At 39.8% G+C, this 1153433-nt stretch overlaps 2 protein-coding genes and 2 long non-coding RNA genes across 9 annotated transcripts; 2 read left to right on the forward strand and 2 right to left on the reverse strand.

Annotated features, from left to right (window-relative positions):
• The first annotated feature begins 20512 nt into the window (after positions 1 to 20512).
• On the forward strand, positions 20513 to 51390 carry LOC148216901 (uncharacterized). Of its 4 annotated transcripts, none has more exons than XR_015794648.1 (4): positions 20513 to 20630; positions 21124 to 21213; positions 33343 to 33708; positions 50211 to 51390. It is a non-coding gene; the product is annotated as an uncharacterized LOC148216901 (long non-coding RNA). The 4 variants fall into 4 exon arrangements; XR_015794646.1 differs by lacking the exon at positions 50211 to 51390 and adding an exon at positions 41180 to 42508; XR_015794647.1 differs by lacking the exon at positions 50211 to 51390 and having other exon boundaries at positions 21088 to 21213; positions 33343 to 36796.
• Positions 51391 to 245633: 194243 nt separating this feature from the next.
• Positions 245634 to 765208, reverse strand: CTNNA2 (catenin alpha 2). 3 transcript variants are annotated; one of them, XM_088133180.1, is made up of 19 exons: positions 765038 to 765208; positions 709704 to 709810; positions 653542 to 653737; positions 633186 to 633352; positions 615668 to 615787; positions 614550 to 614816; positions 599108 to 599311; positions 399518 to 399598; positions 376823 to 376975; positions 334899 to 334991; positions 332257 to 332413; positions 328625 to 328825; positions 297436 to 297587; positions 292429 to 292542; positions 286753 to 286934; positions 284551 to 284656; positions 280707 to 280841; positions 270920 to 271063; positions 245634 to 246878 (listed from the first exon to the last, which is right to left on the reverse strand). In XM_088133180.1, the coding sequence occupies exons 2-19, from the start codon at positions 709803 to 709805 to the stop codon at positions 246591 to 246593; spliced, it is 2862 nt and encodes a 953-aa protein (XP_087989306.1). In that variant the 5' UTR covers positions 709806 to 709810; positions 765038 to 765208; the 3' UTR covers positions 245634 to 246590. The 3 variants fall into 3 exon arrangements, with proteins under 3 accessions (XP_087989306.1, XP_087989307.1, XP_087989308.1); XM_088133182.1 differs by lacking the exon at positions 270920 to 271063 and adding an exon at positions 250227 to 250270 and having other exon boundaries at positions 246782 to 246878; XM_088133181.1 differs by lacking the exon at positions 270920 to 271063 and having other exon boundaries at positions 765038 to 765207.
• On the forward strand, positions 444213 to 446558 carry LRRTM1 (leucine rich repeat transmembrane neuronal 1). Its single transcript, XM_007430688.4, has one exon. It carries the CDS (start codon positions 444819 to 444821, stop codon positions 446385 to 446387), a length of 1569 nt encoding a protein of 522 aa, XP_007430750.1. The 5' UTR covers positions 444213 to 444818; the 3' UTR covers positions 446388 to 446558.
• A 356325-nt stretch (positions 765209 to 1121533) lies between the features above and the next one.
• LOC148216902 (uncharacterized) lies at positions 1121534 to 1126007 on the reverse strand. The gene is made up of 3 exons (XR_015794664.1): positions 1125767 to 1126007; positions 1123799 to 1123893; positions 1121534 to 1122397 (listed from the first exon to the last, which is right to left on the reverse strand). It is a non-coding gene; the product is annotated as an uncharacterized LOC148216902 (long non-coding RNA).
• Between the last annotated feature and the right edge of the window lie 27426 nt (positions 1126008 to 1153433).

The raw sequence follows: 1153433 nt of genomic DNA on the forward strand, positions 1-1153433 counted from the left end.
CATCTCATACAGTTAGTTGACCAAAGACATTTTGATCATGAGCATATACTAGCAGAAGATCCCCCCCCAAAAAGAATTGATTTACAATTGAAAATGAAACAAAATATTCATAAGCACAAGGTATCCTTCCTGGTATGAAAACATTCCAGGTTGTCCTCATTTAGTGACCACAATTGGGACTGGCAACTCAGTCATTAAGTGAAGCAGTCTCTAAGTGAAACCACAACTGTGCTTATGATCTTCTTTCAGCTTTCCTTTGCATTACAGACCTGCAAAGGCCATAAATGCAAGGATTGGTCACAAAGTTACTTTTTCACCACTGTCACAACTGTGAATGGTCACTAAATGAGTCAGTCACTAAATGAGGACTAACTATACAGACACTTTCCTAGAATTGCTTCATAGTCACTTTGATATGTAAATTAAGCCAAGACCCTAATTATTATTCTAACAAGCTGACCCTGCATTTACAGCAGGAAGGGATAAGGAACTATGGCAGCAAAGATACTTGCGTGATATAACCTCAGAAGGTGTGAACTCTGTGACCAATAAATCACCAATAGACACAGATTTGCACAATAATTGGTCATACTTTTGGATCATCTCTGGCAGGAGTGGGATGGGAGTAGTGCATCCATCCTTGCTTTTCTTCACCTCTCGGCAGCCTTCAATACCATCAACCATGGTATCCTTTTGGATTGACTCCAGAGGTTGGGAGTGGTTGGCACTGTGTTGTGCCGGTTCTCTCTCCTCCTTCAAGGCTAGTTCCAGGCACTGTTGATTTGAAATGGGTGGGTATACAAATTGAAATAATGAATAATTAAAAAATAAATAAAAATTCAATTCTTAAGGACATTACATGAGAAATACAGAGAAGGATATGTATGAACTTAAAGAAACATACAGGGAGTCCTCACTGACCACAATTGGGACCAGCAGCTCTGTTGCTAAGTGATGTGGTCATTAAGTGAAACATCATGAGACCATGCCTGACTTATGATGTCAGTTCCAGCCATGGTCATTAAGCAAATCACCTGTGGTCATTAACTATATCATGTGACCACAACTTGCGACTTCCTGCTGGCTTCCCCATTGACTTTACTTGTCGGAAGCCAGTTGTGAAGCTTGCAAATGGCACTCATGTGACTTCAGGATGCTGCAACATCATAAATGCACACTGGTTGCCAAGTGCCCAAATCACAATCACATGACCATGGGGATGCTGTGATGGCTGCAAGTTCGAGGACTGGTCATAAATCTCCTTTTTCAGCACTGACGTAACTTCGAACAGTCACTGAACAAGCAGTCAGTAAGAGAAGACTATTTATATAACAATACTACCTTATATACATAAATGTACAAATTGATTCAACTTGAGTTCTTATTCCAACCCACCACACAACAAAACTAAAGTATCTGCATTGCTAGAGAAGTAAATTTTGCCCTCTTTCTCCCATGATTTCCAACACGGTCTCCCCAAATCAACCACCCATAAGGCTGGCTGCAAATAGGAAGTTGGCATTTTTGCAGTGTTCTGGCATTGCAAATTCATATCAGAAGTTCTTCACAAAATGATCAGGGGGCTAGAAGCTAAGTCCTGGGAAGAGGGATTGGAGGAATTGGGGATGTTTATCACATTCTTCACATAACTGAAGGAATATTATACAGAAGAAGGTAAAGACCCAGGACACAGAACAGTAGACTTTAGTTACAAGAAGGCAGATTCTAGCTGAATATTGTTGGTTTAAAAAAGAAAAAAATCCTAAAAGTGAGAGAAATTTGCAAGTGGAACCAATGCTCCACAAAAATTGTGGGTTAAGTTTTACTGTATGTCCTCAAGTAGACCCTAGGCAGCCATCTGTCAGAGTCGCTTTAACTTGGATTCCAGCACTGAACTGGATGTAAGATTCAATGCCCCTTCCCATTCTATGATTTTATGCTTTTATAAGTGTGTGAAAGAAACAAAAAAATGTTTACAGATCCTTAATTTATATATAATGTAGCTTTTGACATAGGTTACATATTTACCCCCTTATTCCCCTTTCTCTATATCCATCTGCTGTTTTCATTCTGTTACATTCTAGAACTTCAGTTAAAAGAAATAATAATGCATTTAAATTACCAGCAAAAGTAACAAAATGATACTGAGATGCAGCAATAAAAGACATAGTTATGAAAAAAAAAAATAGTGTGAAAAGCAAAGTGTTAACAGTGAGTTCATAACATTCTTCAAATCTCTGAAAGGCTGTTTTATACCAGAGAATAGGACTAAACCTAATGGAGAAAAAATACTCACAGGAAAGTACATTTCAGGTAAATATTTGGAGAAACCTTTTGATGATTGAACATCTCCATTACAGAACTATGTCTCTAAGATGGTAATGCTGGTGAAGTTCTCTGTTTTGATGGAAGCCTTCAAGCAAATGTTCAGAAGGTGGAGATGTTGGGTCTCTGCATCTCTTATCAAATCTACTTCCAACCCTATGATTCTACAAGGGGAAAACCTTCATTTTGCAAATTTATCTGCTCACCAACAGAATCGTATACTTCTTCCTTTTTAAATAATTTTTTATTAAAGAGATATTTTACAGACTAGAAACAAAACAAATTTGAAGATAAGTGATCTGTGGTTAAGTAAAAAATGTAAGAGAAAAGACTGAAAATAAAATTGAAAGCTGAACTGAATTTGTTCCTCAGAATTGTCTTCTCTGAATGTTGCTAAGTAATCTCTAGAAATATACATATATTTGATCTGATTATCCATTTTTGTCACTATGAAAACTTACACAAAATGACAAGTATTCAACATTGCTTGATTTGTCATGCAGTAGCTCATAATGTTTAATAACTTGTTTTGGACATTATATGAAAGACGATAAAGGATTGTATGTGAAGTTGAAAAATGACAGTTTATCAGAAAGACAGAAGAAATTCTTTCAAAAATGCCAAGTTGCATTTTCAAACATATAGTGAATCAGAGCTCTTTATCCTTCAAAGTTCTCAATTCTCTGTTTGTTATGCTTTGTTATATTTTTATTATTTTGTTGTAATGGAATTATATCACAAAATGTGTTCAATAGGGCACAGACTGGAGAAAATTGTACAACCACAAATGTGTATAGCAGCGTGTAAAAGTGCACAGAACAGGCAAGATTTTGCAACAAATGCATAAAATGAGAGGAATGCAGATGAAACTTAGCACGAGTTTTTATATGAACTTTTGAAAAAGCATCTTTCATTGATGTGGGAAGAAAATAAAAATAAAACTGGAAAAATGAAGAGAGAGAGAGAAATTGAAATGATCTTTCCTTAACAATGGCTGTCAAAATTCAACACAAGATGTTAATCAAATGTGGTGAAGTTTCACATTCTAGTGTCTAATAGACAAAAAAAAATTATTTCTAAAACATCTATTAAATCAGGAATTGGTAGGACCAACTAAACATCTACATGCAGTAAGATAGAATTTCCCCAGAAGCATCCATGGAGGAGGGTGTCAAAAAAGGTCATAGTGATGGCTACAACCACATGATCAATGACCCCTTTTTAAAAACATATGCCATACATGCCATGCATGTAAAAAAAGAGGTGGGGCTTCAATTGCATAGTCATAGTCTCTATTCTGACTTTTTACACACACACACACGCACACATGGATACTCCTGAATTTGCCTTAATCTGCAGAACTAAAATGCAATGGAAGTCTTTTCTTATGTGGGATCAAAACGCAGGACACAAATGCAGAATAATCAAGGCTTCACTGCAGTGTTTATTGAGCAGTACGTATTGGAGGGGGACCCCACCAGAAGTTAGTGGGAGGCACTCCCCTACAGGCAAAATGGATGCTCTGATATTTATACAGTTCTACAAGAAGGGGAAGGGAAAAAGAACGTATACGCATACATATTCATATGATGATGCAGGCATACCTAAATAGGCAACAGTTCTCAAGTTACTCTCTGCCCCTCTGTTATCTGTTGACTGCTAGTAAAACAATAGTGTCACAGAGAAAAAGACACAAATTAGTTCAAGGTGACAAATGCCAGGAAGAAGGCATCCTCCCTCAGGGCAGATGCCCAGGTTGCTATGGGAATGTTTGTGATAAGGAGTTTACAACCGGCCTGGTTCACATCAGCTTCAAGGATGCTTCCACATGCCTTTATGTTTCAATCTTATTAAGGCGATCCCATTCATCTGAGGCCTCTAAAAACTTGTCTTTTTCACCCAAAGATTCATTTTTCTCACACTTATATAAAGGTGAACAATACTCAGTTGGATTTCTGTTTTTATCTTCTGTCCCAGCATATGGTGACACCTGACAAACTCTGCCTGGGGTTGGAAGAAATACGTAGATGTAGGCTAAGAAATACTTAGATGTAGAGATCCGGACTGTAGGCTAGAAAGGGCAGTGACAAACCACTGTATTTCTGTCAAGAAAGCTACCCAGATATGTCAGGACATGTCAAGACTATGTTTGACTTGAAGGAGGTTTTGCTTTTCTTTTCTCTCCTTCCGCCTCAAATGTGGTAACGTCATGGATCAGAACTTGGCTGGAGAAAAGAAAGCTCCAGAAGCACAGTTGTGATTGTGTGTTTTGTACCTCTCCGGTAATTGCTGTCCAATTTCTCACTGTCCAGTATGATCCAGGCAGTGGCAACTTAATCTATCCCAAGATACTTGGAGCTCTTCTATTTATATTACTGAGTCCACAGACTTCATGATGATTTTATCAATAATGAAACAATGAATAATTAAGACCCCCTTAATTATTAACCAGCAATTCAATTAGCCACATCCCTTAGGACATCATGATGTGCCTGTAAGAATTAACTGACTTTTAGAAAGGGAAGAATATAAATGATTCATTGGGCAATTCTGCTTGTGAAACATACATAGTGATACAAGCAAACCAGACCTGGGTGTTTACAGGCCAAACAGGACAGGGACAAGTGACAACACATGCATCATGACATCATCCCCAATGACATGTATCATATAATATGAACCACGTACTTAATTTGTGTTAGTTGTGTGATGATGTCATGATGTGTATGATCTCATCATGGATTGTAAGAGATGCCTGGGAAACCAGATACTAGGTAGTTTCCCAGTGCTTCAGTCCTATTGCCTTTCTACTTAATCCCCACTTCTGGTATTTTGCTTAAATGTTAAGCTATTCCAATATTATTAAAGTTGCTTACCTAAACAAATAAGTGTTCTGTGCTGAGTTACATAGCACATAATCCCTCCCTTGTTGTCAGCAGAAAGAGCATTAAGTGTCTATGGGAATGAGACATTCTTATGTGTACCCATTTACTTAAGCCATATCTCTGATACATGGAACATAGTCAGTACTCTAAAACTCTGCCCATATGTCACATATCTTTCCAGAAACTTACATTGTGCACTCAGATGTCAATGGAAGGAGCTCACTGTTCTGCATACAGTTGAATGTTGAGCTTTACTATGGTCCTTTTCCTTACTCTATTTTTTTAAGTAAGTATATAAAATAACATCTGATCAGCTCTTAAGTCACTGATAGGAGTGAAAGGAATCCATAACACAATACAGGGAGTCCCTGGCTTAAGAACATCCTACCCTTAAGGATGACCCATAGTTAAGAATGGAGCCTATTATAGCAAAATTCAAATTAAACGCACAATGATTCAAGTTAAATACATGATGGTTCAGGTTAATTACACAATGCAACTTATACAGTATTATACAATACCATTCTGGCTTACATACCAATTCAACTTAAGGACAGACCTTGGGAACAGAACTCATTCTTAACCTGGGGACTCCCTATATTCTCAGCATTCCTCTGGGCTACTTTAATGTGAAATGTTGTGGCCATTTTCTCAATGAGCATTCCTTATCGATGTTTGACACATGATGGGCAATTCATGACAATGAAAGCACATTTCAACTTCATAGGATTCAGACCCATAGCTAAACATGTGGTATAGAAAGCAAATGCAGAACAACTGAAACTTAAATACATATAGCCTATTACTGTGTACAGCAGTCCAATCTTATGGAAACTTTAGAAGATGCTAATGTTGAAGTTCTTTGGCCCCAAAGATCTGGAAGTTTTTCACTTCCTTTCTGATTTTGGGGAGGGGGAGGGATATGATGGAGCTCTTTCCATTGCAAGCAATGGGAGGAAATAAATCTAGACCAGATCAAGAGCCAGTCTCAGTTTCAACACTTCTGGGGTGGGATGTGTACAGGATTAGATGCTGTATGGATTCCTCAGTTCCTCCCAGCCTATCCCTAACTCCCATCTTTAATATCATAGTTTGAGAAGTTGTTAATAGAGGCCCTGGAGACTGGAAAAGCGTAGTGGAGGTGTCCCAATATTAATTTTCACCTGAGATCAGAGTTCTCCCTTCTGATCTGGATGGGGGAAACAATTTATTCTTCGGGATCTTGGGTGATGCCTGCAACACTGATTCCCTTTTCAGTGGGTGAGTCCCTGGAGTTCCCTGAAATTACATCATCACTGAAATCTGGCACAAACCATTGACAAACGGAGACACAATTTCCTAGCACTTTTCAGTGGTAAGCAGGACAAAGCAAAAACAGAATATAAGCTATGGATTAGGTTTAATGGACTTTTAAAAGCCACGTATACATGTGCAGGCCTTCCAAGCAACACCAAGCCATCTGAAATGTTGGTCCTGCCTACTTGCTGACACAAATCTGCCTCCTGCAGCCCTCAAAACCAACAAGCAACTACCCAAAACTGTGCTCCCCAGCCGCTGAACCTTTTTCTGAAAGTGTACGAGGATATGCTTCAAAGAATTTGTACCAAAACTTTCATGGGAAAGGTGTTTCTAGATAAAGCCAAGGCATAGAACACTAAACAGTAGTGACTTAACATGAAATCTTAACCTTCTTCAACAGTTGTTCAACTGATAAACGAGTGTGGTCTCCTCTTGACTATGCATTCATAGTAAACAGAGACTAATTTCTTCCTTACTCTCCCCCTCATATTCATTCATTTTAGTGGCTCATGATTCTATTACTAGATGCAAGGATGCCCAGTGCAAACTATGAAATGACATGTTTTATAAAATGTTTGAACATTGTCACTATTATATGAAAGGATGTTATCTAGGACCTCTCATTCTCGTGTTAGAAGAGTACATAGTGTCATTAACCTAGAATACCAGGGAGTCCCATTTTTTAAAAATCATTTTCCCCGCAATTACTCTTTCCATTTAATAAATGCAGGGAGTTTTTCAAGTCAAAGATGTATTATGCATGTAGCATGATATGACCATGTTGGGGGAACCCCATGTTCGGAATAACTCTGATCTCTGAGGAACACGGGTATATAAACGATTATATAACTTTTTTAAAAAACACAGATTAGTTACTCAAAGGAATATAACAGCTGCTTCAGAGTGCTGTAATCTCAGTGATAAATAGGATTTTGAGACATCCTTGAAATGGAAATTACTCTGTGGTTTACTACCAGGCACCCCAGTGCGAACACCTGTTTCAATAATTGCTCAAAGGAAATTACATTTTCAAAGATGGAATTGGTCATGTCCTGAATGGCTGCCAGAAAGAGAATGGATTGAAAATGTAGAGGTCAACAATCAGAAAGGTGACCATCTTATACAGAAGGGTGATCCTTTTGTGAAAGCCAATAACTTTGACAATGCAGATATAATCTTACATATTTTGGAAAAGCAAAGGAGATCCAGAGAGTTGGAAAAGGTATAGAAAGTGAACAGGGAGTAGAAAAAACCAGGTAGTTTCTTCACTTTGCCACAGCACGTGGCAGCACCTAAATGACCTTGACAAGTCAAAAAAGCTAATTAGGGTTGGACATGGTTAGTATTTCAATGGCAGACACCCCCTCTTCTCTGCCAAGATATCCCAGAATTGTAGACTAGATTGAGAATGCAAAAAAAATCTCAAAAGAAGGCAATGACAATTTCCTTTTTTTTTAATATAATTGTACTAAAATTTTCAAAAAGGAAGATAAAAACTAATACAAACTAATATAAAGTAAGAAAGAAAAATCAAAGAGAAAGCTAAAGTGAAAGAAGGGGGAAAAGAAAAAAGAAAATAGAAAAAAAAGAAAAGTTACAAAGAAGTGGTTTCCGATCTTCTTTATAGCAGTTATAAGTACAATGATAAATTTACCTATTTCTCTAAAATTACAACATGACTCTCTTCTTTCTATAGTCTATCCTGTCTAATCATCAAAACCATAAATCATAAGTTCATTTTTTTCTGTTTTCTGCAAAAAGTCCATAAGGGGTTTCCAGTCAGCAATATATGTTGTTGTTGTTTAGTCGTTAAGTCGTGTCCGACTATTCATGACCCCATGAACCATATTGCGCCAGGCCTTCCTGTCCTTCACTGCCTCCCTGAGTTTGCTCAGTTTCATGCTCATTGCTTCAGTGATGCTATCTAACCATCTCATCCTCTGCCATCCTCTTCTCCTTTTGCCTTCAATCTTTCCCAGCATCAGGGTCTTCTCCAAAGAGATCTCTCTTCGCATTAGGTGACCAAAGTATCTGAGCTTGAGCTTCATTATCGATCCTTCCAATGAGCAATCAGGGTTGATTTCCTTTAAGATTGACTGGTTTGACCTCCTAGCAGTCCATGGGACTCTCAAGAGTCTTTTCCAGCACCACAGTTCAAAGGCATCAATTCTTCGGCGCTCGGCCTTTTTTATGGTCCAGCTCTCACAGCCATACATTACTACTGGAAAAACCATAGCTTTGACTATGCGGATCTTTGTCGGCAAGGTGACGTCTCTGCTTTTTAATATGCTGTCTAGGCTTGCCATAGCTTTCCTCCCAAGGAGCAAGCGTCTTTTAATTTCATGGCTGCAGTCTCCGTCTGCGGTGATCTTGGAGCCCAAATAAATGAAGTCTGTTACTGCTTCCATTTCTACCCCTTCTATTTGCCAGGAATTGATGGGTTCAGATACCATGATCTTAGTTTTTTTAATGTTGAGTTCCAAGCCAGCTTTTGCACTCTCCTCTTTCACCCTCATCAAGAGGCTCTTTAGTTCTTCTTCACTTTCTGCCATTAGGGTGGTATCGTCCGCATATCTGAGATTGTTGATGATTCTCCCTGCAATCTTAATTCCGGCTTGTGATTCTTCCAGCCTGGCATTTCTCATGATGTACTCTGCATATAGGTTAAATAAGCAGGGTGACAGTATACAGCCTTGTCGTACACCTTTCCCTATTTCGAACCAATCGGTTGTTCCATGACCGGTTCTAACTGTTGCTTCTTGGCCTGCATACAGATTTCTCAGGAGACAGGTAAGGTGGTCTGGTACTCCCATCTCTTTAAGAATTTGCCACAGTTTGTTGTGATCCACACAATCAAAGGCTTTTGCATAGTCAATGAAGCAAAAGTAGATATTTTTCTGGAACTCTCGTGCTTTCTCCATGATCCAGCGAATGTTGGCGATTTGATCTCTAGTTCCTCTGCCTCTTCAAAACCCAGCTTGTACATCCGGTAGTTCTCGGTTCATGTATTGCTGAAGCCTAGCTTGTAGGATTTTGAGCATAACCTTGCTAGCATGTGAAATGAGTGCAATTGTGCGATAGTTTGAGCATTCTTTGGCGTTGCCCTTCTTTGGAATTGGAGCAATATATGTAGATGTTGTCTTTTCTCTAATCAAAGAAGTCAATTTGGCCATCTCAGCAAGTTCCATCATCTTCACCAACCATACTTTCATTGCAGGTATTGTTGAATCTTTCCATCTTTGTGCATACAATAATCTCACTCCAGTTATATAAAAAAACAAAGTTCCACAACTTTTTTCCAACCATCAATCCCAGAAGACCTCTGGTCTCAATTGTGTATTAATCGAATCCTCTGAATCAGTGTACACATTTGAATCCAAAAATTTCTAGATTTTTTACACATCTACCAAACATGATAAAATGAGCCTTCTTGTTCTTCTAACTCCAAAAGCCGCCTATTTCTCAGCAGCACCCACTCTTTCATCCAAACCAAATAGCAAGCTGCAAAATACAATTTCAAATCAAGTAAACCCAATCCTACTCTTTCCTTTGCATCCTGTAACACCTTATATTTAACTTGTGGGTTTTTTCCCCTGCCACACAAATTTAGATATATCCTTTTGCTACTGTTTAAATGGTGCATCAGTTGTCAAAACAGGTATTCTCTGAAACAAAAACCTCATTCTAGGCAAGACATTAATTTTTATCACCAAAATTCTCCCCAGCAATGACAACTGTAGTTTCCCCCAAATTAACATATCTTTTTTAACTTCATAGTTATTTTGAAATAACATAATTTTCATATTTTTCATAGTGATATCCAGATATTTTATTTTGCTCTCAATCTTAAAAGCCATTTTATTCATCAGTTCTGATTGATCTTCTGTTTTCATGATTTTTGTTAACATCTTCATCTTTTGTTTATTGATCTTAAAACCTGCTAATGCACCAAATTCTTTTAGTTTTCCCATTCATGTTTCAATTCCCTTTAAAGGATCTTCTAAAACTAACACCAAGTCATCTGCAAAAGCCCTTAACTTATAAGTTTCCTTTTAAATTTTTACTCCCACAATCCTCTTAGCTTGTCTTATATCTCTATTCAGAATTTGTTTTTTTTAAATAACTATTACATTTTAAAAAAGAAAGATAAAAACTAACAAGAACTGATAGTCAAGAAAAGGAGCAGAAGAAAAGAAAGAATAAAGAGAAAGAAGGAAAACAGAAATGCAGAAAGATAAAGGGGAAAAAAAGAAACAGAAATACAAAAAAAGAATGACTTCCAATTTCTTTTACAGCAGATATAAGTAAAACTTACATTAAACTCTTACTCTAGAATTACAACTTAACATCCACTTTTTCTATAGTCTGTTAATTTTACTAATCATCAAATCCATATATCATAATTTTATTTTTTTCTGTTTCCCACAAAAAGTCCAAAAGGGGCTTCCAATTAACATTAAAATTAGTCAATGTCTTTTCTCTAATCAAAGCTGTCCATTTCGCCATCTCAGCCAGCTCCATCAACTTTACCATCCATTTTTCCACTGAAGGCAATATTGAGTCTATGAGCATATAAAAGTCTTGCTGCAGTTCATATCTAAAAACAAAGATCCATGAGATTTTTCCAATTTTTTGTCCATCAGCCCTGAAAGAAATGTCTCTGGTTTTGATTGTATATTAATCTTCAAAATCTTCTGAATATATGTATTTGAGCCCAAATTTTTTTAGCTTTCTTATATGTCCACCAAAGATGATAAAAAGTCCCTTCTTGTTCACATTTCCAACATATATTTGCTAAACCTTTAATAACCTTTTCTCTAATATATTTATCAGAATCTTCTGGAATCACTCTAAATCTCAAACAAAAGTCCTTCTTTCTCAGTTCCAGTGGTGCCAATTTTTAAAATTTATATTTATTTATATTTCAGATTTGTCACTGCCCATCTCACTGCAGAGCGACTGTGCAGTTTGCAGTAAAAAGTGTATCTAATTATCTAATTAATTAGAAGTTATCTAACTATATAATTTTATAATTTAATTTATTATCAGCCTATTATTAGTATATTAATTAAATTAATTATCTATTTTATTGAAGATCTAACCTAATCATCTAATTTATTAATTAGTCTAATTCTCTTTCTAGCTCTCTGTCTATAACTTCTGTCTTACTCTCCAGAATTTCCACTTTGTCATTAATTTGTTTTACATCTCCAGACACTTGCTTCAACAGAGCTTCCCATTTTCTTAACTTCTTTTTTCAACTCCTCTTTCATCTTTACAAGTCTTTCACTCATTCTTTTCTCAAAAGCTGTCAATTTAGTATCAAGTGATTCAGCTAACTTATTGCCCAATTCCTGAAACATTTTCTGAAGTAAATCTGGTGTAATTCCTCTCTCTGCAGGTTGCTCTAGTGATTCTCTCCTCCCCTCTGCTGTTTTGGTAGCTTTTCTGGTGGTTGCCATTGTTGTATTGTAATCGAAAAGTGAAAGTCTCTCAATTACAAGGGAAAGAGTAAAAGGCAAGCTTTCCCCCCCCCCTTTTTTTTTCTGTTTTGTCTTCCTGTGCCCTTAATACTTTCAACTCAAATAGCACTCCATAGTTACAATCAGCATCACAGTCTGGCTCATGTTATCTTTATCTTTTGTTTTGTAAAATACAGCAATTATCAGCACTCTTTAATAGTAAACAAAAAACATTCCCATGAAGATCCAGTTCATTTCTCTATTTTAATTCCAATTTGTTCAAAAGCACTTTCACCAAAAAAATAATCTTTCAAAATAACTATTCCCTTTATCCATTTTAAACTTTCTTATATCTACTGTCAGGTTCAGCCCAAGAAACTCAACAGAACAATTCAGGACCAGTTCAGTAACATTATTACCTTACACCTACTAGACAAAGTCTTGCCAGACTAACTCTAACCCCCAATGACAGCAACTAAACACTCTGAATTCCTTAGGGTAGTGCCAGTCTCCTTCTCTTCACTTTCACATGCTCTGGTTGAGGGCTGAGGAGATGCTTGGGATTCCTCTCCCCCTACCTATGACCTTGGACCTCTGTGCCATGATCCTTCTCGCTCATGTCTTCCATCACATCTACTCTTTGTTAAGCTTTTTGCCAAAAGTTCTTAAATCTTTAAAACCCCACTTTTTTTTTCCTTTGTAGTCCAGAAAGAATATTGACTCACCAAGCAGAATTCTCTTATCCTGCCTCTCAGAAAATCTCTCTTTGGCTGTAAGTTAATTGTAACTGAAAGTATTTAAGAAAGTGAGCCTTGTGCGAATCTTATGTCCATATAGGGTACATTATGGCTGTGAGCATGATTGAAATCCCTTGGCTCCCAGCCACTCAAGTCACGAGCCAACTGTAAAAAACTCAGTTCCTGCAGTGTACTCACAAGGAGCAGTTGTCCAGAGTGCAAATGGGCAATCTCTGGATCTTTATCTGGAAAGACCATACTCCTTCAGGGATGTCTAGTCTGCCATAGATCCTCACCTGAAAGCCCACAATGACAAACAATTTTCATAGTTACCAAGGAAACAATGTGGACTTGTCCAGAATCACCAAAAACTGAGCTTGGTTTGAAAGATTTATTTACCTTATTTATCCACGTAAAAAAGCACTCTCCTTCCAAATCACAGGACATAATCATTCTTTATTCTACATTGAGGACTTCCAGCTCAGTTCTGGGCATCACTGTTTAAAAGGAATTCAAGCAAATGGGAATACAGTAGGCTCAGAGAAAGGCAATGCTGATAATCAGAGGACAAAAAATTAAGTCCTGAAAGGAAAGATTAAGGGAACTGGATAGCTGTAGCTAAGAAAGGGAAATAATATGGTATCATTCTCCAAGAAGAGATGTCACACAGAAGAAAGCCAAGACCTTTTCTTTCCTGTTAATCCTAGACCTCAAGACATTGAATAATAGTCTTAAACTACAGGAAACCAGGTTCCAGCTGAGATATGAAAATATGTTCACATAGTCAGAACAGTTCAACAATGGAATCAAATTATGGTGATGTTCCACTTCGCAAGATGCCTCCTATAAGAAATTGGTTAGTCATCTGCTTGGGAAGCTTAACTTCCTGCATCTAAATGGCCCTTTCCAAAACCATATTATAAAATATAGGGTATATAGTATCTATTGATTATATGCAAGTGTTAACATTCTTCATTAGCCTGCATAGAATTATCTTCAGTGTATATTGTTCAGAAGAAAGGACTAAGCAGACACCTTTTCTAAGACTGGGGAAGATTCTTGAGCCAGTTGTGCATCCAGATCCTTCCTTCAAAAAGTACAGGGTTTTTTAAAGGTTTTTTTTTTTAAGGTTGATCTGATTCATTACCTGTACCTGTACTGTCTGAAATTGGGAGGGATGCTTGAAGACTTATCATCATACTTGAAAGGTGTAACTGCTTGGAATAAATACTGAATTATTCCCCACCCCAAATCCAGATTGAACAATTCAGATGCCATAAACTGAATTGCCGACTCTAATAGATAATAGATTAAGACTCATCCAGATGTTGTGTTGGAAATACTGATGGTAACTCTCTATTTGCCATGCTTCACTGTCCAATCTCTTTATTTATGGAGTGTGCATCCAAGCATCAAAGTAGCTATTACCAGGCGAACCCTTCAACCATTTCATGAGGAAAAAACAAGTTATCAAAAGGTGCACCCTTCTTAGTGTCTCCTACTCCTTTTATTTGCAGATTGCTTTTGTTCTTTTATCTTGGATGCCCCAGATTTGCTGGAAGACTCAGATGGAATCCACTACTTTCATGTTTTTCCCCTGTTGGGTTGATTTTTTTGGTTCAGCTTCTCAGAGTCATCCAAGCCTTCTTTCAGTTTTCTGCTACGATGTAAATAAGAATGCAAAAATTCCCTCCATGCCATCTCTCCCACACATATACACTTCTTGATATGTTAACACAACACTTTTCTACTCAAAGAATCCTAATTCCACACTGTTGCCTCTGTGACTCTTGAAGATCTCCATACAGCATTTGATGCTGTATCTTTGATACAGTAACATCCATGAATGTACAGACCTATCTTTTGTTACCATATATACTTGCATATAAGCCCATCTACATATAAAGCTGACCCTCAAATTCTTAACCAAAATATTGTGAAAAATGTGCCACCCGTGAATAAGCTGACCCTCAAAATGCTTGTATGTTTTAATTTTCACAATTGGCTTATCTGTTGGTAATCCATGGATTATCCATTTTTCATGGTATTTCGGTTAAAAATTCAAGGGTCAGCTTATCCGCAGATGGTCTTATATGCGAATATATAGGGATTATACAGGTACTTTAAAAAAAAAGTATTACAGTATATACTCATGGATAATCCAATCCACGGATAAGCTGAACTTAATTTTTTGGGTGGATTTTGGCACCTAAAACCCTTGGCTTATTTGCAAGTATATATGGTATATTGATCATTCAGCATTCAGCAAGATTATTTACTCTGATTCACCCATATCTGAAGGAGAACTGTTTCAATATTTGACACCTGCAGTGAAGAATACAGCAATTGGAAGACATGAACTTCCATGAATTTATTTAAATAGATATTATTCTTATTTATTTATTTATTTAGCATATTTATATAGCCACCCATCTCACAAACAAACAACTCTGGGTGGCATACAACACAACAACAGTTAAAAAGTCCATAATAATCTAAAAACAATAAAAAATACATAAAATAAATATAGAAAGTCAACATATAAAATAAATAAAACCCATGAAAGCAGGAGAACAAACATAACTTAATTTCATATAGCCACCTTGCAGGCTCTCCCTGAGATCCCCAAGGCTGTTGGGGAAAAAAAATGTTTTAAGGACCTTCTGGAAGGCTAACAAAGATGGGGCTAACCTCACCTTGAGGAGAATTATGTTCCAGAGGGCCAGGGCCACAGCAGAAAAAGCACACTGCCTAGGTCCCACCAGATTCAGCTCCTCTGGGGACAGGACCCGCAGCATACCCCTCCTGCCTGGGACAGGTAGATGTAATCTGGAAGAGGTGGTCCCTCAGATAACCTGGCTGCATGCCATGCAGGGCTTTAAAGGTCAAAACCAGCACCTTGAATTGCGCCCAGAAGCAAACTAGCAACCAATGCAGCTTGCGGAATACAGGTGTAATGAGTGCCATCCTAGGGACACAAAATTTGCATGCACAAATTGTCTGTGTGCCAAACATGGCAGCCACCATTTGCCTTTTTGCAACTTAGACTAGTAATTTCTGAAAACAGGAAGCATATGGAAAATGTTGAATTAGACTGTCAGTTTACTTAGCTTTGTTTTGTCAATGGACATATGTGATCCTGTAGGGTTGACTCAGAGGTCTTGGTCATCATGAACTATCTCATCATTTGAACTAAGGTCAGGAGCTCCCTGACAACATCATCTCTACCCCTAAACTATGGATCTCAAGAGTACATTTTTTGTCCTCTTTGGCAAGGCTTTCCTAGAACCTCATGCTCGCTATGCATTCTTTGACAAGAGTGAAAATTTGTGCATTTCCTTGCTAGATTTATCTGCCTAAGCAGACCACAGGCTTTCACAAAACCCTGGCGAACTTTTCTTCCAGGAGCTTGAGACACTATGGGTAGTAGTTCCTCTTCTAATTTCTCTTACCCAACAGAGATCCTGTAATGTAGGGTGGGTTCAGTAATAGTTGCTGACCCAGAATCAGCCAGTGAGCTTCCATAATACAGGATGGACTTGAAATTGATTCTGTCAATCCTAGTTAATACCTAGATAATATAGCAACAACATGTGTTTTGGTGGCCCAACGTTGGAATCATCCCATCCCTGCAGAACCTCTGAGACTGCTTCTGCACATAACATAAAGACATGATGGTAGAAGGCAAATTGGAAGAACATCATTAAACAGAATCTTTGTAATGCAAAAACAAAGTTGCCTATTGTGGGTTTTACATGTTGTTAAGTTAACATGTTGCAATAAGTTTTTATTTTTTACATACTCAGCTTCCTTATTTCTGGCAATCATCACCCACAACTGTTCACATAGAAACTGATGAGAAATAGAGTTTTAGCTTCTGTGTGCAGACCAAACTTTGGGCTAGATTTCCTCTTTGAAGCTTTTTGAAGTAATTCCATATCTGATGCTTGCTAAAGTTTAATGATTTCAGTGATGAATGCATGAATGCATTCTAAAAGTTCAGCAAGAATGTCTTCTCCTTCTTCATCCTCCAGTGCTAGCAATTAGTTTAGCCAGTAGAATTCTGTATAGCAACTGTAGAGGTGAGAGAGACCATGGATGTGAATTGCTAAAGTTCACTCCTACCTATGGTATGCACCCAAACATCATCATGGAACATAGAGAGTCAGCTGCTCTGCAGTGGTGTTCAAAGACTTCTACAGTCTCTTTTAGCAAGGTGGAAACAATGAGGCTTCAAGAAATGTTTCATCTATGAATGCTTATTGTTAATCACTGGCCCATTAACCTTAACAATGTCAATGTGTTCTCACTAGGAGAATCAGCTAAATGAATGCCTAAGGTAATAGTTAGAAGAACATTTTGCATAGATGAACATATTAATGCTTTATTTGGTTCCAAATGCAGTGTGAAGGATTTTGGTTAAAGAGCTGATGTACAATTTCTTTCTTGGAAGGAAAGAAATATGGCAATTTGGAAGGGAGGAATGAAAATATGGGAACTGGGTCGGGTGGAGAGGGGGCCCAGATTTAACATATTTTAGGGATATCAGGGTTGGAATCAAGAAGCCCAGAGCTGGAGTCTAAGATAATATGGCTAGCAATTCTATGAGTAGCTTCTGGAAGAACTGCTTTAATAACAATACCAATAAATTAAATTTATATGCTGCCTGACTCTCAGTGACACTGAGCAGTATACAAATATCTGTCTGTCTGTCTGTCTGTCTGTCTGTCTGTCTGTCTGTCTGTCTATCTATCTATCTATCCCCTTCGAATCAGTGTTGACTCCTGGCAACTGCCTGGACAAGTCCCTGCAGTTTTCTTGTCAAGATTTTTCAGCAGTGGTTTGCCCTGGCCTGCTTCTTCCTAGGGCCAAGAGAGGGGGACTGGCCCAAGGTCCCCCATCTGGCTTCGTGCCTAAGGTGGGACTAGAACTCACGGTTTCCTGGTTCTAGCCTGAGCCCTTAACCACTAGACCAGACTGACACTCCATTGCAGATAGTTAAAAACATTTAAAAACAAGGAAACAACATGAAACAAAAATGACACAAAAGGCACAAAGATGGCAGAGAAAACAAACCTGGATGGGGACAAAGAAAAAGAAGAAAAAGGACATCCATCATCCTCGCCAGATGCCTGGGTGAAAAGCCAGATCTTCAGGGCCCTTCGAAATACCAGCAGGGTGGGGGCCATTCGGTTCTTGGAGGAAAGATGAACACGGGAGCAAGTTTAAGTTCGAGAGTATCACAGGTGAAGCAGAGAAAGAGGTCCAGCAGTAGTTCACTTCCGGCATAGCTGGAGAACAGAAGCTTCAGCAACGGAGATGCACTCTAGAAAAGCCCAATCAATTTATTTAGGATGCACGTTCAGATTTAACTTGGACAGTGATTGTCCAAAAAGGATTCCACCAGGTTCTTGCCAAAGACAGAGATTGTGTATCCAGGAAGAGAGAGAGAGAGAGAGAGAGAAATCTTACAAACTCATACAGCTCTTCTCCTAGACAATCCCTTTAAAACTACTGCACGCCCCACATCTGTTGTCATTCCCTTAAGGGCATTTCTCAGCTAGGTCTTTGTACTGTTCCAGAAACAGTTCCAACCTATATGATCTCATGCCATCATCTATGTCTGGCAGCTGAGCCAATGTATTTCTGGCCCTGCTGTAGTGGAAGCTGCACCTGAAGGTGCACTAAAGGTGATCTTTCTCTTTGAACCACGGACGTTCTGCACTCAGACCATTTTCCCATTGGCAGGAAGTGCTGCTTCACCCCCATCTTCCAGGTTCTGGGTCCAAGCTAGCCTCTCCTCCTTCCCCACAGAGTTTCAGCTGCCATAGTGTCATGCATCATTTCAAATATAACCTCTTTAATTCCTGAACAACAACAATAAGACATCGACAGATTGAGAGGCTTTTGGTAGCTCTGAACGTTGCTTAGATCCCAGCACCAACTGAATGCTGCTTTTTGTGTTTTTCTGTTGAGACCATTTTCATATTCTCAGCCATTTTGAGGCTGGCAGACAAAGCTGATGATCACCAGTTGGTCTCAAAATCCTGTATGAATAACCTCTTCACTCTCTATTAAGGTTGTATTTCAGGCTCTTTGGCAGCAGCCTAATGCAAAAGTTATCCTTTCCATACATGAGTTCTCTCAGGTAAGATTTCTTGAGACAAAAGAGGCTACAAGAATTCCAGCCATTCTAAAATTTCAATTTAGAACCAAGGTATTCCTGTGACATTAAAGCAGGGACTTTCCAATTCTAACAGTCTTCCTATGATCTGGCAGGAAGATAACTGATAAGGAAGAAGTCTGCAGTTCGATCTCTTGAATCTCTATCAGTCTGGGAACCAACTTTCACATCACAGAACACTTTCAATTTGAAAAGGCGGAGGTGCTTCAGGGCATACAGGAGCATTCACATAGCAGTTGTCAGCAACTCCTTACTGCTGTCTACAAATGCAGCACAATCCTGGGAAAACACATCTGGTTTAAGGAATTGCCAACAGGTTCTACCTGAATGCCCAAAGATATGTTGAAGCATGTTTTTTCCTTCCAACCAATAGTGTTGCCTAGCCCTTCTCTCTCTGAGTCAAATCTGATTTCAGAAGATTTAGAGACGAAGCATTGCAGAAGTCAACAAATTCTCCAGAGATTTTTTTTAAAAAAATTTAGTGTCATGTGCTCTGTAGTTTAAAGACTGGGTTTTGAAAGAAGTGGATTTTTGTCTGTCAATGCATGTCTTCAGTAAAGTGAAACATGTGCTACCTGCTTTATGTTTTAATTAGAAACCTGGTCAACAAGCTGGTGAGGCTTTTGATGCATTGACACAGATGTTAGGACTTCTTTTCAAATAATTATGAATTGAGATCATGCCAGTCAGATGAACTATTCAGAACATAGGTTGTATACTTCCTGCCCCAGTGTCTAGCCTGGCTAATTGCAGGTCATGATGAGCATTATACCTTTAGCATGCTGAAAGTTTGTTACAAGTAATACAAGGTGACTACGTTACAGCCTTTTAGAAGACAGCCAGAAAGGCTGAGATTGCACTTGAGATGTTACAAGGCTTTACAGGAATTCCATGTAAGATGTATAAAATCCAGTCATTTCCAAACTGTGTGATACAGGAGAGGTTGAATCCTGCCCTTGACAAATTGAGTCGTTCAACCAGGTGCATCTTCTTCATTGAAACACCTGAGCATTCTATCAATCTATAGGCAAGCCTGAAATCACCCAGGGGGTGGGGGGAATTACTAGATGGCTTGCCTTGTGTCTAGTTTAGTTTTCATGGTGTGTTAAAAGAACAAAAAGGAGAAGGTGAAGGATGGAAAAGGCTTAGAAAACAAGCTTTTAGAAACTCCTTGTAGCTTTTACTATGATCCTTCTGCTTCTCAAAATTTAATCCTGCTAATTATGTGGTATCCGGTAACGTGACAAGGATTTCTGCCTTCCTTAACTTCTGTGATCTGCTTAAATATTGCCTTGGAAAGTCCCAGGGGATGAATGATTAAGCTAAAATTGGGAAAAATCAGGAGTCAGTAGAGATAGGTGTCTCTAATTTGAGGCTTCTCAACCCTTTCCAATATCAGCTGCCTGCTGAAGAGTTTTCCATCTAGCCAGAATTCTTCATGTTGGTTTAACCAATACTGGTTTATTTATAACCTCTGAGATTATCACCGAGGAGACAAGTAAACAGAGGACCAAGCTGCTGGCATCTTAACCAGCTGAACTTGGAAACATTGGAAACGTTTCCCAGTTCCTTATCCATCCCTGTTCTGGCCTGCAGCCCACATTGTCAGAGAAGCAGGTCCTTAAAACAGTTCATGCAACCAACTAAAAAGTGTGTGGGAAGCTCTGAAGTATCCTTAATATCCAGTAAACATGGCCCATCCTTTGGAAATGACTACCTGTCCCTAGTGCATATCCAGGTACGGATTGGGGTGGGCAGAGCCCAAGCACAGAAACCTTGTTTTATAGTCATGTGATTCCAGCCTCCATTCTTTCATCTTCAGCTACAAAGCTGTAAAGCATGGAAAGAACTCCGATAGTTGGATTGATAATATTGCTCAATATAATGTATACATCTAATAATAGCTGCCCTGCTCTGCAACTGAAGAGAGAATCTGTCTTGTGTAAGAATCCTGCCTCACCTATTTTTAACTCCTACAATTTTAATTCTTTGTCCTAGGTATGTAGGGATGGGAGTTACTGTCTTATTCTAAAAGTTGGAATAGATAGTTAACAAAGTTGGGTTGGGACTATCTGTTTCCAGGGTTACATATAACTGTAAGTGACAGATTGGGTGTTTTAATCCTCCCCTGCTTTAACAACTGACCTTTTCCTTCCTTCCTTCCTTCCTTCCTGTTGTTGTATTTGAATTTACAGGAGATTTCTCATCCAGTCTTCTTTCCAATACACTAGGTTATTGGAACCTGGAACATTTTATAAGGGACCATCCTAGAACAATGAGTTTGGTGCCTCCTGACAACCTAAAATCATTCATCTCAGCTGGTATGTTCCCACAATACATTAGACTCAGCTAAAATAAGGCTGGGCAGTTTCTTGTGGAAACCCAGCTTTTTGTCTTCTTGCAAGAATCAGCTCATCACATTAAACCATTTATTTTAGTAGAGGATGCTATGTGAACATAGGGATTATGGTTTGTTAATTTGGGGGTTAGGGTTTTGTGTTTTGTATGAATCTGGTCCCCAAGATTTACCATACTTGGTGCTTCCATTTGAGTGTTTTTAACACCACATGTTACACGATGTTATCATAAATCAAAAGGGGATTTTGCTCCACCTGTTCACATGCTTGATAGCATTCATAACCTTTGAACCCAACCCCATAAAGCAGCATTTTATCTAATAGTGGATACTAGAAACTGAAGAGGTGGTAGCTATCAATTAGCATAGTGGAAGACATAGTTACAATATTGTGTATGGGACATTGATGAGATAAAATTATCAAAAATGAATGTGTGATTCAGTCCTGAGGATATATTAAAAGATTCTTTTTGGCCACCATGAGATATGATTATAATTGACATTAAAAAGGGTATTAGATAATCTTATGATAAATACTACCATTAGGAATGTGCAGGATGCCTTGATTCAAATGATCAGATTGATTCTGATTATTGACTCCATCTGATTTGACAATCCAAATTGATTTAAGGAATTGGTCTGGTTCAATCTAAACTTCTGAACTGATTTAGAGAAAATCTTTATGTTCAACTTTCTGCATTCTGACATCTATTTGATTGAATAATTTAATTGGGCATTTGAATTCGATGACAAAAATCAATACTGCTCTGAGGTCCAACTGAACCAGCCTAGTTCCACTTTATTCTTCATTGGTCGTTGGCACCTAGAATATCGCATCTAATTCTGGACAACATATTTGAGAAAGGACACTGAAAAACTGGACTATGTCCAGAGGACATCCTCCAACAAGATAAGGGCCTGAAAGGAAAGACTAATAAGGAATGTGTAGAGGTGTTGGGGAAATTTAGCCCGGAGAAGAGAAGACTTCAGGAAGACAGGACAATTGTCCTCAGATAATTTTGCATAGAAAGTGGGGTAGAATTATTCAGAGTTGTTCCTTGATCTCTAGGTTCCTTCTAACCTTACATGCTATGAATCAAATCAAGTCTTTAAGCTGAAGATTCATGAAATTCTGTTATCTATTGTAACAATGCCAGTTGAATGGAATTGTAATATTATGAGGCGGTATATTTTTGTGTTATAATCCTCTGTCTTCTAATTTAACTCAACAGTGCCACTTAGGGATTCTGGGAATTGAAAGCTGACTATGAAGCCTAAATAAACACATTTCCTGGCTTATATTTCTGAATCAGCATCCAAAATGTGAGCTCTTTTGTATACAATGACTTCCTGTTGGAAGCTATGTTATAATGGAAGTGTAGGAAGGTTAAGCAGTTAGACATAGTGTCTAAATGATGTTTTGACTTGTTGGCAGACTACTGGCATTAGAATCTGAATACATCTGGATTTGGTCTCTAACTGCTTTTCAATTAATATAAATATCTGGGACTTCATTGTCACATCTTCCACCAATACCTAGATGAAGAATCCAGACATTCAAACGATAAAAAGGTAAAATGGAAACGATAAAAAGGTAAAATCTCTTTTGAGTTGAGATCAACTCCGGATGACATTTCTATGGAGAAATGGTTTGTCCCTTCCTTCTTCTGAGATGATTTTTTTTTTAATTTCCTAGTCTAGCCAGGAGCCCTGGTATTTTTCTGGTGGTCTCTCTTCTAAGTATTAATAAGGCCTGACCCTTCATAGCTTCCCAGTCTAAAGTCAACCAAGTGATGCCACTTGGCAAAATTATACATGCATTGTGAACAGAAAAATGTTCTTTTCTCAAACAGTGATCTATAAAGCTGAATAGGAGTTTCATAAGTAAAAAAGATGTAACACCTAGAATTAATTTCCTACAGCATGAAGGAAAGTTCCTTTTATCCTGGCTGGTTCTCATCCTAAGCAAAATAACATTTAAAAACTGTAACGGTCTATATTGCTGCCTAAGTAAGGCAGCTGTCCGACCTACACTTTAAGCACTGTAAGGAACTGCTCCAGAAATTATTTTTGCAGTGTAGGTGTTGGAGGGGAAAAAAAAAATTGTGGTAGGAAAATTGTGAATGGACAGATGAGAGAAGCAAATATTCTGGAATTGCACTTGGCTATATCATAGTAGGAGGAAGTGAAATAATACACACAAGCGCAAACGCAGCTATTCTTTATAAAGAAACTGTTAAGATTGTTGACAAAACTTCACCCAAAAGCTACAGCAATTTCAGACTTCTATGAACTGCAGTGGGTCAAAGAAATAAACATCACGCAGTATCCCCTAGCATGCATAATACATATATGGACATTTTCTCTCTTCTTGCTGTTCAGGAATATATGCATGCCAGGGGAAGGAAAGGGAGACTGGGAGACAGTGTGGACATGCTCTGGGTGACATGAAGGGACAGTGGACATTCAGATATGCAGAATACATTTCATCATCCTTCAAAGCATCAGGGTCAAAGGAATGAAAGTGGAGCACATTTTGAGAAATAGAAAGAGTGACAAACATTTCTATTTTGTTTAAAAACTTGGGGACCCTGGAAATTGACAAGGCAGGCAAAAAGGTGGTCTCTGGGTTTATCCTGCTGATATACCTCTTGTTAAATAAATTTAATTAATTTTTAATTTAGACCTCAGTGAGTGTGAGTATTGTCTTCCATTGATTTATAATTCTTTATATCTGGATATTTGGCTGAATTAATGGAATCCTGGGACAGTCTCTAGGAGACTTTCAGCACATGTGAAATGCAAGGGTCTCAAGAATAGTCATGCTTAGCTCTGTCTCTTCCCCACCACCACACTTACTATGGCAGCACTCTTATATGCATAGGAAATTCTCCAATTTGGCTATTCACCATATTGCATAATTTTCTATGTGCACAAAAGTTGCTCACGAAACTTTTTTCATAATTTCCCATAGACAGTCGAAGTTGCTCATGAAACAGGTCTCCATACACACAAAATGTTAATGAGCCCAGTAGAAGAATGTCAGTTTATTTTTTCCCAAGCTAGCTTTGTAAATTCAGAAATAATAATGATCATCACCATTAGCCCTCAAATGTGCCAGCCACCACTTAGAGTCTGAAATGTGCTGTTGCATGAATATTCGGTATACATAGATCACAGCCATTCAGTAAGACATGGGATTTTTAAAGACAGAGAATATATATGTCTTAGTGAGAAATAACTGCAGAAGGTAAATCCTCAGGGTGCTGTTATGATGGATTAGTCATTGTAAAACCCAGCCAAAATCTTGTGAAGCTTGTTGCATGATTATTAAATGGTTAGAGCCAAGAGTCTGAAAAACCCATACATTTAGCAAACACAGATCAAAGAAAATAATGTATACCTGATCCATAAATCTATTTAATCAGTGTTCTAGTCTTTCTCCTGTTGGCTGATTCACTGGCAATCAAAAAAACATCTCTGCAGGTTAATCTGAGCTACAGGAACATTATTAATCTCCAAAGGGTGACCTTCCAGTTTACTGGATTATTGCAAGCTTTTCTGCTTAACCTTCTTGTTTTTATTTCCATATTGTTGTTCCTTCAGAAAAACATGCACTGCTGTCAACTTGTGAAGATGGATCTGTTTTTTTTCATAGTGTGACATTTATAGCAGTTTTTTTTTTCTTCCTCCCAGATGGAAGTTTATCATTATTATTTGTTTTATTGATGTATTTGTGAAACCTATATGCCACCCAGTCACAAAGGTTTGCTGAGAAAGGCATATACCAGTTTTGTAAATGATGGCTGGTAGTGAGGTTATCTTCCCTAAATGGGAGAGCCAGACATGGGTTGTCTGGAAGACCACTGGAAATGTGCCATGAATGTACCTTCTCGTGTCTTCTGGGCTGCAGCTGAAGCAGCTTTGCAATCTGCATCCCTGCTAGGGTGAGAGATTTGTACCCATGGCAGAATCGCTTCTCCCAAGTCCACTGTGAACTTGGAAGAAGAACCTCGCTACCTGGACTTCTGCAGAAAAGATCTGCTTCTCTGCGTCTCCCCTGCTTCAGCTGCCAAGAAAAGAGGCAAGAGAAGAAGGAAGGAGAGAAGGGGAGGGTGGGTTCCTTCTCTCCTCTCCTGATCTTTTGTCCTGGGGCCAGGAAAAGCAGTGGGGAGAGAAGTCGGGGAGAGAAGTGATACAGAATGGTTCCTTTGATCTCCCAGTTGGGATTGGAGAACTCATAGCAGAATACCTGCAGCCTTCTGCTGCCAGCAACTGATAGACCAGACCAAGAAGCAGACACCACATAGACCTAAAATTATTTTTATTAGAATGGCTATATTAACATAATCTTGCAAGTTGGAATGTGCTTCTGCTCCTCCCTCTTTTATCTTCTTGAGAATAGGGGGGGGAGGTGCCTGTCTGAGACATTTTTGCAAACCTCTCTCTGCATATGGGCTTAAACCACATTTATCTGTTTGTTGCCTCCATGGTGGATCTTCCCTCTACCCATCAAGGTCATCCTCTGTATTCTTTACACCACCCCACCTCTCCTCTTAGGCTCTCAGGGCAGAATAGTGGTCTGAAATAGGAGCAGCAGCACATCTTAGAGTTGGCATCCTTTTGTGCAAGCTCCCAGTCTGGATGATAGGAGGAAGAGCCCACAGACTGTCAATTGCATGCAATGGGTGCATTTCAGGATTACCATAAATATTTAGTTCCTAGCCATGTTCATCCAAGTCTCTGCTTGTGTCAGAAATTGGATGGTAAACTATACCCCATTGGTGCGATCTAGCAGAACTCATCTTATATTCTTACATGCTGGAGCATCATTGCCCTCAAACATTTCTGGCAGGATTGGGATGGGGCTAGTGCATCCATCCTTGCTTTTCTTGACCTCTCAGTGGCTTTTGATACCATCGACCATGGTATCCTTCTGGGTCAACTTGGGGACTTGGAAGTGGTCATCACAGTTTTGCTCTGGTTCTCTTCCTTCCTCCAAGGTCGATCCCAATCGGTGTTGACTGGGAGCGAGAGGTCCAGCTCACAGTTCCTCCTTTGTGGGGTGCCCCAGGGTTTGGTATTCTCTCTGCTCCTTTTTAACATCTATATGAAACCACTGGGTGAGATCATCCACCACCATGGGATGAGGTATCATCATTATGCAGATGATACCCAGTTATACATTTCCATCCTTGGTGAGGTGGGTGATGCTGTGACCACCCTGGAAGCTTTGGGGGTCTGAATGGGGTACAACGGGCTTCAGCTGAACCCTGGTAAGATGGAGGGCTATGGATTAGAGTCCCCTCTGTATCCAAGGATTTACCATCTTTGGTTTTGGATGGGTTGCACTGCCCTGGACAGATCTGCTGCATAATCTGAGGGTCCTCCTGGACACACGACTCCTGCTTGAGCAGCAGGTGGCAGTCATGGCCAAGAGGGCCTTTGCCCACCTTTGTTTGGTATGCCAGTTACGCCCTTTCCTGGATCAAGAGGCTCTCCAGTCAGCCACTCACGCCCTGGTCATCTCTCAGCTAGACTATTGCAATGCACTCTACATGGGGCTACCTTTGAAGAGTATCCAGAAGCTACAGGTGGTTCAAAATGCAGCCACACAGATATTAGGTGCCCCTAGGATGGCACATGTAACACCTTTGCTGCAGGAGCTGCAATGGGTGCCAGTTTGCTTCCGGGTCCAATTCAAGGTGTTGGTTATCACCTTTAAAGCCCTACATGGCATGGGTCCAGGTTACCTGAGGGACTGTCCCATTCCCGTTACATCAACCTGTCCCACAGAGTCAGGCAGAGAGGGCATGTTGTGGATCCCATCAGTGGGAAAATGTCAGCTGGCGGGGCCCAGGAGGAGAGACTTCTTTGCTGTTGCCCCGGCTCTTTGGAATATTCTCCCCCCAGAGGTGTGGCAGCCCTCCTGGCCTTCCAGAAAGGATTGAAGACCTGGCTCTGCCAGCTTGCGTAGGGTGATAACAATCTTACCCAATCCTGGGGGTGGCTGGCATCTTGATAACGCTCCCTGAGTGACTGCCAATTATTCTTGGATCTATTTATTTTCTATTTATTAATAGTAGATTGTAATTTTGTAATTCTGATTGATTTTAATGTTTTGTAAACTGCCCAGAGTCGTTTCAGTGAGATGGGCAGTGACTAAACTGATGTATAATTTAAAAAAAAAAATTAAAAATCTCCTTCTGGGTCCTGCATTATGCGCAGTACATGGAAACCCATTGCACTTTCTCAGGTGTGCTTATAAGAAAGCTGTCTGCATTATTCCTCATAAAAAGGCACATCATGACATTTGCAAAGGACTCTTGAATGGGATCTGCCACAATCACATTCAGCCAAGATATTGCATAACTTAGCTGAGGCTTTTTGTCTAAATAGTACATGTCCTGTCAAATTGTTCTCTTTCAATTTGCAAAACCTTTATTATTTGACATGGTGGGCACTTCCTTGGTTTTTTAAGTATGGAGGAGCGTGGGATGTTGCTGAGTCCTGCACAGATAAATTCTGCTTCTTTTCCTCCCCGTGATTTCTTATTCAACTTGATAAAAAGAAATGTGCTTTAGAAATCTATTCAAAGAAGAATTTCTATAAATGTGGCATTCTTTGCACTTATAAGGTGACCTGTGTGTGTGTGAATGTATGTGTGAATGCCCTGTCTTTCATTATACAATATACCAGGACAATATTCTTCTCGGGGGAATATTTGCAGTAGATATGATGGTGTTTAGGTAGAAATAATGTAGAGTAGGATGGGTTGGGTGGGGTGGGGGGAGAGATTCATTGGGAAAGAAAGGGGGTGAAACCTTGAAAGATTATATGGAGGTAGAGAAGATAGTTTTCCATAGTTTTAGGCAGGTGAAATTGTGATAAAGTAAGATTTCTATCTACCTCTTTCAACCTTTCAAAATTCCCATTCAGTCTCCCTTCCTTCCTTGAAAGACTAGGCTCTGTGCCAGGTGCACTTAACATTATGCCTTGGGGAGGAGGCTATACCACATCAAGAGACAGTTTGTGTTGTGGCTAAGATGTTGTACTGGCACTGGGGTGACCCAGGTTCTAATCTGTCCTCAGTCATGGATGCTCACAGGTTAACTTTGGGCCACTCATATTTTCTCAGCCCAGTTTCATCCTCCTGGAATTGCCACTGGAAGGAAAAATAGGAGGAAGGAAGGTGGGCTGCGTTGAGCTCCCAAAGGGAAGGTTGGATGTAAATCTAGCAGACCAAAAAGTGCCAGGAATCAACTATGAGATTACGGTGGGATTAAAACTAAAAAACAGAGACACGATTCCATGACATGTTATTTATTTATTTCATTCATCCATCTTGTTTATTACCTGTCCCATTCAACAGACCTTGGCAGGTTGGAAATCTGAGGAAGGAGAAATTCATAAACCTTTATGAACATAGATAAATATAAGCGGGGAGGCTAAAACCCTTGGAAAACAGAGTGATGGGGAAAGTTGGACTAAACCCAGGCAGATCCAGGTTCTACTTCACCCTCATCTATGGAAACTCACTGGTGACATGGGGCCAGTCACTTCCTCTTAACCCAACCTATCTCACAGGGCTGTGTCTGTGGGGAAACATGGAAGGATGGAGCACTGTGTATGCCACCTTGAGCTCCTGAAAGATAGGCAGGATATCAATTGGACCAATAGTGATAAATCATCATAATGCATCATGCAGCAGATGTGAAATAAACAGAAGGTTGCTTTCCCTGGCATGAAATGTGTTTTCCTAAACTTGTCACTTTGATAGGTGCAGGTTTTGCTAAGGCTGAGACTTGGAGCTTTTCTTAACTCATCCATTCACACCACCTCCCAAATCCCTCCTGGAAAGAAACCGGGAGGAGCTACCCAAAGTTATTATGCTTTGACTGGCAGTTGTAACACCCAATCTGTTTCCCCTTACTCCCTGTGTTTTCCATCAGCTCTGCTTTTCTTCTCATTATTAAACATTAACGAAGATCTGTGTATACACATCAACCATGGTGATTTTCCAAAAAACATAATGTCAAAATATCTATTGCTTTCTGATAAAACTAATGTCGCAAAATGCTTTCGAGTTTGCTTTCTCTAAGAATTTTCAGAAAGCTACTTTGCTCTCTCTAAAAACGGTCAGGATGGTGCCATCCCCTTTTCACTGGTTTAAACTGAGCTGAAGAAGGTTTGCCTTTGAGTTACCAGTCTATCATGCATCCCGTATAATACGAACAGCATTATACATAGGTTGTTTTGATTGATTTTTGCCTATCAACTGATTTTAAATTAGCTATACGCTGGGTTGTTTTCAGTAATGCTTTCCAGTCCACTTGGAAGAAGTCCCTGATGCAAAAACTCTTTTGAGGTATCCTTTCTTAGACCATTTTAGATAACCTTGGTTGGTCTCAGGCTAAAAATCAGATGGCCCAATGATTACTTGAAATTGAGCTCCTGTGTAATTTAAACCAGCTGTCCAATTTTTGTAAGTTATCAAAAAAATCATCAAAAAGTCATGGCATCCTATATTTATGACCTACTCAAGCTACCTCTTGGCTTTGACTAGGGCTTGCTGCAATGCTCTTCCTTCAGCACAGTTAAAAGATAGACATTGCAAACTCCCCTTGCCTCATTGTCTCTTGTGGAACACCAGAGGAAGAATCTATAACACACGTTCTTTTATATTGCAGGCTTTATATGACATTGCATCAAAATTTTATTCCTCCCCTTTCCTGGACAATCAGACAGTTTCTATGTTGATTTTCTGCTTGCTGATGAAGCCTTTTTGGTGCAACCTGCGATGTTGCCAAGTTTTGTTATCTAGCATCAAGACTTTGGCAGAGAATCCATAGTAAGATTTAAGATTTAAGATGGATTGCTGCATATGCTTATTTGTGTTTACCTGTTTTGACTGTTTTATTTTTTTCCCCTTTTTTTCTGTTTTATTTGCTGGCTCAAGGCCATAATAAATAAAATTGATTGATTAACTATACAGTGTAAGACCATAATTGATATCTTGATTACTTTCCAGGCTACCTTGTTAAAAGTTCCTTAATCTTGTTATTCAATTGTTCAAATATGCAGAAATAAACATGCAAAAAGTATACAACATTTATCATAATCTGATAACATTGATTTTTCTTGTTGTAAAAAAAAAAAAAAATCTTTAAAGCATCTTCATGACCCCAGCATAAGAATCTTGCTTCATATAATTCAATAAGCTACTGAAATTCCCATCAGAACCAGATCTTCATCTTTCCTTCCCTCCAGATATATAATTCCCTTGACATTAAAATGCTCCACCTCAAATCACAGCAATTAGGGATGGGAAAGAAACACCATCTACTAATGCAGTATATCTTTGGCCTTTGCAATGCTCCCTGGGGGAAATTCAGCCCAACAGTGTAAATATTTCAAGCTACAAGACTTTCAGTTCTTTGGGAGATATTAACAGCAGCCTTATTGCTAGGAAGCTACTACCAGCCATATTTCATGTAGCTCCATCCCATTAACTGGAACTGCTACTCCTGTAACTCTTTTAAGTAATGCTTGTTGATTAGTTGCATTGTCTTGCTGTTGGTATTAGGTACATTTTTAACAGGACATTCTGTGAATTAACACCTGACCTTCCACCTGAAGATGGATTAGTGATGAGGTGGTCTCTCTGATTAGGGAGCCTCCTCCCTTAGCTACAAAACCTCCCTTGTTCCTTAAAGAAACCGTGTCATTTAAGCCAGTGTTTCTCAGAGAACTGTACACTTACCCCTGTTAACATGCAGAAGGAGTCTAAGTGGGATGTGCCTTTTTGGGTGTTTTGTTGTGTTTTGGGTAAGGCTTGGAAGACTGTTCTCACAGTGGCAAACTTAGCTTCACCCCCCATTAGCTCTCTCTCATTATTTGGATATATTTATTAACCGAAGCTTCAAGAAAGACTGCTTTATTTTACAGTGATTGCAGTACTGTCAACAGACTGATTTCAAAATTTACACCCTGAAAACCTTCCTTGATACACGTTATAGCAGAATGCCTATAAATGTACATAGGTTCTTCTCAGAACAAAGTGTGTAAAGAAATGTTCGATCTTGGTGGGGTCTAGGTTCTTTAACAGAGTAAGGGGGGCGGGTCTTAAGATATACAAGTTTGGGAAGCACTGATTTAAGCAAGCTTGGCCTGCAGTAGTCTGGTTCATGATAAGATGGGAATTTGCTGTGTGACTGGTCTGAAAAGGAATTATGATCTCAGTTTTAGGACTGAAAAGGACATTTGATTAAGAGTTGGAAAGAGCAAGGTCCAAAGACAACAGAGAGGGGCAAAAGGAAGAAGAAAAAGGGAGCAGAAACTGCTGAAGCAAAGAATCTGTCAAGTGATTATTTACTATACTCAACCCAAAAAAGCAATAGCAGACTGAGAGGATTTGGGTGTAGTGATCACTTGAGAACCCATAAAGCAGCTTTGGTTTTATATGCAGAGATAATGCGCTGAGAGATACTAAACTATAGGAAAGAACACAATTTCTGTTGCAGAACCGAGAACTCTGTTGCCTGTTAGATTAATCATAGCACATGGAAACAAGCAAGTGCTTTCTAGTTCCCATAATGTGCAGACTGGCCCTCACTACAGAATATATGTGAGGGCTTCTGCTTTTCAGAAGGAGCTCCATGGTAATGACTTCTACCCCAGGCAGACATTCATTAATCTGAAGAACGATAAGCATTTACTTATTTATTTGACTGTGATTGTTGTTCAATGTATATCCCACTTTTCTGCTCAGGCAAGCACTCAAGAGAGGGAACAGTTAATGTGAAATACCAAAGGTGGAAAACATTAAATTAATTCTACTGATTCATTACTGATTGCAAGCCTACCAAAGGGATGACTCTTAGAGATTTTCTAAATGCTGAGAAAATGGGGACAAATGCAGGTCCTGAGGAAGGGCATTCCAAACCCTAAGACAGTGTTGTCCAAACTTGGCCACTTTAAGATGAGTGGACTTCAACTCCCAGGATTCCCCAGCCAGCCATTGAAGTCCACTCATCTTAAAGTGGCCAAGTTTGCACAACACTGCCCTAAGAGGAACACAGCTGAAGATCTTCTGTATGCCATCTGTTATTGCAACATGCCACACAGATTGCCCATCTATGGTTTCGAACGTTGACTAGGAAGATGCCTCCAGAAATACAGAGAATCAAAAGAGAAATACAAAGTTCAAAATTCAAAATACAGAGAATCAAAAGAGTTCTATATTCTTCTATCCTGGAACCATGAGCCAGAATCGTATGGCCTCTGACCTTTGGATTATATATCAGTGTTTTCCAACTCAGTGCCCTTCTTACTTAAAGTATAATGTCTGCTGAAGTTTAAAAAAATCTGGAAGGTGCCATGTTGAGAAAAGCATACCCCCAGGTTATAGCCATGTGGTCATACTTCCCAGAATCACTTTTCATAGCAATAGTTTCTGAAACTGTGTGTTGCACATGAGGAAGTACTTATATTTCTTCCTATTTCACATCAATTTCACTACAATATTCCCAAATCCTGGTATTCCATAAAAGAATAGACAGGAAAAGTCCCACTCTATCCAACCTTTGCCAATCAATTCAAACTTCAAGGTCAATACTGAAGTCTTTACAAATATAGTGAATGCTTGAGATATTTTTTAAAGTTGCCTTGCCTGAAGCTAACATCATGTTTTCCCCAAGTCAAGCAGTGAAATGCAGAAATTATTTAAGAACCAAAAGCTATTGTAAAATTAAGAACACGATGAAAAAGTAAAAAGGAACAATTAAAAAGTAATGCACCCCCAAGAACTGCAGTACAGAACTGACCATCAAAAAAGGGTGAAGGGCATAAGGAATAATTTAACCTCTCCAAAAGAAGAGCTCGCATAGATCAAACCAAAACCAATGTATTTCATCATTCCATTTCTGCTGTGGCCAACCAGATGCTTCTTCTTTACAAAACAGTTCAATGTCAGAGTATTTTTTAGAAGGCATTGTGATTATTGTAAGCTGTGTTGAGCATTGGGATAAAGAGAAACATGGGGTACATATGCAAAAATAAATTAATCAGTATATCTTTCCACTTTCTGCATCAGAATCTGATGTGACTACCTTGGACGTCCTTGGCAACCTTCAGAAACTGAATTTGTGAGCATAGCAGGCCTTGTTTCCAATCAGCCCCCCTGTCATGGCCAGCTCAGACTCATAAGATGAAGAGGAGTTACAGGAGGATCATCAGTCTGGAAGAGTCGCAGGCAGGGAAACCAGCATTACTGAGCAACCGGGAGAGGCAACCATCGCTGGCCTCTGAAGATGAAGAGGTGGAGCTAACACCTCCCACTGATACAAGGATCCACCAGAAAGAAAGGAGGGCTGAATAAAGATGCTCAGCAACAATATTGGCCAGAAAGAACCCCACCCTGCAAAAGGAACAAATCTGGGTCACATTGCCCCTATATACTGTAAGTAGAGCCAAGCGCCTCACAGATCTATTGGTGAGAACTCTCCATTTACCTCACTATCATGTTCCTTCACTCCCTCGCCTGCCTTCTCAAGTAATGACCATGAAATGTCATACCCCATTTGTTTGATCCTCTAGTACCTTATTAATAATTTGAACTTTCTCTTGCCTCTAATTTAAGCTGGTTGAGGTTCTCCTCCTTCTCCTTCTCCTTCTCCTTCTCCTCCTCCTTTTGGTGGTCTGGGTATTTGGGTGTGAGGGACCACGACTGATTGTTCAAATCTTTTTAGTAAAGATATAAGACTTACCTGTGTGTCTGAATTTTGTGGGCTGGGACAGGACACCCACTCAATTCTATTACCAGTTTTTATTAACTGTGCTAAGGCACTATCATTTAGGGGATATAGAATGTTTATCTCTTTATTGTTGTTGTTTTTGTAGTTTTGTTGTTGTTTGGTAGCCCTATCATACTGCTGACTTGGTGGGCAACTGGCTACTGCTCAGTTTGCAATATGCCATATGAAATAATTGATTACTCCAAGAATTTTTCACATTACTATTACTAAGCCATGTATAGTATTCCTTTTCCAATATATAGATCAGATCAAGTGATCTATATGCATTTGACTTCTATTTTCTAAATGAAGAAGTTTCGTTTGTCTCAACTGTATCTTATTTTTATAAATAAAATATAATTTATCTTCTAGGGTACTAGCTAGTCCACCCCATATAGGATCATCTGATACACATTCCTTCTACATCATCATCAAATCAATAATGAAGCTACTTCCTTATAAGATCTTGTGGCACCCTTCTCCATACCTTCCTCCTGTGTGATGGGGAACCAACGAAGAACATACTTTGAATATGATTTTTGAGCAAACTATATATTTACTTAACTGTCTGGCCATCAATAGTCACAAGCATGCTAATCAAAATATACTGGGGTCTTTTCTTAAACGCTTTGCTTAAATCAAGCTATATTATATGTACAGCATGTCCATTATCTGTTAAGGAATGGACCCATTCAAAAAATGAGATATGGTTAGTCTGTCCGTGCTTTTTTCTGGTAATGATCTAATTCAGGATCTTCCCAGGTATTCTTATCAGATTGACTGGTTGATAGTTCCTTGGATCCTCCTTTTTCCTTTTTTAAAGATGTGAGGACAACCATTGCTCTTCTCCAGGAGTCTGGCTCTTCACCAATTCTTCAAGATTTCTCAAAGATAATACATCAAGTTCTGACTAAACCCTCAGCAAGGTCCGTTAATATTCCAAGATGCAATTCATCTAGTCCTGGCAACTTAAACTCACTGACAGTAAATCAACATTCCCTGATCACATGAGCTGAGAAGCATTACCTTTTCTTTGTTATCCGTTAACATTTGGCATCTTCACTAAACAGCAGGTATACTGATCCTCTTCTCTTTTTATTTTCAGCAGATCTGAAAAAGGTCTCTTTGTTGTTCTTGGCATCTTTCTCCAACCTCAGCTCATTCACAATTTTGACACCAGCTCTGTACAGGACTTCTGCTTTTGCTCTTCCTTGGTGATCCCTCCTTCTTTTCACTTCCTAAATGGGTCCTATAATGGAGAAAAGTTGCAGGAAGGCAAATTCAAGTGGAATGTTAGGGGGAAAAAATAACTTCCTGGCCATAAGTGACAGTAAAATCAATTACCCAAAGAAGTGAGTGGCTCCCTTCACTGGCTGTGTTCAAGCAGAGGACAGGCAATCCAGCTTAATTTGGATTCCTGCATTGATGAGGGGAAAGGGGGCATATTCAATGTGATATCCTAGGCTTTACATTGCCTGCTCTAGAATATATTTGCAATCCTAAAAGTTTTTACTATCACCGTTCCCTGACTAATGCTAGCAGTGACTCTAAAATATGGACAAGTACTAGAATAGGTGTTGGTATATTTCTATGGCAAAACAGGGCCATAATTAAAAAGTTACAAGTAGTTTGGTTGGTAGCCCAATGGGAAATTCAGTTATTCTGTACCCTCCTTCCCTCCCTTCCAGGTCCTAGATATAATCTACAGTATTTCAAACCCTTGCTTAGTGCAAGATCCACTAGAGTAGTTCCTTTTTTAAAAAAATAATTTTTATTAAGAATTTTAATTACAGTAGTGAACACTAATACAAACTAAACTTAGAGAAAGAGAAGATAATGGAAAAAAGAATAAAAACTGCTGGAAAAAAGAAAAAGAATTGAGAAAAAGAATATAATAAAGAAAAAGAAAATAAATATATAAAGAAGTGACTTCCAAGCTTCATCACAAGTAAAAACAAATTTAATAACTCTTCATCTCCTATAAAGTTAAACAGATACCTTTTCATCCCATATCCCATCTCTCATCTATAAGCAAATTCATAAAACATCAAGTTTTCAATCCTGATGTCACCAAAAAGTCCATAAAAGATTGCCAGAACATTGAAAAAAAAAAAAAGTCTTATTTTAACCTTGATCAAATAAACCAACTTTATAGTCCTTCCTTTTACTTCTAACAGTCTTAATCTTTAATTCAATCAAAGGTTGTCATAGGATTTTATTTCTCTTCAATTTTTTTTATCCCATTGCGCAGATTTCTTCAAGGCTTTAACAAGCCTCTTTTATAAATCCAATAAGAAAACATTTTCCAGGTCATTCTCTTGGCTTATCATTTGTATTTCCCTTTTAATTTTTAAAATTTCAGCCAGTTTCTTTTGTATATCCAGTTATGCATTCTTTTCCAAATCATTCTCTTGCCTGTCATTTGCAGTTCCACATTCTGTACTTTCTCTGTCTTGTTTGAAAAAATTTGTTCCACATCTGTCATTCCTTCATTAACATGTTTTAGACATAGACTATCCATAGAAGCAGAAGCAGTTATTACTGGCAGCATTGATATTGTAGTTACTAATTTCTGGTTCTATTCTTAAAGATCTCCTTTAATATTTCCAATGTTATAACATTTTGTGTCATTTTGTAAGTCCCAGTATTAACTGACATCAAGAACAGGCTTGTATTTTTTTTTCTTCTGCTTAAAATCTTTAGTCTCCTATAGTGTCCAGTTTCTAAAAGTGTCACTTATCTTTTGTTATGACTTGCAATAACCAGGATATCCAAAATAAGTCTGTTTCCCATGAGAAGTTGTTTATTTTTTACAATCAATTCCAAATTCTTATAATAAAAGCCAATATTCCAAATTTATCTGGACCCTTAATCCATTTATAACTTTCTTAGATCAAAATCTTATTTTGCTTTTTGCTGTTTATTTCAAATTCTTTAAGTTCTTACGCTTATAATTAATTTTTCTTTTGTTCAGAGTTGAAGATAAACTCACCTAATGAATATTTTTCAAACTTGTATTCTGAAGGTCTCTAATAGCATTAAGAGGGTTAATGGGCACTTTCCAAAAGGGATTAGAATGTGAGGTTTATGAACTTAGTGTCCTTTAAAAGGCTCCACCGCGGTTGTGAGCAAGATGGCTGATCTTGACATCTTCCAGTGCTCAAAACCACAGAAAACCACTGTCCCGCCATCTCCTTGTGAGGAGCAGCCACCCGGAGCATATGTGAGCGATCTCCTGTCCTCTTCTTATCCAGAGAAATTCCAAGGAACTGGTCTACTCACCGGGTCCTTGGTCTTTGCCACAGTTGTCGGCTCTGCTTTCACAGAACCATCTTCAGTGTGCTATATCTCCCCCTGGAAGTCAGGATCCACTAGAGCAGGGGTCCCCCACCCTTGAGCCATGGACTGGTACTGGTCCATGGCCTGTTAGGAACTAGGCCACAGAGCAGGAGGGGAGCGGTGGGCGAGTGAGCGAGAACAGCCACCCTCCATTGCTCGTGTTACCGCCTGAGCTCCACCTCCTGTCAGATCAACGGTGGCATTAGATTCTCATAGGAGCACAAACCCTACTGTGAACTGTGCATGCAAGGGATCTAGGTTGCGCACTCAGAATCCGACACTTATTTTACTCCCCCTGTGGCCTGCCCATTATTTTATTTACCACTGTCATCTGCGCCTCTTTCCCACACTGCGCACTTGTCTCAGTCACAGTTTTGGTACGCCCACAAGCTTTTCTTTTTTTTAATCCGTTCAGTCATGTCCAATTCTTTGGAGACTGCTGGACAGGTCCTGACCAGCAACTGATTCCTATCCCCCCACAAAGCGCCACCAGCGTATCCTCCCACCAAAAATAATAATAATAATAATAATAATAATAATAATAATAATAATAATAATAATATAAATAAAGTGCAAAATAAATTTAATGCTCTTTAATCATCCCAAAACCAACCCCCCCCCCCATCCGTGGAAAAATTGTCTTCCACAAAACCGGTCCCTGGTGCCAAAAAGGTTGGGGACTGCCGTACTACAGTCTTTCTGACCATCCAGCCTCTATTTAAAGATCTCTACAGTAGCAAAGGAGAACTGACCACTTCATACAAAAGGCTGTTCTAATGGCTGATAACTTTTCCAGCTGATGTGTCCCAGAGAGGTGATGGGCTTCCCTTCATTTGATGCATTCAAGCAGAGTTTGAGCAGCAATCTGCCTGGGACGCGTTTTTGGACTCCTGCACTATGATTTTTGGATTCTAAGTGCTGTATCGGCATTCTGTACAATCTACGGATCCGAAGCAGAAAAGGTGTTTCAGTGTGACTCTAGGTGCACATGCTTCATGTTTCCATGCCTCCTTTAGAAAGTGATGCCTTTTCCCAGGCTCGCATGGAAGCTGTGAGGTCCCAGGAAAGTACATTTTTCAGGTACAGAGGTGCCAACAGCACTCAAGCTCTGAAGCACCTTGTTCCACCATGTTTCACCCTACTGGTGCCTCCTTATCACAAACATGTATTTTTCCAGGATCACACTGATCCTCACTGCCAAACAATACCGCTTTTTTAAGGAGGTGCTGGCAGGAGTGATGTGCCCATCCATAATTGCTCCAAGGCATCTTTCCTGCTTCCAATTCAGAGTGCTGCAAATCCTGCAATGTATGTAAAAGGGTTGGTATATTTTTCCGTGCTCTTGAGAGGGCATTGCTTTTTCACCATCACCTTCCCACCACTTCCACTGCGAGTATTCATGTTTATTTCAGGGATATCATTTTGTTCCATGCGTTTCTGCTTCTAAGCATGGAGAAACTGTCATTCCGTGGCCTAAGTGGTGCAGATAGACCTTAGTGCATGCTCTGCATTAGATGAGTTGTGTTGAAATAATAAGGGCTGCCTGCTCCCATAGACTGTTGCAATTTCCTCAAGTCAGGCCAGGCATGCCAAAACATTCAGCAAGGTTTGTTAAACACATTTTCAAAGTCCCTGGCCAATTTAAAATTTCATGTTATGGTAGATCTGCAAGACATTGATGGACAAGACATCATCCAAAATTTATGCTCTTCGTGAGAGTTTGCTTCTCTCTCAGAAGAAATAAGGATGCAAAGTGAATGTGAAACAACCTTAAGGAATACAGACACATCGGCTAGACCTCAGTTCTGAAACCCTTTACCTGTGTAGACCTATCCAGAGCCTTGCTCCATTAAAGGAGGGCCTGGACTATGTTTTTAGCCTAACCTAATTTCTGAGCCTGCCATATCTGACATCCACAGATTCAGGACACTTTGCAAAGGAACGCTAATTCATAAGCAACTGGTTGTATTTTTAAGCACTACCTCAATGGGACATCTGGTTGCAGAGATTTCCTGGTCATATAGAGTTTCTATACAGAAATAACTAAGCACTCACATATTAGGCATGTCTTTACAGGGAACACTTCTCAATATATAGATTTGGATATCAGAGAGATGACATAAGGAATGACGTTTAAAACATACCTTGGATCCTGCTTCAACTCAAGCCCTTCACATGACAAATTCCTGATGACATGTGTCTTATAAGGATTACTAAGACAATGATTATTATTATTATGGTTGGTCGCACAGTCAGCCAGATGTTTAGACTGGATTTGGCATTTTTATCCACCTATCAAATCTTTCCCAAGGACCTGGGATAGGCAGATGATGCTGTTTGATGGTGTTAAAGGTATCATCACAGGACGTTAACCCCTTCCAGGTAAAGCTGCCTTTTGCAATTGACTGATGGTGATTTTGTCAATGCCGATGGTGTTTTTTTTTTATTATTATTATTATTATTATTATTATTATTATTATTATTATTATTATATAATTCCATGCAATTAATTAACCAAGGAATTCCATGCAAGGTTAGTTTTGGAATTTTTTGTCTTATCTATTTCTTTTTTGTCCAGTTCCATGATTATCAGTCAGAACTTTTTAAATGATGCATATCTTGGAAAGGGGAAAAGTAGTTTTGTTTTATTATGTCTTAAATATTCATCTGAACTATTCTTATTACCATATTTTATTTTCTTCTGTACCCCTTGTTTTGGTATGAACGTTTATATATTTTTCATTCACGTGTGCTTCTCAAAGCATTATAGGTTCATTCTACTCCCGTGTAAATGCTGTTATTTAAGAATGCACCAGAATAACTACGAATATTCATATGTGATAAATTCAGTGAATTTTCTTGGGAAGAAAGAATAGGACCCTAAAATGGGGCCACAGAAAAGCCAAGCTCTGTGTCTATGAAATTACCACTTAGCTTTTGCAAAAACTGGGGAACTCTTTGACTTGGTCTTGTTTTTATTCTGGTATCCAGAAACAGTGAGGAACCCTGAATCGGAATTCAGAAATCACAAGGAAGGTTTCAGACAAACCAAGAGATCTTTATAGCCTGTCCATCTGCAGGCAAGCAACCAGCCAAAATAGGCAGAATCCCTTTGGCAGGTTGGAATCCTTCAAACTGGAACCATTTGGTGACTCATCATGGGAAGTGAGCAGCATCCCTGGGTAGATATTTTTAGCCCCAAGAATTCATGAAATGCACTTTCTTGGTTTGGGGTTACTGTTTTGTGTCAGCCCAGTGAAGTGGCATGGTGGAAGACTGGCAAGGAGCTAATGGTGTGATCTACTTTTTCCTTCTACACATAGAAGAAAATTGCTCCAACAAGCAGTTGCAAACTGCGTGTAACTGGGGAAGCTTTGTATTGTGAACGCCTCCACATGTGCGCTTACTTAGCAAGCCTTGCAGATTGCATCATGATATTGTAAATCACTCTTGCCTTTGAGCCTTTTTATCTATATTGCTACTTGTAACAATTAAGATAAAGAGAACAACATGAGTTCTCTAATCTGACACCTGCAGAGAGGGAGAGAAAGCAGCAATATGTTAAAAGCAATGTCTCCACGTACAGATATCTTTGGCACAACATAAACTATCTGGATTCTCAAGTTATTGACAAGGTATGTCATTAGACCATCCCTAGGTGTTGTCTGATAGAGATCCTGTCTTATATCCCTGGCAGTGGGTCAACTGTCTGAATTATGACCCAAGTCACTGATAAGATGATAAGAAATGCTACCAAGCTAACTCCGTGCATTACTGTTTGTGCTCTCTCCCCCTTAGGAAAAGTATAAAAGATGGCAAAAGCCCCCAGACACTTTCAGCCTCGGTGTAGACTCAGTGACCCAGAAAGAAAAGGTGCTGTAGGACTGCTAGGAACCATCCATTGACATTTCTTGAGTTCATGGCAAGCTGAAGGGATGTAGTTTGGTGTGTCTTTTTCTCTGTAACCCTCTAATATTTATTCAGTAAAATCCTTTGGGTCATTGCATCCTGGTTTGAGTATGTTGTCTCTGAATCTTAAAGAACCTCCTAGCTACTGGCTGGCTACCCAGACATTCTGTGACCTCCAATATCCCTTCTCCTTTGTTCTTGAAATGTAGCTTCTGAATTCCTTGGAGCAAGTAGTTAGATTGTTCGCTATGATTGTCTATAAATTACCAAGAGCAGAACTAAAAGTAATCTTCACCTTAGTGTCTGGAAGAATGTTGACTACAGTTACAAAGCTCCAGGAAAGGAGGCTTGTCTAAGCAAAGATAGCTATAATGGGTCTTTCCCCTAAACCACAAATCAGTGTTCGGGCTCAGCCTCTCAAGCAAAGGCTATACCTCTTTTGTAAAAGTGTTATAGTATAGATAATTTACTGCTGCAAATATTGACAATCACTTGGTTCCCTAACTCTGAGCAAATCACCTTTTTCCTCCAGTGATGCAAGCTAAGTCCAGCCCTACCCTAGGTTGAGGTAGACCATGTCAACCAGCTATTTCTGAAAAACCATTTGAAAGCAGAAAAACATGTTTGTTTGTTGGCTTCATACTTGGCTTCAGACACCAAAACACCTTTTGTTTTGTTTGTTTGTCCTTTCTCTTTCAGTGAATGCAACCTGCAATACATTTTTGTCAATGAAGCACAAAATTATACATTGTGTGTTTTTATATGGCATTTTGTAACTTGTCAGGCTGGAAGACGAATATCTTTTACAGCCCTCCATCAACCAATTGACTTGGTGGATTTACTGGCAGGAGAAACAAACATAAAGAAGGCTACACTGTTTGAATCAGGTATTTCTTTGTAAAATAAAACCTGTATTTACAACCAGGATTGTCTGGTTCTCTGAAAACTTATTCACCCTGTTTTAGATTTGCCAAACCATGAAAGACATAAAACAGGCACCAAACTTTGGCATTATTTGTTCGCTCAGATTTCCTTGATACATCAGTAGGATGAATATGAAGCTTTGATAATATTCAGTGGCAAAGATATGCAAAACTTCAGAACATCCAAAAGACATCCAGAACATCCAAAAAACTTCAGAACATCCACTTGTTCACAGAACTATATCTACAGCTGGCTTGTGAACAGTAATGGAGTGCTCATCAACATTTTCCCATCAAACTTGAGTGAATTACTGGGTGGGGTGGAACCAAGATCTGTATTCTCCATAAGTGGTATGGATGAAGAGGTGGTGGGAATGTTTATCAACTTTGCAAATACAATAGAGTCTCGCTTATCCAACATAAATGGGCTGGCAGAACGTCGGATAAGCGAAAATTTCAGATAATAGGGAGGAATTAAGAAAAAGCCTATTAAACGTCATAGGCTAGATGCGCGCGCCTGCTGTACCTGTTGCAATCGATTTTTGCATTGCGGTGCTGCACCCTCAGGAGCAACAAGAAAGAGTACACTCACGCTCGCAAACAAGCAGCACACTTTTCTTGTTGCTGATTTATGCGTGTTGTGGGTTTTTTTAGGGGTGCTGGATAAGACGGAATGTCGGATAAGCGAAGGTCAGTTAAACAAGACTCTACTGTAACCCCAAAATGAGAGGAAAGGACAGGAGAGATTCCAATGAAGTTGGAGAAGTGGGCTGGAATATTTTAAGCCAAATACAGATTTTCCCAGAACAACGTATCAGCTGTAGAGAGCAGCAGTGTGAGCCCAGGAGAAGAAGCTGCTTTAAGGATGTGCACCCAGTCATCCTTCAAATCACATTTTCACTTTCTAAGCCATATTTTTGCCCAGTCCAAGTGAATATGAGTAAGCTTATATGATTTAGTGGCTGCTAAAATAAAACACAAATTTAAGATGCATCAACAAAATAGAGTCCCCAAATCATAGGAAGTAAGATTTCCATTTCATTCTGTAATGATCAGACTCCACCTCAAGCAATGTATCCAGGTCTGAGTCCCATGCTTTGGGATAGATTCATAGATACTAGAAGAAGCAGAGCCCAAGGGAAGTGGATAATGGCTAAATAATGGCTTTTTTCAATATGATGTTTCTATCAAGGTTCAGCCCCAAGGTCTCATGTACCTTGACCAAAGCCTGGGTTTGATCTGGAATCTCCAGAAAACCTGCTACCAAGCAAAAGGACAACAGCAAAATCTCCAGGATCTTCTAGAGTGGGCAGCCATAATAAACGTAATAATAATAATAATAATAATAATAATAATAATAATAATAATAATAGGAATGTCTGCAAGAAATACCACTTGCCTGCAAGCAAGAATTGGTGGGATCACAAAACAGAAAAACTAATAGAAAATGAAGAAGCTAAAGTGCTCTGGGACCCTAGAATTCAAACAGACAAGCACCTGCCACACAACACCCCAGACTTAACCATGGTTGATACGAAAGACAAAAAAAGTCTGGATAGTGGACATTGCAATACCTGGAGACAGCAGAATGGAAGAGAAAGAACTACAGGAAATCACAAAATATAAAGACCTGCAAATAGAACGACTGGCAGAAGAAAGCAAAGATAGTCCCAATAGTCATAGGTGCCCTGGGTGCAATCCCAAAACATCTGGAGCACCACCTGAAGACCATCGGCATTGACAAAATCACCATCAATCAATTCCAAAAGGCAGCTTTACCTGGAACAGCTTCCATCCTGTGATGATACCTTTAATGCCATCGAACAACAACATCTGCCTATCCCAGGTCCTTGGGAAGGACTCGATAGGTGGATAAAAATGCCAAATCCAGTCTAAGCCTCTGGCTGACTTTGCAACCAACCATAATAATAACAAGAAGAACAGCAGCAGCCTAGGGAAATGGTAAGCTCCCTTCACTGGGTGTGGTCAAGTAGAGGCTAGTCAGCCAGCTGTTTTAGATGCTATAATTTGAATTCTTGCTTGATGGTCCCTTTCAATTCTGTGAAACATGTTGTCCCACAGTCACATGACCATTCCCTCCCTCCCTGCCCCCCAAAAAGTTGCCATGAACACTGTTGCCAAATATTAATGGCTAATTTGTCAAAAGGGAGAAATGATATGCTATAGTAGTTATGTTTAATCAACTTAATGTATGTTAATTTCAATTCCAATTATATTAAACTAAAGAACAATTAATTTTTAAAATTAAATTTTAATGATAGTAATGTTAACTAAGGCTGTAAAATTTTGTGGAACTTCTGGGGGATGACCTTGGAATCCAGCAGTTCCAGGCAAACCTACTTGTACAAGTATTCCAGCTGTCTGTCCATGCCCACCCATCTGCTCTTTATTGTCAGTGCTTTAACTGATTCCATCATTGGCTTTGACCTTGTCCTGTGCCTGGTCTTGCCTCCAGATTGCGCCTACATTTTTATATCTTCTTCCATTTTGTTTCAACCCTCCCATGGAATCTGCCTTAGTGACCTATCTTGTTTGTAACTTTCTCTTTATATCTAGAGAGATTAATTTTAATTCCCCATGCATTTTCCTGCCTATCATACAAAGCAGACCATTAAAGAAAATGGAAATGATGGATCCGTTATATTAGAATTCCTTCTGGTGGGGATTTTGCTCTATTTGATTAAGGTAAGCAACGCTGCAGTTAAATATTACAAGCGATCGAGGAGTGAAAGATGAGTAAAGATGAAGGAGTACTGACTCCATTTCTGAGCCTCATGCTTTAAGAAGGATTTAGAGAAATGGGGAGAGCTGCAGAAAACAGCAAAAAGGAGGATCAGGTGATATTTGCACCCTACTTTCTTCTAGAAGTTCAGGGCAACATGCAGGGCACTTCCTCCTCCAATTTTTTTCCTCCCCATATCCTGGGAGGGCAGGCTGAGCTGGGAAAGAATGACTAGCCCAAAGTCACCCAGTGAGATTCCAGGGTTCTCCTTTGTCCTAGCATTCTACTTTCATCTCCACCTGATACATGCTAAAGACAGTAGATTCAAGTTACTGGAAAGGCAGATTCTGTCAGAAGAAATTTCCCAGTAGGACCCATTCAACACTAGAACCAAGTATTTAGAGAGGAGGTGGGGTCTCCTTCATTAAATGTAGAGGTCAGGCAGCCATCTGTCTGGATGTTTTAATTTTAATTCCTGTACTAAGGGGTTGGCCTCACCGGCCCTTTGTGTGTCTATGGTACTACAATTTAATGATGATCCATTTTCATAGCTCATTCCATCATTGGAAGTCAAATAAATGAGTAGCAAATATAGTATTTTTCTGGGGCTGGGTTTAGCTTTTTCTTTTCAGTTCCCTGCATTTTTCCAGTTTGTGACCTGTTGTGGGATTTGATTGATATTAAACTTGGAGGATATAGCAGATACTCTAGGAGTTCTGCAAAGCTGTCCCCAAAAGTCAAAGGCAGTGAATCCAGTGAGTGTCATTGGCAGGGGACGTGAGGAGGCAAATGAATATTTTCATAGAAGAGATAGAAGTACAGAAACCTGGAAGAATGTCATCCAGCTGTGGAATGAACCATTTGTAGCAAACTTATGTTTAGCGTACGTTTTTATTAGTGGTTGCTTAGCACAGAATCCTATTTTTGTTAGCAGGTTTTTGCCTTGATTGAAGAACTTCAATAGATACTGCTACCACCACCACCTTTATTTACTTAACATATTTCTATGCCACGGCAATCAAAAAAATCTTGGCTGCTTACATAGAAAAAGCACAGGTTAAAACAGCCAGGATACAAAGATAAAAGCAACAAAAATACAATACTCCAAACATAAAACCCTACAAAAGTCAACAAAACTAAGTGGAGCAGAGGTTATCTATTTCAGTGTTGCATCAGGTCATTATGTTTGCACTGGAGGATCGCAAGCTAGCAGCTTAGAAAACACTGCTTTCCATTGGAAGAGGGTTCAAGAAAGAATGCAGGGATTAAATCTGTTGAATGTGACATATTGTATAGGTAGTCCTTGCTTAACAACTGCCCTGTTTAGCAATTGTTTAACAGCGCTGAAAAACTAACTTTATGACTGGTCCTCACACTTACAACCATCGCAGCATCTCTGCAGTCATATGATTGAGTTCCAGGTGCTTCACATCCAGCAGGCACTTACAACTATCACAGCATCCTGCGGTCATACGATCACCATTCACAGCTGGCTTCCAACAAGCAGTCAATAGAGAAACTGGCAGTAAAATTGTAGGTCATGGTTGTGTGATGTCTCGCTTAATGACCACAGTGGAAGTGAGGTCGTAAGTCCATTGCAGTCATGTGATGTCTCACTTAATGACTGCAAGTGATTCACTTAATGACTATGGGAGAAGTGAGGTCATACGTCCCGGTCACAATATCTCACTTAACAATTGCATCACTTAGTGACAAAGTTGCCGGTCCCAATTGTGTTCATCAAGGACTACCTGTATATCTATGTAAATGTATATCTATATTTAATATTCAGTATCAGTCATCATTTTGTTATTGAAGTCTGAAAAGGGAAGTTTGATTGCTACTTTAAGATCTGTAAACTGCCTGGCGTTTGCAAGGATTCTTGTGGCACAAAGAAATACTTGAAGGCAGGTTAGGGAACATTGAAGTGGTTTGTTTTATATTTGTGAATGTAAGTTCTTGCCAGGTGAGAATCTTCAAGGAACAGAGAAAGTCTGTCACAAAAGAGTTTTGAAAAGTGTTGGGTTCAATTCAGAAATGAACTTATTTCTGTTCCTCTGAAGATTTCCTACTCTTTTGATTTTGGATATCAGTGCCTCACACTCTCTCGTTCATAGAGGGTGAACATTTCCAGATTTTAGGTCAAATGCCTGCACAGCCCTTCCTTCTTCTATTTTTCCCCGTAACAGCAACCCTTTGAGGTAACTTGGGCTGAGATAGAATGACTGGTCCACTCACCCAGGGAACTTCTATGGCTGAGTTAGACTTGAACCTGAGTCTCCCTGGCACCAGTCCAATACCTTCACCACAACATCACACCGGTTACGTATGGAGAAATGCTGCATTCTTGAAGAACAGCATCACAAAGTTTAGGAAAATGTGAAGACTAAACTGTAACCACATTCTGGAGTCCATGTGGATTCAGGAAATGCAAATGTTGTGGGTAATTTGCAATGTGAACTGGAAAAAATATCTCCACCAAGCTTAATTCTTAGTTCTTTCCCTTTGATTGGCAGGGAAATAGCAACTTCCTTTCAAAATGATATGATAGGTTAGATATCTTTTCCTTTTGCATTGCGTACCAGTGAAGCAGCACATTCTGAATTAGCACTCTGAGATTAAAAAACAGCCATGCAGCCCTGAATTGTTTTTCAGAGTAATTACCTCATTTCGTTTCAATTAGTTTCACCCCTGACTTGTGGTTACAAAGGGAATATGAAATCATTCTCTTTGAATAGCTGCAGAAAAGATAACAGAGATGCAGTTTACGGCTCCAAGTTTCAACTTTTGATTCAAGAGATCGTTCTGGTAGGGCCCCAGTCTCAGGAAAGGAATGGCAGCATACTTAAAATGCAGCGTTCACCATTTTCACAGGAGATTGGGGGATTCTTTCATTATTATCATCATCAGTGTTGATGCTCCACATTAAAGCAATTAAGGAACAGGAAGGATATTATCTGAGCTCCAGGAAAGCTTGTAGGTATTAAGAGCTGAACAATAGCCAAACTCTTGGGACACTAATTGATGCTTATCAGGATAAAGAGGTACCTGTGGGAAGTTGACTGTGACACACATTTTTTGCAGTTCTGCAGGGCACATGGGTGTTAAAGTGCAATAGCGGGAGCAAGACTGCCTCCCCTTCATGTTTCAAAAATCTACTTTTGGACAGATATAGAATTAACTTGTATGTACAGACATCCCAACCACCTCAAATGAAACAGTGGTTGCCCATTAAGGTGTGTCAGAAATGATGGGAATCAGAAGGTCCAGCCAATTTATTGCAGAACATCCAGGGAGTTACCATTAGATAGAAATCTAAGTTTGATAGATCCCCTGGCATTTGCCAGGGGTGAAATTCAACTTATTCTGACACTCCGTCATTATTGCTGACTGTCTTTAAACATTTGGACGTCACTCTTCCAAAAGCTTGGGGAAACCTTAAGGCAATTCATCTGTTCCTCCTTTAGTTGTAAGCTAACCCAGCCAGGATTCCTCCTTCCATGTTTTTGAAAACTGAAAACAATATTTTAAAAGACACAAGAGCCAATGTTTTGTTCAAAGATTTCAGGTGATAGCTTCTTCATCATATTTCTTTAGGAACGGTCTGGATTTCTTGCTTTAGGAACAGCTGGGATGGCAGAGAATGTATATGGGTTTGGATATTTTTTCTTAATGAAACTCACAGTGTCTAATGAGTACCTGAGTTAGGTGTGCAACAGAAAATCCATGCCTGAGCACTCCTGATTTATGAGTGTTTCTCCTTTGTGGTATTCTTTATGGAATAATCTCGCTCTAGAGTTGAGTGAACTATCTTCCTTCACTTAATGAATGTTTATGCATTACTGGAAGTCTGATATGCCACCACACGTTCCTTTACTGCTTAGGAATGCAGCAGACATGCACCAACGTGCACAAGCAGATAAGAGGTGCTTTGGGATGCACAGGAGTACAGACCCTCTTTAAAGCAGCTACATCTTTTTTGAGGCTTCTGCCTAAGTGTAAAAAAGAGTGGCATTGATGCCATGGGTGCTTTAATAAGTCATTAAGGTTCATAGCATAAAAAAACCCCCTCCTTCAAGCATTGACATGACTTCTGGAAATTTTGACACAGCTGCTTTCAAGATCTTCCCGGGTCATCACCACATGCAAAGACAGTATCTATCACTTTGCTTTGCTGGCAGTCCTGTGGAAGTGAAATTTTCTAGTGTACGTATAGACACATGCAAATAACCTAGGCAAGCTTTTGAAGTGGCTGCACCAAGTCCTCCAGGGAACATGGCCACCTTAATGCTTCAAGGAGGAGTACAAATGCTTTGCACAGCCCTAATATTAGACCTGCAAAGATCTGTCAATGAAAAGCTTCATTCATGAGCGAAGTGTTCCTCTGGATCCTTGGTGTGATGGCAGTATCATTGCAACCACTCAAAACCTTGGAGGGGCTGCTTTGTGGCCCTCCTGAAACTTTTTGTGCATGGACAGAAGACCCTCTCCTCAGATAACATTTTAGCACATTGAGAGGAGGCTAAGCTGGGATTGTTGCTTCTCTTCACTATATCTTCCTATCCATGTGGGAATTTCTGGTATGCATGCATATTTCTGCACAAAAGATTGCGTCTGTTGTGTTTTGTCAAGGTCAGTTGCTAAGTCCTGAGATTACCTAACATGAATACAGCAGCATTTGTGCTTTCAAGTGCCTCTCTTCTGAGATCTGAAGTATTTGGTGATAATTCATGCTGTCCACCACAAGAGGAAGAAGACCACTTGCTTGCTACTTTCTGTGTCCAATTATGAAACCAGTTATGCCTGGTTATAAATCAAGTCGCAAACATCTGCCCCAAAAGAAGATCATGTCCCCACTCTCTCTTTGTAGATTTGGTGCAAAGTATACCTTGGATCCCACGTCATGCTGGGCATTTACAATCCATATAGATTATTTATACCTGTTTAGATCTACACCTAATGGTTTACCAGAGGTGTCATTAAGTATCCATGCTGAGAGAGAGAGAAAAAAATTAAGACAGAAATATGATGCATCTCAGCATAGCGGGGAAGACAGGAATCAAGTCAGCTGTGCAATTCTTCAGCTTTCAGATGTAGTTGGGCTGAAATATCCTGTTTCTTTATATCCTGTCTGCCTTTCTTCTTGGCAGTATTGATCTGAGGTTAGTTAATGCAGGTAAGAGAAGAGCTGGCTGTTTTGTCTTCAACAATGTTGTGTTCTGATGTTTTCAATTTGGTTTTGTTGTTCCATTAGGAAAGTGGACATTGTGAAGACGGACCTCACCTGTACAATAAAGGAAGGAGTCCTTAATGGACTCCAGCTACAAGACAGAACAAAGAGTCAAAGAAAATTACAGGATATGTTTAGTCTCACCAGTTGCACCAACGGCAATGCTTTTCTTCACGTATGTAACTTGTCCTCTTTGAGAAATACTTTCTTTGTCACTGACATCGCTTCCCTCCTATCCAAATAAATCCAACTCCTCTCACAGGGAAAATCTTTATGCACTGGATAGCAGAGGCATCTGGCAATAGGATCACAAGCTGGACACAGCCTCAAGGGTAAGGGCTGAGATAAACCTGGTTGGCATTCTCCAGTTCATTTAATGCACGCGGATGAGTACAAGCATGAAGCCATGCTACGGAAAGACATCTGAGTTCCAAAAAAAAGTGGAGGTCATGAAGGAAGTCACCTGCTATGATAGGTGGTTTTAAAGATCTATTTTTCTTTCTTTTTTTCATTTTATTCATTACTTCATGGTCCTTATCATTTATTCCTTTTACATTCCAATTTGTAAATCTTCCATCTTCCATGGTCATCACCAGATGGGTCCATGGATATCAACCATGGCCAATTCAATTTGGCCAATTGGATCTTTCATTAATGCTTTTCTACTACAACAGAGAAGGTGTAAACTAGGTTACCATTTTCAATCATACCTGCCGCACAGGGAGCATTCCCTGCTAACCACGATGACAGCATCACTCAGTTTTCACACATTCTGGCCCGTATCCCAGAAGTACAATCAGAGACCTGGCATACTAATGCTTTCCTTACCATCTATGTTCTCTAAGTAAAGACTGTTTTGTAAGGCAATATCTCATGAACTAGGAGGTATTTTCAGTATACTGATATAGACTCACAATGTAATCATTTTCTGTATAGAATCATAGAGTTGAAAGGGATATTAGATCTAGTTAACATCTTGTTCAGGGCAGAATCTATAGGCTGAACATACCCAGATTCTTTAGTCATAGGAATTGGTTTCCAGACTCCTTACCATCTTGGTAGCCTTCATTTGAACTTTGTCTTTTTTTGAACCGTGTTGCCCAAAACTGGACACACTTCTCAAAATGGTATCTGACCAGGGCAAAATAAAGTGGAACAATTACTTCCTATGATCTGGATTCTATTCTCCAGTCAATGAACCCTAAGAAAGCATTTTTAGCATCTGCATCACACTGCTGGCTTACGGTATATTTAATTTGGGATCAACAAAGACAACTAGACCCCTTTCACATGTACATCATCATAAATAACAATATGAGACTTGATCTCTTTGATTAAAAATCAAGCTTTGAACATTATTTTTTCTGGTGTTTTTGCAGTGCTATAATCAAGAATGGAGCCAGATGAAAACATTCACTTGCTGTATTCCATTAGCATTCATTATTTAACAAAATGTATTAGCTGCATTGATCCTATCAGACATACTTATTAATATTAGTACAATACTATCTCCTTTGTATCATTGAAACCTTAAACCCCATCATTCCTTTCTGTCACAGAGGATGGAGACAAAATAAGAAGAATGGAAAGGGAGCTATATCTCATAACGTTTAGCTAATGACAATTCTCACCACTGATTTGCTATTAGCGACAACTGACAATGTTTATTACTGACCTAATAGTACTTCTGGTGCCTTCTCTGCACACTCCCTTGTATTAGATGCTGCAGTTCATAAATCAATCTAAGTGAGAAGGAAAGCGTTCCTAGAACACTAAGCCACCATCAGAAGAATGAACCATTGATATTTATTATCAGCAAACGCTTGCACTGAATTCTATTGTGTTTTGTCAAGGTCGGTTGCTAAGTCCTGTGATTACCTAACATGAATACAGCAGCATTTGTGCTTTCAAGTGCCTCTCTTCTGAGATCTGAAGTATTTGGTGATAATTCATGCTGTCCACCACAAGAGGAAGAAGACCACTTGCTTGCTACTTTCTGTGTCCAATTATGAAACCAGTTATGCCTGGTTATAAATCAAGTCGCAAACATCTGCCCCAAAAGAAGACCATGTCCCCACTCTCTCTCTGTAGATTTGGTGCAAAGTATACCTTGGATTCCACATCATGCTGGGCATTTACAATCCATATAGATTATTTATACCTGTTTAGATCTATACCTGATGGTTTACCGGGGGTGTATGGAGCTGGCCCAAGATCTTTTGCTGTCTGAAGGGATGAAGATGTGACATCTTTTCCAACCAGCTTTTTCTTCAACGCTATTCTTGCTAGGGTAACACTTCCCATCTCAGCAGAAGAAAGCTGGCTAATTTAGGAGGCACGAGCAAGCCACGTGGAAGATAGCTCTGTCTCCCCAAAGCGGAGACTTACTTCCCATTTAATTTCCCAAAGAGATTGATTCTGCTTGGATGGGCCCATTCTCTTTAAGAGCACTTCTCTTTGAAATGAAAGAGGCCAGAAGACAGGTGAGATTTATCATGTCATCATCCCTTGCTTGCTCGGTTTATTAAACAGTATTTACAGAGGAGGAAGAGGAGGAGTCTAAATCCAGGGTTGTGAGCAGAAAATATTTAATCCTTTGCTTGAATTGAATCATTCATCCTGTCTTTCTTTACATGGAAGGAAGATTGCTATTTGTGTCCCCCCAAAACACAGCAGCAACAAGGAGAAAGGAGACATGAGAACTGACAAGGTGGCTGCCTCGTACTAAGACAAACTGTTTGTCCTTCCAGCCTTGTGTTTTCAACTGTAATTTGATGATAGCATGATTATTCAGGGTTTCTGGCCAGATTTTTTTCTCATCCAAACTGGAAGTGCCTTAAAATAAATTTGGGGCCTTGAATTTCAATTTAATATATGCTGTGCTCAAAATTTGTTGAGTATAAAGCTAGTGGACCAATGCTGCTGTTCCTATTACCCAAGGTTTCTAGGATTTTTCCCCTTCTTCTCCATTCTCCACCTACATATAATAGCCAAATGTGTTTTCCTGTGTGAAACTGCAGAAACAGTGCCAATGATAAACCATGGCACCATTGCCTTGCCAGCTGCCCTTAATCACCCTCAGAAGATATCAGAGCCTTGGAATGCAGCCTTGAAAATGCGTTTCCTGATTCTGTACTGAAAATATTGCATACCATTTTAACAGTTAATAAATTGGTGCCTCTTTTGACCCTTTCTCTAGACTGGTGTTCCAATCAACCTCAAATACTAGTAGTGATATTTGAGAGCCAGTTTAGTGTGGTGGTTAAAGGCACTGGGCTAAAAATCAGGAGACTGCAAGTTCTAGTTCTGCTTTAAGCACAAAACCAGCTGGGTGACTTTGAGTCAGTTACTCTCTCTCAGCCCTAGGAAGGAGGCAAGGCCAAACCATTCCTCAACGTTTTGCTAAGAAAACATTGTATGTGTGTGCCTTTGAGTCATTCAAGACTGACTCAGAGGCACATGTGTACACACATAAATCCCAAACTAGTGATATTTAACTCAGTGGCTTGCCACTTGCCCAAAAAATCAGACGTGGCTTGCATATAGGGCTACCAGTGGCTAGTTTAATGATGGTTGTTGAGGAAACTACAGCTGGCTTTCCACAGCCTGCTAATCCATGAACTAACAAATTGCTTCTTTATTTGTAATATTTATTATAAATATATTTGTTATAAGACATTTATTATTGTAAAAACTTATTATTACCACACAGTTAGTGCAGTATGGCACTCAAGGCAGTATATGCTGGTCTTCCCTAATCCAGCCTGATGGATTGAGAATATAAGAGTTGAAGCCAAGGACAGAAGGGTGGAGAAGACATCTCTTGAACAATCTAGCAGCATGTCCCTGTATACCAGAAGGCTAATCTAGATGAAAGGCTAATTCTTGGCACCAGCTGGATTAGTTTTTTTAAACCCCATGCATGCATAGTGAAAATTAGGCTAACACACACACACACAAAATTAGATTTACTCTACTCTAGGTCAGTTTGCAACTAAGTAAATAAAATTGCAAATTGTAGTAAGCAACACAATGTGTATATTGTCCAGTTTACCCCTAAATCTCACTGGGTTGGTATATTTGCAGGCTAAAGTCTCATCTAAAAGTCAGGCTCAGCGGGCTGATCTTTAGAATTTTTTATATTTCAAATTCCTACATTGGATCCTGTTGAGACGTGCAACTGTTTAGGAGAAACCTGCTTACTGTATTAAAATTTGAAGCTAGTTGTGTGAGTGTGTGTGTGTGTTTCTCCCGCAAAAAGGAGGGAGCAGGAAATAAGAGCATCGGTTTAAGTCTCTGTTCATTAACTGTTGCATCAAAAGTGCCGAAGCTGCAAGTATATAACTTATTTCCTTTACAGCTTTATTTCTTCTCGGGCATTAATTTGGGTTTATAGCTATTTATTGTTTCCAAAGTGTTACAAAGGGAATCTTATTTGTGAGGCAGTTTAATGCTATTTTTGCACTTTACATATTTCAACACTCAGACAAATATATATGCACACAAATACACACACACACAAGCAAACATTTTGCTTCTATTTATTTTATTCCCTTCACAGCTAGCTTATATTTTACTTTCAAGGAAACAGAAGATTTGCCTGCTTCTGCCTCTTTCATTTCATACTTATTTTATTTTTTTTTCCAAATGCCAACATTCATTCCTACATCAATGAATATTTAGGAATAGAGCTGCCAGTTTGGGGGGCCAGTACCAGGTTATCTGCCTTTATAAAAATGTGAGGACTGAGTCCTGCTGGATCAGGCAATAGACCTGGGTCCACCAGTGGCCAACTGGGTCCATTTGGGAAGCCCGTTAGCCTGGATTGGAGATCAGGTGGTCACTTTCCATCTGCCAGTATTTTAGGCCAGTGGTCTAGGATTCTGGAAGTAGTCAGCCACCATCAGTGTTAGTAGTCATTGACAGCCTAATCTGCCATAAACCTTTCCAGTTCCTTTTCAAACTATCCAAATAATTTGTGCTGTTATCACATCTTTGTGTGTCTCTGAGTGTGTGTGCCTTTAAGTCAATTGTAACTCCTGGTGATTATATAGACAAGTCCATGGATTTTCTTTGCAAACTAGGGCTGAGAGTGAGTGAGTGGCCCAATATCATCCAGTTGGCTTCTGGACCAGAACTGACAGTCTGCCCATTTCTAACCCAGTGCCTTTAACCAGTACACCAAGCTGGCTGTAGCACCAGATTCTATCATTTAACTCTGTGGTGTATAAAAATATCCCTTTGTCCATTCTGAATCTCCCTGCGTGCACTCTCAATGGATGAACTCAACTTTTAACATGGTGAGGGGGAGAGATAACAAAAGTTCTATTCATGCTATCAGTAACATGCATAATTTTGCATACATCTCTTATCCCTTCCCTTTTCCTTCTTTCTTCTTAACTAAAACCCCAATGACTATAGACTTTCCTTGTAGGGGAAATTTAATTTAATTTAGTTGCTCCTTTTTTCATCTTTCAAGCTCTAGATCACTGTTTTTCAAACTTGGCAACTTTAAGATGTGTGGACTTCAATTCCCATTCTGTTAATGGAACCTTACAATAAAGTTAGAGCGAGTATTTCTGGATGTGCTTCTTGTCTGGACTATCTTGTGAGGCTGACAACAATCTTGCAAGTCTCAAAAATACATATCTCCCCCCCACCCTTACAGTCCAAGAAATTAGGGAGGGTCCCTTCTGAGATGTTTGCTGTGCCCCCATTCCTTCTGTGGGCTCAGCTGCCTCTTCTCTGACCATTGTCTAGTCTGTGGCTCTTCCTCCTGTCTCCCAAGGTCATTCCCACATACCATTACAGGATGGGAGAGACTTGGATTGCTGTTAGTACATGAAAAGGAAAAGGATCTGGGTGCTCTTTTTATTTCAAGTTAACGTGAGCCAAGAGTATCATGCCGTCCGTGGCTGCTAAAAATGCTAATGCTATCCTGGGGTGCATTATCAGGAACATAAATTCCAGATTATGGGAAGTAATTCTTCAAGTCTACACTGCCCTGATCCCACTTGGAATACTGTGGCCAGTTCTGGACACCACAATTCAGCAAGGCTAGTGACAACTGGAATATGTTCAGAGGAGGGCTATCAAGATGGTGAAGAGGTGGAAACTAAGCCCAATTAAAAACAGTTAAAGAATCTGGGTATGCTTAGCCCACAGAAGAGATGATTGGGGAGAGATAGGATAGCAGTCTTTAAATATCTGAAGGGTTGTCACATAGAAGAAGGAGTGGTGTCACCCAGGACACACAAACATGTGATCCAGGATCTGCTTGAGACAGATTAAAAAAAAAAAGGGTCCAGTCTTTTTTCTTTCCTTTTATTTGGAAACAAAGAGAAGCAGATTGAATATAAGCCAAGCTTTGTCAGAGCAAATGCATTCCCAGCTTCAAGCCTCACTAATTGTTTCGCATTCTTTCATGAGTGAACTTCTCTAGACAAGCATAGCTTTATGCACTTTACACATTTTCCCCCTCTGGACTTGCATTTGTTCTTAAAAGCACTTAAAACAAGCCAATCTTAATACTGTAAGATGTGTGCCTAAAATATAGGCACCCTCCAGAGCTCTATTTACTAGTCCTATTACTACTGCCACTCTAGGTTCAAGGAAAGGGCTTATGAAAGTAGTTGTTATTTTATTGACTGGCTGGTTATTTTCTGGCAGGTAACCCAACGCAATCCATCTTTAAAAACTGCTAGAGCCATCTAGTCCATGTTAGGTATTGTAGCACTCAAATTCTCCACAGAGCCCTCTCTGATCTTAATGGGTCATCATGGAAGTTCTTAAGACCTCCTGCAATTCTATCTGCCTGTCCTTCTTGTAAGAGCAACAAGTCCCATGAGAAGCAAAACTATTTTCTGTGCCCAGCTCCTTGCCAGTGAAGAAAAGTATAGAAAACTAAAACAGAGGATGTGTTTGTGTTATTCTTCCTTCGTCCAACACCACTCCACAGTTCACCCAGATGTGAGGATAAGTGATTAGCCAGCACCCAAGTCATCACATCTGAATGCTTGTCATGATATTGTCTGTTGCCCCAGAGGGCAAACCAGAACTAATTAGTTAAAACTACAAGAGGTTCAGGCTAGATATCAGGAGAAATGTCCTGATTATATGAACAGGCTACCACAGGAGGTGGTAAGTTCTCCTACACTGAAAGTCTTCAAACAGAGAACACCAAGCACACATTTCTATGTCACCTCTTCCTAAGATTCTAGGCAGCCCACAAAAAGAATTAACACATACCACATTAAACAGCACCTCTACTTCCCATTAAGCTGGATTTTCCACCCAAAAGGCCGTTGAAGAAACACTGTCTTAACCACTTTCCAAAAACAAAAGAAGGAAGAAGCTTTCTTAACCCTGGGTGGTGGCTGTCCAAAGTGAGGGGCCATGTTTAAGTCCCCCTTAACTTCTTGCAGGAAAGGGATTCTCTACTTGCCCTCTTGACTAGCATAAAGTAGTGGCAAGCTCTCCGTAGGGTAGGCACTCCTGAAGATATTGAGAACCTGAGCTATATAGGTGATAGCCAGAACCTATAAAGATTTATGGAGGCCTCAGTGACAGGGCATCATAGAATCATAAACTCAGTCTCAATGGCCAATAACTCTATTTATTTATATGTATATGCTCTATTCCTTTTTATGTATATGCCACCTTTCCTCCATGAGTTCATGAGAATTTCCAGGGACCAATAGAAGCGAATATGTGTAGCTCAGGGTTGAACTGTGCAGTCCTTGGGATTCTCTGAGCTTGGTTGCTTTCTTGCAAACATTCAGCTACCCAGCTAGGTAACATCTTCAGTGCTCTCCACAGTTTCCAGGGACTTCCATTCATTCTATTCCCACAACAACCACCACCCTGTGTGGGAGGCTGGGTGGATCCAGTCACCCAGTGAGTTTCCATGGATGGAGAGGGATTTGAACATGGGTCTACTAGTTCAACACCTTCACCAGCTACTTCCCACATTGGTTCACACAGGTACGATGCTGAAATTCCAAGAAGGCTCTTTTCATGTGTCCATGATACTGCTAATTAAAAAGGAGAAAAGCTTCCCCCCCCCTCTCTTTTCATATCCTAACTGCCACTGCCAAAAGTAAAAGCTAAACTGTTCCATGACTTAGCAGGAAAGGGTAATTAAAAAAAAAAAATTCCAGGTCTTTTCTATTCTTATTCTTATTCTTCTTAAAGCATCCTTGCATCATGTCCTTTTTCTTCTCTTAAGAAGATTATGCCCCTTATTTGGGGGAGTGTTTCTCCTTGAAACTAAATAATAACTTACAGTTTCCCATTTTAAACTAACAAGAGCTCCAATCAAGGGATTAGGAATCTGCAGACATTACTTGCAGAATAGGAACCAGCTTAGTGTTAAATTACTCTTACCAGTCAAGTTATTGTTGGAATTTTAAAAAAAAAAAAGTGGGGAGGAAGCTGTTAATGAGGCTTCTTCTGACATTTTATAGCACAAAGCTGTTGCAAAACCTTTAGATAAGAAAAAGGGGGAGGAAAAAATCCTCTCTTGAAATTTGTGACTTCATTCATGTGGGCAGATAAAGGTGAAAATTGCTACTCCCTAGAATTATACTGAACATTAACAGTAGGAGAATATAACTTTTTCTTCTGTTCCCCTAGTAAGTAAAAGAATCATCATGAACAACCGTTAAAACAAGAAGGGAAAATAAATTGAACTAGGAAACAAATTTCTGCATGTGTTTTTGAGTGACATCTAAAAATTAAACAGGCGCACATGGACAGTTAGCATGAGTGAAAATGATACTTCGAAGATATTTTAAAGATTCTGTTACTGTTATGATTAAATGACACATATGCTAAGCCAAAAACCATGGATAATAAACTACAGTTGCTAAATTCACATGTTTGGCAGCAGGAAACAAGCCAGATCATGGGTTAATGCTAAGTATAAGTCAAGACTTAACATTGTTGGTACCATTCCAGGCTAAATTCACGCAACATGAGAAACCACAAATTTTGTATTTTAAAATTATGGATATAGTTCAACATGTAAACTCAATTGCTTGTTGCTTATTCAGTATCCATAACATAGCATGATGTACAAAGTCCTCTAGGCTCATCCTTTAAAAAATGTACATTGCCATATTTTATTAATGTCAATTGTAGTTTCAGGGGCCATAATTTAGAACAGAATTGGAGGCCTGAAGGTAAAATGTTAAAGTTCATCCCATTTCCAGGATGTCCCTTGTGCTGACCATGTTTAAAAACCAATCAACCTTTTGAAATAATATGTAGGTTGGCAAGAATACAAGAACACCCTATTTTCAATTAGGCCACAAGTTTGTTTCCAGCAAGTTTCTGCCATGATGACTGTTGGATTTTCAGATACATTCCATGATGGAGATCTCAACTAGAGAAGACTTTAGATGGAAGATAACTTAAGTATCTCTTAGAAGCTAATCAAAAGCCCATCACAGATTTTTAAATAGGCATTCTTTTAGCTATCTCTTTCAATAATCATTAAGAATATCTTGTTATAAATGAGCCACTTCAGAGTTGCAGTTCTGGGAAGCAGTAATAGGCTAATGGACTGTTAATGAACCCAAAAGACGAACCCAAAATCTAGCCATATTGCTTTCCATTACCATCTCCAAAAGTTGTAAGACTGTTTTGCCAAAGGTGAGACACAGTGAGCATGTTTAGTGAGCAATAAAGCCCACTAAACCCAGTGGGACTTCATGTTTCCAAAATTAAAATATTATAAATGGAAGGTTGGAGACCTAAACCCAAGCATAAGCTTCACCTATCCTCAGATTTCAAATACTTTCAAACTGTCCTTGTGATTTTTCCCCCCCATATTTAAGAAAATTAACATATGCACAAATCTTCAGTAAAGTTTATAAATATTAAGCAAGCTGGGGGAGATAGATTTGTTTATGAAATAATTTGTATGCAAATTCCATTCCTTGTACAGAAATTAAATTCCCAGGTGGAGCCTGTTCTCAAAGATCTTGCCCCAGCCTCTTCCAGAGACACTGCTTTGTATCTGATTGCAGCTGAGATCCTCATGAAAATCAAAGCAGATGTCAAGAAGACAATAGTGGGCAATACTGGCATTATCTATGCACCTTAATGTATTATTCCTGAACATAACTTGACTATATGCAACAGGTCCACAGATTCACATTATTCTTCAAAAATCATTTATGAAACAGGTGCTTAAGATGCATTCTTCACCACCAAAACTTTCACTTACACAGGCCTATTAAATTCGATAAAGTAGCAGAACTTGACTGTCTAAGTTTGGAAGCTAAGTAGAGTCAAGATAAGTTAGCATTTGGATAGGAAACCAACTGAATTCCCAACCTGTAAAATAGTCTGGCAAGTGAAAAGAGATGCTACAGAAAAGAGCAATGGCGTGCCACTTCTATTCTTTTGCCTCTACTTCTTCCACCCAAAAACTGTGTCATGGTGTCTCTTGAGTTATAGGGAATCGAGTTCAACTTTTTGCAGCCGCTAGAGGAAATAAAACTCTTGATTTTCCACAAGGGTAACGAAGGAAGAAAAAGGGAGGAGTGGAAGAAGATGTAGAAACTTGATCTTAAATCTTTCTAAAAATACCATTTTCTTGGTCATCTACTTTCTAAAAAATACACACTTTTTGCCTTTCCAAATTACATACATAGAATCAAGGTTTAAATTACTGAGTAACTTCAAGGAATCTGAACCCCTGAAATTCAGATCACCTTTCGGAGTAAGCAAAACTGACTCATAATGCATCATAAAACATACATAGTAAGCACAGCTTTTTCCCCAGAATTGGGGCCAGGATGTTAACTGAGCCTTGTAAGTATGTTTTACGATGCATTATGGGTCTGTTTTGCTTGGAGCCTAAGTCCCATTGTATTGCATTTACTGCATTTTGCTCTTTTTTAATGTTTCTATGTATTGTTAGCCTATCCAGAGTTACTAAGTTGAATGGGCAACCTCAGACATTATTTCAATAAATTAAAAATCCAAATTTTACTCCTACCCAGTTCCTCTTCTTTACGGAGGAGAGTGTTTCATATCGCACTGTCTTGGGTGATTTATAAATCCTGGAAATTTTAACTCTATCTCAGTTTTCCCAGCCAGGACCCCCATTACCAACTACTAAACTGAGAGATCATTTTGCTGCTTTAAGGGATGTCTAAAAATGTCACACACTCACATTGCAACTAGTCCTCGTGATTTGCAGGCACTTTTCCAAAGTTGTGCATTTAAGTTTAGAGCATCTAGCTTGTCTCTAATCTAATTAACAGCCTGCAGTGTGTCAAGTCAAATAATTCTGACAATTGTTTGGACAGGAAATTTTTCTCCCCTGAACTTGCCGCGTGTCAGTTTCACAATAAGTGTCTTGTCTTAAAAAGAACGGTTTTGACACCATTTTCTATATTTAAAAAAATGCTGTTTTCCCATCAAAGTTTCCCCAGACTATGCCATTTCCTATAGAAGGTTAAGCAGAATTTACAAGATTCGGTGCTAATATCCGACTTGTAGAAACCAAATTTCTTTGCTGCTATACTAGTGATGCATTTTTCATGGTGTTTTGGTTAAAAAATTTGAGGGTCAGCTTACCCAGGGATGGGCTTCTCCATGTATATACAGGATATACAGGTACTTTTAAAAAGTATTACAGTATATCCTTGTGGAGAACCCCATCCAAAGATAACCAAACCCAATTTTTTGGTGCATTTTGGCACCTAAAATTCTCGACTTATGAATATATACAGTATTTCCTGTGCTTGGTTAGGCCTCATCCTCATACTTCCCTAATCGTAATCAGTGACGTGTCTACACAGCATCATTTTCATCCCTTCCCCAGCCCACAGCTGAGGCAGCTTTGAGTCATCTTAAGGTGTTCCAGTTTTAGAGCAGCATTTTCTTTCTTCCACCAATAAAACTTTTGCTGCAGTATGATCTAGCATTCTCGATCAGTAATGTGGTTGGAGATGCGATCAGACGCCCAGCAACTCTTGGCCACTTTAAGCTCTGTGGGCACCCCTCTTTTCCTCTAGTTGCTGGACACTTGCCTCTGTGGTCATTGTGGTTGGGCTATAGGAGAGATTGGGCATTTGCTTTCTGGAGAGGCATTGGCATGAGAAAATGCCTCACCAGACATTTCCAAGCACTGGCCAAGTCCTTCATAGCTTCCCTATAAATGTGGGTTGAGCACTCTTTCAAAAGAGTACTAGATTTATGTTTTTAAGTGGGGAAAGAAGGCCGGGTTCTGCCAGCTGTGCTGCTCATTTTGCTACCTTTGGCACTTTACAATTTTCCACTGATTCTGCCAGCATGAGCTTTTGTGTTGCCGTAGTTTTTACTGGTTTCATTACTTTGGTGGAGGGCTATGCACCTGCTACTTTAGACTGATTCTGGCAGAACTGGATTTTCTGCTTTCCTGGCATCCTTTGTACCAGTCAAGGATGGAGTTTACTCATTACTCATGCCTTCCTCTGCATCTGTAACCTATCGCTGGCTATTTTCAGACATGGGTTTAGTGCTCTTTCAGAAAAACACTAGACCCATGTTCAGAAATAGCCCAACAGACAGGTCACAAGCATGAAGCCTTAGACAGGCAACTTGATAGGTGGCTACACAAGACATCTAAGACACTTGCCCATTGACTCATTCTACCATACCTACCCCATTTTAGGGACAGTTTTTGATAGTTGTTTTTCTGCTGACAGATGACACTTGGCAGGGAGGAAATGAAGCCAGAGGGATTCACCAATTGTTTCTTTTCATTTGTCTCATGTTACAACAGTAGAGATAGCACCAGTCATTGACCTCATTACTGTGGCAGAATAGGACTCAGCAATTGGGATAGTACATTTTATGCCAGCACAATTTCCTGTGGCTCAGAGACTGGTGAACAGCACTTTAATGTAGCTGCCTGGCTATTATCCTCATAGCGGGATAAAAGGAATTCCAGCTAAGATGCAGAAAAGCCCAGAACTCTATCTGACCTATGTGACGGTAAGACAAGATTTTTTTCAACCATGATTTCTTGAGGAACCATAATTAGCTGGGTTCACACATTATGATTATTTTTATTTGTTTGTTTGAATTTATTAGTCACCCAACTCTGATGAACCAAAATTATATATTTTGGAAGGGGTAGAAAGGTTGTGGAAGAATGTTCTTTATATACATGGGGACAGGATTTTCCTTCTTTCTTGCTTCTTGGTAGAGAACCAGAATGAAATTATTTAAACTACCCAAAGCCTATCTTCTTGTCTATATTACAGGTTTTGGTTTTTCGGGACTGCAAAAATGGTTTGGAAGCCGTCTACAGTTCTAGGGCCACAGGTTGTCCATTCCTTCCATGAGCCTTAAAATGTGATTTACAAACCACAGTGGCTGGGTTTGTGCAACATGTTTGCCAAAACTAAACCACCCATATTATAATTGCTAAGTTGTGAACCCAGAATTGACATAGAACTGCTGTTGAGTGCTTAATTGATATGATGCATGGTGATGTCACTGTACCCAAAAATGTCAGTTGAAAGAGACTACTGGAGTGGCAGGAGGCACAGCACCAAGAGATTATGATGTAAATAAACAGATATTTTTGCACCTTTATATTAAAAAAAAAAAAAAGCAAAAGGGGAGAAAGGAGGACATTCATTGACACTCTAAAAAATGTCTTGAAAATGTAGTGAATACTTTTGACTCAGCCAGACCAATACATCATCTTTTATTTAAGTAATGGCATCCAATTATTTAAAGAACAGGGCCTTTATAAAATAGCATTCTTAAAAAAAAAAACCCTTTGCATTTTGAAAAAATGAGGCATGGAAGCAGGGACTTAAAACTTTCCTGGCTCTAGGAATGTAGATATATTGGGAATTTTCAATATTAAAAAAAAAAAAAAATCAAAGTTGCAAAGGTCCCTTTTAAACAATTCCTTGAACAGACCAGTCAGGTAACAGTATAAAAGCAGCATCACTACAAAGATGAAGTCAAAGGTTAGATTTTTTTTGTGAAAGAAAGACGGAAGGCCTTAAAGATCTCTCTCATAAAGGGAGCTATAAAAAAGTAAGTAGGCAGGAACAATTATCTGCTCAAATTCCTTTGAATCTGAAAACACCACAATAGCTTTCCATTTTTTTTTTTCCAACATGATTTGTTTGTACTCGTCTTGGTCAGCCTCAATGAGTGAGAGACACGTTACTGAGCTGAAGGTTGAATCTTGTGGTCAGAATAATGGTTTTGACATTGAAGACAGTTCACTAGTAATGGTCAGACATTCTTTTCCTTTCCTGTTGTTTGTACTAAAATACAAATGTCACAGGCAGTTTCCCTCTTTGCTTTGACAATGGTGGGGAGGAAAGTTTGAAGAAAATGAAATTGTGTTCATTTGCTCTGATCAAAATGCCTTGACTTGAAGATTGTTTCTTGCAGCGTTCAGCCTTTAGTGCTGGTCATTTCTCATTGCCTTTCAAATGAGATCACCTTTCCTGGAAAACTTACCTTCATTTAAAGAAGTTGAATCATTTGGCCAGCAGACAAGAGAGCCTTTAATTGCTTCAGTATGGGAATAAAATCAAAATAAATGAGACTCTATTCACTGAAGCTTGGAGGAGGAAAGAAAAGGGGAAGAAATCTCCCATCAGTCCTGACATCTGTATACAGGTGTGCAAGTGGACAAAAAAATTAGATGTGAATTTTGGCACATCATCTTTACTTCTTGATGACTCATCTCTTGAAATTTTCCCCTAGTTCACTCCTTGGAAACAAAGAAAGAGAGAAGAATAAATATCAAGTTTATTTTATGCAAGCCTGTACAGTTTGTACTCAACTAAATCAAATGACTCTCTTCTTGATGGTCTGCTAGAAGCTTGTTTTTTATGCCTAATTAGGGCTGCAGAAAATTAAGAGACTTATCTGTTTGTTTTACAAAGTTTGTAAGCTGTTCCGATTGAAGTTGACCTTGAGCAGCATTCAGTCCCCATTTTTGAAAATTCAGATAAAAAAAAGAAACAATTAACATATCAGTATAAACAATAACAATCCAGAAAATTCATGGGGGTGGGGGGAGCAAAAAAAAATGTATAACACTGGGAATACCCACTAAAAACTAAAGCCCTGTTCTTCATCTGAGGGAGCAGTCATAACTTTCAAGGCCTGACGGAATCAGGTTTTAACAGACTTTCTAAAATCCAAAAGTGATGGGACCATTCTGAGGTATGGAGGCCAGCTATTCCAGAGGAGGGGTCCTCAATTAAAAAGGCATATTTCCATTGGCCATGTTGGCTTAATAGCTTAATACTAATTATGGAAGAGAGCCAGTCTGGAATAGTGGTGAAGGCACCAGGCTAGAAACCAGGAGATGGTGAGTTCTAGTCCCACTTTAGGCACAAAGCCAGCTGGGGGACCTTGGGCCAGTCATTCTCTCTCAGCCCCAGGAAGGCCACAAGGGGCTTCCAATAAACCTTGCCAAGGAAACTTCAGGGACTAGTCCAGGTGGTCACCAGGAGTCAAAAACTGACTCAAAGGGACAACACACAATTACAGATACCAGAATTAAGTTACTGCTTGTCTTAGTCAACACAGCAAAACATTGCTGGTAGTGCTTTTCAACCATCTTTTCTCCCCAGCTTGTATCCCAGCCATCTTGGTTGGCCAAGCTAGGAAAAAACAAAACTATAGGCATCTAGATTGTAATTGAGTGATTGAAGCCATCACTCAAAATGTAGGAGAAGGCAGTGCTTTCCTCTTCTTGTTGTCCTAAAAGAGCCCCACCTCACCCCCATTGTCTTGCAAAGAATGACAGATGCAACAGACATGATTCCGCTGGAGCAGTTCTACTCTCAGACCACTCATGCCATTCGGGAGTCAAACTTTGGCTGACTTCCTAACCAGGTTTGGACAATACTAGACTCCATGAGTAACGTGAATTAACTTTTAAAAAGCAATAGTTTTAGATTGTGCTTATGAGTCTCCCTCTTAACTAGAATCTCCATCACAGTATAGCTAGTCCTTGAGTTACAACTACAGTTGGGACCAACCTGGATTGCTGTCATTAAGAGATGTGGTTGTAAAGTGTGATATCATGTGACTGTATCACTTAGCAATGGCAATCCTAGGCAGCCCGGTTGCCATCGTAACCCCAAGACATGTGGATCATTAAGAGGCAGGAGTCCCAGGTAAGGAGCACAGGGGTGCCATGGGAGTGCCACAGGGAGAAGGCCAGGGGAGGGCTGGCATAGGCTGCACACGAATTGCAGGAGGCTGGGGAGGTTCTGGGAGGGCCAGTGGTCATCACACACCTTTCCAGAGTGACTTGCAACCTTCCCTCCCTGATTTTATTTGTAAGAAGCCAGCAGGGAAGGTCACAAATGGCGATCATGTGACATGGTTCCCAGCAACATTGTAATTGCAAGCGAGGCACCCTAGCATCCACATTGTGACCATAGGGTGCTGCAATGGTTGGAACTTTGAAGACTGGTTGTACATCCATTTTTTAAAGCACCACCATAACTTTAAACGGTCGCTGAACAAATGGACATAAACTGAGGACTACCTGTATAGGCTGGGCGGCATATTAAGCCCAACCACAAAATAGCTTAAAGAGTCATGCAATTATAGCCCCCCAAACCTGGGAGGTCCCCACACAGGGTTGATGTCCTTCTTTTAACTGGAAGAGTAACATTTACTTCCAGTTGTTGTAGGATAATCATTATACCTTTGTAACTGATCGATGCTAAGAATTCACTCTCCCATCACAATTGTTCCTTGCAGCACTGTTCAATAAGGCAAGCCTGCCACCACCACATAATAAGAGCAAGAAGATATTATGAGTGGCCCAACCCTGCTAAAGACCATGATTTTGGCCACTCGTAATATCTTTGATCTTGAATTGGTCCCAAACCTGGTACCCTGTGGTTTCAAACCATATGAGCAATAGAGTTCAGTAATATGGAAAGAGTAATATTTTGTTTGATGGTAGTAGACTTGGAAATGTCAGGCACAAAAATGCCCTTCAAAGAGACCAAAAGGACTATATTCTATGTAAGTTTAGAATCTCCCCTGTCTTTTTGTTATTAGAGTTCTTAACTGTTTCAACTCTATTTTAATGGTTTTGTTTTAATTACATTGATTGTTTGGCTCTCTGTTTTCATCTGTGTGTAACCAGCCAGAGTCACACGCATGAGATAGACAGCTCTATAAATTAAATAAATTAAATAAATAAAAAGAAAGGCGTCTCGGATAAAGCCATCATTTCTGGGGGGCAAGGTTCCAGGTGACCAATTGTTGTTGTTGTTTAGTCGTTAAGTCGTGTCCGACTCTTCGTGACCCCATGAACCATATTGCGCCAGGCCTTCCTGTCCTTCACTGCCCCCCTGAGTTTGCTCAGTTTCATGCTCAAGGTGACCAATAGGGGACAGCAAAAACAGTCTTGCCGTAAGAACACACAACATACCGTGAACCAAAATATTTTAGGAGGAAAAGGGAGTGGCTGTAGGAATTTGCAGAAAGTCACTGGAAGCTTTTTCTGTCTGGATTTCTCTTTTGCCTTGACATTCAATGGGTAAGCCTGCCTTGCTTTCAAAGTCACTTAATCTGTTACAAATTCAGTGAGAGCCAGTTTGGTGTAGTGGTGAAGGTGCTGGCCTAGAAACCAGGAGACGGTGAGTTCTACTCCCCCTTTAGACATGAAAACTGGCTCGGTGGCTTTGGGCCAGTCATTCTCTCTCAGCCTAACCCACCTCCCAGGGTTGTTATTGTGGGGAAAATAGGAGCCAGGGGTATTAAGCTGAGCTGACCAAAACTAGATACAAGGTGGGATAATTGTTAATTAATCAATAATAAATAATTTTATTAATTAATTTAATTTAGCAATAATTAAAATGTTTTAATGCTTTTTCAATCTTCCAGGACAAATGGCTACTTTGCCAAAGAAGATTCCAAAGTAACCCAGATGTGAAAGCCCTCATGGCTGAGCTGTTGGGGAACAGAGAGGAATTGGCAGTACTAAGACAGATGCCTTTGCTAATACACCGTAGAAGCCAAAGGAGGCTCTAAGCTATGTGAATCACCAAGGTAATTTATCATTGCTTTGTGGCATTCTTAGTGACATGGCACAAGCGATCAGCACGTGGGCGTATGACAAGGGAGATAGACACTCAAAAGAGACTAATTGGTATTAAGGCCATGGACTGGCCAAGTGGCCGTCTAAATAAAATGGTAGCCAATTATTAGAGAGGCCCAATAGAAAGTGACAGTAATCATCCCATCATCTTTGAAGTCAGGCCAACATCCATCTGCAGAATTCAATCACTGTTATTTGTGCAAGCTGGTTGTGAATGCTCCAAGAATAAAACTGAAAAGAGAAAGATTTGAATTGATTTTCAGAGGCATTATATTGGGGGGGGGGGAAATATTAGAAGGTGAAAGGCACAGAGAACAAACAAGCATAGCAAACTGAGAAGGTACAAGGTAACAGGCATCATATTGTATCTGAATGCAGAAGAACTAGGGTAGAACCTCCAGATGGGGAGTAAGCCAAGAGTTCAGTGAGACATATATTGCTTCTGCACACACCTTGGAAGAATCAGAAGCATTCATTTTCTGGCAAACCCTAGCAAAATCCATTATCTCATTCACAGGTTTTGGAAGAAGGATGGGACATTCCAGTTCTTCTCAGAACAGGGCCCTCAATGATTCAAAACAGGAGGGATATTGGCTAGGGTTGTGTAGCATTTGGGATGTGGACTCCAAAAGATTCATTGGACCATGCAGGAGCACTTACCCATAACACACCATAGATACACAGGGGGAGATGCTGTGGATTTCTTTTTTCAGGCCCTGGAGGCTGTTAGGCTGCGGAAAGGAGAGAACAGACTGAAGTTGAACCCTGGCAAGTCAGAGTTGCTGTTGATACAATGGAGTGCTCTTTCAACACCAAGATTAATCTTTGATGGGCAAGCACTATCCATCAGGGAGCAAGTTCACAATGTAAGAGTCCTTCCAGATTCATAGTCTTTGCTGGATCAGCAGATAGAAGCTGTGGGGTGGGGGGCCTATGTCCAACTCTGGTTGGTGCACCAGTTGCAGCCTTCCTTGGGGGAGGAGGGCTTGGAAACAGTAACTCCAGTCCTTATCACCACCTGCCTAGACTACTGTAATGTACTCTGCTTGAGGCTGTCCATTTTGTAGGAAAAATGCCCACTTAAGTAAGGAACCAAAGCATTTGGAGATAAATGCAATGAAGTCTTTTTTATTGGCAAGCATAACTACAGCAATCTCTGGGCTCCTGGCCAAAAGGATGTAAAAGAGCCCCAAAGCCCATAAAGTTACAGGTTATATACCCTCTGAAATTATTCATAAGAATTACAAAGGCAGTGTAAATTATAATGCCACCTTTACTGCAGGAATGTAGGATCTCATAACAACATGGGTTGACTTTACCATAGGCTGACTTGGTGCCTCTACATTCTGCTTTTCTAAGCAGGTTCCAAGCCTGCCCTTTCTACTTATACGACCGCTTTCTAACATTAAAAAAATGTCCTTCATTGTACCCATATACTGATTCTCTTCACACCGCAGAGAAACCTGGTTTTTGCTATCTGTCTTCTTCTCTTCCAGGGTCATCAGGCAGCTGCTCTATCTAATATGCACTTCAGAATCCTACCTGTAAGGACAGGATATTATTTTTCCACCACACATTAAAGAAGATTTGGAAATTGCTGTTGGTTCAAAATGCAGCAGCCTGCATATTTTCAGACTTCCAACGCTGGGAGTACGTAACACCAGTTTTGCAAACCTTGCCTGGTTGCCAGTTGGTTTCTGGCCCAATTTAAGGTGCTGGTTTTCACCTACAAAGCTGTTCATGTCCTCACATTCAGATACCTTCAGGACTGCCTTCACCAGCCAGTTTTGGCCTGGCCGATTAGACCAACCAGGGAGACACTACTGCAAAGTCCACAACTTTGGAAGGCTTAGGGGGCTGAGGTGAGGAGGTGCTGTTTTCTGTTGCAGGGCCAACTTTTGAACACTGAGCTCTTTCAGAAAGCTTTCCCCTGATTTGATTTGATTTGATTTAATGTTGCCATCTTTTTCTTCTCTGTGTGTTGTAGTGCTGTTGGGTTTCAATTCGTCTGTTTAATATTGTGTTTTTTTTTCCCTACATGCACTGCCAAGAGTCAGTTTGATTGTGGTGCCATAGAAAATAAATACATACATACATACATACATACATACATACATACATACATACAGTGGTACCTCAGTTCACGACCTTAATTTGTTCCACGATTCTGGTCGCAAGCCGAAATGGTCGCAAACCGAATCAAATTTCCCCATAAGGTTCAATGTAAATAAGGTTAATCCGTTCTGAACCGTATGTATTTTTTTTTAACCACAAAAATATGAAACAAAGTTCAGTACAGTACAGTATGAAGAGAGAGAACACTAACCTTGCTTGAGGCGACACCAGAAAGCTTCACAGCAAGTGTCTGTCTGCGACCGCGGTCTCGCCTAGAGGAAGCCACGACCACGTGTCAGAGCAGGGAAGATGGCCGCGGGTCGTGTTCTTCACCCGATGCGGAGTTCGCGAACGGAAGCAAAAATTTGCGAATGCTGCTGTTCGCGAACTGAATTGTTCATGAACAGAAGCATTTGTGAACCGAGGTATTACTGTATATGTATGTATGTATGTATACATGTATACGTGTATATATATATATATATATATATCCTGAAGCTGCCGTTCCTTTTCACACTATAAAAAAATACAGGTCAACTTTACGGCACTGCAGGCAGGTGCTCCCTTTGGGCTTCTGCACTTTCCAAAGACTGTATCTGAAGCACTGCACAGTCCTATTACTTCTGATGACGAGGTCCTTTTTTTGCTTTGCAGCTTAAAACATACCCCTGGTAGTATTAATAGCTTCTTTCGCCTTCATTGTTATAAGTTATAAAACGCCACTACTAGTTTTGTACAACATGCTAGCTCAACCACATTATGAATCCTCTGGAGCGGGGTGGCCAATACATTTCAATAAATAAAAAATAAATTAAATAATGTCTTTGGGTGACATGCAAACTCAGCCTTTATTTTTGAGCAACCGTCCCTAGGCTGCATCACAGCTTTTAAAAGAGGTTCAACATTTCCAAAATCCTTTATCCATAGGGTAGGGCTATTGTTTATTTAATCAAGAGGGCTGAATGTGGACTTCACAAAGCTTGGGTACACCCCCAGACTTCCAAAAAGTTGTTCTTAAATACCAGTGTCCCACATTTCAGAAGGAGAAAAATATTAAAGACTGCAGAATAGCTGTGTTCAGTAAATCTAACTTTAATTAACTTTAAATGTAAATGAAATCCAATTTAGCTTTTGGAGTATGCCCCCCCCCCAAGTTTGTCATTCAGAAAAAAAGTGATCCTTCCATGATGTAATCTGAACATGGATATTCAAACTCCCTTATATGGGCTCCAAAACCAGAGTCTCACATTTTCATACAGGGTGCTATTTCATTCTACCCATTCATCTCTTCCTTCTGCTCCCCAAAAATGTTTGCATGAAAGCAGTGAAACTTCTCCATCTAAGACAAATGATCTAATTATCTCCATCTAAGACAAATCAAATCATTAAAACATGCATGCCTCTATTCATTAAAAAAATCCCTCATAACAGGCTTCAGTCCTAAATGCACATACCTCCATATGTTTTCACTACGAATAAAACTCCAAGCCAACAAACTGACTTATTAAAACCCATCTTGATTATCTGAACTGCCAACAGACAACCAAACAAAGGAGAAAAAAATTGGTCATGTTTCCAAAAGAAGTTGCAGAAATGAATTAATTTGAACTGACTTGATTAGATTCAAGAAGGAAGATTAAGAGAGACTTTATCTTCTGGATGCTTTGGGAAAAATAGCATTAGCTGATTAAATAGTGCAGATTCGACATGTGGTGGGGAAGAAAGGAGATTACAAACCAGAATTGGTAAGATGGTGCATTTCAAGAAAGATGGGATCTATCTATTCATTAAGAGTATTTAGATGCTACCTAGTGACCACAATTCTCTGGGTGACTGAGAAAAAACAAAACCAACTGCATACAAAAGTTAAATAACAAATCTAAAATCTAATCCCAGGGTAAAACCTATAGCAGAAATTAAATTACTAGATGAAACTTGCCTCAGCACTTTTTTCCCCCCAATAATTTTATTAAGATTTTAAAAAGAACAATAAAAGATAATACAAAGTAAAAGAAAAAGAAAAAGAAAGAATACAAAACATCCCCCTTTTAAGAAAGTAACTTCCCACCCTCATCACAAGGAATAAACAATTTCATAATTTCTTCACCCCTCTTAATTAAGAAATATAAAACTCTTCATCCCTTAACCCATCGCTTAGTAATAAGCAAATCAAATAAGTAACATCTTCTCCTTATCCAATTATCAGCAAAAAGTCCAAGCAGAAGTCTCAAATATTAAAATTAACAAATATAAAACTCAACTCTCCACATCTTGAGTCTTAGCTGTCAGCAAAACCCCATTTAAGAGGCATTAAAAGGTCCCAGTGTCCTAGTATAAACAAAACAAACCTAAAATTTATTATAACAGAAAGAGACCATTTCTCCTCTGATACACAACCCATTCCAAATGTCAACTTTTCCAGAGATAACTACCCCAAATAGCAACATATCTTATTCAAATAAACATCCCATATCTCAACCCCAAACTATATAAATATAAAGTAATCCCAGCACCCTAATACAAAAAAAGACTAACATGTAGCCTAACAAAAAGAGCTAATTTCTCCTAAACATCTTTTCACAGAATTAGGTATGAAGCATTTAGATCCTAAAGAGAAGGATACAGAAAATAGCTATAAAGGAAAGAATGTAAACACTAAAGAAGCAAATTCAGTAAACCACAGTTTTCCAGTCAAAGAAACTTAGCACTTTTCATGACTTTTGAAGGTTCAGAAATGGTATTTCTATGAACCACAAGGACTTGGAAAATAAGATAAAATAAACAAAATAAAAATAAAAATAAAAATAAAAGGCACTGAAAAGTTCAGAGCGTAAGCAACAGATGGACCTTTCTGGGGTAGGCCTTCCATAAAGATTGGGAAAGACCATCAATTAATAAACTAATACCGACACACACACACACAAAGCCATATCATTATTTATTAACTTGTTAGGCTTCTAATCTGTCTTTCCCTCAGGAGTTCAAAGTGACAACATTACACCCTCTAGCTTCCCAACATAGTTAGGAAGATTGGGTTGTGAGAGAGTGCCTGATCCAAAGTCATCCAGAAAGCTTCTGTGGCTGAGGGTGGACTGACTGATTGATTATGTGCTACCAAGTTGGTGTCAACTGTTAACTACCACATAGATAGATTTATCCATAACCTGGTCTTTCAGATCTTCCAATGGTGCACTCATCACCACTGTAACTGAGTCTATCCACCTCACTGCTGGTCATCCTCTTCTCTTTCCTCCCACTTTGCCCAGCATCAGAACCTTTTTTAGAGAACTAGGTCTTCACATGAAGTATCCAAAGGAGGATAATTTGAGCCTAGTCATTTGTGCCAGAATGCCCAGAGTGAGGACTCTGAGTTGATTTGTTCAATGATCCATTTCTTTCTTCCTTTTTTTTTTTTTTCCTGTCCCTGGTATCCTCAGGAATCCTCTCCAACACCAAAGTTCAAAAGGGTGAACACTCTTCCTGTCCTGCTTTTTCAAAGTCCAACTTTTGCTTCCATAAAGTGTCACAGGGAAAACCATGGCTTGTACGATTCTGATCTTTGTAGGCATAGACGCATCACAGCATCTGAATATCTTTTCCAAGGCCTCCATGGCTGTTGTAGTTGGCCAGTGAATGTCACAGAACCCTGAACTAAAAAAGTTTATGGCTTGATCCAGCAGGGCTATTCTTATGTTCTTATGATAATAGTCCCTAACTAGGCATGAGCAAGTCTCTTCTTTCCATCTTTAATAATATATCAAGTTAATTAATCAAAGATGAGAATTTTTTTAGAAGTTTGCACCAAAAGTTATATGTACTTTGGAGTATTTTTTTTTTCTCTTAAAGAGATGCATTTTTGTTAGCAATGTTGTATTGATCTGCAGTTTTTTGCAGTTTCCTTTTATTTTTCTACTTCGTTTTCATACACTAATTTAATTTTGTATAGACTTCCATAATAATTTTTTTTTCCAAAATTATTGGTAAACTGTAATGCAAAATTGGAGAATAGCAAACTGCTAAGGATAACTGCCTGGTTCGCAAATGCAAAAATGTATCACACATAGTCCTTGCTTACTGACTGCCTCATTCAGCAACTGTTCAAAGTTACGATGATGCTTAAAAAGAACTTTGTGACCAATTCTCACATTTATGACCATCACAGCAATCTGCAGTTACATGCTTCACAACTGGTGCACATTTATGACTGACACAGCATCCCACAGTGACATGATCACCATTCGTGTACTTCACAACTGTTGCGCATTTTTGCTTGTGACAAGCAAAGTTAATGCTGTACAGTATAGAAGGTGAAAGTAAAATCATAAGTCATGGTCATGTGGTTTTCCACTTAACAATGGCATCGCTTCACTTAACGACCAAAATGGAAGTGAGGTCATAAGCCCAGTCACAGTTATGTGATTTTCTGGTTAGTGACCATGTCATTAGTGATTGAGTTGCCAGCCCCAACTGTGGTCTAAGTGAGGGCTACCTGCAGTTCATATTCACATGTGAACCTAAACTAATTTCAGCTGCACTGTCTATCTCAAATATTATGCTCAGGATCTCAGTGAAAGTTTATGGACAGGAGATAAGAAAAAATGATTGAAATGAGCTCAAGGAATTTACCTTTCAAAGCTGATAGATCACTGACTGTTAAAATAATGATGACACAACAACCTAACCTCAATGCAGGTACATTCTTAGTTACAATCTTGCAATTCAGCTCTTTGGAATTTTCAGGTTTCCAAATTCCTTCCTTCCTTCCTTCCTTCCTTCCTTCCTTCCTTCCTTCCTTCCTTCCTTCCTTCCTTCCTTCCTTCCTCAAAATCTCCTTTTGAAAACTGGAGCCCCTCCAACAGTACAATCTATTCTTCCTGCAGCCATGACTTACATCCTTTCCTATTAACTTCTGTTTATGATTAAATCTCTGAACGTACATTATGGCCACCCTTGTAACTTTGATGGGCTGGGGACCACAAGAGTAATCCCTGTCTTCTCTGGTTTGTAACCAATAAGAATGTCCCTGACAATCTGATGTAGTCTTTGAATATACTGTATGAACTGTTATCAAAGAGTCCAAATGTTTGAAGAAACCAAAGATGAATAACAATATACAAGAATCTCCCTGTCTTAAGGGTAATCTATATCATAGCAGCAGTTCTCTTCCTCAGTATGATTATTGTCTGTTCTGATCTATCCTATCTGTTCCTAAGGCATTTCTTTCAACAACTCTGCAGATGAGAAGCTGAAAAGCCATCTTGGATGGTCTAAACTTTACTTTAATTGCCAGCCATCACAGTTAGTAAGGTTTATATTAATTGCCAGTAGTGCATTCTTCTCTGTGACCACTGTCCATTTAGGATTACAAACTCACATATGTCCCAACAGTGCAGGGGGGTGCAAAGTAAAAAAAAGTGCATTTAGAGGCAAAAGGGCAGCTTAACGCTCTTAGCTGGTGACTGAATTATCCCACTGTCAGCCTTCTCTCTTTGCCTTTGTCATTGTATGATCTGAAATAAGAGTCCATTTTCGGTCCTCTTTATCTCTGTCTCGCTTGTCACCATCACCTAGGTGGAACAGGATTTGCAGCTGTTTCCACTATCAATTTAAGACACCCTTTAATGTGTTTTAGGAATGTTGTAAGGTTTTTAGACCTAGGGTAGTTCATAATACACACCGTTTAATACTGAAGCCAAATTCAAAAGTTAGTGGGTAACTATAGTTTAAATTCAAGCACCATCTCTGTAATAGAGGATAATTGCAGGTTAAAAACAGAACCTCAATTTAACAAAAGAAAAGGAAAATCTGGGGAGAAACTAGATCATCTAGCCTATATTACTCATCTTCTCCCAAATATAGAATGTTTAGAACAAGCAGCTTCTTTTCAACTGCTAACTCCACAGCTTTTGACAGGGTAAGTCTTCCTCTCAGAGCCAAATTTGATTGGTGTTGGATAATAATACTAATACTAATACTAATAGTAATAATAATATGTCCCCCAATTCCCAGCAACTCTGAGCAATTTACAAATTGTTAAAAACATTTAAAAACAAGTAACAATAGAAGAAACACAAAATGAATAAATAGAGATGGCAAGGGAAACAAACCCAGACGGGAACAAGGGAAGGGAAGAAAAAGGGCACCCATCAGCCTCACCAAAGGCCTGGGCAAAAAGCCAGGTCTTCAGGACCCTTTGAAACACCAGTAGGGTGGGGTCCATTTGATACTTGGAGGAACATGCCTCCAGGGTCCCAAAAGATGGCATTGTTTAATCGATGGAACTCGGAGCACACCAATCCTGCCAGATCGAACCAGCTGGGCAGATACTGTGGGAGACAGGTGGTCCCTCAAGTAATCAGGCCCTATGTAGGGATTTAGAGGTAAGCAACAAGTACCTTGAATACACCCAGAAGCAAACTGGCAACCAGTGCAGCTTATGAAGCAGAAGTGTTACATGGGCATACAGAGGCATGCCCATTACTGCCTACACCACTGCATTCTGGACCAGCTGAAGCTTCTGGGTGGTCTTCAAGCAGCCCCATGTAGAGCACATTACAGTAGTCAAGCCATGAAGTGATCAAGGCATGCCTGACTATCTGAAAGCCCCACCCCCACCCCAATCTAGGAAACTGTGCAACTGGTACACCAGATGAAGCTGGGCAAAAGCCTTCCTGGCCACAGTGTCCACCTGATCATCAAGCAGGGACTGTGAGTCCAGGAAGACCCACAAATTGTGCACCACCTTTGGAAGAGGGAGTGCCACCCCATTCAGTTGGAATCTCTCCAGATCTAGGTGGCCCAAACACCAACAGCCATTCGGTTTTGGCATGATTGAGTTGGAGATGATTCTTCCCTGTCCAAACCCACACAGCCTCCAAGCACTCACTTGGCCAGCCCAGCGTAGAAAGATATAATTGGATGGCATCAGTATACTGATGATACTGAAACTCAGCAGATGGCCTCACTCAACCTCACATGGCTTAAGCCCAAGACAACAAGGAGGTATGTGTAGATGTCTCAGACAGACACCTCCCTAATTCACATGAATATAAGAGAGGGAGGAGGTAAAGCATAATCAGGCTTGCAAGACTCTGTTACTATAGTCCATCTTAATAAAAGTAGTTTTAGACATGGAGTTTATTTCTTCATCTGGTCTATGTCGTGGGGTTGATAATAAGGGCAGGAAAGAGGGTGAATTGTTAGTCCTCAGAACTTACCTCTCTGTAAAACAAAAGGGGAAATCAGTCTACAGGTTCAGCAGCATTGTTTGCAATTTTTCTTGCACCAGTACAGTACTGTTTAACTGTCTGATCTCCAGCAGCATTCAGGAGAGGGTAGGGGTTCAAACCCGGCAAGATGGCAGTCACAACATTGCGGTAGACATTCTGCCTCTTTTTATGTGTTGACATTGCATGCACTTACAAAGGGGCGAGGCTTTGATTTTGATGCTGTGATCACCATCTTCTCTGGTTTGACACTTACACACATTGATGCCACTCTGGATACCTGTATAGTTGCATGATTATTACTGCTAATAATTTACTGGTGGTAAAATTTGCTTATCACAATCAAGGCTTTACTTCTTACTGGATTTTCTGAGGGAGTGGAATGGAAATAAATCTATTAGGAAATCATCACCTCCATGATGGAGGCACCATGCCAGCCTTGGTTTAAAGAGTTGGGGGGAAAACCACGTAGTAATAAATAAATAATAAAGCCCAGTTCTCAGATCTTGGGACTGGTCTCTGCTCTAACATAGGGCATACACACACACACACAAACCCAATAGACATGTGTAATAGTATGTGGGAATGACCTTGGGGGCAGGTGGAAAAGCCTCAGACTAGACAGCAGTCAGACAAATGGGAGCTGAGTCCACAGAAGGAATAAGAGTGTGGGAAGCATCTCAGAAGGGTTCCTCCCTAGTTTCTTGGGCTGTAAAGATGAGGGGGGAGAGACCTACAAGATGACTTACTAGTACTTCTGGGTGTGCTTCTTGTCTGGACTATCTCGCAAGGCTGACAACAAGTTAAAAGATTATCCACTTGCCTCTGTACTTGAGATACAATATGGTTGCCATCTGCCTGAATTCATGTCATCCTGATTATAAATTATCTTGTGTTAGCACCCACATCTAATGGGGCTGGTGCATGCTATATGGTTGTCCCCAAACACCTAGGTTTTAGGCACTACCCTTTTAAACAAAGCAAAAGCGGAATTTAAAGGAGTCCAGCTCTCAATCTCAACATGCAAAAATACTCCTAAAATTATAACTGACAGACCTTGGAGGCTTTCCCATTTTAGCTCGTGGAATGCATGCATTTTGCTTCCATTAAGGCTCCAAGTCAAATTGGGCTTCCTCCAGTTTCTTGGCTGGCACTACTTCTTGCTTGGATCAGATCTGCAGACTCCCTGAACATTTTGCCTACACCAGCAATCTGACATAGATATGAGTGGCATGCAAAGCTTTGGAAAGGGTGCTTTGCAAAGTTTGTTAGTGGAAAGGAAGCAGCCCTCCTCAAAGCTTGGCTGGCAGGCCCTGGGGGCACTTTATCTGTGCACATGCACACACACAAACACAACACCAAAGATCGTCTTTGAAGCAGCTCCATTAAGCCTTCACAGATGCTCAGCACTTTGAGGGGGCGCTTAATTGATTGATTGATTAATTGATTAATTGGTTGGTTAATTATGTGCCATCAAGCTGTTTTCAACTTCTAGAGACCACATACATTTTTTTTTCCATGACAATCTATCCCTAACCTGTTATTTCAGGTCTCCCAATGGTGTCCCCATCACCACTGGAACTGAGTCCATCCACCAGCACTTAATTAGCACCAACACATTTGGGAAACTCCCTTTCAAAGGCTTTCTAGGCCCTAGTAGTCATGGTTTAAACTCCATTCCTTGTAAATTCCAAAGCTTGCCTGCTTTGCTTGACCCAATAAATATATTAATGTGGATGTTTCCTTTGTGGTGAAGATATCTGCTTGTACATTTTACATCACACCTTGTTCTTCAATGGTCACCTTTCCCAAGTTGCTGCACTCCAGCTATGTTGGCTATACCCCCTCCCCCAGCATTCCCAGCAGAAGCATCCACTTGAAGTTTTCATCAAAATTGTGAAAGTTGTGTCTTGTCATCACAATAGCAACACCTTTCAAACATTCATGCAATGCCATGGCACATGTAGGAAAGGGGTAGAGCTTGCATTGGCACATCCCAATGCTTTTTCATAATTTGCCCCCTCCTCCTCACACACAGATGCCTCTGATTTTCAGATTTCCTGGACAGGCATAATATCTGGACATCCTAATGTGTGAGTTCTTTGTTTTCCAAGGACTAGACATATCATGCATAGAAGAAAACTGTACATCATGCTTTATTGTAGCACTCACCTTCCCCAACAATAGGCTGTGGTTCAAGGTGAACTCCATCCTCCTAGGCTTTAGGAGTTGATGTAGCCATGTAAATAAGTCTTTGATCCTTAGTCCTTACAACTGGTAAAAGTCTTAAAGTTTGTAAACTGGCATACAACCTTTGCCTCCCTCCAAAGTTTCTTGCACTTGTTGAGATGAGGTGCTGCCTCAGCAGCCTCCTAAAAAGTTCTTCTGTGGGATGCAATTGAATACACTTTGTCCCTACTAAATAAGAGGGGAGGGAAGCAAAGAAAGAGCTTCCTTTTCTAGTTTATAGCCTAGTCCATTTGCAGTACACTTTCCATAATTCTGGGATGAATTCTATCCATTTTTAAAATGATCTGGAATGTAGGAAAGATACTTGCAATAGAAGATGTTCCATTTTGCAGATTGCCTCAGACAGATCTGGAAACAAATGGCCAATATACATGTCATTTATTAAGTGAATATATTTTGAAAAGAAAAAAAAACCCACAGTGATATCACGGCCGCTTATTAGTTCTCCTACAGCTTTGCCATATGCACACCAAATTACTTCTTTTTCTGTCTCTAAAATCCATACTGGTATCTATTGCTTTTCTCTTTTACGGTCTTGCTTTCTTGAGCAGGCCTTTAACCGTAACAGTGGAACTTTAATCTATAAATTAGCATTATCCTATAAATTATGAGGAAGTATAATAGATGGGGTACTGGTGCAAAGGTAGCAAAACCTGACTCAGTTTCTCCTTAGTTTCTCCCAGAATCAATGAGAGTCAGCTGGTACAAGTTCAATAAATAATAATAATAATAATTATTATTATTATTATTATTATTACTTTGTTGGTTTATTAAAGTTGCATGCCACTCTAATCTTCAAAGGCTCCTGACAGTTAACCACAGTAACAAAACAAGAGACTTCATAGTAGTTAAATATCTGCAGTAACCAAAAGAAAGAATCATTAAATAAACTAAATTAAAATTTAAAATGGTGCAACAACAGTAACTGAAATAACAAACTTAATGTTATCCTATTCTCCCAACACTTTCTAACAGAACTTCATTTTCACCAACTTCTGAAAGGCAGTCAAAGAGGCAGCAAATCTAATTACTAGGGGAAGAGTCTTCTACAGGACAAGTGACACTTCTGAAAAGCAGTCTGTGGGTGTCAAGCCCTCTCATCTCATGAACGTGGGGAACCACCAAGAGGTTTTCCCAGGAAGAAAAATCAGAAGAGGCATGCTGTTTTCTGTCAGTGTAATGGTACAGCAAAACAAACTGAACATGGGGGAAGGATAGCATGTGTGTTTTTAGGAAGGGGGACCTCGAAGAAAAAGGTAAAGGTAAGTTTTCTTGTTAGGACTACAAAGGCAGTTTGCCGTTGTCTTTTTTCTGGATTTTTTTTTCTTTTGCTACTCAGACTACAGTCTACGATTCTCATGTTGTCCCTCCATCCACGTGATAACCACATACAATACCCCTTGGCCTATCTTCTGAGATGAGGATCCATGTGGCCACCTTCTGAGAGGAGGAGTGTTGGAGAAAAATCCACAAGAGGGAACTTGTGAATTTATTTTTCTCCAGATTACGATTTACATTCTCCTCTCCCTTTTCACATGCCCCTCAGGGACAAAATGAGATTCATTTTCTCTACTCTAGCAGGACAACGCAGAGCGGGTCAGTCTCCGAAATTCATTATGCCTTTGCAAAGCCAGGCCAAGCATACATGGGCATGTTCTGTAACATTCTATGGGCAAGACCCTGAAACAATAGAAACCGGGTATATTTATTATCAAGCAACAAGGAACTACACATGTGTAAAAACATGATTGGTTACAAGGAAGCCTAACATCAAAAATAAACGCACCATGCTCCTTCTGTCAGCTACAAAGCCAAAACTTTCCAGTAGCTCTGTCTGTCCAACCACCTTCCTGTTGAAACTTGACCCCTAATACAGATCTGAAGCCATGCTACATGCCTGTTAAATGATGGCTGCTATACTTAAAACCCTTACTGTGCCCAGGAGCCCCATGCTAATGCGTCTATTAATCTTCAAATGGTTTAAATTCTTCCACAGGAGTAACGACAGATGTGTGGATTATTCCCTGCACAGTAAGGTAAAGCACATCTGTATTTGCTTCATGATCCAACATTCAGCAGGAATTAACTGCTGTATTTTTTTTTCCCATTGAATTCAGGAAGGGGAACTGTGCATTATATGGATTTGTTTCACATAGTACATGGAATATCTTGATATTGTAAATAAACAATATCAACAGCCTAATTTTCTTATCTGCCAGAGTCTAATTTCATTCATATTTCATATTAGAAACATTTTAAGTGATATCTTTCCCAAGGAACTGGTTTTTGATTTTCTCTTCTCCATTTTATTTGCTTGAAATATACATGGGCTTAGTGATAGATTTAACACACCAAGAAGACAAGATGTCTCTCAAAACAGGGTGTCAGGGTATCACCTTTTTCCCTCCTTCCAAGGATCCAACAGCCTTCTGGAAGAACAGAAGGTTATTGACAGTTATTGCATGGCTGAGACCCAGAAGCTTCACAATAGTACAACATTTTAATTCCTTTATTACTTAACTGTTTTAAGAATAGAATGAAGAGATTTATGCTGAAGTTTTTACTTAGTAGATTGAACTATTTTAATATAATAAAAAAAAATAGAAAGAATGCAATTTATCTGGGAACATAATCTCTTGCTTTCACCAGCAGGTAATAGACAACTCCCATCATATAGCAGACAAGAGTGGGAGAGGTTTAAAATGTTCCGTACAGATGGACATTTGAACTTTTATTGTCTGTCTCCTCCTCTTCTATGTTATATTACCTCTAATATTGTCCCACGTTCATAACCTTTTTCTAACACTTAGATCAAGCTGCAGCTGTAAACAATTGAGAAGCCAGCCTGGATTCTCCATTGTAGGCGCCTCCAGAATATAAGTTATTTGATAGGGCTCACCCAGAGTTACAAATGAAATATCTTCCATTGGTACATCTTAGAAGAGTGTTGTCAAAATGATTCAAGGCACTTCAAGGATTACATCTTGACTGGGGGCATCAAATTCCACATTTCAGGGGAATAGTGGAGAGAAAGGGGTATGTATCCATCTGTGAGAGAATGTACGGATGTTGGGAAGGTTCTGAGGGGAGTATTAGACATAAAGAACCAATAGATAGTAGAAAGGTTTGTTAGCAGCTTAACTCATAAATGGCAACTCAATGCGGGATGCAAAAAATATGGGAAGAAGAAGTTTAAAATATTCAACTGATTTTAGTAATTAATTGAGGGCTGGAAAAAAATTCCAAGATTCTGAACTTTACCCCTAATACTTGCATTAAAATGTATTATTGAAGTCTTTTTAAGTTTATGTAATTCCTTGATTGTGACTTGCAATGAGGGCCTTCACTTCCTCTCCTGCTTACTTCTGGTTGGTTGCTACCAAAAGCAAAACCTGGACAAGGATGGGCTTTCAAAGGGCACTGAATGAAATAATGAAGAATGGATCTATCAGAAGTATTGAAGATTCAGTGCTACCTCTAGACTGGGGGCAGCATGTCACCAAATTCCAGCTGTAACGGGAACAAGGCAGGACAGGGGTATATTTGCACCTCCCGTCTGCAAGTATCCGAGGGACTTCAGGCTGGCGATAGTGAGAAACAGGTTGGATTAAGATGGGCTTTGCCTTATCCAGCACGGTTATTCTTATATTCTTATCATGAAACATATCTTTTTGTTGCTGTTCCACCTGAAAAAGAAAGGAAAACCTATTATTTGTAACATTAATCTATAGCAGCCTGTCTCTCTCACCAGTCCTTGAACTGTTAAATTAAAATGCTTCAGTCAAGTATGCTTAGCTTTTTATATTCCATTGTTTTGTTAGCCACCTTCAATATTCACTGCAGTATGAATTAAATAAGCAGATTTTTAAAAATAAATAAGATAGAGGTGACTGAGATGGTAAGAGTGGCCTACGATGATCACCCCTTCTGGAGTTTTGTGTGGGCAGAAAAAAAAATCCACTACCCACTCCCTTTTACTTTGGTGAAAGAATTTACTTTCAGAATTCTTTTAAAGGAGATTTCCCCCCCAAAAATCAATATTTAGAGTAGTTGCATTGCAGCTACTTACTTTCAGGGCAAGCAAAGGGAGTGTGAATTTATCTATTTCCTTGATTAAGCTCTTTTCTTTCATACAGAAGCTTAAGGCAGCGTACATAGTGCTTACCTCTATTTTTGCTCACAACAATCCTGTGAAGTACTGTGAGACTAGGCTGAAGCTGCCATAACCTAAAGATGAAGCAGGTACATAAGCAGAGAGGATAAAAACCAGGAATCTTGTCTATGAGATCCCTTTGGGGAGGTAGATAAGAAGGAAGTAAATCCTTAAGGAAACAAAGGAAAAATGTGACCTGAACCAGACAAAAGAAGTTGGGCCTGAGCACATGGAAACCCCAATCCCATCAACAACTGCCAGACTTGTGAATCAACAAAGCAAGGACTTTTGGGGATAAAAGGGGTCACAAAGTCCGTCCACTCTGAGTCGTCTGAGCTAAGTCGTCTGAGTCACCTTTGGATCCAGACTTGGCGGCTTCCGTCCCTCTAGCTAGTGCCTGGCAGCCTAGTTGGGAAGGATGTGGGTAAGTGTGGATGAGCGTGTGTGTGTGTGTGAGAGAGAGAGAGAGAGAGAAAGAGCGAATGTACCTTGCAACCAGTAAAGTTTTGCTGTTACTTTAAATTCATTGGGTCCCCGTGTATTCCAAAGAACCTCTTGTGCCTCACTGTTCGGTTGGAAGTAATTTGTGTGTATCCCTAATTATTTCCCGGCTGTTGACCAGGGCAGTGTGTCTGTCTGCTCCAGCCGCACCTATCTGGAAAACCCAGGTAGAGAGCAAGGGGGGCTGGCAAGATCCCCGTGCCTCAACAGGCTGTGAGTGTGTGAGGGAGTGACCATAAGGCGAACCTGGGAGCAGCGTGTGTAACAGTACCCAGTGTCAGGCCTAGCCTGAGGAACTCCAGGAGACCGTGCAAATTCAGTTCAGCAATGTTTATTAGCTACAACCTCTATCAAGAATCTTCCCAGACTGAAACTCTGTTCCCACAGTAGCTGTGAAAACAGAGTGAATTCCTCAGGGAGGTGCCAGCCTCATCCTCTTATCTCTTCCTCGCCCTTCAGGAGACGAAAGAGGATGCTTGCCTCCCTGAGTGTGGCCTTCATAATTCCATTCCATCACACTCAGGGAGCTTCTGGGTGGAGTAGAACCTGGGTCTCCCTACTCCTGGTGCAATACCTGAACCACTACACCATACTGGCTCACAATGGGCCTTCTGCTTTTTGTAGTGTAGGTGTCCATGAGGTCACCCAAATGAAGCCCATAACATACTGGACCTCCTTTGTGTCACGCAACTGATGCAAATTTGTTTCATTTCCACAATGACCTCCTGACACACGTGACATCCTTGTGGCTTCTAGCAGGCAGCTGGGAGCACAGTTCTTCTTCCTGGAGCCCTCCTGGCTTCCCATCCCTTCCATTCACTCTCAAGAGAGGAAAGCAATTCTTCCCCTGGGTATTTTTTTTTCAGTAGAAAAAGTCATTACTGCAAAAACAACAAATCACCACAAAGGGTGGGTGAGGGCTGTGCCCTTACAAAATTGCCGGCACATTTATCTTTCCCCTGGAGAAATTCAGAGAAATCCATCCATCCATCCATCCATCCCGTGTCTTAGTAGAGAATTCCCAAGGGCCATTTATGTCTGCCTTTGGTGGGATGCAAGAAGGGAAAGAAGAGAGGAAAAGCAAGGGCCAGCATTCTCTCCAGTTTCTTTAGTGCCCGCTTGTTTGTTTTATAAAATGTATTTATTTGTTCTCTTGTTAATCTTCGCCAGCTGTGAATCAGAATTCAGTACAGTGCTGGAAAGAATGGATTCAATGCATCCCTGGTGATTCCTCAAACACCTCCATAAACTCACAAGTAAGGCCAGACACCTAAAGCTATGTAGTAAATGCAACTGAAGCACTGTGGTTAGAGTTAATCTCTGAGCAGCCAGGGTGTTTTAGATATTGTGCTACCTATTTCAGTAAATTTTGGTGAGCAGAGGCAACATGTTCCCTGAACTAAGAGTGGTTTAATGCTGCAGAAAATAGCTCTCTTTCATCACGATTAGAACACACCCATTCACTTAGTATCATGCTGTTTGTGCAGATTGCTCTACAACCTTCAAGAGAGTTGGAAATTGCCTTCTGACACCGCAGGATTTGGGATGACTTTTAGCAGAACAGTTATTTCAGGGGACCTAACACCTTTTTTGTGCTCACAAATATGTATGGCATCTCCCTCCCCCGGCCAGCATGAAACCAGCATTGATCTATCCTACTATAAGGATCAGTGTAGAATGAATGAGAGCTAGGCAATACTTCAAGCTTAATCTTCAAAAGATGCTTCGGAGTGTGCAGAAGCACAAAAGCAGCACCTGTCTGCATCACCTTAAAGCAGCCGTATCTCTTCCCAGGATTGCACAGATGTTTTAAAATATTGCACAGCAATGTGATATCTATGCTACTGCACACCCCAAATGATCTTTTATAGAGTACATCTGAAGCCCTGCTCAGTTCTGGATGACATTCTCTAGGCAATCTGTGCAGATAGGAATTGGAGTCACAATCTGGAATGGGGTAAGCAAGATTGTTGGGCAGGGCGTTGTGCAGCGTGCTCAGAAATGGGTGTGGCTGTGTGGGGAAGACAAGGGAGCCAAAAGAGGAGTGTGATGAGCTGACTAGAAAACAGTCCGACTGATGTTTGATTAGGTAAATATAGTAATAGTTTTGTGTATAGTCTCCAAAAGTGTTCAATCATGTGCTTCCTAGACCAAAATGGGAGGAAAAACCATAATGGAAAGGGGGAATGTTTTTTTGGGGGGGGGGGGACCACTGGTCACCATTGCTGGAGAGCAATAGGTAGCCAGGAAGGTCTTCTCTTCAGCACTGGAAAACGCAGGTGGTGAGGCCCAAAATGTTTAGATTAAACTGATGTGAAAAATTCATGCAACAATTTCACCTGGTTATTTAATCCATGTTCTGACTTTGTATTCCATACTGAATGGTCCATATGCCGATGACCGTGGAACAAACTAACCAAACCTTTAAGTGTATCTCCTAACTCTCTTCCTGATCTAGTTAAGTATTTTCAGTGGGAACATGGTTACCTAGTTTCATAGTTACTTTTGGAAAGGTCACAAAATGCTTCCAAATTCAGAACATACTTTGTTGTTGCTGCTGATCATCACGCCATGTGTTTCTCAGCGCTAACCCTTCTCCTTGTCCTCAAATCTCTATTTTCCTACGATTCCATTTAATCCTATCAGTAGCACTGACTATAGAGTCATGAATATTCTGATGCATGCTTTATGCTGTTTATTCCTTGGCATACTTTATCTTATTTTATTTATTCCGTGGCATGTCTTATTTTATTTAGGGATAAAGGAGTAATTTGTTCAGCTACATCAAAGGTATCTCTTCCAAAACAAAACTTAAATATTCAGCTCAGTTTTATAAACATTAAGTTTTAATCTCTCTTGTACCCTGTCCTGCATTGACCTCATTTGCTCGGTCTCATGAAAGAACTAAAAGAGGTTCAGTTATGCTTTTTAGAATGGTGTCCAAAAATGTTATTAGAGCTTGGCAACACTGACATTTTGAAGTGCATCCATACTAGGAATGTGAAAGAATTCAACCACAAATTCCTGTAGAAGCAAATCTGGGAGTGCCAACTTAAAAGGAACGATAGACAAAACTGGAGGAGAAACCAGCTTCTGTCATTTTTCAGAAGGGTGATATCCTGACAAGGTGGCATAGAAGACAACCACTTTCAAGTCTTTGAACATTAGATATCAATCAACTTGAAAATGACCAAGTGGGAAGTGACTGTTTATAACCCCGGACTTGGCCTTAGCCCCTTGTAGTCAGATATTTGATAGGATCTGCTGGGGCTGAAAAGGGCTGGGGTGGTCAGCTTCCCTCAAAGTCGGCATCGTGTTAGTGCCGCTGTTGATTAAAGTCTATCCAAAAATACAAAGGAGAGGCTGGCAGATGATTTAATGCTTCCTTCTAGTGTGGTCCTTTGAATTTCCAGCTCAATAAAGGGCTGCAACCTCTTTATGGGAACTGCACTTGCTTACCTGTGTGATTTGGAATGGTTGGGACAATCATATATGGGCTGCAGAAAATCACAAAACCACCAGATGGCAGCAGAGTGTTAGATGTGTGCAACGTTTTGCTGCCATCTAATGGTCATTGAGAGATTTTCAGCCAGTTACATTGATCTTAGGAATGGGGAAACTGCCAGCAAAGGGGAGGGCATTACAGCACTAACAGTGCTGAATATGTCTAACCAGGAGGCATGCAAAGAAAGGGCCAGGAGATTAAGCACCTCCCTATAATGAATAACCCTAAAGGCCTTCTAATATGAGGTAGGGGATGGAATTCTAGCGGATTTGCCACCGAAAATGGGTTGGAAGCAGCAACAGGTATAGCATACCGAAGTTTCAACTGCTGTCTAGAACAGCTTTCAGAAACCAACTTGTACTGGCCCTAAAGGAATGGCATTTGCTGCCTGTATACTACCTGTTCAATGTGGGGGTTTTGGTAAGCTCTGAATGCAAGCTCTATAGGATCCTTGTCTATACGTGCCCAAACTTTAAAATCTGCAAAGGGGAATCCTGCAGCAGCCTATGTTTGGTAGAGTGTGTTTTGCAGAGATATGGGAAAGGGTCTTCTCTGTCATAGCACCTTGGTTGTGCCGGTGACCATCTCCCCTGCTTTTCTGTCCCAGTAAAGACCTGCCTTTTACACAGGCATTTCGGACTGAACGATCCCTCATTCCTTGCAGAAAATGATGTCTCTCTATCAATGCGTTATGGTGATTACTGCTTTGATTGTTGAAGGGTTGATTATTTTGATCTCATTGTATTGTTTCATATTATTTTATGGATTAGAGCCCACTCTAAGATCGTTAGGGCAGGCTATCAGTATTTTCATGAACCAAGATGTATTCTGTCTTGAGTGGAACACAACTCCTGATGACTATTTTATTTATTTATGTTATGAATCGAATTCAGACACTGCCCCTCTCACTGTATAAGTGACTCTAGGCAGCTAACAAGTAAAAAAGCTATAAAAAAACAATAAAAATCTGAACAAAAATATACAAAGTTAAAAGGTGGAGAGAGCGTCTGCAAGCCACCAACCCCTCCCAGTGCTGCGAACCCCCATGTGATCTACCTGCTAGTTGGCAGAGCCAGGTCTTAAGGCTAGCTGGACAATTCCATAACAGTGTGGAAATAGTTTGCTGTTCCTTTCTTCTTTTTGGTTTCTCTCTTTCTCTGTATGAGTGTGTGTTTTATTTCCCAGTCTGTATAGTTCTGTGATTTCATACTTGTCTCCTATCTAGGCATTCTCTAAGCCAGTCTAGCCCTGTTTAGCTTTTTCGAGATCAGTCCAAGTTCAGTAGGCTTTGCTGAGGTTCCAATCTCCATTCCACCATGAAAGCTATGGCATCATTTTGGTTGGACCAGCATATCTCAGGAACTGGGATTAAATTACTGGGACAAAATGTATGCAACAATAAGTTCTTTATAACAGCACTTCCAGGCTGCAGGTGGAAGTATGATCTGTTTCATAGTATAATAATGTTTGTTTCACACCATAGAATTACTGCTTTCTTAATAGTTTTCTTTTGCCTAAGTTGCCTGTCACTTTGTTTAGTGAAGAACAGCTCTTTCTGTATGAAAAGCCCCCTAGTCCATTGATGGAATGCAAATATTTTGTTACTTCCTTGTCGTCTAAAACTGTAGCTGCTTTTTGAAGGCTATTTGCTTATATTTATCTACCAAAAGGCATTTCACAGAAACTTGTCAGGTTGGGGGAGGATTGCTGAAAGGAGGAGGAGGAGGAGGAGGAGGAGGAGGAGGAAATTCCACTGTGAATTTTTTAGAAACTATTGATCGTAAGGCAGATGTATCTTTGTTTAAAGAAATAGAAACCCAAAGGACTAAGAATTCAGGATATGGACCTTTTTGGAGGCTGTCCTAGGCTATGGGTCATCTGTAATATTTTCTGGAGGAGTTCAAGGGCCACCAAGGGTGGGGCGATGATAAAACATGGGTGGAGATAATTCTGTCTTGGTTCTGAAAGTGCTTAACCTTTTCTAAACTCTAAGGCCTTGCATTACTGTTTTAGCAAGTATCTTTCTTCAAAATGGTGATAAATTTGGCCAGTTATCATCACTATTCATCAGAGGAGGTTGTGGAGGACATAAAGAAGGCGTTCTGGCATTGCAAGACATTTACTTCTGCTATAGGGCATCTGAAGCTTAGCTGCCATTTCTTGACTACAGCCTGTTTATCCACCACCACCACCACCTCCCTGCTACTGACTTGTATCTTCATAGCATCACTGAGCCATTGTTTTTTTTTTTATATATATATTTTTTATTTTTTACAACAAACACATACAAACAATAACATAAAAAACATTAAAAAAAACCATCTTCCATTTTAAACCGTGTGTCAGCCAGTTACCAATCATTTGTGCCATCCTTTCATAGTCTTCACTCATCATTTATATAAAATCTCATGTCATCTATCTAACATATATTTATATATTTATCAATTATCAATTATTATTCATTTGTTACTAGTCTATAACATCAGCTTTCATAATAAGATTTATATCATTTTTATCCATTGATTATATATATATATATATATAGTAATTTATATCAGTTTGTCAAGTTTCTATTATATAATTTGCTGATCTATTACATTACTATATCTTTTCATCCAACCATTGATAAAACAGATCCCATATCATATAGAATTGTTTATCTTCTTGCTCTCTAATTTCAAATGTTAATTTACTCATCTCTGCACATTCCATAATTTTCTTAATAACTTCCTCCTGCATAGGTACTTTTTCATTTTTCCAGTTTTTAGCAAATACAATTCTAGCCGCTGTCAAAACATTTACAATCAAATATTTCAGTTCTTTACTATATGTTTCAGGTATAATTCCTAATAGAAATGTCTCTGGTTTAAAGTCTATATGTTGTTTTGTCATTTTTTCCAACCATGTGTGGATTTTAATCCAATATCTTTTAGCTTCTGGACATGTCCACCACATATGGTAATATGTACCGGGCTTCTGATGACACTTCCAACATTTATCAGACTTGTTCTTATACATTCTCGCAATCCTTGCTGGAGGTAAATGCCACCTATAAAACATCTTATACAAGTTTTCTTTATATGCAGTTGACATTGTCATTTTATAGTTTTGAGACCATAGTTTTTGCCACTTCTCTAAATCAATTCCATATCCAAAATTTTTCCCCCATGCAATCATTGTATCTTTAACCTGTTCTTCCTCCATCTTAAATTCTAGTAAATGTCCATAAAGTTTTTTAATCACCTTTTCATCAGTGCCCATCAAAATTTTATCTAAAACAGTCAGCTCATCATAGATACCTTCTGTTTTAAAATCTTTATCAAATCTAGATTGTATTTGCAAATATGAAAACCAGTTCATTTTTATACCTTGTTCTTCTAACGCTTGCATAGTTTTAAGTTCACCCTTTTCATTCGATATCTCAGTATATCTAACTGTTTGTTCCTTTTTATATGTTATTGGATAAGAAAAAGCTTCAATAGTGGATATCCATCGTGGAACTTTTAAATAATATTGTCTTCTTATCTTCTCCCAGTTTAAAAACAATGCCTCTCGAATATAGTGCCTTCTAAAGTAGCCCTGTGTTTTCGTTCCCTTATACCATAAGAAAGCATGCCAGCCCAACAACAGGTCATGTCCCTCTAAAGTCAATAGTCTATTATTTCTTAAAGTTATCCAGTCCTTTACCCACATCAGATTTGTCGCCTGATAGTATAATTCCCAACTGAGCCATTGTTGAAGCAATGTAAAGTCTGTTCCCATCACAGTTTTTTGGCACTGTCATGGTTGGATGGCTCTAGAAGTTGCTCAAGTTCACTAGTGAGGAAATGACCTATGATTGGTGCAAGTATCCCCACCCAAGTGTCCCCCCCCTCCCCATTTTTTCTGATCTTGAGGTTCTGTTTTTAGTACAAAGGTTCAACATTGCTCAGGGAAACGGTCCTGCAAACACATGTTTGTAACAGAGAATAATTTTTTCATACATTCAGCAAAGATTCCAAACCATTGACTTTTTCCAGTATTGTCCCTCTCCCCCCCACAACAACAACAAAAAAAGTTGGCCTTGCTCCTAACTGGACAATAGTTAAATCACAAATAAATTTGTTCTTTTTTCCCCCCTTGTTTCTTTGAAGCATCCAGTTTTGGAGCATTACTAATTAAATAAAATATTTGTCATTCAAAAATATATTTATTTTTTTACTTTTACATTTCTGTTCTCTTCTTCAACTTCTTTTTTTTTTAATCCCCATCTGCTTTAGTTCTTCAGAAAATGGATTTATATATTTAAATTAATTCTACTTTCCTAGAAAAGTCCAAAGTGATTTTTTAAAAGAATCCAGGAATCAAACACAGCCCCAAACAGTAGGAACATATTTGCATGTCCACAGCTAAGTGTTTTATTAATAGTGGTTAAATGCATGAGCCAAAATAACTAAGAATAGCTCAAGAGACTGGACAGCTGAAGTATCTGAGGTTTTCTTTCAGATTGTCACCTCCACCTCAAATGAACTGAGCATATGTCTCTGACAAACCCATTCCAGATTTCAAGCTGGATGATCTATTAGCAAATGGATTGATTCATTCAACATAAAAAGAACAGGGGGATGAAAGCAAGAACAGCATATGGTCCCCCCACCCCCAAATGCTACTGGAATTCTTAGAGGTATCACTTTTCACTCTTTCAAAATCAATAATAGATATACATTGGTGACAAATATCTGTGTCAGTGTTACTATACTCATCAAGGTTTAAATCTATGTAAACACCCAAAATATAAAAGTGCCATTGTACAGATTTTCCATAATATCTTTTTAGAATACATGTATTTTTTTTCTAACTCTTCCCAATGTGCAGTTATCAATACTGCTGACAGTACCCATGAAAGCTAAATTCTTACAGTCTTGTTAGTTAGATTTACTGCAAGGAAAAAGGAATTAGGTTACAGAATCTTGGAAACTGGGTGTAGGTGTGTTTTAGCTCCTTTTTGTCAGCAAATCATCCTTGAGAGATTTGATCTTTTTTCTAACTTTCTCTTGATTTAAAAAGGAGATGGCTAATCATTTGGAGATATGAATGAATGAAATGTCCATCTATTCTTAACCTGCAATGTTTTGCAAATGTTCATTCTCATTCCCACTCAAAAAATTCTATTACAACTGTCTTTTTTCCTAGGTGGCCCCTAATAGATGCCTTTCATGAGCAATTTTCCTTCTACATGCCTTATTTAAATTCAGTTTAGCACTAAGAAACGTTGGACAGAATTTCCCCAAATATAAACTGGCTAAAGGTCAGAATTGTGCAAGTCGTGGTATTCCTTGTGACACTGTATAGAAGCAAAGGCTGGGCTTTGAAGAAGCAGGATAGGAAGAATATTGATGTCTTTGAACTTTGGGTTGGAGAAGATTCTTGAGAATACCAAGGACAGCCAAGAAAATAAAAAAATGGATCATTGAACAAATCAACCCAGAGTTCTTACTCGAGGCACAAATGACCAGCTCAAATTATCCTACTTTGGATACATTATGCGAAGACCCAGCTCTCTGGAGAAGGTTCTAATGCTAGGAAGGGTGGAAGGAAAGAGAAGAAGAGGATGACAGCAGCAAGGTGGACGGACTCAGTTACAGCAGCAATGGGTGTACCATTGGAAGATCTGAAGTACCAGACCAGGGACAGACTATTATGGACTACTGTATGTGGTCAGTGTAAACATTTCTAATTGTGAAGGACAGATTCAAGTATAGGTGGAATAACAGCCACAGAAAGGCTGCTTTGCTTTGGGTCATAGTCTTTGGTGGAAAAGATGGATTTTTTCCCCAATTCTTCAAAGGTTGGTGAACCAACTGCTTTCCTCCTTAACCAGCAGTGGCAAAAATGTGAGATGAGGAGACCAGCAATCCCAAAATTGTTGCCCTACATATTTGCAATCATTGGACAAACAATGTCAATCACCTAAATGCCCTGGGACCAAGTTACCTACAGGCCCGCCTGCTCCAACCAGAGAGAACCCATCTGAAAGAATCCTTCAGGGATAAGCTGCCAGTTGTGCCCCATTTTCAGGAGGTGAGTGGAGCCAAGGCCAGAAAATGTTGCTTTTCAGTCAGGCTACTATTGAGAAAGCAATATTGACTACTGTGCCTCTCAATTGCTTGATTACTTGCTGATAGCAGGAGCACCAATGTACTGGACTGACCTCTCCTCTGCAATATTGGCCTATTCCTCCAACATTAAGATGTTTTCGGCATCTTGTCAAAGCCTACATTTCCTAAACTGACCTCATGACCACATTAATGTGCTCACTTCTACTCCTCGAGTCAGCATAAAATTATTCCACTATGTATTACACTGGCCCAAAGGCTAAGCCCCATTCGGCCTCAGTAATTAGCTCACAAGTAGTGCTGTCCTTCCAGATTTAATGTGGAATAAGATAAGGAAAGCAATTAGCAATGTATTGTCGAAGGCTTTCACGGCCGGCATACGATGGCTGGGGTGGGTCTTCCGGGCTGTGTGGCTGTGTTCTGGAAGTTTTGCTTCCTAACGTTTCGCCAGCACCTGTGACCGGCATCTTCAGAGTGCAGGAGCACAGACAGGAGCAATTCTCTCTGTGCCCAGGGTGATGGGCACAGAGAACTGCTCCTGTCTGTGCTCCTGCACTCTGAAGATGCCGGTCACAGGTGCTGGCGAAACGTTAGGAAACAAAACTTCAGGAACACGGCCACACAGCCCAGAAGACCGACTCCAAAGCAATTAGCAGTTTTTCCAGGATTTTTTCCCTTTCCACTGAGTATCACCTGCCGGTGGAGGTAGGTGAATGCAGGCAGCTGATACTCAGTACTTTTGAGTGTTGGCAGATGTTTAGCCACCAATCAAGTTGCCTATGGAGTCCTTGGGGTTCTCTGAGCTTGGCTGTTTTCTTGCAAATGCTTCATTACCCAGCTAGATAACATCTGCAGTGCTAGAAGGGAGTGGAGTTTGCTCTCTCTTTATATACTGTGGCATGCCTGCCAGTGTTGGCAGGGGTGGGGGTTTTGTTTTGTTCTATTTCTTCCTCTGGTAGTTCCTTGATTAAGGTATTGTTTACTGCTTGAATGTCTGGTGATAATCTTGGTGTTAATCTCTGCTTATCTGGGTGATGATTGCTGGTGAGGAGATGTTCTGGTCTTTTGTTTTCCTTTCTTTTGTCTCTTTTGAATAGTGTGTAGATGTTGTTTCTGTCTATGTGCCTGTTGATGGCTGCCTTGTCTGAATACCAAGCTTCCAGGAATTCCCTCGCATTTTTGGATTTAGCTTGGTCTAAGATGCTGACAGTTTCCCAGTTGAAACTATGGTAAAGTCTGTCCATGTGTGGTGAGATTAAGGAGTTTTCATCATGTCTTCTGACTGCTAGTTGGTGTTCATGGATGTGCTCTGCAAGCCTTCTGCCTGTCTGTCCTACATAGTGGTTGTCCTTACAATGTATGTTGTAGATGACTCCTGTTTTTTCTTTTTGAGCTACTGGGTCTTTTGGTTTGCTTAAGATGTTGGTTTGTGTGCTACGGAGATGCCACGTGGTTGTAATAGTCTGTTGGTAGTTTCTGAGACGTTTCTGATGTTGTATAGATGGTCTGTTTCCTTTTTCTGCTGTTCTGGGTTGCTGCAGTGCATTTGTGCTCACTTGAATAATGTTCTTACACAGCTCCTCTTGTGGGAGGTTGGGTTGTTACTTTGGTAATGGAGTATTTGATTAGTGTGGGTTGTCTTCCAATAGACTTGGGTTTCTAATTTGCTGTTGTTTCCTCTGCTACCAGGAAGGGTAGGGTGTTGTTTTCTTCCTCTCTGGTGAATTTTATTCCTTGAAAGATGTTGTTGATGGTTTCATGAGTCTTCTCTAGTTGTTCCTTTTTTATTATGACAAAGGTGTCATCTACATACTGGAGCCATACTTTTGGTTGTATGTGTGGAAGTGCTATAGTTTCTAGACATTGCATTACAGTCTCTGCTATGAGTCCTGACAGTGGTGATCCCATGGGTGTGCCTCTGATTTGTTGGTATATTTGTCCATCAAACTGAAAACAGGTGGTGAGGCAGAGGTTGATGAGCCCCATGATTCTGGATATTTCGATCTGGGTGTATTTGGTTAGGTAAGGTGTGTTGTGTAGTACTGCTAATATGGATTCTTTCACCAGTTCTGGGTTTATGGATGTAAAGAATGCTGTGACATCAAATAAGACCTTAATTTCATCTTCATCTATGTGTACATCTTTGATTTTCTGGAGGCACTGTAGTGAGGAGTTGATAGAATCAAGTTGCTTAATTTGTCACAGGCATGGAGATGTTGCTGTTTCTGAACACAGGTCTGACAATCTTTGGAAAGAGCCCTAAACCAGTGTCCCAAAATGGCTCAGGTAAGCATTTATAGGTGTGGAGAAGAAGTATGGAATGAAGCATCCCCATGAAATAACACTAAGTTTTAATGGATGGTTTTGACTCTGCAGCTAGTTTACCTTATTATTGCTTATGGCTCTGTCCTACTTTGGTGTGCTGAAGAAACATGTCTTTGGGGAAACATAGTCCTTTTACCTTCCCTCACAGAGGTTAAAAGGCCCTCCCCTTAAATTGCCTTCTACAATTACACCTAAATTCTCTCCAATTGGAGAGTCATTAAAGTAGAACACAATTTGTCTCTTTGGTTCTGTTGATCAACCAGTTAAAATTATCTGGAAGGTATCACTGGATTTGATCCGTGCAGGGTCAGAAAAAAATTCTCTGTCAATTTCAGATGGAGAAAGGAGACATAAAGGTAAAGGCAGGGAGATGGGAAAAAAGTTCTAGTAGATGGAAATGTTAAGCATCTTCGTCTCATCTACACAAAGAAGGGTGAGTCTGCCAGACATACAGCAGCTTGGCATTTTATCTTTAATCAGTCTTGTTAACCTTTTTTTTCCCCCTATCAGCTCTGACAAGGACTGCCTATGTAATCTCAGAATAAACTTCCTTGGTAAGAGTTGGATTACAGTTGAGGAAATTAAAGAGATTGATGCTCTTAAAGAAGTTTGCCATCTGTAAAATCAGAGACTAGTCACACTAATCAACCCTAGAAGTTAATTGGATTTTGAAATGGGATGGGATGGAAGGAAAGCTCCAGGAGCAGATTAAATTCAGTCTTCCACTTTGATTCAAGTTACTTAATAATTTAGGACTGATTTCTCAAAGGAAAATTATATATATAATAAGAAATATGAAGGAAACTAGTGAACTGTGCAAGGCAGTTTAGAAAGTTGCACTGAGGAAGATTGGTGAGGGTCTATGCCCATTTAAGAGATACCTACATGTAAAAAGGGTTGCTTAGGCAGCGGAGGCAACTGGTGTGTGACTTGGTAAGCTTCATCTTGTAAATTTCTCCACATGTCCACTTAGAAAAAGTTTCTTAGTGGGCTTTGCAGATTGCATTATTGTATTGTAAATCATTCTTGCCTTTTCCTACTTGTAGCAATTAAGCTAAAGAGAACAGTGGGAGTTCTCTAATCTAACACCTGCTGGGTAGGGCCAAGGGAGAGCAGCTTCATACTAGAAAGAGTGTTTCCCATAAAAATATTCTTAGCAAAGTGTCAACTGTCTGAAAACCCAATTTCTAATAAAAAAAAAATTCGATCCTTTTTCTCATGCTTAAATTGACTTTATGGGGCAACCCAACATTAAACATTGGGGGAAAGATGGTGATAATGGAAAAATTGGATGGAAGTGGGGATATTGACTTTGGAGCAATTGATAGATGATGAAGATGAATTTTTAACATATGCTGTGTTAAGAGATAAATATCATCTATCAGATGGTAGCAATATTTACAGCTACAACATTTGTTAACACCACTGTTTGGACCAGCAGCATTTTCAGCTTCTGAGACATCTGAGATACTAGAACAACTTGTTAAATCCTTTAAAACTAAAAAAACTACTATTACTTTTTATAGATATTTGGTATCAATAAGTCAATTTGATATGCAGATGCTAAGAGATGAGTAGAGTAAAGAATTAGAGGTTCTTATATTGCCTAGACAATGGCAGAGTGTCTTAACTTCTATAGCAAGAGTGTCAGTGTGTTAAACTGTGACGAATACAACAAAAAATAGTATTTAGAATTCATTGGACTCCATTACATTTGTATAGAAAAGGACTAAGATAGCATTTTGTTGGAGATGTAATAAGGGCAACGCTTCTTTTTTAAAAATATGTTTTTACAATGTCCTATACTTACTAAGTTTTGGGAGCAAGTAGTGGACCATATAAATGTGAATGTGCAACAAAAGCTAAAATTTTCAGAGGATAATATTCTCCTGAATTACATACCTAGTACATGGGATTTGACAACTGGACAACATAAATGGATTCTCCATGCCCTTACTATGGCTAAAAGACTGACATTGGACTGATAAATGGATGGCCCCATTTATTCAATGGACTGAAGACCTGATTACACTTGCCACCTATGAGCAGATTGGCTATAGACGTAGACTTTGGATGGACAAGTATAATGAAATATGGGACACATTGATACAAAGCACAGTAGGTTAAGGAAAAGCACTAGAGTTATATAATTGTATTAGAAATATATATATATATATATATATATATATATATATATATATAGCTGCATAATGTTTATATTAGAAAATTATATATAAAATTGTAACTATTGTAACAACATATATATTTATATATTTTTCTGTTGTTTTTTTTCATTTATTTCTTTTTTAAGCACTTATGTATTTTTATTTGACAATATATGCATTTTTGTGTTTTGATCCTTTTTTTTCTTTTTCTGTTACTTTAAAAGCAATAAATATAAATATAAAAAAATTAAAAAGCGTCAACTATCTAAAAACCTGTTATTATTGTTATTAAAAAAAAAACCAAAAACAAATTATAGACATAGGTCATCAGACCATCCCCAGGTGTTGTCTGCTAGTAATGATGCCTTTTTTAAAAATAACTTTGGCAGAGAGTCAATTACCTGGGTTTCACTGATAAGATGTGCTGCCAAGCCATTTCCAGGTGTTATTGTTTATACTGTCAAGTAAGAAAAGTATATGAAGGTGACAGAAGCTCCAGACCAAAAGACTTGGGAGAATACTATCAACTATCCCCTAACTCCAAGGAGTTCTTCTGCTGCCATTCTTGGCAAGCTGACTGGATGTGGATTGGTATAAGTTTCTTTCTCTCTGAGTCTCTTAATATTTATTCAATGTAATCCTTTATGGCATTTCAGCCTGGTATGAGCCTATCTCTAAATTCTAAGGAACCTAGTAGCTCCTGATTGATCACCAGGGAGCAACCTGTTTGTATTATCTGAAAAAAGTATTTTGGAATCTTAAATATTCACCCTTGGTTCAGTCCTGTACAATTTCAGTGGTGGTATCTTTTTCAGCCCACTGATGCTTGGTCATAATGAGTTTCCCAGTAGCTCTTTTCCCATTTTCCTAGGTCAATCACACAACCCAGCCAGTTGGGTTCATGGAAAGAGCAGGATAGCACCTTGAGGATACATAACTAATCACTCTCTGCGATGCCATTTATTTATTTATGCAATTTATATGGCTGCCCAACTCACTCACAGCCATCAACTGAGGTTGGCTGAAGTCAGTAGTGCTAGAGGAAAAAGCATGACAATGTAAATACACCGGTGTGACATTCTTCAAGGAGCAAAGGAAGGTGTTGTTCTGACATTCAGTAGTTTTTGTTAAAAACTCAGAATCAGATTTATCAATTGAATCTTGTTTTGAATTATTGAGGCAAATAATTATTGAATTATTTGCTACCCAAATATTCTGGGCTTCAACTCCCAGGATCTCCAACGATACCAAAGGATGGAGGAGTTGTAGATCAAATTTTCGGACTGTTCTAGGCTGCCTACTTCTGATACTTGGTCATGCTACTTTGATGTAGAACATGCTACTGGTGGCAATATGTTTCTAGTCACATTTTGTCATCATTATCAAATTCCTTCATTGTTCTTAACCTTTGGTGTATATCTACGGGATGCTAAAGATAAAACGTTGAAATTAGTGCCGTGTCAAATATTTTGAACTTTTTTCCCCATTTGTTCTCCATTAATATTCAATTTAATGGAAAATAAATTGATTTTTTCCCCTCAAGAAAGAAAGCCACTTCAGTGGCACTTGCAAGGGGGAAGCTGTGACTTTCTTTTCCTTTCCTTAGGGGGCACATCTTGATCATGCAGTCCTTTTTTTCAGCAGTCTGTTTCCTAGATTTCAATTAAATCACGACAAAAGGCACCAAAAAGAATTTGTCCCATTGTGGCCTTTTCAGAGCAGGGTGTGTAGATACCCAGGGAAGCTATAGAATAATGGAGAGGTGTGTAATAGAAATTCAGACACCACAACAGTACCTTCCATGAGCTTACCATCATAAAGGAAGCTCAAGAAATCATCAAAGATTTTTTTAAAAGTCTGAAGCACCTTGAATAAGAAAAAGGGAAGACAACCTTTGAAAAATTAGAAAACAGATTTCACTCTAAATATTGCAGTACTGGGCTCTAATATCCTTTCCTCCCTCCCGCCCTTCTTTTTTTTCTCTGATTTCTGATTTCTATTCTGTTTTTCTACTCTGATGTGTGCACAGAGTGGCTATTGCTGGTTACTTGAGGTGTAAGGGTTACCCCGTTCGTCTAGAGCAGTGTTGTCCAAACTTGGCCTCTTTAAGATGAGTGGACTTCAACTCCCAGAATTCCCCAGCCAGCATGGCTGGCTGGGGAATTCTGGGAGTTGAAGTCCACTCAACTTAAAGTGGCCAAGTTTGGACAACACTGGTCTAGAGGAACTCTCGTGACACATGTGTTCAACAAAGAAGTTTACTCAAGCGTAACGGACGTAATTACAGACAAAGCCAGGACTGGCTTGGCACATCTTGCAATACAATTTATAGTCCCCCTGTTCCCACGCTTTGCTCTATTGCTATGTTACAAATCACCCACAGTAATTCCCCCCTTTGCCGAAATGGCAGATTCAGTTCAGTTCTTTTGTCTTTGATTGCTTTACCCCGCTGGCGTGGTTGTGCCTTCGTTAGTTCTTTCTGTTGCGCGCCAAGCCGGGGTTTTCCTAATCACACGCTGATCACTTTGCCGCTCGCCGCCACTCAACCCTTTGTCCGCGGCGCCCGAAGCTAATTGGCGCCAATACTAAACATCCGCTCTGTGGTTTTAGTTAAGTGGTCCCAACTGGCCCATTAATCAGTTCGTGGTTTTTCCACTTCCCCTTTTTCCTTTGCTTGCACTCGGGCGGTGGAACTGACTCAGCGTGGCTGGGCAAGTCCCTAGCCATGCCGCGCCGGCTGAATCTGACATGAGGGACCGGCTGTCTCCCACAGTATCTGCCCAGCCAATTCAACCTTGCAAAGTTGGTGCACTCCAGGTTCCTTCAATTAAACCAGTGTTGTCCAAACTTGGCCACTTTAAAATGAGTGGACTTCAACTCCCAGAATTCCCCAGCCAGCCATGCTGCCTGGGGAATTCTGGGAGTTGAAGTCCACTCATCTTAAAGTGGCCAAGTTTGGACAACACTGAATTAAACAATGTCATCTATCGGGACCCCAGAAGTGTGCCTTCTCTGTAGCGGGGCCTGCCCTCTGGAGGTTCCCCTCACATCTGGATGGCCCCCAATCTGCTGTTGCTTAGAAGAACTACGAAGACCTGGCTCTTTACCCAGGCCTTTGTTGAGGGAGTGTGAGACCCCTTGCTTCATTCCATCCAGTCTATCATTCTTGCCATCTTTTACCTTTTTCCTTTTATTAGTTTTAATGTGATTTCTTTGTTTTGACCGTTGCGAGCCCCCAGAGTTATTGGGAGTCTGGCGGCATACAAGTTTAATAAATTATTATTATTGCTATTATTATTTTACGAAAAAAGGTACAATTAAAAAGACAAATCATTCTCTGTTATGAATAATTCATTATCTGGTATTAGTTACAGTATGTTGGCACTATGAAGATTAGAGATTCTAGCTTGCACAAGATAGAATGATTATGTTGGGCTTTTTTTGCCTTGCAACATATTGGCAGAATGGTACCAAAAATGACCGATCCTTACAGTTAGTAGGGAATATTGGGTGTATCTAAGGCTGGAAACTCGGTCTATCCTTTTTCTGTCTTAAATTTATTACATGAAAGCCTTGATAGATCAAACTCTATGTGCCCATCTGGTGAGGACCAAGGAATACAAAAGATTGTAACTTAAAGCTGAGGGGTTTGGAGGCTAAATCCTACAAAAGTAGTTAAAGGAACTTGGTATGTTTAGCCTAAAGAACAGAAGGTGAAGGGGAGACATGATAGCAGTCTTCCAATTCTTGAAGAGATGTCACAGGGCAGAGGGTCTGGATTTATTCTCCATAGTACCCAAGAATAGGACAAGAACAAATAGATGGAAGCTTTACAAAGGGAGATCCAAACTTGATTATATCATCATTTCCCAGAACTATGCTCATCTTATAGGTTACTTCTATATTGGAACTCACCCTGATAGTGACCACTTCCCACTAATTTGTCTTTTTGATTCTAAAACAAATCTTGAATCGCTAGAAGTAGTCCACTGCCCTATCGACACTACAACAAAGGGGTAAGTACAGAACAAATGGTCTCAAGGTCTAACTAAAGTTTTGTCTGGGCTTTTGACCTCAAACGCACACCCAAATCTGCTCAGTTGATTCATACGAACAGGTAGCACCACGTATCGGTCAATTTTTGTTAATCTTCAAGTTCCCCTCACAAGATTTTCAACAGCCAGTGGTATTTATACACATAAGATCCAAACCTTGATATGATAATGGATGCATCAAAGCTAAAAAAAACTCTCTTAAATTCAATAACCTCCTTTCATCAGGAAGATTCTTTGAGTGCTTCTCAATTACTCAGGGTTCAAGAAATTATAAAGACCTTTTGAAGATAAAGGGCAGGCTATAAGAGAGAACGAGAGGAATTTAATTTTAACAGCAAAACTTAAGAACTGCACTTGGTTTTGGCGCTTAATCAATTGGTCTCTTATAGACGTTTTAGCCCTATCACAAAAATATCTGCAGATAAATGGGAGCATTACTTCTGTAACATCTTTAAAAGGGAATCTGCTGTAATCTCAGATGGATTACCTCTTGTAGTAACCTCCCAGATTGGCCGCTAGTGTCCATAGCTGCAGTTAAAGACCTTATTGCTCTATTAAACCCAGGTAAAGCATCTGGATTTCATCCCCCCCAGAATTAATAAGGAAAAACAAAGATTGGTGGGTCCCAGTTCTGGCCACTTTATTCACACATATTAACAACACAGGCCAATTTCCATCTGATTGGTATCAGGCTAATAGTATAACAACTGTATAACAGTTCTACCATTATACAGAAATAAAGGAAATAGACTTGACCCTACAAATTACAAGTTATAGACCTATTAGTTTACTAAACACAATAAGTAAGCTTTATGCCAGATTTTTATATCTAAAATTAGCAGATTGGGTACACAATGAAAATATCATTGCTGAAGGACAGGCTGGATTTAGAAGGGGATGATCAGCATTAGATCATTGTGTGGTTCTCCCTCATTTGGCAGAAAAATATTCTGCACCCCCTTTTTGCAACTTTTGTTGATTTCAAGTCAGCTTTTGACCTAATACCAAGGGAGAGACTGTGGGACAGTCTACCATTGATAAAAGGCTGCCCTTGTTTATTCAGTCACTTTACTCAAATAAATTGAGTAAATTAGATGTACTCCTTGGGGACGTTTATCTAAAGCAGTCCCAACTTACAGAGTTGTAAAACAAGGTTGCATATTATCTCCACTGCTTCTTAATCTATATTTAAATCCAATAATCCATCTTATCACCCACCTATTCTACCTGATTGTGCGATTTCAGCATTACTGAATGCCAATGATGTAGTTATATGTCTACTTCACAGGTGGGAATAAGCATTTAGGGTACTAGCTTTATTCTGTACATAACAAAAGCTGCCAATAAACTATCAGAAAACCAAAGTTTTAGTGTTTGCCTGACATTATCATAAAATTCACAAATAGCAAATAAATGGGACTCAGATTGAACAGGTGTGCACCTATAAATATTTTGGAGTGTAGTTCCATGCTTCTCTGCCTGGAATGCTTTTTTTTTTTTTTACTGGGTAAGTGTCACACATCGTACCTCTACAGCTATTGTAAGATTTTACCACTCCAAAGGAGCCTATTATATCCCTGAAGCTTGCAAGGTTTTCCAAGCTCAGCTTCTCTATGGCTCCCAAATTTGCTCTTTTGCAAAGCTTAACATTCTTGAAACTATTCAGAATTATTAGAGCCATACTGATGGTTCCAAAAAGTATCAAAAATGCCATCTTACGTATAGAGACAGGTAGAGGGTCATTGGATGTTAGGGCATGGTTTCTTATTACCTTTTGGCTAAAGTTAATCCAAATGTCCTATAGGTTTGGCCCCCAGAGATCATTTTAAATCATCATGGCTTAAAAAAAGCCCTAGATAAAATTCACATACTGGGCTTCTCTATGGAAAGTTTGTGCTCATTAGGTTTTGATAATGCTAGAACTGCCTTCAAACAACAGATTTGGAATATAGATCTCCAAACAAATTTAAGCAAGGTGTCACACCCCAACATTCATCATATTCTTCTAAATGGGTTCGCTCCAGCCTCGTATTTATCATCCATTACGATTCTGAAATTTCGTAAGGCCTTCACTTTAGCCAAGGTGGATACATTGTCCTCAGCAGTCCATTTGGATGTTTTAAAGTATTCTGTGTAACTTTGGTTATGTCCATGTGCTGATGTCTCAATAGAAACTCTAAGCCATATGCTACTATGCTGCTCCCTATATGAGGACTCAAGACAGATCTTCATTTATCCAGTCTTGAAGAAATTACTAGGCAAGGAATGTGATTTCTACTTAATGTTACTTCTTTTGGACAAGGACTCAAAAATATCTTCCCAAGTCACCCAGTTTTGTGCTACTATCTGTACAACATGCCGCCCCATTAATTATGTTTGGAACTTCTTATAATACTATTTTTATTCTGTTTTATTATATCTGTCCTTAATTATTTTTAGATCCTATTACACTTATTGTTTTTCTGTTTTATGTAAATGGAAGTATATAACAATTTTACTATATCTGTAAAATATTTTACTGTATCTGGCTTTAGGACTGTAATGAACTGATTTGATCTGAAATAAGGAGGAATTTCCTGACTGTGAGAGCTATTCAGTCTGCCTCCTCAAGTCCTAGCTGCTCCATCACTGGAGGTTTTCAAGCAAAGGTTGGACAGACATTTATCAGGAATGGTCTGAGGATTCCTTGTCTGGGCAGGGGATTGTACTTTAAGGCCAGCTCCAACTTTGTGATTCTATGAAATGGTCCACAGCACGAATTAATACATGAAAAATGAAGAAAAGATAAAGGGGAAGGATGTGAAAGATCTAGAGGTAATCTGATCTTAAAGGGATAGAGTTGATGAATTCATTCAGGGAAGGGAAACTATAGGTTTAATTATGAATGAAAGGGCCAAAATGTATGTAAGAAAGTATGAATTGGTGTCCTCTGTGTTGTTATCAGGGACATCCACAGGAGGGTTCAAGGGGGCAGAATGACAATTCTCACATACATCACAAGTCCCTCCCTTTTCTATGTGCATTGTAGAAGTGGAGTTTACAGCATGATACTACTTGTGTCATTTTTACAAAAGCCAAGATTCTGGAGACACCTATCATTGAGCAAAATTTAGGAAGTACAGTAAGGTTTGTGCTGGGCAAAGGTGGGCGGACAGGATTTTTGCTCTTCAGCAAGTCATTGAGGAATGTGTGTGAGAAAAAAATATTGTCTGTTTGTTGCTTTCAAGGAAGCCTATCATAAAATGAAGAGGCATGAATTGTAGAATTTTTGAATACAGAGTTCAAGGTCTATTGCTGATGGAAGTAAAGCATATAGGAGATTTAATGGAATGGAATACTTAGTGAATGGTTCAACGCTGAACAGGAAGTAAGATGAAGCTGTGATGTCACTTTGGCTGTTTAATATATTTATTAATTAATGTATAAAGAACGTTATTGGTTCCAGATATAAAAATTCATGCATTTTTATATGTAGATGATGCCATGCTGTTGGTTGAGAACTAAAATGATTGACAGTGAGCATTAGATAAATTGTACAATGCAATAAAAATGAATGTATCAAAGACCAAGGTAGCAGAGTTTGACAAGGAAACTGGAGTGAACATTTGCAAGTTATAAATAAATGATGAAAAAATAGGAGGGGAGGAATTTGTGTAGGGTGTAAAATATTTGCTAAAGGTAGGAAAATGGATAGGGAAAAAAAAACACAGAAAATGTGCAAATGCTGATAGACAGGTAGTGGTGAAGAATGAATGTTTGCCAAACGAAGGCTCTGTATAACAGAATGCTTTTGTCAACTTCAGAAATAAGAGTTTATGTCTGGAGAAGCATAAAAATTGAATGTAGTGGGGATTCACAGTGCTGAAGAAGTGTGCATGATAAAATAAAAAAAAATAGGGCAAAGTAAAATAGCTTAAAAAATGAATGGGTACTGAATAAATGTGGTCTGAATACACAAACGAGTGAAAGAAGTACTTTGAGGCGGTTTGGTCTTATGGAGAGAGAAAATAAGGACTGAGTTGCAAGACAAATATATGAAGGAACAGTGAATGTCTTGATAGAAAGGGAAGAAGGTCATAACTGGATGGAGTAATGGGAGTGCTAATAGAGTATATTAAAAAGGAAGATGGGAGAGATAATTTAAATCCTCACTCAGCCATGAAAGGCACTCAAGAAGTTCTAAACTGAACTGACTGTGGATGCTTGCAGGTGGCTGCCACACATGGTGAACCATTGAACTGCCACATGTCTTTCTTTCATCCACACAATGCACCTATTCACTAGATCTCTCTCTCTTTCTCTCTCTCCTGAGAAGATAGAACTGGGGTCCACAGATATCAGTAGACACCCATCAACTAACCTTGAGGGAGTTAGATTGACTCCTAAATCGAATAAACCTTGTACAGGGTTAAATAACTCCACATGGTCACCCTTATTATGGAAATGGTTAACTGTGGGATTAATTAACCTTTCCCCATCCTAAGACAGAGAGGGTGGTAATAGTTACTCCTAATTTGAATAAGCCTTGCATAGACTTAAACTAACTTTGACGAAATTTAATACATCAGTATATTAACTAACTTCATTAGGTCATCCTTGTCACAGGAATGGTCAGCTGTGGGTTAATTCACCCTTAACACTCCTAAGATAGAGATGAAGTCCTAGAGAGGCTCCTTGAAATGGGTCTGTCTAGCTACTAAAGCTTTTTCAGTTTTCACCCCCTGAAGCCTTATAGGGGGAAATGAACAATGAGCCCAAATGAGGGTAAGGTGGTTAAGATGGGACAATACTTTCCATCATGGCAAAGGCAACCACAGGATGAGTAGCTTTCAGTGAAATGAAGACATCAGCATTGTGTTATCCTGAGGCAATCTCCATCCTTTTTGAACACGGGTGCAGTGACACAATTGGTAATATGCATGATGCTGGTTTCATCACTTCCTTCCCTTCCCTCCAACAGCCCAGAAGCTTCTGCATCTCTGGCCTTTGCAGCAAGCTGAGATGTTGTCAGGAATGAAACACATGAACAATGTCACAATGCAGGTTTGTATATTTGCATGTCGCATCATGAGGCATGAAATGTCAAAAGGGTGGACTTTGCTTCTCACGGTTGAGATGAATATATAGTCACTTTTCTCCCTTGCCTCCTACTACATGCACATAGTAGCACCAAACCTAATCAGACCACATTAGATTTTATTTTCTTAAAGTTTTGTGCTCCGTCTTGGAAGAAAAACCAAAGGGAGCATGGCAAGAAATGACCAGTTTGGCTTGGTGATGACTGGAAAGACTATTAAAAGCGATCTATAAGCATTAATGATAACAATAGCTGTATTAGAAGCTTTAACAAGCAATTTTCTAAAGTCCATTTAGCTCAGTTGTAACCTGTTGAACCTGTACAGAAAGTTGTTTATGCATCAAGCTGGCCTTTCACTCTGGTTGAAGTATTAGTCAAATAAACCTGTCCAATCTATCTTTAGGCAAAAAATGGTTGTTTTCTTCTATTAAATCAGCCTTCTATTTAAACAGCAACATCAGCTTTTAAATATTTAAGATGCATGAAAGCTATATGTTGCTTCCTTGCTTCTGTCATCTTTTTCACATTAAGACTAGCTAAATTCATCTGAATATATTCTGTTGGCTTATCTTTGTATGAGAATTAAATTTGATTAGGTGCCATCAGGTTGGGGTTGACTCTTAGCACCCACATACTGGGGACAGAACTTCTCCAGGAGAGTCTTTCTCCAGCCTGGTCTTTCAGTTCTTCCAGTGGTGCACCCATCCCCACTGTTACTGAGTCCATCCACCTTGCCACTGGTCATCCTCTTCTTCTCTTTCCTTCCACTTTTCCCAACATTATGGACTTCTCAAGGGAACTGAGTCTTTGCATAATGTGTCCAAAATATGATAGATACAACAATGAAATACCAATCTTTTATAGGACTGAAATTATATCCTTGTATGTATATAATATAAACATGCTTACAGTACAGGTCCAGCCATCCCCGATCATACAGTGCCTTGGACAATAGATGCCTGGGACATTTGGGTTGTGAGAATAAGGCTTTGTTTTGGAACTGGCCACACCAGCATGGCTGCCATTTTATGAAATACGCAACCACTTCTTCCAGGGCATTGCTTTTAATATTCCAAGTATAGCACTGGCTTAAAAAAATAGTGTGAAGCTTGAAAAACAAAATGTTTCTTTTCCTGTCCCTAAATGGTCTCATTCCTGCAGGCACTTGTTTACAGACCTGTTTGATAAACAGCCGAGAAACAACAGAAAGAAGAAGGGAAAAAATTGATGCTATATGTGATGCAATATTTTGCAATGTTGAAGGTCTTGTTTATGGAGTACAAGCAGAAAAGCATCCATCAAAATGTAGACACTGAAAACTCACGCAGTTGGCCTGGTTATGGCTATATGAACCTGCCCACAAACCATAGGACTACCGTAACGTTCAATCCGGATCAGGTCTCCAAAGTGAATTCCATTTCCAGATTGGATGGCTGTTTTACAATTGAATTATCACATCAAATAGGATGCCTCTGAATCAGTTTGAATTTTTTTCTAATCAATTCAGAATTTCGGTCTTCCAAACTGGATTGTCAGTTCAGGTCAAATCAATTCAACAATCAGAATAGATATATTGGATTGGAGCAGATATGCACATCCCAGTACATTAAAAACAATTTGTTAGGTTGTATTGTCGAAGGCTTTCACGGCCGGCATACGATGGCTGGTGTGGGTCTTCTGGGCTGTGTGGCCGTGTTCTGGAAGTTTTGTTTCCTAACGTTTCGCCAGCACCTGTGACCGGCATCTTCAGAGAGCAGGAGCACGACAGACACGGAGACTAGGAACACTCCGGAACAGAAAAGCACACCTACTATGCTCCTTAACCTTCCTACTACGATGCAGAGACACTGGGACCATCCCAGCCTTTCGCAGAACGAAAAGGACTCTCAAATCTCCACAAGCTGACCGCATTTACGACTGACTCGAACAAGTCCTCTTGCATGAGAGAATACACACAACCCGCAGAAAACTTTCTATTACAGACAAAGAACTATTTGACATACACATCAGCATCAGTCAGAAAATGAGAAGCCAGGACTGGGACAAGATTGACACCCTAACCTACAGACCCATCATAAGCGCCATTGGCTCCCCGACATATGAATTATCCAAACATCTGGCCACCCTTCTACAGACCCACATTGGACAGACTCCAGCCCACATCAGAGACTCAGGACATTTCATCAACAGAATCAGCACCCTGAAACTCAACCCCACAGACAAACTGGTCAGCTTTGAGATGGTCTCCCTGTTCACCAAGGTACCAGTGAGGGACACCCTGGCACTCATCAAACAGATCTTCCCAGAAGACATCACAGCTTTATTTCAGCACTGCCTAACAACCAGTTACTTCCAATGGGATAATGAGTTCTATGAACAGATGGACGGCGTCGCCATGGGAAGCCCCCTGAGCCCAGTGCTAGCAAGTTTTTACATGGAACACTTTGAAAAACGGGCTTTAGAAACCGCACCCGTTACCCCAACAGTCTGGTTCCGGTTTGTGGATGACACCTTTGCAATTTGGAGTCAGGATGAAGAAGACCTACAGAAGTTCCTGAACCACCTAAACAGCGTCCACCCCAATATACAATTCACCATGGAAAAAGAAATGGACGGCAAACTTCCATTTCTAGACACGTTGGTCATACGCAAACCAGACCTCAAATTAGGACACAAAGTCTACAGAAAACCCACCCACACAGACCGGTACCTACACAAAAACTCCAACCACCACCCACGTCAGAAAAGAGGCATTATCAAAACCCTCATGGATCGTGCCAATCGGATCTGCGAAACCCAATTCCTAAACTCTGAACTTAACCACCTTAATTGGGTCCTACAAGCGAATGGCTACTCCAAGAATGAAATAAAAAGAGCCATCAAACCAAGAAAACAACATGCGACTGAAGAAGAAAAACAGCCACCCACCAACAAAGTATTTCTGCCCTACATCAAAGGGGTCACAGACTGCATGGGAAAACTGATGGAAAAACACAATTTCCAAACAATCTTCAGACCCACCAGAAAAGTACAAGAAGTGCTAAAATCAGCAAAAGACAAAAGGGATCCCCTCACCGCCGCAGGAGTATACCGCATACCATGCAGCTGCGGGCAAGTATACATCGGGACCACAAAATGCAGCATCCAGACGAGGATAAAAGAACATGAAAGACACTGCAGACTACAGCAACCAGAAAAATCTGCAGTAGCTGAACATGCTCTCAAACACACTGGACACTAAATCCTATTTGAAAACACAGAGATACTGGACAACACCAACAGCCACTATACCAGGCTATACCGGGAAGCCATTGAGATTGACAAACACCAGCACAGCTTCAATAAAAAAGAGGAGAGTCTAAAAATCAACAAAACCCGGCTACCAATCCTGAAAAATACAGCCAGCAAAAGGTCAACGAACTCAGCTCAACCACCAGGACGTGTGAACAGTTCACACAATGAATATACTAATCACCCCCAGCAGCCACTCATTAACAACTCAATAGAAGAAAAAACCCTGCCTAATCCCCAGGAAGATACACACATATTCAGACACCAAAACAAGCATCCACTCGTTAACCCCCACCCCCTACCCCCCTAACCCCCTACCACACCCCAATCCCCCCTTCAGATCTCTATAAATACCCACAAAAGGGTCACATCACCCTGGGCACAGAGAGAACTGCTCCTGTCTGTGCTCCTGCACTCTGAAGATGCCGGTCACAGGTGCTGGCAAAACGTTAGGAAACAAAACTTCCAGAATACGGCCATACAGCCCAGAAGTCCCACACCAGCCAATTTGTTAGGTTTTCCTGCTTTTCCTCCAGTAGCTCAAGAAGGTACATATAGCGTGCACTCCTCCAGTTTTTACCCACAACAAGAATTCAGTAAAGTGGTTTGGCCTGGCCTAAAATCCTCCAGGAATCTCCCATGGCTGATTGTGAGTATGCTACATATATTATTCCAGCCAACTGTGATTTAGTGCAACATATGAAATCAACAGGGCTCACGATCCATCAGGAATCAGCGTTGGCATGAAAACGCTAGGCCTTAGCCAGTTTACCAGCCAAATGAAAATCCAACTAAAAGATCTATTTTGTCCCAATTCTGAAATAGAAGCTTTTGGTACAGCCCAACAGATATACCCAGTATATATGCAGCCCCACAGTGACATCATTTCTTACACATTTTCAAAACTACTTCACATGCAAAATTAATAGAAATCATTTTGTTTTGCAAATCTATAAAAGGGTATTGCAGAAGAGGACGAACAGCCTAATTCCATGGATGGAGTCCAGCTAAACTTTCACCACCCTTGTTTCTCTCTGCAACTGCCTAATTGCAAACAGTAAATCAGATGGTGAGAAAGACAGACCCATTTATGAAAAGGGTGGGGAGGGAATCCTAAAACCAAGATTATCAATCCAACCAGGCAAGTTTCCTAAAGCTGGAGCTGCATTTAAAATCATCTCTTGTAAATTACCCAGCCAAAGAAAATGCTGACAGCATCTTATCACTTTATTACTCAATAAGCCTTCATTACGAAAATTCTACTTGAAAAATAATAATAAAAAAGGTTTGCATATGGGAAAGCAGATATGCGAACAATCTTTTAGCATTTATCCTAGTCGCAAGGAGTTCCATTTTGCAATTGAAATTTCTTCTGCCTGAACTTCCATTTACAAAGAACACACCTTAATCAGTCACAGTTATTCCCACCATACTGTAATTTGAATTTCCAACCTTGTTATTTAGCTATAAATAGGCTACCAGCAACCACTTGTTTGTTGACCTCAACTCCATGCCTCTGAAAGAATACCCATGCACAGAAAAAGTTATATTGCTGGAGAAGCTACATTCACACAAACACACTTATAACTTCTTGGTTGTATTTTTCTGGGTTTCCACACATGTTGAATCCCCTTCATCCCTCTTTGTAGAACGTGTTAAATTACAGTAATCTAACAAAAATTGGAACAAACCAGACTTAACTTCTGTGTTTCAATGTAGCAGCTATCCAGGCCATCTACAGGAGGGGTAAAAAAACCTCAGGATGGCAGCCACAATGGTGTGATGAAAACCCCACTCCTTTTTGTGTATGCCATGAGTGCATAGTATATTAAAAGAGGGCGAGGCTTCAATCATGGGATCTCAGCCACCATCTTGACTTTTTTTATCCCCTCATAGATTCCCTTGGTTGCTCAGCTTTCAACTGACCCTGATTAAAGATGCAATACAATGTATGATTGTATTCCTACAACAGGCTAAGCCACAATGTGACTTGTTTGATTTTAGTTCAGTGGGTTGTGTGAATTTGAACACCGAAGTATCTGAAACATTGGTTTTCATGGGGTAGGAATGTACTCTGGTTTATTCAGCAAACTATAGTGAAAAAGATACTGTATATTATATGAAGCCACTGGAAGTTACCTGTCACTGAAAGATATTTTGAACTAGGGTTCAGTAACCACAGTGGAAATTCACTGGTGACAATCACATAATATGTTAAACCAGATGAGAAGGCAAACTAGTGCATCATCCAGAGTTGGACCTTTAGGCAAACTGTGGTAATGACAAACACCATAATCTCAGATTTATCACATGTTTTTCATGTCATCCATGCAACAAGGGAAGGAATAGTAGCTGCAGAATGAGGCAGTTCTAGTCTTGCCATCTTTTTTCAGTAGTTTCATTTTCATCCCCTGTGAAATAAAATGAGCTAGTTTTGAGTTCCATGGGTGAATTATACACCGTGTGAAGCAGTGTTTCCTCTTCTCCACTCTAAATCACTTTCCAGTCAGCTGCATCAGATGATCTCTGGTCCTGGGATTTTGAGAGACAAAGAGAGATAATTCCTTTCCATTTGCATATCTGGTGGAAAAACTCACCTAGGACTATGCCAACATTTGGAGAGGATCCAACAGTCACTCCATTAAAGGTAACAAGTTACAGTGAGTCACTAGTCTCCTGCTGTTGAGAGTGAACAGCATCACTGGTTGAGAGAGAGATAACACACACACACACACACACCTTTTATTCTCTTTTTTTCTTTACTTTCCCTACTTTCTGAGTTTAGTTTGTATTTTCTTTTACTATTATTAACATTTTCAAATGAAGATCAGAAGCTACTTCTTTAAATATTTTTTTCTTTTTCTTTTTCTTTTTCTTTCTTTTAAGAGAAAGAAAAAGAAAAAAAATTAAAGCAGTAGCTTCTGATTTTCATCACAACTACAAACAAGCTTAATAATTCATCCCTCCCATAACATTACATGCAAGTATTCTTCTTCCCATAACCCATCCCTTATCTATATGCAAATCCATAAATCATTAACATTTCAGTCCTAGTGTCAGCAAGAAGTCCATAAAGGGATTCCAGATTTATATGAACGTGTCTTATTTTAACTGTGATCAAATAAACCAACTTTGTATTCCTTCCTTTTGCTTCTTAATCTTAATTAATCTTAATCTTTAGTTCATTCAGATGCTGTCGTAGGAGTCAACACAGTTCTTCTAGGGTTATAGAGCTTAATCACTGGCAAAGATTCTTTTACAGCTGAAAGTGGTAAAGTAGAGGAACCCAGGAACCTGCAGTCCTCTGTGTCTGGAAAGAGAATTCTTTGCAATGCAGGGTGCTTAGCTTTTGTAAACTGTGAATGCCGGTTGCGCTGACTGTATTCAAATAGTATGAGCCTGCATCCCACTCAGATGGACACAGTTGTAAACACACCCATTATCAGCATCCTTGAGAATGTTGCTGTATGGAGGCATATAGTTCAAGAATCAAGGGCTGTTCATTGATGCAATAAAGGTTACAACTCCAGGAGGTTATCACTGATGAGGGAGTACTTGTAGGATGTATATGAAAAAACATAACTAACAGTTAAGTCTATTGTGGTTGGATACATTGGCTGTATGTTAAACTAGAGAGCCAGTCTGGTCTAGTGGTGAAGACACCAGGCTAGAAAGCAGGAGATTGTGAGTTCTAATCCTGCCTTAGGCATGAAAGCTGGCTGGGTGACTTTGGGCCGGTCCCTCTCTCTCAGGTCAACACACTTCACAGGGTTGTTGTTGTGAGGAAAATAGGAGGAGGAAGGAGAATTAACATTTGCCACCTTGAGTTATTTATAAAAATAAGAAAGGCGGGATAAAAAAAATCTAAAAAAAAAAAAACCAGGCAGAGGTATTCAAGGATTATCAATGATACTAGGTCTGTGAATATATGCAAGCTTAGAGAATTGCAAAAATTGCTTCCACCCATCCAACAGGTTCTTCTTGATCTGGAGCTAAAAGTAACCACAATAGATTTCCATGGTGAGATCCACTAAATTGGTGAAATCCACCAAAACAGGCTTCAACAATTCCTCTGAATGAAGTCCTCATATATCCCACTTTCAGTTATCAAAATTCATCACACGCATATACAAAAATTATTTGTAACAGATTTCTCCAGAGAGAGAGAGAGAGAGAGAGAGAGAGAATGTGCAAAGCATCTATTTCTGAAGACTGCATACAAAGGAAGTGCCTATGAGGGTTTTCCAAAAGTATATATTGGAAGTAGATGTTTAAAGAGCTGTTTGGGGAAATTGTATTTCTAAAAAAATTGCATCAAAAATGTATGGGAAAAGAAGGATATGATAGAAATTTGCATTTAAGGCATATGTTGGAGATTTATTTTGAAAAATAGTTGTGAAAAATTGCATGCAAAGGCTCCATATTTAGGCTAGGTGAGGACAAAGAAAAAATGAGCATTTTTAAAAGAACTTTTAAAACTATTAATAACTTTCTTCTGCTTGTGGACTGGAGTATCACCTTATTAACACAATAAAAATAAAGGAACACATTCCCACTAACCTTCACCTTCTTCTTCTTGGATGCCTTGGGCTTCAAGGAACAAATAATTTGTTTCTTGACCACATAAATCTTAATCTAGTATGAAACCTCCTTAAAAGATATTAATGATTTCAGCATGCTTACATCCCAGTTCAGACATGCAAATCTAATTTTCCAGAAACCCATCTGTTGCCTCCAGGTACAATACAATCAGTCCTGTAAGTATTTGCAAAAGCAGTCCATTAGGAAAGTTGTGGGATCCATTACTAACATAATTAAAGTACTTTTCTCGGCGCTAGCGCTATCAGAGTGGCAGAAAATAATGTCACAGTTATGGGATGCAAACAGAGGATGACCAAAAATGAATACCAGTTGAGAAATAAGCTAATTCTATCCTGAGACAGCCAATATCTGTAATGGTATGTGGGAATAACCTTGGGAGATGGGAGGAAGAGCTGCAGACTAGAGTATGCTCTGATAATGAAATTTGAGTCTGAAGGAGGAGGGGTGGAGAAAGCATCTTAGAAGGGACCCTCCCTGGTTTTGGGGAGAGGAAAAGTGAAAGAAAGGGGAGGGGTACTTTCAGTCTTGCAAGATTCTGTTAATGTAACCTTACAATAAAGATAGAGCTGGTACTCCTTGTTGTGTTTCTTGTCTGGACTACCTCAAAGGACCGATACCAATCTTGCAAGTTAGGGTGGCTGGAGAATTCTGGGAGTTGAAGTCCACACATCTTAAAGCTGCCAAGGTTGAGAAGCACTGATTTACAGTAACTGACTTCTGACCTGAGAATTTCTAGCTCTTGGATTAACTCTCATACGATCAGCAGCATCTACCATGTGGAGGGTTGTCAAAATCATCACTTTGCACACATATTCAAAAGGGAGGGGCTTGCATTCTCATGCTCAGATTGCCATCTTGTATTTATTATTACAAATGCTTCTGTCTGCTTCAGCCATACAACTCTAAGCAGCTGGGAGGATTACCTAGAATACATTATAATAAATCAAAATTTATCAGAATTATATAAGACTATGATAATACTATCAACATAAATTCACAATAACAACAGTATAAAACTATAACATCAGGCAGCCAGATTCATCTAAGTTCAGGTACATCTCTCATTTTCACCTTATCCTTGTGTGTTTCACTGTTTTTACAAATGCTGTTGCACACAATCATTCTTTCCTTTACCTTTTGCAAAGGTGATGGGGGAGTAGAAACTAAAGTCTAGCCCTTTGGATCCTATTGAGTGAACTTCATCAGAAGGTAGGAAGTTTGGGTCCATCTTCATTGGAGGAATCCTTTTAAAAGAATAAAGCAGAGCCCCATTCATCTGCTCAGCTGGGGTCATCAGGATACACACTACCAGGGCTGGCCTTGTCAGCCCCACAAATAAATGGGGAGGTGGATGATCCCTCCAAAGATAGGAACCTAAAGGCCCTGAACCGAAGAGGTGTCAGATGCAGAAATGCAGATGAAGTTTCCTCAAAAATAATAGGTCTTCTTGGGAGTAAGTAGTTGCTCCTATCATCTCTCTAGCTCTTATAACCTCCTATAAGCTCTCTCGATTCTTTATGATTAGTACCTGGGGCTAAGCGGAAACTCTAAATGTATAAATTTTCATTGGGCAACAGTAGATCAAGACAGAAAGAATTTTACTTTCTAGTTACTGCTCGGAAATTTGTTTATATCTGAACGTCTTGGGTATCTTTCTTTGAAGAACAGCTGTTTACTCACTTTGCTGTCTTGTACTTGCAGCCCTCTGACTAATTGTTTGATCTAGTCCTGCACTTGCTGTCTTAAACAATAACAGAACTGGATAATTCAAGTATTTGATTCAAGTCCTACCTAGATTTCTGGGTAGGATTTGCTGCCCTGATAACTGTCCCATTAGCCATCCCATTGGTCATGGTCTGTTTTAGTTCTGTAACCAGATGCTACCTTCCTAGAAGATAGTGTTTTCAAAAGCTTTAATATGGCCAAACTAATGGTTTTGGCCATTAAGATCCCTCACACTAATTTATTTTAAGGAAGCCCACCCATGGGTAGCTTAGCAGAAGACTCTCCATCAACTGCTTGGCAGAATATTTTCTCAGCTCAGTCTTGACTGGACCTCAGTATCCACCAGCTGTTTTTACATGGAGTAGGAGAAAGAGGCATATTTGGTAAGGCTGAGCAAAGCTTTGAACAGATTCCTTGTATTGACAAAGCTTTGAATAAAGCACTCTTTCAAAGTTGCTTTGTGGGATCCCTTGCAAAGTGACCACGTGGCTTCATTTCAGTCTGCTTCAGATTCCCACACAGGATAAAACTGAGAAGAAATTTCTTCTCTAGCACTGGCCAAGAATGCCCGTACCCACCAACATCTTCAAAGCTTAATGCCCAGATTTTAAGGGTCACAAGAAATGATCCAACAGAAAGCACACCAGATTCTTCTTGTGAATTGTTTTTCCTTTTATTTGATTGTGAGCAAGAGGAAAACTTTTTTTTCCCCAACAATGCAGATTTCTTTCAAACAAACAGCATTTAACTAAAGCATTTACAACAGTTCCTGCTGGGTTTTCCCCCACCTCCCTGCAGCCTTTTTGATAAGCAGTAAAACAGAGACTTGAATTATGTGCCTTGTTGTTGTTCAGTCGTTAAGTCGTGTCTGACTCTTTGTGAGCCCATGAACCATATCGCACCAGGCCTTCCTGTCCTTCACTGCCTCCCTGAGTTTGCTCAGTTTCATGCTCATTGCTTCAGTGATGCTATCTAACCATCTCACCCTCTGTCGTCCTCTTCTCCTTTTGCCTTCAATCTTTCCCAGCATCAGAGTCTTTTCCAAAGAGATCTCTCTTCGCATTAGGTGACCAAAGTATCTGAGCTTGAGCTTCATTATCACATTATGTGCCTAGCCAAACTAAATTGGTTTCTCTACTGCAGTGTTGTCCAAACTTGGCCACTTTAAGATGAGTGGACTTCAACTCCCAGAATTCCCCAGCCAGCATGGCTGGCTGGGGAATTCTGGGAGTTGAAGTCCACTCATCTTAAAGTGGCCAAGTTTGGACAACACTGCAATAAATAAAGTGCTACTTTTCCATTCCTGCACCAAAGGACATTCTTGGAATTCAATCCAAAGCGATGCGTTATCCTATTTGGATACAGTGGCTGTAAATATGGCACAGAAGCCATTTGTGCTGTACTTATAGAAGCCTGGTATAATTGGAGTTGAATTCCTGCTTTTTTCACCAGTAAATTCCTTTAAAAAAAAAAAAAAAAAAGCATAACTTCTATTAAAATGTAAATTGACAAGTGCCTGATTTCTGCACCTCACCTGTTTCAAAAGCAAGGGCAACAAAATATTTTCCTGAGTGCTGTCATGTGCTAATGAAGATTTCATATGAGAGAAGGGATTCAAATGGGAAAAGGAAGTCTCTCTCTCTCTCTCTCTCTTTCTCTCTCTCTCTCTGTGTATGTGTGAGTAAGAGCTTTGAAACAGTCAGAGCAGAACTATGCAAAGAGCTAACCATGCTGTTGTGATATAGTACTTGGTGGTTAAGATGTTGGACTAGGACCAGGGAGACCCAGGTTTAGGGCCACCATAATTCATGGAAACTCACTGAGTGACTTTGGGCCAGCCCCTCACCCTCAGCTAAATCTACCTCCCATGGTTGTTGTTGTGGAGGGAGGGGGGAAAAAAAAAGGAAGCACCACATTTGCCGCCTTGAATGTCTGAAGGAAGGGCTGGATCTAAATCTAAGAAATAAATAACATCAAAATCAGGGACACTCTGCAATTAATGTATGGGACAAAGAGAAGGGAACAGCCTTCCGGATGCAAACAAGGTGTAAGAGGTCTATCAGCACTGAAGATGAGGACTTTTTTTTTTTAAAGGATACAGTAAGGTAATACAAACAAGAAAAATCTTCCAAAAAAGAATACATGTCTTCATCCAATCAATGGCCTGATTCAATAAGCAAATCCTGTTCTAAAAAGGGTTAGCTTTTCGCACAGTTCTGCTATGGTTGTTTCAAAATGGGTGACTAAAATGACGTGTGTTAATATAGACTGCTATGGTCTTTTCTTCATTAGATGTAGCAGGAAAGATATACCTGGGATTCTATAAAAGCGTAAGAACCACCTGCTGATAAAAGATTCCTTAACCCTGTGGATCTTCTTTCACAGGAAGATGTAGGTCATGCCAACAGTGCGTTTCCTCAGATTGGCTGGGATTTGTGTATTACAAACTAGAATTAGTTTGGTTTTGATTTAGCATGGTATGTGAACCAGTAACCATGGTTTGCAAACCATGGAGTAAAATGTATATGTGAATCTAGCCATTTTTTAACCTTCTTTAATTTCTGGCTGGCATGTTTATGCTCTACCTGATCAAATTCTAACAATGCAAGTATAATGAATATCAGAAGTGCAGAGATTGATTACTCATTTCCTTGCAATTAATTCATTTACATATGATCTTCCAGATTTACCTTATATGAAGATATAAGGTAATTATTATTCAGCTGGCCAGTATTCAGCCTACCGGCAAAATTAGCAGAATTTCACTTGTAGCTTCCCCTCAAATGATGACTTCAGTCAGGGCTAAATCAGCTTTAGAAATTTGGTAGTTAAGGACTGAAATGGTGCTAAATGTTGTAAACCAGGGTGAGTAATCCGTGGCTATACACATTTTTTTTTAATTTTTGTAGCCCCAAAACCTTTCAAGCTCATGCTACCAAAATTCAGCAGCAATTTGTGAAATAATAACATGCATGGAGATGTATTTTTGAAGGGGTAAGGAAAGAGAAAGCAGAGAAGCAGAAGACAGGTGAGGAAGCCTGGAGGCTGGAACAAAGAAACAGGAACATTTAGATTGAGTTTATGAGCAATCAAGTACAGACCAATATGTGGCACCAACTTAGACACAGAGCCAATTCTGGAATCATGTATCAAATCAACTCAAGAACCTAGAAAGTCATGAGAGTGTAGCAACAATGAACCTGGAGGGACAATACCACTTAAGTGTTTTCTACTCTGTAATGTTGAAGGACCATAATGGGTATCAGGGAATAAATGAGGAAGATGTCTTCATTTGCAGATGACAAGAAGAGATATTGCTTAAAGAGCTTCTGCCTTAACATCTGGAACAGGAAAGATACAGGGTCATAAAGGGCAGTTTGCTATATTGCTTCTAGGGATAAATGATGGTTTTACAAAGAAATGTACACAAAAAAAGATGAGGATACTGGTAATTCTGCATCTTAATCTTCCAGTAAATAAGAGTAAACTGACTCAAAGTGGTTAAGCAACTCGAGTCTGCCCTTAAGAATAAGAATCCCAAAAATACACCCTAAACACACAGTACATCTTACAGATATGATAAGAAACTCTATTTAAGTTATAACCGGTTCTTGGCTTTTAGGGCCCCTCCCCCAAAGAGAGAGGGAGACAGAGAGGGGGAGAGAGACAGAGAGAGACAGAGAGATGCTATAAAGAGATAAATATTAATTTCAATGGTTTGAGAATTTGGCCTGAAGTAGCATGGTCATTAACTTAGGAAAGGACACATTAGTGCAAATTACAGTTATTCAAAGCAATACCTTATTTTTTAAAAATAAGCAATTTGTAGCTATCATTTCAGTTTGCCAGATCACACAGGAAACCTTTTATCACCAACTAAAGGCAAGGAGATGTGATTTCCATCAATAACCCACTTCTTTATTGTCTCATTTTTCCATATTAGTGATGAAAGATCCCCAGAGCATAATAGAAATTCATCTAAATCAACCTTAGTTAGATTAGTTTTATGCTAATCATTTCTCTCCACCGAACAGATTTTGCTGATGACTGTTTTCACATTGTTTGTGTATCAGCATGAAATGGCAGAATTAAACAAACCTGCTGTTCTTCTCACAGTCCTTTAATCACCTTTGCACTAGCTGTTTGATAGAAAGGAAGTAGGGTTGGATAGAATTTCCCACATTTAAACAGCTGGGCATTAAATCACCAATCCTTCCTCTCATAGAAGCCTTGAAGTAAGGAAGGGCTCCGATTGGTGACAGGATATCAGAACCATCCAATAGCATTACTGGCATCTGGTTGAAAGAAGGACAGCCAAATCACCCACAAGATAGAAGCTCCAGATGTTTCCAACCCAACTGAGATGGAGTCTCTACCAAAATCAGAAATAGGCCAAACAAGATATGTTGTTTGAGATAACAAGGTGGCCCCATGTCCTACTTTAGAAAGGACAGTCCTCTATCTGAAGTCAACTAACAATAAAATATAAAATAAAATGATGTTTAAAGCACAAAAGCAGCATAATAATAAAATATCAAGGAGCTTTTAGCCAGATAAGATAAATAAACCACATAATGGCTTGGTGGAATCTATAAATTTAGCTCAAATTTAGTAGAGAATATATTTGTATACTTGTATATATAATCAAAGACTATTCCCTTTTGGGGTAAATGTATGCAAGATTATGAAAAGCACAGAAAATGAGTAAGAATTAGTAAGCTAATGAATTAAAAGCATGAGATAAAAAAAAGAAAGGGAAACATAGCTAACACTATTTACACCAAAACCATTTAGTGTTTCTGGCCAAACATTTCTACCAATGAAAACTCTCCTTGTTTCCACCATGACCATATATTGCTTTGTATATTGCCTTTTTTCTTTAAATTTCTCACTACGGGTAATCCTCCCTTAACAACTGTCCTGTTTAGTGACCATTCAAAGTTATGACAGCACTGAAAAAGTAACTTTATGACTGGTCCTCGCACTTACAACCATTGCAGTGTCCCTGCAGTCACATGATCAAAATTCAGGTACTTTGCAACTGGTGGGCATTTATGACCATCACAGCATCCCATGGTCATGTGATTGCCATTTGCACACTTCACAGCCAACTTCCAACAAGCAGAGTCAATGGAAAAGCTGGTAGTAAAATCACAAGTCATGGTCATGTGATGTCTTGGTTAATGACCATGGTGATTCACTTAACAACAGAAGTAGAAGTGACATAAGTCCAGCAGAGTCACATGATTTTTCACTTAGCAACAATGTTGCCAGTCCCAATTATGGTTGTTAAGCGAGGACTACCTACAGTATATTCTCTTTTTTGCAAATTTCAGCAACTCCATCCAACCATAGACTTCTCCCCCATCCTCTCAACCATTCATTTTTCCATTATATATTTATTTTGCAATTTGATCCTCATTCAGTCTCTCAATATAGCCAAACCACTTCAACATATTTCTTTTGTACTGGTCATTTCCTTTTATGTTCAATCCATATTCACACATTGATTTTCAGATCCGTGTTCCTCAATGCATCATACAATCTAACATTTGGTGCAAACTATTTGGGGTCTCTGCTACAACTCAGCATCATCTTTATATGAAAGTACCTGTGCATTCATATCCCCAGCCAACACCCTTCTAACATTTCAATCGCATATACATGTATCCATAAATATATTGAACAACCATGGGATATCATATGTCCTCCTCTTATTCCTTGCTCAGTTTTGATCTACTCAAAAAGCAGCATTTCAGTTATTTTCACACAAGCTTTCCTTCTATCATATACCTCTCTTATTGCATTCAGCAACCAATTTTCTACTCCATATTTATGCAAAACATTCCAAATTCAACCCTATTCACTTTTTCACATCTTTTCTCTAAATCAACCAACACGATGAACTATATTTTCACACTTTCATATATTTCTCAATGACCTGCTGAAAAGCAAAAATCTGGTCTGCAAACCACCTGCCCCAGTTCAAACTGATCACCAGATTGCTTTATATGACATATCTAGTGGTTGGCAAATCTTTGCAGTCCAGACCTGGTAACCCTAGTAGTGATTAAGATGCTGAATTAGGACTGGAGAAACTTAGGTTGAGGTTCCTACTTCTCTGTGTTGTTCACTGGATAAACTTAAGCAAGTCACACTCTCTCAGCCCAACCTACATCATAAGTGAAGTTGTTCTAGAATAAAATGAGAGGAGACTCTTATTTATTTATTTATTTATTTATTTATTTATTTATTTATTTATCAATCATGTTTCTACCCTGCATGGATCAGGCAAGCCAGACTACAGCATTACATGCCATGCATGCTCTCCTAAAAAAACGAGAAGAAGCAAAAGAAGATGATGACTTCTACCAAAGCATCATTCAATTTAAACAAGTACTTAAACTGAGGCATCTGAGACAAGCTAAATCCTAAGTGAAACCTGGATCAGATTTATTCCAGATTCTGGTTGGGAAGAATATAAAAAAATGTAGAATGAGTCTCTAACCATTATGTGCATCTGATAACCTTCATGTGATCATTGTGGAAATGTCAGCTCCTATTGTCTCTTCAACACTGTGTCCTGAGCTGGTCATTCACTAAAATGAAGCAATTTGATTTGACCCTACATCCAGAATACTTAAAGGACAACCAAAGAAACATGTATTTTTCAGTTCAGGATAAAAATGTATTTGCAACATACATAGGTAAAATGAAATATTTCAGCTTATGCTGTCCTGCCTGGTAAAAAAAGCTTTCAACTAAAGGCATTTGACTGGAATAGGCCATGCTAGTTCCTAAGGTATTTTTATTTTATTTTTTTAATTCATTGCTCAACCAACCAGAGGAATGAGGCAGTAAAATATGGAATGTGCATTTCCTTCTAATTCTCCAAGCCACTGGTTTCTTAACTGTAAACACCCCCAGAAAAATAAATAAATAAATAAATAAATAAATATCTCCAAGGTAGACCCAATATGAAAAATAATCTGTTCCTACATTGGGGTACTTTGTGAAAGTTACTTCTCAATTTGATTGCATTTGCCAAGATAAGGAAGTGTCTGAATGCTAATCACAGAAGAACCAAGCATTCATCATTCCAGTAGGATTTTCAGTCATCCCAGGAGAAAGTAGCAGGTGTCCATGTAACTGCTGTTTCTTCCATACATCAGACACCTCTATTGGCTTGTGACAAAAGAAAGGGTATCTTTTTGGCTTATGCTGAACAAGGATCTCAAACAATTTTCAAACCTTGAAATGCAGATTCAAAACGGATTAGACTATCCTCCCCGCAGAGCAGACTAAGAAGAAATTAAGATGCTCCACCTCATGCTAAAGTTTGTGCTACACAAAGCCTTGCTGACATCCAAGTTCACAATTAGACTGAGGTTATAGAAGGTTGAAGAGACAATGTCTTCAATGTCTTGACTGCTAGACTGCCCAGAACCTCTACTCCACTGACATGGTACATGCAACCACATCTCTGAGGGCATCACATGAGTAGCAAAGCTTTTTTTGAGTACTTATAACTTCAATCACTTTTGGTGTCTGCACTATCCTGTAAAAAATAGTGTCTTTCCCTGACATCATAGATTGATACTGCCAAGAGCGCAGTTCCAAATTTCTTCTTTCAAAGTTGCCTTTTTGGAATGTTTGGGTTGCAAGGGGCAACCAGCTTCTCCTACTTATTCTTCTGCAAAGCATCCTTCTCAGCACCTGACAGTATTCTTTATTCTCCACAGCCATGTTGAAAAATGCTAAGCTTATCAGTTCCTTGATGTCAGCCCTCTTCAAGTCTGGCTATGAAACTGTTCTTCATATTCCAGTATTTACTCTTTAAAAGTACTTTTTCATGCTTTGCATAATCAGACTCTGGAATTTACTTCCTTTCAGATGTTTTGAATAGTAACTCCTGCCTTCTTCACTATTGGCCACACTGAGTGAAGCGGCTGAGGTTCTTAGTCCAGCATTATCTGGAAAGCCACCGATTCATCATCCCTGGTTTAAACAAAGCTTGAAGAATATGGCCATAATTGAGCTATAATACAAATTGGCATAGGATACTTCCAGATTCAGAACCAGGTTGTCTATTAAGTTCCTGGAGAATGACTAGGGGAGAGAGCTATTGCAGCCAACGTCGGAGAGCATCCTTGCTCCTTGTGAGATAGAAGATACAGGATCACACAAGTTTTTGGTCTGAGTAGTATGCTTTTTCTTCTTTTGCTATTTTCAGGTGAGAAAGCTCCAGACGTGGTCCAAACCCTGAAATGCTTACTATACAGTGACACCATGGCAGCATAATGTCCTAAGTCTTTAGAGTGAGAAGTAGGCACCTCATCAAAGCCTAACAAATCTGGATTGAACAGCTGAATTATGAGAAACCCGCTTTCCAATATCTGAAACATGGAACTGCAAAATGATTTTCTTTTCTTTTTGATTTCTCCCTTACAAGCTTTAATTTTGTGTCTCTGACTTTGCCCACATGTGTAGGCTACAACGTGTAAGCTCTTGTGTTCAGTTTTGTTAAAATATAGAGCCTGGCAGGTTTTTAAAGCCTTTTATTTAGTGTAAAGTTACATCTGACTTTTCTTCTGCAAGCCTCTATTTCCAAGAATCAAAAAAAGAGAATTGTGCTGTGGGCAATCTTTGTTTTAATGCAAGGGAAAGTGGAAATGTTGTCTGATAGAATACGAGGTGTAGATGTTTTATATCTAACAAATAGGAGGGAGGAAAATACAAAAGTATGAATTAACAAATAGTCAATAAATTTCATACACATCAACAGAGACCCACTGATGTCTGAAATCTGTATTATACTGGCATTGATTCCAGCTTTCTTTCTTTTTTTTCCCTTAGCATAACTCCAGCTTCATGAAAAGAAAGATTTCAGAGTGAGCATTTTTTGGTTTCTCCAAACTGGAGTGGTGCTTGATGAAATAGGTATGTGAATCAGAGGAAAAAAGAAAAGATTAACAGGGGACTAATCAAAGAGTACCATAATTCTGTAAGCAAAGAACATGTTTTGTATGTGCACAGTCCTGGGTTTATGTAATTAAATGAATTAAATGTAATGTAATTAAATCAAACAATTCAAACATTTATTCATTCATTTACAGATGTTCTTATGCCACTTCAATGGTTCCCACTCTATAGCAATGCAGCACAAAAACATTAAATAATCATAAAAGAGATGTAATCCCCATGCCGTACTAAAACAACCATCATACACCAGATCTTATTGTCACAACATAACCACTATTAATCTTCATGACCTCAGTCCACAAATACTCTTTGAATGAATCAACTGTTCACCAGATATAATGGTATGTGGGAATGACCTTGGGAGACAGGAAGAAGAGCCACAAACTGGACAACCATCGTGCAAAAGATATCTCAGCCCACGGAAGGAAAAGAAGGCATGGGAAGCATCTCAGAAGAGACCCTCCCTAGTTCTTTGGAAAGTAAAAATAAAGGAGGGGAGAGGTGCTTTCAGACTTGCAAGATTCTGCTACTGTATCCTTACAATAACGGTAGTGTTAGTATTCATGGTTGGTGTTTCTTATCTCGCAGGGCTGACACCAGCATTCTAAATATCAAGAGTGAGTGTGCAATTCTATGTCTGGTGGAAGGGCATTCCACAGGATGGAGTTTCTGCAGAAAGTGCTTGCTTCTGAGTCCCTACTGACTACACCTTACAGGTGTACAGAGAGTTCAGGTAGGTATTCTCAATAAGCTCTTTCTGTAGGTGTTCTTTGGGTGGACTGATTCTATCTGGAGTGACTAGTATCATGGATAGCCAGCCACCAAAGACTTTAAGTATATATAGCATACCTCAAAACAGACAGCACTATTTGAAGGAGAAAGAATTGACTTTGGGGAATACAAGAAGATGCAAATACCTAGTTGCGAGATCCTGAGTCATCTAGCTGGGATGAGAAATCCTTTTCAGGATAGGATCACACTCACCTTTTCAGTAGAATATTAGGGAAGCACTAGAAAAAGAACAACTTGACTAGGAAAAATAGTGGTAAAGTCAGCTTAAAGATGAAATTTGATTTGGTTTCACTTAATGTAATAACAATTACTTAAAGAAGTTACTCTGTACTCTGTACATTTAATGGGGAGTGCCAATCAACCCTAATTTGAATATTCGAATCAAAAGAACTGGGCTGATTCTTTGAATCAAGCTGAGGATTGGGTGAGGTTGATTCAGAAGGTTGACTTGATTTGAGAAAAGGAACTTTTAAAGTCCTTCTGAATCAGAGAATATATATGCAGGCATCTGTTCAGAATCAGTAGTTCAATGTGAATCGTTTATTCAGTTCAATCAAATTGCCCTGAAATCAAATCTACAGATTGTAGTATTGCAGATTTCCTCCTTTCATCACAATGATATTTATATTTCAGTGGCCACTTTCGAAAAGGATACAGTAGCCACATTTGAAGTTTCAGAGGAGGTAGGTGAATTTGGCCCCATGCAGGGCTTCCTTCTGCCATAGGTCCTTTAACCATAAAGAAGAAAGATGAAGAACCCCACAATTTTCTTTTCCATTGCCATATGAGCGAAGATCAGTCTAGCAAGAGATGGCTTGTATTGAAATGTCAGATCACTCCACTGAATTTCCTTTTTTAATGTATGAACATCTGCAACTACTGGCATAGGCACTTTATCACAGCACACACATTTTGTGAACCATTTCCTTAATATATGCATGTTGACAGCCAACTTCCCTCCCCCCCGAAATCTGTACAACTTCCCCAGATGCATATTTTTTGTAGGTACTGTTTTGAGATGGATGCCAGTGGATTTCAATAATTACATGCCGGAATGTGGCAGATCATATTTCCTTTGCGTCTTTAATCATTGTGTAGTCTTTGGTCAACTGTCATAAGGCTCTTTTATAGAAAGGTTTAGAATGGGCTGATCTCTTGAACCACTTTAGCCTGGGCCTCTGTCTTAGATGGCCTTGATGGTCATCTTGATGGCCATCTTGATGGCCACAAATTTGCTAGGTAAAGAATGTTGTTGTTTTTTTAAATGTGTCTGCTGCTCACTCTTTTAATGTCATGCACCTTGATACACAAGTAGAATAAAAGCATCGTTAAAAACACAACTATTTATAAAGCACTGAACAGTATTTAATACTAACACACTAAAATGTTATGGGGCTTGAGTAAATAAGTATGCTTTTTTAGTCCCCTTCTAAACTATAATAAAGAAGGGTTTTATTTTAATTCTAGTGACCATTGTTCCATACGATGGCTCCTGCTGTGAAGGAAGAAGGAAGAAGGAAAGAGGAGGAGGAGGAGGAGGAGGAGGAGGAGGAGGAGGAGGAGGAGGAGGAGGAGGAGGAGGAGGAGGATTAACTATCAGTGTCTAAGATATCCATAGCAAGACAGTAACAGGTAGTCTACCGATGACCTAACAGTGTAGGATAGACCATCCAGGATTGGGAAGTCATGTCAGTATTTTCATCCTAAACTTTGCAAGGCTTTATATGTCATGAGCCTCCTTGGTTTGGGTTCTAAATGCCACCACAACTAGTAAAACTGCTTCATCATGGGATTATCAGCAACCTTCAACAAGATCAATAGGTAGAAGTACAGCATTCGGAAATATACGCTGAGATTGTTCTCCAATTTTATTTCCAGGTTTATTTATAGACTATTTTTAAGGCATGGCTCTAAAATATAGTCAGACAACTTTGGGAGGACTTTTTTGATCATTGGATGGAAGGGAGGAAGCATTATGACTTCTTCCTTCCTTCTACAACCTAGCGAAGATTGCGAGCAGTTAACTCACAATTAGTATCAGGAAATTAGACATTTGATCTCTGGCACCTACATGATCATGTGACCAGCTGGCTGGAACTGATGAGACAGCTGGTTTCCTGCTGCCACTGATGAATAGAAAAGTGTGCAAGAGTCTCCTGGCTTAGCATGCTGTACTTTTTGTTCTAGAATAAGTATACATCCTCCCCACTGAGGTTCCCCAGATACTAAAGTCTGGCTTCTTCCCTGAGCATGGTGCAATGTTTAAAGTTTTAATAAACATACGGCAATTGAGGATCAGTGTGTCATCAGTAAATATTTTCCCTTTAGTGTAGAGGTATAGATTTTAAAAAGAAAGTGGTTAATAATTCAGTTGTCACCTGGGCTTCTGAAAAAGCTTGGTTAGAGGCTTCAGAATAAAGGAAGATGATTTCTACGCTGACGGTATGATATCTGAGTTCTGGAAAAAGTAATCTGTTGCCTGATAGTCATGTAGGAATGTGAAAGAACTGATAGCTCAAATATGTAGTTTGCTTTGAAAGATAGTTATTGTCATTGTTATTATTATTACTGCTGTTGTTATGTCACTATTCCTTTCAACAAGATATGTAATAAACAACCAATTTAAGCCAAGAAATAAGTACAGGGGTATCCAGTTTCAGTTAAGAGATAAGTACAAGGGCATCCATGGGTGTGTTTGTGGAAAAAAAATCAAGATGTTGACCATGCCTACATGATAGAAGCCTTGATCCGTTGATGTGTGTTCCATAGGTGACACACATAAAATGGGTAGAGCTTCAATAATGTAGCTGCAGCCATACTTTTGACTTTTTTCACCCTCCCACGTGATTACCCCTGCATAAGTAAAAACATCAGAACCTGAATAACAGTCAATAATTGCAAATCTTACAAAAGCAGAAAAACCTAATCAAAACCAACTAAAACAGCAAGATTAAAACAGCCAAGATCCATGAAATTCCATGCTACAGAAAAACAGCCAAAGGGGACAATTCAGATCATCAAAAATCTATAAACTTTTTTTTAAAAAAATGGAAATATTATCTGACTGCCAGATTCTGCAGTATTGTCCAGGAGATTGTGACCTACTTCCACTGCACTCTGAATAGAAATAAAGGTGGTTTTAAACTCTTCTTAAAGATGTTACAATGGGTGATTGTCCAAAGATAATTGTCTACCTCCTGAATGATCTTTAGCTGTGATGGGGCTGACGGAATGGAAGCATCAAGACACAAATGTATCTGCAGTGCTGCATGGGTCATCCAAGGAGGAGGATACCAAGAAATCAGAGGAGATGGAAAGCTTAGATGAACTACTAATGTTACATTTCCTGTCCCTGCATTTCAGCTTGGTAAATGGGCTGTCAAGATAAGGAAACAGAAAAGTAATCACATCATTAAGGACAGCAACTAGTAGAGGATCAAATCTGGAAATCGATGACTGTAAAGAAAAAAAAGAGGAGGGGGAGTGGCAGAAAGAGCAGGGAGTTTTTTAATGATTTTTTTTTTTTAGTTCCTAGTAAAAAGGAGACAAGCATAATGAATGCAAATTAGATGTCAAATGCTAGTTGCTTGGTTGGTTGGATATTGGCAACTGCAAGGATTATTCACACTATACTGTGAAGAGAGAAAAGAGGAAGGGAGGGGTATGTTAGCACTTTCCAAGGATCTGGTTAAGCTTAAGGCCTCTTTATCATTCCACAGCGCAGGATAGAGAACAATGGATTTAAGTTACAGCAAGGTAGATTTCTGGTTCAATAATGGAGAAACTTTGCAACTGTAATAGTTCGAAAAGGGGACCAATTTCCTCAAAATGTGGTGGGCTCCCCTTCGCTTGGGTGCATTGAAGCAGAAGATGGAAAGCCATTTGTTGAAGGAGTTTTAATTTGGATTCCTGCAGCTAGAGGAGGTGGGATTTAATGGTCCCTATGCCTCTTTCTCATTTTATAATTTTAAGAGGGGATGGGAGCATCATCTGGCAGCTTGGAATATAAAGAATGGGATGAGGATCTTATTTAACTTTCAGCTTCAGCCCCCACATGAGGGAAGTTGCAAGATATAGAGTTATTTTCATTACTCTGTACCCTCATCATGTTCACTGTCTCTTTCTCTCTCTCTTTTTGCACACTGCAAAGAAGAAAAAGAAAAAAGGAGATTCGCACTGCAAAGTTCAAATACACAAAGCTATCATACCTGGGTTGCAATCTTCCAGATGACCAGGAGAGACAACAGAGCGGTATGGCGTTATATGTCGAATTATTCCCCTCTAGTGGTCATCTAATATTTGAAACCCAGATACGGTGACCCTAAGAATACCATGGGCTACCAGCTTAAAAATGCTCAAGAAGGTAAATTTAAATTAAAGTAGGAACCAAACTAATTTCTTTCCTATCTCAAGAACGTAATAGAGAGAAGTTGCGAAAAGGTCAGTTGCATTTAAAATAACTGAATTAAGTTACTTATTTAATTACAACCAGGAGCTGAAATCCAAGGAATAATTGCCCAAAGTTGTTTGAAGGATTAAACCTGTGTGGTATGATCCTGAAGATAAATAAAAGTTTCCCAGTTACAGTTTTATGTAGCAGGTGGGAAACTCTAGCAAGTATTAGAAGTTCAAGCTGGAAGTCAAAAAACTGAAGTGGGTCAAGTGATTTTGATCCCTTCATGAATCACTTTAAGATAGATAGCTGAATCAGGAAGGTAGAAGGAATCAACCATATGAGTACAAAAATAGCACCTCTTTCAAGTGGAGCAGTTCTCTTCCCTTCAATGTGAAAGTGCTTTGCCATTCCCTTCTTCTGCGATGTGGGATTTCCTGACTATCTCCCATCTAAATACTACCAAGGTCCATCCAGACAAGATCAGTGAGAAACTCTTACCCAGGTACGTCTAGATATGTTCACTGATGATGGACATGTTGGGAGGAAACCTGAGCACCCTGACCAGTGATCTGACCACAGATTCTCAAATGAAAATGTTCAGCCCAGCAATAAGGGCAATGTATAAGATTTTTGCTCAACAATTTTCAGCTAATGAACACACTAGCCTTTTGGAACAGATGTCTTTTCATCTTTGACTATGGGCAGTATTGTCTTCCCTTGCCCCCTGAAAGGATGAAAAGGAGTCCACTTGCACTTTTTTTCACACTACAGAGATGCATTAGGGCATGGAGATGGAGGTGTACATGTTTGTCCTGCCCATCTTCCTTCTCAACATGGTTGACAGCTCTTGCTACCAAGACTCCTTCTTCAACCAGCTGCCTAGAATTCAAGAGGAAATAAAGAATGTGCCCCCTTTCTCAAAAAGCATCTTTAAAGCAAATGATTTGGATATTCTTAATATAAAGAGATTCAGCAAGGATATAGTTCAAGTGACCTAAGAATCCAGATGTGCCTAGGCTGTGGCAGTTTCAAATTTGCCTGCATCCCATCTCTGAATTAATGCACAGTTCAGAAACTGCAAGCCAACAAAACATTTCAGCGTGTATTCATTCATATGTTAATTTTCTCCCAGGCAGTATCTTTCTAAATGAAATGTCTCTTTAAATAAGCTTTGGGATGGCATACTTTTGTGTATCTATTTTTAGAGCTAGGTGTCTACAGAGGATTTCAGGATAAACATTTTAATATGAGTGTGTGAGAGAAGGAAGTTCTAACTAACAACTCTTAACATTTTTAGGACCTGGAAAAACCACTGGATATTGCAAATTACATATTAGTCTGGCGTATATGGTTTAGGGTAGCTCATATCCCTAGAGTCACTTTGTGTGAGATGGATGGCTATATAAATGTGATAAATAAATAAATAAATAAATAAATAAATAAATAAATAAATAACTATCAGTATTTGCAATTCAAATTACTTAGTTTGAAAGTGAAATGACTAGGCAACCTGTTAATGAGGAAAGAGAGAATGATGGAGCGACACAGGAGGTCTAAATAAGAATATTTTTAATATTTATCTTTAAAAATATCCAATAAATTCTTGAGGGTGTCCTCTTTCTTTAGTGACAATCAGAAGAGTTTCTAGGGTGATTTTCTCTTAGGGAAAATTCTCCTCCACTCCTCTGAGTAGAGTTTGTCTCTTGGGCAGGTTATCTGGGGGAAGGGTGGATGTCAAAACAGTCAAGATGACAGTGGTGACTGCACAGTTGAAGCCCCACCCCTTTTTACATGCATCACAGCTGAAACAAGGGTTGGGGCTTTGATTGCATGGGACTGACCACCATACTGAATTTTTGACCCCATCCCCATGGGTGCCCTTGATCTTGATGACTTTATGGATATGCCCATGAAGTTTTATTCAGTAAAAATACAGTAGTGGTTTGCAATTGCCTTCTTACAAGATAATTTGGAATATAGTCATAGGATTTCTTGGCAGTCTCCCATCTAAATCCTAATCAGGTCAAAACTTTTCAAGATCAGCTAAGCTTATCCCTTGATTAATTTCAAAATAATTTGAATCAACATTACAGGGAAACACTGTGGCCCAAAATCCCCAAATACCTATAAGTTATCTTTACACAAACACTATACATTATTCCCAAATATCAAAGTCATAATATAAAACTGCATAAACAAGGAATATTGCTTGTTTACATCATTTTTTATTTAAAAAATAGCAGAAATCAATGCAATTCTGTCTAGCTTCAGTTTCCTAAGTGAGAAAAATTCTCTGTAACCTAATCATTTTTCCTAATAACTTCCATGTGCCAATTATTGTTATTCTGACTATGTTTTCTTACTCAAGTGTAAACAGCACTTTCTTCAATACAAAAGGCATTTGATAATTATATAAAGTGAATAGATTCAATTTCTTCCCTGCAGTCAAGTGAAGCAGTTGAGCTGGAAAAATAAAAACAGTTGGGCAAATAGCTCAATCAAATCGATACACAGACAAATATTTCCAAGAGAAGTTTAGTCTATGGATGGGAAAAGGAAAGGGAAGAAGGGGTGTTCTTTTTGTACCCACCCTAAGAATTTTGAAATTCCCATTCCTCAAGCTACTTTTTTTCAGTCTGACAGCAGAATCCAGTTATAAAAACTTTTTGAAATGCTACAGTCCCTGTTCTTCTCAAAATGAAGCTCTCCTGTTGGGAATTTTTCACACCAAAAGATGCTTAGACAATTCTGTTTCATTCCCTTTGCCATCACTACACACACATACACAGACACAAACTTTATTTTCACTGTTTGCTGGGTGGAATGTGGGTTTGAGATGGTTTGAAAACTAGACGAGTGATTCTTAACAATTTTCAGCACGTTCTATAATTATCGATGGAAGATGCATGGGAGAAATCTCAAGGGGACATTTAGGGAAATGTTTCTGTGAAATCACAAATGTGGGTTTTTTAAACTGCAAGATTACAGAGCTGACAGGTGTCTCATCAAAGAAGAACGCAGTAGTTCTGTTGCCTCAAGTTTCAGAGACAGTTGAAAAATGCCACACTGTATGTAGAATATCAAGACAAGGGAGGATAGAACCCTTTCCTTGGGGGAAATACAAATCATTTTGGGGTTTTTAATTAAAAAAAATCGAAAGGGGGTAGGAATGAGATTTATAAATGGTGCAAAGTGTGGAGAAATAGGTAGAAGAAAAGATCTAGCCCTCCTTAAGCAGCATTCAATAAATGCGTAGAGAGTTCAAAGGAGGAGAAAACATGAACACACATAGAAGCCCCACACTTCTCTTCAGCTTCCAAAGGTTCAAGGGAGGGCCCCACCCATGAGTGTTATTTGGTATATAAGAAAACCCTTTACCAGGGCAGCCATTTTGTGATACCACCAACAAAGAATCTTTATTTTTGTATTATTGTAATTGTTTTTATTTTCTTTTTGATTTAGTTCACCACCCAGAGTCACTTGTTGAGATGGGTGGACATACATATTGAGTGAATGAATGAATGAATGAATGAATGAATGAATGAATGAATGAATGAATAAAAGAAGCATGCTCAAAAATTTCAAATATGTCCACTATCCCCCAAAGATTGCCATATAATCACTAAACTGAGTTTGTGCAATTGCTCCAGCTTGTTAAAGTCCTCCTGAGTCTTGATATGTCCTTCAAGGAATTTGCTACCCCTTTTCTTTGTGAGATCTACAATGCTCTTTTTAAACTATGGTGGCCCAAAGGGCATGAAATGTTCGAAGTGCAGTCTGACCAACGCAGAATAGAGGAACAATGACTTCACGTGATCCTAACACAATTGGAAGGATGACTTTTCTTGATTTGACAGCCCACTTCAAACAACATGCTAAGATGATGGCTAACGTCTTACAACACGCAGAACCACAAACTACTAAACCTGTCTTAGCTTACTCTGGCATGCTATGTAAATTCAATCCCATAGTCTCTGCAAGAGTGCTTTGAGGCCATAGGAATTTATGAATTAACCTTTCCAATAAGAGAGTTCAGCAAACTATTCAAAAGCTCTACAACTTTTGAGTACAATAGATTTATTATAGTCCTAGAGTAGCATGGAAGACATTCTTTAAAAAAATAATGAAGAAGAGAAAAGTTTGGGGTATGAATATGCTTCATGACTTCCACCATAATGGTAGGAGCCCAGGAAGGTTATGGATTCTTAAGTACCACTAATGCTGAACTTCCCCAACATCAACAGATAGGAGTAACCATGATCATTAAGCAAGATATTCTTGTTAGAGCCATGCTAAACACACACACATACACACAACTGAAGCAATAAAGCAAACTTGAAAGCACCACCAAGAGAAACTCTTAAAGAAATTCTCACGCATTCTGAGCATGATAAAAACAAATAAGTAAATAATTAACCAGAAACCTCTTTTACCATGGAAGAAAATGTTTCAGAAATTGCAAAGCAGATTTGGAGAAGGCAGCATATATATATACACACACACACACACAAGCATATATACATGCACGCACACACGCACATAAACACACCCCATATCTAGCAGTTATCACGATATTCAAAATGAAACATATGTGTCCCTCTTTCCCTTCCTCTTTCTTTCTGTATTTTAAAAAGTGCAGAGAAACCGAACATTTTATGTCCTGACCCTTCTCTGCTTCACATAGAAGGGTGAGTTATTTTGTTGCTTGAAAATGGAGATCAAATATCATCTTCCCACATCGATCAAGAAATTTCCCAATTACTCCCACAGCTCTGAAATGATAATGCAAAAAATAACACCCTCTTTTTAATTTATCGCAAATTGCCATGATTCATGTTGCAAATGAATTTATGCCTTCATCAGCCTGAGAATGTTTCTGAATACAGATAGGCCTGGATCCCTTATATGTGAAAAAGTGGTGCCTTCAACTACAAAGAGTATACTGTAATCTTAAAGGAGGAAAGAAACTGCAAGAATTCAGGGATGGAAAGAAATCGACTGTTTTCACATCTTTGAATCCAAAGCATCCTTGGCCCTTCACAAATCTACCTGGTTTCCCATGATTTTGCTAGCATTATGATTACTACAGCTGCCCATAAATGAGCTTTAGAAATTCCCCACCAAATGTGTGGGCAGAGAAAGTGGGTGGATGATTCTCCAGGAAAAGGTGAAATCTTCCAACCATTTCTCAAAGGTGCAATTTCCTGCTAGGGGTCAGAGTAACATTGCTACTAATAAAAATTCCGTGGGAGGGTTCATAATTTAGACATACTCTAGGTCCCTTCCAACAATGTCTTCTGGTTGACCCAGGAGTCATGTCTTGCCCTGTGGAACAGTATTCCCCCAGAAATCCAGATGACCCCAACCTTGTCAGCCTTCTGTAAGCCACTGACATTTGAGCTAGGAGGTAGGTGAGTTCTGCTGGTTAATTTTTTTTATTCATTGGGACAATTGTTATGACCTCAGATGTTGTGGTTTCGATTGTTAAACTGTCGTTTTAATCTAATATGCTGGCCAGAGTCATTGCTCATAAATCATTTAAACAAATAATAAAATAATAGGATTGTAGAGTTGGAAGAGATCTGGAGATAATCTAGCCAACTTTCTGCAATGTTCAGGAAAACGAATTAAACCATCATAGAAAAGTGGCTGTTCAGCATCTTCCTAAAAGTCTCCAGAGATGGAGAATTTACAGTCTCCACAAGTAGATGGTACCATTGTGGCATGAATCATCAAGATTTTTTTCCCCTTATATTTAAGTGGAATTTAAGGAGCTGCAACTTATACCTCTTGGTTCCCTCCTGATGTCTTTTCCTGAGAATTCATAACAGGGAGCTTTTTGAACCTTGAGACAAGATAAACTTGTTTACTGTTATTGTTATTTAGCTTCCAGGAAGGTTTCTTCAGCTCTTTTCTCTGCTCCTAAAACATGGCCTAAAGACAAGGATGGCCAAGCCATAGTCTTGACAATACATAAACCCCTCCATTTTTTGCAGTCCCTAATATTCTGTGGATTCTGCTGCAAAAAATCAGAAGAAAACATTTTCGCAGTATGATCTCTCTTACTTATTTTAATGATTTGGGCAGGGATAAGCAGCGTGTGATCTAGAGATCCCAGTGTGACCTTAAATGTCTTGGTCCCCATCCCATCCTATATGATCTTTTAAAATTCTTTTGATTAAAAAATAGTTGGCTTGCTGCAGGTACTAACCTCTGACATTATATTAATGTGCATCAATGTCCTTATCTCCAACCATCTTAACTGGGATGATAAAGAGCATCCAGGTGGGCAAAAGGTAAGTGCTTTGGGGCCTAGCTATGCTATTCATTCATTCATTCATTCATTCATTCATTCATTCATTCAATTTATAGGGCCAACCACTCACCAAATGATTCTGGATAGCCATTTTTTAAGAATGGCTACTACCTCGTCTTGAAAATCCAGACATATTCCTGGCTCCACAAAGGTGATTAAACCCTGACTGAAGGTGCAAAACAGTGCCAATATAAAACCCAGCCTCAACCCTTAATGCTTGCTAAAGATTTCCCTGCCCAGGCTGATGGTGTCATTTCTTCAACCATCATGCTACCTGTGATCCTCAAAAATTTTTAAAACAAAAATAAAAGAATAAAAAGGACAACCCTTGGCTACTAACCCCAACATTTACTGTACCTATCTCTGACTTAATATGAGAAAGGAGCTCATGACTGTAGACCTGAGGGCTTAATTTAACTCTGGAAACCATGCGGCTAGAGTTGGATCATCCATTCTTATGTAGGATATGTCTGGAAACTGATTGCATTTGTACCATCTCAAGGTCATGTTATACAGGACTTAAAGAAGGATCTAGCCCAGTTTGTAATGTACTTGTCAGTGGTTCTGCAATGGCGGAGGGAAGGGTTTTGGCACCCATCTTGTGATCTGTCCAAGGACAGCTACCACTTATGAAGTCCTTAGTCTGCAAAAACTGCCTTTTATGTATCAAAAATGAAATAGTCCTTGTTCCATTATAACATGATGCTAAAATGGTAATGATATGAAATCGTAGACTCATTCTCTGCACGTTTATTAAAAAGCTAAATTCCCTTTGAATTTAAGGTATGTATGCAAATTTCTAAAGTGCCAAGGAATGTATGGATTTTAAGCATTTTGGGGACCTTGCTCCCAAACAAACACCGACAATAAGTGAAATAGTAACCACGGTAATGAGTAGTTCAGCCCAGTAATTTAATTCTTGTTGTAACAGCAGCAAAAAGTAGTTAATTCTAAGCAATTGCTTCTTGTATTTAGTCAATAAATCAGAGATTAATGTAGTCATATCTCAAAGAGTTCAATCACTTGAAAAAAAATCGTTTCCAAGCCATGTGGAGTCTGATGCAGAAAAGAGAATGGAGTGACAGACTGAGGATCTTTATTAAAGTTATTGCTACTGCACATCATTACCTTTAATGAACTGATTAATAACAATTACTGCCGCTCCCCATAATAATTCTGGAAAGCACTGTATCACTAATAAACTAAAAAAATTGAATGTTGGTTTTGATAACTACTGCTTTTCTGCTTTTTACATAATGAGTATCATTTAATTATCAACCTGTATTAATTAAACATTTCTTGGGAATCTTGGGAGGAAGCAAGAATTGTTTGTTTGGAATTTGGTTTTCCAAGTATTTTTGGATTGTTGAAGAAGATACTTAGCTTCTTGAACCAATTATGTACTTCTGAGGCTCATCAATGTGCTCTCCCATGCCTCCTTCTGTGAAAACATCATTTTTGTTGTGCTTTCTTGCAGCAAACTGAAGATTTCATATATGAGATCCATCCCCTACTGCAGTGTTGTCCAAACATGGCCACATTGAGTGGACTTCAACTCCCAGAATTCCCCAGCCAGCCATGCTGGCTGGGGAATTCTGGGAGTTGAAGTCCACTCATCTTAACGTGGCCAAGTTTGGACAACACTGCCCTACCATATCTGGAGCTCTTGGGCAAGTTTTTGCAACTAGATGGTCACCTACTATGGCAGTCTTTTTATAATGGTGCCCTCACCAGTTGCCCAAATTTCCATATGTGTTCTTGGATTCCCCATCATTGAAGAAATCTAGATTATCTCTAATAATATGGATCTGGAACTATCACAAGAGAGAAGTTTGTACCCTTGGTGAGAAATGCTATTGAAAAGTTTTGCTCGTCCTTGCCAAATTGGATATCAGCAAGCAAAGTTTTCTATTTCCAGATAGCTGTTATGGATCACAGGTCCTATTAGGTTCTAACTAATAGATTATTAGATCTTATGTATAGGAGTTTATTTCAGCTTTCTATTTCTGCTTCATTCTGTGTTGTTGCTGCAGCCTAACCTTGAAATCACATTGAGAAATCATTACATTGCCTACAGCAGACTTGAGAATGTTCCAGCAGATGTCCAGATTGCAGTCCATCTGAGGAAGTACTTCTAGCATATGCTATTGGTAGTGCCCCCATTTTCAAGGGGGGGAGGGAAACTAAAGCTAGAATTTTTTCCCCCCAATTATGGTACCTATTCTTTGGAACCACCTTCCTCGAGAAGTTAGATTGACCACTTGGTGATGGCCTTCCAGAAGCTACCAAAGGCCGACTCTTCTAGAGAGTAGTTGGGATGTGACCTTTTACTATCGCCTGCCTGCCTGCCCGCCTGCCTTCTTCCCTCCCTCCCTCCCTCCCACATTCTGTTCCATTTTTATTGTTACTGTTGGTTTTTATTTTTGGAGGAGTTTGGATTTTCGGGTGTTATAGGCCCATGGACTGCCTTTTAAATCTGGTTTCCCAAATTTAATTTTATTTGTTCTTTTTTCCTTGATTGATTATGTTCCATCAAGTCGTTTTTGACTCCTAGCAAGCACATAGATAGATTTTCTCTGTGACAATCGGTCCCTAACTTGTTCTTTCAGGCCTCCCAACGGTGCACTCATCACCACTGTAACTGAGTCCATCCACCTTGCTGCTGGTCATCCTCTCTTTTTCTCACCAAGGATATATTATTATATTTGGGTTTTTTTTTCTCTTATTGTGAATGTTCGTCTTTATTTTATTTTGTTGTAAGCTGCTAAGAGTCCAAAGGATTCAGTGGAGGGAGGGAGGGAGGAAGGGAGGAAGGCAGGCTGACTTCTAGAACACAGCAGAAACACAGTTCTGGGTGAGGCATGGGAACAGCAGGAAATTGTCAAGCAAATGCCCTAAATTTAAGAGACTGTACATTATGGCAATATATCATTTTCCTTGTAATTCTGGCCCTCTGAGCTTTTTGAGCATTATCAGTTTTGAATGTAGAGTAATTCAGAAATTACTGAAAAACGTGAAGTGAATTATTCTTCCTAATTAATGCATCGTTTATTGGATATAAATATAGCTATTGATACTGTTTGTGATACAGAGTAGTAAAATGTAAATACATCAGGCAGACCTAGCAAAATACTTCTACCCTATTCAGTATTTGTAGAACTTGCTTATTTATCTCCCACTGAAATAAATGGAACTTAAAAATAGTTGACTAAGTATTTGTAGGAGGATCACTAAATATATCTCAGTAATTCAAGAGAATAAAGCTAAATACATCCATTGTTGGAACTTAAATGTTCTTGACCCTTAATAAACTTAAAATTAAATTTGCATGTCACTAAATTCAGATAAACACAAAGAAAGAAAGACACCGTCTGCTAAATCTTTTCACATGAGGAGTTTTCATAATACTGCAATAGAAGATGCATCAGTCATAAATTAGAACTATAAGTCTTTAGAACATAATCATTTCTACACTCTAATCATGAATATATTTCCTACCAGAAATAGCTATAATTTAGTCAGGAAGCACAAAATAACACAAAGTAGAAAAATTCAGGTTTTTCCACAAGAAGAAGTACCATCAATGTGGCATAAATACTTATGAACTTAAGCCAACAGCTCATAGATGCACCAACTACAGCTATGCAAACAGAGCCCTGGAAATGAAGCTGAACAGCTCCTTCATGAGAGGGAAGAAGAGCAGAGAAACCCTCTTACAAATCCTACATGTGGCCCAACTTTGCCCCAAAGCCTATCTATTTCCTGAATCAACTTGAGAATCCCATTAAATATTAGCTCTGTTTCAAGAGTAACATAGCTCTATGGCAGAACACATACTGGATGAGACAAAGGTTCAGTCCTTATATCTCCAGCATGAGCAATTTGATAAAACAAAGTGAAGTTGACAACATTGAGCTAGACTGAAAAATCATCTAACTCAGTAAGCCTACTCAAGAGCAAGTCCTCATACTCTGAAGGGGAAGCAGAAGATGCATTAGAACATAAGAATCCTGCTGAGTCAGGTCAACAAGGCTTTTTGTTCAGCATTCTTCACTAACAGTGTAGGCTAACCAGATACATTCAAGAAGCTCACAAAGATTAATAAGAGGACAATTGCCCTCTTTCACTTTAGCCCCTGGCAACTGATATTTAAGGGACGCTGTCCATGGCTCAGATGCAGCTATCAAGATCAGTTGCCACTAGCAACTAATAGTGCAATCCTCCATGAATGTTTCTAGCCTCCTTTAAAAATACCTAACTGGGTGGCCATCACCATCTCTGATGATAATGAATTCTACAACTAAGCCTGTGTTGTCCTGAATATATCCTGCATTTGGTTCAGCAGCTGACCTCAAGTTCTAGCACTATGAGAGAGGAAGAACAATTTCTTATTATCTACATTCTTCCCTGATCTTATACATAATGTCTGTCCTTACCTACCTTCACTTTAAGCTCAAATGCCTCAAATGATGTTACCTTTCCTTGAAAAGAAGCTGCCACAGTGTCCTAAGCATCTTTTCTAGTATCACTAGAGTATCACTAATATAAAAGTTAATGCTGATTCAAGTCCATTCAATTTCTTCAGTAGCTATGAATTCTGCCTACAGCTCCCTATTAAGATTAATTTTTAACGACAAGCCAAGAACCTTCCACATCTTTTGCCCAGATATATTGCCCACACCCAACAGCAAAGATAAAGTGGCTTGTGAAATCTTGACCAGAAATTATGAACAGCTTTGCTAAAGCAGGTTTTGATGTCTTCTCCACTTGTTTTCCTCCAGTAGTTGTAAAACTATCAGATATCAGAAACCCATCTTCCTCTAGTACATATCATGCAAAGGTCTAGCAGTAGATGGCCAATTTAATTTCTGACAAGTTCTGCTGTAAAGCTACCAAGCTTTGCTGCTAAATTTTGGTGCTCTTTTAATATAGCTTGAGAACCAAACAAGGACAACAAGGTTGAGTAGAAGATCCACAACCAAGTTCCACAAAGAGAGCTTGAGGGAACTAGGAAGGTTTAGCCTTGAGAAGAGAAGACTACAGGGGATATCAACTATCTGAAATAATATCATGAAGAAGAAAGCCAAAGCTGTTTTAATTCCAGAAGGCAGGGTATAGAATAATGGATTTAAGTTACAGGAAGGCAGATTCAACTTAAATATTAGGGGAAAAAGAGTTTCTAACAGTAAGAAGACTTGATAATAGAACCAATTGCCCTGTACTAGCAATGTTTAAGTGGTGCTTAGACATCCATCTCTCTGAGATACTTTAATTTGGATCCCTGCACTGAGTAGGGCATTGGATCCCATGCCCCCAGTCGCCTCTTCCAATTCCAAGATTCTACAATCACACATCTGAAGCTACATATGTGAAGGAATAGGAAAAGGAATACAGGTAGTCCTGGGTTAAGAACGTCCAGTTTATGGACGATCCATTGTTAACAATGGAGCCCATTGTAGCAAAATTCAAGTTAAATACCCAATGATTCAAGTTAAATACACAATGGTTTGAGTTCGTTACACAATATTACCTATACAGCATTATACAATAATACTGTTCCAGCTTACATACAAATTCGACTTAAGGACAGACCTTGGGAATGTAGCTTCTTCTTAAACTAAGAACTACCTGAAAATTCAGAAGAAGAAGATTGGGTGTAGGACAGGAATCTTTGGAACATGATTCAGTTTGTAATTGAATACCTAGCAACTAAACTAAGTTTGCTGTAAGATGATTTTTCTAGTCCCCTTGAAGTAGCAGGATACTAGAAATTGATCTGAGTGGCTGGTTGCATAGTGAAAAAGATCGGACATGAGGAACAATATCTATTAGCAGGTAGGCATGTCAAGATCACCTGCCATTCAAAAGGCTTTTACCAAAATCTATAAATACTGAGATGGGCCTTTTTTTTTTTTTTTTTTTCCTTTTTAACCATCGGTTTAATTTCTCTTTTCAAAATGAACCAAGCCCTTTCTCAACCTATTCTTTTTAGGTTTAGTAGAAAGAAACCTTTTAAACAAGGAATGTTGCATCAATTTTTTATTTATTTACTCATATCATTCCAAAACATTCCATTCCAAAACATTCAGGGGACCTTAATTTGCCCAGATACAATCCAGAACTGTACCATGATTTAAATAAGATCCCTGGCTTGAGTTCCAAAGCCACTTTCAAAATAAAATGGCAATTAGAAAATTGATTCAAACTGACAATAACCTCTGAAGTGTAATTTAAAAACTACTTAATAGACTTGATGTACATTGTTAGTCGCATTTTGCAGATGTACACATAACTAGTTTTTTGCTGACTTGGCTAAAACCAACCAGTGATTAATGGATGAACTGCAGAAAGAACAAGCAATTGTTTTGAACTGGAGTGCAGAAATTGATTCCGTTCCCACAACCTGATTAACTAGGTCAGTGACAACCTCAACATCTGTTTTCACCCAACTAACCAAACTAAATCATGGTTCATTTTAATCTTCATTAATGCCTCCTGCTTCTTTTCCATCTGAGTGAAACAAATGGACACCAGGATATGACTTGCTACTTTATACACCACTGAATCCTGACAACTAACAGTGGTTTAGAGGGCAATCATCAAATACATATATATACAAAATTGGCATAAGAAGCCCTGATTATTCCAACACCAGGTAGAGTAAGTCTTCAACCTCCCAGCCTCAAGGTGGCTATTCTTGAATAAAGGAAATGCAAAGACCAATATCATCACGAAAGAGCTGAGCTCCGATTCATTCAGAGATACATTATATCTTACGGCTCAAAAAGAGACAAAGGATTTTTTAAAAACTGTATCAGTATGAAAATGTCTGTTTTGTGAATGGCCATTGCTAATAAAATTGTTAATAAAAGTCATCACCACTGCCTGTGGCTGCTGATTTTCATTTTCCCTAAATATCAGATTTACAACCTGCCCAACTACGTATTATATAATGTAAAATAGATCCCTATCTCAAGGCAACATTACACGTCTGATGAAACATGAACTGGTTAGCCTTTCAAGTAGCTCTCCTTTTTTTTACACAGGATAATATTGAAATTCCATATGGAATTGATGGCTATATTGCTTCTTGTCCCCTGATTTTGCAAATTGCTTAGAGAAGATGTTTTCCAGGATGGGGACTTCAGAGGTTGTTAATTCTTGGTCCTTTATGACAGTTTTCTCTGAGGTTGAATCTGTATATGGGGTGATTCTTATTTTATTTTACTTACTTATTTTAATATAGCAGAAGACAGTCCCATGTTGTCTCCCAGAGGCTGTATCTTAAACATAGTTACTCATTAAAAAAAAAAATCATGCTTATTTAGTACTCTTTGTAAGATAAATCTTAAAACTGCCATATAAATAGAATTGGGATAGAGTAGAACAAGATCAGACCAGAAGAAAATATTTCAGCACAAAGACAGAATAAAGACAGCATTAACAATGAGCTGCAAAGCTTTATTTATATACTTATACAATTTATAGGCCACCAGATCCTCCAAGGCATCCAGCAGCTAACAGGAATATTGCAAAGCCTTCATTGTTTAATCTCTGACTAATTAGTAAATAAATCTAGTAAATATCTCTAGTAAATAAATAAATGAGACCAGGTGGGTTGGACTTCATGGGCAGAACATGGACTACTTGCACATCTTTGTTCATGAAAGGCCAAGGTGTGGTTGCATTTCTTGGTGTTCTTCATAAACATATCCTTTTAATGGACTGCAGACCTCCTCGTTTCCCATATTTTAGTTAAATCCCAAAGACAGACATCAGAAGGAAAGTTTTTCCAGGGTCTTCTTCACCAGTGTTACCACTAAGGAATAAGGTTGTCCTTTCACCTTCCTTCTTCCTTTGGGAGAAGTCATCCTTGAGTATTGACCCACACATTTGGGAGAGAATTTCAAAGAGAAACTTTTGAAAAAGTCTGATGTATCAACTCACTAGACATGGTAGCGGAAAGAGATAAAAATATGCATGGACTGCAGAAAGAAATTCTCTGAATCCCACACCCCAAGTCCTTTATGGGAGAATCTGATAACTACTCATTAGTGAGGATGATTAGTTTTAATATTGAAAAGATGTTGTAGAATTTATTTGGCCCATGGACTAGATTGACTCTAGGTGAGAATGTCAATGTCCACATGGATCTGTGGTCAACAATAGTTCAGAGTTGGTGGAGCCAATCTATTGTTCACTAACTTTACCCATTACTCACTTTTGCTTTCTCCACCACCCAGTGAGGCCTCCTGCAGCTTAATCCTAAGTGAATGCAGCTTAGCCAAAAAAAAACAAAAACAATAACCTTCCTTGCCTTGTACAGAAATATTACTAGTCAAAAATGAAGGATCTGAATTTCATTAGGTCTGAATTATAATGTCTCAGTTTCAGAAACACTTGAAATTCTCCTGACTACTATTCACATAATATATACATTTGGCTTTAAAAAGGAACTTTATCCTGTTTTCTGCCCAGAATAACTTTATTAATTTAACTTTATTAAAAGAGCAAGAGAGAGAGAGAGCAATGAACAAGGCAGGGTGCTGAATCTTTTGCAAGGTCTGTCATTTTTCAGTAGCAGGGAATGTGTTTCAACAACAGCTATTCACTGCACATAACTGTGCTGCCCCTCGTTACTGGAGTTAAATTTATCTCTCTTCCCACACATTCCCAACGTTATCTCACGTTTCCTTCCTCTAAATTATTCACATCTGACATGTACAACTGTGAAGGAGGTGTGCAGAGCACATCATTTATACTGCAGTTATAGTGTCTTTGCTTGCTTCCTTTTCTTCATAGAACTTTCCTCAGAGCAGAGTTATTCTGGGCCTATCCCATTTCAGGATTTAATGCTAATGGATAGAGAACTACAGTGGCACCACTGAACTTTTGAAAAGATCCCCCCGCTCCATTTTCCCCAAAGTTTCCAATGAACAGGCTCAGCTGTGGTTTTCATGGCTGAAATCCTGAGGGATAATTTGGAATTGTCCCTTGCAGATGGCATTCAACACCAAAAGCCTACCTTTCTTTTGCCATCACCTCCAAGGTCCCCTGTTTTTGATATTGGAACTATAATGAATAACACAAAGCAGATGGTTGATCATAAGGAGAATCTTCACACTTTCAGTCCTTCTGAATCTCAATTCCCCTTCCTCCAGGCTCAGCAAATAGGCACAAAAAGACAAGGTCTTCTTCAGCCTCAAGTGCTAATGCCTTTATCAATGTGTTTATGTAATTTCTTGGCAATACAAAGTCAGTTGTCTTTTTCCCAGTCTAGCATATAAGGCCCAGGATGTTCTGGTGGTCTCCCATCTAACTACTAACCAAATCCTTCCCTATTTAGTATTTGAGATGCTATACTTGTACCTAAGCTTCCTAACACTAATCCTAGGTCTCATGATTGGCTGTGCAGATCCAGTGTCAAGTAGCTATCAATCTATTAAATTTATCTTCAGTCCAAGTGTCATAAGCAGAGTCATTAGGCAGCCTGCATTCATAAGAACAGCAAATGAGAGAGAATCCAAAGTCAGTTTTTTCAGGAAAGAGCCTTGGAAGAAATCGACAAGCTTTCACTTTGTTCCCACAAACTTATTAAACCCAGGTTGCCTCCTAAATATAGTGCCACCCAGCTTCTGACTCTGCCCAGGAACTTCTCACCTTATCAGGTCTGGCTTTCTTCAACAGGTTACTCCTGGGTAGCCCTTCCAGATCCAGTTCCTCTTGGCACCATCAAATTCTCCTACACCTCTGTCTTTAGATGCTCTGCGTTCAGATGCCGATGCTTTTGAAGATCAGGTGAAGGAAGCTCCTGGTTATGAGTCTTCTGGGATCAAGGTAAGAACAATGGGGCTGGTTGCTGGCTCAGCAATTATTGCTGGGAACTGGCAGCTTCAGAACTGCTTTTTGGAAGGGGTCCACCTAGTTCTCTTCCTCATCTTAAGAGAGCATTGCAGACGAGGTAATGACACTCCAATCCCTTGGTTTTTAGTAGTGTCCATCTTTCTTTGAATAATGGAAGATGACATTTCTGTTTCAAAAGTAATTACTTGGGAGAAGGTCAAATAATGATGAGTTATACTGATCCCAACCTATCCCAGTGTTAACAGTAAAATGAAAGAAAGATTCCCTTGAATTAATCTTGATTTCTAGTGACCACATCCATGTAGTATTCCTGGCAGTGATATGGAACTGGTTTAATACCATTTTCTTCTAGGATTTTTTCTATTCCCCAGTCCAGCTTACAGCCCTGGGATTTCCTTGTGTCTCCCAACCAAAAATTAACCAGGGCCAGTCCTGCATATGTTTTTGAAATCACCCAAGGTCAGCAAGCTAGTATCACTTAGCTGGTTGAAAAACCAACTACCTTAGCTAAAAAAGGTGGTTCCTCTTTATTTTGTCCCATCACATGCAGTGGGAATGTTTGTTTTCTTTAGTTTAAGGCAAAAAACTCCATCAACCTCTATCATCTTGGTCTGCAAGATTTAGAAACTACCCCCAACATTGGACTGCTTTGAACAAAGCACATAATTCCCTCTGTTAAAGAAGGTCACAGCTTTATTTCTGGGAGCTCCTAGGGCAAGATCTTTTAGTATGGAATTTTTTACATTATTTTACTTAACTTCCCAGATCTGTAACTGTTCCCAAAATTGCCCAATTCTGATTGTCAAGTTCTGGACTGAGGTGGAAAAGCATATTGCAACTGCAGGGATGGCTTCTCATGTCTAAAAGCAAACTACATTTTCTGTTTTTGCTTAGAATAAAATGAATATCATTGTTATTTCCTGGGGGAGAAGCAACATTATGAAAGAAGGATGTTTAGGATGAATTTAAAATTAAGTGTTCTTGGGTAGAAGATAATAAAGCAAACATGACTGAGAAAGTACGAGTTTCCAAGTCCGCCCTCCCTAAATAGCCAGAATGTGTAGACTTCAAAAGGCATGGAAATATCTCTTTTCCACTTTGTAGTAAAGCTATATCTACCCCACAGTTTTAAGTCTGATACTTAGCAACATCTCACCTGCATTTTTGTAATCATACACCAACAATACAGCTCCCCCTCTTCTTTAAACTTTGATGCTGTTTGAAACACAGATGGTTTGACAGCTGATTAGATTAAAAAGATATTTAGATTCTAGTTCGCTACGAACTAATCACAACCCCTGTGTGATGCTATGGCTGAAAGACCTAATGCAATTCCAAGAATCATTAATAGATGGATAATATACAGATCATGAGAAAGCATTGCTTATCCTGCTTTGGTGGAACTAAACTTGGACAACAGTATTTATTTAGGTATTTATTCCATTTATGTGGCTAACTCTGAGTGGCTAACAACAGTTTTTAAAAAAACAGAATGCATGAAAGTCTGCAAAAACACATATAGCACCGGTGACAATAATTCACATAATACCTACTAACAGCTCACACAGCTTCCTGGCCAGGTAGGTCTTCAGCATCTTTCTAAAAACCAGCCAGATCAGGAGGAATGCTGTTCCACAGGGGAGGCATGCAACAAAGAAGGTATGTATGTATATATGCATGCATGTATGTATGTATGTACGTACTGTATTTATGCTGCCCATCTAACCTGGAGGGTGACTCTGGCCAGCTCATTAGGTTCTGAGGACTAGAGTTTAAGAAGTGTCTAGAAGAGGGGCCTAGAAAGATATTGGACCTCCCAGAAACTAAATCATATGATTAAAAGAGTTGGATACTTTATAGAAGAGGCAAAAAAAAAAAAAAAGTTTATACACATCTGAAGGATTATCATGCAGATGATGTGCTAATCGGTTTTCCACTCCTAAAAAAACAAATGGATCCACATTTGATGAAAGCTGATTTCACTCTAACATAATGGTTATGAGCATCCAGATTCTTCCTACTTAATTGTTGCCCACTTGCATCACTCCACTTTTGGAAGCCATAATTCTCACTTCATTTTTTGGATTTCTGCGCAGTTAAATGTGCAGTTAAATCTGAGAAACATTTTTTCCCAAGGATTAAAGAGGTTGGGTGACATCATTAACACTAACCAATTTTACTATCTCGGAATGCTTTGTGGATCAAGCTTGCTTCATTAACTTCCAGTGAGAGTGACTGTGCACGAAGGAGAAAGAACAGACGGGAGGGAAAGGGGTGGTGAGAATATTTGGGATTATTTATGGGGGGGGGGTCAGGTGATATGAAATAGAGTAATAGTCTTTGATGTTCCTATGGAGCAAAATCAACAAGGGATCTCATGATCCATCAATGATTTCCAACTCCCTTATCTCATGAGATTTACAGCCTTAGAAGGTTTATATTTAAAGTTATACTTTGGTAAGAAGATAAGAGGGAGGATACAGGGTTGATTTGGGAACATCCAAACATCAAACAGTCATAGCATTTGGCTTCAGAATTATAATAAATTGTAATGTGCCAAAAATTACATATTGGTCCAGGTTCAGTGCATGAGACATGATGCACCCATCTCCCAAAGGTAGTTTTAGAACAAGAAAACCAGAGAAACTCTACCTCCTACTATTCGCCCAGGAAAAATAGGGAGCTCCTACTTCTATTCCCAGCAGCCAGGTTAAGTGAGAGGATATTGGGGGCTTGAAAGGGAAAGAAACTTAATGGTTATATGAGGGGGAAAGCTTCAAGGAGAGAGTTAAAGACAAGAAGTCATCAAAAAAGGAAACATCAAAAATAACCAAACTTAAGTGGTGCAGAAATTAGTCAGTTTTTTTAAAAAGCAATATAAACTGTCTCTGCATGGCACACATATTTATATATAATTTCCATGCCATAAATTTTATGATACCTTGGGTGAATTATGTTTTCTGCATTTGTTTTAAGTTGCCTCTGATGCAGAGCTGGCATATACTAAATGTGGGAGGCCTTGGAAGAGAACATCTTGTAAATAAGTTGCTGAGTTCTCTCCAGCAGCTTCTAAAACTCAGGACTGGGGTGGGAGATAATTGTTTGGCTTGGAACTGAGTCTGCCCTCCTTTTTTATTTTTTATTTTCATTTGTTTTCCTGATGGGATCCAAATGCCTCCTCCTCCTGCTGCTGCTGATATAATCGGGGCACTGCGGCTTCCAATTTGGCTCATAATTTGGAAATAATCTGAACTACTTTTTGAGTTGGGATGGGAAATCAGTTGATTTTCAGAACTTATTTACAAGCCTAGCTTAAAGGTGGAGGTTTGCATTGCTAAATTAATGCAGCCCCGATTGTGATGGAATGGAACTATGAAGGCCAAGCTCAGGGAGATAAACATTCTCTTAGCTCACCAGAAGAGCGTGGGAGGAACAAGAGGATGAGACTGGCACCTCCCTGAGGAATTCACACTGTTGTGGCTGGAGGACTTTGAGAGCTGGGGTTTGAGTCTGGGAAGATTGATGTCAGGCCTAGCCCAAGGAACTCCTAGAGACAATGCCAATTCAGTCCAGCTATGTCTATTAGCTACAACCTCTAGCAAGAATCTTCCCAGACTCAAACCCCAGTTCCCAAAGTCCTCCAGCCACAACAGTGTGAATTCCTCAGGGAGGTGCCAGTCTCATCCTCTTGTTCCTCCCACGCAGTTCTGGCGAGCTAAGAAAATGTTTATCTCCCTGAGCTTGGCCTTCATAATTCCATTCCATCACAATGATTGTCTTCAATATATTGTCATTTAAATAAATCTGACTTTAGGTTGCTTGTCTGGAAGCTCCCAGACTTTCACCCTGGCTGGAGGAGCTATTACCAGATTCATAGGGGCACTGAATGGTATTTGTCTTAATTGCGCTTCACCAATACTTTGACTTGGGCATCTCATGGAAGCATCGTATGACAAAGTTTAACAGAAGCCGTCAGCTACACAGAAAACCAGTTTATTCCTTCAGTCTGTAGGACATTCTGTTCGATACCTATTATCCACATTACTGTTCTGAAATAATCCTTCATCTCCCTTTGTGCATTCTCTCCACATTTCATCCACAAAATTTCCAAGTAGCTTCATCTCAATCTGAAATAAAACTCAAGACACTTTACTAAATAAATAAATAAATAAATAAATGCCTTTTTTTGCTCCTTCAGTGACAGATTTCTCCAAGTACATAGAAAGGCACAAGACTACATTTTTACTATGTTTACTTATATACACTATTTATGCTATATACTAACAGTCTAAGCAGAAGGCATCCATGAACTTCAGTTGGCAGAAGATATGATGAAAATTCCTCATCTTTCAACAGATCGACATTGCAGGAATTCTGCAGTTGGTTTCCTTTGTAAGGCAATGTGTGGTGCCAAGGCAAGAGACCAAGAACTTCAAGTCAGGTGAGCTTTACTGTCCAGCAGGGAGAACACAGACCACCTCCTCCTAGCAGAAGACAAGAGAAATCATTACTTTTTTAAAGTGCCTAAAATAGTGCCATCTGATCGGTGGGGTGCTCATTCCAAGCCATCTGGAAGTGCCCTCAGAGGTAGGCTCAGTAGTGTAGAGTAAGAGATCTGTGTAACATACTGAGCCAGACAGATAAGGACATGGCTAAATCCCCACATTTTTCTCCTAAGTTGTTAAACTTCCAATTTTCTCAGAAGTATATTTTGAAATCATTGCAAATGTTCTATGTCTTAACCACCTTCCCCATCCATAAAGCCTCCAAATTTATTCCAGCTCTAATTTTTCAAAAAGGACAATTGCCTAGTATGAGTCCTCCCCTCCCATATAATTCCCCCAGAAAAATGCCAAGTATAAAAATGTAGAAAAATGCTGAATTCTTTTAATCCTACATTATTTCTGGGCAACCATTAGCCTCCCTGGAAGAAAGACTGAACAAAGAGTGAACTGAAACTAGTTCAAATCCAGTGGCAGCAAACACACATGCTAACCTTGGTTAATGTTTATTCTTTATTTTTCTTATTTTTTAATTAATCATTTTTAAAACAGGAAAAAAGAGAAAATGAACAAGTAAAGAGGGAAAAAATGATGCAGAGATATAATATCAGTAAGTGGGTACAGAAGTCAGTGAGGTTGTAGTTAGTGCTTAGTATATCATCGATATAAAATTAACTGTAAAAAAACCCAAAATACATTATTATTTTTACAATAAGAAGAAGGATTTTAGAGATCTTTTTGAATCTCTGAGCTGAATGCCAAAGTCTCTACTATTTTGTTATCCATATTGATTCCTATCTCAACATGTTGTGTGAATCCAGCTTGTTTGAGACAATCTATTATGTAACCCCAGAAAATGGATTAATTCAGTAACCAAGTTAAACACGTTCTGTGGATGTAGCCACTGTGTCTGAATTTGTCATGCAAAAATACTCTTGAGAACAAATGGGACTGAATACAAAAGTGAATGATCAGTACAAAAGAAGTTATGCTGAGATGGTCTAGTTATACAGAGAGATTGAATGAGGAGCGGATTTCAAAATCAATAAACAATGGAAGACCAAATGGGATCAGTCGAAGATCAAGAAAGCTATCATTGTATGGAACTGATAAGATCTCCAAAAGAAAGATATGGAGAAAGATAAGAAAATAGCTGGGTTTTACAGAAATGAGAGTTGGGTCTCTCAAGAAAAACATAAAAGTAAATTGAGTTTAATTGGCATGAGGTACTTAAGAAGTGTGCACTAAAACAAGAAAACTCAAGAAGTGCTAGGAATGTGGATTAAGTAGAAATTGAGTGTCCCACATGAAAGAACTACATCGAGGTGGTTTGGTCACACAGAGAGAATGAATGAGGACTGAACTGCAAAATCAGTACATTAAGGAAGAGGGAGCAGGTCAAGAAGAAGAAGCCTGAGAAAGTCATAGCTGGATGGATGGAGCTGAAGTGATCCTCAAAAGGGAGAGGTGAAAAAATTAAGTAACAAAAGGCAATTTGTCAAGCAGTATATGGATGGAAGTGCTAGAACAGGTATATGAATAAAATGAGGGAAGCTAAGGTGGTTTGCAGGGATGGAAGGAGATAAAGAATCATGGTGACATAAACCAGAGTGTTAAGGGTTTTGTTAATAATAATAACTTATTCTTATTTTCTGCTTTTAATGTCTTTGGCATACTGTTTCTTACTCTTTTTCGGCATAATGTTGCTTATCCCGAAAGGAAATTGCGTGATGGGTTGTATATAAGCACTCTGGCTAGAAATGTATTTTTAGCTGTCCACAGCTTGCCATTTGCCTTTTTCTCTCTTTCATGCTGGTATTTCCATCAAGTATTTTTTTTTTCCAATGTGTTTTGAAGTTCTATTAATGGTAAACAAATAACTGCAGGTGTTCTAATTGAGAGGAAATAAATCCCTAATAAACTCAGTGAACCTTATTTTTGCTCCTTCATGTCAATTTGACAAAATGACATTACAAAAAATGAAGGCTAAAGATTTCAAAGATTTAATTTAATTACCAGTCAATTCCACAACAGGCTGTGCTAGTGTCATTTGCCAGCTAAGCTCGTTTTCATACTATGGTTGGCTCGTGCTTTTCTTGTGGGGGAGGGAAAGTAGGGAGGGAAGAATAATGTGATATTTGCTAATTTAACTACACCATAAAGTTCCTGTTTTGCAGATGGTAGCATTGCTGCCCCTTAGTGGGGATATTTTAGCCATGATGGGCATCCATTTTGAGCTATTTGCAATCACAACACAGCGTGAGTCCATCACCAGCCCAAATCATTCTCTCACATATCCAGACATACCAACAGAAAAAAGAAAATCCAAGGTCAAAGTGTGATTTCAAGAAGCTTGAAGTCTAGGTTCAGATCTTCGGATTCTTTCTTAAGTTGCACCAAAGGGACCCTTTTCCTTCATTCTAGTAATTGATCTAACTTCCTTGATATAGTGAATGTAATGCGTTATACGAGGAACAGCTATTGCAGAGCTGAACAGTCAACAGAAATGAGGCTGTTTTGTTCAGAGTATCTGATGGATGTAATGAGCAAATATGCTTTGAAAGATGCAACCTTCTGGTCCCCAATTTTATTTTTATTTCAACCATTTAGACATAACGTTACCTTGCTGCCTGATGGGTGGGTGGGTGGATGGATGGATGGGAAATTTCTTCCTTCCAGAATTCATTCACAGGTTCCAGATTTCAAGAAAAGCTGGAACATATGTCATTTTCAGAATTCTATCATGTGTAACCATAATCGTGTTAGTCCACTGAGAGAAAAATCCAAAATCCATAACCATATGCCTCTATTAGCACTAACCAAAACACATATAAAGGTGTGTGAGTTTTCAAAACTCTTCCCAAGATGTTACGAAAAGGAGCCGAGGGTAGGGAAGAACACCCCCCCCCAAAAGATGTTGAAATTATGCCGATCTTTCAGCTATGAAATCTGCAACAGTTCGATGTCAGTCCCAAGATGGAATTTCTGGGCTGAGTGCAACTATATTGATAGGTAGTAGATATTGCTGTCATCAACTTTTTCCTCATAATTGCTTCCATCAGTGTGAATGCACTATAAGAACTTGGTCTGATCTGAAGTGTTGCTGGAGCTTCAACTCCCTTGGGGCTGCAATTGTAGGCTGTTTTTATCCTTGGATTAACTGATTTAAACAGTCTCCTAAAATAACCTGCTATTGACACACACCAAAAAAGTCTCAGGCACTGAGCTCCGTGGTCCCCAGAGATTCTGGAATATGCATTAGTATCTGCAAATCTGAGAAGCATTGAATTGGTCACTGGGTCAGCATACTTATGGAGGAATAAACCCCAGGGATTCCTGGACTGCTGTAGGTCTTATGTCTGAGGCACAGGCTTTAACTGCCAGAAACAGTTTCTTCAAAAATAGAGTGGCTAAGTTCAGATAACATGTCTGATCGAATCAATTGCTACCCTGGGGAAACTGGTATGTGGGCTGGTGGGGGTGATGCAATGCCTCGCAGACCTTGGGGGCACCGAAAGAACAGTAAGACCGTTAAGGGAAGAAACAGGGGTGTGGTAGGCTTTCAAGATTCTCTTACATTACCTTATTAGCAATAAAGATCTTTTCAGAAGCACTAGCGGTTCTTGTTTCCCGAGCTTGCCAGATTTGGGGGCTTGACATTTCTCTTGAAAGTGTCTCAGAGTAATTCTCCTGCACCATTTGTACCTAGTGTAATTAAGGCGGAGTTACTCTGAGTCTCTTTCTCATGCTTCTCTCCTCCCCTGAACTCAAGAATTGCTTCTGCAACTGCCCTGTTTCCTCCTTTAACTGTCTTGCTGCCTCCTCTTTATTCCTAAGGTATCTTAGGCGTTCAATACAGTGACACACATCATGGATATCTTGGTCAAATGAGAAGTAGCCATATTGGATTCCCCACCAACCGCCAAAGAGGGAGACTGTCACTTTTCTGCAGTTTGTCTTGATCCTGCTGAGATGCTGTGAATTATGCTGAAAAGGTGGGATCTGTTAAAATCTACATACGTCTGCAGTCTTTAATTTCCGAATGGATTTTTGTTCCAAGGTAAGAGGACAGAGAGAGGGGGACAGGGAAGCTGAATGTGTATTGACGGCTTCCATATTCTGGGTCATTAAGTCTGGTTATTTTTCTTGGTTTATTTTTTGTTTCTGTTGTACTCCACCCAGAGTCACGTTGTTTGAGTTGGAAGGCCCTATAAATCCATTAAATCAATCAGTCTAGTAAGACCATTGATGATTGATCCTATATTTATTTAGGATCTAGAAAAAGGGACATTCCCTCTAACCTTATTCAAAGGTTATTCTTATTCTATCCTCCCCACCCCAATATGGTTAGGATCATCAAGTGAAAGCAAGGACAGGCTTCAGAAATTCAGTGCTGATGATGTTACCTAGTCAGGTAATGAAACATCTGCAAGAAAACCACCAAGCTCAGACAGCACCAAGGACTCCACAGTTCAACCCTGAGCTACACATATTCGCTTCTGTTGGTGCTATTAGTGCTATAGTCTAAATATCTGGAATGTTTCTTCTTTAGGTGAAAGTCAAACGATAAGATGCATTTAATTTCTCTGCAAAGCTTAGGGTGTATTTACCAAATACATATTTTCCTCCAGAGATATCCAAATCTCCAGCCTGCCTTCTGGAGATGTGTCCCATGCATCAATTGAGGGACAGGTAGGAATGCCCAAGAGATCTACTCCTGCGCTTCATTTCTGATTTAAAAACCAAAAATAAAACAAAACTTCATGTTTTATGTCATGAGCTGTCAAGTAGGTGCAGAGGAAACACAGGACTCAAAAAATGCATTTTTGCTTTCTTCTCTGCACTCCTTCCTTTGGGAAAACACAAGCCGTTTGCTACATCCAAGCCAGGGGCATCCAAGTTGGAAGGGGTTAAAAAAGTCAATATGGCAGCCACAACCACGCATCAAGCCTTCCCCCTTTTTTACACAGGTCTCATGCACAACAGATGTAAAAAAGAAGCAAAACTTGAATCATACCATTCTGACCCCCATCTTGACATTTTTAAATCTATTTATTTTTAAAGTATTGAAATACAACGAATACTTAAAAAGCAAATATTGGAATGCCAAGAAAGTAGAAAAAAGGGGAGAAGCAAGATGACACACACAAAAGAAACCCTACTACATTTCAGCTAAAAAAAGAAAACCGTGGTAAAAAAGTAAACTGTATCCTTCTCTTCCCTTCTGTTTGTATCCCCAACCATAGGCCGTGGTTCAGATATTTGAACTTTACATCGAACATTAGTAATTTATGTTAGTTTCTATTTAAGTCCTAAAAACTGTATTCCAGATATCTAATCTGCCTTTCTCTGTAATGTACTGTGTAAGGTATGTAAGGGGGCCATTCTTGCTTGAACTTACTGAAACTTCTGTTATGGATATATACTGTCAATTTTGCTAGACTTGGCAATGGCAGCTTGTTCATAAGAGCTTCTCCTATCCCACTGGTGTTTTTTTTAAACCTTAGGTGTTTAAGCCATGAGTTAAGCTAAGAAAGTGGCCCCTGGCACTTTTCCAACCATCTTTACCCACCAAGATGCAAGTTTTTGTTAAAGCCAACTGACCCAGGCTGCTAACTTCTCCCTCCTTTTTTCTTTCACCTTTTCTCCCATCTTGACATTTCTTTTTCTCCACTGTGGACACCCCAGTCCAGGTTCACCAAACTTTTCAAGCTTAAATGCATTGTGGGATATTAACCATTGGCTGCTCTGCATCAGGATGAAGGAAAGCTACCTTAAATTTCAGTCCCTTGATGATGAATGTAAAGCCTTCTAGGCATATGTTAGCAGCAGCTGTGTAAGCCCACGACTCTGACATCAGTTTAAACAAATTAATTCCATCTCTACCAACATATGTTAATCACAAAGCCAATGTATGCTTCAATTATGGGCAGGCTAGGCCACACAGATAGTTTCAAACTTCCACGTTGATATGCAGATTACTTACAGTATTGAGCAGAAAGGATATATAACATAGCCAAAAATGATAATTGGTCTCACTCTGTAGGTTTACAGTATAACTAGTTAAATGTAATTAATTATATATTATTATTTAATCAAATTAATGTAAAGCAATTAATGTAAGGTAACCATGCAAAACTATATATATTTTTATCTGTCATTAATAAAATATAATTAATAAGAATGATATAGTTTTACTATAATATAATTATAGTCATTACCTTATTTAAATTATGATGCTTCATTCTTTGTATATTACGCCATCGTTATATAGGTTCCTTGCAAAAACAGCTTCCCAATCCAAGGCTATTACAGTCTAAAAGGATTAAATGAGATTAAAAGAAGCACCATTCATTGCAGTGATATATATTCTCCTGGTCTGCCTAATATATTTAACAACAACCAAATGGGCAGGATTCGTACAACACATTACCACGCAAAATACCTAACTGAGGCTAACTCTAACCCACCTTATTATGTTATGCTAACCCTATAGCAGACTGGGTTAGTCCAAACAGTCATGAGGAAGAAGAGCTAAAGTTACTTCACAAGAAAGAAGCACCCATTACTATGAAAGCTTTTCATTTCATTCTCTCTTTTGTACTATTCAACACCTTCCATTTCTCTCTTTCTCTCTCTCTCCCTCTCCCTCTTGTGGTTGATAAGATATGCCCTTTTTCCAAAGGTTTAATGATGTCTATGATCTCATGAACTTTGAAGTCAACCGCAGTTGCAAAAAAAGACAGAGTTTCTGAGGCATAAGAGCTAAAGTGGCTTGTGTCTTTCATTTGGGTCTCTTTCCATCTCTCCTCTCCCAACCACCAATGGATGGAAGTCCCTTTTGGGTACATCAGACACCCCACCCAACTAGGACAGTTGCTAGATACACATTTGTGAACAGAAGGGCTAGAAGACACTTGTACAAAAATACAAGATGAGGAAAGCTGCGTCTACATAGCCATAGTGGTTCCTGAATTAGCCCTTATTCAGGATTATCAGAGTATATGAACCATAAATTAACTAAATGGCTGAGTTCTCACTACATGCTAATCCATGCTAATTCTAACTAGGTTTAACACTAACCAAGGTAGCATGCCATGGGAATGGAACTGCTTAACAGCTGCAAACCTTAACTAGTTAAGTAAGCCATATTCATATAACAAACATCCACACTAGAATTCCAGTTAAACATTATGATAGTTTAATTTATTCAAAAGGTTAGATATTACACATGGACCAGTTACCATGTCATTCAATCCTCTTCTTTTGACTGGTGTGCAGATATAGTATGTACATTTACCGTATGTGTAGACTGTGAATATTTAATGGTGCCTTTAACCATCTCAGATGTAGACTTAAAACCACAACATATGAAGATATTTTATGATTATAACCCAGCTGTTTGCAATCTGGGTCCTGGAAACACAGGGTTTATGGGAACATCTGGCTGAAGATCATCAAAGTTGTAGAGAAGCACATTTCGAGGAGACCAGATTAGAGAAGATTCCCCACTCTGGTAAGTAAACAACTCAACCACAATGAATGGTGACCATCTTCTATTATTTCTTAACAGATCCTCGCCAGTCAGTTTGACACAACTAGAATGCTTGTCAACATGCTAGTGCTCGCTTTATTTATTTATTTAAAGGCCTTTAACAGCCAGGAGCATCTGTGGAGTATGTTTGTGTTTGGAAGGTCAAGGTGGCGGCTGCAGATGCATGATTGAAGCCTCACCTCTTCTGTATGCATAAAAAGGGGATGAGCATCAATTGTGGGGCTGCAGCTACTATCTTGGCATTTCTGATCCCTCCAACAGACACCCTTGTTAACTGTTCTGTTCATAAGGGCTACACTGGGGTAACACTAATCTCATAAACGTATGTTTCCTTTTGCAGCTGTCTCTCAGTGAGTTATCCTTTTAACTACATTAAACATGTCAGTTTATCTTCACATCCCATTTCCAGCTGCCACTTAATCTCTTCTGCCTTCCCAAATGATGTGTTTTCCTCAGGACTTTTCTCCATCTTCTTTCTTTCATTCCGTATTTTTCTGAGCTTGCATTTTTCATTAGCTAATAAATATCTCTTGATAGACTTCAACTCTAATCTCACACAGCTGCTGTGTACTTCGCAATCCTTGTGATATTTCACAAATAACTCAGCAATTTGGAATTCCTTCACTGTGGATTGGATCAGTTATACAGTATATTCTGAAAATGTATTAGTGGCTGACAATGCAGATCTTTGAATAATTTCTTGTCCTGATTAATGTATCAAAGATTTCGCTGGAAATTTAGTGCTTTTCTTTAGAGTAATTTCTTTTCATTCTAGCATATCAGTGGCATAATTTTGACTTAAATGTAACAGGTGTGTGTGTGTATGTATATATGTGTGTGTGTGTCATTTAGACAAACTTAGAATGCATGTAAACACTCCTTATGGACTTTTTGCAGGAAAAAAAATGAACCAATGATTTATGGATTTGATGATTAGAAAGGGTAGATCATGGGAAGAAGGAAACTTTGATGTAACCTTAGAGAGAGAGAGTAAAATATAAATGTACTTGTACTGCTGTTAGGAAGATCAGAAGCCACTCGTTTATTATTCTTTGTCTTTTTTCTTTTTCCTTCTTTGCAATCTCTTTTTCTTTATTTCTTTTTCACTCTTCTATTACTTGCCTGTATTTCTCTTATCTTTAAGTTAAAATTTGTATTGTTTTTACTCTGTGGGCAAACTTCTTTAATAAAAATTATAGATAGATAGATAGATAGATAGATAGATAGATAGATAGATAGATAGATAGATATTTTATTCATTCATTCATTCATTCATTCAATTTGTATAGCTGCGCATCTCAGACCAGTGACTCTGGGCAGTTAACAACAATAAAAACAATCAACATTAAAAACAGTACAAAAATTAAATACGATATAAATGCAGCCAAGATAGATAGACAATAGATAGATGATGGATAGAGATTAGTTATAGATATATAGATATAGAATGCATTTAAACAAAGCTTAAGCATGGGAAGAACAAGAAAGTAAGAACTTTTTCTAGCCTGGTTCAGACAATAAACTGGAAAGTAAATGAGTGCTACACAATTCAGTCCTGTTTTTGCATATTGCCTTATGGGGATTTTGGTAGAAGCCTGGGTTCCAAGATCTTATCGTTCCTTCAAGGTCTGAGATGTTCTACGTTATAGCAAAAACACTTGTATTACCTAATTCTTTAATCTCTCAAGTACATACACATAAGAGAAAGGGACTTCAAAGTGAATCAGATTGTTCATGAAATGTTTGCAGTTCCATTGACCCATTAGATTAATTTTAAAAATCAAAACCTAGTAATTAATTATTAGGACTATCAAAAAGTTATCTCTAGAACTTTTCTTCAGGCTGCATTTACATTAAATAATAAGAGAAGTATGTGTTGCATCAATGCGTGCAGAGCCATGGCAGGGAAAAACCGAAGTCTCCTTGTCAACCATGATACAATTTCAGAAAGGCAGGAACAGTCATTTCAAGCTTGCAATTTTAGTTTTACAACTCATACAATGTATGTATATTGTATCATTACACTATCATATACATTCCATATATATATATGTGTGTGTGTGTGTGTGTGTATTCTATATAGAATATAATATATATATTTTATATAATATAATATATGACAATATATTATATTATACATGTATATATACATATCATGTATGTATATCTGTAACCTGTCTTACAAGTTTGTAGTGGATCAAAAAAATTTGTGCTCTACATATCTACAATGCAAAATGCATCTCAGTAAGTTCATGGAGCTCATTCAAAAGTCAGAAGTATATAGTTTATAGCCATGTTTTCCTATCTTGTTCTTCAAAAGTCAAGAATAAGGGATCCTGGCTCTCCAAAAGGTCTTCATTCTTCAAGACTTCATTAGGCATTGGAAGTCTTCCCAGTATTTTGGTTGAATTTCACCCAACCACCATTCAGAGAAGAACTCAGCTGAAGAGAATGGAATGAAACTCATAATAACAGATGCACCAGACTTGCACTGCGACTTGCTTATTCCATGCCGCAAGCACCTTAGGGGAGCTGATGGACACAGAAAGATGCTTTGTCATAGTGGGCTTTAACTCTAAAAGAGAGAGCAGGAAGATGCAATGATAATGACAGCAAAGATGGAAGGAACAAAGTGGGCTTACATCTGGAGATGAGGATGATTTCCAGGTTATGGGCAGAGAGTAGTTTTTGGGGAAGATACGCTATGCATGAAGGCTGAATTTATCTCTTTCTTCTGACTTTGACAGAAGGTATGTGGGAAGAACTATGCAAAAAAATCACCTCTTTGTAAATGTTTGGAATGGATATTGAAGATCTTTTCAAATATCTTTATCTACCTTTCATGTTGTCTTTAATAGGTGGAAGTGTAAGGAAAAGACAGACATTCAATGTAAGTAGGAAGAGATGGCCATGGCAAAGGCCATTTTTCCCACCAATATGATTTTCATATATTTGATTTTCAACTATTTCATCCCTATCATAAAGGCTACACTCCAAATAAAAATTTGACTATGTCTGGATGGGTAGTAGAAATGGATTTGAACAATCCTCCCATCCATCAGGTAATATAACAATGGACATGTAGAGTTTCTGACCCATCCATAGAAGGCAAGAAGTAATTAAATAGGTGGCTGAGTTCAAATTTCAACACTTGTGTTTTATAGTTGGTGTATACTGTCTTTTATTTAGAAGTTAATTAAAAGTCTGTATTAAGATCCAGAAGATGCCACTTGTGTGAAGAAATGAGACACAGTCGGAAAATAATGATTCACTAGTTAGACTTATATGAGTCACCTCTCCCCTCCTTTCTTTTAAAGAAGCTGCAGAGATCTATTTTGTGCTGTGTTGCTGATTTTAATGTTTCCAGTAAGTGGAGATTTGAAAAGCAGTCAAAGAAGTCTCCTAAATGTTATGGCTTTTCCAACATTATAGCCCTCCAATGGATTATTCTTCTTCTGCCACTCTGCAGCAAAAGGATCTGAGGCTTATGTCCTTTGTTGCTGCATAACTAATAGGTTTGAAAGGTATTCCCTCAACCCCAACCCAGTCGTGCTGTGCTCTCTCAGTGGAGCAAGGGGGTATTCCTTGGAGGAATGAATGAAGAATGATGGAAATACATCACAAGAGTATATATTCCTAACAGATCACCCAAGGCATGAAGGTCATCCCAGCTGCCCAGCTAAAATAACCAGGTATCTAGTAATATAGATACAGTGATGTGCTGGAGAGATGATCGCTTTAGCGACCACACCAAAGGTGTCATCTCGTACTGTGTGGAAGAAGGCAATGGTAAATCACTCCTGTATTTTACCAAGCATGCAGATGGACAAGATAAACTGATTGACAATATAGTGCCAGAGGGTTGGCCCCTCAGGTCAGAGGGCACTCAACATGCTACCGAGAAAGAGCTGAAGATCTTTTGAAGAACTAATTGTGTTTATGATATGGCTAGATTAAAACCTTCAGGACTACTATTTAATGAAATTGACAGACAGGAAAAAAAAATCCAAATCAACTACATATTGATATCTTAGGCGTCAGTCAATTGAAATGGAATAGAATTGGACACTTTCAGTCAGAAGATCACACTGTTCATTACTCAGGACATGTAAAACAAAGGAATGGTGCTGCTTCTATACTCAGGAGGGAAACAGCAAAGGGAGAACTTGTGTACAATACAGTCAATGCAACAATATCCATTAGTCTTCACACACAACCCTTTAACATGATGGTTATCCAAGCTTATGCTCCAAACACTGTTGACAAGTTTTATGGTCAAGTTCAATTTGAAATAAAGAGACTATGCAAGCAAGATGTGCTGCTTTGGGTTGGAGACTGGAATACCAACTTTGGAAAGACTTGAAGGGCCAGGATATGACAGATCATCCTGGAACAGGTTTATCTATGTAGTTGATAACAGTAAACACCAACCTGATGACACATTGTCAATCAATTGATAAGTATATATTAAATGTATCTATCAAGCCATGCATTTTGTATGCCAGAATTCATTTCATCAGACAGCATTATTGGAAATTCTTCACATGAGATGCTTCTTCTCCAACAATTAGATGGTTTAGTAGTTCTTGGAAATCAAGTAAAACAATTTCTCATCCTAACCTGTTAAATGTAGTGTAAAGTCTCCTGTGGTTCTAAAATTCAGCAAGCATCCATATCATCATCATCATCATCATCATCATCATCATCATCATCATCATCAATAGAATTCATAGTACCAACATGGTAGATCACCAAACTTTCCCTGATATGAAAATGACCTTTGCAGGTTACTAGGTTCTTACTGGGAAAATATGATTTACCTCTGGGAAAGCTCACATAAGATATAAGGTTTCTCAACTTAAGGATTGAAGCCATAGCATACTTCAATTACTCATCCAATGTCCTCACTATGGTCTACTCTCACTGGCAAGGATTCTCCAATATCTTAGACATGTTTTGTTCCAACTTTTTGAACTGAAGTAATTGAGAACTGGAAGTGGAACTTTACGTGTGCTAAGTGTATTTTATGACTGTGCTACAGATCCACTCCAATCAATCGCTTATACTTTTTTTAATGTCCAAACTGTGATTACATGCGGTTAATTGAAAGAGAAAGACTCTTCTCAGCTACTGCACCAAGACTGTGAAATATTTTATCCAGTGAAAGTTGCTTGGGATGTCCTCTCTCTGGGTTCTCACCATTCCCTATAGGGCTACATATCTTGTCAGGAATACAAGATATGTATTGAATCTTTGTTTTAGAATACCGACCCCCTGCTAAACCAGTTTTTTTCTTTTATCCACTTCTAATTTTTCATATACAGGATTGTTTTGTTTTTAATTGTTAGAAGTTGCCTGAAAAAGAAAAAGCAAACCATACAAAGAGGTGCTGTTAAATTCTAAGATTTTGGAATTAAAATCACAACAATCAGAAGCCCCCGAGTTTGGAATCTCTAGAGAGATTCTACTCTGAAGATCAGCAAGGAGTTAACAGGTGGCGACTTTTCAGTGCAGGTGCTGAATGGCATCACTACAGATGGCAACAAAATATTCATACACATGTATATGTGTGTGTGTCCCATAATAATCACATCTTAATTTAAAATTGTGAATATTTTGCTGCATCCTTTTTCAAGCATTTATAGCCTGAATTGCAAAAACAACGGATGCTTAAAAGTGAAGTTGCAATCATCAAGGTCCTCAGGATCTCATTGCTTTTATCATTCTGATGAAAGCAGCGTTGAGACAGTCTGATGCAAACTCCGTCCCTTTGATGTGTCTGTGTCTGTGATGTCACAATGTGCCCTTCAAAGGGGCAAGGCTTGTACTGCAATGACACAATGCTGTTTTCCATCACTTTGACCTCCTCCTGCCTTCCCCTGTGGATGCCACTGCTTCCAATCCAATTCTTTTCAAAAATGAAAACATTACCATTACCATACAATGCAGTGGAGCATGTGACAGATAACACAAGTAGTGCTTGATTGCCTCATTTAAGGAATTTTGGGTGTCACAGAAGGAGTTGGATGTTTTGCCTTCCAAAAGTGGAAAAAGGAGAAAAATTAATATCCCATCTCCTTGTCAAACTCCAAAGTTGTCTTTATACAAAATAAGGAAAGTCCAATGTTCAAAGGCCTCAGAACAGGGTTAGTCAGAAGGATCCAACGCAGAACCATATCTTCAAATGTGGATAACGTTTAGAACTGCCTTAACATTTTTCTGAATAAATTCCTTCCCTGTAAATTGTAGGACATGGGCATTTTGAAACAAACTTGCCAGAAAGGAGACAGAAAAAATTAAGCTTTCTTACTTTCACCTTGCCAATCTGCTGCCAGAAAAGGCTGTTTTATATATCCTTTCTAACAGAAACATGAAAAATGTCATTGGGATCATGCATTGCTACTTGTGACTGTGGCAGTTCAGTATTTCTCTATCTTCTTTCTCATTTTCTGACTTTATCACCAGACAGGAGAGAGTAGGTCGTCTGAACTAAGGCTGGCAATTATATACCATCTTATCTGTAGTAGGAGCGTTGGGGAGAAGGAATGAAACCTTGCTACCCCCAAAGAGTAATTCAATTTCCTCTGTTTTCATGGTGTTCTGAGCTCTTCCATTCCTAGTTTTTTTTTTCCCATTGTTGCCAAGAGTCTGCCTTTGATTTAAAATATCACTCAAACCACCCTGATCTGAAACAAAGGAGACATTCTAATTATCATTCCTCCATCGCGTTTCAGGCTGAAATGTCACTGGGCATAGTGCTCACCTTTATGTGTGAAAAGCATCTCCATGCTTGTGGCTTCATTTTCAATGACAGATTAGCGCTAGTGCTGTCCTCGGGCCTTTCATTCAAAGTGATGGAAAGATGAGAGTCTTAGCACCCAGTGCAGGGACTTTGGTGGAACTTCTACAGTTCTCTGAAGTTCAACATCATCCTGGAATAAATGGGAAGCATAGGGTAAAACCACCCTTCAGACCTGAATGGAGACAAAAGCAAAGATCCTCTTTCCAAGTTTACAATGGTCTGGTGCCATGCAGGTGCTCCAGAATAACTTTGAGAACATCGCACTGCAGAATTGTCCTTCAGTATATTTATGGGTGATCACTGTATGACCCAATTTCATCACACAGTTTACTTCAATATAGCCCTTTCCCATTTCACTAGAGAAGATGACACATCACTGGAAAGTATCTCTTCTATGTCGTTTAGGTGATTTAAAATAATTTAATTAAGCCTTTGAGCCTTTAAGTCCGGAGCAATATGAGAAGTCACGGTCACTCGTTGAAACTAAATGCAGGGAGAGTTAGCATCAGAAGAAAACACGTCTTCACGTTGGTTCTTGTTAAACAATGATATTTGCCAGTTGTCTGGGATACCAGTGGAAGCCAGTTAGATGGCAGCTAGACAGGTTCATGGAAGTTCAGATCTTCAGTGGCTAATGAAGGCTGTTGACTACCTCCTGAATCAGAGGGAGAATGCCTTAAATACTGGCTGCTGGAAAGAAAAATGGAATGGGATTCTCACTCTTTGGTCCAGGTTTGTGAGTCTCCCAAATGCATCCAGTTGACAGCTGGGTGACACAAAATGATGGGCTAGATGGATCTAGATCCTGATCCAGCCTCAGAACACATTTTTATTTTCAAGGTTTTTAAATATTAATTTCAATATCAGAAAATTGATATATTTTTAAACAGTGTGAAAAAAGCATTCCACCCCATTCAGATTCTCTGAATGTTTGCATATCTTGGCTCCTGAATGTTATCAGAACTTCTGATACATACGGGTCCTCCTGAGTCTGAATAAACAAATACTAAAGGTTTCTGATTGTTTCATTTCTTTCATAAAAAGTCATCCAACATGCAATGTCTCACTGTGAAAAAATAATTGCTTCCTTAGATTCATTAACTAGTTACACCACCTGTAACTATAACAAATTAAGCACTTTCTGCAATTGATGATCAGTCACTCATACAGCTGGGTAGGAATTCTGATCTATTCCTCCATGGTAGACTGCTTTGTGGACCTGCTCTTTCAGAGGTAGTGCCACCCACTCAAAAGGTAACAGTGGATCTGTTAGATCATCTCAGCTGTCTGGGATTCAACTTTGAGCCTTGATCCATCCAGCCTTGACAGCCTCCAGACAATGGGTCAGGATATCTACTGCTTCTCCTGTTCAGTTCAGAGTAGAAATGTATAACTGGGCATCATCAAAATATTAATGATATCCAACTCCAGATTGATGAATGACCTCTTCCAGTAGCTTCATGTGGATGTTAAGTAAGATGGGGAGAGAACAGAGCCTTGGGTCATTCTACCTTATAATGTCCAGAGTCTCAATCTCCCTTCTATTACTAACCAGAACTCCCCACTTAGGAAGGAACAAAATCTCTGTAGAACAGTGCTTCCAATCCCCAAAACTCACAGGTTGCCCAGAAAGATATCATGGTCAACAATACTGAAGGCTCCTAATAGATCTAACAGGACCATAAATGCTGCACTTCCTCCATCAGTCATCTATAAGAGGGACTTATACACAGATCTGAAACCAGATTTTAGATGGTGTTTCACCTTCACTCCTCCCAGAAGCCAGCAGAATTATGAATGCTCACCTACAGTCTCATTACAAGTAAACCTGGGGCGGGGGGGGGGGGCTCTGTAATTTTCCCTGGGAACTTCCCCCAAGATTCTTACTCCAATGAGACATGATGTCAGATGGCACCAAGATTTTCCAACAGAACAGAGATATATGACATACTCCATGCCAAAAAGGTATCAGGTACTTACCAATTGTAACACATGGCTGTGAAAACTGAATCATTAGAAAGCTGAATGAAGAAGAATTTTTGTTGAGAGTATCTTGGACAGTGAGAACAAGATGAAGTAAAACTAGACTGCTCATGGGAAGTACTAATAATGGAGCTAAAGCTAGCATATTTTAATGTGAAGGCAAGAATCATCGGACAAGACCCTGGTGCTTTGAAAGATGTAAGGCAATCAAAAAAGAGGCTGACAGAAGTCATGAAAGCTAGATATTATCACAGATGATACAAAGATGAGCTTACAAGAATTCAAAGAATCATTTACTGACATCCAGTCTTGGCAAAATACTGTATGTCCATCAGGAGATAGACAGAAGTGATTAACCACAAGTCACTTAATTTATTTTAGCCCAGGATATGAATCCAGTGCCAATCTAGTTTATACTAGAAGGACAGAAATAGATATAAGAAGAGCCCCAAGAACAAAAAAAGTTTTTGCTTTAGATTTCTATAAGGGACTGTAAAATGCTGCCAAGAAGCTTAATTGAATGTAGTCCTGAACACTGACAACAAGCTGAGAATTATAAAAATCACTTAGAGAGCTTTATGGAAAAATCAATCTTCCCTAATATGTAAGCGAGAGAAAAATAAATAAACGAATAAATAAATAATCTGAAGAGCAATGTTTGGTAAAGTAATCATAATCAATCTGAATAGAAAAAGAGCCTGAAGCATTTTAAACATTCTACCTTGACTCTCCCTTTTCCCACATTTGATCTTTGTGGCAAGTTTCCACTCCCTGCCCAGGAGCAAAACATTGCATTATTTCAGATTTATTTACCATTTTTAGCTATCCAGTGGGACAGCCACTTCTGACAGGGCCAACCCAGGACTTGGCCTAGATCAAATGCAAAATGCAAAGAAATGTTTTTGCTGTACAAAGAAAACTAACTTTAAAAAAAAAACTCAAATCAGCACAGACTGTTCCTGAGGAAGGGACCAAAGAAACAGCTGTAAGCAGAAGGAGCCAGATGATATCACATCTAAATACCAGGGAGATCATCATGATGCTCGTACTACATCTGTTTGTTTGTTTGTTTGTTTGTTTGTTTATTAAATTTGTATGCCACTCATCTCCCCCAACGGGTGACTCTGGGCAGCTCACAATTAAAACCAAAAACCCTTGAACAATTAAAAGTAATTCCACATAAATAAAAATTAATTAATCAATTAAAAGTCAGACTGTAAAACAAACCCTATACATAAATACTAAAAACATTCAAGATGATGGGGGGGGAGCAAAATCAATTACCCCACAAGCTACACCCATTGATGCGAGCCCCCATCCAGCCCCCAGGCTTCTGGCATAGCCAGGATTTCACACTTTTCCTGAAGGCCATGAGAGTGGGGGCACACCACACCGCGGGAGGTAGGTTGTTCCACAGAGCAGGGACCACCTCAGAAAAGGCCCTCTTCCTAGATCCCACCAGTCGAAATTCCTTGTCTGGTGGGGTCTGCAACATACCCCTTCTGCCGGACCAAGTGGGGTAGGCTGAATAAATAACCTAAAGTCCTAACTAGCCTTAGTTTAGTCCTTAGGTTATCTGAGGAACCATCTCGCCCCTGTTATATCAATAACAGGGGCGAGATGGCTCCTCAGATAACCTAAGGACTAAACTAAGGCTAGTTAGGACTTTAGGTTAGTTAGGACTAACCTAAACTAAAGCTAGTTAGGACTTAGGTTAGTTAGGACTAACCTAAACTAAGTTAGGTCAGACCAAAGATTATCCTAACAAATTTCTAACACACTGACTCTAATGGAAGCTTCCCAAACAAAATAAATTCATTCTCTCCTTTTCTGTTCGTTGGGGTGGAATGTGTTTGGATTAAGCACAGATTTAGCCAACCTCATGTTGTCTCAACTATCTATTGGCAGTATTTGGCTGCTCAATTTTAGGCAACACGGAAGTAACAAGACAACAGTTTGGAGGCTAGAAAGGAATACGTATCCTTGGTAGTGTAGTCACTTCTCATATCATTATGATCCACTTTGGCATTGGTTTAACATGGAAATATAACCTAGCATGATTAGGGATATGCAAAACATACAATTTCAGAGAATCCAAGACTTTTCCAAACCACAGTGGTTGCTTCCTATTCTGGAAGGTGTAATTGTATGAGACATTTCCAGTTTACTAGAAGATTTTCTACCAGAAACCTTCAGATGACCTTGGAACAGCTACAGATTCATGGTTCAGGAGAATAAAGGAATCTCCTGGTGTTCCTGGAACACTGTTTTCTTAGTTTGGGTCATTTCTAGAAATAGTAATAATAGCATGCGTGAAGAGAGAAGTGAGCTAAAGAAAAAAATAGTATAGTAGAGAGGCAAAATTATGCAGCTCTCAACATTATGCTACAGGAAGCATGGACTCTTGACAAGACAAGTAGACATACAGGAGAAATTTACCTTCTAGAGCTTGGCCAGGCAAGCTCTAAAGGAAAAATATTGATTGGCTTCACAGTATTGTGATTCAACAACTTAATAGCTAGGATAAAGTCAGATGGACACAGGATAGATTAAACAATATTTTTTCCAGCTCATTTCAAACTAGCTATCACCTGTGATTCTGATCTTTCACCCTGAGAATTTACCTTTTCTTCCAGGCTATCAGAACAAAGTTAAAAACTTGAAACCAAGACAAGCAGCAAAACTTGGCAAGTTCATTTTTTTTAATGCACCTTTATTAAGAATTTTACATACAGTAAAAGCCAAATCCAAAGAAAAAGATAGAAAAGAAAAAAGAAGAAGAAAGAACAAGGTGAAATAAAAGAAAAAAAGGAAAGAAACTATCATTATGAAATATAATGACTTCCAACCTTCTCTTCAACAGATATTAACAAACTCATCATCCCTCTCCCTCTTAACTATTCCAGAAATCCCTTCAACCCCTTATTTAATTCTTATCTTTTCAATCATTAAATCCATAAATCATCATTTCACTTTTTTCTACTTTTAGCAAAAAGTCCATAAAAGGTTTCCAGTCTTTTAGAAAAACACTTCTTGTCTTCTCCTTGACCAAGCAGGTCAGTTTTGCCATTTCTGTTAATTCTAACAGTTTTAAGATCCGTTCCTTCATTGTGGGAATTTCAGTATTGAGTATTCAGAGTATTCACACTGAGAATATAATAATCTTGCTGCGATTACCATATGCAAAAGAAAGCTTGGCAATTTAGATAAGTATCAATATCAGCAGAAGTCAAAACCAGCCAGATGGTGGTTGTGGCAGTGTGTTCCAAGCCCCTCCCCTTTTGTACATACATCGATGTCACACACATGTACAAAGGGGTGGGTCTTCTAGCACACTGACACAACAGCCATCCTATCTGCTCTGATTTCCCCAGCCCCCATCTCTATTTAATCATTTTGTCGTTTTTAATGACCTTTGGTCTTTCTGGAACTCTAAAAAAGATTGCGTATATCTAATAAATGGGGCAATTTCATTTTAAAAGAAGAAACATATGTCTGTATTCTCTTTTTTTCAAGGATGAGCTCTGTACAAAGTTACATCTAAATAATCTACAGTTCCCCTAGAACGGCTTGGAGTTATGAAATGTCCTCAGATTTATCATATAACCACAATCTGTTAAACCAGGATAAACTGCTTGATTTCCTGCATTGTACTGAGATGAAGAACTCTGAACAACGTTTCTACATCATAGAACTTGCCTTCATCATACTTAAGTGATTGAAAAATATCTTTTCATATGTGTTGCAACCACACCACCAACAGTTATATCCTCTTAGAACTGGACCTATCAACCTATGTTGTTCTGTTTTCAAAAGAATCTGATGCCCAAATTATGAAAAGTGAAGCAAAAAGTATTACATTGTTAATATTTACAAAATCTCCCATGGGAAATTCTTTTCTTAAAGAAATAGTACAGTGTTTCTCAACCTTGGCAACTCTAAGATGTGTGGACTTCAACTCCCAGAATTCCCCAGCCAGCAAGTCTGGCTGAGGAATTCTGGGAGTTGAAGTCCATACTTCTTAAAGTTGCCAAGGTTAAGACACACTGAAATAGTACATAGATTCCACCTTTGAAAACAATGAAGTCCTCAGATTGGTCTTTCTTAGAGGCAGACAGTAGGAAGAATTTTCTTTGGAATTAAGAATTCTGTAATTTATCTGTACTAATGATACCAAATATACCATGCATTTTCTTAAACCATTATGAACAATGTACACTATTATAACTCTAATAAATAAAGTAGTGTGTATAAATTATAAGTTAACTCTTTAACCTACTAAAGAGAGAGAGGAAAATAACATGGGTGATGATAAATTACCCTTCAGAATTTTTCACAAGAGGAAAGTCTCTTTTACAATATCACTACATACTCACACAATGTTTGACTTTGGACTCATTTGGTAGATGACAGAAATGTCATTTTCAAAAACGAAAGTCTCAAAAAACTGTTGGGTGCAATTCAGTAAATATTCCTTTTGACTATAGCCACTGAAAACAATGAGGTTGCCTCTCCTATTTATTGAAAAAATACACAAAATAATGTGATTCTAAACTACTACTTGCTTTAGCTATTTCCTTATTGATTTCAATTAAAGTGTACTGTACCCATATTGTGGATATAACATCAATAATGTTCTGTAAAATACAACTTTCAAAATTTAGTTAAAATTAAAAGCTATATTTATTGTACCACGGGGGAGGAAGGACAGAGGGATGGATGGATGGATGGATGGATAGAAGGAAGGAAGGAAGGAAGGAAGGAAGGAAGGAAGGAAGGAAGGAAGGAAGGAAGGAAGGAAGGATGGATCCATTGCAGGAACATGTTGATGACCTTTTTCCATTGAATGTTACAGACTGTAATCTTTCATGCTGCTGATCCAATGCAAGTTGGTGGATTGGCATCTTTTTTTTTTTAACTTGGGCTGAGAAAGAACTGGCCCAGAGTCACCAACCAATGACCCATGTCTAAGTGGAGTACTAGAACCTGTACAGTCTCCCCACTCCTAGTCAAACGACATAATCACTTTACCACACTGACTCTTGAACTAAGACAGGAAGACTGGCCCAAAGTCCCCCAGGGTCTCCCCATTCTTAGTCCACCATCTCAATCACTACCCCACAATAACTTTCATAGATAGATAGATAGACAGACAGACAGACAGACAGACAGACATTGGGGAAGGGCTTCTTAGAAGTGTAAACTGTTGTTCTCAATCAACAAAGGTATATTTCCACAAACATATGTAAACATATATGGGCAGGGAAAAAATGATTAGCAGTGGAACCAAAAATCCACAAAAGGCAACTAGCATGTATTGACATTCAGCTCAGTTGTATATCAGCATGTCTACACTATCCGAGGGGAAGAGGCCCAGGGAGCAAAAAGAGGGGCCTGTGATCTCAGCACCCAGCTCCCAGCCCCAAGCAGAGAAAAGGGAATTGCCCGAACCTTGGTAGTTCTGACCAGCAGCAAGTCCAAGCAACAACACCAACTGATATCCCAAGGTCTGCCCTACCATGTAAGCTGGGCATGGCAAAAATGGTGGGCCAGGGCTGGCTGGGGTAGGACCCATAAGAAATGGTAAGAAAGATGAAGCTAAGGCATGGTGAAGATAGAGCTAGGACAGATAAAAGAAGGTGTAAAGCACAGTAATATAGGCCTAAGTAATCCCTTAAATAAGAAATGGACTTGTTTAACAGTATATAGAGGGAAAATGTAATGATTGAATCCATAGATACTGGAACCTCATCTATATGTCACTAACTTTATTCTTTAACTTTTTTGCAATATCCGATCCTGGCCATATGAATTGCCTGCCCCCCTGCCTGAGTCAACCGCTCCACCTCCAGTCTGAATCTATGACTGCCTCTCCCCAGAATCAAGAGGTGGGATGCTGATCTTCAGAAAGACCCAGTGGTGGCTGTGGTGCCCTCCATAGCAGTGGGATGGGGGAGCAGGGGAAACCCATAGATGGTGAAGCTGCATTCTCCATGACAGATGAGATCATCACTGGGAGGACCTGCTGGTATGCTACCTAGCATTCTTTATAAATAATTACATCATAAATAAATAGTGGTAACTGGCATTAGTCCTCCTTGCCACCCTTCCCACCTTAAAATTCAGATCCATTGGAGTTCTCTTGACATTATATACACATACACACGTACAATCAAAACTTTTTTATTTGCTTTATCAACAGGATATAAATGAAAAGTAATAGCTCTCCAATTAATCATTTTAAAGCACTAAAGATAAAAGGCCCAGTGGGGAGGTTAAAAACATAAAAGATGACCAAAAGAAATTAATGTTGTCATGTAACTTAAACAATAAAGCAGAAGCACATAAAATGTAATCAGTTCAATATGACATTTGGAGAAGATTAATGAGATCTTGTGGGAAAGGTATCATTAATATTTAAAAGGGTATACGGAATCGTACAGAGCGGGAGTGGGGAAACCTATGACTTTCCAGACATTGATGCACTACGTCTGCCACAGGCTCCACTGGCATGTCCAATGATGCTGGGAGAATAATGCAGCAACATCTTGTAGAAATGTCCACCTGCTGAAAGATACCAGGTTTAATTTAACCTCTAGGAGAGATAAAAGTATGTCAGTCTGAAAAAGCTTTATGATGGTTACTCATTCTCCAGAATTCTTCCATTTAGATTTTGGCAAGGAGTTATTCCTGGAGCTATCTTTGAAAACAGGTTGTCTGTTAATAATGCCTGTTCAATGTAACATATAGCTTCAAGACTGTTTCATCTAGTTCTCATGGATATGTATAGTTAATTTTAAAGTTGTGCATATATTGATTTACTTGCTTCCATTTGAAGTGAAGTGCAACGTACACATCTGTGTACAGGGACTTAGTGCTAACAATATAGAAGTCTATATTGCAACTGATTCTTGGGCTTCAGTTTCAGGTGTGCATGTATCTCCTATTTTAATAGGCAAAAGCAGATATAATTGTTCATGCTAAAGGGTAAATTGTGAATGGAAATTTAAACCATTCTTCATTCTTGAGTTCTCCAGAGTCATAATCATTCAATCATCATTGTCCTAAAGAAGATGTGTAATCATACTCTGTATAGAGGATGAATTTGGTAAAATCAAAATGGTCAAGCTTTGATTAATAAATGAGCAACTTGTTAATTTTGGAATGCATATTGGAATCTACTTTTACAACAGAACATAAATCTGTCTGACACTTTAATTGGATCTCACTTCATTGCTTTCCAATTTATCTTCCTCTTCTGCCACTGATCTTAATTATATCCTTGAAGCAGAAGCTCCCAAATTTCTGTGTCATGCATGTCAACATGAAACACCATTATAGCCTTCAATAAACCACATCACAAATGTTCCCCAAGTGTAGCATGCTAGAGTAGAAAAGAATATAAGCTTGAGGATCCCTGGTTCAGATCTCATTCCAATAATTCTCTTACTAGGACAACCTTTCCAACACTGATGGGTTACAAAACATCAGAATCATAGATTTGGGAAAGGTCATTTAGGCCAACAAGTCCAATTTCCCTGCTCAGTACAGGAATCCAAATCAACTTGAGGAGAGTCTGACCTCCACCTGCTGGGTCTTTAGCCTCTGTTTGAACATATGAGATAGGACAGCCCACCACCATTCTGAATAAATGGTTCTACTGTCAAAATGCTCATACTGTTGGAAAAAATAACGCCATAATCTTAATTATAACATCATTCTATGTCCTGCACTCTGGAATAAAAGAGAACAGGTCTTGATCTACTTCTGTGACTGAACTACAGTAACAATAACTATCTAATTCTTTGGCCTTAGGTTTCAAACTCTGCTCTAGGGAATCTCCAAATCCTTCAAGAGGTTAGTGAGTGAGACTCAATGAAAAGCAGATTCATATCCCTGACAGATTTATTTGATTATCTTTCCTTTGCAATCTGCAGGGTAATCTACGAGGACAATCAGAGTACACAGGTGTGGAGACAGATGTTTCACTGGGCAAAACAGAACAAGTGATTTTCCTCAGCAGTAACTTATTATAAAAAATCCTGGAGAGGGCAGTTTATTTTTAGCCAGATGGAGAGACAAGATAAGAGCGAGGGTAAGGAAATGAGTTATTTAAGCCTAACCTACCCAATGAACAACTAGTCAATTACTCAATAGCTACTCAATAGCCAGTACCCACACAGGGATGTAGGAAATAGTGGTCCTAGAAATATTTTCACCTGTAATCATGATTGATGGTGGGCTGCTAGGATTTCTATTTCTTCTGAACTGGCTCTGTATGAGACAGATGTGTGCTTCTCCATGCTAAATAGGCTGATCAGAATGGTAAGGGAGAATGGTAGCATCAGGTGAACTACCAGTGTGCAACCAATACCACTTTAGAGTGAAAAGAGTTTGAGATGCAGAGATAAGAAACTCCGTAGAGGGTGCTCTGCAGTGAAAGAAGGTAAATTATGGGGTTAGGGGGCAGGGATACCCTACTTAATAAAAGGGTTATTTGAGGGAACACCTCACCCCAATCATATCTACCTGTTCCATCAGATCCAGCAGAAAGGGCATGTTGCGAGTCCCGTCTACAAAGGAGTGTCATCTGGCAGGACCCAGGAGGAAAGCATTTTCTGCCACAGTGCCCACCCTTTGGAACATCATCCCCCCTCCCCCAAGGTGATACAGGCCCTGACCTTGCTGGTCTTCCAGAAGAGCTTGAAGACATGGCTTTGCCATCTGGCCTGGGGACGTGGTGACATTGGCGGAGAGCCCACGAAATGGCTATATGTGTAGGGAAATGAATGGTATTCTCCCGCAGACTGGGTTTTAATGGTTTGAAACAATATTATTCTTTAATGTTTTTAATGATTTCTGCGGGGTTTGTTGTTGTTGTACTGTTTTATAGATTTTTAACCTTGTAAGCCATCCAGAGTCATAGTAATGAGATCGACAGCCATATAAATTTAATGATGAACGAACGAACGAACGAACGAACGAACGAACGAATGAATGAATGAATGAATGAATGACCAACATGGTCTTCATGACTCTGCTCAGTTTTTGAATGCATCCAGTAGCTCATGACTTCTTCCAAGGGGTCCCATTCAACATATTCATCCAAGATGATTAGGCAGGGTTATCAACATTGGTATCACACTTGCGTCTTGGGAAGACAATCTGCAATCTTCTCTAAATCATTAATGATGGAATGAAAATGCCAATCTAGTCTTTTTTCTTGTTTCTCTAAATACATACATGCTTGTAAATAAATTGCATGTTTATAAAACCATTCCATTTGGAAAACTAAATGATTTATATGAGGCTTATATTCTAGTCAAATATGATGATAGCAAGTTAGAAAAAATAAATAAGAGTTTTCATGGTATTGAAAAGTATCAGAGAAAGACAAATGTGTGGAGAAGTTCAAAATAACAATGCTATGTGAAATACACAAATAGCTTTGCTTCCAAATGTCAAGTGACAAATTAATTCATAAATGAATATTTAACTCAAGCAATCACTGACTTTTCCCTACTAACCATAACTGAAGTGCATTACGTATTTTTAACTGTCAATATCAAACAAAATAACTGCATGATAAGAATAAAATTACTTTCAGGAGTGATTGTGTCAGGTTACTTTTAAATATGCTGAAATTAGAATGTGAAAAGGAAAAAAATATAGTCTAGCAAATTAGAAAAAGACACTTTTTGTTAAGCTGATTGGAATCAGCCCAAGAATGGAAGGCCATTGGCAATTAAAGTTGCATGTACTCATGATGGCAGTTGTTGTTGTTTAGTCGTTAAGTCGTGTCCGACTCTTCGTGACCCCATGAACCATATTGCACCAGGCCTTCCTGTCCTTCACTGCCTCCCTGAGTTTGCTCAGTTTCATGCTCATTGCTTCAGTGATGCTATCTAACCATCTCATCCTCTGCCGTCCTCTTCTCCTTTTGCCTTCAATCTTTCCCAGCATCAGGGTCTTCTCCAAAGAGATCTCTCTTCACATTAGGTGACCAAAGTATCTGAGCTTGAGCTTCATTATCGATCCTTCCAATGAGCTATCAGGGTTGATTTCCTTTAAGATTGACTGGTTTGACCTCCTAGCAGTCCAGGGGACTCTCAAGAGTCTTCTCCAGCACCACAGTTCAAAGGCATCCATTCTTCGGCGCTCCGCCTTCTTTATGGTCCAGCTCTCACAGCCATACATTACTACTGGAAAAACCATAGCTTTGACTATGCGGATCTTTGTCGGCAAGGTGACGTCTCTGCTTTTTAATATGCTATCTAGGCTTGCCATGGCTTTCCTCCCAAGGAGCAAGCGTCTTTTAATTTCATGGCTGCAGTCTCCGTCTGCGGTGATCTTGGAGCCCAAATAAATGAAGCCTGTTACTGCTTCCATTTCTACCCCTTCTATTTGCCAGGAATTGATGGGTCCAGATGCCATGATCTTAGTTTTTTAATGTTGAGTTTCAAGCCAGCTTTCGCACTCTCCTCTTTCACCCCATCAAGAGGCTCTTTAGTTCTTCTTCACTTTCTGCCATTAGGGTGGTATCGTCCGCATATCTGAGGTTGTTGATGATTCTCCCTGCAATCTTAATTCCGGCTTGAGATTCTTCCAGCCTGGCATTTCTCATGATGTACTCTGCATATAGGTTAAATAAGCAGGGTGACAGCATACAGCCTTGTCGTACTCCTTTCCCTATTTTGAACCAATCGGTTGTTCCATGACTGGTTCTAACTGTTGCTTCTTGGCCCGCATACAGATTTCTCAGGAGACAGGTAAGGTGGTCTGGTACTCCCATCTCTTTAAGAATTTGCCACAGTTTGTTGTGATCCACACAATCAAAGGCTTTTGCATAGTCAATGAAGCAGAAGTAGATGTTTTTCTGGAACTCTCGTGCTTTCTCCATGATCCAGCGAATGTTGGCAATTTGATCTCTAGTTCCTCTGCCTCTTCGAAACCCAGCTTGTACATCTGGTAGTTCTCGGTTCACGTACTGCTGGAGCCTAGCTTGTAGGATTTTGAGCATAACCTTGCTAGCATGTGAAATGAGTGCAATTGTGCGATAGTTTGAGCATTCTTTGGCATTGCCCTTCTTTGGAATTGGAACATAAACTGACCTTTTCCAATCCCGTGGCCACTGTTGCATTTTCCAAACTTGCTGGCACATTGAGTGCAGCACTTTAACACCATCATCTTTTAGTATTTTAAATAACTCAGCTGGAATACTGTCATCTCCACTAGCTTTGTTGTTAGCAATGCTTCCTAAGGCCCACTTGACTTCACTCTCTAGGATGTCTGGCTCAAGGTCAGCGATCACACCAGCGTGGACATCAGGGACATTAAGATCTTTCTTGTATAGTTCTTCTGTGTATTCTTGCCACCTCTTCTTAATCTCTTCTGCTTCTGTTAGGTCCCTGCCTTTTTTGTCCTTTATCATGCCCATCTTTGCACTAAACGTTCCTTTCATATCTCCAATTTTCTTGAAGAGATCTCTAGTCTTCCCCATTCTATTGTTTTCCTCGATTTCTTTGCATTGTTCATTTAAGAAGGCCTTCTTATCTCTCCCTGCTATTCTCTGGAAATCTGCATTCAATTGCTTATGTCTTTCCCTTTCACCCTTGCTTTTTGCATTCCTTCTTTCCACAGCTATTTGTAAAGCCTCATCAGACAGCCATTTTGCTTTCTTGCATTTCTTTTTCTTTGGGATGGTTTTAGTTGCTGCCTCCTGTACAATGTTACGGACCTCCGTCCATAGTTCTTCAGGCACTCTGTCTACCAAATCTAATCCTCTAAATCTATTCATCACCTTCACTGTGTACTCACAAGGAATATGATCTGAGTCATACCTGAGTGGTCTAGTGGTTTTCCCTACATTCTTCAATTTAAGCCTACATTTTGCAGTAAGAAGCTCATGATCTGAGCCACAGTCAGCTCCTGGTCTTGTTTTTGCTGTCTGTATAGAGCTTCTCCATCTTTGGCTGCAAAGTATATAATCAGTCTGGTTTCGGTATTGACCATCTGGTGATGTCCATGTGTAGAGTTGTCTCTTGTGTTGTTGGAAAAGAGTGTTTGCTATGACTAGCTTGTTCTCTTGACAGAACTCTATTAGCCTTTGCCCTGCTTCATTTTGTGCTCCAAGGCCAAACTTGCCTGTTATTCCGATTACTCCTTGACTTCCTACTTTAGCATTCCAATCCCCTATGATGAAAAGGACATCTTTTTGGTGCTAGTTCTAGAAGGTGTTGTAGGTCTTCATAGAACCGGTCAACTTCAGCTTCTTCAGCATCAGTGGTTGGGGCATAGACTTGGATGACTGTGATGTTGAATGGTTTGCCTTGGATACGCACTGAGATCATTCTGTCGTTTTTGAGGTTGTACCCCATTACTGCCTTTCCCACTCTATTATTGACTATGAGTGCAACTCCATTTCTTCTAAGGGTTTCTTGCCCACAGTAGTAGATATAATGGTCACCTGAATTAAATTCACCCATTCCTGTCCATTTCAATTCGCTGATTCCCAAGATGTCGACGTTCAATCTTGTCATCTCATGTTTGACCACATCCAGCTTGCCTTAGTTCATAGATCTTACATTCCAGGTACCTATACAGTATTGTTCTTTACAGCATCGGACCTTCTTTTCGCTTCCAGATACATCCACGGCTGAACGTCCTTTCGGCTTTGGCCCAGCCGCTTCACTCTTTCTGGAGCTACTTGGAAATGCCCTCCGCTCTTCCCCAGTAGCATATTGGACACCTTCCGACCTGAGGGGCTCATCTTCCGGCATCATATCTTTTAGCCTTTTAACATTGTCCATGGGGTTTTCTTGGCAAGGATCCTGGAGTGGGTTGCCATTTCCTTCTCCAGTGGACCACATTTTGTCAGAACTCTCTGTCATGACCTGTCCGTCTTGGGTTGCCCTGCACGGTATAGCTCATGGCTTCACTGAGTTACGCAAGCCCCTTCGCCACGACAAGGCAGTGATCCATGAAGGGGCATGATGGCAGCTATCGATGCTAAAAAGTATGAGATTTCCTTTTTAACTTTCATTTCCTTTGTCACTTTCCACAACAGACAGGTTTATATGTAACTCCCCCAATATACTTGATTTTTAACATTAATTATTTAAGTCGTATAGACTAGTAGCTTATATAATTCCGTGGATTTAATTTTTATGTTGTTCTCCAATGTAGGCTTTTCAAGCATTCGTTTCTTCTTATGCAATTAATGACCCGTTTTTTTTGTATATAATTGTTAGAAACACATCTTTTTAAAAGAAGCACCTTCTACAAATATGTAGGCCTCTATGTAGAGGTAGATTCTAATCAGAGAAAAACACGAGCTATCAGACTCCACAGTTTGGTTTGCACGGTGATAAGAGTGTTTTAGTGGATCTCTCAAATCCATTGCTATTGTAAACTGTGGCAGATTTCTTCTATATCCTTAGTTCCAATGGATCCGTTCATTCATTCTTATTAGTTCATTCCTATTGGGCTGCAGTCTCCAACCACTACAATAACAACTTTCTCTAGATGGCACCAATGACTGAAGTTAATAATTAAGTCCTAGGAAATAGACGAGATGATTAAGACACAGAGATTCATCTTGTGTGTGTTAACTATTGAATGAGGGTATATGTTGCAGTTAGTTTGAGGAAGGTCAATAAGATTGGGAAAGAAAATTCTGGACAACATCACAGGATGTCTAAAGGTAGAAATTTATGGGACAAGTATGTATTAGGACAGAGGCTCAAGAAAATTTATTAGGGACACCAAAAGAGAAACAGTAAGAAAATAACAAGATGGTGATTGAGAAGGCTTCACATCTTACAAGTTCCTTTTTATAGTTCTTTTATCTTTTAATTCCTTCCTTCCTTTCATTCTTTCTTTGTCTTTTTTTTAGTCTGGGCCCATTTCATTGACTCCTTAAAGATGTTTTTCCTTAGAGAGTTTTATTTTAATTACTGCTGATAATTTGGCTGGTCATATAGTCTTAATCTTGCAGCCTTGAGGCTTTCTCAGCCCCCCGAATGTTATAACAGGAGCTTGCTCTGTTAAGCGAAGAACAAAGAGAAGAAAACTTCAAAACCTCAAAGGCATGTTTAAATAACTGAAAATGCTTTCTCTGAATCAAATCCCGTACTGTATCCGACAGGACTTTTATTTTATTTTATAACTGTATTCTAAAGACTTTGACTACTTTTAGAATACTGCTTGTTATTTGCTACTTTATTTATGCAAGACTTGACAGAGAATATTCTTGAGAGTGGGAATCTAACTGGAAAATTTTCTAGTGAAGCCAGTTTTATAACTACACCAGAAAGGAGGTTACAGTAAATGATTCCAGGGATAGGCAAAACCTAGCACCAGGCTAACTATGTCTTACCAGGAGAAGACTCAAAGACAATGTGCTCCATGCATTTGTTCCAGGTAAGAAAGGAAGAAAGAACTGAAATCTGATTAGCAAACTATTAGACAAAGAGCAAGCTGAGTGATAGACACAGAGAAGACAAGAGTGAATCATTAATTCTATGTCCATAAAGCTCATTTATGCAGGGAACGGGGAAGAATGGCTGTGATTTTTCATTCAGTCTGGACTCTTGGAAGTCCACTTGCATCTTTGTCTATTACTACTTTTTAGGTAGTGTCTAGTAATTCTTCCTGGCTTCTATGTATTGTTCACCCAGGCCCATTACGTAATCTAGAAGAGTTTTGTATGTGCCTCTGTTCATTACTTTCACCCCACTGTCCTTCAAAGCTTTGTGGGCCTCTTAATACTCATATTGATTCCTCACTTGGAATGCAGAACTTTTGTTCTCTGCTTTCAATGTATGGTCTTTCTATTCTTTCCACTTCTCCCATGCGCATTAGTGGAGGCTTTAGATTTAGTACTGTCTTCAGTGGCTCTCTCTGGCCTTAGTTTTGTCCTCTGGGTTATTGAATATTTCCTTGGTTTTCTTTTCTCTGTCTTTGATGCCCCCTCAACCCTCATCTAGTGAGTACTGTATATGATCTGAAAATCAGAAGGAGTCTGGTGGCACCTTTTGCAACTAACACAATTTATTAAAAGGTATATGGTTTTGTGCGTGCAGCTCTTATCATTAGATCAATAGAGTAATGTAGGATTTAGTTTGGAATCAGGTGAGGGGAGGGCAGGGAAAACAACTTGGTTATGCATGTGCAGGTCTCAAATAGATCTGAACTTTCTAACGTAATCAAGATTATTGCATCATTTGACCTCTGGGGTAAGCCTTGGTCTTGAGGCTAAGCCTTATTTCATGACTAGTCTTGAAAGACCATAAATGGAAATTTAAGTTCAGGCCAATTCTGAAAGAAAGGAGAACTTTGGAAACGATATCTTTCTTTTCCCCAAACTAATTTGTTCTTGAGTTCTTTATATGCATCTTTTAAAAGCCACATTAGGCCAAAATTGTTTGCCTGTACATCTTGTTCTGAAAGCTGATTTACACAATCCACAGTTTCATGGTACCTTCAATGTCATCTTCCACATTTCTCCAAGGATATTTGTATGTTGTTAAAAAACAAACTATGACTGTACCTTTGTCCTTGAATATTACCCACCCAGCCAAAATCCATAGTCATGAAACATACAACTCTACCAACACATTCCCAGAATGATGTGGAAAAGGCCAATAAAAATACATAATTCCTACATCCTTCTCTCAGCAATATTACCACTTTCTTGTTTTAGTACAAAACATTTTGTGAATCAGCGGCACCTTGAAACTAGCGCACCAAACTCAACAGTGGACTTCTCCAAGAGGTCCATCAATTCAGACTGACCTCTACCATTGACATTAAATAAGACAACATCGTTAACTTATTAAGTGGATGGCTGTACCGTCAATTCATCAGTCTCTTGCTGAACAAGTACTCCTGTGCATCTCTAGCGGACCCAAATGAGTAGCTGATTATTCTGTCTAGAAGAGAGAAATGTTGTGCCTTTCTGCATTTCTCAGAGGTCATGTTTTATGGTAGAAGAGCAGCTCTGCTGAGTTGAAGCAATTTTCCAACAGTTTTGCAGAGTTTGTATTCCATTAACGTACACATTGTTTTCAGAAGCACCAAGAGGCTATTTTCTAGCAATGTAAACTGCAAATGTAAGAAACTGTATTTTTTTTACCAGGGAATGTTGTAAGGAGCAAACAATTATACCCCACCTCACCTAGGGTTCTAATCCAGATTGGATCTGTGCTCATTCTAGAATACTAAAGAAAAAAAAAACTGTAACTATTGGCCACCTTTATACAATGCATTATTTCGCCCGCCAACATTCAGAAAGAATCCAGGAGCATCTTTTCAGACTAACAATGTTATTTAAGGCAGAAGCTTTCATGAGCTGCAGCTCGCATCATTAGATGCATCTTTTCGAATTTTCACTCCCATCGGCCAACATGGCTGTCCTTCAGCTGTGATTTGGCTTGGGGATTGTCAGGTTGTTAAAAAAAGTATTACTGTCCTTTATTAAGTTTTATATTATCATCATCTAAATGGAAATAAAATGGTAAGTTTGGGGTGCTAGTTTAAGATAGTTTGCTCTGAAAGTTCCCAACTGTGGGGATTGGCTAGGAAGTAACATTGGGTCACCTTGGATTGGTTCTCTTGTTTCCATAATACTTTTTTTTCTTTTAGAATTACTGTAGCTATTTGTCAGCTATGTGTTATCACATCTTTTAAAAAGCGAACTATAAATTGGAGTGGTTATCAGTATGGTTGTTAGAGAAATCCAATAAGTTCAAGTAGAGCTGATTTCCTGATGAACCAACTATAGGAACTTAATTGTTGGTTCTTCTTGCTCTCTGTCTACATCTTGCTGGAGAATTATGGGACTTGTGGGAGGTCTAACAAGTTGAAGACACAGTGTGGAGTTCAGGAACCTGACCTCTAAGCACCCTCAACTCCTATGGACTTATGACTGAGGGGTAATAATTTCTCCTTGAATTGTTTATGCAGACTCACTGGGAGGGAGAAGGAGAGAAATAAAGAGAGAAAGTGAAATTCTGCTGCTCTTTTAAAATCTGACTTGCTTTTTCTGGTACAATCCTCTGTCTTTTCCCAAAGCCAACCCTCTTCATTCTTACTCTTCTTTAATTTATTCATTTAAATATTTATATATCGAATTTGTCACTGTCCATCTCATTGAATGACTCTGGGTGGTTTACAAAACAATTAAAATCAATTAAAATTACAAAACTGCAATAATAAATAGAAAATAAATAGATCCAAAAATAATGGGCAATCACTCAGGGAGCTTCATCGAGGTGCTAGCCACCCCCAGGATTGGGTAAGATTGTTATCCCCCCACGCAAGCTGGCAGAGCCAAGGCTTTAATTCTTTCCAGAAGGCCAGGAGGGTAGGGGCCTGCCACACCTCTGGGTGGAGAATGTTCCAAAGGGTGGGGGCACTGGCAGAAAAGGTTAATCATGCTTAATTTCTTTGTCTTAATTTCTTTGTCTAACATGTACTATGGTCTTGAGATCTCTGCCCAGCCTGTCTGTGTCCTTCCATCCCCTTTTACTTTCCTCACAAAAAGCAAGTAAAATTGAGACCTCAGTTCCATTATGTAAGCAGTGAAGAATTATATCCTGTCCCACCTAGGTTCTAATCCAGATTGGATCCTCTGTTCTCATTCTAGAATACCAAAAAAAAAAAAAACAGTTGCAACTATTGGCCGTCTTTATTCAATAAATTATTTGGCTTGCCAACATTCACAAACCGTCTGGTAGCATCTTTTCAGACTAACAATTTTATTTAAGACATAAGCTTTCATTAGCTGCAGCTCGCATCATCGGAATGTATCTAAACAGCCTATTTTTATATCACAATGTATTATATACCCAGCACTGGTAACACCCTCTAGCAATAAACAAAACAAACTGATTCCAGAATGGAACATTCTGGAAACGTTGGAAGTTCTGTTTCCCATCTGGACCATGCTGTTCTGAGAGGGCTTTTCCAATGTTCTCTACCAAGCTGCTGCTTCTATTGTGTCAGGAGGGGGGAAATATTAAATACCTGGAGATTTATTGTAAGAGATTGAATTAATTAATTTCAGGTCTGTTGCATTTAAATAAAATGTAATATTTTACCCTGGCCCCTTCTACTTGCAGGAATTGTGTCCCCAGTATGTCAGCTCGAGACCTAGCATGGCCCTTGACCTAAAAAAATGTCTCATTCCAGGGATTCAAAGTTGTCTGAACTTGGGTTGAGACTGCTTCTTATTTGGCTGTTATGTATAGTAGCTGGAGTGTTTATGTATTTTAGTGATGGAGTTTTCTGCATTTTTTGATGCTGTTTCTTTCTCTTAATCAGATGAGTGAGCCTCTCAATTCCCTCTATCTTCCATGCTCACCTTGGGAGTCCTATGTGAGTCAATGGGATTAGTCGGCTTGTGTCAGACCGTCAAGGTAGATCAAACTAGGAAACAGTGTCATGTAAGTCGTTACTACTTTTATTGTAAGTCATAGTAATAGAATCTTACAAGTCTGAATGCGGCTCCCTCTTCCTCTTTTTATCATCGTATGCACTAACCCTTCCTCCTGTCCCTCAAGGCCATTCTCTCTGTTCTCTACAGTTTGGAGGCTGCTACGGTTAAGAAGAGAAAATTAGGGGTGGTGTAATGTAAGAAGGCCTCTCTCCCCACCAGACCAACTTATACTGAGCATTTTCAAAAGCCAATGTGATGCCATTTAGCCATTGTTAGGGGGAGGGGGTGAATGGTAGTGCTTCAACTCCATAGCAATTCCCACTTGCATCTTCTCACCCAGTCAGGGAGGAATGTCAAAAAAGCTGGGGAACATGGGTGGGTGGGGGCACACAAGGGATAAATGTCATCACATGTAGCATGACAACTTCATGCAAATGATGCAGACAATGTAATTTGCATGCAAGTGATCTGTGACATTTGCTTCATGATGTCATCACATTATGGCTTCTACCAGATACAACTGCTGGGGAGACACACATCATATATACCGAGGCGCAGGATCTGAACCCCACCAATGCTCCCATAATTCAGGATTGTTTTTAGCAGTCCTAGAATGACTTTTTAATTTTATTTCTTCTTTCTCTGTTATTTGAAACCAAGGAATGCATGGCTAGCGATCCAAATTCAAAATGGCATTTACCCAAAAGGAAGGATTATCCAGCCAGATGTGAAAGGTGGGATTTATCAAAACAATATTACCTGTGAATATATGGCTGATTAAGTCTCTGCCTCTCCTGGGCGTTCAGATGAATCACCAACTGAGCTTCACACTTCAGTAACTGATCAGTAGCATTATGGTATCAAGTAGAAGGAAATGAAAAGCAAAAGAAAACTTCCAAACAGCCCTGTGTCTTGGTTAGCTAAAAGAATTACTTACTAGAGGAAGGAGAAATTCTGAATGTAGTAATATCAACTGTAGGTATTCTGATGCCATTGAAAAATGAAGTCAGCTATGTTATTTGTGAAGAATTGATGCCTTTGAACTGTGGTGCTGGAGAAGACTCTTGAGAGTCCCCTGGACTGCTAGGAGGTCAAACCAGTCAATCTTAAAGGAAATCAACCCTGATTGCTCATTGGAAGGATCGATAATGAAGCTCAAGCTCAGATACTTTGGTCACCTAATGCGAAGAGAGGACTCCTTGGAAAAGACCCTGATGCTGGGAAAGATTGAAGACAAAAGGAGAAGAGGACGGCAGAGGATGAGATGGTTAGAGAGCATCACTGAAGCAATCAGCATGAAACTGAGAAAACTCAGGGAGGCAGTAAAGGACAGGAAGGCCTGGCGCAATATGGTTCATGGGGTCACGAAGAGTCGGACACGACTTAACGACTGAACAACGAACAACAACATGTTATTTGCATAATGTGTGTGATGACATCATGATGTATGTGATGTCACTTGCCCTCTCCTTCAGATGCCAATGATATCAATATGTCTTCTAGTAAAATACACAAGTAAAGGATGTCCAAGGGAGTTCAAGGATAAGATAATGGGTCACCACACATTGGGTCACTAGGGCTGCATTCAGGAAGCATGTAATTCCTGAGTAATGGACTGGTAGCTATGCTTTCCCTTCCCAGACCAGCTCTCAGCTGTCATTAACAGGAAAAACAACCAGGTATGATTAAGGTTGGTCAATGCATATGCCTCTACTGGTGCATTTGAACTGCCCAGCTTTCTTGGGCAAAATTTCTGGTCCCAGCTGAACAACAACCTATGATTTATTCTTGACCACTTCTGATCTCAAATGATCACTGGTTGTAGAAGCCATCCCACAGATGGATCATTTCAGAGAGAATAATTATGAAACACGTCAGGGTAATCAGTGTATCAGTTCACACCAAACTGAACATTGGTTCTGCTCAAGCCTGTCAACTTCCAGGTGTGTGGACTTCAACTTCCAGGATTCCCCAGCCAGCATATCCATTTCTGAAAATTCTGTGAGTTGAACATCTGAAAACATCTGGAAATACTGCAATATTTGATGGCCTGAGATTTTTCTTCAGAACACAAACACACATACAAAGCAGGAACATAATTAGGAGAAAAGTGCTGTCTACTCAGAACTGAACCTTTCCACCAGCTGCTTTCACATACCCAAAGGTACCTATATTGAAAAAAGCAGCTTGATACAAATTTGAGCTAATAAAGGGCAGTAAAGGAAAGGGGCAAGCAATTATTCTTCTACTGTAATGCTTAAGCCATCTTTCAATGTTCTGTTCCCCACTGATTGCAATGGAATTAGATCTATCTATCTATCTATCTATCTATCTATCTATCTATCTATCTATCTATCTATCTATGTATCATCTATCATAAATTCTTTGAATAAATGAGTGAATTAAATGAGTGAATTAAAATTGATCTAAGATGAGTGAACTTTATCAAAGCACTTAGGATTTCATTCTTATTCTTATGAACCTGGACCAGCCAATCAGAACAGTCACCCACTGGTTTCCTAGGCAATTTGCTCTAATGAGAAACATAATCAGATCTGCCATTAAGCAAAAGCCAGGTTGTCACAAAAAAGGCAGCAAATATGTGTTTGTTTGTTTATATATTTATTTTTATTGTCAGGATGGGTAGTGAAAAAATCTCATATTCTCCCCTCAGGTTTCAAAATAATTTCACTGCTTTGACATTGGGGGGCTTCTCCTTCTTCAGCATTAGAACCAATGGAGACTTCTTTCAAGTAGACCCAAGGACAGAAAGTGGCCAGCCAGAAGTTTTCAGGAAACTCACAATTCTTAGCAAGAAAGTAATTGTGATTACCTTCTTCCTCACAAGTTCTTTAGAAGCTGGTATTTAAGTTGCCTTGCCTGTGATTCAGGAGATTAAAAAAGCCATCTAGGCTATTAGCCATCAGTAACCCCATCCTCCATGAACGTGTTCAGTCTCCTTTTAAAGCCATCTAAAGGGTTGGCCGTCAAGCCTTTGATGTCAAGCAAAAGGCATAGTTTACCTCTGTGTGGTACAAAAAAGTTCTCCCTTTGATCTATTCTGGAACTCTCAAACATTCAATTTCAACAGATGACACCACCATTAGTGTGGGAGAAAAAAGTCTTTCTCTCTCTCTCTCTCTCTCTCTCTCCCCACTCCCATATTTTCCACTCCATCCATGATTTTATATTCCTCCCTTCTTACCTGCCTTTGCTTCATCTAAAAAGTCTCAAATGTTATAACCATTCCACGGAGAAGAATTAAACTAGCCACCTACTCCATAAATTGGGTTACAGAAATTTTTAAATTTTATATTTAAAATTGTATGTTTTAAAGAACACGTGTCAAGATATTTACGAATACACACACACACAGTTTCTCTAGCCATATGTCATGGATGAATTTGAACTAACATATTCCAAGAATAAGCTGTTATGCTCGTTAATAAATGCACTTAAAATCCTTGTTTCCAAATTGGATCCCACTTATCATCTGCTTACCTTATGGAATATGTAATAGATCTGGCAAATGACATGGGGATCAAAGAAAATGACCAGTTTACAAACCTTCAGGAAGTAAGGTAATGTCAATTTTTCACATTGAGAAGTTGCCCATTTGTATGGATTTTAAGACCTCAGAGAAATAAGCTTTGCTAAGCTTTCTGCCATAAGCTGATGTGTAAACATACTGGGCAGTTTCACTTTTTAATCCACATCATGTTCTCCTTTCGTGCTTGTCTAATTACACCAGAGGAGTGAAGTTGTTTAATAAAGCATGTTTGAGTTGGGATGATTCAATTAGGCTAACTTTCTTTAATCTGTATGAGCTTTGGACAGAAATTTTAGTCACTGCTCATTAAACATATTGGTTAAATAAGAAAAGCAGAGGTGTCTGCTTTGAAAGCTCCATAAGTGCTTTAGGATTTGTTGTGAAATTTCTCCCCTCTCTCCTTGTCATCTGTAATGCACCAAATTAAAGGTCTTAGAAACCCTTATTACTTTCACTTGAGTTAAGTTTTATAGAAGATGAACACCTGAGATCTCAGTGGTGTCTCCAAAAATAGATGTGGCCAAAGTAAAACCATCCCCATCACTATTTCGCCCCAGGTATTTACATTCACAAAATCTAAAGCCAGAACTGAGTAGAAAGCAATGCCATCTTGTTTGATTAGTGTTATGAAAGGCGAGTTTGATGTTTACCAGAATGCATTAAGGTTTGAAACTGGGTTAAGGGTTTGGTTAGGTTTGCAGCTCTACACACCTTAGCCATATCCCCTATTGACAGATGTCAGTTTTGGCAGCTCCTCCCTCTCCCTGACTCCTTGTGAAGTCTCAAGAAGTTGTGGGAAAGTAGGAATCTGTATTAGCCCAGAATGCTTTTTTTAGCGTTCAGTGTAAGAGAAGTAACAGCTTGCTTCAGGCATCTTCACTCACTGTGAGGAAGATGGGGAATGCCAAGGGCAAGTACAATACATGTTGTTTTCCTCTAAGCATCAGATTACTCCAAGACTGATCTAGGTTTCTCTTTGGGCTCATTCACATGGATGTGATTTTCTCCGTCCCTGAAGTGTGCATGTGTGTATGGGGGAAATGTTGCTTCTGAAACTGCTGTTTCTACAGCAGTCCTTTTATTGTGTGTCAGGAACAAGCCCAGTGGACTTGCTGCTCTCACACAAGTGAGGTGGCATTTTGAGTCCTCAAAGTCATTTGGAGTCTCTTTTCTGCTAAATAAGATTAGGCTGATTTCAGTGGGATTCAAATCCACTTGGAATAGCAGCCAGCAAGGCAGAGGAATCTCATCATTGCAGAAATGAGATTTTTTAAAAGGTGAGAACATATTGATAAGAGGCAGAAGGTTACTGAGAATAGATGGTCCGCTGCGCAGAGGTGGAGTTGAGGCTTCTCTGGCCAGATTCTGGTCCCTTTCTGCTCTGGGGAGCAGTTGTTAATCCGGTTCTGGGTGAGCCAAGTTCATCAAAGGAAAGTGTACTCATTGGCCTTTGGGGCTAATGTCCCTTTCACTTCTGCTTATCTGGCTTGCCCATTCCAGATAGCCATCTTTCCTTCTGCTACCCTCAGCCAAACATTTTCAGTGATCCTCCAAGCTGCAGTCAAAGCTTTCCCGGGGGCAGACCATGAATGGGGGCTCTTGTGTATGTGCATATTTCCTGCTAATAAGAACAAAACCGAGACCTTTCCTGGTGGCAGATTTCATTTTATTATTATTATATTTTATCCCATCCCAAGGGCAAATCCAAGTGGTATACATGCCTGTAGAGAAAAGAGGGAATGGCCTTGAGGGACAGGAGGAAGAGCCTCTCCCAAGGCAATGGTGAGATAAAAGGGGGCCTGAGTCCAGGGCAAGAATGTAATATGAGTAAACATCTCAGATCAGCCCCTCCCCACTTCTCATGAAGATAAAGGGAGGGAATAGGGAAGTGCATTCTGATTTGCAAGTTTCTGTTACTATAGTTTTACAATAAAAGTAGTCCTGACCTATATGGCATTGGTTTCCTAGTCTAATCTACCTTGAAGGGCTAACAATACCTAATGCTCCTGCCTCCTATTTTACCCACAGCAGTAACTCTGTGAGATAGGGTTGGACTGAAGAACACCCAGCCAGTTTTCATCCCTCAGGGAGGACTAAGTCACTGTCTCCTGATTTCTAACTCAGCACCTTAGCCCCTCATGACCTGTCTTCCAGTCTCAGCAGGTCCTTGGGCTTCCTGGGATCTGACAGGTGAAGCTGCTCTTACAGATCAAAGATATTCCAGGGAGAAGTGCTGCCTACCCTGTCAAGTAGCTTACTGTTGTTATGGATGTTCCTCAGAGTCCTCCTCCATGTGAGTAATGGTATGTGAGAATGACCTTGGGAGACTGGTCCCAGTGATGCTGCCAAGGGAATGGTCAGATAAGAGAGGGCATAGTATGCAGCTGGATAGTGGGTGGGCAAGAGGCTCAGAAGAGACCCCCCATAATTCCTTGGGTAAAGGAGACATGGGGAGAATTGTCCTTTCAGACTTGTAAGATTCTGTTAATATAGCCTTTCAATAAAGTAGAATTAGCTGACCTGGTTGTTTTCCTGTCTGATCCACCTGGTAAGGCTGACAATGTGACACAGAACATACACATGAGAATCTTCTTCTATTTTCCAATGGAAACTACTCGGTTTCCCATTGGATCACTTTGATCCAGCTTCAGCCTCCCTCAGGGGGCTCTTCAAAAGAGCCATGGCAAGGAGCTGTGGGAATGAATTCTGTCTGCTCACCAAAATGTGGATTGAGGAGGCATAAGGTGGCTTTCTTCCAAACAACTGAATAATCTTTAATGGCCAAACACTTGGGCAGCTCCTCATATTTCCTGTTACCCAACAGTTGTGGAAGATGGCCACCTTTCCATTCAAAGTATCTCAAAAATGTTTAATTGCCCCAATTCCCTCTGGCTTCCTGACAATTTGGCAATTCTGACCAAAATCACAATAAAATCCCACTCTACTATGTTTTACAGCATTGAATAGAAGGAAATGACATTCCATATAAGCCGTAATGGAAGCAGTCCAAGTGGCTCCTGTGTCTATAAACAACTGGCTTTTTTCATATTATTCGATTTAATAATAATTTAACGATGAAAGGGGTAAACTGCTAAGGTGGTTAAACCCTTCCAAGAATGCGGTTGAACCCTTCCCATTCTTGGAGAAAGCTGTTTGTTCCCTTTTGGCATATTTTTGATACTTCTGCCTCTTTTATCTGATGTTTTAGCCAGCAGAGGTGGGACTGATACACATCTTCTCTGCCTATAAGTGATGGTATCTGCCTTCTTGCTTTCCACTTGTAGGATCATGCAGGCATCATAATGAGTAGGCCTGCTGGTGATTCATTGATATAAACTGAATGTTTGCAAATGTGGGTATTAAGTGATGGTTAGCATTATCTGAAAAGTTCTTAAACTGCAATTATAGTTTCAAGATTAGCTCATTTGCTGTTGTTATGTGAAAGTATGAAAACACACTAACATGTTTCTGCAGATTGAACAGGCCTTTGCTTCAGTGCTACGGAGTCAAATATTTATGACTCATTTAATCATATATTTGTGGACTAGCTAGACAATGGCTTTTTATCCCCACTACCCATCCACAGCGCATGATTGTTAACATCTAAGCTAAAGATTTTTGCAGATCCTGAAAGCCTGTTCGCAATTATGTGACCCCTTCACTGACCCTGAAAACATAACTGCAGGTTCAACTTTTCAAATTATGCTAAATACCATAATTTGTAAACAGCCATATTTTCATGCTTTTTGAGGGGGGGGGGTGCCCTTACAAGGGTGTGTAATTCATGTGTGTATTGAAGAACAGTGCATTTTCAATATCTGGAAAAGCACTTTGTAAAATGAAAGAAAAAAGTTTTTCTACCATTTAAGGATAAAACTTAACTTTGCAATGGGCAACTTCCAAAAAGTTATCTTTCAGTGTTTTTGTTAAAAACCCAGCACAATAGCTGAAGAATAATGCAAATTGTTAAACTTAGAAGATAAATGTCTTTTTCTTTGTATTACTACATAACTTTTCCCATTCGTCATAGATAACTATCTAAAAATGTAAAATAAATCCTTTTGGTCTCAACCAGAATCATCTTCTCCTTCTCCTTCTCCTTCTCCTTCTCCTTCTCCTTCTCCTTCTCCTTCTCCTTCTCCTTCTCCTTCTCCTTCTCCTTCCTGCAACCCCATGGAAACTAGAAGTTCATGCCAAAAATGTAATGGACAATTAAAAGTGAGAAAGCTGACAGCCAACTATTATTCTACCTTTATGTTTTCCCAGGAGATGAAGATCAAATCAATTTCTACCAGAATTCTTCAAATCAGAAGTATGAATTCTGATATCTCATGCCTGCATCATAAACACTAGTCTAACCTGAGTTACATATAAATTAAAAACAATATGCTTAAAAATATATTATCTTCAGAACAACTCTCAGAAATCTGCTTTAGATTTGTCACCCACCTCTTTAGCATTTCAACCATATTCATTTTCACATTGCAAAATCTTACTGGTGAGCGGCTGGATAGGGAGCCTTCCTTAAAATTGTTTCAACACAAATAATGCAATGATAGAAGCATTAAAAGCACATAAATAAGAACCCAGCTAGATAAGATATGGCCATGTTACTGGGAAATGAGTTGAAGTGACTGTACAATGACAAAGAGATCAGAGTTAAATCATTAGATGGGAAGAAGGGAAACTGCCTTTGATAGCAGAAGAAAATTAGCAATTTTCTGAAACATGGATACACATTTACACAACTGGAATATGTGAGCAGAATAACTCTGTAGCTTGCTGACCTTGGCAATAATAGAGAAACACTTGTTAGTGTGCATCAGTCACTTCAGAGTAGCAGAATAAAAAAAGATTCCCCCAGCTAGGTTCCAGTGGATGTTTGAACCTTAGGTAAATTATATGGCCCATTTTATTTATTTATTTTAATTGCTGATTGTGTGTGTGTGTGTGTGTGTGTGTGTGTGTGAATATATTATTTTGTTGGTTCCCATTTAGACTCCGATTGGATTTGGGGTTGGCTATATAAAGCGTTCAATAAATCAATAAAACCAGGACAATAGACTTCATAAACATGTCCTCTGGGTCACCTATGAGGCAGAACTCAGTGTAATAAAACAACCCAAAATATTCCTAAGAGCTGCCATATTGCAAGAGCCAAATGGTCCACTTTGAACTATTCTCCTGTCACTCTCCAGATTCCAGACACAGCCAGAGCTGGTGTTCAAGAGCTGAACAAGACCATTACATACTAATGTCTAACCTATCACCTTTTGAAAATTATACAATTTGCAAAATTCCTACAGGTTGTGAGATAGTGAAGGTGGCTTTTAAGTCTCAAGAGAGATGAAACTAGGAAGGAAATCCTGCCATAGGGCTTGCTGTTGTTGTTTTTTTTTAACAAGAGGAAGCAGAAGAAAACAAAGAACCTGAAGAAAGATGGAGAGAAAAATAACTTAAGATAGGTGAGGTAGTAGTAGAAAAGCCTGTCACCCTGTAACAATAAAAGAAGCTAAAACCATAAAATGAAACTAAATAAAATTCTAAAAACCCTGCAAAGGAGATACAACACAGAAACACTGTTCACCAGGGAAGAAAATATTCCAAAATTAGGACAGATTTTATCACAGGATTGTGCCCATTGATTTACAGTGTTCTTGATTTCATTTATTTATTGCATTTCTTCTAACAGCCCAAGGCAACTTGGATGGGATTTTCCCATAATTCTGTCCTTGTGATAACCAATATGAGAGGTAGGGTCAGGCTGATGAAGATTGATAGCTTATGCGGTCTTGATTGGAATCTGAAAATATTTTTACAGCTAAGGAGACCTTTCATGGTCAAAAGCAGTATAATCCAAAGTACAGAATGCTGGAAGCATTTAATGGATTTTCTTGGTTCTTATATTGGAAAAGTGGGGTAGAAATTTTATAAACAACACAAAAGACATTATTAAACAAAAGGGATTATTTGTATCACTTCCATGTCCTCTTCATGGTTTTTTTCAAATGTTTCAGGTTGGTGCCAAGATCTGGTTATCACTACCCATGAGTTTCCATGTTGGCATGGAATCATTTTGGCTTCTCCTTGGCAGGACAGAATGTGGCAAAACTTTCTTTCTCATTAGAACTTTGTTCAAGCAACATGATCCTTTTAAGTTCTAGTGTGTTCCTGGCGATTCCTTCAATTCCGAATCCTGGCTTCTGCTCTTGTCCTCTTTCCAAGATTACCCTCTGATCTGTATTGGTCTTTGACACAGGCTCTACTTCCTGACTCAGAGCAGAATCCAGACTGTTGTTCAACCCCAGACCTCGATGACTGGTCCCTGCACAATATTTCATTTAATTCAGCAAAGATGTTCAAGCATTTTAGGATCAACTGCAAGAATGGAAATAACTGGACTAGCTCTGGGGTTCTTGATACTAAAGTCCTTGGAGCTTCAGTTTAAAGGTTCAAGTGAAAGGTGAATCTGTCCAATCCCTTGCCATCGAATCGGCATATCAACAACTCAGTTTGAAGTATTGAATTGAACCAGGTGCTTTCAGATTAGCTCAACCTTTTGATGTACTTTTGTATATGTGTGCGCTCTTTCAGAAAATTGAATTAAGTCTTTGAGTTACAGCAATTCAGTTTGACAAGTTGAGCAGACAATTCAAATGGTACAACAAATTCAAATTGACTTGATGATTTCAAGAGGATCTTGGCGATTTACATTGCCCTCATAAGTACCTTGATTGGGAGAGGGGAAAACTGAATGGATCTTGATGCAGGTTTGCATTTTAGCAGGCCAGTAACATCACTGCTATCCTTTGGAAATCATAACATGACTTTTCATTGCCAGAACTATGCTACCATCTGTAAGCTACACCCTTAACATTATATACAGGAACAATTACTGGCACTGTAACCTTCTCCAAGAGTCCATATCTTCAAAAATATGATTAATAAATTAAAGATTACAGAGATATCTGTTCTGCTGCCTATTCTGAAATACCTTTAACAGTCGAGCAATTATTTTGTTCCCAGTCAAGAAAAAGTACCTATAAACAAGCCAAGGAATGCATCCTTATTCACTTCAAAAAATTAGTCACTGTGGGGTCAAAAGTGAGGTTGATGACACTAATGACAAGAAGGAGCATTTAGACTCCTTTCCCACTGTTGAGGAAAATGGCAGAAACACACCTCTTTCAACAAGTTTGTGATGGATCATTGTTTCAATGGCAGTTGAGTTTACTTTTTGATTTTGGTTTTAATGACACGGACTTCCCTGATATGTTTTAGAGTGTGTCTTTTTAAATTATTATAAGCTGCCCTTCTGGACATATTGATTCTTGATAGCAGCCTTCTCCAGGTCCTTCCAGCATTGGAAGTAGTCATCAGGTGGCTATTGGGGGAAAGGCCTTTGTGGTGGCTCCTTCATTATGTTATTTTCTTCCTGGAAAGGTTTATTTTATTTATTTTTATTTTATTGATTACATTGGTATGGTGCCTGACTCCCAATTACTCAGGTTCTGAAGCCATGTAATTAATGCTTTTAGCTCAATCTATTTCATCTCAGTCTGTGTTTTTTTATGATGAACTTTTAGAAGTCAGGTCCAACTTTACGGATGAAGATTTCTTTTGGACTTGTGTTTTCTTCTTGATCGACTGTTGTTGCTTTGTTTTCTTTGGCTGGCCAACTCTGCAATGACCTTGCTTGAAAGAATGTAAAGAAATGCTTGAACAAAGAAATAAAAGTGACCAGGAGTCTGTGCTTTTTATATCTAAATGTCATTTAAAGCAAGATTTCCAAATGGCTGGATTAACCCTCCAGGTTCCTTGTATATAAAAGCCAAACATTTGATCTAATGGTTTGCAGAATATTCTCGGCTGGAAATATGGAGTTACCCTGGGACCTCAATGCATTTTCCCATAATCTCTCCAGGTATGCATCTCTTTGTATCCATTGCCATGGAGAGAAAACCTTTATATTCTCATGGTTGTTTAGGTTGTGACTTGCTCTCATCCACAATAGTGTTGTATTCCTACAGCTTTATTGGTTTTTTTAGAAATGTTGTCAGTGACCTTGGGTTATTTAACAGAAAGAAGATTTTTATATATATAAATTATGTGATAACAATGAAAGCTTCAATACCTCTAGAAGCTTCTCAACAGCAATCAGCTATGGTAAATAATCAGAATGAAAGATGAAATTCAGAATCTTCTTTGTTCTCTCAGATGAGAGGCTATTTGATTCAAATTATAGCTTGGCATTTGGACTTCAGATCTGGAGGACAGCCTCATTTGCTTCTTTTTCAAAGTTGGAGGTCTTCTTTATATACAACAAGGGGCCATTAATTATTGGAATGGGTGGTCTTAAAATTAGATGAACTCTTCAAATACGTCCTAGCAGCACCTTGCCTAAGTCCAGCTTGGTTCAATATCTGTCAAGCCCAGCCCAAGAACAACAGTGAAACAGTCCAGTCAAGTAAAGTTCCTTTATTTGCTTACACTTTATAGACAGAACTAAATCTATACTACAGCAACTAGTGGATATACCCTGGGAGATTCTAGGGAGTGGCTATCCTGAATCTCTTTCTCTTCTCACACTCCCCCTGAGGACTGTATTGTCTCTTGTCTCCTTTCCCCTCCTGGAATGCACTCCCTCCCTCCTGATAGCCTTGATCTCCCACATCTCTCTCCTCCTCACAGATACATTCCATCACAATATCTCAGTCTAACAAAAGCCTTGAAGTAGTTTCCCCACCAAGGTAAGCAGGGTTCAGCCTGGTGAGTACTTGGTTGGGAGATTACCTTAAATATTGAAAAAAAAATCCCAGAAGTAGTGGCAAATCACATCCATATTGTTACAAAAATACATTGATTTGTCTATAAAGTCACTAGGAATGAAGCTAGTCTTGAAGGAGATTACTTTTAGCCTATCAGCAGGTGGCAGCATCTACCTGGTCTTGGTTGACCTCTAAGGGTCTAAGCAGGATCAGACTGATTAGTACTTGAATGGAAAATTACCTGGGACTACCAAGGATATTGGCTGCACTAGAAATCAGAAAAGAACCGCAAAGAACATAACAAACCATTTCTGTGTTACTGCCAAGAAAACTACATGGGTATGTCCATGTAGTTACGAGGAGTCAAGCTCAGTTTGACATCATCTTTTCCTCTACCTACCTTGAGTCTGTTTTTTATGGGACAGGAACAAGGTGGCTGAAGGAGACATGGGAGTAGAATCTGCCATTTTCTTGATCAAAACTCCTTCCATAGTCAGATACAATATTAACAGGCATCATATGATTTTTGCTCCAATGGGAGTTGAATAAACAAAGAGCTATTTTCTCCATGTCCTTATATTAATTAACACTCTCCTAAGATTGCTGTTAAACTTCTCATGAGCCTGCCCTACATGAATGAAGTTATCATTTGTTCTAAGAGATAAAATGGTTTCAAGAGAATTCTAAGCACAGTGGAGCACTGATAAGAGATGGAGATTAACCATTAAAAAGAATTCAGTAGTACTAGTTTTTACAAAGAGAAACAGGGTAGATTTTGAGCAGGTCCAAAGCTTTAAATATGCTCGCTCACTTGCTTTTTAAATTACTAAAATCCTTGTCCTAGTAACTTTATGAACCCCAACATCAATCTTCCTTTTCTAGTCTCCCAGTGCATTGAAATACCATATTAAGACTTGAGGCTGGGTTACTGGAGGCTGAGACAAGGATTTGGTTTGCCATGTTTAAGAGGTAAATCTAGCCTCTTCTGGATTTTGATTCATATTAATTTCCATGGCCCTGCCATTTAGTAGTTAAACTCTGTTCCTATGGCTTTTCATTGGTATCAATTTGGTTTTAGAACTTGATCCTGCTAAAAAAAAAAAAAAAGTATTAAAGCATGCTATGGAGCACCAAACAGATATAAGCTTGGTTCCACACTACTGTCCAACCTGGATAAATTAAATTGCTTGCTTAAACTAATTAAAAATCCCTATAACAACAATTACACTGAAAAGAGCATGCTCCTTAGCAAGGTGCAATACCTTACCCTCTAAAATCCCATATGGAAAATATATGAAAATTCCATATGGGGAGAATCTGTCCTTGTAGTTTCAGAGCTGTTGACTCAGTAGACCATGTGTTCTTAAGCTGTGTGCAAGATATTGGCTAGCCCAAAAGTAAATCTGATAAAATATCTCCTTTGCAGACAGAAAAAAGGCATATCGAACTATAGATACTGTAGTAGAAAATATGGTGTTATGTAAGGCAAATAAATCACCCTTTCCCCAAGTGCACTTTCCCAAGTAAATTAGGCCATTAGTTCAACTGTAAAACATTTAGACACAAAGAATGTTGACTAGAACACTAGGAGACGGTAATGCTGCTGAGAAGAAAGGCTACTAAGAAAATAAGACTTTGAAAAGTAGAGTATCAAGAGTAACTTGTCTCAAAGAAGACACCCTTTGTTCAACTCAGTAAACTATTGTTTGTGATGCCTCCCTCACTAGCTCATTGTCCTTATTTCTTCAGCCTGCATATGCTATACAACCATCAACTAATTTGCTGTACTGATTATATGGATATTGCAATTAACATAAATCTATATAATGGGGCTGCAGCCCCACTCCTCCTATGGTTAACCACAGCTGCCTCGGGTATTATTAATGGACAGTTTGGGCTTCAGTGAAAGGGTATATTGGATCCCCGTTATTAAAGTACCCTTTAGATAAATTTATCCTGCAATTTGCTGTTTGCAATTGGATTATTTGCAGGGGGAGGAGGGTTGCAGCTGGGAGTAGAGCCTACTGATTGCCGTGTTCTGCAAAGTGGTGGAACTTTTAATTGCTAGCCTTCCATCCAGTTTCCTTCTGAAAAACTTTGGCAACCAGACCTTAAATGGTAGGAATAGCAAATGCAAAGTTACATTGCCCATCTCTTTTCCCCATTCCAGTTTGCATGCATGCATGCATGCATGCATTCATTCATTCATTCATTCATTCATTCATTCATTCATTCATTCATTGGGACTAAATAGGTTGTGAAAACACTGCATGTGAACACACTCCCCCCCCCCCCCCCAAGTCATTAGTGACTCCTGGTGACTGCCTGGACAAGTCCCTGCAGTTTTCTTGGCAAAGTTTCAGAAGCGGATTGCCATTGTCTCCTTTCCAGGGCTGAGAAAGAGTGACTGGCCCAAGGTCATCCAGCTGGCTTCATGCCAAAGGAGGAACTAGAATTCACGGTCTCCTGGTTTCTAGACTGATGCCTTAACCACTACACCAAACTGGCTCAAAACCCACATAAAGACCTGATTTTTCACAGTTGACTTAATTACACTTGACTTAATTACACTTTTTGCATAGTGTCATGCCTGCCAAACCCCTCTGAGCTACTTGGTTCAAGATGGATGCATGGCCAAATAAGTCAACAAATTCTCTACTTTTAGAAGTAATATATCTCTAAATGCCAGGTTATAGGAACAAACAATTGGTGGAGGAGGGATCATTATAAATACATTAAAGGGCTAGGCAAAGCCCAGCACCCAGCTAGCTCCATTCTAGCAGGAGGGGGATTCAAGAGCACGTCTGCATGTCTGGGAAGAAAGGCAGAAGGATGTGACATCATATGAGTACAGTGGTACCTCGGGTCACGAACTTAATTTGTTCCGCAACTCTGGTCGCGACCCGAATTGGTCACGACCCGAATCAAATTTTCCCATAAGGTTCAATGTAAATACAGTTAATCCATTCTGAACCATATGTATTTTTTTTTAAACCACAAAAATATGACACAAAGTACGGTACAGTACACTATGAAGAGAGAGAACGCTAACCTTGCTTGAGGCGTGGAGGACAGGAAGGCGGGTGGGGAGGTGGTTATTGTTTGGAGGGAGAGTTCCCCTCCCTACAGGAAGCCACGATCACGTGTCAGAGCAGGGAAAATGGCCGTGGATCCTGTTCGTCACCCGATGCGGAGTTCACAAACAGAAGCAAAATTTTGCGAACGGTGCTGTTCGTGACCCGAATTGGTCGTGAACAGAAGTGTTCGTGACCCAAGGTACCACTGTATTATCATAGACAAAGAGCAGAGTGATAGAGAGGACACAGAGGAAAACCTTAACTGTTTACACTCTGAGCCCCCCAATGGTCAGTAGATCATGAGGTATTGAAAAGTCAGTGCCATCAAATGTCCACTTCCAACAGCTTTTGCATTTTTCTTCGCTGGTTTGTATCACCAATAGCTTAGAAATATTCTTACATTTCAGAAGTTTATGGCCTGTGTGTATATCTATGAGTATGGAGTTTCTGCTTGAGAAAAAGATGTCCAAAACCTCACAGGATTCACAGAGACAATGTTACTGACCTCATTTCCCAAATTCTCCCTGTGCTATGGTTGTCATCTCTGCTCCTAAAAAAAGAAAAGAAGAAAAGAAAGTTGCAATCTGCAGGGATTCCTGATTAGCTCTCTTCCATCCTGCCAGGTTCACAAGCTACTTTTATCTTCTCTGTTCTCTCATGGCAATGTAGTTAGTTTCAGATCTTGGCTTTCTTCAAGGTCACTATCCTCAATGATTCAGGAGACTTTGTTTCTTCACCCATGCAATAAGTAAAATAAAACACAGAAAGAGTGTTTTCTACTCTACTTAAAAAGAAGAAAGCACAATAATTAGCCAATCAAAGTAGAATATTCCAGTGCAATGAACAATACTGGTGTTTCTAGTAGTGCAGTCTAAAAATGTTACACTTGAAAAATAAACTCAGAGGAATTATTTAGTTGGATTCAACTAGCATATTAAACTCAAATCCTCCACACCTGATGTTTAACATCTTGGACACATCTGAATATGAGCAAATCAATAAGACAAGTTAGCAATGATAACTAATTTTGATAAATCTAATCTATCAGCATTCAAGATCTTGAGTCATTCTTTTCAGCTGCATTGAGAGAATGAGCTGGTAGAATTCTCAGATGAATTATCTCAAAAACTACAGAGTTTCTGTTTGAGTTTAAGGGGCTACATCAGCAACTTTAGTGTTTTATTTAGAATACTAATAAAAAGTTCCTGAATGAATTGCACTTGTCTTTTCTGACATATGCTTTTAGCTATTCTTAATAGGCTTGGTTCTCTACAACCATGCATGTTCTGCTAAATTCATACCTAAAGGATGAACTAGAGGATCTGAACCAGAATTCCAACCAGGCTTACCTCAAAATTCTCTTCTATTGTTACCTCAAAATTTTCCCTACATTAATGCCTTCAAATAAGGATGTTCTTAAAATCTCCAAATATCGCTCTTGGCATCTCATTTTATGGCAACCATGTAGTGAAATGTTCCGTGCTATTTGACCAAATTACTTCCCTGTTTGTTTGGGGGGGTTTTGGTCTCACATCTCTATCTATTGGAAAATGTAGCAGGGTGGGATATCCTGATAGGCCCAGGGGCTGCAAATGTGTCTCAAGGTTTAGGGGGGTTTTTGTCTGTTTTCTAAAGCTATGCAAAGTATCATGTAGACACCTAGATGGTTCTCAAACTGACAACTATAAGCAGGTATATCTGTCTTTTATTGAAAGTCTATAAAAGAGACGGATCTGTCAGGGAATGGAAGAGGTTGTTGTTGTGTCAGTGCTGCTTGGACTGAAGGCTCTGTTTGAACCCAGGCACAATTGGAGAGATTATTCTTGGAGGGAGGAGAAATCTGAAAATGAGGACCAGCAGCAGAAAGCAGGATCAAAGAAAAGAGATCTGCAGAGTGAATTGGCTGATGGAAAGAACTCAAGCAAGCTCAGAGAACCCAAGGACTCCACAGTTTGACCCTGAGCTACATATATTCCCTTCTATTAGAACTCAAGCATTTGGAAAGCACAAGGAAAACTTGACCAAAGAGCTGGAATTTAAAAAGGCTCAGAAAGTAGTCATTTTTCTTTCTTTCCCTCCTCCTCTCTAGGCTAAAAACAAGCCTAAAAATGAATGTAGCTATCCAATGGAGTGAGCATATGAAGGCATTGATAAAGGAAGAATGGAAGAAGATAACTTATCAATTGTAAAAAGCTCAATATAAATATAAATATAAATATTTCTGTATGTGTAAATATATATATATATATATATATATATATATATATATATATGTGTGTGTGTGTGTGTGTGTGTACACATACAGAAAAGTGTCTTATAATAGCTTGTTAAGGCCACTGCATGTATTAAAAATAAGTGCATTTTATTTACTGAAAAAGAACTATAAAAAATCAGCATCACTGAAGTTTGGAGAACAGTGTTCTTAGGTCTAGAAGGTTCCTGCCCCTTTCCAACCTTCAACTGAAAACAGAAAAAGAAGTGAAGCCCAGCTAATCCATCAATGAGTATTTAAAATTGTAATGGTTGTTGCTAGAGGTCCTGTCTTAACAGAAAGAGGACTGGAAAAGAAAATGAGGTTAAAAAGAGATTGCATGGGAGAAGATTTTGGCCCAAAGATATGTATTACTCTTTTGGACATTCCAGATTTAAAGCTTAGTTTGGAAGCATGAAATTTCGATCTCAGGTGGGTGTACAGTTTTTCATAAAATCACCACATCTTAGGATAGAAGCTGTTCAATGGTGGTTGTAAGATGGAAGAGGGCCAACCTATCTTCTTAACCAGAAATGTTAGAACTCATTAAGGATCACATTATGGAGTTCAGAAAACATGAATTTTTGCTGCTTCTATATGGCATGAATCATCCTTTATTACCCAACTATATCATTTGTTTGCATTTTAAACTATTCTTGACTGCATTATTATTACTAGAATATATGCAACTGAATCCAAAGAGGCAGATCTTGTAAATGAGGCCTCCATTAAAATGTTCAGTCATTGGAAGGAAAAGCTGGAACTGGAGCTAATTTTCCTATATATGCTTGTCTGAGGGTAACGCCAACATGTATAGACAAGATCTATAAATATTCTGGAAAATCCAATTAAATTTCCAGATGAGCTGAATTCAAAAGTTGTTCAGCTAGGCAAAGAAGAAGAAAAATTTAGTCAGAACACAGAAGCTATTATTTCAGTGATTTTTCGACATTCATTGCAGAAAAGTTATGCCACTCACGATGGGATTCCTGATTGGTAAGGACCATTCCTCTAATTTGGTCAGTCCTGGTAATTAACCTGTTAGGGACTTTAGTGACCATAATACATACTTTCTAAAATGGATAGCTCAAATTCATTTCCCTTTCGCCTTCTCGGAAGGTTTGAGAGATCTGTTGTAAATTGATATACCTCTGAACAAGGTAACATCCAACTCACATTTCTCTAGAGGTTTCCAAGGCTGAAGTTTGGTATGGGCTTAGATTTAACACCAGCCATATTTAAAACCAAAAATAAAACAAACTCCTTGTTCTCTGTTCCCCATATATTTGTAACATCTAGCTTGATGAAGAGTTCTGCACATTTTGAAGGCTTGCAATGATTAGAAAATTTCTGTTGATGTAATACCAAGTACAGCTTTTGTGGGTTTGTGATTCCAGGATCCTCAAACTCATAGAGTCCATCGTTTTCTCTTAAGAAATATGGGAACAGATTGAGGTTTGTCAACTCTGCTAAGATCTCCCCTAAACATTCATTTTCCAAAATATGATTGCAACTGGGTAATTCTTTCCTTCTGCAGACACAAGATAACCAAATGATTTGAATGTATAATATCTTAAATAATTTCATGTACACATTCTGCAAAACAATCTCTAGAGGCTTGGTAACCTTATTTATTAGCTAGATCTGCCTCCATGTCCTTTCATTCCCTACATTCTCCAATTTCCCCCCCGAGAAAAGTATATCACCCTCCAGAACAGAGGTCAGGAAGCACAGACTATAATTCTACTAACTTTGGCTTCTAATATGTCTGTGCCTGAACTGGAAGTAGTAATTAAAAAATCTGAACTATTCCTCAGCTTTTAAGCTGCCAATGAGAAGAAGGTGATGGGTGGGGGAAGCAGCAGCAGACAGTAGGAGTCAGCAGTTTTAGGGGTCATGCATATAACCCAGGAAGAAATGGAATAAAAATAAAGATTCAGCTTGAGATACATTGTTCCTCTCGAAATCTTTGTAGCAGGGGCATAGCAGAAACTGCAGAACTGTGGTTCTAATAGGCAAAAGGCTGTATCTTCTCTTGTACCCTCATTCTAGGTATAAATCTCTCTTTGGCCCAGATATGTGCATGCTTCATCAACCCTAGAGTGAAAGGGGTGGAAAATCAAGTCTTCAATGCACCTATATCAGTTTCTTAACTGTTGACATAAACAGGCTCCTGAAACACATGGGGTTCCTTTTGTGGCACCCACAGACATTGCCCTTGGCACCTGCAAGTCTTCACACCCCAGCTCTGAGTTTTTAACATAGCTATTGGTGTGTTTGTGTGTGTTAATTTTAAAAAATGGGAAGCTGGTGTGTTTCAAAGCAGAGTGCCAGCAGGCAGGTTTGTCTTTACTTCCAAAAACGCCTCCCAGCCTCAAATATGCCCTTAGCTTTCTTAGAAAATAAAAATGACAAACGCCATCAGTCTAGGGTTTTGTCGAGTTGCCCTTTAGCCAAGAAAAGGGGCAAAGGTCATCCGTAAGGGTTGTGAGCCTCTTGTGGTTGAGGGACCTGGAATGGAGGCAGCATTCTGATCCATCAAGTGCTTTGCCATGGATACCTCTCCCATTTTGTAAAGCAGCAACTTTCCCCTGCAGCCATTCAACAGTCCCCACCATTTGTTCAATGAGATGGGCAATGACAAATTGGATAAATAAATAAATTTTACAAGTGCCAACAACACGCTTTCAAAATTCTCAGTGTCCCCATCATCTCTCCCCAAATGGGAATTCCTGCTTTATCTCCCGTAGTGACATTGTAGAAGAGATTTGTCATCACAAGGAAGTGTGATACCATGCACCAATTTTCCTCTGTACCTCTGTCCATAAAGCAGCAACATACTCTTCATCCTCTTATCAGCTGCCTATCTTGTATGTCCCAGGAAAAATTCAGTCCAGATGCACTTTAAGTCAGCCACCCCAAGAAAGCAGGGAAAGTCTACTGTGCAAAGAGACCACTATCTAGAGAAATGTTTCTGACTACTAAATAAATCTGAACAATAGAAACCCCTAAATGAATAATAGAATGGAATACATTAAAACTCTGGGGACTTTCTCTGTGGTGGAACCTCAGGAAACACCAGATCTTTAGGAAACAGCTCGTTTAGAGGTCCATCTGTTGTTGCTTCTGTGAAGAAGAAGGTAGGTTCCCTATAGCAGAACAGATGTAAGATTCCATCTTTTGTTCTATTTTCCATTAATGCATTCTGTTATTTTTTCCCTAGGCTTATTCATTAATCTGTGGGTATATTGCCTCTGAATTTGAGAAGTTGCTGCCAACAATTTACTGCGACCAAACACCCTCAGGATGGCCTGATGTGAGATCTTGATTTCTACCTGTAGTTTGGAGACCTGGCATGAAAAATAAAATGTTCTGCTAGATATTTATCTACTGTCTTGGTACGGAAAGAGGGAGCAACAACAGTGCTTTGCCAATGAAGAGGCCCACCATGATACTATACCCTTCACTGAATGGACAGGGCCCCCTTAAATCACACATACAGTACTGATAAAATGGATATCATTAACCCTGAACGTTTTGCAACAAAACAGATTTCTTCTTTCTCTTTTTCCGCACTTGGCAGGCAAAAGCACCTCTACACAGCTAGAAAAGATCTGAAGTAGGACAAAGTCATCCACAAAGAATTACATTGAAGTACTACCCCGAAGTAAGCTTTTCTGAGAACCAAGGGGTTTCACTGGTTGGTCTGAAAATTCTCTTTGCCCACCCCATAATTGACTGTGATTTTACATATCTTGGAAAAACCAGCATTTTAAAACAGAAATGGAACATAATATGGACATACTGTATGTAACGTGGATGGCTGATTGAGCTAGGTCTTTAAGACTTTAAGAGAAATTGCTGTAATCTCATCATTGCACTCACAGCTGTTATTGCTATGAAACTTCAGTCAAAGGGTTTATATCAGAGATGCCACATTGCTTCATTAAGTTTCCTTTTACAGTCCCATCCTTGCTCCAACCAAGCTATCAATCCCAGAATTAAACTTTACACTAAGGTATATTTATCTTTAGATATTTTCCCCACGGCACCCTATCTCCTTGGGCTTCCCCTCTCCATCTGAGATCCACACTCACCTTCAGGACTGTCTTAGAACTATGTCAATAGTTTATCTCTTTCTCTTGAAGTAATTCATTTTAGCAAACTGCAGAGGATTCAGAGCCTCCAGATAATTGTTTTGTTCATTTTGCATATTTTTCTTCAAAGTCTGCAGGCTTAGAAGGAAAACAGCTAAGAGCAAATGTGAAGATTGTTCAGGCATGCTTGCAGCACCATCAAACAATTTTCACAACTTGGAGGAGCTTGATTGAAGAGTTTGACTGCTCAAGAATCATTACTCTCATTTCTAGCTATTCATAGCCCTCAGGACATTAGGATCTGGCCAAAACTCATTTACTACAAAGCACTGTGACATCATCTTATCCATTATGACCTGTGACCCCCAATAGGTTATGATTTATGACTAACATTAGTTACAACATTCTTAAGAAAAAATTACAAAACAAGGCATAAGCATTCAGCATCCTTGCTTTTTCTTAAACTTCACTAAGTCTTTAGAATTGCCAGATAACAAGAATAAAGTCATGGAAGAAGTTAAAGAAATTACCAGGAGTGGAATTCTCCTGCTCATATTCTCCTTAAAGATGCAGAGAACCTTATCAGGCCCATCCACACCTTTTTGGATTTCTAGTCCTGATTTCCTGTTTTTTCCAACCTCCCTTTATAAATTCCTAATCTCTCTACTGCCTGTTCCTAACCTATTCTTTAAAACCACCACATTTTTTTTTTTTTGTCTCTTAGAGATCTTCACCTAGTACTGCATTCATTATGCATCTTCAAATTGGCCCCATACTTTATTTGTGCACAATTCTCTCTCCATATTACATTTATTTGTTCGTTTGTTTGTATGTATGTATGTATTGTGGCCACCCACTCCAGTAGACTCTGGGCAGCTTGCAAAATTCAAATGCACACGTTAAAAATATAAAACAGAATGTGACAGCCTGGGCTAAAAATAACCACACACACGCAAAAAAAAAAAAAAACCACAACAGGCCCCCACGATTAGATTAGATTAGATTAGATTAGATTAGATTAGATTAGATTAGATTAGATCAGATCAGATCAGATCAGATTAGATTGCTTCAACAGTGTTCACAATCAGAATGTTCCATTAATGAATTCCATGAGTAAAATAGAGATTCTAAGGCTGACTATGGTCTTTACAAGCAGTGGAATTAATTTTGAGAGAAAGAGGTTTGTACCATTTTAGACTAGTGATTCTTAATTCTGAGACACTATAAATGCCATCTTCCCCCAAACAACATAAAGGTGTTCTGCAAATTTTTCTGTGCTTTTATGTCCAATCAGTTTCAATAATCAGACAAGTTTCCTAAAAGTGAAAGAATACAAGATTTTGGCAGATCTCTCCTAAGACGTCATGTTGAAAGAATGTAGTGGGGTGGGATAGAAAGTAGGATCACTGGAAGAATTTTGGATGAAAATTCACAGAGGACCTGAACTTCTTAAATGAAAAGTATAGTGGCTCCTAATCTTTTCCCTTCAATATATTTTGGATAAAGCAGGTTTTCAGCACTTACAGTTAAAACAAAACACTAAAATAGGTTGATTGTTACATTGTCTATAAGGCTTTAATAAATTTCACTCCAGATACTGAGAAAATGTGCCATCACATCCAACCTCATACATCCCATTAAGTTTTATAATTGATGTATTTTGAGGAAAAATAAATGTAAGGAAAAATAAATATTATTAGAACATATTTTATTTCAGTACTTCATTTTTTCCCCCTTTGTATTCTTTCCAACCCAACAGAATGTTGAAGAGGAATGGCCAGAAAGGTCTTGGGTTTTGCTCCATCTGTCTGTGTCAGTAAGACAAGTCTATAAAAACAGAAGAGAATGGGATCAAATTTGATGGGGATGGGGAGGGGGGGAAAAGCTGGCAGTAGAAAGATTGAGTAAGAAAATGGGGTGGATCTGGCTACAGACAGTGGAGGAAAAATATTCATAAAAGATTCCTATAGCACATCCTTACAAGAGATGCTGTTGGTCAATGGCTTCAAATTCTGAGCCTCTTCTCTCCTGGTCCCATGATTTGAGCAGTGCATATGCAGCCTAACTTGTGCTTCCCAATGCACACACAACACACACACACACACAGAAGCATCTCCAGAAAAGAGGAGAGCAAAAACACACACAGAGCGAGAGATGCAACACTTGGCAATGTTAGAAGGAAAGTCAAATGCCTTTTATGGCCATGCTGGTAAAGACATGGGAAAGAATTCCAGAAGCCATGGCCTGCATGCTTTCCCCAGCTAGTTTAAATAAATATTCTTAAAGTATGGTCTTAAAAAAAAATTAAGAAACACTGCTTTAGATTGTATGTAAAAATTCACATGTAAGGTTTTATTTTTTTTATGACTAGCACGTCAGAGGAAAATATTGTAGCAAACTTCTCTCCTCACTCTGCTAGCATCCAAATCAGAACAGCATTTTATAATGGAAATATTTAAAAAGAAAATGATCCTCTGGATATAGCCTGAAAAGGAGCAGTCCATTTTATTTTTCTCAGGTCTCTTTCATTTCATTCAATCTGAGTTCATCACTAAAGGAACAGGGAAACATTAGAGTTGAAAACATGCAATCAAAGCCCTGGTCCTTTTTATGTACTGTATATTGCATGCACAATGGATGTAAAAAGGGGTGGGGCTTTGAATCCATGGCCACACCCACCACTCTGACTTTTTTTACCACTCCGTCCCCCATGGATATCCCTGGACTGAGATTTATTTTGGAAGAGAGGTGCATAGGATTGCTCTACAACAGTGATCTATGAGCAGATAAATTGTTAGTTTAAGATTTCATATAACTAAGCCATATAGATATAGATATACTGGATATTTTGCAGAAGATTTAGTGAGCCTTAGACCTGAAGCAACTAACTTAAGTCCAGGGATTTCCATTATACATGCAAGGACAGCCCTGAATATACAGTAGTTTGGAAAATTTCATCTGCCCATCCCACCAGATCCAGCAGAGAGGGTGTTATGGGTTCCGTCTTCCAGGGAGCTACATTTGGCAGGCCCTAGGTGGTGGACCTTTTCTGCTGTGGAGACCACATTGTGGAACCTTCTCCCCCCAGCAGTGAAATCAGCCTCATCACTTCTGAGTTTTTGAAGGTCCCTCAAGACCTGGTTGTGTCAGCAGACCTGGGGACCCCAGAGGACAGGTGAGCTAGTTAGGGGGCTCTATTATTAACATCCTTTCACCTATTATTTTCCTTTTTCTGTTTTAGTTCTGTTTTTATCATTTTTAATGTTTTTAATAGTTTTATGTAATGGCCGTTTATATATTTATTGTTTTTTGGATTGTCGTACGCCACCCAGAGTCACGTTTTGTGAGATAGGCGGCCATATAAATTTGATTCATAAATAAATAAAACAAAATACAGACTGCATGTGCCAAGAGGAACTTTTCTTAGGATAGAATTACTTACAGTTGCAGGGTTGAGCATTGGCTCAAATTAATCTCAGCTGCTGCGTATCGTTAAACTTCCAGTTTAATCACTAGTTCATGAAAGATATGCAGGGTACCTGCATAATTGCCATCTCAGCCTCCTCCAAGAAAGATAATTCTCTACCTGATCAGAAAAAGGAAGAGGAAGAGGAAGGAGGAGGAAGGGAAGGAGGGGAATGATATCATAAATTGGCAAGTAATTTATGAGGATGTCCAGCTAATGGGAAATAATAACCAAGAGATTAGAAAGATGTAGAATGGCTAAAGGCCACTTTATCAATTAAACTAAGAACAAATTATGTGTCACCATGTTTTTAAAACTTTGCTTTAGCCACAGCTGAATATTAAAACTGCTAGGAAATATTAAAACTGACATTGTCAATACAAAAACCTAAAGCTGGGGATTGATGTCCAAGAGGGAATGTAATAAGGATCTCCTCAAGGATATTAAGGAGGGAGCATGCCTGCATTTTTCAACCCAAACATGGATCACAGAGCCAAGGGAAGCTATGGCTCTGTGACAACAAACCTAGTTTGCTGGGTATAATCAAAGCAAGTGATCTAAGCGTAAATGTGTTCTCTGTGAGCATGTTTGTAGAACGTTGCACCAGCATATTGGGAATTAATTAATGTAAACTACTTATTGGCTTGTTTGGTCCGCAAAGACAAGGCAAATGGAAATGAGATGTGGTTTGCTGGTTAAGAGTTATTTTGGCTGCTGCCTTTGCAAACTTTATGGCTGATGATGCCTGGTCAATATTTCTTAGTTCATTTGGGTTATGTTCTCTACTAACATTATTTATTTCTCCCATGTCTTTCCTGTCATTTGTTGGACACTTAGAACTTCACCAACCCTTTTAATCTCCCCAATTCCTCCCATGCATTCATGTGTGTGTGTGTGTAAGGGAGAGAGAGAGAGAGAGAGAGGAGAATGAGAGAGAGAGAAAGAGAGAGAGAGAGAGAATGGGAGAAGCAGTAGGAGAAGAGGTGTTGTATCTACAATGGTCACCAATATTTCTTATCTCTAGGACTGAAGGAGAAGGGGAGTACTTTAGTATCTTGATCTGAAAGAAGGAGGAGCTGTACTTAAGGAAATCTTTTTAACACTTTCCTCAGATCCAAATAATATGTTGGCCTGATCACAAGTTAGTGTGCTACACAAATCATACCTACATAATACTTGTTAAAAGGGCCAGTCCCAGTATGGCTTTCTCAGGAAGACTGTGTCCATGATACCATTGGGTGGTTTTCATCTTTCAGACTTACATGCATAGAATTCAAATGGCTTCAGGAAAAGGAGGTGAACATGGTGAGATTTTATTTCCTTTGCCCAAGGTCATGCAGAAATATGAGTCTTTTGGTTTCAGCAGTATGGCCTTCTTAACCTTTGCTGTGTTCTAAAAGTGTGGATTTCAACTCCCAGACTTCTCATCGAGAGTCCTGCTGGCTTCTGTAATTCTGGGAGTTGAAGTCCAGATCTCTGGAGGTGCCCAATTTAGAGAAGGCTGAAATAGACTATGGATTCTCCTGGAGCCAAAGATCACTACAAAAGAGAAGGGAAGGAGCAGAACAAAACAAACATCAATATAAACTGAGCAAGACATTACAGATTTTTTTTTTAAAGATGAGCAGCTTCTGCAGGTTAAAAATCTCACCCCATGATAACGTGGACCATTAGATAAACATTCTGAGTTGATCACTCTATCTGTTTCAAAATGAGAGTCTTGCTTGACATCTTGCTCTGAGCTAAACCCAAAAGCACTAAAACAAGAAAGCAGCAGTGAGTAGTTCAAGAATGGTCTAACAGCACCTTTTTGGAGCACTTGTGCATATGTGTATGTGTGCACACCTGCCAGAGATGGGTCTGGAGCTACTTTCAGTTCTGTGCCATGAGTTGTCCATCTCTGCTCATCATAGAAAGAATCAAGTCTACGCAGTTTCAAAGATACTTCCAGACTCAAATTATCTCACACAATAGCTATTGCACTGAATAATTATTCATTCAGTTGGCCACTGCATATTCTACTTGCATTGCAAATAACCTTCACAAAGAAAGACAACATCTATTTGTCTGTTAAGTGTGCAGATACATTTCAGAAAAAAAGAAAGCAAGCTACAAATCCATAATGCAATATTAGCCTGGAAAACCACACTGGTTGTCAAGCGATATGCAACCAGAGATACTGAGTTTGATAGCAAATGTATTTATATAATGCCTGATTTATGTACTTCTATTCAGGGAAACAGGTTAGGCTCTTTAGTACTGCAGTGAGTTGGAGAGAGAACTCAAATGTTTATATAAATGGATCTCATTAATCCACTAATCACCTCATGCAGAAAGGTCTTCAGGAAACAAGATGGAATCATGGAGACAATAGGTATTTTGGATAAAGACTAGACCATCTTCACCAATCTGGCACCTTCCAGCTCTGTTGGCTTACGATCTTATGATTCTCAGTTAGCCATTTTAGAAGTTATCATATTCAATGCTGCATTAGGGTTCCACCTAGTTGCTGAAATGTTCACTTTGCCCTGCGAGAACCAGCCAAGGTCAAGACGGAGAATACCTTTCTTAGGTTGGATGGTCCCAGGATGTCCACAGACTCTCATCTGAGGCTGTAAAAATGAAAGGTCCAGTTTCCTTCAATTTCTGGTGACAACACACAGACATCTCTGTTTTTTCATGACAACTGTGTGGAAGTCATATGTCACTGCTTTCATCCAGGATGGCTTTATTTTTGGCTTTGAAATTACTTCATACCCAGGGTATTTTCCAGTGGTCTCCCACCCAAATAGCGGTTAGATCTGGTGCTGCTTAGCTTTTCAAGAGCAGTCAAAGGCAGCGAGGGCAAACTTTTTCATGTGTGGACTTCAGCTCCCAGAACTCCCTAGCCTGCCTGGCCATTGCTGAGAATTCTGGGAGTTGAAATCCACACATTTGGAAGTTGCCAAGGTTGGAAACTATTGACCTAGAAACACTACTGGCAGCATCCAAAAATTAAAACTAGGATTGATTATTTGTTTTCTTTTAGGCACTAAAAGCATTAGCATTTTGACTAAGCCTTATCTATCATAGGAAAGCATGTTCTTTTCCCCATCAAATAAAATATAAATAATAGGATATAATTTTAAATACTATAACAGGATGTGCAATGCTGACTTAAGTTTGGGAGTTAATTATTCATAAAATAATGGTGCCATTCTCTCTCAAATAAAATGAGAGGGGAGTATATAGTTTTTGGTGTTTGTGTGTGCGTGTGTGTGTGTTTTTGCTCAGAGACTCAGCAAATACCAGCGCCAGTCTCTATAGTTACTGGTGTGTAACTCATGTAACAGTTAAATGAGTCCCAATCAATTCTCCCACACAAGCTGCATGTACAAATTTTAACTAGCAAATTAGAGCCATGACATCTAATGCCTCCCACAGGAGAGCAAAAATTCCCCACTGAAGATGATCAAATCATCCTTTGCCAATTGTCTGAAGAAACATTCAGCTGATGCTGATGGGGAGATCTTTTCTTCTCTTCCTTGTAAGTTGTGGCTAAGGAGTTATTGTCTCCAAAGCTGAACATTAATTACGGAACAAATGCAATCTTGGAGCAGTGCAAATGTCTGGACCAAAGATACGTTTCTCCTTATGCTAACTTCTAACAGGGAGTGAAAGAAGAAAGGAAAAGGACCCGTATTTGGAGCTGTGAATTTTCCTGGGTGGATTCTCAGGCAATTGCCTTGTTTTTCTGTTCTGTTGCCTGCGATGATTGCCTGATCTTTGATTATGTATGTATGTATGTATGTATGTATGTATGTATGTATGTATGTTTTGATATTTGGAGCAGATATGAGATGCAAATACAGTTGCTTTGGGCACACAGGCCTTCACAAGGGGAATCAAGGGGGAGTGAGGCAACAAAACCGCATTGCACCATCTTGATGCAAACTTCAGCGCAATGTCACACAGATACACAAAAGGGGAGGAACTTGCATCACAACAGCGTGATCCTACTTTCCACATTTTGATGGAAACTCTGGATCCTGCACTTCTCTCTCTTTGTCCATACAGGAGTCATGGGACAGGAATATTGCTTGACAGTTGATCAGGTCAGAACTTCTGTGTTTGGTACTTCCTACTACTTATTTCTAATACTGGACATAAATGTCTTAGATGGGCCATTTTTCAAACTTTCTCCATCAGAAAGAAATTCTCCAAGAATGTCTCAGGGTAGGATTCCCCATTAGCAATGACAGAAGCATCATTCTCCCCCCCCCCCGCCTTTAAAAAAAGCCCCATTGAGACTGAACAGAAATATGGGAAGAACCTATATTTTAAGTTTCTTATTTTTTTTTAATCAGATGGTTCTGAAACGTGCAGCTTCGGAAAATCTATTGCAGATTCCAGATCAATCGTTTCAGGGAGCTTTGTGCAAAGGAAAAGATAATCATCTTCAGTATTGATATTTGACATTGACGTCCCAGCCCTTTCTGGTTGTGGTAGGTATTCATCAAGGAAAACGGTTGTTGAGGCTTTTTTAAATAAAAGAAAGTTGTTTACTTAGGTCACATAATACGATCACTGCTATAGATGAGCTGCCTAAAGTCATTAAGATTGAAGCAACCAATAGTGTACTGCTTAAAAAGGTCAGGTCGATTTAGAGAAGAGCAACCAGTCTCTAAATCCAATATTCCCCCTTTTTCCTCTCCCACCTTGCTTTTTTATGTGAACAAGCAGAGGCATACACACACACCCATTTACTAGTCCCAGCAACTACAGTGTGCTGAAACAACGGACAGGGAGGAGAATCTTTGAACTTGTTGTTGTTCAGTCGTTAAGTCATGTCCAACTCTTCGTGACCCCATGAACCATATCACACCAGGCCTTCCTGTCCTTCACTGCCTCCCTGAGTTTGCTCAGTTTCATGCTCAATGTTTGAACTAGAACATAGTTAAGGGAACCATCTGCTTTGCCTGGGGTAAATTGAAAGCCTGCAACAACTCATTCCAGTTGGCCAAGATATGGCCTTCACCCACTTCTGTAGGTCAGCTGTGGCCTCTTCTTTGCTTCCCCCTAACCCTGACAAAGAGATACTCCAGCAGTCTCAGTTTTCTGCCATGTGCTCATGACATTGCCTTGTCTTACCCTAAATCTAGCATACATTAGTAGGAATTTGGCTGCTGACACAGTTGGCTATTGTATTGCTGTGGAGACAGGTCTCTCCCCTCTGGTTACTGGGAGCACCTCCATGACCATTCTGGGTTGGATGAACATGTGACTCTTTGTAAATATGGGTTTAGAGCTCTTCTGAAAGAGTGCTAGTCCTGTGCTGCCAAGAACATCAATTTAAACCAAGACTGAGAGTTGTGTTACCAGATATGTATCCAATATCACCAATGGATACAGATTTTATGGTGCTTCTACCAAGAAACAGTTTTATGGGTCATTTAAACAACAACAACAATTTTTATCAGTGCTGAGGACTTGTACAAGAGTGCCAGAACTCTGGTTCTGATAAGTCAACATTCCTAAGACCAGTCTAATGCAGGTCTTTCAGCTGTTTGTACAACGCACCATGCTTACTTTAGTCACCTGTGATGGTAGTGATAGGGGCAGCAATGCTGTTTTGCCAACACCACTCTGGGTTTTTCTGATGAGTGTTGTTATTATGAGTGAGCCTTCATAACTATGAAGTCTGCTGTAATGTATGCATTCCCTGTGACATTCCATCTATTATTTCTACCTCCTGCTGGTCATGAGATCAGCCCTGGACTCGTTAATCCCTTGCTGTCAGCATCACCATTCTTTTGCATGACTTGATGATGGAGCTTTCTTGTTATTGATCAGTCTCTCATACTTCAGTCCCTTCTCCACATCTTCATCCATCAGCCAGACTATTTTGAACCTGAGTTTAGAATCTGAGTTTTAGGTATACAATATACCTTTGTTTCAGAACAAAGGTATATACCTCCCAGTTATTTTAGAATTGGACATTTAAGCGGAAGGATCTAAGAAGATGGAAGGGATTCTATTTTCTCCCAGAACCATACTAGAGTCTCAGTGTTTAGGTAAGGAAGCATCCACATACTCAGTGTTTTCTCTTGTGATCTTCTGAGGGTTACTACACAACACACCTGACCTAACCAGATAAACCCAGATCGGAATACCCAGAATCATGGGCCTCATCAACCTCTGCCTCACTACTTATTTTCAGTTTGATGGACAAATATGCCAACAAATCAGAGGCACGCCCGTGGGATCTCCACTGTCAGGTCTCATAGCAGAGACTGTAATGCAACGCCTAGAAACTATAGCACTTCCCCACATACAACCTAAAGAATGGATCCGGTATGTAGATGACACATTTGTTATAATAAAAAAGGAACAACTAGAGAAGATTTATGAAACCATCAACAACATCTTCAAAGGAATAAAATTCACCAGAGAGAAAGAAAACAACAACACGCTACCCTTCCTGGATATCGTCATCAGCAGAGGAAATAACAGTAAATTAGAAACCCAAGTCTATCGGAAGACAACCCACACCAATCAAGTACTCCATTACCAAAGTAACAACCCAATCTCCCACAAGAGGAGCTGTGTAGGAACATCATTCAAACGAGCACAGATGTACTGCAGCAACCCAGAACAGTAGAAAAAGAAAACAGACCACCTATACAACATCTCCCAACAAAATGGATATCCATGCAACTTTATCAAAGAGTTCCTGACCACTCAACCTACTACAACACAACCAACACAAGCTATGAAAAGGATAACACTGCCATACATCAGAAACATCTCAGAAACAACCAACAGACTACTGCAAACACATGCCATCACCATAGCACACAAACCAACTAAAGCCCTCCAAAACATCTTAAGCAAACCAAAAGACCCAGTAGCCCAGGAAGAAAAAACAGGAGTCATCTACAACATACAGTTAAGGACTGTAACAGCCACTATGAAGAACAGACAGATAGAAAACTAGCAGAGCGCATCCATGAACACCAACAAGTAGTCAGAAAACATGATGAAAACTCCTTAATCTCCCAACAGATGGACAGACTTAACCCAGTTTCAGCTGGGAAACTGTCAGCATCTTAGACCAAGCTAAATCCAAAAATGCAAGGGAATTCTTGGAAGCGTGGTATTCAGACAAGGCAGCCATCAACAGGCACATAGAGATAAACAACATCTACACACTATTCAAAAGAGACAAAAGAAAGGAAAACAAAAGACCAGAACATCTCCCCACCAGCAATCATCACCCAGGTAAGGAGGGATTAACACCAGACAAAAAATCAAGCAATAAATAATACTCTAATCACAGAACTACCAACTCAGACAGACAATCAAGCAGTAAACAACAGCCTAATCAAGGAACTACCAAGGAGACAACAACACCCTCACCAACACTAACAGGGCAAGTTACTATATATAAACAGAGAGCAAACCCCACTCCCTTCTAGCACTGAAGATGTTACCCAGCTGGGTAACAAAATGTCTGCAAGAAAACAACCAAGCTCAGAGAACCACAGGGCCGCCACAGTTTTCTGATCTCCCTACCCTAATAGAAATAATGTTGGGCAGCCATGATACTACTGTAGGGACTGCATATTGCAACAGATCACTGGAGCTTATGTTGTCCTATATCCTTTTGCAAATAAGTGGAGTCCGCTAGTCATTCCTAGAATGAGCTGTGAGCTTCAGCAGGCATATTTCTATAAAAGTGAGATCGTGTGGTGCCTCTGCCAAATACAAGGATATTTCAAAACTTCACTTACCTTGATGACTTCATTTCACACTGTTAATAAAATTCATGCCTCGTTGACCTCCTGGTCCTTTTATTAATTCTCCAGATGAGCTAATAATTGTAATTATTACATCACTAGTGAAGCTCACTCTGAAACTTGATCTAGGTGACAGCCCTTTGGTCCCATTTAGATGTGCATAATTAGAAATGGGATTTTCTCTCTCCCCCCACTCCCCTCTCTCTCATACTTCTACATTTCATAAGAATGTCCCTGAAATGCCCATGAGATTTGAGTGTACAGGAACAGACACATCACTGTAAAGTTTCCTATGTATTCAGTCTGCTGTGTTATGTGCAATTTGTACAAATTGTACATACAAATTGCGTATGCCTTTTACATCATTTCCCTTAAATGCTGAGAAGCAGAAATCCGTGCATGTGCACTTTTCTGAACCAAGAACTACACCACCACCACCAACCATACACAACCCACCCTGCTTGTGTACGCATTGCAACATTGCATGCAAATACAAAAGGGGTGGAGTTTGTATCGCAATGGCATGATGCTACTTCTATCATTTGGATCAAAGTCTCCAGTGCTGCAGACACCTCTGGAGGTTTCATTCCCAAATCACAGAAAGTAATAATTCCTCTATATTCTGCTTGATCAGCCCTCCCTCAAGTACTAGGTCAAGTTCTGGGCAACACATATTAAGGCAGATTGAAAAAGACTGGAAGGGCGAGAGGACGTAGAACTGCAGTGTAGAAACTAAAGTTCCTGAGGAGACCATGAGGAAACCGGGTATATGGTTAGCTTTGAGAAAAGGCAGTTAAGGGGCCATAAGAACATTCATCAAATATCTGAAATTACATCAACAGAAGGTGGTCAAGGCTTGCTTGTTATTGCACCAGAACCCAACATAGAGAAGAATGTGTTACAGGGAGGCAGATTTTGGAGGAACGCTCAGAAAAAAGTCCTAACAATAAGAGCAATTCAGAGGCGGAACCAGTTACCAAAAGAAGTAGAGCATTCCCTATCACTGGATGTCTTCAGGCAGAGGCAACCTGGGGATGTTTCATTTGGATTCTTGAGCAGAGCAAAGGGTTGGACTTGACAGCCTGAAGGACCTCTTCCAGCTGGAGAGCATTATGATGCTTTCACATAGCTGGGTTAGGTAATTGACTCATAGCTCTCATTCAAGCTATTTTCATTTTTCACATATGTAACACTGAGAGAGAATTATAGCCTATGCACTAAATCCAATATTCATTCTATACTTCTTGGAAGGTATCTAAATAATGGAAAACCTATAAAACATTACAAAGCGGTAAAATGTTCCACATCAGAGAACCCTTTCAACTAAAGGTAGAAAGTCTGCACCATAGCAGACTTTGCCAAGCACTGAGATTTCTCTTAAGATAAAAGACTGTGCATAAATATCAGAAGATATCTTCTATGGATTCCTAATTTGGTCCATATACTTCAGTATATTATGACCTCCAATTACTTAGCAATATCATTCTTGCAGATACTGTCATCCAGTTTTCTTCAACACCAACCTCTACTTTATATGGATTTCATCTTCTTCCTCATGTCTGGCTGGTTGCTGAGCTTATACATGAAACTACATACTATTATGGGATGTTGGTCACCAGGGGGAAGATTTCTTGTCTGTTTTCTATGAACATTGTGTCCAATTAATTCCATTTGGTTGTGCAAAATAGCTTGCGTTTTCCTCATTTGCTTACTCTTCTTATTTCCCTATGCATCACTGATGCAGAAGTAATCCAGAACAGGAGAAAAGCACCCTGTCTCTTTTTTACATTGCTCTCTGATCATACTTAAAGGTCTATCCCATCTATAGTACAATATGGTTCATTTAATCTGAGTAATAAATCACAATGCATGAATGACAATTGCGTGAATTTTCACTGATGGGCAACGACAGCACTGAATTTGAATAACTTACTCTCTTTTAAGAAGAGGCAATTTCAGCGTGCAGCTGACATTCTCTACTTTTCATTCCCATCTATCTATTCATCATAGGGCGGCTGTGGAGCACTAGAGTTGGTGTCTGGGAACATTCTTGGAACGATCAGGATAGAGATCCAGGTGGCCCCAATGCTGCTGGCCTTCTGGGAGGCTGGGGAGACCTGGCCTTTCCCCCAGACACTGGGGTCAGGATGTTAAGGGAGTTCTGTGAATGCGGGCATGAAAGTGACACTAGGAATGGAACATTTTTAGGAGTCTCAGCTTAGTTTTGCTTAATCTTTTTTTTCGTAGTTTGCATGATATCTTATCCGTTTGCTACCCAAAGTTCCTCTAATAGATAAGCAGCCATATAAAGGCAATAAATAAATAAGACATAACCTAGGCTAGGTAAGGAGATACTGTAGGTAGGGAAACTAAATACCTATAGAAGAAGGTATTACAGATGTGAACTGAACTTCCCAGAAGATGCAGTTTGGAATTCTCCTGGAGCTGGCACCGACCTAGGGGAGCTCACCTGGTAAGAAGAGCCAAGATTGCTTTCCATCAGTATATACAGCTGTGAGCTGACATGGAGAAGAAAAGCCTTGCTTCAATTATTCACACTCCAGTGACCTCCTGGCTGGATTACAGTAATGAACTCTATCTAGGGCTTCCATTAAGGGCAGAAACATTCAGTAATGTTGATTGGTAGAAACTGTGCCAGCCCCATAAAGAGAATTCAAGTCTCTTAATAGATGGCTTTCATCTATATCATCTTGCTCAATGTCTGAGTGCCACAGAGGAGGCTGTGGTTCTGCTCCAGCTGAATCGGAGAGTGCTCCACCTATATAATTCAGGATCCATTTAAGATATTTGATTAGGAAATCTGAATGTCTGCAGTTCCTGGGGATTGCTATTGGAAGTAAACAAATCCATTGACATAAGGGGACACATTGTGCCAGATTTCAGACAAATCCTTCCATGATTTTTTTTTTTTTTTTTTTTGTGCCAAACAAGCACATTTATTTATTTATTTTTTAATGGGAAGTACAATTGCAATTTCATTCTGGATGTGATCCTTCACTTATCAGCTGCTACTGCTTGGAAGCTCTTGGCTTGGTAGGCAGTCCCTACCATTACATATTAAATCATATATTAATATTATCCAGGGCTAAGGTGTAGTTATAGCACTGTTTCTCAACCTTGGGAACTTTAAGATGTGTGGACTTCAACTCCCAGAATTCCCCAGCCAGCATGGGGAAGTCCACACATCTTAAAGTTCCCAAGGTTGAAAAACACTGAATTACAGTTTGATGCTTGCTTCTTTTTCTTTCTTTCTTTCTTTCTTTCTTTCTTTCTTTCTTTCTTTCTTTCTTTCTTTCTTTCTTTCTTCCTTCCTTCCTTCCTTCCTTCCTTCCTTCCTTCCTTCCTTCCTCCCTCCCTCCCTCCCTCCCTCCCTCTTTATTTCTTTCTTTCTTTCTTTCTTTCTTTATTTCTTTTTCTTTCTTTCTTTCTTTCTTTCTTTCTTTCTTTCTTTCTTTCTTTCTTTTTCATCATGTTTAATAATGACCACAAAAGTATCCACTGATTTTTAATTTTTTCCTTATCTTTCTTAAGTCTTTTCCTTAGTGTTATAATTATACATGATGCAAATCTAAAATTTGCAGTTTGACACCTTCCCCTTTCTTGTCTAGGCCTAGGTTGAAAGAAATCACTAACAGGGGGGAAAAAAACAACAAAGAAATGAAGAGCCATTGCTAAGAAGGAAAACAACGCCTGGTTTACTTTCTCTGCTGGCTTTTCGATCCGTTGAGCATAATTCTCTAGCCCTTTCGTCCCTAATTCTTCTGATTGGTAAATATTTAGACAGACATAAAGAAACTCAAAATGGAGGGGAATACACACCTTGTGTTTTGACACCTCTCATGGAAGAGGATGGCTTAAGAGTCTAATCAGGTCTGATTGTGTTGTGTTTGGAACATGTGCTTCATAATCCCAGCACTTCTCTGCATTATATTTCATTAACCAAAGGGGAAACAGATCAAGGGATATTTTATTTATTTATTTATTTATTTATTTATTTATTTATTTATTTATTTAATTTGTCCCCCGCCTATCTCCCCCCAATGGGGGACTCTGGGCGGCTCACAACACGTTAAAACAATAAATAAATATACAATTAAAACCTACAACAATTCACATTCACAAAAATTATATTAGATATATGCATACCCATCTTGCAATTCCCTTTCGAAGTAAGCAACAATAAGTCCAGGGTAGAAGAGGAATAAACAATACCAAGTCAATGAAATGAAAGGCCTGCAATAATAATGATAATAAGAGGCAACGATTGAAGGCAAAAGGAGAAGAGGACGGCAGAGGGTGAGATGGTTAGAGAGCATCACTGAAGCAATGAGCAAATTGAGCAAACTCAGAGAGGCAGTGAAGGACAGGAAGGCCTGGCGTGATGTGGTTCATGGGGTCACGGAGAGTCGGACACGACTTAACGACTGAACAGCAACAAAAAGCGAAAACTAGTTTAGACCAATGCAATTCATGATGCTTCTTCATACCTCTTCTGTAGCAGAATCATGGAAGAATGGAAAAGTGAGACTGAATCTTTTTCCTAAGTGCTTAGTTTGTTCTCTCAGTACCAGTAGTTAATGGGTTAATATAACTCTCGCATCTTATGCCTTTATTCGTTTGCTTGTTCATGTGTTTGTTTATCTATTGATATAGCATTTTAGTGCTCCATGATTTAAGTGTGAATTTCGTATTGTAGCTTAAATCCTTAATCTCAAGGTTAGCCATGTGGTGTAGGGAGTTCAACTAGCACAGTCAGGTGTGTTTCCTTTATGTATCCATGTATATCTGTGGAATCTCCTGGTATGTATACCTGGAGAAGATGTCTCTATTTAGGGTTTCCTTTCCTTTCCTTTCCTTTCCTTTCCTTTCCTTTCCTTTCCTTTCCTTTCCTTTCCTTTCCTTTCCTTTCCTTTCCTTTCCTTTCCTTCCCTTCCCTTCCCTTCCCTTCCCTTCCCTTCCCTTCCCTTTCCTTTCCTTTTTTTTGAAAAAAAACCCTATTTTCTCAAAACAACAGAAGAGTTTAGTGTAAAAGGGAAAGAATCTCTAGATCTCCCCTAAGAGACGAAGTTCTGTGTCGACTGGGATCCTGGGACACTGCCGTGCCAAGCCAACTTTGGGGTGCCTCTGCTGTTATCTCTGGGAATTCTGGTAGCTGAAGGAACTTAAAGTGAATTTTTATTTTGTCTGCCTTTAACATTATTCATAACTCTTACATCTGCAATATATCTTTAATTGTGTGTTGTGTGTTCATTGTATATGATCCTTCTATCTGCTGTCTGACAGTATTGCAGACAGTTCATACCAAAGTTCTAATCAAAACATGTCTATATTCAATTGTAAAAATATTTAATTAGCACAGTTGAAATCAATTAGAAAGAAAAGAAGCTATAAATAATAAACAATACATTGGAGAAATACTGTAAATAATGTCTAGATTGTTTGGCAGATTTAATATGAATTTAGAACCCAAATTTAGAGTGCAGTACAATTCTTTGTATAAAATGATCATCCAGAAATGGTTTCCAAATAAGATTGAATTGTATATCAGATTGACTCTTTAGTTATGGTAGACATCAAAGTATATTCCCATAATTTACTTAACCATTCTTCCCTAGAAAGGATCAGATATCTTTTCCAATACAGATATAAAATCCTTGCAGCTGTTATCATATCTAATGCCAGTTCAGTACATTTTAAAGAAATATGTGGTTTAGTGAAGTTTAATAAATATCTCTTGAAATGGAATTACAAAAATTTGCCTTATGCTACGATGAATTAATTTCCAATTTTTTTGGCAATAATCCCACCACATATGGAAGAAGGATCTAATCTGTTCATTGCAATTCCAGCATTTAGTGGAAAAGGAATTACTCGTTTTAACAATCATGACCGGAGTTATATTCCAGCAATAAAACATCTTATACCAGTTCTAAGTATAATGTTTGAGATAAACTTAATATTCTTTTTCCACTGAAATTCCCACTGTTCCATATCTATACTGTATTCAAATTTTGCATCCGTTTAATCATGCAGTCTTTAACTTATTCAGGTTCTGAACAGTATTTCATTAATAGTATTTCACCAATGGTTAGAAATTGTGCCCAGTATATCTTCAGTATTATGTATTACAAGATGTTCTAATTCACTCAAATTTTTCAATATTCCCCTTGTGTCTATAACCCTTTCATTGCTGTGCTGCTTATTTGAGAGCACCGTGTAGCAAAAGACTTGAGAGATCTTAATTTTGTCCCATTATTAATAAAATTTTGTAATCTAAACAGAATATTGTCTCTCCATTGAGCAAATTTCTTAGTCCATCAGCCACTCTTGACATTATCACAGAATGGACTGTCCCACATCTCGCAACCTTTCATTACCTTGAATCTTTCATTCACTAATTCTCTCCAACTTTCATTAGACAATCAAATCAATCACACTTTTAGATTTCTATTCATTTCTTCCATATGCACATTTGAATAGATTTAAACCATAAATTCAAAACAAATAGACGTTTTTCTTAGGAGATACTCATAAAATAGTCATTGTTCTCATTCATTCTTGATTGATTTTGATTAGGTGCCATCAAGTCATTTTTGACTCCTAGCAACCACACAGATAGATTTTTTCCATGATGATCTATCCCTAACCTACTCCTTCAAGTCTTCCAATGGTGCCTCCATCGCCACTGTAACTGAGTCCATCCCCCTTGCTGCTGGTTGTCCTCTTCTTCTCTTTCCTTCCACCTTTCCCAGCATTAGAGCCTTTTCCAGAGAGCTGGGTCTTCATATAACGTGTCTGATTCTTGAGTCACCAAATGGCTCAATCATTTTTTTATATACTCTGTTGTCTCCTTCCGACACATCCATTCATATTGCCTAACAGAATATGTTTTTCTCCTGATCGTATTCATTCAGAACATTATACATATTCCCCAAACTCATCTTTTCTATTATTACTATTCATGGAAGTATAATGTGCAGCTTAGCTGCCATCAGTTTGTGGATCCTTACTCTCATATGCACCAACAATAATCTAGATTACACCAAGTCATACTTTCAGGCATATATTTTAGCCCTTGCATTCATAAGTATGCTTTGACTTCCCTGCGACTGTTTATCACTCCAAAAGACCAGACCACCTTTATTCATACCTATTAAACCCTTTCCCTATCTCATACTTTTACAGAGTCACAACATAATCTATTTTTTTTATTTCATTCATTTTATTCATTGATTCATACTGTTTATAATATACTCTTACATTGCACATCACAATCTTCCATATGGTAGGGCTGTTATTAGATAAGCCCATAGATATTGACATCTGCTGCCCATCAAGGCTTGTTCAATTAAGGCTTTCTGATAATGTTCTTTAGTAAGACAGAGGAGGTGTAAACTAGGTTCTCCAGCCTTACTCATATCCATGCCAAGAAGCATTCCCAGATCAATAATGGTGTGGACAGTAGTGGTAAATGTTGACATATTTTGGGCAGTATGTCACAAGGTCTACTACCAAAGCCCACTTTTACCTCAAACATGTTTAAGCTATTCTGTGCAAGTGAGCATCTCTAAATTGGAAAGGACATTGTAATCCAGTTTACTGTTGCCCATATCCCACTAATTAGAAAGTATGTACAGTGTATTGACACATACGCAGGATCTGATCAAAAGCTCAGAATAGGCACACAGTCTGGTGCATTCATGTTTTCCTTGTCCCATGGCCAATGAGCTAGAAAAGTGTTCTCTGAAAACTGGAGGTACTACTCATTAATGACTCCTTAGAAGCTCTTATCAAATATTGTCTTGAGCAGCTGCATTGCGTCAAATTGTTATCCATAGTCACCGATCTGTTTTAACCATTCTAACCAGCTGATATCATCAAAGTAACTCATATGATTGAGAGTTTACAATGCAATGTTGGACAACACATTCAGCAGAGCAGAGAAATGATGGAGAGAAAAACTGCAGATAAACTCTTATTATTTCCCCAGGAGGAGGCAAATCAAGAGGAGGCGCATCATGCTGCCTGCTGGATTGTAATCTCCCTCTGCTGTTTTCTTTGAAACTTTGAAAAGCACCAAACACCCCAGAACATGAAGTGTGGTCTTGGCATGTGGTGAGATTCCATTTCTCTATCTTGACTGGCTGATCGTTAGAAAGAGACAGAGACTTTAACTTGTTGAATTCACATCTCTCATTATTATTACAGTCTGCGGCTGGTTTGTTTCTGGTTTAATACAATGTGTGAATTCATTCAAGTTGTCAGTTAGTTGCTGGCTTTTGCTGGAAGTGTGAAGACAGCCACTATCATTGAACTTTGGCAACTGAATCCAGGTATGGGGTCTCTCTCTTTCTCTCTTTCCCTCATTCTCTTTGTATATGTGGGTGTATAAGGAACTGTGCATGTGGAAGAAATGCCATCTCTGACAAGTCTTTACTTGCAAATCCCAAAGTTTTGGTCACTGCCCAGATCTAGTCCTCAAGTGCAAAAAATATGTCCAATACTAGTAATGGCCCAAGAACATCAAGATAGTTGTTTCTAATTATTCTGTCTAACCCAATAGGAGGGGCATGCTCCAGGTACCGTCAGCTAAGGAGTGTTGGCTGGTGGAGCCCAGAAGAAAAACCCAACCTGAAAATTGCTGCCCAGCCTTTTCTGTTCTCCCTCTGGAACATCATCCCTCTGGAAACCGGATTGGCCCCAATCCTGCTGACCTTTTGGAAGGCCTTAAAACCTGGTTCCATGCTTGAACCTAGGGTCCCAGGTGTGTATTGAAGCCCGTCTCTTGGTTGTGTTAATGGTTGTTTGCAATTTTTCCTGGCTGCTGTGTGTTTTAATTTTTGGTATATGTATTCCTGTTTTTTAATTACTTTTTAATATTGTTGGCTGCCCAGAGTCATTTAAATTGATTCAATCAATCAATCAATCAATTGGAATAGCAGTCCAGTGGCCCACAATGACCAAAACATTTCTGTCAATGTTTCCTGCAACATATAAGACGGCCAGAGATAGGATGGTATCCAATTGTTGTTGTTTAGTCGTTAAGTCGTGTCCGACTCTTCGTGACCCCATGAACCATATTGCGCCAGGCCTTCCTGTCCTTCACTGCCTCCCTGAGTTTGCTCAGTTTCATGCTCATTGCTTCAGTGATGCTATCTAACCATCTCATCCTCTGCCGTCCTCTTCTCCTTTTGCCTTCAATCTTTCCCAGCATCAGGGTCTTCTCCAAAGAGATCTCTCTTCGCATTAGGTGGCCAAAATATCTGAGCTTGAGCTTCATTATCGATCCTTCCAATGAGCAATCAGGGTTGATTTCCTTTAAGATTGACTGGTTTGACCTCCTAGCAGTCCAGGGAACTCTTAAGAGTCTTCTCCAGCACCACAGTTCAAAGGCATCAATTCTTCGGCGCTTGGCCTTTTTATGGTCCAGCTCTCACAGCCATACATTACTACTGGAAAAACCATAGCTTTGACTATGCGGATCTTTGTCGGCAAGGTGACGTCTCTGCTTTTTAATATGCTATCTAGGCTTGCCATAGCTTTCCTCCCAAGGAGCAAGCGTCTTTTAATTTCATGGCTGCAGTCTCCGTCTGCGGTGATCTTGGAGCCCAAATAAATGAAGTCTGTTACTGCTTCCATTTCTACCCCTTCTATCTGCCAGGAATTGATGGGTCCAGATGCCATGATCTTAGTTTTTTTAATGTTGAGTTTCAAACCAGCTTTTTGCACTCTCCTCTTTCACCCTCATCAAGAGGCTCTTTAGTTCTTCTTCACTTTCTGCCATTAGGGTGGTATCGTCTGCATATCTGAGGTTGTTGATGATTCTCCCTGCAATCTTAATTCCGGCTTGTGATTCTTCCAGCCTGGCTTTTCTCATGATGTACTCTGCATATAGGTTAAATAAGCAGGGTGACAGTATACAGCCTTGTCGTACACCTTTCCCTATTTTGAACCAATCGGTTGTTCCATGACCGGTTCTAACTGTTGCTTCTTGGCCCGCATACAGATTTCTCAGGAGACAGGTAAGGTGGTCTGGTATTCCCATCTCTTTAAGAATTTGCCACAGTTTGTTGTGATCCACACAATCAAAGGCTTTTGCATAGTCAATGAAGCAGAAGTAGATATTTTTCTGGAACTCTCGTGCTTTCTCCATGATCCAGCGAATGTTGGCGATTTGATCTCTAGTTCCTCTGCCTCTTCGAAACCCAGCTTGTACATCCGGTAGTTCTCGGTTCATATATTGCTGAAGCCTAGCTTGTAGGATTTTGAGCATAACCTTGCTAGCATGTGAAATGAGTGCAATTGTGCGATAGTTTGAGCATTCTTTGGCGTTGCCCTTCTTTGGAATTGGAACGTAAACTGACCTTTTCCAATCCCGTGGCCACTGTTGCGTTTTCCAAACTTGCTGGCATATTGAGTGCAGCACTTTAACACCATCATCTTTTAGTATTTTAAATAACTCAGCTGGAATCCTGTCATCTCCACTAGCTTTGTTGTTAGCAATGCTTCCTAAAGGCCCACTTGACTTCACTCTCTAGGATGTCTGGCTCAAGGTCAGTGATCACACCAGCGTGGACATCAGGGACATTAAGATCTTTCTTGTATAGTTCTTCTGTGTATTCTTGCCACCTCTTCTTAATCTCTTCTGCTTCTGTTAGGTCCCTGCCTTTTTTGTCCTTTATCATGCCCATCTTTGCACTAAACGTTCCTTTCATATCTCCAATTTTCTTGAAGAGATCTCTAGTCTTCCCCATTCTATTGTTTTCCTCAATTTCTTTGCATTGTTCATTTAAGAAGGCCTTCTTATCTCTCCTTGCTATTCTCTGGAAATCTGCATTCAGTTGCTTATATCTTTCCCTTTCACCCTTGCTTTTCGCATTCCTTCTTTCCACAGCTATTTGTAAAGCCTCATCAGACAGCCATTTTGCTTTCTTGCATTTCTTTTCCTTGGGATGGTTTTAGTTGCTGCCTCCTGTACAATGTTACGGACCTCCGTCCATAGTTCTTCAGGCACTCTGTCTACCAAATCTAATCCTCTAAATCTATTCATCACCTTCACTGTGTACTCACAAGGAATATGATCTAAGTCATACCTGAGTGGTCTAGTGGTTTTCCCTACATTCTTCAATTTAAGCCTAAATTTTGCAGTAAGAAGCTCATGATCTGAGCCACAGTCAGCTCCTGGTCTTGTTTTTGCTGTCTGTATAGAGCTTCTCCATCTTTGGCTGCAAACTATATAATCAATCTGGTTTCGGTATTGACCATCTGGTGATGTCCATGTGTAGAGTCGTCTCTTGTGTTGTTGGAAAAGAGTGTTTGCTATGACTAGCTTGTTCTCTTGACAGAACTCTATTAGCCTTTGCCCTGCTTCATTTTGTACTCCAAGGCCAAATTTGCCTGTTATTCCGATTACTCCTTGACTTCCTACTTTAGCATTCCAATCCCCTATGATGAAAAGGACATCTTTTTGGTGCTAGTTCTAGAAGGTGTTGTAGGTCTTCATAGAAGCGGTCAACTTCAGCTTCTTCAGCATCAGTGGTTGGGGCATAGACTTGGATGACTGTGATATTGAATGGTTTGCCTTGGATACGCACTGAGATCATTCTGTCGTTTTGAGGTTGTACCCCATTACTGCCTTTCCACTCTCTTATTCACTATGAGTGCAACTCCATTTCTTCTAAGGGTTTCTTGCCCACAGTAGTAGATATAATGGTCACCCGAATTAAATTCACCCATTCCCGTCCATTTCAGTTCGCTGATTCCCAAGATGTCGACGTTCAATCTTGTCATCTCATGTTTGACCACATCCAGCTTGCCTTGGTTCATAGATCTTACATTCCAGGTACCTATACAATATTGTTCTTTACAGCATCGGACCTTCTTTTCGCTTCCAGATACATCCACAGCTGAACGTCCTTTCGGCTTTGGCCCAGCCGCTTCACTCTTTCTGGAGCTACTTGGAAATGCCCTCCGCTCTTCCCCAGTAGCATATTGGACACCTTCCGACCTGAGGGGCTCATCTTCCGGCATCATATCTTTTAGCCTTTTAACATTGTCCATGGGGTTTTCTTGGCAAGGATACTGGAGTGGGTTGCCATTTCCTTCTCCAGTGGACCACATTTTGTCAGAACTCTCTGTCATGACCTGTCCGTCTTGGGTGGCCCTGCACGGTATAGCTCATGGCTTCACTGAGTTACGCAAGCCCCTTCGCCACGACAAGGCAGTGATGGTATCCAATACCCTGGGCCAAAGGAGCATAAAACAAAACTAAGCAAAATGTGACCTAACCCAATGATTTTAAGTGATGGAAAATATTAGGCCCAGGAAGGCACCTGAAACAGCCTAGCGAATGCATTGATGAGAGGTTGGTTTTAAGCTGGCTTTTTGCTTCAGTGTGCACCATTAAGCATCTGAAAGAAGATATTCAGACCTATTCTAGACCAGGTTTCTCTGCGAAGGAGAAAACAAATAAATGGCTTTTATTGTTCAAACAACAGCTCAAGCCCTCATCTCAGCAGTTACCAAAAGGACAAGCCTGAGGCAGACATGTTTTCTCCTCACGTATAATTCTCTGAGCTCTCAATTACTGATCAACACAAACGACACTTCCTTCCTTGTTTCCAGGAGACTTGATAAAAAAATAACCCTGTTATTTAGGAGTCATAGGGAGGTCCCAGCAAGTAAACATTGTTCATGGAGGTTTAAACTTTGGGCCACACTGAACTGTTTCAGGAGCCATCTTCCCCTGTCATTTGATCTGCTATTTGCTGGCAAATTCAAGGACTTGAGGCAACATCAAATCTCCATATTTGTATATAAGAGGATCTCCTCCTCCTTCTCCTCCTCCTCCCCTTGAGTTCAGAAAAAAAAAGGCAGGAAATGAGGCAAATTAGCTAAAAGGAGGCAGATAGAATGTGCAAGTATGTTACTTGCCCGATAGAACTATTTTCTATCAGATCCCAGCTGCAGAAAACTGCCCAGCCACCAGATGTCAGCAAAGAAAATGTTCTGTATTGCTTTGCCGCCATCTAGTGGTTGGTGGATTTTCTGCAGGCCCAAACTAATGGCCTTATTCCTGGGTGCAGCTCCGTCTTGGGAAGAAGCGTTAGGAACAGGCATTAGGTCCTGCCGATCATTCAGGGTGAGCAAAGGACCCCTTTGGATCCACATGTTGAAGTGACAAAGCAGCCATTCAGGGATTCGGGGCAACCCTTTTTGCAGGCTTTCCAATATTTGCTTGTGTCCATACATATTCACACCCATAAGCCACTTCAATTCTTTTGTGCCATTGATAAGGGGATCCAGAGGGAATGTTTCATGCATTTTATGATCTGCACAAGCCTGTGTGATGTAGTGGTCAAGCTGATGGATAGAGCAGGGGAGACCCAGGTTCAAGTCCATCTGCAGCCATGAAGCCATGAAAGTCTGTTTTCAAGCCATCTTCAGCCATAAGGTCAATCTCTTCCTTTCAGCCCAACCTGTTGTGGGGATCAAGATGGAAGGATCTGTCTTTCTGATTCTGGAGAACAGTGGAATACAAAGCTAACCAATAAAATAAATAATCTGAATAAGTCAGGCTTAATTTTGAATGAATAGTAAGAAACTTATCTTCCTGATGGTAAGGAATGGATATGTGCTTGATATCAATTTTGGAAATGTGTTTAAATGCTGAAGACCAGATGAGGGGACAATAAGTTTCTCTATCGTCCAAATTAGGATAGTATCATAGTGATAATAAATAGGTACTCCATGAATTTTTTTTTTACTCTTTTGTCTCCTTTTATGCTTAGTTTATTCTAATCAATAATGTAGGTAGGATTTTTTTTCTCAGTTGTACAGTTGGTAATGTATTTTGTTGTAGTAGTTGCTTGTTTGTTACATTTCATCAATTTTTTCAAAATCATGTATCACTTTCCCCTTTGGGCACACATCCTTTGCTGTAGTTTAGGACAGAGATGTGGAGTCCTTGGTGCTCTCTGAGCTTGGTGGTTTGCTTGCAGACATTTCATGACCCAACGAGGCAACATCACCAATGCTAGTGAGTGTGGGGTTTCTCCCTATTTATATACCATGCTACTGTTTATAAACGGGGAGCAAACCCCACACTTACTAGCACTAATGACGTTGCCTAGTTGGGTAATAAAATGTCTGCAAGCAAACCACCAAAGTCAGAGAGCACCAAGGACTCCATAATTCAACCCTGAGCTACAGATATTCTCTTCTGCTGGAGACGTGTGGGTCTTTCATTGGCATGGGGACTGCACCAAGCTTACGCAACAATACTGTGAGGCACAGGTCAAATGTGGGCCAGGATCCTCTAAAGGGTGGCTTCAGAGGGTTTAAAGGAAGAAATGCCGCTCTGAAGCTTTGCAGCATTTGCTCTTCAATTCTGAGATTTTTTTTTTGGTGGGGGGATATAACTGGGGATGCAAAAGCAAGTTGAAGGCAGCCTTCAGTCTTCGGGGCCCAATTTGGCATCCCTAGTTTAAAATTACCTGTGAACTAATGCAAAGTAAGGGGACATTAGAAAGCAGTTCTCTTTGCAAGCCTTCACAAACCTATTTCAAAATTGGTTAAGAGGCAAACTCTCCTGTTAAACGTACCACATTTTTTATTTTAAAATATTCTGCCTATTCTGCCATCCATCCCCAGACAGAATACAGCTAAAATAACTTTCTCTACAATCGAACATTTAATTTAGTAAGTTAAAGCATGTAGCACTTAATACTTTATATTAATAAATATTAATAATGCATTAATAATTAGAATCCTTCTGAGTTTAACAGGACTTGGTAGCAAATAATTTTCCAAAGATTTAGTACATGCAATTAGGGATAGATCGTCATGGAGAAAATCTATCTATGTGGTCATTAGGAGTCAAAAAGGACTTGATAGCACATAATCAGTCAATCAATTTTCTAATCCATATTTGTTTGTTCAGTGAAACTTGGCTACAGGCCTCCATTACAAGCCACAATGGCACCAAAAGGATGACACCCATGTCATGATGTGGTTGCAGAAATTACATTAGTAATTGTGTAATGATGCAGTAACCTAATTTATGTCATTTGCATGATATCATGATTCCTGTCTTATAATTTGCCCCCTTTGTCCACTACCCACAATGCCATTAGTTGTAGGGTTGGGTAAACCCTCAGCAAGGCATGCCAACGCCCCAGCCCCCAGCCTAGCTTCTTAGCAATGGGATGAGTCAAGAGGGAAAAGAGTCACCAACTTATATTATCATCTGCCAGGCTACTGTCCAAGCAGGGAAACCAAACTTAAATTAGCAAAGCATTTCTAGATCTGGGTTGCCTGCAGATAGAAAGTGTTAGCCATTTCGGCCAAAGCTCTGTTGCTTCCATTTGAACCACACCCGGAAATGTTCAAGAACAAAGATGAGACAGAGAACCTGTTTCTAAACTGCTTGGTAAATGTTAGGCCTGGCAATCAGTTTGCAAGCTGGATCTGGCTCTGTCATTGGAATACATTTGCATAAGTATGATGTCAGCTCATTGTAGTTGAATGTAATGTATGGCTTCAGGGCAAATGTGACCATATAACTGTATACCGTTGAGGCCTAACAGCAGGCATTGCTAAAAATCTCACACACTGAGTGTGTAGAGAGTAAATGGGGCACATTCTGTGTTTGTGTGTGCATGAGTAAGAAAGAGATGGGGGAGAGAAGAAGAGAAGAGAGTTAGCTTGCACAAGGCATGCACTTTGAAGACATTCTTGCAAGAACATCCAACATAAGCCCGTTCTGAGTTGTAAAAATCCAGACACCACTAAAAGAGCTGGAGTTTTCTATGCTTTTTTGAGACTACTGGGTGCTTTCCTGATGTTTGCAGTCTAGATCTGGTGCAATTCCAGGCGGAAAATGTGGCATCTTCTTGAGATAAACCTCAGGAAAACAGCATCACTTGGAAATACAAAGATACCCTTATCTTTTGTAAAAAACAGGCCACCCTTGCACAGTGGCTGAGCAACTTACTCTTCCTACCCCACCCAAAAGATGCCAGAGGAAATCCCAAAGTTAAGTCTGCCATCGTTCTTCCATGCTTTGTCTTGAAGGAAGTCAATGATGTGATATATCACTTGTTTCCCTATAACAGCTTGTCAACCTTGTGAGGTAGTCCAGATAAGAAGCACACCCAGAAGTCCTAGCTCTAACTTTATTGTAAGGTTACATTAACAGAATCTTGCAAGTCTGAAAGTGCATCTCTCCCCCCTCGCCTTTACAGTCCAAGAAGCTAGGGTTGGTCCCTTCTGAGATGTTTGCCATTCTCTCATTCCTGCTGTGGGTTCAACTGCCTCTTATCTGACCATTGCCTAGCCTGCAGCTCTTCCCCCTGTCTTCCAAGGTCATTCTTACAGACCATTATGCAACTACTAATGTTGGGTTGGGAAGACCCACATTTGCTCAGATCCACCTGCGGGGAGAGAAGGGAGAACTTAATCCAGAGGTGTTGGGTTTTTTTAGCAGTAGCTCTGGGTTTATCATCTCACTGACTTCCCTGTTTAACTGGTTACTTGGCCTAAATAATTAATGCTCATGAACCAAAGTAGACATTCAATAAGATCTGGGCCATCCTGAAGAAGGAGAAGTGAGCAAGCAATCTTTTTGGTTGTTTGCAGTATTCATTAATAATGGAAGAAATGCCTTGTGGAATAAGAGAGTTCTGTTAATTTACTGTTTTCTCCTTCAAAAGGCGGAGAAGGGGAGTGCCACTTGTCCTCTTAAGGCCATATGTTGTCATGCAACTCAGTGGCTGCTCTTACTTTGTTCTACAAACCTTTGAGTTTCTTTTCCCCTCATAGAAAAAAAGTGTAGCTGAATCAACAAGAAAAAGCACTTTATTTCAGATGGTCCCCTGACACTTGCCATCTTTTGGCATGACATTTTAAAGACAACACTACCTCTCTTCTGGAAAACACACCTTCACTACTTAATCCACGGGGAAGTAATTAAATTTAATAGGAGCCTTATCTTCCAAACAAAGACATCTCTCTTTCTCTCTTTTAAATTGAGGAACAGGGATGAAGCAAGGAAGGGCAGTGACTTCTTACACCATTTAAGGGGAGCCATATAATCTCCAAAGCATTCACACATCATCTGAACTACTTTCTTGTGATGGTTCATTCTGTTCATTCAATTTTCTAATTATTTTTAAGCAAAGCTTGGAAAGTTAACAAGGCAAGCAAGAAGGGACTAGCAAAATGACTGAAAAACAGTCCCCACCCCCCACCCCCCCAAATTAAAAGGACCTTCTGAAGGCTGATAGAATGATTTAGCAAAGGAAGGGCAGCTGCTATCTAGAATGAAACATTTTATTAACAGTCATGTTTTCGAGCAGGTGCAGAGTTTGGGTGGGAACACTTGGACCTTTCAGATAAGGAATAAATGGTGTAAGTTTAGAGGCCCAATGTTGCAAATCACAGTCCCAACGTGTGTTCAATGTGACTGAGGTATGCTCAGCTTCACTTAGGGGCTGTGTCCCACTACTTTCTGTGCTGCAGTAAAAATAACTTCATTTTATTTTCACTTGTTATATTAAGATGTTTTGAGGACACCTATTACTTGACTGTGGCATTCTCTCACAAAAATTGACAAGTGGACACCCATGGGCCCTGCAGAGTAAGTCAAGAAGGCCACAACTGGGATGTTATCTAAATTAGACAACAATCTGTTGATCAGCAGATAAGGGATGGTGCACCCCAAACATCAAGAAGCAAGGAAGTGGAACATACATGCTGAAAGTGGTCTCCTACAACAGAAGAGAGGTTGTTCCTTCTCCTGGTTAACTTTTCAGATGGGGGTCCCACCATGTATTTTGTTGTTTGTCTTCTGAAACTGCATTGCTAGGCATCTTCAGCAAGAAAATGCTACTGCCCCTTTGCACTTCTAAGCGTAGTCTCCTTCACGTCACACCAAGCATTGAGAAGGGAGTTGCCCACCCTATCCTTTGAAGAGAAACAGAGGAACTGCCCAGAATCACTTGGTTTGAGATGGGCGGCTATAGAAATTGCATAAACAAACAAACAAGCAAACAAACTGCGGAACGAGATTGAGAGAGAGAGACAGAAGGACGAAGTAGGAAACTTCTACTACTTAATGCACCCAGATACTTTAACGTGTAGATACAACCTTCGTGCATCCTTGTTTCTTGCATGCTGTTCTGAAAATTGCTGCCCTTCAGCTGAACTCACATAATTTCCAGAAGGAAACATTTGGGTAAAGCAAATATTAGTGACCATGTTCTGTTTATCAAGGATGATGGAGCCCCACAATCACTTTAGGAGTCTGTTCCATCTCCCTACCAACTTGTCATCAATATTTGCCTTCATCGAAAGGATGAGCTGAAGTTCAGTGCTTGTAATGAATGCATAGGCACATACTCTGGAACAGGATCCCTTTATCACACTGCAGTGTTGAGCGCTAAATTTGAGTTACTGTTTAGTACTCACTCTTCTCATTTGCACCGAGAAAGAAAAGCATTCTATGTGATATGAAGAATATAGGAATTAGTATTCTACTGACCTTAAACATCTGATTTCTCTGTCTAGTCTTTTTGTTCTATCTAGCCCACCTTCTTAGAGACTTTGTAAGGATTTCTATATGCATTATATTGAGATCAACTCTCTCCTCTAAATATTTGCTCCTCAAATGCTACTTCAAATATGTCCCCTCAAAGAAAGCACTTTGAGTCAACTTTGGTACAAGGTCCCTATATTTCCTGAGCTCTTTTTCTCTTCACTTGTTCCTTAAAACCATCTTTCTCATCTGTGACACTTTTATTTACATTAACAGTACAGTTGTTTCAAATTTGACAGATGAAGGGTTAGGAGGCATCTGTAAAAGAAAAGGAAAAAAGAGCGGGCAAAGACTAAGATGGATCTCTCTGAGAGAAGAAAGAAAAAAAAATCTATTGCAGAAGATAATGAATGGAAAATGCAGCAGCGAGAACAGGGTCTGTGCTTACACCATTAATTTTGTCATCTTGGCAAAGGAACCATGATGTGTGAACTTCTCATAATAGTTTCCTTTATTAGTGGCTTCCAAGGCCAAGTCTGCTAGGATAAAGATTGTTATTTCATCAGTTTAATTATTTGGCATGTCATCAAGCAGGGAGGCGAAAGGGCTGGGGGGCGGGGGGCAGAGGCACAAATATAAAGGAGTTGCTGAAATGACATCTTTTGCTTCACCAAGGCAGTATCAATAAAAATCTGTGGTTTGATGTTGTGAATAAATTGAAGCAGACTCTGAAACAAATTCTGGGACCTTAGCAACATGGAGTTGGTATGTATGATTCTTCTGGAACAATCTGGCCTTGATATCTATAACTAATATAAAATTAAACAAGGGTGAGCCTAATCTGGCAAGTTAAGATGGACTATTTCCAATGCCCTACGCCCTTCTAAAAGTCCACCCCTACCTTTTTTTACTGACAGTAATGCTTGTATTCTTGGTGCAAAGTTAATGCAATAGAAAGAATCTGGAAGCAAAGTTTTTAATCCAAGATTACATTTAAATCCTTTAGGACTACATGGTGGCCTCTCATTTTATCATTTACACATGTCTATGTAATACATAAAGTTGACATATAATGTGGCCAGCCCTAAACCATCCAGAGAACTATGGGGACTTGAACCTATGTCTCTTTGAGCCTAGTTGAACACCCTACCTTGTGTACAATACTAGTTCCCTAATATGCTCCCCACCAGCTTTGTACCAGAGACCAAACGAGTGGCTATACAATCAGGCTGAATTGTCCTCTTCAGGGCTTGCACCTGTGGATCAAGGATACGGTAGGAACTTGACATTATTTCTTAGTATATGACTCAATGGGTTTGAAGTTTAAGGGCAACTCAAGTCCAATCTACAGAATGATATTGAACAGGTTTGCTCAGGTATGCTGAGCAGGAAGACATTGTCTGAATCTCTAAATATTTGTTTATTTGACGACTTTATTAGTTTTACATCCTGCCTTTTGTTCAGGAGTTCAAGCCCTAACCCTAATGACAATTCTAACCCTAATTCTGACACCTCGAACTCTAACTCCTAGGTTTAAGAATGCTTATTTATTTGTTGGTTGGTTAGTTGGTATTTATATCCTGCCTTTTCTTCAGGCCCTCAAGGTAACACATGGTATCGTGAGGCTGACCCACATATTCCATTCTGTCCTCCTTCCCCCCCCCCGCCCCCCGCAATCCTGTGAGGTAGGTTAGACTGAGAGAGAATGATTGGCCAACATTATCGTGGAGCTTCCATGTGTTAGGATAGACTAGAACCTATTAATCTCAATGCTATTTGCATGAATAGGCTATTTAGCTGCCTTTCGCTCTTTTCTCCCTCCCCTCCCCTCCCCTCCCCTCCGCTCCCCTTTCCCTTTCCCTTTCCCTTTCCCTTTCCCTTTCCCTTTCCCTTTCCCTTTCCCTTTCCCCTCCACCTTCCCTTCTCCTCTCCTCTCCTCTCCTCTCCTCTCCTCTCCTCTCCTCTCCTCTCCTCTCCTCTCCTCTCCTCTCCTCTCCTCCTTCCTTTCTTCCTTCCTTCCGTTCTTCCTTCCTTCCTTCCTTCCTTCCTTCCTTCCTTCCTTCCTTCCTCCCGCCCTCCCTCCCTCCCTCGCTTGCTCGCTCTTTTCTTTCTTGGAGGAGAATTTGGCAGGGCACAAATCAGATCACCGGGAAAGAGAATCAGCCTCTCGAATGGAGGCCAAGGGCAAGACTAATCACTTTCCTGCCTCCAGGTACCAGCTCACCCCAGACCATCGTCTTCCCAGAGCTTAAATAATGCATCCTGATGAAAATTGGGACCAACCTGTCTTAAGGGGAAAAAACAAATATATAGAAGCACACACAGCATCAAAAGGATTTTAAAATCATTTTTACTGTTAAGGATTTCTTTGAATCTGAAAATACATGTAGTCCCCAGTTTAAGAACAAGTTCTGTTCCCAAGGTCTGTCCTTAAGTTGAATTTGTATGTAAGCTGGAACAGTATTATTGTATAATACTGTATAAGTAGTATTTTGTAATGAACTCAAACCATTGTGTATTTAATTGGAATTTTGCTACAATAGGCTCTATTCTTAACTCTGGGTCGTCCTTAAACTGGGCATTCTTAACCTGGGGACTACCTGTACTGCTTTTCCTATTTCCAGACTCTTCCACTCGCAGTGAGAACTCTCCACATTGTGGAGAGGGGGGATTTCAAAATATTCTTTCCTTCCATTTGTGCACTGCAAGCTTCTGAAGGAGGCTCTGATGTGGAACTTACTTATAGGCAGTCTGTCTGCAGATAGTTCCGGGGCATCTTGCAACATCTGACCTTTTACATTTTTAGAGTCCATTGGGTGTCTAATAACCTCCTCCTCCTCCTCCTCCTCCTCCTCCTCCTCCTCCTCCTCCTCCTCCTCCTCCTCCTCCTCCTCCTCCTCCTCCTCCTCCTCCTCTTCTTCTTCTTCTTCTTCTTCTTCTTCTTCTTCTTCTTCTTCTTCTTCTTCTTCTTCTTCTTCTTCCTCCTCCTCCTCCTCCTCCTCCTCCTCCTCCTCCTCCTCCTCCATTCAGTCTAATTTTTAAAGAAAGATTCTTAGACTCTTTCCTAGAATAATAATAAAAAAACCCCAAAGTGATAGTCTAGCAGTGTAGCCAGAAGTGTGGCCATCTGCCTAGGTAAAGGACTAAAGTAAGGAGTTTAATAGGAAGCATCTTGAGTGGTGCAAGTGTGTGCTATAGACCGTAACAGATGATAGCTTTCTGATAAGACAGTGTGAGAGGAGAGTTATGATAGTCTACGGTGGCCATAAAAAAAAGAAAAAAGGAAAAAGGAAAAAGGAAAAAGAAAAGAAAAGAAAAGAAAAGAAAAGAAAAGAAAAAGAAATTTGTAGCACCTTTTCCAACTAACAAATTTTAATAATAAGCATACGGTTCAGCGTATGCTTTTTATTAAAAATTGTTAGTGGGAAGAGGTGTTGCCAGCCTCATTTTGATTCTTGAGCTGCAGTTCACAAAGCTTCTGCCTTTTAATAAAATGTGTTAGCCAGAAAAGATGCTATTAGACTGCTTTTGACGTTCTGATAAGATTATGCTTTAGCCCAGATTATGCCTCTACTATTCTGTGAATGCGCAAGCAAACATTTCGTGAGTTCTCAATATTCCAAATGGGTTTGCCCAACTCCAAAAGGCAGAAGACCTCAGGACTATGACCTATCATCTCTCATCTACAAAAACAAAATATGTAATGAGGATGCTGGGTAGGTAATAATCTCACTTTTCAAACATTGAGATAGTACAGCCCTCATTGGACAGGTGGCTTGGGGGGAGGGGGGGGCGGTTACCATGCATTCTTCTGTCATGCAGTTGCTGATTGCACACTTATGAGGAAGGAGATACTGATGTGGGATGTACGTGCTCAGCCCTAGTCACCTCCCAATTGGACTACTGTAATGCGCTCTACATGGGGCTGCCCTTGAAGAGTATCCGGAAGCTTCACCTGGTGCAAAATGCAGCGGCATAGGCAGTTATGTGTGCTCTGAGAGAAGCACAGGTTACACCTCTGCTCTGTGAGCTGCACTGGTAGCCAGTTTGTTTCCAGGTCCAATTCAAGGTGCTGATGTTGACCTTTAAAGCCCTTCGTGGCATGAAGCTGAGCTATCTGAGGGACCGCCTCTCCCCAATTGGATCTGCCAACCCCATCAGATCTGGCAAAAGAGATATGCTACGGGTCCCACCTGCTAAGGGGCTACACTTGGCGGAACCCAGGAGATGGACCTTTTCTGCCATGGCACCTGCCTTATGGAACATCCTCCCCCCCCAATGTGAGGCTGGCTCTATGATTTTCCAGAAGTCTCTGAAAACCTGGTTATGGCATCAGGCTGGTGGCCCCAGGGGACTGGCAAGATACTGAGGTGGCTCCATTGTTGTTGACAGCTGCTGCCCCCTCTTAGCCTTTAATTGTAATTTTTTTTCTGGATAATAATTGTTTTTTATATATTATTGTATAATTGTACACCACCCAGAGTCAGTTTTTCATGAGATGGGCGGCCATATAAATTTGATGAATGAATGAATGAATAAAATAAGTCAAACTTACGGGCAGGCACTAAGGCCTCTGCAATGGAAGAGATGTCTTGGCACTTACCGAGGCTATGTGACCAAAACAGCCACCTTATGGAGAACATATGCCAGGACTTTCAAAATGTGCTGAAAAAAGGTTCTTACGTAGGGAAGACAGCCAAAAAGAAAGACTGTTCCAGCAAAAGCTCTGTAGTGTTTCATTTGCCAAGATCAAAGTCACTCAAAAACTACCGTTGAAGCTTTAGATCAGGAAAAACAAACAAAAACCTTGAATATCTGTGCTTGGGGGCTTGTCTTTGTCTACAAAGAGACTGCCATTAGAAACACCATAAAAAAGGGGGAAAGAATCTAAAAGAAATGTTACGTATTTTGGTTTCATGGCGATGGGCTATACAAACGCAGACCCCCTACAGTGGTTTGATGTAGTAGTTGGGCTATAAATCAGGACTATAGGAAGCAGCCCATTAAAGTTCTGGTGTTGGTTTGGGAATTAATGACTTGTAAAAAAATATGGAAAAATCAAGGCATAGTGGGGATCCTGCTCATTTGAACTCTGATGAGATATTGGGAGGATCAAAAAGAGAAAAAAGCATGTAAGTGTATTTAGGGATAACTTAAGAAACTACTGCATCCAACAGATTTATTTTTGTTTAATTATACAATACATATTCCCTCATTATACTCACTGGATGGTCTGCCACTAAAAGCTTCCCCCCCTCCTCAAAAGGATTTTATACTATTAAAGCAGAGCTTGTTGTAAAGAGAAGCACATTTCCTTGATGAACTGAATAATTTACCACGCGTGATTGTCTGCTGCCTTCTGCTTTCAAACTTGCTGAATTACTGACTTACTGTCACTTTTGAAAGCAATCATTTATTCAGACATCTTGATTTTGTTTACCCTTAGGCAAAAGGGAAAAAAAAACTTGGAAAGAAAGATTTATAGCAAGTTCTAAATACTTAGGAGAGATGACAAAGTTATGGATCAGGAATTACTGATGTGTTAGAATAACGTTTTCTATGGTTTCCAATCCTCCTGCTGTATGGGAGATACCTTTTTCCAACCACTTAGAAGGGAGAAACATCAGAATATCTAGATACTGGAGGAAAGTATAATGGACAGGTTAAATGGGGTTCTTACATTTTGATGTAAAAGTAGGTAGGTACCGAAGAAATGCAGCCAATTTCATTGTGATTCCCTGAAGAACATTACTTTCATTGCATGGATATGTGGACTCCAGGGCACTTATGAGGACATCAAAGGAATGCTGATCTGTCTGAAGAAAGCTAGTATACATATAATAGTTCTCTTCAGACATTATGTGAAGAGGATCTAATTACAGTCAGAAGACTGGTGTCTCTGGTGTCATCCTCCACATCTGGAGAGTGATTATGCACAGTAGAAAAATTATGTGTTTCCACTATCCATTAGGCTCTTTGCCTGATGGATGGCAGATTAGATGGAGAACCATCAAGGGTAAAGGTGACTAAAATATTCATTCTCTATCATGGGAAGTAGAAAGGAGTGTGGCTACATGTTCATCCCCCCACACACTAACCATGGACAGACAGCACGATAACTGAAAAGGATTTATGGCCCTGCTTACATTGTAAAAGGAGAACAACGTTGCCCCACAATAACATTTAGAAAACATTTGACCGTAAACATCAGTTGCTCAGAAAGACAATTAACTCCCCAAAATAATTATGCAGGATGAACATAAAATGGTAAGGTCTCCTTCAAGCTGAGCTCAGCTTGTCCAATTTGCCATACTGGTTTCCTATGACAGTTAAACACTCCAAATGGCTAGTCATGCCATTTCAATATTTCTGTCCTGCAATCTCTGCTACCCAAGTGGCACGCAGCCTAAGAAAACAGCCACCTGATTTCCAATCATGGGAGCCATTAAAAAAAAAAACAATTGCAATTACATGAAAAACATTTTAAAAGAGAGGGAAAAAGACCCCCAACGCCAAATATGTTTAGCCAGAATGAAATACAGTTACACATTTAAATATCAAGTGTAATTTGTAACAGAGGCAAATTCCTCTGGATTTCAGTGTGGATGTGCTCTTCCCCCAGCTGAAGTATTGACACTACCATAGGAGGTTTAAGGACATAAAAGAAGAAGAGAAAGGAAGAGAAGAGCAATGGACATTATTGAGTAAATGTGGTGAATGGGCAGACCAGCTTTTTGGTTCATACAATGTACTTAACCCCACAATGGTTGGGCTTCCCACAAAATGCTGAATCACAAACTACGCAATCCCAGTTTAGCTAAGTCCAGCCTATTTCATGAACCAGGTTAGGATCTGCAGAATAAGGAATTCCACAACGCTCTGTTTAGGTATGTGAGGCCATGAGAGTACGTTGGAGAAGACTGGGAGTTGTGGTTTGAATTCAGCTGGATGTCAGTAAAGGTATCCTGTCACAAAGTGCTCCAATCTAAGTTTGTTCTGCATCAGAGACTGGGGCTGGGGGAGGACAAGGGAGGACATGTTTATGTTGAACAAATGAGCCATACAGAGAATGCCAAGGTTAAATAAGTTTATTGAGTTAGCGGTTATGATGGTATATTGGATATCTTGCTGTAATCCAAAGCTACACCTACATATTTGTTTCTAAATTCTGACATATGTCAGTTCCCATGTTTCTACACATTCCACCACCGGCTCTATTTCTAATAATATTAATAATTATCATAATTATAATAATACAAAAGGCAATGTCAACCACCATGTTGTGCTTCATACTCCACCAGAAGAAACTCAGTTTGAAAAATAAAACAAGTTGGAAAGAGACAGAGAGAGAGGGATAGAGAGGGCAATAGTTCATGTTAGATGAGAATCATCGTCATAACACTACTAGAAACGAAAGAAAAAAAGGTGAGTTAAAGGAAGAATTCATTTTGGTTTTTTAATCACCATCTCAGTTAAAAATTCACATACCATAATGAAGATGACTCAAAGTTAAATCGCCTCATTATTCAGGCCACACATTCAAGCACATTGGCTAGTTACGTAAATGCACTGTAACAAAAGCGATGCAAGCTGTTAGAGATTCCCATTGCACTTTCCAGGTTCCCTGTCTGCAAATATTCCTGGCAACCTATTGTTCCGTGTGTGGATTAACACTTCCCTTTCCATCCTTTGCAGCTGACGATCTCTCCTTCCCTCTCCTGATCTTACAATGCATTTTTTTTAAAGGCCTTTTTAAAAAAATAAATAAAATAAAATAAAACCTTTTTTTTTTTGCTACTTTAGGAAAGAGGTCAGTGAGATGGGCCTCTAGTCAACGTAAGAAACACCATGTGTCTTTTGGGAAGGAAAACTGTACGATGGCTTAATAGAGTCTCAGTTGCATGCAAATTGACACTGCTTTATTATCCTGGTTCTCCCCACCACCACCCCATGCCAGACACATACAAGTCGGCAGGTATGCATACAAAAACATGGAAGGAAATATAAAACCCCTTGTGGTGAAGCTCAGTGAATTAGAAGGAATCCATCGCTTTAAATTCACTTAGAGCCTGTACCGGAGAAATGTGTTTCTTCTGAGAACCTCTTCGCACTCTTGTCTGATACTCCTCCGGCTTTTCTCTCTTGACTAACGGTTTCTTTTCTGGGGCCTTCATCTTCCAAGATACCACAGGTGAGTTGACAGCAGCGGTGCCATAGACTTTTTGATATTTGGTTGAAGCCACGTATGAAGCTTTCACAGTAAGAACCACGGCGTTCATCAGGTTTTTAGCTGCTTGAATGAGGGATGTAGCGCTGTCCAGCTAGAGGGAGCAGAAATCATAAGAGGGTTAGGATAGGGCAGAATGTGGAAGCCTGCACTGATTATGGAGATGGTCTAGTGATGGTCAAATTGCTCTGGGTTAAACAGCAGGTTCCCCCCCCCCCAACCTTTCAATATACAGTAGGATAATGGCATTAATATGTATTTGGGATCTGTACTAAAGAGTGGTAACCCTTCCAGATCAATTTAAACGGAAGAAAAGTTGGTACCCACACTGGAAGCACATGGCAAACTTTTCATTTCAGGACACAGATTTTTTTCCCCCAAAATTTCCTTAAAAAACCCCAGCAGCAACAACAAAAAAGAATGTGAGCTTCAGTAACAGGAGAACAGAGATAATTTTGCCATAAACTACAACACTGCCCCCAAAAGAGCCCAGTAATTCTGTCCAGCAAATAGAATAATTGCATCTATACTGTGAAGATCATGGCTGTTACCTTTACATACATGCCAGCCTGAGACATTTGGCTGGATCATGTGATCCCTACATCTCTTAGGGGGATCCAAGATGCTACGTTACTGCCCTGCTTAATAATGTTGCTATAGATAGCGACACCTATATAGCTGAGTGATCTCTGGATGGCTTGAGGATAATCAGAAGAAAAAGCAGGAAGGGAAGGGTCAACACCGACTTGAAAGCACACACACATACAATTCTTTATATTCCTCTTGTAATTGAATATGAGTTTCTGCACTTCAGAGGCTGTTTCAGTTGGAGAGATTGGGAGATCCAAAAATAAAAAAAAAAGACACAAAAATATTTTTTTTTAAATCAATTCCCTGTGGGTCATATATGAAAACAGTGTACTACTAAGCCAGTGACAACAAACCAATTCAAGGGAAAAACTTGTAGATCCATCCATCCCACTGGGTTGATTTAAGCATCGTTTTGGGATCAACAGAACAAGCAAACCTAATAAAGACCTTCAGCTTTTTCCAAAAGTTCCATAGGAAGTTTTGCAAATATTTTGAAATTTCTGCTGACTTAAGTGATACATCACTAAAAGGGATTAGATCATATTACCCCATTAATGAATCAGTTCTGGTGGTTGAAACATCTTCAGATGGTGGCCTCAGGTTCAGCTGAATAAGCAGAACGAGAACTTGCTTCTACTGTAACTAGTTGTACAAGTCATTTTTGTTCTTATAACATTTGAACTGCAATTTCTCATTCAAAAAATAGCAAAAATTATCCAGGAGGTAAGAAATCAAAACACAATTAGAACTTAATACAAATCTGTTTGAGTGAACAGGGCAACATGTACACTGGTCCTTTTAACACCTAAGACTGTTTAGATATCCCCTGGAGCCAGGGAGGCATTTAGGATTTTCCAAGATACAATTGTCTAATGTAGAATGTTCTCAATAGCCCATTTCCAATAGTTTTAAAAAAAATGTATAGGGTTCTACATGAAGCATGTCACTTTGCCTGACAATAGGACATCTAGTGTCATCAAACCATTATTGTGCTAATATATCAGTAGTGACAGGGCAGGTATTATATTGTCTTAGCAATGGCTGGAAGACTCTTAAAAATGCTTTAAAACGTCATTGAGGCAAAGTGGCGTAAGAGATTGTGATGTAAAGTCATTCAAGGAATCTCAGAGCTGAGCAAGAATTGAAATCTTGGCTGTTCCAGACAAGAGTTACCATACTAGATTGTCCAGGTGGTACAGAAGCCCAGAACTGTTAATGAATAATGCTTCCAAAGTGAACTGCTGTTAACAAGGTTAATATATTGCTTTAACTTTATAGTCTGTTGTTCCTTGCAGTCCCTCTCCATGATAGATACCTGTCCTGAGCAACCCTTTGATTTCTTGCAAGAGGCAGACATTTTAATTTGTCACAATATTGCCAATGTATTGTCGCTCCAGGGCATTTTGGTAAATTAAAATGCCAGCTGCTGATCCCCCATCAGAGCACTGCTACACCATCAATTAAACCCACTCAGATCCTGTCAGGTAGGAGGAGGAGGAGGTCCAAGGGCCCAGACTTCTCATAGTTTCCTTCAAAAGCTCCAGGCTTCCCCATTTGAAAGGCAGGGCCACAAGGCATACGTAATTTCAGTTTTCACTGGAGTCCTTTTTCATAACAGAGGTTCTTTGCCCATCTTTCTTCCCTGTCTCAACTACAATCTCTCTGGCTGTTTAGATAAGAATTGTTTTCTCTGATGTTCGCCAGTGTCTCAGCCTTTTTGAAATATCTCCTGTTCCCAGTCACCCTTGAGATTGAAATGGAGAAACTTTATTGAGCTGAACCTGTCTTGCTTCTAATTCAGTACTATTTCTCAATAACTGTTCTAGCTGGGTGGCTATCATACAGCCATGCTGATTATTAAAACTGGAGAGGCACCAGCAGCCAACCCCTCACAAGAAAACTCTGATGAGATTCAGACTCAGATAACGGTTATGTGGGCATGACCTTGGGAGATAGGAGGAAGAGCTGCAGACTAGGCAATGGTCAGATAAGAGGCAGCTGAGCCCACAGCAGGAATGAGAGAATGGCAAACATCTCAGAAGGGACCATCCCTAGCTTCTTGGACTGTAAAGGCGAGGGGGGAGAGATGCACTTTCAGACTTGCAAGATTCTGTTAATGTAACCTTATAATAAAGTTAGAGCTAGGACTTCTGGGTGTGCTTCTTGTCCAGATTACCTTGCAAGACTGACAGACACTTCCTCAAAAAAATGACAATCTATTCCAGTGTTTTTCAACCCATACTGGTTGGAGAATTCTGGGAGCTGAAGTCCTTAAAGTTGCCAAGTTTGAAAAACACTGATTTAGCTTGTATTCAGGCATAAATGGATACAGGACATAGTACTAATATATTTTATTTTACCTAATAGGTCAGCCTGATTCATTTTGGATGTGACTAGTCTCACTTTCTCTGTAATGCTAGATGGTCATAGAATGATCAGAAGGATTTACATGGAGCTTCCACCAGCTTTCAGAAATGTTTTTGGGTTGGTCTACATTCAACAACAATGAAAATTCACAATTTTATTGTGAATCGTCCAAAGTTCCCCCACTGGGGGTAGATGGGCGGTTGAAAAACTTAATACATTAAATAAATAAATAAATAAATAAATAAATAAATAAATAAATAAATAAAGGAGGTACTCCTAATCTATGTTAACCTTTTTGTTTTTTTTTTAAAAACCATCCTTATATTATTCTACTGTCACTCAAAGTTACATATGAACTAAGAGAGCTACCTTATCCACATAGAATACTAAGCATTATGAAGACATCAGCTAATTTGTTAAAATAATTCATTGGCATGTGTTTCTCAACTGGTAATTAATTTTTAATCTCCAGATTCAAGGTCACCTTTTCTCTTCCAACCAAACAGGCATTTATCGTCCACCTTTTCACTTTTGGCAAAAAAAAAAAAGAAGGAAGGAGGGAGGAAAGGAGGGAAGGGAGGGAGGATAGGAGGGAGGGAGGGAGGGAAAAAAAAAGAAAGAATTAAGTCGAATATATACATTCCAACATTCTAACAGTACCAACATGCCGACTCAACAGACAGCTGTGATCTATTGTCTGGCATAATGGTCTCATACCTTTCCACCTCCTGATTTACAATGCAACTTGCATGTTAGTTGGCGAACAGCCAATCACAGGCTATTAAATTAGATTATTTTGAAATATCACCAAGGTTTGCCATCAAATCTTGTAAGCTTCTGAATGGTGTACTCTCCATAAGCTCAAGATGTCATAGGAGGAAGGGTGGGGGGACATCACATGAATTTTTAATGTTCTCCCAAGAGTCTGCAATTCCTAAAGATCCAAAGCAATCATCTGAAATAAAACTGAAACCATCCAATTATGCAGACTTTTCTCTCTTCCAAAGATGTCATATAACTCTGAATGGGGGGGGGGAGAGTTCAAGCTAGGTCCCACCTTATTTCTGTGCAATAAGCCCCTCCTTATTTCTCTGCAAAGAAAGGGAGACTAATTTCTGAAGGCCAATGGTTGTAGTGGGAGGGATGACGATACAAGGCTGTTTCATGGGTAGGTTTGCATATTTCCCCCCCTGAATTCTGGGGGGAGTTTTGGATTTTTAAAAAAAAACCTATGATATACATTATAGGGCTTACACAGTTTGTGTTTATTGCTTCAGGGGGATTTTTGGCACTTGCAGTCAGAAGATACTCAATGGAAACTTGTCTGTCTGGGTTTGTAAATTAGCACATGGAAGGCAGATCTCACCACTAGGAGAAGGTGGTCTTCCAGCTAAATTAAGAAAAGTCAATCTGGATTGTCTAAAGATCCATCAATTCTTGAGACTAATAGCATGTATTCTAATATACTGTGCAATGATTATTTAGTTTAAGTAATGTGTTAAGAGCAAAAGTTGGGGATAAAATCCAGATCAGAATCTAGGTGTAGTTAGATGCCAGATTATATCAGTTTGTGGGCTTCTAGAGCCAGTGTGGGATAGAAGTGAAGGTACTGGACTAGGAGTGAGAAAACCTGGAATCTAGTCCACTCTTAGCCACATAAGCCCACAGAGTGATGTTGGGCCCATAACTCTTTCTTAGCCCAGTCTTCCTCACAGAGTTGTTGATGTGGGGAAAAATAGGAAGGAATACGAAGTTTGGCTCTTGAGCTCCTGAAGGAAAGATGGAATATAAATTTAAAAATAAGCACCTCAAACTGTGTAAAACAAAGGGTCTGGCCTGTTATGAAAAAGAGACACATTATTCCAAGTATATTGTAGACACAGTGCTAAAACTGCCTTCCCCAGTTGGGCACACTCCAGATGGGCAGAGTTCATATTCCAGGATTCCCCAGCTAGTATAACCATGCTGAGAATTCTGGGGATTGAACTCCATGCTTCTGGAGGTCATTGTGGTTTGTGAAGCTGCTCTAAATGAATGTTGAGGAATCTGATGAAGAGATAACACAACTCAGCAATGGTGTGGGTCATGCCTTTAAAGAGCCTGTCTCTTTTGGCAAAAGATTCTCTCTTCAGAGAATCTTTAGGTGGATCACTGCCAACAAGACAAATGAAAATAGGCTGCAGCAACAGAAGTATCATTTCCAAATTAGGGAAAGTAACAGTTCTGTTCTGCATTGGTCAAATCTCATCTTAAGAATTGGGTCCCGTTCTGGGCTTCATAGGTTAAGAAAGATTCATACAAACCAAAAGGGGCACAGAGAAGGGAGACTGGAATTGATCAGATGAAACTTTTTTGATCATACTCATGAACTAGAGTATTAAGCTTTAAAAAAAAAGTGACCGAGGGAAAACATGGTAGCTTTTGAGCACTGAAGACGTTACCTAGCCAGGTAACAAAATGTTTGCAAGACCCCAAGGACTCCATGGTAGCCTTTTTCAAGTATTTGAAAGCCAGTCCTTTGAAAGAAGAGTTCTGTAAGTGGAGACAGCTGGGATCAGCTTCCGAAGAAGTTGCATGAGCTTGGAAAACTTCACACTTTGAGAAGAAGCACTTTTTATGCATTCCTGCATATTCCAAAGCACACATTTGGAATGATTTGCATAGACCGACTTGAAAGCAAGTTGCATGGAAGAAGGTCAAGATGTGTTCCATATTAGAGTGCATTAGAATGCAAAGCATGAAACAATTATCTTAAATTACAGGAAGGCACATTCCTTTGAAGGTTAGGGAAAACATCCTAGTGATAAGCATAGTTTGACATCCGAAACAATTACATCTCCTTCACAGGATATGTTCATGCAAAGGCTGAACAGCCATCTGTTGAGGGTGCTTTAATCTGGATTCCTGCAGTGAGCATGGAATGCTCAAAGGCTTTTTATATTCTTTAGTTCTACTTATAACCGTAATATAATCTTATTGTAACCATATTCTTAGAATTATTATTGCAATGTAATATTATAACTATTATTACAATACAACATTATTACAATTTCAATTATTACAATAATATTATAAAAATGTCATTATTCTTTACGATGGACTGGGCGTTGAATTAGATGAAATAATGGAATCCATCAGGACAGCTCAGAAACTCATAACAAAGATGTGACTCAGACTGAGGACTTCTTGGTTAAATTGAACTTTTGGATGCAATGACTGGTTACTGATCACTCTCTTAATCCACAGGGTTAATGCTGTGGGGGGAAAAGAGTAGAAGGAGGAACCTTCAGCTCATGAATGGTGAATATGAATGAATGAATGAATGAATGAATGAATGAATGAATGAATGAATGAATGAAAAAACACTACCTGTCGTATCATGGAGAAAGATCTTAAATTCAACACTTGCTCTGCTGAGCTATTTTTCTATGTACAGGGAATCATTTCATGAATCCCAGCACTAAAAAATGATATCCTTTCGAGATATCTACCACTGCATTCTCATGATATATTTAGGCTCTGCCTGAATCGCTGCGTTACACAAGAGGAGCATATAATGGAAAAATGCTGCTCCTTTTACCAAAGGAAAACAATAAAATAACTCAATTTAGAATATAGCCATGAACACAAAAGCATGGAAAGCTTTGAACTTGGGGGAGGGGGCAACATTTTCTCCCTGTTCCTTAAAAAAAACAAAAATACAAACCTAATCACATTTAAAATAATTTACTTATCTGGACATAATGCACATTTAATTCATTAAGGTAGATTGCTGGATAATATAACTGGTCAATCTACAGCTTAGTTAAGCTCATTTGCATTTTTTCAATTATTAGTAAGAAAACTACTGGGACTCCGAGGCAAAATTAATTGTGTATTTAACCAATTCTGAATTTTAATGCAACCTACAAATGCTATTTTTCTCCTAATAACATATAACAAACATACCAAGAGCTATGGACAGCTGCTCGCCAGAAACATTTTCCCTTCTGAAATGAGATATTAATGCCTTAAAATTGCTCAGTTATTAGCATCAGTGTGGAAAAAGAACTAAATAAATAAATAAAAGACAGTCCTGAGCACAGAGCATATATACATTTGCATTCAAAAAGATTCATTTCTTCAATGGAATGATTTAATTGCTCCAGCCAATATAATTTTTAAACAATAAAATTTAAAAATGGAATAGCATCTAATTTTGCATGCAAGGGATTCTCTTTTAATATAAGGAGATATTTAATTTATGATAACTGGGGGGAAAAACTAGGCAAAATGCAATCATAAAAGATAATTAAACATGCCTTAAAATTTCAGCTCAGTTTGTGAATTATCTAACCGAAGAACAAGACTTTGAAGAAGTAATAGATATTGTCCACCTAAGTCTGCAGTAGATGATAACTTGCTTTTAACAGATAATTCTAATTATATTCATTTCAAATAAGATGGGTAGACGTATCAGTTTGTATACATAAAGCATGATGGTGAGGAAACCACCTAATTTAGCACTGAAATGTTTTTTTTTTCCTCCAAACAATATAGGAAAGAGGCAAAAAATGCAGATATGTAGAGTTTGACGGTATAAACTACAGAGTTGCAGAGGTAAAAAGAAGAAGTTAAGCACAGTGGCTAATCCCTCCTTCAGTCCTGGGTATAAATGGATCTCATCTGGGGGACTGAGTTTGAGTGCATACCCAAAGCAAACCACAGATAATGAGACCCACAAAATTATAGAAGCGGGTTAGTTTTGCATTTCTGGAAAACCAGCAAAAATAACAACAAGGACAACAAAATGAAATGCCAGAAATAAGGCTTATAAGGATTCCTTATTATATGGCAGTGTTGTCCAAACTTGGCCACTTAAGATGAGTGGACTTCAACTCCCAGAATTCTCCAGCCAGCCATGCTGGGAGTTGAAGTCCACTCATCTTAAAGTGGCCAAGTTTGCACAACACTGTTATATGGAATAAAGAATACAGGATCAAAATCAGGAAGCCGTGGAATATTTCTGTTGAAAGCTGTGGAAAAGTCCTGGTGTTGCTTTCTGATGGCTTCACAACAGCTCGGCGGCTGTCTTTGGAACGTGCTCCTCTCCTCCATCCATCGGTCAAGTTCAAACATCTTTATCTGCCAAGACGCTCTCTAGCTGCAGGTTTTCTGAAAGCTCTCCCTTCTTCCTAAGGGCAGCACTTTGCACAAATACGTCCTATTCCCTCAGCAGAGCCCTCCAGTGGCACAGAGCTTTTCATCGTGGAAGATGTAATGCGATGACGTGAAGATGAATGGATTCAGGAGGAAATTGTGAGATGCTTGCACGTGCTCTTCACACAAGCACAGCATGGCAGCTAGATAAGAACCACGTGTCAAAAATGCAGACAGAGGAAATGACTATTCATGCAGAGTGAGTTCTGGTCTATATGTATTAACCACAACTACCTGAAACCATGGAGAGCAAGATCAGATTATGAGGTCCACCTATGAGGTCCATCTATGCTTAAAATGCGAAGCAGCTGTGATCCGTATCCACTGAAAACTGTTATAGAAAACAATTCCTTTCCCTTAATTTAATGTATACATGTAAATTAAAACAATACCAAATGTAAATAAAGGTGTCAAGACAGCTCTCAACCACTCCAAACCTTCTCTGGATACTACATCATCTTAAACTGGGGCATGATTACAAGGTAATGCTACCTGATTAGGAGGAGGAGGAATCACTCCTGAATCTATTTCCTTTCTACATGTGCTGTAACCATCTACTGAGAATGTTTCACGCTAAATAAATTGTGAACAAAAGAAAAACCTTAAAGTAGTTTTAATATATTCATCAGATTTATATTCTGCTGCAGTCATGAAAGACTCTTGAAGGCTCATTATAGTAACAAAACACAATAATATCAGACGCTCTCTCTTAGAATACATTAGAAAATCGCAACATAATACATGGAGTCAGACCCCAACACCCCTCCTGAAAAGCTCTATTTTCATATTTTTTCCCCCAGAAGGCAGATAATATTGGAGAAAAACTAACCTCCTATGGGAAGTCATTCCAGAGGGCTGGACCCGTTGTGGCCACCCTTAGCCCCTGAAAATGGGGGAGAACCAGTTGCTTTTCATGGCATGATCAAAGTGGTCAGTCGAAGCCTAATGGGGAAATGGAGTCCTGAAGGGCTTTTATAGGTTAAAACTAGCACCTTAAATTGTACCTGGAAGCCCGTGCAGGGCCTGCAAAGCAAGCGTAATGTGTGCCCACTGGTAAGCAGCTGTGAACACCAAGGCCACTGAATTTTGCACCAACTGAAGCTTCAGGGTGGTCTTTAGAGGCAGCCCATGTACAGAACTTTGCAGTAGTCAAATCAGGTGGTGATGTGGATGTAAACCAGAACTGGTGCACAGGCTGATGCTGAGCAAAAGACCCCACCTGCTGACCCAACAGGAACCAGAGGTCCAGAAGGACCAAGTCACAGGCCTGCTCCTTCAGAGGCAGTGCAACCCCTCCAGAGACAACAACAACAACAATTTATTAAGCTCCACTTAATACTGTAATTAAGTGCAAACATGGCTTGAATATCTGTGAGTATATCTACCATGATGTTTTTGGTTGGTTTATCACAAAAATTAAGAAACTTGCACCTTGTTGTGTGAACTTTACTAGTTTTAATAAGAATATTGCCTCAAGGTTGATTTTGGAGCTTCACTTTCAGGCCACCATTAATAGCATGAGTATGGCAAAGGAAGCACCAGCTGAACATTTTAGTTTGGATGAGAATCTTCATGAATTGTATGTGTGCAAATAAAATCTCCAAATAAAATCATTTGGCCAACAGGACAAAAAAAGAAGAAAAAGGATTCTGGAGAAAAAGTGAAAGCTTATTTGATAGAAAGTATCTTACATTCTTTGAAATGAGTAAGTCAGTTCCTTCTTACCGTTGAGCAAATGCTTTACAAGTACAGCTATGTGAAAGATTTCATTATTTCATTCATATCTGGGGTGTTTTGGTCCATGCAAGCAATGAAAAAGGGCTGTTTTGGACCAAAAAAACAGAGTTCTTGAGGTTCTCTGAGCTTGGATGTTTTCTTGCAGATGTTTCATTACCCAACTAGGTAACCTCTTCAGTGCAAAAAATGGTTGTTTCAGGCAGAAGAGGTTTGGAGGAGGTGGGGGAAAAAATGGACATTGGCAACAGTGGCTGAGAGGGAAGCAGGGGAGGGAAGAAAAGGAGGAGAATGGGAAGACTGGTTGCATCCAGGAGGGAGGAGGAAATGAAGGATGATGTGCACCAGCTTTGCACTACTTGTCCCATCCAGATGTTTGTTTGTTTATTTATATGCCACCCATCTCACAGAAATGTGACACTGGGAACAACCAGACTCCATTTGGCTCTTCCAAACCAAAGATGATCCAAAATGGTACAGCAGAACTTCTGAAGCTTATTTATTCCTGATCCAGAAAGAAACTTCATTACAATTCATTACAAGCTTTGATGTCAAAAGATACTGCTTATTTGATTGTATGAATACTGTGCTGTCCTCAACTAGGGCCTGAATCTTTTAAGATGATTTCTCCCTGTTCGAACCTGTAACTGAGTTGTCTTGTAAGGGGAAGAGGGACACTTTTTTGCCTCAGGGAATGATTTAAAGATAAAAACTATGTGGTTTAACACTTCAGAAAGTCGTATGTCCCTGGGGAAGTTTCAGTTCAAAATTCTCTGGTAACTGTTAAGTGAATGCCTTCCCTAAAACAGAGAGACACAAGTGGATTTTTGAACAGAGAATATCCATTCACAGAAGCTTATCTCTAGCATCTAACTTGAGAGCAGAACATTTTAGGAAGACTGTCAGACACATGAAACTTGCTATGTTTCAATAGATGTGAAAAAGAGTGGTGAAACACACGTCTGTATCCTGCCAGGTATTAGATGTGCATCCTGAAGGTTTCTGCTCTGGCTAAAGAACATGAAGACAGAAAGTGTCTTCCGTTCAGATCAAAAGATCGTCTAGGCAAAAACTGGAAATCATCTCTTACTGGTAATCTGCTTCCAGGTGAACATCTAAAACCAACCATATCAAAATATTCTTGTCACTTTAAATCTCTCCAAGTTTTCACTGTTTATCCCCTGAAGACCACTGACATTTTGAAATAGAAATTTACAATACGAACGGGAATCTAAAAGGTGTTTTAGGCCAACATGATGATATAAGAAATACTATTTTACCTTTTTAACTGCAAAATCAAAACCACACATCCCTTACATGATGAAGCTAATACGCTTCCTCCGGTCACTGAAAAACAATCCCTGCCTTTTTCTAGCTCACTTTCTGAAACCAAGAAAATGACCGATGTTTTGTTAAAACATGAGAGACTCTTCCTCATAGTCAACATTTCACACTATCCCCAACCCAGAAAATGTGCATTATTCAATGTGTATTCCACAAACACGTCTGCCATATGGGAGAGAAGGAGAAATTCTATTTTGGAGGAGATGAAGGAATCGGAAACATGAGGCTCTTAAGACTTCTGTTAATATAGCAGCAACATTAGATCCGCAGTCATTCTAGCAGAGAATGTGATGTTTGCTTCTAAATGTCTTGAAGAGAACAGTAATTCACAAGGGATTTGGAAAGAAGTGCTAAAAATGACAGGTCTGAAATTCTGTGTGCAGATGAAGAAATGCTTGAGCTCTGGCAAGGGATATTGCCACAATGAAACTCCTACACATTTTAGGACCATAACTAACCGTATCTCATCTTTACTTTTTGACAAAGTATTCCATGACATTGTAATTAGCCAATTAGTTAAGTGTGGGCTGGATGGCACCACCATTAAGAGACTACATAGCTGAGTTGAAAATGGTACTCAAAGAGTGCTTAGCAGTGGTTCCTCATCAAGATGGAGAGTGGTTTTAAGGACATATTTCAAAGATCAAGGAGTCTTCCACCTTACCAGTATTTTTATTGAGGACTTGGACAAAGAAGAGAAGGAAATGCTTATCAGATTTGTAAATGGCACAAAATTGGATGGGACAGCTAACACCTTACAACACAGAAATAATTTTAGAAATGAAATCTCAATGTAACAGTCGATTGTAAATGTGCTCATTCAGGAAACAAACTTCAAATGCACAGGTATAGGATGGAAGATGTGTTGAGATTCCTATATGCCAATTTATGGGGAGTAATCATTCCATTTTATTCTGCTTTGGTAAGATTTCACCTCAAATACTAAGTCATATGCTGGACATCACATTATGACAGATGGGTTTAGAGAAGAGCAAGGAGGATGATCAAGTGACTAGAAACTAAAAGTTATGAAGAGACACTAAAAGAACTGGACATCTCTAGCCTTGAGAAAAGCCAGCTGAAGGGGGACATGAAAGCACTCTTCAAATACCTGACCTAACCCAACCCTAACCATAAAGATGAAGGACAAGATCTGTTCTGTTTCATTCCACAGTACAGGATCTGAAGTAACACATTTAAGTTACAGAAAGGCAGGTTCCAGTTGAATGTTTTGTTTTTTCCGACCGGTCTGCCCCCGGCAACTGATGGACCCAGATGGGTTCCAGAAGAAACTGGGGGTTATTCCTGATCGTCTGCTGCATGGTCCTGCTGAGGCCTTGGTCATAGCTTGGAACAAGAGGGTGATGAAGCATCAATACTTTACTGCCCTTATTGCGTCCACAGGTAGCTGACCAGCAGCCCTATTTAAGGTGACCTTGGCCCTCCTAGGTAAGAGGGGCCCTGATGCTCGCCTTCTGGCTCATGCTGAGGAATCTGCACAGCATCTGTTGGATAAAATTACTCATATTCGCTGTCAGTTGGATGCCAGCATTTGTACAGATCCAGTGGAGATGCCTGAGGTGCAGTCTTGCCCTGTTATCTGGGAGTGGTTTGAATCTGCTGGACTTGAGGAAGTAGACAGGGTCCTTAGGACTGTGAGCTCAGCCACCTGCTCTTTAGATCCATGCTCCACCTGGCTGATCACGGCTGCCCAGGAGGTTACATGTGGGTTGGTTCTAGAGGTGGTGAATTCATTCTTGAGGGAAGGGGTTGTCCCTCTGCCTCTCAAAGAGGCATTAGTTCACCTCCCCCTCAAGAAGCCATCACTGGATCACATCATCCTGGACAATTTTCATCCAGTGTCCAACCTTCCCTTTCTAGGGAAGGTTGTAGAGAAGGTGGTTGTGCAGCAGCTTCAGAGGGCCCTGGATGAAGTGGATTATCTGGACCCCTTTCAGTCAGGATTCAGGCCTGGATATGGGATGGAAATGGCATTGGTCATGCTTTTGGATGATCTCTGGCAGGAGCAGGATGGAGACAGTGCATCCATCCTTGCTTTACTTGAACTCTCAGTGGCTTTCGATACCATCAACCATGGTATCCTTCTGGATGGGCTTCAGGGGTTGGGAGTGGGCGGCACAGTATTGTGCTGCTTCTCTTCCTTTCTTCGAAGCTGGTTCCAGTTGGTGTTGATTGGGAGTGAGAGGTCCTGCTCTCAGCCCCTGCTATGTGGGGTGGCACAGGGTTCTCTCCAATCCTGTTTAACAGCTACATGAAGCCACTGGGTGAGATCATCCATCGCGAAGGGGTGAGGTATCATCAGTATGCTGATGACACCCAGTTGTGCATCTCCATCCCTGGTGAACTAAGTGATGCTGTTGATGTCCTCTCTTGGTGCCTGGAGGCTGTGGGGGTCTGGATGGGAGACAACAGACTTCAACTAAACCCTGGCAAGAGTGAGTGGCTGTGGGTTTTAGGGCCTTCTGTATCTGGGGATTTACCAACGTTGGTGCTGGATGGGGTTACACTGTCCCAAACAGACCCCGTGCACAATCTGGGGATCCTTCTGGATTCACAACTCTTGTTCGAAGAGCAGGTGGCAGTTGTGGCCAGAAGGGCCTTTGCACAGCTTTGTGTTATGAGCCACTTGTGGCAATTCCTGGATTGGGAGGGTCTACTCTCTGTCACTCATACCCTAGTCACCTCCCGGATGGACTACTGTAACACACTCTACATCGGGCTGCCCTTGAAGAGTATCCAGAAGGTGGTACAAAATGCAGTGGTGTGGGCGGTTATGTGTGCTCCAAGAACTGCACATGTTACACCTCTGCTTTGTGAGTTTACTTCCAGGTCCAATTCAACTTACTGGTTATGACCCTTAAAGCTGTACAGGGTGTGGGACCAGGTTATTTGAGGGACCATCTCTCCCTAGTGACATCTACCCATCCCATCAGGTCTGGCAAAAGAGGCATGCTATGGGTCCCGTCAGTTAGGAAGTTTTGTTGGGTGGGACCTAGGAGGAAAGCCTTTTCTGCCATGGCACCTGCCCTCTGGAAGATCATCCCTCCCGAGATGAGGCTGGCCCCAACCCTGCTGACCTTCTGGAAGGCCATGGTTTTGTGAATCAGCTTGGGGATCCCACAACGGAGGGGGGACCATTAGATGTTTGTATGATGGTTAACTGACGCACTCTCTGTATGTCTGCTGTCATTTTTTTTTAATCTTGTTCCTTGGATACAAATGCACATTGGTGTAACATGACGTAATGAAGTTAACAGAGTAAGCAAATTGGGGAAACAGCACAGCACTGAAATGCTTTTTTTTTCCGTTTTGCTTTTCTAAAGACAGACTGTAAAATTTAGAAAATGTCATTTGTGCAATTTTTAAGAAATATATTATTAATGTGTATTATTGGCTGCACAACGTCTTGAAGATTCCACAGTTACCTATGCAAGCATCAACCAATCTTTTAAACAAAAACAAAAACAGGATGTGACAATCAAATCCCTCTAATGGCACTTCACTCTGAAGTCACTCAATTAACTTGAAATATGTCAAAATAACTGTATGGCAGAGTACAGCCAAGTCTTGACTGACTTTACTACCACAGCATATAGAATAGACATATACAGAACAGTTAATGCATCAAAAGGGGCAGAAGAGCATGTGACGTTAGGTAAAAGGCTGTGTGATCGATATTCCTGCTACCAGCGCATGAATACAATTTTCCATTGCCCAATGCCCCAATCTTTCATTTTTATTCTCTTTAAACTTGATAACCAGTTACATAGTTTATAAGGACCTATGAGATCTTTTCCAGAATACTTCTGGCTTCTATCAAGGTTGGGCTCCAATTAATGACTTGGCCACCAATGACCATTGATAATGCCCAATATTCCTGATCAGAAAAGGCTAAGGAATATAATTCTCTCTCTCTCGCTCTCTTGCTGTGTATGGCTGTATTTTCAATAAGAACAACTCTCATGGGTGCTTGGAATTTCTATGCATGATCCAATGCATGATTCAAAAACCCTGCATGGTTCAACCCTACATGATTCTATGATATGATTCAAAAACCCAAGAAACTGCAATAATACTGTTTTAGGTGTGTTATAAGTGTTTTAAGTCTTGCATGTTTTAGGTCTTGTATGTTATGATGGCTTTACAAGTTGGGTTTCATGCATTCATGGTTGGGCCTTGGATGTTCAGCTTAATCCCAGGCTGGGAAGGGATGCATAAATAGCCTTGCTCTGCACATCCCACTTGGTTCTTCCTCCTTCCCATTTTCTCTTTCCATATGCAATGAACTTTCCCCCATATTATACAGTGGTCTTATTACTCTTTCTCATTTGGGTAATGATCTGTACCTTTTCTAATTTTTTAAAAACATAACCTTAAAAACTGCCGGAGCTTTTAAAAGCTGTCCACATCAACAAAAATAGGAATCAGAGTTTTTTAAACTTAGCTGCACCAAATTCAGACCACTAACTACTTACTTTTCATCTACTAGAATTCAGTGGGTAATTTGGATTCTTGAGCAGCCTTATTCTGACATTTTAACATTAACCCATGTATCGCAGGAGAGGATCACAAGCAGAGACCATCAAAAGAGGTAAATAAGCAAGAAAAAAAAATGTTACCAGCCATGGAAGCCACATTTTCATATGACAATTTCCATAGACAATTTTGTGCAAGAGTTTTGACATTTTGACACTCAAGAGGCAGAGCAAAAGGCAAAGAGAGCAAGCGAGAGACCGGCTTGCCTTTATTTCAATATTGAAGGATGTAAGACAGAAAGTAATAGTAACAAGAAGGCCTGAAAACGTGAAGAAAAAGTCCACCAGCTTCTGGGTTCAAAATATAGCCAGCAGTGACAAGTGATAGGAAATTTCAACACCTACCACAGGTCAAATCTGAAGCAAAACAGATGCTTGAAGTCCTTGAATTAAATTTGCATTTTATCAAAGTCACAATTTGAATGGTTCTCAATTTTCCTCTTGTAAAAAACAGTATCATTAATATACATCACTGAAACTGGAAACCTCATTTCCCTCCATTTAGATTTGTAACCTAAAGTGGCCAACAATTGATTTACCTTCATAAGACCCCCCCCAAAAAAAACTTGGGCTGCTGATTCCTGAATGACCTATTTATATCTCTGCTACAACAACCCAAACAATTGGATTGATGATCAAGCTGGGCAACTGAATGATCTTCCATCTTGCTAAGAATGGAGATTCCTTAGCAGTTAACAGGATACTTCTGAACGATGCTTGGTTATCTTAAATCCACCCAGTCTGACTTCATTAGTTAATGAACCTTGATGAGGTCACCCTTATCTAGGCATGCACAATATAGATATGTTCCAAACTTCTCCATCCTTTCTTGGTTTCAGCAACTAGTAGCAGGACATAATGTGAATGTTAACTATCTACCCCAGTGTTTCTCAACCTTAGCAACTTTAAGATATGTGGACTTGAATTCCCAGAATTCCCCAGCCAGCCAATGCTGGCTGGGGAATTCTGGGAATTGAAGTCCACATATCTTAAAGTTGCCAAGATTGAGAAAAACACTGATCTACGCAATAGGGCTGTGCAGAACTCTGGCTTTGATTGAAGTGACGGTTTCCTTCTGAACTATGAATTAACTGTAACTTTAATTAGTACAGTAAGGCTTGCTTATACAAGCTGGTCTCTTCCTGTTTGCTTCCTGGAGAAGTAAGGAGCTGTTCCTTTGCTTTGTGCAAGCTGCAAGATGACAAGCTCCTCACTCTGACCTCAATTAGCTAATTCTTTCCTGCTTTCACTTAAAGTAGGCACCCATTCCCTGCTAACTGCTTAACAATATTACCAGATCTCAATAATATAGAACTTTGCCTTGTTGATTCCTAAATATATAATTCCCTGATTTATTTTCCTAAAGACTTAACAATGTAAACTATGTAGCTATTTCTTCAAGTATCTTCCCAAAGACAATGTAAGTGTAAGGAAGATGAAGAGCTATAAGATGTACTCAATAAAGCCAGCCTCTTGAGGGTGGACCTCTCCCGTCACTAGCACCCACTATTGCGTATCGGGAAAGGGACTCTCCTATGTAAGCATATAGAATTAATCAATATAGCTTTGCTAATTGTATTCATTTTGGTTTTGGTTGTCCATTCCTTCTTCAGAATCTGAACCATGGTGGCCTCACCTTCCAAGTGCCACCTGAGATTGACCACATCGCTTTGATCCAGGCATTAAAAGGGAGTGTCCGTACGTACACTGGTGAAACAAGACATTTGGCTGGTTCAGGTTATCCTCGTTGACTTGAGATGGCACAACTAGGATTTTTCACATCAAGATGCTGCCTTGAATCAAGACAGAGCAAGCCAAGGCCTCAAAGCATGAGTTGTGTTGCTCTGCGCAGCCACAATCAATAAGGTTGTTGTTTACTGTTTCACATGGTTTCTCTTCTGGACATGGTCATTTAAAGCCCATTTCATCAGTGGACAATTTGTCTTCCTCCTGATATTGGAAGCCTGACCTTTTTACAGCCAACTAAGGAGAAAGGCAATCTGATAATGGTAAATTAACTACCTTAACAAATTTCTTCCCAATCTTGCATGTTAGAGCTGATGAATCCTTTTGTGTCCAGGACCTTGGGAATTTATCTGGTTTAACCAACAACGTCGGGTAAAGTTTTGATGTATGCAACAGAGTGCACAAATTATGAATGCATTTTCCTTGATGATATTCTGTTTATATATTATAAACCAGGGAGGAGGGACTTTTGCCAGTAGTTACTGCAAAACTGGAAATGCAATCAGCGCTGCCTTGATTCTATTTATGTTTTTGATTCTCCTTAAAAAGGGCAAAAGCCTACTGGTGTCTTATCTGGGAATAAGCCTCACTGAACTCAACAGGTTCACATCTGAATAACCACGTATGGGATTGCACAGAGAGAATGGCAATTTACTTAAAACATTCCCCATAAAACAGAACCTCTGTAAAGAGTTTTGTATTGCTGGCGTGGGGTGGGCAGATGGGAAGGGATGGAAAGAAACTGCTGCAACATCCATTTACGGAGTTGAGTCCGTTGTTCCTTTTTGTGTAAGGAAGATGTGTTCCAACACACACTTGTCTGCGAAGGAGCCGTAATGAACGGAGAGAGACTCACTTCCAACTCCATCGGCAGAGGCAGCATTTCGTTTTATTGTATTTATGCCCTGCCTTTCTCCTCTAGTGAGAACTCTATGCAGCTACTGATATTTGTTTAAAAAAGAAAGCCAGCAGAACCAAATGACAACAGATGCTAACGTTATTTTACTCTTGAACACTAAAAGCCTGTGGATAGAGATGGGTCTTGACAGAATTTGGAAACGCTAAGAGCGCAGGAGCCAGGGATAACTCCTGATGGAGACCACCCATCAGGAGAAGAAGTAGAGAAGGTGTCCTCTCCTGCGTGCCAAATAAATGACCTTTTGACCATGGGGGTGTTTTCAGAAGAGCTTCTTCTGTGGATTTTAATGCCCTGAGAAGAGCCGAATGGGAGAAATAGATAAGCCCCAAACTGTTTAGAGCAGTGTTTCTCAACGTTGGCAACTTTAAAATGTATGGACTTCAACTCCCAGAATTCCCCAGCCAGCATGGCTGGCTGGGGAATTCTGGGAGTTGAAGTCCAGATGTCTTGAAGTTGCTAAGGTTGAGAAACACTGGTTTAGAGCTTAAATGGCTAATACTGAAGTTATTGCTTATTTTCAAATTGGCATGCAGGGAAACCGCCCCACAATTAAAATATATAAGAGGACTCACTGAGGCTGAGAAAGAAAAGGAAACATTTAAAAACATCACTAACAAAGAGCAAATGGATATTTCGTGCCAGGCTTGTCTTGGGAAAAGGCAGTTAGCCCTTCAGTTTTACATTCTGGGAAAAAAGAAGTTCAAGCAATTCTTTGAGGACCCACCTGAGTGAATTCAATCATAAATGAGGGTGGACGTTTTGCCTCTTCCGCTTCCAAGGTTCGATATTCTAACTCCTTATTTCTTGACATTAAACCTGATTAATAAAGCTCTGTGTGAATCCTGCTTGCCTGGCCACACTCTGCTATTAGGGGCTTGACCAAAATATAGTCTGAGATGCTGATCCCAGAATTGGGCTGTACATGATTTTCTAAGTACTGGTGTAAATGTAATGAAGTAAACAGAAGGAAATTATATGGATGTCTTATTTAATTGGAGCTGCACAAAAGCTACTCTTTGGAGGCATGAGAGGCAGCTTATGTGCCTGCAAAACAGAAACCATCTTTGTGTGTTTTATTATTCCGTAATTTCTCTGTATTTCTGATTCTAACATGTTGATAGGAATGACATAACAGGCGGCAGCAGCTGGCTGATTTTATCTGGTTTCAGATGCTAACCAGGGTCTGGCTTGGTTAATATTTGGATGTGCCAATTCTAGGGTTGCCGGTTACTCAAGAAAGCCTAAAAAATGCCCCAGAGAAAGGCAATGGAAAACAATTTGCATACTGCAATCAAGAAAACTACATGGACGTGTTCGTGAAGTCATCAGGAATCAAGCTTGAACTGAACGAGACTTCAAAACAACAATATTCATGCACGTGCCAGGTCTTTCAGCAGAGCTTGTCCAGATATTTAAGTGATATCTAGAGTTTGTGCAGAATAGCTTCCTCTAGCCTAATGCCTTCCAGTTGTGCTTGGTTGGACAGCTGTGCTTCACCGATGTGCTGGGCATCAGACTGAGGAAAGCTGATAAAGATAACCATGTGTCCAATTATGAAACAAGCCAAACTTGGTCATGCTTCAGCCCCTTCAGCCTTTACCTTTCTCATTGTCTGAAATTAATGATCTTGCCTGAAATGACATCTCTACTTTATTTATTTTACATGTGACCTTGATGAAAGGCGATTCTTTGAAGGGTGGAACATGGAGTTTTCTCATGCCCTGTGGTCATTTCATTCCCATTCATCTCAACCCATTAAGTAACAGCTATTTATGCTGGATCTCACAATTTGCTCCTGAACCCTTCCCTCACAGTTCAAGGGAACAACTTTGTCAATCAGAATAACAGGGCATATTTTCAAGTAAAGTCTCCAGTGAAGCTACATGCTCAATTCCTGGCTGTGACGTGCAACATACCTCAGGTTGGCATGAAGGGAAAGGAATAATAAGATAAACCCTAACTTATCCATTTCGTCTCCTGTGTTTCCTTTAGAAATTAATCCTTTCCATTTTTTTCCATTTTTTTTTTTTTTTACTTCACAGCCTTTCCTCATACAAAAGAGGATCTATTGAGACTAAAGCAACTTGGGGTTTAGCACTTTGTGTGAAGAAAGACTGTATATCAATTCTCTTTTGAATGCAAGCATATGATTCATTTACAATGAAGTTGCTAATAGCTAAAGAAAAAGAACACTAGAACTTAATTGTCTGCCACTTTCTCAGGGTATAAACTGAAAGGCAGGTATATTAATACAAACAAACTGTATAACTGAACAGGGTATTATTCCAGTGACACGTTTTAAAATATTTGCATTGTTTCTCAGTTGATCAAGTAAATCAGGATGGGTATTTGGGGCTCAGTTTTCCCGCTGAATGCAATTCCTTAGGGTACATTTTGGCTAGAGTGAATTATTCCCTTCCTGTCCTCTTTGAACTTCTCTAGGCAAACAAAAAAGTCTTCAGATGAATAGTTGAATTTAAAGGTGAAATGATTAATTAACCCCGTCCACCCAGGGGGAATAAACATCTGAAACAATAAAAATAACTATACTAATAATAAGTTGTCTTTGAGATGCAGTGCTGGCAGAAGGGAGGGGCAAAAGCATTGTAAGACCTCATCACTCCAGCCCACCAGAAAAAATAAGGTGGTTAAATGTAACTCTGAGAGCCAGTTTGGTGTAGTGGTTAAGGCATCAGGCTAGAAACCAGGAGACGGTGAGTTCTAGTCCTGCCTTAGGCACAAAGCCAGCTGGGTGACCTTAGGCCGGTCCCCCTCTCTCAGCCCTAGGAAGGAGGCAATGGCAGACCACTTCTGGAAAGCAAACAAACAAACTTTGCCAAGAAAACTGAAGGGGCTAGTCCAGGTAGTCACCAGGAGTAAAAAAACTGAAGGCACCAAAAAAAAAGGTAAGTACCATACCCAATACCTTTTTTTTGAAGGCACCAAAAAAAAAGGTAAGTACCATACCCAATACCCAAAAAAGCAGCAATTTATCACTTCGCACTTCCACTAGAAAGGCATACTTTGTGCCAACTTCCAGTTGCTGAAAAGCAAGCATGCACTGGTTTCGTCCATTAGCTGGAGGTATAAGGGCTCTGGCATTATGATGGATATGTGTTCAAAGGTTTGGGGAGGTTATGTTATTACTATATGCAGCAAACCATCTTGAGAATCATTTGTCTGAGAAGGGGGGGTAGACAACTCCTCCTCCATAGAAGCATAATTAGTAAGACACATATGATACCTGTTGAATTCAAGCAAGATAAAAAAATGCCCCACAACTTTCAAAGTAGTACCTTCATATTTAGCTTACATATGATCTAATGGAACATCCTTTTTCACATAAGAACATGCGTTACTGTAGGTGCCTGAAGCAATTATGAACTGGCGTGGAGAAGGAAGCTTTCATTCCATCAAAGCAATGTGTGTGAGTAGCACCATGCAAACATTCCTACAGTTATCTTAACTGCAGCTCCTGGAAAGATCAGTATGTTTCTAGTGATCAACTTCATCATAACCATAATCAGTGATACTTGCTAATCATAGTGTATTTGAAAGTCATACATTTCAACAGGTGGATTTTGACCAAATCAGTAAGGCAGGTATGTCCTCTGTGATGATTGCTACCAGAATGCTAATGGACACAGTACATTGTAGTTGCCTTGAGTCAAGTCACAGGACGCTCACATAACTGGGTGCAGATTTCGTCCATCCTCATGGATCTTGTTTATAGCCCAAATTAGGGGACAGAGCTAAGAGAAGGGACTCAGTCTAAATAACTAAATTCAGTGTAGCCTCTTACCTCTACAGCATACAGATGGAATATGTTGATGAAGATTCTCAGTCATCCAGGTGGAATTATCTGGAGATCGACTCATGGCAACTGGACTTTTCTTTTGGTTTGATACGTTTCACTGCTTGTCCAAGCAGCTTCTTACATCTAGAAAGGTGGTTAGGGGGGACCCCATAAATGTCTTCCAGGGTGGCTGCGTTTCTCAATAACATGATAGGCTCATTGAAGGGACAATAGGAGTTGTAATTAGTAGAGTCTTTGGGATGTGGATGTCTTGCTCCTAATCCCTCACTCATCCCTAAGTAGGTCATTAAGTGCTGCCTCCCTGGTGACCTTGTGAAGTGGTCTTAATCTTCCTGGGGACTGATGAAAGAGCAACATGAAAAATGGGAGACAAGTTGTGTTTGAGGCCTCCACCTCTATTGAGGGAAGGATTTTCCACTTTGGCATAAATGGATTCCTTCACTGCTCTCTCAAACCACCTATCTTCTCTGTCCAAAATGTGAACATCATTGTCCTCAAATGAGTGTCCTTTTTCCTTTAGATGAAGGTAAACTGCTGATTTTGGTCCTGTGTTGTTGCTCCTCCTGTGCTGGGCCATCCTCTTGTGTAAAATCCTTCCCTCAACAGAGGTGGAGGCCTCAGACACAACTTGTCTCCCATTTTTCATGCTGCTCTTTCATCAGTCCCCAGGAAGATTAAGACCACTTCACAAGGTCACCAGGGAGGCAGCACTTAACGATCCACTTGGGGATGAGTGAGGGATTAGGAGCAAGACACCCACATCCCGGAGACTCTACTAATCACTCTCCTATTGTCCTTTCAACGAGCCCATCATGTTAGTGAGAAACGCAGCCACCCTGGAAGACATTTATGGGGTCCCCCCAACCACCTTTCTAGACTGAAGAAGCTGCTTGGACAAGCAGCGAAACGTATCAAACCGAACGAAAAGAAGTCCAGTTGCCAGGACTCAACCTCCAGACATACGGATGGAAGTATAAACACATGATGCATATAAAATACACCCACCATCAAAACATACTGGTTTCCATTAAGTTTCTTCAACAAATGTTTTGGCATGGTCAGGAACAGCCTTTTGACATAAATTTAGATTTTTAATTTAGATGTTGAATTATTAACCTCTCCCCACCCCGCCCCCAAGACAGTTTTCAGATATTCACACCTTTTCTCTTTCAAACATTGAGGTTTTAACTGAACCACCATCCTCTGAAGATAGCCTGTAATGAGAAACTCATTAAATCACCGTTGGTAGCAAAGATGTCCTGCAATAATCACCTCCCCATTCAATTTTCCCTAGACTTAAGTTAGTTTTAGTTAAGATGACCAGCTCTGTGGAGATATGCTCCAATTATTAATTGTGATCTTTCTTTTAAAATAATAATAATAGTAATAATAGTAATAATAATAATTTGTACACAGAATTCCATTGTCCCCACATGGAAAGACAAAGGTGTGAATTGCAGGAAAGCAGAAATGGAACTTTGCTTTTCCATAACCAAGCATGGACGCTCTTCTAGGTTTAGGATTAGAAAGGTGTTTTTTTGGAAATATATAATGAGCAAATATATCCTTTCCTTCCTATGAGTTATGTTGCTTTTGGAACAGCCTGGAAGTGTTTCAGAGCTGCTTCAAGTGCAAAACCCTTCCAGCAAACTCTTCTGAACGTCAGACACTCATTTCAAGTGCAAAATGAGTGTTTTGAACCCAAAACAAGGCACATCAGATTCACAGCAGTTTGAATACAAAATGTGTTGCACACCCCTGTTGACATGACCGAATTCCTCCTCCTGAAAGAGACAGCACCCTGCAACCAAATCCCTTTACGCTTGTATGGAAACGCATAGTTTAGAAACAAGGTTACTCACCATGGAAGAGTCCCCACCTCCGTTTGCAACCGTAGCTCCTTCAGCACAGGTGGGTAGGTGGGTAGAAAGTTGACTAGCCCTGCCCCCATCTATGACATCACACTCTACCTCATAAAAGGTAGTGAAAGTGCTCTGAACTCCAGTCTGATTTCCGAGAGATACAGAAAAGAAAGAGTGAGAGAGAGAGCAAGAGAAATATTGTGCCCTATTTCAGAAGGAAGGAGAACAGGCCTGGGGAGGGGCGGGGAGGGGAGGGGAGGGAAGGGCGAGGGGAACGTGTGCTGAAAGAGCTAGGCTCAACAAAGTGTTCAGGGACTTCCATGGTGAGTTACCCTGCTTTAGCAATCCTCTCCCTTGCTCCCTGAGCACAGGCATACCAAGATCAATATCGCTTATGAGAGTGAGTTATGGAAACAATGGGTTGGGCAGCAAGATGGTGCTAAATTAAAGACTGTTCTTTGTGTGAAGGGAGTATGACTGCTTGGGAATAGCCTTCATTTTTACAATCCCACGTTTAGCCCAAAATCTGAGCGTTCCTCTGGTTCACACTACACATGGGGGTCTGCAAGGGAACAGGAGCAATGGAAGTCATGACTGCGTCAGTGTGCAAATGCCCCCTGCAGCAGACTTCATGATATCACGATACAATGGCAGCACTCACTTGATGATGGCATTACACATGGCTGGCCATTTTGATGGTATTGCAGTTTGCTGCAGACACCACTGATCCTACATACTGTATTCGTCTAAAAGGACCCCAATTCTACATTAAGGATCATCTGTTTCCCTTAGCCCAGGAAGAAAAGTCAGACAGAACTTGTCTGCCTTCTTCCATATTCTCAGTGAAGCAACATATAGCATCTTCACACATCACCCAGCCATCAGTGAAGTGACTTAAAGCTTGTCTGCATCACTGTTATTTTAGCTCAACAATGGTTGGATGAGTCTAGAAAATATTACAGATTTATAGTATGAAAATGACCTAAAGCAACTTTTCCATGTTAAATCATTTGGAAAGGAAAAAGCTAATCTTCCTTTCTGGTAAATATGAGTTTTGAGTTGGTGGTACGTCTCAAGGTCTACTTAATCAGGAAAAAGGAAGGTGTATCACATAGGCTAACGCTGAATCCATGGGGTATGGATTCTCCTACTTTCTGGTCTTCCCCCCCGCCCCCCAGCTTTAAAGATCTTGTGGCTTTGAATCCTGTACTCTCAGCATGATTTCTTTCCTTAACTTCAACTCTGCAGTTAATGCTTATGTGTGCGTGCGTGCATGCATGTGTATTAGAACTAAATAGCATTTGTTGATGAGAAAGCAGGAGAAATGCTTGATAATCAATCATCTTGAGCAAACTGACTGCAGCAGAGGAAGGGAGAGAATCTTCTCCTCTCCAGTAGTGATGGGGTGTGCGGTGCTCACCAAGAACCTTTCTAAAACTGATGTATGGATATTGCTAGGCTGTGCTGAGGGAGTAAGTGAACAGAATACACTGATTTACAAAGCACACTTGAAACATGAGATGTCAACAAAATGAGACAGAGGTGATCACTCTTTTCAGCCTGCCAGTTAAGTCCAGTGACATCTTACCAGAACGAAAACAGGTTTGCACAAGAAATATACAGCCCTGATAAATGCAAGCGCAGTTAGCAAACATTTTGTTTGTAATTTCCTTCAACAGAAATGAGATTACATATTTGCAGCTGGTTTCATTTTTGTTTTCTGGCTAGCGCCTGAATAAAGAGCAAATTTAACATTATTGGGGAGGAGAAAGGAGAGGAACAATGGCTTAGAGCTAAAATCCAGAAGTTCTGATTTTCACCTGGTGTTTTATTCGTCTACTACAATATTTAAGGTTGTTTCCGCAGAAGTATTTCTTCTAGGGAGTCCTTGAGTCAAAGAAGCCTTTGCTACAAAGAGATACATGGGGAACAACAGGGATATATCGTTGGATAATATTCCACATGATTTCCGATTCTCTTGCGTTGTTTCGGTATTCATATCTGCTCACCATGGTTTCTAAAATTTTCCTGTAACAAAGCTTGTTCTTTGCTTTTGATTGTAAGACTGCATTTAGGACCTATTTTATTTTAAGAATTGTGCTGCATTTAACAACTGTAGGAGCAATAATGACCAATAATAATTTATTAAACTTGTATGTCACCTGACTTGCAATGACTCTAGGCAGATGATGATGATGATGATGATAATAATAATAATAAAAATATTTTGTGTGTTCATTGTGAAATTGCGTTAGGTTTCCTTACTGAAAGGTACCAATTGGTAAATCATTTATTACAATCCATTTATGCCATCCTTGGCAAAGTAATAATTTTGGTTTATGATCCATATTCTCTAATAGACTATTTTTATTCTCTCAGGAGCATACTAACCATCAGATATTGCATATTGAACTGGTTATTCAATCAGACATTTTAACTGAATGAATGGAACAACATTTTAAAACTTGCACTGACTTATCTCCTCTACTATTAAACTGTTTTATCCATTTTATTCTCTCATTTGATTTTTATTTCATGAACTAGCCCAGGTATAGTCAATTAATCGAATAATTAATGCAATTTTTTTTTCAGTTTCTTTGCCTGGAATCTGTACATATTCAGGGACTTCCGAGGAACTGGGACTGTGTTGTTGTTTTGGCTCAGCAGATACTTTTTCATGACTTAGAATTAATTTCTTTATTAATAATTCCTGTTTATATTTTCCTAAAAGGAATTGTATAATGCCTATATCTTAATATCAACCAAATTTAGTCGTTTTACAGTACAGAATGTAGAAGGGTTCTGCCTTACCTATGTTGAATAACATGTCGTATGCGTTTAAGTGTACTGATATAAATCTCCCCCAAGTCATTGGGGTGGATTAACTATGTAGACATTGCAAAAAACAAACAAACAAAACTTGGACTGAGAAAATGGCATGGCACCCATCCTGGTGAATTCTCTATGATTAACTGGACTGATAGGCTAACTTTTGGAGGTGAGCTCGAACTGAAGGAATCGAACATAGGAGAAAAAAGACCTAATGAGGAATACCATGGATTCAGATTTGCAAAACTGATTGCTATTAATCATTTAAATGTCACGACACTAGACCTAAGTTAAAGGGAGCAGGGAAGAAGATTACATCTCTGCCCGTGTACAGAATGTAGTCATCTATATGCAAAAAAGGGAAGGGGAGAAGGAAATGCATATTATGAGAAACCCTCAAGTGCAAGGGGGTGACTGATCTTTTTAAAGGAATGTGGGCTTTCTGCTTTTTTTGCAATTTGATTTCAGTTTATCAGAAGTTGATAGTTGCCCTACACATTAGAGCATGTGGGATGCTTTTGTGATTAAAACATAAATTAGTGAGTTAAACTACGAAGGTTGTAACATATAAGCCACTCCTTGGACTGCTGTCTACTGGAGTCAGAAAAGTTTCCAAAGCTGGAAGAAAGGAAGATCTGAAGCGATGGGATTTTCTTCTTCTTTCTTACCCATCACTCTTAGGGAGCCTGAAAATAAGGGCATATTTTTAGTCATGAAAGAGCACTAATATGTCAAAAGCCCTGAGCAAATATTACATGTGGAAGAAGAATGGGGAGAACTAGATTAAAGCTTGCTTTAAATTGGAAATGACAAATATTGATATTTCTGAACTAAGATTTTTTTTTTTAAAGTATCACTCATTTGGCTAACAAAAGCAAAACACTTCTCAAGGAGCACCTTTCCTGCATTTTAATGTTGAATGTACTTTTTGATGTAGAGGAATGTTTAGAAACTCCATCCAAAATTCCTTGAAGAACTTGATACAATAAAGTGTATCACGGAAAGATGAACAGAAAAGATCTGGAGTAGTTTCAGAACATTGATAAAGCTGCATTTGACATCTTGCTGAAGTATCATGATATTGCACATACGTTTCCTAAGACACAGGATAGATTTTAAGCAAAATAAGAAGGATACAAGGTAAGATTTAGTGAATGACGGATGTAGTCGATAATAGAAAAGTAGAAAGAGAAAGAGAAAAATAGAGAAAGAGGAGTTGTATGATAACCCAATGTAAAATAAAATATACCCAGATATATATCAGAACACAGGGAACACTGCACAGAATTCTATCAATAAATAATCGGAGTAAATAAGCAAGAAACAGAACTTTTATCAGAAAGAAAGAAGATGTAACCAAGAAAGAGATTCCTCCTTGATTTGCCAGCAATTTTAAGCTGAACATTATTAATAGAAATGCTGAAGACCTGTATTTTAAAAGAAGGTTGATGTAACATAAACCCATTCATATTTTTCTATCTAGAATATCCAGTCATCACTGGTTCAGTTATAAATGCACACAAAGTAACTTTTTGTTTGAGTAGAATTATTGGATAAACGCTAGAGGGCAAATCAGTGTTCATTTTGTCAATGGCATTTAAAGCGAATCATAATTGAATTAACTCTAAGTCCCTGAAGAAAGGAAGAGGGGATAAATATTTTGATGTGAAAAAAAGAAAGAACGAAAGAAACCCCTAATGAATATATGAATGGATTTAAGGAAAGCAGTGACTGAAAGTGTTAAAGGAAGTCTGAAACACATCTTACTCTAAGGAAGCCAATGAAGATATTTGGAACACAGAAAAAAATCATTCCAATAAAATATGTTTTTTTTTTCTCCCCCAGGAAACTACCATTTGTTCACAGACCTTATGGAAATCTCTATTTTTCACAATGAAAAGACAAACAAACCCTGGCAAAATATATAACATCAACCAAAATACTCAAAGGCTGTTGCCCTCAAAAAAGAAATGACACAACAGACATTCCAAGCTATAAGAAATCAGTTTATACTTATTCCACATTGACCCCATTTTATGGGCTCTTTAAAAGAATCTACTGCTGAACAAAGCTGACATTACTATGATAAATGGACTTAGTAGAATCTGACTACTAGTATTGACTAATCTGACTACTACTATTACTGACTAATAATAGAATCTGCCTTCTACTGTTAGAAGTATAGTATATAGTATCTGCCATATACTATCATTCTGTGACATAAATGCACCTCTTCTGCTTCTCATCTTAACCAGGTTTATATCAGTACATTTCCATGCCTAACAAGTTTACTTTCACATCTGCCACAACCTTAAGATACCTAACTATCCTGCCACCAGTCATTTCCCACATGTTCTTGACTCCATGATGATATTCATACTGTCCCAGCAGTACTTTGGGACTTGTTCGGTTTTTTAAAAAATTGACAAAGAACAAATTGTTCTCCAGAGTCATCTCAAGACACTTTTCTGCTTGGGCCAAAGGAATCCAATTCCAACATTGGATTGGACTGGTAACTGAAACATATTTTAACGGATAGCATTTTCCTCTATATCACTTCTTCTTTCATATATCATAGACATCTTGACAAGCCATTCTGCTCATCAATACTTTCCCACTAATCCCCATCCTGCAGGCAGTTGACTCACATTATCAAATGACTGGGTCGGCCTCTCCTGTAGAACGGTCAAGCCAACATAGACCTAAATTAATAGTTTGGGGGCCCCTAACCCTGCAAGTATTCCTTAGTTCAAAAGGAGTTCAATCTTTGTGAGAATATGGGAAAAATGCTTGTGAAAGGCTCAAAAATTGCCTCTGACCTTTTTTCCTTTCCTATTTCTAAAGGACAACAGAGGACCTCACCTTCAAGCAAAGTTAACACATGCAATGCAGAGGGTTTGCTGTCAGACCTCATTGGAAATAATTCTGCATGACGAGTTGGGTCACAAAAATACCCGCCCATTCCCATTTTTGCTTTGGTCTTAAGAGACTACAATCTGCATGGGCTGGAAAGTCTAAGTCTATACTATTGTTCTAAAGTAAAATGGTTTAATAATAGTCGTAAAAAGCAGATTCTTTATAAATATACTCCACTTAGTTGACCAAAAAGACAATCATCAAATGTTATTTAAATCACTCACAGAAAGGAGGCATAGGTTTCCTTACCAAGTATTCAACATGTTTAAAAGAATATGATGGCTGCATGCTTTTAAACACAGGGAGATTTTTGAAAGAAAATCTTACTGTTGCCAAAGTATATTTTTTATGCATCTTCAATCCATCCAATAATGAACATTCTTAGTTTATTAAAATATATATGGTCCTAGACCAAAGACAACATTCTTTAGATATTTTTGAAACAAGTTTTATAACTCTGCTGATTTGCTTTGGAAGTGGTCCATCCCCTTGAAGTTCTCAAGAACATTTCTGCTGTTTCATGCTCACACATTGTATACATTACCCTTAATTCAGGAGGGGGCATCTCATAATCTACACTTCTTTCTTTTCAGTCCATGCAATGTGATTTTGTTAGGGGATTGTGTATGACAAAAATGGAGAAGAAAGCTACCGGGTCCAATTTTTTTATACATACAAATAAATCCATACCTCTTGAATCCATACACAAATCCAGTGTCCTAAGAATGTTGTTTTGCCATCTTTTACTTCAGACTGGGCAGAAAATATTTAACAACACTCCAAAGAAATGATTGTATAGGAGATGAAAGTATGGCCCCAAAATGCATGACAATTAAGAAATGCTTGCCAAAATTTTACATTCTGGGGAAAATGCAGATATGCAGTTACACACAAAATGTATCCTGATTTTTGTGCAGACTTCTTTTCCACCCAAATTTGCAAAGTGAAGATATGGACCTAACAAATATATGGTGAGGAAAAGGAGAAACTGAAACTAAAATGAGAGGTTCTCTCATCTATAGATAGTTCCATGCCAGACAAACGTATACATATAATTTCAGTCACAAATACATTTCACCAAACCTATTGAATCCCATTCTGATCTGAATTATTGAGGCTTCCCAATATTGATTCAAGTTCAGTTCAGCTTTGATGATTATTTGTTGAAGAAAAATGTCAGGAGTGGCCAAGTTTCTATCTCATTGGTACTAGATCCTTAACAAAAATCTTGAACAAACGGCAGAAAAAATATGGCTTTGCACCAAACACATTGCTAAGTTCAATACCCTAAGGGGTACAAACTACAAACATCAAATAAACTACAGATACTTTCAGCACAGAATTATTAGATGATAATGCACACATATCAGTTTTCACTGGTGAGTGTGTACCTTATCCCACTGGAGTCCATGGGTAGAGCTGGGGTCATAAAAGTGAATGTACAAGTTTTCCAACTGTCAATCATTTGAAAGAAACAATGAGCACTGTACTGTATGCAAAGTCTGCTTTTTATTTTATGCAAATAAAAGAAAGTTTATTTGCAACTGGCTATCCAAGAGAGAATGACGAACAAGATGAAAGCAGAAAATAGGCAAGGAAGCTACAGATGAAGTGAGGTTGGAATCCATAGCACTGGATAGTCCTGGAGCATACAGTACCCAGCTCTTTGAAACAATGCAGCAAAATCACAATTGCTAGAAAGTTATTGTGAAGGGAGATCCTACACAAACATCAGAAAGATCAAGAGAAGCCAACACCAGGGGTCTTCTCTGAATGTGACTTTAGGTTTACAACACACAATGCCAATTATTTGCAAGTTGATGGTAGCACTGCTTCAGCTTATGGTTGAATGAAGAGGGAAAAAAGCATAAAGATGGCGGTGATGAAGCAGTGGATGCTAAAGACTACCAAATGGGGAATGAAGAAGTCAAACAGTTTGTTGTATTCAGTTTCACTGCATGTAATGGTAAGCCAGCAACAACATACACAAGCTATTAGAGCATCTGCCCAATGCCGGCTTCTGCAGAAGATACAAGAGAAAAGACAGAAATGAGAGTTAAGCCCAACAGCCAAGCTGATGCACAAGCGGGATTGAGGGACAGATCAGAGGTGGGTGGAAGTGTTCAAAACCAATGAGAATGGGAAGCGGATCCAGTTATGCCAGCAAGTAAAAGAAGAATGATCTAAGCCTGCTACATGAGAGGTGTACGGAGAAAGGAGACTTATTTCCACATTTTTAAGAACATCAAGATTTTAAATTGACACTATTCTGCACATAGGTCAAGAAACCTGTGGGATCAGGAGGGCCCCTTCCCCACAATGTTTCCGAAACAAAAATAAATTCTCATTCTCACGGGCAATCCATTTCCTTCAGAAGTGTATATCACTAGAATGCCTATCATTGGGAACACGGGCATGTGTGTGCCTGCTTGTATGTGGAGAGAGGATACAAGGCACCATATTCATGGGTGAAGAGAGGGTGCGACATCTCTCAGACCACAGATCTACAACTGAGGGAGACAGATCTTGGTCACAACTGACAATTTGCTATAGATCTGTGTCATGGAGAGTTGTACATGGAGTCAGCTTCCCTCCCCATCCCTGAACTGACTTTGAATGAGATCTTTGACTACCAAGTGCAGGTATGGGGGAAAGTAAAAAGGTCTGTGCAAAAGGCCACAGGAATATGGGGCAGATCCGTTCCTTGGCCTGCCCTTGTCTGTCAATCCAGTGTGCTCCTAACTTTATATTTTCTGCTTCAGGTTCTCTGTGTTAGTCATCCTGAAGGTCGACAGAGCATTTTGAACAGAATTTATGTTTTGGAGGGAAAGCTGGGTTATAGGGAATGTGCATGGGATTAATGGACCTCTAAAAAGTCACTAAATGCTGTTCTGTTGCAATAGCTGGCTCAAATTTGGAATGGCTGGCCAATCTTTAGGGAAGTAAAATGGTGGTTTTCTAAGAGGAGTTATCATTTTACTTTTTAAGTATATCATTGTTTGAATACATGCATGCTTTACTTAATTTTACCTGTTTCTCCTTTATTCTACCTGCTCCCTACACATGTTTTGTTCCTTTTAATTTAGCCTATGACCATAAATAATTTTTTTTTTAAAAAAATTGAAGGATTAAAGGAGAATAACCTTTAACTGCAATGGGATGATGGCAACTGCCCAAGAAGTATTAGGTGATAAAAGCTGTATGCCATGACAACGAACTATTTCTGGAAGCAGCACACAAATTCAAAAGAATATGTTTCATCAATGGCCCAGTTGGAACAACTTAATGTCAAATTTAGCCCAGGTTTTGGTCCAAGGGATTCTTTGCTCAACACCAGGTCACTAGATCAGGAGTGTTGGTAATTTTATGAACTTTCCTGCCCTGACAATAATTGGCTCTTGACACTAAGTGGCTACAGGCTGAGGTCCAAAGGAGGGAAATGATTCAGAAAAGAACCACACCCACACCCAGTATAATCTCTATGGCTGGGCAAAGGTTCTTGGGTGAGAACGTTCCTTTTGGAAAAATGATTACATTTTACCAGTCAAAGCATATGCTTTTCTAGAAAAAAAATCAGGCTGTTCTTTAAGTCTTGGCTCCCTCAATGGTCCTGCTCACAAGTGCCCCCCTCTACAGTATTGTCCCCCTCTTGTAGGAAAGTGAATGAGACGTTTCATGCTGAAGTTCACCTGCATGAAGAGGATTAAGGAGATCTCACTTCAGAAGAGGTGACATGCACAGAAAGGGCAGAACTCTACTATCATCAGAGAAGGAAGGAACATTTGGCTATATAACCTTGCTAAATATAAAACCGAGCTCCTATTAGTAATGAATTTAATATCTCATTTTATTATATTTTTAATGGGCATGAAGAGCAAAAGCTCTTTGGGTGGATTACATAGCAATGAAGACTTCAGTCAAGTTATCCAAACTGGAATAACATTAAAGACCAAGACATATCTTATATCTTCAAAAAGGAGGGGGGGAAATCACTAATTTAAAATCAAGACATGCTAACAGCAAAATACAGAAGTTGGCTTACCCCGGAAACAATCAGTTCTCCTCCTAAGTTTTGGACTTCTGCTTTGACCTTGCTACAGATATTAAGCTGGTGACAGTAAAGGGCAATACGTTGAAGATATGCTAGTAGGTCTTGCTTACAGGCTGAATCAGGACACTGCAAATGAAAAGAGAAATGAGCAGCTTAAATTTGATTTACTGTGATTTATATGCTGAATGTGCAAAGAAAACCCGGTCGCTTTGCTGGGACCAACTTTGAGGACTTGGTTTCGCTTGATTGTTTGGTTATGTGTTTCACAAAGGTCAGTTCTTTCTTTCACAGCACAAAACGATGCGTTGAGAACTCAAGAGGGCCAAAGGCAAAGAGAAAAACAGAGAAAGAAACCGCGCCACTGTTTGTCACTTACCCGATGAACTGTAAAGCAGACAGCCACATCACTGTTTCCATCTCCTTAGGACATGGTTCAGTTTGCACATAAAGTTCTCGCAGTGTACAATATACCATCTTTATGGTACAGAAAGAACCCAGAAAACATTAATAAGAGCAAAATGAAGCTACTTTGTTGAGCTGCAACTGGGAAATGGCATTTTTACTCCACCGGTGGAACGCCACCTGTGGCACTCTTTAGACATACTTTACAAATCAAAACGACGTGGGCTCAATTCAGTTTAGTTAAACGGAGTCGGTTTTGGGAAGGCTTTATAATCACTGCAGCAACTTGAAGCACAATTTATGGGGCAGTTACAGAAGAGAGAGAAAGGCTAGCGATATAACCAAAGATACTCTACTTTTAATCAATAATACATAACCCTAAAGGATCACTGACAGATGACTGTGCAGTCTCTGACTGAATACCTGAGGTTGAAGGAGAACGCATCACTTCATGTGGCAGTCTGTTCCACTGGCTGACAACTCAGGAAGTTCAGTCAGGAAGTTCCTCCTGATGTCTAGCCTGACCGATCCTTTCTTCTGGCTTTCCTCCAGTGACATTTTATTCTTTCCAACCCAACAGGAGTTAGAAAGAAAGTACCCAAAGGGGCTCAATGGGCTTGGGCCACTGGTCTGCCTATCAGCAGGATAACTCTTTAAAAAGTGAATAAAATGGGACCCAAATTTGGTGAGGGGGAAGAAGACAGGGAATTGAGTTTGAAAAGGGGCTGAATCTGGCCTGGAGCTATGGAGAAAAAAATTAAAATGTGTCCTTATAGGAGAGCTGGTGGAGAGCAGCTTGGAATGTCGCTGACTCCTCCACTTTTAAGCCTGCCTCCTTCCTACTCATATGACAGTATAGCATATGTCGCTTGCTCTGTGCTTCCTAGTGAATGCATACACACACACACACACACAAGTGCAGGTGCAACACAAGGGCAAGAAGACACATGCCCAGATGCCATAAGTTACACGCTGCACAGAAAAATATACAGGTGCATATTTTTGGTAAAGGGGGTAGGTCAAATTCCAGGAGCTAGACTCTGCAGCCTTTCCCGGTCTCATTTTAATGAAGTCTTAGAAGAGAGAGCTGTTCTGGAGGAAACCTGCCTGCTGCTTAAATCACTTTTCATGCAAGCAAGAGCAAGCTATCTCTCTAAACCATATACCTTCTTATACAGAAACATAATTAGCTCAAGGTTGGATTAGGGCATAGGAAGAGAATGGGGGCTGAAGAAAAAAAAAATCTAAGAAAATTCATTCAATTCTTCAGGCACTCTTCATTCACTGGGTCAAGTAGAGGACTCCTGGTTCTGTAGTCAAGCCAACTGGGCATCAGTCCAGGTCCAGTTGGGCTCCACGACTGATGGGGACAACTGGAATATGGGGCAATACTTTATGCCATTGGTCATTCCAGTTTAGAGCTGTTTGCCCCAACTGGCGGTCATTTTGTAGAGTTTCAGAACTGAATCTTTCTCACCCCCACCAGGAGATGTAAAGGACTTAGAAGAAATCACTGAGGAACTCCTGCTTTGACAGGATAAGAGGAAGAAACAAAATTCAGGTGCCCATAAAAATGTGAGTAAAAAGTACATAGGCAGGCAGCCTCCACCATATATGCTACATATTCTTCTCTCTCCTAAATCAGCCCTTTGAGAATTCCCTGGGGTAGTTAAGGCTAATCTCTTCTTCCATATCTATGATAATGCCATGAAATTGTCTCCCCCTTTTTCTTCCAAAAGTTGCCACTTCTTTCAAGCGTGAATCCCAGGGGCCTTTTCCCACTTAGTTGCCATTTAGCACAGTCATATTTATTCGACTCTGGACACCCTGTATCTGAAAGAAACTTTGAGATAAACCCTCTGGAGAGATGACAAAGAGCTTAAACAGAAGTACCCAGAGCAAATTAAAAGTTAGGGTCTCTCTTTCTCTCTCTTTCTCTCTCTTTCTCTTTAGCACCGCAATTAAAAATGTAGCAGCCTATAAAAAGTTCACATTGCAAAGAGGTCTCCAAACTTCAATAAAATTTCCTCATTTTTGAGGCTCTAAGGAAGGACAAATAACCTTGGTGACTTTTAAAAAAATAATGATGCCTTCAAAAATTCTGTCTGTACTCCCATCTCTGCTGAACAGCTGCTCTGTTTTCATTTTAGATCACTGACAGGTAGTTATGGGTAGCAAATTCCCTTTGTAATTTGCTTTTTTTCTTTTTCTTTTTAAAGTGAACTTAAGGGGATATTCCTCCACACCAACAAAGGAATTCTTTAAGAGCCCCTATAGTGCAGAGTGGAAACCCTTCCTTACTCCCCCCAACCCCCCCCCCCTTGCTCAAACTCACTGTTAAAGGATAAATTAGCATCAGAAGGTATGGAAGATTTATTTTAAAGGCAAAGCCATCATTTTTCAAACCATAACGTTGAGGCTTTCACTAGCTGGTGTAAACTTCCCCATTATTTATATGCAGTTTTCACTGTAAGTTTGGGTTACAGGAATCCTAATGCTGACAGCTCAGGAATGGCACATAAAAGCCATTCACTTCATGGTTTACTGTGGAGTAAACAGAATGGGAAATAATAATGTGGGGGTGGGAAGTCCTGAAAGATTGTCGTTGTAGGAGGGGAAACTGTTTTAGGCAATCTTTGTTGTAGTCAAGGATTTTTAAAAAATATCGTACAACTGCAGGGATGATGTAGTAATGCAATAACAATTCTGGGTGTTAGTCCCCACCTCTGGAGGTTAAAGGATATCTGTGAGCTGTTGATCCATCCCCACATACTGTACCCTGACAAAGATTCAACTAGTCCTAACAAGGCTCACTCTGTACTACGAGTGTAGCTCCTCACCAAGAACAAATTCCGTGAGTATAATATATTACCTAAGACACTGCAGTTAAATAATGCTATCTTGTATGATGCTTTAGAATAGACGGTGACCACAATGCTCTTCTGTTTCAGTTACTAAAAGAATCATTTTCCTGCAGCAATGCCTTATAGGCAGAATTCAATTTAAGCAGATTTTTGCAAACTGTCAGATTTCCCCCTTTTTAAGAGCTGCAGAAAAGTTGGTTACATGTAAAATACTGGCACGACTCATGGAAATTAAGAAGGCCACAGAGGCTGCACCAGAAAACCGGAGAAATGGGGATAACTGAAGAAACTAAGAATCTCCCTCCATTTCCATGGCCCTTCCCCAATCGGATGCCATGCAGATGTGCAGGAACTACAACTACCAGAATTCTCAGAGCCAGCCTAGCCAATCATCATACTGAATGGGAATTCTGGGAGTCCTTCTTCTATTATATACGCATAGCACCTTGCTAAGGAAAGCTGCTTTATCTGAAAGACACACATTACAATTCTAGGCATGCAACCATGATGTTGGACAAAATGGTTTGCACTGGTGCTCAAATTCATTTCAAGAGCAAATCTGAAATTACCTGATCAGCCACAGCACGAGCCAGTTTGTCCATTCTGGAACCAGCTTCTGCAATCTTCTTGGCAGCATTTATGACATCAGATGTATTCTTCAATGGCCCCTTACCCCTAAAAAAGACAAGTGTGGTGCCATCAACTTAAGTTCTGGAAACAAAGAAATGTAAATTCCTGGATAACAGTTTTGGTTTTCTTATTCTTCTAGAACTATGATAGGACTGTTTTTCCAATTTAGCACAATTGCCTTTAAACTACTTATTAGAGCATAGGCTGGGAGACTGGGGGAAAAAAGGGGGTGAGGGAGGTATTGGATATCTACATATACTCCAAAATGCTTTGCCAGCATTTTGGTCTGATTTTGCCTCCAAGCTCATGAACTTAATTGTAAATGCATTTTAAAGTGTTCATTAAGATGGCATTCCTAGTGGAATGCAAAGCCACAACAATGTCAAGCTTCCCTCTCTGCTCCCCAAGCAGGATTTAATGTAAAAGCTGCCAGATCCAATCCAGAAATGGGCCAGAGTTCAGCAGGGACACAAAGCAAGGCAGCTGCACAAAGTTGAATGCTGTCATGCAGGGTTGTTAAAATGCTGGTCTAGTTTCAGAACCTTTTTTTTGCAACTGCTTGCTAGGCTCTTTGGATATTACCTACAGGTGTCCATGGGGTATGGTCCAAAAAGTCAAGATGGTGATGCACATGGAAAAACCAGGTGGAGCTTTGATTGCACCATCGTAGCTTCCATGTTGACTTTTTTTTAACCATATCCTGGCCTGCAGCCCCTCTGATCTGTAGCAAGCCAAGATGACACCCAAATGGCAAAACAGGACTCATGATATTACACAAACAGTGCATTTCTATAATGACATCATGATGTCTGGTGTAAATCCTAAAGTTGTGTCTTTTGCATCATAACATATGAGTCATCATTTGATCCCCCTGTGACCCCCATCCCAGATGCCCTTAATAGGATCCCTGCACCTTTCCTTAACCTCATGGTTAAGAAATGTTACAATCAGCTCTGTATTTTTTTTTCTAATAGTCTGCCAAATGGTCTCATAAGGAATCTTCAGGAGGAATTATGGGAGAGAGTTGAGAGCTACCTGACATTTTTCCACCCTGCCAAGACTCCCAAATGTTTAATCCATGCCTACACTGTCACTTTAGACTACAGGTGGGGCTAATAGGATTGTTCATACATCACCATTGGGAAGATAGCAACAAAAAACACCCTACCCAGAATCTTTCAAGTCATGGAATAGGATTTTGGATTAAGGGTGTTGGCAAGTACACCTGTTTGGATTTTGCAAATGGATCTACCAAAGAGGACGCAAGCTGATCTTGACTTTGCTAGCACACGTGTTCTTTTTACCTACAGAAGCTTAGTTTTTATTCACACAGTTTATCCACCGCTGCCCTCACAGCTTGGGGACCATTTTGTTACAGATTGGTGAGGTTCAACAGGTCTCTCATCCTTTCTGAGTATCTCTAAGTCCTGGAACTTAAGAAGTCATAACTCAGGTATCTAGGAGGTGACACATCTAGGCACTACCAAACCTTGGTCTATGAGCTTCAAAATGGGAACTGTGATGGGTATTCTGAAACCAGTGTAGAAACACTGGCATGCTCTTTTTTTTTATTTTTGGAAGCCAGCCTAGGGCTAAAGGCCTGACAGTGTAACCTGTCTTGAAAAGGCAATGAACCTGAATTAAGGTTGCATGTATGCAACACATCAGACTGTGATGTTGTGCAGGGAATAAAGTCAGGATAACAGATGGTGTGAGATCCTTCAAAGATGGGAAAAGCCTAGGCCCCTTTCTGTGATTGCTATTAAACTGAAATAGATATGCATGTATGTATCTATATTGGTGGTACAGTGATCCTGCTGGCACCTTTTTATGCTGGCAGTTATGGGTTGAATTAGAGCCTAAATGGCAGTGTTATTTTCTGGTGGAGTTGGAATGGGATCTAGTTCAACCTCATTATCTGAACTGGGGAAAAAAAAGAAAAAAACAAACAAACATGAGCAGTATCATTAGATGGGCAACATCTTCTTCATTTTAGACCATGTGCTACATGGGGTTTGCGGTGAATGTTTCTGCCCATCCTAAATCTTGTGGCCTTTTTTCAACTGTTTCTGTCTTGGGGATGAATTGGTTCCTTCTGAACTACCCAGCTACACAAGGACCGTCTTCACCGATGCACATACCTGGTGAAATCTGTCATCTCCATCATGATCATGCACATCTGCTTGGCCAAGACAATGATGTCATTGCCACTGTCATCCCATTTGGCCACTTCAGCATCCAGCTTGCTCTTTTCTTGGTGGAATATCTCTACCTGCTCAGCTATTTTCGCCTTTTCCTCTTGGGGAAGCTGAGCCATGATTGCCTGCATTCAGCCAAACAGAATCTTGTCATTTTAGGAAATGACCTTGTCAAGAACAAAAGTTTTGAGTTAGCTTCTCACCACTTCCCATAAGTAGGAAAATCATTAAAAATGACCTTAATTTGAATCTGATCTGATTCTTTGTGCTTTAGTTTCTGCTGACAAGGCAACCCTCTAGATCACTGATGCCAACTAACCAGCTCATAGCCATCTTTCTCAGAACTGGACCAGTCAGTGGACACATCTGGGTTCATTTTTCTGAACTTAGAAACAAACAAATAAAGAAGGAACACTCTAGGGTCACCTTAAAAATGAAATATTTATTATCACAAAACCTTTCATGGGTCATGGACTACATCAGCTACTAGAACGGGGAAAAAAGAACTTCTAAAAAAGTCAGTATAAATATAATATAGTAACAGATGGCTCTAATATAGCTAGTGAGATGGATTATAGTAGATGATAATCTGCACAGAACTGGATCATCAAGATGTGCCACTGATAACATAGGAAAGCTTCTAACTTTCCAGTTCCTGATAGACTTTTGTGTGCTCCAGAATTCAAGCTGTTCGAGATAACTTTTCTGGAAGAACTTGAAAAGGTTTAAACACGTATCACCATTTAACTGACTCTGATACCAGCGGTAAACACAAGGATTCCACTTTAATAATCCAACTTTTTCAACAAAGGAGCGACAATGTTGCAACACAAAACAGCAAAATGGTAATAATTACTTTTGAAGATCAAATGGGAACCTTTCAGCAGTGATTTCTAGACTGAAAGTATGTTTGGCTGCAGGGTTATACCACACTGCACGGTAGATTTAATGGGGTGTGACACAGATTTAAGTGTCATTACATTTTTTTCTTGTTTATGCCACTTTCAATCAGCTAACGCTTCTCTCTATATATTCTTAAAACGCTCTTGGCTTTTTAAAAATTCATAATTGACCTTTCCCAGAACTAGAATTTTGGAAAAAAATAAAAAGGTTATCTTGAATCAGATTGGAAAAATGGAGAAAACGTGGAAGCTTATCAAATTAGAATTCAATGTCTGAGTTTTAATTAGGCCTTATCAATGTAACTCAGCAGTTTGAAATGTTAATGTGAAAAAAACAAAACAAAACCCAGCTTCCCCCACAAAAAGGCATAGAAACTGAGTCCCTTCTTTGCATCTGAAAGAAAACAAAGCTCCTGTTTTATGCACCTAATGCTCATTTGCATCCCTGAGATTATGCATATTCATTTGTATGTGTGCATAATGTCTCACAATGAGTCTTTTACCAATATGTGGTATGATTCCAACTTAGGCTAACACTCTAACTTTCGTTATTATGCTTCTTCCAACACTGAAATTGTTTTTTTAAAGAAGGCTTTCTCTTTTTCTTTCAGTGGGTTATGCAGTATGCAAATTCCAATTTTATTTACTTCTAATCCACAGTAAGCGTGGAGTCGTTAAACAACAAACAATTTCTATGGAGTGGTGCTACCACCACATATACCTTCAAGTTCTACACAAGCAGAGATACTTCGTGGGCAAATATTCCTAGGATTCATAAGCAACCATACTGAACAAAAATGCAGATATTGGATGGACTCCAACATTGGACAAGTAGAATTCTTCATCATCTCCTTCCTTTTGAAGTCTTCAACGCATCTTCAAAATCTTCTCGGGAAAGTTGGAGACTGTTTGGGGCACATTTTGAGGATAAACAGGAGCCATAGTTCAGCTGATGGACATCCAAATGTCCCATTGGATTTTGCTTGGTAGTTTTGGGGAAAAAATCTAGTTGCCTACCTGGGAATCTCAGGTTTCATAAAAAGGAAGTGTGAGATTGTGAGGAGGAAATCCTACTCCCTGCCATACTGTTTTCTTTTTTGTTGTTTCCTGCCATACTGTTTTCCTCCCTCAAACAAGGCAAAAGGTTCAAATTTACAATTAGAATGGGCTCCCCCAAAAGATTAAAATGTGGCAGGAAGAGTCAAGATTCTTTGAACCTAGCAAGATCTCCTTAATGGAATAACAAAAGATCTCTTCCCCGAAGAGATTAGCATTTCAATCAAGCAGTGCTAGACAGGCAAATCCCTCAGCTCAACAGTATGCCAAATGACAGGAAACTACAACTCAGCGGGGTACCTGACTTCACAGCGTTCCCTCTTGGAAGTCTGGCTAAGTGCAATTTCTAAGAATTCCTAGAGGGTGGGCACACTTTTGCACACTTCTGAAAGAACAAAGCAGGGCTTCTCTATATAAAGGGCTCCAAGGGAATCAAAGGTGAGGCTGCCTTCCGCCAGCTGATTCTGTGTGTTGTGCTCTCGGAAAATAAACCTCTGATTCAAGCAACTGCCTGCACATTTTTATTCCTGTCTCGGAAATGAACTTGGAAAAATTTCTTTCTAACAGAAGGAAGAAAATGATAAGCAAATTTCTAGCTCTTATGAAGCCTAAAATGGTGACTTCAATCATTTGTATTGTTCCTCTTATCTAAAAGTAGAATTAATGAAAGAAAGGGAAGCCATAGATGTGTACATTAAATAGCTTTATTCTCTAAATCTTGATTTCTTGGTACAGAAATGAGGTGCCTAGCATATGCAGAAACTATCAAGACAGACGATTTAGCTGTTGGATAGTATGTAAGACCTCCATTACAGCTTTTGTTCTGCTGTTTCAAAAATTAAGCTATAGTTATTTTACTTATGCATATGCACATTGCCTCAGCAGTTGGTGGCACTGAGCTGACCTTTCCTGAATTTGGAAGCTAAGTGGGTTTGACCCCAGCTGACACTTGGTTGGGGGAACCAGCTGGGAATTCCAGGGCTGCTGTACTCATCTGAATTCATATTCAAATGAGTACAAATGCACTGCAGCAATCCAGAACAGCAGAAAAAGGAAACAGACCACCTAGACAGCATCTCCCAACAAAATGGATACCCACGCAACTTTATCAAAAAGCGCCTGACCACTCAACCCACTACAGCACAACCAACATAAGCCATGAAAAGGATAACACTGCCATACATCAAAAACATCCCAGAAACAACCAACAGACTATTACAACCACATAGTATCACTGTGGCACACAAACCAACTAAAGCCCTCCAAAACATCCTAAGTAAATCAAAAGACCCGGTAGCCCAAGAAGAAAAAACAGGAGTCATCTACAACATACAGCATGTAACAACCACTATGTAGGACAGGCAGGCAGAAGACTAGCAGAAGTGCATCCATGAGCACCAACGAGCAGTCAGAAGACACGATGAAAACGCCTTAATCTCACAGCACATGGACAGACTTAACCATAGTTTCAACTAGGAAACTATGAGCATCCTAGACCAAGCTAAATCCAAAAACGCGAGGGAATTCCTGCAAGCTTGGCATTCAGACAAATCAGCCATCAATAGACACATAGAGATAAACCACATTTACACACCATTCAAAAGAATGTACAATAAGAAAGCTAAGAAGGAAACAAAAAGACCAGAACACATCCTCTCCAGCAACCCAACACCCAGATAAGCAGGGATTGACACCAGACAAACAATCAAGGAGAAAATAATACCCTAAACAAGGAACCACCAAGGAGAAAACCAGACCCCCACCAATGCTGGCAGGGCAAGCTACTGTATATAAACAGGGAGCAAACCCCACACTCACTAGCACTGATGATGCTACCTAGTCGGGTCATGAAACGTCTGCAAGCAAACAGCCAAGCTGAGAGAGCACCAAGGACTCCACAGTTCAACCCTGAGCTACAGAGATTCTCTTCTATTGAAATTTCACTTTGCATACCAGTTATCTCTTCATTCTGCTTTCTAAGGCAGTCTCATCTATTTTATGTTGCAATATCAAGTTTATAACAATACAGGTATTATAAAAGTTGTTCAGATTTACATAGTGATGCATAGTGTTTGTCCTTCCAGACATTCAATGGAACCTCCATCCCTGGATTTCTGTTTTTGTCCTCCTCATCTTTTGCTTAGAGCCTAGTTTATGTCATCTTACCTAGAAGCACTGGATAAATAAATAAATAAATATTTCAAGCTATACAGAAGGTACTGATGTTTTCCTTACTCTTTTAGAAGATCGTCAGTTACACTGACCACCAGGAGACTTGACATTGCTAGTTTTATCTTTATGGGGAAGCGTCAGACATGGCTAGCCAGATGTTATTCTGTGGGGTTTGAATGCTCTATTGAAATTGAACTCATGGACCTTTGCACTTAGGTGACTGTATGCAGTACACTAGATTTAGGAGCTATCCAGGTCCTGGCACTCAGCAATTTGCAGGAAGGGATATATATATATATATAGAGAGAGAGAGAGAGAGAGAGAGAGAGACTATCAAGACGGTACATAGAGTCCACCTTCCCTTATATAACATCTGCACCTCTCTGAAAGTTTAAGGGAAGGCGGACTGCACATACCATTCTCATAGTTTGGAAGACTATGTGAATGGGCAGTATAAGGAGAGGGACATGAGGCTCAAGGGACTGGATACAGGACTGTGGGTAGGGAATCAGCCTTGGCTAATTCCTGACACTGGTCTTAATTTGTGTAATGATTTCTGCAACCAGCCATCTTCTCCTTACGATGGACCACAGAAGGAACTGAATCTTGAGTTGCTTCAAATACATCTTTAGGAGATAATGGTTCAAAATCATTGTTTGCCTTGCTGCCACAACAAAACTCTGGTGGAAAATCAGTTTGTCAGGTTACTGGAGCATCCTAAACAACCCTACAAGCAAATATATCACCTGGCTGGTTAAGACAGAAGAAAAGGGAGATTTAAATTTATGGACTACTATCAAAAGTAGGTATTACGAAATGGCTCACAGTGCCATTTCTGGGAGGTTGTGGTGATTTTGGCAACTGAAAATTCCACTCAGGTACTTTTTAATTTCAGGTCTCTTAGCAAACAATTGTATCGATTCAGTTGTGGCTTTGATGAGCATGAGAAGCTACATGCAAGGAAAGTGTTTCAGTCTTTCTTAGAGTATTAAGAAAAGCTTTCTATCACGCCTGGAGATTTTGACATTGATATAGTGCAAGCCTTGTAATAATCTGCATGTGGGAATCAGGACACTATGATGCTGAGCTTTATCCAAAGCCTTCACGTCTCATGTTTTCTCCATAATTATACGATCATTTAGAAACCTAGTCTTTTCCTCAAACTTTCAATATGAAGCTGGAATTCCTGGGACATTCGACAAATGTATCAGATTAGGTGTTGAAAGACATTTTTTTTAAAAAAATTCTCAGCAAAAGTCTTGGTCATGGGGAAATGAACTATCAGAAGACCTTCTCCTTTGCAACAAACTTCCCCAATCCACACCACTTGAGTGTCAAACAAATTAAACCAGTTCTTGGGAACTCAAAATGAAACTTCAAGCTCTGTAGCCATCTTAAGCTTTATATTCTCCAAATCAGCTTGCAGAAGCACAAACCCTGCTGTGAAATCTGAAGACATATTAATGTATTGCTTAGACTGTAAACTCACCCTTGCACTTTGGCCAGCAATAAGCTGATCATCTTCAGTCTGAACACTTGTCCGGCTCCGAACATCATAATCTTCCTGTTCAAAATCAGAATCATCCTCTAGCTCCTCAGGAGTCTGGATTTTAGGGAAGGAAGGAAGGAAGGAAGGAAGGAAGGAAGGAAGGAAGGAAGGAAGGAAGGAAGGAAGGAAGGAAGGAAGGAAGGAAGGAAGGAAGGAAGGAAAAAATGGCAAACTTACAAAGGATATAGATGAACTCCAGTGATTGCTATGTTTGTGTTTTATCAACTACCTGCCCAGAAAATGTTGTTTCTTCTTCATTTTAAATTAACTTGTCTGCAAAGGCAGGCAGGACCCCAAATTGAATTGTCCACAAAAAAATGAAGTTGTTCCAAACCTGCTCTTTCACAACCGACATTAATCATCACCTTGCTGTGATTTCTCTTAAGTCTGTTAACAGGGGGAATGTACATTGTGCCAACTCACAGCCACAGGATGCATTTCCCTTTGGAATGTGATATTTCAAAATAATTGTATTTCTTCTCTGGAAAAAGAAGACCCATAAAATAACATGCTGAACAGATTGCATCATCTTTCAAGAGATTACAGAAATACCTGAGAAAAAGGCACCTTGAGCTCAGAGATGGGGAGAAGAAAACCCCACCCCTCTTTCTCTAACTGGAATTTAAATTGGACACAGTCTGAAGTGTGATCTATGTATTTATTAGCAGACCGATCACAAGACTTGGCAATGGAATGAAGCTTGGACTGTGAGGTTGCAAAGAAGATTGCTACCCTCCATATCTATGCTTGCTAAAGAAAGGAGAACCTTCCTTGTATTCTTTTGTTCTTTTCACACCATGTTCTCAACCCTTTTTTCAGGGTTCCAGAGCTGAGATGGTTGGATTACAGCAGATAGAACATGGCCATAGTTCTTGTAATGGCACCTACAAATAAAGGCAAGGGACCAATTATAAGAGAGGATGTTAGGAGCAACCATTAAACTGAGAAATCTCTCTTCCCGGGGAAAGGAGGGTGGATTGTCAAGATATCTTTGTGGGTATTTTCAAAGTGCTCTGAAGGGCAAACATTCCTTTTTCCCATGTGAGTCTATGCTTTGTTATTCTTCGTGTTCTCCTATTAACTCCCACTTGAAATCAGCAGGAGTTCATTGCAAGTGAGAAAATAGCCAAGGTAACCTTATCTTAACAAGGATAAGGCATGGCTTTCTTATGTGAAAGGCACTTAGATATGTTGGAGGGTTCAACAGTGGCTGCTTCCCCGTCTTCTGCTGACCTTTTCTTCATCTTCTGCAGGCAGAAGGAACATCAAACCTCTCTGACAGAACAGCCAAGGGCTGCCCTCTTTGACATCCTAGCTGCAACTGAACAACAATCAGAAGCAGCTACAGTGACTTTATTACTGTAGCTAATAAAGTTGAGTACCTCCATTACTGTAAAACAGTCTTCCTCTATCTGAGGTCCTCCAGATCTGGTGGAACTACAACTGCCAGAATTCCCAGTCAATATGGATAATCAACCTGAAGAGCACCAGGAGAAGCCTGTGGTATATGCTGTGCTTGTATATGCTCTGCTTGAGCGAAAGAAGGTACGTGGTATTTGTTAACGACATGTATAATGGAATTCTGACTGCATGCCATCGTTCAAATAATCTGCATTCTCTGCACTGCTGTGATCAGATCTTGGAGAAGAACAACAGTGCTGAGAGCAGGACCATCAGACAGCAGTGACTGGCCTTGCAGGTAGATATTCCATCTTGGCTTTTCTTCTAAGCATTTCTCTAGGGAAAACCCCAGTTATTGTAACAACACAGTATGTACTAAGGTGCAGATAAAGCAATAGAAGATTGATGCAATTTGGTCTTCTACTTTTTATTTAAGTTTCAGCTCAAATCTGTGGCCTTATATACGATCCTTTAAGAATTTTCTACTCCCTCCCACAGATACACATTAAAGGCAAAAGTAGGTCTGACGTTAACTTTACTCAGGTAATTCACTTTCACAAAATGAATAAAACTGCAGTAAAACTGAGACAAGATTTCTTTCCTTTGGTTTATTAAGGCAGGAGAGAAAACTCTTCATGTGTTAAAACAACAACAAGAAGATGATTTCCTTGCCCACACAGCCAGACAAATATCTCAAGATAATTTATTTGCTTTGCAACCCATTCTCTGAACAGTTACTGGGGCATCACAAATGCCTCTGACTGACAGCTAACCGGATTAAAAATTGGTTTAATGTCCGTGTTTACAGAAAAGGTTTTCAACAGTCACAACAAGAGAAAGAAACATGGAATTTGTTCAGAAATTCTTTGTGTGTGCTAAAGATTTTATTTCAGTCTGCTGACTTGTACCCACAAAGCTTACACACTACACTCTGCACAACACAGGTAGGCAGGATTTAGAAGAAATTTTGTCATTTCCTCAAGGCCACATCTTTTGACTTTAAAGAATCCCACCAATTGAGGCTGATTAGCAAGCTGGTGAGGGCAAGGCTCAAAAGCTATATGCAAAATGATTCCTTCTGTTATTGCTCGGTTTAGTTTATTAAGGAGGAAAAGATGCCTGATAAAATTAAATCAATTGCTTACTCAAGGTTGAAATGACAGTACCTTACCTGAATAAACGCTGAAACCTCTCCCTTTGGAGATTCAGTGAAGCAGTTAGTTAATTTATTTACTCATTTAGATATTAAAAACACCTACCCTCTACTCTGAGTTCTATACATGCATTAAATAGATACAAGTGGTTCTAATCTTCTTGGCACAATTGAAAACCAGATACCCAAACACCTCGGGGAATGTGTAATTTCTCAGCAAAAGTATGCTGGGTGAAAAGGAAACAGTTTCCACATGATTAGTTTTTGAAAACTAATCTGTATCGAACCACTGATTATTAAAGGGCAGCGGATCTCCAGATTTCTCTAATATGGCTGCTTATATCCAAGTACAACAACTAGCAATTAGCTTACCCAATTTGCTGTTGCTATGACATACAAGGGAAAAAGAAGAGAATTCTCCGCCATTAACATTTACAACAGTCCAAGTGAGGGAGATCAAGACAAAATTGTGTGAGCTTTTTTTTGGGGGGGGGCGCTTATTGACCGATATTTCACGTGATTCATTCTCAGTCAAACAATGTATAGGAATGGGTAGGACACCCTAAGAAGAATCTTCACTCCTGAATGGAATTAGAAGTCTGTACCAAAGGGTTCAAATTTGCCCCCATTCTAGAAAAAGAAAGATTAAGTATTAATCACTTAATATGAGTTGAAAGCGATTTACTATCGCAGAGGTAGTGGTCAGTTGGTTTCTGACTGATACGTTGTATGAATATTGAGGTACTGCTTTCTTAGTACACATCAACATGTCACAAATGGAGCCCATGTTGAACATAAAATATGGCCTTTTGCCAGCAAAATAACTATGGGAATTAGGCTAGAGTGATTAAGCATGCAACACTGGGGAAGACCAAGTTACCCTGATTTCTGGTAAGATACTTAAATGTTTAAGCTTAAAGAGAGGACAATATTAGGTATTTACCCATTAGGGTGCCAACATTTTAGAAACAGCAGGGGAGATAAGGTCTTTCTGTAAATTGATATTTATTCTGGGAAATGCATCTGCGTTTTGGAGGAATCTAGCTTCTTGTGCATTTCATGTTTTCCAGTGAAGTATGCAACTCTCCTTGACATGATCCTAATAAGATGAACAATTGTCTTGGGGTCTCAGGATGGCTAACAATGGGGATTGGCTTATAATACAGAAAACTGTACTACTTGTTGTTATTACTAATTCTCCTGTGCTATTATTAACACAGATGGAAAAGTAAAAGTTTAAGCATCTTAGGAGAATTTAACCTAAAAGGGGGCTCATAAAATTTAAATCAATAAATCTAAGCCCAATCAATCATTATATTCCATGAATGAGCTTAGTGGGAGGAAAGAGATTTTTCTTTCAATACCCCCTGATTCACTTATGTACACCAAGGACCCGAGCCCATGTAGAGTTGGGTGATGAACATGACCTCCAAACTGGTTTGTTCTCACTTGTGGACAGTTAGTGTACTTTGAAGGAATAATGACAGCCCTGGTGGTATTGTTTAGGCTGGGAAACTAAACTGGTTTCAGCCTGGTTAGTGCTTGGATGGGCAACCTTCAAGGAATGTCAGAGCTGTCAGCTAGACTGGGAAGTAAAAACAAACAAACCAACAAAAACAGAAGAAGGCAACAGCAAATCATGTCCATATTTCTACCAAACAAACTACGTGGACATGTCCATGAAATCAGGAGGTTGAACCTGACCATGAGAGACTTTACAGTGAAGTAGCCAGAGTGTTGAGTTTGGCTCTGAAGTATATAATATAAAAGAAAAAGAAAGGAATCCCTGCATTGTTAAGAATCTTGCTGGATGTTCTTAGGTAAAATATTTTCTGCCATGACCAGGTTGATGAAAAGCTATTGGATGTTGTATGAAAATATGGCTCTGGAAGGTATTTGAAGTTTTGGACCAGTGCTTGGAGGCTGGCCTGCAGAAGCTATAGCCTGAAGCCCAATTCTGTTGTTTGAACTCTTCAGTTCTGTTGAAGGCCATGAGGTCAGTGATTAGAGACCCGCTCAGCCAACCCAGAACTGCAGCTTCTTTCCTTCCATAGTGCTTAAGCATTCATAGTCAGAAGTCCAGTGACGTAAGTTGCTGGACGTGTGATTCCTCTTTTAAAACCAGCCTTTTACATTCCCTCTCAACTTGACCTACTTCACAGGGTCTATGTAACTCAACCTCTATAGTAAAGGAAATATTCAAATGTATACAATATGATTTTAAAAAGAGATCTTCTGGACACTCATCATCTGGTCTTGCTGTATTTATGACACTTGACCCCAGTAAATCTTACAGATGACAATACAGTGTAAATGCCAAAGAGCTAGTACATTTTTTTTTTTTTTGGCCTACTATGATATCTCCTCTTCATTTTCCCGGGTGTCTTACATACCCTTATCATCAGTACAGCTTTCCTGATGTCCCGAACACCATCATAAACCAAGCGAGAGGCATCAATGAACTCATTCTCTTCAAACGGTTGTGGGACGTTTGCACTCAGGGCTTCAATAGCGACTTCCACTTGTTCAGCAAAACGCGGCATCACTAAATTAAATCAAAGGAAAGGCAGTGAGGATGTAGATTTCGTTTTGCAACATTAGTACTTCCCCTTAGGCATAAAGACTTTCAAGCAGGTCTGGAACATGCTGGTGCTGCAGCATCAGGATGTAAAAATGGGTAAATATGAAATTATCCAACATGAAATGGTCCTATCATCTCAAGATTTTGTGGACAAATAATTTAACAGCTAATGTGGGTGCAGTACATTGTGTAGAGTTATGAGATTTAAATCAACAGTTGTCTGGATCCCTCATAATGCTTTTCAATTGCAAAGGACTGCTCCATCATTGAGACCTCTCCTTACTTCAGAGTAGTAAGTTCAGGGAAGGACTGGAAAGGTCTGCAAGATCTTGTGGTTTCTAGCTGTACATCATGGAAGCAGGTTGCTACCAAATCCCTGAGAAAATTTGGCTCATTCAAGCAATCCATTCAGTACTGTGGCTTTCTTCCAGGCTGGAGGCTATCATTTGCATGGACAGCGGTTGCTTGGAGATCTTGGAATGCAAGTGACTTGAGTTGGGCAAGCTCAGGTAGGGTGTTGAGGACTGAAATGGGAGTTACTGCACCCGAATGAATTTTGAAGTTTTAATTCCAAGCTTTGCCCACTCTTTCCTAAAATCCTGCCTTAACTCTGATGTGGGCAAACGTGACACGTGTATTCTGAAACCTTATACATATTCTGCAAAGGGGGTATCAACCTAAATTGGGCTCCCTTATAGATTTGTGGAAGAAAGAATTTCAATCTCTGAGAATTGTAGGATAAACTGATTTGAGTGTGCATTGGTATTTAAGTTATCCACCTGCTTTCATAGTTTTAAAATAGTCTGAGTCAGTTCTTGACTCACCAAACAAATCATGATACGTTTTTTAAGAAACATGTGTTTGGGGAGAAAAAGGATGTGTAGACATGTGCACTTAGAATGTACTGAAATGCAAAATTTCCTACTGAATTTCTTTTTAATCTGTGGATCAGGAAGAAATGGGAATGGAAAGGGTCATAGTCAAATACAAGCAATAACATCACAGACCAGAAATTAACTGATGGATTCATCCCTACGTTACAGCATATCTGCCACATCATAGGTATCCATAGCTAGAGTCACAGGCACAACATTGTTTTAAAGCTCTTTTGATAAATCAAATTCAACACACCACCTCAAATAAGATTTCACCAACCAGTTCTAGCTTCTGTTGGAATTGAACTGAAGATTATCTTGGCTATTCCAGCACCGATCTGGAAAAGGCAACAAGCTATGGACCTAATAGCTTGAATTTGTGACAGAATAGCTTATGCAATCTAGGCACACTTTATTTATTTGAATTATATCCCATCTTTCACTCAGAAGGTAGCTCACATAGCAGTCCTATTTTCCCCACAGCAACAATCCTGATTGGGCCCAGGGAGTGTGTCTGGACCAACATCACCCAGAGAAGCTTCTGTTACTGAAGGCGTAACAACACACTGGCTTTCTAAGAAATTTAGCTTTCATGCTTATTCATATCTGTATTTAAATCTGTATTTATAAAATTTCCCTACAACCTCTAAGATAGGTTGGTTTACGAGACTGACTAGCCCAAAATTTCCCAGTGAGCCTCTGTGCCTGAGGGGGACTTAAAGCAGTCATGTCTTCCCTTAAACCCTCTGAAGACCCACGTTTGAAGTGTGCCCCTCAATGTCTTATGTAAAGTATGGTGTGGTCCTCGTGATAAAAGTACATACTGCTGTTGAATCTATTCTCCACATGCTGCTGAACTGCTTCTACAATGATATACAAAGAAGACTCATCTTCCCTCTCTTGCTACGTGCACCAAATTATCCTGAGGAACTTCATGTCAATTTCCTCTTATCAGACAAGAAAAGTGTGATCACCCATAATGTAGCAAAGTTCTGTATAGCTGCTGTGAATGTGTGCAAACAACTGACTGTTGCACATGACTGACGTCGTCATACCTGACTCATTTATCTTCTGTTATGTAGGATTGAAATACTGACTCCCATTACTCTAGTACCTTATTTAATAGTTGCTTTAACACCTTAGACTATTAGATTCATTCATACAAATATTCACCTTTTCAGTTTGTTATGTGGTTATGTGGATGGTTTGTTTGTTGTTGTTTTTCTTTGCTGTATTTAGTATATACAAGTTGTTTTATCTCGTCACTGCCTGAAATAAATATTCTGTCTATCTGTCTGTCTAGCATATTGCTGGAAAGGGCAATTGAATACGTGCCAGAAATGGAAAATGATTCATGTTTATTTGTTGTTATTTATTTGTCAGATTTATAAGCTACTTTTCTGTGATGTAGGTTAGGTTGAGAGAGAAGAACTAACCCCAAGTGACCCAGTGAGATTCCATGGCTGAACATGGATGAGAACCTGAGTCTCCTCACTCCTGTCCAACTCCTTCATCACTACATTGCATTGGCTTTCCAATAAATTTAGCCTTCCTGCCTATATTGATATCTATATATCTAGATAAGTGTTTCTCAACTTTGGCAACTTTAAGAAGTGTGGACTTCAGTTCCCAGAATTCCCCAGCCAGCACGCTAGATTTATATATCCTCCTTCTTCAATTTTTCCTTGCAACAGCCATGTAAGATAGGCTGAAATGAGAAACTGGCCCACAGTCATCCTGGAAGCTTCTGCAGTTGAGGGTAGAATCTCCCTCTCTAGTCCAGCCCCTTCACCAGTACACAATGCTGACTCTTTCCAACACACAACCCATGATATTGCTGGCTATAAATGAGTAAGATTTTTTTTTTCTTCCAGTACTAAAATCTAACACACAAGTTGCCTTCAAGGACACAGAAGAGTTACTGGTGCCTAAATCCCAGCTGAGTGTAGAACATGAAAGATGCTAATGGCTTTAGGTGAGCAATTTGCAGTATTAATGGTTGGGGCATACATTCATACTTTATGAATCCATGCATAACTGGCACATTCAATATTTATTTCTGCAATACATATAGGCCTTGGGATGGCTTTTGTAGTCAGCAAAGGCAGGAAAAAAAAATTCTAGAGGGCTATTTTGCTGATTTGTATGGCAAACAATCCTTTTCAAATGGAAAATGTGTACACAATTGGTGCAGGCAGGATGGATTCTGAGCATTCACTTGCCTGTGTGTGTCTTATCTTGCAATGTCAGCATGGCTGGGCTTCTGCCATGCAATTTTTAAATTTTTTTAATTGTAGCACTGGAGCTACAAAACTGAGCTGCAAATCCTCTCACTGGCTCTAAGCAAACCACCCTCACCTGGTGCTTCTGTATGCAATTATAGGGACTGGGAACATGGAAGTAAATGCCTTAGCCTAAATCTTAATTATTTACATGATGACATGGAATGTGCTATGACTGATTCCTGGAACCCTGACTGGGGTGGCCAGTTGGAAGAGGAAACTACAAACTGCTTCACAACATCTTTGCTTAGGAAGCTCAGAGATAAAGGAGGGGAAAAGTTCATGTTAAGAGTTAAGTCAAGTCTTTGAGTTAAACTTAATTCCTGGTGATTTCCGAAGCAACTTTGTGTGGTTTTCTTGGCAGTAAGATGGGTATGATAGTTGAGGAGGAAGATGGACAATTACGGAAAGATGCCACTTGGCTTGAAGGCCACCCAATGCTTTGCCAAGAATCAATTAGTTCACAGGAAGGATGAGAGGAAGAAGCAACTTTCAACTATTACTGAGGGTTTCATTTCCATACTCTTAATAGCAGTGGATAACCAACTGATTTATATGGCTATAGTCTTGTCTGCAATAAAGTTTCTTATCTAGCTGAGCTGTGTGGATGAGTTTACTGCCAAATCAAACAAAATAGTGGAGCTAAGTTGTCTTAGTGCTGAGAGATTTGTGAATCGCTGTCAAGTCCTCCCAGGGAAGCTTAATAAAGAAGGTGGTTTGCTATTGCCCTCTAACACCATGGGTGTTTTGACTTCCCAGTTTAGCCTGTAGCTTTGGAATTTGGAACCAGGAAATAGCCTAGTGGTCATCCATCAAAGTATTATCTGGGGCCAACCCTGCTTAAGGTTCCAAGATCAGCCAAGGTTGGCTAGGTGCAGATGTTATTGAAGGCTGAACAGATTGACTAATGAAGGCCACCTAACTAGCAAGCTGCCTCTAGGGAACTTATTTTTTTGCATTTTAATTTGTTACAATTTTTTTTTCATTTTTACTTATTATTCCACAACAAAGAGGGTGGGAATCCGATCACAGGAACCAACTAAAATGATGGTACAGGAGAGAGGGAATTCTGGCCAAATAAAATTTCATTTGCAAAATGTTTGGGCAGCAATACCGAGATTGCTTCCAGCACCACAAGTATCTTTCTGCTATTTCATTTTTTGTTCAAGTTCTTTTGGTTCTCTCGCTTTACTCTGCAACATAAATCATGCAGGATACAACAACAACAAAAATCCCTACAACATGTTGAGAGTTGTGCTGTCATAAAGACTTATAGGTCTTGTTGGCGGCTAAGCAGCTTGCATGTACAAACTTTTCTGCCCCCCTTTATTGCCCTTTAATACATGCGTTTCAAAATTCACATTATCTTAATGTGATCAGAGTATCGTGCTAACATGCTTAAGACTGATGATGCATATTCAGTTGGAAAGGAAGGGGGAATGAAATATTATTTATGGGAATTTCTTTTCCCCATATCTTACAAGATAAGAAAAAAAAATCTTTTACTTTTAGTAGAATGAAGCAAATGCCATAAGACCTCCCTTCCATTAACATTTCTAAACTTTAGGCATATTGTGAGAGTTTCAATGTGCTCAGAGTTTGGCAGGAGAAATCTGATATTAAATGGCACGCTCCAAGCATGATTCATCAAAATGAAACCTGTTACAGAAATGAATCCAAAATAAAATCAATTATGCCAGCCATCTTCTCTCTGCTGATACACTTTGTAGTACTTGATGGGTACATCTTTCAAAATGATACTTTCATATTCAACTGTGCAGTGTCTTGGCCCAAAATGTTTGGAAGTAGGGGAGAAAGACATATGGAGACATGCAGCTGGCATGGTTTAAAATTATTGTCTCCTATGGTCAAGCAGAGTAATCCATACAGAATTGGTGGTAGGCTATTGAAGGAATACAGAGCTTTGAAGGGGGGAGAGAGAAGAGACCCCATCCGAAGTACAATTCAGTATTTGAAAAGATCAGCTGGATCAATCTATATGGCAAGAATTACTTCAGTGTTCCTGTTAAGCCTCTTTTAGTTGACAAGGCAAAATACTGCTAAAATATATTTCCCAGTACAAGCAAGGTCAAAGAAATAGATTTATTGAAGCAAAACTACAAAGCCATTATGAAAGAATTCCAGTGACTGCTGTGTATCAAATGCGAGCTCTATTTATACTACAATCAGCCTTTAAATGTCTTGCATCTCTTTCTTCTGCCTACTGTCCATATTGAAAGGGCTAGAAGGAATTTTTTTGGGCAGGAAACATGCTTTCCCTCTGCTCCTTGTTTTGGCAACAGTCTGATCTAGTATCAGTTTGTATCCTTTTGATCATGTGAGAACTAACTTTCATCCCCACCCATCCTCCTGATTAGCGGACTATCAATTTCAATGGACAAAACTATAATAAAGTAGGATGCATGAGAAGAAAGGGAGATGTTCAAATGTATATTCTCTCTCCTTCCAGAATTATTAAAAGTCCCTGCAGAAATGACTTATTTAATGTTTCTCCAAACAATATTGTACAGATTGCAGAGGGGTGAGTTGTTCGTTGTTCTTCCACAAACTCTGCATGGGAAGACTTTACAGAATGAGCAAATAAAATCAAGAGGAAGGGCTGTGATGAACATAAAATGGTTGAAATGGGCAATGTGTGCCCCACTTCCACCACTCAAGCAAAGCTGCTCATATAATTAGACACTTCTGCTATAAAAACTAACCCTATCCTTAATCATGTTCTTACATCTTGGGTACCAGCTTCAAATTGGTAACATATTCCATGATTCCAAGGAAAAGGTAACGCTTATATGATCTACCAGTATAAGGTGTAAATCACCAATTACATTGTTAGTACAGATTGCACAAAAGGTACATTTCTCTTCTGGCTGCCTTTTCCTGTGGCACAATTCATAGAGGCAATATGTGGGCAGAGCTCTTCCTTTCTTAGTGCATCATTAAAGTGCACTTTTCCCAACACAGCATGACTTCTGTGGGCACCTTTGATTTAATATCAACTCTGATGTGCGCAATCTACTGGATGGAAGTTGAATCTGTGATCTTCTAGCCTACTCATATGCAAACCATGCAAACTGTAGCTCAAGGCAAAGCAGTAACCCAATGACATTTAGAATATTTTAAAGGGTTTATTTACATGAGATGGCCCAGAGACTTTGCTGACATCCTAAAAAGATGCCTAGCTTTGGCTTCCTCGGTGGTGTGGCCACCTGAAACACTGCAGGGGGGTGGGGCAGAAAAGACCTCTGAAGAATAAAGCATCCACAGCTTTTTAAAAATTTAGAAGAGCTTTAATGTAATGCGATAGCCAAGAATCACTTGCAGCAGCCACAAGGTCTTCCCACAAGACTTCTTTTACTGAAAAGTGGACCAACGAGCTACGGGTTAAATTGCATCTGGTACCTCCCCCTTTTCTTCTGCTCTGTTTCAAGTATTCAAGAGGAGTGTGTGAATTCTAGAATTTCCTGATGCATCTTGATGCCCTTTTCAATGTTTTGATTCTGTAATTACTTTTGGTGATGCATCTCTCTCCCCTTCTCGAAATGAGAACTCTGGATGTATAGTGTAGCGTTCATAGCAATCCTGGATTAGGACTATAGAATGCCATTATTACCTTACTTTGAAAATTAGTACCTCGCTTTTTGTAAGCTGCTGGTGAATATTCAAGATGGCTTTTTGCAATAGTTCAGGAACTCCACTGAACAGGAGGAAACAGGACCAACCGAAAACATTGTTTAACATGACAAGTTAAAAAAGTGTGCCCCTTATCCTAAAGCCACATGGACAGTTGGCCTATCTCATCACGGTAAAAATATAGTAACTTCTCTCGAGTTAAAATCAGAAGGCGGGCTCAAAGAGAGAGAGAGGGTAGACTTAAGACACTTAAAACCTAGCTCCTTGCTGTCTCACCTTATCCTACACCATCCTACCATCTGGGACAACTGGTCCTTCTGTCCATTCAGGATGGGAGTGCAAGAACAGATGCAATCACTGTTTTTCAAAATCACATCTAATGGATATGTCAATATGAGATAATGATTAAAAAGGACAGGCAAACAAAAGATAAAGAAAAGAACCTACGCCTAATCTATTTTGTTGTCTGGAAACAGACCCACTGTCTTATAGGATTTGGAGTTATTGGTATCAGTTTGTTGATAAGCTTTTTCCAACCTCCAGCTGGTATTTTTCAGAACTTAAATTTATTTGGTAAGGAAAGAAGATTGGCCTCATGGAAAGGCAGTTATCGCAAACTCAAAAGTTTATTAGGGCCACAAGGTAACCCCCCGCCCCCCATGTCTCCATTTCTGAATTATTACGGGAGGAAGAAAGAAAGAAATGAACATGACATTTTATTTAGCTTAGAGTGTTTGTCAAAGACTTTTTCTATGAGGATTGTAAATTTCATGTCAGAAGATTCTAAATATTTCATGGAAGTTTTATTACATCTAAATCTGATATATAAAAGCTTCATGCTGCATAATTTCTATCTTGTTGGATCTGGCTGTTCCAGACATAATTAAAAGACAGCGAGCTTTGCAGAGAATTATAATGGTATATAAGTTGACACAGGCAATTAAACAAGTTGACACAGGCAATTAAACAAGCATACCTTCCACATTCACACATAGACAGACCAAAAATGTTCTAAACCTGGCCAGTTAGTAGACTGGTTTTTAATCTCTCTATAAATATTAGCACATTAAGATTATTATTTTGTACTAGGGATTGAATTTGCTGTTGTTTAGTCGTTAAGTCGTGTCCGACTCTCCGTGACCCCATGAACCATATTGCGCCAGGCCTTCCTGTCCTTCACTGCCTCCCTGAGTTTGCTCAGTTTCATGCTCATTGCTTCAGTGATGCTACCTAACCATCTCATCCTCTGCCGTCCTCTTCTCCTTTTGCCTTCAATCTTTCCCAGCATCAGGGTCTTCTCCAAAGAGTCCTCTCTTCGCATTAGGTGACCAAAATATCTGAGCTTGAGCTTCATTATCGATCCTTCCAATGAGCAATCAGGGTTGATTTCCTTTAAGATTGACTGGTTTGACCTCCTAGCAGTCCAGGGGACTCTCAAGAGTCTTCTCCAGCACCACAGTTCAAAGGCATCAATTCTTCGGCGCTCAGCCTTCTTTATGGTCCAGCTCTCACAGCCATACATTACTACTGGAAAAACCATAGCTTTGACTATGCGGATCTTTGTCGGCAAGGTGACGTCTCTGCTTTTTAATATGCTATCTAGGCTTGCCATAGCTTTCCTCCCAAGGAGCAAGCGTCTTTTAATTTCATGGCTGCAGTCTCCGTCTGCGGTGATCTTAGAGCCCAAATAAATGAAGTCTGTTACTGCTTCCATTTCTACCCCTTCTATTTGCCAGGAATTGATGGGTCCAGATGCCATGATCTTAGTTTTTTTAATGTTGAGTTTCAAGCCAGCTTTTGCACTCTCCTCTTTCACCCTCATCAAGAGGCTCTTTAGTTCTTCTTCACTTTCTGCCATTAGGGTGGTATCGTCTGCATATCTGAGGTTGTTGATGATTCTTCCTGCAATCCTAATTCCGGCTTGTGATTCTTCCAGCCTGGCATTTCTCATGATGTACTCTGCATATAGGTTAAATAAGCAGGGTGACAGCATACAGCCTTGTCGTACACCTTTCCCTATTTTGAACCAATCGGTTGTTCCATGACCGGTTCTAACTGTTGCTTCTTGGCCCGCATACAGATTTCTCAGGAGACAGGTAAGGTGGTCTAGTACTCCCATCTATTTAAGAACTTGCCACAGTTTGTTGTGATCCACACAATCAAAGGCTTTTGCATAGTCAATGAAGCAGAAGTAGATATTTTTCTGGAACTCTCGTGCTTTCTCCATGATCCAGCGAATGTTGGCGATTTGATCTCTAGTTCCTCTGCCTCTTCGAAACCCAGCTTGTACATCCGGTAGTTCTCGGTTCATGTATTGCTGAAGCCTAGCTTGTAGGATTTTGAGCATAACCTTGCTAGCATGTGAAATGAGTGCAATTGTCCTTTATCATGCCCATCTTTGCACTAAACATTCCTTTCATATCTCCAATTTTATTATAGCGATCTCTAGTCTTCCCCATTCTATTGTTTTCCTTGATTTCTTTGCATTGTTCATTTAAGAAGGCCTTCTTATCTCTCCTTGCTATTCTCTGGAAATCTGCATTCAGTTGCTTATATCTTTCCCTTTCACCCTTGCTTTTCGCATTCCTTCTTTCCACAGCTATTTGTAAAGCCTCATCAGACAGCCATTTTGCTTTCTTGCATTTCTTTTTCTTTGGGATGGTTTTAGTTGCTGCCTCCTGTACAATATTACGGACCTCCGTCCATAGTTCTTCAGGCACTCTGTCTACCAAATCTAATCCTCTAAATCTATTCATCACCTTCACTGTGTACTCACAAGGAATATGATCTAAGTCATACCTGAGTGGTCTAGTGGTTTTCCCTACATTCTTCAATTTAAGCCTAAATTTTGCAGTAAGAAGTTCATGATCTGAGCCACAGTCAGCTCCTGGTCTTGTTTTTGCTGTCTGTATAGAGCTTCTCCATCTTTGGCTGCAAAGTATATAATCAATCTGGTTTCGGTATTGACCATCTGGTGATGTCCATGTGTAGAGTCGTCTCTTGTGTTGTTGGAAAAGAGTGTTTGCTGTGACTAGTTTGTTCTCTTGACAGAACTCTATTAGCCTTTGCCCTGCTTCATTTTGTACTCCAAGGCCAAACTTGCCTGTTATTCCGATTACTCCTTGACTTCCTACTTTAGCTTTCCAATCCCCTATGATGAAAAGGACATCTTTTTTTGGTGCTAGTTCTAGAAGATGTTGTAGGTCTTCATAGAAGCGGTCAACTTCAGCTTCTTCAGCATCAGTGGTTGGGGCATAGACTTGGATGACTGTGATGTTGAATGGTTTGCCTTGGATACGCACTGAGATCATTCTGTCGTTTTGAGGTTGTACCCCATTACTGCCTTTCCCACTCTCTTATTGACTATGAGTGCTACTCCATTTCTTCTAAGGGTTTCTTGGCCACAGTAGTAGATATAATGGTCACCCGAATTAAATTCACCCATTCCCGTCCATTTCAGTTCGCTGATTCCCAAGATGTCGATGTTCAATCTTGTCATCTCATGTTTGACCACATCCAGCTTGCCTTGGTTCATAGATCTTACATTCCAGGTACCTATACAATATTGTTCTTTACAGCATCGGACCTTCTTTTCGCTTCCAGATACATCCACAGCTGAACGTCCTTTCAGCTTTAGCCCAGCCGCTTCACTCTTTCTGGAGCTACTTGGAATTGCCCTCCGCTCTTCCCCAGTAGCATATTGGACACCTTCCGACCTGAGGGGCTCATCTTCCGGCGTCATATCTTTTAGCCTTTTAACAATGTCCATGGGGTTTTCTTGGCAAGGATACTGGAGTGGGTTGCCATTTCCTTCTCCAGTGGACCACATTTTGTCAGAACTCTCTGTCATGACCTGTCCGTCTTGGGTGGCCCTGCACGGTATAGCTCATGGCTTCACTGAGTTACGCAAGCCCCTTCGCCACGACAAGGCAGTGATCCATGAAGGGGAGGGATTGAATAGCTGTACCAAAATCTGATTTAATTTGCATTTATGTTTTACTTGGTACAGGTAGTCCCCAGGTTAAGAACGCCCAGTTCAATGATGACCCTTAGTTAAGAACGGAGCCTATTGTAGCAAAATTCGAGTTAATTACACAATGATTCAAGTTAAATACAGAATGATTCGAGTTCATTATGCAATACTACTTATACAGTATTATACAATAATACTGTTCTGGCTTACAAACAAATTTGACTTAAGGACAGACCTTAGGAACAGAACTCATTCTTAAACTGGGGACTATCTCAACACTTTTTTTCTCTTTTTTGATGAGGGAGTTTCCTGATTTAAAAATTACATATACAAATGCAGAGTTATGAACATTGCATAAAATGCTTACATTAGAGAAAACTGATGCAAAAATGAGTAAATTAGAAAAAAAAAACCTGTGTACATAGTAACTGTATTACAGAAGACTGCAAACATTTGTTCAGACTTTTATTAAAATATTTAGAAACGGATGCCAAAAGGAGATGGAATGAATATAGGATTTAAAGTATTTTAAAAGTTATAGCAAACAACACAGATGTATCCCTCCTTAATAGGTCCAATTTGGGGGGGTGTTTGCCAAAATTTACAGTATGGGCCACTTCCATCAAATTGTCTATATAGAATTAAATGCATGCAGGCATTTTCCTGCCAGAAGTCTGTTTGTGTTAGAAATGAAATTCACTGCAAATAGTTTGAGGATCAAGAATATAAAATGCTACTTTAGGCAAGAACTTACAGAATTTACAAGAACACAGGTTCTGCTGCTTCTCAAATTCCCACATGGTTTTAGATTTAGATTAGAATGATAGAATCCTAGAGTTGAATGTGACTATTTCGATCCTTCTTTGCTTGCTTAGTTAATTAATTCACCAAAATTAGCTAGTAATGAAGCACTGGGTTCATGGGCTGTATGCCACTGAATTTCATTTGCTCGGTGTAGCAGTTGGGTCGTCTCCAACGTTGGACTTTCTGGGGACACTAAATGGGTACGGCTGAAAACAAAATGCTGTATTAGATGGATCTTTAGCCTCCACCAATGAGATGTTTTGTATGCTCTAATTCAGAGATAGGGACTGTCTAGGTGCAGTCCAACTTCCATCAGCTTCTACCAGCTAGCCAATGGGGAGGAATGAAGTGGGTGGTCTTCTAACATCATCCGAAAGGCCACATATTCACCATTTCCATCCTGGTATCATATGACTTAGTCAGCATAACTGTTTATGCTATGGATGCTTCCAAATGTTGTCTTGGTGTCCTTTTATCTATGGGCATGTCCATTCTGAAACTCCCCCCACTATCCAAAGCAATTGCAATCATCTTTATTTCAGCCAGTGTTGCAACATGAGGACAAGCTGTGACTGCAAGCACTTTCTTCAGTTAACCAATAGAAAGGTGGGGAAAAAAAAAAGTCACTTGCTCAGTGTCATGCTCCCAGTGATCTTGGTATAACAAAAATCTGCATGGCCTCCAAAGAAAATGAAATAAGTTGCTAACTAATCCCTCCATCTATGCTTTCAATAGAAACATTGTTTTTATTATCTAACTCCATTGTGAGTTATGATGGTCTTTTTTGTATAAGCTGTCTTCCCAACTATCTCTATCCATGGCTGCAGCAGCTAGAATGGAGGCCAGGAAGGAAGCCACCAGTTTTGACCCCATTTCAGATAAATCATCATTTTAAAAAAGGATTAAGCATTTTAAGCAAGCCAACATCATGCAACTGGGCAGGTAGCTAGTTGGTTCTAAAATAGCACAATGCCTTTGTGTAGAAGTGCCATTAATTAGCTGTCATTAATCAATGCCATTAACTATGTCATCAGTCTGTCTAGCTCTGCACAGAGGAAGTGTAATCTCTCCTTGATGGAGCTTACAAACTAAATGTTGACAGAAGAAGGAGAAACAAATCCATTTTTTGGTCCTATTTGGAACAGACAGTTTGAAATTTCAGAGTTTTCAGGAAGGATCTGAAGAACAATTTAGCAACAGCAAAGGTATACAGTACAGAAATGTTCGTGCATCTTGTGTATCCTAAACACATTCTCCTGACCTTGGTCTTATTCTTCAAAGGAAAGAGTCTGAGTTTTTGTTCTTATACAGAATCTTTCCAGAAAGCCTTACTCCTTAGCTATTAGGCATAAGGGAACATCTCCAGAGAAGGTATCTTTATTCTCCAAGCCCCCAGGATTATTTTCCAAAGAAGCCTTTGGAAATACCAAATACTGCTTCAGGATAAATCTTGAGAATCCCCTAAAAGAGGGGGAAAAAAAGGAAAGAAAGAACCCCAAACTGGCTTTGCTATGAAGCATGGATATGATAACTTCCAATTTGAAATTCCTAGTTTGCAATGTGAAGAGTTTCTGTTTCTCAACAGAACAGTAGTATCTGTCAGGGGTACGGTGAAGCTATACCGGTGGCCCTTGTTTAACAACTACTTGTTCAGTGACCATTTGAACTTACAATAGAGCTGAATGAGGGTACTTAAGACCAGTCCTCATACGTGCATTGGTTGCAGCTTGGGGTCCAGCTCACAGTTAAGATATTGCAGCATCCTGTGGTCATGTGATCACCATTTGCAACCTTCTTTGCTGGCTTCCTACAAGCAAAATCACTGGAGAAGCCAGCAGGAAGCTGCAAATGGCAACCATGTGACATCATTGCTTAATGGCCCGCAGTGATTCACTTAATGATGGCAACGGGAAGTGCCAGAATTTCCATTGCTAAGTGGTGCAGTCATGTGAAATCGTGCTTTATGGCCGCATCATTTAGCGACAGAAATTCCAGTCCCAGCTACCATCGTTAAGTGAGGACTGCTTGTATAAGGACTGCTGACTTGAAACAGAGAAGAAGAGACATTGAGCAAATCATGTATTGTTACTAACAAAGTTATCTTGGGAGGTTGGTTTTATGATGTGTTTATCTAACCCTCTTGATCTTCACGCTGCCAGAAATGCCTACTAAATTTAAAAACAAAGGAACTAAGTCAGTTGTCAAGGAGGAGCAAGGCACCGAAGAAAAATGAATGAAAATATCCAAGGCTGTTCATGGTGTATGCATATGTGGGCGTGTGGTAAAACAATCAAGATGGCAGCCCTGGTTGCCATTTTGACTTTTGACCATCCCCCTGCAGATGCCCCTGAAAGGGTTCCAAAAAAAGAAAAGGGCAAATATTTCTCTGGCAGTTCCTTTCTCACACCCAAAGTGTTTATTCAAAAACATACTAGTGAGTCTTGTCAAAAGTTAAGGCAACAAAGGAAGTGAAATGAATGCATGAACTACAGTGTGCATCTAACAGTTGTCACTGAATTTCCCCATTTATTTCCTGCATGCCTATCTGTGTGCTTCTTCTACACCATCTAGAGACGATGGGCTCAAATGGTTCCAAATATGCAAATTAACATACAATATATTTTTTTTTTTTTTGCTCTCCCAGGCTCTGTTAGTTACTATTATAATAAATAGGGCCGTGCAGTGCTTTGGATTTGGATCAAAAATGATCCTGAGAAAAATCATATTTGGTGTAAGGACCTACAATAAAAGTGCATTCCCACAGGTGCTCCAAAACACCTTTTTGCCTTCAGATCCAAACTGCTGTAATGGGAACACCCCATAGAGTGGTTATTCAATGAACTGAACACTAATGTAAGCAGCACGCAGGCATGTACCAGAGTGAACAGGTAAAGCAATCTTGAGATACGGTTGGGCTTCTCAATTGGCCAGCTCTTGCCTTACCCTTTAAATCAGGGGTAACACCTTATGCATTTAAGATCTTGGAGCTGGGGCTGGTAACTGCTGCTAATCCTTGTACTTAAGTCTTCCTGAATTGTTAGCTTAGAGTCATGTGACACCCATCCATCACTCCTGTCATGCCACTTTCTATTTCAATCCAATTATAAACAGCTTGAGGAAAATCTCCACCGTTCTAAACAAGGCTGCTTTTCACATGACAGCTGTAACGGCGAGACCAGGATTTCTGCAGCACCAACACTGGGACATTTATCTCAGTGGCACACAAGATCCATAGCATATCCCAGGGGATCATGTCAAGAAAGTGGCCTTGGTGGAACAGAAACAAATGCACTCGAGTCTTCTTCCTTGCATCCTTGGTGTAAAGCCTGGGGCGTCTTACATCTTGATTCCTCTCTGAATCAATCTCTGAGCAATTTGTCAATAGGACCACATGTAATCGGATTTTCATTGCAAATCTATCTTGGCTAACAGCTGGGTCTGATAGGGAATCCCGCCCTAAGAATAAGCTTTTCTTCATTCATTTCTTCATTTTGGCACTGCTCTTTTGTTTTTAACCCTGCTTCCTCCAGATTAAACTCACCCCTACACAGTCTGCCAAAACTAAACTAAGAGACTTGGATGTGTCTGAAAACCACATTGCAAACTTATCTTTGCTCCACTAGTTTCTATACTATTGTTCATTAACAACTGTTTATTAGCTCATTACAATTCAAGCGGTAAATGGATGCTATCGTTTCTGGGGTAGAGCTCAAAATCCCCTGAAAAGTTCAGCTGAGAAGGGTAAATGGTGAAACTGCATTAGCATAAAGTAGGTTGGAAATGTCCTTTTACCTTGCATTAGATCATTCTGAAACGTTTATTTTATTCACTGCATGGATGAATATGTTGCTTGGACAAACCTACCTTTGATGCATCTGTTAACTGATTATAGTGTACAATATTAGCTGTTTTACCAACCTTTAGAACGTTCTAAGATTAACTTCTTCCATTTGAAGATGGGGAGATTTCTTGTTTATTTTTTTAATCGGCAGTTACAAATTTACCTTCCAGAACGGGTTTCTGAAAACCCATTTGTGTTGGGCAATATAAAAAAACCTCTCAAAATATATTCCATTATGCCCATACATTTGTCTTTTGTATTACATTTCTGTTCTGTTTGCTCTGCATAGCATGCACTCCTTACAGTAATTCTGACGGTTACAAAAAGCTTGCTTTGACCTTCAAAAGCATGCTAAGTTATTCCTTTCTTAAGACACTCAATGCTGTATTAAATGGGAATTTCGTTGCTGAATTAAACCTCTTGGCTTTCTGCTTCTTTAGACTGTAATTGGGGACTACTGAAGAATGACACATAGTAATACAATGGCTCTTCAGAATGATATGTTAGATAATTTAGCCAGTTGCTAGGTTGGGTGTGTTTTTGAGTTGGAATTCGGCAAATTAATAAATCATACATCAGGTTAATGCATTGGTCCTCCCCGCAAGATTCGGCTGCTTTCAAAATGGCTCGTACTGCCCAGGATGAATGAGTATGTCACGGGTTGCTTTTTAAACTGTACCCAATTAGATTGACCCAGACTGAAGAGAGACACAAAAGCCCTGGACCAGGTGGTTTCTTTGCATCTCCCCGTAAGGGTTGGAGAGATGTCTTGTTTTGTAAAAACAAACCTATAAAAGTGATATGCGAGTATTCCTTCTATTCTATTGCTATCTCTGTACTATTACTATATAATTACTATTACAATATACTAATACTCTTCAATTACTATCACCGTGTTTATACTATACTCTATACTATTACTATTCTATTACTATTACCTATTACTTGATTACAATCACCTATATACGATGCTCTATACTGTTGCTAATAGGTATCAACGTTTCTTTCTTAAGCCTGTTCTGCCTTAAGCCCCCCCAAGGTATCTTCTTTTTCTGTTAATGGCCGGACTGTAAAGTTCTTGCACCTTCTGACATTGCGCTTTGTCTTGCTGGGCCTCTATGCTTCTCCTCCTCTCTTTTGGACTGTCTACTCCTTCCGAAGGAAAAACACCTTGTTTGGCTGCTGTACTCTGCTTGCTGGTGGCTGCAGAGCTCCAAAACAGGTGTCCCCCCCCCCCACACACCTGTGTCAAGGTTGCAGCTTCACTGGCAACTCTGCCGTGCTGACGTTGGGGAAAGGCTCAAATGGGAGGGGAAGAAGGCACCAGAGATGCCTGCAGTTTTGAAAAGCAGCCTGCTTTTCCACATACCTCACCCCTTTGGTGAAACAGAAAAATCAATAGAGTCTTTGATTTTTTTTTTTCATGAGGTTAGTGCAATCTCAGTGTCTTTATCATACTGCGATAAGAAGTCAGCAATGAGGTTTTGCTGTCCAGATCAATGTACGATATTAAATCGGTACGGATGTAGTGTCAGATACCATCAGGTCAGTCGTGAATTGGTATCCTTCATTTATTGCAGCCAAGTGAGTGGTTGATGGTCAGTGATCGCAGAGAATTCCAGACCCCACAGATATACCCGCAGAGCACTGATTGCCCATTTTAGAGCATATGCCTCTTTTTCCATTGCACTGTATTTTTCTTCCCTTGGGAGGAGTTTCTTCAAGAGGTAGATTGCAGGCTGGTCCATCCCTTCATGGATAAGCATTGCTCCTAAGCCTACATTGGAGGCATCTATTTGTAGGACAAAGGCTTGGGTAAAATCTGGTCTTTTTAATACAGGTTTGCCACACAGTGTGTTTAGCTGAACTGCAGCTAAATCAAATGAGCGCACACAGACAGCACCGTATGGATATGCTTTGTATTCAGTGACCCCAGATTTATCTGGTCTTTTATTTCTGTATTACTCACTACAGGTGTCTTCTAAGTAGTTTCTCACCTCCAGCAGGTAGTAACCTTCTCCAGTGGCCGAGTGAGATGCTTTCATTTAATTAATTAATTATTTATTTAAATGTTGAGCCTGCCTGAATCTACAGCAACTCTGGGCAGCTTGCAATTAACAAAATTAAAAAGAAAACAAAGAATATCAAAGAAAAAGCATACAGCTGGCCGGAAGACAAAGACTCAACCACCATCCTAACCCAAAGCCTTGGAGATCTTTAACCAGTTCTTTAACAATCTGCAGAAAATCAAAAGGATGGGAACAGTACGGATCTCAAGGAGTATGTCATTCCACAGGCAGGAGTCATCACTGAGAAGGTCATCCACAAGGTGACAATGGTTGTTAATCAATGGGACCTGGAGAGTTCCCATTCTAGCTGAGTTCACATAGCCTGCTGTGGCCTTGAGCCCCACACTTGACATTACTGCTTTGAAATTTGGAAGGCTTTCTTTGTGGCTACCAGCTCCATACAACCACCAGAGAGAAAGAGAGTTCATAGCTTTGCAACTTTGCTGACATCTAGTGATCATCTAGAGTCTTTCAGCCCATAGCTTTTTAGACATTATGGGAGCAAAAGCACCTTACGGTGACATTTGTTACTAGCTCATTTGTTAAACACACTTCAAAGTTTGGGATGAGAAGCTAATGTCATGTAGCAGGATTACAAGTCTTTATTTGCACATATGCCTACATGCAAACCTATTGTATCCATTCCTTTGAAGTCTTGGACATCAACCATACGTGACTGTGAAGGTGACTCAGTGAAGTAGTTAAGGTGTTGCACTAGGACAAGAGAGGTCCAAGTTTAAGTCCACCTTTAGGCATGGAAGCTCACTGGGTGACTGGACTAGTCACTACCTTTCAGCTTATTAACCATGCCTCTTCTACTGTTAAAGGCATGGTTAATAATAATGCTGTGCGTTCTTGTATATGAAATCTTGCCGCCTGAGGTGCGGTGTGCCCCCTCCCTCATGACCTTCAGGAAAGAGATCAAATCCTGGCTCTGCCAGAAGGCCTGGAGGCCAGAGGGGGGCCTGCACCTGTGGAGATGGCTGGTGGGGTGTGGGGTTGTCCCCCCCCCAGCATCTTACAGGTTTTTTAGGGCCAAATTATAGGAGGTTTTTAAGCCATTTTTAATATATGTTTTTTTAACTATTTATAGATTATGTCCATGTCTGGAGAGTCCTGTGTTTTTCCTTTTTTTATTATTGTGAGCCGCCCAGAGTCACCCATTGGGGGAGATGGGCGGCATACAAATTTGAAAATAAATAAAATAAATAAATAAAAAAATATGAAATAGGGAACTGACTTTCTGAAAAATTGCAGAAGCAAATTAGTTGATTTCTTATCTGACCAATCATGAGCAAGACTGAGTCTTTTTTGCTAGAACGTATATGATGCATTTGAATATATACAAATTTAGGGGGACAAAGCCAGGTCCATCTAAGATGTAACTTGTAATTCAAATAATTTCAGCAGTAATTGAAAGAAAACTGGCACTGTATATAATTACAGGGATACTATCTACAAGTTGTTAAAGTGTCACAGTTTTACTCTGACTCATTAACAGGGCACAATTTAGCCTCACTGAAATGCACAAAGATTGGAGTTTACACATCTCTGGCATAAAGCAATCACCAAGTGCCAAGAGTTATTCTTTTAAAAGAGGAGCTATAATGAAACAATGGCCCTTGAAGAAGATATTATGCTCAGCAATCACAGAGGCATTAATGCTGATGTTGCCCCGAAAATACACATGAAATCAGAGGTAGCTACAGAGAGCCCAAAGCACAAGAGGGGATTTCATTAATTTATAGCTGGGGGAAAGAAACCACAAGTGTCCCAATAAAAATAAAAAGGCAATAAAAATATTCTAAGGAAAAATGCAAAAAATATAGGCCAAAAGAGAGCACATTTTAAAGAGACGTGCGGACACGCTGTCTTCATCCAGTTGACCTCTGTACTGTTTCTCCACTCCAGGAAACGACTCTCCATTCCAGGGTAATGTCCCCATTTATTTATTTAATTTATATTCTGCCCAATCGGCAGATGCCTGCAGAGCAATTTTCAAAGATAAAAAAGGGAAAGCACGAATACAAACTCAAAGATTCATAAAGCAAATATAAACGTTGGAAAGGCAATTTCCTATGCTTTAAAGAGAAAAGTGTGCATTCAGGTAATTATCCATCAGCATCCTTTAGATTGTGCTGTTCCCAATCAATGGTATTTTTTTTTTTTCCCTGCTTAGAATTAGTAATGGGGCACTCTTGTCTTTGGGGCATTGGGGGAAATGGGGAGTGAGTGGGTGGGGTGGGGTGGGGTTTTAACAGACAAGGACCAAGAATCTTTGTAACTCAGCATTCCCTACCTTATCTTATAAAGCAGTGTTTTTCAACCTTAGCAACTTTAAGATATGTGGACTTCAGCTCCCAGAATTCCCCAGCCAGCTTGCTGGCTGGGGAACTCTGGGAGCTGAAATCCACATATCTTAAAGTTGCCAAGGTTGAGAAACACTCTTTCAAGGTGCTTTTTCAATATCCCAAGCAAATTGACCAACAGGAAAACTGAATAGATTATACTTAGCTATGTTCCTAGCTTTGATGCCTAGGAGAAAAACGGGGGGAAAAGCGTTTCCCCTAGTATTTTTTTTTTAAAGATTTTTTTATCCTACCTTTATTATTTTTATAAATAACTCAAGGCGGCAAACATACCTACTATTTCTTCTTCCTCCTATTTTCCCCACAACAACAAGGTGAGCTGGGCTGAGAGAGAGGGACTGGCCCAAAGACACCCAGCCGGCTTTCATGCCTAAGGTGGGACTAGAACTTACCATCTCCTGCTTTCTAGCCTGGTGCCTTCACTACTAGGCCAAACTGGCTTACTCCTTTATTAATTAACTCTGTGTCCTTTGGGGAATTTTCTCCCTTCATCCCACCTTCATGTCGTAAAGAAAGGAAATATCTTTATTGACTTTTGTTTTAATATTTCTATGTATGGTGCTTATATATCTTATGTTTATCCTGATAACGGTAGGATAAATAACTGCTATTTACAGCTATTTATCCTATGTTTGACAAGACAGCCCATATATTATCCACTACTTCATGTCTGGAATCATGAAGACAATAAACAGAATGATTGATTTTCATTTCCATGCAGATGTGCATTCTAGTACATGTGCTTACCCAATACTAGCACACAGCTTGTTCCTAATGGGGATAATTGAATATGGTCCAGTTTGTCTTACACGAACTGTGCAAAAGGGCTTACTCAAATAAAAAATGGTGTAAATTGGGTTTCTCAAATACCAAAAAACAAAAAAACAACCCCAGTCAGAATTCAGATCCCGTCACAGCTTGGTGTGAAATGGTCAGATCTGCCTTTAGAAGGCAGCACAGATCTTTATTGTTTCATATTATTAGAAGCTCTTCAGTTTCTACCCTCATCCTCATATACCTTATGCCAGCAGATGGACTCAACTAAAAGGAAAAAAAGGGGGGGGGTGGGGGGGGCGAGGCTTTGAAAAATAAAAGGGGGAAAATAAAGTCTGTTACAAGGCCGACTAAGGCAATACATGGCATACGATGAAGTATGGAGAGAGAGTCAACTTCAAAACATAATTTATTCTCTCTGGGAAATCTGTGGAAACCTCGCATGTACATTTTAAAATGAGCACCAGGGATCTGTTTGAGACTCCAGAAGCATCCATGCTTTGCATCTTTTTTTCTTATTGATCACCAGCTGCTTTAGAAGCAGAGACAGGGAGCAAAGGGTTGGTTCCTCTTCTGTGTTCTGCTCAAATGTCCCTGAGGGATGCCTGATCCTCTTAGGATCTCCTCTTCATCCTGCTTCCTACAGGAAGAACACAGAGTTTCCTGTTCTGTTTCCTTCTCCCTTCCCCGATCAATTTTTCTGATTTAGGTGTCACCCAGCCCCAGCTCACAATATAACACAGAGAATAAAAAACAATTCAAAAACACAAAACCAGCAAAAACAAGCAGAGTAAGGACAAAAGAACAAGATGGCAGACCTGGGCAACAACAACAACACACACACACACATTCCATATTATCAACAACATACAGCAACAAACTCCATCCACCTTAACCCAGGGCTTGGGAGAACAGCCAAGTCTTTAAGGCCCTCCAGAAGACTATTATGGTGGGGACGATCTGGATCTCGGGGGAAGTTCATTCCAGAGGCTATGACACCAAAGGTTGCACCTCCTGGACCCTGAAAGATGAGACTAACTGAGGGGACCCAAAGCACACCAAGCCTGTCAGCCTGGCAAACTCCAGGTCCCTCAGATAACCAGGCCTATGCCATGTAGGGCTTCATAGGTCAAAACCAGCACCCTGAATCACACGTGGATGCAGACTGGCAATTAGTGCAGCTCAAGAAGCAGAGATGTCATATGAGCATACAAAGGTATGCCCATCACTGCCCATGCTGCTGCATTCTGAACCAGTTGGAGCTTCTGAATAGTCTTCAAGGGTAGCTCCATGTACAGCACATTGCAACAGTCAAGCTGTGGGGTGACTAGGGCATGAGTGACTGTCTTTAGGGCCTCCTAATTCAGGAAAGGGTGCAACGGGAGCACCAGGTGAAACTGTGCAAAGGACTTCTTGGCCACAGCTGCCACCTTCTCATCAAGCAGGAGCTGTAAATCCGAGAAGGCTCCCAGATTGCTGACCACTTTTGAATGATGAAGCATGATTCCACCTGAGGTTAAAGTTGGAATCTCCCTGGATCTAGGTGACCCTGATATCCACAGCCACTCATATGTGGTGGTGGTGGGGAAACAGTTTCAGCCAGCCCTCCTCACTCATCACTCAGTGGAATCACAAGATACCCCACCTGCCAAAAAAGGCAGAACCTCAATTACTTTCTAAGCAAGGATGTAGCCACAATGAATGAACTGGAGGATTCCAATCAGTATTATCTCAACATTTTTCCTTATAGGTTCATCATCAGACTAGCAGAGTTTTCTAAGTGGAGATGTAAATAGATCTGGAACCACTGAGATTAAAATCCTGGGAATCCCCAACTCTGTCTGGCACTGCCCCTTACAGTAAGTCCCTAAAAGCCTTGGGTACATCTTCAGAGTCCCTCCAAAAATTGTCACCAAAATATATATATTTTTTTTAATGTGAGAGAAAGAAAAAGAATTGTACTTCCTCCTATATTAGTTAGTTAGTAAATACATACATACATACATGCATACGTTCAGTTTACCTTTGCCTAATTCAATCTGGGGTTTTGCTAGGGCCCACTCTCTCTCTCTCTCTTTTTTTTATCACAGACACCAACAAAGCTCAAAAGTAAAGTGTGGCTCTCAGCCCCTTCAAATGTTACATATTCTGTTATAGCAGTGTTGTCCTTTGTTCTCCATCTGTCCATTTAGCTGGAGAAATGAGATAATCAGAGATAAAGAGTGGCTAGAGAAAGGGGGAGAGGTCCAGCTTCCTTATATGTTTGTTCCTTTCATGAAATGACAGCCTGGCTTCCATGTGGCTACCTTTGACATCAGGTAGGTAAGCTCCCTTTTCAAGTTTCATTAACTCTTCTTTGAACTCCTTATCATTGGATTTGACTTTCCTCCTTTTTAATATCCTTTGGACCCTCCAAATAAGATTTCAGAAGAATATACTGTAACTCAATCCAAAGAAATAGTGTACATACATGCACACAGCCCTATTGGAAAAGACCAGTTCAGAACATCCAGGTTTTCAGAGCTCATCAGCCATATGCTTTGCTTGAACAGATCTCTGAGAATGTAAATAATAATTAAGGAACTTGGCTGCACTGAGTTTTCCCTTTTCTATTATTATTCAAATTAGTTTCCCTCTAGGTCTTCCAAAACTTCTCATTCGAACATGAATAAATGCTCAATTAAAGAAGAAAAAGGGGAAATAGCAGAGTTCAAAACGGACTTCCTGCATGCCTGTTTCATAAATAGGATGTTTGAAGTTCAAGGATAGAATTTGTCCTTATCTAGCAATGGACTGATTAAGTGCCAACAATTTGGTGTCGACTCTTGGTGGCTACATGGCTAGACATTTTCCAGGATGATCTGTCTCCAACCTGGTCCTTCAGGTCTTTATCTAGTCTTTATGTAGTAGGAGCCACTGCCTTACACTTCTCTTGCCAGTTACTGACTTAATGTACTTCATTAAACCCACCAAGCAAATATTAGAGCAAACAAATGTTACAAATGATAGAAATGTGTGTTGACCTAAATGTACAGTTTATGTATATCTATGCATCTTGATCTATTGGCTGCTGAATATTAGACAGAGTTATACTTAGAGGATTTTATGTTTCGCAGCTGCACATTTACTCTCTCAGAACAGCAGAGGGGGAGTAGATACAAACATAACTCCTTACACAGTGAGCTCCTTCTCTGACAATGCACTGGAAAATGCAGCCCATATATAATGGCTTTCTCTGTCTAAGAAGAGCCAACCTGAAGCTGCTTCAGAAGTGTAAAAAGGAAAATGATGTTTGCTTTTCTTAATATATTTTTTTTCCCTCATGGGAGAGGAAAAACACTTCTTGTTTGGCGGAGGCAGAGAGGAAGGGAAAACTCCAGTTAAAACTGAGAGGAGCCACTATTTAATTTCAGATGTGGTGACAGAAACGGACTGGAATGAATACTACCAATTTGTGTGGGCAAGGCCTTCGGTTTTCCTTGGGCGGATGGACCCACAGTTTACGTGGCAAATATTATTTCCAATTCTACCCTGGTGTTCCCTTCAGCGACAAACATCTCCAACGATGGATCAGATAGCGGCAACATTAAGTATTTGTGAACATGAACCCTGGTCAAGCTTTAAGAAGATATGTTAATATGTGGGTAAGGCCAGGAGAACCCTCACTTGCCTCCTGTTCACCTGATACGATGTATGTGATGCACGAATAGCTTTGTGCTACAACCTACGTTGTTCTAGATCCTCTTTATCTCTTCTCCCTCTTTGTTACTATGATGCAAAGAACACTGCAAAATCACTGCCTTGATTTAAGGCTATTATTACTATGTCTTTTTCAGTGTGGTACTTTTAAAGATGCACACCCTTCCTTCTTCCCTTAAACAAAACAGCAGGCAAGTAAGGAGGTCACACAACTATACAAAGTGTTTCATCTTCATGGTATTCCAAGCGTTCTGATCTAATCTTGCAAAAGAATGGTCTAATGGTGTTTATTTTGGGGGGATGAATGGACATCTATATGGGGACTTTTTAATTAAAAAAAAAAAAGCTCAATATGAATAAGAGGTTGGTATTTGCTATGGAGCTGTTATCGCCTTATTATAATGCAAGTTTTATGAGAGAAGGTAATACATATGCTGGGAAACTGTGGCAGATATGCTTACACCGCTCTTTTATCCTTGTGAATTGGTTTTATAAAAAAGCAAATTGGCCAAAAAATTGCATTAATGCCAGCCTTCTTGGGTATGTAAGAAATACTAATTTTAACTTAACACTAAATCCATACAGATGCTTAAGTACTTGCATACAAATACTTGCCTTTTAGAATGAAGATCTTAATGGCATTGCATGAAGGAATCTTTGGCAGACACCCAAGAGCTTGCTCTGTTTATTTATTTATTTACTGGGGCTTCTGTGCTATTCCAACCCAACAGGGCTCTGAGGAGTTTACACTCCCTTCTTACAGTAAGACTAAAATAATAAAACAGGATATCAAGATAACAGAACTACAGTAACAGAAACAATAAAAGAAAAGGACAAAAATGACCTACGGCCATTAGGAGCAATAATATCCCAGCACAACCCAGGGTAGGGTCTTTCAATTTATACTAAATCCTTTACTAGGGCTTTCTTAAAATGTAAATTCTTACAATTCTCCTTAAAATCAACAAGGTTGGGGGTAGCTTGATCTCAAGAGGTAAAGAAATCAAAGGGATTGTAATTGAGAAGGCTTGACTGTGTGGGCCTTGTAGATGAGAAGTCTTTAAAAGAAGATGGTCAGAGTGAGCCTATCCTATTGGATCTTGTTGGATGGACAGAAGTCACTAGGACCTGGGTAGGACTATGGTACATGTGTACTTACTATGTATTTGATCTACATTTTACGAAGAGAAGCATTTAAGCTAACTCTCATAATGTCACACTAGCTAGGGAATTATGGGATTTGGGAAATACACCTGGGAAAGGTTTGTTCCCCATGTGTCTTAGCCATATGTGGGCTAATTTCATAGTGAACATGACCTGATCAAGTTGGAGAATTATAAGGTTCTCTGAAAATATTGGCACAAGAGCTTTGGCTGGGTGGCCAGCTGCCCTTCAAAGTTCATACATACAGCTATCTTAGTGCAACAGCTCAACATCAATTTAAAAAAGTATTTAAATACCCTCCGTTCCAACAATTGCAAAGAAATAAATGATGTATCTCTGTAGGAGCAAGATTAGTGTCTGGCTAGGTGTTGGCACTTAGTTGAGCTTGGCTGATCTCCAAGAGCTAAGCTGAGACGGGTCTCATTCATGCTTGGATGGGAGACCACCAAAAAGTATCACAGCTGTAGACTAGGTTGGGAAGTTTTGTCTTTTAAAGGAAGGCACCCTGGAAAAAGACAACAATAGTCTACTTCCACATTACATTCAAGTGTCATGTAGACAACGGGAATCAAGCTTGATTTGAAGGGGTATTACTTTTACCTTTGCAAAACAAAGTACCTCCCCTATGGAATAGCAAATGGCATGAGTTTCCACAATAAATGCTCTTAAATACAAAACAAAATAGATATTTGATTATATCCAAGGCAGACTCTCTTAAATAAAGGTTCCCATATTTTAGCTTATTCACAGAAACTTCAGCAAACTTCAGCAAAGTTGTTTAGCCCTTCAAAAATTGTCAGAGAATTGAACAGTGCTGTTTAGCCCTTCAAACATTGTTGAGATGTTTCTTATACCACATTATATTTAAAGAATTTAATTAGATTTCCATTGTCCCAAACTTCAGACAAACTGCAAGAGTTTGAAATAAACTCCCACTTGAATTTATGATTCTATCAGCTCTCCCGCCTCCACATATAAACACACATTACAATTTGTTCATAATTTAGATTTGGAACATGAACTTGTAACAATAGGTATCATTGGGACACTGAAATATTTAGCAGCATCAAAATCAAAATTCACATCTATCTGTAAAGGGAAAGGCTTTTATTTATTGATATATGTTAATAATTATTGAACCTTGAAATGTACCAATCCATATTTTTAAAGTGGTCATCTGTGAAGTCACACATATGAACTGTAGGGCTTTAAACAGATCCTGGGCCCCAGGAATTTTTCTGGGAGCTCTGCTCTCTCCTTATATGCACCATCTAAGGACAGAGCTCCCATCACTGGCCTCATTTCCAAAGGTCACCCAAGCAGGAAGGATAAGTGGGTTGTATGAATTCACAGATGGTCCCTTGAAAAACCACAATTGCAAGTAAGCAACCAGTTCTTTATTGGGGCCTCTGTGATTCATTCATATGGCTCATTAGCAAGGCTTCAGCTTACAGAGACTTCTGTAATAACAATGCCAACAAAATTCTTCTGCCAAAAGCTGAATCTTATCAAGATTTCTCACTTGAAGGCCAATCAATCAATAGTGCTTGGTAAACAGGGAAGGGTGGGACTAGATGGCAACAGACTGATAAAGCTGTGTCAGAGTTGCAACTTTGAAAAAGGCTGCCAAGGAAGGGATGTCTCATGAATTGTCTTGGACATCCACAGGACACAGATGCTTGGCTGGTTCAAAACAAAGCTGAACAATTGCTGTCATTCACTTGGCTAACAGTTGAGGTGAACTAGAAAAACCTGATCTTGAATGTACAGAAAATGAACAAGAGTTGGAAATATTATCATACAGGAGTTGGTGAGCTCTCTGGTCAACCTGAGCCTTGTGGATTTCTGTCTCTTTGCTAGAACCAAACCAGCTAGGTAATTCTGGGCTGTGTTTCTGAAAGAAGAGATTTATATCCATGCTGGGTTTGAACCTGACATCTGGAAAGCTGCTCAAAAAATCTGGAGCAGAGCATCTGAGAGTTGAACAGCAGATGGACCTTTCATACTGTGAGATTGAGGGAATCCACATCTGGATGACAGACCGTACCACAGAACAAGAGAGAAAATCTGGTCTATTCAAAAGACAAATGAGATCCTGGCAGGCCTGGTGAAAAAGGTGAGTGAGTCCAGCCTGTTGAGGCCAACATAATGTCAGGAAAATGTACTTGGCTGTATCCCCAAAAGCCTTGACAGCAATGTGAACAGTTAGCAGCAGTGGAGAAAACAGATAAAGAAATTTTCAGACTAGGGGAGGTGAAATGCATTCCTTAGAAACAGAGCTGGAAGGGATCATTCGGACCATTGAGTCGAATTGCCCTGCTTGGTGTTCAAATCCAAATTAAAGCATCCTTGGCAGCTGCCTGTCCATCTTTTGCTTGAGCACATCCAGTGAACAGGAGCTGCCCACCCACCAAGTACTTGTTTCTGCTGTTGAGCAGATTTTTAGGGCAATTTTTCTAACATTCAATTAGACCGGTGGGATTTTTCTTCCTAACGTTCAATCAGAAACTGCCTTTCTGTAACTTACATTAATTATGACCTGCATTCTGGGAGGATAGAAAATAATATCTTTCCTGGATAACAGCCAAGAAGAATGCTATGGAATGAACTAACCCAGGAGACGAACTTCCATAGTTCATCTGGAATGAAGAAAAGCATCATGCTTCTTCTGGAGGAGACTGGTTATAAATCTTTCTCTCCAAAACAAAGCCCCATGTAGAACACATTGCATTAATCCAAACGGGAAATGAATGACTGTGAGCAAGTCCTCCCAGTCCAGGGAAGGGTGCAATTGGCTTACAAGATGGATCTGTGCAAAGGTGCTCCTCGCCACGGCTGCCACCTGCTGATTGAGCAGTAGCCATGAGTCCAGGAAGACCCCAAATTGTGCATCAGCTCTGTCTTGGGGAGTGCAACCCCATCCAGAGTCAGACATGGCATATTACCAGACCCTGGGGGGCCAAACCCCCAAAGCTACTCCATTTGCCGAGGTTCAGTCAAAGTAGATTCCTCCTGATCCAGACCCTCACAGTCTCCAGGCACTCAGTCAACAACATGACAACATCACTTGCCTGGCCAGGGTATAACGGGGTATCATCAGCATACTGATGATACTGCAACCATGCCAGTGAATGTGCTCACCCAGCAGTTTGTCTATAACAGGGGGTTTAGGGGGAAAGAATACTTCATAATTATCTCAGCTAAGATTAGTTTCATTTAAAAAAAAACAAAAACTTGAGGGTTAATATGTGACAATATCCCTTGTATCATTTTCCCAATTGGTCCAAGTGGACTAACTGCCTTCCCTGCTTGCTTCAGTTGCTCACATAAATATTTCGTATAGCAAGGTCTGAGGTATTTGTGTTTGGTGGCACTTTAAGGTTTGATACTAAACATATTTTGGAGAAACAGAGAAGCGAATCAGAGATAATCAGAGGTGCATCAGGAACAAACTTTGGAATAGAGGGATTCATTTTGAGGTTGATGTTGACTTTCAAGTCACGGCCGCAGGATAATTCCAAATGGAGATGCAGGGAGGTCCAGTTCAATCTCTGAACAGCACCGCTATCTAATATGAAATCCAGCTCTAAAATACTAGTATGGGATCATTCTAATGCTGGCTGCAAGACAGCAACAGCCAAACTCCTTGATTTGGAAAAAAAAAAGGGGGGGGGGAGAAAAGTTCTCCTCAGCCTTTCTATATAGCTCTGTCCAGTAATAAAACAGAAGTGATATACATAGATGTGTGAATTTCTCAAGATTCAATTCAAAGTGTCAGCGCTAATGAGTCAGATCTATTTGAGAAGTCTCATCTGAGTCAATTCAAATCACTGATGTGACCAAAAGAGAAAAGTATTTGTGTGCGTACAAAAGTCCATCACATCAGCCAATAAATTAAAGACAGCTGATTCCATATGATGCATCAAACTGGTTCAAGATTTCTATAATTCAATGCAAAAGAGATTTTCAGCCAAACTGCCTTCACATTCAAACCTCTGTACAGTACTAATATTACACATACTATAATTATGGTTAAGGACACATGTTGCATACAAACACGAAGAAATCCTTCTTGTTCACCAACAAGAAGATGGTGACGTTTCCTCCTATAACTTCCCACCCTTGACAAATCACTAGGTCACATCTATAGGATGGCTAACTTTCTTTTAAACTATAGTTAACATAACTTGTATAAGACCACTTTTAAAATTAGATAAGCCAGCCCATCAGCTATGTTTTAACTGAAATCTAGGTTACTCTTTAGGGAATTTAATAATAAATATACAACAAATATACATATTTATTACAATTTAGTCATAGATAGGCACAGTCACATTAGCAGAAACTATATGATTGTTGGCAGGGAAATAGTTAATCTCTGAATGGTGGTGCAAGTAGGTTACAAAGGACTTCATTACATTCCTTTGAAGACTACAGGGAGAAGGATGCTGAAGTTCTGTTTGTATGGTTTTGCCGAATGCTACTTCCATTATTATCTGGCTGAAAATGTCACACTATTAAAGAAACAAATGTCTTTCTATCCTAGATATGCTACAAATGAAGAAGAAGAAAAAAAGACCTGGTTCACAAGAAGGTTCTTGTGTGCTGTGACTTGCCTGTTTAATTCTGAGGACTCACGACAAGCAATAATCATCACACACTAATTTCGTATGAAAAAAAGGGAAATGTCAAGTCAAGCTTGACTTCTACAGACTTCAGTTACATGTAGTTTTCACAGCTGCAGTATGGAAGTGGTTTGCTATTAGTGTTCTCCCAGCCAAGTCCTTATCACACTCAATCCTTAGGGGGCTTCTGAGTTTAAGATGTGAATACCTGTTTTGGCTCTGTTTTGGAGCAAAGAGTTGGTCCATGAATGGAACAAAGAGTTGGCGCATGAATGCTCTGAACCCAGGAGAATAATAAGTTTGAGAATTATTAATGATGAAATATTTGGGGCAGTACATACAGAATATGCCAAACCAAGATAGAACATGGCACACAACTTGGTCCCTACAATTTGATCAGTGAAAAGTGAAAGCTAATTTGTTGATTTAATTCAACTGATATGGCCTTCCACTGGACCAGTGTTCCTCAACCCTGGCAACTTTAAGATGTGTGGACTTCAATTCCCAGGCTGGCTGGGGAATTCTGGGAGTTGAAGTCCACACATATTAAAGTTGCCAAGGTTGAGGAACACTGCACTAGACATACGATTCAGGGCAGCAAACAACAATTAAAAAAAAAATGAAATGAAATGCATCCTACCCAAGACTAATACCTATATCCACATCCCCATCCCCTGAACATCAGTCTCACTTAACTACCTGGTCCAATGGCTGGAGAAGACGCCAAGTTTTTAACACCTTATTGAAGGCCATCAGGACAGCAGTTGTATTGGAAGCAGTGCTCTGCAGACTGTTCCATATTTTACCAGTTAATATAAGTGTCATAAAATGAAAGCGTCGAATCATAATTTACAGGGTTTACTATGCACACTTACCTGTTTCAGAAAGCAGCTTTGTTGCTTCTAACACTTTCTCTGTGTAAACCCCGGCTTCATAATTTTCCATCTCAGCATTAATGATATGGATAACCCTGGCAGCACGTCCCCGAATTGCCCCGGCAGTTCTGTCCAGCGTGTCAACATCGCCTTCTTGCAGCGCAATCACACATTTGTTGACATCCTCCAGAATATGGTTTTCTGTATAAAACATTACCCTTGTTATTCATAAACAGTGTTCCTTCAAAGTAGCAAAGCACTGCACGAGCTTTCAGAGAGATGGATCACAATCCAAATTCTCCAAAATAAAAGATGGTGAGTAGAGGCTGAAAAGCAGAAAGAGATCCAACGCCACTGAATGAATTCTTGGTTGAACAAAGTTCAGCTAAGTTGTTGAGATTCAGTTTGTCACTGAAAAGTTCAAGGTCAATGGCAGAGGAAGCATAAAATAAGTCCCCCCCCCCCCCCCGCCAGGAGGCAAGTGTCTGAATTTTAACTAGTGGAATCTCTCTGCAAAGCAGATATCACACACTAGTTTTTATTCTTATATTTATAAATGTATAACCTATTTCAACAGAAAGTGATATAGTTTCACCGCTAGGGTGAAGAAACCCTGCTAAAAGACCATGATTCTCTCTATACTTTCTTTGTATTTGGTTTCCATTAACACAAACAGGTCTCTTATATGAGCAAAGAAAGTCTCCCCCATGCAAATCCATGAGGGAGGGAGGGAGGGAGGGAGGGAGGGAGGGAGGGAGGGAGGCTGGGAAGGAAGGAAGGAAGGAAGGAAGGAAGGAAGGAAGGAAGGAAGGAAGGAAGGAAGGAAGGAAGGAAGGAAGGAAGGAAGGAAGGAAGGAAGATTTCTGGATGTTTTTTCATCTTTTCTTTTGTTGGCAAAGATGATCTGCTCCTTGTCATGAAATTGGGATAAAGAAGAAGTAATATTTCATTCACAAACAGCTCGCAATATACATTTCAAAAGTAAGGGAGAAACACAACAGAAAGAGTAGAAGACTGGGTTCCACCTAGCTAGAGAGATGATTATATGTACATTCTCTTAGGTTTTGATTTGACTTTTGGTTGTGATTTGAGACCAAGAGCACAGACCAGTGGTATTAGAATTGTGTAACTGGGGAAATATGATCAAAGGCTATGAGAAAGGGATCCGTGCTTCAGTACTTCTACAGGGCATATCACAGTTTACCTAACCTTCTTCTACTCTCTTTTTGTTAGTCAAAAAAGCTGTGTTTAAACAACCAAGTGGAAACTATCAAGTTAGAAGCTGTGGCAGAACATGCATTCAAAGGTAGTGGATCTTAATGAAGGTTGTCTCCAACTTCCTTGATTTTAGCAGAGGTGTTTTCATAGCTAGTCATCTGGGTATAAGGAGATAAAAGATATTTAGGGGCAGGAGAATACATGGGTCTGTGTCTCTGTTGGTCTGTTCCCTTCTTGGAGTTTTTATGCATATCCAACCAACAGTCCAGGTGGAACTGGTATCTAGATATCAGTACCTGGTATCTCATCTAACCAATGAGATGGCTGATTTCAATTTACTGGGTTATAAACTGAATTTCTTCAAACTATATGCATGATAACCCTAACATTTTGTCTTTTAGGACTCATTCACATATTTAGAAGAAGCCTGGTAGCCCCTTTTCGGACTAACACATTTTATTAAAAGGCATCAGCTTTCGTGAACTGCAGCTCACTTCATCAGATGGATAAAGCGAATGCTCTATTAACTGCAATCTTTTCAGCTGTAACTATATATTGCATCTCTTCTTTTGTTTATTACCGAATTTTATTACTGTTCCTGATGTACTGGTTGAATTGCTGCTTTTGTATACCACTGAGTTGCCTTCACTGAAGCAGTTTATAAAACCATAAATAGATAAGTAAGTAAGTAAATATATATTAATTGCTCACACATTCAACACTATGCTGTTGAGGCAGGGTCTTTACAAATCTCTGCTATGGTTGGATTGGCACAGGAGAGGGTCCGTGGGGATAGGTGTCAAAAAAATCAAGATGGCAGTGATGATCACATGATCAAAGCCCCAGGTGATGCCTGTCAAGCAGGGACAGTGCTTTGATCACAGAGCCATGGCCACCCCTCCAGCTGGCCCAGAAAATGCTATTTTTCATCTACTACACGTCACAGTCAGTGGACAAATCTTCCATAGGAACACTGAAATTTGTAATGTAGCTGATTTGCTTCACATTTCACCCTTTTACTTCAGCTAGGGTGGCAGCTGAGAAGCATTTCAGGTCATTGCAAGTATTCTGAGCATGAAACAAACCATATTATTTGGATCTATACTCAGAATAAAATTTGGCTGTTTTGAGCATTTCCATTTCAAGCACTGAAATTAGTCTTGTATGTGACCAGGTTGTTTTGCAACTGGGCTGTTGTGTAGCTTGTTATTGGATTTCCTTCTTCTTCTTCTTTTTTTTAAAATCCAATTTGCTACATAGAACAGCAGGGACCAGTCTGGTCTCTGCAGCTATTGGCTTAGACAGTAGGCATAATATAAGGGGTGAACTGCTGGGGCTCAGGTTGAGGACGGTGCTGTGGTGCCTGAAGCTGCCAACCTTCTGCTTTTTAATTCCTTGCTACAGAGAAGTTAGAGTTCAAGTGGATGGATTGCATTTGGGCTTGCATGTAGCCTGCAAAAGACAGAAGGGAAATGAAGGGGAAAGGAGGCAGTAAATAAAACAGAGTAAGTGTTAATGTTTGTATATGCCCATTGTCCTGCTTCACACAAGTGCTGCTATTACTGCTAAGGTTTAAATGCAAAGATGGCTAGTAGCAGATTGATGATCTGCAGATTGAGGGGCAGGTAGCAATCACGTGGACTACTTATCCAGTTGCTCTAGTGGCCACTGGCTGGAAAGCAAGTAAGCACGGGGTTGTTCCGAGTTTTAATTGCTTCCTATGTCTGGAAAACTCACAGGATTTGTTCTATCAGAACATGAAACACTCTTATGTTCTGAGCTCAGAACAACCATTCCCAATTCTAGCAGGCTTCCTACTTCTTAGGTCTCTTTGGCTTCACTGGATCCATTCAACATCTCTTTCCCTTTCATGCACCCGATAAAAGTGGAGCTTTGCCTGTGAAACCTCACCGTGCAGTATTAATTTATTTGTCTTTTACCTCTTTCTTTGATACCCTATCTTTATCGTAGAAGCTCAAGGCACTCTACACAGCATGGTTCTTCAGGGCAATGTATGTGGGTCTTCTTCCCCCAACTTAACTTCACAACAGCACAGCAGCATCTGCAGCAACTCACTTTTTTCATCCTGATGAAAACATTTATGTGTCGTTGTGGTGCAAGATTCACCCTATTTGGGTGTGCATGTGATGTCACGATGCATGTAGAAAAGGGGAGGGGCTTGTATCATGACACTGCAAGACTGCTTTCATCAGCCTGACCTCCACCTCCATGCAAATATTCCTGCAACGTTCCTTTTGGGTTGGGCTGAGACACAGGCACTGGGCCAAAATTATCTAATGAGGTTTATGGTCAGGTATGGATTTTAACCAGGAACTTCCCAAACATAGTTCAATGTTCTGACTGCTATCAGCCACTGGTCCTTTATTTAATAACCAATGTTTTAACTGAAATACCTGAGACGGAAAGAAAATCATCCACAGAAGTGATGTCATCGACTGCTTCGGTAAGAACCCGCACCTGCTTCTCCCACTGATCTTTGAAGACGTCCATGTTGTCTTGGGCCACTTTGCTCTGAGGCCTGGCAGCCAAGGTGAGAGCTGCATTTATTACCTATGAGTCAGAAGTGTTCTTGTGAATGACAATAAAAGGACATTCCTTTCTCGAGAAGAAAGAACAAATTGATTAAGGAGGCATTAAAAGCATGTGGAGTCTTTGGGTTTCTCTGAGCTTGGTTCTTTTCTTGCAAACGTTTCATTACCCGGCTAGGTAACATCTTCAGTGCTAGAATGGGATGGGGCTTGCTCTAGAGAAAACTCCATCCCATTCTAGCACTGAAGATGTTACCTAGCTGGGTAATGAAACGTTTGCAAGAAAAGAACCAAGCTCAGAGAAACCCAAAGACTCCATAGTTCAACCCTGAGCTACACATATTCGCCTCCATTGCATTAAAAGCATGTTTGAACTTTGATCCCTGGGTTCATTAAATAAGGCAAGTATAAAACTGTATTTTCCTTTATTTGGACAAGGCAACACTGAGAACAGTCAACCATGGCAATATCATCTATTTCCTAGATTACCATAATTTGTTCCACATCGGGTCGCCGTTGAAATCACCCAGAAACTTCAGCTGGTATAGAACATGGTGGTTTGTTTGACAGGGAGTCAGAGCCATTACTGCCATGTCACACATCTGCCATGGGAACTGCATTGGCTACCGGTTAGTTTTCAAGTGCAAAGGAAGGTGCTGGTTATCAAAGCCCTGCATGGCTTCGGACCTGGATATCTTCAAGGCCACCCATTTCATATAGAATCTGCCCATCTAAGGGTCTTTGTGATAAGGCGAAGGGCCCAGCTGGAGGGAAGTAGTTGGGTCTGTACTAAGGTCATAGATTTTTAAAAATTTTTTTAGGGAAGGCAGGTGACTCAACACAAGATGGAGAGCACGTAGGCAGAAAATGAGAAAATGCTAGAATGTTCCTGTAAAATGGCACATATATGTCCTAGATACAGAATATATAAAGAAAAAAGAAAAGCAGAAAGAAGGGGGGTTATATTTCAGATGCTGCAGAACATGCTGCTGAAGAAGACATCCCCTGGTTAGCATGGAGTAGGGTGGAGAAACAACCTAGATTCCTAAGTCCAGGGATTCCAGCCTTGGGGTGAAGAGGAAGTCCAGGAGGAAAATCCTGGAGCAACTTGTGAGTGTATGGAAAGGCTAGGAGGATGGAGCGTGCTGTGTGTACAGGGGTTCAGATGCAGGACAGTGGAAGTTTCTGAGCTACAGGCTTTGTTTGGCAGCAAGACAGCTTGGAGAAAACTTGGTATCAGTAATTGAACAGGAAACTTCTGAATAAGGAACCTCGGAGTCATAAGTGAAAATGTTTCAGTTAATGTTGCAGCAGCAGGAAGAAGACAAATGCTGGAGGGAGGCTGAGAGATGGGAGAGACAGGGGTGGGAGAGAGAGATAGAAAGGCCCGGTAGGGGGAGCATAAGGAAATGATTCAATCACTCTCAAGCATCCAAGCAGCAACTCTGACTGGAGAAATTAGAGCTTCATCATCAACTCATGACAGGTATGGCCCAAAGAATATTAAAATCCTGAATTTGACTGAAGTTTGACTTAACCTTACTCTGCATTACAACCTACAGATGCAGTAGACTACGAAACAGTGAAGGAGCCTATATTACATCGTTATGATGTGGCCAAATACATCTACCGGCAAAGGTTGAGGGAACATTCTTATGTTCCTCAGGATGGAGTTAGACAGTTGTAGACTAGATTACTTCTTGGGAGAGTGAGATGAGGTCTGAAAGTTGGCATTCTGTGAACTTCTTGCCCCCAGGGGTGAGAGTGGCCCCTTCACTCATTATCTTCCATACGTTCATAAAGACCAGCTATTTTGGAAGGGCTTCAGGGACTGTCTGTCTCCAGTTGTTTCTTCTGTCTAATGGGATTGGGCATAGTTGGCACATTTTGAGCCCCATCGATTCAGCTGTATTATCTAGGGGGACTCGGGAACCAGGCCTTCTCTGCCATGGCACCTGCCCTCTGGAATGATATTTCTCCAGAGATCTGGATGGAAGCTGTTGAAGATTTGGCTATCCTCCCAGGCTTTGGGACAGGTTGGTGGCTGAACCCTTGTTGGATGGATTTTTTTGTTTATATGACTCTCTCCAGGCTGCTTATGAATTCTTTTTCTTTTATCATGTTCTTACTTTTTTAACTGTGAGCCACCCAGCATCACTGGAAGTCGAGTAGCCTATAAATTATATGTATGTATGTATAAATAAAACTGATTAATATTGTTGCCCTTAGTAAGATGCAGTGCCATGAATATTGCATTGTATTGATGTGTTTACTGATTTTTATTGTATTTTTATTGTTGATTATATTGCAGACTTGTAAGTTGCAGAGCGTCAATCATACTGAAGCAGCATTGTAAACCAACAAGCATGCATGCCATGTAGTGGAAAGCTGAAAGCTCATATGCTTCTGGGTATTTTCTACATCAAACATCTTTTGCTCTTTAATATGGCAGAAGCTTCCAAGGATCCCCCCCCCCAAATATATATATATATATAAATAAGACTTACTTGTGGGCATAGGCTATCAATCTGGGTTGCTGCCATCCGGACTAATTTTACACCTTCTTCATTATTGGAAATGGAACAAGCCAAATTGGCAACCTGCAATTAAAGTCAGCAAAATAGATTTCAGAATGAGGAAATAAGAATATTTTTCTCCACAAAAACAAGCAAGCAAGCAAGATGCATAGGGGAAAAAAAATGTAGATCATATCCTTCCCAAAATGAAGAACAAAAGCAAGGAAGACATATTCTATTAAGCTGGAAAACGGCTTTGGCTTAATGCAATGTGTAAACCCACCATAGTGACTTATAAATCACCGTTCACAGCTTATGACAATAGATGAACCCATTCACTATGGTTTATTTAACAAGCCATGGAGTAATGTGTGTGGTCAGGCTATTACATGCATGCGATGCGACAGAACCACGCAACTGACATAATTTGGAGTTCAGTAAGGAAGTAAAAATAGTAAAAGATCTAAAAATGGACCAACTAACTTTCCAGAGCTATTTATTTATTGCTGAGAAAAGCTATGGCCAATCCTACAGCTCAGCTGTTCTATGATTTATTCAGCAACTCTGCTATTTTTGGTTATGGGGACAGAATGGTAAATAAAAGTGGTATAATGGGACCACAGAGGGACCAGGTTTGGAGACTATTATCATTGGGGAAAAAAAACCTGGTTCCAGTCTTCAGAGAGGGGGGTCATATAGAGGAGTTCTCTGTCCCTGGAGGTCAGTATCAGAGCCAATGAGTGGTTGAATACTGGGATAAATGTCCAGATGGTAAGGCTGTCCACCAGTAAAATAAGCCAAGTGATATGTCCTCCTTCACTTGAGATCTTCAGACATAAGCGGAATAGCCATATGTCTGAAATACTTTAGCAATTCCTGCACTGAACAAATCAATGACCTTATCTCCCTTCCAACTCTATGATTCTCTATAATTATGGGATACTTTGAGATGTCATGATACCTGCCCAAGAGATGTTGGTCTAACGGCCATGGATTTTGCTATTGCATACTGAATACTTTGTTTCTTATCCCCATGCAGGTACTCAATAAAAAGAGTTGGGGAAGTCCTAGAGCTCCATTCATCATCTATGGATCATTACTTGTGCATTATAATTATAATCCCCAGAAAATCTGGGTCAGGTGAATGCCATTGCCTAGGAGGCAATGCTTGGGGGCAGGGACTGTTTATTTTATGCTCCCAAAGATGATTCCTGTAGTCCACACATGGACAGCATGGGACTTTTGAGCCCCTTTTTCATTGTCCCTGTTCAAGCTGATGACTCAATTTCCCACCATTTAGAGAATGGAAATGCATGAAAATTGTAATGGAAGTGGGTTGCAATTTTTGTGGGTGTATCAGGATGCACTCAACTCTGTGGTCACTGCAAATCAGTTGAGATCAGTGTCAAACAAATTAATCATTGTTGCTCCAAATATTCAGATAATATCTGAAATTATAGGGTTTGAGTAGGAAGTATAGTCAGATCTCCCATGCTACCTTTCACATTCTTTCTCAGCTATACTTCTCTGAATTCTCATCAAAATTTGCTCTCAAAAGTTTCCCTGAAGATATGCTTTATTCCCCCCTGCCCCACCCCCAATTCTTTTGGGCCTATAAAGTTTGTTGTTGACAATTCCTGGTATATTAAACATAGGCAAGGGACATTATGTAGCCATGCAGCAGCTTTTCTGAATTCCTTCCTTTCAGCAGCCTAAACATGAGCCACTCCTAATGTTAAGTTCTCCAGAGCTGTTGTGCTAGTTCCATCTCACTGTGTAGTTTGTAAATTGCTGTTCCTGGTTTTTTTTTTAATCAGCTAATTTCCTTCATATAAGGTTATTGATATCAATTTTCTGCTTCTCTTCCTTTTGTTCACCATAGTGATAGCACACATGCTTTCCAGCAGAACCCTTTTTTTTTTAAACATTGTCTGGTTGCAGAAGCCAACAGCTTCTGAAGTAAGAGGTCATTGCTAACATCTCCAGCACTATTCATTTTGCCAAGGGTTCTATTGTTGAGAGGCACATACCTTCTAACTTGAAGCCTCCAGCCTCCAGCCTCCAGCCAAAGGCCCATCTGTTCTAGCAGTCTGTTTCTGAAAAACCAGCCAGATGCCTCCTAGGCAGCCCACAAGCAAGACATGAGCAAACCTGCACCCTCCCATTTATGTTTCCCACCAGCTAATATCAAAAGGCTGATTGCTTCAGTTATTGGAGATGACAGCCTTATTCTCCATGGATGTGTTTCATGCTCTTTTAAAACTGCATAGGGTCAGTGGAAATCACCACGGCCATTTCCACACTAGGGATTTATAGCATCATTCAGTCACTGCTGTGGCACTAGAAAGCCTGTCTTCATTAGGGACAGTTCACCATAGCAACGGCTAGATATTGCTACAAGAAGCAATGAACTCACTAGGGTGGAAATGGGCTACATCTTGCAGTAGCAAGCATTGATAATTCACCTATGTGCTTTCTTGTCCACTGTCATCTTACTAAGCATTATTGGATGATCCTGATTTTAGCATTATGAGACAGCAAGCAATAAACAAAACCCCAAAGTCAACCCCTTGTTATTCTTTCCATCTAATCCATAATACACCTCCCAAACAGTTAAAAAAAATGATATCCTTGGTAAATGAGAGTAGGACATAGAGTAGGACAGTAGACCACATTGAGGCCATTTTGTACAAAATGGTGGGGTCACTTTGTCCAGTATCAAGCCAGGTCAAAAGCAGGTCACTAGTGCTACTTGGTCCAGATCTTCTCCAATGCCAAAGTGCTCCTATTAAGCCACTTTTGATGCAAAAATAGAGGTGTAATCTATTATTATAGGAGATCTCTCCTATCCCCTTAAATTTAGTTTGTTATCTAGATGTGCTTGATAAAGTTAAACAGCCATCTTTCTCCAAATTGGTACCTTCAATTGTGTTAGATCTATAATGACCCAACCGTCTTGGCTGAGAATTCCTGCCATCACAGTCTGGAATCTAGAGAGGGAACCATTTTGGAAAAAGCTGGTATATCACCTGCATGAGTATGTGATCACACAGTTTTCAAATACTTTGAAATATTTTATAGAGAGTCTCTTAGTGAAAGACTAATGGACTGTGGTAGCCTCAGCTCCAAGCCTGGAAAACAGTCATGAAGTCAACTTTGGATTCAGAAATACCTCTTACAACCCTATGGCAACTTTTGCTAACTTTCTCGTATCTCCCCTACGTGTGCATTACTACTCTTTTTCTGAAAGTGGGGTTCACAAGTCAATCACAAGTCTTCTTCACAAGTCAGAAAAGTCTGAAGTCTTTTAATAACGAAGTAGCTAACAAACAAATGGACCCACCAACCAAAGAACAACGATAGTGAAGGTTCAATGTGAAATATTGATTAAAATAAAGCCAGAATTGGCTTGGATCACAGTAGAAGTTTTTGACTGTAAACTCTAATTCTCAGTTGAAACAAACATGCATTGAAATAAATATTCTGCTTTAGTATTATTTATTTTGCCCAGAGGCAATGCTACCAGTTGGAAATTATTCATGAATAAGTTCAGATAGTCCTCTTTCTCCCCACGAATCCTTTGGTCTTTCCTTGTGGCATTAATCTGTTCCTGTTTCCAATGTACAACACTATATAATTACTGATCCATCTGTTCAGTGAGCCCCTTCTACCACCCCCATTTCACTCCAACGTTATTAAGGACGTGGTTTGCATGCCTCTCTGGGTCAAAACCGAGGGAAACAGGTCCTACTCTAGATGCCAAAAGAAGCCTACAGGACATATCCCAGCCTAGCTTTTGACTTCAGCATGTGAGATCTGATTTTTATTTGAAGGGGAGACAAATGAATTGGCCGTTTGCTAACAGCCTTGGAGCATTTGGGTTAGAAATGTTTCCTTTAAGATGACCCCCTCTAGCAAGTCTGCTGTGTTTTCTAGTCAGCTGCTGTTTTGCATACTTCAAACAATACCCCTCCTCTCCATTAAAATGCCCCAGAGCTACAACAAACAGTAATTATAATGCAGAGGCAAAAGTGAAAGAATCAGATGCTTTAACTCAGATGCAGAATGCAGGATTAAAGGCCTTCAAACAAGGACTTGTAACATTAAAGTTCTGATAAGAAAGGAAGCCTTATATTACAAAATCAGCCATCATCCAAACATCCTTTCTCCCTTTTATGATCATCAAGATGAAAGAGGTGTCCTTGGCTTCAAAATGTGCTATACGTCTTGCCTCTTCTCAAGTACATTGGATACTGCCTGAAAACCATTCAGATGGCAACTTAAGTAGCACCTTGAAGTGGCCACCTAACCATCAGGTTAGCAGCATGTTAATATGGGTAGAATTTCTCACTGTACTCCCAGTAGGCAATTTTGCGTTTCTCTTTCTTTCTATGGAAAAACACTACATCTTTAATTCATCTGGCATTAAGACTTCAAGCACTAGCTTATCTTTCCAAGCTTCCCAATGCCTTCCCCATCAAAAACACAAAGGGAAAAAAAAGAGAAAGAGAGAGAGAGAGATGGATCTAACCCCTAGGATACAAGTTTGTGATGGCTGTCCACCTACCCCACTGAAATATGGAAATTCTTTGGCGAAAGGAAGGAAGACATTGAGAAGTGTTCATCAAGCAGCTTTCATGGGTTGTGCAATATCACAATGATTCCATTATATAGGGAAAGAGTATCTTCCTTAGAAAGAATTCATACCTCAGGAAATGACACTGTTCTAAAAAGTTACCGGTAGAAGCTATAACGAATTGTGGAAAGAATATCAAATACATAGTATGCAGCTTAGCAATGGATAATGTTGCAAATGTACACAAGACGAAAATATATTTAGAAGAAGGTGAAGCAATCCCCAAACTAATCCACATGGCTGAATGTTCATTGAATGCACTCCCTAGTAGAACAGTCCGGTGCTCCAGAAACAAAGGTTAATGTAGTAAACATTTCACAGTACTTTAACAGTAACTAATTGGAAACAACTGCTCTGAAGAGCGCAGGGGAAATTTTTAATAACTGTAATTTCTTCTGTGCTGTAGACAAACTATTTTCTTCCTTTGAAGCAATTCGTTCAAAACTGAGAAACAATTTGGTAACTGAAAGAGCAGAAAGGTTGTCATTTGATCTGAATAAAGAAATGTATGTATGCATGTATGTAAGGATGTACATATGAGAACATTGAATTCACCACCTACCCATCCTTTATTTTGTTACTTATACTAAAATGGTTGAAACTATAGTTTTATGTTCAAAAATATGGTTTATAGATAAAACACAGTTAACTGAAACATGTCTATACTTTATTGTTTTTGAAATAACAATACATGTATTTGTTTAAGAAAGCAAATAAGATTATTACTATATTTCAGTTTAAACACTGAGAAGAGTGGCTGTTCTAATATATCCAAAATATCCTCCAAACATCCAAATGTCAAAAATGTCCTCCAGACATCCAGAACAATTAATTAAACTAGAGATAGTTCAGTTCCTTCTGGTATCGTATTATTATTTGCTTACTTTAGATTATCATTCTATTTTTTTAATGGATTTAATCTGGGAGGGAAAACTGATTAAATAAATGCTTTCTGTGTTATGTACCTTCTAGCAAAGAAATGCACATCTAACTATTGAAGAATGAGTATTCTGTTTTTATCAAACAATGAGAATACACTATTATTAGAAATGATGCTGACAGAATCTTCCTGACTACTAATATAAATCAGTTTGATTTACATCAAACCCACCCTGCTTTTATTGAATCAGTTCAAAATGGACAATTCATTCCCAAGCTCAGCTCCTCATACACATATACACACACACAGAAACACAGACACACAAATACACACACACACAAATCCTTCTAGTGATTCCTATATCTCCACCTATTTGATTCCCTGGGTACTAAGGAAACTAAATATACCCTTACATACACACACACACACACACACACACACACACACACAGAGTTTGTTAATGTTTGAAACCTCTAATACTCCTGCCCCATCTCTGGGAAAACTTTATGACTTGGGAGATAAATATGGCTCACAAGAACAGAGCCCGAACAACACTTAAAGCAGGACTATATTTCTGCAATAATCTTGACAAGCATTTGATTGTGAAATGATGCTTCCAACAGCACCACCTGAAAGCTGTTAAACCAAGTAGTCCAAAACGATCAAACAATATTTACCACAGCCTTCCACAACCTGGTATCTTCCAGATATATTGGACTTCAACAAAGGTACATGGCATGGTACCAACGAAGGTACGTGGGGCGTTAATGGATTCAAGATGGCGGCTGCAATCACACAAATGAGGCCACACCCCTGGGCTGCAATTGCCATCTTGATGCTTTCGATCCCCCCCCTTCCCTCCCCCCTGCAGACACCTCTGACTTCAACTTTATATTGGTTTGTGGAAGGCAGTTCTGACACCTAGGAAAGCCTTGGGATTAGTGTTATTTGCTGGGCTGAGAAATAAGAGATTGGGTGCATTGGGAAAAAAAGGGGGGGGGAAATGCATATACTATGGGAAATGAGTGTGAAAATGTGGAATGATTTTGGTGCTGATCTTTTTTCTTTCAGTTTGCAAACTGGTGGCAAGTGAGACAAAATAAAGTTAATGTCGGGGGGGGGACATTGGATGAAACTGTATTGGGCAGATTGATGGGACAGGGGAGCAACCTTGTCCATTCCAGTCATCTTTACCTGAGAGGGAGGTGCAACCCTGATGGGCTAGGTACAAATTATGTGCACACCTGCCCTACCAGGTTTCTCATCTACCAGAACTTCCTAAGGGCATTCCCAAAAAATGCAAATTATATTTTTATGTTCGTAAATATAGGGAGGTTGGAGAAGAAAGGGCAGCCCTAATCTCATACCCCTTTTTATAATGTCCAAAGGCCTGCCCAGGGCATCTGGTTGATATTCAAAGTGGCGAATGATGCAGAACGGGAGGTATATAGGAAATGCTTTTCCGATCTGCTTTTTTTTGATGCTGCTGATCAGAACCTGAGTTTGAAAAGAGCAGCTGTGCGTGTGTGCAGTATTTCTTTCTTGCACGTACAAGACCCTTATCAGGAGAAGGAAACACCCTAAAACTACGGGTGTCAGCAGAGCTAGTCCTATCAACCTGGGAGGATGGGGAAACTGACTTGGAGGAGACAGAGCGATTGATTGATTTTCTGAGGCAAGGGACAAACACTTTTTACGTCCTGATGTTGCCCATTTATGCTGCTCCCATTTGCAGAAGGGAAATTTATGGTGCCAAACTGACAGAATTCTTCCTGCAAAGCTCAGAAATAAATTGTCACGTTGATCTCTTCTTGTTTCTCTCTCCCTAAAGTGAGGGTTATTTTTCAATCTTTAATCTTTGAATGGAATTAGGATTTTTTTTCCTCCTTGCTTCCCCAACTTTGGTATGTACCTTCTCGCCTCCAAAAGGAGGAGGAGGAGGAGGAGGAGGAGGAGGAGGAGAGGAGACATTGAAAACTAGTGAAGCAAGAGGCTCAGTTGCTTCCAATTCCTAAAGAGGCAAACTGGCACAAAGAAAACAATATATTAAATTAACCTGGAATCTTTCCTGAGATGCTGAGCTTCTTTTTCCTTAAAAATCAGGCCTAATTAATTCCAGGGATTGCCATGACATGACAGAACAAAGATAAACTTTGCTCTCTCCAATAAACTTCGAGAGCAAAGTTCTCTCAAATTTACTCTCAAATAAACTTGGAGAGCAAAGATAATTTTTGATAAATTTAAACCAGAGGCCAGTTTTTAATAAAAAAAAAAATCTAAATAAAAAAACCTCTCTAGTGGACAGATGATTAGAAATGCTGGGCAGTCAACGTTATTTCCTTCTCTTTGTGGCCAGTGTGGTACAGTGCAGCATTTATGGAAAAGGGGATGGGATGTCCCCTTGAAGTCAGAAGATGGGTGTGGAATTTACGGACTGGAGTTGAGGGATTCAAAAGCTATTTCAAGAGGGTTGCATCTTTCTCTGCTTCCTTAGCCCTTTTCCATTGTCTCCTTCTCATTCCTCAACATAAATGCCCCATACTAAGTGACAGAAAGGACTTTGCAGCTATGGCACTTCAGTTAAGGGTCACCTTTCCTGGAGAGTTAGTTGGTAACCCCCCCTTTTTTTTCTGTCCTCCAGACAAGCTTGCTGGAAGTTGCAACTTGCAAGGCCAGAGTACAAAACAATGTTTGGAAGCAGAAGAGGGGCAAAGAACATCCACATTATGAGCAAAATGGAGTAATTTCATATAGGGTTTAGCCTACTGCAACATTAAATATAGATTATACAGAATACACATCACTAAATTATAGGATTTCTAAAATCTGCCTTTTTCTAGATGCTAGGTTTAATGATTATCATAGCGCTAAGAGAACTGTACAAATTTTCCACTGAGTACTAACTGAACCGTATGGTTTACCTGATTAAGGGTTGCAATGGGGATAATATCACTGATTATGTCTCAAATATTATCACGGTCCTCAGAGATTTTCAGTTTAACTCATGAAAGCAAGATTACCGTTTTTTTTTTTTTTTCCAGAAGAGCATTATTAGCTCGTAAATACATAAAGCTATTTATACGTAATTGTTCTCCCTTTCTTTCAATTTCAAAGCTCTCTGATTAGAAGAGTTTTCCTATGATGCTTAAACAAGCAAATAACACGCACAGACAAATAACACGCACACTAGTTGCACTCAGTGTAATTTTCGTAATTCTAATAAGTATAACTTAAAGAAATATTTTCAGAAACTAACTATTGGGCACAAAATGGAAAATAAAACAGAAATCTTCCTTTTGTCTGTCCGTCCGCCCGTCTGTCCTCCCTCCTGTTCAAATTGTACATATTCTGAATGTAGAACCTATATAAAATAAATACTAAGAATGAATACAGTCAGCTATTGTTGTTTGAATACACTTAGCAATGTCAGACCCGAGTTTAATAAGCCTTATGTGATCTGGAGTTCTATGCTGCTAACGGAGCTTGATCTTCCATTTCTCCTCTACCAGTCCTCTTAAATTTCATGGACGCCTCAAAGTAAGGAAAACTTGTCCACCAGCACAATCTATCTTCATTCTTAAAAGAGAAACCTCTTTTGTACTTAAACTCCATTAATGGAACCTTTACTATCTAGACTCATGGAGAAGAGGTCTCGTAAAGTTCTATTAGGATTTCGATAATTTTCACTCCAAATTCATGATGAACCTGTACCCATCCACGTAAGAACTTTGTGAATGCTAACCTGAACAATTTACATAAAAGTATCACTAAATATAGGAAATGAGTTCAAGGGTATACATATTTACATACTTCCACCTTGGTATTCAGAAGACACCAAAACTCATCACTAATTGCCAGGGCCTATGAGATGACCACATCAGAATAGCCAAAAGAAGCACACAACTAAAGAATTTGATCAGTCAACATTAATCAAAGTAGAAAACAAAGCACAATAACAAAACAAGTAATATGGCCACACTGGTTCCCAGAAATTATCTACTTTTCAGAACAGAAAACAAAACACAAAACTATCACTAATAGCTCTCAGCTCAAAGGTATCACCAATAATCAGCAGCCTTTTCTGGATACTTCCCTTTCAAGGCCACAATACTGGAAGCTTGAATTTGAGGACCTAATTTAGGCAGCTTCTAACCAACATCAACAGACATCATGATACAGACATAGGAAACTTGTCTGCTGGTAAGCCCCAATGCCCAGTCTGATCCTGTATCTTCTTTGGCAAGGCAATTCTCACAGAAAATAATAATATCATCAACCCCTCAAGAAAATATACCGTTTCTCATCCTCCAAGGTGACAGATGCCATTGTTGGTCAGCAGTGTCCCAAAGCAATGCTGGTCAGTCTCTTTGCAACAGAAAAAACCACCACCGATTAAACCTCAGATATGACCAAATTCCAGTGGGGTTTTCCAGGACACTCTGTCTATGTCATCAAGGTCACAATCCCTGAGAAAAAGGATTTACAAAGACTGATTCTGGCATGAAACTGAAGAATTAGAAATCACCCATTTCCTATGGATTTAGCAAATATGAGGTTTCTTATCAGAAAAGATGTTAACTGGCTCATCAATGGAAGTCCATAACCCGTGCAACTACTGCTGGTAACTTATTCCCACTGTCTCTTAGTTCTCCCTTTGCTCATCGCCTTCCTTCCAAGCAGTAGCTGTGTGTACTCTGTGTGTATACACCCACAGAGACATTATATTGTATATCCGCCCATCCCCTGAGATACATCACACCCCCCACCCTGGGCCACACTCAAGAACCCTGAAAACCTGGCTTTCCCCCCAGATCTTGGGCAAGAGTGGGTAGTCCTGAGTTCTGCATTGTCTTTTAACAGTGGCTTTTGTTCTGGTGTTTTGGGTGTTTCGTTGTTAAATTGTATTGTGTGATTGTTTGCACTGTATGCTGCTCAGAGCTGTTGTCAAGTTGGGCAGCCTTCTCAATTTCCAAAACAAACATAATGCTCATTTTTCAGCACGATAATGCATATCTCGGATGAACAGACTGCAATCCATGGAAACATAATTGAATATTACATTTTTTAGTCTATATATTGCCACAAACTGCTGCAAAAGACTAACACAGCTTCCCCCACCCACACAGAAAGGCCTCAATTTGTTTTTTGCTCCCTTAATTTGCTAGGTTACTAAAAGAAGCTAGTACCTTAAGGCAGATACTGGAACTATAAAAGCAGAGGTTTTCCTTCTTTGCACTGGGCATCAAAACTGAGGACATTAATCTTAGGTAGCTTAGAAAAAAAAAGAATCCTGCAGCATAATCACTTCTGTGAGTTTATTTACCAGTTTGTTCTAACTTGGGATGGGGGAGATCAGTTGATGCCTCACCTCAGCTTTCTGGCCAAGCTCTCAGATGAAAAAAAACATTCTGCTTCAGCATACCCACATCTCTGAATTTTGCACCACAATGAGCAATGCAGACAAAACCCATACATCAGTAAAAAAGAAAAAGAAAAAAAAATGCACAAAGATATAAATGAGGGAAAGTTGTTTGAGAAAATTAGTGCCTTCACAAAAACGAATGGGGAAAAAAAAAGTATTTTAGGATAAATGTGCTTGCCATGGACCTTTTTAAAAATTCAGAAACGGGTAGCAATAAAACGAACAGAATAATGGACTGGGAAGTTAGATCACTGGGTATTGACTTCCCTAGATTTCACACTACAAAAATGGGGAAGCTGCATGTTTATCTGTAAAAGTAGATTTCCTTTATTTTAGAGGGGATATGGCCAAGCAAGGTCAACACATTACATACCACTAACAGATGAAGCCTTAAAAAATAATGAAAATATTAGTTTATATCTGTGTTGGGATATTAGAACCTAGAATTTGGGCTACTGCTTCTGGGCTTCAAGATTCTGGAAGCATACTAGATGGTAGCAAAGTGCTACAGAAAATACTAATTCCTTTGCTGCCAACAACTGGCTGTCTGGATTCTTGCAGCCCAGATTGGGTACTCTCAGTTACAAGAACAATTCACAGTTCAAGCACGGGTAGCCAGAATGATAAAACACGCTGGAGCTCTTTAGCTTTTGAAGGGAGTGGTGGAAGTTGAGTATGAATTTCTGCATAATAATATAGAGGAGCCAACTGAAAGGAGGGAGCATGCATGGAGTTTTCTGATGTATTGGACTTTTTGAACTGCAGCTTTGTTTTTGAAAATCCTATTTGTTTTACAAAGTTCAGAGTTACTGCATTGCCACTTGATTGATACAACATTTAGAAAAAGTCATCTCAATCTTATCTGGAATCTGTTGCTGCAGACCAGGGTTGCTCAAAGTGGTCAGTATTGATCCCTAAGGGTTGATGGGATGATCCAAGGGGTCAATGTTGTTGTTGTTATTATTATTTGTAGTACTATTACTTAAAGTAGTATTTATTAAATTATTTTTATATAATAAATGTTTGGGGGTTGATGAAAAATCTGAAACATCATGAAGGGGTCAATGAGCTGAAGACACTTTGGGGACATTTCCCAGCAATTATAAATGTGACTGTATTAAAAAATGAAAGTCACTGATATTACACCCTTTGCTTTCTATTTATCATCACCTGTCATTGCTTTATTGTTTTCCAAGCATATGTACTTACACTCATACTTCTATCTATATATTTATGCAAGTTACATTTCTCTTTTACCTTGACTTTTGCTCTTTGCAAATTGTTAATTGTCTCATGATATCTAAGAGTAACATATATTTAAGCAAAACGCTAATATGTCTATTTTTAGACAGAATGGTCCTTATGTTAATGCAGCACTGAATGATTAAGACTAAGTGGCAATATATTTTTTTTGGGTGAGGAAAACAAAAAAGAGCTGTAATTTGAATCTTAAAATGTTAATGGCTAAGCAAATCTACATTGTTATGCTGGTGGTAACCGATGATAGATTCTGAAAGCGTAGGCATTAAATGCCAAAGGAAATTTAACTAAGATAACTGTTTTCAAACAAGCATCTTTTCCGTATTCATAACATGTTTATAATCTCCATCTTGGTTTCAGTATGCTCCCTACATGTGAATTCTTGACTTCATGAAGAATTCTTACTCAACTTAATTCCCTCTAGATATGTTGAACTAGTAGGAAGCTCCATATTTGGGGAAATGGCATGAGGTGGATCACTAAGCTATTACAAAACAATTTATGAATTACCTTGTGCAACATTTTACCCAGACTTTAAGAGTATCTGCTGTGGTAATTCATGACACATTGCAACCATAGTGGAGGAAGTGTTGCAAAAATACCATTTCTATCAAGTTGAACCCAACTCCTAATAAAGTCATTGATATATCCATGCCATTTTCTTAGCGCATTTACAGAAAAGTTCATTCATAACTTTTTTTTTAGTTCCAATCTAGCCTACATTCCTGAGGTTTTCTGGTGGTTTCCCATTCAAGTCTTAAAGAGGTACAATCTTGTCTAGGGGTTTTATAAGAGCTGGTCCTGTAAAACAACTGCTCTCCCCTCCATTCCATTCGCCCTACTCAAGGCCACCCTTTCTCATGCTGCCAATGTTTGCATATGTAATCAGAAATAGGTATATAACCCCTTATTGCATGCACGCTTTTAAACACAAAAGCTGTAAAGCCTCTGAGTTGACTCTGACTCCTGGTTGACTCCATGCACACAGTCATACAGTTATCTTGGCAAGAATGCAGCAGTGTTTTGCTCTTTTCCTTTTCTGGGATGCTTCATCAACTTTCCAGTCTGGCCTTCCATCAAATTATCTCTTTTATTTTTATTTGTTTACTAGATTTTGAAGGCTGCCCATTTCCAAACACCTCTGAGAGGCTTTCAAAGGTTAGCAACTGTAAACATGACAAGATGGCCATGCTGAGGAGAAAAATCCGTCCAAAATCACACCTAAGAGATAATTAATACCATACAAGTCCCATTTTCCCGAGTATTTCTGCAATCAGTCAAAGACAGTTAGGTGCTGTCCTATGCTATGAGATTCAACCCCAAATATGGAAGGAAATTGAGATGGTTCAGACTGATCTGCGGTCTCCCAATTCAAGTTTGGTATAGATTACGAGCTTCAGAATATTTCAGCCTGGGCTGCATTTGCAGAGTTTGGTAGTACAACAATGTTCTTAGAAACTCACTTTCTTGGACATTTGGTGGAAATGGGAGAAGGATTGATCTTTTTTTCTGAGGGATGAATATCCCTTCAATTTAGAAGGTATTATAATTGCTACTGACCAGTAGGAGGCACTCTGTGACCAGCTTCATTTTTTATGAAAGGAGCATAATTCATCTCAATATGTTCAATCCCTTTCCCAGGATTTGAGAGTGCCTAACAATAGATGGAGGACCAGTTTGGTGCAGTGGTGAAGGCAGCAGGCTAGAAACCAGGAGACCATAAGTTCTAGTCCTGCCTTGGCACAAAGCCACCAAGTTGACTTTGGGACAGTCCCTCTCTCTCAGCCCTAGGAAGAAAACAAGAGCAAATTACTTCCAAAAATCTTTCCAAGAAAACTGCAGGGATTTGCCAAGACAGTTGCCAGGAGTCATGACTGACTTGAAGGCACCATTTTTTTTTTAAAAGGACCAACTCACCCTTTGCATTGCAAGTGATGGGATAGGATGAGCTCTGCTCATTCAGAGTTGGTAGGTTGTCATGAAGAAAGAGTTTCTCCTGTCTATCTTATAGATGTTTTGGTTTGCTGTATGAAGCCTCCCACAATTTTTCTTTTTTCTTTTTGGCCTTCCCCATCTAACATAATACACTTAGCACTCCACATTGGATATGATTTATGCTGCTTTCCTGTACAATATCTTACACGATAGCATTTGTTTGCTAAATCCCAAAAGAAATCATTTGAACATGCTGGGTCTTGTTTGTTTATGTTTAGCATTGGCTTCAACCTGACAATCAATTTCACTGCATTCAGGAAGAACATTGTCCTTCCACAGAGACTCCTTCTCTTTGCACAAAAGCCCTCATTTTGGCTGAAGCAGTCCCTCCACAATGAATTCTGTAGCCTATGTAGAGCTCTAGAATGAATCTCCCAGAGTTAGATAGCTCTTTTGTTTTATCTATCACTATCAAGAGATGGCCAGAGGGTATACCTGGGTCTTCTGAATGCAAAGCATGTGAACTGCCACCTTTTATGACCCTCCCCTGTGTCCCCTTAAATTCTTTTCCCTGTGGATCCAGAGGCTCTAGAAAAGTTGTAAAACTTATTTATCTCTTTAATTCCTGCAAAAATTCTCTATCACACGTTGTTCCTTTGGTTGGTTCTAATTTGTACTTAATTAGATATCTGTACAGCTGGGAAATCTTTCTTGAATTTCTGTTAATTGCAAATAAGACCTTTGGAAGTAATGCCCTCCAAGAAGAGCGTGGTCAACATGGCATGGACAATGCCCTCACTGTTATTTGGTGAGCTACTCAGTTTACTTGCACACTCCATATTAAGTTGCCACCTGCTTAAAATCCCCAAAGTGCTGCTGTGAATATCTGGCCTACACATCTGAACAGATATAATTCCTGTACAAAAGAGGCTAGATGTAGTGGATGGCAAAGAAGGGCCAGTCCCTGAGACAAAAGCTATGGCTACTGCCTGCAAACAGGGGACTGCACTTAGATGGTGTTGTTTGGACTTGGAAGCTATTTGGGGTTGGATGTTCACAAAGCAGGTCATCAGGAATCAAGCATGACGTGAAGGGAACTTTACCTTTACAGAATCTGATTTATCCCCCTTAATAGTATACCCTTTCCCAAGTGGCAGCTTCTAGATCTTTTGGGTCTGCATGTTTCAGAATTTGGAACTGGGAGTTGTAGTCCCAATGCAGCTAGAGCTCATCCACTTGTGGACATTAACCATTTATAAAGTAACATATTTTAATGGGTTAATGCTAGCAATACAAGTTTTCCTGTTAGATGAGAATACACATCTGTAACTTAATCCCTTCTGTGCTAGTAAGGAGGTCTAGGTGGACTGACTGGCTAAATCTATGAGGAAACACCCCTCCTCCCCTTGAAGTCAAATAGGAAATGAGGAGCTCCCTTGAGGCAGCAGCTGATTAGAGGGAAAACCCAACAAAAGCTCACAATCTTCTGTGATTCGGGAAAGCACCCGGTGCACCCAGACTTTCAGATGCGATGAATAATCAGATGGAATGTGTTAGGTCTGATTTGATTTTGGAAGCGCTCAAAGTCTTGCTTGATTTCTTTCAAAGCTATTTTTCTTTGAGGCGCAATCTCCATTTTGGATTTGGACTACAAAAGTGTGTATGATCACCAGGTGGCCACAAAGAGATACAGATGCAGAGGTTTTGCTTGCTTCTACTGGTCATCTGGACTGTGCAACCCAGATCTGGTAGCTCTATTTTGATAGGACTAATCACTGTTCCTTTATCTGCATTTGCTCTTCAAATCCCTAATCCATTTTCTCTTAACTTCACACTCATTCATGTTTTCTTGGCTGTTTCATGTCTACAATAAACCAAATAAAGGAGAGATGAGATAGACATCTAATCATCCGTCCACACAACCAATAAATACTATTTTAAGTAGAATTTTTTTTTTTTGGGTGCCAATTTGTACCTGTGTGGATTGTAATCAGATATTGGCTGAAGATGCCCTGGCAATTGTCAGGTTTCAGAAAGGGGAAGACATTTTCCTTGGGTAGAACAGGCCCAGTTGTGAGGGACGGAGACTTACACTATTATTCTTCAGGTTCAACTCTTTATGGCTGTGAATAGGCAACTAATTTTAGAGTTTTTCCTAAAAAGGTTATTTGTTTGTTGCTACTGATTCCTGAACTTGAGGGAGCCATCCTCAGCCTCCAGCTCTCTCTGTTCCCATTAACCCCAGTCCTCAACTAAAAGTTCCAGCACCAACTGCTGCTGCTCCTCTGGGTAGAACCAGAAGATCATTGCTTTTAAGCCATCATAGGAGACAAAAGATGTGCAGTGTGAACACCACTCTTCCCTGTTCTGTATTTTTAAAAGGGCAGTCATTTTAAAAACTCAATAACAGAATGAAGCGAAACTAAACTGTGAAAGGAGTTAAAATTTATCTCTGGGTAAACTTCCCAAGGTAGCCATGTTAGAAAAGAATAGGCCTCAATATACAGAGGAGCTTAGAACTTCAATATAAAAAATGCTACTGCCTCAGAGAGAAGGGCATGAAATCCCTTTGCACTCTCAGATTTGCATGTATATTTCCGAGTTTGAAAGGATAATATGAAGGATTATTTGGCAAGTCTAAATATTTCCATCTGGCAAATTCAATTCTCTCTCTCTTTTTTTACCTAGGCCTATATGATTGTTTTCATGCATATGAAAAAATAAATCCAAAGGGAAAACTGCATAATGGATTAAACTATTGTTGGCTTCTAGTCTTTCTTCTTTGTGAAACAAATTCTACAGGCACAAGGAAAATATATCTATGGCTGTCAGAAGGTAGAACAGGAGTGGGCCACCTAAAAGATGCCTGGGGCCTTCCCCTGCTGCTGAGTTGACGTGCTCTCCATCCTTCCATGAGTCAGCAGAATGTTTCACTGACATGACATTGATTGTCCTCATTGCTGACCCTTCTCCTGTGCATCAAGTCATGAAAGCGATCTCATTTCTCTCAAGTCATGAATGGGTGACAGCCTGAAAGATGTACACCCCTGGAGGCTCCCCTTGGATGGTGTCTACATAAGGGGAAAAACACAGCTTTACCAACTAGACAGTGAAGGATGCTTAAGGCTCTCTCCCCTACAGACTGAGGATAAGGTGAAAACAACTTCATGGGAATTTGGCAGAAAAGTAAAGATCTTGTGGCTAGGTGTGTTTTTTAAGGCTTTTGTACACCAGTTAGAGTCAACTGAGTGTGGTAGCATAAAAATCAAATAAGGAGATAAATAATGAAGTGGGGAAAATTGTCTTTCTAGTATCTATGGCAGCCCAGGTTTCTGAAGAGCTCTTTTTGAGGCTTATGACATGATACATTTTGCTTTAGGACAGAGAGGATGGGGAAAAAAAACATGTTCTAATACCAATAATGGCCCTCCAGATTCTACACCAGACACACTAACCAGACTCTATAAAACAGAGTAAATGGACAGACATTAGGCATTAGAATCAAAATAGCAACAACATAATAGTACAACTCTGCAACTTCTCATGATACTCCATCACTGATTCCAAGACAGCAGTGGTGGAACAGAGAAATGTCCCCATTACTATACAAGGAGAAATATATGAATTGCAATGTAGTAAAAAATCCCAATCTATTACAGAAGGCCTGAAGAAGGACAAAGATTTCATAGCCCATTTCACTTGCTAAATGATAAAGTAAAACTTTGCCTCTTCCTCTCTGTCTTCCCTATTGTATAAACACATTAGTTTCCCACCTTGTTTTTCCCCACCCCTTCTCCTTTTCCACTCTTGGTATTTAAATCTTGTAACAGCAACACCACTCTATAAATGGGATGAAGTGAACTGCTGATCATAGGCTCTAAATAAAGTTGGTTAGTCTTCAAGATATTACCAGATTTCACCAACTCGTGGCAGTCATTCTGAACCTCCAGGACCCTATGGAAAACCAGGTTGTATGATGCCAGTTAGATACCTTGATCTTTTTACAGTTCCTTCTCTCCTTCTCTCTTCATTTCAGTTCTTTTCTGCAGTAGTATCACAACTATGAGGTTGGTTGTGAGTCCGGAGAAAATTAGTACTGAAGTTTTCAGCCTGTAAAACATGCAGGAGATACCCTCTTCCTACTTTTTCTATGAAATATGGATTTAACAATTTTTTTGAAGCCTGACTCCTCTCTTCTTCGTATGTTATTTCCACTGTTGCTTCTTTGCCCAGCTGCAAGCAGGACCTGTTTTGACTGTGAGGGCCGGTGCACAGTAATGTGGTCTATTAAGTGACATTGAACCAGGAGAAAGCTGCGATTAAATAATATTGAATAATAAGCAGCCAGGGACTAGAAGGAAAGGTTCAGCTCAATTCTGGCAGTTGACATGCTGGCGTTTCAATCCTTTGTTAGAAGCAAAATTTGTTGAGATTTGTTTTCCATTTTTTAACATTACTTTTTTCATAAAAACACTGGCTACACTTGGATGGAAACCATTTGGGTGATTCCAGATGGCAACTAATTTGGAACAAATTAACACAGCATGCGATCCAGCTCAGCAAAAGTTGTTGGATATGAGGTTTTGTTTTACAGGTGAGGCAAAGAGATGCAAAATGTCCAAGTCTCTTGATTGGACAAATTATATCAAATTATCAAATCAAATTATCTTTATCCAGTCAATGGCCAGCACAAAATAAGCAAAGAGACAGACAAAAAGAAAATACAAAGCTACAACCCAGACCAAAAAACATCTCAAGTGGGACAGGGTTGTGCGTAATAGTATATTGCAACACTAAATGTGTATCTCTAAGGTCAAAGTAATTCTCAAGAACGTATTTTAACACTGAAATTACAATCTGTAAGTCTATAACACAATGAAATTAAAACTATTACAAAATAGTTCCTAACCCCAAGACACAGTATTTTAACAAGATAACTATAATCTATAAGAGTATAGCACAATGGAACTAAAAAGAAAAGTCAAGAAAGTTAACCCTGTACCAGTTTTTGCCTTGCTTCCATTGTGGGAACACAAAATGTAGCTACTGGGCAAGTGATGGAAAGTTTCAGAGCTTCTAAAAAGAACTTCAGAAGGTCCTTGTCCAATCTTCCAGCATGTTTGTATAAGAGGGGTAAAATAAAATTGGTCCGAATGGCCCTGTAAAATTTACAGTGTAGTGGGACATTAGTGTCATATGGACAAGTACGCTCAATTAACAGAATTTTAGTATTTTTTGCAGCAGTGTGAGATGTCTAACTTTCAAGAATGTTTTTCTCAGCTGGAGAAAAGTGAGAGTGGAGCGTATAAGTAATTTGATGGTTCTCATATACCCTTTACAATCCAAATCCATCCTCCCTCCCTTTGATTTATATGGCCGCCCATTTTGCACAACTGACCCTAGGTGGCATATAAGGATTAAAAACACAAAAACCTGGGAAAACCTGTTTACCTCAGCCTGGTGCTCCATATCATTCATTTCTGGATGAGCGTTTGCTTAGACTGATTGTATCCTAATGACTTTAAAATGGTGCTGAAAAACCATATGTGATGCAAGCTTCTGCTCTACCACTAATTTCCACTTTGAAGAGAAGTCATCAGCAAAGACTAAAGGTGGCAAGCCTATTGGGAAAAACTGGATTTCTCCCAATAATTAAGCATCAGCCTCCCAGCTCATACTTGAATTTTAGGCATTCTTGTCTGTAGTCTAACCAGGGCATTTGCTGTCTTGTACAGTCAGGTCCAGAAATATTGGGACATCGACACAATTCTAACATCTTTGGCTCTATACACCACCACAATGGATTTGGAATGAAACAAACACAATGTGCGTTAACTGCAGACTGTCAGCTTTAATTTGAGGGTATGTACATCCAACTCAGGTGAACGGTGTAGGAATTACAACAGTTTGCATATGTGCCTCCCACTTGGTAAGGGACCAAAAGTAATGGGACAATTGGCTTCTCAGCTGTTCCATGGCCAGGTGTGTGATATTCCCTCAGTACCCCAATTACAATGTGCAGATAAAAGGCCCAGAGTTCATTTCAAGTGTGCTATTTGCATGTGGAATCGGTTGCTGTCAACTCTCAAGATGAGATCCAAAGAGCTGTCACTATCAGTGAAGCAAGCCATCATTAGGCTGAAGAAACAAAACAAACCCATCAGAGAGATAGCAAGAACATTAGGCGTGGCCAAAACAACTGTTTGGAACATTCTCAAAAAGAAGGAACGCACCAGTGAGCTCAGCAACACCAAAAGATCCGGGAGACAACGGAAAACAACTGTGGTGGACGACCGAAGAATTTGTTCCCTGATGAAGAAAACACCCTTCACAATAGTTGGCCAGATCAAGAACACTCTCCAGGAGGTAGGTGTATGTGTGTCAAAGTCAACAATCAAAAGAAGACTTCACCAGAGTGAATACAGAGGGTTCACCACAAGATGTAAACCATTGGTGAGCCTCAAAAACAGGAAGGCCAGATTAGAGTTTGCCAAACGACATCTAAAAAAGCCTTCACAGTTCTGGAACAACATCCTATGGACAGATGAGACCAAGATCAACTTGTACCAGAGTGATGGGAAGAGAAGAGTTTGGAGAAGGAAAGGAACTGCTCATGATCCTAAGCATACCACCTCATCAGTGAAGCATGGTGGTGGTAGTGTCATGGCGTGGGCATGTATGGCTGCCAATGGAACTGGTTCTCTTGTATTTATTGATGATGTAACTGCTGACAAAAGCAGCAGGATGAATTCTGCAGTGTTTCGGGCAATATTATCTGCTCACATTCAGCCAAATGCTGGACGGCGCTTCACAGTACAGATAGACAATGACCCAAAGCATACTGCAAAAGCAACCAAAGAGTTTTTGAAGGGACAGAAGTGGAATGTTATGCAATGGCCAAGTCAATCACCTGACCTGAATCCCATTGAGCATGCATTTCACTTGCTGAAGACAAAACTGAAGGGAAAATGCCCCAAGAACAAGCAGGAACTGAAGACAGTTGCAGTAGAGGCCTGGCAGAACATCACCAGGGATGAAACCCAGCGTCTGGTGATGTCTATGCGTTCCAGACTTCAGGCTGTGATTGACTGCAACGAATTTGCAACCAAGTATTAAAAAGGGAAAGTTTGATGTATGATTATTATTCTGTCCCATTACTTTTGGTCCCTTACCAAGTGGGAGGCACATATGCAAACTGTTGTAATTCCTACACCGTTCACCTGAGTTGGATGTACATACCCTCAAATTAAAGCTGACCGTCTGTAGTTAACGCACATTGTGTTTGTTTCATTCCAAATCCATTGTGGTGGTGTATAGAGCCAAAGATGTTAGAATTGTGTCGATGTCCCAATATTTCTGGACCTGACTGTATGTATTTCATTTGCACTGGCCCCAGTTTGTCCTTCTTGGTGTGAATTCCCACCTGTGTATCATATACGATTGGGGCTAAAGATTTGGCCTCAAAAAGTTTTAATGCAGCAGGTATTAGTTCTCCACCTTTATTAAAGAAGCAGCATCGAAGAGCAGTTGACAATCTTGAGGCTAGATGTGCTATATAACCATGATGTGTGGTCCAGGTCCCTTTGGAGTCGAAAACCATTCCAAGTTATTGGAAAGTGGTCACCTGGTCAATCTATTCCCCTCTATTTTCCAGGTTTGCTCTTTTGCTTTCCTGGCATAAACCTGGATTTTTTATTTTTCAAAATTAAGTACCAGATGGTTTTGCTTGTTATAGTAGAGTATAACTCATTGCTTTTTAAAGTCCAATAGGGATCTGTGATATAATAGCAGCATGTAAGGAAGTATGGAGATCTTATGCCCTGCTATTTTGTGAGTGTGAAAATTAGAATTATACAGAATATCCACCACAGAATGATCATATATATTCAACAGAGAAGGAGCTAGGACACAACCCTAACAAACTGTTATGTATATGATGCCAGAGAGGGACTATGTGAGTTACTTCTGAGTTAGAAAAATGCTTGAAGACAAATTCTCTAGCAAGAAAAAGGAGATGACATCAGTCAATGTGTTTCAATCACAAATGACTCTGAATGGTGAACAATTCCCTCTCGGTAATGCAAATCAACAACATATAAAGCATACCCCACCCCACCCGCATAATTATAGAATTCAATTCCTATCTTAAAAAAAACAAAAAACAAACAGTGATATTTAGACCAAAAATCTCATCTTCCATTTTACTAGAAGGATATAAACTGTAAACAATGGTATTAATTTTGGCTGAGTTCATTTATGGTGGTTTACATTCAGTACTGGGGGTTAAGCAAGCAATCCTATGTTCATTTTCAACTTTATATTTTATGCTGCCTTTTATACAACGTCAATATCTATTTTGATCTGTGGGGATAGAGAGAATATAAATTAAATGCATACATAATGTTTGCTGCACATGCATAATTTATAAACAAACTTGCAGACTCAGAGCTCCTGCCAGAGACAATCGGGCGCTCGTTACGAGTCGCCCAAGTCAAGCAGCCTTAGTTCTTGATGTGAATGGAGAAGACAGAGGCCCACTTCCAAATTCTGGAGCTTCTGCGTCAGTGCACAAAGAGGAGATCTTGAATGCATCACGTGCCTGGACTTTCTCTTCTACTTCCCTTTATGCAAACTTCTCACTGTGTTTGGGGCTTACACTTCCTTAATGGGATGCTCTCTGGCCTAATGATCATGTTGCAAAAAAGACTGGGAGTTGCCAAGGCTGTTCATCTGAAAAGAAATTGCCTTTTCAGTACTGATTTGATGTGGTGGTTGCTGATAGATGCTGTCTGTAAATTTAGCATTTGCTTCTTCAGTGCCACAAAAAAGGGGACATCTTCAGTAACATGTCACATTTTTAAATCCCGCCTTGGCACAGCCTAACTCATAATTATTCTATCAAAGCTGTGAACAATTTGTGAAGATCTGTTAAGACCACAACCTTTCCCCCCCCCCCCTTTCACCTGCTGGCACTTTTCAAATTAACTAAGATAATAATATTTCAGTATTTAGTACCAGCGCCGTGTCTGCTGTTATCAAGCAATTTTGTTCTTTAATGGGCACCTACCTAAGTCTACGTTTACATTTTTTTCTTTTTTTAAAAAAGGTAAGTTAGTTCAGCGATGCTGTTCCAATTCTCTGCTGTGGAGGGACTTGCATTCTGGTGTTAGAAGTATTAATTAGTGAGAAAAATGCAGTAGTGAAGAACAAGCAATCGAAATCCCACATTAATTTCATGGAACTTAAATAGAGCTATGTTTAGGTAATTCTTTTTGAAACATGTTTTGCACTTGGAAAAAGCTATCTCTAATTCTCTATCATTTTCTTTACAATCGTTTTTCAACATGAAATACTGGCTATTGCTTAATTTCATTTCATAACTGCTTCTATTCTGTATCTTTCATTTAAAAAGGAGGACAAGATTCCTTAATTGCAGCCCTCTACCATATTCTTGAAAAGTTTCTCATACTACTTTAAGGTAAATACTATCACAATTTTTTTTTAAAAAAAATCCATAGCTAATTTAAATCTTACTCATTTAGGTGAATTTAGTTTAAATATGAATAATTTGGGGTCTACCCCAATATTTCAGAACACGGTTGGATTAAAATATATCAAAATAAACTATGAATTAGGTAATAGTTTTTGAGATTATATTATTGTATTATACTTTTGAGATTCTATCTTATATGCTTCTCAAAGGAAGTATCAATATTATATAGACGTCAAAGAAAATGACAATTTCAGAAAAAAGATATTGTAGAAGATTCAAGCAAGTTTAAAGTCTGCGGACCTCTGATACATCAGTGAGGAGTTCTTGGTTTTTTAAAAGGATCAAAATAACTGATATTATATTTAAAGCAACTGATATGATCTATTATAATTCCCTCAACTATATTCATCACAGCCTGGGTCTCCAATATAGTCCCCATAGGAACCAAGGTGTTTGGTTATATCTTTGGAAACCATCATGATTTACACATCTCCTCTTTAGGAACTCTTCTGTGCCTTACCCTATTATTTATAATAATAAAAAAAGCCATTTCTTCTTGTCTTTTAGTAGTATCTCAAAGAGGGATGGAGAAATGGCTCTATGTAAATAGGATTGCCTTGCTTTGACCTCAGAAAATCTCATCTATATCAACAACGAGGCTGTATAATTATTCTAAATCAAGATGGCAACCATTTTATGGCTAAGGGCACGCTTAACGTATCTGGGGAGCCCAGGGGGTACAACTGAGAGGGCAACTGCCAGATACCTCTAGCATTAACCAGGACTGGAAATGATCAATGCAAGAAGCAAGTTTCTTTGAGCTCAGACTAGTGAGATTTATTGGGGGAAAGGTGAAAGCAACAGAAGATTTCTAGCACGTACTTTACTTTCTAAATGAAAAGTCTGTGCGTAGGGAAATGAAGGCCATTTGATTTTCTTCCTCTTTTTTATGGCCTTTGGATGTAAAGGAATGGAGGACTGTCTCTTCTGAGATGGTGCACCAGTACATTTGTAAATTATTTTGGAAATAGCTACTAGCCTTCTTATCAATGTGAGAAGCAACTCTCCCAGCAATAATACTAAACAAGCAGGACTGTGGTTTGCAGCATTCTTTGTTTGTTTTAAAAACTTGGATGAAATTATTATACGAATTACTACTACAATTTTCACGTTTCCTGCCTTAATGTGGCGAGAAATCATGGCACCACCAAGGAGGCCTGTGGGCCACATATGTTCCTGGGCCTAAAGGTTGTGCACTGCTGTTTTAAGAACTGACCTTGAAACATCATGACTTTGTGTTATCATTTCACCTGGAAGCACAATTTACTAGACAACAGTATAGCAAATGCAGTGGGATTTCAAATACATCCTCTCCATGTCACCTGCTCTCCTGTCTCTAGACTCCCAATGCCTCTCTTTCCATTCCAGCCCAAAGCACCATAAATCTCCACCTTTTTAAACATTTCTTTACTTTGCTGCAAGATTAAACCAGCCTCTTCTTCAGTAGTTAGGATTTCAAATCCCGTAAGCTTCCAGTCTTCATGACAAATGGCAAGGAATTTGGGGAGTGGCAATCTAATACAATCAGGGGGTCATGGTTGCCAGTTCCTCTTTACTGGACTGGGCGAAGAGTCTATTGAGTTAACAATCAGAGTTATTGGATAAAAGTAAATAAGGAGTTACACAATTCTGAATTCTATAGAACAGGGGGAAAAAAAAGAGAGACCGTTAAGGCATTGTCTGAAAAAAATCAGAAGTGGCTGAGATCTCAACGTATTAAGTCAATGCAAACAAGCCACTTTATGGCTTAATGTGTATCACAGTGCAGCAAATCTCTCCAAATCAATTCTTAAATTTGTGTCTTCAATCAATCAATCAATCAATCAATCAATGAAATATATTTTTCAGATATATTCAATCAATCGATCAATCAATCAACTTCCCACATCATAACCACAAAAATGCCAGAGTTCAAGCCAGCATCTCCACCCATAGCAAGTACTTTCCAGTTCACAATATTAAGAACTTATCTTACTTTCTGAGAAATTAACTACAGGATTGATTGTTACTTTTAAGCAATAAGAATATTACTCTTCCACTTGATTACCTAAGGCAGAGAGCAGTTAGCAACCTCTGCTGCTCCTTATTAATTTCTTGTTCTTATGTATGTGTCTGAATTTTACATAACGTTCAGAAGTTTATGACTAGAAGTTCATCATGAATAATTTAAATGTAGGTTGTAATCCTATGAAAATGCAGAGGATCAGACAGCAGAGACCTCTTTTGAAGCTTACAATCCTTTGTACCTTAGACCAACTTTCTACTCATTTACTTCATAAGAAATGTTCATCTCTGACAGCATGATAGGAATAACATTGTTGCTTTTAGCTATTACCCACATACTTCACCTTTTATTCCCAAGAATATTCCACCAGCACTTAGATTAGTGTCTTGCTGTTGCCAACAGAATTCAACACACTGTCTAACGCTTGAATGGAAAGCTCTTTTTATTGAAAACTTCTACCTTTTTCTCATTTAGCTGACACTTGTCAGTGTTTCCCAGCCATTCCCCCCCCCACACTTTTATGTCAGTCTTACATTGCAAGGTATAAGTGCATTTATCGCACAATTATCATCAGCTTCCTGACAGCTCAAGGATTTCCAGACATAAGCATTGTCCAATTCCCCATGATGCTGCTATTATAAAATATGGGCTTCCGCATTGCTTAGTGATGTTAACAAAAAACATCAGGACCACAAAGCCCAGCATGGTGGAAATGCTAAAGACAACTCTTCAACTTGTATAAAATGCATGGCAGACTAGCTTCTGCACTGGTAATGAGCATGGAAACAGTAAGAACATACATCCTGACTACTTCTGAGGGCAAAAATATCACTTTGAAACATAGCATACATGTCTAGGCACTACCGCTATTGCTACTACTACTGTATGTTTAGGAAGAATTAATCCTACAGGTGAAAGTCAACTATCTCAGGATCTTTCCCATATTTAATTAAGAGCCAAGGGGAATTCAAAATAAATTGAGTAAATATCTCCCTTGAAAACTGAGATCTGTACTTAAATATATCTGAAAGAAGCCCTCTTCAGCATTGCTTTTCCTGATGAGTAGAGGACTTAAAACCCAAGAACATAACTGAAGCACAGAAAACTCTTTGTGATTCTCCCCACTTGACAGAAGATAGATAGATCCCAATAAAGAATCCATCAAAATCATAAAAGTGTTTCTTAATATTGATGAGTTCTGTGCAAAATATTTCATCCTGAAAATATTCCAGGCTCAAAATGACCCATTTTAAACTTGGCACCCTCTATTTTGAGTTGAAAAAAAAAGAGCTGTTCTGACCTTACCAGAAATATTCCATCCATTCTGGAATGGATACTTATCCATTAAAATGCTACCGGTCATGCCGGAAGACACCATTGAGTTCAACGTGTTTTACATTTGAAATATTCTAGATAACTCTAATATTGATCTCTAGAGAAAATCTCAGATCTATGCAAGGGGGATAAAGGGAAAGAAGGGAAATATGTCTTGAATTGGCTAAAATATTTGCTTCTGAGAAGGAAGGAAGGAAGGAAGGAAGGAAGGAAGGAAGGAAGGAAGGAAGGAAGGAAGGAAGGAAGGAAGGAAGGAAGGAAGGAAGGAAGATCTATGATGATGATGATGATGGTTGGTTGCACAGTCAGCCAGATGTTTAGACTGGATTTGGCATTTTTATTCACCTATCGAGTCCTTCCCAAGGACCTGGAATAGGCAGATATTGTTTGATGGTGTTAGATGTATCGTCGCAGGAAAAAAGCTGTCCCAAGTAAAGCTGCCTTTTGCAGTTGACTGATGGTGATTTTGTCAATGCCGATAGTGTTCAAATGGTGCTCCAGATGTGGTGGCCATCACTACTGGTACTATCTCTGCTTTCTTTTGCCACAGTTGTTCTACTTCTATTTGCAAGTCTTTATATTTGGTGGTTTTCTCCAGTTCTTTCTCTTCTCTTCTGCTGTCTCCAGGTATTGCAACGTCCACTATCCAGATTTTGTTGTTTTTCTTATCAACAGTGGTTAAGTCTGGAGTGTTGAGTGGCAAGTGCTTGTCTGTTTGAATTCTAAAGTCCCAGAGCACTTTAGTGTCTTCATTTTCTATTACTTTGGCTGTTTTGTGGTCCCACCAATTCTTGCTTGCAGGCAAGTGGTATTTCTTGCAGATATTCCAAAGCAGTGTTGCTACTTTGTGGTTGTTGTCATCATCATCATCATCATCATCATCATCATCATCATCATCATCACCACCACCATCATCTTAATAATAATAATAATAATAATAATAACAACAACAACAACAACAACAACTTGATCTGTCCACTCACAGGATTGTCTTTGTCGCAATTCCCAAATGTTACAAATAAACACAACAAAGATATAGTATGGCTCCAAAAGAAATTAAGTCCTATAGCAATGTCTCTTGAATTTCTTGCCAATGAGAAATAAGGATATATAACAACCCTAATAAGATGTCAAGCCCTTCAACACAAGGCACAAATAAGGAAGCAAGCATTAGACCACCTTCTATAAGGTGTTTTTAATGTCAGAATTAGGGGTCAGATGCAGAATCTTGGAAAGTATAATAACATTTCCAGCCCTAGTTTATTTAGTCAGTTGTTTAAGGCAGAATTCTTGGTACAGTTTGAATCTCTTCTTTCTGGGCTTTTTGAAGTCTGGATTGAGCTTCAGTTTATTAACGAGCATCTTTCTGATCTATGACCAACATTCCCACCACTGTCCCAGACCCCTCACATATCAGGGCCACTTTTATTCCCATTTATTTTGATTAAAGGGCAGTAATACACCTGACTGCATGTTTTGGTCTTTTCCCCTTTTCCTTTGAATAGTTTTTAAATACCATGAGCCCCACAGCTTCCTGTTGCTATAAAGAAAGACTGAAGAAGGGCAGGTATGTTTAGCCTGAAAGGAAGTCACACAGAAGTTGGGTTCTCTTTGCACCCAGAGGGGTAATCACAGGGTAATGGATTTAACTTCCAGCAAGGCAGGTCACAACTGAATGTTAGGACAAACTTCCCAAAAGGATGAGCAGCTCAACAGTGAGATCAATCCCCCCAAGGCAGTGGGCTCCCCTTCAATGCATGTGTTTAAGCAGAGGGTGATCAGGTTGGATTTCGATTCCTGTACTGAGTGAACGGTTGGACTCCATGGACCCTTTCAACTAGAGTTCTATACATCATTACACACACACACACACACACACACACACACACACACACAGAAGCTAACTTCTGATGGACTAATGTCATTCATGCATGCAGTGCATGTAGGATTGTTCATATTCTAACCAGGTTTCACTGGTTTGTAGAGATTTCAGCATATGCTTAAATCTAACCAGCTAGAGACTTTATGAGAATGTGACATTGTGTTCTCTATGAACGTTATAATTTAGTGGGATTTCCTCTACCTGAGAGGGAAAGAGGGAGGGAGGGAGGGAGGGAGGAAGGAAGGAAGGGGAAGGGGAATGGAAAAGGAAGGAAGGGGAAGGGAGGCAGGTCGGTAGGACTGGTCATCAAAATAGTAAACAGAGTAAGAGGCACTGCACAAAGCCATACAGAGCAAGCTAACTACGAGGGCTGGCTGGCTGATTCAGTAGCTTTTAGAAGTGCTTTGCAGAATCTTTGAGGCCATCTTTAGCTCAAGGAGCTTGCACAGAAGCCTTAGAAATGGGTTAGGTGTTATTTCAAGAAGCATCATCAAAATGAAGATCTTTGTAAAGCTTCACACAGCTCTAATTATTACTGTTGAGAAAAATAAATCCACTAAAAAGTATGTGGGCTCTGTACTGAAACAAGAAAGAAAGAAAGAAAAAAGGGATAGCAGTGTTTGAGGAATGCTGCCTATGCACCCTTTATAGAATATAACAATTCTTACAATAAATATCATTTGATTCCTACAATTCCTTCTTGGATGCTCGCTTTCACATTTTTCTAATCCAAAACGATGACTTGGAATGCACACACGTTTCCAGGGTTCTTCCTCCTGTTCCCCCAAACTTCTGAAGTTTTAAAAGCCACTGCTGGATCAGAAGAAAACAATTTTCCTTCACAGTGCTGCAGCTGATCCACAGCAACATGGATGTTAAGAATGGGAGGTATTTTGCGGCAAAGCCTTCTTCTCGGTTTCCTATAAACGTGCCCTGAGGCTGGAGATTTTGCATGCTTGATGTCAAAGTCAGCGGCTGAATTTTTGCAAATGCTCTGAAGAAAATCCATCCAACAATGTATTTAAGGTATTTGAGTCCGGGAAAATAGCAGTGATCCATATAGAGAAACTGAGGCGCCTTCTTAATTCATGCATCAAGGCCTCAGATGTCACAAATGAACTTTCTGCAGTCTAGTTCCTGGGACACTTTTTTGGCCATTGCTTATATCCAGATGTTCTCCAATGTCCCACCACAGCTTGAATGAGGAGATCCTGATCCATCTCCCCATCTCTGATGAGAATCTGGAGCAAATAGTTTTCCATATGGTTTAGATTTAGTGATAAATTTAAGGCCTGAATTAATTCTTTATTGAAGAGAGAGAGAGAGAGAGGGAGAGAGAGAGAGAGGGATAGAGAGAGAGAGGGATAGAGAGAGAGAGAGAGAGAGATCTTCTTACTTTCTTTGCTGTATGGATATTGTTTCCTACTGTATCTTTACTGATGGTTTATTTTTTGATTGTTTGTTATGTCTCACTCATAAAATGTAAAAATTCAAGAAAAAACAAAACCAGGGTCTTCAGGGTGGAGAACTGTTCCATAGAGTTGCACAGCTTAGAATTCTTCAAGATTTCTACTAGTTAAAATTTTTATGTGAACCAATTTCATTCAGGCTTCCCAGATTAATAGATGGTCTAACACAGGTTAGCCTGTGGCTTTCATGCTATCCTAAATTTTGAGATGTGTTTCATAGCTTAATAAAAAAATAAAAATAAAAAAGAAGTATCAAAATACATACAACATACACAGGATAGGACAGCAGGTATACAAAGGTATTCTCTTTTAAGAAATACATCCGTATTTCTAGGCAATTTCAAGGTGGTTTAAAAATAAAAAAACAACAGATTTTTCTATAGCACAGTTATTAACTGAGATGGAATAAAAATAGCCTAATTTGTTCACAAGGCTTTCTGTCATGGAAACTGAAGGGGTGAAGGGAATTTTACAATTAATTGTTTTTCAAGGACTGTTTTTCCTCTATTTTGCAATCCTAAATAGTACTCCAAAAGCTACTTCCTCAACAGACCTCATTCTGCTTCACAAAATACCCAACCCTATTTGTTCCTACTTAAAATTCTCTTTCCCCTGATATTCCTTTAACAATGCATCATGATTGGATCCCAAACTGCAAGTTCTGGAGCCATCCACATCTTTGGTAACTTTTCTTATTGACTTAATTATCCATCAAAATGTCTAGGCAAAGATATAATTTTGCATGATGGTATGCAGAGATGCGACAGACTATAATGGATGAGAGCAGCCTAGCAGATCAGAAGAAGTCATCTTTCACAATGAGATATCTTTGTAGCCTCCACACATAAACCTAGGAGAGCATTCCTCAAGCATCTGCTGCAAATGGTCCCTTTTCTACTTGTCAGTTGCTGGTGTCACGGGTAAATTGAAAAAAAAAAAGGGACTAAACAAGACACTTATGGGTAACCTGCAGAAAATGCAGTGTAGTTATCAAAGCAGTACTAATTGTTTATTTGAAAAGTCTAAGTAAACATGGGTCATTCCTCATTTTGAAGGATCAATGTGCAATTTGTCCATATAAGTCTCTTAAATCAGAAGAGCTCAATGTTATTGGACATCAAGGGAAAGACAAAATATATTTATGCTTGCATGTTAGAGCTGCAGATGAGCTGCTTACAGGAACAAAAGAAAGGAGAATTATAGAGACCCATAGGGGCTATTACTGAAATAGCAGAACCGAAAAATCATCCTGAATACCAGGGCTGGAACGAATAGGCATCTTGCCATTAGATATCAGAACACAATTAGGCTAAAGAATATGTATATGTATTTTCTGGGTAAGCATACATATTTGTAGAAAATTTAACTCAGACCAGGAAAACCCCACACAACTTCTGACATGAAAATACTGTACAGTACCTCCATGCCAATGTTGTGCATATTACAGGAGAGAAGGGGGAGTGAAAGAACAAGCAGATATTATTTTATTTATTTTATTTATTAAATTTATTCCCCACCATCTGCCCCTAATGGGCAGGGGATAAATTTATTTATTAAATTTATCCCCCCTAATTATAAGCTTAGCCAGTGGGACTTATGCTACCATTTTCAAAGAGTGCAAAATTGCAAAGGCGAAATATCTTTAAAGCTCTATTTCATTGTTAGTTGTTGGTTTTAAAAGCAAAGCAACAGATCATATGTGTTTCACATAGTCAAGGCTTTTTCCCCCTCTTTCAAGTTGCAAAAGACCATGGGAAATCCACAAGATGAAGTTAGACATCTGTTTTCAAGGTATTGTGAAGAGAGGACATATGGCCTTGCCATCAGCTTCAGACCTGGAAGAACATCCAGCAAACCCCAGATATCCACAGGACCCCTTTCTAGTCTGGACAGGTTCTCCAGAGAGAGTAGAGAAAGATGTATTTCAGAGACTAGCTATGAGGGAGACTTCAGCTGATTTACAGCTGCTGAGACATGATTTGAGGGACCTAATGGGCCAACAGGGCCTATCTGGAGATCCTGCTGCTGCTCCTTCTCTGGACTTGTGTCATGTCTTGTCTTGTCTTGTCTGTCATGCCTGACTTCCACAGGTGAGCCTCAGGAAGTCAGGAAACAAACTTTTCAGAATGCAGGATATCATAACAAATATCATAAAATAGGATACCTGAAGTTACAATATTCAATTTCAAAAAAGTCTAGGGTTAATATATGGATTTGTTAGCTTTGACATGAGTTCATGTGGATTTAGAAGTTGGGAATTTTTAGATGTTCCTTCTGTTCTCTTTCCACAGTTCATCTCTTTGAGTATATATTTTTATTTAAAAAAAACAAACCTGTCAAGAGCTTACCAGCTTATATAGTCAATAATTTTAGGACATTTCTTTATTTCTATACCATAAAATAGCTATGATTAAGATAACTGTTATAAAGTTTTGTAACAGTGGAAAAATTCTCTCACTTAAAAAAAATTGAGATTGATTTACTGAGAAGTAAAGAAATACATGTTGTCCTTCTTTTAGCTACTGTAGATACAAAAGAAGTTGGCTAATCCTGGAAGTACAATTTAAATTTCAATAATATGTAGACATAGTTATGTATGAAATTTGAATTCAAACTTACTGTTTGAATGTTGATAATATTTAACCATAGCTATTTTAAATTATGTATTATACATTTGGCTATTTCAATATATGACACACATATTTTATTCTGTGTTCAAGAGAGAGAGGGAGAAAGAGAGGGATGCATATGTTTTTATAATGCTTTCAAAAGTGTTTGTTTTAAAATATTCACATTTTCAAAAATTTTGTTCCTGCTTATGTTCCTATTCAATGTTTGTACAGCAGTGTCCAGAACAAGGACCAATTTATTCCAAAATGTATTTGTGCTTTACAATAAAGAGCACATTTTATTAGCAGTACAGTAACTGGAATTTTTCCCCTTGGTTTTTTTTTGGGGGGGGGGTGTCTAAAAGCCACATACAGTTAGTCCTCATTTAGTGACCACAATTGGGAGTGGCAACTTGATCATTAAGCAAAGCAGTCAATAATCTTACTTTAGCTTTCCTTTGCTTTACAGACCTACAAAGGTTGTAAATGTGAGGATTGGTTGTAAAGTTACTTTTTCATCACTGTTGTAGCTGCAAACGTTGTTAAATGAGGCAGTTGCTAAACAAAGAATACCTGTAGTTATGTCTTCCTTTACATAAAACACTCTTGAGGAAGATCTAAGATACTGAACTTAATGAAGAGTGCCAAAGACATCACCAATATGAAGCGTCTAACCTCTGTGAAGGCTGGTTGTGTCTTTGCTGTTACTATCCTTGCTCCAAACAAAGATGGAAGATAGCAGTATGGCAGTGGGTAATCAAAGGGATCTGTGGCATTTAGGAGGCACTAATATTAGAAAGGCTCTATCCCTCACATTAGTTTAATCAATGACAGTCCATGAGCCAATTGGTATCCTCTGTGATACAAACCAGCTCTCACATTACATATTATTCCAGGATGCATGCAATGTAGCAAAACATCAGCTCCCCATCTGATCCTTTCCTCCATCCACTAGGAATGCCTCTGGAATAGAAAATGTCTCTCATTTTAGACCCCAAATGAACCACCATGTTCAGTAATTTCTGCCAAACGGTTTTAGATCTGCCAAGGCTTGGCAGAATCAAAGCCTGGAGGGATCCTGGAGGAATTTCATTGGTTCAAGGCAAGTGTTTTATGTGTAGCTATTCTCCATGGTGCTGATGTTGCCTTTCTGTGTGCCTGTTCCTTCCTGTGGTGCTCTCAGAAGCTCTCAGAAGCTCCCAATATCTCACTGGCCTGCCTTTCCATCTCCCCCCAAAATTTCTCAGCATCTGTCAGTATTGTTGGTGTACACATCGAGAAAGAAGAGAGGAAATGGACCATTCATGGTGTGTGTAGGGAGCGTGTGGGGCCTCCCTGATGTCACAAGAACATACAAGAAACAAGACCATAGAAGAAGCAAGCTCCTCACTTCATCTTTCACAACCTGCCCTATTGCTATTAGTATCTTGGGAACCCCCTCAGCTCTGTCCCCTCAACATTCTACCCAGAACCACTACTTTGGGGCCCATACCTGTAAAACAAATGAGAAGCCTTGTTTCATTCCATGTATAGACCATATGTAGACAAACACGTGAAGAATACACCAAACCAGCTAAACCACCCAAAACCATCTCTAGTATGCATGGGACAGTTTGGGCACAGAATGCTTTGCCCATCCCTACCATCTTCCATCAGTCTGCCCCATTCTGCAAAACTGGCATGTCACAAGAGAAGCTCCATTGCTCCAATCCAAAATCTGTCTCACTTCCTTGCCTTCACGTACTTCAGTGCCAACATTTGGACTGCCACACGCCACAATTCATTTTTTAGACAAGTGGATCTTCAGAGGGTACAAATAAAGGCAGGATATAAATAAAATCAATAAAACAAACAAGCCAAGAAACAAATCTGAGAGAGCTTCAATGTTACAGCAGGAAATCAGGCAACCCTCACCTTTCCCAAGAATTCGAAAGAACATAAGACTGTAATGTGCATTTGTTCCCTTTTTGCCATTTGTTGGACAATCAGCACGATAGTGAAGCGGGAGAAGAAGAGAAGCTAAGGGAGGATCAGTGAAAGTCTTAAAGGGCACCTTCCACACTAAAGAGTCAAGCCTTTTCATACAGATGCCCATTTAAAAAAAAAAAAAAAAAGAGTCCCACTAAGTCTGAGAAGGACAGAAGAAAGAGATGAGGAAAAAATCATACAAGAATGGCTCATAAAAACCATATGGCTCTTCAAAGATTTTTTTTTTTTTTAAATGGCACAAATTTGTGTCAAATAGAAAGCTTCCACAGGCAAATACTAACTTTTCCTTTGCTCCCCAGCTGCAGCGCAGATATAGTGATAAATCCACAGGCTTTGAAAAAGTTACACTGGAGTTTATTTTCAATCAGAATTAACGATGAAACCACTTTTTTTGACATCCGAGTTCCTTCATTTCGTCCACCCAGAGTGGCAGATTGGTTCCTCCTTCAACAGTCTCCGTGACAAATGACCTCATAGAATCACACTATCACAACTAGGTGCCATTTTTCTCTTCAGCGAACTCACCCCAAGTCTGTCAAGATACAAAATGGATTTCCATAAATTGCCAGGGCTGGCTGGCACATCTATTCAAAGTGAAATAGGTGGGAGAAGGCTTCCATAGTTCCATTCCTGGGGAGCGGAAACTTCCATCTTTTTCTGTCATTATGAAAAAGCTCAAAATGAAACCAAACAACAATGCACATTCGTATCTCTTCCCAAAGGTGAAGGGAGTAAACAAAACCAAAAAAAAAAAAAAAAGGAAAGGAAAGGAAAGATGTAACATCAGACAACTGCCCTGTAATTTTATTGCCATTTGATGAAATTCCAAATCTTGCAGGACCTAATTACTGCCAGGTACCCTGTCCCAAAATTAAGGAGGAATTTTTGATCAGGAAAAGAGGAACCTAATAGGACAATGGTCAATAGATGGACTTGGGGGTGGGAGGAGAGAAAAGAGAGCCCTATTTGAATTCAGTTCTGATTGGAGGAGCCTGTTTTTTATAACAGATCATACGTTCCTGGTGTATTCTCCTCCAACAAAAGACTAATTAATTCCCCACTAAATTGAAATTATTTCTTCTGCAGGATTGGAGAAGCAGGCTGAGGAGAAACCAAAACCCAAGCTCATAAAGAAGAAGATATCACAATCTCCCCAGAGGAGGAAGAGGAGGAGGAGGAGGAGGACTACAGAAGGCATTATTTCCTTACTTGACAAAGCCAGAAGAAATCTTTTGCTAAATGACATTCGAATAATCAAGAGGATATTAATGAACAGCTCTTGTAAGCCCAACGACAAAGAGACCATAAAGCAGAAATAGGAGTGTTGTTCTTTAACTCCAAATGCCTCTCTTGCTCTGTGATTTTATTGATTTGCTGCAGTATATCAAATTTTAATCATCCTAAAATACAGGCTTATTCTGTGTGTCACCAACAAGTGCTTTCTGCAGGCAACTGATTGTTTCAGACATCTCAAGAATCCTGTGAGAAGAAAAACAGATGGTGGCACAATTCCTTTCAATTTCTTTATTAAAAAGGGTCTAGGACAAGTGGGAAATCTGTGTAAACCTAAGCAGGTAAAGGAAAAAGGGGACAAGGACTTCCTCCTTTGGTTGAAATTAGCACTCTTATAGAAGGATGGGCATGACTGTTTCAAGAATAATACCAGCACTAAAGATCAGTTTGTATCTATACAAAGATGCCTCTTAGATACTGCTCCATTGTAGGACTGAACTAAGAGCAGCTCAGGTTCATAGGTGACAATTGGAACAAGTGTTTCACAGGTTCTTTTGGGGGGCTCCAATGAATCCCACTCCCCAAATTATCAGGGGAAGCAGTGCTGGTGTCAAGCGTGGCTTTGTTTCCTAACTGTTAACTACTCATCAGGCTAAAAAGATGAGAAATGGGAAGAAGAGCTTTTCCCCCCTTTTTTTAGTAGCACTAAAAGTATCACTAGAGAAGGTGTTAAGTTGCTGAAATGGTTTATTCTTGCTTGGAGTGAGGGGGGAGCCATTCTTTGATATATCTTTATTTTCTCTCTTTTCTTTTCTTTTCTTTTCTTTTTTCTATCTTCTTTCTACCCTTTTCTCTTTTCTTTTTCATATCTTTTTTAGTTTGCATTCGGTTTTTATCTATGTAAAACTTTAATAAAATATTATTTAAAAAAAGAAAAGAGACACTGACATTTTTCCTGTCCCTGGTAGCAGTCGTAGTTGTTTTTTTTAGTGTTGTAGCATAGGAAAACATGAGTATGACCCTTGTTTGCTGCCTATGGGAATTATTCTATTCTTCAAGGACTCTTTTTTGGCAGGGCAAAAATCTGAACAGCGACTAGATGGCAGCAACAAGATACCAAGCAACTTACACTTGCTTCCCTCTAGTGGTTGATTTTTCCAGCCCAAATCTGGAGAAGGGAGGAAGGGAGGGAGGGAGGAAATGAGGAAGGAAGGAAGGAAGGAAGGAAGGAAGGAAGGAAGGAAGGAAGGAAGGAAGGAAGGAAGGAAGGAAGGAAGGAAGGAAGGAAGGAAGGAGCCATACAAAAGAGATTGGCTCAAGATGTTTCATTAGAGCCTTTATTGATCAGATCAAAATGCTTCACAGGTAACTCCCTGAGTTATACAGTCACATTTTCCATCTAGTCATTCTTTCTCAGCCCAGCCTATCTCACAGGATTGCTGCTATGGGGATAAGAGATCCCCATGTGAACAACCCTTGAAAAAAAAGGGGGGGGGATATGTCTAAATAGCAGCAGCAGTAGCAGCAACAAACTGAACTGAACAGGTGGCACATGGAAGACCTAATTATAATGCCTGAATTAACTGCCCCCCTCCCCGAGAGTAAAGAAGATGACTTTGATGGAGCTGTTCCCTAGGCAAAAGGGCTGAAGCCTTCTTGAAGTCCAGAGCAACGAGGTAACATTCAGAAGCAGCTCAGGCAGATGCCTCCCTGATTCAGTGGACTCTAAGAAGGAGGAGGCTCAGCACCATCAGATTTGAAGATTCTGTTATTAAAGCAAGCTCAATAAAATAGTTTTAACCTTATTGTGGGGCTGATTTCCTGGTTTGGTCTACCTAGTGGGGCTGACACCTTCTCCCACCCCCACTCCCACCCAAATAATATAGAATTGGATAGACCCAGGAATGGATGGACGACGTGAGTTTTGGTTCAAACACTTAAACAGTTTGCATAAACGGCTGGCTGGGCAATTGAATGCCATATTGTAAGGAGGGAAAATAAGTGAATGGATTACAACTGGTCAGATCTGTCTCCTGAAAGAAGATTATATGCGACAGGTAGAGTAACAAACAACTACATGTCAATAACCTGTCTTCCAAATACATTTAAAAATCTGACTGGTATAATAGCAGTTGCCATATACAATCTTTTGGAAAACAACAACCTGTTACCAACAGAACAGAAGGGAAATAGGCAAAAAATGAGAGGCTTTTAAGATGAGCTTCTAATCGATAAGATGGTTTGGGGAAATTACAGAAGAAGGACAAATCTGTATCTTGCTTGGATTGATTTTAAGAAGGCATTTGACTCATTGTCACACAACTGGGTTTTAAAGTGCTTGGCCGTGATTGGAGTGAGTGATAACATCAAAAATATTGTTAAATGATGATGAGCTTGTGGAAAACACAGCTGGTGAACAAATCAGCCAAATTAACATCAGAGGAGGAATACTTCAGGAACAGTCCCTCTCACCATTACCATTCATAACATCACTGATTCGCTATCAGTAATTTTAAATAAAACATGCCATGGATATCAGATATCAAAGGGATCAGTTAAACTTTCTCACCTCCCGCATAGGAACAACCTGAAACTACAAGGAAAGTCCCAATTAGAAACTGAGTCAAAGTTTATAGCAATGGCATTGCCATGGAGGTTCAGCCAGGAAAATGGGAATCACTGATGGTAAACAAAGGAAAATTGGTTGAAAACTATGGAATTGATATACCAGAGGGAAACAAATTAAGATGCCTTGCACCAGAGGATAGTTACAAATATCTGGGCATCTTACAAGTGGATAATATTAGACACATGGAAGTCAAAGCCAGTGTACCCACAGGGTAAGAAGGGTAAGGAAAGTCCTGAAACCTACGCTTAATGGTGGAAATACTGTTAAAGCCATCATTGCCTAGGCTATTCCACTTCTTTGATACTTGACAGAAATTATAAACTGGGCACAAGCTGAGCTAGAAGGACTAGATCAAAAGACTTTGAAAAACATGACCATCAACCATACACTATAACCATGTTGTTATACTGATAGCCTGTATTTGCTCCAAGGGAAAGGTGGGCATGGAATGGTGCAAGTCCAGCCAACAATTAAAGAAGAAGAATTAGGCTCTGGCTGAACACACTAAGGGCAGCCAAGATGTCCTAAGCAACCTAAGAAAGAAAGGGGCATTGAAATGCAATAAAACCAAGGACATATTTAAGAATGAGCAGCTGGTAATGCGAAGGCAAAATTGGGAAAAGAAGCCTTTACCTAGCCAGTTTTCTAACAACATCCAAGGAAAGGTTAATAACCCAAAAACATGGCGCATTAAAGAAGAACATGGAAAGTCTTATCTTAGTGATTTAAGAATGGTCACTATGCACACATGTAATGAAAGTGAAAATTGAGAAAAGTCAGCATGATAGTAAATGCCAGTTATGCAAAGTACAGGAGGAGACTGTTGAACATCTGGTATGTGGATATAAGAAAATAGCACAGATGGAGTATTGGAAAGCTATAATAAAGCAGCCACCTTGATTCATCTGAATCTTAATAAGAATTATAACTTACCAGCAGCAAAAAATTGGTGGAATCACAATATTAAAAAAGTGGTCAAGAATGAAGATACTAAGATTCTGTGGAACTTCTAAATTCAAACTGATAAACATTTAGCCCATGGTAAGTCAGACATAACTGTACTTACAAAGAAACAAGTATGGGTAATTGACATCGTAGTAGCTGGAGATAGAAGGGTCAATGAGACAGAACTAGAAAAAAACAGGGAAATATAAAGACCCTGAAACAGAGATTGAGTGAATGGGGAAAAAGAAAGCAGCAGTGGGGTCAATGCCATACCAAAAGACCTGGAAAAATATTGGACCAATAGGCCTCCCTAGTCCTAGTCCAACAACTTAATCACACTCCCACACTGAATCTCTATCTATCTATCAGACCATCTTCTTTTTTCCTTCAGAGTCCTATCTGAAGTTCAGAGTTCAAGCTGAGCTAGATCCTGAAATATTTGCATGCCACAATTTTCTTATATGTTCGGGTAACATCAGAGTCAATCAGAATAAACCAAAATTATACAAGTATATTCCAGGGAACATACTGTAAGCAGAATACCCAACACTGACAACTGATAAACAATTTCTGCCTGAAAGGGGAAGGGGGGGGGGAAACCCCACTGCATTTCTAAGTGTTTAGGCATATAGGAACAATTCATAAAGACAAAAAGCCAACTCTCGCTCATTTCTCTCCATTTCCTTCTCTATGGCACTAACTACTTTGGAAAGACAGTCTAATAATTATCCAATGTGTTTCCTAATCCATTCGTGTCAGCTATAGTGTACTGGAACATCTCTTTGGCTTTCTGCCTGGTACAGACTGCCACCCTGCTGTACTGCTCAGCTGGCAAAGTTTTAAGAGGAATCCACTGGTAGAAGCAGGAGACGTTATTGACAAGCCACAAGAAATATCGTTTAGCCCTTAATCAACTGGATGCAGTTCTACCTTGTTGCGAAATATAAAACCCTATAGAGCTAAATTGGGCAAGTAAATAGATTTCCACTAACCCAACAGTCAAACCTTCAGAAGTTTCTCCTAGTAAGAATCCAAAGCTTTCTTTCCTTCTTTCCCCATACACAGACATAGGATCTTATTTATTTTTCAATATTGCCCAGAAATTAAGAATGGAGGTTGTATAATGGCAGTTCTTACAGAATTGGGTAGCTTAAAGGATATCGCTTCTATTGCTCCTGGAACTGTTAACTTCTGATTTCAAAAATTCCTGGATTGGGCTGACTGGATAAAGAAAGGACTTGCAAGCTAAAATTCCCAAGCTCTGTTCTCAAGGTCACCATTAAAACAGGTTTCTAGGTAAGATACAATGTAATAGACTAGTTGGGTCAATGGCCTGACTTAATGAAGGCAGTTTTATACTATTTTGGCATAATCAGAGCTAATATGAAAAGATGCTTCTTCTCCCTTTACTTGTCTTTAACATCTTCTTTCTTCTAGTAGTAAATACAGGGAATTGTACAGTTTTTTGCATGGAATTAAGGAGATGTAAAGATAAAGAGATAAAGATGTAAAGAGCTATCTGCCACAGATGCCACCAAGTTTTATCCTTACAACTTTTCTTCGCTTCCCTCCATATTGCACTTGCATGCTCTCTGGTCTTTCAGATGTATGTACAATGGGCTGGTACTGATTTTTTTCAAACATCCCATTAGCTAATCCATTTGGCAGCCTATTTCTGGTGGTGTTGCATTGTCTGGTGAGTTGCTTATCACCAAGCAAGATCCGAGAATGGTTGTCAGTTACTTATTATTATTAACAACTGCAAAACATGCCTAAGCATCTAGTAGGAGCCATGCTGATATCATGCACATCACAACAATTAATTTGCATCTTTGTTCCAGTATGCACATAATTTATGTCATTTGTGTGATTTCATGACACATATGATGTCACTTGCCTTCACTTTTCCCCCTGTGGATACCCATAAAAAGGCCTATTTTTTCCCCCTTAAAACTGCAGGAGCAATCCTCCCCCCCACCATATATTTGAAGTTATAATCTACAATTCCCAACTCAGATCTAAGTCCCACTGAATTTAATGGAGCATATTTCCAAATAAGTGTTTATAGAATTGCAGTCTACATCATTTTTATTAGAGACCTTGGTCTACCTTCCCAAAGGAGATCCAACTTACCTCCACCAACTTGTTTGCATGTTCACGGAACACTTGAGCGTATTCTTTCACTTCTTTCTCATTACCGCTCTTGGCTGCTTCAATGAGAACCAGCAATGGGACGTTGGTCTCAAGGAAGGAATCAGAGATGTGATCCATCACGGCTTTCCGCAACTGTGAAAAAGCAAAGCAGAAAGTGGTGGTCCCACTGTATCTGGGGGAAACAAGCTCAATTTCCCATTTGCTTTTAAAAACTATATTCAAAGTTCTATATTCAACTATATTCAACTATATTCCAGCTTTACTATTCAAAGAACTAGTTTTACTATTAGAAGGACTAGTTTTGAGCCTTTTGTTAGTATTTCTTATAAGAATACATTGATCCACTTTTTTTTAAAGCAACAACAAAGGTTCTGATGATTAGTCAAGGCAAACAGAATTCTTTAGTCTTGAATGAATGAATGAATGAATATATATATTCATTATATATATATATATATATATATATATATAATCATTGAATTCGTTCAGTTTTGCTAAATTGACTTACAGGATAAATCGCCCAGATAAAATAAATGAAGCACTTAACAGACTGTGACAGTGCATATGTTTTGCTGCAGATTGTCCTGACTATCAAAGACAACCCAAATCATCCTCAAGAGAAGTGTTGATAAAATATAATTGATTGGACTATAATAAATGAATAATAATAATAATAACAATAACAATAACAATAACAATAACAATAACAATAATACCCCAATTTATAAAAACTAGAGCAACTGACAAAGCTGTCTGTAGAAAGAGGCAAACATCTTCTTTCTTAAAGTCCCTTTTCGGATACATACTTGGTGTCCTGGGAAAAATGTCTTGTCTAGACAATTGTGGTGAGTTTTTTATATAGTGCCATTAAGAGAGTCAGTGTTTTATGGCACACAATAGCAGAGGGAAACATGTCTCCCTCTCTCAGTGACCTTCTATCTAAATTTCCAGGGTAAATTAGAGAGAAGAAAATGGCAACATTAAGATGAGATCCATGTAAACTGTGATCTAGATTGTCCATTAGGTTATCTTCCACTGCTATTTTTCAAACGGGTGGGTGGGTGGGAGAATGAAATGGATTAAGCTGCATAGAATGAAAAGGAAGGAAGGAAGGAAGGAAGGAAGGAAGGAAGGAAGGAAGGAAGGAAGGAAGGAAGGAAGGAAGGAAGGAAGGAAGGAAGGAAGGAAGGAAGGGGAAGGGGAAGGGGAAGGGGAAGGGGAAGGGGAAGGGGAAGGGGAAGGAGAAGGAGTTGCTACAGAAAGCCTTTGTTGAAAGTCTAAAGATTTCTCTTTAAGAAAAAAAATGTTACCAAACTTTACAGGATCAGAAGATGCCACAGTGACGAAAGTACACATTTATAGCACTTTATTAAAGTAGGTAAAGGATTAGCTTGCTACAGTACTTCTTTAAGGAAGAGAGGCAGAAAAGGAACAGAAATTAGCAGATGCATGAGATAATGGAGGCATTTGAGCAAAGAACAAAGAAGAAAGGGGGATGATAAGGAGAGAATCAACATGTATGTGTCTATACATAAAACACTGGTGGCCTTTGTCACCATCATTCTATAATTAAACATGGAGGAAAGGTTTGGTGGATGAATCTCTACAGAAAAATGATTACTGTACTATCTGCTCATCCAGGACCATTATTAACCACATTTTTAATTGTTTGTTATCAATAGTTCTCCAAGTAAATGAGAGAAGAACGTAATAACCCCCCTCCTCCACACACACATCCAAGATACTACATGACCAGGCAAAGAACACATAAGAGGAAATAACCTCAATTTAAGAATTCTTAAGTATCATTCAGGGGTGGTGACAGTGAGTTTTGAAGTAAAGCACCCAACTATCCTCCATTTTTTTTTAAAAAAAAAATTGGATCATGGTAATTAATAAATACATTTTATCTTCAAAGAATTATTAATTAATTATTCAATTAATAAATGCACTTTATCTCCAACATAAACACACAGAATTATGACACTTTTGACCAAATAAACCTGGTATCTCCACAACCAACATCATAATTTCCAAGATACTTCGGGTACCTTGCATATTTAGACCTATCTAAATACAGGTTAGACCTGGAATCTAACCAAAATATACATGGATTTGGTAACACTAATTTATTATTATATCTTGAGGAGACGAAGTGCCTTGCCTTGCCTTGCCTCCCCCCCTCCCCCCCTCCCCCCCTCCCTCCCTCCCTCCCTCCCTCCCTCCCTCCCTCCCTTCCTTCCTTCCTTCCTTCCTTACTTCCTTCCTTCCTTCCTTCCTTCCTTCCTTCCTTCCTTCCTTCCTTCCTTCCTTCCTTCCTTCCTTTGAATCAGTGTTGAGTCCTGGTGACTGCCCGGACTAGTTTGTTAATTGTTAACTTTCAAGGTACATGTGACTTTCAAGGTACATGCATGAAAGGCTCCTTTTTATGTGAAACCATGTTAGGAATCTGATGTTTTGATATCCCAAATAGTAAGACAATGACAATGACAGATCAATGATTTTATTATTTCTGGCTTTCTAACCAGCAGAAGACATTTCAAATGAAGATAATGTACTTAATTTTTCTTCTTTACGTGTTTGGCTACAACTCCTAGAATTCCCAGATATCACGTCCATGTGGGTTGGCTAATTTATGAATCCATCTTGGTGTTCTTACACTTTTATCTTATGTCCTATAAAAACACTAATACTCCAGTGTTTTACTTTCTATATTTAAAAATTAAGATGCACTATGGATCTGGTTCTAAAAGTTCCATGGATGGAAGAAGTCCTATTAGTCCTGAGCTGATAAAGACTGACTGCCCCCTTGATGAAAAATCAGCAAGCAGAAACTCCCAAACTTTGGACGTGTGGTTTGATGATGATAGACTATTAAAAACTACTATGCCTGGCAAGGCTGAGGGAAATATAAGGGGAAATCAATGGATAAAATGGATGGTTGGGAGCAAGGAGGTCACTGAAATGTAGCTGGAGACAAAGATTCTAATGCCTAATATCTAAAATATGAATAGAAATGGAAAAACTGCACTTTTAAAGGAAAAAAAATAGCAAAACTTGTATAGATTCCAAGATATATGAATACTCCATTATACACTGAAAGAAATGAGCAAAATTCTGTTTAAAACAAACAGACATACCTAGAAGCGAGTGGACATGAGAGATTTGCCACACAAGGCTGCAGTGTCAAGCTCTGCTGTCCAGGGCTCTAGCCATCCTATTTTAATACCATTCTTTCACTTTTCTTTTCCTACCCATAACCAGCATCCCTTGCCTGTTGAGTAGATAGTTTTATTACTTCTTTGATTTGAGTTATGCTTTCATCTACTTCTATGATTTGAGTTATATGCTGTTACTTTTTTCTTGTTTTGGCTACCTATCACCAATTTCAGAAAGAGAAGGGATTTAAGTCTTTCCAAAAAATACAGCCCTGAGCTTCTTAAAGTACTCTGAAAGGAATTCAAGGATGGGCTATTACAACTCTTGGCTAATCAATGACAGACAATCTATATCCCACTTGGGATATAGCGATGCCCCTTTTTTTCCCATTCTTGGGTATCTATTGAACAAAAAAAGGGAAGTGTCATGATCATAGATAAAACTTACAGCTGGGATAGGAAATATGGTATCTTGCAGATGTTTTAGATCATAATGAACATCAGTCCTGGGGACCAAACCAATACTGTAAGAATACAGTATTTTTTTCTTTTAACAGAAATGTCAGAAAAACAAGGGGGAAAACACAAAAAAAACAAAACTATTGTTAGAGCTGCTTGTAATGGCTAACCCCTACCTTAACTATCTAGAAATGGAAAGGAAATAGAAAAAGTTTAAACAATGGATGCAGATCTCAATCTTAGCACAAACTAGTGGGTAATGTGGTATTTCAATGATGCATTCAGTAAAAACCTAGCATTGAATGTGCTAAAGATTTCAAGATTGAAATGTAATAAATCTGTAACTGCTTCCTCTGACCTTTTTCAGCTGGAATGCCTATTTTGAGGTAGGACCACATCTAATAGGGTGAAATGGCTCATTCTGATGTTGGACCATTTATGATAAGGTTGGGTTACTGTGTTCCAACCTGAGCATTTTGAATTCAAAACGTTTTAACTTCAAAATGTTTTGCAGAACTCTTAATTTGTTCACTTCATGTTAGATTATACATGGAAATATTTTTTAACATCACAAAATGTTAATTACATGCAACACATTTTTTAAAAAAAGTTTTAAGATAGCCTTTTAGTCATACTTCTAGCGTGCAGCTGGAAATCAGTCAACCCATTAGACAAATAGATTTTTAAAAAGACAACTATTTTGCAGATTTTTTTTTTTTTTTTACAAATTATATCACTACCTCTTGTTTCAGTTGTCTTTGCTAAATAAACCACATCTTCACTACAGTGAATTTTATGCTGAGGTCTAATGCAAACTAGTATTGCAATCTCATTCTGAATTGGATTTTTGCAATGCCCTTGTATGTATGGTGGAAAGCACAGTTAATAGATTTTACATATGCAATGAGATACCAAAAATTTAACAATCCATCAACAATAGTCTATAAGGAATGCCTTGACAAAATCATTTGTTAACTGTGACAGGAGTGTGAACATAAGGCGTTCTTTTTAATAGCTTGAACAGAAGCGTGACAAGGGAATATTAATTGTCTTAGGACAAGATATTCAAAGGTATCAGCTCAGCAGAACCAGTCTATTTTATCCAATTAGGGCCATTCATCAAAGTAAATAACTGTTAGAAAGCAAATCTTAGTAACTCTCTGCCCCACGTGTGGCAAGAATGGGTAGGATCTATTTGCCTTCAGCAAGAGGGAAAAAGCAACAGCTGAAAAGGCACCTAAGGGGGTAAATTAAGATATCTGAAAGGTGTGTGAGAGCAGGTATAAGGGCTGGTCACCATTTAAAAAGCATTTGGAAGAAGTGTTTCAGACCTTCCAAGAGCACAGCTTCTCTGTTACTCATTAAAATAGCTATCTCTCTCTTTTTTTCTTTTCTTCTTTCTTTAGGTTTCTTCAAGAAGTTGAAAAAGATGCTGCTACTTTAAGGAATTACTCATAAATGCAACCACTAAAGCAGCTGCAACTTTTCCCCAGGTGTCCATAGAAGCCTAGAAAAAGTTGGACTGCTTTCCTGAATAACAGAGAGATGCTCTGCTAACTTTTAAGTAAGGTCCAACAGAGTTCTGAAATATTCCTGAAATATGCAGAGTCCTAATATGTATGGACATATACTTTGATCTCATATAGAAGAACTATACATAGCCCTGTGTACATCTAGGAACTAAACTCAGGATATGAACTTACTTCTTGATCTTTGTGTTCCCAAAATAATCTTCTTATCAAGCACCTAAACATTTGAAGAAGACTGTTTACACATATCCCTTTTGAGTCCTAGAACCAGGACTGACAGTTGTGGCTATCAACTCAAGAAAGAATTAGAACATTCCTGAGGAAGATAATCTTATTTGTAGTGGCTAGGATGCCAGCTATGAGCTAAGAAAGCCCTAGGTCGGCCACGTACCCATGAGGTGGACACAGGCCAGCAACTATCTGCACTACTTCAGTCTCCTTCCTATTTCTCCCTGGTTAATATGGAACAAATATTAATCCGCCTTACAAGATGGTGGAGCGAATGCATGTAAACCTTTGAAGTCTGTTATATAAATGCTAACTATGATTATGAATGTGGTAATTAATTGCAACAGTCAGTACTGAAATCTGGAACAAGCCAGGCTTTATTCAGTTATCACCGTTTGTTGGCTTGTGGTACCAGCACCCATTCTTTGCCATGAACTTATAGCCCATTCGTGATTTGCAGTGGGTGCCTCTAGGATGTAATTCAACAATTTCTCCAAACATTTGCTACCTACCATGCCTGTGCAGAGACTCTCTCATTGGGTTTTCTTAAAGTTCTTTAGATGCCCAAGTAATGAGATGGGGCTTCAGATTTTTCTAGCTATTGAATAAAGTCATACTATATACCTGTCTGTATATTTAACCCAAGTCAATGCATTGCATATTAGGAGGACTACTTCCCAATATTTATACAACTAGAAAGCCATATAAAGAGAGTCTTTTAATCTCTTTGCCAAACTAGAGTAGTTCTTTTTTATTGTTTAGCCCCAATTCTAATTGCATTTCAAGAGTCTAAACTGCTCTCCAGCACAATGATTTTCATGGTAATATAATTATTTCTCCCTGAACACGTGCACACACAGAGGCAGATGCCTGTTTACTAATTACAGCCAGAAATGGAATTAAATAGCCTGGTGGGGACAGAAGAAGTTAATGCCGCAGTGGGAGACTGATGGTTCTCACTGATTATTAAACTTTTATCAAGAGTGCGTCACCTAGAGTTTGTCGCTAATAAAAGTTTAGCGAACTTTTTGTTAGCGATGGGAGAAAATAGAATTGCTTGCAAAGTTTCTCTGTTTAATGTGTAGCATCTCAAGATACCATTGACAACCCTATTACTCGTTGCTATTGCGTAGGTGCAATCAAATATTGATTGGCATGAACAGAAGTGAGACTTTTAAGCGCAAGTTAATAACACCTGGAGATAGAAGTTGTACCTCCAAGTCAATGGCTGTGAGACTGGGGGAGGTGGAAAAACTAGGAATTGTGCTCATAAAATTAAAAAAAAAATAGTTTCATGTCTACGTTGTCCCTACAATTTGGGGTGGGTGACAACTAAAGGCAAAATTGTACAGGTAGGCCACATCTGTGAAATTTGCAGGCATGGTAAAGAAGGCAAAGAAATTTGAATCTCATTTTGGGAATAAAACAACAATGATTACATGAACGTATTGGGAAGTGTAGTCCCCCGATTGTCAGTTCCTAAGCCATTTAGATCATTTACATTTAGCATAATTATTTTAAATTCTGCTTAGAAAGCAACTAGAAGCTGGTGGGTATCTTACAGTAAAGGCATAACTCCTGCAACCTCGACTGGTTATCAACCTACAATAGCTGCCCAGTTTGTTATAATTGCGACCTCCATAAAGCAAATGTTCAGATTAACCAGCAGTAGAAATTACGTTGACCACAGCATTTAATTTGTTAATAAAGTAATGTTGCCTTTGAGTTGATCTTATCTGGTTATTTAAAAGACACATACATGCAATTTTCTTGGCAAGATACAGAAGTGGGTTGCCACTGCCAGATTTCAAGAGGTGTTTTGACTTCCTGGCTGGTCTATAGCATTGGTCTGTCAAAGAGGTCTATCTAGGTGCTAATCGGGGGGGGGGGAACCTCCTTAGTTTTCTAAGAAAGATAGATACACCCAACATCTGAGTTAAGTTACCTAAAATTTGGGATAGCAAAATGTTGTTAAGTAGTATGCATGCAGACGTCATTCTTGGGCACACATTATATGCTTCAGAAACCAGCATGTAAGAAACTGCTAGAACAATGTTAAATTGCCAGTACAAAACAGCCACGTGGGCGCTTTATAGATGAAAGAGTGTCATAAAATGATATTGATAAAGGAAGGGAATTAATAAAATATTTACCAATTGCTTTAACTGGCTGTAGGTACATACACTTAGCCAAGCTAAGATTGGTATTAACCAAGATATTGGCTGTAGTAAGCCTTGGGAAGGTTACAGAGGCACTGAGCCTCACTGTGTTCCAAAGAGCAACATTGCTCGTCAGCCAAGAGGGAGAGGGAGGGAGACAACCATTTCTCATTATAAGGACTGGAGAAAGTACTGAAGGAAGCACAATACTTGAACATGGATGTCTTTCCGAATTGGTACGTTATACCTGTATCAAAGTGCAACAGGTGAGGCTAAGAGTTTCTGTAATACCTCAACCTTTACACATCCAGATGGTCATCCATGCTTTGGCCAACTTCTGTGTGGCCTACTGCAGCGCGCTGTACATGGGGCTGTTCTTGAAAATCTCTCAGAAGCTCCCACTCCAGAATGCAGCAATGATGGGCTGGACCGACTGCCATTTGGCTTCTGGGTGCAATTCAAGATCCTGGTTATCACCTATAAAGCCCTTCAGGTCAGAGGGCCTGGCTATCTAAAGGACTGTCTGTCTTCTATGGTTTTGTAGAAGCCATGGAGACGACCTTGAGGGAAATATTCAGAAGCCGTTACAGAAAGAGTAAGGGCAGAATCATTCCTCAAGCACTGAAGAGATTCAAGCTGGCTCTTCTCTGACTAACTGAAGAATATGAGATGGGGGAGGTACAGTACAAGCCGATTTACAAGCTTCTTTCACAGAGCCTATTTCAATAAAGCTTAGTTCTAGCCTTCTTGTGGAGTCTGCTCCTGATCTGGACATCCTCAAAGGGCTGACAGATTTCTGCCTCACCTGTATGATTAGGCAGAGTTTGCACGCTCTAAGTTCTATCTATTAAGCAAAGTCACCTGATGGGACCTATGAAGTGTGTCTGGTCTGTTGGGGGGCATCTGCCCTCAGGAACATTTCCCGAGATACTGTACATATGGCCCCAACTCTGGCCCTGTTTAAAAGAGCCCTGGAAAAAAAAGGTTCTTCTCCCAGGCCTTGGGTTGAGTGAATGGTGGATCTTGAATGGTTCTTCTTCTGAACATTTGGGTGTTTAAATGTATTTTGGGATTGATTTTATTATTTGCCACCCAGAGTTTTTATGAAGTTGGCCAGCCTTATAAATTTAATAAAATAAAGGAATAAATAAATGCAATACATAGGCCCAGTATGGCTTGGGCAGGTTCATTCTGAATTAATTAATTCTTAGGGAGTAGTTACGCTCCCTCTACAGAAACTGACCATCCAATGAAGGAGCATGAACCGGAGATAGGCACTGCTTTATCTGGATGGCCCACGCAGAGCTTTAAGATTTGATGTGGGGCTACCTGGTAAATTAATCCCTAGTTTCCTGGACTCAAACTTTCCTATTTTCCTTGGTCAGAGCAAAATATGGGAAAGTGTAATGTTCATTTGCAAAGGAAAAATAAAGTCATCTTTCCAAACAATCCTGAGATCCTCTCCTCTCTCTTAAAAATATGTCCTAAAAGAAAAAAAAAGAAAAAAAGTTCTACAAAGGGCAGTTATCTGCCAGAAAGGATAGAAAAAGAAAACATATCACATGATGCCAATTAAAATATTTGTAAAAATAAAACAACATAATACATACATTGAAAACAGGAGGAAAGTTATCTGTAGGCTTCCGTTCCTCTAATGCAGTGTTTCTCAACCTCAGCCACTTTAAGGTGGGTGGACTTCAACTCCCAGAATTCCCCCAGCCAGCTTTTCTGGGAGTTGAAGTCCACCCACCTTAAAGGGGCCGAGGTTGAGAAACACTGCTCTAATGTGTCCCATTAATAGGAGTTCCAATGTATAACCAAGACAGAGTTAAATTTCCAGTACCCTTATAACATATTCTGGAAGAAGCCCTAATGACTCAGTAGTTTATTTACAGGCCAGACTGAGGCCATGGCATTGCTAGATTCAGTGCAGCTTCTTACACACAATATTAATTAAAAAGAACCCTACATTTTAAATGGTTACGATTCGCCACAGGTTAATCCAACCGTGGCCACCTGGGGGCGTCCAGCAGTATTCAACTACAAATCCAATTATTCCCAGCCAGCATGGCCTTTGCACATGTTGACTCCAGGTATGGAAGTTGTAGTCCCAGATATTTGGAGGGCAATTGGTTGGGGTCAGCTTGGTTAGATTTGCCTCACTGGTTGATTATCAATAATTACTTTAATCTTATTAAATGTATTTCCTTAGAGTCTTGACAAGAGTCACCCACAATTCTTGCTTTAGAAAGTGACATTTTTAAAATTTTGGTATTGGAGAAGACTCCTGAGAATACCATGGACAGGCAAGAAAACAAACAATGAATCATCAAACAAATCAACCCAAAGTTCTCACTCGAGGCACAAATGACCAGGATCAAATTATCCTGCTCTGGACACATTATGCAAAGATCCAGCTCTCTGGAGAAGATGCAGATTTGATGCTGGAAAAGATGGAAGGAAAGAGAAGAGGACAACCAGCAGCAAGTTACAGTAGTGATGGGGACCCCCTTGGAAGATCTGAAGGACCAGGTTAGGGATAGATCATCATGGAGAAAATCTATCTATGTGGTCGCTGAGAGTTGACAACAAATGGATGGCACATAATCAAGAATCAATATCGTCTCCAAACATAAGGGAACCTGGGGCATCAGAAAATGTTATATGCAGAATGAATTCAGACCTCATAATTATACTGGGAGGAAATTACAGCAAATCTGCTGAAAAACACACCCTTTGTTCCCTTCAAAGCACTTTAGCCTATGAAAAACACACTATGTCATACTGACAACAACTCAAGAAAGCTATTTGGAAATACAGAACATGAGTAATTTGAGCTGAAACGAAGAAACAACCCACCCACCTCCTTTCTAATGAGGAAATGGAGAACTTTCCCTCCACAGACCATCTGAATCATCCACGTCTTCCACGTGTGTTATGGCCATAACTAACTTATGTGCTCAGAACAGATTTGCTGTGCAGGGATCATTATCCATTTTAATTTAAAAATATGGAGTTTAATCCACACTCTAGCACTGACTTTTGACAGAACAGGAGTGCTCGCTCAAGAAGAAAATAACAGAATGTTAATGAAAACCTAATGCAGATTAAAATCCCATAAATGGCAGCTGACAACAGCTCTTTCTTGTCTCTGAAACAGAAGCTGAGCATCTTGCAGCCTTCTGCAGTCTAAGATCATGCTGCTAACATTTTATCAGAAAACAGATGATTTTCAGTAGCATGATTTTGGTTTTCTGATTGGAAGCTGGAGGTGTGGGGGAGGCAGATTTCCACCCATTTCCACACACACACACACACACAGACCACCATTTTGCTGCCAGATTTGATTCTGAGGTGTTTTTCAGAGGCTTGAGAAGCCTTAAAGGATGGAAATGGGAGCGATTTGCATCCTAGAAGCCTCCTATTATCACCCTTAGCACCCCATAAACCCTAAAATGGTCCTCCTCCATCAACCCAGCCTTTTTCTTTGATATCATCACCCTTCTGGTGAGGTCACCTGTAGCTTTACAACTTGGAAAGCAAGTTGTATCCCTGCTCTACACACTGAAGCAAAAAAAGCTCTTAGAGGGTTTGATCTGGGATATTGGTAGGGGTGTCTCCAGGGTGTGCTCAGAAAAGTCAAGATGGCAGCCATGATGGTGTGACTGAAGCTCCATCTAGCTTTTTATGTGGTTTGTATACATGACACACATCAAAATGAGCATAGCTTTGATCATACTGTGAAGCTGCCATCTTGAGGTTTCTGGCCATATCCTGCAGACATTCCTGGGTGTTGTCTAGTCATAGAGCAGATAAACATGGATGCCTTCTTCAAAACCATATTCCATGTAGCCACAGGATGTAGGTGCACAGGGGGCATGAACAATGGGAAACAGGCCATGAAGGTCTTCAGAATCATATCTTAACTTTCCAGTAGTTTTTCTCTGTTAAATAAGCCATTGGTAGAAGTTTGATTCAACCAGATTTCAAACACTGGGGATCATAAACATGTTCACAACATCCAGTCACATCCTTTAGTATGTCTTGAGTTTTAGTGATTAATATGCAGGGAGTAGAACAATGTATGTCTGATGAACAAAAGTGACCTGTTGGGCTGTGTGTGCTTGGGCACAGAGAACTTCCTTTAGATGATGGTGGTTTGAAATGTTCTTTTGTGCATCCTTCACATGAGAAAAATAAACTAGTTAGGCTGAGAGTGATTGGACCTGACTTTGAGAACAACTGAGACCAAAACTTTTGAGGTGGTGAAAACAGAAAGCAATGGTGATAGCCATGAAAGGATCACTTTAAACTGGCAGTTGCCATTCGATTAAGTGAAATGTGATGCATGAGGGAGCTGCGTTCACATATATACTAACGGGGGCTGAGGCGCCTGTAATAATCAAGAAAAAAGATCTTGAAATGCAGCACTAACTTAATGTTACTTTGCTTAATTCACTTCTACACAGTTTGAAATTTTTCTCATCCTTTTTTCTGCTTTTCCCTTCAGTTGTGCTTTTAAATATCTATTAATTTTTTAAAGATGCAAAGAAGAAAAGAAGATTTTGGAGTCAAGCGAATTGCTCCATGAAGAGTGAATATCCTCCATGTGTCACAGCTGTGAAAAAGGCAAATGCCATGCTATAGATCATTAGAAAGGGATTGAAAAAAAAAACCCCAAAAAACTAAACTGCCAACCCTGTAATGCCCTTATAGAAATCTCAGATATGTCTGCATCTCAAATATTTGTACAGCTCTAGTTACCACATTTGAAAAAGGTTATGACAGAGCTGAACAAAGTGCAGGAGAGGACAATCAAATGGATCAGGAGCCGCAAGCACCTTGCTTACAAGGAAAGTCAGAAGATTTAAAATAAAATTTAAAAAAAGAAGCAGCAGTAGCAGCTCCTCTTGTAGTTCATGATTAACTTATGGAACCCTTTGCCACACGACGCAACGCTAGCCACTGGGCGTGGATGTCTTTAATGGGGATTGCATGAATTCACAGAGGTTAGGTCTACTGAGGGCTATTGGTCTTGAAGCTGAATGCCACCTCTGTTGGAGTCAACAAACCTCTTAAACTCTGTTGCAGAGAAACAACAGTAGGAGAAGGGCATGCCTTTATCTCCTGCTTGTGACCTTTCCAAAAACATTGCCCATGGCGAGAAACAAAATGCTGGATTCAGATAAGCCATGATCACCTGTCTCTCTCTCACTCTCTCCCCCACCTCTCTCTCTCTCACATACAAACAAGCATGGTTGCTAAATAATAACAATAAAATTTCCTGTAACATAAAAAAAAAAAAACCCTTCCCACACACAGAAACTCACACGTACACAAACTCATTCCCTTCCCTCCTTCCAGCAGAAACAGCCAAACGATAGCAAAAAAGTAACTGATTCCCTACCTGCGAATCCCAGCCATTCTCTTGCTGATATAACCATTCCCTTAAGCACTCCCCTCCTTCTACACAGTAGAAACACACAGTGAAACACATAGACACACACATACGCACACAGAGGATGGAGAGGAGGTATAGGAAAGAGATAGCTGCATTAGGAGGCAAAAGAAAGGCAAAACCAGAATGAGAATGTCAGCCCAAGAAGGTAGACCAGACTAAGAAGCCAACGCCATGTAGGTCAGGACTACTTTAATTATATCAATTATAGTAACAGAATTTTGCCAGTCTGAATGTGCTTCCCCCCCCACTCCGCCCTTAATCTTCATGTGAACTAGGAAGGGGGTTATCTAAGATGTTTTCTCATATTACTTTCTTGGTCCGGACTCAAGTCCCTCTTATCTCACCATTGCTTTGGTCGTGGCTGTTCCTCCTGTCCTTCAAGGCCATTCCCTATGTCCTCTACATCAAAGCCCTGTTTTGACATTACAAAAGGAGCGGGGTGGAGTGGGTGGGAGTCTGCAGGAGAGGAAGGGGGACAAAACAGTCAAATGGCGGCCACAACCATGAGATCGAAGCCCCACTCCTTTTTAAGTGCATCATCATGGACATAAAAAGGGGATGAAGCTTCAATCATATGGTTGTGGCCATAATCTTGACTTTTTTGACCCTTCTCCCCTCCTGCAGACACCCCTGACAAAAAGTTTTAAAACTGTCTGGTAAGCAGCTCTCCCTCCCAGCTTAATATTCTTAATCTTCAAAGGCACCCATGCTTTTTGGCACCTCCCTCTGTAATCATTTGCACCTTCTGCCCATTGATTAAATTTTAATGCTGCCTTTTCTTCTCCAGAAATATAAGATGACCCACCCTATCCCTCTTAGATGTAGATAAGAATTCAGAGTAAAAAAGCTTGTCTTCCTGTCAGGTAAATGTATTCATTTGAAAACCTCTGTGTATTTCTGATGATGCCTAATTTTAAGCTGAGAAACAGAGTCAAGGGACTTATTTAACGTTTTATTTAAATCTATATTTCCTATTCTGTATTCTCTCCAAAGCCAGTCCATACCCAGGTGCTGTAAGAGGCCAGGTGTTCAACCGGATGGGTACCCAGCCAGCCAGCCTTGCTCTGCTCTTTCAGCCACCTGCTCACCAATTCCACACACATACACACATCCTCTCACAGGCCTTAGAGATTTTTCATGCCACAGCAATCACAGTGGAGGAAAGCATAATCTGTTGCAATGCTTCCTTCTTCTCCAAGACCGCAAAAAAACCATGCCTGTGTGTCTGATACATGATAGTGGACATTTGGGCAGTATGGAAGGAGGGTTCAAAGAACAGACTCAGCCCCTTGCAAGGACCAGAATGGAAGGCTCTGTGTGCAACTTGCCTAACCTTATGCCAGAATCAAGCCATCTACCCTGACACGGTATCTTGAAGTCTGTTGGATCTACTCTTGTTATCAAGAGTTATGAACAACTCCTACCCCTTATTCTTTCCAGGTAGAAATCCTTGGGAGTGGAAGGCATTTATTGATATGGTGTTTATAGTTGACAATGAGAAAAAAACAAACATTGACATTCTAACCTCAAGTCCTTATGTATGCATTGTGAGCATTGGTTTCAGCCCTGAATCTGCTAAGCTGAACACAGATTCTAATTTGCTGCTTATTTAGTAGTATCTCTTTGGTGGGAATCAAATAGCAACTCATTAGTTTCAACAAAGGTCAACAAGGAGATTGGCAGATGGAAAAATAGCTTATTGTTTACTGGTTCCATAAAACTAGATTATCAAAGACTAGGGCCCGAAATAACACATATTTACTAAAGCTAAATAAACTGAATTGCCATTATCTTCCCATGTCACAAGGACTAGAGCATTATTGCAATAGAGAGCACACCACCTGAATAATTTAAACTGGAATATTAGCAGCTCAATTTTTTAGCAAAAAGTGCACACACACAGAGTAATGTTGCTTCCATAGTCAGGGAAGCTATAGCAAAGACAATACTTGGGTGCAGTGCAATCTTTAACTAAAAGATATCAATTAAGCTTCATGGACAACCTTTTAATATGGTGATTATCCAAGTTTATGTTCCAACCCTGATACAGAGGAAAAAGAAGGTGAGAATTTCAATGGTCAAGTTCAACCTAAAATTGACAGAATGCGTAAGCAAGATGTGCTGCTTATGGTAGGAAACTAGAATGTCAATAGTGGAAATTGTAAGAAGGAAAATCTAGCTGGACTGTATTGCCTAGGAAAACTATATGAACCAGGAAAATAACTAATCATTTTCTGGTAATCCAAAAATGTTGTCATTGCTAACACAGTCGTCAAACAACAACATGGTAACTATTTAGATGGACATCACAGAGCATGCAGAAATCAAATTGACTAGATGATCTGTACAAGACAGTAGAAGAGCTCAATTATAACATCAAAGCAGTGGCCAGGGGAGATCATGAACTTTTCATGGGCAAGTTCCAAGTCCAGCTAAAATGGATAACGAAAGCCAACCAGCATCCACAATATGATTTCGAACATATGCTCATCATATTCAAGAACGTGAGGAACCATTTTGAAGTCCTGAACCTCACTGACAGGGAACTAGAGAAAATGTGGAATAAAATCAGATGAAGGATGAACGTGAAGGATGAACGTGAAAAGAGGTTGCCCGAGACCAAGGAACAGAAGAAAGCAAACTGGATGTCAGAACAAACAATAGAAATTGCCAAGAAGAAAAGCCAAAGCCAAGAATGACAAAGATCCCAAGAAGAAATTTATTAAAGGATTTCACAGAGCTGTTATAAGAGACAAGAAGTAGTATTACAATGATATCTGCAGAGACACTGAAGATGGAATCAGACACACAAAAAACAAAACAAAAACAAAACAAGGAAAGTTCTCCAAACGTTTTCCAAACTCAGAGGAAGGTTCCAAACTCAAATTAGTATGGTAAAGAATGCCAGTGGAAAGATAGTAACTAATTCAAACAAAAAATTTAAAAAAAATGATGGAAGAAGTATACTAAAATTTTGTGCAATAGAAAAGTCAATATCCAGGATACTTCCTATTTAAAAGAAACCTCTAACATCACTACAAGATGACATAGATCTGTACTCCAGTCACACCTCCCCCCCAGACACACACAAACACACACACACTGCAAGCAACAGATGAAGAACCAGTAAAGGTTTTAACCAAAGCCATGCAATCAAAACTGAACTGTGACACAGCAGCCAAGAGTTTGGAAAAGTTCAGTTTACATGCCAATATAAAAGAGAGAGACAGAGAGAGTTAACAGTGTACAAACTATCATATTACATGTTTAATTTTACATGCTAGCAAAATAATGCTTAGGAACATCCAATGCAGATTACAGCTGTACATGGAGAGGGAAATATCATATATTCAAGTTGGTTTTTCAAAAGGTTGAGGAACAAGAGACCTTGTTGATGTACTGGATATAACCTATATACAACCTGGATTGGAAGAAGATGAGTATGGTTTTAAAATTGGAGGAAGAAACATCAATATCCTGTGTTATGCTGATGACACTACTCTGATAGCTGAAAATGCAAGTGATCTGCAAGTAATGGAAGTCAAGGAGCACCATGAAAAAATGGGACTAAAATTAAATATAAAGAAGACCAAACTAATTAAAACAGGCATAGCAACTAGTGTTGGAATTGATAATGCAGATATTGAAATGGTGCATAGTTTCTGTCTTTTAGGATTGACTATCAACAGTAAGGGAACCAACAGTCAAGAACTACACTGCAGACTAGCAGTTGATGAATAGCAATGGAGACCTTAGAAAAGATAATCAGGTGCTGTGAGGTGTCCATACCTACAAAGAACAGAACTCTCCAGACAATTCCATAGAGTATCGCTGTTGCACTGAATGGAAGTGAAAGTGTGATGGAATGGAATTATGAAGGCCGAGATCAGGGAGACAAACATTTTCTTAGCTCGCCAGAACCACGTGGGAGGAAAAGAGCATGAGACTGGCACCTCCCTGAGAAATTCACACTGTTGTGGCTGGAGGACTTGGGAACTGGGGTTTTAGTCTGGGAAGACTCTTGCTAGAGGTTGTAGCTAATAAACATAGCTGAACTGAATTAGCATTGTCTCTTGGAGTTCCTTGGGCTAGGCCTGACAGAAAGGTAGATTTTGAAAAAGCAGGATAGAAAGAGTACTGGCACTTCTGAATTCTGGTATTGGGGAAGACTCCTGAAAATACTATGGATGGTCAAGAAACAAACAAACAGGTAACAGAACAAAACAATCCAGAGTTCTCATTTGAGGAACAAATGACCAGGCTCAAATTATTATACTTTGAACACATTAGGCACCCTTGAGAAGTCCATAATGCTGGGAAAGTTGGAAAGAAAGAGAAGAAGAGGATGACCAGAAGCAAGGTTGACAGACTTCATTACAATAACGATGAGTGCATCATTGGGAGACCTGAAGGGCTACCTTGGGGACAAATCATCCTGGAGAATGTCTATCTTGTGGGTGCTGAGAGTTGACACCAATTTGATGGTGTCAGGTAATCAAATCAGTAAAAAGAAATTAGACTTTTTTTTTTTTTTGCCTCAGACACCATTTTAAAAAGATAAATATTATACCTTTAAGAGCCTGGAGAGACATACTGCATGTCCCAGAGAAGTTTAATGGTCTACTTCAAAGATTCTAAGTATGTCCCATAACTGTTAAACTAATGGCTTAACTAAATCAGAGTTACTCAAAATGGATTTTTGAATTTATAACAGCCACTTACACCATTGAATACTTCAAGCGAGATAAGCATGCCCACATCAACCCATTAAAGAACATGTACTTGTATTATTATTTTCTCTACCCATAAAATATTTATCAGCTGTACCCACTATGTAACAAGCCATATGAAGGTTAATTGTCTCCACCTTCGGTGTATCCCAGTGATCACTGATAGAAAAATAATAGGAATAATTGGCACTGAAAAGCCAGACTCATGGATAATCCCAAGTGGGCAGAACAACAGAGCATTACTAGAAGATTTTACCATTGTTAAAATGGTTGCTCATAAGCAAACTATTCTTTAATAACAGAAAGGCAAATTTCAAAGAGAGGCTGGTCCCAGAATCTCAGAAGAAAGACAGGGCAAGATCCAGGGATCCAGCTGGGGGACCAGTGAGGGATAAAGCAACCCACCATGGAGGGCTCTGGGGAGCCAGAACGGGAAGACGAAAACCATACTCCAACCGTGTTCCTAAAGAGAAAAGAGTAGCCACTATATGTAGCCTTTCTTATCTCTAAATAATTTTAAAAACTGTACATTTATAATGAGAGCAGAGTACATATGTGTTAAGCAAACATGATAGGACGCAGGTGGACAACACTTATGCTGCGTTACTACTCAGCAGAAAACAAAGAAACCACAACCCACTTTTCAAGGCGTTTTAAGACTCAAACCAGAGCAGGTTATCAGCCAAGTGGAGAACGAAATGTAATTACGTGGCTGTATATACAACTCTTGCCAAGGAAGGCTGTGAGAACCCAAAGTAAATGTTCTTTGATGTCTTAATAGAAGAGAAAGAAAATGCAGTAAGAGGTGTTTTGTGCTGTGTTTTGCAGCAAATCATGTGAATTCACAAAAGTTAATGAGAAGGGAAATTCACCCTTCTGAACGTCTTTCAGCCAATTCTGAAGACAGAAGTTTTATTTGGCAGGAAAGGAAGCACAGCTGGTTGGTAGAAAGGGTTCCTGCAGCAAGTTCTGAAAACTGTGTTTCAGAGCTGCTGAAGTTGTTTCTCATAGGCTCTTCTCTCTACCCCCGAAACACATTCATATCTGTTAAATCTACAGGTTTCTTCTCACTGAACAATACAATTTCAACCAACAGGGATTCTAAATGAAAAGTGAAAAATGGAACTCAGCTGACTTAGAAACCATGCAAGGCCAGGAGAGGTGGCCATGGCTGGAGGTATTGTCTTAACAGGTAGAACAATGAGGTAGTAAAAATGAAATAGTTGGTGGAAATTGAGAGCGTCACCAAATGATGTGCAGATCAGGTAGGTTTCTGGCACACTTGTAGCCAAAGAGGAATGATCTATAGTGTGTTATGTAACCAGCACCGTTAAACAACTTCAGCATCACTGTACCATTTGTTCCCTGATGCCATTGGACAAGTTGTACTATTTAGAAATTACCAACTTAGCAATTTTCTTTTCTTTTCTTTTTTCCAGAAGAGGTAAAGCATGAAAACCCAACTAATTGGCAGCTGGGAATATTCTGCTACTGTGAACATTCTTGTCTGCCATAGTTCATAATGAAAAGACTTTGTGTTGTTGTTGTTCTGTTTGATGAGCTTGTCTGCAAGAGAAAAGCAGGGAATCCTGCCAGTTTGGCACCACTTCCTTTCAGCCTTCATCCTCCCTCTCGCTCCTCGATGCAGTGGAAGAAGTGACAACTACACTTTTTTGACATGCCATCTTTCTCCCAAATGCCTTGTTCTCAGGTTGGTTCTGTACCTTACTTTTATCAATCATGGTGCTCAGAAAGGATGTGTATATGGTTGATGTATGCATTTAGCACATACAGGGCATCCCTGCCAATTATCCCTCCCATTAAATTACAAAGAAAACTAGTCTGTTGAACTGTGAATTACAGATTAATTTGTCAAGGATTTGGGGCCTTCTGAAGTTAAGTCAGAGGATGGGTCCTGTCATTAAAATATCTCTTTGCAGAACCAAATATCTGGACTACAATAAATAACACCATCACTATTCTGCTTTGCAACAAATCATATAAATAAATTTATCCATATAAATATTTTCTTTTCACCAGCAGATTTTTTTGATGGTGTGATCTACCTTGTGTTCAGACTTCCTGCTTCAGGCCCACCTTCATTGCTAGCCAGTCCCCTTTTTGGTCCACTTGGCCAGTTCAGAGTATCTGTGATGGACTGGAATGGTGGGAGGGGAGGAAAGAATGTGCTCTCATCTCCAGAGGAGCGAGGAAGAGATAAGTGGAGGAAATTGGCACCTCCCTAAGAAATCCCATTGGTGTGAACTGACTGAGCCTGGGAACTGGGCTTCAGTCTGGGAAGATTCTTGTAAATGGGTTGTAGCTAATAAACCTTGCTGGATAATTCCTGTATGGTCTCCTGGATTTCCTTGGGCTAGGCCTGACAGTATCTTTTGAAACTGACCAATGATGTACTGGTATAGAATCACTTGGAATCTTCATTTTATCTCCTCTACTTTGGAAGATTCCACAAAATATGGACCCAACGTGATAGGCCTTCAGAGGAGGTCAGTAAGGATGCTCAGGGGACTAGACATTAAGCTATATAATGAGAGGTTGAGGGAATTGGAAAAGTTTAGCCTGGAAAAAATAGGACTGGGAGGGGCTATAATAGCTTTGTTCGGGTATCTGAAAGGATGGCAGACAGAAGGTCAAGACCCATTCTCTGTCATTTCAGACTAATGGATTTGAGAAACAGAAAGGAGGGTTTCAGGTGAATGTTAGAAAAACAATCCCTGACAGTAAGAGTGGTTTAACAGAGGAGCCAATTATCAAGGGAGGCAGGTAGCTCATTCTGCTTCACTTGATGCATTCAAGCAGTATCCGGGCAGCCATCTGTTAGGGATACTTTAATTTAGATTCCACTACGGAACAGGGACTTGATCTTTAGGCCTAAATGGCTCTTCCAGCTAGGCTTTTATGATCTCAAAGATGCTCTTATAACATTAATTCAGAAGAACTAACATGGAAGACATTATGCCATTTTCTCTTCTTAGAGAGATCTTAGAGATTCTAAGTGTAGGATCATCTCAAAGAGGAATGTCCCTGTAATACCAAATATACAGATAAGATGATCTCAAGTTTGAAGGCCGTAGTGACCTCTGTGATTGTGCCCAACTCTGTGTTTTTATGATTTAGTTCTGGAAAAGCAAAACACAACAGCACATAGAAACAAGCCTGCAAGAGTGGCTTCTCTGTATTGATGTTTTTGGAATATACTGAAGGCATCATTGTTTTATGTTTATTACAGCCTAGCTATGAACCTTTTTTCAAGAGCAAAATAGTTAAAATGGGCTAAAGAAATAGTTTGAAAGCCTGCATGATTTTTATGCTTCAATGACAAACTACTTTTAAATATTTAACAGATAACAGAGTAATAAGAGACACCCACAAGTGAGACTTCCATCCACTGGTGAGGACTGCAGGACACCTGAGTCAGATTAAAAACATTTATTCTATAAACACTGAAAAATCATTGTAAAAACCACATTCTACATAGAACTAACCCATGTAGAAATGTCAATCAAATTCTGAATGCCCTATGAGCAAAAAGGTATGATTAACTAGATTGATAAATAATCAAATTGCAGATTTTTTTAGCTTACTGTTTCCGAATGATCTATTCCTGTAGGCTTCATGGCAACAGGTCAATCAAGTCAGTTCTATTATTATGTTTTATTTTTCTGCTGCTTTTTAAATGAGTATTCTTTGTTTTGGTCACTATGAATGTTGATTTTTCCTGACAAATGAGAAATAAGTCAGGGGAAAAAGGAATAAAAACAAATATTAATTTGTATTTATTTATGGGACTGATATTGAGGCATAAGTGATACAGAGGTATGATATATACCACTTGGCTATATGTTTTCTATTAATTATAAGGGTGTTGTTGTTTTAACATACAGACCTTTCTGCTGCATTTGTTGCTTAGAGATAAAAGAAGATGAATCTCCCATTCTAACTTGCATTAATTGGCTGGGAAGACCTAGAACTATTGCTTTCCTAGAAAGTAAAAGGTAAAATCTTCATCAAATCAAACAGAACAGGCAATGACATAGACACGCCTGTGCATTTTTCTTAGTGTTGCCGAGATGGTTTGCCATTGCATTCATCTGGGAGAGATTTCCTCATCTTAATCTACAACTCTGGGATTCTCTAGAGATCTCTCATCCAAGTGTTTGGTAGGACTGACCCTGCTTAGCTTTGAGGCTCAGATGAGATCAGCCATGGATTGTTGCCTGCTGAGACTTTCCTGGGTTAAATGAAATTGGATTCCCATAATCTCTAGTGCCCTTTTCTTTCATCTGCCTTCCAAGCCAACCAGTCTTCATCCCACTCACTCTTCATCTTTTCATTTTGTTCCTAACTTTCCACAGTAACACTTCACAGGGAAAGTGAAGCTTACTGATTCCCACTGTCTCATTCACACACAAGGACATACAATTCTGCCCAAGAAACGTTTCTGCAATTTTCTCTGTTGTTTTCCCACTGTTAGTTGTTTACTCTTATTGAGCATTTCTATTTTTTTCTTTTTCTGTGAGCTGCCTGAAGCACACATGCTGAAAAAGAACAGATATTTTATTTAATATAAAATATATATTTTTAAACAGTGACTATTATGGGGATTATTTCCTTCCACTTGAAAATGAAAGGAGAGAGAGCAATCAATTTTGGGCCATTGTGCTGTGACTGGAGGATCTGAAAGGACCTCCATGTTCCTAGAACAAGGAATTTCCTTGCATTCCCACTTCTAACTGACTGCTCACTTCTAATTCTTGAAGCTGATAAAGGCTTATGTTTTCCAAATGGAAGACCTACAATGAAATGGGCCAAAATATCCTTTAAACATAACGGAGGTCACTCTGGATCCTTTAGAAGCTGAAAAGATATATCCACCCACCACTAATGGCATCCTTTTAAAGTGAAAATTATCCGAACACCAGTATGTACCTGTCTTCGTAGATCTCTCGTCTTCTTGGTCATCTTGTCAATTGCTATGTTCAGTGGGTCTCCTTTCTCCTTCCTTCCAGTCTGTTTAAAAGATAACATACATTAAGAAATTAAACAGGAATAACAGACTGTAGAATCATAAACTATATATGGTATTGCCCTGTTACGTTTCTCTCAATTGGCATCAATAAAGAATGATGTATATCGGCACACCTCTGCCTGCTAAAGTGAATCAAGAAATTTCCAAATACTGTCTCCTGGATCATCATAATCATCCAGGAAAAACAAAGCTAAGCAAAATCTTTACAAATGAGACTATACTATCATATAAGGACATTTATGATCATTGCACGCTTGGGATGTCACTGGAAAAATTCAGAATCCCCTCTCCCCAAAGCCTTACTGATCTGGTTTTCAATCCACTTTAATTGGTCTTTGTTATGATAGAAGATATTAAAAAGATCTCTGTTCCTTGTATACTTTGATAACCAATGGCCATCCTTTCCTACCAGCCTCCTCCCATTCTACTAATCTTCATGACTCCATTGTATCCTGGATCTTCTCCTATCATTTTCCACAATGTTGTTCTTGGGGAGCACCTCCCATTCATCCTTACTCATTTTATTAGGATTTTGGGTTTGGTCCCTTGCTATTTTCTTACATACCATACATCAAGGATGAGAACTTAGATGTGAGAGCTTTGAGAAAAGCCCTTTCCCTTCTTGAGGTTCCACCCCCAAAAGTTTAGCTGTCCTTCAACTGGCTCTGTATCAATTGCTTTCCACCTTTCCTAAAGGGGAAGATGCCAAGGTAGTGACAATGTGCCTGCTGGCATTGCAGCTTAAGTTCTGCACATATAGGTCCTGTTTCCAGTTAAATAATCTATCCTATGGGAGGATTGTAGGGAAGAATTCAGCCTTTGAGGACAATTCTGTTTTCCCACTCCTGGTGTTCATGAAAATGCTCAGCAAATCGAATGGCTTAGAATACTGCTGGAGAATAACATTTCTGTAACGCCCTGGCTTGGCTGAGGAACACAAGAATGGCTTGAACACACTCACAGTGCATTACAACAAGAATTTGAAGAGTGCAGTGCACAGCTGGGTGGCTGGAGGAGTCTATTCCCCACAGAAGAGCTTCACTCCAGTAAATGTCTCCCTCCCTTATTAACACTGAAGGATCCTGTAGATCTAGGTTTGATGGTGGACTTGATACTGCCCCTAATCCTTAAGAAGCCATGGCCATTTCTGAAGGCTCAGCCTTGGATGAGTGCAAATAAGCTTATGGGGAGTCTAACCTAACAGTAAGGGCACATTATCAAGCTAGGAAGGTTCTGAAGAAAGCTTTCATTCAGGTGGGGTAACTCTAACTCCTTCCACCTTCTATCCAACCTCACATCTCCAAATGATCCTCACTGGCATTTCCAGTTGAATAGCTTGTTACTGTCTCTTGCACAGCTTGCATTTGTTCAGTAAGACTTGAAACATTTCAGTAGCTTGCACCACCCATGTTGATGAAGCTTGTGTTGGGCTCACCACAGACATAGAGTTCTTTTCTATATTAAATTGTTCGAGTCCATTATTAAGGAGATAACTGCTGAGTACAGCAGATTACTTTAAAACAAATAATAAAAGGATGAAGAGGGGAGATTAAGGTGACTCAGTAGATCACACCAAAGTTTTGCACTACTGCATTATAACCTTGTATTGTAGCCTTTGCACACACACTCTCTCTCTCTCAAAAAAAGAAAGGAAGGAAGAAAGAAATCTGGCAATGCTCCTTGCTATAAAAAGAATATTAAGAGTTTCTAATCTCCATCCTGCCAGGCAGCAGGGCTGTTACACATGATAATAAGCAGCAAAACAGCTTGAGGACAGAAGGAGAATGTTCTTTATGGCAGTAACAAGGCTCACATTGGCAGACATTAGGTTCAGGATAAAGATGACTTCCACTTAAAATATTCTACCACCACCCCTGTAGGAAGTCTAAAGGCAAAAGATTCTCAGTGCAGGTTTTTGAAAAGGAAGTGAGAGGGAGGAAAAGGGAAAAATACATACATGCATACATACATACATACATACATACATTCAGAAAGCGGGGGGGGACACAGCTCTGTAAGGTTTTAAGGTATTACAATAAGCTTTAGATGACCGCAAGGTATATACTATCTGGTCTTTTGGAAAGTAACTTATTTTAGACCTTTAAAAAAAAGCAGAGATAAATTAATCTTGAATCACGTATTTCTATTTTCAGTAGTTCCAGTTTTCTCAGTTGTACTGAATATTCAGAACCTCCAAACATCACCAACTAGTGAGGACAAGTGAGTTATCTCTATTTCCAACCAGTCTGGAAAGCATAGCTATAGACCAGAGTTTCTCAACCTTGACCACTTGAAGATGTGTGGACTTCATGCTGGCTGGGGAATTCTGGGAGTTGAAATCCACAGATCTTCAAGTAGCCAAGGTTGAGAAACACTGCTATAGATTGATGACAATTGGAGACTGCATTAAACAGAAGAGAACGCTTAGTTCTACACAATGTTTTTTGGGCATGCCAGACTGCCCTTGTTCAGACTTTTGCAGATAACTTGATATTGTAGAGAAACAGACCAACACATAACAGATACCTCAACCTATGCAGGAAACTGTCATCTTTAACCTTTTTACACTGAGCTTGAAGATCTGCTTCTTTCATTCAAAATAATACAGATGCCTCCCAGATTGGCAAGCCTGATCAAGCCAAGATCCAGGTTCACAGAAGCATCTGCTCACATTCAAACGTAAATCCACAGAAGCCCCTTGCCAGCATTTGAGGTCTGGGATAGCTGAAAAGTGCCCTACTATAAAGTAGATCTACATTATATTGTGCTAAGGGCTTTGATGAAACATACAAGTAAGCTAAGGAGGCCTTGGGGAGCCATTTTGAAAAAAAAAGAAAGGGGCACTGAAGATTTGGTAATTTGGTAGGGAGATGGGCAGAAGAAAAGCTTAAAGGAAGGAGGCAACATAGGGGCAAAAGTAAAAGAGAAATGCAGGTCAGATCAGGATGAAAGATGCAAAAAGGTTAGGGTGGGAGGGAGATTTCTTTTTGCTTCCCCCCGGGGGGGGGGGATTGGAGGAAAATGAAAATAAATTCAACACTCATCTTCATAACATCATTTACTGATCTAAGTTCACTCTGCCATGTTTATATTCATTCATTCATTCATTCATTCATTCATTCATTCATTCATTCATTCATTCGACTGATTTACATAGCCACCCATCTCACAAAGCCAGTGACTCTGGCGGTGTACGACAGAGTTAAGACAATGTCCATAAATTGTATTGTGGCATACATTCGTTTTCCATGGATTCTGATTTTACACCTCTGCAGAAGTTAGACCTAGACTGCTCTGAAGCCAGCAATGCACTGGATCCTCCTTCCTTCTTTTGTAAAGACAGCAGATGCAGACGTGCACCTTGATCTTGCATTTGAGAGTTGTCCTGGGCTGTTGGTCCTCAGTGTTTAAGAACTGTAGCTTTATGATTCCGTAGATAAAAGTCTTCCTATTAAAGTTACTGGAAAACACTGGAGGATTGCAATACATAACCAGTTTATCATTGCATTTGTTCCTCAAAAAGAAAACATTTCATTGGATTCATTTTCCCCTATTTTTTCATTTGTTTGGAAATTTTGGGAAATAATCATACCAATTTCAAAGTCTTGGAGGGTGGGGGAGAGAGGGAAAGGAAAAAGGTGGGATTTTCCCCTGCCTTTTTCTGAACCGCCTCCTCCTCCTCCTCCTTTTTTTCAGGATAACTGGCTTGAATCTAATCTCCAGAAATTAGGGAAGGAAGTGGTCCACAGGGAGGATAAGCAAGAAAACCAAGCAAGTGGGAAAAAACGCAGAGGAGAAGAGGGAATGGAAGTAAAGATTCCCAGAAGTTGCAAACGAGAGGAAGGTTTAAGGACATTTACTAAATAAATCAAAATGATCCTAGCACCAGAATATTCCATCTGACCAGAATGCTAAGGCTGTATGACTGATCGGCTGTGCTTAGCACTGAGAAATGTACCTACTAAGAAAAATGGTTGTGACATCAAATGTAATCCATGTAAAAAATGAACGTTTGAGAAGATCATCTGTCCCAGATACTGGAAGACACACAAATACGCTACTTTTATTGAATTTAAGTTTAGAGCTGACTTGGAATAAAGATTTTGAAAGGAAGCTGGGGTCTCGTTTTATCTGAACCCTGACCCTCCTCTAACTCTACAGAGAACACTAACTCTAACTTCTACAGAAGTGTCCCGTTTAGAACAGAAGTGCCCTGCTTTTCTAAACAGCAGAAAGTGCCTCTATTCTGTAACTTCCCAAAGCTTTGCAGCCAATATATCAGGGAACGCTGAAACGGCTCCAACAGTTTTATCCATTGCACACTGTATGTCAAAACATCCCAGCATCATTTATCCAGTAATTCATCCAGCAAGAGACAGCTGGACAGATTATTTATTGATCCAACAGTTATAGCGCCTTAATGTACATTTCTCCTCTTCGACTTCCCACTCCCTTGCCCTTTCTCAAATCATCAGCTAGGAAGATGACACCATACTTCACCATTCATTCAGGATTTCAATATCACACTTGTTTATTAAGGTATACATTACAATTGGGGAAAAAGAAACCAAGTAAAATGATTTCTAATATTGCCTTCTCAGTGGAAAATATATTTCTCTTAAAGAAATTAGTCTTTAGCTTCTCAGGACTGGTAAGAAGTAATATAATCATAAGACAAAATAAAATCTACTAACAGGCATAGTTGTCAAAGTAAGGGTTTTATTTCTGCAGGAAATATTGATCAATCTACCTCTCTTCCAGTTGGCTTACCTTACTCATACAGTTCTTCCCTAAACAATGGGGCAGGTGGGGGTGAATTTTTCTGTTCAATAAACAGATGCCGTCCCTGCTGAGTAACAAATTCAAGCAGAAGCTAACTGATCAGGGTCTGAAGGAAAGCCACTACTTGAGATACATCTACCTTGAGCTGTATGGGTTAACTACTTGAGTGTTGGGTGATGGCTGTAGTTGGTTTTGCTCTTGGTTTCACTAGCATAAGAACTGACAGCTAGGGCATGAAGAGTGATTCTCACATTAATAGAAATTGTGCAAGGATTTACCATATATATATTGTACCATTCTGACAGCTGCTATTATTGAGCCCCAAGCCCTAGATAACTCCTAAAGGTAATGCATTGTATATAGTCATCTGAAGTACAAAGGCCCATGAGTTCAGTTCCAAGTACAGGGTTTGAACCCCACGAAAAGATCTGGCTATGTATGTCTGAAGAATCCCAAATAGGATGAAACTGGTCACCAAGTACCTGTTTCCTGATGATCATGTAATTGATGACTCACATTTGTTAATCGGCCATCACGGAAGAAAAAAAAAATCCAGACAGAAACTTTCCTTTAACATCACTTCAAATGCCCACTATTAAGAGATGAAAAAGTCGGGTATATAGAAAAGACGAATTCTGTGTGAGCATCTGAATGGATCAGGGACGATCAAAGTTTGAGATTCACATGCTGAGAAGGTGGTGAGGATCGTTCCTATAGGATGGGCCAATTCATCTTTGGCAGCAGAAAATGTCTGGTGCCAAACAACAGCAGCACACTCACTTAGAGTGGAAAGTCTGCAAGCAAAGCTCTGATTTTATGCAATCCCAAAGTTACCTTTGGAAATAAATAGGGATTACTGGAGTCCGCACTCAATGTTTTTCAGCTGTCTAGAAGATGTGCAAAAATCTGAACTGTTGTTCAGAGGCATGTCAGGGGACAAGAGTTTTCATTTCATTAAATTAGAACATGGGCCCATTTACCACAGCATTCACTATTTATTGATAATTTTCTAAGACCATGACTGTTCCTCAATCCTGCTATCTGGAGATGTTAAGGATTAGATATACAGCCTTCAACATATGAAAACTGTGCTTTACCATTATACTTCTCTCTCTTAAAAGTAATCTCCTTTCTTTGTTTTTTTTCCATGTAGAAACATTTTGCAGAGTAGAAAAGGGGAAACATTGTTTTATCCATTTTCAATAACGTTTTGTTGTCCATTGATTTATGAATCTGAAATAGTTATGTTTAATAAATACATAAAACTGTAGATCTGACAAGCTGAATTAGATTCACAATGGGTATTAAAGAATTTTTTCAAAAAACAAGTGGTCATGTTTCATAGAAAAAATGTAATAAGCAGCCAAAAATATCTTATATTTATGTCTTATTCTTAGATATGAGAAGAGCTACATATGATCATTTATAGTTAAGGAAGTGATACACCTATTAAATTATTTAAAAAAAAAACATTTATACATCTGAAGAAAACAGATGTCTCTAATTTAATGCAAACATGTTTGTATGTTAAAAAGGAAGGAGGAGATTTTAAAAGGAAATAGTACACTCATCTTCCCACAGGCATTTAATGTGCAGAAACATTTTTTAAAAATGGATACCATAATGACATCAATGGTTGGAAACAAGTTTCGGAACACATACACATTTGCTCCTGGATCTGGGTGAGACATCTGAAAATTCACTTCTATTTCAGGAAATTAGGCAAGAATCAAACCTAATGTTGACAATCTTGGTCACATTTTTAAAATAATTATTTTAAATATGTACCATTAGCCTAGTGAATCAGATTAGATCAAATCCCCAAATGAAATGAGCTGAATAGGATATATTACAGCTCAAACCCATTTGGGATAATGGGCAGACTTCACATTAAATATTATTTCCCAATACAGGAAGGCAGAGGCAGAGGCGGAGGAGGAGGAAGAGGAGGAGGAGGCAGAGGAAGAGGAGGAGGATGCACCATTACCTATTTTGGCTTTTCCCACAATGCCATGATAGAGGTGGGAAACAAGAGAAACAGAGGCAAATGACTGACAGGTCTACCTTCTAATCACAGGGAATGGTACATCAAAGGTTTTCTAGTGAAAGTGTTTTAGGGAGTCTTTCCCCTGTAACAAATTGCATCTGACATTTAATTCTATTTATGGTATCATCATCATCATCATCATCATCATCATTTCACAGTGCAAAGAAGTTTATTTCTCACATCCTTGCACCTAGCTTTCTGTGCTTGGTCAGGTTTCTTGCCAAACAAGATCAAATAAGCTCAAACATTCTGGGATTATTGTTAACTAGTTTTCATATACAATAACTTTTCAGTTTTGCTGTTGGTGATTGATGGGACCAGAAAACTTTCAACAGTAGTTTATATTGAAGCAGTAACAAATGGGATGGGCAGGAGAGGTAGTAAGTCTACACTTCATTTTAAATCAAACCAGACATACGTCACTCATCACCTTCTTGGTGACAGCCACGAGCAGTGGTATTTTCCAGCGCCTGCAATACTCTACTAGTTCATATCTCTTCTTCTTTTGTTTGTCTTTAAAGGCTTAATTATTTTTTAACACATATGCAAACACATGCATACCTATAGTTAGCAACCATGTGCAATGAATGTGTCAAATTTGGTGAAGAGTGTTTCTGGCAGCTGGCTTCGTTCAGCTGGCTGTCATCCAATAGCAGCCTTATCTGTACTACAGACAATGAGAGTGAGGATTAATCACATATACCGTGTAGCTTCCACCTCTCACAATGAATTAATGGCTGGCTGGCTAAGAAAATGACAGAGTTCATTAGTGTAAATAATGAAGTAGTACTTAGCATTAATTCTACTCTTGAGTCAAAGAATTTCCCTCTAGGCCCCTGCTCAAAAGATAGACAGAAACGTGGGCATATATGTATGTACGCATGTATGACATTACATTATATTAGAAGCAACATACCCAGAGAGACAGGCAAATGCGCGCGTGCACACACACACACACACACACACACACACACAGAAAGAGAAATTTAGTGGAAAGCATTAGTTCCAAGTTCTGTCCACTTCTGCTCCTTTGCAAAAAGCATTGCGTGTCCATGCTACAATCTATCCCTGTCATTTCTTCTGATCAATGCTCTGAATGACACTAATTTCAATTGCTCACCAGTTTAATTAGGGAAGGTGAAACACAATTACAGGACATTAGTGCAAAGCCAGTGCAAAGGACCCATTTGGGACACACCACAGCTGGAGAAACTAACTGACTTAATGGCGTTTTCTACTGAAAATCTTAATTAAAAGCATTACCCTAGGGGAGAAAAATATAGCAAGTGCCACAAATAATGAACACAGTTTCCATGTGTATGCTAATTAAACTTCATATATTTGTTTTGACATTTGGCACAATGAAAGAGAGAGGGGGGAATACACCAAACACTATATATAGGAAATTATTTCCATGTTAGTCAGCCTGAAAGCTGAAAAAAAAATCAAATAAACCTTAGACCGTTGTAAGGGCAAATATACATTAACCCTGAATATAAATGTTTGTATACTAACAGCAGAAGATTCAACATTAAGGTAAGAGTTTCAATTGCTTTATGTAAAAGAGAACCTACATGAATTAGGTATAACAGAATCACGACAGATTGGGGAGATATAATAGTTTTGTGTGGATGAATGCTCCCTAAGAAGCTTAGGGAACACCAGGATGAGAGCAAAGTCATTCTCTGACCATTACCAATCATGCTAAATCATATTGTGCTTTGTTTCTGGTGTAGAGCAATAGATGAACTCCTCCATCATGTCTGTAGGAGGCCATTATGGCTTGATCAAAGTCCTTGGCTTAAGTCACATGTCAATGTAGCCTGTACATCAAAGAAGGTATAGAGTCAAATTTCAGGATGGACAGATTTCACCACGGGTATCTCCATGGAATGGCGATTGCTGTACATACAGTATATATTCCTGCCTCCAACCCTGATCAAAGAATAAAGGTGAACATGAAATGGAAAATGACATGGATCTGGTGATAGTGATTCATAGCCTCATCACCACCTTCATAGACTACTACAATACAGTCTCAATGGAGCTACCTTTGAAGACTACTCCAAAACTGCATCTGGTACAAAATGCAGCAGCCCTTGTGCTGATGGTGAGAATCGTTATAGCTGAATGGTACCTATGCTGTGGGTGCTGCATTGGGTACTGGTAGGCTTCTGGGTACAATATTAACCTTTGAACCCCTAATGCTTGGCTTCCACATACTTGTAGGACTACATCCTCCTGACCTGTCCAGTCCGCTTGACAAGGATGAGGCAATTATATGTTCCTAGCCTAGCCTAGCCTAGTTCTGAGGTCAAGTCAGTGTGAAGCTGCTGATATTGTGTTTTCTGATTATGTCTTCCCCTCAGAAGTCAAACTGATGGCAAGGCTTGTATGTAAGATGCAAATGGTACATAGGGTCCTCTGACTCCCAGCTGGAGAACTAGGTGGAGGCTGTGACCCGGGCAGTCTTTGCATAGCTCCATCTTATGCATCAGCTGTGGTCACTCTTGGACTGGGACTTGTGTTTTTCTCACCTCATGCTGGGCTACTGCAACTCGCTTTACATGGGCCTGGTTGTGCCATCAGGCCTGGGGATCCCAGGGGACTGGTGAACTAGTAAGGTGGCTCTATTATTGTTAACATCCCTTTGCCCACTATTTCTTTTCTTAGCTTTGTCTTTTATAGTTTTTAAATAATTGCATTGCTTTAGGTATTTATTAACTGTTTTAGCGTTGTTGTACACTGCCCAGAGCCATTTGTTTTGTGAGATGAGTGGCTATATAAACTTGACGAATGAATGAATGAATGAATGAATGAATGAATGAATGAATGAAACCCTGCCACTGATCTAGAATGCAGTGGCTTGCATATTATGAGTATGTAATGGTATGCCCACATTACAGCATCCTTTTGGGAGCTCTACTAATTGTCAGTTGGCTTCCAGGTACAATTCATAGTCCTGGTCATCACCTTTAAAACCCTTGATGGCTTGGGACCTGGGTAATATCAAGATGGCCTTCTCCAAGTACAGTTGGCCAGTCTGGTGTGATCCAGTGAAGGCCTCCAGTGATTCCCAGTCTGCATGGGATGGTATCATCAGAAATTCCAAGGGAAACATTTCTGTAGAGATAAGAGTAACCTTATCCTTACTACTGTTCTGAAAGGTGATCAAGGCCCTGGTTTTTTCTAGGGCCTTTGAGGATGTGTGAACAACTGAGTTGCTCTTGAAGCAGCAGCACCAGGTGATTCCTGAATATGATGACGAGCATAGCTCTGTGGTGGATTATGATTTTATTACTGCGCCTTTGATGTTTTGATCATTTTTTTTTTATTTTATTGTATTTTAATCCTACTGCTGTCATGAGGAGTGTAAACTGTTCAGAGCTGTTTTTTTTTATTGGAGCAATGAATAAGCCTGAGTCAATAAGTAACTAAATAAAAGAATTAAAATAAACATGGATAAAAGAATTAAAATAAAATAAAATAAAAAAATTACGTTACTTAATTAATTGGATAAATTAAAATGAATGAATGAATGAATAAGAGAGACATCAAAAGAAGAAGAAAGAAGAACCAATTACCCCTGGAAAAAATGTTAAATAAATTTTACGGTCATGATGAAGAGGTGTAATTTCTGCCTACCCTTCTAGATATCCTGAGAATACTCGATTATAGAAATGGCCGGAACAGATGGGACCTTTAGAACTTAATCCTAGGAGACATCCAGGTCCTAGCATAAGACACAACCATTGCTTAACAGATTGGAAATAATGACCATGGTGCTATAAATTTCCACATATGTGCAAATGAAACAGCATTAAGTAGATGTCAAAATGTGGAGACTGATAAAAAGGAAATGGAAAGAAAAACAAATAAGAGGGACTAATCTCTTCAAAATACTGAGTTATTTTTTAAAGCCACGCTACTAGGAGCTTAGCTTGGAAAATCTCTCTTTTTCTAATCAAACCCAGTAAGACAGAAACTTGGTTAACAAGCAGAATTATGGAAACAAATTAGAGCCAATAAGACTCTTAAAAGAAAAAAAAAAGAAAGAAAAGAAAAAAAGGCTTAAGCAGACAACAAAGAATACAAAAAAGAAAACAAAAATAAGCAGTAAATCACTCAACCCATTAAGATCAGCAATAAGAAACAATAAATAAATGCATGAGAATTCAGAACAAGGAGGCAGTTGAAATCTTAGATGACAAGGGTTGTTATGCATATGCTAAAGACAGATAAGGAGATCCCATAAAAGCCTTAAACAACATTCATTTGAAATGCTGATATTTTTACAACAAAAATGTTAGACTGGAATTTGGAAACCAGGTGAAAATCCTCATTCACCTAGGAAGCATACTTTGGACTAATCACAGGTCTATTGTAAGTATAAAACGGGGTGGAGGACAAGAAATATTATACTACCTTGAGCTTCTTGAAGAAAAATCATGCAAAGTACTGTTACTGGTCTTGTTTTCTACAAGCCTAATACACTTTCCCATTCATTATTCCCTTTCAGTATGTATTAACGATATTCATCTAATTTTAAATTATATTCCACCGTTTGCCTCATCGCAACACAAAGTACAGTTCGGAATTTCCTCCACCCTAATTTTATCATGTAGATTTATGACATTTCTATACAAAGTTCAAGTCTTATCATTCTCTGAATCAAGTGATCATATTGCTATACGTGTTGCTAGGACATTGAGTTTTGCAAGTTCTCCCTATGTTTCCCTTTCCATGTCCAAACTGTGTTCTCCAATGAAATGTTCCTTCATCGTAAAGTCATTTGGTTGCTTAAATCCATTTTGTTCTTTTTGGTTTCAGAGCTTCCTTTTTCTTTCTTTTGCCTAGGTTTTTTTTTTTTTTTTGAGAATTGTTAATATAGCTATGCAAAAGTTCAAAGGGATGGTTTAATTCAATAAAAACTGAATTGAATCAGCCCATAGAAGCTGACTGTGAATCAAAATGGAGACCAGCTTCAATGCAGCAAATCTAATTAGATGATTTAACAGATATTGTGGCCTTTTCTGTTGTTTCTGGGGTTGTTTCAGGTTATATAAAGAGGTAAAATATAAGATTTTGGAGACCTTGGAGGATCATTTAGCCCAATGCACTGATCAGGGCAAGAATCTACCACAGCATCTTTTAAAGGTGGTCATCAATCTCTGTTTAAACATCTCCAGAAAAGGAAAGTCCACCACATCTAATGCAAGTACATAAGTCACGATGTCTGCATGATGACAAAAACAAGCACATGGCTTCATTTTTCCCCTCTGCCCACCAATACTGCCCCATCTTCTCCATGACATCCCTTCATGTACTTGAAGTCAACTATCCTATCTCCCTGCAGTCTTCTCTTCTCCAGGATAAACCTACTAACAGTTCCAACTGTTTGTCATAGATCTTCCCTTCCAGGTCCTATAGAATCTTGGTTGCAGTCCCCTGGACATACTCCAGTTTATCAATAGCCTTCCTAAAATGCAGTATTCAGAACTGGTGCAAATTCTATGCAGACCATCGCAGGATAAAGAACCATCACTTTGCAACTTCTCTTCCATATATCTGGAAATTTTTGACTCTAACCTGAGTATGAGTACCAGCCAATGAAATTCATCTCGGAATTGAACTCCTTGCTTAATCTGGACTGAGACTACAATACCCTTGGTTTGGATTGACTTATCAGAGCTCTTCAAATTAAATCTTTATTACAGTCATAGACCAGCATATCAGAGCTCTTGTAGAGTGGTGAGGCTAGCATTTTTTAGGCTTTAGTTACTTTCTTACCATTCAACTTCTTTACTATGGACAGACACAGCTCTAAATTTTGGCCTAATTCTTGGGCTAATGAAATATTTCACCTGTGCAGATCCAGTTCAGTTCAGCATTTTGAATATAAACTCATGGCTACCCAGGCTAGTGTGCACTCTGGGGTCAAGCCTACAAATACTTACAAAAGCCTTCTAATTTCTGAACGACTGGTGTATATTTAAATCTCTCAATAACGAATGGGTGTCATGTTTAAACTAGGAGCCTTGCCTTAAATGTTTACCACTTTTAAGAAGGGAGAAGTGGTAAGGCTACAGATGCCAAGCTGTCTCTGTAAAATTATATCTCGCTGTCAGCCTCCTTCTTCTGCCTCAGCTAACTAACTAGCATGGAGTATGACCAGACAGAACCAACCACAACCAAGTGCTGAAGAACACCCTTTTACTTGCCTTTATGGGATGGTGGAACTGTGTATTATGCTGCTCATAATAAAGTTTTGTGTGGGCCTAGTCTGCCCCTTCTAGGAAAAACAACCCCATCATTTATTTCAGTAAAGTGCCAAGCTTGGCATGACACTGAAAAATGCCCATTGGCTTTCCACTTTGGGGCGGGGTTCTGCACCATCTCTGGTCATTGGGTTTTATGAGATATTCAGTGAATTGGCATAGCAGAGTGACTACAGAGTGATAGGCATGAATATCTGACACTACAGGCTTCACATCTGACAGAAATATTTATTTATTCATTTATTTATTAAATTTGTATGCTGCCCATCTCCCCCAATGGGTGACTCTGGGCGGCTCACAATGAAAGTAAAGCCCACAAACAATTAAAAAATAATACCTTCATTAATTAATTAAAATTAAAATTAATTAATTTCATTAATTAATTTAATCCATTAATTAATTAATTAAAAAGTCAAACTACAAAAACAAGCCCTGTATATTAAAAACTAAAAACATTCAAGATGATGGGGGAGTAAAATCAATTACCTCACAAGCCACTTCCACTGGTGCGAGCCCCCATCCAGCCCCCAGGCCATTTGGCATAGCCAAGATTTCACGCTCTTCCTGAAGGCCATGAGGGTGGGGCACACCGCACCTTGGATGGTAAGTTGTTCCACAGAGCAGGGGCCACGGCAGAAAAGGCCCTCTTCCTAGACCCCACCAGTCGAAATTCCTTGACTGATGGGGTCTGCAACATGCCCCTTCTGCCGGACCAAGTGGGGCAGGCTGATAAAACAGGGCGAGACGGCTCCTCAGATAACCTGGTCCTGTGCCATGAAGGACTTTAAAGGTGATAACCAACACCTTGAATTGCACCTGGAAGCAAACTGGCAACCAATGCAGCTCGCATAACAGTGGCGTTATCCGGGCCCCCTCAGGGGCATTCAGAGCTATTCAGAAATAGCTCAGAGGACCTCCTTGAATAGTTTATTTGTACTTCCAGAGCAAGTACAAATAAGTTCTTCTCTCTCTAGCTCTGTGGTTTGCTTTTCTTGTTTAATACAGTGAGGTCTTACTATTTCCCACGGAACTGGTGGCACAGTTGTGAGCCCAGATTTTTTATCATCTGCCTCAAGGCCCTGATGAAGCCTTGGTGGAGGAAAAAATAGCTGCAATTGCTATAAATAAGCAAGTACATAAATTAAAAAAAAATCAAGCCATTAATCAGTCATAGCTTCAAGCTGTAAAGATAAACTTCCTAGAAATTTGGGAGGGAACTATGTTAAGAAACAGTTTGATTCCTATCTTTTTAATAATCTGTGGCAAAGCTTGAGGATCTAAGTGCCTGTTTTTAGCCCTGGTTGAGGCACAGTTTTATCTTAAAGGCAAACCTAGAGCCCAGGGTGAAAGGAAAATTATTCAAATAATAATTTTCAAATTATTAATCAGATTCAAATCCATTACTATCACAAAGATCAGAACTGAAGTATAAGCATTTGAAAGAATAATGAATACAATCTGTCCAAACAAAATCTACTTCAGGAGGCACTCAATGGAAATTAAAAAAAAAAAAAAGTTTTTCAACCATGATCCTAGAGAACCATTAGGGGAGGAATATCCATTGTCTCAGTTCATGTACTTAGTCCTCCAGGAAAAAGAGATGAAGAGAAAGCGTGTCTGAACAGCCAGCCTCTCCAGTTGAGAGCTCACTGCCAAGCCCAAGGGGAAGGGGACAGTGATGTTATAAAGTCTTGCCAGGACTCTCCTATTCCCACAATAATGGCTCCTAACCCAGCTAACATGACTGAGGGCTCATCCCCACATCCTGCTTGTCTGGTGCTAGGATGACCTATAAATTGTTTCTCAAGGATAGGAACACAAATGATTATCCTCAACCCACCCCAGCTCACTGGCTCTCTTTTCTTGTTCCATGTCAAAAATAATGGGTCCCGCCCCCGCCGGTATTTCTGCTGCCACATGAGGTATGGTCCACCTGCTGTGCTTCATTTCATTGTAGGCAATCCGACTCTGAGATGTGGCAGGAGTACTTCCCTTCCCAGTCACTGGTCCCTGCCTTTCCTGGCCATTTCATTTGGGGATGCTAGGCTTCCTGCTTCTTTGTGAAGGCAACTTCCCACGGTAGACTGGTAGAAGGCTGGGCTTCTCAACCAGATAAAGTTCTGCCAGTTTCTCTTTCTAGCTCAAAGGATTGGAAGAACAATTGCTGTGGTGTTTTGTTCTTTTTCTCCACTAATTATTAGTAAATGCACCAGATGGTAAGTATCAATCATGAGAGGGCATCAGTAGAGCAGTTGATACAGTAGGTCTATCAGTGGAAACCATATGCCCTGAAAGACCCATCAATGGAAAGAAAAGTGATTGGTGCTTCATTTCCCAACATGGGTAGGAAGCATAAAGAAGCAGGGGGATCCACCAATCAGAACTGTGGGTACTGCCATCTGGACAGAACACCTGAGAAGGCGCGCTGCCAAAGATGAAGAAGACACTGAAATCTGGAAAGCAATTTCATAAGCTGGCTTTGTTTCCATCTAGTTTCAGCATGGGAGGCAGGCAGCTTAAAGTTGTCATGTGGAAAAGCCCTCAGAACTGCCAGAATCGCCAGAAGATGATCAGACTGGGTAGGTAATCAACTAGTTTAAATATGTTGTGTAAACAAAGCCTTAAAAGTCCCCCCTCCCCAGCTTTGAATGAGACCAACAGGGACAATCTTATTCTTTTCAACCACTCAATACGTCATCCCAATAGAAAAAAAATCAGCCTCTCTTATTGTATCATCTATATTAAATTTTCTGAATGTTGGCAGTGACAAGTCTTATCAGATTGAGGCTGCCTTTTTTGATGTCTCAGTTAACCTTGGTATGTGACCAAATCCAACCATAATTTGATCAAATTTAAATCCATGTCTACGCAAAAATAACACGGAGAAGGGATCCATATCACCTCAAATTAGTCAGTTTTCACCAATATGGGCAATGTTACTTGTAAATGTCCTGTAACTATGTAAGATAATTCACTGATATCAATGTCATATAAACATTAGTAAATAAAGGCATCTATTTATTTGGAACGACAGGTGAAACATCTAATCACAGATATCCACACCACATTTAGTCTTATAATGATGAATAATCTTAGGCTTGGATTTAGATTTCTGATTTGTTCATTATTAAGCAACAGGTTAAACGTGTGGTAGTTCCTAAATTATGGAACTCTTTTTCTTTGCTGTAAAAGTTTTGTAGACATTATGACTGTTGAGATTAAACATGCAGATGGTGGAAGAGCAGGAAAAAAAGTGGTACTGTAAAATGTACTAAGTGAGCACCAGCCCAAGGCATAAATTTGAAAGCCCAAGGGTGGAATAAAACCTATCATAAACATTCAAATCAGCATTAGGAGATTCTCTTGGTGTCCTTCTCTTAAGTTCCAGGTTTCATAACTAGGACATAAATGTGGGGGAGGCATCTGAAGCTGTCTTGCATCAAATACAATAACTGGTCTATTTAATTTTGGCAGATACTGGCTCTTCGTGGCTTCCTGATTTCAGATAGAAAGGTCACATGGAACCCTCCAACCAGAGATTCTTTAACAGTTCAGTTTGAGTCATGAGCTTAGGGTTTGCAGTGCAAGTGCTCATTCGCTAGCTCTGGTTAGGTATGTCTGGATTCGTCAAAGTCCAATGCATTTGCTGCTTCTTTTAATAGAATAGTGTTTTCATATGGTAGTATTTTAAATGGAATTCCTTTTTTTAGGCCAAACCAAATGCTCACTCTGCAGCTTTGGTGGATTTCATGAGTAGTTCAAGAATTGCTCACCAAGAAGAGCTGTGTGACATTTAGATGTAAAAAAGGAGGAAGACTCTAGACTCTTCAGCCACCTTGTAAATGTCATAAACTAAAGGCCCCCTCCCCAATCTGCAAACTGAAGACGAACCCTACCCACCTTTGTCAGTATTCATCGAGCTGTGAAATTCAAAGGGAGCAAAGCACCCAAATTAGCTCCCATCAGATGATTTATCTTCAAGCTTCTGTGTTTTCTTACTACACTACGTACCTAACTGTATATTGCATACTTCTGTGCTGAGCCATCATTTTCTATATTTCAGGAGCAAGATAAGAGAGAGTGGGGTGAGGAGGACCTGATCAGAAGGTTGAACCTATTGACTGACAACGAAAGAGTTGTTTTTAAAAAAAAAGAAAACTTCAGTGTCCAAAGTTAAATATAACAGTAGTAACTAACATACATGGGCAGCTTCATCCATGATTTCTTTAAATTAATGAATGAACATCTTCCCAGGCAATATACATATATATTGCTATAAAAGCAACAGGCAGTCATACTTAAAATATTGCCATGCATTAAATGTAAACAGGGACAGAACAAATTTGATGGATAGAGTTCTACTTGCATTTTTCAAATAATATCCATGATAGATCAAGATTGCAATCCATGGCTTGTTTAGCATTTCACGTGATCCAGTAATTCTGCCTTGTTTCTGTCCAACAAATTAGGCTCTGGCTTATAACTCTAGATTGTTAGGAGAGGAATCAGATGCTACGTATAAAGCTAAACTAGCTACAAAGAGAGATGGAATCAGCTAGAAGGAGCATTCTGCTCATTTCTGCATGAGCCAAGCTTATCACAATGTCTAAAAGTGGCAAATGTAAACGTCTCTTTGCTTGGCTGATAATGAAGACCACAGACTCCATTTTTATTCAAAGATAGCTTGGAATAAATATTTCCTCTGAAATGTACATGGAAAACAGAGCACAGTGACTTTCAAATGATATATTCCTGAACATTTCAAGGATAAAAACTCATTCTCAGGATAAGCTAGTAAATCAAGAGAAGGTTAACCACATTTGGTGTTAAGGTTTAGTTAAATGCAAATTTCCAGTGAGTGACTGTGTCTTTTTCTCTTTTAAAATACAGATGACAGAATGACTGACTAGTGTGGCATCTCCAGTGAAAGATGAGACCCAGGACAGGACAAGATGACAAAGCAGTTCCTGGAGCAAAATCCTCTTTGCTGAATGTCACTCAGTTCTCAAAAAAATGTACATTTTTGACATCAAAAACAAATTACAATGACATGTAAAAGCAAGAAACTGGCACGGAGAGCTGTTTATCATTTTATAGAGTCCCTGGTTTGTCAAGTGGCAAGAACAATTCTGCTTTGAAGACAAGAATTATTTCATGACAGGGTTCTTCTAAGACAGTGTTTCTCAACCTTGGCAACTCTAAGATGTATGGACTTCAACTCCCAGAATTCCCCAGCCAGCATTGGGGATTCTAATTCTAATTCCATATCTTAGAATTGCCAAGGTTGAGAAACACTGTTCTAAGAGCATATTTTATTTTATTTTATTTTATTTTATTTTATTTTATTTTATTTTATTTTTCTGGGAAAAATAAATATTGACCAGAAAGAACTTACTGGTATTGTGCCATTTTCAGGAACTCATATGAAGCAAAACGGAAGGATTCTTACTGATTGGTCCTATACAATGTTTACAGTCAGATTGCTGAATATTAAGAGGTTTCATACACCTCAAAAAGCTAGTTTCAGGGAAGGACCATTCGCCAACAGTTTACCATTAGTGATTTTAAAAAAAGAAAAAAATCCTTGTAGCCAACATAAAAAGGAAAAGAAGAAAGATGGCAGAGAAGAAAGCAGACAGACACAGAGTAGTCTCTCCCAGTAGATCATTTCAAAGTGCTGAAGGTTCTTTAAAAAGGTGCAAAGGGAAAAAACCTGCCCCATTTCAAATTAAAGCAGTGGGCAGTATCGAAGCTCTGCTCAGATTTCAAGATGTATCTTTTTCTCTTCCATTCCCACCACCACAAGCTTAACAGAAGCTCTGCAGTCAATATCAACTTTAATAAATCAGAACAGCCTTATACAGCAATTGTCCTGAATGTGTAATAGCTAGTGGTGTCCGCAGGGTACGGTAAAAAAAAGTCAAGATGGCTGCGGTGACAGTTCAATCGAAACTTCACCTGTTTTTCATGTGTTGCACATATAAGGCACATAAAACACAGGCTGAGCTTTGATCTCACTGTTGTGGCTGTCCCATCCATCCATCCATCCATCCATCCATCCATCCATCCATCCTCTGCTGACACCCATGATAAGTATAGACTCTGCTGACACCCATGGTAAGAGCTGTTAAGAGTTTCCACCAAATTCTGTACATTTTAGCTGTCTTAAATAAATTGAGACAACTTGTATAGCCTTAAATTGAGCTATACTAACATCCTTAAAAAAAAAACAATCACTGGGGATATTCCATAGACCTGCAAATACGGGCTTAGTGATACATAAAATGCAGCTCAGCATGATTATTTTTACATACCTCACTCTTCCAAGGGCATACATCTCAGCTCCACTCCCTTTCCTTCAACACCACAAAGTCTTATGAAAACTCTCTCCTAGTCAAGCACTTGCTTCCTTCAGAATAGTAACTCCCAGCTCGTGAGTGACAGCAAGCGCCCAACTTTGACCGATCTCACAAACTCAAGCAGGTCAGTCCATTAGGAAAAACAAGGCTATACAGAAAAGTCAAAAAAGCATCCTACACTAAGACTGTGCTGAATCACTTTGGGCTTATGACCAATAACATTTCGTGGACCAATCCAGGTACTCACAAGGATCAAATAGAACTTGGAAGGGATTTTGTCTATTCAGAACACGGACATTCCATGACCTCAGAGTATTCCAGCCAAATAATGAACTTCTTCCCAGTCAATATAAATACATGTTGCTACAAAACCAGTGGGCAGTCACACTGAAAATACTGTCATGCATTAAATGAAATGAGGACCTAACAGTTTTGATGGGTAGAGCTCTACTGCACGTTTCAAAAAAAAATATCCATGCTATATCAAGATTGCAATCCCAATTTTCTTCTGAAATTCTAGAAGATCTAAAGTTTGGCTTTGAGTTCCATGTAGAGCTGGCGGGCTTGAGAAACATGAAGAGAGATTTAACAGCTTTTGTTGTGATGGGATATATCTGACATTGTCATAGAAAACAGCACTGAAAACCAGGAACATCTTTTGCTTTAATCTAAAATTCTGTGTAGATCATGGCATGCAAATCTTTTACTAGGCATGTTCCCCGTATTACGGCTAACATCTGCTTACAGAGGGTACATTTTCTTTTCCTTCTTAGTATTTCTATTTTTATTTTCTCTGACTAATTCTTGGGTGCTGGGGTAGTCACGAAGATGAAATACAGAATTAATTCAATGTATTCTGTTCCCAATTGTAAGCCAAATTAAACCAAACATTATCTTATTTTCATATGGAAAAAAAAAATGAGTGGCTTTGACCGGGGCGGGGGGGAGTTGTAGACATATAATTTCCCTATCCCTCACCAACAGGCACCCAATAACCAAAGAAGAGTTAAAATTAGGCAGGTTTGCTTTGCTTATCTCACTCTAAAACTGAGCTGATTCCAGAAGAAATCATCATTATTTACCAGCTTCCATGCTTGTACAAAGATAAGTACTATAACACAAAATAACTTATCTTAACCCATTTAAAAGAGAGAGATAAATTGAGTTACTCTTTATTTTTCTGAAGGTTAAATAGCAAATGGCCACATTTTGTCATTCTCACATTACATGCCACCTCTGATGGGAGCCTTCTACCCATTTTTGGACCTTAGAGATGATGCAACAATTCTGTAAGATGCTAGCTTGAAAGAAGTAGACATTTTATCTAGTTTAATGTAAAAAAAAAAAAAAAAAGGCCCATTACAGAAAGCTGAGGAGTGTCCACTGTTAACAATTTAGATTCCATTGTGCAACTGTTTTGTTTCTTCTAGTATAGCAGAGGTTTTTTTTTTTTCCTTAAAGGGTGGAAAAAAGTCATAGAAGTTGCAATGTGGAAAGAAGGGATGGCTGAACTGGAAGAGGGCATTAGCAGAATTTCTGCTGATGTTTCATAATAAAAAAAAAATACCTGGAAACTATTGGAAGCAGTTTGATCTGCAAGAGGTCAGAAGTCACAAAACCATTGTTTGGTACACAAGAAGCCTGAATTAATTCTCATTGATTTGACCTCAAGAAAGCATTTTTAGTTTTTGTACTTTATGAAGGGTACTTTATCTGGCCATTCCCAACCACTATGCAGTGCCAAAACATTTAAGTTATTTCAAAAAGTTCCTGAGATTCTGAATCATGCTAAATGAAAGCCCTGCCCCAAGACCGCCTTCCAGATCAGTAATTTTCTTTGCTATTTTACCTCAGCTCCACTTTTCTATCCATGCTGTCTTTGTTCCTTTGCAACAATCGATAAATGCAGATGATGTGCTGGCTGGTGGCTTAATATATTGAACCATCATGATCATCTAGAACCTCTCTGGGATTTCATGTTTCCTCAGAAAATCTCAAGAGCACCAGAAAAACTAAAGGCAGTAACTGCAGACATTAGCAGATTACATCATGAGCTATCGATGACAAAGAGAAATCAAGAACCAAGATTCTTACAGCAGTATTTAGGATCTGCAGGTGGGAGATGGCTTTGGAAAGCTGCATCAGAAAACTGCTTAGGGCCCAACTCAAGTGACCAGGCAGGAATAGCAACAGGGACATCCCTCATATTGACCAGATGACTCGAGGAAGAGAAGAAGGTTTCAGAGGGTTCAAGAGATAAGTCCTGCAAGATTAGATGGCCACCAAGGATGGAGAGATGCCAAGATTCAAACATGATTCATTCATGTACTATGACAGCAGCTTGAGGGGGGTGTTGAGGCCATTGTTCTTTAGACAAGGGTTGGATTAAAGGGAGAGAGAACCCTGGTTGAAGTCACCCAAGAGAACTGGTTGCACTTAGGCTTTATTTGCATTTTTATTTGACACTGTAGCCCACGAGTAGGCAGTACAGCATCAGAGAGCCACATCTACCATACTGAATAATAAAATTTCAGTTGCAAAATGGCGCAGGTTTTTTGGTCTCTGTGTATTTAAAATTAAGCCTGGAAATGGGAACCATTGTGAGCTTTTTGGGGGGGTTGGGAAAGGGAACAGTTTGTTTCCTAGAGGCCTCCTGCTCCCACACCAAAAGATGCCTTCCTCCACAAAGCCAGGACACTCACTGGGAACCACACAAACTCCTTGGGTACCTTTGAGCCAGTCCCTCTCTTTCGGCCCAACCTGAATAAAAGGTAGAATATAAATCTGATCAGGAAAGTAAAGAAACAAAAATGTACCTCTTGCAGCCATCTGGAAAGTCAGGAAATTAAGTTCTACCTTCCACCACTCAAATATTGCCAGTATGACTCTAGTAATACCCTTCCTGCTGTTGTCCTAAAACATGCAGTTCAGCAACACTGAAGGATCACCCAAATTATCAGGGTTTCATCCCAAGAGTTCTCAAGGAGCAGTGGGTCTGGATCCTCAGGTCAGAAACTTCATAATAGCATGACTGATCAGATTTCATTGGTCTCTGGAGTTGCCTTCACAAATTGGTCAGCTGCTGACCTGGGAAATGTTTCTAATGAAAACTCCTTCTGCTCACCAAAGTATTCTAAACAACTTGTGGTCTGGGACTATAATGATTTGAATGTTTGTTTCTTCTGGCTGTGCTCATGCTGTGTTTGATGTTATGGTTGTATCTCTCTTTTTATTTTTTAAATTGCACTAATATTTTAGCCACCCCCAGAGCTGTATGGTCTGGAGTAATATACAAATGTAATGAATTAATAAAAGGTTGTGAATAACTTCTGCAATGTTGCCATGAGAGTCACAGGTTGTTCATCTGTGGCTTCGTCAGTGTAGTGAGTAAAATCAGAAACTTGGGCGTACTTACACTAAACAGGCTTCTCTTGAAATTCAGAAGCTTCAAAGCCACAATTCTTAACTTGTTAACTGAGAAGGAGTTTTTCAAAAGCTTGCTAATCTTTGCAGCTTTACCAGCATTTTCAGACTGAGAACTGTGAAGTATAGGCAATCACAGAAGTTAGCAAAAGCGAAATAATTCATTGGAAAAAGTATTTCCCATTCTGATTTCATATTGACTGATATTTCATATTAGTCAACTAAGGTCTTCCACTACAAAATGCTACTGTATAGACATAATGAAATACTGTATGTACTATGATCTTTAGCTCTGCTGACCAAAGTTATTTTTTCCCATCTTTCAATTTCTGTCTGAGCAACAGACAAGCCTGAAATAGATTAATCCCTTTATTGCATTACTATTCTCCATTAGATGGCCATGTTGGAAAGAAGGGGGTGGAATTGGGAAGAAAAATGCATGTTCAAAACTTAGAATAATAAGTATAAATTGGGGAGGGGTCATTTCTTTCTCTTCCATATACTAATGCCACCACTGCAATACTGATTATCTCGCTGTTGGTTTGGCCAATATAAATGACATATATTACTGTATTTCCTAAGAGATCAGAGTGCGTGCAAAGATATTGCACTTAAGTGATCCTGCAAGGCCATCTACTACTGTTATTCCAGTATTATTGTAGGATTATTTAATTATTGTGGCTTGCTCAAAGGCACCTGCTGAGCTGCAATCAAACTGGGCAGGAGTTTGTAATTCACCAATTACAGTAATGAACACCTGAGCCCATCTGTCAACACACTTAAATATTGCTTTAGTCACACTGGATACAACTTGTGGCTTCTACCAGATACTTTGGAGTCTGGAGCTCAAACCAGCTTTGGAGCTACCTGGAGCATCAGGTGCTCATGCTTCAGGGTGATGGAGAAGCAGTGTTTCCTCTCCAACGATTGGACACAGTACATATCCTGAGATCATGAGCTCGACTCTTCAGGTATTCTCACAGTACTGGCCCCAGCCAAGCATGGATTCCAATAAAATATTCTTCTGTGACTATTCTTTCCTGAGCAATCCAGGCTGCTGTACCAGAGCAATGAGATTCATGATTGCCATAAGGAATGCAGATGTACAAGTGCCTTTAGTACAGTGACATGATTCACTGTTTGAGGAAATTCCAGTTCAACAAAGTCACATTGGATTATTTTCTGAGGAAAGATTCTGCAATAGCCCACCACTGCATCTGAAAATGGTGTGCTGTTTCCTGAAACAAATCACTGGTACCACTAGAGCTGGATCACCCAGTGGAGAAGGTCTGGGACTACACAGGCCCTTGTTATGAAAATAGTCTGTCTGAGAGTCCCTGATGCCAGACTATCAATACACATGTCCATGTTCTTCATCGTATACAGAGTGAGATACCTCAGTCCCTCTTTTTGCTGGAAATAGTTTAAAATCTGATCATTTTAAAAGAAAGGCAGGAATGCGAGGAACTCTGCTGAAGCTGATGTCAGCGCCACAAAGTAGACCAGAACCAAAAATCAACTCCAGAACTATACTTTATTGGTAGTCTATAATAACAGAATCTTGTACGTCTGATGGTGCTTTTCCACCCCTCCTTCTTATACCTCAGTGAGTCGGGGAGGGGCAACCTGAGTCTCATCTTAATACGATTTCTGTTCCCAGGACTTGAGGAACGCTCTTGCCCTTTGTGTTTACATAACCTTTTCTGAACATTTGCTTCAAGGCCACTTCTGTGGCTCTCTAAAGCTACAGACTAAGGTTGGAGAAAGCACGGGATTACCATCATTCTCCTCAGCCTCAGTTTACAACTTGGAATCCCAGGAAAAGGGAAGTCAGGTAATTGAAGCAGAAGAACTTTTGCTTCAGATAACTTCTAATTCTATTTCACCAGGATTTTTTGCTAGATTTATGATTTCTGTTATCTGAGTAGTGTCTTGGGTTTTTTATTTTTCTGTACAATGTATGGAATTTAGTATTTACCTTCAGCCTTTATTCCTACTTCAGGCTGTACAAATACAATATTTTTGTAGAAACATCTTGTGATCTGTATTGTTAATATCAAACTTGCTGATTCTCAGAGAAAATGGTAAATTCACAGAGATTCTGGTAGCGAGATCTCCATTTGTAGTAGACCACCACCATCTTGTCATCTGTCTACAGCTAAGATAGACCTCCTGATCATGGCTCTAAGAAAATGCAAAGAATTTCCCTTCAAAACCAGGGACATGTCTGGTGAGACCCAGCCAGATTGGAGGAATCAAACTCAGGTCCAAATTCTGAATGAGTCAGCGAAGCAGAAGGATGGGTAACTCATGAAGCAGAGGATGAACACATCTACATATGGTTCCTAAAGCAGCTGGATGGCAAAGGATTAGACCCTCTAGGAGGAAGGGAATCTACAGAAATGCCACAAGTAATCCTCAGGAGCAACACAAGAGGGCAAGGGGAGGACCAGAGCCTACTGAAGATCCAAGAGGAAGTGGAGCAAAAGCATCTAGCCTTTAAAGGTTCATCAAAAGAAAAGACAGTTGTACCTCTCATAAGGATTACAAGAAGAGGTACAAGCCCAGAGACTAGTTGTGGCCAGGAAATGTTGTAAGTGCATCTTTTGCTTGGCCCCAAGAGGTGGGAAGAACGAGAAAAAGATAAGGCCATTTTTAAACTGGACTGAATATGGCAGGGATATGATTGACAATGTCTGATCCTGCAGTGTGTGCCAAAGGGCAGAAGAGAAGATGAAAGTGCTTTTATAACACTTGCCTGTAATAAATCCGCCATTCCAGAGAGTTATAGTAGACACCCCAGGAAAAAAAAAAGTATGTATTAACAATGTATGGATAATGCCACTAGGTGACTGACCCCCCACTGCAGATGTTGTCTTTCCTCCTACTTGATAAAGTAGGAGACCTGGAAAAGGGGGCAAAGGAGATAAGGTAATCTGTGGGGGGCCTCAATGACATTTTTTCCACTTCTGTCAGGAACTGAAATTTAGTATTTTCAGGAAGGAACTGAACTGATTTACATTGCATATATTAATGTAATGGCATTAGAAGTCCAAATTATAAATAAATAGCATGGGAACATAAAAATCCACCAAATACTTTGAAACAGTTCTTCAGGAGAAGAAGGTGAAGGAGGGAGGAAATCTCATATATTTAAAATGTATGTTACAGCAGAACTATATATTTTCAAGGGTGCTTTTTGAAAAACAACCATGTATTAAATACACATCATCACAAAAATGAACCTTATGAAGAAAACATAGAAAAGAGAATTTGTTTGTTTGGATTTATATCCTACCTTTTGTACAGAAGCCCAAGGTGATGTGCACAGTGTTCTTCCTCCTGTGTTTCCCCAGAACAACCACTTTATGATTGGCTCACCCACTCTCCATCAACTGTTTTATCAACTGTAATCACTGAGAACAGGAGAACACCAAGGCTTGTAATCTATTTGTACTGCACTGCTTAAATACCCCTTCCCAGTGCACAAAACCTTCAGAATGGATTTCAGAAATGCATTCCACACCACTTTGGGTAAAAACTTAATGGGCTGGAACCATCCATAAGTATGGATTGAGAAGAAAAAGCGCCACCAGGTGACTAACCCCAACTGGCGTCATTGTCTTTCCTCCTACCTGATAAAGTAGAAGACCTGGAAAAGGGGGCAGAGGAGACAAGATAATCTGTGTGGGCCCGAATGGCATTTTTTACACTTCTGTCAGGAACTGAAATTTAGTATTTTCATTACGTTTTAGAAACAGTTTTGTTCCTTTCCCAAATAAAAACATCTTGCATGTTATGCATGGGCTAATAGATATATGCTGTCTTTTCCATGTAGGAATACCATTTTTGATGAAGTACTTTATGGCAAATTTGAAATGTTGGCCTGGGGCCCCTATGAGACGTAATTCACTCCACCAGGTAGAAGAGATTCAGCTTTGACATCCGTTCCTCTAAACTCATTATTGACCCTGGGGAAAATACTAGCCTTAAGCAAGTTTTTAATGAAGACTCTGGTGCAGTCACTGCTGTAGTGCTAAATGCGATAATGAGAAACAAACCACTTAGCAGCCATAGATTCAGGACCTGTATATAACCTGAAAAGTTCATTTCTTGGGAATTCTTTCTCACAATGAAGCTGACATCTAAAAGGAGATTTAATTATCTTGCTCAGTAATTTGTTACATAAAACCCACTCAAGTTGATCAAGATCATGATTAGCCATGTAAAAACATATATTTAAAGGATATTAACAAAGGAAAGGAAAATTTATTCTGGCTGGGAATCTGGAAAAGTGCAAGCCCAAGAAATCGGGATGCTATTCCGAGGATGTAACCCCCAACGGTCTTAACTGCAGATCCCAGAGCCTCTGCAAATGAAAAGCTGTCTTTTCGCTGAGTTAGATTTTTAACATTTTCATTAATTTTCAATGTGTTGCAATGGCAATTTTGATTTATTTTATATTGCTGTTTCCCTGCCTAAATTATTGATATACTGTCTTGTTATTCTTGTAATCTGCAAAGAAAAGTTGCCCTTGCATGGATTATATGTAAGTAAATAGGACATTAGATACCCTTCCAATCAGAAGGTAAGAGTGTCATTCCATGATAAGATCTTCACCTTTTTTGCTATGAGATGGGTAGACCAGAGTTCACCAGAGGCAGAATGAGGAGAAAAATTCAGAGGAGAATAACTGTTGAAAAGGGTTTTAAAAGGTATGATATGAAAGGGACCAATGGTCTCAATGAGTGAGGAATGGAAAATATGCTCACTGTAAACCTGCAGTATGAATCAACAACTGTAATTTTTCCACCCTTAAAAAAAAAAAAAAGTGCTATTTAAATGAATGGACCAATGCCATTTTAATGAAATTATTGTTATGAGCTTGGATCAAGACATTCCTCAGTATAATGTATAAATCAAAATTGTTGAACTTAATAATAGAGGGGCTTGTTCAGACAAGACTGCTTCCTGAATTAGCCAAACTGAAAGTCAACTTAATTTCCAACTTTGCAGAAAACATTTTGCACTGTGTAAACTGAAAACAAAACAAAACAAAACAACCTTATGGGAATCACCTGGTGTGCAACACCCCCCCCCATAAAAATATAAATATAACTGAGTTTTACCACTAAGTTAAACAAATTAAGCCATGAAATCTTTAACTGCCCTGCTGAAATATGACATGTGAGTCCTTGGGGTTCTCTGAGCTTGGCTGTTTTCTTGCAAACGTTTCATTACCCGGCTCGGTAACATCTTCAGTGCTAGAATGGGATGGGGTTTGCTCTCTGTTTATATACAGTGGCATGCCCTGCCAGTGTTGGTGGGGGTGGGGTTTTTGTTTTGTTCTATTTTTTTTCTTCTAGTAGTTCCTTGATTAAGATATTGTTTACTGCTTGTATGTCTGCTGGTAGACTTGGTGTTAACCTCTGCTTATTGAGGAGACGTTCTGGTCTTTTGTTTTCCTTTCTATTGTCTCTTTTGAACAGTGTGTAGATGTTGTTTCTCTCTATGTGCCTGTTGATGGCTGCCTTGTCTGAATACCAAGCTTCCAAGAATTCCCTCACATTTTTGGATTTAGCTTGTTCTAAGATGCTGACAGTTTCTCAGTTAGGGTAGAAGTTTCCCAGACAGGCAGAAGTGCATCCATGAATACCAACTAGCAGTCAGAAGACATGATGAAAACTCCTTAATCTCACAACACATGGACAGACTTAACCATAGTTTTGACTGGGAGCCATCAACAGGCACACAGAGAGAAACAACATCTACACACTATTCAAAAGAGACAATAGAAAGGAAAACAAAAGATCAGAACATCTCCCCACCAGCAATCATCACCCAGATAAGCAGAGATTAACACCAAGACTAACAAGCAGTAAACAATACCTTAATCAAGGAACTACCAGAGGGAAAAAATAAAACAAAACCCCCACCCGCACCAACACTGGCAGGGCATGTCACAGTATATAAACAGAGAGCAAACCCCATCCCATTCTAGCACTGAAGATGTTACGTAGCCGGGTAATGAAAAGTTTGCAAGAAAAGAACCAAGCTCAGAGAACCCCAAGGACTCCACAGTTCAACCCTGAGCTATACATATTTGCTTCGATTGGTATGATGTGTGAACCCAGCCAGGAAACTGCACCTGCTACAATGGCGTTGTTAAAGCACAACTGCCACGAAACATGGAGGGGCTTTGCCAAGACTCCATTTTTGATGGAATTCACTGAGCCACTGGTTTTTCTAATCTAATTTCCAAATCACATGCATGTGCTCACACACACAGACACACAGAAAGAGAGTGAGAGATACATAGCCAATCTTATTGATTTTGAAGTTGGAAAGTATTTATCTGGTTGGTCTAAAATCAGATTTGACTGTGTGGGAATTTCTGTAAAAATAGATCTGAGTCATGTATCCATCTAGGCTTTATCTAAATAGATAGTTAAGCAGCTGAGATAGAGGCGGGGGAAAGAAACGGGTGCTTTCCTTAGACGTTCAGTGTCCGAAAGACTGTAGTTGCCATCTGCTGGAGTGTGGAAAGAATGACAACACGCATACTTTGGCAATGGCCATACTCTGGAGCCTGGCTTGGGAATAAAAGTACCTAGTGTGTTGCCAAAGACCACCAAAACTCTCTCTCTCTCTTTTTTTTTTTTTGGAGGGGGGAATACAAAAACAAAACAAAACGAAAACTATTTCTCTAGTGAACTGATAAGCAATGTGAGGATTCCATACATACCATTCTTAAATAAATCAAATACATATTTTAACTGCTAGAATTTACTAGATCACCATTTTTATTTGGGATGGCAATCTGTATCCATTCCCCTCCCTTTAGATGGCTAGTAAAGACCTTCTCCTTCTCCTCCTCCTCTTCCTCCTCCTGCTTCATCCCCTCCCCCTCCCTCCTTCTCAGCTTTAGATTGATCCTTAGATCCTTAGATTTATACCCCAGCTGAATAAAGGTGGCCTACGTAGCACTCTCTTCCTCCAATTTTCCCCCATAGCCGTAATCCAATGGTGAAGGTTGGGCCAAGAGAGAGGAACTGTCCCAAAGTCACCCCAGAAGCTTCCATGGCTGAACCTGGGTCTCCCTACTCCTGGTCCAACAGCTTACTTACTACTCCATACTGGCTTAGTTTTACAATTCCTATTTTAGGACTTCTTTTTATTTTCAACACTACTTTTGATACCTTTTTTTTAACAGGTGCCATTTAGTAATTATAACCCTTTCAGTCAGCTACACCATGTATGACACACGGTGCATTGATTATATTTCGGATATTTAAACAGAAATAAAACAGGCTATAATACTCCTAAAGGAATATTTGAGCTTTGCTAGTCTTCTTGTCAAGCCAGCAACAACAAAGGAATCTCACTACATTTGAAGTACCACAGCTCAGTGCTCAAGAACATGTTTTACATGGAAAAAGCCTCATATTCAAAACCAGACACATCTACACAGACATCTGAATCTCTGGAGAGCCAGTCCCTAAGACCAAAAGTGAATTTGATGGACCAATAATGAGTGCAAAACAGTTTCTCTTTGTTTCTAATTCTATTTGAAAAGCAAGTTATGTTGATGTATATGTGCCCCCCCAAAAAATAAATAAATAAATAAATAAAGATCTAGAGTTCTTAAAAGTACAAGGGTTGGAAATGCTCCATCCTGTTGCTACCATTTTGCTATCCCTACCCCAGCCCCAAATTTAGCTACATAAAAAGATATTAAAATGGTATTAAAATGTATCCATTTCCATCCAAGTGTTGGAGTGCTAGAAATTCGGCACAAATCTTTAAAGAAGAAAACAAACCAACCAAAAACCTTCCCTTCCTTTTCTTGCATTCTTTCTTGGTTATTTATTAGGCACCTTAATTCACTGTTTCGAAGATCTGATCGAGTTTTATGAAAACTATATATCTGAGGTCACTTTTGGTATATATTTCCAAAAATATTTTTTCATGCTGTCTGCTCACTTGTTGCCATGAGAACTTCAGAAATGGGTAAATGGTACACCAGGGAAAGATTTACAGGGTAAGATGAGATCTAAAATGGCTACAAGAGCCTTCTTTGTTAAGCAGGACAGTCCCATTCCTAAGTGAACTTTCTGTTCCCTGGTTTTTGCCAGATGTTAAGTTTGGGGGAAAGCAAATGCAAAACTTTCGCCCTTGCTTTTTTATTTTTACTTATTTTTTAATTTATTATAATTTTTATTAAAGAACTTTTCAACAGGATAAAAACAACGCAAATTTTGAATTGAAGAGAAAAAGAATAGGGAAAAGTAGTAAGACAGTGAAAAAGAAATAATGCAAAAGAAATAGGAAAAAAAAGAAAAAGAAAAAAAAGCAATAAAGTGGCTTCCGATCTTCTTAACAGCAGTTATAACTACATTTATACTTTACCCTTTCTCCCTAAGGTTACTTCCTTGCTTTTTTATTGGCAGAATGAACTTCAGACTACCAAGTTTTCAGGTATATGGGGGGGCGGGGGAGAAGGAGAAAAAGGAGAAGCGAACCACATTAATGGAACACTCAACAGGAATGCCCAGAAATTAAATGATTAAAATATATATATTTTCTTCTTGTTTATTGTATAAGAAGCACCACAGATAAAGAGATACTGGATTAATCGGTGGTATAACTACAAAGTGGGGAAAAAACAGTGATGCTTATCCATACTAATAGTTGTCGGAAGGTCAAACTGGAAATGAAGATCTTGAGGCTTATCTTTATGCCTATTTCTTGATCCAGGCTTCTGTTTCCATTTCCCTTCCTATCAGTCAACCCCAACCCCAACCCCACAGAAATTTTTCAATTAGCTGCCACATGAAGGACTAACTCAGCAACTGGAAACTCATTGGGGAGAGCATTCAGAATAAACGTGCTGGCTAGAGAGAAAGAGTGAGAGAGAGTGAGAGACGAAGAGACAGAAAGAGACAGAGAGATATTGATTTTAGTTTGGGCATAGACCAGCCTTTAAAACACATACTCGCTGTTATGTTGGCTACATTAAACATGAAACAAATCCAAATAACAGCAAAGAAACAACTACTGAATTTAGTCAAGTGATGAAAGGCATCTGCAGAGAGTGGAAGGGTTGTCAAAAAGTCAAGATGGTAGCCACAGCCATGTGACTGAAACCTGCCCCTATTTTACGTGTGTCACAACAGTCGTCTTGACTTCATTGACCCCTCCCCTGTGATTTCATCTTTTGCCATCATTAATTCTATTGCCAACCAAATTGTCAAGAGACTTCAATAGTCAGCAGCACATAAAATCTAATATACAAACAAAGAAATGATAAAGTGATTACTCCAGGGGAATAAAATATCCTCCAAGATGAATAATGTCCCTACTTTAAAAAAATAATGAGTAACGTGGAGAGGATTTTTGCCCAGATCTTTAAATTACATCTGTATTAGATCTTCCAAGCACTTGATCCTGGACTGCTTCTTGTAACAGTGATTTCAGAAGAAACAAACACTTATTCACTTCTTACTGTAATGAAACATGCATACCTCCCTGTTACCGGTTGAGATACAAAGACAGCACAAACTGAAAGCAGAACAAAAGCAAGTCAAGAGATGGAAACAAATCAAGGCCGCAGAAGAGTTTTAATATTAAACATTTAAATTGAATCGACTGTACTTTGTTTTTTAAGATCACTTAAGAACTCATAGAGTGGTTTCATTTATGGAAAGGCCCACTGTGATGAAGAACTTCTGGAGGGACACCAAGACCAACAGATGTTTTAAAAAAAACAAAAACAAAACAGAAAACAACAAAACAAAACTCAAAACTTATTTCTGTTCTTCAAACACACTGGCACCGCTGGGGAAAAAACAACATGACATCAGGATCATATCTAAAAGCCCATTTTCAGCATCGTGCAAATAATATCCTAGGCGGGGCACATCATTTCTCAGCAGGACTGAACAAATATCAGGGCAGCGATGCAGGTGTTGAAAAGACATTGGCAGATTGCTGCTGGCCTGATCTTGAACTACAAGTGGCAAGCGGGTCATCCCTGAAAACAGAAATGTTAGGGAGCAAAGTTTCCTTCAGATCCCTCAAAGTGCTGCTAAAGTGGCTTTTCCAAGACCACCCATGCTCTCTCTTTGATGAAAGGAGTCCATTCATTCTAACGGATATGCTACATTGGGATGACTCCCTGCAGGAAGTGCCATGTCTCCATTACAGCCAGTTTGGGAGAAGTTTAAATCATGCCAGATGATTCACTTCTCTTTTCAACTTTTTTTTTTCCCTTCTGGTTACCATGACATTTATATAAAAAAATGCTTTAGGGGAGGGGGAAGAAAAGGCAGAACAGCAACTGTTTGATAAACCTCCAGTTCTAATGTTGCAAATATATTGTCTTTTTCACTGCTTCCATAGATGGATGACTTGAACAAAACTCATTTCCAAGAGAGCTTGAAGCAAGCAGTTCCCACTTCTGATCTTCTGTTCTTGAACTCAGACACTGTATTTTGCATTGCCTAATTACAGCTTTTGCATTAGTTCTATTACGGCAGTGTGACTCGGGGTGCAGGATTGTGAATATTATACAATCACATTGGTGTAAATATCTAAATGGGACAGAGGCTCTGGCACAGATTTCATTTAACTATGTCTTATATAGCTTACATATTGAATTAATATTATTTTAAGACTGATCGGTTCCCAAGGATCAATTTCACTAAATATTACACATCATAATAATATTCATAGAATATAAAGAACCATTCCACACCGCCACATTCATTTCTTTGCACCACTAACCCTTTAAAACCTAAGTCTTTAACTTAGATCTTAAAAGCACATTACACACAGTAATTAAATCGCCCTGATCAAGAGCAAAATAGCTTTTAAAAAAAAAAATCTCTGAACTGGGTGGAATTAAAAAAAAAAAAGCCTTAAGGTTGCCTCGTTTGTCAGAGATAAAATGATTCATGCAATGACCACAAATTAAATCAGCTTTCAGTCTAGGATTAGCTTACTGGACATTGACATTTTTTTCCCCAAGCAATCAATGGATTTGACATTTTGGTGATTTTGGCAGATGCAGTAGCCACCTAGAAATGTGCTGATGCATAAGTCAATCTACCGTCACATTTATCAGTAGTATCATGCTCCCTTATTTCAGAATAGTTTTGTCTGTGTAGCTTCTGACCACACACACCACCCATACAAATAGCAAAGCTGCCTGACTGAATATCCACATTCCAGTTCTTCTCATCACTGAAAGCTGGCTTCCGGAATAATTTTCACTACTGTTGCAGTAAATCAGGATTTTTGTTAATTCACTCTCGGCTGACTACAAACCAAGAGTAGGTCTGAATTCTTGATCACCCGAGCTTGAATTCAAATCTATGTTTTTTGTGTACTAGAATAATAGCCTGGAGAAATCTGGCTTATGCCCGGTTTAAAAAGAATCAATTCGTTTTTGATTTTGAACATGCACCCTTTTTATTGTTCCAAAATCTATGAAATAATGAAAGAAGATAGAGAGTCATCCGTTTAGTGCAAAACACATACAACTTTGGCTTGCTTTACAGGCCCCATCTCAAAAGGCATTTAAAAAGACAGAGAGAAATGGGAGAAAGGAGAACAATGCATGGAAATAGCCACAAAAAAGATGTCAAGAGTCAAGAAACGGCTTTGTCCTTCACAGAATTATCCTTTGTTGCGTGATTTGACTCACACAGAACAGAACAAACCACACAAAATACAGCATGCCTACACAGTGAATCTGAATCAGCTACAAACTTGTTGAAGAACATAGCTCTCATTCAGTGAACCACAGAGATCAAAGTTGTACCAAAAAAAAAACAACAGTCACCATGATTCTTCCCAGACTCACACAATTACAATTTCCAGAACTTTGTGAGAAAAAGTATAATAACTAAACCAGTTCGGCATAAATGCATTAAAACCTGCTACCTCCATGTCTGATGTATGCAACATGGGGATCACTAATAATTTCTAAGAATCCTATACCACTGGAATACATACAGGGTATCTATACTGCCCTTTGAGCAATTTCTGCATGGCTGCATAGACTCTTGATCCTTAACCAGCAGACCTATGAGATGTGGTTGTTCTTGCTCCTTCCATGTATGTTGGTTGCTAGCAGCAAATAGTTCTAAGATTAGGGAATGGTGTTACGGTTGCTATTGTCTACCCTAAAGCAGGAGAAAACATTTTCTCTTCTAAATTATCTCCAGGAAGGAAGTTAGAGGGTGCTGCTCTCTCTCAGGCTGAAGATTCTCCACTGTGTCCAGGCACCTCCTGATTTATGACAATCTGACTCCCACTTAGACTGGCAGGGCACTTTGACAAGAGACAGGCTCTCATAAAGAGAATATTTAAATGCCCTAGGGAGGGGGCATTTTAAATGGACCATGTAGCATGGATTTTGTGGGGGTACAGGTGTAAGAGTGTGGAAAATTAGAACAGCCCATAATTTTAAAATAATAATAATGAAGATGACAGTGATCCAACTATCGCTCCCTAATTTGCATGTAGGTCACTGCTTTCACAGATTTTATATCTGCACGCTTGCACTTACTATCTGGGAAGCTGCGGGTGATAACAACTATATCTATGTGAATGAATGCACATTTGGCACATTGTTTAAATAAAGACGACATCTGAGTGAGCAGATCTGTAGCCTACGGAGGGTAACACTTCCAGTGTGTTAATGAAGCAACAACGTGAAAGTGAATAGCACAACACCTTGGTGTTCTTCTGGGCTGAAAATTAGTGACTTACTTGTTTTGGGGAGAAGGAAGGGGCAAAATGCTATGCTAATCTCAAGTGACTGTCTCCCAATTCATCTGAAATTCTTTATAAAATCCCATTTACAAGGGATTGTGTATCAGATGTCGGTGATTCTCCAGAAGTTAAAAAAAACAAAACCCAAAGAAATAACTCACTTAACTTACTACTCTTGATGTCATCTTTCATGTATCAATTCTTTTTTTTAAATGCTCCTTTCATAAGATGCACCATGGTTCACTGAACTTGGAAATTAAAGAGGACAGTTTGTCCATTGCCAGGCACAAAGGGAAATTAAAGTCACCACTGAGGTTCTATTTTGATAGACACTGATGGATATAATTTAGAAAACATGAGCCATAGAAAGCCCACTGTTTATGGTTCTTGTACTCAAATCGTACACTCTCGGTTCTGATGAATATGGATCAGTAAAACAGGGAAGGTGCACATAATAGGTAATTTAAATAAATTAATGGAGACTAGGGAGCCCAGAAACCAAGCCAATAAAAGAATTGAAGAGAAGAAACACTCAGGAGGTAACCATACGGAGATTATCTGCTCCAGGGAATAAGTGAGAGGGGAACTCTCCTAATACATCATGGAGTTGAAAATGAACTGCAGCCGCCAGCCAGGAGTTTTCCAACCTGGCAGCTAGAGAAACAAAGCAACACTTAAAACCACCTGGTGATCAACCAGGATGGGAATATATGGAAATGGCCTAACATTTTCCCTCTCAGTAATGAAGAAGTCCAGCATTACTTGTCTCCTGGGGTAGGGTAGGGATTTTTATTTACATATTATTGCTTTTTAGCATGATAGACCCATCAATACATTTTGGAGGTGACCGAGATGAATTTTAGAAGGGATATACCTGAATCAGATGATCTTCAGGTTATCTAGGTCTAGTGAATCAATGCGTGTGTGTGTGTGGGGGGGGGAAGGGTTAACTGAATCGGAGGAGGAGGAGGAGGAGGAGGAAGAACCATCACCACCACCTATCAGTTATGTGCATACAAAAATGTAGTGCTAAGATCTCCCCCTTTACAGACATTTTTTAGGTCAATAAAGAAAAAAAGTAACATTTTCAATTAGACGATGATTCATCTTCCTCTATATTTTAGTCAAATAGAAAGGAGGAAATATTTGCTACTCAGAGAAGTATTTACATACAAGAGAAATCCTCACTAGTTGGTTAATACTTTATATGCTTATGAAAAAACTTTAATAAATGCCAGTCAACATGAGCTAAACCAAAAAAAAAACATACAGACAATGCTTAAGATGTAAAAAGCTTTTCACATAAACATGTTGTCCCCACCCCAAAAACAGCAGGCTTTTAATTTCCACCAATTTCCCTTTCAGCTAAAACTACTATTTTGCAATGTACTGATCTGATCCAAAGTTTGAGACTAAGATCTGGGTTAGAAGTCAATTGACCTTTGGAATTGCCTCTGATTGTTGTGCATATAATATAGCTAAAAGGTGTCATACGTGTGAAATATGTACTTTGAAGGCAAACTTATTTAGAGAGGCAATGTTTGTGAGAAAATGTTGAAAAACATGCACAGGTTGAAGGCTAATGTAGAAACAGACTGACAAGGATTTCCAAATGAAAATGTGTGAAAGTGACCTGGACCATAAATAGTCTAATCTGTTTCTCTGTATCCATCACAGAGAATTTCAGAAATAACTGTACAATGACCCACGAGATAATACATCTGGGAAACCCTGTTACGCAAATTGAATCTACCTTATCATTTTTCTGGATTCATGATCTTATCTTTTAGGGACCAAATGTTTGATGGAAAGCTTGTAAGTCACAAGTGTCTATACAAAATGTTTGTAAGGGATTGTGGCTCACCAGTATCAGTGCTGAAACAGATAACTGAGTCATATATCTCTACTCATTGACATATCCTTTCACTGCATTAAAGCAATGGAAATATCTTATACAAGTCTAACAAACTTTTAGGGCCTGTTGGGACAATGTGTTTAACTGGGTTGTGAGTGTCAGAATATCATGTGAAAAGGAAAACTTGGAAAATATTGTCCCACCCAACTAAACAGACATCTCCCTCCATACGTTTCCATTTTTTAAGAGTATGAGAGTTCTCACCAACATTTTGGTGAATAATAGAATGTTCATGGTTGCATTTGTGTGCACCTTCTCATCCCTTACATTTTGCATTCAAAATTTAATCCAAAATGAATTTACAATCTGAATTATTGTCTCTACCCTACCCCATAATAACAACTCTTAGCACAAATTTTATAGTGAAGGATGTTCTTGGTAGAAATCTCTGAGTACTAAGGGGCTGGGAACATGTGGATCTCCAGCCTGGTGAAATCCTATTTTAGATATTCATCACTTTATTTCTTATTTGCACTTTTCTTATTAGGTTACTTGTGTGAGATCACAGTTCCACTTAGCACAACACATGTGAACTCACAACTGGTAACTGCACTTGGGAGGTGTTTGTTATTTTCAGTTTTATGAATTTTAGTACTCACACTGCTACTTGTATTATTACACACTTCAGTGAACAGGTTTTCTGTCACTGATCCATTCTCATGAATCAGCTGACTGTTGGTACACACAGGGAAGGGAAGAGAGTTGGGTTCTAACTCACAAATATGGGAAGCTGCTGAGGACAACCAGGTAGGTGGTCTGCAGATCGTCCTTGGAAAACCATGGGTCCAATTTATCATATCTCTGATTTAAAATCCTCTATGGGCCTCCACCTCCACCTCTGATATGCTGCCTTTTATGTTTCCATAAAAAGTAGTTCCTCCTCCTCCTCCTCCTCCTCCTCCTCCTCCTCCTCCTCCTCCTCTTCCTCCTCCTCCTCCTCCTCCTCTTCAACCAATGAATATCACAGTCTTTAGACTGGATATTTTCCTATTATTTGCATTCTAAACAAAAGCCTAGGAATCATTGGTAAATGATGATGATGACAATGTTAAAATAATTTTTCCTCCTAATGTCAAATTGTATATGTTATTGTATTTCAAACCACTGTAAGCTATCCCAGCTGTCTAATGTCTTTGCTTGTTCTTTTGCTATTTCAGTGCGGTAAAGAGAGATCTCTTGGGTAAATTCCAGACCTTTACGTAGAGCACAAAACTCCTTCTTAGATATATTTTGCTGCAGGAAATAAGGTTCAAACAATGTGTGATCCATTACAGTGCAACAAAAGATGGAATTGTTCTTTATACATGCAAGTCTTTTTACTTTTAAACAAGCTAATATGATTTCCTGCTTGTATTGACATGGCAGAATGTGTGTAGGTATAATCACTATATATGACAATCTGCACAAACTCTAAGACACATCCTGTGGGGATTTTGCAGCCCATGGGATAGCTCTTGTTTGCATAACTGCACTAACTGGGACTCTTTATATTGGGGTGGGGAGCCTGTAGTCCTCCAATATTGCAGCAATATAATTTCTAACAGACTCAGCTATTGTGGACAACGTTGAAGAATGCTGGGAGTTGTAATTCAACAGCTCCTGGAGGCCCACACGTTCCTCAGCCAATACGTAGCTTGCAAAGTCAGCGACTGGTTTGTTTTGGGGCATACTTCAAAAATACTGGCATTTATTTATGAAGCCCTAAAGGGTTGGAAACAGAGTTATTGGACTTTTTTCACAAACGTGAGCTCAAGCATCGCATCGGTGATGTGAAGTTCTGCTCTAGATTTTTCCACCATCTGGTGTGAAGTGAGAAGACAGGGGGCCTTTTCAATGATCACGTCTTACCTATAGGACTTGTTGGAGGGGGGAGAACAAAAGGAAAAAGGAAAAGAAGGAAATTGTAAACCGTTTTTTTAACATAACAAAACGAAACAAAATGAAAGAGGTAAAAGTCTTTTAATTCTGATACCTGCACAGAAGAAGGAATTGTAGGTAAAAGTTGAAGAAGCAACTAGCAGGCTTTCCTTTACCTTCATGACAACTTGATGAAGTAAATTACGCTGAGGAGCAGTTCAGCTCAAAGACCCCCAGTAAGTTTTGTGGTAATGGTGGGGAGTATTTGAACGTGCTTTCACCAGTCCTATCTTCACTATAATATGGCAGCTACAATAATGACAGAAAGTCAGTCCTCTCCCCTTCACAAAAAACAAAATCCTCCCTATTTTTTCCTTTCAGGTTAAAGCAATCTTTTTCAAACTTGGCCATTTTAAGATGCGTGGACTTCAACTCCCAGAACTCCCAGAGTTCTGGGAGTTGAAGTCCACGCATCTTAAAATGGCCAAGTTTGAAAAAGATTGAGTTGAAGGAAGAAGTTTCCTTCTGCACTTACAGTTTTCCTGGAAGCTGGCTCTGAAGAAACAAGTAAGCGAACAGTATCTGAAGACAACTGATTTTTACAAAGAGAGAATACTGATGCATCATTAAACAAAACTAAATTTTGTGTATATGGTTGAAATAACTGGAGTGGAATAGATAGATATATAGAAACATCATAGGGTGGATATAACAATCTGGGGAGAACATGGGAATACAAGGTATCAGAAATGATGACAGTTTAAACTGAGAAAGACAATGAAGTTGCTTCCAGAATAATTAGATGAAAAAAAAATTACTGCAATAGCACATACACACATGGAAAGATGCTTGGGAATATACATATTCTCAATATCCAATTGCCACTATAGACGTTGTCTGTTTAGGAATCTAGAAGGATAAGCAAACATGGTTTTTCTCTGCGCAGAGTGTCTTTAACAACTTATGTGAGCCATCTCTGAGGACATCTCCAGTGTAGAATACCTTATAGGGCACAAGGGGACAATTACAAAGTAGATATGCAGTTATTTGACCAGTACTGGAATACTATGCAGTACTGTTAAAAGCAAATACTTGTTGTAAGGACATGACTGGAGACAATTATCTCCATGTCTCTTTGAGTTCTGAAATTCACTGGATAAGTTTTGGAAGGATGGACACATGGCATATTGGGTCTTGAGCAGGTAGAGGTAGTCCAGACAAGAAGTACAACCATGAGTACTAACTGTATCTTTATTGTAAGGTTACATTAACAGAATCTTGCAAATCTGAAAGTACCCCTCCTGTCCCTCACTTTTACCCTCCCCAAAACTATGGAGGGTCCCTTCTGAGATGCTTTCTCCACTCCTCCTTCGGGCTCAAATTTCATATATCAATTTCACTTCATTTGTCTAGGCTGTGGCTCTTCCGCCTGTCTCCCAAGGTCATTCCCACATACCATTACATTTACTGAAGAAGGTCAAATGGAAAAAAAAACAGTGGTAGGAGACAAGTACTCTGCTCTGCCATGGGGGGGAAAATTAAAAAAAGGGGGGGGGAATATGACTGAATGGGATATATGTATATGGGTATGTGTGTATACAACAGTAGGCCAGAATTACTGTAAGCAATTGTGTGATTTGCTCTTACAGTTATACATTGGAGTCATTTTACTGCTGACATCATAAAAACATAGTACTTAGCTAATCAAATGATACTTAAAGAACCTCTTTGGGCAGGATATGATACTATGTTTGTAATAAATGCTGTTTACCGTGAAACAGACATGGAACAAAATCCTGTCCATATTTGTACAGAACTTCCCTGTTGTGGCAAAGAGGCTTAATCCCAAGTAAACGGCCTTACAACCTGTGAACAACGTCTACATTAAGGGTTTACCGCAACAGTTGGATTCTATACAAACACAGACCATTACAGTTTTCATCTCCTTAGAATATCCAAAGTAGTTAGAGATATGACCACTACAGTTTCAAGCCCACATTGCCAAATCCAAACAAATCTAGAGTTACTATATTTGGGGAATTGTACCTAGAAATGTTCACCTAAACAGATCATCTCCTAATTCAGGAGAGCAGATAAAAATCTCTAACTCCTCCAAATAGTGTTAGTAAATTGTAATTTTGTAATATGATAGATGGAACTATGTTTAACAAGAGAGAACTATATTTAATTTTAGCTTACAGTCAAATTAACTATATGCATTTTTGTTGTTGTTTGGGGCTTTATTAGCATGCAGCTCCTAGAACGTCATATGTTATGTATCCACATCCTGAGATAACAGTCTCTATTTATATAATTAAAGTATTCTAAATTTATTTTAATTGCATTCTTACTGCTACCACATTTTGTTTTTTTAAAAAAATCTTTGCTTTAGAGAGAATTCTGAACTTTGCTTAGTATTTCACATTAAAGACATAATTCAGTGAATGGATACTAGTAAAACCTACTGGACATTCTGGGACTTTTGAAGAATTTGCAACAGATTGCTATGCAAAAGATAATAATCCTGCCACTGTTTCTGGAAGATTGAATCCAAAGAGTAAAGTTGGTCCGGCAATGTGAAGAAGAGATATACTTCAGTGCTGCTAGTCTGTAGAAACAATAGTAAGAAGGACAGTGTGTTCACTCTGAAATACCCCAGATTCCTACATTCTTAACTTTTGAGCCAAATGTTAGTTTTGGCTTCTGTGGCTCAGCTGGACATCTCCTATTTATAAAATAATCAGAAGGTGAAGTGAGATAAAGAAGTAATTATAATGGAATAACTGATTCCATGCTGGTTGAAGGCATAGGGCATTGGTTCGTTTTTGAGCACCATGTGCAAACTCAGTTTGTAATCAGTGGTTTATGCTTTAGCATGTTGAAGAACCTGCTGTGGTTTAATCACTGTGTATTTCCCTGAATGTCTCTCTCACACTCACATGAACCCATAGTCTCAGAGCTCCCAGTTCTGACGTTTCAAAGTCCAAGCCTATGTTCTGAATGCCCTAAAGTCTTTCCTGGGGCAGGCCAAAGCAAGCGAACATCTGCAGCGTTCATGCCACTGGAAATTCTATGGCTGACACCATCTTCCTGGGTACCCTGAACTTACCCTGACCCTTCCAGAGAATATCTTTGGACTAAATAAATCACTTCAACAGCTTTGCCCTGGTGGCCTTTCCTCTGCATCTACTACCACTTCTGGGCAGGGCTAACAGCATGGGAGACCAGAGCAGAAAGCGAAAATGAAGAGGAAGGAGCCAGTTTGGAAGGAGTGGGAGAAGGGGGGACTTGAGCTGGGATCCAGTCATTGCAATGGCTGAAGTGTGACATGGGAAGGAAGGTTTAAAAGCTCGAAAAAAGATTTGGGGAGAAACCAACCAACCAAGCAACCAAGCAACCCTGCTTTGAACGTTATTCCAGAATGCTGCCCTTGCTGCACCTTTTGAAATATTTTCCAAGGTAGGTGTTAGGAACATGTCCTTGCAGGGGAAACTGACAGTCACTTCAGTCTTCTCGTTTGCTTTTGCTGATTTTGAACAGAGGTACCTGAACTTAACTGCTTAATTTCAGATGAAATCAAGATTTCTGCCAGCGTGTCATTAGAGGCAAGATGTCTCCAATCCCATTTCCCTCAATGGAACAGCTCCTGGGGGGGACACTGCCTTTATTGATTGATATGGCTATTTTATTCTGCATTCTGTAATGCACACAATGCATTGGGATCAAGCATGCAGGCTTGCTTAAACTTATATCGCCTGGTTAATTTCAGGTGTGTTTGCTAAATGGTCAAAAGAGTGGACAGCACAGCCCTGGCAACGGAGCAGAACCGGTTCTCAAAGTCACTAAAGAAACAGTCTGTCAACAACGGCTTTTTCTGTACCTAATGATGGCTGAAAATTAGTAGGCAAGCATTTCTTGGTCCATTTAACAAAACAGCACCATCATCTTAGAAATTTGGAGGTCTAATCCTTCCCTTCCAAAGCCAACAGTCTCCAGCATACTCTGAAACACGCACACAAAATAAACTGAATGGAAGACTGATTCATAAATGCAGCGTTCTGAAATGCCTGAATAACTCTGTTGTACGCTCCTGCATCTATCCCTGCAAATTTTGTCACAAAGATGCCATTAGCCACAGCATATGCTAAACACCTTTCTTAATGAGAAAGAAGACCCAACAGGAATCGTTTCCACATCAACCCTGCCATATTTACAACCATCTTTCATTTGTGCAAGGAAGGGGGGGGGGGGGAGAAAAAGGCACTGAGAAGCAAACAGAGAGCACAACCTGCACACTTCTCTGTAAGAAGTGAAATGTAATGAAAAGTCAAAATCTCATCTCAGGTAACCAAACAGAATCCCAGAATTACAATATGGACGTGATCTTCCTGGAAGGCTGGAAACAAGAGGCATCCACCCCCCCCCGCGCACCCCCCCCCCCAAATCTCAACATGCGTTATGCACTTGGACCCTTGAGACAAAGAGAAAAAAGGGGGCATGAAATTGCACGGCTTCTTCCTTAGAGAAGTGTGTTGCCACTGCAGCTGTTGCTCTGTGTGTGCAATGCATGTGTGCATATGTTGGGGTAACAGCGAGCAGGGCTGAAGCCTTTTCCATTTCATCAGTGAACATATCTCCCTTTCCTGGTTCACTAAAATTTTATGCCCACCCCTTTTTCCATTTGCCCGTGTCTGTGAAGCACGGCGCAGGCATACGATCATGAACAGCTTACGACACTCAGCGAGCAGTAGAAGCCTCTGCATGCTGGAGCTTCATCCTGCTCGACTGGAAGGAACCTTGCTCTCTCGCTCGCTCTTTTTCCTCCCTCTGCTCTTAAGCATCTTCTTACAAGCCAAGAGAACCAGGAATGGAAAATAAAGCCATTTTTAGCCTGTCCGGTCAGAGAACGAATCGTAAGCTGCCTCGAAGGAGTAAAAAGGTGGCCACCGCTCATCTCCAATGACGGACACTAAAGAGACTGTCAAATCCTGGGGAGCTGTTAAGAGTTTTGGAAGGGGCTTCATTCTTTCTTTGGTGTGTGTGTGTTTTTTTCCCCTTTTTCCCTCCCCTCTCCCTCCCCACGTCACAGTATTAACTGCAGAGAAAAAGGACAGAGAGGGAGAGGAAGAGAATGAAAGGAAGGAAGATCAACCCTTATTCCCATACTTCTGAAACTTGAAGGTCCTGGGAGTCAGCTTAAAAATAAGGAAAAAAAAAAAAAAAGATAGCTGGACATGCCTCTCGCCCTTTGAGATGAAGCAAAGTAGACATTGTGAGCCTGCCAGCCGTGCAAAAAGCTGAAAGAGACCGAATTTGTAGCAACAGAGAGCTCTTTTTTAGCCCTGCATATAATTAAGTCAAACACAAAGGAAGCCGCTGAATGGAGGCTGTCAATCTCTGGAAAAGGGTGGGTAAGACACTTTTTAATTTCATTCTTTTGTGAAGAGAGAGTTTTTTTTCCCCCTTAATTGTTCTCGTCTTTGCTGCGGCGTCTAAAATGGACAAATTCTTGTGTACCTTTTGAATGCTTCTGAACTTTAATGCTGTACAGAGTCCTGCATGCTGCGTTTATGCCAACCAGCCCCCCAAAATCCCACAAAGTCAGGTATTTGGCCCAATGACTCTCTTATTTTTGCCTGCGCCCGTCCCCTTGCCCTTTCGTTTACATACGGTGTGATGTAGAATTTATACGGAGAAAGGAAACTGACCAGTAAAAGATTCAATGGACTTTCTCAAGCACATTTGGGGATATTCTTGCTAATGGATTTCCTTCTTATTGGTGTCTGTTTAAACTGGCTGCTGAAAAAGCCCCCAGGATTGATCCTGTGTACCCTCGGTGTTTTCTCCAAAATGCTTCCAGCCGTGCATACCGGGTGTCCGCAGCTTTGTCGGTGTGAGGGCAGGCTTTTGTACTGCGAGTCGCTGAATCTCACAGAGATGCCGCACAACCTGTCGAGCGTGATGGGTTTGTCATTGCGGTACAACAGCCTTTCTGAGCTGCGTGATGGACAGTTCACAGGGTTGACACAACTCACGTGGCTCTATCTGGATCACAATCACCTTTGCTCCGTGGAGGGAAATGCCTTTCACAAGCTGCGGCGAGTTAAAGAACTCACTCTGAGTTCCAACAAAATCACCCAGCTGCCCAACACCACTTTCCGGCCAATGCCGAACTTGCGTAGTGTGGATTTATCCTACAATAATCTGCAGGCTTTGGAGCCAGACCTGTTTCATGGGTTGCGCAAGCTAACGACGTTGCACATGCGGTCCAATGCCATTAAGTTTGTGCCTGTTCGAATCTTCCAAGACTGCCGCAGCCTGAAGTTTCTCGACATCGGATACAATCAGTTGAAAAGCCTGGCTCGGAACTCCTTTGCGGGCTTGTTCAAGCTCACCGAGTTGCACCTGGAGCACAATGACTTGGTGAAAGTGAACTTGGCCCATTTCCCGCGGCTCCTCTCTTTGCACTCTCTCTGCCTACGGAGGAATAAAGTCACTATTGTGGTGAACTCCTTGGACTGGATATGGAAACTGGAAAACATGGACCTCTCCAGCAACGAGATAGAATACATTGAGCCTCATGTTTTCGAAAGTGTACCTCACCTCCAGTCCCTTCAGCTGGATTCCAACCGACTCACCCACATTCACCCAAGAATCCTCAACTCCTGGAAGTCCCTCATCAGCATCAGCCTCTCGGCAAACATCTGGGACTGCAGCCGAAACATTTGCGCTTTGGCCTCTTGGCTCAGCAATTTTAAAGGCCGCTACGACAGCAACTTACTCTGTGCCACCCCTGAATATGCACAGGGCGAGGATGTCTTAGATGCAGTCTACGCTTTTCACTTATGTGAAGATGCCACAGACCTAACAACTGACGTGAGCCTCCTCTCTGCTGTGGCAAACAACAGTGACCCAACAGCCAGCTACAGCCCTTCGACTCTGAACTATGACGTGCAGGACACAGAAGGAGACAGAACAACCAACGCTGTGACAGTCCCTGTACCCAACGAGAACACTGAGAATGCTGTTCAGATTCACAAGGTGGTTACTGGGACCATGGCCCTCATCTTCTCTTTCCTCATTGTGGTTTTGATACTGTATGTTTCATGGAAATGTTTCCCAGTCAGCCTTAGGCAACTGAGGCAGTGCTTGGTGACCCAGCGTAGGAAGCAGAAACAAAAACAGACTATGCATCAAATGGCTGCCATGTCAGCCCAGGAGTATTACGTTGATTATAAACCCAACCACCTTGAAGGAGCTCTGGTGATCATAAATGAATATGGATCCTGTACGTGCCACCAGCAGCCAGCAAGGGAATGTGAGGTGTGATTTTAAATTCTTTTCCAGTGGGGGATTTCACTTGGTGTGCAACCAAATAGCAGTGAGCAAATAAAAAGACAATTCAATAAGGGTTGACCTGGCTTACCAGAGCCCTTGTGTGCTGAAATTGTTTTTTTTTTTTTTAAGGAGCTGTCCAAAAAGACAGGATGTTAGCTTTACTGTGGCTAAAAACCTTCAAGACATTCAACTTTCTGAAAGAGATATTTCATATAACAGCTCTCTATAAAGATCTGTCAATAATCAGAAAAGAAAGTGTAAAAAAGTAACAATTACTGATTTTTTTTTGTAAAACTACAACAAAAAATATGTTTAAAAATAAAAGCAAAATAGCATTTACAATTTTTACAGGCTGTTGTACACTATCTGAATTCTTAACCTCTATCAGGGTGGGAACATGGATTTAATTCCTCTCACCCATACAGAGTCAAATTGCAAATCTTGGCTCTGAAATGAGCCACACCAAAGCACAAGCTTAAATGAAAGCAATGGCTTGCTTGAGAATTCTGGGGCTAGTTGCACCATGTTACTGTTGAATTTAAAGGCACAATACTGAAAACTGTGTGTTGATCTCAATCTGCTATGTAATATATCATGATCTGTTTGTGGGTTCCACTCTAACTTGCACCTGCCACAGCTTTCCACTTTGTCAAAAGGCAGATGACTTGGAAGCAGGTCTTCCCCAAAAGTTCCTTCAAGACCCCCCCCAACACACACACACACACACACACACACACACAAAGCCTTTCTGTCATATTCTCAGCTTCCACTTAAAAAGAACATGATCTTCATCAAAACATCACCATTGGTGATTTGGGATGGAGATAGCTCCCTGTCTTCCTTTGGTGCCTCAGGTTCTTTAGTTTCAGATTTTACACCCACACCCACACCCACCCACAACACAGAGACACACAGAGTTTTGAACTCTGTGGCCTACAGAGCATTGCTGCAAGACTTAGAGGCAGCCACAAACCCATCTGCAGTGGGGAAAACTCTTTGTGTTGCTCAGGAAGGAAAAGGCCAATCTAATCCAGCAGGCTACCTCTGACCATAGGACAGTTAGGATTTAGCTGTAGTTGCTCTTAGCTTGTCACCAAAAAAAAAGAAAAAAGACTGTTGGATCATGCCTCCTAATTGCTAGGCTAATGCCTGGCTAACCAATACGCTTAAAAATAATAATAAAAGACCAAAAACAAACAAAACACAATTTAATTGTCCTCCTAATTGCTAGTACAATTAAGTAGGAACAACTAGCCCGGTCATCATCGAACCCATTTCATTGTCTTCTTCCTGCCCCTTTTGAAAAGGTCTGTGTGATGCTGACTCCTTGCCCTGGATTTTGAACTGGTAGCCCCTGTTTGTGGCCAAGTCAGCAAATGATCTTTTAAACCATTCTGCGAGCCTGCACTTCTTATGGCTGCTCTCTTTTGGGGGGGGGGGGAGAGGTAAAAAAGAGAGAGGTGCTGCTCATGCTCAGCTTGATCATCTACATCTTCCCATTTGGATGAAAAGGATGGGGGGAAGATTTGGTAACACATGCAGACAGACAGGGTTGTATTTCAAGAATGGCAGAAGCAAATGCCACGGAATTATCTTCCGTTTAATTAACTTAAAATGTCATTGCTTTGAAGCAAATGCTCGTAGGAAGCAGACAATTTAAACTGACACCTGCTGGAACGCAGAAGAGGTACGGACTGAGACAGACTTCCCGTTTCATCCCTGCCCCATTCCACCCTCCCCACCCCCTCCCCCCAAAAGGCAACCAATGCCTTGTAAATCAGAAGCTTCATGATCCACGCCCAAAGACTGGTCTTGTTTTCTTTGGCAACAGTGGGTCTTTCCAGCCACTTTTGTAGCACCATCAAAAAGCTACTGAACCCCACCAACTGGTCAACAGAGCTTTGGTGCTCTGAGAAGACACATTTTTCTCTGCAAAGCCCCACCTCAGACTAAGTGTGCTTCCTCCAGTGCTTGCTATACTATATTTCACTAATGGCTTTGCTGTTTTGTAGCACAGTCACGGGCAGCCTCCTGCTGGAACAGAGGTGGCATAATACCTCTCCCTTATTTCTGAGGGATAGACATAGATATGTATCCCCCCATGGCACCAAGGAGGAATCGTGTCAATCTGACTTCCCACAGCAACCTTTCTTGATCACTGTGGGGGTAACAGAGCTCTCATAATGCTCCAGAGAGCCACGTTTTTACTTCTAGGCTCCCTTAGTGACTTTGCTTGTTTGTTTGTTTCATTGCTAATTCATCTAAGAACTAAAGCCTCTAGATAGATCGCAAAGCTACTGAACACATCCTAAGTTTATAGAAAAAGCATTGTATGCTCCCTCAAAGCAAATAAAGTCATGGAAACAGGAGCAATCCATCAATAAATAATCAAGACAAAAAAGAGATAACAAAGTATGGCCCAACTATGGGTAGAGAAAGAGGAGAATATCTTTGCCTGTTGCTCAGAAGATTGTGATGTGAGTGCTAGTGGTTCCTCTTTGGAGGCACATTTCCTAACCAGGGCATCTTATCCAAGAAGGCTCTCAAGGAATCTTATCTCTAGAATCTAGCTTATCTAATGGACCGCAGAGAGATTTCTTATGGTCTCCAGCTGGTAGGGGAATGAACTGCTGGTAGAAAGCCATTTTCACCAGCTTTTAAGGATGTGGCTGTTTGGAACTGGACAGCTTTGGTGTAACGTTTCAGTGTGTACCAGTAAAAATAAAGTTACTCTGCAAGAATTTGCATTTGTACGTATGCAGATGCGAAATGTTTTTTTTTTTTGAATAGGCAAAATAACCTTAAATCTAGGTGGATATGTCTCTGTGTGTGTGTGTGCGTGTGTGTGCGCGCACGTAGCCAAGCTTTTGTGATGAATTCTTTCCTTTGCATCTTGCATCTCAGCCTGGAGCCCTAAAATGTGCTAATAATATAATTCTGAAAGGTAACTTGCTTTCCAGCCCATATGAGTTCTGTTGTAATGTCACTGAAAGAAACAAGTAACATTTCAAAGTAGTTCTCACCGCTTCCCCCAAATTGATGGAAGATGGATCAAATAAAAATACAACCAGATGAAAAACAGGGCATGCAACCTGTCTCTCTGCTAGATAACATTTCTGGCATTGCTAGTGGTGCCTCTGAGACAGCTCTTCCTTCCAAGGAGAGGGGGAAGCTGCTACTTCACAGGAAGTTTCTACTCCCCTGAAAGTTAGCACAAGAAATGATTTAAAATTGCAGACTGAAAAGGGTAGCCTCATTTTTTGTAGCCCGAAGGAAGACTGCAGCCAGCTCAACTTTTCTTCCAGGCAGCTGCCTGTGACCTGAAAGAATCTACTGCGTTTAGACTTCACATGCAGCAGCAGCAAGACTTTTTCCTGGAGTCTTTTCTGAGAAGGCTTCTTAGTCTACAGCCAATCCTTACACCACCCACTCTTCAATATTAAAGTGTGTCTGCGCATACAACTCATACACACCACCAATTTTAGAGAACTGCTACAATGGGCAACTCTGTATTTGCATTTCATGAGTGGGAATAAGGATCTAGTAAATCAAGCAGAAAATCCCAGTGATCAAGGAAAGGGATAAATTTAGAAATACATCCACAGACTCTATGGTTGGTTGTGCAAGTAAAGGTCCTCAGAAAGGGCCGTTTAGTTCTGGGAACGCCACAAAAGTGGGTTTCTTCTTGCTCGCCTTCCTGTCCTAAGAAAAAGATTCTGAAGAAAGCTCTATTTTTATTAAATGCCTTTCCAATAAGCAATCATTTAGCGAGTAGACAGCATGGATATACTTAATTTAAGAGGAGAAATGGAAGATACAAGGATGGGTGCTAAGTGAATGCATATGTTCAGTGAGAGAGAAAAGGCTAACTCACAGCTCAGAGATGCTAAATGAAGGGATCATCGTGCATATAATGGGATAGGAGCCAAGTAAGAAGGTTGACCATTTGCACACAGGCATGGAAAGGCAACGGGGTGCGATCGTAACAGGTTGCAACAGGTAGGAGTTTGCTAAGGATAAAGAGTTCTCAGCTCACTGTTAATAACTAAGGGCAGTGGGGTTTCCTAACACCTTTAAAACACAACGGTTTCAAAACATGGCACCCCAACAAAGAATCAAAAGGCAAATTCAAACAATAAGAATAAAAAACCCTGACATAACATAGCCATTGCAAGGAGTGTTCAGGTCTTCTTTGCAAGCCAGGACAGAAGAGAACTGTCCTGCTTGCTTCCACTTTAGCTTGACTCTTCCTGTCCTTTTACACAGTTTAGATTAACATCTGATATCTGTCCTTAGTTTTATATTCTTTGTATAATTGAAAACTAGCCATTTCTCTTGGAGGGGATGTGGGGGAGGGTAAGACCCTAGGAACCAAGCTGAGAGCAACAGATCTCCCTTTGTATTAGCAGGCCCCGGCTCGGTCATTTTTAGGATGAGCTTTCTGAAGCAATCACACAACAGCCACAAAGAGAAATACTACAACCACTATTACTACCCCTACTACTTAGAATAACAACCTAAGTAGCAGGAACAGGAATTCTAGTTGTAGGAAGAAGAGTTGTGGTACAGCAACCTCTTTCCTCCCACATCTTATTTATCAGTGCTCCTTAAGGTTTCTTATTTCTTATTCATAATTTTTTTTCTTGATTACATGCACACTCAATCTGTTCATAAGCTGAAGCTCCAGGGTAAGGAAACTGATATATAGGTATAGATCTACTGTTTATATATCCTGTTTCTATCCATCCATGTACATATCTTCCTTGGGTAGGCTTTGGTTATTTAAAGCTTAACGCTTCAAATAATGATTGGGAGGAAGGAGGAGGAGGAGGAGGAGGAGGAGGATAGAAGAGTGAAGAGTCTGGTCTTAAAAAACTACATAGGGAGTTGTGAGAAATAATGAAATACTGGAGTTCTGTGGCAAGGCAGGAATTGGACAGGTGGGTGAGAGAAACTCAGTTGAACACAAAACACGATTTTCTTCTTAATGTACTTGCATCTAATCTGATGACGCATTAAGATCATGCCATTTTTGGTATTCAGCAACACACTCTCTCCTTTTCTTTCCCACTTTGACTTTTTTTTAACCATTCATGTTTTCTAATACTGATTGCCTATAACTGCTCTAATTTCATCATTAGGAAAAAGGCAAGGTATTTTTTTCTTTCGGTTCATGCTTTTATCATTTCTCTGAGATCTAAACCAAAAAAAAAAAAGCAAAATATCAAAAAGAGAAAAGCAGTCCAGTATATTCATCAGCCTATCCACCCCGCAAAAAGTAAAAAAAAAAAAAAATTAAGCAAAAGCACCACACCCCACACCCTGAGAAATTTAAAAAAAAAAAAAGAATAGATGTTCAGATCCATATATTTCAGGAGATCTTACTTAAGTTCATTTGTGTTAAAATGCCCACAAACGGAATTTCACTCCCATCCCAAATGAGCAAGAAAGAGAGAGAAGAATGTGTGTCCAGGGATGAATGTCTTACCCAGGATTTAAGAATAATCCTATTTACTATATTGAGAGAGTTGGTGTATTTCAGGGTTCAAGACCAGTATTGATCCAAAACAGCCATTGATTTCAGTGTCTCTTCATGGAACTTGCAAAGAGGGGCCCAAACACTGGTGCTTGGTAGAGAAAAAGTAGGGGGGACTGCTTCTGTTCCATGTGGTATTGCACTACGTAAAGGAAAAGGGGTGCCCTTGTTAAACAACTTGTTTTCTGTATTTCTTTCTCCCATATTTCTGCATTTTTCTGTATCCTAAACAGGCAGCATCAGGATTCTTGGGTGGATAGTGGCATAATGGCATATCATTCACCAAGTGATCCCTGATTGTTTATGCTTTTGTCAAAAGGACAGGGAGAGAGAGTACACTGTGATATGGGTAGCCCTGATGCATGACAAGAAACATCTGGGTTCCCTTCTAGAAGATTCTTTTCCATATTCCAAATCTACAATTTCATCCTCCACCTATGAATTCAGCTTTTTCTTAATTTAAACAAACAGACAAACAAAAACAATCTGTAATTCAGGAAAGCTTTAGTCCAAATTACAACTGAATCATGAAACCGAGTTATAAGCATCAGGCTCAGAAGCTGTGTTTCTCTCTCTGGCTTTAGCTGTCCCCTCTATCTGCAGCTTGAGGATAATATTAGCCTGCCTGGCTGTCAGAAAGCTTGTTTTGTTTGTTTTTTAAACCTTTTGGTCAATAGATGACACTGTTTTGAATTTTTAAATGACAACATTATTTCTAAAAGGGAGAAAAACCCTGCATTTATAATGGATGCATCCATGAATTGCAGAATGTCTGTCTCATTCTCTCATATGCATTCACATCTAAGAATCCATTTACAATGAGCTGTGGTTAACACTTCAATGCCCATTCATCCAGTACAAAGGTAAGCTTTTAGAGCTCTTCAGTGTTATGGCTTTGTTTGTTTTAATCTCAAATAATTTGATCTCAGTCAACACACTTGGCCGCTGCCTTGCTCGGCCTTAATTAAATATAAATTTATTGACATCAATGCCTATGCCCAAACCCAAAATAAGGAATATTTACATGCTTCGTTTTGGGGGAAAAGCTGCCTTGTTTACTATTTCAGTTTCTTAACCAGTTATTGACCCATAGGAAGACTTTTCTGCTGGGGGAGGAGGGAGATTTCTCTAAAGTCTTTAAATCTTTATCCTTTTTGATACTTTCAAAACTTAGTGGAAAAGGACTTGCCTTTGCAGAAGACAAAGGTAAATATTGGCATTGTACTGACTTCTTCCCAATATTTTGATGTAGAAGCAGATATCTGGAACACCTTGGATATTCTTTGTCAAAAGAAAAATACTTTCATAGTTGAGTTTTGGAAGCAGCATTGAATATATGCTGTCTGCACCTCATGATCTATTTTCAATTTATCAGTAAAATGTAGACATTTATCTCTTATCACCATTATTTGCCTCCATCATTTTTAAAAATATTAGTTTAGAAATATCTATCTGCCCATATCTATTGCAGTAAGAAGAGGACCAAAATTAATTCAATTTCTCTGCAATTCCTTATCCTCGTTTATTATTATTATTTTTAAAAAATATACTTATTATCCTGTGGACATATTGCCTCTCTAGACAATCTTTCTTTATTATTGGTTTTCATGTCATTAATCCTCCCTTCCTCAATTTTTTTTTTTAATCTTCTGTTGCTTCCTTATATTTGTTTTGTACTGCTTAAAAATGTTCTTTGCATCTGGACAATACCAAGTCTTTTAAAGTAACCTCCTTCTGAGCCAATGGAGACTAAAAGTCCCTCCAGAGAATGTGCTTTTGCCTTCACAACCATTTTTCCAATTGAAAATCTTCAAAACAGAGTATCTGGTGTAGATTTTAGTCCAAAACCAGATAGGAATCTGGGTTCCCTAAAGCTACTTCCCATCCATCCATCCATCCATCCATCCATCCATCCATCCATCCACCTTACTTTTAAATAAATAAATAAACAAACACACACACACACACACACACACAATTCAGTGGCTTTAAACTGGAGATTACTGAACCCTAAGTCTTCTATCTTCATCTGCTCCTATAAGCAGTAATTACTGCCTCATCTCTAAGACACCAATTTCAGCAAATTTGAACATTTAAGTAAGGAATCAGGGGTGAGTCTCCCAGATTCATGTTCACTCGGGTTCAGGGTTGGTTTTAAAACTGAAATTGCTGAAGTAGTTCTGATGGTTAGTCCATGCCAAGAACCAGACTGGAGCAGAAGGACTACATTGATTCTTCTGGACTTCCCAGCAGATTTTGACAAAGTAAATTAGCTTTCCCAATGGGGTGATCACCAGGTAGTGTTTGCAATGCTGTCCTCAAAATCATACCTCAAAATCACTTGGTTGAGAAAGGCAGAAATGAATACTCAGATCCATCCTTTTTTGATTATGGCCTCCTCAAGATCACCAGTAAAAGGCTATTCCAGTGGCAAAGAGCTCAGTGTCTGCCAAGTTCCCCCACCCCTTTTTAATGAAGATGGCATGACATTAGATTATGCTTGACTGATGTTATTAGTAACTAAGCACACAGTCCCTCTTGTTTACATATTATGGTCCTCTGTGCTCATTTTTCAAGACAAGTTGTTCTGTTCTGCTCTGCCCTCCCCCACCCCACAGAAGTTCACAAGCTGTGTAGTTGCATAGTATAAAAACAGAAGACCTCACATTGTTTTCTCAATAAAGTCTCTGACAAGAAATATGCATGCATGTATTACATTGGTAGAGAAAAAGCTGATCCAATTAAGTGTCTACTTCATTGGAACAATTCTGTCCTCCTTATGCTTTAATGGTTACTCAGGCAGGCAGGCGGAGACAGTAGCTTGACAAACACAGAATTCTGGCTCTCAACAGTTTAATATATGGGAAATTCACTGATAAATTCCTCTCTCCCCCAGTTTTTTTTTTTTTTTTAAACACTGGAAGTGCTGATGTGGACAGCCTTTAAAAACTTGCAAGTGAGAATTTCAGTGGTGTCCTCTGATCTGAATTGCTATCCATCAGCATTTCCTACATGAAATGTGGACATGACACCAACTAGGATGGCTATGATTGAAGGATGACATCCCTGATACACAGGGATAGAAAATGTCAGAGCTACAATTATCTAAACATTTAACTGGAACACTCTGAATGACATGTTGAATTATGGGGAACCAATGGAAGAGTACCAGAATAATTCACATTTTCTTGAGTATTACTTATTTTTCTTATTTTTATCCTGTGATTCTTAAAAACACCTCAGAATAAAATCATCCATTTATGCTCAGAGAGTCCCGTTAAGCTAAAAGTCAGTGATGTGTCCTAGGAATTATAGTGAAAGAAAAGATGGCCCTGAACCTAACTATGCATGTAGCAAACATGTATTTGCAGAAAGGTACTTTAACCCTGCCACTTCTCTTTTGCAGGAAGAGCAGCTCTTTGGCCCGCAAAGGTGATCCCACAGTAAAGCTGGCTTCCCCACCTAAGGGCACAGTAGAAATCACAGTCTCCTGATTTCTAATACCTTAATACTTACACCAAACTTTCTCTTCCTGTCCTGTTCTGTATGGGTTTTGTGATTTTAGTTAGAAACAGTACGGCTCTGGAGACATAATGTTATTGTTTTATTCTAAGCCACTCTTTAAAGTTAATGTATGAGTTGTATCATACTCCATCCTGAAATCCTTTGAAATATGGTGAACTATACATTTTAAAGGAATAAGTACACCCATTTCTGCATTCAGATTCCTAAAGCACACACATGTTCCGGGGCCTGAGAAATATGTCGAAATCAACCCTAGCAGAGTCAGCAAAGGAAGTGCCCATCTATGCCGCCATCGATTCCTTTTGGATGGATCACACCATGGCATCGGAAAAGAAACCAGTGGTGGATTTCTCCCTCATCCTTACTGTATCAGACAAATGAAGTGTGAAGATAACGAAGTACCCAATGCCAACTCTTTGCCTTTGCTGAACTTTGAACCACACAAAATTTTCGCCCCTGAAGGCATTGTCTTTTCATCAACTTCCATGTCTCTGATTCAGATCTATAACCAACAGAACAAGAGCAAACTTGTCCTCTGGAGGAAAACTGAGTACATCTGTACTTCAGCATCTTCGGCACTAGCAATCTGACTTGCTAATAAACCACATATTAAGAATGTTAATAAAACACTTCTATACAGTACTCAGCAATGTTCTTTCTTTTTTTAAGATTAAGTTGTCTCCCAACTGAACTATCACAATTAAAAATAAATAAGTAAATAAGTAAATAAACTCTCTGATTTACAGCATTTCCCCAGTCTTCCAACAGCAAACTATTCTGTAGCTCTCACCAAAATGATCCACCCATACTAAACAGGCTGGCGGATGTCAAATGTTTACTTCTATTTAGTACAAATGTTATCATAAGAGGTTTGGTTCAATTTGGTTGTCCTAACTGCTGGACTACTGTATCTGGGCTGCGGAAATCTAGATCATCATTAGATGGCAGCAAAGAGATAAAGGAACGTTGTTGCCAACTGGTGGTCATCTGCATTTTCACAGCCCTATTTTTGATACCAACATTAAAATGAATGGTAACTAGCAGCCGAAAGGATAATGTCACTATTAATAGGACTGAGATACAGTCTTGTCAATGATACACTCATTAACAAAACAGAGGTAACTCTAGTTATAATGGAAGCACAATCGAGCAACTGAGATATACTAGACTCGCTGCAGTAAATTAGTTGCTGTGTGTATCATCTATACTGGGAATTGCATCTGCTGAGACTTCATTTTGGATTTCCAAAGGGCCTTCTTAATGGTGGTGCCCCTCCTGTAGAAAAACTTGCCCCTGTATTTATGGGCCACCACTTCCTTGTTGAGCTTCTACAAAGAGGTGAAAACCTGGCTCTGGGAGAAGGCATTTTAGGGATGATAAATATGGGGCCTGCCCCTCTTGGATCACACCATTATGATTTACACTGTTTTCCGTTCTGTTGTTTTTAATCTGTTTCTGCTTTTTGCTTCATAGAGGTGTTTGGAGTGAAACAGCATAAAAACGTCAATAAATACAATACAATACAATAGCAGGCCTCCGTATCTTTACTCTCAACTCTAGCCTTAAACAGAAGTTCCACTTGGGCTGAGCCAAGTTTGGCTCATTGGTTGCAAATCTACCAAATTAGGTCCCAAGAAAAAACTCCTCTGCATTTTATAGATGAAAGAAAGAAAGAAATCCAAACGCTTCTGTAATGCTAAGCCCAAATAAGAAGTCGGATGAGGGTCCATGGCATAGGGAACTCACCCATAAGAAAACTCTAGTCATGACCCATTTAATAATTCATCTAATTATTAAATTGCTTAATAATTACATTATACCTTGGGGGATTAACACCTCAGGCTCAAGGTTCAAAAGGACCTTGATAGACTTGAACATGGGCCCCTATCTAACAGAATATTGTTTAATGGGGAGAAATGTAAGGTTCTGCACTTAGGCAGAAAAAAGCAGGTGCACATGTACAAAATACATGGTACTTGTGAGAAGGATACGGGTGTCCTGGTAGAGCACACATTGAGCATGAGCCAGCAGTGTGGCGCAGCTACCAAAAGACCCAGTGCAATCTTGGGCTGCATTAACAGAGGTACAGTGTCAAGAGCATGGGCAGTGACAGTCCCTGCTGTGCTCAGACCACACCTGAATACTGTGTCCAGTTTTGGTTATCTCAATACAAGGATGCTGAGGAACTAGAACTAGAAAGAGTGCAGAGGAGAACAACAAAGAGGGCAAGGGGCTTGGAAGCTGAATCCTACTAAAAGCAGTTAAAAGAGTATGTTTAGCCTAAAGAAGAGAAGGCTAAGAAGAGACACAATAGCAGTCTTCCAATTCATGAAGGGATGTCACAGGCAAAGGGTGTAAATTTGTTTTCCATACTACCCAACAGTAAACCAAGAACTAATGAGTGAAAGTTTTGCAGAAGGAGATCCAAACTCAAAGTAAGGAGGAATTTCCTGACTGTGAGAGCCTCTAAGCCAGTGTTGTCCAAACCTGGCCACTTTAAGATGAGTGGACTTCAAATCCCAGAATTCCCCAGCCAGCCATGCTGGCTGGGAAATTCTGGGAGTTGAAGTCCACTCACCTTAAAGTGGCCAGGTTTGGACAACACTGCTCTAAGCAGTGGAGCAGCCTGCTTCCTAAAGGCATGGATGCTCCATCACTGGAGGTTTTCAAGAAAAGACTGGACAGCCATTTGCCCAGGCTGGCATGCACTGGGCAGGGGGGCTGGATTAGAAGTCCTCCAAGGTCTACAATTTAACTAAGGTAAATGGAAGAAAATGCAACCCCCAAAGTAGTAAATAAGAAGTACTCTGTGAAGTGACACAACTTCTACTTCACAGTGTGAAAGTAGTGTGCCCGCCTAGGTGCAGCCTTCCCTTTTAAACTGCCATAAAAATCTAGGAATTTTTGATGAAGATCAACCAATACAAGTCTACCAGGAGGCCTTTGGGAGCCTCATTAGCATGGCATGACTGCGACGGCCATCCTAAGTTAGTTAATTTATTTGCATTATGGAAACTATTTGATTTGCATTGCCACGTTGTTGAACTTTGCAATGTTATTTTGGATGTTTAGGGGGATAATATATTGACCAGCATTTATTCATTGCAGTCACCGCAGAAGCAAGGGTATTGGAGGGGAGGGAGGGAATCTCACGTTGTGAAACAAATTTAAATGGAATGCACAAACACTAAAACAAACATTAAAAGGTGTGAAGTCTGGTGGCTGATAAATCTCAGGCAGAATACAGATGAGGAATCATCCTGCAGAAGTACACTGAAAGAGGAATCCAACCAAAACAGGCATCTAGAAAGGAACCTCTTTCATTTGGGGGGGGGGGGGGAGGAAATCTGGTAACAAGTCTCATTCGGTGTAAGTGTGGGAGCGTGGGTGCACGTATGGGGATGTGGATATGCGTGGGTAAATAATCCAAAAACATTCTCACCGTTCTTCAGACTTGTGAACAAATGGTTGAAACTGCTGTTTACGTTACCGTTGCATTGGCTGTTGGTTGTAGCTTCCATATGCCACATAGTGTCGCCTTGCCTGAAGCCATTAATACATTCATAAATAAACAAATAATACTTTGACTTGCTCCTTACTCTTCGCTCAAAATATCCATAGGCTCAGAAAGGGCAACTGACCCCCGGAACTACCTTCTTTCACCTTCTCTTTCAAGTAAGAGAAGGACCACGGCCAAATGGTGCCTCTCGGGGCCCATCTGTAGATGAACCCTGATCCTACCCGTTATTGCACAGAAAATATTCACATCAGGGCCTTCCCCTTTTTCCCAGTTGGAAGACAGCCACTATTGCCTTTCTAGCCTGAAGCCATTCGAAAACAGATCCTAGATAACCTTTTGAAACCTGAGCATTTCAGATGGAACCCTGAAATGAGTGGGCTGACCATGAGGGCCAGGCAGGGCCAGTTCAAACTTGGCCAGTCAAGAGGGAACAAGGGAAGATTTCTTTAGCCGTAGCCTTATTGGCTTCACAGCAACGGCATGGATGATCTGTTATTGGTGACTAGGACTGAATTCAGAAACCACCCCCAACAAGGCTCCTTCAGCAAGATGAATAAGGATCAAGCATACACTAGGAAAAATGGCGCCAAGCATTCTGCCTGCATCTCTGGAGATCAAAATCTGAAATGCATCTGGTAAAATTAGTCTGTGGGTAGTTCTGCAAAAGGAGTGGAGTCTAAATCAGAACTGATTTGAGCACTGTCATTTAGACAGGAATGGATTTTCCTGGATTATCAGGATTTAGGCTTCTCTGTATTCCCCTCCTTGTGAATTCCAGTTTAACTTGGAAAATGGGTCAAACTGGAGAAACAGTTTGTAGCAGCTTTCAACATCTTTAGTTTAGTTATAGATTATTATCTTCTACGAAGAGTTGGACACGACTTAACGGCTGAACAACAACAACAATTCTCTTCTACAAACATATTTTGATGTTTGTAGAGATTTTAATAAAACACACAAAAAATACGATGTGACCGTGTTTGACTGAATTGATTTTTTTCTAACAGAAAAAAAAAACTCTTTGATGCAGAAATAGGTACAATCATGTAAAAATTGCCTTTCGATTAGGAATGAGGATAAAAGTGTTCCATTTGCATTTTAATGTAGATTTACCTAATCAACATTTTCCAAGTCAATACACAAACATAGTTATACTTAGGATTTGTACAGGATATTGTATCAAATCAATAAAAAACAAATACATTTGAAAATGTGTGCATAAAATATGTGTATTGGCAGAAGCAATTTATGAAACACTTTGTATTAGGGATCTTTTCCCCAAAAAATGTGTCTTATGCAAAGAAGTACATAAAGATACCCTGAATATAAAAAATTATGTTCACCGTTTTATTAACTGAAATTATTTCTAAGGCAAATGAGACAAATAAAAGAGGTTGTGAACATGGGAAATGAGAGCCAAACCAAAATAGGTCTGGTCAGCCCTACCTGACAGAACAAAAATATGACAGACACACACACACACACACATATAAAGACATGTAAGGTAGAAGACTGAAATGTACAAAGTTCAAATGTGTTTCAGATTGCAAGATAAAAGCAGTGGGAATCTCATCTTCATTTTAGGGGAAAAAAATCAGAAAGAGTCTGGTAACCATCTTTTCAGACTAGCCAATTTTAATAAAAGGCACACGTTTTTGTGAACTGCAGCTCACTTCACCAGATGCATGCAATCTTGAAGTACCTCCTCAATGGCATTGGGGCTGAAGAACATAATTTCTGATGGTAGGTAGGTAGATAGATGGATGATAGGCAGATAATGGATGGATGGATGATAGGCAGATAATGGATGGATGGATGATAGGCAGATAATAGATAGATGATAGATAGATGATAGATGGAGATGGATGATAGGTAGACAAAATCCCTAGTGCTCTTTCTCCCCCCCCCCGCCCCTCATGCTGTAGCTGCTGCTGCTTCTGCTGCCTCCTTATCTGCTCTTCTCTTGAACTTGGCCCACCAGAAGACGCCACAGCGGAGCCCTCGTGCCAGCCCTCAGTGCAAATATTCCACGACTCAAGAAGGACGTTGAAAATACAGTTGGCCTCAAGGGCCACCCGAGAACGGTCTTAATCTATTCATCTTAAACCGGAAACTTTCTCCTTTTTCCAAAAATATGCCATTATTCTCCCCCCCACACACACACACTTTCTCCTGCTCTAATTGTCCTCAATTTATTTAAAGGAAAGCCTAAAATATAACATAAAAGAAGAAGAAAAGGAGGGGAGGGGAGGGGAGGGGAGGGAAGGGAAGGGAAGGGAAGGGAAGGGAAGGGAAGGGAAGGGAAGGGAAGGGAAGGGAAGGGAAGGGAAGGGAAGGGAAGGGAAGGGAAGGGAAGGGAAGGGAAGGGAAGGGAAGGGAAGGTGAGGAAGAAAACGAAGAGATGTGACTGGTGCGACCAACCCAAGAGTGGAATAAAATCTGTTATGGCTTCAGGGGTGTCTGCAGGTTATGATAAAAAAAAAAAAAAAAAATCAAGGCCGTGCAACTGAAGCTCCGACTGTTTCAATGCGCGTTGCAAGCACAACCCACAACAACAACAGCTTGGATGCGCTGTTGAGACTGCCATTTTGACTTTTTTGACCACCTCCTCCAGAAACCCCTATCTGGCTACCCTGCAACTGTAACTGTAAAGAGTTACAGAACTGCGGGGCCTGCGACGGATAGGGCCGATAACCGCAGCATAAACATGAGAAGCCTTCCCACCCTCGGCCCTCGAACTGCTTTCGTTCCGACTATCCTGTTAGGCACCAATGATACAGCAATATAGGAAGTGCCCGACCGCTGGTCTTTTTACTGAAAATCCTAGCAGGGGGAAAACGTCTTTTTGAAGAAAAGCGTAAATACTGTCACTGCGTTCGATTCTTGTAAACTATGTGACTATTCTCCCTCTAGTGGTGAATTTCTGCAAAAAAAAGGGGGGGATTACAGAAAATGAAGCTAAGAAGAAAAGAAAGCATGCTGTGAACACACAAACGCAGAGAGACACATGCATTATAAAAAAGAGAGCATAAGAAAAGAATTACACTAAATCTGTTACATCAAGAAAATGACAGGGAATTATTAATGGTTAAACCAAAGAGGATTTTACAGATTTTCCATTCCCTGCATCTTACAATTCTCTTGCTTAAATGAGTGTGGGAAAAAATATAAAATTCCCTCATGTGGAATTAAAGTTACATATACAGTAAAACCACCTATCCCAAAGCATTTACTATTCTCCAAGCCCCTACCCATTATTATTATGGCAAAGGGTGCAAAAGGTTAACAATAAAAGTCAAATTCCTTGTATGTCTCATACTTGGCCAATGAAGTATTCTATTCTATTCTATTCTATTCTATTCTATTCTATTCTATTCTATTCTATTCTATTCTATTCTATTCTATTCTATTCTATAATTAATAACTAATTCCCTTTCTTTAGACAGTCCCTTTGATCCTTGATCCAATGCTAATGTCCCAATGGGAGGGAAAAGTTCACTAACAAATGTTTCAGATTTTTAAGATCTCCTAATAACACGATTTAAAATAGATGTAAGTACTGTATCCTACTTTTTTTCCCTGTGAAACATTTCAGGTCAAATATTGACCGTGGATTTAGTAAACAAACTGGCATTTCAAAAGCAAATAAAATAACATGGAAAATGAGCTAATGGTCTAGGGCACCTGAAAGTTTTCCAGTGCCAAATAATATTTTTCTGGCATACATTTTTCTATGCAGATTAACCTTTTTTGCAAATGCATTTCCAGTTCAATGTTTTCTGGAAAAACTCTTTTGCTAGACAGAAATGATAGTGGAACTGGATTTTGTTCCTTTGGGAGTTCACAGTCAAATTAAGGATGGATCTCTGTAGCACATGGCCAAAGCAAACAGCAGAGTTCTACAAGTTCTGGGTTATGCCAAGGACAGATGTGCCACAGCCCTTAAGAGTACCTGTGACAAACAAAGACTTGTGTCTGGTCCTATCAGCAAAGTATTTCCATCCGTATTAAAAAAAATGCAGGTTACATCTGCCATCCTCCTGTAAGAATGTTTCAGCAACCCAGCAGTTATACATACAATTGAAAAAGGATTTAGTTAGTGCAACTCTCTTCTGTTGATCTCAAATCACTCAGCAGTGGCTGGACTTGGTTAGTACTGCAAATGGAGGCCACCAAAAGACCACAGACACGTAGACATCATTGGGAATTGAAAACCAATATCCTGGAAGAAGACAATGGCAGACTATGCTGGTGCCATGAAAACTACACACACACATACAAATCCATGAGGTCACCAACAGTTGACTTGAAGACTTTACTTTTCCAACTATCTGGTCCTGTCTTGGTTTTACTCTACAAGGCTGGAGCGGAGGGAGAAGAGATACACAGCTGATACACTTCATTTCTAAACAGAAATTGTCTCTCGTGGCAAAAGTATCAATAGAAAACAAGTACAGTGGTACCTCGGTTCATGAATGCTTCTTTTCACGAACAATTCGGTTCACAAACAGCTCCGTTCGCAAAATTTTGCCTCTGTTCGTGAACGCCGGATCGGGTGACGAACAGGATCCGCGGCCATTTTCCCTCCTGTGACACGTGGTCGCGGCTTCCTGTAGGGAGGGGGACTCTCCCTCCAAGCAATATCCGCCTCCCCACCCGCCTTCCTGTCCTCCACGCCAGAAGTCGCGTCGAGCAAGGTTAGCTTTCTCTCTCTTCGTACTGTACTTTGTGTCATATTTTTGCGGTTTAAAAAAAAAAAAACATATGGTTCAGAACGGATTAACCGTAATTACATTGAACCTTATGGGGAAATTTGATTCGGGACGCGATCAAAAATCGGCTGGCGACCAAATTCGGAGGGGTCAGAACGTATTAACCGTATTTACATTGAACCTTATGGGAAAATTTGATTCGGTTCATGACCAATTCAGTTCGCGACCAGAGTCGCGGAACGAATTAAGTTCGTGAACCGAGGTACCACTGTACTACCAGATCCAGGCTGCAAAAAACCCAGATGATAGCATGGTGGCAGTAGAAAGCTTGAGTTCTCTTGACCTGTCTGCTGCTATCCAGTAGACCTTACAAAAACAGAGAGTGAAGAATTGCTTGTGATGGTACAGACAGAAAAATAGACATGCTTCTCTTTGGTGTTGCTTGCTTCAAAGTGACTCCCTAGGACAGCCTTTCTCAACCTTCTGGCCCTGGAGGAACCTATGAAATATTTTTCGGGCCTCCTGCATATTTAGACTATACATTCGGGCTCAAATATAGGCCAGAAGTTAGAAAATTATTATATTCATTTCATGTGCAGGCCTGTATATACGCATTAACAGTGTTCTTAAACTAAAAATAAAGAATGAAACTTACCTCTTTAATGTGAAACCTGTGCTTGTTTTTTTTTGCTGCATAAATACTCAATTCTGGGCCAAGCCTGAGTTTTGGAGATCAGCTGTGGGAACTGGCTTTTGCAGGTTGTGTATTTTTTTTGGGGGGGGGGGGGTATTTTGAGCTACTTTTAAGGGTATGCACAGGTTTTGGGCGATATATCAAACTGCCATAAATGGTAACTGCAACATGCATCACAGGGACGCAGATGACACTGGCATGCTGAATCAGGTTGGCCAGCGTCCTCCTCTCTCGCTATACCACCAGCACCTCATTCTCCAAACCCAGCTTCTCCTTCCTCACACCCCCTCCCTTTCCACCTCCTCTCCAAGGACCCCTTTGTAAAACTAGAGGGGGCTCACACCTTGCAACCTCCAACACCCCTCCCCTTAATATTTGGACTCCCCAATCTCTCCTGAACTCTTGGCACCCTGATGCCAAAGCCTCCATCACCACCACTTTTTCCTCCCCCCTCCCCTCCTCCCCCCTCGCCTTTGTGGGTGGCTCTTGCTGCCACTGCTGCCTTGGCCAGCCCAGCCCAGCCCAGCCCAGCCCAGCCCAGCCCAGCCCCAGATCTCTTGTGCCCACCCTGAGATCGAGCCCCCCGGACCGCTGCACCTGCAGAAAGGCAGGCACGCACTGGCAAGGAGAGCTCCGCACTGCAGGCAGGGAGGGCCCAGCAGCATCTCTCTCTTGTGTGCACGTGGCTGTGGTTGAGCGGCACAGCACCAGCTGCTGCCCCACCACTGCATTTCCAAGCCCCTCTTCTTAGTCATGCTTTGCATGCCTCCCCACTTGCACATGCGAGTGCAATCCCTACCCCCGCCCAGGGTCCGCCCGCACTCCAGCGGCCAACCCAGTGTTGGAGGTTGGAGGGTTTTTGTCATCACTGGGATCTCCCAGGGAACCCCTAGTGACCTCTTGAGGAACCCCAGTTGAGAAACCCAGCCCTAGAAGGACAGCTGGAAGGCCTCATAAGGGGAATAAGAAATAAGGGGAACCATTACTGTGATGAATTGAGCATCAGTCTACAGACTGATTAATCATTCAATATTAGCATCAATAATTCCCTGCGTAGTATATAAAACACAGTACTCTGATTATAAGAATTTTCTCCCTGCTAAACTTATCTCAAAGTCTGATGATGATGATGATGATGATGATGATGATGATGATGATGATGATGATGGTGGTGGTGGTGGTGGTGGTGGTGGTGGTGATGGTTCACAAATTTAATGACTGGAACATTTCTTTTTGGATGGATGGATGTAGAATGAAACTGAATAAAAACTGAATGACTTTATTCATGTGAAGACTGAGATGGAAGATGCTCTTCTGTGAAAGCTTATAATATTTAGCTTTTAGCATGGCCGGATGGAACAACACTCTTGTAAACCATCACAAGATTCCTCTTGTACTTTAATAAAAACATATTAGGGAGTTCACCTGCTTCTTGATCCACACAACTAACTGTGCCCAAATGAGAAATGGGTTGTTTTTTAAAAATCTATTGAAAAAAATGATGTAATGTTTTTAGTCATCTGCACTGATTCAATTATTTCCTATCCTATATGTTAGAGCAGGAGGTTTTAGATTTTTTCAGGCTGAGGAATAGGTTGGCTAAATAAACAAATAAATAAATTCCCAGAACCCCTGATCAAACTGTAATGATAGAAAAGTAGCTGCATCTAAGTGAGTTACCCCCCCCCCCTTAGTCATGAAGCCTCATTAAGTTCTCTGTGGAACACAGTTTGAAAAACCCTGTATCAAAGCACTGTTATCCAACATGGACAGCTTCCAGATGTATAGTCTTCTCTTCTCAAAATTCTTAGCAATTTCTGGGAGGTGAAGCCTGCACTTTAGGAGAATATAAAACACGGCACTAGAGCAATGGTCTAGAGCAGGCTGGAAAATGTTTCCCCAGAGAGTCCTTGAGAAACACCATTCTCTCAAGTCAGGCTCTTAAAGGGCCATCATTCCCCTCCCCACCCCCCTGTTGTCTGGCTCTTTGGGGGAAGCATGATTTCAATCAGGAGGGTCTTGATCAAGAATGAGAGAAAAAACAGCAGAGCATCTCAGATAGCTAGCAAGTACCAAAAGAAAAAAAAAAAAAGCACTCAGATTCAGTGGCAGGCTTAACTGGGTGACCAGCTCATGAGGGCTGTCTGCATTACCATCTCCAGTTTACAAGTTTCAATGCTCAGTTCCTCCCAGAAGTAAATCTCCATCAAGAATGTTCACTTTTCATATCTAGTTCCTCCTCTTCTGCTTCCATTTGTATTGCCTTCTCCATCAATTCCTCCTCCTCCTCCTTTGGGCTCCTCCTTCAACAAGCAGACCTCTCACTTTCTTCTCCCCATTTCATTTCCCTCCACTTTCCACTGCAGGTCATGAGCTATAAAGTACTGTAATGTTTCAGTTCAGACTGACACTTTTCCTGGGCAACTGCATTATTCACGCTCTGACTTTTTCTGGTTCCTGACCAGGGGCTCCTAATTCTTGGTGTTGTCTGACTAAGAACTTGGCTGACCTTTGGCTTCAACTACAATATGAAGTGAGTGAAAATTAACCTGACTAAATGTCTCAAAAAGGAAGACGGGGATCAAGACAAAACATGATGAAGAAAGTATATTTAACTTATGTGTAGATTCATTATATTTTAGGATAATGGATAATACATTTAGCAATCTATGAATAACATGTCTAGAAAGTGCCTGTTGAAATAAAATATTGTTGACCAGCAGCTACTGCTTTATCCATATGGGCAAATATCAGAGTATCTTTTGTACTTGAACGCACAGATTCGAATGACACTGGAGAACTTGAGGCAGAATTGTCCACACAGTGCTTTGGCCTTCCAAAGCATTCTCAAAAGCCATAGGATTCAGTTTCTCAACCCAGTTTAGATGCACAAAATAAACCTTGCACCCTTTCATGTAAAAACAAAATGCCGTTCACACAATCAGTTACGCTTGTGGTAATGGGGGAGGCAGGAGGATCGTGTACTTGTGAAACAGCGCTTGCCAAAACAACAACTATAAACACTGATTTCCCACAGTGCCGTCCCCCATATCTTTACAGCGAAAGGAAAGAGAAGAATTATATACTGTGACTCGGCTATGAATATCAAAAACCTGATGGTGCCGGTGCTTGAGGCTCAAAAACAGATTGATTTCATTTCCTGAAATAGGTAGGTAGAAACTGCAATTATCATCTGTAGTAAATCATTTTGCTATAACTTTCCCTTGAAACACCATTAAATAGCCAGATGGGACTGCAAATATTTTAGTTAAAGTGTGTGTGTGTGTGTGTGTGTGTGCATACACACACACACACATGCACACACACACATGCATACACACACACATGCACACGCACATATACAAGCACACACATATGCACACACACAGGCCTGCATCTGTCTTGGAATTTGATGATCGTCAAAGCATTTGATATTAAAGCAAGTGATGTCTCATTTCTAAATGTATTATAGATAAATGCATAGCTTACATAGAAGAAACAAACATAATTAAGAGCAGGGGAGAGCTGGAATAGCTAGGAACTTGTTTCTATAGCATCAGGATATAATGACAAATGGAGCAGAAATAAAAAAAAAAAATGATAAGAGGGGGGAAAAAAGCTTCCACTCTGGAGTCTAGACTATTGTAATAGCTGAATGTAAAACAGGGTAAGTGAATGAAATCTAAGTAACATCAGTTGAAAATACAGCAAGGAGGGGTAATAAAAACAAGACAGCAGCTTGGCCTTCTACATATTACTCTCTATATTCAGAAGAACTAATTGACAGAACCCCAAATCTAATGTTCCTGTGATGGAATTGATATAACAAAAAAATAGGACACAGAGGAGGAAATCTATGCATCTCAAAAATGTAATTCTCAGGGTGAACAGCAAGCACAGAAATCATGGGCCTACTGCACACAGATTTTTTTTAAAAAGGTCAAGATCAGACACCCAATGAGGAACCGCCCAGAGTCACTTCCTTGTGAGATCGGCGGTGACCAAATTTGATTGATTGATAGATAGATAGATAGATAGATAGATAGATAGATAGATAGATAGATAGATAGATTCTAGAACCTGTGCCATGAACCTTCAGGGCAGATCAAGAATGGCTGTCTACCCATCATGCTAATGTCTGATTTTGCTTTAATGGGTTACGTCAACCCAGCCTTTAAAATTTTTAGATCATGGATTATGATTTATAAAGAAACTATAACTTAGGATAATGTATACTGCCCTATGCAGGAGCCAAGTATAAGAGAAGGCACCACCAGATAATAATAAGTTGGCTGGATCCAAAGACTATAATCCCTTGCATATTTATGAACCCAAGGCCAACATAAAATAATTTAAAGGATGAAGGCGTGCCAACAGCCACTACTTCTGCCTATTAATTAAAAATGAACTATTGTTCTATCACATTTTTTTAATGATTTTTGGCTGTTGCTATGTTGTCTTATGGTCAATTAGGGAAGGATGAGGGAAGATTTCAGTTAGAAAGTTTGAAAAATGTTATGAGGCTGGTTTGGAAAAGCAAGTAGATGTTACTGAATTTTCCGATGGAAAGTGGAGACGGTTAGAAGTAGATGAGGGAACGGAAAGAAGAAAAAGAGCAAGAAAGATCTTGGGGGAGAAGGCAGATTGGTTATGGATCCAGACTGAATCAATCTATCACCAGGAAGTGGCAGCAGATGCGCTCGCCTCTGAGGTTCCAGCAGCTGGGGATCAGTAAGCAACATGGTGGTCAACTGGAGATGCTATGGAAGTCCTAGCCCTGTGTCTGGAGACTGAGAGGGTCTGTGAATCTTAATCCCAATAAGACTGTGCTATTGTTTGTCCAGAAACAAACAAAATAGATCAGGTCTACAACTTGGGAATCCTCTTGGACTCACAGCTCCTGATGGAACAGGAGATCATTGCCCAGCTGAGGGCAGCTGTGTGTCTCTTGGGCCCTTCATGGATAGCAAGTCTCTAGCAACAGTAATTCAGGCCCCGATTCCCTTCTGCTTGGATTACTGTAACATGCACTATATGGGGCTGCCTTAAAATGAAATCAGATGCTACAGTTGATATAGGATGTGGTGGCCAGGTTGCCAATAAGTGACTGCCATTATGCAAGCATTACACGTATTTTTCTGATCATTGCATTGATTGTCCATAGGAGTCAGCCCTTCAAACTAGGCCACAACAAGGACCTCCCCTTTATTGATCTAGGATATAATAACAGAATCTTGAAAGCCTGACAGTCTTTTCCCCAGCCCCTTCTTATACCAAGGTGAAGTTATTTTGAGTTTCTTTTTCACACATTCCCATTTTCCAGGGGTGGGTTGTCTTTTACTTCCTTTCACATTTCCTAGATATCTTTGCCAAGGTTATCTCCACGTTCCTCTAAAATACTTATGAGTCCAACTTGAGTGCTGTTTTTGACCTACAAAGCCTTATTTGGCTTGCTTCCAGGGTAACTTGGGGACTGTCTTCTCCAGGTAGAATCAGCTTGATCTGCATGTTCATGAAGAGAGGGGAAGGTCCGAGTCTTCTCTTTTACAAGAACTCAAAGGGACACAGGATCAAAGGCAGTCCTTCTTTGAGAAGGTCCCCACTCTGAAACACTCAGCCCCTAAAGATATAGCTGGCACCCTCCCTATTAACTTTCTGTTAGGCACTAAATTCATCTTATGTAAACAGCATTTGAGGGGTTACGTTGTAGGGTTCTTTGCTAAATCAGCAGTCATATTCTGGATGTTGATGTTTTGACCTGTTTTTTTTTTTTTAACTAACCTTTGCAAACAGCACACTGATGATACCAAACCCTAAACTGGTGGATGACCAGCAGTATATCATTACACTGTTATAAATCCTGATACATCATACTATTTCAATACAATGGTATTTATACAGTATTAATTGTATAGATGTTGATCAGGGAGAAAGCACCAAGCCCTGTGGCACCCATAAAAGAGGGCCTAGGGAATGACCTCTCCCCACAACCAACACCAACTGGAACTAATCCTGAAGGAGGGAACCACGGCAAGACAGTGCCCCCAGTTCCCAATCCCGCAGCCAATCTAGAAGGATACCATGGTCAATGGAATCAAAAGCCACTGAGAAGCACAAGGATGGATGCACCACCTCCATCCCGGCTCTGAGATCAACAAGCACAGCCAAGGTTGCCTCTGTACTGAATCCAGCCTCAAAACCTGATTGAAACAGATTGAGATAATCTGCTTCTTCCACGGTTCTCAACAGCTGTAGTCAAACCACTTTCTCAACAAACCTTCCCTAAAAACAGAAGGTTGGAGACAGGGAAACAGTTATCCAGGACCATTGGTCCAAGGATGGCTTCTTGAGAAGGGGATGTACCACCACCTCCTTCAAAGCTGTAGGCAATGCCCCCTCCATCAAAGAGGCAAACACCACAGCATGGATCCAACTACGGGTCACCTTCCTGGCAGCATTCATGACCCAGGAGGGATCTGGATTCAACAAACAGGTGGATGAGCTTACAACACAGACGATCCTGCCCACTTCCTCAAGTGTCACCAGTTCAAACACATCCCAGATCACACCATAAGACTATGTCCAAGGCATCTTGGCCAGGCCTGGAGTGGATCTGAGTGACTTTATCTACTAGACAGCTAGAATATTCCTGTGGTCCATCTGCTATCAGGGAGGGAAAATATTGATGTTTTGTTGCCCTTAGCACCACAAGGTAATTCCTAATAGGCACTCTTCCCCATGTTAGGTCAGAGTTTTCTCCAACTTCCTCTCCTGGAGCTCTTCAGTAAACTTAGGTGTTCCATGAGATCAGTGCACAAGTCAAAGCTGCATAGGGGCAATGTGGTCCAAGGCCCCAACCACCGCCCATTCCAGGCCTCAGCTGAACCATCCACCAGTTCTTTTGAGAACACCCCAAGCTCCCTCTGGGTCCATCTGTCTACTGGGTGAATCAATCGGATGGCCCCTATCTCTCCGTGGGAGCTGGAGATGACACCAGTGAACTGAAGGGCAATTAGAGAATGATCTATCCATGGCACCGGACTGATGCTAATGTTCTCCACTTCCAAATCATGTCACAACTGCTCCAAGACAATACCCAGATCCAACTTGGGGCCACCAGAATGTATTGGGCCATCAATGACTTGGGACAGCTCCATACTTGCCATGGAGGTCACAAACTCCTCTGCTACCCTGGACCCAACATTACCAGGTAGCAAATTGAAATCCCTGAGTAGCAACAGCCTCAGGGACCCTATCACCAGCCCAGCAACAGTATCCAGCAGTGCACGCAGGAATGATGCTGGGCAGCAGGGAGAGTAGTACATCAGCAACAATCCCAAATATTCCCTACAGCACAACTTCAACCAGAGCACCTCACATCTTGTTATCTGTGGGGCAGAGCCTTTGAGAGCCTTCAAGGATGCATGGATGACAAGAGCTATGCAAAATCCAAAAGTCAGGTGAACACAGTTCTGAAGGGCATACCCCCTTTGGGCTCAACCAGATTTTATCCATGATAAGTCTATGAATGAGGGGAGCCTTATTACACACAAAACAGGTGCAAAAAAGCAGCAGCTGGAACCCAGGGCCTCAAGGATCCAATAGCTAGGCTTTGAAGTAGAAGCCAGGAACCAAACAACGGAACTATTTTCAAACAGTGGGCTCAAGGTCTGTGACTGCAGCCTGCCCCTGGATTCCCTCCATGTTACCCTCTACCTGTCACCGTCCTGATAGTGCTGCCTGCCCTCTGAACTCTTCCCACCCCACTCCCACCCTTCACTCCCTCCTCCCAGGCCAAGGAACACATATCCAATCACTCATCCACACATCCACCCAACCAATGCCCCAACAATCTACCCTACCCCACAGGGACTTCGACCAACCCCCCTGGCCACATCTGCCCAAACACTCAGTGGCCTCAGCAGAGGGGGAGGAGAAGGCCCCTGCAGAGGAGAACACAAGGCCCCACCCACTGCCCAACACCCAAAGTGGAGGAGATCACAACCTTAAGGATGAAAAGGGCCAAGGAAATGCCATGCCAAGGGGGACACCAGTCAGGCAGAGAATGAATACAGAACAAGTTGCAAAACAAATATGAAGACAGAGGAATGAATCAAAAGGAAGGGGAAGACTGAGAAAAGTACTGGAGCTGATGAGATCCTCAAAAAGAGAAAGTTCTAGAAAAAAGGACAATATATAAAGCAGTGACTGGATGGGGTGGAAGCAAGGGAGATCCACAAGGATCAAAATGTATGGAGAGATGCTTTGGGATGAACTTCTTTCCTTCTTTCTACTTAACTGATATTCCCTTCTTTATATTTCCTTCTTTTTACTTAACTGATTCTTTAATTCCTTTGGCTTATAACTTTTTATTCTTTTTTTCTGAGCTTTGTATAATGTTGTTTACTCCAAAAAGAATAGTGTAATGAGTGTGTATTTATGTTCCAAACACCAAAGCAAGCTTTTTTAAAAACTTCAATAATTAAAACCATCTAAGCAATAATCTTGCCAGTAAATAACAAGCTTTATCATAATAATATGGATAATTCATTATAATCCTAATTGATAAATAGTTTTTATAACACCTCATGTGGTTGTATCTTCACTGTTCTAAAATAATATAAATAGTCATTTCTCAAAAAGAAAAAAAATATATAATTATTATTCTCTGTTACTAAGCAGTTTTGAGAAATAATGTGTTATGTTTTTGCCTTCCCTTTCAAACCCTTATATTTCTAGCGTCAGCATTCATTAAACTCTATATTCTTGTCATCTATTTCATTAAAGAAGATTCTGCACTTCCAATTATACCAGTTTGTCTGTCTATGATTATTTGATTTCCCTCCCCGCTTGTAACACAAAAAAATCTATTGAATAGAAAATACTGTTCACTGATTAAAAAACAGTCATGGCTTTTATAGACTACAAATTTATCTTCCACTATTCCTTAATATTAGAACTGGCTTTAAAAGCATGAACAATATCGGATCATACAGACCCACATCTGTAACATGTATCACTAGCATCAATACAGTTTAGGTATAATGATAATATAATAATGGCATGATATTTTTTCTATCTTTGACCAACCACAAGTTCACACTGTATTATTCTAATGGTTCATCTTTCTCAACAGAAGAATTTACAGCATGTGCCCCCTGAAAGATACTGCTATAAGACTACATCCATGCAAGATTTCATTTAAAGTTTCACAGTGTCTCATTATTTCATTTACACTTGCATTTTTTAAATTGCTTTTTTCAAGTGTCTTTGATCTCTCATTTTTTTTTTCCTTTTTCCACAGGCAAAAGCAAAGGACCCAGAAATTAATTTAATTTTTTCACAATGGCATCAGAACACACGCATACCTGCACACACAGAGAGATGCACAATTACCTACAAAACTATTGCATGATTTTTGAGGCAATTCTGCTGTGATTTAAGGAAAGGGGTAAAGCCACAGTGTTGCTAATTTTTAAAGACTAGGGCCCCCTTCAGATGATCAGTATGCAGACTTCACAAAAAAGCAAATATTTTTGGGGGGGAGGAGTGTAGGCTGAGGGAGATGGAACCATTCCCTAAAGTCAGCTACAAATTCTTTCCTTTCAAATATGCATACTTTCATTATCAATGATTATTTATTTCCTTTTTATACCATTCTTTCTCCTGCAAGAAGCCAGAGTGGTTTTTAATCTTCCATAAAAGCAATTTGATCATAACAAACACAAATCAAAGAAACTTGCATAAGAAAAACCAGTAAATTATAGAGATTGCACAGAGAGGGCCCTAAAAGGCAGTCAGTCATAAAGTAGGTGTTACCTGTCTGAACAACTATATCTTCAACTGATGTTTAGAAGAAGACCGTGTGATATCCAACCATGCTTCCCTGGGAGACAGGTTCACTTGGAAGTCTTAGCCACTTAAGGATGGATAGACTAGAGTCAACATCCTAAACTGGACCCAGTAGCTCACAGATAATCAATTCATACTTTAAGGATGGATGTTATATGGTCCTTTTTAACACATCCCAATAACCACCAGGCTGTGTTCTATATTACCTATAAATTCTGGCCTCACTTCAAGGGGAACTCCACATAAAGTTGTTGCAATAAATCTTAAATTAGGTTTCAAGGTGTAAGTACTGTAGCTAGGCCACTCTAGTCCAATAAGGTGGTAACTGGCCCAACAGTCTAAGCTAAGCATAGGCTCTCCTTACCACTTAAACTTGGAATTAAAGAAAATACCAAAGGACACACTTGCTTCTTTGAAAGGAATGCTACGTCATCTATAACTGGTGTCTTTCTATTCCTCAACCTGAAAACCACCTCTCCCCAACATCTTATCTGGAGTCAGCTTCAGTTTTGGAGGTCTCGTTGCCTTCAGTTAGTAGTAGGTCTTTATTAAAGTCAATGACCAGATTTAAGTGTAGTTCCATGACAAAAGTTATGGAACTATCAAAAGAAGATAAAGAAAAAGCATAAGAAAAAAACAGGAAGTTAATTAACTGCATGGAATGAAAAAAAAATTAAAGGAAAATAAAATTTAAAAACCTAACTAAAACTCAGAAGTAGATCCATAATGTATAGAATTGTGAAAATTGTTATTATTTAAGTGACAAATGAATATAATCCGTTATTGCTATATAGTAGCCTAAGATACTAAAATGTTGATTTAATAATTGCTAAAGAAATTGCCTCCAATCAACCATCAAGTATTTGCACAGCCAGTCTTGATACTGCTGGAAAGTATGAGTGTCATTCGTTTATTGACAACTTCACCATTCTAAATAACCTCACCTCCAACAGCTTCACACAGATAGTGGAGGACAGGGCAGAACAAATAGAACCCTGTAGGACTTCACCACACAGGCAACATGGGGCTGAACAGAAATCTCCATCATTCTCTGATGGTGGACTTGGAGATAGTAATAGAACAAATGTAATATAGTATCCCCAATACACAATCCACTGAGCTGCTACTTTGATATCTGATTATCAGTGGTGTCCAAAGTTGGTGAAAGACCAAACAGAACAAACATGACAACACTCCTTTCTTTCTCCCAGTAATGATCTAGTAACCAAAGCTGTTTTAAGTGCTCTATCCAGGTTGAAATTAGATCTCAGTGGGTTCTAGATCTTCTTCCAAACACAGCTACAGTTGGCTAATCATGACGCCCTTGCCCAAGAAAATGATATTTGCAGTTGAGAATTGTCCAGGCCTCAAGGTTTAGAGGGGACCTCTTCAGGAAAGGTAGGACCATTGTCTCTTTCAAAATGTAGATACACTATCCTTGTATAAACAACCATGCACTATTTCTTGGACCCACCAATTAAACCCAGATCTCATGAGCTGGGATGGAAAAAGTCTAGAAACAGGTAGTTGGCCAAATCATCATAAACCTCTTATCCACTTATATCACAATAACTGAAGCTGAGTGCACAAATTCTCACCAGACATTGTACCATAAATTCAACAGGCTCTGAAATAACTGTAGTGTTTAATTTGTGGAATTTGGAATAAATGTGAGTGACTATACAGGTCACTCGCTTAATGACCATTTGTTCAGTGACCAGTTAGAACAGCACTGAACAAATGGTAGTTATGACTTGTCCTCAAAGTTATGACTGTGGTCACATGATCAAAATTTGGGTGCTTGGCAGCCTGCCCACATTTACGACTGCAGGGTGTACTACAACTCCCTCCTATCTCCCACCATCTCTGCCCTTTTGGCTGCACTGCACTCTGCCACCTACCCGCTGCCACCCCTGTCGCTCCCAGCAGTGTACTTGCATATTCATTCCTTCCTGTTTGTCATTGTGTGTATGTGTGTGCATGTGTGTATGTACATGCTTTTAGACTGCCTTACCCTGGAGGGGTTTGTAATTTTCAAAGTTTTCAGCACTTTGTTGGATATCAAGAGGATTCTGGAAACTTTGATATTAGGCTTCATTTAAACAGCCCCAAATTTGCTACACGTAGAATCCTGACCAGATCTCCACTTTTCCTATATAGCAGTAGCAACAATAGCTAAATTTCATGTTAGAAGTCACGGCTTCTATCTCACAGAAGTGTGAACATATAAAAACCAACTGTCCTTTAACCAGACAAATACAGAAGAACTCCAAGATAAGGAGATTGTGACAGCTTCACATAATTATCAGCTTCTTAAACACCATGGCTTCCTTCTTCTGATGTGCTCTGAGAAAACCACAACAGATAAAACTGCCATAAATAAATGCCTCCTTGATTTCTTTGATTAGCTGCATAATCAAGCCTTTGTTTCTCTGGGTGACCTTTCTTGTCACAAATGTCAGTCCCCCCACCTCACTGATGTCCTTACTAAAAACTCTGTATCTCTCTTATAACACTCCTCAGACACCAGAGGATTTGCTTTCTCTCCTCCCTGACAATGTATGTAAAGCATACATTGTCATCTCGCTCCTTAATCTACTTCATCAAGATGATAATTAAACGTTTAAGTGTTACTTAAATGCATACTCTGCACATACATACAGAGAGAAAACAATCATTGTCTCTCTCCTGCTTTCTCACTACCAACTTAGGCCTTGATACTTCCATCATGGCATCCCTCCGCTAGTCTGCACAAAGTTTCTCCATCCCCAAAAGTTGACTCTTAGCAGACCATCTCTAACTTGAAGTGCCTGCAACAATTCTCCTAATTAGCCTGCAGAAGATTACTATTTATGCATTCATTTTTGAAATGTAGAATATTTCTTTAACCACTAAGCAGGCACTCCTAAGGCAACTCCTAAAAATAATATTAAAAAAAAAATCTGGGAATATAGAAAAAAACTGGAATTTATACTCCAACGTTCTGTTTCCTCACAGGCCAGCTAATGATTCTGGACAGCCAACAAACAGGAGGTGAGGGAGATCTCCCTCCATAATTTCCAGTCATATCTTCTAATTGCTGCTAATGTGAGGCAGCTTGGTATGGTGATCCATGTGATCAGGAGCCACTGGTAGCTTATCATCCACAGTCCTCTCCAATCCTCTTTTAAAACTGCCTACCTTACATTTTGAGACAGAGTTTTCCATAATATTCCAGTGTTACCAAGACAAAAGTTGGAATAAATCCTGAGCACACCCTGCATCTACCTCCAGGTTGGTGGGATGCAGAAAAGCAAGGTAGAAATCCTAGCTTGCATAGAATAGTGGGTGCATCTTTGGCTCTGGCATATTGACCCGAATATGTCCTTACTAATATCACCTTTACTTTTCTTTCCTTCTAACCTTTCCAGCCTTAATTCATGTTTTGCTAACTGCCATCACATTCCTTCTCCAATGTCATCTCTAGTTCTCTACAATACCTTCTCTACACGATTAAAGTGATAACTGAAAGCCTCTGTGGACCAAAGCTGGTGGAGGTCCTTACTTATGAGCTTATTTGTGGATGGCTTGGTATGTGGAAGACTGTGTGATAAAGCGAATTATGGAATGATTTATGTAATGCTTTGCATGAATAAAGATTTGAAGGTTGGTTGCTAAATGCGATAAGAGCTGTGTATGATGGAAGTAAAACATGCGTAGGAGTAAATGGAATGCTTAGAGAATAGTTGAATAAAGAGTAAAGTAAAGATGTACGATGTCCCTTTGGTTGCTTAATGCATTTATGAATAAAAGTACGAAGAATACTGACATTAAAAGTGTGTTAGTCGAAGGCAGGAATGTACATAAACTTTGTGTTCAGATACTGCTGTGCTAAAGGCTGAAAGCCCAAGTGAGTTGCAGAAAATGTTAGGTTGATTACATGATGCCTTAAGGGACGTGGATCTGAAAAGTAATGTATCCAAGATCAAAGGGGTTGTGTTTGACAACAGAAATAGAATGGAAATAAATATGCAAATTATGCATAAATGTAAAAAATCTAAAGAATTACATGAACGTGTGTACCTTGATAGAATGTTTACTTAAGATATAAAAAAGTGGATGGAGAAATTTTAAGGTGTACAAAGGCTGGGAGAAAGTAGGTCTCTTGTAAGGAACAAATGTCTCGGATACTTAAGATGCACATATGGAGAAATAAGAAACTAGAGGGCCAAGAATGAACGAGTGCTGAAATAATATGAATTCAAAAGTTAAGGATTAAAATCACTATGTGAGAACAGTGTGTGTGGGGGGGAAGCTTTAGTCTAGATGTGCAAAAAGTCCAATTATTTAGAATGAATCTTCCTTTGATGGGAAGTTTCCTTGGGAGCAAAGTTCTGATGTGTCATCTGAGTTGAAACACATCAATGAAACAATAGTCTTTGATTTTGAAAGAATGGTTTGAACAAACTGTTTCAGTGGGTACAGCATACTATGCTGAAATCCTTTGTCTCAAGAATTCTTGAAATTTGTTGGGTAGCACATATCTCTCATTTTTATTTATTTTTTAAATTTTATTTTGAATAATGAGTCACCTTTCACCATAAGGTAAGATGTAATGATTCAAGATTTTTTTCCCCCCAGTTACGTTGTCCCTTAATTTGGATTGTATCAAGGAACAACATTTGAAATGTGTCAGGTGAGGGTTTTTAAATAAATGAAAATTTACAAGAATTGCAGTGATTTTGGGGTGGAGATTTACTCAGAGTTTGCAAGTCTGAAAATTGCAGGCATGGCTAAGAGATATCCAAGCATACTGCATAACAGAAGCTTCTTGAGCTTTACTGAATGAGGGTCCCACCAAAGTATTTTTGGTAGAGAGCTCACAAGTATATAATAAAATATTTGTAAGATTTCAGATGCATCTGTTAAAAAGTAAGAAAACAATCTGATGTTATTAACACTGGCACGCTGTCATATGCTCCCAGTTAAGCTTAGGCGCAGGCTCGCTCTGTAGGTCTCCTGCTCGTGCGGCTAGACTTTGATACTGCTGCTTGCTGAGAGAAGAAATTTGCCAACAATCTCATTCCTTCAGCATGAAGAGAATCGAATGCAAAACAGCAGTCGGTAAGCTTGAAACATGCCACATCCCCCCGTTCTATCATAGCCCCAGATGAGCTCTGGATGTGCTGCTCTTGCTCAGCCACATCTCCCAGAGGCAAGCTGATCAGCAAGGAGCGTAAGGAGAGGCCAGGTGGCAGGGGTGTCAACCAAAGGCAAGATGACAGCCACAGCTGTGCAATCAAAGGCCCACCTTTACTTATGAGTGTCACAATACATATACAAAGGCTGTGATGGCAAGGGTGCATGCCACCAACTAGACTTTTTTGACCCCCTCCCTGTGGATGTCCCTGCCTTCTGGAGTCCCAACTGCTCCCACTTTATATGTGGGAAAGTGAGGCTGGAGACATTTCTTTTCCCTGTGAATACAGTATACAGAAATACTGAAATCTGGCCTTTTCCATCCATGTAACTATTTACAAAATCATACTCATTTTCAACTAGTCCATGAGTTTACTTTATTTATTTATTTATTTAGATTTTTTATTCTGCCTTTATTCTTTTTTATAAATAACTCAAGGTGGCGAACATATCAAATCCTTCCTCCTCCTATTTTCCCCACAACAACCACCCTGTGAGGTGAGTTGGGCTGAGAGTGAGGGACTGGCCCAAAGTCACCCAGCCGGCTTTCATGCCTAAGGTGGGACTAGAACTCACCGTCTTCTGCTTTCTAGCCTGGAGCCTTCACCACTAGACCAAACTGCCTTAATATTTTTATTTTTATTATTAAATTATTATTTGAATGGATAAACAGCAGCCTTGGATTTTTAACCTCTGACTCTGTGTGAGCCTCTATTAACACCACCCTCAAAAGAGAGGTGACTCAGTTCAAGTTGCCTCAGTGTATGTATTTCTTCAACAAAAATAACTAAAACTCGTGGACCTCATAATATCTCCTTCAGTGAATTCTCACTGAAAAGAAGAAAAAAAGAAAGAAATGCTTTTTGAAAGATGAATGGCATGACCTTAAGCTCCTAACATTTTTAAAGAAGTTAGAAGTCCAACAAGGCATAAGTGGAGAAAATCCCCATCTGCTCCATATCATTAACTTCAGCTAATGCACAATTTTTCTTACAGTGAAAAATGCCTTAAAAGAATGAAGAGAAAGGAAAGATACTCAACTTTTTCTTCTTCTTATAAAATAAATCACAGAAGATTGGATACAAAAATTTCACTTTCCACCATGACTAATCACATTTTTAACTTAAGAGGTTCCTGCAGTCCTACAGTGAATCCAACTTCTACTTTGTAATGACCTTCAAATTGAGCTTCAATCAATACAACCTAAGTGCGCTCATAAAATGGGCTTCAAAACTCCAGCCACAATTGGCACTAGACGATCTGGTAAGGGTATTCAGAAGAATAACTCCATGCCAAGGATAAAGAGCAAATCACACACCACAATCAGGACTCTTTCCCACTGAAGAGCTGGTGCATCAGCACTCAAGATCACAGTTATGGATTTGTTTGTTTGTTTGTTTATTTATTTATTTTAAAGGCTAAAATCTTGCCTATTTCCTTGACAAGGAACTAAAGCTAGATTCTGGTTAAGGCACTGTTTTTTCTTTTCTAGTATGTAATTTGCCTAATTCAGCAATAGGATTTTCTCCAGAGTGGTCATTCTATGTGGATCCATACCTTTTGCTTTAGGTATGATGAATCTAAAGCTCTCAAAGCCAGATGTCCACAACAGCTATGGGCAAGAAATCAGGTGAGTCCTTTGCTTGACATACTCCAAAGCTTGAGTGACAAAATGGACCTGAAAGCCATATCATCAGTATGGCTGGAGCACTTTTTTAGTTGGTGACTCCCAGGGAAATGTGTCACCCACTGGAAAACACTGGGCTTTGCAAATGGTGACTGACAAGTTAGATGTGAGATGACTGATCCAAAATGGCTCATTCATGAAGGTAAATAATTCTTCAGGACTAACTGACAACCCTTTCTTTTTCAGGGGACAATCAGAAATGATTACCTTCTTAAGAGGAATAGAAGAGGCTGAGGACTGCCTTGGTGGCCACCTCCATAAATAATCTCCTTTTGAAAATGGTGTGCTATTGTTCCGATTAACCTGCGGATAGCCACATTGGGAGTTTTGTCGAAAAGATGCCGAAGATGACCTTTTAAAAAATCAACATCAGGAATATCATCAGCATCAAGTAATTGATGGATGAGTTTGTGGTCTCCTTGCTTTTTGGTTCAGCTCACAACACCTCCCTTCTTCATCCTTAGAGACTCTATGTTTTTCTGGAGGTCGAAAGAAAAAGATCCCCTGATTTTTAAGTTGTTTACTGAATTTGTCCTCTTCATGAAACAAGGAAGGCCCTAAAGCAAGGTCCTGGATGAATCAGGAAAACTCTGCTGGGTCCAATGGCCTCTGAATATGAGAATATTCAGTCATGCTGGGTGTGCATATGAGTCTGGGTGAAGAGATGGAAAAATATTTCTGATCCCTATCATCCACTGTTCTGCAAAAATTCTTGCTAGACAAAAGGCACAATGAGGCACTTTCCCCATTCACCCAGTTGCCTAGGATTGGGGTATGAAAAGCATCTGTGTTGACCTAATAGCAGAGCCAAGGTACACAAGGATGAAGTCCTATATTAATGATTTACATTTTCATTCAAAATCCTGCTCAAACAGCTACTTGTCATGATAGTGGTTAATCTGGAAAGTTTAGGCACACTTTTCCTTAAATTACACTCAATAAAATTGATTGGTACTGCCAATACAGGCATTTATGCTCCATTCTACTTCACACTTCATAGAATTAGCATGAAGGAGGTTCAAAGGCACTTAAGGGATGTTAATATCTGTATCTTTGTCTATAGATGTGTGTTTGTGTACACTGTATATGTTTGTGTAGATGTATTAGAGAGACATTAAAAAAAGTTGTTCAAGAACTGTAGGGATTTATACTGCTCCAAGTATGTTCTAGTGTCTTGTATGGTCCCTTGCAAAAAAAAGGGGGTGGGTGGGATAAAACGTCTGTACAGCCATGGGCTTTTAAAATAAAAACAGAAGAAAGGGACAGAGAAGGAGGAGGACAATAGAGAAAAGAGCAGAAAGGTGTGCAATTAATATTTCATCTACTTCAATTGATAGTAAGATTGGGAGGGAAAGAATGCTTCAAAAGCTTGCCGGAAAGGGTGGATTTTAAGTTGTAACCCAAAGACAGGAGGGAATATGGTCTCAGCAAGCCATGCTGAATGGAAACGGATATAAGGGAAAAGGCAGAATCTTGGGGCGGGGGGAGAAGGAGAAGGGCTGAGGGTAGAGAAACTGGGTGGAACCAGAGCAGAGTTGAATATGAATTGGGTATCAGCTACTGTCAGGCCCAGCCCAAGAACTACAGGGAAACAATCCAACCAAGTTCAGTTCTTTTATTGCTTAGACCATATAGACAGGATCTTGCTAGACTAAATCTGTACTACGTTAATGTAATGGATATACCCTGGAAGATTCTACAGAGTGGCTATCTAAGTCTCTTCCTCTTCCCATGCTCCTGCTCCAGACTGTGCTGTCTCGTCTCCCCCACTTTCCTCCCTCCTTCCTGAGAACCTGGTTCCCTACCGCATTCCACCACACCACCTCCTCCCTCGCAGAAACATTCCATCACAGCCACTACAGTATCATCAGCTAAACATCTACCAAAATACGGGACTCTAATGCCTGAAGAAGTAAAGATCAAAAAAGTTCACAATTGTCATTACTGTATTAGACAACAGAGAATGAGGGGGGAAAAGAATGGGTACCTTCAGAATTATATACCACCTTTGCTAATTCATCCAGGCACAAGAATAGCTGGAAAGGTGAGCTATTCAAGGTTGCAAGGTAGCAGAAACAAAGGATGCTGGATTCCCTGGGTAAATAAATGCACATCCCTGTCATTATGGAGGGAAAAATAGAACAATTATGCAGTTCTGCTAGCATGGTCTCTCTCAGTATACATACCACATGGTCTTCGGATACCTAATAAAAATGTTAATAAGGTCCACTAAATGAAGAAAGTGTACTGCAATGCAGCTGACTCAGAGCAAAACATTTTGGGTTTTTTTTGTTTTTAGTAGTTTTTATTAAAAGATTTTACATATATAATAAAATGCATTCAAAGAAAAATATAGAAAATGTGAAAAAGAGACAAAGATAGAAAAAAGAAAAAAAAAAGAACAGAAAACAGACAGACAGACAGACAGATAATAGATAGGGCTTCCAATCTTCCTCTCAACACTTATATATACAATTCTAATCAAACCTCTCTCTTTAAGATTACATCATAATTCCCTTCTTTCTATAATCTATTCTTTCTAATCATCAAAACCATAGGTCACAAAGTCATTTCCTTTTTTACCCAAAAAGTTCATAAGGAGTTTCCAGTCACCAATAAATGTAGATAGTATCTTTTCTCTAATTAAAGAAGTTAGTTTATCCATCTCAGCAAGTTCTGTCAATTTCACCAACTATACCTCCATGGTGGGTAGTGCAGAATCTTTCCATATTTGTGCATATAATAATCTTGCCACAGTAATCATATATTGAAATAACCTTCCATGACTTTTTTCTACCTGTGTATCCTTCAGTCCTAAAAAGAAAAGTTCTGGCTTCAATTGAATATTAATCTTTAAAATCCTTTGTATCAATGTATGTATTTTTTTAGCTATTTTACATGTCCACCAAGCATGATAGAATGTCCCTTCATGTTGTTCACATTCCCAACATACATTTGGAATGCCTCTCTTGATTTAATTTTATATTCCATATTCTCAATATGTCACATCTAATAAAATGGTTTTTAAAATCCACATTAACTTTAACTTCATCATATCATAAATGTCCATGCCATCCAAACCGCAGGTTGTATCTTCTAAAAGTCTTTCGTTTCTCAGCAACACCCATTCTTTCATCTAAACCACACAACAAGCTGCAAAATACAACTTCAAATCCAGGAAACCCAATCCTCCTCTTTCCTTTGCATCTTGTAACATTTTGTATTTAACTTGTGGTTTTTTTCCCTTGTCACAGAAATTTAGATATATATATATTTTGCCATTGCTTGAATGGCACATTAGTTGTATTGTCTGAAAGAAAAACATCATTTTAGACAAAACATTCATTTTTATCACAGAAATTCTCCCCAACAACGACAATTTTAATTTCTCCCATCTTAACATGTCCTTCTTAATTTTGTTCCATGTCTTAACAAAATTATTTTGAAAAAAACATACAATTCATATTTGTCTTAATAATACCCAAGTATTTTACTATTTTCTCAATATTAAAACCAGTTTTCTCCATCAGTTCTATTTGATCTTCTATTTTCATATTTTTTTTGTTAACATCTTCATCTTCTGATTATTAATCTTACCACCTGCTAGCATACCAAAGTCCTTTAATTTTCCCATTAATGTTTCTATTCCCTCTAACGGATCCTCCCAAACTACCATCAAGTCACCAGCAAATGCCCTTAACTTATAAATTTATTTTTTAATCTTCATTCCCATTATTCTTTCATCTTGTCTTATGTCTCTATTCAGTACCTCAAGAACTAAAATGAATAAGAGTGGAGACAGCGGGCATCCTTGCCTGTCCCTTTTTGAATCTCATAAGGTTTTGTTAATTCTCCATTAACCATTATTTGTGCTTTCGGTGAGGTACAGGCAGTTCCCAGGCTAAGAACAAGTTCTGTTCCTAAGTCTAACTCAAATTTGTATGTACATCAGAACTCATACTTATGAACAGGCTGCCTATTACTAAACATGGCGGGCAGCGTTCTCCTTCCTTGAGCCGATGAACCGCTAAAGCTGTGCAATGCTTTCATGAAGCGCCGAAAACCACTGAAAAGCGTCAACAGTTAATGAAAACATTACGCAGCTTCAGCGGTTTGTTGGCTCGAGGAAAGAGAATGCTGTCCACCATTTTTAGTAATAGGCAGCCCATTCATAAGTATGAGTTGTCCGTAAGTCAGACATTCTTAACCTGGGGACTGCCTGCATAAATCGATCTTACCCATTTAATAAAATTTTCTCCAAAGTTCTTATCTTCCAGAATTCTAAACAAAAGAATCCAGTTCAAATTATCAAAGGCCTTCTCTGCATCTAAGATCAATGCAGCTTGTGTTTCATTGTGTTGCTCCAAATGCTCCAGAATATCTAGCCCATTTCTAATATTATCTCATAATTGTCTTTTAAGTAAAAACACACTTTGATCTTCATGAATAAAGTCCTGTAAAATTATTTTCAACCTTTCAGCCAAGATATTGGTCGATAATTTCTTGTTAAAGTCAGGCCCTGGGCCTTTTTAGGTATTAATGCTATATTGGCTCTTTCCAGCTGTCAGGCATCTTCCTATTCTGTAAAATAATATTCACTGTTTGTTGTAAAGGTTGCAAAAGTTCATCCCCAAAACATTTATAATAAGAGGCCGGCAGACCATCTGGACCAGGTGCCTTTCCTGTTTTAGTGTTTTTAATAGGTTCACAAATTTCTCTTATTGTTATAGGTCCATTCAAAATTTGTCTCTGATTCTCTATAATATTCATTCACTTTTTCCAAGGAAATTTCTTGACCTTTATATATTTCACATATTTGCATTGTCTGTTATTACAGTATTTCCTTCTTGTAATTTTAGAATCAGTTTCTTTTCTTTTTCTTTTCACAACTTATATGCCAACAATTTCCCTGGTTTATTTGCAGATTCAAAATGTCTTTGTTTTGCATAATTCATCTTTATTTCCATCTCTCTCACTGCTAACATAGATAATTGCCTCTGCAGAAGCTTAATTTGGTGGGTAACAGTTGTCCTCTCTGGGGACTTTTTTAACTCTCTCTTTTTTTTTAATCTCATCCAAAATCACATGTATATTCTCTTGCCTTTCCTTTTTAAATTCACTGTTATGTTGTATGAACTGTCCTCTTATAAAAGCTTTGCTTGCATCCCAAACTGTTCTTACTTCTGCACCTTTATTATTCTCAAAAAAATCTTTTTAACTTCTTTTTGCAATCCTCCACTACTGTTTCATTTTGTAGCAATATCTGATTCAATCTCCATCTAAAAGAGCCGGTTTTTCTTTTAAAAGTTAAAGTCGCTAGGCTGTGGTCTAAGAAAGTTTTTGGTAATTTCTCCACTTTATGAACATAGTAGCCAAAGTCTTAGAGATCCAAATCATATCTATTCTTGAAAAAGATCTATTTCATCAGAAAAAATAAGTATATTTTAAGCCACTCAGAGTCACCCTCTGGGGGAGATGGGTGGCATATAAATTTAATAATAAATAAAAATAAATAAATAAATAAATAAAAATATTCTTTCGAATACCATTTTTATATCTCTATATATCAACAGGTTCCAAATTGTCCATTAAATCAAAGAAAACCTTTGGTAATTTGCCTTGTATATTTTTAGTATTTTTCTCAGAGTTTCTCTTTTTGTGGGGAAACCACCCAATTCCAATCTCCCAGGAGACACCAATTTTCAAATGGAAAGTCCAATAGTTTATCCATAGGTCCTTTATAAAATGCTGTTTTATCTTCATTTGGGGCACACATTGCTAATATCAACGTTTTAGCCCCCTGTAGTAACTTTCACCCCAACATATCTGCCATAATCATAAGTCAACATAAGTTTTGGATATAGTTGACAATTTACATACAAAACAACTCCATTTCTTTTTTCATTCCTGCTGAAATAAATTCTTCATCCAAATTTTTGTGACTCAAATATTTTATATCCTTTTTCATAATATGCATTTCTGGTAAGCAAATCACATCTTGTTTTAACTTTTTCAAATAATGATTTTTTTTCTCTTTTGAAGAGCATTTGCTCCATTTATATTCCACATTTATAATCCATAGCTATGCCAAGAATTTAGACAAACATTTGACCACCCCTGCTACTTATTTCAGAATTAATCTGTTTCGTGCAATCCTTAGACTTGCCAAACATTAAAGTAATTCTGAATGGTTGGGAATGTTCCCTGCTGTAGAGTCCCATCTACATTTTCATAATAGTCCTTGGACTTGAGGCCTTGTCACCCAGCTCAGCCCTCCTCCTCCCCAAACCCCATGTCACATTGGCTGTGGTAGTGGTGGGGAGCAGGAACAGTTCCAGCGTGGACATCAAGATATTCTGAAGAGTTTTTGGCCCAACCACAAATGCCGCATACAGTTCATTATCTGGGACATTCCCTCAAAATGTAGAGTGAGGCTCATGACTCCTTTTGGATGTTATCAGCAGCTCAAAAATCATTTTGACTCAAATTGCGGTTGAGGGATTAAGCTGAATGGATCAAATTCACTGAACTTCAAGTATCATTTATTTTTAGTTAAACTAAATGACTAAACTTTACTGTTCTAACTGCATAGGAAAAAAAAAATGAAATCTAGTATGACTATGAATTATTGTATAAATAATTATCCTGGGATGGGGAAGAACCAATGAACTGAACAGAAAAGCGAAAAGCAGAAGCAGACATATATCATTAACGTTATTCTTACGGTATGTGTGCTAGCGAGGTTTAGTTTTCCCGGGACTCTTTTCGGTACAGTCAGGGCCTATCTATTTCCACAGGCTTAAAAACAATCTTACAAAGAGACAGTTTTTCTGCTACTGGTATTATCAGCAGTGTTGCTCTTGTTCTTGTTTATCTGTTTATTTGTGTAGGTATTTATATTCCAGCCCAATCCCAAAGGATTCTGGAGAGCATGCAGTTGGGAAGGAAGGAAGGAAATAAGAATAAAGGCAGAAACCCAGGAGAGAAACCAGGATGGATGTGTTGGGGTTGCACATATATTGTGTTGTGGCGTTCCGTGTGCCAAAGAAACAGCCTTCAGACTATCTTAGCAACAGTCCTTATTTACTGTACAATACTTACAAACATCAGTTAGCACCTGAACCAGAGAACCTAACCAGAGAGTGCCTCCAGAGAGCATCTCTCAAAATACCCAACACTGCACTGATTATATGCCTTGCTCTGTGATCCACCCACCACAACCCACAGGTGTGAGTACTTATTTCCCAGAGCTAGTAAGTAATAAAATTTTACTTCAGAGTATACTCTGACAGGATGCCCTTGATCCATCAATCAGCTGGGGACAAAGGCTCACTGGAATAAAACAGATTTAACCAATTTCAGAACGTCAGGAAAGTAGAGGTTACACATACTTCTTGGGATGGGGGGGGAATATTCCAGAGCATGAAGGCCTCCACAGAGGAGGCTTGCCATCTTGTGCATGCCCCGCCTATCTCATGAAAAGGATCCACTTTCAACAGGCTAAATCAGATGGGCAGAGACCATCTTGGCAAGTCATTGCCCCAGATACTGTGAAACACCTTGAAATATATCTTACAACTCAAGCTTGCTCCCATCACCGTATACTTCTACAGTATGCTTCTTTCCAACCAGAGAGTTGTACAGCTAATCATTCTGGATTACTCTCTGTTTTATATTTGCTGTTAGAGGGAACAAATGGGATTCTTTCTTTCTTTTCTTACATTTTTTTTTCTTTATATCCTACTTTTTTCCAGGCAGCTTTCACAGAGAGAGCCTCTTCCCCATAGCAACCCGGTGAGAAGGCTGGGCTGAGAGTGAGTGCCTTGTCCCAAATCACCCCATTAGCTTCCATGACTGAGGGTGGACTTGAACTTGGGTCTCCCTACTCTGAGTCCAACACCTTAACCACTAACCCACACTGGAGCTACTGAATTATTCTGCTGCAAGAGAGAAGAAGCAGAAGGTAGAGGTGAAATCAACATGAACCAATTTTCTCTTCCAGCTGCATTCATAAGCACTTGCAGTCGTTGCATTTCTGGCTGGGAATGGGTTTTATAAAACCCACAGTCCCTGTTTTGCCTTGTAGAGAACACAAGTAAAGGCAGACATGTCAGCCAACTCTTAATGCTCAGAGTCAGCCACAAGATTTATGACTGCAAGACGATTGTGTGGGGGAAGATAAATGGCTACTGAGCCTTCCTAACTCCAGCTAGAGAGACTGCTAATGTTCATTTGATCAATAAAGTATTTAAGCCCTTGGTGTTCTGGGGGTTGTTGCAGATTAATTTTTGAAGTCTTTCATAGAGTAACAAGGTCTTTAATTTCATTTCAATTCTAGGCATCTGAGTGTGTACAGCCTAAGTTTTATCATCCAGGGTATTCTTTTCAAAACAAGGCTTTTAGATCTGATTGTACAAGATCTGGTTGTATAAGACAAAACACTCAACTGTTGTGGCTTGTCTTATAAATATTCACAGCGGTGTAAATCCTCATGTCCCTTGGCGATGGACTTTGAAAAAGGAGGGTGTGAAAAAGACATCAGTGTTTCATGTTATAGGTTAAATTCAACTTTGATCATTAGCAGCGAATCAACAGATGAAGTGGAAATTCGAGCAATCCTTTTATTCAATCTCTCTCTTTGGAAATATGGAATACTTCAGTCATCTTGTCTTCGATGATCCCCATGGATCTCCTTTCTCCTCATTCAGATTTAATATGTACAAGCACACAAGCAAAGTCAAAATAGGGAGAGAACAACTGATGCAAGTTTAGAGTATGTAACATGATGGCCACACATGGGCAAAAAGGAGACAAGGCAAAATAAAAGTGTCCTATATTTAATTAAAAAAAAAAAAAACTAAGAGGAGACAATGGATTAGGGGAGGATCTGCAGACAGTAAAAAGGATGACCTTGTTGGAAAGAGGGAAGATCCGTTGCCAAAGCAACAAAGAAGAAAACATTGCTTGAGTTCAGACAATGGGGGTGGATTATGAAAACAGATAGATACCCTCCTAATTTGCATGAATATAAAAGAAGGAGGGGAAGCACAATCAAACTTGCAGATCAACTACTTGAGCCAAACTCAGGAAAAGTAGTTTTTAGTCTTCAATTCTGATCTGCCTCGTAGGGCTGACGGGATCCACCAGTCAATCTCAGCCTCTCACCTTTCCAATATTAAAATTGCTCTACAACATTTACACATGACTTTGCTATTCTTTTTTTTTAAGTCTGCTCAAAAGTTCATACAAACGTGTATGCATTTTTAACATAATTTTGTGGAGTGTATGCATTTTGACAAGATTTTTCTTTAAGGTGATGAAACTGATCTTCACTATTTCAGAGGAAGAGGAGAGAGGGTCAAAAAGAGAGAAGGGAGTTTCTGTCTACGTTTGGGTAGGCGAGAAACATTCTCCACCTCTGATGTATACAATACTGAGATAGGCTAACATTCGAACTCAGTTGAAGGTAGTTTCATATGGCTGACCTGATTTTCCTGTGGTTGGTAGATTTATTTTGAATTTATAAGAGTATTTTTAACCTATTCTGGGTAACAGGCATTTTCAACAGGCATATTTTAAACTGTGTTTTCTCTCTACCTTCCCTTCAACTTGGAGATGAAACCTTCACAGGAGGAGTAACATTTTACGGAACAAGACTTTGCATACCCAGAAACAGGTTAATCTAAAGGGTTTCAGAGAAAATGTGTGGAAATCTCCAGTAAAATGAAACATGCATGTTCTCCCTTTATCAGTGGGAATTTAGGAGACCTCATTCCACCGTAAACAAGGCTGTAAACAAACCATTAAAGAATGGTTTGCAAATGGAGCTCAGCCCTCCATCACATCCATTACGGTAGCTGGGATCAGTGAGACCCCACTTCTTCACCAGCTCTCTCGCTTGCAGTTTAGCATCCTTTCCGCAAGATGGCACTGAGAGCTACCGTTCTGCTTCACCACATGGTTTATTACATGACCTGGTTTTGCATTCTCTACAGCCAAGTTCACGTACAGCCAAATTTCAAAGTGTCTGGCTCCAGATTATTTCAAAAGTCTCACTTTTGCTAAAGCTTCTGCTTATAGAAAGACATGGAGATCCTTCACCATTAAAATATTTTGATGGGGGGAAAAAGTGTTGCAGAAAATATACCATATGCGTATTTTGTTTGTTGCATGATGGAAGCTTCATCAGCAATGGAAGCTGATCTTCTCAAGTTACTTCAAGAACAGGAGCTGCCCAGAAGCAAAGTAGCATTCTTGCAAAGATCCCATTCACTAGTATGGGTCTTCAATTGAAGAACTTCAGAGAGGTTTGCATGCCATGCATCAGATTGCTGGTCCTTGCAGCCACTCCAAGGTTGAGCAAGATAATATAAGACAAACTGCACACCAGTTCCTATGAGCATACAGTGGGCCAGTTCAGACTGGGGTGACTATCTGCAAGAGGGCAAAGATTTTTTTTCTCCTCCTAATCCTTCCATTAAAATAAAACACTCTTCCTACACAGCTATGAGTTTTAAGAAAATAGCTTCATAAAGTAATATGTCAACTGTTTCGCTTTCACAGCAAAGTTTTGAAGTTTTTCTTGTCACTTTTGCAAATAGGATACCCTGTACCAAAAGCACCCATACAAATTCTTTCTGGGAGTGTCGGCAGGGAGTGGGTCAAAAAGGTCAAGATGGCAACCTCAAGCCTGCAACTGAAGCTCCTTCGCAATTCACATCAAAAAGGGCAGGGCTTCAATTCCAGAGTCGCAACTTTTTTTACATCCTCTCTGTGGAGCCTCCCCACCCGCCGGTCTCTTCTTGAAAACTAAAATCTCTGAATTAGTGAATAACACTCTGGTGCCAGAAGGCTTGCACAGGCTGGTTTTTGTTCTTTCTCTGCAATTTGGCAGTGGAAATGGGAACAACTTAGCAGGTATCAGATGCCAATAAAACTGGAAGGAATAACACTGATGATGAGAAAATCTTGAATGTTCTGCTGAAGGCAGGGACAGATAACCGCTTTCTCTGTCTGGGGGGACCATCCATCTCCCAAAACGAAGCACAATCAGCTGCACCCTACATTTGGATTTGGTCTCTTCCCCCCCCCCCCCCACCTTGGGAAAAGGAAGCCTGGGAGCAGAAAAGACAACTGGTATTTGGTCCAGGTCCAACTAAAGAGATCACAGGGATGCTAAGGTAGTACTTCTCTACATCCCTTTAAGGCAGCTGTATCTTTTCCTGGGATTGCATGGCAGCCATACAACCCCAGGAGAAGATGCAGCTGTTTTAAAGAGTTGCAGGGAGGTGATACAAGAGTGTTCCTGCATGCTCCAAACCACTGCACAAACTTAATAGCTTCCTAGAGCTATTGTTTCTAGAGAGGGAAAGAGTCCTGCGGGGTTATCCATTAGTGCTTAATCAAATGGAACTTCTTTACAGGTTCTTACTCTTCTATTGGATAGCCATACAATAATGCCTCTCAAACTGGTAAACGATCATTGTTTGGAGCAACTTGTCCACATTTTAACAATGGCTGAGCTCATTTGGGATGTTGGGAGTGATCGTGCAATACATATGGAAGGATATACATTGAGGATGACAACTTGACGGCAACCAAGAAGCCGATTATCATGAATATTTACATATTATGCATTAATGTATGCATGTATTTATTTTACATATTTTTCAACTACTTCAGTTTGACTGTGCCTGGGTGGTGCACATGAAAGTAAATTAATAATAGTTCCCCCACAATTATCCTAGGGTTCCCTTGCTTAAGATGATTTTAAGGAGCTTCCTAAGTATAAGGAGGAGGGGAGCCAATCACGCCATTGGGAGTAGTTTATTCCAAAGCTTACCACTGAGAAGACCTGACTTCTACTTCAAGCCTCTTTACTTCCTGTGCAGCGGAATCACAAGCAGAATCTCTTGCACTGGATGGGCAGATTAATGTTTAATATGGTAATCCCCAGTATTCCCAATGCCATTCAGTATACAGGTTTTATACATAATAACCAGCTCACTGTATTAGGCCCAGAAACCTATTGGTGGCCAATGCTGCAACCTCAAAATAGATCTGATCTCCAGTTATGGGATTCCCCACCTAGCAGTCCGACCACCACATTTATCACCAGTTGCAGGTTCACAGAGACGCAGTGCAGTGAAGTCTCAAACAAGCTGTTGATGTGAAAAAAGAAAGAAATTACGCTGCTGAGGACGTATGCAGAAGACAAGTGTGACTGGCGGATAAGGAACATGGAGGTTGACATTTGCAGCCTGTCTTGCTGTCATGGGACTCAGAAATGCTCTGATCAGAAGATAATGACCAAGCAAAGGAGTCTGAATACAAATGACACACGGTTTTGTAAAATTCCTAGTTCTTGTTTTTACGCTTGTGTATTTCAGCTTAATGTAAGCTCACCATCTAGTATTTCAAGATAGGCTGAGGAAATGGTATATTCCACCACCAGCCATGGAATTTCATGGGCTGGCTTTGGACCAGCCATTCTCTCTCATCCCAACGTATTGTACATCACAGGAGTGCTGTTGTGTAGAGAGAGAGAGAGGAAAAAAAAAAAAGATGGAGGAGAGGATGTTCTACATGCCACCTTGAGCTCCTGAATGAAAGATGGGATACAAACCTAACAAAACTTTAGGGGGGAGAAAAAGGCAGGGAAATAATGAGGAAAAAAGGCCATGCACAGTTTATTTATTCTGTTTATATACTGCCAGATATAAACAGCAATTTACAAAACAAATGACAAAAGCTATCCATAACCATTAAAATGTTCACAGTAAATAAAAAATAATAATTTAAAACAATCTACACTTAATCAAAGTTACAGCAATACAAGGGTAAAGTATAAGAACTGCAATAAAAATAAGCTAAACAAATATTTACAAAACCAAGTAAAATTATAACAATGATTAAATTAATATAAGTAATTCATAGTGAAATAAATTATAAAGATGGTAAGAACAAGCTATTCAACCAGATGCTCTTTGGGAAAGTTTCAACTTCTGTAGCTTCCAGGACATTAGAAGGGTTGGAGTAAGTCTTATTTCTAAAGGGAGAGTATTCTAGGATGAAGCAACAACGTGAAACCGCCTGGCCTCCATTACTCCTCCTTCACAGAAGTGAAGTCTGCCAATCACATTTTAAAACAGATTTGTCTTTGGGAGACAAAATGTGAAACTTCAACATGTCTGGATAACATACATACACATTTGTTGACTGGAATATGTATTCACTAACTGTAAAATCTGCTTCCTAATCTAATCATCCTACATCTCTAACGAAAAATAACAATAAAGCCATAATGCAACTTTTTTCTTTCCTCACAGGGAGGGTGCTGCAAAGTCCTGTTCAACATTAGCTGAGATTTTTCTTCATCTTCTCCAGCTCTATAATTTCTTTTCTGAGATGGAACAACCAGAACTGCATGGGACATTCAAATGTTGGCTGCAAAAAAAAAAAAGGGGGGGGGGTTCGTGGTGGTGATGATGATGATGATGATTCAGAAGCAGCTTGTTGGCTACTGTCAAAAATGGTAACTCCTTTTATTGATTTTGCTCTGTTTTGATGGCTACTGTAAGGACACAAGGGAACTTGACTGGGGTTTCACTTCCTAAATGGTCACTGGGATCTCATGAGCTCTGTGCAACAGATTCAACTTTATTTCTTAAAACAAAAAAACAAGGCAAGGCAAGGCAAGGCAAAACAAGAATGTTAAAGAAGTTCTTTGCAAAACAAACCTGTGATCCTGAACCGAGAATAATCATGGTAAGCACTCCTTATTTTCCTATACTGGGGCATAGCTGTTTAATGGGTACACATTACGGAAAGATAAACCAGCAGTAAATAATTCCAGAATCCATGACGTCTTGCTTATAAGATTTTTTTTTTTTTTGCTTTCAAGTCAGTGTTGACTCCTGGTGACTACCTGGACTAGTCCCTGCAGTTTTCTTGGCAAGGTTTTTCAGAAGTGGTTTGCCATTGCCTCCTTCCTAGGGCCGAGAGAGGGGGACTGGCTCAAGGCCACCCAGCTGGCTTTGTACCTAAGGTGGAACTAGATCTCACCATCTCCTGGTTTCTAGCCTGGAGCCTTAATTGCTACAATAAACTGGCTCTCTTTCCCTGTGGGTATATTTATAAGATATATCCAGAGGGAAAAGAACCCTCTTGAATACAAGGATGGTATTCTGGGGGAGTGGGGAGAAGGACGCCAAAGCTAGCCCTAAGTGCACTAAGAAAGATTTTCCAGGAGAAACTTTTTCAAAAGGCCTTCCAACTTTCTAACATTCAGGTCATGCTAACAGGCCATAGCACAGAAGGCGTAATGGCTAATTGGACTGATAGAACATGGTTGGAATATGGTTGCCTTCATTATTTCTCTTCACACAAAGGTGTCAGAGTGTATTTCTAAAAGACATATTTTTCAATAGCAGCCACTTCAAACAGTCCATGTCAATACTACTACTTCTTCTTCTTCTTCTTCTTCTTCTTCTTCTTCTTCTTCTTCTTCTTCTTCTTCTTCTTCTTCTTCTTCTTCTTCTCCTCCTCCTCCTCCTCCTCCTCCTCCTCCTCCTCCTCCTCCTCCTCCTCCTCCTCCTCCTCCTCCACCACCACCACCACCACCACCACCACCACCACCAGGATTATATTGTGGAACAAACTACATCTGGAATTGAAGAGGTATCACTCCTTTTTTAATGTTTGAAAGTTTATGTTTTTATGGTGTCAGATTTTATGGCATTATACATTTATAGTTATGCTCAGACCCATTGGAATTGATGGCATTTCAATTAATAAATACATACATAATACCTAAATAATTAGAAACACTACCTTCTACCCAACACTCTAAATCACTGGTAAATATTTTTATATTTGCACTAAAATGAATGAATACATAAAAGAACAACCAGAATATCAAAAGTTGAGGATCTTACTGGTTCTCCACAAAGGAAATTTAAAAGAAGACATGAGGTAAGGATTTTGGTTGTTTCTTCTTGTCTCCTCAGAAAGTAACAGCCGGGGGGGGGGGGGGCAGGGGGGAACCATTGGGCTTTTAAAGGCTTAACATGCAATCTCTGTTGATCAGAAGGGGGAAAAAATCCCAATGAATTTCCTTTGCCTTCCATGTCTCCAACAAGCCTAGATGTAATATAGCCTGGTTTCTTCCAGTTTTGGAAAACTGGGTTAATGAACACAGTCCCTCTCCACCCAAATTAGAACACTTTTTGATTTACTTGACTCAAAAGATGGTCCTTTGAAGGAGTGGCCCCACTTCTGATAGCTTTAAAGAGGCAGCTTTTTATTTATTTCTTATCTTCATTTATTCTTTATTCTTTCAAGAATCTGCTAGTCTATTGTCAAGATAATTATTAGTTATCATTGACCTAACATGTTAATTTAGGGGCATGTCTGTGTTATTCTGTTTTCTCCCTTTTATATGCAAGATATATATCAAATACTATTTAGGATTTTACTCAACATTTGTATTTTTGTCCCATTTTGTCAGCCTTACCAGGTAGACCAGACAGAAAACACGACCAGACAAACTAATTCTACTTTATTGTAAAGCTACATTAACAGAATCTTGCAAAGTCTCCTTGCAAGTACAGTTCTCCTGCTGCCTCTTTTATAGCCCGAGAAACTAGGGAGGGTCTCTTCTGAGACTCTTTCTCTGCCTACTATGAAGCTGCGGGCTATGCTATCTCTTATCTGACCATTCCCTAGGCAGCATCTCTTCATCCCATCTCCCAAGGTCTTCCCACATACTATTATACATTTCTACCAACTCTTTTCCCAATTTCCTCAATGATGTTACTGCATTTGGACTTTGTGGGGGGCTTTGTCCCCTTTTTCTATATTGCCCTTGATAACAATAAGTAACCCTGAAACCAGATATACATACAAGAAATACATGCATTATGGAAGGAAGAGAGGTAGCTATCAAATGTAGATATATTCTATTCCAGGGGAAAGTCTTAATTTGCCACTCTTTGCACTGATCTGGAAAATCCATCACTTTCTGGATATTCTATTTTGGCTCTTTGCCTCCATGGCTTTAATCTCGCTTCAAATAGCAGGGGGGATCTGTAAGGGTCCAAAATGTTCAGGATTAAATGTCTTAAAGCCAGGTGGCAGGATTTGTATTCAGAAGTCTGGATCAGGATTTCCCATTCTGTGGTTCACTAGCTGCCCTTAAGACCATGAATGACATCTCCAAAACAGAAAATGGATGTCTCAGGAGGTAAATGAATTCTCAGTGACACACACACATATACACCCAACAGAGGAAGATGTTGGAGTGGGTGTATTGGGAGGAGAGAAGGGGAGAAGGAGAGGGCAATGAATTCACGAATTCCCCTTTATTTCAGCCCTCCTCGAGCGCAGGCAAACACTTGCAACCAAAATGACAGAAGGTGCAAATCTCTTTCTATTTTTCTTTAACTTTTTTTCTTGCACTTTTTACTTTCTCTTTGCTTTCTTTCTTATTCTCTTTTATTCTTTATATTAGTTTATATTAGTTTTTATCTTAAAATTTTAATAAAAAGTTTAGATAGATAGACAGACAGGCAGCAAATCAGTGTTTGCACCTGCACTCAGCTATGAAGAGAAAGTCCCAGCAGAAGGGCCCAGCCCCAAGGATTCAAATCTGCATTCAGACAGTGTCAAGCAACCTTCCTGGACCATGGAGGCCTCTTTTAATTAGGCAGCTGCTTGGGAAATAAATTATAACCTGTGAGAACACTTTGCAATTTCAGTTCACAGAGGACAGTGCATGGCTTTACCCAATAACAGCTTTTAGAAAGATGTTATCAGCATACTTTTGAGCTATTAAAAAATACAATCCCCGCTGGGACATAGTTTCTAACTATTAATGGTCTGCTTTCCACCCAACATTTTTTTCTAGCTCAGAAATAATGTCAGTATGGAGCAGTAAGGGAAGAAATGAGATGGCAAATAAGTAAGTAAGTAAGTAAGTAAGTAAGTAAGTAAGTAAGTAAGTAAGTAAGTAAATAAATAAATAAATAAATAAATAAATAAATAAATAAATGCTCACTATTACCTTGCAATTTTATCTGTTATTAAGGAAGAAAGGCTTATATTCTAGGATACAAATTTGTGTAAGTAAATCCAGACATACCTACATTCCTCAAGAGGTAAGGCATAGCATGGTTAGCCTCCTGCCCTTGAAAGTGGTTCACAAACACTCTCTTGTGCAAAATGCACTTACAAGGATTTTGACTGATTTGATCAACAAGACCAGATAACATGGATCTGTAATGAGCTGTAGCTTCAATTTGAAGCTCAAAACTCAACCCAGAATGTTGGGTCCAAAGAAGCTCTCTGATGTATGATTGTGTTGTCTTACCCTTTTCTTTTGTCATTCTGCTTGTGACATGGGATCTTCTTAAAGCTATAGTATAATAAAAATTGGAACCCAGAATAGGATCTCCTTAGCAGTGACACTGATGGTGGAATGCTCTATCGTCCTCCAAACGATCAGTTTTTGATGCCAGCTCAAACTCTTCCATATGGTTGAGCCTTATAAATTGCTGGGAAGGTAAGTACTGGAAACAACAGCTGGAGGGCAATGCATTGCATTTGACACTAATGTTTATCAATTGTTACTGGAGTTTATATGTTAATGTGCTGTGGGAAGCAGCCAGGAAATGAAGAATTCTTCATTCTTCACAATGAAGAAATTTCACATATGAGCTAAAACGGGATTTCCATTCTAATCACCCCAGATTGGTTATGGCACATTCACTCTATACAGTACTCTGAAACTGGATGAAAGGATACACTCTCTGTTGGAGGAGATCAAAAATTCATCGAGTCAAGCCAATGAGAGGGTCCAAAGATTAATATGGCAGCCATGATGGTGAAATCAAAGCACTGCCCCTTTGCACATGTGTAAGAAGAGGTGGGGCTTCAATCATGGCTAGCATAACTTTTTTTTACTCTCCCCTGTGAGTCCAGCATTCTGTTTTCTACCACATCAACCCAGGAGCTTTAACATAAACACCCTTAATGAATAAGATGAGTAATGACAATCAAGGAACTACAATGTAATACTCATCCCATAGCTTTGCAGAGGCATCTTGTGCTAGCCGATAAGATCTCAGTGCTGAGCAATATTGAAACTTAATCTCCTCATTATCCAGCTGCTGGTGCAGAAATGACTAGGCTTAACAAAGAGCTTCTTTTTCCATGTGAAAGGAATTAATGCTCACCCAAGAATTTTAGTTTTGTTTTTGTTTTTTAACTGCTTTATGTGTCTTGGTTTTGCTATAGTTTTTACCGGATTTCTACAAGAGATGTTTAGGAAGTGGTCAGCATATAAAAATTCTAAACAAATAATAAATAGAATATCTGTGATAGCACTGTTGAGCCCAACCATGTTATTTAATGCTACAGAGGCTAGATATCAAACTTTAAGTGAGCTAAAAGTGACATAAAGCTTGTATAAATGAGGATGCAAAAGCATTTACAGGGAGAACCAAATAATTTTTCAAGTTTTAGAAACCTTGCAAAGCCCTGCAAACTCTTATATATGAGACATGAAAGTGGAACTTGTGCAACAGCACCCAAGTGGTATTCAAGCCCACTCTGCAAAATGCTTACACATTACTGAAAACCAAAGTGTCATCTCCCTCAGGGAAAGGCTGTATCAGAAAGGACTAGCTTTCCCCACAATGCTAAACTGTAAGTCATGCTTTGCAATCACATAGTAAAATAAAATGAAATGCAATACTACTTCCTAATTTTTTTTAACCCTGCCAATTATCCAGCCCACAGTACACAGACATACACACACAATTTTAAAATACGCAGTTGTGTTTGTGATCAATCTGTCTCTTTTAAGTAACATTTCATAACTGACAGTTGAAGCTCAACCGTTCACAGAAGTTTGGGTTTGAATCTATGTGAGGTGATTCTTTATATGCTTAAAAATGGGAAATCAATGTTGAAAATGAGTTCTTGCTATGTCCTTGTGTTGGCTGTGAGATTCCATAAATAATGTAAATGGCACTGTTTATCTTTAAAAACAAAACTTCAGAATGTGATCTACTAATAGCCACAATTATATTGATAAATATGGAATATCATACAGAACACCTGTTTCTTTTGGGCATAAAAGAAAAAAACGGGGGGGGGGGCAGAACTTAAGTTATCCCACAGTACTATTGGTATTTTTTTAAAAAAGAAAATGCATTAATTCAAAGGTCCATGCATTAATATACAGTGGTACCTCTACTTACGAACGCCCCTACTTATGAAATTTTCGAGATACGATCAGCTCCGGCCCCAAAAATTTACCTCTACTTACGAACTCGCCTTGACTTACGAGCCATTTTCCGCCTGTTCCATGTGGTCTGCGGCCATTTTCCGCCTGTTCCACGTGGTCCGCGGCCATTTTTCCACCCTGCTGCGTGGTCAGCGGCCGTTTTTCCGCCCCTGACACGTGGTCCGCGGACGCCGGAATGGATTAATGGTAATTACATTGAACCTTATGGGAAAATTTACTTCGACTTGCGACCAACTCGACTTGCGATCAGAGTCACGGAACGGATTAAGTTCGTAAGTAGAGGTACCACTGTATATGCATACAGTATTCACAATAACAAATATAAACCATTAATGGCAACAGGAACATGAGCAACATAAAATGTCATACTCCAATGTATTAAAACATTTTATCTGAACACAGACTATCAAAGTGAAATAGAAATGAAAACAAAAAATAGTAATCTTCATGAACATGTTATTGCTAAAGAAGCAGGGACCGTTATAAACACAGATTTATCCAGAGCGTTAAACAATCTGCATGAAATAGGTGTAGTATTTATTCCAAGCAAATCTTGCTTGTCCCAGACAGACATATAAGATGTAATATTTTTGAAAATGCATACTGTATGCATATGCATTAAAAATGGCACGGATTGTTTTCTAGCGCCATATAAGATCACCTTCCGTTTTCCAAAGTGCTGGATTTACTGGGGCACCATAGGAAAGCATCTTTTCATTTTCATTTGCCATAAATTGTACCTCTATGAAATCTTTAGAATTCCTACAGAAACATTTGAAACAAGTGCCTCTGTAAGAATGTGGCAGAAGTCCTTTTGAGCAAGCCTGTAAATAGGAAAAAGAATTCACATGGTGTTGGCTTGAAAATGTTATTGATTGCATTTCAAGTGATGGTGCTTTGATGCTGTGGGGCACAGAGGTACAGATGGATAGAAGAGTAGAAGAGGGAGGGAAGAGGTTAATTAAGGAAAATTCGTTGGAGTCAATGGCAACCAGGTGTCCCAGCAGCCTGAATGACTTCCCCAAGCAGGGCTTTGAGTAGTAGAAACATCACCTCATTATGTCCTTCTCTATACAACATTCAAGCAGAGAGATCATCTACTCCATGGGGAAATATCTTTTTTATCTTTGCCACAGAATGGAGAGGCAATAGCTCTCTTTGGGCAGCTCTAACAGAAGTTTTACTGTGCTGTTTCCACTCTCCGATCTCTTAAAAATGGTTCATAGCCTAACCTACCCTAGTCTACTCACTACCTTGAAATACTGAGAATGCCGTGAGGCAATGCACAAGCTGGTTTGTACTGGGAATTTGCAAGGCGTCAATAAGGCAAATCAATAAATCAATCTGATCAGCAGGAAAGAACTGACTGCTGAAATGGTCAGAGATGGGGAGGAGAGGAAGGAGCAAGAAGGCCCGGTGAAACATCTTCCCACCAGTAGGAGAAAACTACTGAGAGGTTCTGCAGAATTCCAGCACTGCAAAGGGGAAATCCATCTTTCTTCCACAGAAGCATCCAACCTGATGGGACTAGGCTGGACAAGAAAGGCTTCTAAACTGCTGCACAGACCTTCTGTGGAAACACCCTTTATCTGATGGGCAAAAGAAGCCCCTTTCCCCAAGTCCTGGGAGGAACGTGAGGTAGAGAGACCCGTTTAAGCCCAAAGGCCAGGCATTCCCCGTTTCTGAAGCAAATAAATCAATCCCATTGCATTTCATGAATCACAATGTTCAAACAGATTACCAATCAGACATTGGCATGTGGGCAGAAGAGGAGAAAAAAGTCTTCCCCGAGTAGCAGTTAACAGATGGAAACATATCCCCTTGATGGTCCTTTAAAACACTTGAATTCAAGACGATGATGATGATTGATGATGAAATGGAAGGAAAGGAAAGGAAAGGCAGGCACAGTGCTGTCACTCTGGAACCAGGACCTTCTTGTTGTCTGTCAGGAAGGAAACCAGTCCTTCTCCAGCAATTTTTAAAGTGTGACTACTTTTTGCTGTCAATTTCATTTTGTGCCTTGGGCTCAAATTCTGCTTGATATATCTAAAAAGCATGCATTGCTTCACAGGCAAACAAGCGACTCATGAATATCTACAGTATGAGCTGTGTTTTGTCCTGCTCTTTCTTCTCAAGATAGATGCATGGAAGAATCAATATTCCTTTGCTTTTCTTCCTTTGTTTTTCCATCCAGTCTCTCTTTCTGAACTGTTGCACATCTAGAGAGAAGGCCAGGAGTTAGTAGCAGGGAATGTCATGGTAGTAAGTCTCACTAGGTGTCTGCTTCAGATCATCAAAGGTCTCTGTGAGCAAAGATAATGTGGTTTCAAGTAAATTTGAGTGAGCGGCCCAACCAGATGAAGAGCAGATTGACTGAAGAATAAAATACAAAGAGTCATAATGGGGCCTGGGAAGTCTGCACCATGGAGTGTTTTTCTTAAACTCTTAAAAGTAAGCATTAAATCAAACCAAACCAAAGACACAGCACATCAAACCCTGCACTGGGTTTATTTCATTTTACTGTTTGCTGGTGCCTTAAAAAAACCCAACTGTATTGAAATTGCAAGCTTTAGTTTTTAGATTAAGCAGCTAATATACTGTCATACTGGTAACAATGCCTGCTCATTTTGCATAGCATGATGATTAGAGGGCACCAATGAACTTCTGAAGCTAAGTCTAAAACACTAAGTCCAGGATTAAAGAAGGGCAAACTCAGAACCAATTCAGGTACAATTCTCCACTTGACTTCTTCACTAAGCCACTGTTTTCCCAGTCCAGATGCCAAGAAGGCCAGGACTTAATCTCTTACCCTCAAGGAAGGCCTTACCTGATGGGGAAAACACTTTAGTAAGACAAGGCAATCAGTATTATGGATTCCATTTTTCACTAGAGGATGAAATTCTGATGAAAGGTGTCAGCGAGAAGGACTCGGAGAATCTTAAATGGGAAAGGAATGTTCCATCAGAGACAGAAAGAGAATGTCCTGGATTGAAGATGGAAAATGTAGATTCAGATTCCTATTCAATCATTAGTAAACTCCTATACATATTGAAAACAAAATTTAGTAGCATAATTCATTTTCTACCTTTATTTTACAATATTTGTAAACTACCCTAATCTTGAGACCCTGGGCAGTGCACCATAAGGCGAGAGAAAAAGCAACAAAATTAAACAGAACTAACAAACCCAGGACCATACATTTTAAGATGGAACGGACACAATCAATTTAATTAGGGCGGGACGCACTATGGAACAAGAATGTTTTCATGGCGTCGCAAAAAGCAAGGAGGGAGGGAGCTGCACATACCCCAGGAGGAAGCATATTCCAGTGCATGGGGGCTACAAATAAGAACCCTAGTGTTTCACTGTAAAAGCAAGCAAGATGACCTTGATGGAAATATGTAGGGACAGTTATTTAGACACAAAGGGCTGAAACATTCATTCATTCATTCATTCATTCATTCATTCATTCATTCATTCATTCATTCATTTAAAAGTCCAGAACAGTGGGATGACATTTGGAAGTGACTCAGGCAGAGGCCTCCCTAATTCACTGAACTCCAGAAAAGAGAAGGTCCAGCACAATCAGATGGGCGAGATTCTGTGATTATAGTCCATCCCAGTAAATGTAGTTTTAGCCATCCGGTGGAGTTGACTTCCTAGCCTGGTCTACCTAGTGGGGCTGATATTCACTTAGGTCCCACAGCGTTGTTCTTCAGGACTTGAAACTACAAGGGAAGGGAGGGGAACCTACAGAAAAGGAAAGCATTAGCACTAGTGATAATTAATCTATCCCCTAGAGTCTAGGGATGTGTGTGTGGGTATGACAATTCTAATACACATATGCATGTGTGAGTTGGGGAATCCAAGTTCTCACAGACACACACACTCTCAGATACCATTCAAAGCCCATACTTGTCCATCATTTAGAGCAATCTCTTCCCTTTCCAAAACAGTTTTAAGATTGCCTCTTAGTGGATCAGCAGGGCTTCTGAAAGCAATCTTTAGAAAAAATGCTAACTCCCCCCATGTTCTTTCTTGTACAGCTTAAACACCGATTGATGCAATACAAAGTGTCAATCACAACATTCTGCAATGGCAAAGCAATTTGGCTTTGCTGTCACTTACTCAACCCAGCACTTCCATTGTTCCTTTGGCAGCAGACAGAAGTGTGTGGGAGAACCTTGTTAGTGTTAAGAGAGGTAGACACAACATAATGAATATTCCCACAATCCATTTAGTCTTCTTAAAGTGGAAGTGAAAATGGAATACGTCAAAATCTTCTAAACTTTAGTTTGATCGGTCTATTTCTATATATATGAAATCCAATTATTTGATGAGCCATGACCACATAATTAACAGCAAGGCCACTGGTGAATAAGTTATTTGCTGAGGTCCTATTCTGAATTATGCCACAATTTATTTTGGCTCAATGCAAAATATGAACTCAACTGTGGTTTGTGAACCATGATTTAAGGCTTACATGTGTACTTACCCATTGTAGGTAATACTAACCACATGGTTCCAACAATCTATGGAGTCATAATTCCAGCCATTATGGACTGGGAAAAAAATGAGGATCTATATGTGAAATTTAAATGCATTCACTCTTTGAAATGTTATTATTTAGCATTTCTTGAAGTTTAGTTTTCCTCCATTGTCATATAAAACAAAAATACATCTACACTGATTAATCTCTCACAACTTACTACAAACTATTTTGACTGGAAATTACTTGAAAACAAATAATTCTCCTTTACGCATATGTCAAATGACAGCTTAATTTCCCCACAAAAATCATCTTATTAACATTCTTGGGTAGTCCCTGCAACTGCCAATTCCTGAAACCTCTGGCACTGTTGCATTTATTTATTTAGAAAATGTATGAATCACTCCTCAGAATAAGTTTCCAGGACTAGGATTCAATTAAAATAATAAACAAATAGGATAAAACCTAAAAATGAAACATTATGGGGAAATCTTTTTTTTTTTTTAATTAATGGTTCAATTTTTCACTCTTAGAAATGAGAAAGAGGAAGTGATGAGTTCCCCAAAGTAGCAAGTACAGGTAGTCCTCAGGTTACGATGGTATTTGGGACTGGAATTTCCATTGCTAAGTGATATGGTTGTAAAGCATGATCTCACATGACCGTGCTGCTTAGTGATGGCAATCCCGGCAGTCCCCATTGCTGTCATTAAGCAAGGACCGCAGATAGTTAAGCAAGGACCTCACGTGTCCACAACTTGTGCCTTCCTGCTGGCTTCCAACAAGCAAAGTCAATGGGGAAGACAGCAGGAAGTTGCAAGTCGCAGTAACAGCAAACCTTTTCTTCTTAGGTGGCTCGCAAGCAGACTGGTGGGCAGGCAGGCAGGTGAGTGCTATGGGTGGGCGCGAGTGGGGGCGGGTGGGTGCTATGGGCAGATTGAGTGTGGGTAGGTGTTAAGGACAGGTGGACAAGCGGGTGCTATGGGCAGGTGCAAGTGGGGGTGGGTGGGTGCTACAGGTGGGCACAAGTGTGGATGGGCAGGCAGGTGCTATGGGTAGGCATGAGTGTGGGTGCTATGGGCGGGCACAAGTGGGGGCAGGCAGGTGGGTGTTACAGGGGGGCATGAGTGTGGGTGGGTGCTATGGAATACAAGATCCCCTGCAGCCCAGGGGCTCCTTGGGAGAAAAAGCGGGAGCGGGAGCAACATGCAGGAGCAACTTGCAACCTCCTGCTGGCTTCCCCGTTGACTTTGCTTGTGGGAAGCCAGCAGGGAAGGTCGCAAATGGCAATCATGTGATCATGGAATGCTGCAACTATTCTAAGTGTAAACTGGTTGCCAAGTGCCCAAACTGTGATCATGTGACTGTAGAGACCCTGCAATGGCCGCAATTTTGAGGACCGGTTGTAAGTCCCCCTTGTTCAGCGCTGTTGTAACTTTGAATGGTTGTTGAACAAATGGATGTAGCCTGAGGACTACCTCCATCCTGGAGCATTAACGTTAAAAAAGTAGGTACCTTTTAAAAAATAAAATCTTTTTCTCTGGGAACATTTCAAAAGAATAGGAAAGTCTTTCTATAGAGAGTGTAGTCTGGACTGGAATTGGGGAGCCCCAGGTCCAGATCCACCTCAGACATGGAAGCTCACTTGATAATATTTGTAACCTGCTCTTCCTCAGCCCCACGTTCTACCCAAGGTCATCATACGGATAAATCAAAGGGAGAAGCCCAGGGAAGGAGCCTTGGGTTCCTGGATGAGATAAGATGAGAACCTAACAAATACATATAAGGCTCAAAGTGCAGGGTTGTAGACCACAAAGGCCAAACACAGGCAGCTGGCAATTAATGTCCCCAATTTGTTCCTTTAACATTGATTTGCTTTCCACAAGAGTTAATTGGCCTATATATTTAGGAATCTTTTTTTCATCCCTCCAGTCTTTCTACCTCCAATGGAAAGATTCCCATGTATAAACCCACACCAAAAAATGAATAATTTGTCCTGTCAAAAACGTAGTTTAGAATGCTAAAATTAATAAGGCAGTTTTGACTACCTTATTAGATTACATTTATTATTCACTCTATCCTAGGGAATCAAGGCAACCCAGAAATTCTTCAGTTCACTCGCTTGCTTCTATTATTGTTCCGCTGATTAGCTTCTGGCTGGTAAATGCCTACCTGAAGAATATCAAAGGAATGTTTCTAGGGCAAATGAGGAGATATAACATCAGGCAGAAGAGTCCTATAGAACTAAAATTTTAAAAATACCTTCTTTTCTCCTGTGAAGAAAAAGTGATTATGCCAATTGTGTTGAAGAAAAAGAAGGCAGAGAGTTGATACTGAAGAGTGTTGTGTTGAAGGTCAAAGCTATTAAACTTTTAACAACTTGATTAACTGATACATTTTGAAAAAGGATGCACAGGTGACAAAGAAAGAAAAGGAACCAACACCTGTGAGAAAGCAAGGCCATGGTACACTTGAGTTTGTATGTCACACTTAGCCTGATCAGTTAAAAAAACAAGAGAATGGGTTCACACAAAACTTTAAGCCTTGAATGTAGGTTGGCAAAACTCAGTTGCTGCCTTCACTGAGTAAAGTGGAAATTAACCAACTATATTACCTGTTATTACTATGACTTGTGAATTGTACATTATGTCATCCCATTTTCGCCTAGTGCACTGGATTCTCAAGAAAGCCAGCTATCTGAAGTTAAGCACCTTTACCATGGCTCCTTCAGTCATGTGCATCTGGAGCTCTGAAAACAGAGGGATGAGAGCCTACAGCAGCGCTAGGGCTGCTCCAAACATTGTTTCTGTTTTCCTACCCCATATCCCATTGAATTGCAACACAAATGATTTGTGGGAAGAGGTTCCTCCCCATCTATTGTGGCTCTCACCCAATCAAGCCACCAGGGAGTTTTTACAATCAATCAATCAATCAATCAATCAATCAATGGTGAAACCAACGGAAGAAAACCAATGCTTTCATTCACAGAGTAGGTTGCGATACTGTTTCCAATTTCATTAGGCCAACTTATGTTCCTTCAAGACCAAACGAATGACAACAGATAAAGCAAGCAGCCTTAGAATTGACACTGAAGATACCGAAGTGGTGGATAGCTTCTACCTTTTAGGATCAACTACTGTATCATCAATAAAAGAATAAGCAGTCAAGAAATACACCATAGGCTAGCACTTGGCAGAGCAGCAATGAAGGCCTTGGAAAAGATATTCAGATGTCAGGATGTGTCTATACCTACAAAGTTCAGAACTGTGCAGGTAATGCTTTTCCCAGTGACATTCTATGGAAGCAAATGTTGGATTCTGAAGACAGATTATTGACACTTTTGAACTCTGGTTTGGTAGATATGCCAAGGAAGCCATCAAACAAATCAACCTTGGGGCACAAATTACCAGAGTCAAATTACCATCTTTGGACAGGAAAGGAAAGAGAAGAGGACAACCAGCAGCAAAGTGGATGGACTCAATTGCAGTGGTGATGTGCACTGTTGGAAGCTCTGAAGAACCAGTTTGGGGACAGACCAAAAAGAGACAACATTGTAAGATCAATCAGTTTTTGCAACCAATCCTGAAATCACGCCAGATACTGGTGTGGAAATGTCCTCACTTCAAAAAACTGATAGGGAACCATTTTAACTCTTCCTGCAGGAAAGCCTGTTGATTTCACAGCCTCTGTATCTCACTCTGCCTCATTCTAGGATCAGCCCAGCCTATTTTTGCTTTTGCAAAAACTAATCCCAGACTAATCATGTGCTTATTTCAACATTCTAAAACTCATGGAGAGATGACTCTCCAGCACTGATGGAATGGAAAACATATTACCGGGGCGGGGGGGGGGGGTGAATAAGATGTTGATAGAAAAATAGAATATATTTCTGGGCAACAAATGGAACAAAATGAAATTAAAATTTGTCTCACAATGGTGCCAATACGTCCTCCAGTCAAATATTCTGCACCAGAGTAGCTTTTCCTAATCTGGTGGCCTTTAGATATTCCTGGAGTACAACTCCAGATATTCTAAGCCAGCAGGTTGTGGGAAACTGTTGTACAAGTAGCCCTTGCTTAGTGACCACAACTGGGACTGGAAAACTCTGTTGTTAAGCAAGGCAGTTGCTAAGTGAAACCGTGAATGTGCTTATCATCTTAGTTTAGCTTTCCTTTGCTTTACTGACTTGCAAAGGTCATAAATGTGAGGATTGGTTATAAAGTTACTTTTTCATCACTGTCATAACTGTGAATGGTTGTTGTACAGTACAAGGCAGTTGCTAAACAAAGACTACCTGTATAAGTATGATCATACATATGCATATATACATACTTAACACACTATTCTATTTTTCAGAGTCAACAATGTTAACCACGAAGTAAGAAATGGTCAAATTCAAACTTGTCCCTTAGGTCAGTTTTGACTTCTGCCCTCTACATTTTTCTTGGCAGCATTTTTCAGAAGTGGCTTGCCATTGCCTTTTTCCTAGGGCTGAGAGAGTGACTGGCCAAAGATCTCCCTAAGACAGGATAGAATTCAGAGTCTCTAGGTTTCTACTTTGATGCTTTAACCACTACACCAAACTGGGTCACTAAGAAATGGTAAAGCAAATAAAATAAAGGAATTGGATAAGGAAAGGAAATATAGCTAAATCTAATTTATATATCTTCATCACTCATTATATACAGTATCTCCACACCTTTTTAACTTTGTAAATCATCCTTGCTTCCACCACATCTAAATACTACTTCATAAATTGCCTGTGGGGCCTGCTTAAAACTCCTTTGGAATATTTAAAGCAGGAAAGACACATCAAGTCTTTTTGGAAGAGAAAATTGTATACACATTATATACATCAGAGGGTTCCCATTTCCCAACTCATTTTGGGAAACATGGCAGACCTTGAATTTGAAAGGCTCAAAAAGAAATAGGCTGCATTTACTTTTCAAGCAAAACATTTGTTGGGCTTGTAACTTCAAAATAGGACATAAATGCTGTTATGGATTATACAAGAGAGAGAAAATTGATTTCCATATTGAGTATAGCTGTAAGTTTGTGTCGGTAATTTAAAAACAAAAACAACAGGAAGATATTATTTTCTAGTCAATTTCTTGGGTAAAATATAGACAGTTGGAGAAGGAAGTTGATTTGTAGGTCAAGTTCTAAATACTGACACAATGGTTTGTTATACAGAAAGATTAATATATAACAAATTATTATTTAGTTACTCCTATCTCAAACTAGGAATACTTTTTCAGTGTTATATTTATTGTCCTTTCAAACACCTTTTATTCAACATATAAATTATAACAATTTTTGGCACTTTTCAAGAAGAGAGGCATAATACTGTTGGCCTTTCTAATAAAGTGGAAAAGCATTAAAAGCTGAACAGATCTGTCTTTTCAAGCAACTTTTGCCCCACTGTTATATCTGTGAATGCCAACTTACTTATGAATTGTTTAAAAACATAAGAAAACATCAGCATTGGTTAGGCTGGTACAAAGTCACTTTGATGAAAAGATTTGTGATTCACCTCAGCGGAACAATCTGGGTGGCCTTGAACCGTTTCAGATGTGTTTTAGCCTACTTTCCTAGAGCTGGCTGAAGTACTTTTATGCTGAGTGCTTTCGATTGCCCACAGAGTGTGTTGAATTTATCCAACTTGGAAACCTTCAGAATGTCAAGCTTTTGGTAAGCAAGTCTGAAATAGGGAAATGGTGCCCCTTCTGCCTCCTCTTTATCAAAGGATGGGATAAAATCTCCTCCCCTGCAGTGCTTGCCAAGAGCTTTGGATGGCTCATGAAGGCATTCTGGCCAACAGTCCAGAGAAGACTCCATGGTGGGTGACTTCACTGAGTCCCATGGGATTGCCTGCAGTATTTGTAAAAGCCAGTAGACTAGAAGAACATCAGGGCTGGCTGAGGGGGCTCCAGGCTGGCTGTCTTCAGCATGTCCTGAGGGCTATCCATGGTATTTGCTGAAGTCACCCAGCTAGGAAGACCAATGGTTCCACTTGAGGCATCTCAGTCTTTGCTGAAGCTCCCCAGCCTGCATGCACATAAACCAGAGCTTTTCATAGTCTTCTCCTGTAGGGCAAGCTAAGAAGAAGGCTGAGAGAGGCCTGAAGCACAGCAAGGCAAGGAGAAAGAATTAGATTTCTTCACATAGCAACTCTGAGGAGTTCTTGGACTGAACTTTCATCAAAGCAAGATGCCTCTTAATGCCCTAGCATTAAATGCCCTAACACTGATAAAACATTCTGAATCATTTTCTTATAACTACACACACACCCAAACTCTCCCTCCTTCACCATTCATGCAGATGGAGCTTCTGCAAACTAGACATGGATGAGAATCAGGAAGGGGTGAAGACTCTAGTTCAATGTGAACTGAACCATAACTGAAGCAACAATTCCCTTAATACTCCTTTGAGTAACGTTCTATAAATGTGAAAAGCAAGCATAACACAACTCTACAGTAAACAGCTGATTAAGTCCTAGTTATCCAACACGATGTAAGGGTCTAGGTCATTGGTAGAGCACATTTTGTAAACAGAATGTCTTAAGTTCTGTAGCTGAGAACCTTCTGGTGTATTTTATCTAGGTGGTTTCAGTGTTCAACTTAGATTCTATTTATTCTCCAGTAAGTATAATTTATTAGTGATCAAGCAGAGGTTGGGTGAGAGAGCTGTGGTAATGGATTAGACTCAATTATTCATTATAACTTTTTCTTTGTATTCTTCAGTAACCTAAGTGGATGTACTTTACTAGTGATTAATTTTCAGGAGATGCTTATATGAATTCTTCAAAGTTTTCTTCAGGTTGGGTTTGCGTAGATGCACTGAATATTGTTACTTAAGTCTTGATAACATACATGAAATCAGTTAGAAAGATAAAAGGATATATGCTCAAAGATGGAAAAATACAGAAATACCCACAATGGAGGAGTGGACTGCGAAGATGGTGGAAGTTGCAGAAGTGGCTAAATTGACTTGTTTGATTAGGAAAGGAACAGCAACTACTTTTATAAAAGACTGGAAACCCTTTATGCACTTCCTGCTGAAAATGAATAAAAATGAACTGGTGATTTCTCAATTTACCTATTAAAAAGGGTTGTATATGGGGAGAAGAAAACTACATTATGTAATTTTGAAGGGGGGAAATGGTGTGAAGTATGTCTATATATATATATATATATATAGAGAGAGAGAGAGAGAGAGAGAGAGAGAGAGAGAGAGAGAGAGAGGGAAGTAGCATAAAAAATCAGTCTTTTACTTCCATAATTTCTAATTATATGTTACAGTTTTCAGGGGCCTTAATGAAAATAATAATAATAATAATAATAATAATAATAATAATAACAACAACAACAACAACAACAACAACAACAATAATAATAATTGGAGGAATATAAGCATTCCTCTGAACTACAGTTTGCCCCTATCTCCACACTGACTATAACCACGCAACTCATGACAACTGTGGAGTTGCTGATTTTCTAACTGACTGACAGTACTTCCCCTTTGCTAAAATTATTGTGGCCCTTCTTCTCCTACCCAATAACACAGATCCTCTTTTTATTCTACCTTACTATAAAGAATCTCTTATGTCAGCTGGAGAGATTTTCTCTCCTTTTCAACTCCTGTGGATGTATGGCATGAATTCAGTGCCTGGGGATTTCATATTAATTGCCATATCTTCCCACAAAGTGATTTTGTTTTAATTCACAAAGGGTCAAACCTCAACACCATTATCACCATAGAATATTCAATTACCTGAGCTCAGGGGCAAATCAGTAACCGTCTTATACATCCTTGCCATGTGAACTCTGATGATCAAGATCAGCATTTCGTTTTGCTCTTAAAGAGCTTAAAATTGGAAACAAAACACATTCATATATGAACAAGGTGGCCCTCTGAATAAGATTCTGTGATGCCAAGCACTGTTTTAGAAGATGATTTTTTTGTACTCTACAGCCCAGACATCAAAAGAGCATTCAGAGCCACATCACTGACACTGTTTCTTACTCTTCTGGGCCAATTCCATGCTTCTCTAACTAACCTGCTATGCAAAGTGCCTCAATTTGTTCTCCATTTCCCCTGCCTCCTAAAAGAGAGATAATGATGCACGAAGAATTGGGGCCATTCCAACACCTCTTACGTACGTAAGAGTCACTAGTGGTTAGAGAAGAATCAGTTCCACTTAAGTTCTATGTGTGCAGAGCCTTCAGATAATGGACCTAGGGGTGGGAGGTTAAACTAGCAATTCTTATGAAATTTCTTGAATCCCAAACATTAACAGTTATCTGGTGCTCTTTTTAGAGTGGGGGGAAAAATCATATAAACTGAGGTTAATGTAAACTGAAATATATTGAACAAAAAATGGCTTTAGGAGAAATGCTCAATGATAGGAAGAGGGAGAACCAGCAACTCTACTAAATACCTGTGACATGGACCAAGATGACAGTAAGGTCTGTACAAAATTGGAACAGTCTATCTGTAGAGGTTATAGGTTCTCCACCTCTGAAGGTCTGCAAGAGGAGCCTGGTCAGCCATCTCTCAAGGATGGTTAAATTGGTTTTCCTGCACTTCAGAGTGGTTGGGACTAAATTAACCTTGTGGCCTGTGATTCTATGATCCCTGCCTCCTACCCAGGCACCCTCCTTAGTATTAAAAGTATTTAAAAATTAGTTGGATGATACAACATGGGGGATGTTTCCTTGTCTATGAACGTTTTCCAAGGAAGGAAGTCTCTGCATAAGACCATGCCTTCGTGCTACTCCAATCAGGCAACCACAAGCCACAAAATAGCATGTTTTCTCTCCTATACTGATCTGCATCAAGTTACTAAATGATTTCCATTGTCCTAATAAACACAAATTTGTCCTATTTATAGGATACAGTCAGAACCATGTTATTCTGAAATCAATGGGATTTGATCAGTGGGGGATGGAAGGAAGTAGAGCAATGATCCATTGAGCATGGTTATTCAGAATTTTTTGTGAATGGCCTTTTTCGTTTTCATTTTCTGACAATACAAGTGAGCAAATCTGACTGCGAACTACATCCATTCCACCCTGTTTGGCTATAAAACTGAATTATGAAAAAAAAAAAAGATTACACAAACACACGTATGAAAATTCATCTGCATTTTTGTGTAACGTTTTTTGAGCGTCTGGATTCAATTATTTAATGGCTAAAAGGAGTTACTTTGGCTGGCAAAAATCTCTTTTGGGTGGCAACAGTCTCCCCGAATGTAATGAGAGGTCCCAGAAACAATTTGCTAATTCCTTCTTCTGTGCCAAACTCAGCCTGAAGGAAAATGAGGTCAGGATAATATATGGCCTGACTTGGCCTTACTTTTTTTTTGGATTCCGAAATCTGGGCTGCCTGCAGCCCTAAATACACTTGCATGGAAGTAAATCAAGTTGTGTCCAGTGGAAATTATGAGTAAACACGGATCAGACTGTACAGTTAGGTATCTCAATAAATGCAAATAAAGTGTTACTGAGTCATCATGGCTTAAAAATATTTCCAAGCATCTCGATAACATTTCATTTATGAGTAAAGCTTTGGATTTGTTTGAATCTGACATCTACATCACACTAAGTGCACTTTATCATGTTTTCCCCTGAAACAATATTTTCTGTTCAATTGCTTTCGGCTACTGCAAAGATTTTACAGATTTACATAGTGTATCGCATTGACAGGGCATACTTTTAAAGTTTGGTCTATTATTTACATATTAATATTTTTATCTCCATTCATTTGAGTATAAATCTAAACACAGATTAAAGCAATATGGTAAAACTCATTTTCTTTTTTACTAAAAAATCCAGTTAGGAAAATAGTCAATGTTAGTACTTTATACCTCTTAATTTCATCAAATTACATAGCATCTGAAAATCCAATCCCACCTTTTGTGGATATAATCCCCAGATTCGAGAAGGTATATTAATTTTCCCAACTGGTTACAACTTTCTAACCAAACATTCACTATGGATTCAATTCATTTTATTGAATTATGTTGAGTGAATGTTGTAATTGCTAGAAGCAGGACAAATGACATTGTGATCATTTTTTTCTTCTATTTTGTTCACACAAATTTTTTTTTTAATCAGTTGGTACACACATTTCTAAAGAAGATGCATTTCCCCATGGGTGTGCTAAGACTTCAAATGCTTATTCTTATAAAACTTATAGAATCATGAGGTTGGAAAGACACATCAGGCCAGCCTCCTGTTCTGTGCACATTGAACCATTAATGTTCTCCACATTAAACCATCAGCAACAGAGAGGGCTGTCAAGTGAAGAGAAGATCACCATTTTTCCAGTCACTGCTTTTGTTATCACAATTCTGTTGCTACTGAGACACTTTTCTTAACATTCGACCAGAATCTGCTTCAGGTTTTCATCCCCCCTCCTCCCCCAATATTCAATTACTTCTACAGAAATAAAAGGGGAAGAATGTTCTGGACTGACCTTTGCACTAAAATTAAAATCTACTTTTCTTATATTTCATCTGAAATTACTATTATAATCTACTGTGATTATTAAAACTTAAGGTCACATTAAATGTTGGATCCTACACCAAAGCATCTTATTATTTCACTCTGCTTAACAGGGGAATTAGTTCCATTATTTTTGTTCAACTTTTTCATGGAAATATCACAAGGTAATTTGTGCTTTAAAATATAAAGGAACATCCAGTGGCCTCTTTAGAAAACACATATGAGCATTAAAAATTAACAAAAGATTAAAATTTTAATTGATATGCAGAGGTTACAGCCATTCATAAACATAATGGAAAAGGAAACATTCTCAATTATATTTACAAGCTATCTGACAAGCAAAAATCAGGGAGATCCACAAACTTCTTCTTCTCCCCCCACCCACCCATCATAGAATTCCCGTTTCCCTGTTGGGGAGATGCTAAACTTCAGGCATATTGCAACACAAGCAAAAAAATTGGGAGGATGCAATATCCGCACATTTCTGCAATTTCTAAATCTTATGTCACATAACAGGAATCCACTGGAATTGTCAACCTAAATTGATTCATTAGGTTCCTATCCTAACAAATCTTTTTTTTTTAAATATAGTAATTTTATTAAACATTGCAATTAAAAAGATAAGAACTAATACAAACTAAAAATAAAGGAATAAAAATAAAAAATAGAAAGTACAGAAAAGAAAAAAGAAAAAATAGAAAGAAAAATAGAAAAGAAAGAAAAATAAGAACATAGTAAAGAAAAACAAATAAATATATAAAGACATGACTTCCCTCTTCATCACAACAAATATAAACAATTTTAGTAACTTATCACCTTCTCTTAAAATACAACAAATGATCGTTCCTTCTCATATCTCATCTCTTACCTATAAACAAAACCTTAGAGCCTCGTCATTCAGTCCTGGTCAGCAAAAGGGTTACCAGAGATAACAACATATCTATTTTAACCTTGATCAAATAAAACAACTTTATATTCCTTTCTTTCACTTTTAACAAACTTGATCTTTAATCCCTTCAAATAATGTCCTAGAACTTGAATACTTTTCATTTTTGCTTTGTCCCTTCTCAAAAAAGTCTTCAAAACTTTAACAAATCTCTTTGTAAATCTCATATAGGAAAGTTATCCAGGTCACTCTTTTGGTTTGTTATTTGTATATCCCTTTTAATTGTTAAGACATCAGCCAATTGCATTTGTATATCCAATGTAGCATCTTTTTCCATATCATTCTTGTAGTCTCTCATTTTTAAATCCACTTTCAAATCAGTCTCAGTCTTGTTTAGTAAAACTTGCTTGTCTTCCATAATATCTTTCAAACACAGTCTATCTACAATGGCAGACACTCTTAAAATTAACTTCTGGGTCTACTGTTCACAAATAAATATTAGTATTTTGCTCCATTCTATATTAGTAAGTCAAATTTAACCATTCTTTTCTTTTCATTGTAATCTTTAGTCCCTTCTGGTTCTCTCTAGTGTCCAACTTTCAAAGTCTCATCCTATATATTTTTTATTTTTTTAAGAATTCAAAACAACAGCATTTTCCCACAAGAAGGATTCATATAATCAGTTTCAAAATCTTATTTCAAATCTATCTGGATCCTTAGTCCATTTGTCACTTTTCAAAATCAATGTTCTAATCACCCTTTTGCTGTATGTTCCATAATCATCATCATCACCATCATCCTTAAACTTGTATTTCAAACTTCTTTCAGTAAGGATTGAAGGAAACTCACCTTGTGGTTTAAAAAACTTGCCTAACGGAAGGTTCCTAATAGCTGAAAAGCAATTAAGAAGCAATTTCTAAAAGTGATTAAGAAATGAGGCTTGGCAAACCTTATGTCCATATAGGCTACATTACGGCTGTGAACTTGATGGAAATCCCTCGACTCCCAGCCGCTTGACTCACAAGTCGATCACAAAAACATCAGTTTCTGCAGTCTACTCATGAAAAGCATCTGTCCGGAGTGCAAGTGGGCAATCTCATGATCATTCCCTTTTCTGCAGAGACTTTGCCAGCCAGAATTCTCCATCTGGCCGCCTATCTCCGCCACAATGCCGTCCCCACTCTTTCAGAAATATCTAGTTCGCCATAAATCCTCACCGGAACTCCATAAACTCCTATCCTAACACATCTTGTAAAGATGGTTGGGGTGAGAGAGTGACTGGGTTCAACAGACTTAGTCATCTTCCAGGGCTGAAGCTGGACTTGAACCTTGATTTACCTAATCTTAATCCAATAATTTAACTATGATACCATCAACTAGATTATAGTATCAGCAGAGATGTTTGTAAATGACAGGAAATTTTGCCCTCCTTTCACATCTTCTGTGTCTGTCAGCCCTACAAGATTGTCCAGGTCAGGAAAGAGCTTATGCACCTGTTGTTGTCTTGATAGTTTCTCCAAGGTCATCTCCATGGCTCCCTACAGCCCCACCCCTGCTACCACCAATCCCACCCTATTTAAACATTCAGAGTATTGTGTGTAGTTTTCAAAAGGATAACTTCCGAAAGGATAACTTTTCGAAAGGGGACTGATAAGTCACATATTTAATCTAAAGATGACCTTTCAATCCCAATATGGTGAATTAAGTTCAACAGCATTGTCTAGTTGCCCTGGAAATGTTCTCTCAAAATGGGCACTCTACAGCTTGAGCTATGCTTTCTGAGCCTCATCAAAACACAGTGGCCAGTTGCTCTTGTTTAGCCTTGTCCATGGAAAACCTTAGGCAAAGAGCAAAAAGTCTATCACTGCAGATCACTTGCTGTCAGCCCAGGTGGAAGAGACTAAGAAATCAATGCAGTATAGGTCAGGACTACTTTTATGGTAATAGCTACAGTAACGGAATCTTGCAAGTCTGAATGTCATGCCCCCTGCCTCACTTTATCTTAATGTGAACTAGCGAGGGGCTTGTCTCAAGAGTTTTCTCACATTACCTTTTGGCCTGGGCTCAAGCCCCTCTTATCTAACCATTGCATCGGTAGTGGCTCTACCTCCTGTCCTGAGAGGCCATTCCTTATATCCTCTAAAGTTGCTTATGACAACTTTGTAATGCCCCATTAAATCATTTTGGAATGGGAGTGGGAATGAAAGCATTTATTTGCTTAATTCTCTTCTTACCTATGGAACTTTATAGCATGTAAAAAATGTATTTATTTATTTATTTATTGGATTTCTCCCCGCCCATCTCCCCCCAGTGGGGGACTCCGGGCAGCTCACACAAAACATTAAAACCATAAATATATATAAATACATAAAACTTAAAAATTTAAACAAAACATTATTAATTAAGAAGGAGAAAGTCCAAGAAGATGATGGATCTGGGGGTGAAGGCAGCAGGCCTCTATGGGGCTGGCCATCCCCATGCTTGATGTATTCCCTTCCCACCCCAGGCCAAGCGGTATACTCTTCTTGCTTTTAGCAAAGGTAATACTTAGTATCTGGGAATATTTCTCATCAACCATCTTTCCCATATGCAAAGTGGCTTTAGCACAAGTTCAACAACCATTTCAATATTTTCAATGGCCCCAGGACTTTGGACTTTGGATGACCTTAAACTAACCCTAAGTCTATCACAAAATTGTTGTGTCTGTTTCGCTCATTTAAATTCTCATGTATTGGGTGTGTGTCTATTTCAGGTTGCATCCAATTCTACAATACAGGAGAATATGGGTTGAATTGTTGGACATTGCACTGACAAAGTTACTGAGGAAAGTAATGAAATGTTTGCAAGGAAAATGCCAAACACCAGAAATGCAATATATCCAGCGATAAAATCTATTTTCGATATATTAAAAACTTTCTGTCCTGAAAATAAATTCCCAAACCAAATCAAATAACATGTGAATGAGAGAGGTGTTTCTCAGGTGCATCAAACACAACGGACAAATGCTCGGGGGAAGGTTTAGCTTCTTTCTTTAGACACACAGGACTGTAGAAGAATGTGGATTTCTTTCCCCATTGTTTAGCACAGCAGAAATTAGATATCTCCTTACTTTAATATATTTCTTTTAAACACCTCACCCTCTAAGGCAAATATCTCTTCTTCACATCAGCATTCTTTCTTATTACTGGGGAATGTCCCCAAAAAAGATTCAAGTCAAACATTTTAATATTATTTTCATTACACATTTCCTTAACTGAAGAAATGAAACAACTTCAGAAATGTGACAACAGATGAAACTGCAAGATCTCCCAGGAAGTCAGCTACAAGGAGAACACCTTGCTATCATGGCCTCAGCCAGGTTCCAAGATGTGGGCAGATCGGGTCCCGCCGGGCGCTGTGCCCACGGATTTGGCAGCCACTGAATCCCAGACTGACACCCTCCCAGGAACCCCCCCAGCCTGAGAATCCTGTACCCGGTTAAAGCAAGTACCTTGCGAGCAAGCGGCAAGATCCTGATTCTGCCAGCATGCCCAGTACTTCAAATTGGCAACCGCTGAGCAGGGAAAGCCTCAGCTGTGCACACTCGGCAGGGAAAGGAATTAAACTGTGCAGGGACTGCCTTCTGTTGCTGGAAGCAACATCGGCACCTGACTTTGCACTTCGTGTACTCGTGCTCTTGACTCCTGCTACATTTTAGACCTCAGTGTTTCCTGACCAAGTCTCCGGCTCTTCCCTCGGTACTTTTCAAGACATTGTGTGGTATTTGATTATGGACTGTCTGTCTCACATTACGTCTTCTCCTCAGCCTCTAGGGAGCTGTCGTGCATGGGCATGCTCTTTCGACTGCTTCCCAACTCTCCTGCTGCCATCTCTCCAGCCAAACCTTCCTGAGGTCTTCACAAGCATCGCCGCAAACACTCTGCAACAAAGACTCTGCTCCTTCCACAGTGTGCGTTTTCCCACCCAGCACCCCTTCAAGCCTCACCCCCCCGCAAGCACACACATCACACCCACACTTTGCCTGTTAATTGCATGGGTGTTTTCCCTCTTCGCTGTAGCCAGGACCTGATACTTGCAAATCAGGAGAAAACAAAAAATTCTCCTCCCCCCCCTTTCTTTCTTTTCTTCTTCCCTCTTTCTTTCTTTCTTTCTTTCTTTCTTTCTTTCTTTCTTTTCTTCTTCCCTCTTCTCTTATGTGTTTCCAACTGAGAATGGACAGCAATTTGTGCCCAGAAGGACTGGTGAATTTTTGTTTTCTAACTATTTTGATATCAAATGTGGCTTCGCTCTGAGTATCCAAATTCAGAATGGAGGTGTGGAACCAGTGACACCAATCTGAGGGTGCTTCAGATGCAATATGACACTCTATTCTCTAATTGATGGCAGTGAGAGAGCGGTTTTCCATAAGACCTTGAGATTCTCTGAAATTGTGTAAACCAATGCAACAAAAGCCATCATTCTCATTGGCTTAATGCATTACAGGTAGTCCTTGCTTAACAATGGTAACTGGGACCAGAATTTCCATCGCTAAGTGATAAAGTCATAATGTGTGATGTCATATGACCATGTTGCTTAGCGACGGCAGTTCCGGCAGTCCCCAGTTACCACTGTTAAGCAGATCACCATGGGTCATTAAACAAGGACCTCACACAATCATGACTTCCAACTTCCTGCCGTTTCCCCATTGATTTTGCTTGTGGGAAGCTGGCAGGGAAAGTTGCAAATGACAGTCATGTGACCGTGGGATGCTGCAATGATCAGAAATCCAGGCCAGTTGTCGAGCACCCAGATTGCAATCATGTGACCATGGGGGTGCTGCATCAGCCAGAACTTTGAGGACCAGTCATAAGTACCACTCATTCAGCACCATCAGAAATTCAAATGGCCATTGAATGAGTGGTCATTAAACAAGGATCGTCTGTACCCTTTACATTCTCAAAAGATACAAATCAAATGATGGTATTTTTGCCATCTGATACATAAACACAGATCATGCACAATTTCTGGGAAATTATGAAAATATTAATATAAAGCAGTCAATATATTATTCAGGACTGGGAATGTTTAAAAAGGTAAGATAATAGCAAATAAAGAAGTTATCTGCTTCATAATGCTTTGGAGGATCATTATTCCTTTGGCTGTCTAAGAGAAATTTCAAATAGTTCAGGGAGATGTTCATCTATCAATTGTCCTTAAGAGTGTTTGTTTCATTCTTAAACAGACCATATAATATACCTTCTACTTCTGTCTAAATGAGATTATTGTTTATATTGTTTAGGTAGGTTCTCTCAAATGGAATTTGAACACCTTTTGAACGATAGATGGCTATTTGATGAAAATTGGCATGTCAGCCTGTTGGGCTATTGCCAGCTGCTTTCTCAGAAGAAGTAGTGGACATCCCAAAGCCTGGGAAAGAGAGTGGCATTTTGCAAAATATGAAAGGGCTGTATCAATGAAAGGAGCAGATAGACAGCAAGAGGATTAAAGAATTCTCAATCTAATAAACTTACTGATAAATGGGATACTAGAGAACACAAATCCAGTCTTCAAAATTCTGTAACTTAAGCTCTTTTCCCTTTTCAATAAATCTGGTTAACAAGACCTTATGAGAATCTAGCTTTCTTAGCTGTGTGCAGTTGCTAGGGTCTTGACATAAATCCATAATAAATTTCAGTGCTGTCATGTAAGTGGCTCATACACATACATTTATTACTCATTCGCCATCATTTAATTGGCTCGTGTGTGAGCTGCATTCTGGTGCATTTGAAAAATCAGCTGCTGGCAAATTGGGAACACCTAATTTTTGAAATGTGCAAAAGGCTGTTGCCAATGCTGTTGTTGGAGATTTTAGAAGCAGAAGGACAGTTCACCACCTTGGCAACTGAAGAAGTGCCTTTAACTCATTCCAAAATTTATCAAATAAAGCAGACTTCTGCTGGAATAGTGGTTGCAGAAGACTAAGAAAATAAGTCAATGGGGAAAAAGAGAAAATACTGAAACAAAGGGAGACAGAATACTAGAACAAGGTAAGGAATGATAGAAAGATTAATGAATGATAGAAAATGGCTAAAATTGAGCAGGGTTCTTTTTCCCCAAAAAAGAGTGTGTTAAGAGTCAGCAGAAAACAAACAGAAAACTAAAACAGTTGTTTAGCCAGTACACTTAGGTGGAGAGACATGGTAAAATTCCAGCCATCTTGGAAATAATTATAGTTTAACTAAAAACAAAAAAACCACACACACACCACACGTGCCTTTGAATAGTTTTTAATCTCTATTCGGTACTTGGAAAAAATGCCCATCTCATTGTCCTTAGCTTGTTGCCAAGGGGGAAAATAACATGTACTCAAGCAGATGGGAAGACTACCACCCCCAAGAAGGATATATAATGGACAAGTTTCCCCAACTTTGATTCTATGATTTTATCTGTGTACCCCACAACTAAATTGGATGCTTTGACAACTGAGGATCAATCTGATATCTCTTTATTCAAAGCAACACCTGCCAGCTAAAACATTCTCACCCAGACTCTAGCACCTGCGCATAGATATTCCGTCTGATTAACTGTTAGCCCAGAAAATAATTACTCAGGTTGAATATCATTATGAGGTGGGAAGAGAAAGATACAGCCCTTTCAATCTTGTACCATGTTAAACTTCATTTTGCACCATTTAAAAATACTCAAAAATGGAAAATTTGCTAACAGTCATCAAGCTCCTACCACTATTTTGGCAATGAGGTAAAGTCACATTATTTAGCAGTATAAAGAAAGGGGAAGTCAGAAATTAAATATCTATCTACTTTTTCTAAGCAGCTCTTTTTTCCCCTTTCTTCTATTTTTTAATATTTAAACAGAACAATACAGTAAAGACTTTCCTATTCAGTATTAAGCTCAAATATCAAAACCTTTCTCATATTATAAAATAATTCAGTGGATTTTGCAACTGTTTATCAATGTCAGCATTAATTGTGCAATTTCAGCAACCTTATGTTCATTAACATTTTGGAATTCGTATTTAACACTGATATAAACTATTTTTCCTCATCCTTAAAAGTTTAGTTCATCTATATCATCACTATGCTAACCGTTTCTGGCTTCTGTTCTATCAATGCCACCGTACTCATCTATTATCTGTATTCTATAATGTATCATTTGCATTTTATAATGCAGTAAAACAATTAACTTGGAGAAAAAGAAAAGAAAAATTATCTGGCAGTTGGCTAGCTAGAAGAAATTGATGCTCTTCAGTGTGATTTAACACTGAAATTCTTCTCAAGATTTTTGCATGTTAAATTGGGCTATTTGGGATACCTTATTCTTTAGGGGCTGACTCATTCCTCAGCTAGGGACCAAAAACCCTGAAATGCACTGAACAATGAATATAGACTCTACATTTAGGGTTTCCTCCCACTTTTCATCCTGAATAACCAGCACACCAAGTGAAAATGAATGCCCCAAATTTGCCAGTATAACATGCTAAACACTGTGGAAGGAAGGGGAACAAAAATGAACAAAGCAAATCAATCACAATTTTTTGAGCACCGAATGATGAAATGAGAAGTTGATCATGGCGTTATGAAGTTAAGCAACATTTACTCTTACTTAAAAATGTCATCTCCACTCAGTGTAACTATTAGATGCTTAATGGAGATAGATGAGCTAAGTGGACTCAATAAAGGGAGAAGGGGGGAAGCATTCCTTCTTTATATTCAGGGTGGAAGGTTGTAAAATCTCTTTGTCATGAAGAATTTGATGGCAACTGCACTGCCAACACTGGGGGCAGGGGAGAACATGATGGACAAAATATGACCTCTTTCTGTGTGTTTGTGTTTGTGTTTGTGTGTGTGTGTGTGTGTGACTGAGTGAGTGAGTGAGTGAGTGAGTGAGTGAGTGAATACTTGTCTATATAACACCTGGATGTGTGTAAGTGTTGCAACTTAGGCATATTAGTCAACATAGCATGAATAATTCTACCCCCATCCCCAAAAATAATAACTCAGAGGCTTCCTAGCACAGCTTTCTTGGTCAGCCTCACAGACATCATGGAATAATATCATTCATTCATTCATTCATTCATTCATTCATTCATTCATTCATTCATTCATTCATTCATGCTCTGTGCCTCTCCAATCAGACTCTGAGTGACCTACTATCATTGCACACAATAATATTAAAACAATGTAAAGAGAAATAATAAAGCAAATTATTCCAAAATGAAATAAACAATAGTCTACCACAATACACTTCTCAACCACGTAAAATATCCAGGTATCACTTCTTCAGAAGTACCATCGCTACATCCCATCCCCAAAGCCTGTTGGAAAAGCCAGATCTTCAATGTTCTTCAAAACCTTAATAGGGAAGAGACTGGCTTTATCTCCAGGCTATGTCAGAGGACGGGGGCCACCTCCAACAAGTTTCATCCCTGGGATCCATTATGAAAATATTCCTTGGAGGTGGGACCCATGTCTTCCTTCAAGGGAAAGCACAGGCAGATGTCAGACAGAGGATACTCAAAGATATTCAGGGCCATATAGGACTTTAAAGATAACAACCAGCATCTTGAATTGCACCCAGAAGCTAAATGGCAATCAATGCAAGTCCTGCAGTAGAGGTGTCACTTGATGAACCCCATAACCACCTGGGGTACTTCATAGCTTCTGAATGATCTTCAAAGGGAGCACCATGTAAATCAATTTGCTGTAAACTAGACATGAGGTACCAAAGGCGTTAATGACCATCAACAAAGCCTTCTGATTCAGAAATGGCTGCAACTGGTGTACCAGATGAAGTTGTGCAAAAGCCTTCCCAGACACGGCCTCCACTTGGCCTTTCAATAGGAACCATAAATCCAAAAGGATTGCCAGATTGCAAGCATATTGCATCCAGAGGAACACAACTCATTCCAGAGCCAAATATGGACTTTCTCTGGAATCATACAGCTTTCAAATCCATAGTCATTCCATCTTGCTGACATTTGTTTCTCCCCATCCAGAGCCTAACAACTTCCAGGCACCTGGGCAGAATTTCAATCACATCTCTTGATTGACTTGGGATGGAGATACTTAAATGGGCTTGTTCCACATATTGATGATACCTCTTCCCATGAAAGTGGATTACCTCCCCTCCCCAGTAACATCATGTAGGGAGGAGCACAAGAAGCCCTGAAGCATTCCACAGTGAAGCACCTGAGGGCCTGATCTCACCACCACCACCACCATTGACTGGAAATGACTACTTAGGAAGGAGAAGAACCACTGCAACACTCACTTCTAAGTCTCACAGCTGGTCAAGAAGGATATCATGTTTATAGTAACAAAGGAAGCTGAGAGTTCCAGCAGGGCCAGGATAGTTGCATTCCACCAGTCTCAATCCTATCGAAGAATGGATCACATGAATCCTGAATCCAGACTGAAAGTATCCAAATACTGCTTCATCCAGAATTCTCTGCAACTCTAGTCCCACAATCTTCTCTACCAATTTCCTTAAAAAGGGAAGATTAGCCAGTAGTTATCTAGTACACTGGGCCAATGGATGGCTTCTTGAAAAGAAGGTACACTACCACCTCTTTCAAGACATGGCATTACCCTCTCTTCTGAGGATGCATTAACTGCTGTTCAAACTCAGCTTCTTCTCATACCTCTAGCAGTTTTCACCAACCAAGTGGGGCAGGGAACCACTTCACAGGAAGCAGAGCTTTCATTGTAGAGAACTCTGTCCACTTCCTCGGAATCAACAGATTCAAACTGATCTTAGATAACTTCACAAGTCGTGTCTGTCATCTTGGCTAGCTTTGCCTAGCTAGTGTCCAGTTCCAAGAGAATGTGAGTGATTTTATCCTCCAAATGCTTCATAAATTCATAACAATCTCTAAGAACACTAGTCTCTAATGATAATGCAACTATGAAACCAATGGGCAGCTGTGATTCAAAAAGCCCATTAACTGTTGAATAACTGTCATAAATGGAAATGTAATGAATCAGTTGAGAGGTGGGTATAGACATCAAGCTGTAGTACTTTGCTTCCACTATTACATTTAAGCTGAAGAGCAATATACAGACTAAGACGCCCTCCACTCTTTAAACATTGTTATTTCCATAATGCAATTTGCTTTTAAAATGCCTTTCAGCTTCAAAAAATATTTTGACACATGCTAAAGATGCTTGGAAGCTGCTATTCCAGAAAGATATAAGGCCTAAATAAATAAATAGCCAATCTCTTTTTTTGTCTCAGTTGAGAGATGGGAGCAAAATAAAGATGCTCCAGTAATAGGAATGAAATCTGATGACCTTTTCAGGAGCCAAACAAGATCTCACTCTTTTTGAAAAATTCAAGAGACTCGAGCAAACACTGTTGAAGCCTGCTTCCCCCATCAAAAAATAAGTAGCAGCTATGCCATTTGGTAAATGTAAAACTAGAATACACTAGAAATTAACTGCTTTAAACTACAAGAATCTATATTAACTCAAATGTGCATTAATGGTGGAACCACTTCAGGTGCATGAAGGAGGTGGAATTTTCTTCTTGGAAGCTTTCTTGAAAAAATGGGGAGTAAACTATCTGAGATACTTTAGGGAAAAGATGGTTCTTTTGCCCCAGTAGGTTCCTTGCCAGCACAGGTGTCTGGTAGAAGCTACAATGGCATTACAAGTGTCCTGGCATCACCATGCAAATTATGTCACTTGTGTCATCTACATGTTGATGGCATCTCTCCCTGCATCCCCCAAAAGACATTTCAGATGCTTTTTCTTACAGGATTTCTGAACAAAACCTAACCCAGACCTCTTAGCCATTCAATATAAATTTATAGTTTTTCATGCCTGAAACATTAACTAATTCTGACTTTACCTAATACATCTAAGACAATGTTCTTCTCCCTATTTCTTCCCATCCCTCCTCATGATTTCAATTTTTGGTAGCAAGTTATTGTTTTTTGCTCTTTTCTTCCCCAATGCATTCTTCCCTTGCTTGTTTTCAAGGGTTTATGTCAGTTATATATATGCTAAATCAATAACACATTACTTCTTTCTACGTATATTACACCACTAGAAGACAACAGGGTTAAGAGGAAAGGAGCTGAATATGATTGCAAGAATTCACAGTTGCATTTGCTTTAGATCCTTTTATGTCTAATCCTGACTATTTTCTGTATTCAACATTAGATAACTTCTTCTTGAATCTCTCAGAAGGCTACACATTCCCTGGTCAGGGAATATAAAGGTCATAAGCCAAAACATGTAATTGTGTTTTTTAACATATGAATTGGACATATTGGAAGATGCCCAGGGTCTTCTTGGAGCTGGGCAGCCTTAACAAATCCAAGGGAGGGAGGGAGGACTTTACCTAGATTACTATCTTCTGAGCCAAATTACAATTATGAAATATGGTGCCCTTGGACACCTTAAAAAATGGTATCATCCTCTCCTCTAGATCTCCAGTCCCGAAACTGTCTTTTCTTCTATTTGCTTTGGGTTAAACTAAAGAATTGATAGGAGAACATTTCAAAGTTACCCCATAGGTCAATCATTTAGTATCAACAATATTATGATATCCAAAGATTTAGGACATTTGCACAAACATTTCTCAGTTTCTGCTGTCTGATTCTTTGAACACTGAGACCGTTCATGTATCTTTATCAATTACATTTAGTATCTCCTATAATACCCTTCATTCTTTACCTTTGTCTGAAAAAGCTATTTTTGGGTGGGAGGGGGGAAATGCCCTGCATCGAACTGGGACGTTGGCGTTTTTGTGGGACGAATGAGTCTGTAATCATTTTTCTGGTATAGCTAAACAATATATTAAAATGAACACACACACACAGACATTTATTAACAAATCTTATCATGGATGTAATTATAATTTCTTATACTCCCTCTGTTTTTTTTTGTTTTGTTTTGTTTTGTTTTGGGGGGGGGTCCATGAACTGAGAATAAATCTGCCATTTCTTGTGGGTTTCCTGAATAACCAGAATTGTGTCCTTCTTTTCTTGAACTGTTTCATTTCAAGTGAATCATTACAAAAGGATAGCTTTAAACACTGGTGTTTCAAATTGGTTGTTTTCTTCTATTCTCACCATTTCCCCCCACAAGTCTTTTAGATGACATACTTAAGATGGTCCACTTACTGATCTTATATAAGCCATGATGGAAGCATTTTGGGTGAAAGAGAATGGATAAAATATTTTAAATGACTACTGGCAGTGTCAATAATACAATAAAGCAAAGCTCTTTTCAAAAAGAAAGGCAGCTTCTCTTGACATGTGAAGATGCACTAAGTAAGGTTATTAAGCTAATTGATGTTGGCAATGCTCCCAGTTCTAATGAAAGAAAAAAATGGGATGCATTATTAATAGCAACGTAACCTAGAGTTTTCAAAATAAGAATACGGCTTTCCTCTTATTCCAATCAGCCAAGTAATAGATGGTCTCTCCTGGCTCATAATATAATAAAGGTAAGTTCCCTATAATACTTTGGAGTGGGGAAATTGTTCTGATCCTGACATGGGATACACATGGGAGGTTGCTTTGATGCTAATATTGCAAATCAAGCACAAGACAACAATTTATGTATTTATTTATTAAAGCAATTTGGAGGCCGCTTCACTCTTAACAACTCTGGGTGACTTGTGGTTAAAAAAAACCCCAACGACAAAGAATAGAAAAGGAAAAAAGGAAAAGGAAAAACAAGATTAATAAATGGCCTGAAGATAGACATATAAACAAAAATAAAAGGGGCTCCATCCTCAACCTGTCCCAAGGCCTGGGAGAATAGCCAAGTTTTCAATAGCTTCCTGAACATCACTAGGGTGGGAGCCATATGGATCTGGGGGGGGGGGGGTGGAATATCATTCTAGGGGCAACCACTAAATGACACTGCTTAATCAATGGGACCTGAAGCGTGCCTGCTCTACCCAATCTCACCAGATGGACAGAAACAGAGAGACAGGCAGTCCTTCAAATAACCTGCCCCTATGTCATGAAGGGCTTTATTGCTGATAACCAAACACCCTGAATTATACCTGGAAATCTACTGAACTAATGTAGTTCATGGAGCAGTTGGGGCACATGGGGATAATGAGGCATGCCCAAGACTGCTCATGCCACCACATTCTGGACCAGCTATAGTTTCCAAGTGGTCTTCAAAGGCAGCCCCATGTAGAGTGCATTACAGCAGTTATTCCTAAGCGACTAAGCCATGAGTGACTGTCTGAAGGTCCCCCCAGTCCAATAAAGCGTACAACTGGGACAAAGGCCATTTTGGTCACAGCTGCCACCAGCTCCCAAGTAGGAGCAGTGAGTCCAAGATGACCCCCAGGTTGCACACCAGTCTTCAACAGAAAAGTGCAAGCCCACCCAACATCAAAGATGGAAAATCCCCAGATCTGGGGGGCCCAAACATCCACAGCCACTCAGTCTTATTAGGATTGAGTCTGAATCTGTTTTTCCCCATTCAGACTTGCACAGCTTCCAGACACGGGGACAGGGCCTGAACACCATCATTTGGTCACCCCAGAATCAAGATGTACAGTTGGATATCATCGGCACATGGATGATCTCTAATCCCAAATTGATGGATGACCTCACCCACCACTTTCATATAGATGTTAAATAAAAAGGGTGAGAGCGTTGAGCCCTGTGGCATCCCACAAATGAGGGGCCATGGTCCCAACCTCCCCCTCCCATCAACACTGAGATCAGATGCCAAGAAAGAACCACCACAAAATGTGAGCAGATCCAAGTGACTTTATCTGCCAGAGAGCAAGAATAATCCTTACAACAGCTCAAAAGATGTTCCTTGGTTGATTCCTCCCCAACAGGGAACAAATCTCTTAAACAGAGCTGCTAGGCAGCTATCAGCAAATACAATGAGAGCAGAGAAATGAAGATGTTTGGCCACTCTTATTGTCACAATATAGTCCCAAATGTGGCCTCTTATTCTTCAGTTCTGTATTGCATCAAGAAACCCCAAGAAGCAAAACAGTAACCAAGATCTGAAGGGATTAGGTTAAGGGGCCTTTGAGATCAAAATGGATCTTCCTTCCTTCCTTCCTTCCTTCCTTCCTTCCTTCCTTCCTTCCTTCCTTCCTTCCTTCCTTCCTTCCTTCCTTCCTTCCTTCCTTCCTTCCTTCCTTCCTCCCTCCCTCCCTCCCTCCCTCCCTTATAAATTAAACTCAAATGTTTTGAGAAATCATGAGTGGATGGCTGATTTTCTTCCACCATGTCAAAACTTCCCCACCACATAAATAATTAGCAATAAGTAGCCTAGCCACATCTTTTCCTGTTCTATCATCAATTGTTTCAGTTCCATTTTGTTATTTGGTAAATTAAAAGAGAGGGAGAGGGAGAGGGAGAGGGAGAGGGAGAGGGAGAGGGAGAGGGAATGAATTATAGAACATAAGGCCAGACAATAATTATTTTTAGGACAGCATTTATTCTGACATCTCTTCATATCCCTGTCACATAAAATAGAAATTGTCTTCAGTAATACGCTCTATAACACTGCTGCTTATTCTTTTAACAAGTGTAATGTTATGGCTGAATTAGTTGATATCGCTAGGATTAGTATTAATAAAGGAGGTTAGATATTATGTAAATAAATAATATCAATACCAAGAGACAAATCAGCAGCAGGACTGCAGAGTAAGTTTTCAACAACAAGTGAGCCGGGAGGCAAAACCAGAGTAAGCCAAAGTCAGGGTTGATGGATAACCAAAGGATACAGGAATGACAGAACAAAGGAAGACTTTGATGTTTAAGGAAGATTTCCCTAAAATGAAAAATTCTACTATAGCCCTTTTCTGTCCTAGCTGGACCCCTGAGAAGGCGCAGTCTGGAATACAAAAGCTTTTAACCCCCTAGGAATAGGGTGAAATACACAGTCCAAAGATTCCCTATTTGGGTCAGCCTTACAAAGATCCAAAGCTTCCCAATCATTTTCAGGCATGAGAACTGGTGCATCAAGGTTCCATTCTGGCATCAGCAGAGACTGTTCATTCGCAGCTAAAAGCTACTGAAGCTCTGGGGGAAAAGAGACAGCACAGATATTCTAGGGAAGAATTCCTATCTTCCCGTACATCACTCAGATTCTTCTTCTGATGATGCCCTGAAAGTGGCAGGGATCCCACATCCTGACTTCCTTTCAAATCCAGTGTAGCTCATGTATAACTTAATTTACCATTTTCTAAGAACGAGGATGGAGAATGCGCAGAGCACAGACAATCTGGAATAAAAGCTAGACAAGCATAATGGTCCATTATTTTCCATTAGATTCTGATTGATTGATTGATTGATTGATTGATTTAAATTTATGCTGCTGCCCATCTCACACAAAATTACCCTGGACAGCATACAATAAAACCAGAAATTAAACCATTTTACAAACCTATTAAAACAATAGGAATAGATAAAAGGGACACAGTGGCACAGGGCTTAATGATGCTGGAGTTTGCCAGTCAGAAATGGTCGGCACTCCAGCGGTTCGGGCCCGGCTCCGCAGGACGGGGTGAGCTCCTGTCCCTTGTCCTAGCTCCTGCCCACCCAGCAGTTCGAAAGCTATTCCATCTGCGAGTAGATAAATGGGGACCCCCATTTAGATGGGAGGAACCGGCGGCGCTGCACAGGGGAGCAAAATACCGGTGCTGGCCGAACTCCAAATGCAACCGGCACGAGCGACAATCGATGCGAGCGGCGAGAAAGAGCTACAGAGGAAGAAAAAGCCTGGATGACCCCCTAGAGACCCCTGCTGGTCACATAGCGTAATAGATATAGCACTAATTGTAAGATTTGTCACTGTTAGGTTTATATATACTTTGTGAGCCTCCCAGAGTTCCCCATTGGGGGGAGATGGGCGGAGAATAAATCAAATGTATAAATACATACATACATACATACATACTACAAGAGGGAAGATATTATATATAATACAACCAGTGTGCAGGATCCCTCTTACCAGGGGATCTCCATGCTTGCTGGGGGGGGGGGGGGGGAGAGAATAGGGCTTTCTGGAAGGCCATAAGGGATGATGTTCCAGAGGGCAGCAGCTGCAACCGAGAAGACATGCCGTCTGGGTCCATCAGATGGAACTTTTTCGCAGGCAGGACCCATAGCATCCCTCTCCTGATGGAACTGATGGGATGTGCAGATGTAATGGGAAAGAGGCAGTCCCTCAGATAACCTGGCCCCATGCCATCTAGGGCTTTAAAGGACAAAACCAGCACCTAGAATTAGACCTGGAAGCAAACGGGCAACCAGTGCAGCTCATGGAGCAGAAGTGTTAGGTGCACACACCTAGGGACACACAAACTGCCCATGCCACTGCATTTTGCACCAGCTGAAGCTTCCAGATGCTCTTAAAGGGCAGCCCCATGTAGAGTGTGCTACAGCAGTCCATTCGGGAGGTGACCAGGGTATGAATAATTGTGAGCAGAGCCTCACAATCCAGGAATGGGTGCAACTGGTACACAACACATAGTTGTGCAAAGACCCTCCTGGCCACGACTGCTACCTGCTCCTCGAGCAGGAGTCATGAGACCAGAAAGATAAGTTGAGGTTAAACAGATTCCATTGAAGGTCTCTGATGTTTCAGATTAAATGTATTTATTCCAGTGGTCTTGGGGAAATACTGAGGAAATACTCAGATACACTTTCCTGGGTTTAATCCTGGCAATACGCAGAGCACATTATATGTAAATTATGAATTCCTGAAATGTTAAGGATGAACATTTTTTGTGAGATGGATGGGATCTAAATTTGGAATATAAATAAACAAACAAGCAAACAACTCAGTTTAATGCAAAAAAAAAGTTTGACTAAGATTTTGAAAGGTGTGCATTTCATATCTTTACTCGGATATTTGCAAATATTTAAAAATCTGACAGTTTAATAGCTTACATATTCTGTAGATTGTTAAAATTATGACTGCTATTGTTATTTTCTATCACTGTTATCATACCTAACAAAACCTCAGTCCTACTTCTTATCTGTCTTTTGGTATTGCCATTATTGATTATAAAATATCTAACCTGCTTTAATACTAACTCCAATAATACCAACTAATTCAACCATAACATTACAGGACATTCATTTTATAAGGAGGAAAAGAACACTGAAAACAGTTAATGTCCAAATTCCAGTATGCTCAAGAAGTTGAGCATGAGATATCCAGTCATTTCTCAGGAAAACTGATCTAGAAACAAAACAAAACTTACTTCTCTCAATGAAGTACTCTGTGTTGTCTTGGAGCTTCACCTACACATTTCTTATGGCTGACATACAGCAAGGCCAGAAGAGATTCCTACACATGTACCACTTCTGTTTTTGGCAACCGCTGAAGGAACCTCAAGGACTGTGAAGCAGAGTAAAGCAACATGCCTCCTTTTCTTCCCTCTTAGAAGCAAGGGAGACACATTGCTTCCAACTCAAGATCCTCAAAAACTCAAGATTAGTCCAATTATAACATAGGACATGAGTCTGGCCTTAGAAAACTCAAGGTTCTTCCTTCAGAAGCAGAGTGTTCTCAACAATAGTACTGAAATAAAGTAAAGATTATACCACATATTCTGGTGTTCCCATTTCATGTTCATGTCTCCATTCTACTGAGGCTACTGGGTTTCATGAGGATGGCAGGTAGGGTTGCTGGAGTTGCCAGCCCAGCCCTCCAGAAGAAGCTGACAGCAATAATGAAATTGTTAAAATCTCTACTTTATCTCTCAGGTCCAACCATCCCACCTAATTCTTTCCAAAGGTAGGCTTTCATTGGTTAGTTCAGAAGTATCTGTAAGTACAAAACTTCAAGAGCATCCAGTGTGAAAGTCACAGCAGTCAAAAAGAGCAAGGCAGCAGTTAATGTAAGCATGAAGGGAATGGTATACAACAGTTCAACAAAGAACTGTTGAACTGCTCTTACCATTAGAACTTTTCCCAACATACAATGGAACAGGACTTTGTATAACTTAAGGCTACTAATTCATGGCCATTTTCTACACAGCACCCCTACAGGTAACTGGAGAGCGTTACCATCTGTGCTGTGAGTGATCATTCTCATTGACCATCTTTGTACATGCTGCACTTTATCTGAATTCGTAAAAGTCTTGTGTCCAAAACGGCACAAAGACTTGATGTGAGATCTGATCAATGAAGGAATTACTATTTCTATTGATCTGAAGATGATAGTTCTGTTGATGCAATTTAAATGTTGGCAGCCATGTCACACTGCTAAACTCATATTCAGCTTCTGACCAACTACCATTCCAAGCTCCTCTTATACAGATTATTATTAAACCAAGTATCTGCCATTCTGCAACTCTGCATTTGATTTCTGTTTCCTAAATGAAAAATGTTCCCTTTTGTCTCTATTTAATTTCTTGATTTTATTTTAAGCCCATAACTTTAATGGATCAAAATCAATTTGAAGTTTGTTCCTGTCTTCTAGCTATCTAATTTAATACTGTGTTATTTGCACATTCGGTAAAAATTGTTCACATCTTCTTGTCCAAATCATTAAAAATGATCTCTTATTCTGGTTTGGTGAGGAATCACTGACAAGCTCAATCAGAGTATGTTTTTCAAGCCAGCTGTGGATCCATCTAATTTGCATCTTACTTAGTCCTTACATAACTATTGTGGGGTACTTTGCTGAATGCTTTGCTAATATCAAGATATTTCATGTTCACAGTATTCCTAAAATCGATTAAGAAAGTTACCTGATAAAAAAATAGGATCACGCTGACATGTTCTTGACAAATTCATGCTGACTCTTAGTAATTACTGGAGATGCTCTCAAACTGATCACTTCATGATTTTATTTAAACTTCTCGGTTTAGCCTATCCAGGTGGTTTCCCAAGTCTGCCCCTTTTTAGCTTTTTTGAGATCAGCTAAAGCTGACTTGGTGCTATCTCCTAACTCATCTTCCAATTGAAATAAATCCATGTTCAGTCCAGTGGTTCCTAACAACTCCTCCTACTAAAAGGGCTATTGGGAATATGAATATGGGTTTATATGGGCTACTAATCTGTGGTACATATGTTCATTAGATATTTCCAAAGTAGAGAAAGCTCTCTCTTTGCTTTTCCCTAGCGGTAGTCTGGATTGTGCAGTCCAAATATGGTAACCCTGCTTTTAGGCAGTTATTACTAAAATGTACTATGCAATCAATGTATGTATTTAATAGTTTCTCCTTGCTCTTTAGCCAAGACTCTCTGAAATCTGGCAACCAGGTTCTCGCAGCGCTAGCTAATCTCCAACCCTTTGTGTTTTCTGCTTTTTATTATGGTTACTGTGGACAGAAACACTTTGGAGACTTACTTAGGTGTGATTCACCTTCACTGCTTTTGCAGTAGGAATGGGCAACATCAGAATCTAATGTCCACCCTGACATCCCCTCTGCCCTGTCACACAAGGTTCCAGTCTCTTCCAATCCTTCTCCAACTGTCTCAAGCAGCAGCTCCTGTTCCCCAAACTGATTTCATTGGCTTCTCCCTTCATATCACTACCCCATTCCCCTTGGCACTGAGAAAGCAGATTCTTTCCTTCTTGGCACTGAGTCTCGGTGGAATAATGTTTCTTACTGATGAGGAAACAAACTTTTGGAGAGGATTTTACTACAGAGATATCTATCAATTTGGGAATGGAGAGACAGTCTTTCTGTGTGTTGGGGGGAAAATAAAATGCTTTTAAAAAGATTTAAAAGTATCCTAAAGCTTCTACACAATATGCCACACACTTTGGGAATGCAGCCCTCAACTGCACCCATGGACTATGCAAACATGCATGTGCAATGTAGACTGGGAATGATTAGTCCAAGGAACATGAATCTAACACCTCTGATTGCTAGCATGTATTAGAAGGGAGTTAAGGTTACAGGCAGAGAATTCAAGCAAGTGCTCTTTATTCACATGAGACAATCCATGGGGCAAAAGTCCTGTTCCCTCCTGGTTTTTGGATGCGTCTGAAAAAAAAAAAATAACAACTCGGAAATTGTTGATTTTCAGATGTTTCAATAGGTCTTACTGAATTAGCTGTAGAATTTCTTTTACCAATAATTTCAGTTTGGGTTAATGTAACATTTTGCTTTATTTTTACAAATTCTCAGAATATTCCTGATAGAAACACAAGGTGCAGCATAGAGACCCCCACCCTGTCAGCAAAGGAGGAAAAGATGGTCTCACAATATGCAAACACTTCTGCAACGTATGTTCACATTCCATGTAGGCTGAGTGAAATCCTGGTTCCCAGTTGGGTGGACTAAACTCAGTTCCAGATATAGGACTATCAGTCTCCACAAACTATATTGCTAATTATTTCAAAATGTTTGTAGAAACAAAGAGGCTAGCTCTGATTTTTTACTTCATGGCTCATGCCAGGTACTGCTCTCAGACCTAATTAATGTATTTAGCAACTGATTAAATAAATGAAGTGATAATAATGGAACAGATTATACAGACTATTCCAAATCATGTAGAAGTTCTGCCTCCTAACAGAGAGACATTTGCAGAATAGGGCCTCCAGAAAATCACCACAAATGAACAATTAAAGAAGCACAAATTTAGCCGTTGCTCCATGATTAAATAAAACCTTCAGTGTTAATAGGTGCACTTGGGGACTAAGAGAATGATATTTTATGGACTGCTTGGGGCTTTAATTTCTTGATAGCGCATTATAATATAATCTTTTTCTTAGCCATTTTAACCTTGTTTAGCATCAACGGCTGATTGTAGAAACTTGTTGGTTCTTAACAGTCCAAGGAAAATGTCATTAAGAAGTGTTGTATTAATTCTCTTCTTCTCCCTCTTTCTGGGCAGATAATAAATTTAGATGGTGATCCTGTGCCAAATCATGCACATGTTCTGCCAAAAAGTTTGAAGTTTTTATCTGTTTGCGTGTGAATAATAGCTAGCTGGCGGGAAAAGGGTTGCTTGTTACCTGAAAAGATAAACATTATGGCCTTTATTGCACTAAAGCAATTATTTTGCCAAGAGGTCCTAACAACTCAACTCTTTCAAGGTCAGAGGATCTGAGAGCAAAGATTGCATCTGCTACACTTATCTCACAGGAAGTGCTCGGCCTTACATTAAAACTCACACACACCAAAGTTTCTTGCTTTCCTTGTCCACCCCCCCCCCCCCAACAAACATGTGTAAAACTTCAGGGAAGAAGGAAATCAGAACCATAAAGAGAAGGGATGGACATGAAAAAGGGGTAGGAGCACCACTTGTTACATCAGAAGACATTCTGTAGAGTAATTGGGTTAGCTGCACCCAAGTCAGAGATAATTTGCAAACAGTGGAATTATTTTATGTGTGTCCGTCCGTCCGTCCGTTCTTCCTTCCTTCCTCCCTCCCTCTCTCCTTCCTTCCTGCTCATTTAAGGAAAGCTAATTTGAAAGTCACATGGCAAGCTACAGTTTTATTTTACCCTTGAAATAAGGAACCATAACTTTAATAGAAAATGCAACATAACACAACACTTCCTTTTCTTTTTTCCCATTTCACAGCAAGGGTTGTTCCTTACCACAGCCTAATGTTATGTATAATGCATCCTCTCTTTCTAATATTTAAAGCCATTATCTTAAAAAGCTGTATAATTACGTATTTGTTTGTATATAGCTTTTTTTCTCCCTATTTGTCTATTTATTTTCTTAGAGCAAAAGAATATTAGAAATAGACATAAATCTACGCTGAACCATCCCCAGATGATTTAAAATGTTTCTTCTTAATGTATATTACAAATTGAAAATTAATGAGGAAACTTGTTTAAAAATTGGCTCCGAGGTTTTTTTTTTAAAAAAAGGGAATGCAGATCTCATTTTGAAATGAACTAGTTCTTAGTGATAAATAAGTCATATCGCTTCCCCAAATTACCACAACTCAATCCATGTTTCAATATTTTTTGTCATTACCAACATTGTTATAGCATCTCAGCAAACTGCCTTGTAGACTGTAACACAATTATTTAAATGAGATTTCCCCCAGCAAGATGCAGCATAAAAAAAAAAAAAAAAAATAGCATTCAAGCCAAATGAACCATGACTGGTGAGATTCCTGAGAGTAAATGGCAGCAGCTCTGAGTAACAATTGAGGCTGAACAGAGCAGTTACAAATGTGGAGGCTCAGTGGCCAGTTGGTCCAACTCATTCCCATCCCCTCAGTCCCTTTTGCTGGTGTGTGTGTGGGTGTGTGTGTGTACACCCATACACATTCCATTTCCCCCCTGTATTGACAAAACTCAAGGCACCTCCCGAAGCATCAGTTACAGCATGGTTTTGTTGTGGTGGTTGCTCCTGGAAAAGCACATTAAGAATGAGGCACCACCGATGCTCTTCAGCCAGGCAGGTGGGATACTTCACCAGGTGCTAACAAGCAAGGGATTGGGACGGAATGGATTTCTTGCAACAGGGAGCTATGCAGAGCACCCCTCTCTGATACCCCTGTGAGCTGCACTTCAGACACCATTTGGATGTTTTCCAGATTTGAAGGACTGGAGAAGTTGGTACAAACAAAGAGAGTTCCTGGTTGGTTTGTTTTTTTGGGGAAAAAAAATCTCAGGTGGGGAGGGAAGCTTCCCAAGGCAGCTTTCACCCTATAAATTAGTGATACATTTCCAGAAACATAAAGCTATAATACTAAAATGAATAATTAAGAACCAGCAATAGCAATGATATAAAAATACCTATTCTCTAAAATCCAACAGATAATTAAAGCTGAAATCCCATCCAGCAGCCCAATAAAATTGTTTTAAAAGACAAACAAAATCAAATGTCTAAATGGTCCCAGTGAAGCCAAGTCAAAAAGAATCTCCAAAGCTGGTTTTTCAGAGTGAATTCAGGCACCTGGTGTAGGAATTCCTATAGAAATAAGAATGAAAAGCAGGGCTCATTCTAATCCACAATAACATTTTTGCTCAAACCTACAGTTAACTTTCCCCAGTTGGTTTAATTTGGACATTAATAAAATGAGAGAAAAGAAGGTGACCTGTTTCATGCCACATGACAGTTGTCCTGGTATAAGACCTGAACCTGATGAATCAAGAATGGTGTTAGATCTTTTTATGGATGGGTTCCTGATTCTCTGCAATAAATGCTGAATGTGCAGCTGCTTTATTATTATTATTTTTTTTAGGAATTATCAGTAAGGGAAAGTAATATGATATAGTAATGTCCTTATATAATGTTATGGTGAAACCAGAGGGAAAGAGATTTTTTATTGTGGTCAATGACCAGTCCATAAAACACACTGCATACATCAAATTAATATTAATTAGTTAATTAGGTAAGCATATCAATCAAACTATTGTACCTCTCCCATATTACAGGACAAAATTTGGTCACCCTTAAAGGAATAAAGTCATTTGAGTCTAAAATTTAAAATTAAATTTTATTTAAAGTGTTTTAAATGAAACTGATCAGAATGACTAGGGAATTTAGTTAAATGTGGGATTAATAACTCACAAGTGTCAACATTAAACCAGATTTGGAATACTGTGCATTTTAGAGCTGGAAAACATACAAAAATGGTAAAATAATTAGGAGAGCAGAGGAAAGACTTCAAGGGCTTTTTTTTTTTTTTTTGCTTGTTGTTAAGGTTAGGGTTAGGATGAGAATGGGAAGAAAATATCTATATATTTTTCCCTTCTCTCATACTGTCAGAACTTGGCATCATTCATTAAATTAAATGTGGGAAGATTTGGACCAGATTTGGACTTTATGGGAACAGAAAGTCAAGGAATACAAAGAATAATACACAAACAAATAATAATAAACAAAGCAAGCTATCTGTGAAATTCACCAATTTAGACAGCTTTAAAACTATCTTTAAAAGCTGGAGGACCAGGCTATCAATACCCATATCGATCTGAGAGTAATAATATCAATAGTATGGAAGGCTGTTTACTACCTCCAGTATCACAGACGCTGCAGTATCAGCTTTTAGGGAACAACTGCAGAATAGGGCTATTGCCTTCTTGTGTTTATGAGGTGCCTGAAAGCACCTGGTTAACCACTGTATGACCCAAAATACTGGACCAGATGGGCCTCATCCAGCAGAATATTTCTTATATAAAATGTCCTGGAGTTGTAAAATTATAATATATTCTTGCAGCTTTCCTCATGGGCTCTGGGTAGGTCTCCTAACTGCTTCCGACAGAAATCTCAGCTGTGACGGATTGCACAAGGCAGACAAGGGTCAAGAAGACATGTCCCACAGTTCCTATCCTCCAAGCTTTTGTCCACATAGCTGAACAGTGTAGGAGAACAAATAACGTCAAGTGATGAACTGTCCCAAACCAAAGAACTATCAAGTGTCTTGACAAATATAATTGGTTAGCCTAGCTTCCATAGAATATGAAAGATGTTTCAAATAGTGGCTTCAGTTCGAATGCTAATCTTGTCCCTGTCCCACCCATAAGTACACTAGACCCAGACTACTCAGTACCACACTGAAGCTGCCTCAGAGGGTTAGTCCAGGGTTTCAATATTAGTGCAGAAACAGAAATCTGGAAGACAACATGCATGTTCAGATAGACCAAAACTTCTTGCATTTAAGTATTAGTTTCATTAACTATGGCAGTATGTGATTTAAAAAAAAAAAAGAACAGCAGGCTTTAATTAATTATACTGATTATTCAATTAAAGCTTTAATTGGCATGCCCTTCAATATCACCAATTAATCAGGACAGTCATTAACCCTCTGGAACAACTGAGATTTTGTTTTCCAAAAAGTAACCTTGCTTAAGCAAACTGGAACAAAAACTCAGAGAAAACTGCAATATCCAAAAGATGAAATAAAACTTAATCTATTCTATAAAGGTTGCAGATGTCTATTATATCGAAACACGAAATTAACCTCTAAACACAAAACCAATTATCTCATTAAAACAACAACTTCCATGTATTTATTATTCTGCCATAATCAAAAGATTCCTGGTGGTATACACCATTATCAAAACATTTAACCACCACAGTAAATAATAATAACAATAGCAACAAATCAACGTCTACATAACTGGAGTGACATGAATTCTAGTGAACCAAGGCACCACCCCCTAAATTGCTAAAAAGTCCTCCAGAAGAGCTCAACCACCTTCCAGAGGACAACCAGTGGTGGAGCTGGTTGAACCACTGTGGAGGGACTGCTCCAGTGTTTGTTTTCCAGTTAATGTTTTCCAGCTAATTTTTCCCCTTGATAGGACTGGAATGCCATCGCTTGCCACAGGCCCTTGCACTTTCTTGCACTCTTAGGAGAAAAATGCTCTGGAGGGCCCACTGTCACCATTGCCTTTCACTGCAACTGCAGTTTGAAATATATTCAGTGTGAAAAGCCACAATCTCTTTTGGGACATACAGGAGAACAAGCATCCATTTATATAAATGAAAGAAACATAACAAACCTCATTACTTTAGACCAGTTTGTGCTCACACTGAGTCAGAGAGTGAGAATTAGGAACTACTTCACCATCACATAATAGAGAGAGCAGATCGCCATATTATGAATTACTCTCAAAAGCTGACATCTTCTGTTTTACATATTTGAAGATAAACCACAAAGATGGTTTTCCACTGCCTGGAAAATAAGTACGCTGGGGCCAGATTCATTCATCTGTGTTAATATCTGGGTAATTCAAAAATACGTTTATTTAAAACAGTTACCTTAATTAAGAATCCTTGAAAAAAACATATTCATTGTGACATCATAACAGATATGGTGAAAGCAACATGTTTTTGGTTAATCAACTATTATTATCAGCCCTTATTATCACCATCATCGTCTCTAGAAAAAAAGAACAACTAACACAAAAAAGAAGCAGCATTGTGGACTCCAGCTTAAGCAACATCTGCTTTCAAGGGTGGAACAGTACATTTCCTTTTCTGCGTGCATTACACAAATTGAGATATGTGAAATGAATTTCACACATACTGCAAGAGAGATGCCATTTGTTATAAAGCTTGATGTGGAATGCTCTCGTTTCTAGTTTAAAGAAAGTTTCTAGTTATTGTTAAATCCTATGGAATTAATACTGCTCTACTTCAGTGGAAAGACTTTCTACCCAATAATATATCTAACTAGCAGTTTTAAACGGCAGAACTTTAAAAAAAAATGAAATAGCAACATGTTTCAGTTAGGATACTGAACACTGATCTTGCATTATATTAATTTTTGTTATTCAAGTCTAATTAAGGAATGAAGAATTGTTTCTTCCTGCTGGGTGAGAAATAAAGAAGAAAAGCACGGCTGGTGATGAACACCTTTATTTAAAGAAAGACTGTTTTAAGTTAAATCAAGAGGAGAATAAATGGTAGGTAGAGGAAAAACAGTGTTCAGTTTTCGAATGGAGCCAGCATATAATCTTTTTTACTTCATTAAAAGCTGCATTCTGAAATACAGGAGAAATGAGAATCCTTTGAAACCAATTATTATAACCATGTTTAATCATTTCTTTGACGTTTCAGTATTGAATTGGTCTTCAGAGTAGATGTCATTTTACCATTCAAATGTAGCTGTCCAGCTTTTAGTGACTCAATGAGCAGAAAACTCATCAACCACAAGGTCAGAGGCAAAGGAAAAATGGCTCGGCTGGGAGGCCTTCAGATCTTCCAACTTCTAATTAACTCATGAACATAATCACAGACAGAAATAGTTAGAATCTCTGATGTGGGAAAATCAAGGGTCCTCATCATAATGCAACTTGAAAGACTGCAATAGAGTTTGATGAGGGAAGGCCATAATATGAGTAAAGTTCTATCAATATGACACATGGACAGATGCATTTTTCTTTTTTTAAGACAAAGGTGTAACTAGGTAGAAAAATAAACAAATAAATGAGAATAACTACTGAAAGCACTGTTGGGGCAGAGTCATAAACAGCGTGGTTTGCTATTCGTTTGTTCCCCTTCGTTGGATGTGTGTGATCAGCCCTCCTTCAGATCCTTTCCCCTGCAGTCCTTCACAAGGAGGGGTCTGAACTCAACAGCCTGTATGGCCATCCCTAACTCTAAAATCCTAAAAGGAGGCCAGGTGGAAACTTTCAATAACCAACACTGGAGTTTTACCAGAATAACTGAGATTAGTGGAGCAAAGGAGAGGACTAGTTTAAGAGAGAAACAAGGTAACACTTCCAGACACACATATTTTCAAATTTGCTGACAATTCTAATGATTTTGCTGTATTAAAAACTATGAGTGAATTTCCCCTAATACAGGAAATCGATCAATCCATTTATTTATTATGGTCATAGACCAAATACAAGCAGAGTGCTCTGTGAATACACACACACACACTGTGATGGAATGGAATTATGAAGGCCAAGCTCAGGAAGATAAACATTTTCTTAGCTCGCCAGAACCACGTGGTAGGAACAAGAGGATGAGACTGGCACCTCCCTGAGGAATTCACACTGTTGTGGCTGGAGCACTTTGGGAACTGGGGTTTTAGTCTGGGAAGATTCTTGCTAGAGGTGTAGCTAATAAACATAGCTGGACTGAATTGGCATTGTCTCTAGGAGTTCCTTGGGCTAGGCCTGACATCAATCTTCCCAGACTCAAACCCCATCTCCCAAAGTCAGCCAGCCAAAACAGTGTGAATTCCTCAGGGAGGTGCCAGTCTCATCCTCTTGTTCCTCCCACGCGGTTCTGGCGAGCTAAGAAAATGCTTATCTCCCTGAGCTTGGCCTTCATAATTCCATTCCATCACACACACACACACATATAAATCTATCTTAATAGATGATAAATGAAATAAAATTTAAGACAAAGTTAAAATACATTTATAAAACTATTTAACCTAACTAGCATATAGGAATGAGGTCCAGGATACAGTCTATATTTAAATATAAAATAGACACTAAAATTACAAAGAGTATAATAACATCTAAAATTACCAAAAATAAAAGTGATAATATCTAAAATTTAAGTGAATTTCAGTTACACAGAATGTGTTCAGGTAGGGGAAAATTCAGCCAGGGGGTCTGGCGGATCTTCCGTGCTACTGCACAAAACCTATCCTGTGCTGTAACAGGAGGCAGTTTATCTAACAGCAACATCTGGGCACAGACCAAGTCTGGGCAGCCAGGAGTTCTACTAATCAAGGTAGGATGAAGCTGGTTCCAATGTTTCCATAAAAGGAGCAATGAAGAAGAACATTTTCTGTAGTTTCCACTTCTCCGGAATCCCAGGGGCATAGCCTTTTAGCCAATGGTACTTTTTTATATTTGCCATCCAATACAGAAGAGGGGAGAGCATGGCATTGGGCAAGAGAGAAAGCTTTCCAATGGCTGGGTGTTTCTAGTGTGTAAGATAGCTGGCAGCAATGACAATGTCTTTGTTGTGTACTGGTGACAGGAACGTTGGAGCCTTCCCTAGATCTGCTTACCACTCTGTATCCTTTATCCTTTGCTTCACTAATACAGGTAATCCTCACTTAATGACCATTCATTCAATGACCATTTGAAAGTACGACAGGGCTGAAAAAATGGACTTATGACCTGTACCTGAAATTATGACCATTGCAGTGCCCCCACAGTCACGTGATCAAAATTTGGGCATTTTGCAGCCTGCCCACACTTACAGCCACAGGGGCGCCTTAACTCCCCCCACCAGCCTATCTCCCCCCAATCTCTGCCCTTTTGGCCCCGTTGCCCTGCATTCTATGACTATGAGGCTGGCTTTGCACTGCAAAGGGGAAAAGAGCTGAAAGCAGACCTTCACACCACTCCCTCTCTTCCCTGGAGGCTGGCTGAAAAAGTTCCATGCCAAAATCCAAACGGTTCTGAGGTCCTTGTGCACCCGACCTGCACTGCACCCCTGTGTACCCTCACTGACCCTCCCATGCACCCCCTCACTCCCTCCCCCACCCAGCAGTGCCTGGGGCTTGCAACTTCCTGCCAGCTTCTCCACTGACTTGACTGTGGGAAGTCGGCAGGAAGTAGCCTCACCTAACAACCAGGGCATTCACTTAACAACGGCAATCGGGACTGCCAGGATTGCTATCACTAAGCGAAGTGGTCACATGATAATTCACTTAATGACTGCATTGCTTAACGACCTAAATTCCAGTCCCAATTTTGGTCATTAAGGAGGACTACCTGTATGTTGGTTAGCTGTGATATACAACCACAAGGAAGCTCTTTCCACATTCCTGATGCTTATCAAATTAACTCTGGCCTTTTTTTTTTTTTTAATTTAGGCTGCCCAATTCTTAAACGACTCTGGGTGGCTTACATCAGAAAAAGTAGCTTATTAAAAGAAATACAGCCAACCAGAAGAGCAAAACACAAAACAAAAAAACAAGAAGGGGCCTCCACTATCACACTGTACCCTAGGCTTGGGAGAACAACTAGCTCTTCAATGAAATCCTGAACAGCATAAGGATGGAAGCCACACCAATCTCTGAAGGAAGATCATTCCAAAGGGTAGGAACTGCAACAGTGTAGACATGCTTCCTGGGTCCCACAAGATGACATTCCTTAATTGATGGGACCCAGAGTGTGTGCCCACCCTGCTGGACTGAAACCGATGGGGAGAGACAACAGGGGCAACCAGTTGTTGCTGCAATCAGAACTGTGCTCCTACAAAAGGGTAGTGAGGTAAGTAAGTGGAACAACAGTCAAGATTGTTAATGATACCAGATGCTAGACATGCACAAAAATTCTAAAACAGATATTGGCTTTGAATAAAAGAAGATTCCAGTCCCAACACCAAGTGACATATAAGCACATCAGTACTTGTTATTAAGCCTTACAGTACCTAACTTTTCTAGCAAAGACCAGCTTCTAAGTGGCAGTTTTCAGAAGTTCTACCAGTTCAGATCTTGATCCCATCCCTCTGGATGATCTCAGATCAATGCACTTTAATTAATAAATAACGGGGGGTGAGGGGATTCTACATTTGAACCTATATTCTTCCACTTACCAAGATGGACTTATCAGAAATGTCAGAAGACCAGAACGTGAAGAAACACAGCTTAAAAAAAAAAAAAGAATGAAAGTGATTTAATAATGGCTATCATTTTTTCTACTTTTTGATCCTGAGAATAGGAATAGTTAATGTTTTTCTCCCATAGTTTTTGGCTGGTTGGTTGGCTTTGATATGCATCAATTTTATCTACTCTAAAGCTGTTACCCTTCCAGATAAGCTACTGCTAATTAGCCTTTTGAGAGCATTTCTAACCATCCCAGTGAATAAACTTCCACTCACCAGAAGGTGAAAAAAGTCACTTTCCTGTCCAAAAACCGTTCTGATTAAAGACATATCCACTATCAAATTGCAGTTTGCAGTCAACCCTTCTAATCCCCAATTCAGTTAAAAGGAAGTCCTGGGGAAATTATTTGAAATTTTAAGAGCTATTGAGTACCCAGCTCCCAGGCCATTTGAAAATTAACTGGGTACAAAAAGCCATATTGCATCCAAAACAGCTTTCTGGCATCCCTTACTCTCATTTACCCACTCCTATCGCCAAATCTTGTTATTGGATCTAGTTGTTTCACTTTGGACTACAGTAGCTTCACAGGGAAAGGGATGCTAGAGGCAGACCTCACGTGCAAAATAACTCTCCCATCCTGAAAGGGACTATCATCATATTAATATGAACATGATTCCACATGCATGGTTTCTTCAACATTATTTTAAAGTAAAAACAATAATTTAAAACAGCCCAGTGTCGATCATTATTGTCCACAGATTGTTGCACAATATTATCCATACTTATATGCACAGGGCTGTATACTGGGGTTTGGTTGTCCATATTATATCTGCTTAAATATCTAAACCACCTTCATTGTTGTGCAAACGCTAGCCTGTTTTACAATTAACTTTCTTTCTGCAGAAATGTCCTGAAATTAAACCGTTTCACTTGCAACAGCAAGTTTTCTGTTCCCTCTCTGGTATCTTCTTCCAAGTGCTTATAACCCCAACTCTCTCAGAATCTAATTGAAAGATCAATTAGTGAAATGTATTCAAAACAAATTAAGTCTGATCCAGCCTGATTTGTCAGTACCATTCAACTGTAGCTAACTGTCAGCCAAAGGTCAGCTATAGATGATGTTATTTGTAGCATCAGCATCACACTTGCCATATCATATGTCTGCTGCTGCAGTTAACCTAGCTGAATACTAAAACGCTGTTTTCATTGCTCATTCACTTGTCTGTTCACGGAACGCTATTTTATCACGAGCAGCAAAATCAATCTGAGCAAAACTTCGCAGAAGAATTTGTCCTAGCACCAAGGGGTGTAGACTTGGCATTGACCTTGTTCTTCTCCATTCTGCATAGATGACAGAGCAATGGTCTCTGTCTGACTTAAAATAATAAGATTATAGAAATTTGACAGCGCAATTTTACATAGTATTACTAAAAAAAAAAAAAGCAGAGTTCCAGGATGACTTTTCATATGGCTACTTTTGAATTGCAGCCATGTGGCAAAAATACAAATACAATACAAAATATTTTAATGACCAAGTATAAAATATATACAAGGAATTTGTCTTCGGTGACGAACAGCAAGATCAACAGTGTGTTTGGATAGCAACAGAAAAATAATAAACAATAACACTACACAGTAAAATAACTTTTTCAAAGGGAGAAGCCACTGTCCAGCACATATTGAGTCATGTAGTGTTTAACAGAGCAATGGCACAAGGGAAAAAACTATTCCGATATCTAGATGTTTTAATATATGGTGCTCTGTAGCGCCGTCCTGAAAGAAGAAGTTGGAACAGTTTATATCCAGGATGGGAAGAGTCTGCAGATATCCTCTCTGCCCTCCTTTTGACCCTCACAGTATACAGTTCTTCTATAGAAGGCAGGCGGGTTGCAAATATCCTTTCTGCAGACTTAACTATTTGTTGGAGTCTGAGTCTGTCCTGTTTGGTTGCAGAATCAAACCAGACAGTTATAGAGGAACAGATAACAGACTCAATGATTCCCATGTAAAACTGTACCAAGAGCTCCTGGGATAATTTAAACTTCCTAAGTTGCTGCAGGAAGAACATCCTTTGCTGTGACTTTTTAATGATGGCTGTAATGTTAAGCGTCCATTTCAGGTCTTGGGAAAGTATAGAACCCAGGAACTTGAAGGACTCTACCTCTGAGACTAGGCTGTTGAGTATGGTAAGGAGAGGAGTATTAGAAGGATTCTTCCTAAAGTCCACAATCATCTCCACCGTCTTAAGTGTATTCAATTCCAAGTTGTTATGACCGCACCACAAGACCAGTTGTTGAACTCCCGTCTATATGCTGACTCATTTCCATTTTGAATTAGACCAATGACAGTTGTATCATCCGCATATTTCAAGATTTTAACAGAAGAGTCTTTTGAAATGCAGTCATTGGTATAAAGGGAGAAAATCAGCAGGGAAAGCACACATCCCTGAGGGGCACCTGTACTGATTAACCAGGTACTGGATGTAGTTTTGCCTAACCTCACGTGTTGTTTCCTACCTGTTAGAAAACTGATTATCCACCTACAGCTATGGTCAGGCACAGTAAGCTGGATCAGTTTGTTGTAAAGAATTTCTGGTATAATAGTATTAAATGCTGAGCTGAAGTCCACAAAAAGAACTCATGCGTAAGACTCCGGAAATTCAAGGTGTTGCAGAATATAGTGCGAGGCCATATTAACAGCATCATCCACTGAGCTGTTTCCACGATAAGCAAACTGCAGTGGGTCTAACAGGGGACCCATGATGGCTTTCAAGTGAGCCAACACTAACCTCTCAAAGGTCTTCATGACCACAGATGTCAGTGCAACAGGTCTGTAGTCATTCAGCTCACTAATGGAGGATTTCTTAAGAACTGGGATGATTGTAGAGCTCTTAAAACAAGAAGGGACATAACCCGTCTCCACCGATTTATTAAAAATATACGTGAAAACGGGGGCCAGTTGTTCTGCACAAGCTTTCAGACTTAAAAAGTAGTATAACTTAATGTCCTGATTTATTTCAAATGTTTTTTCCAATTATTCTGCCCAGTAACTGGTCTCCTAGGTGTCTGACAATAGGTGAATATGCAGTAACAGGTAACTAGATTCTTTCAAAAGGCTGTGATGACAATGGAAACTCTGGAGAAACAGGTACAGCAAATAGCCACTCCACAGGCGTTGCTGCTACTCAAACGGCCAAAGAAAAATTTTCGACTCTGAAAGCAATGCGGAACAGCAGACCAGGTAAAACAGCAGGCCAACAGCTGCAAGGAACGTGTTTGGAAAACAGGAGACTAGATTTGGTTTGTTTCTTAAACTCAGTCCTTAAGTATCTGAGAACAAGACCTAGGTATGGCTCAAGGTAAACCCCAGTGGTTGATAGAAGGATATTAAAAAAATAAAATAAAAAAACAGCAGGATGAGAGAATTCATCTGGTAACTAATTTTAACACAAATTGATGTCCTAACCCAACAGAGACATAATTATCTTTTGATTTCAACATTACTCTGGCTTTTGCTGAGTACTGTGTTTATATGTATGTGTATATGTGTATATATATGTATGTATGTGTGTATATAGGGGGACACAGTGGCGCAGCGGCTTTGTTGTGGTTTAGTCGTTAAGTCGTGTCCGACTCTTCGTGACCCCATGAACCATATTGCGCCAGGCCTTCCTCTCCTTCACTGCCTCCCTGAGTTTGCTCAGTTTCATGCTCATTGCTTCAGTGATGCTATTTAACCATCTCATCCTCTGCCGTCCTCTTCTCCTTTTGCCTTCAATCTTTCCCAGCATCAGGGTCTTCTCCAAAGAGATCTCTCTTCGCATTAGGTGACCAAAATATCTGAGCTTGAGCTTCATTATTGATCCTTCCAATGAGCAATCAGGGTTGATTTCCTTTAAGATTGACTGGTTTGACCTCCTAGCAGTCCAGGGGACTCTCAAGAGTCTTCTCCAGCACCACAGTTCAAAGGCATCAATTCTTCGGCGCTCGGCCTTTTTTATGGTCCAGCTCTCACAGCCATACATTACTACTAGAAAAACCATAGCTTTCACTATGCGGATCTTTGTCGGCAAGGTGACGTCTCTGCTTTTTAATATGCTATCTAGGCTTGCCATAGCTTTCCTCCCAAGGAGCAAGCGTCTTTTAATTTCATGGCTGCAGTCTCCGTCTGCGGTGATCTTGGAGCCCAAATAAATGAAGTCTGTTACTGCTTCCATTTCTACCCCTTCTATTTGCCAGGAATTGATGGGTCCAGATGCCATGATCTTAGTTTTTTTAATGTTGAGTTTCAAGCCAGCTTTTGCACTCTCCTCTTTCACCCTCATCAAGAGGCTCTTTAGTTCTTCTTCACTTTCTGCCATTAGGGTGGTATCGTCCGCATATATGAGGTTGTTGATGATTCTCCCTGCAATCTTAATTCCGGCTTGTGATTCTTCCAGCCTGGCATTTCTCATGATGTACTCTGCATATAGGTTAAATAAGCAGGGTGACAGTATACAGCCTTGTCGTACACCTTTCCCTATTTTGAACCAATCGGTTGTTCCATGACCGGTTCTAACTGTTGCTTCTTGGCCCGCATACAGATTTCTCAGGAGACAGGTAAGGTGGTCTGGTACTCCCATCTCTTTAAGAATTTGCCACAGTTTGTTGTGATCCACACAATCAAAGGCTTTTGCACAGTCAATGAAGCAGAAGTAGATATTTTTCTGGAACTCTCGTGCTTTCTCCATGATCCAGCGAATGTTGACGATTTGATCTCTAGTTCCTCTGCCTCTTCGAAACCCAGCTTGTACATCCGGTAGTTCTCGGTTCATGTATTGCTGAAGCCTAGCTTGTAGGATTTTGAGCATAACCTTGCTAGCATGTGAAATGAGTGCAATTGTGCGATAGTTTGAGCATTCTTTGGCGTTGCCCTTCTTTGGAATTGGAACATAAACTGACCTTTTCCAATCCCGTGGCCACTGTTGCGTTTTCCAAACTTGCTGGCATATTGAGTGCAGCACTTTAACACCATCATCTTTTAGTATTTTAAATAACTCAGCTGGAATACTGTCATCTCCACTACCTTTGTTGTTAGCAATGCTTCCTAAGGCCCACTTGACTTCACTCTCTAGGATGTCTGGCTCAAGGTCAGTGATCACACCAGCGTGGACATCAGGGACATTAAGATCTTTCTTGTATAGTTCTTCTGTGTATTCTTGCCACCTCTTCTTAATCTCTTCTGCTTCTGTTAGGTCCCTGCCTTTTTTGTCCTTTATCATGCCCATCTTTGCACTAAACGTTCCTTTCATATCTCCAATTTTCTTGTAGAGATCTCTAGTCTTCCCCATTCTATTGTTTTCCTCAATTTCTTTGCATTGTTCATTTAAGAAGGCCTTCTTATCTCTCCTTGCTATTCTCTGGAAATCTGCATTCAGTTGCTTATATCTTTCCCTTTCGCCCTTGCTTTTCGCATTCCTTCTTTCCACAGCTATTTGTAAAGCCTCATCAGACAGCCATTTTGCTTTCTTGCATTTCTTTTTCTTTGGGATGGTTTTAGTTGCTGCCTCCTGTACAATGTTACGGACCTCCGTCCATAGTTCTTCAGGCACTCTGTCTACCAAATCTAATCCTCTAAATCTATTCATCACCTTCACTGTGTACTCACAAGGAATATGATCTAAGTCATACCTGAGTGGTCTAGTGGTTTTCCCTACATTCTTCAATTTAAGCCTAAATTTTGCAGTAAGAAGCTCATGATCTGAGCCACAGTCAGCTCCTGGTCTTGTTTTTGCTGTCTGTATAGAGCTTCTCCATCTTTGGCTGCAAAGTATATAATCAATCTGGTTTCGATATTGACCATCTGGTGATGTCCATGTGTAGAGTCGTCTCTTGTGTTGTTGGAAAAGAGTGTTTGCTATGACTAGCTTGTTTTCTTGACGGAACTCTATTAGCCTTTGCCCTGCTTCATTTTGTACTCCAAGGCCAAACTTGCCTGTTATTCCGATTACTCCTTGACTTCCTACTTTAGCATTCCAATCCCCTATGATGAAAAGGACATCTTTTCTTGGTGCTAGTTCTAGAAGGTGTTGTAGGTCTTCATAGAACCGGTCAACTTCAGCTTCTTCAGCATCAGTGGTTGGGGCATAGACTTGGATGACTGTGATATTGAATGGTTTGCCTTGGATACGCACTGAGATCATTCTGTCATTTTTGAGGTTGTACCCCATTACTGCCTTTCCCACTCTCTTACTGACTATGAGTGCAACTCCATTTCTTCTAAGGGTTTCTTGCCCACAGTAGTAGATATAATGGTCACCCGAATTAAATTCACCCATTCCCGTCCATTTCAGTTCGCTGATTCCCAAGATGTCGATGTTCAATCTTGTCATCTCATGTTTGACCACATCCAGCTTGCCTTGGTTCATAGATCTTACATTCCAGGTACCTATACAATATTGTTCTTTACAGCATCGGACCTTCTTTTTGCTTCCAGATACATCCACAGCTGAATGTCCTTTCGGCTTTGGCCCAGCCGCTTCACTCTTTGTGGAGCTACTTGGAATTGCCCTCCGCTCTTCCCCAGTAGCATATTGGACACCTTCCGACCTGAGGGGCTCATCTTGCGGTATCATATCTTTTAGCCTTTTAACATTGTCCATGGGGTTTTCTTGGCAAGGATACTGGAGTGGGTTGCCATTTCCTTCTCCAGTGGACCACATTTTGTCAGAACTCTCTGTCATGACCTGTCCATCTTGGGTGGCCCTGCACGGTATAGCTCATGGCTTCACTGAGTTACGCAAGCCCCTTCGCCACTACAAGGCAGTGATCCATGAAGGGGGGCGCAGCGGCTTAATGACACTGAAAGTTGCCGGCCAGAAATGGTCGACACTTCAGCGGTTCGAGTCCAGCCTTCGCATTAGCAGGGTGAGCTCCTGTTTCCTCCCCAGTTCCTGTAAACCCAACAGTTCGAAAACTCACGTGAGTAGATAAATGGGGACTCTCACTCCGGTGGGAGGAAAAATGCTGGTGGCGCCTTGCAAAAAAGGAGTCGGGAGCAGCTGCCGGTAAGCGCTAAAAACCGTGCACGCCCGAAAAGGGGGCAAAGCAACGGAAACCCCGCCTCCTGCGCTCACCAGCTGGGCTCTGCCCTAGGAAGGAGGCTCTGGCAAACCACTTCCGAAAAACAGTTGCCTTGAAAACTGCAAGGACTCGTCCAAGCAGTCACTGCAGGGTCAGCAATGACTGAGCGCAGACAAAAAAAAAAAATGTGTGTATATGTCTGTATATCTGTCTATATATGTGTGTGTGAATATGTATGTGTGGGGGGGGGAGAAGAAGGAAAAAATGTATATTAGGGAATTTATGTTCCAACTATGGATTTTTTTAAAAAAAATGCACACTCATGAAGTAATGGAAACTCTGTGTGTGTGCGTGTATGTGTGTGTGTGTGTGTGTGTGTGTGTGTGTGTTATAAGTGAGAAGATTTTTAAAGAAGGGATTCCAGAGAAGACATCTCCATGAAAGAGGAGCCAACGACTGCAGTAAAGACGAAGAACCTCTCCAGGTAAGATGTCAGGAGATCACCTACAGATGCTCCAGATGGCTGCTCCTTGTGAGGAGACTGCAGGGCAGGGGTCTTCTGCAGGTTTGAGTGCCAGGACATGAAGGGGTAAGCCAACTTGATCACAATCACGGTGGAGCCTTTTAAAGGACACTGGGTTTGCCAGCCCCACTTTCTAATCACTTTTGGAAATTGCCATCTATTAACCATCTTAAAGCTACTAGAGAACTTCAGAATGACAAGTTTGAAAAGTCTTCATCGGGTGAATTTATCTTCAATTCTGAACAAAAGAAAAATTAATTACAAGCTTAAGAACTTAAAGAATTTTAAATAGCAAAAAGCTAAGTAAGATTTTGATCTAAGAAAGTTACAAATGGATTAAGGGTCCAGATAAATTTGGAATGTTGACTTTTACTATAAGATTCTGAAATTAATTATAAAAAATAAAAAGCTTCTTCTGCGAACCAGAATTATTTTGGCTATCCTGGCTCAGAATAAAGATAAGTGACTTTATGGTTTTAGAAATTGGACACTAGAGGGGATTAAAGATTCTAAGGAGAGGGGGGGGGGAATACATACCTGCTTTTGGTGTCAGTTACGAGCCTGGACTTACAAAATGATACAAAATATCATAACATTGGAAAGATTAAAGGAGATCTTTGAAGAATGGAGCCAGAAATTAGTATCTATAATATCAACACTATCAGTAATGATGTCTTCTTCTACGGCAGACTATGTACAAAAGATGTCAACAAGGGAATGATAGATGTGGAGCAAATTTTGTCTGACAAGACAGAGAAAGTACCAAGTGGAACTATAAATGACAGGCCAAGAGAATGATTTGGAAAAGGATGCTTTATTGGATATACAAAAGAAACTGGCAAAAGTTTTAAAAATTAAAGGGAAAATACAAATGACAAATCAAGAGAATGACCTGGGAAATGTTTTCTTCTTGGATCTACATAAGAAGCTTGTTAAATCCTTGAAGAAATCTGTGTGATAGGATAAAGAAGAATTGAAGAGAAATCAAATCCTATAACAATATTTGATTGAATTAAGACTGTTAGAAGTAAAAGGAAGGAACATAAATTTGGTTTATCTGATCAAGGTTAAAACAAGACCTTTTTTTACAAAGTTCTGGCAACCTTTTATGGACTTTTCGTTGACATCAGGATTGAAAAGTTGGTGTTTTATGGATTTGCCTATAGATAAGATATGGGATGAAGAGATATCTGTTTGTAAACTTATAAGGGGTGAAGAAATTTGTCTATACTTCTTGTAATGAAAGTTGGAAGTTACTTCTTTATATATTTCTTTCTTTTCTTTTTTCTTTTTTCTTCTTTTTCTTTTCTCTTGCACTTTTTATTCTTTCTTACTATCTCTTTTCTTTAAGTTTAGTTTGTATTAGTTTTTACTATAAGAAAGAAAGAAAGAAAGAAAGAAAGAAAGAAAGAAAGAAAGAAAGAAAGAAAGAAAGAAAGAAAGAGGGAGGGAGGGAGGGAGGGAGGGAGGGAGGGAGGGAAGGGAGGGATTCTTTCATCCCTTGAAGTTAGAGGCCTGGAGCCTTTTGCCCCAGAAGTAACTACAACAAAGAGATCGAGGTACCTGTTCTGCCTAAAAGCTAATAAAAGCTGCAACTGGATCATAACAATCCACCAGTAAAATGAAAGTGCATAAGCATCAGCCATTGTAGGCAGCTTATGTAAACATTTTTCTAAGAAAAAAAAAAGTTACTTCTCAACTTTTATCCACAGTACACCATCTATTGAAATAAAAAGAGAATAAACAAATTATGATAGAACTGAATCTATTATCAACATCTCTACCTCTATGCATGGCGCTGCTTCCAAATTCAAAATAATTCTTAAGAGTTTTGTAGTTCACTTTCCTTCCATCTCTCACGTATGATAATGCAGGAATGACAAGTGTTAAAAGAAGCAAGATGAACCTTCCTTTCACCAACCACCCAGGAGTACAGTCTAAGAACAAATTCTGATTTATTGAATGCAAGAGCTAGTAATGACATATCAGTCTGGGTGAGAGAAGTCTATTACCCTCAAACCATACATCAAGAGGTTTTCATTTTGGTTATATATAGCACGTCAGATACCCGTATTCAGAGCCAAACACTAAATTCACTCTAGGGTTAATAAAACTTTGTACTGAGCAAGTCTGACAGACAAGGTCTTGATTATTGAGCACATGGTAGCAATTTCAGAACAAGGGCTTCTATCTCTATTGCAAAGAAGAACTAAAAGAACTGGAAAACAAAATATTTGGTCATGTATAATGAGAAAAGCAGTGAAACTGGCTCTAGAAAGTTCCTTACATGCATAAAGAAAATGTTCCCAGTTCTAAGGCATCAGGTAGATGGAGAGGTTAAGTAATATACACATGGAGAGTTTCACACTTCATGTTTGCAAAGTCATACCACCTCAATTACTATCTGCAAGACTGTTGCATAGACTCTCAAAGAAGATCTTTAGCACTGGAGGGGGAGGAGAAAAAACATATTCTTGGAGGCCACTTCCAAACTCTTAACCATAGCTAAAGATATAATGGCACTACATCTCTACCAAACCAAGTCAAAGAATATACAGGTCCAAAGGTTTGCCAGACTGAACTGGAATGGAGACTTGGTTGACACAATGACTGGCTATACACTTTGTGTTAACTTATAATTTGGTTTATTTGATTTGGGCTAAACATGTCATGTAAACATAATTCATATACCATAGTTCATGGGCTAGCATGCTGGCTGAATCCACCATACTATATTCAGTATTCTGTGCTTTGGTGCAACGTTTGATCCAAATCAATTTCACTACAGTAACAGGGAATATGAATTAGGATTTAAGCAGAGAGCAAGGCTTCCATGAATCAAGCACAGCTACTGGCAACAATACAGTTCTGTGTAATATGGAAATGGTTTCCCATTACCTTTTTCCAACATTTTTTAAAACTTCCTAATCTCTTCTACAGTTCTGGGAGTTCTTGGTGGTTGTGATTCTGAGTACTAACCATGTTTGACTATGATTTTTTAGACCAACAAAGATTTGTTAGGTGCTGACACCTGCTGTGAGCTGAATTGGTGATTATTCTCAAGTAAACTCCACCAAAATTAGATGAACTCTCAAATTGACTTAAAATTAGGTGTGTAAAGTCTGTCATCACTTCCTGCAAAACCCAGTGAACCTGTCTTCTATCACGGCTATTTGTGAAAACTAATTTACAACTCCTAAAATACAGTTGAGGGGAATAGAATAATTTATTTTTGCACATGCACACCAAGCAAAAATTAAGAGATGGGAAAGGATGAGAACTAGTAAGAAGGTCCGATGTTTTTCACTTCTTCCACTATACAGTTGTCTCAGCAGCTTTTGTCGGTGCCTTTACATTATTTGAAGAAGAAAAAATAGCAAAGCTGAATTTGAGAGATGACGTTAAATTTACAATATTGAAATTAATTTGTTGTTTGGACTTTGTAACAAGACTTGTACCCATAAAAAGTAAAATGCACCATACTGAACCAGTTGGACTTGCTAGAAAAGACTGGGGCTTACTCCTTGTGCCTTTCAAATATATTTTCTCCCTTATGAACTGTTTTGAAGCTAATACAGTTAAATGTGGGAGTGTTTCTTGCGGTTTGCATTGCTATGTGCTGTCATGCAAGGAGGAAAACTGCTCTTGTTCAGAATCAGGGGTTGGATGTCTTTCTTACTGGGTGTCTGGCACCCTTTCCTTAGAACACTCTTAGGGCCGCGGCATCAGTATTGCTGAGAGTGAATTGAAAGGGGCTTGGAGAGCACTCACGTGAAGATCCTGCAGGAATCAGCTTCTTGAACCCAAGGCAGGGAATACATATAGAAACCATGCCTGCAAAATCGACTATCCTCTGACTGAGAACTGAATAAAAATATTTTCAGAAAGAGCAAGCTTACATTGATAAAACTAACCATCATTCTTTAAAAGAAAACTGAAGAGAAACAGACTAAAAATTGGTTGAATTAGTCTGTAAGTTCAGAAAGAGCTTAATTGTGTCTACCTTTTATTTCTGTATACAACACTGGATTTGTGAGTCTGTTGCCAGATTCTTATGTCATATTGTATATCACTGAAATGTAAAAAGAAAAAAATCTAGGATGCATACTAATGCAGTTTTAATTGTATTAAAAAACCATTCTTCAAGCTGATGGAATGAAAGTGTTTTAATTGCAGTAATCACGTACATTCAATTCGTTATTACTAATCAATATTTAGCATAGATCCAACTCCTCTACCCCAAAATAAAAATGTTCCCAATGCAGTGAACTAGAAGGCAGTCTGAGTACTTTAGAATAACAGAAGAGCAAGAAATACATTGTTGTTGTCTATATCTGTGCTGGGCCGGTAGTTTTAATTGTTCCTGTGAGTTATGGGGATGATTAAAGTAATGTGAGATAGCTAGAGAAGACAGGTGTGAGCATATAAAACAGATGTATTTATTTATCTGGACTTATGTGCCATTCCAAAAACGACCCTGAGGAACTTGCATTCCCGTCTTTGACTAAGAAGGTTAAAAAAAAAGAAAAAACAGCACAACAAGGTAGCCATTAACAATTACAACTAAAATTGCAACATGTTTTGGCATTCAAGAAACTTTCGAACATCAAAACCCAACTCATAAAGTGGGGGCCGCTGCTCCGAGTTCTCTTAAAAAGCCAAGGTTTAATGGCTCTCCTGCAGTTCAAGAGGGTGGGGGCTAGTCTGATCTTGGAAGGTAAATTATTCCCAAAAAGGGGTCCTGCAACTGAGAAGGATCAACTCTAGCCCCTGAAGATGAGAAGGCATTTGGAGGAAGAGTATCCATGGGGAGTCAATTACAGTGAGAGCTGGACCATTAAAAAGGCCGAGCGCCGAAGAATTGATGCCTTTGAACTGTGGTGCTGGAGAAGACTCTTGAGAGTCCCCTGGACTGCTAGGAGGTCAAACCAGTCAATCTTAAAGGAAATCAACCCTGATTGCTCATTGGAAGGATCGATAATGAAGCTCAAGCTCAGATATTTTGGCCACCTAATGCGAAGAGAGATCTCTTTGGAGAAGACCCTGATGCTGGGAAAGATTGAAGGCAAAAGGAGAAGAGGACGGCAGAGGATGAGATGGTTAGATAGCATCACTGAAGCAATGAGCATGAAACTGAGCAAACTCAGGGAGGCAGTGAAGGACAGGAAGGCCTGGCGCGATATGGTTCATGGGGTCACGAAGAGTCGGACACGACTTAACGACTAAACAACAACAACAACAAGGAGTGGTGACTTCAGGCATGAGTGGCTGCATTCTCATCTGAAGCTCACTATTGCTGGAGTGAGAGTTTAAAGCTGAGATACATATTTCCATTCCCAAGAGATCTGTGATAAAACTCTAAAAATTCTCAAGTTTGTTTATAGGTGCAGTCTATGAAAGACTGAAAAAAGAAAGAAAATCGAACAACCAAGCTACAACCCTGATCATCCCTTGTTTCGGTGACAGCAGCAATGAAGTTGGAGAAGAGCTCTGGGAAAGGAGAGGGGGAACCTCCAGCCAGAACAAGGTGGGCAGTCGGAAGGGCAGATTTCCTGCCCTAGACGAGCATCAGCAGACAGGAAAGGGTTTTCTTATGATGACAATGGAGAAAGCACCAGTGATATAGGGGAAAAGAAGGGGGGGGGGGGAAAATAATTTAGGTGCAATATCCACAAGTGCTTCAGAAATGGGCTGAACTGTTTCCATTTTGACCTCTTCAAACAGTTATAACAGAGAAATCACTATAGGAAAAAAAAAAAAACATCTGTGGTCATCAGAAGAAATAAACAACTAAATAAAACATGAAATTATAAGTTTGAGAAGAACAGCTACGTGGGTCAGAGAGAGAGAGAGAGTATTGTCTGATGGATATGTGGAGAACAATGAAAAGAGTCTGTCTAAATTAATGAACTTTTTCATTTGTCTCTTCGTACAGAATAGCTCTGAATGCCAGTTCAGCGTGCCTGCAATGTCCAAAGTGGGAACATAAAATTCAGGGTAAAAAAGGAAACAGATGACGTTTTATTCTAAATAGGCTAATTAAGCAGCGACAAAATACTTGTCTCCTAATGGGAAATCATTAAAACCCAGTTCTTAGTGTCCTATTAACTGCCGATTTGGTGGCTCCCCGTAATAGAGAAACATGCCTACATAGTTATTTTCAAACACAGCCCATGCGTCTTATCCTATTTCATCTACTTATAATATTGATCTATAAGACTGACCCAACTGAAAGCCAACACTGGGTGACATACAATTAAAACCAGCACAATACCTGACAGCAATCAAAGAGGAATAAGCAAAAGGAGAAGTACAAACACCCTAACCAAAACAAGTTGTGCACACCGGATGGACACAGCACACCTTGCAAAAAACAAACAACAACAACAGATTTTCAAAGAATATTTAAAAGCTTGCATGATCAATGCAGTCCAACTTCTGGAGAATTCCAAAGGGCAAACACCACAACAGAGAAGGTGTGTTTCCTAAGTCTAATGCAGGGTTTCTCCACCTTATCAACTTTTAAGATGTGTGGACTTCAACTCCCAGAATTCCCCAGCCAGCATGGCTGGCTGGGGAATTCTGGAAGTTGAAGTCCACACATCTTAAAGTTGATAAGGTGGAGAAACCCTGGTCTGATAGCACATGAAGTGTACCTGCTCTGTTGGATCTTATGGGAAGGACAAAGGTGATAGGAGGGAGGCAATCCTTCAGATGACCAGGCTCTATGCCATGAAAGGCTTTATAGGTGGTTATCATCACAGTGAATTGGACCCAGAAACTCACTGGTAGCCAGCCAGCCAGCCAACCAGCCAGCCAATCATTTGATTTATTGTTTTGGCCACCAGTCACAACAAATAAGGCAAAACCTGCACAAAAGTGGCCAAACATTAATAAAATGTATAAAAATCAGTAAAAACATGAAAACAGTGTTATTACAGAAGATGAAATATTAGAAAACATCAGGAACTTTTGATAAAATATTATGTTTAGCAGCAGCCCATGCAAAGCTTGCTAATTTCCATAGCAGCGTCTCCTTGTCTAACTTCATTCGATATTCAATTTGAAAATCCAAAATGATTTTCTTAAAAAGAGGGGCTCGAGAAATCTTCGTGTTGAAGCAGAAATAGGGAAGTACAATAAATAATGGGTAAAATCTTCTATAATTTCCTTGGAGCAAGAGCAGAAGCAAAAATTATACAGGATATTGAAAAATCAGCCCTCCCTAGTGGCTGATGCCATTTGCTGGAACCGTAAGTCTTCTAAGTGCGTCTCGGAAGGATAGCACTGAAACACACTTCAGATAATGTTTGCATTTGATTTTGGTTTTATTAAGTGCACACAAAAGGACAATTTTATTCTGTGATAATTTAAACAATTTTGGGGGGCAAAGACATTCAGCACCCTGTTTTTGAATAATAGATTATTGTTTGCATTATTTGAATTTAAAAAGAATTCTGGAAAAAAAACCAAAGTATGCATATAATTGGATAAAAATGTAAACTAACTGATGTGAGAAGGAGTGGAGAAATTCATTTGCTCCAGGAGGCACAGCTTGACAAGTCGGGGATCAGGTAATGAGAGGAGTTTAGCCCAATAACTAAATGCCCTTACAATTATTCTATCTTTAATTCGGTATGTACCAGTTTTTGCATAGAGAAAGGGGAGAGGAATACCACTAGGTACACCTAAAAGAATTCTGAGGAGCTTGTTTTGAAAGAATTCCATATCACAATGGGTAGAAATTCACTGGTAAACAGTGCAGCTTATGTGGCAGAGGTGTCACATGGACATGCCAAGATGCACCTGTAACTGTCACAATGCTGCATTCTGGACCAGTTGTCGCTTCTGAATGGTCGTCAAGAGCAGCCCCATGTACAGTGCATTGCAACAGTTCACACCTGAGATGACCAAGGTATAAGTAACCATGAGAGGTGACTCCTGAACCAGGAAAGGGTGCAATTGGTACATTCAATGAATCTATGTGAAGGCCTTCCTGGCTCCAGCTGCCACCTGCTCTTCAAGCAGGACCTGTGAGTCCAGGAGGACACCCAAATAGTGCATGTGTTCTGTCTGGGGAAGTGCTATCCTATTCAGTACCAAAGATGTACTGTGGTATCAGAACAGCTATGCATCCACAGTCATGTAGTCTCCCCAAGGTGGAATTTAAGAGTATTCCTCCCCATCCAGACTGAAATGTCCTCCAGCCATTGTTTATGTTATGTTTTCCTGTAGCAGAATAGCAGTATTTGTTCTTATTGATTATGATCAAACACTTCCTTTGGCCCTATCAACAGCTTATTCAGTGAAAGGGCCCCCAGACAAACTGTCAGAATGAGCTTCTTTGCATCTGAGGACAGTCTTGGTGAAAACCTGAAGAAAATTCAAAGTCCCCACTCCTCTGAGTGATCAAACAATAAACAAAGTGCTCAGTTCAAAGTAAAGAAGGCTCCATCTGACCACCCATTTCCAAGAAAAGGTAGCCTGATCCTTACAGAAACATAATCATGATGGCTTTTGTACACTTAAAGTTTGGATTCAGTATTTGTATTGGCATTACCTTAGTACCTTGACTGGTATATACTTTGCTCTGGGAAAGGCTACATGGCCAAGAATCTAATGGCAGCAATGGCCAACCCTAACATTAGGCAGAGTGCAGAAGATGCCTTGGTTGGCAGATGCTGGGAGATAAAGAAAAGGATGTATCTGTTCTCCCTCACACACTGTTTCAAGGTTTGTGTTGAAAAGGCTGTTACTCAAAAAAACAATTATCCCATTTAATTATCTATGCCAAGACAAAGCACTGTCAATGTAGGGAAAATATACTTATTAATGCTTATGAAGATTAATTGTCTGTCTTCCATGCAAATCTCCCTCCACTTCAACTATGAAATTAAATTGGAACATAGGAAGCAACAGAATATCTGCAATGAACTCTACTAAGACACAAATCTCAACTTGTAGAAAAGCAGAAGCCCAGAGAATTTCTTTTCTTTCAGGTTATAAAGCAGACAGTCCAGGTTATAGAGTTTCCTTGAAAGGACACATAATCCATTGCTATGAACTAAGGTTCAAAGTTCACATCTTCGAGAGGGAGGGCGGAGCTGGCGTCGCGGCGATACGGCGGGCGATCCTGGGCTCCCAGGATGGCAGCCGATATCTCCTCGCCCGGACGGTCCCGATGGACCTAAGCCGTCCCGTAGAGATGGCGAACGCAAAGGGCGCGTCCCGCGGATCTCAGGGACGCCGCAAGTCCCAGATCGATCCGGGGAGAAGCTCTTGAAGCCGGTGGAGGAGAGGCAGCCAAAAATGGCTGCGAAAGCCGGGACAGCTCCAAAGGAAGATGGAAGAGAAGGGTGTCAACTGGGTGAGATGGACTTTTACTATTCAACTATTCTTAGAGAACACCTTAAGTAACTTAAAGAGATTTTTAAAAGTGAAGAAAAGTGGATTAAGCGGCGAGATTGAACCCTATTAAAAAAAAGAAGGGGGAGAAAATTTTTCTTTTCAACTTTCCCTTTTTAGTGGAATTGACAAGATGTTTTTCTTTTAAAAAAATATATTTTTAACTGGATTGGCTTTCTCTTTTTAATACTCAATAACTTTTTATTTTAAGCCTTTTTTTTTACTAAGATTTTTTTATTGTTATAAGAAATTTATATCTTTTTGACTTTGAAATGGGGAAAGTGGAGTTAAGAGAAAGTAAATGAAAGAAAGTTGCACTGCCATTTAGAGGCGCGAATTAGTGCTTTTTTTTTTCATTGTGACGCACGCTCAAAGACCCTGTGCTTTCTAAAAAGATAGTGGGATGTGCATGTTTATACAGGTGCCATCCGTAACTATAAACAAGAAAGTGGAGTTGAAAGCGACTTTGAAAACATTAAGATGGAAAGTTTGAGCCAGTCACAAGAGCCTTGATTAGTGGCAGTAGCTCTTTTTTCTGCTAGAAGCTCTGCTTTGCTTTCTATTCCCCCCCAGATGGATTTTTTTTTTTAAAGAGGCTTAGCCTTTTCCTTCTTTTCCTTTTCTTTTTATTTTTCCTTCTTTTTTTTTCTCTCCTTTTGCTTCTTTTTTTTCTCTTATTTTTGGCAAGAACAAAGATAAAGAATCCTTTGACTCAATGAAGGTTTATCAAGATAATAGACTATACGAGAAACACAATGCAGAAAAAGATCTTTAAACTATTGAGGATGACTATAAAAAATTGGAAGAAGAGCTGCAGAAATTCTCAAAAAAAAAAAAAAAAAAGATATTAAAGGTAAAATGGACTTAATTAAACATAAAACGGGATCATTGGAAAAGGAAGAAATAGTACAAGAAATCAGAAACATTAAACGGAATTATTGTGAGGCCTATAAACTGAGAATTAAAAGGGTTAATCAACTGATAAATGAAGAGAGACAGATTTGTTCTTGGCACTGAGGGTGAGAAAAAGATTATACAAGATTATAATGGAAAATCGTACTAAGAGAATGTACAAAAAGAAGAAGTAAAACAATATTGAAAGAAACTATTGCAGATGTTTAAAGAGAAAATCAGGGGAATACAACAATGATGGAACTGACAGAAGCTTCCAAAAGCAGAATGTTCAAAAGGACACTTATTATTGCTTTCTCTTATCCAATAATATAGAAAAAAGGAATGAACAGCCAGATATTTTGGGACATTGAATGAAAAGGGTGAACTCAAAATTATGCAAGCGCTGGAATAAAGTATAAATCTGAGATATATAGTTAAAAATTGTATAACATGTAGTGAAATCTGGTTAGAACTGTAACTTGGTTAGAATTGTAATTGATACTGTAACTGATATTGGTTAGAATTGTAACTCTTAAGAATTGGAAAAATTAAAAAGTACTTATGCAGGAGGAAGTTATTCAAAATTATGGAATGTGCAGAGATGAGTTAAATTGAGATTTGAAATTAGAGTAAGAAGATAAGCAATTTTATATGACACGGGATTTGTTTTTATTAATGATTAGATGAGAAAATATAGTAATGTAATAGATTAGGAAATTTTATAATAGAAATTTGATATTAATTATTATATATATACACATATAATAGATAGATGGAGATGTATTACTAATCCTATTGAAAGTTAAAATTTTTTGTAATATATGATTTTATAGATTAGCTATGAATGATTAATAATTGTTAATTGATAAGTATACAAGTATATTTTTGAATAGATGATATGAGAATTTAAGATTATGAAAGGGGCACCAACGAGTTTAACTGGTTGACACACGGTATAAAATGGAAGATGCTTTTTTATGCCTTTTTATGTTTTTGTTTGTTCATGTTTGTTTTGTGTTTGTTGTAAAAATAAAAAAAACATTATAAAAAAAAAAAAAAAAAAGTTCACATCTTCAAGGCCATGGATAGAGCTATCTCAGACTCAGGACCAGATTTGTTCACAGAAACAGCACTCCAAAAAATAGGCTGAAGGACACAGAAGAGCTCTGGCCTTGCCCACATTACCTGGGTCAGCAGGCCTTGAACTCATCTGTTCATCTTTAAAAATACAGATTTCATCCATGAATGGAATACTGTGCAAGGGTCAGTCTGGGTTTATTCATTGAAACAACCTTCAAGCCTGTTTCTTGTAATACTCAGCTGAACACCACACAGTTTGCTTGTTTGTCTTATTGGAAGTTGACCTCTTCCTTGTCTAACTTCATTTACTTGCACTTACTCTCTGTGCTGTTTAGGTAGACTCTGTTTTTGCCTGTTCCTGTCACCCACGTCTGAGAGTTGTTCACAGACTTTCAACACTATAATTCACATAATGAAATCAGATGTTTTCTTGGCCATTAAGGGAAATGACTGCTGCTCACTGCCAACTGTAAGAAAAATAATTATTTCTCTTGTAATAATTATAATACAATCAGTCTGGCTCTTAATAAAGAATAGTGGGAAACTTGCAAGCTACCTGTAGACACCCAGCGACTACCTTGAGGAACAAGATGCTCAACTAGATAGGACTTTGGTCAACTCTAGCCTTATTACTATTATTACTGCTATAGCCTAGGAGACACCGGACTGTTTTCAAAGCACTGGGCTTAGAAAGAATAGAGCTATCAACTGTCTGCAAATCACAATAATTGGAACATGAGCCACAGTGTGATGCTTATCTTTACTGCCTGTACTTCAAAGCGTGTGAAATTAGTACAGTATAGTGATTGCTAAATCTCCCAACTGAGAGGGTCTAAAGGGAAACTACAACACAACAAAACAGATTAGGCCCTTTCTGTAGATACTGCTGTACAAAACATTCAGTCACCTCCCCAACTCAAACGCTATCTTATTTCTTTTTTGCAACAAGGTTTTAATTAATTTCAAAACAATGTAATTCATTTAAAAATCAGAGCATTGCAAATAGGATAACAACTTGTCCTGGGGCACAGGTTTAAAATCTTATTGGAAGTAAGTTAAAACTATACTGTAATTGAGTGTAAAATAACAGATTTACAAATAAAGAGTTTTCTAAAGAACAAGCCTCATCATGATATATAAGATCGTATTACAGAGATATGTTTCAGAAGAGCTGAGAACTGAAGAGAGAGAGAGAAAAAAAGATTAAAGTGTTGAAACTAAAAATATTAAGACTTCAAATATTAATGATATTGAGCTGTATTCATCTTAGAGGACTATTCATGCCCTTGAACAAAAATACTGACAGCTTCACATCGTCAAAGTCAAAGAAACGAATTCATAGTTTTATTAGTTATTCATCTTAGCTCAATAAATAGACATCACTATTTTAATAAAAATAGTCCATTTCCCTTGATTTTATTCATTGTTTAATCCTTCTAATGAACTTAATGTGGCAAATGATGTAATCAGAAAAAGAAAGAGCTACAAGCAGACATTCTGCCAATGTAAACACAAGACTCTTCTGCTCAAGCTTCCACATGAACCAAAGTTTCTGAATTTCTGAAAGGAATGCTTGCAGGTATTTACAGTGACACTGCGAATATTGGAAGCTTTGAGAAATACACACAGAAGAATATATGAAATGCAAACAGCCGTGGACAGTAGCATTAAATTCTGCTGATTCAGTTAGCTACTTCCTATTATGACTTACACAATCATGGATTATAGAAGTATATTAAATAATTCACATTGGCATTTTCTTGCAAATAAGTCACCGGAAAGCAGAGGCCTGCAAATATTTTTTTTTCTAGGAGCCACGACTTCTGCATGTCCCAATTCTTATCTTTATTAGTCACTAGCTGCAGCTTTAATATCATGATTTTAGAAGCAACATTTCCTGAGAAAATTCCATGTCATCGGAGATGAGATCACATGGACACTGCTAAGCAATATGGCTGCATTACCAAACTGTAGCAAGTGAGAGAACCAGATTAAAGTAGGAGCAATGATGCCTTCTCTTCTATTGAATGGGTAAAAGTTTGCAATTTAGTTTTTAGGCTTGCTCATCAACTAAACAGAAAATGCTTCATCATGGTCACATCTATCTTAGGTGCACTCCTCTATATGTCAGCTGAAATCTAAAGTGAAAGGGTTATATTATTCAATACAGCACAATAATACACAGATTAAAAAGCAAATACTAACTTTAGTTGTATACATTGGTGATGATTGATAGATAGATAGATAGATAGATAGATAGATAGATAGATAGATAGATAGATAGACAGACAGACAGACAGACAGACAGACAGACAGACAGACTGACCATACCTATTATCTAAACTCTGTATATTATGTAAAATTAATCTAATGAGTTCTTTCCTGCTGCAAATTTAATTTAGAACTAGTGATTACAGAGTTGATTAATGTGCAAAGACAGATCTCGCTCTTGGCTGTTATAATATAATCTTGATTATTTTGTATGATGAAGGGGGTGTGATAGTAATTCAAAAAAATATTATCCACTTTCCTTCTTGTTCAACATTACATGCATTATAAGAATTCCCAGCTGCTTATTCTTCAGAGAGATTTCAAGACTATTCATAGAAGCTTATAATGAAATAAAGTAATAGATAAATAAGAAATGGGTGCATGAACTAGCTTAATGATTTAGCTAATTAACATTCCCATACTAACCAAATTGTACATTGAAAACATTTATTTTCTGTATTGCCTAACAAATTGGCAAAGACGCACAGAGTAATGAAGCCAAGGTTGGTTTGAGTATACATTTTCTATCCAACAATGAATATATTACATCTGGGTGACTGATTGCACTGCACAATTATGCTAGAAGTCCAGCAACAGAAAATATATATTTCTGCAGGAGAAATCAACATATTCACAAGAATATTTAGCGCATAGAACATTAGAAGCAATAAACATCAAAACTAAACATAACTAAATCAACATCTCAATTTATAAAGACAAAAATGTATCTCAGTTTATATAACTGCACAGGGACTCAACTCGTATGTACTTCTTTGGTCTGCACCTTCAACGGCTTCTTGTCTATTTTAACGTGACTGAATGGACTAATGCAATGTCCTTTACATGGTTATGTAAACTCCATCCCTGCAGAGCATCCTGACTGCAACTGATATAAAATACAGTGACTTGGGTAGTTATGCCTGCTCCTCAATTGGCACATATTATACCTCATCTTAGTTCCACGAGCTGCATGGGTTGCCAGTTTGCTTCCCAGTGTGCTGGTAGTTATCTGTAAAGCCTTTCATGGCATAGGGCTGGGTTATTTGAGGGGCCATCCCTCTCCAATTGGATTTACCATCAGACCCAGCAGGAGACACATGGTGCAGGCCCTGACTATTAAAAAGTACCATCAGAGGGACCTAGGAAGAGAACCTTTTCTGTCATGGTGCCCAGTCTTTGGAATGTCATCCCCCAAAGTCCAGAGATTAGATTAGCCCCAACCCTGTTGGCCTTTTGTAAAGCCCTGAAGATGTGGCCATGTTAGTGGGCATGGGGGTCAGAATGAATGGAGAGCCTGTGGGTTGGTTACGCTAATGGTTGCTTTCAATCTCATCTGTGATTATGTATTTATTGCTGTGTTGTAATTACATGAAATTTTTAACTTTTGTTAGCCGTTCAGGGATATGATCATGAGAAGGGTCCCCATAAAATCTGAAACAAACAATTTTAAAATAAGTTTAAAAATACGGTGACAGCCACCCATAAAAGCATTCTTTTGGTAGTGACTTTAAGAAGCTGCTGTGGGCAGGCTCTTAATAAAAGCAATGAGAGCCAGCAATTCTCCATTCATGATCTTTCCAAAGATGGTACAGAGAAGAAAAGAGGGCAAAACCAGCTGGATGATTTTACTTTTTAAAATTTTACTATTGTCAGAGAGGTGTATTTTGCTTTGTTTTTGTTTTTGTTTTTGTTTTTGTCTTTTTTTTTTTTTTGCCATCGGGCTACCACTGACATTGATTTGGGAAAGCATGGTCAGTGTGGTGAAGACGCCCTTGACTTCATTCAATTCCCCAACTCTCCATGCAGCATGAACAATTCATTTTTACTTGTTATGAAAGTCTCACCTTGCACACAGTATTTCAGCGCCACCGCCCGCCCCCCAAGAAATTCACAAATTTGAACCCATGCACACAGCCTCCTTTCCTGAAGACCTTGAGAGCTGCAGAATGGGGAGGGAGGGGGGCAGACAACGTATTTATCCAACATCACAATATCACACATATTTATGTAAATGTCAATACATTCCTATAATTATTCTTGGTAAAAATAATAACAACTTTATGCTGCCAATTTAAAAAATATTCCTTTTAATTTGAAGTTATTTTCTTTCCTTTTTTCACCTTTAAAGTTTGACTTCAATCCCCGTGTGAAGACAAATTACTTTATTATCTTCAGAAAGTCTTCTGAAAATCATTGAATTTTTACTCCTAGTTGCAGAAGATATTTCTTCCTTGACAAAGTACATCAATACCTGTCAGTGCCATAGAGATTGAATACAAAGCCATTTATAGAACAAAAGAAACAGGGAAGATTTGGCCGTGACATTCATTTAAAGTAAAACATCCAAATATAATCAGTGCTGCCAGAAGGGTTCTTCCGGTATTTCCTTTAATCAGAAGTCAACGTATTTTGGCTTGGCTTATGAACCATGTATTGTTGGTGATCAATATCAGGCCCTACTTACTCTGTGTGCATTACCCAGGGCAGGAGAAGAGAAGATGGGACTGAGAAGCCATGCTCCCCACCCTCCTCACTGGGACTTGGACATAAGGCAGATGTTGCAAGCCTCTTGTGCAGTGAGAGGAACTAACAGCATCTGGTGCTTTGTCAAAATGAAGTGAGCATCATGCCATTGTCTGGAGGTTGAGCCATGGCAACTGGACTTCTTTTCTTTTGGCTTGATACGTTTCGCTGCTTGTCCAAACAGCTTCTTCAGTCTAGAAAGTTGGCTGGGGTGACCTCATAAATACTGTCCCTTCAACAAGCCCATCATGTCAGTGAGAAACGCAGCCACCCTGGAAGACATTTATGGGGTCCCCCCTAACCAACTTTCTAGACTGAAGACGCTGTGTGGACAAGCAGCGAAACGTATCAAACCAAAAGAAAAGAAGTCCAGTTGCCAGGACTCAACCTCCAGACAATTCCAGCTGGATGACTGAGCATCTTCATCAACTTATCATGCCATTGCAACACTCATGTTGTCTGTTACCCCCCTCCCCGATGACACTTCTGGCCACAGTCCTCTGCAAGTGATCAGTGCAAGAATGGGGTCTGGAGTGATAAAGAGAATTGTGTGCTTCTTTGGAAATTCTTCAGCAACCACAACAACAGAGAAAGGGACAGATTAAATTTTTAGAATGCCTTACTTCTCATTCATGGAGAAAGTCTATCTATGTGGTCACTAGGAGTCGAAAACTACTTGATGGCACATAATCAATCAATCAATCAATCAATCAATCAATCACTTGTCTTAAAATGGAAAGGCATGAGATATTATATAGCCATGCATCTGGCATAGTCTTGAGTTTTTGCTGCAGACATTCTGCAAGAGACCCCAGATTTGACCACAGCCGTCTTGCTCTTTCAACCTAAGAACCATCTCCACATTATTGTTCACTTTTCATTGTACCCTGAAACATCTCTAGTATCAAGTTGAGAGAGAGGGAAGAAGAGGAAAAAAGTCTTAAAAAAAAAAACTGCCATCCTTCAACCATTATCTATATTACATGAAAGGCTCACCAGAAGGGTACTTGCCATTAGCCAGATTGGTAAAGGGATATGTGAGGCCCTGGTTGGCAATTTGGAAGTATAATTAAAAGTAATGCTTAAATCAGGATAGAAAAGAGAAATATGTCATGAAAATACTCAAAATGATACCATCTTGGAACATCTTTTTACAGTGGAATCTCATCAAGCCTTTACTTTGGCAGTCTTTAATATCCTGTCCCCGCCAATTCCAGAAGGGAAGGGAAGGGAAGGGAAGGGAAGGGAAGGGAAGGGAAGGGAAGGGAAGGGAAGGGAAGGGAAGGGAAGGGAAGGGAAGGGAAGGGAAGGGAAGGGAAGGGGTCAGATGCAATAGGAACAAAAGGGAAAGGGAAGAAAACCTGTTATGAAAGATTTTTCCCTTGGGGAGAGGGTGAAATTGGAATACTAGCCCCATCCTCTTACTGTGCATCTTTTACAAGGATTTTTGACAAATTTATTATACCCTATATGTTTTCTGGGGTAGGGTGATTTGGGAGGAAAATATGTTGCAGATACGTAAAACATGCATTGTTCCCATTAAAATTTCACATCCTCTCAAAGTTTGATCTATTATTTCCTTATGCATTTTATTCTTTAACCCTCCAGACCCCCCAGAATTCAAAAATCGGTCATACAACCCCACCAATTCTGGTAACTTCCTTTTTTCACTTACTCTTCTACTTTTTAAAAAAAGGCTAAAATATTTTTTTCTTTATAACTAGAAGGAGCTATAACAGAAAAAAAGAAACTCAGTGTCACTGTGCCCTGTACTGATGGAAAGAAAGTTACAGTGGAACCTCGGTTTATGAACTTAATTCGTTCTGTGACTCTGGTCGCACCCCGAATTGGTCGCAACCCGAAGGAAATTTCCCCATAAGGTTCAATGTAATTACCGTTAATCCGTTCTGGCGTGGAGGACAGGGAGGCGGCTATTGCTTGGAGGGAGAGTCCCCCTCCCTACGACCACGTGTCAGGGGCGGAAAATGGCCATGGACCACGTGTTGGGGTGGAAAAATTGCCGCGGACCACGTGTCAGGGGCGGAAAAATGGCCGCGGACCACGTGTCAGGGGCAGAAAATGGCCGCGGACCACGTGTCAGGGGCGGAAAAATGGCCACGGACCACGTGTCAGGGGCGGAAAAATGGCCATAGACCATGTGCCAGGGGCGGAAAAATGGCCGCGGACCACGTGTCAGGGGCGGAAAAATGGCCGCGGACCATGTCACGGGAGGGAAAATGGCCGCATATCCTGTTCGTACCCCAAGGCAGAGTTCGCAAACCGAGGTAAATTTTTGCGGCCGGAGCTGTTCGTTAACAGAGGCATTCGTAACCCGAGGTACCACTGTATTCTCTTTTGAGGGGGGGAGGGCTGCTGTTGTCATCCTCTCCATAATAAAATTTGAAAATAATAAAAACAAGACATAGTACATCAGTCTTATTTCAGTAAGCCGGCCAGGAAACAGATAAAAAGGTGTCCAAGTAAACAAAAGCTTATATTAAGTGCGTTTATTGTAGAAAAGGTATTTTAGAGACTGCTGGATAGCAAATGCAAGCCCTGTTTATACTGAAATCAATGTTCACATTCTCAGCTCTTTCTACTGTCCATGTGATATAATGGGCTTGAAGATTATCTCTTTTGGTGGAAGAAATTATTTTCACCTGTTCTTGCAAATGAAGATGCTCTCATCTCGGCTTATGTCTCTACTCAGTACAAGAACTAAAACAAACAAGAATGGAGACAGCAGGCATCCTTGTCTTGTCCCTTTTTGAACCTCACAAGGTTTTGTTAATTCTCCGTTAACAATTATTTGTGCTTTCTGTGAGGTATAAATCAATCTTACCCACTTAATAAAATTATCTCCAAAGTTCATATCTTCCAGAACTCTAAACAAGAGAATCCAGTTCAAATTATCAAAGGCCTTCTCTGCATCTAAGAAGATCAATGCAGCTTGCTCTTCATTGTGTTGCTCCAAATGCTCCAGAATATCCAACCCATTTCTAATATTATCTCATAATTGTCTTTTAAGTAAAAACACACATTGATCTTCATGAATAAAGTCCTGTAAAATTATTTTCAACCTTTCAGCCAAAATCATTGCAAACAACTTATAATCATTATTCAATAAAGATATTGGTCGATAATTTCTTGTTAAAGTCAGGTCCTGGCCTCTTTTGGTATTATTTGTTTGTTTGTTTTATTTATTTATTTTTCATATTTAGATAGCCGCTCATCTCGCACAGCAGAGACTCTGGGCGACGTACAACAGTACAAATGGAATGTGGCCCTCGGTGTGGTGCAGCCCTTGAGGAAGCAACAATTGTGCATCCATGCAACAGAAACAGAATTGATCCGAAAGGTTTGCATTTTGCCTCAGATATACACACATGGTGTGGGAAATATAAAAATGTATCTAAACAATTAGATAAATTGTGTGCCATTGGATTTCTAACAAAGCAGCATACTGTATGTATAACAACTTTTAAAAAACGGAACTATTACAAAAACAGTTATGTTCAAAAGCAAACAAAAAAAATTTTTTTTAAACATTAAAGTGTCAGTCTGATATATTTTCAAATGTTAAATAAACGTATTTGGGTAGGTTGGACTTTTTGCAATCTCTCAAGGTAAAAGTATTGAGAGAGGGGAGAAAAGGAGTAAGTCATAATTCAAAATTATCCAATTTCCCATTTTATAACCATTCAGATTAAAAGTACAATGGAAAGTAAAACGGGCTGATGATTTGGATTTATGGATCTAGAATATTCCTTTAGTTTAGAGACTAATTAGTCCATTTTGCCTAGTTTTAAGTTCTTCCAACTTATTATCAATGTTCATTTAAAAGAAGGCTACCAGAGAAATATTCTGAAATATACTATCCATGCTTAATTGGTATCAAGAGTGCTTCTGTAGGTGGGAGCAAATGATGAAACATGGCTGATATCATCACACAACTTGTGTCAGACTTCTGGATCCAAGCCTACAGAGAATGCATGATGACCCTCCTGTGCATGTCATTGTTTAGGTGCCATAAGGGTTTGCTACAAATGCTGCTGCACATCCCATTTTAATTTTTTTATTTTTTCCATATTTCATTTATGAAGAGTTCCAGTTTGTAGTAAGATTTCCCACCTACCGGCACCTAACAAAGTCCAATAGTCACAATTACCTAATCTGTTAAGGTCCACATTTTGCCTAAAGAGAAGGAAGGAAGGAAGGAAGGAAGGAAGGAAGGAAGGAAGGAAGGAAGGAAGGAAGGAAGGAAGGAAGGAAGGAAGGAAGGAAGGAAGGAAGGAAGGAAGGAAGGAAGGAAGGAAGGAAGGAAGGAAGGAAGGAAGGAAGGAAGGAAGGAAGGAAGGAAGGAAGGAAGGAAGGAAGGAAATAGTGTTAAATCCACAAGAGACCACAGCCAAACTCTTCAGGGCTGAACATATATAGATATTAGTCTTTCTTTTTTCATCCTTTTTTTTTCTCTGCTCAAGCTCTTTCCATGCTATTTATGAACAAAACTGTGAATTTTGTTAAGGTTTTATGAAAAGATGGATTGAGCTAACTTCACACCTGTTTTTAGCCTACTGTGCAATCAATATTTCTTCCAACTGACTAAGTAAATGCAGCTGGGCTTGCAGGAATACACACTGAGAATGGGAGGGAAGCAATATGATATCACCTAATCAGTATCAAATATATACAATGGGGTGAGGTTGGGGATCTTGATTATTTTGGTAGTCTTTTTGCTATCAAACCCTGGGCTCAGTTCAGACTGGAAGGACAAAGTAGAGTACAAACTACACAGCAGCTTAGTTAGAATTTGGTTGTGAGAGGAAATGTTGAAAGAAGGAAGGAAAAAGGGAAACATTGCAATATATTGTAAAATAAATTGTGTTAAGCACAGGATAAAAGTCCAGATTCAAATAAAATTCAGATCTCTTAAAGCATATTTACTTATACCGATCTGTTGTGAATTGCAGTACTGAGCTAATGTCATAAGGAAGGCTTCCCTGTGATTTAGTGTGATTTTCAAGACCAGTGATCCAACCCCAGGCTAATACTATATAATAAGCATATGGTGGGTTGAATGAGGAAGGCTTACAGGGTAAGGGCTGTGTCCGGGGCTGTTTTAGCACCTACAGGCAGCTATGATTTGCAATCTTGCTGTTTGGGTGAGAATACTGAAGCCTGAAAAGGTTGTAATAGAAAAGACTGGGAGATTTGTTGGCATTCACTTTAGGGAACTGACTCCAACCACAGAACAAAGGATTTAATGCAGCTGAAGAAAGATTTTTATCTACGAAATACAAAGGAGGATCTGTCTTCTACGAGGCCTAGCATCACATAGAATCCTCTCCCACAGGAAGCTTATCTTCTAGAATTCAACAAAGAAGCCCTGCAAGGAATCCTCTTCCATAAGGTAAAAGGAGAAGACTATACTTCATCAGTAGATGAAGAAATTTATATCTGAAGACAGTATTCATATATTTATTTATACCTTTTATTTCATACTGCCTCAGTTGCACTTGACACAGTCTGGTAACATACAGAGTAAATATCAGCAATTTAAAACAATACAATCATCATCATCATCACCCAAGTAATCGTAAATAATATAATACTACAATATCATCCATTCAACTTTCATTCAAAGTCGTCCTCCAAGGTCTTCTGGAATAACGAAGATTTCCAGAATATCACAAGGGAAAGGTTCCCTCTTGCCTCCAGAGATAGGCTGTTCTGTAGGAGAGGAGCTCCAGCTCAGAAGGCCTGTCTTCATGTCCCCTCTCATTGGATATCCTGATAGGTGGGCACTCTTTGCATGCATCTGGTGGGCTGACAAGTTTCCTTAAATTGCACTCAGAAGCAAACTGGCAACCAAAGCTGCTCCTGTAGCAGTGCTGACAAATTACAGTAATATGTCTGGCTTGTAAAAATATATGCAGCTGCTTTTTGTATCAGTTAAACTTTCCAGGTGTTCTTTAAGGGTCAACCCCATCAACAACAAATTACAGTAATCTAGTCAAGAGGTGACAAAAACATAAGTGACCATCCTCTGCATCCCCGCTCCTCTAAAGGCATGGATGGATGGATGGATGGATGGATGGATGGATGGATGGAAGGAAGGAAGGAAGGAAGGAAGGAAGGAAGGAAGGAAGGACGGAAGGACGGAAGGACGGAAGGAGGGATATATGATAGCCCTTTGGGTTCTAAGAAGACATAATGTTGTGCAGTTCATCTGTGGACACAGAGGTAGTTCTGCAGCTCCAGTCTGGAAGTGCAGAATCAAGCACAATGGGGGCACTGGAAGTTCATTGTTGTAGCACTTGTGGGTGTTATTATGTGATGCCACTCACGGTTTTCTATCAGTTTTTGGTGGTGTCTTCTTCAAAGCCAGTGGAGGCTTTGTAGCACCAGCGGGTTCTGTCAGCAGCCACAGTGTCTAGTTCCCTAGGCTGGATGTCACAGGGTTGCTTTCACAGCATCTTTGTAGCGCTTGCATGGTCAACCTCGAGGTCTCTTCCCAGACTCCATTACACTATAGAGCAACTGGCAAGGCATGACATGTGCCACCCACTGTGTCTGGGCTCTATAATCAGGGACTCAATGCTGGTGGACTCCATGCGATCCAAGACCGCCACGTTGGAGATATGGTCTTGCAATGAATGCTGAGGAAGGAGTAGAGAGCGCACATGTGAAATTTCTCCAGTTGTTTGATGTGCCTTCGATGCAGAGTCCAGGACTCACATCCATATAGGAGAGAAGGGACAATTGCAGCTCTGTGGACTTTCAGCTTTGTGGAGATATGGATGTTGAGTTGATTGAGCACTCTGGTACACAGCCGCCCCAGTGCCTGGCTGGCTTTCCTGATCCTGGAGTCTTTTTTTTCTTTTGTCCAAAGACCCATCACTCAAGATGATACTTCCCAAGTATTTGAAGTTGTTTACATTTGTCAGCTGGGTGTTGTCAACAGTGATTTTTGGTTCTATGGGGTTGGTATTTGACACGGGCTGGTAAAGTACTTCAGTCTTGTTCAGACTGAAGAGCATAGCAGCGTCTGAGAATCTGTTCAGCATCAACTGTAGATCACTGTCTTGGTGCACAGGGGTGCACAGTCATCAGCAAAGTGGGTTTCTTGGATGAATGTATGGAGGCACTTCTTCCGTGTGTTCAAGCAGTGAAGGTCAAAGAGAGAACTGTCCAATCGGTACTTGATATACACTCCCTCCTTCAGACCCTGGACAGCACGTGACAACATGCAAGCAAAGAACAGACTGAACAGGACTGGGGCTAGCACACAACCCGGTTTTACCCCATTGGAAATGCCAAATGCCATTATGTATCACCATTGTAAAGAATCTGCCTTGTCATTCCATCATGGAGTAGCTGAATCAACTTCACGAATTTCCTTCAGAGAGCCTCTCTGTTTACGGTGTCAAATGCCTTTGTCAGGTCAATGAAGACAGAGTAAAGAGGCTTGTTCTGCTTGATGCACTTCTCCTGGAGTTGCCTCATAGCAAATATCATGTCTGCTGTACTCCGTTCTGGTCAAAAGCCACACTGTGCCTCTGGCAGGCTCTTTTCCAAGACAGTGACAAGTCTGTTCCGGACAACGTGGGCAAAGATCTTGCCTGCAATGGACAGCAGTGAGATACTCCTGTAGTTTCTGCAGTCTGATTTGCTTCCCTTATTTTTGTAGAGAGCCACAATGAGGACATTGTGGAAGTCGTCAGGCATCTACTCTATGGGCCAAATGTCTTCCAAGATCTCTTGGAATGCCTATAAGGCATTTGGGTCTAGTGCATTGTAAATCTCAGCAGGAATGCCATCCTGTCCTGTTGCTTTATTTGAGGTCAGCTGCGAGATCACTTTCTTGATCTCCTCCATAGAGGGAGGCAGGTCTAGGGCATCCAAGACTGGCAGCTGAGGAATCTGCTGTAAGGCATCATGATCAACTGTGGACGGCCTATTGAGTAGGCTGGAAAAGTCTTCAGCACAGTGGTTTTTCAATCCTTCCTCATCTTTGATCAGGCTCAACCCATCAAATGATATGATGGATGGATGCAAATGGATGTATATATGTACGTGTATGTGTGTGTGTGTATGTATACGTATACACATACTGTACATACCTACATTCAGTCACCACTTCCAAGCAGCTTACACACACTTTCCAAAGTTTATAACACTCTTAAGCAGGAAAAGAAAAATAATGGAATGTTTCCCAGAATAACAAACACAGAATATTTTGTCTGAATCCTTCCAAGTAGGACTCCAATTGAGCCTCTACGAGAGAGATTTCTGAAATCTGCTTTCTCACACCAAAACTTGTTCCACATCCCTCTCAACAGGACATAAAGAAAATCCTATATCATTACTGTGGAGGATCACCAGATGAATAGTGAAAGAGGCAGTAAGACTCTGCACGCTTCAGAAATGATGGTGTCAACTTGCTAAAGTTCGTGCAACTCAGAATACAACTGTGACATGTTTTCAAGCTTACACAGGAGCCTGAAAACAGCCAGGCTACTTTAATGAACAACTGAGAGTTGTGGCGCTCTTCTAAAATTAGTTCTAAAGCCAGGATGGCCCTAAGAGGTAGCTTTTCTGGTGTTCTAGTCCCATTCCATTTAGAGATTTGTAGGTCAGAACCTTGAAATAAGTCTGGACCTTCACTCCATTCTAGGGTGAACTAAATAGCCAGAATAAAGATCTCTTTTCAATTACTTTACCATATTTAATAACTGTACAGCACTAAGTCTCCCCTAGCTCTAAAAATCATTTCCTTTCACTAAAAAAAAAAAAAAATTAGCAATACAGGTAGTCCCCGGTTTAAGAACAAGGTCCGTTCCCAAGGTCTGTCCTTAAGTTGAATTTGTATGTAAGCCCAAACAGTATTACAGTGGTACCTTGGGTCACGAACACTTCTGTTCACGAACAATTCGGTTCACGAACAGCACCGTTCGCAAAATTTTGCTTCCGTTCACGAACTCCGCATCGGGTGATGAACAGGATCCGCGGCCATTTTCTCTGCTGTGACATGTGGTCATGGCTTCCTGTAGGGAGGGGGACTCTCCCTACAAACAATAACCGCCTCCCCACCCGCCTTCCTGTCCTCCACGCCAGAAGTCGCCTCAAGCAAGGTTAGTGTTCTCTCTCTTCATACTGTACTGTACTGTACTTTGTTTCATATTTTTGTGGTTTTAAAAAAAAATACATATGGTTCAGAACGGATTAACCATATTTATACTGAACCTTATGGGAAAATTTGATTCGGGTCGCGACCAATTTGGGTGGCAACCAGAGTCACAGAACAAATTAAGTTCGTGACCCGAGGTACCATTGTATTGGGTAATACTGTATAAGTAGTACTGTGTAATAAACTCAAACCACTGTGTATTTAACGCGACCCATTGTGTATTTAACTCAAATGTTGCTACAATAGGCTCTGTTCTTAATTATGGGTCATCCTTAAACTGGGCATTCTTAACTCAGGGACTACCTGTACAAACATGTACAATTTAAAGACATCAGTGTTATCCCAAAAGGCTCGTACATTACAGCACCTTAGCCTTCAGATTATTTCCCTGAATTTTTTTTTTTTAAAAAAAGCTCATTTCTGATAGTAAATATTACACTGCAGCTGCCAATTAAAAATGCAGATGGCTGAAGACAGTATCAAAAAAATTAAAAAGGAAAAGTGGGAAGGCGCTTTTCTGTTTATTCTCCAATAAGCTGTTATAATTGTATTTATTTTGAATGATGTTTTTATTGCCTTGAGTCACTGTGATTAAACAACCCTAGAAATGGAATTAATAAATAAACATTTCAGTTCTTTGTTCTAGTGTAGCTGTTACTGTAGAGTGAAGAAAGAAAAGAGAAAATGTTAAGAAAGAAAAAGAGGTGAATAAAACTTGTTCTGCTTGACCAACATTATCTTCCTTCCTGTTCTTTTTTTTTTTTAAATAGGGGTACTAAACAAGAATATTATTGTCCTCTATTATATCTGAAGCAACAAGAATATTTGATCTTTCAGTCTAAAACAGAATATCATATAATTACTGTTTGCAGATGGTAGGGATATTTTTCTTCAAAATCCTAAGAGAAGTGTAACTACCATGGCAACATTATTATTACTCTTCAATAGATTAGCTGCATTTAAAGAAACATTCTTCCTAAAAGTCTATTTTTGTTCAGAACATTCCCAATCCCACTGCCTCCCACTTGTCTTATTTTATGGCAAATAATTTTCAGTTTGTTTATACATAATAAGAAGAAGAAAAAGAAGGAGGAGGAGGAGGAGAAGACAATTAGAAGAATCATTCAGTATAAGCAGAGGCATGAGAGAGTTTGAGGTTTATCAGTTAATATAGTTTCTATAGTTCAGAATTTAAATCATTTTCAATGGATACAAATTAAGTTTGAATCTCTGTGACATTAAGAAAATTCATGTCTACGATATCAAGTCCATATTTAAGGTCTGGGAAAGGTGGATACAATCATTAGCTCCTTCAGTCCCATTACTGAGTCATCATCTTGTTAACCATAAGGTATTCCCCACCCTGCTCCGTAGAAGAAATGGGAAGATTTTACTGAATTAGAAAATTGATTATGCACGGAAATCCCATTCCTGCTGAATGTATTTTGCCAAAAGACTGCTCAAAGTTCTAACTTGGTTTCAAATGAATTAATTTAATCATTCCTTCATAAATTTTCTAAATAATTCAAGCCATTAACAATATTTGAAGAATGAGGTATGCATTTTAAATTAATAAGTGAACATTCAATAGTTTATACAATTCTTATATTCAATAGCACAGTCTGGATGATGTGAACTTTTAAGGCATCGACTTCATTTTATATCTATTTCGACAAGTTAGCAAGGATTGCCCAGGAAGGCAAGCCATAAGTAGCATACACCCTGCTGAAATTATATTGCATAAATTGTAGCCTTTCTACATTGTACTAACAAGGCTGTAAGCAAATTGGCATATATTATCATGGTGGGTGACAAACTCTAATTAGTCCTTTCAGTGAAAAGGTTATGAGGAAAAATGGGAAAATCACCCCAACTGTCTTTTAAAAGAAATCCTTTTGGATTATTGTCCATATTTCCTAAGACATAAATTGATGCAACAGACAAAACTAATTCAGTTCCTGCTCCTAGCAGCTGGGTTTATTACTACAAAGTTATGGAAAGCTGAAATGCCTTTTTCATTGGATCTGTAGTATTCGAAAGTGTGGGAAATTATTCTGGCTGAAGAATTAACAAAAAGTATACTTAATGTGTCACTATGCATGCAGCATAGTTCTGGATAGAAATCTTAATTATGGATATTCAAAATATTTACATTTTTCCTTAAGATCCAACCTATATTCATCTGTCCACTGTGTATCTAATTTGGTGTGGGTTCTATTTTTGCTGTTGGAGTTGCTGGGTGATTTCTTAAATCTAATTTTCTCTTAGGGTTTTTTTTGGGGGGGGGGGGTGTTTTTTTAAAAAAAAACGGCAAAAGCAAAAAATGGGTTTTGCAGATAAAATGCAAAGGAAAGCAGTCACTCATTTCATCTACTGAAACAGATGGTCTTTCTACAGCTTTGTACCAGTAGCACCAGCACACACAAACATTTATAATTCAAACTGAAGCCTCTATCTATTACCTCAACAGTCTGTACAACTAGGTGTACAAGTAACCTATCTTACTACAAATGGTAGGAATAAGGTTGAGGCTGAAAAAAACAACTCAAAAACAAAGACTTTACAGATCCCCTTTCTGGCCTTCTACACATGGTCTTATTTATTAGGCATTTCAAAAAGTAAAGCCTCTACACAACCTGAAAACTTAATTCAGTGTCAAAAATCAACATCTTAAAAAAAAAGAAAAAAAAAAGCACCGGATTGGGAAATGACATGAAACAAAAGAAGAAAATACACAAAATTGAACATCAAAGATAAAGCTTCAGAAAGCTTCCCTCTCACTTCCATTGACAGATATTTGTAAGTTATGTTGTGCGTAGTGCAGTCATGCATGATTTGTTATTACTATGTGATTGGGAAAAACTGAACTTTACATGAAAATATCACCTTGTTTCTTCAGCACTTCACTAGCACCTCCATGCATTTATTTCTAAATGTATCTATGCAAACTCCAGACAGAGTTTGCTAACTCTTGAAAAGTGCCAAAGAAATGAAAAGAATTGCACAAGGCAAGAACAAGTAAGAACAGCTCCATATTATTAAGACCTCTTTCCAGAGGCCATTAGGGACCCCCACTTCAGCTTTTCCTGAATTGTCAAGAAGTAAAATGTATGTGCAAAACATCAGCAGTTCCATTCTTTTCACTTAAAGTCAATTATGTTGTGTCGTCTTAAAATTGTGTGTGTGTGTGTGTGTGTGTTTGTTAACAGTATGTACATCATATGCTGTAGTGGATATTTTAGGATACAATACCTACAGCACTTTTGCCATAGACTTGAAAATCAAACCCACAGGAATTCTTACCTGCTAAATTGTACACCTACTTGGCTCAATGTTTATGCAGTCCGAATACTCGGTTCAACACCCTGAGCTCCTGTGGCAGGACCACCGCTGGCAACAAGAGCTCACTCTCACAGTGAAAGCAGATCTCGTATGTGCTAGAAGGAGATTCATTCTTCCATGACCTTGTTTTGTTTAAAAACATGCTGGCATCAACGAGGAATAAAAGGATATTAAAAGGGACTATGATTGAGTTTTTCAGATGAGGATGTCCCTCTAAGGTGCTGCTAACCTATCTTCCAACAAATATATTGCCAATTGTTAGGATGCATCCGGTCTGGCTGAAGTAAAGTCTTTCTGTTAGGGTAATAACTGACAAATCCAGTTTATCACTGTTCTTTATGCTAAACAAATCTCCTTACTCTTTCCCCATCCCTCAAGGAAAAAATGGGGGGGGGGGAAGCAAATAGTGCTTTTTTATTTTATTTTATTTTATTTTTTTCCTTTCTTTCTTTCTTTTTTTGTTTGACATTTTATTAATTAATTTCAAAACTCCCAAATATGACAAGCAACAGAATAAATTCTAACCAAACCATCTCAGAAAGTCTGGAGAACAACATGGGGGCCAGCAGGTTGGAAGAGGTCAGGCTACATCCCAATTCCAAAGAAAGGACACTTAACAGAGTGTGGACATTACTGTACAATAGCCTTAATTTCACATGCTGAATACTGAAGGAAGCTAGATTGGAAGAAGATAAACATGGTTTTAAAACTGAAGAAACAAACATCAATAACTTGCACTATGATGATGACACAACTCTGATAGCTGAAAATGCAAATGATTTGCAAGCTCTAGTAATGAAAGCCAAGGAGCACAATGAACAAAAATGAGACTAAACTTAAATATAAAGAAGACCAGACCAATGACAAAGCAATATGAAGATATTGAGGTGCTTCTGCCCTTTAGGATCAACTATCGACAGTAAAGGAGCCAACAGTTAAGAATTATGCTGTAGGCTAGCACATGGTAGAGGAGCAATGAAGGCCTTGGAGAAGATATTCAGGATGTATCTATACCTACAAAGATCATATTTATGCAGGCAATTGTTTTCCTTGTGACACTCTATGAATGCTAATGTTGAACTATGAAGAAGCAGCACAGAAAGAATATTGCCATTTTCGAACTTCAGTTTTGGAGAAGGTTCTTGAGAATACCACAGACAGCCAAGAAAACAAATAAATGGATCACAGAACAAATCAATCCAGTGTTCTCAGTTGAAGCATACATGACCAGCCTCAAATTATCATATTTTGGACACATTACATGAACACAGCTCCCTGGAAACATCTGCAATGCCAGGAAAACTGGAAAGAAAGAGAAGAGGACAATCAGCAGCAAGATAAATGGGCTCAATTACAGCAGTGATGGGCAAAAGTTGGGAGACCTGAAGGGCCAAGATGGAGATGGATCATCCTGGAAAAAGTCTATGTGGTCACTAAGAGTCAACATTGACATGACGGCACATAAACAATCGTCAATCAATCCAAGATGAGGAGGAGTTTATATTATTATTATTATTATTATTATTATTATTATTATTATTATTATTATTAATCTATATCCTAGCCTGTATGTTATACAGTTCAAGGTGTGGTAGTAATGTTCCTGCTTCTCATATTCTCTGCAACAACATCCCTTTGAGGTGAGCTGAACTAAAAAAGCATGACTTCCTTTATTAATAAACTGTTTATTAATAAGGAAGCTATTAACAACTCAAAGGAAGATCAATTTCAACCCCCTTCTATTTCTCTTTGAGGAATCCCATTTTACATATATCTGAAAATACTCCAGTAGACCGTTATTCTCCCATTATGGTTAGATTCACACAATATCCTTAATTTAATGCTGACATCCCATTTCCTGGGTATACCCCATACAATGAATTACAAACTAAGCAATGGGCTGGTTTTGCACAATATGTACATGCACATATCCACAACCATCTTAATAAGATGTTTGAATGAAGTGGCTGACTGACCTGATTAAGCACAGTCACTAGAGCATTCATAGGTATGCATATCATAAGCATATCATTTGCAAATCTTCTCTATGTGTAAAGTAATTATTTGAAAATGCACCTTACTTGGAAAGTAACCACTACCTATCTATGGGTCATTAGTGCTGTAGGCTTCTGCCTTTATGGTATTATAGGCTTCCACAATGAATAGATGAACTCTCTAAATGAGATGGATTCTAGATGAGTCTTCAGAAGAGCAAGCATTTTGTTTGGTTTAGCATAATTTACTCCTTAGCACTGCCACTGGCTCATGTTTTGCCTAAATATCTAAATCATGCTTATGCAGCTAGACTACAGTAGGGTTAGCCATCTGGCTGGCTGGCTCATTAGTTAAGAAATGACCCTATGCATAAAAAACAGCTGGGTCATTCCAGGCTAATGAGCCTGCAAGTTTTATTGTCTGTGGTGGATGCTTGTTGATTACTTTGATAAAAGTCTATTGATACATAGACAGAGTAGACCACAGGGGAAAGAGGACTTCACTTTGAATTTTACCAGATATTAAGTACTGTCAACAGCTAAAATGTTTACTTCCATATATCTTTAATGGAGAGTCAATCACGTTGAGCCCAAAAGCTTATATTACAGTTTCAGTTTCTTGCAACTGAAACCCCTCTGCAAGGGTTTCACATAAGCACAAGCAGATTCATAAAGAAAGATAGTTCAGTCTAAAACATTTAGAACTGTAGCTTAAAGGCCCCATTTATTTATTTGTGTGTGTGTATTTGCGACCAAAAGGCCCAAATAGCAAGTTACAAGTATAATCTAAAATCTGGCATTAGATTAAAAAGTTTAACAAGTAAAAGAATTGATAATATTACATAAAACACTTAAAACCCCAACCTATTGATGTGTTGCTAGAGACCTTGTTTTTATAGCCATAGTTAAAATTCTGGCTGTTGTCTCTGTCATTCTAGGATCTTCATCTGCAAGTAAAAATTTAAGATACTTCCTGGTTTTGATTTTAAAATAGGCCTATTTTGATATGAGCTAAGACTGAAACAACACTGACGCAAAATGATTTGAACATCTCACCATACCAGAAAACGTTGGAGCTAACTGGAATCTCTAGACACATTTACTGGAAACAATCTCCCTTTGCCATATGGGTATTAATAAAGCAGGAGTTACTATTACAGCCGCTGCATCTTTAAGATAGGAAAAAGATGGCAACAGTCCATTCCTACTTGCGTGCCAGATATTTTTAAATTAAAATACTGACAAATGTTGAAACAGCACTGTGAGGATATTGCTTCTGGTTCATACACAATCAGCTCAGATCATGCAGATCTGTGGGACAGGCAGCCTGTGTTCAGCCCTGTGGACGCAGCTGAGGGTTGGCTCTCAGCTAGTAGTCTCTAGCACTAACTCTTCAACACGGATTACTGGCATGTAGCTCCATGTATGTAGCCCATGTCTTGTCATGGGAATGGAGGAAAGGGCATCAAAGCCCTCGGCAGAACTCACAGTGATCTCACACCTAGTGTTATCAGGCAGATGAGGTGAGCTATATAATTTGCACTATGACATCATGATGTGCATGATGTCACTGTCCCCCTGGACACCCAGGAAGGGCACTGAACACACCACTCTTACGCCATCACTCGGCTCTCTTGCGCAAACGCAACTGAAATCATATAAGTGATCCTGAAGAAAAAAGTCTCTTTTTCTAAATAAATAAAAACAACCAATGTTTACTGCGACAACAACAACAGTAACAACAACAATAATTATTATAAAGCATGGCCTCTTGCACGGAAAACATTCTTGGCTTTTTTTGTTTCACTTGAACAGTGGAATATGGAGAGAATACAGTGCATTAAGTTTTGCAGGGTTTATTTAAATTTCAATCATTTGAACATGCCTATATAAAAGTGAAATGAAGGACAAAATGAGGTTATTTGGAAAATAGTCCATGTCTGCAGTGAAAATTAAATTTGGCAGTGTTTAAAAAGCATAAGCCTCTTAATACATGAGATAAATAGGCTAGCATTACTATCCTCACAAAGCAAGCAGTAATTTGTTTCTCCCTCCTCTTCCTCTTCCTCCTCCTCTTCTTCTTCCTCTTCTTCTGCTTGAATAGGTCCCTTCTTCAACTCTGTATAGAACTCTATTTCGCTGCATCTTTGAAATGCAACATAATGACCAACTTGGATTTGCCTGTATCCATTTCCCAAGATTGCCAGGATCCAATGCAAAATGATTACAATGGATTCACCATTACTTTATCAAGTCCAATTTCATTCAGTCAATCCTTGCAGGACATCCCCCATCCAAGATATATGGTATTAATGTCTCTGGCCAATTCTTCCCTATCTACTTATTCCACTTAGCCTTAAAGCTCCAATTAAAATCTAATTTTATCTGATCCCTGAATTCAGAGTACTATTTAACAATGGATCTGACAGCCTCACAGAAACTGCATTACCATATATTGTGTTCCAAAGTATCCTTGAGAGTGTTTAAAAAAAAAACACAATCAGCATCCTTTAAAAAAAATAAAGAAATCTATAAGGCTCTTTGATTTCACATTACAAAATACTGGGCTGTTCATAGGGTAGAACTCATATTAAAAATAATTTTCTCCTTCTCCACTGTGCTTGGGATCCTTGCAGGTCAGGATCCCTTTCTTAGACCTTTGTGATGCCTTTCTGGCAATGGACCAACTTCCAAAGAAGTTTACATGTAACATTGTCCTTGGAATACTACCTTATATGGCAACCCTATATGTATTTGTTGGGATATTATTATGCAATAAAATCTCTCGAAGGGTCAACTTATATGACAGAGGGACTCACATGATTCAGGGCAGAACTCCAAATAGGAGATTCTACATATATAAGCTTCTGCATGAGAAGACTCTAACTTTGGAAGAACCTAAGTGACAGCCTGTCCCTGTCTCTTTTGTGTCTCACCTCCAACCTTGAACTACCTAGCTGGAATTCATATCTTTTTACCTAGACCTGAAAATTACTCACTGTTCAAGCCTCTGGACTGTGGCTGCTGCTAAAGACCTATCAGTATCTTGAACTCTGGACTACACCATTGCCTAATGATTCAATCATGAGCACCTCTTGATCTTGAATGCCATAGTTCTCTGTGAATCCTTCAGGACAGCACACAGAAGGTTGGGCTAAACATTTTTAACTGGACAGATTAGTGTTTGAGACCTAGACTGTATCTCAAGTGCTACCCTTGTTTAATTTCTTTATGGTCATGCTTCACATCATTCTATTTCATAAGAGAAATGCAGGTGGAAATAATAAGTCAATTTTCTGTTGTGATGGCTTTTTTTCATATACACACACATACACACACACATACATAAAATTTTGACTTTTAAAATTAAATAATGGGGGAGCATATCAGATGTGATATTGACATAGCACAAAGTATGTTAAAATAGTAAGGGTGCGGTAGGGTCTAATACTTTAAACTTTAATATTTAAAACTTTAAAATATCCTATCTCAGCATTTGAAGTTTTATGCTTCAGAATTTGAGTGTAAATACTTAGCATGAAACATGTGCAGAGAGCTTTCCAATCTTAATCCCTAACTAGCAGCTTGAAATGCAAAACCAGGTTTCATTTACAAAGTCACAGTCTGCAAATACACAAACATTTGCTCTCTGAAAAGTAGACTGTGGGAGGCTTTCATTTTCTCAAATGTACATTTTGGTTACTAGTGTTCTCATAACAATCTGGGTATCTTTTATAGCCACGGCAATTTTTAGCATCTTGTTAAAACTTAAGTTTTATTTTTCAATGTACATGCCCTGTGCATATTTACCTGCCTCCTACACAAGAAACTGTCAATAATTTCTCATGCCAAAATCACCATGAAGCTTAGCCTAGAAACTCAGCAAACATGTTTGCAATTTTATGTTAAAACATAAAAGGAAAGAATTTGCATATTTCTTCATTTTATGCTACAAAACTCTTTAGTACAATGTCTTCTTAAAGAACCTGTACCTCATAAAGCTAAGGTTTGCACTTTGTTTATTATTACTAAATCTCATTTTTATTACAGTTGTAGTACAGCAGAATACAGATATTTCAATAATGCAAAAATAGTATTGTAGTATGCAAGTATGCCCTCTTCTGCTTAATGCAAGATAACACTTTACATATCTATTAAATTAAATTTACAGTTAAGGACCAAAGGAACTTTGGTCACTAATTTTACATTGACAAAAAGAGCAATATGTCATATTAGAACCCTAAACCTAGCAACAAACTCCAAAGACCCCAGATATTCATGGTTAAGAACTTAATATATTCCACTACAGTTACTACTATCTTAATTCTAATACTAAATCAGCCTTATTCAGTTGCTAAAACCTGCTCTACTTATGCCAAGATAACCAAATTGGCAATTGAATAGAATAAAATTAATTAATTAATTAATTAATTAATTAATGAAATAAGAGCCAGGGGATAGGTAAAAGTTGCTGGAATATTAGCAGGAAGACGCAGTTTCAAGTCCACCCTCAGCCATGAAAACTGACTTTTACTTTTTTACAGTCCCACCTACTTCACAGGGCCCTTGTTATAGGGATAATATAAAGGAAGATCTCTGTGTTAAGGCGCTCTGACTTCTTGGAGGAAAAGTAGAACCACCATCACCATCATTATCATCCATTTTTGTTTGTTTTTGGCAGATCAGGTAGTGAAAGAGGAAAAGGCATAAGAATAATGTATTTCTGTGAGTTGGAAAAGGGCCCAAAGAGCTGGAACCCTGCTCAGTATACAGCTTGTTTATTTATTAGTTGCATTTGTATACCACTCAATGGTATACTCAATGGACTCCCAGCAGTATTCAGTGTAGGAACACAATATGGTATGTAACCAAACAACTTAAAATATATATATTACCATGAGTCAAAATCAGCAAATTTGAATTGTTCTTGGAAATGAAATGGAATCCAATGTGTATTAATATTTTTTGCCACATAAACTAGAACTTGTACAGCAGGGGGACCTTGGTGGGGGCACAGCTAAGCTTTTTAGACCTCTGGGAAGTTTCAGATGGGTTAGAAGATGAAGCCGCTAAAAATGCAGCTGCCCCAAATTTGCTAAATGCACCACACACAACTCCTACAGAGTCTCTCCACACCTGTGGCAAGGGCAAATGCATTCTAGATAGCTCTTTGGTGTTCTGCATTACTTTCTTTTTAAAAACTCTCTGCAGTAGCTCAGTTCTTCTTTTTTTTTAATCCATCAAGGAAGTAGAGCTTTAATTGCCTGTGTTCTTCCAAGTCAGTTCTCCTTCAGCTAACCAGTCAGTCAATGAGAGCACTGCAGTAGAACTCTTGAACCCCTGGCAGAAATGGTTGTTCTTGCTGATCACTCAATTCTCATTTGGGCCTGAAAAGGGACCAAGTTTAAAGGAAGCATTGTACGTAGAGAGTAATGAAGTTGACTTTGACAGAGATATGCGAGCTCTGTTACAAAGCGATGAGGGGAAAAACATATCTTAAAGCCACACCAAACAGAAAGTATGTGGAAGGGGCTCAGGTAGACACCTCTCTAATTCACTGAAGTTTAAGAAGGAGGAAGAGGTCCAGCACCATCAGACTTGCAAGATTCTGTGATAGTAGCCCATCTCAATAGCAGTAGTTTTACCCTTGTGTGCAGCTAATTCCTGGTCTGATTTTCCCAGTGGGGTTGACACTGTATGCCTTAGAAGTCAGAGGCAAGCGTTGTTCAAAATTGTAGTATTAAGTAACTTGCCCTTTTATCTGCAAATACAGCAAGACCCATACTGAAGAGATATGAAAAGAACAGAAAAAGACATCCTCCCCAAAAATGGCTAAATTTTCTTAATTATCACTGAAATGAGTAACAAAATCCAGAGAAGGCAAAATCTGTCTAAGTAGTCACATGATCTACCAATCCACCCTAGCACTGTTCAACAAGATACGCAGAGTAAAAGGCCCAGCCAAGAAATCTAAGTTTGACATGGATGGGATACCTGGGATGGGAGAAGCTCTCTCATATAAAGAGCAGAAGCAGAATTCTTAGAAAATGGGAAAGATGAGAAAAAGGTTTATTTGCCCCATATAGCTTTCCTCCTTCAGCTTCAGTCTCCCAAGTTGACCAAGAACCTGTCTCTTCTGTGAGGATGCTCTTGGGTGAGGATGCGAGTGATTCCATTCATCTATACATGTTTATGTAGCAATATCCACTGTGAAGAGCTTTGAGACTCTCTTTGGAGATTTCCAGCATCTCCTTTCATGTTGCCCCTTCCTTTTTATCCTCCTGAGCTCAGTTCACTCAACCAAGGCATCACTCAGTAGCACGGGAAAAGCTTCCCTGACCTTCCCCTTTTCAAAAGCATTTCACATGCCCCTCCTCCTGAGTTCTTCTCTAAGCATCCTCAATCTGACCAGATCTATCTTTTTTAAATCTTGCCCAGCCCTATGCAGTTGCAACTCCAGCTATGAAACTACAGATAATTTTATTCATCCACTGCCTATCTTTCCATTTGTGGGATGTGTTTAACACTGTCAGCACTACAGTGCATTATTAGGATTTGCTTTTTTGTTTTCTCTGCAAATGACATCCAACTTGGCCACTGAGTTACTTTTGTGCCCCATTAGAACCTGTGTCAATTCATTCTCAAAGAAACCATTGTAAAATTTGGGTTAGGGTTTGGGTTAGGGTTAGGGTCTATAGTACTTACACAGTACGTTGCCATACAACAGCCAGTCAATAGATCCCATATACATGTGGTCAAAATGTAATTTGAATTCAAGCTGCAGATTAGGAGCAGGTACAGGTAACATTCTTGGTCCTTATCATTACTTTCTAAAATTTAATTACCCAATTACTGGTCCTCTTTGATAAATCCTGGTCTTTGATAAAGACCTTCCTTAGAATTCTTTTCATCTGAAACTTGCAAATGTCTGCCCTTCTGTTTTCTTTTCCCCCCCTACTTTTCTCAGATTCCAAGTTATTAGTTCACAGCCATTTCACAGGAGGTAATGCATGAGTCACAGCAAGGCATGTCACAACCAGCAATATTCCAAGAGCTGAAACAATGGATTTTATATGTGAAACCCAACTGTTTTCATCTCGCATGTTCAGGTAAAGCATCCTGACTGTAAAAGACCATTATTTAAATTTCAAGTTATACAAAACAGACCACCACACGAGATGTTCCGAATGCCACTCCTGGCTCTCCATCTGTGTTGATGATACTGAATTCTATATAGGAGATTATAAAGGGTGTAGTGGCATCCAGTGGTTGTATCAGAAACTGGACTCTCATCATTTTCGTAGTGGAAATGATTGCATCTGCAATAAAACCAGCACACTATATTCACTTCAGTGGTCTCACTGAAATATGACACACTCAAAACCCACTTTCTGCAGTTTTAATAATTAGGTACTTTGAACAAGCACTCTCTAGGGTCTCTGCACAGGCCCCCACTCCAATATTTATTATCTCCCTTTCTCCAGGGTATAGAGAGATTATTTTGAAAACTATTATTTTCCCTTGTAGAGTGTGAATAACTTCTCCCTCCCCAAAATAACATAAATCCTGAAATATGTATTACTTAAATATTTATACTCCACCTTGCCTTGTACAAGTTTAGGGCTGCTTGGAAACAGGAATCATACACAAGCAAAATATAACATTCCATTTATTTAAATCATACAATCACCTGGTAATGTGGACATTAATCATCCAAGTAAATTATTTAAAAGCTAAGTTTATGATCAAGTCTAGATGAGCAAAATTTTGCTCAGTTGTAAGGATGTTCCAGATCCCAAACAAACTTTCATGCCCTAAAAGTTCTTTCAAACTATTTCAGATGCACTCCCTTTGGCAGAAATAAGACCCAGAACATGTTGGTTGTTCCAGGTATTGGAAGAAATAAATCCAGGTGGATCTCAAGGTAATTTTTATGGAATAAGAAGGAAAGTCTCTTTCACATGGTCTGCCCATCCCACAACTTCCCAGTGCCTTTCCTTCCTCCCTGGCCTCCCATCAGACTCTGCTGATGTATTCACCTCTCAACCTTCACATTATTGCTACCACCACTTATGTCTATACAGACCATCACTAAAGAAATCTTCTCAGGCCTGGCTTTCTCCCATTCCTCAGTTCCTACTTCACTTTGGTCTTCTCTCCAAGGGAAGCCGCTAGTGGGAAGAAGTAGCGACCCAAGATAAGAGATGGCTACCACGAACCAAGTTTAACTCTCTAGAAACCAGATCAGTTACATTTGAGAGTCTTGAATGACATGGCAGATGCCACCTCAGAGCCCCTTTCAGTGATCTTTGAAAACTGAAGGACACACATGTATATTTAAGTGTAAGACACGAACACATATAGTGGGCAGGGGAAATCTACAGGATTTCAGCTGGAGTTGGCGATCCCTAGGTTGACAAGGCAGACAAACGGAACATAGCAGAGGACTTACATACGTATGAGTGTACATGACTCTGTATGCAACCAACAGTTGGCGTATGCTGTATTTACCTGACCCTGGATTTAAGATAATCCCATCAGAAAAAGAAAGAGTATATATACAGGCACATATATGCACATACAGTACATGCACACACAATCGTGTATATATTCTCCATATTGTTGTTTAGTCATTAAGTCGTGTCCGACTCTTCGTGACCCCATGAACCATATTGAGCCAGGCCTTCCTGTCCTTCACGGCCTCCCTGAGTTTGCTCAGTTTCATGCTCATTGCTTCAGTGATGCTATCTAACCATCTCATCCTCTGCCGTCCTCTTCTCCTTTTGCCTTCAATCTTTCCCAGCATCAGAGTCTTCTCCAAAGATTCTCCATATTAATATAGAGCAACTGGTATCAAGAACAGAGAACACTTGTTCATGTGTTCATGTACTATCTATTTCTGTTCATTCATTCATTTATTCCTGCAACTGGAGTAGAAAGAAGTTGAATGTGTGATCAATAGCTTTAAAACAATGTTGGGATTTCAATGATCTCTTCAAACAAGAGTTTGACATCTGCTTCCCAGAATTTAATTACTTTGACATTTAGATGAATGGGAAATTTATCAGCAAGTTGTTTCTTTCCAACCCATCAAGTTCACTGGGTTGGAAAAAAAAAAATGAAAGTTGCAATCTGAACTCCATCTGTGATAAAACTGTGATAGAACTTCACTGGGCTTACCAAAGTAGTTAATTATTTAAAAATGCTACCTTTAATAGCTTTGATTTTCTAAGCATTCCTTGAAAAGCCAGAAATACAATTATGGGATCAATTGATATATGGCCATGTCTAAGCTACTATAACTAAATTAGACAATCCAGATGACTCAGCTATCCAGCTCTGTCACCAATCATTGAAGGCAGGTTGGAGACAGCTATGGATATCTTGCTGTCTCATGAATGCAATTTACTGCTCACTGCCTTACAGATTAACCTTGTGCAGTTCTAACTCTTCATCTGAAGGAGTACAAGGATGGCCCCTCCCTTTCTCAGCAGGAATCTCAGCTGCAGCGCTTAAATACAGGCTTTCATTTCCCATCAACCTTATTACAATTTGTTCTGTTTTCTACATCAGCTCCTCTAAGTACCCAGGACAATCTTTCATCTTTCACTTGCCTACCTGACTATGCTGAGGACTAACAACATTATTTAGGTTTGTTACTTCATGGAGCAAAGCCATGCAATTCCTTACAGTTTCTTTATCTTATAAGGATAAGGAATATTCCAAAATATCAAACAGCCAGACTAGCTTGTCTTAATCCAACATTTTTGTTGTTGAAATCTTTCCTATTATGCGGCATCATAAAAGCATCCAAAATGAAACTATGCTGTTATTTTTTTCCACTGACCATGTTGCTTCTTGGTTTTCTACTCCAGGGTTGGGGGGTTGGGGAGGAGGGGGGAGATTATGAATCCACAGCTTTTTATTACATTAAATATGGCTTGTAATTATGCTATATACCTGCATAATTGCACCCCCTCATTTCCACTGCCTGATCCACGAAAGCCTTTTGGAAGGTGGCTGTGCAGTTTTCTTTGCCACCGCAGACCCTGGAACATAGAAAGAAGTTGGGGGACACCTCAGGCCAGTCAGGGGTTCCCTCCAGTTGACTGATAGCAAAATGCCAAGACAGCATTCAATCTGGTCGCAGAGGAACAAAAACCCCTCATCCATCCATTCCACATGGAGAGAAAACAAGATGTAAGATACCCCACCACCCTCATTTCCAGAACAGGGCTGTGTGCATCTGTCTGGCCATTTGTAAAAGAAAAATCTAAGCTGTTGCTCTTAAGGAGACAGCTAGGAAGCCACCAAGCCACCGTTTTTCTGTTGCACTGAAAAGCTTATTGGTAGCTGAGAGGACAGCAACTGTGCAGTGAGATGTTTTCCACTGCTAGTGCAGCGGCTGGATTAGCAATGGGTGCCAGGAAGAGAGGACCCTGGAAGTTGTTTTGGGGGACGCGGGAGAGATGACTGGAGAAACAAAAGTCCCTTCACCCCTTGTTCCTTCGCCCCACGCAAAAGGAAAAGAATTTGCCAGTGTGGCTTGTGCCCTACACAAGGGAAGGGAAACACAGACATCACGCTTAGCATTTCACACCAGCATCCTTGCATGACCTGTTGTGTGCACATGAACCATTGCAATGATCTGCCAAAAGAGAGAGAGAGAGGAAAAACAGACCAGATTAATCCTGGCTGTATTTTAAATGGAAGTCGCAGATTAATAGCTCTTTGGTCAAACGCCAAAAAGAAAAGAAAAAAAAAGGTCTGGAAGGTGGTTGTGACGGGGTGCATCCTTTAAGCCCCTGCGAGCAGAACGATTTGCCAGCTAAAGCCAGTGAAGCAAGGGAGACAGACATGCCCCCCCCCCCGGTTATTTGCTTGCTTGTTTGTTTATTCATAAGACTCATATATCACTTCAATATTGACAGCTTTAAGCAGTGATGACCACAGCAACAACAACAATTCACCAATGTAAATATTAATGAAAAAGTATCTAACATATACATAACAGATGGACGCCAAATTCTGCAAAACTGCATTACTGTGGATGGAAAGTTTTTGTTTCGTTCTGCTTGTGTGTACGTTTATTTTTTTTTTTATGATTTTGGATGCACTGCAACTGAGCTAGCAATTAAGAGGCTCGTCTGTGAAACGCAGAGGACAGCATAAGAAGAGATGTGGAACGGTTCAAAGGCTCTGGCGGGGAGCACCTGACAGCTTCAGCATCTTCTGCCACCCATTCTGACTTTTGTCAGAAAATAAGGCCCAGAGGGATGCCTGATTCAAACCAACCAGAGAAACAACCAGTGAAAGCTAGCAGGATTCAGTCAATATTTCCTTAACCTCTTTCCCCAAAGTGCATGCAGTACATTTGGAAGATAGTTAAGGTGTGATTTTTATTAACTTCCACAAGGAAATTCCATTGTGCTGCTGAGAATAGTCAAAATGAGGACTTGGCCAAACCAGCTGGAACACTCTTACAGTGCTTCTGCAAAGAAGAAGAAATAAGGAATGACAAGTGTTTTTGCATAATGAGATTGGACACTGCTGGCAAAATTAAATATTATTTGCTTCAAGTCCTAGAAACCAGTGATGGTACACAAATTATTGCTCAGTTTCTCAGACTGTATCTTACAGAGCTATGCAAATCCTTCAGCAAAGGTGTCTGGGAAAATGCAGAAGTACTTACAAAGTGCCTCTTTCTGAATAGTTAAAACAGCCACATCCTTTTCTCAGGTTCATGCTCTGATGTTGCCCCCAGCTTTAGAAGGATTTGTGGTTCCCTAATATCCACTTAAGAAGAGTTCTAATTATCTTTCAGTAATATTTTAGAAACGGATGGTATGGCTGAAGTTGAGGAGGAATTGCTGTACTGCCTGTTTATTTTCTAACTGCAAAATAAAGAGACCTGATAGTTAATTCAAATTCTGAATAGGGCAGTTTTTTCATTCATCCAACAGAAGACTTCATCCAATGGGCAGAACTACCAAGCATTCTTAGGGATCTCTCTATTGCATATAATAGAGGGATATCAAAGGATAAGCAAGCAAAATCCTTGCTTATTACTACATGTATTTAATTAGTTGATTTATGTTATTAGTGGCCCCTCAAAAGTACGTGGTTTTTCTTGGGCAAATCAAAACACTAATATTTCATTGCCCCTTTCGCCCACACTGATTAACGGCACCATCGATACAATTTAGAATTAACATATTTTTGGGATTGTTTTTATTGAACTGAATTATTTTTTCTTTGGTTGTTTCCTGCCCAATTCCTAAACAACTCTGGGCAGGTTACAATTAAACGCCAACATATTAAAAGAAATAACCACCAACCAGAAGAGCAAAATACCAAAACAAATCAAATCAAATCAAATCAAATCAAATGAAAATAAAATAAAATAAAATAAAATAAAATAAAATAAAATAAAATAAAATAAAATAAAATAAAATAAAATAAAGCAAAGCGAAACAAGAAGGGGCTCCACAATTACCCTGTCCCCAAGACCTGGAAAAACAATAATGTCTTTAACAATTTCCTGAAGAACATAACAGTGGGAGACACGTGAATCTCTGTTGGAGGGGACCATTCCAGAGGGCAGACTCCACACTCTCTTCTCCTCACCATGATGTTGTTAAAGAAATGAATTCAATTAGTCTTGAACAACAGCAGCAGCAGCAACAAAACTTCTGCCATATTTATTGAAACAGCATACTTAAGATTAGTATTAACAAGGGCCAGTATCCCTGTTCACTTTTGGTTCCAAGTCACCAAGATTGGTAGATCAACTATAAGACAAACTCATATTCTGTCTTCCCAATAAGAAAAATCATTTTTATCAGATGTGAGATCTAACTTTAATATAAAATAGATGTATTCATTTGTATATGAAAAATTAAGATGTTCCAGAATTAGGGTCTGAAAATAAAATATATTTATTAGTTTTGGGTATCTCAAACAACTTCACATAAAAACATAAACTAAAAGGGGGGGGGGCAACAGATGGACCTTACCAACTTTCTACTGAAAATCCATTTTAGAGCTCACAATAATTCTAGAAGACAAAACTATAGAAAGAGCCAGTTCAATTCACTGTTTTACAACTTTCACCTTAAAACCAACCCGCATCCACCTTTTCTTGACATTTGCATTCAGACAACTTGACCATCATCTGAGAAAACATTGCAAGCCATTTCAGACCCTTTAATTTTCCACTTGAGAAAGAAAGAGGCCTTGAAGTCAGCTCCATTTGATTCAATAATAAAAGCTATTCAGTGCATTGAAAGTTGTCTTCAAAGATAAAATAAAGCAATGGGAAGTCTCAAGCATCTCCAGTTCTTGTTTTATGTAGCACATTATTGATTTTCACAGAAAAGATCAGCTATATCACATCTTTTTTATAAAACTTTAAATCATATTTAGGATGTTGGAATCTTGAGAAGAATCAGTTTGTGATTCACCAGCATTTACTAGACTTGAAAAATCTTTTCCATATCTAAGAAGTATACCTTTCTCTCCCCCTCCCTCCCCACTCTTCAACAAAATAGTTAAGGTCTATATCAAAAGTTCCCTACAACACACGTCTGAAATATCCAAAAAGATTAATGTTCCCCTTTAAAATGAAAATATATTTATAAAATTAGCTGTCATTAATTTAAAATATTTCATTTCAATATTATTCAAATTCAGTTCTTGACAACAAGATAGGAAGTTATACAAAGTGTTCTATGACTTGTGGAGGCCTTTGTGTTATGCACTTCAGGACAGTAAATACCACTGCAAAACAATCAATTGTGTTTTGCTAAGCAATGTTTTGTGGTTCAGATTTAGAGGTATCTTCAACACCCTAACAGAAGCTCTTTAAACAGCATTGTATATTATGCCACCAAAGACTGTGTTTTCTGTGCCTGGAAATTTTAACGGTGGTAATATATTTCAAAGACTTCATTGTAACCACGGCCATAAAGATAGCAATTCAACAGCTCTAGGGAGCCCACGCAAGACGCACTTTCTTAATAACTCCCATTAGACTGTTAACAAGCATCTATCTTTCCTTGATGGATTTCACTTCTTTTTCCCACACACCAACCAAGAGGTTCTATATTTGTTCCAGCGGTTAAAAAAGGAAGTAAATCATGTCTCAAACTATGGGAAAACAAACGACAATAACACTTTACCTAAGTTTTACACCTTCCAAATCTGTAACTTTGTTTGAATGTTATCCTAGTATTATGATATATTTTATACAAAATGGTGTTGGGGGAGAAAATAAGTTATTGATCTTCTCAAGGGATAATTTAAAAAATGGTGAAAGCAATGTGCCACTACCGAAGACGTATGTATTAAACATGTACCCCATTCTAACCAAGGAGCTCAGAGGTTCGCTTTGGTTCGCATTCCAAAACCCAGACTTCACTGAGAACCAAACTCTAAAACTAATCTTCCATGCTTTTACACCATGTCACTTCAAAGGATTCAGAATGATGAATTCTCTACATTATTAAACCAGACCATCTTTCGGGACCGCCAAGGTCTCACCTAGGATAGATGCGGTCAACCGAGCATGCAAGATAATTTCACAATCCACAGAGGGAGAAGAAAGGAAAGGAGGGGGAATCACTTACATTATTCATGTATTCGGTCAGCAAATCCTGCAGGGCCTGTCTCACCGCGTTGCATTCCGCAACAATTCTCTCCCGCCGGTCATCACGGGTACAAGATGAATCGGCCATGAGCGCAGCCCCGCTGATAATGCTCTCCAATCTCTCTTCAAGGGAGGGTCGAAACCGGGCTTCGCTGAACGTCATGGGATCTAAAATGATCTTGTTCTGCAAAACCAAAGCAAGCATGACAGTAGTTTTTAAGAGCTACAATTTCATAGCACAATAGGTTTGAAGGAGGAGAAATGTAAAGATAGCAATAAACCTTTTTTAAAAAAAAAAGATTATTTATTTCTTTAAGCCAAGTAATTGGTTTCAAAGGAATATTTAGGAAATTATGGTGTTCCAGTCATATTCTGAAGTAACAACCCAGTTTGAAAGCAATTGCCTTTGGATACAAAATACTGCAACGGGTGTCAAAAGAAGGCAATTGTGAAAAATATTATCTATTTTTTATTTGATTTGATTAAATTTTGAGGCCACTCAACTCCAAAAAGTCTCTGGGCAGCTTACAACCATAAAACAATACGTAAGATAAAAAGGGAAACATAGAATAGAATTAGAAATACAACTTTCTAAAAACAATAATAAACAGTAGGAAGCAAATGACAAAAATGAAATCAAATGAAATTACACTCACAATATCATCCATCTCACTGAACACCTATTTTTAAAGTCCGCTTCTTTCATTGTTTCTTGCATTCATTTTATTACCAATCATATTCTATTTCTCCATAGACACAAGGAGACACTCCTTAGTTCTTCCTTTATTCTCAAAATAACCTTGTCATGTCTTGAGCAAAATGGAAGTGAGCATCAGAGAGTAGTAGTTTGAAGGTCACTGTGTGAATTTTAGCCCAAGTTGATTCTCAAACTAGGTGTTATCAGGGGAGTATAAAGTATTTTTGGTTGGCCCTTATTGTATGTATGTATGTATTTATTTATTTATTTATTGCATTTCTAAGCCATTCACTACCGCAGCCCCTTCCTACTCAATACCTTATACCATATTCCTATAACTGAGTTTTGTTCCTCCAGTTTAGAACTACAAAGACAAGGAGATTGTAGGAAGCACTAATCCCTGATTTCTTGTTTTGGGGATAAGAATCTAAGCGCTTCCCACAAAACAATTCTACAGCAAAGTTAAAAAACAAAAAGGTCAGTTACCCGGGAACCAAGCCAATGTTTAGAAAGGATTAGATATTTTGAGCAGCAAAGGAACATTCTCAAAACCAGATTACCAGAATTGAACACCACTTAAAAATAGATTAGGCCTTATGTTGCTGCCCCTTAATCACATTCTTCTTTAGCTTCCATTGTATAAAGCAACAGAGCTATCCATCCACCAGGTGAAGCAGCGGTGGGAAATATGACATTATATAGCAATCTAAACCAATATTTGTTTTGGTGGGAAGGGAACCATTTCCTTGTTTTGAGCACTTTACTACTCTGAGAACATTTTATCATTGCATTAACACATTCTGCAGCCACCTGCAATTTGATTTGAAGTGCAAGCAAGCAATGTAGAATCCCAAATGACACATATGCTCCTTTGAAGCATCATTTACTTCAAGACTGGGTTACAAGTCAATCCTAGCTTCTATTTATCTCACAGTAGATGTCAGAAAAGCTAAAACCCAGAATGGCACAAGGACTCTAAGAAGAACAAATTTCTTCAGATGTGTTTAAAATTATGTAGATACACACACACACACACACACACACACACACACACATATACATGTCTGTGCACATGTTGCTCAATAAAGGTATTTATTGGCAACATGTTTATTTACTGGCAACATTTAAAGGCGAAGGTATAACAGATATAGAGAAAACACAGAAGGAATCAGTTCCTATTTGGCTCAGTCTCCTCTGAGAGGAAAGTATGAAATCCACTGGGCAATTGCAAAGGCTGGTTGAAGGGACAGGACTCCAGTATGAGTTGGCAGAAGCACTGTCACTTAGCCATGTGGTTGGGCCTGCAGAACCAAAGGGTAGAGCTTTGAAACCTCTTCGGTGAGAGGTCTGCTGAATCTGGCCCTGCCTTCTGCCTAGTGCAGCTACTTCTTCATGGTTACTGCTGCCATCACTGACTCTTCCAGAGTTCATCATTTGGCATCTTCTCCCTAATTCTCCAGTCAGTGAGATATGAAGGTCCTACAACCTGTGGGGTTCTTCTGACAAATAGAAGGTAAAAATGGGGAGTATCGAATAATTTCTATTATACAGCCTCTATAGTGTACAGACATATGTGTATAGAGGTTTCAGCCTCCACACCTCCTTTTTGGGAGATAAATCAATCTCACAAGAGATAAACGAAATCAAAATTTTACTTTTAAAAGGCATCACAAACTATTTTATTTATTTATTTATTCCTACTTGCATGTCACTGAATGAGTAGACTCACATCTGGTTACAGAACAATCAACAAAAGCATCCATCAACAAAAACATTACAAATTTCCATGGAAGATATAAACAAATTAAAACAACCAAGAACTAATCAAAGTTACAACAAAACAAAGATAAAAATATAAAATAGTTATCATTAAAAATAAAACCAATCATAACAAATCAAATAGAACAATATCAAAAAAATAAATCAATATAAGAAATTCAAAGTAAATACATTAAGATGGTGAGAATAAACTATTCAACCAAGTGATTTCAGAAAAATTCCAATTTCAGTAGGTTCTGGAATACTAGAAGGGATAGAACCTCCCTTAATTCTAAAGGCTAGACAGCCACTGAGAAACAGAAAAATGATAGATGAAGCACAGTTTACAAAAATTCATGCGATGATTTGAGCAGATTGAAAGATGGTCTTTGTCTGCTATAATCAGTGATCTCATAAGAGAGATGGCTTTCAAGTTATACATCGGCTCCCAAGAAATTAATAAAGAGGAAAGTAAATCTTACAGTTTCCTTTCTTGGGCAAGGAAATAGGACTCAGAGAGTTAAGCTACACAAAGACAAAAGTAATTAAAACTAAGCATAACATCCAAACCTTGAGATACCTTTGAGATACCCTAAATCCTGAAACAGTCATCTGGTACTTTCTCCCTGGTTTCTTGGTATAATTTTAGCCATTTATCAGAGGGGGATGGTATGCTTCACTTTTTTTTTTTTTTCTTTGGCCAGCTCAGGCACAGAAACCTCTTCTGATCTGTCTGGGAGTTCAACCTTCATCTAAAAAAAAAAAAAGATTCTTTCTAGGAGGGGAGTTGAAGGAATCTCCCAAGTATGCATGTTAAACACTGTGTTTAAGAGAAGATGTATATTCCAATACAGATGCTGTCTGCCATTTAGACTGGCAGGGAGGCTTCCATATTTTGAATGCTGGTTGCCTATTCGCCACAGTCTGAGAACACATACTATACTGTTCTTGAATTAAAATCTATCTGATAGTCTATCTGGATCTCTATTTATTATTTTTGGTAAGTTCTGGGGAACACAATGAAATGAAAATCAGAAGACAACAAATTATAGATTGACATCAATTCTTTGGAAGTTTCTGCACCAGATTATTTAGTTCTTTTATTTAGATTTTTTTTATCCTGCCTTTATTATTTTTATAAATAACTCAAGGTGGCAAATATAGCTAGTACTCTTTCCTCCTTCTATTTTCCCCCAACAACAACCCTGTGAGGTGAGTTGGGCTGAGAGAGAGGGACTGGCCCAAAGTCACCCAGCTGGCTTTCATGTCTAAGGTGGGACTAGAACTCACCATCTCCTGCTTTCTAACCTGGTGTCTTCACCACTAGGCCAAACTGGCTCTTATAAAGCAATTAATGTACTGCTTGAAAATAATGCATGTTGCATTATGTACATAACAAGTCATCTCTGGCTACTTTAAAAAATGAAATAAAAAGGAAACTCACAGGGATAATTTGCATTCTCCTAGGATATTCTGGGACATTAACAGAAAATCACTGTGAGCACTTGGACTTTGTCTTATCTGCTTAATCTAGAGCCTACTTCTTTATGGCATGTGAAATTTAACACATCAATTTGCTTTCTCCCTTCCCCCCACCTTTTTTCCCCCCCAGAAGGGTATAGACAAGAGAGTGTATAAAAAGAGGAGCTATTTGGAGTTGCAAAATCTTCGAGACGTGTAGGAGACATGTAGACGTGGGCAAAGAGGCAAATGCTGCAGTGACCTGCAAGGTGTGTGCCATGCTTGTATTCCTACCTAAGGAGGATTCCAATTATATTGCACTAAGTGAACACTCACTGCATTGCTGGGGGACAAAGTGGAAAGTCTGGTGGCACATCTGACAACACTGAGACTTGTCAGGGAAGATAAGGAGTTTCTGGACCATGCAGAAGAATTGTCTGCAAAACAATTACAGGAAGGAATAGACTACTACTAAGAAAACAGGATCCCTGGAGGAGGAGAGCTGGCAACATGTAACTCAGAGAACCAACAGAACCAAGAGACAGTCCCTGTCACTGCAACTACACAGTCATTTTCAGGTCCTCCCCGTGGAGGGTGACTCAGACTTCTGGAGAAGCGTTTTCACCCAGCATTCCAGAGAGAGGAAGGAAAGATGTTCAGGTTTATTTGGAGGTGAGGAACCCAACGCTTGTCCCAAAAAGGAAAAAGCACAGGGTGGTGATCAGTGATTTGCTACCGAGAGCAATCTACAAACCAGACAAGATATCAAGGAAAGTATGATATCTCCCAGGTGTGAACATCCATGATATGACAGAGAGGCTGACTCAACTAATCAAATATACTGACCACTATCCCTCTGTTTATCTTGTTTCATGTTGAACAAATGACATGCTAGAAAGAGCCTAGAAAGAATATTGAAGGACTACAAGGAGTTAGGCAGGAAGGCTTCTGCTAACTAACTTCCACTCTCATTAACTGTATAACAAGTTTCACATGCTCTGTTTGAGAGACAGGAATCACCCCTTTACCCTCACCTTCCCCTACCTGTTTCTTACTGACATGTATACTTTGCTAAACTACATGAGAATTACCTGATCAATCACTCTGATGCTTTTCCCATCACTGGATGGGAACTAAGGACTATAATGTGCCTAAAAAGCTCCAAGCATGGACCTAAGCCATGACATACAACCTCTCCTGCATTGTCCATCATGGCTGATTGGGAAAGGATCTCTCCCATAAGATCGAAAGCCTTATTTCGGTCACTCTGGCATCTGTTGTTCATTCTTTCTGCAGCAGCCACAGCCAACACCACCAGGAAAATACAGACCAATCAACTTGACATCAATACCTGGGAAATTCGTTGAAAAGAAAATCAAAAAGTGGGTGCGCAAGCCCTTGGAAAGGAACAAAGTGATTACTAGAAGCTCTGGCAAAGTATTAGATTAGTAGCCCCAAGGGAGTGGCGTGGATGTAAAGTAATTAATTAAGGCATTTGATAAAGTTGACAATAGCTTTCTTCTTCATAAAAGGGAACAATGTGAGATGGATGTCCCACCACCAGATGGGCTTGTAGTTGATTGAACAACCATACCCAATATGTTGTCCTTAACAAATTTATGTCTACAAGGAGAGAGTTATGCACTGGAATACCTCAGAGTACTGTCCTGGACCAGCCTCTTCAACGTTTCTCTAAATGACTTAGATGAGGGGATAAAAGGGATGCTCAGAAAATTTGCAGATGGATTTGAGGTGGGGGAGAAGACAGGATCAAGATACAGAGAGATCTTCATAGATTTGAATATTGGGCCTTTTCCAACAAAATACAGTCCAAAATGTAGGTTTCTGATCTTAGGTAGGAAAAAAATAGATGTATAGGTACAAGATAGGTGGTACCTGGCTCAGCAGTAGTACTTGTGAGAAAGGTATCAGTTTCCTGGTAGGCAATAGTTTAATCATGAACCAGTAGCAAGCTGCAGCTACCAAAAGAGCCACTGCAACCTTGGGCTGCATCAACAGAGGTACCAACATGGCCAAAAGTATTGCTATCCCTCCATTTTTTCCCAAAGAAACCTAATTTGATGTGATATAAGTTGAAACGGACACAAGTAAATGGCACCCACCATTCTATACTCCACAGTCCATACTGCAGACACTTTGCTTTTGATGTATGACTTAACGTATTCTTGTAAATAGTAAAACAAATGAAAATGGCATGGACATAATTACTGGTACCCCTTAGAAGTTAAAGCTCATTATTGGATTTTAGTGACCTCTCAAGCAGACTATTTACTTTATTTAGTATCTCAGGTGCCTTCAGTATCATAATCAGTCGCTCAGCCTGTTTGAATGGAGAAAAGTACTTACACAAGTGTTTTGTGTCACTGTGTGCAGCACAGTGAACGTGGACAAGAGCAAGAAAAGCAGAGAGTTGCCTGAGGAGGAAATACAGCTGATATAATAGAAGGCAGAAACAAGATGGGAAATTATCATAATAGACTGGAGTTGTGGGCCAAAATAACAGAGGGAAACTAGAGACATGGGATGGGCATATCTAGCTTGGGAAGATTTTATATGAAAGGCATTTTGGAATATGAATTAATCAAAAGCAGGACAATTTTGGGCTTCTATTTTTTGGGTATATTCAAGTAAAGGTCAACATTGTCTGAGATTCTTCAATTTGGATTTCTGCAGTGAGCAGGGCCCTGGATTCGATGTCCTAAAGGACCCCCTCGAGGTGCATAATTCTATGATTCTATGTTTTATTTTGCTAAATTGTTTTAGTAAAATTAGGAATAACAAAATAACATCATTCTGCCAAAAGTGTTAAATTGGCAAGAAGGATTTTTTTTTTAATTCCCCAATCTAGACTACAGTCCCGAGATTTCCTGGTGATCTCCCATATGAGCATTAATAAAGTCCAGCCCTACTTAGCTTTTTTTCAAGATCAGCCAAGACCAGCTAAGGTCTGATGCACCTGCGGGCCACAGTCTGCGTGTTCAGAATCCTGAAAGTTTCCAGAGAGGTCACCATGTTCATCTCCTGCAGAAAACCCACTCATGCACTTCTGCCATATAACATAGGAAGGGTGGCGGTGGCTGCTACTATTAAGGAAGATTTTCCAGAACATGGAAACAATCCTTTGGACTCTGAGATACCAAGTGATGGATAGATAAGTGCGTATGCATGCATAATCCAAATTTGCACGGGGGCATACATTTGACAACACACAGTGCACAAGTACAAAGCCTTCTTGGCTCCATGGTTTCAGCCCAGATCCCTGTTTTTCTCCTATCATTAACAGCCAAGCTGCTGCATCACTGATCTAGCAGCATCACGTTTGTTGTGACGGAGAGCCAGAGCGTAAACGGTTGTGCTTGGACAGGTTCAAATCCCCATACACCCACACTGAGCTGTGTGGGTAGCTTGAGGCCAATTACTTAGTCCAACCTACCTTATAGGGCTGCTGTCCAACATTACCTGTATAGGCTACTGAATTCTCAGAGAAAGATAGGACTCAAATGTGATCGTTCATGAAATAAATTAGAACAGCTGTGGGCGGCAGACAGGCACAGAGAAAGAGAACTTCCTCCTCTTCCTTTCTTTAACGATCGTGATTGATAAAGACAGCCCTGCCTCCTTGCAGGCCCTCCTCTCTAGCACAGTCACAGCCCTGTAGCCAGTTGGGGGCCTTGCAGCACAACTGAAAACCAGAACCGTAGAGATACAGACAAATGCTGGCTAATTCATGTTGGGCTGCATGGATTGTCTTCCTCTCTCCTAGAAGAACGGTTTGGGGGACATACAATTATAATCCAGTGATACAATTATTTAAGGGCTCTCTGGGGGAGATGGGTGGCATATAAATAATAATAATAATAATAATAATAATAATAATAATAATATCATCATCATCATCATCAAAGCAAAGACACCTTCACAAGAAGGAAAGAAATTGTTTGATGCACTACCCACTAGATGTCACTATAGCACAACAAACAATCCTTCTAAGTCCTGCTGTTCAAGTTCTCAATGGTCCAGAAGTTTAATAGAAGGAACATTTAAAGACTTACGTTCTGTACTACTGATCTTGGTTATCTTGACAGTTGTTTTTTAAGCAGTCTCTGCAACTGACAGTTTCAGCAAAGGAATTAACAACTGAAATTGTCCTTTCTTATTTTAGTTCTTTAGGTGAACTTCTAGTCTTGTCTCTTGGACCTCAAGGCAGCATCTCACCTCATTATTTCCTCGTAACAGTAACCCTATGAGATAGGTTGGGCAAAGAAATCAACTGAGCTCCATGAGAAAGAGGAGATGTGAAACCTCTCTTTGGTCCAACACTATTCTATTCTCACTCAAAATGTTATATTTATAGATTACCCTTCCAGGGGTGAAAGCATCCTGTGCACTTCCCCCTGCAAAATCATTACAAATGCCACTGAAGTGGTGCTTACATTCACAGAATTCAGTATGTGTAATATAAAGTTCTGTCTATGACAACTGCAAAGTTGTATTGAAAAAGAGCTGTAGAGGCTAATAAAAAAAATCTGGCTCCTTGCTGGACCAGACCAAGTTCCAGCATCTAGCTTTCCACAGCGACGACGACGACGACGACGATTTTATTGATATCCTAAATTGTGTTTCCTTCCCTGAGCACTCATCAGTCAATCCGTCAGTCAATAAAAACCCAGCGACTGTCAGCCTTTCAAGGTAGACCAAATCAGGAAACCAACTCCACAGGAAGATTAGAACTATACTTCATTGAGATAGGCTCTAGGATCAGAATCTTGCAAGTCTGGTTGTGTTTTTCCTCCCCTCAATATCTCTGTGAGTCAGGGTGGAGCCAACCTGAATCTCTTCCTAACTCTACCTCCTTTCCCAGAGCAAAACAAATGCTTCTGCTTTTTTTGATAACGGCTTCTGAAACTTCCTTCAAGGCCATCTCCATGATTCTCTACAGCTTTTTTACTGCTGAGTCCTGGCCAAGAAGGCCTAACAGCAAGACCTTCATTTTACTCCAAAGCCATGGTTTACCTCTACCAGTTGTTTCATATAAAACACTGTACAGCATACGGGACGAGACAGAACTCTGTAGGACATCACAAGCCAAAAGCTAAGGGGCTAAGCTGCATTCCCACCATGCCACCTTGTGGATATGACCTGAGAAGTCCTAGGACCAATGTAGAACAGTCTTCTCCGAACCCAATTCCTCAGAGTAATCCAGAACATGCCCTTAAATCATACTTCACTCACATTTACATTCCAGTTAAAATAATTCTCAAGTTTACTATTATACAACAGCTTCATTGAAATTTAATGAAAATAATCAAGTTCTGGACATATGCCAAAAACAGCCACTGAGCTGAATCACCCGGTGTGATATACGTTGCTTGTTCCAATGCAAAGCCAGTATGATTGTATCTAACTGCATCTTCTTTTAAATATGACTGGAACTGGAATATCATGGTAAATCCTTTTGGTTGGCAATAAAAGGAGAACCCAAGTCAGTTTTTAACCTTGTTAATGTCCCAACAATTGACAGAGATGTATTCTTTAACTATGAGCATCGCTGAGTGATTTCACCATGGCATTAAACAGTAGAAGCTATGTATATCTTCTATTTTGTTGTTGTTACAGGTAGTACTTGTTTAGTGACTGCCTCATACAGCAACCGTTTGCAGTTACAACGGTGGTGAAAAAGTAACTTTGCAACCAGTCCTCACATTTATGACCTTTGCAGGTCTGTAAAACAAAAGAAAGCTGAGGTATTATCATAAGCAGTCGCAGTTTCATTTAATGACCACTTCACTTAATGACCAAGTTGCCAGTCCCAATTGTGGTCACTAAATGAGGACTACCTATACTGCTGATTTAAAATACACTAACGGAATTATGTCATTTAGTTTACTATTCAGGAAGGATTTATTTATCTTGCTGAAATTAATCAGAGAAGCTACAACAAAAATGCAGAGGACTACATTCTTTATTCTAGGCAGGAGGCTTTTTATACCACAGACAATGGACTGTTTTGCTTCTTCAATTTACAGAACGCTGCTGAGCTTACAGAATATGTCCAATTCAAAATGCTGGGTTATGTTGCAGATTTAAGGTTATTTCCTTCTGGACGTTTCCTTCCTTTTTCAGCATGGTAAACACAATTTTGCACATACACAATCGGCATCCATTAAACGTGGCCCTGAGAGGCACCTGCTCCACGCTCTAATGGCAAACCTTTTATTCCCACTGAAACGCTTGCTGACTGCTGTGCAGTAAGTGACCGTGCCACCTGCCTCGCGGTTTCTCCTTTAGTGCTCGCCCTAAAGAGCTCTCTCTTGATTACTTTGCACAAACAAGACTTTTGTTGTTACTCCTGCCCAGATTTAAAATCTGTTTTTCTAGATGTTTGTTTGAGAAAGGAAGCGGCATTCAACTGCCTGCTGTTGTTGTTGTTGTTTTTTTTAAATAAATGATGATGGGTAAGAGGAATAACAATCCCTGGAAGGCATTAAAATAGAAAGCATTCTTACAGGGGCAGTTCCAAATTAAGGCGAAGGGAATTTAGTAATTTTCGGTGAAAAGGTCAGTAACAAATATATTACAGAATAGTAACCCTGCATACATAACACTGTCAAATGTATATTTTCCATATTCTATATCCTAATTAGAGGCATTCTCTTTAAGGCCTAGAACTACTGCTACTGTAGAAGCTATAGCTGTGCCTTTGTTGACTGACTTTGCTGCAGTGGGAAAATTATCTTTATCCAGACCCATCAGAAATATGAAAAGCTATAACTGGTAGTTAGGGAAATTCCAGTGTGTCATTGCGTTTGCCCCTGTTGTTCAGTATAGTACTTTCTGGAGAGCGTCAGAGTGGAACTACCAAGATTTGTGATCCTCATGAGCTGAACATGTATGGTTCCTATCCTTGTGTATGAAAACTGGGTGGAAGAAAGCTTTTTATCAGTTTCTTAGTGAAAGTAACATGATTTAGGAACTTCCTTCCATTGCTGAAGGCCTGCCCTGTGGAACAGCCTCCCCCATGAGATTTGGAGGCCTCAACCCTCTTGCCTTCCAGAAGAACATTACCATATGGCTTTTTCCCAGGGCATAAGAGGAACCCAATATACATGTGTCTGTCTTGTTGAGTGGCTCAGTTTTCTTTTCTATTGGATTATTTTTAACTTTGTTCCATTATGGATTTTTTAATATATGTGGGAAGGTTTTTGTTATTGTTGTTGTTGTTTGGGGGTTGCAAAGTGGTTGCTAGCTGCCCAGATTTATGTATTTAAAATGGGCAGCATATAAATTTTCCAAATAAATATAATACAGTATATTGGGCAGAGATACCGCAAATGTTCAGAACCGGATCATCTCCACCCATTATGGCTTTCCATTTTCAGTCACTTAAGAAAATCCATACTTGATGCAAAATGTGTTCATGACTGGCTTGTCTCGGTTCAAAACTTATACTAATTATGAAAATGTCTAAAGTAAAAATAAGCACCAGAAGAACAGAAAGTTCCAAACCTTCTGAGGAAAAAGTGATAAAGATATAACACAAAGGGTTCAGGAAAAATAAAAACTATAACTTTTTGACTTCTTGTACAGGAGCAACTTTGACAAAGCTTGAATTTTCTTTTGGTTAAGAAGAATGCAGTGTTTTCATTCAATAGCCTGTGCTGTTTTATGTCATTCTGGATGTCAAGAACAGACTCACAAGTCCAGGTAGATGAATTAGTTCCAACTCCAATTCTTTAGATTTGTTCTGTCCAGAGCAACCAGGACAATCAATTGCTTCTTTCCATTCTGTTCCATTCCAGAATAAATGGGCTACTGCCCACTCCTCTGCATGCTGGCCAATTCAAGCTAATGGGAGGACAGGAACAAATTTACCAACCTTTGAAATACTGAATAAAAGAGCCAAAGAGCAAAAGAAGGAATTGGAGAGTTTTTCCTTCTATTCTGAAAATAGCAATGCCCAGTGGAGGAAAAATACATTCACTGTTATAGGAATCTACTGGATATAAATCCTAATTATATTGTATAGCAAGGCCTTCCTTTTCTGTAACTTTTTCAGATCATTTCTTGGTGGAAGAAATCCTAATTACATTCCAGTCCTTGTACATGTTTTGTATCTTCTCCCCAATACTTAAATAAGTAAAGATCTGTAGGTGGGAGAAAAGAGAGTGGCAGAATGTAAGGTTGGAAAGGTCCTAGGAGATCATCTAGTTCAACGTCCTGTCCAAAAATGTCTGTTACAGATTCCTGGCTGACGGTCTTCAGCCTCTGTTTAAATACCTCCAGCAAAGGAGGGTCTACCATCTCTTGGGAAGCCTGCTCCATTCTTGAAAAGCGGTTGCCATCAGAATGTCTGTGTGTAATGTCCATCCAAAATCAGCTTCCTTGTCATTTAATGCCTTTGTTTCTTATTCTGTCTTGGGAACAACTCTGAACTCTGTGATCCACCTGAGCAACCTTTAGAATTCTGGGAATTGAAGTCCAGACATCTTAAAGTGGCCAAGGTTGAGAAACACTGCTTTAGGTACTTGAACAAAGCTGTCACATCTCCCTGGTACCTTTTCTTCTCCAGGCTAAATATGCCCAACAGCTTCACCCATTCCTTAGAAGCTCTTACTTCCCAAGCCCCTTATTATTATTGTTTGGTTTCTCTCCTCCCACCCCTCCACTTCCCAGCTTTTACACTGCTGGCATAAATTCCATCTTGGAACTCTCCAGCAGCTGGAGGCCAGTTAGTGAAGGGATGGCCACTTTTCCAATCAGAGGAGTGTACAATGATGTTCTACTCTACCTGAGGACTGCTGGGAGCACAGCTAGGGACCTAATGACATGGCCACATTGAGAGGAGCTGATCCTTGTGTCGTTGTGCTAAGCAATCAGACTTCTTAAAAATTAATTTTGAGCAGAGTTAAGAAAACAAAGTGGTGGCTTAAGCCTCGCCCATGGTCTCTTAAACCCTCCAAAACAAAGAAAAATCAGCCCACTTTCAGAAAGGAAACTGAGGTTTTTAAGGGGTGCATTGGGTCTGCTACAGCTCTCAAGTCTTAAGATACCCATTAGGTTCCTCTAGCCTCTATCCTCCCAATGGGTCCACAAATGGTATCCCCACCCACTTCAGAGTATGCAATACCTCTAAATGGGATGCTGGGGATTATAGATCTTGAATTAGGAGAATTGTGGCCTACAGACTACTACAGTATCTCTAATCCCAAGCAATGATAAATATATCTTCAGGTAAAAATGTCTCCTCCCGCCCCCCATCCCTGGCATTCTGAAATCAAGGCATGTAGGTCCTCCCTGCTCTTGCATTAGTAGGAAGTACCGTTTTTCATCAGGTCCCTGGGAGAAGGAAAATTTCCTTACTGGAAAGTCTTCTTCATTCAATACAGCCGAGGGCTTTTGCATGCTGCAGCCTTCAGCTGCTCTCTATCAAGCACAGACCAGGTGGAAATGGAAGCAGCCTCAGAAGCACCTTCACAGATTTCAACCCCTTCCTCCATTTTGGCCATGGTGACGGCCTAGTGTTCGGTCTCAACACAAGTTGAACAGGGCCAATTAGTGGATTCCTCCTGCACCCACCCATGACAAGAAAGGAAGCGCCAGTGCAGAAAAAGGGCACTGGTTTTATAGTATCTTCCGACCCTTGAGCTAGAATGAGAAAGTTGGTAGAGCTCTTAACAATTTCTTCCAAAAAGAAGGAAAGAAAACAGGCCAACCAGCCAGCCAGCATTTCATCCTTCCTCTGTTGAACCTGTTATAAACACAGAGCCTGGCAGCCCAGGACGAATTGCTGTCAAAGGCAGAGAGCGTGGACAGGGGGCATGCCTGCCAGAGCACACACCATCAGCCACCTGGAACGGAGGCATTTGGTCAGGATGGGGTGAAGTGCAGGAGGCAGACTGCATTGCTCTGCTCGCTTCAGAGGAGAGGAAAAAGCATGACTTTTCATGCAGAGCCAGAAGCTTCAGATGGAGGTTACCTCCCCAGCAGGAAAGGAGCAGGCTGAGAACATCATCCATGCCTGCCCTCTCAACCCAGGAGGTGGCTATTCTCACACTGGGGCAAGCAGGAAATGGGGATCAGCCATGAGACATTCCTTTTTGTTCACTATGAGAGAAAGGCAATGAGGGAAAAGCGTGGTTTGACAACCATGAGCCAGGAGGAGAGTGGTGAAGGGATTCCTACCCACAATTTAGTTTAATACTGTGGGAACTGAAAAGTTATAATTGTGTTTTAAGGCACTTCTTTTCCTTCAGAGTTTTGGTCTTCACAGAGATTTGTCTGTCAAAGATTCTTCAAACATGGCAGAGGTTTCTGAGGATTCTCTAGTAAACACTCTTGTGGCGTTGGTTACCCTTATACTGTACATGACCTTTACAGGTTTCCAGGCTAGTGAATGCTTCATGCTTCCCATTAAGACAATGAATATACATTCAATATCAAGATATTTTTGTGCCTTTTGTAATGTTATGATGAACATTATGAAAATTATGCAACAATTTGATCTCCAAACATGTATATTGACAATTCAGGGAGTACTTTATAACAATTATCTTTGAACAAGATCCTTACCGAATTCTAGCAGTAGTCCTATATGAGTTTTAGGGAAACCTTAGTTAAATAAATTAAGAAGATTCTCTAAATTCAGAGTGGACATATTACCAAGTACTGTATTTTGGCTTTCTATATGAACTTGGGGGCAAATCTCATCATCTCACATTAATCCTTTGTACTGAAGCAAAATAAATACTACACTAAAGGATTTATATTCGGCTCTGTAATCCAATTAGCATAATTAGATTTAATTGGGAATCCTTCCCTATGACAGCTTGAAACTAGGAAGCAAGACTTACCATAATTCTGTGGAAATACTGGCTGCAAGAGTGTGATTCACTGAATTCCAGAAGCAAAGAAGATTCTTGCTATTTTGTTGGCTTCCAAGTTAAGTATCTGGGCACCAGATAATCTGCCTGCCCCCAGAACAGCCTGCTTAACAAAGATTTTAGCCAGAGCTGAGGAGCGCTTCATCTTCATGATGCCCTAGTTATAGAACATTATGCCCAGGGATATTCAGTCTAACTTCTCAGAGCCAGATGAAGCAATATATCCGACTCTACTAAGCTTTTGATTACATTATTTTCAATGAATGCTCTGCTCTATGTGCTTTTTTACTGTGAGCTTAATTTTGCCCTCCTGATATCTTTACCTATTACATCCTTTTTTTTCCAAAAATCCTTTGTAGTTCCACAGTTTTTTACTAATTTATCTTTTGTGAAACATTAAAAAAAAAAAACAGAATAGATTTTTTGGAAATCCCTGCGATAGAAAAGAGAGCAGATCACTTTTGAAAATAATAAGTAAATTAAACGAAATATTTTAAGAACTATCAATGTTGTTTGAGGCAGAAGGTAACACAGTATTTGAAGATGCTAGATATCTAGACCAGATGCCTTCCTTTTTCTCCCGGGTTTCAAAAAGTCACACTTACGTCAAACTCATTCAGGGCTGCAGCAAGCTCCCCAATTCCAGTGTGCCCCTTGTTCTCATCAGTAGGTGAGGTGGCCTGAGCTGCGTTGGAAATTCCAGCAATGGCTTCCTGGACTTGTTTGAAGACATAATCCCTGTTGGCTCTGGTGGCTGCGACATCAGGGTGGCGGAGGAAAGCTTGTGAAGCAGTGTAGAGCATCGTTGCATTTTTCTTCAAGGCACCACGAGCTGCAGCCATTTCATCTCTACAGTGGGGGTCCTTTAGCTCCTATTTGAAATAAAAAATAAATAGCACACGCAAACACACGCATGCATGTGAGTCTACAGTATTTATAAATCAGTGCCTCTGTGGAGGAACCAACTATTATCAAAAAGAAGTTGTCTTGGTCACAAAAAGGCATGAGAGCTTCCAAGCCATTCCAAACTATGCAGTGTCCCCATCTACACATGTGTACACTTCAGAATTACTTCAGAATGTTTCAGAATACATTTCAGAATGGTTTCAGAACTGGGAATCTTTCTTGTCTATTTCCTGTGCTGCCCAAACTTATTCTTTCCAGAACCTGCATATGTCTTCCAGCAACAGGAAGCCAGCATTATCTGGCTCCAACAATGCAACCAGAGGATCATTCTTTTAAGCTGAGTGATGGGAAAGTGATTGCGAATCTTGCACTCCTCTCATGAAAGGTCTTCATCTCCCCTACAAAAGAGTTTCAGAATTGGCAGTCTGATGGGCGAGTTCTGTCCAGCACTAGATGCATCTGCTTTCTGATGCCTGGGACTCGTCCATTTCAATACTTTGGGGTATAAAGGTGCAAAAGAGCCACCAATGGACAGGAAAAGCTTTTTAGATCCCTATCATTATCCCCAGGAGTCTCTCTGAAACTACATTTTATATATGGATCTGTTCTCTCAACAGTGACTCTGGGCAGCATACAAACATTAAAATTCAACAATTAAAACAATAACTCATGGTGCCCTGGGTAAATAACACCTTCCAATCATAAAAGGACAGCAGCAACAGGGCTACCCTAACCTCCCGACCCAAATGTCTGGGGAAACCAATGAAAACCTGAGTCATTCTACAGATTATGTAGGATGCCTTTTCAATATACCCACCTGTTGCCTTCTAGCAGCTACGTAATTAAGCTTCACCATCTCTTTTCCAAATTCTTTGAAGCGGTTTGCAAGGTCTTGTTCATTGGTGGCATTCTTCACAGCTTCTAATGCTTCCTCTACCTGTAGTAGAGGAAGTTAGAGAGTTGAGAGAGTTCAGTTTATGATGTTCAAATCTTCATTGCATTACAAGGCAGCATCAGAACTCTGGAGCATATTCCCCATATGAGATAAAGTGATCATCATGAAACCATGCTATGGATATTCCCAACTGGGTACAGCTCTACTGTATGTTTTGTAAATTTTCATATGGCAAACATGTTTTAGTTTCCTGTATTACTGAATATAAACTGCTACTGGTAAATCAGGCTGGCTGGACAAGATTGCATTCATGAGAAAGCATGTTCCACAGTATGGGGCACTCAACCCCTAACTGTCTCTGGATTCTCAGTGACAGTTGTAGTGAAGCTTTATGCAATCGTGTCTAGTGCATAGAGCCCGTATTGATTGGGATGGCCCATAAATATTGTAAAATAAATAAATAAATTAGCAACTATGAATATTCCTGAGCTGATCAAACTTGGCAGCAAACAACCATGCCTTAGTTACAACCCAACTTCACTACAGGTAGTCCCCAGTTAAAGAGCAAGTTCCATTCCCAAGGTCTGTCCTTAAGTCATATTTGTATGTAAGCCAGAACAGTATTATTGTAAAATACTGTATAAGTAGTATTGTGTAATGAACTCAAACCATTCTGTATTTAACTCAAATCACTGTGTATTTAACTTGAATTTTGCTACAATAGGCTCCGTTCTTAACTATGGGGTATCCTTAAACCAGGCGTTCTTAACACATGGACTATCTGTATTGTAATTCATTCTATGTAGAGCTACCTTTGAGGAATATTTGAAAGCTCAAAGGGCTGCAAAATAAGTATAATGTCAGGCAGAGTGGAGGTATGCTTACATTCCATACCAAAAATACACACCAGCATTAGAGAGATTTAAAGAATGCAATGTCTTTATCTTGTTCTCCAAATAAATCCAGACAGAAGTTATAAAACATATCTGGTTGTTTATTGAGAAAAATAAAACTACATAAAATACAAGTTTCATGCAAAACATAGAAAAATCACTTCTTCTCATTTATGTGGCATCCAAGACTTATCCAATACACAAGTACAACAAAGTCTCTAGCCAAAAACTCTCAGAGAAGAGGTACGCTACTTAGTTATTAGTTACAACTACATAACCTATAAAACTGATTACATGATGACTAAAACCCTACTAGCAGTGAGGCATACAATCACCCACAATTTATTGCAACTATGCACCTCCCCTTGGGTAACTAACATGAAGCCACCAATAGGTGGCAGTAAATAGCAGTATACGTGCAAACTAGAAGGCCAATACAGGTGGCGTGATTTTTGCAGCCATAACAATGTGTCTGAAGATAAGCAATTTGTTCTTCTTCCCATGAGAATATCCTAACATATAATAGATATTAAAGCAGGCCTGTCACTGAAAATGAACCAAAATCTGGTATTCTGAGAATATGGGAGTTGCTTTTGTTAGGCGCTCTCACAAGACTGTAGTGCCAAGTCACACCTCAAACAACGGGAGATTGCAAATAACAGCTTCCAATAGGAAACAACAGTCTGTGACTCTCTCCTTCACACAACTGAAAGAAGCAGCCATATAGGGTGGTTTCCATGTGAAAAATAAATCAATTTGATTTATATGGTTCTTTGAACCTAAGTATCCGCAGACACCTGCTTGTACCACATGGTGGATGAAAGTTATATATGTGTTTTGTAGCACGTGCATTGCAAACACAATCAAACAAGGGTAGTCACTTTATCTATGCCATGGGCATCATATCTATTTCTAGCAACAGAGACTACAACTGAGGCTGCTCAAAATAAAGCAACAGCAGGAAATTAGAAACTGTTATTAACCTTTAATTTTTAACGTGTGTTTTTACTCACTCACTACAAAACGATTGTCTCCCTACAAGTTGTGAATGACAGGCAGGCAAGAATACCTACCCAACATGATTCAAGCTTCTACTTCAAAAGAAAAACAACTCTGATCATATCCTTATTGCAAAAAAGTAATGATAAACCACCACAACAAAGTATATCTCAGAATGGATTACATAAAAGATGGCAATACTGTATTACAACAATTAAAATGCTGATTAAAAACTGTGTGCAATCTGAGAGCACAGCATTTCTATGCATAGAAGGAACAGGGGCTTATTTCATTTTGTAAACTAATGCAGTTAAATGAAACTTGGAGTTAAAATATTTTGGTAGTACCATTGGTCTCTGGTGCCATGTTTCTCTAGGAAAATGGTCTAAAATAATGTTATTCTGGGCTCTCATCCACAAACCCTCAACAGAAAAGGAATAAACGTTGAGTCACCTTGCTGAACCCCAAGATGTAAGCAGGGTCAGACCTGGTTCGTATTTGGATGGAAGCACCATGACTGTAGTCTAAACAGGGAAGGAGGAAGAGGAGGAGGAGGAGGAGGAGAACATCAAACAAAAAGTATGTACTCAATAGGAGCTGAGCTGAGCTCAACTCAAAGGGATGTTTGTTTGAGATATGGAATGATACATGAAAATGGTCATAAAGATGGCCTACATCATACACCATTCCCACAATCAGAGAAAGACAGATGATAGAGAGATAGAGAGATAGACTGATTTTATTTATTTACTTATTTACTTATTTATCAAATTTGTCACTGCCCATCTTGTTGAAACGACTCTGGGAGGTTTACAACAGAGATAAAATCAGTTAAAATATAATATAAAAACAAAATAATAAATAAATTCCAAGAATGATGGAGAATTGGTGAATAACTCAGGGAGTGTCATCAGGGCGCTAGCCACCCCCAGGGATGATTAGAGCTCCTATCGCCCCATGCAAGCTGGATTTGGGCCTTCGAGCCAGTGTTGACAAGTCTCTGCAGCTTTCTAGGCAGTACTTTTAGAAATGGCTTGGTACAGCCATCTTCCTAGGGCTGAGAGGGAGTGAGTGACCCAAAGTCACCCACCTGCCTTCATACCTAAGGCAGGACTACAACTCACAGTCTCCCAGTTTCAGTTTCAGTTTCTAACCTAGTGCCTTAACCACTACACCAAACTGCCTCTCACTACACATATTACTTGATCAAAAGAATGAAATAAAGTTAGCCTGCCATGATCTCTTGACAAAGCAGATTGTTATGCTATTGTTGTTTTCAGAGTGCTTGCAGACTATCACTTTGTGAATTATTCTAGAATGTTTCCAGATATGAATGACAGATTGGCCAGAAACCCCCTGGGTTTTCCATTTCCCCATTTTCTGAAGATGAGAACATTTTACTTCCTCCATTTGAACACATTTCATCTGTCCCCTGAGATTTCTCATAAAGATTCAGCCAGACCACTAGCAAATAATGATATAAATGATGTTGAAAAACACACTAGGTTTGTTAAGACACCATAGCACCCAGTAAGTTTCCTGGGGATCAGTATTTATCTATGATGGCATAGAGGGTAGGTAATTCATTTATCGCCCTCTGCCATTCTTCCAAGCTTGCCACTCTCCTCCTACCATAATGAATCGGACGTGGTTGTCAGGGACTTTCCACCTGACACTGAGCAATCAGCTGGACCATATGACCACTAAGATCCCTTCAAACTCCATGGGTCTATGTTTCTCCATATTTTTCAACAAGTTCTTGTCCTACAACAAATACTTCATCCTAAAAAGACAGATACTGATACACTGCAGTAGTTCATCCCAAACGTTTTTCAAAGTCATTAGAATATGACCCTTCCTTGCACCACCACTCCCGCAGAACTAGATTCTTGGCACGTAAATCCAATCATTTTTGGCATGGTTATTAGGGGGATGGTTGGAAGGCTTCTGAGTGATCTACTGAAAGAGAGCATTGAGGGGGGAGCCCAATGTTAAGTGGGAGATAAGAATCTTGTCTCAGGTCAGATCCCAGGTTGCCATGAGAAGCAAGCTGAAGTAGGTTTTCTATTTCTATGATGAATCTGTTCCCAAGTAATTAGTTATAATTAAACAGAGGAGTCACAGATCACAGCAGGACAGTAATTTCTTCACGTAGAAAACTATCAATAGCCAAACAGACAAGGCAACAGTTACAGCTATATACACTGGTTTAAGATGCCTTCTGCCTGAGTCAATGGATAAAAACTTTAGTATTTCAAAACACCAGCACAGATAAATACTAATCCTCAGGAAACTCTCTCAACAGGAGCAGGCATTTAGAATGGGTTTCTCAGGGAATATTGTTACAGCATTAGTGCTCTGTATTTTACGTCAATATTGAAGAATATAATAAAATCTCTCAACACTTCTCAGTTAGTAGAAAGACTTTAAGCATTCAGCCCTATTTCTTTAACAGAAACATGGAAGTGTTTTATTATTGCATTTTACCATAATGCAAAACAGATTTGTGTTGCATTACAGTAAAATGAGAACTGTGGCATTTGGGAAACATCTCAGTGCTTGCAAGTAGAAGATTGATGGGGTTAATATTGAGCAAGTCAAGAATTTTAAATATTTAGGAATCATTTTAAAATACAACAAAAGTTCCTGGGCTGGTCACCAAACATAAATGAAAGTAGACTTTTAATTATCTCAAGCTGTTATAAGATTTTACAAATAATCTGCCTATTTCAAGCATTAAAGTTAGTGCTAGAAAACTAACAGTGCTTATAATTCATGCAGAATTACAGGATGTAACTAATTTAACAGCATTAACATTTTTAGAGGCTCATTTAGCATCAATCTGCCCTTAGCACTACCCCTGCAGCAATATTCAATCAACAGATCAAATAATTGTGAATTACTGTTTGTAAGTTGTTTACAAATGAAATGAGAATCATAAACTAAAATTCTGCTGGGAAACAATTAACAGTAGATTAAAAAAGAACTAATTAGATGTGGAAATTATTTTTAAATACAAAATTATCACAGTAATATTAATTTTAAAATGTGACGTTTAACAAGTTTGTTTGCATAATATGTTTTCTCCTTGAAGAAGGCTGTTACAACTACTCAGTTTCAGACTATTCCAGGCTGAAGATTCTCATAAACAGGAGCTGGTGTAATTATGACCAAAAGATAGATGAGAAAGTTATCAGTTATCATTCAGGTACATTAAGTTCTCATGAATTACCAATAGAAGCAAATATCTGTAGCTCAGGGTTGAACTGTGGAGTCCCTGGGGTTCTCTGAGCTTGGTTGTTTTCTTGCAAATGTTTTGTTACCCAGCTAGGTAACATCTTCAGTGCTCTTCACCCAGCTAGGTAACATCTGCTCTTCAGCCAGCTAGGTAAGATCTTCACCCGGCTAGGTAACATCTTCAGCACTGAAAATGTTACCTAGCCAGGTAATGAAACGTTTGCAAGAAAACAATCAAGCTCAGAGAACACCAAGGACTCCACAGTTCTCATGAATTATTATTGAGTAGAATTCTTGTTAGGTTCATGAATGAATGAATTTTGTCATTTCCTCTCTAGTAACTTACAGCATCTTCTAGAGTCATCCAACCATTGTTGTGGCAAAATAACAAGAACAAGAACAGGTTTTATATCCTTTCAACAATGGCTATGAAGTTGCTGTAAGTCAGTTTTAGTAAAATGGTTTTAGACAAACTTTTGTTACCTTTTCTTGAGACAAGGGATAGGAGCAACATACACATCTGCTTTATTACCTGTTTTGAGCAAAAAATTCTAGACACAACTATGGAACAGAATGACTAAGCCCTGGGGACAACTTACTTCAAAATAGCACACTTCCTTTACATGTACATGTTTGTTCAGTACATAATTCAATATCTCCTAGCCTCAGTAATATGCTAACGTAATTCATTGCATAAAAGTTTTGCACACAGTTAAGAAAAGGCTTTCATATACCACTACCAATTAAGTATTTGTTGTAGACACAGGAGAAGAGCGTGTTAGTCTATGGTGGCAAACAATTAGGAGTTTGGTAGCACCTTTTCTTTGTTAAAAGCTTATGCCTTGTAATAAAGTATGTTAGTCAGAAAAGGTACTATCACATCCTGATTCATTGCTAATTAACTCTATGCTAAATAACATTTGAAACAAAAATAATACAAAACACAGGACCTGAATATGTTTATGACATACAGCTGATATGGATATCAAATGTTTTATAAATAAATACAAAAAAGAAGAAGCTACTTTTAAGAGTTCTTTCATGGACTATACAAGCAACTATTTTCATTTGCTATTTGTCTATACCAAAAGATATGAAGGTTTTTTTTTTCCTTAACAAGGAGGCTATCTGAGCCAAAATACCCATTATTAATTAGATGAAATCTTTTCTGGAGTCCTTGGTGCTCTCTGAGCTTGGTTGTTTGCTTGCAGACATTTCATTACCTGACTAGGTAACATCATCAGTGCTAGTGAGTGTGGGGTTTGTACCCTGTTTATATACAGTAGCTTGCACTGCCAGTGTTGGTGGGGGTGTGGCTTTCTCCTTGGTATTTCCTTGATCAGGGTATTGTTTTCTTTAGAAAAACTATCCAAAACTAATGGGTCCATCTCCTCTTCTGGTTGTAGCTAAGTTAACATTGAAATCTATAAATCTATTACTGGAACACACTTGTGAAACAGCCCACAAAATTTACAGGGAGAGAAGGAGGGAGAAACTAGCATGCTAAAGATGGTGGAGCAGGTTTAAGGAGCTCTGTTACTCCTCTATCAGCATAATGCTTTTCTACAGTGGGCATGGAAGGCTTCTCCAATCCACACAGCTGCAATGTTTTATTCAAGGAAGCCTAGAATAGCTTTAATGACCACCAAGATGGTCAGAAGAGTACAGCTGCATGTCCCATGATTTACTAAATGTCCTCTTAGTCATCTTAATCATGCAGGTCTTCCCTGTGATATCCCTGCCTTTTAGTACTTTTTCCCCTGTATTCATGAGGTACCTACTATAATCTCTTTTAAGCACCTACTGAAAACTTACTTTTTCACCCAAGATTGCTATGTTTGAAGGTTATAGATGAAATTGTATGTATTTCCTCTACCTTTTAAGCCATGCATTCTAATATTAACTGCTGGTAATTTATTCTAATTTTATTGTCATGTTTTAATATGTTATTCTGTTTTTGTACACTTTTTCAAAAAGAATTTGTGGGAAGTGGTTAAAAAAAGTATGAAATCAAAAGGAAATAAGTGAATCAGGTGGAACATTTACTTCCTTTCTGATTTCATACAATTCTTTTATTGACTTCAGCTACCAAGCAAATGTGCAAAGGAAATAAGAAATAATATTCAAGAATGTAAAACAATTATCAAACCTTCATGTGACAAATTGCTAATTTCATGTTACAGAGCTACTCAGACATCTGGGCTCTCTGCTAATATACAGTTGTCTCTTGTATTTTCCCGCTGACATAATTCTAACAACTTAGGCTCCAGTTTTTTGTTGTTGTTTTTTTGCCCAGAAAGCTCAGCAAATTCATATACTTGGAAAACTACTAGAGTTAAAATCTGGATCCAGAGGACAAATGTCTAACTGTTTATGTGTATCTTCCACTAATTTAGAGAGGGTTACTTCTTAATTCTTGAGCGAGACATAAGCAATCTTAGAAAGGGCGAGGGGGGGTAGTAACTTTTTTAAAGTATTTGTATAGGGTTGGATGGGCAGAAGGAACAATTAGTAAATCTGCTCTAATTTGGTCTCACTTTGTCTGAGCAAAGCCCTAAACTAGTTTTGAGAGATGACTAAACCCTAAGATCTAGCTATCTTTCAAAAACCATCTACCAACCACAGTTCTGTTTGTTATTCAGTTATCTATGTATTATTTAGTTTTATTCATAACAGAGTTTGCGCAAATATTTTAGGAAATCATGACAAACCAGACTTTGACAACCCTAGATTACACTAAAGGGAATTGTCCCAGAGAAGTATCGACACATAAAAAATGCTTCTCTATTTACTGGGTTACCATCTGGCTACGTAAAGTATGAGAATACCTGAAAATTGGATTTCAAACTTTCCCCCGTTAAACTAGAGCACCTGGTGAAACTATCAGCTGGATACGCTTTGTGGTACATTTTGATTTAATGCAATGGTACTTACATGTTTCTCCTACAATGGCCTTTGTTAAAAGATCTAGCTCAAGTAATTAAGAAATATTTGAGACTTAAACTTTTGATTCTTTCATCATGCCCCATCCTATGTCCATCTCAGAACCATTCAGTTTGTCAGAATCCTCGCAATCCATTTTTAAGAAATATTAATCACACTACTGCCAGCTTGCTTTTCACGTACTTTCTTACTTGCTGTGGTTCTGCCATTAAAAGACATGGGGGGGGGGGGAATGGAAAGATGGACTGTAGACTGTTAGAGGCAGATGGGCTCTTATCAGAAGCTCTGCAATGCTCAAAACCATGCCAATGGGAGAATATGAGGAGACTAAGAGGGCAGGGGGGTGAAGGAGGGAGAAGGGGAAAAAAGGGGAAAGACAAATTTTGGCGCGCACAGGCTCAGTCTTAGCAATGTTTTGGAATTGTACACTTGTTCTCAATAAATGAACTTTCTTTTGAATCATTACTGGTTGCAAGGAGAGTTTCTGGAATTGGGAGTTGGGAGTGGCAGATCGTTACACAGTTCAAATTCCATTCTGGTTTAGGCACTCCATGCTCTGAACCCTAAGCTTATTTTTAAGTTTGGAGAAGATTTGCGGTGCTGTCATGTTTTTGTCAGGACACTAAGCAACTTTATGGATGTAATATTAAGACTGATGCAAAGGTTTACTCCGTTTCCATTACTATTCCCATGTTCCTTGCCTAACATTATTTCTATTCCACTTTGAAGCTTAACCTTCATGTGCAAAATAAGAGTATCACATTTATTTTTTTGAGCTACTTATTTGCCTTGCATACTAAACTTCTACCCCTTGATACAGCAGCTACTGATCCAAAGTTAAGTTCCATATGCAATGTAGTTTATGCTGCCAGTGTTTTTATTTATTATTTATTTTTACCATATTCCGTTGGATTACATTCAGGACAAAATTTCAGTCTAACTAACTTCCTCAACCCACATAAAAACAACAGAAAGCAGAAAACTAGATGGTTGTCCAAACTTCCTCATTCCAAGCCAAAGGACTATTGAAAAAGGATGGTTTGAAGTGTGTTCTGAAATATCAGAAGGATAACAGCCTCCAGGGGCAGCATGTCCCATAATGCAGGAACTACTAAAGAAAAGACCTACCTTTTGGCCGAAATTCCTCTGATTTCTCACTAGACTGAAACCTTCAAGATTGGCAAAATCATGCTTAATAAGGCAATCCCTGATGAATCTCAGTGCCACACCATATAGAGCTTTAGTAAGTAATAACCAGCTGGGCACAGAGTTAGGGTTATGGTTAGGCAGAATCCATGAGTTAATAAGGACCCCAAAGCCATAGAACAACTCCTAGACCAAGCCATAGTGAGACCCTATTTAGAGGACCAATGTTTCTGGGTGGCAAAGATATTTACAGATAAGCACCTCTGTCCTGCTCAAACTTAATCTGAGCTTGTTACTCCCCATACGTTACTTTACAGAATTCAAACAGCAGTTCAAGACTTCCATAACATCTCCACGCCAGCCTGGGATGGCAATGCACAATTGCATGTCATCAGCAGATTGATAATACCTCACCCCAAATCAACAGATGATTTCTCTGATGGTTTTCATACAGGTAATAAATAACAGGGGTGAGAGGACTGAGCCTTGCAGTAATCCACACTGTTGCAATGGTGGACTCAATTGTTCTCCCCACCCTACTAGAACCACCAACTCAGTAAGAGCAAAACCACCACAAAATGTTGCCAACTCCCAGCCCTTGCCAACAATCTAGAAGATTCCCCCTAATCAATGGTATTGAAGATTGTTGAGTGGTCTAATAGGACATGGGCAGGTACACAGATCCCATCCAGATCACAAATAAAGTTATCTGTCAGAGTTATCAATGTTCTTTCTGTCCCATCACCAGGCTTCATCCCTGAATAAAAAGTATCCAGATAACCTGCTTCTCCTAATAACTTTAGTGCCTGATTTCCCACCGCCTTTTAAAACTTCCGTCCCTAGAAAGGGAAGGTTGGAAACAGGGCAAAAGCTTAAAACTATTTTCCTGAAGAGTGCCATACCCTAAACAAGTTGTGAGCTTTAAGGACCATGGCTGTGGTGGACAAGAGGAAATGTACATCAATTGGAAACCTTCTATCTATAGTTTTGAGTGAAGGAAAACAACCACCTTTAACATTATTTTTTATACTAAACTCTTGTGGTTCTACCTTGAGTTTACATTTCTTTTAAATTTGGGAATAAAAGCTCAGCAAGACAGCCTGTGTCCAGATGATTTTTCTATTTGACTTTTTTTCTTGACAGAAGGATAACTATAATTACTGATGGTCCATTTCCTCTCCAGTCACCCTTTCCAACTTTCATATTTGCCCTGACCCTGCCATCTTACCAGCTCTCTGGTTTTGTCCTTCAGTATTATAATCTATGCCCTGTCATTTCCATAGCAATAAACTTCATTCCTTACTTGAAAAAGGGTTTAAAAACGCTGTCTTTCTAAATCTGTTCATTTCAAATGCTGCAGAATGGATGTACTAACTGATGTCCCTTTATTTGTTGTAACATACCTGTCTGCCTCCCATATACAATTTATTAATTTTTTTCCTTGTGAACTTTGGAGGCCATTTGGGAAAATTATTTGCTATATAGAAGTGGAAATCCTTCCTTTGCTAAAGAAAGTGCATAAATCACTCCTTTCTTCCTCTTTCTGTACACACATATACTGTATTTATCGGCGTATAACACGCACTTTTCCCCTAAAATTTGGGGCGGAAATCCTTGTTGCGTGTTATACACAGATATGCGTGTTATTCGCCAATGTGTCAGCCCCTGTATAAGCCCTGCAGCTTCTCACCTCAAGCGGCAGGGCTGGGAGAGTGGAGCCTTCATCTCAGCCAGGGCTGAAACCGGGGCTGCACCCGCACGCTTCCCACCTTCTCCTCCGATTGATGGCACTTAAACCATGCCTCCTCTGTTTGCAGTCTTTAGTAACATCACCCGCGCGGTCCAGCATTCAGTGCGTTAGAGCAAAGCGCCGGCGCTTTCCTCTGATTAATTACTACACACCAGACTGCACACGTGATGTCACTAAGGTGCCGCGAGCTTCCATCCTCTCTTTGCAGCATTCCAGCATGTAGTAATGAGTCAGAGCAAAGCGCTGGCGCTGAGTGCTGGACCGCGCAGGTGGCGTTACTAAAGACTGCAAACAGAGAAGGCATCCCCTAATAATAAATTACTTTACCCCCCAATCCACTCAGACCACCAGGGGTTTTTAACCCCTACTGGTCCACTAGAGATCTTACCTGCTTGCCTGCTGCAGACAAGTAAGCAGGAAGGGAGGGAATAAGTACCAGTATGGTAATAAACAGATTACCATTACCACACACTACACACAGCTAACAAACACTAATGCTACATGCACACACTACATACAGCCAGCCTACAACATACAGGTTGTACAACATACAAAGTAAATTTCCACCCCTGATAGTACCTTACTTTTTTTTTTTATTTAAACTTAGGTAAAAACAATACCGCTGCAGAGTGCGACGCATCCCGACGTTGCCAACGTTTTTATTTTAAATTTAAGGGTTTTTTTACTAAAACTTCCTTCTTAAAATTAAGGTGTGTGTTATACGCCTGTGCATGTTATACGCCGATAAATACAGTATATCTGAATCTTAATATATATATAAGGATCGAAGAAGTATAGCAACAATACACATCTTATTTCTTTCCCAGATACCCCATGAAGTACAAATTTCAGTCTCTCCTTTTTACTTGCTCTGGGTTACACTTCGTCTGTGACAAATCCTTCTGTCAGGCTTCTCTTAGGAAACCCTATAAGGGGAAACAGTACAAGCAAATACTCAAGGAGCAAATTCTTGGATAGTTAAGTTTATTACTAAAACTTAATGAAGCCATTACAAAAAGCTTCCAGCAACTGCTGGGTATGCAATGCAAGCCTTATTTATAATGAAATCAAGGTTGAAATTCTTGAGCCTTTTTCTCTAACCCATGTGGTATACCAGGCTTAAAGCTTTTCTCTTTGGGGCAGGAGGTAGGGGTCTTCACCTGACCCTTCTTATTGCAATAGACTAGTCTAGTTTCAAGCTATTGCTTCTGACCTTGCCACAACCTACACACCTATCAGAAATAACATCTACAAATAATGTTAGAAATCCTTAAAAAATAAAAATGGTTCTTTGGAATTGTGGCTATAATTTCCCAATCGTAGCAGCCACTAACTCTTTTCCTATTAAAAACAGGGAAGTACAAGCTTCGCTGATTGCCAGGATAGTTAAGAAAATTGCCACGAAAACCATGCTCTCATCATCATAGAATCTGCTTCTGTTGCTTTATCCTTACCACTGAAAATACTAATTTGATGTCATGGAAATTGCTACCATACTAGTATAAAAGAAGACTACCATCACTGCCATTCTCATGTAAATTAAGTTGCTGACAATTTCTATGACTGATAAGCTTTATTTTCTTTTCAGTTAATGTTATTCGCTTCTGCCAGGATATATGCAGATGCAGGGGGAGTGAGGGAGGAGGGACAGGACAGAAAGGTGCTAGGCTTATTGGGCATTTATGAAAATGTTAGATGAATTAGGCCACTGCCTCTGAGTAACAATGCTACCTCATGGCTTCTGAAACTTTTCAGGCAAATAAATATAGAAATACAGGCAGAAACCACCACATTACGTATTTATGTTCAGATCACAGTCAGCTTTTGTCTACAAATGTACTAAAAGTCAACCGCGACTCAGTGGCACCAGGAAAGCAAGCTGAAGGGACAATATGTCATTGCCCTTCCACCATCTGACCAGCACGGATCTGAGTATTTCAGTAAATTGGTAGAGTACTCTAAACATAAATGTCAGAAGAAAATGAAGCAATGCTTCTACATAATTGATTAAAGATTTTGCGGGAGCAGTCGGATTTCCAGGGGTGAACAGAACTGCATAGCTCCCCTATGCAATAGTGTCAGCCATCAGTGTACAAACACCTGCAGGGAAAGAGATCAATGACTTTTAAAAGCAGTTTTCTGCAAACTGGGCTACCTATCTCTTTATGGGTATGCAGAAAGCAGACAGTAGACAAGCATAGTAGGAACTGAAATAGGAATTAACAGTTATTCCTGAAACACCAACACAAGGGTCAGGAACAAATAGGGAAACAAAATGTTTACAGCAAGCATCAAATTGAACCTTGGCCTTTGGGAAAGAATACCCAGGATGCATCGGTGGGAAGGATTCAATGATCTAAATCAGTGGTTCTTAAACCGTTTGACCCAGTTACCCCTTTTCCCAATCTTGAATAATGTCATTACCTCCACAAACCGCACCGCCAGACTGTTGTTTTACCCAAGCAGTGGCTGTCCCAAACTGGAACCTTCACTTACAAACAAGCAATTACAAATGGCTCCATTCCCCCCAGGATATGTCCACATTGCCCCAGTTTAAGAACTACTACTCTAAATTAATAAGAATAAAGACACTTTGCTAGAAAAGCTTTGGATTTTCTGCCCACTGTATGTATGTATCTACAATAAACATAATCGGCTTTGAAAGCCAGATGTAGCTATTCTATGTTATCAGCCTTTTACTGGTCATACTTCTGAACGCCGCATGGAACAATTCCATTATTTTCATCTGGTGCTCTCTCAATTAGAGGCAGTGTTTGTAACATGGACATTTCAGAAAAGTCAGGAGACATTCTCCAAATACCAGGCTTAGTTCACAGATTAGCATAGCGTACAGTAGCATACAAGGAAGCAGCCAAGTCAGTCAACCCAGCACACAAACCAACAACAGACAAAAGGAATAATACAGAAGATTCTGTGTTGCAAGAAATTTTACACAAACTCCGTGCCACTTCCAGCCCGTCACTAACATGAAGCCTCCAGAGAGCTCTCAATTCATCAACTCCGTTCCAAGACATCAATAAACACTGTACAGTAATGGAACCATTGCCTCATGTGCCAGGAATTTGGCATATAAACTAAAGAAAATGTAGAGAAACCATAGAAACTGGGATCAGCCCTTTAACATTTCATCTCCTCTTTACTGTCAACCACACACTGGTCAAATATGTGCAATAACAGATGCCTGAATCCACAATGCACACGTACGTACAGTAGAAAATTCTGCTGTGTGAAGAGATTATCTGGATTGGACTGGCCTTTCATATGAATGGGAAAAAATGGGATGGCACGCTCAAGGCAAACTTCACTGCTTGTGACTAGCGTGCTGTTGAAATAGGAATGCCATTCGTTTGCTAAAGCAGGGTGTGGTGGTAAAAAGTATGCCCCCAAACACACGTGAGCTGCGTTCTCAACCAAACCTCTGAGATGCCCCCTTTCCGTACATACGAACTGCTGAAAGTGCCCTTGTAAGGAAACATTCACAGCAAGCTGAGTTAACCCTGAGGGGTAACGGGGGGACAATCAGGCAGGAACCTGTGGACCAGTAAACCAAACTGTTTCTATTCACCGACCATATCTCAGAGATAATCTGGCCAGCAGGCTGACCTAGTAGGAAGGCATAAATAATAATAAGGTCTCATGGATAGGTTTATGTAAAATATTCCAGCATCGCACTGTAATTTTCACAGTGTCTGCCTTTTTCCTTCGTCTTGCCTTTGCAATGTCATAGGCCAAAGGCATATTCTGTAAGCTCTGGTTCTGCTTTTGCCCATGGCTGTTCAGCAAAGTGCAAAGCGTTGCTGGGAGCCCAGTATACTGTATTATTGACTGCATGCAAATAAAAGTATGTTGTTTCTTCGAAGTAATTTGGTTGCTTTAGGTGAGCCAGGATTTGGCCACAACAAGGGACAGTCATTCTCTCTGCAGGGGGGAAAAGAATCCCATTTTCCATTACAAACCCTAGGTTCTGAAGAATCCAAAATTTGCCTGCACAGAGCTCATTTTAAGCCATGCATCACCCATTCACAAAGGAAAGTTCATAGCAATTGCTTTTCTATAGGAAAGAGAGAAAGAGAGGAAGAAGAGGGTGGGAAGGGGAACCCAATGAAGATAAACCAACCTTTGGAATATTTTATTCAGTTGAATGTACACACCGTATTCCCCCCACCCAGCCCCCTGCTTAGCAACAACCAACCTGAAGCACTGCATAGGAAAATCAATCATTACACTGATTAGCACAATTACAAATTATTTCTGATATTTTTTTTTTCTTGCGGGCAGACAGCAGCAAACCCAATACAACCTTATACAATAAATTACTTGCTGCTCTGTAATTCCTCTGGGGTCTTCATTTTGTCCCCATCTTTGATGATTCATTAAGTGTTCACTGTTTCCAGCTGTTATCAAAATTCTGGCATTTGGATGTACTTAGTTTCTTACCATGACTCACAAAGAAAGACAAATTTCATGCTTTAAATCTACCACAAGAGGGTGATCATGTACAATTCCCTATATGTCACAGAAACTTTCTGGAGAGTCGCTCTGACTTTGATGAGCACCTGCTACAACTAAGTTACATGTCATTTTTATGTACAGGGAAAGAAGAAGACCACATCTTCTTCCCAGAAGAAGACCACAAGAGGAAATTAGACCAGCTCTTTCTAACCATCATGCTCCAGAAATGGGTATCTGGACGCAGGAAACTGGAGATTAGATGTAACTATCATGAATAGCAGACATTAACAGTTTTACTCTCTTGCTTTGTTTAAAATTTGATTTGTATGTGGAGCTTAACATGGCTAATCCATACCTTTTTATTTTCATTTGCAGATGCTGTTGTATGATTGGCCAGAGATTATTTTTATACATAAAGTTCAAAAAAAGATAATTTCAGTACAAAATCTGCTCTGAGGTTAAATATGCTTCAAAAACAAATCGTAAACAGTGCTTTAGAACACCCAAGAACAAAAGCACAGCAATTTTTTAAAACAGCTGCATCTGTTCGGGCTCACACAGAAGCCTGAAAAAAGACATAATGGCTTTAAAAAGATGCTATCCTTGAGTGCCTGTGCCTTCTGAAGCACCTCTTCCAAATTATTTTTGAAGTATACACAGCCCTAATATAAAATAAAATCTTTTACTATGATCACTGACTAGCATTTTGTACAATTTCATATCAAAGATTATAAAACACAAAGAGATTAAGAAAAAGGAAAACAATACTAAATGAGTACATTAAAATGCAAACAAAACAGTATTAAAATAATAGGAATACAGAGATTATAATGCTAAAAAAAAGGAAAGAGTTAAAATACTAGTATCGCCAATAAACTACAAATGCACTTACTTAACTACAAAAACACTGAGCTACTAAAATGCTAATCTGTTAGAATACCATAAAAGTAATGCTAGAAATCATTAATCTCTCAATCATTTTTATGGCAATCCATGGAAATTTTATAAAATCAGTAACAATCCAATAAAAGAAAACAGGCTCCATTTTCCTACAGTTTATATTCTTTCATACAACAGGGGCATATCATCAGATCCCAGATCCTAGACAATATATGGATAATAATAATGTAGTCTTTAAGAATAGGAACAGCAAAGATGGATTAGGGATTCCTGGTTGAACAATAGTGTATTGGAGGTGGGACTAAGTACTTGAAATGGGTTCACCCCCAACTCTTCACCCCTCTTCCTCTCTGTGATGTGTTTTCACGTTCAGGTTTGGATTTACAAGCCCAAATCTAAACAATGGATCCAGGTAGGACAATCACATTTTCTCTCTTAAGCCAAACTGTAGTAGTATTTATGCCTGAAAAAGTAAGTAGTGTGGACCAAATGGTTTGGAGGAAAAAAGGCCATCAAAATGGAAGAGAAAAGGAATTCCTTTTGCATACACCATGTCACTGAAACATGAAATTCACGATCACAAGATGTGGCAGTAACTGCCGTGAGTGGTTCTGGAAAGGATGAGGCAAATTCATTGAAGATAATGATTATTAGACATGATGACTGAATATTAGCTTGAATATTAATGGAAACAAGCCTCTTATCAGTTGCTGCAGAAAACAATAAGGAAGATACTATTGCATTCAGGCTCTGTGCTCTGGCCTTGCAAGAACTGAGTGCTCACCGTCCAACATCGTTCTTTTTACACTACATGTAACTGGCTTGCGATGGCCTTCTTCCGAGATGTTTTGCTAGTGCCTGGTCTAGCCAACAGTTATGGGCAGCCCCAGTCTCCCATCCAAATGCTAATCAGGCCTGGTCCTGCTCAGTGTCTGAGCTCAAATTCAGCCAGGTAATTCCACCTGCTCAAAGCATATTCTAGCTTCGTGACATTTGGATTTTCCTATATTTTATGTAGTGTATCACGTAGTATATCCACTCTCTACTGCAACCCACCCACAGGCCTACACGTTAGGTAATGTGATTTAAGGGGTCTTACAATTTTCAGGTGAGATAAAAGCCTCATGACATCTGCCATGTCGGCCAGGATGAGCAAGCGAGTGACAGCAGAAAGCAGAGCTCGAGCTGCTCGGACCATGGTGCCTCTCTTGACTGAGGAGCAAGGATCGTCAGCAAATTCTGATGAAGCGATTCTCATGGTTTCCCCTGGAAGATGATTAAAAACAAGCACAGATTAGAGCAACTGGTTAGAAAGACTATCTTAATAGCTATCCTGGAATTTCCATTTGACTTCAAGTAGACAGTGTGCTATATTTTATGGTGTTATTAAATTAAATGTCAACTGAAGTTTGTACAATGGGGCTTTACGAATCATAAGAACACTGATACAGCTGAATTTAAACTTATGGTGACATTAAAAGCAGACTCTAATAATGTTCTGAATTTATAGGAGGGATCAATGATTAATGGCATTTTTTTTCCATGCCCTACACAGAAGCTTTGAAGAGAGTGAGTTGTATTTTTAAAATAATTTTACTCTTGCAATTTTCAGAGACGTTTAAACTCCATGTAAATTTCTAGAAATGCACAATTAGTCCTTGGAATATACAATGGCATTTGAAACTTAGAAGTACAACCAAGGAAAAGTCTTTCCCTTGACACCCCATTTTAAATCTAATTACAGGTAGTCCTCGACTTACGACCATTTGTTCAGTAACTGAAGTTACAACAATGCTGAATGAAGGGACTTACAACTGGCATCCAAAGTTACACCTGTTGCAGTGCCCCCATGGTCACATGAACAAAATATGGACACTTGGCAGCCCGCCCGCACTTATAACTGCAAGGGCACTTCAACTCCAATTGCAGGGGCGCTTCAACTCTTCAGCTGAAGGGGTATGGCAAGGCCTGTGGAGCACAGGAAGGCAGGGTGGTTGGTGCTTTGCGATGTGGCGTGGGATGGCTGGCAATGGTGCAGGGCTCGAGGAAGCACTCCTCAGCAGTGGTGCTGGCTGAGCTGGGCCTGAAGTAGAAACCTGAGGGTGGTGGCAGCTGGCTGAGACTGCTGAAGGCCTCGGGCCTCTAATTAAGTCCCAGCACTGCTGCTGCTGCTGAGGAACGCCACTGTACAGGGCATCCAAAGGGGCAGAGATGGGGGGAGATAGGCAGGTGGGGGGAGTTGAAGCAAAGGTAAGCATGGCAAGGCAGGAGAAACATGAGGTACTCACCTAATAATGGCACTATCCTGGCCTAACAACCGCAACTGGGACTACTGGATCTGCCATTGCTAAGCGGTGCGGTCATGTGATATTTTGCCTAATGACTGCATTGCTTAGTGATGGAAGTTCCAGTCCCAACTGTAGTCGTAAATTGAGGACTACCTGTATTTGAATCTAATAATCTGAACAGCCCACAGCACAATCCAAATCAATCTAAAAGAGTTCCCCTATTTTGCTTTTCTCATTCTTTCCAATTCTTAACAGAAGCTGTACTGTTGTTGCTTTATATCTATTCAACATATAATTTGGGGAACAGAAAATAAAAATGGTTAAATATTAAACATTATAAAATATTAACAAGCATTAATTTGCAATTAAGCAGAGGAAATTCTGAATTAAATAAATTATTCAAATATATTCTGTTCTCTCTTAAAAAAAAGCTGATTTATTCTAGTAGCAAAACATTGAAGGAAGACACCACAATCCTCTTAATAAATGTGTTAGTCAGAAAAGGTGCCACCAGGCCCCTTCCAGTGACAAGAGAATATATTCCAAGCTAGAGTACAGAATCTTATAATCACAGAATTGGAGGACCTCATTTAGGCTGTTGAGCCCACTTCCTTGCTCAGAGTGAGAATCCAAATGATTCTCTATAGAGTTACCTCTTTAACCTCCACTTGAACACATCCAATGAAGAGGAACCCATCACCTCTCTAGATAACTGATTCTATTCCAGAACTACTACTACTTGATTATGTGCCATCAAGTCAGTGCTGACTCTTAGCAACCACACAGATAGATTTTCTCCACGATAATCTTCCCCTAACCTGGTCCTTCAGGTCTTCCAACAGTGCACCCATCACCACTGTAAGTGAATCCATCCCCCTTGCTGCTGGTAATCCCCTTCTTCTCTTTCCTTCCAACTTCCCCAGCATTGCAGCCTTCTCAGAAGAGCTGGGTGTCCAAAGTAGGATAACCTGAATCTGATCATTTATGCCATGAGTGAGAATTCTGGGTTGATTTGTTTGATGATCCATTGCTTTGTCTTCTTAGCTGCCCACGGTATTCTCAGGACTCTTCTCCAGCATCAAAGTTCAAAAGCATCAATACTCTTCCTATGCAATTTCTTCAAAGTCCAAAGCTTTTATTATTAAGTCCCCCCCCCCAAATATTCAATCTGAATATACCTTCCTCTATTTTAAATCCATAATTTTGTGTCCTATCCTCTGAAATTAGAGGGAATGTGCTTTCCAATTCTTGAAAAGTCCTATCATATTTATTTATTTTTATGTATTTATCATATTTATATAGCCGCCCATCTCACACAAGGGAGATAAGGCTATATTCCCCCTTACTTGCTTTTTCTCAAAGTTGAGTACCTCCAATCTTTGTGCATACAAACTTCATTTCTACTCTCTGGATCATCTTCACTGCCATTCTCTGATTTGGTTCCAATCTGAATGCTTAAAGTGAAATGCCCAGAACTGGACATAATACTAGATGGAGTCTGACCAAAACAGAACCAAGAGGAACATGTACTTTGCATGGTTTACAAATTATTGTTGATTCAGCCTAACATTGCATTTGCCTTCTTTGCAGTCGTATCACACTGCTGGCTCAAATTCAGTTTGCAATCATCCACTATTGCAAAAATGTATTATCTTGTCTAAATACTGGAATATTTCAAAAGCAAAAGACTCCCCTCCCCCAAAGAAATACTATGGAGTGCTTCAAACTACTGACTTTTTTTTTAATTTCAGAACTTCAAAGAACATCATTAACCTATAATTCTCAAAATAGTTTGCCAGCTTATCTTGCCAAATCTCATTCTGTTCTTCAGTCTATGAATACCTTATTTCCTGTGTTCATTGTTGTGGCTCCTTATATAGTGTTTGCCGGTTTCCTGTTTTAAGCACTAGCAGCTGGCTAATAACATTATCACACAGTTCATGGTTAAGACATGGAAAGAGTGACCAAAGATAGCAGATTTAGAAAGCAGCCAATCAACAGAAAAAAACATAACCTATAAAAGGCTGCTTCATTTAAGTGTGAACTTTTGATATAATGGAAGCTGATTTTGTAAAAGGAATGTGGTGCCTCAAAAAGAGATATGCCAACCTACTTCTTATTACTGCCTCCAAAGATAAGTACAGCAGGTGCCTTGCAAATGGACTGAAATAACATTGTGAATAAAAGGCATTATCAGGCTCCTAACAGCAGGATGGAATCAATACAGTATGGGGTAAAATCTATAACAAAAGGTGAGAAAGAAACTTCAGATGCATGCATCTGTGGAATACAAATGCTACAGACTTGTTTGGATCTGGAAGACTTCACCAGTTATAAAAAGAAGGCCCTTTAGGATCTCACACACACGCTTCACCTAAGTTCACTGCAAAGGAGAAGAAGGCAGGGCTGTGCAAGTAAAAGACTCCAAAGACTCCTCCCTCCCCGTTTCTCCCAAGAATAATTGAGACTCGGCAAACAATGGCAATCAGCATTTTAACTAGGGAAATTCGCCAAAGAGTAGTGCTCTGTTTTTCAGAGATCTGGCCAATCAGTATGGTATCTTCCAAGATAATCTGTTATAATCTTCCCTCGTCAAGTCTTTCCACACTCCCTGAGTGTGCAAACACTCCCTGACAACTGAACACACTCAGGTCTTATTGGGGTTCTTCTGGGGATCCTCTTTTAGAATGTATTTAACTTTTTAAAAAATGCTTGGGCTCCCATAGCCCTTCTTCTTTGTAGACATGGTGCTCCCTCTGATTACAAGGCCACTGGAATCAGAGGGAATGCTAAAGCAAGGCACATGCTTTAGCATTGGTGGGGAGGGCAAAGAATAGAAGCCCCTATTATTTCTTGTGCTATTTAAGCCTGCGATGGATAGAATCCATGATGTTCTTCTCCTGGCTCTTGTCCTACTCATTAATCCTCAGCAGAATTATTGACTGCCAGCATCATAAATACAAGGTATTACAGCAACGACAGGCAGCTTGCATCCCCCAAAGGTTCTGGCCCACATTCCCATTACTCCCGATCAACACTAAGTTACCTACTTCTATTCTGAGGAAGTGGAGAGGATACTCAGAGCTGTTACGTGGGCCCCGGTAAGTTAAATCCATTTCACCTTGGCTGCCCTCAAGGCCGTTCAGGAGATGAGTGTGGTTCAGTCCAAGTAATGATGAATTCATCCGTGGGTGAAGGGGGAGGTTCTTTTGTATATCCAGGAAAGCGTCCTTTTCCAAATCTTTACCTTGGACTGTCATTTGTAATTCCACTTTGGGTACTTCCTCTGTCTTGTCAGATAAAATTGGTTCCACACCTGTCATTCCTTCATTAACATCTTTTAGACATAAGCGGGCATCATTACTGACACTGTTGATTGTTACTAACTTCTGGCTCCGTTCTTCAAAGATCTCCTTTAATGTTTCCGATGTTGTAACGTTTTGTATCATTTTGTAAGTCCCAGTATTAACTGACATCAAGAACAGGCTTGCATTTTTTTTTTCTTCTTAGAATCTTTAGTCCCCTCTAGTGTCCACTTTATAAAAAACATCGCTTATCTTTGTTATGACTTGCAATAACCAGGATAACCAAAATAAGTCTGTTTCCCATGAAAAGCTGCTTATTTTTTATAGTTAATTGTGGAGTCCTTGGGGTTCTCTGAGCTTGGTTCTTTTCTTGCAAACGTTTCATTACCCGGCTAGGTAATATCTTCAGTGCTAAAATGGGATGAGGTTTGCTCTCTGTTTATCTGCTGTGACCTGCTTTGCCAGTGTTGGTGGGGGTGGGGTTCTGTTTTGCTCTTCTGGTAGTTCATTGATTAGCATATGTTGACTGCTTGATTGTGTGCCTGGTGGTGACCTTTGCTTATCTGGGCAATGATTGCTGGTGACTGAATGCTGGTGAGGTGATCTTCTGGTCTTTTGTCTCTTCTGAATAGTATGTAAATGCTGTTTATCTCTATGTGTCTGTTAATTGCTGCCTTGTCTGAATACCAGGCTTCCATTCTCTTGCATATCTGGATTTGGCTTGGTCTAAAATGCTGAGTTTCCCAGTTAAAACTGTGGTTGAGTCTGTCCATGTGTTGTGCAATTAAGGAATTTCCATCATGTCTTCTGACTGTTAGTTGGTGCTCATGGATGTGTTCTGCTAGTCTTCTGCCTGTTTGTCCTACATAGTGTTTGTTACAGTCCTGTGTACAACATACAGTGTATGTTGTAATATATAGTTAATTCCAAAATCTTATAGTAAAAGTCAATATTCCAAATTTATCTGGACCCTTAATCCATTTATAACTTTCTTAGATCAAAATCTTATTTAGCTTTTTGCTGTTTATTTCAGATTCTTTAAATTCTTAAGCTTATAATTAAAATTTTCTTTTCTTCAGGATTGAAGGCAGACTCACCAGGTGTTTTCAAATGTGTTGTTCCAAAGGTCTCTAATAGCTTTAAGATGGTTAATAGGCAATTTCTGAAAGTGATTAGAAATCTGGATTGGAAGGGAGAAAGGTGATTTGGAGAGCTTGTGGGCAAGCAGAAAAGACCCAGCTTCTTTAAGGAGTTGTTGATGGGTGTCTTGTGATCACTTCCATGCACTCTGAATCATCTTTTCCTTTTTGAATCTCATGGTCCTTATTTATTCATTCATTCATTCATTCATTCATTCATTCATTCGCATTTATTTATTTATTTGTTTGTTTGTTTGTTTGTTTGTTTATATTTCAAATTTGTCACTGCCCATCTCACTGTGGAGTGACTCTGGGTGGTTTACAGTAAAAACAGAATAAAGATTAATTAAAATAGATAAACAATAATTAATTAAAATATGCTAAGAAACAAACTTCCGATATGATACTTCCAAGTATAGGCTGATGTTAATTAGGTGTTAATAAACTCAAGGAGCATCGTCGAATATATGCTTTGGGGAAAGGCCATATCCCAAAAAAAAGGCAAGGCCAGGACAAAAACATTAAATTCGTATTAATGACTATAAGATCAGTTGCCAGTAAAATAAGAGATCCTGTTTGTAAACATGATTCCCTATCTACATCCCACACACACTTTTCTTACCTGCATGCATAATCACAAAGACAAAGACTTGTGTTTACAGAAATCTGCTCTGCATGAGCCCTCTTTATTTTTATTAATCAAATTTTAGCAAATCCCACTGAGTTAAATGGTTCTGACTGCTGATGCTATGCTGCAGTGGATCAGTTTAGCCCAAGTTACTCCACATAAGCTGGAGTGGAATCCGGGGGAGAGCTCTTCGGGACCCTGGCTGCTCCTCCCTTCAGTTTGCAAATAGCAAAGGGGTCAACAGAGTCTTTTACACCAGAACGGAAGAACAAGAAAGCCACACATGCTTACTGTATTGTAAACAGCACTAAGATTTTGGTTAGGCATCAGGAAAATTTTTGTAATGGTAAGAGTTATTGCATAGTGAATTAGGTTGATAGGGAGTAGTCAAGAAACTGGGAAACCATGAATTCTAGTCCCATTCTTAGGCACGAAGCCAGTTGGGTGACCTTGGGCCAGTCGCACTTTCTCAACCCAAGGAAGGAGGTTGTAATGGTATGTGGGAATGACCTCAAAAGATGGGGGGGAAGATATGCTGCCTAGGAAATGATGGGGTGGGGGGGGGTAGCCCACAACTGCATAACAGGCAGAGAAAGAAACTCAGAAAGGAACCTCCCCAACTTCTCAGGCTGTGAAAGAGATAGTGGGAGATTTGTACTTTCAGACTTGCAAGATTCTGTTAATGTAGCCTTACAATAAAGTAGAATTTGCTCATCTGGTCATGTTTCCTATCTGGTCTACCTGGGAAGGCTGACAGAGGCAATGGCAAACTACTTCCAAAATTCTTGCCAGGAAAACTGCAGGGACCAGTCCAGGCAGTTGCCAGGAGTCAACACTGACTTGAAGGCACACACACACACAGGGCGGCAGTGGGTTCTCCTTCGCTGGAGATGTTTAAAACAAACTTGATGGTCACCTCTCAGGCATGCTGTAGTAGTGAATTCCCGAAGTGATGTAATGGTCTGGGAGAATAACCTCGGGAGACACGAGGAAGAGCCTCAGCCTAGACAACCATCATCCAAAAGACATCTCAGCCCACAGAAAAAAAGGAGGCATGGGAAGCCTCTCAGAAGGGACCCTCCCTAGTTTTCTGGAAAGTAAAAATAAAGGACAGGAGAGGTGCTTTCAGACTTGCAAGATTCTGTTACTGTAACCTAACAATAAAGGTAGTGTTAGTACTTACAATTTGTGCTTGTCTGGACTACCTCAAAAGGCTGACAACTGGAGAACATTTGGACAAGAGGATTTTCAAGGTCCCCTCCAGACTTCACAGTCTATGGTTCTGTGAGTTAAATGACTCATTGCTTAACATTTCTAATCATGCTCCATTGACATGTTAGCCCACACTTCTCTCATCCCTCTCTAAAGTGCAAGTGTCTGCAATCAACTGAAGGTTGTGATTTTTCCATTTGTGTGAACATTTATATATTGTGTTAAGAGTTCCACTGACAAGGATGATTTCCATGGAAAACACTTACTTTATATGTGGAAGGCAAAAAAAGATGCTCATCCCTGTCTCCCTTGAAGCCAAGCCAAGGCATTGGTTTCTCCAATCCCTACCTTTCCCAATTCCATTGTCATTGTTGCTCTCATTCATCTTTTCCATAGTTTTTGCTAGATACTAAGAACTTAGAAAATATTCGGGGCCCCCAGTTCATGTTCAGCTGAACTTTTAGTGAGTTCACAATTTTGGATGGCTGAACTCCTGAAGTCTGAATGGGGGCGGGGGGGGAGCATGCTTCCTAGTACTTGGTTAGGGGAACAGTGGGGAGAAAGGGATTGATCTAAATCTCCTGCTTGAGAACTATGAGAAAGAAAACTATGAACTGGGCTAAGATAGGCCTTCCTGGTGTGAATCAGGAACTGTTCTTATGCCCTCTGTTTTATGGTATGCGACCAATTAATTAAAAACAGGCACATCTGAAAAAGAGCCCAAAGTGTTCTGTGGGTAATGATTCTTATTAATTACGGTTTGGATGCATGAATGTTTTTTCTCCTCACCTTCAAATGTGATATTAACCATCCTGCTCTTCATCCTTAAGGCATGACGTGCCCATATTGTGCGGACATGAAAGCTGATGTAAGAACAATCACAACTTAAGAAGTGCAATCAAGACATTTTGTGTTGTACTGTAACAACTGTCACTAAGTTTGAATAAGATACCTATCTACCAAGGCCTGTTTTGTTTTCCAATGGATCCCAGCCCTTTCTCTTTGAAAGCATAATCTGTTCATCACTATTTCCTTTTTGCAGAGAACAGAACTGTGTGCCATCAATATGCTCAGATCACCCCCTAATGAGTTGCTTTCTGGTTTTAAGAATGTGTGAAACTACTTCTGCCTTACAATACAGACGACTGGAGACATTCAAACAGGGGAGGGAAGACAGAGATCCACCCATACCTGTCAGGTATAATTGGTCCAAACAGTGCCAACACTTTATATTTAATGAAGCCTGAGGTGCACCACTTCTTTAAATAACAGTGATTAGCAATTCTTCTGACAGTGATTCACACTCCCACTCTAACTTTCTAAATTCTAAGCAGCATCATTAACTTCCTTTAAATAGCTTCCATCTATTTGTCTCAAGTGACTCTTAATGCTATATCATTTTTTGAAAGTGGGCAAGAGTATTACCACAGCTTTCTTTTTCACAATGGCCAGTAAACCTACTGTTGTGCATTAAAAAGCTCATTATGACTGAGTAGCTTTAGAATCACCAAAACATCAATGTCACTTAAAGACTATATAGCATACTGGCTTTCCTAAGGCTATTAAACATTTTTAGAACCAATCACCCACAGCTTCACATAAGACACAGGCCATTAAATGTATAGATTAAATGTATAGATTTTAATTATTGTAACTACAGTCTTTCCCTGGAGAACTTCAGGAAGGATGCAGAACTTTATCATCTTTCAGCCACAAAGCTATCAACTTTATATGCAGCGCCTAGCAAATGTCACCTTGCAACAAAACCAGATTTTCATTCTATTTATCTCACATTGTGAAATTTTGCTCATCGTGCCAATTTACCCCCTTCACTCCTATATAAAAAAAATGTATGATGGTGATAAGCTGCATTATAGACCGGAAATAAAGGTGTGCAGAGAGCACCCAATCTACTCTGTGGATACGAATGGGAGCTCCAGAAACAAGATATAAATGCTTATGCTAAATAAGATACAATTTTTTCTTCACTTATGCTTTTGAGTCAGTCTTGACTCCTGGCAGGTATACGGTCAGGTCCCTGCAGTTTTCTTGGCAGCATTTTTGGAGGTGATTTGCCATTGCCTTCTTCCCAGGGCTGCAAGAAAGGGACTGGCCCAAAGTTACCCAGCTGGCTTTGTGTCTAAGGCAGAACTAGAACTCACAATCTCTCGGTTTCTAGTCCAGCGCTTTGAACCACTACGAACTGGCTCTCAACAACAGTTATAGTCAATAAATAACAGTCTGTTCCAAAAAGGAACTTGACTCATTTTTCAGCAGAGCTTGATTTTTAACCACATGCTAACTTGCATAAAGCTCATCCATTCTTCTGCTTATCAATATAAAAGTAAGAGGTATTAGATTAAAAGAAAAACATGCAGAAGTGTAATAAACTGCAACCAGCATTGACCTATTCTTGCTTTCTGTAAAATTTTAATATTTGACATTTTCGTTGCTGATAAAAAAAAAAATCTGAATTTTGCTACAGCTTATGTTAATGCAATATAGATAATCTCTTATCAAGGGATGCATAATGCATTAATGCTTTAAGAACAGAACACTCAAAATAGTCAAGCAGTCAGATAACAAGGCAAAGTCAGACTATTATTTTTATACACACTATTACTCCTTTGAGGAACTGTGAGGAAGACAGAATATTTGTGTTAGTTTTTGTTATTTTAAAAAAGAGGATATTCTCCCTTCGATCAAAAAACAATACTATTCACTTGGATCCAACAACACAAGAGACAAGAGACGACTCTACACATGGACATCACCAGATGGTCAATACCGAAACCAGATTGATTATATACGAACCAATCGGTTGTTCTGTGACCAGTTCTAACTTTTGCTTCTTGGCCCGCATACAGATTTCTCAGGAGACAGGTAAGGTGGTCTGGTACTCCCATCTCTTTAAGTACTTGCCACAGTTTGCTGTGATCCACACAATCAAAGGCTTTTGCATAGTCAATGAAGCAGAAGTAGATGTTTTTCTGGAACTCTCATGCTTTCTCCATGATCCACCGAATGTTGGCGATTTGATCTCCAGTTCCTCTGCTTCTTCGAAACCCAGCTTGTACATCCGGAAGTTCTCGGTTCACGTACTGCTGAAGCCTAGCTTGTAGGATTTTGAGCATAACCTTGCTAGCATGTGAAATGAGTGCAATTGTGCGATAGTTTGAGCATTCTTTGGCATTGCCCTTCTTTGGAATTGGAACGTAAACTGACCTTTTCCAATCCCGTGGCCACTGTTGCGTTTTCCAAACTTGCTGGCATATTGAGTGCAGCACTTTAACAGCATCATCTTTTAGTATTTTAAATAACTCAGCTGGAATACTGTCATCTCCACTAGCTTTGTTGTTAGCAATGCTTCCTAAGGCCCACTTGACTTCACTCTCTAGGATGTCTGGCTCAAGGTCAGTGACCACACCAGCATGGACATCAGGGACATTAAGATCTTTCTTGTATAGTTCTTCTGTGTATTCTTGCCACCTCTTCTTCATCTCTTCTGCTTCTGTTAGGTCCCTGCCTTTTTTGTCCTTTATCATGCCCATCTTTGCACTAAACGTTCCTTTGATAACTCCAATTTTCTTGAAGAGATCTCTAGTCTTCTTCCATTCTATTCCTTAATTTCTTTGCACTGTTCATTTAAGAAGGCCTTCTTATCTCTCCTTGCTATTCTCTGGAAATCTGCATTCAGTTGCTTATATCTTTCCCTTTCACCCTTGCTTTTCGCATTCCTTCTTTCCACAGCTATTTGTAATGCCTCATCAGACAGCCATTTTGCTTTCTTGCATTTCTTTTTCCTTGGGATGGTTTTAGTTGCTGCCTCCTGTACAATGTTACAGACCTCCGTCCATAGTTCTTCAGGTAATCTGTCTACCAAATCTAATCCTCTAAATCTATTCATCACCTTCACTGTGTACTCACAAGGAATATGATCTGAGTCATACCTGAGTGGTCTAGTGGTTTTCCCTACATTCTTCAATTTAAGCCTAAATTTTGCAGTAAGAAGCTCATGATCTGAGCCACAGTCAGCTCCTGGTCTTGTTTTTGCTGTCTGTATAGAGCTTCTCCATCTTTGGCTGCAAAGTATATAATCAATCTGGTTTCGGTATTGACCATCTGGTGATGTCCATGTGTAGAGTCGTCTCTTGTGTTGTTGGAAAAGAGTGTTTGCTATGACTAGCTTGTTCTCTTGACAGAATTCTATTAGCCTTTGCCCTGCTTCATTTTGTGCTCCAAGGCCAAACTTGCCTGTTATTCCTATTACTCCTTGACTTCCTACTTTAGCTTTCCAATCCCCTGTGATGAAAAGGACATCTTTTTTTGGGTGCTAGTTCTAGAAGGTGTTGTAGGTCTTCATAGAACCGGTCAACTTCAGCTTCTTCGGCATCAGTGGTTGGGGCATAGACTTGGATTACTGTGATGTTGAATGGTTTGCCTTGGATACGCACTGAGATCATTCTGTCGTTTTTGAGGTTGTACCCCATTACTGCCTTTCCCACTCTCTTATTCACTATGAGTGCAACTCCATTTCTTCTAAGGGTTTCTTGGCCACAGTAGTAGATATAATGGTCACCTGAATTAAATTCACCCATTCCCGTCCATTTCAATTCGCTGATTCCCAAGATGTCGACGTTCAATCTTGTCATCTCATGTTGGACCCCATCCAGCTTGCCTTGGTTCATAGATCTTACATTCCAGGTACCTATACAATATTGTTCTTTACAGCATTGGACCTTCTTTTCACTTCCAGATACATCCATAGCTGAACGTCCTTTCGGCTTTGGCCCAGCCGCTTCACTCTTTCTGGAGCTACTTGGAATTGCCCTCCGCTCTTCCCCAGTAGCATATTGGACACCTTCCGACCTGAGGGGCTCATCTTCCGGCGTCATATCTTTTAGCCTTTTAACATTGTCCATGGGGTTTTCTTGGCAAGGATACTGGAGTGGGTTGCCATTTCCTTCTCCAGTGGACCACATTTTGTCAGAACTCTCTGTCATGACCTGTCCATCTTGGGTGGCCCTGCACGGTATAGCTCATGGCTTCACTGAGTTACGCAAGCCCCTTCGCCACGACCAGGCAGTGATCCATGAAGGGGATATATCCATATATCACTGCCTAACAGCAGGCAGGGACCTCTGAATTATAATTGTGCTGTAATAAAGGCAAAGCTGAACTTGGAGAAGTTGTTATAACCTATTATGGTGGTTAGGTTCTCCCTTGATAGAGACATGAGCTAAGCAATCTCATTCTTGCAGAACAGGAATGTAATAATTGTGTTCTTAGTAAGCATAGCTGAATTACAGTTATAGTACAGATATGAGACAGAAATTTTAGAAGGAAGTCACAACGCAAAACCTCTGCAATCAATATATCAATGCCACTAGTGAATCTATGATGATCCAGCATCACAATAAGATGAATACTATGTAAACTAACAGAGTTGATCACTTTCTTCAATGCAATGCAAATACTGCCAGAAGGGTAAAAATATGTATTACGTTTAGATAAGAGAAAAAATCTAAAGACACTGTCATGGAAGGAAGAAAAGAAGGAAGGAAGGACAAAATGTCTAATCAAAATCAGAAGGAAAAGCACATGATTAAGATTCTAAAAAAATGATAATGCCTAAGGTTTGAACTACATATATGAATAAATGCACACCAGAACTAGTAAATATGTGCCCTCTATTCTCCAAAAGTCAGGAATTCCTGGCAGAGTAAAATTTTGAAATAATATCAATGAGCTACTGATAAGAATGCTTCTGAGCTTCCTTGCAGAAATCTAGTTATTGCCCATTTTATAAGCAATAAAAATACTTAGATAATCTAAAATAATTGAGTGCTAAGGTAGATAATATTTAATAATTGAAAATGTGCACTTCCCAGAACTTGTCTCATCTGTAATGCTTAAGGATGTCATAACATTTTACATGCACTGATGAAGCATCCCAAAAAGTTAGCAACAATTGCCCAGAGTGGAGAAAAGCACCAGGAGAGCCAGGAGTGAAAATGGTTCTGTTAAGATTTTGTTCAAGGCCTGAGCCAGTCCTTTGGAAAACAGCCTACTGTAGCCTGGGAAAAATCAAGTCCCAGACCAGTCACAGAAAAAAAGCAAAACGTTGTAACTATTTGAAAATTATTTTTGATATCTCCATTCCAGGGAAACAGAGAGATGCTCCCTTGAATGGAAATCTCTGCACTCCCATGTGTGGGGTATATGCCTTTCCAGAAACTCTGCTGAGAACCTTGCAGACCTCAGGAGTTTTAACAGGAAGTACTTTCTAGTGTATATGTGCAGGAGATTCCTAACTCTCTCTTCATATCCTTGAGGGTGCTTAAATAGCCCAGGAAGAGTGATGTCAATAAGCACAGGCACATTCAGAGAGAAGCGTCAGTGCATCACTCAACAACCCTCAGGTACTTAGGAAGCTCACTCAAGTAAAGGTGCCCATACAAGCTGATGATGGAGGAAAGCAGTGTACGTTCAAAGGAAACAGCAGTGTGCGCTCAGGCATCCAGATGATGGTAGAAGACCAAGACCACTCCACACAAAAGGCCAACAAATGTCTGTAACATCCAGTAATTTCAAAGATGGTTCAAGATGAAATAAGAGAGAAAGAAAAAGGATAGGAGGTGTAATTCGTTGGGGACATTTTCACCGTTGATCTTGGGTGGTGTTGCATTTCCCCATTTGAGACTAGGGTGCAACTTGATCCTCCTGGACTTGCAGCTACTGCTTGATGAGCAAGTGGCAGCTGTGGCCAGGAGGGCCTCTGCACAGGTTCATCTTGTGTACCAGCTGCACCCTTTCCTTGACCAGGAAACATTTCAGATGGTCACTCACACCCCAATCACCTCACAACTAGACTAGAGACAGTCTCCAGGTTAAGAATGCCCAGTTTAAGGACGACGCATAGTTAGGACCAGAGCCTATTCTAGCAAAATTGGGGTTTGGGGTGAGGAATCATCAATATCCTAATGATATCCAGCTTTATATCGCCACCCTGGACTGTCTGAGTGATGCTGTGGATATCCTGTCCTAGTGCCTGGAGGCTGTAAGCATCTGGATGGGGTGCAATGGGCTTTGACTCAACCCAAGCAAGACTGAGTGGCTTTGGGTATTTGGGCCTTCCGGTGACAAGGATTTTCTATCATTGGTCCTGAATGGGGTGGCACTGCCCCAGATGGACACAGTGTGCAATCTGGGGGTCCTCTTGGACTCACACTCCTGCTATAAGAGCAGGTGGCAGCCATTGCTGGGAGAGCCTTTGCACACCTTCAGGTTGTGTGCCAGTTGTGCCCATTCCTGGACCGGGAGGCTTTGTTCACAGTCACTTTAGTCTGGCCTGTTATGATTTATTATATACTTAACTGTTTTATTAATTATATATTTTGATGTTATAAGCTACCCAAAATTTTTGGAGTAGGGAACCATAAGCAATATGAGGAGGAGGAGGAGGAGGAACAACAACAACAACAGCCTATCCCAGGTCCTCGATAGGTAGACAAAAATGCTAAATTCAGTGTAAACATCTGGCTGACTGTGTGACCAACCATACCAATAAAAAAAGTTGGCTGGCACTTTCAGAAAGAAAACTTTGTCTGAAGAACTACTGTACCTTTGTGGAATTGGCCCTTTCTTCATGAAAAAGTGTTTGTGAAATTGAGCTCATTCTGTTGAAATGCACAATGTTCTCCCTCTCTTTTCAATGAGGTGATTGCTATAAGAAAGACAACCCTGCATTCAACAGCCAAAGGTCTACCAAAGCCAGAGGTTCAAAGGATTTTAATGAAAATGTCAGAACATGAGAGAAACCTTAAGGAGGCATAGGAGGTATAACAGACAGGTGCATATCATGCAATTCCTTGAGGAAATTCATAGCAAAAGGGTATCAGCCGTGGCATGGAATGTTGAAACTGCTGTCAAACAGACATTTAAGGAAGACAACAGAAGTTCCCATAATCTTAAGAAAAAGAAGGAACTGAAAAATTACTTGCAGCAGGTGGTAATTAGATTAGCTGGTCAAGTAGCTACAAAATGTGAGACAAAACTCTATTTAGTTGCATAAGACCTAAGCGGAGATTGATGGGCAAAGCCATGACAATATTCTCCAGTTCCCCTTATCCAGGAAACAAGCTGGGAATCTCAAAGATCTCAAATTTGGATGGCAAATATTTGTCGTGAGTAGGAATGTTGGGATTATGCACCTGAGTCATGACGGAATGTATCCCTTTCTAAGAGAGAGTTGTGACCCACTTTCACACAATATCTTGGACACAGTATTGTCTCTGGTCACAAACAAGTTGACTGTCAGCATTACCACTACTGAGAATATGTTGAGAGCCACCATCCCGTGCTTCTACTTGTGAAATAAGAGAGACTGAGATGGTCTTCAAGACTGTTCTGTAAAACAATCTTTTCAACTATGAAAGCAATCAGATGAGAAAGTGTGGAAGGAAAGGCTTGCAGTGCCCAGCATGAACTCTTCCTTCCCTTTGTTTTCTCCCCTGAGGCTCCCCTGAGATTCCCTTCAGGCAGCCCGAAGAGCACTGGACCACACTTGGTTTCCAATTATGAAAAGAAAATGCTGACAGCACCTGAATGCATGGGTATAGATTGGAGATTTGTGCCATGTGGGAGAACAGGGAGGAAGAATTTGCAGCCGTCAGGATAAATTGCAGTTTTATTAACGGACAGTGGAGGAGCAGGATTGGACTTCAACAAACCAACAATAGACAATCTCAAAGAAGAAACAGAACCCAACAGTCTCACCACTCCAGCAGAGATGCTGAGAGCCTGTAGCTGATCAAGCACTTTCTTTCACCCCCCACCCCACCAGCCCCCAACGCAGACTGAGAAACACTTCAGCAGCAGTTCAGAGCAGCAGCTGACAGCAACAGAAGCCAACTAACTTGAATGTGACTGAATGATAGCTGAAGACTGTTGTAAGATAAGGCAATAAAAGAGAACAAAATTGTTCACAAGACTATTTAGCAATCAGATAAACACATTTTGGTGGTGGGTTCTAGGGTATGAGAAACATTCATCCAGGTGCCACAAGATACTGAGTTAATGCCCATCAGTAAATGCAAACTTACTCCTACACCTGATGCCCTGATGAAACCCATCCAAGAAGTTGAACAGGATGGTATAAAGGAACACTGTACAGATTAACGGCATTGAAATCCTAAACCAGAAAAAAAATCCTGCAAGAGACAGAAAATATTCCCAAAGCTGCTGCTAGTGCAACAGTTGAAAGAAAACTGACAGAGCAGATAGATGGTCATTGCCATATACAAGCATACAAACATCTTCAGCTCTGGAAGGGCTTTAACACACAGGCCCATGCATAGACACAGAGAGATCTTGAAGAAGGTGCAGGGTTTGGGGGAATGGGAATCTTTACACATTTCAAGTGGTATAAAATAGTTAAATCATTTGGGGGACACTGTCAATGATTTTCTGAGCAGTGAGTGAAGTAGGATATCTATCCTATCTATGCCCATACTTCATCCCACATTCCAGGGAATTGCAAGCAGAATTGTCCAATGAGTGGAAAATGCTTATGATTTCCTATGGCTCTTCATAATGAACAATTGCATTGCAGTTCATCAGGATCTTTCTATTTTGTATCTCCCCTTTGTTCTTGTAGGCAAAGGACTCCAGAGAAGCCTCTTACAGCCAGGTTCCATCCATTAGGTCAGAAAATCAGCTGCAGGTTTGAGAGGAGGATAAAGGAAGAGGTGTTGTAAGATGATGGTAGGTTTGTGGATCACAACAAACTGTGGCAAATTCTTAAAGAGATGGGGGTACCAAACCACCTTACCTGTCTCCTGAGAAATCTGTATGCAGGCCAAGAAGCAACAGTTAGAACTGGTCACAGAACAACCAATTGGTTCAAAATAGGGAAAGGAGTACGACAAGGTTGTATACTGTCACCCTGCTTATTTAACATATGTAGAGTACATCATGAGAAATGCCAGGCTGGAAGAATCACAAGCCGGAATTAAGATTGCAGGGAAAAACATCAACAACCTCAGATATGCAGATGATACCACCCTCATGGCAGAAAGTGAAGAAGAAGAACTAAAGAGCCTCTTGATGAGGGTAAAAGAGGAGAGTGCAAAAGCTGGCTTGAAACTCAACATTAAAAAAACTAAGATCATGGCATCTGGACCCATCAGTTCCTGGCAAATAGAAAGGATAGAAATGGAAGCAGTAAAAGACTTTATTTATTTGGGCTCCAAGATCACTGCAGACAGAGACTGCAGCCATGAAATTAAAAGACGCTTGCTCCTTGGGAGGAAAGCTATGGCAAACCCAGATAGCATATTAAAAAGCAGAGACATCACCTTGCCGACAAAGATCCGCATAATCAAACCTATGGTTTTCCCAGTAGTAATGTATGGCTGTGAGAGCTGGACCATAAAGAAAGCTGAGCACCGAAGAATTGATGCCTTTGAACTGTGGTGCTGGAGAAGACTCTTAAGAGTCCCCTGGACTGCTAGGAGGTCAAACCAGTCAATCTTAAAGGAAATCAACCCTGACTGTTCATTGGAAGGATTGATAATGAAGCTCAGATAATTTGGTCACCTAATACGAAGAGAGGACTCTTTGGAAAAGACCTTGATGCTGGGAAAGATTGAAGGCAAAAGGAGAAGAGGACAGCAGAGGATGAAATGGTTAGATAGCATCACTGAAGCAATGAGCATGAAACTGAGCAAACTCAGGGAAGCAGTGAAGGACAGGAAGGCCTGGAGTGATATGGTTCATGGGGGCACGAAGAGTCAGACACAACTTAATGACTGAACAACAAGGTAGGTAGGTAGGTAGGTAGAGGCACCATATACCAGAATAAGATGGTGATTTATTTGCCAACACACTACTTGCAGTAGATGAGCCATTCTCTGTGATGAGAAAGGCCTTTCCTTTTCCTCTCCCCATCCTGGCATTTTAACAGAAAAGTGAAAACAAAACAGCTGTTTCTGCAGATACAGACCCATCCTTCTGCATCGTTATGAAGTCCTGAATCATTTAAAAGCTCTGCACTTCCATTTCAGATCTTTGTAGGAATTTCACTCTGAAGATTTAGTTCAAGGGCAGAATTAGCTCAAATCATCCTCAATTCAAGATTTGGCTGAATTTGATGCATGCCCTACTTCAGAAGTTAACTTCTAATAACTATATTTAGATGATATTAAAAATTACAGTAGAAGAGAGTACATTAATTTAAGAAGGCAGGTGATAAACTGAGATATGTAGAGCTAAGTTTTTATTTTCTCTTCTAAGTCAACAAACTTTAAAGCTTGCTTACTGCTCACTGCTTAAGACTATTTCAAATATTACTGAAAAAGGTAAAATACAACATATCTTCTAAGATCCCACACAGTGTCTGTTCATTCATCCCAAGTGCTTCATATCACCCAGGAACAGAGAATATAATGCCTTTCACAATCTCTATTTTCTGAGAGCTGTAAAATAATTAATGGATTTGGAGAGGGCCTGAGAGGATTAACAACAGAATATTTGCATAGAGTGACATTTAGCACATAATAATTCACAGAATGAATCCTGAATAACAATTGAAACAGATAGCAAATTGTTAGAACTGGTTATAAATATTTCTCCCAGAAACAATCTGGTTATAGATACATTGACACAAACCCACTAGTGACAAAGTTAAATTTAGCAAGGCCTCTATACCCAGGGGTTGCTATCAGTCCAACAAAAAAAAAAAGAGGAGGAGGAGGAGGAGGAGGAAAAGTTAATTAAGGATTTTTAATGCAGCTGTTTCCAGATCTTAAAGTTGGACTGGAAGCAAGTTTCAATATAAGAAAATAGGAGCTGTGTTTATCAATAACAAATGTTTTCTGATTAGTCAGTCTGTATGGGATCAGACTGCAAGAAAGACAAATTATGGGGTCTTTTTTAAAATTGGGAATATGAAGCATTCCTCCCTTTCCCCTTTTGCCTGCCAGTGTTCTGCATCTGCAGTCTTACTAGACAACGTTTACTCTATTTTTGTTTTATTTTTTTTTCTGCCAGCACAAAGACATATACAGATAGTCCTCATTTAGTGCCTGCCTTGTTTAGTCACTATATACAGTTACAACAGTGATGAAATAGTAACTTTGCCACCAGTCCTCACTTTTACAACCTTTGCAGGTCTGTAAAGCAAAGGAAAGCTGAAGGAAGATCAAAAGCACATTCATGGTTTTACTTAGCAACTGCTTTGCTTATGACTGAGTTGCCAGACCCAATTGTGGTCACTAAATGAGGACAACCTATAAAAAAAACCACTTCAAGATAAAAGGTAGGCTTGTAATAATTACCAGTAAATGGATTCTCTTTTCTTCTTTTGAAAGGAGCTCTCTTACTCAATGAAAGCAAGTGAACTTCACTCAAAAAGAGTAAATGAATAATTTGAAGCATATGTAAATAAAATTAATTGATGCCATGAAATATGTTATGGGAACTATAATTAAATATAAGTTGAAAAGTGTGATTACACTCTATAAAACATTGTTCCAAAGTTATTCTTCCACAGCTGACAACCGTGATAATAGATTTGACAGGGAAAAATGTAACTCATATAATCAATTCCTATGAGAACAATAACATGATGCCATGGTCTGCAGCACTCATTTCAAAAGGTGGGTTTACAAAAAAGCATCCCAAATTCTCCAACAGGTCTGTTAGCCAGACTCATGTAAAAAGAGATGGAATACAGAGCAATTCTGAAAGGAGGCATCTTGCCACTGGATTAGTAACTACACAAAGCCTAATAGACAGCATTCAATGTGTGATGTGTTCACAGAATTATTATTATCCCGCAGATAACTGTAATCAAATTCCTGTCCCTTTTCCAGATACACACCTTGCTTGCGCACATCCTCCACGGCGGCCACCAATTCATCCTTCAGGTCTTGGCTTTCTTTTGCAATCTGTTCTCCTTTTTCCAGGAAATTCTGAGTAGCTTGTTCAACAGAAGCTGCTAGGACATGAGCTTTCTTGGATCGACCTTTCTTTTTCCCTGATGGCCCTTTGTTGCTTGTGTTTACAAGGGTCGTCACCTTGGAAGGAGAAACAAACAAAGTAATTTATAAGTATCATCTTAATTTTTCTACACACAATTGTTGTAAGACAGGGTTCTTCAACCTTGGCAACTTTAAGACGGGTGGACTTCAACTCCCAGAATTCAGCCAGGCTGGGGAATTCTGGGAGTTGAAGTCCACCCGTCTTAAAGTTGCCAAGGTTGAGGAACCCTGTTCTAAGAGACATAATTTAGTATTTGTGAGAAGCCCACTTCTTTTTCATTGAATTCTGAGGTTTTGTAAAGGGTAATCTAAAGTAGGACCTCAGCAGAACTTAATATGATCAAGTTGGTACAGGAGTAGGTTGAAATTAGCCTCCTCTTAATTATCATTTAAAGCTTTTCACTGTTTAATTTTATATAAATGTATTTTTTTTTCAAACTGAACTGTTTATTGTTTTAGTAATGTGTCACAGAGGGGTGATTGTACTTTTGCTGTTTCAGTTATATTTCTATAAGACCACCTCAGCTGTAGGCAGCATGCACATATACTCATGCATGCCATCAATCGACTTTCAGTCTCAACTTATGGGTAGTAAGGGCCAAAGACCACCAATATGAACTCCCTCCATTTCTCTTTCTCATTCCATGTGGTTTGTGCAGAAAGAAAGGACTGAGAGAGGCTGTTACCTTGGATCAAGTATTGGCATTTGATTGCCTATGCTACATTTTCATTCAAGCATAAAAAGAAGCATTTCGAAGAATAACTGCTTCCTATATACCCAAGGAAAAGTGAGACATAATCTGGAATTTAAGTAACTTCTCTTTCACATTGGCTGAATGGAACAAAAAGATGTGCCTTTTTGTTTCTTCAGCTGAATAGGTGAAGGAAATTATTTTCTGAGAACAGAATATATTCTACCACCTTTAAAGGATACAATAACAAGATCTGAATTGAAGCCACCTTTCACTTCCATCAGCAGTTTCAAATTTTTGGCCAGTTTCAAATCTGCAGTTTTGAGTACAATTCTAGGCAGGATAGTTTTGTCACAGACCCAGGTTTAGGAACACAAACAGCTTTGATCACCATGGTTATCACCCTAGATGAATCACACAAGGAACAGAATTGGGGAGACACCCCTATGGTATTTGATATTGTAAAGTGTGACTCCTTCCAGGATGACTTGCTAATATAGGTTCTAAGGCCAGCTTCTTATGGAGAGTTTAGTGCCAACCATTTCCCAAAGATGGTACTCAGGAACTACTACTCAGCTACTTGGCTGAGTTTCATGAGGTTCCCCAAGTTTTCTGCCCTATATCTCTGGGGAATATCATTTGGAATTTGGACATGCATATTAGCATCATATGGCCAAATGCCTTTATAACTGATCACAAAGAAAGATGGAGAAAACCTGAACTATTAACAAACTGACCAGATAAGACATAGATCCTGTTGATCCCCCCCCCCAAAAAAAAACCCCTAGCCCAGGATTAGGATTAAGTGGGATACTATTTGCCTGGAAATATCAGGCATAGAGGCGGAAGGAGCTTGTGGGTATGATGTTACTGTTGGAAGGACAGGGAGCAAAACTCCATCTTATCTGATATGACTGAGATTGAACAACAAAAGCTTCAAATGATTTGTAGCCAAGATATTTAGAGAACTATTCTTTTATGGACCTGTAGATAATTTTCAGTTTTTATTGAAGATACTTGAATAGAGCAACCAGAACCTTCCCAAGAAAGTTAGATGGGTTCCTCTTTACTTTGCTTGCTAGATGGACAATACAGACTGTTCTGTTCCATCTTATTTTCATGTATTATGATCATTTTGTATTAAACTTGTTCTAAAGTTAAAGGTTTTTTTTCCCCAGATTTTACTGTACAGTATATTGTGCTTCTTAGCTCTATCATACATTTTTAGGATTCTATGATTTTATATTCATTAATTCACTGCATTTATATTTGCCTTTTCCAAGGAACTCAAACTAGCTTACAAAGAGATAATCCCTACTCTTATTTTGTACATTAGTACTTGGCAGAGAGAGGATGCAGTTATAAACTTCACAAATAAATATTCCTTTTGTGCGAGGTTCTTCCTTCTGAAACCAGAGTGAGAAGGTAATTACTGCAATGTTTATATGGCCTTAGGAGAGCAAAAATAATCACCTGCACAAAATAGGATTATATATTAGGTAAACATCGCCTAGGGCTTTGCTGCTACCGGCTTCTTCCTGTCTTTATTCAAAATTTCTTTTCAAAAATCTCATCCATCTTCAATAGCCCTCAAACGCTAAAGGTAAGAATTGTTCCTTCTTGACAGTCCAGCTTCTCAAAGCCTGGCTTATTTATGTGGAGGCAGAAAGCCATAGATTACCGCTTCTCTCTGGTTTTTCCCATTTGCCTTTAAATAAAGCATTAACAGCCTGCCAGTTCATGGGGATTTCAGATCTCCTTGTGAGGCTGACATCCACCAAATTTCCATAATAATGAAAATTGTGCTCCTTCCAAGCAATTTGGCCATACATTTGGGGCACCGCTGTCGTGTAGCTCCAATGCATTAAGAATACAGGCCCACCCACCCCCACCCAATCACTATGTGCTTCTGAACTTGGGGCTCTGTAGGACGGATCACAAAGTTAACAGAACATATAATCTTGTATGTAAGGCTGATCAACACAGATTTCTAAAAGCCGAATGGCTTACATTTACCTATGCATCTGGGGGCAAGCTGAAAACTCTCCATGTATGAAACGAGTTTCCTTGCAGTGCCATCTGCTGGGGGGTTGTGTCAAAAAAGCCAGGACGGCAGATGCAGCAGCACTACAGAAGCCCCATCCCTCTGCACACGTGTGCCACGTGGACACACATGCAAAAGGAGTGGGGCTTTGATCATGCTGCCGCAATGGCCATTTTGAGATATTTTACACCTCTTGATGCTGCTCGTCCCCTGCCTTTTAGTCTGACAACAATTCTTTATTATAATAGGCAATTAGAAAAGTGTTGCAGATTATACATATTCAGCGAAGTAATTTCCACAGAGATTTACAGGGATTTTTCTAAAAAAGAAGATGAGTTTATTCTGAAATACCATCCGCTCATTATATTGTTATTCCTCAATATAGCCCATGGAATCACTCTAAAAATTGTTGCTTCTGTTCTGAAATACTGTACTCCCAATACAATTATGGCAATTTTTCTTACAATTTGGCATACAACTAAAATGTTATTCTCAGTGATTACCTGACATACAAGTAAAGCAAAAGAACATTCAAGGATAGGAACTGTGCTAAATATATAATCTCCCAATAAGAGAGGTTCAATCATTTGAAATGGTCAGACGCTGCAGTTTGCTATTGTATACAATGGACTTTATGTGTGATGCCAAATAGTAACCTCTGAAAGTACTTTTCACACAAATCAAACTGGCTATCCTGAGAACAAAACATGAACAACAACAACAACAACAAAACCAGCTCAAGATTCAAACAGCTGCACGGAGGGGAAAAAGATCACTCACAAAAATAACAAATGTTGATTACTAAACTTGCAATGGAATTTCTTAAAAATTATAGTAATTATATTGTTTACTATGATTCAGAGCATACTGAGGCTGTTCTTCATAAAATGAGCATAGAAAGAAACCTTATGATAGAGATGGAGACAGAGGTGGAGATATCTTGTGAAATTAATAATTAGCACCATTGTACACTAATATCTCCTTGGGATTTAATGCATAATTAGGTATTCTGTACACTAGCATGAAATGTATGTCCATTCCTACTGCTGCATATGCTAGCTTGAAGGAATATAGGCACAGATAGTGCAAAGGGTTAATATAATTAGAATATCAAAACTGTAGAATTAAAAGGAATCACTCCACTTATAAGTAATGAAACAGTTCCTTCTCAGATTTCCCCAGAGGAAAATAGTTACAACAATATAACAAACACAGAAGACACAGTTATAATATTAAGGGGGAAGCTACGCATGTGTGGGTAGATGTGTATATTACAGAAGTTGGAAAAGGCCATTTAGCCCATTAGTCCAATCCAATCTGCTCAAAGCAGGAATCCAAATTAAAGTATTTCCAGCAGATGACTGTCCAGCCTCTCCTTGAATGCATTCAGTGACAGGAACTTCATCACCTTTATCAATAAACAGTTCGTCGGTTGAACTGTTCTTATTGTTTGGAAGTTTTTCTTAACTTTTAATCAGAATTGACTTTCCTGGAACCTAAGACCATTATTCCATGTCTAGCATTCTGGGATGACAGCAGACAGGTCTAGACTCTCTTCTATTTGAGAATTCTTCAGATACTTGAAAAGTGCAATTATATGAATGCTCAATTATCTTTTTCAGAGCTAAACAAACCCAATTCCCCTTACATTCTTTTAACACTTACTTTCTAGTCCTGATCATCTTCATTTGTTCTTCTTTGCACCTGTTTTTGTTTCTCTGAATCATTCTTAAACTGCAGTGCCCAAAGAAATCCCTTATGCCTTATCCCAATTATAGAATTCGATTCAGATAGTTAAATCATGTATTTAAAAAATAGGCAACACATTCTCTCAATAAAATGATGTTATATTCATTATATTCAGTCATTCTTTAACCTTTCAAGTTCATTTTGAATTTGTTCTAGGATATTATTGATCTCACCCTATTCTGTATCCTCTGCGATCTTGATATCCACTTCCTCTACCTCTTCACCCAACTATTTAGTAAAAATGTTGAAGAGTACAATAAAATGGTATCAACTGAGGTACACTTGATACCTCACTCCAGCTTGATGAGAAATGTTAATAACTGTTCACCGAGTACAACTTTGAAGCAAGCAGAGGATTCACCTAGTTGGAATCACATTCGGTCCATACTTAAGAACATGTTAGTCAGAACGTCATAAGATACTTGGACTTCCAGCGGAGGCAAGGTGAACTGAAGATGTCTCTGTGAAAATGGAGCCAAAAACGGTGACAAAGACCAAGTAACCAGTGTCCTCTACAGATAAGGAGAGGGTGGGAGATCGCCCACAACTGCTCCGGACCGCTGCTCCTCATGAGGAGACTGCAGGACAGCAGCTTTCCATGGGTTTGAGTGCCAGGAGACAAGGGGATCGGCCATCTTGCTCAAAACTATGGTGGAGCCTTTTAAAGGACACTAAGTTCACAAACCTCACTTTCTAATCACTTTCAGAAATTGCTCGTTAACTACTTTTAAGCTATTAGAGACCTTTGGAATGACAAATTTAAAAACACCAGGTGAGTCTGCCTTCAATCCTGAATGAAATAAAATTTTAATTATAAGAACTTTTTTAAGAACTTAAAAAATCTGAAATAAACAGCAAAAAGCTAAGTAAGATTTTGATCTTAGAAAACTATAAACAGATTAAGGGTCCAGATAAAATTGGAATATTGAAACTTTTACAATAAGATTCTGGAATTAATTTCAAAGAAAAAACAGCTTCTTATGGGAAAGCGATTCTATTTTGCTTTTACAAGGCATAACAAAGATAAGCAATTTCATGATTTCAAAAACTGGATGCTAGAGGGGACTAAAGTTTTTAGGTAGAGGAAAGATTTACAAGCCTGTAAAATCTTGCAAAACATTATAATAATAAAAATACTGAAGGAGACTTTTGAAGAATGGAACCAGAAAATAGCAGCCACAATATCAACAATGTCAGCAATGACATCTGCTTCTATGGATAGACTATGTCCAAAAGATGTTATTGAAGAAATGACAGATGCAGAGCGAATTTGAACTGACAAGATAGGGAAACTACCAAAAGTGGATTTACAACTGACAGGCCAAGAGAATGACTTAGAAAAGGATGCTTCACTGGATCTACAAAAGGAACTGGCTGAGGTTTTAAAATTTAAAAGGGACATACAAATGACAAACCAAGAGACAAACCTGGATTTTTTTTTCCTATTGGATTTACAAAAGAGGCTTGTTAAGAATATAATAAAGAGAAAATAAATATATAAAGAAGTGACTTCCAACCTGCATCACAAGTATAAACAAATTTAGTAACTTTTCACTCGCTCTAAGGTTACAAACCTTTCTTTCTTCATCCCATATCCCATCCCTTCAAGACTTTAACAAGGCTACCCAGTCAAATACAAGACCAGTTTAACATGTTCTTCACGAATGGATGCTAACTTCTAATAATCATTGCACTGTTTTCAAGGAAAGTAAGGATCAATTGCTTTATAACTTGTTATAGAATTCTGTTATATATCAATGTCAGGCTGATTAGTTTGTATTTATCTGAATTCCTTTCCCCTCTTTTTCAAGGTAGGGACAACATTTATCTTCCTGCAATCATGTGAACTTTATTCATTTTCAGGGAATGAGAACATTAACAAATCTCCTTCCTGAGTGTTAGAATTTGCTACCAACAGAGAGAGAGAGGGATAATAAGAAAGCTTTTCGCTTTGTGTATGTGCATTAACAGTTCTGTTAAAATTAATCATTCTATTAAACAAAAGGGCACAGGTCCAATATATATATTATATGTATATGTATACACATGCACGCACACACACACAGTGTGTGTGTGTGTGTGTACTGTATATATATATAAAAACAACATTATATTGTATAAAACATTTACATTTAGCAACTTGTCATTCATGACCCAATAATTTATTTCATAGCCCAAAATTTAAAAAGACATATATGGAACATTAGACTGTAAAGTTATCTGGTTGCAGCCAGGATGGAAAACCATCTCTAACTCCCATTTATTGCATTTTTCACTGAAATGTGAAAGAGAAAAGATCATCCTGATAGCAGTCAATAAAAACATCTAAAAACTAATGCCAAACACAGACCTGTCATAAGCATCTTATGAAAATCACTGATTTAGCTTAATCAGGCTATTCAATTTAGTTTTATTTTGTTAGACAAATATGTTTCCTGATACCAATTTCTGCTAAGTTTCCAAGAGATCCAAAATAAGGTGGTAAATATATTTTATACAAAAAGAGACACAGTTTGTTTTTTAACTAAAATTGGGAAAGAAGCAGGGCAGACATTGTTAAGAAATATCAATAAGGAAGAAAAATGGAAAGCAAAAGAAACTAATTATGTCTTAATTGGGTCAAACAAACTAGGGAAATGTTAGGTTAATTACTACCAAAGACAGTAGAACAGAATGCTAAATCAATTGCTTATGGAGAATTAAGGAGCACATGCAATTTAACTATCTATCTATCTATCTATCTATCTATCTATCTATCTATCTATCTACAAAATGTTAAAATATAAGGAAAACAGAAGGGAAGGGAAGGGAAGGGAAGGGAAGGGAAGGGAAGGGAAGGGAAGGGAAGGGAAGGGAAGGGAAGGGAAGGGAAGGGAAGGGAAGGGAAGGGAAGGGAAGGGAAGGGAAGGGAAGGGAAATCAATAAAGAAAAAGCATAGAAAAAGAAAGGTAGCTTCTGACTTTCCTTGGTACAGGTATAAATGTAAAATATATTCACCTCTTACTCTAGTATCTAAAAATTTATATAATAGAAAATAATTTTTAGTCTAACATTCAAAACAATTCATAGAATCAATCTATTTCAACAATACATATGATTTCTACAAGATATTTCTATAGGTAGGAACACATGCAATTTCTATACATAAGATCAAGTGGACCTTTACATCTACATGTATCAAGTGGAATAACAGCAAAACAAGTCATTATAGCATTGTGGCATTAACCATGAAAGCCTCATTTAGAACAGTAGCAGATCTTATCACTCTTCAGTGAATGAAAAAAAAAAAAGAATGAAATTGACACTCTGCTGTCCTGATAGGATATGGCTTTGTAATCATATACTTTATGCAATAAAATATAGAAAATGCAAGGACTGTACTAACAACAGGATTTCTGTTGTTGTTTTCTCAGCACTACAAAGTTCTATTGCCTTATTGAAAGAAGAGATGTCAGAGTCTTCATTTAACGATGGGGATGAGAGATGCTGATAGCTGGTGGGGAGATTCAATCCTGTCTCAGCACATTTTTTGGTTGGCCTTAAACCAGCTATCCTAACACTGTGCCAGAGTGGCCATGAAAGGCCACTTGAACTGGAAGGAAAAAGGATGGCCAAACTCAGCCTCAACAGGAGTATTATACAGACCCTCAAGCCCCAGATCAGAAAATTTGAGAGGGGAGAATGCTAATAGGTTGAGCAGAGAAGACGTATTCTTCATCAAAAGGATGAGATTTTCCATCAAGAATTCCTAGAGTGCAGTTTGACCAGCCTGGATGGGCTAAATCCTTACAAATATATATATATATATTTTCCCCTGAATGCCTTTGTGGAGTTTACTACCAAGCATTTGTAATTTTCATGTAGTAGTAGAGACAAAGGATGAAGTGGCCAAGCTAAGAGCTCTCTGGCAAGCCTTAAATGTATAAGGTCCATCAGAAGATGATGCTATGCTGTAAGAAGGAATTTATAATCTGAATATTCCATTTGGAAACGGATTTAATAAAAGAGTCCATTTTATACTACAAATGAACCATTTCTGTGTGCTGAATGGAGTGGGATGACAGGATTTCTGACATCCCGCTACTGATAAAGCAGAACCACTAAGACACTTCCACCGCCATTTTATTTTATTACAGGACTGTGGAAAACTGGTCCTATTTGGAAGTGGATGAAGAGGTGAAATGACCAAAAAATATATATATATACTATATTTCTGTATATGGCCGTTGACAAAAACAGCATGCGGCAGAAGCAATTTTGGTCTAAACAAAGTTGATGTGAGACTTCTCAAGAGAGAAAAACAGAAACATTTTGGAAAGGGAGGTTCCATTCAGGTCCCAAGCCAAGTCCAAAGCTGAAGTCCTGTCTGAGAAAAGAGAAGACACAGCCACTGACCCAACCTTTTGTGGTGACTGCTTTCAAGAGGCCTCTTTCTGTCTGCCAAACCTGAATAGCTCCTTGGTTTACCAATAAGAAATTCAGAATTGACACTGGCAGGAAAATGAAAAGTGAATCTGACTGTACGTGGCTACAGTACCCATGGCTGTAAGGGAAGCAACGCATCGGTGCTTATACTCCAGCAGGGTAATGACTGGCAACATTATTTATGATGGCCGCCTCCCTCTCAACAAGAAATAAGCAAGTAGATCTCCCACCTGGCCAGTGTGACTGTTCCATGCTATATGTTGCTGACAAAGTTGCTCAGATGTGCTAAAGTCTTGATCCTACCTGGATGGTATAGCTGTTGCTTTATAGACTGATAAAGGTTCAGGAGATGGTTTTGTAAACACCTGCAGGCTCCTCTGTTATCAATGAAAAGAGCTATTTCCTCATCAGTTCACAGGAAAGATGTTAGAAAGAAACTAAAAAAGTGTCTGGCCTAATATACTGATCCTAAATTAGAAAATGTTCCATTTCTGACATTCTTGAAACCCTATCCCTTTCATCTCAATAAATATCGTAAAGAAGGCTTTGTGAGAATCTTTCTTGGAAAACATATTTTTGGTTTGAGGCAATGCCAAAAGCTGGATAGTTAGGGTCCCACATGGCAACTGGAGTAACATCTTGCTAAGTTAGATGAATTCCTTTTGGTCTGTGGACTAATGAAATAGATACTTTCTAATATGGGCTCTGACACCTGTGCTAGATCCATGCCCTTCCTGGCTCTTGGGTGCTTCAAAGCAATGCATTAATGCAGTATTAATGCAGTAATCCCACTGGTGTGAGGCTAAGTCTTAATCAGCAAAACAGAACAGTTAGACAGTCTTTCACTTCTATTTCGGGCAGCCCTGGGTCTAATCTTAGTAATATTGATTGATTATGTGCCATCAAGTCATTTTTGACTCCTAGCAACCACAGCGATATTCTTCATGATTTAGTAATATACTAGATACATGTATTTTAATAATATACTAGATACATAGCTGGGAGTCTGAAGAAGAACTCTTAAGAAACCTAATTGAATGTTCCGGGGGACTATAGGTAAATAAGGCACACATACCTTGTGTAATAATTGAGCAACCAATTTTGTAACAAATAGTTTCACAGCTGCTGGAATGAAGTTTCCTCCTTGCTTTTGATAGAATTTTAATATGGCCATAGCACTTCTGTGAGCCACAGAGGAAGCATAACCAAGGTGAGTAGATTATCTTGTAGAAGCTTAGGGGGGAAAAAAAAATCCAAGGTATTTAAATCATTTAACTTATTCTAAGTCATGGGTGTCAAATTATAATCTATCTTGTTCATATTAGAAAGTGCCATGACTTTGTTCTTAAGGTGGTTAATAAGCAGTTTCTTCTCTTGGCAGTGTTGAACAGGGCCTTAAGGACTCTCCTAAGGCCAACCTGAGTTAATGGCAGCATAATCTGTATAAAGTAGAATAGGAAGTAATTTGTTTCTCAGATTAGGGGCAAGACAGTCTCTCCCCTGTAGCGTGTTACAAGAAAACTATATGTTAAACAAGGAAGGGGCCAGGAGACAGCCTGGTTTAACCCCCTTAGTCACTGAGACTGAACTGGAAAGCAGTCCATGCTTCATACTCTAAATTGGGTGTTAACATAAGCTGTCCTTGTAAATTATGGCAGTAGTATACAAATTTGATATATAAATAAAATTATTTACAATCAATCTGTTCGCATGAATCATCCTGCAGTTAAAAGCCACAGGAAGGTATCTGAAAAGAAAACTTCATATTACTAAACAAAGCTCCTGTACTGTTTCAGAAGGTATAAAGCATTATACTGTAGGCATTTATTTATTTATTTATCAAATTTGTCACCGCCCATCTTGTTGAAATGACTCTGGGTGGTGTACAAAACAGTTAAAATCAATTAAAATGACAATATACAATGATCTTAATGAATAGAAAATAAACAGATCCAAGGATAGATATAAAATTGGCAGTCACTCAGGGAGTGTCATCAAGGGGCCAGCCACCCCCAGGATTGGGTAAGATTGTTGTCACCCCATGCAAGCTGGCAAAGCCAGGTCTCGAAACCTTTTCAGATAGCCGGGAGGATAGGGGCCTGCCGCACCTCTGAGGGGAGAATATTTCAAAGGGTGGGGGCCTTTAAAAAATGTTTTTGTCACACAATGCCTCTTCCAACGAAAAGTAAATGACCACATATTCTATCAAATTTTGATGGACCACTCAGCTCCAGGAAACCATCAATGACCTGAACAAAAGAGAGCCTAGCATTTTAGAATATGGTCTTTATCCCTTCTGAATAAATGCCTGCCTTTTTCTTGAATGTGTATCTAGTTGATTGAGGGAGGTTACAAAGAGCTTCCATCTGAAGTATGGCTTTTCAAAAACCTATTTTACATACGTACGTACATACATATATTTTAAAACTTATACAAATATAAAACCTGAAAGAGCATGCAAGTTGCATCATTTTTTAAAAAAAGACATGTTTTTGAAGAATATTTAAAAAACCCTCCCACCCACCCACCTACCTAACTTAACTACATTTTCTGCTTCCTCAATCTTCTTTCCAAAGTACATTAAATCAGGGTTCCTCAACCTTGGTAACTTTAAGACGGGTGGACTTCAACTCCCAGAATTCCCCAGCAAGGCTGGCTGGGGAATTCTGGGAGTTGAAGTCCACCCATCTTAGAGTTGCCAAGGTTGAGGAACCCTGCATTAAATGCTGTTTTGCCTCATTACTGTCCACATGGTTTTTCCATGTTGTCTGGAAATCTGCAGATGACACAAAGTTGGAGAGGATTGCCAACACTTCAGAAAATAGGCTCAAGGTTCAAAAGGATCTTGATAGACTTGAACATTGGGCCTTTTGTAACAAAATGCAGTTCAGTAGCAAGAAATGTAGTGTTCTGCACTGGTAGTAAAAATCAGATGTACAGGTGAAAGAAAAGTGGTACCTAGCTCAGCACTAGTACTTGCAAGAAAGATCTGGGTGTCCTCCTAGACCATAGATTAAGCATAAGCAAGCAACGTGCTGCAGCTGCCAAAAAAGCCAATGCAACCTTGGACTGACTGTATCAACAGAAATATAATGTTGAGATCATGGGAATGGATAGTTCTGCTTTATACTGCACTCGTCATACTACACCTGAAAGACTGTACCCAGTTTTGGTTGCCACAATACAAGAAGGATGTTGAGGACCTGAAAAGAATGCAGAGAAGAACAACAAAGACAGTAAGGATTTTGGGGTCTAACATTTATGAAGAACAGTTAAGAGAACTGAGTATGCTTAGCTTAAAGAAGGGAAGACTAGGGGGAGACAGGATAGTAGTCTTCTAATAGTTAAAGAACTATCACTGGAATGAAGGCATGAATTTCTTCTCTATACTGCCTGAGGGCAGGACAAGAACCAGTGGGTGGAAGCTTCACAGAGACAGATTCAAATTCAAAATGAGGAGAATATCCTGACTGTGAGAACTATTAAACAATGGAACAGCCTGACTCCTGGAGTCATGGGTGCCGATCACTGGAGTTTTCAAACGAAGGTTGGATATTTGGCTGGGTTGGGATGAGGATTCCTGCCCTGGCCAGGGGGCTGGACAAGAAGACCTCGAAGATCCCTTCCAGCCCCATGTTTCTAGCTATTTCAGATGTTCTAATACTTTATTTATCAAATTAAATCTTAATCCCATAACTGTAATGATGTCTTCCGTTCTCATCTTACTCTGGGTATCTGAACAGAAATCACTGTGTTTTTCCCTGGATGATTCTTTTGACATTGTCAGATTATTTATTTATAACAACATTCAGGTTTAAGGGTTTTTATGTTTCTGTGGCTTAAGTATAAGGTTTGTATAGCAAAAAGACCAGATTCTTCCAATTTAGAATTTTCTTGCCTCTTTTATTCTGCATCTCACAAAATTAAGCTCTTGGGCACAAACTTTGTTCTAATTCTGTCTGTATCTCCTTCCAATTAGCTGAACACAATGTGTGAGAAGAGAGAGGGGTGTACTCCATATCTAGCAGGGTATCTCCAAGCCTCTGCCAATCCTGTAAAACAATGTGTGGTTTTCACATTTTTATGCTAAAAATAAAACAAAACTTCAACAGTGTTTCTGGACACTTAAAAGGAAAATATGAAAAACTTAAAATATTTTGCACAGTTCACCATCATGGGATGAAAAAAAATCTTCAGCTTTCTGGAAGGATAATGATTTTCTGTGAGCACTGTGAATCTCATAGGTAACAAAAACATTTTTGTTTTAAGTACAGAGTCACTCAAATGTGTCTTAAGGAGTGTTCTTTCTCTTACTATAAAGGGCTAGGATTCTTTGTTTTATATTTGCTTTTTAGTTTGTGTTACTTTGCAAACAAGGAAGAGTAGAACAGTGACAAGTGTATTTCAAATTAGCTCCAAAATAAAGAAGTCTGACATCAACTCAAAACAGGAGTTTGCAGTTCAAGCTGCACACATGTGGATTTTGTCAATATCACTGATCCATAATGAGTTCAGAATGAAAAGTGTGGCTCACTCCTCTCTTCTCCTTTACCAATAAGACAAAATATTTCATTGTCTGAAATGCATTGAGAGACTCTGGTGAGAAACATTTGAAAAAGAGTGCTACTATATTGATATTCTGCTTGTAGTCATTGGCGGAAAAGAGGTAGTGGACAAAACAGGTTTTTGAGATGATCCAACATGGCTCTTCTTTTGTTCTAATTCACTGTAATTTAAATTCCACATCCGAAGTATTTTTATAATTCATATATGATTAAGTACTACCAAACCTGTTTTGACTCTCAGTAACAACACAGACAGATTCTCTCCAGGGCGATCTGTCTTCTACTTGGCCTTTTAGGGGTCTCAGTGATGCATTTTTGGCCACTATAATTGAGTCCATCCATCTTGTTGCAGGTTGTCCTCTTCTTCTCTTTCCTTTCACTTTTCCCAGAATCATGGACTTCTCAGAGAGCTGGGTCTTCATATAATGTGTCCATAATATAATAATTTGAGACTGAACATATGTGTCCTGAAGGAGAACTCTTGGCTGATTTGTTTTATGATCCATTTGTTTATTTTCTTGGCTGCCCATCATATTCTGAGGATTCTTTTCCAACAGAAAAGTTCGAAACCATCAATATTCTTCAAAGTCTAACTTTTCCATCCATACTGTCCTGGCAAAAACCACTGTCTGAATGATTCTGAACTTTGTAGGTATCTGAATATCCTTTTGAAGGCCTTCATCACTACCCTAGCAAATGCTAGTCTCTGGCATATTTCTTAACTGCTGGATCCTTTACTGATAATGGTTGATCCTAAATTGCTGAAGCTATCTACCATTTCAATATCTTCATTATCAGTTCTAAGACTAGCTGCTTTATCTGTTGTCATTAATTTAATTTTCTCCACATTTTATTTTAGTCCCATTTTTTCACTGTGCTTGACTTTCATTACTAGAGCTTGCAAATAATTCATTTTTTTAGCCATCAGAGTAACATCACCAGCACAGCACAAGGTACTGATGTTTTTCTCCCTCAATTTTAAATCCATTCTCATCTTCCAATCCAGCTTCCCTCTGGGTATATTCAGCATGTAGGCTGAATAAAGAAGAAGTATACAGTCTTGTCTCACTTCTTTGCCAATATGGAGCCAGTCTGCTTCACCATGTTCCATCAGAACTATAGCTTCCTGACCTGTATATAAGTTTTGCATGAGATGTTCTGGGATCCTCATTTTCCTAAGTGCATTCCACAGTTTGACATGGTTGACACAATTGAAGGCCTTTCTATAATCAATGAAGCATATATTGAGTTATTTTTGGCATTCTTTGGCTTTCCCAATTATCCAGCAGGCATCAGTAATAACGTTCCTTGTTCCTTAGCCTTTTCTAAAACCATCTTGAACATTTCACTTTCCATACAGAGCTCTAATCTACACTGGATGATCCTGAGTATTATGATTAATAGTAATAATAATAATTTACTGTTAGCATTATTATTATTCAAAATTAAGGATATTGTTCAACAGCTTCTTAGTATTGGTATGTATACAAGGATCCTTTAGTAGATCCAGCAGGAAAACAACTCCAATTACCCCTGATCCAATGCAGGTAATTACAACCACTATAATTTCTGAAATACTTGCTAAGTTTTTTTTTTCCTTATACTTATTTGTCCTTCATTAACATGCCCTTAGAGTAATGGGTTATTAAATCAATAGAGCATAAATAATACCACAGTATAGATGCTTACTTGCAAAAACGTTCTGAACAGTTTCTATAACTAGACCCAAGACTAATTTTCATAATTTGGCCTCAAAGGTCAGTTTGCTTCCAACTGTTGGCTATTCTACAAGAAACCTGCCAATTTTGGGTTTTATTCCCATGTTTGAATTCCATTAATCTCTCATAAAAAAGCAAAATATTATTTAACTACAATAGAATAGGCCTATTATTTTAATATTAAAGTGCTTCTCTAACCTGTTATTAATATTAATGTTTTTCATTAATAAGTTAAATCAGGTATAAATAGTGTATATTCAAACATCAAAATGCCTTTGGTCTAAGGTGAAATTGTAAGATAATTCCAATCATGTTTCAAAACCAAAGAAATCTGAACAATCATTGATTCAACACCACATAAGTTACTTTATTCAGCCTTGCCTGCTATTATAGCTTTAGAAGTCAGGTACCCTACACCAACAGTTTCAGAGGTCTATGCTGGTGACGGTTGCATCCAGCAGATATTCAAGAGGCAAAACTTCCCTAATTACTTAACAGTAATATTTCTGACCCCTTCATGGATCACTGCCTTGTCGTGGCGAAGGGGCTTGCGTAACTCAGTGAAGCCATGAGCTATACCGTGCAGGGCAACCCAAGACAGACAGGTCATGACAGAGAGTTCTGACAAAATGTGGTCCACTGGAGAAGGAAATGGCAACCCACTCCAGTATCCTTGCCAAGAAAACCCCATGGACAATGTTAAAAGGCTAAAAGATACGACACTGGAAGATGAGCCCCTCAGGTCGGAAGGTGTCCAATATGCTACTAGGGAAGAGCGGAGGGCATCTCCAAGTAGCCCCAGAAAGAGTGAAGCGGCTGGGCCAAAGCCGAAAGGACGTTCAGCTATGGATGTATCTGGAAGTGAAAAGAAGGTCCGATGCTGTAAAGAACAATATTGTATAGGTACCTGGAATGTAAGATCTATGAACCAAGGCAAGCTGGATGGGGTCCAACATGAGATGACAAGATTGAACGTCGACATCTTGGGAATCAGCGAATTGAAATGGACGGGAATGGGTGAATTTAATTCAGGTGACCATTATATCTACTACTGTGGCCAAGAAACCCTTAGAAGAAATGGAATTGCACTCATAGTGAATAAGAGAGTGGGAAAGGCAGTAATGGGGTACAACCTCAAAAACGACAGAATGATCTCAGTGCGTATCCAAGGCAAACCATTCACCATCACAGTAATCCAAGTCTATGCCCCAACCACTGATGCCGAAGAGGCTGAAGTTGACCGGTTCTATGAAGACCTAAAATATCTTCTAGAACTAGCACCCAAAAAAGATGTCCTTTTCATCACAGGGGATTGGAAAGCTAAAGTAGGAAGTCAAGGAGTAATCGGAATAACAGGCAAGTTTGGCCTTGGAGCACAAAATGAAGCAGGGCAAAGGCTAATAGAATTCTGTCAAGAGAACAAGCTAGTCATAGCAAACACTCTTTTCCAACAACACAAGAGACGACTCTACACATGGACATCACCAGATGGTCAATACCGAAACCAGATTGATTATATACTTTGCAGCCAAAGATGGAGAAGCTCTATACAGACAGCAAAAACAAGACCAGGAGCTGGCTGTGGCTCAGATCATGAGCTTCTTACTGCAAAATGTAGGCTTAAATTGAAGAATGTAGAGAAAACCACTAGACCACTCAGGTATGACTTAGATCATATTCCTTGTGAGTACACAGTGAAGGTGATGAATAGATTTAGAGGATTAGATTTGGTAGACAGAGTACCTGAAGAACTATGGACGGAGGTCTGTAACATTGTACAGGAGGCAGCAACTAAAACCATCCCAAGGAAAAAGAAATGCAAGAAAGCAAAATGGCTGTCTGATGAGGCATTACAAATAGCTGTGGAAAGAAGGAATGCGAAAAGCAAGGGTGAAAGGGAAAGATATAAGCAACTGAATGCAGATTTCCAGAGAATAGCAAGGAGAGATAAGAAGGCCTTCTTAAATGAACAGTGCAAAGAAATTAAGGAATAGAATGGAAGAAGACTAGAGATCTCTTCAAGAAAATTGGAGATATCAAAGGAACGTTTAGTGCAAAGATGGGCATGATAAAGGACAAAAAAGGCAGGGACCTAACAGAAGCAGAAGAGATGAAGAAGAGGTGGCAAGAATACACAGAAGAACTATACAAGAAAGATCTTAATGTCCCTGATGTCCATGCTGGTGTGGTCACTGACCTTGAGCCAGACATCCTAGAGAGTGAAGTCAAGTGGGCCTTAGGAAGCATTGCTAACAACAAAGCTAGTGGAGATGACAGTATTCCAGCTGAGTTATTTAAAATACTAAAAGATGATGCTGTTAAAGTGCTGCACTCAATATGCCAGCAAGTTTGGAAAACGCAACAGTGGCCACGGGATTGGAAAAGGTCAGTTTACGTTCCAATTCCAAAGAAGGGCAATGCCAAAGAATGCTCAAACTATCGCACAATTGCACTCATTTCACATGCTAGCAAGGTTATGCTCAAAATCCTACAAGCTAGGCTTCAGCAGTACGTGAACCGAGAACTACCGGATGTACAAGCTGGGTTTCGAAGAGGCAGAGGAACTAGAGATCAAATCGCCAATATTCGCTGGATCATGGAGAAAGCACGAGAGTTCCAGAAAAACATCTACTTCTGCTTCATTGACTATGCAAAAGCCTTCGATTGTGTGGATCACAACAAACTGTGGCAAATTCTTAAAGAGATGGGGGTACCAGACCATCTTACCTGTCTCCTGAGAAATCTGTATGCGGGCCAAGAAGCAACAGTTAGAACCAGTCACGGAACAACCGATTGGTTCAAAATAGGGAAAGGAGGACGACAAGGCTGTATATTGTCACCCTGCTTATTTAACCTATATGCAGAGTACATCAGGAGAAATGCCAGGTTGGAAGAATCACAAGCTGGAATTAAGATTGCAGGGAGAATCATCAATAACTTCAGATATGCAGACGATACCACCCTAATGGCAGAAAGTGAAGAAGAACTAAAGGGCCTCTTGATGAGGGTGAAGGAGGAGAGTGCAAAAGCTGGCTTGAAACTCAACATTAAAAAAACTAAGATCATGGCATCTGGACCCATCAATTCCTGGCAAATAGAAGGGGTAGAAATGGAAGCAGTAACAGACTTTATTTATTTGGGCTCCAAGATCACCGCAGACGGAGACTGCAGCCATGAAATTAAAAGACGCTTGCTCCTTGGGAGGAAAGCTATGGCAAACCTAGATAGCATATTAAAAAGCAGAGATGTCACCTTGCCGACAAAGATCCGCATAGTCAAAGCTATGGTTTTTCCAGTAGTAATGTATGGCTGTGAGAGCTGGACCATAAAGAAGGCTGAGCACCGAAGAATTGATGCCTTTGAACTGTGGTGCTGGAGAAGACTCTTAAGAGTCCCCTGGACTGCTAGGAGGTCAAACCAGTCAATTTTAAAGGAAATCAACCCTGATTGCTCATTGGAAGGACTAATGAAGCTCAAGCTCAGATACTTTGGCCACTTAATGCGAAGAGAGGAGTCTTTGGAAAAGACCCTGATGCTGGGAAAGATTGAAGGCAAAAGGAGAAGAGGACGGCAGAGGATGAGATGGTTAGATAGCATCACTGAAGCAATGAGCATGAAACTGAGCAAACTCAGGGAGGCAGTGAAGGACAGGAAGGCCTGGCGCAATATGGTTCATGGGGTCACGAAGAGTCGGACACGACTTAACGACTGAACAACAACAACAAATATTTCTGAAGCCTAATGCAGCTCTGCAAAGCATTATGTCTTCCCCAAATTCCACCTGCTATAGTAATTGTGCAGGAAGAAATCCAGCAGGCACACAATTCATCCATAATCAGATCCTACAGATACACCCATTACATGTTATGTCTGATACTTCTTGAATTCAGGTACACTTCAAGTAGTCCAAATGGCAAAGTGCTTCAGATTTGCTTAAATTTACTTACTTAAATAGAGATTATATGTTGCTCCACTCCAGAGAGTCTCAGCAGCTATTCCAAAGTTAACCACTTACTGGTTAATACTGGACAGTGGTTTTTCTCCTCAGCATTAGAAGTAACTTCATCTGAGGCATATTTATCAAATGTGAAAATTTACAAGTGTCTCTCTAGGAAGTGGGCTTTATGGCCAATTTCACGATAGATAGATAGATAGATAGATAGATAGATAGATAGATAGATAGATAGATAGATAGATAGATAGATAGATCTTCTCAGCTAGCTTCTGTCTCTCAGTTCCTAGATTTAATAACTGGCTGAAGTATTGTTTGTCATTACCTGCGCAACTCAAACTAAGATACATGTTTGAATAATGATTGAGAGCTACATACATACAGTAGTTTGGAGTGGAGAACTAAGGGAGAACTTGGGGAAAGAAGTAGGGGGCAGGGGAAGAAGGCAAAAACAGAGTGATATGATGGGGAGCAAAGGAAAGTGGTGTGGAGAATGTTGAGAAGCTTAGTGAGGAGATACAGAATGATGGGATGGGGCAGAGATGGAAGTGAGGGGTAGTTAAAGGCAGAAGGCACCAAGCTATGGTACTGAAGAAAGGGAGAGGTTGTGGAGTGCAGAACAGAGCATGGCAGGTTGGAAGAGAGTGGTGAATATGGTGACAGAAAAACAGGGATCGTGTAAGGGTGAAGAGCCAAGCTGGGTAAAATGGGAAAACTCCATATACACATGCTTTTCACCTCATTACTACAGTCAGAACTGGCTGGCTAGAAACATTAGACATGACAAAGCATGGGTAGATGTGAAAGCTCCTATCACAGCAGTTATCTGCCACCGGCTCTGGTGGGAAACCTCCCTCTTTCCTCACCAATCAGAATTTGAAATGACTTCCTTCTTTGAGCTGACTGGACACTGGCCCACGTTTGTTTGTTTTTTCCTTGCTGGATATTTCCTTAATTTCTCATGCTGCTACAGGACTTACAGCCATCATTTCTCCTAAAGGCAAGAAGCGGTTCTCACAGCCCTGAGAGACCACCCAGATGTCCTGGACTCACCCCCTCTCCATTGCACTTGCCATGCCTCTCTGAGTTTGCGTAACAGTGTGAATGCTCTGATATTCTCTCCCACTGAAATGGGGGTAGGGGTTGCCTTTAAATTATTCTTACATTATTGATAAACTGATTTCTCAATAATTTGACATTTCATGAATAGAGTTACAAATGAAACCTCCCTCCACTAAAAAGTTAGCGTTCCCACCATCCCCCAATAAATCACTGGCAATGGGACCCAGATCCAAGGTTTTAAAGTGTCACATTTGGAGCAGATATGAACTGAAAATGTAGTTTGCTTCTGCATATGAGCCTCCATTCCATATCTGTCAAATTCCATTAACCAATAATATATAGCTTAAGATTATGAGGAACAGAATATTCAGAAAATGAATGATAGGTTCTCATCTCTATCTTCTATAAGTAGGGCTCACTTGGGTCTTCATCTCTCATGCACCACACGCAATCTCTATGCTTATATTTCTTGTTAAGGTTACTGAATTTTAATATCTTGTACATCATTTTATAAAATCTCTTTTCTGCCAAATAAAGAATAATTGGGAAGGTGTTTAATCAGGCAAATTAAGCAATATACAGACTTTTTTTTCTTGTTTTCCATTTGCTTTCCATGAAGACAAGCTATTAAGAAAACTGATTACTTAACTATCATATTTAAGAAATCTGTTCAGTTGTCTAAAGTGTTAAACATAACTGGTATTAGGGGAAAAATCCACATTCCATGGTTCTTTACCTTTAGCCACCTTGCTAATAATCAAATTTTTAAAGGTTTTGTTTTGTTTTGTTTCTACAGCACAACTCTGGATAAGGAAATACTTAAAACTTCTGCAGTCTTGGCCTGTGGACAACATTCTGTACTGCACAATTACCAGGAATATGAAAAACTGTTCTTGAAAGAGTTCTGGTTCAAATCCTAGCCTGCACCAAAAATGGCAAAGCTGAATCCTAATGATTCAGCGTGGATGAATTCTACAAGGAACTGGTTGTAGCCCAGAAATCCCTTCACTAGAATTATCAGAAGGATGGATATATTGTTGATAGAAATAATGTGAATTAGGATTAAACAGTGGTAAGAGATTAACTTTTTTTAAAATTTGTATTTATATCTGTATTGGAGATAGTTGGAAGTCACTTTTTGTTTCATCTTTCTATCTGAACTCATTCTTTTAGTTTTTGTCTTTTTCTTTTAGTTCTGTCTTCTCTCTTTTCTATATTTTCTGATTTGTATTTTAATTGTACTTTTTATATATCTTAATAAAAGGTTTGACCAGGAAAAAAAAGAAGGATGGATATATTGATGATCAGATATCAGGAGCAAGAGCACAAGGCAATCAGTGATGATGTAAGAAAAGAAGTACAGAGGTACCAGCTAAATGAAAAGGATTTCTTGCAAATTTGCTTGTCTGAAAATCCACACAGGGAATGTTAAAAAAAACCACCATGCACTGAGTCTAAGGCCACCACGTCTAAATTCACCCAGCTGTTTTACCATGCTCCCCTCTTGACCCAGGGCAAGAAGGAAATTATACTGCCTTAAATCTTGTTGCCCTCACAGCATACCTTTACCATGTACTTAAGAATGTGTGGGCCCACTAGGTAGACCAGACCAGGAAATCAACACAGGAAGGCTAAAACTACTTTTACTGAGATGGGCTATAATCACAGAATCTTGCAAGTCTGATGGTGCTGGACCTCCTCAATCTTCTTAGAGTTCAGTGAATCAGGGGGGCCTCTGCTGCTTCCAAATTTTATCTCATTGCTCTGGACTTTAAAAATGTTTCAGCTCCTTTTGCCTAGGGAACGGTCCTGCATATTTCCATCAAAGTCGTCTTCCTTACTCTCTACAGAATGGGTCTGTGATGCACTGCTGCTCGTTACCTTTAACATACAAGTAATTACAGCCCCATGGCTGGAATTTCAGCCCTATCTGACATCATCCACTACATGAAAAGCTTCCTCCAATGGCATATGCAACATTCTATTACTCTATGCACTGCATCTCTTTTCTTTTCCATTGTGCCATCATCCAATTAAGCTTTTTTTTTTTTTTTTCATTCCTTGAAAGTATGGATTGAATAGTTGACCATTTCACCTACTGAAGTATTCACCATGTGGTGGCAGCAAAGAATGAAGAGATTTTTTTTTTTTAATCTCTTAACTGCCATCTAGTGATCATCCAGATTTGATTAGCCACTCCTGAACAGCTGGAGTTTGAGAAAGGGCTTTGGGTGTAGGATTAGTTTACAGTGTAAGCTGTAAACTACCATAAGAACATTATGTGAGGAGAGGAAGTAAGAAGCCAAAAATCCTGGGAGCAGAAATAATTGAAATATTTGAAATATACTTTCAATTACAGGCATTAAGCCAGGGAGAACACAGTCAATTTCAGGGCTTCACACCGTCTAGGTCAACCAGTGGACCAACACATTTCAAAAAGAAGAAAGTGGTTACAGAAGCCAGAGGTCTAGGGTCTCTCACAGCCAAAGAGGATTGAGAGGTGAGAAAATTAGATCAGGGGCCTGATGGAAGGGAGCAGTTTCCACAGGAAGATGGCAGAATCAACTGGATATTCAGAGGAATTTCAGATTAGTGAAATGTTAAGCAATGGAAGAAACAGCTATAGATTCCTAGTCACCGTAGATTTTCAAATAGATGGAGGGTGACCTGACAGAGGTAGTTTAGGCAGGGGATAGTACTGATAGTACTGTACTGAGCAGGGGACAGATTAGGTGACCTAAAAGTCCCTCCAATGTTACACTCTCTAGGATTCTAATGAAAAACTCCATCATCAAAAACCCTGTTGAGCATATGGAATTACTTATGTTCTTCTGTAGGCAGCAGTCAGCAAAAATAATGAGGGCAAATTGGCACATAAAGTGTGAAGTCTTCTTAACTTCGTAAAGCACAAATCACCTCCCTCCAGACAATGCCACACATAAGACATTTATCCTCACAACTGCACAGTACAGGAATTCAGTATCCATGAATAAAGTACAGTCCAGCAAATTTGGAGACATAAAAGTGCCAAATAAAGAAGGAAGGAGGGAAAAAAAATGCTATTCAAATGTAACAGTTTCACCAAAGCCAACTTTCCAATCAGAAGCTTTACAGAATGAGCCCACCACCAGTTTAGAAGACAGTTGTCTCTCTCTTGATTAGCAGGCCACTCTCACAGCTATGAATTGGATTCAATGCTGTTAGAGGATAGAGTTTCTGCTTCTGTACAGCAGATCCTCTTACATGAAAGTGGAACCCAGCTTTGCTCCCCTTTTTTCTGTCCAAGAGACTGCATTCCTTCTGGATTCTGTTGCCAGCCCAGATCTATCCTGCCCTGAGTTACTAGTCTATTCTCCTTCATTCTTAAGCCTTTTCATACTCAGTGTATCCTTTCTCTTGCCTTGCTTCATTTAATTCAACTCCTCTTAGTCATCAACAATCCAGCCTGTCCACTGTCTTTCAGGCTGAACTGAATTCCCTCTTCCTTCGTCCTGTTTCTCCTATTCCAGTACTGAGTAATCTTCCATCCATCTATAGTGTGTTTCTTCATTATTTTTTCTCTTATTTATAATATGCAGAATCCTCCTTGAATATACTGCATGATGAAGTCTCACAGTGCTGCATAATCTAAACCAAGCATGGTTTTGCATCTGGTATATTTCTATTTTCTTCAATCAGAATTGTGGTGTAAAAAGTAGATGAATGGAAATGACTAGTCAACAGACCCTTCATAAACTTTTTCTCAATCCTACTGTATTTGGCTCTGGGATTAGGATCTGTACCTTTCCAAATATCACAGAACTACCACTCCCAGCACGTTTGACCACCAACCCCACTGCCTGGATATTCTGGGAGGCCACAGGTCTCCCACCACTGATTAGGTTTGTAACTGTGGAAAGGCATCATTTTCCTTAGAGGCTCAATGTGGTTCAGCAGCATCGTGTGGCTGACTTCTAAGCTGATTTTGGTGACTGTGTTTCACTCATACTTCCCATTTACCTCAGTGTGTACTTGCCCCAGTAATATGACCATCAGTGAGAATTCACTCCAAGCTACCCTGGAAATGGTTTCATTTACCTGGAAAGAGAGGATGTAACCTGAGATAAGAATCAAGAAAGGCCAAAACAGAGAAGCACACTGCTCACACCTATATCAGCCAGCTGTATTATTTGCCAAATAAATAGTTATGCTTTAAATTTCTGCTTCACTTCTCAGGTTCTCCTCTTCTAGGTTCAGTCCCAGTCCTTGGTCAGCAATTATAAGCTAGGGAGGTGATTTGGAACCATCAGCCTTAAGACTGGCTTTCCACTCAATTTGAGCTAGTTTCTGTGTGAAAACCCATTTTAGAGGGTCTTCGTGGTTCAGTAAAAATAAAACGTAAACAGTAAAAATAAAAATTTAAAAATCTACTGGTCTCCTGAGTATTACACCTAAAATAGAAACTATATGTTTTTAACTTACTCTTGTTATATGGTTTTGATTCTGAGCTGCCCAAAGTCATATATTTGAGATGGGCAGCTATATAAATTGGAATAAATAAAGATTCCTCTGCTCAATTAAAATAAAATAATTTCATTGGTAAAGTGTGAACCAAAAATTGGAACTTGAGGCAGCCTTCTGACAAACCTGAAAAGTAAATCTGCAAAATTCCCATGTGTATCATTCTAAATCTGCAAAGGATAAATCAACAGAGAAGGAAGGAAGCAGTATATTTAATAAACAAACAGGGATTTAATATGCCAACGTTCTTAAGAGTGTGGCACTACATTAACACTTTTTCATAGTTGTATCCCTTAACCAAAATTGTGTAAAATCTTTTTGTTGTATTTAGCTCTATCTGCAGTGCTTCTATTTTAATCAAGGCATCCTAAATATATCCTCTTTTTACAAGTCAATTTATAAACAGCACCCAGATGACTGATCTTCTAAGGGAATCCAGGAAAGTGCTAGAGAAACGGTGTGATGGAAGGAGATCTTTCTAAATTCTAAGGAAAAGTGGAGGTCATTGCTGAGATGAGGCCTTGACTTAAAAAGCCAAAAAGAGTTTCAAGGCTAGTCAGGGGTTTTGTGTGTGTGTGTGTGTGTGTGTGTTTTAACTGTGACTTCATGCTTCCATCCATTTTCTCACTATTACATCCATCATTGTTTTTGTAAGCAATCATAAAGTTAAATGCAAATCAGCAACAAGAAGCTGGAATATAAGACACATTAAAGTATAGGTACAGTTTCTGTTTCCATAAAGCCCATGCTACAAATGGAAGCAATAAATAACAAAAGATGTGGGAAGCCAGGTCGTAATTATAGTACCGTACGATGGGTTCACATTTTCAACTTGGAACAGAAAGATGAAAATGGACTACACATATGTAGAGGCAGATACCAATATTTTCTAGCAATCCCTGAACTTAGGAATTGAATATTAATACATATCAATATTAATAAGCCTCAGGATAATAGTTTTATCTATTTCATGATTGTGTGTGTGGATATAGAGATATGGATACATACCAAGAGATAATGTCAGAATCCTCACAAGATTTTATAGTAGATTGTTATATGGCTAGTTTAGAAATTGCTTTTTACATGCTGCGGTTCTGCCATTGTAAAGTGGGGGGGGGAGGAATGAGAAACCGTTAAAAGCAGATGGCTTTTTATCACAGGCACTGGAATGTGCAAGGTCATACCAGCAAGGGAATCAGAAGACCAAGAATTAAGGGCGGTGAAGAGGGGGGTAATGTAAGAAAAACAACTTTTGGCGCACTTATGATCAGTTTTAGAAATGCTTTGGAACTGTACACTTATTTTCAATAAATGAACTTTCTTTTGAATCAATATTGGTTGCAAGGAAAGTTACTGGATTTGGGATCAACAGGTGGCAGCTTGTTACAAATAACCTGTATGAGCAGCCTCCACAAGAAGGGTTAATTCCATGAAAATAGTACATGAAGCTTGAAATGATGTTTCTCAACAGGAACACTTGGGCAACATGTCTCAAAGCACTTATGCAGATTCGTAATTTTTCATCCAACTCTTCTCCTCTCTTCCCCAACTTTAGGATTGTTATTGCTGCTGCACTCCTGATAGATGATCAGAGAGTCTGAACTTGACACCCAAGAACAAAGGACACCCTATCATTTTATTGAAGAGACTTAATTCTTAGCAATCTTTTCCTAATGCTTAGTCCTACCTTCCAGAGCAACAGAGAGCAAATTTCTTCCAGCATCTATTTATTCTTTATTGAAAGTAGCTTAACTCTGTGATGGAGAAATACCAGCCTCCTTGTGAGTAAGCCACAGCTCCAGACTATAAGTGCCTGCAGATACAGTGCTTGCTAAGTATAAAGGTTGCTCTGAAGAAAAGGCAGGTGTGGGGGTTGGAGAAGAAGGTTGGAGGCAGATGCCAGAGGACAATAAAGAGAAGCCTGCTGGAATTAGCTTTATCAGGCCTGCATCAACAGGCTCCCCCAGCCTTCTATGCTGCCTGGCTGGGACTCAGCTCATTGCCCAGGCAGAGAAGAGACCTGGTTCCTCACACTAGAAAGCCTTACTCAGAGGGAAGGGAAGGGTCAGAGACTACTCAAGCAAGGAGGTGCCTATATGCTCACAGCTGAGGCTGGAAGGCATTGGTGCAAAAGCAGGAGAATAAGCCTCACCTGCTGCTGCCAGACCCAGTTACTTTCTTGGTTTGATATTTTATCTTGCAAATTACTCTGAGTTCTTGGTTTGGACAGCTGAGACTCCAAAGAGTCTGTTTTTGTTGATAACCCCTATCCCTGAATGCCCAAGGTTCTGGGGAGAATAGACTTCAGCAGGTTTTCTACATCTTTGGAGAGTTCAGGGTTTGCTTTCTGTTATTCACTAGTCAGCTCCCCACCTCTGTCTATAAAAGTCTCTGCCACAAATTCACTTTTCTACCAAAAAAACATAAGGGTATGTGTTTATATGCTTTAATGCACATGTACAATGCTGCTGGCAAAATATGTCTTCTTGCAGATGTCTCCCTAATTACAAATACATCTGTGGGCCCTCCAAAAATTGTATTATATATACTATTCAAAACAGCTGGGTTGTTGAGATCTACTGTGATGTTGTCAAGCTGTCACAAGGCTGACTATTTCTATTATTGGCTTTTGCTACTGAGGCTGCCCAAGATTTGGTAGTAACTGTATGAATAATGTAAGGCATTTAGCCAGACTCCTTTTGTGCTGAAAGTACAGTAGGAAAGTGAAACAGAGCATATTTTGATCAAACTTCTGTGTAATTTAGCCTTATGCCACCTTAGCATTTAATCATGCAGTTAGAGAAGTTTTTCTTCTATCCCATCAAAAGGATTTTTAAAAAGAAAACAGTGGTCTGACTGAACATATATCCAAATTTAAGAGGCATTTTCCATACATTCTTATGCAATAAAAACCTTTTATACACAGTACTGAGTTGGAATTTAAATGTGTTTCCTTTTTGAAATACCTTTAATCCACTTGCCCTTCATCTATCATCCATAGCACAATGTTATCCATACATTTATTTGATGTCAAGTAGAGAGATACCAGAGAAAGCTACATAAAATGAAAGTTAAGACTTATCTTCCTTCTTGGATCTTTTCTCTGTTCTTCTTTCAATTGGCTTTTGCTACTGAGGCTGCCCAAGATTTGGTGGTAACTGTATGAATAATGTAAGGCATTTAGCCAGATTCCTTTTGTGCTGAATATACAGTAGGAAAGTGAAATAGACCATATTTTGATCAAACTTTTGTGTAATTTAGCCTTATGCCACCTTAGCATAAGGAGACTTTTCAAACTCATCTATAATTTTGCAACTATAAACACTTATAAGATATTATTTATTTACATTTTTACTAGTGTTGATCTCCATTATCAATAAGAGCACTGTGGTATTGGCTTTATAATCCCAGTGCATTCATCCTGTTCTCTTACTCCTCTATCTAAAGCATTCATAATACAATGAGAATGCTACTCTTACCTTCCCCAGGTTGGTGATCCTACTTTTCATGCTATCCTGCACCTTTACCTTCAGAAATTCAAAATTATGGGAACTTTTCATCAACAGAAGGATAGAACAGTCACATCAATGCTAACAGAAACATTTTAAGAATGCAAAATCAGTCTGAGGCTGAGTACAGATTCACAGAATCATAGTGTTGGAAGGGACCTTGGAGGTCTTCTAGTCCAACCCCCTGCCCAAGGCAGGAGTCAATACACCAACATGAAAATTTTGTTGTTGTTGTTCAGTCATTAAGTCGTGTCCGACTCTTCGTGACCCCATGAACCTGTTAGGACTTTCTCATGAGAAGAAGTGCATCTCGCTATCTTCAAACATATTGTTATGGCTAACAAGTCAGGCTCAGCTGCAAATTGTTATTGTAATTGTGCACGTATGCTGCTATTTACTGCCACCTATTGGCGTCTGTATGCTAGTTACTCAAGAGGTGGCAATAAAACGGGAGGATTACATGCCCAGCTGCTCAGTAGAATTTTAGCCACCATGTAATCAGTTTTATGGGTTATGTAGTAGTAACTAATAACTAAGTAGTGTACCGCTTCTCTGAGAGTTTTTGGCTAGAGACTTCATTAAACTTGTGTAGTGTATATGTCTTGGATGCCACATATATGGGAAGAAGTGATTTTTTCTATGCTTTTGCATGGAACTTGTATTTTATGTAGTTTTTACTTTTCTCAATAAACAAGAAGATATTTTATATTTTCTGGCTGGATTTCTTTGGAGAACAAGACAAGGACATTACATTCTTTCAATCTCTCTAACGCTGGTGTGTATTTTTGGCATGAACTGTGTTTATAGCTGCACTCTGCATAACAGAACCATATTGCGCCAGGCCTTCCTGTCCTTCACTGCCTCCCTGAGTTTGCTCAGTTTCATGCTCATTGCTTCAGTGATGCTATCTAACCATCTCATCCTCTGCCATCCCCTTCTCCTTTTGCCTTCAATCTTTCCCAGCATCAGGATCTTTTCCAAAAAGTCCTCTCTTCGCATTAGGTGACCAAAGTATCTGAGCTTGAGCTTCATTATCAATCCTAACATGAAAATGCATGTCCTATTCAAAACCTGGCTTCCCTATCCTGAAAGAATGAAACTTCTATTGACCACCAAATTCAGTGGAAGCCACAAAAATCTTAAAGGTCCCTTGACTGCCTACTGAATAGGAGTCACTTCACACAAGGTGATTTGCTACAGCAGATTATGACTGAATACATGCAATTGTAAATCATTCAGATTTGACAAGAATTTAATTCACAAGTGTATTCCTCCAAAGTTCCACTGTATGAACTTGACTATCCGTATTTGAACTCTGTATCTGTCTCTTTACACCCAAAGCTTGCCTACTCTACTGTTTAAACTTGTTTTACTCGTGTTAGGTCACCCCATCTCTTTTACAATATGTTGTTCTTGCAAGTTCTGATCTTAGCATTGAAAGGTGTCCCAATGATATATATTTTCAAAGTCAGTCACATGCCTGCCTTCTGATCTCTCCACTTAAACTCCAATGCTGAATGCATAAGCAATTTAAAACAAATCAGTCTGAACATAGTTCACATAGTTTCTTTCTACAGAGTTAATTTTTAGTTGCAATTTGGATTCTGGATTCAACAATCCTGCCCTTGCATCTTCCTTAGTGATTTGGCAAAAAAGGAGAAACACCTGAATGCCAGCTCACTTTATTCTAAACATTACTTACCCCAACTGTCAACAGCACAAACAAGGTTTCTATTATAATATGTTCGATTTTACTCCTATACTGAGGAACTGGCTTGCTCAGGATTTGATTCGCACCGGTACTGATATTTTGCAACCCCATTTTGCCAGGCAAGAAAAACAGTGAGGAAATGGAATCAATGTTTAATTTTACTTAAAGATTTTTACTTGCATGTTAAAAAGTGAGGGAGAAAAGGTGCAAAAAATTCTTGCTGCTTTTATCTTGGTAAAACCTGCAAACTGAAACTTAAGAACAATTTTCTCCCTTAATCTGCAATTAGAGTGTAAAATCTAGGATCAAACAAAGCCCTATGATTTTAAGCTATCCAAAGGTTTTCTTTTTTTTCAAAGACAGATGACAAAATGTATCCCTCGAATATTGTAATCATTAAAAAAATTAAGAATGTGTTATGCACTAGTGATTGCACTCAAGTATAGGTATGCAGTAACTTCACACTTAGGGTGGGTGCAGGTTGGAGTTTGTTAGAATGCAAAGGAATACTGTTCTAGGAGACAACTACCATGCCTTGATGTATTTCAGCCTTTGAATCAGTCTTTAATAACGTACTTAGATTTTCCCCAAAGAGAAAAGGAACGGACCCCAAATTTTATGGCAGAGCACCTTAATTTTTTTTTTCAGTACTAGCTTTAAATTTGAACAGCAAACAGTTTTAAACCTTGCCAATATTATTTTGGTGTTCCATTTAAAATTACAGTGATTTATGGCTATATTTGTATAGATTCGTTTTTACACAAGACTGCTGCTGACTCCACAACAATGCATATTTGTGTATTTATATAGGCTTGTTCTGAAATTATGCAGCTGGTCCATGGAATATACAAGTGTAATCACCTTCTAGGATTTCAACCACTGATTTTATATTTCCCCCATTCTACCCAGTCCTGTAGACACTGATCTGTTTCAAATTTCTTTTGCCTGTTTAAATTATTTTTGTGCTTCCATAAACCTTTGGAATCCTCCAAACAGGGTGGCGCCTTCTTTGCGTTAGTGCCATTTCAGTTACATAAAGACCAACACGGAGAATTAAAATTCCTAAATGCAGAAATCTACTGAAAGGTTTGCCTATTTATAACCAAATAGGCAGGTTGAATAAAAAAATAAACGTTGCTTCTTTTTCACCATTATAAGATTATCCTTGCTCCAGGATGAATTTTTAAATATACTAGAAGAGAAGGCAAACTAGCTTTCCCTCTCATACATTCATTCAGAAAGATCAGTATGTATGTTTCATGGGATTTTTACAACAAAATTCTATTGTATAATTTTTTCCTTGTAATGCAAGAGATGCTATAGATATAAATTCATAGAACAGATGTGCTAAAATCTGCAAAATTCAGTCCTCAATATAAATGCCAAGTATGAGCCCCAAACATAATAAGTTTTACTAGCAACACGTTTAACTATTACAATTTACTGTCTGGTTGACTAATAGCTAAAATGAAAGAAAGATGACTCATATATAAAGAGAATCATAACCATGAACGGGGGAAAAAGAACTAGCACATCCAGTAGTCTCTCATTATTTATATATCAAGCCTAGAGCTTACTGTCATTGTTCATTAATAAATTCCACGCTAGAGGAATCACTACATATGTAGAATGCATTGATGTAGCACTATCATTAATCTTCATAGTGAATTCTGGTTCATGGACTCACTTCTCATTCTCAGATATGCTGGAATAGGTAGGTACAATCCTGGAATGGCACTCTTTTCAAAATATTCTCTAGCATATGGGTGGATTCTCCTTTGATCCAAAATTTAAGAGAGAGAACTGTGAGGCTTCCAGATTTCCAACAGCTATTTTAAATATTCTTGATTTTTTTCAATTTGCTGTGTTGAAATATAGAAGATAAGAAATAAGGCACACATACCAAAATATATATTTATTAGTTTATTATAAAACTAATATATCCCAATGCATCAATAGAAGTTTATGATGTTATATTTCATATCCATTTTCTAATCAAAATCCACATAACTCTGTGGAGCTTTAAACTAAAAAGTACTTATTATTTAAACTAAAAAGCACTTGGTTAACATTGTTCATATTGTTAATATTTATAATTCAATAATACCAATATAAGAACATATAAGAACATTGTTAATATTTATAATAATTATAGTCATTCAAATTGTTAATATTTCTCATTCTCGATTTTTTAAAAACTAACCAATCTCCCTTTCTGGTACTCAATATTTAATAAAGATATGGGTGAACAATTTCACAAAAATAAAAGTAGAGAAGAAATGAGAAGAGGAATGAGTAGTCTTTATTGAATCCTTAATTTTTTACTTTATGATTATCATTTACTAAGACTCTTACAACTGGAGATGAAGACATGAACTATGGGATGGAGGCCAGAAATATGGCCTGGGTAGGTGTCAGTTCCTTCATTCCTGTGCAGACAATGGTCCATCCACAACTGCAAGAGTTTCATTGGCCCCCAAAATGAAAAGATTTGATGCTTGCCAAATCCCACTCTTTATGACGGTTCAGGTTTTCTTTTAACCAAAAGAACAGCTACATCTTAAAGACCCACCAATTCTTAGCCATATAAAATCTGAGGGATGTGGCCCAAATACACACATTTTCTGAAAGATGAACATGAATATGAACATGAAAGATGAAACCTTTTAACATTTTGCTCTCCACCACATCAGGAAGATGTAAAAAAGAATGTAGAGACGGCCATGCATGCCCACATTCGGGAAGAAGTGGAGAGAGTTAGCCCAACTCATGTTTGCTTAGGGGCTATATAGAAATCAAATGAACTCTGGGATAATTACTCTGAAACACCATAAAATATATTGAATTTAATCCTGATAAAACCCAATTAGCTGAAATTCTGCTCCCTGGCTTAATGATGCTGATCATTATTTCAGTATCACTTGGTGAGTGGACAGCTATATAAACTGCATAAACAAACAAACGAGTGAGCAAAAGATTTCACAAGGTTGAACAATGAACACTCAGGATAACCATCTCAGGACTATGTTGTGTATTATATATACTTACTAATACCAAAACCAAAAATAGCATTACAAATGAGCTTCAAGTTTGTGCATTCCTATTCTCCCCTTTTCTCCTCTAGCATAGACGTGAGGAAAATAGAAAATTCTGCTTTAGATTAATTGTACTTTAGCATGTCATCCAAGCTCTAAACCAATACTGTAAAGGGACTTTGTGGGCTTTCAGAGGCTGCTAACCTACAAACTCATGTTGAGAATTCCAGAAACTTCTAGAAGGCTACAGATTTTCTACCAACAATAACTAACTAAACAAGCAAATGTCTTAAATTAATTTAATCCTAGTTAGGATTAACCACTGTATTTCTGGCTTTGGATAGCATGGCAAGCTCTAGTTATTCTAACCACAAAATGAAAGTTTCCACACTCCTTTTTGCAGCCGTGCCAGAGACTAAGAGGAAGCATCAAAACATTAAACTAAAACATGCCATGTGTTATGTCCAAAGCATCTCTTACTCTTAAATGTTTTCTTCATTTACTCTCATTAGAGAACAAAACAGATGGTGATCTTTCACTGAAAGTTGGTACCTCAAGTGCTCAAATGATTAAATGACTGTAAAAACTTCAATTTCTGTTGATCTGATTTTAACAAGTAGCAAACTCAGTATTTTAGAAACAGCTGCAGCCCATTTTGTTCGTATTTAGAAGCAGATGTACAATAGATTGAAAGCATTCACATTTTCTCCTGAGGCATTCGCTATAGGCATATGTAAATTATGTATCAGACTTTTTTTTTTTACTATTAAATGCTACATTTCCCTTTCCAAAGAATTTCTGTAATTTTAGTCTAGTGAGATATGATTTAGTAGACATTCCTAGACACCTTTCACAAAAAAGGCAACCACAGAATCAAAAATGTGTGAAGGTGACATTGAGGCCATCAAATCCAACCCCCTGCTCAGAGCAGAAATCCAGATTAAAGTATCCCTGATAGCTATCCAGCCTCCACTTGAATACAACCAACAAAGAGGATCCTATCATCACTCTGGGCCACTGATTACACCCCTGACCTGTTCTAACCATTAGGAAGATGCTTTTCCTCCTGCCAGAACAACTGCTCTCCTATAATTTAAGCCCATTATTCCATGATGGAATCCATCTTGAATCCTGGAACACAAGGCAATGGGTTCTGATCTTCTATGGGTTTCCTCTAAGGTAAACCTATGCAACTCCTTCCCTCTCTCTTCTGGTCCCCTGATAATATAGTAGATGCCAAGTTCAGGAGAAAGAACACTCCCTAAAATGGAATGAAGCCTGCCCATAAAGAGCTGTCAGATGGCATGCAGCAGCTCTCCACATCAGGATTTCCCCCAGAGAAGAAGGGGACCAAACAGGCCTACAACAGCAAAAGCAACCTGTTAGGTATCCTTGTCCTAAGGTACTTCAGGCCTCGTACATCAAGCACAAAGCCTTGAATAGTTTTGTAGCTAACTGACAGCCTTGCAGTTGCTACAATGAGGAGGCAACATAGGCATGGACAGATGCCCCACTCAGCCATCTGGCCACTGCATTCTGCACCAGCTGTGCCTGCTGACTAAACAAAAGGAAAGCCCAACACAGAGCACATTACACTAATCTAAACGTGAAGTTAGCAGCACATCAATACTTGCACCTAGACTATCCCTCTCTAGTAAAGGCCACGGTTGTTATGCCAGCAGAAGCTAGCAATAGATACTCCCATCCTCAGAGGGTAACTCCATGTAAGATGGCCAATCCCTCAACCCAGGGCCACCCCTCATGAAGTCTCTGTCTTCTTGAGATTCAGTCTCAGTTTATTGACCCTTATTCACCCCCATTACTGGATCCAGGAACTAGTTCCGAACCAGCAAAGGCTCTCCTTATCCAGATGTTATGGAACAAGCAGAACTGTCACGTACCACAAAATCTATTTCCTAAGTACTAGTACCAAGAACAGTAACTGCCACGGCATATACCCACGGCACGTATTATTTTTCTTTCCTAAGGGGAGAATTCTGTTAAATTTCATTTTGTGACTTTCAGGCCACTTCTCCAATCCATCAAGGTTATTTTGAATTTTATTTTTTTCTTCTGAAGTAGTCACTGTCCCACTCATTTTGTATCATTGGCAGATTTGATGAGCATTCCATCTACCATCACCCTTCTTGAAAAAATTAAAATATAGGGGACCCAAGGGGACACACGGACCCCTGAGCTGTGTGGCACCCCACTTGATAGCTCTCTCCAGTCTGATGATGAACCATTGATGAGCACTCTGAGTACAACTGGCAGCCCAACTGCCTATCCCCTGAATTGTTATGCTATCTAGCAACCTTAACTAGCTTGCTAGGTAGCGTACCCTAGGGAACTTGCTCAAATGCATTGCTAAAGTCAAGGAATATTCTATTTATATCATTCCCAAGAAAATGTACTGAATTTACAGAAAAACAGGTAAGCTTAGCCTGGCAAGATCTGTTCCTGACAAATCCCAGTTGATTTCTTGTATAAGTAGTCCTTGACTTAATATGGCAGTTGGCACCAGAATTTCCATCACTAAGTGATGCGGTCGTAAAGCGCGACAGCATCACTTAGCGACGCCAATCCCTGCAGTCCCAGTTGCCGTCATGAACTGAATCCCACAGTTATTAGGCAAGGCAACATCCTGCTGGCTTCCCACAACCAGAGTCAGTGAGGAAGCCAGCAGGAAGTTGCAAGTCCCAGATCCGCAGGCAGATAAGTGGCTGCTGATGGGTGAGGGAGGGAGCAAGGGTGTGGGCGGGGGCATGGGGGAGGGTACACGAGAGGCACTGTACAGGTCAAGGAGGGTTGAGGAAGGTGCACAAGGGGTGCCTCATGGGTCAGGGAGTGTGTGCGTGTGTGAGAGATGTTGTGTGGGTCAGGGAGGGTGCACAAAAGGCACCACATGGGTTGGAAAGGGATGAGCAGGGTGCCTGAGAGGTGCCATGTGGGTCAGGGAGGGTGTGCAGGGGTGTGCAAGTGGCTGGCATGGTGTGAGTGCAGAGGGGCTGGGGAGGGTGTGTGGATGGGGGAGATCTACCCAAAAACCTGCGATCTTCCCTGCCAACTTCCCCTTTGACTTTCTGGGGAAGCCAGCATGGAAGGTTGCAAATGGTGATCATGTGATTGAGGGGTACTTGGCAACCAGTCGTAAGTGCACGGGAGTACTGGGATGGCCAGAACTCTGAGGACTGGCCGTAACCGCCATTCAATGCTGTCGTAACTTTGGTCGCTGAATTAATGGTCATAAGTCAAGGATTACCTGTAATGAGAGCATTGCTTTCAAGGTGCGTGCTGATCAATCTCTTTATGATCTGCGCTCGAATCTTCCTAGGTATAAATGCCAAAGTAAGTCTGTAGTTTGCTGAATCTTCCTTTTACCTCTTTCTGAAAATAGGGACTGTGTATATCTCCTACAGTCATATGGCACTTTAGCATTCTCCAAGATTTCTCAAAGATAATACATAAGGGTTTGGCCAGAACATCAACTAGTTCCTTCAGTAGGATGAAAATTATCAGGTCTTGAATATTTGAATCTATTCAAAGTAAAGATGCTTTCCCCAACATGTTTCTATAGTTCTCAAGCTTCAATTCCAACCTTTCATCCTGCTTCTCACAATTTCCTGGTGGAACATAAAGATTTGTTTGCTTACTAACCTGTTTTTGGATAAGCCAGGGTAGAGTAGCTCTGCTTTTTTTTGTTATCTGTTAGCATTTTGTTTTCTTCATTTACAAGCTGATATGCTGGGTTTTTTTCCTTCTCCTATTATTTAAGACATATGTAAAACCCTTTTTAAATTATTCTTAACAATCTTTTGCTAACTTCAGGTTATTCTGAGCTTTTACTCTACTTTCTTAACACTAACTCTACAGTTCCAGGCTGTACATTTATACTTCTTTTGTGACTTGATCCTCTTGCCATCTTTTGCATGTATCCTTTTTGGTGCGTTTGTTTTAAATATTAAGATTTTTGTGTAGATATAATTAGCTTCCTTTGGTTTCCTCCATCCTTCCTCTTCTTTGGAATTCTTTCCAGCTGTACTTTTAGTATCTCCTTTGGAAACTCTCCCCATCTTTAGCTCCTTTTTGATCAGTTTCTCTTGTCATGGAATTCTACTTACTACTCTGAGTCCACTGAAGTCTGCTTTTTGGAAGTCCAAGATGTTTGTTTGACTAAACTCTATGCTTGTCTATGATCATAATATAGATTAATCTGATTTGACTAAATTCAGTTGTAGTTTCTCTTCAAATCAAGAACTCCAGTGTTCTATAGCTCCTTTGTTCCACATGTCTTCAGTTTACACTTCTTAAACTAAATCTTCAATATTGATTATTATAAAATCAAGGATAGCTGATTTGGTAGTATTTTATGCCCACCTCCATCCTCTCAAGGAGACAGTTGGCAGAAAGACAAGTCAGGAATTTTCTAGAAGAAGCCTGCTTGGCAGACTTTATCTTCCAGCAGATGTGCAGGTAATTAAATTCCCCCATCACTATAACTTCAAGCCTCTTTGAAGGATCTGCTGTTTGCTTTTGGAAGCTATCACCCATTTCGTCTAGCTCGTTTGGAGGGTGAAAGTAGACACCATCAACAGTACTGTTTTCATTTCCTCCTCTCCCTATATTATATCAGATGCTTTCTACAGTACTCATTCATTAGGATTTCTGAGTATGAAATCACAGTGCACAGTTTTTACTTCAGTTTAAAACCTTTCTAATTAAGCTTGCCATAGTCAGCCAAAAATTTCCCGGTTTTCTTGGGAAGATAGAATTATGGTTAGAAGGCAGAGAACTTCTAGTGCTGCTAATAAAAAGATTGTGTGTGTGTGCGTGTGTTGGAACTTTCTCTTCTTAACAGATTTGTTGGAAACAATTGTGGGATTCAGGAATGTTACAGATGAAATAGGGTTTCATATGGATTCCTCAAAACTAATTTGCTACAGAAATGCTTTATATTATTTAAGTCATATTTAAGTCCCTTAAATCTGACACAGAAGACATCCATCCTATGATGGATGGATGGATGGATGGATGGATGGATGGATGGATGGACAGATTTGCTTTGATAGATAGATAGATAGATAGATAGATAGATAGATAGATAGATAGATAGATAGATAGATAGATAGATAGATAGATTTGCTTTCCATACCATAAAAGAGAAAGACATTCCTTTTGCTTTTATACCATAGCTTTATGTGAAGTCAAGCATTCAGAGAAAATTCTATTGAAATAAAACATTTACAATTAATCCCAATGAATGTTAGTTTTTGCCAAGTCCATAATTACAACAAGAGTCAAAGAAGGTGAATTGCATTGCTGTTCTTCTTTTTAGTAAGATTCCCAAATGTTCCTCTTAGGTTTTACTTTAATTTGCAACACCAAAGGAAGAACAACATGTGGCTCCAAGGAGCTTCAAACATGGAAGCAATGTCTACAAATTATTTGGTAATTGAATGGGATCTTGTTAGGGACAGATAAGAGTCCCAACTGTCAGGAAAATAGGCCTATTTTCACATATCAAATAGTCATCTTAAAACTGAATGTTTTATTTGGCTCACGATTTTTTGTATTTTTGGAGAGTTTGGTGGGACTAAGTGTCATTAAATGATGCTGGCAGACCACCTGCAGGCTGGGAACAACACTTTTTGCAGGTTTTGGATTACACTGTTTTAATATTGTACAAGAGCACATCCTTTAGCTTACTGTGCTGCAGCATCTTCTTTATGCCATTTACTATTTCACCATATTGTTAATAGAGCAGCAATTAGGAGCGGTAGGATGTACATGGAGCTAAAATCAAATAATTATTCAAAATTAAATTGTTCCTCATTTTGCTTGTCATTACTTTGTGTTATAGCTTAACAGTGTAAATTATTTTATTTTAATAAGACCTGTGCACACTCTAATTTTTCCTTGTTAACAGCCGCATGGTTTTGTATTTTCCATCCAAGTTAAATCACTCATGCATAACTTGTTTTAATTTTTCCAGCACAATTTTGAGTAATGTATTCACCTTTCATAAACTGGAAATTATTCACTCATCTTCTGCAGGAATTCTGCTCTCTGCAACTGCAGTCTTACCATTGCCTTAACAACTCCCCCCCCCCCAAAAGGGTTTCTAGAATATCTGGGTTGAGCAATGTTTTCTTGAGAGCGGGACACACCACCGCCTCCTTCAGAGAAGACAGCAGCAACCCTTCATTCAAGTACGCTTTCACCATGACCCCAACACAGTTCTACCATCACCTCCCTAAAGCTTTCACCAACCAGGAAATGTGGGTGATCCAGATTACAAGTGGCATTGCCAGTGCTTTAGAGAACCCTGTCCATTTCCTCAAGATTCACAGGATCAAATTTATCCCCAGTAATCTTGCAAGATGAAGAGTGAGTCACCTCCTCTGCCCAACTTCATCTCTGAGCAGATCAGGCTGATTTTGTTGTCCAGGTGCCCAGGTTTCCTCCCGGCAGCCCAACAAATGGCTGTCCCATGAGTCAATCTTTAGTAGAGGCCAGATCACTTTGAATAGGGTCACTGAGCAGAAGAAGAACAGATGTGCTGTTGCTCTTATCACCACAGTATATGCCTAAATACTGGATTCTTGTCCAATCTGATTCAGTGTTCAGTTTATGCCAGAGGTCCCCTTGGCATCTTTTGATCCGCTTCATTTCCTAGAGCTTCTAGATTAATCAAGCTTACCCCCCACCAACCCCCAACCAACAAATCAGGAAAGACTGTTCAGATTCTCTCCCCTTCCTCCAATATTCCATCCAATCACATCTCACCACTTTCAAGCCCTCTCCTTCAAACTTCTGTTTCAGTCGCTCCACCAGAGTCCTTCTCTTGATAAAGAAATCTCATGGAAGAGCCAAATGTCCTCCAAAACCTGTCAGTTTTGTATGAGGTCCAGACAAATATGCCCAGGCACAAAAGCTGCCAAACTCAGGCAAGCGAAACCCCTCTTTCTCACCTCAATCTCTCAGACCTTCCCTATCGAAACAAGATTCGCATCCACCAGAATTTGGTTGTGTATCACTTCAAGATTTTGTAACCAGTAATAAGGTGGCTTTCCTGCAATGACATATGTCTACCTTCATTTCTTCATTCTTGCTCTTTAGAAGTTGAGTTTGTATTAATGCACGTGATTTTGCCTTTTATTTATTTATTGAATTTAAAGGCTAAACTATCAGCCTCCTTATTTTATAATATATAATATAATATAATATAATATAATATAATATAATATAATATAATATAATATAATAATTATGCCTACTATGTAGGATGGTCCAAAAGATCTTGAAACAAAGATTATTTTGCTTTTAATTTAGGCCTTAAATCTTTTTTTAATTGTTTTTGTTTTTACAGTCAACCAACCACAAATTGCCTAAAAATTTCCTGAATAATATTACAAGATGCCAAATTCAGATTCCATTACAAAGGGTATGTTAAAAACTTATCAGTAATAGTCAATGTACCTCTCAAATCTAATGGAATACTCAATATGAAAAGTTGTCTTTGAATTCAAAATCAGACAACACAAGGGTATAATTTAGTGTAAATATAATATTTCTTTCAGGACTAGAACTTTCTTAAGTTCTGAGCCAGGAGGACTAAAATTTGTATTTCAACTTTGACTCTTTTTGAAATCTGGGCAGTACGACCTTTCATAACAATGCATGGTTCATTAAAGTAATTCAATTTATAAATTAAAGTGCAATTATTAAATTCTGCCATGTGCAGAAATGCTTAATTTGCTGTGAAACTTCCTATATATTAATATATGTCCTCTGAAAATAACTCAATATTCTGCAGCAGTTTAGGCTGCTAGATTGATTATGCTTCCACATGAACAGTATGAAATAAAAATTGAAATAGTAGCAAAAGGCAAAATTATTCATTTGTGTTTAGATATTACATGAAAAGCAAAATATTACTTTTTACATATCTTTGATTTCTATGTGCACATAAGGAAACTTCTTAGGCAAGAAAACTCCAGTCAGATGTAATTAATGCCACATGCAGCAATGTCACACTTTCTAATATTTCCACTAAAATGAAAAAGAGTGTGAAGGGAGCACAACTAGAGAGGAATGGAAGAACCTGGTGACCAACTACCCTTGCATTCCCAACCAAACTGGAATTTATGCTTGAAATGTTCAGCACCTGAACATTTGAATGAGAATGAGCCACGTAAGAGTTAACAAGATGTTGAAGAGGTTCTAACAAGGACAACTATGCTCAATTATGGAATTAGCCAGAATCATCTCCATATTGAAAGGCAAGTATAGTAACAATGAGCCCCATTTAACACATTCACAATCATGAAATTTCTCATTTAATATTCCTACCTTGGAGAATGAAAGCAGAGGCTCAGCCAGTATGCATGAAACCATTATGTTCCTCTTGAAAGAGTGGGTTACAACTACCAACTTATTGTCTTGAAGATTAATCTGACTTAATATTTTGTTTCTTCAGGCATGAACCCCTGTTTGCTTGGGAATATAGATGGCTACTAAGTTATTCCACTCCTCTCTCATGGGAGGCAGAAAGTTGTTTTATCATAAGTACAATGGGAGATGTAAAAATAAAACCCTGTGAAGTTTTCTTCTGCCCAATTAGCTCAGAGAGCTATGGATTTTTAAAGCTATGGTTAGCCCAAATGGGAATGGATACACATTTTTGCACATTAGCTTCCCTATCTAAGAAAGACAGCATCTATGGCAGATAAATCCAATGACAGGGAGAGACATTAGAAGTTTCGATCATATTTTAATGATTAAGTGAACAAGTTTCACCCAAACAATGGAAGGGGACAGCAACTAAACAGAAACCAAAACCAAAGGAAAGAGGGGTGAAATTGTCATAACTAACCAGTTTCCATGTACATCTGCTAAGACAGAAAAGTCTAGTTTTTGTTTTAATCTGGGATATTGGCCTAGCAGCCATAAAATAGCTCATGATGGTATGTGCTATGATTAGGAGAGGGGCAGAATATAAATCAAATCAAAACTTTGTTATGGTCATAGACCAGCATAAGGCAGAATATAAATTACATGGCTTATTTTAAAAAAATGGAGCAAACTCTATACTCCAAGAGGTAGGGGAAAAAATACATTTGTTTCCAAATGACCACACATAAAAGCACTAATACAATTAGTTTGAAAAACAATAGCTGGTAATTGGTTTATCCCATAATAACTGAGTTGACTGAGAAGCTATTCTAGCTCTAATGTTAAAGACTGTATAAATCATTACGCAAATGAACTGAGTGGACAGTCATAAATAAGAACCTTAACAAAAAAAAAGAAATAACTTCTTAAGGAAGCTTATGTATCTTCTCCTATGAGCATGGATAAAAATCCTTTTTCCACTGAAAATAATTTAGCTGAACAATCTTCTGACTCCGTAACAGTTCAGAATGAAATGGGGAAAATCCAAAGGGTCACTTCCCCCCCCCTTGATCTTTATTCAAGTCAAGTCTTGCAATCTCTCATCTCAGATAGGACTCCAATTTCTTATTTCTGTTCATTTCGGCTCGGTTTTGACACTGCTTATCAACCATCTTCCCCTTGAATTCTGTTCACTGCAAGAGGTGACATACCAGAGACTGTGATCTCCCTCTGTTTGGCTGATAAAATGATCCAAACAGAAACGCATAAAAACAGGGCTACTTAAAGTCATCTCCAAATCTTATCTATGTAGGTGTGGTGAAACCTCTCAACAGTAGCAACACAGCAAATAGGCAGTAACTCCATTACAGCATTTCTTAACAGAATGCTTTTTTATATTATACCTCTTCATTGCACCATCCTAAATGAATTTACCCAGAAGTCAGTCTCACTGTGCTAAATAAGTGTGCACAAGAGAGCACTTACAAAAATACAGCCTTTATCCTTCATGACATCTAGTAATTCCCTGTAATAGTTTTAGGCACCTAATTTCTCTCTTCATAAGTATCATTAAGGAAATAACATTCCACAAATATCTACATATGAGAATTTATTCCACAGAAAGCAATTAAAGTGTGCTGACTTCCGGGGAAGAAATGACAAACTGAAGACAGCTCCGCGAACAGCAGAGCTGATGACCGCAGCAGCATGAAGAGCCAGCTAGTAGATCGGCTCTTCATAATTCCTCTCAACAATTTCTTAACGAAATGCTGTAATGGAGTTACTGCCTACTTGCTGTGTTGCTACTGTTAAGAAGTTTCACCACACCTACGGAGATAAGATTTGAAGAGGAATTAAGAAGAGGACTTGAGATTGCCCACAAGTGCTCCAGACAGTTGCTCCCTGTGAGGAGACCACAAGACAGCAGTCTCCGGCGGGTTTACAGCTCTGGGCGATGAAGGAATAGCTATATTGTTCAAACCATGGTCAGCACCTTTAAAAAGACACTGGGTTCCTTTACTTCCTTTTTTAATCACTTTCAGAAATTGTTTAACTACTGCTTTTCAGCTGTTAGGAACCTTGGGATGGACAAATTTTACAGCACCAGGTGAGTTTCCTTCAATTCTTAGTGAAAGAAGTTTTAAATACAAGTTTAAGGACTTAATATTTTTTCTGGAAAAAGCAAAAGGATGATTAAAACTTTGATTTTAGAAAGCTACAACTGAACTAAGGGTCCAGATAAATTTGAAATAAGATTTTAGAACTGTGGAGTCCTTGGGGTTCTCTGAGCTTGGTTGCTTTCTTGCAACGTTTCGTTACCCAGCTAGATAACATCTTCAGTGCTAAAATGGGATGGGGTTTGCTCTCTGTTTCTATACTGTGACATGCCCTGCCAGTGTTGGTGGGGGTGTGGGTTTTGTTTTGTTCTATTTTTCCCCTCTGGTAGTTCCTTGATTAGGGTATTCTTTACTGCTTGATTATATGTCTGGTGGTAATCTTGGTGTTAATCTCTGCTTATCTGGGTGATGATTGCTGGTGAGGATTTTAGAATTATAAAGAACACTTCCCATGGGAAAATGCTTTTGTTTGAATTGTTGTTGTTTTTTTTAAATAAGACTTTAAAAATTGGACATTAGAGGGAACTAGAAGGAACTAAAGATTACAATTAAAGGAGAAGAACACTCAAACTCAACTTATTAATACAGAATGAAGCAGAATATTTTAACATTGGACATATTGAATGATATTTTTGAACAATGGACCCAGAATTTTAAGACTGTCTGCATATATAGTTAGACTGTGTTTAAAAGATGCTATGGAAGAGGAACAAGTATTACCTCACATGATGGAGACTGATTCAAAAGTGGATTTAAAAATGACTGGCTACAAGAATGACATGAAAAAGGATGTTACATTGGGCATACAAAAGAAACCAGCTGATGTCTTAATAATTAAAAGGGATATACAAATAACAGACTAAAAGAGTGATCTGGACAACTTTCCTCTATTGGATTTACAAAAAAAGACTTGTTAAAGTTCTGAAGGATTTTGTGAGAAGGGACAAAGAAAAAATGAAAAGAAATTAAGTTCTAGGACATTATTTGAAAGGACTAAAGATCAAGACTGTTAGAAGTAAAAGGAAGAAATATAAAATTGGTTTATTTGATCAAGGTTAAAATAGATATGTTATCCTTAATGGACTTTTGCTGACATCAGGACTGAAATGATGAGGTTTTATGGATTTGTCTATAAAAGAGATAGGAGATGGGAGGGAGAGATCATTTGTTGTATTTTAAGAGAAAGTGAAAGTCATCAAATTTTTTTATACTTGTTATGATGAATGTGGAAATCACTTCTTTATTTCTTTTCTTTTTCTTTATTATATTTTTTTTCTATTTTTCTGCTTTTTTATCTTTTCTGTCCTGTTTCAAGTCTCAAACTCTCTTTCTATATAATACCTTTATTATGTTTTGAGAAAAAACAATAAAAACTAACCAGAATATTAAGAAAAAGAAGAAAAGGAAAGTTGAAAAGAGAGAAAACAGTAAAGATTAAAAGTGCAAAAAGGAAAGAGAATGAACAAAAAGAAAGAAAGAATTGACTTCCGACCCTTCTCACAACAGATATAAGTAACAATGTACATCCAATTCTTAAAAAACAACTTCCGTTATTTCTGTTAATCCATATTATTTCTAATCATCAAATCCATACAACAAAACTTCATTTTTTTCAGTAACTCACAAAAAGTCCAAAAAGGGTTTCCAGATAGTATTAAAATTACACAATGTGTTATCACGAATCAACACCATCTCTGCTAATTCCATCAACTTCACCCATAAGTAATATGTTGTCTTTCCATCTCTGTGCATATAGAAGTCTTGCTACTTCAAACTCTCACACACACAATTGCTAGGTGAGGAAAGAAATTTACTCAAGGCTGACCAGATAACATTAGACAAGGGAAGAAATGCAAAGTCTCTTGGAAAGAAAGCCTGCCTGAGTGGTTTCACTTTCAACAGGAGCCTGCAGAAGAGTAGTCAAAATCCAGTCCAAAGTTCAGAGAGCCATCAGATTTGTCAGCCAGTCCAAGATCACTTTCAGAAGCAAGATTCACAGGAACCACACACCAGAGCAGGAAATCAGATAGTTGCTTCCAACAAGAGATCATGGGTCAGGGCCACCAGCTGTCCTTAATTGAGATTTACTCCCTTGTTTGGCAAGGAGCCTCATAGAATGTCTTTGCTCTGCTCTTCGCTCTACTCGCCAGGTGCAGGGGCTGGAAGGCCTGATGTCATCCTGATCTGACTGCTCCAGCTGTTCTGATGATGCCTGGGTTTCATCAGCCTCAGGTGATTCTTGGCTTTGTGTCAAACAGCTTCGTCAGAGTCAGCATCTGAATCCAGGGACATGTCATTTTCTTTTCTGCACCTTCAATTTTTTTCTTTCTTTCTTTTTTCTTTTCTTTTTTTAGTTTGTATCAGTTTTTATTATTGCAAACTGTAATCTTTAATAAAATTACTATTAAAAAAAGAGAGCAATTAAAGTGTATGTGCACATGTGTGTATACATGAATGTTGCATACATGTTTGTGTGAACAGGTAAATATAAATACTGCCTGAAAATACTATAATACTTTCCCAAAACAACATTAACAATAAGGTTAAGTGGCCCACATAGAACTTAACAGAAACTAATCAGAAGCAAGAAATAAACCTTGATTTGGGAAACCCAGTTTAAAGCTCATCATTCAACTGCAGGCATCTTACTACCTCTCAAATGAATCTCTCATACTGACCATAATTTGATGAATTTGAAACTCTCAGGATCATGGAGCAAGACATACTAAAGATACTTCTTCGTATACATGTACATGGCAGAAATATATAATATAAAAATAATAACCAATCGGTAAAAGAAATACAATTCCAAGGCCTGGTTTTCAATTGTGTGAGGATTGTTCCCAAAAGATGCAGTCACTCCTTCTATATAGTTCCCAGGTCATCAATGCCTGTGATGCAAGACAGGTAGTTGAACTATCCCAAGAGACTGAATGCAGACTTTCCCAGATACATGAATATCACATGTACCATGACCTAGCTCTAAAGAACCTATGGGAAAACAACAAAGCAGAATACTGGTTGCAGTTGCAAATAATGCTGATATAGATTTAAGAGTGTTTATCTTGGCAGCTAGATCCCCCCTCTCAAATTATCTCCTTCCCTGCAAAGTGAAAACAATTACAAATACAAACTTTGGAAGCTAGGATTTTTCTTCCCTCCGGATCTCATGCTCCTGGCTAAACAATCACCCTCAGACTGTAAGGACAAAGCAACCAGGGAGTCAAACCCAGAGAATCCTGACCCTAGTAACAGAGCTACTCTCTCCCACCCCTAGTGACTCAGACCTTGAACTTAACGCCAATTCACCTGGGCCACAGGAACGCTGCTGAGTCTATCTACATGAAGGGTCAAAGAACAAGAGGGAGAAACACTCAACTGCACAGAGATTCATCTTGCACAGGAAAGACTACGCATATACTCAGCTGGGATCCTTTGTATTTAAGGTGTCATGTAAATACTGTGACATTGGAACACTGATATGATAGTCCAGGCTGATTTGTCATACACTCTACTTTCAACCATGGTCTAAATGCATTTGGTCACTGCTCTAAAGCTCATACACCATTTTCTTGGGTCTGTGGAGCTTTTGCAAGCTGGATTTCTGGCTCATCACTGCAGCTGAATTCTAGGCTGCAGTCAGTGTTCCAAGGTGATCTGTTCTGCAATAATGATACCTCCTACACTTGCCATCTCAATCTTCCACCTAAGTAGGCTCAACATTCTTGGTAACATCCTATGTGCCTCCCCAGGTTAATGAAGCTGGGCTGGCTGCTGATGCTTCTTCAGGATATGAAGCACGCAATCAGCCAACATAGTCCTTACTTCCTTTCACTTGCCTTCCATTAAACACTAAAAGAAATGATACACAAGGCACAGCTGGATGTAGGTTCAGGTATCAATAATTTTAATATGTCTTCATAAGATCTGAGAGCTAAAAAAGTTCTATAAATCATAGAGGAAGTTTTTAATTCAATAATTACTTTTTAAATAATAAAGCATTTTTCAATATATTTTCAAGAATTATAAATGCAAGAATTGTGAAAACAAATTCCTCTGGATTCTTAGAAAAATTAAGTGCCTGTTTATCTGTAAAATACTGTATCACAATATAAATCTAAGAATAATAGCAATAATATCATATATGAGAAGAAAGGAGGGTCTATTTTTATTCCATCATGGAAGTATATGTGAAGGGAGACAAAACTACTTTAAAATAATTACATGATTCTGTAACTTTTTGTATTCTTACAGAAATAGAAATTTAGCCAGCTCAAGTTTGATCTAAACCATTTTAGGAATGTATTGATTACAAAATTACCTTGCCAGTTATTGTTTTTTTTCATACATTCCATTTCGTGCTACTTATTCCACTTGACTCAGAAGCCTTAAGTAATGTGTCGAGTTTTGAATGATAAAAGTTAAGTAGATTTCCAGACTCATGTTCCTATTTCACCATGGACCTTAGTGAATTAAAGTTAAGATGTATTCACCTGTGCTAAATTAGGCATGGGCATTTTGTTCAACATCAAAACTCAACTTGGAAGTATATCTTAAGCCACATTAAATTTGCATATTTTAACAGTATATTTAATTTCATGAACCTGCAAGTAAAAATGATTGAAAGCACTTTCCATATCATTCTGCTAGGAGTTAGGGTTTGTGCCATCCAGGCCTTCCATACTGCCTAAAGCTTTAAATAAATATGATCATGCCTGGTGGTCCCAGGGGACTGGGGAGATTTTACGATGGCTCCCTTGTTAATATTATCCCCTCCTGTTTTGTGCGCTTTTACAGTTTTTTCTAATTGTTTTTATTTATTGTTTATTGTTAATTGTTGCATTTATTGTTTTTAAATGTTGCATGCCACCCAGAGTCATTTTATGTGAGATGGGTGGCCATATAAAAACAATAAATAAATAAATAAATCTTTTGCTCATTCATGATTGGGGCTCAAGCCTTAAGATACACATTGCTTGTTAGTGTATCATGAAAGAAAAGGAAGAGGTGGAAGCAATAAGAAATCCCATCTTTGCCAGATCCACCTGCACCTGCTTTCCACTACCTTGCCCCACCCCCAATCACCCCCAATCACCATACAGGGTACACAAACCAACTGCCCTCTAAGGAAGAGCACCAAACAGCTTAATCGGTATGGTAGAGGTCCTAGTAACTAGTAACTGTGCCTGGATTTCTTTATTTTCCTCATTCCTTCCATTTCCTGTTAGGTTGTGCCAGCTAAATGGAAGCCACTAGACAACCCTGCCTGATCTCAATGAGTCAAGGAAGTTCAGGCTTGGTTAGTATCCAGAGGAAAACCAGCAGGAAACTGCAGAGCTGTAGTCTGATTGGGGAATTGAAAAAGAAACCTCACATGTTACTTCCATATTGTTACCAAGAAAACTACGTGGATGTACCCATGAAGTCTCCAGGGATGAAGCTTGACTTGAAGAAGACCTCGTTTTAGTTCACAAACCCAAAGACAACTGGGTTTATATTACTATTTGCAAGCCATTCCAGGAGTCTTTTAAGCTCAATAGGAGATGAAAAACTGTATGCATAAATAATAAATTGCATACTGTTAAGCAAAATATGGAATCCCTGATGTTTCTCTTTCAATCTGCCCAGAAACCAAAGTCCTTTTTCTCCATCAACCTGCTATTCCATCTCTTTCCATTATAGTATTCTGAATTTCCAAATGATGTTTCTGTCTTTAGTTTGTGGTCATTTCCACTATTATGATTCTTCAGTCTGATGCCACATCGGTTCTTCCAAATATCTGGCAAGAAGGGATCAAACCAGATTTTTTAGCTCTTTAGTTCAGTTGGCTTTCAAAGTAAAAGGCCCTGGAAGACTTCCTTGATAGCTCTTTAATACCTATGCCAGATATAAATATTGAGAGCTAAGTTTTGTACTGACTATATTCAGACAAGGGTTCCTGCAACTTAGATCATATATTAACTATAACCATTTTATAAGAAAATATACTGTATTTTATTGTATTAATAAATTCAGTTTGTTGAAATATCAATTACAGAATTTATACTAATTCATTTAGATGCTAATTCTAAGAGCTTTGGAATTAAATTAAAATTGTATCTGCATCTCATATGAATTGGTTTTATGCTGGCTGCCAGCCCATCTCATCAAATATTTCTGCTGACACGTGAAGTCCCTTTGCAGGTATGTTATCTTGTAAAAGCAAGGATTTTCTATCACAAGTGTTTTTCTTCTCATATATTAACTATTTTAAGTTCCTCTTATTTTATTACTTTTAAAAATGGATTCTAAACCACCATGAAATATATTTAGGAACGTGGTATATAAATGTTATAATAAATAAATGCATCTCTTCCTTGATATACAGAATGTGTGTAGAAATGTCAAACTCCATGGCATTTCTACCTAGACTTTGCACTGTCAAGTCATTATTACTAACCTGCCATACTTGTAAACTTAAAAATTTGGGTTTATTTTAAAGAAAGCAGGTATTATTTCATAATTTGATCTTTTACATTTCAGATACAATAGGAAATGGCAGCTTGCTTTAACTGAAGATAGAAGCTTCGTTCTTTCCATTTCACATGACATGCGAAAAGAAGAAAGAGCAAAGATTCATCACAGTTCATTTATGATAACTTACATCATTATTTATAATATTCCCTGAACTAAACCATATACTGGACAAGCATTCCAGTTGCTAATACAGTTAAATTCTGAACAGCCACTTGCCACTTTGGGACCAATATAGATATTTCATAAAATATGAATCAGTATCTGAATAGTCAAAGCGTGTTACAAAATTATTGTTGTTTTTCCTAATTGTAACTTTTTGGCATCTACTTGCAAGACATTAAACTTCATTTTTATGTCTTCTTAATACAAGCTAACCAATAGTAATTATTAATTTTATAATTACAAAATCATATATACTTTCAATCACTTTCAGATAAAGCAAACTGTTCCAGTTTTAGAGAAAAAAAACCCCAAGATATTGAAATCAAAGTAATACTTAGTGATTTAGAATTTAAAGATTAAAAAAATCAAAACACGAGTCTTCCTGTCTTCCTGTTCATTAAGCAGCTCACAGATCAATACAATTTTTTAAAAATGCATAATAAATTGAATCAATAAAGAGTGCTTAGTCAAATTAAGCCAGATGAGGAACAAAAAGTATGCAAGTTGTCCTCATCTTATAAAATTCATCCAGCAAACAAAAAACCCTTTAAATATTCTGAAAACTTCCTGAAAGGTTTCAGTTTTAACCAATAAGGAGGATTGTTCTAGTAGGAGGGTAGAACCACAAAATCAATCTATTTTCTTTTTCCATGATCTGTTTCACATATAATTCTTAGCTGTAAACCACAGATTACTAACAAGAAAGGCTGGGTTCACATACCATATAAACTAAAATGAAATCACATTATGGCTTATCTTAATTGGTGAAACCAGACACTAGACGTTGAGTTCCACAATATATAATTATCACTGATCTATAGATTAAGGACTTCCTGTTCTGAAACATATATGGGTCTTCTAAAAATCCAACTAGAAAATAAATAAATGCTAAACATTATACAATACTAACCCTAGATATTTTGACTTTTTAAAACCACCAAAAAAGTCAAATATTGTTATCACAATTCCATTTATAATTTGGGAATTTATGAGATTTCTTCAAAACCATTGTAGCAAGACTCTGTGGGGTGTTGCTGATAACAAATGGACAACCACATTTTGAACTAGTTAAAATTTCTGGATGTCAGGAGCAGCCATCAAAGCATACTACGGTTATCTGAAATGACAGAAGCAGGATGCATGGTGGCTCCCTTGGCATTCCATGGAGAGCTGCAGAAAGTGCATAAAGCACCAAAACTAATAAACCAGATTCTTCCGCTTCCAACAACTAAATTCTTAAAGGAAACTTATTTACATTCAGAATAGGCCCCTTTGCCTGAATCAAGCCACCGCCATCATCTCTTTTCTTAAGTGGACTAAAAAAGGAGAGAAAGATTCCTTAAATCCAAGTCCAATACCTGAATTACAGGATATCTAAAGGTCCTTTTCCATAAAAAAGTGATCACTATAACAATCCAAACCACTTACTTCTGTCCAACTGATGTGAAGCTTACTTGAATATGGTAGATTATTTCTGTCCTGACCTGGTTGCCAGTTGTAAATGAAATAAGCAGCCAATGGTACTTAAGTATCGCTGTAGGCTTTCATGGCCAGTATCTGTTGGGCAGTGTTGAGCTCCAGGGTTTACTGACCATGGTCTAGACAACAGATATCCTGATGTTTTGCTGGCAGCTGTGGCTGGCATCTTCAGAGGCAAAGGGGTCTGATGCACAGACCATAGGCAACTTTTAGCCAGGTGTCCTGACTTCTGATCGTGCTGGTCAGGCTTGTGCTGATTGAGGAAGCAACCAGCACAAGCCTGCCCAAAAGCAAGACCAACCTGGAATCAGCTCCCCAAAATAGGCAAATTAGAAACATGCCTGGACAAGGAACCAATCAGGACTCAGCTGCTCAGGCTAACCAACCAGAACCAAGCACAAACAAAGAACCAGTCAGGAATCATCACTCCCAAAATGACCAATCAAAAATTGGCATGAACAAAGGACCAATAAGGAACCAACACCACCAAAATGACCAATCAGGATTGGGCTCCAAAAAAGCACCAATCAGAGACCAGCCCTCACCAACCTACAGCAATTAGAAACCAGCTTGGTTAAAGAACAGTCAAAAGTCAGATTACCTGGCTATAAAGACAGGAGTCCAGTTAGTCCCTCCTCAGTTGCCTATGCTCTGCACAGCAGACCACTTGCCTCTGAAGATGCCAGCCACAGTTGCTGGTGAAACATCAAGAAAGCTGCTATCTAGACCACAGTCACTAAACCCTGAAGTTCAACACTGCCCAATGGTACTTACTCAGACTGCACATTCTCATTCCTCAACCAGGCAAGGGCAGTGAAACAATCTGCATTTCTATATTCCTAATGGAATGTTTGTTTGTTTATATTTCAAATGTAGATACTGCCCATCTCACAAAAAGTGAGCAGACTTTTTTGTTCTGCTTTCCTAATGCCATTCTTAGATTATAAACTTAATTTAGGAGCTACTGAAAGGCAATGTCAGTTAGTAAATATTTGTAACTATGACTCAAAATTAACTAACTGAAGTTAGGAATAATACTTCCTCCATTTCAAGAGGGCATTCTAATTCACATCCATTGTTGCAAATTGAACAGCCCCAGTCACAGTATTTCAAAGAAACACAATTGTAATTCCCACTAAATGTATTATTTGGAAACACTTAGTGCATTACTTCATATCATTCATAACCATGTTTTGTCTCTTTTCTTCCTTTCATCTTTGTGCTAAATAAGATTTCCATTATACTTACATTTTCATAATTTTTAATCTGGTACAGAATACAAAAATGACAAGTGAGGCTCTCAAGGTTCTGTCCCAGTGCCTGGGGGCTATATGGGTTTGGATGGGAAGGAACCATCTGCAACTCAATCCTACCAAAACTCTGAGTGTTTCAACCACCCCAATCTAGAGATATTCTATCTTTGACCTTGGATGGAGTTGCACTTCCTCCTTCATGGTTGCTACACAATTGGAGGGTCTTCCTGGACTCACAGCTCCTGCTTCAACAGCAAGTGTCAGCTGCAGCTAGGAAGACCTTTGCACAACTCCATCTGGTGCACCAGTTGTGCTCTTTCCTAGATCAAGGGGCCCTTCAGACAGTCACTCATGCCCTAGTCACCTCGTGGCTTGACTACTGTAATGTGCTTTACATGGTGCTGCCCTTGAAGACCACTTGGAAGCTTCAACTGGTCCAGAATGCAGCAGCAAAAGCAGTAGTGGGCATGCCTCCATATATCCATGTAACACCTCTACTTTGCAAGCTGCACTGGTTGCCAGTTTGTTTCCAGGTGCAATTCAAGGTACCAGTTGTTACCTATAAAGCCCTGCATTGCATAGGGCCTGGTTACTTGAGAGACCGCCTGTCTCCCTTAACATGCCTGGCTGATTTGATCCTGTAGGGTTGGTGTACTCCGGGTTCTTGGATTAAACAGTGTCATCTGTCGGGACCCCAGAAGCACACCTTCTCTGTAGCAGCACCTGCCCACTGAAATGAGGTTCCCCCCCCCGAGGTTCAGATGGCCCCCACTCTGCTGTTGTTTAGAAGAGCCATGAAGACCTGGCTCTTCACCCAGGCCTTCAATGAGGGAGAATGAGGCTCCTCACTTTACCACACCTGCCATCTTCTTTTTTATGTTCTATTGCAATTTCTTTGATTGTTGTGAGCCACCCAGAGTTGTCGTTGTTGTTATTTAGAGATGGACAGACAGACTTCCATCTATTACCATTTTTCCTCTTGACAGTCATCCAGTTTGTGATCGTTTGCAGGTAACTTTTATTGTGACAACTTAGGAATTTGAGTTATCATTAGCTACAAATTTATATTTAAATCATTTATATTGCAAAAAAATTAATTGTCCTTTCACAAACTGACCATGTCTTATGTTCATCTTCCACCGCACTTTACAATTTTATATTCTACAGTTCTGGGAAAAAGTATTCACTTTTCAGTTTTTATGAATTTCTGCCTGTATTTGCCATCAAATGTTATGATAGCTTTGTATAGACCCTACAGATACGTAACTGGAGTGAACAATAACACCAATGTTTATTATTTGTTTCATATATTTCATAAGCAAAATCATCTGGCATGCAGAATGGTAGTGTAAAAAACTAATGACCCCCTTTGATTCAGTGTTAGAGGCAACAGCTGTAACCAAATGCTTCCGGTAATGACCCACATGGCTGTACAGGAATCCTGCCCCATACCTCCATGGTTAGCTGCTTCAACTCAATGATGTTTGAGGGTGTTCTGGCATGAACTGCCTGTTTCAGGGCTTGTCACAACATTTTTACAGTGTTCAAGCCCAGACTTTGAATTTATTTTTCCTTGCTTGCTTTCTTGTTTTCCTCATCTTGCTACACAACTCACTTATGATTAAGCTTCAGCTGACAGGAAAAAATGGCCTCATATTCTCTCATAGATACAAAACAGAGTTTGTGTTTCCTTAAGCGATAGATCCAGGTCCTGAGGCAGCAAAACAGTCCCTAACCATGGCACTACCAATTTCCTGCTTGAAAACAGGTATGAGGTTCTTAATGTGGAATGGCAGTGTTTGATTTCTGCAAACAATGGTTCCACTTTTGATTATTTTGACCATAGAACATTTTTCTAGAAGTCTGGAGAATCATCTAAATGCCTTTTTGGCAAATTTGAGATGAGCATCAATGTTTTTCTTAGTGAAAAATGGTTTCTTACCCAATGCTTTTCTGATGCTGGTCATAAACACTGACTTTCAACAAGGCAAGAGAGACCTGCAGATCCCTAGACATTGCTCTGGGGTTCTTTTTAACTTCCTGAATTATTGTACGCTATACTCTGAAAGCGATTTTGACATGATGCCCACTTTTGGGAAGATTCATTACTGTAAATTATTTTTAATCATTTTCGGATGCATAGGCATTAATTTTTTTATCATGCAGATCTTCAGAAATTCCTTTTGTGCTGGGAATTAACACAGCCTCTACAGTTATGGGTAAGAGCTTCCCTGTGATCAGGGAAGCCAAAATTTGTTGGTCCAAATCAGATCTGAGATTGTCTAAAAAAATCCTCACACAAAAAGCCCTAGTAACCACTTTAACTGAATTACCAGCACCAGAGAGAATGTACTTTTTCACACCAACACATCACATGTTGGATGACTTTATGAAATAAATAATATAAGCACCAAACACTGGTCTTATATGTTCACTCAGACTCTTTATATATCAGTAGGATCCACATAAAGCTATGATAACAGTCAGTGACAAGTGAGACAAATACTTTGCCACAATATAGATACCTTCCTTTGATCATAATTTCATGTCATTCTTACAAAAATAATTCTAGATAAATCCATCTTCATATAGGAGCAATAGTTCCATTCATTTCAATCTTATAGAATAGGCTTGAAAAAAAACTGGAAGCATCATTTACTTTATGGATATCAACAATTAAATTTGCTGAAGTATTTTAATAAGAGTTGGTACAATTTTATTAGTAAATCTTGAAAAAAGTCTTAGAATTTTATTTTCAAAGAACCACATAGATCTCCCCATCAATCTTTTTACTCCTGAATTATCATCTCTATATCTGCATATGACTAGTTACAACAGTGAAAATCTGACAAGTCATATCCACTCACCACACACAAAATAATTTTAAGTATGTTTCTATTTGATCCAAAACATGGTTTACTCTTTTTCAGAGAACCAAATGTTCAATGAAGCTTGAAAAATACACAGAGTGCAATTAAAGTCCTTATTTTACAAACCTTATCATTCTTGTCATAAGCTGGCAAACGCAACTGCAATATAAACACTAATTATAAATACATATGTCATGAAAAAATATTAGCAAACAAACAATAACACATAAAGCTGCACTAACAATTTACCTGTGTAACTAGTGGCTCCAATAATCTCTCCACAGTTAGAGTCCTGATTTCCAAACTTTTGGGATCCCATTTTAAAATGATGGGTGAAGTTGCAGAAGTCATGCTCTCTAGAACAAAAAGATAATGAGTATTATAAATCATACCCAGAGCCATGTTTCTATCTGAATTTTAAATCAGATGCTACCTTGATTTAAAAGAGCTACATTTACAATGGACAGCATGTTCAGCAGCTACTTCAGAAATAGCTCAGTATATTGTATATTAGGTAAAATATATAGGAGTTCCAAAGGATATCCATTAACTGGATTTATTCCCTCATGTGTTTTTTCTACTCAGCTTCAGCATGGAAAATGTGAAAACAAGGTTTATGAATATTTTTAAAATATTTTCTATACACATTTTATTGAACTTTCAGATACTGAATACACTTCAGTATTTTCTATTGAAACACACCTCTGCAATGGTGCTCTAAGAAACAGCCTGAAATTGTCTGAGAAAAAAAAAATTAATCTAATTTATGAGCTCTTAGCTGATTTATGTTTTTACTCATCAAGGAGAACAAACTACCCTGGGGCCATAGAAATAAAGCTCATCCCAGTTTCTTAAACTTCATTATGGCTAAAGACCAGCACAGAACAATAAAATATTAATATTAAAAGTAAAGAAATAATATGATGCAGAGGAGCAACCTATCAAATAAAGTCAAGACTGCCCTAGCAGGTACTAAAACCCAGATAATAAGAGAATCAAAGCTATAAATCAATCAATCAATCAATCAAAGCAATAAATAAATAAATAAAAGCAATGAATGAATGAATGAATGAATGAATGAATGAATACCAAACCTAAGTAGGAGTAAAATGAATAATGAGTGGATAAAACTAGAACCCAGTATCTTGCAAAACAGGCAGTGCCACATAGTATTAACATTACTAGTATTATTCAAAAGAGTACTTCAGAAGGCTTGTTAGCGCACATCCAGTTCCTTCAATGGCTGTCACTGCTTGACTGTGCAGATGTGTGCATGATCAGAAAAAAAAAGTCCACGTCCCTGCAGACAGTCAGGAGGGTTTTTGCAATACAATAACCACGTGAGCTTGCTTCCAAAGGATGTAGCTGCTTTAAGGATTCAAGGAGGGCTGCCTCACTCATACCAGCATCCTTTGCCAAACATTTGATTCAAATACTCTGCACAACCTTACAAACTCTTCCTAGGCAGACAATACCTTTTCTCTACAGCGAAGGACTGCATTTGCACAACATGAAAATGGTCATAATAAAACTCTAGTAACTTTAAAGGTAAAGAAGTTGCAATTTTGAACAGAAGAATTCAATCCTTTCACTGCAAATTATTTCCCATCCAAATCACTCAGTCTTGCTGGCCCTCCACTTGCCATAGAATCCAAGAATTTTATTGCAGCATAATAGCATTTTTCTTCCTCAAGGCACTCCCACTAAATTCCAATTTTATCTAGTTATTGGGTCCAGAGAGCATCCTAAAACTATAAAGAGAATCATTTAGAAAGGATTAAAAGCTCTTTTGTCACACTGTTCACATCATCATGATCTTCTCATCATATATATCAGACTTTGTCTGCAAGAGGTCCTGATTACCTTACACTCATGTACTGAAGGGAACAGAACAGCTTGTGCCCATAGAAAGTTTTTCTAAGTATTTCTGAGCAGCCAGGAAATGATATCCTTTGGGCCTCCAATATCAAAAAGAAAATAAATGTACCTGCTTTGATTCTTTTGAAATCACTCTAACTATTGATTCAGCCCTCCCTAATGATTCAGCCATTGTCACCAAAATTGCCTTGTAATACATAATATCTCAAGCTCTTCCTTGACTTACAACTTTGCTCCTTACCTCATCAACTAATAATCTGCATCTTTATCCTTGATCATGACTTTACATTATTACAAAATAGCTTGCCAGACCAGTGCTTGATGGCAGGTATACCAAGAATATTTTGCTTCTATAAAATGTTGAATCAAAACATATTTTTCCCACTTAATCAGTGAGGTAGTTTCCATATTTTTCAAGAAGTACAGGTTTTGTGACTGTCAGCCCTTTGAGGTGGTCCAGACAAGAAACACCAACCATGAATACTAACACTGCCTTTACTGTAAGATTACAGTAACAGAATCTTGCAAGTCTGAAAGTATTTCTCCCCTCCTTTACTTTTACTTTCCAGAAAACTAGGGAGGGTCCCTTCTGAGATGCTTCCCACATCCCTTTTGCTTCAGTGGGCCGAGATATCTTTTGCACGACAGTTGTCTAGTCTGTGGCTCTTCCTCATACCATTACATACCATTATATCAACCTTCTCCTCTTCAGGAGATCCCCTGCATTGTCAGGTGTATCAGATAAATGTGTGTGCATAGGAGTTTCACAGTTACTGTATATAGAAATATGTAGATATCCACAGAAATATACATTTTAAATACTTTTTACAAAAGTATTAAATAACAAATCTGTTGCTTTGTAGTGGTTGTGATAGCAGCTTGTCATAAAGCAGAAGAAACAAACTTGACTCTTCAGATTTGTCATAAAATGTACACATCTATTCATTCAACTGATTGAATATGCTTATTCTTCCTCACAGCTGGTCCAGAATGCAGCGGCATGGGCAATGTTGGGCATGCTTTGATTACTGCCTTGTAAGTTTAACTGGTTGCCATTTCCAGGTGCACTTCAAAATGCTGGTTATCACCCATAAAGCCCCTCACAGTGTAGGACAAGGTTATCTGAGGCACTCCATCTTGCCCATGGTTTCTGCCCATCCATATTCATTTATTTTGTAAATCGTAAGTTGCCTGAGATCATTCTGGACTTGGGGAGGCCCCAAAATCTAATAAATACCCTTTCCCAGCAACTTCATAGAGATATTAAAAAGCAGCAGGGGGAGGATCAAGCCACACACAAGTGAATAACCCCTGCTCTAATCTCTCCTATCAGCTACTGGTAGAAGAAGAACCACTGAAGCAGCTTCCACAATGTCTCCACCATCCAACTTCATTCAGCACTGTATCTAAAGCATCCTCTCAGTGTGTAAGTACACCGCCAATGCATCCTTGGATAACTTCAATATGTACTGTAAATTGCTGTTAGTATTAAGATTTTCCTTCAGTCAAAAATCCTTCTATAAATTAAAATCATGAGGAGCAGAAAATATTTGCCCTCTTTTATGTGACAACTCTGGAGACCTTAATTCAACAGACTGAATTCTACACAGTAATCATATAACAATATTTGCATTAGTTTTAGATATTATAAACTTTAGGTTGTTCTTTATGGCTGATTACTGGCCTTTAAAAAAAATCTAAAAAGCTGCTTTAAAAAAAAAATTACCACAATGTTGATCTATGTAGCATCCATTTAGTTCTTTTAACTCATTGTTCTTAAGAGGTGAAGGTGAATCTAATATGAGTTCAACACCAAAGTGATAATTAAGAATAAGCAATCAAGTAACAACTAGTAAACTAGGAAATCAACTATCAACATTTGGAAAGAGCAGAACTACAGAGCTGCAGTTGAGTTGTCCTTGACAAAAAAGACATCCATAAAGAGATATTTGTGCAGCAAATAATTCTAGCAACTCTGCTAGCAATACTGCTGTAGCTGGGATGATGTATTGGTTCTTTTTACATAAAAAATTACTTAATTGGCCTCAGCTTTGGCTGCAAGCTTTTTAAGATTCATGGCAGTAGGAACTTGTCTCACCAACCAACTGCTCACTGGGAAAGCAATAAATTCCACATTAAGCCTAATAGCTAGAAACCTTCTCACCACCATCTCCAAAACACACCCAACATTTCAGTTTATATCAATTATGGATGACAAGAGAAGGAAGATGGCAGCAATACATTGGGTGCATCTTGTTTAGATTATTGCTGTCAGAAACTTTGATAGAGATACATATGTCTGTTACAATGACTGAAGGGGTCTGGGCCTCATCAAATACCATCATAACCTAAGAGGCCTTGGAAATTTGCTATGTTGTTAAAGAGACATAAACTGATTATTGGGAGGCTGGGAAATAAACTGAAGAACATGTTGCCATATTGCTTGTTAATTTCTTCCAGTGCTCTTGATAATGCTCTCTGAAGGGGGAAGCCTTTGCCCCAGTGAACACTGAACAACAGCAACAACAAAGAAATGAAGATTGACAGGATGCTCCTACAGGCATGCCACCTCCCCCTCCCCCAATCCTGGCACCTCATAAAACATTTCAGGAGAATTATTTTTCATGGTCTGAAAGCACTACCTCCCTGATTATCTTTGCAAAAGCCACAGCTGCTATATCATTTCCTGTAATTGTAGATCAATGTGCTTGCCACAGATGATATCAGTTTTCAATTAGCAGAATGAATGACAGTTCCAAAGCTGCCTCACATCCATAGGGAAGACTACCCTTCTGTATGAATTCACAATGGTTAGGACTGTTATGGATACTGCAATAGTTTCTGCTTCTTTCCATGCTATTACAATGTCATCCAAGTCTCCTTTAAATGTTTTTGAAGAGCCCTTCCTCTTTCCTGCAGATAGTACTCAACACATAGCAGTCTTTCGGTGGCACTCGTTTGGCAGATGAAGAATGTATCCAGCAAAATGTACTTCATGCACCTCACAATGTCTTGTAAACTATATGAAACATTTGTTTGTAGAGACTCATCATTAGAAATATAATCATTCTAACTGATATCAAGAATTTTTCATAGGCAGTGCCAGTAAAATACATTGAGCTTTTGTGCTGGGTGATTTTTCACATTTTACTTGCATAGTTTACTTGCATACTTACTGCTTTTGGCAAAATGGTGTTGTGAAATGAGATTATTGTTGCAGTGTCAACCACTGATGTAGACCAAATTGGATGCAGGCACAGGAATCATGATGGCCAAAGAGTTAATTCTTAGAGTCACCCAGGAACTGACAATTTTGGAAGATTACAACAATCCGATTTTGATTCACTTGCAGCTACTGACTGGAGAATAAATATATTTGGATTCTGTGATAATCTAAACAGTAAGGCAAGGGTCTGTATCACTGATGGATGTGTATATTGAACTAGGCATGTCAAGAATCTGGAAAGCTTTGTTGTAGGAGCCATGCCATTAAAATGTTTAAATTGCTGTCAGAATGATAAAGACTACAGTAATAAACCTGTCCAATTAATTTGAAAGAAAGTAACAAATAAAGCAGATGGGTAAATGTTCTAGTTCAGAGAAGTTACAAAGTTAGCTTCAGCGCTAACTCAGCATCATGAAAAATCCTATATTTCTATACTGTAACTGTACAACATTCTACTCTTTTGCCATCTTCAGAATTTTTAGATGCCCTAAAACTAGGGTGCTGCTATAATTGAAGAAGAAATATCCGCTATCTCATTTGGTAAAGCTATACCAAATTGTTCTTTTACTTTTTTGTTTTTGCTATAATATTGTTATTAAGGATTTTGATTACAATTGCAAAAACGAATACAAATTAAACTTAAAGAAAGAAAAAAATAGTAAGAATGAATAAAAAGTGCAAGATGAAAGAAAAAGAAAGAAAAAAGAATATGATAAAGAAAAAGAAAAAAAATAGAGAAGTGACTTCCACCTTCATTGCAACACGTACAGACAAATTTAGTAACTCTTCACCCTCTCTAAGGCTATACACAGATATTTTACATATTTTTACATATTTGTAAAAATATGTAAAAAGTAACTCTGGATGGCGTACAACACTCAATTAAAAAGAAAACCAATAAATACATATAAAACAGTCATTATTAAAACTATAACAACAATAAAAAGCACACAGAACAAGAAAGGACGATGATAACCACAGTAAGAGGGCCATCACAAAATCTCCCGTCTCTTCATCTCATATTCCCATCACTTATCTATAAGCAAATCCATAAAATACCAACTTTTCAATTCTGGTGTCAGCAAAAAGTGTGTAAAGGGCTGGCAGAACTGTGCAAAAAAAGTCTTATTTTAACCTTGATCAAATACACCAACTTTATATTCCTTCCTTTTACTTCTATCAATCTTAACCTTTATTTCATTTAAATATTATTGTAGGATTTGATTTCTCTTCAACTCTTCTTTATCCCATCACAGAGACTTCTTTTGTAGATCCAATAAGGAAACATTTTCCAGGTCATTCTCTTGGTTTATCATTTGTATTTCCCCTTTAATTTTTAAAACTTCAGCCAGTTTCTTTTGTATATCCAATAAAGCATCCTTTTCCAAATCATTCTCCTGGCCTGTCATTTGTACTTATCATTTGTTCTACTTCTGGTACTTTCTCCATCTTGTCAGATAAAATTTGCTCCACATCTGTCATTCCCTCATTAACATCTTTTGGACATAACCTATCCATAGAATCAGGCATCATTACTGACAGTGTTGATATTGTAGCTACTAATTTCTGGCTCCATTCTTCAAAGATCTCCTTTAATGTTTCCAATGTTATGACATTTTGTAAATCCCAGTTAACAGACACCAAAAGCAGGCTTGTACTTTTTCTCTTCTACTTAGAATCTTTAGTTCCCTCTAGTGTCCAGTTTCTAAATCTTTTTTTTTTTTATCCGCACTCAATTGTGACCGATTCTGTGGTGACTGTCTGGCTGAGTCCCTGCAGTTTTCAAGGCAAGGTGCTTCAGAAGTGGTTTGCCATTGCCTTCTTCCTAGAGCAGAGCCCAGCTGGCGAGCACAGAAGGCGGGGTTTCTGTTGCTTCACGCCTTTTTGGGGCATGCGCGGCTTCCGCGTTACCAGCAACTGCTCCCGTCTCCTTTGCAAGGCGCCACCAGCATTCTTCCTCCCACCGGGGTGAGAGTACCCATTTATCTACTCACATAAGTTGTCGAGCTGGGTTGACAGGAACTGGGGAGGAAGCAGGAGCTCGCTCTGCTGCGCGGAGCTGGGCTCGAACCGCCGAAGTATCGACCATTTCTGGCCGGCAACTTTCAGTGTTATTAAGCCAGTGCACCACCGCATAAAAGTTAAACTTGCTTAACTTTGTAATGAGCCAAGGTAGCCAAAATAATTATGGTTCCCACGAGAAGCTATTTATTTTTTATAGTTAAATTCCAAAATCTTGCAGTAAAAGTCAATATTCCAAATTTAATTGGACCCTTAATCCATTTGTAACTTTCTTAGATCAAAATCCTATTTAGCTTTTTGCTGTTTATTTCAAATTCTTAAGTTCTTAAGCTTGTAATTAATTTTTCTTTTGTTCACAGTTGAAGCTAAACTCACCCGGAGACTTTTCAAACTTGTCATTCTGAAAGTCTCTAATAGCTTTAAGATGACTAATAGGCAATTTCTGAAAGTGATTAGAAAGTAAGGCTTGCAAACTTAGTGTCCTTTTAAAAGACTCCATCGCAGTTGCGAGCAAGATGACTAACCCCTTCGTCTACCAGTGCTCAAACCCACAGAAGACTGCTCCTGTGCTCTCCTCATGAGAAGCAGCCTTTCGGAGCATATGTGGGCGATCTCCCATCCTGTCCTTATCCAAAGTGGTTCTGAAGAACCAGTCTACTCACTGATTTTTTGGTCTTTGCCGTGATTATCGGTTCCGCTTTTGTTGAGATGTCTTCAGTTCGCCATGCCTCCCCCAGAATTCCATAAAGCTTTATTTCTGACTTGTCAATACTGCTACTACAGGAAGTCCTCAACTTACAACCATTCATTTAGCGACTGTTTGAAGTTACAATGGTGCTGAACGAATAATGGGTATGACCGTCCTTGGAGTTCCGGCTGTACCAGCACCCTCACAGTCACAACCTGGGTGCTTGGCAACTCATTTGCAAGTATGACTGGTTACCAAGTACCCCATGATCACATGACCATTTGCAACCTTCCCTGCTGGCTTCCCCAGTAAGTCAATGGGAAGCCAGCAGGGAAGGTTGCAAATCACTGGGGTAAGTCTCCCCCACCCACACACCCTCCCCCAACCCCTCTGCGCTCGAGCCACACCAGCTACTCGTGCACCCCCACACAGCCTCCACAAATCTTGCCAGGTGTCCCTTGCACCCACACTCACCTTCCTTGAACCATGCCTCACCACCACACAACCTCCCTGACCTGCGTGGCACCTCTTGTGCACCCTAGCCCATGCATCAGCAGCTACTTACTTGCCTGCTGGCCTGGGATTTGCAACGTCCTGCCGGCTTCCCTAATTACTTTGGTTGGGGGAAGCCAGCAGGAAGTTGTCTCACCTAACAACTGTGGGACGGCAACCAGGACTACAGGGATCTGCATTGGTAAGCAGTGTGGTTGCACTTTATGACCGCATCACTTAGTGACAGAAATTCTGGTCCAACTGCATCATAAGTCAAGGACTATCTGCAGTTATAAACGCAAGAAATTTTTAGTATATATAACCTAATAAAATGACATTAGAAAGCCCCCACACCCCAAAATTCCAAATATGCTTTAATTCCTGAATAGTATACGGTTAGTATTATTTTGCTTTCCATACAATCTTTTTGTTGCCGCATACTCCGGTGGTTGAGACATGGCAACTGGACTTGTTTTCTTTTGGTCTGATACGTTTCAGTGCAAAACGTATCAAACCAAAAGAAAACAAGTCCAGTTGCCATGACTCAACCTCCAGATAATTTCACCTGGATGACTGAGAATTTTCATCAACATATTGCTGCATGCTATATTTTGGGCACATCCTGGAGAAGATCTATTTACGCGGCTGTTAAGAGTCAACACAATCAGGCTGTATTTTTGCTAGTGAACTGATATATTTTAATGAAATACTTTCCCATCTGCATAAAAGAATGTTCAGTTGGTAAGCAGAGCTTATCTCTTTTTTGTACACTGAGCATACTTTCTATGAGTAAATTGCTCCAAGAAGCTTTTAAAGAGCACAATCTGTTTCTAAAGAGATCTGTGAGTGTCCAACTAATTGCCCATCTCATGGCTGGATACCAGACAGTAGCATATAATTAGATTCTCTGGACAGGAAAGTAAAAAGGTCACAATTTTCATCTTATATATTGGTTCTAGAAATAGTGATGTCTGTGCAACAAATTATATTTCTTTGCATAAAGTGAGTAGCTGCCTTTGTACTTAAAAAAAAATGTTTTGGCTCCAAGGAAATAAGTAGCATTACTATATACTCACAGTTTAGCCAATAATTTAGATCAGGCCTAATTAATTCCAATTTTTGTTCATATTCCTCTAAGGCAAGCTTTCACTTGTTACTTATCAAATCAAATACAGCTTTTGAGACACATTCTGTCATATACTATAGACTTCATACCATTGCTCTTTTTTACATTTTAACCAAGTAATAGAAACATACAGTTCAACACACTTCTAATATATTCCATGGTGAATGATTAGTTGGCTGCAGTTCTGCAAGCCTGCTGGAAGGAATCACTTCCAGCAGGCTTGCAGAATTATTGGAAATATTTCCAATTAATATTGGAAAAAAGTAGAAACAAACAAACAAAATTAAAATGAATTAATTTTACTTTAAGTATATATTTATCTAAGACCATTTTTAAATAGTTTATATTGATTTTTTAATAGTTTATACTGATGTCAAGATTCTGTTCAACAAACCCAACATTTTTACAACCAAGAGGATTATTTTGATTAAGTAAATATTTTCTTCTTACAAATCCTGGGTCTGTGTCAAGACTTCTAATACACATAGCAGGAAATAAAAATATGTTTTATTCCTTAGGAATAATGTGATTCCTGAAACAAAGTAATCTATTTATTGTCGAAGGCTTTCACGGCCGGCATACGATGGCTGGTGTGGGTCTTCCGGGCTGTGTGGCCGTGGTCTTGAAGTTTTGTTTCCTAACGTTTCGCCAGCACCTGTGACCGGCATCTTCAGAGTGCAGGAGCACAGACAGGAGCAGTTCTGCTGGGCACAGAGAGAACTGCTCCTGTCTGTGTTCCTGCACTCTGAAGATGCCGGTCACAGGTGCTGGCGAAACGTTAGGAAACAAAACTTCAAGACCACGGCCACATAGCCCAGAAGACCCACACCAGCCAAAGTAATCTATTTCTTTGTCCCTGGACTTCCCCTAGCTTCTTGGAATAATTCCAGCCATTTATCTGAGATTATCATTAAACTGGCTACAGAAATTGCTTCATTCAAATCTTGAAAATGATGAAGATCAACTTTCCAGTGCTATTCTCCTCAAGAGCTAATGTAGCCATTCATCAATGCCTATAAGTCTATATACACACAGTAGTATTTAGCTCAGCAACAATATGTTGTATAATTTTAATTTTTTGAATTGAATGAAATACAAATTAGGTCAAATGTAGAAAAAAATGCATGAAGGGGTTCATTATCTTCACACTAATTGCTTTTGACCCACAGATACTTCTGAACCTTGACCAGTTTTCAGGGCAGAAAATTAGAATGACTATACTATCTGATAAGCATTAAAAACTTTAAAGAACATGCAGACTTAGAAAATAAAGAAAGGAACAAAAGGTAGGAAGCATTTATCACTCCAGGATGTTTTCCACATTTAAGATAATAACTATATGAAATACCACATGGATGTCCACAAGTATTTCAAAACTCAGTTGTATTTTAAGAACATACGGAATTTGCCTCTACTGATACGGAATTCAAACAGAAGAACAAAGGATGATGGAGACTGCAGTTCCAAGAAATGGAAGCTATATTATATGTCCCAGATAATAGAGTCATTATCACAATTACGATACTATGGTTAGAAACCTTAGCAGACTGAAAGAATTAACAATGCAGTTTAAAGGAAACTAGAGGTATCCATAAATTAAGATAATTTTTTTTAAAGTTCCAAAGTTAGAAGCCTTAATATTTTATTGGGCATAAATGAATATATTAACACTCGCTTACCCTTCAAACTACTAATTTATTTAAATTTTGTGATGTAGTTCTCCAATAAACAAATGCTTACAACACTTATTAGCTCTATTCAAAGATTAACAACTTAATATTGAAAAGGCTATCACGTTCCAACTTTCTTTTTCAGAGATCTGATAAACCTTCACTTTAGATTTGAATTATTTGCACTGGGTGTTATCGTTGTATTCTGTTGTACCTCTTCCAGAGTCTATTTGGACTGGCTCAGGCTATAAATATTGTAAAACAAAATAAAATAGGTTGAGGGATGAAATATTAAATAGTGTCTATCTTCTAATATTTGGACTTTGAAGAACCAGGATAGGAAAAGCATTGATGCATTGGAACTCTGCTGTTAGAGAAGACTCCTGAGAATACGCTGGACAGCCAAGAAAACAAACTGATGGATCATTAAACAAATCAACCCAGAGTTCTCACTCGAGGCACAAATGAGCAGGCTCAAATTATCCTACTTTGGACACCTTATGCGAAGACACTAATGCTGGGAAAGGTGGAAGGAAAGTGAAGAGGAGGACAACCAGCAGCAAGGGGGATGGACTGTTACAGTGGCGATGAATGCACCATTAGTCCTGAAAGAACAGGTTAGGGATAGATCGTTATGGAGAAAATCTATCTATGTGGTCTTGATGGCACATAATCAATCAATCAATCAAACTTCTAATATTGCTGAATATGAAAAGATTAAACATTATGCTCTTCCTAGATAACATTAAGAAGGTTCAACAATGGAGATTGGCATTTGGTACAATGAAAAATTTGGCTCATGAAAGGAATTTTCAATATTTTATTAGCTTGAACCATTTTTATTCTTAAATCTTTGGATGAAGTCCAGAGATCCTTTCATAGTCCTGCAGAAGCTGATTTTTTTCTATTATATATTCCCGATATAATCTCTTTCAGAGGACTGAAAATTTTCCATGCTTGTACCTATCCCTGCTTTATTATTTATTATGAGTATTTGTATGCTGCTTCAGTCACCAAACTCTAAACATCTTATACCTGCAGACTGCCAAATTATTATTATCTTATTGTTTCTTTTCAAATGAAGATGTCCCTAGAAAAGATTGTCTTTTTTTTTTTTTGTAAAAATAACCATCCTGTTAAGCTACATATATACAGCAAACTAAAAGCACTTTCTCTCGCATAAAAGGAAATATTTTGGGATTATTTAATCTGGAAATATTATCTTGAAAACTAATAAATGCAGCAGTTCATTAAGCAAACAAAAGAGAAGAATAAAAATATTTTTCAATAGTTCAATGCATAAAATATTAAAACCTAGTAACCCTTTAGAAACTTGTGCTTCAAATTCATAAAATAAAAATGGCAATCTACTACATGAAAAGCTATTGGATGTAAGGGAAGGCATGTGCAAGGAGGATACTGGAATGGAGAATCAAGGTTATCAGGAGGGAGGGGGAGCATTCCTGAGCAGGCACCTCCTCAGCCCACAGGAAGACCGTGAGAAGGTGAAGAAGCTGAGACTGGCCCCTCCCTGGAGTCTCACGGGGTATAGCCACTAGTTGCTTTAGCATAGGTTTAGTCTGGCTAGATTCTGTCTATTAGGTACAAGCTAATAAAGGAACTATACTGGTCTGGACTGCCTCGTGGTCATTCTTCGGCTGGGCCTGGCATTGGATGACATAATCATTTCAACTTTAATCTGTGCTTTGCAAAAATCAATAAAAACAGAAAGTCGTTCATCCATCTTAAAATAATGGACATTGCTTTATCCAGCCCATATGGGAATATCCATTATACTGGAAGCCATATTTTGCTGTGTGAACTGTAATTTGTTGCATGTCCTTCAAATCTTAAAGCTGGCACAATATGCATCATTAACATTACAAAATTATGGCAATATGCACTACATATTTAAAGACTACTGCACAGGCAATGAAATATTCTTGATGAGACAGGAGCATATCTGAAGCAGGTGGGCCTCACGTCAGTTTAACAGAACTTTTTCTCTGCTTCCTTTAAACATAGAAACTTGGGCCAGTCAGAGAAAGCTGCTAAAAGAATAAAACTGGATACCCCAATATATAAAATTCAAAATCATTTGAGGAAAATTAAGACATAAATGTGAATGGACATAAATATAATTCCATCACAATGGAAATAAATATAATTCATCAACAATTTTGGCATAGAATGCATTTCATTAGGGTTTTTTTATTATTATAGGTTTTTTCATTATGTATCTTGTACTTCATTACAAAGTACTAGATACTTAATGCACAAACAATTTTTGAAAGCTAACATTCTTGTTTTTTTCCATACAGGAGCCCTTAAAATTGTATTTCCTATTTTAACATTTTTATATTCCCTTTTCTACTATCCTCAGTTAACAAAGTACAATGCTGTTGGAGAATCCTAAATCATGCACTAGAATCCATTGCCCAGATTTCTAAATCCTTTTGAATGTCTTCTACCAAAACCTCATAAACATATATAGAAACAGTAGCAGTAAATAAAAACATGGTGAAGATTCAAAGAGAAAAAGGTGCTTCAGGGTTTACTGGCGTCAGACTGCACCTGCCAGCAACTTGTTAAACCTGCTGCATTATCCAAAAAAATACAGGATTGGTTAAAGAAGTTGCTGCCAGTTGCTAGAAGCATGGTATATACAAGGTTAATGGCGCAGTGGCTTAATTACGCTGAAAGTTGCCGGCCAGAAATGGTCGACGATTCAGCGGTTTGAGTCCAGCCTTCGCATTAAACAGGGTGAGCTCCTGTTTCCTCCCCAGTTCCTCTCAACCCAACAGGTCGAAAACTCACGTGAGTAGATAAATGGGGACTCTCACTCCGGTGGGAGGAAAAATGCTGGCGGCGCCTTGCAAAAAGGAGTTGGGAGCAGTTGCTGGTAAGCGTGAAAAACCGCACGCGCCCGAAAAGGACACGAAGCAACGGAAACCCCGCCTCCTGCGCTCGCCAGCTGGGCTCTGCCCTAGGAAGGAGGCTCTGGCAAACCACTTCCGAAAAACAATTGCCTTGAAAACTGCAGGGACTCATCCAAGCAGTCACTGCAGGGTCAGCAATGACTGAGCGCAGACCAAAAAAAAAAATAAAAATAGCAACTTATGCTGCAACTCAGCCTGCCCTAAGAAGGTGTCTTCAAGATGTTACAGTTTGGACGATCAACATTTCTAGGCACTGGAGACTGAGGTCCAAATCCAACTGAAAGGCACTAAGGTGAGGATGGCTTGTGTAGGTGGCAAGATTTACAACTGTGTAGGAGAAAGCTATGAGGGATGGCATTAGGCCTAATGTTTTTTTTAAATGTTCAGCTCAAGCGACTTGGATACACAGGAGAAAAACTACCACCAATTATTTCTGCCCTGATCACCTTTCAGTGGTGCAGTTTCCTTGTTTTTCTGCTAAGATGAGCAGAGGTTTTTGTAAAGTGCCAACTTCTCTTCCCTTATGAAGGGATACTATGTCAATGGCCTCCAATGCTTTGGCACAGCCAAGGTTGTGGTCTTTAAATGGTTCCGTTGGAACAACTCCTGCTGAAGTTCTGCCTTCCCCCCCCCCATTTGTTTTTTGGGCTATAAACTGGTTTTTAGGTGATGATTACATCATGAAATTAAATCTTCCATTTGTTCTACAAAACAAGAATAGCAGAAAGTATCTATAAACATCCATACACTCTTCTGCCAATTCTCTCTACCAACTGTGCAAACTCAGTGATTGCCTCCTCATGGCTAAATTAAAGCCATTAAGTTCCAGCTTTATTTATTTATTTTCTTTGTCTAACTTTAACCTTCAATTTCTAACTTCCAGCATCTGTTTTTCATGGCTAGCATCCTAATTTCTGACTGCAGCAGTTGCATAATGCAACTCTCTTCTTTTTTTTTCTATCTTTTCTCTTCAACCAAACAGCAGACTATAAATTACAATCACTGTTGAGGATGCAAATAAAATTGCACTACATTTTCCCAATGCAATTAAAAATACTAAAGTTCAAATAGGATTGCTTTGGTATGAAGCACTCAATGTCATTAAACAAATCTTGATTTTGAAAAAAAAATGGTTACAATAAGGATATTGATGTTGATAAATTGTTGATATCAACAAAAGTTGATCATAATAAACCAAGGATGAAGTTGTGTTTGTACTTTCATGTCCGCTGCACTGAAGCCTTAACATTTTAAAAAATGAAGATCTCAAACACCAACCAATCCATCAGTATTCTCTTCTTAGTGCTCAGCAACAGGCAGAAGAAAGTCAGTTCATAGAATAACAACTGAAAAATACTTCTGCCTCAATATGGGCAGCTTCAAAATTCTCCACAGCAGCAACAATGTTCCATAAAGCTGGTTCCTTACACAAGCATTTACCAGATTTAATTAGGGTTTATCTATCCTTGCAGATTCATACTCTGAATGCAAGCTTCAAAGGTGTTCTTTAAATTCCAAACATGCATATTAGGAATACCTTCAAAAACATTAACAATAAAATCCATAACTGTGTGCCAAATATGATACTTCTGTAAGTATGATCAGAATAGTAATGCCTGATGGCATTACTGGAAATATGCAGGGAATAGCCATGGTATTCTTTACCAAACATGCAGCTAAACAATTAAGGGGTAAAATTCCACTGTAAAAATCATTTGATCCTGCTTAGTTTTTGTTTTGTTTTGTTCTTCCCCATCGCTCTCAAATCCTACTATGCTGCCATACTGTGGCAGAATCATGGTCCTGGGAAGAATGGGCAAAGAACGCCAGGAATGTTTGCCCAGAGTATATACTTCCAGCAGGGTCATTCAAGGTCATTCTAGCTTCCCAGCTAAAGCAAGGAGCTACCTATATCAGGCAGCAGTGATACAGGAAGATCCTGGAGGAAGAGGATCAAATCACTTCATACTGCACGGGAGAAGGCAATGGTGAATCACTTCTATATTTTGTCAAGACATTCAGATGGATAGAAAGACTTTTTCAATATTGGCCAAGGTCATCTAGCTGAATCAACAATCCTTTAAAATGAGAAGCCTGAATTTTATGCAAAGAATCAGGAACAGGAAGTTCAAGATGACTCTCCACTTCCTTCACCTCCAAATTTCATAATATACATGACACAATGGCTATGCCAGTATAAAATAATACAATTCAATCTAAGAAGTACAGATATCTCACTTTACATGCATTTATGTTCTCTATATCTGGTATATTTCTCCTTGCCTCTTTCTCCACCTATGTATTTTGTTCCATTCCATTCACATAGCATTAAAAAAAAAAAATCAACAACCATTGCCATAGCAACAATTACAGAAGTACATCACTCCACAGTTGGTATTAACATTATGTTCTTTAATCCATTCTTCAACTTTCTTAAAATAGGTAGACATTCAGCGTGGAATCTAAAGCACACTTCATGTATCTAAATAAATCTTTACTAAACACTAGTAAACAGTATCACTACTATTGGGGAAAACAAAAACCTTACTTTGTAACAAAGCTATTTTAAAAACTGACTTGGAAACGCTAATACAAATTATTTGGATGGTCTCTAGCACCCTTCTCTCTGAGAAGTGTTAGGACTGCAACTCCCAGAATTCCCAGTTAGCTTGGCTTATTCTCTGTGAGTTCCCAATCGCGGTCCCAACATTTCTGGGGGATGCACGATGGGGGAAGGCTGGTCTAACTGTGGGAAGAAATATAAACATACTTTGTAACTTTCTTCTGTAACACTGTTCTTTGAAATAAATAAGTAGTTGCTAAGCTCCCAGCCTCAAGCACAACAAATGCTGGACAAGTTCAGAATAATGAGAACCCAAATGGCAGAATTTTCACGACAACAGCGGTAGATTTTCCCACAGTGAAGCTAATCCTATAAAGCCAAATTATTCCAGTAGAGTATAGGCAAATTATTATAGGCAGATCAGCAGCTCCTATCACTAACTCTATTGCCCGGAGATGGGAACATTTCCTTTGGAGCAGCAGCTGAGACAAAAGTTCACTGCCTCCTGCGAGCAGCAGGGCCCCATCAGATCAGGGCAAAGTTATTTTGGAGAATCTGTGAGTTCTTCATTGAGAAAAATCAATAGTGGTATATCTGGTTTCCCAAAAGAAACTCTTCCACCATGACTTTCCCTTCCAGTAAGCAAGTATTCTAGGGTACATAACCAGCATACAGAAGAGAAAGGGAAATCCAACAGGCCAGAGCTAATTTCACCTATAAACCCAATGTATGTCCTGGCAATTCTCTACACTGAGGTTCCATGACAGAGGTGTGAAGTTTCCTCAAAGGACTGGTCAAATTCCTGAAAGGCAGCAATCTCAGAGTCCACTTGTCATGGCAAAGAGATGCTACCTCAAGGACGAGAGGCAATGTGTCCCTAAATACCAGCTCTTAGGAAACAAAAGCAGGAGTGTGCTGCTCCAATCTTCATCTCCTGTTTGTGGGATCCCCAAAAGCAACTGATTTGGCCATTATAAGAAATATGGTTCTGATTTTATTTTTTATTTTTTTTAATGTTAGGCACAAAAGGAATTGCATTTTGAAAATTCCTGTTTAATACCCAGTGACATCAGAGTAGATCTTTCGGCACCATCATGAATGAGATGAATCAGCAGAAATTTATAAGTTAGGGGAGTGGTAATTTAAAAGCTCACTGGCAGACCCCTATTTCCATGGGTCCCCTGTTTAAAAAAAGAAAAAGCTGCTACTTTTCAGCCTCAACCTCTTGACATACCTTGGTCTGTCCACTTGGAGAGATTTTCCCATTCTACCAAGAGAAAATTTCAGTTCATCTCCAGGAAAATGGAACGGATGATAGTTTACATCATTCGGTCCAATGAGCAGAAAAAGCACAAGGATAGCTGCTCAACTTTACAATCTGATATGGGGAGGTTTTAATGAGAAATTTATTTGATAACTTAATAGATTAGTAGAGATTATTGGGGAAAGGGGAATATTTATGTATTTATTTTTCAAATTTATACATGCCACCCATCTCACTATACAAGTGATTCTAGGTGGTGTTACAGATAAAAAGTATAAAATCCTAGAAAAAATATATAGGTTAAAAAACTACAAAAGGTTAAAATTAAGCTAAAAAGTTAAAACTACAATACAAACTAAAAAGGCAGAGACAGAATCCTCAGGCTACCAGCCACCCCCAGAGCTGCGGGTCCCCAAGCAAGTTAGCAGAGCCAGGTCTTAACGCCCTTTCGGAAGGTCAACAGAGTGAAGGCCAATCTCAACTTAGGGGGCAAGATATTCCAGAGTGCGGGAGCCACAGCAGAAAAGGCACATGGAAAACAAAGAAAGGCAATGGTCACACATACCCAATTCCAAACCAAATCAGCACGGTTAGCCTAACTTAATTGGTTACCTTTTACCTACATGCATAAACACACCGAATATCAGTCTACATTTCAGAATTAATTCCAGAGAGAGTGCCTGGTGAAAACTCATCTGGACTTTCTGCTTGGATATTGTAAGACTTTGCTGTTGTTGCTGCTACACTAGTTGAAAGCTAGCATTTTTGTGGAGAACAACTTGTGCTCTGCCATATTAAATACAATGCTCTTACTTTCAGGTCCTAGGTCTAGTAGTTGAGTAAGCTTTCCTAATGACCTCTGGCTGAATGATAACCACTGACTAGGAACTGACTAGTTTTCACCAATTATGCCATTATATATAAAGGTTTATATAGGAAATTGTTTAGGGGAAAAATACAAATTCTTTCTATTCAGGCCACTTACCATCTGGTCAACTTACCAGATGCTTTAGGAGCTGTCACAATTATCCATGGCAGAAGAAATAGATCTTGTTTGATTTTCCAAATTACCGCTCTGTTTCTGAAATGACATTGCTTATACTTTCTGGACCTAACCAATGGCGACTGTTGTAGTTTAACACAATTATAAGGCAGGTTAGGAAATGATGATATAGTGCTGGGGAGGTGGGGGGAGAGGTAGCTGCTATAAGACAAATTCTGAATTTTACATTAAAGTAATATTTACTTGGATCACAAGAATCACAAAATAGCACATGAAATTTGAATTATGCAAAAAAATTATACCTCTGTTATTTCAGCATTCAAAAGAACATGGGGGCATGGGGCAGAAAAGACACTCTGGCCCCAAAATTAAAGTAAATGTAAAAATAACTGTATGGTATGAAATGTTATGTTGCTATTCATGTACTATACATTGTCACTGATGACTGAATAAACTGCTATTCAAAATAAGTCAATTTTCATGACACTTTAATACCAGATGAAGAACCATCAGGATAAAAAACGGCATGGTTTAAATAATCTGTGACCTTATTGTCTGACAGCAGCATCAAGCAAACCCAATAATTCATTGTCATCTCGACAAGACAGAAAACACTATTGCTCAAAATGCATATTCCACTGACTTCAAATCACAAAAAGGTTATCACAAAGATGCAACATATAAATTGTTCAGCTCTTCAATTACCCACATCTGTTCTACAGAAACCGGCATGTCTGAGCAGTAACTAAGCAGTCTTAAATAGTTGGTTTAAAAACGTTTGCAGCATGCTTTTAGAGTGCTACTGATGTGAACAGTAGAGATAATTACCTAGACAAGGCTTTTCAGCCCCAACTTAACCTGTGTTTCACCAAGCAGTCCTAGGATAGAAGACAGGCAGCTGGGAGCTCACAACCAGAGTGAGTGGAGCGCAGAGAGGATTTTGGAAGGGAAAAGGAACAGGGAGAAAAAAGTCAACCTCAGATTTTGCAAAAAGGAAGAAGGAGTGATTATGGTGACTTGCTAGGTGTGGTTATCTTTGGCTTCTTAGCAGAAGAATAAGCTAATAACTTAGACTGCAAATGCAAGCTTCTCCCCTTGCTGGAGAAAGGACTGGAACACCTTTAAGTTTCATCAAGAGAAGGTGAAGAGTACATAGCTATCACACAGAGAGATCTCCATGAAGGCCAGCAGGAGATCTCCAACAGGGCACAGAAAGTTGTTCAGAAGCAAAGGAGGTAAGAAGATATGAGTAATGTGGTGCCTTTCTTGTGCACATACCCAAGATGTAGCAGAAAGATTGTCAAGGTTTACCAAATTGATTCATCCATTCCTGCTTATCCATATGGGTACAAATAATACTGCTAGAAATCTACAAACAATTTAGAGTATTACAAGTGACTGCAATGCCCCGGGTGTTTTAATTTATTTAAAACATTTCTATGCCATTCCTACCCTAACGGCATTCCAGAGGGCCTTAAAGACCTGGCTGTTCTCCCGGGCTATGGGCTAGGGTGGGTAGGGAGCCTCTGATGGATGCATGATATTTGTTTCATGTGTTAACCGGTTCTGCCTTCTGTTTATTGTATATTGTTATTTTAATATTGCCTTCTATTGTGAGCAACCCAGAGTGGGGCGGTGCCTAAACTGAACAAAGGATCACTTCATCTTGAAGTGATTAACAATTGAAACTGATTAAAATTAAAAAAACATAAATTAAAACATTTTCTAAAATAAAAAAGAAGCAATTAAAAAACATGAAAACAATGCAGAAAGTAAAAGAAGCAATAAAAGACTAAAAATCAGAGTAGCATTAACACATCATTAAAAGGCCTTGGAGGGCAGCAAGAGGAAACAAAAAGGCACTAGGAAGCAGCTGGCTGGTAGCAGTTGATAAGAGAAGGCAAAGCAGGTCTGGCCCCAACCTATATAGGAAGGGCCAGCTGCTGAGCCTTGGGCCATTCTTGGGCAGATGCCTGAGTTGGGGGAGAACAGCAGGAATTATTGGGTTACTGTGTGTGTTTTGTTTTGTTTTCTAGGAGAATTCAGACAAGGCAGTGTGCAAAAGGAAGAATTGTTCTGAGCTGCACAAACTTTGACAGACTCATAGACATGGGTAAGAAGCAAATATTGTGGTGACTTGCAAGGTATATACCATGTTTGTGTTTTTGCCTGAGAAGGACTTCAACAACTCCTGTACCAAGTGCAAACTCAGGGGAAGGAGAAAACAGGGGTTGGAGGCATTTCTGGCCATACTAATTGAGTCTCCAGACAGGGCAAAAAGATGTCTCCAAAAAGAACACAGGAAGGAAGACACTGCTATGAAGAAAATAGGGGACCCAAAGGAGGAGAGCTCTCAGCATGGAACTTGGAGTACCAAGAGAACCAGGAGACCATTCCTGTTCGGGGAGCTGCACTTTCAGGTTCTCCCCATAAATGGTGACTCACAGACTTCCGGAGAGAGGTTTTTACCCAATAGTCCTGGAGGCTCAGATGGAAGGCTCAGATGGAAGGCTCAGGTTTTCACAGATGTAAGAAATCTAACAGCTTTCCCAAAGAGGAAAAGACATGTGGTGGTAATGGACAACTTGCTGCTGTGAAGAATGGAGTCAGAAATCTGCAGACTAAACATGATATTAAGAGATATGTGCTGTCTCCCTGATGCAAAGAGAAACTGACCTGACTAATCAAACCTGCTGAACACTGTCCCTTTCTTTTGCTTTATGCTGGAACAAACGACACTGCCAGAAAAAAACTGAAAATATCATGAGCAGAAAGACAAAAGAGTTTGAAGCAGAGGTAGGATTTTTGTCCATACTCCCAACTGAAGGTCATGGCTTGAAAACAGAAGATTCTGGAGGTGTCACTGAGAAAATGTTGGATTCCTGGACCATGGCCTACACTACATACAAGAAGGACATCTGGCAAGAAATGGATTGCACCTCACAAACTCTGGGAAGGATGTGTTTAGAAGACGTTTTTCTCAAGTCTGGTAGGGTTTAAACTGAAACTGAGGGAAAGGAAGACCAATGCCCAGAACCACACTTGAAGCATAAGCCCAAAGCTAGTATATCTTAAAACAAGGAAAGAATAGGTTAGAAGGATATCCTCAAGATCAGATCAGGAGATACAGTAGGCAAACCTAAGAAGGGAAGAACTAAAGGGCTCACATGCCAATACACCAGTTCACAAGAGTGTGGGAAACAAACTGGAAGAACTTGAAGATCTAGTTGGGGGGTGCAGGAGCAAACATGACATTGTTGGCATTACTGAAACCTGGTGGGATGGAACTCATTACTGGAATATAGTACTGGAAATAAATAATCTGTTCAAAAGATATAAATTTAACTAAAGCAGGAGAAAGGGGAGAAAGAGAGAGAGAGACTGCATTATATGCAAATAATGTCTATACCTGTATGGAATTTAATGACACTGAGGGTGAAAAACCTGCTGAAAGTGTTTGGATGAGAATCAAGGAAGAAAAAAACAAAAATGATACTGTTGTGGGCACAGCACACAGGTCACCAAACCAAACAGAAATATAGATGAAATCTTCACAAATCAGATGGCTGAAATATCCAGAAAACACACCACTGGGGTAAGAGGGGATTTTAACTACCCTGACATCAGCTGGGAATCAAACTCTGCAGCAACTTCATCATCCCAAAGGGCAAGGATGGAATTAGTGTGTCAGCTATGCTGGACTTCATACATACTAACATGGAAAAAGTAACTGAGGAAGTGGATGTTGCAGGGACCTTAGGAGAAAATTATTGAAACATCCTAAAATCCATCATATTGCAGGCAGCGAAAACTAAAGGTAGTCAGATTAGAGTTCAAGATTTCAAGACAGTTGACCACAGTAAGCTAAGGAGGAAAGTAGGAAAGATCCCATGGATGGAAATACTAATGGAAAAATAGTTCAGAAGGGTTGGGAAAGTCTGAAAAATAAGATAATTAAGGCTTAAACACAAGCAATATTAAGAGATAAAAAAGTGAGACACCTGATGAAACTAATGTGCTTGCCTAAGGAGCTCTTTGATAATGTAAAAAACAATACACAAACCGTCTCATTATAGCTAATGAGAGATGGATAGATGGAGTAAATATTAAAACAATATGAATGGGAAAGAAACTGAAGTAACTGAAGTTTTACTCTTGAAACAAATTGCTAGGTACTTTCATCTGATGGAGGATCAAGGCATAAATTCTGATGGAACTGCTTGAATATAAGCACTTACTAAAGTATTTTGAAGGACTCTACTGGTCCAGCAATTTAGGATTCTGCATACAGAAGGAAAAGGAAAATCTGAAATATAATCAATGAGCATTTAAGCAAAGAGCTTTGTAAGCCTTGCAAAACATTTCTCTAGGGATGTAGAAAGCATAAGAGGTTGTTTCCAAGGTGTTCTATTCCTCCCCAGACTATAGCATTTTCCCCCAAATCCTCCAAAAGAGGCACTTCACATAACACAAGAGCAGTGGGATCTGTGGGGTGGGGGGTTCTGTTTAATCTCTCTTTTGGGGAAAACCGTTTTCCTTTTGGATATTACATTCATTTATATTTATAAGAGATCTAAGAGTCATCAATGTTTTTGGATGCTCGCATGGAACTTACTTTGTCTGAAAGGCTACTGGTAACAACTTGAGTTGGAAGCAGTAAATCCCAAGAGTATGTTTCTCAGATCTCTGATTAGTAAGATTTATAGAGCTTATAGTAACCTTCTGGTGAATAATCTACTTCCAAATGAGAAACCTATATCTATCTATCTATCTATATCTATATCTATATACACACATACATACATACACACACGTATATGTATGTGTATATACATATATACACACATATATATGTGTGTGTGTGTGTATACACACACAACACAAATTAGAGTGAGAAGTTTCTGCTTCTTTTTCTCCCATACTATGTAAAGGGAAGGCGTGTCTTTTCTGTGAAGCTGGGGGTAGATTTCATCTGTTTATAGTTTTGGAAATGGCTATTAGACATTTTATCCACTTAGAAGCCAGATCTTGCATGAAAGATGAAGCTGGTGCAGAATGCAGTGGCCAATTTACTGAACAGGGCACCTGGCCATACACCTTGCACCTGTGTTGAAGCAACTACACTTACTGCTAATTAGTTACTGAGCCAGCTTCAAGGTTGGTTAATATACAAGGCCCTAAACAACTTGGGACCAAGAGAGCTGACATTATTGTAGATACAGCCAACCAAGGAAATTGTTGCAGGAGTGCTGCTGTGAATGCCAAGAACTGCAGGAGGGCTGTTTCCTTTGCTTACATTCTGAAATGTTCTCTTCCCTGAATTCTGTCAGACTACTAATGTTGCATCTTTTAATCACCTCTTGGAGAACTTGTCTCTTCACCAGGACTTTTTTGTGAGAATGTTGGATGAAGAGGTTCTTGTTTCTGCTTTTCTGTTTTCTTTTTCTCCCCAATTTTTATTGCATATTTAACATTGTCTTTAAAATGTCTTTTTTACTGTATATTTTGTATTTTTAACTACTTTGAGACATGTTTAACTGAAAGTTGTAGGATGGTGATGACAGGAGCTGGTTGACTGGCTTTTTCTGGTTGGTGTCTGTGTGTTGCTACAACATCATTAATGTTTACATATATTTTATATGTAGTTAAATAACTCAATTGACAGCACCTGTTTCCATGCTGAAGCAGATATTTCTACTATATGGGAGGCAAGTTGGGAATCCCTACTAGTACCATCCTTACACCTGTTGAGAACAGTCCTACAGCATTTATCAAAGGCAATACCATCACTGATATGGGAAGGTGTTGAATGATTTGCCATCTTCTATAAACTCTCCTTCCAATTTTGCAAATCCTCTTCATAGATCTGTATTTGAAACCATTAAAAAGACCAATTATAACTAAGTGCATGCATTCTTAAAATATCCATTCATCTTTGCAGAGCCATATTACATAATTATCTCAACTGCTAATTACTAAAATCAATTAACAGAAAAAATATTTGTGTTTTAACACAGTAAAATTCTATTGCTTCTTTCACATGCACTACGTAAACCACTTAAGAGATTATATTGTGCCACAAATACCCTCAAAAATAATTCTGAAATTTTTACTTCTGCATAATTAGACTAATATGCACTGTTCCAGTTCATGAGCAGGTTTGAAATATAATTTAATTACTACTACTTGATTTAATGGAAGACATGCACATCATATACTGTATCAAGCATTACATTTTTGATACTAACTTGCACTCTGATTCCTATTTGTAAAATAAAAATATACTAGACATTGTAGTTAAATATCAATATATGTTATTAATGATAATAGCCTATAGCTTTAACACTTTTTTCCCCTAAAATCATTGCTACAGTATTTGTTAATACAGAAAAAGCCTGCAATGATTATAGCAGCTCTTGGAGATTAAATAGAAAAAGGTAGGTTATAATAGGAATCACTGCAAAAAGAATTTCTATTCCTTTGTCTAAGGGGCCTCAAATAATGAAACTGTAATTGTGTTAAACAAGTTGAGTATGGAAAAGTGTGAGAATTCAAATTCACTAAAGCTGTGCATATTTTTTGTACTGTTTTGGTTAATTTTCTATGTCATTTTATTGTTGTGAGCTACCCAGAGTTGGTTGGAGTGGGGCAGCATGCAAATTGAGTAAAATATAAATAAATATTTAGATGCATACTGTATTCAGACAAGCTAAGAAAATCATCTTAACATGTTCTATAGAGACTCAGGGCTGAAGTCCAAAACATGAATGCATGGAACAACAAAAAATATTTAAATGAAGTCATTTCTACAAAAGACAATAGGATGGTGGTCCCACTATTTTTTCAAGGTCTTATTGGTCAATATATTTTTGAAGTAGAAGTAATAATTCTTAAAAAAAACATAACTTTACAGCTATAGTCATGGAGTCCGTAGTATTAATAATAGACAGGATATTGAATTTTGTGCACCTTCCGTCAAATAAACCAGGAATAGAATTAACTCTTTTCTGCACGTTTTCTGAACATTTATTTAACGTTTACAGAGTGTGCCTTTTTTTTTTACGTTGTCATGTAATGCTAACCTGGGACTTTTAAACCATATTTTGCTGAATAAACCATAATGGCCTGATTCACATATAACACTAAATCAAAAGGTGGGTTTTTCATATTATGCTAAGCCCCAAAGCCCAAACCACTTTAAAAATTAACTTTGTGGGTAAATTAGGTCTGGGTCTCTCAGGAAGTAGGCAAATTAGACAGCAATGGTAACATGAGAGACCTTCCAGTTCCCCTTGATCGTACAAACAGGTGGTCTTTTCTCCTGATGCCCTTCACCTTAAAATCTCCTCCTCAGAGATATATACCTAGGGCCTTCTTTACTATCCCTCAGATACCACAGTTAGCCTCATTTGTTCGTTGCTGTAAATTTTGATGCTAAAATCATTGTATGGTTTGCTTTTCTGCATTATTGTTAATGAAACTAAACGTTGGAGCATTTTATCAATGCCAAGTTAAGCAGGAGAGCCTTTCTGACCTTGGTGAGTCTCCAAAAAGCAAGAACAGTTGGATCTAGTTGGTACTGGATGGAAAGCCATCAGGAAATCCCAGGGCTATAGACTAGACTACAAAGTTGTGAAAAACATTTTGGAGAAAAGCAATGACAAACTGCTTTTTTTAGTGTCGTCAAGAAAACCTAATGGATGTGTCCGTGAAGTCGCTAAAAGCCAAACTCAATTTAAAGGAGGCTTTATTTTACAGAAATGGAAGTATGGAAGAAATTTCTCATCAAAATACTGAACTACTGAAAAGAGGATTTATAATGATTTCAGGTATAAGATCAGCAACAGTCTGAATCTTTCAAACCAACTAACTACATTCATCTCTCAGAGGAAGAAGATTCGTGGCCATGTTAGACTGGTCAACATATCCAATTCTTGTATTATATCTAGCTCCTGTAGCATGAATATGACAAAAGAATGGATGTGGGCTTTCCAAAATTATGAATACCCAGTAGACAAGGCATTGACTATTTTAATGAGATTAGACTGCCAAACAGTTATACGCAAATGCTGCAAACTCAAAGATGATAGATCCAGTTCAGGAGATGCACTCTTACATTTACTGCTTTAATAGGGATGTGAGCAGAAATGCTTTGATTCCAGAGTATAGCAATTATTCTTCCATGGAATTCAATTACTGATACCACACATGCTCTAAAATCCTACAGCAAGGGCATCATAATATTGGTTTGAATAGGTATTCTTTTTTTTGGTTTTTTTTGTTTTGTTTTCAGCATTTCAATCTTTTTCCAACCGTGGCAGAGTTAGTGGAAATACTGTAATTCAGTAAAGATTTTTTAACAGCAGCTTAATGACACAATTCCCACAAGATGCTTAACTATTACTTGTTACCCATGTTTTGTAGGCCTAAGCAAGCCGTGGTTTGTTTCCTCATTTTTGTCTCTATCTCTGTGTTTACTTCTCTTCTGAAGAGATTGTCTGCAACTAGCTTCGTACATTTCTCAAGGTACACATCTAACATTGCAGGTAAGAAGGATGTCTTCAAGTATTCTGCCCCTTTTGTTCTACACACATCCTCTGCAAACCCCTGTAAACATTATTTGGACACCTGCAGCTATGAATAAGAGGTCCCCCCCCCCCAATCGATAAGCTATATGAAACACAATCCTTTATTGACCAGTTTCCACACTGTTTAAAGTCATATTGATATTACTGAGACAGTCAAAACCTGTGAAACTACCAACATGCAATTACTATAATCCAGTTTCTTTCAAAACACATATCTCCAAGCCTACCACTCAACCAAGACACAACCAACCACAAACCAAGAACTAAAACAAACCTTCAGTGGGGGAATGAGCTGTCAAACTGGTCTGCCCCAGGCACCTTAAGAGGCACTTTGGGGATTCCTTAACAACCCAGCAGGCTGCTCTGTGGGGCACTTGGTTGAACTCCAATGAACAGTGATTGCCGGGGTGCTCGGTCAGGTTGTTCTTGAGCGTCTCTCTTTGGGTGCTAATCCAGAGAGATTCCTTGGTTTACCAAGAGCTCCAGGAGATGGAGCACAGAAAGATAACTGAAGGTATGCTGGTGGAAGATGATAACTGGACACTGGTATCCATATACATGTCTAGGTCTATATCACTGAGGTAAGAGAGGTAAAGCATCAGTACTGCTGCGACAAGGAAGGTAAAGCATCGATACTTCTTCACACTTATTGCATGTGCAACCTCCATTTCTTTTTATAGTAATCTTCTACTTTTTGGATTCTGGAAACTGGAAAAGCCTCCTGTAGATCTTTGTGAGCAGTTTGCTAAACATCAAAGGATAAAAATCACACATATTCACTCCGAGCTGGATGCCGGATGGACAGGGTCTCATGAGATGATGAATGTAATGTCGTGTGAAATTCTAAGTCTATATGATTCTTTCAAGCCTGTGACACTTGAGAAATTTGACAGGATCATCTGTGGATTTCGCTTAATCATCTCTAAATTAGATCCTTGTCCCTCTGGGATAACACAGCTGGCCAGAGAGGGCACAATGGCATGGATCCAGCTGATGGTAAATGTGTCATTAGAGGAGGCAATAATGACTCTGCTTTAAAGGAGGGTGCAGTGCACCTCTTCCACAAAAAGCTATCTCTGGACCCAGCCCTCTTATTTAACATCTCCAAGCTACCATTTCTTGGTAAGGGAGTTGAGAAGGTGGTTGGGCCTCAGCTATAGATAGTCCCTTCATGACCACATTCTTGTGGTAGGATCTATCTTCCCCTCACAGTCTAATAGGGAAAGAATATACCTGCCCACTCCAAGACGGAGAGAGGGGCTAGCAGCCAGAGAATGTCATTCTCAGCAGCAGCCCTCTTTCTCTGGAACAGCCTGCTCCGGTTTAGAAGAGCACTACTTGGAAGATTTATAGTAACAATATTTAATTATTTAAACTGGGTTTTTTTTAGTATTTTTTAGTTGCCTTCAATTTTAGATACAGTGGTAACTCAGGTTACGAACGCCTCTGTTAACGAACTTTTCAGGTTACGACCAGCTCTGGCCGCAAAAATTTACCTCGGTTTGCCAACTCCGCCTCGGGTTATGAACCGGATCCGCGGCCATTTTCCCTGCTGCCACGCGTTTGCGGCTTCCTGTGGGCTAGATCGCGGTAGCAAGGAGATGTTCGATGAGGCTTGTGGTGTGTTTTGTGGCATTTTGGAAGGTTTTTGGTGTGCTTCTCATAAGGTTCATACATTGAACCTTATGGGGAAATTTGCTTCGGGTTGCAACCAATTTGGGTTGCAACCAGAGACACGGAACGGATTAAGTTCGTAACCCAAGGTACCACTGTACTGTCAGTCACCCAGAAGCAAATCATGGAAGAATCTCTTTCATATAACGTGGATTCCTTTTACAATTGTCTCTGTCTACTTCAGTTCTTTCTTTCTTTTTTTTAATGCTGCAGAGGGGGAGTTTTTCCATGCATTCCTGTTGTAAAGTAAATGGTATCTAATGAGCAGTTAGTTAGACCACTTTTGGAATTTGCCCTTACTTCCAACCTTTAAAAGAAAATTTCAGTGAAACACTTCCTTCATTTGGCTGATGCAATTTCAATGGGTATAGCATTTGGGGCGGGGGGGAGGAACAAAAAGTCTGACCTGAATTCCAAATCATACTCCACTCCTCCATCTAATCTTTCCTTTGTCCACCCCTCAGCAGCCAACTCACCATCCAGTTGCTTGTGAACAACTGGTACACCACAAAGCAGCTCATTGCCTCTGCAAATGCCAGCCTCAGCTGCCTGCGAACATCAGGACAACAAACCTAGACTTCAGCCATTCAGCCCGAAAGCTCATCATTACTTCATCACACTCATTTGATTTCTGAAATTTCTCAACTTTTTATTTTTTCTGCAGAGGTCAAACCACACCTAATATATTGTGTCCTGGTCTGGACACCATTCTTCAAGGATTCAGAGAAATTGGATTACATTCAGGGAAAAACAACAAGGATGATCAGGAGACTAGCAACTTAGCCTACTGAAGAAAAATGGAAGAAATGCTATTTCATTTGCAACCAGTTTACACTCAGGGTCAAGTAGCTTAAGGCTGCAGTGCAGAAAAACCCTTAGCTTGGTTGCTAATCAGTTTGTAATGGAGCACAGGTAGTCCTCGTTTAATGTCCACTCGTTCAGGACTGTTCAAAGTTATGGCAGCACTGAATGAGGGGTACTTACGACACCCCTCGTAGTTGCGGCCATTGCGGTGTCCCCGCAGTCACGTAGTCATAATTTAGATGTTTGGCAACTAGCTTGCAATTACGACATCGCAAAGGGAAAGCTGTTAGGAGGTTGCAAATGGCAATCCCATGTGACTGTGGGACACTGCAACTACACGGGATTCACAACAGAAACTGGGACTGCCAGAACTGCCATCCTGAGTCAGCACAATCAAGTGACATAATGCCTTATGACTATGTCACTTAGTGACAGAGTTCCCAGTCCCAATTACCATTGGTGAGGACTACCTGTACTTTTTCAGATGCTTTAATCAAGTTATAATATATATCTATAGGATTTCCACAATCTATTAAGTTATCCAATCAAAAAGTGAGGTACATTTAGTCTGGCAAGATTTTTCTTGAAAAATCCATGCTGACTTCTGCTATATACCACTTTTTTTTTTTATCTTGTCACAGAGATTTAACCTTCAAAACTAATTCTCTCCATGTTTCTGCCAATCTCAAGCTTCAACTTGCTCTTTCACCTTGCTCTTCAGAAGAACTTAACCTTTCACAAAATGGCTTCCAGGGAGGACTAACCAGTTACATAGCACTGATTTATCAGAATTCTACATGCCTCTCCCTTCCTTCAGTAGGACATTCTTCAGTACCGCTACTTATTTTTGTCCTCTTTCCAGAAAGGTGACTGCTGGGCTGCAGCCATCCATCACTTCTAAGGATGCCTGTGGAGCCTATGAGGATGCAGATTGTTTCTTTACCAGCATGTCATCTAATTAAAATTTTAAAAATTAAATATAAAAAAAATAAGGTGAGGCTGGGAGCCTGGGCAGCACCGAGAGGGGTTTAGAGCACACTAGTATTTCTGGACATCATACTGGGCATACTAGCTACAAACGTTATCTGTTTCTTTAAATGTAAACTCTGAGAGGCTCCTAGATTTCTGTTCTCTTCTTTAAATTATCCTTTGCAATAACTGAAGAGCTACTAGTTTATTTTTAAATTTTTTCTCTTAACTTTTTTCATCCTTAAAAACAACCCGCAAACAAGGTTCTGATCTGTTGTTAGGAAACAAATCACAATTGGCTGTAAAGAGCAGGCTCCGATGTAGCAAACCAGAATCAGAGACACCACAAAATGGCTTAAGTATTACTCACTAAGGCAGCCAATGACTGAAGGGCCAAGATTTTAAGAAAATATTTCAACGATAGTGCCAAGTTTCACACTGCTGTGCCAATGCAGCATATTAATCAAAGTTGGTTTGGCAACAAGGTATTTTTGTCAACAGGCCAGAACTTTCAAGGCCATCCCCAGTGGGACTTTGGCAGAGGAATTAGGTAGATAGACAAGCGTTACTTTTGTTAACAGGCCATTGCTAATCCCACAAATTAAGACAGCCAGTGTTTCTAATACGGTCGTCCTAAGTCATGGTTTGCTACTACTTTTCTACCCATCCATCCCCAATATCTGACTGGCATGTTGCAGAGAAGCTCAGCCAGTTAATCATGTTTAGATCATAAAGTGATAAACGAGAACATCCTTGGATAAGGATTCACCTAACAACAGGCACAGAAGCAAGTAAATGGCATCTTACTTTTCAAGAGCATGCATGAAATCATGAGTAATACCCATTTCTGACTATACAAATTATAATAAAAACCAAAATGATAATAAAAACAATTATGTCAGAAAAAATATGGTGTTCTTAATAGTATCTAATTAGTTCTCCCCCCAAATTCTCCATTCTTTTCCAACATGTGGGCAAGCTATTTGCATGCCATAGACAACAAGTGATCAACTGCATTGATACATATAGTGATTCTGCCAAATGCCTCACACATAAATACACTTATAAAGCAATACCTGAGTATCTGATATGTAATGCTCAGTACTTGATACTTAATACTTAGATGCCTAGACATATACAGCACTTTATATCTGACAGCTATCTTAGATATCCATTCCAACTGCCAAGCTATTACAGTAGCAGATATAATGTACAGCCAAAAAAAGTGGCAGACAAAATGTAGTATGTGATTATAATTTACACACAAATTTATGCTACTAACCACAATGATAGAGTGGGCTTAAATTATTGAATTACTACAGGTAACCACAAAATATTCATATACCCATCTAATCTTCAAACGGAGAGCAGATACAGTATCAATTACGGCAAGAGCTCTCAACTCCTGGAGCAACAGGGGGAGAGGTATAATCAGCCTTGGGGAGCACTGTCAAAACTCCCCCTTGCTTTATCAGTGCAGGAAGAGAAGCCCAGAGTTAATTTTTGAGATGGCTAACCCTGCAAGTCTAGCCATCTGCAAAAACCATCCACCAATCACAGCCGCACTGGGACTGATGACTTCTGACTGGTGACTTCTGTGTGGTGTGTAGTAATGTATCTGTGATCTTTGGGGCATCTATAGGAACATGTGTGGTAGCATTCAGTAATTTTATCCTTACTTTAAATACTGAGCCTTTCAAAATGGAAGAGGTTTTCCTGGGTGGCGAACAAAAAGATGATCAACTAACAGTAGTACTGATAAATGTTCATGTCAAGAAAATATGACAGAAGTTATGCAGTAAATGTAGATTTATTTCTTGTTCAACACTAAATCCAAAATAAGTAGAATTAGTCATGAGGGAGGGTCAAACAAATTCAAACTTAACATTTTAGGGGGTCACGGTATCGTAAAGTTTGAAAACCTCTGAGCTAAGCAAGTAATTCTATTTAAGCTATTCAGACAAGACTAAAATACTTAAGAACAAAAGACAGTGGAAAAAAGTCCTTCAGACACAATATACTGTCAGGTGTTTGTTCCAGATAGAGAACAATGGATCATTTTTCAATATTATGAATCAGTCATAATTACAAATGCTAAGAGATACATTGTACCTGTATCCTCTGTTTCTTTCACACATTTCCTTCAAGTTTTCAGTCAAAAACCTTATTGAACTGCAACAAAGATCCTCTCAGGATCCTCTTTCCACACAGCATTTCAAGAAAGACATATTGTTCCAGTATTGCGTGCTAAAGATAAGTAACAAAATTCCATTTACTGTAACTTGAAAATTTGTGCACAATTTTCTCTCCCAAAAGCCATATACCACTAAGTTCAGTAATATTCTGAATTCCTTTAATCATCCTGTTCAGTCCTCCGTCATTCCCCTCATTGGCAGCACCACAAGCAGCTGCCACTTCATCTGTTTTCTTTCCTTTTTACTAAACATACAGATGGAGCATATCTCCAGTTAGTCACACGCCCAAATCCTCATTCTCCAGGGCACCTGTGTACTCAAATGGATTTTCCTGTCCCAAATAATACAGTGTAGCTGAATTACCAAGAAGGATCAAAATCCTTACATGCTTTTTCCTAATGCTTGCTACAGGGAAGTGTAACGTCTGGGCCATTTCTGTCCCCCAAAATCATATGAGATAGAGCTTTTTGAACCTTGCAATTTATCTCACAGATCCTATCTCAACAACTTCTACAATCTCCTGAGCTATAAAATATACAGACACTGACATAACGGAGACAGCACTTAACAAAATAATAGGCAATCTGTGGCATTCCAGATGTAACTAAAATACAACTCCCATTATCCTTTATTGTCAGCCGAGCTTCCTAGGGCTGCTGGGAGTTGTCATTTATTAATCAATTACGATTATTTTTAATCCTGCCTACTCAAACACTCTAGGTGACTTACAACAGTTACATTAAAAACATCCATTAAATCATTACAAATTTGTTTCTGCCTTCCACTAAAACTCACTCCCTAAAGGCCCAGCAGAAGAGGATGTTTAACCTGTTTCCTAAAAGATAAAATGGTGGGGGCCAGACTGACCTCTGGGGGCAAGCTGTTCCAGAAAGAAGGGGTTGCCACTAGGAATACTATTTTCCACTGCCCCACTCCCCTGATCTCTCTAAGGATGGATACCCACAGCATCCCCTCCTGGCTGGATTGTGTAGGAAGGGCAGATTCTGCTTGGAGAAGACAGTCCCAAAAGCAACAAGCACATAAGGCATATAGAGCCTTAAAGGTAGGAACTGGCATCCCGAATTAGCTGCAGAAGCCTACTGACAACCAGTGCAGCTCTTGCATGGTAGGTATTACTCTGCTGAACTGACTAGTCCCAATAAAAGAGAATATCTGTATCTGAGGTTTGAATTGTGGAGTTCTTGGTACTGTCTGAGCTTGGCTGTTTGCTTGCGCTCATTTCATTTCCCAACTAGTTGGGTAATGAAACATCTGCAAGCAAACAGCCAAGCTCAGACAGTACCAAGAACTCCACAGAACCAACTAGTGCCAGACAGCAGGCAAAAAACTCTATTCTGTGCCACCTGCAACTTCCAGACCATCTTCAAACCCTACAAACCCCACATGTGGGAACCTCACGTAGAGCAAATTGCAGCAGACTCACTGTGACAGTCAGTATCTTCGATGCCAAAGCTTTAACCAAAGCTTGCTAAAGTTTATCCTGGCCATGGCTTTTACCTGCTGTTCCAACAGAAGTCATGAGTTCAGGAGAATGCCTGTTAGCCCTTCAAGGTAGTCCAGACAAGAAGCACAACAATGAGTACTAACTGTATCTTTACTGTAAGGTTACATCAACAGAATATTGCAAGTCTGAAAGTACCCCTCCCATCCTTCACTGTTACTCTCCTGAAAACTAGGCAGGGTCCCTTCTGAGACACTTTCTCTACCCCTCCTCCTTCAGACTCAATTTACTTGTTATCAGACTGTTGTCTAGGCTGTGGCTCTTCCTCCTGTCTCTCAAGGTCATTCCCACATACCATTACAATGCCCAAGGGGAAGTCCAATCCCATTAAGAGGAACAGACAGAACTTCCACAGAACGAAGAGTTTCTACACCAACAATAAGTCTGCAGTTCAAAAAATCTGGGGTGCCACAAGATGTCTGTCCTTGACTTAGTAATGATTTAGTGATGAGCAGTTAAGAAATACTTTATAAACTACCACCAATAAATAAATAGATAAAATCAGTAAACTGAAAGAGAACCTAACCCAAAGTAGTTTTGCCTTTAGGACTGAAAATCAGGAATCAGCTCTATCAATTAAGAGGGGCTCCTGAATAATCTCTTTTCTATATTTGAAAAGGAATTTATTGACTTAACCTTATGTAAGTAGGCAATAACTATTGTGCCATTTTATTATCCTGTTCCATTCAAGATAGAAAAAAGTAACCCACCTGTGAAATAAAACATATCTCCATCAATAAATATATGCATATAAATGCATGTCTATGTCTGTACATGCTTATGAATGTGTGTGTGTTTGTGTGTTTGTGTTTGGGTACACGTGCATATGCCAACCAACTTTAATCTACCAGTCTATAAATTTGGATTTATCAAAACTTTAAGAGGACATTTAGAAGCTGAAGCTAAATTAGTTTATGGATCTCGACTGGTTGAATGAGCCATCTCATGCTTGTATCAGATGGGCTCAGAAATAACCCCCTTCTTGCTACAAAAATAACTAGGGGAAATAACCCAGATCATTTCTAAACTAATCTGAATTCCACTTGGAAATCTCCCCGAGGCTGCTTCAGTCTTTTAGCACAACAGGAAAAGAACTGGTTAGTTTCTTCATTAGCTATATTCAGGACTTACTTTCTCTGAATGAACATAAAAAATTACTCACCAAGCCATACATTTTATTTCCTTAAGAGATAACTATTTTTACAGCCTTTGGGTCTGTTCAGGAAGAAGGAACCAAGCAAAACAATGGGTCCATTCCAACTGCATAGCTCTTGGATGAACAATTATTTGAATTAATACGTGTAAGATGCACTGCAATGGAGACAGCTTATGCTCCAAAATTCAGGACACTTCACTGAACATTCTTCCTTTCATTCATATGGAGATGCAATCTTAGTGGAAGACAAACTAAAATCTACCTAAACTGAACCTAGATTAGCCAAAGCAGAGACCACAAAACTTAAGGACAATCCAGTGAAAGTGCCTGCGTGTTTACAGCATTTAAAATATCAAAGCATTTTTATATACCGTATGCTATTTATGCTCTATCCCAATGGGATGCTATGTACTGCACTGTCTTATTTACTTATTTATTCAGTAAATTTATAGGCTGCTCATCTTATATACAGCCAAGAACTAAGTAGTCATTCTCCTCTCCAAGTTCATATTCTGAAGTATTCTCTCCTCAGAAGAGTTTGCCTATCCCCAACGATAAAGGAATTTTGAGGATTGTCATTAACTTCTCTTAAGACATAATTTTCATCTCCAATCGTAAGATTTTTACATTTCTTTAATATAACCTACCTAAAATGTACAACACAGCAATATTTCCTGCTCTAGAATGATTATGTCCTGCTCTATTGAAATCATATTACAGAAAGCGAACAGGTTCATTTTGTCTGATTGTGATTTCTACCCCACAGGGCAATCACAATGGATTTTTTCCCCAACATCTATGGGGAAACATTAGAATTGTTACAATAATGATTTGTCAGCAATTTCGTTTTAAAACTCAGAAGTTCGCTTTAGGCAGGAACTTGGACTGCAACTATCTGACCAAAAGAGAAACTGTATTTCTTTTTCTCTCTTTTTTTTCCCCCCAGTACATACAAGTTTATTGCTTATGAAAAGGAGTCTGGAAATGATGAAAAACTAGGAAACAAAATAACAAGTCTACATTTTTGTTTTATGCTGACTTTGGATATAAATCAAGCTACGTAATCTGTATCTGTCTATACACAGCAGAATTTAGTATTTAGCGTAAAATTCATGTTCCGCAGCAGAAGTGTGCAAACTGCATCAACTTAAGGGCCACCCTAGGCACAGAGTAACATATTGAGAACCAGCCTGCAAAAGTAAGACACAACATGGGGGGAGGGGGGACACAAGAGTTTTCAAGGGAAAAACATGTGCCTTAAGTGCTTGCAAGGTATTAGGCACCATACTGTTTTCCTTCCAAACTCCTCAAAATCCAGTTTTTTAGCCCCATTCATTCAGCAGCCTCTGGAACAAAAATAAAACAAAAACAAAAAACCAGAGAGATGTACTGTATGTGTGGAAGTGCTATAGTTTCTATGTGTTGCATTACATGTTTTATTATAACAAAGGTGTCATCTACATACCGGATCCATACTTTAGGTTGTATGGATTTCTGGGTGGGTTAAGAATTTCTAATGATTAGAGATTAGTCATAATTTTATTTGTTAATTTGAGTTATATCCTGCTCTCCATTCAGGGTTCAAGTCTGTCTGTCTGTGTATCTATCTATACATCCATGCAAGATTATAAAAACAAAGATTCCAGAAAAACTACTGGAACCTTACTTTATTAATACAGGCTACGTTAGCAGAATAGCTTAAACCAATAAAATAGGGTTCCAGTAGTTCTTCTGGAGTCTCTTTCCTAACTAGGCCAACCTCAAAGAACTGACAATACAGTGCTCCCTCCTCTTACTCTTCCCTACAACAACCTTGTAAGGTAGACTGGGCTCAGAAAGTGACAGCCCTAACGTCACCCAGTGAGTTTCCATGGCTGAGCTACAGCATTCTATAGAGATTCTAGCCATCTCAGAATCACAGAATACAATGGAATGCAAATCACGTCAAAGAAATGAAAAAGAAATAATGGGAGAGAGAATGATGGAGATATTATTTTGTACCAAACACAAGGGTACAGTTCATATAAAATGGATTCACACTGTGCAAAACCATGATTTTCTTGGCCATTATTTGTTGAAATTGCCACATTTACCTGATATTACGCATTGTACTAGGCTCAAGCCAAGCAAACCCCAATGTGTGGATCTGGTTATTAGCTTGGAACCAACCATTCCTTCCAAGAATGGACTAAAGTTCCTCTTCTAATAACCCCTCCTCTCAGCAATTTCCCAAATCTTTTTCTGTGAATTGGGAGTTCAGCTGGAATAATATTACCTCTAGAGATAAGGGAGAGCAAGTGGAAATATTACACAAACACACCACATAAAATGAAGGAACTTTACACTCCGCTTGCAGTATGCCAGTTCATTATGCTTCTCCAGAACTTACACATCCTTGGAAAGTAATCATTCTGAAACCTAGCTTCAAAGTTGCTACAACATGTGCAAAGCTTGGAAAATTTTGGTAACCATTCAATGTGCATCATACCAGTTCACAGACAGATTTATTAATCTGGGTAGTTTCTCTCTCCTATGGACTGAAAACATATGTCAGACAGATTATGCCTCAAGCGGATATAGCCTGCATGCTCTCTGTTCAGCAAAGCAGAGAATCATGCAATGAATAATTCAGAAATAAGACAGTAATAATATAATCTTGGTATCTCAAGCAAGTGAACTGTGTCCCAAGTGAAATTTCAAAAAACACTAGGTCAATAGCATTCCTTTTCAGATATTTCCCTCCCCAGCACCAAACATGGCAAAAGAAAAAACATTCAAAATGCAAGCCCCAAGGAGTTTTTTTTTAAAAGAATCATTCATGTCAGGCAACCTCACCTTCCACATCTCAAAGTTGTTTGTCTTTCTTTTCATTGGTTTGTAGGCTAACTCTAAAGGTAATCAGGAAGTTGTTAGTATGTAAAACAGTCCAGGGTAATTCCAAATTACCAAAACAAACATGATTGTTATTTTCCAAATCAAGCTCTCAATTTAAGCAGAATATCTGTTACACATGTAATCAATGGTGAAAATCAACAAGTGGAGAATCCACTTGTCTTTTACAATAAAGCAAAATTAGGGTAAACTGGGAAGTAAAAATAATCATGGAGGAAAGTAATGGCAATTTGCATTTTCTGTTAAAAAACAACATGGAAGTGTCTGTATGATCATTTAAGATTTGGGATCCTAAAATACGTCACCTTGAACACGTCCAACAACATAATACAAATACCCCATTATGGATCCTATGAAACAAAGTCTGAAGTATTTACAGAACCTGGAACAGAACAAAGCGCCCTCTCCTGCTCCCCAACACATACACACCCTTCATTGTGGGTCCAAAGAACCCTGCTCAGCAGATGCTGAATCCATTTTAGTTTCCACATAAATGGGAGAAACTTACAGGCATCTTTAAAGCATATTTATCTCAGCAGCTCTGAGACAAGTACACCCATTATCAGGCTAAAAGTAAAGTCTCCTCTTTGTTCCATTTATCTCCTGATGACATCATGCAATCATACATCCATGCAGCCATCTCAGCAACTGTACGTAAGTGGCTTGCTCTGCTTTCTTCTGGGATTTTTTTTTTTAGCTTCTCAGTCTCATCGTATTTCTAGGGAACATCCCTGTGCTAAATAATCCCTTCTTGTTACAAGGAGTAACGGCTACTTCTCTACTGGATGGAGAGTGCTGCCAGAAACATTTAAGACTAAGGTGAGATAATGTTGCCATGGGAAAACCTCACTCATCCTGATTCTCTCCTGACCACATAGCCTTTATACTCTCCATTTAAGAATATATTTGCTCTCTAACAGCAACTAAGAATACATAGCTGCTAGAGGATTGCAGCCATCCCGTATTTATGGCAACTATCCTAGCAACATCAGTTCTATCATTCTTCATACTACTTGAAGTCATCAACAATAATTTCCTCTTAAAAATAACCAAAGCCAGCATTTTTCCAGTAAGAAACAAGTACAGTGGTACCTCTACTTACGAACACCCCTACTTACGAAATTTTCGAGATACGATCAGCTCCGGCCCCAAAAATTTACCTCTACTTACGAACTCGCTTCGACTTACAAGCCATTTTCCACCCGTTCCACATGGTCCGTGGCCATTTTTCCCCCCGTGCCACGTGGTCCGCAGCCATTTTCCGCCCATTCCATGTGGTCCGCGGCCGTTTTTCCACCCATTCCACGTGGTCCGCGGCTATTTTTCCGCCCGTTCCACGTGGTCCACAGCCGTTTTTCCGCCCGTTCCACGTGGTCCGCGGCCGTTTTTCCGCCGGTCCATGTGGTCAGCGGCTGTTTTTCTGCCCCTGACGCGTGATCCGCGGACGCCGGAACGGATTAACGGTAATTACATTGAACCTTATGGGAAAATTTACTTCGACTTGCGACCAACTCGACTTGTGATCAGAGTCACGGAACGGATTAAGTTCGTAAGTAGAAGTACCACTGTATACACAAAACCTTCTTCTAGGCGATGCAATGCAGTCATATGATACAGCAACCTGGTTGAATATTCTGAGCCTAACTAGTGCCTGGATCGGGAAACCACACACATCACCTGGAGCCACATGGAAAAAAATACAAATGTAGTACAGAATTCAGTGCTGTTACATCAGCCTACCATATCAGACACTGGATATGCTAGGACTGCAATTCCCAGAATTCCCAGCTAGTATTCCCTATGAAATGTCAGACTTGAGAAAATTCTTCTAAATTATCCATGGAGTGCAGGGGGGAAAAAGAGAACGACATAATTAGTCAAGAAGGCTTATACGTTTTGGGCATCATCTAAACTATTTCATTTTGAAGTCTCTACCTTAGTTCCAACGGCAGTACCAGCTGCTCTTGGCTGATTTTTTTCTTAAAAAGCTAAGAAAGTCAGACCTAATTAGTTGGGAGGCCCCTAGGAAATCCCAGTGGGGTTAAATTAGAGTGACAAACTAAAAACAAAACAGAGAGATAGTTCTGTATTGTTGCCAAGAAAACAATATGGATATATACATATAGTCACCCAGGTATCAAGCTTGATTCAAGGAAGACTTTATTTACTCCTATTGCATTGTACTTCAGAACCAGGGACATAAAATATGACCAAAATAAAAAATTAATGACATCAACAAAGTCTTAAATTTGCACATTCAAAATCCAGACTTTAATTTTATACCTGATATGGACTTGCTATTCTTACAACCATAATATATCAGGGTCCCCGCAAAACAAGTGGTAATCAGAAGCCAGAGTGAAGCCCCAAGGTCCTTACCCAGCTAAACAGCATCTTGAGATAGTAAGGTTAAAATGCCATTATACACTTTTGGGAAAATGTTAAGACTGAAGTGTCAGAGAAACCTGATAAAGATGTAAGAGGCTTAAGCTTCAACACTTCATTTCAATTTTAATTTCCCATCTTTAAAATGGGAAAACAACCTGCATCAACAGTTTGTGTAATTTAAATGTCAAAATGTTTAATGAATATAATGATCATTATTTATGCTAATTTTAAAAACTGAGTCTAATATTACATTAGAAGTGTGCATATATCCACCACAAATAAAATCACTCCTAGTTAATAAGCCATCAAGCTAAACATATTTATCAGAAATTATTTAAAAAAGGAAAAACTGCAAGCAATTTTCACAGTCTTCCCCAATAGACTGTATTGTAGTCATGCTTAATAACATGGAGAAAGTGCAGTTGTTTCCTTCTTTTTTGCTTGGGCTCCATTATTCATAGAGACAACTTGGAACTGTTTCTTTAAAAATAATTCCCTAATATTTATTATATACAGTTGCCTACTGAAATGTTGAAGAAACTAATACACATCTAAAGTCAACTATCTTCATTTTATTACTAAAGTACAGTAGATGGAAAACTGAATAATTATATTCTATGGATACTAATGAAAATGTGTTAAATGGTTGACAACTGGTCCACCATGAAGAACACTGTAATTACTCAGATACCCTTTGTATCAAAGGTATACCATGAAATCCTAAGCATTCCTATTCAAAATAAACCTTATTGAGTTTATTTTTTTATTAGCTTTATATGCCGCCCATCTCCCCCAGAGGGTGACTCTGGGTGGCTGACAATTAAAATAATTATAATAGTTGAATAGAGTTTAGACCCAGATATGTGTAAAGGAGGCTACAACTTAGAGCAGTGTTTCTCAAGCTTGGGAACTTTAAGATGTGTGAACTTCAACTCTCAGAATTCTCAACTCCCAAGGTTGAGAAACACTGACTTAGAGGCTGATGATAAGATAATATTTAGTTTATTTGTACATTTCCATCCAAAGTATACATGGAAGCAGGCACTCTATATGGTGAGAGATTCATAAGCCCATATCACTGCAAAACATTAAAGATGAAATGCTATATTTATCAACAACAGCTCTCTCTTTATCCTCCCTTATATCCCAATTCAAGATCTACAAGAGAACAGTCTCACAATCTTCTTCATTCAGACTCTACTTGCCATAACATACAGATTAACCCATAGCTTACATAAAGCCCAACCCATCTTAGTAAGGTGGTTTCAGCATCTCAACCATGTTGTATTATTTCCATTTCTGGGTGCCATAATTTAAAAACACTTGTCCCATGATTGACCCACATTTTTTAATTAACATCTGCAAGAGAGGCTGTTTAGATAAGCTAGCTCTTCCTACTTAATCTTGCTAGTTGTGAGATAACAAACTTCCCACTCTAACCCCAATTAGATAATTATTTCCCACTTTTGGCTTTGCTAGCTGCCCAATACCTGCTAGACATTTAATCCTCACTAATATATAATCTTCCCTTGCTGATGCCTCAACTAAGCAACTCTGGGGGTGGGGGAAAGAGGGAGGTTAAAGGCCTATAAAACGTGTCCAAAGAAACCAACCCTTTTGTGGGTCATTTCCATGGATGACTGTCTTTGCCACTCAGGTTCACCACAGTTGTCTGGGGGTGGAGTTCTCTAGTGCTGTAAGTATGGGAACCTTTTTAAAATATTAATTGTAATTGACCTGGCATTTTCCTTCGTGTTCATCTTTTTTTTGGTATCGGACCTGCAAATGCATTACTGGCAGCCCTACTCAACAAACCAAAACATGTCAAGAGAAGACTGCCCAAAATATATAGCCTTGATGAAGAATGACTGATAGATTGGGTGTGTTTAGACTGCTAAGATATCTTTCTTCAAATACTGGGATGGGAATGGGGGTGGGGGTGGGGCTGTAGCAGCAAAACATAGCACCTGAACCAACAGATTCAATTATGAAACAGCATTGCAACCAAACATGGGTCAAATTACATTATGAAGTTATCATTCAAAGGCTTTTAAACTGAATAACTGGACCATCACAGGTCAGAAATATGGTAGCAAAGCAAAGAAATTCTGCACCAACAGAGACTGACTAGAATACTTCTGAGAAACTTTTAGTTCTACCTGTTTTCTTTCACCACAGGATAAACTAGAGGCATCTGGAAGGTTGGAGCTTTTCTTCAACATGACAAAAGCAGTGCTTATTTATTTACTGAATTTATATGGCCACCCATCTTAAATGCATAACCCTGGGCAGCTAACAGCAGTTCATTATATATATAAATGTGTGTGTGTGTGTGTGTGTGTGTGTGTGTAAAAACTTCAAAACCTAATCCAAACAAAGTAAAAATAATCACAATACAATGATACAGCAGCCGAAGCACCATAAAAAAATCACAACATGCCGTCCCACAGAACACAAACTCCACCCCCTTTGTGTGTGCATGTGTTGTCACAATGCACGTACAAAAGGAGCAGAGTTTGCAATAGCACAACACACCTTTTGCTATTTGCCCCCTTTGTTCCCCCTGCAAGCGCCTATGGGATATACAGAAAAATAACCTAACTACAGTATAATAGCAAATATTCGAAATTAATAAATCTGCTAAAGAAAAAAAGAGGATGGCAGGAGAGAGAGGGAGGGAGGGAGGGAGGGGGAGAGAGAGGGAGGGAGGGGGAGAGAGAGAGAGAGAGAGAGAGAGAGAGAGATGGAATCCAATACATCAGCGGCTTTTCTTCTCATAGAGTACATGCTGATACTACATCAAAAACCTGCAAGAACATTTCTTTAATAAATTCCTGCTATTTTAAACATTTTATATTCACTTTTATATATAAAAACAGCGATATGAAAGGAAACCAACATTTTCCAATACACTTCTTTGAAAATATATTTCAAATACAACTTTTGAAAAACCTGGATATATATCAGTTTTTTAAAAAAGTAATGTATAGTTGAATAGTTCTTACAAATGGACAGTTCTTATACATATCTGCCCACCCCAGCTTGAGCAATTTTATCATGATATATTCAGTGGTTTCTCTGCAAACACAAAAGAGAATAGGCTTAAACAAAAACACTTGTCATCACCTCCCCCGCAAAAATTCAAGGGCCCTTAACGTTTCAGAAATATTATCTCAGAAGGTACATATTTCTTACGCTAAGAAGTACAAGCAGAAGAACAATATTAGCCACCTGAAAAAGAGCTCGGCATAAAGCAGAACCATGCTTCTTGGTCCCACATCAAAAACCCAAAGGGACAGTTTGAGGGTAAAGGAGATGTGGCATTTGTGGCTCTAAGGCTCTTGGAAATTTTATCTCTCAGTAGAGCCAATGGAAGGGTTTATTTTAAAGACAACAGGGGTAAATCTACCACCACTATCCTGCTGCATGGTTTGGTTTCACTTCTTCCCCAAATTCACTTCAGATGGCTGCATAAAACATTCTAGAAACATTAGTACAATGCCAGCTAGCGTATCGCTTTACCGCAAGTGGTAGTTTCTGTGACAAACACGTTGACTGACAGTGCAATCCTATACACGTAAGAAGTAATTTCCTCTGTGCGTAGTAAGGACCACTCCAGCTAGCTATATTGTTTTTATCACTCTGAAGCAGTTGTGTTATCTATATGCTCTCTCTACAGCCCAGCTCCAGCTCAGGACAGATTTTTATCACTCCGTTCATTATTTTACTTTCGCAAGAAACTTAAATATCATGGCTGGAGATCTGAATTCAGGTGTTCCCATTCATAGCCCAATGCTCTAATCGCAGTATGTTATGAGTTGTAATTGCTGTTCAAGGACCTTAGATTGTATCCCAAATATTTTACAACCTAATCTCACAGTCATATTAGAAAACGTTTCGTTAGAGTCAAGAGCACTTGGCTTTTAGACCCAAAACGTTTTGATGTGAACTGTGAAGATGTTCCAGAACTACTTGTAAACGCATATTTATACTAATAGCCATTAAATTCATGTACACTATGCAATATTAGCCAGTGAATCATTCTGAATCAATGGGGAGAATAAGCTTTTTTTGCAGGGAAGAAGGGAAGTCAACACTTTTGCAAAATAAATAATAATATTATCAAAATAAATCAATTCCCAGTTTGAGTTTTCTTTTCTGGGGAGGGGGGGGTTAAGTCCTCTGGAGCCTCAGAGACCATATGTGTTCATGGGCAAGTTACTACCTCTTCAGCTCCAGAAGATGGCCATCCTACATTTAAGAAGGATATCAAGAAAAGACCAAAATAATTTTTAAACACTCTTTGAAATAATGCAAGCTCAACTACAACAACTTTATACTCACTGGGTGCTTGGCAGGAGCTGTAGACTGGCGCTATTCAACTCGTTCATTACAAATAACTGACCAGCAGCATAACACAGAAAGCCTCAGCAAGTGGCAGCACTTGGCTATTATGCCCAGGCTGTAAAGCTAAGCAGCGTAAGACCTGGTCAATACTTGGAAGAGAGATGACCACCAAAGAATTCCAGGGTTACAGGCAGACTGGGAAGCGGAAATTAAAAAAAAAAAAATTGGAAGAAGCTATGGCACAGAAGGCTAATTTCTATTTTTAATAAATATTCTAACCCCTACAGAAAGCAGTAATTCCATCCTAGTCAATCTGAATACACTATCACCCAGTGTTTTATTGGATACAGAGCAGTGACATAACTTTTCCTCAGAACAAAAATTCCTTGTTAATAATGAATTGACACAATTCATTAGTAATAAATTCATTAGTAATAATGAATTGATACAATGTGTAAATGTAGATATATTAGGTAGCTTTACCTTTTCATTAATGCTTTTCAGGTGATATTCCTAGCATGTATATCATAGATATCTGTCTTTGAGAAGAAAAAAACAACACTACTCAGATATATTGCTATTCAAGTTAGCCTATTTCAAAGAGGATTTCTTCCCAAAATGTTTCAATTGAGAATTTTCCTAAAAACCCACATATTTATGACCATCAGAATTAAAAGAGAATACAAATCCACAGACTACTGAAATAAAAATTAAGGAACAATCTCACATGAGAGAAAAGACAAAGGAACTGCTTATACCTCTTTTATATATGTATTTACTGTACAGTTTGGAAGGCTCCAGGATGCCTATATAATAGTTTATATGTATTTATTTATATAAACAGTTTATATGTATTTATTTATGAATCAAATGTATAGGCCACCCAGCTCAGAGCAACTCTGGCTGGCGTACCAAATAAAAGCAATCCAATACAATGCAAACAAAAGAAAGTGATATCCCAAAGATTAATGTACGAAGCAATTAATAAAATTCATTTGGAGGTTACATAACCCCCTACCACAGCACCTGGAGAAAAAGCCAGCTCTTCAAGGCCCATTTAAAGGATGGCAGGGTCAGGTCAACTCAAACTTCCAGAGCCATACTATTCCAGAGGACAGGCACCGCAACAGAGAAGGCACACTGCCTACATCCCACCAGAGCACACTCACTCTATCAGATGTTACTGACAGGGGCAGTTTTCTAACCAAAATGGGAGAAGAACAGGCCCTCAGATAGCCAGGCCCTATGCCATGAAGGGCTTTATAGATCACAATCAGTACCCTGAATTGTTCTCAGAAGCTTACTAGTAACCAGTACAGCTTGCACAGCAAATGCATTATATGGGAGTACGAACACCCTCAATACACCAATCCCTCTCCATTTGTATTCTAAAATATTTATAACAAAAGGAGAATGGAATGGAACAGAATGGAATGGATGGCAAACAAAAATCAAGGTAGTTCATAAACCATTTCTTAATGTTTCTATGGAAAGCCCAGATGATGCTTTCACCCATAGCAAACGTCATGCTGTTCTTCCACATCAAACAGTTATTATGATCTCCGGGAGATGGGAGCAACCACTTAGCCAACAGCTCACAACAACAACGAAAAGGGCGACAACAACCTGTGGTGATAGTGAAGGCTGTCTCATCAAGGAGTGTTTGTGTACATCACAGAGAGTAAAAGTGAGCATCTCTTCTAAAAAGAGAGCATTTTTAGAAAATGTACTTCAGTCCCATCACCTATTTATAGAAACTGCTAAAATCAAAACCGACCTCAATAAAGTTTAGATAAATTTATGCTAACCCAGAACAGTAAATTATATTCTAATCCTTATTCAGTTTCTGAATAAAGTATTTAATCCTTTCCCATCCATTGTCAATACTCAATAACTGAATGTAGACATCAAAGAATTGTATTTTGTTATGCCATGCTGTTAGAATTGTTTGAACAACTGATTACAGTCACCAAAAGGTTAGTATATGTTGGGTACTTATATTTTTAGTGTATTATTCCAATATCAACCAGTTCTCAACCAGCACACTCTTTCACATTTCTCCTTCCTCATCTATTTACCCACCCACACTATATATTCTGCAAACCCAAAAAGAGGAAGCACTGTTTTGTACCTTATCACCTGTTCTCCAGTATAACTGGAAGTTCCAAGGACTAGGATGTTACAAGAAATTATGATGCTGCAATGCTAAACATTTCCAAGGTTTATTAACACACAGCTTCTACACTACCCTTGGGTGTTCTACGTAACATTCTGAATGCATCTTCCAAACATTCTGTCAATCTATCTATGCTAGTTTAAGGACACATCTTGTTTCTTCAGGAGTTGGGAATGTGTTTTACAGAAAGTTCAAATATAACTTATTCTTTGTGTTTGTTTATTTAGAAAATATATATGCCGCCCATTCCCTTAACAGTTCTAGGAAGCTTACAACATAAGCTTTTTCAGCCTGCTAAGATGTTGATAAAATCAATTTTGTCCTAAACTACAGTGGATTATCATTGGGAAGTTAAGCTGATATACACATTTCTTCTGGAAGAAATGGACAACTTACTCTTTTGATAAAAGGATATAAGAACTGGGATTCTCAAGGATTTATATCAATGTACTATGGGTAACATTGTAGGAAGAGAGCCGCATTAGTCTATGGTGGCAAAACTCAGGAATCTGGTAGCACCGCTTCCAACAAATTGTATTAGAAGGCATCAGTTTTTGTCACATCATCAGATGCGCTATGGGGAACAATGCCTTTTAATGTGCTGAGAAATTATATGCACTTGTGTTGAAGGGTGACCTGACCACATTTGCAGATAACCCAAATGGATTTCAAGGAGTTCCAAAAGGATCCTTTCAAACTAAGGAGATGAGCAATAATATAACTGGATGCAAAGTGATTCACATTAGTACAAACATCTTTAAGATCACATAAAACTGGATGGCCCTGATCCCTGATCTGGGATTGATCAGATTTATTAATCACATAGCTGGAAAGGCTAGCTAAATGACCAATTGATCACTATATTAAAAAGCAAACATATTGTGAATATACAGAAAAAGAATTGAAAATGAAACTGACAATATCACACTGCTTTTATACTATCTCTGATATGTATGGGGTGTCCAGGGAGGGATAGCACCTCTGGTGGAGGGGCCTGCCATGCCCTTTCTAGGGCTGATTGTTCACCTTTGGTCCCCACCTGGCACTCAGCTCTCACCTGTGGCTCCAAGTAGTTGTAACACACACAACGGCCACACTTTGATAAACCATCTTGGTAGACGGGCCAAACCAGGTGAGGGTAGCCAACAGGTCTTTGACTCTCATTTGTCTATCCCAGCATGTGAAATCTGGTCTTGGCAGATTGAGTGAAGAAGACTGATCAATGATCCACAGTCAAGAAGGCAGGCCCAGCAGGCATTGTGGAGCACTAAGAGCATGGCAAGACACTTAGATGTCCTGGTCATGCACTGCAGCAGGAGAGGTCTTCAGCCATAATAGTTCTCCATGCCACTGGTTTAAGCTCTCTTACGCCAAGAGAGTGGGACTGCCCCTGGGCAATCGCTGTTCTATTTAAAACTCCATCATGCACAGGTTTATCTTGTGCAAATCATCTTCATCTACAACTCATCTGCAAATCATCTCAGTCCAAACCTAATTCGTGGAGCCAAGCGGCAATGGGGAGTGATGAAGCAACAGGTGGAGATGACCGTTGGCAGCTGTAGTCACAAACCTGCACATAGGCGGCCCCTGGACCAGTGCTCATTCATCTCATTACCAAGGGCAGCAGAGAAGTCTGGCAGCATCCAGGACGACTAGGCAGCCCTTCTAGAATAGCACTGCCCACCCTTGCATGAGGGAGGGGGTTAGAAAAGGTACCCTAAACATTGCTGCCCCACAACATCTGGCTAGCTAACTGTGGCTGGCATATTATCTCTTTAGTGGTTGAGCATCAAGAAAAACAAATAAAAGAAAACTCATTTTCCAAGCCTGGAATGTCCGCACCTTGCTGGATAGAGACAAGGTGTCAAGGCCTGAAAGATGAACAGAAGTCATAGCAGCCGAACTTCACTGTTATAGCATTGACACTGCTGCACTAAGTGAGATCAGGCTGGCAGAGGAGGATTCATTACAGGAAGCAGCAAGTTGATATATGTTCTTTTGGAAAGGGAAAACACAGACTGACAACAGGACTCATGGAGCAGGTTTTGCAATCAAAACTGTTCTGCTGAAGTACATCTCTACTATACCCTCTGGAATAAATTAACACATTATGAAGTTCCGCTTTCTTCTCAGCAAGTATATCACCATTGTCAGCACCTATGCACCAACTCTCATGAGTCCAGATGAAGACAAGGAAGGACCTGGACCAGATTATTCAGACAACCCCTGCCAGCGACAAACTTGTCATTCTGGGCGACTTCAATGCTAGGATGGGGACAGACAGCAAGAACTGGGACAGAGTCCTCACGAGACATGGGGTGGGAAAACTCAGTAGCAATGGCCTGCTGCTTCTGAGCAAATGTGCTGAGCACAACCTGTGCATCACTAACATGATATTCAGACTTGCAAACAAGTACAAAACTACCTGGATGCATCCCAAGTCCAAACACTGGCACCTACTTGACCATGTCATAGTACATCAGTGTGACCTTAAATACGTCACTATCACCCAAGCCATGCGAGGCTCTGAGGGCTGGTCAGATCACAGGCTGGTCTGGTTGGTCCTCAACCTGCACATAGCCCCTTTACATCATAAGCAACCAAGGACTGTTAGAACGTCATTCAATATTGGCAGACTGCAAGACCCAGGCCAAGTCCAACATTTCCAAGATGTACTTAATGAAAAACTCTCTAGCAATTTACCGCTTGTAGGAACCTGTTCTGAAAAGTGGATGCACTTTAAAAATGTCATCATGCAGACTGCAACAACTGTATTCAGACTGAAAACCTGGGCGCATCAAGACTGGTTTGATGAAATCATGAGACCATTTCAGCAGCCCTCCAGGCCAAGAAAAAAGCCTATGCAGACTGGCAGAATGATCCATCACCTGACTCAAGGAAAGACAAGTTTAAGCACCTGCAGTCCAAAGTACAGGCAGAAATGCAAGAAATGCAGGACAAGTGGTAGCAGGGAAAGGCTGAGCAGATGGAATGCTATGCAGACATGCATGCCACCAGAGAGTTCTTCAGCTAAAGAAAGGCATCTAAATGAGGATGCTCCCCCTGCTGTCATCTGATAGGTCGAGCATAACCAAAGACCAGGAAGGACTGAAAAAAATGCTGGGCTGAACACTTTTCCAACCTACTCAATAGGCCATCCACGGTTGATTATGATGCCTTACAGCAGATTCCTCAGCTTCCAGTCTTGGATGCCCTAGACCTGCCTCCCTCTATGGATGAGATCAAGAAAGTGATCTCGCAGATGAACTCAAATAAAGCAACAGGACCGGATGGCATTCCTCCTGAGATCTACAAAGCACTAGAACCAAACGCCTTACAGGCATTCCAAGACATCTTGGAAGACATTTGGCCCATAGAGGAGATGTCTGATGACTTCTGCAATGCCCTCATTGTGGCTCTCTACAAAAATAAGGGAAGCAAATCAGATTGCGGAAACTACAGGGGTATCTCACTGCTGTCCGCTACAGGCAAGATCTTTGCCCACATTGTCCGGAACAGACTTGTCACTGTCTTGGAAAGGAGCCTCCCAGAAGCACAGTGTGGCTTTCGGCCAGAACACAGTACAGCGGACATGATATCTGCTGTGAGGCAAGTCCAAGAGAAGTGCATCAAGCAGAACAAGCCTCTTTACTCTGTCTTCGTTGACCTGACAAAGGCATTTGACACTGTAAACAGGGAGACTCTCTGGATCATCCTGAGACGTTATGAATGCCAGAGGAAATTTGTAAAGTTGATTCAGCTACTCCACAACAGAATAACAGGACAGGTTCTTTACAACAGTAATATATCAGCTGCATTTGCCATTTCCAATGGGGTACAACAGGGTTCTGTGCTAGCCCCAGTTCTATTCAATCTGTTCTTCGCTTGCATGTTGCCATGTGCTGTCCAGGGTCTGAAGGAGGGAGTGTACATTAGGTACCGATTGGACAGATCTCTCTTTGACATTTACCACTTGAATGCCCAGATGAAGTGTCTCCATACATTCATCCAAGAAACCTTCTTTGCTGATGACTGTGCGCTCCTGACACACAAAGACAGTGATCTACAACTGATGCTGAACAAATTCTCATGCACTGCTCTGCTCTTCGGCCTGACTATCAGCCTGAACAAGACTTAAGTACTTTACCAGCCCCCACCAAATACCAATTCCATAGAACAAAAAATCACTCTTGATGACACCCAGCTGACAGATGCAAACAGCTTCAAATACTTGGGAAGCATCATCTCAAGTGATGGGTCTTTGGACAAAGAAACTGACTCCAGGATCAGTAAGGCCAGCCATGCACTGGAGTGGCTGTGTACTAGTGTGCTTAATCAACACAACATCTGTATCTCCACAAAGCTGAAAGTCCACAGAGCTGTGGTTATCCCTTCTCTCCTATATGGATGTGAGTCCTGGACTCTGTACCATCAGCACAACTGGAGAAATTTCACATGCACACTCTCCGCCCCATCCTCAGCATTTACTGGCAAGTCCGTGTCTCCAACCTGGAGGCCTTGGATCTCATGGCATCCACCAGCATTGAGTCCCTGACTATCAGAGCACAGATATGGGGGGTGGGGCACATCAACAGAATGGATGACCACTGTATGCCTCACCAGTTGCTCTATAGTGCAGTAGAATCTGGGACAAGACTTCGAGGTCGACTACGCAAGTGTTACAAAGACACTGGAAAGTGACATCCAGACAAGGGAACTAGAAGCTGCAGCTGCTAAGAGAACCCACTGGTGAGCCCTGTGCTATGAAGCCTCCACCAGCTTCGAAGACAGACACTGCCAAAAACTGATAGAAAATTATGAGCAGCGTCACAGAATAACACCCACAGTTGCTACAACAATGAACTTCCAGTGCTCCCATTGTGCTAGACTCTGAACTTCCAGACTGGGACTTCAGAGCCACCTCAGTGCCCACAGATGAACTGAACAACAGTGTATCTTCTTCAAATCTGAAGGACTACCTAACAGATACAACAATAGCAGCATTTGGGAAAATGACTACAGAATTCTTAGCACTGCACTTCAACAAAAATGTAGAAAGATGCGGGGGAAGAGACACAGAGAGAAGGTCATCCAAACTATCAGAAAGTGAGAGAAACTCCTATGAGGGAGAAAAACATTGGGTTTATTGTTAGTAACAGAAAATGCAAGTAACAGGGAGGGCTGGTATCTGATAAAGGAGTATAAAATTATACATGATGCAGAAAAAATGAACAGGGGCATTTTTTTTTCTTATTCTCTCATAAAACTAGAGCATGGTGTCCTCAAAATGAAATTAAATGACAGAAGATTCAAGTGACAGCCTCCAATTTTGTAAGGCTTTAAAAAAAGATCAGCCAAATTTCTTAGAGATAAGTCTCTCTACAACTAATACGCACAATAACTATATAATAACTCCAGGATGAGAGGTGTGATTTTTCTGAATACCAGCTGCCAAGCAACAATAGCAGGAGAGGGCTTTGCATGTTTTTATGGCCATCTAGTTGGCTATTGTGTGTGTGTGGGGGGGGGAGGATGATACAATAGAGCTCTTATAAGTAGGTGCATAAAAAATAATAAAAGTCTTACAACACACTTCTAAACAATAAACTCAAATATATAAATTCAAAAGTAATCTGATTTGTACAGGCAAAGCATATATATGACTGCAGTGTAAATTATTTAAGCTGCTCACTGGCCTTTTGACTCATTACAAGATATTAATATTTCCCTTCTATAAGATCACAAAATTAGAACTACAATGTAGTTGTAGAGTTCAGAGGCTCAAAAATCAGTGATAGGTGATTCATATTGCCATCAGCAAGTCCTATTCAATGTACATGTGGAGACCCACGCCTAAAAGTTTTACTCAAGTGAACGTATCAATATATTTAAGATTAGAGCATACATCTGTACAATTTGGAGTTAACAATCCCTAATCATGCTTCATAAATATCCTGAATGAATGGTATTAATATACAGTGTTTGTTTTTTATATAAACCATTGGGAGGTTACACATGTTGTTTCAATTACGCATAACTAAATTAAACCCAAAGAAGTATCAGTTATATCTCTATATTAATTATTTCTGTTTTATTTCCTGTGTTGTTCAATTTTTGTTTCATCATAGATTCCTAGAATCATAGGGTTGGAAGGATCTTCCAGGATAGAAACCTTCACACTACCCAACTGATCACCTATAAAAAAAAATCCAGCAATCATATAATACCATTTATATATACCTCTAGCTTCGCAAATGATTATGACTAAATTACCTTCTTTAAAAAAAAGTTTTTCTTAATAGAAATAACCACAGGCATGACTGCTATACACTTTCAGAATACACAAGGACACTACAATAATTTGGATAAATTAAATTAATCTCTGAGAAATATTTATTAATAATCATATGCCAACCCTGAGCTGCTGATTACAGTATTTTGGACATGTCAAAGTTCTGGAGCACAAGCTCAAGTTGATAAAATAATTTGTAAAAAATTCAATGACTAAATATTTTAAAAAGAATGTATTTTCTACCAAAACAGTTGAAAGTGTAATAACATTACTGACAATTTATATAGTAAGAAAAAAAAAAGTAAGGTATAATAAACAGCGTATCTATCTAAAAACCAACCAGTAATCTCCACATCCAGTATCCAACAGCCTTCTCTAGCTATGAAGTCAACACTACATTGTACTGCTAGAGAAGCAGGTATATAGTAACATTAGAAGTTTCTTTTTCTCCATCCAATCATCTTTTTTCAATTCCTTCTCAAAATTTCCTTAGAATTAAGCACAAACCTCAACAAGGAGAAAAAAAAAACTTTAAAGATAATAACACTTAGTGAAACTCCGATCACTGTTCATATACAGAGTATCAATCAGCTCCCATTCCCCAAACTTCCATAACTTTTCTTTGATTGCATGGGGGTGAGAAATACCCAAACTATTATTTTCTTTTAATTAAAAAAAAGGGCTCTGCCATAGTTATGGCCAACGTAGACCGGTTTCTCCTGTAAACAAATGTTGGCAACACTACAAACATTTCACAAGGAATCCCAAATCAAAGACGAAGCAGGTGGCTTGGAATTGCCCAGAGAATAAGCCATTAAAAAAAACTGGTTTCGAGAGCTTCTTTTCCACCACATTGTCCCTTTTCATCCCCGGATCTGAGACAACCCGAAACAGGAGGGGAGGATAATTTCAAGACAGCCGAAGGAGTTTCAAACCAACGGATGCCTTAAGACAACCCGGCCTCTCGCAGAATAAAAGACCCATTTAATAGAAGAGGGGTGAGCGTCTCTGCCATATAATGGGAAGAATGATGCTCCCAGCGCCGCTCTCACGCCAAGAGCCCTTAGGATCCTCTCCCGCTTGCACCATGCCCATACGCACACAGGCTGCAGGAAAAACAACCCCGGATTTCCATGTAGCCCTTTCTTTTGGGGATGTGGAGGGATGAGCTGCCCCCCCCGCCCCGCCTTGTGAACAAGAGAAAGGGAAGCAGGGAGAGGAAAGCGGGGAGGGGAGCCTTGGGTGTGCACAGAGGCAAATGCAAGGAAGGGTGCGTGCACAGGATGGGTGCCTAGGCAAGCAGGCATGCCCGCACGTATGTGTCTGCCAACGTGTGTCCGTGTGCACACAGGCACATGGGTCTAGCTGTGCACCGGCGTATGTGCCTGCGCGTCCGGGTAGGCGCCTATGCCAGCCTGCCCGTGCCTGGGTGGGTACAGAACAGATGCATCGCCCACCGCTCCGAGGCACCAGGGTAAAATCCCGGCGCGGCGGCGGCGGCGGCGGCGAACACAAAGGAAGGGAGGATGGCCGGCGGGAGGGAAAGGTAAGGGCGGCGCGAGCGGAGAGGGGCGAAAGGTGACGGAGGGGGAGCGCGGGGGGCGGGAAGAGCCTGAGGGCGGGGGGGCCGGGGGAAGGGTGGAGGAGGGGCGGCACAGGAGGAGGAGGAGAGGAGGAGGATGCTCTGCTCTGCTCTGCCCCGGCCTCACCTCAGCTCGCGACCGGGAGAGCCGCCGTTGCCGCCGCCGCCGCCGCCTCACGCCCGGCTGTGGCAGCGGAGCTGGCGAGCCACGACCGAAGGGGGCGGGCAGCCGCGCGCGCGCCCCCTCCCTGCCTGCCCCCCGCGCGCCGCCAGCCAACGAGCGCCGCCGACGGCCGGGCCCGCCCCCCGGCTCCGGCTCGCGCCCGCCCCCCACAGCCCCTCGGGCCGGCGCTGCCAGAGGAGAGGACCGCGCCTGCGCCGTGGCGCGAGGGAGCCGGGCGGGGGGAGGACGGGCGGCGCAGGTGCCTCCTGCTGGAGCGGGCGAGCGAGCGAGCGAGCGGGCGGGCGGCGCCCACTGCGCAGGTGCCGCTCTGGAGCGGCTCGGGCCCGGGACCGCGTTGCCTAGCGACGGCGGCCACGCGAGCGGGGAGCCGAGCGGCGGCTGCGGCGGCTGGAGAAACGTGCTCTTGGGAACGCGGCCGGGGCGTGCGGGCGCGCCCTCTCCCGCCGCCCTTCGCGGGGGAAAAGTTGGAGCGGGTCCTCGCTGGGCTGCTGCTTCGCCCGTCCACGTGCGAGGCTGCCCCGAGCCAGGATGCGTTTGGCTTTGTCTCAGGCTACCCGCGGCCGGCGCTCTGAGGCGGCTTTCTGGGTCCTGCCGTCTGCACCGGTGCCCAAGCGAGCTCCTCCCTCACTGGCCACCCTGTCCAGAGGCAGCCTCGGGGTGCAAAAGGGTGGGGGCTGTGCCCCCCGTATTCCAGCGGTGGGTCTCCCCTTGGAAATAAGAGTCCGCCGCAAATCTGAAAAATCCAGCCGCAAATTCCAAGGGAACAAAAGGCAAATGAAATTCTTTAAGGACCCGATGGGTGCAAAATCATTTAGAACAGGGTTTTTCAACCTTGGCAGGTTTAAGATGGGTGGACTTCAACTCCCAGAATTCCCCAGCCAGCATGTGTGGACCAGCTCCCAGCCAGTGGGGAATTCTGAGAGCTGAGGCCCACTCATCTTAAGGTTGCTGAGGTTGAAAAACACCAGTTTAGGCTTTGTCAGCCTTTGTCTGGGTGGGAATTAGGGGCTGGGAACAGAAGCTGTGGGGCAGCAGAGAGATTTGCAATGGCCTCTCATTTCTGCCCACCCAAAGACAGATGAAAAGCCCAGCTCAGCAGTGGGGAAAGTCAGATCTTTAGTCCACCTTCCAAGGATAAGGACCTTTCCCAGCCCTTCCAGCAGACACCAGGAGATAATGCGGGTGCTCTGCTATTTCCCTTGGAGAAAATCTGCAATTCAGAGTAGATGTGAAGGCAGGTTGGCTCTTCCCTTTCCCTAATGGATACAAAAGGGCTGGAGATCAGGTCCTGTTGGAGAGGTCAGAAGCCCAAGTCTCAGATGCCCACGCCATCAAACTATTCAACCTGGATTCCCCAACTTGAGTCCCTCCTCCCGACTTGATGGACAACGTTCCCCATTAGCCAGCATGCTTGGATGGAGATGGTATGATTGTATGCCAGCACCTCTGGAGAACAACTTGGGCACATACATTTTTAATCAGTTAAAATATTTACTGTATTCCTAAGTATGTGTTTCAAGGCAGACAATACATACTCAGCCACACATCAGAATAAAGTCTTCCTTCTAAATTTCCTTTAAATTTTCTGTGATTCCTTCCTTTAAATTTTCTGTGATTTGAACAAGCGTGAACATTCCTGCTTCAGCATTTCTCATAGACTATCAAATACTGCTTTTGCTTCCCCAGAAAGAAAATATATCGTGCAAGAAATGCATGGAAAAACAATGATGTTAGACCACCATTCTCAGAAGCAAATATGGCCCAAAGCTGAGGGGCACCCTGTGCACTCCAAATCGGGCACAAAAATAGATTCAGCTTGTCATGGAGGAGCTGCTGTAACTTTGCCTCCTGAGATTTAATTTAATCCCTATTCAATTTGCTGCTCCCAATTTGGTGGAAAGTTCTGAGCTGATGACCTTGACACATGTCTAGCTTGAGAACATAAGTAGATAGTTGTATGGTAATAAAGTTCTTTCTTGTTTCAATCCTGTTTCAATTATGATTATGTGCACGGTAATAGCGAACGCATTTTCAATTATTAAGACATCTGCTTTGTAGTTTCTTAGGTGGTCTTCACCAAACTTTCTATTTGGCTGCATTCACACAACATCCTTAACCTGATTATTGAATTAACTCTTTGTTGGATTCAGTTCACACAATACACAGAGCCATAAACTCACCAAACAGAATGGGTTTCAACAACATGCTAACCAAGCTTAATAGGTTGCATTAATGCAGTTGCTAGGTCTGTGCCTGTTTGGTTGAACTCATCTTCTCTGTCTTACCTTATTTCCAATGTTGTTCTGAAGAAACAGAAATTGAATAAACCAAAAGATACTACCTCAAAGTGCTTAGAGAAATGGTAGGCTCTAAATACTTTTTTAAAAAATTTAAATCTACACTCAGCAAGATGAGATGCCCTCAGGAAATATATTTTGTGACATTCTCACAAAACAAGGCAAGGAGATATATGATCTCAAAACCCATTCTTGCCTTGCATATAAATGTCACAGAAATGCTACTATTATTGTTAGATAAAATGCCCCTGTAAGGAGAATCAAACATGATCATCATTTTCTGAGATGAACTCCAGATGTTAGCATTTGTGCTACTGTAACATAGGAAATTGGAGCAAAATTGTATAACAAAATGTTTATTAAAAAAGAGGGGGGGATGTTAAGAACTGCAACCTGAAATAACAGATTCATGATTAGCAAATTGAATCACCAGGAGGAAATTTACGATATCTAACGTTCTTCATAGAAAACATACCGTAATTTCAGCTACGAGTCACTTTTATGGCCCAAGCTTAAGTGTATCATTCTCCTTAATCATTTATAGCAGATTATTTTTCTCCTTGCCTGAAGGCATGATGTCAGGGTTTCAGGAACTTCAGAATCACTGGAATTATGCCATAAGGAGTCCTAAAGCTGAGGTATCCTGGCATTTGGAGGTCTCAGAGAGGGGGGAAATAAACGGATCAAAATTATGTTTATTTCCAGTAAATACTTAGTTAGAAATAAGCATTGATGTCCCTTGGTAACTGTTAATTGTAGTAAAAAGCTTGTTCCCATTCACCAGGAAAAACATTGGCCTGTTTCTTCAAGAAGAACAGTTTGAAAAGCAACATTTATCATGTTTGAGCAGAGTGCAGACTTTACTGTCTCTACAGACCATAATGCAGTTATATTATCCTTTATTTAGAAAGAAAAAAGAAAAGTCAATTTTCATGATTGGTAAGACAGAAGAGAGATTTTTAAAACAGGAAACATTTCTGAATGTGCATTGTTACCTTGTTCCAGACACAATATGAAGAGTGGTTTAGAGCTTCTCATTGTACCCATGCAGGTTGCTACCATGTTTTTAGATCCTAACCCAGACAAATCTATCTCTGTTGAACAAAACAGGAGTTGTAGCATATAGCGGGGAACATCTTATTTTGGGTGAGAAGCAATGGGCTATAGGCAGGGACTTGGTTATGGCTCTCTTAAAATGATTGTGGGATCGGGAAAGTTTTACAACTGCCAGGTAGATGTTCAGAAGAAAGACCCAGCCTAGAAATTATTGCTAAAGATCTGCAGTCCCAAGAAAGTTAATCTCGTATAAAATCTCACCAGTGCTTGATCACACGCATATCAAATATGCATCTTCCGTATCCAATATAAAGTGTATTTTGTGATGAAGATTTTGGTGGTCTAAGTGCCTTCTGGGAGGCCAAAAGTTTTGGGACATCCTCTAGTATGCTAAAGAAATGTTTAGTGTAGGGGTCACATTGCTACTAAGCTGCAGCAAAGCAAGCAAAAGATCTTCAATGGTCTCTTCATCTCCTTTTGAAGTGACTTTGTTGAACAAGAGCCACTTTAGGGCAACACAAAGTGTCCATTGTTTTAAACTATTTGTATGGCCACCTGACACATTAAATAACCCAACCCTGCATCATGAAGGGCTTTATAGGTGATAACCAGCACCTTGAATTGCACTTCTATACCTTTAGGAAACCAGTGCAGCTTGCAAAATAGTGGTGTTACATGAGCAAATTGTGGTATGTCCATAATTGGACTAGTTGTAGTTTTGGGTGATCTTCAAGGATAGCCTCATGTAGCCCACATTGCAATAGTTCAAGCAGCAGGTAGTCAAGGCATGAGGGTCTCTCAGGAGAGCCTCCTGATTCAGAATTGGCATCCAAGAATTGGATTGTCCAAAGGCCTTCTTGGCCATGGCTGCCATCTGCTCTTCAAGCAGGACCTGCAAGTCCAAGAGGACCCCCAAATTGTACACCAGTTTTGTCTGGAGCAATACTACCCTATCCAGAGTCAAAGATGGAAAGTTTCCAGATGCAGGGCACCCTAAAATCTGATTTTGCTTGGGTTGAGCCAAAGTTGACCCTCTTTTTCTTCATCCAAGCCCCCAACAGCCTCCAGACAGCGTCAGCCCCACTAGATAGACCAGACCAGGAAATCAACACCACATGACAGCTAAAACTACTTTTATTGAGATTGGCTTTAATAACAGAATCTTGCAAGTTTGATTGTGCTGTACCTCCTCCCCCTTCCTATAGTTCAATGAATTAGGAAGGGGTCTGCTTAAGCCCCTTCTGAATGCTAGCTCTTTCTTCTGGATTTAAAAAACGATCCAGCCTCTTTTGCATATGTCTATCAAGGTCATCTTCCTTACTCTCTATACACAGTAAGAACCTTTATAGCATCAGTTGGTCAATCCAGTGTAGAAATACACAGCTGAGTATCTTCAGCATACTGATATTTCACATTATGCTGGCAGATGACCTCACCTAGCAGTTCCATCTAGGTGTTAAATAAGAGATGAAAGAATAGACCTCTGATGAACCCTGGAAAGCAGAGATCTAAGGCTAGAGCTTTCACCCCCTACCAACACTAATTGGAACAAGTCTCAAAGGAAGAACCATTGTAAGTAATACTATGCTTTCAACTACCAAAGCCAATCTAAAAGGATACTGTGATATCAAAAGCCATTTAGAGATCAAGTGTAATGACATGTGAAAATGACCTGGGAGACAGGAGGAAGATCCACAGCCTCGACAACAGTCTGATAACTGCTTAACTGTTTAAATAAAATTTGATTCCTAAGGGGGAGGGATGGAGAAAGTGCCTCAGAAGGGACCCTCCCTAGTTTTCAGAAGCATAAAAGTAAGGGATGGGAGGGATACTTTCAGACTCAGAAGATTCTGTTAATGTAACCTTACAATAACGATACAGTTAGTACTCATGGTTGTACTTCTTGTCTGAACTACCTCGAAGGGCTAACATCAAGGAGGGCCAGGATGGATATACCACCCCTATCCCAGTCCTCCCATGTCATCTACTATGTGATCAATGCTATCTCAGTGCTATATCCAAGTCTAAAATCTGACTGAAAAGGGTCCAGATAATCCATTTCCTCCAGGAGGGCCCTCTGGGGCTGCAAGCTGACCACCTCTCAACAACCTTCCCTACTGTAGCAGCACTCCCAACTGATCTCAGCAGATCAGTTATCAACAAGATGTTACACCCAGTGATCTGTGGGGCAGTGCCCCCGAAACACCCCAGGGTCTCTTAGATGACAATGGTCACTCTGCTACCCCTGCCCAGAGGTGACAGCTAGTGCCACACTCAAAACATGGGTGAAACATTTCTGAGAAGGGGACATCCCCCTCCGTGTCCAATTAGGCTTCAGTAATTCATGCCAGGTTGGCCATCTCATCCACTGTCAAATCATGGACGGGAGAAGCTTTAATACATGACAACCTGGCATTCAGCAGCAGTATCTGAAAAACCAGGATGCTGAAGTTACAATGACCCAGTATCCTGAGAAGCTGATTGTTCCTCCCCCCATTTCTTTGTTTTTCTAACTCTTTTCATTTGTAGTATCAGATTTGCATCCAGTTATATCTGAGTCCCTTTATATTTTTACATAGAAATGCATCTCACCATTTTTTTAACATAGCAGAGCATTACAACTTGATCAAGGCATGTATCACACTGAAAGAGAAACCACAGTGCTGCTTTGAAGGATTCCTCCTGTTGCATGAGGATTCATGAAGCCCCACTTGGAAGGGGCAAGGCAGTAGGGTCCCCTCTCTCCTGCATCTAAAAGTAAAGAGGAGTGGCCAAGGTGCTTCACTCTGAGGTCTTACTCAGCAGTTCCACTGGTCATAAATGTGCAGAAGCCACTTTTGACTGCTGGGACTGTGATCCCAAGAATATCAGGCAACAGAAAGCACCTCATCAAAGAAGATTATTGCCATCCTTAGTGAGGAAAGTCATGTAACCACGTTCCTTCCAACCCAATGGAAATAAATACACACACAGGCAGGACTCTGTCCATTTATCTGTCTGCTACCAGCACCTTAAATATGGTGAAATACAACAAAATAAATAAATCTGCAAAAAATGAACAGAGCAGGATCATGTTTGGAGACAGGGAAGAAGCTAGCAAAAAAGAAAAGAAAGAAGGAAAAGATCAAGTCTGAAAAGTAGTATGGTCTGGCTGGGGGGCTAGCAAGAAAAAGTTCAGAAAAAAATTCATCCAATGCGTTGCTGGTCCAGTTGGTCAGTGGCTTAGAAGTCTGCTGATTCCTCCATTGTGAATTCACTCTTCCCTCTTCCTAGTCACGTGGCCCAAAGCTAAGCGTCTCCCCCTAGGCTTCCTGGTGCACCCATACACACGAACCTATAGCCATGACTCATAACAGAGTTGGAACAAATTCCAGAAGCCGTGTTCTGCCTCTTTCCCTACCTTGTTACCAACAAACATCTCTATGGGATGGAGGTGCTAACTGCAAGAAAGTACAAAGATCTCCAGTCCTGCTTACCTCTCCATGTATTGGGGATAAAGTTTGGGTGCAGATCATTAAATCACCCAATATGGCCTGATTGATATCAGGTACAGATCAAGATTCCTTCGAGTTGAGCTCAGGTCCTGGTAGCATCATCAACAAGCCCCTGCGGTTGCTTTACTTTATTTATTAAATTTGTACACCTTATATGCCGTCAAACTGTAACTGATTCCCAAAATAAATCACAAACAGCGACCAAATAAATAAAGCCACTGCAAGATCAGCAGAACAAAGTTTGCAAATGGCAATAAATAAAACATAATAGCGAATGAATTACTCTGAGCTTGATTTTTAGCTTGTAGATGTTTCATTACCCGACTAGGTAACATGATCAGTGCTGGTGAGTGTGAGGTTTGCTCCGGTAATGAAATGTCTGCAGGCCAGCCACCAAGCTCAGAGTTCACCAAGGACTCCACAGTTCAATCCTGAGCTACAGATATTCTCTTCTACTGAATGGATTAATAAATAAAAGCCAGGCCCAGATGCAGCTCATTCAAGGCCCTCCAGAAGACTACAGTTTTCGCTACCTTCCTGTGATGGAATGGAATTATGAAGGCCAAGCTCAGGGAGATAAACATTCTCTTAGCTCACCAGAAGAGCGTGGGAGGAACAAGAGGATGAGACTGGCACCTCCCTGAGAAATTCACACTGTTGTGGCTGGAGCACTTTGGGAGCTGGGGTTTGAGTCTGGGAAGATTGATGTCAGGCCTAGCCCAAGGAACTCCAAGAGACAATGCCAATTCAGTCCAGCTATGTCTATTAGCTACAACCTCTAGCAAGAATCTTCTCAGACTCAAACCCCAGTTCCCAAAGTCCTCCAGCCACAACAGTGTGAATTCCTCAGGGAGGTGCCAGTCTCATGCTCTTGTTCCTCCTACGCGGTTCTGGCGAGCTAAGAAAATGTTTATCTCCCTGAGTTTGGCCTTCATAATTCCATTCCATCACACTTCCTGAAGTCCATCCTAATTCCCGAGTGGAGTTGTTTCAGAGTATGGGAAAATGGAGTTCTCTCTATTGTCCATCCCAACCTCACCAAAAGTGGAGAACCACACACAACTCCTTTTTTTTTCTTTTTCCTTTTTTGCAATATGAAAACAGCTTATTCTTGGTTCTCTCAGAGCTGTCTATAAATTCAGCCACTATTTTACTTTAGTTTACTTGGGGGGGGGGGATTCCACTGATCTCAGCATGCACTCACTCCGCAGAAAGAATTCCTTCCCCAAGTATTGGCCACATCCATTTGAACTTTACAGTCCTGTGATCAAGAAGATAGAGAAAACTGAAGTTCTCACTGTATGAAACTCTACATTTGAGAGCAAATTCTATTTCCGCCTTCTGCAATCAGAAAAAAGGGCAGTTGTGTCCTGTAGATAGAAAACATACTGGTGTTTCATTTTGTTTTTTAAAACCTAGGGTCCTTTTACAGACTTTATTGTAAGCTATGGTAGGCTTTTGTAAAGTAAATGTCTAGGGAGGAAAAACTTTGATAACGTTTTGTCTTCTAAATGAATAGCAGTTACTTTTTCTACTGGAGTAAATAAGGTTAACCTCTATAGAAACTCATTTGAAAGCACACTGTAAATTTGAAGCTCCCAATCTTTAAAGGTTTTGTTGATTCTAAAGTCAGCAGCTGGGTATATGAGAGAGACTTCAAAAATCTGGCACTTGCTTCTGAATATTGCAGTTTTTAAAGATACCGCTAGGTCCATTTTTATGTAGAGTTTGGACTTAATGTATTGTTGAAGGCTTTCACGGCTGGAATATGATGGCCCGGAAACCCACATCAGCCATTTGGACGTAATGTTTTTGATCAGCTGCTCCTCCTTTCATTTTTGCATTGCTGAATTGCTCAACAGAAGGTTGAGAAACTCAAATTCCACGACTTTGATTTTCATGGTTGCATAGGGTGCGGTGGCATAGCAAGAAGATTCAGAATTTGCTGGCACACACTTGTGCATCAGGACACCATCCCTTGTCCTGTCCTGAAAACTAGTGTAAATACAATCAAATGTAAATATACACCATCTAGACACTTAATACCTCTACCACAAAAATGCAAAATACAGCTCTGATTGAATGTTCCTCTCCAGAAAGAATATTAAAGGCAAATCTTTCCTTATTCAAAAGTAGCTTCTCCCTGATAGCTTTTAAAAAGGGAGTTGGAGAGGTGGTGCCAATAGAGGTGAATATGTGTAGCTCAGGGTTGAACTGTGGAGTCCTTGGGGTTCTCTGAGCGTGGTTCTTTTCTTGCAAACGTTTCATTACCCGGCTAGGTAACATCTTCAGTGCTAAAATGGGATGAGGTTTGCTCTCTGTTTATCTGCTGTGACCTGCTTTGCCAGTGCTGGTGGGGGTGGGGTTCTGTTTTGCTCCTTTGGTAGTTCTTTGATTAGCATCTGTTTGCTGCTTGATTGTGTGCCTGGTGGTAACCTTTGCTATCTGGGTGATGATTGCTGGTGATGCTTGCTGGTGACTGAGAGGTGGTGTTTACTGAGAAATATTTGCTTACTTAAACCCCTACTTGCAGTCTAAAATAGGAGTCTGGACATAGTAGTACAGCAAGGACCAGGTATCACAGTAGCCACCCACAGCTAGCCAACTTTGGCTGATCTCAGAAAAAAGGCAAGCAGGATTGGACCTGGTTCAGACTTGGATGAGAGACCGTTGTAGCCCACACGGGAAAACTGAAAATCCATCCTGGCAGAAAGAAAGGGCGAATGATACCTGTATCATTGCCAACAAAAAAGGAGGACATATCTTTGCAGTGACCAGGAGTCAATCTCATTGATTTGAATGAATCTTTACTCTTCGAAAACTAGGCCTTTTGAAGCAATATTGCATTTATTTAGCAGACAATAATGTATAATGACATCTTTGTCCTTCTGTTTCTATCTGTATTCCTGATATCTAAAGACCTCAGACTAAACTCTATTAGTATTAGCAGACCAGCCCCTGAAATTAAATCTCTTCAGTCTCACACATGCTTTAGAGAAGTGTTTTTCAAACCTGGCAACTTGAAGATGGGTGGACTTTAACTCCCAGAATTCCCCAGCCAGCATGCTGGCTGGGGAATTCTGGGAGTTGAAGTCCACCCATCTTCAAGTTGCCAAGTTTGAAAAACACTGCTTTACAGCAAACTTCGTACACAGCCATAAGCAAGCATGAGGATGTACCCCAGGCCCTCAGTTATGCTACTTTTCTATTATCTCAAAATTACCCGCCATTTAAAGCAGCCAAGGACCTATCTTAGTTCATGAATGATGCAGCTAGAAAGCAGACATAGCATAATTTAGAGCAGCAGTTTTCAAACTTCTTCAGGCTACAGAAGCTGTTAGTTTAAAAAAAAAAAATCCCAGAACCCCTGATCAACAGGCAAAGCTCTAATGATTGAAAATTGGTTGTATTCCAGTGAATTGATCCAAGAAATGATGATAACATAGCTCACTATATCTTCCTTCTCAGAAACCTGAATGCAGAAATCATAACATCAACTTGCTGGGCTAGCTTAATGTGGAATAGCTGAACATTAACTCTGCACTCACGCATTGTCTGCTTATTTCTGGTTTAGCATATAGCTTGGTATGAATCCAGCTAATCAGAGTTTATTCCACAAATAAATTTGACAAAATTGTGGTGTGGCGCTATGCGCAAACCCAGCCAATGGGGGAGGTTTCCAGGAAGCATGGCTGAGCTTGAACTGCACACATGGTCTGCATAAATGTTCCTCTGCAACGTGGAGATTTCTGTTTTAGTTTATAGCAAGTCCTTTTAATAATTTCATTTAGAACATTGGGAATAAGAATTCTGCCTTAATAAAATAAAGGCTTATTTTCCCCACTGTGGTATATTTTGTCTTTCAGTCTTCAGCCAGGAAAGATCCAGCCTTTGTTAGATATTAGCCATTTAGAAAATCCGGAATATATTAACACACACACAGAGCACAGATTTTAGAGGAGAAGAAAAAAACGTGATGGCAAGTTAGAATGTTTTCATGACACATCTGTCCCTCTGATTTTCTGTGAAGCTTGTTTTCAAACGATCATGCTTAGAATCATAGCTTTGGAGCCCAAATGTAAAAAGAAGTCCCATTAAGTTCATTTGGGTTTCTCCTGTGGAAAATGAAGGTTAAAACAGGCTGGTTTGCTTGTTCGTTTGTTTCTACTTGGGCACCACCCAACTCCAGGCTGGCTCTGGGTGGCTCGCAGTGTAAAAACAACTCAAATACAACAAAATAAATAGAAATACAATAAGGGAAGTAAACAAAACATCACACAGCTACATCAGAACATACGTAACACGACAAACATATCTAACAAAGGGGTTCCATCTATCCTACCCCAAGGCCTGGTTTAGCAATGGTTAGTCTGAACATTCATCGTTAAATGGAGCTTGCCATTTAAGGCAGCTAGAATGAGTAAAATGCTAGAATGAAGCTCCCATTTTGTGTGGTGAAAATGCAGGAGGCAAGCAGCCTCCTTCATAGTAAGACAGGAAACTACCACTGGTCTATCTAAGCCAGCACTGTTGACACTGGCTTGTGGCACATTTTGAGAATCCTAAGCAGGTGTTTTCCCAGCTCTACTAAGGAATGTTGAACAGAAGATCTTTATCGTGCAACTTGTGCTTTTAACTCTTCTTTATGTAGAGCAGTGTTTCTCAACCTTGGCAACTTTAAGATGTATGGACTTTAACTCCCAGAATTTCCCAGCCAGCATGGAGAATTCTGGCTGGGGAATGCTGGCTGGGAGTTGACGTCCACACAACTTAAAGTTGTCTTGCTTGAGAAACACTAATGTACAGGAACAAATGGCATGATCAGGCCATAAATCAGTTTTTGAGTGATAGTCCTGTTTCTATTGTTTTTCACACTCATTTAAACTTCTTAATGCTTCCTTAAACCCTGGAGAAAAGTCTTGGCTTCTTTGACATTTAAAAATTACAAATAATTCAACATACTGTTTGTAAGCCACTTAGAACCTTTTCAGAACTAAGCAGTGGAAGGAAGGAAGGAATCCAAACATATGTTAGGCTACTTAGCTTGAGTGTGTATTGTGAAAGCCTTGGTCTAAGCTTAGCTGTTTGCTTGCAGATGTTTCACTGCCCAACCAGGTAACATCATCAGTGCTAGTGGGTGTGGGGTTTGCTCCCTGTTTATATACAGTAGTTTGCCCTGCAAGTATTGGTGGGGGTGTGGTTTTCTCCTTGGTAGTTCTTTGATTAGGGTGTTGTTTTCTGCTTGATTGTTTGTCTGATGTTAATCCTTGCTTATCTGGAGAGGATGTGTCCTGGTCATTTTGTTTCCTTCTTTGCTTTTTTAATGTCTCTTTTGAATGGTATGTAAATATGGCTTATTTCTATATGTCTGGTGTGTAGACATGGCTTATTTCTATATGTCTATTGGTGGCTGATTTGTCTGAGTGCCGATCTTCCAGGAATTCCCTAGTGTTTTTGGATTTAGCTTGGTCTAAGATGCTCACAGTTTCCCAGCTGAAACTGTGGTTGAGCCTGTCCGTGTGTTGTGAGATTAAGGAGTTTTCATCGTGTCTTCTGACTGCTCGTTGGTGTTCATGGATGCGCTCTGCCAGCCTTCTGCCTGTCTGTCCTACATAGTGGCTATTGCAGTCCTTACACTGTATGTTGTAGATGACTCCTGTTCTTTATTCTTGGGCTACTGGGTCATTTGGTTTACTTAAGATGTTTTGGGGGGCTTTAGTTGTTTTGTGAACTATAGTGATGCCGTTTGGTTGTAATAGTCTGTTGGTTGTTTCTGAGACTTTTTGATGTATGGCAGTGTTATCCTTTTCATAGATTGTGTTGGTTGTGCTTTCACTGCGGAGAAGGCCTGACTCAACCAGGTTTTTTGGTTCTTCTTTCTTTGACATATAAAACAGGAAATTTCACTCTTTTCCTGTGATGAGATCTGTGGCCTCTAGATTAATCCTTTACTTCACAGCAGTCTCAGGGGAGAAACAACACAAAAGAAAAATGACAAGAGTCTCATGGCATCTTAAAACACTCACCTACTTATTATAACTTAAGCTTTCACTGACTGCAGGCATGTTCATCAAATGGGTGGTATATTATTCTGTAAAGCATCCTGTCTATAGCTGGTTACAGAAGGGCACGGAGAAGGAGTTGCAGTCAAAAGAGAAATGAGAAGGAAATACAACAGAGGAGATACAAAGAGTGGTTTCTGCTTATAGAAACCGAGACTTAATTAACACAGCTAAGGTACCTTGACTTTAATTCACTGAAAATACAATGCAGCAATGCTGTCCACAGAGTATGGTCAAAAAGGTTAAAATGGTGGCCGTGATGATGCAATCAGAGCTCTGTCCGTTTTTTGTGGTGGCCATGATGTGATGATCAAAGTTCCACCTGTTTGTGACACACACAAAATTAGACATAGCTTCAACCACACCATCATGGTTGCTGTTTTGACATTTTTTACCATACCCTGCAGACATCTCTGTGTTAGAGTCTGATTATTCTTTGAGAAATGACATTAAAGGCAAAGAAGACACGAGATCACTTTCTGCTGCTTAACCTTCCCTCCATTCCTCTTGCTAATCTACTTCAGACTTATCATAACGAAAACGTTTGTGTCTGCAGAGGTAAAAAGAAGGACATGCTGATATCAACCATTGAAGGAAGGGTCACTGCAAAGATGCCTCTGATCTTTCCTAACAAAACAGAAAAAAAAGGAAAGTCCATTATTTTTCATGAAAAATTATAATTGTTGGTTGCACAGTCAGCCCGATGTTTAGACTGGATTTGGCATTTTTATTCTCCTATCGAGTCCTTCCCAGGGACCTGGGATAGGCAGATCTTGTTTGATGATGTTAAAGGTATCATCACAGGATATAAGCTGTTCCAAGTCAAGTTGCCTTTTGCAACTTACTGATTATGATTTTGTCAATGCTGATGGTCTTCAAGTGGTGCTCCAGATGTTTTGGGACTGCACCCAAGGCGCCTCTTACTATTGGTACTATCTTTGCTTTCTTTTGCCAGTCACTTCTATTTGCACATCTTGTATTTTGTGATTTTCTCCAGTTCTTTCTGTTCTCTTCTGCTGTCTCCAGGTATTGCAATGTCCACTATCCAGACTTTTTTGTCTTTCTTATCAACAATTGTTAAGTCTGGGATGTTGTGTGGCAGGTGCTTGTCTGTTTGAATCCAAAAGTCCCAGAGCCCTGTAGCTTCTTCATTTTCTATTACTTTGTCTGTTTTGTGGTCCCACCAGTTCTTGCTTGCAGGCAAATGGATTTCTTGCAGATACTCCAATGCACCAGTGTTGCTACTTTGTCATGCCATTGTTTGTAGTCAGTCTGTGTGATCTTCTTGCAGCAGCTATTATTATTATTAATCAAATGTATATGCCACCTGACTCCCATGTAAGTATCATTGATTATGACAATGAAAATGCCCAGTGAGATGGGCAACTCATATAAGTTGCTTAAATGAAGGAATAAATAATAACAAAGTATTAATTTCACAGGCAGAGGTCTATTCGTTTTACTGAACTTCGTATTTGGCACATGTAGAAATAAGAAAAGATCCATTTATTTATTTATTTATTTATTTATTTATTTATTTATTTATTTATTTATTTATTTATTTATTTATACCATTAATATAGCCACCTATCTCACAACAGTGACTCTGGGTGGCAGACAGAGGTTTAAAAACAACAAAGCATAATGCAAAAATAGAACCTAAAGTAATAATAATACATAAATTTAACATACGCCTACACAGTAATTAAGAGTGGTAAGTGTCAGATTAAAAAAAAAAAAAACCTGATACTTAGCCCTATCTCTCCAGTGTGGTGTCACTGGTGATGCTGTCTGCCTGGGCCGTATTCAAAAGGCTTTTCCTCTGTAGCTCTGTAGACCTTGTCTAGGCTCAAGAAAGAGCTAAGCATAGTCAGACTCAATTAGGACTCGAATGGGGGACCACCAGGAATTCACAGGGCACAAAGGAAATATGATGGGCAATTTTGGAACTGGAAGAGCTTTACTAGCACATCATTCCATGCTGGGGATAAAAAAAGTAAGGCTGTTAAATGAGGAAATGAGTCATTATCTTCCAGCCATAGGACCCATATCTCGGTAGGAAAGTCACTCCCAGTCCAGCCACCTGAAACACATTTTGTCATACTAAGGTGTTTTAAGCTACAATGTTGATAGTCCATCACACAGGACAGCTAAACACAGAATCAAAATGGATGTAGACTGGCTATCTCTACTAGTATGACCTAAGACACCGGTAAAGTGTCCTCCTCCATGTGACCAGCAACAATAGTTTTGGAAAAGTTTTCTCATGCTGGTGGAGTTAGTTGAGAGAAAGATTGATAGATGTGATGGCCCTAAGCAAGAAATAAGTTGGTGTAAATTAAATAGGAACATTGAACATTTATATGGAGGTACCAGAAAGATGGTGTAGAAAAAATTTTTGTTGGGGAGAAAAAAAAAAGTAAAGGAATGGTGGGGCATGGCATTGGGGGAGGACTTCTTGAGTGGCATGTAATGATCTGTTTTAAAAAAGCTTTCAGGAGCAACACTTTTCGTATGTGGTCTTCTGAGATAGGAATACCCAGACAGCTTCATTTGAGCTTGATACCTATCACTTAAATAGATCCTCCTTGTCAAGAAACATGTAACACAAGGAAAACCAGCTGAAAACGGATAACCACTCCCTGGGAAGAAAAGGGATTGAACTAATTTGCAGAAGGAGAAGGGAGAGACAAAAAGAAATACTTTGATTTAATGTGCTGGGCAGTGTGAAATGGATTTCAGTCACATTGATCTATGTTGCTCTTCTCTATGAATGTAAATATGTCAATACATTGGCTTGTACAACAGACAAAATAACGTTTCAATAAAGCTCTATGCATTTTGGTATAGCATACTATATTCTCCAGAGTTCGGCAACCCACTCAGAGAAAGTTCCTTTGCAAGATAATGTCAAGCGTTTACAAGCATATAAAAGAAAATCTCTCTATACATTCAGGGATTCACTGCCTGGCTTCTCTGCGAACAGTGGATAGATGGGAAGTGGGGTGCATTCAGAGATAATTAAAAACTCTTGAGCGAAGATGCTTTGGGGAAATCATGAATGAATTTAAGACTCTGCTTCTAAATACTTTGGTCAGACCATACCTGAACTACTATGTCCAGGTGTTTGGTCACCCCAATACAAGGACGCTGAGGAACATGGAGGACTGCAGAGAAGAGCACAAGGATGGTGAGGGGCCTGGAGGCCAAATCCTTTGTAGAGCAGTTAAAAGAACTGGATATATTTCGCCTAAAGAAGAGAAGACTAAGGAAAGACATAATAACAGATAGCAAGACTTAAGGGATGTCATGGGGAAAAAGGTGTGCATTTATTCTCCAGATCACCCAAGAGTAAGACAAGAACAAGAGGTGGAAGCTTTACAGAGGGAGATGCAAACTCAGAGTAAGGAGGAATTTGAAGAGCTATGAAGCAGTGACACAGCCTGCTTCCTGCATCAATCCTGCTTCACCCACATTAAAGAGACTGATCGGTGCATAGGGACAAAATCAGCTTTGCAGCTGCCTCTGGGGCATCTATTTATTTAGTAAATGTATAGGTGGCCCATCTCATATACATCCTGTGTGATGGACTATCAACATATATTGATAGTTGCAATGCACATAGAAAAGGGTCGGGCTTGCACTGGGCCACTCCCACACTGCTTGTGTCCTTCACCAGCCCCATTTCTATACCAAAATAAAGATTGACAATACGTTTCTCCTGAAGTTCTCCTACCTCAAACTGAGTCAAGGACTGGTGAATAGCATCTTAATACAGCTGGCTGAAGGAACAAACATACATCCTGCACCCTTTGGAAAATTTAACTTTGCAGGATCCTTGTTCATATTAATGAAACAAAGGTGGAAGGTATTTTGTACTCTAATTGCTAAATAAATTCCTCCTTTCTGTATCTTATTTCATTTGGGTATGAGGAACATTTCACTGGATACAGAGCATCAGTCCCTCTACAGATCCCCAGATAATAGAAAATTACGCCATTCATTTTCTTGCTTCTAAAAGACTTCAGTGGCACTTGGTAGCCATTGAAAAACACCACCACAGAAGGGAGCGTCCTCTCTGCAGTCTTTTATCTCTAACGTGCATCATTATAAATTATAACGAGATTCCAGAGTGTGAGCAGAATGTTAACTGAAACAGCACTTGGCTTCTTAAAAGGGTGAAGCCTGATCTCCATTGACAGGGAAAGGCCATATTAATAGGGGACCTTTGATCAGACTTCCCAGCATTCTTCTTATAAAGCAACCCAGGAGGAGGGAGGACAATCATATATGGAAAGACCACCCTCTCCATTGAAGTTTCCTACCCCAAACTGATAGTTCCCTTTCAAGGAATGGAATGTGCTCTCTATACCTCTTCTTTTCCCTGAAAACTACCATCAGTATGGATAGGGAGTGAACTGAGGTCGAATCCTGATTTTCCAGCATCCTGGATTTTTCAGAAGCTCCAGGGAAGGTGGGTGTCAGCCTTACTAGATAGACCAGACAGGAAAGGCGACCAGATGAGCTAATTCTACCTTATTGTAAAGCTAGATTAACAGAATCTTGCAAGTCTGAAAGTATAATTCTCCTGCCATCTCCTTTATAGCCCAAGAACTAGGGAGGGTCTCTTCTGAGCCTCTTGTCCTACCCACTATCCAACTGCGGACTATGCTGCCTCTTATCTGACTGTTCCTAGGCAGCTTCTCTGGGCCCAGTCTCCCAAGGTCTTTCCCCCATGCCACTACATCCAGTGGCTTATTCTCTATCTCCTTTTTGTTTTCAAAACCACCCTATGAAATTACACTGGAATAATTTCTTCCCTAGGGTTCGTTCCTTGTTCAGGTTAAATACCAGATACCGTAACTCAGAATTTGTTTAAAAAATATATTTAGCACCCAAGGCAATTGACCCGAACAAGCCCACCCTCTACATTATATATGTATTGACAACAGCATTGGAATAGATAGATAACAGAAAGATAACGGGGGTAATGCAATTATCCAGCGCCTTTCCTCTGGAATGCTTTGATAAACCATTAAATTGACCTTACTGTTACTTTTCACACTTGTAGCATCTTTCCTGATGTTATCAACATGTACCATAAACATTGATTTTTACTTTGCACTCTCCCATGACCAAAATCTAGGCATGGAAGGACAAGTGTCTGGGTTGTGCTAACTGTCTCCAATCCAGGGTCACCACACTGGGTGTTAGGTTGTGCATTGATACTATTGTTAAGAAACACCTTATAACACAAATCTATATGTTTCACATGGTTTGCTGAATTTTCTATACCACCACAGCACACAACCCCCCCCCCAAATAAAACTAATAATTTAGTTGGGCTTAGAAGTGAGCAAGACATAAATATCTCGAATATTTATTTATTTATTTATTTATTTATCTATTATTCATATTTCTATCTCACCGCAATCCAGAAACTCTCAAAGGTTTACATAAAGTCATCTTGGTCATCTTTAGCTTTTCTCTTACACCCAACAACTGTTCCATTTTCAAAGACTAGAAATGTAAAATAATGGATAAAAAATACTGAAGTTCACAAACACATATCAGTCTACAGACATGCCAAAGAATACAGATTTATTACTGCATGCCAAGCCAGAGGACACCAACCAGAGGGAAACCATCTTTGATTTGATTTGAGGATGGTTTTAACAAACATGTAGACTTGTAGGTTTAGCCATCTCCCAAAACTCACTCTAAACATTACTCTACACATACGATGGCCAGAACTACTCACTGCAGGGCCAAGGAGAGGAGGGGCATGATTCAAAATTGGTCTTGTTTTTGAAATCAGTTTTTTTTTTTAACCACCTGAAAAAAAGTATGAGGGAGAAAGATGTGCAGTAGAGAACATTATGCTTCTCTGGATTAATAGGAGAGATGGTAAAAGTAATTAAAAATAAAAACACATGTTATGCCAGCAGTGGTGTTACATGATATAGATGAAAACAAACTTTTTTTTATCATTAAGTGCTTTAACCATTATCCTCAAAATTATGTACATATGAAACAAGAATTTGGAAAAGATTCCTGTACTAAAGTGCCAATTTCTTTGCAGCTTGAACATAAAATGTTCTTGCTAAAGTGTTTGTACCTACAAACAACCTAAAAATAAGCATAATTTAACAACAGACTCCTACCTAAACCTAAATAAAAATACCAATATGGGCTAGGATCCAAGAAAGCAATTATTATGAAGAAATGCAAGAATGAACCCTATAGAATAGCTGGAGCCACGCATTCCATTAAACCATAGTTTGTTTAATTCTGATTTATTAAATAAGCCTCAGTACTTGGATTCTCACAAAATGCTAGCCATAAGCCATAGTTTACTAATTGCAATGGTTGAATTCACACATTACATGACAACACAAACAAGCCACATAATTCCTCAGCATGATGTATGTACCAGGCAAGATGTAACTTGTATTTTAAGCAACTACAAGAGTCAACGGATAATTGGCTGTCTTAGCAAATTAAGCCATTGTGTGCTTAGTATTGGTTTATTAAATAAACCACCATTTCTAGATTTGCACAACCCACTAAGGTATAAATCACTGTTATACAAGCCACAATGTTTAGATTTGCAGAACACACTAAGACATAACCATGCAAGCCACATGTTGGCTCCATTGGTTCAATGAACCCAGCCATTGTCTATCCTTTTTGATTGTGTGATTTCCCCTTCACATCTGTTTAAAATCTTTTCAAGTCTTGCAACCCTTTATCAGATTTTTCCACAGGGAGCAAAGGGTTGTTTTTGATATGTAAAGTGAAACATTTTTCAAAAAGAGTCTGGATGTTGTCCAATAAAACTGGTATTTCACAGTACATATGTGTGTGTATGTGTGTGTGTCAATGAGTGAGATTCTAGTAGTTGTACAGCTGTGAGAATTCATGTTGGAAAGAAGCAGCTTGTGGAACAGAAGGAAGAAACTGGTGAAGGTTCTCCACCAGTTTCCTCTTCTTTGTTCTCCTTCACTTTGTATGCCGAGCCTACAGTAACGTACCTCTCTGAAAGTTACACATATCTCATCTGCTGTCTTCACTCTTCCTCCAAGATTCCTTGGTCCAAGACCCCAGAAATGACAGAATTCCTGAGATTCCCCTCTCCCAGTTCAGAAGATGGGCTCTAACTTCTAATCCTGTTTTGCAAATAGTGACTGTAACAGAAGCATGATTTGGGGTTCTAAAGTCTTGATATGATCAACCTATAAAATCCTACTCCAATGTATGGGGCATTAGGACTCCTCCAGGAACTCCACTGCAGTGCACCAGGGGGCCTTGGCTAAGTAACACTGTGCCCTCCCTCGCAGACTGAAGGATAAGGTTTCATCAATAAAACCCAGCTTTCTTCTCATTTAAATGCGATTGTAGCCTTGGAATCTCTCAAACAGGGGTTGAATCTTCTTTAGCTGCACATCACATTTTAAACTCTCTCCTCTCCCTGCAGCAGACTGCAAGAGAGCTATTCAGGACACATTCTAGACAATTAACACCTTTTGTGTATTGAGTGCTACCCTGCATAGAGAGTTTCCTTTCCCTGGCTCGATTCAGTCCCTTCAAGAGCTGCTATTTCCATTTTTTTAAAAAATATTTACCCACATTTAATATCACAGTTAGATGCCCAACTAACCTTGGGGTGCATGTAGCACTGATTTATAAGGCAGAAAACAGACATTATAATTTGTCACCCTCAGCAGCTGCTATCTCCAGACTCCATACTGATAAACAGAATTTTGATGGATCACATTTGCCTGAAAATAATACATTACCTATCTCTGGAAAAGGAGATTATTCCAATCCTTCTCTTCTTCAGTTGCTCTCCAAGTTCTGAACTAAAATTTGGGCTCATCTGCTTGGTGCATTTTGGCCGATAGCTTAAATTGTCGTTGGACCGGCTAATAGAGACACACAAATCCTTTAAAGAGGAAATAATCTCTAACATGATACTGTTCTTGGCCAGCATTTATGCTCAGTGCTCTTTCCCTTTCTGGTGGATTGCAGAGACGATGCATGAGTTCAGCGATCAGCAAACACTTCCAATATGGCATATTAGCTTCAGTGGCTTCAAATAAAATTATTGCCAGAGAGATGAACTCCTTGTTTGTTTGTGATGCAAGATATGTGCTGCTCTTTCTCCTTCTCTTTCTCTCAAGAAGAACATCCAAAATTTTAAGTCCACCCAGGCCCAATTGCAAAATGATGTTTCTTAACAGATTCTGAATGAAAAATGCACGGGCAAAGCAACATGAAAAGTTTATCTTTGGTTGGAAAACCTCTCTGTGAGCACATTAACCTCTGGAGCTTCATACATCTCCTATAAGTGGCTTCCTCAATTTTCTTGGAAATAATCCATTTTTAGACCCAGAAGGAAAAATATTTAAAAACCTTCTACAATATTTCTGTTGTGGTATTCTTTATTTTGAGTGCTCGCTTTTTGAGAAATAAAGCACTATGCCAAAGCTGAAGCTTAATAGATGTAGAAATAATGCATTGATTGGTCCATGGCAACTGGGAAAAGTAGGCAAAGCCACACTGACAGAATCTTTTTCCTATCCTTTTTGCATCCAGAAAGTGTTGAAGAAGGGGTAGATTTCCCCTTTGCATAAGTACATAGGCTGTAGAAGAAATCATGGCCAATTTTGCAAATGCTTGTTTGTGCAATTTCTTACAAGTTGACACCACAGTCCTTAGGACTATTTTTGCTCTATATCAGTGTTTCTCAACCTTGGCACCTTTAAGACGAGTGGACTTCAACTCCCAGAATTCCCCAGCCAGCCATGCTGGCTGGGGAATTCTGGGAGTTGAAGTCCACTCGTCTTAAAGGTGCCAAGGTTGAGAAACACTGCTCTATATAATCAAAAGTTCAACCATGCTTGTGCATTCAGGATTTTTTTTTTTTCCAATCTGAAAATATTTGAAAGGTTGAGCACATCAAAGTCTTGCAGGTTGTGATTGTTGACTTGTGATTTTTCAAATGAATAGAAAGATCTGTTGATATTCCCCATAGGATGTAGGTGGTTCTCAAATCATTTGTATTCTGTAGGATAGTTTTCCCCAGTCTTATATCATCCAAATATATTGGTATTCCGATATATTATAGTTAAAAGTCATCAATTTCAGCAAGCTCACTATAAAATATATTACATAGTGGACTTGCAAGTGATGGATGCAATGTTCATTACAATAGGTAACATTTCCTTATTTTTCAGCTTTTGAAGGCAACAACTTTGCAATTAAATTATTCACAATTAATGAAAAATGCTTCTAACTGAGCTCTTCCTGTCTCAGAAGTAAAAAAAGAGCCTTGCTGATGAGTTTTTCCGGTTGTGAACTGTGGTGGTGGTGACTTTGTTACTGACTATGACACTGAGTGATCAGCAGAAATTCTGGATGAAGCTTTATCAGAGAAAAGAAATGGCGTTTTCTTTAAACCATTTCTCTAGATCAGAGCAATGGCTGATGAGTGTTAAGATTAAATGGCTTTAAAAGGATCCTTCTAGATCGTGTTTGGGATTATAAATATGAGGCCATGGATTATAAAAATAGGAACCTTCCCTGGAAAGTGTTGGGCTTCAGGGTTTAGTGACTGGTCTAGACAACAGATGTCTTGAGATTTCATTGGCAACTGTGGCTGGTATCTTCAGAGGCAAGGTGGTCCACTATGCAGAACACAGGCAACAGAGCAGGGACTGACTGGGCTCCTGTCTTTATAGTCGGGTGTCCTGACTTCTGATTGGTCTTTAGCCAAGCTGGTTTCCGATTGGTGCAGATTGGTGAGGGCTGGTCTCTGACTGGTTCTTTGTTTGTGCCTGATCCTGATTGGTCATTTTGGGGGTGCTGGTTCCTGATTGGTCCTTGATTCATGCCAGCTTCTGATTGGTTATTTTTAGAGTACTGGTTCCGGATTCGTTCTCTCTTTGTGCTCGGTTCTGGTTGGTTGTCTGAGCAGTTGAATCCTGTTTGGTTCCCTGTCTAGGCAAATTTCTGATTTGCCCATTTTGGGGAGCTGATGTCTGGTTGGTCCTGCTTTTGGGCAGGATCTTGATGTGGCACAGGGCAGGTAACCAGGCTTGATTAACCTTCAGACTTCCTTCTTTCTTGTTGAAGCTGTTGGGATGTTGTGGATCTCAGTAGCCTCTCTGGGCAGGCATATGTAGTAGTTTGATGTTGTTGACAGCACTTGCGTGTCCTTGAATTGAATTATCATTATGGCACAGTGCATGTTCCTCTACTGATAACTTTTCAGGCTGTCCTAGTCTGCAGTGTCTCTCCTGTTCCTTCAGCCAGGTGTGGACTGAAATATTCTGGTGTAGCCTTTCTTTGGATGCATTAAGTGAAAATAGTGGCAGTGTAGAACTGCACAAAGAGAGAGAAAAAATTAGTATTGCAGGGATAGGATGAATGAATATAATGAATATAAGACTATGATGAAGCAGATCTTACCAGGGGCACCGAAAGAAGAATGATGAAGTTATTCTTCAAAAATACTGGAAAATCCCTGGATTGGTTCAATTTTTCATAGTTGCCCCCATTATTCGGAATGAATTATAAGAAAAGCTGATCTTGATCCAGAGATTTTAGATAGATGCTGTAATTTATCATTATAATAATGGTGGAATAATCGAGCACTGACCATATTTAATAAAGATGAACTGTCTGTAAACTCCCTAAAATGGCTATTACAAATACTGTAAATCTACACCAGAGATTCTTCAGTTAGTTGCTCCTCAAAAACTTCCCAGTTCTGGAAAGGACATAAACATTGACTTCTCCTTGCATGAGAATTTAGCCAAGCGTTTCCTTACTTTTGAAAAAATATAGATTGAAAGCCATTTTTAAAAAATCAACCTGAAGAAAATTGTAAAGAAAAGAAAAGTAGAAAAGTAGCACAACGGGAACCCATATCAGTCAAGATTTCCATTCTATGAAAACAGCGTTTTTAAGGAAGTGATTTTTGTTCCCATTAAAAAAATGTGGGAAGTTAAATGTTCTCTCTCCATGCCATTACATCTACCTGTAATCACAATCTGAAGTTCACTTTAATAAACATTTTAGACACCTCCTTTGGAACTGCCTTTATTGATTCAGGTAGCATCACCTGGTTAATCCTGGTGGATGCCAAAAAGCTAAACAGGTTCAAGTAGGGTTTATACTCGGATGGGAAACACCCAGTAAATTCCAGACTGTAGACTAAATAGGAAAGTAAAAAACAAAATAAAATTAGGCAAAGTAAAGGGAAACTGATTCCATATTATTGCTAAGAAAAATTTGTTGGTTGCAGCAAGTACAAATCTAATAAATAAATAAAACAGTGCACGATTTACTGTGAGTTCAGGCTGACTTGAAGGAGGCTTTACCCTTACTAGTATATTGAAACATATCATGGAAAAAGAGAAATAATATTTTCCTGGAAGCATTAACTTACAGGATATCCCAACATCATATCTACTCTGTATTTATCTGTGAACATTCATTGATAAGACTCCTATTGTAGTGCACCTAATCTCATCCTGGGTTGAAAGAAAATTGATTTTTCGGAAGACATGTTGACTTATCTTCAAAACGTTTTAGTAAAATAATTCCCAAGTGCAAGGATTGTATGTCCTCCCTAAATTATTGTTATTTTAGTTCAAAACTAGCTGCAACAGAAGAACCAGAATGTCTCTTTGCAGGTATAATAAGGTACCTTCAAAAAAGCTCACGTAAAACATATTGGCATCATGGTCATATAATTACAACTCCATATGAGCACTTGCTATTGAGAACAGGCTACACAATTTGGCAGTTTAAACAAGGAGAGAAATAATCAAGCAATTATTTTATATAATGGAATAACTTTCCACCTCACTTCCACTTAGACATGCAGTCAATTTTAATTAGAAAGTCATACTCATAAGCTGAATGGAAGAAAGGAAAACACGCACACACCCTACTTGTAATGGTTTCCGGACTGAATCCTTGTAGTACACATTTTAGCCCAGACTGAAGTTTTTCAGCTTAAATTAGAAGCATTGAAAGGTCTTTAATTATGGTGAGATGAAGAAAGTCTTTGTAATTTCACGCTAATTGTTCTCATAATGAGATTGTCCATGTCTTCAATATTTGCATTAGCTTCCTGGCTTCCTTGGGGAATCTGAAGTCCAACTTTCATGTATTCTCTCTTTATTTTCATTTATTTTGCAGCCTGGAAGATCTAGAGTAACAGCAATTTAATAATACTTTGTTCAGAAGGGATTGTTGATACGCTGAATTGAGATGATGATGAGTAAATGCTTGGTTTTTCCCAGCACATACTTTCTGATCATACATTCACTTTTTATGAGTACAATGTTCACATAATATGTAGCAGATATAATTTATTTCCACTCTAGCTCATTATCGTCATCTTTGTGTCACAAATTAAATTCCTGAGTTTGGTCCCTGGTGAATGGAGAAGATGCTTTCCTGCTTTTGTTCCTTTCCACAAGTTAGAACCACCAGGGACACTAATGTTATAGAATTAATACCGCAGTATTAATCAGGACAATGTCAACATGATACAGGAAGATGACCTCCCCACCCCCAAAAAAGTTATTGGGGAAAGCAGAGGGCAATTGTAAATAGTGCTGCTGATTATGAAGTGTCTGGGTTAAAGCCCAAAAGTTGCCCAACCGCTGATCTGGCCAGAAATGAAAGGAAAGTCCCATGTTGCACAAATATGTATAGTTTTGAATTGACCCAGTTACAACAGCAATGGGTGCATCATTGGAAGAACTGAAATACCAGATTGGGGACAAAGCGTTTTTGAAAAAATCTATGTAGTCGCTAGGAGTCAATGTCAGCTTGATGACACATAATTAATTGGTATGTGGAATGTCAGAATTATGAACCAGTACAAACTTGATGTTGTCAAAGAAGAAATGCCAAGAAAGAACCTTGACATTCTGGGGATCTATGAACTGAATGAGTCACTTCATACTGCGGACAATAAAATCAGAAGAAACAGGGGAGCCATCATAATCAACAAAAGCTGATTGTCAGCCAGGTACGGTCCCTAAAAATCTCAATTTAAATCCAGGCTAAGCCAATTAATATTTTGGTGCTCCAAGTCAATACTCCAAACACAGGTGCAGAGGAAATGGAAGTTGAACAGTATTATGCCAACTTGCATTACCTTGTTGGTGCAACACAGAAAAAAGAACACAGTGACACAGTACCAATTATAGCAGACTAGAAAGTTAACATTGGAAGTAAAATAGCAGGGGGATAACAGAAAAATGTGTCCTCTGTATATAGAATGAAGCAGAAGACAGATTAATAGAGTCCTGCCAAGAAAAGTTAATGTTTATAACAAATAGCTTCTTCCAGCAACCTAAAAGATAATTCTACGTAAGGGCATCACAAGATGGACAGCTACATATTTGGCAACTAAAGATGAAGAAGCTCTATTCAGTTAACTAAAACAAGACCTGGTGTTGACTGTGGCTTGATCACAAGCCCGTCCTCACAGCTTAATTTAAAGAAAACAAATAAAATATCAGACCCAAAAGACAACTTCCTCTCAGCAATATCCATATATTTATGCAATGGCAATAACAAGTAGATGTCACGGATGAGATTGGATAAACAAAGGTCCTGAAGTACTCCGGACTCAAATTTATGACATCATTAAAAACTGCAGAATGCCAACAGCAAGAAGGCAAAAATGGCTATATTCTTGTGTATTGAAAATCACTGAAGAAACACAGAAAGCAAAACGCTACAAAGAGCAAGGAAAATTGGCCCAACTAAATGTTGACTTCCAGAGGAAAACTGGGCATAACAAGGTGTTATTATAAAACTAAGCAAGCAATACAAAGATGTTGAGGATAATAACCAAATGGGAGGCAAAGAAAGAAAATTTCAGAAATCATGGGAATCATGGCAAAAATTGATATAATAAAAGACAAAAAAGCAGGAGAAAGAAGATATAGAGAAAAGATTTAATGAATATACTGTATGGAAGAACCATTCAGAAAACATCCTCAGATTGATGACACGCACAAAGATTTGATCACTGAACTAGAGCCAGACATTCTGGAAAACGAAGTTTCAATGGCCCCTAGAAAAAAAATGCTAAAAAACAAAGGGGCAGAAGTTGACAAAATACTGGTAGATTGTACAAGATAATGCAGTTAAAGTACTACATGCAGTTTGTAAGCATGTGAGAAAACACAGGAGAAGACTCCTGAGAAGACCCTGGACAGCCAAGAAAAGAAACAAATGGATCATCGAACTAATCAACCCAGAGTTCTCCCTCAAGGCATAAATGACCAGCTCAATTCATCCTACTTTGGACACGTTATGCAAAGACCCAGTTCTCTGGAAAAGGCTCTGATGCTGGGAAAGATGGAAGGAAAGAGAAGAAGACAATGACCATCAGCAAGGTGGATGGACTCAGTTACAGTGACGATAAGTGCACCATTAGGCGGCTTGAAGACCAGGTTAAGGATAGATCGCCATGGAGAAAATCTTTCTATGTGGTTGCTAGGAGTTGAAAACAACTGGATGGCACATAATCAATCAATCAATCAATCAAGAAAACACAGCAGTGGCCAAGGGCCTGGAAAATCTTGATTTATATTCCAGCACTAAAAAAAGCAATGCTAAGGAATACTCAAACAACCAAACAGTACAATTATCTCACATGCTAGTGAGACAATGGTCAAGGCTTTACAAGCCAGATTTGAGAACTGCAGATGTACAACATTTAGAAATGGCAAGGGCACCCGAGATCACACATCCAGTGGCTAATGGAAAATGCAACAGAGGTCCCAAAAGGTTCCTATTTTTGCTTCATTGATTATCCTAAAGCTTTTGGCTATGTAGATCACAACAAATTCTGGTTAGTCCTTAAATATCTGGGTATACCTAGCTACTTGGTCTGCCTGTTGAAGAATTGGTAGTTGCCCAGGATGCAATAGTTAGAATGGAATATGGAACAGCTAAAGGCTTTCCTCCACTCCCAGATGGGAGGAAATCACAATGCTTGAAAAACTCTCGCTGCTGCTGCAAATCATTCATTCTTAGATGAAGGGAAACCAGACTGCTCACTGGAAGGACTGATAACAAAGCTAAAGTTCAAATATTTTGGACACACAAAGGCACGAATCATTAGAAAAAACCTGATGCTTGGACAAATTGAAGGCAAATGAAAAAGAAGCCGATAACATGGCTATAAACTATTCCTGATGATGCAAGCATCAGCTTACAAGAATTCAAAGAGAGATAATTCTGATGAAACGAAGTCTGTGGTGTCCCCAAAGACCTGGAAACAGCTGAATGATGGAACAGCAATAAAATTATATTAAATCCTCAACTTCATAGACCATTTGGGGGAGGATAAATCTGTTAAATCTGAATTTAATTAAGTTGCACTGAAAGCTATGTAAATATGCAAAGATCCATTTACATCCTTTGCGCATTTACATAGCTGATGTAAATGGTGTCATTTGTAGTAAACCTTGTCTGAACAGTTAAACCCTTGATTTAACACTCAGAAGTGTGCAGTCTGAAAGCAAAATGTATCTAAGCAGGAGTGTCAGGGAAGTGTGTGTCAAAAAGTAAAAATGACTTGTGCAGTTGAAGCCCCTTCCCTATTTTACATCCAATGTCAGTTAAGAAGTCCATTTATCTAAGGTTTTGTTTTCTTATTATTATTTCTGAAGAGCCACTGCAATTTTCAAAGTTAAAACAAGCTAAAAGAAGAAGAATAGCATTGCACTTTTGAAATATTAAATGGAAGCATAAAAAGAAATTCAGAACAGAGATAAGGTAGGAATTCTGAAATTCTGTGTAAACGAACATTCTTTTCAGGCAAAAAAATGTGTAGAGAGCATATAATCTTCTCCATCTAGGTTGTTGATTCTCCTTTAGATATTCATCCTTTGAAGAGCATTTCTAACTGCATGTGGTTGAACTTCTTTAGAAGTCTACATATAATTGAAAATTATATACTTTTCATCTAATTTTTTATATATGATTTTATATAAATCATATAATTGACAGCACTTGTAAAGATCTGATGAGAAGTTCTAAACATGGGGACATTGGGAGCGTGTCTTACATGGCTGATCCTCCTGTCCAGTACTCAGGCTATGCCTTGTATGGAAAGGGCCCTTCATTCAATTCCTGGTATCCCAGGATAGAATGGGAGGGGGACCCTCTTTAGAGACCCTGAAGAGCCACTGGTAGCCTGCCTGCACAAAGAGACTTTGGTTCACTTCAATGGAGATGCTTTTGCTACTTCCGAAGTTCCATGTTGGTTGGAGTTTTTGGAGGAACTGAAGTCCTGAAGCCAGAAATCCTTTTTATTATAAAAAAACTTGACGGAATTTGGTAAAAGTAATACTAATTAATAATATGAACTTTAGAATAAGGAGCTTGAATTATGTTGTAAATCAGGAGAAAGTTGCTTTAAAGAGTGTGAGATTTGTCTCATCATGCTAATATCAAGTGAATGCAACAGGTTTTCTTGTGTTATGTATAGCGAACAACTCAGAGAACGTTTAATAGAAGTTGATTGCAATCATGTTGCTGTTGGAAATGAAATTCAGGTGTTGAATTAACTAACCTATCTTGGACTTGCCCACATTTTGGTAGGAAATCCATACAGCTTTATATCAAATATTGCATGTTAAGGATGCAAATGTTTCAGTTGGCTGTATTCCTCATATCTGGAATCTGTCAAATGGTTTGCTATTACTTTCTTTACTATATAATTTTTCCAGGTTCCTTGTCTTTTGGCTATTCCTCCCTTTAACTTCAGTGTTATATTAGACTGTCAATTCTGCTGTGTGTGTGTGTGTGTATGTGTCGTATTCTCTGTGTCACTTTTATATAATAAAATAATGACCCAAAAACCCCTACCACTTCTTTCTCATTCTGTTTGATGGGGAAAAAACTGTTGGCAATCCACAATGGGGAAGAACCACGCAACTTTCTTTTCAGGTTTTGCTCGACAAAATAACAAGGCCGTAATGATGGAAGGGTGGCGTGGGAAGCAGTCAGGAAGAAAAACTTGAAGGCTGGGGTTGGGAAAAGGCATGGAGCTGTCTATCCATCTTTCCCTTCTAGCTGTCAAACTCTTGCAGCCTTTTAGCAGAGAGAGAATAAAAACACCCAAAAGGTGTGTTTTTGCCAAAAGAAATCGCGTTCCTGTCACCATCAAACTAAGACTCATGTGCACCACAGTAATATCTTTTTCTTAAAAAAAAAAAAAAAAATCCTTCTGTAAATCATAACAAGTTGGCAAAGCAGAGCTCCATTCCCTAAGTTGCCCTGTCATTAAACCATTCAGCTGTTACAGCTCCGTTCAGGGACCTCTAGCAGGATTTGAGAAAGGAAGGACCAGATGAGTGATATTGTCCTTGGTTCCCTGCCTGCAACCAGAAATGATACATGTTCCTCCAAGCGGGCTTGTGAAAACCCAGCCCGATAACCGTGGATAGTGAAGTGAGCCTCGTTTTATCTGGGTTGTGCACTGTGCTTTCCAAAGCAGAAACTTCTTGTAGTTTGGCTTTCAGTTCGGCAAACAACATGACTTTTTCGTCTTCAAGGGTATAAAATACTGCAAAGGCCTGCTAATGCTGAAGTACTTGTTCCGCTTCCGAATACTGATGAGGATCAGCCTTGGGCCCCAGCCAAGGATGCGCTAGGACATCTTGGCAAGGCATGGTTTCTGGAGTTAATGTGAACAATGCAAGGGAAGGTAAAAAGAGCCACTTTTTCATGAGATGGGTGGTATCTAAATTTGAAACATAAATAAATAAAAATAAAAAATATCTAAATTTGAAACATAAATAAATAAAAATAAAATAAAAAGTACTTTCAAGTTGGGGAGCTTCAGGAAGAATTTGGCTGCCTGGCGGAACTTGCATTAAGATATAAAACCAATCTTTTTCTGAACTCATCCAGATTCTTGCAGTGCTTAAAGATAAATGTGCATTGCATCTGAGAGCCTGCATGGCTCACTTAAATGGTATGGTAGGAAAACAGCCACTGATAGGTTAATATGAGCTGCAATTACCCTCCCAGTGTCCATGTTTAGAAACAGTCTTTCAAGTATCATGACCTGGAGAAAATGACAGGGGATGGATGGAGCCTTTTTTTTCCCAATTTGTGAACCCCTTGGAAGCTAGAATTCCAGGTGTGGATCTGATCTAGTCAAGCCATGCTTAGGCTCATGATTTTGATCACGGGAAAAAGAAACCATGGGTCTCTCCATGCCAAAGGGGCAGGGAAAGCAATGATCATTTGCATACTGGATATCAGTCGTGTTTATGAACAACAGTGGAAGGCTTAGGCATCAAAGCAAAGCATTAAGCCTCAGGTGGGATTCCAGTTTTAGACTAAGACATTCTGAAGTATATTGAGAAAAAGGCACCCATTCAAAGGTTGACAATTGTTTTGGGTGGGAAAGAATGATTGGTAGCTTCATATAAACATGATGGTGAGTGAGTCCTCAGAATGAAGAGTTGGGAAGAGTCTTCAACAACTGTCTGCATAGGCAAATGTTATAACCAAGCCACCATATGTTGTTCCAGGGAGTCTCTTAGGCTGAGGCCCAGCACAGCAAGTCATCCTGGAGAGCTATGGACCTGGGATGCAACAACATCTATGATCTGAGTTCTGCAGAGAACTAGCCAAATTTGCTTTCCCTCCACCAACTGAAGCATCTGCTTCAATTCACCTGAAGTTAGAGCTTCTTGCCTGACAGTCTGATTCATCTAAGCTGTAGCTGGAACTCCTACCCATGTCATGTCATGTCATGTCATGTCATGTCATGTCATGTCATGTCATGTTTTCTTTTTTCTTTTTTTTTGGTGTCTTCAAGTCAGTGTTGACTCCTGGCAACTGTCTGGACAAGTCCCTGCAGTTTTCTTGGCAAAGTTTTTTTTCCAAAGAGGTTTGCCATTGCCTTCCTCTTCTAGGGCTGAGAGAGAGGGACTGGCCCAAGGTCACCCAGCTGGCTTTGTGCCTAAAGTGGGACTAGAACTCACCATCTCTTGATTTCTAGCCTGGGGCCTTAACCACTACCCCAAACTGGCTCTCTCATGTGCCCATATTCACATGTTTTTATAATATGCAAGAGGTGCTCACAGGGATATGTATGTATAATTTATAGGATTAATAGGAAGGGAGCTGCATAAAATATAAAACATTTAGACTTTGCATCAATGTAAGATTTGTTAACTGTCTTTTATCCACTATTCTTTATCATTAACTTGAGGCTATGGAAATTTGGAGCTGGATGAAGATTGAGGAGGTGTCAAAGAATATCACACACTCTTTTTTTATACCTTCCTCTCTCCCTTCTTTACTTTTGGAGATCTATACAATTATGTTTAACTGTACATTGTAGGTCAGCAGTAAGAACTAATTCAGCTAGCAGGATCACATATACACTTCCTCTTTTCTCCAGTAAACTCATTGCAGATGGATGGTGATTGCCACAATACAAGAAGGATGCTGAGGAACTGGAAAGAGTATGGAGAAGAGCAACAAAGATGGTGAGGGTCTTGTAGGCTAAATCCTATGAAAAATGTTGAAGGAACCTGGTATGTTTAACCTAAAAAAGAGAAGGCTAAGGGGAGATACAGTAACAATTTTCCAACCTTTGAAGAGCTATCACAGGGAAGAGGTATAAATTTATTCTCTATATTGCCCCAGAGTAGAACAAAATACAGTCTTTGGAAGCTTTACACAGAGAGATCCAAACTCAAAATAAGGAGGAATTTCCTGAGCATGAGAACTATTAAGCAGTGGAACAGCCTGCCTCCTGTAGTGGTGGGTGCTCCATCAGTGGAGTTTTTCAAGCAAAAGTTGGACAACCACCTGGGTGAGATGGTCTGAGATTGCTGTCTCCAGCAGGGAGTCCCTTCCAACCCTATGATGCTATGAAATCCCATCTCACCTATTGGACTGTGTTATTTCCTGAATGCCTGTCTTAAACCCCCTGAGTTACCTTCATGTTTTGTGGGACCTGGAACTTAGTTCTCACCAGCCAAGATCCCACACTCAACCATAACACAGAATAGTCAGCTTGATGGCCGACAGACAGACAGACAGACAGACAGACAGACAGACAGACAGACAGACAGATCCATCTATCCATCTATCATCTATTTATGGCCTGCTATTTCCATATGCCTCAATCAGCATTGCCAATAATCAGGAATTACAGGGCTGTAATCCCAAATCAAATCAACTGGATCACTGTCGAGGATACTGGGCTAATATTACTATCTTTTACCGCAACCAGAATTCCAGAGCGGATACACGTTTGTGATGGAGTCTTGGTCTGGGATCCTGGCTGGAGAGAAAGCAAAGAAGTTGCTTGGATGAGGTTCAGGAGTAAAACAGCAGACAGGAGAAAGGGCAAAGATCTTCATTTCATCCTCAGCAATTCCTCTGTATCAACTCTGCAGCAATCATCTGGAGGCCAAGCCTAACTGCAGGGTACACAGTTCTGCCTAGATGCTATAGTCAATATGCTTTGAATGTGTGAATGTTCTAAACCAATAATTAAGCAATTTCCTAGGCATAAAGAATCTATAAAATAAATCAATGTCCCTGAATGCTGCTAATAGCTGACTCTCAAGTTTGGCCATTCCCTCATCATGATCAATGCACAGCCTCCAATGAAAGACAACACAGAGGTGTTTTCATCCATCTAAAGTGCTTCACTCATTCCTTCTACTTCATGGGGTGTTTCATGGTAGCTTAATTTTAAACAGTTCTATTTAAGGAAGCCCTTCAGACAGTCCCTCATGCCCTGGTCACCTTATGATTGGATTATTGCAATGCGCTTTACATTGGGGTTGCCCTTGAAGACCACCTGGAAGCTACAGCTGATTCAAAATGCAGCAGTGTGAGCAGTAACAGGTGCCTCTCGGTGTGCCCATGTGACACCACTGCTACATGAGCTGCATTGCCTGCCAGTTGGCTTCCAAGTACAATTCAAGGTGCTGGTTATTACCTATAAAGCCCTCTATGGCATAGGCCTGGATACCCAAGAAACCACTTATCCCCAACTGTTTCTCCCCACCCAGTACATTCTAGCAGAGTGGTGTGTTCCAGGTCCCCTCCATTAAATATTGCCGTCTTGTGGGACCTAGGAACTGTGCCTTCTCTGTTGCGGCCCCCACCCTCTGGAACAGCATCCCCCCAGAGATGACAGCAGCAAGAACGGACCTTTGCAAATTGAATGTGAAGCTCTTCTGTTGTCTGGATTAGTTTGATTACACCAAGCATTTTTCCAAGACAAAGAGATCCATTGGCCTGTTTTGGTAATTCCACTTGACTTTCTCTAATTTATTCCCTTTCCCTTTCTTTTTTTTCTATGACAATCAATTGATTGTAATAGTATTTGAGAATGACAGGAGGAAGAGCCACAGACTAGACAATGGTCAGATAAGAGGCAGCTGAACCTGCAGAAGGAATGGGAGCATGGGAAGCATCTCAGAAGGGATCCTTCCTAGTTTTCTGGACTGTAAAGGTGAGAGGGGAGAGCTGCATTTTCATACTTGCAAGATTCTGTTAATGTAACCTTACAATAAAGTTAGAGTAGGACCTCTGGGTGTGCTTCTTGTCTGGACTATTTTGCAAGGTTGGCATTGATTAATTGATTATGTGCTATCAACTCAGTGTTGACTCTTAGTGACCACATAGTTCCAGGATAATCTGTCCCCAACCTGGCCCTTTAGAATCTAAACCTATATTATTTTCCAATCTGTACAGCACCTTGGATTTTCAGGTATACTGCATGGTTATTTCTACTGCGTAATTCATGGAAATACAGAATTTGACTTCTTGGTGAAGATTTTTTTTTTTAAAATATTCTTTATTTCCTTTCCTAAATTTAGCATGTGATTTGCTGGAGGATGTTTTTATGGAAAAGAAAAGGAATACAAGGGAAACATAGCAGCTGCTTTCCATTTGGGCCATAAATCCCAAATTGCATAATAAGCTTTCATTTAAAGCATATACCCAAACAAGCTAGGATCTGTTCTATGTGTATACACTTTTAAAAAGGGACCTTGCAGAGATAATAGATAAGAAGAAAGAACTTCAGATGCTTCAAGGGTTACAGCCCAGCTGTTCTCATTGTATTTGCACATCTTTTGCAATGATGCCAAATTAAAGTAAATGTGAATATTATCTATAAAGAAGTTCTCTGTGGAATAATCAGCAGAACACTTTTCATTACAACACAATTATACCATCAGTGTCTGATGATCAGAATGCAGAGCAGATGATTTTCACAATGCAATTACAGTCTCGTAGCAAATGTTTCAGAAGACTCATCCATAACTGTTCAACTGCCTCCAAGTATCTCATCTCTCCGTTTAATTATCATGTCTCCATTCTTTCCTTTCCAAGCATTCACCTGTATTTCTGGTGCAAAGGTGGGGGGTTTAAATCATGAAATCCATGCACTGTCTTTGAACCATTTTAACTGGGGAAGGGCCTACAATTCACTTTGAGAGCAGATCTATTGCACGCTTCCAGTTCCAATTTAAGATTTCCCCAACTTAGTCAATCAGGAGGCATCTGGTGGGAAAGTTCTTTTCCTGTTTGTGTCTTTGCTCATCTAATCAAGTATATGCATCTGAATGAAGGTTTGCATGTTTAAAATCTGCAACTCCAAATCATGATGGTAGCAGGAACAGAGAGCGCCCAGGTGGGGAAAAAAGCAATCAGACATAGATTAGAGAAATTGTATATTAAGCTTATTACAGACATATTAAAATTTCTTACGGGAACAGCATTTTAGGAGAAGAGCAGCTATTTCAATCATTACAAACAAACAAAAAAAAAGATGGAATATGGAAGGTAAAATCAGGTCACGCGGTTGTGTTTTAAGAGGGTAAGAGACAGAGGCTAAAAAAGGAGATGTCAGTGGTAAGATCAAGAGAGAGAGATGCGTGGTCTAAAAGACTTGGGAATAATAACTTGCGTATTAATATATCTTTTCTGAAAATTATGTGGGGTACTTTCCTGAAGAATTTTCAGAAAGCCAACATTTCCATTCCCTATTCCCCAAAAGCAGTTTGAAGACAATCACTGTTTTTATTTTGTTGACCTTGAAATTGTGAAAACACAGAGCAAAGAATGTCCCACCCTGAACTACTCTAGTGATAAAAGTTCCCTTGACTCCATTTAAATAAAAAAAGATATTTTGAAAATTGCTTCTACCCCCTTCCCCATTCATGTCCTTACTTTATACAGCTGCAGCCTCAAGCTGATTAACATTTGGATAACTATGTCTGTTTGGGATGTATACCCTTACTGTCAATTCATATTGATATGCAGCAGAACATCTTTTATTGAGGATAGATTCTTATTGTTGATTAATACTAATGTGTGCCAATTTGTAACTAACTTTGGGGTTGGAGGAGATTCCTGAGAGTACCGTGGACAGCCAAGAAAACAAACCAATGGATCCTTGAACAAATCAACCCAGAGTTCTTACTTGAGGCACAAATGACCAGGCTCAAATGATCCTACTTTGGATGCATTATGCAAAGACCCAACTCTCTGGAGAAGGCTCTGATGCTGGGAAAGGTGGAAGGAAAGAGAATGAGAGGATGAGCAGCAGCAAGGGGGATGGACTTGGTTACGGTGGCGATGAGTGCACCATTGAAAGACCTGAAGGACCAGGCTGGGGACAGACTGTCATGGAGAAAATCTACCTATGTGGTCACTCGGAATCAACAATGAGTTGATGGCACATAATCAAACATTGAAGTGGTCATGGCTGGATTTTCTATAATTCTCTCCATGAGGCTCTCCTGGTTAGATCTTTAGTAGCATTAACATTGTCTACAAGTAGACAGAGTGGGCACTCCCCAGATCCCTTTGATTACACAATCTCATCTTTCAGGACTCAGGAAGTGCACTTTTTCTGCCCCTCTGGAACAGCTTCTTCCATATGGCTCTATCCTGATGATGGTCAAGAAGTTTTTGAAAACTTTGGCTCTTTCCCCAGACCTTGAGTTAGGATTGGCTTTGAGTTCCCTGTAAGACATCATCTGTTCATGGAGCTGCCTTTTCCAGATATACATGGTTCTTGACTTCTTTTTACTGTTTTTACTGTTTTTACTTTTTTTTTTAACATTGTAAATTGCCTGGAGTCTAATGAAGTTGGATGATAGATAAACAAACAAATGATTGTATTTATTTTTTATTAGATGTCACATACCACCCACTAGCAAGACCTTTTGAGTGACTAAAATAAAATAAGAAAATAAAATATAATTATAAGAAGAAATTAAAACCAGGAATGTGAAAAAATGCATTCAAGGGGTCAGTGATTTAAAGTCTGTCCAAAGATGTGTTTTCAAGCCCTGAGCTGTGCTCATTTTGCTGAAAATCCAGAATCAATTAAAAGACATTTGTCCTTGGTAATAATGTGGATGTTATGGAGCTGGGAAGAACTAACATCTCAAAGAGAGGAATTAAAAAGGATTCTTGAGAATCAGCCATGTATTGTGGTTATAGTAGATAAAGTTTCTGAGCAATTGTATTCCATACTGTTCATTGCATATCGGGGGGGCAGAAAAGTCAAGATGGCAGCCGTAGTCATGTGACCAAAGCCCCACCCCCTTTTAATGTATGCCTGTTTAATTGCTATGTATTTTTAAAGCAATTTGCAAAGGGGGTTGGCCCCTCAACTCATCAAGGAGTGCATTTCCAAGAACAGGGGTTGCCTCCAAAGAAATGGGGCAGCTATAGGGAAGGTTCACCTCTAAGTTGCCACTAGATGAGGACTCATGGCAGACACACTTGTAGATAATTTGATTACATTAGATTAGTGTAGGAGAGTCAAGTGAAGTCCATAGTCCATAGTCCAAAAGTCTCTTGCCCTTGCAAATAGCAGCAATCACTTCTGTTCAGCACCTTGAAAATGGTATACATTTCAAATACCTCTAAAATCTCTGGGTGGCTATTCAGGAATGAAGTAAGAATAAAAAGGGGAGCAGGGTCTGCTTCTCTTTCCCTTTCCAAACACTACCTCTTAAAATGTCCCCATGTACAGAGTCCTGGGCATCCCCAGGGAAGTTCAAAAAGGTCAAGATGGCTACTTTTAGGTGTGTTGCATGTGCAATGCATGTAAAGAAAGAGGTGGGGCTTGGAATACATGGTCGCAAACCCCATCTTGATTTTTTTGACCGTCTGTGAAGATGCCACTGTACACGAGGCAAAGAAATCCTTCTAATTTCTCATTAGTTTCCACTGAACGGGTGGCAAAAATCTATGGCTTAGGTAAGTCATATCTAATAGTCCTTTGAAAGTGCTCCTGATACTGATATAGCTTTTCTTAACATGAGCCCCTCCAGTTGTTAGGGACTACTTCTCTTCCAACAGCGCCAGCTGCATGGTTAGGGATGGCAGAGGTTGCAACCAGACCAAATTTGAAGAAGGACACAGTTTGGAGAGGGCTGTGGCAAACCTTGGAGAGCACCAAAAAAGCTCTGCTGGATAAGGGTGAAGAACCATGTCCTTCAGTGTCTTGACTCTAACAGTGTCTAGCTGGATGATTTCAGCAATCTTTTCTCCACTGAACAGAAGAGCCTTTTGCCCCTAGTACAACCAGTACTCAGTTGGCTTAATGCCCTTACATTTGAAAGCTTCCAGGAGCAACCTGGCTAATAGCATTCTGCATATACATCTAACTCTTGGAAAAAGCTGTTAAGTGTCTTCACCATATCAGGCAACACTTAGCTTGAAAATAATTTTTCCACTAAGGGTATAGCGTTGTCCCTACAGTCCGATGGCTTCTTCAGAGAATTGTCTTCAGACCAAGTCTCTTGCCACGGTCTACCGAATGTAAAGTTGGGCCGCCATTTGATAAATTGTTTAAATCCATTTAACTGAATCATCCCATTAGCTGCTTCCTCTCCCATACACACACACACACACACACACACACACACATTTAAGAGTTCTTATGACAATAGCAAGTGTGATTAAGTGTAAATGTCCCTTTCCTAAGAATTGCTCAGCTTCCTTTTCTTTGGTTGGGTGAAGAGGATTTTGGCTTTCGTCTCTAAATGAGGAGTTCTCCAGAACAGTAACAGGACAATACACTTATGAGTCAGAGTTTGAGGCTAGAAAAGGAAAGCTGTGCTCTAGTTTTCTATTTTGCAATGAGATAGCTTTAATTGTTCTCCTCGTTTGTTCTGTTGAAACTCAAGGGCAAATCTCTACTGGACAAAAAGGAGAACAAGACTGAGCATTTGCACCATAAGTTACATGTGGTGGTGGCGCTTTTGATGCAACATATGACATGGTAAGGCAAGTGGTTTCTGGTCCCCAACAGTGAATGGATTGGTAGAAATCACATCACTTGTTTCCTGATCTTTACAGCAGCAGGAAAACAGAGAACTGTTCCTTGCCAAATAACTGGTCAATCAACCAATGGAAAATGGGTGGGATCCTTGGCCTGATTTTTTTGTGGCCTCTTGTGCCAGGTTGTCCACCTAAATTCAACTCCAGCTTCTCCCTGCCCCCTTAAAACACTCTAGAGTCAATAGTATTAGATGTGATGTGAAACGGTTGGAGAACATGCAATTTTTATCCATCTATGTATTGGCTGTGCACAAATGAAATGTTCAGTACCCCACAGTATGTGCTGTTGTTTTAATTCATCTAATGTTCTGGGTTTTTACCACCTACTAGAACATAAACTAGCCATATGGGCTGAATTCACACAAGGTGCTAGACTAAAGTGTCATTGGCTAGATAGCACTTCTGGGTGTCATGACAACAGTCTCCTTTGGAGTGAACTTGATCTTCCAACAATTGTCTATTTATGCTTACATCTTCTGCTGGCATCTTTGAGCCTTTAAAAAAAAAAAATACCCAAAATATGTTTCCCTTCCCTTCCACTGTTTCCAACTGTCTCATTCATCCTGCATTTTTAAAAAGCAGTCCCAGCACCTAGAAGAATTTTAGACAAGATTTGATCAAATGTCTTGTAACAAGAATGGAATATGGGAATAAGAAGAAACCCCTTTAAAAGGTTTACAGTTCATTAGAGAGCTGGGTTGGTTTTCCTCAATAGACCATGTTTTTTTAGAAGCCCCCTGCATTAAGATGCCTTTTTTTAAAAATGTAGAGATATTCTGGAAACAGCAGTTACCAAGGATGTGGAAGGAGATCAATCTTAGAATGAAATTAATTGGGATAAAAACAGCAGGTAGAATCATGTTGCTTGTTTGCTGTCTTGCCCCTCATTCAAAGCTACCACGCCTTCCCTTACCACACCAGAGCATCTCAAGGAGTACAGAGAAAGAAGCAGGGATTATATCTGGTGAAAAAGCAGTTCTGTAGTGTGGTTGACTCACTTTGAAGTTAACATCATCTTGTTAGAGAGGAATTGACTCATCAAGGTCAGCTGAACTCCTTACCTATCAGCCAGAGCCAAACAAATGAAATACATGAGAAAGGCTGTTTCTTGATGCATCCTGGAAATGTTGTGATGAGGCATGGAAACTTCTTGATTTCATCAGATCTGATTTTCTAAAGGTTGCACATATGCATCTTCTCCTTTGCAGCAGTGAATGCAGAGGGTTTTTGTTGTATAGTATAACTGGCAAAGATCTTTGCATGAACCTGTTGAACTGAATTAATTACATTTTTATGTAATAGGCAGCCTTTCCTATGTTGACACTGAGATTGCCATCCCCATAATTTCCAAAGAGCATATTAGCTGGGAATACTGGAATTTGTTGTCCCTAAACATTTGATAGGTGCTAGGCTGGAGACAGCTGACCTAGAAATTTCTCCTCTTCTTGAAGGCTGTCAACAGCCTCCACAAAACCTTTTCATGGAGTCTCTGCCTGAACTTTTCAAACCCCATTTTTCAAGGATTCTAAAACCACAGGAAAATTCCCAGGATGTAAGAGGCTTTACAGGTAATTGCTTTCCATGCATCAAGGTCAGGAATGTCCCTGGGGAGGGGATTGAAAAAGTTGAGATGATGGCCACAACCATGTGACTAAAGTCCTGCCCCTTTTTAAGCACTTTGTGATACATTGTGAAAAAGGGGCAAGGCTTTGATCACATCGTTGTGACTGCCATCTTCTTTTCACTGCTCTTCAGACCTCCTTGCCAAGGATGAAAAAAAATGAAGGAGTGAGATGAAAGCAAATGGGTATATTCCTTGTCTCCTCTTCTCAACTTCAACACTTGCACGTGGCCTGAATACCATTTGTGGTTGTCCTATATTTTATTGATGCCAGTGCTTTATTATGAGATTGCAAATTTAATTGGTGAGATGAGGGTGTTCTGATCGATATTAACCAGAATTGGAAAACTAACCGACAACCATGGTTTCAAATTGGGGGTTGTGTTAACCAGCCACTACACATTTGCACATTAAGGCTGCTTTTTCCACCCCTCCTGGTTTATATAACATGCTGTGGTTTACAAAGGCTGTGAATTGTACTTGCGAACTGAAGAGGAATTCATTGTTCACATATTTTTCAGTCCTGGATTTGTCTGAGGAAGCCCAGAGTAAACAAGAGATGGGTCAGCACCCACCGAACAGTTACTATGAGTTTCATAATCACATCTATGAAGCAAAACAGTAAGTGAAAAGAAGCCTGTAGCTACTGCAATATTGCAGACTACCGTCCCGCTATGCCCAAATGAGTGGAAAAGAGCTGGTGAAGCAATCACCCATTGGAAAGTAGAGCCCTACAGCTTTACAGGGAGGAAAGAAAAACGTTGACTTCTGGGTGCAAGCTTTTGAAACAACTTTTTAGAAATCGGCCTCTGGAAATTCAGAGGAGGACTCTGTGAATTGCTTGATATGTAATAAGAAGCTGGAAGTGCTGTGTATTCTATCTTACTATTATAAATCGCCTGTTTGTCCTTGTTTCCCGTCACTCTGACTTGCAAGCAATGATCCAGTTTGCAATTCTAACAGGCTTGAATCTATATGTAAAGTATCTTCTTAGCTTCTGGTCTCCAGCTTGACTGGAAACATGAAGTAAAGAATCCCAGTTCTGAGATAAATGTGCTTCCTAGCTGGGTGCATTCATGAGAAATAGGAATCCTCAGCAATTTTGGCATGTTGTTACATCTGACCAAACAAAGTAATTGTGTCTGCAATGACCCTTCTCCTTTTTCCCGAGCGTGCATTTCTTCAGAGAAGTCAAGTGCTGTTGCCCTTACCTGTTTTGAAACTAGGTTGTTTATAGAATTTGATTTTCATTCGCCGTGATACAAACTGGTCAGATTCACCTTTCTTGCACTAATGTGCAGATCAGCTTGGCTGTGTGCCATTTCATCCTTCTCTGAGACAATTCTTGGCTCAAACCTGAAAAATATTGACTTGCATTTAGACATCTGAATATGGGAGAGAGTATATGTAGAAATATATAATTTAAGAAAAAATACATTTAGAAATAGGTACTAAAATGCCATTTTTTGCAGGGTTCCTTCTCTCCTTTCCAGATTATAGATTAATAGAAGTAAGTGTAGATTCCTCAATTAATTAATCCAAGGTGGATGAATTACTATCCAAATCACCCCCATTTCAGTGTCTACATGTGAAAAGCCTGATTAAAACACAATGTCCTATCTGCTATCTTCACAAGACAGAAGCATCAGAATGGACTTTGGAAATTGAGTTTATAGAGTGATCTTGAGAAAATGCTGCTCCTGAACCTTCACTTATTTCTGTTCTTTTGGACTTGCTCCCATGTCCCAACTGGGATGGCTTTCAGGGCCAAAACAAGGGATGAGAGTTGGCTTGACTTTTTGTGCATCCCTCAACTAAATTCAAAGTTCTCTTTTCTTCACCTAACTAATAAAAGCCCGATGACAGATTTCTATTTCACTTAGGTACAGAGAGTAGGCCCAGGCGAAGAGAAGGTGTTCTATTGATTGGCTGGAAAGAGAGACAAAGAAAGATGCAATAAGAATACATATTATGCATATTATAGAAATCAATATACCTGTATGGAACTTCAAGCCCCCATCTGAGGTGAGATCTCTTGATAGAAAAGAGACCACCAATATTTCTTTTTTACTTAATAGTAAATGCTTGTTGCATGTACATACTTAGATTTTGGGATTTTCTGCGGACCCTGGCCATGGTGCCTTGGACCTTAGCTCCTATAAAAAATAGGGGGCAACAAATAAAATTCAGAGAAATGATCCTTCTGAAACTAGCGGAATGCAGCAGAATCACATTTTAATAGGTTAAATTGTGAGGGAGTGGTGCTCTTTATTAATTGTCCTTTAAATGGGACAGTACTGGCTGTGGAGATCCATGTCATTTGCACAATGACATCAACAAATGATGTTAACCACTGCAGGACATTGATCTGTTTCATGGAGTCTGTTGCCCTGAGGGAAGACTGTGGACTTTATAAAATTTATGGACCATAGGTTTGACTTCGTTTTGTTTTTGTACAAGTGGGAAATCTGGTGGCTAAATGTTGTTGTGTTTGAAATTGTAAAATTCCACTTATCGCTTTGCAAATTCCCTTGCCGCGGTGTAAATCCTCAAACGTTATACTTACAGGGCAGATGTGAGTGGCAAAAGACTGTGATGAAGTTAAATAAATAATACATCATTATTATTTTACCATTTTTAGCCTAGCTTTCCTCCTCATGCAGCCTTTGGGGCAGAAAACCCTGATCATTATCATCATTAAATAATCATTAGACTCATAGCCGGTGGTGCACAAAATACTCTTCTCCAGATGCATCTTCTCTTTTGGGAATGTCCTATTTCTTTTTTAATGCTGCCTTATAGCTGTCTCATTACTTGGAAGTGAGGCCTGAATCATTCAAGAGGACTTTCTTTTTTTTTAACAATAATGATTTTGTTAAAGATTACATCATACAGATAAAAACTAATACAAACTATAAGAAGTAAAAAAGTAAAAAGAAAAGATAAAAAGCATGAAGAAAACAGAAGAAAGAAAGAAAAAATAAAAGAGAAAGAAAAAAAGAAACTTGCCCCTTCATCCCAGCCAGTATAAACAACTTTAACAACTTGTTGCTATCTCTTAAAATGCAACCAACAGTCTCTTCATCTTATATCTCATCTCATTCTCTATGAACAAATCTTTAAAGCCTCATCATCCATTCTATCAGCAAAAGTCCATTAAGGGTGACCAGAAATAACAACATACCTGTTATAAATGTGATCTAATAAATCCACTTGAACTCCTTCCTTTTACGTTTTTATCTCCTTTTCTGTTTTTAAAACAAATCCCCCAAACCTCATCATTCAAATACAATCAGTAAAAGTCTAATGAACATTACTAGAGATAACAGCATAACTATTTTAACCTTAATCAGGTCAATTTAAAATGTAACAAACTCTTTCCCATATAACTTTTAACTATAAAACAAAATCTTAAAGCATTGTCTTCCAGTCCTAGTCAGAAAAAAATCCATTAAAGATTACCAGAGATAACAACGTATCTATTTTAACCTTGGTCAAATAAACCCACTTTATATTCCTTCCCCTTGCTCCCAACAATCTTGGTGTTTAGTCCCTTCAAATAATGTCCAAACACTTGGTTTTGTTTCATGTTCTCTTTGTCTCTTCTCACAACATTGCTGACAACATTAATAAATCCCTTTTGTAAATCCAATATAGAATGGTTATTCAGGTCCTGATCCATTATTTGCATGTCCTTTTTAATTATTAAAACATCAACTGGTTTCATTTGTACATTCAGTATTTCCTCTTTTTCCATATCCTTCTTGAAGCCTGTCGTTTTTAAATCCACATTTACAGTCACATGAAAAAGAAAATACACCCTCTTTGAGTTCTATGGTTTTAGGTATCAGGACATAATAAAAATCATCTGGTCCTCAGTTCTCAGAAGTAGTTCTCAAAAGTAGGTAAATACAACCTCAGATGAACAACAACACATGACATATTATACCACAGATATTTCACAGTGGAGATACTTCACTGGTCATTTCTTTATGGCACAGATTGCCCATCTAGGGGGTTAAAGTCAGCCTGCATCTTCTGGCCTCTTCAGGTTGGTAGTGGCATGTCCTGTCTTCTTGTAGACAGTCAGGAAGATGGCCTTGATGGAGATATGCAGGAGTTGTGGCCTAGGCAAAAGGGGCTGAAGCATTTTTTAAGCCCAGAACAGCCAGAAAACATTCGGACGCAGCTCAGGCAGATGGTTCCCTGATTAACTAGAATATAAAAAGGGAAGGAGGTCCAGCGCAATCAGACTTGCAAGATTCTGTGATTATAGTTAATCTCAATAAAAGGAGTTTTGGCCTTGTCAACTCCGTGAAGTTGATCCTGGTCTGGTCTACATACAGTAGTAGGGCTGACATCCTTTTTTCCTGGGGAATATCTTTCAAGGCCATTTTGCTTTGGGCCAGGATAAAGTCTGGTTCTTTCAAACTAAGGTTTTCTTCTAAACTCAGCCCAGTGACCTGGATCAGTCTTCACACCGGCTAACTAGGGAGGACTCTCTGTGAAAGTGTGTGTGAGGAGAAAGAGCAGGCCCTGTATTTTTTTCTCTCTCTGCTGCTGCTTCATGGGGTAGTCCTCTTGGAGTTTGTATGAGCTACTTTTCAACTCAGGTTTAGTGGTTTTGTGGAACAGTGCTAAACCTGGATTTAAAAGGAACCTGACCATTAGCTGATATCAGCAAGTCCCTTCGAACACACTCAGACAGAACGCATTAAACCAAAGTACGTTCTGAACAATAATTAAACTTACCAGTCTAGCCCTTTGTCGAAATTCCCCTCTTCTGCAGTACTAGCCACATTAAAGAGTGTGCTTTTGGGATGTTTTCCTGGTGGCTGGTGACATTTGGTAGGGTGGGAGAGAGAGAAGGAAAAAGCTAGAAAAATCCACCAGTTCCTGTCTTTTATACCTGCTCTGGATACCATTACTAAAGACAGCCTTATCTGCTCTCCTTGTGCCTGTGAAAGACTACAATGGGGCAGAACATTTGATCCTGGGTTAGTTCTCTGGTAACTCAAGGACAGGTGGACTTGAACTCAGCCCTGAGGAAGCACACAGAGTCTTTTGGCACCCTAAAGAGTGACATAAATAACTGAATCTTTAAATTGTCACACCTTTTTTTTTTCTGCTGTATTTCTACCTCCCTGGAAACTATTAAAGCCATTCCTCTGAGTTGAGGGAATGAGCTTTCATACAACTAGAGATGTTAATTAGCCTACCTATGCCAGAATGCTTAACTTATCCCTTAGCAAAATGAACGCTCAGTGTCATCCTAGGTGGACTTGGCTTCGCGGTGGCACTTGGGAAATAGATCTGGTAGAGGATGATTGTAAGCTGAATATGGGCTTTTCCAGATGACCAGGTTAAAGTCCACCAGTCCCTGAGCTGCAGAAAAGTATGCCCCATTGCCATTCGCCATTCGCCATTCTGTCACTGAAACGTGTGGTAAAGGCTGCTATCTTCAAGCACCTACTGTGAGTCAAGATAAGAAAGGGAATTGATGGATTCCTCCCTGGCTTTGTTTCCCTTCCTGCCTGTCAGTAGGAAACAACCAATAGTCACTCCACGTCACATGAGGTGGGGTGGAGTGGGGTGGGTAAGATTATGAAAATGGGTAGAACATCAGATTTAGCTACCTTTCAAGTTGCCTAACTGGTCAGAGATATGGGGGGATGCACAAGCTGAAGCGGAAAGGAATATCTCCAATGCTTTTGTCGACAAAACCTGTCCTCCAGACTCATTAGTTGCCTATTTCTAAACAAAAGTCTGGCACTTTTCTGAAACTGCATTAAATCCACATCCAAAATTGGCCTGTCTGAAAGGTCACAGGCACAGAGGAGGGCAGGGGTTGAATTGTGAGGAAGTTCTCATGATGATCTACTTGTACAACCTCTTTCCTGTGCTTATGACCTGGCTATTAGGTTACATCAAGCCATGAGGGGCTGACAAACAAGAACCAGTTAATTTCTAGAAAGATCTTGCCCGTCAGGTAATATAATAGATTCTTAAAAGCCTCCCAAAGTAATTCTCCCACACAACTTATATCTAGTGTAATTAAGGTGGAGTTATTCTGAGTCTCTTTTTCATACTTCTCCCGTCACCTGGACTCAAGAATCACTTCTGTAATGACCCTGTTTCCTCCCTTAACTGTCTTGCTGCCTCCTCTGCTTTCCCCAAGCCTGTTTGGCATTTCATCACAGGTTGTTTTTGAGCACAGGTCTAGTGCTCTTCTGAAAGAATACTTATTCTTCCTATTTTGAACCTGTATTCAAAAATAGCCCAGTTGACAACTTACTGGCCCAGGGTAGCGTGGAGTAAAGTAGAAGGTAATAGTAACAAGTATCTAGCCCCTTTACTGCAGAGCACAATTGAGGAAACATGATTCATGTGAACTTTCTTTAGTAGGCATTAATGCCAAGAATTAAGGATTAGAATACAAAATCTTGAACACTAAGATAGGATCTCTCCAGCCTTCCCTTATTGGTGAGTTCATTAAGGTGGGGTTTCTTTGAAGCTTTTGAATTTCTTTCTCCTGTTTGCATGGCAGATTAAGAATCTCTTTCTTTGATAAGGTAGTAACGACCTTTCCCATCTGCTGACTGCCTGTTCATAGAGGTATTCTTCCTTCCCACTCAGTCTCAGCACAATCTCTTCTCATTTATTTATTTACTTATTTAAGCATTTCTATGGCTGCCCAACTCAGCCCATGTGACTCTGGGTGGCCTACGAAAGGCATTGAGAAAGCTCCATCCTTGGGTCCTGCAAAGGAGTAGCAGGGCTGGTAGTAGGTGACCAAGGAGTTCAGTTCTGACCTTGTGGCCAGCAGCAGTCAGAAACAACTGGTAGACCGCCAAGGAGAACATGCAGTTGCAATTGACCCACTCTAATAATAACAGTCATCACCTTGGCACTTGGTGATGCCAGAACTGGGATTGAGTAGGCAAAATGGCACATCTCTCCTGTAATAAAAACAGTGAAATCTCTCATCAGCAGAAGCATCAGAAAACCTGCATGGTGCCCAATGGTGACGGAATGAGCAACACACGACTGGAAGTACTTGCCTCTCCTTCCTAAAAGGGTGCGACAAAATATAAGGTCAAGACCTGTTCTCCAGCAGGCCTTAGTGCAGGACATAGAATAAAGGACTTAAGAGGAGGCATGTTAGAACAACTTTCGAACAGGAAGAGCAGTTTCACAGCAGAACCAGTGATCCAGATTGGTGGTGGGCTTCTGTTCACCAGATGCGTTCAAGGAAAGCTAGATAGAGATAGGCTTTAAATTGGATTCATGGACTGAACAGAAGGTTGGAGTTGGTGGTGGTAGTAGTAGTAGTAGTAGTAGCAGCAATTTTTACTTTGTGTGTGCAACTTGGGTCAATGGCCTAAATGACACCTACTAATTCTACAATTCTATGTTTCAAAGATTATTCTATGTGTATTTCACTTCAATACAGTAATCTGTAGTTATTTTATTTCCTTAGTCCTTGACTTACTGCTCACTTTTTTCTTATCTACAACATGTGTGTTTTATTCATGCTATAAAACAATTAGTCTATTAAAATCAGTATTATCTTTTCATATTTAACATGCTACAAAACCATTATGTTTACTGCTGTTAACTAACATGCCTATCCTTTTGGAAACTGAATCAGTTGGACTTGCTCCCTACTAAATAAGTAAGTTGTTGTTGTTTAGTCGTTAAGTCGTGTACGACTCTTCGTGACCCCATGAACCATATCTGCATTCAGTTGCTTATATCTTTCCCTTTCACCCTTGCTTTTCGCATTCCTTCTTTCCACAGCTATTTGTAAAGCCTCATCAGACAGCCATTTTGCTTTCTTGCATTTCTTTTTTTTTGGGATGGTTTTAGTTGCTGCCTCCTGTACAATGTTACAGACCTCCGTCCATAGTTCTTCAGGCACTCTGTCTACCAAATCTAATCCTCTAAATCTATTCATCACCTTCACTGTGTACTCACAAGGAATATGATCTAAGTCATACCTGAGTGGTCTAGTGGTTTTCCCTACATTCTTCAATTTAAGCCTAAATTTTGCAGTAAGAAGCTCATGATCTGAGCCACAGTCAGCTCCTGGTCTTGTTTTTGCTGTCTGTATAGAGCTTCTCCATCTTTGGCTGCAAAGTATATAATCAATCTGGTTTCGGTATTGACCATCTGGTGATGTCCATGTGTAGAGTCGTCTCTTGTGTTGTTGGAAAAGAGTGTTTGCTATGACTAGCTTGTTCTCTTGACAGAACTCTATTAGCCTTTGCCCTGCTTCATTTTGTACTCCAAGGCCAAATTTGCCTGTTATTCCGATTACTCCTTGACTTCCTACTTTAGCATTCCAATCCCCTATGATGAAAAGGACATCTTTTTTGGGGGGCTAGTTCTAGAAGGTGTTGTAGGTCTTCATAGAAGCGGTCAACTTCAGCTTCTTCAGCATCAGTGGTTGGGGCATAGACTTGGATGACTGTGATATTGAATGGTTTGCCTTGGATACGCACTGAGATCATTCTGTCGTTTTTGAGGTTGTACCCCATTACTGCCTTTCCCACTCTCTTATTCACTATGAGTGCAACTCCATTTCTTCTAAGGGTTTCTTGCCCACAGTAGTAGATATAATGGTCACCCGAATTAAATTCACCCATTCCCGTCCATTTCAGTTCGCTGATTCCCAAGATGTCGACGTTCAATCTTGTCATCTCATGTTTGACCACATCCAGCTTGCCTTGGTTCATAGATCTTACATTCCAATATTGTTCTTTACAGCATCGGACCTTCTTTTCGCTTCCAGATACATCCACAGCTGAACGTCCTTTCGGCTTTGGCCCAGCCGCTTCACTCTTTCTGGAGCTGCTTGGAATTGCCCTCCGCTCTTCCCCAGTAGCATATTGGACACCTTCCGACCTGAGGGGCTCATCTTCCGGCGTCATATCTTTTAGCCTTTTAACATTGTCCATGGGGTTTTCTTGGCAAGGATACTGGAGTGGGTTGCCATTTCCTTCTCCAGTGGACCACATTTTGTCAGAACTCTCTGTCATGACCTGTCCGTCTTGGGTGGCCCTGCACGGTATAGCTCATGGCTTCACTGAGTTACGCAAGCCCCTTCGCCATGACAAGGCAGTGATCCATGAAGGGGAAATAAGTAAGTAGAGGCGATGTAAGTTCAATTTTAATTTTATTAATTAAAAAAATTAAGTAACACCTAGAAAATCTCTATAATGCTGTAAATTTATGGCTGATAATTGAAGGCATGGCATTGTTATTGTATATTTACAACCTAGTAAAATTTCCAGCATGCTCACTTTAAACTGCAAGCGTGAAGCTTGCATCTTTAAATAACTCTCCTTTATTTAGATTAAATGGTGTTTTTATCCCTTTTAATGGAATCACAAAACCGATGCCTTCGGCTTGTTAAACCTGTGTTTAATGATGGGTCCAGCCATCAACTGCCCCCATTCCTTCCAGGAAAGTCTACTTCTCAGATGATGAATTCACTCCAGCTTTTGAATCATTAATTGGGCTTAATTGACCACCACAAATTTCTTCTTTTTATCTCCAGAAAGGATTTCCTCTCAAATGGTGATAAATTAGTAGAATTGCAGTTCAAAACATGGAAATCCATGCAAATGTTCCAAGAGTAAGAATGAGAGATGAAGTTTAGAGGTAATCTGAGTAATTCTTGCAATGGAGAATAGGGTTGAAAGAATGACCTGACTCTGCTTCTCTTGATGGATGAGCAATTTGGATCTACAGTGTCCTGGAACAGAGCCACCGAATATCCTGTTGGCTCCTGAATTACTGTGCTTAGGAGTATTTCTTGATGAATGTGCCAAGAAGGTCTTCTTGACAAGGTTGAAATAAAGCTAAGCTTTAGGAATGTTTAAGTCTGACAGTTTAATTCCTGGATATCCAACTCTCTCTGAAACTGATCAGAAAGTGTTAAGATTAGACATGAAAATCCAAATCCTAATCTGCTATGAAAGTAAACTGGATAGTTTCACTAGATCTTGCAACTAAACTAGGCTGAAACAATAGGGTATTCATGCTCTAGCTGTTAGATCAACTGCAAGTAGCAACACCAAAAGCTAACCATGGTTGCACCTGGTTAGCACCTGTATAGGAGACTCATGAAATCCCAGGACTGAAAGCTAAACTGAGAAATTAAACACAATCTTAGAAGAAGACTACATAGATGTGTTGGTGTGGTCACCAGGAACCCACCCAGCTTGAGGGCCAGGCTTTGTCTCTTTACATTAATTAGTTATTGTTTTGGCATTATCCATAGACACAGAAGTGACAATAATAAGCCAGAGAGAGAGAGAGAGATAAAACCTAAAACATAACACACAGTATACCAGAGAGGAAGGTGGCCACAAACATAAGTAAGAAAACTCTGTTCACCAGGCCCACTGATTTAGAATCACTTCCCTACCATTCTGCTTTCTCCTGTGAAGACTTTTATATATCCTTGTTCTCCTTCTAAAAGTCTTTACAGGAGAAAGCAGAATGGTAGAGAAGAGATTCTAAATAAGAAGAGATTCTAAATAAACTAAGTGTTTCTGATTCACATTCACCAGCTCTTAGTCCAGAGATGAATGCTTCTTCTTAACCATGAGCTACACTTGCTGTTGAGCATTGTACTAGAGGCCACATCCCCAAGCTGAATTTCATTTCATGTCCCTTTCTAATATAGTTTCACCTGATTAGTCCTAGATAAGACATAATAAGAAATTCAGTTTGATTATTTTAGATAAGCGTCTTAGCCGCACCCTAGATCTTCTAGGTCATTTGAAACCCTGGAACCTCAGCTTGTGAAGTGGTTTCCCACTCCTCCATGAATAGGGGCCTATGGGGAATCTTATCGTGCTTAGAGGATGCTGCACCTAGACGACTTCTAAGATAATCGCCAGCTCTGTGATTCTATAATTTTCTTCTTCACGCAATAAGCACTTGCCCAAATTTAATTTTTTTCCCATCCATCCAACTCCTGGAAGACACCCCAGAAGATGATTCATTGTTCAGTGCTATAAATCATGAAGTAACTAGTGACATGAGATGCTGAAGGAAATCTAGGCAAATTTCATCGAGGCCTTTAGGGATGGAGAGAGATAAGGGAGAATGGGAAACTATAATTGGATTTCACTTTAATTTCATGAAGGCTTGGCGGGAATGATCATTACAGATATTGATCATAGATCATTTGCAGCTAATTCTCTAGGATGGATTGAAACAGGAGGGAAGTTGCTGAATATACTTGTTTGAATGCTGGCTGATAGTGACAGTAACGTTTTTTGGACTGGTTAAAAAAAAGTCCATAATTTCATTCATTTGTGGACAGAAGAAATCATCTAACTTTGAGTCAGTCCCAAGTGAGCTTAGGAAACCTTACCCATATGAACATATTTTACTCTTTTTCATTCTTTCAAATAGATTGGCAATCTACCCAGAGAGATGTGATTGTCTACCATCTGGAATCCTCTGGAATTAAATATAATCAAGCAGTAATAATGGATTACTCAGTGTAGGAATCTGAACTCACAACCAACCAAACATGATCCACTTATTTACTAAGCACCAAATGGAAGTCAGCACCCAAGTTTGAGCTACAGGCTCCCATACCTGCAGTTTACCCTTGAAGAATAGGGATTCTGTGCTACCTTCCAGCAGATGGAAAAATGGAACTGGAGATTGACAACTCTGTACATCATTTCCAAAAAGAAAGCCCTGGGGAAAAGATGCACATTGTTTACAGAGTTGCTGGGCAGTTCTATGACAGCTCCAAAGTGCCTGCATTTTTTATCTTTGGAAACTAAACTGCTTATGTAGCCTGTTTCATCCTGATCACCATCTTATGCAGCTTTTGGGTCCCTAACACTGCTGCCTAAAACTTATTGACTGTGAAGCAAATCTCATAGGCATCCATTAGTATGCAGGAGACTGAGCTGAAAATATTTTTCAAAGTATCCTCCGCTGATTAAAGGAAGGCAGCAGGAGATAAGCAAACAAAGCCTATATTTTAAATTTATTTTCAGCTGCAGGAAAGCTTCCATCTTGAGTTTCCCTGGTGACACCTGGGTGCCTTTGCTTCCTTTCACCTATGCTTCCTGCCACATTTGTGTGAACAAACCCTGTCTTGTGTAGCCCTTCAAATCTAAAATGAACCAGCTGGAGCTGGACACCTAAAGAATAATTGCGTAGCCCAATTATTCTTTTTATTCTTCTGCAGAGTGGGAAGGCAGCAAGAAGAAAAGAATCTCATTGTAATGATGGCTTTATATTTAGCAGAGACAAAGCAGGACCATAATACCTGTGCAGTAGCTTGTAAGTAATGTCTTTTATTAGCAATGGCCCACTTTCTCCATCAGGAAGAAAAGATAATGCATATAATGAATGTGCAGTTGGAAGACCTGAAAGACCAGGTTAGGGACAGCTGTTCATGGAGAAAATCTATCCATGTGGTTGTTAAGAATTGACAGTGACTTGATGAAGAAGGAGGAGGAGGAGGAGGAGGAAGCAGCCATAGGAAAAGGTGAACTGGAGGGCATTGATGATATAAATCATTAATTGCTGTCCAGAGCTTTGAACTGGGAGATGGTTGTCAGATTAAGGCATTACCCCCAAAGAGGACACATATTTGTACAAAATTCATACACGTTAATTTATGTAGATGGATGCAAACTGAGAAATAATTACTCATAGGTCCTGTTCTCAGTGCACACTTTACCAGATCCTGGGGTAAGGGATTAACATGTCAAACAAATATCTAACCCCCCTCAAATGACCCTCATGGTTAAGTTTAACTCCTGGTCTTGTTTGGAATTACTGTAAGTTAACACCATTCTGGGCAGCCACATCATTGGAACTCCTGATTGGGGTGTTAAATGGCTTTTCCCTCCTGAGATTGAGAAATCTGCTAGAGAGGCTGGGAAAAAATAGTGCTGCTAACATAAAAGTTAAGTCTGAATGCAGTGGGAATGGATAATTTAAAAAGGTTGTTTAGTAAGGGTGTGTGGTAAAACTGGAGGAGATAGGGTCAAGCATACTGTATATGGTTGATGAATAAATGTGGTCCAACATAAAAATGAATGACCAGTAATGAAAAAAGTATGTTGTGATAGTTTGGTCACATAGAATGAATATACGAAGGAAGAGTGAATGGGTGTAGAGGAATGAGGAGATAACCTTGAATAAGGTATGCAGGAACAAATAAGAAAATGAAAGAAAACTCACTCCTGGGAAAGGGGAAGGTGTGAGAAAGAAACTTAAAATAATCTTGCCTGGATCTTGTTTGGTATGGGCAGAGGAAAATTCTGACAGGCTTGTATAATTATATTGCATTGAACAACTGAAAACAAATTGAATTTGAAGGAAGGAACAATTGTTGGGAACTGAATTTCACTGAAAATTGAAGTTGGAACAATTTCCATGAAACATGGTCGTTTTCAAAGAGTTGTTTTAATGAAATATTAGCCAATTAGCAGCAAACACCACAAAGAGCTTTGTGAGATCATTAAGCACAGATCTAGAACCTGTTGTCCACTTTTTCATGAAATCCAAGCCAGCTTTCTGTTGGAGATGTAAATCTAATGGCACAAATTCTTCAGCATTTCATCCCCTATTGACCACTATGGGAGAGTATGGCATAGATCAGTGTTATCAAACTTGGCTGGCTGGGGAATCCTGGGAGTTGAAGTCCACACATCTTAAAGTTGCCAAGTTTGAAAAACGTTGGCGTAGATAGAAAGTTAAGGATTTCCTCTGTGTCTGATCTTTGTCTGTCAGTCTGCCCAAGAGATTGCAAATCTGAGATTATTTTCTTCTGACTTCTTCTCCAAGCATACACACATTGAGCATGTGCTCTTGGACTGTCCTCCTGGTAGGATATAATCAGTGAGGTGCAGGCTTTTGCCAATCTCTTCATTCATTAGTCAACTTGTAAGCTGCCTGACTCCCAATGATTCTGACAACAATCAAAACAAATAATTTACAATAAAACCAAAAAAAAAAATGAAGAAAAAAAGTTAAAAGATGGCAAGAATGACAGATCTGATAGAAATGAAGCAAGGGGTCTCGCTCTGCTGCAAATAGGTTTCCTGTCTGATGTAGTTGCAAAACCTGCTTCATTAATCATTGCTCAGATCTTGGTTTTAGGAATGCTCACCTGTGAAACAGAACATTGCAACCTCCAAAAGTTTCCCCACTGACCAACTGACCCATTGTCAGCTGAGCATGTATGTATTTATTAAAAGGTATTATATCGCCCGATAGCCAAAGGTCTGGTAGCAGCAGGAATTCCTAGTAGATGTGAGGGGATGTAGGAGGGTGATGTGGGAGATCAAGGCTATCAGGAAGGAGGGGGTGCATTCCAGGAGGGGAAAGGAGACATGAGACAATACAGTCTGCAAGGGGAGTATGGGAAGTGAAAGAGGTTCAAAATAGCCACTCCCTAGAATCTCCTGGGTATATCCACTAGTTGCAGGAGTATAGAATCTGGCAAGATTCTGTTTATAAGGAGTAAGCAAATAAAGGAACGGTACTCAACTGAACTGTTTCACCATTGTTCTTGGGCTGGGCCTGACAGTAGGGGTGGGAAGAGAAGAGATTTGAATTCTCCCCCAGTGATTTCATCCAAGTTCGCCATGCCCTTTCCAGCCCTCCAAAATTTTGTGGACTGATTGATTGATTGGTTACATGCAATCAAGTCATTGTCGACTCTGAGCAACCACATAAGATAGGTTTTCCCCATGATGATCCATCCCTAACCTGGGACTGGGAGAAGTGAAATTTCTCCCAGTTTAGAAAAAGAAATGGTTGGCACTGATTCTAGCAGCAACTGCACCTGTCCTGACTGTCTCTTCTCCTCTGACATGCCATGTTTTTTCCTTTTTTTAAAAAAAATCTTTCATTAAAATAAAACTGGCAATCAAATCCTTCCATAAAATGTTTGAATGTCAACTTCAAAAAGAGAACAACAAACAAAGATGCATGGCAATATAATCTGAAAAGCAGAAGCTGTTTAGAAGATTGTTTTCCATAACAGCTGACAGAAGAAACATCTCCTGGCATCCAAGGAACCTAACAGTAAATGGAAGGCTTACTTCTACACAGCAAAGATTTTGCGCCTCACATTGCTTGATTTCCTAATTCTCAATTTAATTTTGGAGGGAGAACCAGGTTTCATAGTTTCAACATCCAACCAGGCGAAGTTTCCTTCTACCTTCCGAAAGAATAACAATTCATATTTGGCTTGCTCTAAGCAGCATGCTAATTAAGGTCCAGGACATTAAAGATATTTTTCCATTAACAGATAAAAAGGAGAAGCAGAATTTGGAACTCGTTATGGTATCAACAGCTTATAGAACTTCTTCCTCAAATCTCTTAACTGAGTCACCCATCTGGAATATGTCCTTTCCAATTAGATGATTATCTCCCACCCCTCACAACTGGCAGGTGTTCTGTTGTTTAATCTCAGCCCAGAGGAGATTCACTTTGCATTGCCAACATCAGTTTGCTGCTGTTGAACCTGGGTACTTTAAATAGAATCCTTGGGATGTATTTGGTTGAGTCCTCAGGCTCCCAAAGTTAAAAAAAATTGTCCTGAATATTCTGGAGCCCACCGGTGAAACCTGCCATGCTTTTGGTGAGTCTGCGGCATACGCACGCGAGGGTAATACAAGAAATCCTCCACGGATTTCAAGAGGAACAAAGCAGTATGATTCACCCAAACAGACATTATGCAGTACCCACAGGAAGAAATTAATGTAGTGCACTAAAATCCATTATCCCTGTTCCAAATTCTCACAATAAAGCTTGCATTTGGGAAAGATGTAGTCACCAAACAGTAAATACTGGGGGAGGTTGCCTTCCAAAAACAAATCACATCAAGATATTTCTTTTAATTAAAAATAATATATTGGTAGCACTGCTTTACAGAGCTAAGAACTGGTTATGTTTCTGAAAAGTCGGTACTACGGATTGTTGCACAGAGCAACCAATGTGGATTTTCCAGTGTTTTTTGAAAAAACAAACAAACAATTGTACCTGCAACATAACCCAAGCCACAGTTGGAAGAATTAAAAGGGCAAAAGCAGGTCATAACACGGTATCTGAGACTTAGCGATTGCTCAAGATACAGAGCCTGTATGCCAGCCCAAGAACACACAAATGCAAATATGCAATAGCTATTTGCACACATAAGAATTACTACTCAGAGGCCAACTTCTTGTTGCATCCATCATGCATACCTTAAAAAGGGGTGAGAGCTTCGATTGCAATGTCACAGCCACCACGGTGACTTTTTCAATGCCCTCCCAGGATACTTCCGTGTCCTGCTAATGATAGATGGGGAATTAGGCGCCGGCCTTTGGAACATCATCCTCCCTGAAATAAAATTTGCCCTGCCCCTGTTGGCCTTCTGAAAGAGCCTGAAGACATGGCCGTGCCATCGTGCTGGAGATCCATCGACGCTGGAGGCTGTGAAACGGTTATACCGTTCGCGAGAGGGATGCCTCTCCTGAAGATTATGTTTTTTAGGGTTTTGATGGTTGTAATGTGTTTTAATGTTTTTGTGTTATTGCCTGATTATTTCTTTGGATCTGTTTTGTGTTTTTTCCAAATGTGTGAGCTGCCCAGAGTCACGTATGCGAGATCGGTGGTTGCACAAATTGAACGAATAAATAAAATAAATAAATGATGAGAGAAGACGCAATACGTCAGATCTGCAAGTTGGGAAGGCTGCTTAAAGTCAGTTGATGAAGAAAGCACACGCGTGTCTCTCATTGAATAAGAAACTATATAATATATCAGTCCCCGTGTGTCTTTATTTTTATTTAAAAATCATACCCTGTCTTTTGATGAAATTATCCCACAGTTTTGATGAAACTGTTACAAAGCATTGTGTTTTCATTACAGATCTTTGCAGAATTAAACCAAGACTTAAGGAATCACAATGGAGACCAGTTTCCTTTCTATGGCTTGAAACTTAATGGGGAAAGCCCCAAATTTTTAAACGACTCTCAACTAGAAGAAGCACTGATGGTGCAAAGCTGACATCCTCCCTCCAGGAAGGATTCCTAGAAAGCAAGGAAGTAAAAGTGAATTTTTTTTTTTAAAAAAAACTCTGATCCTAGCAAAAAGTCAATTTTGTCTTAAAACATTGCATGACCTAAATTTAGACCTCATCCCTGAATTTAGAGATTTACAAAGGAAGTGCCATAGATGTGCTGAAATATTTTCTTTCTCTTTGCACTTAAATGATACCGTGTCTTCATTCCACTGATTAGTTTTTATATAACTTAACCAATTTACATCCCATCTTCTCTCCATCTTGGTCGCTGTGGCATATATAGGTACCTCTGCAGAGGATCTGCCGGGGGTTTTAAGGGGAAGGCCAATGATGACGTGTCCATCATGACATCATTGGGCAAATTTATGTACTTGGACAGATATCATGGCATAGTTACATGTTTGTGCCTTTTGCACAATGATGTCATCATGCACAAGTCATCATCATGACATCATCATGGCTTGTTATGAATGCTGCTATACCCCTGGTTTTTATTTTTACAAAATCTAGTGTGGTAGGTGAGATTGAGGGATAATGACAGCCTAGAGCGTCCCAATGTCAAGCATCCTGTGGAAATGTCTGCCCAGAGAAGAGTTGTAGACCCCAGACGGGCTATCAGCGTGTCTGAATCAGAGACCAAGGAATTGGAAAAGCAGATCCGGGTACTGAGAGAAGAGGGATCCTCCCTTATGCATACCGTATATGGGCTACAAAATTCTGGGGGCTACTCGTTGGCAGCAAAGAATTAGTGTTTTCTGTAACTCTTTGCAACCATCTAGTGGACATTGGGAGTTTTGCAGCCCAGTTCTGGTGGCCTTACCACAAGCTGAGTTAGAAGAAGATGCTGACGTTGTCCCAGATTGCAGGAAATAGAAAGAGGGAGAACTCAGGCTTAAAGAAGCAGTGTGGTTAAGCAATGGGTTTCTTCGCGAGTAATGCCTTCCTGAGAAATACAGCCGCACTTATTTCTCTATGACAAATGCTGTTAAGCTGCATCCATCAAAATAAAACCAAGCAACTTACAAAACAGGGGTGTTCAGGGGGCGGGGAGTGTCAAAAAAGTTAAGATGGCAGCTGGGACTGCCCCACTGAAGCCCCACTTCGTTTCGACACGCACTGCAGTGCCATCTTGACTGTTTCACAAGTTGTTCTCAAGAGCACGAAGCTGAGAATCCTGCCTTTGTAAAACTGGAAAGCTGTTTTTCTTCTGGATTTCTACAGCTACTCACAAAAGACTGTGGTGAGTCACAATGCAACCTATTAAGTAAACCTATTTCCAGGAAAATTATGCCTTTAATAAAGTATCGAGGCTGTGAGATGGCAAAATCCTACCATGATCCTGCCTGATAGAACTTGTGAGGCTTGCAGGAGGTATATTTTAGTTCCCCATTCTGTGCTGAGAAAGGCACCATGTGTTTTTTCAGTAATGCTCAGGAAAGCTTTTCAGCACCGTGGAAAATCTGAACATCAGTTCCATCTTCCAGCCCTCCACAATAAAGAATGCTTTGAATATTTCACTTTATTGGTAATAAGCATTCTCCATTTGGAGTTACCATTTGCGCACATAATTAGGCACTCATGAGCACGGGTTACAAAAAATTCAATTTTCCTCCACTGCCTGCTTGAAATGGCAACATCACCTACCCATAGGAAAAATGGCTTTTTGATTAATCCCAGCAGAAAATGCCACGTTTTCCCACAAAGGACAGAACAGCATGTGAACTGCATGGCTTAAGAAACTGCAGCTTGCTCTTCTCAAAACTAGGATCCTATCCCCCAGAAGCGGATGTGCATTTTTACTTATGGTCAACCTGCCCTCTCAAAAAAGCAAAAACAAAGAGGGGGAGCCAACTCCAAGATAGGGTCCCAAATTATTGTTGGTAACAGCTGTCATTGTTAACTCTTCCTTTCTCCTGTGCTGTCACTAAGAGCTTGGCCCTAGACAAGGACCTAGATCAGTGTTCCTCAACCTCAGCAATTTTAAGATGTGTGGACTGCAACTCCCAGAATTCCCCAGACAGCATGTTGGCTGGGGAATTCTCGGAGTTGAAGTCCACCCATCTTAAAGTACCTGAGATTGAGAAACACTGACCTAGATAGATCCTACAGAGAAGTAGGAAGCCCCAGTTCCTCCTCCTAACTTGGCAGAAAAAAGTACTGTAATGGCTAAACCTGTATGTCATACTTAATTTGGTTACTGAATTAACCTATTAATTAATCTGCAGCAGCCTAAAGTGACTAATCAGAACGAGACACATCACTGCCCTGGACTGCATCATCACCAACATTATTGACAAAGCACCCAGGCGCATAAGGCAAAAGCTGTGTCAGAAGATGAGGGAAAACACAACTGTAACCCTAGAACAGCTAAAAACTGCCCCTGAGGGTGTGGAGCATGAGAAGAGGGCAATGACATAAAAATAAGTCCTTTAAAAACAGTGGGACATCTCCAGGTCCTGGTTAGCAGGAGAGGAGAATGAGTTCTAAGCTTTGCATGATATGCAAACATACCACTGTTCCCCTTGATGACCTGGTTAAGTATGCTGTGTGGACCCCATTGTCCTGTTTTCTCCCTGCTCTGAGCCAGAGGGAAAATACCAGGCAAACATCAGTTAAGCAATGTCTGTGACTGAAATGATACGCACATATAAAGTCAACTTGATTTTGAATGGGGAAAAGATGCTGAAGCAAACAGTTGGAGCAATGAGCAGGAAATGGGGCATGAGTTGATGCAGATCTATACAAAGCAAAGAATCTTGCAATAAAGACAGTGCCTGGTTATAGAGGCACTAACTTTTATGCTACCTGTTTTGGACAATCAATAGGCTATATACAATATCCTAGCCATAATTCTTGTCTGGCTATCTTCTGTGCTTCTAGGGGATGGAGATGCTATGAGAACATTTTGAGAATCTCCTCCCAGGGGTTGACAAGACTGGCTTGGAATGAGAAGAACACACTTCAGAGAAATTCCTTAAGTGCAGTTATGATTATAGACTGCAAGTCAATAGGTCTTCCTGTGTGTGGGTGTGTTGTGTCTTCAGGGGCAAACCACACAAACATTGGCTGGGCCAAACACATGTGTTTGGGGAACTGGGCATTCATCTGCCACTGGTGCACATTTTCATCCCTCCACTAGGCATCTTTAAGAAAATAAACTTTGCTGGATATTACCATAACTTTCAAGAGTATTTGCACCTAATTTTTTTTTTCTTTATGTTATCTTCACTGTTTGCCCATTCAGTTGGCTTTAGTGGAAATAAGAATTTTCACAAATACCTTTTGGCCATCTGTAGCTTGTGCTCCCACAGCTGAAAGGGTTTCAGATCTGTATACCTAGTTATCAGCTTGAGTCTCCTGGAACATTGGGCACAAGGGAGAAGGAAACTCTTGTTATAAAGGAGACGAGCAACAGTGGATTCCTTAGATCTAACAGTGTGTACAGTTAGCATTCCAGAAACATAAGGCAGTGCAAAGTCAACAATTGTTCTAGTTGTGATGTGTGTGTGTGTGTGTGTGTTAAATGCTCATACTTCCCCTCCACTATTAATGGGTCTGCACATAACTGCAGCTTAACAGCCCATATAATGAAAGATATTCATTTTCTAAGTTGTGGAATTCTATATTTTATTTTCCTGTTTAACCAAAACGGAGCCATTCAGAGATGGGCAAAGTTAATTAGCAAAGCCAGTTCTGCTCAGGATTCTCTATGCTTTGTTTACAAATGATTCTGCTGTAATGTAGCTCAGTGTGAGTGCAATTTGCATGCTGCAGAAATACTAAACAGTTATTTAATTTTAGTCTTCCACTGAAGGCTGGTTGGCATGTTTTCTCCCCTCTTTATATTCCCAAGACAACCCTGAGTGATGAGTTAGGCTGAGGAAGAACTGATCCAAGGTCAGTATAATGCTTGAGTAAGGACTGCATTTGGAAGAGAGAAGAATATGGTTGCAAAATCTCCCATTTACATATGGCATCTTGTATCCAACCCAATAGTTGTGTGTCTCTTTATAATGCAGAAAATGTGGCTTTTCCTCTGAAAAGCTGTCTGGCTCCTGACATCATTCAAACCTCTGGACTAGTGTTTCTCAACCTTGGCAACTTTAAGATGTGTGGACTTCAAGAATTCCCCAGCCAGTGTAAAAACTTACGTGGAGATCACTAAAAAAATTAGAAGTAACGGGCAGTTGTGAAAACATCTAGTGTTTTCTGAGGCAGCCAGGAAGTTTACAGGATGGGAAAAAGCTGATATTGTATACACATTCAGTCCCTCACATAATGCCGATGCAATGAAACTTGTAGAGTTCTACTGATTACTTACATTGGTCAAATATTAGCCATTATCTTTTTATATGTTAATGGATTGAGTTGAGTGTATGGGCAACGTTCCAGATTTTGCTGGTTTAAGTCAGCCCGACGCAAGGTAATGATTTGTTGGATGCGAGGAGAAGGTCAGGTTGGCTCAGTTTCTAGAATTTTAACAGAATTTCATTGGCAAGATCTGTAAGGCAGCTATCAGTGGAAAACAAGACCAGTGATAATATAAAAGCCATGCCCTCTTGATTCTACAATGTCCTTGCCAATTTCCATAGCGCCAGGAAAGGATGTTCATCAGAAGAATCTCTTGCATAGAATAACTTATGGATAACATCACAGAACAATTTTATCCTTGGGAATGTGGCATGCTGAAGTCAGACAGAAGTGTGATATTTGCTAATTATCAAATCACTGGTAGCTCCTTGAACTGAAAGAGATTTTTCCCAAGCATGAACCTCACAACTTTCTGCTTAGCAAGATGAAAGCGGCAGCGATACAAAACTTCCAGCAAGTGAAGTATTTTCAATTTAGAGCTAATATATCTATGTTTATATCAGGGTGAGGACTTTCTGAGTCTTTTCTTTCTTCTTTTCTTTTCTTGGCATTAAGGTATACTGGAGAGAGGTGGATCTGTTTTCTAATAAAGGGAGCGTTGGCAGATATGAGTAGTAGTTTATAGAACAATTGGTCAAAATTCTATCTATGTGACTGAAAACAGCTCTTATGTGAATAGTGGGATCTGTTTGTAAAAAAAAAAAAACAACCTGGGTTACTAAATGCGCTGTCAGATTAAGAGAAGAAGTAGCAAGTATACATGTATGCCTTTCTACAAGTTTATGGATGGTGGGAGGTGTGGTGAGAGTAATGGTGTTTTCAGATTGAGATGAGGGCTGGTGTTTTCTAGCTCATTCAATGTTCTTACATTGAATGTTTTTGACTTCTAAAGGCATCCACTGGTGGGGGTCAGAAACATCAAATGGCAGCCCCAGCAGCACAATTGAAGCCCATGGTTTACATCTGCCATGCAATGCATGTAAGAAAGAGGCAGGGCTTCAACCATGTGGTCATGGCCACCATCTTGACTTTTTTCACCCCATCCCAGAGAACCCCCTGAAAGAATCCCTTTATTCACAATGCTGGGGGATCCAACCTCCTGCTTAAGAAGGTTGAATACTCTTTTCTTGGCCTCAGTTCTCCTGATGGTCTCCGTGTTTCAACTTTTCTTTTTCTCTTGCTAAATATTCCATTTATTCCGGTCCATGTGGGGACATCCCACCATACCCTGTGGAAGGAAGGAAGGAAGGAAGGAAGGAAGGAAGGAAGGAAGGAAGGAAGGAAGGAAGGAAGGAAGGAAGGAAGGAAGGAAGGAAGGAGAAAGAAAGAGAGAGAGAGAGAGAGAGAGAGAGAGAGAGAAAGAAAGAAAGAAAGAAAGAAAGAAAGAAAGAAAGAAAGAAAGAAAGAAAGAAAGAATCAACTTTGCTACTTATTCATAGGCTCCTGTTGTGCAAATCCTGACTTACCTTTCTTTGTATGCGTTGTTTGGATCTGGGACCATTTTTAGAGGCAGGAATTCTGTTGAAAGCAATGCCAAGTAATTTAGCATTAATTTTTAGGCAGTTACCATAAACTCGCAAGCACAGAGAATGCATCTGCACAATGCCCACATGCTGAGAAAACCGTCTCTGGTACTATACAAATGCTGATGGAGAAAATAGCCCGATGTGAATGTCTCAGGAAATAAAGCACTTTAATCTGGAAGCACACAAATCAAATGTCAAATCATTTGAATTGTCATGAATGCTAAAACAAGTGCAACAAAAGGGGTGAAATTTCCCCACTCCTGATCCATGATCAGTGGGTTTCTGGAGTACCATTTGAGCACCTGGGGGCAGCATTTATACAAACGGGTTCATTCCGACACTGGTTGAATAATGTCTGACAAGTTTTAGCAAGAAACAGCACCGCTCTGTGGGATAAATACGTTTCTAGAAGGAAATGTGGATATGTTTAGGATTAAATACACCAGGAAGACCACAGAATGGAGAACCAATTATTATTTCCATTAGTGAAAGGTAGGGTCTCCCTTGAAATTGAGGTCATTTTCTTGAGAACATTATGGAAGTGGTCTTCTATTGCCTGCCTCTAGGATTTTTTGCACTTCCCAGTATAGCCAACAGCCCTAAGATTTCCTAGTGGGCTTCCATTCAAGTATCTAGATAGCTTTCTGAAATCAGCCAATCTATGTAGCTTTTTGAAATCAGCCAAGGCCATCTAAGTGTTGGCCCAAGTTGAGCTTCCCATTCATAAACAATCTTTTAAAATGCATCATCTACAAATGTGATTCCTGGACTCAAATCTGTTGTGGATACAGGCCAAATGAATGAAACATCTTCCTTGATACTCTTTTATGTATTGGGATACACATTCCACATTCCTATTGTTGCAGCTTCTGTTGGGCGAACCTGTTGAGATACCGTATGCTTAGGAGCATGTAACAGGAGTGGCCAGCACTGAAGAAAATGCTCTGGGTCCCATCAACAAAACAATGCTGGAAGATGGGCCTTCTCCTCTGGAACAGCATCTCCCCAAAGTCTGCATGCCGTGATCATGAGATTGATGTCTTTTAGGAAAGCATTACCGATGTGATATTTTAATCTTTTTTGTATTCCTTGAGTGGTGTTTTCTTTTTTAAAATTATCCGTTTCTTTTTTGCTTGTTTGCTTGTTTGCTTTTATAATTTATTTATTTGTATGTCACTTTTGCAATTAGTTGGCCTCATCAATTAATTAAACTGAGCAGTTACTGATTAATTTGATTCTTCAATATTTCTACTGCTGCAATCAAAAAGCTCTCAGTGGTAGAGAACACACACTTCAACCTAAAAACATCTCCAGTAAGCAACAGTTAAAAATGGAGAGTAAACAAGTAGTAATAACACATAACTTACACGTGCATTAAAATAACTGGAGCAACATGCAAATCCAATTATAAAATGGCCTCATCCCAGTTAAACTACTAAAGCCATTCTGGAACATCTTTTTCTTCACTGCCCAATCACAGTTGGGGCAAATCTGTTCCATTGTAGGGAAACCATGGCAGAGAAACATTTCTTTGTAGCTTCCACCCTTCTCATATCACAGAAATGAAGGCCCTCTAGCAAACTTTCCCCCAAATGTCTCTGCTGGATGGGTTAATTCTTGATGGAGGAAGCAGTTATGAAATTATCTACACACACAGCCACAGAGGGTTTTATGGGTCAAACCCACCAGTTCAAATTACACCCAGAAACCTGTTGGCAACCTATAGGTTGAGATTTACAGACCACCTTGTCGTGGGAAGATATGACTTTTGTCCACAAACCCTTGGTTCTGCTTAAGTAGGACACCGATGGCCATCAGGCCTTTTGAAAAAGCGACATTTTTGCAGTTTCTTCTCAATTGTGCTGGTCTGTGGGATGGTTTTAAATGTTGCTTCATTTTAGAATGAGATGCTTTTGTGTAAGTAAATAAGACAGCTTGGCATGACTTTGTCCTGCAAGACAGCAAAACCTTTAAGAAGGAAAAATAGAGAAATAACCTCCCATTTTATATAAAGTTTACGTTTTTGCATACATTTTTGCATAAAGACCTGAAAAGTGATTCTCACTCTGTGAAAAGATTCTTGAAATGTGGGTCTATTCTGAAATGTTGTCAACTCTGTATCTTCATAAGGTGTGAATAGAGCTAACCCACATTTCAAGAATCTTTTCACAGCGTCAAAGACAAGGAGCTGGATACTTTCTTCCTTATATTCATTCAACGTGTGAAAAGCTCTTTCTTTTTTAAGGTCCCCAAGAGGAGAAGAAACACACACACACACCTCATTCTAGAGCCTGTACTTCTTTTCTCTCTTTCTTCATTTTTGCTTCATTTTTCATCTGCCAAAGAATCCAGGAAAAAAAAAATTGATGTTGTTCAGACCTGTCAGTTTTTTTACCTCTGTTTTGATAACTGCCAACGGGGGTGGGGTGGGGGGATCAAATGGAAAACCAATCTGTAGGATTTAATTAATTGCTACAGTGCATCTTGAATCTTAATTGAATTTAATCATGGTTTCCGTAACATATGAAATATTTGATCTAGTTGAGAAATTTTATAGAACATAAGGGCACTGTGCTTTTCACTTTTAAAAATGTTTATCAAATACCAAGCAGTTATTAACTGCAGTAGAGAATGTAGTGGAAAATGGGAAAGTGTTGAAATTAATAGCACACATCGCCTTGTTGTACTAAAGTGACCTTCCCCAACATGGGCACTCTCCAGGTGTGTGGACTTCAACTCCCAGAATCTTCAGTAATGGGGAATTCTGGGAGTTGAAGTCCACACATCAGGATGATACCAAGATTGCTTTACAGTAGCCTTTCCCCAACCGATTGCTGTCCAGGTATGCAGAGTTCAACTCCCAGCATTCTTAGCCAGAGTCATGCTGGCTGGAGAAGACTTCTAGGAATTCAAGCCTACCCTTCAGGAAGATGCCTAGACTGGAGGACATTGTAATAAAGACTCAGTGGTGTTCTCTGTGTTCCAGATCCACTGTCATACATCAGAAAAGACTATGGAACTTTTTACGACATCAGCTTTCATGGGCTTCAGTCCAACAATTACATGCCAAGAGTACAATGCAGTGAGGTCAGAGGGAAATGAAGTATAATAGCTGTAGACTAGAATGAGTAAAATGTGCTGCGTAGTTCTTTACTGACCCATAACTTCATAGGCCCCCCAACCCTTCAAAAACAGCAGCATAATGCTGTTCTGTTGTTGTTTTTTTAAATAGTGCATTTTTTGTGTGTTAATCCTCCCAAATCTGCCCCCAAGCCAGTCCTCACTCAAAAAAAAAAAAGGCTGAATATTTTGTCTTCTCTACTGAACTCATCACATTCTTGCCCATGTTCTATGCAGCCTCTGGAAGTCTTTTCTTTTAAAGTAAGTAAATAAAAATATACTTTCCAGCTGCCAAAAGATTGCCTATCCTGAAAGTAAAGTTTGCCTAAAATGAAACTCAACTCCATGTACCATTTTCTTAGTAGCAGTACAGAAGTGGTCGGTGACTGTTTTCTTCTGGGAGTTATTTTTGTTAAATTTGAAATCTGGGAACTATTTATGGATGGTGGCCATTCGCAAAACAAGAGTTGGTTGTGACATGAACATCCTTTCACTGGTGACTCAGCTAAAACATATAATGTGATCTGAAAGATTTGTCTCAGTTTAATCCCTAAGAAATAATGTTAAATCTCCTTTTTAAAAAAATCCAGGGCAGTTCTTCCATGATGACATATGTCCTGTGGTGTTTCTTCTCTGGTTTTGGGGAAATGTGCTATCTCATTCTTTTTGGCAGAGATTAGCCGATCTGTCTAATGTGCAAATAGCCATGGAATTCTGATTAATTTGGAGGAATATAGGGAAAAGCTTTGAGAGGGGGGAATGAAAAGTGCCTTCTGTACTGAAGGGTTTTTGCTGCAAGTCCGATTTATTGTTTTGGAATCATGGGGGTGGGGGGAACCACTTGAGTGTCTCATATTGATTACTTGCAGCAATCAATGTTGGCTTTATAATTGCATCCTGTCGTGACATTTATTTCTGCGACAGATTTCTATTGGATTAAAGTCCTTCCATTCATGTGATGTTTCCTATTTCCAAAAGCAAGGGAACAAGCAAACCAACAACAAAAATCCCATTAAAATCAGCTTCTCTTGTGGCAGATAATTTACCCTGATTGATTTTGGGGGGAAAAGAGACCTCTTAATTGTTTGCTAAATTTCTATACCCTTTTGCACAGCACAGTTTGTTCTCTGCAAGTAGTTTCCATGGTTTAAATAAAGAAGTCTTCCTTCCATTTACACAGGGGTCCTTGCAGGATCTGGGCTCAGATTTACCTAAGGAAATCCCAGCCTTTTTGCTCTGAAGATCCTACTCCACACTGATGCTTCCAAGATATGGTGAAAGAAATCAAGAAGGCAACTGCAATGATGCAATGAAGCTCTGTCTGTCTTTTATGAGCATTGCAACACACATAAAAAACAGGCAGAGCTTCAATCACAGTTGCCATTTTGACTTTTTTGACAATACCCTGTAGACACCCCTGTGCAAAGACTGCTGTTGTTGCTCTTCAATAATTCAGTCACTTCTGACCCATCATGACTTGATGGACCACTGTTTGTCCGTAACTGCTTCTTTGAGTTATTTGAAGCTCATCCCTATGGTATCAGTGATAAAATATAAGTTTTTCCATTGCCTTCTATTTTTCAAGCATCAGGCTGTCTCCAAACCAACCTACCTTCCTTCCTTCCTTCCTTCCTTCCTTCCTTCCTTCCTTCCTTCCTTCCTTCCTTCCTTGTTAAAAAGGCCACCCCACTCAGCTTGACTTCTGGGCTGGGATTTACAAGTAAATCATCCCACTGGAAGCCCTCCAAGTGCATCAGATCACAGCATCCATCATTCCACCTTCGTGGAATCCAGCTGCAGAGACATTAGCTACAAATAAGCAGACGATTTGATTTGAACACTTTTTTTTTATATGTTTATTAAGAATTTTCATATAATAAAAGACAAATTAAAAAAAACAAAAAACAAAAAACAAAAAAGTGCAAGAAAAGAAAAAAACTAAAGTTAAGAAATATATAAATGACTTCCAACCTTCTTTTCAACAGATAATTACAATCTTATTGTCCCTCCTCCCTCGTAAATATTTTGCAAATCCCCTCACCCACTTCTTTAAACCACATCTTTCTTAATCTTCAAATCCATAAATCATCAATTCATTTTTTTCTTCTTTCAACAAAAAGTCCATTGAAGGTTTCCAGTCTTTCAAAAAAACAACAACATTGTTATTTGTTCTCTGACCAAACAAGTCAGTTTTGCCGTTTCTGCAAAGGCTGACATTTTCACCATCCATTCCTCCACGGTGGGAATATCATTCTTCCATTACTTGAACAATTCTTTCCACTGATTTGCTTGCCTCCCGATCACTGGAAAGAAGGGCCAAGAAAGTCCCAAGCAGCAGCTGAGAAGAAGACAATCTACCAAGCAGTGACCTTCCATAAAAGTTATGTGTCTATAAAAGTTCTTGCAGAGATGGAAGAGAAACAGACAAACAAAAAAAAACCCAATGAAAATTATTAACAGGCTGTAGCAGTTCCCCTATAAGGTGCCTCAGCTTTTTAAACATTTGTTTATAATTTAGATCAGTGTTTCTCAACCTTGGCAACTTGAAGATGTGTGGACTTCAACTCCCAGAATTCCTCAGCCAGCCATGCATCCACACATCTTCAAGTTGCCAAGGTTGAGAAACACTGATTTAGATTAATAGAGGTCATCCCACTCAGCACGGATTCTGGGCAGCATTCAGTGAAAAACTGATGCAATAGCTAAAAACAGGCAAGATATCCTGCCACAGAATTAAACATAACAGGTAGAACGGCATACAGTTCCATGACTGAGGCAGCCTATCCCATTTCCACCTATGGAAAACAACAATCTTATCTCAGAGCTTGGGGGAAAAGGCAGGTTTTTAAAGATTGTCTAAAAATGTACAAGGTTAAAGTAGTCTGAACTTCAAGGGGGTGTTATGTCAGACAGCAAGTGCTGCAACAGAGTGAACACACTTCCCGTGGCCCCATATCATGCTTCATAGATGAGACATGAAACATCCCTTTTCTGTTGGATTTTATGGGGAGGACAGAAATCATGGAAAAGAGGGTAGCCATGCCTCGTGCCATGAAGGGCTTTGGGTGATCAGCATATTTAATTGCCCCCAGAAGTTCACTGGTACCCAGGGCAGCTCAGATGGCAGAGATGTTACATGGGCTTAACAAGTTACAGCATAATTGCTCATATCGCTGCATTCTGGACCACCTCTATATTTCTCCAAAGTCTCTTGTGAACATCCATTTGGTTTTCTTGACAAAATACTGGAGTAGGGTAATCCACTTCTTCTCCTGTGTATCATGTTTAGTTCCTCACTTATGATTTGCCCAAAGTGGGGCTTGAGTTCACTAAGCACATTTTCTACCCCCTGAGTTATGGATCTTGTAAATGATCCATAAATGTGCTCAGTGAACTCAAGCCCCACTTTGGGCAAATCATAAGTGAGGGACTGTGTCACAAAACAGATGACATTAAAGTAAATTGGTGAACTGCCACCTGTTCATGATTTTGGTGCCATCATAGCATCTAAAATGATCTCAACCACACAGACCATTTCCAGTGGGGCTGCCGAAACCTCAGATAAGATCTCACCATCTCACAAGATTTGACAATCCCTTCAAAGCCTTGTCATTTTTTAATCCACAAAAACATTAAAAATATAATTAAAGTGTAATGTGAGGGACTTTGGGAAGTATTTTGGAAGAAGAGCTTGATGGACAGCCTGACATACAGGTTGCCCTAGGTCAGAAAATGCTTACCACCAGTATAAGAATGCCAGTGTTTCACCTAACTACTATTTTCTGAATAGCCCCCAATGTGAAGATAATTACTTGATTTCAAAGAGCTGAATTCACACAGCTCATCACATGCTAAACCCAAACCCAAACAAATCTCATTATGACTTAACATAATGTTAAAAATAGCTGAAGGGTGAATTGGATTTATCAAGTTGTGAGGCCCTTCACTCTACCAGCATGAAGTCACGTGAGTCAGTATGAAAACTTGCAATAGATGGAAACAGTGCTTCTTTTTACTGAATGGTGACTTTATTAAGATACTTGCTTGCTCCTCGGCATCATGCTAAATACTGTAGCAACACGAGCAGCACATGTGTGTCTGGAAGCCATTATGAACATGGGTGAGAAGACTTCAAGCTTCTAAGCTCTCTCTCTCTCTCTCTCTTAATGGAACCTACAATCCATCAAATGGAGCCTGGAGTAAACACCATGGTGCTGAGGGTACCTTTGCTTTGATAAGCAATCATTAACAACTGTTTTGTTCAAGTCAATGCTGGAGAAAATTGAAGGTCCAAACCGCCCTCAGGGTAAATGGTTGGATTGGAACAATCACTTGGAGATAAACTCTGAGAACTTTCTTGTCCAACAGAGGTGAAGACCTTGCCTACAGTAAGAGCTTTTGATTCACGCATTGCTCAACAGGAGCAACTTTGCAGCAGGTCTCCTGTATTTTTCATAACTGCAAAAGAGGGAACTTCTTTGTGTTTTTCCTTAGCCATTTTGAGGCAGTCTTAAAGATCTGATAAGCATTACTGCACAAAGAAAGGTTAGATTTCTCTCCTTCAGCCCCTCCCCGCCCTCCATAGGAAGAAAGCAAGGGAATTAAATTCAAATGTGACAGCAACTCATGGAGATGGATGGATTTTATCATTCAATGACTTACAAGTCAGCTGTGAGCTTCCCAATCTTTTTTCACTGATGTGTTAAAGGAGAAGGAAGCACTGAGGAAGAGCGCCTAGGGTCTTGTATTCTTGGGAAGCAGTAATTTTCACGGGGCATCCATGGAGGTCAGAAAAATGAGCAGCCTCAACTGTGTAATCAAAGCTCCACTTTTTGGATATGATGCATGCAAAAAGGGGTGCCATGTTGTGGCCACCATTTTGACTTTTTAGATCTATACCCTGGGTTCCCAGGAGAACACAACAGAAAGATGGCTGAGGAAGAAACTCCTTGTAGTTCCACATTTCTGGGAAGTGAGAGAAGCTGAAGCTAGGAAGTGTTGCTTTTCAGTGGCAGTACTGGGGCTAGGGAAGACAATTCTGGTAGAGATCAGGCTGGTCTACTGCTTGACAGCTTTCAGGGAGACATTAAAAACTGAGCTATTTCAGAGAGCATTCCAATCACAGTACCTATTGTGCCATCTTTGGTATTTATTTCTATTTCTATTTAATTGCATGGAACTTGTTTTTGTTATGCCTCTGGATTTTCTGATTTGCTGATTGAATTGTAATTTTTAAACATACCCCAGATGTTCTGACTTTTTCTTTCTCACGTGAGCTGCCGAGAGTGGTCAGGATGTAAATACAGTACATACATACATATCTGAAAGATGGACATCAGTTCTGCTTTCACCACAATTCAATGCTTGGCTGTGAAGATATAGAGGTGATTCCAACCTGAGATTGGTGCCATTCCCGTGGTCATCATGGGGCTTGCATGAGGACTGAGATGATGAGCTGATTTAACAATCAGCTCAGTTCCAACTCCATAGAAAAGACTGTGGAGACATTTCCATTGCCAGGAATTTCTGCCTTGGCTTATCTCCCAGGAAGAGAAAGAGGAAGCCAGGAGATAGATGCTGGCTGGAATGCTTTTTCAACCCCCACCCATTGTCGCTTTGTTTCTTTCCTCCCTGCAGACCCAAAAAGAAAGCAAGGGGGTCTGGCTAGACATTTGTTTTAACTTCCCTATTTGAGAAAGCAGGATAGTAACAACATTGACTTTTGAACGTTGGTGTTGGAGAAGACTGCTGAGAAGACCATGGACTGCCAAGAAAACAAACCAGTGGATCATCCAACAATCCACCCAGGGTTCTCACTCAAGGCACAAATGACCAGGCTCAAATTATTCTACTTCAGACACATTATGCAAAGACCCAGCTCTCTAGAGAAGGCTCTAATGCTAGAAAGGTGGGAGGAGAAAGAAGAAGAGGATGGCCAACAGCAAGGGGGATAGACTCAGTTACAGTGGTAATGAACGCATGATTGGGAGACCTGAAAGACCAGGTTAGGGTAGGTGCACATTTACTTATGTATTTGCTGCATTGACATTGCCAAATCTAAACAACTTCCTGCAGTTTCTGATGAGATGGTGGTAAAACAGAGCACTGTGGCGATAACAGCACATCTGGAATCACAATAAAAATATAAACCATAAAATAAGTTGAACTGAAGTTTTTCATGCATATATGCAATGTCTTGATGCATGTACAATAGGAGTGAAGTTTGCACCACAATGATACTGTGCTGCTTTCATCATTGCCCCTTTGCAAATGGGATGTGTCTGTGTGTGGGGGTGGGGTGGGGTGGGGGTAAAAAAGTCAAGATGATGGCCGTGACTTTTCAACTGAAGTTGCCATCTTGACTTTTTTTGATCCCCATGCCTGAAGCTCTCCCAAATGTAGGTGATGCCTAGTATCATTTTGGTGGGTTGGGAGAGAAATTTTGCTATCAGCAGTTACATATTTTCCCCTCCTGCCCTGTAAATGCCCAAGTTATCGTGAGCTGGTACACAGGTGTCACACCTTAAAAAAAACAACAGTAATTCCATGACCAAAATGTCATTTTGGAACTAGCTCCATCAGAGCAGAAAGAATATTTTTTTGTATATAAGAGGGAGAAATGATTTACCCACAAACAAGCATTCTGCATTAAATATTATTCCTCCATGCCCATATGCCCATACGACAACATACATTGTGACATATGGAAACAGGTGTGCAAAATTCTCACTCAATGGTACTTTCTAGGGATAATTCTTTTACACACAAATCTGCCTCAGTGGAGTCCATGAATCTGGTTATTAAAGATTTTATTGCAATAACATTCATTGGGTCAGTTGGAGTGCTTCCTGTCATGAGGATTCTTCCCCCCCCCCATAACTTTTGGGCAATTCTGCAAACCTTGTGATTTCCTAAGCCTCCACACAAACACTCTTGTATATGTCTGTGCATAAGTGTGCATGAATTTGCGGGGGGCGGGAACTCCTTGATAGGGTGTAATGGAAATGTTACACGTTGAGCCTTCAACACATGTCAGCAGATTCTAGCAGTAAAACTCAGTTGCTCTAATGAACTTTGTTATTCAGGAAGTGTTTCACAGATAAATGTAGATTTACACATATGAATTCAGTATCTGTGTATTATGAGCAATGCCAGTAATCACATATGTCTTTTTCTTCTTGAGCCTGTACATGAGCATAGTTGGTGGGTTCAGGCAACAGCATGTTGGCCTGTTAGGTAGTTTAATTAATTAGCAATCTAATTAGGATACCTAGAGTATACTGATCACTTCATTTTGCAAAGAACTGATTGCAAAAATGCAATCCAAGAGAGAGAAGAATTGTTAAGATGAAAAGAAGACCAGAACATGTGTGTGAATAGGAAGAAAGACAAGGTTGCGTGATGTCCTTATGATGGCTTTATCCGTATTTATGGATAAATGGGCAAGGAGTGATTTGGATGGAAATAATTCAGTCATTTTGGAAATGGGTGAAATGGGATAAATAAGGAACCAGCAGCAGCAGCAGAACCTGTGGGGGAGGAGGCAAAAAAAGACAATGATCAAAGCCCTTTGAATGTACAGTATGTGAGACGCATGTAACAAAGGCTTCAATCATGCTTCTGTGACTACCATTTTGATTTGTATGAAACCCCACCCACCCACCCACGGAAGCCACTATCCAGCAGACTGAATGGGATTAAAAATAAACCTGATGAAATGATTTCTCATGAACCTGAAGAGAGGAACTGCCGGAAGCAGTAACTTAGAGGTTTGTATGGAAATGGTAGTGATTCACTGAGGAGTGCAACTGAAGCAAATGCTAAAAAAGTTAGGGTCCAAGAAAAAAATGGTGAAAACCAAGTCATGAATGCTGGGAGAGCATTGAAAAATGGCAAGGCTTCAGGTTTAGACGGTGTAACAGGAGAAAAATTAAAATATGGGTGTTCTTTGTTGGGTGATGTTTTAATGTATAGTGACAACTGCATCTGTGCTTGTCTCTTGGAAGAACGCTGTTATTGCTTGCCTATACAAGGGAAAGATAGATAGAATGCATGCGCAAATTGGAGGCGGATTAGTTTAAGTTGTGCTTGGAAAGTGTTTGATGGAATTCTGAGTGAAAGAATACAGGATGTAACATTAGCAAAATCTGGGAAATGCAGTGTGGTTTTATGCCAGGCAGGGACCTGATATTTTGCTCTTAAACGTTTTATTAAGACCTGCATGACAATGAGAAAGAATGTATATTGCACATTCTTTTATTTAGATCAGTGTTTTTTCAAGCTTGGCAACTTTAAGATGTGTGGACTTCACTTCCCAGAATTTCCCAGCCAGCACAGAATGTGTGCATGAATGGAGTTGAAGGTTAGTTGCTGAATGTGTTAAGAGCGGTATATAATGGAAGGAAAACGTGCACCAGAAGAAACAGAATCCTTAGTGAATGGTTCAGCATTCAGCAGAAAGAAAAATAAGGCTGTATGATGTTCCCATGGTTGCTTTATCCATATTTATGGATAAATGGGTAAGTTATGTTTGTAGTAACGCTTAAGTAATGCTTGTAGAGAAAACAGACAAGGCCGTATCTTTGGCTGAGAACCTGAACGTTTTGCAGCAAATGCTAAGTAGATTATGTGATGCTTTTAGGAGGATGGATCTGAAAAGAACTGTACCAAAGACTAAGGTAGTTGTGTTTGACGGGAAAATGAAGTAAATTATTGCGACTTATATATTGGTGGCAATAGAGTGATTGATATGTATACATGTACATAAGTAGTCTCTCTCTCTATGTCCTTTTTTCTTCCTTTCACTTGGGTTGATGTTTGTGCTCTCTTTTGTTTTAAGAAGGGAAGAGCCCAAAAGGTAGAAGACCTTTTCTCAATCAGGCATCCTGCAATGGGTTGGGGATACAACTCCCATAAACCTCAGCCAACAAAGCCAATAGTTGGGGATAATGGAAATTGTTGCATACATCACCAGAAGGTTTGCGAGATTGCCCACACCTAGTCCAAATGCACTTGGTAGATTCCACTGGCATTATTTCCCCTCCCACCAAAAATCACCATCTGCAAGGAAAATACTCCCAATTGTTCTCCCAAATATGAGATGGGGCTGGAAAAGGAGGTGGGTTTTGACAGATGGCTGGGCCAATGGGAACTAGCCATCTGACAAAACCTAATATTGATACTGCTGATCTATAGAAAGGGTGGGGGCTGCCTGGCAAAAGCAGAAAACGCTGTTCTTCACTGAGCAGTTCTTCCCTCCAGCCACGATCCATAGGGTGGTGGAAAGAGAGACACCCCACCAGCACCTGTCAGCCTCCCGCCCAAAAAAACAAGTTATTAGTCTTGGTGAGTAGCACTGTGAAGTGGGAAGATCCAACTTCACTGCACAGATCTTCATGGCCTGTCAGCAGTGGGGCTACTTTTAAACATGGGTTTAGTGTGCTTCTAAAAGATTGCTAGACTGTGTTCTGGCTGCTAATGAGTATGATTTTACCACTCCTTCAAAAGAATGCTAAATACATGTTTCAAAGTGACAGCTGTCAGTGGGGAAGGAGATTTCTAGTGCACTGGGAGACCTCCTTCCCACTTTACCTCCCAATCATTTTTCCTTAGAGGTCAACTTTTTGAAACGCAGGTTTACCATTGCACTGGGCTGGTTGGCAGGCACCAGTGGATCAACTCCCCTGCTACGATGGATGAGAAGTGATGAGAGGTGGATCAGAAAGAGACAGCCTTTCCTGCTTTACTGGCAGTCTCCATCTGTCCCCACACCCACCCAATCAGATGCAACCCTATAGTTATGGGCTGGGGGAAGACTGCCCTGTAAGGGTGCTCAGTAAAAGTATAAGTGTGTGTCAGCCCAACAAGGTAGACCAAACTCAGAAACCAGTGCCATATAGGTCAGGACTACTGTTATTGTGAGAGCCAGTTTGGTGTAGTGGTTAAGGCATCATGGTAGGAACCAGGAGACAGTGAGTTCTAGTCCCACCTAGGCACAAAGCCAGCTGGGTGACCTTGGGCCAGTCACTTTCTCTCAGTCCTAGGAAGGAGGCAATGGCAAACCACTTCTGAAAAACCTTTCCAAGAAAACTGCAGGGATTTGTCCAGACAATCTCTGAGAATTGGACACAGTTGAATGGATAAAAATAAAACAAAACAAAAAACCCTGTTATTGTAAAGATATAGCAAGAGAATCTTGCCAGTCTAAATGTGCTTTAACCTCTCTCCCTTTATCTTCATGTCAGTGAGGGAGGGGCTTGTCTGAGACATTTTCTCATGTCATTTTCTTGGCCCAGGCTCAAGTCCTACTTATCTGACTGTTGCCTTGGTAGCAGCTCTTCCTTCTGTCCTTCAAGGCCATTCCTTATACCCTCTATAGTGTGACTGATTTCTGTAGAACCTAATTGCAGTGATCTCCCAGAGGCACTACTAAAAACTGAAAATACCACACAGAATATACACTGTGTGAAAATAGAGACATTCCACCTCCCCAAGAGGCTAGGGGGAAGTCATGTGAAACCCTATACATGGGGACATGACATATGTATTTCTGTGCTCTGAGAGCTTAAGGGAAGGTGGACGGTATACACCATTCTGATGGTGCTATGGTACCTACTGGCTGTGAAGCATTTTTGGAACCTTGCTACAGCCTGAAGTATAAATTATGGTTTTGGATCATCAGTCACCAAGTTCCTTAAAGAAAACAAGACAATTGCCCAATCTTGTTTTGTTTTCTGACAGGCACGCGTGCTAGAAACCAAACAGCAAACTTCCCCTGGAACCTGTTTCTTCTTTACACATTTTAATTGCTCTCATTTGCATAGATATGTTCAAAGACAGCACCATTCCCATTACAGCCATCACATTCCTCATTAACATCAGGAAATACCCCTGTCTCCAATGTGCAAATACACTACTAGCAAAATTTAACATTGTCTTGTGTATGGAGATATCCCAGGATCTCTGTGGGATTTTTCATAACTGCTGTAGGTAGCAAGCTTAAAAAAAAAAAAATGTGGGAAAGTAATTACTTATTAACAACCAAACAAAAATAAATCTTTTAGGAGTTTCAACATCTTGAGGCTTTCCTGGACCTTTCTTTCGGGAATGTTTAGTGGCTGAACAACAAAGGCTTTTCATTTGTGATGTGAATTCAGTTTTTCCCATCACCTTTTTGGATTAGCAGAGGCCAGAGTTAGTTTTTCAGGTTAACAAAATGCAGAAGCCCATAGCTATGTCAAGCTTGAACACTTCTTAACAGAGCCAGCCAATGTTCCTTTGGAAGAGGAATCAACTACTTCAGAAACCATTCCAGCTCTGAAAATTACTTCTGTGTGCAGGAAGGGGAAATAATTACACCAGAATGGCATAGTGCAGGGCCCCACCTTGAGGCCATATCTGGGGAACAAGGAAAATCTGGGTCTCAGAGGAACTCCTTTTGAGACCCTACTAATGATACAAATACTTGGCAAGTCTGTGACTTGAGTTTTCTGCAAATGCATGAGGAGTATTTTGGAAAGAGGATGTTAATGCTCTTAGGCTCCTCCCAAATGTTGGATCGACCTTTGTTCTGGCCACAGTGCCTTGTGTTACCCATTAGGATTCTTCGCCTTCATAGTCACTTAAATCCTAAAATCCTCTGGAGCTTCACCAAGCTTGGATAGAACCTGATCCGGAGATTGCACAGTTAACCCAGTATCCATTTGGAACTGAAAAGATCTTCACTTGCATTTCCACCAAAACCTAGGCTGCGGAACAGGAAGTTTCTTTTGGATTGTAAGGAAAGACTGGATTGGCATAAGCCAAGGTGCCTGATAAATGCGATTCAAATATATATTTCATCTCATGAGAATGGAGCAACTCTAGTCAATGAAAAATGGCCCATTTCTGCTTCTGACCAAAAACTTCTAAACCAGTGTTTCTCAACCTTGGCAGCTTTAAGATATGTGGACTTCAACTCCCATGCTGGCCGGGGAATTCTGGGATTTAAAGTCTATATATATTAAAGTTGCCAAGGTTGAGAAACACTGCCCTAAACCAAGAAGAAGTCTGTACCTTTTTTCTACAGATGGATACATTTTCCTTCCTCTTGCTCCCTTTCCTGAAGTGGTCAAGATTGGGATCCCACTCTCCACCCTCCAAACTGAACCTGTATACTGTATGTACAATGCTAACACACAAGATCTGCTTTTATAAATAAGGCTTATTTATTTAAAGAGTCCTCAGAATGGCCCTTCATCCTTCCAGGTACTATGGCCATATGTAGAAACATTTGATTAAGCCCTACCGCCAGGCAATGAAACTAATCAAATAACATAATCAGTGTGAAATAGAAAAGACAATGAATGCCGCAGAAAAGATAAATCCCCTCTGATAAATGATGCTGAAATACATTTTGAGAATAGTAAGGGCAATCTGATATTGTCATCACTGTTCATAGTGTAGATAGATAGATAGATAGATAGATAGATAGATAGATAGATAGATAGATAGATAGATAGATAGATAGATAGATAGATAGACAGACAGACAGACAGACAGACAGATGATAGATAGATAGATAGATAGATAGATAGATAGATAGATAGATAGATAGATAGACAGACAGATGATAGATAGATAGATAGATGATAGATAGATAGATAGATAGATAGATAGATAGATAGATAGATAGACAGACAGACAGATGATAGATAGATAGATAGATGATAGATAGATAGATAGATAGATAGATAGATAGATAGATAGATAGATAGATAGACAGACAGACAGACAGACAGACAGACAGACAGACAGACAGACAGATAGATAGATAGATAGATAGATAATTTGCCTTTCATTTTGTTTTACAGCTTGTCAGAGTAACTCAGTCTCAGCCAGGGAGAGAATCTGTAATACAAAATGAACCCATCCCTCTCTTCATATTACAATAAAAATAAATTTTATTTTGTGACATTTTATTGAATCAGATCATACCTTAATAAAACAAATCAACTGCATGCGCAGCTGGGGCATATGAAGAAAGACTATATTTTGCTTCATCCTTTCTTCCCTGTGATGAACATTATCTTAAGGTAGGCAGTTTTTTTTCTTTTAGTATGAAAAGTTGACTACATAAAAATTGTATTCTTTCAATGGAGAAAAAAATATGTTTCCATCTGATACTATTGCAACTGTCAGGGTCTGAAAGTATTAGGGGTTTTTTGCTCTATCTATCTATCTATCTATCTATCTATCTATCTATCTATCTATCTATCTATCTATCTATCTCAGGTCAATTTTTAAGATTTAAAGCATGAGGGAAATAAAACTCTGAAAGACAAATACATTTTGGATCCTAATTTGGGAAAAATTTATTCCAGGTAACACCCTCCATGGAAATTCTCATTTTTACTTATTTTTTCACTCTTCTCTATGTATGCCATTGGTACCCAGTATGTCCTTTGAACCTCTAAAATCTGTGTCAAAACTCAGGGCTTCCCATCTTCCAATGCACATTTAGTCACCTTTCACTATAAATCGAAAGCAAATACTTGTATAACCAACTTATTTCCAGAGTATTTGCTTTTAGTGATAAGGCAGTTCTAAACTTGGGCAGTTCATGGAACAGGCTCTTGGGGGTGGGTATCTGTCTGTCACATATAAATATGACAAAGAGGCTGTGTTTTTCAGCATGCCAGGAATAATTGAATCAGTCAAATTCCTTCTGCCAAGGCTGGAAAGAGGTCTGTAATCTTGCAAAGAAAAATCCCTTAGGATCTTCCCTCTGTTGGCTCTCTGCCTGTTGGTGTCCAGAACTGAGGAACCCTGAGTTTGATAAACCTCAGAAAAGGAGTGTGACCAAGGGAAATTTAGTCCAGTTGTAGTACTGGTTTTAATTATTTCATTCCCAATGCCTCTGGTTTCTTTCCCATGCGTTTGTCCTGGGGGGTCCACCATGGGTAACAGACTGCTGGATTTGAGAAGCCACATATGCAGGCACCAAGATGGATTTTATTTAATCATTTGTTTGCTTCTACAATTATTCTACTATTCTACCATCTATTAACAATATATGGCAGTGTTTCTCAACCTTGGCAACTTTAAGATGTGTGGACTTCAACTCCCAGAATTCCCCAGCTAGCTTGTAACAAAAGCAGTTCTGAGATAGTAAAGCAACTTGAAATGTGTACGACAATAGAAAAGAGTAACATTAAAAGTGGAGCAATAATGTCGATACTGATTAATTCCAGAAGGCACAGAAGGTATGTAAAAGGGACATTCATATGAGGATGGACCTGCAGGATTTTGAAGCCCTATCTTTGATGGAAAACAATAACCATTCTGTAAAGACAGGCAAGGTCACACTGACTATCTAGGTGATATGGAAATCAATGCCCAACATCCCTCATCAAATGGGATGCTGGCTGGAGTTACTCTGAGTTTTAGTTGAACAACATATGTAAGACTAGAATCCCTACTCCTGCTCTGAAAGACAGAACCTGGAGAAGAAGCTGAGAGGCTGTTTTTCAAGTCGTGAGGATTCATATAGGAAACGAAGTTCTATGTTGAGACTTGGTTCAGATGGAATGTTTGTTTTAAAGATTGTAGATGTAATGGAAAAAAGGAATGACCTTGAAGGACAGGAGGAAGAGCTGCTACCAAGACAAGGGAGGGAGGAGGGAAATGCATTCAGACTTGCAAGATTCTTTTACTATAACCTTATAATAAAAGTAGTATTGGCCTCCATGATTTTGGTTTCCTAGTCTGGTCTACCTTGATGAGCTGACAATAGCCAGCAGTTGACACTGGATTCAAAAGCCCCTTTTCTGGAGACACTGTAGCACAGATACATCCACATTTGAAGCACATGAGTATCTGAGGTCTTGTATACCCATAAGGACTAAATACTTTAAATAACAAGAAAGAGAACATCCTCAGGAATAGATTATTGGCATGTAATTATTTTGTAATATGACACTCTGGCATTTGTTATCATCTTTGGGGGCTTAGACACCTTGGAAAGAAACAGCTTTGCTTGATCGGACTCTGTTCAAGCTGATGAGCCAAGACAATAACAAATAGGTTGGGTGAGTTGAAGGATGCTTGGTCTGACAAAAGCAGATTTCCTGTCTGTTTCTAACATCATCATACCCACAGCAGATTTATGAATAAAATAGAATGCCCTTCCCATTTTCTTCCTGGTTAGAATTTACAAGAACTTTCAACCCCTTCCTAAAATGCATCTTTCAACTACTCTCCTAGCAATTAGGAATTTTAAAAAATATGACTATTCCAGGATGTTCACAGTATTTGCAGGTTTTAATCTGGGTCTTTCAACTCTCATATGTTCAATAGGAAAGAAAGATGCATTTCATAAATCTTCATGTTATCAAGATGTTTTTTTTAAAGCAAGAACATTCATCCTGCAACTCTAAGTGCTTGAAGGTGGTTTAAAATAAGAGCAATAGAAGAAGAAAAGAAGCTAGGAAAAAAGAAACTGAACTGTTGAATCAAGATTTTCTTTCCTTTCCTTATGGAATTACTTCAAGTGTGAGATTATAAAAAAGATTTGGAATCAAATAAGCACATTAAACTGAGTATCACAGTGTTGAAGTTGGATGTTGAAACAATGTTGAGTTTCACAATGTTCATTTGAAGACTTTTGTTGAGACCTCCAAGGATGTTCAAAGGCAGGGGAAAAAAAGGGGGGGGGTTGATTAAGTTATTGAAATTTCTCAAGGAATTATTACTGGGAAATACTAGAAAAAATATTAACAAAATGGGTTATCCAAAAGTGGTGTGGTCCTTCTTTTTGATAGTTCTTTTAGAAATCTCTTAGTGAAGAAGGGCTGAGTGGCATTCGGAAACTGTTTCACTAAGACACCATATATTTGGCTTGGCTATGTCAGCCCTTTGAGGTAGACCAGACTAGGAAACCAGAGTTATGAATGCTAATGCTACTTTTATTATAAGGTTACAGTAATAGAATCTGAATACGCTTCCCACCCCCCTCCCTTTATCTTTGTGAGAACTAGGGTGGGTCTTGTCTGACATGTTTTCTCAGTATACAGTCCTGCCCCAGACTCAAGTTTCTTTTATCTGGTTGGGTTTGTGAACAGCTTGAGCCAGGCATGTCTGCAACTCAAAATTCAAGATGGCAGCAGCAATAGAGAAGTCATGGCCACCATCTTCAGGGTTTTTTACATATACGCACCCACATATACACATTGCGGGTGGTTTAGCATGTTAGGTGAACCCAAGTGCTTTCATTTCTGACAGGGCTTGGTAGTTTAAAGGCATGTATGAATCAGGTTACTTAAACCATTTTAAAATACGTTGAAACAACCCATGGCTCAAGGTGATTTGTGAACCTAATTAACTGAAGCTTAGCAGCAAATGTTGATTAATGAAAAAAGGGGGTTGTGCAGTAGGCAAAACTGGTTGCCTTCTGCTGTCCTCCAGAACAGCTGTCGTGGCACTGAGAATTATGGGAAATGCCTTAGAACATCTGGAGGGGGGAGCTGTAAGTTTTAGAGTCTCTGCCAGCCTTCCATGAGCCAGTGGCCACTGCTGGCTGTGGATAATGGGAAAACATTGGATTGATAATGCTGGCAAAGCCCCCTGAATTGTCACTGTGTTTTGTCTGAAGCAAGATATTTAAGATGATTTGAACATCCTCATCCTGAAAGATAGGAGAAAGCAAAGGTTGGTCTACTAACCAGAGTTGCTGCGAGTCAGACAGCATATAAATTTAATTTCTTTTCCTCCTCCTTCTCCCATTCATATTCAGCTAGACAGAACTGAGAGTTTTCAAGCAAAGTGTGATAGGAGTAACTTTCCCTTGCATTATATCCCCAGCTGACAGAAATCTCTGTCATTCTCTTTTGGCTGTTGTTATTTAAAGCAAACCAGTAAAAGACATAATGGGCCTGATGTGAAATAATTCAAAGTAATAAGGTCATGCATTCAAGGGGAATGACTTAATACACTATTATGAGCCCTTAAGCTGTCACTGTCATCCAAAGTCTAAAATGGTGCAGGGCTGCCTCACTCCATCTTGAAACAAAAATGCATTTTGATAATTAGCAGAACAGAAAAGGTCAGAAGGGATTGGAATAGAGAGCAAGCAAAAATCAAATCTCTTAGCAGGATTATTTAAGAGTTTTTTTTAAAAAAAATAACTAAAAATAAAGCAGGTTTATGCGGGATAAAACCTACAGATGCAGTGTCTGAAGGTCGCTGCAGCTATTAGCAATGATGATGTCTTTCTGGGCTTCTGAAAAGCTAGCTGGCTTTAAGAGATGATGTCAGCTGGAACAGAAATATTGCACCTCATCATCTCAAACAGGGACTTTGGGGGGGGAGGGCTGGTTGCAGCTGTAACAGTGGCTGACATCAAAAATCCATTGCAGTAATGAATGAACATTTGTGGAGATGAAGGGGACTCAGTAAAAAAAAGCAGTGGATTTCATGTTGTCACTTCAGCCCCTGGGTTGCCACATGCATGGATCATGCAAAAGGCCTTGCTGAGAAGCTGTATTGGAGGTTATAAGGCAGGCTTATTCTCACATGCAACAGGAACAATCAAATACACACACTGTAGTTAGTGCGTATTAGGAAAAAAAAATCAGAGGGTGTCAGGAATAGGCTGGAACCCAGTTCTCTGCCTTCTGAGTAAGCTAGCGTGTGTTCTCCACATTTGCTAGACTTCAGCTCCCATAAGACTGAGCCATCAGAGCCAACAATCAGGCATGAGGCCAATTACCATCCTACACCAGTTCTGGAAGTTACATCAAGTTCTGGGTTCCTATTTCTTCCCCAAAAAAGGGCTAGAAGTTGCAATTGCACTGGTTCTGCTGCCAAGAAGAAAGGATTGGAGGGGGCAGTTATCCAGGAATTTATCAAATAGAAGCTTATTCTTATCTTCAATCTTCTCAGTAAGGCTGTAGTGTTATCTTGAAGATTTTCTCTTTTAACTTCCCAGAAACTGGAGTAACATCTGAAAGCCATTGTAAAGATTCAACTCCTTTTTCCCATTCAACAATGAGGATTATTTCCTTTCTGTGGGTACTGCAGAGAAGTGCAGAGATGACCTTGAAGAAGACATGTCACAGCTGTTAGGAAAATATGAGCTTAGCCCAGAAAGATAGGAAGGGATGAGGAAGAAACTCAAGATTGCATCACCTTGATTCTCTTTGGTATAAGAGGAAGGGAAGGAGAAACACTGTCAGGCTTTCAAGATTCTAATATTAGACCGTAAATCAATAGTTTTAGTATATCTTGTGTGGCTGTTTCCTGACCAACCTTTCCTCAAAAGGCCGGCAGGTCTTTTAAGATTCCTGTCCAACTTTCACAAAATATGTGCTTTGTAACTGAGTTGCTGGTAGAAACTGAATTGCACTAGTTCAGTAACAGCTGTTTTGCTCCAGGAAATTGATGGCATCAAAGTGAACATGAGGGCCAGGGTACAGGCAGGGAAGTAATTTGAACAAGATTCACAAAGAATATCGGTAGCTGTAATGAAGTGGTGACCAAAGAAATAGAAATCTAGTCCCTATGATTGACCGTCTAGACTGAGCAATCACACAGTAGCAAGTTGCAGCTGATTTAGTGATGGAATTGTAATTCAAACCCTTAAGAACACAGGTAGAATGGTCAGCTGAGCAGTTACACTAAACTCCAGAAGAAATACAGGAAGGTGAGATCTTGTCTGATAGTCAGATCACAAAGCTGCGATGCCAGTGAAGGTTGAAGCCGAGAGCTCAGGAATCTAGAGCCAGAGGTCCATGGACTCCAGTCCAGAGTCATTGCCATAAGAAAGAAGAGGCAGGGCTAGAAGGTGGATGGGTCTGGGAAAATGGGGCAAGGCAGTGGCAGAGAAACAAGAGTGGTTGGTGTCAGTCTAGGATTCAAGGGCCAGAGAGTTGCAAAAGCCAGTCTGAGTCACAAAGCCTAGACTCCAAGAGCAGAGCGAGGACATAGGAATGCAAGTCTGAAGTTGGGCAGTTGTTTCCAACAGAAAACAAGACCCTGGAGGTTGCTCCTAAGTACCCCTATCTGCAGGCATGGCTCAATTAGCAACATCCTTGCTTCCTGAGTAACTGAGCAGATTGTCTTTCCTCTGCCTTGGTGTTGCTAGTATGTTCTGAACCAAGGCATGCAGCCAGGATCTGGACCCTCATTATCTGAGTCTACCTCACTGCTCCTGCTCCTTGTCTCCCTAGTCTTCTTTAGGGGCATGATTGCTTGCTGGCTCTCAGGATTGATAGTTGTTGGATCAGGACCTTCAGACTCTGACTCAAGAGATAAAATGAGACTGATGGAGGCATGGGAGCTCTTATCGTGTGATAGAGGGGTTTGCCATATGTACTAAGTAATTAACCCCTCCCAGGCCAGATGACGGAATTAATGATCTGCAGCAACCAGGTGTCTGAAGGCCACAGGGAGATAGCAACATCTAGATTCCTGCTGATTTGTGACAGATTCTAGTAAAAATATTATGCATTCCTGTTTGAATGCCCTTCCTCAGTTGATGATTTCCTTCATTCAATCAACCAACATAAGAAAGAAGAGATTCAGGCTTTGCTCCAGATATTCTGCAGGCTTAAACAAACATGTGATTAGAGGGAATTGGTAACATCTCAAAAAAGTAGGTGAATGTTAAGAAGGTTTTGAAATCTTCTTTGGCTTGCATTACAATCCAGGATAAAGAAATATTCTCATAGTATTCATCCATTCCCCAAACTAGCAATTGTCTTCCTTCCATTTGCAAACTTCACAATCCATGTTCCTTTAAACAACCTTCTCCAAATTTGAATCTGGAACTCTGAGAAACTTCATGCACACATACAAGACAGCCATGCAAAGACCACAGTAGTTCTGAAGCAATATGACTTTCCAAGCATAGCTGAAAAACATCTGAAGCTGAATGGGCTAGATAAGTGAAGCAACTATTTCTAATTCAGGAAGAAATATTCTGCATACTTTTTACACAAGCTAAAGTGACTCTGGGGGAATGCCTTCATTAATAAATACCCTTCTCATCTCTGCAACTCTCTAGGTACAATAGCATGCTATGCAAAGATTTTCTTTGGAAATGTGATCTGAAGATGATTCAGTCTAATCAACTTTCTGGATTGCTGATTCAGACTGTGCTGTTGAATTGGTTCAACTCAACAGATCAACACAAGTTTCCAAATTCATGTAGAGGTAATCTGCAAACTGGAAAAAATTATTGTCAAGTCAACTGGAAGTGGAATTTTGAGGTTCATCATTAACCAACCCCCTTAAGAAACTTTGTAGGAAATAAGGTTTTCCATAATAATAACCTCTTCTGGAATCAAAATGATGGTGGTGGTATAATAAATCTATGTCACAGCTATCACAGATTTATTTATTTATTTATTTATGTGTGTATGTGTGCATGTATGTATGTTTGGCAAGGCAGAGTTTCAAGGGACCTGTTACAATTCTGTTCAGGTTAATTGTCAAGGAGTTTTCAAGGGAATAGAGACTCAATAAAACAGCAAAATATACTACATGTGTGTGATCCTACAATAGCAAAATGCACTTTTTCCTACAATAAGTTTAATCCAAATGATCTACTTGGATTTCTTGCAGCTAGTTCATCCCAGATAATTTGAAACCCAAAGTAATTCAGCATATGTATTGTGAAAAGTGTGTGGGTGTATGTGTATGTATGTATGTATATATATGTGTGTGTGTGTGTGTGTGTATATATATATATATATATATATACACACACACACACACACATACATAGTATATATATATACAGTATTTGTGTGTGTGTGTTTTCTTGTCCCATCTTTATTATTTTTATAAATAGCTCAAGGAGGCGAGCATACCTAATACTCCTTCCTCCTCCTATTTTCCCCACAACAGCGACCCTGTGAGGTGAGTTGAGCTGAGAGAGAGTGACTGGCCCAAAGTCACCCAGCAGGCTTTCATGTGTTGGCCATTTGTGTAGATTGAAGATTTCTTTTTAATAATACTGGGCCATTTGCATATGATCCATAGCATCACAGAGAGCTGCTGTTGGTTTAAATTAGAGGATAAAATTCTGAGTCAGCAGTGTGAGGTAGCTGCCAGAAAGGAAATGCAATTCCAATTCAGGAGTTTCCAGTAATGGAAAGTCATAGTTCCAGATGATTTTCCAATAGTCAGAACCCACTTCTAGTGTTCTGTACCATTCTTGGTACCACCTTGAAGAAGGGCCTGAGACAAGCTAGAATGGGTCCCAAAAGGGCAATGTGGAGGAAGATCAGGAGACTAGAAACTAAGTCTTATGAAAACAGAGAGAAGTAATTAGGTCTACTTAGCCTTGAGAAATCTGGCATAGAATATAATGGCACTCTTTAAGTACCTTCAAAAAATGTCATCCAGAAGAAGGTCAAGATCTGTTCTCCAGTAGCCCAGAGACACAGAAGAGAGGATTTAGGTTACAGGGAGGCAGATCCCAATGGACTATTAGGAAAAACTTCCTCATATTCTGATAGAAGCCATAGGTAGTCCTCAGGTTATGATGGGAATTGGGACTGGAATTTCCATCTCTAAGTGATGTGGTCATAAAGCGCAACATCAATTGACCACATTGCTTAGTGATGGCAATCCTGGCAGTCCCAGTTGCTGTCATAACCCAGGACCACACAGGTTGTTAAGCAGGAAGAGGCAGGAGTCCCAGGCAAGGAGTGTAGAGGGGGGTACGCAGGTGCTGTGGGCAGGTGCTAGGGAGCATAGGCAGGCTGGCGGGGGGTGCTGTGGGCAGGCATGTGCTATGGAGGGCACGCTGGTGGGCAGGTGGTACAGAGTTCTCTGGGATCTCATACTCTGTAGTGGGGTTCCTCGGGAGAAAAAGTGGTGGGGTGACGTATCAGAGTGACTTGCAACCTTCCCTGCTGGCTTCCTCATTGGCTTTGCTTGTGGGAAGCTGTCAGGGAAGGTCACAAATGGTGATCATGTGATTGTGGATGCTGCAATTGTCATAAAGGCAAGCTGGCTGCCAAGCACCCAAATTGTGATCATGTGACCACGGGGGTGCTGTGATAGCCAGAACTCTGAGGACCCATCATAAGTTCCTCTTGTTCAGTGCCGTCATAACTTTGAATGGTTGCTGAATGAATGCACACAACCCGAGGACTACCTGTATGTATGTCCCTTCCTGCAACTGCTAAGCATCAGAACCTGGATAGCTCCTAAAGTTAATTCTTATAGTCATCTGAAGGGCAAAAATCTATGAGTTTTATTCCATCTAGAAGGTTTGAACTCCCCAGAATAACATTCAGCTACCCACATCTAATGAGTTCCAATAGGATGAAACTGGTCACATGGTGTCTTCTTGTGGTCAGTGCGACAACCAATTTGACAGTGGATCCAATTCTCAGAGAGAATGATGGCCTCCCCTTCACTGGATGTGTTCAGAAGCTGGACAATCATCTTTCAGGGAAGTTTAATTAGATTCTTGCACCAAATAGGGGTTGAATAAATGACTTTGGTGGCCCTTTCTAAGACTATAATTCTATGATTTGTTGTTGTTATTGTCGTTGTCATTATATTGTATTGCATTGGCTTGTATGCTATTGCTCTTGTACCGCACAGAGTTCTTTTACATTGAAGTGGCTATTAAATTTTCAAATAATTAAATTGAAAAACTGCTGAGAATGACTATGTAAGACCAATATCCTTGGTTTATATCCTTGGCTTTATTTCCAATCTCATTTCCTTGTCTCCTCTTCTTGTTTCCATGTCCAATTAAATTAAAGAGGCTAGCCTTCTGGCCAGATATTGAAACCCATTAGTAGGCTGGAAATGCCAAGGAAATTCATAGGTCAAAAGCATACTGGAGGGCAGGCATCCAACCAGCTAACTCATGCCATCATATGTGCAAATGTGGGCTTGGCTATAGTTTACAGCCAGAGTGAATACCATTCAAAGAGAGTATCCTGGAAGAATTCTCCAGTGACGAACCCTACATGAGTACATTAATGTATGGAGCTACTTCACAGGATCCACAAAGGACTGGTTTGCAGGCCACGTGGCTATTATGAGTATGTTGGTGGTGGACTCAGCAATGCACATGTGACTGTGGCAAATGAGACTAGTCAATGCAACTGCTTTCCATGGGCTCCAGTGATTGAATGTGGAGATGGTGTGAACTTCCCTGTTTACTATAATCCCTGTTCCCATAATTATCACCCACATCCTTCCAGCTCTCCTGTTGCCTCTTTGGCTCATTCTAACAATCCTCATGAAATTGCAAGCAATAGGACCCCATTTAGCTTCTGATGGTACCCAATCCCCTAGATAAGCATGTAAAGGAAAAAGTGAATCTCTCATGGCAGCTTTGCTCAAGACAACACTGAGCAGGTTAGCAGTTAAGTGAGTAATATGTAGTTGGGCTTTTTTGCCTCATTCACCTGTTTGAAAAGCTGACTTGCACGTTGGTCTCCTATGGAGGCTATGGAGGAGATCTGAAAGCATCCCCTTCATTAATCCTACTGTTAGTTAAGAAATGCAAAGTGCTTATTTTGCACAGAAGCCAATATGAACGAGCACCCACTTAGCACTGTAGAATAGTATTGACTATATGTGGTTAGTGGCAGCTGTGAACCTTTAGATAAGTGGAGAAGCTGTTCAATCAGGCAGCGAGACCATGGGGGATGGGGTCAAAATGACAGAGCAGTTGAGAAAATGTTCATTTTTCATCCTGCTTTATTCTAGCGGGGAGCTTTTCTCCTGTAACTTCACATTTTCTCTCCCAGAGACAGATTCTAAAGAATGTCACTAGGAAATCTTCCCCACCGGCGAAGTCTCCTGCAGATTTTGCTTAGAAGTGAAGGTCTTTCATCTTCAGGAGGGTGGGGAAAAAAGGAATGTCATGTTTGACTTGCATCTTTGGTCTCCATAGTTATAGCTTCTTTATGCATTTGTCAGTAACAAAAGATTGCTCAGTCTTCATGAATGAGATGCCTTGTTTCCAGCTGGTTTTAGATCACTAAAAGTAGCCTATTCTTTTTTTAAAAAAAAATTAAACCCTCTGTATCCTCAGTTCTCCTGAAGTAAATACTTGCACCCTGAGAGAAAAAGCTTTTCAAGTGAGTATTCTTAGGTCTATCCCCTGCACCACATCTGTCTTTTCCTTTCATTCTTTGGGTAAAGCCATTTATTTTCTAATTGCATTCACACAGCACCCTTCACCTGGTTACTGATTTCATCTGTCTTCTGGATCACAGACTATTTCAAATCATAAGCTAACCGTAACCAAGATTACTATTAACCTAGCTCAGCACATTTAAGGAATACATATATTATGTCTTTACTTGGCTTGGTTAAAAATGTTGGGTGAATTGGGTTCACATGAACTTCTAAACTCTGCACCCACATTAGCAAAACACAATTGCTGTTTTTACATAACTTGCTCCCCCCCCCAATACATCAGTTTATTGCTTAATACGACCTATGCAATATGCTAAGATAATGGCTGGGTCAACACAAACACCTGAACCACAAAAATTCACCTCCCTTCCCTTTCCCTTTTTTTCCTTGTAATTTACTTCCTAGAAATACAAGGTGATGTTCAGCCATTTGAAGTGATTGAGTAAAAGAGAAGAAGATCTTTCTTCATGAAGAAGATGATTTATAGAGTTCATTCCTACAAGAAGTAATGATGGTAAAGAGCTTGGAGGGATGAAAGTAGATTCAGCAAATTAAAGGAAGCAGAGATAGCTATCAACAGCTCTTAGTCATGACTCATGATGGCTCTGTTTCCTTCGTATCCTAATTGTAGAATTCCCCCAAAAAACTGGCCACTGTAGGAACAGAATGATGGATTAGGTGAGTCTTTGGCAATGATTAAATACAGTTCTTCTCTTCTACTCTTATATACATTGATGAGGCTGTTGTAATGACTGACTTCAGTCAAAGTGAACTACAGGTTGATGTCCACGTGATTTTCTTGGCAACAGAATGGAAACAGATTGCCATTGCTTTCTTCTGAGTTGTCTTTTAAATGTCCCAATCTAGCCTCCAGCTGGTGATGTTCCATACCAATACTAACCAGTTCCAAATCTGCTTAGTTGTTTTAGATCAACCAAGGTTGGCTAAGCTCTGGGTTGACTGACACTGGGAAACTTACAGGATTGGACATCTTTCTCCCTATTCTTCCCTACCAATAAAAAATGTTACATGTGCTCCCAGGTTCAGTTTATGGTCACTCCCTCACACACTCACAGCCTGTTGAGGCATGCGGATCTTGTAAGTACCCCTTGCTTTCTACCTGGGCTTTTCAGACAGGTGCAGCTAGAGCAGACAAAACACACAGCCCTGGTCAACAGCTGGGTAATAATTAGAGACACACATAAATCACCTCCAACGAACACTGAGGCACATCAGGTTCTTTGGAATGCACGGAGACCCAGTGAATTTAAAGTGACAGCAAAACTTTACTGGTTACAATATACAATTGCTCTTTATCACATGCGCACACACTCAACTAGGCTGCCGAGCACTAGCTAGAGGGACAGAAGCCACCAAGTATCAGACCAAATAAATGCTGCTTTGCTCCTTTTTTCAAGGCAAGGCTGATGTTCAGGAGTTGGGGCATGGCAACGCCATCAAATTAAGCCCAGTAAAGATGAACTATGTGGACCAGGGAGCATGCCTTCTTCACACATACTTCATGCTGGTAGCCCACCTTCAGAGAAGAAAACTGCTGCATCAGTAAGGGCCAGGAGAAGGACTAGCTGTGCCTAAAGAAAAACGCTACAGATATATTGTTTTAATTAAACAAGAGGAGCAGAAGCTTCATGGCTGAATAACGAAAGTGTGAATCCTTAATGCCAGTCCAAAGTCTGAGATAAAGCAGACTCGGTGGAAACACAGTGTTCATCTTTGGATGGAAACTTATCAAAGATGCTGGGCTGATATTTTGCATAGAGCTCTGTCCATGCAATTGACTGTTTTTCCATGAGCCAGTAGGTTGGTTCCCTATTGCTCACATCATACTGTATTTCCCCAAACCTTCTTCTTGCTTCTTCTGTAGAAAAGTAAAAAAAGAAAAAAGAAAGAAAAAGGATATGTCATTGCAATCAACAAACCTCTCTTTCTCTCTCACACTCTCCAAAATGCCTTTAGAAAGATGTTGACAATGGATGGCCCGCAAATGTAGTGCTGTGTTTCAAAGGCAGTGGGGGGGGGGGGAAACACAACAAAAGTCAAATGCAATCATTGTGCCATTCATCTGAAAGTGTGTATCATGCAATCAGAGACTAATATACTTGTCTGGGGATGTGGGAAGGAAGAAAAAAAAGCCCCACTAATGAGGCTGTACAGAGGAAAGGTGGCGGTGAGATTAAATCCTTTGTGTAGCTTGTTGGGATAAGGGGAGATGCTGTCAATTCTTGTTGGTTGCTACAAATCAAAGACGCTACGTGAGCAGACATTATTGCTGCATTTTCTGGTTTCCTGGGTATAATCACACTGCAGAAATATGGGAAGGAATTCAGCCACTTTGCCTCTAAGGTCCTCAAGCCAGGAGCATCTGCGGGTGGGGGCAGAATGTTGTTCTTCACCTCCTCAAATCACTTATCTTGAATGGTGAACAGCAGCATGGGCAGGCAATCAAAAAAGTCAAGATGGCATCTGCAGCCACAAAAAGGAAAGCTTGTCACTTAATAACAGCAATAATAGAATCCCTGAAAGGAACGATCAAACCTCCAAAAGATAAAGCAGGAAAACAGAGGTCACTTCTGCTAGGGAGGAAGATGTTTGAGGCACTGCAAAGCAGGTTCTGTATAGCATGGCAAGAACCAAAAATTAAGACCTCAGAACTGTTAAGGAGTTCAGTTCAGTTCATCAAGAGACCAAAAGCTAAGAAGGCTACCCTCTCTAATGGCCTGTATACTATAGAAAATTTCTTACAATTTTGCCTATACATACTTTTACATATAGCATAGTCACAATGCAGATTTTTAAGTTTTATACTTCACATTTAATATACTTTTAATCCGTACATAGTTAGGATAGATAATATAGGCTACATCCTAGACCTCATTTGCTGAGCTGAATAGGTAACAAGTGTATTTTAATATATATGCCTGCGACTACAAGTTGTCAATATTTTAAGTATGACTCTGTTTCTTTTATAAACTTATGTCTTTGTACTGGTCTATGACTGTAATAAAGATTGAACTGAACTGAACTGACCTTTTAAGGAGAGATGAAGGCTTATAAAAGAAGGGTAGCTGTTTCATAGGAAGGAGAAAGCCTCAGGGGTTACGGGTGTCTGCTATTCATCTTTTCTAAGTTCCAGGCTTAGGGGGAAAAATGGTCTCTTTTGCACAAAATCTGGTAAAAACAGTCTAAAGTCCTTCACTTCTTAGCCCCACACCTGTACACATCCTAAGGTATGGATATCAATTGACCTCCTAACTTTCTCCTAACAGGGGGAAATCTGAAATTTGAGATCTTCCAGCGCGGATCCCTGCAACGTGGATATTTTGCCGATACATTATTGCTACTTAAATGGCACATCGCAAAGAAGAAAATAGTGTTTCTGCTGTGCTAAAAAGGCCGCCTGATTTTGACTAATGATAGCATTGCACTCAAAGACTTCAGTTGCTGCCTGTTCCCCAACAAAATCCAATTACCTGTCTGCAATCATAGTCCAAAATGAAATTTTAAAAATATTTTTTAAAATATGTGCACATTCAAACCTCTCTGACTTTGCTTTTGAAGTGCCTTAGTATATTAAAAAACTATCATTTCCAATCTATGGATTTTTTTTTTCCTCCTTAGCCAATATGCCATTAACCTTTACAGACCTAGATCATCCTGGACTCTTTTCATCCTTTTTTTTAATGGTAATTTTATTGAGCATTACAATTAAAAGATAAGAATTAATACAAACTAAAAAAGAAAAAGAAAAATAGAAAGTGGAGAAAGGTGTGTGTATTCTCCATAACAAGTATGAACAATTTTAGTAACTTATCACCTTCTCTTAAAATACAACCAATGATCTCTTCTTCCCATATCCCATCTCTTATCTATAAACAAATCTTTAAAGCCTCATCATTTCAGTCTTGACGTCAGCAAAAGTCCATTAAGGGTTACCAGAGATAACAGCATATCTATTTTAACCTTGATCAAATAAACCAACTTTATAGTCCTTCCTTTCACTTTTAACGATCTTGATCTTTTTATATTCCTTCCCTTTACTTTTTGCAATCTTGATCCTTAAACCCTTCAAATAAAGTCCTGGAACTTGATTTTTTCTCATTTTTTTCTTTGTCACTTCTCACACAATTCTTCACAACTTTAACAGGTCTCTTTTGTAAATCCAGTATAAGAGAGTTATCCAAATTACTCTTTTGGTTTGGTAAAACACCAACTGGTTTCATTTGTATATTCAGTGTCGCATCTCCTTCCACATCGTTCCCTTAGCCTGACATTTTAGATCCACTTTCAAATTAGACTCAGACTCAGTCCTGTCCAGTAAAGCTTGCTCCTTTACCATATCATCTCTCAAACACAGTGTGTCTATAATGGCAAAACATTTTAAAAATTAACTTCTGGATCCATTGTTCACAAATACCCTTCAATATGTCCAATGATAAAGCATTTTGCTCCATTCTGTACTAGTAAGTCAAACTTACGTGTTCTTCTCCTTTAATTGTAGACTTTAATTCCTTCTGGTTCCCTCTAGTGTCCAACCTTCAAAATCCCATCTTATCATTTTTTTTTTAAGTATTGAAAACAACAGCATTTTCTCACAGGAAGGATTCTTATAATTAGTTTCAAAATCTTATTTCAAATCCATCTGGACCATTAGTCCATTTATAACTTTCCAAAATCAACATCTAATCACACTTTTGCTGTTTATGCCAAAAAAAGAGAGAGATTTTTTTAAAAAACCCTTAAATTTGTATAAAACTTCTTTCACTAAGGATTGAAGGAAACTCACACAGTGTAATAAAATTTGCCATTATGAAGGTTCCTAATATCCAAAAAGCCATTAACAAGCAATTTCCAAAGGTGATTAAGAAACGAAGTATGGAAACCCCGTGTCCTTTTTAAAGGTGCCAAACTGTGATTTGGGCTACAATGGCATTTCCTCATCTCTCAGCATTCTAAACTTGTTGAAAACTATTATTGTATGGCTTCCCCATGAGGAGCAGCTGTCTGGAACATTTGGTGGCAATCCCAGTCCTTTCCTTGTCCAGAGAGGAATCAGCAAGAGTCGGCTTTTTACTCCAGCTCTTCATTCCACCATGGTTGTCGGCTCAGCTCTCAGTGGAGCTGTCTTCAGTTTGCCATTTCTTCCCCAGAAGTCCTCTTTTCATCCTTTATAATCTTTGTTCCCTCGGAGCAACCCTTGTGGTTCTGCTTCACTAGGCATGGTCTAATCTTTTCCCCATCCATGGGATGGAAACCACTTTCCCTGTTTATTAAAACATTGCAAGCTTGAAACACGTTTTGGCAAGCAGCAGAAGGAAGTGGAGATCATGGAATCCTGTAGAGGAAAATAACTAACAAACAACACACTGAGGGGGAGAGACAGCAGAAGGATCAGATTAGAAAGTGTGTCATGTGAATCAAGAGTGAAGCAGATGTCACAGGGATGGGTAAATTGTTTGTGTTTGTCCTTCTCCAGCATGTGACTTCAGGGCTTCAGGTGAATGAATACAATGGTCCCCTTAGCTGGAACTATGTCTTTTAATTTCAAGAAACGACAAGGAAATACAGCCACTCCTCATTTAGCGACTACCTCTGTTAGTAACCATTCACAAATATGACAGTAATAAATGATAATAAAAAAATCATTTTCCAACCAATGTGCCCATTTACAGCCAAATTTCCTGTGCCTGATAACAAAAGCCTTCAGTTTGAAACTGATTAAAATCTGGTCAGTTTCAGGCAGTCAGTGGGAGGGTGTGAAAAAATGGTCACATCCCAAATGAACCCCCCCTAGATCTGTCTCAGGGGGCCACCTGTACTACCAAGAAAAGTGAGATTTCTGGGAACAAAGACAGGGTTTGATTGACAGCACTTTATTCACAGCCTGAGTCTAATAACCATAACAGTACCAGTTTCAAAGGAAAAACAGGCAAAAAGATAAAGAAAGATAGAAAAATAAAATAAGATATATAATACAATGATAAAACACCAAGATCCATGGATAGCAGGGAAAAGAATATAGCTAACTTCAGATATTAAAAGAATGCTGCTCTTAGATACAGGTAGTCCTCATTAAGTGACTGCCTCGTTTAGTGACTGTTTCCAGTTACAATGATGATGAAAAAGTAATTTTCTGACCAATCCTCACACTGATGACCTACACAGGTCTGAAAGGCAAAGGAAAACTGGAGGAAGATTGTAAGCACAGTTGCAGTTTCACTTAGCGACCGCTTCACTTAACAACTGGGTTGCCGGTCCCAATTGTGGTCACTAAATGAGGACGGCCTGTACTACAGCATAGGAAGGATAGACATATGGCATTAGCAAGCATGTATACATGTGGAAAAGAGGTGGGGCTTGTACTGCAATGCAGCTCCCACAGACACTGCAGGGCCTCGGGTGCATTATTACAAAGGTTCTAAATTATTCATCTTCAGATGGAAACATTATTGAAAATTTTTCAAATTAAGCCAACATCTGTTAAGGGCCATGGAGAGATATTTCAAAAACAAAACAAAAACATGTTTTTACACTTTTAATTTGTCAGTTCCATGGGAGGTTTTTCTGGGCCAGAATTGTAGGAGGAGAGTTGCATTAGTCCATGGTTGATTTTAATAAAATGCGTTAGTCTGAAAAGGTGTCCCCTGATTCCTCCTGATTCTAGGCTAAAAAGTACCTCAGAGATACTGATATAAGTAAATCAGGAAAGACTTGAGAATAGAAGGATTGTCTTGCTGGACCAGAAATATGGCCCCTGTCTATTTTCAAGGGGCCTCTGGGCCAGCAGCAGAAGTCTTGGACTCAAGGGGTTGGAACATGAGTTCAAATCCTGCTCAGCCACAAACCTTACTGTGTGACTTTGGGCCTCTATCCAGCTCTCAGCCTAACCTATCTCCCAAGATGGTGGACCATGAGGACTTCCCCAAGCAATCTGAAGGAAGGACAGATTTAAAAACAGAACAAAAGGAAACACAGGTATTTGGAAAGTAATAACCTTGTATGTATAAAATCTAAGGGGAAATCTCTGAGAAAAATATCCCAGCCAGGAGCTCTACAATGTTCTGCCAGCATTGGAAGCATTTATTGAGCAAAGTAGAGTAAAGAACTGAATCGAGGGAAGGTGCAGTCCCATGTTTTTTGGCCACCAATATCTGGCGTTCAGAGAAATGTTTGAAAATTACAGTCTGAATAAAATCCATCTTTTCCTCCTGCAGAAGAAGATGGGGCTTCAGCAGACAATCAGAAGGAGTGCAGAGGGCAAACTCAGAAGAAGGCCACGTGATTCAGTAACAACTCAGATCTAACACGTGACTAACACCACTTGGGTCTTGATGGATTCTGTAAGTACACGGATATTGCCACCAGAGATGGCTTCTTCACCTCCGCTACTTTTAAACCCATTATTTCTGACTTGAAGAAATGTATTATTTCCATCCTTTTTGTGCATTTGGGGGACATGGAGAAGATGTCGCCTTTAGAAAATGCCTTTTGCTTGGCCATCGATTCTTCCTTTGCTCCTGCTTAGAGAAATGGAGGGGTTTGAAGTGTCAAAGCTTTCACCAGAAAAGCACAGGAGAATAAAATAAAATAAAATAAAATAAAATAAAATAAAATAAAATAAAATAAAATAAAATAAAATAAAATAAAATCCAAGCATGGGGAATCGCTCCTGAGTGAATGAGATGGTAAAGAACAAGAGGATTAGATGGCCACCAATAATGAGAAATTAGAGGGGAATGGTACTGAGATTAAGAAACTCAAATATTTGTTTTTTCAGGGGTGTAATGTGGGAAGTGATTGGCTGGAAAATTCTGATCTGTCAGACGCCTAAGAATTTTATTCTGGACTTTCCCAATTTAACATCCAAAGCAATTGCATTATTTTCAGACCCTGGCAATTTTGATCTCTGGGGATACCTCTAAGCTATCTCAAAATGAAACACTCTTTGGATCCAGAAGTCCAAACCAATCTCCATATCAGTTCAAGCAATGTTTCAAAGGCAGACTTAATCTCTGCAAGAGGAATTTAAAAGGCAGAGTTTCTCTCTTCTGTACAGATTGCCTCTAATTTCTGGCTCTTTTCAATCTGGATGGCTTTACGCTTTTATAGTACACTTGCACTTTTCTGTATTTAGAGGCAGAAACCTGAACTGTTATTCTTCTTTGGAAGTGTTATGATTTGTCTACAGAGAAGAAATGTCGTTCTGCTAGGATTTGAAATGGCAGAGATAAAAGCCAGAATGGGTCCCCTATTAAGAACAATGGCTTCTAAAAGTCCAGCGGGAATTGGAAAACTCAAGCAACAAATTCTGAACAAAATAGAGACGAGAGAGAGATGAAAGGAAGAAGTCTCAAAAATAAATGGTAAGGAAAGGTCAAAAAAGTAAAAAAATGTGGCCGCAACAATGCGATCAAACTCTGGTTTTTACATGCATTGTACATCTGGACTTTAGCCACAGACCAAAGTCTAAGTTACAGTTGTTTTATATATGATGCACTTTCATTTAAAGCTTCTCCAAATTGATATTTCGGTTCCTTCCCAGTTTTTACACACATATTTCTCTTGGGTTCTTGCGGTTCTCTGAGCTTGCTTTTCTTCCCCCAGACATTTCATTGCAAGGCTGGGTAACATCATCAAAACTGCCTATCTTTTTACATCCATCACACATAAAAAGCAGACAGAATTTCGATCGTAATGTGATCTTGACTTTTTGGTCTACCCCCAGCAGACATCCCAGCTCCCAGGCTGCACAACTTCATCTTATTTCAGTTCCCTTTTTAATTTGCAAGCAGCTCCTTTACATGGCAAAACAACATGAGGTTGACAACCAATAGAAGTGTCAGACTATCAGGGATAAACTCTCTCAGCCCTGTAAAGTTTCAAAATAAGCCACCCTTCAAACATATTTCTAAAGCAAAGCAAGTGCAACACATTTGATTCTCCTGGGAGAAGAGATATCATTTAAACCCCGGAATCTGGGTTTTCAAGTTTGGTTCTTAATTTTCTTTTGAAAAGTTTGAGAAGCGTGTTGCTCAATGTTGTGTTGAGAAAGTTGTGTTGATTAAAAAAAAAGTTCATTTAGCATTTACTTTTTGTAGGTTAAAATGTGGGCAGGGAGCTGCATTATAGAAATGAATGTCATTATTTTTCATCTGGTTTAAATCATCTGCAAATTACAACGTTTAGGTTATTTAGGCTTTTGACCTTAAGTGTGGAGTCAAAGTCACCAATGCTTAAAAAAAAACAAGATTTAAGTAATACGTCCTTCAAGTTAAGCTTCACTTGTGGTGAAAAGTAGTTTGTCCCTGCCTTCTTCCATCTTCTCTTCATGATGGATCCCATCCATGTATTAATTAGGTTAGACCCTGTTAATTTTTTTCCAGGGTCAGCCAAAGTTGACTAGGTGTTGGAATCAGCTGTGATAGACCAGATTCTGTTATCGCCATGCAAGCCATGATGTGAGGGTTGGTCAATAATTTCTGAACTTTGCTGTCTTCAGCTGGGTTCGCTCATGGTAAATCCAGGTTGGTTTTTAACCATGGTTTGTTGAACAACCCACAATTTGCTAGGTTCCCACCACACAGGTGAAAAACAAACAAACCACGTGTCGGCTCACAGCAATGTGGGACTGCAGTATTTCATTCTCCCCCCCTCCCTTATCTTCATCCTGGGTTTGTCAGAAAATGAGCTTTGCTTAGCTTTGGTATAGTTTGTTATCTGCTTCAAAAAGTTGAATGTGACCTCTTCTCTTCTTTTTTCACTCCAACTGATCTTAGTATTAATCCCACAAACAATTTTTCTGAGGTTATGAGAGTTGCTTCTGAGACCACTGCCCATTGACAGATTTTTGACGTGCGTGTGTTTGCATTTATTCATTTATTTATTTGCCTTGTGGTGGCACTATGAAACCAATGACATTCCCCACATGGATAGATTTTGTGTCTTCCCAATTCTGGCTGCCCTGCTGCATAATTTCCCACCCTCTTCTTTGTCCTCAGCCCCTTCTTCCTCTTAACCACACTGCCATTTGCTGGAGCACCCACAAGATTCATTCACAAGCATCAGGGCTGCCTCCATTAGTGCAGTTAAACAGCAGTGTGGCCAAAAAGGATTCTTACATTGTAAAAAAACCAAATATTGGATGTGGTACAAACCCTTTATAAAATTATAATCCAAAAACAGTTTCCATGTTGAGGTAAATCCTGTATGAAATTTGTTTTTCACATGTGAAATTACTTTTGATGTTGAAGCACACTCCCATAACTTACCTTACCATTCTTCTATGGAAGGAATTGTTAGTAATTAAAAAAAAAAAGTATAAATCTATCAAAGCTTTTGTTCAGTCCAGAAGCATCTGTGAGATCCTGTACTTCTCTCAGAGATAAAATCAGAGAACCCCCCACCTTTTGCTCCTGAACAAGAGAGGTATAAATCAAACAAATAAAATAAACTTTCTTGAATTCAGGAAACTTGCCTGGTAAGAATTTCTGCCTGATCCTAGGTTATACTGGAGTTGGGGTTGCCATAGAAGATTTCTCCACAAAGCCAGTGTGGTGGGGTAAGTTTGAGTCAGTCATTGCGTCTCAGCCCAAAGTATTCCCAGAGTACCTGTGTGAAAAGATGGGATGAGGAAGCATTGCATACCCCTTTGAGCCCCTGAAGGAAATGCAAGATATCAATATGTGTTGACACCTTAACAAATAAATAATATCCTATGTATTTGATTGTAGTCCACACAAAGATCTTCCATAAATCGCTACAAGTCTGAAAGTTGTTCTGGCTGCAACACATAACCCCTTATGAAAATAGCTATAAATAAAAACCTGACAGTAGGGAAAGCCATTCATATTGGAATAATTAGCATTTCCTTAGGGAAAAGTACAGATCTGTTGAGGCATATGTACAGAAACCTGTGCAATCACACTTTAAGCCTGGGTAGGAAATGTAAGGCATGTTGACAACACACATTAATAAAGAAACCATTCATTTTCTGGACACACTTATTTAAAAAAGCTTTCATATTAATTCCAAGGAAGGGTGACTTTGAAGACTGCCAGAACAATGAAATGGAAATAAGAACCTGAAGCCAAGAAGGATGTCAGAGCTCATCACTGAATGGAAATATTTTCAGAAATGATCCCTGGGAGTTTCTGTTTTGAGTACAGCTGTCCATAGAGTGTAACTCAGATGGTTAATTGGGGGCTCCCAACACACTTTGGGTAGTCCCCAAGTCTCTTTTTTTAATGGTTCCTTTGCCTCTCTACTAAGTGTGCACTCAGTGTTCACTTTCCTGTTATTTCAACCTAACATTTGCTTAAGACAATTAATAAATTAAACGAAAATAGAAGAGAATAAAAATGTGAAACCAAGTATCCATGCAAACACACACATATACACACACATGCAGAGTCAAACAGAAGCATTTTCTGAACCAGTAATGGAAGTCTGGAAAAAGATGTGGCTGCTTTCATGACTTCAAAAGCAGTGCTTTAAATGTGCTCCTTTGCAAAACAACTCTTACAAAATATTTGTCCAACCCGAACTCAAATTCCCATTGAAATTGGAACAAAAACTCCAGCAGAGATGTGGCAGAAATGGCTAATTTCATCTTAAAACAAAGCAAGGTCTTTATTAATTAATACTTTCTAGATTTAGCTTCTGAAATTTACCTGAAACATTAATTATGATCATAATTATAGCCTGATTCTCTGCGACTCCCAATTGGGCTTGGTTTTCATCTGCTTCTGCTAGATCAAGTAGGTTCACCCAACAGAAAGTCTTCTAGGTTGTTGGGGATGTGCATAGTTTCTAAGACAAATTCAGATGGGCTAATCAGTACCTTATATGAGATGTCTTTTAGATGATACTTAAGAATACAGCTACAATATCTGGGCTGAACAAATCTGCATGACCACTAGACGCCAACAGAGCAATATTGAAAATCCTAGTGTTTTGCTTTCATTGAGGGTTATTCTGATCTTTGCACCAAGATTTATTTATTAGCTTGGGCTTCTATGCCACTCCAATAACCACATTAATCACAATCCTATCACATCAGTCAACATTGCCAGCACCCCTGGAGTAAACGAAACCCCTGGAAGTCCTGGGGATTAATGGCTCTTAGCCTCTGAAGGCCATCTACTGGGAGACTAGTGTACACCTTGTGCAGGTGATTGGCCATTGGGAGAACAGACTGCTGGACTAGATAGGCCAGAGGTCTGATCCAGCAGGACATTGCTTATATTCTTAAATACATCCCTCTCTCCCATCCCAAAAGCTCTCCAAAAGAGCCAGGTCTTGACTGACGTATGGAAGTTTAGCAAGGAAGATGTTGACGTTATATGTGAAAGAAGGTTGTTCTAGAAGAGAGGCCATACTGAGAAGTTTATGTGAGGGATCCCTGTTGATCTCATTCCTTCAGAGGCAAGACCCTTAATTTGTCTTCTGTTCCTGATCTTCTTGGGTGGGCAGATTGCAGGTGGCCTTGGCATATCCAGGCCCTAAGCTAAATAATGCTTCAAAGGTCACCAAAAAACAGAACAACAACAAAAAAAAAACCCCTTGAATTCAACCGGAAGCTAATCAGAAGCCAATGAAGATCCTATAGCACAGGTATCACATGGGCAAGCCCAGGGATCTGTGTAATTATCAGCTGCATTTTGAACTAGCTGCAGCTTCTGAATGGATTTCAGGGGTAGCTGCGTGCAGATCAAGTTGCAATAGCTCATATATGAGATGACAAGGACATAAGTGACAGCAAAGGCTCCTGTTTCAGGAGTAGTTATAACCAAGGGAGTGCAATCTCACCCAGAGTGACAGATGGACTTTCTCCAGAGTCAGTTGGCTATTGGATCCATAGCCATAGACCTACAGTAAGTTTAACAGAAGGTTGAAACATAGGATAGATTCTGGTGTGGGTACATTTGACCATGTTCCTTGCCCAGAAGAATGGTCTAGCTAGCAGAGAGGGCATTCTAAATCTATTGCAGGATGAAACTAACCTCCCAGGTCAAAAAAAGGGTTAACAGAGGGTTTAACTTTCTCTCAAGATTTAAGTTCTAGAGCAGCCCTGCAAAGATGATCTCCTATTTATTTATCTACAGACTTGTCATACTTTCTCTTAGTTTGATGTGCTAAGACCAAATAACATTCAATCTCTACTTCTATTTCTGCTTCTGCTCCTTCAAATGCTATAGGTATTGTGTTCTCTTCCCTCTAACGGTTCATTTTCACAATCTCTTTACAGGGTATTTCTTTAGTCCAGCAGCTCACACTATAGGAGATGTGTTTTTCTTTTGGAAGTTCCAGTAAACTTCATCTCAAGCTGTTTCTCCTTCACTGGCTTGTAGCCCTGGGCTCTCAGATGACAGTGCTTCCTTCTGTTGGTCCCACAACTACTCAGCTCTCCTCTTGGTTGTCCCATGTCATTCTTATATATCTTCTGAAGACAAACTGACCCGCTCTAGGCTCAGATAAGCCATCTCCTTTCTCAGCATACTCCAGCACCCACCAGCCATGGAACAAATTGGCAATCTAACCCTCAGCAGTGTTGCTTTTGAGCAATCCCCTCCACTTCTGTCTGAGTACTGTTTCTCAGTTAGAAGCTGGCAAATAGGCAGAGAATATGCAGAGTTTCCTGCTTCTTCTAGAACTGTGGTGAATCTACTGTATAGGGAAGAACTTGTATCTTCCAGAAGCTTAGCTTCTCTCAAAAATACCCGGAGGGGGCAAAAAAACCCAAAACAAAAAAAAACAAAAACAAAAACAAAAACACTATACTTTTCCAGTCTGTTGTAGCTGTGCTTCTCCCTACGCCTACTTTTTCCAGCCCTTTCCATGTGAGTTTCTTCCCCACAGCCACACAGAAAAATAGTGGGAATACCCAGGCACCTGCAGAATCTAACGATTTCATCAAAATGATGAAATGAGCATCGTAATGGCGTGATGTAAGCTCCAACCTTTCTGTACATGCGTGTGACACCACAATGCACCTACAACAGGGGCGGCATTTGCGTCATGATGGTGTGATGTTCATTTCCTAATTTTCCACTACTGTAGGTCCTGGACATTCCTGATGTTGTGTTTACCAGAGTATTGACTCTGGATCAGTTTGTCATCAGTTGTGAGTGACCCTCCATGGTTCCAGACAGAAATCCTTGCTGGACCTTAATGATAATGTTGTGGACTGACTTGGGGCCTTCCCAATAATAAGCATTGAGCTTTAGTCCTTCCCAATGAAGTTACAACAGTATTTGGAACATTAAAATGAGCACCAAACTACTGTTCATTAAGTCTAGGGCCTTCCAGATGCTAATTGCCAGAATTCTTATCAGGCATGGCCAGTGGTCTTTCCAAAGATTACAGAATCATAGAATTATGGAGTTGGAAGGGACCATAGAGGTAATGTGGTCAGATGTGGCAAGATTCTTCTGTTCTTGTGGGATGTGGCCTCATACCAGCAGCACCTATAAACCCCAGCTGGAAGAAGTAGCTGTCCAGCTTCTGCTTGAACTTCTCCAGTGAATGGGAGCTTGCCATCTTGTTCAATAAGTGGTTCCACCATTTGTTCGTTTGTTTTATTACACATATAAGACTGTCCAATTCTGTTAATGACTCTGTGCTATGTACAATAAAAACCCTTAATAAAATAAAATACAAGTAGAAACCCTGAACATCCAAGAAAAGCAACCATGCTAGCTAAAAGAAGTACAGAGGATCCACCACTCACTCAACCCAAGGCCTGAGAGAAGAATCAAGTTTTCAGGGGTCTTTTAAATTCAGCTGGGGGTGGGGGTGGGGGTCCAGAGGGCAGGCAGAACCCTAATCAAGGAACTAACAAGGAGAAAACTACACACACGCCAAAACTGGCAGGGCAAGCTACTGTATATAAACAGGGAGAAAAGCCCGCACTCATCTGCACTGATGATGTTACCTAGTCAGGTAATGAAATGTATCCAAGCAAACCACCAAGCTCAGAGAGCGCCAAGGACTCTGCAGAAGGCAAGTATTACAACAGAGAAGCTTCCCAAGTCTGATCAGATGGCACTGAGAGGGGACCTGGAGCATGTCAACTCTGATCATATAGGCCAAGCAGAAGCCATGGAAGACAGAAGACTCTATGCTGTGAAGTGCTTTATAACCAGCTTCTTGAATTACACCCAGAAACCTATTGGTAATCGCTGCGGCTCATGGAGCAAAGTTGTAGAGGAGCATGATGTGGCTTCCCAGTCCCACTGCATTCTGAATCAGCTGCAGTGGTTTTCAAGGGTAGCCCCATATTCAGCACATTGCAATAGTCCATACACGAGGTGACCAAGCAAGAGGGACTGTCTGAAGGGCCTTGTGGACCAGGTAGAGGCTCAACTGATTAAACTGCTCTTGCCACTAGTGACATTTTTCCTACAATTCAGTCTGAATCTGTCTTCTTGTAACTTAACCCCATAAACCCATAATTCCATGCCCTGATCCTCTGTTGGTACAGGTATCTTTCATAAGCCAGATTGCCAAGCCAGGAATCCCCCATCAAATTGTCTGGGTAGCTATGGGTCCATACAACAATTATGAACCATAGACCTCGTTGTGCTATTTATAATGACACCACCTGGAGATAACATGGAAATCTTCTCATCAGATCCAAGGGTAGACAGCCCAACCCAGACAGAAATGGGAAAAAATAGTTTCAGGATGAAACCCAGAACAGACCGATCATAGCAGAATTTCCGTTACACGCTTAGAAAATTCTGTGAGCAAGAAACTTGAATGTTCAAAAGCTATCTTTCTCCAAAAGCTCATGGTCCAAATTATTTGATGCATATGGTACATACAGGGGAGTCTGATTAAAAAAAGGAAGCTAGAAACATTGCCAAAGTGTACCATAGGACTGAAGATGCATCAAATGCAAGGAAGCATAAGCTAAAATTGGTTTTCTTATGAAAGGTCTCTCCACTGCTCCATTCCTTATGCTGAGCATTGTGGGTGTTTTCTTTAAGATGTATATTGGAGAAAAAGATGGGCAATTTTTCTCCAAGTGTTCCAGCCTATACTTAAGAAGATGGTTCAGAAAGCAGATACATCGTAAATAACTTTATTTCCAACCTGCTGACTTTCGCTCCATCAAGGATTTACTTTGGCCAGAAAATCCAAGGGACATATCAGGATTTTAAAAAGGAGAAGAGATTCTTCAGCCATAAGCAAACACATGCTGTAATAGGAAAGGAGGCAGAGCTTGAACTGCAGCAGAAAGGGAAGAGAACGAAGAGAGATATTTTCCATTATAATTACTCTTAGTTTCTCCCATTCCCTCTTTTTACATTACTTACCCATACTGTCCAAAACAACCATATAGGAACTAACCCTTATTTTTAAGACTTTCTGGCACGCTTTTCTTTAAGACTGAGGATATGATCTTGATGGTCCAGCTAGGATTATTATTGATGAGTTTCTAAGAAATACATCCCTAGAAATAAATATCAAAGTATATTCATTTAAATGGCTTGTTTCATTTACTGTTGTCCTGCAAATAATTCAGAGCAAGATTGGCAGGAGCAAAATTCCAAAATAGACTAGGATAGATTTGATTCCACCCCTTTTACCAGCAGTGGCCCTGGCCAGTATCTGTAATGTCTTCTGTGTAATGAAGTAATGTGTTGTGTAGGTGTGCGTGTGTGCTTCTGCTTGCATTGGTATGTTTGTGAGAAGGTGTGCACTGGGAAGACTTCCAAGGTCTTTTCCAACCCTAGGATTCCATGAAGTTCAGGGTAGGCCTCATAGAAGGGCCCATGTAACACCATTGCTCTGCAAGCTGCATTGGGTTCCAGTTTGCTTTCGGGTCCAATTCAAGGTGTTGGTTATCACCTTTAAAGCCCTACATGGCATGGAACCAGATGGTTCCATGCCATGTAGGGCTTACCTAAGGGGCGCCTCTTCCCCATGACTTCATTCCATCCTACCTGATCACAGGGAGGGCATGCTTCAGGCCCCCTCGGTAAAAGAGCTCTGATTAGCGGGGTCCAGAAGGCGGGCCTTCTCTGCTGTAGCCCCCTCCTTTGGAATATCTTGCCCCCAGAGGTGAGATTGGCCCCTTCACTCCTGGCCTTCTGGAGAGACCTGAAGACCTGGCTCTGCCACTTGGCCTGGGGTGGGGAGGGAAGTCACCAAGCGTGGGGATGGCTAGCCCCTTAGAGGCCTGTCGTCTGCAGCTCTGGTAACCATCAGCCTCTTAGACTTTTTCTTATCTGGTAATGTTTTGCATAGTTTTTATGTTTTATATATTTATTGTTTAAATGGATTTTGTGAGCCGCCCAGAGTCCCCCATTAGGGGGAGATGGGCAGAGATAAATAAACAAACAAATAAGTAAATAACTTTTTTTTAAAATGCCCTGCTCTTGGTCACATCACCATGAAGAAAAGGCACAGAACAGATACCAACATTCTGAGCCCAGCTGAGTAGGGATGCATGGGGAATTTTTTCTGGAATGCTTTCCTCTGCAGCCAGATCTTGTTCCTTTTCAGACTTGATCTTTCTTTTGCCTGCTTCTCCCCCCACACCAGATTTGGTCTCTTTGTCTTTCTGTTATTCACAAAATAATCCTGCAGCTGGACAGAGAGGTGGACAGAGATAGAGTCCCCAAATCTTTTCAATAATTTCTTTCCAATGTCCCATTGGGGTGGAAAGAATGAAGAACTTGGCAATGCTCAAGAACACATCAGCATGTATCTTCTGTACCTTATCCAACCTAAGCGATTGAGTGCAAGCAGGTCTTTTTGTCCCAAAGCACGCAGTGATAGATTTTTCTTCTCTCATAGCTCACCTTTAGCATGACGCCTTCAAACAAACAGTTCAATCAGTTGCAATACTCAGTCTGAAAGGAAAGCTAAATGTGTCTTATGGCTTTGCCCTCCTAAATCCTGAATCTTTCTCCTTCTGGAAAATCAGACTTTGATGTAACAATCACTGTGTCAATTTTAAAGTGGGAAGCTGAGTGTTCATCTCTCATTTTATTAACCATCGAGTTTACTGGATGAACTTGGACTATTTACTCTCTCAACATAAATGTGAATGCAGATTATGGGGAGACAAATGCGTTGGGCAGAGAGAGAAAAATGCAATAAAACCCAAAGGCAGAAATTTGGAATCTGTAATGTAATGAATATACCAGGCCTGGGCCTCAGGAGATGGGGCTGAAATCATACATTGGTTCTGTTGACTTGTGATTGATGGGCATGTTTTTAATGTTGTTGGTTTTTTGGTTTGGTTTTCTAATTTTTATTCTTTTACATTTTCTTTTAATACTGCCAGCTGCCCAGAGACTTGAATTTGGATATAAATTGGCCATATAAATTGAATTAATAAATAAATAAGATAAAAATAGAAGCCTACATTAATTCTTGATTTTATTGATCTACTGTACTTTTTATTTTATTTACATCCCATCTTTTCCTTGTGAGTTCATGGTGTCTTACATGGGCAGGGAAGACATTTTGTTCGAATTTTATCTCATTCCCTCCTCCCCAATATTGTGATTTACAAATTGTGGTCAAAAGATTAGGGAGGAAAACAGATTTGTCATACCAATTGTAATTGGAGTTCTTGGTGCAATACCAAAAGGATTCGCCAGATATTTAGAAATTTTAAACTTACTGGACTTGATACAACTAATCATACAAAAGACAATCCTGTCTGGAACAGCATATTGTACATTTTATGGTGATATATCTATGATTATCAGGTATTTAGCCAAGACCAAAACAAATCATTGGAAACAACAGTGAGTCATACTCATGTGGATGAAATGATGATGATGATTGAAGAAGAATGCAAACATTTTAAACCTTCATATCCAGTATTTCCATTCAAAGTAACATTTGTACAGATTAGGGTAATCAATTCAGGAAAGCATGATTTATATTGCTAATAAAACTTGTGCAAATTCCAAATGTCCTCATGGTAGAGCTTTTCAGAGCTTGAATGGGACCTGAAGTTGTGGGTGAAACTCCTTAGTACTTTTGACCCATAAAGCTTTATATGATTTGACACTTGGGCACTTTTGCAGGACTACCTCCTCCCACATAAAATGTCCAGGATGTTTTTTCCAGGAGGAACTTTTGGTCATACCCCAGAAAGAGAACTAGAAACAAGGTGGTGCTGTTTCTCAGTTGCTTTTCTTGCCTTGTAGAATACTCTCCTCTTAAAATTAAGACTTGCTTCATCCCTTCTAACATTCTGGGGGCTACAGAATTGGGAAATTTTCTGAAGAGCATTTGTTTAAATCATTTGTTCTCACCATCTCTAATTTATTTCACTTTGAATTATTTATATTGATTTAATTGTTGATATTATTTTATTTGGTTTTGTTATGATTTGTTTTATTTATTTTTCATTAGCACTATTATTACAATTTATCCTTATGAAAACTTGGATTAGTTACTAATTATTTTAGTTTATTTATAGTTGTGGTGGATGCTCTCACTTATGGCCATTTTTGTCAACTCTTTTGTAAACCACCACAGATTGTACTGATTTGGCAGCATAAAAGATGAATGAATGAATGAATGAATGAATGAATGAATGAATGAATGAATGAATGAACGAACTTCACCCTTGTTAATAACTATGCAAAAACAGCCTTTGATATTTTTCTGCATAATTTATGGAGGGCTTCATTAGCGTTAACTGAAGTGGGTTTAAGAGGAGTGAATGGGTACATGAATTCATGGTGATCAGCAATGGATGATGTGAAATTTCAAAGCTGAAAGACCTGGGACTGTCTGATCCAAGATACCTCCAGAATGATCTGTCTGGAGATATATCAAAGTCACCTGCCTGATTACTTCAGAAGACAAGATTTAGGACTAGATGGAGTCTCAGTCTACTCCCACTCCTCTGTCAGTCAATAGTTGCCATTGTATCATCCCAACAAAGGAGTCTATTTAACATCTGCAGCATTCTAGGTGGGGGAGGAATTTTATTGTCCTCAAAGCTGCTAACTTCTGCCCTAACATCAGGAATAGAATCTTGGGTTCTGCCTCTCAATTACCTTGTGCAGTTTTGATGCTTAGAGAATGACAGTGACAGCAAATCTCTCAGATCAGGCCATATACAAATAGCAGGGCAAGGTACAGGCATGGTCAGGCAGAGAGGAGAGAGGGGAACAGTAACTATGATGCCAAGCTCTTGCAATTACTACAGTGTAGCTGAGTCACAGCTGCTGGCAAAAATGACATGTTCTGAACTTCCAGCTGCTAACCAGAGCATCCCCTTTGCAGTGAAAATGGAATTTGTGCAGGACAGTTTTCTCTGATGGCAACCTGGCAAGTGCTGGGAGTGAGTTTCCTTCAACCTGGTGCTTCTCCACTTATTGTATGTCGGAACTGCACCTCCCAGAATCCCCAGCCAACTTTGCTGGCTATAAAGGTGCTAGATTTGAAGGTTGAGTTACATGCTAATTCTTGGAATAATGCCATGAAATTGACAAAAAGAAAAGGCCATTTTGTGGAAAAGTATTTAGAGGAGGAGGAGAAGAGGAGGGATAGAAGGGTAAAGAGGGAAGAGTTTTTCCCGCTCCACAATATCTGCATTATTTTTCTTTTCTTTTCTGTGGAGTTCACCATAATGTTTACTGCACAAAGGTAAATTGGACAAGTAAATTGGACAGTGGAATCAGTTAAATATGGCTGTGGGTTCTGCACAATGATTAAAACAAATACAGCATCTTTTTAAAGCAGCTGGGTCTCTATTCAGGCTACCCCTGACCCGAAAAAAGATGCAGCTCCTTTAACAGGTCCACTCATTAAATGCAGCTGCTTCCATTTCTAAACTCACACAGCTGCAAAAAAGGAGGCAGCTGCTTTTATGTGGTGCGATACTCACTCCTTTATGTTCTGAAATATCTCTTTTCAAAAATGTTCAAAGCATCCTTAGCTCTACAGTTGAGCAATAAGGAGGTTAAACACTCAGGGAGTTTAAATGGATTAAACTTCCTTTGCCCCAAATCACTTCTTATGTTTCTACTCTTTTTCAAGATGTCAGTGCAGTTCTAGTGCACATCTTCTTGTAGGTCACCCTGCTCCCTCTGTGTTACTCATCCCAGCTGCTCTGATTGCTTTCTTGCCACCATGGGCAACCCAAGTTATTCACGCCTAAGAATAATTAAACCGGAGTGTGATAAATCCAGACTGTATCAGTCTTCCAGGCAACTGTGTGGGAATGTGCAGAAGCAATTAGCAAGCAGGTAGCCTCAACATCAAGGGATTGTCTCCATGGCACCAGCAGATTCAAACAAACATCACCCATTTAAAAGAAAAATGTACCTAAAGGGGCCAGGATGAATCCCCCACCTTCCTTCCACTATCTCTGCAAACCAGCCACAATGTTAGCCACCATTATCCCTGATGCAGAGATCCAACCTGGCCTAGAGATCCTCCTTTGTGCAGTTTTACAAAGTGTCCCCATCCTTGGTTGGCCAACTGCTGGGTCCCTCTGCGGGTTGTGCAAGACAGAGATGTGCGTATTCTCTGTTCTCTCTCTTTCCCCTTCTTTTCTGATGTGTTTGTACATTGCCTTTAGCCTCCCTTGAAAATGACAACAGCTAGATAGTTCCTAACCATGCTTAAGGGAGAAAAACATCCCAAATTGGTATTCATTGTCTGCTGGGATATTTGCTTACGTGCAAGTGACAAGGTAGCAAACAGCCTCCACAATTGCTGTGATTATTTACTCTTTGTAGTATGAAAGAGTTACACAGAATGTATATATTTAAAAGGGATACAGTTCAGTGGATTTTAACGTCTAAGTGTGTTCTTCCGTGTTTCTTTATTTTATGACCATCCAGTGCTTTTTGGATTTTTTTTAAAACCCTTCCTTCCTTCCTTCCTTCCTTCCTTCCTTCCTTCCTTCCTTCCTTCCTTCCTTCCTTCCTTCCTTCCTTCCTTCCTTCCTTCCTTCCTTCCTCCCCTTCATCTTTCTTTCCCTCTCCCTCTGTCCTTCCCTCCACCATCTCTGATTACAATGAGCCATATTTAAAAAGGCAAAGGAATCCTTCTTGGTTGCAAATCCATAGTGTCTATTGTGCCCATGGTAAAGAAAAGGTAGACTGATGTATGGAATAGATTGCAGCCCAGGGCCATTATCTCCACTTGGTAGCCAAATTGGACACAAAGAAGGTTTATTATCTCAGTAACGGATTTAGCAGGAGAGAATTTTCCAAAACATTGAAAAGTTCTCAATATCCTTCTGCTCCAGAGCTTAGCATCTTGGTTTCAATGGTATAATGCACCCTTTTCAACCCTCCAGATGTGGGGGGACCACATCTCTTGGAATTCCCACTCAGTGTGTCTGTTTATATTTTGAGAACTGTCACTTCAGTCTTCTGGTAAATGGTGATATAACCCAAATTCTAGACTTTTCCTTCTAAGTCTATAGCTGGGGTCAGGGGTGTTCATGAGGGAGGCCAAAAAAGTCAAGATGATGCAGATCTTTACTTTTTTGACCTGCCCCATAGATGTTCCTGGATGGAATCAAGGGCAGATTGATGGTTATGATGTCAGTGGATAGAAACAACTACTGTATATACTCATGGCTGAATTGAGAATTTTAGGTACCAAAATATACCCCCCAGAATTGGGTTTGGCTTATCTGTGGATGGGCTGATCCCTCAGCTTTTTAAAAATAAGCCAGGTGTGAAAATTAAAACATATGAACATTTCAAGGGTTTGCTTATCTGTGGGTGATGCATTTTTCATGGTATTTTGGTTAAAAATTCAAGAGTTGGCTTATCTGTGGATGGGCTCATCCACGAGTATATACAGTATCTGTAGTCATGATATCTTCAGGATCCCACTTCTCCTTTTGTTCTTAGCTTTGCTTTCCTGCTCTACTGTTCTCTATCACCTCAAGGCCTCCCTTTCTACCCCATCAGCTTGGCACCACCTCCCTTAGTTCTTACAGGTCTCTTTTCCTACCTATCTTGGCACTCCAGTGATAAATCCCTTCTAATCTTAATCTCACAGATGGACTTTGAAAGATTCTCTACAGCAGACTGAGAGTTGAAGAATGACCAGAAGCAATATCATCCGAGAGAGATTACACACCCTGAGTGTGGGACACCTTACCCATGCACTGCTGCTATCAAACAAACTGTGATGATGGGGGGAAAAAATGACAAAACAGGAGCTGCAACATCACACATTCATATTTGCATCTCAACGTCAGATGCAAATATATAAGTCCCATGGGTTGGATCCCAATCTCCCAATGCACATTTTGTCACTCACCCCCCTTGCCCCCCTCCCCTCCCCTGGAGATACCCATGGCCCCGTTGAAGAATAGGGCTTTCCAGTCTCAAAGACCTTCAATAATTGTTATGCCTTCCCATTTCATGCCCCCCAACCCAGAATGTGTGAAAGATGCCATGGACCCCTCTCCTTATTTCAGCCATCACACACGCAAATACTAAAAAACGAGCTGACTTCAACATTGATTCAGAGGCGCCAAGCCATATTTCAGTCTCTACTGTGTTGACCATTTCCAAGAGCGACTTTGCTGCATAGACACCCACTGCCTGCAATGTGCTGATGGCACTAAACTTGAAACAGCAAACAAAGAGAGCAGCATAAAATTTTCAAAAAGGACAGATCCTTTCAAGGCCAGGAAAGGACAAGCAAATTTAGCATCACATTTCCAATACCCCAGAGTTGCCAGGTCTCCAGTAGCAACCTAACAGGCCAGGATTTTGTATTCAAAAGAGAGATTTGTGCCTGGGGATACAATAGCGTTGGCCTTTCCAGTAATGCTGGATACATTAGTGTTTTTATAAAGAGCTGTTCACCTCTCTTGCATTTTTATTCTGAGAAGAAAACAGAATCAGTGCAATTAACTGATTATTCATTCACAGCTGATGATTATATTGTTACATTGTTGGTGCTGGTTTATACTACGTTATGATTTTTATTGTCCCACTTCTATTGTATCTAAATATGAGCATGTATCAAATAAAAATAGTACGGCTGCTTTTATTACTGTAGCACTGTACCTCATAATCCTTTCAGCCCAATTATTGTCTATAGACTAGTTTTTCAAAATCAAAATTACCTTTCACTTTTTTATGTGCCACGCAGGAAAATCCACCTGCAATTTTCCCCCTACTGGTTTTCTTTCAATCTGAGGAGTATGAATTTGTTTCAGAAAATTCTTTCTTTCTTTCTTTGTTTAAATATTTTTAATTAAACATTTAAAAAAATACACAAGAAAGAAAGAAGAAACAGAAAAAAATGAAAATAGAATAATGAGTTTAGAAGTGTGATGAAGTTATGATTTTTCATATTCATAAGTGATTAAAGATACCTGAATATTTTTCAAATATCTATATCTGTATCAATCTCTTTCTCACTCACATAATAGTGAGTTTAAATCATGATTAAATGATTTAAACAATTAAAGTAATTAATTTAATTAATTAAATCATTAAATGATTCTATGCAGAATACAAACATCAGGAATAGCACGTAGCAATAAAAAATTAATTTAAAAAAAAGGAATAGCAAGTAATACAGCTTAAACCATATAGTAAAATTATGAAATTATAAATAATGATGAATTATTTAAAAAAATAAAAAAGGAAAAATGGTTATTATGAATATACAATAGAGGAAAAAGCAAAGGAAGAAAAAATAAAAAATATAAAAAATATAAAAGTAAAAATCATTAAAACTTTATTAAAAACTACTTGCTTACACATTATAATCTTATCTCCCATTATACCCCAGCAGTTCAATGCAATCAAGAATATTCTTTCAAAGGAAAAGAAAAGGTGGATAAATTATTCCAGGAGCAGTGGGGTGTTCTTGCACTTATTTAATTACAAGGGGGCCAAGCCAGACTGAAGATGTGGAGAAGCCATCTGCTGGAAAAACAATTTGGCCAAGACTTCAGGGTCCACAAAATTCATCAGTGATTTTGGTGACTGCTTCATTTTCTAGAAGGTTGAAGAAAAGACAAAGGGATTGGCTTTTTGAAATCTGATACTAACCAGCAAAGAAGAGTGGGTGGAAGAAGTTATTGTATTAGGAATTTGGGAGAAAGTGACATCATATCAGATATTATAAAAACAGCAGTGGGAACACAGTCATACATGTGTTTCTGGAGAGACTTTTTTGAGAACCCTAGACAAGTACTAGGTGAAATTGTGTTCCTTGACTTCAGCGAAACATCAAAGAGTGTACAGTAGGATTTTGGTTGAGCAGATGGCAAAATGTGGGCTAGTTTATGCTACCATTAGAGGGATATAGAGCTGGCTGAACAATTGTAGATGAATTTCAACAGATGAAGTTTTAGATGGATTTCAACAATTGCAGATGAATTTCAACAGAGACAAATGCTATGTCCTACATTTGGGTAGGAAAAAGTCAAATGCATGAACATACTGTAGGTTTTGGAAGTAGAATATGAAGAAAAGAAAGGAGAAGAGAAGAGAAGAGAAGAGAAGAGAAGAGAAGAGAAGAGAAGAGAAGAGAAGAGAAGAGAAGAGAAGAGAGGGAGGGGAGGGGAGGGGAGGGGAGAACCTGGTGACTTGGTGATTCCACAGTGCAATGCAGCAATAAAAATGCAAGTACAGCGTCAAGATCAAGTGATGTTATCTTTCCCCTCAAACTGCATCTAGAATATTGTACCCATTTCTGGACACCGCATTTTAGGAAGGGCATTAATAAACTTGAATATGTCCAGAAAAGAACAACCAAGATGAACAGGCCTGGAAGGAAAGTTTTATGAGAAATGGTTGGAGATATTGGATATGTTTAGCCTGGGGAAGAGAAGACTCCAAGAAGACATAACTATCTTCAAGTATCTGAAGGACTATCATATAGGATGGAATTGTTCAGAATTATTGCAGAAGACAGAATAAGAAACAATAAATCTAAATGATAAGGAAGTAGATTTCAGCTGGAAATCAGGAAAAGAAAAATCACACTGGTAAGAGCTGCTCACCCCTTCATGGATCACTGCCTTGTCGTGGCGAAGGGGCTTGCGTAACTCAGTGAAGCCATGAGCTATACCGTGCAGGGCCACCCAAGACGGACAGGTCATGACAGAGAGTTCTGACAAAATGTGGTCCACTGGAGAAGGAAATGGCAACCCACTCCAGTATCCTTGCCAAGAAAACCCCATGGACAATGTCAAAAGGCTAAAAGATATGACGCCGGAAGATGAGCCCCTCAGGTCGGAAGGTGTCCAATATGCTACTGGGGAAGAGCGGAGGGCAATTCCAAGTAGCTCCAGAAAGAGTGAAGCGGCTGGGCCAAAGCCGAAAGGACGTTCAGCTGTGGATGTATCTGGAAGCGAAAAGAAGGTCCGATGCTGTAAAGAACAATATTGTATAGGTACCTGGAATGTAAGATCTATGAACCAAGGCAAGCTGGATGTGGTCAAACATGAGATGACAAGATTGAACGTCGACATCTTGGGAATCAGCGAACTGAAATGGACGGGAATGGGTGAATTTAATTCGGGTGACCATTATATCTACTACTGTGGGCAAGAAACCCTTAGAAGAAATGGAATTGCACTCATAGTGAATAAGAGAGTGGGAAAGGCAGTAATGGGGTACAACCTCAAAAACGACAGAATGATCTCAGTGCGTATCCAAGGCAAACCATTCAATATCACAGTCATCCAAGTCTATGCCCCAACCACTGATGCTGAAGAAGCTGAAGTTGACCACTTCTATGAAGACCTACAACACCTTCTAGAACTGGCACCAAAAAAAGATGTCCTTTTCATCATAGGGGATTGGAATGCTAAAGTAGGAAGTCAAGGAGTAATCGGAATAACAGGCAAGTTTGGCCTTGGAGTACAAAATGAAGCAGGGCAAAGGCTAATAGAGTTCTGTCAAGAGAACAAGCTAGTCATAGCAAACACTCTTTTCCAACAACACAAGAGACGACTCTACACATGGACATCACCAGATGGTCAATACCGAAACCAGATTGATTATATACTTTGCAGCCAAAGATGGAGAAGCTCTATACAGACAGCAAAAACAAGACCAGGAGCTGACTGTGGCTCAGATCATGAGCTTCTTACTGCAAAATTTAGGCTTAAATTGAAGAATGTAGGGAAAACCACTAGACCACTCAGGTATGACTTAGATCATATTCCTTGTGAGTACACAGTGAAGGTGATGAATAGATTTAGAGGATTAGATTTGGTAGACAGAGTGCCTGAAGAACTATGGACGGAGGTCCGTAACATTGTACAGGAGGCAGCAACTAAAACCATCCCAAAGAAAAAGAAATGCAAGAAAGCAAAATGGCTGTCTGATGAGGCTTTACAAATAGCTGTGGAAAGAAGGAATGCAAAAAGCAAGGGTGAAAGGGAAAGATATAAGCAACTGAATGCAGATTTCCAGAGAATAGCCAGGAGAGATAAGAAGGCCTTCTTAAATGAACAATGCAAAGAAATTGAGGAAAACAATAGAATGGGGAAGACTAGAGATCTCTACAAGAAAATTGGAGATATGAAAGGAACGTTTAGTGCAAAGATGGGCATGATAAAGGACAAAAAGGCAGGGACCTAACAGAAGCAGAAGAGATTAAGAAGAGGTGGCAAGAATACACAGAAGAACTATACAAGAAAGATCTTAATGTCCCTGATGTCCACGCTGGTGTGATCAATGACCTTGAGCCAGACATCCTAGAGAGTGAAGTCAAGTGGGCCTTAGGAAGCATTGCTAACAACAAAGCTAGTGGAGATGACAGTATTCCAGCTGAGTTATTTAAAATACTAAAAGATGATGGTGTTAAAGTGCTGCACTCAATATGCCAGCAAGTTTGGAAAACGCAACAGTGGCCACGGGATTGGAAAAGGTCAGTTTACGTTCCAATTCCAAAGAAGGGCAACGCCAAAGAATGCTCAAACTATCGCACAATTGCACTCATTTCACATGTTAGCAAGGTTATGCTCAAAATCCTACAAGCTAGGCTTCAGCAATACATGAACCGAGAACTACCGGATGTACAAGCTGGGTTTCGAAGAGGCAGAGGAACTAGAGATCAAATCGCCAACATTCGCTGGATCATGGAGAAAGCACGAGAGTTCCAGAAAAATATCTACTTCTGCTTCATTGACTATGCAAAAGCCTTTGATTGTGTGGATCACAACAAACTATGGCAAATTCTTAAAGAGTTGGGAATACCAGACCACCTTACCTGTCTCCTGAGAAATCTGTATGCGGGCCAAGAAGCAACAGTTAGAACCGGTCATGGAACAACCGATTGGTTCAAAATAGGGAAAGGTGTACGACAAGGCTGTATACTGTCACCCTGCTTATTTAACCTATATGCAGAGTACATCATGAGAAATGCCAGGCTGGAAGAATCACAAGCCGGAATTAAGATTGCAGGGAGAATCATCAACAACCTCAGATATGCGGACGATACCACCCTAATGGCAGAAAGTGAAGAAGAACTAAAGAGCCTCTTGATGAGGGTGAAAGAGGAGAGTGCAAAAGCTGGCTTGAAACTCAACATTAAAAAAACTAAGATCATGGCATCTGGACCCATCAATTCCTGGCAAATAGAAGGGGTAGAAATGGAAGCAGTAACAGACTTCATTTATTTGGGCTCCAAGATCACCGCAGATGGAGACTGCAGCCATGAAATTAAAAGACGCTTGCTCCTTGGGAGGAAAGCTATGGCAAGCCTAGATAGCATATTAAAAAGCAGAGACGTCACCTTGCCGACAAAGATCCGCATAGTCAAAGCTATGGTTTTTCCAGTAGTAATGTATGGCTGTGAGAGCTGGACCATAAAAAGGCTGAGCGCCGAAGAATTGATGCCTTTGAACTGTGGTGCTGGAGAAGACTCTTGAGAGTCCCCTGGACTGCTAGGAGGTCAAACCAGTCAATCTTAAAGGAAATCAACCCTGATTGCTCATTGGAAGGATCGATAATGAAGCTCAAGCTCAGATATTTTGGCCACCTAATGCGAAGAGAGATCTCTTTGGAGAAGACCCTGATGCTGGGAAAGATTGAAGGCAAAAGGAGAAGAGGACGGCAGAGGATGAGATGGTTAGATAGCATCACTGAAGCAATGAGCATGAAACTGAGCAAACTCAGGGAGGCAGTGAAGGACAGGAAGGCCTGGCGCAATATGGTTCATGGGGTCACGAAGAGTCGGACACGACTTAACGACTAAACAACAACAACAAAGAGCTGCTCAACAGACTGAATCCAGAAATGGTGGCTTCTCCTTTGCTGGAGATATTTAAACAAATGCTGGAGGGCCATCTGTAGGGGTTGCTGGAGCAGTAGATGCCTGAACTGGGCAGGGGCTTGGATTTGATTATCTTGAAGGTCCTTTCTAACTGTTATATTCTGTGATTTGATGGAACTATGAATCTATGAATGTCCCATTTTTCATTTCTATGTCTCTAAGATCTGCAGTCTCCCCAGCTCCCTTGCTGCCATTTAGTCCCAAGGAAAACATCAGTAGGCAATTCCTCCCATGTGCCCTTTCCTAAATAGTTGTGTTACTGTTTCCTGTCCTTCCTTAAGAATTTTATGGAAAATGTCTAATTCCCTAGAGGAATTCAGAGAAATTTCTCTATCCAGAAATTTGGTGGAGAACTCTGGAAAGCCATTTGCTCCCAACTCTACTTTCTTTCCAATGCCTAAGGTTTGCATCTTATATAAACCTTATATAAATAAATAAATAATATATAAATTATAGAAATGAATAAATAAACATCTGGGCAATTTTATGCATGCCTTTAAAGCCTAGATTATTCGTAGCATATTAAAGCTGCCTGTCATGTTCCATACATATGAAATCCATTTTTCTATATGAAGGAACTGAAGTTTCACTTAGTTCTCCTAATTAGGAGTAAGATAAGAGTTTTGCAGATTCAGGGCCAGTTCACAGCAGGGTTTGTTAATGATTCTCTTGACAGAACTAGTAAACACTCCTACAGACTCTTTGAGAATGACACAACCTACAGCTCCTTTAATCATTGGTAGAATATGAAGGTAGAATGGCTGGTCACTGGAAATTAGATTTTAGGCTGCTCTTCATCTCTCATTCTCAACCAGTTCTATCTCTGTCCTTTGTATATTTCATAAAACCTTCCTCCTCCTTCCATTTTATTTTAAATCCAGCCTCTCAGTACATTGAGGAGAAAGTGTGTGTCATTGCCCACTAAGGATACGCCTTCCTCCCACTTTTCAAGAAGGGAGAGAACATTTAAGATCATTCCTGGATTATATTATTGTTGTTATTACTTGCAAGTCAGATTTTCTTAATGAATAATTTTTATTAAAAGAAGATTTTACAAGTCAGTTTTGACTCTGGATGAACTGCCCCTGCTGTTGTCTTGGGACCATTTTTCAGAAGTGGCTTGCCCTTGCCTGCTTCTTCTTCCTAGGGCTGAGAGAGGGACTGGCCCAAGGTTACCCAGCTGGATCCATGCCTAAGCCAGGACTAGACCTCACAGTCTCCTGGTTTCTGGCCACGTGCCTTTAACCACTACACCAAACTGGCTCTCCATTCCAGGATGCTAGGACAAAATATCGCTGTGGGTGCGCTAGATACCATCACAACTTGGATTGATTCTCTGAACGATTCTGTGTGATTGTAGCTTCTTCAAAGAGGCATTCTAGGAAGCGAAAGGGGCATGCTACAAAAATGGATACAGCAGATGATCTAACCCAAAAATTGCTAATGGTAAAAGAAAAGGCTATATAGTTTGACCATTTCTGCAGAGCTTCTTGGCCAACCCTATCCTACCAAACAGAGCCCAAGCTTGATGAAACAGCTGAGTCACCTCAGACTTAATGGGGAACCAGCTATGGCTCTGGAACATGGGCTGTAAACCCAGGACTTGTGGGACCCTGGAGGAGCCCTAAGTTGCTGGAGACTTCTAAAATCAGGTCACTAGCCCTTGGAAATGCTCCACCTGAAAAATTGTTAAGAGAGTTGACGAGCTCCAGGTAGTTAATTGTGATTCTCCCTTATCTTACTTGGTACCTCCAGGACTCAAAATGATCTTCATGGAAGCAAAGCAATTCCAGGAACAGAGGCAACTTCACATTGGCTCCTCTTGGTTAGTTAATGTTTATAAAAGAAAACATGGAACTGCAGCCTCTATTGTACAAATTCTTGCAGTGAGCATCTCAACATTAGCGCTGCATTTTATCTTCTCTCAATGCTTTATGTTTTTCCTTTCTAATAGCCAGCTCTTTCTAGCTGCTGGGAATGCTCAATCCTCACTGGATTGTTGGGGTTGGCTTCCTCCCTTGTATATGTGTGTGTTTTAAAGGCATATGATTTTCTGCACGCCTCAGGGGTCCCCACTGCATTAATCAGCTTCTTTTTCCTGGCCAAGTTCCTGTAGCATAAAAGGAGTACATTCAATCAAGTTTTTTTTTTTAATGGGTGGTGGATATAGTGGTAGAAAAAGGTGCAATGGTTTTTGCATATATGCGATTCCATTTTATCTCTTTTGGGTTCAATTGAATAAGATTAATGAAAATTCAATTTCCAGATAGGAAATACTCTTTGTACAAATGGCAACATTAAAAATCCTTGGCTCTTATCTCCTTTCTAAAGTTGGTTTGCCTGCAGGAAACTTATCTTTCCTTGCACATAAATCCCTGTATATGAATGCCATAAAAAACCTAGAGTCATATTTTGCTGTAATATCACTGAACACAACAACATTTTGCAATTCCTATAATACTCAACACCCTTTATTTTCCAACCCCCATGTCAGTAGCAAAAGTAAGCCAGGTACTTATTTAATATATGAGTTCCATTTTGAGATGGCATGAAATGTCGCCTGAAGGCCTTGTACAGATAAAAACAGAATCAATACAGGCTGGCCGAGAAAGCTAATTTGTGAGGCTATAAATTGCACATGGAATAAATGCTCTCTGCTTCTCTTCTCCCCCCCCCCAGCCCCCCATTCCTAGGAAAGTTTTCTTGTCTTTACAGTCTATTGGAGCTCTATAATTATGGGTGGTGCCTTCATGTTGACTTAGCTTCATCTGAATGGAGTCATAAGGAACACTGAAAGTGCCTACAAGTTTGACTGCAGTGGAGGACACGTGGGTTACCTGATTCTTTGTGATATTATTGGCTGTCATAAAATACAATTCCAGTGCTTTCAGATGCAACAGAGATGTGAAAAACTAGAACAATCCATCTGCTCAGACCTATTTCTGAAATGAAGCTAGGAGACCAATGAAGGGAGACTTGTGGATGTTAGCTCAACTGCAATGCCATTCATTGGCTAGTAGCATTATATTCCAAAAGAATATAATTTAGTAAGTTATCATATTTGTAGGATTCTTCATCAAATGATTCTAGGCGGCATACAGCAAAGGGAAACATAAACCCATTCCCATCCCTACCGATAATGCAGTAATATCCATAACTCTTCCTTTGTTAGATTTGTGTCCTGCTTTTCATACAAGAACTCCCAGAGAAAAAGTGGAATATAAATGTAATAATAAGTATTGCAAAAGTTTGAGGTTGAAAGCTCTGCTGTCTTGCAAAAAAAAATTTTTTTTTCTTTCAGTTGTAGGGTTTCTGATATGACTTGCTGACAAATAAATTATGACTTGCAAGCATGCTCAGAAAATAGTAATAAAAAAAATGGGTGGCTACAGATCAGTCCTTTGGTTGAAAACATGTGTACATAAGACCAAAAGAACAAAAATAGGCTAAAGAGATCGAGAACTAGACAGTGCTTTGTGAGTGGATCAGCCCATCACAATATCCATATCAAGAAAGGAAAAGCTGCCTTTTAATGTCCTTCTGGGAAGTGAGCTCATGTAAAACTCTCAAAATCTGGTGACTTCAGGCTACCCTATTTTTATAGAATTAGAAAATAAATGTGTTGCAAGTTCAACTCACGCAACAAGGAGCTGATATTAAATGCATTTTAAATTGTGTAGTGGATGTGCTGCAGTGTGAGATGCTGAAAATGTGCAGTGGAGATGACAGAAAATCAAAGCTAAAATGTGGATTGGTGTCATTTTTTATCAGTCTCTTTTTAATAATAATTTTATTAAAAATTACATAATACAGATAAAACTAACACAAACTACAAAAGATAAAAATACATAGAAAATGAAAAAATAAAAAGTGCAGAAAAAGAAGAAAAAAGAGAAGAAAAAGAAGAAGGAACCCCCCCCCCTTCTTCCCAGCAAGTATATATAACTTTAACAACTTATCACCATCTCTTATAATACAACAAACCATCTCTTCATCCCATATCTCACCCCATTCTCTATAAACAGATCACTCATCACTCCATGCTAGTCAGCAAAAGTCCATTAAGGATTATCAGAAGTAACAACATATCTGTTACAAACTAAATCTAATAAACCCACTTAAAATCCTTCCTTTTATGTTTCTATCTCGCTTTCTGTCTTTAAAGAAAGCCCCCAAACTTTATCTTTCAAACTTAGTAAAAATCCCATAAAAATTACCTGATATAATAGCATTATTTGAACACTATTTTAGTCTTAGTCAAATAAATGTAAAATACAACAAATGAACTCTCTTTCCCATATCTTTCCCATAAACAAAACCTTTAAAATATTGTCGTCTGGTCCTAGTCGGCAAAAATCCATTAAAAATTGACAGAGATAACAACCCATCTATTTTAAACTTGATCAGATAAACTGACTTTATATTCTTTCCCCTTTCTCCCAACAATCTTTAGTTCCTTCAGATAATGTCCTAACATCTGCCTTCTTTTCATGTTCTCTTTGTCGCTTCTCACAAAATCATTAACAACTTTAACAAGGCTTTTTTGTAAATCTGATATAAAAAGGTTATGTCACTCTTCTGGTTTATGATTTTTATGTCCTTTTCAGCTGGTTTCATTTGTGTATCCAGTATTTCATCTTTTCGTATATCCAATATTTCAACTTCTTCCATCTCCTTCTTATAGCACGTTATTTTTAAATCCACATTTAAATCAATTTCAGTCTTTTCCCATGAAACCTGTTCCTCTTTTGTGACACCATCTAGTCTATGTATAATAGCAGATAACTTTAAAATTAATTTTTGAGCCCAATATTCATAAATCTCTCTTAATGGATCCTTTGATGCATTTATTTCCTTCTGGTGCCCTCTAGTGTCCAACCTTCAAAGTCATATTATCAGATTGGGTTCCCCCCCCCCCCCAAATGTATAAACACAGACAGTTTCCTATGGGATGGATTCTTAAAGTTAATTTCAAAGTCTTAATTCAAGTTAATCTGGACCCTTAATCTATTTAAAACTTTCTAAAATTAACACTCTAATTACCCTTTTGCTATATATTCCCAATTTTTTTTTTTTTTTTTTTTGCAAATCCTTAAACTCATAGTTAAAACTACTTTCTTAAAGGATTGAAGAAAACTCACCCAGTGAATCCAATAGATTTGCCATTCTGAAAGTTCTCAATCTTTAAAAAGCACTAAAAAAAAATTAAATCCAAAGTGATTAAGAGCTTGGTCAAACCTTGAGTCCATATAGACTATATTGACAGTTATAAGCTTGATGAAATCCCGCAACTCCCCATCATTCACAAGCCGACTGCAAAAACCTCAATTCCTGCTGTCTGCTCATGAGAAACAGATGTCCAGAGTATGTATGGGCAATCTCAAGATCTCTCCTTTCACTGGAGAGATTTTGGCAGTCCGGATCCAGCATCCGGCTGCGATTTTCAGCCATAATGTCATCCCTCTGTGCCAGGGACATCAGTTCACCATGTCCTCACTGGAAGTTATCTAAAATGTTGATTGGTGTCAGACTGAATGGATTTTTACTTCTGGAGTCCAACTGATCCTTGATTCAGCCTCCAGCTTCTGCCAGACTCATCAAGAATGGGCACTTCTATGACTAGATTAAATAGCAAAAGCATTGGTAGGAGACAGAAAAGACAGAAGCTGCTCTTCTGGGTGAGGTCTGAATATGTCTTATGACATATTGGGACATCTCCAACTTGAAAATAGTCAACCTTCTTTGGGGTCTTCAAAGAGGAACAATGCCAGTACCAAGTAATATCCATTAGCTGAAGGTGAGAGCCAAAGTCTGTCAAGGGAGAAAAGATGAAAGATTAAGGGGTGGGAGTGGGAAGGAAGGATTTCAAAGAGGTCTGGATCAAACCCAGCTTCATAAGCAGACCCTGAAGTGGGAAGGTTGCGCAATCTTTACCAAGCCCAGCCATTCTGCAGTGTGCTCTTTAAGGCAGTTTGGTTCATGAGTTGTTCCCTACCCCAGCCTGATCTGCTCCCTTGTGTGTGTTCTTCATCCCATCTCTGGATGTATTGAAGGAGATCAGTGTATAAAAAGACATCTGTCTCTTGGCCATTCCCAAGCTTAAATGTGGTTGAGATTCCTGCCATGCCATCCTTTCACAAAGCAGGTTGCAAGTGCACCCAGGGGGAACTCAATGTTATCTGCAGAGGAACAGAATTGGGCTTGGAACAAAGAGCTCTTTCTGCAGTCCAGGGCCAGCTTGAACACAATGAGATTTAACACATTTACTTTGGCAAAGCAGCAGCTCAGGAGTCCAGCACCAAATACTGTCTTCTTTCAAGTGTTAGACTGAAAGTAGTGCATTCACTATATCTGAATGAAGAACCAAAAATATACTCATCCCATCAGGTATTTTATTATAGGCTCCTTGGTAGCAGTTGCTGCTAGGTCACTCACTGCCTTCAATCTGTGTTTAATCCATGAAAGTAATGAACATCTGATTGGGTTTATGGGCGTCTATAATGTATCATTTCCATAACATCATGATAACATTGGAAAGAGACTGCAGGATCATAGCTCAGCAGAAGTGTCTGCTCTGGATGCCCAGCATTCCAAATGTCTTTTCTGGTTTCTTCAAGCACAGTTGGAAAAAATCGTCTTACTCATGGGAGAGCCAGAAATGGTTCAGGCATTGGACTAAAAGCAAGGAGATCAGGTTCAGGTCAGCCACACCTATGACAGCTAAATAGGTCATTCCAAGTATATCCCTGTCTCTTAACTGAAACTGTTTCATAGAATGGTTCTGATGGGAACAGTTGGAGGACTAGCATCAGGTGCCATGATGTCATTACACAATTGTTTCATCTGCATGAAGATGTCATGACACACACTCATCATTTTGACATGAGCATAGCTTGTTAAGGATGCTGCTGATTGTCAGAGCTGATTGGGTAAAACCTTACAAATGCCATTGCAATGAGTACAACAAATAGTGGAAAAGAAGAGATATTTCTCAGGAGAAGAAAACAACATGAACTTTTCGGTAGTCCAGCAAAGCTCTTCTGACATTCGTATAGAGCTTTCACAACATATGAACAAAGACCATGCAACATATTTAACCTGTGTTTGCCCTGTACACTCAAGTATAAACTATGAAGTGGTCTTGTATAACACATTGAACCATAAAAAATTAACCAAGGTTAAAACCTATCAAGCTGTGCATGTTCTTTAATTGACCTGGTTATGTACTTTCTGGTTGCGTGAACACAACCATAAAATACTCGCTCCATTACTCTGCTTTAGACCTTGTCTAATTCATCAATGGGGCAATATAATTATTCTTAGAAACACAGAGATGCTCATTTATTCTTACAGCTTCCGACTGACCATGACTTTGCTAGTCTGATTCTTCTTTAATAGTCCAGAACACATGATTGATGTTTCTTTTATGAGCAAATTATTCAGAAATAGCTGAGATATCTATATTCATTTGAAAACATATTCAGCATGATATAGGTCATGTCTTCCTATTTCCTAGCTAATTGGTAGGCAGGGGAGTGTCCATGAAGAAACAGTTGGCTGCATTTTGGAAGATTGGGAAGAATCAAACTTTATATAACAGGTCTTCTCTGTTGGGTCATACAGGCTTTCTCAACCTAACAAGCAGATGTGTTAGACTACATCTTCCAGAAGCCTTAGCACTGAGATTCTAGGAGTTTAAGTCCAGCACACTTGGAGATATCACAATTAGGGCATCTGGAGTAGTTTGCTGCTTCATCAGATAACCTCTTATCTGCCTACTTTAATGGATATCTAAGGAAGGCTGATAGGGGGATGCGGTGGCACAGCGGCTTAATGACGCTGAAAGTTGCCGGCCAGAAATGGTCGATGCTTCAGTGGTTCGAGTCCAGCCTTCGTGTTAACAGGGTGAGCTCCTGTTTCCTCCCCAGTTCCTGTCAACCCAACAGTTCGAAAACTCACGTGAGTAGATAAATGGGGACTCTCACTCCGGTGGGAGGAAAAATGCTGGCAGCGCCTTGCAAAAGGATTCAGGAGCAGTTGCCGGTAAGCGCGAAAAACCGTGCGCGCCCGAAAAGGGCGCGAAGCAACAGAAACCCCGCCTCCTGCGCTCGCCAGCTGGGCTCTGCCCTAGGAAGGAGGCTCTGGCAAACCACTTCTGAAACAATTGCCTTGAAAACTGCAAGGACTTGTCCAAGCAGTCACTGCAGAGTCGGTAACGACTGAGCGCAGATAAAACAAAAACAAGGAAGGCTGAGCACCGAAGAATTGATGCCTTTGAACTGTGGTGCTGGAGAAGACTCTTAAGAGTCCCCTGGACTGCCAGAAGGTCAATCCAGTCAATCCTAAAGGAAATCAACCCTGATTGTTCATTGGAAGGATTGATACTGAAGCTCAAGCTCAGATACTTTGGCCACCTAATGTGAAGAGAGGACTCTTTGGAAAAGACCCTGATGCTGGGAAAGACTGAAGGCAAAAGGAGAAGGGGACGACAGAGGATGAGATGGTTAGATAGCATCACCGAAGCAATGAACATGAAACTGAGCAAACTCTGGGAGGCAGTGAAGGACAGGAAGGCCTGGCGCGATATGGTTCATGGGTTCACGAAGAGTCAGACATGATTTCAACTGAACAACAACAATCTATGAAAGAACTAAGAGGGACATCAGATTCCACTGGTCTTTCTCCTAATAGCATCATATAGTGCACCACCCTACTTGAAGAAATAGAATGTGAGTTACTGTATAAATGTCTCTTTATCTGCAACCTCCATATCAAGCTGCTATCAAGACACTGGTTGGACAAGCATGGCTTGAGCTCATTCCAAGAAACTAATTTCAGTAAACATCTCAGACAGGCCCCTCCCTAGTTCACAAAAAGATTAAGTTAGGGAAGGGGGAAGCACATTCAGACTTGCAGGATTCTGTTACTGTAGCTGTTACAATAAAAGGAGTCCTGACCCACATGGCGTTGGTTTCTGAGTCTGGTCTACCTTGTTGGGCTGACAGGGATCAAGAAACCACTGCTTTCATTGACTATTTTTTCCCTCACCCTGATTGGACTCAGAGTGTTGATCACCACCTAGGCCAGTGTTTCTCAACCTTGGAATCTTTAAGATGTGTAGACTTCAACTCTCAGAATTCCCCAGCCAGCATGGCTGGCTGGGGGATTCTGGGAGTTGAAGTCCACACATCTTAAAGTTCCCAAGGTTGAGAAACACTGACCTAGACATTGGTCTTCATCCCAATGAAGAGCTGGGGGGAGAAGGGAAAGGAGCCAGATTCTGACTGAGCTTGTTCATAAGTTATGTCCCTTGATAGTCTCCTAGCAGAGAGATAAGTATGGCTCAGGAATGGTCCGAAATGGCTGGGAGAGGGACACTCCTGTTGGCCAGTGGTGCTATCTTTTACCCTGGCTGTGGGACCATTTTCTTAATGCCACTGGCATTGAACCACCATCCCTTGTCTTTCTTTGAAGGTGAAGTAAAAAGAATGAAAGTAACTCAGCTATGAGTTCTTCAGTATGGTGAAAGAGAATTTGCTTCAGCAATCCCTTCCAAGAAGAAAAGGGCACTCCAAGGTCAAATGTGATCCCCAAAGTTGGGTTTCTTAATGAAGTAGGTATGCACAGCTAAGGGAATCAAAGCTGTAGAGAGACCAGATCCATAGCCTGTGTGGGTGAATGTCCATGTGTGAAAAGGTGGCACTTGGTACACTGATTTCTAATGAGCAACAAATTTGATTTTCTCCTACAAACTCTATGGAGCTGGGCTGCCATGCATCTGAGAGCAAAATTTGTTGCTTCTGAGGCATCAGAAGAAAAACCTGTCAACAACACGGCTACTCCATAAAATGAAATATGATACTGCTGGCACACTCCCTAAGGCCTGGATATGTGGGAGCAATGCAAAGGACTTGCGACATGCCTCTATTTCTGCATCCCGTAATAGGAATGACTACATTGTTTACCCAGTCATTTATACCAAGCAGGTCATGGAAGAGCAAGGATCCATCCACTTCACGGTTACTGCAAGAAATAGGAAGAAAGGAACAATTTTAAAAAATAGGAAAAGACATCAGCAAACGGAAAACTTGATATCCCACATTTGCTATCTTCAACCTGTTGTTGAATTCATTCAACATATTGTTAAAGAGGTAAGAAGAGTATCATTATTTTTTGTTAAGTGATGTATATATTAAGGCATAACATTCAACATTCTTAAATCATGATGGACTGCCCAGCCAATTGTATTTCTACTCTGTTTTTTTCCCAAGAAGTTGAATCTCCATCCTTTTTCTTGCTTCGGGGTTGCTTTTCACTAGGCTGGTCCAGCATAAACAAACTTAAAAAAACAAAACAAAACAAAAAAAACTTCATTTTTAAAACCTTTTCCCCCTCAAGTCCCCCTGTTTCCTTCATTCCAAAAGAGAATGCTGCCTTGGGGCATAACAAAATGCTTAATTTTTCTTCTTTTTCATCTCCTTAAAAACAATTCAGGGGCATCATTTTTCTATTTAATGGGACTCTTACGTTAATTAAAATGTGCACTGTTCAGAACTGTTGTCAGAACAAATCCTAAAAACAACACAACAATACCTGATTTCAAGGCAGTCTATCATGCTGCAGACAACTGGGAGAGCTGATGGTGAAATCAAGTTTAATATAGAAGTCTTGCCTGGGTTAAGGCCTCCTGTCTGTCCTGAGATTGGACTGGAACCAGTTCCCAATGAATTGCTTGAAGTAGATAAAGGACTGGGTTCAGTTTAGTAAGCTACCAGTAAAGAAAAAAAAATTAAGTGGATGAGTTTTGCAAATTTCTCCAGGGAAAGGAAAAATTCCCCAGTGATCTTTCAGTGATTTCCCTTTAGCAGGGTTAATAGTCCAACTACTTTAAAAAAAGAAAAGCATGGATGATGTTCTACCTAAGGTCCTGGGAAGAAATTGAATTAGGGAGTGGACTGTAGAACTAAAGAAGGGTTTTCACACTTATCTCTTGTCCACCTCATAGCTAAATAGTGCAAGACCACTAGAGCCCTTCAATGAGATTTATACCAACAGTCTCTTCTTCAAAATAATTTCTGCAGCAAATTCTCTTTCTTAAACGGAATGTGTATTTGCAAAAGAAATGCAAGAAAATTCCTTGTGAGTAGTTTAAATAACAATTTAAGTAGAATTATTTGACAACTGAGATCTCCTCAATTAAAGAATGCCATCTAAGCAGGCCTTTCCAGTCGCAGCACCGATCCTCTGGAACACCGTCCCCAAGATTAGAGTGTCCCTGACTTTGCCAGCCTTTTGCAAAGCCTGAAGACCTGCATGTGCTCCAGGGCATGGGGTCGGGCGGTTAGATAGTCCATGAGATGTTATTGTTGAGTATTTATTGGGTTTGTTCTCGGCGACCATTGTAGGTTTTTAGGCTTTGATTGATATATGATATTTTTATATGGTTTCTGATGTGTTGTTAGCTGTCCAGAGTCACATCTGCAAGATGGGCAGCCATATAAATCAATTTAATAAATAAAAATGGTAGCAATATAGCTGGAATCAGATAAAATCAAGGAGGGGCAAATGATGAAAGCAACATTGTACCATAAGCTCCACTCCTTTTGTATACACATCATGATGTTGCATGAAAGGGTGGAGCTGGCTTCACAATGGTGCAATACTGCTTTGGTCATTTGGTCCAAAGAGTCAGATCTTGTGGACACCTCTGGTAGGAGACATCTGAGGGACATTTGGGTTAGATCCACCTCGTGGAAATTCTGAACATACAAATAATAGTTGGTGTGCAGGTAGTCCTTGCTTAGCAACCCCACTTGGGACCGGCAACTCCATTGCTAAGCATCACAGGTGCTAAGTGGAAAATCACATGACCACAATGGACTTACGATGTCACTTCCCGTTTGGTTGTTAAATCACATGACTGTGACTTGTGGTTTTACTCCTGCATTCTCCATTGACTCTGCTTGTTGGAAGCCGGTTGTGAAGCACACAAATGGTGATCACATGACTACGGGATGCTATGGTGGTTGTAAATGTGTGCTGGTTGCAAAGTGCTCAAATGGCAGCCGCATGACTGGGATGCTGTGACAGTTTTAAATGCAAGGATTGGTTGCAAAGCTGTTTTCTTTACACCATTGTAGGTTTGAACCTGTTATTTTAAAAGAAAAAAAAACTCCTGATCAACTTTCTATTAATAGAGTATTTGATGCATTCAAATGAAATTTTCTTTCCTTACTACTTTTGGAGGAGGGGAGAAAAGATGGATTGTTTTCAACCCTGTCAAAACATCCTTTAAACTCTCATGGAACCCCAAGTTAAAAAAAAAAACTGAGTTAGAGGATAAGTTCCTGAAGGTAAAGTGACTTAAAGGGACAGTCCTGACTGTTCTTTATCCAACTTATTGGTAAACAAATCACATACCAAGGCACAGAGATTGGTATATTTATTTATGGGATCTGACAATTTGTAATAAATTAACCTGGGGTATTTGAGCTAGCTAGGGAATATGTACTTCAAAATATTCAAACAAATAAGGATTTAATTTTGGAACAGTCACAGAGAATGAAGCCTGTTAACTGATTTTTGCTTTTAGACTGGAATGTATTGAGTCAATGGGTTATATTTTTATTAATAAGCTAATATAGAGTTATGTAATATACCATCTGTATATCATATTGTAGTAATGCAAGTTAATACAAATATTTTGGGTATGTTCAGAGACAAGTCAAGAGGAGGAGGAGGAAGAGGGGACATGGAGGAGAACCGTGAAATGTTTTGTGGGTATCTGCAAAGTTGTATAATGTGTTGCTGTTAAAAAAAAAATTGATGGGTAAGCAGGAGAGTGTAAGGAAACCATCAATACTGAAATTATGCTTAGGATTATGATTTGACTGTTCAGTTCTCCTTTTAATAATGAAACATATGGATCCATGTGATGCTTTCAAAACCCATACCAGACCTAAGATGTGACCTTCAAAGGTTTTGGATGGTACAGTTGAGAGGCAAAATCGACGTTTGTCATATTCTGAGCAGTCCATTAAACAGAAGTAATGCTGCCTCATTGGATGAGCAGAATATAGTCAGAGCTCATGTTTCTCTATTGATTCATTGAACAGAAACTGTTGATACAGAAGAAACTCTGTTTTTGTGATAAAAGCCTAGCTGTTCATCTGGAAATGTTTTTTTTAAGTTTGAAATTGGAGGAAAAAACAAGGCAGTTACAGGCCATCAGCAACTTGGCAACTCAGTATAAAGCTGTGTCTCTTCTCTAATAGCACTTGCAGCTACTTTTGGGGAAGGGGAGAAAAGATAGATTGTTTGCAAGCCTGTCAACATGTCCAGTTCTGATGAAGAAGGTTTAGTACTATGGTTAACAACAACACACTTTTGTTATGGCTTTTCAGCCCAAAAACACTACATAGAAATACATGCACTTAAATTATTGATGAGATGAGGCCTAAAATATAATAAACTTATATAACAATAAGATTAATATAATAGCAATTCCATAAATATCAGTGGTGATCACCAAGATTTGTGCTAATCTTGAGTCATAGGTGGGATGAATAGAACAAATGGAGGCACAAAATCGGACAACCTGTAAAGATACATCAAAATCTTCATTGGATAGAAGCATTGCCCTCTCTGTTTTGGTTGAAAATCATTCTATTTCCTGGAGGCTCAGGGGTGCAAAGGTTGGCTCTCAGACTGATAAAGATTCAGGAGACCATGAACCTAGGCGTAAGTTCCTTCAAGATCAGTGAAGAGAACGGCCAGTTTGCTGGTTCAAAGAAAGGCAGTGCCGAAGAAAATCAGGAATATTCCACCCTTATGTACTTTTGAATATAGTGAGTTGTAGGTGGGAAATAGTTCAGTGGTGATAATCTTAATCCCTTCTGTTTCAATAAATCACTTTCAGTTTTGGGGAAATGGCTACAGTTAAGTATTCCTCTCAAGGTCCCTTTTCATAGAGCAGTTGAAAATAAAAGCAATCAAAAGAAATGGAGTCTGAATCATTTTTACCACTGTATGGAGAGTTGGGGGTCACAGCACTAGAATGAAGCCAAGGGGTTCTCAACCACATTCAACTTGTTTTGTCAAATTGGTGCAATGTGAGACTTGATGACATCAGTTGGCTTGGCAGCCTAGTCCAGCCTGGAATGGGAGCATGGCCAGGAGAGGCCGTGTGTCCCGTCACCCTTTCAAAGCATCTTTTCAGAAGCAACGTCACACTGTGTGTGTGGCTTGGTGGATTTTCTTGAGGTTTTCTCTTGTCAGAACTAGTTACCCGGACAGAAATGGCAACCCCCTGCCCCAGGTGCAGTAAACTGAAAGAAGAAAGGACCCAGGGTGAATTTTTCATTTTTGGAATTGTCCTACGTAGATCTTTAACCATAGGCATTAATTGGGGGATGGGGGGAGAGGCAAGGAGGGGCAATGCCGAAATGTGTGTTGTGGCATCTCAATGCAAACTCTGCCCCTTTTCTACTTGCATAAGACACTATGGGATGCACAGGACGGAATTTTTCCTGTTCAGCACAACACACATCTCATCATCTGGGTGTCCCTGTGGTTAGAAACGGACACCTATGTCTTCAGCCATGTTAATCCAGCCTTAACCTTGCTAAAGTTATACTTTATGCTCAGATTCTAGGAGGTCTTAGGCTTAAATTCCTCAGATTCTCAATTAAAATAATCAAGATCTTTGGGTTGTGCACCAGTTGCACCTGTTCCTGCGCTGGGAGGCTTTGTGCACAGTCACTCATGTCCTCATGACCTTTCGTCTGGATTACTGCAATGCACTCTACATGGGGCTGCCCTTGAAGAGTATCCAGAAGCTTCAACTGGTGCAAAATGCAGGAGCACTGACAGTTATTTCTTCTTTTTTTAATACATGTTATTAAAAGTTTTAAAGAGAACATCAAAACTAACACCAACTAACACAAAACGGAGAGAACAAAGGAAAAAAAAGACAGGAAGAAAAAAGAAAAAGAAAAAGTGCAGTGAAAAAGAATAAAAAGAAATAGAAAGAAGAAGCTTCCGATTTTCTCTGCAGCAAATATAAATGTATTTGGATTACTGCAATGCACTCTACATGGGGCTACCCTTGAAGGGCATTTGGAAGCTTCAGCTGGTACAGAATTGGCTGCAGGGATAGTACCATATTTTTCCGTGAATAAGATGCCCCCACGTATAAGACGACCCCCACTTTTCCAACCCAAAATTAAGAAATCAATATTTTAAAGATAAAGCAGAACACATTTTTATTTAGTAATTAGGTAACATTTACATGATACACTCAGTGGGAGGAGGTCCAAACTGTCTCTCTGCAGCTCTATTTCCATGCTCTTTTGCATAACTGATTACATTCAGTTTGAATTTTGCAGAGTAAGACATTCGCTTATTTATTTTTTTATTTTCCGACATCTTTGTGGGCTCAGAATGCTCTGACATTCCCGGTCCCTGTCGCATCTGCGCACTGCCTACACGCTCTCCACCTCCAACGGGATGTGTTCCAATTGGTTTGTTCAGCATCAGTTGACGTCAGTTACATAAGGCCCATGATTGGAGGAAGCCTGTCTACAGAGTCAAAGTATGGGCAGTTTCGCAACCGCACGGTTTTCTCCTCGGCTTACTTCCTTGCATAAGACGCCCTTCAATTTTTAGCGTAATTATTTTAGAAAAAAGTATCTTATACACGGAAAAATACGGTAAATGGTGCCAGATATTCGGCACGTGTAGCACCACTAATGCATGAGCTGCACTGATTGCTGGTATGTTTCCAGGCGCAATTCAAGGTGCTGGTTGTCACCTTTAAAGCCCTTCATGGCTTGGGACCAGGTTACCTAAGGGACTGTCTTCTCCCAATTGTTTCTACCCATTCAAATCAGTCTGGCAGGTTGGGCATGTTGTGGATCCCGACCGCCAAGGAATGGTGGCTGGCGGGAACTAGGAGACGTGCCTTCTTTACTGTAGCCCCTGCTTTCTGGAACATTCTCCCTTCAGAGATTAGGAAGACCCCAATCCTGTTGGCCTTTCATAAGGCCTTGAAGACCTGGTTATGTGCCTGGGCCTGGGGCCCTGAGTGTATCAAGGGGCCCATTTCTTGGCTACAATGATAAACTTGGTGATAATTTTTCTCAGTTGCTATATATATTTATTTTTGTACTGCACTGTAATTGTTTTAACTGTTTTTATCACTGTTCGCCGCCCAGAGTCACTTGGTTGAGATGGGTGGCTATAGAAATTAAAATAAATAAATAAATAAATAAGAAACAGATGATGGGAAATAAAGTTGTTCCAGATAGGCAGAGGAGACCTTTTGGTTCAGGCCCTGGAGAACTGATCCTAGTTAGCACTGGCTTGGGTGGATTAAGAAGCTGGCAAATGTTGAGGGTAGATATGATCTATCTTTTATCCTTCCTGCAGAACCACAAGATCCACCAGCTGGAGTCGAAAAAGCAAAACACATAGAAATATGAAATAGGGATTTGTTTGCAACACCAGCATTGGAGTGAGTTCATAATTTTCCCTGCTTCTTGTTATTTGAAATCTGGATTTCCAAAAAATGAGGGGCGTGCAAACAGCTGCTCATTTTTCCCCCCCCAGAGAGCCTTGGGAAAGTCCACCATGCCACAGAATGCTACTCTGTATCTGATAAGCCTCAGCTGGTCTATCTGTAGGAGGACCTCATTCCATCTAAGAGTGTCCCCCAGAACAGAACTGACTTCCAGTAGCCATGTACAGTTGTGAAAGTTGGATTGAGAATGATAAAGAAGGCACATGGCTTCAAATTATGAATGTGGTGAGAGATATTAGGAAAGCCACTGAGTAAAAGAAATGCCAGCCATCTGATTGTGATGAAATAGACTGATTGCTCCTTGAAAGAGATGATTAGGAATCTGGAACTCCTATACTTCAGGTATGTGAGGCGAGTAGGTAATGGACTAGTAAAAAACAATTACCCTCACCAAGGGTAAGAGAAGTAGGAGATGGAGTTAGACAGCAGATAAGCTACAGTAGATGGACAAGGTCAAGGAGAACATTTTGATGTTCTTGAAATAGCTCAGGATTATCACTGGAACAGGTTGAGATGGTGGGCATTTGTCCAGGCCAGTGTTTCTCAACCTTGGTGGCTTGATGATATGTAAACTTCAATTCCCAGAATTCCCCAGCCAGCAATTCCCAGAATTTCTCAGGCAGCATGCTGGCTGGAGAATACTGGGAGTTGAAGTCCACACACCTACAAGCTGCCAAGGTTGAGAAACACTGGTCTAGGCTGTCACCAGACATCAGGCTCAGCTAAATGGCATTTGATTAACATAATTAACATACCTGACTCAGCATTGTCCCCACTTTCCCCCTGCCCTCTTTTTTTTTTTTTTTAATTGGTTACTTTAAGTTTTCTTCATTTCAGCATTTTAATTTGTTGTTAGGGCTAGATTCATTTTGTTACTCCTATTGGGAATTGAGAATCAAACCTTCTTTTCAAGCTACAGCAAATCCCTAAAATCTGCTACTTCCAGAAGAATTCCCAGGAGCAGCCTGAGACTTCTGGAATATGTAAGCACCTGGTGCTAAATTCAGAAAGATTAAACAAGCAGATGCAGATTTACCTTCCACCAACATCTGGCTAGGAAATGTAACTCAGACAATATGCTGATATGGTTGGTTTGCTTGTACTTAGCATATTATATGAACCGAGCAAGTATGATTTGTAGACCTTGGCTTATGGTTGACAGCCCAGCAAGTAAAATTAACTCTGGGAACAATAAAGAAATCATTGTTCGGAATGTGTGAACCCAGGCAGTGGTTTATAGTTTAACAAACCAGGATTGAGTAAAACAAACCATGTTTTAGTTTCTTGGGTAAACTTAGCCCATGCATGGCAATATCAACTGGGCAGCTGACGCACGACTTAACTATCTTTTAATTACTGATTGCCAGTTATTCCTCCAACTATCTTGCCAAGAATAGTACATGACCCATGAAATATTTCCAAGATGAAGCTGTGTAAACATCTTGGCATTATTAATTAACCCTTAGGGGTCACTACAGATGCACATTAATAAGGCATAAGAGTAATTTGCAGTATTTATAGGGATGCTTAAGCAAGAGTTACACTTCTCTGGAGAACTATTCATTCCACGTTCTAAACCTAAAAGCTGAAATTTCATACCCTTTACCATCTTCAGTTCTTTACCACCCTAAAGTATCTTAATGTCTCCCAGCAGAAAAGATGACAGTCAAACTGCACTTTCAAGGATTTTTCATAGCTTTTGATCAGCTGAGTAGAACTTCCATACAAAGTTGGAGTGAGGCAGAGCAACACAAAAGGGAATGATTTGTTCACACAGCTTGAAAGCCACTTTCTCCGACCAGGGACTCTTGCAGTAGACCTGAATGCAACTCATAGAAATCCTGCATGGAAACTTTGGGGACCAGGTTGGAATACAGCTTTAAGTAGCTAATTCCTGAGATTTTGTTTTTCATAGCTACTTTACTTCTAAGGCTCTTTTCATTAGGAGTTGAACTCAGTAGCAGAAACCCTCCTGTGAGCTAATTTGGTTATTTTACTGCCTGCAGAACCAGGGAAGCACAAATGCTAGTTGCCATAAAGTGCTGAAACAACATTGGCTGGTCTCTAGAAAATATCTCTGGTGAGAGTAGACAAAGGTTGACATTACCTTCCACATTTTATGGGGTAGCCTTTTTTATTGGTTTCAACTTTTGAAAAGACCAGCATGTTCACAGCAGACATTTGCTCACTGGCTTTCTTGGACGGACCATGGAACCATGCAAGTTGCGTGCTTATATGAGCAACTTAGGAAATGCTGGGAGGGGGAAAAATTCACTCTTAAGGGAATCTGGTGCTGCTTAAGCAGATCAGGCTGGGGGACACTCTTTGGCCATCTTGTATATTTTAGGAAATGCAGCCCCCCCACCTAACCCTGAATCTGATCTGACCATTTTTCCTACAGATTTTTAATTTAAAAATCAGCAGGAACATTTTCCAGAACAGAAATTTACCCCCAGAGATAGAAAGTTCAGTAGAACAGGCCTGTCTTATTTGCTAATTTATACTTATGATACTGCCAGAGATCCTGCTGTTGGGACATTGCTGCTGGAAAACACACATGAGTATTCAGATGTGGGCTGCCCATTGCATAAGTCTTTCCCTGTCCCATTGGGAGAGCAAATAGCCCTGATTAGCAAGAAAATCTAGATTGAGTCATAGTAAGAATAAAAAGGGGGTGATTAGACAATTCCTTGACAAGATGTAAAGGACATAAGGAATGGCCTTGAAGGACAGGAGGAAGAGCCCCTACCAAGGTCAGATGAGAGGGACTTGAACCCAAGCCAAGAAAATAACTTGATAAAATGTCTCAGACAGGCCCTCCTTAGTTTCCATGAAGATAAAGGGAGGGAGGAGGGAAGCACATTCAGACTTGGAAGATTCTGCTCTACCCAGAGCTCTCTATTGGTGCAGGATATTATTAATAAAATTTATCCAAAGCTGTCAACATTTTTGAAGCCTAACTTGAGTCTTCTGATCATTGATGTAATTGACCTAGAAGATAAATATGAGCAGTGCATTTCTCCCACTATTGTGAAATAATATATTTTCACACCAACTTTACATTTGCTTACATGAGCAAATGTAGTAATGTAGTAGGTTATGTGAACAGAATATCTCAAGACCTTGCTCCAGAAAAGTTAAAACTGATAGAATAGCTTTGGTTCTTTTCTAGACAAGAAAATGCACATGCCCTATACTACACACATCATGTACTAAGGAAGCTATAAAGTACTTTTTGGAAAGCACTTGATTTCTCCACCCCATTCCCCACCCCAGTTCACAGTATATCTACAATACAGAAACGATCAGTGATGTTTGTTCTTGCAATAATTCACTTAATGTATATAGATTTTGCTGACATGAATTATAAGCTGGGTTGCACATCTAGTATGTGAAATTATTTATTCCATCCCAACGTTTCCATGTTTGTGGGCTGAGAATTCCCATCATTCCCAGACAGCATGACCAACAATCAGGGATGGGCAATATAAAATCTATGGAGGGGGCTGCCATAAAGGTTTGGTGGAGAGTTCTGGAAAGACCTCAAGACTGCACTTACAGTAGGAGATGGCGGCAGTGGCAATTCTGGGAGGATAGGAAATTAGATTTTGAAATTCCCTCTAACAAAATTGAACATTCCTTTCAGATGTTTAAAGAATTGACAAAAGAATATATCATCCTCATACCTCATGCACACATATGTGTTGCATTATCTACAGAGCCCTTTAAATAACGACTCTTGAGAGACAGAAGATATGTCTAGTGTTACTTTACAATAAAAATAGTCCTGAGCAGCATGGCATTGATTTTTCACTCTGGTCTATCTCGTAGGTCTGATACAAACTGCCTCATTCCTTCCTTTCTGAAATCAGAACGAGGCTTGTTATGCGTAGCTCCCAACTAAGAGAGAGAATAAGAACAATGACCTGATCATTTGAGTTGGGGCAGAGCAGCTGAATTGTAGAAGAAATACAGATCTGCAAGTTCAGATCTGACGTTTTCCAATTGCCTGTCCTGAGTTTAAAACGAGCAGAGTGCTGCCATCCGTTGGAGAAAAGCACTCTTCTGCTACACATCAGCAAGACTTTTGATGGTTTTTAACATGCCACAGTGGGCTACAACATGCCTTCCTTCAGAGCTCCAACTGATGGCACTGTTAGCTTCTGATGGAGATCAGCTACAAGGACAATTAGCATTTCAGCTTGCAGCATTTTCAATTACCATTCAGACGCTGGTGGAATTAATTATTTTATCACTGTCAATCAGTATTAAACAAGCAGTTGCAGTGTTGGTGATGATTACTTTGAACTTTTTTTTCTTCTTCAAAGCGCAATGAACAATGTCCTGATAGCTTAGATGGCTTTTTATTTTTTAGCAGATTAGAAAACTCCATCAGCCAGGATGAGATTTCTCAGCGAAGGGGCTCTAAATAGAAGGCATCAGATTTGATCCCCAGTATTGTCAGGAGGGCTGAAAATAACCCTGCTTGAAACCATGAAGACATACAGCCAGGTGCTGTTTGTAGCATTTTGTGTGAAGCCAGCCAGGAGGGGTGTAAGTAGGGCTCTCTGGGCCCAAGCCAAGCCTCTCAAATTCCCCACCATCTCAACATGCCTCATCAGTTAAAGACCTAGTGAATACACTGGAGGGAGCAGTCCTGTCCTGGTGCCCAGGACTTGCATACCCAAGCTGCTCATAGGAAGAGATGGGAATGGCAGTGACTCAAGGCACTTAGTGGTGGAGCAGCACTTGGCAAGTTGTGTCAGGGCTACAGACACCAGGCCTGAGCTACAAGGTTCAACCACTAGAGGGGAGCAGAGTTGGCATTTTCTGTAGGTCTGCTGCCATCTAGTGGTGGTCTTAATCTGTATGCCTTGAGGCCATTGGCCACACTTGCCTGCATCCTGTTTCTCTCTGCCCCTCGGCCCTAGAAGCCGTCCTGGGAAATGCCAAGATTGCTCTATGGGTGCATTTGTCAGCCTTGCGAGGCAGACCAGACAGGAAGCACGCCCAGAGGAACAGATTCTACTTTATTGGAAGGTTACATTAACAGAATCTTGTAAGTCTGAAAGTACATCTCTCCCCCAGTCCCCTTTACAGCCCAAGAAACTAGGGAGGGTCCCTTCTGAGATGCTCGCCCTTCCATGTTCCTGCTACAGGCTGAGTTGCCTGTTATCTGACCGTTCCCTTGGCTGCGTCTCTTCCCCCTGTCTCCCGAAATTATTCCCACAGACCATTTCATCGCCAGCTCTGCAGAAAACCACAGCCAGGTTGGCTTTTTTAAAGACTGAAGGCCTCTTGTCCCTGTGGGCCCCAAGGTGACCATCACCCCACTTTGACTTGTGCATCACACAGAATATAGTTTGCAGCTCAAGGTAAATCATCAAACTCTGATTCAGTAAGCCATGGTAAGACAACTATAGCTGGTTTCAAAAATGTTGGGCTACATAGTTCAAAAGGTTGGCACAGCATGGGGCATATGCTTACGTTTCTCCCAATGGGTATTAAAAATGATCCTGGATTCTATTTCCAACAACAGAGGAAAAATGTTGCCTTTAAGCTCTGCAGCTGCCCAGTGTTGAAAACATATGGCAGGTTTAAACAGATTTTCCTTCCTTCCTTCCTTCCTTCCTTCCTTCCTTCCTTCCTTCCTTCCTTCCTTCCTTCCTTCCTTCCTTCCTCTTCTGCTGTTAGATTTCAGTTAGAAACAAGCCTTACAGAGCTGACAGTTTCCTTTTCCATGCATGAATGTTTGCAGACATGTCACAATTCCCCATGAACTGTTGCAATCAGGATCTGTTAACATCCAATAATATGATGGTAGATTTGACCACCTCTGTTTTAATTATCTTTAGAATGCCTCTGGGTTTCTTAGTGCTTGTTTAGATCTCTTTCTTCAACCTCACATCAAACACTGAGCATAGCGTAGGATAAAACTTCATCTCATTCAACTGCTCATCAAATAGGGAGACAGACGTTGAGCTAATTAGGTTTCAGAGAATGGAAGTCTTGCTAAAGGGTTAAGCTTCAAACTCTGGCTTTGCAAAGTAGCCTTAAAATAATCTTCAGGGAACCGCAGGAAACAACTGAAATGAAACAGTGTATTTATCAGAAATCTCAGCTGATGTAGCATTTAGCTGACTTTGTCTGGGACCTGAGGCAAAGCAGTGGGCATGGTTAGTACTGGAATGGGTCACCACCAAGAAATCCAAAGGCTATAGGTTAACTTGGAAATCAGAAAACTTCCCCTAAAAAGAAACCCTGTAACTATGTTTTATGCAAGGAGTTAAGCTTACCTCAAGGGTTTTCCTTTATCTGAAATGAGGACTAAAAAGGATTTTTAAAAAAAGCTTATTATACAAGAGGCACCTGAGATTCATATAGAATGCAAATATACGATATTTTCTTTTCGATCTTCCTTGTGGCTCCTGCAGCAAAGCCAAATGAGAACATATATGCATGGAGTGATGTCATCACACGAATGCCGCCATTACATCTGTCACAAGTATGCAGTTATGACACTGTTAGGCGTGCCTCGTCACCTGCCACCTGCCACCTGTCAGCTCTCCCTGTTTATACAGAATACCCGTTTCTACAGAAGGGAATGGTCTAAACTCAGAGCCATCTTCCTTGACTGAGGGATATGATGAAAAACTGTGACAACCATAGTTAAGTTATGAATGCAGAAAAGAATTTCCGCAGCATCAAAAAGTATGAGAGTTTCCCCTTGTGATGAATCCTTTCTGATAGGCTAAGGTGTCCATCCATCCACATACTATAACAGCCTCTGCAGGAGTTCCCCAAACAGTCCATTTAATTTGGTCAGCAGTCTAGATCATTATGAAACCAATGGACAATTTTTTTGCTAATTGACCGATTCTTCATCTGTTCTGTTGCCGTATACTTCACAGAGCACAGGACGGTAAACCAAGTCATTTATTTCTCCATGAATGTATAAAGCCACCCATCTCACTTACTGACTCTAGGTGGCTCGCAGGAAAAATATAAAGACACAATAGTACATTAATTTTTATTTTTTCATACAGCAAGGTTACAGTGCAACCAAGGCCCCTAAAAATGATCACGTTCACTGATCATAACTTGATACACGCTGGGCTCAGTTAGCAAACTGGCCCCAAAACCCGTGAAAAAAGCCAGGTCTTCAAGATCTTCCAGAAGGCTAAAGGGGTCAGGGCCATCTAGATCTCAGGGGCATGCTGGTCCAGAAGGCATGTGCTGCAAGAGAGAAAGCACATGACAATGTTTCACAGGGGCTGGAGCATACCCTCCCTGATGGATCTGGTGGGATGGATAGAAACCATTGGGGAGAAGCTGGACCTGTGCCATGTAAGGCTTTATAGGTAAGCCACAGCACCTTAAATTGCACATGGAAGTCTACCCACAAAGCAGTGGTGTTACATGGCTGTATCGTGGTACACCCAAAACTGCCTACACCACTGCATTTCAGAGCCGCTGCAAATGTTGAATGCTCTTCAAGGGTAGCCCCATGTACACCACATTGCTGTAGTCCAGCTGGGAGGTGATTAAGGCATGAGTGTGTGTGTGTGTGTTGGTCCCATCGGAAGATTGGCAAGGGGGAATTGAATAGTGATGTGTATATTCTTCCTTAGGTGCATGGAACATAGAACTCCATATGGATTTATATTTCCATGTAATGGTTCAGTATTGTAGTGCAGAATTAAGCAGGCATTTATTTTTAGTTACTAAAAGGTCATATTTGGGTTATCCTTTGTTATGTCTTGTCCTTGGTGAGACACCTCTGTAAGTAGGATGCTCTTTCTCATCTTCAGTCCAATTAACCTGAAGAAACAGAAACTTCTTAACTTTGAGATCGTTTCATTGCCATCTAGTATATTCCTTAGCCTTGAGGGTCTTATTCTTGGCTGAAGGGCAAAGCATTCTAAGATACAATAGACTTGTCCTCCTTGTCCTTGGTGAAATCTAGTAAGATGAGACCACTGAAACGCAGGTCTGCTTAATTATGGTTCAGAGCCTCTATAACCTAGTCAACCCCCCCCCCCCCCCATAGAATGGATCTTCAGTGCAGACCTAACTGGGAGGGTGCTGCATGTTTACTGGCTTTGAAGGGGCCCAACGGTGTCATCTCTCTAGGGTTCCTTGACTTGCTAAAAGGCTACAAAGTCCTCCTGTCTTTGTCCTATTGTATTCTTGAATATTTCTAATTGCTGTCGTGTGTTAATGTTCTCTGATTACTGTCTCATGTTATGTGATTATGTTATTTTCCTATACTAGCTTGGAATAAAACCTTAAGTACTCGTACAGGTGTGGTCATTGCTTCCGAATCCCAAAGAACCTGCACCATCTGTACCATCCAGCACTGCTGGGCTGGGGACAGAGCAATACAGAGTGGCTGTGAGCAGAGCCTCCTGTTCCAGGAAAGACCACAATTGGCATACGGGATGGATTTGTGCAAAGGTCCTATTGGCCAAAGCTGCCACCTGCTCCTCAAGCAGGAGTCATGAAGGACCCCCAAACTGTGCACCAGTTCTGCTGGGGGAGTGCTACTCCATCCAGAGTCTAAGATGATAAATCACCAGAACTGGGGGGGGGGGGGGGTCTTAGAACCCACAACCACTAGAATTTGCTAGGGTTGAGTCAAAGCCTGTTCTTCCTCATCCAGACCCTCACAGTCCCTTGGCACTGAGAAAGAATCTTGAGACCATCACTTGGATTATCAGAAGCGGAAATATGCAGCTGTCATCAGCATACTAATGGTAGTCAACCCCTTGCCAATGAATGACCTAACCCAGTAGCTTCATGTAGATGCTAAATAGGAGAATGGAGGGTGTGGAGCCCTTAGGCAACCCACGGTGGAGGGTTCTGGAACTAGACCCCTTCCCTCCACCATCACTGATTGGAACCAGCCCTGGAGGAAGGAGGAGAACCACTGCTTGTGACTGTAGAACTGTAGAGTGGCCGGCCAGATGACCCAGGAAAACTGATTCTCCAGTACTGTTGAATATTGGAGTATCATGCTGAGGTTTTCACTTGCATGTCATTGTAAGGGCCAGTTTCCTTTGATTATTTCCCCACTAGCAACTTTTAGAGTCATCCAATTATACTTATGCCAAAGTAACGACGAGGACAGGTTTGATAAACTGTTCAGCATTGGCTAGGAGCTGCAGTGAAGATGCTATGAGTGACTGCCCTCTAGGCACATATTTGGAGATTGCCCTTTAATTCTTGATTTCCAGTGGATCATGAATCCTCCCACTGAAAACTATGGGCATCAAAAGCCATTTTCATAGGTAGGAAGAGATGAGAAGCAGTGGCATTCTTTTCTTCTGTGACTATTTAATCTCCTGCTCTTCTCCCATCCCATGAGTGTTGCAATCTCCAAGGGAAGTCTAAGAAAACTTCAGGAACACCTGCCACTCCAGGTGAGAATAATTTTAGTGAAAGGCAGTCCAGTTTTAAAATAAACCACCTTTAGAAGACATGTCAGAGGCTGGGAAACTGCCATCTTCTAGCAAATTGATTAGCAGGAGGCATGTCATAAACTGTAGTCCTAGTCTTCTCCACTGTGTCTCATTGCTACTTCAGTGATTGCAATTACTCGCTTCTAATTTTGCAACTATGCAGATGAATTAGCATAGTCAAATGTCATGCAAATGGCTATCATATTCTAGGCTCTTTGGGAGTTCAGCAGTGCATAATTGGTCAGTCTAGTTATGTCAAAAACAGTCAGTTGTGTTGGGCCATGGAACTGAATTCCAAAGTCCATTAGTTAAATAATGGTCCAACCATGAGGTCTACAGGTCAAAGTCATTCTCAGACTGACAAAGTAGAGGAAGAGGCAGCGGCAATCACACTGAAGTTTAAACTGATTGACTGCCAGATATGGTACTGGAGGCCAATAAGCTAACAGTCTGGAGAGGCGTGAGGTTACAAACCTTCCTTATAGAATTATGCGAGCCATCACTTCGATTGCAATTACAGTCAATTAACAGCCACTTAACAGGCCATTATAATCTCAATAACTGATAACGTTAGCCTGCAAATTGGATTTGCGCATTAAAATTATAATAACGGGTGGAGACAATGAAATCAACCTTCTGTATACAATGGAACCTTTACCTAAACAAAAGGCCTTAAAATCTACAATCCAGTTGTTAGTTTTGTTCATCGGTTATCAGAATAAACGTTGGCTCCCGATGCTCGATGTTGGCAGTCCCAGCCGCCGAACAGACTCCCAGGGACTAGGTTGTGTTCTTGTGGTTAACACTTCCATTTCTCTGGGAGGAATCTCTTTTCCTTAGGTGTTGCTGTGGATTCCAAGTGCCTGATTGCTACTGCCAAGGTTTAGTGCAGCCCATTTATTTTGCTAAGTTTACAAGGCTTGTTTATTAAAACACATGGAAATGGAGGTTGAATTAAAATCTCCAGAATTTCAGAGGTGGGAGAGGAGGAGGAGGAGGAGGAAGGGAAGGGAGGGGAGGGGAGGGGAGGAGGAGAAGGAGAAGGAGAAGGAGAAGGAGAAGGAGAAGGAGATGATGATGATCCCCCACTCTATTGCCTTAACTGAAACCAACAGAAACTGTCAGAAAAAGAAGGAAAAAAACCTCATGCTTTGAAATATCAAACATCCAGTCACTATAGCATATGGCAAAACTGGAAAAAAAGCCAGAAATTCAGCTGAGGAAGGGCTGGAAGGACAGAGATTCATTATAGAATATAAATGCCATGCATGCAAACATTCAGTCCCCATTTCCTTGCAGTTTGACCCCACGTATATCACATACAAATTCAATTTATTTACATTGTCCTACGATTTCTCATTATGATTATTCAGCTCACCAGCTTTTTTGCCTACAGGGCTAAATCAACCAGTTTATAGAAGTTAACACCACAGTACCCTCATGCTAATTTGCAAGGCTGTGCGTGCTTCAAAAATGATTTGAAAGAAGGGCTTTGGACATCAGCCAAGTGCAAATATAGCACCTCTCTGCTATTAATTTAAGCAGGCTGATTTTGGACTTGGAAGTCTGAAAAAATCAGCTTTAAGAGTCCCAGTCTCTTCAATAGTCAGCTTGTTAAAGCAACACCATTTTTTGAGGATCAGGCAGAAATCTACAAAAGTTGGGCTGCTTTAATGAAGAACAGAGAGGTGTTGTGTTCATGCAAGCTCCCGAGTTCTTCTCGAACTATTTTCAAAGCATTCACGGCGTTGTTAATTTGTTTTGCTATCACCACCACCACCACAGGGTTATAATGCAGTCATTTCAGCAGAAGCCAGACCCCCATTTTTGTTCTTTTAGGAAGGGAGTTGTCAGGTTCAGCCCAAAGAACTCCATGAGACAGTACAGGTCTAGTTCGGGAGCTTTTATTAGCTTTCAACCACAAGACAGAATCTCTCCAGACTGAATCTAAACTTCCCAAGCCAGCCAGCCAAAACACCGTGAATTCCTTAGGGTGGTGCCAGTCTCATCTTCTTAACCTTCCCACTCTCCTGCTGGGGGCTAAGGAAATGCTTATCTCCCTGAGCACGGCCTTCACCAAACCATTCCATCACAGGAGTGAACATTCTAGAATTATAGCACAATGTTCCAGCTATTACACTAAAGTTAGTACAATATTACACCTCAGAATTTATACAACAGAATTTCCACACTGGAAATTGCAGGGTTGTGTGCATTGTGCTGAATGATTAGGGTCAGCATAGGAATAGGTAGTAACTGGTGGGAAGATGATACACAATTTCATGGTGCGTGCCAGTTGTAACTGTTTCTGGACCAGGAGGTCCTACATATAGTCACTTATGCTTGGATATCTCTCAGCTGGATTAGTGCAAAAGTGCTTTATGAATAATTATGGGTGCTCCCCCTTTTGCCACTGGGACACCCCAACTTCGTGAGCTGCATTGGTCGTCAATGGGCTTCTAGGAGTGATTTAAGAACCTAGTCGTCCCCTTTAAAGTCTTACGAGGCTTAGGACCTGGGGATCTTCAAGACTGCCTGCCCCCAGAAGTATCTGCCCACCTATAAGATGGGAGAGAGCAAGCTCTTCTGAGATCCTACGCAGAGACGGTGTTACTTTTAGGCGCCTTGCTCCTATGGGACAGCATTTCCCCCACCCAGGGTTCAAGCAGCTCTAACTCTTTTGGAATCTAGGAAGGCCATGAAGACCTGGTTGTCCCAGGATCCTTTGGGCACTAAACTGGATATGTCCCTTGCAGTTTGTGGCTGTTTATATTGAGACAGTGTTTCCTCGGTGCAGTAGGATGAATAATTATTAAACACTGTTGTTATGGGTTGTTTAACCCTTGCTATCAACATGGAGAGTACTTCACTTAGAGGCACTTATGATAGAAGCAGCTTATAAGCTGGAGTAAGAAATAAATGTGCCAGTTTTGTGTAGTGGCTAAAGCATCAGGCTAGAAACCAGGAGACCGTGAGTTCTGATTCAACCTTAGGCATGAAGCCAGCTGGGTGACCTTGAGCCAGTCACTCTCTCTCAGCCCTAGGAAGCAGGCAAGGGCAAACCACTTCTGAAAAACCTTGTCAAGAAAACTTCAGGGACTAGTCCAGGCTAATATAGTCTTTAATGAATGAATATAATAGTTCAGTTTTCATTTTATTTATTGCTTGCATTGCCTTGTATTTTTGTGGCATTTTGAACCACTTAGAGTGCTCTAAGTCTGAAGTGATCTATTGCACAATAATAATTTTGTGACTTCAAGTCAGTCTTGACCCTGGCAAATATCTGGCCAAGTCCCTGCAGTTTTCTTGGCAACATTTTCAGAAGTGGTCTGTCCTTTCCTTCTCCCAAGGGCTGAAAGAGAGTGACTGGCCCAAGGTCACCCAGCTGGCTTCATGTTTAAGGAGGACTAGAATTCACAGTCTCCAGCCTGGTGCCATTAACCACTAGCTAACCAAACTGGCTCTCAAATATTATTTATGCATATATTATTATTATCATCGGCCAAATACATCCACTGTAGAATGAAGGCCTTTCCATTAAAAGTTATCTACTGTAATCTATCACACTGATCTAGTGGAGGTTGGTAGAGACATGTTTTTTGACTTCTTAGTCTAGGGCTGGGAGACCAGGATTGGTTGAAGGTCACCTAACCATTTTCTGTGCCTAAGGGAGGACTAGAACCTAGAGTTCCACACTGTTACTCCAGTACCTTCACTAGCACATTACATTGACACTTGGGTTGAGAGAAATGGATTGATCCCCCAGGGATCTTCCAGGGCTGAGGCCAGGGAGCAGAACCTGGATCTCCCCACACTTCTAGACCAGCACCTTAAACACTATGCCACGTTAGATGCCTGTCAATATTCTCTCTCTCTCTCTCATCATCATCATCATTATTATCTATCTATCTATCTATCTATCTATCTATCTATCTATCTATCTATCATCTATCTATCTCACCATTAATTCCTAATATAACTTCTGATATGGTATATCCTTCCAGTTTTACCTGCCCCTGAACATTTCAACCGTGTTTAACCTAGTTGGATCCTGAAAGACACCTTCCACCTTCCAGTTTGAGTTCTATAATATTGAACTAAGGGTAGGACTCATACCCACTAATTACTTAACAAGAGGGAAGTATGAACACATTTTGAGGAAGTTCATACAATTCCTTTTTACATATTTGGCTTCCTTTCTCTTTGTAGAATTGGGATTTATAGCAGGTAAAGAGCAATTTATACTTCCGCATTCATCCTACACAGCATATGCACCGTTCGATTAGAAAACCCATTGGTGGGAACACAGTGTTTATGTAATTCGTTATTTTTAAACCAATTGGAACTGTGGCATATATAGCTTTCCCCCACTGCTAAAGTAACTGAGAGAGGTCAGTTTTTAAACTCTGGTGGGCTATTCAAGGTAGCACACACTAATTAGCAAGAGAACATATATTGGTGAACACCTAATGAGAAAATGTATGTTCCCTTTGGATTTTCTGCTATAAAGTTGTCAGACAGTGGGGTAAGAGAAACTCTCTCTGCTGAGGTCTTTCAGGATCATCTATCCAAGATGGTCCTAGAAGATTTAGGACAGGGACTTTAGCAACATGCCATGAGATTGAAGAAAGTGAGCAGTGTTGAAATATCGAGCTGTAGAGCTTTTCCTGTTTCCCTTCCAGCTGGCCTACAGTTTGAAACCTAGTTGTGTTCCACTAATTTTGCAAGCTTTGTAAGCCAATAAACTACTAGGCTAATGTTTCCAAGTAATATCAAGAGATGGGTATTTTGGTTGCATTACATGTATACAGTATATGTCAGTCTTATTTTTTTTTTCTTCTCCAGTAGCAAGCCTGACACATAAAAAACAGGGGGAGCTTTGATCTCACCACTGCAGCCACCATCCTGACTTTTTTGACCATGCCCTGTGGATACCCCTGAACTCCATCCAGCTAGAGAAACAAACAAACAAGCAAAAATGTCCACAATTGTTCATTTATTTATTCATTAAAAAAAATGATTGGGATGTCACAGGGCTGTTGTGGTGATAGCATGCAAGGAGACCCCACCAGTCTCTGTGCAAACCATTAAGTGCTGACTGGGTTGGGAAAAAGATGGAGAGGACATCATGGGGAGATGGCCAAAATAAATGTTGGCAGGACAAACATTTGTCCTGTGGTGAGCTGAAAGGCAGGAAAAGCCTTTAGTATCTAATTCTGCTCTGCAGATAAGGTGTGGAGGCAGTAGTCATGTTGGAGCTAGGCTGAGGTGGACTCCAAGCTCAATCATTGGCTAATGACTAAGCAACATGAAGAAGCAATCATGGTGGGAGATGGGAGTTTGTTCCATGCATTTTCTCTGTAGGTGGTTATAAACTCGGAGCCAGATTGCTAATGATAATGTCTGCAGAAATGAATTTGTCCAGACTAGCAGTCAGATTAAATTTAACCAAAAGTCTGACATGATTAAGAAAACCTTGGGAGGAAAAACATACTTTGTCAAAACAAGCACACACACACACAGACACATTGACTGCACCTGCTGCTTATTCAAGTGGTTTCATCAGTGACTTGCCCAATGTTTTAAAATAACATCCATAAGGATATGCAAATTCCACTGCTATGAAAATGAATATATAGATACATGCATTAATAATAGTGAGATGTGTTCCTTGTATCTCTGAGCAACAAAGGGTCACCTAGAAGTATTTTGAAGAGAAATTATTTCTGGTGGTTTTGCAATATTGGGTATATTTTCACTTTTTAAATGAGATCAACTCCTGGTAGCTTTATGGACACAACTATGATGTTTTCTTGGCAACAACATGGAAATGGTTGGTTACCGCTTTCTTCCAGAGTGGTTTTTCAATTTACTAGTACAGTTCCCAGGGTGCTTGGCTTGACTAGGGAGGGGTTTTTAATTGGTTTCGCTTTAAAAGAAGGCATTGGATCTAGTTGGTGATGTTGAAACATCATTGGAAGCAACCAAACAGAAGGCTGATTCCTTTCTTGACAGTTTGAGAAGGGGCAAAATATGTCTTTTAAGGTACCAGTTTTGATCCTAGCTTCTTGCATTGGTCCTTTGGGGAGCATTTGGGATATTGTTAAGGGGGAGGATTGAGATTTTGATATCTTAAACTGCTTTGAAGCCTCGGTCTTCTAGTTTGTTCCTTAAATGCTCCCCATTCATAGAAGCATAGACAATTTGCCACCTCCCAGTGGTGCCCTGTGTGCTCTCTATAGTCCCAAAAAGCAGACCAGGATCAGGCTACGCTCTATAGTCGCCCACACCTGCTTTAACCACTGTCCAACACTGTCTGTCCTAGTTCATCCATGTTACTTGAAGACATTACAAACCTGTCTATTAAAGCAGGATTCCTCAACCTCAGCAACTTTAAGATGGGTGGACTTCAACTCCCAGAATTCCCCAGCCAGCATGGCTGTCTGGGGAATTCTGAGAGCTGAAGTCCACCCATCTTAAAGTTGCTGAGGTTGAGGAACCCTGCATTAAAGGGCTGTCTGAACAAGCCGTTCAATGCATTCCTTTCTACCTTCCTGAAAAGCCTTACAAATTTACAGGTTTCTCATTTGATTTTATCTCTTGGGAAGATTGCAGCCGTGCATGTTGGACATTCAGGAAAATAAATATAGCAATTCATTTACAGTACACCTCAAACATAATCAAAGCCAAGGGTTGCCCCACCCTTTCAAGTCACATTAGGCATATCAGTCAAAGCCATCACGAAACTCAACTCCATCCATCAGTTTTGTGTGGTTTACATGGAAAACTACTAGCACGTAGAACACTGACAATATAGAGATGGATGACTTTGTTAAAAAGAAGAGAAAAATTCAAGTATTGTTTGTGGAGAAAATAAATTGTCCTTTGTCATCCTGGGACAACAGCAATGAATACAACTTTCCTTAACAGCCATCGTCATTTGTGGATCACAACTTGGCTCGTTCTAATAGAAGGAAGAATGAATATGGAACTTCACCCAAAGTCCAGCATCTGTAATCAATTGAATGGTGGTTTCTCCTGCATAGATGGGCAAACCATTTTAGGTTGAGAATTGTGTTCTATTGTTTGCAATAACTGGAGGCAACACACAATGAGGGGGTTTAGTCTGGAAAAAATGGGCAGAGCCAAAATGGTGGGCCCAAAGTGAAAAAAAGAACTCTAATCATAATAAAAAACATGGATAATCAAAAGAGGGATGAAACCTTGGCAGATGGAACAGAATAGCCCTATGAACAACTTTGCCATGTTTTGTATGCTCTCTCTCTCTCTCTCTCTCCATCTATATGTGTATGTTTGTCAAAGTCTTTTTCCTAGCTCTTAGTTAATGAGAAGCAGCTTGCAGGTAGTTTGGCCACCATTGAAGAAGGCCACCAAATTTCAGTGGCAAAGGAGGAGGGGTCTGGGTAGAAAAAAATAACAGTTAACTATAAAAGAAAAGCAAAGAAAACAGAGAGAAAATCTAAGGCAGGTGCCCACAGTCAATTCACTGGGACCAGTTGTGATTCTTCTGGTGAACACTCAGTAAACACTTCCTGATGACAGGATTCCCTGGACCAGGATTCAACAGTACCTGTCAGTCCCCCAACTTCATAACTGCTGAATTTGGCTGCTAGGTTCAGACTTGGCAGACGTATCCTAGGCACACGATGCATTATGGCTGGATAAGAGTCTTTATTGCAAACTTAGAGTGAAGCCATGGGAAACAGTGGGATAGTAGAGTTCTTATACCCACAGAAGTTTAAACCCATTGCTCTTTCCCGTCTCTCTCACATTTCAGTGGATTCAGTGTTCTTCATGACTTTGGAAGTGACCAGTTGCTGGTTGTTGACATAACTGACATCTCCAACCTGAATATCTCTGGATTTTGGTTAAAGATTTATCTTTAGCCAAACACTACAGAAAGCAAAATTAGTGTTCACAGTGGGATTGCCTTTCTGCAGCGTTTCATCAAAGAGTTTCCAAATGATGTATGCTCCAAATCTCCAATTCATTTTAGAAAATCTATGTAGCAGAATCCATGAGGTGTGCACCACAGTGCAGAACAAGACATGTGACAATAAAGAATGGAAGGGAGAAATCAGTTCCATTTAGCATTTTAGCAAAAGTGACATTTCTTAAATGAAGTGAAATGTATTATTTTTAAGGAATTCATAAATGCATTTGTAAAACAATGCTGTACTTGTTTTCTAGGAAGTATACATTTTTCTTTTTATACAAAAAGAGAGAGGAAAAATATGAATAAAAACACACAGACTCACCATAAAATCAATCTCCCTCTCTGTGCATATGTATGAGTCTATTTCAGCTGAATGGCTAAATCAGTCATTAAACCTTGACCACATGAGATAATGTTGGTCAACCTGCCTTAGATTTTCGCTCTGCTTTCTCTGCTTTACTTTTATAGTTAACGGTTGTTGATGATGATATACCAATAGAAGAGAACAGACTTAACCATAATTTCAACTGAGAAATGGTCCAAGATGCACTGACAGGGCAAGCCACTGCATGTAAACAGAGAGCAAACCCCACTCCCTTCTAGCACTGAAGATGTTACCTAGGCAGGTAATGAAACAGCTGCAAGAAAACGACCAAGCTCAGAGACCCCCATGGACTCTACAGTCCAACCCTGTGTTACATATATTCTCTACTATTGATACAAGCAAGAATGACTTTTTTTCTTTTTTAAGTACTTCTTGTGATAGAAAAGAAAAAGAGAACAATAACCAGATGTAATGATAAATGAATAATGGGGAAATGAAATAAAGCAGAAATTAACAAGAAAGAAAGAAAGAAAGAAAGAAAGAAAGAAAGAAAGAAAGAAAGAAAGAAAAAGAAAGAAAGAAAGAAAGAGGGAGGGAGGGAGGGAGGGAGGGAGGGAGGGAGGGAGGGATGTCCTAACTCAAATCTTACCTAACAAATTAAACCTTTGTATTGTCGAAGGCTTTCACGGCCGGAATACGATGGCTAGTGTGGGTCTTCCGGGCTGTGTGGCCGTGTTCTGGAAGTTTTGTTTCCTAACGTTTTGCCAGCATCTGTGACCTGCATCTTCAGAGAGCAGGAGCACAGACAGGAGCAGTTCTCACATCATCCTGGGCACAGAGAGAACTGCTCCTGTCTGTGCTCCTACTCTCTGAAGATGCCGGTCACAGATGCTGGCGAAACATTAGGAAACAAAACTTCCAGAACATGGCCACACAGCCCAGAAGACCCACACCAGCCATCAACTTAAACCTTTGTTACATAGAATCATATTGATAAGTAGAAAGTTTATTCAAGTGATATGAAGATAGAATAGATGTATCTTCAAACCACGGTTTAAAACACATATGCTTCTATTCTGCATTGCAGTCAACCTATCTTAGCATGATAAATCCACAGTTCTTCATACTTCAATAGGTTCCAAATTTTCAGAACATAATTCAAGATCACATTCATATTTTTGACCTTTATTTCTTTTCCAAGCTCCTTGTCTGCACCCCCATGAGTATGAATTCATAGCGGTGTCAATGTAGAATGAGCCCCAAACCTTTGATTTATAATCCCTTCCATCAAATTGCACTTCCAACCTCCAGAGGTAGAAACCCAACTTTTGCTAAACATCCCCTGATTCATCAAAGAGACTCAAAAATACACTCAATCTTGTGTTGAGTTAATGTTATTTTAAGGTGGTACAACAGAAATCTCACATTTTTAAGACCCTGATCCACTGACTCATTAAAACAGCATGTCCCAACTCATTATACCCAATTATTCAGTCTATTTTAATGGAAGCTTTTGACTCTAAATAAAAATTAACTGTACAATTAGGAAGGTCAAGCGATTTTTTTTCTGCTGATATGAATAGTTTAGGAACATTAGAGGCAGCTAACCCAAACTGCATGGTCAAGAGATGTTTTAATTGCATACACAAAACAGCAAACCATTTTGGATCACTGAAGACTCCTCAATGGCAAAAAAATGGATAAGCAATGAGTCAGTCTAACAGACTGTTATGTATGGACATAGGAGCTGTTGGAAATGAACAGTGCTGATTAGCAAAGAATAAAAATAGAGCAACGCTATGCAAATGCTAGAGGACAGCGATGGGATGTGGGGCTGCTTGAGAAGTTTGGTTGGGGGTTAACCTGCCTTAAACACTGTGGTTAACCAAGGGCTGTTTCTTCCTCTTCCTTGGAAAAGGATGCACTGGATAAAATTTACAGATCCGTATATCTCAGTACATCAGGTTATAAAACTTAATGCATCCCAAATATTTCAAAGTATAATTGCCATAAACCCCAATCAGTGTGCCCAACGCAGATTAATTAAGGGAGCTGTAATCCAGAATGTTTGGCTGGCACTACTCTCCGTTAGTCCTGACATTTTCTCAGGCCAAGTTTTGAAATACCAACATCAGGGAAAAATAAATTGGTACCCATAAAGGGGAAAACTCTTCGTTAATGAACTCAGCTCCTAATTCCTGAAAATAAGGAACTGCTGTCAAGGTAGATTACTGTGGCTTGCAATTGCCATCTCTTACCAGACAGTTTAAATTATGTTTCATAAAAGCTTGGCCAAAAAATCTGCCCGATAGCTCTTGACTTCTCAGCAGGGTGGCCTTATCTACTTCTAATGAACAGTTAATAGCAGCTCCGTGTGATGCCTTCTGGAATTCAGGCTGAGGTTCTGTTCACGTTCCTTGTGGACAACGCTGCATTTTATTTTCATTTGGCAACCTGTCTTGCCTAGAAATGTTTGTGCTACCTCTTGAAAGGTAAGAGAATGGTCCCCTGATTGATTTATTTTTCATTCATTTAATCAATGTATTAGCCCCTTCCATTGTTGAAGCAATTCTAGGTGGTATAGAAACATGTTTTAAAAGCTAAAAACAGACACCATGTAGCCAACAATAAGAAAAATATCATTATCCATATTGGGGAAAGAGTAATATAACACAACCAGCATCAAGCAGTGTCACAAACCACACATCCCAGGGCCTGTTGAAAATTCAGGACTTTAGGACTTTTCTGAAGGACAACAGAGTTGAGGTCCTATAGATTTCAATTCTCTTCTCAGGTCCAGACTGTCTTCAGCACCTCCACACATGGCTTGTTGAATGTTCCTGCCCTGTATAGAAAGATGTTATGAGAAGGATCTTGACCAATATAGACGGTGGTCTCAATTTCTCTGGTGCCCTTGAAGCAGAGACTGGAAGCCATTTACTGGAGATACCCCCATTCTGGATTTCTTGCACAAAATACAGGGTTGATCTATCAAACCAACTAGATGATTCATTATTTCCAAAAATGGGAAACTCCAAGTTATTTGCTTCTTGGCCATCTTTGGGCAGGTCTTAAGTGCAACCTCACTCCTCCACTACACCTGATATGACCATATCTGCCTATTTGTCCATATCTGCCTATTTGCCATATCTGCCTATTTGTCCCAAAACCAGACTAGATAACACCCTTGCACATCCCCCTTAGATTTTAACCATTCTGTCTTTTGTAAAATTGCTAAAAACTCAAACCCCTGTACTTCATTATCTAGATGTTCTATTGACCCTATAAAGACCCTGTCTTGATATAGGTTATGGAGTTATTTTTATATAGGCAAGGTAGATTCCTTTGATTTTTTTTTAATGAAACCAGATATCATAAACACTAGCCATTTTTTAATGTTCTGAGCATACAAATACATGACAGAACTTGCTCATACCCAATAAATATGTAAATCGAAGGCAGTCCTCTCCTGCCAGCTGTTTTCCAGATGTAGGACATAAACTTGTGTGTGGTCTGGTTTCCCATTGGCAAGGCTGCTTGTCTCATCCTGCTTCTTGTTTCCCAGCACCAACTAACCTAGATTTCTGTTCACATAGCCCTAAAATGTAAAGCTGTCATATCTGGGCTGAGAAACTGCAGATAACCATTAGATGCCACCAAAGAGAGTTTTCTGCATCTCTCTTCTGCCATGTCTAGTCAACTGGATTTATGCAGCCTAAATATGATAGTCTTATTAACAGAATACACAACCACTTTTTGTTTTGCATTTGACAAACAAATGCACACACTCCCTTCTGATTACACAGCTGGAATTGATTTTAATTTATTTATTTATTTATTTATTTATTTATTTATTTATTTATTCCATTGCTATCTTGCTGCAATCCAAATGACTCTTGGTGGGATACCAAAGATAGAAACATTAAAATGTCTACAGTAAGTCTTAAATGTCAGGAAATAATTGAAAACAAAATAAAATAAACCATAATTGAAAACAAAATAAAATAAACCATAAAGTCCACGTAAACCAAAGTAAAAATAACAGTCAGAAATAACAGTAAGTTTTTTGAAAAGATGGCTAAAACTCCTTGTCTAGTTAAAAGTCTCACCAAAACAATTAGGTTTCCATCCTCCTCCTAACTGCCATCAAGGAGGGGATCAGACTGATTTCCACTGGGAGACTGAGATCCTTCTAAGAGTTAAAAAAAGACAAGGAAGCTGGGTGAAATTAGCAAGAATTTGGTCAATGTCCCTTTTCCAATCCCCATTTCTCAGGTCTCAAAGAGGAAGGGCAACCACTTATCTGGCTTCAGAAGGATTTAGAGGAGCTGGGGGATAGACATGGTGCCATGTGAAAGTGCCCGTGTTGGCACTGAGGTTGCCTAATTCTCTTGTTGCCACCAGAACTGATCCCCTCTGAAGACCCTCAGCTTGGGAAGGCTGCTGGATTGTGACCACATATCTTGCACTGCAGGCAAAATGATATGACTTCTGTTCTTTGCATTTTAAAGCACCCTGTTGCAGGGCTAAGTTCTGTGCTTAGAAATACTTCAGTCTTTTTAGCACTATTAAATTTAGCAAGACACAAAGACGACACTCTGCCAGTATTTCTCTTTTAGTGTAGCCTCAAGCTGCTCGGGGAAGATTGAACACTCTTACAGAATTTAAGAGTTGGTGTTTTAATCCACAGATGAGAGGGCTTTTTCTCCCTCTCTCATTCTCCTCCAAACCTAAAAATACACCCCCCCCAAACTCCCAAAATTGAATTTCTTTTTCCCCCTAGGGATTGCCACAGTAATATTTAAGTTATTATCCTAGCAAGAATGGAACTGGGGTTTGCCAATTTAAAACATATGTTTTGAGAAGATTGTGAGAGCTGTGCATCTGAGACCGAAAAGTTTAATAGGACAAAAAACGAAAAAAATGGCTCTTTGGGCGGGGAGGTGTGTCATGAATAATGGAACATTACTGGAATCTATGGAAGTGGCAGCTATAATAAATTTAAATAAATAAATAAATAAATAACCTGCCTCAGAGTTGTGTTAGGGAGAAGTGGTTAAGCCAACAATGCAGAACTTCACTAAAATTCCCATATCCAAAGAAGTAATATCTTTATAGACAATCATTGCAAGATTTCACATTTCTAACAGCTATGCAAGAGAGTTGGATAGGAGATGGAAGGTGGAAGATGGAAGGTGGTGAAGCCTATCTTCACCATGTTCCATTTTTAACTGGAATGGCAGAGAACCTTCAGACATGCACATCCAGTCATACTAGATAGCTGTACAGATTAATCTTAGGCTTAACTAGGTTTGCTGTATTTGAGAAATACAAATTTCAACTGACAGGGTCAAAACTCTTTCATCCAATGGGATACACAGATCCCCTTGCCCAATGGAGGGGGAAAGAAAAAAAAAAGAAATTAAAGAAAACCATAGTACTAGAGATTTGAATGTTTGTTGTCACAGCTGCTAAAGAGGCAAGCGTATCAATGGGGGTTGCGGGGAGTCAAAAAAGTCAACCTTGTGGCCAGACTGCATGATGGAAGCCCTGCACCTTTTTAACATCCATCACCTGCAGGCAATGAATGTAAAAGGGGTGGGTCTTTGATCATGCAGACACAGGTGCCATCTTGACCCTTCCCCAGATGCTCCTGTTATTTATTTATTTATTTATTTGTTGTTGTTGTTGTTCAGTCGTTAAGTCGTGTCCGACTCTTCGTGACCCCATGAACCATATTGCGCCAGGCCTTCCAGTCCTTCACTGCCTCCCTGAGTTTGCTCAGTTTCATGCTCATTGCTTCAGTGATGTTATCTAACCATCTCATCCTCTGCCATCCTCTTCTCCTTTTGCCTTCAATCTTTCCCAGCATCAGGGTCTTCTCCAAAGAGTCCTCTCTTCGCATTAGGTGACCAAAGTATCTGAGCTTGAGCTTCATTATCAGTCCTTCCAATGAGCAATCAGGGTTGATTTCCTTTAACATTGACTGGTTTGACCTCCTAGCATTCCAGGGGACTCTCAAGAGTCTTCTCCAGCACCACAGTTCAAAGGCATCAGTTCTTCGGCGCTCAGCCTTCTTTATGGTCCAGCTCTCACAGCCATACATTACTACTGGAAAAACCATAGCTTTGACTATGCGGATCTTTGTCAGCAAATTTATTTACTTATTTATTATTAAATTTATATGCTGCCCATCTCCTCCAGAGGGTTAGAAGGAGGCAAACAACTCCATGTGAATTGTTTAGGGGAGTTTATTGCATATTTTTGTTGTGATGCCTGTTTCACCTTCATCTGATCCTGAATAAGAGGCCATCTTTGAAGGCAAGGGTGAAAACCATATCCCAGGGACCTTATGCGCCCACTAGTGTCCCTTCTGCTACTCCCAAAACCCTCCAACATGGGTAAAACCAAATGTGTAGGGGTTTTGTTGTTGTTTTATTTCTTTTTTGCATTTTAGAGATTTGGGATAAAATGCCTTGCAGGGACCCTTGCCAACCCTGACCCCTCCCCATGTTACAGGTGTAGCCCCCTTCTAGAAGACAGCCCTTACATTCTGTGCAAAGCCTGAGGTGGCCCTCCAGGTGACAAAAGGTATGCATCTCTGTTTTAGGAGAATTGAGCTTCTGGAAACACACCTATGTGATGCCTTCTTGTGGGTGCAACTGTTCCAGCTAAATCAGGATTGGTAACTTTGAATGACATGCAACAGTTCTCCCAGTTCTTGAGTAGATAGCATTGATAGTCCAACCACTTGGAAATTCCATTTACTGGATCAATGAAGTTCAACATGTGAAATCTTTACTCTACTGATGAGCTATGCCAACTTTTTTGTTTTGTTTTATTTTTTTCTAGGATCTCACTGTATCCCTTCTTTTGGCTTCTGGGGACCACAGAGGATGTTTCCATGGTGTCTCCAGAAATGGAACTAGCTGAAATTTATGGCCATTTCTCTTCATTTTCTTTTCATTGGATGGATTTCTTAGAGAAGGAAATCAATGTGTTATGTTCTGCAGCAATTTGATGTTCCTATTTTTCCATGCTTTTCATTTTTAATAAAGACCAACAATGATGCTGTCAATGTTTTGCCATAATCTAGGAAAAAGATTCCGGGTGCTACAAAATCAATCAGAAATGCCTCCTTAAAGATGCTAACTCTGGAGCTGATTCTGCAACATGCTGCTGGTTTTGCCCTACAAACCTGGTGAAATCCCAGGGACAAGCAACTTGAGAAGGCGTTTACTCTAGAAATGACCTCTGGCATAAGAGTCTTACTTCCTTATGCATACCTTATGTATTGCTCTGAAGGCCTCTAAGAATACATGATAAAAGTTTGATATCCCTTGCTTTCTTGGAAGGAAAATCTTTATAGTCAGAGACTCTAGCTTTGGGGATAAAAAATCAATGTGAGACCATCTGCCCATGAAGCTTTTCATTTTTAGAAATTTAAAAAATGTACAAAAATATGTGCATAAAAGCGAACTCTTAAAAAAAAAAACATCTATCAAAGAATCTGCAGGAGAGCTGTCTATTTTCACAGGATGAGGAGCTGAAAAGAGCTGTTCTACCAGAAGATCTAGAAAGCACATGAAGGACTGTGTAGGTGGACAACTTATTCCATCCCTTTTTAATCATCCTTGAGGCCCTGATCCAAATTATACTTTGATTTGTGGCTCGTTCTTCAGGACAAAACCTGGAGACAAAATAAGCTGCTAGATTTCCAGTAAGTCTTCTGACCTAGTCTTTTACTCAGACTTAGAATTGCTCCTCCTTCTTGAAGTTCATAGGTTGATCACTGAAAGTCTAAATCTGGGGAAAAGTTTTCCAACTCTGTAACCTTCCAACATGAGATATTTCTCATGTAACGTTCTCAGACTTTTTGGTGGGGATGCTGACTCCTTTTGTTCCTTGTCCAAATGTTAGATTAAGTGTCAGAAACTCCACGAATGCAAACTCGTCCAGATGATTCTAGATCTGTTCTCCATTATTTACATACTTCCAGTCCAGACTTGAAAGCTAAGTTCTGCAGGATATTTCTAACACTCATCTAGGCAAAATATAGTTATAGGAAACCAGGCAAATGGAGGTAGGGGCCGAGACAACTTTTGAGGTGAGAAACCAGGGGAGGACATCTGAAACAGCCCAACTGTGATTTGAGAGTGACTCTCACATGAATTTCAGATTCTAATTATAAAATGGTAAAATCTGCTCATGTTTACAAGCCCTATTATGAGCACTTCCCAGTCCTCCCAGGAAATTGCTCGTTCGAGGAAGTTTTGTGCAAATCGTACAAATCTTTGTTTTGAAAGGGCTAATGTTCCAAAGCCGTTTGAAGACACAACCCATCTGTTTATTTAACACTTTTCAGAAATAGTTGATTTCCTAAATTAACTTGTCTGATACATTGTCGTGGTCGGTTGCCACAGTAACAGTAGCACCCGCTAAGTCCCCTGCTTCCTTAGAAATTAACTGATGAGATTTCTTTACTGTTTTGCATATTTATGTTGGACTGCACTGAGATTTTTATCCACCTGTCACACTTTGAGGAGGTGGCAAGCCAGTTTCAAAAAAGAATCTGAATTTTTTTTTTTTAATCTGCGCCTACCAGAATTTGTTTCTTATCTGGTCTGATCTTAATATCATATTACGTTGCAAGTGGAATACTAAATTATCATTTCCAGACACTTCAGATAAGCCCCACTTCCCATTCACTTAGTTTGATTGGGGTTGGACTAGAAGACCTTCAACCCTATAATTCTATGACTGAAGCAAGGTTGCAGATCAATTGCTGTGCTGAGGATTATCCAGCCTTTTGGAGCATTTTCATTAAATTTTATGGAAACAACATTATACAAATATTTGCTTTTATTTTTGTTTTATTTTATTTTTGTAAGGAGCTTGTAAGGAAAGGGTTGAAATCTAGGCCACAAAACAATCCTTTTGGATATTACGTAGCCTGCCTAGAATCTGAATAAAATTTGGTGGATGGTATTTTGGACACCACTAACAAAACTGGAACTAATGATAAGTTGTTTCTTTAACTTATCAAATTGGTTTATTTGTTCTTCATTATGTCCCCAGTCCCCATATGGGGTATACAGCAGGATTAAAAAGCCTGAAGTTATGACCCCCCAAAAATCTTAAAATTTCACTGAAATGTCCAGCTATATTTCAAGCCAATGAGTCTGTTTCTTGGAACTGGGATATAACCTAGGGTTTCTTTAAGATAGAGAACAGGGGAGAGACTCTTCCCAATTTTCTTATCACTTCATCTTATATCTGTACATATTTTAATCCATTATTATTTTGGAACCCCACTGAACAGGAAAGTATGGGGAAATCCAAAATACTGAAATTAATCTCAAGTTTATAACTGATTGATTTGTGTTTCTCTCTAGAATGAAAGGTATCGATCCACTTGATCAGTTCAAATAATGCATTATCACTGAGGTTGGGCTCCTTGCATGTGAAGCATCCAGGGCAGAATGACTAACCAGCATATTTTTCACGTGACATAGTTACCGTCAGAAGGGTACAGTGTAATAAAGCTGTGCAACACTTTGGATTTGATTCCGAAAAGATACTCTGGAGCATGTAGGGTGCAAATGTAGCATCTGTCTGCAGCTCTTTAAAGCAGCTATGTCTTTGCCCAGAATCCTGCAGCTGTTTTCCACAGCTGTTATACGATCCTGGGAAAGATGTGGCGGCTTTTAAAGACTTGCAGACAGTTGCTAGGTTTAAGCCTCTGTACATTCAAAGCATCTTTTATAAATTAAATTCAAAGCATTACACAGTTCTACAGCATAATATCAATGTTATTTCAAGGGTTGCTTTTCAGATTACAAAGTGATTATACAAACTGCAAAAAAGCTCAGCTGCAGTCCTTTAGAGCAGAGTGGAAATATTAGTCCAGCCATCCCAAATAATAACTGAGATCACCAAACATTTTCCATATAGCAATCATCTGCCCTGTATCACTAAATGAAATTTTAGTGCAGGAGTTAGCTATCTTTTTGAGCCTATGGACACACTGGAAATTTTGAGCACAGGTAAAGGGCATGGTCACTAAATGGTAGCAGGATAAGAAGGAGCTTTCACCAAATTCCCATTTACCAGAAGGCAAACTAGAAAAGTTTTTCTGTGCTCTCCAGTTATTATTTGTTAGCAGAAATATCCTTAAAAATAATTAAAAATTAGGCAATGTAAACCAGGAGAGTCCTAGCAGAATTATCTGTAGGCAAGGTGATGGCCACAGGATCCACTTCACCTTCTCCTCCTTGGACTTGAACTTCAAATGGCAATTTGCATAAGATCACCACCATTCTCTGCCACATCTGATCATGAGCTAGTGGTAAACTAAGAGTATCAGTCAGTGGCAAAAAAACAGAGGAACATCTTCTAAAATGCTACCCTCCTTTTTTCTGTCCATATGTGAATTGTGGGCTGACCTCCTGGCCTCAGGTGCAATCGTCTGTCCTTTGAGTGGCCCTACCTAGTTCCCAGTTGAACAAGAGAGAGAGAGAGAGGGGAAAAAAAGATCAATAGGAAGAAATTCTGCTGACATCAGGTCAATAAAGGCTGATAGATCTCTTCCTCCCTTGGGCAAGATCCTGAGTTGTGAAGAATGACAGCTTAGACAAAATGCCCAGAGTGGACTGGGAAGAAAGCAGAGAGAGAAGGATGTGTGTGTTGTACCTGGCAAATACCAGGACCAGAGAAATCTTCTGATTCCATTGTCTGTCTTTCAGTGATTTGAAAAATGCTCTGAAGAATTTGGGAAAGGGATATGAGAACTTAAGCTACCCCATCAGATGTAAAAGTAGGGGTGCTTATTCAGATCAACCCCCCACCCCACCTTTTCCTTTTCTCCCAGGAGTGGGGAAATAGCAGCCACGGAATAAAATAGTCCTTAGTAATCACACCTTCTGCAGATTTCTTACTTTGTCCCATTGAATTGGATGCAATGCACTAGGAATTTAGCAATATAAACTCCTTGGATTTTGTGGAGTTCCTGGAATCGCACTGATGATGTTACCTAGTCAGGTAATGAAACATCTTCAAGCAAACTAACAAGCTCAGAGAGCATCAATGACTCCACATTTCAACCCTGAACTACATATATTTTCTTCTATTGGACCCTTGGATCCTGTTTTGCTTGTGGCCACATAACAACAGAAGTGACTACCAGCTGGAATAATCTTTGTCCTACCTACATAAATCAAAGTTCAGGTTCTGACAGAATGATTAGAAGATCTATCAAGGTCAAGAAGCTAATAATGAAGGAAGAACCCTAGCTGCCATGCCATTATTCTCCCATACTGGAAATCCCACTGAGAGCTTAGAAGATAGCAGGATATCAGGACATCTGTTCTACAACCAGGTGTTTTTTCCCCAATCTCTGTAACCATGGTTGTGGGTTGAACATTGTAGGTGTAGGCTGCAGGCATAGGCCTTTTCAAGGAGCTGTGTGTACAAAGAAGAGCAAGTGATGAAACAAGCATCACAATGTTACAAAGCAACTTGTATTTGTAGGCAACATCTCAGCTCAAGAACAAAAGGAAGGAACTTGCATTGTGACATCACTGTTTTGGCATCATTGTGACTAGGAATGTAGTTACTTATGGATGTAGGTCAGAGAGCTGAGGTAGGGAAGTTCTAAAAAAAAGTATATTTTTTAGAATTAGAACTCATTGGACTAACAAAAATCCCTTGGCTACCCTCTCCACAGAAAAGCAAAAATCCAGCCAAGCTGGAGCTGGCAATCCGGTTATCTCCTCCTAAAGAGGGAATGGAGAACCCTGATCCATCTCTCACTAGCTGAGTCTGACCAGCTTCACCCTTCAAGGACGTGCTTGGACAATTGAAATTTAGGAGTTGGAAGGAGGTGGTCCATTCTCCTGATAGCGGAGAAGTTAGACTACCAGTTGCAGATCCTTACTGGAAATGTGGCAGCACATTTGCTCCCATTAGCAATGGCAAGATGTGCGGAATACTTGGAAAGTGAAGACTTTTGTGCTGTTATTTTATTAATCCTTATTTTATTTTTAAAGATACTTAAGAATAGAACGGGGGTGGGGGGGAGAGAAGAAAAAAGATATAGAAAGAGGGATTTACAAACTGTAAATATTAGTTAAGAATTTACAGAATGTTAAGAAAAAAGAAGATCATTCCTCTATTATGGACAAGAACTTCTAGCTAATCTGAAACAGCCCATTTCTGACTTTATGATCAGTCAGACAGAATTTGGTGTCTTAAAAAAGAAAAACCTGAACTTTGCATATGGCAGAAGTCTATGTGCAGAATTATAATCCATAAATGGTCTCCAACTTAAAATTAGTCCCAACTTATTTTTCAAATAGGAAGTTGTTTTTAACATTGATGCATATTTCCAAAGTTTGGTTGGCCAATCTTTTAATGAATGGATTGAATGTAATTTCCGATAAGAAGCGTAAATTACCCTAGAAGCTGTTAGCATGTACTCAGCTAAGTCAGTATACTCTGTAGAAATATAAGGCTTAGTGATGCTTAGCAGAAAAACAGCTGGCAGGAAAGGGAAGTCAATATTTAAAATTGGTTTCATTCTCTGGTGCACCATCTTCCAGAATTACTGGCCACCATGACAAAATGATCCAACCTGTTCAAAAACCAAGCAGCTTTCTGAATATGCATTATCTACTTTTGGCAATCAACACTAGAATAATATACCATTAAAAAACACCTTGTGCCCATTTTTTCTGTGTCTAACATTCACAGTAAATTTATATTTATCTTCCATTGATGTTCCCATTGTTGCCTATCAATTGTCCTGTTTAAGTTCTGCATCCCTTTAATCGTGCAACCTTTATTGATTCAGTTTCTGACTCATATGGCAGGAACAGTGTATATATAAGCCCAGCAGATGTTCTGAATTTTGTGTTAGAAGCACTTCAGATTTGATCAATTCTCTGAGTATTCTACCTTGTTTCTGCAGCTCCTTTGAACCATACTGCTTCTTTGAAAATATTGAAACCCATGAGATGTTTTTGACCATGCCAAGAGGGAAACTCAAAAGATTTCATCTTTGCTTTATTCAAGGTTGGATTCTGCAGTCGGTATGAATTGTTATCTTTCCACTGATCAATTTTTTTAGCATATTTGTCTTCATAAAAATAAAGGTTTAATACTGAAGCAAGAGGTGATAAAACCTGGGCTTATTCTTTTTTTATATTTGTCCTACACGTTTTATCAGTTATTTAGAATCGAATAATCTTTTAAGCACAAGGGACCTCCATTTGTATTAGACCAAATATATTTATGCCGGCCTTATAGGAATAAGAAATATTTCTCCTTCCATAGAAATAATCAGTCAAATTCAGAGATGTCTGCAGGGAGGGGAGTCCAAAAAGTCAAAATGACAGCTACAACCATGTGACTGAAGTCTCATGTTCTGTGACAAATGTAAACAGCCATCTCCTCCTCCTCCTTTTGATTAAATTAAATTAAATTAAATTAAATTAATGTGTTCTCAAGCCCATATCATGGTTATGCTGATTGTATTAGTAGGTTTTAGCTTGGTTCCTGCATTTGTTATTTATTGTTTTCTTATGATGTTTTTTACCTTGCTTTTATTCCTTGTTAGCTGCTCAGTTTGAGATGGACAGCCATAGAAATAAATACCAAGGTGTGCCCATCGGGTGACCAAGGCATGAGTGATTGTCTGAAGGGCCCCCCAATCTAGGAAAGAACATAACTGGTGCATGCATTACAGTCTATTGCAGAAAAAACATCTGGCTCTGAGGATTTATTCAGTTTTAATTCTGTATTGCTTCCTTTGTTCAATCATCTGTGATTAGCCTGTTGAGTGCTCCTTTTGCTGATCTATAAATTTCGTAATCTATGTTGTGTTTAATTACTCTCTAATTCTCTGTTGGTGTCTGTTTTCCAAATTGTTGAGAAGAGTATTTGACAAACTGATTCATCATTTCTTCTTGCCATCACAAATTGAAGGGATAGTTCCTTTCTCTTGGTCTTTTCTCCATTGATAGACCAAAAATTTATCTGCCTTATTACCTTCCTTGAAATGCTTCTGCTTAACAAAATCATCTTCTTATAAGTCTCATGTACTTCACAAAGATCTACAGTAGCTAATTACAAATCATCTCGATCTCTCGTTCTATATGCCTTTAATATAGACAGACACAAGAGGGTGCTCTAAGCTTAACATCTGGTGTTATGGTAACAACAGTAATAATAATAACAGAACACACAGAGATGTTTGGTTTTAGGCATCGCTAAGAAAATGTGGTATCAGATCTCTAATGAGTTATTCATTCAAGGCAAAAGTTATTTTTAAAGAGCGGTGCTCACTAGCTAGGACAACTTCTCCACTGCAAAATGAGTTGGATCTGATCCTTTTTGTCATGAGAAGGAAGTGTGAGCACTCAATTTATGGCTAATGAAAGATGAATAAGGTAGGATCCTTTCAGTTCAACCTTGCTTTATTATAAAGCAGCTGCAAACGGCAAGAGAGAGGAATCTATGAAATGCATTTTGCTGTTCTCAAGCTTTAAGATCCACTCATTCTGCTATGCCAGCCATGGATTTCCATGCCATCTGCTGGCTGCCATTTTGAACTTCATGGAACGCCCTAAGCTCGGCCTTATCCCAGGGAGGCAATGTGGACCCGAAAGGAAAGCAAATGAATAAGCTGCCTTGCTATCAAATTTCATAAAAATAAAAGAAAAACAGAGAAATACTTTGAAAACCATCCCAACGAGGAAATAAAAGAGCGTGTGACCAGAAAAAGTGGTGTTTTTTAAAATGACAAAACCAAATGACATAACAACAACAAAACTCTTTTTATTCCTTCCATGTTTGAGAGAGATGAAGTAATGTTTGAAATTACAGGTTTGAAAGAAATGAAGAAAAGGAGCTTGGGACTTTGTCTGTCTGTAGGATAACTCTCCCAAAAATGGGACCAAATTGTTGTGGGGAACATGGTGGCAGGAGAAGCTGGCAAATGAAAGATTGAGTGCAAAAATAGACAGGTCTAATTGGGAGTTGCAGACAAAATCCAGAAAAAAAAAATCCCCAGGGGAGGGGCTCTTGGTTTGGAAGGTTGCCATCTCCTCCATTTTAAGCCCTCTTCCTGCTTCCTTCCTGGTCATGTGACCCAGAGGGGAGCTGTTTTCAAGGGTCTGGAAAGAATTGCCTTGATGTAGTTGCCATAAAAACTGTCCCATTATAAGGGATTGGGAGCAAGAGAGCCCAGATGTCTGAGCAGGTGGAAGACAGCAGTGCAGGTGAGAGCAAGCAAACCCAAAAGGGGGAAAAATTGATAGCCTAGATTAAGCAAAGGGATGAAATCTGATGGTCTGATAGCCAGCACTGGACCATGCTTGCCTTCTGGAGTCATTGGTCTGTGAATCAAAGGGATTCTCTCCTCTTGAATCCATCTCTGACCAATAGTTCATAATTTGGAGGCTCCTAGTTTAAATGTTATGATGCATATGAGAGAATGAAGGTGATTACTTTTAGGACCAAACAGAGCTTCAGGTTGGAGCCTCAGAAGATGCTTCAGAAAACACAGGAGCACAAATACGACAATGGTCTAGAAGTCCTTTAAAGCAGCTGCATCTTTTCCTGGTATTGAACAGCAGTCCCGGGAAAGACACAGCTGCTTTAAGAGTGCGGCCAGAGGCTAGGTTTATGCTCTTACATGAATTGTAATAAGTAGCCACCAGCATGGATGGAAAGAATGGGCGGAGAAAGAGAGAGAGAAGATAGGTGAATGATAAAAAAAGAGTGGGAGGGAAGGAGGGAGATGTTCACCAAGCCCTTTGAGGTATAGTTAAAGGAACTGAGTATGTTTAGCCTACAGAAGAGACACCTAAGGAAGATATAATAGCAGTCTTCAACTATCTGAAGAGGGAGTAGACTTATTCTCTGTTGCCCCAGAAAACAGGACCAGAACCTAAACTACAAGGAAACGAGCCAGTGGAACAGATTGCCAGATGAAGTGCTGACTTCTCCTTCACTGGAGAACCTCAAACAGAGACTCAATGGCCACCTTGCATCAATGTTCTAATGGATTCTCACTGAGCAAGGGGTTGGATTAGATGTTTTCTCTAATCCTTTCTAACTCTATGCTTCTGTAAAATGTTGGGTGCAGCCCTGAGCAAATGGCTGGCTTACAACTGGGAGGTTTATCCCCTTGCCCTATGCTGCACCAGAAACAAGGCTGAGAAAGATGAATCTTCCTCACCCATCTGCGTGACAATCTCTTTCCCTGAGCAGAGAACAGCAGTTTTGTGCAAGGCTGAAACTGGGCAACAATGAAGTGACTGTCTGCCCCAGAAATAAGGGGACTTGACATTGGGGCACTTTGTACATTTATGGGACTGTGTGTGTGCCTATGGGGCTTAATTGCCTTGGTGACCACAGTCTCTTCCAAATACAACACTGGACTAGATAGGGGGTCTTTTCTCACCAGCTAGCGATGAGGGTTGAGGGCCACAAAGCCAGAGGATGAAACAAATTGCTTTGCTTAATGCATCCTGAAGATGCATACTCAGGACAACACCATTCAGCAGTGGGTCACACTGGGCACAGCAGGGACAGAGTAGAGATCAGCATTTATCAGGCAGGTCTAATTTTTCACAGGGTGGAGATGAATAGAGAGTTCTTCAGCTCCGCAGTGGTAAAAAGCCATTTCAGAGCCATAGAGGATGGTAATCAGGCTAATCCTGTGGCCTCTCGAAGATCCACCCTGCTGCCCTGAGTTTGTTTGCTTTTAGGGAGCAGGAAGCTCGAGAAGCGGGGAGGGGGGTGATGAGGCAAATCCTGTTCAAATGACATGAAACACTGAAGAAAGCAAGGCATTCATTAGAAGGAAAGCAGCAGAGAACAAGGGATCCCTGGAGGTCAGCCTAAAGTGGTAGGCTATAATGTGACATTTATCTGTTTAAAAAGTTTTCCAGTACATCATCAAACTTTATATGGGCAACTATATGTAATATTCAGCTGGAGAGATCTATATTCAGCTGCTGCTTTCTTTGGATCCTTCTTCTTCCTTCCTTCTTCCTTCTTCCTTCCCTTCCCTCAGATGTGAAATTGTCCAATCACCAGTGACCCTGTCTAAATTCACTTATTTCTGGGTGTATCTATGTTTCTGTGTTCTTATAAATCAACTGGGTTATCCTCTTGGGAAAGAAGGGTCTATTTATTTATTCGTTTGCTTGCTTGGCTTATTTATTTATTTATTTATTTAATATGGCTGCCCATCTCAAATGCATGACTCTGGGTGGCTAACAAGGAATAAAAACAAGGTAAAAAGCATCATAACAAAGCAATAAATAACAAACAGAGCAGCTGAGATCAAACTGACTAATACAATCAGCATAACCATGATACAGGCTCAACCACACATCCAGGCCCCCCTTTTGATTAAATGTATTTAATTTAATCAAGAGGAGGAGGAGGAGATGGGGAAGAATTCCACTCGAATTAATATTTTTTTCCAGAATGCAAATCCAATATGTGCATTATCTCTGTCATCATGAAATTAAAACACTGCGTGTGCGCGTGCACGCGCGGGTGCATTTCCCATCTTGTAAATGAGAGGAAAGTATATAATGAGAAAATATTGGCACTGAAGCATGAAATATCCTTGTTTAATCTTCTTGCTTTGAGCTTCTGTATGTTTTTCAGTGCAGTGAAAGGATGAGCTAAGAGAAGAATCTGACAGAATGTTTGCAGGCAGAGAAAGGAAAATTACAGCAGATATATCCTGCGTTGTATGCACTGATAAGGAACAGCCCCAAAATGCAGTTGTGAATGGCTTAACCTATTTCAGCTGAATTACCCTCCAGCTCATATTATGTGATCAGATTGGAGAAAACCTGAAGCTCTCCAAGAAATTAATTCTGTTTGTTTGTCTGACCACTGAGAGCACAGTTAGCAAGACTTATTTCAAAAGAGGGGGAGAACTTCTTATTATATACCAAGTGAGGCCTTCACAAAGCTTTGGAAGACACCTAGCCTTCCAGGTGTCCTTATGAATTATTAAAGGTAGAGAACTAACAAAGACAATGATGCTGTCCTTCATGGCTTAGACATTTCTGTTGCATTGAATGCAAAAACTAATTTAAAAGAGAAATAGATAGAGATAGAGAAAAAGAGAGAGAGGACTATATAGGAGAGATGAGGACTTAATACTTAGTCGCCCTGGAGGAGCTGGGATTCTTGGCATTGAGGGAAGAAGCTAATGGGTTCTGTAATGAGTCTGTAATGAGTCCAAACTTCTAAGGCCCAAGATTCTTAAAACTAGGTCTGCGCAGCTCAAGAATTTAATTTTCACTAAGAACACCCTCAAACTTACTATCATCATGCCAAAGTAAAGCAGAAGAGCAACGATGAAGCCTTTCCTTTGGTTCTACAATTCCTTTCCCTTGGAAACTTGCCCAGACATTTTTCTTGATGGCTTATAGAAGTGATAGAAGACCAAATTCAGCTTGGTCTTAGATGGCCAGGAATGAGGAATAGGTAAGGATGAAACACTTTGTGACATGATTGACAGTTTTGTGGGTAGCATTTTCTTATTGAGCTGAAAGAGTTCCAAATTCACTGAGAAAGAGTTTTACAGTTACCATGAAGTAAGGAATCTGTTTAGATTTTTTAGGTTTTCCAGAGACCAAAGCGTATATCTGATCCTGGCCCCTTTCCACTGTCTTATTATTCCAGTAGGAATATCCATAGGATAAGTAAAAAAAAAAAACCTCAAGTTGGTGGGCATGACCATGTGATCAAACCCACACCAATTTTTATATGTGGGGGACATGTTACATGTTACATGGTGGGGCTTTGTATGGTTGCACCTTCCATCCTGATCTTTTTGAACACCACCTCTGTAGACGCCTCTGTATCCCAATTAACCACAAACACAATTGAATCTCCTGACTGGTGGTTCTGCAATGCTGTCATACTAAGTAGGTCCAGGACCACCAGGGTCTCCACCTACTTCCTCCAGGAAGTATATCCCATGCAGTCTTTCCCATTATATATGGGCAAGTATAGGCAAGGCTTCATGACATCACCAGCTTCTTCCCCACTGGCCAGGCAGGCAAGAGTTTGCAGATTTTGATACTTTCGCTGCATCCTCTATTGCTTTTCTGCTCCAAAGACATTTCAACCATCTGAGTTTTATAGATGCAGAGTGCCTTAACTACTAGTCCTTTGTTACTCGCAAGGTGAGGCCAATGACAGGTTACTGCACTGAACACAGAAATTAAGCAGCTGTTGCAAACTACTTTGAATTTTAATATGGCTGGACAGGAAGGGAGATTATAAAAGTCTGCCTAGGTCTTTGGGAAAGTGGAGAGAGAAAAGCAATGCTCTGGTACGCAAGATGAAGCCCTGAGAATGTTATGTCATTGTAGGAGACCTTCCCCGTAGCTTAATTTCCTGCCCTCAGAGTTTTCTATCCTGATCCAGGCCATTGAACTCAGTGTGAACTAGCTGCCAACCAGTTGATGAATCTCTGTAGCAAAGGGGTGTGCTCAGATTTTATCAAGAATGAATCGTGCCATTAAAGGAGATGCACGCCCCACTTCCCAGCACACGTATCAAGCTACCAACCAGGCAAAATGTGACTAAAAGGGTAGGATGTTTCTGTCCAGGCTTAGCTTTGACAGTGACTGAGATGGGACTACTTAGCCTTCAGATCCTAATGAAGAAGCAATGGAGGACGTACAACATGTTTTGCTACAGGAGAAAAGGCTATGGCTGGTTCAGAGAAAAGGTTAGCTATATCTCCCACCATCTTGCCACCCCTTTTGTTCAAAATGTAAGGAACTGGGGGATGATCAGCGCTGCAATGTAGGTACTTATGGGCAATCAGGTTTAATGATGAGGTTCAGGGCTTTTGGGGCAATAGTATCTGCAGAAGGGTCAAAAAATGCAAGATGATGACCACGACCACACAGTTGAGATCCTGTCCCTTCTTATGTGCATCATAATGCACACAAAAAATGTGCAGGGCTTCAGTTGTGTGGCTTCCATCTTGGTAAGTGGATGTCCCTGTTGTTGACATATGAATCCCAGATTTATTTAAACCTTTTGATCATTTTTTTTTCTCCACTTAAGAAAGACTGTCTCTTCTTTGTGTCCCAAGTTGATTAATCATCATGTGGCTGCAACGTTTGAAGAGTTAGGAACCTAATCTGCCCCCAGATCAGGGATGTCCACAGGGCATGGTCAAAGAAGTCAAGATGGCACCTGCAATGGTGCGATCAAAACTGCCTGTTTTTATGTGTATGGTGACCACCATCTTGACTTTTTTGATGACACCTAATGGACATCTCTGAGGTTTGGGGATGCTTCCGGATCTCATTCAATTATTTGTATTTCACAGTTCTCTGCATCTGACGTGCCACTCTCAGTTCCAATGTATAATCTGTGTGGTAGGAAAAAAATACTCTTAAAAGTGTGCAGTTCGGGAGAAAACATGGTTTAGAAATACAACCTTTGCAGAAAGAAATCTATATTCAAATCTCAATTTTCATTTTATGCAAAAATGTGACTGATAAATAGCAAGTTTTTTCAGCTCTGTTTTGATCACACATTCTAACGTCTGCCCACATGATGCAGAAACAATGTTCTGTAAACCTGGCAGTAGAAAGTCCCCTTCTTTGGGGCTGGTTTGAATGGCATGTTAAGCTACCCCATGATTCATTTGAAGCATGTTGTATAAAGCTACCAATTTGGCTTGTTCAGTCAGCCATAGTTAAATAAACCATGATGTGCTAAGTCATCATGCAGTTGGTTTGGTGTTGGCTTTCTTGTGTGAACCTAGCCATTGTTCTCTGAGGCTTAATGAATTATGTGAACACCCAACCAATTGCAGCTCATTTAATAAACCACAGCTAAGCAAACTATGGTATCAGGGTCAGTTCTAGGCCTAGGCAACTTAGTTAGTCACCTAGGGTACCAAATTTTAGGAGGTGCCAAAATTGAAAAGATTTCCAAAATACACAATATGAGTATAAAGTCTGATGATCTTTCCTTGTTGCTTTAACTTTTCCTTCTACACTTTTTGAAAATACCCACAAAGTCAGTCGAATGGTAATGAACAGCACACTAACCAGATATTGCAAGACATGAAAAAGAAATTATTATTACATCTATGGACCTCAGGAAGCTGATAATATTACGAAAGAAATGATTCTTCTGTTTCTTTATAAACTTTTCTCTTTTTCTTTTCTTTCTTTCTTTCTTTCTTTCTTTCTTTCTTTCTTTCTTTCTTTCTTTCTTTCTTTCCATTTCCATTTCCATTTCCATTTCCATTTCCATTTCCATTTCCATTTCCATTTTCTTTCTTATTCACTATTCTTATTTTCTTTGTTTCTTTTCTAATATCTGTATTGTTTTTATCTTGTTAAACATTTCTTCAAAAAATTATATTTAAAGAAAAGGAAGATGATAATATTACTGAGGCAAGACAAAGGTCTGATAGGAAGGTACTGAACAAGCGAGTCGCATGATTATCAACTTATCAAAGTTATACCTGGAAAAGAGGTAACAGCGCACTCTAAGTGCCACTGTACCCACTCAAGGGTTAAATATAATTTCACAGAATCGTTGCCATATGACAACAATGGGTGTTGGTGTAATTAAAATTATTTACTGATTCACAGTAAATGAGGTGAAAATGTCTTAGAAAAGAAAAAAATGGCCCAGGGCTGAAAATCATGAGCATAAAGCTCAAAAACGCGAAGAAATAAAAGAACCAAAAGAATGCCTTTTTGAAATGCCTAACACAATTGGGAGATGAGCCAAACCATAGGGGGTGCCAGAATATGACTTTTCCTAGGGCGCCAGCATGTCTAGAGCGGCCCCTAATGGTGTACATCCTAAAACTCACAAAATGAATGTATTTCAGCTACTCAGCTAGAAGGGACACTGCAGTGGCATTGCACCAGTCAAGGGACAGGGATATTTTTTTCTTTTCTAAGCCCCCAGGAATTAGAAAATTCTAATTCTGGAATACAAAATTTGGCCACCTTGAGGTCTACCTTTTGTTCTAAACTGGCGAGTAAAAAGGGGGGATTGTAACACATCATGATAATGCTGGGAAGATCCCATAATCAGAGTGATGGGAATGTGCCATATATCTTAATAAAATATGCAGCTTAGAAGGAAATGCTTTATTGGATCAACCTCCTCAAATCTGCAAGGACAACCTTATAATATAGAATTTTCCTGCATCTTCCAAATAGAACTTCGATGAGGCTCCTTTTAATCTACCAGCAATAAAGAATTTAACTTAAAATTATAGTGATGGTTGAGGGAATGTTGCTCAGGTATCTAATATGGAGGTTTCCATTCATTTTCCTGCACGCTGGGTGGACAGACTTAAGGGTTTAAACTACTTCTTCCAGTATTGCAATTCTATGATTCTATTTCCTTTTTAATGAAGCAGCCCCTGACATGGACACATAAAACTGTATCTAGAAACCTAGGTCAAAGGAGAAGGTAGTCCTTCAAATGAACAAACAGAGACTTGGAGAAAAGCTGGATAGCTCCCATCTTGTGGACAAGGCCAGGGGTGGGGTAGGGAGTCAAAAAAGTCAAGATAGCAGCTGTGTGTGAGTGATTGAAACTCACCCTATTTTTATATGTGACACACATAAAAGGGGGGCAACACTTCAATTGCATGGTCGTGGGCCCCATCTTGACTTTTTTAACTCCCACCCATGGTCAAGCAAGCTCCGCCCCATATGGGCTTACAACAGGGGAGGAGGTTGTGTCATGGAGGCACAACACTGCCCTCATCAACTCAATGAAACCCTTCAGTTGTGAGGACACCTCTGTCTCTTGCACCCTGTCCTGGTTCTCCTCCTGTTGTTCATTTTATTATTTATTTGTTTGTTTGTTCATTTATTTATCTTATTCCTCAAATATATATGGCTGCCCATCTCACATGAAGTGACTCTGGGCAGCGTACAATAAAACCAGCAATTAAAACATTCTACAAAACCAATTAAAACAATAAACATAGATAAAACAAGACCACGAGAGGGAAGGTATTATAGGATCCAGTGTCCAGGATCCCTATTACCAGGGGATCCCCAAGCTTGCTGAAAGAAGTATATTTTGAAGGCTTTCCAGAAGGCCGTAAGGGTTGCACTTATGACCTGTGGTTCGGATGATTAGAGAGGGGGAAAAAAAAAGCAGATAATAGAAAAAAGTGAGCTTTTTTTGAAATCACAGCATAAGAGAGAACTTTGTAATTATATTTGCTGCAAAGGAAATCAGTAGCTTTTACTTTCTATTTCTTTTCATCTTTCCTTTCTGCACTTTTGTTTCTTTTCTCTCTCTTTTTCTTTGCTTTCTTTATTCTGTATTAGTCTGTGTTAGTTTTTATATTCTCTTTAAAACTTTTAATAAAATGTATTTAAAAAAATAACTGCCTGTGCTGCTGCATTTTGCACCAGCTGAACCTTCCAGATACTCTTCAAGGGCAGCCCCATGTAGAGTGCATTACAGTAGTCCATTTGAAAGGTGACCAGGACATGAGTTCTTGCTCTCCTTGGCACATCTAGCTCTGTCTTCCCAAACAGCTCACCTCGATGGGCTGTGAAAAACCCTTATCATTTTCCCATGCAGAGGAATTTTTTCTTTTTTCAGATTCCTCTGCTTTTCAACGGCCCTCAAGGAGAGACGGAACTCTACCTGGTACATCTCAGACTCCTTCTAATTTATATTCTAAGCCATCCATGGCTCTTGCTTTGCAGCCGAGCTTAACCGTTGCTGCAAAATTTCTATTTGGTTTCCACTTGAGTGCTAGTTCGTTCCCCTTCCATCTTTTGCCTGTCTTTCTTTAATTGGAATTAAAGAACCGCCTTTTCATTCCTCTTTTCTTTCTCTGTCTCTCTCTCCTTCCCTTGCATAGAAGCCTGGCTCAGCTGATGTCCCAGAGTTCCCTTAACATGGTGGTTCCCAAAATGTGGTGACACCCACCATCTTAACTGCCGGTGACAATTCCAACCCTGAATCTATGTATCTCCGGATAAATAGACAACGGTCCTCCTATGTCCAAGTCAGATACCGCCTCTCCCAGTGTAAGAGTGTAAGGATGCGTCACATTAATTTTTGGATGAACGGTGCACACCTCTAGTAGAGTGAAACTGATTATAGAAGCTTCCTTGCTCCCATCCTCCCCACCTCAAGGAAGAGAGCGGATGGGTTCCAAATTCTGCCACCCCAAGGAATTATATCCAACAAATCTGTAGGAATAAACTGTGGGTGCATTTTAGAGGTAATTTTAGTTCAATGAGGACTTTCCAGAAACAGACGAACGAACAAACAAAGACACCCTCCATTTTTAAGTTAATCAGCAAATATGGTTTCGAGTAATCTTTAGCACCCGGGGAGAAGAAACGAGATGCAGCTTTTTCAATTTAGCCAAACAGCCTTTTCATGGACCAAAAATTGCCAGGGAAGTGGATAAATATGGCAGGGCCACATTAAGTTTAGAGCGTCAAGGTTTAAAGCAGGAATCCGTCCACTGTCTCTCTTGCTTTGTCTCCCTCGTCTCTCTTTTTCTCCTTGGCCGGCTGAGGAATTCTAGAAGTTGAAGTCCATACATCTTAGAGTTACTAAGGGTGGGAAACACTGCTCTATTCTTACCCCTCCACGCACACCCAATCTTTTGGGCTGGAGCTCATTAAATTATAAACTGACATCAGTATGTTTGACAGGAAATCTTCCTCTCTCCTCCCCAAAACTGTACCTCTGCTTACCTATCTACCCATCTTAGAAGATTTAGTTTTCTGCACCCTGCAATCTAACTATTTAACCTACAACTTTAATCTTTCCCAACTTCTCTGCAAATCACCTGGTTGCATATAGTTAAGTAAATCATTTTTTTTTTTTTGCAGTGCTTCCTTTCAACATCCAATCCATGCAAATCACTTTTTTATCAAATGCTGGTGCTGTTTTTAAATAACGTGCAAATATCTCAATATCCATCCATCCATCCATCCATCCATCCATCCATCCATCCATCCATCCATCTCCTATCTATCTAATCTATCTGCCCTTCACCTGAACCTGCATTTTGTTCATTCATTACATTTCTAGCTGTTAGAAACTCACTTCAGTTTTTTTCTGATGCATTTTTTATGGAAAATCAAGTTCACACACAGCTTTACTGGCATAGATACCAGAGAAAAATTAACAGGGCAATCGTCTACATGTTTACTCAGCAGTCCCATTATCTTAAGAGAAGCTTATTTCACAGATGAACAATATAGGGTCTTCAAGTTGCTTTTCAACTACAGTTCCTATAATCCCTGACCATAGGTTATGCTAGTTAGGGCTTATGGGAATTGGAGTTCCCCAATGTTTAGAATGGCAGAAGCCACCCATCCCTGCAGCTTCTTTAAGGTTTAATTTCAGTCGTGGATTAGTCATTTTTATTCTCTCAAATGCATCAGAATGTCGGACACAAAATATGTAAAGGGGTTCAGAACTTTATCTGTCCATCTGTTGCTGTTTGTCTGCCCGCAGGATCACTTTCTGAAAAACTGAACAGAATGGGACCAAATTTGGTGAGAGGGGAGAAGCTGGCAAACGAAAGACTTTGAGTCTGAAAATGGAACAAGATCTGGCTGGGGGTTCCAGAAAAGAAATCCCCCCCTGCATCCCTATGGGAGACTCAGTGGGGCAGTGCTCAGAATGTTGTTGATGCCTCTATTCTAAGCCTTCCTCTCTCTTCCCTCCTGGTCACATGACCCATAGCATTGGGTAGCCAGCCTGCCCTGGGCTTCCAAGTCCACACAGATCCACAAACATACGAAGATGCAGCATGAGGGGGGAGCAAAAATGCGTACACAGGGACAACACGCACGCCCACGGAAGCACACACAAGCTTCTAGATAGACGCAAACACATGGACACCCTCGCTACTTAGTCCCAGGACAGAAAGAACACACAGCCATAGCACAATACTTCATCACACAGAAGAAAAGATGCCTCTTATGGACGGATTTCCAGAAGCCACACTCTGCAGGCCTATGCCGACCTGCTTATTTCTCAATAAGGCTAATTTGAGCAGGGATCTGGCCGTCCACCTGGTCCCATTTAGCCCCAATCGCATAATATTATAGGCAAGTCCCGGTGAAAAATAGAAGGATAAGTTCAGATTGCTTCTTCTGCCCTACAGCATGGTCCCATTTCAGGCCAGTGACTAGAAATGACAGCCCACAGTGCAGAAACTGGAGCCTTTCAAAATGCTCCCCAAAAGATTGATTACAGATGTTCAGTGCAAGAGCAGAGCAATTATCAGGAGTGCCCATGGAAGACTGTGGGGGCAGTGTTGATGGAAGACCCACCTTTTTTGCACGTGCACATATAAGAACATGTGCACATATAAGAGCAATCTGCAGCTGTGATCACAACATCAGGCCTGCCCTTGTGCAGATTCTTGACCCACACCCCCATGGATAACCCTGCCCATCCTCCTTCCATAGCATTAATTAGGTGACTTTTCCATGCCCTATAAATGGGAAGATAATCCATCTGGGTCTGCCCTCTCATGTCCTTGGCTGAAAAATCATTGCTAAAATTAACAGGATGAAAATGGGCACCTTTTCACTCTCTGTAGGAAGAGGTATCTTTCTCTCTTCATATAGGATTCATAGCTGTGTGCAGATGACATAATGATGGTTAAAATTGTATTCAGTTAGTTACTACTGGGATCGAGGTGTTGGAGAGCAAGTATGGATAGGAACGAAGCCAGACCCGCATATGCAGCTAACAAGTGGATATAGGGCTGTTTATTACGATGCAAGTTTAGCACAAAGTGTATTTACAATCACTCTAAAGATAAGTGTTTATGTGTGTGTGTGTCCATGTGTGTAACTATATATATATAGAGAGAGAACAGGCATATATGTAAGTATGTACACTAGAAACTTCTAATTATAAAGTATACTAACAGAATTTTACCAGTAGAAGCGAATATGTGTAGCTCAGGGTTGAACTGTGGAGCCCTTGGGGTTCTCTGAGCTTGATCCAAGCTCAGAGAACCCCAAGGACTTAATAGAATTTTAATTGAATGATTCAGACCTCCACTCCTGCATTACGATAATACAAAATGCTTAGCTGCTTTTTCTTCCCTCCTCCCACACCTATTCACTGTTTCTTCAGGGTTAGGAATGCTAAGAAATTTGCCCGCCCATAACTATAACGAACTTATTATTTTCTCACCTTTTGAACTCGCTCTTGCTCCTTTTCCAGCACCTGAACCACCCGGTGTTTGCTCTGCTACCGTCTACAGTCCTGTGTTTTCCTTCCCGACATCTCTTTGCAGATTCCTTCTCTGGCTTTGTCTGCCTGTGGCTTCTTCCTGCCCTCCTCTTCTTTTCCCTGCCCGTGGATCGTCTGGTTCCTGGATCTCTCAGCCGCTGCTTCCTCTGCTTCACATCCGTCTGGTGGCCTCTCACTCCAGCAGCATCTTCTGCCAAGCCTAGAAGGCCACCTCAACCCCATCTCCTGCCCTGGCTTCCTTGATCCTTCTTTCTTTCAAAACTGATGTGCCAGCTTGCAGGGGATTCTAAGGAGTTTAAATTCTTTTCCCCTTTTCTCTGTAACTGACCATGGGCCTAAACAGAGCACCTGACAGTCCAACCATCAAAGAGAAGAAACTTTGACCTTGATAGCTGCACATAACATTGTTTTGTTTCAGGGCAGTTCATCCTTCCACGTGGGAGAAAAAAATGTCAATCTTCTCCAGTCTCTTTCTTTTCTTTTTTTTTAATAAATTTTTTTATTCTTTACAACAAACACAAAACATACATAAACAAACAAGAACATACAAAGGCATTAAAAAAAAAAAAAATCTTCCATTTTATACCGTGTGTCAACCAGTTATCAAATCATTGGTGCCCCTTTCATAATCTTCACTCATTTATATAAATTCTCATATCATCTATTCAAAATATACTTGTATACTTATCAATTATCAATTATTAATCATTTGTAGCTAGTCTATAAAATCATTTATTACAAGAAATTTTAGCTTTCATTATAGGATTTGTAATACATTTTTATCCATCGATTATATATGTATATATATATAGTAATTAGTATCAAATTTCTATTATAAAATTTCCTAATCCATTACATTACTATATTTTCTCATCCAACCATTAATAAAACAAATCCCGTATCATATAAAATTGCTTATCTTCTTACTCTAATTTCAAATATCAATTTAACTCATCTCTGCACATTCCATAATTTTCAATAACTTCCTCCTGCATAGGTACTTTTTCATTCTTCCAATTCTTAAAAGTTACAGTTCTAACCACTATCAAAACATACTTCATTCTTCACTACATGTTTCAACAAGAATATCTCTAGTTTAAAATCTATATGTTACTATGTCCAACCATGTATGAATTTTAATCTAATATCTTAAAACATTTACAATCAAATACAATTCTTTACTATATATCTCAGTTTTATACCTTATTCAAATGCTTGCATAGTTTTAAGTTCACCCTTTTCATTCAATATCCCAAAATATCTAGCTATTTATTCCTTTTTCTATATTATTGGATAAGAGAAAGCAATAATAAATGTCCTTTCAAACATTCTGCTTTTTGAAGCTTGTGTCAGTTCCATCATTGTTGTATTCCCCTCGTTTTTTCTTTAGGCATCTGAAGTAGTTCCTTTCAATATTGTTTTACTTCTTCTTCTTAAGTATTCTCTTAGTACAATTTTCCATTATAATCTTGTATAATCTTTTTCTCACCCTCATTACCAACAACAAGTCTGTCCCTCTTCATTTATCAATTGATTAACCCTTTTTGATTCTCAGTTTATAAGCCTCAAAATAGTTCTGTTTAGTGTTTCTGATTTCTTGTGCTATTTCTTCCTTTTCCATTGATCCCGTTTTATGTTTAATTAAGTCCATTTTAGCTTTGATGTCTTTTTTTTTTTTTTTTTTTGCGGGAATTTCTGCAGCTCTTCTTCCAGTTTTTTATAGTCATCCTCAATAGTTTAAAAGTTTTTTTCTGCATTATGTTTCTTGTATAGTCTATTATCAAACCCCTTATATAGGCCTTCATTAAGTCAAAGGATTCTTTATCTTTGTTCTTGCCAAGAGAAAAAAGAGAAAAAAAAGAAAAAGAAGAGGAGGGGAAGGGCTAGGTCTCTTTAAAAGTCCAGCTTGGGGGGGGGGGAATAGGGAGCAAAGCAAAGCTTCTACCAAAAAGAAGAGCTACTGCCACTAAACAAGGCTCTTGTAACTAACTCAAACTTTCCATCTTGAATATTTTCAAAATCGCTTTCAACTCCACTTTCTTATTTATAGTTATTTGGATGGCACCTGTATAAACATGCACATCCCACTATCTTTTTAGAAAGCCCAAAGTCCTTGAGTATACGTCACACTGAAAAAAAAAACACTGTATCAAGCCTCCAGATGGCAGTGCAACTTTCTTTCATTTACTTTCTCTTAACTCCACTTTCCCCATTTCCAAAACAAAAAATATAGGTTTCTTATAACAATAGAAAAAATCTTAATCAGAAAAAAAGCTTGGAATAAAAGATTATTGAATATTAAAAAGAAAAAGCCAGTCCAGTTAAATATATATATATATTTTTTAACAGAAAAACATCATACCAATTCCACTAAAAAGGGAAAGTTAAAAAACAAAGATTTTTTCCCCCTTTTTTTTTTATAAGGCTCAATCTCGCTGCTTAATCCACTTTTCTTCACTTTTAAAAATCTCTTTAAGTTACTTAAGGTGTTCTCTAAGAATAGTTGAATAGTAAAGGTCCATCTCACCCCGTTGACACCCCTCTCCTTCTTCTTCCTTTGGAGCTGTCCCGGCTTTCGCAGTCATTAAATGGCTGCCTCTCCTCCGCCGGCTTCAAGAGCTTCTCCTGGGATCAATCTGGGACTTGCGGTGTCCCTGAGATCCACAGGACGCGCCCTTTACAATCACCGTCTCTACGGGACGGCTTAGGTCCATCAGGACCATCCGGGGGGGGGGGAGATATCAGCTGCGATCCTGGGAGCCCGGGATCGCCCGCCGTATCGCTGCGACGCCAGCTCCGCCCTCCTCCAGTCTCTTTCTTGATCCTCTTGGAATTTGCCAGCTTCAGCCCATAGTCCACCTGATTTCATGCCATGACTTTCCATTGCTGCGTTTCCTTTGCAAAGGGCATGCACTTGAATTTCTGTGAATAGTAAGATGGCAGGATGAAAAAACAGCACTAAGGCTAAGGAAGCATCTTTCACAGGGCCAATGGCGACTTAGAGGAGGACGACGGAGGACCATTCTGATGCTACAGACTGTGAGGATTGGAAGTCTGTGGACTTGTGGACTGCATTGTGGTAATTTATTTATTCATTTGGTAGATTTATACCCCTTCTTTTCTCTAGGAGTTAAAAGGGAACTCTCTTCATTTTCTCCCCCAAACCACATCCTTGAGAAGTTGCCAACTGTAAGATGTGTGGACTTCAGCTCCCAGAATTCCCCAGCCAGCATGGCTGGCTGGGGAATTCTGGGAGCTGAAGTCCACACATCTTACAGTTGACAACGTTGAGAAACACTGGGTTAACCAATACATTGCTCTGGCTTGAAGCCAATGACATAGTAACATACCTTACTAAGTCTTCCCCTTCTCTTATTCACACACACATCACTACATACTTCCCCTAGTCACACACTCACAAACACACCCACTCAAGCATGCATGTTTACAAAACAATATGTCCTGCCTTTGATCTATAAGTCAGTAGGTGATCAACTTATATAGCAGACATTATAGCATTACACAGGCAGTTTCGATCACACTGTCATGGCTGCTCAACTTTTGTACCACACCCTGTGGACAGCCCAAGGTCAAGACATTGTTTGTGTTTTTCTTACTATACTATTGTACTACTCACTCCTATAGTAAGCTTTTCTTACTATACTATTCATCTTATTCCGTATTCTGCCCTTCCCCTGTTCTCATCAGAACTGTTATTTAGATAAATAAGCCATATAACTGCCAGACATATGCAATTAAAACAAATTTGCACGTGGGGAGAAAAGGCCATCCCCCCATTTCTACTTCCTTGCAAATTTACTACAGTATGTTTTTCTGTCTACTGAAATTTCATCTCCTTCTGATTTCCTATTTGGATAGGTTAAAACAGTGGGGGAGAATGTTATTAAATGGAAATTATTTGAAGTCTCAGCAGCTGCTAAATGCCAAGTTTAAAAAAAATGTAATAAAAGGTTTTATCAACTGGCATAGGGAAGAATATGGAACTTCCCCACAGGTTATAGCTAAATTGCTAATGAGATCCTCTTTCTTGCATGAACATCTTGCTTTTTAAGTTACAAGCTTTCAAAGAGTGGTGTCAACAGTGTTACAAAACAGCAGATGGGGCTATTACATTTTATTTTTTTAAAATATTTATATTCCCCCACCAGGTAAAATATATCCAGGCATTGTACTAGGCAAGATTTTAAAAACAGTTAAATTACAATTAGACAGGTAACATGAAACAATAAAACAGATAGCATAGCCTGTCTTCATAAACAATGTGGTGCTTCCATCAAAATGCCCAGGTGAATTAAAGAGGGCTTTAAATGGCACCTAACCAAGCAACTAAAGGGTGGCTTATGTCATCTCTGGTGGTGGGTATTATTGTTGTAATTGTAACTTTTAATACAATACTCCCTTCATCTATATGTTTAGATTTTTCTAGCCTAATTTTGTATGTAGAAGAGATGACACCCAAGCTGTCTCTTACCCAACTTTCATCATGAACCTAAAGGGCAATTCCCCTTCATGGATCACTGCCTTGTCGTGGCGAAGGGGCTTGCGTAACTCAGTGAAGCCATGAGCTATACTGTGCAGGGCCACCCAAGACGGACAGGTCATGACAGAGAGTTCTGACAAAATGTGGTCCACTGGAGAAGGAAATGGCAACCCACTCCAGTATCCTTGCCAAGAAAACCCCATGGACAATGTTAAAAGGCTAAAAGATATGACGCCGGAAGATGAGCCCCTCAGGTCGGAAGGTGTCCAATATGCTACTGGGGAAGAGCGGAGGGCAATTCCAAGTAGCTCCAGAAAGAGTGAAGCGGCTGGGCCAAAGCCGAAAGGACGTTCAGCTGTGGATGTATCTGGAAGCGAAAAGAAGGTCCGATGCTGTAAAGAACAATATTGTATAGGTACCTGGAATGTAAGATCTATGAACCAAGGCAAGCTGGATGTGGTCAAACATGAGATGACAAGACTGAACATCGACATCTTGGGAATCAGCGAACTGAAATGGACGGGAATGGGTGAATTTAATTTGGGTGACCATTATATCTACTACTGTGGGCAAGAAACCCTTAGAAGAAATGGAGTTGCACTCATAGTGAATAAGAGAGTGGGAAAGGCAGTAATGGGGTACAACCTCAAAAACGACAGAATGATCTCAGTGCGTATCCAAGGCAAACCATTCAATATCACAGTCATCCAAGTCTATGCCCCAACCACTGATGCTGAAGAAGCTGAAGTTGACCGCTTCTATGAAGACCTACAACACCTTCTAGAACTAGCACCAAAAAAAGATGTCCTTTTCATCATAGGGGATTGGAATGCTAAAGTAGGAAGTCAAGGAGTAATCGGAATAACAGGCAAGTTTGGCCTTGGAGTACAAAATGAAGCAGGGCAAAGGCTAATAGAGTTCTGTCAAGAGAACAAGCTAGTCATAGCAAACACTCTTTTCCAACAACACAAGAGACGACTCTACACATGGACATCACCAGATGGTCAATACCGAAACCAGATTGATTATATACTTTGCAGCCAAAGATGGAGAAGCTCTATACAGACAGCAAAAACAAGACCAGGAGCTGACTGTGGCTCAGATCATGAGCTTCTTACTGCAAAATTTAGGCTTAAATTGAAGAATGTAGGGAAAACCACTAGACCACTCAGGTATGACTTAGATCATATTCCTTGTGAGTACACAGTGAAGGTGATGAATAGATTTAGAGGATTAGATTTGGTAGACAGAGCGCCTGAAGAACTATGGACGGAGGTCCGTAACATTGTACAGGAGGCAGCAACTAAAACCATCCCAAAGAAAAAGAAATGCAAGAAAGCAAAATGGCTGTCTGATGAGGCTTTACAAATAGCTGTGGAAAGAAGGAATGCGAAAAGCAAGGGTGAAAGGGAAAGATATAAGCAACTGAATGCAGATTTCCAGAGAATAGCAAGGAGAGATAAGAAGGCCTTCTTAAATGAACAATGCAAAGAAATCGAGGAAAACAATAGAATGGGGAAGACTAGAGATCTCTACAAGAAAATTGGAGATATGAAAGGAACGTTTAGTGCAAAGATGGGCATGATAAAGGACAAAAAAGGCAGGGACCTAACAGAAGCAGAAGAGATTAAGAAGAGGTGGCAAGAATACACAGAAGGACTATACAAGAAAGATCTTAATGTCCCTGATGTCCACGCTGGTGTGATCACTGACCTTGAGCCAGACATCCTAGAGAGTGAAGTCAAGTGGGCCTTAGGAAGCATTGCTAACAACAAAGCTAGTGGAGATGACAGTATTCCAGCTGAGTTATTTAAAATACTAAAAGATGATGGTGTTAAAGTGCTGCACTCAATATGCCAGCAAGTTTGGAAAACGCAACAGTGGCCACGGGATTGGAAAAGGTCAGTTTACGTTCCAATTCCAAAGAAGGGCAATGCCAAAGAATGCTCAAACTATCGCACAATTGCACTCATTTCACATGCTAGCAAGGTTATGCTCAAAATCCTACAAGCTAGGCTTCAGCAATACATGAACCGAGAACTACCGGATGTACAAGCTGGGTTTCGAAGAGGCAGAGGAACTAGAGATCAAATCGCCAACATTCGCTGGATAATGGAGAAAGCACGAGAGTTCCAGAAAAACATCTACTTCTGCTTCATTGACTATGCAAAAGCCTTTGATTGTGTGGATCACAACAAACTGTGGCAAATTCTTAAAGAGATGGGGGTACCAGACCACCTTACCTGTCTCCTGAGAAATCTGTATGCGGGCCAAGAAGCAACAGTCAGAACCGGTCATGGAACAACCGATTGGTTCAAAATAGGGAAAGGTGTACGACAAGGCTGTATACTGTCACCCTGCTTATTTAACCTATATGCAGAGTACATCATGAGAAATGCCAGGCTGGAAGAATCACAAGCTGGAATCAAGATTGCAGGGAGAATCATCAACAACCTCAGATATGCAGATGATACCACCCTAATGGCAGAAAGTGAAGAAGAACTAAAGAGCCTCTTGATGAGGGTGAAAGAGGAGAGTGCAAAAGCTGGCTTGAAACTCAACATTAAAAAAACTAAGATCATGGCATCTGGACCCATCAATTCCTGGAAAATAGAAGGGGTAGAAATGGAAGCAGTAACAGACTTCATTTATTTGGGCTCCAAGATCACCGCAGACGGAGACTGCAGCCATGAAATTAAAAGACGCTTGCTCCTTGGGAGGAAAGCTATGGCAAACCTAGACAGCATATTAAAAAGCAGAGACGTCACCTTGCCAACAAAGATCCGCATAGTCAAAGCTATGGTTTTTCCGGTAGTAATGTATGGCTGTGAGAGCTGGACCATAAAAAGGCCGAGCGCCGAAGAATTGATGCCTTTGAACTGTGGTGCTGGAGAAGACTCTTGAGAGTCCCCTGGACTGCTAGGAGGTCAAACCAGTCAATCTTAAAGGAAATTAACCCTGATTGTTCATTGGAAGGACTGATAATGAAGCTCAAGCTCAGATACTTTGGTCACCTAATGCGAAGAGAGATCTCTTTGGAGAAGACCCTGATGCTGGGAAAGATTGAAGGCAAAAGGAGAAGAGGACGGCAGAGGATGAGATGGTTAGATAGCATCACTGAAGCAATGAGCATGAAACTGAGCAAACTCAGGGAGGCAGTGAAGGACAGGAAGGCCTGGCGCAATATGGTTCATGGGGTCACGAAGAGTCGGACACGACTTAACGACTAAACAACAACAACAAAAGGGCAATTCAAGTCATCATAGTTGAGCAGAAGTCCAAGCCTCCTAAGATCCTCACCCTGGTGGCCACCTGTGTTCCTGATGAACGTGCAGATACAGGTGTCCTTGATTGACCTCCAGGAGGGAGACACTGCAGTACACAGAAATCCCATAACTTTACATAGACCGGAACGTGGGAAACGATTCTATAAGAAGACATAGCAACCCACCCCCATTCTGTTTCCAACACTATATGAACATATATTATCTGTATATATAAACTGTATGAAAGGAATCACACACATAAAACTTAAATGGGAATGAACTACATTTATGGCCAGAACATAGCAAAACCAATACTGGTAGATGTGTCCCATAAGCTTCCAAGTCATCTGACATCTGCTCTTATGCCTTTTGTTTAGCTTTATACAATACAATACTGTAATGTGGCAACTACAGTTCATTGATAGTGAAACAGGATAGTGAAATGAGCATGGATAAAACCAATGAGTTGTCTTAGTCCTCAAAACAGATGCTGCAATTTGTGTTGAGCAGAAATCATGGATATCTCAAGTATTTTCTGATTCAGGTTCATTGACTGTGTACAGTACATATTTCCAGAGCACCAAAATAACCTTCTGCAAGCTAGATGGTGGATATAGCTCTTGATGAAGAAGGTAATACTAAGTAGCATATTTTACTTGTTGTTTGGAGATGGGAAAAGTAGTTTAGCTAGAATCAATGGCCCAGAGGGATATCCCCTTAACACGGATGTCCTCAGGTGGAAGATAGCAGCCATCTGTTAGGAGTGCTTTCAGTTAGAATCCTGAATGGCTTGGCTTGATGGCCCCCCAGATTTCCTTCCAACTCTGTAATTCTATGGGAAGAGATGACTCTATATCCCCTGGTCTACACAACCCATATCTGATACATATCTGAATATAATATACACACAAGCATAAAAGGAAACTTATCTCCTCTCAGCTGGCACTGAAATGGGAGCAGCTACAGAACTAGGTGTAACAATAATGATATATATTTTCCAAGAATATGAGGAGGAAACAACATTCTTTCTATCTCCATGGATTTTTTTTTTCACGGCAGTATATAGAAGGTAGGATGAGGTTGGATAGCAATAAAATAGAACACTTTATGATAAAATATTAAGAATGCTGATTGAAAGGCCCTAGGTGATTAGATGGTGGGTGGATTAATGTTCTGTTACAAATGTTATTAAAAGTCCCTGCATGAAATTTTGGCTGGCTGGTGAGATTAATTTAACACCAATATTCTATACAGCCACTTGGTGTCGCTGTAGTACAGATGATCAAACTTTAATAGACCCTGCATTCAACTTTGTGGTTTATCATCAAACCCAAATTTCTGGTAGAGGGTTGTAAAAAAATAGGATCTCAACCAGAGAACTCTGCTGTGATCACCAGCTCCAACCTTTCATAAAAGATGCAAACGCTAGCCATCATAGCTAAACACGAGTTTGAAAATAATCATCTTTAATAAATATCAGCTAGTGCTTAGCATGGACCAGTTACATTTCATACAAAGATACAACTTGGTAAGATAAAATATACTTTGTCTCTTGGTGATATCCTTTTTCTTATTACTGTTAAAAGAGTGAATAAAACCAATTATTTATGGAGAAAGAGAAGACAATCCTGGTCCTTGGGGTGGGGTGGGGGATCAATTCATCTCATGGTATTTCCAAATAGGGAGGCCCATTCCTACAAACTGATTAATGCCAGTGTTAATCAAATAATGCTTTTTCTTCCTTTCTCTTCAGCTAATTCCTCTTGAAATTCTCTGTCTTATTTCTAAGCAACAAAATGGACTGTGAGAGAGGAAACCTCTCTAACATCTCCTTAGAGATAGACTCTGCCTTTGAAAACAGCAATAGCATACCTTCTTCCACCCCTTCTCAGCTTAAGAGCAACACTCTTGCCACTTGCAAAGAGAGGGATGCACAGAGATGAAGTGCAAGTGACACACGAGTGTTCAGGCCTGATTTCTGGCCAACAGCTTGAACAAGATGGTTCCTGAGATCTACCTGGATTCTAAAATTATAATTGATTGAACAGCACAAGACAAGGAAAAAGAAAAATACTGTTTTTGTCCAACACTGCTTGGGAAAAAAGGGAAATGCCAAAACATTGCCCCAATCCCCAGTCCACCCACTCTGAAGCCTCAGCCTCTTCCCCAAATGTGAAATAGCTTTCGATTATTAAAATGTGGCCCAAATCTACATTAGGTGGGCTTTGAGTAAGCTTCAGTAAGGTGGTTCTGATGAATGAGAAAAAGTGTGTGTGTGTGTGTGTGTGTGTGTGTGTGTGAGAGAGAGAGAGAGAGAGAGAGAACGAGATGATTAATGGAAAGAGAGGTGAAAATATAAAGATGGGCTCAAACCTGATTAACTTGGTTGTTGAATTAATCTATTTTCAGTACATTGAATCATAAAGCAACCAAATGACCTGGATTCATACAATTATAGAATTGGAAGGAACCTTAACCTCCTGCTCAGTGCAGAATCTACGGGAGCATCTCTAAAGATGACCATCCAGGTTCTGTCTGAAGGTCTCCAGTGAAGGTGAACTTACCACTTCATGTGACTGTCCATTCCACTGGCTGTCTGTTCATACAATAGGAAATCCCTCCTGATTCCACCTGAAACTCCTTCTTATTAGTTCTGGCTTTCTCTCTGGGGCAACAGAGAGTAAGTCCACTCCTTCTTCTGTGTGACAACCCTTCCTGCTGTAACATCTCTGTCTACTCTTCTATAGGCTAAACATACACAGATCCTCTAACTGAACCTTATAGGATTCATACAACTTGCTTAGTTCCTAAGAAACAAACCAAGGTAAAAACTAACCAAGACAGTGTGCATTGCAACTAGTATTATTAACCTGGTTAAGTACAAATATTGTTGTACAAATAAAGTTGGTGGATAAGAAAGAATGTTGGAGCAAAGAGTGAACATTGATCTGCAATCTTTCTGTACGGACCAATTTCCATTTCCACAGTTAGCTCTACTTTTAAAAATAAAAGGCTTGAGACGTCAAAATTCCGAACTAGAGAAAAATCCTCCATTGAAAGGACCCAAATTCTTGGCTTGGTTTCTAATTTATTTAAAAATTAATCAAACCAGCTGCATAAGCCTCAATGGGAATTCTGTAGATTTCTCTGTTTATGGTAACATGAACATACAACAGCAAGCCAGCTTTCATCAGAATTCTGGCTTCCTCAGAAAGTAGCAATATGTCCTGTGGAGAACAGTTAAACAAACCCAGAGGTCTGCATAAGTAGCTTATTTAGTCGTTCATCAGAACTAGGAACTCTGGTTTGCTTCTCTGTTTACAAGCCACCATCGTAGCAAAAGACCATAACATATTTGAAGCCAAACAAACAAGACTTTTACTGGCCGTTGGGCCCTCTAACAGGGGAAGCCAAGCAGAACATACAGGCATGTGATTCTTGTATATGAATCGAAGTGACATGGTGATACATTTGGGTCCTGTTTTGATTTCATTATTGGCAACCCTGTGAGGATGTTAGATCCATAGTAAGATGAGAAGAGTCATAATAAAACGGTATAGAATGAAAGCCTCCAATGCAGAAGAACACACCACATTGTGTAGCACCCTATTCTACTGGCTTACCACTTGTAGAGTCATGAAGGATGGATGATAGCAATTACGACAACAGTCACAGCAACTACGGCAATGCTTCTGTTGAGGATGACATCAATTTAACTGCTTTGGGAAAAGAAGGAGACAATAATTTCCATGCCATGAATATATTGATGTCTTGCTTTGAAGTAAACAAGAAAGGACCCACAAGGATCCAGGATCTCAGCTTGATCAAAGTGATCAAAAATCTATCTAGTACAGGAACCAGACCAAAAAGCCAGCAAGTGATGTGGTCAGTAGTTGTCTCACTGTGGTGTGAGTCACAATCCTCACACCCAGTTCTACTGTACCGGAGCGTGGTGATAAGAATAAATAAAAGTCTAATTTATCTTCCCTGAAGTGACTCCTGGACAATTCAGCCCAGGATCTATTAATTCTTGATGGCATCCTGCTTAAGACTGAAGAACAAGGGTCAGAAATTGAAGAAGTTAATTTTGTAAGTTTTCCATTGCTCTGCACCTTCTGCTGGGGTTGCGGATGGGGGCAGGTTGATAATACCCAGGCTGTTATTTTCTGGGTTTGGGTTTAGTTTGCTGTTTTATATTACATTTTATATTTCCCATAAACTGTCCAAAGTCATGACACTGGGGAAGGATAAAAAACATTGTAATCAATCAACAAACCACCATTGGCCAGATTTGCCCATCATCCTAAGCCATAATTCAGCCCTATTTCTATCAGCATGAGGGCTGCCCTGAAGCTTCATGTGACATAAAAGCATCATCTTCAGTGGTTGGATCATAATGTCACCCCCACCATCTTGCACATTTTGACCCTGCCATGCAGACACCACTTTTGAGGGCCACTCTCCAAAATGGTGGCACAAAACTCAACTGAGGGAGACCATAAGGGTTATTTTACATCTTAACCTCTCCACAAACTTCCAAAATTCAATGAAAGGGGTGCTGGCATGCTACAGGATTGCTGCTCCTTGTTAACTTGCTGTCAAGTTGTCTGACCTCCGTAGACTTTGTTAGTCTTAATGTCCAGTCTATCTACTATTTTTAAGCTCTTTTAGTTCCTTTTATTCCCACTCTGCCCTGAAAGCAGTGCCTGAGGAATGTTTCACAAGAACGATGAGAGGGAAACCCTTAAAGATATCCAACTGAAACTTTGCACAGTTAGTGTCCTGTAAAGAATCTATTCTCCCTAATATTTTCATCCCTATGGAGTTCTTGGGGTTCTCTGAGCTGGTTGTTTTCTTGCAAATGTTTCATTACCAGGCTAGGTAACATCTTCAGAGCACTGAAGATGTTACCTAGCCTGGTAATGAAACATTTGCAAGAAAACAACCAAGCTCAGAGAACCCCAAGGACTACACAGTTCAACCCTGAGCTACACATATTCGCTTCTATTGATTTTCATCTCTCTCTCCCTCCACTTCCACCCGATGGAGTTTTGGCACTTCCCCATTAATCCCACTGGTTGAACATCAAATCAAGCCTCAGATCAGTTCACCTTGAATCTTCTTGCCTCTGTGTCTGAGATCTAAAATTCCACTCAAATCCTGTCATTGATTAATCTTTTCTGAATTTTTAATTCAAGCTGGATTTTGGCTGGTTCACACACCTGTAGAAAATGATATGGAGGTTTTTGGCTCTCAGACATAACCATCTCTCTCCACTGAGCATCTGCATACACGGTATGATTATTCTCTTAGGGAAAGGAAGTCTGAAAATAAACTGCTAATGATGCATGTTCCATGAAGTGTGTCCCTGATATGCAGGAAACAAAAAAGCAATTAAAAATTGGAGCAATTCCAGAGGAATCTAAACAGCTTGTTCATACAACATGCACATATTTATTTTTAATTTGCTTTGCATTAAGGCTTGTTCCATTTCAAGGACTCAGGTCAAGCAGTGTATTTTTACAAACCATCAAGCTGCTTCTTCCATCCATAGCTCAAGTGCAGAGTTGCAGATAAAGGGTCAAGCTTCACCCGGGAAGATTTGAGTTGAAATGACTGCAGAGTTTTTAACTGAAACATATTAAATAGCTTTTAGTTCTTAGGTACTTTGACTGTTAAAGGTGGAGGCATTCTCAGAATCCAGCCCATTCATGTCCCTCTTGTAGATAGGTACATTATCATGAGCCACATACAAAAGGAGTCACATCAGTGCAATGTTGATTTCATCATTTGCCCGCCTCTAGGTGTGTCTGTTTAAAGGTTTACCTTTATACAAATTTCTCTACCCACACTAAGATCTTCATCAACAGCCAATCTATGAATGTTGTTGTCATGCGCAATGGATGGATGGAGTGAAGCTGCTGAGAGAAACCATACATTGCTTTGGGGTGAGATATCATCAATATGCCATTGATAGTCAAACATCTCTGACCTGGGATGAAAGGGAGATGAGGTGGAAGTCTGAAGTCTGGATGGGGAAAAAGAGATTCTGTTTCAACCCAAGAAAAATGGGATTGTTATTCATTCATAAGCTTGCTGATTCTGGAATAATACCAACCTTGGCTGTTAAAGAGGTAATTCTTGCCTGTGAAAAGCAGACTTGTAATGTGGACTCACAGCTCCCTGCTGACAAAACAAGTGGAGGCTGTGACCAAGAGGGCCATTGCCCGGGTCTGGTTAGTGCACAGGGTGTGGCCCCACTTAAAACAGGAGGCACTGAAGATGTCACCCATGGTCATGTTATCTCTTATTGTCATTCATTTTTCACAGGGCTGCTCTGGAAACTTCACCTGGTGCAAAATGCGGCAGTTTATACGCTTATGGGACAATCCTGTGATTGCCATGTAGCATTGCTGCTAGTATCTTTCCAAGGGCAGTTAAAGGTGTTGGTTATCCCCTAAAGAGCCCTATATGGCCCAGGAGCTAAGTATTTATGAGATCAAGTTTCCAATAGTTTCTGCCTGCCCAAATCCATGCACATGAACTGAGGGTTCCCACCTACTGTGAGATACAATTGGAGGGGCCCTCTCTGTGAGGTCTTCCCTCCTTTAGAATAGCTTACTCCATGAAGCAACGGTGACTCCCACCCATACCGCCTTTGAAAAGCTTGCAAGCACTTGACTGGCTTAGAAGACCTTTAGAGGGTGATTAATTGGGGGTTTTTTTTTAAAGGCAGAACAGATGAATGGTCGAATACTGATGCTATTATTTGATAATGTTTTATTTATTATTGTTTTTATGGTGGTGGTGTACTAGTGCTGCTTGCTTGTACACTGTTTAGAATCTTTTAGACAGAAGCAGTCTATAAAAAGGAGCTTCGTGGAGAACAATGAAAATAGGCCAGAGAGGTGAAAGAACAACCAGTACCAACTGGGGTGGTGCAAAATATTGGAAAGATCCTTCACCGAGGAGACTGGTACAGACAAAGAAGATCTAGTGCAGTTGTTTGCAAGTTCTCCCTGATTGTCTCTGCCTGCTCCTTGTACACAGATAAAATTTTCCAGGGCCACTTCATCTTCTAGAGACAGGAGGAGAAAGCCTTCAAAGCCATCCTGCCAAGCCATCTTGGGGATGCAGCTTCTTGACCACATTAAGGACCCATCATTCATGTCAACCCTCTTTGAGAAGTCCCTCTTCCAAACACTTTGAATGACTGCATTATGTCTGAATGGGCATCCATTCAAGAAACATCTGGGGTCCTAGAACCCCAAACATTAGGGGGAACAGATACATTTCTAATAACTCTTGGAAACGTGACAACAGAGGGAGAATACGCTTGCCAAGTGAGAGAATTCCATGATGCGTCTCCACCATGGAGAAGACCTGAACCCAAGTTTTCATATTATGGCCATTTGCACTAGTGGGACCACAAGCAGAGTTTCTCAAGGCTTGAATTATTTATGCTGGGGGCTTTCTAATTGCTTGGGGCTGAAATAATTTAGGGCTGAATAATTTGGAGCCAGCCTCTGCATGCATTACACTTTAGTAGCAACATCTTGACAATATTAACAATGCCACCCTATCTATGTTTATTTAGAAATCATCTCCTCTGAGTTCAACGGGGCCTTTTCTCATGTTAATGGATACAGAATCATAATTAGTGAGAAGCAATACATCCATGAGGGGGAAGGGAGGAGAAGGAGAGAGGTCTATGAACACAACAATTACTCCATCTTGGGTCTTGATGTTTTGCTGTGGGCAAGGTGGGCTGTTCTTCCCACAACCGTGAAAATCTCAGAGTATTCTGGCAAAGCTACAAACTTAGGAAGGCGTTTTGTGCCTTTGTTTTGCTAGCAAAACACTATTTGTTCCTTCCAGAGGCTCATCCATCTATTTTTAATGATTCACTAATTTTCTTTAAACAGCCTGGATGATAAAACAGGACAAAAAGTGATTTTTTTTTTTTAAATAGATAATAGTCATATAGATAGGGTTACTGTTGGTTTATCTGTTTTGGCTTTTTCCCCCCCTTTTTCTTTTCTTGAAAATGCCTATCCCTATTTAAAATGCAGATAAAGTGGCTTTGTAAATGGAAAATGCATGATGTTTAAATGGAGCTTTAATATTAAGACTCACCAGGAAGTGGGGAGCAAAGCCATCTCTGGGGAGTGACTCATCTGCTATTGACATTCTTTCTACAGAATGGCAGACAATTAGGTCTCTACAGTTTGTGTGGAACCCAGGACAAATCTCTCCCCCACTTGGGTGGGTGGAAAAAAACCAGTGTTTTGCCTTTCTGAGATGAGTGCCCATTTGCCCTCCATTCGGGGGCGGGGGGGGGAATGAGAACTTGCTTGCTTGCTTTATTGATTGATTGAATTTATGTACTGCATAGTCCTGGTAGAAGGTCCCAGATTGCTCTTCTGCTTCATTGGCAACACGATGGATTCCGACTCATTCTTAGCTTAATTACTCTCTTAATAGCAGATTGAATTTCCTTTCAAAACAGGGTGATTTGGTGGCCCTGTATGGGAAGCTTTTTGAAATGGTAGGATTTCAAAGGCAGCAGGATCCTACCAACAGCGTGGGACTTTGTCAGGGGCTGGGTAAGGATAGGAAACAATCTAAACGCAGGAGGAGCTGAGATGTTAATCAGAATGACATTTATTGCTATTTACAAGCGGTTACAATAAAGAACTAGAGCAGTTTGTGTTCAGACACAATGTTCTGTCCCTATTCTAAGTGAGTGCACATGTGAATATGAATGCTTAACTTAACAAAAATACCTTGCATGGATTTATCCAGCCTCTGTCGGAAAGTTCCTTAAAATGTCTTAAATGTCAAAGGCACCCAGCTTTTATCTGCTTCCTTCTCCTCCAGTTGCTTATCGAATTGCAGGATTCAGAATGTTCATTAGCTAGCCTTGCTTTCCCTTCCAAGGAAGAAAAGCCTTGTACTACTCAAAGGGGTGGCAGGGAGAAAGAAAGGCAACGCTCACACACTTCTAGCCCAAACTTCTCTGCAGGCACCGGAACCACCGGTTTTTCCTCTATGATGGTACTCAATCTACGGTCTGTCTTGTTATGTGGTTTTCTTTCTGGCCTGGATCTGATTTGGTTCTTTTTCAGACTTTCTCCTCCCAGCTGTCTCTTTTGGAAACCTCTTCAGTCTGCTTCAGATGTCCCCACTCTACAGCCATGGAGCCTTTAGACCAGGGTTCTTCAACCTTGGCGACTTGAAGATGTGTGGACTTCAACTCCCAGAATTCCCCAGCCAGCATGGCTGGCTGGGGAATTCTGGGAGTTGAAGTCCACATATCTTCAAGTTCCCAAGGTTGAGAAACGCTGCTCAAGATTATTCTCACAGCCCATTACACCAGCTTTGTTTCTCTTTCTGTCGCACAGGCCGTAGGAGGGACACGGATAGCTTTTGCCTTGATCTCTTGCTTCAGACTTTTGAGATTAGGGCAAGGCTAAGCAGGTAGTCTACCTGAAGTGCAAGAAGACAGTCAAGGCAAGAAAAAATGGGAGAGTGATAAAGCATATGGTGTACAATCAAAATGGGTATTATCATGGGCTGGGGGCCTTCAATGCAGTTCCCTAAATAAATTTTTCCGGCTCTTTTTTATTGTTCCAGTTTTTATTTGTTTTGTTTTTTTCTGAGTGGGGGTAGAGATTGGAGGGCTCTGGGAAGCAAAATAAATCTCCTCCCTCATCTTTAAACATCTCCAGAAAGACGATCCAGCTGTGCAATTTCTCAGGGTATTTTCAGTCTGGTTTGTGAATATTTAGGGGTGTGTGCCTTAAGGGAACGAGAGCAGAAGCTTAATTTCCCTCAAATGTCCCCAAAGGTCTGGAATTGGCCTGAAATATAGCTATTGGGGGTTTTGAGGGGGTTTCCTTTTTTGTTTTGTTTTTTTAAAGTTATGGCCATTTTGCCTCCAAATGTTGACAGATGACGTTAGGGTGCTTGGGGTGCCTGTGGTCCAAGGTTGGTGGATTGTCTACCTCAAATTTATATATAGATTCCCCCCCCCCTTAGTATCTGCATTTTAAAAGGACCAAGTGATGTGGAAGACGTTTAGCTTTGGGCTAGATCTAAAGATGTCTGAAAATGACTCACCCAAATTTCTACTCTTCTAAAAACAGGTAGGGAAAAAATAGAAGAATTCTCTGTAATTGGAGAAGGGTGTATCAAGGACATCCACAGGGGATCAAAAATGTCAAGATGGTGGTCACACAGCACCCATAAAAAGGGATGGGGCTTCTTGATTTCTTTTGGGGGACTCTGTAGACATCACTGTGGGGTGTATGGCAGCCTTTGCCTCTCCTTTCACCTTTCCTATCTGGTTAGAAGCATCAGAGTGTGCAAATAGGGCAAAGCAGTGAGTCATGTTTTAGTCCATGCTGGCCAGAAATATAAAGCCATCTTGTTTGCAGAAGATTTGTCATGTCTGCTTAAGAAACCCGAGTCTTCTATCCCAAAATTAATAACATTAATTCAGGGTTTTGGAGTCCTTTCTGAGATTATTCATCAGGACAGCTGCTTTGGGAAGTATCAACATGTCAAAACCAGTTTCCTTTGGACTGTTTCTGTGATGCCTGGAGGAAAAAATTATATCTTGGATTGGAATGACCTATGATTAAGCTCAATTAAAATCTATTACTATCGGAAATAGTGAAAGGGTTGGATTAGTTAGGCTGCACTTGAATTATTTGGGTAAAATTAATTCTTTAAAAATGAGGTCTTGTTGCCACGTGTAATCTAAACTATATATGGTTATTTGTTGGTTTGTGAATTTCAATTTCTAAGGCCATCCACTCACCAGTGTCTCTGGGTGGCTTACAGAAGTCTACAAGTAGTTAATAATGGTTAATAACAATTAAAAATTATAAAGGTAAAAGAAAAAGGTCACACCAGGAAAAAACAGGAATTAATGAATTGCTTCTCAAGTAGCAGATTCGTACATCTTCCTGGCCCAGTACTTGTGAGAAAAACCAGACCCTTAAAGGTCTCTTGAAGAACAGCAGAGTCGGGACCATACGGACCTTGGGAGGATGGTCTTCCAAAGGGCAGGAGTGGTGACATTGAAGGCAGAACTCCAGGGTCCCGTAAGATGATACTCTTTGATAGAATCCAGAGCATGTCAACCTGTTGGCCCTTACTGTGCAGGCAAAGACAATTGGAGAAATGTGTTCCAATGTCCAGGCTGTATGCTATTTAGGGCTTATGGATGACTACCAGCATCTTGATTTATAGTATCCCTTTGGTAGTCAATGCAGGTCTCATAGTAAAGGTGTTGCATACATCTATGGTGCACCCATAACTATTCACAGAGCTGCATTCTGGACCAGTTGCAGGTTTCAAACAGTCTTCAAGGGCTGCCCCATAGAGACCATGTTGCAGTAATCCACAGCCAAAGGTGACTAAGGCATGAATGACTGGGAGAAGGCCTCCTGATCCTGGTGTGTGCCTGTGAATGTGTGCAAACATTTCTTTAAATATTCCTAAAACACATTTTCAGAAACTGACCATATTGTTTTATAGGCTTACTTGGAAAAAATCTCCCCTTTCTTTTTCACTCAGGAAGCTCCCATTTTCAAACTTTTAATTTATATCATAAGGTACATGTTCTGTCTCAGGTCAATGAATACAAGCTTTGATTCTGATACCTCTTATAAACTAGAAAGCCTTAGGATCCAATTATTTTGGAAAATATGGAATATATCCTCCTTCTGTATAACCCACAAGAAATGTGCATTATATAAATGTGCTCTATAGCACGCCAACTCTGGTTTGATTCTCATGATCATGCTAAATTGATTCAGGGGGATCCAAAATTGAAAACCACAAGGTAATTTATTTATTGGGGAACATGGGTATACTATGGAATGTATGCCTTAGATCATTTAATAGGACCTGTAGCATAAATGTGTTTTGCCAAAAAAGTACAGAATGACAGTATCGTCAGTTCAAAAAAATTTGCTTTGTTTTACTGAATGTATTTTTATTGGTCAATGACCAAAATAAAGTTTCTTTCTGTCTGTCTGTTCAGTTAACACGCCTTTAGATATGGGGCTGCAGTTTTAAGTGCTCAAAAACCCTCTTTATTTATCAAAGATTTAACACATTTTCTACAAAAACATAAACCTACAATTATTATTATAGGAAGTTGCTTGGTTATACCAAGTGGGATATTCAAGAGCGTAAAAGAAAAAGGAATGTGCAATACAGCCACGCCAATCAAAGAGTATTTGGGTGTTATTATTGCTATTGATTTAAGAGAGAGAGAGAGAGAGAGAGAGAGAGAGAGATGATAGATAGATCAATGATAAATATGGCAGGCTGAATCATCTAGGAGTGGTGAATATTCCTCTACATTTTCCCTTACTTTTTTTTTCATTTTACAAATAAATTACTTTTTTCAAAAAATGAACTAAAATGAACTTTCTGTCTTGTCTTGGAACAAAGCATTTTCTTCTAACTCAGTGTTTCTTAAACTTTTTGCTCTCAGGACCCCTTCCCATTTTTAAAAATTCTGGATGACCCCAAAAGAGCTTTTGTTTGTATGGGTTATATTTGTCAATATTTGCCGTATTAAAAATTAAAATTGATACATTCATAGAATATGTATTCATTGAATCATGTAAAAATAACAATCTTAAACCTATTAGCTATTAACATAAATAAAATATTTTTCATGAAAAAACTATATTTTTTAAAAAAAATTAAAAAGTAATGCGTAGAGTATCATTGTTTTAAATTTTTGCAAGTATCTTCAATATCTGGCAAATAATTTTGATTTCAAGGACCCCAGAGAAGGTCTTGGGGAAGCCCCAAGGGTCCTAGGACCCCATTTTAAGAAATAATGTTCTAAGGTATTTGCAGGGCCTTCAGAACTGCAACTACTTGCTTCCAGTTTGATTTCTTGGAGCAGAAATGGGGAGCCTCTGCCCCCCAGCTGTTGCCAGCTTCCTTCACCATTAGCTAGTGTAGTTGCAGATGTTGACAATTGTAGTTTAGTAGTACCTAGTGGTATAAATGTTCCCCATTCCTGTCTTAGAGCAATTTACAGCTGTTTCCATCTGGTGGAATTAGATATGATTAGCTGCTGCTGGAGCTGAAAGTTTAACAGGCTTCATGCAGTGTCCAAGATCATACAAGGAGGCATTCAGGACGAATTCCTGAGAAACTAATGACAAAGTGTTTCTAAATGACAGTGAACCACCTAATTACATGGGGGGGAGGGGTGGGAAGCAAAGGAAAAGAAGACATTGTGCAATAATATTTTTGTAATATCGTTTCAGCTTTTCCTTCAAAGCTAGGATGTTCAGTTAACGAGGTTTGAAAAAGTGATCTAAGGAGGTTAAGCTGTTGGTTGGGCAACAGAAAGTCTCTATTTGCATTATCATTGTTTTGTTTGACTCCATTTTTGTAAAGAAACCCAAAGGCTTTCTAATGGTTCTCTGGCTTATCCTTCAGAGGTCTCCAGAAAATACACACCTATCTATCTATCTATCTATCTATCTATCTATCTATCTATCTATCTATCTATCTATCTATCTATCTGTCCGTCCGTCGGTCTGTCCGTCCGTCCGTCCGTCCGTCCATCCGTCCGTCTATCTGTCTATCAGTGTTTCTCATTCTTGGCAACTTTAAGGCAAATTTAAGCATGCTGGCTGGGGAATTCTGGGAGTTGAAGTCCATATATCTTAAAGTTGCCAAGACTGAGAAACATTGATCTATATCTTCAGAAGAAAACTAGGACTAAGACTATGTTAGATAAGATCTAATTAGGTCCAGTCTAATCAGCATTCTATTTCCCAAATGGCCAACAAGTTTGTTTGTTTATATTTCAAATTCAGTCACTGCCCATCTCACTCAGAGAGTGACTCTCTCTGGCATAATTTCCTTTTCTTTGGATTTCCTAGCAATGGATCCAGAAAAGAATGTGGCATCCAATATTGGAAATAATATAAGATGCTGGACAGAGAAATTGTCTAGCATCTTCTTTCCTGAAGATCTGATATGGAGCTCTTCCTCAGAGATAAGCTGAAGTGCACCAGTTCTTGAGCCACCACAAAGCCGTAGCAGCTTAAAATGTGCTGTCCCCACTGCCAGTCCTTATCCCATCGCAGGGACACTGCTGGCAAATGGTGCTCCTTATTTATGGCACACTTGTATGTTCAGGAGAAGGATTGGTGGATTCCTCCAGCCCTGTTTCCCTCCTGGAAAACACCAGCCAGCAGGCACACATCTGCCCATCGTTCTTTTTGACTGGGGGTGAAGGAGGTGGCAAGTTTTGGCAGATGACTGTTGGTTTTGGCTATCTGTTAAAACTCATTCTGGGTTTGCACAATTTTTTTGTGTGGGTGCATTCCAAGGGAGCCCAACTATCAGCTGAGTGCTAAACACAGATTCAAAAGCAACCTGAACCACAGCTGTCAGCAGAGGCCTTCTCAGAATGGGAGGCTTTCATCCCATTTATATGAGCATGAGACATCATGACACAAGCTTGTGCTACAACAGCACGATGGTGTTTTTGTCATTTACTCCCCTCTTGCTCGCCCTCCCCAGGACACTCTGGCTTTTGGAGGGACTTACACAAAACACTGCTAGGCACGTACGTACAACAGAGGCGGGTCTTTGATTGTAACACCGCTCCCACATCTTGCAGATTTTGACACACACACCCTTGTGGACATTCCTGCAATTTATGTCTGCTCAGTTATGTTTTGTGAAAATCTTTCCAAAACCCTTTAGAACATCCAAGTAAATGAAATCTATCCTATCATCCTTATCAATAGGATTGCTGATACTCTGAAAGAACTCTAAGGATTTCATGAGACATGACCTACCTCTGAAGAAGACATGTTAATTCCTTTCTACAATAATTCTTTCATCATCTTTGCCCAACCTAATGCATTCCAGATATGTTGAATTACAGGTTTTGAAATTCTCAACCAGCATAGACATACTAGCAGGAAATTCTAGGAGTTATAGATAATTTGTATCTTCTGAGGATGGCTACTTATATATAAATGTATAAGCCCAGCTAGTGTAACAATTAATTAATTAATTAATTAATTCTAGCCTATCCTCAATCACAGAAGCTCCAAGAATTACTTTAGGCCAGTCATTCCCTCAGCCCAACCAACCCCACAGGTTTGCTCTTGGGAGGAAAACGTAAGAAGAAACAATATAAAAATCCATATAAATACAGGTACGTGTAGATAGCAAAGCCTATCACCTTGAAAATCCAGCATGAAGTAATGGTGAAGGTGCTGGACTAGAGACCAGGAGACCTCGGTTCTAGTCCATTCTCAGCCATGGGATCCTTTGGATCATTCACTCTCTGTTGGCCCAACAAGATAGACCCGACTAAGAAACCAATGCCATATAGGTCATGATGACTTTTATTGTAACAACTATAGTAACAGAATCTCACGAGTCTGAATATGCTCCCCCTCCCTCCCTTTATCTTCGTGTGAACTAGGGAGGGGCTTGTCTGAGATGTTTTTTCAAGTTAGTTTCTTGGCCCAGGCTCTAGCTCCTCTTATCTGACCATTGCATCAGTAGTGGCTCTTCCTCCTGTCCTTCAAGGCCATTCCCTATGACCTCTACACTCTCAGCCAGGCCAACCTCATAGGATAGTTGTTGGGAGGGAGAATTGTGTTGTGGGGGAGAACTGGAAGAGGGAGGACTGTGTATACTGCACTGAGCTCTTGAAAAAAAGGTGGGGTAGAAATTTAATAAATAAATGAGCATGTTTAGGGATGAAGGCTCCTACATTCTTCTCCATAACGCTGCTGCATTCATTTCAGCTTTTTCCCTGTTAACACTGTTCCTCCCCACCTAATGCCAAGCATGATTATTAAAACTAGAACACAAAGCATGAAACTAATCATAATGGCATGTTATGCAACAGTTTGGCTGCCACTGTGACATATAGTAATTTAGGGATATTCTATGTTTTACACAAGCTGTCCTTTTTAAAAAACATGTGCACATACACAAACAAATACACCCACCTATTTTTAAACAACCAAACAATTATGTCTGAAATAAATCTGAAGTGATTCTATGACAACACAAAGAAAACTTGACCCCGAAGAGCACAGTACCATTTTCCAAATATATGAACTGTCAGACATAATGAAATAGCAGTGCTGGGTGGCATCTTCCAGCTGTTGATGGGTGAGTGGGATGAGGCTCCCCCCTACTAACCCTTATTGTAAAGGAAGACACAAAATAATGGCTCTGCGATGGGGGCAGAAGTGAAGTTGAGCAGAACCAGTACAGAAACAGATACTGGTTCCAGCAAAGGAGTCCAAAGGAAGATCAGGAAAGGGCAGGTCCCATCAAGCGCAGAAAGGGATTTCAATGAAGAGTCCCAAAGTTAGAGAAACTGTTCATTTGCCACACTGACAAACAACCCGTGATTATTGTGACACCATCTTCATGTTCATGCAAGCAGCATAGAAAAATGGAAGGGCTGTGAGGAACAGAAGGAAGAGCCACAGCCAAGGCAATGGTCAGATAAGAGAAATCTGAGTCCAGGGTGGAAATGGAATTTGACAAAGCATCTCAGACTTGACCCTCCCTAGTTCTCTTTAGGATAAAGGCAGGAGGAGAGGAGTTACAAGATCTTGTTACTGCAGTGTTTCTTAAACTTTTTTCTCTCAGGACCTCTTCCCACTTTTAAAAATTATGGAGGACCCCCAAAGAGCTTTTGCTTGTATGGGTTCTATTTATCAATATTTACCATATTAAAAATTAAAATTGATGCATTTGTTGCCACTACAGGTGCTCACAATTGTTTGGTGGGATTTTAATATTGTATTTTTGTTCAACATAGGCTAGAAATAATTTTGATTTTGTGAACCCCTGAGAGGGTTTTGGGGGACCCCCAGGGTCCTAGGACCACACTTTAAGAAACACCGTGTTACTGTAACCCTATAATAAAAGTAGTTTTAGTATTCATAGTGTGGGTGTTCAGGTCTGGACTACATCGAAGGGCTGACAGAAAATTCTCAGCATGCATTTTCCATCTGCAAGGATAATTTTCCATGAAGCCTCCCAGATCTTTGAGCACTGAGTGATTCTTTGTATCCTTGGTAATCTGTGAGTACTCCTGGAGACTGGTATGGTGTCAGATAGTAGAGGAATGAAAATATAGTTCCCATCTTCAAAAAGGGAAGAGGACCCAGGAAATTACAGATGTCAGCCTGACATCTGCACTGGGCAAGATTTTTTAATAGATTATTAAACAATATGTTTGGGACTACTTGGATAGGAATCTAACAATCATCAACAGTCAATATGGATTTATCACAAAGAAGACCTACCAGACTAATCTCTCTCTTTTTAATATATAGAGTTACAAGTAGTCCTCATTTAGCAACCACAACTGGAACTGCTTAATCGGTTGTTAAGTGAAGTGGTAGTTAAATGAAAATCATGTGACTGTGACTGTACTTGCAATTTTACTTCAGTTTTTCTTTGCTTCTTCCTAATTCCTTCAGCTGAACTGGGGTTCTTTCTCCTCCTCTCTGAGGACATCTTGGTATGGGGTAAATAAGCAAGTGAAAATAAGAGCAGTGAGACACTGCAAAGGTTGTACAGTAGATGCAAGGACTTGTTACTAAGTTGTTTTTTTAGCACCATTGTAACTTTGAATGGTCACTAAATGAGGCAGTTGATAAGCAAGGATTACCTATATAGCTTAATAGAGAGGGGGAGTGCTGCAGACATAGTGTTCTTTGACCTCAGGAAAGCATTTGGCAAAGTTCCTTGTAAAGCTTTATTAATAAAATGGTAAAGTTTGGACAAGATGATACAATGGCTAGATAGATTAATAACCAGCTGAATGACTGAACCAGAGAAAACTCATAAATGGTTCCACATCTAATTGGAGAGTAGTATTGAATGGGGTACTGAGGGGCTGTGTCCTGGGCCCTGTGCTGTTCAACATTTTTATTAATGCCCCAGAGGAAAGTTTTGAGGAGATGATTAGCAAAGAGATAAGTGAGACAATATTAGGAATGAATGACTAAGGCTTTAGAAAAGAAAGAGAAGATTCTGAAAGATTTAGAGACTCTTGAACAGTGGGCCAAAGCAAGCAGTTTAACAGGAGAAATATAAAATCCTGCATCTGAGGAAAAATGAAATGTAAGGCACAACTTACAGGCACAATGAAGGACACCTGGCTTGGAGCTGGTGCATGTGAAAAGAATCTGGATGTTCTAGGAGATCACAAGTTGAATATGAACCAACAGTGTGAACCAAATCTCTTCTTGGATGTATTAACAGGAGCATAGAGTCCAGATCATGGGAAGTAGATGTCCCTGACTATTCTGCCTTGGTCATGCCCCACTAGAAGTGCTGTGATGAGTCTAAAAACAAGTGAATTCAGAAAACCAGCACAATGCAGGGAGACTGGAATCCAAGCACTATAAGGAACAGTAAAATTAACTGAATATGTTTAGCCTGCAGAGGAGATAACTGAGTGGAGATATGATAGCAGTCTTCAGCTATCTGAGGGGCTATCACACAAAGATGGAGTAGACTTATTCTCAATAAGTTACCCCAAAGAGAAGGACCAGCACCAGTGGTTAAAATTACAAAGAAGGGATTTCAGGCTAGATATCAGGAGGACCTTCTTGATTCAAGAGTAGAACAGGCTGCCACATGAATTCTTCTTCACTGAAGAACTTCAGACAGAAATTGGATAGCCATTATTCTGAAATGCTTCACCCCTGCCTGCACAGAGCAGGGGGTTAAACTAAAGGCCCTCTGATATGGCTTCCAACTTCATCATTCTATGAATCTGCCCACCAAGTATGAACAAGCAGAGAGGTCATACAGCAGGTGCCCATCTCTGCTATGGCTCTCTTCCTCTCCAATCTTTCCAAAGTCAGGATTGCTCCCAAAGGCAGCTGAACAGTTCTCTTCTGCAGAGACTTCTAGGATTACATGTTTTGCCATGCTGTGATTGAATTAGCCAGCCGTTATATGAGAAATGTTGATTATATTTGATGTTTGGATAGCTTATTTGCTTATATAATGGACTCCTTTTGCACTGTACTGCTGTACACTGTCTAGAATTAGGAAGGTAAATGGAAAGATATATAAGAGGGGAGTGGGGGATGTATGGGAAGGAAGGAAGGAAGGAAGGAAGGAAGGAAGGAAGGAAGGAAGGAAGGAAGGAAGGAAGGAAGGAAGATGGAAATGTACATAGAAGTAGGGGATGGATGGGAGGGAGGGAGGGAGGGAGGGAGGAAGGAAGGAAGGAAGGAAGGAAGGAAGGAAGGAAGGAAGGAAGGAAGGAAGGAAGGAAGGAAGGAAGGAAGGAAGGAAGATGGAAATGTACATAGAAGTAGGGGATGGATGGGAGGAAGGAAGGAAGGAGGGAGGGAGGGAGGGAGGGAGGGAGGGAGGGAAGGAAGGAAGGAAGGAAGGAAGGAAGGAAGGAAGGAAGGAAGGAAGGAAGGAAGGAAGGAAGATGGAAATATACATAGAAGTAGGGGATGGATGGGAGGGAGGGAGGGAGGAAGGAAGGAAGGAAGGAAGGAAGGAAGGAAGGAAGGAAGGAAGGAAGGAAGGAAGGAAGGAAGGAAGGAAGGAAGGAAGGAAGATGGAAATGTACATAGAAGTAGGGGATGGATGGGAGGAAGGAAGGAAGGAGGGAGGGAGGGAGGGAGGGAGGGAGGGAGGGAGGAAGGAAGGAAGGAAGGAAGGAAGGAAGGAAGGAAGGAAGGAAGGAAGATGGAAATATACATAGAAGTAGGGGATGGATGGGAGGGAGGGAGGGAGGGAGGGAGGGAGGAAGGAAGGAAGGAAGGAAGGAAGGAAGGAAGGAAGGAAGGAAGGAAGGAAGGAAGGAAGGAAGATGGAAATGTACATAGAAGTAGGGGATGGATGGCAGGGAGGGAGGGAGGGAGGGAGGGAGGGAGGGAGGAAGGAAGGAAGGAAGGAAGGAAGGAAGGAAGGAAGGAAGATGGAAATGTACATAGAAGTAGGGGATGGATGGGAGGAAGGAAGGAAGGAGGGAGGGAGGGAGGGAGGGAGGGAGGAAGGAAGGAAGGAAGGAAGGAAGGAAGGAAGGAAGGAAGGAAGGAAGGAAGGAAGGAAGGAAGGAAGGAAGATGGAAATATACATAGAAGTAGGGGATGGATGGGAGGGAGGGAGGGAGGGAGGAAGGAAGGAAGGAAGGAAGGAAGGAAGGAAGGAAGGAAGGAAGGAAGGAAGATGGAAATGTACATAGAAGTAGGGGATGGATGGCAGGGAGGGAGGAGGGAGGGAGGGAGGGAGGGAGGGAGGGAGGGAAGGAAGGAAGGAAGGAAGGAAGGAAGGAAGGAAGGAAGGAAGATGGAAATATACATAGAAGTAGGGGTTGGATGGGAGGGAGGGAGGGAGGGAGGGAGGAAGGAAGGAAGGAAGGAAGGAAGGAAGGAAGGAAGGAAGGAAGGAAGGAAGGAAGGAAGGAAGGAAGGAAGGAAGGAAGGAAGGAAGATGGAAATATACATAGAAGTAGGGGATGGATGGGAGGGAGGGAGGGAGGGAGGGAGGGAGGAAGGAAGGAAGGAAGGAAGGAAGGAAGGAAGGAAGGAAGGAAGGAAGGAAGGAAGGAAGGAAGGAAGGAAGGAAGGAAGATGGAAATATACATAGAAGTAGGGGATGGATGGGAGGGAGGGAGGGAAGCTACCTTCAGTAACAATTTCTAAACTATAATTCTGGATAGATTCATTAAAACATTCATTCACTGTAATATTTTGTTTCCAAAGAAAGTTAGATTCCCAAGACCATTCAGAGAAGGCTTACTAGTACATGACTATTGGGGATCGTGCACTTGCAGGTCTATTCCAACCAGTTCAGCAGCTCTCGCCATCCTAGTGGCCCTTATCTGTGAAAGGTATGAAGCACCTTTAGCTCTATAATCATTTGCCCAGCATTGACAAAGTAAACTATATTATGTGTCTGAATTTAGACCAACATGATAAATGATACAACTCAATATATAACGTTGCAGCATGATGAGAGGACTCTAAAGGAACAAATGAACAAGCTTTCGGGAACTGCTGAGATTAGTTTTGCCTTTCACTGATTCCCCCTAGGTTTTGACTCTTGAAAAGCTTCTTATAACTAATTCCTTGGATTGTTAAAGTACCTCAGAAGAACTATACTTGTGGGACTCACGTAATCCTCGGGATCTTGTTCCCCATTCTTCAATTCCACAGACTTTCTTGAAGTATCATAGATGAAAGGACTACAGAAAATTTGGCTCTGTAAGCTTCCTTTGGAGCCACTCATAACCTGAGCAAAAGATTCTCCAAATAGCTTCCTTCTCGGGATTCACTAAATTGATTAAACTCAGAATGGTTCTCTTGCACAATATTCTAAGACTGATTCGTTGTTAACTGTGGTAATCCATATTTGTGTGTGTGAGAGAGGGACAGTATGTATACAAAGATACAACTCTCTAAAGAAAGGTTTGTACAATGAGGAACAGGATAATTCGGGGTATCGCTGGGGAGAGGGGGGTCAAAAAAGTCAAGATGATGGTTGAGGAAGTACAATGAAACCCTAACCCTTTGTGCCTGCCAAAAAACAGGCAGGGCTCCAATTGCTCGACCACCATCTAGACTTCTTTGACCCTCTTTGTGGATGTCACTGAGATAATCCTAGTTGGTCTTGGGCATTTTTTGGTAACTAAATGAGTGCCAGAACATCACACTCAAGCTGCCAAGATTTTCTTTAGGATTCTGTCCTCCTTTGAAAGAATTTCTGAAGCAAATTCCCTTTCATCAGACTGAATGAGAAGTTGTAGGGAAAAATGCAAGGGAAATCCTCTTTTGAGCATTAATAAATAAAATGAAAGGGATTTCAAGGATGGGAAATAGCATGGCCCTAGGAGATTTGTGGACCAGCTTTGGAATATAGCCAGAATATATATCACTTGTTATTTATGTAGTTATTACATATACTTAACTCATCAGACACAGACACTACATCTTCTTCCTTCTACTGTAGCAATTTCATCAAAGTCTCGCTTAACTCCTACTCATCATTAATAACCACTTTGTAAGATCTGATCGTGCTAACTGATTAAAAGCTGTATATGTTTTGGGTAGATCTTTTAATTAGCAATTTCACTTTGCTTGTAAACACAGGCCATTTTCCAGCTGATGGTAGAACAAGCTGGATAAGCAATTAGGGTTTTTTGGGGGCGTGGAGAGAGAGCTGTTGTGATCTGATCTGCACCATCATATATTTTCATGCATGTTTGGGTACAAAGGAAAGGAATCGGTATCAGGGGATATTAAATGGGAAACATGGAAATGGTTTATTTATATTTTCCATTCCCTCTCCTCCCCAGGACCCAGGAAGTCTATATGTATAAATTTCATCCTATATGTATAGGCCGTTACCTGAGTATTATGGCATCTAAGGTGGTTTCCAATAAAAATGATATTTAAAAAACAAACCCAAGTCAAAAGAGGCTCATACCTGACACACACTCAACAACCCAGAAGAAGCTAATCATGGCTGCTTTAGAAAGCTAAGCAAGGTTATCCTGGTTAATACCTGAAGGAGACACCTTCAGGAGATGTCCAACCTTACAGCTAAATTGGGAAGTTGAAAAAACATCCCGGAAGGCTATGGGAAATTATTTTTGTACTGTTGCCAAGAAAATCCACATAAGTCATGAAGAGCTCAGTTTGACTGGGTGGTGGATCAATCAGCACAAAACCTGGAGAATCAGAGCATATTAATCAAACAAGGAAGAAGTAAAATATCGTCAAGAATATCGGGCCCGATCTCAAATCTGCAGATGGGTGTTTTCATTATATAACAAACGCATTTAGTTATATAATGTTTTATTACATAACTAAAGCAATACAGAAGAATGTGCAAAATTTCAACTTCTCAGGAACAGTTTGTCAGGCAGGCTGTCGTAAAAACCACAGGGTGAAGTAAAAACATCCCCAAATTTGGCTGGATGTTAGAGTAACATGTTTTGTATTTTCAGAACTAATAGGAAGCTATCCTTTTGTTTGTCCCTGAACACCAAACGAAAGCTGATCTCATCTGTGTCTACTGCTGTCACATCATTTAGTCTAAAGACCTAGTCTGAACAACAGAATATCTGGCTTATAAAATCTGGTCTAATTATTCTGATGGTGTCAGAGAGAGTGTTGGAAGTACAGCTGCTGGAATTCTTACCTTGTCTAAATTCCGGGATATGCAGTCCAAACAAATTAAAGAGGGCTAACATTTGATTGAAGCAGAGACAAGAATTTGACCATGTATCACTTCTAAGGTATAAGTTGCAACTGCTAGATTTCATTTAAATGAATATAAGGAAAAACTTCCTAAAGGTAACATCTGTCCAACAGTGGAAAAGTCTGCCTACAGAGGTTGTAGCTTCTCCATCTCTGGAGGGTTTTAAGGAGAGGCTACATCTCATGGGTGGTTTAATTGGATTTCCTGCTCATGGCAGAGGATTGGAGTAGATGAGTGTTTCTCAACCTTGGCAACTTTAAGATGTGTGGTCTTCAGTTCCCCAGAATTCAATTCATTCTGGGAATTGAAATCCACATGAAATTGCCAAGGTTGAGAAACATTAGAGTAGATGTCCTTGGAATGTCTTCCTATCCTACAGTTGTAGGATTCTTTGGCCCCATCGTGTGTGTCAGCATAAGTCACCCATCTTTGCCTAACCAAAAGGCACCATTACAGTGCAAGAGGAAAAAGTCATCAAATAGGACACAAATGTTCAGAAAAGCAGTTAACAGTAGAGAAATATCAGAAAAAGCAAGCAAGGATTAACCATGCACAATGCTCATGGACACCTAAGAAGATGGGAAACAGGAGAAGCACCTATCTCCATTGCCCTGTGTAATATATACCCCAGGGTTCCTCAACCTTGGCAACTTTAAGACGGGTGGACTTCAACTCCCAGAATTCCCCAGCCAGCAAGAGTTGAAGTCCACCTGTCTTAAAGTTGCCAATGTTGAGGAGCCCTGATATACCCCTTTCCCAAGGATTTATTTATTTATTTATTTATTTATTTATTTATTTATTTATTTATTGGGCGCCTTTCAGTCAGTCTGGACTCCTGGCGACTAATCCTTGCAATTTTCTTGGCCGCATTTTGGCTTCCTAGGGCTGAGACAGAGGGACTGGGCCAAGGTCACTCAGCTGGCTTTGTGCCTAAGGTGGGACTAGAACTCACCATCTCCTGCTTTCTAGCCTGGTGCCTTCACCACTAGGCCAAACTGGTCTCTTCCCAAGAGTTACAAACAGGTTATTCAGGAGGAATAAATATAAATGGGATGCAAGTCTCCATGTGTTGCTTTAACAGATGATTGATGTGTGACCCTGAGCAACGGTTTCACACCTGTACCACTGAGACCTTTGTATTTATTTTAGATAACGTGCCACATATTTTCCAATGATTTGAAAGGACATTACAGCTGGAACTCATGGTATGAACAAGCCTGAAAGCAAACAAACAAAGAAAAAAATCACTTTGTCCTTGGTGGTGAAAATAAAAAAAAGGGAAAAAAAGCAAACCCATTTCTTTTAAATTAAAACACCAGAAAAGAAGTGACGGGTTGATAACAGAATATCAAGTGACGGTCATTTGATTCTCACGACTGAGCGGCTGAGGAGGTTTGATCCAAAATAAGCAGATGCTTACTCACAGTTTAGAAAGGCACTGATCCTTGTGATAAACATTTTTATAACATTGCTTTCAATTTAAAAATAATAAACATTCATTTGAGAAAAAGAGGGGGAAACAGTCCCTTGGGGAGAACAGAAATAAGCAAATGCTTTAGTGTAGCAAAGCAGATACGTTATGCTCATAAGACTGCAGTGAACCTGATGGATGTGTTGGCTTATATTGGTGCGTATTTGCAAATTTCTCTCTCTGGGGCTTCTGGCTTCGGAGCTTTTTTTTTTCCTTTTCTAGAAAGTGCTAATGGAACTAGGAAGAAACACATTTCATTCTGGTTAATTGCTGGCATGGGTATAAGAATGGCTTCCAAGAAGCACTGAATCCATGCTGGGATTTGGGATGAAATCTTTGGCTGTGCAAGCCAAAGAAGATTTTATTTATGAACTGATGTCTTTGATGTATATCTCACTTTTCATTCAGGAGCTCCATATGCAGGACTTCTTTCCACGTCTTCACACAACAGTCCTGTGAGGTAGGTCAAGAGAGTGGCTGGCCCAAAGCCCCTTGGTGAGCATCCATGACTTAGTGTGGTCTTAAACCTTGGTCTCCCTAGTGCTAGTCCAACACCTTGACCACTACACCATGCTAACTCTCTCTACCATCCTTCTACAGCAACCTAAATTGTCTCAGTAGGGTGGGAAGTGGTCCAAGTGCACTAGGAAGGACCTTCAGGGCTAGAGGTGACCTTGATGTTCAGATGGCTCTTTCATTAAACTTTGGTTTTCTAGTTATCGTTCTGTGTTAGAACACGTTGGACAACCTCCCTGATCAACAAGCGTAACTGGCATGTTGCCCCCCTCCAAATTTCCTGCAGAGAATGCCACATGAAGATAAAGTAGTCACTGTGTTGCTGGAATTGTCCAACGGTGGTTCCCAGAGAAGGATTGCTGCTCTAAAAGCTTTGCTTTAAAGAAAATTACATTATAAGGACTGTGCTAAGGAAGAAGAATACAGAAGACATTTTGATTAAAGTATACACTAGGGAGATTTATATTAAAAATCACATATATTAGAGGAAGTTGCATACAGAATTTATGTTTGTTAAGAAAAGTTGTCAAAAAGAAATATATCTGAGTGTTTTGTTAAAAAAAACAATGAAAACAAATAACTACAATGGGCCATAATATAGCCTTACTAACAAAGAGACAACTGAGATTTATACTGATCTACGTAGCCTTCTCAGAACTTCTAGCTGCTTTATTGAAAGTGACTGTGATCTACCCAAATCTTGACAACGATCAGGGTGAACTAAAGACCTCTTGCTATCTGAGTTGGACACAACAACACACATGCCTTCTGCATACAGAAGCACTCTGTAGTAGCTCTTGAAGATTGCCTTGCCTATCACATTTCATGGAAGGTATTATAAGGATCACCTAATCTAACCCTCTGCAAAGGGCAGGAAAGCCAGTTACGGCATCCAGGAGAGATGGCTGTCCACTCTCTTCTTAAAAACTTCCAGAGGTGGAGAACCCACAATCTCCTGAAGGGACAGGAGTTCTCCTGTCCCAGTGTTGTGGCTAGCAATTAGTTTAGGGCCATAAGAGAGATTTCATGATACACTCACCCCTGTCTTTCAAGAGGAAGGAATAATTAGGGAAGACCCACAGGTAAGTTAGCAACCTTCTCAGCCTCACAGCAATTGTCATTTGGGGCAGCCAATCCATTCTGTCCAATGATAGGTTCTGCCTGGGACCCTGAATCAAACAGTTGAAAGCTGTTGGTGCTGGTTTTTAGTCTTAGAAAAGCTCCCAAGGCAACTTCTTCAAAATTCTTCCTTTAAATCAAAATAATAAGTTAAGCTCTTGTTTCGGAATGAGAAATCTGAAACGGACAAGCAGGATTCAATTGCTGATGAAATGAAGAGATATCAACCACGCTGCCGCTAGCCGACCAAGAAGATGGCCCCAGGATTGGAATTTAAGATGCAATGTCAAAAGACCCAAAGACAAATAGCTTGAACAGCATGTTATTTTAAACTTTTGCAAAGAAAAAGCAAATGGAATGAAGGAAAAATGCATATTAACAAGCATTTTAAAAGTAAAAGCAAAGGACTTTCTTGAGCTCCTTTTAATTCATATCAGACACAGATACCACATCAAAGTTTGGAGTAGAAACTAATAAATATCCTTATTAGACTGGCTTTGATCATTTTTATGGAAAAAAATTTTCTACATTCTGTAGGGTGAGCTACCACCTTCAGTCTGTTATGTTATCAACCACAAATTAATCATCTCAGCAAGGACTGTACTAAAGGAAAACAACTTCAGGAACAAAGTATCTTATTTCAAAGCCGCGGGATTTATTTCTTTTTTTAATAGTAATTTTATTAAATATTACAATTAAAAAGATAGAACTAATACAAACTAAGAAAAAAAGAAAAGAATAAAAAGAAAAAAGAAAAAGTGCAAAAAGGAAAACATGAAAAGAAAATTTAAAAAAAGAAAATAAGAATATAGTAAAGAAAAAGGAAAGAAATATATAAACAAATTGCTTCCCTCTTCATCACAAGTATAAATAATTTTAGCAACTTATCACTGTTAATGTACAACAAATGATCTCTTCTTCCCATATCTCAAAATCTAAAAACCTCGCCGTTCAGTCCTGATCAGCAAAAGTCCATTAATGGTTTTCAGAGATAACAACATATCTATTTTAACCTTGATCAACTTCATATTCCTTCCTTTTACTTTTAACAATCTTAATCTTTAATCCTTCCAAATAATGTCCTAGAACTTGATTTCTTTTCATTTTTGTTTTGTCACTTCTCACAAAATTCTTCAAAACTTTAACAAATCTTTTTTGTAAATCCAATATAGAAAAATTATCCAAATCACTCTTTTAGATTGTTATTTGTATATCCCTTTTCATTATTAAAATATCAGCTGGTTCCATCTGTATATTCACTGTAGCATCTTCCTCCATATCATTCTTGCAGCCTGCCATCTTCAAATCCACTTTCAGATCAATCTCACTCACTTCCAAATCCACTTCCAGACCAGTCCCAGTCCTAACCAGCAAACTTGTTCCTTCTCCATAACATCTTTTAAACACAGTCTATAATGGCAGACACTTTTAAAATTAACTTCTGGGTCCATTGTTCACAAACATCTTCCAATGTTAAAGTATTTTGCTTCATTCTATATTGGTAAATCAAATTTAAGTGTTCTTCTCCTTTAATTGTAATCTTTAATTCCTTCTGGCTCCCTCTAGTGGCCAACCTTCAAAGTCCCAACCTATCTTTTTTTTTTTTGGTTAAGAATTCAAAACAACAGCATTTTCCCATGGGAAGAATTCTTATAATTAATTTCAAAATCTTATTTCAAATCCATCTGGACCCTTAGTCCATTTGTAACTTTCCAAAATCAACGTTATAATCACCCGTTTGCTATTTACCCCCCAAAATAAAAAGAAGAATCTTTTAAAATCCTTAAACTTGCATTTAAAACTTTTTTCACTAAGGATTGAAGGCAACTCACCCGGTATATAAAACTTGTCCTTCTGAAGGCTCCCAATAATTGAAAAGGAGTTAACAAGCAATTTCCCAGTGTGATTAGAAAAGGAAGCATGCAAACCCAATATCTGTTAGAAAGGCGCTGAACCATGATTTGGGCTACAATGGCGTTCCCTCATCTCCCAGGGCTTTAAACCCACCAGGGACCTCTGTCTTGTGGTCTCCTCACAGGAAGCAACTGTCTGGAGCACTTGTGGGTGATCCCAAGTCCTCTCCTTCTCCGGAGAGGAATCATGAAGAGTGGTCCATGCTCCAACACTTCATTCTGCCACAGTCATTGGCTCCGCTCTCAGCAGAGCCATCTTCAGTTCTCCATTTCTTCCCCAGAAGTGAGAGTTATTTCATATATTGATGAAAGCTATATTGTACTGAACGTCTTGCTTCAAGCCTACAAGTGAAATTAGAGTTCCATATATACTACAGCAGGGAAGATGGTGGCATGAGACTTTGATGGCCATCCCACCTCAAAAACTCACTAAAGATATTGGTACAATGCAATTTTGTATCATTTCCAGATATTAACACAATAGCTTCCCACAGTGAGTGTCCTGAGGCATCAAGGTGGATTTTATGGCAGCACTATGAATTTCCACCTATTTTCTAATTAGCAAACATGAAGATTTCAATGTCCCCTTTTTCTTCTGAACTCTTCTCCAACAAGGAACCAAATATTTGAAAGTGAACCCCACTCTCTTTTTAAGCATAATGGACCTATCCTTAGAAACAATTCAGATTCAGAAAGTAGAATTCAAGTCACATTATTAAATATGGTCTGTCATAGTAGAGAGCCAGACCAGCATCTGATTAAAATATATGTGAACGCATTTCAGAAGATGGAGAAAGCCATCAAGTGAAAAGGAAGGAGGCAATCCACTATCTCTCAAAAAAGTTAAAAGAGATGTTTAGGCCCCTATCTCTTCTCTTGAAGTAGAAGCTAAGATGGTCTCCTATACATTCCCCATCCCCCATCCCCAAAACAGTAATCCTTTAACGATTGAAGGCTAGAGAACTGAATGCTGGCAGGAGGAACAGGAAAAATTCTAGCATGTCTTAGAATAGAGAAGGGGGTCTCATCTTCACAGCTGGATTTCTCTACAGGGAATTCTATCTGCCTCCTACTGACCCAGCTCTTGCAGATGTCAAGGATGAGAAAAAAGCCAGATTAATAAGGGCAACCCTATCTTGGCTGCAAAAATCCAGATATCCCTAAGATGGCAGAAGAGTTAGAGGTCTCCTTATCTCTTTGCTGCCATCTAGCGATGGTCCTGATTTTTTGCAGCCTGATCTGGTAGCCCCAGTTGAATAGATAGGTAATATGAAAACTGGAGGTTCCAAAAAACATCTACCCACATAACTAGAGTAAAAGTTGCTGGGCGGGTGCTCAGTTTGGTGAGAAAGACATCCAGCCTTATAACTAACAAAAGTAATGCTCACCTGGCTGACTATAAGGGTAGAATATAGCCCCATGGAGTGAAGTGAGCTTATAAAACAACTAGACTTTACCTGCTGTTGTATTAACCCTTAATCTGATCTACCATACTTGGTAATTACTCCCATACCAAATATGAAAAACTGGTGCTCCTCTTCACATTGGGATGAACCTGAAGCTACAAATATTCTTCAGCAAAGAAAGCTTTGTAGAAGAATAACATCCACAGTGAGATGTGAACTCAGGACCACATCTCCCCACCAGAGTCAACCTGACCTTGCCAGGAGAAGCAGCTAGTTGTCCCCCATTTCTGGGAGATTGGGGGGCTCCAAGCTTGGAAGTGTTGCTTTTCAATGATGGGGTCAGCCCTCTGGAATGACTTCCCATTGCGGGTTCATGTGTCTCCAATACTGTCTGCCTCCTGGAAAAACCTGAAGACAGAGCTTTGCTGGTGGGCTTTGGGAGGCTGACACCGCGCATTGTGTTGTATCTGTCTTTTTGGCTTCTGTCTTATGTTTTTATGTTTATAGTATACCCTTACTGTGTACCCTTATTTTCTGAGCTACTCTATCATTGCAATCCAATATAAAGTTGATAAACAAATAAATGAAATATCCAAATGCAGGTTTGAACGTGCATCTAGAAGTAGATACCATCCCTCTTATTACTTTCACTGAAGTGTATCTCAAAGTGGGAGAACTTCACCCTGGTTGTTTCACCCCAGAAACATGCATTCAAGAGGCTGATGCCTCCCTGGCTGACCCTATTGCAGGATTTTTATAAGGAAAGGCTTATTTATTTTATTTTCATTGATCCCAATATTTTTATACAGCCCTAATTTCTCATGACTTTAGGATAGTTTACAGGGAAGAAACATCGATGCAAATAAAAACTATGCAAGCAATCTAGGCAAAAGGCATGGCAGGATCTGATGTTTTGGTCTAAATGGCCATAATACCAATGTGCCATTGCTTCATAAGCTCTTCTCCTTTCATACGTATGTGTGTGCAACACTGCAACGCACATACAAAAGAGGTGAAGCCTGCAGACACCTCTAAGTCCTAGTCCATGATTTAAGACAATATGGACTTCAACTCCCAGAATTCCCCAGCCAGCATGGGAGTTGAAGTCCACCTTGGCAACTTTAAGTCATGTGGACTGCAACTCCCAGAATTCCCCTGCCCTAGCATGGGAGTTGAAGTCCACGTGTCTTAAAGTTGCCAAGGTTGAGAAACGCTGCTTTAGACTTTAAGTCAGTTGCAGTGACATTACTGGAGATGGAATATGCAAAATGAAGACATCCTTGACCAGGGTCAATTCCTGGGGACGTCCATACCACTTTCTTGCCAGTGTTATGGGAATGGTTTGTGGCTGCTTTTGTTTAACATGTTCTTCAACATCCCAATTGGTTTACAGATCTGGCTTTCCCTGATGGCCTTCCATGCAAATACTTCACCCAGTTCTAGACGTACTGGGCTTCCAAGCTCAGACAAGCTCAGCTGAAGGGCACCTGCTGAGGCCTGGAAGACGTGGGTCAGTATAAATCCAGTTCATGCTGCAGATTTCCAGATATTAATCTATTCCTTCCAGATGAATAATCTTCATTTCTTAATGCACTGAAAAATCTTCATCCATTTGTCATTTGCGATTTTTCTTAATATAGAGCGTATATAACTTAGCTTAATACGAATAATTTGAAAGATAAATATTCCTGGTATTTCTTCTAAACATAAATTTTCCCCAGTGTGTGCTTTAAAAAGATTTAAGCTCAGTTTGCATTTTTAAAAATGTAAATATTTCTAGTATTCACGTCCTTGCACACAGCTTCTTCAAATAGACTCTGTCTTTCAGATCTCTCCTTTGCATTATGTTTGTTTGTCTGGGTTTTTTTTTAAATTTGATTTAATTCATTTATCTATTTATTTCACCGATTGCATTCATTCCTATAGAAATCCATGCTGGACTTCTTTCACAGTGTTGAGCTTTACCAGATTGCCACCAGATGTGCAAGAACAATCCCACTTGCTCATTGCATTTCCAGCAATTTTTGAGAAAGGAATTATTCATTTTAGTGAGTAATTACTGGAACAATAATTTATATTTTTTACTCATGTGGTTTTCTTGGCAAAAATACAGGGGTGGTTTACTGTTGCCTTCTCTCACACATTATGAATCGATGCTTTGCCATTGTCACTAAAATGATCCTCCGCCTCCAACATCTTCCTATATTGCTGTGCCCAATATAGGTGCCTGCTTGCTTTAGCTGGGCAACTGGGATGGGCTTCATGCCTTCGGTGACCCTGCTGGGAATACTTACTGTTGGCATATACTCCCCACATTCTTCACTCATCCTTTCCAGGAACATCCCCTGCCTTGGTGAGGCAGCACAGCAGGACTTGGAGGGGACTGGAGCAATACGCCAATGACAGATCATCTTAAATCAATTTTCTCTAAAGCTAAGTAGGGGCAGCTTTGGATATAATTTGAATGGGAGAGCACCAGGAAATCCTAGAGCTATGAGCTGGATCCAGTAGTTAAAAAAAGAAAAAAAAATCCTAGGAGGCAGTGGCAAACATTTGTCACATTATTGCCAGGAAAGTTGTGTTGATCTGTCCATGAAGTTAAGCTCAGAAGTTGAGCTCAGCTTAAAAGAAGCTTGAGCTTTTACCTAAGAAAAAAGAAGGGGGTACATTCCCATTTGAAAGTAATGTTGCAACATGGAGTTTCGCACATTCTGGTAGTATGGAATCAGGAACAATCTAAGCATCTAAGTTGGGAGTCTTCAAACAGAGGCTGGATGGCTGTCTGTCAAGATGATCTAATGGATCCTGCACTAGATACAGGGTTGTATCAGATCACCTCCGACCTTCCTTCTCTATGATACTTTGCTTGCGGTCCTATCCAGCCTAAGGTAGCATAGATGACACATCCATTTCCAGTTTTCCCTATGATACCATTGTGAGCATTATGCCATCGAGCATCATACCATTCCATGTTTGTAAGCTATGCTATCTATGCACATCTTACCAACAAGATGTTGTTTTATAGTATATTATGATACTGAAGAATCCAAACTGAATTTTAAAAACATTATTTTTATCTCTCCAGCGATAAACATAGGAGATGATTGATCCAAAAAAAAAAAAAAAATTCTAACATTATTGCTTTGAAGAAACAAAATCACTTCCAAATTAATTTTGTGAATGTGTGCGTATGCTGGCAGAGAAATTAATTGAAAGTGCACTGAACGAAACTCCTTGACCTTATAATTTCCCTTCTCCATTAACTATATAAACATAACAAAATGATATATCTATCCATGAATCTTTCTCATAGTGTATACTCTAAATTTAACATCTTGCATAATTTGGGGGTTTGTTTTTGTTTTGGTTCCTTTGAGTTAGTCATGACTCCCGGCGACTGTTTGGACAAGTCCCTGCAGTTTTCTTGGCAAGATTTCAGAAGTGGTTTGCCATTGCCTGCTTCCTAGGGCTGAGAGAGAGGGACTGGCCCAACGTCATCCAGCTGGCTTTATGCCTAAGGTGGGACTAGAACTCGCAGTCTCCTGGTTTATTTAAGAGGACGGGTTCCAGGCAGGACTCATTTCACTTTGGGTAAGCAGTTAATGAGAAAAATGCAACAGCAGGGTGGTGACATCAGTGAGACGCACACTCTAATATAACTGGAGTAAAGAAGATTATTCAATCCTTATTTGGGATATGTCTACCTGGAATAAGCCATTAGATGATCTAAAGTTCTACCACTGAGAAAATTGCTTATGGGGCCTCTTCAGATTATATGATTATATAGATCATTAGAAGAATGTAGAGTTCAAAACTGGTGCCTTGCTTGGTTCATCACTGCTGTCGTTCCTGAAAACAAAGATGGCCATGAGTCACGATGGACACATGAGTACATTCAGGAATAGAAGCCACATGGTTTTGAACATCAGTTTCTGGGAATATGACTGGGTGGATATTACTGTGTTATTTTCTGGTTTGTGGGTTTCCCATCAGTGTTTTGACTGCTGACCGTGAGAAACGGAATGCTGGATTGGATAGACCTTTGGTCCACTTCAGTGTCTCCTATTCTTAGAAATTAGAAGCCCATTTTTGTCATCGGTAAGTTTGGTTGATTTCTCATGCTTTAGGACCCATTCTAGGAAAAATATGCAAATGGTCCTTTCTATGTGAATTGTTTTTTATTGCCCAGGGAATAGAATGTAGGGCAATAAATGGGCTTCGATTCAGTGACTTGAAACATAGAATCATAGAGCTGGACGTCACCTTGGAGGTCACCTAGTCCAACCCCCTCTCAGTGCAGAATACACTTGAACATCTCTGACAGATGACCATCCAGTCTCTGTTTGGAGACTTCCAGTGAAGGAGAATTCATTATTTCAACTGGCAGCATGTTCTACAGACTGATAGTACAGTCAGGAAGTTCTTCCTGATGTCTAGCTCTGTACATTTCCTTGTACATTTAATCCACTGACTCTGGTCCTGCCCTCTGGGGCAAAAATAAGTCCTCCTCTTGTCTATGTGACTATCCTTCAGTTATTCAAAAATGGCTATCATATTTCCCCTTGGTCATCTCTTCTATAGGCTAAACACACCCTGATTCTTTAATCATTCTTCATAGGGTTTGGTTTACAAATCCTTCACCAACTTGGTAGCTCTCCACTGAATTCACTTCAATTTATCACTGTCCATTTTGAGCTGCAGTGCACAGAATTGGACACGGTGGGGTCTGATAGGGCAGAGAAGAATGGCAGAATTACTTTCTATAATCTGGACTCTGTGCTCCTTTTAACACACCCCACAACACTGTTTGGCTTTTTAGCAGCTGTGTTACACATCTGGCCCCCTCTGATTCCATGGTATGTGTGAAATCAAAGTTCTGATCTCTTATTTAGATGTGTGTGTGAAAGAAAAAAAACCCTATGTATTAAGAATCTTACTTTTACAAGCCCAGCTAACTGCCCTACCCATCCTTCAGGGCTTATTAGTAAAAATTTATCCCTAAACAGAGAATTAGTGTTTATTGTAATATTCTTTGTTACCTTGGTCTTAGATTTAAAGAGCCACCCTTTTAGAAACTGAACATCTGCTCTATGCATCTTTATGCAAGGATCCATTACATAAACAGACCTTCTCTACTGTTTTCCATATTGCCATCTCCTCTCTGCTAAAGAGAGAAAAGATGGCACATAGATGAGATGTCTATTTGCGAGCAATGGAGCTGTCATACTTTCATGGAACCTCTGGATTAGGATGACCAGGTGGTTGATCTTAGTGGAGGCTATTTTTAATGAATGTAATGATCAACTTTATTTATTTCTGTTTCTTGGAATGAAGAAGTAAAGGTGGTCCTTCCAGTTGATTTGGGTTGTGTAACATGCTTGTCAACATGTGTGCTTATACCCAGTACAGTACAGTAATGGCAGGCTGGGTTGGTTGATAATTAAAAAGGAGATCTCAAGGAAACCCCAGAACTGTAGGATAAACTAGGAAGTCCTAAATCCTCCCAGAAGAAGCCAGTAGCAAACCATGTCCATGATGCTGTCCAGAAAACTAGATAGGCCATCAAGAATCAAATTCAGCTTGAAGAAGACCTGAGCTTTTGTCTAATAACAAGAAGGCCTAGAAAACATAATGTTGTGCTCATTTAATAAGAAGTGAAAGAGTTTGGGGATACCTTCCCACAAGTTACTAAAGCAACCTACAGCATCTTCTGGAAGGAGAATAAATAACAATGATACACATACACCTTTGATAAGTATCTTCCTCCCCTTCAGGAACTCAAGAGGAAGCCATAATTGCACAGCAGTTATTGAAGGAGACCTCCGATTACTGTTGGATAGCAGATAGCTTTGTACAGCAGGTAGGAAAGGAGGAGAAATGCTAAAGTTAGGAGAACTTTTATGAGAAAGTATTCTTCCAGCTGGTGCTTGTGCATAATGGTGTATGGGAATGACTTTGAGAGACAGGAGGAAGAGTCACAGACTGGACAACCGTCATGTAAAAGATATATCAGTCCACAGGAGGGGGGGAGAAGCATTTCAGAAGGGACCCTCCCTAGTTTTCTAGAGAGTAAAAGAAGAGGAGGGGAGAAATGCTTTCAGTCTTGCAAGATTCTTTTAATGTAACCTTACATGAAGCTACAGTTAGTACTCAAAGTTGTGCTTTTTGTCTAACATCAGTCATGCAAGACTGAAGGACTTTACATTGTGTAAAGATAAGTTTTATTTAGGTGATAATATGGTGGCAGGAAAGTCTAAAGCTAAGGACTTGTCATGTGCTAATAACCCACATTGGACACACACAATATAAACACCCTGACCTTTTGACCAATATGAAAAAACAAAACATTTGGAGCTCCATTCTACGTCAATAGCAGAAGTCACTCAAGAGGAAAGTGCAGCACCCTGTGGGATTACTCACTGCTATTCTCTCAATGGTGATTAAATGCTATTTCCCCAATGATTAGCCACCACCACCTTCTTTATTTATTTATTTATAAATTTCTCCCCTGCCCATCTCCCCCCACTGGGGGACTCTGGGTGGCTCACACAAAACATTAAAACCATAAATACATATAAATACATAAAACATAAAAATTCTTCACTGTTGTTTCCCATTGACATGCTTTTGTCAATAAAACTCAACCTGCTTTCTCCGGGACATGCGTGGGTACCAGTTTTGAGGTCCATATTTGCTCCTCAATAGGAAAGATTTAAATAATCTTTAGTTTAAAATTTTAATCTGCACACGGGTTCCTGCTGGTTAGTTCCTACATAACAATGTCCACCTGGCATGTGAGAAAGGGAAGAAATTGTGCCCATCCCCTACTATATTTTGATGCCAAAATGAAACTTTGGACAAACTTGAGCGGTTGGATGGACATTTGTCTTTTGCTATTTCCTTTAAAACAAATCTCCAGAAGATCAAGGTAGTTCCTCTTTCTCACTCCAGCATCCAAATCTAGCATTTTGCATCCCAGAGCCTTCTTATATTTCACTAACTTTTGGGGCAATATAATTTTTCCTTCACTGTTTTCAGTAGATTTCTTAAACTGCCTGAATTAATGTTTTCCCAAACAAGTGGCATCAGACGCTCTCTTTTTACTTTTTTAAAAAATGTAAGTCTCCCCCTGCCTCCCGATTTCAGAATCCATTTCAAAGGCGTCTCCCAATTGATGTGTTAATTTGCAGTCATCCACCGTTCTCTTTAATCAATGCTGTAGTTAACTCAAGACTTAGACGAATATTGTCTTGGGTGTCCAGTGTTCAGAACATTATCAGTTTCAAACAAAGGACATAGGATCAAAACAAATGTACTGAATGTTGGGTTTTTTATAGATTAGCTGCTAGTAAATGTAATATGCATTTCAGAACTGGTGAGTCATTTTGCTAGGGGCAAATGAATGTGATTCATGGCAAAAGGCAGAAAACCCGCCCTAGGATTTTCTAAAAAATAAAATGGAATTCTTGTTATCAGATACACAGAGTACAGTCTGTTAAAATATCCAGATGCTAGCCTTTGTTAATTTAATGCTGAACTCAATACCATGCAGTTGGTGTTAATGGGTAAAATACAATAAAACTGTGTTTCCCTCGTGGCTGAAACAATTCTAAAATTGGTTTTTTTACTACTGTAAATGAAAAAAGACAGTTTAGGCAATAAAGCTAATGGAGGTCTGAATACCACAAAATTACCATTGTGATATGTTTGTTCTAGGAAAGTACAGTGATCAAAGCATGAAATGAAAGACAGAGATCATCCTAGCTAAGCCTTCACAGCACACTTTGTTGATTTGCCCCTTCTAATGTGTTGCCATGTGATGACCCTTCTTTGGCCTTCCCCCAAGCAGCTAATGGACTGACATACGGGACACAGAACTTTTTGCTCCACGTTGTAAGCTGCCTAGAATACTTCTGTCAATCAGTCCCAATCATCAACCACCATCCTTTAAAGACCACCTGACAAAGGGGACAATGGGCTTCATGGTAACGCTAGACTCAACTATTTTTACTGAAGGGTCATTTATATGTCATGTAAGAAGGACTGCTAGGTCCAGACTGAGCTCTTATTAGCTCACTTGAGACCAAAATATTGTTAACTGAAAGGACATTACTCTCTGCTAATTAAGAGCTCTTGGCATCAACACTGTAGCCTTCTGTCGCTGCTGAGGGACACCTTGTCCTATTAGTTGGCATTCCTGCACTCCAATCTGATTTGAGCTAATAGCAGATTTTCCTCCAGAAATTGGATCATAATCAAGGATGCTCCTCTGAAATCTACTTCCATGGTTCAAAGAGTTCTACATTAGTACTGGGTTTACGGTTTTAATATAGGAGGTGTGCATGTGTGCTAAGTTCTGTAAAGGAGTCCTCAATCTAGGGTGGACTGGACAAAGAGAACAGCTGCTTTGCATGTAAAACTGTCTTCCCTGACTTAGTGTCCTTGAGATCTATTGGAATGGTGGGAATTCTGGAAACTGTAACCGCCAGCAATCGTAAGGACACCAGGTACTGAATGGCAGATCTCATGTCTGGTTTCAAGGGTAGGCAACCTAATGTCCTCCAGATGTTTTAGATGGCCAACTCCCTTTAGCCCAGACAGTATACAGTATATGCATGAATAAAATCCAAAATCTGGGGAAAGAACCAGGTTCTCTGCTGAACCTCTAGGACATACTAGCTTTACCTGAGACCAGCTATTCAGAGTGAACAATAGGCTCAGTGGATTTGTTATCAGAACTGGTAATGCAGAGTAACACACAACATCTGGAATCCTATTTTCATACTCACCCTTAACTCAGGCTTTTTACCATTTATTCCTTTTACAAATTTTTCATTTGCAGTTGCCAGCACCTACAGAGCCCATCTAGATTTTCACATAACATTTTCAGTAAGACAGAGGAGATGTAGGCTTGGTTACCAGCCTTAATCCCAAACATACTACATGTAGTATTCCTGAATACAGAGAGTACCACCAGGATGCGTGAACAATTCACACAATGAACATGCTAATCACCCTCAGCAGCCACTCATTAACAACTCAATAGAAAAAACCCTGCCTAACCCCCAGGAAGATACACACATATTCAGACACCAAAACAAGCAGCCACTCATTAACCCAACCCCCCCAACCCCAATCCCCCCCCTTCAGATCTCTATAAATACCCACAAAAGGGTCACATCATCCTGGGCACAGAGAGAACTGCTCCTGCCCTCTGAAGATGCCAGTCACAGATGCTGGCGAAATGTTAGGAAACAAAACTTCCAGCACACGGCCACACAGCCCAGAAGACCCACACCAGCCATAATACAGAGAATACCAATCAGTTTTGATATCCTTTGGCCAATAGACCATAAATGCAACCAAATTTGATCCCAAGCACACTCTTAATATTCTATTCAAGCTAGGATCTCTAATCTAGAGCCTACTTTTAAACCCAACATACTGTGGTCCACACTCCACTAACTAGGAACTAAATGCAGGTACTTGGCACACATTCAGAGTGCAGCTAATAAATATGTAACAAAAGGAACATGTGCCTTCTTCTGAATAGATCCAAGTTAAGAAAAGCTGAACAAAAAGAGAGAGAAAAACATCAGCAACCAGCTTGTTCTGGCTCCATCTCTCTGTAGGCAGCAATCCATGAGTCAGGTTCCAGGTCATAAGAAGACTTAGTGTGCCCATGGCAGGCAAGAGGAAAGCCCAAGCATGGACAATGGTCATGTAATGTTCTCTTCTTTTTCGTTCTGCTTACAGATGGATCAGTTCTCCAGTTTTTCATAGCAGACAAGGCTGGAAGGGAGATGGAGGTATGTTGCTGGTCGGTATTGGCCCAGGAAAATGATGTTGTGCTTGGACCTGGGTTGGTTTAGCTGATATAGTTCCTGGAAGAAGAACTTTTCCACCTTTTCAATCACTTGTCTGCAGCTGACTTGAAGTTCCAACTGAGGGACATGGAGACCATTGACCAGACTGAAGAATGTCTGGATAAGTAGATTGCATTTAGAGAAGACTGGTTCTCTTTAAATATCTATAAGTACCTTCTGTGATTGCTAGCTTCTGCTGTTATCCAGAAGCTTCTTGGTATGTGTAGTTTCATTTTCAATCATGCTTGAAGGAGCTGTGCTCAGGTACAATAAAACTGGGAAAAATAGTTGGGGCAATATATTAATCCATAAGCATCTAATTTGGGGCACATCAGCACAAAAGTTTGGTGCACGTTGGCACTTTTTTTGTAGCTCAGCCCAGCAGACCGTTAAGTGAAGAAATCTGCACTAGACCTCAATCTCTGCTTAGCATTCTGTTGCTCTGAACTGTTTCAAATGCCTCTATGAAGTGGCAGAATTAGTACACCATATTTTGGGGCTGCAGTAAAGTAATACCACATGAGGGAGGCTACTAAAAACAAATGATTATGCTCGTAAGAGCAGCAGGAGGCCAAAGAAACAAGTCTTCAGCCCACAAGCTGGAAAGAGACTGTGTGGTCAAGTTGCTATGTTCTGCAGACAAATCACTCGCAGGGAGGGGCAATGGAGATGATTCCTGCTGCAACAGGAGATATCCTTCCTTGCTTTACACCAGCGTGAGACATGTCAGAACTACAAGAGCAGTTTCTCACAGATCAATGATGCGTAGGTGACCTTGGAGTGGGCAAACAACAAAAAATGTGTTTGTGACATCACAAGACAAACCACATGGCTTACATCCTCGCATCCCCTTTTAGAAAGCAAATATGAAAGTTGGGAATTACATTGTGATATCAAGGTTTCCTGATGTATGCTTTGTCATTTTTCAGATTGTAGTTTGTATCAAATGCCTAAGTAATGGACTCAAATTGTAAGGTTTGCCTCCACAGGAAGGTATAACCCATTGCTAAACAGTTAGGACATTTTTCTGTAAATTCACATCTGAGACCTGATAAGCTGGTGAGCGTTTAATTGGCATTATATTGGTATAATTGGAATTTTAAGTAGCTGCCATTCCTGGACATGGACATAGGAATAGAAGGATCAGTATGAATCCAATAGATTTGATATTCATTTCGTAGGCCACATTCTGTCTGGCAGTTTTTTCCCCAGGATCTTAAATTGAAAACAAAAAAACAAATAGGGGCAAAGAAGAGTTGGACTTATTTTTTCAAACGTCCAAGGTGGTCCACATCTTTTGGGCAGCATGGGTTGTAGAAAGGTGAACTGCCCTGAAACAATGTTATGTGCAGCTATCAAGGTCAAAGTTTCTTCTCTTTGATGGTTGGACTGTCAGGTGCACTGTTTAGGCCCATGGTCAGTTACAGAGAAAAGGGAAAAAGAATTTAAACTCCTTAGAATCCCCTGCAAGCTGGCACATCAGTTTTGAAAGAAAGAAGGATCAAGGAAGCCAGGGCAGGAGATGGGGTTGAGGTGGCCTTCTAGGCTTGGCAGAAGATGCTGCTGGAGTGAGAGGCCACCAGACGGATGTGAAGCAGAGGAAGCAGCGGCTGAGAGATCCAGGAACCAGATGATCCATGGGCAGGGAAAAGAAGAGGAGGGCAGGAAGAAGCCACAGGCAGACAAAGCCAGAGAAGGAATCTGCAAAGAGATGTCGGGAAGGAAAACACAGGACTGTAGACGGTAGCAGAGCAAACACCGGGTGGTTCAGGTGCTGGAAAACTGGGGCAAGAGCGAGTTTAAAAGAAGAGAAAATAGTAAAGTTTGTTATAGTTATGGGCGGGCAAATTTCTTAGCATTCCTAACCCTGTAGAAACAGTGAATAGGTGTGGGAGGAGGGAAGAAAGAGCAGTTAAGCATTTTGTATTATATAATGCAGGAGTGGAGGTCTGAATCGTTTAATTAAAATTCTGTTAGTATACCTTATAATTAGATGTTGCTAGTGTACAAACTTATATATATGTTTGGTCACTATATAAACACTTGACCACTACAATTATTGTAAATGCACTTTGCCAGAAGAATTTGTTGCACAATTCTGTTACATGCATTAGACATGTGGAAGTGAACAGAGAGTAGCACACTCAGTAACTCCTTTGGGAATCTGGACTCATAATGTGAAATTCAAGCCGTGATTGACAGATAGATGAAGCTCCCTTACGCCAGAGCAATCTATCCCAGGTCTACATTAAGTAGTTGTTGCTCTTGGGTCTTTCAGAGGTCCCCCCCCCCCCCCATTCCTATGAAACTCCTGTAAATTTAACACCCAAGGCATTTTCTTCTCCTAATTCATTTCCATTTAGTGACAGCTTCATTCAGAATCTATTAAGGCCTGGGGGGAGGAGGGGGAGAGGAAGAAAAAATTACATTAAATACTAAATGTGATTTATTGTAACAAGCTTGAAATTTAATCATGTACACCCAGTCTAGTAATTGCCAAGGAAGTGTGGCTCCTGTGAATTTGCTTTAAGTCAGTGTTGTCCAAACTTGGCCACTTTAAGATGAGTGGACTCACTTTAAGATGAGTGGACTTCAACTCCCAGAATTCCCCAGCCAGCATGGCTGGCTGGGGAATTCTAGGAGTTGAAGTCCACTCATCTTAAAGTGGCCAAGTTTGGACAACACTGCTTTAAGTTAATATTTGCATGTATGTGTAACTGAAAAACCAAAAGCCCCCAAACAGCCCCCACATCTTTAAGAAGAATTTTGCAATTCAATATCTTAGGTCATTGACCATTTCTCAAAGGCATTGTCCTCTACTCATACGTACTGCCCCAAGAAAACATCCTCCAGCTCTTTGTTTCTCCCACGTCTCCAGTAACGTTTCCTGACCTGTGCCAGGTCAAGCAAAGCTCTTCAGTTCACTTATGGCACTTCATTTCATGGTAGGCAAACACTTCCATGCCAATTAGCCTCTGGGCACCACAGCAGCAACACCTTCTCCCCTCCAGTCATTGAATGCTGCCCTCTATGGCCATTTATCTATTTTTTTACAGGTTCACCAAAGGAATAGTGAAAAGCTGGGCTTTTCTCTATATGCATGTTCACTCTAGAATGATGAAAGATGGACCTCCCTCCCTCCCTCCCTCCCTCCCTCTCCATTTCTTTCTGTCCTTCCTTCCTCTCCATTGCCTGCCTGACTGCCTGCCTACCTGTCTTCCTTCCTTCCTTCCTTCCTTCCTTCCTTCCTTCCTTCCTTCCTTCCTTCCTTCCTTCCTTCCTTCCTTCCTTCCTTCCTTCCTTCCTTCCTTCCTTCCTTCCTTCCTTCCTCTCCATTTCTTTCCCTCCTTCCTTCCTCTCCATTGCCTGCCTGCCTGCCTGCCTGCCTGCCTGCCTTCCTTCCTTCCTTCCTTCCTTCCTTCCTTCCTTCCTTCCTTCCTTCCTTCCTTCCTTCCTTCCTCTCCATTGCCTGCCTGCCTGCCTGCCTGCCTGCCTGCCTGCCTGCCTGCCTGCCTTCCTTCCTTCCTTCCTTCCTTCCTTCCTTCCTTCCTTCCTTCCTTCCTTCCTTCCTTCCTCTCCATTTCTTTCCCTCCTTCCTTCCTCTCCACTGCCTGCCTGCTTTCCTCCCTCCCTTCCTTCTCATAATCACCTCAGTTATTACATTCGCTGTTAATTGCTGTCACGTATGACACCATTGTGTACAACTCAAAAAGAGTTTTAGATGCTCAATACACACCCATACATACTACTTGATAATAGCATGAATGTATTGATAAATGGCACTTTCCAGCATTATGTAAGATAGATTCACTGAGAATTGTTGCAGTTTTGGGAGGGCAACCAAAGATTGATCAGCCAGTTTCTTGTCTATAATTGGTTTGTATGTTTTTATTCATAAGTTGCTATGTAAAAAAAATTTGCAGATTAATATAGAAAGAGCATGCTGTTTCTGTATTAATCTGCAAATATTTTTTTGCATGACACGGAGATGAACTATGGAATTTGCTACCACAAGGTGTGGTGCTGGCTACCAGCTTGGATGGCTTCAAAAAAGGGTTGGACCAAATCATGGATGTCCTGGAGATCAATGACCCTTAGCCTTGATGGCAGCATGATTACTTCTGAAGGCATCTGCTGGGACACTAGTGGGCCTCCATGTGCAGGTGGTTGGCCACTGTGAAAATAGACTGGTGGACTAGATGGCCACGGTCTGATCCAGCAGGACACTGCTCATGTTCTTATGTTCTTATTTCAATAGCAACAATTCAGAAGACAAGCCCACTTTTATGGGAATATGGAGTGAGGTTCTCAAAAAATAATGATTTAATGATCTTATATAACTCAGGAAACCTAGAAATATTCCTGTTGCTAATGTTGTACCTCATGTTAAACTAAACCAATATGTGGTTTGGATAGTTTGTGATTTAGAATGTAGTATGACTCAAGCCCATCACGTTAAGCCAATATAGCAGATATCACCATTGTAATGGTATGTGGGAACAACCTTGGGTGAAGATATGCTGCCTAAGGAACAGTTAGATAAGAGGGAGCATAGCCCACAGCTGCAAAGTGGGAGGAGCAAGAGACTCAGGAGGGACCCTCCCTAAGTTATCAGGCTGTAAAGGTGATGGCAGGAGAATTGTACTTTCAGACTTGCAAGATTCAGTTAATGTAGCTTTACAATAAAGTAGAATTAGCCTATATGGCCATGTGTCCTGTCTTGTCTACCTGGGAAGGCTGACACTGTTTATATAAATGAAATCAGTGTTCGAGTTCTAAGTAGTGCCTAGAATTTGAACAGTATATGTGACATCGGCTTAGCTGTTCCTACAAAAAGCTTCCCCTTCAACTCAACTAGCTTCAATGTATCTACAGTTTTGTTCATGGTCTTCTTAAATTTCAAAAAGCCAGCTTTGCAATCCATTAAGTTCTACTTATGCTATGTCAAGTTGCCCTTCGTTGTTCTTGCTCTTGCTGTTTTTGTCACTCCCCTCCAATTTGGCTGGAGAAGCCACATATTATATTTCCATTCTGTTTTTTAAAAGAGTTCTCAAGAGACCCATCACCTTCATTTCTTTTTATCAATAGTAATCATTTTCCCACATACTGTTGATTCTATATTTAGAAGCTATTTGTAGAGGGGGTCAACTTAGCAACCTTTCTCCACTTTTGCTAAAAAAGAAATGGTGATGGTGGTGATTACAACTTTCAAGATTTCATATTCATGATAAATGATTACAGATCATAAATGGCTACAGACCATCTTATTGACTGTCAACTTACTTTGTTGAGGAGATGGACAGTTATGCAGGATATTGATCATCTCTAGGTGTTGGTGGGAAGAAACCTGAAGTATAGAAGCCAGAGAGACATTTTAAGAAGTTTTCTTTTTTTAAAAAAAATGTTGGGTAGCATTTAAAGCATTAGTCTAAGCCTGGGGAGACAGAGATTCAGATCCCCACAGGACTAGAAGTCTCAGTCATGACTTTAGTTCAGTCACCCTCACTCAGCCCAACCTACCTCCCAGGGTTGTTATTCTGGGACTAATTGAAGGATTGCCCCAAAAACCCTAATTTTCCAAAACTGACGGTAAGACATCAATTATCCATCTGCACTCCTGGATACTGGAAAGCACTCCCGCTTGCCTAACATTTCAGAATATCTCAGAATGTATATTTACTGAATAATGGGAAGTAAAAATAGGTGCTGATAATCATGAGGTAAATGTTCATGTTCTAGGTTGCTATGTATTTGGAAACTCTTGCTGGTGTATCATAAAACTCTGCATATGTATTCCATCTGTTCTTTGAAGATCTGATGTAAACAGTTGCAAGCTTTATTTTAAAGAAACTATGGGGCAGCACTGAAGCCCCATTAACCAAAGCCAAAATATTACAGCTCTGAAAACATCAGATGCAGAAACTTTGAGGAAGCAAAAGTGAAGTGGATGGTTGCATAAGTGCAGGCTCACCTGGTTTATCATCAACAACACAGCCCAAGAGGTCTTTTTGGAATGGACTTGGTAGTTGTGCTAAATTTCCCTGAATTCCTGTTTTGGGGGACCTTAATTTATACACAGAAGCCTATCATAAGTACTTTAGACTTCATTGCTTTTGGGGTAAGCACAAGTTTGTCTCAGTATATGGCTCCAGAGCAAGGCATCCGTAGATGCTGGTCTTCTAGGTTGGGTGAGATGATGGTCAACTGATCATGGAGGATCTTTCTCTAATTCTTTTGCCATGGGCAGATCACAACCTGGTGGATGTGACATACTGGAATTCAGAGCGCTGCACATTTGAGGTCCAACAGTTGGTTTGAACAGTTTCCAGATGCCTTTGGGGAATTTTCCAGTCATCCTGTCAGGCAGTTCTATCAAACCCAAGTTGATCTCTCAAGCTGAAAACCACTCTTGAGTGCCCTCTCTCAAATAAGTTGTGTCAGTGCTCTGGTTTACAAACAAGCTGGTGAAATTGGTGAAACAAGTGGGACAGCAGCCTTCAGTCATCATTGCTTCTGCACAGAATGATTCAGTTGACCTTTTTTCCCTTCTTTTTCTTTTAGCTAGTGAGGCAGATGGCCTTCTGGCCTGCACAAACAAGAAAATATAGACTTCTTGATTCTTTATCTGTACCGACTACGTTGCAGATAAAATTCTCTGAAAATCATGGGGACGTAGTTGTGAAGATTGTACAGGCCTAGCAGAAGTAATACTTGCTCTTCCAAGTATGATTGGATAATTTTCAGATGCTACAGAATGATATGGACAGATCTATCACACATGTGCTTGATCTTCGATATTCTTGGCAGATAAAAAGTGGAGTGAAGGGTTCAGGCTGGGTGGTTATGTCAGGAGTTTCTCATGGGAAGAAATTCATCCCGTTATCTGTACAACAATATTATGGCTACATGGATCATGAAAAAAAAAACTTGTGACTGTGTGTTGTGCACGTACGGTGGTACCTCGAGTTACAAATGCCCCTCCTTACGAATTTTTCGAGATACGACCAGCTCCGGCCCCAAAAATTTACCTCGACTTGCAAACTCCACCTCGAGTTATGAACCGGATCTGTGGCCATTTTCCCTGCTGCCACGCGGTCGCGGCTTCCTGTGGGCGAGTTCGTGGTAGCAAGGAGACGTTCGGTGAGGCTTGTGGTGTGTTTTGTGGCGTTTGAAAGGTGTTTGGTGTGCTTGTCAGCATGGCTCCAAAGAAAATGCAGAGCAGGCTTGGCAAGAATAAGGCTTTGAAGAAAAAAGTGACGATCAAACTTAAGAAGGACATTATAGAAAAGCACGATCGTGGTATTCGTGTGACTGATCTGGCCTTGGAGTACAAGATGGCGAAGTCGACCATCTCGACTATTTTCATGTTTTTGTGGTTTAAAAATAAAATGCATATGTTTCAGAACTGTTTAACCGTATGTATTTACCATTGAACCTTATGGGGAAATTTGCCTTGTGGTGCGACCAAATTCGGAGGGCGGAACGGATTAACTGTATTTACATTGAACCTTATGGGAAAATTTACCTCGAGTTGCGACCAACTCGAGTTGCAACCAGAGTCACGGAACGGATTAAGTTCGTAACTAGGGTACCACTGTATACTGCTAATTACTGCCACCTATTGGCGTGTGTATGCTAGTTACCCAGTGGGGGGGTATGGAGTGGCAATATAACTGGAGCATTGTATGCCCAGCCTCGCAGTTGTTTTAGCGTTAGCCACCATGTAGTTAAGTAGTTTTATGGGTTATGTAGTTGTAACTAATAACCAAGTAGTGTACCTCTTCTCTGAGAGTTTTTGGCTAGAGACTTTATGTGAGCAGATAAGTCTTGGATGCTGAATTTATGAGAAGACGTGGTTTTTTCCTATATTTTGTATATAACTTGTATTTTATGAAGTTTTGTATTTTTATCAATAAACAACCAGATAGTATATATTTTCTGGCTGAGTTTCTTTGGAGAACAAGATATGGACATTGCAGTTTGTAAACCTCTTATGCTGATGTGTATTTTTCTCTGGGCAAAGTTTTTCTGGGAGCATTGCTGTACTCTGCACAACAGGTTAAGTGGGTGGCAATGAATATCTCTTTCGAATAAGGGATAGGTCTTTCATGCCTCCAAAAGGTGGTGGTGAAACCTTGATTTAAAGCATCCTTCTTGAATCCACCATGTTGGATCATTTCTGGATAGTCTCCAATATGCCATTCTTGGTCATTACGGTGGGATGTCTCCCTGCATCTCAAATCCTGAAATTCAATACCTGGGATTGTCTGCTGCCTGGAGTTTGACTGAAGCAAAATGGAATGTTAATGTAGCCATTGTTGAAAGAAAGAACACATTTCTGTGCTGATTGCAGTTATGCAGATTTCTTGTTTGTCTGTTGATTTCTATATTCATAACTTTCCCCAACTTTTCTTCCTCGTATTGAAAGTACCCAAAGTTAAGGGGAAAAGAGGAAAAGAGCAACATGGTCATCTCAGAAAGTAGCTTTCAATCTGGCTTTGTGTTGAACCATGCTGGGCACATGCAATTGTGATTCCTAGAATGGCTTTCCTCTTTGCACTAGACAATTCTTTGTTCTCAGAAAAGCTCTAAAGAAATGTGGGAAGTCCACAGCAAGAGAGAAAGCTACTTCACCCATGACAAATCACTTTCCTTGCTGCAATGACATTTTCTCTTTTCATAGGGGACAGAGGACGGGAGAAATAATTTCCACCTAGAAGGGGGACGAAGGCTTATTTCAAAGGGAATAGAGATTGCAATCACAATGAAAGCGTTCCCAGAAGTACAAATGGGTCAGAGAGACATTTGGCTGTGATATGTTCTATTGATTTTCATAATCTGTACTCAGACTTGAGCTATACAAAGGAATGGCCCATTCTCACCACTTTAATGCAGAGATGGTGCAAAGGGCCTTGGTGCTGAATTCAAAAGCAAAATTGTGCTAAGCTAATGGGGTCGGTAAGTGTCCAAAAGTGGTGGGACATTTCCACAATTTATCTGAGGACTGGGGTCCAGGAGCAGTAATATAACAGTTTGTGTCATTCATATATCCATTAATGTAAGCTTTGAGCATTATGGGCTGTGCAGAAAAGCACCCTCTTTGAAGATTATGGAGGAGAGAAAATCTCTGGAGATTTGTCCTCTTCTGCCATCGTATACTACAAACCATTTCACTCCATAAGTCCATCTTTTGGAAGAATAAGGAGGGGCAGGGTCTTCTGGGAACAGGAACAGTCAGCTTCCATGTGTTCTTTGTGTGCATGGCATTTCTGTACTTATTTAAATAAATACAGTATATTTTGCTCTTAATATGTAAATTTCCTCTCTTCCTGTAGAGAGGAAATCTTTTTTACCTGAGGCTGAAGAAAAGTCCTTGCGCTCCCCTTCCTTTCTGACTTCAAATGTAGCAGAATGGCTTGCTGAGAATTCATGGGTTGGTTGGGAACAGGGCTCATATAAAGCACCACCTATCTGGTCTCCTCTCTCTCTGACTTCTTTGAGGAGGTTGAGCATTTGCGAAGAATTAACAGTATTCATAATGTTGTCATTGTGGAGTTCTTGGTGCTCTCTGAGTTGGTTATTTGCTTGTGTATGTTTCATTACCCAACTAGGTAACATCAGACTGAATGAGAACTAGAAGAAAAATGCAGGGAGGACTAATACAAAGCTTCACTTTGCCCAGTTAGGGCACCCACAACTACATAAATCAAGAATCACATAATCAAGAATCATGAAAAGAACAATAGTGACAGATTCAATTAATCCATCTTTACATTTTTCTGTGATCATAGAGTTACTTTTATCCAATCCCAGGAAAACTACTTCTTAATTTAGAATTAAGACTGACTTGAAGGCGCACACACACATATATGTATAGGTATACAATTTATTAAATTTACATGCTGCCCATCTCCCCTGGAGGGCGACTCACAATTAAAATCCAAAACAGTAAAAACAGTAAAAATATAAATATCCTTATTAAAATTAGCTAAAAATAATTCTATATAAAAAGACTATATACAATTCAAGATGATGGGTGAGAGCAGTGTCAATTATCCCACCAGCCATTTCCAACAATGCGAACCCCCGTCAGGCCCCCGGCCATCTGGCATAGCCAAGTTTTCACACTTTTCCGTAAGGTCAGGAGAGTGGGGCCAGACCGCACCCAGGTGGTAAGAAGTTCCACACGGCAGAGCCATGGCAGGAAAGGCCCTCTGCCTAGATCCCACCAGCCAAAATTCCTTGACTGTTGGGGTCTGCAACATCCTCCTTCTACTGGACTGAGTAGAGTGGGTGACAAAATGGGGGCAAGATGGCTCCTCAGAGAGAGAGAGAGAGAGAGAGAGAGTTGGAGGTACAGAAATAATTCTTTGGTAACATCTAGTGATCCGCCATGATAGCACCCTGCAATACATCAAGAGGCACAGACACATGGTCCAGGCCAAACCTTAGCAGATAATATTGTAGGCACCTTCCAGTCAAGAGCTGAAATCAGCTAGCTCCAGGATCAACAGGAAAGAATGATTAGACTCGGTCCAAAGTCCAGGTTTCCAGAAAATGTGTACATGGCTCAGAATTAGGGAACTACATCAAGTTGTTGTGAAAGCTTCTGGCTTACACCCCAATATGATTGATTCTCATAAAAAATAGTTGCAAAAATTGGGTTCTTTGCAAGCAATAACCTACTCCTGAGAAAACTTTTCCTGTCAACCAAACCACTACTGTCAAGGTGTTTTCCTAAGTAGATTGGCATTCCTGTCTCTCTTGGTCATTGTCTTTCAATGTGGTGGCTTCAACGTTCTTGTAGGCTTGGAAGTTGTGTCTCTGCATCAGAGTGAGAGGCTAAGGTTGCAGAGTAAGGGGCAGTGGAAGATGGTTCCAGGACCTCAGTGCTAGCCTAGCCACTACTGAATGAACCTTTTTATTTAAAAAAAAAAATCCAGATCCTGATTTTCCTCCTCCTCCAAACAAGACTTATCCAGTAGGTCCATGAGATATGTATTTAATTTTTGTGCCTTCAAGTCAGTTTTTTTTTAAATTCCTGGTGACTGCCTGGACTAGTCCCTGCAGTTTTCTTGGCAAGGTTTTTCAGAAGTGGTTTTCCCTTGCCTCCTTCATACGGCTGAGGGAGAGGGACTGGCCCAAGGTCCCCCAGCTGGCTTTGCGGCTAGGGCAGGACTAGAACTCACAGTCTCCTGGTTTCTAGCTTGGTGCCTTAACCAGGACACTAAGCTGGCTCTCCCATATGAGATACATAATTACGCATTTCTGGAAAGCAGGAAGAGAGACTGCAAACATCCAGTTTGCTGCAATCTAGTTGCCATTACCAGCTTTGCATTACTGGTAGCCCTAGGTAAGATGTAGCTTATGAAGGTTTGTTGTTTCTCAGGCTTATTAGTGCATGGATAATGAAGGATGGGATGGGGATAGGCCATCTCCTAGTCATCTAACATCTGGCTATGCAGAGCTTAAGTCAGGAGTGTAGGATTTTCTCACAGCCAGAGAAAATTATCATCATCATGATCATCAATCCTGAGGAAGAGGAAGAGGAGGAGGGAGAAGGGGAAGGAGAAGGAGAAGGAGAAGGAGAAGGAGAAGGAGAAGGAGAAGGAGAAGGAGAAGGAGAAGGAGAAGGAGAAGGAGAAGGAGAAGGAGAAGGAGAAGGAGAAGGAGAAGGAGAAGGAGAAGGAAATAATCAAGCCATCGCTGGACTGGTATGAACAGAACCATTTTGGGGTGCTTTTTCAGGGACGTGTTATTGGTTAAAAGAAGATCTTGCACTTGCTCTTTAAACTCTCAAAAGCAAAATCCCTTTTGCTTTGCTTTGCCCTCAGCAGCCTGCTCTGAGGTCAGCGACAGGGGCTGCATATTGTAGGTTATGCATCTATGGCTTAAAAGATAAGCAACTTCACTTTGAACTGTGCTTAGAAATAGAGAAGTAACTTGGAAGCTGTCTCAGAATTGCGAAGAGTTTCCCATGAGTTGGCAGTTCTCAGAAGTGGAAGAGCAGCATGCAGGAGGGAGGTTGTGAATTTTTCTCTTGCCTGCTGTTTCTCACACACAGTTCCCTTCTGCCAGCCATTTTGTCTCATGGGCGGGGGGGGGGGGGTTTATAGTCTTCCATCTCCATTGGAAATCTATAGGGAGGGAGATATAAGAAAAATGACAGGATGGAGAAGGATGTAGCATCTTCCTCTTATTCCTTCTCTACTTTCAGGAGCTTTCTCCGTTCCATGTTTTATACAGATGTGCCCAGGACGAGTGTCCCACCACATATTTTCTGCGTGTGTACATTTGTTTTCTAACTAAAGCAGAATTTTCACTCCAATCTTGCCAAACCCCAATGTCAACAGTGCTGAGCCAGCATGCCTAAAGGTTTGCAGACCACTGCTTATATAAAAGGATAGAGAAAATTCCCGGACGATCTGAGATAAATTAGGCCATGGCTCCTAGAGGACATGAAGATTGGCAAGACAGCAGAGTGGCTACTGCTGTCCCCTCACAGTGTCCAAACCAACTAGAAATGCTTGAAAGGTTAGGTTTGCTTGCCGTATTTTTTGTTAGATTCTCTGTCTGGGGGATGGTGTCAATGAAGAATCAGCTCCTGTCCTCTGGGCATTCACAGTAGCTATATCTTCTTTTCTTCTTGGATCTCCATAATGTTGCTTTCATCTCATCCCCTTCACATGAATAAGACAAGCTCCAGTCGTCCTTGGCTGGACTGGAATTAAAATCTTTGCCCCTTCTTCCTCCTCCATCTAAGGGTATCTTCAAGGGGTGGGCAGTCTGTGAGGTTTGTCCTCCATGACCTTGAAGAGAAGTCAGGACCTTGACAGGGACTAGGAAAAGAGGCAATAGAAGCGGGAGAAGGATTGGCAAAAGGGGCAGCATACTTCATTACAGTGTTGTGAAATGTTTTTGAATGCAATATGCAAAGATCCAGCTCTCTACAGAAGTGCTTGATGCTGGGAAAGGTGGAAGGAAAGAGAAGAAGAGGACAACCAGCAGCAAGGTGGAGGGACTCAGTTATCGTGGGGATTGCTGCATCACTGGAAGATCTGAAGAACTAGGTTGGAAACAGATCATCCTGGAGAGGGTCAATCTGTGTGTGGAGTTGAGGTCCACACATCTTCAAGTGGCCATGGTTGAGAAACACTGCTATACTGTTGTGATGGAAAAATAATAAAATGAAATGGAAACGCTCCCCCTCCCCCTTGCCTCTCCTGCAATCTCTTTTCTCCACTTCCGTCTGCCATTCTTTGCCCATGCAAAACAGGACCAGCTCCAAGCTATTGCATGACCCAAGAGTGACCATGTTCCACTGCCAAAAATAGTCCTCTTAACACTATCCTACTGAAACAACGGGAGGGCCATCACCTGTCTGCTTAAGGGTTTGCCATGGTTCTTATCTCACAATAGAAAAACCATTTATCCCCCATTTAACACCTATCCAACCTATCCTCCAATCAGATCCCTCAGATTTCCCACCTGTCAGCCTCAAAAGTGTATAAATTCTATGCTTTTCTATTGTTCAGGGTCCCTCTTTCCTGAAAGCAGGCACCCAATGGTCATTGCAATAAACATGGTTCTTCTCCTCAGCATGGTGCTCCCCCATCTTCAAGTGGCCATGGTTGAGAAACACTACAGTATAGTTTTCCACCAACTTCAGGATGGGTCAGGACCATGTTGTGGGGAAAATGCCCACTTCAATAAGAAACTCATGCATGTAGAGATGGAGGAACAAAGAGTTTTTTATTGGCATGGACAGCCACAGTGATCACTAGGCTCCTGGCCAAAAAATGCCCAGGAGCCCCAGTTCCAGCAGGGTTACAGATTAGATATAGCATGACCTTTACAGATGAAACCTAGCATCTGATAAGAAATGGGGTGACCTTAGTAGGAGCTGACCTGGCACCTCTAAAGTCTACATTTCTAAGGAAGCTTCAAGCCCACCCTTTTCTATGGACACCAGCACCTTCTAACATAAACAACGTCCTTTATTATGCTCATATATTGATTTCTTTCACACCAAGGAAAAGGCAACAACCTGGTCTCTGTTATCTGTCTCCTTCCCCCCAGGGTCATCAGGCAGTTTCAGTTTGCCTGCTCTTTCTGCTGAGCAATTCAAAATCCCCCCCATCCCCCCACCCAAGCAATCATGTAGATAAAGATAGAATATTATTTGTCCCCCACAACCACTTCAACTTAGCTTTAGAGATAGGCCTGTAGAGAGACTTGGGTTTCCCAAGCCATACAACAGATGACTGTTCCATTTTGGGGTTATTGTATGTCATTGTTTTATATTGCTTTGTATCACACATTGCCCAGAGTCATGGCATTGGGTGGCCTATAGATCTAATATATAAACAAGCCACCATCCATCGCTTTATTGGAATGGAGTTAAAACTGAGTTATGCTTCAGTAAGTTTCTGCTTTCTCATAGAAGAAATTGGAAAGTGTCCGTGTTAGTTGTTTTCCTACATAGCTTGTACTTGAAAGTTGGGCAAGTTGATGACAAACACAATTCATACAAAATCTCCACCCAGGTTCTGGCTCTGACTCCATCCCCTCATGGTTTTCTTTGCATGATCTGCATTGTGCACTTGTAATGCCATTCCATATCTTGAACAGATCAACACATAAAGGGGAGTGGGGAATAGGTTTCAGAAATATAATTCCCAACTGTTTCATCCACCATGGCCAATGGTGAAAAATGATAGGAGGTCACAGATCCACCAAGACCTAGAAGGTCAAAGATCCTCTGTTCCTATTCTAGAAGATGCCAGACAGGGGATATCACAAGGTCCAAGACAGCAGTAAGAAGATAAGCCCCAAGAACCCTTTCTGTAATGTTTTTCTATGGCCACTCATCAAAATACTTTCTCTAAAGTTTCCTGCTGCTTCTCCTATGCTTTACGGACCTTGCATTAGCTTATGAACAACCGAAAACAAGAAGGAAGGGCTCTCTCATTATTGCTATTGGACATAAATAAAGATGTGGGAAATCAATGAACATCCAGCTATGAAAAATAAAAGAAAACCTCATATTGGAGCTTAAGGCTGATTGACTTTGCCCTATATATGATGGAATTCTGAGTTAATGTCCCATAGCCAAAACTCCCTTTAATTTGATGACAGCATTCCATTTCATTTGAGGAGAAGAAACAGATGCAAACCTTCACCCCAATAAATGCATTAGAACTGCCAAAAAGAAGGAGCCCTAATTTTGCAGCTGGAAATGAACACGAACAAGGATGGGTGTACGTCCTAATCATTCTGTGCTTAGGGATGGGTGAAATTATTTGGGTTTACATTTTAATACAGACTCATCTAATCTGCACTTCCCAGACTGATACGCAAACAGAACATGTATTTGTTTCCTCTGCCACATCTCCTTCCAAAAGCTTAGATGAGAAGAATCATCTTGTGCATTAATGTGCTTGTTTACCAAGCAAACCGAGACCTTGTGAAGTCCCTCGGTTTCTGCAAGCAAGGCCACGATCCCAAACTTGCAGCATGACTGCAAACTTCGTTGCAATGCAGCTCCGCTCTTTGGCAAGTGAACTTTTTCTAAGAACTTAGATTACTAAGAAGGAAGGTAAACCTGAAAGGGGGAAAATGCTGGTAGAAAATGGAAAATACAGAGTAATCCTGAATAATGAAGATGGCACATTCTATTGCCTTGCACTAGGTCTCTTTGCTCTGATATTGTGCAGAAACCAGAGTGGGAAATGGATCCCAAGAAGACTGAAGCGGTGGGGTGCGTATTGCAGCCATGCCCATTGTGCCACTGCAGCTTCAAGATACTTTTGTTTAATTATTAATTATTTCTTCTTTCAATTTCAAGGCTGCCCGACCCCATGATGACTCCGGGCAGCTTACAGATAACAATGAAAAGAAAATGGAATAGATCAAGAGGAAAAAGAAGACAGCTTTTAAAACTTCTGCTAGTTATTCGCAAAGGTTTTCACGTGACTGATGCTGATTTATGTTGTAATCTAAGAAGCTCGGGTAGCATTCATCCAAACCACAGTTTTCATTCTAGTATAAAGGTTTTTACTCACCAAGACCAATGAACGTTCTGCAATATCTTAGTTATAAGGCCCAAATATCTACTTGCAGGTATCTGGAGCTGAATTTTAACTCTCTATCCAGGGATGTCCGTGGGGATATGGTCAATATATCAGCTGCAACATGCATGAAACATGTAAAAAACCTCTGGTACTCTGATCATACCACCGTAGTCACCATCGTAGTCACCATTTCAAGCAAGGTTAGACAGGCATTTCTCTGGGATGGCCTGAGGATTCCTGCCTCAGTTAGGAACATATTGGATTAGGCAATAAGTCTTTCTCACACTTTCTTCTTTCTCAGGACTTTCTCTGGAGGACTCCCCTTAACGGTTCACTCATTCCTTTCCCATCCCCAAGCCCAGGTCTACATTCCTTCACATTTTTAAAGACCTGTCTATTTTGGAAGACCATTGGAAACTGGATGGATTAATATTGTAAGTGTAAGATGCAATGCCATCAATGTTTTGTTTTATTTTATTTTACTTTATTTTACTTTATTTTACTTTATTTTATTTTTTATCCTGTGGACATCTCTGTCTCTATTACTCCCACTGGGTCAGTACGATGATTTATCATTCCACTTTACAATATGCTTTACTTGGTTACTGAGTTAAACAATTCTTTTCAGTTCATACAATACATTGAATCACAAACTAACCAATTGGGGTGGCATTCAGACACAATACTAAACCACATGCATAGATACACACCCTAACTAAAATTAGCATGCTGTGTGAATACAGCCGCTGAACTTTTATCTGACCTGGTTATGTGTGTAGTGTGAACTCAGTCATGAAATCTTAGTGTTGCTCAGTAAGTAAAAAGAAAGTACCCCTTATATTTTGTAGAATGCAGTGGGACTTATTTCTGCACAGGCATTTATAATGAAATTGTACAACGTGATTCTTTTTTAAATTCAGTTTGACAAATGAATTCTTTTAGTCTGTGCAGTGATTGATCGATGATGTGCCATCAAGTCAGTGTTGACTCTTAGTGACCACATAGATCGACCCTCTCCAGGATGATCTGTTTCCAACCTAGTTCTTCAGATCTTCCAGAGATGCAGCAATCCCCACGATAACTGAGTCCCTCCACCTTGCTGCTGGTCGTCCTCTTCTCTTTCCTTCCACCTTTCCCAGCATCAAGCACTTCCATAGAGAGCTGGATCTTTGCATATTGCATTCAAAATATGATAATTGGGACTTTTACGCTTCAAGCAAGAACTCTGGGTTGATTTGTTTGATGATCCATCTGTTTGTTTTCTTGCCTGTCCATGATATTCTCAGGCGTCTTCTCCAACATCAAAGTTCAAAAGCATCAATACTCTTTTTATCCTGATTCTTCAAAGTCCAAGTCTTGCTTCTACAGTGTTGCAGGAAGAACCATGGCCTGCACGATTCTCATCTTTGTAGGTATAGACATAGCATGGTATCTGAATATTTAAGACTGTGCATGAGGAAATGGGGGAAAAATTACTTACATTTTTAAATTCCTGACTGGGAAAAATGGCAACCCACAAAATGATGTTCCATTAGTATTTATGTAACCCTTTCAGAATGTTTAGAGCAGAGTATACTGCTTGTCCAATTTGGAAATATCAGTGAAACTTCAATAACAAAACTGCCTGTGATTCATCCACCATAAAGGACCTCATTTAGATTTTCTGCTTCAAGAACCAGAATGCTTGGAATTTCCTTTCTAATTGAAAGTGTTGGCCTGACATGGTCTGCGTCATCTTTAAAACAGCCCTACAACCTAGGCCAAAGATAGAAACCCTCTATGACAAATCAGGATGGCAGCAACAACTGGATAAATTTGGTCCAAAGACCAAAACTCACTGGGTTTCCACATCCTCCTAAGGCACTGTATGATTTGATTGATTTTGATGTAGCATGCTCGGTCAGTTCAGCTCTTGTGGTTGGTAAATCGTGGTTTACAGCAGGTGTCTGAACCAGGCCATTGTGGTTTATTTAGCAAACCATAGTTAGAACAACTCCATGCTTAGCATGATTGAATTGACAAAATCCTATTTCCCTTCTTCACCACCTGATGGAGTATTTTATCCAAACATAATCTTGGGACAATTGTCACCTCTCTCAAGACTGCCTGAAAGACGGTTGAAATCACAAGGTAGGGCTTCTAGTTTATCAGGATATTCAGCTGCATTCTCACACTCATGCCTATCTCCCTTGATTTCTTATTCTTGGTTATTACTGTACAATTGACTGCAGCGGCAGCTGAATTAAATTCCAGAAACACTTTGTGGTCTACGTGCTCTGTTGTTAATGATGGCTTACTTATATATGAGATGCACCATTAACCAGGACTGCCAGCACCGTAGGTGGGCTACTAAGTGTCCATTGCTGGAGGTTCATGTGCCAGCAATCTGAATAAATAGTGTTGGGCAGTGAAGATGACAGGATAGTCCTGATCTCTTGCCCTGGTATATGGGGAAGATATACCAAAAAGAAGCAAGATAGGAAACAGAAAATAGCAATAGAGCTGAGCAAAAATGGAGGTCACTGGGGGACCTGAAGTTACCATATCCAGATTCTATCCTCCTTTATAAACCTAGAGTCCCCACTGACCATTCAGATGTGCACGTTTTCTAGGTTCCTTACACATATCAAATCATGAGTGTATCAAACAACGTTCGGTCCTCCAATGTTGTAAATCAAAATATAACCAACTTTAGCATCTTGGCATCCATGGGAATGGCAAGGAAGGTAAATAACATCACATAGGTCATGACACCATTGTGCAAATGATGCAAATTGGACACTACATATTATTTGTATATGACGTCCTGATGCACCAGGTGCAAAATACATTATTTTCTGCAATCATGTAACAAGGTCATGATGCATGGGACGTCATCATAGGTTCTACCAGACACATATGTGAGGCATATAAGAAACCAGGTGAAAACTTCAATCACAGAAAAATGGTGGACACCACTGTGAATCTATTGGCCCAGCCTTTCCAAGACTATAGGTTCTTGATACTTCCTGCTGGTGACTCATTTATTCTGACAGCTGGAGAAATCTGGGTCTGATTTAAATCCTTTCACAGTTGGCCCCACTTTTGGTGCCAGATGTTATCTTACCACTTGGCAGCCAGTTTTCAAGAGCTCACTTTTAACTTCTCTTAACATGTTAGTTTGTAAATCAGGAATGTGGGGTTGCCCTTAGCAACTCTCTGGGCTTATCTATCTTCTTCCCCCAGCCATAAAATTCACATGGAGAAACAGTGTCATTGTACCCCTTGCCTCTTTGATATCGAGACCACCTAGAGGGAATTCAAATTAAATTTACAAGTACATTTCAGTTTGGGTTCAGCTGTAGAATTCTAGCCTGTCACTATAATAATTAAACCAACCGAATGCAATTGGTATCTTCCAGATCTTTGGGGCTTCCATTCCCAGAAACTTTAGCCAGAACAGCCATGGAAGTTCTGGGAGTTGACATGCAACATACCTTTGTGTTGTGACATGCAGCACAAATTTGGGGAAGGCTGACTTAAGCTATAGTTTTACCCATCCATTGATTAAACTTACAACAAATGTTCACTTGTTTTGCTCAGATATTTTGCTACATCAATACTGGCCCTAGAGTTCTCATAGATTCATTTCTAAAAGCAGTGAATGGAACAACATCTGGCTCAGGAGTTCCTCCTCAAGGACCAAATGATCACGTGGCCCAGATCAATATTCACTATTACTTTATTTGGTCTTTTTCATCTACTAGCTGCAGTCTGGGGATAATAGTATTCTGCTTCTCTTTGCAGGACTTGTATAGGGATTTCTGAGGCAATATCTAAGCACTTTCACCAGCTTAAGCTGTGAAATAAATGCAAAGCAGGAATCTGGAGCTGCTTCTTTCTGTGAGGAACATCAATCAATCTTCAGGAATTTCCCAATTATATTGCAAATCTGGAGAATGACACCATAATATTTTGAATTTAATAAAAATGATGGTCCTTGAATCCTCTCTAAGCTTTGCTTCAGGATATTTGGAACATGGCCTTATTTTTCTAACAGGAATACATCCAATTATTCCTCTTGGTTTCTCTTATGGCAGGGTAGAGGAGTTAAATTACAACTCCCAGTCACCCCAGCTGGCTTGGCTAATGGTGTGAGCTACAGGAAATTGTGGTTTACTTGAAGAGGCTCCACACCATGTCTGATGGGTTTTGTCCTGTAGATTTATGAGTTTCCCAATTTATTGACTGACTTCTGGGGTTGCTGGTCCCTAGAACATAAGGCCTTCTTTAATTCTTCCCTTATAATATAGAGACTCTAATACAGATCTACCTAATAAGCAACATTCAGATTTGGAGTCCTTTTTAGCCCTCTTAGATGCAGATGCATCTGTGGAGGAGGTGGTGGTCAAGGGTGGGCCAATGACAAAATCAACATCACACCATTGCAATGCAAGCTCTTCTCCTTTCGTATGTGTGTTGTGATATCACATGAATGGATCAAGCTTGTGTTGCAACAGAACAATACTGTTTTCATTTTGATGGAAGCCCTAGATCCTGCAGATGTCTCTGAACTGCTGTTTACTATACATTTATTCTTTGTACTGTCTAAAGTAGCTGAGAATACAGCTCTGTGTATCTTCTGATCTTGGTCCTCCTCATAATATATGCTCTTGCCTTGTCCTTACCCTCTGATCTTTTCTGAAAGTATCAATTTGTCCAAATTAGAATAGTTGGCTGGAGATCTATAACCAATTCCTAGTTATCTGTATCGCTGTGTGTGCTTTATACCTGTTGCTTACAAGGTTCAGTTGGAGGTGGACTTAGGCACAGAATGAATGGCAGCAGCTAGCTGATCTTGGCTGATCTCAAAAGCTAAGACAGGCCTGGACCTGGTGAGTCCTTCGAAGGGGGTAACCACCGGGAAATATAAGACCGGTAGACAAGACTGGGAAAGTGGAAAAAAACACATCCTAAAAGGAAAGAATGGCAAACCGCTTCTCTATTGCTGTCAATAAATGTTATAGAATGACTATGAAGTCATCAGGAGCCAGGTTCAGTTTGAAGGAAAAGTACGGTAATTTTCTTCCTCTTGCCTGAATTCATGTCATCTCTTCTACATCGTCATCTTCCACAATTGAGTCAAGATTCCTTTTTTCTTTCCCAAAGAACCTAATACCCTGCCTTTCTTCTGCTTCTGCTTCTGCTTCTGCTTCTGCTTCTGCTTCTGCTTCTGCTTCTGCTTCTGCTTCTGCTTCTTCCCAAACTGTCAATAGAAGAGAATATATATAGCTCAGGGTTGAACTGTGGAATCCTTGGGTTTCTTGAAAACAAAATGTTACCTAGCCGGGTAACATTTCATTTGCAAGAAAACAACCAAGCTCAGAGAACCCCAAGGACTCCACAAATTGTCAATTCCAAATTTCTGGGAAAGTCCATCTTAAGTAACTGGGTGCTTTGCAGAAGAACTGAAGTTCTCCAAGGTGGTGATGGCCTTCTCAGAAACAGATATACACAACTGGAGCAGGTTGACCTTTCTCCCGACATGGAGCGAATGATATGGATTGAAAAGTCCTATGGACGACCCTTGATTCCTCTCACAATACCAAGTTCAGCTCCTGTCCTATGTTTTTAAGTCCTATGTTCATACAACATGCCACACCTGTTCCTTTACACTTAAGTTTGACAACTGGAGGTTCCAAAGCACAACTGCTAAGCAAAAATGCTCCCTGACCCTGCATTGTTACCAGGGTTCAAAAGATTTTCTTCCCCATTGCTTTCATCTGAGAACAGTTGCAATTCTTCGGGCTGGTTCTGCTCCCACTTCAGTGTTCTTCCAACTCACATCACACTGATATTTCCTCGGTCTGAACAGCCTCCATTCGAAATGACATTTCAGTATTCAAGGTGCAGATGTTTCACCTTCACATCTCAATAATGAAATGGGATGACTCATCCTTGGGGAATTAACAAGATCCAGATACCAATGAGAGTGTGGCCCAAGATGCTGTTGATATTTGAGTTCTTGGATGTGGCATATTTGAGCAAACACCGGGGTTTCTCCAGGAAGATATATTTGTAGCCCACCCCATTACAAATTTACTTCTGGGAGGTGAAAATTAAAGAGATTTAACAGCATTCAGAGCTGGCGGGGAGGAAGTAATTTCGTTATGTTCGGTCTTCTGCATTGGCTGTGATTCGATGAAATTTGATGAGAAACAGGCACAAGGCTTAAGCATTCCCCCACCCCCGCCATTTTGGATCGGATACCAAGACCCTTTGGCGTCTGGCTCACTGTCAAATAGATCTGTAACTTTCCTTCATCTCTGCCCTGGCATCTCCCCCAAAATAAAAAATTGGCAGGGCTGGCAATGTTTGTGAATTTCCAAGACTTGCCAATATTTGTTTCTTAGCAATTCATAGGAGCTTGCTGGATATAGGGGCAGAAAGAGCTTCTCTTGCATTTCACTGCCAGCGATAGTTCTTCCAACGCTGAAGCTATCTAACTAATCCAGCTCAAGGGGAAGATATTTCTGAGCATCGGTTAGCGAAGAGCAACAATGGGGAATAAGCTGTTGCCTTCGGGCTGTCAAAGTAGGTTTGTCCATTGCAGAAAAGAGGTTCTGATCAAGCCGGATCTTCCGTTTCAATGGGTTCTTTTTACTCTTGTCTCAAGTTCAGTTTCCCTTCCTAACTGGGCCAGCTGAAGATCAAACCATCGGAATCTGGGAGAAAGAGCACACCTTCTTGGAGTTAACAGCTGTTTCACATCCACAGCTGCAAATGGCTTCTGTAAATCAGAAGTTGAAGAGGGTGGGGGGAATCTCCTTAACATACAGATGTGGCCCTCTGGGGAAAGCAGAAGAGACACCTGCATGGGAGGAAAGATTTCAGATCAACATTTCTCTCTTTCCCTCTGTCGATCCTTGTTGGAACTACCTTCAGATGGCCTAATTCTGAAAACTGGAGTGTGGACCAATTTGACTCAGTTCTTTTAAAGTGCAATCTCAGTTGAACTGGAGGGGCATGTTAGAAACTAGAGGTGGCTACAGAGAAGGATGGTTGTATTAAAAATATTACAGCTGTTATATGTAATAGGTTTGAGTAATATATTAATATAATTAATTTAATGCATGTTGTAATATGTTTAGTAACTCTAGAAGTTACTGTACTTGTTCAATTGTCTGGCAAGTAGACACTCATAACAAGGATGTATTTCAAATACATCCTTGTTATGAGTGTCTACTGGAGGGTCAAAAAGGTCAAGATGGCAGCCACAATGTCATTGTAAAAATGGGGAGGGGGGACTTTGATCATAAAGTTGTAGCCACCATATCAGGTTTTTTACCTTTCCCTCCCCAAGAGAACCCCCTGATCCTAGTCTATACTTCTGGCAAACCCGCAATTTTTTCGGACCACTAATGTATGATTATACCCCAAACTCTTGGATGAAGCCCCCACCATCTTTACAAAAATTGCCATTACATTATCAACTTTTACTGTGCTAGAAGGAGTCAATTATGAAATACAAGGAAAGAATTGCAAATTAAAATTCCATCCCATTTAATTTCAGTGGGAAAAACGCTAAATTTCAATAGCTCAATTTCAACCAGTTTTTGGGTGCAGGAGGAAGATGTTAAAGGTGGGAAGCGCTTTGATTCACAGAGGCCTCATGCTTCCATTTCCACTAAAAAAGAAGAAGAAGAAAATTAAAAGCCACTATCCAAAATTAGCCATGTCCCCTCTGAATACTATTGGCAAGAACTTGGGGTCCTGGGTTAGGGGCTGCAAATGAGGAGATAGTGGCTCTGGACTCCTTACCTCAACTGAATGGAGCATCTGCTCCAGAAGCATCAGCAATGGGGGTAGGTCAAAAAAGTCAAGATGGTGACCACACCCATGCAATGGAATCCCCAGCCCTTTTTCACATGTGTCACAGGAGCGACACGTGTAAAATAAGGACAAGGCTTCAACTGCACCATTGTGGTCATCATCTTGACTTTTTTGACCCCTCCTCCCTGCAGATGCTTCTGAACTTCTCCCTCATGTACGGCTAGAAATTCACTATCTGGCAATTATTGAGGAAAATATTCCCCTTGCAAGAGCCTCAGTTGTAGAATTCCCTTCCTGTTCTGTATCCACTGAGTATTTTCAAGTTTTCAGCACCAGCTTAAGATTCGTCTGAGGCCCCCGGGCTTTTCATTAAACTGGCGTTGCTGTTTTCAGACCTGGTCCAATCAAAGCTATTTTTGCAGAATCACTTCTAAGCCCTTGAAGGTTTAAGCATGTTACATTTAGAGGTTTTTATTGCATTATTTGTTTGAAATGCTTTTGCTTTATTGGAAATGGCTTTCTGCTGATCTTCCCTTTGAGAGCTCTGTGTGTGTGTGTGAGTGAGTGTGTTAAACAGTGTTAAGCAGGTTAATATTCTAATAAATTATAATTAAAAAGTGCCTTTGGGGCTAATGACGCACGTTCTCTTGCAGGTTTGAGGAAGGTCCATATTGAAATCATTCAAAGAAATTATCTTCCTGCTTTCCAGCACAGGCACACGTACAATGGCCAGTATTAAAATGCTGCATCATTTTCCATAGTAATGTTCCCAGATAGCAATTTCTTGAGCCCATTTAAGGATGGCCTTCCTTTCCTTTAGCATCATTTACTCATCAGTTTTATTCCTCCATCTTACTTATTTTTGTGGAAGAAGTAAATCTTCTGGCTCCCCAAGACGTTACTGCAATTTTGTGGAGGGAGCAAGGATTTAATCACTATATTTCCCCATCCAATAGGAAAGAGAAGAAAGGGGCCTGGGACATTTAAATCTGGACAAGTCGTAGATGAGATTCAGCCTTGTGTCTGGTGGCCCTTAATAAAAACAATGTTAGAATTATTAGAATTATGGTAAAAGTAATAATCACTGCTATTATTACAATCCCTTTTATAAATATGAGGTTATTGTTAGAAGAGAAAATTGTTATTAAGTTTTTTATGGGCAGGGCTCACTATCAATGGTTTTATGGGTAGAAGCGGTGATGTACCAAGGGTGTGGCCATGTATGTGGGAGGAGGTCTGTGTTTTGCCTCTTGTAGATTTACGGTACCATTTTTATGCATTTCTTACCCCCAAATGGCAGAAAAACAAAGTTTGGGTTTCACACAGGAGCCCTACAACAAATGCCAAACTCATTCTCCACTGTATACCCAATCTGTAGTCAAAATTGTACTATCCATGCTCAAGAAAATGGTATTTGAGATTTTGGGAAACCACCAAGTTTACAGCAGTACAACTTTGGAGAACAGGGGAGAATGTTTTCAAGGGACCTCGAAAGAGAATCATGCGTGTTCAGTCAGCACAGAAACAGATGAATGGTGGGGCCATGTTTTGTCCATTCCCAACTAAAATCATATTTGCACACATGTGCAGGCAGATGTAGAAATGAAGCTACAGTTGCCCCCCATAGCTTTAAGCCCTGCTCTTTCGCTCATCTGGGGAAGAACTACTTCTAAATGGGGATTAATTGGCTCAGATTCACATTTAAAAATCTGTGGCAGTCCCACACTTTGGAACGCTTCACTCCAGAAGTGTGTAAAGTCTCTTCCTTGGTCTTTTCAGAAGATCTTTAAATACAGTTTTATTTCACTGGGCCTTCAGCCCTGGATAGGTTTTACTGGCACCTATCTTGGCAGAGAATTGATTTATTATTAGTGCTGAATTTTTTTAATTTATCATTTTGATTTCTTCCTATTGCTACATTCACAATTTTATCATGTTGTAACCTGTCCAGAGTCTTTTGCGCTGAGTGAGAAGAACTGTGAAATAAATAATCAGAACAGAAGCAGAACAGTTCAGAAAACACTAAGTCTCCCAATTAATGGAAAATGATTCGCTCCATGTTAAACCTGAAAAAGCTGACAAGGTCACAGAGATGTGGACTAGCACGTGGATTGTATAATTGTGTGAAGCATGGCATCTCCAATCCTGCTAATTAAATTCTTCAAACAAGAGACCTCAAACAGCAGTTCTTGGCTTTATCTGCCTAACGCCATCGGGGCCATGCGCTCCTTGGGTTCATGGCAGGGATCCTCTTGGAGAGCATTTCCCATATGGTGGGCACAAATGTTAACAAGGATATCCCCGTGATTAACCATTTCTAAAATGGCTTATTCCCATCATTCCCATGCAAACTCACCTGTTTTCCAATACATAATTTATGTATTTATTTTATTTTATTCAATTAGTACACCACCCAACTCCTAATGACTCTCAGCAGTTCATACAACAACAATACGATACGATACGATACGATACGATACGATACGATACAATACAATACAATACAATACAATACAATACAATACAATAATGGCAGAGTGCAATTATTTGTTTTCACACTAAAAACCTAAAAGAATAAAATTCTTATATTTTTTTTAGAAAAATGTAAAAATAGCCCCCTAAAACAAATGCATCAATATCCATAATAACGTAAAAATATTTTTTTTAAAAAATCCCATAAGAACAATGCGAATAAGTGAAAATTCTCACCAGCTTTCTTTCTATTACTTCCCCACTCAATATACAAAATACATTCCTTTTTCTTTTCTCTTCTTTTTTCTCTTGCAAGACTGCCAGCGTTCATTCTCATCGGCAGCAAGTCCTTATGAAATTGTCTGTGCACATTTATGAACTCATGTGCAATATTTTACTGAAATGAACTTCAGCTGGAGTCTCACGTGCCATCTTGATCACCAGGCACATGGAACAAGTAGTGTTCTCCAAGCCTCTGCTTTGTCACATAACTGAATACAGCTTCCAGTGGTGTCTCCGGTGCCACATTTCTTGGTAATTGAATTATACTAAAATGGGCATTGGAAAGAAATGTTAATTAGCTGAATGGCATGAAGAACACTCAAGTAACTGAGATTAAAAAAAGAGTTTTAGAGAAGCACAAAAATCTCTAACTAGAAAAGAAGAACATAGAGGAATAAGGCCACTTGTTATTAGAGAAAGCTTGGGAGAGCAAACCGGGTTATGGTCATGTGGAATTTAAGCTGCATTCAGAGGAAAAAAGAGCTTTGAGTGAAGATGGCTTGTTTACAACTTGTAAAGACCAGAATAGGCTGAAAGTACAACCCAGCATGACTGCATCATTTAGGAGCATTTTAGATTGTCAGCTTTTGCAGGCCAATCTTCCCTACTCTTCCTTCCTTAATGTGCAATATGAACTATGTATGGAAGAGACTGGTGGGTGCAGTGCAGATCAGAAGTCATCAGGATGATAATAGGCAATAGAAAGATGCGATCTGGCCTGAGGAAAATGCTGCAGGTTAGATCAACTGACTCATCACGAGGCATCTCCAGAACTTACATGTGACTAGCAGAGCTCTCACTTCCAGAAGAGACTTCTAGAATGTGGTAAATCAGCTACTTCAGGTTTATATGTCACATACAGATCAGTGTCTATCCTGTTCTCTCCTATTGTGGAACATGTTCCATAGCTCATACGCAAGGAATTCTGGTTATTTGCAGTGAGCATCGAGGAGGAATGGAGGAAATGTCTTTCAAGAAAGAAGACCAACTGCTAAGGCATTGCATTGCTTTCCTGGAACAAAAGTATGTAATTTTCAATCTCTGAAGAATACTGTTGTATTGACAAGATTATTGGCAAATGGTGAGGTTTGGTGTTTGGTACAAGTAGCAAATCAGACTTCTTTTAAACAGATTGATAAACCTCCAGGCCATCCAAGATATCAGCTACAACTTTGTCATGACGTCTGGTGACATAATAAAATAGTAAAACAGAAGTTTGTTAAAAGCTGTGGATAAAAATAGGTACAGAAATCCTTTCCTGAGCATTCTTTGTTCTCCTAACACGTACACAAAATTAACAAAATTCTTCTCAGAGGTTTATGCATTTCTCAACTGCATCACTGCTTTCCATTTATAAGAAGAGAATGTTGCAAATATCTTAAAAATAAAGAATATTTTCAAGGCATACATTTTCATGGACTATAGTCTGCTACTTCATCCAATGCGGTAATATTATACATTAAGAATGTGTGTATATTTGGTTGATTTTCTGAAGAATGCAAAATGCAATTTAATTTTTAGTGTGTATGTGTGTGTGTGTCTTTCCTAAACAGGGTGGGGTTGATTGCTGGGTGTTTCACATGCCCATGCAAATCCCTACAGAAGACTTAAAATGTCCAAAAGATTGGTGTGGGAGGGGTATGGGGGAGGGGGCGTAATAAGCAATTAATGTTTACTGTGCCAGATGCAAAGGGCAAAAGATCAGCCATAAAGGCTTGAAGACATAAATCATACCCAGTAACTAGATGTGTAAACTAGCAGTCAGAAGACCAAATAAATGCTTAATGCAGCAAACACCTACTATTAACAGCATGGCTCAGACCTGAGGAAACACTCATAAAAAGACGCACATCCTGCCTCTAATGTTGGAACGGTGCTGGCCCTGATCACTTAGACTCATTCTGAACTGAAGAGATACTAGCAAGTCGATGGAAAAATAATGAAATTCCCACCATGGAGGAATGGATTGTGGAAATGTCAGAATTTGCAGAAATGGGAGAATTGCCATCTTTGGTCGTGGATGGGGTGGCACTGCCCCAGATGGACCTGGTGCACAATCTGGGGGTTATCCTGGACTCACAACTCCTGCTCGAGGAGCAGGTGGCAGTCACGGCCAGGAGGGCCTTTGCCCAACTGTGAGTCATGCGTCAGTTGTGTCCATTCCTGGACCAACATGCCCTTCTCATGGTCACCCACACTCTAGTCACCTCTCGCTTGGACTATTGTAACATGCTTTACATGGGGCTGCCTTTGAAGAGTATTTGGAGGCTTCAGTTGGTTCAAAATGCAGCGACCCACATAGTTCTGTGCAAGTCCATATTTGCTCATGCGGGAGCTGCATTGGTTGCTGATTTGCTTCCGGGTCCAGTTCAAGGTGCTGGTTGTCACCTTTAAAGCCCTACATGGCTTGGGGCCTGGTTATTTGCAGGACCACCTTGCCCCAGTTACATCTACCCAGCCCACCAGAGCAGGGAGGCTGGATATGTCGTGGGTCCCATCACTGAAGGAAGTACATCTGATGGGACCACAAAGGAGGGCCTTTTCTGTGGTGGTCTCCTCCCTGTGGAATGTTATTCCCTCTGAGATAAGACTGGCCCCCATCTTGATGTTCTTCCAGAAGGCCCCAAAGACGTGGTTTTGCCAGCGGGTCTGGGGACCCCAAGCTGAAAAGGAGCCGATCAAGTGGTTGTGTTGATTGTGTTTTTGTATTGGGGATTTTACCTTGTAAGCCACCCGGAGTCACTGTGTGTGAGTTGGGCGGCCATATAAATTTGTTAAATAAATAAAGTCTAACTTCAATACATTTAACATATACAGCTTTTCTGCAAAGCTTCTTCTCCAAATACAATTTTTAAAATATGATTTTTGAGCAGAAAATTGAAGAGAATAACAGACCATATTCATTGTTTTCAGTCTTTCCATTCATTTTGGCAGATTGTCTTAATTGGCTGTCACTGAAATCCATGATGGATTTCTTTCACATCTGTAAACTTGTCTCTTTTTTTCAGATTTTTAAGCGGGAGGGAGAGGTCCTCTGAATAGCTGAATCTATTAAATTTGGCTGATGCAGTTGGGTAAGATCTTTGGTTTAAATATCCTGGATCATCAAATGTCTCCATAAAGAGGCTGGAAAGGACTTGAGATTAATACATTCAAGAAGGGAGGAAGCAAAACAGATTCATTGCCCGTATTTTAAATTCTATTCAGTCCATGCTATAAAAGAACAATATATTAAGCTGTTTTTTGCATTAGTAGCATACAGGGGCATCCATAACAAAGGGGGCTAGACAAGGCAAGTCCTGGCTTGAAATGATATAATTACACAAGCCCCTTTCTTTACGTGCTGGGGTTGTGACAACACTGAGGGTCTGGCTTGCATATTTATTTATGAAATATACATAATCACCCAACACTGAGACTCAGGGCAGCATACAATAAACCAAGGAACAGATTGATTGATTATATGCCATCAAGTCATTGTTAACTCTTAGTGTCCAGGTAAATAGATTTTCTCCATGATGTCCCCAACCTGGTCCTTCAGCTCTTCCAATGGTGCCCCCTTGCTGCTGATCTGAGTCCATCCCCCTTGCTGCTGATCATCCTCTTCTTCTCTTTCCTTCTACCTTTTCCAGAATTATAGCCTTTTCCAGAGAGCTGGGTCTTTGCATCAGATGTCCGAAGTTGAAAATTTGAGCCTGGTCATTTGTGCCCCAAGTGAGAACTCTGGGTTTATTTGTCTGCTGGTCCATCAGTTTGTTTTCTTGGCTGCCTATGGTAAAAATAAAATAAACAATTCTGGTTAAAATCAGTAGACAACCATTGATAAGCCATAAGGAATAGTGATAGGCATAGTAATACACCTGCTCAGACACCAAGAAAGCATATCTAATTCTTTGCTTGCCAGCAAAAACCAGGCCAGCCAGCCTAGCTGGCTTGTTTTTTGCCAGTAATTGCACTGCTTGGTTCTTCCCTTCCTTGTCTTCTATGGAGAGCTCAATTCTGTCCGGCCAGCCTGTGCTATCTTCCTGAACCACCTGAAAGTAGGAGAGATTTCTTAAATCAGTGTTTCTCAACCTTGACCACTTTAAGATGTGTGGACTTCAACCCCCAGAATTCCCCAGCCAGCATGCTGGCTGGGGAATTCTGGGGGTTGAAGTCCACACATCTTAAAAAGGCCAAGGTTGAGAAGCACAGTCTTGAATGGAAAAAAAATCAGGAAGTACTGCAGACATCAATTTATTATATGTCCATCAATCTGGATGAACCTGATAGTGTTCAGCATTTCAGAAGCTCCAAATTTGTCAAGATGCTGAAAAATGATCAGTTAGTTTACTATGAATTAGTGACTGACTGTCAAGGATAAAGATCTATAAAAGATTATTTCAGTCTTTCTGACAATATTAACAATCAGTATCTGTTTATTTATTTCAGTCTTTAAACAGCATAAAGTAGAAAATAAACGATTTGACATTTATCCTGAAATTTATCTTCTCCCCATAGTCCTAGGTATTACGAACATAAAATACAGTTATCATAAAATACCGATAAAATTTCAATCTGTAAACAAGTAAATAAGTCCATTAATCTAACATCTATATACTGCCAGAAGATTAATAGTATAAAACAGCAATAAGGCTAAAATCAATTAAGTGCTATAAATGCATACATTTATAATGCTAAAATCTGACTCTGTAACATTATTGAGTTAAGTTCAAATAACCTAACCTTACTTCTAACCCTTATGCTGTAATAATATCTAAACAAATTAAAATTATAACGATTGATTTAGAAACTTACCACAAGGAATTCATATATCAAGGGTTGTATAATCAAATTAGAACTGGACAGCCTATCAAATATAATATTTAAGATAGCTATTGGATTCCACTGGCAAATGGGAACATTTAGCACAGATAACAGTAAAGATTTTGCATATTATATACTATTAAAGCACTGGGTAAAAACGTTCGTTGCTATTCAGTGTCCCTTTTTCATTTTTGTTTCTTCCATTAGTAACAGTTTAGTATTAATAACACACAGTTCTAATTTTAAAATAGTGGAATAATATTATTGCTGCACATTAAGGCAACTCAAGATAAACATTATTATCTTGATAGTGAAGAAAACAACAGAATGGATTTTGGGGGCTTTTTTTAGAAAAAGCAAAAGTGGAAAATTATAAAGAGGGAAAAGATTCCATTTTCTACATAGAATCAAATGAGGAACTATGTTAGGTGCACCCTAATACTTAATCTTTGCTCAGGATAATACAAAGGATTTTTTGCAGAGGGTATGTATCTGTGCAAAATTGCCATCATTGTCATCATCAACATCGTCATCACCCAAGGTGCAAATCTAGTGTGTTAGATGTGGGCAGTGAAACACTTATTCACTGATTCACTGGTAGTCGTTAATCCTCAGGTCTTCCAAACTCACTGGACTGTTGAGAAGGAAAAGGGGCAGCAATGTATATTATCATAATTTCCTTGAAAAAAGGACAGAATAAAAACCAGATTGGCACTAATACTGCTGTTTCCATAAACTTTTCAATGTGATTAAGCACTTTCTTGTAGGACTAGGGAGGCTTGATCCCCTTTTCCTATCAAAGGGCTTTCAAAAAATCTGGGATCCATCAGAAATTGGTCCAAAAATTGCACCAAGCTCCCAATTTTAATCAGTGATATAACAAAGGAGATAGCTGTAGACTTTGGCTGGAGTTCCAAAACGCACATGAGAAGCTGAAATACTTGGGTTGGTTTTAGTTCAGCAGTTGCAGAAACCGAGCTGTGTCTTATTTCTATAGTTTCCCCATCATGGGCAACTTTTAGAGTTTGGACTTCAGTTTCCAGAATCGTCAGCAATGGCCATGCTGGCTGAGAAATCCTGGGAGCTGAAATCCACACATCTAGAAGTTTCCACAATGGGGAAACTTTCTTAATCTATTGTGTAAATGAACATGTCACATTAAACCATAGGAAGATTTACTGGGGGAGTACAGCCTGTTCTCTTACATGGAATATTACCTCCTCATGGAGTTTTCAACCTTGTACTGGGAAAAGGGTCTGAATATTGCAATGACAGTAAGCCATAGCTTTGGCTATGTGCACCCCCAAAAGGGTCCCCTATGACATTAGGCTGTATTTGATCCACTGGAGAAAGAAATGGAAACTCATTTCAGTATAATGCCAAGAAAATCAAATGGATATTTAAGGGCAATGAGGACATGATACAGGAAGATACGCCCCCCCCCCCAGGTTGTAAAGTGTCCAATGATCTTCTGTGGCTGAGTCTTGAATCCATCCTAGTTCAACATCTTAACATCTACAAACACCAGCGCTGAGGTGTGAAACCTCTTCACTCTTTATTTCATCTTCATCTAAGATCTTTAACCAAAGGAATATAGAAAATGGTTTAACACTGTAGAATTGTTGGTGTTCTCTGAGCTTGATGGTTTGCTTGCAGATCTTTCATTACCCAACTAGGTCATATCATCATCAGCACCTGATGATGTAACCTAGTTGGGTCATGAAATGTCTGCAAGCAAACCACCAAGCTCAGAGAGCACCCAGGACTCCAGAGTTCAACCCTAAGTTACAGATATTCTCTTCTGTTAGGGTTTAGCACAGTCCAGTGGTTCTATGTTCATTTTAAACTAGTTCAAAAATCCATTTCTAATTCAAATTGGGTCTCAACAGTCAAATGCACAGTCCAGGTTTTAAGGCTGCCGGGATGTATCTTCTTCCAGTGGAAAAAGAAAAGAACAGAGGTGCGCTATAAAAGTTTCCAGATCCAATAGCACTGTAGTAAGTGAGTAGGTTGAAAACAGTGGAAAATTTGGCAGAGATCTGATGCAAAAATAAAAATCCAGAAATGTCATACAAGATAAAATCAATAGGTTCACAGTTGAGGACAGGGAAAGATATTTAACTGCTAGATATTTTGACAGAGACGCTTCTCCAGCCATGTAATGTCTGTGACAATGAACTTCCTGGAACTTTGCCATTTCAAGTGAACCCACAATGCTTGACAAGCCTTCACCAAAAGAGAAATGGTGATGCTTTCATCCTAGAGAGGCAGGGAGGACAGGAGTGTAACGCTCTTAATTATGACTAGCTATCTGACGCTCTTGAAGTCTCCTAATTTCATAAATGTTGGATGCCAAAGAAAAGCTCACATTTCTCTACTGTTTTTAAAACTCTGAAAGTGTGTGGCTTACTTTCTTGCTGTTTTAAGAAGAAGATTCTTAAATGGCTTAGAGCAACCTTAAAGAAAGAGCAGGAAATTGTTACACCTTAGAAAGGAACAACATCTGTTGTTTGACCCTGTTTGATCTTGGAAGCTAAGCACAGTCAGGCCTGGTTAGAAGTTGAATGGGACAGAAGTTGAGTACCAAGAAAGAGAAGGGCTTCTGGGCTAGGCTGGTAATTTAAAAAGAAAAGAATCTCAGAAGGCAATGGGGTACTGTTTCCATATCATGAAGTCAAAAGAGGTCAAATTCACCTTAATTTGAGAGAGTCTTTTCTTTAGTTAAGGACCTGGTTTTGGATGGATATTTCAAACCAGTTAGGGTTTCCAACAATATTTCCTATTTTCCATCATACCTTTTCTTCTTTAGAGCTATATAAGTGTTCTTCTACATCTGAATGCAAGTAAATGGAATTCAGGAACTTCAGCAAACATGGTTCTGCCAGGTTTTGAGGAGTTAATGTTCTGGACTGGAAGCAAAACCTGGGACCACTGCCAGATTAACTTCCCAAAAAAATACCAGACCACTCACAGGACAGCCAAATCAGTGTGTTCTAAACAAGGAATGGAATGTTCTGGATTTCTGAGGAACATTCTGTTCCTGAAATGGTGCAACTACTTTGTAAGCAATCCACAATTTGTTCTCAAAATTCCAAAGGTGCCCCCTAGGCCAAAAATGCTGGAAATCTCTGCTATATGGTAAAGGCTAATGTATGTTAATATCGATGGAATTTGGGTACTTATTATTCCTCTTAGGATTCTGGCAAAAAGAAAGGATGATGCTCCTTCTGACCTGAGAAAAATAGGTCACAAAAGGTGATCAAGCCAACATTGGCTGATCATCAAAAAAGAAAAGCTAAGCAGGAACAAACCTGGTTCTCATCTGGGTACAAGACCATAAGAAAGTAGGGCTTGAAAGTAGACTGGGAAGTTGAAATAACATCCAGAAGGCATACTGTTGCCAAGAAGACAAAATAGATGTGTTTGTGAAGTGACCAGCAGATGAGCTGGTCACAAAATGGACTTCTTAAGTGACACATACCATGGTTGGTGTGGGCCCTGTCTTTTAAGTATTTGGCACTGGAAGTTTAAGAAATGAGGCATCATATAAGTCAGTGTTTCCCAACCTTGGGAACTTTAAGATGTGTGGACTTCAACTCCCAGAATTCCCCAGTCAGTGTGCTGGCTGGGAATTCCAGGAGTTGACGTCCACACATCTTAAAGTTCCCAAGGTTGGGAAATATGATATAAGTCATGGTGATGATAAAATGGGTTGTACTCAGGATGGCTGTTGAAGAACGTCCAACAACAAAGTTACTAAAATAATCTGATATTATAATTCTAGCCAACCACGAGCTATCAAAAAGAAAAAATCCGTGCAATTTCTGACAATAAAAAAATCATGCCAGGAGGAGGATAGATTTGCCCAAAGAAAAACATGACATGTGGTTCAACCTAGACTCCAGTACAATGCAGGAGGAGCAGGGCAAATCTGGAGGCGGGAAACCAAAGCTTGTAATTAAATCTGACAGGAATTCAAAATGTTATTTTTACCCTAATGAGAAAAAGAAAAAAAAAGAGGATTAAATAAACTCCCTCAGTTATTGGGAAGAGAAACCAGGAGCAAAAATTTGTTAAAAGTTTGCAGGTGTCATATTTCTAGCGGGTGCAAAAGAACGAAGGCTGAGCACATTTAATGGAACAGACTTTCTTCCAGCTCTTGCTAGCTGTTCGCTTCCATAGTCCTTGAGAAATGTGTTTAGTTTTCATTCTGTAGCAAAATAAACAGATCTATTTCCTGGGTTCATATGTAGAGTGGGATACAGTTGTTCAGATTTTCCAAAGGTAGCAATGCAGGTCTTGAACCAGAAAAATATAAATAAAAAGGTATTATTTTAGGATCAAACAAGGACATCCACTGATGTTAAAATTGCAGATTAATACAGAAAGACTTATGAATGAAAACATACAAACCAGTTATGGACAAGAAACTGGCTGATCTGTCAATCTATGGCTGCCCTCCCAGTGAAAAAAAATTAAATTGCAATGGTCCTTTAATGGTATCGATCTTACATCAGGGGGGCAGTTACAACCATGCAATTGCAGCCCCTCCCCATTTTTAGATAGGTCTGTGCCATCTTTTTTGACCCCCACGCAGACCCTCCTGGGATTAAAAAGTTTGGAAATGTGTATCTTGAGAAGAAATATTGGATATTTTATGTTGGAGTATATGCACATATGTCCATGTAACTGACTGATACGCTGTGCCAAAATAATTAGGCAGTCAAGAGGCAACATTGTGTAAATCAGTTGGTCTGTTCTGAATTTACTATTCAGTGACTTGAGTCTATTTGAATTTGCGATTTAATTCATCAGTTCAATTCAATGTAAATGTGTGTGCAGACATGAACACAAATCCATTGAATGTTTAAATCGATTGGAAGGGCCCCTGTTACAGTTGGACGTATCAACCCAATCTGACAAGTTAATTTGCAGGGGTGATTCGATTCAGCCACCTTCAGATAACAAGGTTTGTATTAAGGGTTGTTACAGATCTACAAGCACCATAAATTAATGTGCATGTTGAATATTGAAAATTAAAATGTGAATTGGGGGGAATTTAAATGCAATTTATTCACATACATTTTTTTAAAATTGCAGATTAATACAGAAAGACTTATGAATGAAAACATACAAACCAGTTATGGACAAGAAACTGGCTGATCTGTCAATCTTTGGCTGCCCTCCCAGTGAAAAAAAATTAAATTGCAATGGTCCTTTAATGGTATCGATCTTACATAATGCTGGGAAGTGCCATTTATCAATAAATTAATGCTATTATGGAGCAGTGTGTATAGGTGTATTTTGAGCAAATAGAACTCTTTTTGAGTTGAAGCACACAACTGTATCATACATGACAGCAATTAACCGCAAATGTAGTAACTGAGCTGATTATGGGAAGGAAGGAAGGAAGGAAGGAAGGAAGGAAGGAAGGAAGGAAGGAAGGAAGGAAGGAAGGAAGGAAGGAAGGAAGGAAGGAAGGAAGGAAGGAAGGAAGGAGAAAAGAAGCTTATATTGAAAGAATGAAGACCAAATCAAGTACTTTACCCGTAGGTCTTGATTCCTCTCCATGAAAGCAGTTGAAAGTGGCTCTGAGTGAAGTGGGGACTTCTTGATCCTTTCCATCCCTGCTCTTCCCTTGATGTTCGATTTGCCATCTGCTTCTCTATTCCACCCCTCCTAAGAAACTCAAGATGCATTTCCATGTCTCTTTTACCTTCTGAGAGCAGAGGGGTAATGAATATCCCATATTTTTTTCCCAGTAGATCAGAGGTGAGGAGGAAAATAAGGTGCTTTAGATGTTAGTGAAATAAAATGTCCAACTTCTCTTATCATTCCTTATATTGGTTGGGGCTGCTAGAAGACATTGTTCAACAATCTCTGGAATCCCCCCCTCCCCATGTTTCCAGGCAAGGATGATTCCATGAGGTATAATATTTCTCCCCCCGCCCCCAAATAAGTCCCTCAGTTTTAAATCATAGAATATTTCTATTCAGTCCATGTCACAAAATTCTCGCTAACTTGGTCACACTCTTGGTTTCTCCAGAGCAATTTCTCTGGAGTTCCTTCTGTTCTCCACCCTTCCTTGAATAGAATAGAATAGAATAGAATAGAATAGAATAGAATAGAATAGAATAGAATAGAATAGAATAGATTTGGCCATCTGACCATATCAAAAGTATAAAATCGATACAAGTATACAAGTAAATACAAAGAAAACAGTAAGACATATTCAATTCACCCTTCTAGATGTATACATTCATTCGTTAAATTTATATGAATTCTCCCAAAGAATGAGGAGTATGACCCTTTTTGCTTATGTTATCTTTGCAAGAACCCAGCAATGCACATTAGGCTGAAAGTTGGCGACCAACTAAGGTTATCAAAACCTTCACAACCAGAATCAACATCATAGTTTTCTGATCTACTTCAGCCCTCTGCTTAGAACCTCTAGCAAACCAAGGTAGGATTCCTAGTGCTTGCTCTTCCATTGTTTACTTCCACACATTACTTACATTGTTGTGTAAGTTAGATTTAGACACATTATCTGCATTCACACGACAGGTTTCATCTGATTGCTGAGTTAACCCATTTTCTGGGTTGGTACAATATGTTAAACCACTAACTAACCAAGAGAGTTGGGTTACACATTTAATCACATTTAGTTTAATTTAATTTAATTACACATTAAATCATAAGAAGTAACTAAGCTAACAAAACACCCATTTAGGCTTCAGTGTAGACCTATCGTAGGGCTTCCAGGTTTGGACTGCTAAAATCAGGAAGAGAACTAGAGTTTTCTAAATCACTCTGATGCCATCTACTGGTCGCGTGGAGTTTTACAGCCTCGGTCTGGCAGCCTCAATCTATCAAATCTTTACCTGATTAAGGATCAGTCTGTTGTCAGTATCGCCAATTACTGGTCCAGAGTGCCCCAAGGATGGAGGTGGACCTATCCTCTCTGATCCTAACCCAGAACCTTAGCCATTGTAGCACAAGAGTTCTCAAGATCATAATTCTTCCCCTTCCTTCTTCTGAGCTGAATTTTTGGGAAAAAAGTGCATTCAACAGAAACATGGGTCTACTTGTTGGGTGACAGGAGCCCTGCATGTTACGCATAACAACTGCAAAGATTACAAAAATATAAATGTTTCCATAAAAAGAATGGACAATGAACGATACAACTGAAAAAGTAATAATCTCATTATTAGATGTCACTGCTGGTTGTTTTATGTTGAGAAAGAGACAGATTTCTCATTTAACATCATCTTTTTTCCACCAAGGGCCTATCTCTGAGACTGTTTAAATTACTTTTTAACGATTGCTATCTTGCTTTTTTTTTTTTTTTTACCTAATCAACATCCCTGGTCCAAAGCAGCAATTGAACTTCTTGTTAATTGGTCTCAGCCACCTATTCAACTGTCTCCAGTGCCACAGTGTGTGTGTCTACATCCAGACAAAGTGAAGCAGCTCCAGGTGACAATTATTTTCATTTTAATTTAAGGCTTGTAGCATCTCATCTACAAGTTCTGAAATCTCTGGCTGTAAAGTTCTCATTAGCCCTCCCTCCTCTATTAAGTACTTTTCAAATAAATAGGGCATTTTCCATGCTGGTAGCATTCCTTCCCTAGATTGTATTTCTGCACATCTCCCAAACAATAGAAGAGTGACATTTTAACCAGCCTACATTTCCAACTGGAGCTAAGTGACAAAGCTACAGTAGGTGGTTTGTATTTTTAAAAATGCTGACAAGATGAAATCTTGGGGTGGGGAGAGCGATAATGTAAGGATTCTGCAGCAAACTTAGAAATAGTGGAAGCTAAATTTGAAGGAGTTTCTGAAGTTGATACAAAAGGGCTTTCCAGGCTTGACCCAAATTAATTCTATTAAGCAAACTAACCCACTGCCACGTAGTTGGTGAGCATGTGGCATTCAGTTCAGTGGTTTTTCCCTAGGATCAGGCAACAGGCAATGGAAAAGTCCAAATTACCTACAAAGTTCAGAGACAGTGTGGTTTATAACAATCTGTTGACTGCAAGTTGAATGATAAAACTGTGGCCTGCAGTCCAAATATCCATTTTATGAAGATTGCAAATCTCAGGTAAAGATGAGATGGCACCTTTATTTATTTATTTATTTGGTGCCTTCAAATCAGTGTTGACTCCTGGCGACTGCCTGGACAAGTCCCTGCAGTTTTCTTGGCAAGATTTCAGAAGTGGTTTGCCCTGGCCTCCTCCTTCCTAGGGCTGAGAGAGGGGGACTGGCCCAAGGTCACCTAACTGGCTTTGTGCCTAAGGTGGGACTGGAACTCATGGCCAGGTGCCTTAACCACTACACCAAACTGGGTTTCATGGCACCATGAATATAAAGAAAGCCAACCACCCTCTAATGATTCTGATTTTTGCAATTCAGATCAAGTACCCCTATTTTTGCACAAGGTCCAGTGTCGGCCCCATTAGGTAGACCAGACTAGGACATTGACTCCAGAGGAAGGCTAAAACTACTTTTACTGAGATTGACTTTAATAAAAAATAACAAAATCTTGCAAGTCCTGCGCTGTACCTGAGCCACTTCTGAATGTTATCTCATAGTTCAGGTCTTAACAAATGCTTCAGCTCCTTTTGCTTTTGTTCCTGCATGTTTCTGTCAAAGTCATCTTCCTTACTTACTACATCCACCTAGCAAAATTAGTAGTTTATCTACTACCTTGTGCTTTTCTATAGGAATTCTGGAGCAAGCCTTCCAATCTTAAACTCTGCTGTGGTTTCCGGAATCTCAGTATAACTGGCTTTGTGGTGTTTGGAGTGTTTTGCCTCTGTAAAATATTCATCTCTGAACAAATCCCAGATATGAACAATCGTATGTGTATCTTTAATTAGAGCTATGCAAAGCTTTGAAGGAGAACTTTGCTTCAATAATGTTTCAAGAAAAGTGCCCTTCCAAAGCACACACACACACTTTTCAAGAGGCCACACCAAACTTCCAGGTTGCTTCTTTATGTTTTGTGAAGTCTTTGAATTTGTCTGCAACATGTAGTTTTGGGGACTTAGGCTCGAAGCAGAGGGGCCCAGGTCCTCGAAAGTACATTTTGCAAACAAATCCCAAGGAAAGAGGTAGCTGCTTTAAAAAGTCCATGGGTGAGAGCCACTGCAAACATATAACACCTCTGTTGTGAGCAGTGCAAGGGCTGATATTGAGCTAAAAGCTCTATGTGGCTACCCAGCTACGTGCAGGGCTGTCTGCTTCAAATGCAACCCCCTGTCCAGTGCACTCATCTCTAATGTTTATGGTGCAGGTTCTTTCCCTGTTGGTTTTGGAGACATGGGCGTGTTTCTGTGACAACACCTACCCTTTGCAACAGCCTCGCATCAGAGATCTAACTGCCTCTTCACTCTGGAATGCTTGATTAACTTTCCAAACAGCTTTTGCAGGGTTGACATCAGCTCACTGAATGCCTATTCTGTTTCAATATTGTTGTTGTTATATGATTTGCTATGATTTATTGGGGAATGCATTATGTCAGTATATTAAATTATGGTCATGTGTACTGATTTTTAACTATACTACATGATGAATCCTTGGGAAATAGGGTGGTATAACAATATAATAAATAAGCACATAAATAAAACACACTTCCATACAACTGTTATGAAGCCCACAAGACCATAGCCAAAATAAAACAAATGTCATTAGAGGTGTTGGTTTTGCATCGCACCAGAGGGCTTCCATCATTTCTGTACTTCAGATACGTGGCCACCCTCTGATTACCCCAATTTTGTGGATCTTCACTCCTCAGCTGCATCTTCTCTTGATGGGTGAGGTTTGCCTGACCATCTAGCTATTCAGCCTACAACTTTGGGACTATTTTGGGATTCAAGATCGGTACTCCTTATACCTTATTTTACTTGTTCCCTTTTAGTTGCTTCAGCTGGTTAGTACAATGGTACTCCAGCTACGTTTTGCAGAATAATGCTTCCATTTAATTGCGCAAAAGAGCTTTGGGTGACTTTATTGTCTGAATATGACACTCAGGCTTGAAAGGGAAAAATGCAAGGACTGGGGAGAGGTTTCCCTATGCCTTACTTTGTGTGTGTGTGGGTCCATGTGTCCATGTGTGCATTTTGGGAAGACAATTCATAGAATTGTATAAGGCTCCCATTACAACAGTGTTTTTCAACCTTGGCAACTTTCAGATGTGTACTTCAGCAAGGCTGGCTGGGGAATTCTGGGAGTTGAAGTCCACACATCTGAAAGTTGCCAAGGCTGAGAAACACTGCATTATAACACACAGGATAATGGAAACAAATAATTGTTTATAACAAGGCAGTCTAGATTAAAATAATGAGCAAACCTAAGTTCAGGGTTCTGATGGTCTACCTTCCACAGAGATAGATGTAGCTTTAGGATAAAAGCCTTAAGAATTTACCCAGCCTTAAAACCGTGTGAAGGAAGGAAATTGTCCAGTTGGATGAGCTCTGCCCAGTCCTAATACTGTAACTAAAACATTAAAAGTCCTTAGAGTTCTATTACTGCACAAAGGAGATCCGAGGAGAACCCTGATCAACTCCCAACTTTAACTGGGATCACTATAGAATACACTGAAGTACTAAAGCACATGTAGATATTTGCCTCCTTTCTTGTGTCAAACTAAGAGCTTGGATTTGAAGAAATCCATTTTTGGCACCATTAAGACAGAGCATGACCTGCTGCTAATGTGTTCCAAACCTTTCAGACTTGATCGCTTTTAAAATTAATCTGCTCTCTGCACTTTCAAGCCCACCGCCATCTGGCTGGTGATGAACAGGCTGAGCTTCTATGCAGAGATTTGTGTCTGCAGGGTGTAAGATTTCCAGATTTTAGAAAACAAGTGTTCTCCATATTGTTTCTTTTTTCAGCTCCTATTTCAGCTGCCTCACTTCGTCCAGCTCACCCACTCATAGCTGGCTCGAGAACGAACATATTGCGAATAATGGGGAAAGATTTTTCTGATTTTTTTCTTTTCTCTCTTGCTCTAAAGCATACATGGTGAGGAGTATTTGAGACTCCTGTCTGGAAATCCGTCCATTGTCACAAAACTAGGAGCGTCCACAGGGATGGGAACAAAAAAGTCAAGACGGTGGTTATAATAATAAAGTAGCCCTCGTTTAATGACACTAATTGGGACCAGAAACTCCATTGTTAAGCGACATGATTGCTTAGCAAAGGTAGTTCCGGCAGTCCCAGCTGCCATCATTAAATGAGGACCACATGGGTCATTAAGTGAGGACTTCACATGACCACAATTTCTGACTTCCTGCTGGCTTCCCCTTTGCTTGTGAGAAGCCAGCAGGGAAGATCGCAAATCACAATCACGCAATCGCAGGATGCTGCAGCAACCATAAGTACAACTTATTCAGTGCCATTGTAAGTTTGAATGGTCACTGAATGAGTGGTCAATAAATGAGGACCACCTGTAACTAGTTCTATCTCCGCTCAGAAGTTTCCATCAGGACATAGGCCTGTGCCAACTCCAACTCACTCCACTGTTGCCATACATGCTAAACCCAGATTAGCAAAACAAATTTGCTGTATTCACATAAAATCCTGTGCACCCCCTCCCCCCAAATAAACCACAGCATGGCTTAAATTATAGCCTAGTTCACACAACCTGCTAGAATAATGGCTGAGTTCCCACAACACACTGAATGACAAACTACCGTACTCCACTTTTGCTTAGGCTAGTGTGTTGCATGAATTCAACTAGTGTGAGCTGACCTGCCTTACTCCCATAGGGAAGCCCCTAGTGGAAGCTACAACTGGTGGAAAACACACTGACTCACCACTTGACAAGCGATTGATACCTTAGCCACACAACACCAATGAGTTATGGCTGTGTTGGCTTCCAATAAGCTTCTGAAGACAATACAGAGTTCAGGTTTTAACTATAAAGCTTTAGGCTCCCATATATCTTCAGGACTATCTCCTTTAGAAAGACTATTCCTTAAGCATCCCTTAGGCATGAAAAGGGATGTTTAAGTTCCTCCTTTTTCTGAGATCAGTGGAAGACAAGAAATCCAGAGTTAGGGTTTCTTAGTTGCAGCCCCTAGTCTCTGGAATAACTTCCCTTTAGAGCAGTGTTTCTCACCCTTTGCAACTTTCAGACAGGTGGATTTCAACTCCCAGAATTCCCCAGCCAGCTGTGGGAATTGAAGTCCACCTGTCTTAAAGTTGCCAAGGGTGAGAAACACTGCTCTACAGGTTTGCTAGACACCATCCTAGCCTGTCTGTAGGAAATAGTTTAAAATGGTATTACTTAACAGATCTTTTGAGACATGGTTGTCACCATTACATTGGACATTTGAGGAGGTCGCTGTTATTTACATTGTGATTTCTAACGCTTTTTAAAATTCTTCAACAGATTGTTTAATTGTTTATTGATTCATTGTTTTTAATTGTTGTATACCTGAGGTGGAAACCACCAGGAATCCAACTGAGTACAGCGGTTTACCCAGACTGCAAATAAAATAAATCATGAATAAATAAATCAAAGAAGCCTCAGCTGACTGTTAGAAAGGTCCCGTCTTTGGTGGGCCCTGAGTCACAGAAGACTGACGCTAAGATGCCTCAGTGGGTTTAATGTTAGTAGAGCGTAACTTCGGCAACTTTTCCAACTTTTACTATTATTTAATAGTTTTGGAAAGATATGTTGCTAGGCTTTGAGCAATCCTCTTGGGGACTTGGGTCAAAGCAAGTGGCCGTTTCCATTGTTCACACAGTTCTGTCAGTTATCAGTCAAGCAAAATTGAACAGCAAATAAAGATTCTGGTGTCAAATGAACATCCTCAAGTGTTTTAGCTGAATGTGGCCAATCTTTACACAAACGTTCTCCTCCTCCCCCACCACCACTTCTGAATTCAGTTTGATGAAGGAGAATTCACTCCTGAAATTTCTTTCAGAGGAAAAGAGAATGTCAGTGAAAGTCTCCAGAATGGGGTATGCTGTTTGGTAAGTACTAGATGTCTAAGGGGTACATGCAACTGTCCTGTCTTCTACAGTCCAACTCTCCCTGGCCATCAGTCTGCAATCTTCTGAGCTAAAATCTAAAAGAAGACATCCAGTAGGAACACCTTCCATAGGTCTTTCTTCAGTTTTGAAAGTAGACAGAGGGCCTCAGAGTGATTCTGGAAGGCCACCTCCAGAAGCCAAGTCAGCTCAAAAACCCCACCAAGAGGAACATGAAAGAAATTCTAAGTAATGCAGAAGGGGGGAAAAAAAAAGACAAATCTTTTTTATAGAGGAAGAAAAATCTTAACACTACATCTTTGCGCAAATTCAGCTTGTACACCAATTGCGCATGTTTCTAGATGTGAGGGATTCTTACTCACAGTAATTCACACCTCAGATACCTCTCATATGGACTATGGTGATTGTGATTACATGGGGCTGCCACTGAAGATCACTTCGAAGCTACATTTGGTCTAGAATACATACTTATGGCCATTTCTTGGTTCACCCAGGAAATACCACTGCTAGGTGGGCTGCACTGGTTACCCGTGGACTTCCAGGTGCAATTCAAACTGTTGGCAGTCACTTTTAAAGCCATTCATGGCACAGGAGTTGGATATTTGCAGAACTGTCTGTCTCCAGTCATCTCTGCCTGTCCTACAAGATCCAGCATAATGGGCATGCTTTAAGTCCCATCAATTAAACAGTGTCATCTGATGAGACCCAGGATATGTGCCTTCTCTGCCACCATCCCTACCCTGTGGAGCAACAAATTCAGATGGCCCTGACTCTGCCAACCTTTAAAAGGACTCTGAAGACCTGGCTCTTCCCTAAGGCCCTGGGCCAGGATGGAATATGACCCGATTTATTTGTATGAGGTCTGTGCTCGATCCCCAGACTGCTGTGTTTTATTAATTCATCATTTTCAATATAAATTGAAGAAAGAAATAGTTCAAAATAAATTGTAGAAAACATATCAACTCTCAGAGGTGGGGGGAGAGGAAGAGGGAGAAGAGCGAGCTTTCACCCAATGACAGTGAAAGTTGATTCTCTATTATGCATAAATGCATAATAAGTTGGGGAGGGAGGGAGAGAACATTTTTCTCCATCCTTGTTTTTCTACAGAAGCCACTCTCCGATCAGCTCTTAATAATGCAATCTTCTTTATTAAAGAAACAATTGAGAATTCAGTCGATGTGGGTCACTTACAAGCAATAACCCTTAGTGCCTATTTTTCCATTTTAGAAAAGTTATTGGGGGTTGCTTTAAATGAAAAAAACAACAACAAAAACAACACACACAGATGCATCCATATTACAGTAACAGGCGTCTCCATCCTGCAGACACAGTCCATGACATACTTTCTTCCAGTGTTTGAAAGTCAGGAGTAACTTCATAGATTGCCAAAATAATTGATCAAAAGTAAGGCCTAGCATTCTGATTCATTCATAAGCAACTTACTAGCCACTCACATTTAGTCGCATCACAGAAGCATAATGCAAATTACTGGGGAGCAACTGAGAATCAGGACACGGAAATGCTTTTGCTTACAGAAACTTCCTCTGTTCATTTCTTGGTGACAAAAAAGGAGTTACGTGTGAGTACATAAGGACATAAGCAGTGTTCTGCTGGAACGGACCCCTGGCCCATCTAGTCCAGCAGCCTGTTCTCACAGTGGCCAACTACCTGCCCACAGAAGCCCACCAGTCTCCCAGCAGGTGGCCTTCAGAGGCAGCCCCACTGCCATCAAGGCTAATAGCTCTTGATCCCCATGAATCAGCCCAACTTTTTTTTGAAGCCAGCCAAGCTGGTAGCTTCAATGCCATCATCTGGCAGAAGAAGAGGCAAGACCACCTCTACAAGTCCTGCTACTGATAATTTACTTGGTCTTGCATCTGAAAGGGATCAGGTCCATCAGGAATTCTCCATGATCCTGCTTTTTCATTTCCAGACTTGTATAGATTCCAGGTAGCTTTTAATCCTGATTGTTTCTCTCTGCCATTCATCTCCCCCAACGTATTCGTGCATGTGCGTTCATAAAACCTGCAGAAATAAAGCATGCTTGTGTCTACAGCTGTATCAAGATTCCTCTATTCCATGTAACGCATGATGCAGCAGTGAGCAGAAAAATGCTGCTGCAGAAGAGAAACTTCTTGTGACCAAACCGTCCATTGCATAAAGAATCCAAACCCTCAGTTCTTGCTTATTTGCACATTAATAGCATCTGGGCAGGAGTTGGTGGGAGGGTAGGAAGATAAAAATGAAATAAAGACACTGAAAGCTGAGACCGATTGAGCTTGCTTGAGCTCAGCTCTTCACTGATTGAGACCTTGCCTGTCCTAACGAGGCACAGGAGACAAAGGCACTTTCTCAAAGTAAGTCTTCCCCTTTTTTGTATGAATTCACAGAATAAATCCCATTCTTTAAGGACTTTGAGTAGATTCCCAGAAGGCAGCCTTTGCTTTAAAACATCTGTGCTCACATCTGTTGTGTTATCTTGGTTTCAGCTTCCTCATCTCAGGTTTTTTTCTCATCACCAATTCCCAGTTCTACATTTACAAGAAAAATGCAATTGCTTTCAAATGCTTTTCCCATTCAACCCACCCTGCCTTAACTTCTTTTCACTGCCCGTCTCCCTGAGTCCTCGTGGTAAGATAGACAGGTTTGTTGAAGGCCAGATGAAAATAAAGTCCACCATCAGGGTAGAAATGAGAGCTGAGGGAAATGGGAGAACAATGTCCTACCAAGGGGCTGATCTTATTAAATAAGTGTGCCACGGTTTAGAGCAGTGTTTCTCAACACTGGCAACTTTAAGACGTGCGGACTTCATCTCCCAGAATTCCCCAGATAGCATGTTTAGAGACATCAGCTGTGGGTGAGATACTTTTGCTCGCACCCACCCACCCAGTGATGCACTAAGCATATCACAATATGCTTCTCCTGCTGAAAGAAAGATCCAGTCACTGGAATCACAAATTATTTTAAACCATGGTTTGCTAAACCAAGGTTTGTGGATAAATCAGAACTGATCGGGTTCACACAGCAGGCCAAACGATCAACAAAGAAAGCATATTTAATCTTAGTGTGATTAATGAATCCAGCCTGGGTGATTTGCCTACTTTGAGGCAATTATGTAATATCAACCCAGTTAATTGCAATTGATTGAATAAACCTGTTCAAGCAAATCATGATTTAGTGGGATATGGATATATGGCTGTAGGGGGAAAAAATGGCATCTAAAAGCTGTCGTTGCATTTACCCTTTCCTGAGAATGAATTGGCCCTATTAAAACATATGAGGCTTACTTCTGAGTAGAACCATTGCACTATAGAAATAGCTGCTGAGCTATATATAGCACGCAAACAAGAAATATAGGAAGCTCTCTTCTATGAGCCGAGATTACTTGCCTCTTAGCCCAAACTTGCAAGGATTCCCCAGATCAGCATTTCTCAACCTTAGCAATTTTAACATATGTGGACTTCAACTCCCAGAATTCTGTGAGTTGAAATTCACATATCTTAAAGTTGTCAGGATTGAGAAACACTGCCTGAGAGTCTGAAAGAAAAGTCTTTTACATCACCCACTCCCTTAAAGTGTAGCACTGGGTTTCCACCTATGACCTCTTAGAATCAAAGCAAATTTCTTACATGTGGCCTGCCATCCTCTCCTCCAAGTTTTTCAAGGACCTACTTTTTTAGACGTCCTTCAGCAGGTAGAAACACGTGGCTGGTCTTGGCCAATCTCACAAAAGTTAAATGGGGCCAGAGCTGTTAATAATAGGAGACCACCAAAAAATATAGGCTATAGGTCAGACTGGGAAGTGGAAAATACCTTGGAAGGAGGCAGTGAGAATCCATTTCCATGAAGCTTGCCAAGAAAACCACAGGGTTGCATCTGTGGACTCAAGAACTGAGTGGGTAGAATTGGGACAGGGTGGATTTGTCTTGGTGGGCTACAGGGTTTGTTCTAAAAACATGGCAGTTTTTCTTGAGATCGACACTTGGAAGCTGAACTTCAAGGTATAGCTGCCTGTTCTCCTTCAAGATAAAGCCTGATGCCTTTTCTCCCATGGGGTATCTTACTGAGGATAAATATCTGTATCAAGACTTGAAATCACTAATACAAATCTTTTCTCTAGTTCATATATTGGAAACGAGAGGAGGGATTAAAGAGAGAACCCCACTGGAATTGAAATCAGCCATGGAGAAAAATTATGCTTTGCTTTGCTGTCCCTCAAAGTCTTCCAAGCTGGACAACTTCAAGCAACATGAACTCTTTCATCCAAGGCAAATTGTATCCTTTCTTTGCTTTGACAAAGAGATGTTTCCTTCATGTTGACTTTGATGTCTTTGTCAAAGCCATTCTAAGCCATTTTGCACAGGCTGAGATGCAACCACCTCTTCCAATGCTGGGAAGTGATGTCCCATCAGCTAGTACATAGTTTTTGGTTAAGATGTAGAAACAGTTCTGGGATTGTGTCATTTCCCTTAGGACCATTGATTTCTTCATTTTCTCCTCTCTGCAGTTCTCATGGCTTGCTTTTAACACTGGGGTGACTCCCAAGAGTAGGGTAATAGGCTGAAAAACACTTAAGCTTCCAAAAATTGGTTATTAATTTAAGGATGGGAAATTTGTACACTCAGTAAATGACAACCAGGCACAGCAAACCATCTTATAACTGTCAAACTGTCAGGGGGAAATAATAGAGTGAGAACAAATCTGTATTTTTTTTAAAAAAAGAAACTTTTTGGGGAACTGAAAGTTTTGGATGATCTTGAGAGGAGGAATTTCTTGGTAAGAAATTATGTAGGATTAGCTTCTTCATTCAACTAAAATTGCAGTCACAACTTAGAACCGTCAAAATTTCAGAAGATATTCCAAGCAGAGTGCTCACCAGAGAGCTTCAGCTCACAAAGTTAAGCCAGAGGCCTTAAGGATTGATACATAATAAATTATTATTACTACTGCAGGAGAATGCAAGTGCCACAACATGCAATTTCAGCATCACAACACAACATCTCCGCCTCTTACGTACTTTGGTGCAATGTTGTGACTAAAAGATAGAGCCTACATTGTGATACCACAACACATGTTTCATAGTTTTGGTGTTTTCATGGTTAGGAATATATGTCTATGTTGCAGCTTTGCTCCCCCCCCCCCCCAATCTAGCCTACAACCCTGGAATTTCCGGTCATTCCCCCATCCAAGTACCAACCATGGCTGGTCATGTTTAGCTTCTGAGAACTAGTTTCACCTATTTCAATAGAAATAAAACCAGCATTAAGAAACCAAGTCCAAAGGAGACATTCCATAGAAAATGGAATCTCAGTCTGAATTTAATTTAGGGCTGTCATCAGCAGAATTTGACTCATGAGATGTTTCAGTGGGAGGAACAAGGAAGAAAATTTTCAGATTCCTCTTTTCCCTGAAGATTCACAACTTAAAAAAAAATCCCAGGAGGGCTAGAGGACCATTATGGAAAAGTGTGGGTGGTGGTTGAAATGCCAATGAGAATCAGTGACAATTCCTAACTCCTTTCTTCAATGGTTGCCTTCATTAGATCTCTGTTGCTTCCACAAGCATGAGGCAGTGTTCTATATGCAGAAGGGACATTCTGGATCCAACCTACAGTACTGTATGGTAGCCTGTACAGATAAAGCAAAATCTTATTGTTCAGGGAGGTCAAAGGCTGCATTCATACAACAGACTTAACCAGGTCAGAGGAAGAGCTAACAGAAGCTTTTGTACAACATGCTAACCTTCATTGATATGCTGTGTGGATTCAATTCATTTGCCTAGTTTCTAGATCAATGTACTGAATAAACCCCAGAAATGAGTTAATCAGTAACCAAGTTAAATGCATGATAGAAATGCAACCAAAGCATTCTCAAGAGTGGTCTTGAAGGTCAATGTCAAGAATGACAAAATTTCCCCCAAGATAGGTTGTCTTCTGTTCAAATCTTTAGATGTGATGCTTAAACTGCAAGAGGGGGAACAATAAAATCAATATGGTTTTCCAGCTAGCTTCTTACATGAATTGTGTACCTATCGCATTTCTCAGCAATCATTCCCACTGTGTGAGCTCTGGCCCCAGAAAGTCAATATGGAAAAGATGCTCTGACATGAGAAAGTCTTTTTAAAAGAACAATAATAACTTGGGCCAGTGCCAAAAAAAAGAAAGGAAAAGAAAAGAAAAGAAAAAGTGCTGTGAGTGATTGAATACAAAAGACTCACTGAAAAACAACAGAGAGCATTATACACCATGATGTTAGCCAATGGCACCCACAGCTCTCATTACTTCTGTCAAAATTATGAAAGCACGTAGCATCACAGTTTCTGCCCCTTTTAGTCATGCATATGCATATAACATTGTGTTGCAGATAGAAAGAGGGGGACTTGCATCATTCTGATCTATCTTTGCCCTCTTGCAGATGCCTCTGGCTTCCATTAAGAATTATTTCTTTGGCAAAAGCTTTGCCGAAAACTGAGGTTTCATGCCTATGGATTGGTAGTCTGTTTGGGAGATCTGAAATAAGTATTGGGAAAAAGTGCTCTGAGATCAGCTGGTGCCACACAAGAGGGCTGTGCAAACCTTCTAATAGAGTACTGATCTGGTGAAGTTTCAAGTAAGGACTTCAGAAAGCAACATGGTCCCCTCCCTTCTAAAAGCAAAGGGAGGTGACATGAGAGTCCCTCCCAATGTCCTCCTGCAGAGCTTGAACTACAGGACAAAGAAGAAAGGAACTTTTTTCCACAGCACTGGCTGAAGTCCTTTGGCGAGTGCCAAAGATAGCAAGACTGGAATGCCTTAAGCATTAAGGAAAGCCTTTCCAGACTGCACTGCTCCACATGTGCTGTAGGCATTCTGCACATCCAAGCTGGAGCACTCCCCAATACACATGGGATGGAACCAACCACCTAGGAAGGAGGAGAATCACTGCAGAACTGTGCCTCCTATCCCCAGTCTTTTCAAGTGGTCTGGAAGGATACTATTGTTGACAACATTGAGTGTTGCTGAGAGGTCCAACAGAAACAGGGTGGGTGCGGTCCCTGCAGCTAGGTTCCAACAAAGGTCATTCACCAGGACAACCAAACTTCATTTCCTCTAGGACCCTCTGTAGTGAAAGCCCTAGCACCCTTTCTAGAACCTTCCTCCAAAAAGGAAGGTTGGTAGTTGTTCAGGAGCTGTCCAAGGTAGCTGGATCAAGAGATGGCCTCTTCAGAAAATGGTGCTGCACAAACCAGACCCAACCACATTAACAAGCTAGGAAGGACTTGTGGTACAGCTCATGTGAAGTAAACAAAGAAGATGGCCTTGCAGGACAGAGGGAAGATCTGCTACCAAGGGAACACTCAGATGAACAAAACTTGAACCCAGGCCAAAAAGTGCTTTGCAAAAATACCTCTGACAGGCACCACCTCTAATTCTCATGAAAATAAAAGAAGGGGAAAAGAAGCACATTCAGACTTGCAAAATTCTGTTACTATAGCTGTTCTAATAAGCGAGTTGCATCTCTTCCCATGGGAATATCCTAACAGTTTTACATCTGCATGATGTCTGTTTTTTAATCTGGTCCACCTTATAGGGCTGATGTTATGCCACAAAAGGCTTTATCCATATTTTCAATCTCCACAAACACAAAAGAATCCCAGATAGTCTTTCAAGGATAGCGTAATTTTAGAAGAACATTCAGAAACAGCAATCAGTTGATGAAGGATTTAGCTAGCAAATCTGGGCTGCAAAAAAATCCAACAGCCACTAGAGGGTGGGAAGGAGATGGAGGAAATGTTAATGTTGCTGCCATCTAGTGCACATCAGGAATTTTACAGCTGAGTTTGAATTGTTCTGAGTTCTTTCATATTTGGTGGAAATGTTGCAAAGTTCAACCACTTGGGAAGATGATTTATTACAGAATGAAACAAAAAGGTTGATTTTTCTTTCCTGCCCACTGTTTTTTTGCTTTGTTTTGTTTTTTTGCTAAACATCACTAAACCTTAGAGCATTATAAAGTATACAGAACTGGCTTTGTATATGATAACAGCTGCCAGGATATTTTGTTTCATACTGGAAATTACACAGAATTCCTCTTTAGAAGAACGGTGGATCAAATTGTGGGAGTATGCGTCAATGTAAAAAAATAATATTTGAAAAACAAGTTTGATGCAGAATTTAATAACTTGGAAAGCATTTATGGATTATAACTCTACATAAGAGCTTGTATTGCATCTGAAATTTGGCTTTCTGTTAACATACATTTTTTAAAAGATTAGCTCTTGCCTGATTAGTAAGGATAGATTTTCTCAGCTTAGATAGAAACTCTTAGTAATTGTTCATTCTGATTGATGCTACTTATTATATAGGCTACTTCTGTTAATTCATGAATATTGATTTGATTTTCATAATGGCTTTGAAATGCTAAATGCTAAAAATATCACCTTTAGATGTAGCACTAATTTAGTGTTTTGAGAATTCTTAATCAATTTCATACAACTTATTAATCTCTTTTTGTTTCCTTTTTGCTCCTGTTTCTGCTTCTGTTTTTTTGCTTTGATTACACTTTCAAACACATTATCATTATCATTAGATTTTTACAGTACTTCCATAAGAGAAAAGTGATTATGTTGAAAACTATAGCTTGAGGAGGGAAGGCAGAAAATGGGACAAGAAAATATAATAAAGAGGTGTAAATTTTGCATGGTGTGAAGAAAATGCTTGTTTATGAATCAAAATTAGAAGCTGCCCAACTCGTACAGACTCTGGGTGGTCTACAGAATAAAAGCAATTCAATGTTATCCAAATAAGAGCAGATTACTGTACCAAGAGGTCACATGCTACCCTCCCTCAGCACCTGTAATGGGAAGAAGGAATTACCTTGAGGAACAGGAAGAATAGCCACTACCAAGACAATGGCCAGATAAAAGAAATCGGAGTTCGGGCCAGAACTGAAACTTGAAAAAGAGTCTTGGACAAGACCCTTCTAAGTTCTCATGAAGTTGAAGGGAGGGAGGGGGGAAATGCATTAAGAGTTGTAAGATTGATGTCAGTTCTTCAAGGTAGACCATACTAGGAAATCAAAGTCATGCAGACTAATACTACTTCTTTTTCAAGCTATTGTAACAGAATCTTGCAAGTCTGAATGTGCTTTCCCCTTCCCTCCCTTTATCCTTGTAATGACTAGGGAGGGTCAAGTCTGAGATGCGTTCTCAAATTGCATTCCTGCTTTGGACCTAGATTTCTTTTATCTAAGTATTGTCTTGGTAGTGGCTCTTCCTTCTGTTCCTCAAAGTTATCCCTTCTACCCATTATAGCACCTGGGGGGGAAAGCCAGCTCTTCAAGGCCCATTTAAAGGATGGCAAAGTTAAGTACACTTCCAAGGCCATACTACTCCAGAGGGCAGGTGCTGCAACAGAGAAGGCACACCTCCTGGGTCCATTAGAGGACACTGTTATAAAGATGGGACCCACCCAGAGCATGCTCACTCTATCAGATGTTACTGGATGGGCAAAACCAATATGTAGCATTATGCAATGAGTCTACTATTTCCCACTTCTCACCTTTCCAGACAATTTTTCTGAAAAAAGAACAACCTCGGGCATGCCTGCATTAAAATCTGTGTGAATCCAAATATTTTCTTGGCCTCCCAGATGCTGATGGAGAATAAAGACTCAGTGGAAGTGCCCAAACATATGTGTTCAAAGGTAACCTTCCTGATAGGTTCTGGTTACCAATGATACCTGATTTGCTCTCCCATTGTCTTGATGTTTGTGCAAATTTAATATTATGGCCAAGCTAACAGGTGAATCATGCTAGGTCTCTAGGCATGTCTAGCTAAGAAAGGGCCCAGTCTGAAGAAAAGCAAGGTCCCTGCAATACCAGTAGCAAAGGGGAATAAAAATTATATTAAAAGCCCAAGGATGTTTTCTCCTCAACTCCTCCCACTTACACTGTGGAGTGGTGAGTCGTGATAAACAAGACAGATGTACCAAAAGGATATCTTCATAAAGGAATGTTGCCAATGAATTCATTTCTTTTCTTAATCTAAGCAATAGGAACATGTTCTTCAATGACTCATCCTTAGAAACTCTTTGGTTAATCAGAAGAAATCTGGAAAACTATCAAAGTTTCAGCAAGTCTTTTGTTCAGGCTTGGAAGAAAGCCATGACATCAAGCTAGTTAACTGACTCCAATTTTTTCCCCTTTTTGTCCCTTTCTGATGCTTATTTTTTACCTCCTTTTTGTCACCATTTTTCCCATTTAGGGCTACCTGGACTAGCAATACTTGTGCCTCATGACAGAAATCTCTAAATAAAAGAACAAGAAGATGTCCCTTTGGTCTTCTCTCCATCAATAGCTGAAGTCACTCAAGATAACTGCAGAGGGTGTCAGTCAGACCTGAGAACAACACCCTTCCCCCCCCCCCCCGACAACTTGCTAGCCTTTTGCTTATCCCAAAAAGAAACCATGGTAAGCAAGATCCCCCTCACAGGTTGGGCCCAGACAATATGACCTTCAAGTAGGCAGAGGCGTCTCAGGATCCTCCACTGAGCTAGACGTGCCCCAAGGAGGTTGCCGGGCCCTACAGGAGCTGAATGGAATCCCTCTAATAGATTGACTTCCTCAGCTGAAGTCCTTGAAGCAGCCCCATTGAATTTCTTAGACTGAAAGAGCCAGCCAGTTCCACCTGATCAGCTGAATCCACAATGAGATGAAGGAGCAGTATATCGATATCATCCCTTTGAACTGGTCTGAGTCCCATGCAGCACATTGAGGAGACACAAAGAACTGGGAAGAGCCTCTGATCTTCCTTCTCTTCCAACTGATGGAAGGTCCATCTAACTCTGATGTTTGAGAATCAGAACTGTATGTTCTAACAGCCCAGCCTTGCAATGGAAAGGTGATTATTATTATTATTATTATTATTATTATTATTATTACTACTACTACTACTACTACTATTATTATTTTCACTTCAGAAACATTCTCGCTAGTTCATTCTCCATTCCCAAGTAAAGCAGTGTCTGTGGAAAAGGTCCTGCCTCTTAGCACACATGTGTGTATGTGTGTGCATGCACAGTTATGAATGCTACATCTTGTAGGTCTCTCTCCCTCTTTGCAGGAAACCTCCAAAATTCTGTTTTACATAATTATGAAGAGAATTTCCATGTTACTCTTTCTATAGCTGAACACTGTGTAAACTGAAACATTTCTGGAAATCTCCCCCATTTCCTTTGACATTCTCCAAGCTTCTGCTTAATCTGTTCTGTCATCAAATTGATGGTTTAATATTTTGCATAGATTATCAAGTGCTTCATATGCTATTAACCTCAAACATTCTTTGTGCTACCATCCCCATTAATTGTCAACTGCTCATTTTAAATTACAGTTGATCATTTCTGATCCTGTCTACTAGATACTTCAATAAATGTGCTGAAATGGAAACTGGAGTTAATTAACCATTTTTGCATAGGCTGGGAAGCAATCTTTCCATGATATTCTGTCAGAAGCATCCATGATGTGGTGTGTGTGTATGTGTATGTGTGTGTGTATGAGAACAGAGTGAGGAACAGAAACAATATGGCAGCCATAACTTCACAGTTGAATCTTACTGCCTTTTATTTCCATGCAGCTTCATCTTGCTTTATTGACCCTGCCCTGCAGATGGAATTCTCTGGTTCTTAAGAAGATTGAACAGAAAACTCTAGAAAAGGAGCTCATGCATTTCTATAAATAGGGTCCTTACCCCTGCATTCCTGTGTATTCAGGCTGACGTTTATCAATAATTGGAAATCATACAGGTGATGGTGGAGTATTTAGCTCTACATTACATAGGAAAGGGGATTGGGCAGCTGGTCCTGCCTTGCAGACACTTCCCACCTCGAAGTGTCTAGTGTCAACTAGTACTTAGTTGACTTCCCATCCAGCGAGATGAAGGGAGATGCAGACAGAGATTAAAAATCCTTCATACTGTACAGAGTTAAAAGAGTATCAGAAGATACAGCAATGGCAGTCAGCATGGACCACTTTAATGGGAGATTAAATGGATTAAAAAGGATGCCAGTCTGGTGTAGTGGTTAAAGTACCAGGCTAGGAACTGGGAGACTGTGAGTTCCAGTTGCTATATGTAAAACAAAATCTTGAAAATTAAGTTGCAACTATAAGCTTCAGAAAATTTTTAAATCAGCTTATACCTGGTAGATGGTGCCTCTTAGACTGAAATAAATTGATTTAAGTGTTGGAAATGTGGATTGGATCACACTCTTTTATTTTAGTTAAAATTAGTGATCTGTTTGAGATTTGAGTCTTAGACATCATTAGATTAATATCAGATTGATTTTTTGCAGTATTTATTAATATTTAGAACAATAGATTTCACTTTTGTATACAATGGCTAATCAGAACTATTTGGTTGCAGGCATATGAAATTGAGATTGCCAAAATAAATAACAGATTGGGAAACAATTTATTTATTGCTTTTTATTGAACAAAAGTAAGCTAAACTAAAAATATAGAATTAAAAAAGGAAGATAAAGAATGAGCTAGCAAAGATAAAAATTACAAAATAAAACTGGAAATACATATATATGCATATGTATAAAACAACTTTGTATAGGCAAAGATGATCTAACTTTATTAATATAGGTAGGGAATGATGATCAGAATTAAATGTCAGTGTAATTGTACAGGTCTTCAACATTCTGGCCTATTAATTTCTCTGCCAAATCAATATCCCAGGCTTTTCAGTACCACTGAGCTAATGAACAATTTTATTTTAGTTTTCCAATGTGTTGTGCTAATAATCCTAGCAACTATCAAGAGGGACTGAACAATTTGTTATGTTGCATGAATTTATATGCCTTAAGAAAAAAAGTCTGGAAATCAAGAACAGGATTCCTTGCCAAAGTTTGAAAAGTGATTTTCCCCACTTCTTCAAAAAAAGCTTCATAAAAAAGAATGTCCATTTGGGCATTGCTACCAAAGATGGTAGTATGAATTACATTGATTACAACTCTAGCTGCACAATCTAGAAAATATCCATATCTAAAAAGAATTTTTTGCAGAATGTAATGGCACATGAGGGTTATTCTGATGGTCAATTCTTGACGTGCTGAAATGGATTTCAAAGCTAAACTATATCACAAAAGGTTCAACTTCAAAAGGACATTCCCAACGTTTTTTTTTTAAATGGAATCTTTCAGGAAAATCAGTCATGCTTAACATAAGAGTTTTGTAAATTACTGAAGAGATCTTGATTTTAAATAAAGCGAGCATACACCATTCTCCAAATGTTGTAGATGGTCATGAACAAGAAAAGCACCAGTGTGTGTGTGTGTGTGCCTTCAAGTCAGTGTTGACTCCTGATGATTGCCTGGACAAGTCCCTGCAGTTTTCTTGGCAAGGTTTTTCAGAAGTGGTCTGCCATTGCCTCCTTCCTAGGGCTGAGAGAGAGGGACTGGCCCAAGGTCACCCAACTGGCTTCATGCCTAGGTGGGACTAGAACTCACCGTCTCCCGGTTTCTAGCCTGGTGCCTTCACCATTACACCAAACTGACTCTCAAAAGTACCAGAGATTAAATGAACTTGTCTGCTTCAAAACCAACCTGGAATTGTTAACCAAGCCCTTTGCAAAATATATTCAACAGAAATAAATGTTCAATCAATACTCTAATTTCCAGTCCCATAAAATGCTGTTTTGTGACCAAAGTTATCCTTGCGCTTAAGAAGAGGATGATCAAGGAACTGAAAGTGAGAATGATCAGGTGTCAAAGTATTTTTTTTTTCTTTTTCCAAATTCCTAAAGAAAGTTTAAGTATGGATTTATGAAAGGCATTATTAGTTTCTTAATGGAAGGGTGGAATAATATTATTCTAACTGATATAAAGTTCAATGTTTATTCAATTCATTTCCTTGTTAGAAAAACTGTCATCTTAGGAAATCATGTATAATTTTATTACAAAAGACAGATATCTGTTTTTGTAAAAAGTTGAACCATTTAATAAAATATTATATATAAAAAAATAGAAACCAAGGTGCCATAACACATATAATTTGGTTTTTATAATTCATCTTGCTTTTTACAATGCAGGAAACAATTACCTTTTCAGCTTTCAGAATTTTTACACATCTTTGCTGCTGTAGATTATCAGAGTTTCCTACAGGTTGTGCTGTTATATAAAGGGGGTCTGGATAGGCAAAAGACATTAAAGTTTTATGGTTGTTTCATTTATTTCATGAACCAAGTCCCTCAACAGGTAATGCAATAGTATGAAAAAATAATTAACTCCTTAGTGATGGGTTGCACCATCTTTACTCACAGTAACTGCAACCAAACACATCTGGATATTGGTGATCACTCCCTCACGTGGCTGTGTAAGAATTTTTCCCCTTTCATCCAGGGTGAGTTTCTACAACTCTGTAACATTGGAGGGATTTCTTGCATGAACTGCTTGTTTTTAGGATTTGGTACACTTTTATGGGATTTAGGTCTGGTCTCTTCCACTCCAAAATCCTGAACTTGTTCTTTTTCACCCATTCTCATCATTCATCTATCCATTCATCCATTCTTGTTTGTATGTTGGGATTGTCACTTTGCTGCACAACCCACTTGTGTTTCAGCTTCAGCCGTCCAAAACAAGGCCTGATGTTCTTTTGCCGTGATACAAAGTGGAGTTCATTATTCCTTCAGTGACAGTCATCCAGGTCCTGAAGCAACAATGCATCCCCAAACCATAACACTACCATCTTCCTGTTTGACAACTGGTACAAGGTTCTTATTTTGGAATGTAGTGTTTGGTTTCCACCAGACATGATGACACCTATCTGGCCTGAAAAGTTCTACTTCATCTGTCCACAAAACATTACTCCTGGACAGCCATCCAGATCTATTTGATAAACACTAAACAAGCATCAATTTTCTTACTGAGCAAGGGCTTCTGCCTTGTTACTGTTCCATGAATCCCATTTTTATCCAGTGCTTTTCTAAAGTCATGAACACTGACTTTTCCCAAGGCCCAAGAGGTGGGCAGACCCCAGGATGTTGTTCCAGGGTTGCTTGTGACTTCATGTACAACCTCATGCTGCAGTTTTGGAGTGATTTTGTTAGGACAAACACTCTTGGGAAGATTGAGTAATGTTCCAAATCTTCTTCAATTCAAGATTGTACCTCTGTGGATTGGTGGAGCCTCAAAGCTTTAGAAATTGGTTCATAACCATTTTCAGACATATAGGAATTATTGCCTTGGGCAGGGAAAGCAAGGTTTTCAGACAGTTCTTTTGAGTGGACTATGACATCTAAAATCTGGATGGTGAGAACTTCACTGGAGAATAAAAATTCATGAGATTTATACAGTATAAGGCAGGGCTGGCCCAATGAAATTTGCAATTCTTATACTTGATATTCTTATAATTTCTTACTGACATTCTCATACAACTTGATGTAGTTTTCTCTGTTACTGAATTAACTGGACTGGGAGGAGTTATTTTCCACACTGGCACATCACATGTTGGATGACATTGTTTATGAAATAAATGAAACAAGCATCAGTTAGGTATTATTGTCCATTCAGACTTCTTTTCTATATCAGTAAGAGCCAAATGAAGCTCTGAGAATCTTCAGTGGCAAAGCTGTGCAAAAATTCAGAAAATCTGATGGGTGAATACTTTAGTCATAGCACTGGTCTTCAACTTTAGATAAATTATCAAAACATGGGAATAAGGCTGGAACTGCTCATATTGGACATTGTGAAAACAATGTGTATTTCAACTGGGCGATAGTACACAGGATGTTTACAAAACAGTCATAACTCAAGACTTCTGATAATGGAATGCATTCCTGTCATTGCTACATGGCTCTCCAGAACATTGTGTATGTGTACCCCTAAATGTTGTTGCATGCTACACAAAGAAATCAGGATCAAATTATTCCATGCCCATTAGTCATACATAAAGGCTTTACAGGGAGAAATAACAATGTTTTGAGAGGATGAAAGAAGGAATAATATTAGACTCTTTATCTTGTGAAGAGGAACCCAAACATCTGAAGAAGAGAAGTTTGGGGCCATAGGAGCAGAAATCCCTCTTCTACTAAACCTGTGGAGTGTAAGCGTTTACATTTTGATTGGGGCAAAGGCTCTTCCAATTTCAGTATGGGTTATTTCCACGTAACTATGTTTAGAGTTTACTGACTAAATTGCATTCTTCTACATATTAAGCCAGTTTTTCTTAACCTCAGCAACTTGAAGATGGGTGGACTTCAACTCCCAGAATTCCCGAGCCAGCACGGTTGGCTGGGGACTTCTGGGAGTTGAAGTCCATCCATATTGAAGTTACTGAGGTTACAAAGCACTGCATTAAGCTATGTTAGACATCTCCTCCATTACCGCCATCATAGGCAAGTAATGATGAAAAAGGGATGACATGCAGGAAGTGACATCATGATGAAGACCTCCATCAATGTATTTACTGTCCTCCATCAATTTATCCAATCCCCTTTTAATAGGATCATCTCCAGTCTCTTCATCATCTTCATTGCCCATTGTCCCTCTCTCTCCTAAGAACACAGGAATAGCTCTGCCAGATCAGGCCAAGGCCAACTTAGGCCAACATCCTTTTTCTCACAGTGGCCAACCAGAACCTTCTGGATGTTCTCAGATAGGAAGTAGTGTTATACCCCTCACCTGGCATGGTTCTCCAGCAACTGGCACTGGGAGGCATGTGTCCCTCATTCCAGAGATAGCTAATAGTCTTCAGTAGAAGTGTAGGTGTCCTCCAGGGATATATCCAACTCTCTTTTAAAGCCATCCAAGGTAGTGGCCATCACACACTTGCAGCAATGAAATGTAGAAGTTCATTAGGCACAGTGTGAGGAAGTGATTTATTTTGTCTGCTCCAAATCTCCTTCCAATCAGTTCATTGGCTGACGTCTGCTCATCCTTTCACAACTTCATATCTCTGAATAATGTTATGCACGATCCTAGTCAAGGATATCCTTTCATTTATCTTCCTTAAATTTCAGATTACTTTCCTAATAATTGCTAATAGTATTGCGATGATGATGATGATGATGATGACGATGATGATGATGATTAATATAGTGACTTCAGCCCACAATTGTTATTTTTTTTTTCCAGTTGGCTCTTCCTCATTCTATTATTCCTACATTCCAAATCTCAGTCGGAAGAATTTCAAAATTAATTCTCAAACTGGCTTGTGGACAATTAGCTGTTGCTCTCAGTGCCTTTGATCGTTTCCTTTTTTCCTTTCTCTTCCTTCCAAAAAACAATGAATTTTCATGTATTGTTAAAACACTGTCCAAAAAAAAAAAAAAAGTTGGCTTGATATGATCAGAAGTTTGACTGTATCAAGATTCTCTCTGTACTAAGGAAGAATCTACAGTTACACACGTGCATAGCAGTGGGGCAGGATTGTTACAAGGATGGAGGATATCTGCAGTCCCAAAATCTCCGGAGGAAAGGTAGATCCAGATTTGTCAGAGGGGTCGTTAACATTTTCCCAAGTTACTACATGAGATTTATTGGCTCACACGTAGATTTTAAAAGCTACACAACTCAAAGCAAGCTACTCAGCAAGTCCGGGCCACTGATTGAAAAGGCTTAATTGATGTAGAAAGTTGTATCCCAGCTGTTCCAATGGATATTACATGGCAGCTAATTAAATTGATTAAGACGCCCCAGAAAACAAGCTTTACTAACTGGCAGCCCTGTTTGAAGCCAATACGCTGTAAACAAAAATGATTAAACTATGAGAAAATGCAGTTGGTTTTCAATAGCTTTGAAACACGGATGGGCGGGGGAAGCCGTGAGAGCGGAAGAATTTATTTTTTGTTCCCTATAGAACTTCCCCATCGTGGCTGGCCAGAGAGAATGATCAAATGCATGAGAGATGCAAAGCTTAAGATACGAGCATTTCACTTTTGCTCATGGTCAATCCTCCTTCCTTTGGACCATTTTGCCCCAAAGGTGAAAGTGACCTAGCAAAGAGATTTATGTAATTGTTTATGAAATCTGTATGCTGCACAACTTTTGCCGACAGGGGCACAGGTATCTGAGGTGTGTGCTTGTCGAAGAAGTCCAGAGAGTGGCCACGACCATGTGACACCTGTAAAAATGGGGTAGGGTTTAGCTTGCATAGTTCTAGCTGCCCTCTTGACTTTTTGGACACCCTCCCTCCCCCAGACACCCCTGAACCGGGATATCCACAGGGTGGGGATCAAAAACATCAAGACGTTGGCTGATGGAAACATGAGATTGACATGAATAAAGGGGCGGGGCTTAGGCTGCATGGTCACAGCACTCGTCTTGACCTTTTGGACCCCACCCACCCCCAGATGCCCCCAAGGGCCACAGTTCTATATGTTTGCAGAAGCCAGCTGAGCTGATTGAAAGACAGAGGAAAGATGGACGCTCTGAAATCAGCCGAATTCCCCTGTGTGGACGGGGGCTTTGCTGGCGCCTCCCAGTTCTGACTCCTGGTGCCCGATTTGATCTTTACCTTTAAACAGCCAGCAAGGAAAAAAATCATTTGAAATCATATTACATTAATGCTGTGCTGGAGTCTGTCTTGCAATTTCTCCAAAGTTTTATTCCCCTCCACCATTAAAAAAAAAAAAAGCTGATGCTTTTTCTTCCTTATTCTCTCGGTGCCTGAAAGTTCCTTTCCCATTTCTTGGAGATATTTTTGAGCTTAATTGTTGGAGAGGACAGAGAAGGCCATGGGTGACACAGGTTGAGAAACCCTGCCTTAGACATTCATTGTTTTATGAATTTTAGAGCTGCAAAGACTGACCAATTAGGATTTTAGCTGATTGAATATTGGAAGCCTGACTTAATTGGCGAAGCTGAAATCAGGTCACCCTGCTGTGAGGCTGACGTAGTTCTCATGTCAACTTATAGGAAAAATGCTTGCAAGATGGCTCACTGTGTCCTAAACTGCCTCATTGTGTTGGGGACAATGCTGGGACACAGAATGAAGATGCTAATAAGTGAACCGAGTCTTGCTAGGGTTGAATGGAAGCCTGCTGTTTCCCATTCAGATCCCCAAAGCCTCCAGACACTAAGACAGGACCTCTAAAGCATCACTCAGATGACCCAGGGTAAAGATGTAAAGCTGGATGTCATCTGCATACTGATGATACCTAACCTGGAACCCTCATATGACCTTAACCAGCACCTTCATGTAAATATTAAACAGGAGTAGGGAAAGTGCCAAGCCCTGTGAGAAGCTACAAAGCAGGGGCTTTGGACCTCTCCTCCACGTCAACACTGATTAGAACCAGGAAGGAAGGAAGAGAACCAGCACAACACAAGGCCATCCCCCACTGCCATCCCCTGAAGTTGATCCAGCAGGATACTGTGATCAATGAGACAGGTAGTCTTCAAGTTATGACCATTTGTTCAGTGACCGTTCAAAGTTATGAAGGCGCTAAATGAGGCGGACTTACAACCGGTCCTCGGACTTCCAGCCGTTACAGCATCCCTGCAGTCATGTGATGGCAATCCAGCCACTTGGGGGCCCAGCTCGCAATTGCGATGTCACAGTGAGCCACAGTTACGTGATTGCCATTTGTGACCTTCCCTGCCAGCTTCCCACAATCAAAGTCAGTGGGGAAGCTGGCAAGAAGGTTGCAAGTCGCTCCCACCACTTTTTCTCCTGAAGAGCCCTGCTAGAGTGTGAGATCCCAGGGATCATAGCAACCCCCATCCACCCATGCTCCATAGCACCCACCTGTGACCCCCACCCACAGCCCCCACCCACACTCTGTAGCGGCCCCCGCCAGCCCACATGCAGCCCCTGTCAGCCTGCCCATGCTCTGTAGCACTCACCCATGGCATTCACCTACACACCCACAGCTCCCATCCACTGGCCTGCTTGCCCAGGACTCCAGTCACATGAGGTCCTCTCTTAATGACCCACGTGGTCTCTGGGTTACAACGGCAACCAGAACGGCCAGGATTGCCATCACAAAGCGGTGCAGTCACATGACATCGCGCTTTACGACCGCATCACTTCGCGATGGAAAGTCCGGTCCCAATTGCCCTCATAACCTCATACTGCCTGTATTGTCTTGTTGAAATTATCACTCTGATCATTTAATTTTCTGAAGGTCCAAGCAATTTCACAGCGGAGCAGACTACCTTGGAAGTGGTGGGTTCTGCATTAGAAAGTCTGAAGTCAAAATTAGATGACAACCCAACACAAAACTACCTATGTAGGCTTGGAATTGATAGTGTTTGAGGTCCATCTGGGTCCATCACTGCATATGATGTCACGTTATGGTATCAGCTCTATATTGGTGGAAGTGTAATATGGATTTATCTGTTTGTTTGCTTGTTTATTACATGGCAGGGTTTTTTATATACTGTCCATTTATATTGGACTTAATGCAATTTACAAAACAAAAGAAAAACCATATAATGAAAACCCAAACAGGCAATGATTAATGATCTATTTAAAAGACAGTCTGCCCAGCTTTATGCTGAGCTTGAAAGTTTATAGCATTAATCAAGTGTAATAGAATATGAGCTTGTCCAGTTAATGTTCAATATGCAAAAAATTGTTCATACAATATGACAAAGATCACTGTTGTGTAAAGACATGAATGGATTCAAAAATTTGGAATCTGTCATTGCACAGATTATTATTCAGCGTTGGAAAAACAGAGATATTTGGAAGCCTATGGGCTCATTTTCACTGATGAACCAGGACCTTATTGACATAATGGAGAAGTTGACCAATATTATCTCATGTGGTCAAGGTTTAATGACTGATTTAACCATTCAGCTGATATATACTCATACATATGCACAGAGAGATTGATTTTATTGTGAGTCTGTGTGTTTTTATTTCTATTTTTCCTCTCTTTTTTGTATAAAAAGAAAAATGTATACTTCCTAGAAAACAAGTACAGCATTGTTTTACAAATGCATTCATGAATTCTTTAAAAATAAAACATTTCACCTCATTTCAAAATATGTCATTTTTGCTAAAATGCTAAATGGAACTGATTTCTCCCTTCCATTCTTTATTGTCACATGTCTTGTTCTGCACTGTAGTGCACACCTCATGGATTCTGCTATATAGATTTTCTAAAATGAATTGCAGATTTGGAGCATACATCATTTGGAAACTCTTTGATAAAACACTGCAGAAAGGCAATCACACTCTGAACACCAAATTTGCTTTCTGTAGTGTTTAATGACCGACTGTGTGAAGTTGCACAGACTTGATGTCAAAGATCATCTAAATTTCAGGGATACTCAGGTTGGAGATGTCAGTTATGTCAACAACCAGCAACTGGTCACTTCCAAAGTCATGAAGAACACTGAATCCACTGAAATGTGAGAGAGATGGGAAAGAGCAATGGGTTTAAACTTCTGTGGGTATAAGAACTCTACTATCCCACTGTTTCCCATGGCTTCACTCTAAGTTTGCAATAAAGACTCTTATCCAGCCACAATGCATAATGTGCCTAGGATACGTCTGCCAAGTCTGAACCTAGCAGCCAAATTCAGCAGTTATGAAGTTGGGGGACTGACAGGTACTGTTGAATCCTGGTCCAGGGAATCCTGTCATCAGGAAGTGTTTACTGAATGTTCACCAGCAGAACCACAACTGGTCCCAGCGTGACTGTGGGCACCTGCCTTAGATTTTCTCTCTGCTTTCTTTGTGATTGATTGATTGATTGATTGATTGATTGAATTTGTCACTGCCCATCTCGTTAAATGACTCTGGGCAGTTTATAAAAAATATATATTTATATATTGTTATTAAAAAAAAAAATCCCCTCTCACCTCTATGGGTGGTACGTGTCTTCCTCAATCTCGGGTCCTCTACCAGAGGCCTGGAAGTTTGAGGGTTCTGTGCAGTATCTTAGCTGTTCCTAGCCCTGCACTCTTCTGGACAGAGAGCTCAGATGTTGTTCCTGGGATCTGTTGGAGCCCCTCTCCCAGCTTAGGAGTCACAGCCCCGAGTGCTCCTATCACCACTGGGACCACTTTGGCTTTTACTTTCCACATCCTCTCTAGTTCCTCCTTCAGGTCCTGGTACTTCTCCAGCTTCTCAAACTCCTTCTTCCTGATGTTGCTGTCACTTGACACTGCTACATCTATCACCACCGCTGTTTTCTGATCCTTGTCTACTACCACGATGCCTGGTTGATTGGCCAGTACCTGCCTGTCCATCTGGATTTGGAAGTCCCACAGGATCTTAGCCCTGTTATTCTCCACGACCTTCTGTGGAATCTCCCATCTGGACTTGGGTGGGTCTAGCCCATATGCTGTGCAGATGTTCCTGTACACAGTGCCAGCTCCTTGGTTGTGCCGTTCAGTGTATGCTGTTCCTGCCTGCATCTTACACCCTGCCACTATGTGTTGGACTGTCTCTGAGGCCTCTTTGCACAACCTGCACGTTGGGTCCTGTCTAGTGTGGTAGACCCCTGCTTCTGTGGATCTGGTGCTTAGTGCCTGTTCTTGTGCTGCTATGATCAGTGCCTCAGTGCTGTCTTTTAGTCCAGCCCTTTCCAGCCACTGATAGGATTTCCCAGTGTCAGCCATATATATATATAAAGAGAGAGAGAAAGAGAGAGAGAGAGAAAGAGTTAACTGTTGATGAAGATATTGATCTTGATTTGAATTTGGTTGTTGTTATATTTTCCTCTGTGTTGACTGGTAGATGCTATCTGGATACTTTTGGGATTGAGGGTGATTAGAAGGACTTGAAAATAGATAAAATCTGGATGCAATTGTGCTACGTATATATACACAGGCAGTGAAATATGATTAATACGGTTGACACTTGGTCCTTGAATTACGTTCCATCCTTAAGAATGGCCTGTTCCACTGGAGGATCCTGATATTTTTCTATGACAAATGGGTGAAAGGGTGGGGAGAAAACCCCACAAATGACCACAAAGCTGTGATGCTTGGAGAGGAAGACACAATTTCATACCTTGACCCTCAAGCCTACCTTGGCTCTCGTCCAGCTTGGGCCCGTTCTTTTATTTTGACACCATTCATTAGCATCTGTCTTTTTCCATATAAACTTACTTATCCGATTTGCTGTCAGACCGCACAATGGCCGCATTGCCACTGCTTGTTCATGCGAGGCTAATTTAATTGTTGGCAGTTAATAACGCGTAAGCACCACTTACTTTGTCCTTAGCGGCTTTAATCGGCAAGTACAATAATTTTCTGGGTTTGGTGGTTGCGATTTCTTTTCTTATTAGCTTCCAGGAAAGGCTGCAGTTTGTCCGAAAGTAAAGGTTGAATAAGATCTTGGAAATAGGTTTATAATATTAATATCTTGCGTAGCTAATACGCGAGGTGGTATTTTACAACAAGTAAGTTGGGGGAGAGGTTTTGAAAATAGTGGAGGGGCATTCTTTAACCACGCTAGACTGTTTTTTGTTTTTTGATTTTACTTTTAACTTTTCTTTAAGTTATGCTTTATTCTGAAATGGATTATATCTATAGGTGATAGCTCCTCCCACCTTATTGCAACCTGGCATTCATCAGATGTATTGGAAGTGCTGCTCCCAGAATTCCTTGCCACTCTCATCTTTACCTGGTAGGAATTCAGGGAATTGCTGAGATCTAATTTCAGAGAGATCTTCTTTATTCTTGTAGATATTTCATATCTGTCCATTTTCTTCATAATTTTTTCATGGTTCATGAAAAATATATGCTCATTTTTAAAAAAAAGAAATCTCTCTCTCATTTGCCTGGGAACATGCCAGAAATGTGAAAGCAAGCAGATAATTACATTATAAATCTTGTAATAATCCAGAAGATGCACATCAGTTAAATCCACAAGGATCCACTGCTTCAAAGAGCCTATTTAGCAAACGGAACTACCCTTCTGATAACTAAAGGTAAAGTCTTCTTAAAGTTGAGCTTGTCTCCTGGTGACCACAAAGATGCGTCCATGAAGTTTTCTTGGAAGTGGTTTGCCAAGGCTTCTTTTTAAAATTCCCAGCCTAACTTACTGCCCTGGGATTCTCTTGTAGTGTCCCATCCATGTTCTAAGCAGATCTAATCATGAATACCTTCCAAGCTCAGTTCTGCTACCTGCTGAGACTGTTATATGAACAAAGGGGCTGTTTTAGAAGGGATTATTGCCCCAGATTTCACAGATGGGTAACCCCTTTCTTCCAAAGACTGGGGTCCATGGGGGGAGGGCAAAAAAGTCAAAATGCTGGTCATAACTACACAACTGAAATCCCATTCCTTTTTACATCCATTGATACACATGTACAAAGAGGCCTGGTTCTGATCATCTCAATGCAACAAGCAATGACTTTTGTTGCTTGATTTTTTTTACCCCCCCCCCCCTTACAGGACTGACAATACCATGGACTGCCAAGAAAACAAACCAATGGATCATCCAACAATCCACCCAGAGTTCTCATTCAAGGCATAAATGACCAGGCTCAAATTATTCTACTTTGGACAAGTTACGCAAAGACCCAGCTCTCTGGAGAAGGCTCTGATGCTGGGAAAGTTGGAAGGAAAGAGAAGAAGAGGAGGACCAGCAGCCAGGGGGATGGACTCAGTTTCAGCAGTGATGGGGGCACAAATGGAAAGCATGAAGGACCAAGTTGGGAACAGATTGTCCTGGAAAAAATCTATCAGTGTCGTCAACATGACTTGATGGCATATAATCAACCAATCCTCTGCAGACACCCCTGACTCTAAAGCAGGCATTAGCATTTAAAATGATTAAGTGGATGAACAATGATTCATTCAAGACTGTCAAACTAATCACTTAAAACAATCTTTACTGATTTCCCCACATGGGCCCTCCCATATCCTGGGCCATTGATGGAGGAAAAAAGAAAAAATCAGCTCCCTGACATGATGAGCAAGGAAGATGGTTTAAATGAACATTCTGCACCCCTTTTAAAAAGATTCCAGGGTTGGTCTATAACCATGCCCATTCTCCTGAGCATTGCATAGCCCTTTTTAAATCAGTGATTCCTGCCCGACTGCAGCAAGGAAGATAATGCAATTTATGACGAGCAGGGTCAGTGCCAGATTCTTGAAGTTGCTGAACTAATTTTCTTTCCCATAAGCAAACATAAATTATGTTCTCTTCTTTCTCCTCTGATTCCAAAGCATCAATTATCTTTCTCAAAGCAGGTGTCGATTTCATCATCTTTACTCAAGTCTCCAGAGGGGAATACTGAATTACCACTTGGAACTCAGTACCTGAACTATTAGTAATTACTTGGCCCTTGCCAACGTTAATGATGTTGCATGCATTAACTATGTGTAAATGGAAACATTTATCACCCAGTCAGAAATCTTGCATTTATATTCATAGATATTTATCCTAGGTAAATTTCTACAGAATGGCATGAAACTTTTCTACCTTTAAATCCTGGTTTGTTAGCTGAAGACCTTCTTCACCAGACCCAGGTGCACTAAGAGATGGGGTGGGAGCAAGAGAGCCCTTCAGTCCAAGTTCTTGACATTTGCGCATGGACATGTAGCAGGTGATAATTTCTTATAATGACCAAACAATTGTATTGTGGCTGAAAAGATGGTGGCATCATATCCAAAGTTCAGAAAGGATGCTATGCCCATGGTAGAAGTGATGTGTGCAACTTCCTTCAGTGGGAGTAAATAACTGTTGGAGGAAGAAGGGGACTTAGGAGCATCTTCATGTGTTTCTGACGCACGAGGAGAATTAGATTCAAGTCCAGCCTCATCCACAGAAGCTCACCAGGTGATTTTGAATGAATCACCTCTCTCAGCCCAATCATCTTCACAGCATTGTTGTTGTCAAGATGAAAAATTGAAGGATACATTGCTATGTCTACCACTTAAGCTTTGGAGGAAAGGCAGAATATACATCTGACAAACCAACCTAAGGAAATTTATGAAGGCATTACAATATCTCATGGAATAAGTGCCATTCAACTGATCACCCTATGACTTCACAAGTGACCAAGTGCCAATGGTGGAATTGCATCATAAAATCTACTGCTCACTAAAATTTATTTAATCAACAACTACTAAAATCACTTAAAACCAGCATTAAGCATCAAATTCCTCTTAACCAAATCATACTCTTGCTTCTACACCTAGGAACAGAGGTCTAAAAACATGAATGGAGTTTTTAAAGAGGACTTCATCTACAACTGACCTACTTCTGCACCATGAATGGTGCTTGGAGAAGCTTTAAACTCTCCTTTGGCTTTAGAATGCTCATAGTCATTCCCCTCCATTTCTTTCCCAACTCATCCCAATGACAAATCCATTCCAGGTCAAGCTTTGACTGGATTGGGGAACATAAATGATCTTGAGGTCCTTATGGGTGATGTATAGAAGGAGAATAGTTCTGCTGAATCTCTCAAAGGCACTGGATTGTCCTGGGGTATTTAATGGTGGAGAAGTCATGGACAACCACAAAAGGGAGCAAGGGGGTAAGGGAAATCACACATGGGATTATGTCATTGAATGAAAGACACCAAATGCATTATTCATGTCAGTTGGGTCATTTGTGTGAAGATGTCATGACATACAATTACATCTTCGTGGTCATCATCAACTGTTAACGGAAGTAGCATTTAATTATTCTAATCTTAAACTGGCCAAATTCCTGATCTGTTTCTCTGCCTTGTGGCCTCTTGAGTATCGATTGGCTGTTATTTCTGTTCCTGTTTTCATAGAATTCAGCCTGAAGCCATTTACTTATGAACAAAACTCAATGAAAAGAAAAGACTCTTAACTCTGAGCAAATGTTTACAGAATACAGCCCAATGCAGCTCCTTTTTTTCTTGGAAAAAGTTTTACTGGAAAAGCAAACCATCACAACCCCAGATTGTGACCATGGTTCAGAAATGCCAGCGCCAGAGCTGTTTATGCACGAGGTAATAAATCCATTGAGTTTGTTAGAATTGTAGCAGGATGCCTGCAATGGGGGCGAGGTTTCATTTGGAACCAGCTGTTATTCTGCCTCTTCATTTCTCTGATGTGTTGTACCTTGCATAATGCCATCATATATCTGTTAGTGTGGGTGGCTGTCATGGAAGAGTGGTGGCCACCCACCTTGCTACCAGTGTGGAGCGCATCTCATAAAACCTATTTTTACATCAAAAATCAGACCACTTGCCAAACACTTCCAACTCTTTTCCAGACTTTTTCTCTTCTTGTCCTTTCCACCAGAGGACCCTTGAAGATGCCCAGTGACAAGGTCTCAGAAGTGCAATCAGCCACTTGCTACAGTGAACTTCCATCTCAGGAGGGTAAATTTCAGCTTGATGAGTCTCTTGGAGTTGATCGTATGGCTCATTTCTCATGAATTTCCCCTCATTTGTAATCACCCACCTTTTCTAATTGCACTTGTTCTTCATTCCGCTGACACAGGGGCTCCGTTCACATTGTGTGACTAAGTGGGTCAAAAGGAGGTTTGAGTGTCATTCGAATGCACTAAACCAGTCAGTGTGAGGGAGTACAGAGATTAATTTTAGACTAAACAGTCCTGGCACTCTTTGGGGCTAAATTCCAGTTGGTCAACCATGTCCTCAGCTATCAAATTGAGTGTTATTATGTCTTCCTCCAAGTGAAATCTGGATGTGTTCCATGGCATCTTCAAAAATGGAATTCCTCTAGGCATTTGTTTCTGCTCCACATTTCACATACAGAGACACTCTCTGTGATACATGGAGCAGTGGGGAAAAAGAAGAAAAAGGGGAGGCCTCTAACTGGGCCACCACAGATTTGTATTCATTTTTTCCACTTCAATTTGTATAGAGAACTACAAAGATGACCTTGGAGAAGGCATGCCATAATTAGCAAAACATGAATTAAGCCTGGGAAAGGAAAAAGGTGTTAGAAAGAAATTTAAAGTAAATCAGCCTTGACTTTCTTGGAATAAGAAGGAGGGAAAGAAAAACACTGTCAGGCTTTCAAGATTCTCCTATTATAACCTATATCAATAAAGTAGATTTCCAGTATTTTTTGCAGAGTCTGTTTTCTGACCTGGCCTACATCAAAGGGATGAGTGTTAAGTGAAAGTCACAACAGGTGTCAACACCTCTCAACCCCCACTAAGCAGATCAGACCAAGTAATCAACTGCACAGGAAGACTAAAACTAATTTTATTGAGATTGGCTACAATAAGAGAATCTTGCATGTCTGATTATTTTGTACCTCCTCCTCCTACTTATAGTTCAAAGAATTAGAGAAGTGTCTATGTGATCCTCTTTCAAATGTTATCTAGCTTTACCAGGTAGACCAGACTGGAAACATGACCAGATGAGCTAATTCTACTTTATTGTAAGGCTACATTAACATAATCTTGCAAGTCTGAAAGTACAATTCTCCCACCACCTCCGTTACAACCGGAGAAACTAGGGAGGGTCCCTTCTGAGCCTCTTTGTCGACCCATTATGCAGCTGTGGGCTATGTCCTCTCTTATCTGACCATTCCCCAGAAAGCATCTCTTCCCTCTGTCTTCCAGGGTCTTTCCCACATATCATTACAGATAGCAAGTTAGGGTCTAAGCAATGAAGAATCAGGGCACACCAGATTCAAGGCACAGAAATGATCAATCACACAACCAACAGATATTACTTTCAATAATAAGCTAATCTGCAAGTAAGTAATTTATACTTGAGGCTGTAGCTTCCCTGCCCTAGTTTTGCTAGTGCTTTTTTGATGGCAGGCCAGTCCAGAATTTGGGCTATTCTTGAGTAGATGTTTACTCTCAAGGCACTTTCCCTTGTAACTTATTTTTGGGGGACCTTTCTATTGTCAATCTGGTGATAGCGCTGTTCATGACAGCATCCTGCAACAATGGGGACAGATTCAGACCTAGGTTCTCTTCCAGGGTTGGTTCACCCAGTGCAGAGGGTTCAGTATGATTGATCCACTATCCACCTCTGAGTCTGTTGCAGATGAGGTCATGCAAATTCCCAGCGCAGCTCTCCTTGAGCTAAGAACATGTGTAGCTCCTCCATATGAATTGATTATGGAAATTCCATCATGTCCCAATGATATTGTTGTCCCAAATTCTGGGACAACATTTTGGAAATGGGGAAAGGAGTTGTCCTCCAAGTTGTCCTCCACACCACTCTCCCCTAGCTGCTATGTGGAATGTGGCTGATAATTATACCCTGAAGTAATTCCTTGGGAGAAAAAGCTGTCTTTCCTTCAAGAGATTTATTCAGTGTCCTCAAAGGTCCCATACAAGATGGTCTAGGTTCTTCATATCCAACCTGCTTGTGCTGCTCGTGTTTATAGTGCACCTTCTTTTCTTGTTCCAACTCTCTCCATCTGCTAACTATGCAGACCTGTTACCATGCTCTGCTTAAAATAGCAGATGCCAACTGGCTAAATCATGAAATCTGCATGCAAAACACCTTTTGATCAAGGTTTACCTTCATAAGATCAGCTCTAATGACTCAGGCCCAATTGTAAGACATATTTAGAGATCCTTCCTAGAGCAGGAAAGCGTTTTCCAAAGCCATCCACTCCTATTCCTGAAAAATAGCAGCCCATGTCTGTAATATCCTGTCGTTATAAAAATACAGTGTGATAAACCACATGGTTGGCTTCCATAAAGCTAATCTGTCTTCCAGTTTCTATTCACTCAGTGTATGACTACATGCATCCAGAAGGCAATGAACAATTTAGCCTATTGCCTTATAGCAGAAGTTGTAGAATCATTATTTAACTTCCCTTGTTAATTATAGCCACATTCAACTGTTATTGCTGCAAAGATTATTACCTCCTAGACTGCAAAGAAGTTCTGTGATCATCCATATGCTCAATTGTGCTATACTAATGTAATTTTATGTCTCTGTTCATAACCTAGCAATGGAAGGGAACACAATTAGTTGCCTGTAAATCCTTTCACCCCTGCCATTCCTAGGTAGGATTTAGGAAAATATTTCTACTAGAAAACATAGAATTCTAGTATGGACTGATTGAAAAGGAACTTGGAGATGACTTAGGACAACCCCTTGCCCAGTGCAAGAATCCACTATTACAGCATCCCTAACAGACAGACAGCCATCCAATCTCTGTCTGAACACGTCCAACAAAGGAGAGTCCACCACCTCCTGACACAGTTGGCTCTAACTGTTGTACAGTTCTTTGGGAAATTCTTCCAGAAGTCCACTTGAAATCTGCTTCCCTATAATTTCAGTGAGACAAACGTGACAATATAATATAATATTCGGTGACAAATGTGAAATATAAATAAATAAACAAATAAATTTCAGCCCACTGATTCTTGCTCTGTTTTGTGGATCAACTCTGAAGAATTCTGACCATCTTCTTCTGCATGACAGTCCTTCAGATACTTGAAGACAGCCATCATGTCTTCCTGCAATCTTCTCTTCTCCAGACTAAACATATGCAACACCTCCAACTATTCCTCACAGGTTTTTCCAAATAGGTCCCTTATCATTTCACTTGCTCTCCTCTAAACACTCTCCAGTTTGTCACGTTCTTGCAAAATTTCAGTGCCCAGCACCAGGCATAATGTTTGAGGTGGAGAATAGAAAAGAATAATGACTTACTTTCCTTGATCTTGAGTCTATACTTCTGTTGATGCAGCTTAGTTTCCTTTTAATGTTGGCCACATTTAGCTATACCAGGAGGAGGTGACAGGATGACAGTAGTTACCAATGTACCTACAAATACCTCTTGTGACTTCAGGCAGCATTTTGGTCCACCTGATTTTCATTTTTGCCTTTTTTTTAAAATTTTGAATGGGTCTCCAGCATGTTGCAAAGCAGAGTACCAATTGATAATATTCATTCATTCATTCATTCATTCATTCATTCATTCATTCATTCATTCATTTTATATCCCCCTTTCCTCCAGGAATTCAAGGCAATGTACACAACACTCTGTTCCTCCTTTTTTCTACTTCAGCACCTTACCTTGAGGTAGACTGTGTTGAGAGATAGTGAGAGATATATGATCTTTATTTGTGAGAGTGCTTTGCACCTCAGATTTTGAACTAGAGTAAAAAATGGGAGTGGCTGTAACCTAGAGCTTGATTTGAAAGTGGAACCACCACTCTGAGAAACGGGGTACTTTGTGATGGACCCCTCCATCCAAGGAAACCATTTTATCCATAAGCAGTCCTACAATGGCATTTGCACTAGCTCACAATAAGCCCCAAATGACAAGACCCACACAGGGTTGTAATGACCTTGGGAGACAGGAGGGAGAACTGCACACTGGACAACTGGCATGTGAAAGGTATCTCAGCCCACACAAGGAAGGAGGGCATGGGAAACATTTCAGAAGTTTCGCCATCCCTAGTTTTCTGGAGAGTAAAGTCAAGGAAAGGAGAAATACTTTCAGTCTTGCAAGATTGCAAGGCTAACATATCATCATGCAGATGCTATCATTAGGACCTTGGGTCCTGACACAGGTACACCAACCATGGCATTTATGTGATGTCACAGCATGGGCTTTGCCATTCGCCCCCTTGCCCTCCCCATGTGGGTACTTTGAAGTCCCTCCGTGGCAGCCATGTTGTGAGTGTGCCCATAACAAATTGCCAAATGCATTTACAGGCTCCCAGAGATTTTCTACCCCTCAGCTAGATAGATAAGCGGCTGGATGTCAAAAGTGCTGCTTAGCTGTGATGTTCTCAGGGAAGAGGTCAAAAAGTCAAGATGACAGCCACAACCATGCAATCAAAGCACCACTCTTTTTTATAAGCATCATAACCACGGTTGACTTTTTTGACCACCCTGAGGATACCCAGGGTTGTTCATAAAGTGAGATGGTACAGGTGCTTTGTTGTAAACTTTATTAGCAAAGTTAGAAAGCAGGTTTATCCGGTGTAGAGGTTTAGGATTTTATAGTTGCATCGGTGTTATTTTTACTGTGACTATAAATATAATATATAGATATCATTTCTTTTGGGTTACTTTAAGTGCTGTTATTTTTAACTTCTTAATTTTGATTGTGGTTGGACTGCACCCCAGTGAGGGACATGTTATAAACAAAATTGTTGTTTGTTTCTTGCTGTTGTGTTTGATCTCAGTACAAGCAGCCTTCCTACATACACAGTCAAAGCAGAGTTCAAGTTGCAGAATCCATTTGCCAATTATTGATAATGATATTGCTGTTACTGTTAGTTATTCACAGAATTAGGCAATTGCCCTTTTTTTTTTCCTTACTCTAGACCACCAGCCAATGCCTGGTTTAATGCTTTCTTCTTCTTCTTCTTCTTCTTCTTCTTCTTCTTCTTCTTCTTCTTCTTCTTCTTCTTCTTCTTCTTCTTCTTCTTCTTCTTCTTCTTCTTCTTCTTCTCCTTCTCCTTCTCCTTCTCCTTCTCCTTCTCCTTCTCCTTCTCCTTCTCCTTCTCCTTCTCCATCATCATCATCATCATCATCATCATCATCATCATCATCATCATCCCCCAGCTTGGCAATATCTTTGCATTGATCTTTCCAGCTCTATAATTTTCAGCTTTTGGCCACTGTAAATCTAGTGGCTGGCTACAATGGAACAAAACAAAATTATGACAATTCATCTGCAAATTTTTACAGGGAGGGAGCATTTGAATTGTACTGTTGCTCGATTTCTGTCATCCTGAAAACTCAAAAACAAGATGCCGCATCTAGAGAAGACAGCTAGTTATTAGTCCAGTTATTATAACTACATAACACCAGGAATGAAGTAGAAGAGAAAATAACAGGTAGGGAAAATGTTCTTGCAAGACAGCAAATCTTTAAAGATGCTTATGTACCAATGGGCAAAAGTAAAAATACCCTTAGCTGAGCCTGGTGATTTCATGTAGTTTTCTGGCCAACAACAAAGAAATAATTTGCTATTGTTTTCTTCTGGATTGGATTTTTTTTAAACTTCCCAGCCAAATTTGTCCCATGGATTTCCTGGAGCTCTCCCATCTAAGAACTAAGCAAGCCTACCCTCTTAGCTTTTTCTCAGATAATCAAGGTTGACATAGATGTTCCTCCCAAATCCTTAATAATAACAATGTTGGCTGGTGTGGGTCTTCCGGGCTGTGTGGCCGTGGTCTTGAAGTCTTGTTTCCTAACGTTTCGCCAGCACCTGTGACCGGCATCTTCAGAGTGCAGGAGCACAGACAGGAGCAGTTCTCTCTGTGCCCAGGGTGAAGTGACCCTTCTGTGGGTATTTATAAAGATCTGGGGGGGGGGGGTGGGGGGGGGTTGGGTTACTGAGTGGCTGCTTATTTTGGTGTCAGCATCTGTGTGTATCTTTCTGGGGATTAGGCAGGGTTTTTTCTTCTACTGAATTGTTAACGAGGGGCTGCTGGGGGTGATTAGCAAGTTCATTGTGTGAACTGTTCACACGTCCTGGTGGTTGAGCTGAGTTCGTTGACCTTTTGCAGGCTGTATTTTTCAGGACTGGGAGCCGGGTTTTGTTGATTTTTAGACTCTCCTCTTTTTTTTTTTCTTCTTTTTTTTTTTTTATTGAAACTGTGCTGGTGTTTGTGAATCTCAGTGGCTTCCCGGTATAGCCTGGTATAGTGGCTGTTGGTGTTGTCCAGTATCTCTGTGTTTTCAAATAGGATTTTGTGTCCAGTGTGCTTGAGAGCATGTTCAGCTACTGCAGATTTTTCTGGTTGCTGTAGTCTGCAGTGCCTTTCGTGTTCTTTTATCCCCCCTTCCCCCCTCAGATCTCTATAAATACCCACAGAAGGGTCACATCACCCTGGGCACAGAGAGAACTGCTCCTGTCTGTGCTCCTGCACTCTGAAGATGCCGGTCACAGGTGCTGGCGAAACGTTAGGAAACAAAACTTCAAGAACACAGCCACACAGCCCGGAAGACCCACACCAGCCATCATATGCCGGCCGTGAAAGCCTTCGACAATACAATAACAATGTTCTCCATAAGGACTGAGAAACTGGTCAGTTACTCATCTGTTCCCACCCCAATCTTTTAAATGTTTAATTGCTTCTATTCTATCTAGGAAGGAAGACCTGTGTATGTTTTTATAAGTTAAAGAAGATTCTCACCTCTCTGTACATTTGTTCAGATGGGAGAAGACCATGTTTTACTGGCCATTCTGCTGAAGCAGGGGAAGGATTTAACTTCCTCCCCACATGCAGGGGTGTCCACATGTTATGGTCACAGAAGCCAAGAGGGCACCTGCAATGTATCCATTTTTGTGTGTGTGTCACACGTGTCACACATAACAAACAGCCAGAGCTTTGATCTCACTGTCACAGCCACCATCTTGACTTTTTCAATCATACCTCCACACCCGGAAGACGTGCCTGCCCACCCCCATACCTGTGCCACCACTCACCCTCCAACTGGCATCTGGCCAGCTGTTGTGTGGCTTTCACCCAAAGGGGATCCTCAGGGTATGAATCAGAACAAGGTAAAGTGACAGCTGCAAGAAGAAGAGAGCTGAGTCTTAAGACAATGGATTTGAACCAGAGATATGCAGAAATAGTTTAGGTGGGACACAGTCCAAATCTTGAAAAGTTTCCAGCTCTATTGCAGCCTTTCTGTTCACACCCCTAAACAGTTTAAGGAAGGACCAGGAGAACCCATAGGATCAGGCCATCATTTTTGGTCTCCATCTTTTCCACTTCCTTTGCAGACTTCTCTGTTGGCCCCTTTCTTCTTGAAGTTTTGCACAAGTCCTTCCAGGAGCAAGAGGTGGAAGCCAAAACCTCCCTTGGTGACCTAGCAGTTACCAACTATGCTTGTTCAATGATGGTGCCTTCATGCCTTCCAGACTGGCTCCCTTTCCCAATTTCCCGATTCTTCCATTTCCTGCTTTTGTGCAAGCAATCCAATAACTCTTCCCTGTCTCCATTGCTATCTGCTTTAAGAGTTTTCTCCTCCATCAGCATGAGGCCAATACCTGCAGGTCAAAGATAATCTTGGAAATCCTTATAAATCAACCCATTGTTAGCTCAACCTTGCTTTGAGGTCAGTGGGTCTCACATCTATGTAAGTCTATATACAATTAAACTCTTACTGCTACTTCTTCCTTCTCTTTCTGTAACACAGAAAGCTTCTAAATTTATACCTGTCATCCTTTGAATTAGGGGTGGTGGTTTTCCAACCATGATCAGACCCAAGTTCCTTGATAAAATGATCAGTAGGATAAAAGATACAACTGCCTTAGGGGAAGGGAAAAACATCTATGGGGAAAGAAGAACCATTTTTTTCCTTACCCTTCTTGGAGGAATGGCAACAAAATATATCAACCCCTCCCCACTCCCTTGAAATGGCCACCCACACATATACCAACCCAAAAGAAGAAGAAGAAGAAGAAGAAGAAGAAGAAGAAGAAGAAGAAGAAGAAGAAGAAGAAGAAGAAGAAGAAGAAGAAGAAGAAGAAGAAGAAGAAGAAGAAGAAATAAATGGAGAAAAAGCCACATGGTGAAAGCATTTCCAGGTATGGCAAGTGAAAAAGGTTAATTCCCATTGGCAGGATAGAAAACAGATGATTACAAAAATGCTTTCAGTTCTAAACCTGTAAAACCACTGGCTGCATCAGAGAGTTCATTTTCAGACTCAGCCCTTTGATTCTGATGCCATTCTTAAAGCAAATGTGCACCTTAAAGTGGCATGAAAAATGGGCAATGTTATATATAAATAAAGTACGGAGATTAGGGAAAGCTATGTCTAAAAATGTGCATGACGTTTCTTGCATTTGTTTTCCAGTTCACAGGAGGGAACAGATATTTGATCGAATGGACATATGACTAAGCACAGGAAGATTAAAGGCCTGAATCCCTCATCTCTCCATGGGTACACCTCATCCAGGCCTACTAGCATCTGATTCAATGGCAGAATTGAATTAATTTAATCTGTCAGGTCACACAACTATGCTTGGACATTGCACACAATGAATTAAATTGTCACTGTCAGCAGCGGTGCAATGAGAACACACACAGGGGGAAAGAATGAGGTTTCTGGCATGTCTGTCAGAGGGAACAGCTGCTTTGCATTCTGGAAGGCCTTGAAAGAATCTGGTCAGCCATGATATTGAAAACGCGGACTTGCATTGGGAGACGTGGGGATGAAAAAAACCCAAAGAAATCGTTTTGGGAAAGGAGGGCTGTTGTTCTTATGTACCCAAGCTATAAATATCTGACAGCATTTGACTTTCTACTTGGTTTCACTGCTAATTTATTTAAAATAGAAAACCTCAAGAAAAAGTGTTCAACCTCAGATTTTTGGGTTCAGACCTGCATTTTCATGAGCCTGTATGATGAGGGCAAATGATGACATCAGCACACATGATGCTGTCCTCACACAAATGCTGCAACAGTGTATAATCACAGCCCTTGAATGACGCGTCAGCATCTGCATTTTTTTATTTTTTTATTTCTTTATTTATTTCTTTATTTATTCGTTCATTTGTTTGTTCGTTCATTCGTTCATTTAAATTTAGACACTGCCTGATTCCAGATGATTTCGGCAGCTTACATTAAAAATTAAGAAGGGAGGGAGGGAGGGAGGAAGGAAGGGAGGGAGGGAGGAAGGAAGGGAGGAAGGATCCAGAAGACAAAGACTAAACAAAAAATCCTGTGGGGCTCAACCCCCATTCTACCCCAAGGCCTGGGAGTTATTAACAGTACGTCATTGCGGCTTGTTACAGACACTGTTGGACCTACAAAAGATCTCTCTGAAACTCAGGAATAGGCCCCCAGTCTCTATGAATCTGCCTTCTTTTCTTCTGCCACATCAGGTGGCAACTTTTGGCCAATTTTATGTGAGCTTGGAAGCTAAGCAGGATCAAGCCTCGTTAGTGCTTGAATGAGTGACAATACGGAAAGTTGGAGAAAAAATTCCTGAAAGAAGGCAGTTCTAGGCAGAACTTCTGTTCTGTTGCCTAGAAAATTATGCATCTCAGGTAGTCACTAGGAGCCAAGCTCCACATAAAAGTGACTTAACGTCCTCCATCCTGGTGTTCACCAGACTTCAGTTTCTGTTAGTCTCCAAGCCAACCTAGCACCAATGCTGTGCCTCTTATATTTCTAGCAGGTCAATGTCTTGTGATGGGAGTCCACCACACTTGCGCTGCCTGGAGCAGGACCAAGCCTCAGCACTGGGACCCAGTATGAAGCCCCCGCCTCCCCAGAAGAAGCCAAAGAACAGCCACCTTTGGAAGAAGTAGGAGGACAGCCATGTTGAAGGAGAAGGTGAGATTAAACAAGTATGGTGGGTGGCCCTCAGGACAGGCTGGGATTGTTGTAGGACCCATAGTGCAAGGAGCAAGTTGTGACAGGGATCCAGCTTTAAAGGTAGATGGGAGCCCTGTTTGACCATGGGAATCTTGACAGAGTAGGGTCTGGCAGAGGAAGGGGCATGGACATTATTTTATTAGTTAAGAAGTCATGGCACACAAAATCTGAGAAACTCTGCCTTACTTCATTTTTTTCTCAAAAAAAGAATCCTATACTATTTATACACAATCAGGATTTTGGCCTGTGCCCAGTTTAAATTCAAAACATTATTCTGTCTTGTCCCTGTTTTTAAGAGTAAAGCATGAGCTGTCTAAACAGTGTGGCTTTATACTATTCAATAAAAATGCATTAGCTGGAACTCAGCAGAGTTGCAAAAATAGGAAATCAACCTAATTTTAGGTATGGACGAGGGCCATTCTGCCCAGATTGCTCCGAGAATATTCTGCACCCCTATCTGTCTTTGTAATTATTTCCCTGAAGCAACACCAAATTATTGACTATATTTGAGTAGATGAATTAATTTATCAGGGCAGCTTTGAGTACTGAACATTACCTCGGATGAGATATAATTAACTCCATAATAGCCCTTCCGGATGTTCTCTTCCATGGCCCTGAAGGACATAAAAGGAATCCTGCTGGAGTAGAGCAAAGGTTTTTATATATATATATATATATTCATTCCACCATGGTCAAGCAGATGTCTCTGTGAAGCTTGAAAATAATAACCTCTTCTTGACTTTAACACATTTGCAGCACTTTTGTGGCTGGAAATGGACTGGAGGATGGTTTAGCGGGCATAGCATTAGAAAGCTATACTCCATAGAGATAATTCCATAGAATCGTGTTGGGGTCAAGCAGGAACTATACAGATCCAGGATGCCTGAATTTACAGTTTGTTAGTAAGGTATCTTTAATGCCAGGCTGGGATAAATACAGATTCATGGAAGCTGTAAGAAGAATTTCCCACCTTCTTTTGTTGTTTCTGAACAGAAAGCCTTCTCGAACTGGGATTAAACCATCTGCTACTCTTGGTGATCCCACATTTTCATGAAGGAAGCAATGTTTTCCTCTTATAGCACAGATAACCTTTGCTTTGGATCATGGGAAGGAGCTCAAAAAAAGATAACATGGCAATTGTGACCACACAATAAAAATCCAGACCCTTTTTTTACATGTGACACACGGGGAAAAAAAATGGTGGATCTTCAATCATATTGTCTTCAGGAGAATTACACTGATATGCCCTTGAAGTCATCAGGGGCACAGTTCAACTGTACAACCACCATCTTGACTATTTTGACATTCCTCCCCTCCCACAGATGCATCTACTTTGGATATTTGTTTTATCCAAACCTCTGTTTTAGTTTATTTAACCTCTCTGTTTAATTACTTCTGGATCAACCAGAGTTGACTAACTAAAATCTTCAGAGCTGAACTGTGCCCCCGATGACTTCATGGGCATATCAGTGTAATTCTCCTGAAGACAATATGAAGTGAATGTTTATTCCACTTTCTCATATAATCTACAGCCCTAGGGCTTTCTGGTGGTCTCCCATCCAAATAATAACCAGGCTTAATTCTGCTTAGCTTTTCAAGATAAACCATTTAGAAAAATCACATTTTTTACCTTGAAAAAGCCACACAGGGGGAGACGCTAGCTTTAAAAAAGGCTTTGCTGTTTCTTCAGCTATGAAATGTTCCAGTTTAAGAGATTTATGAAGTTTATTTAAGACTGTACCTTTGTATCGTACAACAAAATCTTTTTCTCATCCAACTGTATTTGGCTAAGTAAGTCCCCCTCCGAGAGTGCCTCGCCTTCCCATCTGTAGATATATTGCTTTGTTCAAGTGCAAACAATAAATTTAATTGCTTTTTGAGGATGCCAAGCAGAACAAAAGACCTATGTAGAGTTGTCCTTTTTGATGATGAAAATAATCCCTTTTGTTATGAGAAGTCTAAAACCTTTGCCTCATTCGCTGATGGGTTTGGGTGTGCACATGGGTGCTGTCCATTTTGTGTGTATCTGGTGGAACGCAGAAATGAAGTGAGTCATAGCCTCCTTCCGTCACAACTGGATGACATATTTGTGTGAGAGAACTCTTAATTTATCTGAAAACCAAAAGGAACACAGTCCACCAATGGCGTGTCTTCCAAGGGAAAATGTTAGCTAGTGGGACTTGGGGCGTAGATCGTCCCTGAACTAGCACATAAGGTTGTGGAAACAAATGTATGCTTGTACCTCCTTAGCAAATACTTCCATCTATAAAATAAGAAAAACATGCCAAAGCAGAAGTGCGCACTTCCTCTTCTGCAGTGAGTCATCCCGTATATTGAGAAGCATTTTCCCATTAGAAAAAGAACTGCTAAATTCACAACAAAGATCATGTCCACTTACGATGTCTGTCTACGCCCTGTTCTTGGTGATGATAAGCCAAAAACGACCTTAGAGGGCTTTGCAAAGCTTTCAAGGGGTGCTTCACAAAGAAACAGCATTTACACCCTGCTTCTCAAAGCACAGGGGCTGTTTGTGTTGGTCCAAGGCCTCATCCAGCCCTTCTGAGGCCTAAGAGACAGAACATCCCAATAAAGCCAACCATTTCATCTCTGTGGTGGGACCCACCTTAAGGTCACAAGGAAGCAGGGGCAGAAGAAAGCTATTGTTCCTCACACCCAGCTCCCTAGAGGACCAGATGGGTTGTTTCTTTGCTTTCTCTAATGTTTATATCATTTACTATCCATTGTTAAAACAGTATTTTAGCATAAGGGACAGTTGCAGACCCACAAGTGCCTCGCAAGCTTTATCTTTAGTCATTTCTTCAGCAGCCACTGTTGCTCCTAAGTAAGCTGAAACTCAGCTGAATGGTTTGCAGGCTGGATAAGATGGGGAAGAATGGAAGGATGGAGAAGTAGAACGGGGGGGGGGGGAGTTGATGGGGGTTCTTAAAAATAGATTGATGATGATGGTGATGATGTTGATGGAGGAGATCCCTCTTTTCACCCTCTCCCCTGGTTATGTGTCCATTCTGACACATGACACAAGGACCAAATGCATCCTTTGACCCAAAACAAGTTGTGAGCCTTAAAAAGGGCCACATGGAAAATGCAGAGGAGAGAGTCCTAACCTGCAATTTGGGGTGCCTGAGAACATGATCAGAAATTGCTGATGAGGTGAGTGGAAAACACATACTTGGGAAGCAACCACACTAACTCTAACTCAAAGGACTTAAGTTTACCATTTAATTTTGATGACAATGCAGAGCAAGGTCATTCAAAGCAAATTATGTTGGTGTGCTTATTGCTTTGTGGGGGCGTCATGGACTTTGAGGACCACAGTTCTTGCTCTCAACATAAAAGCCAAATGTGGTCCTTGGCCCAAAAAAGGTTGCAGCGCCCTCCCTTGTCCATAACTTCCAGCACTGGCTTACTAGATTGTTTTTGTTTTTGCTTTAACATGATAAGCATGCTGCAGGTTGGGCCTGCAAGGATGGAGATGACTCGATGGATATTCCTTTGAGAGTAAAGCTAATATTTCTTTTCAGCCAAGCCAAGCTCAACTTCTGGTGCCTTCATGGACAGATACATCCAGCTTTCTTATTTTGACTTCCAACAATCCTCAGATTTCCTGGTCGCTTTCAAACAAATACTGATCAGTTCTGACCCTGCTTAGGTTTCTGAAGATCAGTCAAGATTGGCTAGGTGCTGCTGTTTGCTGTGACATATCAAATCAAGCCAAATCAAATCAAATCAATCTTTATTATGGCCATAGACCAGCAGAGCTGAGACATATTTTTGAGAAAGGAAAGAAAAATTTCCAGCTTATTGCTGTTTGGATGATAAGGAGAGGCAAGATGCAAATTTCCACGTACTCCCACTAAAATATCCATCTTTGCCTTATTGCTTTTGTTTCTTATGTGCTTAATTTGTTTGTTTTTCAAGGAACTGCCAGGGGTTTTGCTCCAAAATGCTTAATATTAAAAGAACTCTGCCACCTTCCCTTCCCAACTGTGGTGGGAAGTGGTGCAAAAATGCCCTGAATATTTATTTAATGCTGTCCTTAACTAATGGACATAAAAGGAAGTCTTTGGTTCTCTGTTCTCCTTATACTGGTGGGACATCTTTCTTCAATTATATATGCTGTTTTCTTGATTGCAGTAAACAACATAAGGCATGTCTGTTTGAGATGCTGTGGAATCAGTTTTTGGAAGCAGTTTCAATATTTCAAATTACAATTGCATTGGACAGAGATAAGTCACGGTCTTAAAGACTCAGGGGATCAAGAACTGATGCTATCTTTTCTTGGCAGATGTCTTTCCACCATCCTCACCCCACACAGAGAACATTCAGTCTCTGTAGTCAGAACTGCTCAGTAATTGTGTCTTTCCCCATATTGATATGTCTTTTGGCCATGCAGAACAAAAATTGCATGCGACAGTGAAGACCAAGCATGATGCTAATCTTCTACAAATTATCCCGTAAGAAGTATGAAACAGGCCTTCTCAAAGAGGGCCACAACAGAAACACACCATGGGAAGATGAAAAAGAGGTCTATCACCCAATGGTGGAAAAATACCTGTAACACGTGGAAGTGACATCATCCTAGACATAACATTAAATGACATCAGTCTGGAAGGTGGCTAGGTAGACACAACAGACATGTGTTGATCTGTCCAACATGCAATGTTGAGAAGACATTCTTGAACCAAGAGTAAGCGAAGACATATATTGGCATTCACTGGCAATCAGTTGTTGGCAAGAATGTCCAATTCATTTTGGAACAGCACTAGGAGCAAAAGAACTTTCCTCAGTCCAAAATCTACACTGCCAGATGAAGAAAGTTACTGGTCTTGGATTTTGGTGGGAGGCTTTCTCCAGCTTTATACTCAAAATGCACTCCCTGGTTCAAAAATTTCTCATTCTCAGTATCAAATTGTACATGGCCTTAAAGATGGAGTTGGTGCCAAGGTTTTCTTTCCACTCAAAAATATTTGCAGAGGAACTAAACTACACTGTGACCCTACTGCACTGACAGGAAAACCACAGTCTGTGGGCTTCTTGTGACCCCCCAGCACTCCAAAATATAGAAACCACACCACATTGTGTGATATTTGCTTGGTTATTCAGGGGTGTGTGGCTATTTTATGGGTAAGAATTGGAATGCAAAGTATCCAGCATGCCAAAGGTTTCATTCCCACCTCTAAAACCCATGCCAACCCCCCAAACAAGTAAAAAAACAAGCCAACATTGAGCTCCACCCATTTCAGTGACTTTACTCCTTCCCTGGAAGATCTCCTGCATTTTGACAGCAGCGTATATGGCTGAGTTACACTTCCTAGCCCAGGTCAAGGTGCCCACCCTTGTTCCAGGGCATATGGTGGGTAAGTCAGGTTTAACCTTTTCCACAGACTCTGGTGTCTCTCCTTCCAAACTGCCCTTGGTTGCAAGCATCCTGAGGATAAAAGTGAAAAATAAACGTTTCTTTCATGAGGGATGCAAACTTCTGAGAAATAGAAAGACAGATTGAAACATTTAGCATGGAGAAAATCGCAAGGAATACCACCATCGTGCTCAAATCCATGAACAATCCTCACAGAGGAAAGAGGAGGGACACAGTGATAGTGGACCAAGAGAACTAAGTTAAAATCCTCCACTCATTATGAATATGATTCTGGGCTATTTCTGTCAGCTCAGCCTACTTCACAAGGGAGTGGTTGAAATGAAACTGGAGACTGGATCTCCTGAAGGACAGGCAGGGCAGAAATAGGATGAATAAATCATATTGTTCTTCACTGCTACAGAGGGCAGGAGAAAATGAAATGGGCTGAAGTTAAGAAAAGATTGGATTTCAGCAGATTAATAAGAAAAACCTTTCGATGGTTAGAATGGCTTGGCAGTCAAATTAATATGCTGGTTTCTGAGTGAGCCCTCCCTTCCTGGAGGCTTTTAAAGCAAGGCTGGAGAGTTGGCTGTGATGGTTTCAGCAAGAAGATCCCGAAAATAGTCCTCTACAACTTGATGGATCAAACAACAGATTGTTAGCAAAAGGAATTGCCTGCTCTACAACACAATGACCTGATAATGGAGAGAGCCCTATCACTATGCCCCCCATTAGGATAGTGCTACCGATGACTGGTGCTGCTCAGAATTAAAACTCCATGTACAGGTGCAGTCTATCTGTGAATATTGTTTGGCTTGGAGCTAAAGACGAGAGGAAGCCTCACCAAAGAAGAACCAAAGGATGACAGCAGTTGAGAAGAAAACACTGGATTTGGAGGGCTGCACTTCAATCCAACCATGGAATCCTCCATCTTTTATCCATTTATTAGATCAGTGTTTCTCAACCTTGGCAGCTTGAAGATGTGTGGACTTCAACTCCCAGAATTCCCCAGCCAAGCTGCCAAGGTTGAGAAACACTGTATTATGTGATTGAAATTCAGGCTTCCCTGGGATATTTCTCATCCTTGGAAAGACAGTTTGGTTTGGTTTCTAGACCAACAAAGACAAATATCTGTTCTGTTGGGTTCATTCTCCTTTAGTAAAGTCACTGTCATCTTGTGCACACACACACACCCTTTGCCTCTGCATTTTAAAGCTGCAAGTTGGGCTTTTGCAGAGTGTGTTTTATGACTTGAAAAACATGTTACTGAGAGAGGGGAGGGGAGGAGAGGAGAGGAGAGGAGAGGAGAGGGGAGGGGAGGGGAGGGGAGGGGAGAGGAGAGGAGGGGAAGAGAAGAGAAGAGAAGAGAAGAGAAGAGAAGAGAAGAGAAGAGAAGAGAAGAGAAGAGAAGAGAAGAGAAGAGAAGAGTTGTTCTTCTCCACTACCTTGGAAATGTGGAACATTTCAATCCTTGTTAGTTAAAAACTATTTAATCCTCCCCCAGGCCTCCTGCAGGGCCTGCTGAGATCCCACCACAACATAAGAAACTGGGAGTGGTTTTAAAGGTAGCGTAAGGACCTATAAGCTCAGGACAAGCATGGAAAACAAGCTAGAATATCTGTGGATGGGGAGTGCAATGTCATTTGGTAAAAAATGAGGCACAGCAGGAGCTGGTTGGAAGGGCAGATTCATAGGAAGAGAAGCCCAAGGGGTCAGATCAACATTCCATCCAGCCCAGGATCAGGTTTCCAACAATGATCACCCGGATGTTTCTCCACAGCCCGCAGGCTGGAGCTGAAAGAGTTTAGAAATACGATATCTATGAATCCAGAAGCTTTATTTTTTTTTTCTTCCCAGTGTTTTTCTGCATGTGTAGGGTCTGTTTTCTCAGATCAACTGAATGTTGATCCATTGGTTGCAACAGGAATTGACCAACTGGCTTGTCACCTGAGTCTGAGTCGTCGTGGGCTGAGAGAGGGACTGGCTCAAAGTCACCCAGCTTTGAAAAAAAACTTTCATGCCTAAGGTGGGACTAGAACTCAGAGTCTCCTGGTTTCTAGCCTGGAGCCTTAACCACTAGACCAAACTGGCTCTCAGATCTGGAATCTGAAAGCTTTATTAAAGGACTAAATAATCTGCAGTCATGCTATTCTCCATACCAGTGTTTCTCAACGTGGGTAACTTTCAGATGTGTGGACTTCAACTCCCAGAATTCCCCAGCCAGTGCACTCTGGCTTGGGAATTCTGGGAGATGAAGTCCACACATCTGAAACTTACCCACATTGAGAAACACTGTTCTATACCTTTGTCTCATTCATCGTTAAAGAAGAAACACATCTTGCAACAGGGGAGGGCCTGGCTCAACGTCCCACCCTCCAGTTGGACTACAGTTCCCAGTTTCATCAGCTGCTATGGAATAAGCCTGCAGGGTTAGTAAACTGGGGCTGCTTGAGCATCTCTTCTGACAAAGGAAGCATTCCAGCTGCTCTTTCTGCCCTTTGGGGGTTTTGCAATGCAAGGCACGCATCTGTCCTTAGCACACTCAATTGTTTATTCTGGGTTTACGTTCCCCTCTTCTCTCTGCAAGGACAGTATTAGCTCTGTTTATCCTCCGTATGGATGCCAGTGTGTTTCTGGGTGTGATTCAAGGTGCTGGTTGCTACCTATGAAGCCCTACATGGCACAGGGCCTGGTTTATAGAGGGACTGCCTGCCTCCCATAGCATCTCCCTGGCCAATTTGGTCCTGCAGGGTTGCCATGCTCCAGGATCCTTTGATTAAACAATGTCATCTGTCGGGATCCCAGGAGCAGCACCTGCCCTCTGGAATGAGGTTCCCCCGAAAGATTTGGATGGCCCCCACCCTACTGGTGTTTGGAAGGGGCTTGAAGGCCTGGCTTTCATCCAGACCTTTGGCAAAGAAAGTAAGACCCCTCACTTCATCACACTTGCCATCTTTTACCTTTATCTTTTATGTTTTATTGATCTGATTGTAATTTCTTGGTTTAACTGTTGTGGGCTGCCTAGAATCACTGAGAGGCAGTGTACAAATTTAATATATTATGGCTGGTTGCACAGTCAGCCAGATGTTTAGAGTGGATTTGGCATCTTTATCCACCTATCCAGTCATTCCCAAGGACCTGGGATAGGCAGGTGTGGTTTGATGGCGTTAAAGGTCTCATCGCAGGATGGAAGCTGTTCCAAGTCAAGCTGCCTTTTGCAACAGGTTGGAGGTGATTTTGTCAATGCCGATGGTCTTCAAGTGGTGGTCCAGATGTGGTGGCTATCACTATTGGTGCTATCTTCGCTTTCTTTTGCCACAGTCGTTCTACTTCTATTTGCAGGTCTTTGTATCTTGTGATTTTCTCCAGTTCTTTCTCTTCTCTTCTGCTACCTCCAGGTATTGCGAGGTCCTCTATCCAGACTTATTACTGTGGGAATCCACAATAGTGGATTGGGCAGGGTTGAACTGGAAAAGCATGATTAGTCGAAAGTCATCCAATAATTTCTGTGGTGGGTTCCCTTCCTCCCCCCTTACTTCCCTTTCTTTCCCAGTACAGCTACACCTTCCTTTTGCCCCAGATCCAGTCTGCTTTTTTCCCCCTTCAGTTTCTTTATTTGCCAGATTTATATCTTGCCTTTCTTCTCCAAGCTCCAGCTGACATGCCTAGTGTTCCCTCCCTTAATTTCTCTTTAGCAATAACTTCTAAGAGGGAGGTTGGGTCAAGAAACAGTGACTTGCTCAAAGTCACCCAGTGAGTTTTCATGGCTAAGGATGGATATGAAACTGGGTCTCCCCTTTTGTGATTTAACACCTTAATAACACAACTGTTTGTGGCAGCTTCGAATGCATGCGTTGGTAGTGTCATAGGAATATGACAGCATCGTTTGTGTGCAACAGAAAGAAAGGTTGGTATATGCGAAGAGGGGATCCACTAATTTTATAAATAGGGAACCTTCTTTTATAAGCAGATTTTTTTCAGTAATGACTATCTCAACTAATACACATTTCTGCTTTTCGTTCTGTTTTGTTCTGGGGAGTGTGCTTCTGGCATACCCACACATGGAATTGCATGTATATACACAACAGGCCTGAAACAGCCTTGCTGAAGCACTTCAGGATTTGTGGTATGTTTGGGGTAGGAAGGCAGAAAAATCGATCAGGCAGCCAAGAGTCTGCAGTATAAAATGACATGTCTGCCATCTGTGGCGTGAGATCAAAAGTCTCTGCCCCTTACTGCTGGGTTTGTGATAAGAAACCAGACAAGCAAAGTTAGTATTTGCTGCGGGGTCATCCATGGGAGGGGTGTCAAAAAAGTCAAGATGGTAACTATGGCTACAAGTTTCAATTGCATGGCTATGGCTGCCATCTTGACTTCCTTGACCTACCTCTTACCTATGCTGCTGATTTGCTGTACACAACTTCCTGCCAATTTTGTTGCTTTGATCCTGGAAATTTTTGGATCCGTTTCTTTCCTTCCTTCCAAAAAGATGATCTATCCCAGAAAATCCGGGCATTTACTGATTTTGAGCAATGATGCCTGAGCGTTAAAAGAATTTTTATTCCATTCATTTTTAAAATCACAATTGCGGATATGCGTATACTGTGTGATATTCCTTACAATGAGGAATAGGTGAAGTCACACACAGGGAAAGGCAGCGTTGAATGTAAAATCTGTAACCACTAGGCTAAGGGACAAATCCTGCACAGCAAAGCTTTGTCCATTTTAGCCTCAAGTTAGATCTCTAAAAAATTCTTCAGAGGGTGCAGAAGCACAAACATAGCATCTGCCTATGCTCACACTTTCACACAATCCGAGGCACATTTCGGGGAATGAATGAAAGTGCAGAAAATAAACACCTTTCCTGTCCCTAAACGGTCAAATATGACTTTACCCAGATTTAACTGCAAGATTTTTGAAGAGTTCCTTGCATGTTCTCTCACCGGCTCCTACATTTCTTTTCTTTTTTTTAACCTGTTTTTGTATGATAGCTGTAATGTGGCTTTGCTTTGTCAGCTGCATTTCTTGAAAGGCGGGACACCATCCTCTGGGAAATTCTCCAAAGACTATTGAATTAAGGGCTGAGACAAGGCAATCAGTTTTTCCTTAAAAGACTTGCTCCAACAGAATTCAACAGCTGAAACTTGGCAAGTCCCAGGTGACAGTGCTGTAGTCCCCAGCAGAGATGTCTTGGGAGGGTCAAAAGAGTCAAGATGGTGGCCCTGGCCATGGGATCAATGCTTGCAACTTTTTCAAGTGGTGGCTATCTTGACGTTTTTTGACAATTCCCCCCAAAGATGCTCCTGAGGCTTTAGAGATTTTCATATATTTTTTTTCTGATGTTGAACAAGGCACTGATTCTTGGCTCTCTTTTCATTTTATGTAGGGCAATGTTTTTCAAGCTTGGGAACTTTAAGATGTGTGGACTTCAACTCCCAGAATTCCCCAGCCACCTCCAAATTTTGGGTAATTCTTTCAGAAACATTTACTAGTTCAGAACACATTGCCTTATTCTAGCCAGATTTCATTTGTCTGGAACAGTGTTCCTCAACCTTGGCAACTTTAAGATGTGTGGACTTCAATGCCCAGAATTCCCCAGCCAGCCCTGGGGAATTCTGGGTGTTGAAGTCCACACATCTTAAAGTTGCCAAGGTTGAGGAACACTGGCCTGGAGTGAAGTCATCCTCCAGCAGATGTGATTGACTGGCAATCTGGTGGAACGCCATTACTGATTTGCATCATGAACCTTGACTGTGTAGGATCACCAAAGTGATTAACCCAGGAATACTGTATAGAGTAGTTCTGACACTGTTTGACCCAATTGCCCCTTGTCCCAGTCTTGAATAAGCTCATTACCCCCACAAAAAAACCCCAGACTCTGTTGTTGTCTTCTTATATGGAAGAGTCTCAACAACTGCAATCCAGATCTGGATCTTCAATGCACACACAAATTGCTCTGTTACCTCCAGGATAAGTCCAAATTAATTACCCTCTTTGGTATGGGGGGGGAGTCACCCCCAGTTTAAGAACCACTAGTGTAGAGAGTGAGGGAGGTGACCTTGACAGAAACTTGCAAGAACTGATGCATAAGCAAAAAGAGGTGAAATGTTCTTTAACTCTTAGGAAGCTGGATAATATTCAGAAGTAGCTCAGGAAAATGCCTCCCTACTGGGATATGAGAAGACGGGGAGGTAACCAAAATCAGACTTGCAAGATGCTGTTATTATAGCCAATCTCAACAAAGTATAGTTCTAGTCTTCCTGTGGAGTTGATTTTCTGGTCTGCTCTACCTAGTGGGGCTGACATATTCTTGGTTTCTTCACCGAACCGTTAGGTCTCGATTAGTGCTGATCATGAATCTCACAAAATGGTCTCCTTATTCAAACCGGCACTATTCAAAGTGATATTTCTAGGCTTGATGGAAATAGGCAATGAAAAAAATTAATTATAATTTTTTATATATTAATTCATGAAATGTAACAGTACAGGTAGTCCTCACTTAATGACCGCAATTGGGACCAGCAACTCCGTTGCTAAGTGACACGGTCATCACATGAAATATCACCTGATCACACCTGAAATGCAACAGTTGTTAAGCAAATCACCCATGGTCGTTAACCACAACCTCATAAACAAGACTGTGACTTGCGACTTACTGCCGGCTTCCCCACTGACTTTGCTTCTTAGAAGCTGGCTGTGAAGGTCACAGATGGGGATCCCATGACCACCAGACACCACCACCATCATCAATCTCTGCTGTAAACCGCCCAGAGATGGGCAGTGGCAAATTTGATAAATAAATAAAAATAAATAAATAATTACGCACCGGTAGCCAAGTGCCCGAATTGCAATCACATGACTGTGGAGACGCTGCAACGGCCATAAGTTCAAGGACCGATCCTAAATCTGCCTTTTCAGTGCCGTGGTAAGTCTGAACAGTTGCTGAATGAGGCAGTTGTTAGCCAAGGACTGCCTGTGAAAGATTAAACGAATATACTTACAATTTAAATTTATTTTTGACAAAGTCACAGCGTGGTTATAGAAAGCAAACTCAAAACAAACAAACAAAAATCTAAATATTCCTATCTCTCTTCTACATAGATCGATCTCATAAATATTTAAAATAAATAAATCAAGCAAACAGAGGACAAGCTGGAGGATAAACCCTGATCCAAAGCGTACCTGTTCTCACCTGTATTCTGCTGTACTTCTTCAATCTCTCTCTCTCTCTCTCTTTTTTTTTTTTTTTTTGCACTTTCCTCGAATGGAAACTTCCTTTTCTCCATTTTGCGCACACGACGATTAGCGTCGGAAATGCCAACAGCAACTGCGCGCATGCTAGCCTCACATACATTAACTGAATTTTGGCTCGCATTACATGCAACCTAGTATCAGTTTATAATTTGTCCTCCATCAAATATCGCACTCTTTGCACTTGTACTAATTGCGATCTACTTTATCTTCTCCTTGTTTCTCTCTTTTGGTATGTTCTCTGATTGGTTTGGACGAATAACATAATCATGCAAGAAGGATAAGAAAATGTCCTCAGTAGGGTGTGAAAAATGGATGCAGCTGCAGCTAGGGAAAAAAAAAAATAGCAGCGCTGAGTTGAAGTCTAAAAAACACTTTGTGTAAAAATAATTATTACCCTTCCAAACTCCTATTCTGGGCATGATAATCAAGAAGAACGTGTGCTCAGCACAGCCTTTCATATGGCCAAAGATGCAGACATCCCTGTTACTAAGATTAGGATTAAGCTGATGAAGATGAAGGCAACATGGCGCCCATGGGTTTCAACATTTATTTACTTATTTACTTATTATTCAGTTTTAACACATTACAATCAATCAGTTCTCAGTGGCTTCCAATCCGTAATCTGAATAAAATGCCAGCAGAACAATCAATCAAAGGAAACGGTCAATTTAAATCACAAAACCACATCAAAAAAATAAGTCCTAATATGTACAAGGAACAAGAAATGTCCCACAGGCACTTGATTTTCTTTGTCCAAAAGTTCTTTTAATAAGCTTGTGTGGTATAGAAGTTAAGATGTTCAGTTGCCAGTGGGGAGACCCAGATATTATTCCACTCAACCACAGAAGTTCACTGGTGGCTTTGGGCCTGTCCCGCTCTATGAGCCCAACCTACCTCACAAGGCTGCTGTTGTGGAGGAAAATAAGAGTAGGGAGCATGATGTATGCCACCTTGAACTCCTCTACAAAAGGTGAGTTAAAAATCGAATCAGTTAATAAGCAAAATTAAATAGGAAGCCAGCATGGGTTCTCAAGTGAAGGACTGGACATCCTATCAACCTAGCCTCTCTGAAACTTTATATCTTAACTTCTTGCTACCTAATGCTGTAGATAGGTAGAAATTCTACAGTTTGCCGCCTGTTTTTACAGGACATACTCTCTACCCCCAAAAACATTTGATTTCCTTCTAATATTAGCCTCTACTGACAGTGGAAGAAATGCAGCACTGAACAGTCCATCCAGAAAATTGCCTGTAGTAGCAGTCCGTTTACAGCACCAATAATGTGAGATGAAATCCAGGTGATACGTCCTTCAGGACACAGGAAGGTGTTTCAGGATCTGTTCTTTGAGAGATGGGGGGAAAAGTAAACTCTTAGCTGAAAGGGGGGCAGGGGGAGATCATCCTGAATTTTTTGCAAGCCAACCTTTTGCAAGCCACGAAAATATGTTTTCCCCTTGGCAAACATCAAAAAGGGCTAAATTACTCACACACTGAGTAGTGACTTTTCTTTGGAGAAGATGTTGTAAGGAGCATGCATTTTTCTTCAAAAGGGAAGGGAAGGGAAGGGAAGGGACACAAGTTCCCATTGCACCCTTCAGCTACTTCTGTCTTGTGTCAAGCCAGCTTGAGTGTAAACCAGCTTAAGAAAAGCCTATCCAGAGTGAAACAATTTGCAAAGTATTCTGTCCAGACTGCAGACTATCAGGTCCTTCCATGGGGCAACTTCTCTGCTACTGAGCCCTCCCTCCTTTCTGTTCCAGGAAAGCAGTAGCCAATGACTTTCTTTCCTATAGATGAGTCTTTCTGGATGGATGGATGGATGGATGGATGGATGGATGGATGGATGGATGGATGGATGGATGGATGGATGGACAGACGGACACACACACACAAATGCACATACAGGCAGGCCCAACTTCCTTTTTTGCTACCCTGTTGGTCTCTAATGTTTTCTAGAGCTGCCTTTAACCTGCAGTACTCCGGCTGTTGTAACACTTTTCCTAGCAGATAGAAAGTTATTGGATGGAAAAGCCACCAGAAACACTTGTCGCTTTTCATTACTATTTTGCTTTCCCTGAGCTGCCTACTTTCCCACTGTGGTGGTTCTTTCTTTTAAATAAATCCAGCAGTGCACCATTTCATCATTCTCCACTTGGCCTAAAAGGAGTAAAAGCCATTTTTGGCAAGTCAGGGAGGGCAAAAGGTTGCTTCAGTGTGGGTGATGGGACAATGCAGGGCAAGGCTGTCTGTTTCTGCCATCCAAAACTGGTTGCTGGCTCGTACTGGCAATGGGACAATCTGGCAATGCAGGTTGAGAAGGGAAGGAAGGATGAGGGAAAGGAAGAGAAGAACATGGGTCCATATAGGAAAATAGAACAACCATATAAAGTAGCCCAGCAAATCCACTCAAGCTTCACATTCCAGATTTGTCAAGGAATGTAGGAAGGTTAAATCAAGCAGTATATTAGACAAAATCAAATCTAGCAATTAATGTGACAGATTGGTCAGAAAGCTGAGGTTGCACCTGGGTAGTTCTTCAGTTATTTGCCCTGTACTGCTAGAGGGCTAGAGAAATTGCTTTCTTTTTCCCAGACACTCAGGCAAATTCAACTGGTAAAGCAATGAAATGTTCTGCTTGCCTGTCATGTAGCAGTTTGAAACAGCCTGTCAGGAAGAAGAGCTAGAAACCTGAATCCTAAGGCCACCACTTCAAACCCGAAGAACACAAATAGTGCCCTGCTGGATTGGCCCCCTGGCCCACCTAGTCCAGCAGTCTGTTCTCATGGTGACCAGCCAACTGCACGAGGAAGCCCACCAGCCTCCCAGCCCCACTGCCATCAAGGCAAACTGCCACTGAGCCCCAGGACTTCCATGAATTGGTCCAGCCCTTTTTTGAAGCCAGCCAAGCTGGTAGCCAGCACCAAAACATGTGGCAGCAACTTCCAAAGTTTAATCACGCGTTGTGTAAAAAAGTATTCCCTTTTGTCTGTCCCAATTCTTCCAGTATTCAGTTTCACTGGGAAACCCCTGGCTCCAGTATTTTGGCAAGGGGAAAACAGCTTCTCCTTGTCTACTTTATCCACACCATGCATAATTTTGTACACCGCCATCATATCCCCTCTCATTCAACCTCCCTTCTAGACTGAAAAGCCCCAGAGGCTGCAGCCTTTCCTGATAGAGAAGCTGGTCCAGCCCCTTTGTTGCCCTTCTCTGAACTTTTGGTTGGGCATATGATTTTCCTTCTCCTTTTCAATTGGCAAACTGCAGGAGTAATGTTTGTCGGAACACACAGCAACTGACAATCGGATGTGGGTGTCTGCAGCTCTGGCTGATCCAAATGACAAAAATTGCACGACATCTTCCTGTCATAAACTCTGCCCCTTTTAAATACATGTGGGCATGTAAGAGAGAGTTCAGCCTATTCTTTTCAGATTTGGAAGTTTTCCTTTAAAAAAGAAAAGAGCAATTGAAAATTTAACCTATTCTTAGCTGAGAAAGTAAACCTAATTATCATTCAAGGAAATACATCTCAGGTGCCTTATTATCACATCATCTCTCCCTCCCCCCCCCAAAAAAAGTCTTACACATACATAAGTTTGGGTTTGATTTTAACCCACATGCCTGACACTTGGCTTATCGATGTCCTGGATTTCCCCCAAACAAATACATATTAAAAAGTTGCCCAAACATTTACATACAAAAAACTCACCATTTTTTTCTACATTTCTGCTGGCATACCCATTTTTTCCAGGATGTGTTTTTCCCAGAGGTACTGTATTTTTACGAGCCTTTTTTTCCCATGATATATGCAATGTTTTGTGGAGACTTTAATGTAATATAGATGATTGTCCTTATCCTTTTACATTTCAGACTGCACTGCAGAACTCCAAAAGGAACAGATCTGAGTTCACATCCCTACTTGGTTTTCCTGCATATCTGATAGAGGCATATATTTAAAATGTATATACTAAAGTAGGACAGAGTAATTTTCTCATGCATTTTGACCCATAATTAATTTCCTGGGAACGGAAACCCCGCTCAGCTATGCTTTCTAACCAGGTCTATACATTTCCTCTCCAGATCAGCAACAACAAGAAGGGATTGGTTCTACCGCTGGAAAGATTTGTGCTATTGTGTAATTTTCAGTGTTTTCTTGTGCTGGACAGAAAGAACACAAATTCAGCCCAGTGCGGTGCTTACATTTTTCAGGCTCAGCTGTTGCTAGGGCTGACTGTCCTTTAACTGGTGCATGACAGACAGCAGTTCAACCAGGATAACTTTTCCCAACTTAGCCACGCTGGGCAAAACATCACCAGTTGAATTGTGGCCTGTTGTGCAACCTTTTAAAGCACAGGACCCTGGTGAGAGGAAAAGCAAACAGCTATTTAATTCCATGCTTGCTTGCTTCTGTGTCATCCATGCATTAAAAACCTTTACTGAATCAGCCTGCACCCTCATTTGCCTTGTGCATGAAAAAAAGAGAGGAGACTCTGTTGCTCACCATGGAGCTAATTCGGGTGCAGAGGAGTAAAAGTAACCAATTTCCCATCTGTAAAACACAGGAGTTGATATAATTATGTCAGGGATTGGATTGATTGAGAAGCTGAGAAAAACACTCCAGCAGCGAGGCAATTAGCTGATCATATTGGCAACTTGGGGCCACCAGGGAGAAAGACGTACTGTGAATTCCAGTCCACATTCTTTTAGCCACGTCTGCTGTTTGTGGAAGTAAAGTTTGCCTTCGATGCCTTCAAGAGGAGGAATTAGCAAAGACATCATTTGCGGAAAATCCACCAGTGTTCCCTTGGCGCTAAGGGGAAGGAGCTGAATCCGAGGCAATTAGAGGGGAGGTGAATGAGAATGAAAAACCCTGTTTATACTTTTTCTGCCTCCATATATTCGTTCACAGGATGGAGACACAAGGATGTGTCTCCATCCTGTGAACGAATATATGGAGGCAGAAAAAGTATAAACAGGGTTTAGACTCAGTGCTGTCACTATGGTCACTAACAGCATTCCTACGGAAATCTTGGCCAACCTTGGGGCTCCCCAAATACATGGGTTTCAAGTCCCACAGTCCCTCAGTCTGCTGAGCTTTTGGAAGTTGAAGTCCACCCATCTGGTGGGTGCCCAGGTTGGAGAATTGAATTCCAAGCAGATGTGGGGCTTTGGGGGAGGGGGGTGTTGAATTTTATATTCTCTGCATGCAGAGTTAGTGTTCTTCCTCAGAGCTATGGTTAGAAAAGACCATTGCTGCCATTAGGTTGTGTGTGTGTATGGGGGGGGGGGGGAGAGGAACACAACTGTAAGTTGTCCCCTTGTATTGTATTGTCCCCTCAAGGATCTATTGCACTCTAAACTTCTCTCTTTCCACGTCTTTCTTGAGATTAAAAGAATTCCTGCTGCAGGATAGTGTTTGGAGCCCTGCCAGGGAGTTGTATACAGTCTTGTAAATAAATCTGTTAGGTCACCAGTACTGGCGTGGTGCAGGAATTCAATTCTCCAGGTTTTGGACAAGCAGCATAATTCTAGGGCTTATATAGTTCCAATTCTGCTTGCTTTGAACTTGGATGCAGAGACTAGAACTCTGTTAAGGCTTGGCACAAAGCAGATACATCAGCCTGTCACAATCCTGCCTGGAGAAAAAGGAGATTTCTTTCTCCAGCAAAGAGCAGATCATTTGAAGGTAGCGTGGGAACAAGTAAGTAAAAAAAAGGGGATAGAAGGTTTTTCTTGGGAATGTAGCGGCCACGTCCCTTTGCGAGCCAAAAACGTTGCAAAGCTTTGGAGTCCTGAACAAGCCAAAGGTGATTAAACCTTATACCTGCCAGAAAGAAACATAAGGATAAAGAAGAAAAGACCTAAAGGGCCTGAATCTAGCCATTCATCACCCACCCACTTTCTCAAAAGCAAGATTTATGGTGATGGCCCATCTCTGTGGCAGGCCCCACACAGCAACGAGAAAGGTGCCAGTTGGATCACCTTATCCTATGTTAGATTCTGACGAACAAAGCTCCAGATTGTCAATTCGGGGTCTCCTGCCAAAGGATCTCCCCCCCCCAAAAAAATCTTCTTTAATGGAAATGTCAGGGAGTGAAGCTGAAGCTTTTTCCGTGCAAAACGTGTTTTCCAGCACCAAGCTATTGTCTTTTCTGTGTACCTGAGTGTCCTTTTCAAATGTCACTTCTCAGATAATTTGCCCATGGAGGCTCCTGTTTAGGGTTGCCGTGCATTAAATTATATAAAGAATTTTCCTTTTTTTTTTTTTTTTTTTAAGGAATGGCTAGTCTAGGTCTGGTTTAAAGATAAGCAGGGAGAGAACAGGGGCTGTGCAATAGATGCACGGAAGTGCTGTTCTCAGAAGCATAACTGAACAGTGGTGATTTCTAAATTTGCATCTATAAGAAGAAATCGGCATGGGCCAACTTGACTAATACTTTTCATCCTCTCTCTATGGCAGTGCATGAATTGCTATCCAGGTTTCTTTCTGAATGATTACAGATACCACACAGGTTATACAATAAAGCAGTGTTTCTCAAGCTCAGCAACTTTAAGATGTGTGGACTTGAACTCCCAGAATTCCCCAGCCAGCTGGCAGGGGAAATCTGGGAGTTCAAGTCCACACATCTTAAAGTTGCTGAGCTTGAGAAACACTGCAGCAAAGGCATCTTGCAGTCATGCTCAGAATCTGGATATTACCACCCCTGCCTTCTTCAAGAACATTTTTATGACTTCCTGGAGAGCCACTTTGGTATTGTGGTTCAGGCACCAGGCTACAAACCAGGAGACGGTGAGTTCTAGTCCCACCTTAGGCACAAAACCAGCTGGGTGGCCGTGGGCCAGTCCATCTCTCAGCCCTAGGAAGAAGGCAATGCAAACCACTTCCAAAAATGTGGCCAAGAAAACTGCAGGGACTAGTCCGGGCAGTCACCAGGAGTCAACACTGATTCAAAGGCACACACACGTTCACAAACACACACACAAAAATCTAGTCCACGCTCCTGGAATTTCCTGATTGTCTCCCATCCAACTTCTGACCCTTGAGGAAGGAAGGAAGGAAGGAAGGAAGGAAGGAAGGAAGGAAGGAAGGAAGGAAGGAAGGAAGGAAGGAAGGAAGTTGGTTGGTTGGTTGGTTGGTTTAATAGACATACTGGTGTTTAAGCATTAGTTTAGTTGGCAGAGCTAAATGTGGGCTTTTGTTTACTGGAATAACCAGAATCCAGTTTGTGCAAATCTAAGGGCTCTAAATAAGTAACAAAAATCCTCTAGTAGTCCTGGAAGCTGTACTTCATGAAGAATATAAAAGGATGGATGGATGGATGGATGGATGGATGGATGGATGGATGGATGGATGGATGGATGGATGGATAATAGATCGATAGATCGATAGATCGATAGATCGATGAGAGAGACTGACTTTATTTAGAAATAAACAGCTCCAGTATCTGTTAGGGGAGCACAGAAAGGGGAGCATTGGCTTCTAGCCCTGAAAAAAAAAAGAAGGATGTTTGGAAATTTTGCCTCTCATAACATTTGGACTGAGGGCAATCCTTTAAAACTGCCTGGTCATTTTCTCAGAGTTTTCCTGACTTTTCCCTAGCACCTCCAGGCATTTCCAGAGGGACTGTCTGAAAAGCAAGAGAACAAAGCCGTGGCCCCTTTTCCCATGTATTGCTGGGATGGCATGTGCGGAAAAGAGCTGCGACTTTCACTCTGCAATCCTGAGGCCACTCAGCCTGGAAGGATTTGCCATAAGAAATAACTGGCTAAGAAAGAAAGAAAGAAAGAAAGAAAGGAAGGAAGGAAGGAAGGAAGGAAGGAAGGAAGGAAGGAAGGAAGGAAGGAAGGAAGGAAGGAAGGAAGGAAGGAAGGAAGGGCAATTTAGTGGAGGTCTGTTAGTGGTTATGAACTATAATTGCTAATCAGGAGCCTCCATCTTAAGAGGTAATCTGCCGTGGAGGCTGAAGCATATGGAGTGTGCATGCGAGCATTCCCGAGAGCAGGAATCTGGCCTGAGCAGGGATTAATAAAGCAGGTTTCACAACTAGAAAAGAGATTTATTTGCAGGAAATACATGGTAGGGATAGACAAAGCACAGCAGCTGGCTAACTGCATCCTACGAGGAAGAGACTCCAAGGGCATGCACCTGGGAGAGAGGAATAGTATCACGAGGAAGGGAGGTGATGGTACCGCTCTACATTGCACTGGTGAGGCCACATTTGGAATACTGTGTCCAGTTCTGGTCACCATAATGCAAAATGATGCTGAAGCCCTAGAAAGAGGGCAGAGAAGAGCAGCAAAGATGAGAAGTGGCCTGGGGGCTAAGTCCTATGAAGAACAGCTAAAGGAACTAGGTATGTTCAGCTTAACCGAGAGGAAACTGAGGGGAGACATGATAGCAGTCTTCCAATACTTGAAGAGCTGCCATAGGGAAGAAGGTATTGATTTATCCTCCATGCCACCAGAGGGTAGGACAAGAAGCCATGGGTGGAAGCTCGCCAGAGGGAGATCCAACCTGGAAATAAGGAGGAATTTCCTGGCAGTGAGAACTATTACGCAGTGGAACAGCTGGCCTCCCGGAGTTGTGGGTGCTCCATCACTGGAGATTTTCAAGAAAAGATTGGACAACCATTTGTCTGAGATGGTGTGACAACTCCAAGGTCCCTTCCAACCCTGTGATTCTATGAAAAGGCAGAAAGAGTGACTTGGAATTAGCAAACTCTTAGACAAACAGCAAATAGGGGGAGAGGCCAAGAATGGACACAGAGGAAACTAACACAGAGAGTTAGTCTACACCCCATTCTCCCCTTGTGGTCATTATGTCACGAGGTGTTGCATCTAGTGCCCCTGGACTAAGATCACCAACACCTACAGCAGAAAAGGGGTTGGTTGCTGTATGTCTACTGAAATCAAGATACTGGATCGGACACAGCCATCAGAAGAGGCATGACGCTGGACTCTAAAACCTCCCATTAACGTTGTCAATTGCCGCAGAGATTCAACAGACAATGGGGTAAAGCTATTGGATGCATATCAATTTCATGAGAAAATACAATTTATTGTGATGAAAATAACCCATATCCCCCCTTTAAACGTATGCATTCACCCCCTGCCTCTCCCTTCCCTTGAGTACAGCTGCAAAGAAGAGATTGGAATTAGCCCCTTCCATTGTAGATCCATCACAGCTTAAGCATCTCTCAGTGCATCTTAATTCTGAGGTGCTGAAAGAAGCCAGCTGCAAAACTAAGTTGTGGGTTTATTTTAAACAAACCCTAATCACAACTGATCACAGTTTCAGGTGACGATGATATAATAAGCTGCAGATGAGTATGTTGGAAGGAATCACTGGGCTTGAAGTAGTGTATTTAGTAAGTTTAGCTTATTTGTTTCTGCTTATAGGTCTCATTATGTAGCGAGACCTCTTAAAATGTCAAGTGTCCCTTAGTATGCAGTGCAGAACTTTCAATTTCAGCAACACGTGTATGCATAATTTTATTTGTTAGCCTCTGGAGTTTCTTCTGCTAGGAATAGTTTTCATTGTTTTGGTTTGAATGCCTGTTGCATTTATAAAATGTTTTGCTTGATACCAATAAAAGCCTTGAGACTTCATCTGTTTGAACTGCAGTTTATTTATTTATTCCTCTAGCTTTCTCTGCTAAAAAAAAAAAAAAGATTAAAAAATCGAAAAACAAGCTTCTAAAGTTTTTTAGTGGCCGTGCTAGAAAATGAGGAAGGAGGGAGAAAAGGAAGAAGTCAGGGCAGGGAGCCAACATAGTGGAGTAAAGACCACAAAGAAGAAAAGCTCAAGGTCTCCATCAACCTTAGTGGTGCCTTCATGTATACTCCCATGTCTTTTTCTTGATTTGCCATCACCTTCTTCTGAGATGTTTTTTGGACTTTCCCATCTAGCTTCCAGCTCTGAACTTCCTGGAGGTCCTCCTGTTCAAATACTAACCAAGACAGACCAATTCTCCTTAGCTTTCTAGATTGGCCAAGCTTAGGACATGGACACCCTTTGTAAAAGTTCTCTGCTTCCTTTCAATTTTAAGGCCACTTCTCCAAAATGTGGGCATGGCTACCAGCCTATGGTAGATGGAACACGTAAATTAGAAGGGCAGGGGAAAATGAGACTTATGCTGAAATAGCTCATTTCCCAAATGGCTTTATGGTGTCAACACCACCATGGGAATGCATTAAGTTGGGCTTCATTGTAGAGGTTAGGATGATATAATTCCAAGAGCTACTATTGTATCCAGAATGGTGCTTCTTCTTTCTTCTAAAGTTTTGTGAGATTTCATATGGAACAAACCTTGGTTGGATGCAGCTGTGATGGACCTCAGCTGCAGCCCTTGAGTGTGGATCCTTCCAGGGTTCACCCAAATGTGACAGATCACCAGCAAGCTGGACTAAATTCAACACCCAGATCTGTGTGGCCTTGCTGAGAAATAGTGCTAGTAGCCTTTTTTCTTAATTTAAAGAATGTTGTAAAATCACTGGAACCTGGTAAGTTACAGGAACTCATATTATTATTTTTCCTCTCATCTATGACTCAGCAATGTTCTTTGACCCCCTTCCTCCAAGGTTACTATTAACAAGGCAAACAGAAAGAAATTCCATTTAATTCCCATAGCACTGATGATTTAAGGGAATTTAAAATGTGAACCTGGGCCAGGATCTAAAAGTTACCTATTTGCAATGCTCATTTAATAGCCTCTCAGTCTAGGATTTACAATTCAACCATTTTTCATAGCATGTTTACTTTTGGCTCCCAGATCTGGGCTACAAATTCCAGAGGATAAGGAGAGAACCAAAAGGTTACAGAACATTTTCTTTATTCACCTTAAACCTTGCTGCCCACACAGGTCACTCTTCTGTGCGCTCAGAATGGGTCTATGCTGTACCACTGACCACACAGCTTTATCATGCAATGTTCCAAAGACTGGCATTGGTAAGATTCCTTGGCTGAAATTCCTCCAATTCCTTGGCTGAAATTCCAGATCCTCCCAAAGTCATCTACCATGTGAAAAATCTCCCCCAGTTGCAATGCATTATGCTTCAGTTATTTGTGCACTGCCAATTTTTTTCCTCTCCTACCTCCCCAATTTCAATATTGATTGTTTTTATAACTATCAGTCAACTGTTCTGCCTTTCCACCACTAGGTGGCAGCCAGGAGTGTATTTTGTATCCCTTGGCTGCCGCCTAGTGGTCAACCAAATGAGATGCAGCCACTGTATGAGTGTTCTTGAACAACTGGCGCTTGAGAAAGGGCTTTGCTGTGCAGATTGGTGTGAAAACTATAAACTACCTTAAGACCGTAATATGAAGAGAGGAAGCTAGAAACAGGGCTTTACTGCTATCGGTTGTCACTGGGAGGGAATTCCCCAGCAGGCAGGTACAGAAGTAGGAGAACTGAGTCCTTTCCATTTCACCTTCAATCACATCCCTTAAGCCAGGAATAGGCTAGTCCATTTCAGGGCTTTGCACTCTCAGTTTGGACAACTTTGGATAAATAGGTGGCAGGAAAGAGTTAGACTTTTTGCATCTCTTAGCTGCTTGCTGGACTGCTTCCAACATCAATAGGCCAACCCCATAAAGAGACCCACAAACCAACCCACAAAAACCATGTTCAGTAACACAAAGAAGCAAGGGTTTTGATTGCATTTTCCATAGAGATTGTGACACTGGGGTCAGGATGGTCTACATCAGGGATGTCTGCTCTGCACATTGTTTGGATAACTACTCAATCAACCCATTTCCAAAGGTTAAGAAAAAAGAAGAAAAGGACTCCAGGCACCAGGAATCCAATCCTCATCAAAATCAAAAGGGGATGGTGGGCAGATGAAGAGGTCACCAGACTGAAGATGGCAACCCCAGTTAAGCACAGAACTCATTGGAGCCACAGGATTGCTAGTACAGAGTGTGTCATTTCAGGCAACCTCTTTCATGTACATCCATGGCCCCTATTTTGTCCCCACACTGCATCTTAAGATGGCATAGTAGGGAAAATACTACTTCCAAAATAGAGCACTTCAAGTCATTCTTGGTCCGCCTCTGCTAGACAGAGGTGTGGACACGTCTTCAGCAAATGGTTAATGCCTCATGTTGGGCAAGGAAGAGGCATGGATTTGCTTACAGGGTGTCATTATTAAGACACAAGATATATTCCTACTCATCAGAAAGTACAAGGTGTCCTGTCTTTTCTCACCTCCTTGGAATATTTTCCAAACGAGGAGGAAAATGTCACTGAGTGAGAAGGTGACAAAATCTAATTTCTGAAGGAGATGTATACACTGTGTTCCAAAGCACACTTCCTTGGCAAATCAAGTTAGATATTTCTTTTGAAATCCAGTTTGTATTCTGTTACTTTTTGTAAGCAACCTTGGTGAAAGGGACATATCATTCGATTTAAAACAGACAAATGAAGGAAGCGAGTTGTTAGCTCAAAACGTCCAAACATTTGGAGATCTTTACCCCGATGACACACTTAGACATTGAGTAAGAGATCTGTTCAAAATGCAGTTTTTGAAAACACAACATAATTTTATTTGATGGTTGGCAAGCACTTTGACATCCAACAGAAACATCTATTTTTGATGTGTTTATAAGCTTAAGACATGCAATTTCCCTCATTTATTCAGCAGGGACACAAAAGTAGCACAACATTTTTCTTTCTTCTGACTTAAACTGCCACTTTACCAAAGTGGTGAGAAGGAAAGAGCGACAGAAAAGAGAGAAGAAAACCATTAAAAAGTATTGACGTTAATTAGAATGTTTCTTTTAAAACTACAGCTATGCTGTCAAACGTACAGCTGGAGAGTTCCCCCCCCCCCCTTAATTTAAGGAAGTTTCCCTCTTTAAATGCTGTTAATCAGTTACTAAGATCCATAGGGTTTGTCGCTTGCACTGGTAGTGACATCTTTGGATTATTTCTAATGATGTTACTATTCTGGTCTTGATGTTTGACTATAATTAGAGATGGGTTCAATGGGACCTGAAGTGAGACGAGAAAGCTGAGTCTTCTTTGAAGCTTCCATGTTGGTGTCTTCTAAAACACCTGCTTTCAGAGTTTCTATCACATTTATCTGCATGAATGGCCAAGATAATTATCTCTTCTTTGCAATCCTTTGTTTTCAGTGTTGACAATATATTTAGCACTCTGTTAATCTCAGGAACTCAGGGTTAGAAAGAGAACTTCAATTTCCAAATCAAGGTGGACATGCTTTGGAAGAAAACATAATGGAAGGATTTCATATCTTTGAAATAACCTTCTTACAATTACTAAGCCAAAGAAGGGAAATGTGTGGCTAAATACTCTAGGTGATGTTTGAAGCACTAAAGACCCTGTCCATTTTACTATCCATGCTAGTAGAATAGTATTTGAGAGTGGCATTTTCTTTTTTTTTATATTATTTGAGTAGTGAATTTCATAACTTGATCTTTGCAATGTGTCCTAACATTGGATTTATCCCACCTAATTTATTACATTGTTAACATGATTTGCTCAATAACCCTTTTCTTTGAACCCAATTTTCTTTGCACAGACTTTTGAAATCCAAATCTTCCCCGTGTAAACTCTCTTCTCAAATGCCTGTGTTTGCATGGCATAGCTTTTTTCAGATGTTTGTTTGTTAGAAGATTTTTAACCAGGAAAACTTCTACTACAGTAGATTTTGTTTTATGGTAGCCTCTAAGCCAGTGTTATCCAAACTTGGCCACTTTAAGATGAGTGGACTTCAACTCCCAGAATTCCCTGGCCAGCCATGCTGGCTGGGGAATTCTGGGAGTTGAAGTCCACTCATCTTAAAGTGGCCAAGTTTGGACAACACTGCTCTAAGCTGTTAGGGAGCCTGTTTGGTGTAGTAGTTAAGGAACCAGGCTAGAAGCCAGGAGACTGTGACTTCTAGTCTGCCTTAGGCACAAAGCCATCTGGGTGACCTTGGGCCAGTCTCTCTCTCTCTCAGCCCTAGGAAAATGGCAATGGCAAACCACTTCTGAAATCTTGCCAAGAAAACTGCAGGGACTTGTCCAGGCAATTGCCAGGAGTCAACTGACTTGAAGGCACACATACACATATACCAAGCTGTTAACTCAAAAAGCTAAGCAGGATCAGACTTGATTAGTATATGGATGGGAGATCACCAGGAAATTTCATCCCCAAAGAAGATAGTAGCCAACCATTTCCACAGTGTTGCCAAGAAAACTACATAGATATGTCCATGAGTCATCAGGAATAGACCTTAATTCAAATGAGATCTTACCTATCTCATTGCTTCTCCAATTGTTTCTGCCCACCTGGTTTGTTCTGGCAGAGTGGGTGCGCTCAAGGTTCCTCTATGAAACATCGTCATGTTATGGGACCAAGGAAGCGTGTCTTCTCTGTCATGACTCCTGCCCTCTGGAACAACATCCTGCCAGAGTTATGGATGGTCCTGTGGTTCCAAAAAGCCCTTAAGAACTGGCTTTGGTCTCAGGCCTGAGTTTAATAAGTTTGTGGGGCCCCAGTTGTGGTTTTCTGTCATTGTTATGGTTATTTTAGCCTGGGCTGTCCGTGTTGTTGTGTTTTCAACTTTTTTTTTATTGTTCTTGGATTTTATAAGCCACTCAGAGATTACTGGAGTGGGTGGCTATAACAAATTTAAACAAGCAAATAATAATAATGGTACAATGTTTGTGGAGAGTAAGCAGCCCAAAGTCACTCCTAATATAATTTGCAGTGGATTTTTTTTACCATCCCTAGCAACCAATTCAAAAGCAATCTTTTAACATTTAATAATGGTTTCATTCTAAAATTCATAAAATTTCTAGGGAGTTGATTTCCTAGTCTGCTCCATCTAGCGGAGCTGACATGATGTCAGTTTCCAAAAACAAAGCTTCAAAAGTGGAGGGAGGGCAGAAAAGGACATTTTAAACGCTATCCTTTGGGAGCAAATCCATTCAAATTAAGGCATCATATTATTCAGCTGCCAATGGGCTGACCAGCTGAGAAAAGCAGGAACTCAGAGTTCCACCTCTGGGAACTGTTTCAGCAGAAGTTGGATGTAAGCAAGACAACGCTCTTGATAAAGGGTTTGAGTGAACAGCTGCTTTCAACGCACATGAGCTCAGTGACTTCGTGGTAGGCAACATATCAACTGGTAACACCCAGTTTCTCTTTGGCACCAAGATTTGTCCTAGACCAAATGGCATATCAATGAGAAGCATTTGGGGTATTTGTTCTATTTGTTCCATGTCTGAATAGCACTTTTAATTGCATTTGTAGCCTGCTTCGTGACGGGCATGAATTAGGCGTGCTTGCAATATACCCTTTGTCTTTATCTGTTGGTTCAGTTTATAGCCGCCCATCTCACATACGTAACTCTGAATGAATAGTTTCTTGCACAGATTGATTATACATCCACATGTACATGCAAAGGTGGGCACATAGGTGGTGTTTCCAGCTTTACAAATGAAAATGCAGTTGTTGAATTTGGTTGGCTTGTTTGTTGAATGCACAGTTCTCCATAGTGGATCAGCAGACACTAAATTCTGCCCATGACTTTGGAAATCCATGGATCATCTGCCCTTCAGTTTTGATCACAAAAGCAGAGACAATGTCTTGACTGCAAGACATTAATACATTATTATAAACTATCCTGAGACCACGATAAACATATCTGAGAGCTGGGATAAGAGAAGGAAGTTTTCAAACTATCGTTTTTTTCCCTTGATTATCTTCCATGAATTTGATATGGGTGCAACTACAGAATTCCTTTCCAAGCTGATTCTCTGTCTCTGTTTTATTCCCATGTTTTAGAAGGCTTCTAGAAATGTTTTCATCTACAAGGCATTTTATGAGTGATGTTAACTGATTTTATTTTAGCACCAGCTTTCTAGATTTTTTTTTTCTTGCACTCAACTTTAGTATCTCTTAGAGGAAATGCATTGAAATCAATGGAAATTATGTAGCTTTGCATAGAATTTCAGGTCAACTTAAAGTAGATGCTATGAAATCAATTGCACGAGTTATGACTAAATTAAGGGGCATTTATTTCATTAGTTCTGCTTTAAATATAGCAATGTGTGGCTCCAATGCATTGACTTCAATTATTCTACTCTGAGTTAAGCGTGAAAGAGATTGTTATTTGTTTCACATTTGAAGGCAAATTCACCTCATTTCCTCATTCTGAATTAGAATGTGAACCAACATTTAATTTTCATTCACCTTAATTGAAATGCAGTAACCTGTTGTTCAAAAAACACATACGATAATGCCCGTGTTAAGAGTGTGTGTGTTGAAAACAATGCACAACAAAAAGACATATTGTCAGAACCTGCATCACCCAACTGTTGTTGTTTTCCATTGTATTGCATTTGTTGGGAGTTGGGTTGATTTGTTTCTGCCACTAGTAACTAAGGAGGGGGGGGTGGCTGTTAATGGTTGTAAAGGGAGCTGGGAAGCAGCTTAACCATATATGGGCAATTTAGACGGGCTTGATTGCCGGCCAGGCAGCTGGGGCCCAAAAAGCCAGGAAGGGGCTCGGGTAGGAGGGGGAGGAAGGAAAGAGGTCACCACCAGGTGGAGAAGAATCTAGACGCCAGGCAATAAGGGGAAGGGGGATAAATAGAGGGAAGTTTACCCAAGGCTTTAGTTTTAGCAATGTTCTGTTTACAAGCTACATGTACCACGTAATAAAGAAGTATTTTTCTGAACCAAGCCTGGTTGTGTGAGAATGCTTCAGAACTGGGAGTTGGACATTGTGGACTTGACACAAACGCAATGGAGGAAATACTGTCAAGGCAATTAACACCTGGGCAGTTCCAGCCCTTAGATACACAGCTGGAACGGTGGACTGGACTCAAGCAGAAGGAGAAGCCCTGGATAGGAAGACCAAGAAGATAATGACAATGAACCATGTCCTTCATCCACACAGCGAGGTTGACAGGCTCTATTTACCAAGGAGCATCGGTGGGCATGGAAGGTTGCAAGTACTCCAGGCAGTTGAAGAAGGAAAAAGGGCACTGGAAGAATGTCTGAAGGTCAGTGACGAAGGCGCACTGAAGCTGGTACCCCATGAGGGCTGACTGGATACCGAAGAGACCAAACTGGCCTACAAGAAAGACCAGGTGAAGAAGAGAAAAGAGACAGGGCAAGGCAAAATATCCCAGGGCCAGTGCGCAAAAGAAGGAAAGAGGTCACCACCAGGTGGAGAAGAATCTAGACGCCAGGCAATAAGGGGAAGGGGGATAAATAGAGGGAGGTTTGCCCAAGGCTTTAGTTTTAGCAATGTTCTGTTTACAAGCTACATGTACCACGTAATAAAGAAGTATTTGTCTGAACCAAGCCTGGTTGCGTGAGAATGCTTCAGAACTGGGAGTTGGACATCGTGGACTTGTCATATATATTGCAAGTAACACACCCAGCAATCAATGTACGTTTTTGTTCTTATTTAACGTTTGTTCATTTGTTTGACATACGCAGAGTTTTAGTTGCATTGTTTTCTTTTGCTCTTTTTTATTCTTATAAGCTACCATGGAACGTTTTAATTTTTCGAAGCAGAACTGGCTACAATAAACAACAAACAAAGCCTAGCTCTTGAGGATGATGGATTTTTTTCTTCCCTCTCCCTCTCCCTCTCTCTTTTCTTCTTCTTTCTTTCTTTCTTTCTTTCTTTCTTTCTTTCTTTCTTTCTTTCTTTCTTTCTTTCTTTCTTTCTTTCTTTCTTTCTTTTTTTTGCTGTATTTAATAGCAACGTATTTCTAGCACCTCAAGATGCAAACAGTCATTCTCTGTGAGCAATGAGCTGGAAAAGACATTTGCTGAACTCCCATATCTGATTTTTACAGCTTGGATGTTTTGCATGGAGAAGGGGCATGGAAATGCTATCCTCAGTCAGACAGCGAATTTATGAGGGAGGAAAGAATAAAGGAAAAAAATCTGATGGCGCAACCCTATTGGGAAAGCGAGGTTCCGCTTGTTCAGGCTGCAACAGATACTACACATCTGATCACTTTGGACTGCTCCTCAAACCATCTCTTGCACAGATGAGCCAAGTACATCAGGATAAGAATTTCCTTGGAACGTGGACCTTGTATCTGCAAGGAGGCTGTATGAATATTCATGACATGCATCAAGCAAAGGAAATAGAATAATTCTACAGCCGCTCTGCAAGTTTTGGGGGAAGAGGCCTCAAACATTAGTTGACCTTTCCTTGCAGCTCTACCTAGATTTCCCCTTGAATTTCAGTACCTAATCTTGAGACAATCTCAGGAGAATGCTTATAGATCTCTGTAATGATATTCACTCCATCATGTTAGGCATGCCTATTTACAAAGCTTCCTCATGTTACACATTGCATAGGCAATTCACATACTGCATTTTTAACTGCAATGTTAAAAAAAAAAAGTCTCTGTCAATATTTACCAACACGCAAACATCTATGAAAGGGCCATGGGAAAAATGTCTACTACTGCAGAAACACATGATGGCAGAAAGCAGAAAAAGCAGACTCTCCTGATCGTTGTTGATTTACGTTTTGTTGTTGTTTCCTATGTCACAACTTTCAGATTAGAGGAAGCAGCACTCTTCCCCTGATGAACCATGAGAAAGCAGCATCATTAACAGCAGACACAGAGAGGAATGTTCTAAGAATCGTGATTCTTCTTCAACCATCTGCCTCCATCCAGGGAAGACAAACATGGGCTTGGTTAAGGATAAACCCATTGTAAATTTCATCCAGTTCCTGCCTGGGGGAGAAAACAATGTTTTCATTTCCATTCTTTGGACGTTTTGGGCTACCCTCAGTCACAAAACTTCACTGGCTGACTCCAACCTACCTCACAGGACTGTTCTGGGTAAAAACTGGAGGAGGGAGCATAGCATACACCAGCATGAGCTTCTGAATGAAAAATAAGGTATAAATCTGATAAATAAGAAAGAGGAAAGAGTTGCATATAAAGTCTGGGTCCACCATCAATTCTTTCTTCTGGCAATGATCCATTCTTATAGGGAACATCAGTAGATTGATAATAGCATCTGATAGTGTAAGAATTCAGAAGCAAAAAAGTACAATGACACAGGGTTTCATTTTATTTTCAAGATATATGGTATTTATATACAGAAAAATAGTGAGAATGAAAGCTGTTAAAAATGTGCTACAGGTGTGAGGACTAATCATGCATCAACCATGAAAAATTCAATGCCACCAGGTCTCTCCTAGAGAAATAGAGGGGAGTGAAAAAGAAAACCTCATACACACCAGGAAAACATGTTTTAGAGCATCAGTTCTTGCAACTGAAACTGTTCCATTCCTATGAAGAGGAGCATTAATTAATACAAGCAGTTTCTCTGTGAGGAAAACAAAGCACTACAAAAGACTGGGGAAAGAGAAATTGACCTTGATGACTGTGATCATAAAGGATTCAGCTATGCTAAATATCTAGACAGTTAATTCATTAATAGGGGGAATGGGTTGGAAAAGTGAAAAATACTTAAATCATTACACTGTTGTGTTTGCTCATAACTATGTTATGAAATCATCCATCTGCAGTCTGAAGTGGTTTGAGAGTTCCATCTGAATATTTAAATCTAATCAACTCAGCATTGACTCCATTGATTCAGGTACTGGCCAGGACCTAAGAGTCATAGAGATATCACCATAGAATGTATGCTGTTCCAAGTAGGGTCATCATTTGCAAGATTACAGTGTCATGTCCAGTAAGTTTAATAATTCTACAGTGAATCAAGAGCTGCAATCACAACTGGGATGATGATTAATTTTCCACCATAATCTTTCAACTTCAATTTGTAAATCCCAGTTGTTTTTCTTTACTACCATCTTTTTTCATCAAGTCAACTGTCTCCAGGTATTGCCACATCAATGAACCTTCTTCTTTTCTATAACAGGAAGGTCTATGTATGATTTGCCAAGTGCCTATCAGATTGAATTTTGAAATTTTGATCTCCTCATTTTGCCTTTTTTTTTTTCCAGGCATATGTGTCTTTTGAAAACCATAAAGCCAATTTTCTTTACATAAATTCCAATGGACAATTTTTGCAATCCTATCATGGCTTTGAGTGATTTTACTACAACCACTGATGAGACAATCTACAGTTTCATTCTTAATTTTACACAGTTGGCATCTTGCATTGTTGGAAATAGGTTCTGTTGTGGATTCAGGCCAAAGAAGGAGCACAACACTGAGAAGAAAAATGATGTTTATTGCAATGATCATTGAATGCCTGCTTTAGAAGAAAGAGGGATCCTGAACAATGGAAAAGCAAAGATTTTTATAGAAGTTGAGGACTACAAGGCAGGAAACCCTAGGGATCCAACTTGCTGGCCATTTGGGCATAGACCTATGCTGGTCTATGACCATAATAAAGATTTGATTGGTTGATTGATTGATTGATTGATTGGGCAAATCCTTGTCAGCACGCTTACAACCTAAACTTTAACAAGAGAAAGGTCAGGAGATGGGTCAAGGGAGGAATATAGAGGAAACAGTAATATGTTTTAAATCAGTGCATATCTTTGGGCTTAATTCCAGTATGGGTTGGAAAGAACTAAAATCTGAGCCAAAAGTAGCAAAGGAAAGTTGGGCTTGAGAGAGATTACAGGGCAGAACCAAAATGCTCCCAGATTCTTTGTAGTCCTGTGGGTCTATTTCAGTGTTTGAGTAAAGGAAGAGAGGAAAATATGCAGAGTTGTTATTTTAAAAAGATCCTTCCCTTGTAGACAGGAACCAATATTTTTAATTCCATTCTCATTCTGGTGATAACCATTTTGGGGAGGTAGGAATAAATGGAAAACAAAAGTAGAAGAGAATCTTATTTGCAGAAGAAGAGGCACAGGAGTTATCTTTTTAAGGAGCAGTTGAGGAAGTGACTGAACAGTTGCCAGCAATAGCAAAACAGATTTTAAAAAGTCTTGTCTTGGAAAAGGACCCCGAGCTTATTTCTTGCCAACAACAGAGCTCCCTGTTTGATTCAGAGGGTGTGAGGTTGGCTTCTCAAAGAGAACATCTTAGACAAGAAGTCTGCATGTCATTTTCTCAGCTTACGCATCAGATAATGCAGCATTTGTTTTCATGAAGAACAAACATGGTTTAAATCTCAGTAGAAGGGACACTGAAACTCCAGGGACATAGACGCATGTGGTTAATGTTTCAAACTATGGCCCAAACCAGATCTAGGAATAGTGATTTTTAAATCTAAAATTTGCTCACTTAAACATCATATTTGCTTTATAAATTGCTTTCTGATCTACTTTCTTATAGACTTTGCTCTATTTTTATTGATTTATCTTCTGGATTGAGCTTCCTAGATGTCCTGGTTGGCACAAAAGCTGGGGTGGATGGGACCTTGGCTCTTCTTGCAACTTTAAAATGGGTAGATTTACTATTGAGGGCATGTCTGAATCCATTAAGGAGCCACTGGAAGACTGGATAATCATCTTCTTCTCTATGTCCTTCCTATCCTTGGTAGATACTAACATTATCAGGAAACCATGCAACATCCAGTTTCTTCTTCTGCTTTCTCACCTATCAAATGTTCCAGCTCCACAACAGCAATCAAAGAAAAGAACAAACAGAAAGAGAATTGTGTTGGATGGAGGGAGGGGGAAAGTTCCAAGAGATTCACAGCGATGGATAAGAGTTAGAATTGGAGTTATAGTGAATTAAAATGTGTCCAGTTAGTCAAGTTTTAAGTCAAGTTAAGTTCCTGGATTGGAGTGCAGGTAAGAAGAGGATAATGACGCTTGCCCAACATTTGTGAAAAAATCAACACGAAGGTCTTACAAATGGAATCTTCATTGGATCCATGAGTGTACATCAGTAAATGATACAAATAAATTTAAATAAATATAAATGAATTTAAATAAATAAAGTATATCGGAGTTATGCCCGTGGCTGGGTGAATCAGTACGCACGCCATTTTTGAGTTTCCGTCATCGTTTGCTTTTCTTCAGAAGTTCACATTTTCCATAACTTCACTTCTTAGTAAAAGTATGTTTGTGTATGTGTGTATAACAAAGCAAAATATTTTGGAAAAGGAGGTTACATTTTTAGTCTCAACAGTTGTTGATTCTCTGACAGTTGTTTATCACTGACAGATACTTCTTTTCAGAAACTTCTCCCTCCACTTCCAGTACAGCTCACTAATCAAATTACGGTAATCATTTTTCCTCTCTGCCTCCCTTTTCTTGCCAAATTATTCTTGGTGCATTAAACAATACGCTGAGAAAGAGAGGGAAAAGGTACAAGAACAGGTAAGGGGTTCATCAAAATTCAGGTCCCGCAAGCTGTTCCATTTTTTCCCCAGAAATGTGTTGATTGCCCTTAGCATCTCTGGAAGCCAATGGGCCAGCATGATTCTTTAGCACAACACTCTTGTCATCACCTTGTAGAATAAGGCTTAATCTATAGGAAAAATCTGCATCAGTGAAATTTCAGGTGTGAACTCCCACTGCTTCTAACATAGTTTTGCTGATGCAGTTAGAAAATGTTCATACATTACACTCTCCACCCAAATTTTAAAAAGTCCACACCAGCTCTGAGACTTTTTTGATCTGTAGAAGAATCTGGTACATAATCTCTAGAAGTATCCTGTTCTTTTTGAAATAGTGTTTCTAACAAGGTTTTTGAGGGGAGAAGGACACCCAGGGACCAAGCTGAGAAATATTTTCCCTTAACTTGCTACATAACTTGCAAGGATACTTTGGGAGGGGCATTTCCCCAATTTGGGAACAGGACCATTAAAGTGTTTGGGTAGGATAAAAAAAAAATTAAGAGTTACTTTTAATTATGTAATTATGTATAAGTGGTTGTCTCCTTTCCTTGTTCTTTATTTGATGCCCCATAAATCCTAATTTGGAGCAGGTTTCTCAGCCTTGATTCTTGGTTTGTTCTTAGGATTGACCTGGGTTTGTTCTTAGGATTGAATCTAAGCTTTGTTTTAGCTTTTAAAACAATGGATTTGAAAGGGGTGTAAATTGCAAATCTGGGGTCAAAGATCCCCAGGGATGGTGATTATAGCAATGAAAAAAAAATATGTATCTTACTTGGGAATAAGACCATAACAAATCTAGACAAAGTATAGAGACATCACACTAATAACACAGGTATATATATTGTTCTGTCAATGGTTTTCCCTGTGTTAATATATGATTTTGAAAACTGGATACAGTAATCAGAACAGTTCTACAAAGAAAACATAATGTATTACATTGTGGTGCCTGAAAAGTTGTTAAAAATGCCTTGGACCTCAAGAAGAACAAATAATCCAATTTGAAGTAAAACTAGAGAGCTCACTGGAAGCTAAATGAAGATAAAGCTTGAATATTTTGGACACATAATAAAAGACCCAGGTATTTGGAGAATCAAAGGCAATCAAAAAACAGAGTGGCAGAAGACTAAATGTCTAGATACAACCACTGATGACTCAGACATCAAGAAGTCAGAGCAGCCGTTACTAGAGATAATCCTGGTGAAATGATGTCTATCCTGCTTCTTCGAAGTCCATAGAACGTCACAAGGAAAACCATTGCCTGCCTGATCCAGTCTTTCTAGATACAGACACAACTCAGATCTGAATATCTTTCTCAAGGCCTTCATTGCTAATACTGAGTACTAGTCTGTGGCATATTTCTCAACTGTTGGGTTTTGTTTTTTTTTAACTGTTGTTAGTCAATCGTAAAAGGCAGAAGTTATCTGCCACTTCAATATCTTTATTGCCATTTCTAAGGCTGGTTGCTGTACCTGTTTTCATGAGATTGGATTTCTTTACATTTAATCTTAGTCCCATTTTTTCATTGTGCACCTTGACTTTCATTACTAGAGCTTGCAGATCCTTTGCATTTTCCACTATCAGAGTAATGTCATCAGCGTAGCACAGATTATCGATGCTTCTTCCCTCAGTTTAAAATCCCACTCATCTTCTTCCAATCCAGCTTCTCTGAATATATATTCAGCATTTGATTGATGGTTATCTTAGCAACCACCTAAATAGATTTTCTCCAGATAGATCTGTGCCTAACCTGGTCTTTCAATTCTTCCAATGGAGCACACATTTCCAGTGTAACTGTGTGCATCCATCTTGCTGCTGGTCATCCTCCTCTTCTCTTTCCTTCCACCTTTCCCAGCATTACAGCCTTCTCTAGGCAGCTGGGTCTTCACCGAGTATGTCCGAAGTAGGACACTAATGAGCCCGGTCATTGGTGCCTCGAGTGGTTGAGTTGATTTGTTCAGTGATCCATTTGTTTTCTGGGATTCTCAGGAGTCTTCTTCAACACCAGAGTTTAAAAGTGTCCATACTCTTCCTATCCCCCCTTTTTAAAGCCCAATATTCAGCATACAGGCTGAATAAATAACAGGGGAGTATATAGCCCTGTTTAACTTCTTTGCCAACCTGGAGCCAGTCTGTTTGCCATTTTGTCTGTACTATGGACTCCTGATCTGTTTATAGGTTTTGAGCGAGGACAATGAGATGTTCTGGGATCCTTATTTTTCTAAGCACGTTCTATAGCTTGACACAATCGACACAGTCAAATAAATGTTTGCAATTAAAGAAGCACATATTGACTTCTTTTTGGTATTTTTTGGCTTTCTCCATTATCCAGCATATATATTATCCACATTATATTATGGTTATTAATTCATAGTAATATCTCACGTTCCTCCTTCCCTTAATATATATTCAGCATATAAATTGAATAAATAAGGGGAGAGTATGAAGTCTTGTCCCACTCCTTTGCCAACCTGGAGCCAATCTGTTTCACCAAGTTCTGTCCATACTGTGGCTTCCTCACCTGTATATCAGTTTCTCATGAGGACAATGAGATGTTCTGGGATTCCCATTTTACTGAGCACTTTCCACAGCTTGACATGATTGACACAATCAAAGGCTTTCCTATAAACAATGAAGCACATAGTAATTTCTTTTGGTATTTGGCTTTCTTAATTATCCAGCGTGCATCAGCAATAATGTCTCGTGTTCCTCAGCCTTTTTTAAAGCCACCTTGAACATCTGGTACTTCTTTTTCCATGTAGGGCTCTAATCTACATTGGATGACCCTAAGCATTATTTTGCTAGCATGTGAAATTAAGGACATTGTACAATAGTTTGCACACTCTGTTAAGTCTCCTTTTTTAGGCATTGGAATGTAAATTGACCTCTTCCAAGCAGTCGGCCGCTCTGTCCTTCTCCAGATTTGCTGGCATAGCTTGGTTAGAACCTTGACTGATTTCTCTTCTGTTGCTTGCCATATTTCAGTGGGTCTTCCATCAGTTCCTGTAGCCTTCTGACTTGATAATGACTGAAGTGCCGATCTAACTTCATCTTCTAGTACTAGAGGTTCTTGTAAGTAGGAAATATCTTCTAAGATATCTTAGATGTAAATGAACCAGCTTGCACCTGGATATTATTGACACAGTAACTCCTAGCTTCATGATCAATTTCAGATCTACTCTTACAAACAACAGTTTGGAAAAAGCCACTTTAAATCAGGGAAGGGAACCTTTAACCCATCCCCACCATGTTGCTAAATTCCCAGCATCCCTCACTCTTAGCCTCATTTTTTGGGACTTCCAAAATTATCTTCAGCAATAGTTGGAGAGCAGCACTTCTCATCCCTGATTTAGCCCATTGTATCCTGTCACCACCAGGACACATGAACAATATAATATTATTACCAACAGAGCTGATATTTCATAGAAGAAAATTTTCTTTTTTGCTTTTTGCTAGTTCCATTAACTCTACCTGGCCCAGAGGAAAACTGATGAAATCTACCCCAACACAGATAAGCATGTACATATAGGACAGACACACAGACACACACACACCTCAGTCCCCACTCAGAAATATTGGAGGCCATTCTGAATTGCAGCACCATTCGTGCCCAGTTGCAGACAACCATGGGACTTATTCAGGAGACCATCAGGACATATCAAAGTTGTAGGCTAAACTGGGAAGTCAAAACATGTCAAGGAAAAAGCAGTAGGAAACCTCTTCTGCAATGCTGCCAAGAAACCAGGAGTCAGCTTAAGGGTGTCTTTTGCCCAGTTAGACAGCAAGACCTAGCAATTTTGGCCAATCTGAAAAAGCTAAGCAGGGTTGAACCTAATTAACACTTAAATAAGAGACTGTCAGAAGTCCCCAAGCTGTAGACTAAACTGGGAAGTCAAAAAAGCATTCTAGAAGAAGGCAAATAACTTCTTTATTAGAAGAAAATGACATGAAACCCCTAGGAGTCAAGGGTAAGGAAACATACAGAGGCAAACTGGTTGGCTAAATTCAATCTTACTTCCTAATTTAATTGCTTGTTATGGTAGTTTGGATCTTTCTGTGTATAAATGTGAGTAAAATGCCTAGTGTCAAAAACAGGGAAGTGGCAGCATAGAAATATATAAACAAATACAATAAAACTGTGAATGATATGCTGGTTGAAAGTTGCCATGCTATTTTTAAATCTCCAGTGCAGAACTGGATAAACTTAACTTCATTTTTGTCCCAGGGCAGTTTTAGGATGTGGAGGGAACTCTTCTCTGACACTGATGATATACTTTCTGAGCACAGGTTGCATAATTTTCATCATTTTTTTCAGTGCATTGTCAAAAACAAACCCTAAATATTATCAGAAGCATTGGTGGTTCCAAACATTCTTAAAGATCGGACTTTGCAAGTCTGCAAAATTATTTGAAATAACACAAAGAACTGTTTGTTTCTCACCTTTCCTCAGCAATGCCTTTAAAATTTTCCTTTTTCTCTAACTTTGTGGAAGTGCTTTGCTTTTTTAATTACTGAAGTATGACCTACTGGATTGTGAGATGAAAGATACCATCAAGAGGGAATAAAGTTAATTTGCACATATTGTAGGCTTTTGTAGAGTTTTCAAGTGCAACTTGAATCTTCTTTTTTCATCTTCTTCTGAAAATTCCTGGCTGTTTAAACTTCAAGGCTCTGTATGTGTTTCTCTCTGTGTCTATTTGTGCTGGCAAGACTATCCTTCCCCCCCCCCCCCCCACCCATTCCCCATGCATTAGGAGCATACTTTCAGAAAAACACAACTTTCAGGCTAGCAAAACAGTAACAATGGCCATGCAAAAGAGACAGACTATGTGTTGAAGTTTGGGAATTATCTGGCAACAATTCCAAGGTTAAATGTCAAAATGATGTTATGAATTCATTTGATTGGGTAAACTGGCTTAGGATACAGACATATCTATACACACACACACACATACACACACACTTATAGATATGGCAAGATTAATATTGGGGGTAGCAGAAGTTCCTCATATTGTCTCTGGGACAGCAGCAGATCTGATGCAAGGGACACCCCTGGAGCAAAGAAAAGGGTATCACTGCCAAGAGAGTCCCCGGGGCAGTCAAAAAAGTCAAGATGACAGCTCCAATGGTGTGATGGAAGCTCCATGTTTTTTTAGGTGTGTCGCACCCTGCAGATACCCCAGACCACTGTAAAGGGAAATTTAAAAAGCAAGAAACAAAAGGGACAACACAAATCTGAACTGCCATTTTTAAAGGGAAAATTGTGTCCCTATCACCAACCATCATTAATGCAACATTAATTGGGGTTGAATTACAATGCAGATTTGTCTTTTCTAAAGATAGCACAGGATCTGATTATACCATTTGGAGGAAGATGTGCCAGGAACAGTCAGGGAGCACCACATTTTGCAATTCGGTTTCAGGAAAATACAAGCATTCCCATCGATTTTAGCTACCACATTATTATTATCAAAAATCTAATTTCTTTTCTGTGGTCAAATCCATGTCCCTCTTGCACATAAGTTAATATCCTGCTTAGATGAACTTTTCTTTCTCTCCCCTGGTTTTTTCTATCTTATGAAAACTTGCAGTTACATCCTTCTTTGAACTCTGTTTACTGGAAGAAAGTATTGTTGCTTTACTAGAACATTCTCCTAATGTTCCTAATTGGTGGGTATAAATTGGTGTCACTCAACTTGATGCTCTTGGCCCAGGAAGCTTTTGCTCAACACCATCTCCAGCTTCCAAGCCAGCTGTTGATCATGAAGAAAACACTAATAAACTCTATAATTGTGCTGAAGTAGCTAATTTTAGGGACTCAGCTATAAATCTCTAATCTCTGACTTTTGCAAATCTCTAACCTCTGCAAATCTCTAACCTCTGTAAATCGAGAGATTTGTAAATCTCTAACCTCTGACTCTGACTTAATGACTGCTATGCTTGAACTCAGATGAACTCTCTCAGAAATTCAGTGTGGTGTGGTTTGATCAGAATCTTTCCTGCAAACTAAAATGAAAACCTACAAAACAGTTTTAGCTGCCACTGGTAATTAAACCCATTGATTTTCTTCCCATCTTGCCCACCTTGAAGTGGGCTTCTTGTTCTGTACTTTATGGCCTTGAAGCTGGTGGGTCATTGGTGGTAGATGTCATTGACATCTCTGTCCTGAGAACTGCTGGCTCTTGGCTGAATGATCACATCAGTGTCACATCACACTCAGTGTCATATCACATGACCCAAATTTGGTACTGCAGATGCTAGAGCGTTTTGCTGTTAAGAGAAACTGGCCTCATTAATAATGAATGTGGTTACAGTAGAGATAACATATTTCTCCCTACCGCAAGCCATCCCAGTAGATTTCCAAGAGCGTGCTCTTTCTTACTCCATTGACAATGACTGGAATTAGTTTATAGCAGTGTTTCTCAACCTTGGCTGCTTTAAGCTATGTGGACTTCAACTCCCAGAATTCCCCAGCCAGCATGGTTGAAAAACACTGGTTTATAGAAATGAAAGTACTTCCTCCCTTGTATCTTATTAGAATAAAGATGAAATCTACTTTTCATCATTGACAATGATCAGTGAGGTTTTCCTAGCATCTTGCTCCACTCTTCACAAGTTCCTTTTATGAGATAAGAAGAGCCATATATCAGCATAAATTCTCACATTTCAGGGGCTTCCCTCGGAAGATCCAGGTAAGGAAGGATCCCTTATGTTCATCAGTATGACCCAGAAGGGCAAAGGGCATGAAGAATGCCTCCAATGAACCTCTGTGTTGGTGGGCCTGCCAAGAGCCACATAGAGGGGGACATTGGAAGCTGGCTGATACCACACGATACTATTTCTCCAACTGTCCTCATATGAACTGCTCTGTAGCATCATTTGCTACCTCACTTTTTTAGCTGAAGATCTGAAACTTAAATCTGGGGTCTTATGCATGCAAAAATGAGGATTGCCGTCATACAACAGATTTCATCGGATCATTGAATCAATCCATTTTATAGATCTGCACAAAATGTTGAATCATACATGGGGGGCTGGATTTGCACAAAGCAGTGAGTAAGACACATATACCAAGAAAGCCCCAGACTTAAAACTAAGCTGGCTCAGGATGTTGGCACCCCTACAGTCACTCAATCTTTACCTGACCTGGTTAAGCCTGTTATTTGAACACAGTTGCAATCTGCCTCTGAGCAAGAATTCCTCCTGTCTGCAGAGTCCTATATAAAGGTTATATGTCTGGAGACATAACATAGCAATATTTCTTCTGCAATTCCAAGCAGAATTTATTTCAGGGATGCATCAAACTGAAAATCTTGTTAATGTTCTTCCAGTAACGAACAATCAACCCAGCCATGTCTAGAAGCCCTGATGGTATAGAAATGGGACAAGCTATTTCACTTGTTTGTTGAGCACTGATTATTTCCTCTAATTGACAACAATTGCTGAAAGAGATGCTTCTCACAAATGTTCCTTTCTGACACCTCCCCTACCTCATTTTCCTTTTCGAAAGAATGAAGGCAATCATTTGATCAGCGATTTGTATATTGTCTGAAAAATTGACTGTCTGGTTGAATATGAAAGGCACTGTTCACTGGTGTGCCATTTCATGTACAAGTGATAAATGGCTGATTTTCCAGCAAATGTCATGTAGCAGAGTGTAGCATTAGGACTGAGGAAATCATGTTTGAGTCCCACTTGACTCTAGGACCTTCAGTGAGTTGGGAATCTTACAGTTCATAAAGTATCTCCTTATAACTGTTTTCCTACCAGAGGTGAGCCCAAATTGGTCTATTCATTTGCAACCTAGAAGTCTGACGGCTTCTAGTGGCATTCTCTTGAACCAACCAGGTATAAGACATGAGTTTCTCAGCCCTAGTGATTTAGATAGCCATGGCTTGAGGACAACTGATCCATGTCTACTAAGACTTTTGGCACTACTAAGGAAAATGAGAATTAAAGCTTATGTGCTACCCCAACTAAAGCACAGGGTTCTACCCTAATCCTAAATCTAGACCTAACTCCAAGGTCTTCCCAATTTAATATCAATAGTGAGTTGTAATAGTGGCAAGACAGCCTTTCTTATTGCTGAGAGTATCCTTCAACATTGGAAAGATACATTTATGGCCCCAGTTACCCAGTGGATTAGAGAACTGATCTTACTTGCATTTTATAAATGTGTTGTCTACAGACGTAGACTATATATGGATGATTACCATGAAATATGGCCACTCTGGTGAAACTGTTGTGTAAAACATTTATATATGTATGTACGCATATGAGAAACCCTTCTAATGTATAATTCCCTGGTCTTATATAGGTGATTTTATTGACGATGATGTATGGTTGTATATTGCCTTTTATTTTTATCCCAATTTACAAAAGGGCAATTATACATCACTCATAGTCAGATCTGACTGGAGCAGCCTATATAAGTCCTGTGGGGGGAAAGGTTCTTGTTCTGCTTTCTCTTTCTCTTTCTCTTTCTCTTTCTCTTTTCTCTTTCTCTTTTCTTTTTCTTTTTCTTTTTCTTTTTTTCTCTTTTTCTTTCATTCTTTTTCTAATGTTTTCTCTTTTTTCCTATCCTGTTTAATTACATAAATAAAGGGTAGGAAGGCAGAAATTCTTTTCCAAGGTTCATAGAATCTTTCAATCAGGCTGAACCTTCATTCAAGTGTTGCAGCCAGGACACAATATTTGGGTTAACTAACTGAACTGAATTGAAATCCCCATCATCTTTCATCAGCAGCCACAGTGACTTGAACTAGCAAGAGCAATTTGTGGAAGTCCAGTAGTTCACAGCTCCTGGATGAGGGTAACCAGGATCAAAGCAGAACAACTGCAAATACTTAGGGTTAGTTTCAGTTGGCATTGAAGGTTACACATTTACAAGAAGGTAAACATTAGCCTTAAGAAAGAATTTCAAAAAAGAGAGAAACTCATTTCTGAACAAACAACTAGGCACAATACACAAGAGCTAGGGTGATATAGTGGTGAAGGTGCTGGGCTGTGATGGAATGGAATTATGAAGGCCACACTCAGGGAGGCAAGCATCCTCTTTCGTCTCCTGAAGGGCGAGGAAGAGATAAGAGGATGAGGCTGGCACCTCCCTGAGGAATTCACTCTGTTTTCACAGCTACTGTGGGAACAGAGTTTCAGTCTGGGAAGATTCTTGATAGAGGTTGTAGCTAATAAACATTGCTGAACAGAATTTGCATGGTCTCCTGGAGTTCCTCGGGCTAGGCCTGACATGGGCTGAGATCAGGTTGACCAAGGCTGAAGTCTTCCCATAGCATGCAAGCTCATGGTGTGGTTTTGAGGTTATCACACACACTCTCTGTCTCAGCACAGCTTGTTTCACATGATTGTCATCGTGGGGATAAAATGAAGAAAAATCCCCATGGAAGTGGCCTTATCGCCTTCGAGAAAAGGCAGGATATAAGCTCTATGAGGAACAGCTAAAGGATGTGGGCATGCTTAGTCTACAGAAAAAGACCACTGAGAGGACAATATGGTAGCAGTTTTCAGACATCTGCAAGAATTGTCACATAGAAGAGGGAGTGGACCTATTCAGTATTGCACCAGAGGGCAGAACTAGCACTAATGGTTTAAACTTACAAAGAAGAATGTTTAGGCTAGGCACTAGGAGGAACTTCTGACTGTAGAACGGGCTGCCAGGTGAAGTAGTGAGTTCTCATTCGCTCATTTGAGGTCTCCAAACAGGCTGAATGGTCATCTGCTGGAGATCTCTAGTGGCAGTGAACAGGGGACGAGATAACCTTTAAGACCCATTCCTACTCTACGATTCTATGACGTCAAAGGAAGGGAGGGAGGAATCGTGAAGGCAAACCCTGTCCATAGTTGCTTAAGTACCGAGTGAATCATAACCAGGGTTCATGATAATGCAGCATTTGCTATCTTTCATACATTCACTGTTCTAATTTAGCATATCAGTAGAGCTAAATAAGATTGCATCTCCTGGTAGATATTCTAGGAAAAAGCTTTAGGCAGAAAGGGTGGAATGGATGGAAGCTGAAGCCACAAATTGTTTTGTCCAAATTGTCAAATAATCTATCATTTCTGGTGAATGCTGTCCTGAAGATCCAGTTGAGATCATCATTAACCATAAAAGTAATTGATCAAGAGTCTTGATCTCATCGAAATGGACAAACATTGGATATTATACAGCAAAGGAATACAGTAGTCACCCCCAACTACTAACTTATAACATAAAGAAATGGATTCTCTTCTTGATTTATTGGAATATGGAAGATCTTTTTATTGCTTTGGATTGAAATTTTGTTCAAAACCCATCCTATGTATGTCTATAACTTGTCATAATAAAAAAAAAAGGTTGATATTTAAATGTTTCGTTTTGCAGTCCAAAGAGAGGCAATGTGGTATAGTAGTTACAGCGCTGGACTAGGAGCAAGGGGTCTCACGTTCTAGTCCTTCCATAGGCATGGAAGTCAACTGAATGACCTTGGTCTCTCTCGGCCCCCAAGTAGCATCAAGCTCGTTGAAGCTTTCCATCGTACACTGATGGCTTCACTGTGTGAACTTTTTTTTTTATTTTAAATTTACAGTCATAGACCAGTACAACTAAGAATGCACATAACATGTCTACTTAAATATCTTAGATATAATAATATCAAGTAAAATCTATATCATAAGTATAATTTGGCCACCTGAATGTTATTTATACATGAAGTCAAACGGCCTATCCTATAGTGTTATTTATTACACTACATCATTATTACTCCTTAAATTATGATATCCTACAGTTATTAATCGTTAGCTAAAATAAGTTGATGATAAAATGATAATATCTAAAATTGAAGTGTGTTGGTGATATTTCTGTCTGTTTTTTCACCTACTTAGTCCACCCGCACCAAATCGATTCCACTCAGCAAGGCCCCCCGACTCTCAAAGTAGTATTTTCAGGTCTCTTTGGGCACTGTTAATGCCAACTAAAATACTAGTTGGCTATAATCCATTATTGCAAAACCTTTCAGCAGCTTCCTATCCGATGTTGACGGATCTTTCTTGCCGCCGCGCAGAACTTGGCTACCTGCGCTGTAACGTAAGGCCGGTCATCCATGAGAAGCATTTGAAGATAATCTGATTCTTGACGGCCAGGCTGCTTGCTGATCAGGGGTGCGAGCAATTTACTCCGTGGGACTTGGTAAAAGATACAGCGGAGGAGAACATGGCCCATGTCTTCTACTTCCTTGGCATCACAAGGGCAAAGTCTTGCAGCTAATGGAATTTTTTTGTATTTGCCATCCAGCACCGCTGAAGGAAGAACATGGCAACGGGCTAAAGAGAATGGTTTCCGCTCTGTGTGAACTTCTCAAGAGCACTACAAACAAAACAAATTTTTTTTTTAAATTGTACCGTCAAAAGGATAACATTTTTGTCAAGTTTAGCCATTTTTCCTTCCAAAGCCCCAAGTCATGACTGTATCTCTCATTCTGTTTGTTTGTAAGGTACACACTCTTGTGATCACTTCTTTTGTCTGAAACCCATTTTGACCCAATATTCTGGCCCATCAGAATTTATTTATTTTTATGTATGTATGTATGTATGTATGTATGTATGTATGTATGTATGTATGTATTTATTTATCAAACTTATCCTCACCCATCTCCCCCCAATGGGGGACTCTGGGCGGCTTACAACAGATTAAAACAATAAATAAATATATAGTTCAAATTTATAAGGAAACACATTTACACAGAATAAAAGGAAGAGGAAAAATCCAGGAGGCCGATGGAAGCAACACCAGGCCTCTAGGGGGCTACCCAACCCCATATCTGATGACCTCCCTCCCCACCCCAGGCCAAATGGCAGAGCCAGGTCTTCAAGTCCCTCCAAAAGGGCTGGAGTGAGGGGGCCTGTCTCACCTCCGGGGGCAAGATGTTCCAAAGGGCAGGGGCTACAGCACAGAAGACCCGCCTTCTGGACCCCACTACTTGGAGTTCTTTTGCTGTTATATCTTATATATTTATATATAGAATGTTATATTTTCTTTCTTCTTTGATAGGTTCGCCAGAAATTCACCCCATAATGTGTGTGAAGGTTGTCTTGCATCCTAAAATGCTACACAAATGGAAATAGATGGAGTTGAGACATATCGGCCGATCCTGTTTTGAGTTATACATTCATCCATTTGTTTTAGGGTTGTTCCGTTTCATCTACAGCAGCTGTCGGGGCCAAGATTTAATCTCAGCTCTGCTCCTTGAATCCACTTAAGACTTGATTTGCAGAGGTATTATATTACATATCGGTGTGAAAACTGCCTCACTCATAGATCATGTAAACCCTGCAACAACCTATCCTTCGGATGCTATTTCCTTCTTCAAAAATCATTCCTACCCCAACTGCCTCATGCATTTTGGCAATGAAGCGACTGGGAAAATGCCATTATTACAGACTGCTGATGTCTAGGGTTGTACAGATAATTGGGCTGGCGATTCAAGACAAAGGTGATTTGATCCAATTTCCAAATAGAATCATTTCTGACCATTTGGACACTTTCGATTACTTTTTCACATTAGTAGGGAAGTCCAGATGATCAAATTAATGTTATTGGATGATTCTGAATAGAATCAGAGCAGTTTCATTCATCTAGCGCCCTCCTTCTTGGGTATGTGAGATTGTGCTAAAGCTGAGAGATAAGGAGGAATATATCTACAGACACACCATCAACTATTACTGGATTGTCCGAAAAATGGTTCTTAGCCCATCATGCAGACATTACCTTGGCATTAAGACTTATTAAAGAAAGTCCACGTGAATCTTGCATCCTTAATTGTGTTCTGCAGTTTAGGAGTTGGATATCAGCTTTCCATAAGCCTAAGAAAATTAATAATTAATTAATTTTATTCCATTAAGTCCTAATGGATGGTTGTATGTATGTGTGTGTGTCTGTGTCTGTGTATAATACATAGACACACACATTATACAGCATTAAATACACAGCATTGCATTTGAGGTGGGTTTGAGCAGCCTAAACATCAGATAGAGATAGAGACAGAGAAAGGGACAGAGAGAGAGACAAAAAATCTGTGGATTGGGGCTGGCTAGAGATAGTGTAAAATAAATACTTTTTTTCCCCTAATCAAACCAGAACTCATGCAGGATCACAGATCTATTTCATGTAGGCAATTCTAATGAGATTTTGCTTGATTCTTGCACCTCTCCCCTGTCTTATGATTTTCAAAGTTGTGGCACTAACATTATGATGTTTGGAACATTTGTAGGGAAAGTTGTACATTATTTATGTCAGTGGGAAAAATTAAGCTGGGGAGTTTTCAATATGCATTGCAAAACAAACCACAAAGGTGTCATGATATTGATATGGGTAGGGGACAAGACATGGTGGGGAAGGATCAGGGGTGTTTGCAGGGGAGAGGTCAAAGAAGTCAAGATGGCAGTCAGAACCATGTGATTGAAGCAACAAAGGGCAACCCTAACTTTTGGTAAGCTAGACAAGATTAATTTAATTTGCTAAAAATCAAATGCACAAGAGTGAGGAGCATGTGCATATTACAGAAATACAGAACATATGACCGAATCAAAGAAACAACTGGAACTCAGTGTGGTTATTTGTCTAGATTCTCTGCTCCTTATCAAACCTCCCACATCTCCCAAAGTTGCAAGGTATATGCGCTATGCTCACTTCCTAAGCGCAGCTGATGTTGCGCAGCCCCGTTGGCAACGTGACTACCGAGCCCCAGTTTCAGAAACCACAGTGCTAGTAACAGGGTTCTTCTCGTATGAAAGCAAGGCCAGTGTGGGACTTGCAGTGTCAAATGTTTCTTTCCACAATGGTCTGGGCAGTAGGGAGAGACAGACAGGCAGGCAGGCAGGCAGGCAGGCAGGCAGGCAGATGATAGAGGATGGATGGATGGATGGATGGATGGATGGATGGATAGATAGATGATAGACAGACAGATAGACAGACAGATAGATAGACAGACAGACAGATGATAGAGGAAGGATGGATGGATGGATGGATGGATGGATGGATGGATGGATAGATAGATGATAGACAGACAGATAGATAGACAGACAGACAGATGATAGAGGAAGGATGGATGGATGGATGGATGGATGGATGGATGGATGGATGGATGGATGGATAATAGATGATAGACAGACAGATAGATAGACAGACAGACAGATGATAGAGGAAGGATGGATGGATGGATGGATGGATGGATGGATGGATGGATGGATAGATAGATGATAGACAGACAGATAGATAGACAGACAGACAGATGATAGAGGAAGGATGGATGGATGGATGGATGGATGGATGGATGGATGGATGGATAGATAGATAGATAGATAGATAGATAGATAGATAGATAGATAGATAGATAGATGATGGATGGATAAAAAATGTCACCTGTGTTGTTGCTGGCACACTGATTTATCCATGCCAATACCACTACTATTATGTAAAATCCCCAGGGGGGAAAAAAACTTTTTTCCTGTTGCTGTTTCTAACTAAGTAAATTTCCCCAGTGGAAATTTTAGTGTAAGCTTCCCTAATGTAATTGGGTTTTTAAAAAGCAACCTTTTTCTGCCATCAACTTTCAGAAAGCTATGTTTTTATTAGACACGTTTTTCCCAAACAGCTAGTTTTGTATGGTGCCACTACAAGGTCACTGGAGATTTTTCCTACTCCATTCTTATATGAATCTATGGCAGGTATTTTTACCTTCCTTTCTCTCAATCTGTTTTGGATTCGTTTGAAAGCAGCCCCATGTCTTCCAACGCTGGATTATTTGTTCATTAGATGCTGTTTCCTTTTTAGATGGTCTTGACTCTCCTTCATTCTTGGCAAGTAGTGTTGTGAATCCCTGTTGTATTCACCCAGCTCTTTCGGAGTTCTAGCCCGGGTTCCGAGGCTTAGAACTGGGTATTCTGTCGAACTGTAATTAATTACACCACATCTTTCACAAATCCCATTGTCAGCTTCACAAGGGCATTTGAGGAGAGAGATTCTTTGGCTTCTGGGTAGCATTTAAAATGAGAACAAGCCAAAATATGTTAAAGCCTGAAGTGATTTGTTCTCCACAGGAACAAGGACCTGCTGATAGCATAGCTCACAATCTGCGTGGTGGAAAATGTTGCCGAAACTTTTATGATTCCTGTCCAACTGTTGGCTTACCTCTTTATGAAATTCTTTTAAAAGATGCAAAGGCCAAGAAGAGAGGGAGCATTTTTTTACGATGTTTCCAAGAACAGAACAGGGGTGAAGTTATGACTCCATAAAGATAAGCAGTTGCTTTTGCTCAGATTGGTGTTAAACAGAAGCCAGGTACATTTTCTCTTTCTTAAAAACAAAAAGAGGAGAAAATAAACTGCAGTTCCTTTTCAGCATCTCTCTTTTTCTTTCCTGGCTGTTTTGTCCACAATATTTCCAGGAAGCTTTCACACTGTATGCCTAATTCAGATTCATATTACATGGGGGATGTAAAAAGAAGAGCAGCGATGAATCAGGTCAAGGGTTTATCAAGTCTGGCATTCTGTATCACACCAAAGCCACCCAGAGGCATTCTGAAAATTCACACAAAAAGGTGATTCCGTGGTGGTTTTGCAACAGCTGGTACTTAAGATATCCTGATGATGATTAAGGAGGTAGTAAACAGTTCTCAAGGCTTGTAGCCATGGGTAGTCCTGTTCTCCATGAATTTGCCCAGTGCCCTTGTAAATCCATCAACATTGCCAGCAGTCCTCTCCCATGGCAATGAATTCTACTTCATTGTGTGAAGATGTTGTGATTTATTACTCCTGAACTTCCCACCATTGAGTTTTAATAGATAACTTCAAGCTCCAATACTGCAAGAAATGTAGAAAAATCTATATCTATCCACATTTTCCATACCATGTGTAATTTATATCTATCTCTCATATCTTCCCCCCACCCATCTGTAAACCTAAAAAGTCCCATCTGCTCTTGTCTTCCTTCATAAGGGAGATGTATTAGCTCCTAAAGTTTCAGTAGCTTTTTTGCATGAGTAGAGCCTATGGTACTAAGAGCACTTCCACACCACCACTATTTCAGAGAGATGCAGACTGAACACACCTGGAAACTCCCAAATTTATTTATTCCATTAAATTTATGATAGCCACCTACTCCAACAGACTCCAGGCAGCTTACAAAACCTAACACAAGATAAATATATTAAAAACAGACAAAACCAAAACAGCCCGGACTAAACCATTAAAACACAGCACAACAACTCCTACCTCAACATAGCAATTTCAGGCCTGAGACCAAAGCCAGGTCTGTGATTTTGTATGCCATCCAGAATCCATGCATCTATAATAAATATGGGCTTCTTGGAACCCCAGGAGAATGGGTGTCCTCCATATCTTTGGGGGAATGCTGTTCCAGAGGGTGGGGGCCATGACACAGAAGGTATGCTTCCTAGGTCCCATGGGATGACAACATTTAATAGAAGGGACCTGGAGTGTGCCCACTCTGCCCAAATGTACCAGGCAAGCAGAAACAATGGGAGAAAGACGGTCCCTCAGATAACCAGCTGCTATGCCATGTAGGGCTTTAAAAGTAACACCCAGCACCTTGAATTGCACTTGGAAGCCAACAGGTAGCCACTGCAACTCATGTAGTAGTGGTGACACATGGGCATAACCAGAAATGGCCATTATTGCTCACACTTCTGCATTCTGAACCAGCCCAAAATGGGGACCACAATGCTGGGAGAGCCACTTGTGAAATAAGTCTCACTGCTCCTGTGCCAAAGAACAGGTTGCTGTCTGTCCAATGAACCTGGCCAAGAAATGAGCACTCCTACGAAGCCAAGTATGCTTCCTTCGGGAGAGTTTGGTCAACTTGATGGAGGGGCTGCATTAGATAATCAAAGGCACAAAAGGGACGAGATTAACGTTCCTTTCCAGAAAAAGACAACCAAGGAGATGGAAGAGGATGGGTCAGCTGATATTTGGCCTATACCAAGATTTGATGGGGAGATTTGATCTGAAGGTGATTCAACCCAATTTCCAAGCTGAATCGTTCACTGAATCAGAGAGTTAAAGCAAATTGATTCACCCATTTGAGAGTTTTTGTGCATATGCACAGCTGCCCATTTGTGAAGTGAACCAATGTTCCAAATAACTCATTTTATGTCAGTTGAAGTTCCAAGTCAAATCAAATCATTTTAATGTGTTGAACCAGAACACATTTGGACTGAAACTTCCAATAATTCAAATCAAATTGATGAATCCAATCTGATCAGCTGACGTATCCTTCCAAAGAATGAGGTAGGTGCATAGGGGATATTTGGCTTTGGAAATGGAATAGGCCATAGTATAGTATTTAGAGTGGGGGTGGAGAGAGAAATTATTACTAATTGTTCCTCATGTTCACTTCAGATAGCTTGATGATCCAAGCACAAAGTAGGATAACATCTATGGAGACCCCCTTTGTCAAGCCGTGTTGGTGGTGGCCTTCTCCTCTGGAACAACCTTCCCCAGATATTTGTCCTGCCCCAAATCTATTAACTTTTTGAAGAGACTTGAAAATCTGGATTTACTGCATTCAGAGATGAGATTAAAGGTCATGCAACCCTTGGAGTGAAGATGTATGACTCTGGATGACATTAGTTGTCTTTCTCTTTGATCTCTTACATTGTTTTTAACTTATTCTGTATTGATTTTCTTGTAAGAGTCATTGGATTGAAACAGCATATAAACTGCCCTAAGTACATGAATGCATATATTCATACATAGCTGGAACTCATAAATGTTGGAGAGCAGAGGCATAGAAAGGAGGGGACTCTAAGAAGGCTCAAAGGAAAGAAGAAACCTTTGATGGCAGGCAAGAATTCAGGGAAGAAACTAAAGGAGATCCTGACTTAACAGAATCATTAAAGCTTTGGGTGGGAAAAAAAAATCTTTACAGACCATGACAGGTACATCCGCATGGACAAAGTCAGAATCTACAAGATGTCAGGCACAGGGTCATGATCGAAGCCCCACCCCTTGTGTATGTACCTGTGGCATTCACATACAAAAAAGGCAGGCTTTGGTCATGATGCTATATCGACTATCTTTCATGTTTTGACTCCCACTGCAGGTGCCCCTGGGCCAGAACATAGGGTGGACGTTTCCTGATTTAGCCACTCCTAAGCCTAGATAGAAGCAGGATAGGAAGAGTATTGATGCCTTTGAACTTTGGTGTTGGAGAGGATTCCTGACAATACCGTGGACAGACAAGAAAACAAACCATTTGGTCACTGAACAAATCAACCCAGAGTTTTAACTTGAGGCACAAATGACTAGGCTCAAATTATCCTACTTCAGACACATTATGCAAAGGCCTGGAGATGGCTCTAATGCTGGGTGGAAGGAAAAAGAAAAAGAGGACAACCAGCAGCAAGGGGGATGGACTCATTTATAGTGGCAGTGGGGGCAATGTTGGAACACATGAAGGACCAGGTTAGGGACAACAGATCATCATGGAGAAAATCTACCTGTGTAGTCGCTAGGAGTCGAAAATGACTTGTTGGCACATAATCCATCTAAGCCTAGAAGTAAAGTGAGGCTAAATAAATTGTCTTCTTGTGCCCTTTTTTGGAAAAGCATTTCACACATTCAGCTGACTTCTCCAAGGATGTGGCTATCAAGTAATTTATGGGCAGGTATGAATCCATCTTCCCTGTCTTGTCTCTTTCAGCCTGATGGTATGAAACAGCTGCTGAGAGATTGAAATACAATCCCAGCACAGGCTTATCTCTGGCTTAGAAAGCATCACCAACTCTTACCTATCTCCCATCTTACAGTCATTCAACTTCTAGTTGGATTCTTGTGTTTTCAGGACCAAATCTATCTTCTTCCTGCAGCCTGTCTCTGTACTCTAAGATTCTAATCCAACATTAATGAATAAAAGATAAGAAAGCGTTTCCATACTTGGCACTCAACAGATCAAGGAATCGTGGAATATAAGCTTGGAAGAAACCTTGGAGAGCATCTATGCCCTGTCCCGTGGAGGAATCCACTAATATAGCCAACAAAGATGCCACAGGATGATGTCATATAGACTAGACTACAGTTCCCAAATTTTCCAATGATACGAATCCTGGAAGTGAATGTTTAACACATTTGGAAGTTGCCAAGTTGGGGAAGATTAAGGCAGAATGCAACATCACAATTCTGTTTTTCTATCCCAAGTTCTTTATTCTTGTAGGGCAACCACACAGCAGTGGTTTTTATGGACAGCAGTGGAAGCATTCTCCTTTCTCCTGGACTTCAGATTCAAAATTAGCATGATTGCAGCCATGCTTCTCTGCTGCATGGGGGAGTTGGGCAGGGCCTGGTTTTAAAATGAAAAGGGGAGAGGTAAAGTGAATTAACCATCTTATCTTCCAGAGATTTATGACTTCTGGAGGGAGAAATGGCAGACTGAAAACAGCTCTGTGAAAAGCGAAGAACAAAGAACCAGTGAGTAGACCAGCACTTTGAACCTCTCCTGCCAAAGAGAGGACAAGAGATTGCCACAAGATTGCCACAAAACTACAGTGAAATTGATTTAGGGTTGTTTTTTTTTTTAATTAAAACTCTGCAACTCTGTTTGCTGGATCTCCTACCTCAACTCATCTCCTAGATCCTGGTCTTTAACCACCCTAGCAGATCTTCCAAAGGGAAGCAGTGGCTTGATGACTTTTCAGCTCCCCCTCCTAGGGACCAGGATAATGTCTTTGGTATTTATTGTTTTTCAGTTGTTCAGTCATTTCCATCTCTTCATGACCTGATGGACATCATTTCACTAGGATTGTCTCTAGTAACAGCTGCTCTGACTTCTTGTAAGCTCATGTCTACATCATCAGCGGTTGTATCTAGACATGTAATCTTCTGCCAATCTCTTTTTTGATTGCCTTTGATTTTCCAAATATCTGGGCCTTTTATTATTTGCAGTCTGGTTTTACTTCAAGTAGCACTGGATTATTTCTTCTTGAGGTCCAAGATATGCTTAACAATCTTGTCTACCACCACACTTCACACACAACTTTTTTCTATTCTATTGTGGAGAATTCAATAAGTGAAAAGCAGATATATCAGACTATTTACATGAAGTTGTGTGTATGTGTGAATGTGTGTATATGCATGTATATGTATATATCTGCATCCATTTGATTATTGGTGACAATATTTATGATCTAAGAGCCAGCTAGACAAGATATCTCTGTGTTACTTCCATGTTTATCCCCTGAATTTATAAAATAACAATGTGTACAATGTAAAATGGTTGGTAGGAAAGTGTGGGTAGAAGTCATATGCTTCTCTGTTGTTCCCTTTATAGCAGTGTTTCTCAACCTTGACAACTTTAAGATGTGTTGACTTCAACTCCCAGAATTCCCCAGCCAGCCAGGTGGTTCACCATCCAGGAACTGAACTTACCCCTTCCTTTCACATGATGCCATTTGTGGTGACTTTCCCCCTTCCAGGGATGCAAAAGAACTGGACCACAGGATCCATCTTGGGGGTCCTCATCCAGGGGGCTTCCAAAGAGTGCATGGAGCAGAAGCAAACCAGAAAATGATAGCTTTTTCACTGGCTGAGTTCAAGCCAAGAGTGGATCGCAAACTCCTGGAAATGATTTCCTGTTTGTTCCTGCAGGGAACAATGGGTTGCATTCAATGACCCCTTTTAATTCTATGATTACAGGGGTACCATGTTTTGGCAGAATTGATGCTGGGTTCTACAGTATATTTTCCTTCTCATTGTAGAAAAAACATTTTCTAGTTGGGGTTTGGCCAGCTAGGTTTGGGAAGAGTTACAGATGCTAATTTTGTGAGTTAATTCATTGCTTTCTTTTAAATGTTATGATCAATTCTCACATGATGGTGCATGCTCCCAAAACAGTTAGGTGTTTTGCCTCTAAAGGCATGCAATGGCTGTAGAAAGAGGGTCCCCATGAGCATAAGATCTCCAAGGTTCACAGTGATCTGGTTGCTCACAGCTCCTTCACTCCCTATGAGCTCTCGCCTCTAAATCCCTTGCCAAGAACTGTGTGTAATCTTCAGGTACCAGTTACCCTTACTTAAGGCTGCCTTAACATTCCTACTTTTCCCCAGAGGGAGGACATAATGCTAATAAATATTCAAGATCCTTAGGTAAGAGTTCTGATCAGCATCAATCAAGCTTCAGAAATCACCAATCTAATCTTCTGTACGCCATCAACCTGGAGAGACATTTGTCTTCATGCAACACAGCTCATTCTCTCATCTTGCAAGTTGCTGGAGATTCCCACAAAGAGCCTATGATTGCCTGAAGCTCCAGCTGCTCAACCCCCACCCCCAACCCCTTTCTGATTCTCAGAAGATCACAAGAACTGTTCTTCACTTTCACATCTACATGGCAGAGAAAGCTACCAGGAGAACAGAAGAACATCTCTTGACAATCAACTGTTCATAATGCAGCATATGGAGTTCTTACTCCTCCAAGAAGTACTGACTTAATTTTGTTTAGCTATTTTGTTACAGTAATGGGTACACTGTCTACTCATCAGAGACAAGGAGCCTGCTTATCTGTAGAACTGTGAGTGCATTGCAACTGAAATGACATTTTAGACATTTCTCCCTAGGCTAAAATAGATTGAAGACTGTTGAGGATGCACCATATGCTTGGATAAAGCTAGAAATGTCTCAGGGAAGTATTTCACATTCCAAAGTTGCAATAAAAATAACAGGGGTTGGTACCATGAAGCCCAGAACCTCCTATGCAACCTACCATAGCCAGTCTTGCCCCTTCCCTGTAATGCACCATTATTATGGTTGGTCGTACAGTCAGCCAGATGTTTAGACTGGGTTTGGCATTTTTGTCCACCTATCAAATCCTTCCCAAGGACCTGGGATAGGCAGATGTTGCTGTTTGATGGTGTTAAAGGTATCGTCACAGGATATAAGCTGTTCCAAGTCAAGCTGCCTTTTGCAATGGACTGATGGTGATTTTGTCAATGCCAATGGTGTTCAAGGGGTGCTCCAGATGTTTTGGGATTGCACCCAACGCACCTTTAACTATTGATGCTACCTTTGCTTTCTTTTGCCAGTCGTTCTATTTCTATTTGCAGGTCTTTGTATTTGGTGATTTTCTCCAGTTCTTTCTCTTCTCTTCTGCTGTCTCCAGGGATTGCAATGTCCACTATCCAGACTTTTTTGCCTTTCTTATCAACCATGGTTAAGTCTGGGGTGTTGTGTGGCAGGTGCTTGTCTGTTTGAATTCTAAAGCCCCAGAACACTTTAGGGTCTTCATTTTCTATTACTTTGTCTGTTTTGTGGTCCCACCAGTTGTTGTTGTTATTCCCTGCATTCTCCTGCAACTCAACTGATACAGTTACCAAAAATCCTAGCAAAACATGACTCACCAGTCTGGGAGCATCCTGGTTCTGCAAAACTCTCTGGAACTTCCATGGGAATAACTTTAATCATGCCAAAGACATACAGTAAGTTCTGTGAAATTTTGTGTAAATCCATCTGCGCCTCTCTCATATTGGTGCACTGAGTACAATTACTTGCAAACCGATTGTTGTTGGCATCTCCTCGGATTTGACAGGGCTCCTAGATAACTAGAATTGTGCTTTCTAGAGGGAAGAGAAATAGTATTCTACTTTGGGGATACTTTAAAAGACACCCTTCTTGATCCTTTGCAGTTGCAGATATTGAAGAAATCTTTTGCAGACCTCTAAGCCAAATGCAGAACTCATTCTGAGTTTTGTGAGTTTCCTAGGCATTATTTTCATTGCTGGGTGCAAGAAAGTCAGGGGAGGGAAGAGAAACAGAAATCTGGAGGAGAAAAGAATCTGATTCTTTTCCTTTGTCAAGGTTATTATGTTTTCAGTCTCCCTTTCAGCCTATCTTTCCTTTAGCCCATTTCCATCTTGGATTCTCTGTCTGCTTCCATGGGCCTGTCCCAACAAAGGGAAAAGCTTAGTTCAGATACTCATCAGCTCCAGTTCCAGTTGACCTAAGTGGCTCATTAGACTGATCAGATGTCATAATTATGCAAACCAGATTCACATTATCGTGTCTCATTTGCATAATTGCTAGCAGGTGCTTTACCCCCGCGTCTATTGCTTGTAATGGAAAGGACAAACAAGAGGTCTCTTGTGAAGACCATCACTGTTTGACATAGTTACAGGGGAGGCAAACTCATCCTGCTTCCCAATGCACAATTATACATATTAGCAATTAGCCCAAGAAAGGTTTTGTTCTTTTTTTCTGGTTCAATTATCCATAATGTCCAGCCCTCTCTATTTAATTACTTTTACAAAGGCAGAGATGTACAGTTTGCAGCTCATACCTTATATGTGGCTCTCAAAAGTCTTCAAGATGCCTCCCTCTATCCTCTCACATTTCACTTGTGATTAAGTTTCCCAGATTTCAAATAATGGGAATAGAATAGAATTTGTATTATGGTCACGGACCAGAATTGCCAACAGAAACACATTAAAATAAAAATTACGCCCCACCTGAGTTTGTTCATGTAGAGGTCCCACACCAAAAGAAGAATTCAGAAAAATTGGATTCAAATACATATACTGATTCAGAGGATTTTAAAGATTAATATACAAGGTCTTTCTCTTGGGACTGATGGACAAGCAGTGGGAAAAAAGACGTAGAACTTTGTTTTCGTATACGATAACTGCAGCGAGATTATTGTATGCACAAAGATGGAAAGACTTGGCAATGGAGGAATGGTTGGTGAAGATGATGGAACTTGCTGAGACGGCCAAACTGACTTCTTTGATTAGAGAAAAGATGATATTGACATTTATTGCTGTTTGGAAACTCCTTATGGACTTTTTGCAGAAAACAGAAAAAAATGAACTTACCAATAGAAGCAAATATGTATAGCTCAGGGTTGAACTGTGGAGTCCTTGGGGTTCTCTGAGCTTGGTTCTTTTCTTGCAAACTTTTCATTACCCGGCTACGTAACATCTTCAGTGCTAGAATGGGATGGGGTTTGCTCTCTGTTTATATACTGTGACATGCCCTGCCAGTGTTGGTGCGGGTGGGGGTTTTGTTTTATTTTTTCCCTCTGGTAGTTCCTTGATTAAGGTATTGTTTACTGCTTGTTAGTCTTGGTGTTAATCTCTGCTTATCTGGGTGATGATTGCTGGCAAGGAGGTGTTTTTCCTTTCTATTGTCTCTTCTGAATAGTGTATAGGTGTTGCTTATCTCTATGTGCCTGTTGATGGCTGCCTTGTCTGAATACCAAGCTTCCAAGAATTCCCTTGCATTTTTGGATTTAGCTTGGTCTAAGATGCTGACAGTTTCCCAGTTGAAAGTATGGTTGAGCCTGTCCATGTGTGGTGAGATTAAGGAGTTTTCATCGTGTCTTCTGACTGCTCGTTGGTGTTCATGGATGCGCTCTGCCAGCCTTCTGCCTGTCTGTCCTACATAGTGGTTATTGCAGTCCTTACACTGTATGTTGTAGATGACTCCTGTTTTTTCTTCTTGGGCTACCGGGTCTTAAGGTGTTTTGGAGGGCTTTAAAATGAACTTGTGATTTAGGATTTTGATTATTAAACAGGATAAATTATAGAAGAAGAGAGACATGCTGTAACTTTGGACAAAGAGGCAAATTATAATTGTACTTACAACTGCTATAAAAAGATAGGAAACCACTTATTTATATCTTTTTTCTTTTGTTTCTCTTTTTCTTTTACTTTATTTCCTTTCTTGCATTTTTAGCTTTCTCTTTGATTTCTTTTTCTTTCTTACTTGTTATTAGTTTGTATTAGTTTTTAATCTTCTTTTTTAAAAACTTTTAATAAAATTATATTAAAAAAGAAGGAAAAATTGGAGCAGGTACAGAGAAGAGTGACATGAGCCATTAAGGAACAAGAAATGAAACCCTACAAAGAAAGTGAAGGGGTTAGGTTGTTTTAACCTTGAGAAAAGGTGGCTAAGAGGGAATGTGATAGCAGTCTTCAAATATTTGAAAGGATGTCACACAGAAGACGGTCAAGAACTGAACAATGGATCAAAGCTAACAGAAAGTAGTTTCTGAATGAACATTAGGAAAAAACTATCTAACTGTAAGAGCGAGAATGGACCAAGTTCCTGAGGACATGATAGGGTCTCCACTGCTGGATGCATTCCAGCAGCGCCTAGATAGCCTAAATGATGGCCTAAATGTCCGCGTCCCACCTCTATTACCATTCTGCTAACAAATTGTATTGCTAATATTTGATGAATGGACATACTTGGGGGGCTCCCTGGATTGTGGAAGGTAGATCTTCTCTCTGTTAAGTTTGCGCTTTCTCACTACCAGCTGAAGGAACAGTTCAACAGGGCGTGCCTAGGACATTATGGGGCAGGAGTCAACAGACCTCATCTCCTGGGCCTTTCTCCCAGCTGGTCTCCTCCCCACGGTTATTGCCACAGCTCATTCCCAAGCCGGATGCCTCCTTCCACATTCTAACAAGACCATATCTAAGGGCAGTATTCCATGGCATGGGGAGTCCCCACCACCCATTTAGATATTTATTCTGCATTGTTTACCATTTTACAAGAGGAAGAGCTGTGGAGAAATTCAAAGCTCAATCACTGTATTATAAACTTGTCTTGGCTTTAATAAAAGAATTGTCCTAATTCTGGATGTACAGCTTGAAAAAGATGGAATTGAAACACAGAAGAAGACATCCCTGGACAATTGAGAAGTATTAGCATGTGTTTTCAGCATCTGTGAAAAGCAAAGGAGAAAATGGGTTGATGCTGAGTGTTGAAGTACATCTATCAAGGTGCTGGAATGTCATCTCATTGCTGGCAGAGAAATCCTCTCAGGGACTGCATTTGAAATAAAGTGTAGGCAGAAGCCAGGAGTATCCCTAGATCCAGAGTAGGGATCTGAAGATGTTCTGTAGCTACTAAAACAGGTGGAGCCACCTGTACTGAGTAGCTTGTCTTCCACTGTCTCTACCAAATCTTCATCCTAGGAAGACTTTTCCTCCAGGCCCCAAGGGAATACTAGAACATGGAAGCTAAAGAAGAAGAAGAAGCCCATTTCTAAGGAGCAGGAAGATGAATCAAATAGAATACATAAAATATTCAATGGATTTTGGCATTCTGCAGTTCATATCTCACAGTCTTCACAACAACTACATGAGTTAAGTAACTGTTCTGTAAAGCATAACCAGAATGGAAGATCACCAGATGCAAGAACCAACTGGCTTTTTAAATTTTTATGTTGGATATGCAGATAGGAAAATGATATCACATTCAATCAAAACAGTACTCACAACATTCACAACAGAGCACAATCGTGGCAAGTTACTTCTGGTCAGCGTAGACCAATGTGACCTCAAAGCCAATGTCATACTCACTGGATATTTATCCTCTTTTTAAAAGGTGCTTTAAACATTCAATGAAACATAGTTCTCTTGAATGCAGAGCTTCAGCATCTTCCACATCTTTATTTCTAAAGATGTTCTTGGATTCCACAAAGGCCCAAGAGCAGGTCTGAAAAAAATAAAAATAGTGATTGGCTACAGCCTGCTGATACTGCTTTATTGGAAGTGGCTGAGTAAGCAGAGGTTATGGTGGCTGAGAACATTCTGATGAGGTGGAGAGAAAGAAGGAAGCAAATTCAAAAGTTTACATTCTGGTAAAGAGATGTCTCATTCATATACTTTTGTGGCAGCCATTTTGTAAGAATGATCACATCATGTCACCAAAATGCCAAAGGCTCTCATGGTCCAAACAATATAGTAAACAATACTGAGCTAGAGACCACAGTCTGGCTAAGCAAGTTCCTCCAAAGCAAGTATGAGAACCTTTGAGCTGCTTTGGAGGTAGGCATAAAGTTGATCCTGGATCACCTGCTAGAAATAAGTTTGAGTGTCTGACTCCCAGTTGCTTAAGCACAGTAATGAGCAAGAAAATCACACACACACAGACGTGCGCGCACAAACGCATACAACACGCACATTTACAATGCTAAAGGACAACTTGGAGCAACCAGAAATAGATTTTTTTCTTGCAGAAGGGCTGGGGACTGTTGTTTCTTGCTACTCAGAATAAATTTCTGGTCTCTCCGTTCTTGAATATTAAATATTTATCCTTTGGACCTTTCTCTGGTTGATGGTTCACAAGATGAAAAGGCTGATTCCAAGTCCAAAACTTGTTCACCTGTATACAGTTGCATCAGACATTGCTATTGCTCAGATAATTTATCATTCTATAAATATGGGTTTGGATCAGATGCCTTCTCTTTATAAATGATGAGGGTGGCAGGATCTGCAAAGGCAAATGATCTTATTTCAGTTCAGCTGGCAATAGGCAAAAACAAGAAGGACAAAGGACACTGCTGAATATTTATTCCACCTGATAAGAGAGCTGAGAAAAGAAACCAACTTATTTGGGGGTCAAGAGACATGTCATCACATTTTCATTAATATATTTATATATTGTATATGTCTTGTGTTATATGGTTTCAGGGAGGTTGATTTATTTTTTGTTTTTTTGTGCTGTACACCACCCAGAGTCATGCTGGTTTGAGTTGGGCATCCTTATAAATGTTGTTAATAAATAAATAAATAAATATATGCCCTCTTTGCCACTTGAAGAGCAAGGACCACAGTTGGGTAATCCAAGCAGATTTACAAACCAATTTATGTTCAAACAGCTGCATGTGCCTTTATGAGGACACTGCTTCTACCACAATACTTTGGAATCTTTTGAACTTCTTGACTATACTAATAGAAGAGGACCACCAAGTTTTTTTCCTCCTCTTATGTCAGGTTCAGCCCAAGAAACTCCATGAGACGGTTCTGGATTTGCTTAGTTACTTTATTAGCTTGCACCTGCTAGACAGAATCTCACCAGACTAACTCTAACTCCCAAAGTCTGCAATTAAACACTACGAATTCCTTAGGGTGGTGCCAGCCTCATCCTCTTGCTTTCACACGCTCAGGCTGTGGGCTGAGGAGGTGCTTCTTCACATGACCTTTAACCTCCCCATCCAAGTCCCCCATCACATCTCATTATTTCTCATGTATGAACTTCTTCTATGAATTTCTTAGAATTCAGCTTTTCTGTGTCGGCCATTATTAATTTCATTTCTGCTTTAGATTTCAGAAACCCTGTCATTTTCAGATTTGATCAGGAATTCAAAGGAAGCCTTGATGGGCCAGCCGTGCCTGAAGTTCTCCATCTGCTCTGCCCTGTGTTTTGACCTCAAAGAGATGCCTTCAAAAGAGAAGCAGCCCAGAGGGAGATCCCTTGAGCAGATCCAATCAGCCTACATCAGTTGATTAATGAAGTCATTTCACTATAACGATGGTCTGCAAAACCTTTTGGTTTCAATATTGTCACAAACAATATTGTACTAGTTTCTAGTGATAAGCCATCATCCTTATCTTTTACAGTTTTTTGACATTCTCATGATCTTTCTCCACGTTGCTTTTGTGGGATTATAATCCACAACTGGAAAAACTAAAAAGGTAACATGGAAAAGATGAGTATGCCTTTCTACTGTGACAATGTCCATTAATGGTCCTGAAGCTAGGATCAATTCGTTGTTGGGCCCATGAAAGCTTGTAGTAAAGGGCACAGCCATCTTGGTGCATTGCAGCATTGACAGAGGCTATTCCAAAGGCACAAAACCATGGGCCACAGCCTCTCAAAATTCTCCATCCTACCAAGCAAAGCAATTGAACATAAGTCCAGCACATCTCTGTTGTTTATTACAGCAGCCTGTCATTTTTTAAGCATCTTAATGAGCCTGAAGAAAAGTTGCAGCTGTTTTAAGAGTCATATTAACTTTAATGAGTAGCTTTCATAAAGCACCTAGCCTGGAAAAATGATACAACGTTTTAAGGAATCATCTTATTAAAATTAATGGAAGGTTCATGCTCACATGAAGTCCAAAGTCCTTTTTATGAATTATTTCCAAAGCTTATACACCTCTCTTTTATACCAGTTGAAACAGATATTTATTTGGTTATGAATTTCCAAAGCCAACCTCAAGACTGGATGCTAAGTATGTACTATACTGAGAAAAAGCACCACATGTGAGAGTATGTTCTGTTAGTTAAGAATTCTGAAGGATTTTCCCAAGATTGTTACTGAATACTTTTAGGGCTTTCTCTCTGAATATGATCATTCCACACTGGGAGAGATGACTGTTGTGGAATCAAATCATACTGTAACTAAGTAGGTGTGATTAAATTATATCTTTCTCCACCAGTCTCCAAGAGCAGTCTTTGGCATATTCGGAATAAAAGCCTGGCTGTAAAAGATTACTTTTGATATGGTAAGTATAAGATGTAGTACTTCCATTGTTGTCAAGGATATTCTAAGTCTTTGCTGCCTTCAGTAAACTAAGGTGTTCTACCTTCCCAAAGACAAATGGGGGAATATCTTCTGTTAAATTATTGTCTTCTGTTAAATAATTCTTCTGTTAAATAAATATATTCTGGCCTAACTAGTCAAATAGGCATAGCTCTGACAGCCAGGTTTCTCCAGGATCCCAAGCAGAGCATCATCCTGCAACTTGACATGAGCTGGGGACTTGGTGGTGGGCAAAGCATAGGCTGGGCTGCTGACCTCAGGGAAATCTTAAGGATTGGTTTTCAGAACTCATGCCTTAAACACGGTGTCAGAGGGCATGGCATCTGTGCCCACTAGCGTGTGTCACCCTACCACAAGGGGAACCAGGAAAAATAAAGTCCTGAAAAAGGACAGCCTGCTTTTGTCAGAGTTTCACTCAGGGCTTGGCAATCTAGAAACTCAGATCTGTATTTTGGAGCTAGAAGAAAAGAATTGAGGGCTAGTTTCAGATACACAGACTGCTTGAATTACAGATACAAGAAGCTCTGTTACTGAAGAAGAGCAGCTGCTACAGAATTAAGCAAGCCAGCCCACTATATGTAACAGCCCCAGATTTTAAATCTTGGGTTTCTATCTACAACCCTTACATAGTAACAGACTTCTTGCTGCTCATAGAATCACAGAACAATAAAATCATAGGGTTAAGGTCCTCTAATCGCACATCCTGCCAAGGGCAGGAATCCTCATACCCTCCCAGACAAATGTCTGTCCAACCTTTGATGGAAAACCTCCAGTGATGGAGCATTGAAGACTTCAGGAAGGAGGTCATTCTGCTGCTTAATAGCCTTTACAGCTGGGAAATTCCTCTGTATTTCAAGTTTCAGTCTATAAAGCTTCCACCCACTGTTTTTTGCCCCAGGAGCTATGGAGAATACATTCACACCTTCTTCTTTTCTTGGCCTTAGATCTGGAAGCCACCAGCATTATGTTTTGAGAATAGCCACGTCTGGTCTCAAATTGCTTTTCAGCTGTTATGGCCTTAATGAATAGCACAAAGGTGTTAAGCCTGCAGTCACATGAGTCCAAAGCACTTTTTTTCCAAATTTTGTTCAAAGCATGCACAGTCCTAGTAAATAATACAAACCATGGAGAAATTTGGGCATTCACCCAAAGCACCCACTTAGACTTGTGATTTCTGACATTTTCCACCTGCTTCCCTAACTTCTTCATAATTTGTGATAAATAGCAACATTCCCCACTGACTGTCACATCTATCACAGCGTTTGAATAACAGAACCTAGATGATTCCGATTTTTTTAGAAAATCATTTGGGAATCTCAGAAGAGAGAAAACAGAAGATATTTCAACCAAAGCAAAACCATATTTACAGGAAATTTCTGCTGAAAGTCAGTCACAAGGTTATTGGCTAGATATGCATTACCTAACTCAGATTTACATAATGCAATTAACATAATTATAAACATGCTGAATATATCACATTAATATTTGCTACATCTTTTCTTAATACTGTTTTTCCCCATTTTTTCCATTTGTCATAAAGAATCATTTCAGAGTACAGGTGCCAAAGCTTCAAGCTGCGGTAAACAGATTTTGAAATTACACTTAATCATATCCTAATTACCTTACTGCCCTCTTTTGGATAATATTTTATGTTTGAGAGGGAGGGGGGCAAATAATTTGTCATATTTGATCGATACTGCTCCCCTCCATCATCTTGAATTATACTGTATAAAGGCTTCTTACATAGAATTGTTCTTAGTTATTTTAATGTGGATATTTATATTTTTATTGTTTTTATCATTTCGGATTTTAATTGTAAGCCACCCAGATTCAACCTCTGGGGGAGATGGGCAGCATATAAATTTAATAAATTAAATAAATAAATATTTGGAACATTAGACATCTGCCCTTAATTCCATCTCAACTGTAATTAGTCATTCTTAAGTTTCCTAATTCGTAAGAATTAGTCATTCTTACAGATTTCCCCATTTGCCCTTAATCATGGCATCAGGGTATCCCATTGCAATGTTGTTGTTTTCTGCTGGATCCCCATCAGGCCTTTCATCTGATCCCCAAGATTTATCGAGATGAAAAGCAGAGGGCTGCAAGACTTTCAGCAAATGAACGTTTTCCAGTTTAGAGCCCATTTATTCACCCCATAAGGGTTGCCTTAGTTTCCTCTTAATGCCTTCTTTGGGAATGGTTGAGAAGGTGGTTCTTTTCACTGACAAGAAGTGAAGAGGAAGAACATGCAGGTAGCTGATTCTCCTGCATCCTTCTCAGTCTGTGAATCAACCCTTACAAATAGAGAAAGGACCTAAGACAATAAATGAAACCCTAGTTAGAAAGCAAGTGAGGTCACAGGCAGGAGCATGCTTTGCCAGAGGCACACAAGAGAAATCAGACTCAAAGAGGAATTCTGCTGAAAAGCCATAGGGTCATAGGGTTGCAAGGTATCTGTAGATCACATAGTCCAACCCCCTGCACATGACTGTCCAGCCTTCTCTTCAAAACCACCAATGATGGAGCACCTACAACTTCAGAAGGCAGACTGTTCTGCTGCTTAATAGCTCTCAGGGAATTCTTCCCTATTTCAAGTTTGGGTCTCTATCTCTATCTCAAAAACCCACTGGTTTTTGTCTTACTCTTGGCTGTTCTGGAGAATAACCCCCCCCCCCAAATGAACTGCAGGAAGGAAAGAGGACAAATGAGATCATGTTGCATTCTGGGCAATATCAACGATAGAATGAAAAGGCCCAAATCACTCTTATAACAAACAATTTCCAAGTTACTTTTTCAAAAACTTCCAAATTCCAGGTCTGATCTTGATCAAAGCACTAATTTAGAAACAACTTTCTTTTGAACACTCCCAACACTGCTTTCGTAACAAACAAACAAAAACAGTTTTACTGGTTAAAGAATTGGCTACCTCACCCTACTGTCCTGCTCTGTAGAGAACCCACACTGTATGTAGTTACTTTTTCCTTTAATCAGACAGACCAGAAATGAAGCAGAAATGTAGGTTAACAAACTCTCTGGAAATCAATAAAACCAGCAATGAAATTTCCAAATGCCCAGGGTTCAAGAAAAGATTAAGGTCAAGAGTAAGTCTGAGTCCAGGAATTCCATTCTACATGAGAAACAGAAGCTCAGAAAATTAAGTCATTGCTCATACACGGGGTTACTTTCCAGAGGTGAGCTCTGAGCCTGCAAATTCCCATTTTCCATATAAACTTTCTCCAGAATGCAGTTTAATTCAGAAGCATTGTGTCCTCCTGATTAGACCTTTACTCCTGCAAGCATGTGCTACGATGCCTCTTGGTAACATGGTTACTCCTGTGCTTTTAAGGTGGTTCTGAGTTGTCATGGTCAAGATTTAGAGTCATCTTCTTCTTGTCTGCTGAGTTTCATGTGGGTCTGGATTTCTGATGCTTCCCTAGGTGTATCTCCTATTTTCCCAAGGTGAATGCTGGGCAGAGGCCATAACGCTGAGAAGAAAAAATGAACTTTAGATTCTTGCAGTTGCTTTAGGGTAGCAGAAGTAACCTTGTCTCATACCGATCTTTCAGTGCCCTGAAAAAATTCGCAATCCATTGGAAAATTCAGAAACATGGGGAGTTGTGTCTGATGATGATAGAAATATAATGGTTTCGTTTTATTGGGAACTTGTTTATTCACAAGATACTTGATTCTCACTGTGAGGAGGCTGTCTCTTTAATGTTCAAGCTGTTCATTTTCTAATAATATCAGTTACTCGACACAACGTATCCATTAACATAGTGATGTTTAGATGAGCTGGGAGTATTCCTAAACCTTCAGATAACATTCCTCGGCCAATGCTAATTCCATTTCAGTTCATCACACAATAAAAATGTGAAGATTTCAGTGGGCAGGAGAGACCCTAATGATTTTTCTCCCGTTTTCAATTATTGGGGTCTGAAGAACCCAACTCCATGCCTTCTCCTTGACTGAACCCCTCCACTGTCACCCCATCATAGATCAGTTAGGGACAATCTGGTTAAAAAGTAAATTCCTACACTGCTGAATACAGCTGGGATGTTTCTATGTGCAAAAAATAACCTAAAGGCTACATATGACCTTTGGATGATGAACTACCATAAAAACAAAATGCAATTCAATTTAAATTTCATTGAATGTGATTAATATGATTACTCTGTATTCAGACTATACCGAACTGTGGCTTTGATTCCCAAAAGGTGCTCACGGTGTGTGTATGTGTGTGTGTGAATGTAGCACATTTCTGCAACTCTTCAGAACAACCATATCATTTCCTGGGGTTGCGTGGGGTGTGAGTTGCATGAAAAAAAAAGGTGGCTGCTTTTAAGAGGTGCAGACAGAAGCTATGCTCATGGTCCTGTGTGGTCCTTGTGTGAACTATTTCTAAAGGGCTACACAACCCTTTAATTCAGAAACATGGGGAGTTGTGTTTGATGTACTCAATCATTTCCCCTTTCTGTTTCATTAGAAGGGTGGGTGGCAACTTTTGAAGGTTTTTTAAAGAGACTTTGGGTACTGCTTTGAGGTTGGACGTTATGCACCCCTACCTACAGGATCAGCTGTGATTGTTCTCAGGGCTTGGAGCTCCAGAGATGTTTGAAATGCCCAAATAAGTGACGGAATGTTTGCAGATGAGATGATGTTCGCTGATCTCCATACATTCTCCTTCTGAGGTGCATTTCCATGCTAGTTGCAACCATGATGGGGCCAAGCTGTTGCTGCAAAAGGTATTCACTGAGGATTTGGACTCCTTTCTGAAAGAGTTATAGGATCCCTTGAATGTGGATATTTGTGTGTTTGGTGTGCACACAGGTCATTAACTGCCCTTATATCCACCACACTGTAGATGCTTACTCCCAAAGTAAGACAAAACATTAAGCCTGTGTGTCATGTCAGAGGAGGCCTGAAAAGGCATTGAAGAAAGGAAATATAGCTTCCGCCAACAGATCCTTTCCACTAAAATCTGTCACCTGATGAATCACGAGTTTAATTTCGCCTCTTACAGCATGGAGGACTCTCTGGCTCAACAGCCAGGTGGAATAAATCAACAGCGCCTCCTGCCAAACCCAACATAAATCTCTCTAACAGGAGCTGACGGAGGGAAGCAGCGAGGCATTCCGCAAAATGTAAATTATCAGGCTGAAAATACAGTATATAAACATGACCAAGGAGAGGTGAAGGGAAAAAGGGCTACCCATTTAGGGAGCGGTGATAAGAGGCTTCCTTGTAGGATTAGGTTTCTGATGGAAGAGGGTGAGGGGATAAGAGTTCACAGAATCATGGAGAATCTTCAGAGAAGATCTGAGAGGCCATTTAGCCCAACCTTCTGCTCAGGGCAGCATCTGTGCAAACATTGTGGGTGGTTAGGTGTCCATCCTGCTGTTTGAAAACTTCCAGTGAAGGAGAACATGTCATTTCATGGAACAGCCTATTCTACTGTTGGCAGCTTTTGCCATCAGGAACTTCTTCCTCACATCTACTCTGAATCTACTTCTCGGTTAGTTCAACCCATTGAACAGTGTGACCGCTAGAGCAACAGAGGACACATCCATTTCTGTCTTGAGGAACAGCAGGCCACTTGAAAAATGTACAGGCATCTGTGCTCCTTCCTTTTCCTCCCATTAAAGCAGTGTTTCTCAACCTCAGCAACTTTAAGAGGCGTGGACTTCAACTCCCAGAATTCCCCAGCCAGCAGAGGAGTTGAAGTCCACACCTCTTAAAGTTGCTGAGGTTGAGAAACACTGCCTTAGACCAGTGCTTTCCAAGGTGGGGTCTACAGCCTAGAACTGGTCTTTATTAAAAGAATACCAGTCCTTAGACAATACACAAACAATTACTCTCTTTCTTCTCCAACCGGTCCAGATTTTGCCAGCAATTTGGCCAGATAGGAAGAGGAAAACTTTCTTCTGAAGCTTCTGGCTGGGTCCCGAGCCTTCAGGAAACTTACACCTTCCTAAACTTACTTTGTGCATCTGTGAAAAGCGGTCTGCCTTTTCCATCTGCCCGTGTCCTCAATCCACTGTTATCAATACAGCCAAAGTTCAGCAATCCAGAAGGACGGAACCAAGAAAATAAAATCATAAAGTAGCTCGTGGCTGGAAAACTTACCTCTTTTGTACTAAGTTTGCCTTGTGCACTAAATGCCCCCTTTCCTGGCCCAGGAGGTCTTGATCATAGTCACTCATGCCTTAGTCACCTCTTGGCTGGATTTCTGCAGCATGCTCTACATGGGGCTGCCCTTGAAGACCCCCCAGAAATGACAACTGGTCCAGCGTGCAGAGTTAGTTTAACTGCACAGTTTTGGGTGCTTCGTGATTTGCCCATGTTATGCTGCTGTTGTAGATTCAAAAAAGATTTCATTTATTGGCGGATACATGCAGCTCTAAGCATATTACTAAAACTAAAGCCCGCGTAATTTTCCCTCTACTTTTACCCCCCTTGTTCCCCCTTCAATCTAGGTGCCACTTTTAGTTCTCACAGAGGTGTGACCTTGTGCATTCCAGCCCCGATAACACGTCTTCTTCCTGGCCTTCAGTCTTCCTCCGACTCTGTCTACTTTCACTGCCCCCCCTCGCCAATGAGAATGGCAGAATCAAAGCAAGCTAAACAAAACTTTCCCTATATACAAACGACAATTACTGTGCTAATAAAACAGTCCTCTAGTTGATATATATTTTGATTGCTGCAGATTCTGACAGCGGCACTGGCTTCCAGATCTTTTCTGGGTGCAGTTCCAGGTGCTGGTTATCACCTTTAGACTTGAATGGCACAGGACCAGGTTATCTGCAGGACTGCCTCTCCCTGAGGGCATCTGCCTGGCCCCCCAGGTCAGATAGGTGGGGGTACGCCAGGTCTCTTCCCTCAAATGTTTCCCTTTGGTGGGATCTCAGGGGGGCACCATTTCCATGGCTGCCCCACCCTCCCCCTTGAGATTCAGAGGGCCCCCATTCTACTAGCCTCCTAGAGGACCATGAAGACCTGGCTCTTCACCCAGGCCTAGAAGCAAGTGGGCCCCGCAAGTGATATAAGGAGAAAAGGAATGTTCTTTCATTTGTGGCAGTCTCTAACATCACACAGAAATGTTGCTTGAATGCTTTTTACAGAAATAAAATTGATAACAAACAAGCAAACCACAAAAAAAATTCAAGCAAACTCTATAGCCAGCTTACATATATCTTCCCTACCCACCCACCCGCCTTTCCAGTTACATTTATTCTTATTTTTACTTCTTTTTCATTTCTTACGTATTATATCTGTACACTGCCCAGAGTCAGGGTTGAGCTGGGCAGCCTTATACATCTAAATTATAAAGAAATAGATATATAGTATGTATTTATTTATATATTTATGTATACGTCGTATTTATATAGCCGCCCATTTCACAGAAAGTGACTCTGGGCGGCATACAACAATTAAATAAAATAACAGATGGTTCAAAATAATTATAAAAAGATTAAAAAGTGATTATTAAAATAATAACATCAAAAATATTAAAATTATACAGCACAAAAAATAAAATAAAATTATTATTATTGTTATTATTATTATTATTTAATTAACAGCAGCAAGACAAGTTATAGATGAGCATGAAAAAGTATGTGAAAGGAGTTTCCTTGAAGCTCTAGTAGGAAAGAGTTTGGAACCTGACCTTTATGCAAAAGCTAACTTATTAAAATCTTTTGCGAGACACAGGATATGACTTGATCTTTCCAAAGAATCCAATACAAGGTATCCACCAGCTAAAGAATTTCAGAACTGAAATTGGGGAAACTGAAATGTAATGGAAACAATATATGCTTTCAGAACCTGTTGTATAGGAATATGTGTGCATATGTATATGTTCAGAAAAATGTAAATGCACATACGCTGTGCATTCCACTATTCTGTGCAAGGAAGCACAGAAATTCCCAAGGATGTGACCTCTGGCATGCAATGCATCTTTCTGGAAATCTTCACAGGCCTTTTTGCTATGATTTTTAAGAGATACAGGGCCCAGCTTAGAGAGCTACCAAATCCAGGATGCAAAAACCTGAATGACCACTAGATGGCAGGGAAAGCACAGGGAAAGTTTTAACTGCTGCTGCCACCTACCGATTATCTGCATTTTTGCAGCTCAGATCTAGTAGCCCTAGCTTAAAAGTTTGAGAACAAGGAGAAAAAAAAGGAAGGAAGGAAGGAAGGAAGGAAGGAAGGAAGGAAGGAAGGAAGGAAGGAAGGAAGGAAGGAAGGAAGGAAGGAAGGAAGGAAGGAAGGAAGGGAGGGAGGGAGGGAGGGAGGGAGGGAGGGAGGGAAAGAAAGAAAGAAAGAAAGAAAGAAAGAAAGAAAGAAAGAAAGAAAGAAAGAAAGAAAGAAAGAAAGAAAGAAAGAAAGAAAGAAAGAAAGGAAGGAAGGAAGGAAGAAAGGAGGGAGGGAGGGAGGGAGGGAGGGAGGGAGGGAGGGAGGGAGGGAGGGAGGGAGAATTGGAATCATTCTTGTAGGTCAAAGGATTGAACCTTTCCTGATGCAGGATGTAGAGATTTTTGTTATTTTACTTCAAATGCAACTGCACAAGGTATAAATCCAAAAATATTGGAATCACTGTTAATTGTGTATTCAAGTATCAGCTTCAGGTGGACTGTCTGCATGCTTAATTTAGCATTTCTCTCCATGGTTCCAGCCACAACATTAATACATTTGATGCCTGGTTGAGCCACTAATCTTCAGGAGTTATACCTTAATATACCTTAAATACCGAGAGTACATATCCCCAATATTCATAAGATCCTTACATATATTATTAAAAAACCCTTCTTATTTTTATTGGAAGATACTAAAGTTGGATCCAGGCATGTCAGAGCATTGAAAAATTGATCTTTCGGTACATTTAATGGAACCGTTCCTCATATAGGTGCAGACAAACATATTTTAGAGTAAAAGAGCCAGGGAAGGTGACAAGGCACTTGTTAAGAGCCACCGTTCCTACTGGAAGTCCTTCTACCAAGTTCAACTCCTACAACCCTCAGTCAGAATTTGGGCCATGCTGATGGGGAATTAAGGAACAATTTCAAAACACTTGGATGGCTACAGGCTAGAGGAGGTGAAACTGAAGATTTGGTTATTCCAAAACTTTCAGAACAAAAACAAACGGGGGGGGGGGGGGGTGTTGCTCTCCCACAGTTGGCTAGGACATATCACTAAATTGCTACTCCTGATAGTAGAGGGCAGAAATTGACTTCTTCCTCAGTCTCAGAGTGCTGTCATGAGTGCACAGTGGTCCAGAAGAACTCCTCCTGAGATCATGTGCAAGAGTTTGTCAACTTTTGAAGGAAAGTATTTATTGTTATTGTTTTTAAAATACATGCAGAAGGTGGGTGGGGTGGGATGCAGATTCTCTCCAGGGATGCTGGGTTGAAATCCTCTGCAGGACAAACTTCCGCTCCTACCCTGGAAAAAAGGCAGTAAGGGAAACCAGGATAGAAATATAGAAGAGTATAGGACTGTGCAGATCTTCACCGGGCCCTTTGCTTCCTCCGAGTTTCACATGCTCCAAAACAATGGATTGACCCATTTCTAATCAATGCAGTAGAGTCAACACATTGCTTCCCTTCACTTGGAAATAGAAATTCATGTAGATGAGTTTGAGGGGGTTGAGGCAGATTGGCTTTGCCTCCACCCTTTGTCAAAACCGAGAAACTCACCTCCCCAGGTGCTTCATCATGGTAGACTGTACCCAGTCCACAGAGGTCCTTAAGGTCATGCCTGATGAAGACAATGGGGATCTTGCCACAGCTGCTGCAGAGGGTTGCCCATGAGATTCTGGAGAAAGGTGCACCCGCTTAAGATGCTACTGACAGGTGTTAGGCAAGTTCACATATTGTGTGAACACTCGGAAGCATCTTTTTGCCTTCAGACCTGAACTGTTCTACAGCCTACCTTCTGCTGATTCTGAAGGGGCCATTATTGTTGCCTTGGACTGAAAGCAGCTTTCCAGGGTTTCAAACCCAGGACATTCCCTACCCAAGCTGAAGAAGCTGAAAAGCGCTCAACCATTCATGCTGTTAAGGCAGCGGCATCTGCCGCTGAACACGATGATGCCAAAATAACAAGACATTTACAATGCTTTCCTCACCCAGATGCAGTCATTCTGTACTTGCATCCTGACATCTGATGCAAGGATGACATCTCATGCACGTTGTTGGCCCTCCCTTGACCCATCCCACAGATGCTCCACATTAGGACAAACCATTATCAGGAGAAGTGTTCATACGTCTCCATCCCACTGATGTTTTTGCAACAAGCAACCACTTCCCTGGCAAGGAGCAGGATTCATTTCAGGTTGAAGGTACTCCTTTCTCTTTGCAATGTTCCTAAAAAGAGATCCCTCCCCACCCCACCCCACCCCCAGCTGCTGTTAACAAACAGACAAAGGCAGAGCTGAATCACTAATCCAATAGATAGCTGTAGTTTCACAGAGAACAGGGAACTAATTAAATAATTAATTGATTACAACTGATTGTTTATGTGCCATCAAGTCAGTGTCTGTCAGGCCTAGCTCAAGGAACTCCAAGAGACAATGCCAGTTCAGTCCAGCTATGTTTATTAGCTACAACCTCTAGCAAGAATCTTCCCAGACTAAAACCCCAGTTCCCAAAGTCCTCCAGCCACAACAGTGTGAATTCCTCAGGGAGGTGCCAGTCTCATCCTCTTGTTCCTCCCACGCGGTTCCGGTGAACTAAGAAAATGTTTATCTCCCTGAGCTTGGCCTTCATAATTCCATTCCATCACAGTGTCAGATCTTACCAACTACATAAATAGAACTTCTCCACAGTGAACTGTCTCTAACCTGGTCCTTCAGGTCTTCCAAAGGTGCCCCCACTGCCACTGTAACTGATCATCCACCTTGCTGCTGATCAGCCTTTTCTTCTTTTCTTCTTTTCCCTTCTACCTTTCCCAGCAACAGAGCCTTCTCCAGACAGCTGGGTCTTCACATAATGTGTCCAAACTGTGATAATTTGAGCCTGGTCATATCTGACTCAAGTGAGAACTCTGGATTCATTTGTTCTATAAAGATAATATCAGCACAATTCCCAAACACCACCTGAACCTTCTGACTTTTGTCACTGTTTCCCATGCTCTGTGGTCCAACCCTTAATATTTCCTTTACCTGTATGTTATTCTTTCAAGAACTGACAACCCAATGGTGCGGTTTAAAGAAAATCACTCAGTGTTTTAATTAATACACAAGGGCTTATTTACTGAAACATGATTGCCCCATTGCTATCCACAAAATAACACAAGGAAGTATTTTCTTTTCAATTACCGGTATAGATCCAAAGTGCTTGATTAGGGGGGAAAAAAAGTGTTATCGAAAAACAGCAACCTGAAATTTAGCTCCTGTTTTTTGAAAGAAAGGGAAAAAATCAATTCTTTAATTAATCCGTGAACACTCTGATTATACTGTTATCGCATGGATAGTTTAATATTTTCCATATACACCCCAAAAGTATTTCAGTAATTGCAGAAGACAGAGCTATTACTTATTCTATATCAGTCCCAATTCTGCTATTGTTCTCTTTCTTCATCCAATTTCTGCAGTTAGAAATAAACCAGAAAACTCTTAGGAAAAAGACATTTAAGGACTATGTCCAGATGTCCTGTAACAACTGGATGAATGAAGTGTTGCAATTCCATACTAAAATGCCCAATGTCAAAATAATTATTGGCAGAGAAATTTCATCATACAATATTTGATTGATTGATTGATTACGTGCCATCAAGTCGTCTTCAATTCCTAGCAGATACATGGATGTGATAATAGATATGATTGTTATACAATGATAGATGTCGCGATTTTTGCAATGATTTCATTTAAATCAACCTTGATAATAGTATCTCTCTTCTGGGAGATTCAAGGTTAAGTAGAGATGTGACTCTAACATTTCACATCCAGATTTTCAAATATTATGTTGGTTAAGAACTGAGTGTGCGGTAGCTTCCCTAAATTCAAAGGAGATAACCCTGGTCAAGTAAAAAAATCAAGTTGATCAGATATAAGTTAACCAACTTCATTTTTGTCATCCAATCTGGTATATTTTGAAAAGTGTCAGATGAGAGATGAACAGATCAGTATCAAACTAGTCTTAATGCCTATATTATTGAAACAATATTCTGCTCCAATAGCTTTTTTACTGGATTTTACGACTCCATTAAAACACCCCCCAAATTCAGATTTCATATCCAATGTTATTGCAAAAGCATGGCTTTTAAACATGCATTTCACATGAATAATGGTTTTACACTAATGTCTATTGTTATTTCTTTTATGATATTTCCCCAGTTTAAATATACTCACAATATAATCCCTAATACATGTTTTTTAAATATTCATGGCTTTTATATTTCCTAAATGAATTTACTAATGTGCATTTCCTGATGTTTTATGTGCCTTTTCTCAAATGTCTCTTTTTATTTTTAAAAAAGGATTATAACTCCCCTTAGTACACACTTTTTCAAAACACAAGCATGCCCCCCTTAGATGCAGCTTTCTAAAATATATACCACAAATCCACTCTAACAGAACTCCAGGTAGATTTTTTTTTTCTTCTTTAGGTGAAGCCTCTGTAAATATGGAATATTGTTTGTTATATATTTCTGGCATTTCTCTTCAAAGGACAGGAAACAGACAGAACTGGAGGTGGAATTTTATGACAGTCCCAGCACTGTGGCAAAAAAACAATCAACACGTTTCTTCCCCGCTGATCTTGGCTGGTTGCTAATCTTCACACTGTTTCATTTCTTGTCCTTCCATCTAAAAAGGTTTTTGTTTCCTCCTTGATGGATCTGGATTGGTTGGCTCAAATTTCTATTTAACAAGAGCTGGTCTTAATTCATGCATGGATAAGCCTCCATCTCGGGCATGGAGTGTGCCTCTTGAGTAAAAGCTACTGTGATATCTTATTATCTTGTTAAATCTGCTGCGTTCATTCCCAAAGATTACTTTTATTAGATACTGATGCAGGAAGCTGACTCTTGAACAAGCCAATTTTAATGTGCTTATGCCATCTTATG

Source organism: Python bivittatus, unplaced genomic scaffold (assembly GCF_059951505.1).
Source record: "Python bivittatus isolate LINGU-HERP-01145 unplaced genomic scaffold, Pbiv_v1 ctg000070_np1212, whole genome shotgun sequence".
In the NCBI taxonomy this organism is placed as follows: Eukaryota; Metazoa; Chordata; class Lepidosauria; order Squamata; family Pythonidae; genus Python; species Python bivittatus.

What these genes read in the sequence shown, in the direction of transcription:
- LRRTM1 (XM_007430688.4), top strand. Translation starts at nt 444,819, where the DNA reads ATGGATTTCCTTCTTATTGGTGTCTGTTTAAACTGGCTGCTGAAAAAG.
- CTNNA2 (XM_088133180.1), bottom strand. Translation starts at nt 709,805, where the DNA reads ATGACTTCTGCAACTTCACCCATCATTTTAAAATGGGATCCCAAAAGT. An exon ending in CAGCCCTGAATGAGTTTGAC is followed by an intron (nt 599,312 to 614,549) that starts GTAAGTGTGACT and finishes TTGGTTTTGCAG; the next exon opens with AACAAGATCATTTTAGATCC. An exon ending in AAAGCTGCTTTCTGAAACAG is followed by an intron (nt 297,588 to 328,624) that starts GTAAGTGTGCAT and finishes GATTTAATTTAG; the next exon opens with TGATGCCGCGTTTTGCTGAA.